We start from the raw sequence: 1,153,433 nt of genomic DNA on the forward strand, positions 1-1,153,433 counted from the left end.
CGCAGAGTTTTAATCTGCCAGGAAGTTTCATATCAGCACACACTCTTCTGTAGAGTGAAAATCTCACTCTGGAAAAATTTCGATGTTTGTCGACGACTTTGCAATTCCGTCAGAGACAGCTAAGAACAGGGAAGAGCAGTTGAGCAGAATGGACAGATTCTTGAAAGGATAATATGAACATCAATACATGCAAAAGGAGGATAATAGAATGTAGTCGAATTAAATCAGGTGAAACTGACAGAATTAGATTAGAAAATGAGGCACTTAAATTAGTAAAAGAGTTTTGCTATTTGGGGACCAATATAGCTGATGATCGTCGAAGTACAGAAGATATAAAATGTAGACTGACTATGGCAAAGGAAAGCATTTCTGAATCGAGTATAGTGCTGTGTCACGAAGCTTTTTCTGAAATTATTTGTATGTGTAGTCATGTATGGAAGTGAAACATGGACGATAAGCAGTGTAGACAAGAAGAGAATATAAGCTTTCGAAATGTGGTGCTACAGAAGAATATTGAAGATTAGGCGGGTAACTAATGAGGGGGTACTGAATAGATCTGGGGAGTAGAGTAATTTGTGGCACAACATAACTAGAAGAAGCGACCGGTTGGTGTGACACTTTCTGAGGCATCAAGGGATCACCAACTTAGTATTGGAGGGAAGCGTGGAGGGTAAAAATCGTAGAGAGAGACCATGAGGTGAATACACTAATCAAATTCGGAAGGATGTAGGTTGCAGTAGTTATTCGGAGATGAAAAGGCTTGCAGGCCATAGAGTAGTATGGAGAGCTGCATCAAACCAGTCTCTGGACTGAAGACCACAACAAGAACCACGGTAATTGAATACTGCTGGGCGGGAATGGTATGTCACTCTTTACTAAATTCACACGTTTTCCCAGTTCTAACTAACAAGACTGCACTCAATAATATTGTAGACTCATTACACGATTTTGTTGCGCTGGAAATGTAAGTAGGCAAGTAATTTATGCAATATATGCATAAATTTCCCTTTTTTCAGTTATGTTATTAGAGATGCGATGGATAATATCCACCATGACAGATAGATAATGTAGGGGGACCATTCCAATGGATTTTTTCTTCTTCCCACGTGCAAGCTTTGGATTATCATTTGGGGAATCACCTGTGAAGCCATTCGTCAATATTCAGATGTGTTTGGAAGTCTGTGGCAATTCGTAATTCTAGTAGTGCATATGAGTGCAACAGCAATAGCACAACAATTTGAACTTTTGTTATGATATAATAAACTTATTTTTGTTCTTTTCTGTCGATCACTGTTTTCATAATAAATAACAGAAACAGCGACTGAAAGTTGGAAAATAAGGAACGCGTGTAACTCTATGTGATACATATGTTTATTTTTGGTAGATTTGTTATGAGTTCCTAATTTTTTATGGTGCTCTGAATATTGGACATAATTTTCAACTATAGTAACCGCCTTAATCGCAGTTGTATTTCTGTGAGCAGAACTATCAATTTCAAAATTCGAGGTATTATTTATGGCAGATTTGGTTAAAAAATAAACATATCGAGAAGCAACTTGTCAGTTAATTGAACAAGTTACTTGAGGATTTTCTTGACCTCATATAATAAACAGCTTGTATTCTTCGCTTTGGAACTGCAAAACTCCAGCTCAGGGTTTTAACCTAAAACATTTCTAGATGATGTATGACTTCATGGAAGGAATGAAAAGTATGGTATATTTCTATTTTTTATGTTGCTTACGTTTGAAATCATTCAGATTCCAAATAGAAATCTATTTAGGCGTTTCAGCAGTTCTGTAACACACTCTTACAAACTGAATTTGTTATCATCTCGTGATCCTAAGAACTAAATGTAGTCAACCGACACTGTCTGATACAAAAAGCTAAGCACTGAAGAGGGAGGAAACAAAATAAAAGTTTACGAGTCGAGAAGGTATGTAATGCCATTTCGGTGGTTACAAAATCAAGTCAAATTTACAAAGAATTTGCCAGTATGAGCCCACTTACCATGACGTTGTGCTTCCTTCTCGCCTCGATGAATGCACTGATTATGTTAGGAAGGGTCCCACGAAGCTCACCCACAGTTGTTGTAAGGGGTCCTCTGTATCGAGAATCATAGCGCTGGAATGGAGTTATCGTTCGAGCTGAGCCCACATACGTTATATCGGTTACAGATTTGAGGATCTCGGTGACCACCGGAGTACCACAAAGGCGCAATGACAGTTTTCTTTTTAATTCACTGGCTTTGTGGGCGTGTCCATATAGCCGGTCCAAAATTACTTTAGTCGCTGCAGCCCCTATAGTGTTAGTAGTTGTTGGTTAATATCTACATTCTAGTCTAAACTGCTAGTACCTAACAACTAAATAGGAGTTCTGTATCGGGTTGATGTTGTTGACACATCTGCCTCCCTGACCCTGGAGCGTGACTGGTCGGTTTTTTTGAGAAAGTAGATCATAAAATTATTGTTTAATGGCTCTGTAGATAGAAAATATTTACATTAGTACATCTATTAAATTTTATTTTAACAAATGCTGCAGTGCAGCTAGAATCTAGATATCAAATGAAATAAGGAATTATGTACAAAGCAAAGCATAAAAACATCATTCAATAGCCATGTGGCATTTCATAAGTCAATAGAAATTCTCTCAACTCTCGTAGAAAGACACTTGTCATAATCAGGTGTGCAGATGTAAGAATATTTCCCTTCAATTCATAAGCTTTTCAGTAAGCAGCACAAAGTACGTGCTCCACAGTATAATCATATGTTTCCATGTAATAGTGTGTCATATTTGCGGTGCTTTCTACAAAGGAATGTCAATAGCGAGGTTAATGGCCTCTTTTGTCTCCACCTAATGGCTTTTTCTCCAGGCGGCTGGCGCAGCTGAGCGTCCACAACGCATAACGTCAAGGTCACTTAGCTTTCTTACCGAAATATTTACAACAGCAGTTTGCGCTACAGTGACAGTCTCATATAAAAAATTTCACAGGTCGAGAATTTGCGTTACAAATGTGTAGAAATAAAATCCTATGAATATAACAGTGTCCAAAAAATTTTCGCCGTCGTTGTGATACATTCATGCATTTACACACATTTAATAACTCTTTAAGTTCGATTCTTGGTTTCCAACATCCTTTTTCACAAATCAGAGTCCCTAACCACTACTCATTACTTTTTTATGGTACTTAACTGGTAAGGTCATCAGTCCATAAGCCACACACACACCCATGCCTGAGGGAGGACTCGAACCTCCGCCGGGACCAGCTGCACAGTCCATGACTGAAGCAACTTAGACCGCTCGGCTAATCCAGCGCTACTCATTATTCCTTACTTTATTACACATATACACATTCGTCGACACTTCTTCAATAAGGAAGTAGGTTACACTACACTTGTTCGCCCACTGCTTGAATACTGCTCAGCAGTGTGGGATACAAACCAGATAGGTTTGATAGAGGAGATAGAGAAGATCCAACGGAGAGCAGCGCGCTTCGTTACAGGATCATTTAGTAATCGCCAAAGCATTACAGAGATGATAGATAAACTCCAGTGGAAGACTGCAGGAGTGACGGTACGGGCTTTTGTTAAAGTTTCGAGAACATACCTTCACTGAAGAGTCAAGCAGTATATTGCTCCCTCCTATGTATATCTCGCGAAGAGACCATGAGGATAAAATCAGAGAGATTAGAGCCCACACAGAAGCATACCGACAATCCTTCTTTCCCCGAACAATACGAGACTGGAATAGAAGGGAGAACCGATAGACGTACTTAGGGTACCCTCCGCCACACACCGTCAGGGGGCTTGCGGAGTATGGATGTAGATGTAGATGTAGATTTCATCATAATAAATACTTAGCATAATCAGTTACCTCATATAGCATCAGCTTATTGATCATAATCATACCTCAACAGCATAATACACATTGTCATCGTAATAATAACATCATAAAAGATCAATCACATCTAAAAAAAGTCTTAGCTTTCTGCAATAATGTCAAAAAAAAATCTTTGCTCGTTTCAGTAGTGTCATCTACCTCAAATGTACTTTAAAAATCATGATCCCATACCAAATACATCATTCAAAGGTCTCATAGTATCACAATGATTCCGAAAAAATATGAACAGTTCACAAAGTACAGACACACGCCGAAATTTATGAGACCAGAATTGTTATTTTTCCATTATCAGTTCAGTCTTCAAAATTTATAACTTCCATTCGTGGGGCAAAAACTGGGAAGGAGATAACGTCCGGGCATTCCGGAATTCCCTGTGCAGCTTCGACGAGGCACAAATCTGTCACCCTTCTTACCTAATTTGTGGGGCGTCGAATCGAGAGTCTGTAGTTTATGTCTGCAATCGCGTGTGCGCTCTCGATTCAACGTTTACCAGCCAGGTGGCGCTTCTGTACCACAAGCGACTGCTTCTCGTGTGCTGTGACGGCTCCTCTTACATCCAGTTGGGGCGTTTACCAACAACACGTACATTTTTAGTTAACAGTCTGCATAAACACGTGCGCAGAGTATCTTCCCCCAATATAAATTGTGATGTTTGGCTTTTTGTAAATACCGAACGCCACGTTTCGCGTGTTGTGACAACACTTTGCACTTTTTAACTATCAAATAAATGTCTCAAGAAAGGCGTACCAGTTTTGCCAAAATCAGTATTCACTTCCATCCCATACAAACTGATATCAGTTGTCTTTAAAGAAATGAACATGTAACGACTCGGAAAACCTGCAATAGAATGCTAATTTTCCAGGTAAATATTTAATTATTTACTGGCCGGTGCACATTATAGTTGTTATAAATGAATTTCCCATCTCTGACAAGGGCACCGTGCCTGCTCATCATGCCGGCCGGAGTGGCCGAGCGGTTCTAGGCGCTTCAGTCTGGAACCGCGCTACCGGTACGGTAGCAGGTTCGAATCCTGCCTCGGGCATGGATGTGTGTGATGTCCATAGGTTAGTTAGGTTTAAGTAGTTCTAAGTTCTAGGGGACTGATGACCTGAGATGTTAAGTCCCATAGTGCTCAGAGCCATTTGAACCATTTGAATCTGCTCATCATCAACCATTTCGTCCAAATTCATGTTATATGCAGGATTTTTTTTAAAAAAAATTTTTACTTCCAAATGTTAATAATTGTACAAATTTATTAAAATTTGGAAATAAAGATTTTTGTGAAAAGTTTGCGTAATGATTGTCGCAACGAAAAGAGTACGGAACAGTAATACTAGGGTCGTCGGAGCGAGTCCGTATTCGAAACTTTTTCCTTTTTTATTTTCAATTTTTATGTTACTTCCACTACAAACAAAACGAAATACGCTTCAGTACAATGTATTTGTTGGTATTTTCATAAAATATATGAAAGAAAGAGCTAAAAAATTTTGAACTGCAAATAAATTCCCAGTAAAGGCTTGTAATTAAGGCGTACACAAGACTTTCGTATATAAAATTTCATGCTTCTATCATTTTACGGTCGATGATTTACACGTTCTCGGATGATATTCATTGTAAAAACAGAGAAAGTAGTAATCTCCTCTGCATGTTTTACAATTTATAAACGTCGTAATTTTACAGTTACATGGTTGTTTTAAGTTTCTGCATGAAAACAAACTTGGATTACGATCGTAAAAGGTTGTCTGTCATCGCACAATTTGATAGGAAACCACGCGGAATGTATCATTTCGCCAAATATCGGCAGGGATAGCCGATGATGTACAGTGGAATACGTTTTCATGCAGTCTTCGCAGGATGTGATATTTTTTTCTCCCACTACGAAATAAGGTCAGTTTTGAATCTTTTTGATCTATTTCTTTACCTGGCGAGAAATGTAGACATCTCTCGGTTGCACCAGCGGAGCACTTCTGGAGAGTGGCACTTAAATACTGCACGATGGCAGCACTTCTTGGTTAAAAATATCGTCGTATAATTGTGGATTGGTTTGTGCTTCCTACGAGTTAATTAACGGAAGAATTTTGTTCTCCTGCACGTAGAGCCGCATCACATGAGTCATAAAAGTTTTGTATAAGGCTGTTGCGTAAGTTTCCCATATTTAGACGAAGTAATGACGACATTCCTTTCTCTTTCCGTTTAATGTCTTTTTGCGAAAATAATAATAAACACAATATATTGAGATCTATTTCACTTTGTTTGCAATGCAAGTAACGTAAAAATTGAGAATAAAAAAGATTCCGCATCCCATGACCCTCGGATTACCGTTGCGTACTCTTTCAACTGCACCAACCGCTGTCCGGAAACCAGTTAAACATACATGGCTCATTTTTCGGCGACTCGCGGAAAAATGCATTTTTCTCTTAAGGCTTGGCCATCTGGAACTTCTGTCACTTTCATTTCTGACCGAGCAGGTATCATAAATATGGGCGAAATTTGTAGTGATCAGGATGCACGGTGCCCTTGTAAGATTAAATTAATTTTAATAGAGTCATTCTGGAGTACTAGATTGATGTTATTCGTCTCTCATAATTGTTACTAATTCTCTGTCATTTTACTACTTTTTTGCTAGGTTGCTTTCTTGTCTGTCTGTCTATCTCCCTGTCTGTCTGTTCGGTTAGAATTCTGCAGCCGATTTTAAACTTCTATGTGAACTAGAGTCTTGAAATTTTAAACATAGCGCAGAAATGGGCGACAATGCTACACTCGTGTGTGGTGTGTAGCGAAGGGTGCTTTTGTTTACTACTAGTAACTACCCTTTTTCCTGTCCCAGTCACAAATAGTTTGCGGGAGGAACTATTGCTGGTAAACCACTGTGCGACACCGAAACTCTCTAATTTTTAACTTCACGGGCTTTTCGTGAGATGTACAAAGGGCGAAACAATATATTCAGGTAAAGATAAACTGAAAAAAACCTGAAATTTATCGTGTGTCTCTGTTGTAACCTGATTAAATTTTGGAACTAGTTTGAGACATGTCACACGCACATGGATAAAAAGTAGGCAAAATCATTTCAATACAAATAAATTTTGCATATACAGAATTTTTAAATCGGACAGAAAGTGAAAAGCAATTTTTCTTAGCCCCTCAGAGAAATCGAAAATATTTTTTTAACTCCCATCTGCATAGAGGGGAATGATCATCGTAGTAAAATAAGAGTAGTCAGAGTTTTCACAGAAAGACTGAAGCCTTTGTACTTACAAGTACTATTCGAACGTGGAATATTTTGAGAAATAGTCTGAAAGTAGTTCGATGAACCCCCTGCAAACAGCTAAATGGGAACTGCAGAATAATCATGTAGATGTAGTTTAAGCCTCCTATTCTGTTCAGGTCTAATTGACGCAGAAGCAACGGTCATTTAGAACTGTATTTATTTTAAAATGAGATAAGTTTGTAAAGTCACTGATTTTGTTTTTAATTGCGAGACCTGTTTGAGATCCAGAAATGTTTATTATTGCTCATAATAATTTTGTCCAAAACAGTAATTCTGACATATGCGAAGCTCAAATCAGTATGACCCAAATAGCAAACCGTTTACTTTATCGCCTGACATTAATATTAATACACCTGCTAAAGTGCAGCAAATACTCTCTATTACACAGTAATGATGGATACACAATTATTACCTGACAGTTCAAAAAATCTGTCTGCCCCACGCTCTTTTAAAATTGTAGAGGTACAAAAATGGTTCAAATGGCTCTGAGCACTATGGGAATTAACATCTGAGGTCATCAGTCCCATAGAACTTAAATCTACTTAAACCTAACTAACCTAAGGACATCACACACATCCATGCCTGAGGCAGGATTCGACCCTGTGACCGTAGCGGTCGCGCGGTCCCAGACTGAAGCGCCAAGAGCCGCTCGGCCACAACGGCCGGCTGTAGGTGTACACATAAGAGAAAAGTCCTGATAGTCTGTGGTCATGCAAGTCCATCATAAACTGTGTATTCACACTCCAAAGAGTTTTCCAGGCGAGATATAGTAAGCTTCCTGGTCACGTGCACAAAGCATAAGTGGGTAGATACTAGAACACAGCGTGGTACGAAGTGATTTCATGATAGTGAGGTAGCTGATTTTATTTCCTTCATTACCTCAGAGACTAGGTCCATGTGCTCGTGGTTGCCTCTTACAGGATACAGGTGAAGTCGTTGGAACATATATCGCAGAATATTGACCTCACAGTCGGAGCACACAGATATGGCTGTATCCATTCTGAGTTTCACTACCATGTTACACTTATATGCTGTCAAGTATTTAATTTCATACATCAATGCAAATACTATAAGCAGCTGATTTGTTTCTCATTTTCACACTCATGGATTTCCGAGGACAGAGAATTTTGTGGATCATTTTACTGGTTTAATGTTGAAACTTAGATCCCGAATACTCTCCATGACAAATAAATCTCTAACTAAGATTATGATAAAAGTTATTGTAATATACGAATTATAGTTATGAAAGACAGGATTTGATAACTGCTACAGTCAACAGTCTGTCAGCAACAAAAAAATTGCTCTTTCAACAAATAATGCTACACAATGGTATTTACGACCTCTTCTGCAACATACCTGTCTTTCTGCAGTAAACGTAAACAAGGAAGTAGTATGCAACCACCAGAATAACTGACAAACACAGAGCTTTTAAAGAATCGTTTATACAACAACTGAAAATTAAATACCACGGGTTGGGGGATTGAATAAGAAATAAATTAGAGAACAAATGTGACGTGTAGTATCTTACCAGAAATATTCCGGAACTAATATGTAATGTAGACCTGACCACTGGATGCCATAAAAGGTAGAGCCGCCAGTAAAAAAGAAGGCGAGGAGTACCGTGTTATCAGAAGATAAGCAGTAACAGCAAAATGGGTCTATCTGGAAACCTCTGTGACTTGGAACGTGGAACCGCCATTCAATATCACCTGAGTAAGAAAGCCATTAGGAATATTTAAACCCTTATAAAGCTGTCCAAGTCGATTATTAGTGATGCGATTGTGGAAGGGAAACGCGAAGGAATAACAGCAACTAAAGAAAGACCAGGCAGACCTCATGTACTGGCGGAAAGGACGTCGAGCAGTGCGGAGTTTGATTGTATAAAATCGCATGAAATTAGCGGAAGAAATCACTCGTCAGTTTAAAAGTGCTACAAGCATTTCTACAAGGACAATGACTGGGCGCCGAGTTGAAAAAGTGGGGTGTAACGGTCGAGCAGCTCGTCATATGCCACGCATTGTTGTAGTCAAGTCTAAGCGACGCTTGATGTCGTCTAAAGAGCAACGCCACTGGACAGTGGATGACTGTAAACTAGTGATTTGCATTGGTTAATCATGCTTTACCCTGAGGTAATCCGAGGGAAGTTCTTGGGTTTGGCGAATGTCTTGAGAACGTTACCTGCATTCATGCGTAGTGAAATAGTGAAGCACAAATGAGGTGTTTAGCTTGGTTACGGTGTTATCCCATTACTGTACTTAGGAAGACCTTAATGCTTAAGGATATAACAGTATTACGAACAGTGTTCAACAGATGAACAGTTCTGAGACGATGATAATAGAAGTATGATTGTGAACTCCGCCATAAAACGTCATCTGTGAACGACGAATTGCAGCAGGCAAGGAAATACATTGAAGAACATGACATCAGGCACTTGTAAAACACACACAGTGCATGCATATTTGCATGCTTGCATTCAACATTCTGGCCTTTACACTGGTTATTAATGTACACCCATTTTAAATTTTCAATTTCGTATCTAATGCTTACATTAACCTATGATCTTGCAATGTTAATCGCTTTAATATGTTACCGAGACAAATGTATCTCCGAAGTTTCATTACTCTATATTAGTTATTTTTTTGTTGTTGCGACTTTTTGTTCCGTCAGTATCTTTGCGACTCGGTCTAATTCATTTAGCCATTTCGTCAGGTCCCAACCAGTGCCTCCGGAAAACATTGTTGGATACCTGGCTCAAATGTCTCTGAGTACTATGGGACTTAGCATCTGAGGTCATCAGTCCCCTAGAACCTAGAACTACTTAAACCTAACTAACCTAAGGACATCACACACATCCATGCCCGAGGCAGGATTCGAACCTGCGACCGTAGCAGTGGCGCGGTTCCGGGCTGAAGCACCTAGAAACGCTCCGCTTATTGGATACCTGATGTGCAGCGGGATTACTATTGTTTTGGAATCCATTTGTCTCCTGAATATTCCGATCTTAGGAACGATGTATTGTTTGTATTCTGGTTCGTGTCTCCGTAGGCGACCGGTTTTACGTTGCCTAACTGCAACGTCGGTGGTGGTGTTTTGTAGTACCCAGCGTTTCCATCCAACGATGTCATGTCGAAACCACAGTCAAGTCTAGATTCGCAGACAGGGTCGTCAGTGAAGTACAACACTTAGAATGGAAAGCACATTTATTACTGACACCAATGTACAGGCAGAACAGAACAGAACAGAACTAAAGTGAACTGACCTCCTATATACGAAAACATGAAGTATTCAGGACTATTGATATTTGTACAAACGTTCAGTATTCAGAATATGCAAACATTACAACATACGATGTTTCAAGAACAATGATGAATACTAAATAACAAATAAATGGCGGTGTGCAGGTTTAAACGGGCGACAAAAAGCTCGCGAGAAAGCAACGTTAACCACTGCGATATACTGCAGGTGTAACAGCTCTTGCAATAGTGCATCAAGAACGGCCTTTCTAAAACTCAACGATTCACTAAGTTTATCGTGAATAACTACAAAACCTCTCTGACACTTTACAACAAAAGGAAAAGTTGCAAAACTGGTAAGGTGTAAATTCTGCACATCACAAAATGGCAGTAAGACGAACTTGTGTGGAAACTCTAACAGAGATATTGCCAAAGCCCCTGTCACCTGCATGTGTCCAAACTTCACGCAAAGAATAGCAATATTGTGTTGGAAATTTACATATACTGTTTGTCCTTAAAATAAAGTTCCTGTATCAAAACGCGGATGAAAGAGGACCACTACTCAGAATGACGTCAGACTGGAACAGCATATTATTGACACAAGGGGATACGTCATGGAACAAACAAAAAACTGCTATGGTTTGAGTTGATCATTACACCATGAGCGCTGTTCGATGTGAATGACTGTTAGTATGGAAGCCCTCCCGCCAAGGGAAGTTCGTATATCGGATGGGAAAAATCAGTCTTCAGTTGTCCTGGGGCAAGAACCCGCGTAAAAAGCAAAATGATCTGGGTTTTAAATTTTCCTGGTGGCAAAACCCGCATAAAAAGCAAAATGACATCGGTTTCATCGGTTTCTAATTGTCATGATACTGGTGCAAAACATGTTCAACATGTTGTCCACCATAGTCTATCACAGCTTGAAATTGAGAAACAGCATATTCCACAACAGCTCTTAGTGTCTTGGAGGCCACATTCAGATTGCTTTCTGCAGTGCTTTCCTCCAATTCAGCTATGTTCGTGATTGGAGCACAGCACGTAACATCTTGCAGATAATCGCACACCCAGAAGTCACAAGGATTAAAATCACGTGTAGAGAAACGACGGCTGATATTTCCAGCATTTCCGAAATGCCTCTCAACAGCCGCTTTACTGTTTGCGCAGTTTGCAGAGGAGTTTCATTTTGCATAAAATGATCCTACCCCTACATCCAGGCTGTTGAAGAATTGGAATGACATTAGTGCACAGAAGACTCTCATAGCATTTATCTTGAACGCTACAGATAACAGGACCCGTAGGATTCATCTCCTCGAAGAAATACGGCAATACGGTAAACGCCGCCGTCAACCCGCACCAGACAGTTATCTCTGCAGAATGAAGTAGTACCGGTTGATGTGCTTCCAGATTTTTCCGTTACTCATATTCCGCAATTCTGCATATTGACTTGTCCTTCGAGATGTAAATGGGCTTCGCCTGTTGACAGAATGTTTCATGGCCGTTCATTGTTAGCTTCCATGCGAGCAAGATATTCGAGAGCGAACGTTTATCTTGCTTTTAGGTCAACAGGGAGCAGCTGTTGAACATGTGTGATTTTGTATGTACAGTAATGCAGAATGTTACGTGAGATTTTGTGCACCGTACTCGCAGGAGTGTTCAACGTTCGGGCAATTCCCCGTGCACTGCACGTTTGCACGTCACCTCGAATTTTATAATCATTTTTACCAGCCCCTTAGCAGGCATCGGACCAGTGCCTTTTTTCATACCTTTGAGTACCCGGAACTTCTGCAGAGCTTGTGGCGCATAGTCACCATTCTTGTAAAAGAGCTTTACAAGTAGCACACGACCCTTCGCGGAGACAATCACGCTAGGCGTCTCGGACGCAAACTACGGAACAGCCGTGTGGCACGCGTCTATTTGTATGCATATTCTGACGTTTACAGGAGCTTCTATTCGTCATATTTTAGTTGCATTTTTAGTTCTATGTCGTTTCCCCGTTTGTCAAGAATATACAGTTCAAATTTTACGTCATTCTGAGTTGTGGTTGCCTTTCTACAGTGTTTTAAGACTGGAACTTTAGCTATGGTCACCCTGTATATTTGTCTTGAGCACTTTGTTATTTTACAATGCAACCGCATTACATATGTATAATAATGCTGCTTTTGTGTTATTGTTATTATTATTATTATTATTATTATTATTATTATTACTATTATAAAAAACTTTTATGCATTTGCATAAAGAGATTACCAATTCTTGTGATTTGTTCAATAACTGAAATTCTAAGAATTTTTCTTTAAGAGTGAAGGAAGGTCAGCATAGTTCGTTATATCATCTGTATTTTTTTTATTTCAGCTATCTTCGAAGCGTTATAGGTAGTCATGTAGACTCAGCATAGTGATAACGCCACATACTAGAATATAACTCTGGCATGTACAGGCATCAGCCGGTTTGGCTGACGACAGCTGCGCTGTTAGTTAAAAAAATCTAGAACTGCAATAAAGTACAGATCAGATTACGACCGATGCTCACTTTCTTTCTGTCCTGCACTACATCACGGTCTTGAAGCACTTGATTTGTTTTAAGACTGTGCCCAATTTTAAACAGAATATCTGTGAAACAAAATAGGATACAACAACAAAGTTTTAAATGGTGGAGCAAAAAAATGGTTCAAATGGCTCTCAGCACTATGGGACTCAACTGCTGTGGTCATAAATACCCTAGAACTTAGACCTACTTAAACCTAACTAATCTAAGGACATCACACACATCCATGCCCGAGGCAGGATTCGAACCTGCGACCGTAGCAGTCACGCGGTTCCGGACTGAGCGCCTAGAACCGCCAGACCACCACGGCCGGCAATGGTGGAGCGTAGACACATTTTGCTATCAGCGTAATGAATCATATTTCTATTGAATTTGGGCAGAAATGGATTGGTCCTATTCCGTAGCCAGCTCGTGCAGTAAACGAGACACCGATGACATTTCTTTGGGATTATATGGAGGTACTAGTTGGAGAGTTACCAGTTGATGGGACTGCCACAGCAGCTGTGTTGTGAAGCATTGTACTCATGAGAAACAATGTTGTTTCACTGTCTGAATGCAGTGTCTTGTGAAGATACAACTGAAAGAAACCTTGTGGTGCTCCCAGCAACATCGTGTGGCGATACACAAGTTCTTTATTACTCGTATTCCAATTGATGTGAATTCCCCATAAAATTCAGTTCCAACCACAGAAATAGGAACAACAGGCCAAATGTCAGGATCAAGTAGGGACCAAGGATTCCTTATATCAAAACACTCAACAAAATAACTCCGATCACCATATGAAAGACTGCTGTACAGTTAGCTCTCTTTCTGTAGAATCAGGAGATATGTCATCGTTATGCCTTGAAACGTATTTCCTATAATAGATACTCGAAATAATAAACAACAGGTAAAAACCTCGATAGATTCCTTTCTGAAACATTTTAAACTATGAATAGTTTGTGTATATGTCATACTTTTTCGATAGTTTGCCACACATTTCCATAGTTTCAGTAAACCAGTTACCTACAATATTTAAAACTCTTCACTGCAGAAGCTACTTAATGTTAGAGAAACAATGATAATATGACGAATAATCAGATGTCTCCTGAACGACAAGATAATAGTGCTGTTTCGTTGACAAAATCAGCACCGCACTCGGGTTGCTTTCGTAGTAGCTGTTCATAAGCGTCGAAACTATGTGACTGTATTGCGTTTTGTACGCGTAAAGTGAGCGTCGTAAAACTAGACTTACTTATATGACTTATTTCCACGTGAAACGTTCGACATTGAAGTGTAAATCAAATAAACAAATGTGTATATTCTACAACTCTTCATTATAGATACTTGCCCACCCAAGAACATAATGATCATCTTATTTGAAAATATTTCCGTCTTTCATTTTTCAGATGGAGAAGTATCTCCGAAACATCAACATCTCTTATCTGGAAGATCTGCAGGTGAACATAACGTAAGTAACCAGAATACAGATTTACAAGTAGAAAATAAACACGTAGAAATTCATTCAACTTTTCCAATAAGGACTTTAAAAATGTCGACGAATTACCATTAACAGAACATATTGTTGAAAAGCAGAAATCGAGAAGCGGTGTCGAGTTCAGAAAAAAAATTATGGTGGCAAATAATATTTCCCTTCTTTGGTAATACTAGGTACAACATGATAAAGGAACCTTAAGTTTTAGTGCAACTTTTTCCCTGAAGCACATCTTTGGAAAGGAAATAACAGCACCACTCCCGCATTAATAAAGATATATTTTTCTCTGCATTATGACATAAAATATATCTGCACTTGTCATGGATAGTTAAAATTACAGACTACCCTTTGTATGATACTTCTCATTCATGATTATAAAAAGCTACCAAGTAGTTCATATTGCTGTTGAATCCATCCCACCCCATAAAATACATTAATCGAAAGTTAGCCCCGAGTTGATAACACCTAAAATTGAAACGCTTAATGACGATCTTTCAACAACTAGAGGGACGCTAACACTTGTGCCTTAGAGTGACTGAAGCAATGAACTACACTACCCGTGAATAACCCTTATCGGTGTAAGATACAAACTGTTGAACTATCAGTACTGCAAAAAGTTTCAGCAAAGACTTGAAAGTGCTGTATCTACTACGTTTTTGTAACTAATTTAAGAATATGGCTAGCGTTTAATGTTTTCTTGGCAGCTTGCTCGTTAGAGGTAGAGTAGTAACCATATTAGAGGAAGGTGAGTGAAGGAATCGGCCATGGCCGTATCTAACGAGACTGCTATTAGCATTAACTGATGTAAGGTAACCACAGAAAATCGAAATCACAGTGTCCGAAAAAGAAAAAAATTAGCCAAGGATGAGGACGGGAAGTACTCGTAGTTTGTGGCCTCGTATTAAGTGATTTAGGAATCCAATGTATGAACGCTCTTTTGGCTCTCCCTCTTCCTCAATGTGACTAGTGTCGTAGTGCCTTACCTATTTTGACACAAGGTTTCTTTCGTTCCCTTGATATTGAAATTTACGGAACTTACTACATTTTGCGCTGAACTAATTGTAAACTTGTTGTAACGTCCATGTTGGCCACTTAGGTTATTTTTTTACGCTGTTTGCAACATGCAAATAACCTATATCTAATGCAGCAAAGAAAGTATCGTTAAAAGTGTCTTTAAAATTTGTCTAACTGTAAGCGGATATCACAAAGCTGGAGAAAATTGAAACAAGTTCGATGTTCAGAAAAATTGCCTTCACCGCTTGCATTCATCCTTAACTAGTTATTTAATTATTTAAATCACCATTATTTTTCTGTACACGATATTTCCTTCCTTAAATCTTAGCGCTTAAACATTTTTTTTTTCAAGTTAGTGTCTCATATGTTCTTAGCCGCACATAAATCAAACTACTTTACCAGTTAAGAACAACGTAGACGTAACTCTATCTCTCTTCCCCAAAAGTTAGTTTTTTTCTTGTTTTCCCCATTTTATTTACTAGTGTTTTTGTAATTAATTCGACTGCACTCATGATGTCATTAATTATTCCAGAGATTCGGAAGTGATTTCCTAGTTGTAGATGAATTTTAAATTGTTCAACATTGGCTTCTTGCTTCTTTGTAGGTAGCAACTAAATTCTTGTTTCGCCTTTGTACTTGGCATATTGAGCTGCAGGTGAGATATTGTTTACATTGACATCTATAAATTTACATATTACATTATGTGAAAGACGTATTCTGTTGAATTTTATGTTTAGAATACTAGAGGTTGAAAATACCGCTTCAGTTGTAAATTTCTTTTATTATCACGACCGGTTTCGGGCTCTCATAAGCCCATCCTCAGGTGTCACAACTGTGCTGCAGCCCTCGAGTGCCGCAGTGGACGTGTACTAAGCGTGGTTTTATACCTATAAACGCAGAACAATTTCTGCTCTCACAGGTATCAAACCGCGCCTAGTACACGTCCACTGCAGAGCTCGGGGAAGACAGCACAGTAGCGACACCTGAGGATGGGCTTATGAGAGCCCGAAACCAGTCCTGATAACAAAAGAAATTTACAGCTTCATATTAGATATAACGAATACAGAGGTTTCACCTTCGCTTTGTAGCTCAATAACAAGGATTAGTTAATGTCACTCGTTTCACAAAATTAAGTACGAAAATTGGTTTTTCCCTAATAATTCAAAAGTAGATGACGTATCTTCATGGAAACTTCTGCCATATGTTTTTATGAGAAACTGAACCGACAATTTCAGAAGTAGAACTCTAACTATGCTTTTCTAATATTTCAAAAAAGTGACCTTCAGAAAAAATAATTATGTACAGAGAAAACAGGACAAGCCAACACGAGCACAGAAAAACACAACATATCTGATATTAACAAACTGACAGTTTAGGTCTGAAAATTGGTATATATTGAATGGACAAGCGGAAATTTCAATGTTAGATACACTGAACACAAAAGAGCGCTAAAGAGTAGCAGCTGTCATTCTACATTCGCTGAGCACCGTATGTACATGAATCATAAACCAGCAGACATAAATTCTGACGTAAGGATTATCATATGCTGCAAAACTAACGATTACGAAAAAGCACCAAATACAAAAAAAAGCATAGTGGAAGGAAAGGATGTAATGAACGAATAAACTATTATCTGCAACGCAACTCTATCCTCTGCTCTCACAAACGGTTAGATCACGCTGAGCTACACGCATACAATCATCAGTATAGAATTAGTTCATGTTTGGCCTAACCCTAACACCCATGTCGTAAACTTTCGATGTAAATCAGTTTCCCACATTAAGTTCTGTATTCTGTAGGGTTGTAGATGGCACACTGTGAAAGAAAAACGACTGTAGTGAAAACATAAAAAACCATGAATAACACAGCATTTGGTAACAAGGTAGATATAAATATCTTGCTTGTTTTCGAATTAGTGAGTACTTCCTTAAAAACTCGAATCTACATATGTACAGACAGTAAAGAGCAGTTTCCGTTCTTTAATAGAAAGAAAGGAAAACCAACTGAAACATGTCTGGGTACGAGAAGAAAAAAGCGTTTTGCTGAATACAGATCCCATCCAAAAGGAAATTTGCAAGCACTGACACATGAGCTTAAACCAGAGATACATTTATCTCGGAAAAAGAAGTTTATGAATGAAAAAATACACGATACTTGCGTACTGGTAATTGTCAATAATACTTATTATTTCACAAATCAGTTTACAGCTCTTACAGAACAACTGTTGTAGAGTATCATGTAGTTCAGCATTTGATGTGTCCCATGTGTTATCTAGCAAAATATTTTATACTGCATTTTTAGTTGAATAACCCCTATCGCTGTAGTTAATAATTAACAACTGTCATCTCTGTAAACCAACAGAGGTACTCTGTGGTTGCACTAGTATAAAATCTTTTATCCCATAGAAATTTCAAAGCCACACATATTCATCTTACCACTTGATGAGAGCGTAACAGCCGTAAATATTGTAGAATATTTCACAGGTGTAGTGTGTTTCTTCATTCATAATGTACAAAATATTCTACCATGAACCGACGGATTAGTCATTTAATGTGGATAACAAGTTTTTGACAAAAAAATAATACTATCTTTAGAAGTCACCATGATGTATCATAACGATGAGCGTATTCTTAGTTCATTGCGATACTGAAGGACAAAACATTTTATATACGCGCTACCGTTCATAGTTGTGCAATGTACCTCTCATGTCTTAATAATAGGCTAAAATATTCAGGCAGAAATAGAAAAAACTGCATGAAGTCTTATTACCATATCCTAGTGACTATTGGTAATATATAATATCTGCCTATAATTAAAACACAGCACCATAAATTAATAATTACATACTATTATAGTGTACTCCGATATGATAAAATTCGCATGCATTAGTACAACCAACGAGGCCATACTGAAATATGCATTGCCTCTTCGCTACACGACGCGACTAGCGTAATATCATTTGCTGAAAAGCTGCCTAAATGTTGAAACTGTTTATGCAAAGTGCAGCAACAGATGTGTAGAGTGGTAAACGGACCATACAATCTCGTTATGAGTTCTGCGAACGAGCCAGTGCTCTCAGTAAAGTACACAGACATTTCTCCGTAGTGGAAATTTAATAACTTTTTCAAACAAATATTTTCGTATATTTTGTCTAAGCCGCTACAGTAAGCAAGTCAAATATGCTGCGGAATAATAGGGCTTTCAAAGTAAAAAATAAATAAAAAACTAAAAAATTAAAAAATGCTGTGACATGCCTTACCAGTTATTCTCCACAACGCAGTTCAATATGGACAATATCAATTCTAGAGTTATCAGTATAACTTATATTTATCAATAGGAGGCGTTTTGTAAAATATTCTACTACTCCTCCGATGATTATACCGCACAAAACCTACTCTAGGTACTCTGGGAAAGCTGTTAATTAATGTAGAACGAAGAGCAGAAGGTTAAACTCGGAGACATAACAGTTTCGTTTGGAATAGCACGTAGCTGCTGATTGTGCTCGATTTACACAGTACGCCTTCGTGGTTGCGAGTGGTGATTCCCAGTAATGGGGTGCCTTTAGTTCTCATGGTATACATTTAACATACCGACAGAACAGACATGTCACCGCAGTATGGCTAGGAAAACAACCATTACGACGTAGTGTTCCTAATCACCAGATTCTGTGCGCATGAAAAATCACTCAAGGAGCATTCTGATAATTGAGACACGTCCACATTCTACTAGTAATTTTCTGATGGAAATAGAAGTCATTTTGTTTCTCTGTCCTTGCATAAGACGTATGTGATAACCGTATTCTGTGGAGGACTGTTTCTGAAGTTTCCATAAATGTGGAAATAAAATGTAAAGAAATGATGAAATTTAGTGTTACCGTACCCTTCAGAATGGGTTCAAAGTGAACCATTGATAAAGAAAGGTTCCCATATGTGCGAACTCGAGCAGAAACACACAAAGTCCTGGCTTTGTAGGATGCCGTAAAGAATATACAATTTAATTCAGATGCTCGCCACGTTTCCAGTGATGATAAGATGTACTCCCACCCTTCTATCGTTGTTTCTTGTAAATTTAGGCTCTGATGATTAGCTATGCCATCACGGTAATCCGATAACCACTATCTGATCAAAATTATCTGGATACTTATTAGGAGGCATTAATGTAGGTTGTGTCCACCTTTCGCCTTTAGGCCAGCTGTCTGAATGCCTGTGGAGGAATGACAACAGCCCATTTTTCCTCCAGAGCCGAAATCAGAAAGATGGTGCTCTAGTCGTTGAGGTCTGGAACGAATTCGACGTCCTCTCTCATTCGAAAGGTTTTCCTTCGCCTTCAGCTAGGGGCCTTGGATGCTTTGTTGATTTGGGGGAAAGGACCAGATAGTGAGGTGATCGGCCCCATCGGAATAGAGAAGGATGGGGAAGAAAGTCGACCAAGCTCTCTCAAAGGAACTGTTCCGGTATTTGCCTGAAGCGATTTTCGGAAATCATGGAAAACCTAAATCAGGATGGCTGGAAGCGAATTTAAACCATCGTTCTCTCAAATGCGAGCCCAGTGTGCCAACCACTGCGCCACCTCGCTCTCGGGACTCTGTGCAAACCTATCCATTTCAGGAATGTTATGGTCCACGAACAGTTTCCAAGCATCAAAACCGATTCAGGGATTAGTGAACAGAGGTTTCGTAGCGATATTGAATATTCTAATCCCCAAATCTTCGAAAAATAAGCTACGAGTATACCTATTCAAAAAAGCCGATAAAAATTCACTTGACGCCTTTCTAAAAGACAATCACCACTTATTCCAAATTAATAATATAAGTGTGGACCAGATGTGGCTTAAGTTCAGAGAAATAGTATCGGCAGCAATTGAGAGATTTATACCAAATAAATTAACAAACGACGGAGCTGATCCTCCTTGGTACACAAAACGAGTTAGAACACTGTTGCAGAAATAACGAAACAAACATGCCAAATTTAAACAGACGCATAATCCCCAAGATTGGTGATCTTTCACAGACGCTCGAAATTTAGCGCGGACTTCAATGCGAGATGCCTATAAGAGTTTCCACAACGAAACTTTGTCTCGAAACCTGGCAGAAAATCCAAAGAGATTCTGGTCGTATGCGAAGCATGTTAACGGCAAGAAACAATCAATGCCTTCTCTGCGCGATAGAAATGGAGATACTATCGAAGACAGTGCTGTCAAAGCAGAGTTACTAAACACTGCCTTCCGAAATGCCTTCACAAAAGAAGACGAAGTAAATATTGCAGAATTCGAATCGATAACAGCTGCCAACATGAGTAACGTAGAAGTAAATATCCTCGGAGTAGTGAAGCAACTTAAATCACTGAATAAAAGGAAGCCTTCTGATCCAGACTGTATACCAGTTAGGTTCCTTTCGGTGTATGCTTATGCATTAGCTCCATACTTAACAATCATATACAACCGTTCGCTCGACGAAAGATCCGTACCCAAAGACTGAAAAGTTGCACAGGTCACACCAATATTCAAGAAAGTTAGTAGGAGCAATCCACTAAATTACAGGCCCATATCGTTAAAGTCGATATGCAGCAGGACTTTAGAACATATATTGTGTTCGAACATTATGAATTACCTCGAAGAAAACGGTCTATTGACAAACAGTCAACATGGGTTTATAAAACATCGTTCCTGTGAAACTCAACTGGCTCTTTATTCACATGAAGAGCGAGTGCTATTGACAAGGGATTTCAGATCGTTTCCGTATTTCTGGATTTGCCGAAGGCTTTTGACATTGTACCACACAAGCGGCTCGTAGTTAAATTGCGTACCTATGGAATATCGTCTCAATTATGTGACTGGACTTGTTATTTCCTATCAGAGAGGTCACAGTTCGTAGTAACTGATTGAAAGTAATCGAGTAAAACAGAAGTGGTTTCTGGCGTTCCCCAAGGTAGTGTTACAGGCTCTTTGCTGTTCCTTATCTATATAAACGATTTTGGAGACAATCTGAGCAGCCGTCTTCGGTTGTTTGCAGATGACGCTATCGTTTATCGACTAATAAAGTCATCAGAAGATCATAACAAACTGCAAAACGAATGGTGTGAAAAGTGGCAGTTGACCCTAAGTAATGAAAAGTGTGAAGTCATCCACATGAGTGCTAAGAGGAACTCGTTAAACTTCGGTCGGACGATAAATCAGTCTAATCTAAAAGCCGTAAATTCAACCGAATACCTAGGTATTACAATTACTAACAACTTAAATTCGAAGGAACACACAGAAAATGCTGTGGGGAAGGCTAACAAAAGGTTGAAGATCGAAGGCGAACGCCTTGGTAGTTACAAACCGTGCAGGACGTTCAGCTAGGTATCCACTCTTGAAGAAGGCATGTAGAATCATGTCGGTGTAACGGGGTGATGAGAAATGATGAAATGTAATAGCATGCAGCCGAATGCGTAACAGTCTATCGTGAAGTTCGTCATCCAACGGGCTGTCCCTTAAGGCGAAGTTGCACATAGTGCGATAATATGTTTTATAGGCACGGAAAAATAATCCAGAGATCGAATTTGTCCAGTAGTTCCAGGTGGTATGAACTGTAGTGTCACAAACTATTCTAGAGGCATAGTTTACTATAAAGGATATGATTTTATATACACTCCTAGAAATTGAAATAAGAACACCGTGAATTCATTGTCCCAGGAAGGGGAAACTTTATTGACACATTCCTGGGGTCAGATACATCACATGATCACACTGACAGAACCACAGGCACATAGACACAGGCAACAGAACATGCGCAATGTCGGCACTAGTACAGTGTATATCCACCTTTCGCAGCAATGTAGGATGCTATTCTCCCATGGAGACGATCGTAGAGATGCTGGATGTAGTCCTGTGGAACGGCTTGCCATGCCATTTCCACCTGGCGCCTCAGTTGGACCAGCGTTCGTGCTGGACGTGCAGACCGCGTGAGACGACGCTTCATCCAGTCCCAAATATGCTCAATGGGGGACAGATCCGGAGATCTTGCTGGCCAGGGTAGTTGACTTACACCTTCTAGAGCACGTTGGGTGGCACGGGATACATGCGGACGTGCATTGTCCTATTGGAACTGCAAGTTCCCTTGCCGGTCTAGGAATGGTAGAACGATGGGTTCGATGACGGTTTGGATGTACCATGCACTATTCAGTGTCCCCTCGACGATCACCAGAGGTGTACGGCCAGTGTAGGAGATGGCTCCCCACACCATGATGCTGGGTGTTGGCCCTGTGTGCCTCGGTCGTATGCAGTCCTGATTGTGACGCTCACCTGCACGGCGCCAAACACGCATACGACCATCATTGGCACCAAGGCAGAAGCGACTCTCATCGCTGAAGACGACACGTCTCCATTCGTCCCTCCATTCACGCCTGTCGCGACACCACTGGAGGCGGGCTGCACGATGTTGGGGCCTGAGCGGAAGACGGCCTAACGGTGTGCGGGACCGTAGCCCAGCTTCATGGAAACGGTTGCGAATGGTCCTCGCCGATACCCCAGGAGCAACAGTGTCCCTAATTTGCTGGGAAGTGGCGGTGCGGTCCCCTACGGCACTGCGTAGGATCCTACGGTCTTGGCGTGCATCCATGCGTCGCTACGGTCCGGTCCCAGGTCGACGGGCATGTGCACCTTCCGCCGACCACTGGCGACAACATCGATGTACTGTGGAGACCTCACGTCCCACGTGTTGAGCAATTCGGCGGTATGTCCACCCGGCCTCCCGCATGCCCACTATACGCCCTCGCTCAAAGTCCGTCAACTGCACATACGCTTCACGTCCACGCTGTCGCGGCATGCTACCAGGGTTAAAGACTGCGATGGAGCTCCGTATGCCACGGCAAACTGGCTGACACTGACGGCGGCGGTGCACAAATGCTGCGCAGCTAGCGCCATTCGACGGCCAACACCGAGGTTCCTGGTGTGTCCGCTGTGCCGTGCGTGTGATCATTGCTTGTACAGCCCTCTCGCAGTGTCCGGAGCAAGTATGGTGGGTGTGACACACCGGTGTCAATGTGTTCTTTTTTCCATTTCCAGGAGTGAACACAGACTAGGAATCAAGCCAAACCAAGTTATTTTGACCACCTACTGGCCAAAAGCAGTGCTCATAACATAGTAGTAGTTCTCTTACGCCCATTTCCCCTCTTTCTTGCTGTGACGTAAATATTGCCTACTGCCCTTGCAAGGCCAAGCACACGAGAAAGAATCGTAGGACACAGACCACCTCCAACTTCACGCAGCACGATAAATAACTTTCCAGCCAATGGACCATCCAAATTAATAATCAGCGTCGTTGTATACAAATGCGTTAAGGTACTGATGTTAGTTGAACTTGATGCAACTCTCTAGGTACCTCTAATTCCGAGGGTTCCCTCCATATGCGTTTCCTCTTCAAATCCGGATTGGTCAGAGTTAGTTGAATACAAATTCCTTACTGAACGATGGGATAAGATTGTCTGTTTCATTTACAATTTTCGAGCTAATCCCGCAGTTTGCTGTGCAGCGTCAGCTTGATGCTTTGTTTGAAATTTCGTTATCATACGTCCTCTAATTCTGTAGCACTGTTTGAAGTTATGCAACCAGCAACTGCTACCCTTGAAACCACTGTAATCTACGTCCCGCGCACTTACTGTGTATAACGTAGTACGACACTATCATGCACGTCCTGTAAATTGTATCGAACATCCTTGAAAAGCGCAAATACCAGTCCTTCCTTGAATAACCGTTGTTTTTCATATGCGCTACAAGATCGTATTGCTGCGGAATTATTCGAAATCTGTTCATAAATGTCTTTCTTACTATGCTGCGGATGATCTTTCGGATACTAATTATGTTTAGTACCTGCCCGTTTGACAATGATTGTCCTTTTCGACGTCTCACTGGAGATGGGATTTGTGGCTGCCCTGTCCGACAAGGATTAATAACTATATGACTCGACACCTGCTTAATTATCACTTTCACTTTTTAAGCATGTATCGTGATGATTGTACTTCTCATATACACTCCTGGAAATGGAAAAAAGAACACATTGACACCGGTGTGTCACACCCACCATACTTGCTCCGGACACTGCGAGAGGGCTGTACAAGCAATGATCACACGCACGGCACAGGAGATACACCAGGAACCGCGGTGTTAGCCGTCGAATGGCGCTACCTGCGCAGCATTTGTGCACCGCCGCCGTCAGTGTCAGCCAGTTTGCCGTGGCATACGGAGCTCCATCGCAGTCTTTAACACTGGTAGCATGCCGCGACAGCGTGGACGTGAAGCGTATGTGCAGTTGACGGACTTTGAGCGAGGGCGTATAGTGGGCATGCGGGAGGCTGGGTGGACGTACCGCCGAATTGCTCAACACGTGGGGCGTGAGGTCTCCACAGTACATCGATGTTGTCGCCAGTGGTCGGCGGAAGGTGCACGTGCCCGTCGACCTGGGACCGGACCGCAGCGACGCACAGATGCACGCCAAGACCGCAGGATCCTACGCAGTGCCGTAGGGGACCGCACCGCCACTTCCCAGCAAATTAGGGACACTGTTGCTCCTGGGATATCGGCGAGGACCATTCGCAACCGTTTCCATGAAGCTGGGCTACTTTCCCGCACACCGTTAGGCCGTCTTCCGCTCACGCCCCAACATCGTGCAGCCCGCCTCCAGTGGTGTCGCGACAGGCGTGAATGGAGGGACGAATGGAGACGTGTCGTCTTCAGCGATGAGAGTCGCTTCTGCCTTGGTGCCAATGATGGTCGTATGCGTGTTTGGCGCCGTGCAGGTGAGCGCCACAATCAGGACTGCATACGACCGAGGCACACAGGGCCAACACCCGGAATCATGGTGTGGGGAGCGATCTCCTACACTGGCCGTACACCTCTGGTGATCGTCGAGGGGACACTGAATAGTGCACGGTACATCCAAACCGTCATCGAACCCATCGTTCTACCATTCCTAGACCGGCAAGGGAACTTGCTGTTCCAACAGGACAATGCACGTCCGCATGTATCCCGTGCCACCCAACGTGCTCTAGAAGGTGTAAGTCAACTACCCTGGCCAGCAAGATCTCCGGATCTGTCCCCCATTGAGCATATTTGGGACTGGATGAAGCGTCGTCTCACGCGGTCTGCACGTCCAGCACGAACGCTGGTCCAACTGAGGCGCCAGGTGGAAATGGCATGGCAAGCCGTTCCACAGGACTACATCCAGCATCTCTACGATCGTCTCCATGGGAGAATAGCAGCCTGCATTGCTGCGAAAGGTGGATATACACTGTACTAGTGCCGACATTGCGCATGCTCTGTTGCCTGTGTCTATGTGCCTGTGGTTCTGTCAGTGTGATCATGTGATGTATCTGACCCCAGGAATGTGTCAATAAAGTTTCCCCTTCCTGGGACAATGAATTCACGGTGTTCTTATTTCAATTTCCAGGAGTGTACATTATCCGCACAGTCGAGCGTATACGACACCACATTCCACTGATTCACCTTGTAGAAACGCATTTCATTTGCCACTTGTTGCTCACTCTGCGAAATTTATTGGGTTCCTTTCTCACGAAACGTCAACTGCGGCAACTGTTATTGTAAATATAATGTAACGTTTGTTCAGAATTCAAATGGCTCTGAGCACTATGGGACTTAACATCTGTGGTCATCAGTCCCCTAGAACTTAGAACTACTTAAACCTAACTAACCTAAGGACATCACATACATCCATGCCCGAGGCAGGATTCGAACCTGCGACCGTAGCGGTCACGCGGTTCCAGACTGAAGCGCCTAGAACCGGACGGCCACACCGGCCGGCTCCGTAATGTTTGTTTCGTTTATCGTTGCCATTGCTCTGCTTTCTATCAGCACCACTAGTACTGTAGCACTATTGAGAGTCACTCATCGACTAAGCAGTTCAGCTGCGTTCCGTAGCCTCGTAATGTTCTCACTATTGGATACCTCCAGCCTCGTCCCCTGTTGCCATTGGCAGCCAATATTCTAGTCGCGAGTTAGACAATGTATGAGGCGTCGAATGTCGTAAACATCATTTGTCTTTTGCGACCTCGAACTCACGGGGATGTTCCTTGTGAGCTCTCCTGATCGAGCCACTTTACGTTTACTGCTTCTGATGACAACACATTACTCCTTGCCTCCTTGTATATTGCGGGCCCGCCTCGCGTGACATCTAGTGCCCAATTCCGCATTACATAGGGGCGACCAAATACTTTTGACTGGATAATGTAGCTAACAGTGCGACGGAAGCGCGTTTGGAACGGCTGTTCTGGTTTTAATTTCCAGTGTTTCTGAAAGACACGGTTGTTTGAGAAACATCCTCGCAGATTAAAACTGTGTGCAGGACCAGGACTCAAACTTACGACCTTTGCCCTTTCGCGGCCAAGTGCTCTACCGATAGAGTTTTCCAAGCATGACTCACTACCATCCCTCACCGCTTTAGTTCCATTAACACCTCTTCTTCTGCCTGCAAAATATCAAAGAAATACTCCTGTATACCTTTCTGGACTACCACCTGTGCAAGAAACGATATAGGTGAGAAATGGCTTAGATGCAACCTATAGGATTGTTTCCAGAATCAGGTTTCAGTTCCGCCTGCGCGCTTCAATGGTGCTCGCAGCCTGTAAGTAAACAAACACAGCACTGCTCCGGTGATCTGCACTATACGAGCGCCGTGAACTGGCTAGGAAAATATCTGGCAGATTAAAAGTGTGTGTTGTACCGCGACACGCCTGGAATCTCTGCCTTTAGCAGGCGAATGCTCCGCTGTCTGACCTATCTGGGCTCTGCTCACGATCAGCCTTCACTGTTTTACTTCCGCAAGTACCGCTACCTTACCTCCCAGAAGTCACAGATGTTTCCCTGCATAACTTGCGGGACTAACAATCCTGGCAGAGAGGATATTGGGGAGAAATAGTATAGCCAAAGTTCAGCGGATTGTTTCCATGCTGAAGACACGATTGTTAGTAACTTAAAAGCCAGCTGGAAATATTTCACGTGACAGCTGCAGAAGATGAGTCTTCTATGCGGCAGCGTTGTTTTTGACAGAACTCACCAATGTTTCCCAACAATATTAAAAGCCGCAATACTGTAATTCATACGCATTTCTTACTGTTATTTCCAGTAGAGAGTAACAGAACGTCAGTAATGTAAATAAAAGTAGAAGAGAGACAGTGAAAGGTACCCTCTATGTTCTCGGTAATAAGCGTAAATCGGACAAATCGTTCCTGGAAACTGAAACTATGATATGGTTTTAATATAGAAAGGACGAAAATGAAACTGCAAAGCAGCAGCGTGGTTGTTAATGTAAATTATAAAACATTGTTGTCAATGGAATGGTGTTAAATATGAAACATATACTAAATCATTGATGATATTGAAACTGAAAAGCATAGATCAGCTCAAAGTAACGGCAATATGGGAGATTTCCAACTGCTGAAAGACTGTTCCTCGCGGTAACTGTATTTATGGTTCAAATGACTATGAGCACTATGGGACTTAACATCAATGGTCATCAGTCCCCTATAACTTAGAACTACTTAAACCTAACTAACCTAAGGACAGCACATAACACCCAGTCATCACGAGGCAGAGAAAATCCGTGACCCCGCCGGGAATCGAACCCGGGAATCCGGACGTGGGAAGCGAGAACGCTACCGCACGACCACGAGTTGCGGACAACTGTATTTATGTTCTAAGTGTTCTAGAAGATACTAATACACAAAACTTTAAATGATTAATATTTCATTTCAAACTATTTTACTTTTCCATGAAGTGAGAACGACGGAAAGGTGGCTATACACAGGTGTTGGGTTTCATCTTCAGCTGATTCTAGGATATTTTCTAGCACTTGAGGAGACTTCTTTGCACAGGTTGTTGGCATTTGTTCACCGGGGGTATGACTAGAATCATAAGTTCTGGTACTAACCACTCCAGCGCCAACATCTTTGATAACCAAGTACAACGAAGCGTGGTACAGATCCGTTCTGTATATTTGCTGGTAGCTAATCCATCGCTCTTCATAACAGTACAACTAGGCCTTTGGATTCTGGAGAGTCTGTATTGACACACAGGGACCAACGCCTTGCTAACTGTGAGAAACCTTTTTGAGACAGTGAACGCAAATCACTCTTACAAGAAGAAAAATTACACGAACTACATAAAATCTTATTTAAAATATACAAAATTCTAATAATACCAATATAAAAAGTAAGATTTTCAAGCGAACGTGCACGGATTATTGCAGCTACATTTTTTTTTTGCAAAGTGGAACACACAAATTTAATCTAAGAACCTCATCGCAGCTTAAATATCCCCGCCAGTGGATATCGACATGAATGTGCAGGAACTGTCGTGGTTATCGCAGCGAAATAGCGCACACCACTATCACGCAGGGCACAGGCGTAGTGTAGCATTGGCAGAGTCATTGGCCCAACTGTTTACTTGCCGGCAGCATCTCTGTTTTTCAACGCCCGCGGGCTAAGCCTTTAGCCTCGCGCTGTGTCTGCTTCAGTGGGTTCGTCTGCGAGTCGCTCGCGCTGGTCGCGTTTTGTTTTTTCCGGCGAGATTGTTCTCTACACTCTATTCAGACTCTCTACTCCCCTGTAAATTCACTCGGCGTCGAGACTTGTTTCCACTTCTGGGGTTCAGCTTACCGGCTTGTAGTCGATCCACCGTCGGCTAGCATAGATGTGTAGAAGGTGACAATTCCGGACCGTTGTCACTCAGCGCAGATACTAAAACAACTACGTGTCACCTTCGTCATTATTGAGAAGATACTGAGTTCAGTATTTAAATATGAAACGGACTAACGACATTCACCATAAAGTGCGCAAACGAAATTTATGCACTGATAAACACTCACATGCAACTGTGAAAACATAATTTTCCAGTTCCGAAAAAAGTATCTTGGATGTTTATCTATGATAAACTGAGATGCGCTCATCATATCCGACATATCACAACTACAAAGAAAATGCAATCTCGTCAGAGCTACGAATCGAGTATGTTGGGGCCTCTGGTCGGCGGACAGCGATGATTTTACAGCGGACCCTACTCAGGATGCATTTCGATTACGGACTCATGTGCTACGGATCAGCGTCAGACAGCAAGCTGCCACGATTCGACAATTCGCAATACAAAGGTTTGCGTAAAGTTACTGGGGCGTCCATATGAACCCCAGCCAACGCATTAATTGTTGAAGCGAATGAACCATCGTTGAAGATGCGATGAATAATCCTCTGCAAGAAGTTTCTCCTCTTGCTCTCTTTCGACGAATATGGGTCCCTTGAGGAACAAATCCGGAAATTAATATCATACTGTGTGTACGGAAGATATTGGCTAAGGAAGCAACTTCCACCTGTCGTGATTGAATATATGGAGATGGAGGCATTAAGGTACAAGGTGCGTAAAAGGCCATACGAAATACGATATTACTGGACCTGTGTGATTCTGATTGGGATGCAAAGCTCTTTTGGACATGCAAGCATGTCCAAAGTAAGAGGCGCTGCGGTGACCGCAGCAGTAACGAAACACATCAGACGAACTCGCAATTGCGAATAATGACTACCATCAGCTGCAGAATGGAATGAAGCCAGCCAAAATTTGTGCCAGACGGGGACTTGAACACTTGAACCCGGATTTCCCGCTTTCCCGCTTCGCCTTACCATTTTTTTTTCGGTACAGTTCGTTGCGTTTGGTCTGGGTGGACGTTACAAGACAACGGTTCAGGTTAATTTAAAGCATGAGTGTCCTAAGGAATTTTGCATCGTGTTTCTGAATAACATATGCACTGCAATATCATATTTATCTGCCGATACCGGGCAAGTGATTTTCAAGTACAACGTCTGACCTGTACGGGAATACACATAACGCATGTACGAGTACAGGTGGAAGTTTGGGTCTGGCTGTGATTTGTGCACGGACAGCCAAATTATAAGGCGACCGCTCGCGATAAACGGGAAATCTGTGTTCTAGTCCCGGTCCGACATAAACTTTCATTATCGCCATTCCATTCTGCAGCTGATGTTAGTCATTATTCCAAATTTCGAGTTCATTTGCTGGACCATACTTGACTCTGCAGACTAGCTTATCGTTTCAAAACCAGGGCACAACTAGCGCAACGGCAATGGAACTCCTGTCTCACTATCACGGTGCGTGCATGGTGTACACAGATGGGTCGTGCGCAGCTCGTGGTCTCGCGGTCGTGTTCTCGCTTCCCAAGCACGGGGTCCCGGGTTCGGTTCCCGGCGTCGTCAGGGAATTTCACCTGCCTCGAGATGATTGGGTGTTTGTGTTGTCCTCATCATTTCATCATCATTCATGAAAGTGACGAGATTGGACTGAGCAAAGGTTTGGAATTTTTACGGGCGCTAATAACCGCGCAGTTGAGCGCCCCACGAACCAAGCATCATCATCACAGATGGGTCCAAGTCTAGTGACAGCTCTGGTAGTGCCCATTGGGTACCCCGAGGCAAACGACAAGGCCTACATAAGATGGATCGTCGCTCCACTATTATAACAGCTGAGCTGATTGTCATTTTGGAAGCCCTGCTGTTTGCACCGACTACCACAGCGGACATAATAGTCATCGTTTCTGATGTTATGTCAGCCTTACAACTGTAAGAAGCTATCATAATACAACCCCATAGTTGCACCAATTGTTGACCCTGTGTTTCGGGTGCCGTGGAACTATCACTACATTGTGATGGTAATGATGAAAATCCACTCTTGGTACCTGGAAATGAACAAGTAGGCGTCCTAGCAAAGCAAATATTTCTACATGGATAAGATAGTCTGCCTCTCACCGAAATGATACAAATACTCACAAAGCATCGGATTAGCACAAGGAATTCTCTAGGACGTCTAAAATCAAAGGCAATCGGCACACATTACTTCATCCCACGATTCCAAGAGTAATCAAAGGCAGTTACTACGCACTAATTCATAGCAAGATTCCAAGAGTACCATGGTATAATAAGATAGAAACCTCGAGGAGCTTCGCGACAGTCATAGCACGGCTGAAATGTAATCATTTGAAGTTCAGTAAACACCTCTACTGGCTCAACTTAAGCCCCATCGCTTCGTGTTTGCGGAGGGGAAGAAGAACCAAACCACACATTTCCACAGTGTCCTCGGAAAACGTAGCACGTAAACATACTTATATGTAATTCTCGGGCTCTTGGTCATCAGTTCCCAAGCAGCCTCCAAACTTTGTTGCAATCCAACGATACAGCAACGTATAAAATCCTGTACGAGTTCGCCAACAGTGCCAAAATATAGCTCCTTGTGCTGCAAATCGAATGCTTTTGTGTGTATGTGTCTGAATACTAAATACTGGTGTATCTATACGTATGGCTGTACTACCCAAATCACGGTCATGTGTACTGTTCTGGTGTTCTGTCTAGAGGACACTTCTAGAGCGGCACAAAAATACAATTCTCTACCCACAGCTTTTGAAACATTTCTTACACGGCTTACAAAAGGATACTATCTCATTAATTTAGACACATAGTCATTAGCATGGACTGAATCGGTAATACCCAAAATGTGTACCAACACGATTTATCGTTTCTTATTGTGTTATCAGTATGATTTTTAAGGCATACTACCACATGTAGACGTAAAACTTGTGTTGTGTCGCATCTGTCCTTCGTTCAGTCTATGTTACTCCGTACCATGGTACCAGTTAAATTTATGTATACTATGAACTATCAAAACCAACTGCTGGGTAACGTTTCCAGTGTTAAGATGGCAATATGGACACGTTCCGAAAGCCAATAAGTAAATAAATAAATGGAGCACTCACATACCTCTCAGTGAAGGCGGTAGAAGACACCAGTAGAAAATCTGTAAAGGATGGGTTATACTAGAAGTTATGTCAAAAATTCCGTAAAATAATGCCAAGATACTATTAGGTTACTTCACTGCTTAGCTAGAAAAGCAAAATGAATCCAGGAAAAAGCTTGAAAAATACCCAACACGTGAGAGGATTAACCAAAATGGATGAAGACTAGTTTAATTCTATATAATGTTGAGCCTAAAAGCCTTGTCACTGCATTTCATGAATAAACCCTCGCAACGAAATACTAGACTTTGCCATTGGTGAGTTCGAAATCAATCACTGAGCAAGAGGCTATCCCAGAAACAACGTCCATGTCAGGAGAATTACAAATTTACTCAGATCACTATCTAAAAAGAAAGAAGGTGAAAAAATGGTTCAAATGGGTCTGGGCGCTATGGGACTTAACATCTGAGGTCATCAGTCCCCTAGAACTTAAACCTAACTAACCTAAGGACATCACATACATCCATGCCCGAGGCGGCATTGTAATCTGCGACCGTAGCGGTCACGCGGTTCCAGACTGAAGCGCCTAGAACCGCACGGCCACACTGTCCGGCAAAGAAGGTGAAAGTGAAACCTCAAACGTTCACAACAGAGGAACCAAAAACTTCCAAATTTGCGTGCAGAGAAATCCATCCATCTCCGCACGAGAAGAAGAAAGGAAAAATGCAGAGACTGTATAACAATACGCAAAATTAATTCCATTTTGCCGAAAACTGACATTTGAGACCGTGGCTATGTACAAAATACAGGCTGATTCTTACAAAGAAGAAAACAGTAACCATTTACTGATAATAGTGCTATTTGTTTACTCTGTGTGCATATTAATATACCAAAAAGGGCTTTATGTACTCCTCACTATTCCATCAACACAAGGAGTCAACGCTGCAACATGATGAAGACAGATATTCGGCGTAATTAGCCTAAAAATTAACCTTTGAGATTTGCTTACATTTTATCCAGCCACGTGATAAACTCTCTTATCAGATCTCCGCGACGTAAACGTAGCACGTAAAAACAAACAAAGCATTTTTTAATTTCTCTTCAAAAAAAAAAGCTATTATAAGAAACTCAACAGATAGATATATGGATAGGGTCACATACTAAAAACCCGTAATTTCCCATTGCGACGCAGAAGTTTGAAATTTGGTTCAAAGGTGACTGAAACCCTCATCTGTAACGATGCAGAAGCGTGGCGCCTTGCGACGTTACTTTCTGGCTCGTGGGCACTTCATACAGTTAGTTGTGGACTCATCCGAAAAAAGGCCAGAGTTCTGAGGTTCATGTTAAGTGCAAGGTGTATTAATGATCTAAAATTATCAACAAAATTCATCACAATTCAGCCCGACACCATCGTGGGCGTGTCACACGATGGGTGGGTCATCTCACCCCCTCTTACCACATTTCATCCCTTTTTTTTTTGCGCCTCCGCGAAAGAGGTGAGAGCTACGTCGCCCAGCGTTTCAGTCGTGCTGTTTTCGTATGAATGGCCCAGGAAAACATTTCAGACACGCCGCCGCTCAGAATCGATACGGAGAGGCCTCAGGGGCTTGCAAAATGACCTCAATTAAGCCACCCCTTCCCTTGGGGTGTTGAATCCCACACATTTTGCTGTCGAAAACGACTGTTTGCAGTGCGATGAGCAACAGTACTACGCTCGTGACAACCTTTGACACTCTGACGTCCCAGGACGATAAACTATTCTCTAAGGACGTTGTTGAGCTCTTTAAAAATGCCCCTGTACAGGGACAGCCAGTCGGTCATTACTAGGCGCCAGCGAGATAGGTAACCATTTCGAAACCCCTGAGATGAGTGGCGCAATGTTGCTGAACTAGAGCTAGCTAGCCACTTGCTACATCTAAGGGACATCGAAAGTCATATCTGTCACACCAGCGCCTAGTTATCAGTGACTAGCTGTTTCTGTAAAGATACATTCTTAACATGTTCAGCAAAGGAATGTGGGTTGCACCAAGGGTGTCTTCGAACTGCGGGTCTTACAAGGGAAATTCCCCATCACTATCCCCTCAGATTTGGTTGTAAGATGGCCCACTAGATAGCCCGTCAAAAACTTAACACAGATCAAGCATAGAAACAGGAAGGTTACTGAACTGTGAAAAAAGAACGGTCCGTGCTCAAGATGTATAACATCGAGTAAATTCTGACAGACCGGACGTCGTAGTTGTGTGGTCACGGTGTTGGATCACGAAGCGGGAGATCCGTGTTCAAATCTCCCTCGTACCCATACTTCCAATGTGATCTACGTAAGTACCACATGATGGGACTCTTGCGTTCCCTTTTGGAAGTTTTGACTCTTGAATTCCTTTCTTGTGGCATAGTTCACACCATTTATTTGTTGTTTTCGCTTCTGTCAGAGCTCTACGCAGTATTTCGCTTGCTGTCACTATTCATCACATTTACTTGGGACGGTAACATATTCACACAAAATGACTCATTTTCTATAACGAATATATAGTATGACAATTGCCAAGACTACAGAAGGACAACATACATGTGAATGACAGGACGGAAAATTAATAATTTTATGAAAAAAAGGAACGAAAGAGATTTGAACACGGATCTCCAGCTTTTCTGCCCATCACCGTAACCACACAACAACGACGCCGTTGTTCTTCCAGTACGCTCGATGCTGCACATCTTGAACTTGGACCGTTCACTCTTTCTATTTTTCTTCTTTTTTTACAGTTCAGTACGCATTCTTCCTGTTTTCATACTTGACCAGCGTTCAGTTTTTGACTGGCTGTCCACTAAATCTGACGGGGTTGCGATAGCGAGTCTCTCTTGTTATATGGACCTTTCCCACTTTCTTTACGCTTCTGTCAATGTCGCTTCACCCACGATCACGCTACAGGAGGATGCCAAACAGGAGGGCTCATAAAGCATACCCATGCTTTTCACATACAGGTCATGTTCAAATTTCGTTGAATGGTTTCAATAGCCCCTAGTGTTTCCAGCATTCACACCAGAGCAAAACTTGGAATTACGCTACGCTCCAAAGGCTTGGCATCACGTTCAATGAGGTTGCCGGCACGTGATATCCTTAGAGAAGGGTTGAACTGTTCGAGACATGTCATCCTGTTGCTCACCCTGCAAACTATCTTTATCGACGGCCAAATGCGTGGGAATCAACACACCAAGAGAAGGGGTGGTTCTGCAGACGCGCTTTACGAAACCCTCTTGTACCGATGCCGTTGCCCCCATGCCAAAACCACATGCTTACAATGCTCAGCGTCTTGGTTCTGACCTCCATTGCAGAGGTGTCAAAAGAAGAGATTAAATGTGATTAAGTAACACGTGTGACACGTCGACGGTGGTGTTGGGTAGAATTGTTATGAATTTTGGGAATCATTAACCCACCTTACACCTCACATCACCTTCAGAGCTTAGGCCACTTTGTCCCATGCGTCAACACATTGTTGTCTGAAGCGTCGCCGTGTCCATGGATGGCATCATACGACGCCAAACTTTTGTGCCTATACAGAGGAAGATTGTAGGCACCTTTTAGCCAAATTTCAAACTTTTGCGTCGCTGTGGGAGAAACAATTGCATACATCGTGTAGGGGGCAAAGTTCTCTGTGGTATGTTGTAAATAGTCTTCACGGGTGTGCCGCTGGATGACGTTGTGCAAATCCCACAATATTTCCTCGGAACAACTGTCCGACATCATCAGGTGGTTGAACCTCGCTGGTGGCTAGGTACGACTGACAAGATCCGCATCTCGATGTCGCTGTATATAGAGCACGCACGTGAAGATTGCGCAGGCGCGGGAACCACGCATGCGCAAAAGTTTGCAGATAGATGGCTCCAGATTCAAGCGGCCGGGATCTATATTTGCAGGTCACAAGCTGCCATCATCCAGCACAATGCGGTAGTGCATTACGTACGCTAGTTCACAGAGCGCGTGTAGTATCTGACTCTGAAAGCCTGCGAGTGAGAGGCAACATTTGAAGACAGTCTTCCGTCAAAACGGTTATTCTGAGAGACAGATACGCAGTGTATTCAGGCCCAAGCGAGTTCAGTCTATGGAGCAGAATGAAAATACGAAGACACCCACCACCTTGGCCTTCTTTCCGTACTTTGGTGCCATGTCGTCAAGAATCGGAAGAGCCCTCGAAAGATATGACATAAAGTGGTTTTCCGACCATCTGCAAAAACTGAGAAACCTGTTAAGTTCGGTTAAGGATGATCTCGGTCTGAGGAAACGTGGTGTGTACAAGATTCCTTGCCAGTGTGGGGCGGCATATATAGGTCAGACATGTCGCACAGTACAAGAACGTTGCGATGAACATCAGCGTCATACACGCCAACGCCAACCGGAGAAGTCGGCAATTGCAGAACACTGTCTGGACACAGGACATCACATGATTTATGAAAAGACGGAAGTTTTATCCCCAGCATCCTCTTACTGGGATTGCGTCATTAAGGAAGCAATACATATCCGTACAGTTGATAACCTTATCAACAAGGATGCGGGATTTCAATTGAGTACAGCCTAGAACCCTTCATTGGCTGCTGTTAAACCACGACTAGAACGCAAAGAGCTCTCGATAATAGACCCGTCATAACTTTGGCAGCATGTTAGTAAACACAGATTCAGCGCACGCGCAGAACGACCGCTCTGCGTTTCCCGGCAGAGCGCTGTTGCATCGGGCGCCATGTATCTGCAGATTATTGCGCATGCGTGGTTCCCTCGCCTGCGCAATCTTCACGCGCGTGCTCTATATACAGCGGCGTCGACATGCGGATCTTGTCAGTGGTACCTAGCCACCAGTGAGGTTCAACCACCTGATGATGTCGGACAGTTGCTCCGAGGAAATATTGTGGGATTTGCACATCATCCGGCGGCACACCCGTGAAGACTATTTACAACATATCCGCCGGGAAAGCCTGAAGAATCACTTCTCTGTGGTATCTTAAAATTTATGTATCACTACAACAGGTAGAGAACAATTAGAGAGACACTTTCTTTCTATTGTGAATGATCTTGCAGTATTGACTAATGATACCACAACAGCCCAGAAGGAAACTTGAAACAATTCAACGGGATAAGAAAAAGTTTCAGAAACATCTTCAGTTTAAAGTGCATGGTCGATTAGTTCAAACAACAAAGAAATTATTGGTATGGTGGTAAGGTCTTATGGGACCAAACTGCAGTGGTCATCGGTCCCTAAGCTTACACACTACTTAATCTAACTTAAACTGACTTACGCTAAGGACGACACACACACCCATGCCCGAGGGAGGGCTCGAACATGCGACGGGGGAAGCCGTGCGGACCGTGACAAGACATCTAAGACCGCTCGGCTACCCCGCGCGGCAAGAAATTACTGTACAACGTACAGTGGCATTCACAACATTATAAAACACTGACTGATTTTTTTTCTGCTATAGCAAGAAATGAAACCAGGTATAGAAGCAAATAGTTTATTTTTTGTAACCTACAGTAGAAATGGAGACAATGGAATGCATTCATGAAATATAAAACGCCTAAAGCTGGCAAATATCACACAACAAGATATCAATAACAGGCTAAGATTTTGATCTACAGTACAGAAACTGAAAGTTGACCAAGCGGGAAACGGAAGGAAAAATACTGGATCGTTTTGGTCTGAAGCGAAGAAACAGGCTGTTAGTCAAAGAATGGCAAAAGTATGGGTCCATAGGAAGGTGAACCAACGTTTTGACGTACTTTTCGTGGACCCAAATGGTCTCATTCTAATCGACAAAAAGGTTCTTTCTTATGTTGAGGCTCATTGTCAGTACAATATGTATTACAATCTGGATCAAGGGATCGTCAAGGGTATAAATAAGATCCTCCGCCACAATTTTTTAAGTGACCTGTACACCAATCGGCTGCGATATTAAGACCCATTGAAACGTACTTGCTGCGATATTAAAACCCATTGAAACGTACTTCTTTCGGGCAATGTGGAAAATTGTTTCAGGGTCAAATTTTCAGCCATTTCCAAACAAAGCTCAAAAATATAATTATTAACGAGTATTTTAGTGTTTTTCAAGAACCTGGAGTATTGATATTCCAAAACGCTTTATAGATAAGGCCGAGTAAGTTTTCATCAATCAACGAGATAACGACATGCAAAGTACTATGAATTTGGAAGAATAATCTCTACCTAAGTTATTAACTATACATTGCATATTATCCGCAGAAATTATCTACATTTAGTCCCATTGTTACTCATTGTAGCAAGTTCAGAAAACACTTTTTCACTACCCCTGTACACTGATGATTCCGAGAAACTAACCATTTCATGAGGTATAGCTTAATGTGATATTTACTGACTGCTAGATCACAACTGTTAGATTCCTACCCGAAGTTTTGGATTACATGATCTGTGCAGTATGGAATATGGGTACCAAAATTTCCTATGAATCAAAACAATTCTGTGGCACATCTTTTCTATAATATAGGTTCTGAAGGGCATATCTCAGTTTCAGAAGTGTGTCACCCCTTATCTCAGATGTTTTTGACGTCTTGCTTAAGGATTTTTGGTTTAGTTCAGCCTGAATTTCATTTTTGGAATCCCATGCGTATCATAACCATAAGATTAGACGCAAGGGAAAAACAACGTTTTTCATTATCACATTGTCTAAAATAGGGACTGCACTTTCTTATATATATTTTTTATTTCGTGTCCGTTCGATACCAGTGTACGGATATCGAAACAAAGAGATTCAAGCGAACCAGGGAATTCATGGTGATAAAAATTGCTTTGGAGATAACACAGCCAGCTTCCTTGGTTATTCTTTCTCAACCCGACCATTTGCTCTGTCTACACTAAACTACTTGATGATGCGGTGTTAAACCCTAAAATTTCTTTTTTATTATCAAGATGGCATACCTAGTATGCTGCTACCTCAGAGTACTATATTCCTTTCTCTGTGTCATTTCAGAGATGTAAACAACGATTAAAAGGAATCTTCGGTACAGTTTCAGCCTATCTTCGTCTTCTGGGTGCGGAAAACGCATTCGTAAAAAGTTTGAGGTTCAGATGTACCACTCAATTTTTCTCTGCATTCTGTTGCACTGTTGCCTAATTTGAATGTGAAACGGCAATCCGTCACAGAAAACTATGTAACTTGTCACTTGCAGAGATATACAACACTAAAAGCGAGGATTTAGTACGTTAAAGTCGCTCTCGATCGTTAGAGTAGGTGCTTCGCCAAATTCTGCCGATAAGCTGCTGCCGCTGGGGGATTCTTCCATCGTTCATACATCCATTTGAAGCCTACCGATTCCCTAGAAGACTGCGTAGCAGAGCCCCCACACTCAGAAAAATTAGCCAAGCATTCGTCACAGGGCCCAGTTTTAAGTTGAAGTACTGCACTCAGGACACAGAGGATAGATGCTTTCGCGTTTTGTAACGACTACAGAACGATCCAAGACATTGGACTTCTCTCATTAATAATTGATACGACCACAATAGCTAATTGTAAACCTGGTTCATCTGGCCCACATCGACTCTAAGTTGCTCAGAGATACACTTTGATAAATTTTCTATCCTTAAATACTGTGAAAATTACTGGAGAATCGTTGATTCTCTGTTATATAGAAAATGTAAGCTATTGTCTTGTGAGAAACTATATTCAACCTATAATCTATTCGATATTAGACCATCACTTCCTCATAATGTTGTTTAATTTCTTTGTTCTATATGGTCAGGTGTTGAGGTATTTCGAATTTCCATTTAATTTCTTCGATGGCGGCAAATTCTTTGTTTCATATTACACAAAGAAACATGAATAACATATGTGAAACAGTATTGCTAGAAAATGAGCTTGAAATCCAAAACCTAGGTTCCGTAAAATGAAGAGCTTTAAAATGTGTGTTTTCTCCTATAACAACTACAGTGTTTCACCATGAACCCACAACTACGTAAATCAGTTAAATTATACAAAAATTACGGGTACTTTAAATTTTCTTGGAAAGAGGAATACATTGACTTAACGCTTGTTAGTGTCTGTAGTGAATATTTTCACAAAAGAAGCGAACATTTACCACGTATGAAAGCCCTCTTTTCCGAGAAAAATCAGTGTTATTTCGCACCTTCACACTGGAAAACGAGGAGAAAACAGCATGTAACAGTCCTACACGGTGTTGTGACGGTACAAAACCCCGTTACTAGATGAATATTTCTAGTATGCAAGGATTGCTTTGTGGAGAGCGAGCGCGCTACATGGTGCGCGATTCGAGGAACCGCGTGGCGCGCCCGCGCAAGATTTTCAAAGGTTGGTGGGATGGTGTGGGGAGCCATCTCCTACACTGGCCGTACACCTCTGGTGATCGTCGAGGGGACACTGAACAGTGCACGGTACATCCAAACCGTCATCGAACCCATCGTTCTACCATTCCTAGACCGGCAAGGGAACTTGCTGTTCCAACAGGACAATGCACGTCCGCATGTATCCCGTGCCACCCAACGTGCTTTAGAAGGTGTAAGTCAACTACCCTGGCCAGCAATATCTCCGGATCTGTCCCCCATTGAGCATGTTTGGGACTGGATGAAGCGTCGTCTCACGCGGTCTGCACGTCCAGCACGAACGCTGGTCCAACTGAGGCGCCAGGTGGAAATGGCATGGCAAGCCGTTCCACAGGACTACATGCAGCATCTCTACGATCGTCTCCATGGGAGAATAGCAGCCTGCATTGCTGCGAAAGGTGGATATACACTGTACTAGGGCCGACATTGCGCATGCTCTGTTGCCTGTGTCTATGTGCCTGTGGTTCTGTCAGTGTGATCATGTGATGTATCTGACCCCAGGAATGTGTCAATAAAGTTTCCCCTTCCTGGGACAATGAATTCACGGTGTTCTTATTTCAATTTCCAGGAGTGTAAGATGTATTTTTCAGCGTGGTTCCGATGGTGTACTTATTTCTGTTGAGGGATGTATGTATCAAAATTTGTAACTTTAACTGATGAGATTGGTACTTGCATAAGCAGGGGGTTGACGTCCGAGCCTATATAAGCGAGGGACCATCTTGGCCAATGGTCAGTCATTGGTCAATCGTTTTCGAGAGTGGGTGGCAAGCGAGCCCCACTTGAGAGTGGCCCATATGGTCATTTGAAGTTTTTTTCTCGCACCCAAAGAGTATTGTTTAATACTGCAAGTGTGCAAGCATATAAGTGGTGAACTGGAAGTGCTACCATTATTTGTGTGAGTGCGAATTACGAGATATACATCGGCTTAAGTGAACATGTGGCGATCTGTTATTTCGCACTAAAACTCATAGGACAAAGAGGACAGAGAGACTTGTGGTTCTGTTCGAAATGATTCGTTTATAGCAGCCTACATTACTGCTATTAGGGGCTCGGAGTCAAATTATTATTAAAGTAAAACTGTAAACCGTCTCACCAGTGCTAATTTCATTGTATGAAAGAAAAGGACAATGCCAATAAATAGTGATTGAACTATGTCGTGAAAAAACTGATTTTACTATAATAATAGCCTAATTTTGGTTCCCTATAAGAAACTGTACTCATGTCTGACTGAATAATTAATTAAAAAACTATAACAAATGCGCGGCTGTGGAACAGTATAACAAATGGACCAAGTGTGGAAATCATCCCTTGAGACTTACGCGAGGGTCCAAAATTTGCAATAACGTTATTTAACGAACATTTGTATATGCACATTTCGTGTGAAAAAGATCCAACCGCACTTCTTTTTTTTTATCGTCCCGTCGCAGTGTACACTCTCTGCCTGCTTCACATGTCTTCTATTTGTCTACACGTATATCAGTTGGAGTCACCTATATAGGCTCTATCCGTATGTTCGGGCCATTCCTACTGTAGAAATTTTGATACAGTTTTTTGTATTAGCTAGACTACTTCACGAGGAAGGTTTGTGTAGTTAATTTATAAATATTTCGTCTAAATTATGCGACCTATGATGAATTTAGGTCCAGCATCGCTGTGAAAACGATGCAATAGCCACTAAGCGATGAACGGCTGGACTCCCGGCAAACACAGCTGTGCACAGCGCAACACTGCCCTAATCAAAAAGAGCAGGCGCGCTCCGCTTCGTCTGATGTACCGACAGCAGACAAACGTGTTCCGTGCGGCGCTGTCAGTGCGGACGCTCCGAAGCGTATTCAGGTGTAATGTGTTTGAACCAAACAGACTCGGCCACTAGTTTCTTCACAACTTACACAGAGGATGGAATGGAATTTAGAAATTCGTTCCAGATGACCACAGAAGATTTCAAAAGACGTCTACAGGTGCATGAGGGTCACTTAACATTGCTTAACATTGCCGATTTGTGCTAGTTGCAGATTAACAATCGCACTTCGTGCCCATAATTCACTGCGAATAATTTGAACTAGGAGCTGTGGGTTATTTAACATCGAAGGATCTTAACAAATATTGCGTGCATTCCCTGCAATCGTTTCAAATCAACTGTGCGGCAAAAATAACCAGGCAAACCTAATATCTGTGTTTTCAATTTTTTATTCGAAAATAAAACATTCCCAAAGACTGCCTTAGCAACGGATCCAGCTTTGTTTAGTTTATATAAAGTAATTTTTTTTTCATCACAGCATATGACCCAACTTTTAACTTTCTACTTTTCTGTAATCAAACTTCGATGCAGAAGCAGTTCTTTGTGTGGCACGGCGAAGAAGTCTGTCACAAAGAAACCGTGACAAAGAATTGCGGCAATGAGTCTATATAACGAATCAGTGTGTACGAAGCTTTACGAGAAAAGTGCTGCCACAGGCTACGTATCGACATCAGGCATGGGATCTTTTTATTTGGTTACTTCATTTACGGCTTTCTGGCATGATCCGCCCAGACACCCTCCGATGTATGACATGCTGCACATTAAAAAACAGATCCCGTCACACATGCACACACACCAATGATTCACATGGACGGTGCAGCTGGTCCCGGCGGAGGTTCGAGTCCTCCCTCGGGCCTGGATGTGTGTGTTTGTCCTTAGGATTATTTAGATTAAGTAGTGTGTAAGCTTAGGCACTGATGACCTTAGCAGTTAAGTCCCATGAGATTTCACACACATTTGAACATTTTTTAATTCGCATGGAATATTTACGTCAATTGTAAACATATTAATTGAATCATGGTGTTTGTCCACCACTACTGTGAGATGTCACTACAAACGCCAGTTAAGTGTAACTCATGCCTCCTGAGAACTTCATTCGATATATTCACCTACTACTCTGTTTTTCGTTAACAATCTACGCAGTGGCCTCTGAACAACAATATCGCAACGCCAGACAAGTCGTCAGGTTCCGGTCGTAGACAATTAATGCTACCCCTGCGAAGCTGGGACGAGCGTTGGTTCAGTATAACGACTATCGGAATTAAAGTCATGGTACTCCTCCCTCCACGAACTTTCTAATATCGCTAAATTCACGTCTTTTTGTTTGAAAAGTCATTGCTGCATAAGTATTCGATGGATAAAAGGTATTTTTCAGCCCGCTTTATATGTCCTAATTACTGGACACGACAGCTACATTTCGTCCATTTTCCGATCTCTCATCTACCCACAGTATTTCCTCCCTGGCCCGCCCGGTTGGCCGTGCGGTTTAACACACGGCTTTCCGGGCGGAAGGGGCGCCTGGTCCCCGGCACGAATCCGCCCGGTAGATTTGTGTCGAGGTCCGGTGAGACGGCCATTCTGTGGATGGTTTTTAGGCGGTTTTCCATTTGCCTCGGCGAATGCGGGCTGGTTCCCCTTATTCCACCTCAGTTACACTATGTCGGCGATTGCTGCGCAGACAAGTTCTCCACGTACGCGTACACCAGCATTACTCTACCACGCAAACATAGGGGTTACAGCCGGCCGGGGAGGCGGAGCGGTTCTAGGCGCTACAGTCTGGAATCGCGCGACCGCTACGGTCGCAGGTTCGAATCCTGCCTCGGGCATGGATGTGTGTGATGTCCTTAGGCTAGTTAGGTTTAAGTAGTTCTAAATTCTTGGGGACTGATGACCTCAGAAGTTAAGTCCCATAGTGCTTAGAGCCATTTTATTTTTTTAGGGATTACACTCGTCTGGTGTGAGACGTTACCTGGGGGGGGGGGGGGGTCCACCGGGGGCGGAACCGCACAATAACCGTGCGTTCGGTGTAGGGCGGAGGTGTGAAGTAGACTGGGGTAGTCGTCGTGGAGTTGTGGACCACTGCGGCTGTGGCGGAGACGAATCCTCTCCGTCGTTTCTAGGTCCTCGGTTAACATACAATACAATACAATTTCCTCCCTGCATCTGCCAAACCCCCTTCTCCGTCCTAAACCATGCAAGTACACACACACACACACACACATATATATATATATATATATATATATATATATATATATATATATATATATATCGCACAGGCGCCCAGCACGAACTTCAAGAGTAGACGTTTCATTGTAACGTAACATATTTCCAATGTGGAAACAGCACAGCCCATACATTGGAGGAAGAGAATTTCCACCCTACTGAAAGGACGCAGATACTGTTTAACAAATTTCGCAACAGTTTCCCCTAAAGGCAGCAAATCCATCTTAAGTGTTCCGAAGCAAATTCATACTAGAGACCTCCAACTAGATCATCTCTGTGCAGTGCGTTCGTCACCATCTACACTATTCTCAAACTTAATCGACACGATGTAGCACGTGGTCCACGCAAGCCATCCCTTGTAGTTTTACACTCCTGGAAATTGAAATAAGAACACCGTGAATTCATTGTCCCAGGAAGGGGAAACTTTATTGACACATTCCTGGGGTCAGATACATCACATGATCACACTGACAGAACCACAGGCACATAGACACAGGCAACAGAGCATGCACAATGTCGGCACTAGTACAGTGTATATCCACCTTTCGCAGCAATGCAGGCTGCTATTCTCCCATGGAGACGATCGTAGAGATGCTGCATGTAGTCCTGTGGAACGGCTTGCCATGCCATTTCCACCTGGCGCCTCAGTTGGACCAGCGTTCGTGCTGGACGTGCAGACCGCGTGACACGACGCTTCATCCAGTCCCAAACATGCTCAATGGGCGACAGATCCGGAGATCTGGCTGGCCAGGGTAGTTGACTTACACCTTCTAGAGCACATTGGGTGGCACGGGATACATGCGGACGTGTATTGTCCTGTTGGAACAGCAAGTTCCCTTGCCGGTCTAGGAATGGTAGAACGATGGGTTCGATGACGGTTTGGATGTACCGTGCACTATTCAGTGTCCCCTCGATGATCACCAGAGGTGTACGGCCAGTGTAGGAGATGGCTCCCCACACCATGATGCCGGGTGTCGGCCCTGTGTGCCTCGGCCGTATGCAGTCCTGATTGTGGCGCTCACCTGCACGGCGCCAAACACGCATACGGCCATCATTGGCACCAAGGCAGAAGCGACTCTCATCGCTGAAGACGACACGTCTCCATTCGTCCCTCCATTCACGCCTGTCGCGACACCACTGGAGGCGGGCTGCACGATGTTGGGGCGTGAGCGGAAGACGGCCTAACGGTGTGCGGGACCGTAGCCCAGCTTCATGGAGACGGTTGCGAATGGTCCTCGCCGATACCCCAGGAGCAACAGTGTCCCTCATTTGCTGGGAAGTGGCTGTGCGGTCCCCTACGGCACTGCGTAGGATCCTACGGTCTTGGCGTGCATCCGTGCGTTGCTGTGGTCCGGTCCCAGGTCGACGGGCACGTGCACCTTCCGCCGACCACTGGCGACAACATCGATGTACTGTGGAGACCTCACGCCCCACGTGTTGAGCAATTCGGCGGTACGTACACCCGGCCTCCCGCATGCCCACTATACGCCCTCGCTCAAAGTCCGTCAACTGCACATACGGTTCACGTCCACGCTGTCGCGGCATGCTACCAGTGTTAAAGACTGCGATGGAGCTCCGTATGCCACGGCAAACTGGCTGACACTGACGGCGGCGGTGCACAAATGCTGCGCAGCTAGCGCCATTCGACGGCCAACACCGCGATTCCATGTGTGTCCGCTGTGCCGTGCGTGTGATCATTGCTTGTACAGGCCTCTCGCAGTGTCCGGAGCAAGTATGGTGGGTCTGACACACCGGTGTCAATGTGTTCTTTTTTCCATTTCCAGGAGTGTATGTTTCTCGCATGCTTAGTGCTAAGAGGGGTGCCTCATCACTGCTTTCCAACGGGAAAGTGCACGTAAAAGCGAACCTCCACCGACCTTTGCAGCCATGTGTATGCGTTTTCCTCGTGGTTCCGCTCTGATAACGTCGCGTGGTCGTCTGGTTGTAATTCGAATCAGGTGTTACAGTCCAACAGGTAACAACTACAATGTACTCCAGCGAAGACTACACCGATATGATACTGATCTATAGGGAGACACACCGCAATGCAGCTGAGACCAGGAATCTGTACTCACATAGTTTTCCAACGCCACGTCTACCTTCTGCGCATGTTTTTAGAACTACAGAAATGCGTTTAAGAAGCGAGAAAGGTTTCCAGGTACAACGTGTCTTGGAGAGACCAATACGCGACGCACCAGATGTAGCACACGTTACTGAGTATTTCTGAACACATCCCACGCATGGTAAGCATATCTTAAATGAAAATAATGCGTACTTACAATGTAGTATAAACGGAAGTGTTACCATGCTGCTGCATTTAGGATGCAGTATTAGATTTTGTGCTAGTAATCATATGGTCATTATTATTAGTGTTATGAAAGTCATTAGATTTCGCCCAGGAATATCTATTTCTAATAGTAATTAGAGCAAAGAAGAGCTGCAGCGGAGCTTGAGCTATCGAGGTCTTCGGTACAAAGGACCCTGGAAAAAAGAAAATGGCATCTCTTCAAGCTGTACCTACACCAACAGCTATGTGAAAACGATTTCCAAAATCAGGTATCGTTGTGCAGACGTCTCGTAAATAAATTAGCCGTAAATCCGGATGTTACGGGTAGATCAATGATATTTCGTCAATGATGCCACAGTCAATAGACACAATCTACGTAACTGGGCTCCTGCAAATCCTCACTGGTTACGACACCATCACATGTAAGCGCACTAGGGTGTTAACGTATTGTGCGGCATTCTAGGATACCACATGAATGGACAACTTTATTTGGCTCCCAGACTAACTGGTGGATTGTATTTGCAATTACTACAGAATGAGCCGAACCTGGGGCGTCTCCTAGAAGACATCCCACTCAGTTAGCTGTGAGGCACTGGTTTCAGCACAATGGCGCACGACCCCATTATTGTAGAGGAGTTAGGGAATATCTCAACACTGTATACCTCGAACGGTGGCTAGGTCGTGGTGGTTTCATTCGATGGCCAGCTCGATCGCCTGATTTAATTCCCTTTGGTTTTTTCTTGTGGGGTTACATAATAACCATGGTTTACGAAACGGAACCGTAAATTCCAGACGGAGTTGCGCTTCAGTATCAGCAGAAATCTTAAGAGGAGTCCATGCTATTACCGAGAGGAGCATAATTGCATCCAACAAGACGGACATGCGTTTGAACATTTATATTATGAACAATGCAATTATAAAGATCTGTCAGTCTATAACATAGATTTAAAGGAACATCATTTATGAGATGCATTATATTCATAGTTCTTTATCGCAGTCAGTGATATAATAGCATTTATGTAATACGGCCAATTGTAAAGCAGAAACTGGTGCATTATGTGTTGTTAATAAATTAACTTCCTTGTGTTGATATGCCTTGACCCTTGTGCGTATTGTTTTAGTCAGGTACAATCATTAGTCTACACAGACACCTTTCTCGAGCCCAGGAATCTAATCCTGCATCCCTCCCACAGCAGGCAAGTTTTCTAGCGACAAACTATAGGACCAGTTATAGCTGTAAAATGTTTGTTTTCAAGCGCTGATCTTACGCTTTTCAGGGTCTTCTCTCTGTTGATGAGGAGTCCCCTTCGCTGCTCTGCTTAGGCAAACCTTTCGGCATCTGTGGTATCCGGGACTAACTAACGTCAACGGAGGACAGCCTGCGTGCGCCACCTGATACAACTGAACTCCTGGTTAATTACTGTTTCGAAACAACTTCTTAACTTCAAATCTTCACCAGATGAACTGGTTTCCACTAAAACATCAAAGATAAAGTTGTTGTTTGAAAGATTTTATGAAACATGGGGATGACATTCTTTTGAAAAATTAAGATGATATTGTTAAGTTACTCAAAGTAAGTCACTAAGAACAACTCCAAAAGTGTGATAGGAGCTGAAAAGTCTGTGGGGCAAAAGTTGCATGGGACAATGGGGTCCATAATATGCAGTTGGGTTTTTGTTGCTAGGTGGGGTCACTTCTGAGATATGAAGGTCAACTTTGTTTTTTTTAATGAGAGGCTACAGTTTGGTACTTACTTTCTGATAGCTGCTGTCGAGACGAATGCAACCATGTGCAGCAGTAAGATCTTTAAAGGTCAAAGAAGGTCGTAAACGTGGCATGAACGTCAATTTACAGAAGGTGTTCGAAGTGATGACCGTTGGTGTCGATGCAGTGCTGCAATCTTCTTATCATGGATTGAGTGGTATTCCTTATCACTTATCGAAGCATATTCTCTGGCATTTCTCTCTCGCATATCTTCAGGTGTAGTTGGAATGTCTTTATAAACCATGTCTTTTACGAACCCCCACAATGAAAAATCCAAAGGCCTCAAGTGTGGCGAACGAGCGGCCACGACACATCTCTTCCACGTCCAATCCAACGATTTGGGAATTGTCTCTGCATCTCATTTCTAGCCATCAGCGAAAAATGTGCAGGACACCCACCGTGCTGATACCACATTCTGCTCCTTGTTCCTAAAGGTATTTTTTCCTATAAAAGACCTAATGTTTCTTGCAGGAATGTGGTGTACTTCGTACCATTAAGATTTCCTTCGATGAAATAGGGGCCTATAATTCTGTCCTCCAGAACCCCACACCATACATTCACCGACCACGGATTTTGGTGTGCAACTTGCCGCAGCCTACATGTATTTTCAGTTGCCCAATAATGCATGCTATGCAGATTAACATTTACATGGTTCGTGAATGTAGCCTCGTCAGTAAATAAAATCAAATTAATAAATGTGCAATCCCTCTACATCTGAAGTTGAGGCCTTCGGCAGAATTCAGTGAGACGCATACAATTCGTACCAGTTAATTCTTGGTGGAGACTGATATAGTAAGGATGATATTTATGGCGATGCAGAACACGGATTACACTACTCTGGTTCATGCCAGATTCCCTTGCGATTTGACGCGAACTAACACAAGGATCGCGAACCACAGTGGCAAAAGTACAAATTTTTCGTGTCCTCGTTAGTAACTTTCCTTTGCCGGATATGTTTCCTATGCGTTAAAGATCCAGATGTTATCAATTTATCATACACATATTTAAATGTACGACGTGTAGGGTGAGTACGTTGAGGATATCTTTCAGTATATAAGTCTCTAAATCTCACTGAGTTTCGTTGGCATTCTCCGTAAATGAGAAGCATATCGACTTGTTCTGAGAAGGAGTACATCATTCACATTTGCTTTATTCGACGATACTGTTCTTACCGTTCCTATTAGTGTTGTATTGCCAAACCGTCGAATGGTGTTTACATGTCAATAGCAAGTTAGATGGATACGCCGTATTCGACGAATATTTACTATTTGCAAGATATACGTGAGAGAATTATCAGAGCATATGCTTCGATAAGTGCCTAAGTTATAAGGAATACCACTAGATCCATGATAAGAAGACTGCAGCACTGCACTTATACCAGTGGTCATCACTTCGAACACCTGTAAAGTACCATACTATAGCATCCCATTTAAAAAAACTAAGTTGACCTTCATACTCTGACGCCACTCTACCTAGTAACAAAAAACCAACGTCATATTGTGGTTCTCGTTGTCCCATGCAACATTTGTCCCACAAACTTTTCAGCACCTATCATACTTTCTGAGTTATTCTAGGTGGCAATAATTTGCGACTCACCCTGTTTGTAACATTAAGACATCACATAGAAGATGAAATTCAGAAGGTAGCAGGGGTATAATACAGCACATAAACCAAACAGCAGTTATAAGAATCGAGAGCCACGAAAGGGAAGCAGTGATAGAGGAAGGAGTGTGACAGGGTTGTGGCATATTCATGATGTTATTCAATCTGTACGTTGAGCAAGTAGTAAAGGAAACCAAACCAAAATTTGGAGGAGAAATTAAAGTTCAGAGTGAAGAAATAAAAACTTTGAATTTTCCGATGACTTATAATTCTGCCAGAGAAAGCCAAGGACTTGGAAGAACAGTTTGATGGAATGGACAGTGTCTTGGAACGACGAAAAAAATGAATATAAAAAACGTAAAACTAGGATAATGGAATTTATTCGCATTAAATCCGGTGATGCTGACGGGATTAACTTAAGAAACGGGACATTAAAAATAGTAGATGAGTTTTGCTATTTGGGCAGAAAAATTACTGTCGATGACCGAAATAGAGAGTATATAAAATGTAGATTGGCAGTGCCAAGAAAAGCGTTTCTGAAGAAGAGAAATCTGTTAGTATCGAATGTAAAATGTACTGTTAGGTAGTCTTTTGCGAAGGTATTTAATTGTAATGTACCTGTGATGGAAGTGAAACATGGACGATAAACAGTTTAGACTAGAAGGGAACAGAGACTTTCGAAATTCGTGCTACAGAAGAATGCTGAAGATTATGTGGCTAGATCGCGTAACTAATGAGGAGCTAAGAGGATCGATTGATAGGACGCATTCTGAGACATCAAGAGATCACCAGTTTAGGATTGTAGAGAAGTGTGGTGTGTGAAAACCGTAGAGGGAGATCAAGAGAAGAATACAGTAAGCAGACTGAGAAGGACGTAGGTTTGTAGTTGTTATTCAGAGATCAAGAAGCTTGCCCAGGATAGAGTAGCGAGGAGAGCTGCACCAAACCATTCTTCAGATTCAAAATCACACTGATAACAATTAATTGCAGCAGTTTTGTTTTGTTTGAGTTACTATTTATCCACCTTTAGATCCTATAATGTCTGTACTCAAATGAGAAAAACCTTTCTGCTAACTCGAAACTCTACAACAAATGATATGTCCCCTTTACAGGAAGTGTTGATTAAGTTTTAAAAGGTATGAGACCGTTGCTGGTAGCGTTATTTGAAAAAATTTTCATGTTTTTGAAACAGTAACAGTGGATCAGTTGCTAACATGGCACTAAATTGGCCAAGTATCAAGCAATGACCTTAATAAACGTCACATTCTGAGTCACAATTTCAAAAAAATACTATCTGATTGACATATTTCTTAATTTCATCCAATGAAACACCATACCACATACTTTTTACATTGGTCAATGAAATTTTATCCTACTGACGTCCAACATCCTCGCATTCGGGAGGACGACGGTTCAATCCCGCGTCCTAAATCGCTCCAGGCAAATGCCGGGATGGTTCCTTTAAAAAGGCACAGCGGACTTCCTTCCCCGTCCTTCCCTAATCCGATGACCTCGCTGTCTGGTCTCTTTCCCCAAAACAACCAGCCAACGTCCAACATCTCATAGCGACTCTGTATTTACATCTTGTGAGTTAAACGCACACAGTCTGGAAGAAATTGACAGGTTAGACCCTCGTGAAATACACGGTACTGACAGTCGTAAGCAGGAATACTTTACATTGTTCACGTAACTGGGATAGTGTCATTACTGTACAAATTCTGTATACAATCAGTTCAGGAAGCACTGTCCTGATCTTTGTAGATACAAATTTTGATCATCTGAAACTTCTTTTGTCACGAAAGCTATTTCAGTGATTAGATTGTTTCTATGTACGACAGGTGACACCGTTTTGTAGAGGTTGGTATCTAAGATAAATTACTGCATGGGCACTTACCTAAAGACAAAGGATCAAGAGGCAATTCTTGGGATACTAAATTCAAACTGAAAAAAAGTGTAATGATTCCCGTGTCCAGAAACTGTGGTGTCACCGCCAGACACCACACTTGCTAGGTGGTAGCTTTTAAATCGGCCGCGGTCCGTTAGTATACGTCGGACCCGAGTGTCGCCACTATCAGTGATTGCAGACCGAGCGCCGCCACACGGCAGGTCTAGAGAGAGTTCCTAGCACTCAGCCCCAGTTGTACAGCCGACTTTGCTAGCGATGGTTCACTGACTTCTACGCTCCCATTTGCCGAGACGATAGTTAGCATAGCCTTCAGCTACGTCATTTGCTACAACCTAGCAAGGAGCCATTATCCGTACTATTGGTATTGTGAATCATGTACCATAAAGAGCGACGTTCTCCGTTAATGGATTAAAGTTAAGTATTCCACCAGCTACGTCCGTTTTTCTCAATTCTAATTCCCTTGTCATGTTCCAGACATCATGCCAGCCTGCATTTCGGCCTCCTTTAGAAAAAAACACGGTTGGCTCTCCTGCCAACCACAACAGAAACACAAAGCCATACTAGTAGTACTGCAAGATACTCTCCAGCGCTGGGCAGAGAGAGATCATGGAGGCCCTAATGCCAATATGAGGTGTTTGATAACTTATCGTCAGTCCACCTGCCACTCACTGCTGCTGTCGCTTTCTCTGCCCTGCACAGGAGTTAAAAGGAGGTATTAGCCTTACAACGTTCCCATGATGATCCCTCATTTTTATTGCAGATACATTCCGCCATGTAAAAATAGCATTACAACCAAAATTTTATAATCTTGCTAGTAATAGTTCGGGAGCTATTTGCAAATGATCGATGTTTAAAAATGGAATTGAGATTCTTGTATATACGACTAAGCTACCAACACCATATTGGCATGAGGGTTTAATTATACGTTATATTCGCGAGCTTAGAGTCATAGTGTGCAGTTTTTGAGATTTTGCGCTAATAATCTATCACGGACAGAAAAAACTTGAACAAAAATCTTATTACAAAGAAAAGATTACTTTAATCTAAAACAGAGTTTCAGATGTGTTGCCTATGGTTCTTAACTGCCTGCCGTTTAAGTTCATTAATATAGTCATTAATTTCGTCTTCATCAGTACCTTCTTACCCCTTCTCTGTCTTCTCCTATTCGTCCTCGGTCTTAAAAATGAAAACTCTAGAGAAAGAACTAACCATAAGATAATCCATTTTGAAATCGCATTTTAATTAAAAAACTGTGAACAGATTATAAATTAAAAATAAAATGAATTCACCTTCAGTGTTTCAGGTCTTATTTGCCTCATAAGAGCAATGCATTCCCTCCTTCTCTTTCTCCTCCTCCTCCTCCTCCTCCTCCTCCTCCTCCTCCTCCTCCTCCTCTCCCTCCTACTCCGCGTCAGTCAGAGACTGATAACTGAAAAGAAGGAACAGATCATGCAGAAATGTATTTTGCTACTGACAACAGGAGCACGGAAGCACTTGAAATGCGGTATTCTAGGAGAATAGCGGGTTTGATCAGTATGCGAGTATTACGGAGAAGCTTCGTGAACGCAAAAGGGAATCCCTGGAGGGAAAACAATGTTCTTTTCTCGAAACGCTGTTGACAAAACTTAGAGAACTGATATTTAAAGTTGACTACAGCGATCCCACTACATACGGTGGCTTGTGGACTATGTATGTACCTGTAGTTAGGTATGTGACGTAGCTAAGTAAGAAGTACAGCCTTGACTTGTGGATAAAAGATCATTATTGAAAAATCTAACTAAATGTGGAGATATGTTGATAGGAGGCATCATGAGACGTCAAAGAATAGTAAATTTGGTAATATAACGAAATGTGAAGGGTAAAAATTGTAGATGGAGAGCAAGACTTCAATCCGGTAAGCAGGTGCACATGGACCAAGGTTCCGGCAATCTTACAGGGATGAGGAGGCGTGTAATTTATAGACTACAACGGAAACCTGCATCAAACCCGTAATTGGATTGAAGACTGAAGCAACACTAACGCCCGTAAAAAACTGGAATACTTGAAATAAGTTAGCGTCTACTACTGTTAATAGCAGAACCTAAAAAGATATACTTAAACAGATATCAAAATCATTGTAGGGGCTCACGCTTAGTGGAATTATAATTTCCATCCTCTTACGCCATTAACGGAAAAGTAATTCTTTTGAAGTTTCTTGCATCTGGACATTCTTTTCATGACAGTGCAATTGCTTTTCACCTAAGGAGAGTAAGAGTTAGGTTGCGTGCAAGATTCTGTTATCAGCTATCATAATACACTAATCCGTCGAAATAGTTCCTGCGGTTGCTGTAAGGTTCAGTTAAGGCATGTAAATTACATTTATGATAAATATTTCTCAGAGAAGGTAAAAAAGGAAATTATTTTCCATAAATAACTTTTACAATGCTATTGAAAGGTTAGTAACTAAAATTCTCCGTAACATCACGCTGTTAGAATAAGCAACAAGCAATCAGCAAATGGAGCAAGTCGGAATTTCATTCGCACAGACCGTTAAAAAAAGGAAAGTGTTAGAATTTCATTCATGCAGTAGATGGGTAGATTCCATAACTGATGAGAAAGAACTACTGTGGCACAACTTAACTTCCAAATAATCATCGATCTAGTAATGCAGGACTAACTGCAATACCAAGACGGAGAGCAATTGCGTACAAACAGTAAAGTTGAAACACTGTATGTTTTTGTTTGTATATGATTCATGGGTATACAGAGATGCTTGTGAGCATATACTCTTGAACAGTATGTAGTTGGGATTTGGTATTTGATTCTTTATGTATCTAAATGCGATATAGAGTCTTGCATAGAGCTCGAGCAGCCTTCCTTAACTGGGAAATGCTCTACTTCACATATATCTTCGTTTCGCAGACTCTTAAGTCAAGAGGAAATGAAACTTAACTTTTTCAACTTTCAATTGAAATAAATAAATTTTTCTGTCGAAATAGGTTTTTCGTTGGTTTGTATCTAATAGGAAATTACAGAGGATGAATAATTACCAAAGTGATCTAGATTCAGGCAAATGCAACATAATGCAAATACATAGGTGAAGATACCTACTATTGTACTTTTTCACTATTGGTGAAATTCGTGGCTACTAGCTGCTGGAACTTTGTTACTCGTGTTGTGTATTGTCACAGAGCACTAGCGTCATCTCACACCCCGTCCCTCCTCTACCAACGGAATCAGCAGTAGTGTCAGTATGTGATCCATGCGTATTTCGTTCTAAGTGATCATTCCGGTTTAGATTGCTTCAGATGGCTACTTCGAAATATTTTACGATTCCAAATACGTATGACTCACAGTCCACAAGTATTAGTAAATAATACCACAACATTCAGAATCTAAATAAGGAGTATGAGAAATCATATAACGCCATTCAGGATATTCTGATGTATAGAACTAGAGTTTCTGGCACTCCATCAAGCGAATGGATGCTTACCAGTTAACACCACAAAAGAAGCATACTGCAAGGACATATTGCAATTATTCCTAGATAATATTAAAAATATATTGCACACTTTCTACATAATTGTTGATGACTGTAATATAATGGATTAGGATATTTTGCGCGGTATACAACTAGCACAACCTTCTATGGCATATACACCCACAACGTACATCCTCATGATTTCGAAATGCAATTTACTTACAAAGAATAGCCAGTACGCCAGTAGAGCAATGGATTCCCATATGTGACACAGATTTCCACCAAGAGACTGTATACACTACATTTGTCAGTCCCCTTTTTTAATAGAAAGTTGCTGTGTGGTACTGCCTCCCAACATTAACAAATGTTTTATTACAACTACATGTACACCCCCAACTCACATGCTCCTGATTCTGAAATGCGAACTACTTATGAAGAGAAGCAAGCAGTCCAGGAGAACAATGGAATCAGATAGGTAACATAGATTTATACTAGTTTACAAGTAAATAATTAAAAGTATATACAGACACAGTATTTTTTATGACCTTTTATTGGTCTTGATTGTCTGGAAGGTGTACTTTTACACCAGTAAGAGTTTGTGGTTCCTTATTACCCAAGTAGACAAAATTTGCTGAATGACAGTAGTGCTACATACCATGTCTCATGTCTGAAGTATCACATAAACTAAATTGTACTGTCATAGTAATACCGCATTAAGTTACTGTAACAATCAGAAGCTCTAGCAAATATACTAAAGGGTTTCAAACACCACTCTTGCCGTTGTATATGTACCAACTCTGACTGTGCCAGGAATAGCAATATGTGAACCATATGTACTTTTTACTGTGACAGAACTAAAAAGTTATGACAGTAGTGTTACGTAAGCTTTATACTCGGTGGTTTAAGTGTCCTCAGCACATGGTAGTTTTTCTTCAGTCTTGTGAAATGATATTGTTTGTGGGAACCAATCTTAAATTTATAAGGTGGTAAGGATTTAATGACTGATATTTTTATTGGTGTCTGAAACAGTGTACTTAACAACATTACGTCAATATTTACTTCATTTCTGCAATACTTATAGCTACTACATGTATTATGTCTTTAGGTTGGTTAGTAGCTCCAAGTACATGTGGCAAGAGCAAGCCATTAATGCCTATTTTCCCCTGGGTAGCAGTTCACGTGGTGAAGTGTGGACATGTGAACACAAAACGGTTAGTCTATACAGAGAGATATAGTCCACATAGTGGTGCAGTTATGAGCGTGCAGAAGACATCAGGTAGCAGGTAATGTGACGTGATTGCTTGAAGACTGTTAGACACGATATAGAAAAACCAACACATTAAAGTGTATAATTATTCAGGATCCAGTGTTCACAATATCTGCACATGTACCCCTAACTCCCTGAAGATTATGGTATTGTAGAGAAGAATGTCCTGAATTGAGAAAATCTGTTTATCCAGCTACAATATAGCACTTACATACGATTCCTAAGCAGCCTTAATTGCAGTTTACATTAAGAACCTCCACATAGCTTAAGTGCAAAATAATTTGGGAGGTGTACTTCTGCACCAGTCTTTGTGTGCTTTCTTGTAATTAGAGTAGACAAAATTTGCAGAATAACAGTAGTGCTCTAATACGAAAGAAGCCAATCCTAATTCGGTAATATCCATTTTCTCGGCGGTACTGTGGATAACCACATCCTGGATTGGGAAAAAAAGGAACTTCTCCGAGTATAAAAATATGGTGTTTGTGTTGTCTAAGGCGATATTCATCTACCCAAATATTCCAGGCAGTCGTTCTATTAGAACACTCAGTTTAGTGTTGCACAGTTCCACTTTGTACCCAATGTGAATTTATTTGTTTAAGTAATGCACTGCTGTGACTGTTTAACATTAATCAAGTGGTTCAAATTGCTCTGAGCACGATGGGATTTAACTTCTGAGGTGATCAGTCCCCTAGAACTTAGAACTACTTAAACCTAACTGACCTAAGGACGTCCCACACATCCATGCCCGAGGCAGGATTCAAACCTGCGACCGTAGCGGTCCCGCGGCTCCAGACTGTAGCGCCTAGAACCGTTCGACCACCCCGGCCGGCTAACATTAATCCTTGGGTCTCACCGTCTGTTAGATAGCATCGCCAGTCTGATGTGGGTAGCTGCCTGTAGTCACTGCAACTCTGGTGAGTCAGCAGTGGCAGCCTTACCTCACACAGAAGCATGGTTACGAACGATGTTCTATAGCAGGGCACGCCCCGAACACACACGAGGTATCCAGGCATTGTTGGCCATTTACAAGGAACTGACTTTACAATATATGAATGTGTATCTCTAATTCAATGTAAACTAAGCAGAATATCTAAAACAGCAATTTATCTTATGAGGGCATGCTGAAAAGTAATACCTCCAAGTCTTTTATGAGAAAATACTTAGAGCTGTTTTTAATAAAAAAAAAGTTATTAGCATTATACTTCTTTATTCATCATGTCTTGTTTTTCAACATAATCACCTCCACGACGAACACATTTCTCTCAACAAGAGACCAGTTTTTTGTTATCGTCATTGGAGAATGTTTGTCAATGTCACCTCTGCGTGCACCAGTTCATCACTGTCAAAGTGAAGTCCGCTAAGGCGTTCTTTAAGTTTTGAAAATCGGGTGGAGCCACGTTGGGACCATACAGAGGGTGATCCATGACAATGAACGCAAGATGTCGGACTGTTGCAGCTGTCACAGCTGATGAGAGCAGTACATATGTACACATGAAGAGTAAAGATGTAGAATGTTAATAATGTTTGTTTATTTTGATAGCTTTAAGAGTTTTCACATAAATATTTTAGAGGCATTACTTTCCAGCACGCCCTTGTATATGTCCCTCATATCCGAAATGTCTAGTAAACAAATGTGCATAAAGTAAACAGCATCAAATGAACAGTTTTCATGCAAGTACGGCAACTTGGCATCAGTCTCCTCCAAAAATCAGACAGTTTTGTGTCAAAATCAGTCAGTTGTATATACATCGAAATCAATCAATTTTGTTTCAAAAACAGCGAATCTTGCTGAAATCACTAATTTTCTATAGAAATCAGCAAATTTTTCACACCATTTTATCTAGAAGTTAGTCATTTAGGTGCCAAAAGCAGTGAATTTTCCACTACTGATCTTCCAGAGAGATCAACTGAAATCAAAGGTCAAATTATATTAATTGACTTAAAATTAGAGAAACTCTAAGCAATAGTATTAGCTGGTAATTTACTGTCATGGAGATGAATGTAGTCATAACCTGTGCAGTCATTACAACCTAGCAAGTTAGGAGGACGGCAAACCTATTTTTTTCGTGAATTCATCCTGAGTCTAAGGGGCGTTCAAAAAGAAGAGAGCCGGAGGTATAGTTACAGAAACCAGTACCTGTATGTAAGAAGTATCGACACTGGATGTTGAGACACTTGTCCCACTGTGACACAAGGCCGTGAATGGATGTCTCATAAAATTCCCGGGGCTACGATGTCAACCAGTTCTGCACATACAGCTGGACGTCGTCGTCCGAGGTGAATCTTTTGCCCCTCAGAACCTTTTCAAGGGGACCAAAAATGGCGTAATCACAGGGAGAGAGGTCCGGACTGTAGGGAGAGTGGCCGAAAACCTCCTATTTGAATTTCTGCAGGAGTGCCGCCGCTTTGCATTGTCATGGAGCAGAATGACCCCACGGGTGAGATTGCCTGGTCGTATTGATTTGATCGCTTGGCGAAGGGTGGTCAAGGTTTGCGAGTAGCAGTGGTAATTCACTATTGTCCCGTGCTGCAGGAAGTGAATCAGAAGGGAGCCAACCGGGTCAAAGTAGAACGTCAGCATAGGGGCAAACGGTTCACCTCACGCGACGACGTCCATCTGTACGTGTGGAACTGGTTAGCATTGCAGCCCCGGGAATTTTATGAGACAGCCAGTCACCGCCTTGTGTTACAGTGGGACAAGTGTCTCAACAGCTAGAGTCAATACTTCTAACATACAAGTACTGGTTTCTGTAATTATGCCTCTGGCTCGTTTCTTTTTGACGCCCCTTATATGAAACATGTGTAACAGTTCTGTTGTAACTTTGTTGTTCTATTGTAGTGGTTCACATATTGCCACAACTGGGGTAGAATGTGTCAGTATACAACTAGCCGTAAGCATTGTATACACAGCTTCTTCATTAGATCTACCAGATCTTCTAATCGTTATGGTAGTACGGTGTGGTACTATTATGAAAGTACACTTTAATTTACTTGATACTTCATACCAGACACATTTGTAGCATTACTGTCATTCAACAAATTTTGTCTACTTGGGTAATGAGAACAAACAAAATTTGACTAGTGTAAAAGTACACCTTCAAGGCAATCAAGTCTGAGTTAAGGTTATAAACAACGCTTTGCGTGCCAATAGTTTTAATTATTTATCTGTAAATTTGTGGAAATCTTTATTACATATCTGATTACACTGTTCTGCTGGACTACTCGTTATAATGAATAAGCAAATTGCATTACAGAATCAGATGTGTGTTGCGGATTTATTTGTAGTTATACTCTAACATTTGTTAATGGTGGGAGGCAGTACTGCACAGCAGTACTCTACTAAAAAGAAGGACTGACAGGCTTACTGTAGACAGTCTCGTCGTGGTGAAATCTGTATTACATATCTGAATCAGTTCCTGTGCTTGGGTATTGGCTATTCTTTGTAAGTAAACTGCATTTCAAAATCATGAGCATTTAAGTTGGGGTGTATATGCCACAGAAGGCTGTGCTGGATATATACCACTGAGAATGTCCTATTCCACTTCATTATAAAGTCATCAATAATGTGAAAAGACAACAAGCTATGCTCTGTGTGCCTGTAGTTTTAATTATTTACCTATAAACTAGGAGGAGATTGTTAACATAGAGACCACAAGTATTATATATAAATAACACTGTTTTCAGTGTGAACATTACTAACGTGATGTAACACAGATTCTAAATCCTTTACTGAGAAGTGGAAGGCCTCAGAGACGGCCAACCGATTCGGCTCATATTTGGCAGGTCGCTTATGTACAACCTAAAACGAAGCAATCTAAGATATTTTGGGTCAACACCCCCGCGTTTTTGAGAAAATCACCCCTAAAGGCTATGACGAGCGATCGACTCAAAGTTGGCGGAATCGATAGATAATTGTAAATAGAGCAATTTCATCACCAGGTATGGGGTCCGAAAACTCATACTTTTCCAGAAATCGAGGTAAGAAACTTTTACAACTGCCACTTCTGTACCAACATGGTCAACGCTTTTCACCGACAACGCCGATAGCGCAACGGCCAAGGTAAATGGCTGCGAATCTCGAGGAAACGTAGTGGATGTTATTCTTTTGGTTTGTATTTTTCCATATCTGAATTGATAGGGATAAGAGGGTTAATAAGGTAAGTAAATCAACAAGGAATTATAATAAGGGAGGCAAATAAATTTCTCAAACCTCTTGGGATAGTAAACAACTAAAATGTTACTCCAGGTCACTTTACAATGGCTCTTCCAGTCACTGTTACGTGTCCTCACTTTTCTTCGAACAACTAGATGGATGGTACTTGTCATATAAACATTCGAAATAAATATACTCACGGCACCAAGAGCATCTAATGTATGCAATCTTTCGACGGCTACACTGTTCCTTCCCTGTGATACGACGAAGAGGCCACCGGGACAACATAACTCTCCCCGCGTGCATTCTATCCCGTGCCTCGCTGTAAAGAAGCGTCGCACGATTGGCTATCTGTGATCCCTCGTGAGGATTCATTGATTTCAACGAAAAATTGTTAAAATCAAGTCGCAAGTGATATGAGGATATATGTGAAGTAGAGCATTCCAAAGCTAAGATGGGCTGCTTGAATTCTATACATCCCACATCTCACTTACGTATTTAAAGTATCAGATACTATTAACGATACTCAATTACATATAGCTTCCAGTGTACGTTCTCGTAACCATACCCTGTACACGCACGAAGTACATACAAACAAAATCATAGATTCTTTCTACTTTACTGTTCATGTAACTTTGCTGTCGTTCTTGGTCTTGCAGTCATTTATAACATTTTATATGAGGACTAGGTTAAGAATGTAATACTGGCGAAAACACTAGATCGCTTTATGCTCAGATCACTTCCGGTTATGACTGACAAAATTGTTTTACCTGATTGTTTGTTTCATAATGCTTTCGACGTTTGCTAGCTGCTGCCTTCACCTATATTCCTGAGTCCTTGCTGGTATAACAATCCATAACATTTGGAAAACATTTTTGCTAAGCACACAAAATCTTAACTGACAAATCGAAATCAAGAGCATGTAAAGTGCCCTCCGCCACACACCGTTGGGTGGCTTGCGGAGTATAAATGTAGATGTAGATATAACAATACAAACATATGGCAGTATATGTGGAAATGTGTTGTAGTTCACTTCACTATTAGCAATGATCCACCAGAAATGGTAGCAGCCATTAAATACCTACGATTACCCATTGATTTAAACTACAATTATTCAACACCTTCATGACACGTTTCCAGGGGCGTAGATATTTTTTTCTTCAGTGTGTTTGAGGGGGGGGGGGGGAGGGGGAGGGGAACTTTCTGTTCTGTTGAAGTACAAGATGTACATTCAGATCACTTTCGCAAAATACAGAGTGACAGTTACTGAAGTGTATGACATAAAATCGTCATAACGTCTGAACGATTTGCGTTAGGACGTTTAAAGTGCACTGTTGGCCGCGAGATATGATTGGAATTAGTACGCGCATGCATGGCTTGGTCTAGAGACGAAGCCCCCTTACATTGGGATGGGTTCGTCAATAGAAAAACTGGCGCATTAGGGGGGCTGAAAATACGCATTTCGCAATCGAGATGTCACTTCATCCTCAACGGGTGGCTGTGTGGTGTGCAGTGTCCAGTCACGGAATAATCGGTGCGGTGTTCCTTGATCGCACGGTGACGAACGAACGGTACGTGAAGAGTTTGGAAGATGACTTCACCCCATTATCCAAAGTGACCCTGATTTCGACAAGATGAGGTTTTCATATAGTTCAATAATTGTCACCCTGTATCAACAGCTGAACTATCATAAACAGTTTCAATGTTCAGAATTGGGCCATAGAGTGTATCAACTTAAAATTCTGATTCTGTGGTGGTAGGCGTGTTGGTACCAGTTTTAGAGGGGTGGAACAACATTCGGAAAACATTTTTGCTAAGCACACAAAATCTTAACTGACAAATCGAAATCAAGAGCTCCTCTCCCAGTTAACCATACAACACGCAGCTTATAGTGACCTCAAAACACGGATTTTGGAAGAAAATGGAGAAGAGACTTACACAGAAATATATTAGATTTAATTCTCAAAAGCCAGTTGCCAATGCCACAACTGAAATACTCTAAAAATTCCAAAACGATGGCATCAAGTACATTTGCCTTTTTAAAACAATTACGTAGTATACTTTATGAATTTAAATCCAGAGAGATCCTTACAGAAAAAAATCAACCTCAACAGAGGTTGTTAGAAACACAGTACAGTCAAAATAGGACCACACAAAAGGCTCAGTAGTCAAAACATTAGCAGTATGGATGGTTACAATTATCGTTGACGGGCTTAGAAAAAAATATCTATAACTACTGCCACTGAAATGGCTACGAAAGTCAACAAGGAACTTGCGATTACTGGTCAGTACCTTATCAATATAAAACTTTTGCGCAAATAATGATCACAATCTTCGTAAAAAATGTCAATGACGAAGTTTTATAGGACGCCCATAATCTCGTGGCCCTGACACCTAACAAGGCTCTAGCGAGCCAAAAATTCAATACACTTTAGCTCCATTTCATACAACGCAAACTGAGCCGTCACCGACCAAAGGTAATGTGCTGGTGGCAAATCTTGTTGGTAAACGCAACTTGTCAGCGGGACGGGGTACGTGGCACACACTACCAACGGATCGCCGGTGAGGTGACAGGCGGTGTTTTCTTGTTTTCTTGCTGATAGCACGACAGGGGAAACCAGGCTCGGAAGAGCGCCTCCGGAACAGGCCCCGTGGCTCCCCTCTGCAGTTGCGACGAGGTGTGGAGCACTTCTCTGGCGGCGGGCCCAGGAACCGCCGCAGCCGCTCGATTCTGTGACGTGCAGGAACTCCAGCGTTACAGAGACAAATGAATAGAGATGAACACACTGTGCTAGAAAGTTCCGGCGCGTATTGGGCTGACGTAAATCTCGGGTATTTGTTCTCTACGAACTCCATGTTATTTGACAGACTGCTTCAAATGTTTTCTCTCTCAGCATAGTTGATCTGGGAACAAGACACTTAGCAAAACAGGATGTGCATCAGAATAAAGGGGCAAATCATTAGTCAGCCTGAAGATTAGTGTTTCTGAAAGATTTATGACTAAATATAAAAAGAATTGTGCGAAGCATTGACAACATCCATATCACGTATAATGTTCAGCAGATGAATGAATAAGTAATTCTTGGCTTCAAATAATTAAAAGTAAAACAAAGGTACGAGCAAATAACAAGGTCTCCCTACAATGTCTTATCAGTTCGTTCTTCCTCTTCGCGAGGTTGTCTATCACATGCAGTGGTGTTAACAGATAGTGAACGATGAATAGACAGGAGGGCTAACCCATTTACTCTGCTCTGAATGGATAAAGCGGAATTGTTAACTTCATACAGTAGTGCAGCAGAACACAGTATTTATTTTTAGAACTTGTAAATATTAATAAATGATAATCGAACAGTTGTTGTATGACGTGATGTGACGTAATAAACTTCAAAGTTTGCCTGTCCTGTTGAAGTTTGCCTGTCCTGTTGAATTTTGCATATATGTTCTGATTCTCTTTTAAGTGTTTAAAGTGAAGAATTCCCTCTCTGCTTTGGCTGTCGTTATAGAAGGTGTGGCCGTTTTTGTATACATGTCTTCGTTGTATAATTGCAGTGCTTCCACGGCAGATGAAAATCTGGAATATTTCCTCCTCCGTAAGTGTAATTTAGCTAGAACATCTTATACTCCACACTCATTATCATCAATGTTGCGAAAGCGTTACGGAGATGATAGATAAACTCCAGTGGAAGACTCTGCAGGAGAGACGCTCAGTAGTTCGGTACGGGCTTTTGTTAAAGTTTCGAGAACATACCTTCACCGAAGAGTCAAGCAGTATATTGCTCCCTCCTACGTATATCTCGCGAAGAGACCATGAGGATAAAATCAGAGAGATTGGAGCCCACACAGAAGCATACCGACAATCCTTCTTTCCACGTACAATTCGAGACTGGAATAGAAGGGAGAACCGATAGAGGTACTCAGGGTACCCTCCGCCACACACCGTCAGGTGGCTTGCGGAGTATGGATGTAGATGTAGAATTCAATTAAGGCCTTGAACTCTTGTTCTTCACTGTTTAAGAGTACTTCACTGTTTGAAATTGGAAACCACGAAGAAAATCCAGTCAGCACTTTCTTATGTTCTGCAATCTTTAATTCTGTTGTACAATAATCTAAAAATGGGATTAAGATGGCTCCTCGCTAGTACTCTTGAATATGACGCATCCTGAATTTTCGATGGTTCTTTTGTCTCTTAACGTAGTGGGAAAATAGGATTTAGATATCCAGCTTTCGACAAATTTCAGTTATTCTCTCAAAAACAGTTATCAAAGTTTTATAGAGTTAGACCTCAGAATTTCCAGTTCTTCTGTAGTGTTTTCAGTTTCTCTCACACATAGTATTGGTTTACGAAGTCGCATTTCCACTCTTAAAGTGTCATTTTTTCAAAGGGTCTGTCTTCTGGAGCACCACCATTATTTTTAACATATTCAAAAGGCCACAAAAAAGCTATAATGGTTTATTGAAATGGCAGGCCCGTAACCTTAATATTATATGGAAGATACAAAAGTTACATTTATTATGATATAAGCTACTCATTATTAAATTCACACAGTTATTTAATAACACCTCACTCTTCCAAGATATAAATAAAAAGCTCAACGAGAAATATCAATTCAAGTGAACTGAGTCTCAATCAAGCTAAGTACTGGAACTCCCTTCTTGCTAATAGAGTGATGAAATGTTTTTAAAACTTCCACAGACTTATTCGTCCCTTCGCTCTTATCTAATCAGACACACACTCAGTGATTGGTCAGTGACCCAAGAACAAAGCCACCGGGTGTTGTTAAGGTAATGAAAATATGTCCAACTTATGTACCAGGTATATCATTGTTATATCACTACGAATGGAGCTCTGACACACTCTATAGTCTAAAGCAGTTAAAGTCTTCAAGTTTTTTGTAAGCTCTATGTTGTAAATGCCAAGTTTCCGTTATTTCACTTCTTAGTGATCTTAGACGTAAATCACAATTTTATATAACGTTATAGTTATTTAACAGCCATCTCTCAGATAAGAAAAATTAGGAGAAAACAGTCTCGATCGCACAGTCATTGATTAAAAATTTCACTGGAATCGGCCATCTTCAGATAAAACGCCATCCGGCTAACGATGACGACGCTTGGAACAGCTGCGCTGACCCCAGTCGCAGTTGCTCCGCTCTACAGAGATCGACAGAAGTCAGTTTAAGACGCCGGTGCTAAGTTCTTATTTATTTATTCGTGGCTTTTGGGCATCACCCATATAGCCCGTCTCAGACCCATAAAAAAACCAATTATCTGTTACATCTATTTAAATTAATCAATGATCTAAACAAACTGACATACATTCCAAGGCAAAAAAAAGAACGCACCAAGAAGGAATAATCCAAATACGACGGTAATTGATAGATATGGTGTACATGTACAGACAAACAAATGATAAAAATTTCAGAAAAAATGGATGATTTATTCGAAAATAAGAGCTTCACAAACTGAGGAAGCCATTAATGCATTTGTCCACCTCTGGCCTTCCTGGCCCTTACGCAAGCAGTTTTTCGGCTTGGAATCGATTGATATAGTTGTTGGACGTTTACATTTAGAGATACACATTCGCATATTATAAAATCGGTTCCTTGTAAATGGCCAACGATACCTGGACGTTTCGTGTGTGTTCGGGACGTGCCCTGCTATAGAACATCGTTCGTAACCATGCTTCGGTGTGAGGTAAGGCTGCCACTGCTGACTCACCAGAGTTGCAGTGACCACAGGCAGCTACCCACATCAGAGTGGCGATGCTGTCTAACAGACGGTGAGACCCATGGATTAATGTTAGCCGGCGGGGTGGTCGAACGGTTCTAGGCGCTACAGTCTGGAATTGCGCGACCGCAACGGTCGCAGGTTTGAATCCTGCCTCGGGCATGGATGTGTGGGACGTCCTTAGGTCAGTTAGGTTTAAGTAGTTCTAAGTTCTAGGGGACTGATGACCTCAGAAGTTAAATTCCATCTGTCCAATTGGCGCTTTAGTTCGTCAAAATCCCGACCTGGTTGGAGGGCTCTGTCCGTAATGCCCCAGACGTTCTCAGTTGGGATGAGATCCGGCGACCTCCCTGGCCAACGTAGGATTTGGCAAGCACGGAAACAATTAGCAGAAATTCTCCCCGTGTGCGGGTGGGCATTATCTTGCTGAAATGTAATCCCAGGATCGATTGCCATGAAGGGGAACAAAACGGGGTGTAGAATATCATTGACGTACCGCTGTCCTGTAAGGATGCCTATGATAACCAAATGGATCCTGCTATGAAAAGAAGTGGCTCCCCAAACGATCACTCCTGGTTGTAGGGCCGTATGGTGGACGACAGTCAGATTGGTACACCACTCCTGAAAATGACGTCTCCAGACACGTTTTCTGCCTAGAATCTCATTGAGTGGAGTAGAATTGTCTTCATGATGAGACCCGCTTTGAATTGAGACCCGATGACTTACGAAGACGTTTCTGGTGACGCCCCGAAAAGCTGTGGTATACGAACCTGACTATCGCCCCCACATATGGTCCGACAACATCGACTCATCGTCTTGGGTGCCATTTCTTTGGATAGCAGGACCCATTTGGTTATCAACCGTGGCACCCTTACAGCGCAGCGTCACGTCAACCATATTCTGCTCCCTGTTTTTCTGGCTCTTCATGGCAAGCCATCCTGGACTTACACTTCAGCAACATAATGCCCACCCGCACACGGCTAGGGTTTCTACTGTTTGTCTTCGTGCTTGCCAAACCATACTTTAGCCAGCAAGGTGACCGGATCTCTCCCCAGTTGAGAACATTTTTAGCATTATGAGCAGGGCCCTCCAACCAGCTCGTGATTCTGACAACCTAACGCGCCAGTTGGACAGAATTTGACACTTTGTCTCAAGAGGACGTCCAACAACTATATGAATCAATGTCAAGCCGAATAACTGCTTTCATTAGTTCCAGAGGTGGACCCGTGTGTTACTGACTAGCTGTATTTGTGAAGCTCTTTCTCTTGAATAAATCATTCAATTTCTTATCATTTGTTAGTCTGTAAATGTACCGGGTGATCAAAAAGTCAATATAAATTTGAAAACTTAATAAAGCACGGAATAATGTAGATAGAGAGGTAAAAATTGACACACATGCTTGGAATGACATGGGGTTTTATTAGAACCCAAAAAAGTATTGCTAGACGCGTGAAAGATCTCTTGCGCGCGTCGTTTGGTGGTGATCGTGTGCTCAGCCGTCACTTTCGTCATGCTTGGCCTCCCAGGTCTCCAGGCCTCAGTCCGTGCGATTATTGGCTTTGGGGGTACTTGAAAATGCAAGTGTATCGTGATCGACCGACATCTCTAGGGATGCTGAAAGACAACATTCGACGCCAATGCCTCACCATAACTCCGGGCATGCTTTACAGTGCTGTTCACAACATTATTCCTCGACTACAGCTATTGCTGAGGAATGATGGTGGACAGCATTTCCTGTAAAGAACATCATCTTTGCTTTGTCTTACTTTGTTATGCTAATTATTGCTATTCTGATCAGATGAAGCGCCATCTGTCGGGCATTTTTTTTAATGTTTGTATTTTTTTGTTGTAATAAAACCCCTTGTCATTCCAAGCATGTGTGTCAATTTGTACTCCTCTATCTACATTATTCCGTGATTTATTCAGTTTTCAAATTTATACTGACATTTGGTGACCTGGTACATCACATAAACCTATTTTCGTCCCATTCGGATTTTGGACTTTTTTTAGTGTATTTGCTACATGATAATTTTTTTTAAAAAAAGTTGCTTTTTATATAACTGTATGTTATAAAATCGTGTAAGAGGTTCTACACTTTTAGGTATTCTGTTGATAAAAGATTTTCAGTGGTTGTTGGTAAAGTATTCCCTGATGTCATCAGACGCTATACTAGTGTCGTAGTTTCTATACATTTTCTGTAGCAAACAATGATGATTAACATTTTCCTCACTGCCGCAAAGCTTCGACCGCAGTGGAGAGTGAAGTGCGGAGAAATCAGGAGGAGAACATGGTCACCACGTTGAGGAGGGACGTAAATTTACTATAAAATGACGCAATTTTAGGCATGCGTGTCCGAAGATAGTCAGCAGCTACTGCTCGTTTGGTGGCACAGACCACCGCAGAACGGCGTGGAGAAGCTCAGAACTGCACAGAATGAAGCACAAGGGCGTGGAACTGCTCCATTGTGCACGCACACGCGTCAATAACAATAATAAACGAGAAACATCGTCCAAACAGAGCCGTGTACGAACGAACCATTTCCTTTGATGTACCGACACAGTAAGGAACTTGTTCGATGTTGAACAGCGGGGAGCAGTGCACGGGGCATAGGCCACGCTGAACCGAACGTCTCACTTTTGTGCGGTGAGGCCGGCGTGGATATTGCTTTATAGACATCGTGCCACTTCTCACTGCGGCCAAATTTTGCAGTTTGTCATTGTAAGTGTTCAACAGGCAAAACTTGTAACTGCAATATTTTAACGTGAGCGACTTAAAACACACATAAAAAAAGCAATCGTGGCTTTAGGGGGAGGAGGTTGAAACCCCTCGCCTTCCCCCCCCCCCCCCCTCCCTCCCTTCTCCCGGCCAATTTCTTCACTCCTGCACGTTTCGGTAAATGATACTGATTTTTCAAGTACGTTTCTCATGTGGTAATCTTGGCGTTTTCCGAAGTTTTAGGTGCTGCCTACAACGTATCTCAGCATCCTCTGCAATATTAAACTATTTTATTCTTGAGTATAGCTCATGTGCTTAAGTAAAAATTAATTCCTCTGTTTACGTAAAAATACCGAAGTTTACGAGATATTATGAGAAAGTAAGCGCACTCAAAATGACCGGTAATTAACACCACGTAATTGGAGCTGTAAGTCAACCACTACCTACAAAGGTACGTGTTCGTCACATTTATTTCACTCCCAGTTTGGAAGCGCCTTTGCCCAACTAACCGAGAATTGTCTGTAACGAAGAGGAGTTTCAAAGCGATAGGCCCCATCCACATGCAAAGGAAATGAAAGATAGAAAAACTGACACATGGAAAAACTGTGTTATTGAACAATCAAAATCACCATGTCAACGAGACGTTGCAGGAACACCAGTACACATTTCATCGGAGTTTAATATACCACACTGAGAAGAACTGGGTGGAAAAGAAAAATGTTGCTTTGGAGGAGAAATAAAACAATGGCAGAAGCGCAATAAACAATCAATGCATAGATAACCCAATAGTAAAAACTGAACACACCGTAACCCAAGAAGAAAAATGGCCCAGCACAGAGACATATGCGAGCTTCACAAGTGGATTTATAAAGAAAACAATTAAGGGGCCTTATGAAACAAATACAACAGAAACTGAACAAGAACAGTCACACAAAAGTTACTATCATGATAAAACTGAAAAGGAAGGTAGACTCAAATAGCATTATCATAACAAAAGCAAACTAAACGTAACGATATCATGAATAAAGGGCAGTATATTCACAAATGAAGAAATACGTAAGTGCCAACACCATTCTGAAGTTTAAGTCAAAGGCAACAGTAAACTGGATACATTCAACAAGAAAAAGAATGAGGAGGAGATGAAAAGAAAGCCATACACAATGTCTTATGACACGCAGATCGTAAAAAGGTTGAATTACGGAATTAGTACTAAAACACACAACAGAAATCCCACAGATTAAGACAGAGGAAAGTGCAAAAAGTAGCATACAGTACGGGAAAAAATAACTACACACAGCCTGCACACAGTTGATTACAAAATAAAAAAGGGGAGAGTATGATGTACAGTGGGTACGTACCTAAATTAAATAGCACCACCAATATCTCATACCATTACAGAAGAACTATCATATCAGCAAATCTTAGCAAAGGGGAAGAAACTGATAAATAACAAAATTCACATGAACAATACCTCACTATTAAACGCGGCTAATGGCATAAAGTAGGAACAAAACACACCACCACGAAATATAGCCTCTGAATATAGACACCACATAAATACGTTCTTTAGTCGACAGCAAAAAAAAAAGACTAACATGACAACATAGCAGAAAAGCGCGCTCGCGCGCGTTTGTGTTTGTGTGTGTGTGTGTGTGTGTGTGTGTGTGTGTGTGTGTGCAATGCTGCAGTTTTTGTGTGTTTTGGCAATATTTCTTGGCATTCTTAGGCAGAAGAAAAACTCCCCCAGAAGAACAGTAAGCAAACATGTAACAGACTCTAACACATACCGTAATTAATGAAACATGTGTCTTGAGCAACAGGCAAGCAGAACGCATTGGACCTCCTAAGCATAACGGTACAATATGTTTGATAAGTGAAAAGTTCCACAGTAAAGGGAGAAAGTAAATGTATTTCAGGCCGCTGGAGATGTCATAATAAGTACTGTGAGACGCCTCTTTGCCTCTGGCAAAACTAAAGTTGCATTTATTCAGGTGTACCTAAACAGATATTACTTAAAACTAGTGAATTTAATAAGACGTCTACTCCTTTTGGTCATTAATGTGTGAGGACTTGGCACGATAAAAATACCTACCTACTACCCTCAATATTAACGTTTGTGGAAACTGTAACACCCAGAAGGATACATGTGACTGAACTGAAATTCATACTACAGATTCGATAAAATGCAATTCACAAATGGTTGGGATTACTGAGCTGTACATGACCACTGACCCTGACAATTCTACTCTCACATGTTGCAGTCATAGCCTGTAAATGACGTGGCACGGAAGTAAAAACAGCCTATATTCTTTAGGAACCACTCATCAATGTGGTTCGTATAAAAGTCTCCTGTGTGTTTATAATGGTTGCTGTAAGACCATGACAAATGATTTTCCAATCATATAAACAGCATTATAAAGGTGAACAACAGCAGAGAAAATATGAGTACAAATTCAACTAAAACAGGAAAACGTCTGCTACTGCTGCAGGAACCATGTCATAATGACTGAACAGTTTCAGACAGTTTAATTGGAGATCTGTATGTCCCAATCATTGTATATTATTTAGTACAGCGTTAAGACCTCGTTGATGCATGCACTGATTAGGGATAGTAATAAAAGGCCTAGATGAGGGTTCTAAATAGATGCCGGTTCAACGAACGATTCTCGAAAGCAGGTAACATGAATAGTAAGAAGTCGGAACGGTGATGGCCTGTCTTACAAAAATAGATTTTTTCTTGTGATCAAATTAACAAAATTATTTCTACATTGCTAAGCGGTTAGTGAATCGCGATCACCTCTGACTGGTCATTACTGAGCGATTATAGTGTTTTACCCGGGGCACGTAGTAACGTGTAAGACTGTCATTACAGCGTTTATGACCACAAAGGTCATCATTTAGAGCCAAGCATTCATTAAAATACGTAGCCAGCTGAAAGTTGTGTAGCACAGTTCTTAACTGCAGTTCGTCATCGTCAAGTCTTATGGCAAACTGAACATGAGTAAAACCGCAAACAGGTCTTAACTAAAGTTTTATTCACATTGTGAGTTTCACTGCGTTAAAGCAACGTCTTCAGGTTATACCACGTAGACAGGAAAGTATCCTTTAATCTATGTAATAAAATAATTAAGTCAGCCAATAAAAGTAAACCTAAATGAAAAGTACTTACAGTAGTGTCATATAGATTAGCATACGGAGACGCCCCCAACGTTTGTAGTTACTGAATCCAACCCCATGAAGAGGGGAAGTAGCTGACAAATAATAACCGGCAGAACATTGGGGCCAATAGTGTAGAGGACAAGGCACAATGGCAAAAATAACCGTAGTGAAATGTAAGAAATTGATCCCAATGTAATACAAGCAGCATAAAATAACAGGCCATTAGTAGAGTGTCTCTGTGAGAAACCCTAACCCATTACCCAACCCCGTTACTACAAAGATAAAAAACCCCAGGAGGAAAATATTATGCAAGATTTAAAATCGGGTAACGATAAGTTAATTACGCTGTTGGTCCTTGTAGTGTGTGACAGTTCGCAATTTCTCACATACACAACTTTTATTTATGTACGTTTACATGGTTGATGGCTGAACAACAAAAGAAATGTAACAATAACGATGCCAGTAAAAGTCTCCTAACTGAGGCAAGCAAAAGTTCACTTCTGATTTTCCACAAAGGTTCGTGGTAGCACACACCCTAGTAAAAGTCCAATTCAGAGACGAGAATGTAATCTTCAGCGGTCGAAGTCCACGAGATCGGCATCCGGAGTGAACTGAACTTCGGGGCTGGTTCTAGTCTCTAAATAGCTGTCTCCAGCCAAGCAGGTTTTAGCATACTGATATTTCCTGCAGGCCGTGGCTCGAGCGCTCCCTGCAGGAAGTAGTGTTCGGAATATCTGTTTCCATAGTCTTATATGTAATAACCGGTGTTTACCATGGTGCTTTTGTTACGCCTAGGACACAGGCAACCTCGTCTTCTGTGGTATAATAGGGGTTGCCGGCCCTCAGGGGCTACCTTGGCTCCGGCATAACAGTCCTACATGTGCGTCCATGTGTAAGTTGAATTCAGAGTAACGACAAAGTATTAAAAAAACATTATAAGGTTATAAACCTCATTTAAGACGCTCACCAATAACAAACCGGTGGCGACACGGAAATTAACAAATCATATAGTAGGAGACCCCATTTATAATGGCAAAAACTAGGAAACTAGAAGAAGGCTAATAAAGTGCCTCACGTAACTTGGGTGTCCAAATAGACTCTAAGACAAAACAGAACGAAGCACCAAGATGGAATTATCCGCATGGGGCGTAAATCGACAGATGTCATGTAAGTGTCCAGACAAACAAAGGATTACTGTTTCATAAATATTTGATGATTTATTCATGAGAAACAGTTTCACAAAGTGAGAGAATCAGTAACGCGTTGGTGCACATCTGGCCCTTAAGCAAGCGGTTATTCCAATTGAAACTGTTTGATAGAGTTACTGGATGTACTCCTCGGGGATACAGTGCCAAATTACGTCCAATTGGCGCGTTAGATCGCCCAAATTTCGAGATGGTTGGAATAGCCTGCCCATAATGCCCAACACGTTCTCAACTGGAGAGAAAAAAATGGCTCTGAGCTCTATGGGACTTCACATCTGAGGTCATCAGTCCCCTAGGACTTCGAACTACTTAAACCTGACTAACCCAAGGACATCACACACATCCATGGCCGAGGCAGGATTCGAACCTGCGACCGTAGCGGAAGCGCGGTTCCAGACTGTAGCGCCTAGAACCGCTCGGCTACCCCAGCCGGCGCACAGCGATACGTTAACGATATTCTACGCCCAGTTTTGTTACCCTTCATGGAAAGATATTCTGGGCTTACATTCAGCCCGCCTGCACACGGCGATATTTTCTACTGCTTGCCTTCGGGCTTGCTAAACCCTACATTGCCCAGCAAGATGGGCACACCTCTCCCGAATTGAGAACATATGGAGCATCATGGACAGGGCCCACCAACCAGCTCGTGAGTGTGACAACATAACACGCAAATTGTACAGAATTTGGCATGACATCCCTCAAGAGGACATCCAACAACAGTATCAATCAATTCAAACCAAATAACTGCTTCCATAAGGGCTAGAGGTGGACCAGTGCGTTATTTGACTTGCTCAGTCTGTGAAGTTCTTTCCTTCGAATAATTCAACTTTTTTTAAAAAAAATATTTTTTATCTTAGAGTGTATGCCAACAATACACGAGTCTTGTGGAGTCCACCTCCATAACGTATGACAAGGTACTGGAGGGACTTTAAAGAATCAAATCATCAAAGCAGACTTTTCAAACATGTCTGAAAGTCTACGATATCCAAGATAATAGGCTACAGTGACCAAAAAGATTTAGTAGTTACGTCGGACTCTAACCTAGTTACGCCTACACTTTGTCCGGTACAGTAATGCCAACCGCGCCTTTGTAAAACAAGCCATTTTGAAATATGTCTTCCAAGAGGCAGCCAGCAGCCATACATCGTCTTTTCTTACAATGGTGCTAACGAGTTCTCCAGTCTTGTATCTACAATGCTTATCACATTGCCTGTGAAAAGTGACCAAATTTTGTATTATGTCTACAAAGTTCGTGTTGCATCAAAACGAAATGAAAGGGGTGAACTGAGCACTCTGTAACAAGTTTGTTTGTGTGGCCATCCTCCGCAGCAAGCATATAAATACTTGTTTTGTAAATAAAACTGCCTTTTCCTGCTGCTAGTTACTTTATTTATCCCATACTCGTTTCGCCTTCTCCTGTTCTAAGGTATCATCAGTGGGATCTATAACGATGCAGTATTGTTAGTTTTATATTATTAAACAGTTCACATCGCAATTTTTTTGGTAAAAAAGCAATTACTTATGATTTGGTGATCTGCGTTTCCTCACATCTGGTATGGAGGTCACACTACCTCTTTTATCACTGCCATATAATCACATCTTTGTGCTCTCACCTTCCACTCACTGTTCACCTGTTTCTCACTATTTTTTGTGGTGGTCTATTGTTCCTTCGTCGCTCGATACAACTATTTCGTCGTACACGGTTTTTCACAACGTAAATATTGCGACTCCATTACGCGTTTCATCTTCTTTGGTATGTTTACCTATTTGTTGCCAACCTAACGAAGTATATGTTCTAAAACTAACTTCTATTTCTGATGTTTATACCGTGTGTGTGTGTGTGTGTGTGTGTGTGTGTGTGTGTGTGTGTGTGTGAGAGAGAGAGAGAGAGAGAGAGAGAGAGAGAGAGGGGGGGGGGGGGAAGGGGGATACAGCCGACGAATTTTTTTTAATACTTTTTGCGGACGTTATTCTATTATTTTATCTATTAATGCAAATAACGAATTGCTTGGCTTGTGTACTTGGTCATTCAACAGGATACAATGTCAGATACAAAGAACACGTGATAGCCTGGAAATATGGAACAAACCACATTTGCAGAACACCTAAGAGGAAATAACCACAAACCAACCACTAGAGAAGATGACATGAAAATAATTGGAATCAACAATAAAAAAACTCCTAACCATGCAAGAAAATTACCACATACAGAAGACCAAAGCAGAGGGGAAAATCCTGTTGAATGACCAAGTACAGATGCCAAGCAATTCATTATTTACACTAATAGATACAATAATAGAATAACGTTCTGAAAAAGTGTTAAAAAAACTCGTCAGCTCTATCCCCCTATCTCTCCCTCTCTCACACACACGCAGACACACACACACACACACACACACAAACACACACACACACACACTCACACACACGGTATAAACATCATAAATAGAAGTTAGTCCCGAACATATACTTCGTTAGGTTGGCAACAAATAGGTAAACATACCAAAGAAAATGAAACACGTAATAGAGTCGCAATATTTACGTTGTAAAAAAAAATGTACGACGAAATAGTTTTATCGAGTGACAAAAGGACAATAGTCCACCACAAAAAAGAGCGAGGAACAGGATGAAAAGTGTGTGGAAGGCGAGAGCACAAAGATGTAAATATATTGCAGTGATAAAAGTGGTAGTGCGACCTGCAGACCAGATATGAGGAAACGCAGTCAGTAAATCTTAAGTAATTATTTTTTTACAAAAATATCGTGAAGTGAACTGTTTAAGAATCTAAACCTAACAAAACTGTATCGTTATATATCCCACTGATGATGCCTTAGAACAGCAGAAGGCGAAACGCGTATGGGATAAATAAAGTAACTAGCAGCAGGAAAAGGCACTTTTATTTACAAAACAAGTATGAGCACTCTGTATTTGATAGTTCCTTATCAGGTATGAAGCAGTGTGGTTGAATTTGTGACACTGTTGTGCAGGCCAGCAGCGGAGGTGGTGTTCCACTTCTTCGGCGGCAAGTCGGACGGGCGGAAGGTGCGCGAGGCGATGAACCGGCTGGTGGAGCGCGGCCGCCTGGCCGACGTGCCGCTCGTCCGCACCGCACTCGCCTTCCGGCAGGAGCCGACGCTGCTGCTGCAGGTACCTCTACCTCGGCTTTCAGCGGCGCAGTATAGCTTGTTTTTAAGAAAAGAATGGCAGCTTAGCTAGTGCAACAATGTAATACCAGTAGCAAACTCGGAGTTGAGGATCTGAGGTTCAGTTCTTGAGTGGTTGTTACGACCTCTGCACTTCCTCCCCCAAAATATAGCTTGCCATTATCTTCAATCTCAACGTGCCAAAGAGGCTTACTGTTTTAATAACAATTAGAAACAAGACTTATAAATTGCACTAACATAATAACAAAAACGATAATATTGTTAAGTTGTTTATATCATTCTGCGCTACATCAATTTAGCATAGCTTCCTGGAAACTGAAATTCAAGGAAATATAGCATCTGAAAGCACTCATCCAAATCTCTGAGAAGGACGTGTGTCGTACAGAGTCAGCACGGATTCATAAAATATCGTTCCTGTGAAATGCAACTAGCTCTTTATTCTCACGAAGGAATGCGCGCTATCGACAGGGGTGTCTCAGATTGATTCCATATTTCTAGATTTCCAAAACGCTTTTGATACCGTTCCTCACGAACGGCTTATAATCAATTTGCATGCTTCGCGACTGTATTCGTGATTTCCTGGCGGAAAGATCACAGTCTGTAGTAATTGACGACAGTTATCGAATAAAACACAATCAATATCTGGCGTTCTCCAGAGAGTTCAATACGCCCTCTGCTGTTCCTAAATCATATAAACGATTTAGGAGACAATCTGAGCAGCCATCGTACATCGCTTGCAGATGGTACTGTCATTTACTGTCTACTAAAGTCATCCGAAGATCAAAACCAATTGCCAAATGATATAGACAAGATATTTGTGTGGTGCGAAAAATGGCAGTTGACCCTAAATAATGAAAAGTGTGACGTCATGCACATGACTATGAAAATCAATCCGTTAAGTTCCGGTTACATGATAAATCACATAAATCTAAAGGCTTAAATTGGGTCTATCACTTAGATAACGTAGCGGTGAAGGCAAACCAGAGACAGTGTTTTGTTGGCAGAGCATTTAGATCAACAGGTCTATTAAAAAGACTGTTCCACTCTGAATGCAAATATTTTGTTATAACGTTCCTACATAGGCAGACGTATCCATTATAATAAAACAAGAGAAGTGAGAGTTCCTACGGAAAGATTTAAGTGTTCGTTTATCTTGCGTGGTGTCGGAGAGTGGAACAGTAAAATAATGGTATGAATGTTGTTCGATGAACCTTCCGATAGGCACTTGCCAGTAAATGTGAACTGAAGAGGAGATGTAGATGCACAGGTAAATTAACAACACTGTTTTACAACTTTGGCGACGTCAGATTATTCATAGTACAAAATCGTAATGTGTGTCCACCATTATCAGCTATTTGCTTAGAAGTACGACTGTGGTCACAAGCCTGCACACTGTGGTTAGGCAAGCGCGTAGATGAGGGAACGCTGTTTCTTTTGTCATTTCCGCGTATATTCGGGGATGTGATGTATCCATCCACAGACACCCTCTCCTCCAGCGTAACAAAGTCAGACCACACATGAACGCAGCGTCATCGGCAGCAATCCGAATCCTTGCGTTTCTTGTCATGGATGATCCTCCGTATAGTGTCGAATTGACCGCATCCGATTTTCATCTGTTTCGAAACCTTGAAGAACGCCTTGGAGGACCTAACTCTCTCTTGCCTCGAAACAATCACAACCGCAATCGACTACGAAGCCCTTGAGCGGTCACATCACGATCCAGAGCTACGCACACTGTTGGAGCAACCAACCGGCCTGCGCCTCCACCGTGTTTCAGTAACATTGGTGACATACAAATGTATTGTGATGTTTCAGCGACGAAGACGCGCAAATTTATTCCCTGCAGTTTCGATATGAAGCGATGGCATCATTGCATAACCTGGCGCATCCGGGGGTCCGCAGAACGGTGAATCTTGTGAATTGCGCTTTCGTTTGGCTGGTTATGAACAAAGATTGCAAGCTATTTGTGCTTGCCAGAGGAATAATGTCGCTCGACGTGATAAAGCAACACTTGGCACGTTTACCCCACTTGATCAATGATTCGAGAGAGTCCATTTTGACATAATCGGTTTGTTACCACCATATGAAGGTTTCATTTAGTGTCTCACGAAATCGACCGCTTTTCGTAATGGCCAGAAGACTTTCTTGTGAATAATGTAACAGCTGAAACAGTGGCAACTACGTTCTTTCGAGGATGGGTTGCCCGTTTTCCGCGTGCCTCTACGTGTCACCAAAGATCAATGCTGTCAAATTGAGTGGTATTTGTTTAAAGCCCAAGCCACTTCGTTGGGCATGAAGCATATCCACACTGCAGCTTACCACCCTGCAGCTAACGGACTTGTGGAATGGCTGAACTGGCAACTGGAGGCAACATTAATATGTCACGACTCGCATCATTGGATGGTATTACCTGTCGTGCTGTTCGGCCTGCAAACATCATTAAAAGAAAATCTCAAGGCTCCAGCAGCTAATCTCGTACATTGCCAAACACACGACTAGTAGGGTAATTCCTCGAGAATACACCTAAAGACTATTTTGATGCACCAGACTTCGTCTACAAGCTACGGGCACAAACCTGGCAACTTCGTCTTATTGCATCGTGGTGCTTACTCATTCGTCGTCTTCTCGTTTTCAAGGACGTAACAACTTGTGACCAATTCTTTATTCGGCTTATCGGGTATGTAAACCATTCCAACATCCATATGACGAACCTCACACAGTCCACGACAGGGATGGCAAGATTTTCAGTGACGATATTGTGGGTACTCTCACTATAGTCTCCGTGGATAGCCTGAAGCCCGCATTTTGCGGCTCATCCATTAGCATAGGAGTAGTGAAGCAACAGGGGCATCAGCGCATTTTTTTAGCACGGCTTGCCTACATCAGGAGCAGATATGCTCTCAGTGACAAACATATTGTTGTCCGCTCATATGAAACTTCCTGGCAGATTAAAACTGTGTGCCCGACCGAGACTCGAATTCGGGACCTTTGCCTTTCGCGGGAAAGTGCTCTCCCATCTGAGCTACCGAAGCACGACTCACGCCCGGTCCTCACAGCTTCTGCCAGTATCTCGTCTCCTACCTTCCAAACTTTACAGAAGCTCTCCTTCGAATCTTGCAGGACTAGCACTCCTGAAAGAAAGGGTACTGCGGAGACATGGCTTAGCCACAGCCTGGGGGATGTTTCCAGCGCACACTTCGCTGCAGAGTGAAAATCTCATTCTGGAAACATCCCCAAGGCTGTGGCTAAGCCATGTCTCGGCAGTATGCTTTCTTTGAGGAGTGCTAGTCCTGCAAGGTTCGCAGGAGAGCTTCTGTAAAGTTTGGAAGGTAGGAGACGAGATACTGGCAGAAGTACAGCTGTGAAGACGGGGCGTGAGTCGTGCTTCGGTAGCTCAGATGGTAGAGCACTTGCCCGCGAAAGGCAAAGGTCTCGAGATCGAGTCTCGGTCGGGCACACAGTTTTAATCTGCCAGGAAGTTTCAAATCTCATTCTGGATATTGTTCTCCGTTGATTGACAAATAATTTACCTACTGTTGTGCTAAGATCATTCGTTTGGATTGACAGGTACTTAAACCATTGTTCCCCTAACATACCCCCTCCCCCTACCCCCAAAACTTTCAGAAAACCTCCAACCCTCCCTTTCCCCCTTTCTGATACAAGTACAATTTCAGGTCTCTCATTTTTATCAATTTGATTGACTACTGTTCTGTTCATAGTTGCACGTAGTCAGCGCATACACAACTTTCCCACTAGAGCGCGCCCCACTAAGCACAACAGTGCAGGCGCAGCACTCGTCCGTCTCCGCACTACGAGATGGCGCTGCCTTAGAGACGGACCAAATTCTGCTTCCACTGATCCACGTATTAATACACTCCTGGAAATTGAAATAAGAACACCGTGAATTCATTGTCCCAGGAAGGTGAAACTTTATTGACACATTCCTGGGGTCAGATACATCACATGATCACACTGACAGAACCACAGGCACATAGACACAGGCAACAGAGCATGCGCAATGTCAGCACTAGTACAGTGTATATCCACCTTTCGCAGCAATGCAGGCTGCTGTCCTCCCATGGAGACGATCGTAGAGATGCTGGACGTAGTCCTGTGGAACTGCTTGCCATGCCATTTCCACCTGGCGCCTCAGTTGGACCAGCGTTCGTGCTGGACGTGCAGACCGCGTGAGATGACGCTTCATCCAGTCCCAAACATGCTCAATGGGGGACAGATCCGGAGATCTTGGTGGCCAGGGTAGTTGACTTACACCTTCTAGAGCACGTTGGGTGGCACGGGATACATGCGGACGTGCATTGTTCTGTTGGGGACCAATCAAGACATCACCAGCAATGCCTGCCCAAACGTGCACAGGAAATCTGTGTTGATGACGTGATTGCACAATTGCGTGCAGATTCTCGTCAGCCCACACATGTTGATTGTGAAAATTTACAATTTGATCACGTTGGAATGAAGCCTCATCCGTGAAGAGAACATTGGCACTGAAATGAGGATTGACACATTGTTGGATGAACTATTCGCAGAAGTGTACCCGTGGAGGCCTATTAGCTGCTGATAGTGCCTGCACACACTGTACATGGTACGGAAACAACTGGTTCTCCCGTAGCACTCTCCATACAGTGAAGTGGTCAACGTTACCTTGTACAGCAGCAACTTCTCTGACGCTGACATTAGGATTCTCGACAACTGCACGAAGAATTTCCTCGTCCATTGCAGGTGTCCTCGTCGTTCTAGGTATTTCCCAGTCGCGAGTCATAGGCTGGAATGTTCCGTGCTCCCTAAGACACCGATCAATTGCTTCGAACGTCTCCCTGTCGGGACACCTTCGTTCTGGAAATCTGTCTCGATGCAAACGTACCGCGCCACAGCTATTGCTCCGTGCTAATCCACACATCAAATGGACATCTGCCAACTCCGCATTTGTAAACATTGCACTGACTGCAAAACCACGTTCGTGATGAATACTAACCTGTTGATGCTACGTACTGATGTGCTTGATGCTAGTACTGTAGAGCAATGAGTCGCATGTCAACACAAGCAACGAAGTCAACATTACCTTCCTTCAATTGGGCCAAATGGTTCAAATGGCTCTCAGCACTATGGGACTTAACATCTGAGGTCATCAGTCCCCTAGATTTAGAACTACTTAAACCTAACTATTCTAAGGACATCACACACATTCATGCCCGAGGCAGGATACGAACCTACGACCGTAGCAGCAGCGCGGTTCCGGACTGAAGCGCCTAGACCCGCTCGGCCATAACTACCGGATCAATTGGGTCAACTAGCGGGAATCGAGGACGTACAGTACATACTGACGGAACTAAAATGAGCTCTAACATGAAAATTAAGCGTTTCCGGACAGATGTAAACATAACATCTTTTCTTTATTTGTGTGTGAGGAATGTTTCCTGAAAGTCTGGCCGTACCTTTTTGTAATACCCTGTATAGATGATATTATGATTGACGTATCTGGTGCCTTTGACAGGCTTCGGTGGCCCTAAACATTTACGTGCCGAGGCACCTGCACAGTCTAGGTAAGCGTTAAATGTAGGAGTGTGCGCATACAGAGGTTGCTCTGTCAGCTCTTATATGTCTGTCTACTTGCAAAAGTACACTCCTGGAAATGGAAAAAAGAACACATTGACACCGGTGTGTCAGACCCACCATACTTGCTCCGGACACTGCGAGAGGGCTGTACAAGCATTGCGAGAGGGCTGTACAAGCAATGATCACACGCACGGCACAGCGGCACAGCGGCTTTCCCAGAGGGGGAGGGCTTAATTATTTGATGAATATAATTAAGTAGTTGTGATGTGCGTACTGTAAGACCTTTGGTACACACACTATCAGATTATTTGACTTGTCGCTCTAATGAAGTAGGCGAGTGTCAGCAATATGTCTCGTGGTCTTATCGTGGCATGTTTATCTTCTGCCGTTTGGTCAGACGATAGAAGTGCCACTTGCACACTTAGAGTAGCAGAATGAAAGTGACCAACTTTAAACAGAACTTGATTAATTTTCACACACATTTATTAAAATAGTAACAAGCATAAACCTTACGTAACTTGACTCTGGGTGCTATTTACAATTGACAATCTGAAGTTCCTTTAGTCTTGGTACGTTAATCTTATTCTCACATATCTCTGATACTTGACAAAGTGTCTATACATTTATATTCATGGCTATGTACAGGAATATGATAATCTTCTAAGGTGCAGACTGAAACTTGACCATAGACTGGTACAGACTAATGCAGACTGGTACAGACTGGTGCAGATAAATGCAAGACTGGTTAATCGGAGGTCTGTACACTCGTTATAATACCTCGCGCGCTCAGGTATCACTGCGCGAGTGTGATCCGCAAGGAGAAAAGGTTCTACGTTAGCAGCAATCTCATTGGCTGCATTACATACACTCCTGGAAATGGAAAAAAGAACACATTGACACCGGTGTGTCAGACCCACCATACTTGCTCCGGACACTGCGAGAGGGCTCTACAAGCAATGATCACACGCACGGCACAGCGGACACACCAGGAACCGCGGTGTTGGCCGTCGAATGGCGCTAGCTGCGCAGCATTTGTGCACCGCCGCCGTCACTGTCAGCCAGTTTGCCGTGGCATACGGAGCTCCATCACAGTCTTTAACACTGGCAGCATGCCGCGACAGCGTGGACGTGAACCGTATGTGCAGTTGACGGACTTTGAGCGAGGGCATATAGTGGGCATGCGGGAGGCCGGGTGGACATACCGCCGAATTGCTCAACACGTGGGGCGTGAGGTCTCCACAGTACATCAATGTTGTCGCCAGTGGTCGGCGGAAGGTACACGTGCCCGTCGACCTGGGACCGGACCGCAGCGAAGCAATAAAATGAGCTCTAACATGGAAAGTAAGCTTTTCCGGACACATGCCCACATAACATTTGTTTTTCTTTGCGTGTGAGGAGTGTTTCCTGAAAGTTCGGCCGTAACTTTTTGTAACATCCTGTATATCTGCACCTCTGAATCCTGCATAAGTTCTAGACCGTGGTTGATAATATCCTCAGCAGATATCCCCTTTCTGAAATCTTACTAAGCGTCATTCAGTGCTGTTTTGCTGTTGTGAACACAAAGCCTAGGCAAACCAGTACATAACATTTTACCCGTGAAGTGTCTTTATCTTATCCTTATCGAGATTATGGCCCCTGCAGATTTCACCATGTTTGGAAATTTTCGTTTCTCAAAAAGAGGGAGCAAACTGTGTTCCTAAATACTTCAACATCTTGTCAGGATACAGTCTGGACCTGGCACCTTATCTTTCAATGTACTGATGATCTACAAGACTCTTTAATCATCGACTGGATTAGCAGCCCTCTCTTCTCGTATCCTTCAGCCAGCTGTCTCTCCATTATCCTGCGATAATCAGTGCCACCGTCTTGCCTGTCGTCTGGCGATACTACTGTAGGCGCCCCGGAGTCCCGGTCGCCTACGGTGGATTGGATGGCCCAGCGGTGACCTCTCCAGTTGTCAGGATGCTAGGAAATGGCTGTAGAAGCGTCAGAAACGCCAAAGAAACATTATTGATTCATAACACCTTTATTCCTGCCGAGTACAATGTGGCTTGGTGATATCAGCGCCCTTCCCCGAGTCCTCGCTGACTCGTAGCGATGACACCAGATTCGGGCCGCACCAGGCTTGCTAGCGCAGTGCCGCGTGCTGTGACGTAACGGAGGAATGCCCTTACTTCGGCCGCGCGTGGCTAGCGGCGCTCGGCTGGGTGGCGGCTCGGCTGTGGACAGCAAGCTGCTGCGCGTGGAGGCTCTGGGTTGGAGACCCGACGCTGTCGGCACGAGAGGCGTTCTCGTAGTACGGAGTGTACTCTATCCCACCCCGTCTTCTTTCCTGCTCCTCCTGGTGGCTCGGGAAGAGCGGACTGCAATCCTCCAGCGTCGTCGGCTCACCCGGTTGTGACGGCGGATGCACAGGGCCTAGGCCACACACGATCTCGACAACGGCTCACAGATGTGGTGAGCATTGGCGGCGAACGAGTCTGCCGCGATGTCTGCTAATCCTGGGTTGATGATTGACAGCGGCAGCAGAGAGGACCAAAGCTGGTACTGTCCCCTCACGTCTGCTGCTGGATGGGCCGCCCTTACTGCACCATCTCCTTAAAAAATACACTCCTGGAAATGGAAAAAAGAACACATTGACACCGGTGTGTCAGACCCACCATACTTGCTCCGGACACTGCAAGAGGGCTGTACAAGCAATGATCATACGCACGGCACAGCGGACACACCAGGAACCGCGGTGTTGGCCGTCGAATGGCGCTAGCTGCGCAGCATTTGTGCACCGCCGCCGTCAGTGTCAGCCAGTTTGCCGTGGCATACGGAGCTCCAGCGCAGTCTTTAACACTGGTAGCATGCCGCGACAGCGTGGACGTGAACCGTATGTGCAGTTGATGGACTTTGAGCGAGGGCGTATAGTGGGCATGCGGGAGGCCGGGTGGACCTACCGCCGAATTGCTCAACACGTGGGGCGTGAGGTCTCCACAGTACATCGATGTTGTCGCCAGTGGTCGGCGGAAGGTGCACGTGCCCGTCGACCTGGGACCGGACCGCAGCGACGCACGGATGCACGCTAAGACCGTAGGATCCTACGCAGTGCCGTAGGGGACCGCACCACCACTTCCCAGCAAATTAGGGACACTGTTGCTCCTGGGGTATCGGCGAGGACCATTCGCAACGGTCTCCATGAAGCTGGGCTACGGTCCCGCACACCGTTAGGCCGTCTTCCGCTCACGCCCCAACATCGTGCAGCCCGCTTCCAGTGGTGTCGCGACAGGCGTGAATGGAGGGACGAATGGCGACGTGACGTCTTCAGCGATGAGAGTCGCTTCTGCCTTGGTGCCAATGACGGTCGTATGCGTGTTTGGCGCCGTGCAGGTGAGCGCCACAATCAGGACTGCATACGACCGAGGCACACAGGGCCAGCACCCGGCATCATGGTGTGGGGAGCGATCTCCTACACTGCCCGTACACCTCTGATGATCGTCAAGGGGACACTGAATAGTGCACGGTACATCCAAACCGTCATCGAACCCATCGTTGTACCATTCCTAGACCGGCAAGGGAACTTGCTGTTCCAACAGGACAACGTACGTCCGCATGTATCCCGTGCCACCCAACGTGCTCTAGAAGGTGTAAGTCAACTACCCTGGCCAGCAAGATCTCCCAGCAAGATCTCCGGATCTGTCCCCCATTGGGCATGTTTGGGACTGGATGAAGCGTCGTCTCACGCGGTCTGCGCGTTCAGCACGAACGCTGGTCCAACTGAGGCGCCAGGTGAAAATGGCATAGCAAGCCGTTCCACAGGACTACATCCAGCATCTTTACAATCGTCTCCATGGGATAATAGCAGCCTGCATTGCTGCGAAAAGTGGATATACACTGTACTAGTGCCGACATTGTGCATGCTCTGTTGCCTGTGTCTATGTGCCTGTGGTTCTGTCAGTGTGATCATGTGATGTATCTGACCCCATGAATGTGTCAATAAAGTTTCCCCTTCCTGGGACAATGAAATCACGGTGTTCTTATTTCAATTTCCAGGAGTGTATTAACATGTCGATCACTGATCTGAGCGCTACGCAGCGACCCAGTACACATCTAACTGCAAGTCTAACTGCGAGTGCGAGTTCCTTGCTGCTATCAAAGCTGGCGTATTTAAAGGAAGCACGAGCAACGTCCTGACGTCATGCTTGTTTTAATGACCGCATTCATTCCACTTATTCTGCTGATTCATCTGTCGTACTCACCCCTTAGGTGTTCTTGCGACAAAGTTACGTGTTGTTGCGGCAGACTTACGCGAAGTTGTGAAATGCAGTACAGCTGACGCTATACCTCTGTCTTTTAGCACTCTACGAAAGTCTCTGTCTAACACAAACCGGCGTGCTAAGCAATTCTGTCTCGCCTGTTGTGCGTAACCAGGCCATTGCCCCTGCGTGACGACCCTTTCCGATATATGTGCAATCCTCCTATCTCTTGGCTAACCTACTGCCTCTGGCTCTCGGCATGGCAACGAAACTTTGACAATATTCCACGTTTCCAAATCTTTACTATTCCGCGACACTACACTACTCTCAGTAGTAATTCGACTGGCTCCAGCCAACCAGTAGCCAGCTGAGCATTATCTACTAATGTTGAGAGAACTAGGGGTGACCTGATCTTCTGGGCTACCAGTTTGTTTGGCGTGCCTCATGGATTAACTTGTAGTTGCCAGAAAACAAACTGGTACTACCCTGTTCTTTTGTAAGTTATACAATTTGAACATACGTTTTAGCTATCTGTAATTAGCAAACAATGTTATGCTGCCACCCGGCTGAAGACTTCTCTGATACGCTCTGCGAACCCTTCTCATCAGCTGAGTGGGCTCCACGCTTCAGGGCTACTTTCCATTGTCAACTGCGAGATTACTTACTTTACTTAGGCTCTCTGTGAACTTTACAACCTTGTCATCGATATTTTCCCTTGGCTTAGCAGCTCTCAATTTGACCTTTTGAAATTTTTGAAACTTTTCCGAGACCTGTTCCGAAGCTACAATTCAACTGTCGTCTCCGTATTTAGAGCAAAATGAATCAGCTTGTGGTCACTTATGGTTAAACCTTCAGTCACCCGCCAATTTGATATAGGTCTACAGACAGGACTAATGGTTCTACACTTTGTGGTAATGTCAATGCAGGTATACAGGGTGTTTCTTAATTCCTGTTACAAGCTTCTGCGGTTTGTAGAAGGAAGTATGTTTCGATAAAGAGCACATGCCTGGAAATGTAGCGTTTGGATATAAGAAGTTTGAAACCGGATCAGTTTCAAATCACCCGCTTCACGGTACACACACAAACGGAGAAGAGGGCGCCGTCGTCTGCCGCTCTTGTAATTATGACGTCACATGCCATCTTCGTCAGACAACAACTGCTGCGACAAACTAGTACATCCAGAAGAACAAGAATTGACGGTGGTGGTCCACGGACGCTCCCCTGTTCTCAACTTTGAAGAGAACGTCCTTTATCACGTAAAGGAGAATTAGACGACGATAAATCGAAACACTTTGAAAGCCACGGGCTCCTGTAAGCCACACTGATCAGAACTGATTGTCTCCGCATTGTGCGTACTGTGGAGCGAAAGATTTGATAGTGACCCCTTTGCAAACGTACTTCATATTCAAACGGTGCCTTTCCAGACATCGGCTCCTCATCAAAACTTTATCTGTCAAGTCCTCTCTGTAATACTTAGAACCCTATAATAGGAATTGTGAAACACCCTGTATTTGACGATGTCCCAGCCCATCCTTCATAGGTTGGTGAATTACCTGAAAAATTTTACATATGAACCTGAAGTTAAATAATCATGTCTCGTAACTCAAGGCCTCGAGGATTCGGCACTGTGCTGCTCTATCACGCTGATTTAACATTTGTATCAACCATCATCTTGATAAGTTTATCGCCAGCCGATGTGGCCGAGCGGTTCTAGGCGCTTCAGACCGGAACCGCGCTGCTACGGTCACAGGTTCGAATCCTGCCTCGGGCATGGATGTGTGTGATGTCCTCAGGTTAGTTAGGTTTAAGTAGTTCTAACTCTAGGGGACTGATGACCTCAGATGTTAAGTCCCATGGTGCTTAGAGCTATTTGAAACATTTGATATGTTTATAGTACCTCAGCAATAAGGCCGAGCGAGGTGGCGGGTTCCTTCCCCATCCTTGACACAATCCGTCCCTGTGCTCCGTCTCTAACGATGTCACTGTCGATGGGACGTTAAACCCAATCTTCCTTTCCTTTCTTCAACAGAAAATGATTCACTTGCCGCACAGATTGCCATTCCAAGCTCTTCCAGTATCATGGGATCGTTCCTGTAAACAGCCTCTTTCAACGTGACCCACAAAAAAGGGTCACAAGGAGTCAGGTTGAGAGAATATGAAGGCCAATCCATTCCTGCACCACTGAATTTGGGATAATTCAGCGCATTGGCTCTACTCCCGAAGTGTTCATCGAGACAGCGAAACGCTTGCTAGGTACAATGTTATCGGCCCCATTTTGCATTAACCACTCGCTGACTGATCTTCTGTGTGGCAATAAATTGTTCTCAAATCGATAAGTTACGCTGGATAGCTCTCGATGCAGCACGGAAAAGGTCCAGTCATGATCCTGCAGCATACTGCATCCCAAATAGTAACTCAGGGAGACTACAGATGATTCGCTTCACATAAACAAGGTGCAACCAACTTCAAGTCCTTCAATATCCATCATTGGGCTGGTTCGAAAAGTCCGCCCTCTGTCACACAGCGAGCAGGGACCTGGTGACTTTGGATTTTCAATGGAAACGTTTGTAGACTGATTCTCAGCATTTTCTGCGTGCTGGAACGCTTCAAATCAGTCTCTGCTGGATTTCTTCGGACTGACGTCATCGGTTGCCGCTAAATAAGCCCAGAAACCGTGGCAAATTTTCAGAAGTAACTATAGATGGCCTGGGTCCAACAATCCCCCTTAGTGCATTGGCCACTCTGAGTGTTTTTTCAAATTTACAGAAGAGCTCGTGTGTGGTTTTCGCATCGGATCCTTTTGGAACATTAAATCATGAAACTGTGCCTTGTTGCCGTAATACTGTGTTCCAAACTTGCGGTAGCCCAGTACCAGAAACATACGTTATCCTGTGGAATACGTGATGCCAAACTCTTCCTTCGCCCTTTATTCAGCCTCGTTTCACGTTTCAAAAATGGCTCAAATGGCTCTGAACACTGTGGAATTTAACATCTCTGGTCATCAGTCCCCTAGAACTTAGAACTACTTAAAGCTAACTAACCTAAGGACATCACACACATCCATCTCCAAGGCAGGATTCGAACCTGCGACAGTAGCGGTCACGCGGTTCCAGACAGAAGCGCCTAGAACCGCGCGGCCATACTGGACGGCTTTCACGTTTCACCTTGGAAATAATAGCTCTGGGCTTCGGAGTACTATTTATAGGCATTACGTATTGCGATTACAACTCCATCCATGAGCAGCTACTCTTTCTAAAGCACTGTTTCTAAACTCTCATATAAAATTCGCAATAAACGTACCGTTTGTCTCAGGCTTGTATCGATCTTTGTTTACACGTTATTCAATTATAAGCTCAGTGAGTCCTCTGTGGGACATTCTGTACCTATTCGCGCCGGCCGGAGTGGCCGTGCGGTTCTAGGCGCTACAGTCTGAAACCGAGCGACCGCTACGGTCGCAGGATCGAATCCTGCCTCGGGCATGGATGTGTGTGATGTCCTTAGGTTAGTTAGGTTTAATTAGTTCTAAGTTCTAGGTGACTGATGACCTCAGAGGTTAAGTCGCATAGTGATTAAAGACATTTTTTTTGTGCCTATTCCCAATGTGCCAAGTGTCCAAAGAAGAGATTAATCTACTACAAGGTCATGTCTACCACATATAGGTGTTATTCGGACAGCCCTCAATGCTCTGTTAAGGGTGATTAATGCCGTCATTCGACGCTCTACTGCAGAAATGATTTGCGTAGTTACTAATATCAGTCGGGTGTTATATTATCTGGTGTGCAGTGCCTGTAAATACACTCCTGGAAATTGAAATAAGAACATCGTGAATTCATTGTCCCAGGAAAGGGAAACTTTATTGACACATTCATGGGGTCAGATACATCACATGATCACACTGACAGAACCACAGGCACATAGAGACAGGCAACAGAGTATGCACAATGTCGGCACTAGTACAGTGTATATCCACCTTTCGCAGTAATGCAGGCTGCTATTCTCCCATGGAGACGATCGTAGAGATGCTGGATGTAGTCCTGCGGAACGGCTTGCCATGCCATTTCCACCTGGCGCCTCAGTTGGACCAGCGTTCGTGCTGGACGTGCAGACCGCGTGAGACGACGCTTCATCCAGTCCCAAACATACTCAATGGGGGACAGATCCGGAGATCTTGAAGGCCAGGGTAGTTGACTTAACACTTTCTAGAGCACGTTGGGTGGCACGGGATACATGCGGACGTGCATTGTCCTGTTGGAACAGCAAGTTCCCTTTCCGGTCTAGGAATGGTAGAACGATGGGTTCGATGACGGTTTGAATGTACCGTGCACTATTCAGTGTCCCCTCGACGATCCCCAGAGGTGTACGGCCAGTGTAGGAGATCGCTCCCCACACCATGATGCCGGGTGCTGGCCCTGTGTGCCTCGGTCGTATGCAGTCCTGATTGTAGCGCTCACCTGCACGGCGCCAAACACGCATACGACCATCATTGGCACCAAGGCAGAAGCGACTCTCATCGCTGAAGACGACACGTCTCCATTCGTCCGTCCATTCACGCCTGTCGCGACACCACTGGAGGCGGGCTGCACGATGTTGGGGCGTGAGCGGAAGACGGCCTAACGGTGTGCGGCACCGTAGCCCAGCTTCATGGAGACCGTTGCGAATGGTCCTCGCCAATACCCCAGGAGCAACAGTGTCCATAATTTGCTGGGAAGTGGCGGTGCGGTCCCCTACGGCACTGCGTAGGATCCTACGGTCTTGGCGTGCATCCGTGTGTCGCTGCGGTCCGGTCCCAGGTCGACGGGCACGTGCACCTTCCGCCGACCACTGGCGACAACATCGATGAACTGTGGAGACCTCACGCCCCACGTGTTGAGCAATTCGGCGGTACGTCCACCCGGCCTCCCGCATGCCCACTATACGCCCTCGCTCAAAGTCCGTCAACTGCACATACAGTTCACGTCCACGCTGTCGCGGCATGCTACCAGTGTTAAAGACTGCGATGGACCTCCGTATGCCACGGCAAACTGGCTGACACTGACGGCGGCGGTGCACAAATGCTGCGCAGCTAGCGCCATTCGACGGCCAAGACCGTGGTTCCCGGTGTGTCCGCTGTGCCGTGCGTGTGATCATTGCTTGTACAGCCCTCTCGCAGTGTCCGGAGCAAGTATGGTGGGTCTGACACACCGGTGTCAATGTGTTCTTTTTTCCATTTCCAGGAGTGTAGATAACATACAATCTCATCTCGTCAACCAACTTCTTGATTCCGTTCGTAACCAATATGCTGCTTATGGGATTGAGCTGTCCTACCTGTATCCTATACATCTGAATTAATATATTTGACATATAACACACTGGACATGGTTTTTGTGGATTTGAAGCCATTCCACCACTTGCAGTTATAATCTGCCGGTAAATTTTTCAATTTCGAAATCTTCTTCCCGTCTACGGAATACCTCAACAATAAGGTCTATCAGCACGTCAACAGAATTCTGCCCATAGCCTCCGGCGTGGTGCAGTCCGTTTCATGTTCCCTAGACTGTCCCGTTAGCATCAGATACCGAAGTGCCGTTGTTATTATATCACCCCTTCGGTCTGGAAGGACGGAGATCACTCCCATACAAATGCTTAGAATCGATTTCACACAGTTATTTTTCCGGGGTCGTCAATTTCTTATGTGTGAGAACTATAATTTAATGCGCCATGACATATCCTTTCTGTGTCTTGATGTAGGCCAGGAGAGAAAAATTTCTCTACAGCCACCAACACCTTTTGATATCTGGATTTCCCGGATATCTCCCAGCAGGGACTTTTTGAGTGCAGGAATGGTGGGACTGAATGGTGTCACTTTCATGTAATGAGTGGTGTGGAATCCAGATATCTATGAAGTATGAACTACCACGTCGCATGTGATCTTACTATTGTACAGAATTAGTAGTTTAGTGAGCCTTGTCCAACGACAGGCTAATTTTGAAGACAAGAGATTTTCACAGATATGCTGATTGTCCTAGGAGCCACAGTCTTTGCGTTGAATTTGTCTTTGCAGTAGAAGTTTGTACGTGTCAAATTCTATCCTCTTCGCAGAGCACTTTTCCCCCATGTTTGTAGGTTACGAATATGGGAGTGAGACTCCTATCAGTCTTTCGTTCATATTATCGTCCCCTCATTGGGCACAAACAGGTTTCACTGCAGGGCAGTTCTTGACTGCATCCTCAAGTTCCGGTACTTCATACACGTCGTTACGGATAAATATTCCATGAACGTACTGCACTGTAGCCAACTTAAAGCCTGTTGTTTTCTAAGGAACGTTTCCTTAATTTAGGAGATACTTCCAGGAGTTGGTGTACTGTTACCTTATCCTCTCGACATGTCCTGAATTCATGTTTAATGTTTATCGGGAATTCCTGCTTGAGGGTTTCCTCCACAATTTGCTGGTGAACACGTGACAAAATGCCCTCCTCTCTCACCTTGGATGGTACTTCTTTAAAAACAAATTGAGGACGCCGCTTTCTAGGTAGGTCGCATACCACCTTTCCCTTTAGGTTAAGATTATGAACTGTCTTTTTATTGTCTTCATTACTAACCAAACCTACATGTAACACATTTTTTGTGGTTTTTATGTTTCTTACAAGCAATTTTTTTTGTTTTGGATTTACATGATTGGTGAAAGTCTACATGACTACCTTACAGTCCTCATCTTCCTTACTTTCAGTAAAAAGAGTGGTTCCATCGAAAGTTTCCTCTCTTTCTATTGAGTTTCTTAATGGAAATTTATTGGAAAGTGCAACTGTCAGTTCTTAAAACCACCGTTATTGGGCTTCCTCAACCTTTTACTTTACTCTTTTAGGATTTTCATTTGGCCTATAAGCTTTGCTTGTGCTACTGCCCTTTGTGCATTATTACAGGATGTCAGCTCACTCTCCACATACCGTAATATTTTGTTGTAGTGTTGGTGAAGATCCTCATCACCTGTCAGTGGCAACTGCGAGGAAGCATCAGCTTTTTTTCCCCCTCGATTTCCGTCTAGTGCCTGCTGCTGCTGCTACTGCTACTCATGACGCATGCTCTTTCCCGGTGCCACTCGGAGGGGTACAGGTGATCACCATGCTATGAAGTCTGGCTGGCGCCGACTCGTCTGCTCACGCAACAGCTACCCGCTGTAGCTGATGGTCGCAGCACCTGAGACTTGACGCAACGCACTTTTGACGTCGAGTAGGGTGACTCGCTGTCAGCTTTGGAAGATCCGACTGGCTACCACTGCCACCCCACGCAGAATGCTGCGTGCAACGAGGTCTTTTTTTTCTCAATACAAAATAATTCACTCGCATGTACGGTAGTATCGACAACCGTGAACGATGTCTGCCACGCTTTTAACAACCTTGCTGGCATTCGTATTCAGTAGCACGCCGAGGTCACAACACCATCTCGTAGAAATCGCTTTCCAGCAACCGAGTAATATGCGCCCTTCGGCGTTCGAACAACTGTGTAGATAGTTTTGACGGAATCGTTACCCCAGTTTGTACTAGACGTAAAACGTTCTCTACACTCCAACATCGCTCCCACTGCTTAAAATTACTTAGATTGTCCACAAAAATTACACATTCTAACCTGCTTTTTCTATGTTCACACTGTCACAAAACGCATAACACTACAAATAGTATGTTACAGGCGACTTCTCACTGTTTAGCTCGAAAGAATCGGGTTTGCAGCGTCGTGCAGGAACAGAAATGTACATCGCTACGTCATCTTTACCTGATTTCGAACGTGCCTCAAGTATTCGGCTAAGCTTAGCGGAGAACGTCATTGACAGACTGCGTTTTTCCCTATTTGATAGACGTGTTGCTGAGAGACGCTGAAACGCCATGGTAACTTCTCATCCAAAGCTGCTGCTGCGACATTGACGAAACTGAGAAATGTTCAAATGTGTGTGAAATCTTATGGGACTTAACGGCTAAGGTCATCAGTCCCTAAGCTTACACACTACCTAACCTAAATTATCCTAAGGATAATGCCGAGGGAGGACTCGAACCCCCGCCGGGACTCTAGAAAGTATAATGGCTGTAATTTCCCACCTCTTTCAGCCATTAGTAGTACATAGATAGTATGACCATCCGCTTAATGTTATAAGGCCGTATCAGTTAGTCATACAGACCACGGCACCTCTAAGTACTGAAATGTTTGTTGCATCTCTTCAGATGCCATTTGTCAGTCTAGCCTCTCCACAGATATCTCTTCGATGTGGTTGCATCTGTGGTACAGCTATGTATAGTATTGTAGCACGATAGCCACCCCATCACTGTATAAGCCGTGGTTCGCACAGAACAGTGTTTGCGCATATATTGGTACATTTTAGATACTCCCGTTGAACCCATTACAGTGCAAACAGTTTTCATTTATCTCCTTATTAATGACATTAATACAACAGTTCCATAATTTTAATTGTTGTCCCTCTAAGTGAACACGTGTTAGGAAATATTCCCACTTCAGAGCATTTCGCTTAAATTTTATCTTAACGTTTTTATCACGCACAACACATAGCAGTATGGCCAGAACGATAATATCTTTCTGGGTATTGTTCAAATGTTACGGGCAGACAATATCCGTTATTGCAACAAAATAAAAAGAAATAAAGTAAAGCAAAGCTGACTTGTGTCAGGACCTGCCCCAAGCCTGTCATTCAATATGGATGTTATTTCATCTGTGATATCTATCTTTCGCCACTGACAAGTCTGCTGAGACATTTAGTTCACGCTCATTAAGCTACGATCTGTATCTGCTATAAACAGCTGTCCCGTACTTCCGCTACCTCTTGACATTGCCGACAGAGGTATGTCGGAAATCACATTGCCGTGCGAAACGTTTTGACGCATAAATCCCTTCCGAACCATTATTCCATGTTCGACGTTCTATGTATTTTGTCATATAGTAGTAACCACCTCACGACACATACCATGCGTGGAAATCAGACAGAATGAAATAATATTTACCTATAAACTCGCAAAAATAGTGCATGTTTGTACAAGGTGTAGGTGCACCTACACCTCGTATAAACAGGTGCTATTTGGCGATATGCATTGTATTGATATTTTAAAGTTTTTGATCCCATGATGGCAGCTAGCCTAGGCGCGTAATATCATCTACATCTACATCCATACTCCGCAAGCCACCTGACGGTGTGTGGCGGAGGGAAATAAGAAATAATAAAATGTGCCCAAGACAGAAAAAAATCTGTGTATTTACGCATGATTATGGCCACTGATCCATACAAAGATGCCCTGTCTGCTACTTTAATATTTATCCGCTAGCTTTGAAACTGTTCACACTATGTGGCAGTTCAGTGTCTAACGATGTCTACATAGTCGTTTCATTTTCTTTTAGTTCTATGTACGTAAGAATTACGGTGGTGGTATTAGTAATTCAGATGTAGCACATCCTGATTTGTTTGGTGGGTACCCTGCATCCCACTTCTTTCATTGACCATCCCTCTATCCCCACAAAAGCCCACTCTGTGACATCGTTCGTCAGGACCCAGCTTTGTGACAGCATTTGCGGCGTTCACGGCTCCTTGAGCAGTGTTTCCATTTCGACACTCAAGCGTTTTTCCCTTGAGATCATCGAATGATCTCAATCCTAGCGCTTAGAATTACATGGAAGTCGTTTTAGTATATAGGAAAATGTTTGCAACCTCTCACATGTAAGTGATTTTATCGAAACAACGTCAGTAGATTTACGATGTAGTGCTCGCAGTTAAGGAAGGTGCCTTGCAAATATTGCAGGGCACTGTCTGTAAACTAAGGCACTAGCGAGTTCTGCTGCATTCATTACACAAATTTTTGATAAAGTTCCCTGTTGTAGAAATGTTCGACCTTGTGATAACGAGTTCGCAGTCTGGGTTTAGAAATATAGTGCCTGACAAAAAAAGCGAAGGACTGAGAAGGAGAGGAGAAAAAAAAGGAAAATTTACATGCTGAGGGGGTATGTGATGTTATTTCAGAACAACATCGGGACTAATTTACAAAGAACTTGGCAGTATGAGCTCACTTATCAGTACGACGTTGCATCCCCTCGCCCTCGCTGCATGCATTGCTTCGATTGTGTCCTCTCCTGAGACAAGCTGGCCCACAAATGTTGAAAATGGTCCTTGATTTCCTTGTTAATAGCACATGGACAGAGTTGATGTTCGAGCTTTTCTACACATGTTCCATCGGGGACAGCTCTGGGGATCTAGTTGGCCACGAGAGGACCTCAACGTCGGACAGACGGTTCATAGAGATGCTTTACATCTGTGGATCAGCATTATCCTGTCGAAAAATGACATAAAGATTCTGTCGGATGAGAAGTAAAACATGAGGAAGCCAGATGTCCATGACTTACCGTTGTGTCGCAAGGGGTCGCTCAGTAGCTACCAACCGTTACCTGAATTTATACGCGATGGCTCCCCACAACTCGTCGCCAGTTGTATCACCGCTGTTTCTCCCCGAAACCTTGGAAGAATGTGACATTGCCCTAGGTCGTCGCCATAGTCGATGACATTGGTCATCCGTGGTAGCGCAGAACTACGATTCGTCGCTGGGCACATTGCGACGCTATTCATCAGCAGTTATTACGTCCCGGTCACGGCACCATTCCACACATAGCCGTTTGTGTTGTGGTGTTAACGAGAGCCTACGCATTACACGGTAATTCCTTATTCCTCCTGTTGCTAGTCTCCGACCAGTGCTGCGGAATGACACAGAATGTTGCTGAGAGTCTGTTACTTGTTCTCGGATAGCAAGCGCAGACGTGAAGGAATTACGATGTACTTTGTGCACAATATAGCGATCTCTCCTTTTTTAGTCAGGGGTGATCGAGCCAAAATTTGACCATGAGCATGCTTGCCCTCGCGATCCTATCCATTCCGATATCGTGCCACTGTCTAGTCTGAATGCCCCACAAATCTGTATGTTGCACAATTCGACCAGCCAGCCAAATGGAGACACACTGTGAGCCTTGTTTCCATCTCCGCCAGTTACTGTTTATGTTGCCACACACGAGTACGTATCATCTTTATGTCATTATTTCTCAACATCTGACGCTGTTGACGCTGCTTATATACCCTACCAGACCTGATAACTACACTAAACACAAACAGTTCTAATGCACTCTGGTGGCCGTCAGACTATAAAAGTAGCCCAGACATAATACCTTGCATTAACTGTATAACCGTCATCACAGTTATCGACACCAAAGACAGACCGAGGTGGCGCAGTGATTAGCACTCTGGACTCCCATTTAGGAGGACGTCGGTTCAAACCCATGTCGAGCCATACAGATTTAGGTTTCTGCGATTTCTCTAAATCGCTCCAGGCAAATTCCTGGATGGTTCCATTGAAAGGGCACGGTCCATTTCCTTCTCCATTCTAGACACAATCCGAGCTTGTGCTCCTTCTCTAATGACCTCCATGTCGACGAGACGTTGAACTCAGTCTCCCTGCTTCGACAATATAACAATTCACAACTGACAAGTCATAAAAAAACTTACCGAAATGTACATCACTTACAAGACATTTAAAGGGCTGCGCGTCAATCTTTAAGTACAGTCGTGGACAAAACGAGCGAGAGAACTCGCCTTTTCGTTATGCTGATCCGCACAGCTTTAAAGTCTGCTACACAGCATAACAGGCAACGCGACGAAGTGCTACAAACATACTATGCACAGGCGTGAAATTGACGAACTATCCGAACTTTTTCAGACTGTTTTCAATCATGTGTAAGACTATATTAATGCTCGTAAGTGTGTTAAAACACAACACGTAAATATAAGATATAAATGAAAGAAGAAACGTTAATTAGTATGATATGGTTATCGACATAACACAATACTGTTATCAGCACGTAAATTTAGTAGGATAATTCTGCACCACCTCAGGAAATAAACGGCTACATAGCTACCAAACGTATTCTACAATGTTTCGAATTCTCCATTAGACTCGCCACAGCCAGAAAACGTTCATTAGCCAAAGTGTTTCTTAAGCTAGCTATCAGTGGGAATGATTGCACTTCTGAAACGCGGTTGTATTAATACTGGCATCTGAATTACCACGTGTATAGGCAAATGGATTTTATTAGCATTCCTGTATAAGTGATTTGGATCGAAAGCATAGCTACGAGTAATATGCTGATGTATCGACTGTAACTATAACATTTCGAATATAGATTAGGGGGAATTATTAATGCAGCCTTCTTCTTCAGTAACTGTCGTAGCTATTTTCGTTGTTAGGATTTTGTCATCTGGTTCATGGTGTGGGTTCCTGTAGTCATGTCCTAGTTCATGAAGCACGGGCAACGTATGATTGGCCAAGTAAGTGGTCACGACAGTCTGGATACCAGTTACTTTGGAATAAGGCTGGGGCATCTCGGACATATTCTGAGTTGTGGTCACCTTTGTGCTCATACGGCAAAGTCTACCAAATCCACCGGTTAGTCCCTCAACCGTTAGGGGTAAAACTCAATGGCACCCGCGGCAAGTAAGGCTAGCAACCTGCACCCTGGTACTTTAAATATGATGCTGGCAACAATCAGAGCAAAATGCCTCGGACCTTTGGAGATGACGGAGTCTCACCTCTAACTGACAAACCAGGGACTCCTAAGATACGACTTGGCAAACAAATGGTAATGAGATGGGGAGCTATTAATATCAATAGGGGCTACTCTGGGAAGAAGGTAGAGCTGGCAGAGGCTGCAAGTGAGATGGGGCTGGACGTTTTAGCTGTTAGTGGCATTCGGGCAAGGGGTGAGAAAGAAGAGGAAGTGGGAGAATACAAGGTCTACCTGTCAGGAGTCAAAGCAGGAATAGCACAATGGGGAGTAGGGCTTTACATCAGGAAAGAAATGGAACCCAGGGTAGTTGCAATAAGGTATGCAAACGAACACCTGATGTGGATAGATTTGACAGTGTCTAGCAAGAAAATTAGGATTGTGTCAGTATATTCGCATTGTGAAGGTACAGATCAAGATAAGATGGATAGTTTTTATGAGGCACTCAGTGATGTAGTTGTTAGATTAAAGGACAAGCACAGTGTTCTGATCATGGGTGATTTTAATGCCAGGATTGGAAATTGAACATAAGGGTATGAAAAGGTTATGGGTAAATTTGGAGAGGATATGGAGGCCAACAGGAACGGGAAACAACTCTTGGATTTCTGTGCCAGTATGGGCCTAGTAATCACAAACTCCTTTTTTAAACATATGAACATTCACCGGTATACTTGGGAAGGCAGGGGAACCAGATCTGTCATTGACTATATACACTCCTGGAAATGGAAAAAAGAACACATTGACACCGGTGTGTCAGACCCACCATACTTGCTCCGGACACTGCGAGAGGGCTGTACAAGCACTGATCACACGCACGGCACAGCGGACACACCAGGAACCGCGGTGTTGGCCGTCGAATGGCGCTAGCTGCGCAGCATTTGTGCACCGCCGGCGTCAGTGTGAGCCAGTTTGCCGTAGCATACGGAGCTCCATCGCAGTCTTTAACACTGGTAGCATGCCGCGACAGCGTGGACGTGAACCGTATGTGCAGTTGACGGACTTTGAGCGAGGGCGTATAGGGGGCATACGGGAGGCCGGGTGTACGTACCGCCGAATTGCTCAACACGTGGGGCGTGAGGTCTCCACAGTACATCGATGTTGTCGCCAGTGGTCGGCGGAAGGTGCACGTGCCCGTCGACCTGGGACCGGACCGCAGCGACGCACGGATGCACGCCAAGACCGTAGGATCCTACGCAGTGCCGTAGGGGACCGCACCGCCACTTCCCAGCAAATTAGGGACACTGTTGCTCCTGGGGTATCGGCGAGGACCATTCGCAACCGTCTCCATGAAGCTGGGCTACGGTCCCGCACACCGTTAGGCCGTCTTCCGCTCACGCCCCAACATCGTGCAGCCCGCCTCCAGTGGTGTCGCGACAGGCGTGAATGGAGGGACGAATGGAGACGTGTCGTCTTCAGCGATGAGAGTCGCTTCTGCCTTGGTGCCAATGATGGTCGTATGCGTGTTTGGCGCCGTGCAGGTGAGCGCCACAATCAGGATTGCATACGACCGAGGCACACAGGGCCAACACCCGGCATCATGGTGTGGGGAGCGATCTCCTACACTGGCCGTACACCTCTGGTGATCGTCGAGGGGACACTGAATAGTGCACGGTACATCCAAAACGTCATCGAACCCATCGTTCTACCATTCCTAGACCGGCAAGGGAACTTGGTGTTCCAACAGGACAATGCACGTCCGCATGTATCCCGTGCCACCCAACGTGCTCTAGAAGGTGTAAGTCAACTACCCTGGCCAGCAAGATCTCCGGATCTGTCCCCCACTGAGCATGTTTGGGACTGGATGAAGCGTCGTCTCATGCGGTCTTCACGTCCAGCACGAACGCTGGTCTAACTGAGGCGCCAGGTGGAAATGGCATGGCAAGCCTTTCCACAGGACTACATCCAGCATCTCTACGATCGTCTCCGTGGGAGAATAGCAGGCTGCATTGCTGCGAAAGGTGGATATACACTGTACTAGTGCCGACATTGTGCATGCTCTGTTGCCTGTGTCTATGTGCCTGTGGTTCTGTCAGTGTGATCATGTGATGTATCTGACCCCAGGAATGTGTCAATAAAGTTTCCCCTTCCTGGGACAATGAATTCACGGTGTTCTTATTTCAATTTCCAGGAGTGTAATAACAGATCAGGAATTCAGGAAGGCTGTGAGGGACACACAAGTATTCAGGGGATTCTTTGATGATACTGATAATTATTTAATCTGCAGTGAAATTGGGATCGTGAGGCCGAAAGTGCAGGAGGTCAGGTCCATATGTAGAAGGATAAGAGTGTAGAAACTTCAGGATAAGAAAATCAGGCACATGTACTCAACAGCGATCTCAGAAAGGTACCAGTTAGTTGAATGTAGTCAATTACAGTCATTGGAAAAGGAATGGACAACGTACAGGGACACAGTACTAGAAGTGGCTAAAGAATGTCTTGGAACAGTAGTGTGTAAAAGTAGGATGAAGGAAACAACTTGGTGGAATGACACAGTCAAGGCAGCCTGTGAAAGGAAAAAGGAGGCGTATCAAAAATGGCTACATACTAGAACTCATGTAGACAGAGAAAGTTATGTTGAAGAAAGAAACAAAGCAAAACAGATAATTGCAGTATCCAAGAAGAAATCTTGGGAAGACTTTGGAAACTGGTTGGAGACTATGGGTCAAGCTGCTGGAAAACAATTCTGGAGTGTAATTAGCAGTCTTCGAAAGGGAGGTAAGAAGGAAATGACAAGTATTTTGGACAGGTCAGGAAAACTGCTGGTGAATACTGTGGATTCCTTGGGCAGATGAAGGGAATATTTTGAAGAGTTGCTGAATGTAGGTGAAAATACGATCAGTAATGTTTCAGATTTCGATGTAGAATGGGATAGGAATGATGATGGAAATAGGATCACATTTGATGAAGTGGAGAAAATGGTCAATAGATTGCAGTGCAATAAAGCAGTTGGGGTGGATGAAATTAAGTCGGAACTCATCAAATACAGTGGAATGTCAGGTCTTAAATGGCTACACAGGATAATTGAAATGGCGTGGGAGTGGGGACAGGTTCCATCAGACTGGACAAAAGCAGTAATCACACCAATCTTTAAACATGGAAACAGAAAAGAGTGTAACAACTACAGAGGTATCACTTTAATCAGCGTTGTAGGTAAAATCTTCTCAGGTATTGTTGAAAGGAAAGTGCGAGTATTAGTTGAGGACCAATTGGATGAAAATCAGTGTGGGTTTAGGCCTCTTAGAGGTTGTCAGGACCAGATCTTTAGCTTACGGCAAATAATGGAGAAGTGTTATGAGTGGAACAGGGAATTGAATCTATGCTTTATAGATCTAGAAAACGCATATGACCGGGTTCTTATGAGGAAGTTATTGTCTGTTCTACGAGATTATGGAATAGGAGGCAAACATTTGCAAGCAATTAAAGGTCTTTACATGGATAGTCAGGCAGCAGTTAGAGTTGACGGTAAATTGAGTTCATGGTTCAGAGCAGTTTCAGGGGTAAGACAAGGCTGCAACCTGTCTCCACTGTTGTTCATATTATTTATGGATCATATGTTGAAAACAATAGACTGGCTGGGTGAGATTAAGATATGTGAACACAAAATAAGCAGTCTTGCATATGCGGATGACTTAGTTGTGATGGCAGATTCGATTGAAAGTTTGCAAAGTAATATTTCAGAGCTAGATCAGAAATGTAAGGATTATGGTATGAAGATTAGCATCTGCAAAACGAAAGTAATGTCAATGGGAAAGAAATATAAACGGATTGAGTGCCAAATAGGAGGTACAAAGTTAGAACAGGTGGACGATTTCAAGTACTTAGGATGCATATTCTCACAGGATGGCAACATAGTGAAAGAATTGGAAGCGGGGTGTAGCAAAGCTAATGCAGTGAGCGATCAGCTACGATCTACTCTCTTTTGCAAGCAGGAAGTCAGTACCAAGACTAAGTTAACTGTGCACCGTTCAATCTCTCGACCAACTTTGTTGTATGGGAGCGAAAGCTAGGTGGATTCAGGTTACCTTATCAACAAGGTTGAGGTTACGGACATGAAGGTAGCTAGGATGATTGCAGGTACTAGTAGATGGAAACAATGGCAGGAGGGTGTCCACAATGAGGAAATCAAAGAAAAACTGAGAATGAACTCTATAGATGTAGCAGTCAGGGCCAACAGGCTTAGATGGTGGGGTCATGTTACACGCATGGGAGAAGCAAGGTTACCCAAGAGACTCATGGGTTCAGCAGTAGAGGATAGGAGGAGTCGGGGCAGACCAAGGAGAAGGTGCCTGGATTGGGTTAAGAATGATTTTGAAGTAATAGGTTTAACATCAGAAGAGGCACCAATGTTAGCACTGAATAGGGGATCATGGAGGAATTTTATAAGGGGGCTATGCTCCAGACTGAACGCTGAAAGGCATAATCAGTCTTAAATGATGATGATGATATCTATATAAATGGAACCCTACTAGTCTCACTTTCTTAACCGTCTGTCTACCCAACCCTTAAAACCCGTTTACCTCGAGTACAGGTAGACATAATAAGCGGAAATGTATCGCACTTCCTGCGGTATACGGTCCCTTGGTGATGTAAAAAACTTAGCTTCTATGTCAACGCAATCTAAGATACAGCCGTTTATGTAATGAAAATTTACGGAAAAAGTCAAAAATTGGATATAAGAACTACGCGACCAAACTGTATAGGTCATCAGTCCCCAAGACCAAGAAGTATTTAAGCATACCTAACCTAACACACATCCATGCCCGAGGGAAGATTCGAACTGACGGCGCAAGCAGCTGCGCGGTCCGCGATATTACGACGTTGAACGCACGGCTAACTCGCACGGGCACGCTGTTAATATCATCTGGCGTTGCTAAAAAATTATATTCACTTTTGGTGAATGATATTCTGCCCATTAATTTAAGATGAATAAGTAAAATAAATTTGATGTTACGGAAGAGGAAAGACTCCTAATTAATTTCGCCTTGTCTTTATTTATGAATCATAATCTGAGCATACGTACTATCCATAACCACACTTTGCGCCAAGTCGTAGTCACAGATATGCGAATACAAGACATTGGCTTATACTTGAGGTATTTCGTTTCCCACGAAGTGGTGGCCGACGATGCTGTGACGTCTTCGAAATTCGAGCTTCACCAGTGGTAGCAATCTCAGCACATCACTGAGCGAACGTTTTCTTCCTGCTGCTAGTCTAACGGACAATGGCAATACCGTAGAATACGTTTGACAACTATGTGACCATCGATTTACGTTCTTGAGTGGTTAATAATTATGTTAGTAAATCCACTCGATATTTTTATGTTCCTTAAATTGCATTTGCTAAATGATTCGCACTGAAGACGTAGGAAATAGATGTTATTTGGTCCAGGAAGCACGTTCCAACAGAAATTGCTGCTTACATTGACATTTCTGTTGCGTATTAGTCCTCTTATCCATCACATGGACAACGAGTATGCTTTGTTTTGCTACAGTTGTTTCATAGCTTAGTGGTACTGTGTGATGGTGGCGTTGACAGTTACATACTGCGCATGTAACACACAATAAAAGCGTTGGATGCCTACAGTGATCAGTATACTTGAAAAACGTTTGTTGTCATCGTAATTTATGTAACTTGCTCTTCGACTTCCAATCTGACAATACGTGGAAAAATGATTTATCTTGCTAGTCCTAGTTTCAAATATTGTCTGACTGAGAAAACGTAGGCATCAAGGAGTCAGTGAAAGCAATTATTCACTATTATAGCAAACTTTTGAATCCACTGGACACTTGAGAATTCTCTATATTGATTCTGAGAGTTTTGTAATTCCTCTTGTTATTTACTGTCTCAATGTCATACGTGAGAACAAAATTAAAGGCACTAGGATTAGGTTTCTGATCTACGAGTATATACTGTGTATTAATATTCTGCGCTGGTACGTAAATTTTCAAGGTTATATTCTTTACGTAAAACAGAGTATCGGTTTCAGTCCTATGATTGACGATAAACTTCAGAAATACAATTACATAATAGTGGAATATCGATTATGGCTCCTCACCATCAACAATAGTTGTTACCCATAGTTTCGTATTTGCTATTTGACCGTCGTCACCCTTTAGAGACGAACCTGATATTTCCACAATGCCATTTTTGACATTGCTTCTTAATGTGTCCTATAACTACAGATTTATTGAAAATATTAGCTGTTAAATACGCTATTCTACAACTTAAAACATTCCTGTTATTCTTTATATCTTGACACTTACTACCGTGCACTTTCACTGAAGAAAAGATACACTAAAAATCATCTTCTTGTCTAAAACACGTTACTGTTCCAGAGAACTTGGGCACCTCTCAAAATTTTTTACACCTCTGATGTTTAGCCACATGTGGACAAATCGTTGATCTCATGAAGCAGCTCCGTTTAGCCGCCACAAAACAAAGTCTCAAAAATCAGTAAATAAAACTATTCTTCTACTGTTGCTCCGAATCCCATATACCAACTGCAGTCTCCTGCGACAATGGCTCGAAGTCTATTGGGTATTTGATTTTTCTCTTCTTCTTCTGGCCTCCTTACCTTCCTTTCTAGCCCAACCTACGCTCTCCAATTACGCCTTCATCGGCGAGCTTCCCCTCAATATTTTCCATTTGTGCTGAATTGCTTCTTACCCTTCTTGCATATACATTTGTATCACGTATTTTTTAGAGATTGCATGAATATATAGCGCGAGTATTTCTTCTCTTAGCAAATTAAATATTATATATCTTGTTGTGAATTAATTTGTTTGTCCAGATTCTACTTACTGCGTTTCCTTAAAAATATATATAATATACGTCTGTAAAAAAATAACATGAAACGTCTGTTGCAGCTGATTGGTTTAGGGCTGAAAAAAACCTTTGCTGATACTGCTTAGTATCTTGTATTCGGTTTCCACAACGACTCGAAGACTGTTGGGCATTGAGCCCACAACTCTAGCCATATAACGAGGAGATTCAAGTAACTCATTCGAAGCGTCGTGGATAACATCAGAAAGCTGTCTGCGAGTAGACGGTGACTGTCCTTTTCCCCATATTACTCTGACCATTTCTGCACAAATATTCTCAATGGGATTCATGTGACCTCCTTTAGGTGGCTATTCCATTACAGTATTCTCTTAACCACCCGTGCCATACGAATAGGTAAGCGATCTTGTTGAAACATGATCTGACCATCGCCAAATCTTGCTGTCACAGAAGGCAACATCACGTTATCCAGAACTGATATGTAACTACGCGCATCGAGTCTTCCACGTCCCACAGGAGTCCACACCCTTCTGCCGATATCCATGCCCATATCGTTACCAACTTCCTGCCACTCCTTCAGCAACTCTAAATATATTTTGGATTATACCTAGCACCTTTTGGCCGGTAAACAAGCACTTCTCCGGTTGATGCCACAGAGAACTTTTTTGTCCGTGAAAATCACTCGCCTCCAAAACTAGGGTGGTTTGTCGACATTTTCAGCAGCAAAAGCAAGACGGCCTTCTCTGTGGGAAACAGTCAACGTCTCTTTCACAGCAGCGCTTCTTGCTCTCAGTCCACCTTCCCTTAGACGACGATTGACGATCGTACTGCTAACATCGAGACTCAAAATCTGCTGAATTTGTCGTGCGTTGACAAATGGGTGGTTCTCACTGAAAGGGCGTATCTGCCGTTACTGAGCTGCTGTTGTTTTGCGGCGATGGCCATGAGGCCTTCCATTCAGGACACCACCCTCTTCCTTTCGTCTAATCCGCCTGGCTACCGTCGACTTGTGAAGACCCATAGTTCTTGCTATATAGTCATTTGAAATTCCCTCTGCATGGATTGCTATTACAACGCCCCTGTCTGCCTCAGCCAGATGGGCCATTTAGCGTTGACCGAATGATTCAAATGGTTCAAAGGGCTCTGAGCACTATGGGACTTAACATCTGAGGGCATCAGCCCCCTAGAACTTAGAACTAATTAAACGTAACTAACCTAAGGACATCACACACATCAACGCTCGAGGTAGGATTCGAACCTGCAACCGTAGCGGTCGCGCGGTTCCACAGTGAAGCGCCTAGAACCGCTTGGCCACACTGGCCGGCCTGAATGATTCGTCGCGGTTAATATCTGCTGCGAAAACAGTGCTAGTACCAAACAGACTGCCTCCTCCACGACTGCACCCACAACGCAATGGCCAAGTACGTGTAACACGGAAATCGATGTCATAAACGAAAGATCGCAACCCCGTACCCATGTCATTACATAGTGGAGCAACTTAGAATCTGTAATTTTTCTCAGAAGGGACTGGTCGGCTCTTGCCATGTCTTATCCCGATACATATTACATGGAATGAAATGTTTACGTTTAGCATATACGGCAGGCATAAAGCAAGAAATATTTCTGAAATATCTGAGACCTTTCCGAGAAAACGAAGGTCAAAGTTATCAGTGCGTTGTTGCTAGATACGTTTGGCGCCAGAGAATGAAATTGAAGCGGTGGCTCAGTGGCTTCCGCCGTTCCTTCTTGACTTTGATTCCTAAGTTTGAGACCATTTTGCTTTTTTTATTATAATTTTTTCCTCCATCAGAATTATCTACAAACTTTTTTTTTTTGCAATTTATGTTGAAATAATGTTGTCGTTATTCGTCAATTAACTTTCTGTGTAATTACAGAATTAAAAAATAATAAACAAATCAGAAAATAATGTGAAATATTTTTGAACCTCCTAAAACTTGTAAGGATGCAAGGACTTTCACAAATATTTCACATCACTTTCTCATTCGTTTATTTTTTTAGCTTCTTTCATTATACAGTAAATTACTTGACGAATGACGACAATATTGTTTCAGCATGAATTGGAATAAACATTCGTAGATTATTCAGAGAGGTGCGGGGAAAAGGAAGGAATAACCATCTTTTCGAGATTGCAGCGCAAAGTTCTGAAGTGGCAACGGTAGTTGCTGAGCCACCGCTTCAATTGAATCCTTACACGCTAAAAGGTATCTACACTACAGAAACAACGCATTGAAAACGTTGACCGTCGTTTTCCCAGAAGCTATCGAGTATATGCAGATAAGCCGAGACACGTGTTCGCTTATTTTGTCCCCTTTTGCTCTGAGCGAAGTTTCAGTAAGATCGGGGTATGAAACTTGATGGATCCCCTCGTAATTGGCGTGCGTTGCGATTCAGTAGATAGAATGCGTCCACTTTCCTCGACTACTCATTCCAATGTTTGGCAACTTCTGTTCTTGTAGTGGCAGTTTGCATTATGAGGGCTGGTTTTCCTGATAACAATCTACTAATGAACTTTGCTCCTAATTAACGTTACCGTGTGGTAGACCTACTACAACAACTTGAACCGGAAATATTTGTTTATTTGAATAGTCCGCTTCTTAGTTGCCATATTTCGCTATACTATTTTCCTTTGCTTCAAAACGGCAAGTTTAGATGACCACTGCAACTTCGTAACATCAGTAACAACTTAATACTTTGAAACAGTTGCGTGTGGTGTACAAGGAGCGTACTCAGTTGAATGAGGTATACATTAAACACGAAAGCTGCGCCCAGTAACAATAATTAACTTTCGGTTACACGACAAAACACAAGTCTAAATACTGTCAATTCATCTCAGTAACCAGTAAAACGTAAACTGGAACGATCGCAAACACACTTTTGTGGGGAAGACAAACAAAAGACTACGTTTTATTGGCCGCACACTAGGAATAAGCAACAGGTCTACTGAAAACACTGTCAACACTACGTTTGTCCGTCCACTGCTATAGTATTCCTGCGCGGTTTTGGATGCTTGACAGACGTGATTGACGGTACACGCCAAAAACGTCCAAGGAACCGTAGCACGATTTGTAATGTCACGGAATAGGGGAGAGAGAGTCCCAGATTTGATAAGCGAGTTGGGATGAATTCATGAAAACAAAAGCGTTTTTCGTTGCCGCGAGATTTTTTCACGAAATTTCAATCACCAGCATCAAAACTTTATTTCCTCGGGAACTTACGCAGTAAGAAATGACCATAATAATAATGTAATTCAGGACTCGTAAGAAAAGACTGAAGTGGTCCTTTTTCCTGCACGTTTTTAAAGAGTGGGACGGTAGAGTAATATTCCGAAGGTGGTTCGATGAACACTTTCCCAGGCACGTAGTAAGTCTGGATTGGAAAGAAATCCTGTAGATGTAGTCGTGTAGCTGTAACAACGAAATAATGTTGTAATTGCGGCATTTGAGTTACATTTGATTTGAAAATCGAAGTTGTTTGCTGTTTATTTATTTTTTGCTCATTATTTTCAGCCATAGACAAACACCTATGTGAGTTAAATTCATACTGAAATAAGGTTTCATGATGGACGAATAACAATAAATTCTTAATAACTAGTTATTGTACTGCAGTATCTACCAGCGTCTTCAGAAGTGGATATCGCATACGACGTTCCTAGGGTGTTTATAAATGGATATTGCAGACGACTTCGACAAAATCTGAATGTAGCTTCGTAAAAGTTCCATTCTCAACCGATCTGAGTTGCTGCCGAATGCAGTTTATCCTCACTAGCCAGTATATATTGTTATTATACATGAGGTGAAAAGGATTTCGCCGTGTGCGATGGCCGAACGGTTCTAGGCGCACAGTCACGAACCGCACAGCTGTTCCAGTGACAGGTTGGAATCCTACCTCGAGCATGGATGTGTTTGATGTCCTTAGCTTAGATAGGTTTAAGTAGTTCTAGGTCTAGGGGACTGATAACATAAGCATTTAGGTCGCAGGGTTCTTAGAGCCAATTTTTGACCTTTGGTACGAAAATTTTCTTTACATAAACGGACGTATCTTAGATTGCGTTGACATAGAAGCTCGGTTTTTTACACCACCAAGGGACCGTATACCGCAAGATGTGCAATGCATTTCCACTTATTATCTCTACCTGTACTTGAGGTAAACGGGTTTTAAGGGTTGGGTAGACAGACGGTAAAGAAAGTGAGACTAGTAGGGTTTCATTTTTTGCGATTTAGGTGACGAAATCCTAACAACGAAAATAACTACGACAGTTACTGAAGATGAGGGTCGCATAAATAATTCCTCCTACTCTTTATTCGAAATGTTCTAGTTACAGTCGATACATCGGCATATTACTCGTAGCTATGCTTTCGGTCCAAATTACGTATACAGGAATGCAAATAAAATCCATTTGCCTATACACGTATAATTCAGATACCAGTATTAATGCAACCGCGTTTCAGAAGTGCAAGCATTCCCACTGCTAGCTAGCTTAAGAAACACTTTGGCTAATGAACGTTATCTGGCTGTGGCGAGTCTAATGGAGAATTCGAAACATTGTAGAATACGAAACTTCCTGGCAGAGTAAAACTGTGTGCCCGACCGAGACTCGAACTCGGGACCTTTGCCGTTCGCGGGCAAGTGCTCTACCAACTGAGCTACCGAAGCACGACTCACGCCCGGCTAAGCCATGTCTCCGCAATATCCTTTCTTTCAGGAGTGCTATTTCTGCAAGGTTTGCAGGAGAGCTTCTGTAAAGTTTGGAAGGTAGGAGACGAGGTACTGGCAGAAGTAACGCTGTGAGTACAGGGCGTGAGTCGTGCTTCGGTAGCTCAGTAGGTAGAGCACTTGCCCGCGAACGGCAAAGGTATCGAGTTCGAGTCTCGGTCGGGCACTCAGTTTTAATCTGCCAGGAAGTTTCATATCAGCGTACACTCCGCTGTAAAGTGAAAATCTCATTGTGGATTGTAGAATACGTTTGGCAGCTAAGAAGCCGCTTATTTCCTGGGATGGTTCAGAATTATCCTACTAAATTTACGCACTGAAAACGGTATTGTGATATGTCGATAACCATATCGACTGATTGTCACATAAGCAGTGACATAAAGGTAGAAAATTCATGTTTTCGAGTCCAGAAAGCTCTATGTAACAGAAACTGCAGATCATTTTGCCATTTTCATTGAGAAATTGCCGGCTTATTCATGTCTGGTTTAATAATAGAGGGCTGTTTGCCTCTGTTGTCTACTAGCGTAGTGAAAGGTGTTTGCTGCTGCAAGGGAGGTCTGGTTTGTTTTCGGTTTTAATATCTATGGAGACAGATAGACTTATCAGTAAATCAATTTTAAGAAACTAATGCGCCCCCAACACGTTTTGTTGCTCCTTTATTCTGTACCGGCGCCCTGTGGATGTAAAGATGAAAACCTTGTAGAGTTTCATTCTTCTTACTCCCCATTTTTTCCTGTTCTGTCAATAACTGAACTGATTTACGTGTGGGACTGAACGATTTTTAACTGAATTTCGTTATGAGTGGGCACGCATTGCTAAATTTGCACACTCTCATTTTAGGCCAGCAATGGTAATCCAGTATGACTGGTCTGATCGTTGACATAGACCATTTCGCGGCTGAATGCGCATAATATTTTGATAATTCCTAACGATCTGGGGTAATCTGTCTTACTAAAACAGTTATTGTTATCTCGATGAGGTGAAATTCTTTTTTATAGTACAGTTCATGCTAATTAACGTTTCTTCTTTCATTTATATCTTATATTTATGTGTTGTGTTTAACACACTAATCAGCATTAATACAGTCTTACACATGATTTAAAGCAGTCTGAGGAAGTTCGGATAGTTTGTCAATTTCACGCCTGTGCATAGAATGTTTGTAGCACTTCGTCGCCTTGCCTGTTATGCTGTGTAGCAGACTTTAAAGCTGTGCGGATCAGCGTAACGAAAAGGCGAGTTGTCTCGCTCGTTTTGTCCACGACTGTACATAGCTAGGGCGTATTTGCCTTCAGACGTTTAGAGAATCTTTAGAGTGAAAATAGCTTAAAGTATTGCAACCAGTTAATAACTTGTTCCATAAAATTTCGGGCGAGCAAGCGCATAAATTCGACTTCTTCTTCTAATTCTTCTTCTAATATTTCAGCTGTATACCGTCCAGCTATCTTCAGAGTGATACTGTATGTCACAAAGTGCCATCATCTTTGCGTGATTTTTCGGCCTCCACCAAAGACAGCATACTCCTGGATTCCGTCAAAGATGATTTAGTGCTTCAGAAGCTCGGGGTTTACAGGATCCGCGTCCATTCAAATCAATCAGCCCAACATATCATCATCGTTATTCTCTACCCTACAACAGAGAAAAATTACGAACTATAAAAGCACCACTAACTTCATCCACTATAGAAGTCACCTAGGCACCAATGATGGCACGATGATGCATAGCTGAAGTGCGGTCCAGAGCAGAGAAAGAGATTTCCCAATGCTCCCCAGACTAGCATTCCTAATGGGTCACCTGTCCGTCATCGAATTTTCCTGTGAAAACTGCTGCTGCTGTCTATGCGGGATGCAGGTCTAGCGAAAGGTCCCCAGTTCGGGTGCCTTACAGATATAAAATATAACTGCACTGTTTGTGTAAAATGTGTGTATATTGTATTGTAAAGTTACTGTGGCTTACGTTGTGTAAATTGTGTATATATTGCATTGTAAAGTTACTGTGGTATATGTTGTGGCATGACTAGAGACGATGACTGTGTGTCCCATAGAGAGGGACATATTGATTCAGTACATCGATAACCATGAGGGTATGAGAGAGATTTTTTACGTGGAAAATTATGAGCGCTATAGATACTGAGATTCGTTCCAGAAGCACAGTCGTCAAGAGGAGACATTACCTGTGCATCGATCAGAGTCAGACTGTAGCAGCAATCGTAATCTTTAATTGTAGTTACACTGGTAAATACCTTCCTGGCTTCCAGTATTCTTGTGCGTCTCGTATGTATTTGATGACATGTAGACAACTTTGCGGGCTTAACTGTCAATGGAATTTAGCGATATTTGCTAAATAATTTTACCGCTGAAAGTCCTGTGTGCAGAAGGAAAGAAAAGTTGGATGGTGCTTTGATACTGAGGGCATCAGTAATTAGGCGGGTAAATTCGATGAGAGCCAATCATAATGCACAAGACATTCTTTGTGCTGGGATATAGGAGCCTCTATATAGCAGTGAAAACGTTTGTGTGTGTTGAAAGCAGGAAGTGTAACACAAGATGGACTGAGTACTACATTAGGTCCACGAGGAAGACTGCATTCCATGTTATTCTGCGTTATTTTCGTAAACATGTCCTGTAAAGGCAAGAATTTCCGTGCATACAAACTGGGACATCAAGAAAGCGAGAGTTAACTATTTCCAGGACACTATACAATTTCCACGAGGTTGAATTGGTTCTTATTTTTTACATCCTCATGTGAGATCAGTATATCATTGGGAACGTTGCTAGATGAGCATGCGATGGTATCTAACTACACGCAGCGTTACATCAGTCACAATGGGCAGTTAAGCAGGGTAAGACGCATCTCTCATGTCACACTAGGAACAATGTGCCCTGTGCTACTCTGTCATCAATGGTAAAGACACATGCTGTGCAGAGGCAACTCGCATAAGGTAGCTGCGTGAGACTGTCTTGGAGTTCTGACTGTGTACTCGAAAATAGAGGCAATTTTCACCTGCATCTGGCAGCTGCTCGCGGCTGTGATGGCTCACGCGCCCCTGGAGCATCTGCGCCTCCACCCGTTTGCGTCAGCAATGGTGCCTAAGTGAACACGTACTTTGAGAGGAATTTCTCAGGTATAGAGTATGAAATGGATGTCGCTGCCTCATGCTTGAGGGAAGTTGTGCATGGTTTGACAGCTGATGGGCGCGTCACTTCTCTGGGGCTGCCTGTAGCCCCCTGTGCGGTCTAGTGGAAACGGGGTGGTGAAAGGTGCTTGTGCACATTGATTGCGAGTCTGTTGCATTATTTTGAGCGCGAGCCTGTAGGCTGTGCTATGCGTAATTTGGACAGTTTACGAGTTGATTTCGTGTCTGCATATCAGTGTACTGCACTATTTAGTATGTCTGTGCTGAAATTATATCAGAAAATTAGGAGTTGTTTGTGTGTCTGGAGAGCGTTATTTAGAAGTAGTTTACAGGTCTGCAGACTGTGAATTGTGACCCTGAGCACATCAGGGCGAGTGTTTTGCGTCAGTGTGATAAATATACTACATCCCTAAATAAAATGTTCCAAAATAAATAGAGTACACTCCTTCCTCACTCTCCCCAGCAGCCCAGTTCAGGCTGAGTCATTTTCGTGCCATTTTCCCCTCCAGACCACCATCTTGGATTACGTCACAGGAAGGATGACAGTACCCTCTGGTGGGCAGTACTGTGTACTAGGTCAGTTGGACTCTAGATCTCGTGGGGGAGGGGCTGCCTGCAAAACAAAGACTCATGTCCAGCACAGGCAGAGTCCTTTTCCCACCATTTCCTCCCACCATCTTGGATTACGTTACGAAACGGACAACAGCGCTATCTGGTAGTGGTACTGTGTACTGGGTCTATACCTCATGGTGAACACACTCTTCTTCGCCATCTTGGATAACTGTACTTGCGTCATCAGCTGATATCGTGGCTGCCATGTTAGATTACATCACGGAATGGACGACAGTGCCCTCTGGTGGTGCTACTGTGTAGTAGCTCAGTTGGAGTGCAGACCTCGTGGTGAAACCACTGGATGGTGATGCTACCTCTAATTGATTAAATAAAGAGTGGTGCATGATTTCGACAGCTGACAAGTATCAAGCATGTTTGCTGAGTCTTTTAGATGGATTATTATTTGGACAATTTACGAGTTGTTTAGTTCTCTGGACGTAAATTTATTGCTTTATTCACGAGTGGCTTGCATGTCTGTAGGCTGTGCAATGCATGATTTTGACAGTTTACAACTAGCAAGTGCATGTTTAGAGCATTGTACATGAGTTATTTAATAGTAGTTTGCAGGTCTGTACACTGTGTGGCATGTCAGAGCGTGTGTTCTGTATCACTGTGATAAATATACTCCATCCCTAAATAAATTGTTCCAAAATAAATAAAGTACCCACCCTCCTCTCTCCAGCAGCCCAGTGCAGGGCTGAGTCCTTTTCCCACTAATCCCTAGGTAGAGGTGGCGGGTGGCTGACTTAGATTAGTGGAGGTAACCTTTCTTTAGTGCCATTTTCTTAGCTTAGTGGAGATGGCCCAATTGACTTTTTGTTACCACCAAAATTAAAACTTGGCGCCAGTTCCTAGGAACAGGTGGCGGTCGGATGACTTCGGTTTTTGGGGGTAGTCCAAATGACCTATCTTTCTGCGATATTCTTAGGTTAGTAGAGGTGTGATGCATTACTCTGTTGGAATTTGAACTTCCCACCATTTTTTTCTGGGGGAGGGAAGGGGTTTTAGATTAGTGGAGGTAGTCCAACTGACCTATCTTCCCGCCAAAATTCAAACTTCTCGCCAAAATCCGCTATCTTTAATGATGTCACAGTCGCCATCTTGGATGACGTTATTGCCGCCATCTTGGATAATGGTACTTTGCGCCAGAACGCAGGTTGACTCAATACTAATTGGGGCCACTGTCTGCATTGCCATAAATGTTGTGGCCTGTGATCTCCAGGCCATGTCCATGACATCATCTGTTGCTACTTGGGAGGGGCCAAGGTGTCTGGAGAGACAACCGACTCCTCATCCACCACAGCAGGCATAGAATCTTCTTCTATCTCGTCCGCCGAACGTCAGTAAGTCAACCGTAGTTGCGGTAGGACATAATCCAGATGGGTAACGAAGGGTGAATCCATAGTTGTTCCCTACCACATCCCGGTGGCGGTCGTTGTTCCTGTGATCTGTTTGCCCGAGAGAGCGGAAGTGCCTGTGTCGATGTCTGGGAAAGTAACAGGTGCGGGTGATCCTGTGTCATCCATATTTCCCATTTCGTCGACCGTCCAGTCGTCAACCATAGATGATGTCCGCAGGAGGCAATTGTCTTAGGTCGTGTGACATCGCTTTTTATGTTCCCTCAGCGACCTCTGTTTTCGGACGTGGGTTTTCGTGTCCAAATGAGTGTGTGGTTCCTACACCGTATCCCCCCAGGGAGAAAAGCTGAGGTCGGAACATCCCCAGTGTCGAGTTCAATTCTCTAATCCGAATCTCCCTGTGGAGTCGATGGGCGACCTCCTTCAATCTATGTCGACTCTGTAATGGTGTCGGTCGATCCTGTACATGCTACGAGTGTGCAGTTTATCGTTCCCTGTCTTCCAAGTTGTATTCCGTCTGCCATGACGGTCGACTGTGTCACCCTTGTGCAATTGAGGAGGAGGGTCGTTATCGTTGAGGGTGGCGCAGTGTCACCTAACGGGATTTGTGTAGCCCGGCGTTGAATACACACCCAAGGCTGTCCATCGTGCATCACCGTTACTCGACATCCACCTATGACTAGGTAGGGCGGCATGTGTTTTGCTAATTAAGTTTTAACTTGCCTCACGCTCTTGAGGACCAGGTACGTCTCGAAGGTGTTCCATTTTATACCACGTTGCTAATTACTGTCCCATACGGTCGGAAAGCCGCGGTAACTACGTCCGGCGGCACTTCGAATAGATAATCTAAAACTCGTAGTGTGCATAATCGTAGTTCTGCATGGTCAACGATAACTCCTTCGATGTGACCGTTAGAGTGTTTGATCGTGACAGTGTTCGCACCTCTGCTCACAACAGCGTGACATATCGTTTCATCGAACATTTTGACGGAGGCAACGCTTCTTTGGATTAATACATGGATACCGAAGATATGCTATGATGCTATATGAACTTCGTCACCTATGAAGCGTTCGATTTCGAAGGCTCGTGGTCTTGCGTGATTGCGCTAGAAACTAATCTTGATGGTAGCTTTTCTGTAGGAATGAGCCATAGCGACTCAGTGCCAACGGACGCGAGTATTGCTCGGACACTGTATCGATTGTTGTTTTGACCTATGGTTGTTGAAATCACCGATAGAGGTCGGACCTGTCTGTGATGACCTCAACCCATAGAAAAAATAATTATCAAAATCTGAACTGTGAAGTCATCCAAAATTCTAGTTGGAAAACCACACTCTTTGTTATACTTCTCAATTGGTCACGATCCCACTTTGTTTATGAACTGAAACTCTAATATTCACGAGAAACTGCTCTAAAATTAACCTGAAACGACAAAATTGTGTATACATTCTCTGAAACTTCAAAGACATCTAAGACAATATCTGAAAGGAATTAGAAAAAGTGACACAATTTAGTGAATCACACACAATACTATTAATAATCGCATGAACACTGGGGGGTTTCACTATACATCTACCCACTTTTGAGTATAACCAGTGTCTCTTAATTCTACAACTCGTAGCAATACAATAGCAAAAACTTTTATTACTGGGTAAACAATCCCTACGTGATTTGACATCTGACATTTACAATTCCCGCTCACGTCAGGAAATGCACTAATACGGGAATAGCAGCTTTTACGTTATTGGTCAGAACGCAAGCAATTATGGCGGTCGCCGTAATTTTGGTGTGAAGCCATATTTCGCGACAAAATACTCTTATTAGTCACTGTCATATATCTAGTCTCATAACAATACATAGAACTACATAAAATAACTACAATAATTTTGACACGCAAGGAGAATTAGTTCTAATGAGAGGAAGAAGTTTATATTTACTGGTGTTCGAACAATGACTACCAGGCAACTTTTAATTCACTGATTGTAATTTTATTTTCATTAGCAGAAAGCAAACATAAACTAAACAAAGAATTTATTTAAATAGAATCTGTAATTCTTATACTTTTAATAGAGAAAGAAAGTTTCTAGATCAGGGGATAGCGTTCGGCGAAATCTCTTAACTTTTGTTGCATACGAAGCGTTGCGTTGGACAGCACGATGTCGGCGGGTTACGATGATGTGAGCAGGATACAGGCAGTTCCGCTGGTTAACCTTCTCCGGCGAAACGCAAATAAAGTTCCGGCACAGCTGTATCATTAACCCCGTGGTGATTAACAAACCACAAGACGCCGGTATACGACCGTTGTTGACATGTCGTCTCTTTCAAAGTACATGACGTAGACATCGCTCGTTTTTACACTTTATGCACTGTCCGTGAAGCTATCGTCCATAATTACACAGTTCGTCACATTCATATAGTCTTAGCCACAAATACACAGTTCATAGAATTGTTCTTGTGTGTGAAGCACACCGTAAACAATGTCCACTCTGTTCTCGCATTTCAAACTTCGACAACGTCACTGAAAGCCATTTATATTGCACAGTTAATTAAAGTCTTCACTTTCACGGATTGATAGAATGTGATGTACAACAGTTCCACCACCCAAAACCAATACCAGCAAAGTTCATTCGCATAAAAGCACAGTTCGTGTCAGCCACAACAAAGCAATGTTAGCGGCACTTTCACGGTCCGGTTTATTAGCTCTTAAAGTTCGCTGGCGATGGCATTACATACCGCAGTGGTAAAGAGAATTAACAATCTGATATTTCGGTATCACTGTCCATTACGTATGCTTTTCATAAAACACAGTACTATTTTTCCGCGCATGCTCCACATACATACCATCCACCATCCACCATCGCCATCTACTTCACAACAACCTTTCGATTATCGATATCACTATCGCTGTCCCCTGTCTATAGATGTTATATCGTTATCGTAAATTACCTAAATCTTTATAAATGTTATTGACCGCATTTTTCACAATTAATAATATTCCAAAAGGGAACTTAACAAACTTTACCACAGGTACAAAGCAAGAAACATACTTATCCATTGGCAAACGAAATTATCAGAATTACATCTTTACATTTAAAAACCAGGGTAGAATGTTACATAATCACAATTAGAAATGCCCATATGAACAAAAGAAAAAGAATAGAAATCTAAACAAAATCACGAAAAAAATGTATATGCGTAATTAGCAATGCTTTCACATGTCCCACCGCTTTTACAGCACTGCCGACCATTACCAATTGCCTCGTGTATTCTCCGCTTTGTTTTGCTTTGTGTTGAGCGTTGCTTGTTGCTCGTGTCGTGTTTTGAAATGAGTGAAGACACTGCTCCTGGTCCAACACAGGGTTCGAGTACGACTTTCGCGACTCCTAAGATGAAAGGGAGTTTCTTAATACGAAGTGGTGCTCGTAAAATGATGGATAATGTACTGGAGTGCAGCGAGGTGGAAAAGGAAAGCAGAAAGCTGCTGCAACCTATCACTTAGGCGCATAAGAGAGCTACCACTTACACTGGAAAAAGTGTGCGAACGCCAGATAGGATTGGAAAGTTTGCAAGCTCTCATCCAGGCGAACCCGCTGGTATTCCAGGAAAGAAAAGGTCTGTTTTAGTTCTAATTTGCATTGTACAAGTGTAAAGCTATTTACATTCAACAATGCTTCTTACTAGATAGCTGCTACGTTGAAATTACTTTATTTTTATTTTGTTTCACTTAGGAAGAGACGCAGCAATAGTCAAGAAGAAGTCGTTGACTTCAGTTAATTAGTTATAAGGAATACCATAGTGGAGTTCTACACACTTCCATTGCTGCGTGAGAAGATAAACTGGAGATGGGGAAGTACCTCATTAAAAACTTTACTTAATTCGATGGGATTCGTGTGGAAATCCGTAATGAACAAACGAAATATGTTTTTACGAGTGGTGACATTGTTCTTTGTCGGTTTCGTTTCGTAGCACACATGAGAAGCGTTAGGGAAGCTGTACAAAATATTTTTTATGTTGATGAGTCGTGGATCGATAGCAATCTGACATGCGGCAAATGCTGGCTGAGGCCACAAGAGTGTTATGACCTGGGGCAGTGCGTCCAGAAGGATGACAGCGTGGCGTGTTGGCTCGATAGACGGGTTACTGAAGCAAGTGGAGCTTAAGTTCTGAGAGAAATCGACGCAAGAAGACTATCATGGGCAAATGAACTCAGATAATTTCGAGACGTCGTTCTCGGAGATGGTGCTCCCTAATCTTCCGCCAAATTCTGCCACTGTTATGGACAATGCGTCGTATCATTGTAGGCAGGTGGACAAAATGCCATCTGCATACTATTCAAGGGTGGCGATGATAGAATGGCTGAGAAGAAGGAAAGTTAAATGCAGTGACAGCATGACAAAGACTGAGCTGTATGCTCTTGTGCAGGCGAATAAACCTAGTGAAAAGACGTAAGTAATAGACGAACTGGTAAGAGTGCAGGCCACACCATGGTTCGCCTAATGCCGTACAATTGCGACCTGAATGCAAGAATGCAGTTGAACTTTCTTGGGCGAAAATTAAACAGTACGCCAGGGAACATAATGTCTCTGACGACATGTCTGCCGCCAATCTCAAAAAACTGACGGACAACGCCTTCAATTCTGTAACTCAAAACGACTGGTTTCGGCGTTCACTTTCACCATGCTTCACGTCTGCTTTCGGTGAAGCGCGGTGTAGGTTGGCTGCCCTGCGAGAGTTAGGCAGGGCAATTCCCTCGCACCTCTCTTCTCCCCTATACGGCCGTAGTCCTCGTTTGTTTACGCCCGTGGGCAATTGCCACGATATAGTGTCTGACCGCTACTAGCTGCGGCGAGGAAGTAGACAAACAACACACACGCTCGCAACTCTGCGGACGGGACACACACAAGACATCCTCGCTGGTCATCCGGGCATTGTAGAAGCACTTCGTGATGACGAATGATCTGTAGTGTAGGATTAGGGTCGAGAATGACCATATTATGTAATACATAGCCATCAACACTACTGGAGATAAAAATGGAACATATTAACGCCATGAGAAGCTGCATGAAGCTAGAAAAGTGGCAGAAGATTGGAAGTTTAATTTTTTTACCTTATAGTCTCCAACATCTGTAGACTAAGGCAGGAAACGTTCCCAGCATACCAACATTTGCCCAGACAGTCATCCAAGGCCACAGCCCTATGGCTTCAATAATTGTATTTAAGAAAGTGTTACAGTGGGAAAAATATCACAATATTGTGCAGAACACGCCATCTGTGTGGAAATGCTAACTGGAAAAGCGAACTGCACCCTGATTTCTATGTATTTCCAATTGATGAGATCGTCCAGTATCTGCTAAAGCAAAGACATTAGTCACCTAAAACGAATTAAGCCTCTTGTGTACGCCATTGACGCGAATACGAAATCAGTGCAGTGGCATAACCTCCTGACTGATGACCGTGTAAGGCAATTAGAAGTAGCCATTATTTAACTCGACCTACAGGTATTCAATACGCCTCGCACTCCTCCAACCTACAAATGGAGGGTCGGGGAACGTCAAATATAGACGTCACTCTGGCAAATACGGCAGCGGCTTGCTGTGTGAAAGCCTAGAAGGTTGAGAGCGGAGTGACACCGAGTGATCACAATACAATACACCATAGCATCACCGAAAGGGAAATCCAAGTCACGCCAGGAACTGTGCTCATACAGCTCAAACGCAAAAGCAAGGAGAGTAAGTGGGAAGAAGTAAGAGGGGTTTTTCAGTGTCCGGAAGGCTGCCGCTGAGTGATGATGCAGACTTTACAGTTTGGCTACACATAAAGCGATAGAGACGCCGATACCATCAGGAAAGGTCCTACTGGAGGAGTACATTGCGTCTGGACCGAGGTGCTGCAGTAATTAAGATGTGACATAGGAAGAGCCAGGAAACTAAATCAGAGCAGTATGACCTAAGAAGAAGTACTGTTAAGGCTGCATAGGCCGCGGTTGTCTAGCGCTTCTAGGCGCTACAGTCTGGAACCGTGCGACTGCTACGGTCGCAATTTCGAATCCTGCCTCGGGCATGGATGTGTGTGATTTCATTAGGTTAGTTAGATTTAAGTAGTTCTAAGTTCTAGAGGACTGATGACCACAGATGTTAAGTCCCATAGTGCTCAGAGCCATTTGAACCATTTGAAGGCTGCATAAATACAAGTATGTGAAACAAGGTTATAAGGAAGAGTGATGGGAAAAAATGAAACGATGGAAACAGTTCATGAGACTAATTAAAAAACTGATGCCTGCGAAATACCAAAACAGAAATAGTCTGCGAGAAAATACGATCACCAATAATCTTGTCTATACTGAAAAGAAATGATGGGACGGTAACAGAAAGTTAAGAACAGTGAGATGCCTCGTAATGTAAACACTGCTCCCTGATGATGAAGAAAAAGCCGAAACAGAAGACCATCGTAGGTTACGAAAAATGTTATGGGAAGGCTATAGAAACAAAAGTTCTGAACACCTTCGCACAATACGAAATTAGGGAGGTAATTGTAAGACCGAAAAAGAAAAGATCTCCAGGATCTGATGGGATCCCTACTGAATTAATACAAGTCTTTTGTGACCAATTAGATGTTTACTTGCGTGAACTGTACAACAAGTGTCTTTCTAAGGGAGGGTGCCTACGTCATAGAAGAAGGCTGAGATGGTGATTATTAGTAAAGGGCAAGTGAAGCATTCGATGTTATGCAAACCCCACAGACTGGTTTGTCTTCTGGACGTTCTCGTCAGGATATTTGAAAAACTGCTATGCAAGAGATTGCAATACCATAGACTGTTACACAAAATGATCCCTCACCAGTACATGTTTAGTTGAAGAAATTCAGCTGAAGACGCAATAAATAAGTCGATCTCACTAGGGACAGAGACTCAGTCTACGCACGCTCTACCAATGATGGCCGATATTTCTGGCGCTGTTGGTAACCTACAGTGGCAGTTTGTCTTTGACCGTCTTAGGAAGTTGCAATATCCAGAGGCGCTGTGGAGGTGCCTCAGAGACTTTGCCGCGGAAGACATGTTTTTTTAATATGCCCAGGAAAGGAAATAAAGACAGTAACAAAAGACTGCTTCCTGAGACCAGTGTGTGGTCCAGAGTTTTTGGCTGTAGCATTGGAGACGATACTATAGATGATGCATGACAGCGGTAACGTAAGCGGACTTGTAGCATTTGTGATGTGTTGTTTGTAAGCACACTAGTAGCATTTGTGTTGTATTGTTCGTTGTAAGAGGTGACTCCAAAAGAATTGTGCAAGATAGGTGTAATGCAGCACTCTATGAACTTGAAGAATGGTATCGAAATGCCAAATTGTCACTAGCACCTTCCAAAGCTACGTGCCTCCTCCTGGAAAGGAACCTAACAAGGAATCCTACGATAAAATTAAATGGTGTAACGATTAGGAGAAGCGCGGTAACGAGATATCTAAGAGTATTCCTGGACGAAAGTCATAATTTTGCACATCGTATAGAGGGGGCCAGCAAGAAGAACAAAATTATAACCACCGTAAATAGGCAAGTTCCACTTTCCTTACAACAATCAGTGCACACTACCCATCTAAATGGCAGTCAAATGAAAGCGATACAGATGAGAAAAAATTAAGTTAACTGTTAATTATTTGAAAAGTAAGCGTCATAACTGTTAATACAGCTATCCCACAGTGAAACAAGACCGTCAATGCCTTCATGGAAAAATGTTAGTTGTTGCCTACGGAACCATCATTGTATGAAGGCGTGCACCTCTTAGTCCGAAGGAAATCGACAGCCACGAATGTCTTTCTTCAGGACTCCCAAAATATGGAAATCGCATCGGGAGAGATCGGGGGTATCTCTTCCCATGTGATATCCATATTTTTGGAACCCCCCCCCCCCCCCAAAAAAAAAAAGATATTCGTAGTCATCGGTTTGCTTCCCACGAAGAGGTGCACGCCTCCGTAAAATCATGGTTCCGTAGTCAACAGTAATTTTTGCTTCATGAAGACATTGACCATCTTGAGTCACAGTGGGATAAATCTATTAACAGTGGTCACGATTACTATTGAAACAGTAAAAAGGTCACTTACTTTTCCCATCTGTTTCGCTTTCATTTGGCTGCCCCTTATCTATTAGCATCGGTTCTAGGATGTGGTAAGAGCGTTTGCGCTCACATAGTGCAGCTTATGAAGCAAGCTTCATTAGAAACAAGAGTTCAACAAGAGATGCTACTAAGATTGGCGGACGCCTACTGCACTATACTGAACGATGCACTGCTAGTAACTCTAGTAATAAGCCCATTGGACTTGGGAATCGGCAAAAGGAGAGCCTTTTATTGGTCAAAAGAAAGGTAATCAAATGGAAGTACGATGGATACTTGGAACTAAGGTCAATATGAAAATATTCATTCAAGACAACTTACTACACCTGTGCTCAAATGTATCCGACACTTCAGACAGATGCAGGAGGACACATGAATTTCTCCCATTCATCAGGGAGAGAATAAATAGAGATTTCTTAACACTCCGAGCGGGTTCATACATAACTGACCGATCTTAGCCCGTAAATAACGTGTCTTTACGAATTCAAGAGATAAAGGAATTATAGTTGCGCCTACGGCAGTGTGAATACTCCAGAGCACACATTTTGTGACTCTGCGGTCTATTAAGACGGTAGTCAGGTATTAAGGATGTTGTATCCCAAAACGATCCCATTCGACGCATCTTGGACGACACTGCTGCCGCAATATCCAGGACGGTCAAGGAAGACTTCACAAGGCATTCGACCACACGTCAGGATGCTGCCATTCCGGCTAGACAACATGCTCCACCGATGGAGAGAAGACAGCTGACCACTGAATGACATGGTTTTTTTTTCAACAATTTACATTGTACTGGTATCAGTGATTACGGCAATGTGGATTCAAAGCCGTTACAGTCCATCATAAAATCTCTTGTTATGTTGGAAACGCTGCTGACGTGCTGACTCATGCCTAAGTAATCCAGCAAATAACTGTTACAGGCCTAGTATGAAGGCGGATCCAGGAGGGAAAATAACAATCTACAATTTAAATGCAGCCTAATAAATGGACAAAAACAGGACAGATTCTGTAGTAATAACAACAGTGTCAATAGTTGGTAAATGACTAAAGGTTTTATTTCAGTTTTTTAGTGATAGGAAGTAATTATAGGATAAGCATTTTTGTAATTTTATCATTACTTTTCAATTAAGTTCAAGGAATAAATGATAAGCACAGGGGTGATAAAAGTCATGGGATACCTATTAATACCTACATCTACATGTACATTTACATCCATACTCCGCAAGTCACCTGACGGTGTGTGGCGGAGGGTACTTTGAGTACCTCTATCGGTTCTCCCTTCTATTCCAGTCTCGTATTGTTCGTGGAAAGAAAGATTGTCGGTATGCCTGTGTGTGGGCTCTATCTCTCTGATTTTATCCTCATGGTCTCTTCGCGAGATATACGTAGGAGGGAGCAATATACTGCTTGACTCCTCGGTGAAGGTATGTTCTCTAAACTTCAACAAAAGCACGTACCGAGCTACTGAGCGTCTCTCTTGCAGAGTCTTCCACTGGAGTTTATCTATCATCTCCGTAACGCTTTCGCGATTACTAAATGATCCTGTAAAGAAGCGCGCTGCTCTCCGTTGGATTTTCTCTATCTCTTTTATCAACCCTATCTGGTACGGATCCTACACCGGTGAGCAGTATTCAAGCAGTGGGCGAACAAGTGTACTGTAATCTACTTCCTTTGTTTTTGGATTGAATTTCCTTATGATTCTTCCAATGAATCTTAGTCTGGTATCTGCTTTACCGACGATCAACTTTATATAATCATTCCATTTTAAATCAATCCTAATGCCTACTACCAGATAATTTGTGGAATTAACTGCTTCCAGTTGCTGACCTGCTATATTGTAGCTAAATGATAAAGGATCTTTCTTTCCATGTATTCACAGCATATTACACTTGCCTACATTGAGAATCAATTGCCATTCCCTGCACCATGCGTCAATACGGTGCAGATCCTGCTGCATTTCAGTACAATTTTCCATTGTTACAACCTCTCAATATACTACAGCATCATCGGCAAAAAGCCTCAGTGAACTTCCGATGTTATCCACAAGGTCATTTATGTATATTGTGAATAGCAACGGTCCTGCGACACTCCCCTGCGGCACACTTGAAATCACTTTTACACCGGAAGACTTCTCTCCATTGACATGCTGCGTTCTGTTATCTAGGAAATCTTCAACCCAATCACACAATTGGTCTGATAGTCCATATGTTCTTACTTTGCTCATTAAACGACTGTGGGGAACTGTATCAAACGCCTTGCAGAAGTCAAGAAACACGGCATCTACCTGGGAACAGATCGTCTTTTTCGAAATCCATGCTGATTCCTACAGAGTAGATTTCTAGTCTCCAGAAAAGTTATTATACTCGAACATAATACGTGTTCCAAATTTCTACAACTGATCGACGTTAGGGATATAGGTCTATAGTTCTGCACAGCTGTTCGACGTCCCTTCTTGAAAACGGGGATGACCTGTGCCCTTTTCCAATCTTTGGAACGCAACGCTCTTCTAGAGACCTACGGTACACCGCTGTAAGAAGGGGGGCAAGTTCCTTCGCGTACTCTGTGTAAAATCGAACTGGTATCCCATCAGGTCGCACGGCCTTTCCTCTTTTGAGCGATTTTAATTGTTTTTCTATCCCTCTGTGATCTATCTCGATATCTACCATTTTGTCATCTGTGCGACAATCTAGAGAAAGAATTACAGTGCAGTCTTTCACTGTGAAACAGCTTTGAAAAAAGACATTTAGTTCTCCTTTTTCCTGGCGTTGTGCAACAACCAAAATGCTAACACAGTTCCTTTGCAGAAGAATGGAAAAACTCGTAGTAGCCGACCTCGGGGAAGATCAGTTTGGATCCGGAGAAATGCAGGAACACGCGAGACAATATTGACCCTGCGACTTCTCATAGAAGATAGGTCAAGGAAAGGCAGACCAAGATTCATAGCGTTTGCAGATGACAGTGTTGACTAGGCTACAGTCTTCCAAATTATAAAGGTGGTAGGAGTAAAATACAAGAGAGCGAAACGCTATTTACAATTTCTACAGAAACAAGATGGCAGTTATAAGAGTCGAGGGGTACGATAGGGAAGCAGTCATTGGGAAGGGAGTGAAACAGGGCTGTAGCCTATCCATGATGTTATTCAATCTGTATATTGAACAAGAAGTAAAAGAAACAAAAGATAAATTTGGAGTGATAATTAAAGTCCAGGGAGAAGGTACAAAAACTCGGAGGTTTGACGATGACATTCTAATTCTGTCAGAGACAGCAAAAAACTTGGAAGAGCATTTGCACAGAACGGACAGTGTCTTGAAAGGAGGATCTAAGATGAACATCAACAAAAGCAAAATGGGGATAACGGAATGGAGTCAAACTAACACAGGTGATACTGAGGGAATTAGATTAGGAAATGAGACACTTAAAGAAGTAGATTAGTTTTGCTATTTGGGAAGCAAAATAACTGATGATGGTCGAAGGAGGGAGGATATAAAATGTAGAATGGCAATGGAAAGTAAAGCGTTTCCTAAGACAAGAAATACACTCCTGGAAATGGAAAAAAGAACACATTGACTCCGGTGTGTCAGACCCACCATACTTGCTCCGGACACTGCGAGAGGGCTGTACAAGCAATGATCACACGCACGGCACAGCGGACACACCAGGAACCGCGGTGTTGGCCGTCGAATGGCGCTAGCTGCGCAGCATTTGTGCACCGCCGCCGTCAGTGTCAGCCAGTTTGCCGTGGCATACGGAGCTCCATCGCAGTCTTTAACATTGGTAGCATGCCGCGACAGCGTGGACGTGAACCGTATGTGCAGTTGACGGACTTTGAGCGAGGGCGTATAGTGGGCATGCGGGAGGCCGGGTGGACGTACCGCCGAATTGCTCAACACGTGGGGCATGAAGTCACCACAGTACATCGATGTTGTCGCCAGTGGTCGGCGGAAGGTGCACGTGCCCGTCGACCTGGGACCGGACAACAGCGACGCACGGATACACGCCAAGACCGTAGGATCCTACGCAGTGCCGTAGGAGACCGCACCGTCACTTCCCAGCAAATTAGGGACACTGTTGCTCCTGGGGTATCGGCGAGGACCATTCGCAACCGTCTCCATGAAGCTGGGCTACGGTCCCGCACACCGTTAGGCCGTCTTCCGCTCACGCCCCAACATCGTGCAGCCCGCCTCCAGTGGTGTCGCGACAGGCGTGAATGGAGGGACGAATGGAGACGTGTCGTCTTCAGCGATGAGAGTCGCTTCTGCCTTGGTGCCAATGATTGTCGCACGCGTGTTTGGCGCCGTGCAGGTGAGCGCCACAATCAGGACTGCATACGACCGAGGCACACAGGGCCAACACCCGGCATCATGGTGTGGGGAGCGATCTCCTACACTGGCCGTACACCTCTGGTGATCGTCGAGGGGACACTGAATAGTGCACGGTACATCCAAACCGTCATCGAACCCATCGTTCTACCATTCCTAGACCGGCAAGGGAACTTGCTGTTCCAACAGGACAATGCCTGTCCGCATGTATCCCCTGCCACCCAACGTGCTCTAGAAGGTGTAAGTCAACTACCCTGGCCAGCAAGATCTCCAGATCTGTCCCCCTTTGAGCATGTTTGGGACTGGATGAAGCGTCGTCTCACGCGGTCTGCACGTCCAGCACGAACGCTGGTCGAACTGAGGCGCCAGGTGGAAATGGCATGGCAAGCCGTTCCACAGGACTACATCCATCATCTCTACGATCGTCTCCATGGGAGAATAGCAGCCTGCATTGCTGCGAAAGGTGGATATACACTGTTCTAGTGCCGACATTGTGCATGCTCTGTTGCCTGTGTCTATGTGCCTGTGGTTCTGTCAGTGTGATCATGTGATGTATCTGACCCCAGGAATGTGTCAATAAAGTTTCCCCTTACTGGGACAATGAATTCACGGTGTTCTTATTTCAATTTCCAGGAGTGTATGTTAACATCGATTATGGATTTAGGTGTCAGGGAGCCCTTTCTGAAAGTATTTGTACGGAATGTAGCCATGTATGGAATTGAAACATGGACGCTAATCATTTTAGACAAGAAGGGAACAGGCGTGTTTGAAATGTGGTGCTACAGAATACTGCTGAAGATTAGATGGGTTGATCACGCAGGTAGTGAGGAGTTACTGAACCGAATTGGGAAGAAGAGAAATTTGTGGCACAAGCTGACTAGAAGAAGGGATCGGTTGGTAGGGCACATTATGACGGATCAAGGGATCACCGATTTCGTACTGGAGGGAGGGGGGTGGGGTAGGTAAAAATCATATAGGGAGACCAAGAAATGTATACATTAAGCAGATTCAGAAGAGCTGCATCAAACTAGTCTTTGGACTGAAGTCCACAACAACATTGCAGCAACTCGACGTGGCATGGACTCAACATGTCGTTGGAAATCCCCTGCAGAAATATTGAGCCAGGCTGTCTCTATAGCCGTCCCTAACTGCGAAAGCGTTTTCGGTGAAGGATTTTGTGCACGAACTGACCTCTCGATTAAGTCCCACAAATTTTCGATGGGATTCTTGTCGGACGATCTGGGTAGCCATATCATTCACTCAAATTGTCCAGAACCTTCTTCAAATTAATCGCGAACAAGTGTTGTCCGGTGACATGGCGCATTGTCCTACATAAAAATTCCATCATTGTTTTGGGAACATGAAGTCCATGAATGGCTTCAACTGGCCTCGTCGTAAACGAACATAACCAATTCCAGACAGTAATCGGTTCTGTTGGAGCAGAGGGCCCAGTCCATTATATGTAAACACAGCTCACACCATTATGGAGCCACCATTGGCCTGCACAGTGCTTTGTTGACAACTTGGAACCATGGCTTCGTGGGGCCAGTGCCATACGCAAACTCTATCGTTAGCTATCATCAACTAAAATCGGGTCTCATCTGAACATTCCACCGTTTTACAGTAGCCTATGGTCCAACCGACATCGTCACGAGCCGAGGAGAGGCACTGCAGGCGAAATCGTGTTGTTAGCAAAGGCACTCGGATCGGACATCTGCTGCCATAGCCCATTAACGCCAGATTTGGCTGCAATATCCCAACAGATAGGTTCATCGCACGTCCCACAGTGGTTTCTGCCCTTAATTCACGAAGTGTTGCTTGTGTGTTAGCACTGACAACTCTAAGCAGACACCGCTGCTCTTAGTCGTTAAGTAAATGCCGTTGGCCACTGCGTTGTCCGTGGTGAGAGGGAATGCCTGAAATGTAGTATTTCTCGTCACACTCTTGACACTGTGGCTCTCGAAATAGTGAATTAAAATCCCCGAAAGGAATATCCATGCCTCTAGCTCCAATTACTATTCCACGTTCTAAGTCTGTTAATTCTCGTCTTGAGGCCATCATCACGTCGGAAATCATTTCACATGTATCACCTGAGCACGAATGACAGTTCCGTCAATGCACTGCTCTTTTATACCTATTGTAAGCGATACTAACGCCGTCTGTATAGGTGCATTCCGCTATCCTGTGACTTCTGTCGCCTCAGTGTACATTGTCCAACAAAATGTGAATTGTGTGGCCTGTCTTATCTTCTCATATAACAGGGTGTAATTGTCAAGAATAAATAAAACAAATAATTACCTGGGCGCGTCCCCACCATTTTTTCTGTGTACTACAGTATTCATCTATACCTGTATTCAACCAAACAAAAAATTTCCTTCGTCCATCCACCATGAGTTCTCCGGGCGACGTGTCCTACCCGCTTAAACTTCATTTCCGTTACACTAATAATAATGTGTTATATTCCAGCTTATTAAGTGATTCATTTATTTGTTTCCTTGTCCCGACAAGCAGTTCCCAGCTTATAGTTTTCCAGCGCTCAATGAGCATGTCTCGATTTTAATGTTTTTCCTTAAAACAACATGTCTCATTACCATGATACAAAACTGGTAATATGCAAGTGCAGAATTTATAGACATAAGAACTCAGATATATTGAAGTCGGCAAACAGTAAATAAGTTAATTAATGTGTGATAATGGACGGCTACATAAACTCCATGAACTATAGTCTAAAATGTTGCCTTCACATTGATTTAGAATCGAACGATAGCACATAAACACCAGTTAATAGAGATACGTATCAAATGAATGTATAAAATTTGTAAATAAGATTCCAGTATCACTGCCTAAAAAATTTATTGGGTATTACAACAGCTATAAACTATATAGTCTGTTACTATGTAAATACACTCCTGGAAATTGAAATAAGAACACCGTGAATTCATTGTCCCAGGAATGGGAAACTTTATCCACACATTCCTGGGGTCAGATACGTCACATGATCACACTGACAGAACCACAGGCACATAGACACAGGCAACAGAGCATGCACAATGTCGGCACTAGTACAGTGTATATCCACCTTTCGCAGCAATGCAGGCTGCTATTCTCCCATGGAGACGATCGTAGAGATGCTGGATGTAGTCCTGTGGAACGGCTTGCCATGCCATTTCCACCTGGCGCCTCAGTTGGACCAGCGTTCGTGCTGGACGTGCAGACCGCGTGAGACGACGCTTCATCCAGTCCCAAACATGCTCAATGGGGGACAGATCCGGAGATCTTGCTGGCCAGGGTAGTTGACTTACACCTTCTAGAGCACGTTGGGTGGCACGGGATACATGCGGACGTGCATTGTCCTGTTGGAACAGCAAGTTCCCTTGGCGGTCTAGGAATGGTAGAACGATGGGTTCGATGACGGTTTGGATGTACCGTGCACTATTCAGTGTCCCCTCGACGATCACCAGAGGTGTACGACCAGTGTAGGAGATCGCTCCCCACACCATGATGCCGGGTGTTGGCCCTGTGTGCCTCGGTTGTATGCAGTCCTGATTGTGGCGCTCAGCTGCACGGCGCCAAACACGCATACGACCATCATTGGCACCAAGGCAGAAGGGACTCTCATCGCTGAAGACGACACGTCTCCATTCGTCCCTCCATTCACGCCTGTCGCGACACCACTGGAGGCGGGCTGCACGATGTTGGGGAGTGAGCGGAAGACGGCCTAACGGTGTGCGGGACCGTAGCCCAGCTTCATGGAGACGGTTGCGAATGGTCCTCGCCGATACCCCAGGAGCAACAGTGTCCCTAATTTGCTGGGAAGTGGCGGTGCGGTCCCCTACGGCACTGCGTAGGATCCTACGGTCTTGGCGTGTATCCGTGCGTCGCTGCGGTCCGGTCCCAGGTCGACGGGCACGTGCACCTTCCGCCGACCACTGGCGACAACATCGATGTACTGTGGGGACCTCACGCCCCACGTGTTGAGCAATTCGGCGATACGTCCACCCGGCCTCCCGCATGCCCACTATACGCCCTCGCTCAAAGTCCGTCAATTGCACATACGGTTCACGTCCACGCTGTCGCGGCATGCTACCAGTGTTAAAGACTGCGATGGAGCTCCGTATGCCACGGCAAACTGGCTGACACTGACGGCGGCGGTGCACAAATGCTGCGCAGCTAGCGCCATTCGACGGCCAACACCGCGGTTCCTGGTGTGTCGCTGTGCCGTGCGTGTGATCATTGCTTGTACAGCCCTCTCGCAGTGTCCGGAGCAAGTATGGCGGGTCTGACACACCGGTGTCAATGTGTTCTTTTTTCCATTTTCAGGAGTGTACAAAACATCTATGGTGTTAACTGTCAAAAATTACACAAAGTATTAGGCCACACTGTATAAAACAGTACAAAATCTACGTGAAACAGATGTTTCAGAACTTCACGAGAAACTTTAACTACAATAGTCACCAGATATAGTCACACCAGATGTTATATATACGTCAGGATAACGTAGACGTACTTCGGAATGGAAAACTTCCGAAACAGTTGTTGTAATACTCAATAAATGTTATAAGCAACGATACTGGAACCTTACTTACATTGTCCTTTCAAGATATATATTTTACTGCAGGCCAATCATCAAGGATATACTTCTTTTCTCGCTGATCTACAATGTAAGACATTATTGACAACGAATACTCCATCAGGAAACTAAATGTAGCCCTCCTCTAATGGCTTTTAGATGATATATAGGCGGACCAGATATAACGACGCTTTATCATTGTACTTTTGCTTTAAGACAAACGTAATATTATCATCAGCATGAAGTTTACCAAGTCGTCTACGCTGTATTGTAACATATTTAGTCCTGAAAATATTGAAACACTTTGCCCAAATCGACTATGTTATTGTCAAGGGCACAAATTGATATGGTTGCTTTCCACTAAGCTGAATTTGTGACTCCGGATTCTCTTCCCTCCACCCATACCACTCCCTAACCAAACTTTTTCATAAGCTTGCTTATTTCGTCCATCAGTCGCTGATGTTTCCAAACTATTCAGGGCTCTACACAATAAATAGTGAATGGAACTCGCCGTAGGTAATCGCCGAAACCAGTGACAAAATAAGAGAGTTGCTGAACTCTCGGCCAGAAACTCATGGCGATTTTTAGTCTTTTATTGAACCGTGCGCATCAATATGGCATTCATACAGTCTGTTTGCAGAAAGCCGGCTTAGCGCGGCATGGCTGTTGTCCGAACAAAGAAAGACGTCAGCAGCAAAGTATTTATGTTTGTCAACTGGCGACAGAGTCGTCCACACCGCTCCCGTAATGCCGCTTAAGCTGCTACTTTTCTTCTTCCAGTTTTTGTTTCCTCTAACCGCTTTGACGAATTTCTCGGTGTAAGTATTTAGACATTTCACTTTCCAGCAGCTACACGTTTGCTTTACGTACAAAATTTTATGCCGTAATACCTTGGCCAGAATTGACTGACATTAAAATCTGAATTGCACTTATAATGACGCAAGATAAAAGAAATATGTATTATAACAGTGGAATAAAATGTAAAACGAAATAGTGAGAGATTGAGAAGCCATCAAGGGATGATTCAAAAAGAAAAATATTTCATTACCAGTGAATTATTTAATTTGTAATTTGGTAGTCAAATTTCATTTCACGTGTTAACGGGACTTGTTTCATAGAGTTGCTATTAGCCACCAGTTCGTAAATCCTTCAAACAATTAAGATTTTTTTGTCCTTCAGGTTTAGTGTTATTAGGTAACCTCTAATTTTATTTCACAACTGGTGGTTTACATTGTAATTCTTCCTTCAATGACGCTACGATTATTCGCTTTCTATCACTATCTCTCATTGCTATAGAAGGCCTCAGGTCTACTAACTGCCTCGCAGTTTATATTGAAGAGAAACCCAACCAGCCAGTCATTCGATTCCTACAGCTGTCACAGCCTTAACTGTTTCAAAGACGAATCATTTAGAAATGGCCTTTCTCAGAGGGCGTTCAGTTTTGTGTACCATTTTTATTGGCTCTGGGATTGAAAAGTTGTTGCAGCAGTAACGTCACCAATGGCTATTGGAATTACTGGATGCGCAGTGTTCCAGCTATGTTAAATTAAATTACGATAAATTCCTCCTTTATTTGCTGACAGTGTCCACAGTTGCTGTGCAATTTTCAAATCCGCCTTTGCAACTACCAAAAATACGTATTCATTTTCCCATATGCGTTTCGTTATATTCATTTAAACATCGTCTGCGTTTGACGAAATCTTATCAGGCTTCCTTCCAGGTTGCTGCACGGAGATTAGTATCATTCTCATCATATTCACCAGAAAAGTTGTGGAATTACAACGTAGTCATCCGGATGGAAGCCCAAGAAGATTTCGTCAGCAATAAACGCCGGAAGATTCTCTATTCAAATACCGTCTCTGGCTATTTTTTCTCTGTTTTCAGCGTACATTTTGAAGCTTCACGTGGATACACATTTTCCTACGTTTTTCACAGATTTTTGGCTCGCAGCATTACAGATCGACTGGCGTTAAACACAAAAATATTATTTTTTTAATTTTTCCTAGGTAAGCGTATAGGCCTATCTGACAAAGTCAAAAATGGCTCTGAGCACTATGCAGCTTAACTTCTGAGGTCATCAGTCGCCTATAACTTTTAACTAATTAAACCTAACTAACCTAAGGACATCACACACATCCATGCCCGAGTCAGGATTCGAACCTGCGACCGTAGCGGTCGCTCGGCTCCAGACTGTAGCGCCTATAACCGCACGGCCACTCCGCCCGGCTGACAAAGTCAAATTAGAGCAAAAATATCAGTGCAAACTCCAGAGATAACTGTAAAACGTTCATGCAGACGACACGTCTACACTGGAGAGCCAAAGAAACTGGTAAACCTATCTAATATCGGCTAGCGCCCCCGCAAGCACGCGGTAGTGCCGCAACACGACGTGGCATGGACTCGATTAATGAATGAAGTAGTGCTGGACGGAACTGACAACATGAATCCTGCAGGGCTTTGAATAAATCCACAAACGTACAAGGGGGTGAAGATCTCTTCTGAACAGCACGTTGAAAGGCATCCCAGATATGCTCAATAATGTGCATGTCTGGGGAGTTTGGTGGCCAGTAGAAGTATTTAAACACAGGAGAGTGTTCCAGAACCCACTCTGTAGCAATTCAGGACGTGTGGGGTGTTACATTGTCCTGCTGCAATAACCCGCTAGTCTGAATGCACAATGGATATGAATGGATGCAGGTGATCAGACAGAATGCTTACGTAAGTGTCACCTGTCGGAGTCGTATCTAGACGTGTCAGGAGTCCCATATCACTCCAACTGCACACACCCAACACCATTACAGAGCCTCCTCCCGCTTGAACAGTCCCCTGCTGACATGCAGTGTCCATGGATTCATGAGGTTTTCTCAATACCTGTACACGTCCATCCGCTCGGTACCATTTGAAATGAGACTCGTCCGTCCAGAAACATGTTTCCAGTCCCAACAGTCCAATACCGCTGTTGACAGGCCGAGGCGACGTGTAAATCGTTGTGTCGTGCAGCCATCAAGAGTACACGAGTGGGCCTTCGGCTCCGAAAGCTCATATCGATGATGTTTCGTTGAATGGTTCCCTCGCTCGCTGACAATTTTTAATGGCCCAGCATTGAAATCTGCAGCAATTTGCGGAAGAGTTGTACTTACGTCACGTCAAACGATTCTCTTCAGTGTCGGAGATTTGATATTTTACCGGATTCGTGATATTCACGGTACACTCGTGAAATGGTCGTACGGGAAAATCTCCAGTTTATCACTAACTCAGAGATGGTGTGTCCCATCGCTCGTGCGCCGACTATAACACCACGTTCAAACTCACTTAAATCTTGATAACCTCCCATTGTAGCAACAGTAACCGATCTAACAACTGCGCCGGACACTTGTTGTCTTTGCGTTGCCAACTGCAGCAAAGTATTCTGTTTGTTTACGTATCTCTGTATTTGAATGCGCATGCCTATAAGTTTCCTTGGCGCTTCAGTGTAGAATTACGTGAAAATCCAACAAAAGGCAATCGCTGACGCTGCATTAGATGAATAAGTCAAAACGCATATGGTAAAATAAATACGGATTTCTAATAGCTGCAAAGACACATTTGAAATAAATTTCACAAATTCTAAGCTTTCAAAAATGGCTCTGCGCACTATGGGACTTAACATCTATGGTCATCAGTCCCCTAGAACTTAGAACTGCTTAAACCTAAATAACCTAAGGACATCACACAACACCCAGTCATCACGAGGCAAAGAAAATCCTTGACCCCGCCGGGAATCGAACCCGGGAATCCGGGCGCGGAAGGGAGAACGCTACCGCACGACCACTAGCTGCGGACAAATTCTAAGCTTTGGTAGGTGCCTCAATCTGTGGGCTTACCTACAATTACTCTTCCTGCGTTGGACTAACAGTCATCTGATTTAGGAAAAGTACCGGACAAGTGACGCAGTCGTTGAGATGCTGTTAAGGAGTATCCTAAGCCATGCAGATTCTGTTTTAAGTGGTTTTCCAACGTACGTTAATGCTGAATGCGTCGATGAATTCCTTAAACAACGTCACTTTCCTTCGCCGTCCTGGACTTTCCGAAGCTTGTGTCCAGTCTCTAATGACATCGACAGGACATTACACTCTAACATCCCTTATTGGTCTGTTTCTATTTAACCTTTGTCAGATAGGAATGAAGTTTCTGCACGGAGATTGAAAAAGAAATCAACCATCTTGCTTATTAATAATGCCTAAGCCGAATTCCGACTTCACATTGGGACAAATGGCCTTTGTGATAAAACAGGAAAAATCAGAGCTCTCTCTGAAAGATTTAGGTGTTCAGTTCTTCCACAAGATCTTATAGTTTGAAAGTGATTCTAAGAGCCTGTTGCCAAACACTTAAGTGTGAACTGCACAATGATCATCTAATGCTGATGAACAAAGCACCGCCTATGGCTAACTACTCCATGGACGTACGGAGGGAGCTGAAGCCACCTGTGTCAAAAAAAGTTCTTATTACCAACGGGATTCCCCATCTTCGCTACATGCGGATCGACATGTCGACTCCCTGATTCTTTATGTTCTCATATTTACTGGTCCCTTCATATTTGGCACAGCTGCTGATACAGTGGAGCCGTCGTGATGTCTTCCTGACGAAAAGTATCTGATTAATATCAGTGCACACTCCCTAATGGTCTATGTTTCTAGTATCATATGTTCCTTGGTACTATCGATGGTAGACGTGTGTGCCATTTGTGAGGTGGTGCATTGTCAGGTGACAGAGACTAGCCCTGGCACTTTGCCCTTTCCCATAATAGCAGCGTAAAACACACAAACGAGTGGCTTATTGCATGAGTGAAGACGATGGCATGTACCCGTTCTGAGCATAGGACATTAACAATGTAGCCACGCACAGGCAGATGGACAGTGAAGAAGCAATTGGTCAGCAAGGTCGTCCAATTCCAAAACCATGGCCCACAAGGGAGGCAGCCATCAGCAGAAGATAGTCATATAGTGGGTGGGTTGACGGCGTGACGGCGCCATGTTGATTACATGGAGTCTTCAGTACAAGCGGAGGCCTATAGACTGCAAATTCTAGTTATGGTATCTTGATATGCAAGCAATCTTCCCCTCGTAGTTATTGGCTGCGGTTGCCGATGTCACTCAGCTCTCTGCTCACTCCTCGATACTACTGAGCACAGTCTTAGGAAGAGCGTATGATTCTGGTGATATATATGATAGTCGGCTGGCTAGCGTTTCTCCTACAGCTGGTCTGCCAACCAGGAATTCATAGCAAGTTGAAGCGGCATGGCGTCGCTATTGGGAGACCATGACTTCATCCGCCCAGGTTTTCCTGCCTAATCAGCTCCTTCAATAGCCATGCCATAGCTGTAAGATTTCACGACTTAGGCTTTCATAGGTGCTGCCTAGAGTGTTCCGCATCTTCATTGTCTTGCATGAGTGTTCTCTGGAGCTGAACATGCGCTGTTGCTAGCCTGGTCATCAGGCTGATGGTCATTTCTCCTCTACGATGTCCTGATAAACGTACGAACAGGTCATTACCCCATGGGAAATCCGTGGTACAATACTCCTCCCGTCTTTGACATATCCGTTCCCTAGATTCAGCACTGTTTACATTTCTGATCTAAAGAATCAGCGGAAACCAAATGATTGATTGTCTGATTAATAATTTAAATGCTGTTTCCTAAGATTAATTCGTTCTGTTGGTAGGTGACGCTTTGGGAGTTTGGCTGGTCAAGTGATTTTCCACTTGAAGTAGATACTGGTTAGCAAAACGGACTCAGATCCACAACAGAAACAGAAACCGAAATACTCATTGTGTTAATTATACTGTACCGTTTATCATGGTATCTCTGTACATTTTGTAGCATTTGCTCAGCCATAATACGTCACAACTGCATTGCTATAAGACCATTTAGGGAATGAAGAAGGTCAGATACAGTTACAGTTTTGGTTGGCAGTATCTCCAAGGTTTTTTCTGATCAGTGCAAGGAGGTTTGTGTCAGATTGATTATAACAGTCCCATTGATAGCAACTGGTAAGCAAAAGGCAGCTCCTGGTACATCACAGATGGTTCCATTAATCAATAAATCACTTCCTTGTAATTCTAGTCTCATCATTATCTTGGGTCGACTCTGCTCGTAATAATTTTAGTCATTACTTGAGCTAAAAACAGTCCGCCCCAAGTAGCTGAGTAGTCAGCGCGACAGACTGTCAATCTTAAGGGCCCGGGTTCGATTCCCGGGTGGGTCGGAGATTTTCTCCGCACAGGGACTGGGTGTTATGTTGTCCTAATCATCATCATTTTATCCCCATCGATGCGCAAGTCGCCGTAGTGGCGTCACATAGAATGACTTGCACCCGGCGAACGGTCTACCCGACGGGAGGCCCTCGTCACACGACATTTTTTTTAGCTATAAAAATGGAGTAAATCCAATGCATCCCAGCCATTTGGAACGGAAGATGAGGTACCAGGATATCCGTGTGACATCCTACTGCATCTGCTTTCCCGTTTAAATAACTGTATTCACTTCATGGTTGTCCTCGGTGGTGACACCAGCCGGCGGAAAGGAACACACATCACTCATCCCCCTCCTCCTACCGAAAGACCGGTCTCCCATGATCCATTGTCACGCGCAAATAACGATACTACTCATTCTGGTACATAAACATACCCACAGTCAAATAACCCCAATAAAATAAAACAACAGTATGAATGTAACATCATATACCACAAAGCTACATAATTTACTCTGTAAAACTTGTCATTTATTGGTGTGCCATGAGTGCATAACGTAACTTACGTGTGGCCTGCACATGAGTTTCGGCTCCCTTTCTTCTCTTCTGGCCCCTACGATCTTCACAAGTAGCAGCACGTGTGGTAAAGCATGTAGAACACCATTAAAATGTCCAACGTGCCCCACATAGAGAATGGTACTCCTCGTCAGTAATTGTAACTTAACGTTTTCCGCACAACGTAATTTCTATTACTTCAGTTCCGGTTCAACCGCGCTCGCGACTGGCCGCTGTTAACTGTTGCGCTGCACTTCAGTGTTTACATCGCTGTACTAGTGCTTCGCCGCGTGCCGTCCGTCTGTTAATCTCCGTGTTCGTTCCTGTTCCTTGTGATCTGATCGCTCTTTCTGGTCTTGCTGCTGCTACTTGGAATTTCGGTTGTTTAACCGAAATTGTTAACCATGGCTACAAACCTCAGGAAGAATGCTCTGGTATTTGCTTTTGACAAGGAATACCGTCCTGTTCAGCCGACACCCCTGGAAATAGATGACTGGATTACACAGGTAATTGGTCTAAATTCTGAAACCGTTCATACCTGGCAACTGGATCAGGAAAAATACCGTGTTTTTGTCAAGTTAATCAGTGCTTCGACTGTTGATAAAGTGTTACGAAAGTGGGGCTATGAAGTAGATTTTGTGCATAGAAATGGTTTTAAAAGTACAGACATTCATTACAAAACCGTTCGTGTCTTCAATCTTCCCATTGAAATTGAAAGTGATAAGATTAAGGAAGCTCTTTCAAACTACGGAGACGTTAAATCAATTGCGAATCAAAGATGGTCGCCTCGCTTTAAACTGCAGTGTTTTAACGGGGTCCGCTGTGTAGAGATGGACGTTAAGACGAATATTCCGTCTCACATAACTGTTTGTGGGTATAAGGCACAAATTGTTTATACATGTCAGGAAGCTACATGTCATATATGTAACGAAACCGGCCACTTCAGACAGGAATGTCCGCGGCGAACTGTTGTTCTTAAAAGTAATTTGATACAGCGTCAGAAGCTTACCTTAAATGAGCTGTTACCAAAGAATAGCCCGAACAACTGGTTGAGGATGTTAACGCAGCGGGCCAAGCTGATGTCTTCCTTCACGATAACAGTCAATTTCCCCCGTTAACAACAAAAGGAAATCCTGTTGCCACTACTCGTGAAACTGAAAAGCAACCGAAAAAACGACCTCTGGAGATAACTGATAGTTGTTCAGAGGACGAGCTGTCTTGTCCCACTCCCTCACTTCGCAAGCAAAAACAGTGCGATGAGAAGGCAGAGGAACCTGAAAGCAAAGTGCGAATGGAAACTAATGAACAGAAAGATAATACACATACGGTACCAGAAAATGAAGGGGGTGTAAGCAGCATTAATTGGCAAGAAACAACAGGTGCAGTAGCCGATTGCAAAGATCAGAATCTATCTGTTTATAAACAAATTGCCGGCCGCGGTGGTCTAGCGGTTCTAGGCGCTCAGTCCGGAACCGCGCGACTGCTACGGTCGCAGGTTCGAATCCTGCCTCGGGCATGGATGTGTTTGATGTCCTTAGGTTAGTTAGGTGTAAGTAGTTCTAAGTTCTAGGAGACTGATGACCATAGATGTTAAGTCCCATAGTGCTCAGAGCCATTTAAAAAAATAAACAAATTCAGGGAGAGGTTGCAAAACTGCACTCTCCATTTGTTTCCCTCGATCAGAAAGGGAGTGAAATTAATAAAGAACGAGGAAGTGGTGGCCAAACTGAAATCACGATCTACACCTCAGGGCAGGCGCTGGCAACCGAAATTGCTAAAGCGTCTGCTGCTGCTCCAGATAAGCCGCGAAGTAAAATACCGACGCAACCAAATGAGAATGTAGTTCGTAACCAAGGGAATGGAAAATCTAGTAGGGGCGACCCAAGCCCAAAGAATGTTCATTCCGAAACGGTCGTACGCGAATCACTGGAGGAAAAATCAGAAAGTTTACCAGGAAATCAGTCTGCTTGCGGTACAAGGGAAAATGTCAGAAGTAGAAAAAAAACGGGACAGTAACTAATAAACTGATTGAAGTGTTATTCCATGTTCAGTCTTCCGAGAAAACTATTACAGCTTAACTGAACCCTGAACCACAGTAAACTAAATTAGTTCATCAAAACAACTACATATTGACAGCACAATGACGCAATCTTATTCTGTCACCACTATAAACATAAATAAAATCACGACCGGTCTGAAATTGTCGGCCCTTAAGGAATAGTTGTATGAATCCGCGACTGATATTGCCCTGTTACAAGAAGTTCTAATTTCGGATTTGGTAATTCCCGGTTTTGTCAGATACATAAATGTGTCTCCCGAAAAAAGTGTTGGAACAGCTATTTTGGTGAGGGAAGGGCTTACAGTAAGCGAGGTGAAACGACTGGACTCCGGAAGGGGAATAGGACTTATGATGTGACTATCATCAACTTGTACGCCCCTTCAGGAAGTTCTCATCGAGCTGACGGCACGTTTCTTCAAAGATGACTTGATATACTTGTTAAGAAAATCGCCAAGCCAGTTATTACTTGGAGGAGATTTTAATTGTGTTTTAAATCGAAAAGATCAGTTACCTAATTTTAATTTCTCAAGTGAACTAAAACAATTAGTTACTGGTTTAGAATTAAAGGATATATGGGAAATCAAATACCCCTCCACTGTTGAGTTCACTTATGTCACGGCAACATCACGTAGCAGGATTGATAGACTATATATTTCTAATAATCTTGTAACTTCCGTGACAAAAGTAGAAACCATTCCTACGTACTTTTCAGACCATTCAAGTGTCTTAGCTTGCATAAATCTAACAAAACAGTTGGTTCGCCGATTCAAGAATCAGTGGAATTTGAACACTTCCTTGTTAGTAAATCATGATTTAGAAGATCTGATTAAAGAAACGTGGGCAATATGCCTGCAATCCCGTACTAGATATGCCATTGCTATTGACTGGTGGGTTAAAATGGCAAAGCCAAAGTTGAGGAAAGTTCTTATTCAATACAGTGCCCAGAGCGTAAGGGAAATGAAATGCACTATAGAGTATTACTATTACGTTTTGAGAGATCTATATGATCAAGTCTCAGCAGGTTCCTCACTTCGGATAGCAGACATCAAAAAAAGTCAAAGCCAAGTTACTTAATATCAAGAGAAGTCACATGGAAGGGTTGAAAATAAAATCGAAGGCAAATTCGGTGTCAAAAGATGAAACTACTTCCCTATACCATTTAGTGAAGCATACGAAAAACGAGAGAAGGACTTTTATTGAAGAAATTCGAACAAAACACGGTACGATTCCCAGAACCTAGCAGGATATCATGGACGAGATTTATCGCTATTATTGCGAGCTATATTCTATACATCAAAGTAGTGATGCTTCCTTGGAAGAATTCCTTGACATCTTAGCCCCACAGCTGACAGAAGATGACAACGAAAATTTTCTCGATGTTGTCAGTGAAGAAGAAGTGTATGAAACTTTGTGCGCCTCACCACCAAAAAAATCCTCAGGACCGGATGGTCTGCCAGCAGAGTTTTACATGCGTTACTGGCCAACAGTAGGTGCGAAAATCACGAACATTGTAAATGAGGTTATTCAGGGTAAAATGATTCCGGCTGAGTTTAAGGAGAGTAAAATTGTTCTGGTGCCAAAAAATAATGGGAACAAAGATTTAAATAACTTTCGTCCAATTTCACTGCTGAATTCTGATTATAAATTAATAGCTAGAATAATAAACAAGAGAATTTCATGCCTTACAGATAAAATTATTAATCAGCATCAGAACTGTGCGCTAGGCAGAATCATTTTTCAAAATCTAGCGGAATTCAGGGATATCATTGCAATAACTTCTGTAACAAACATAAAGTGTGCTTTATTGTTTTTAGATTTTTATAAAGCGTTCGATGTAGTAAACCATGAATATCTTCTACAGACATTGAAGGAAATAGCTTTCAACGATAGGTTCATACAGTTGATTAAGAACATAGCAACTGGAATAAATGCTAAAATAGCGGTGAATTGTCAACAACCCAGGCCGATGCAAATACAACGAGGTGTTCCTTAAGGAAGTCCTCTGTCCATGTCGCTCTTCGCAATTTCGCTCTTCGCAATTTCGCTGGAACCTTTCCTCCGACATGTCCATGCTACATTAAAAGGCTTAACATTATCAGGAAATAAAACAGTTATAAGAGCCTATGCTGACGATATAGGGGTCATTATAAGGAATAATGACGAGGTAAGCACGCTAGCAACAGTGATTGATTCGTACTGTAGAGCATCTGGAGCCAATGCAAACGGAAAAAAAGTAAGATGTTAAATCTCAGAGGTTTTGATAACATCAACGTCGAGTGGGAAAAATTTGTCTGACAACATAAAACACTTGGGATCACCCTGACAGCATTCCCTATGAAAATGACGGCTTTAAATTGGAAAGTTGCAGCAGATAAAGTGCAAGGAGCCATTGTAGAGAATTTAACTCGATATATGAACCAAGTTCAAAACACAGTATATCAACTCATGCATCCTTGCTAAGGCTTATTATACTGCCCAGCTGTTTCCAATACCGAGAATGATAGCGAGGAGAATTATGTCCAAAATCACAAACTTTTTGTGGAGAGGTGAAGTGTTCAGAGTACCTGCTAAAGTAGCCACTTTAGATCCTAAAAATGGTGGACTAGGATTAACTGATATAACCGATAAAGCCTCTGATCTTTTTATCAAAAGGCAAATTAATTTAATAAGAGACTCGCTAGAAAGCATAACCAGCCAACTTTTCGAGATCATTAAACCTCCAAGCCTGCTTCCCCCGATTGACGTGCAGAATATCAACAGTCGCTCAGTGTCGAACCTAGGCAGTCCCGACACTTAACATCGAGAGCCATAATGCGGCAACGAAAGAAAAGCGAAGGAAGAAACAAAATAGAACGACAGTTTCCAAACATTGAGTGGACTGAGATTTGGAAAAACATTAGTTCTAATGTGCTCACGTCTAATATAAAAACGTCATGGTACAAGACAGTTAACAACATAGTTAGCACCAATCAAAGACTGCACGCAATCGGACTATGTGAAACAAATTTATGTCAACAATGCCATCTAGTTGACACAGTAATTCATAGATATACTTGCAGTGGTCACATGAATAGTTGGAAGTGGATCCAGGAGCAAATAGCTCTGATTACCAGAACATCCCCTGAGTATATATCGCTGTCATTGTTACGCAGGTCTGAAGCACGCTATTTCCCAGAAGCAAAAAATAACGCTGTGCACTGGTTGCTGGGAAATTTTGTTAACTACGTCCTTAACAAATTAGAATCCGATAGCATCATAGAGTTCAAGGTACACATGCTGTGTGAGTTCCACAAAATTAGAAGCTATTCAAATCACAAGAAAAAGTTCGGTAATATGCTAAAAATTGTATTTGAAAGAATGGGCATTGGTTAATATACAAAAGAAGACTGTGTTGACAGTGATGTATTGTAGTTACCTTAAGGATACTATTTAAGATTTTTCAGTAGATTTATGATGTGTGCTTTTTCTACTTCAGAGAGTAGAGTTTTGAAATTTATAAGTTAATGTACAGAACTTATGTGACATTGAGATTGTGTGTCTAATAGTGCCAAACACAAAACATTAAAGGTGCATTATTGGCTTATACTAGAAATTTGGAAATAAACAGTTTTTATAGAAATGGCCTTATCGATTGGTTAAAACCATAAGATTCTATCTGATAAATGTAATATTCAATGGCTGGCACATTGTCCTGTTCATTTTTGCACTGAAAGACTGATTATATAGATCTGATCACTTCAGATACTTAGATTCAATTAATGTCCAGAAAGTGTAGTTGGAAGGCTAGTCAACTTTATTACATATCTCCTTTCCGCCATTCTCAAGTATTTATGTTTAATTTAATTCTTTCTGGTAATTTAGTCAGTGACACAATCTTCTGTTGTCTTCCCTTAACGTCAGCGTAATTTAAATGATCAAACCGTTTTGTTTAAATAACTTCGTGTATGTATAACTTAGTATGTATTTGGAATGTGTAACATTGCTTTTTTTTAAATAAAGGTTTTTATTTTTAAAAAAAGTAGCTGACTGGTCGCCGGCACGGTAGCTCAGCGTGTTCGGTCGGAGGGTTAGCTGCCCTCTGCAATAAAAAAAAAAAAGAACTGAGTTCTTCGATCAACAACGAGCTTAAACGGATGTCTCACGACGTCCGCCCCAAGCAGACCAACGAACGAAAACGAACAAAAAGCAGTTCGGCGCCAGCGGCCGTGCGAAGCGGAGGTCCGATACTTCCGCCTGTGCGGCGTGTGCGAGTGTTTGTTTACTTGTGGACTTAGTCTGCGCGCGGGCTAGTAACAACGATAATGGCGAACAAGTACAGGAAAACTACAATACGATTCAATTTCTGCAAAGACTACGAACGACCAAAGGCTTTAGCAGTGGAACGATTCATTCGAGAGGACGTCAAGATACCGCCAAACGATATTGTCGGAATTGACCTGTCCATCGTTAGTCCCACGGTGTATGTTAAGATGGTAAATGACGCGGCGTGTGAGAGAATTCTACAGGCGACAAAAGCAGGTCTCCGATTTTGCCATAGTGACGCGAATGTCGGCACGTTAACTGTAGAACATGCTGGTCTGGGCGTGCGGACAATACGTGTTTTTCAGCTGCCATTTGAGCTCCCGGCTGACGAAGTTATTGAGACTTTTAAGCCATACGGCACGGTACATGGTCACACAACAGAACACTGGACACAATTCGCCACGTACCCCGTTCTTAACGGGGTGCGACAGATCACTATTGATCTTCAGAAGCATGTACCGTCCTATCTGACAATTGGTGGTTGTCGGACGGTGGTGATTTACGATGGTCAACCACGTACATGTTCTGGCTGTAGCCAGGAGGGACACCTCAGATCGAACTTTATGCAACGGCGGATTACGCAACAGCCTTCAGATGTGCGGGAGCCGTCGCCGGCGATGACAGTACTACCGATCAACTATGCAAAAGCCTTCCCTGCGTCCGCTGATGACCGCTGATGACCGAAAGGAAGATCCAGATGGCACTCTCCGAAACCTTGTAGCAGACTTCGGGATGACAGAGGATGCTGCTCCATCGAGCATACAATCTACGGCGACATCAGATGAGACCAAACTCCCACCAAGCACACCGATAGTACACGAAGCAGTTCCAGCCACTACGGATGCTGTTCCGTCTGGAACGCACTCTGTGACGACAACATCAGTTTCGACCGAACTCCCGCTAAGTACTACGATGGGACTCGAAACACTTCCAGTTCCTACGGATGCTTTTCTGTCGGGCAGCCGTGATTCCCTACAATCTGAGGACACGGGAGGAACATCACGCAAACAACGTTCCCCGAAAAGGAGGAAACGGCGTTGTCGCACGTCATCTCCTAGGGATGACTCCCCTTGCCCCGACGACGATGTGCCTGTGGACCAAGACGACACAACAGCCTCTACGAAGCAGGATGAGGCAATGGAAACTGTTCGATCACGCCCACAGCGGTCTGTCACATTGACGGTACCGGGACGTGGTGATGCTGAAGAGGAATCACAACCAGTTGGCTCTCCAGACGCAGATGCTGTGGCTATGGACACGAATATATCACTGCCTGAAAAGATGTGGTATGACGATATTGAGGAGGCGCCGGACGTCATACAGAGGCAGCCGGCACTCACGAAGACGGCCTAATAATTGCTGAAGGTGATGGGAGAGGGTCGAGAGAACGTCTTCTAACTCAGCCCCCAGCGCCGATGCAGGGAGATGTTGTTGCGCCTCGATAGAGTGGGATTCAACGCCATGCGAACCGTATTGTGACATTAAATATAAATGACGTGCGTTCACCGGCCAAAATACACCTACTCAAGGAAACGATTTGGGCATTTGATGTGGATATTGCTTTGCTGCAGGAAGTCCACATAGCTGCACTCCCATACATCGCAGGCTACCAATACTATTCGTCACATGGAGTTCACTATGGGAGTGGGGTGGCAGTTTACGTGCGAGATGGCTTCCCAGTGGAAAACGTGTGTAACCTTCCGTCGGCCAGGGGAATGGCTTTCACGACGTTTGGGACAGGCATCATCAATCTTTATGCACCGTCGGGAAACAATCGGCGGCGGGAAAGAACGCGATTTTATGCAGAAGACATTGCCCCACTTTTCCATGGACGTTTTGAATTTGTAATAATTGGTGGAGATTTCAACTGTGTTCTCAGCCAGAAAGACCAATGGCCACAAGCAAACATCAGCCAGGAGTTGCGAATCGTTGTCAACGACCTTGTAATTAGTGACACGTGGGAATTACGACATGGAGATGCACCGGGATGCACCTATGTGACAAGTTATTCGCCAAGCAGGTTAGATCGCATTTATATCTCACAGGCTAATGCAAATGATGTCCAGGACGCGGAACGCTGGCCATTGGCATTTTCCGATCACAGCGCTTACATCTGTACGGTGCTTCTTCCCCGTAGAGAGGTGTGGAACAGTAAGGCCCCGTGGAAATTAAACATTCAACATCTACATGATCCTGAATGCCGTCAACGGATCCTTGAGACATGGACTATATGCAAGAGAAGGGTTGGAAGGTATGCGACGAAGCTTGATTGGTGGCTGACTTGTGCTAAACCGGCGCTTCGCCGTACGTTTATCTCATATAGCAGGGAGATGGCAGAATGGCGCCGCCGTACGAAAAAATGGTTCAAATGGCTCTGAGCACTATGGGACTCAACTGCTGTGGTCATTAGTCAACTAGAACTTAGAACTACTTAAATCTAACTAACCAAAGGACATCACATACATCCATGCCCGAGGCAGGATTCGAACCTGCGACCGTAGCAGTCGCACGGTTCCGGACTGCGCGCCTAGAACCGCGAGACCGCCGCGGACGGCCGCCGCCGTACGACCGACTTTTATTTTGCAGCGCTGCGCGACCTGGACGATGGTCCACCGGGACGGGACGTGTGGATCGAACGCAAAAGGATAAACGCTAAACTAGTGGCTTTAGCTCGGAAACATCTTCAGGGAACCATGGTGGGCACCAGATGTTACGATACGATAATGCACCACGTCGTGAATGAACGAAAGCACCGACGACGCGTTTTGGTACGGGAATTAATTACCCGCGAAGACCGAAGAGTGACGCGTCAAGCGGACATTGTCTCTGCATTCGTCGACCATTACCAACACATCTATCGGGAAGAAGCAGCCCGTGTTGATGACCTCGAACGTATAGCCTTATACGTCTCCCGTACACTGACAGTGGAAGCCGCTGGAACCTTACTGGAGGCTATTAGCTGTGAGGAAGTACATGATGTGATCGCAAAGGGTGCGTTGAATCGGTCCCCAGGCATTGATGGACTCCTGCTGAATTTTATCGAGAATTTCGCAACGAAATGGCACCGCGATGGACGGAAATGTACAACGAGATGTTAAATTCCGATGCGCCTATTCCACCGGCTTTTATGGAAGGTCTCTTGGTGCCAGTACATAAACCGAAGCCAGGAATTACGGTCACACATTATCGCCCCATCACCCTGCTTAATGCAGACTATAAAATCTTTGCACGGTTTGCTAGCGTCCCGATGTCGTATGTTAATTCGTAGCGTTCTCTCTCCAGAACAGACGACACCGGGTGGATCGGTGAATGTGCAAACAGCTACTGGCGAATGCCGTGATGTGATAGCGCTGGCGGAGGAGTGCCGGCTTAAAGCGGCGATGGTGGCGGTTGATTTTGACAGTGCTTTTGATAAGGTGGGCCACAACTATCTGTACGCCGTACTGGAACAAATGGGATTTCCAGACCGTTTTACTGGTCTCATTAGAAGGATTTATGGGAGCGCACAATCCTTGGTACAGGTTAATGGGCGTATAGCAGGACCCATACAAATTCGACGATCCATTCTCCAGGTCTGTCCTCTTTCGATGCTGCTGTTCGCGATAGCATTGGAACCATTAATTGGGAGGCTAACAAATTTTCTTTCTGGGATGGAACTGCGGGGCTACACCTTCAAATGTCGTGCCTATGCGGACGACCTCCTTCTGCTCGTTCGTTCTGAGGAAGAGGTGAAGACGGTCCTTGAACTGTTTTTGGACCACTGTATGACTGCGGATAGTGCAGTGAACATGAACAAATCGGCAGCAATGCCGGTTGGAAGGGGCCTTACGCCGGAAGAAATCAGTCCGTTTCCTTATGTGCAATGATTCCGCTATTTCGGCATAGACTTTACCTCATCTGTGAAACATACTGTGGCAGTTAACTACCGACGTATTTTACAGACAACACGTACCATTGTCCGACAACATCTCCTATGGCGCCTTGATCCTTTGCAGCGAGTTGAATATCTGAACACTTATGTGGTTTCTCGAATGGTGCATATTTTGCAGATCCTGCCCCTACCACTCACGCTCGGACATCGACTTCAATCAGCACTAGGCTATTTTGTGATGATTGGGTCGCCCCTCAAGCTGCGATACGCAACGCTCACGCTCCCTACGGACAAGGGGGGACTCGGACTTACGAATGTTCGCTGCCGAGCGACGGCGCTCCTTCTAGCCACGATGTACAAGCAATGGCGTAGCGGGCGTGATTCCCTTACATCCCGCCTACTGGATCTCCTAGTTCCAGCGTCCCTCACATCTCCGGTGGCAGTGGGCAACATTACGCCACATTTTGCGCATATATCAAAATTTATCGTGTAACTTAGTTATATCAGAGATGAGCTTCCGCGCACGAGACCACCATGCGCGAAGGATTTTTATGTTTGGCTGCTACGACGGATAAGTCGTAATGTCATTGAACAGAAACACCCTAAGTTGCATTGGCCGAAGTATTGGAGACATGTGCACCAAAAATTCCTTCCTTCCTTCGTTCGGCCACTGTGGTTCTCTGTCACCTGTGGCAACCAACGACTCCATGCAATTGGACTAGTGGACACTCCACTGTGCCCGAAATGTCGCCAAGTGGATGACGACCATCACCGCTTAACTTGTATCGCGGTGGAGGACGTATGGCTCCTAGGAAGGCAGATGGTGGCTTGCTACCACCGTGTGACCCCGCAACATATTACACCTGCTTCCGGGATGCTGCCAAGTCGCGACTCGACTTTTGGTATTTCCTGCAGCAAGCCCACAGTGAGGTTCATAGATGATCACACTATCGGAAAACCTTTGCCAACTATCTTCAAGAGTCTTCCTCGACGCCCCACGCAGTTGGGATGTGCCGGGTGCAGTCGGTGTGCACATTTGACAGCTGATAATGAACCTCACGCTTCTCTCACCGCTCCTCATGTAATGCACATACTATACCATTAAATGATCTACATGATCTACATGTTCCTTTTAACAGAGTGATCTTTGTGGAAAATAAATAAATATAATAAATAAAAACAACATCCCTGTATCCCTGTTCCTTTACATTTGTGATTTGTTTTACAAAGATGTTTTTTTGTTTTTGCAGAGGATGCATTTCATTTTTAAAAAAAGTGGTCAGCGCGACAGACTGTCAATCTTAAGGGCCCGGGTTCGATTCCCGGCTGAGTCGGAGATTTTCTCCGCACAGGGACTGGGTGTTGTGTTGTCCTAATCATCATCATTTTATCCCCATCGATGCGCAAGTCGCCGTAGTGGCGTCACATAGAATGACTTGCACCCGGCGAACGGTCTACCCGACAGGAGGCCATCGTGACACGGCATTTTTTTTAGCTACAAAAATGGAGTAAATCCAGTGCATCCCAGCCATTTGGAACGAAGGATAAGGTACCAGGATATCCGTGTGACATCCTACTGCATCTGCTTTCCCGTATAAATAACTGTATTCACATCATGGTTGTCCTCGGTGGTGACACCAGCCGGCGGAAAGGAACACACATGCTCCTCCTCCTCCTCCTCCTACCGCAAGACCGGTCTCTCATGATCCATTGTCACTCGCAAATAACGATACGACTCATTCTGGTACATAAACATACCCACAGTCAAATAACCTCAACAAAAGAAAACAACAGTATGAATGTAACATCATATACCACAAAGCTACATAATTTACTCTGTAAGCCATGTCATTTATTGATGTGGCATGAGTGCATAACGTAACTTACGTATGGCCTGCACGTGAGTTTCGGCTCCCTTTCTTCTCTTTTGGCCCCTGCGATCTTCACAAGTAGCAGCACTTGTGGTAAAGCATGTAGAACACCATTAAAATGTCCAACGTGCCCCACATAGAGAATGGTTCTCCTCGTCAGTAATAGTAACTTAACGTTTACCCACAACGTAATTTCTATTACTTGGAATGGCCCTTGAAACCATATAACAAATTTCTTCATTTTGCCATTCGGTGTATGGAGGCTAGTTAACGTTGCCCATTGGCAAACCCTATATTCCAGAAACTTGACCGTACGGCATCCCATGTTCTCTTGACATTCGAGAGCCATTCGCCTTTGTCACCCTCTTCCAAACGTCTCGAAGTTTTCACAAAATTCCGTATTGGTTTACAATTGTTCCCTATTTTAGATTTCATAACTTCAAGAGTTACTGATATCTTTCTTCCATACAGCACGTTCTGTGAGGAGAGCCTAGCGCTAGCATGTGCCTTTGAGTTGCGTGGATCCTTACCGTAGGGTAGGTAAAAGCCATAGTCATTGTAACGACTATTTATGTAATAGCTTTACATTTTATTAATGGTCCAGTGAGCATGTTCAGTCCGCGTGTTAGCTTGTGCGTGCAAGCGACTAGTACCTGGTTTCCAGATTCATAATACGTGACAGTTTTTTTTTATTAATTCTGACATGAAATTGGTGTTCTGATTAGTAATTACTGTGTTGGGGACACCAGTTTTCACTAACTAGTTATTCGCCATTGGTTGTGCTACCACACTGACTTGTTGATTGGGAATGGTGGCCTTGGTGATGTAACACGAAAAATGATCTATGATAGTAAACATGTAATGATTAGCTGCTGACGATTGGGTAAATGAATCCAAGACTTCCACCCCTTGCCAGTGGCTCCGATGCATGTGGTAATGTTTGAAGCGGTACTTTTTTCTGTCTTAAATCAGCACTTAGTGCGCATGGAACGCAATTTCTCACAACCTGGTCAACATCATGTTTTCACATTCTCTACCGTATCATTCAGTTGTCTTACAACCTGTTATTCTTCATCCTCCGCATCTAGGTAGCATAAGGTCGTGAACTTTCTTTGACATTTCTTCTCTTGGTGCTCCAGGCACTGCAATGTGTACCTCAAGCTTTGTTCTTCTACACAGCAATCCGTTGTGCTTGGTGTTTGAACAGGTGGCAGTCCACGTCAGCAGTTTGCTTCGTCTGTTATTTTGCTACGCTTCAACCAAGTGTAATCTTTCAGCTTAGCCAAGCTGCATTATAGTGTTTCCTACACAGTCTGTGGGCTACCTCAGAGTCAGACTCACTTAATTTCATTTCCCATAAAGTCAATCAGCTTGAAGGATCTTTCAGTCCCAATAGCTATGTTAATGTTGTGTGGTTAGTGATGAATTTCCTGTCGTAGAAGTAACACCTAAATTATGTGACACCATATATTACACAGAACATTTCCTTTTTGTGGTCAAGTAATTTTTACAGATTTATTTAGCTGCCCCGGTGCATATGCTACTGGTGCTCTAACTCACTGACTTCTTGACTTACAATGCATCAAATCACCTGGTTGCTTGCATGACAAGAAAGTAGAAATTCCTCTTCATAATTTGCTAACACTAAAACAGGGCTAGTCTTTAGAGTTCCCTTTGATTGCTCGACTGCAGTTTGACCTTCAGCCAGAAACTCGAATTTTATACGCTTCTTTTATTGAGGCGGTAATGGTCTGACATCATCAGCATACATCTTGACAAATTTTCCAAAATAATTCTATAATTAGTAACTATAGCTGTTTTGTAGTCTGCAACAGTGGGAAATCATGCACTGCACATATCAACCTCGGGATAGTCTTTACACCATTTTGCTAGACGCATGCGAACGGTAGTTTACTTCTGTCAAGACTAAGTGTGCTGTATTCAGTCTCGAAACACTTCTGCTAGTCGTTATGTGTCCCCATTCGTGTTCTTGAAAAAGATAATATCATGCAAGTAAACTATGCACTGTTACAGCTTCAATCATCTCAATAACCCATCTAGTAATCGTCGAAATGTGTCCAGTGCCGTCTTTAGGCCAAATAGCGTGCATCAGTATCTGATATGCTCGCAGGAGATTGTAAGTGCCATCTTTGGCTGAACTTCTGTCGTCACTTTCAATTGGTGGTAACCACTTTTTAAATCCATGGTAGGAAGTTACTTGAATTGATCCAAATTCTCCAAAATTTCCTTAATATTCGGTACACGACATACATCTGTAACTGTTCTAGCGTTCATATAACGATAAATCGTAACAATGGCTCTCATGTAATGTAGTTGAACTGATTTTTTTAATGGGAGAGGTCCATACATGACCTTTCCAAATTGCATATTTACTTAAGAAATCCAACCCCAAGATCACGCAGTATCTGTCACCCCCATAAGCCAAAATTTACATGTTCTCTCTGAAGCACTCTGCTCGATTGTGGATACAGAGAATTGTCAAACCCAGTGATGCTACATCATTATTTCTCAGTCCACATAACCTACACTGTGGAGAGTTCAGTCTTCTCCTACACATGCGATCCAGACTAACCAGACATAATAACAACCTACGTTCTGTCCCAGTACTTTATCGTGCCAACTAAGCAGCACTCCACCTCAGCAAATGTCTTCGAAGCTTTGAATTTTATTGATAATGCCATTCAGCAGTTTCCTCATGGATGTTAAATGACTGTTTACCATATCCTCGTCCTTTCTGTTTCCTACTCCTACAATCCTGCATGCACTGATATACCGTCTGCTACCAACTTCTTTTTCAGCGCCATTAAGATTTGCATTGTCTCCAGTGAGCAAACACACTGTATCACTGATTCCAACATTTAAAAAAACGTCCATCCACCAAAACAAAATAATCCCAAACAAAACAAAATGCACACAGTATAATAAAACAATGACAGCCAGTATAGGCCACTTCTAAAAAACAACAAAAAATGCTCTTAATCTTTATGATGAATCATTAAACATCTCAGCTCTGAACACTGGCATGCATCATGCCTATAAAGCCAGCATGTACTACGTGTAACAGACGCTAATTTAGTACAAGGTAATTCATGGCCTGTTAAATTGCGTTGCATGCATTGTACAAGATGTACCCCTCGTATGTTATTATAGTCTTCTCTGGAATTACCCTTGAACTCCGAAAGGTCACCAGGCTCCTAAGCCTTCACAAACCGCACCTTTAGATTCCAGTGACAATCTATTCTCCCTACCAGGTACATGCGCAATAGTACAGGAGTGACTGCAAAACTAACCATTGTGACATAAACACTGGAACCTTGAGCTGTTGATGATATCGCAGTTGGAGTTTCCTCTCCAAGACTGTCAACTGCTGAAATTGCAGAGACCACTCATGTCAGCAGTATCATCTGAAATCAAAATTTGAATGTGATTGTCTACCGTTTCCATTCAAAGCTGCAGTTATGAGGCCATGGACAGGTGTTCATAGTTAGGTATCGGCCTAATTTGGTTGTAAGCAGAGTGGCAACAAAGAACTACTAAGTCAGACCTGAGGCAGCAAATTGGTCTAGTGCGTGATCAGCGAAGACAACCACGTGGCGTACAGCACCCAGTGACCGCAACAACTGGCCTATTTATGCTGCTCAGTGCAGGACAAGCGAGGGCTTGGTGGGGTTTAACCATAGTGTATGACTTGTCTACAGTAGGAGAATCGCCCCACGTTGGACATCAAACTGTAGTGGGTCAGAAGTAGCCGCGGGTAAACTGGAGTTAAACATGCACAGTGCCTGCTTGACATGATGGGTTTGACGCTTCCTGTGGGCATGGTAAGACCCATAGACGGTTTGTGTGACAGGTGAGACGTGTAGAGTAGCTGATGACAAACTAGCGGTAGACATATACACAGTCCTTTATTCAATTATTCAGCTTGATTCCTTCATGAACATTAACAAAAAATGGTTCAAACGGCTCTGAGGACTATGGGACTTAACTGTTGAGGTCATCAGTCCCCTAGAACTTAGAACTATTTAAACATAACTAACCTAAAGACATTACACACATCCATGCCCGAGGCAGGATTCGAACCTGCGACCGTAGCGGTCGCGCGGTTCCAGACTGTAGCGCCTAGAACCGCTCGGCCTCATCGGCCGGCTGAACATTAACAAGTTTTTAATTACTCCATCCCAGTACTAAAGTTATTCGAGTGCATTCTTTCTTCATGTAATATTCCCCACTGAGTGGCACGTGTAGCCACAGTCACTTGCGCAGACAGGGGAGCTACTTACAAAGTGGAGCATTGGCACGGCGGGCTGACTCAACGATGGTGACACAGTGGGCACCACACGATGCCCACTGTGGTTACGCTGCAGAGTGAGGAAGTGACGTCTTGTATTTTGTGGTAGGGCGTAGCGTCTCATCAGTTTGGCGATGACGCTGACTGGAGTCGAACTCTCGACCGAGAGCTGGAGAGCAGTGATGGGTGGTTAACACAGTTCTAGCTCTCCAGGCTGGGAAGTCAGTCGGAGGTCTGTGGGTCGCAGCCCGGCAGCGGCAGAGTTACGCTGAAAACTTCAAAGATGTGTCAGTAGACTTGCAACAATGATTGTCGCACAGCAGACGCTGTCTATAGACTTGCTGCGCCAGGCATTATGTTCTCGGCTGGGCCAGCGTTTAAATGTTGCTGAATTCACAGAAGGGCTGCGTATTTGGCCCATTGCGTACCATCTGGAACAGGGCAATGGCCAGGGTCTGGCATGATAGGCAGCACACATCGACGAAGTGGAAGTCAGAAGCTGGAGCGACTTCTCAAAGGGGTTTGGCAAGCGGAGCTGTGTCACAGAAGTCTTGCTGACCCATGGGTGAATGCCTGTTGTAGCTAATGTCTGTTCAAAATGGTTCAAATGGCTCTGAGCACTATAGGACATCGTAGGTCATCAGTCCCCTAGAACTTAGAACTACTTAAACCTAACTAACCTAAGGACATCTCACACATCCATGCCCGAGGCAGGATTCGAACATGCGACCGTAGCAGTCCCGCGGTTCCGGACTGCAGCGCTAGAACCGCACGACCACCGCGGCCGGCAGCTAATGTTTGTGACTTGTGGCCTGACTTTGCTGCTTGTTGCAGTTCTGCGCTCTGGTTTCAGCTTCAAGTCCCCCACAGGTTTGTTCGTTATGTGACTAAAGACGATGTAGTAAACCTGCTCTGGGTGTTGGACGGCAAAAATATGGATCTAGAAGGGCCGGCAGACATTGACGAAGTAGTAGGGTAGTTACATGGCCCAAGCTGGAAACCATGGCCCACCAGGAAGATAGCCATCAGCAGCAGACATACACCCAGTCGGTGATCTGCTGCTGTGATGGCGTCAATTTAACTGCATGCAGACATCTGTTCAAATGGAAGCCTGTAGCTGTGGACAGCAAAGTCTGTGAGGATGGCTGCTATAACTAGAATTGCAAGCGGTCTTCTCCTCGCAGTTATCGACTGCCATTGATGGAGTCGCTCAGCATGCTGTGCACTCATGGATACTGTTGAGGACAATGTGACAAAGAGGCTCTGATTTACGTAGTATATATTTGAGTTGGCTGGTTAGCGTTTCTCCTCCAGCAGGACAGATTCTGATTTTCGTAGTATATATTTGAGTTACTTGGCTTGCATTTCTCCTCCGTCGGGACTCCCACCCCAATCCTGTAAAGAGGCTGGAGTGGCAGGGCATCACCAATGGGCGACTGTGACTTCATTTGCCATGGTTTTCCTGTCTGCAATATTTTACAACTTCGGCTTTCAGAGGCTCTGACTGGCGCCTTCCGTATCGTTGGCTTCCTGACTGAATACTTTTTGCTCAATAGCAGCTGGTCATCAGGCTGACAGGCGCTTCTCCCTCTACAATGTTGTTCTGCTGATGGACACAGGAATAGTTCTGCCCCCCAGCGAAGCCATGGCACAACACTGTTCGTCGTGTTAATTGTGAGTGGAGCAGAAAAAATATTGCTCGTCTCTAAACGTGAGTGTTGAAAGTCTGCAAAATTTCTAACTTCAGCTTTTGTATGAGAGTAACGTGTTTATTGCAGTAAGTTTATTGTTGTGGTTGGGATAAAAATGAAGTAGATGGGAGACAAGCAGCTATCTCTGTTGAATTTCGTAAGCAAAAAAAGAACTTTCTGAATCATCTGAAAACTGAGCATCTGTTGATATTAGTACAGTGTAAATTAATTCAAACTAATGTGATTTTATAGTGAATTCAAGAGACAGAAGTAGTAAATAGGTTATTGTCTGATGCGTGAACGAAGTTCATATTGGTGGTTTCTGTAAATGACAGTGTTGTTGAAACCCCAATCAGTGCCACCAGAACGCTATGTATTCTCAGCACATTCCATGGTAAACTTCCATTTACCAAAAACGCAAGCTTCTCAGGTATTCCCGGTTGGCATATCCTGAACACGTGCAAGGCTCATTTTGTAAATGTTGTGGTCTTTTTAAACTAGATATTGGCGACAGAGGTCGGCATGAACACTTCGGTCTTTCTGGTATTTTACAAAGTCGGACATAAACTAACAAGGGAATGATTCATTTCGACAGTTAGAAATCTAACCTTAAATTTTTCACACACGAAAAATACACCAAAAGAAATGCACTTTCAAAATTTTAGCTGATAAGTCGCACTGCGAACATTTTTTAAAAAAATATTTAAGTTACTCATTTTTGATGCATGAAGAACCGCTTGTAACACAGATTTGTATAGGCCTTCCCGCGTAGCGCGCGAGTCGTCGATTAAGTAGACGCACCCGTGACAAGAGGAAGTAGCGCCACGTGGCGCGAAGCCCGAAGTGCACGCACGCAAATTTCAAGCGCTTGAACTGTACCAAAAATCTCTCAGATCATTAATTTTTTGAATAACTTGTAGTTCATAATGACAGCTAAACAACTGCAGAGATATAACTGTCACACAAGTGGATAGCAGAGGACAGAAAATCAAAGCAGTGTATGATGGTACATTACAGATGACTTCCATCAATCAGGGCCCAATTTGTTAACATGAAATATTTTATAACAATCCCTGCATCTTATTTGTTTTGATAATTTTTGAAATAATGCATATTTTACTAACAGTGAAACAGTTTCTTGTCTACTCCCTGTACTTATCACAAAAATGCGAAGTGTCTGTTGGATGACGAAAACAAAAATTGTCCTTACACAATGTACACTTGAAGAAAGAAAAACTACTGCATTCATGCACTTCACAGTAAGTACCAGTTTTGTTTAGACCAATGGGATGGATTAATTAATCGTTGTGGCCGCTGTTCTGAACAGTGTGTCGCCAACCAGACATTTTTGATCGCATTCGTTGAACACATTGATGCAAACCGATAACGTTCATATGACTATATGTTTAACAATACTATTACGCTGACAAACCTGAAATGACGAAGAGGTATTGAAAGTTATATTGTCTGACAATTTTCTGAAAAATGTTTTGCACAGTTCAAAATGGTTCTGAGCACTATGGGACTTAACATCTGAGGTCATCGGTCCCCTATAACTTAGAACTACTTAAACCTAACTAGTCTAAGGACATCGCACACATCGATGCCCGAGGCAGGATTCGAACCTGCGACCGGAGCGGTCTCACGGTTCCAGACTGAAGCGCCTAGAACCGCACGGCCACACCGGCCGGCCTTTGCACAGTTGAACATTGCTCTATCGAGAGGCTGAATCATACTATTAGTTCCGGGTGCAATCCGAATTATATTAACAGTTTTATCGTATTGTTACTAAAGACACAGGTGTCGTTATGCCCAGGTCAAGATTCGAATATAAACAATGATTTATATTCTGTAGCTGGTAAGAAGACGTTCCGGACATAATATTGAAATTATTCTCACCCATGTATACCAGATTTTCTTGCGTCTTTTATAAGATACTTGCAACCAAACAGCCTCTTTTTTTAACTTTTTTGTCCTAATTTGCCTTGAGATTCCTGAAGACGGATATAACGCTGCGGAAACTGTAATCTTCTGATACTTATCAAGGACATTCTTGAATATGAATGTGTCACTGCCCAGTCGACTTTGTCCTTTATTCACTCGAAATGATATATTGCGGTCTCCACGCAGTTTTTGGACGAGATCTGACTGGTTGGCTTTATACTCATTATTTCAGGGGATAACAGGAAAACTTGCCATCACGTCAGCTTCGAATTTCTCTATAGTTTAACCTATTAATGACACCTCTACACGTTTAAACTACGTACTTGTGCGATTTCCTTTTCTGTGTAATTTCCTGAAACCGTTTCACTAGGTCAAAGATACCTGGAAATCAGTAATGTTCATCTCACTTGCAAGGGGGGGGGGGGCAGTGTAGTAGATCTCCCTCGGCGATGGTACATTGTCTCTCACGAGCAGTTCTAAATCTTTTGGATAGTTTTTCTTTCACACTTCATGTAAGTATTTCTTCTTTTTATACAATTTACGCACAGATTTTACGAAACGAAACCACCTTTGCACACTATTTAACTTTAAGCGTTATCTCCCTCCTTCATGTCGCCAAATAAATTAACTAAATCTTCTTTGTCACTGAAAGCTATTACAGTATATATTTCCTTGGGCTAGGAGGGTACTTTATTTTTTCTTGAATTTAATTAGCAGAACTATTATCGTTAGAACCAGATTCATGAAATCGTCAGAGTTATTTCCTGTTTCTTCTAAAGCTTTCACATATTCTAACGAAGTGTCAGCATTGGAATTAAAGTTCAAGAAATTAACTAAAAAATAACACATATGTAAGTCTTCAGGAGAAGTAGGTGATTTTGTTTGCATACCACGTTCTTTGTATTTCATCTATGCACGGTTGAAAACATTGCTTAATTACACATTACTATGAAGCCTCGGAACCTGCACAGACAGATGGTGTTAGCATGCATCTACTAAGAAAACACAAACAAAATTTATTCAGTTTTATCTCCGCTGTTAACACTTAACGATACCGCAAAGGCAACTGCTAATTTTTTCGATATAACATAGGTTGCAAATTCGAGTGAATAGTAACTGAACAATTGTGTCTGAGAAACTATTAATGAAAACTGAAATTCGCTTCATAAAACACGATCGCGTTGTGTCGTGTTATCATTCTGTTTACCGATGTGTCGTCGACCAAGGCTACGCACCTGCCGTGTTGCACATGTGCTGTCTGCTACAGTTAGGATTTAGTTATACATTTCTCCAGTTGCCAGGTGAGCTACGGATTAGGCAATTTGTAATATTTGAAATGAGTCGGTGGAGCTTTCGGTGTTTTCTTCCCGCATAAAAAATATCAGGGTACGTTTCGACATGTCGGATGTGACCGTTCCATTGTAGTTGAAAGAAAGCTATAGAAAATATTCTTGATTATTCGCAGAGAACGTACCGTATAAACGTGTCGAAACCTCTAACAGATTTTTTTCTTTTTTAAGATAGCAGAAGCAAAGGAAAAATATATTGTGCATCAATTGAACAGAGGAAACACACATCAGTATGCTTATCGCAGTTGTAAAAACTGTGGTTCCGTGTGGCCTGTAGGAACTGGCTCTTCGCCGGAGTCATGACACGGGAAATTTAGTTTCTTGTGACGACGAGTTAACAGATGGGAATTTTCGTTCTCCTCTGAGGTTTCAAGCTCAGGCTGGCGATTTAGTTGTGCAAGTATACCTACAACAACGTCCCATGGATTCAAAGCCAAATAACAGAAATATGTGGTGATATTAAAAAACAGAGAATTGTCTGTAGAGTGAACAGTGCTAAGAAACCTTTCGGGAATGTGTGACAATGGTGTATTCATAAAAATGAGGCAATTATGTGCACTAAATAAATAATTTCAGTCATACCGCATTCTCTGTAACAGTTGAAATCGTGTGCTAACAAAGAAACTGGTCAAAAGGCAAATCCACTAATATCTGTAGTCAATCATAGCCGCTTCGTTGTTTCTTCCGTACTAATGAAAAAATTGTTCTCCTTAACTATTTCTCCTTACAGAACGCTTCAAAGTCTTAACTGTGATATCGTTGCAGCATTACAATATGTTAGCAGTTTGTCCAATGTATTAGAGGAAATGGTGCGGAATATGATACATAATTCAAAATTGTGTTTACTGAGGTCTCAAAACTCGCAAGAAGAAGTCGAAATAACAATCACAATAGTGAGTTCTCCCCCCCTCCCCCCCCCCCCCCCCCCCCATGACCCATGGACCTTGCCGTTTGTAGGGAGGCTTGCGTGCCTCAGCGATTCAGATGGCCGTACCGTAGGTGCAACCACAACGGAGGGGTATCTGTTGAGAGGCCTGACAAACGTGTGGTTCCTGAAGAGGGGCAGCAGCCTTTTCAGTAGTTGCAGGGGCAACAGTCTGGATGATTGACTGATCTGGCCTTGCAACATTAACTAAAACGGCCTTGCTGTGCTGGTACTGCAAACGGCTGAAAGCAAGGGGAAACTACAGCCGTAATTTTTCCCGAGGACATGCAGCTTTACTGTATGATTAAATGATGATGGCGTCCTCTTGGGTAAAATAGTCCCCCATTCGGATCTCCGGGCGGGGACTACTCAAGAGGATGTCTTTATCAGGAGAAAGAAAACTGGCGTTCTACGGGTCGGAGCGTGGAATGTCAGATCACTTAATCGGGCAGGTAGGTTAGAAAATTTAAAAAGGGAAATGGATAGGTTGAAGTTAGATATAGTGAGAATTAGTGAAGTTCGGTGGCAGGAGGAACAAGACTTCTGGTTAGGTGACTACAGGGTTATAATTACAAAATCAAATAGGGGTAATGCAGGAGTAGGTTTAATAATGAATAAAAAAATAGGAATGCGGGTAAGCTACTACAAACAGCATAGTGAACGCATTATTGTGGCCAAGATAGACACAAATACCATGCCTACTACAGTAGTACAAGTTTATATGCCAACTAGCTCTGCAGATGATGAAGTAATTGAGGAAATGTATGATGAGATAAAAGAAATTATTCAGATAGTGAAGGGAGATGAAAATTTAATAGTCATGGGTGACTGGAATTCGTCAGTAGGAAAAGGGAGAGAAGGAAACATAATAGGTGAATACGGATTGGGGGAAGAAATGAAAGAGGAAGCCGTCTGGTAGAATTCTGCACAGAGCATAACTTAATCATAGCTAATAATTGGTTCAAGAATCATAAAAGAAGGTTGTATAGATGGAAGAATCCTGGAGATACTAAAAGGTATCAGATAGATTATATAATGGTAAGCCTCGGGTAACAGAAGAAATATTGAATTTAATTGATGCAAGGAGAAGATATAGAAATGCAGTAAATGAAGCAGGCAAAAAGGAATACAAACGTCTCAAAAATGACATCGACAGGAAGTGCAAAATCACTACGCAGGGATGGCTAGAGGACAAATGTAAGGATGTAGAAGCTTATCTCACTAGGGGTAAGATAGATACTGTCTACAGGAAAATTAAAGAGACCTTTGGAGAGAAGAGAATCACGTGTATGAATATCAAGAGCTCAGATGGCAACCCAGTTATAACCAAAGAAGGGAAGGCAGAAAGGTGGAAGGAGTATATAGAAGGTTTATACAAGAGCGATGTACTTGAGGACAATATTATGGAAATGAAAGAGGATGTAGATGAAGACGAAATGGGAGATAAGATACTGTGTGAAGAGTTTGACAGAGCACTGAAAGACCTGAGTCGAAACAAGGCCCCCGGAGTAGACAACATTCCATTAGAACTACTGACGGCCTTGGGAGAGCCAGTCATGACAAAACTCTATCAGCTGGTGAGCAAGATGTATGAGACAGGCGAAATACACTCACACTTCAAGAAGAATATAATAATTCCAATCCCAAAGAAAGCAGGTGCCGACAGATGTGAAAATTACCGAACTATCAGTTTAATAAGTCACACCTGCAAAATACTAACGCGAATTCTGTACAGACGAATGGAAAAACTGGTAGATGCGGACCTCGGGGAGGATCAGTTTGGATTCCGTAGAAATGTTGGAACACGTGAGGCAATACTGACCTTACGACTTATCTTAGAAGAAAGATTAAGAAAAGGCAAACCTACGTTTCTAGCATTTGTGGACTTAGAGAAAGCTTTTGACAATGTTGACTGGAATACTCTTTTTCAAATTCTAAAGGTGGCAGGGGTAAAATACAGGGAGCGAAAGGCAATTTACAATTTGTACACAAACCAGATGGCAGTCATAAGAGTCGAGGGGCATGAAAGGGAAGCAGTGGTTGGGAAAGGAGTGAGACAGGGTTGTAGCCTCTCCCCGATGTTATTCAATCTGTATATTGAGCAAGCAGTAAAGGAAACAAAAGAAAAATTTGGAGTAGGTATTAAAATTCATGGAGAAGAAGTAAAAACTTTGAGGTTCGCCGATGACATTGTAATTCTGTCAGAGACGGCAAAGGATTTGGAAGAGCAGTTGAACGGAATGGACAGTGTCTTGAAAGGAGGATATAAGATTAACATCAACAAAAGCAAAACGAGGATAATAGAATGTAGTCAAATTAAATCGGGTGATGCTGAGGGAATTAGATTAGGAAATGAGACACTTAAAGTAGTAAAGGAGTTTTGCTATTTAGGGAGTAAAATAACTGATGATGGTCGAAGTAGAGAGGATATAAAATGTAGACTGGCAATGGCAAGGAAAGCGTTTCTGAAGAAGAGAAATTTGTTAACATCGAATATAGATTTATGTATCAGGAAGTCGTTTCTGAAAGTATTTGTATGGAGTGTAGCCATGTATGGAAGTGAAACATGGACTATAACTAGTTTGGACAAGAAGAGAATAGAAGCTTTCGAAATGTGGTGCTACAGAAGAATACTGAAGATAAGGTGGATAGATCACGTAACTAATGAGGAGGTATTGAATACGATTGGGGAGAAGAGAAGTTTGTGGCACAACTTGACTAGAAGAAGGGATCGGTTGGTAGGACATGTTTGAGGCATCAAGGGATCACAAATTTAGCATTGGAGGGCAGCGTGGAGGGTAAAAATCGTAGAGGGAGACCGAGAGATGAGTACACTAAGCAGATTCAGAAGGATGTAGGTTGCAGTAGGTACTGGGAGATGAAGAAGCTTGCACAGGATAGAGTAGCATGGAGAGCTGCATCAAACCAGTCTCAGGACTGAGGACAACAACAACAACAATAGTGAGTTCTGTGTCCACAATGAAAAATGGAGACAACAGTCCTGCCAGTAGCCCAGAGGAACATTACTGAAGAAGCGTAGCCTTAATTTTGTTGTATCACGTAGAAAACCAGCTCCACGACAGGTTTCAGATCCATTAAGATTTAATTAAACCCCTTCAGAGCATGATCCCAAGCAAGTGTGTAAATTTCCGTACGGAGAGTATAGCTTAGTCTGTGAAATCGATGTTGCCAATTAATATTGCCAGAAACTCCGTCTGCAGCTGGAGAACTTCCAGTTTGGCAGAAGAAACCCTTAAAAAAGGCCCAAATACTAGACGAGAGAACGCTTTGGCGGTTTTAGGAACATGCAATTCATATTACTTCCACAATATCAGAACTCAGGTCCACAATCTACTCTCCTTCTCAGTTTCAATGGCAGCCTTATAAAGAATATTTTCTAGTTTTAAACCTTTTAAAACCCAGATACCGAAGAGAATAAATCAAAATAAACTGCGCGGTCTTGTTTTGCTACCCAGTGCATCGTAGCTTTCCTGTTGATGCCGGTAGATTAGTAGATCACTTTCCCAAAATGCTACTACTGATAGATACTTTGTTACATACAAGTTCTAACAGCTATTCCTTGTTTAATTGTTTGTATAACGTCGATAAATATCAGGGATTAAATTGTATAGCCAAAATTGCGTCCTTGTAAATGGAGACAGGACCCCACCCGGAACAAAATTCTGTGTAAGCCCATACACTGCTTGTATTTTCAGCTTAATGTTTTTTTGTGTGCTTTTAATGAGTTAGGTGAGCCAAGCAGACGCAGACGCTTAGATAAACTGACAAAATCTTCAAAATTCGATTTCTCAGAAACTTTTTGCAGTGTTAAAGGAAACTCTGTATTGTCCTGAAGACATGTTAGCAAGTAACCGTGACCACAGGCTGCAATTCTTCTAACATATTTCCTTGATTACTACACAGTCCATTCAGATCTTGCATAGTATTCTCAAGTACACCTCGAAATATGGTACATAACGTCACATTACAATTCTGTTACCTAAAACAAATCAGTACAGTGGAATAGGACTGTGCGGCTGGTCCCGGCGGAGGTTCGAGTTCTCCCTCGGGCATGGGTGTGTGTGTTTTTCCTTAGGATAATTTAGGTTAAGTAGTGTGTAAGCTTACGGACTGATGACCTTAGCAGTTAAGTCCCATAAGATTTCACACACGTTTAAACATTTTTTAACAGTGGAATATCGACGGGAAAACTACCCATGCTTTCTGCTATAAACTGAACGTACAATTTCCCGACCTGTTCCGTAACTGCATTTAATCAAAGGGACATGGACTTTATTGCTTGGCGGTAAACATACATGAATTAGAAGCATGAACACAGTGGTAAAAATTTCATCCTTGTTTGGAGCACAATAACATTAGGTCACTAAGAAATACTATGCAAAGAGATTATCTGGAGGATAACGGTGCAGGGTGCGTAAGCTTGTTGTATGTAGTGAAGTCGTATTGACACAGCTTTGCTGAAAAATGTTGGAAGACCTCCAGCGTATCGACATTTGATGCAAGTACTGGCAACTGAACCTCATCGTAAATATATGTAATGGCCCATTACTGTTCGATTAAATGGTCTCGGTAGATCACTGGAAACAGCAACAACAATAAAATATGTACTAGTATCCGTCTCCAGCGATGTAAATTGAAACCATCACATAAAATTAGTACTGACAAAACCAGATGCCAGGCTTAACTGAATCGATCATACGGTTTGGCTAATACCACAAGGAAATTGCATTCTCCACGAAGAAAGTGGGTTGTGAAACTCCCGTCTGACCGATTCTCAAATTTTCTTCGTCTGATTGACACCCTCACCAGGATGGATTTCTACAGGAAATAGGTAAAAGAAAAATGAAGTCCGCGGCGCAACCCCGTGAGTGGAATATCGGCCTGACCGCAGGTACAGTGCCGACTTTTACTTGGCCCCGTATTCAATTTGACAGGAGGCTGAATCTACCTGGAGCCGTCCTGGAGGGATTGGAACGAGAAAACGTCTCTACCACTCCCCGGAATTGAGCATGAGATTTCCACTGTTGGATTGCAGTGCTCTACCCGCTAGATCACCACTAACACTATGGGAAGAAGATAAAATCCAAATAAGACAGAAAAGTTTCGTAGCAGGTTTGTAGATTAACTAGAAGATTGAGACGGAAATGCACATAAAATTCTTGTGCCAAACGTGACAAGAGAGATGTTGTGCATCATCAAGAGGTTTATTGTTAACATGTAAAGAAATAACGTCCCAAGAAGTGTTAGGTAGCATGTACTATCTGATCAAAAGTATCCAGACACCTTTCAATGGACATTAATATGGTGGGGTGTGTGCATGAACTCTGCTGTGAACACTTTCGATGAGTTGTATAAATACCTATGGAGGAATGGCAGCCCATTCTTACTTAACAGACGCAACTAGAGAAGGTAGAGAAGTTGAACACTGGGGTCTGGAACTAAGTCGAGGTTCCTCCTCATCTCGAAGGTGTTCGATTAGGTTCAGGGCCGGCCGCAGTGCCTGAGGGGTTCTTGGCAGTTCAGTCCGGAACCGCGCGACTGCTACGGTCGCAGATTCGAATCCTGCCTCGGGATGTTATTGTCCCCAGACCATTGTCCCATAGAAGTTGTTTATGAAATTGCTGATTATTATGATGACACAAACCATCATCTTGTCCCAACTATTCCTGAACTGCACGCAGCAGAAAATGCTGTAAACTGTATTCGTATTCTTCCAGCTTTAGCTGTTGTTTAAGCTAAATAAGGGAACTACAACTTAACCACGAAAAACACACCCGTACCGTTACACCATCTTCTCAGTACGACACGCTTGGCCCTACACATGATGGCAGGTAACTTTCTCCAGGCATTCGTCAATCTCAAACACATTCATCGGATTGGCACAGGTTATAGAATCATTCTTCACTGTAAATCACTCGTTTCCAGTCATCTAATGTCGAACAGCGTCGTTCTTAACTCTGCCTCAAGCGTCGATTAGCATTTACTACAGGAATGTGTGACGTCAGGGGAGGGGGCTGTTGGACCACTTTACCTGATTCATCCTAACTCCCAACGCACTCTCACTGTCCTAGCCGAACTTCTCGTATTACTTTAGCATTCACGATCGATTCTTTCCTCTGATTTCATGATATTTTTGAACAACCAGCCTCTGTAATGCTCGGCGGTCCCTGTCCGTCAGTACAAGAGGTCTGACTGGTCTCGGTTAACTGTGATTATTCCTTCACGTTTCCACTTCAGAATCACATCGTCAACTGTTGACTTGGACTGCTTCAGATGACTTTAAATGTCCGTGACGTATCTGTTACGCAAGTGACATTCAATGAGTAATCCACATCCGACATCACTGAGCTTTGCTGACCGACCAATTCTGCTGTCACTGCTTCTGCAGTATGAAGACAATTTTCCCCACCAACTTTTATATTGATGGGCCTGCTCGAAGGACATCCAGTGGTCAAGTCCGCATTACATAGAAGTGTCCAGGTGCTTTTGATGGGATAATGTATTATTTTTTTCCACATCTAGAGAGATTACCACAAGAGTAATTACAGCTAATGTCCAGATACTGACTACCGTTCTTCCCGTGCTTTATTCACAAAAGCAACAGGAAAGGGAAACAGGATTTTGGTATCAGATATGTCCTCGCCTCACAATGCATGACTGCTTGCGTAATATGAATGTAGTTGTCCGAAAGAACATACAACACCTATTCATACTGTAGGGAAGCAGCCTACGCACGCCGTATAAAATTCACAAAAGCCTTTCCATTGTGTGCCAGCCCAGTGAGCTGTAACTAGCTCTGACGTCATAAATGTTGCCCAATACTTTAAAAATCAAGTAAATAACCTGAAACGTTTCTAGCATGTCAGGAGTAATACTAAATCAATATGTGCTAAATATCAGTTCATTAACTTTAACCATTTTCGAAATTTGGACGTTTTTCTGTAAAAATCATTGGCGCAACAGAAAAAAGCTAGAAACTTATATTTAGATTCCTGTTTCATAATAATTTAGTAGAAACAGTATTCTGGATCTCACAAATTAAAATTTTAGTTGAAATTCATGATTTTCTGGTTTTTGTCTTAAATATTAATGAAGTAAGATAGATTAAGTAGGTGAATAAATAAGGCTAGGATGTGTAAATTTAAGTAGAAGGGAGATCCGCTCTGATCATAAAGATGTGAGAAGTTTCAACTGAATAACTCTAAAACTATAGCGATAGCGTATCTCCAAAGGGCAAGTTCAGAGCTCGTCTACTGCGTGTAGTGTAATTAAATTAATTCTCTCGACCAAAATATTTCACTGAGCCACGTCAGACTTTTATTATGATTACTTACCTGCGTGCTGATTGCACATTTAAATTGAGACCTTCATTGGCCATCAGCAAAGGAAGCAATAATTTATTCGATAACTTAAAATGGTGCGTTACTAGCCCAGTGGCTAGTCGGGAGAGCGGATTTGATCAGGCGTCCCCTTAGCCGTCCGCACCGCGGCTTTATATGTAATAACGCTGCGCGAAAGAGGCAAGGCCCCAGTTCTCTCCAGACGCTGATTAGCGCACCACCTGTGCCGGGAGTCGCGTCGCGTCGGTATCATTGCTATAAACAGCCTCAGATGCCGTAATAAGTTGCTCGGGATACGCGTAACCATGAAATCGTTTTCGAGTGAAGTGTTAATTCTGGGATGACTTTAATGATCTATCTTCAGTTTGCGTATGTAGTATTTTCACGTGCCACCGCGGTACAGACATTCTACCATTATTTAACGTGGCATTTGATGAACATTATCATCAAATTATGGCGAGCATTCACTTAAACATTTAATTTGAACAATTATAGTTGAATCAGCGCATTAGAGTCTGAACTGCTCTGGTAGTTGGATTGTGTGGATTCTTTTTGGTCTGTGACTTTCAGAATGTAGTGAACATGTTAGAGAAAATGGTTTTTGATTATGAATCCCAGACAATCTCCTAATTCCTCAGAGCTATAAGCTGTAGCTATAAGTGTATTTCTCAGATGAAGTGGGCACTAGGAATTCTAATTACAGTCTTGACGTTTTGCTAATCACTTTCTGGTTGCCAATATTGTAGTTAGAGAGCCAATGTTGAGAACGGCAAACAACAGCATTAAATAAATAAAAGGAACATTTATATAACAATTATTCCACCCGCCGCCCCACTTATGTTGCTAATCGCCCAGGAAAAACAAAATATTTAATAACAATAATTCCACCCTCCGCCCCACAATACACTACTGGCCATTAAAATTGCTACACCAAGAAGAAATGCAGATGATAAACGGGTATTCATTGGACACATATATTATACTAGAACTGACATGTGATTACATTTTCACGCAGTTTGGGTGCATAGATCCTGAGAAATCAGTACCCAGAACAACCACATCTGGCAGTAATAACGACATTGATGCGCCTGGGCATTGAGTCAAACAGAGCTTGGGTAGCTTGTACAGATATAGCTGCCCATGCAGCTTCAACATGATACCACAGTTCATCAAGAGTAGTGACTGGCGTATTGTGACAAGCCAGTTCCTCGACCACCATTGACCAGACGTTTTCAGTTGATAAGAGATCTGGAGAATGTGCTTGACAAGGGCAGCAGTCGAACATTTTCTGTATCCAGAAAGGCCCGTACATGACCTGCAACATGCGGCTGAACATTATCCTGTTGAAATATAGGGTTTCACAGGGATCCAATGAAGGGTAGAGCCACGGGTCGTAACACATCTGAAATGTAAAATCCACTGTTTAAAGTGCCATCAATGCGAACAGAGGTGACCGAGAAGTGTAACCACTGGCACCCCATACAATCACGCAGGGTGATAACACCAGTATGGCGATGACAAATACACACTTCCAATGTGCGTTCACTACGATGTCGCCAAACATATGGATTCTGCATGGTGTCTGGTCTTTTGGACATGTCATCTATTACAGACACAACGATTTCATATAATAGCTTCGTTATGTGCGACTTGAAACTTTAGGATGAAATGGTGCAGTCGTGAAGTGTGCACTTCCGTTGGTTTAACAAATTGCCGTAAAATGGTGAGAAGAAAAATGTGTGCCGTTATCAGTGACGCCAGATTTCAGCGGTCTTTCAATAGACAAGACCTTAGATAATGCCTGAATGGTCTTTGTTGAAGATATCGATGACATCTGTACCACAAATGGAAATTTGGAGAGAGTGTCAATGAGAATGAGTAGTAGCTTCCGAGGAATGGTCCTGGAAAATCAGTACGGAGACCTAACCAGGGTTCTGATAGCTTTGGCCAAGAAAAATGTTTTCGAAGTGGAGCTCACTGCTATTTTTGTCATAACAGGCATTAAACCAACATCATTTCAATATTTTTGTCAATATTTTTCCAATATGCCTCTTTTCTGGAAATTAGTGTGCGACGAATTATGTACCAATGCCATTGATGTAGCACATGTGTACCTTAGATTTAAGCACCGCAGAAACAAACACTCTTGTCTTGCTTGTTTCTGGATACACCAAAATGACACCTTTGTACAATGTAAGTGCATGCCTCATATTCCAAAAAGATTTAATCTGTGGTTGATAAAGTAACTTATCATTAGACCACTCCATAGGAATATAATATTTGATCTTAGACAAAACGGGATCTTCAAGCACAAGTTGCGCAATTAAGTATGGGTTTACAGCTGATTTAATTTTCCTTTAGGAATATCAGTTTCAATTTGATCCTTTCCTTAGTGAATCGTGAACCCGAAAGCATTGAAGTGATCCTGCCCTAGTAAATTTGTTACTTTATTTGCATCGTCAACTGCAAATGTATCCTGTTTCGTAAACTGTTTGTAAGTCATATCTGTTGAAAATTACCTTGCACTGGAATCTCCTAATTGCTAAAACTGACGAGAGGACTTCGAAAGTCCGTAAACATTGGTATTTCTCATTTCAGAATGCCTCCAGATTAACAACTTATATTGACGACTCTGCGTTACTCTGAAAATTTTTTGAAAGTTTTCTGAAAATTGATTAACACTTTGTTAACGCAAAGAGAACAAAGTGTTAATCAATTTTCAGAAAACTTTCAACAAAGTTTCAGAGTGGCGCAGAGTGATTAACACTTTGTTAACGCAAAGAGCCCCCCCATGAACCATGGATCTTGCCGTTGGTGGGGAGGCTTGCGTGCCTCAGCGATACAGATGGCCGTACCGTAGGTGCAACCAGAACGGAGGGGTATCTGTTGAGAGGCCAGACAAACGTGTGCTTCCTGAAGAGGGACAGCAGCCTTTTCAGTAGTTGCAGGGCAACATTCTGGATGATTGACTGATCTGGCCCTATAACATTAACCAAAACGGCCTTGCTGTGCTGGTACTGCGAACGGCTGAAAGCAAGGGGAAACTACAGCCGTAATTTTTTCCCGAGGGCATGCAGCTTTACTGTATGATTCAATGATGATGGCGTCCTCTTAGGTAAAATATTCTGGAGATAAAATAGTCCCCCATTCGGATCTCGGGGCGGGGAGGTTAGAAAATTTAAAAAGGGAAATGGATAGGTTAAAGTTAGATATAGTGGGAATTAGTGAAGTTCGGTGGCAGGAGGAACAAGACATTTGGTGAGGTGAATATAGGGTTATAATTACAAAATCAAGTAGGGGTAATGCAGGACTAGGTTTAATAATGAAAAGGAAAATAGGAATGCGGGTAAGATACTACAAACAGAATAGTGAACGCATTATTGTGGCCAAGATAGATACGAAGCCCACACCTACTACAGTAGTACAAGTTTATATGCCAACTAGCTCTGCAGATCATGAAGAAATTGAGGAAATGTATGATGAGATAAAAGAAATTAATCAGGTAGTGAAGGGAGACGAAAATTTAATAATCATGGGTGACTGGAATTCATCAGTAGGAAAAGGGAGAGAAGGAAACATACTAGGTGAATACGGATTGGGGGGAAGAAATGAAAGAGCAAGCCGTCTGGTAGAATTTTGCGCAGAGCATAACTTAATCATAGCTAATACTTGGTTCAAGAATCATAAAAGAAGGTTGTATAGATGGAAGAATCCTGGAGATTATATAATGGTAAGACAGACATTTAGGAATCAGGTTTTAAATTGTAAGACATTTCCAGGGGCAAATGTGGACTCTGACCACAATCTGTTGGTTATGAACTGTAGATTAAAACTGAAGAAACTACAAAAAGGTGGGAATTTAAGAATATGGGACCTGGATAAACTGAAAGAACCAGAGGTTGTGCAGAGTTTCAGGGAGAGCATAAGGGAACAATTGACAGGAATGGCGAAAAGAAATACAGTAGAAGAAGAATGGGTAGCTCTGAGCGATGAAGTAGTGAAGGCAGCAGAAGATCCAGTAGGTAAAAAGACGAGGGCTAATAGAAATCCTTGGGTATCAGAAGAAATATTGAATTTAATTGATGAAAGGAGAAAATATAGAAATGCAGTAAATGAAGCAGGCAAAAAGGAATACAAACGTCTCAAAAATGAGATCGACAGGAAGTGCAAAATGGCTAAGCAGGGATGGTTAGAGGACAAATGTAAGGATGTAGAGGCTTATCTCACTAGGGGTAACCTAGATACTGCCTACAGGAAAATTAAAGAGACCTTTGGAGAAAAGAGAGCCACTTGTATTAACATCAAGAGCTCAGATGGAAACCCAGTTCTAAGCAAAGAAGGGAAGGCGGAATGGTGGGGCGATGTACTTGACTACAATATTATGGAAATGGAAGAGGATGTAGATGAAGACGAAATGGGAGATAAGATACTGCGTGAAGGGTTTGACCGGCCACTGAAAGACATGAGTCGAAACAAGGCCACGGGAGGAGACAACATTACATTAGAACTACTGACGACCTTGGGAGAGCGAGTCATGACAAAACTCTACCATCTGGTGCGCAAGATGTATGAGACAGGCGAAATACCCTCAGACTTCAAGAAGAATATAATAATTCCAATCCCAAAGAAAGCAGGTGTGACAGATGTGAAAATTACCGAACTATCAGTTTAATAAGTCACAGCTGCAAAATACTAACACGAATTCTTTACAGACGAATGGAAAAACTTGTAGAAGCGGACCTTGGGGAAGATCATTTTGGATTCCGTCGAAATGTTGGAACACGTGAGGCAATACTAACCTTACGACTTATCTTAGAAGATAGATTAAGAAAAGGCAAACCTACGTTTCTAGCATTTGTAGACTTAGAGAAAGCTTTTGACAATGTTAACTGGAATACTCTCTTTCAAATTCTGAATGTGGCAGGGGTAAAATACAGGGAGCGAAAGGCTATTTACAGTTTGTACAGAAACCAGTTGGCAGTTATAATAGTCGAGGGGCATGAAAGGGAAGCAGTGGTTGGGAAGGGAGTGAGACAGGGTTATAGCCTCTCCCCGATGTTATTCAATCTGTATATTGAGCAAGCAGTAAAGGAAACAAAAGAAAAATTCGGAGTAGATATTAAAATTCATGGAGAAGAAATAAAAACTTTGAGACTTCCTAGCAGATTAAAACTGTGTGCCCGACCGAGACTCGAATTCGGAACCTTTGCCTTTCGCGGGCAAGTGCTCTACCAACTGAGCTACCGAAGAACGACTCACGCCCGGCTAAGCCATGTCTCCGCAATATCCTTTCATTCAGGAGTGCTAGTTCTGCAAGGTTCGCAGGAGAGCTTCTGTAAAGTTTGGAAGGTAGGAGACGGATACTGGCAGAAGTAAAGCTGTGAGTACCGGCCGTGAGTCGTGCTTCGGTAGCTCGGTTGGTAGAGCACTTGCCCGCGAAAGGCAAAGGTTCCGAGTTCGAGTCTCGGTCGGGCACACAGTTTTAATCTGCTAGGAAGTTTCGTATCAGCGCACACTCCGCTGCAGAGTGAAAATCTCATTCTGGAAACATCCCCCAGGCTGTGGCTAAGCCATGTCTTCGCAATATCCTTTCTTTCAGGAGTGCTAGGTCTGCAAGGTTCGCAGGAGAACTTCTGTAAAGTTTGGAAGGTAGGAGACGGATACTGGCAGAAGTAAAGCTGTGAGTACCGGGCGTGAGTCGTGCTTCGGTAGCTCAGTTGGTAGAGCACTTGCCCGCGAAAGGCAAAGGACCCGAGTTCGAATCTCGGTCGGGCACACAGTTTTAATCTGCTAGGAAGTTTCATATCGGCGCACACTCCACTGCAGAGTGAAAATCTCATTCTAAAAACTTTGAGGTTCGCCGAAGACATTTTAATTCTGTCAGAGACAGCAAAGGACTTGGAAGAGCAGTTGAACGGAATGGACAGTGTCTTGAAAGGAGAATATAAGAAGAACATCAACAAAAACAAAACGAGGATAATGGAATGTAGTCAAATTAAATCGGGTGATGCTGAGGGAATTAGATTAGGAAATGAGACACTCGAAGTAGTAAAGGAGTTTTGCTATTTAGGGAGTAAAATAACTGATGATGGTCGAAATAGAGTGGATATAAAATGTAGACTGGCAATGGCAAGGAAAGCGTTTCTGAAGAAGAGAAATTTGTTAACATCGAGTATAGATTTCAGTGTCAGGAAGTCGTTTCTGAAAGTATTTGCATGGAGTGTAGCCATGTATGGAAGTGAAACATGGATGATAAATAGTTTGGACAAGAAGGGAATAGAAGCTTTCGAAATGTGGTGCTACAGAAGAATGCTGAAGATTACATGGGTAGATCACATAACTAATGAGGAGGTATTGAATAGGATTGGGGAGAACATGAGTTTGTGGCACAACTTGACAAAAAGAAGGGACCGGTTGGTAGAACATGTTTTGAGGCATCAAAGGATCACAAATTTAGCATTGGAGGGCAGCGTGGAGGGTAAAAATCGTAGAGGGAGACCAAGAGATGAATACACTAAGCAGATTCAGAAGGATGTAGGTTGCAGTAAGTACTGGGAGATGTAGAAGCTTGCACGGGATAGAGCATGGAGAGCATGGAGAGCTTGCATGGAGAGCTGCATCAAACCAGTTTCAGGACTGGAGACCACAACAACAACAACAACGCAAAGAGTTATAGATAATGACTTGTTATTGCCATAAAACATTGAATTCACGTGACGTTTGGACCGTGTAAGTTTCTAAATACACGCATGTTCGTTATGAACAATACTTGATTTTTTATTGATCACTGTGATGTGCTTGAGTGTCTGCTGTTTTTGTCGCTTGTGCTCCATTTTGCACCTATCTGCTTTATGTCTTGCCTTTCTACAGTAATTACAATCTGCGTTTCGATATAAACAATTGTCTGTTTTTGTGGTTTACGTCACAGCGCGAACAAGATTGCAATTTTGAGTTTCTGAACTTGTTTACTGATTGTTTCAATCGAGTAGTGCGCGAGCCCTATGGCTTTCGGGTCTGGCCTTGCCAGCTGTTAACGTGTACTGAAACACTGTATTGCTTCCGCACATACATGAATTTGTTCGTATGCCTATATTAGCGTGAGACAGTCTTCTAAATACCGGTCTGTTAGACATATTGGGTCCCTATTTAATTTATTGTCTGTAGAAGGTATGATACGCATGTCGCGAATTAGTCTGCATACGATTTCTGACATTGATAATTTTCACAACGAAATTTACATTCCCGACCCAATCTCTGTAATTCAGCCATCCGCTCTGTAGATGTTTTATTTAACATTTTGAAATACAGAAAATAATGTTTGTCTGGCGTTCAAAAACGTTCAAATGTATGTGAATTTCTAAGAGACCAAACTGCTGAGGTCATCGGTCCCTAGACTTACTCACTACTTAAACTAACTCATGCTAAGAACAACACACACACACACCCATGCCCGAGGGAGGACTCGAACCTCCGGCGGGAGGGGCCGCGCAATCCGTTAGATGGCGTCTCAGACTGCGTGGCCACTCCGTGAGACTTTGTCTGGCAGCGAGTCGAAATATTTTCCAAGTCTTCCTTTAATGTGAGAAGTTACTGGTTCACAAGTAGGTGACAATTTCTGTAGAAGTTGAAATACAGTGGGACTTGCATATGCTAATAAAAATTATTTTCTTTCAATATCACCTGATATCTGACGCGCAGCATAGCGTTGCTCTAATCGCTGGATATAGTTGTTCCAGGGTTTCACTTTTCGATCGACGGCCGGAAAGGGTGGAGGCGGCAATTTGAGTTTTAAGTGGTTGACGCTGTTGACCGTTGGTCTCGCTTTCTTCACGTATGGCCAAGAGCGCCACCAAGAGAGTCTGGGTTGTTGGCAGTTGTTGCAATAATTTTGGACGGGCTATACGACGAATTTCAGTCTGGCATGTATGAAAATTAAGTTCGGAAAAGATTAAAAAATTTGCAAAAATATTCCTGGAAAGGAAACGGATGAACGTCACTAGAATTGAACAGGCATTTAGTGCTCAGAGCAATCTGAACAGGCATACATTAAAGCCGTGCAGTGTTACTGCAAAATCAATAAAATTCTTGACCTGATTAGTTTGTACTCTCTTTTCCTCCTCGCTCTATGTTGGTGAGAATGCTGTGCACTGACTCGTTGTCAAAATTTTCCGGTTTCTTTTTTCTCGCCGTCAGATGTTGAGAATAGGCCAAAATTTCCGACAACCTCTAAAGTTTTTCCACGATATCAAAATGTTGACTGGCGAAAATTGTTTTTCCAAATCTTCGCTCACCACGTAAATGTTGTGAATGTAGTAATTAAATCTAAATATCGTGTGACTAGTGCCTCCGGTGGGTAGACCGTTCGCTGGGTGCAAGTCTTTCGATTTGACGCCACTTCGGCGACTAGTGTAGTAACTGAATGCTACTATTGGTTCAGCCCTAACACCCAGGGTAGCAAAAAACTGCTGCAGCTCATTAAACATAGCCATTGTTCTCTTATTCTTTAAGACTTGGTTGATAAGGTGGTGCTAACAAATGTGGCAAGACGATAAGAAAAAACCAATAACATTTGTTAAGAGTAGTTTAAAAAATGATAATTAACTTTTGTACTCTTCGAGGGGTAGCACTGACTGTCCTAAACCTAGTACAGTCAAGCACATACTCCGTTATTGATCCTAATTCCCTCTAAATAGCGACCACTAAGACGGAAGGTAGTCTTCAGAGCACTGTACTGAGCTGACTGCTGGCATTGATTGGAACTGTCTAGCCACTAGTTCGTAACTGAGTATCAACGACGCGGGGTGTTTCTCAGTTGGCGGTGGAAAGTTTTTATTGTCCGCCATTACAAGGCGAAAGCGATGTAGCCTGTGGTTGACATCACTCCCTATGACGGCTGTCTGCACTTTTTTTCAATTTATTGGATTTCAGTACGCTCCCATAAATCCATCTTAACTGTGAAAAGTCAGCCGGCCGCGGTGGTCTAGCGGTTCTAGGCGCGCAGTCCGGAACCGCGCGGCTGCTACGGTCGCAGGTTCGAATCCTGCCTCGGGCATGGATGTGTGTGATGTCCTTAGGTTAGTTAGGTTTAAGTAGTTCAAAGTTCTAGGGGACTGATGACCACAGTAGTTAAGTCCCATAGTGCTCAGAGCCATTTTTTGTGAAAAGTCAGTAATGACGATACGAACGTAAGGACAACGCACCACCAGGTACTCGGGTGGAGAAAATCTACGACCCGACCGGAAATCGAACCCGGCCTCTTCGGTTAGAAATTTGCCACACTGACCGCGCAGCTCCCAAGGTGGACGTCCTCACTTTCGGCGGATGGGCTGTGGAAGGAAACGATGTGGAAGCAGGAATAAGTCTGCATTTATGAGCTCCATATGGTAGCTGCTGCAAGGGACTGAGAAGCGCCAGGCGAGTGTTTATTCCTGTGTGAAGGTGGCTTTCCAGGTAATTATTGCGTACCTCTTACCTGGTACACAATAAGCTTCAGTACTGAATCGGTGATAGAACGCATGCTGCTTTCACCTGTGACTTGCCCCAAAGACTTTGAAACTACAGACAAGTATGTCGTCTGTGCATTCGATGATTCTGTTCAAGCAACCATCCAGCAAAGCTAATAGGTTGAATACCTAAGTTAGATTGTTTATGGCTGACTTGCTTGGCAGTAAATGATTCGTACCCTGCAATACTCCTGCAGAATTCTGGAAAGATGTTGAGGGATTTTAAGATTTCTTAACCACACAAATAACTTGGGCTACCATAGGCTGTCAAAAATGGTTGCGATTTCGACCATGAGAGGAAATGCGTACCATTTGTTCCGGCGTAACGTCAAGCGCCTGCACGTCGGGCAAGAACGGAAGAGCAGAGTGGGCTGTGAGATAACGCTGATGGGCCCCCCTATAGGACGACATCAAGACAGGAGCGGCCTCTACACGAAGAGAATATAAGCGCCGTGCCGCCTAGCCGAGGCCTCCCACTTGTCTCTCCCATCCTTTCCTACCCCCGTCACTGCCACACCTGTACTACTGCATCCCACCCGCTCTCCATCTTACCACACCCCATATCCTCGCCCAAGGTGGCTTCCGTCAACTCCCTCTCCCTGACGATGCCCTAATCCCCTCCATCTACCCCTCCTACCAGCTTTGATCCTCCCCTTCCTCCTCCTGTGTTTTTCCCCCAGTGCTCCCTCTTTTCCCCCCTCTCCGCCTTCACTTCCTCCCCTCTCCTCTCTCCCTCTCCTTCCTCCTTCCCAGGCTTCCACACTCCCCCAGACCGTCTCCCCTCCCCCTCACTTTCTTCTCACCATCATCCCCCCTCCTTCCTACCCACCCCTCTTCCCTATGGCAGGACACCAACTTTATCGTGTAAACAGTATGTTTTAGTGCGCCGAAGTTCGCTGTACTAGTGTTTCTCTTCCAATCAGTTCATCAGTGCCTCTCCTTCAGTAATCCTTTATTTTAATATTTATGTCTCCTGTTTTTATCCTCCATGTATGTTTGTTTTTATGTCTTCCTGTTTAATCTATGTTTTGCTATGGCCAAAGAGCGACATAGATAGGCCGCTGCCAGTCTACCTTCCTGTAAAGGTTTGAAAATAACAATAAAGAAAAAAAAAATAGCCGCGGCCCGAGTTGAAGTCAGGCCGACCTATGAACGCTACAGAAGTGACTTACAAACTGTATTGGTTCACTTGTATTACGAATTATATATACTGGAGAGCTTGCTTATGTTTGTATGTCGCCCCTTGCTGGCGACACGTCTATATCTGACAAAGTTAAGTATTGTAATCATTTCCTTTCGTAATAAACTCCATTAATACGACTTGCTTGAATTGTTGTCTAGTGATCCGAGAAAGCAGCTTTCCTAGGCACCCTATATTGCATGAATGGGCAGAGCACAACACCATCCACCACCTGTGCAGACCTAATTACTACAACCTCAACCATTGCTGTCTGAAGTGAAATATCCAGTGACGTTCTCTGTGTGCCTGCGATCACTTATGTCTTTGGCAACGGTACACGTGCTACATATATTAAGAAGCGTCATTGTCATCACATTTATAGTACGATATCTCATCAGAAATACCTGTACACCCTAATGTAATGCGGAAGAGACCCCCTGGATGTCCGAGACACTAACCGACCAGCATAAAAGCAGATGGGACCACTTGTATAGTCAGTAGAAAAGTCGTAACAGCAGAATGAGTTGGTCTGGAGTGCTCACTGCCTTCGAACGTGGACTAGTCACTGGATGTCATCTGAGCAACAGATCCATCAGGGACATTTCAACCAGTCTTAACCAGCGCAAGTCGACTGTTGGGGATGTGTTTCTGAAGTGGAAACGTGAAAGAACTACCACAGCTAAACCAAGGTAAACCTCACGGACAGGGATCGTTGTGCATTACGTGGTGTGGCTGTAAAAGTCGCATGAACTCAGCGGAAAGAATCACTCGTGAGTTTCAGGGATGCTTCCTTTGAAAGGGCAGGGCCGATTTCCTTCCCCACCCTTCCCTAAACCGAGGGGGAACAATGACCTCGCTGTTTGGGCCCCTCCCCCAAATCAACCAACAGGTCAAATAACTTGTGAGTTCCTAAGTGCTATCAGCCGTCCACCTAGATAAGTTATTGCGCGTAGAGAGTTAAGAAGAATGGTGTTCAATGGTTGAGCAGCTTCCCATAACCCATGTATTTCTTTAATAAAGACTAAGCGGTGTCCCAGATGGTGTCAGAGCGACGCAGATGGAAACGAAAACGAATGAGTTAGTGACGAATAGCGCAATACCCTGTGTTAATGCTCTGGAAGTATTTGGGACTATCAAATGTGTGGAGAACATTGTCTGTCATTACATGTAGTGCCAGGAGTCCAGTACAGAAGAGGTAGCTTTACTGTATGTCGGTGTTTTTCGTCATTAGGGTCTACATCCTTTATTGCTCTTAAGGAAGCGCTAATTGAGAAAGGATACGAGCACATTTTAAAGCATTGTGCACTGCGTGCGGTAGAGGAACAGCTCGAAGGCTGTGATTGATTGTACTAGCATGACAGTACACGCTGTCGTAAAGCAGCTTCTGTGAGGCAGCGGTTTTTGGACGATAACATTTCTCAAATTGACCAGCCTGTGCAGACTCCCAGCTTAAAACCAACTGCAGCACCAGAAAGAATACCAAATAACGAAATTTTATTTATTGTGGGTGTAGTGTATAGCAGGGAGAATACATTATCAAATTTTTTGTGAAACTGCATACAGGTTGCGCCTTTAATTACATAGGGCTGTCCCCACACAACAACAACAACAACGAGTCTCATGCACATGTCTACAGACTGGCATTGGACGTGGGTGACAAATACAAATATGTCATTCCATGGCCGGCCGCTGTGGCCGAGCGGTTCTAGGCGCTTCAGTCCGGAACCACGCTGCTGCTAAGGTCGCAGGTTCGAATCCTGCCTCAGGCATGAATGTGTGTGATGTCCTTAGGTTAATTAGATTTAAATAGTTCTAAGTCCAGGGCACTGATGACCTCAGATGTTTAAGTCCCATAGTTCTTGGAGCCATTTGAATTTTGTCATTCCATGCTGTTTCCATGCTACACAGAGTTCACCAATTGCAGTGGCTAACAAGTGGTGATGTGTCATTCCCTCAACAATCCATGTCTACATGTTTGGCGTGGGTGAAGATCCAGAGGAAGTGCTGGCGAGATATATTAGGATAGCACAGGATGCGTCCTTGCATTATCTTGTTGAAAGACAACATCATGGCCACCTTGAAGACAGGGCACAGCCACTGGCCTCAACACGTCGGTCCGGAAACGTCAGCTATCCAGATAACCGGCTTTGTGAACCAGAGGAGATTGTGTTGTGGATCCCATGGTCCACCATACCAACATGCAAGGTGTTGGGAGGAGGGGAGGAGATTGGTGTTTAACGTCCCGTCGACAACGAGGTCATTAGAGATGGAGCGCAAGCTCGGGTGAGGGAAGGATGGGGAAGGAAATCGGCCGTGCCCTTTCAAAGGAACCATCCCGGCATTTGCCTGAAGCGATTTAGGGAAATCACGGAAAACCTAAATCAGGATGGCCGGAGACGGGATTGAACCGTCGTCGTCCCGAATGCGAGTCCAGTGTGCTAACCACTGCGCCACCTCGCTCGGTATGGTTTTGGGCCATTAAGACGATGACGGATACATTATGGCACTGGTTTTTCTCCTTGAAGTCTCCACACACGCATACGTACAGATTGACGGTGTATGTAGAGTCGTGACTCGTCTGGAGAGACTACGCGGTGCTACTCCTGTGTCTAGTGTTGTTGGGCGCACCACTGACAGAAAGAATTTGGGATATTAATGTGATGTATCTATTGATGAACAAATGGACACTGTGGAGGGGTGTGAGAGGGAGGGATAACCAAGGAATAGCATGTATATATTCGTAATAGGCAGCCATACAAAGCGTTGTTTGAAAAAATAAAAGCAGTTGTGTCTGCATTTGTAGGCGGCAGATACCAAGTAAATCGTTACACTACAAATACAAAGACTTGCAGTTACGTGGATAAAACTGACACACTTTTATCTACAATATTTACAGGCAGCTAAGCTGGCAAGATAAATTGAATAACTGATTCTGTTGAATTTACAGTGCTTTGTCTCAGAATTCTGTCTTTACTGCTGAGTGGTCACCAGAAACTGAGGAGTGTGCCGCTGGCGTCAGTGGCGGACCTCCAAGGTCCGTCGTACCTTCGGCGTGACTTTTTTGTGTCCGCTGCTGGATTTCTCTGTACGTCGACTTATAAATTGACAAAGAGACGCGGAAGGATGCAGTTTGCACCGCTGTGTGCATGGTCATTTGCGGCGACCGCCATATGCATGTTTAGCGTCACTGGTCGGACATGCGGCGAATGACGAAGGATCCGGAGCGAGCACGGCTTCCGCTGGTGGTCAGCCTGGAGTTATACGTGGAGTGGCGTGCTGGCAGCGCGTGTGTGGTCTTACGACAGTTGCCGATCCCGCAGCAGCCGTAATTATTTCAAATCGGCAAACAGCTTTGGGAGCGTGATGATTGGTTGAAGGTAATTTGCGGAGCACCTGATACAGTCCCTTCTTCCAGATTACGTAGTCTTTACAAATAATATCACTCGCAGTCGATGCGTTTTGAATTTCATTGCTTCGTAACCGGATTTTCTTTCGCGGGGGAAGAGGTAGCCTTAAACGGACAAAATCCTTCTTAAGGGGAGGTTCTCGTCGAAAAACATTAAAACTGGGTGAAGTAGTACCTGGCAGTAGGTGGCAGCACAATGCACCTAATATGAAAAACGTATGTTTTTTGGGGTGTCCGGACACTTTTGATCACATAGTGTATATTTTTCACTGTCGTTTCTTGTTAACAATATCAACTTATTCGCAATAATTAGCACCTTTTACTCAGTTAACGCTAGGCAGAAAGCTAATCTGCATTTGGGTCGCACTTCCTTGACTCTTGTGCAGACAGGCGTTCAGTATACTGCTGCATCTATTTTCAATAAGCTCAAAAATGGTTCAAATGGCTCTGAGAACTATGGGACTTAACTTCTGAGGTGATCAGTCCCCTAGAACTTAGAACTACGTGAACCTAACTAACCTAAGGACATCACACACATCCATGCCCGAGGCAGGATTCGAACCTGCGACCGTAACGGCCGCTCGGTTCCAGACTGTAGCGCCTAGAACCGCTCAGCCACCCCGGCCGGCTTCAATAAGCTACCACAAGAATTCAGAAATCTTTGCTGTAATCAAAGCGCTTTCAAATCGAAACTGAAGAGTTTCCTCATGGGTCAAAAAAAAAAAAAAAGGTTCAAATGGCTCTGAGCACTATGGGACTTAACATCTATGGTCATCAGTCCCCTAGATCTTAGAACTACTTAAACCTAACTAACCTAAGGATATCACACAACACCTAGTCATCACGAGGCAGAGAAAACCCCTGACCCCGCCGGGAATCGAACCCGGGCGCGGGAAGCGAGAACGCTACCGCACGACTACGAGCTGCGGACGCTCATGGGTCACTCCTTCTATTCTGTCGAAGAGTTCCTCGAAAAATTAAACTGATTCTTATATTATATTGTTGACTGCGTTTGCTGGAAATTATGGCTTGGCCTTTTTTGGAATCGTTAACATTTTATTTTATCTGCTATTACTTTTATGTCGTTGTTTCATGTACTGACACGTTCCATGACCTTGGAGATTTGCTCCTCAATTTTGTCCTTAAAAAATCCTCACTCAGACTAAGACGGATTTGAGAGCTATAAAAATAGCAAGAGTAGTATTGCGCTGTTGAACATTAAAATTCCATCACCGTGAAGGTGGCCAGCAGCAGATTTCAGACTAGCGACAACTACATGCTTGGATATGTAAAGACCAAGTATGTGTAGCGCCATCTACATTCTTAATGCAGGAAAATGTTACCGAGTGGGTTTCTCATTCAGTGCTCCAAGTATTTTTTTCTTACATTCATTAAATTTGGAAATTTGATTTCCTATGGGACCAAACTGCTGAGATCACCGGTCCCTGGGCTTGCACACTACTCAGTCTAACTTAAACTAACTTACGCTAAGGACAACACACACACACCCATGCCCGAGGGAGGACTCGAAACTCCGACGGGGGAGCCGCGCGAACCGTAGCAAGGCGCCCCAGAGCTCGCGGCTTACATTAATTAAAGTTTGTGTCACAAACATCTCCAAAACACTGGCAGTGGGTGAATATGAATTTTCGAGGACTCAACATGGAAGAAGCGTTATTGGAACTGCTGCAAACCAACAAGCACAGATGAGTTTTCGCTAACCACAAGTGGAAACTCTCGCGGTATTTGACTGGGTGTTGTGTGATGTCCTTAGGTTAGTTAGGTTTAAGTAGTTCTAGGTTCTAGGGGACTGATGACCATAGATGTTAAGTCCCATAGTGCTCAGAGCCATTTGAACAATCTCGCGGTATTAGTGCCAGGGCCATCATGAAATACAGTTTCGTTATCTCTTTTAATGAGAGTTTTCATTACTGCTAAGTTTTCCAGAAATTTCTCCAGTATAATTTTGCTGCTTATGACGTAATGGGCCCCATAGTTAGTGAGCTCCGTTTCTTGCTTGATCCTCTCATTACATAGAGAACTCTTAACTGTGCACTTCCCCATGTTTGCGAGTAGGTGTGTGTGAGTACTACAGTAAATACATGTAGTCGCAATGAGTCTCCAGTTACATTAGTTACAAAGATCTCGTTCGCAGTCGTACTGAGTGGCAGAACTGAGACTGTTAAATCGATATTGCAATTTTGTTTGCATGACTCTTTTCTTTTTTGGGCAAAGTCCTTGAGTCTCAGTTGCACGTACGATCAGCCTTTGATAAAGAGGTTAGATAACAGTTATTACACAAGCCAATACCCTTTTTATTTGGAGTTTTAGCAATTGTAGAACGCTACGTATTAGTTCAGCATCTTCAGTGGAATCAGAATGTCACTATAGACACATTTGGTTATATCTCAGCTAGCTCTGGTACCTACTCCCACAGCGCAACGTATATACGAGAGTGTGCGGAAATTCTTAACGTTTTTTAAACAAAAACAAACATAATTAACATTCTACATATTTATTATTCATGTCTACATATTTATTTCTCAACGTAGTCACCATGGCGATGAACACATTTCTCCCAGTGAGACACCAGTTTGTTCATACCATCACTGTATAAAGTTTGCTTATGTTGACGGAGATACAACATCATCTCGGTTTGCACCACTTCATCACAATCTAATCGAAGTTCTCGAAGGTGTTCTTTAATTTTTGAAACAGATGAAAAAAGAATGGTTCAAATGGCTCTGAGCACTATGGGACTTAACATCTGAGGTCATCAGTCCCCTAGAACTTAGAACTACTTAGACCTAACTATCGTAAGGACATCACACACATCCATGCCCGAGGCAGGATTCGAACCTGCGACCGTAGCGGTCTCACGGTTCCAGACTGTAGCTCCTAGAACCGCTCGGCCACCCCGGCCGGCTGAAACAGATGAAAATCGGATGGTGCCGCGTCGGGACTGTGCAGTGGATGATAAATGTCAGTAAGCCAAAGGCGTCGCATTATTGCAGATGTCGCAGCGCTCGTACACTATGTGATCAGAAGTATCTGGACATCCCCAAAAACATAAGGTTTTCATATTAGGTGCATTGTGCTGCCACCTACCGCCAGGTGCTCCACATCAGCTACCTCAATAGTCATTAGACATCGTGAGACAGCAGAATGGTGCGCTCCGCGGAACTTAGGGACTTCTAACGTGGTCAGGTGACTGGATGTCCCTTGTGTCATACGTCTGTATCCGAGATTTCCACACTCCTACACATTCCTAGGTCCACTGTTTCCGATGTGATAGTAGAATGGAAAAAGTGAAGGGAAAAATGCAGCACAAAAGCGTACAGGCCGACTTCGGTTGTTGACTGACAGAGACCGCCGACAATTGAAGAGAGTCGTAATGTGTAGTAAGCAGACATCTGCCCAGACCAACACACCGGAATTCCGCACTGCATTAGGATCCACTGCATGTACTATGACAGTTAGGCGAGAGGTGAGAAAACTTTGATTTCTTGGCGAGACACACATCACGCCGGTAAATGCCAAATGACACCTCGCTTGGTGTAAGGAGCATAAACATTGCACGATTGAACAGTGGAAAAACGTTGTGTGGAGTGACAAATCACGATACATAATGTGTCGATCCGATGGCAGGGAGTGGGTATGGCTAATGCCCGGTGAACGTCATCTGCCAGCGTTTGTAGTGCCAACAGTAAAATTGGGAGGCGGAGGTGTTATAGTGTCGTCGTGGTTTTCACGGAGGGGGCTTACACCCAATGTTGTTTTTCGTGGCACTATCACAGCACAGGCCTACATTGAGGTTTAAGCACCTTCCTGCTTCCCACTGTTGAAGAAAAATTCGGGGATGGCGATTGCATCTTTCAACACGATCGAGCAGCTGCACGTAATACACGGCCTGTGGCGGAGTGGTTACAAGAGAATAACAACCCTGAAATGGACTGGCCTGCACTGAGTCTTGTCATGAATCCTATAGAACATCTTTGGGATGTTTTGGAACGCCGACTTCGCGCCAGGCCTCACCGACCGATATCGATACCTCTGCTCAGTGCAGCGCTCCGTGAAAAATGGGCTGCCATTCCCGAAGAAACCTTGCAGCACCTGGTTGAAAGTATGCCTGCGAGAGTGGAAGCTGTCATCAAGGGTAAGGGTGGTCCAACACCGTACTGAATACCACCATTACCGTTTGGGGGCGCCTCGAACTTGTAAGTAATTTTGAACCAGGTGACCGCTAAATTTTGATCACATACTGTATGTATCCTGGACCTGTCATGCCAATGGAGAAGATGCCCCATGCTTGGACTAGCTCTTCGAATTCGTATTTCAGTATTCTGAGGATCTTACAGTACTTCGTAGAGTTCATGATGGTGTCTTTAAGCATGAATTCCAAATGCACCACACCGTGAACATCCCAGAACGATGTGAGCATGACTTTGCCTGCTGATAGCATGGTCTTGAAATTTCTTTGGCATCGATGATCTTTCGTCTCGAAACTCCATTAACGCTCTCTTTCTTTCGGCGTCAAATGGTAACCCAGCTTTCATCACCTGTCACACTGTTGTTAAGGAACTCATTACTCTCACGCTCGAACCGCAAAAGAAATTGTTGACAAATGTCCGTTAACTTCTGTTTCCTGTCAGGAGTGAGCATTCGATAAACCCACCATGCTCACGGTTCCCTGTACTGCAGTTCTGCAATGACGGCCTGTAAACGCCCTTGTGATAGATCACACTTACCTGAGAGCTGTATCTGTATTATCCAGTGGTTTTCTATGATGAGTTCAACAGTCCAGGTCTGAAGAGTCTCATTGGTTACCGTACGCGGACGTCCACTCCAAGCTGTGTCACACTCGTTGACGTTAACACCAACGTTTCCTTCATTACGAGCACGAACAGCCGAACCTCGCGCATTTCTGACGTCGATACACTCATCAACCAACACAGCTTTCATTATAGTAGGTATTTCACTTTCAGGCACGCTTTCTGTGACCAGAAACTTGATTACAACACGCTGTTTCTCAAACACCGCTATAGCAACGTCACACACCGTCATCTTACACTTTAGAAGTCAGAGCCTCTAGCGGCAGAAGGTTGCAACCTGAGTCAGAAAATCGGAAAAGTCGGCCAAGTAATATGCATCACATGTAATACCTCAACCTATGTTAAGAACAGGATAAAAAATTCGGAGGCAGCACTTTTCAGCCTCGTACATCAGTAAGTCATGTTCTGCTTGTTCACACAGTAAGCATCATTCATCGTGATCTCAGTGTTTAGCTTCAAATTCATGCCAGAACTGTAGAAATAACACGCCGAGTGCTTCTATTACCGGATATTTTACCACGTCAGAAGTGTTTTTTAGACTCATGACGTCTATTGCGCACCTCGTTCCGAGCAGGTTAATGATGCATCATACACACATATACACATGCATCATACACACATGAGAATCTGGAGAAAGGCTGAGATCAGAAAAATAGTTATTAGTGAAGAATCCTACGACGACCAGTCCGGGTCTGGATCGATACTACAATGTCAGTCTCATTGACAGATTGGGAAACATTCCTTCCGTTTAGGCATCCCCGCCGACGTCTCACAGCCATTTCTTCTCGTTCGAAATGTGCTCGGTTTCCGTGGAAAGTCATTTCACATTTCCATTAATCAACAAACATATAATAATTGTTATAGTGCTGCACCCAAACATCCAAAACATGTATGGACTGAATCTCTTTAATCAGAAGAAAACAGTCTAACCACTCGTGTACCGAGGAATCATACTGATTAAAGCAGTATACCAGTCGAGAACTTACGTGTCGTATATTCCGACATTTTGCCCGGGTTCAGGATACCCCATGAGCTTATCTTGGGAAAATCCACCGTTAATTTGCTACTTTTCCCTACGCCACTGGCTGTCTTTTAAAGAATGGATTCTTCTTCTCCTAAAGAGTCACAGTCTCTTCGAATAGCAGTCTCTTTTACTTTACGTCACAGTATCCTATATCTGTTGCATCAAGTTTAGCCACGCAGCGTGCTCACAACTCTTTTGCGAGTACGTGGGTTGCGAGCATGAGGTCTCATACTATTTGTAGTTCTTCTTCCTTTCTTTTACTGCAATCTTACTCTCTGACTATAACTTTTCCCAGTCTTGGCCTGTAGGACAGATTCCCTCTTCACAAGCTGACTTATTTGTAGGACATTGATTATGACTGTTCCCACTTTGTTTATTTATTTTAGAGGAATTATTTCAGTTATCTCATTTTTTGACCTCTATATCCGGGACTGACCCCCACTCGTTCAATTGTTTTACGTAAATGCCGACCGTTCAGGGAAGATCGCTTAGTACTCAGCCCCGTAGCCAGTACAAGTGAGGGGTCGTCACGTGCCCGTACACTGGTTGCCCCCGACTATGCAGGAAACAGATTATTGAGGCCCGAAGTGTTATTTAACCAAGCGTCTAGAGGGGTACGTGCCTGTCCGATTGGGAGCACAAGCAGTAAGAGCAATGGTCATCAAGACAAGTGGCCATTCGTTGTGCACGCTTGCTCCCGTGGGGTAGAAGAATAACCATTTTTACCTTTTTCTTTGTCCATATATCTTGAAACTTACATCATTTTTCCTTTTCTAGTGTTCTGCGTCTTAGCAGTAAGACACTGTTATAAAAAAACATTAGTTCCTCAAACATTCTCCGCAATTTGTAAGTGAAACAATGAAGATAAAAATTAATAAGATACAAAATTATAAAACCAACGTTAACAGATGACATCGTTCCTTCGCCTGTCGTCAATGACGGAACACTTTTCTCACGAATCCTTGGCGGTCACGTTCTGTTCCATTACCGGTACGTATGAAAGACTCTGTTTTAAATGTGTGGTGAAATATTTCGACGTTGCGTTCTGTTCCGTTCCGTGACGTCCAATTTGAATCGGCTTTTAAACAATATTCTACACTCGTTCTCCAGTCCAGTCCTGTAATTATCCATTGTAACACAAATATAATGCGGCAAAAGCCCTCATATCTCTCACCTATACTATGCCGCTACGCATTTAATGTAGCACATCTACATCTACATCTACATCTACATGACTACTCTGCAATTCACATTTAAGTGCTTGGCAGAGGGTTCATCGAACCACAATCATACTATCTCTCTACTATTCCACTCCCGAACAGCGAGCGGGAAAAACGAACACCTAAACCTTTCTGTTCGAGCTCTGATTTCTCTTATTTTATTTTGATGATCATTCCTACCTATGTAGGTTGGGGTCAACAAAATATTTTCGCATTCGGAAGAGAAAGTTGGTGACTGAAATTTCGTAAAAAGGTCTCGCCGCGACGAAAAACGTCTATGCTGTAATGACTTCCATCCCAACTCGTGTATCATATCATATCTCCCCTATAACGCGATAATACAAAACGAGCTGCCCTTCTTTGCACCCTCTCGATGTCCTCCGTCAATCCCACCTGGTAAGGATCCCACACCGCGCAGCAATATTCTAACAGAGGACGAACGATTGTAGTGTAAGCTGTCTCTTTAGTGGACTTGTTGCATCTTCTAAGTGTCCTGCCAATGAAACGCAACCTTTGGCTCGCCTTCCCGACAATATTATCTATGTGGTCCTTCCAACTGAAGTTGTTCGTAATTTTAACACCCAGGTACTTTGTTGAATTGACAGCCTTGAGAATTGTACTACTTATCGAGTAACCGATTTTCAACGGATTTCTTTTGGAACTCATGTGGATCATCTCACACTTTTCGTTATTTAGCGTCAACTGCCACCTGACACACCATACAGCAATCTTTTCTAAATCGCTTTGCAGCTGATGCTGGTCTTCGGATGACCTTACTAGACGGTAAATTACAGCATCATCTGCGAACAGTCTAAGAGAACTGCTCAGATTGTCACCCACATGAGCAGGTAATATGAATCAGTCTTTAGATGATACTTAACTTGACTGCAGTTAAGGCAGGCTCGACTTGCAACCTCATCCAGTCACTACAATCACAAGCTCTACAACTTAAAAATCTCCAGTTCCTCCACATTACATTGGCTGTTGTTATCATTATTATAATTATTATTATAAGCAGTAACATTTGCTGTGATACGAAAATTCTTATTTGTCACCACTATGCCGACTGGACATGTAACATTCAAGCAAATAAGGTATTTGTAGATATTCAGGGTGTAACAAGAATAAGTGGTACCTTAATATGTACACACATCAGTGCATTTGTTGTTTTCTCTCTGTATCGAATAGTCTTCCCACAAACATTCCGACCTGATTTTTGTGCATGGTCGCAACTACACCACTAACTGAACTACGCCTGTCAGTATACACTAACTGTTTTGCGTCCACATGTCTGCTCATCAGAAAATAAGCATTAATGGCTTGCTCTTGCCACATGTACTTCAAGGTATTATGCATACAACTTGTAGCTGCTTTAATTATTTGTCTGCAGATAATGTAAATACTGATGTAATCTTGTGCAATACACTGTCCTCAGCCATCAGTAGAAATATCTGTACTTTCACTGTTTACACCATTCTCCAGGATGAATGGTCAGTCTTCAAGGATATTACAGGAACGCTCATTTGAAACAAAAACTTCATATAGACATATCCCGAATAGAACGCATTTAATGTCGCTGTCGTACATTTTTCTTGAATAACTCGAAAACCTCGATCTCTAGCGATAACGTGGTGCAGCGCAATATTAAACTGCTAGCCGCGCGATCTAACGCATGATGACCTCCTTCCTCTCCGGCCGCCCCTCCTATGTTACCATCCATAATGCCAATTCCCACACCTTCTACCCCTCTACAGGCGTGCCCCAGGGCTCTGTCCTCTCCCCTCTCCTCTACCTCCTGTACACAGCAGATATGTCCCAACCCCTACCCCCCACCAGTACACCTCTTGCAGTATGCCGATGACACCGCATTTTTCGCCCTCGCTCCTACCCTCCAGCGCTCCCAACGCTTTCTCTAGAATCACCTTGACCTTTTTCCCACATGGTGTAACCAGTGGCTCCTGAAAGTCAATCCTGCCAAGACCCAGCAACTCATCATAGGTAGTACCACTCACTCCGTCCGGCTCCTGGATTTCTCCCTTACTGTCTGCGCCTGTCCTGTCCGCCTCTCCCCCACCCTCACCTACTTTGGCCTCACCATTGACCGTCACCTCACCTGGATCCCTCATCTCCGCTCCATCCAAACCAAAGCCCACACCTGCCTCCGACTCCTCTGGCTGGGCATGGGGTTGCGCCCCTCTGCCATCCTCAACACCTACAAATCCTTTATCCGTCCCATCCTCTGTTATGCCAGTCCCACCCAGATATCTACCCCCCCCCCCTCCAAAATTCTATAAGTCCCTCCAGATCCTTGAGCATCATGCACTCTGCCTCACCTTCTGTACACGCCTCTCGACCCCCACGCAAATTCTCTGTGACCTCAATCCTTTCCCCCATCTGTTCCTATTCCTTTACCATATCTGCATACTCTACACCTCCCGCCGCCTTGATCTCCCTCACCCCCTGGTTGCTCCTCTCCTCTCCTCTCCCATCCCTGCCCCCTGCCACGCCTTCGCTGTTGTGTCCCCCCTACCCTTCATCTTTACACCTTTCATCTCCTTTCCCAAGGTGGTTTCCATCAACTCCCTCTCCCAGATGATGCCCCCTCTCCCATTTAACCCTCCTACCAATTCTGGTCCTCCCCCCTCCTTTCCTCCATCCTTTCCCTGGGCTCCCTCTTCATCCTCCTTCCATCCTGTTTTCTCCCCACCTAACCTCTCCCTACGTCCCTTCTCCCCCCCCCCCGAGTCCTTTTGTATTCCCCTCCTCTGCCTTCCCTACTCCTTGTTGCATCTGCCCAGCACCCCCCACCCCTCTTATGGGTCCTCATCTTCCATCAGCTCCTTTCCCCATTCCCTCCTTCGTTTTTCCTCTCCTTCCCCCTTTTTATTTTCCCATCATCTGTCCCGTGTCCCCCCACCTACTCTATGCTGTGGTCTGTCATATTTGCTAACTTTTTAGTTCAGTGTTTCAAGTGAATGTTCTGTGTTCTTTGTCTTGCCAAAGTGTTGCGAACAGAGCCCATACTGCCGCTGGGTGTGAATTTAATTCTTTTACGAACAGAAACCAGACTGTCGCCGTGTTTTTTAATTGCCTGTCTATTATTTTACCTGTCTGCTTCATATGTATTCTATTAGCATTATCATCCTTTTGTTCTATGTTTTAAGTTCCACGATTTTTTCCCCCATTTTACCATTTAAGTCTCCAATTATATCGCCTGTTTTTATTCTTTATTTACCTTCATTTTTAAAACAAAGTCTGTAGGTTGAAGAGCGGCATACTAAGCTGCTTCCAGCCCGCCCTCTTCGAGGAAAAAAAAAAAAAATCTAACGCGCTGCTTCCCGAGCGGGAAGGCGTGCCAGTCCATGGCACGAATCCCCTGGCGGATTAGTGTCGACGTCTGGTGTGGCGGCCAGCCTGTGGATGGTTTTTGAGGTGGTTTTCCAGCTACCTCGGCGAATGAGCGCTGGTTCCCCTTATTCCGTCTGAGTTACATTGTGTCTGCGATTGCTGCATAAACACCGTTTCCACGTACGCGTACACCGTAATTATTCTACCATTCAAACACTTGGGGTTACACTCGTCTAGTATGAAACGTTCCCAGGGAGGGGGGGGGGGGGGGGTCCACTGGGGACCGAACCGCTCTATAACCTTGGATTCGGTGTGGGGCGGTGGTGGGGTGGGTGGACTGCTGTGGGATTGTGAACCACTGAGGGCTACGGTGGGACGAAGTCTCTCCGTCGTTTTTAGATCCCTGGTTTAATACAATACAATGAAAAACGGCGTTAAATTTCCTACACAAAGATCCTGTTAATTTTTTTTCTCTGGGACTAATAGTTTGCCTGTAGAAGAGAGAATATTGGAAGTGATTTCCATTTCAGGCACAGCAACCAGTATGCAGAATGCAGAAGTTCTTAAGCACATCGAGATAATTATGTGCTTCCTGTAACAGTGTTCTCGACAAAGAAAAATGGACCACACCGTATTTTCCCGTGAAACTGCGCAAGTCATATTAAATTTTGGAGAGTCCCTCTCATGTTGTAAAACTTCATGTGGTTGTTCCTTATCCCATATTTTCACATTATTCCAAAAACAAAAAAAAGGCTCTGAGCACTATGGGACTTAACTTCTGAGCTCATCAGCCCCTAGAACCTAACTAATCTAACGACATCACACACATCCATGCCCGAGGCAGGATTGGAATCTGGGACCGTAGCGGTCACGCGGTTCCAGACTGAAGCGCCTAGAACCGCTCAGATACCACGGCCGGCTCACATTATTCCATTTAAATGTAATGTTGTCTCCTCATTAAACACTAATAAACACTAAGCATGGAAGAAAACTGCTATCTTCTATCTCTGCAAGAACAAAATTACAGAACACCTCACGTTGTTGTTTGTCACCTTCACGAAGAGCTTGCAGTAGCTTAATTTTTTGTGGTTTCATATGTAAACGTGGACGGAGCACACGCCAGACGGACATCGGGGGTATGTTGTGCTGAAGAGCTGCAAGGCGAACAAATTTCTGCGGACTCCTTGTGAAACTATGGCGGATGCGTTCGACTTCTGTGTCAAAAAAGAAAAGAAAAAGAAATAAACGCTCTGAGCACTATGGGACTTGTAGTAGATTAATCTCTTCTTTTGACACTTGGCACATTGGGAATAGGTACCAAAAAAAAATGGCTCTAATCACTATGCGACTTGACTGCTGTGGTCATCAGTCCCCTAGAACTTAGAACTACTTAAACCTAAATAACCTAAGGACATCACACACATCCATGCCCGAGGCAGGATTCAAACCTGCGACCGTAGTGGTCGCGCGGTTCGAGACTGTAGTGCCTAGAACCGCTCGGCCACTTCGGCCGGCGACTTCTGTGCCAGACACTCGGGGACGCCCCGGCGATTTGCCTTTACACAAAGAACCTGTAATTGTTCATGCCTTCGTCTAATGCTCTATGTTGTAGGAGGATCCACACCATACCTAGTACGAAAGCTACGCTGAACAGTTATTACTGAACCACACTGCACTAAACGTAGAACACAAAACGACTTTCTGTTGCCCCGACGTCATTTGTACTAGAACTGATGTGGGCGCACATAACTCCCTAGCAGGAACCGTGTAAAACCCGAGAGTTCGCTCTTTGCATCAGTACATTGTTCACGCATGTACCTCAAATAACATAATAGTTACAATTTTTTTAATCGGACGATGCTTTTTGATACACTCTATATATATTCACACCTAACTCAGGCACCTCATATACTTCCAAAACGAAACAAAGTGTGAAAAATACAATTTTCCAGGAATGCACCTGCGCCAGGGGCTCATACAGCGGGTAGGAATTCATATCTATAAATGTAAACAAATCTCACTTTCAACACAAATTTACGTGTTTTTAAATGTCGCTTGATTGGTTTCTATGGAAATGAGACGCAGAGGCATAATTAGTGACGAAGGCTTGTTTTCGCTGTTATCAGCCTCATACCGTGTGAAATACGTAAACCTTAAAGGATGGCAACGGTGCCAGAGTTACTGCCGTAATGCGCAGAGCAAGGGTTGCGTGCAGCAGGCTGCAGGACAGTTCAGGCAACCTGCGTTACAGCATTACGGCAGAAGCTGCGGGACCGTTTCCATTACTTAAAGACGAAGTATTCCAGAAGATACAAGGCTTAGAACAGCGAAACCGTGTCTGCCATCACGAATTGTACCTCTAGTTTTCATTTCGTTGGAAGAAACATACACGTGACATTTAATAAAACGTAAGTTTGTGTTGAATGTGACGTTTGTTTAGTCGTAGGGATTGTGCATTCCTGCACGTTGTGTTGGCCCCTGACATAGCTGCATCCCAGGCCAATTGCATTTTTCACATTTTGTTTCATTTCAGAAACATATGAAGCGGTAGCCTTACGTTGGACGCTGTATAATTTTAAACTGTCAGTGACGTGAGCGAGGTAGATACTGAAGGAAGAGCATGGTGCACGTGTGGCGACACTTGGCCTTCGGCTGCATGTCGGTGCCGGTCGGATTGGCCGAACGGTTATAGGCGCTACAGTCTGGAACTGCGCGACCGCTCCGGTCGCAGGTTCGAATCCTACCTCGGGCATGGATGGGTGTGGGATCCTTAGGTTAGGTAAGTTTAAGTAGTTCTAAGTCCTAGGGGACTGATGACCTCAGAAGTTAAGTCCCATAGTGCTCAGAGCCGTTTGAACCATTATGAACCGTCTCCAATCGGCTCCGGTTTTGAAAAGCGCCAGTTTTCCATGCACGGAATACTCGAACCACGGCAGGGCGAGAATAGTTTACCATCGTAGCCGTTTAGGAAATGCTTCCAGCCTTAACCTGAAAGCCAATGATCATCTCCCTTTCGAACGTCAGATAAATCGCTCTGTTTCCGTATTAGGACAACGACAGCACGGCTTCCGACTCTCCTAAAACCGGTTTATACACTACTGGCCATTAAAATTGGTACACCAAGTAGAAATGCAGATGATAAACAGGTACTCAGTGGACAAATATATTATACTAGAAAAGACATCTGTTTACATTTTCACGCAATTTGGGTGCATAGATCCTGAGAAATCAGTACCCAGAAGAACGACCTCTGGCCGTAATAACGGCCTTGATACTCCTGGGCATTGACTCTAACATAGCTTGGATGGCGTGTACATGAACAGCTGCCCATGCAGCTTCAACACGATACCACAGTTCATCAAGAGTAGTGACTGGCGTATTGTGACGAGCGAGTTGCTCGGTCACCATCGACCAGACGTTTTCAGTTGGTGAGAGATCTCGAGAATGTGGTGGCCAGGGCAGCAATCGAATATTTTCTGTATCCAGAAAGGCCCATACAGGACCTGCAACATGCGGTCGTCCATTATCCTGCTGAAATGTAGGTTTTCGCAGGGATCGAATGAAGGGTAGAGCCATGGGTCGTAACACATCTGAAATTTAACGTCCACTGTTGAAAGTGCCATCAATGCGAACAAGAGATAACCGAGACGTGTAACCAATGGCACCCATACCATCACTCCGGGTGATAGCCAGTATAGCGATGACGGATACACGCTTCCAATGTGCGTTCACCGCGATGTCGCCAAACACTGATGCGACCACCATGATCCTGTAAGCAGAACCTGGATTCATCCGAAAAAATTACGTTTTGCCATTCGTGCACCCAGGTTCGTCGTGGACTAAACCATCGCAGGCGCTTCTGTCTGTGATGCAGCGTCAAGGGTAACCGCAGCCATGGTCTCCGAGCTGATAGTCCATGCTGCTGCAAAGGTCGTCGAACTGTTCCTGCATATGGTTGTTGTCTTACAAACGTCCCCATCTGTTGACTCAGGGATCAAGACGTGGCTGCACGATCCGTTACAGCCATGCGGATAGGATGCCTGTCATCTCGACTGATAGTGATACGAGGCCGTTGGGATCCAGCACGGCGTTCCGTATTACCCTCCTGAACCCACCGATTCCATATTCTGCTAACAGTCATTGGATCTCGACCAACGCGAGGAGCAATGTCGCGATATAATGAACCGCAGTCGTGATAGGCTTCAATCCGACCTTTATCAAAGTCAGAAACGTGATGGTACGCATTTCTCCTCCTTACACGAGGCATAACAACAACGTTTCACCGGGCAAAGCCGGTCAGCTACAGTTTCTGTATGAGAAATCGGTTGGAACCTTTCCTCATGTCAGCACGTTGTAGGTGCCGCCACCGGCGCCAACCTTGTGTGTATGCTCTGAAAAGCTAATCATTTGCATATCACAGCATCTTCTTCCTGTCTGTTAAATTTCGCGTCTGTTGCCCGTCATCTACGTGGTTTAGCAATTTTAATGGACAGTAGTGTATATCCTGCATTGCTAGTACTGCCACATACAGTCTGTGATTGGTTATTGCATGTTGACGTCGAATAAAGGCGATGGTCATATTAATACGACTGGACTGTGTACCTGCAATTAAGAAGTTCCACGTCTATTTATTCGGGACAGCATTCACTTTAATCATGGACCAAGAACCGTTGATAGCACTATTTGAGCCAACCAGATTTGGACGATATTACTTGCCTTCCTAGAGAACCAGACCCGGCGTCTGACCAGTAGAAGATCATATGTTTTCATATAGACGCAGACAGGAGACAGTTCATCTAAGGATTTCCAATAACGGGTGCACGAATCACTGCAGACAGATGCCGCAACCCGATCTTATAAGTAATGAACTATGCACTCCATTGGTGGCCCACATACATCTCGAAAGTCACATCTACCACCATCTAACAGTCATCAGTGATGTCCTCAGATTGAACACTGAGATAGATATGTACTCATCCTGTCATAAACCCAGCCACAATGAGGCCACCGGTTTTACAATCACTTCGTAACCAAGCAATGGAGAATGTCACGGCTGAAAGTCCTAACGAGACGACACATTTACCGGTCAGGTTTAAACGAGAACATGGTAGTCATGGTGCGCCGCTGTTCAGCTTGTGCCCAGCGTCAGCCAGCAATACACGTGGCCCAACCCCTGCCAGTTTTAGGACTACATCCATTTGCACATTCTAGGCCCGTTTCTCGGATCTCTGTGGCCACTAGTTATGGACGCCTATTGAAAATAACCATATGTGGTAAGCATGTCGTCCACCCCAACAAAAGCCACCATAAATACACTAGCCCAGGTTCCCGTTACATATGCGCTTCCTGGAACCATAGTATTGGACAATGATTCCCCAGTTTACAAAAACGGCTTTTAATCAATTCTGTACATCAAACAGCATAAAAAACCTCTTTAATCTGGCATTTCACCCATCCTCCAGCGGCGAAACAGAGCATGTGATGTGGACATTTAAGCAGAAAATTTTAGGTCACCACCACAATAGCAGACTCATACTGTGCCTAGGCACATACACGACTACCCCATCCAGGACAGCAGCGCATAGTAGTTCAGTGGAGCTCCTTCCTGAGAGGCAGCACCAATCTCTCCTCCATCTCCTGGTCGTAAAGCTCCAGAAACCCTGGATACAAAACTCAGAATTATACCCACTAGGAACAATAGTATCAGTATGCTCATGTGGAGCAAACAACATGTGGACACCAGCAACAGCGTTTAACAGCCATGGGTGGCACAATTCGTCAGCCAACACACCGGGGGGTGTGGTGCGTCACTATAGGAAAAAACTACGCCCATGCCCAGCAACTGAACCACCATTGCCAGTCCCACAACCTTACATATATAACTTGGGACAGCAGAAACCAGTAGCTAATTCATTGCACACAGATATGGAGATGGATATCTCCACACAGACTCTGTGAACACAGCTAGCAATGTCCAGATCGTCACATTTCTCAGTTCTTCACACCGGATTGCGCGCATAAGTTCAAGGGTACCAACAACAATACTAGTTCACCTTCCGAAACATTGCCCTTCCGCCCACACACACACACACGCGTTTCAGGGGGAAGGGATTTGGTATCGCTGGCTGGCGACTTTGTAAGAACGCCGGCGAGCAGGAATTGGATCCCAGCCGCTAGGTGGAGTTGTTACAAGCATGAGTGCTGGCACCTAGAAGTCTGCATCTGGCGTCTGTGATTTGCCAGACACCACATATTTTCTGTTTAGCTTTTGATGTAGTTTTCACCCGAACGCGTTTACTGCTATATTCAGGATTCAGGATTAATTATTGTGTCATCAGTTGGGCGGGAAATAATTTGACGTTCTTACTAATTTTGATATACCACAAGAGTAGTTGGTCCTTGGTAGTGACCTTGTGTTGCATGTAGGTTGGTAAGGATCCTGATTAAAGGATTCGCCGAATCCGAGGCTTTCCTGTACAGGGTGGTAATAGTCTTCTTGAAGTTGTATAAGAGTTCCTCCTTGTGTGATGTTTCATGTAGATATTTGGCAGGGAAGTTGTACAGCACGTGAAATATCCTTCACATAACCTTTCTCTGCTGCGTCTGCAGTCTGTGAAAATGCATACATCAAAAAATTTTGCATCTCCCCGCTCCCAAACTTTTGAAAATAGACGTTGACTGTGGATATTGCATCACAGACACAGTCCCTTTGACTGTTCAGAGAAGTCACTAAACCCGCCCAAAGATGTAAACAACCATGCATGAGCAGCGCCTATTGGACGGAGGGGGTCCGACAGCCGATCAGTTCCAGTCATTCCACCAGGAAGGAGGGACATGGCTCGTTTTGTCTGTAGTTCAACCATGTCTAGACGGTCAATGCCACGGTTCGGTCGCGTCCGCATTGTACAGGAAGGGCTCTCAACAAGGGAAGTGCCCAGGTGTCTCGGAGTGAACCAAAGCAATGTCGTTCAGACATGGAGGAGATACAGAGGGACAGGAACTGTCGGTGACATGCCTCGCTCAGGCCGCCCAAGAGCTACTACTACAGTGGATGACCGCTAGCTGCGGATTACGACTCGGAGGAACCCTGACAGCAACGCCACCATGTTGATTAATGCTTTTCGTGCAGGCACAGGACGTCATGTTAAGACTCAAACCGTGCGCAATAGCCTGCATAATGCGCAACGTCACTCCCGACGTCCATGGTGAAGACCATCTTTGCAACCACGACACCATGCAGCGCGGTACAGATGGGCCTAACAACATGCCTAATGGACCGCTCACGATTGTCATCACATTCTCTTCACCGATATGTGTCGCATCTGCCATCAACCAGACAATAGTCGGATACGTGTCTGGAGGCAAAACCGGTCAGGCTGAACACCTTAGAGACACTGTCCAGCAAGTGCAGCAGGTTGGAGGTTCCCTTTTGTTTTGGGGTGGCATTATGTGGGGCCGACGTACGCCACTAGAGGTCATGGCAGGCGCCGTAACGGCTGTACGATACGTGAATGCCATCCTCCGTCCGATAGTGCAACCATATCGGCAGCATATTGGCAGGGCATTCGTCTTCATGGACGACAATTCTCACCCCTATCGTGCACATTTTGTGAATAGCTTCCTTCAGGATAACGATACCGCCCGACTACAAAGACCAGCATGTTCTTCTGACATGAACCATATCCAACATGCATGGGATAGGTTGAAATGGGCTCTTTATGGACGACGTGACCCACCAGCCACTTTGAGGGATCTACGCCGAATCGCCGTTGAGGAGTGGTACAATTAGGATCAACAGTGCCTTTATGAACTTGTGGATAGTATGCCACGACGAATACCGGCAGGCAGCAATGAAAGAGGACGTGCTACAGGGTATCAGAGGTACCGGTGTGTACAGCAATCTGGACCACCACCTCTGAAGGTTTCGGTGTAAGGTGGTACAACATGCAACGTTTGGTTTTCATGAGCAATAAAAAGGGCGAAAATGATGCTTATGTTGATCTTTATTCCAATTTTCTGTACAGGTTTCCGAACTCTCGGAACCGAGGTGATGCAAAACTTTTTTATATGTGTGTGTCTTTGTTGTCATACCCAATGGTTCACAGCCATAATCCATCACTGGGTGGATAAACGTCTTGAAAATTGTCTATATTCTCTTCGGCTGTGAATTTGAACGTTCTTTAGGTAACGGGTAGCGTATAGCCAATCTCTGCAGGACTTTCTGCCAGACGTCTGCAGTGAGTCGTTGCTTAGTAGGTTGCTGTATACCGTGGTACTTAGCTGACGTAACCCATTCTATAAGTACGTTGAAGAGCAGTAGTCGACGGAGGTTTGATGTTCTCCTTCTAGAATAAATGACAGCCTGGCTCTTCAGAGCGTTGAAGGAAATTCCCGATCTAGTTGACCGTCTTACAAGTTCTTGGACGCTTGCTATAGGCTGCGATGCATGGCCTGGGGCCGCATGCTCCTTATATTAACCACTACCAGATCTGCGTATATGGCGCGTTCCACTCGTGGAGTCCTGCGAAGGTTGGATGTGTAGAGTGTTGGATGTGAGAGGCGATTGTGCTCCCGAATCATTTCTTGAATTTCCGTTCGTAGCGTGGGTACAGAGCGCTCTAAACTTCTTGATAGCGGAGCTGAAACAGTTAGGGCTTCAATAACGGTGGTGCTGAACGTAGAAATAAGTTCGTTAATATTGTGTCCATCTTCAGCCAGTGGCCGTGCCAGGGAGCTTGATACATGTTTGCGAGAACTGTACCAATTAGTGCACCGAAGGTTCTTCTTGATACCTGTGGTCATTGGCTCCATGTCCAATCTGAATACGATCGGCAGATAATCAGGGGTTGGGTTGTTTGGGGGAAGAGACCAAACAGCGAGGTCATCGGTCTCATCGGATTAGGGAAGGACGAGGAAGCAAGTCGGCCGTGCCCTTTCAAAGGAACCATCCCCGCATTTCCCTCGAGAGATTTAGTGAAATCACGGAAAAACTAAATCAGGATGGCCGGACGCGGATCAGAAGGTAAATCTTGTAGAACATCAACTGTTATAATGCTGTAGATACCTTTTGTGATGGCTATATCAAGGACATCAGGGCATCCTCAGTTTGGGGAACATATTCGGTCAATTGGCTCATAAACGTGTGCATGAAGTTTCTCAGCCACTTGCAATAGGCGCCTTCCACTCTTGTTGGTGGTAATCTAGTTCCATGCTGCGTGCTTCGAGTTGAAATCATCAGCCACAAATAGTTTCCCTTTTCGTTGAAACAGCTGTCGTGCATCGTCTGTACTGAGGTGCGCTAGAGGTGGCCTATAAACTGCTACGAATGTAACGGTTCCTGGAGTGGTCTCAACAGCAGTTGCCGTTATGTCAATCGTTAGTAGGTAGGTTCAGGTGCAGCATATTTGTGAATAGATGACTTTATGTAGATGGCTGTGCCACCACCAGCAGTCAGCCGATCAGTCCTGTAATGTCGATAGTTAGCTACGTTTCCTCTCAAGCCGGGCTTCAGGCGAGTTTCGACGTTTTCGTCTCGCAAAAACTGTCGAAATTCTAACAGATGAGAAAATAGCCTGTTAGCAACGTACACCACGGTTTGTAGGTCTGCAGTGCCTCTGACCCTGACCATTCTGAGCTGCTGAAGCGTGGCTTCCTGCGAGGGTGACTCTTATAATGATTGCGTCTACAGCTGCAGTTACGGTGCCAGGTAAAATGACTAGCATGCTACTGATGTAAACAACTGCTCCTGTCAGGTTCTTGAGTAGCTTGGGGATGTTCGTAAGTTCTAGTGGGGCTTTCTGCTGTGGCTACTGTCGGTTGGCTTCACTCTGGAGGTGACTTGTTTGCCACTGCTGACGTATTGGGAGAACAAGAAATTGTTCCCTGTCAGTTTGGGCCGGGATTCTGACTCCCTTGGCAACGTCTGTTGCCAATAGACCATACTGAGTCCTGGCCGCTCATTCCAACAAGAATGGTCTGTCTTGATGTGTATTCTCTCCAGACGCCATGTTGCGCCGGTATATTACAGTTTTCTTTGGTTCCCTGGCTGGTAGCCCTCACAGTATTTTTCTGGCTACCTTGTGCTTCTGGCATCATCTGTAAACTGTAGGATGGCTTCCTTCACAAAGAGCGCATTTATCAGGGGTCTCCCTCGATTTTGTGGACTCTCTGTAGTCGTGTGGCTCACTACGCTTGAAGCAAACAAGTGACATAGTGCAGTGGCATGCCACATGGTTAAATCGATCGCAGTGGTGGCATTGTATAGATCCATGCAAAGCTCTCATCTTGTCAGCTTTGACGAATGCCACGCAAAGCCAAAAGTCTAGTCAGTTGAAATATTTGTCGATGTTCTGCAGTGGCTTGAAGCATAACGACTCGCCATGACGTCTTTCTCTCTGTGCCTGGGTTGTACAAGTAGTCCATAACAGTAGCCATGAAACCATAAACTTTTAGTTCTACATTTGATTCTTCGTTATTCATCTCATTAGGGATTTTGTGGATAACCGTCTTCAACATCTGCGGCTTCACCATGGGAAAGCTGCAGTGCGGTATCCCTCTCGGTCCTACCATGTCTATGACTTTCACGTAATCTTCTACTGTTGTACAGATATCAAAGTCTGCTCCAGTTTATCCCTACCCTCTTCCCTGGCGGTGACGATATATTTGCAGGTATTTTTTAACCAGCCATACAGCTGCGTGTATGTCTCTGGATATTGCAGCACGATAGGGGGTATTTCCTGTTGCTTAGACTGTGGCTGCTAATCAGCTACGTTTTTATTTACTTGAATGTCATCCTGAATTGCTTCGTATCTGTTGCTAGTCTCCACATTTGGCACTTCCCTAAGTTGTTTCCGTTTCGCCTGCCTCTTCTTCGGTGGGTTAGTGCTGTCTCCTTCATAAGCGGCAGTGGACTGCTGTCTCTTGTGTGCCGTGGTATTGTCATATCTTCTTTTCCGCCTGTACATCTTAACAGGTGCAGAACTCTCCAATTCCATTTCATCTTCACTGGAAAATTCCGTATTGCATGCCCTCTAGTAGTCCATGCACGCTGCTTGGTCTATTGTACTCAAGTTTGCCTGCCGCCATAGCCATAGTCGTCGTAGCGGGCACGGCCAGTGGTTTCGTGGGCGGGGCAGACCCCACTGGACACCGAGCGGTCGACTACAGCGCTATCGCGGCAGCTGCGTCTACGGTGTGCGTAAACACGTCCTATAGCCTTGACATCGCACACTCTAATGCTGGCGTCTATGCTCACTCGAACTGCTCAGTCCATGTAGTCCCGCGAAAGTGTGGCAGATGATAGTAGAGTCTCTCTGGATGTGTGTAGTACACTACTGCCCATTAAAATTGCTACATTAAGAAGAAATGCAGATGATCAACGGATATTCATTGGTCAAATATATTATACTAGAACTGACATCTGATTACATTTTCACACAATTTGGGTGCATAGATCCTGAGAAATCAGTACCCAGAACAACTACCTCTGGCCGTAATAACGGTCTTGATACGCCTGTGCATTTAGTCAAACAGAGCTTGGATGGCGTGTATAGGTACAGCTGCCCATGCAGCTTCAACACGGTACCACAGTTCATCAAGAGTAGTGACTGGCGTATTGTGACGGGCCAGTTGCTCGGCCACCATTGACCAGACGTTCTCATTTGTGGAGAGATCTGGAGAATGTGCTGGCCAGGGCTGCAGTCGAACATTTTCTGTATCCAGAAAGGCCCGTACAGGACCTGCAACATGCGGTCGTCTATTATCCTGCTGAAATGTAGGGTTTCGCAGGGATCGAATGAAGGGTAGAGCCACGGGTCGTTACACATCTGAAATGTAACGTCCACTGTTCAAAATGCCGTCAATGCGAAGAAGAGGTGACCGGAACGTGTAACCAATGGCACCCCATACCATCACGCCGAGTGATACGCCAGTATGGCGAGGACGAATACACGCTTACAATGTGGTTTACCGCGATGTCGCCAAACACGGATGCGACCATCACGATACTGTAAACAGAGCCTGGATTCATCGGAAAAAATGACGTTTTGCCATTCGTGCACCCAGGTTTGTGTTTCGCACCTGACTGTGATGCAGCGGCAAGGGTAACCGCAGCCATGGTCTCCGAACTAATAGTCCATGTTGCTGCAAACATCGTCGAACTGTTTGTGCAGATGGCTGTTGTCTTGCAAACGTTTCTATCTGTTGACTCAGGGATCGAGACGTGGCTGCACGATCCGTTACAGCCATGCGGATAAGATGACTGTCATTTCGACTGCTAGTGATACGAGGCTGTTGGGATCCAGCACGGCGTTCCGTATTACCCTCCTCAACCCACCGATTCCATATTTTGCTAACAGTCATGGGATCTCGACCAACGCGAGCAGTAATGTCGCGATACGATAAACCGCAATCGCGATAGGCTACAATCCGACCTTTATCAAAGTCGGAAACGTGATGGTACGAATTTCTCCTCCTTACACGAGGCATCACAACAATGTTTCACCAGGCAACACCGGTCAACTGCTGTTTGTGCAACAGAAGTCGGTTGGAATCTTTCCTCATGTCAGCACGTTGTAGGTGTCACCTCCGGCTCCAACCTTGTGTGAATGCCCTGAAAAGCTAATCATTTCCATAACACTGCATCTTCTTCCTGTCGGTTAAATTTCGCGTCTGTAGCACGTCACCTTCGTGGTGTAGCAATTTTAATGCCCAATAGTGTAACTGCACTCGACGTTCTTCACCCTCGTTCGAGCATCGCAATCGCTGTGTTCTCTCGGTATCCGATCGCCGTGCAGGATCGTGGCGAGTCAGCATGATGCAAAGGAGAGTTTTAAATCGAAACATGATTACAAAGAACATCTCCTGTGCGTGAAAGACCGTGGTAGTAGCTGTGTTTGAGAGAGATTTTCATTAGTGACATGAAGATGGAAATTATGTGCATGAACTCTGTTCTCCTGACGTACAGATCCACCACCACATATTTAAATCTGCAGAACATGACAAAGTGTAAGTTCTGGAGGACTACCAGTTTCGATGAAAGCTACGTTAACTAAAAAGAGTGTAGAAACGCGTACCCTAGATCTTCCTCCATTTACATTAGCATTAGAACGAGGATTTCGCGATTTTAGTCAAGAGATTGTTGAGGTCGGTTTAGAACTCGGACATTTGGATGTCTGCCACATTTTTTCTCATCCATTGACAGTAGCACGATACATTCAAAGGCATGACGATGAAATATGGACGAGTACGATGCACAGTATTGTCCAGGCCGTAGGTTTGAATGTATGTATACATACAGCGGATATGTGGACTCCTGGGGACAATTTCTGTGAGTACAAAGGTAGACAAACTGAGTTATTAGATCACAACATTTGGGAAATCATAAACGTAAAAATTCTAGTAGAACAAATACTAAAATGGGCACTAAAAAGTTAGCTTCCTGAAGTCGCTGAAGAAATTATATACAAAAAGAGGGTAATGCTGATAGGACGTACCACTGACACAGCCTCTAGTTTCCGTCATTAATATTGCGAGTATCTTTATACAAATGCAGCGGGGGGGGGGGGGGAGGGGGAGATCAGTTTGTGGTATCAAAAGTACCCTCCGCCACACACCATTAGATGTAGACAAAATTATGGGCGCAACAACGTACCCGGCAACGAGATCGCTGACACTCTTGCTAAGGAAACGGTGACCTCAGGTACTGATTACACAAACGTTCCAAAGCAATTATTGGTTCATAAGGAGAGGATTCAATATGAGCAGAACAAAAACTGACAAGCTTCTCTGAAAACTTGAGGTAAATACTACGTGCAGTTACCACCAATGCTACCAACTAAATGTTGGTACCATCGACTCAGGTGTACACACAAGTTTGCAGTTACCACAGTGTGTTGTAACCGCGACCGGAATGGTAACGGGGTGGCGGGACCAAACGGGGGCGGCCCGTGAACAAACAAGACGGACAAACTGAAAGGATGGACACGCACAACGAAAGACAACTGAGCAACACACCAAGAACAACAACACGCCAGAAGCAACGGTGTCACAAGCGAATACCTCACGAAATCAACAACGTCCACTAGCGCACGGAAATAAGCAAAGTAAACACGATGTCTGTAAGTGAGATATCGAGAGACTCACGCGAATAGCGGACTGCCTCGACGAGTGGTTTTTATTTATTTATTTTTTCCTTTATTGAATTTCAATTCCCCCCAAAGGGGGCGGGCTGGCAGCAGCTTAGTATGCCGCTCTTCAGCCTGCAGACTTTGTTAAAAAGACGAAGAGAATAAATAATAAAAACAGGCGATAAAATCGGAGAATTAAATAGTAACATGGCGAAAAAAACCGTGGAACTTAAAACATAGAACAAAGGGATGATGATGCTAATAAAATACATATGAAGTTGCCAGGTAAAACAATAGACAGACAATTAAAAAAACACGGCTACAGTCTGGTTTCTGTTCGCAACACGAGAAAGATGAACAACACTGAACAATCACTAGAACACTGCACTAAAAAGTTAGCAAATGTGACATACCACAGCCGAGAGCAGGTTGGGGGGGGAGGGCGGGGGGGCACTGGACAGATTATGGGAAAATAAAAAAAAGGGAGAACGAGAGGAAAAGCGAAGGGGGGAGGCGGGAAAGGAGCCTATGGAGGATGAGGACCCATGAGAGGGGTGGGGGGTTCTGAGCAGATGTGATAGGGAGTGGGGAAGGCAGAGGAGGGGAATACAAAAGGACTCAGGTGGGGAGGGTGAGAGGGAGGTAGGGAGAGGTTAGGTGAGGAGTAAACAGGATGGAAGGGGGAGGAAGAGGGAGCCCAGGGAAAGGATGGAGGAAAGGAGGCTGGAGGATCAGAATTGATAGGAGGGATAAATGGAGGGAGAGGGGGCATCATCTGGGAGGGGGAGTTGATGGAAACCACCTTGGGAAAAGAGATATAGGGTGTAAAGATGGAGGGTAGGGGGGACATAACAGTGAAGGCGTGGCAGGGGGCAGGGACAGGAGAGGAGAGGAGCAACCAGGGGGTGAGGGGGATCAAGGCGACAGGAGGTGTAGATTATGCGGATATGTTCGAGGAACAGGAGCAGATGGGGGAAAAAGGAATGAGGTCATAGAGGATCGGTGTGGGGGACGGGAGGCTTATACGGAATGCGATGCGGAGTGCATCCTCGCCGAGTCAGAGGCAGGCGCTTAAATACATGATAGGGTACGTCGCTATTGGCCCCTGGAACACGTGCTGCACAGTGGCGCCCTCACATTATACGTGGGCCAGAAGCGCGCGCAGCCATGGCTAAGGCCGTGTCCTACAGGAGAAACAGAAGCGAGCGACAAAACACTACTGCAGGTGTACTTATGGAAGTGTCCTACATGAGCGACATCTGTGTCGCTGCCTGTCTCCCGCTGCAATTGGCGACGTTTGACTCTTGTCGCTACAGCACGCGGGACACAGAGCGTTTCGATAGGTTGCACCGTTTCTGAGTTAATTAGCCTTTAAGTCTGCCGATCAAGCGGCTGTGATCGCAAATTCAAGCGGCCCGCGAGATACAATTAGCACAAGAATGCTCAGCCTTTGGCTCGGGTTCGACCTTAACTACCGTCCCATGTCCAATTTTTGTATCACTCTCTCGTTCGGTTTCAGAAAACCAAAATAAGACCACATTTCACAACACTTACTGTAGCTGGCCACTTAAATTTGCGCACTCACAGGCCAGATTCGCTAGCGTCAATGATAAGTAACTAGGAAACGGCGATTTTTTTCCTTAAGCATTATTTCTCAGCACAAATCTACCCTGCAACATCCTTATAAGCTTTTCAGGCTGTTTATGACCATCCTGTGTAGGCCACCCAAATCGTTTCCAGTACCAGTAAATATATAGAGCTGTTTTTCACTAAAAATAGTGCACAATAAGATGAATTTTATGACGCATTTATCTAATTTCAAAGTTCACTGCTGCCGAATTATGACACTTACTTCATTTTAAAATAGAATTACAATATTTTTTCTGTAGCAGTGGAACCACCATTCCCAGAGAAATTCAGCGACATAACATACTGTAGTGTAACTGTCTGGCTTCAGGAGAAAAGGTCCCACAAACTACACCCTATTGTACCAAATGAAAGGAAACACGTATCTCAGATACTGTTGATGTTTCTACTTGTGCACCTGGAGCCAATCCGTTTGTGCTATGCTGTTGTAGCGGTCAGTCAACTAGTTCGACAGTCTAAAGCGTGGATATGGTTCTCAATGTCGACAATCTTTCAGAGCAACGATGCGATTGTTCACTGAAAGGTGTGTGGATTGCGACAAGCCCTTCCATTCTGACTTAACAAACATTATTAACAGAATTAGTAAAGTGTGAAAAATAAAGTACACTAAGCGAACAGAACTGATGAGTAAAATGCAACTAAAAGCTTAACATCCCTAACACAGAATCTACAAGTCACTACGAGGCAGCATGAATTGCCAAGTGCGATACGTCAAAGGAGTGTTCCACGAGTACCGTAGTCTCACGCCATGTTTCCATCTTCACATTTTACTTCTCCTACAACACTATCTACGAAAACTGCAAATTGATGTGGCGTTTCTACGCAAAACTTCGTTTACGGGTTAAATATTGTTTACAAAACATAGGTAAATCGGTCCTCCCTCAATACGTATTCCAGGTCAGTTGAAAATCCACTCTGGTTGACAGGAGTGGATAAACGACGACCTTTGTCAACTTTTGCAGAATCTCATCGTAGTTCCTCGTTCAATTCACAGTATACAAAATAGCCACAAGTGTCTAAAGTTTCCAACAGTTACTGAAAGACTTCCTACTGCACATCGATACGGCACTAACATAGCGGATATACCTCCCTCCCCGCTCAGACAGTTACAGATTTTCTTAACAAAACATTCGGATCGGTCGTTCAGGAAACACAAAATAGCCAACACGTTCACTAGATTTAACACCTCTGGACTTCTAACTTGTTGGGGGCGAATGTAAAAAGGATATCTACAAGGAAACATGGACAACTCCTGAAGACATAAAATGCCGTATAACACTTGCCTGTCCTGCGCTAAGTCCAAGTGAAATGCAGCGTGGTATATTGCCTATCCGGAATAGATTAGTCCGCGTGTCAACGCTCAAGGTCAACATCTTATATACTGTGTGCTACAGGCATAATAATAAATAAACGAAATGTACCAGAATTACATTTCTGTTTACGTTTTGTTCATTAAGACAGACGTTTGTGCGACCTCGTCTTCCGACGGCGGGACTGTGATTGGTGGCGCTTTTACCTCGTTACCATACCATCATAGTCCAAACGTCTTATGTAGTGAGGTCTTCTTCGAATGCACCTTCCTATTCCATAAAAAGAGCAGAGTTCCGTTACAAAAGCAAATTCGATGTCATGCCGTTAGAAATTACTCGTGAATGTCAGAAAATTCGCCACCTCATACGCTGTAAAATAGCGGAACCTGCAGCTCACTAATCAGTTTGCTGCGCTTTACATAAATCCGAGATCGATTGCGAGCTATCCCTTTATTCCCAGTCGATTGTTTCAGATGAAAATTACGTTGTTCGTCGTAAACTAAGTGAAACGCAATAAAAATTGGTTGTTGTATTTCATAAAACACACTTTCGGCCACTACAAAATATTGCTTGAGGTTATCCGTCCTTTTCATATTCACCCTTGCATTTACTTTATCATATTTCTTCGTGTGGTTAAAGTTTCCGTATTCGGTTTCCCTTTTAAAAATTATCCCCAACTTTAATAAAATGTATTGGCAGTCAGTCCGACGTTTGAGTCGCTGTCACGTAATAGACATTTTTTTCATCAACTAATCCAGCGAAGCTTGGTTTGGGAACATTGCTTACATGATATTTTGTCGAAAATGCCTTTTGATGCAACTGATATATTTCAGTCGTAAATCAATTGTTTGATTACTATTTGTTACTTTAAAACGTAGCTTAAAAGATATCTTTAATTTTTATAATCCTTTGCCTAGAAGGCAGCCAATTACAGTTCTGAAATCGTCTGATTAAATGGAATCGTTTGGTATACGTCATTATAACATTCTGATTGATTTTTAAATCGGCACTTGTCTCTCGATTTTTGTTTTTGTGTGTTTTTAGCGCTTTCAACCTCTTTCACAGGCATTAAATCAAAACATTATAAAGACAAATTGCATGCAGTTAAAACCGGCAATTTATGAGAGATTTCTAGTGTCATTTGTATGTACTGAACTATCTCTATTATTAACCAATAATATAGTTTAAATGTACACGACACTTAATTTGAGTCATAAGACACGTTGGAATTGTGACGTAAGGTTTGCCTGACGCCATCGGAATGACATCTCTATTTACTTGAATAAAAATAGCAACTTGAGCTGAAAGGGAGCCATCTTTGGTAATAGCTCTTGCATGGCTGGCTGGTGTGAGAGTCTTGGCAAACGTTTTAGTAGGCGAGAGATGTGCGTCTCTTTCGAAGACGGCGCTGCATTACGTTTTGTTTAGGGCGGAGGAGGCAATATTGACTTCCTGAGGCAGCAAGGTGCATCAGTCGCCCAGTGCATCGATATCATGTTGCTTACGACCAGAAAAATAATAAACCAAGGTAATTACTAGCGTTTGTTTGTCATTTATAAAACTAAAAGTTCACCTCAAACATACGGTTTATATAAAGCCGTGGACATGCAACCCTTGAAAACAAATGGCTGCAAGGTCAGTACGTCCACTGGAATTGTCGATTTGGGAATCTATGTTATTAGTGGGGGCTCGAAAAAAAAGGCTAATTAACAAACAATATGTAATTCTCTGCCACACCTACATTTTCAGAATTTAGGGATAAGGGGCCTATTTCAGTTTTAATTCCACTTAATTTGCCTATTCTGGGGGGTTTATATTGTTTATCGGGCGTTGATTCACTCAGATTATTAACAGTGAAGGCTGAATCTGTGAACTTCTCTCGAGAAGGTACGCAGCATGCCAGTTGACATCGTAGATCTAGAACTTTCAAAACAAGAGAACTGGAAACTATCTGACGTCGCGACTGCATTGTCACTGTTTCTGAACGACAATGGTGGAGCTACTGGTCTGGGACACACGGGGTCTCCCGTGAAAGTTTTGTTTACCTGCGGCGAAGGCCACAGTAAAGAGAAAGTTTAATCGTTGTTTCTCCGATACAAAAAACTTGTTTTTGATACAAACGGATGGGATTAGTAGCGCGAATGAAAATTCTCGTTTTTAAAACCAACAAAAATGGAGTGTAAATTAAATGGAAGCATTTTGCTGTCGCCATTATTCCAACTTTCTTTCACTTCGTCTTGTACCGTGAGGTAAATAATGGTAGATTCATTAGCAGATGGACAAGTAATTCATTATCGCAAAAAGTGAAACGTATAGACTGCTGATGAGCTGCGTAGTATCATATAATCCTCCCAGTTACTCAAAACCTGCTCGAAATTTTGGGCGTACAGTATGAAAAAGTATGTTCGTAACAGATGAACGTCATTGTAATCTGGAGATGGGAGTTTTGTAGTGGTAAGACGCAATAGTGAAGAACCAGTACCAGAGCAATTTTAAGAATATGGAATCAAAAATTTACATTTCTTAATTTTCCGATAAACAGTTCATAAGTTTACGTTCCTTTGTAACTAATCACAGACTAACATAAAGTCATATTCTGCCTTGGACTAATTTTATTCGCATTATTAACGTAACTCTGTTTCCAGTGATTATTCAGTCAAGCTCGCACCATTTGGTCGGATTATTCGCTAAAAAAGTTTATTAAGACGTTTCTACAGAATACTCAATATGGGAAGTGTATGAATTTTATAACAGTCCAAAATGATTTCGATAAGGCGCAAATTTCATTAGAACCATGAATTATACAGTTTTCTTTGCGGTAATGGTGAGCGAATTCTAGATATAGTACTCAAAAACATGGCGAATGTTTATTCCATAATGGTGAACGTTGCATATTAGGGCGATGGACTACCTAACTGTACACTTCAGCAACAGTCACCACGGTGTATCCGGTGTTTTAGCGGGGTCTGTTGCTATTACAAAACACAAGAACCATAATTACAATGATGAATCATTTGTGCCGATCGCGGTGGTCTAGCGGTTCTAGGCGCGCAGTCCGGAACCGCGCGACTGCTACGGTCGCAGGTTCGAATCCTGCCTCGGGCATGGATGTGTGTGATGTCCTTAGGTTGGTTAGGTTTAAGTAGTTCTAAGTTCTAGGGGACTGATGACCACAGATGTTAAGTTTCATAGTGCTCAGAGCCATATGAATCATTTGTATGAAAAAATGGTTCAAATTCCTCTGAGCACTATGGGACTTAACTTCTGAGGTCATCAGTCCCTTATGACTTAGGACTACTTAACCATATCTAACCTAAGGACATCACACACACCCATGCCCGAGGCAGGATTCGAACCTGCAACCGTAGCGGTCGCGCGGTTTCAGACTGTAGCGCCTAGAACCGCGAATAGCACGTGGGAAGAATGATTGGTGGTAAGCCTTGTGTTGTAAGGAGGACGTAATGTGATTTCTGGCAATAGCCGGAAAGCGCTCTCTCGAAATTTCAATAGCAAACGTCTCTGTGATGCGCAACGACTCTCTTGTAACGTCTGTCAGTGGAGGTAGTTGAACATCTCAGTATAGCTATCGCTCCAACGAAACTATTCCGAGACGAAACTCTCTGCTCATCGTTGGAGTTTTTCTCTCTCTTCTATTAGTCGTACCTGCTAAGGATCCTATATTGGCGAATAATACTCAAGAATCGGTTGAACAAGCGCCTTATAAACCACGTCATCCGTGAATGAGTTTCATTTCCTTAAGATTCTTTCCATAAATCTCATCCTGCCCTCTGGTTTTCCTTCTATTTGCTTTAGGTAGTCATTCCACGTAAGGTCGCTCTGGATAGTTACTCCTAGATATTTTACTATTGATACTGTATCCAAAAGTTTCTCATCAGCAGTGTAGTTGAACAGCAGTTACTATCTTTTCATGTGTGTGCGTAATATGTCACTTTTATTTAAGTTCAGGGTCAACTGTCAGAGCCTGCACCATTCATCAATCCTCTGCAGGTGTCCTGTAAATCGATATCGTCTTGTGGTGTTGCTACTTTGTTATAGACAACCGCATTGTCTGCGAGCAGTCTTAAACAGCGTCCGGAACTTCCTACTAGATCATTTATACTCTTTGCAAAGAGTAACGATCCTCTCACATTTCCTCGTGTTACTCGGGAAATTGCCTTTAAATCTGTCGATATTTTTCCGTTAAGAGCAACAGGTTGAGCTCTAACTGCCTTAAATTTAAACGCAAATCTGACTCGATAATCGATAACCTCATCTTTGTATCACTACATGCGGGGCGGGTGCACGACGGTGTCAAATGCCTTCCTGAAGACAAAGACCACGGCACCAACCTCAGCGCCGTTTTGTCTACAGCGCTATGGATCTCATGCAAGAACAGAGCGGCCGAATCCAAGTTGATTTTTATAGAGGTACCTCCGTTCTCCAAAAACATAATAATTCCTTAGCATAAAACACGTTCCGCAATTCTACAACAGATTGACGTCAATTTTAGAGGCTTATAATTGTGTGTATCTGTCTTTCGGACCTTCTTGGAAACGGGAATGACCAAGGTTCCTTTCATTGCTCTAGAGCTCTACGATAAACTACTATCAGAAAGGAGCTAGTCCTTTCGTATAATCTTTGTAGAATCTTGTAGGTGTCTCATTTGGTCCTGATGCCTTTCCATTAGTAAGCTATTGTAATTGCTTTCCTATTCCACAATAGGGTATCTCATTATCTGTAATTTCGACCTTCGTACGGTTACGGAGGGGAATCTGTTGAGAGGCCAGACAAACATGTGGTTCCTGAAGTGGGGCAGCAGCCTTTTCAGTAGTTGCAGGGGCAACAGTCTGGATGATTGACTGATCTGGCCTTGCAACATTAACCAAAACGGCCTTGCTGTGCTGGTACTGCGAACGGCTGAAAGCAAGGGGAAACTACAGCCGTAATTTTTCCCGAGGACATGCAGCTTTACTGTATGATTAAATGATGATGGCGTCCTCTTGGGTAAAATATTCCGGAGGTAAAATAGTCCTCCATTCGGATCTCCGGGCGGGAACTACTCAGGAGACGCCGTTATCAGGAGAAAGAAAACTGGCGTTCTACGGATCGGAGCGTGGAATGTCAGATCCCTTAATCGGGCAGGTAGGTTAGAAAATTTAAAAAGGGAAATGGATAGGTTAAAGTTAGATATAGTGGGAATTAGTGAAGTTCGGTGGCAGGAGGAACAAGACTTTTGGCCAGGTGAATACAGGGTTATAAATACAAAATCAAATAGGGGTAATGCAGGAGTAGGTTTAATAATGAATCAAAAAATAGGAGTGCGGGTAAGCTACTACAAACAACATAGTGAACGCATTATTGTGGCCAAGATAGACACAAAGCCCATGCCTACTACAGTAGTACAAGTTTATATGAGAACTAGCTCTGCAGATGATGAAGAAATTGATGAAATGTATGATGAGATAAAAGAAATTATTCAAGTAGTGAAGGGAGACGAAAATTTAACAGTCATGGGTGACTGGAATTCGTCAGTAGGAAAAGGGAGAGAAGGAAACATAGTAGGTGATTATGGATTGGGGTTAAGAAATGAAAGAGGAAGCCGTCTGGTAGAATTTTGCACAGAGCATAACTTAATCATAGGAATCATAAAAGAAGGTTGTATACATGGAAGAATCCTGGAGATACTAAAAGGTATGAGATAGATTATATAATGGTAAGACAGAGATTTAGGAATCAGGTTTTAAATTGTAGGACATTTCCAGGGGCAGATGTGGACTCTGACCACAATCTATGGGTTATGACCTGTAGGTTAAAACTGAAGAAACTGCAAAAAGGTGGGAATTTAAGGACATGGGATCTGGATAAGCTGAAAGAACCAGAGGTTGTACAGAGTTTCAAGGAGAGTATAAGGGAACAACTGACAGGAATGGGGGAAAGAAACACAGTAGAAGAAGAATGGGTAGCTCTGAGGGATGAAGTAGTGAAGGCAGCAGAGGATAAAGTAGGTAAAAAGACGAGTGCTAATAGAAATCCTTGGGTAACAGAAGAAATATTGAATTTAATTGATGAAAGGAGAAAATATAAAAATGCAGTAAATGAAGCAGGCAAAAAGGAATATAAACGTCTCAAAAATGAGATCGACAGGAAGTGCAAAATGGCTAAGCAGGGATGGCTAGAGGACAAATGTACGGATGTAGAAGCTTATCTCAATAGGGGTAAGATAGATACTGCCTACAGGAAATTTAAAGAGACCTTTGGAGAGAAGAGAACCACGTGTATGAATATCAAGAGCTCAGATGGCAACCCAGTTCTAAGGAAAGAAGGGAAGGCAGAAAGGTGGAAGGAGTATATAGAAGGTTTGTACAAGGGCGATGTACATGAGGGCAATATTATGGAAATGGAGGGGGATGTAGATGAAGACGAAATGGGAGATACGATACTGCGTGAAGAGTTTGACAGAGCACTGAAAGACCTGAGTCGAAACAAGGCCCCCGGAGTAGACAACATTCCATTAGAACTACTGACGGCCTTGGGAGAGCCAGTCATGACAAAACTCTACCAGCTGGTGAGCAAGATGTATGAGACAGGCGAAATACCCTCACACTTCAAGAAGAATATAATAATTCCAATCCCAAATAAGGAAGGTGTTGACAGATGTGAAATTTACCGAACTATCAGTTTAATAAGTCACAGCTGCAAAATACTAACGCGAATTCTTTACAGACGAATGGAAAAACTGGTAGATGCGGACCTAGGGAAGGATCAGTTTGGATTCCGTAGAAATGTGGGAACACGTGAGGCAATACTGACCTTACGACTTATCTTAGAAGAAAGATTAAGAAAAGGCAAACCTACGTTTCTAGCATTTGTAGACTTAGAGAAAGCTTTTGAAAATGTTGACTGGAATACTCTCTTTCAAATTCTAAAGGTGGCAGGGGTAAAATACAGGGAGCGAAAGGCTATTTACAATTTGTACATTAACCATATGGTAGTCATAAGAGTCGAGAGGCATGAAAGGGAAGCAGTGGTTGGGAAAGGAGTGAGACAGGGTTGTAGCCTCTCCCCGATGTTATTCAATCTGTATATTGAGCAAGCAGTAAAGGAAACAAAAGAAAAATTTGGAGTAGGTATTAAAATTCACAGAGAAGAAGTAAAAACTTTGAGGTTCGCCGATGACATTGTAATTCTGTCAGAGACGGCAAAGGACTTGAAAGAGCAGTTGAACGGAATGGATAGTGTCTTGAAACGAGGATATAAGATGAACATCAACAAAACCAAAACGAGGATAATGGAATGTAGTCAAATTAAATCGGGTGATGCTGAGGGAATTAGATTAGGAAATGAGACACTTAAAGTAGTAAAAGAGTTTTGCTATTTAGGAAGTAAAATAACTGATGATGGTCGAAGTAGAGAGGAAATAAAATGTAGACTGGCAATGGCAAGGAAACGATTCTGAAGAAGAGAAATTTGTTAACATCGAATATAGATTTATGTAGCAGGAAGTCGTTTCTGAAAGTATTTGTATGGAGTGTAACCATGTATGGAAGTGAAACATGGACGATAACTAATTTGGACAAGAAGAGAATAGAAGCTTTCGAAATGTGGTGCTACAGAAGAATGCTGAAGATAAGGTGGATAGATCACGTAACTAATGAGGAGGTATTGAACAGGATTGGGGAGAAGAGAAGTTTGTGGCACAACTTGACTAGAAGAAGGGATCGGTTAGTAGGACATGTTTTGAGGCATCAAGGGATCACAAATTTAGCATTGGAGGGCAGCGTGGAGGGTAAAAATCGTAGATGGAGACCAAGAGATGAATACACTAAGCAGATTCAGAAGGATGTAGGTTGCAGTAGGTACTGGGAGATGAAGAAGCTTGCGCAGGACAGAGTAGCATGGAGAGCTGCATCAAACCAGTCTCAGGACTGAAGACAACAACAACAACAACAGCGGTTACGGAAAGTAGGAACTGTGTTACAATCTTCTACGGTGAAATAATTTCGGAAGGCCGAATTCAGTATTTTGGCATTCTCTTTGTTATTTTCCTTTTCGGCGCCAGTGTGGTCTCTGAGTGAATGAACAGATGATTTAGAACCGCTTACTGATTTTACATAAGAGCAAAACCTCGAAGTACGATATCGCAGTGCCTGTGTTATTCTGATTAAGATGCAAAAGCAAAGGAACTTTGCATCGTAATCAGAATAACAGAGGCACAGAAATATTATATTTCTTTGCCAATACCAGACAAGCGAGTTTCAAGTACAACGTCTGACCTGTACGGGAATATACATAGTGGATGTAAGAGTCCAGGTCGTACACGTATGGTTGACGACATATGGAAGTTTGGATGTGGCCGTGGGTCGTGCAGGGATAGCCAAATGGAGCCGGCACGGTAGCTCAGCGTGTTCGGTCAGAGGGTTAGCTGCCCTCTGTAATAAAAAAAAAAAACTGAGTTAATGGATGACTGATGAACTTGAACAAACGTGATGGGACGTCCGTCCCGAACAAATAGAACGAACAATAACGAACAAAATGAGATAAAAAAACTTGGTAAGGCGACAGCTCGCTATAAGGGGGAAATCTGGGTTCGAGTCCCGCTCCGGCAGAAATTTTCATTGTCGTCGTTCCATTATACAGCTTATTGCTGTTGTCCTCATTCTCAATTGCGAATACACTTAATATAAAACCTCTAAGGGTTTCTACTCAGTTGGACTGACAAAATTTTACTTTCAAAGTCATTGAAAACTTCTCTCATTGCTCTCCTCGCGCTCATTTCCTATACATGGAGACTCTCCGGCCTTTCCTTTCCAGTTCGTTTACGTATTCTATTGTCTCATTGGCTACCAGGTGGTTTTCATGCCCTTGATGTAAACCTTTAAGAAGAGAGAGTGTAGATTTGGTGTCCTCTGCTCCCATTATTGCAGTTTCTTTTGATAGCGTATTCTTAAATCATACTTGAGCACGAAAATCTCAAAATGCGCATCCTGTTCCCTCCTGGTTCTCTGAGTCATTTGTGTTAAATATTCTTCCCTCGCACAAACGAAAAAATGGCTGACATCGATATAAGTGTCCAAGGAATAGAAAAGCAACTGGAATCACTCAACAGAGGAAAGTCCACCGGACCTGACGGGATACCAATTCGATTCTACACAGAGTGCGCGAAAGAACTTGCCCCCCTTCTAACAGCCGTGTACCGCAAGTCTCTAGAGGAATGGAAGGTTCCAAATGATTGGAAAAGAGCACAGGTAGTCCCAGTCTTCAAGAAGGGTCGTCGAGCAGATGTGCAAAACTATAGACCTATATCTCTGACGTCGATCTGTTGTAGAATTTTAGAACATGTTTTTTTGCTCTAGTATCATGTCGTTTTTGGAAACCCAGAATCTACTCTGTAGGAATCAACATGGATTCCGGAAAATGCGATCGTGTGAGACCCAACTCGTTTTATTTGTTCATGAGACCCAGAAAATATTAGATACAGGCTTCCAGGTAGATGCTATTTTTCTTGACTTCCGGAAGGCGTCCGATACAGTTCCGCACTGTCGCCTGATAAACAAAGTAAGATTCTACGGAATATCAGACCAGCTGTGTGGCTGGATTGAAGAGTTTTTAGCAAACAGAACACAGCATGTTGTTATCAATGGAGAGACGTCTACAGACGTTAAAGTAACCTCTGGCGTGCCACAGGGGAGTGTTATGGGTCCATTGCTTTTCACAATATATATAAATGACCTAGTAGATAGTGTCGGAAGTCTCATGCGGCTTTTCGAGGACGATGCTGCAGTATACAGAGAATTTGCAGCATTAGAAAATTGTAGCGAAATGCAGGAAGATCTGCAGCGGATAGGCACTTGGTGCAGGGAGTGTCAACTGTCCCTTAACACAGATAAATGTAATGTCTTGCGAATACATAGAAAGAAGGGTCCTTTATTGTATGATTATATGATAGCGGAACAAACACTGGTAGCAGTTACTTCTGTAAAATATCTGGGAGTATGCGTGCGGAACGATTTGAAGTGGAATGATCATATAAAATTAATTGTTGGTAAGGTGGGTGCCAGGTTGAGATTCATTGGGAGTGTTCTTAGAAAATGTAGTCCATCAACAAAGGAGGTGGCTTACAAAACACTCGTTCGACCTATACTTGAGTATTGCTCATCACTGTGGGATCCGTACCAGATCTGGTTGACGGAGGAGATAGAGAAGATCCAAAGAAGATTGGCGCGTTTCGTCACAGGGTTATTTGGTAACCGTGATATTGTTACGGAGACGTTTAGCAAACTCAAGTGGCAGACTCTGCGAGAGAGGCGCTCTGCATCGCGGTGTAGCTTGCTCGTCAGGTTTCGAGAGGGTATGTTTCTCGATGACAAACCAGCAAAGCGCCCTCTGAATGCTGTCAACTACAGGGGGTGGCGCCGGAAGAATCTGCGCCAGGTAGCTAAATTTACTGGCAATTGTGAGACTGATGATTTTGACTTTTTGTAGCAGATTTAGTTCTCTGTCTGTGTACAATTTAAAAGTTGCACGGATCTGCTGCAGCATGTGTTTACAGTTCCTGGTAAACATTCTAGCAGGGTTTGTGTCCAGGTGAATACCCAGTGACTTATGACTACTGCTGGCGCTGCACCAATCCAGGTTGTCTACATTGCGGATACCTCTGCCGATTTGAAAAAGGACTGTTTTCTTGTCATTCAGTTTGACTCCTGTGGACATAGTGAATTCCTGCATGGCCTGGGCAATTGCCATTATATAGTCGTGTGAAGAGACCCCAATGCAGGTATCGTCTGCATAAGCAATACATCGGTGCCTAATGCTGCCGATCACCAGTCCTGACGTTATTTCAGTGATCCTGGCCAAAAGGCGTCTACAGCGATGGCGTAGAGCAACATCAATAGGGGGCACCCCTGCCTGGGATCGCTCAATTAATACTGACTGGCTTAAGTGACCATTGATCAGAACGCGCGACATCGCATTTGTAGTGACCTGTCGGATGGTATTCAGAAACCGAAAGCCAAACACCATCTCTTGCAGTACCATGTGTAAGTAGTCATGACTAATACGGTCATACGCTTTATCAAAGCCCAAGAAGAGAAGAGCAGCGGATCTGTTGGACTCTGCAAAGGTGGTAATAGTGTCTCGCAGGGTACAGGCGGCGTTGATGATGCTCCTCCCTAGAATAGCACTATGCTGATGGTTCCCTAGAATCGTGCCTAAGACTTTCTGCACGCGTGTTTTGACAACTCGTGTCGTGACCTTGGAATCTTCGTTGAGTATCGTGATGGGGCGTATTTTGTCCAAATTCCGGCTATGACTCTTTTTTGGTATAAGGACAATGATGCCTTCTTTAAAATCTCGGGGTATATCGCCTGCCAGGGGAAGTTCGTTGGCAATGGCGAGTAATGTGTCACCAAGAAGTTTCCAATAATGTATATAGAACTCCGCTGAGAGTCCGCCTGGACCTGGTGTCTTCTTTTCCGCTGCTGAAAGAACGGCATCGTGGATGTCCTCCTTATCACAGGGAGAGACAAGGTGTTCTGCATCCTCCTGCGTAAGACGATTGGGTAGATGACGAACAAGCGCAGCACAAGCTAGTGCATTTATAGGCTTCGTTCGGTAAAGGTCACTAAAATGCTCATGGGGATGTTTGAGTACGTCACTGGTGCTGGTGAGTTTGTGCCCTTCCGCATCGGTGATGTCGTCCATGAAAGCGGCCTTCCGTTGCTTGAATGCCCAAAGAAGGTGATAGAGGGACGTAGTTTCTCCTGAGGCCGTGTGCGGACTACTTAGACGTCCATTTTCCTCCTCTGAAGGACCGTTATTCGCGCCTTACACCTTTTGACATTGCGTGCAGTTTCAGGGTTGAGAAGACTAGCGTCATTGTACAGTTCCCGTAAGCCTTGAAAGTAGGTTTCAATTGTTTGATTGCGCCAAAACTCTTTTTGCCGGGCATAGGAGATAATCGTGGATCTTAGTCTCGGCTTAGCAACCTGGAGTCACCAGTCCAGCGTTGTGCGGTATCTGGTTCGAGCCTGGAGAGCCTGCTGCCAGGCTCGCGCTACCTCCACATCAAGCTCCTCATCTCGCAATATACTGACATTGAGTTTCCAGTAGCCTTTCCCCCGGAAGAACGTGGGTCGTAGGTGTTGCACATATATCTGGTAGGCACAATGGTTGGAGAAGCTGATTGGGGCTATATCGTCATTTACGAATGCCTCCTGGAAGCTGCGCAAAACGTAAATTCGATCAATGTGGCTTGCAGAGCAGTGGGTGACATGAGTGAAGGCCACCTGTTCGCCGTGGAGTTTTTCCCACGCATCACGGAGCTGAAGACCATGAACGAGACGCCTAAGTTCCTCGCAAATGTTGGTATTAGGAATCTGATCCTTGTCGTTAACTGTACAATTGAAATCCCCTCCGAGGAGAATGTTGTCAGTGTGGAGGCCGATTAATTCAGGAGCCGGCCGCGGTGGTCTAGTGGTTCTAGGCGCGCAGTCCGGAACCGCGAAACTGCTACGATCGCAGGTTCGACTCCTGCCTCGGGCATGGATGTGTGTGATGTCCTTAGGTTAGATAGGTTTAAGTAGTTCTAAGTTCTAGGGGACTGATGACCACAGATGTTAAGTCCCATAGTGCTCAGAGCCATTTTTGATTAATTCAGGTACATCCGTCCGGAAAAAATTGCCACGTTGCCGGCGGTGGCCGCTACCAGAGGACACATACACACTGACAATTAAAAGTCCGTTTGTTCGGCATGATATTCCCCTTCCATTAGCTAGTAACTTTATGTCCGTTACTGGAATCCCCTCTCTGTTCAAAATTTCCGTTCCAGCTGAGTCCTCTTTACTGATGTTGGTAATTGTGGCATAACCGGGAATGGATATATTCGTTAAAACCTCCTAGAGGAATGTGACATCAACCTGAGTTACATACAAAAAGTATTGCAGAGCACGTAGCTTTAAGGCACTCTGAATGCGCTGGATGTTGACGGTTATAATGTTGTAGGTCTGGGGTCTATTCATTTAAGCAGCGAGACAAGGAGGTATGAGTGACCTCCCGGTTCAGCATCATCTGCCCAGTCATCAACCCCCGGGCCTGGTGACGGGGGTGGGGGTGGAATTTCGGTGTCCATGGCCTCTTGCTGGTTACAGACGATATCAGTAGTAGTTACATTTTCCGGCCGTATGGTCGTTTTCTCTTCCCGCAGTTTTTCAGTGACTCTCATTACTTTCTATTTCAGCTGGTCCCATAACTCAGAGTCCTGCTTCTGTGACACGCGGATCTATTTGGTGCTTGGGGGCGATTGTGCGCCATGATTGCCAGACTTTTCTTTCTTGGCCTTTTTGGATTTTTTGGGAGAGGAAGTGGTATCCATGGGTGTGGGGTTGGCGACAGAAGAGCTGTCTTCACGCTCACGGAGCATGTCATTTGTAGGGCCCTCACTTGTGTCGCAGATAGGGGCTGTCGCAGTCTCAGAAGGAGACAATTCCTCTGGTGTCAGAATCTGCGGAGCTGCAAGGTCACTGACAGCATCGGAGGGGCCTGAACGTTCGGGCGAAGCGGGATCCTGCACAGGCACGGCCGCACTGGGGCCGGCGACGTCCGGCGTAAACAAGGCGTGCTCCGCGACGGTCATTGGCGCAGGGGCCGCGTGCCGCGTGAGCGTTAGAGTCAAAGCGGCCGCATAGGATGGCTGCCTCGCAGGTGCCACGCCGCTGCCTTCACCGACAAAAGACGTAATTTGTACTGGGCGCCTCCATGAACACTCTGAGCGCATATGGCCGGCAGAGTTGCAGATTGCACACATACGAGGTTGTCCTTCGTACACTACTAATCCCCTACAGCCACCAACCCTAATAAAGGATGGAATATCTGCGCGAGCTCCATCCGAACAGTCCGAACGCCTTTGTCAACGTTGAAGAATCTGTTGTTGACCCAGCAGTCTCGAGAAATAGTGAAAACAGTGCCGTACACTGAAAAAGAGTCCTGGAGGCGCTGGTCAGTAAGTTCGTAGGGCAGGTTATAGACCTTTAGATTACGCCAACCCAGGCCCGGAAATGTGATCGAGACTTTACTAACCTCTCCGTTACTGTGCTTGAAGTCGGCAGAGCCGTCAGTATTACCCATGATTCGGAGACAGTGATCTTGTCTGGTGATCTTCGTAGTTGACAATACTTACGAAATTCTCCGTGGAGATAACTCCCTTTGTAAATTTCATGCACATCATTTCGTTTCGCTTTATTTTCTTAGGTAAACCTAATTCTGTAGCCGTACTCTCCAGCTGCAGTATTCGACAGCTTAAGGACGCTGTTTTATAGAAACAGCTGGTTGGCTCTTAAGCAGCCATCTTGTAGCGCGACATGGTCGCTCGCACGCAGGACACCCAAGGTTTTCGCCCGATGTTGCTGCTTGTCGCTGGAGTGTCGCGTATCCAGAAGTAACTCGCTGTCGCTCGCTTCTGTCGCTCACGTAGGTCACGGCCTTACGGCGCGACGGCTGCAGAGACCTCTAGTGGTAATCGAGGTCCATGCCGTCTGGTACGGATTCGAAACCCGCAGCGCTCGGTACCAGACAGTGCAGCTGATATTCAATCACTATCACTTTGCACAGCACTTACATCGCATAAGCATAGCACCAGCTCCACTTTGTAACTGGTGCAAATTGGCCAAAACAAATCACAAATTTTTGGGTATGTCAACCAGTGGGACCACATACCAAAGTTGCTAAGGCATGTCGTGAGTAAGAAATATCATTTGCCAACATCTATACGAACATCATTAGCAGCCACAGACTTTGAAGCGTATGAAAAGCTTTACGCGGAAGTAATGGGATAGTGATACGCACATGAACAGATGACGGCATTAACCCGTACACTAGAGATAAAATGGCAGGGCATTGGCGGAGCTGTCATTTGTAATCAGGTGGTTCATGTGAAAAGGTTTTCGACTCTATTATGGCCACACGACGGGAATTAACAGACTCTGAACGCAGAATGGTAGTTTGAGCTAGACGCATAGGCCATTCCATTTCGAAAATCTTTAGATAATTCAATATTCGCAGATCCACAGTGTAAAGAGTGTGCCAATAACACCACATTTCAGGCATTACCTCTCACCACGGACAACGCAGTGGCTGGCAGCCTGCACTTAACGATCGAAAGCAGTGGCGTTTTCGTAGCTTTGTGAGTGCTAACAGACAAGCAAGACTGGGTGAAATACCCACAGAAATCAATGTGGGACGTATGGCGTACAGATCCTTTCTGACAGTGAGCCAAAATCTGATGCCAATGAGTTAAAGCAGCAGATGAGCGACGCGAGTGCCTTTGCTAAGAGCACGATATCGCTTGCAGCGCCTCTTCTGGCTCGTGACCTTATCGGCTGGACTCTAGACGACTGGAGAACGTGGCCTGGTCAGACGAGACCCGATTTCGATTTCACGTGTGACACAGACCCCACGAAGCCACGGAACGAAGTTGTCAACAAGGCACTGTGCAGGCTGGTAGTGGCTGCACGATAGTGAGGGCTGTGTTTACATGGAATGAACTAGCTCCTCTGGTCCAACTCAGCCGATCATTGCCTGGAAATTGATATTTTCGGATACTTGGAGACTATTTGGGGCCACTCAAAAACTTCATGTTCCCAAACAACAATGGAATGTCTATGGATGACAATGCGCCGTACCACAAGGCCACGATTGTTCACGATTGGTTTTCAAAATGTTCTGAACAATTCGAGTAATTGAAACTTCCTGGCAGATTAGAGTAATTGATTTGGGCAACCCAGATTTCCCGACATGGATCCCATCGAACATTTATCGGACATAATCGAGACATCAATTCGTGCATAAAATCCTGAAATCCTGCACCGGAAACTATTTCAAAGTTATGGATGGCTATAGAGGCGTCATGTCTCAATTTTTCTACAAGGAACTTCCAATTAACGTTTTCAGCCCATGCCAGGTCGAGCTGCAGTACTACACCGGTGAAAGGAAGGCCGACGTATCCCATCACTTTTGTGACCTCAGAGAACTTCTTTCTAACGGTAGCGAAAAGAGAGGTATGATGTAAATCATACAAACTAAATAACTATGTTTAACCTAATTTATTTTTGCGTTTGTATTAACGACTTCGTTTTATCACGTATACCAGATGTACAAGGGTTGGACAAAAATTTGGAAATACTGCGATAAATGCATTCATGAACATTAATGAAGATGCTGGCCAAACCTGCAGGCTATGGTGTTGCATTTGACCACTAACGGCACCTGTGCAATGGTCCCAGTACTTGGAAAGTGTCAATCGTGATTAGAACAGTGTTCTTTGTAATTGTGAGTGCTTCATGTCGGAGCTAAGTGAATTCGAATGTTGGTAAATTGTTGGTGCTCGTGTGGTGGGTTCTCCCCTAACCAACGGAGCCGACGTGTTTCGTTTTCGAAGGGGCGTGTTATCGACGATTTATACCTAATACAGAAGAAATGCGAAAAATATCGTCCGGTAAGTCAGGCGGACGGAAGTGTGTATTGAGTGATCAGAACAGACACTCACTGAAGAGGACTGTAACAAAAAATAAGAGTGCGACAGCTGCAAAAGTCAAATCAGAACTTAAATTCGCACTTCCGAATCCTGTTAGCACTAAAACAACACGATGGGAACTCCATAAACTGGGAATTTCAGGGACAGCTGCAATTCCAAAACCATTCATAGCCACAAAAGCTGCAGTGTGGAGCAATGGAAGAATGAGAAATTGGGGAGGGGGGGGGGGTTCGCTGATGATTTGCACAGCCACATCGTGGTATTCAAAAACTGGTTCAAATGGCTCTGAGCACTATGGGACTTAACATCTGAGGTAATCAGTCCCCTAGAACTTAGAACTACTTAAACCTAACGAACCTAAGGACATCACTCAGATCCATGCCCGAGGCAGGATTCGAACCTGCGACCGTAGCGGTCGAGCGGTTCCATACTGAAGCGCCTAGAACCCCTCGGCCACACCGGCCGGCTCGTAGTATTCCATGGACTCCATGGCTACTCTGCAAGTTCACATTACTGCCAAAGTTTATGTGACAATTTTGCCTGATGACGTCCAACCCAGCTTACAGTGTTTGTTTCCCAATGGCGATGCGCTGTTCCAATACTAAAGAACCCCTGTTCACACAGCTCATCTCGTCCAAGACTGGTTCTGTGAGCACGAGGATGAGCTGTCGCATCTCCCCTGGCCGCCACAATCAGTAGATCTCAGTATTATTGAGCATTTGTGATCTCATCGGTACCTGAAATTCCCACAATTTTGTGGGAAGAATGGTATAAAATTCCCTTGAAAACCATACAGGTCCTGTGTTTATCCTTTCCGAGACAACTAGAAGCTGTTTCGAATGCCAACGGTTTTCCTACACCGTATTAGGCATGGCAACATGTTCTGTCGGTTCTTGGCGATAGATTTGGATTTTTGCCAGTGATTGATGCTCATACTTGAAAAATGAAATTGCTTTGCTTCAAACATATACTGAAGCCTCTGTTGTATAACAGTTAATTGAAAGTAGACTGAGACAAAAATTCTGAAAAGAGAAATTATTCATTAATAAACTGCCTGTAACTATTCAATTTGTTTCTTATGACACTCTGTTAGCATATTAGGGGAAAAAAGGAACAAGGGTCCTGCTAGGTAACAATGTCTGGGGGCAATGAGGTAACAATCGCCCTGACTTTAACTGATTATTATTTAAATAAATCTTATCAGTCAAATCACATTCAGTTGTGCTGCTGGGTAAGCCGTTAATACTTTCTACCAATGAACATTCTTACATCAGTGCTGTGCATACGGCGATACTTGGAGCCGACGAAACTGTGTTGCTGCAACTGCTGCTGTCGTTGAAGACGGTAGCATATTGTGGAGCCACGGCTAATGATAGGAACGGGCAATCGTAATTAATACAGCCTCTTCCGCCCGTCCACTGTCCGTACTCCTGCTCTAGACATCTGGATGGCGCGCGTACATGATGCCGCTGAAAATGGTACTCTATACTGCGAGAGCGTTAACAACACACAACCGCACACTACAAGTGCTGGAACCCGTCTCTTGCTCTCTTCGCGCGCTCTGCGCAACAACTCCCTACCCAAAGATTTTTCAACTCACAGGCACTGCTATTATCGTTGCTAGTCGATGCAAATAGCAATTCCATTGTCTTTTTCCCAGAGTTTATAAGTTTCACAGTAAAACACAGATAAACACAATGAAACGTCAAAAGACTTTACCTAAATGTACACATACAGTGAAGCAATGTCCGTATTTATTAAAAGAAATCATTTAAAATACAAATATTTACATAAAATTTAAAAAAAGTTATACATCGGTAGCAGGTGCCAAGCATCCTGCATTTTCGGTGTTGCAGTTGGCCTACCCTTAGCTTTGATGACAGCTTCCAGTCTCACAGGCGTGCTGGAAGGTTTCTGAGGGATGGCAGCCCATTCTTCACGAAGTGCTGCACTGAAGACAGATATCTATGTTTGTCGGTGAGGCCTGGTACGAATTCGACGTTCCAAAACATTCCAAAGGTGTTCCATAGGACTCAGGTCAGGACTCTGTGCAGGCCAGTCCATTACAGGGATGTTATTCTCGTGTAACCACTCCGCCACAGGCGCCATTCCCGAATTGCTCTTCAACAGCGGGAAGCAAGAAGGTGCTTAAAACATCAATGTAGGTCTGTGCTGTGATAGTGCCACGCAAAACAAAACAACAAGGGGTGCCAGCGCCTTCCATAACAAACACGAGCACTCCATAACACCATCGCCTCCGAATCTTACTGTTCTCACTACACACGCTGGCATCCGCGCATTCACCGTACAAACACCCAGCCATCAGATCGCCACATTGTGTACTGTGATTCGTCACTCCACTCAATGTTTTTTCACTGTTCAATCGTCCAATGTTTACGCTCCTTACACCAAGCGAGGCATCGTTTGGCGTTTACCGGCGTGATGTGTGTTTTATGAGCAGCCGCTCGACCATAATTCAAGTTTTCTCACCTTCCGCCTAACTGTCATAGTACATGCAGTGGGTCGTGACTAAGTTTGGAATTCCTGTATGATGGTCTGGATAGATGTCTGCCTATTACATATTACGACCCTCTTACACTGTCGGCGGTGACTGTCAATCAACAGACGAGGTCTACAGGTACGCTTTTGTGTTGTACATGTCCCTTCGCGTTTCCATTTCACTATCACATCGAAAACAGTGGACCTATGGAGGTTTAGGAGAGTGGAATCACACGAATGATGCAGGTGACACCCAATCATCTGACGACGTTCGACGCCCGTGAGATCCGCGGAGCATCCTATTCCGTTCTCTCACGATGTCTAAAGACTACTCAGGCCGCTGGTATGTAGTATCTGGCAGTAGGTGGCAGTACAATGCACCTAATATGAAAAACGTATGATTTTTTGGGTGTCCGTATACTTTTGATCACACAGTGTATAAAAGGGCAGTGCTTTCGTGGAGCTCAGTTGATTCACGTGAAGATGTTTCCGACGTGATTATGGCCGCAAGAGGGAATTAACAGACTTAGAAAGCGGAAACATAGTTGGGCTGGACGTACGAGACATTCGGAAATCGTTAGGGACATCAGTATTCCCAGATCCCTAGTGTCAAGTGGGTGGAAAGAATGCCACATACCTTCAACCATGGACAACGCAGTGGCCGACGGTCTTCACTTAACGACCAACAACAGCGGCGATTGCGTAGAGTTGTCAGTGCTTACAGACAAGCATCACTGTGTGAAATAACGGCATAAAGCAATGTGAGACGTACGATGAACTTCTCCGTTAGGACAGTGCGGCGAAAAATGGTGTTAATGGGCTATGGCAGCAGACGACCGATGCGAATGCCTTTACAAACAGCATGACATCGCCTGCTGCGACTCTATTGGGATCGTGACCACATCGGTTGGACCCTAGACGACTGAAAATCCTCCGTGGTGAGATGAGTCCCGATTTCAGTTGGTAAGAGCTGACGGTAGGGTTCGAGTGTGGCACAAACCCCGCGAAGCGATGGACCCAAGTTGTCAACAAGGAACTACTCAAGCTGATGGTGGTTCCATAATCCTGTGATATGGGTTTGCATGGAATGCAGTAGGTCTGCTATCTTGAGACCGTTTTCAGCCGTTCACTGACGTCATGTTCCCAAACAGCGATGGGGATTTTATGGATGACATGGTGCTATATCATCGTACCGTAATTATTCGTGATTGGTTTGAAGAACATTCTGGTCATTTCGAGCGAATAGTTTGGGCGCCCAGATCTCCCAACATAAATCCCATCGAACTTTTATAGGACATAGTCGAGAGGTCAGCTCGTGTCCAAATTAGTGCAGCAGCAACACTTTCTCAGTTACGGACGGCTGTAGAGGTAGCAAGGCCTAATATTTCTCTAGGGGACTTCCAATAACTTGTTGATTACATGTCATATCTAATTTCTGAAATACGCCGGGCAAAAGGAGGTACGACACGATATTAGGAGGTATCCCATGGCTTTTGTTTGGTCTCTTCCCCCAAGCAACCCCAACCCCATGGCTTTTGTGACCTTATTATAAAGCCAACAGCCACGACAGCAGAGACGAGTAAAACCTATAGACGATCCCAGGAAATGAGAGGGAAGCCCGACAAATCATATGCTCAGTATCGAAATAGTGAAGGGAGGCGGGGACAATCTTACCGAAGAAGAACGAAAATAATCTCTGGAAAACAAGTGATGTGCTCTGGTGCGTCGCTATAGTGTCTCGAGGCAGCAAAATATTACAGAAACCGACAGAATGGCCGCTCTGGTATGGAGCATAGGGAGAAACTAGATGCATTCCGATAGTAGTAAATTGTTTGTTTGTGTGTGTGTGTGTGTGTGTTTTTTCACCTTAGATTACAGTAAAGATAAATAACGTAATTACCCAATGCAGCATGCAATTTAACTGTACTCCAAGGGTCTGTGGTGATAACACTATCGTAAGTAATCCTAGTAGAAGTATTAGTATTACTATTAGTATTAGTGACATAATATTCAACAGTAGTAGCTGCTGTATAACAAATAAAGTAGTGGTACAGTAGAGCGTCGATTATCCGAACGTCGGTCAACCGAACGACCGCTTAACCGAACTGTGTACTCGCTTGCGCCTGTTACTCTCCCACCCTACCGTCCATCATCCACCTCACTCCCAAACCAAGTTTCCACAGTAGTCGCGCACTGGGCCACCGCTAGCGGAACATTGCTTCTAATGGGGCCTTCACAGGGCGCTGCTGACCGGCCAAGCCGCCAGTCGCAGTATTTTAACAATCAGCACACTTCTGGGGGCTTGGCACTGGCAGTAGAGGTAGCGGCAGTATCAAAGCTGTTCACGGCATCAGCTGCGCCAGCTTAGAGTTGAGGCGTGCCGCTCCGCACAGTTTGAAGGATTGCACGCCCCCAAGAAGAGCTTCTCACGGTGCAATCACCTTATGTTCTCTGTTACGACCACTTGTGTGCTGCTGCGTGAAGAAGTGAACTTGACGATACAAAATTCTTAAACGTAAACGTGTTGTCCTTTCTGTGAGGGACAAGTACGAGATTATTGAAAGGTTAGAATAAGGTGAATCTGCATGAGTACAAGGTGGGGAAGTCGACAATTACGTATATATATAAAAACAAAAGACGAGCATAGCAAATTTTATAGCTATGCTTGATTCTACTGATAGATCAACAAGCCGTAAAACTATGAAGCTCGCCACTAACACAGATCTACATGATACTGTTTACAAGTGGTTTACACAAAAGAGATCGGAAGGAGAACCTATCTCAGGTCCCATTCTGTGTGACAAGGCAATGCAGTTCAACGAAAAACTTGGAGGGCCTTCGAACTTTAAAGCGAGCACGGGCTGGTTAAAACGCTTCAAGACAAGACACGCCATTCGTGAGCTTACAATACAGGGAGAAAAACTGTCGGCTGAGTCTTCAGCAGCTGATTCTTTCAAAGTCAAACTAAGGGACGTATTAAGGGAAGAAGATTATGCTCTCGAAAACGTTTCCAATGCTGACGAAACTGGAATTACTGGAAACCTTTACCGAGAAAAACTCTTTTTTCACGTCATGAATTAGCAGAACCTGGTCCTAAAACAAGCAAGGACCGTATTACAGCTTTGGTTTGTGGTAATGCTACTGGAAGTCACCGACTGCCTATGTTCGTTATTGGTAAAAGTAAGAAACCGCGTTGTTTCAAGCACGTTAGTATGTTAGCCTTGCCTGTTGTGTACACCTCACAAAAGAGTGCCTGGATGGACAGTACGATTTTTATGAATGGGACGTTTTCGTACCCTCTGTAAAAGCTCATCAGCTAAAGAATGGGAAGAGGGAGAAAACACCACTTTTCCTTGACAATGCACCAACTCATCCGTCATGTGATATTTTAAACGAAAAAGACGAGTTCAAAAAGGTAATATTCCTTCCACCTAACGTAACCTCCTTATTACAGCCCATGGATCAAGGCGTTATTGAGACTTTCAAACGATATTACAGGAAAGAATTGTTGCGTAAGCTATTGTTATTAAAAGAAGAAGATGGAGAAGAACGTCTCTTAAGAAATCATAAGAATATTGACTTGAAAGACGCGTCCTACATGATCAGCGCAGCATGGAATAGTGTAAAGGAAGAGAATTTGACGAAAGCCTGGAATAAAATTTTGGACACAGAAGAAAATTCACAAGGTATGATTGAAAATGACGAACAGAATGATATGTCCGAAATTCTCGGTATGCTACAAGAAATAGATTGCCACGAACGTGATGAAGAAGACGTTCATGAATGGATGAATATCGATGATGCAGATCCAGGACACCAAATCATGCAGGACAGCGAGATTGTAAAAGTCGTCACTGATAAAGATGGCGCCGCCAGCATCTCATCAATCAGTGCTCCAGAAAGTGAAGATGAAAGTATACCAACAGCTTCTACCAGTTTCAGATATATGTAATGAAAAAAGTACGTGACTTAGCTGCTCGTAAGCGTGTAGGCTTGCTTAGACAGACCAAAATAAAGGATTTTTTTAAACGTTAATTTTGTATACCGTGTGTATTGTTCATGCAAAATGCGTATGTAATATGTATATATTTTTGTTTAATAAGCTGTGCCACATACTATATATTCCTACTGAAGTTGCCTTTGTATGATACATTGTAATACTCAAAGAGATGACTGTTTTTATGAATAAATTTACTGTACAGCACTTCTTTTGGGCAAATAAGCATGTACAGTTCGATTATCCGAACAAACCAGTTTTCCGAACACCCATGTCCCCCAATTACTTCGCATAATCGACGCTCTACTGTACTAGTAAGAGGAACTTTTTGTACTTGTAATACTTGTAGTATTAGTAATTGTTGAAGTAGTAGTACTACAAGTTGTTGTAACAGTGTCAATAGCGGTGGGTGGAAATATAACTGTAAAATTAGCCAAGATAATTTGAAATAACGAAAACATATGGTTTTTTTCTGTAACAGTAAAGGAATACGTGACTGAGAGTGGAACAGGGTGCAATAAGGAAACTATCATTAGAGTAGCGTACATATAGCCATCTAAATGTCAGAGCGATGGAAGTAGAAAGAATCAAAGACAAGGAAAAATATTATGACAAATACTACAGACGTTCAAAACAGAAAAAAGAAAGAATAATAATTACACTAAAATCACGAGTCACTTGAATGTAATATTCTATGTGTAAAGGTCAACTGCTGTCATGAAGAGTGCAGACTATGATAAATAAATAAACAAATAAATAATTATTCTTTGGTTGAGCCCCATGGATGTCATTAAGAAATCAAATGGTTCTCTTTGTAGCTGTGATGATTTTAAGGCAGCTACTAACAAAAAAACGAATACAGATGTCTCACCATCCCGAGTCTGGAAAAACTGTTGTTCACATTAACTGGGGATAAATTTTTTCTTTAAGACGCACTTATTTTACCCTTATTTATAGTTACCGATATGTGCAGAAACAAGGAAAGCTCTTGCGCTTAACACCCCTTTTGGGTTGTATCAGTATAACAGGCTTTCATTTGGTGTGGCTAGTGTCCCCGTTATATTTCAACGATATTTGGAGCAGCTCATTGAGGACATACGTCATCGTGCAAACTACCTGCGCGACATTCCCGCAACAGAAGCAACACAGGAGCAATACATAACAAATCTGTAAGACCTATTCAAGAGACTGAAATCAACTGGCCTGCCCTGCTGGCTGGACAAATGCAGCTTCTTCCAACCTATCATGTTATACTTAAGCTATATTTTAAGCAGAAACAGACTGAAGTCTACGGACGGACATGGCGACGCCATAATTCGCCTTCCTGTCCTGTTAAACCGTGGTCGGCACTTGGATGGGTGACCACCCAGGCCGCCATGCACTGTTGCCAGTTTTCGGGGTGCACTCAGCCTCGTGATGCCAATTGACGAGCTACTCGACCAAATAGTAGCGGCTTCGATCCAGAATACCATGCCCCTCCTATCCGCATGGCGGCCGATGGTCCCGGTAGGCCACTCGTGGCCTGAAGACGGAATCCTGTTAAAGAGTGGTTTAGACTTTCTCTGTTAAAATGAACTATCATGCCAAGTTCATTCTGAAGATAGACCCAATAGATTTCGCATTAAACACATAAAAAGGGTTACGTTCGTATGATCAGAAGTATGCCAGAAACATTGCACAGCTCTCAAACACAGATGCTCTGTCTCGCTGCCTATGAGCTCGGATACGAACTGTGATAGACGAGAAGCTATATGCTTCTCAGTCGTCAACATTACCCGGCAGACACTGCAGTCGTTTCCTATTACTGCTCGCGAAATAGTTCTGGTCACAGTTCAGGATATTCTACTTCGCTAGGTTTTGTCGTTTGTTCATCGTGGATGGCAGGAGCGCTTACAAGAAACAAACAGACTAAGGTTTGAAGACGTACATTTTTCGTTCTCCGCCTCAATGCTCCGGGCGGTGTTTTGTTGCTGGTTGTTATTTCTCCTCTACTCCGGCCTCAGAAGCTGTAGATGTTGCACATTGCGCACGGGGGGTGGGTCGAATGAAGGCAATGGCAAGGGGATGCGTTGACTGCTCTAATATGGACACTGAAATGGAATATGTGGCAAAGATAAAATATGTGAGAAAAGCTCACTGTTGGCTTTGCTGGTAGCTCAACATGTAATGGATCATTATTTGCGCTTGAGTTATTGGAGGTACAGAGAAACAGTCAGCATTAAAAAAAAACATGGGTGCGCTTCAGTAATAGAGAATGCAAGAGCTTCAGTGGATTGGAAATAACATCCAACCAGTGGCAAAATACAGGTTTATTAAACCATGAGCATGGTACCAGTTTTAAAACTGTCTTCATCAGAAGGTATTGTAGTTATGAACAAATATACGATATTGTATGTGGAACAAAGATGGTTGTTGTTGTTGTTGTTCTTGTTGTTGTGGTCTTCAGTTCAGAGACTGGTTTGATGCAGCTCTGCATGCTACTCTATCCTATGCAAGCTTCTTCATCTCCCAGTACCTACTGCAACTTACATCCTTCTGAATATGTTTAGTCAATTCATCTCTTGGTCTACCCCTACGATTTTTACCCTCCACGCTGCCCTCCAATACTAAACTGGTGATCCCTTGATGCCTCAGAATATGTCCTACCAAACGATCCATTCTTCCAGTCAAGTTGTGCCACAAATTTCTTTTCCAGCCAATTCTGTTCAATACCTCATCATTAGTTATGTGATCTACCCATCTAATCTTTAGCATTCTTTTGTAGCACCACATTTCGAAAACTTCTATTCTCTTCTTGTCTAAACTATTTATCGGCCACGTTTCACTTCCATACATGGTCACACCCCATACAAATACTTTCAGAAACGACTACCTCGACACTTGAATCATGTTAACAATTTTTTCTTCTTAAGAAACACTTTCCTGGCCATTGCTAGTCTACAGAGATGGTATCATTACAACAAGCAAAGTTACGGAAAATGTTTAAAAATAATTTTAGTGAAGCATACTTACATAGAATCACATATTACCTATATCAGATGACGGTCTCGTTGATTCTGTATAGTACATGTGGGTGTCAGCCACTTAATCACCTTGCTATCTACTGTAGATCTTTGTCTTAAAAGTTTTTAAAATACCACACTTTTGACAATGGATCCAACAACGTGTAGTGCGCCGCGTGAAAGATTTGTATATACACTCCTGGAAATGGAAAAAAGAACATATTGACACCGGTGTGTCAGACCCACCATACTTGCTCGGGACACTGCGAGAGGGCTGTACAAGCAATGATCACACGCACGGCACAGCGGACACACCAAGAACCGCGGTGTTGGCCGGCGAATGGCGCTAGCTGCGCAGCATTTGTGCACCGCCGCCGTCAGTGTCAGCCAGTTTGCCGTGGCATACGGAGCTCCATCGCAGTCTTTAACACTGGTAGCATGCCGCGACAGCGTGGACGTGAACCGTATGTGCAGTTGACGGACTTTGAGCGAGGGCGTATAGTGGGCATGCGGGAGGCCGGCTGGACGTACCGCCGAATTGCTCAACACGTGGGGCGTGAGGTCTCCACAGTACATCGATGTTGTCGCCAGTGGTCGGCGGAAGGTGTACGTGCCCGTCGACCTGGGACCGGACCGCAGCGACGCACGGATGCACGCCAAGACCGTAGGATCCTACGCAGTGCCGTAGGGGACCGCACCGCCACTTCCCAGCAAATTAGGGACACTGTTGCTCCTGGGGTATCGGCGAGGACCATTCGCAACCGTCTCCATGAAGCTGGGCTACGGTCCTGCACACCATTAGGCCGTCTTCCGCTCACGCCCCAACATCGTGCAGCCCGGCTCCAGTGGTGTCGCGACAGGCGTGAATGGAGGGACGAATGGAGACGTGTCGTCTTCAGCGATGAGAGTCGCTTCTGCCTTGGTGCCAAAGATGGTCGTATGCGTGTTTGGCGCCGTCCAGGTGAGCGCCATAATCAGGACTGCATACGACCGAGGCACACAGGGCCAACACCCGGCATCATGATGTGGGGAGCGATCTCCTACACTGGCCGTACACCTCTGGTGATCGTCGAGGGGACACTAAATAGTGCACGGTACATCCAAACCGTCATCGAACCCATCGTTCTACCATTCCTAGACCGGCAAGGGAACTTGCTGTTCCAACAGGACAATGCACGTCCGCATGTATCCCGTGCCACCCAACGTGCTCTAGAAGGAGTAAGTCAACTACCCTGGCCAGCAAGATCTCCGGATGTGTCCCCCATTGAGCATGTTTGGGACTGGATGAAGCGTCGTCTCACGCGGTCTGCACGTCCAGCACGAACGCTGGTCCAACTGAGGCGCCAGGTGGAAATGGCATGGCAAGCCGTTCCACAGGACTACATCCAGCATCTCTATGATCGTCTCCATGGGAGAATAGCAGCCTGCATTGCTGCGAAAGGTGGATATACACTGTACTAGTGCCGACATTGTGCATGCTCTGTTGCCTGTGTCTATGTGCCTGTGGTTCTGTCAGTGTGATCATGTGATGTATCTGACCCCAGGAATGTGTCAATAAAGTTTCCCCTTCCTGGGACAATGAATTCACGGTGTTCTTATTTCAATTTCCAGGAGTGTATATGACATTTGAAAACACAACGTTTTATCGGATCATGTACAGCCACTGACATGCGCCAAAAAAATGGCTCTGTTCACTGTGGGACTTTACATCTGAGGTCATCAGTCCCCTAGAACTTAGAACTAATTAAACCTAACTTACCTAAGGACATCACACACATCCATGCCCGAGGCAGGATTCGAACCTGCGTCCGTAGCGGTCGCGCGGTCCCGGACTGAAGCGTCTAGAACCGCTCGGCCACCCCGACCGGCACATGCGCCAACTGGTTGAAGAGTAGAAGCAGTAGCCTTAGATCGCTTCCCGTGGGCAGTGCTCATGCGCGTTACGTATGCTCGTAGCTGCAATTAGTAACGTGTCTGATTATACAATTACATGTTCATTACTTTAATAACCACATTAATTAAAAAGTTGAAAAGTTGGAGAGGAGAGGGGGTAAAAATGTGTGCCATATCTCATATGACTTACTAAGAGCCCGCAGGCTCAGGTTATCAGAGCAAGCTGTTTACAGTATGTGCAAGAACGTACGAGAAACACTTGTGCATGAATACGCAACTGTAACAAGCATGCATGTCAAAGAAATTATGCTTCAGGGAAATATTATCAGTGTATACTTGACGTTCTAAGTTGACACCTGGCATGAAGGAATACAGTAAAAGGACGTACTGTGACGAAGAAACTGCAAATATTAAAGGACGAATGCAAATTGGGGTAAGAGAAAACGGCAGAAAGATGGCTTGTGAAGCATCATGCTAAGGAAGACTGTGCGGCTGGTCCCGGCGGAGGTTCGAGTCCTCCCTTGGGCATGGGTTTGTGTGTTTGTCCTTAGGATACTTTAGGTTAAGTAGTGTGTTAGCTTAGGGACTGATGACCTTAGCAGTTAAGTCCCATAAGATTTCACATACATCTGAACATTTTAACACACTAAGGAAGCGGTCAGCGTTCATACTGATAAGGGATGATTTATGAACAGAATGTCTTCAGCTCGTAGTCTTGCAGTAGCTCTCTCGCTTCCCGAGCACGGGTTCCCGGGTTCGATTCCCGGCGGTGTCAGGGACTTTCACCCGCCTCATCATCACTCATCCCCATTACGTTTGGAGGAAGGCAATGGCTAACCATCTCCATTAGGACCTTGCCAAGTACGGCGATGCGGGTTTCCCGAATCGTCCCCTACGCGCTGTTCCGGAGTATGGTACATTATCATCATATGAACAAATATACTAGAACAGGGGACGTAATTAAATACTCAGTAAAATGATGAATAAACGAAACTTCACTAAGCAGTGTACATATGCTTAGAAATCGCTATGTTTTAGGCAGAAGAAAACACATTGACAAATAAAAAAGGGGATATCGGTCTGAAGCGGTTCATTACTATAATGTTGAACAGCAAATTAACTGTAGATGACGAACAGTACATTGTAAAATAACAAATAAAAGACGTATTATTACTGAACATAGAATTTTGAGGAAAACAAACACCGCGCGGAGGCCAGCATGGAGCGGTAAACATGGCTACCTGGCAAGAAGTAGATCCTTACAGGAGTCTACTTGCAAGATGAAGCTGATCATTTAAAACGTAATAGTCGATTTTCTCTAAGTGTTTGAAAATTTCGATTACTTTCTTATTACGCCCTTTTACCAATGTGTAGGCTTACAGTGTCCTTTAAATCGCTCGGAGTATGACCAGCAATAAATAAATGTTCTTCAAAGGTGGAGTTGTGTACATTGTTGCTTTTCTTTCTCAGCAGATGTTCTTTATATCTCCATTAAAGCTGATGCACTTATGTGCTATAGATATTTTAAGATCGAGGAAGTTAAGCTCTGCGTTTTCATTCTGGATTTCTTTTGTAAAGCATGTTTCCTCGTGAAAACTATTGAACGTGCTTAAAAACGTTTCTTATTGTTGGTTATCTCATTACCATCAAAGGCAAAAACTATATCTTTCACCCAACGAGCATAAAAGCGTATTTATCTTTGTAATTCTGAGCTATTGAACAAACTTTTCCCAGAGAATTAACGAAGATTTAGGTTCGATTCCGGCAAGAGAGCTATCATCGGTAGGCCATATGTTTGTACTTAAAATTTGTCGTTGAATGTGTAACAAATTATTTAAGTACCTTCTGTAACAAATAAATAAAAATATCGTGTGACGAGGGCCTCCCGTCGGGTAGAGCGTTCCCCGGGTGCAAGTCTTTCGAGTTGACGCCACTTCGGCGACTTGCGCGTCGATGGGGATGAAATGATGACGATTAGGACAACACAACACCCAGTCCCTAAGTGGAGAAAATCTCGGACCCAGCCGGGAATCGAACCCGGGCCCTTTGAATTGACATTCTGTCCCGCTGACCACTTTTTTATTTTTATTTTTTTTAATTCTTTGTTGATCTCATTTTGTTCTATTTTGTTCGTTGTATATGATCGGGGCGGACGTCTCATGACACCCGTTCAGGTTGTTCGTTGAACCGTTCAGTCTGTTTTTTTTTATTACAGAGGGTAGCTAAACCCTCTGGCCGAACACGCTGAGCTACCGTGCCGGCAGTACTCAGCTACCGGGGGCGTACTGTAACAAAGTAATGAGCTAGGCGATTTATAACTCAGCTAATTTTTTTGTGCTGTAATGAATTTTTCTCGATAACGTTGACAGTCAAATCAATATGTACATTAGTAAAAAGACTATGTCAAATGAGATCAACCTAGTTTGCGGTGTACATTTTATTGTTTTATTTTGTTGATTAAGTCTGCACAATTTTTGTCGAGAAAGCTGCGTTCGAAAACGAACGAGTCTTTGATTCTGTGATGAAGCTGTCTAGCTAAACTACGGCGTGCACTCCTTATGCCGTTGACTAAAGCACAGGTGGAGTGGTTTTGTGTATGTAGCTTATAGTGACTTCTAGGAACTGGAAACTAAGGGTTCATATTGACAAGCCATTTCTTTTAAACTTTTCGAACAAGCTGTCAGTATTAGCTAAACATTGGCATACTTCCTTCTGCAGGTTAACGGTAGGATCGGGGGTCAACTCAACGAAGACGTTTCCCTCATAAACCTATTTGTAGTTTAATCTACATATTCTTTTACGTTGGCAATAACAATATAGTTACCTCGGTCAGATTTAGTTATTAGAGCCCCATTTTCTTTCAATTTGCGATTAATACGTATTATTAAAAATTTACCGTTCTCTTGCACACAAGTTAGCCTTTAACGAAATTTCTTTTGGTATAATGTTATAACACTCGTGGACAATCTTCGCCTGTTAGACCTTATCAAATTTGAGGATGTCTACATATATTTTGAGGTGAATTACAAAGCTGTTAGTAACAGACGAATCACTGAGTTTGGAGACGATATTATACTTGAAACCTTTATGTGAAATTGGATTTTCCTCTTGAGCGAAATTAATTTCAGTCCTATTCAGTACTCTATCGAAAAGATGATGGTTTCTACCAGTACCTGCAGTAATTGTAATGCTATTATTAACGTGTGTCCTGCTTTTAAATTTTGACTATTTTGTTATATTTAGCTTTAATTTCAGATTTATGATTATAAATACATTAATTTATACCATTACAGATGACATCGATTTGATGATTAAACAGTTCTTTAAATGCTTAGGTTAGAAAAAGATATAAACTCTACGCTTCTATATCCAAATTACATTTTACAGTTTCCTTGACACTGAAATGCACTTGTAGCGTTTGAGCAAAATCTGTATCCATTTTTCAACAAATTTTACTTGGCGTGAAGTAACTACTTCACTAGAGTGCAGCATACAATGCATTAGACTTGTCTATAACCAGCTGGCCTGTAACGACTGACGTAAAGCGATGGCTCACTACCCATTCCGTTCTGTCGGAAAAAACCTTCACTATTCTGTCAGTGTCGACGGGACGACGCACGACGCTGGGAGCTTTACGTACTACACAGCGAAAAATTCCTGTTCCTAGGAGAACCCGACTCCACATTGTTCGCAGGTCTGTTGCTCATGCTCATGAATGCGGACTTGTAAGTGTGGCCGGCCGTTGTGACCGAGCGGTTCCAGGCGGTTCAGTCTGGAACCGCGCGACCGCTACGGTCGCAGGTTCGAATCCTGCCTCGGGCTTTGACGTGTGTGATGTCCTTAGGTTAGTTAGGTTTAAGTAGTTCTAAGTTCTAGAGGACTGATGACGTCAGATTTAAGTTCCATAGTGCTCCGAGCCATTCTAAGTGTGCTTTCAAGAGGGGTTCTGAACCGTATATGATGGAAGATACTGTAAATGACTCCTTATCTGCATCCATTTCTACATCATCCGTTATTCCCTATGACTCTCATATGTATTTCAGAAGCTGTAGTCACTGTAATCATTGCTGTACGCTAAATATAGACATGCGTCAAAGAAGCATATTTCACCCATTTCATAAAGCGCACTTGGAACACTTTAGCGCCGTAATTGGAAGAACGCCACAAGCAGATACATCATAAATATTGCGCAAGAGGCGGAGATTGTTGGGATAAAAGAGAAAACTTTATGTGGATAAAAGATAGCTATAACACTGAATAGCATGCATTATATTGCAGATTTGCCAAACAAGCAGCCATAAACGTTAGCACTATTCAGATTTAGGTCATATACAATGATCTGATGTTAGTGTTTATAGAAGAAAACCAACGGCCTTCCCGCAGTGGTAAGACCGTTTCCCATCAGATCACCAAGTTAAGCGTTGCCGTGAAAAAGTGGCAATTGACTCTGCACATTAAAAAATGTGATGTCTTGTTATACGCCAAAGAAACTGGTATAGGTATACGTATTCAAATACAGAGATATGTAAAAATGCAGGAAATGGCGCTGCGGTATGGAACGCTTGCATAACACAAGTGTCTGGCGCTGTTGTTAGATCGGTTACTGCTGCTACAGTGGCAGGTTATCAAGTTTTAAGTGAGTTTGAACGCGGTGTTATAGTCGGCGCACAAGCGATGGGACACAGCATCTTCGAGGTAGCGTAGAAGTGCGTGCTATTTCACGAGTGTACCGTGAATATCAAGAATCCCGAAAACATCAAATCTCCTACATTGCTGCGGCCGGAAAATAATCCTGTAAGAACGGGACCAACGACAACTGAAGAGAATCGTTCAGCGTGACAGATGTGCAATCCTTCCGCAAGTTGCTGCAGATTTCAGTGCTGCGCCATTAACTAGTTTCAACCTGCGAACTGCTCAACGAAATATTATCGATATGGGCTTTCGGCTCCGTAGCCTTGATGACACAAAGCTTTACTCCTCGCCTGGGCCCGTCAACGCCGACATTGGACTGTTGATGACTGGACTGGTCTGAAGAGTCTCGCTTCAAATTGAACCTAGCGAATCGACGTGTATGAGTAGGGAGACAACCTCATGAATCCATGGACCCTGCATGTGAGCAGGGGACTGTTCAAGCTGGTGGAGGTACTGTAATGGTGCGGAGCGTGTGCAGTTGGACTGATGTGAGAAGCCTGATAGTCTAGATACGACTCTGACAAGTGACACGTACGTAATCATCCTGTCCGATCACCCGCATTTATTCATGTACATTGTGCATTCCGACGCATTAGGATAATTCCAGCAGGGTGCGACACTCCACACGTTCAGAATTGCTACAGAGTGGCTCCAGGAACACTCTTCTGAGTTTAAAGACTTCCGCTGACCACCAAACTCACCCAGACATGAGCATTATTGAGCATATCTTGGATGCCTTGCAAAGTGCTGTTCAGAAGAAATCTCCACCCTCTCGTACTCTTACGGACAGCCCTGCGGGATTCATGGTGTCAGTTCCCTCCACCACTACGTCAAACGTTATTCGAGTTCATGCTAAGTCGTACAGCGGCACTTCTGTGAGATCGCGGTGGACCTACATGTAATTAGGCAGGTCGTGTGACTAGGGCCTCCCGTTCGCCGGATGCAAGTCTTTCGATTTGACGCCACTTCGGCGACTTGCGCACTGATGGGGGTGAAATGATGATGATTAGGACAACACAACACCCAGTCCCTGAGTGAAGAAAATCTCCGACCCAGCCGGGAATCGAACCCGGGCCCTTAGGATTGACATTGTGTCGCGCTGACCACTCAGCTACCGGAGCCGGACATTAGAGAGGTCTACCTGTTTCTTTGGCTCTTCAGTGTATATCTCTTACACAATAAATCATACAGATTTACAGGTTGTAGATTCAACTAAATACCTAAGTATTGCAAATACAAACGACTTAAATTGGAACTGTAATATAAAAAATGTTGTTCGGGTAGCGAACCAAATACCGTATTTTATTGGCAGAACACTTATAAATTCTAAACAGACTGCATGCATTACACTTGTCCGTCATCTTCAGGAGTATTGCTGCGCGGTATGTGGTCCTCACCAGAGGGAAATTACATCTAGCCCAAAAAGCTTTGTGTGTTTTTCCCCAGGTCCTATTTGCGAGTGCCAAACACTTAATTAGGAATTGCCGAGTAATCAGGTAGATATGGATGTTATTTTGTTTTATGTTAAGAATAGACGACATGTAACAAAAAGAAGTTGTTAGCCTCAAATAGTGACTATGTCTTATGAGAAAGTAACAAAATTAATGTAGTAAAATCTTAATACTTACACTATTTTGTTTGATAAAACGTTTTAATCTGATCTGTAACTAATAGATTATCTGCTTACTGCTGTCGTACAAAAAATTTTAATATATTTTCTAAAAAAACTTCGTCTGAAATTAATACAGCCTAAAGGTAACCGTACATATGTGAAGTTTAATGTTTATTCCTCATATGAGTTTCATTGCATGTGCCGTTTTTTCCAATTAACATACATACCCCGATCAGCCAAAAGACTGTGGGTTGGTCCACATTTGGAAAGTAATCCAGCACCGACTCGGCGTACGTAGATTTAACAACAGTTTGGTAGCTTCCCGAAGGTACGTCGATTCTCAACCCGTGTCGGATTTATTGTCGGCAGCAGATAACACTCAGTCTGTGGACGCTTTTACCTACCTGGAACTTTCTCTACAGGCTATCAGGGTGCAAACTCGGAACGCAAAATTATCCTGTCTTAGACATAGCTTGCAATTTTCTAGAATCCCTTTCCACTGTCGAGAGTTTCAGTTGTATCGCTATTTTAATCTTTGAACGTCGTATGACCAATTTAGAAACTGAATAACCTTGACGAATTAAAACATTATGACTAACCACATGACAGCGTTTTGGTCCACCACTGGAATTCACTGCAGTAGCGATTCTGCGTGTCATTGATTCTACTGGCCCTTGATAGGTTTCCGGAAGAATATGGCACTAGATGTCTACGCACAGATCAGGCGGCGCCTGTATATTACGGGCTGGTTGGTTACGGGTGCGGAGATGGCGTCCAATAGCGTCCCAGACGTGTTCCGCCGGCTTCATATCAGGCGAATTTAGTGGCCAAGACATCAACTTAAGATGACTACCATGACCCTCAAACCACTGTAAAACAAATCAACTAAGTGCTTGGGGATTACAATTACGAATAACTTAAAATGAAACTATCACATAGGTAATGTTGTAGGGAAAGCGAACAAAAGACTGCGATTTATTTGTAGAATACTTAGAAAATCGAACAGGTCTAATAAAGAGGCTGCCTACAATACACTTTTTGGTCATCTTCTGGAGTACTGCTACGTGGTATGAGATCCGCATTAGATAGGAATGACAGAGGAAATCGAAAAAGTTCAAACAAGGGCTGTTATTTTTTTTACTATCGCGAAATACGAGAGAGAGTACCACGGATATGATACGCAAATTGGGGTGGCAGCCAGTAAAACAGAGGCGTTTTTCGTTGCGACAGAATCTTCTCATGAAATTTCGACCACCAACTTTGTTCTCCGAATGCGGAAATAATTTGTTAGCGCCCACCTCCACAGCGAGAAATGATCATCATAATAAAATAAGAGAAATCGAAGCTCGCACGCAAAGATTTAAGTGTTCGTCTTTCCATCGCGCTGTCCGAGAGTCGAACGGTAGAGAAATAGCTTGAAGGTGGTTTAACGAATCCTCCGTAAATGTCGTTCGCAGAGTAATCATGTAGATGATGACTCTGGCCTTGTGACAAGGAAAGTTCTGCTGTAAAATGTAATCGCCACTGGGGAAGACATCAAGCATCAAGGCATGCAGGCGGTCCGCAGTAGTGTTCATATAGTCCACAGCTGTCACGAGCCTTCGATTAATACCACAGTTCCCCTTGAATCATAGGTGAATATTTCCATACCACATGGCTACGCCGGTGGTACGGTGCGTGTTTCGAGCAGCTGTTCGCCTTGACGACGGTACATCCGGACATTACTATCCACCTGGTTTCAGAAGGAATGTGATTCATCCGACTAGACGAAACGTTTCCTTTGATTCACGAACCAACCTCGATGACCGCGGGCCCACTGCAATCATAACTGAAGATGCCACAGAGCCAACTTGGGTACACGTCAGCCGTCGTTTGGTGCGGAACCCTATGTTCAACCATTTGCGCTGGGACGGTGTAGTCTTAAACACTTGTGGTGGGCCATATCGTGAGATCTGCCACAAAACCCCTCCTTTTCTGCTCTACTCATCGAGTACAAATCCGACTTCCACGTTGTATGACGAAGCATTTGACGTCAAATACCTTGTCGTCTACTCGTGATTTCACCGTCCTGCAACGACTGTCCATAAATACTCACGACAGCAGCACGCGAACAGCCAACCAGCTCCGTTGTTACCGAGTTACTCGTTCCCAGGTTCCTGCTGATAACAACCTGCCCCTTTTCGAAAATTTCCCAATTTTCGGTCCGTATCGTTTCCATACTGATTTCCCATTCATATCTGCTCGGCTTATATGCCACCATGAGTCGTTCAATGTCGCGATAGGTAGTGGTTACAATGTTGTGGCTCATCAGTGTATATTACGCTTTAACAGCTGTTAATGAAACTGTTTACGCGCTACCGAATGTGGCCTACTACATACAGAGCTGCCGGCCGGTGTGATCGAGCGGTTCTAGGTGCTTCAGTCTGGAACCGCCCGACCGCTACGGTCGCAGGTTCGAATCCTGCCTCGGGCATGGATGTGTGTGCTGTCCTTAGGTTAGTTAGGTTTAAGTAGTTCTAAGTTCTAGGGGACTGATGACCTCAGACGTTTAGTCCCATAGTACTCAGAGCCATTTGAACATACAGAACTCTTAACTGATAACTCGCATGTAAATTCGACCTGACTGCCACGCTATGGATCTGTCAGAGGCAGACAACAAAAATTACGAGGGCGTCCTGTAAAGTAACGCCTCAAAAAATTTTATGTGAAAACTCCTTACGCTTTTTAAATAAAATCAACTTTCTTAACACCCTGCATCTTTATTCTTCATGTCTACATTTTTATTTCTCGACGTTGTCATGCTGGCGACGAACACATTTCCCCCAACGAGGGACCAATTTCCTGATACCGTCACTTTAGAATGTTTGACTTCGTTGATGGAGCCATAACCTCGCCTCTACTTGCACTGCATCATCACTGCCAAAGTAAAGTTCTCGAAAGTGCTCTTTATGTTTTACAAACAGATGAAAATGGGATGGGGTCAAGTCGAGACTGTATGGAAGAAGATCGATGACAGCGGACCCAAGGCGTCGGATTGTTGCAGATGTCGCAGCGCTCGTATGTTGTCTGGCATTGGCATACTGAAGGACACGGTGCTCCATGTGTGGCCGCACTTTTCTAATTCGAAACTCGGTTACAGCACGCTGTTCCTCGCGCGATGACTTAGTTACCTTAGACACGGCTATGTTACACCTACCAGTTCGAACCCTCTAGCATCAGCAGGTTGCAAATACGAGTACGTAGACATGAAGAATAAATATGTAGAAAGTTTGTTTTATTTAAAAAGCTTTAAGAGACATCCAATAAAAATTTCAGAGGCATTATTTTTCAACACGCCCTCATGACTGGCAAAACTGTTGCTTGTTACCATTCTTATGTATTTCTTATTGTATGAACCGTGAAACTTAATCCTTGAAATGTACGGTGAAATGCATCGTTCTGGTTTTAAGTCACAGACCTTTGGAAAGATGTCTTTATTTCGTATTTTACTGTGGTACCGACATTAGTTTGCCTTCATGCCAGTTTTTTCCTCTGCACGTTCTTCTCCTTTCCTCGTACAGCTGGTGACTTTACCTCCGGACTGATATATCTATTTAACTGGGCTATACATGACTCCGTTTAAAAAGGATGGATCGATATAGTAGTAGCGTCGAGCAAGACACATTTGCTTTCATGTCCTACACCTAAACTCGCTGAAAATCGTAACACACAGCGGTGATCCTGCAGTCAAATAGTCTGTGCACTGGCTAGAATTGCTAATTAATATAATAATCAGAAATATTACATAAAAGATAAATGAATAATTATTAAAAATGGTTTTATTTTAAAGTCTGAAACTGATGAAGACGACTCCTGAGAATTATGCTGAATAATTAATGTTTATTCAAATAAGTATTCTTAAATAAACATAAAGTGGTCCTACAGTTAATAATTACAATACAGATAGAAAACCGGCCGCGGTGGTCTCGCGGTTCTAGGCGCGCAGTCCGGAACCGTGCGACTGCTACGGTCGCAGGTTCGAATCCTTCCTCGGGCATGGATGTGTGTGATGTCCCTAGGTTAGTTAGGTTTAAGTAGTTCTAAGTTCTAGGGGACTAATGACCACAGCAGTTGAGTCCCATAGTGCTCAGAGCCATTTGAACCATTTGAACAGATAGAAATATAACCTTATTAAAATGCAATAAAGTTGCATTACGCCAGTTATAAGAATGGTAGCGGAATCGTCAAGCTAATTAGTCATCCAAGGCGTGCGAAAAACTGAGTCCGTTTCGTAATTACAGCAACGAATATTCACCAGCTCAAAATAATACAGAGTTCAGCATGACAATTTCCACATCAATACTCGAGAGACAGAGAGTACAAACACATGTTCTGTCTAGTTTTAATTACATACTGGAACTCGAAAAAGTTAAAGCTCCATCCGATTTCCCGAAAGTTAGTCCGTACGAAAATGAAAGTATAAGCGCTCGTTAACCGCCCGGAACCTGTCACCTACACGGCCGAATATCACACATTACCTCAGGTGGATGTGCCTCCTTCCAGATCTCGGCGTAAAAGTGTAGTGAAATCCTTCCTGCAGAGCACCACTCCAAAAATGTCTATCTTCACGTGACTCCGGTAGTGTTCCACCACTGCCATTTCTCATTGGCTGAAGGCCATCCGCATCAAAAATACATAATTCTTGTGTTCTACAGATATGAAATAACTCAACGTGACCACTTCCTGCACTAAACTAACACATTTTAACAATATTGAATAAAAGGGATTTAACAAGCATTCCGCCACAAGTAGACCATTTACCGTAAGCATAAATAACAGTTTGTTCATAAATAAATAAACCAGCATTCTTGCACATATGTGCACACATTGAATCACAGTAAAATTTTGTGAAATATTGGGTAAATTATTACTTAGGCCTGTTTGAGAGAAGCGTCTTTTGGCACTCTTTGCAACAGAGGTGTCAGCTAATTCATGCTGATAAATACTTGTAAATGATAAATATTCATTAAATAATCACACAAATATGATAGGATTTGAGGCAGTCATGCTGCACTCAGTTGTTGTATTATTGTGGAGAATACGATGTTCTGACCGACATTGGCACAATGGAAAGGTTATAAAAAGTAATACATCAATAAATAACATAGATGTACACATCAGTAAAGAAAATAGATACATAGGTCTGTGGCCTTCAGAGATGACAGTTGTAGTGCTATGCTATCATCCAAGGCATCGTTTTTTGAAATTGCATGAATCGTTTAATAGTTGGTAATTTCAAGGTTTATTGAGAAAACATTCAGTCACTTACAATACTGAAAATATTATTGTTTCATTGGCTGCGTATCAATTTTCGGAGATCTCAGATGTATTCAGATTTGTTTTACTATGGAACCGTGATTTATTATCGAATTTCTAATAGCTGTAAGTAACCACATTTCAGACTGTCTTAAAAGCAGCCATTACTGATACGTACATATTCTGCACTTCGGCCATTCGAACAACCACTGTCCAAATTTTCCCTGCTCTGGAATTACGCATATCCGGCCACGTGCTAACCGCCTTTTTACCTGAGCTCTCTTGGATCGGCCCAGCGGCCTTCTTGCCCCGTCAGCTCGCACCCAGACAAGCAAGCAAATTCACCTCTCCTCAATACAAACCGTAGAAGACCGAGTAGTTCTCACAAATGGGTGTAACGTTACAATCTCACGAATGCAACTGAGTCATATGTGCAGTAAATGAGCATCGGTCATTGGTTCGAAATCTATGGTCGTATTCGGAATGAGCATGGTTCCGATGTCAACCCTCCCACCAATTTACCTGTAACGTACAAAACTCATTCTTTCAACCACACCACGGCCATTGCATTCCTCATTTTTGTTCAACTGAGGCCTTCAATGACCTTATCGTAGTACTTGTTAAACTATGAACAACCTTCCTCGTTCGCTGATAACCGCGCAGTTGAGCGCCCAACAAACCAAACCTTCATGTTTTCACCATCGTCGTAAATTAGCAGTCAGTTGTTTTCGATAGTAACAAAACCAGTAGGCCGCGTGTACTATTGTGTCATTTATTGCAAAAATAACTATAGGAGATAAGTGTGAAACGCTTGAAATGAGCGGTAAATCTGTTTGAACCTCGTTACCAATTCCCCAGAAGACACCAGCGCTCAAACTTCAAAATTACAAAATTAGATCTTACGAATGGTGGGCTCCATGTTGTTCCCAAGACGTGCAGCGACCGTAAACCATAAATTTACCAAATATGCAGCAACCAGTCGCAAAATCATGTTTTTAATCACTTTTGCAAATCGATTTCAACTTATTAAAAGCCATCATCGGTGCTTTCAACCAAGATGTGCCCTGGGTAGTAATACTGTCCTAAACAGAGGTCAAATATAAAGTCAAAGACTCAATGACTACTCAGAGCACATATTGGTTGAAAGCACCGATGATGGCTGTTAATCAGTTGAAATCCATTTGCAAAAGTGAATAAATAAAACATGATTTTGCGACTGGTTGCTGCATATTTGGTAATTTTAAAATTAGATCTAACGTCCCGTCAACCCCGAGATCAGCAGAGACGGAGCACAAGCTCGGATTGTGTCAAGGATCAAGAAGGAAATTGGCCGTGCCCTTTCAAAGAAACCATCCTGGCATTTGCCTGGAGCGATTAAGGGAAATCACTGAAAATCTAAATCTGAACGGCAGGACAAGGGTTTGAACCACCGACCTCCCAAATGCGAAAAATTTGGAAATTAGTGGTAGGGTCTTATGGGACAAAACTGCTGAGGTCATCGCGCTCTAAGCTTACGCACTACTTAATTTCACTTAAACTAACGTACGCTATGTACCACACACACACACACACACACACACACACACACACACGCCCAAGGGAGGACTTGAACCTCCGACTGGGGGAAGCCGCTCGGACCGTGACAAGACGCCTCAGACAGCGTGGCTACCCCGTGTGGCTCCCGAATACGAGTCCAGTGTGCTAAGCACTGCGCCACCTCGGTCGGTGTTAAAACTACTCATAGAAAAATATTGTGTGTTGACGACTCGCCATTTGCGTATGTATAAGGTCTAAAATGGGTTTGTAGAAAATCAGAGCACTATACTGAAGAGCCAAAGAAACTGGTATACTTGCCTAATATCGTGTAGGGCACCCGCAAACACGCAGAAGTGCCGCAACACGACGTGGCAAGGATTCGACTAATGCCTGAAATAGTGCTGCAGGGAACTGACACCATAAATTCTGGACGGATGTCCATAAATCCGTAAGAGTACGAGGGAGTGGAGATCTTTTCCCAGATACGCTCAATAATGTCATGCCTGGGGTATTCGGTGGTCAGCGGAAGTGTTTAAACTCAGAAGAGTGTTGACGGAGCCATTCTGTAGGAATTCTCGACATGTGATGAGTCGCATTGTCCTCCTGGAATTGCTCAAGTCCGTCGGAATGCACAATGTACATTAATGGATGCAGATGATCAGACAGGATGCTTACGTACGTGTCACCTTTCAGGGTCGTATCTAGACGAAGCAGATGTCCCATATCACTTCAACTGCACATGACCCACTCCATGACAGAGCCTCCACCATCTTGAACAGTCCTCTGCTGACATGCAGGGCAAATGTATTCATAACACTGTCACCATACCCGTACACGTCCATCCGCTAGATACAATTTTAAACGAGATTTGTCCGGCCAGGCAAGATTTTTCCAGTCATCCACTGTCGGTGTTGACGGGCCCAGGCGAGGCGTAAAGCTTTGTGTCGTGCAGTCGTCAAGGGTATACGAGTGGGCCTTCGGCTCCGAAAGCAACGTTCAGTTGCACTTTTGTGGCGTTAAACGGTTCTCTTCCGTCGTCGTTGGTCCCGTTCTTGCAGGATGCAGTCGTACAGGAAAATCGCCACTTCATCGATACCTCGGAGATGCTGTGTCCCATCGCTCCTGCGCCGACTGTAACACCACGTTCAAACTAACTTCAATCTCGATAACCTGCCATTACAGAAGCACTAACCGATGTAACAACTGCACCAGACACTTGTATTATATAGGCGTTGCCGACCGCAGCACCGTATTCTGCCTGTTTACATACACTATGTGATCAAACGTATCCGGACACCTGGCTGAAAATGACTTACAAGTTTGTGGCGCCCTCCATCGGTAATGGTGGAATTCAATACGTTGTTGGCCCACCCTTAACCTTGATGACAGCTTCTACTCTCGTAGGCACACGTTCGATCAGGTGCTGGAAGGTGTCTTGGGAAATGTCAGCCCATTCTTCTCGTAGTGCTGCACTGAGGAGAGGTATCTACGTCGGTCGGTGAGGCCTGGCATTCCAAAACATCCGAAATGTGTTCTATAGGATTCAGGTCAGGACTCTGTGCAGGCCAGTCCATTGATGTGATGTTATTGTTGTGTAACCACTCCGCCACAGGCCGTGCTTTATGGACAGGTGCTCGACTGTGATGAAACATGCAACCGCCATCCACCAATTGCTCTTCAACAGTGGGAAGGAAGAAGGTGCTTAAAACATCAATGTAGGCCTGTGCTGTGATAATGCCACGAAAAACAACAAGGGGTGCAAGCGCCGTCCATGAAAAACACGACCACACTATAATACCACCGCCTCCGAATTTTACTGTTGGCACTACACACGCTGACAGATGACGTTCACAGGGCATTCGCCATATCCACACCCTGCCACCGGATCGCCACATTATGTACCTTGATTCGTCACTCCACACAACGTTTTCCCACCGGTCAGTCGTCCAATGTTTACGCTCGTTATACCAAGCTAGGCGTCGTTTGGCATTTACTGGCGTGATGTGTGGCTTATTGAGGAGCCACTCGACCATGAAATCAAAGTTTTTTCACCTCCGCCTAACTGTGATAGTACTTGCAGTGGATCCTGATACAGTTTGGAATTCCTGTGGGATGCTCTGGATAGGTGCCTGCCTGTTCCACATTACGACCCTCTTCAACTGTCGGCGGTCTCTGTCAGTCAACAGACAAGGCTGACCTGTAGGCTTTTGTGCTGTACGTGTCCCTTCACGTTTCCACTTCACTATCACATCGGAAACAGTTGATCTATGGTTGTTTAGGAGTGTGGATATATCGCGTACAGACGTATAACGCAAGTGACACCCAATCACCTGAACACGTTCGAAGTCCGGGAGTGCCGCGGAGCGCCCAATTCTGCACTCTCACGATGTCGAATGACTACTGAGTTCGCTGATATGGAGTACCGTGCAGTAGATGGCAGCAAAATGCACCTAATATGAAAAATGTATGTTTTTGAGGGTGTCCGGATACGTTTGATCACGTAGTGTATCTCTGTATGTGAATACGCATGCCTATACCAGTTTCTTTGGCGCTTCATTGTAGATTCTATGGATTTTACGAGCCACTGTCATCAAAATGAGTACAAATGGGTTTCACGAAATGTGCACCAGATATCTGCACCGTGAATCTTAAGCATCGAATGGAAAGTTACACTACATATTGTTTACGAAAGCTGACTCAAGCAATAACAGGCGAAAACACCTATTGTAAGAAGCATTTGATAATGGATTTTCCTATCCATTCTTATTTAATGGCAAAAAATAGACCTGTCTTCTTTGAGGAAGTCCACATCGAAACTGGTATCAGTGACCATGATGCAGTTGTAGCAGCAATGATTACCGAATTAGAAAGGGTAACTAAGAGAAGTAGAAAGATATATATGCTTAGTAAACTAGATAAAAAAGCGATAGTGTTATACTTCAATGAAGAACTTGAAACATTTAGCACAGCACAGAAGCATGTAGAGGATCTATGGCTAAATTTTAAAAGAATGTTTGACCATGCACTGCATAGATATGTACGCACTACAACAGTTACTAATGAGAGGAACCCTCCACGGTATACCATCATATTAAGAAACTCCTAAAGAAACAGAGACTACTGCATAATAGGTGTATAGGAAAACATTGAGCTGCAGATATAGAGATTCCGAGTGAAACGTGTCTGTCTGTCTACTGTCTATAGAGCAGTGCGTGACGGCTTCAATGAATTTTGTATAATTTAATTTCTTTTAGTTTAATAACTCAACAAGTTTTTTTGCATTTGTATATTCTGTCTCAGACCTGATGCTGTGGTGTGGGACATAATTACACACAGTTTCTCATTCTTCGGTTACAGGAAGTCAAAGTGAATCAGAAGAATCCAGTCAGAGAGAATGAAGAGTTCATCGTATCCTGTATCGCCCAGGGCTCCTCGCACATGACCTTCACCTGGTTCAAGGATGGTGTATTTGTTAACCACAGCAAGTCCATCAGGTAAGTTAATCATATAGTCTCCAAAACATACTAAATTCATGACCTTAGTATAGCATCAATCTAATTTTGTTTCAGTATGACATAATTTTCTTTGGAGGTAAAATAAATACGACAACAGAAGTAGAATAAAGATAACAAACGCCGGAAAATAACCGCACAAGGAGAAAAGCAGGAGTACTGGATTGTGCAAAATAGTGGGAAGTTAGGTTACTGGGGCAGGAAGATAAAACTGGAGATTACTTTGAACAAAGTGAATGAAGAAACTTTTTTTAGTCATTGCGCTGCATTCGAGTTTGTAGCTTCAAATAGGGTATTATATAAAAAAGATAATCGAATGGTAATATTGTGTCAGTGATAGATATTAACTGTCATAATGAACGAAAGTTGTAAATAGTTACAGGTTCTGAAGAACAGTGCCCCATTAAAACAAAAATGCTTTGTTTCTGAGCATTCAAATAGAAGATGTTATCTCTATAAAAAAGCAGAAACAATTCATCCCCAACTGGCTTACTTCCACTTTATCACAGTTGTGAAATATGTTTATAGTACATATCTGATGCGAGGAAACAGGCAATATTACATTTTGTTCCGCTGACAATTATTGGCGTGAAACGGCTTTTTTCAGTATCATACAGTATAAGGCATTTTTCTGGTCCTACTCAACTGCGTTATGATTATTTAGTTGCGTGCTGTTCAACGTTTACGTGTATTTAATTGAAACATCTTGATAATCTTCACTCTGGGTTGTGCGTTTCAGGACACATGCTCTCACAATTTTCGCTAGTACAATGAGAGATGTTGTAGTTGGCTCAAACAGAGATGCATTTCGAGCTGAAATTAAGCAAAGAAGTTGGTCCAGATTTGTCCGTGTAAATCCCTCCCGACAGTTCTCGATCAAAATGGTTCATAAATCAAAATAATTGGTTTTTGAATGCTTGTATGTAGAAGATTCTCCACATGCAGAAACGTTGTGAGACTAGTCTGGAGATTTCCTGGCAATAACATCATCTTGTCTCTAAAGCATTGTAAGTCGATTTTATAGTGCATTACGAAAGGAAAACGACAGCTTTAATCAGCGCATGTAAGGCGTCCAAACAAGAGAGAAGAGGGGTCATCCACTAGATGGAAATGAAGAAAGCTGTGTAAAAAAATTCATTGTGAATCTAGATTAAAAGAGTATTTCGAATATCTAAAAAATGCAACAAAACTGCAGCAAATGATATAATTGGTTTCTCACAGCATAAACTGAGCGAGGTGGAGCAACTATTAGCACAGTGTTCTCAAATTCTGAAGGACGACCGTTCAGAATCGGCCGTCCGGATTCTCCCTAAACGTTTCGAGTAAATGCCTTCCTTTGAAAGGGCACGGCCGGTTTCCTTGACTCAGACCGAGCTTGTGCTCAGTCTGTAATGACCTCGATGTTGATGGGACGTTAAACCCTGATGTTCCTCCCTTCCTTCACAAAATGAACCCACAAAACCATGAGCAAATGATCACACAGTAGCATTAACATAATGATCACGCAATAGCATTAACAGAACAATGAAGGAAGTGCGAAGTAAAACATTAATCATAATGCAATATGTGAAGTACCTTAATTGACAGAGACACAAAAAATAAAGGAGAATGTCTGGAAGCCATATGTGGCAAAATTGGTCATAACTACGAGAAATGAAACGTAGAAAAGTAACACAATCAGATGAATAATCATTTTGGAAAACTAAAACAACACAGGAATTCAGTCTGGTGCAAGGAGGGAACGGTTCTTAAATAAATGAGGATGTAGCTAACAAACGGAAACAGTATGTTGATGAGTTTTATTATGAGCCAGGACAGTTAAGTGAAACAGAAGTAGAAAAAGTAAAAAAACATGGAAATTTGTCCAGAAGCTACAAAAGAAAAATTCTAAAGAACGTTAATTGACCTAAAAGAAAGGTTTAGCGGTACTGGTAATATCCCAAGTGAAATGCTTAATCATTAGACCCAGAAGCACAGCACATTAAAGTGACCACCTCCTATGTTCGACATCAAAGTCCAGTAAGACCTACAGGCAGGTGGCATCAATAGCAGTGGAGGGTATATAAAGCGTGTTGGGGAACGTGAGAAATAGTACGGTCGTTCTCATAATGCCAAAACGGAGCGATTTATCTGACGTCCTAAAGGGAATTATCATTGAGCTTCGCGCCAAGAGTAGAAGCATCCCTGAAACGGTTAAGGATACAGGGTACTTACAAAGGGTGGAAAAATGGAATTTTTTTATGACTTTATTACATTGTATACTCTTTCCTGATTACATTGATATATACATTATAAGGTTTAAAATGAAAAATGGCCTATATATAACAAATTTTAGAGTTACGGTCATGTATGCCACCACGCCCCATTCATTTCTGTTGCAGAAACCAGTATTATTTCGAAAAGAACTGTGAACTTTCTGTTTCCAGCGATTATACGTATGATGCATTGTATATGCTGGTAACAGTGCAGGTTTCTAGTGCCTGTAAATGATTATCCTTGCTAGTATTTACTTTTGTTACGCTGAAGAAGTTTTTTCACGTGTTACTGAATGTTTGTTACCCAAGTACTACATATATTTGTGGACGTATATGTCGTTTAGTGTGCAATAAATACGAACTGTGCCACACTGCAAGAAATTCAATAAAAGGAAATTCCGTGGTAACCATTTCCAAACAATGAAAGCCACACTGTTGAAAGTAGCCTATGTATCAGTTCTTCAGGAAGAATCTCCCACATAGCACGTCTCCTGGTGATTAAAATTTTTATGTTGACAATGATGCTGTTTGTAGTGGATTTGTTGCTGTTGATGTGGGCATCTGATCTTTTTCAATAAAGGATATGGCGAAATGTAAACAATGTAATGGTGAAGGCTGTCTGGAAGTAACTGAACAACAAAGCGGCAGGAAGGGTTTAGCGTCAGAATTAATTCTGTGTAGATCCTGCAATAAACAGACCTCGAAAATAATGTCGAACATTGTCCATAATTCATATGATGTGAATTTGAAGTTAGTGTATGCCATGAGTGCAACAGGAAAAGGAAAAAAGGATGCTCAAACGTTTTGTGGTTTGATGTACTTTCCTCCTCGTCCCAGTAGGTTCAGAAAGTACATAAAAAATACTTTTAGGAGCCTTGACGGTTGTGTCTAAAGCATCTATTAAACGTGCAGTAGAAGAAACTGTAAATATTTGTGGAACCAGGGTCATTGTTGTTGCACTTGATGGGCCATGGCAATGTCAAGGACATCGTTCCTTGAATGGCGTTGTAAGTGCTACTTCTCTGGAGAATGGAAAAGTTGCTGATGTTGAGTGCTTATGTAAGTACTGCCACACCTGCCATGGTAACACTGAAGGACATATTGAACATCATTGTTCTAAGAATTATGATGGTTAAAGTGGAGGTATGGAGTGTGATGGAGCTTTAAAATATTTCAGAGGTCGGTGCCCATTTATAACGTTAGATCTCTGTCTGACCGAGGCAGATTGACAGAAGCTGAAATAGACCTCCTTCAGTGTTATTATGGACTGGCCATTGCACAAACTGCATCTCTGAATGATGTTACAGCAATGAGAAAACCTGTATGGGCCACCTACTTTCATAAGTTGTCCACGGATGAGCACCCTGTTCACGAACTTCGCCGTATAGGAGCAGATTCTTAGTGTGGTTACAAAAGGGCAAACGAAAGTGGTCAAATATAGGATCATAAGCATTCTCTTCCGGAGCCTGTTATGAATGAAATAAAACCAATTTTTAGAGACCTGAGTGATCCTGTTTTGCTTAGTAAATGTCTTCTTGGTGGCACTCAGAACACAAATGAAAGTTGCAAACATTTCATATAGGAAAGATTACCCAAGAATGTCTTTGTAGGGCTAAATACATTAAAATTTGATGTACTAGATGTAGTGCACTCCGACGTCAAGCCACAAGTGACCCATCGGGACCATCCGACCGCCATGTCATCCTCAGGTGAAGATGCGGATAGGAGTAGCGTGTGGTCAGCACACCGCACTCCCAGCCGTTGTGATGGTTTTCTTTGACCGGAGCCGCTACGATTTGGTCGAGTAACTCCTCAGTTGGCATCACGAGGCTGAGTGCAACCCGAGAAATGGCTACAGCGTATGGCAGCCTGGAGGGTCATCCGTCCAACTGCCGGTCACGCCCGACTTCGGTGATCTCACGGGACCCGGTGTATCCACGTATTAGATGCAGTGATATGTTTCAATGATGGAGTGATAGGAATGTTGGAGGTCCTGAGAAATTAGGTATAAAATGTGGCTCTAATATGGAAGATCAACTGCTTGCGTGTGACAGTCAATGGGTGCATAAAGCTGAAAGATTTGCACTTCAAGTTACGCAAGAAGTGCTTAAGGAATGCCAAGAGGAAGCTTAAAGATGAAAAAGTACTGCAGGATGAAAACTGTGCTTCAGGAATGTTCTGAGCCACAATTTAATTGGACTCATATCTTCAGTCAATATTTCCTGCAAGTTGTATTTTTCAGAATTCAGGTTCAAATATTTCCTAAGGTTTATAAAGCATTGCTGTAATTTTTTCTGTAACTTGCAATAGTCCATACTTATGTGATAGCTTTATTGCATAATCAACTAAATTATAGAAAAAGTAACATCTTTACTAGCAAAAATATCATAAAAATTAAAATGTAAGATTTGGTATTTTTTATCCTTGTAATATACATAAAAGGTGGAATTAAACAGTTCTAATAACTCAGTCATCATGTCATGCATATCTGGTAAAAAATTGGTCTCCTTCAAATGTATAACATTGGATTAAATGGTACCCCGATTTGAGAAAGCATTTTGGAAAAAAACTGCATCATTTTCTTTGTAAATTTTTAATAACCCTAAGCAGGTTATAAAATATTCAATATACTTCTAATTTGCCTAGAAAGTGAGCTGCATTACCTGATATCAACAAAAAATCTGTAAAACATATTGATTATAAACAGTGCCTGAAAGAAATAGGTGTCGATTTTTACATAATATTGAGCCAGAAAAGTACCCTGTAGCCTTACGTTTGTAAACTGCTCACGTGCTACCGTGATTAAAGTACACAGTACATAGCAAAATGTCGCTATCCAAAACCGGCGCTGAGGAAACTTTGGTGCAAATGGTTCAAATGGCTCTGAGCACTATGGGACTTAACTGCTGCGGTCGTCAGTCCCCTAGAACTTAGAACTACTTAAACCTAACTAATCTAAGGACATCCCACACATCCATGCCTGAGGCAGGATTCGAACCTGCGACCATAGCGGCCGCACGATTCCAGGCTGTAGCTCCTTGAACCGCTCGGCCACACCGGCCGGCAAACTTTGGTGCACCATGGGCCATAGACGACAGGGCTGAATGACAGCTGCGAGGATGTGAACGGGAGAAAAGTCATATAACTGCTGAGCAACAGACTGCCCAGATAAACCAAGGACCTACCAACAGTCACTCTTCAACGACCATTCATTGAACGTTGCTGCGTACTGGGCCTCCACTGCAGGCCCCAGGTTGGTGCACCCATACTGACTACTGTCCATAGGCGACGAAGGTTGGAATTTGCACGCCAGTATCGCAACTGGACGTCCGCTGAGTGGCGACATGTGCCCTTTTCAGATGGCCGTTGGCGTGTATGGCGTGAAATGTCAGCAAGCAGACACACTACCAAATTCGTCGGAAGGGTCCAGGCCAGAGGCGTTCCCTGGGTGATCTCTTTAATGGAAGGCACTATTGGATCAATGGAGACCACGTCGACCCCTACATGCAACCTGTTTTTCCTCGGTACGATGGCATCTACCAGCAGGATAACGCAACGTGTCGCAGCTCGCAGTGTACGTGCGTGGTTCAAAGAGCATCAGGATGAGCTTACCGTACTCCTCTGGCCACTAAACTACCCTGATTTAAACCCAGTCGAGAATCACTGGAACCATCACGATCTGGCTGTCCGCGCCATGGACCCTCAACAGAGAAACCTCGTGGAGCTGGGCACGGCACTAGAGTTCGCATGCTTCTACATCCCTGTCGGTACCTTCCAGGATCTCATTGACTCTCTTCCTTCACAATGATGCCAAAGAAGAACAAAGCATATACATGTGAACATCATAGGACTTTGAGTATTCACACTTCAAAAAAATTAGCAATATTGATACATAGGCATATTAATAACAAAATTAAAAACAATTTATCTGAAGTACAGTTTGACTTCCGAGAGGACAAAGGCACAAGAGGACACTTCCTATGCCTTCCCAGCGTAGTTGAAGGAAGCCTTAGGGCCAGCATCAGGAACGAATTAGACTCTGTTAACTTGAACAGACTAATGGAAATTTAAAAAATGATTGAACTAGACTGTAGTAACAGAAGAATAGGTAAAGAACTATACAAAGATGTGTAGGTAAATGGTAATAAAGGCAACTAATAAACAAGAAATCTAGAATTCTTAAGGTGTTACACAAGCATGCAATGTGTCTCCATCCCTGCTCAATGTCCACGTAGAATATGCAATAAAAGAATCGAAAGAATAGTATAGAGGTGTCAGAATAAATGGAGAAAGAATACAGATTCTTAGTTCGGAGGAAAACATAGCTCTGGTAGCTCCAGATAAACGATTTTTTAAATGTCTTAGAATTTATTTATTAAGTAATAATGGGTGAGTACAAAATGGAAATTGTACTCTTAGGAATCAAAAGAAGTAAACATTGAAATTAGACAAGTAAAGTAAAACAAACCAGATCATGCAAGTACTAAGAAAATTAAAAAAAAACCGAAGACAGATGAAGCAAAGATGACACAAAACAAGGAAATAGATAAGATACATTAATGTTCATAAAATAAAGGAAACTCTTTTACATATACACTCCTGGAAATTGAAATAAGAACACCGTGAATTCATTGTCCCAGGAAGGGGAAACTTTATTGACACATTCCTGGGGTCAGATACATCACATGATCACACTGACAGAACCACAGGCACATAGACACAGGCAACAGAGCATGCACAATGTCGGCACTAGTACAGTGTATATCCACCTTTCGCAGCAATGCAGGCTGCTATTCTCCCATGGAGACGATCGTAGAGATGCTGGATGTAGTCCTGTGGAACGGCTTGCCATGCCATTTCCACCTGGCGCCTCAGTTGGACCAGCGTTCGTGCTGGACGTGCAGACCGCGTGAGATGACGCTTCATCCAGTCCCAAACATGCTCAATGGGGAACAGATCCGGAGATCTTGCTGGCCAGGGTAGTTGACTTACACCTTCTAGAGCACGTTGGATGGCACGGGATACATGCGGACGTGCATTGTCCTGTTGGAACAGCAAGTTCCCTTGCCGGTCTAGGAATGGTAGAACGATGGGTTCGATGACGGTTTGGATGTACCGTGCACTATTCAGTGTCCCCTCGACGATCACCAGAGGTGTACGGCCAGTGTAGGAGATCGCTCCCCACACCATGATGCAGGGTGTTGGCCCTGTGTGCCTCGGCTGTATGCAGTCCTGATTGTGGCGCTCACCTGCACGGCGCCAAACACGCATACGACCATCATTGGCACCAAGGCAGAAGCGACTCTCATCGCTGAAGACGACACGTCTCCATTCGTCCCTCCATTCACGCCTGTCGCGACACCACTGGAGGCGGGCTGCACGATGTTGGGGCGTGAGCGGAAGACGGCCTAACGGTGTGCGGGACCGTAGCCCAGCTTCATGGAGACAGTTGCGAATGGTCCTCGCCGATACCCCAGGAGCAACAGTGTCCCTAATTTGCTGGGAAGTGGCGGTGCGGTCCCCTACGGCACTGCGTAGGATCCTACGGTCTTGGCGTGCATCCATGCGTCGCTGCGGTCCGGTCCCAGGTCGACGGGCACGTGCACCTTCCGCCGACCACTGGCGACAACATCGATGTACTGTGGAGACCTCACGCCCCACGTGTTGAGCAATTCGGCGGTACGTCCAGCCGGCCTCCCGCATGCCCACTATACGCCCTCGCTCAAAGTCCGTCAGCTGCACATACGGTTCACGTCCACGCTGTCGCGGCATGCTACCTGTGTTAAGGACTGCGATGGAGCTCCGTATGCCAAGGCAAACTGGCTGACACTGACTGCGGCGGTGCACAAATGCTGCGCAGCTAGCGCCATTCGACGGCCAACACCGCGGTTCCTGGTGTGTCCGCTGTGCCGTGCGTGTGATCATTGCTTGTACAGCCCTCTCGCAGTGTCCGGAACAAGTATGGTGGGTCCGACACACCGGTGTCAATGTGTTCTTTTTTCTATTTCCAGGAGTGTATAAATACTGAAGTGAGGAAAAAGGTGATTTGGACCTGCATTAGAAGCATAGCACATTATGTCAGAGAAACAAGGGCAGCAGACAAAAATGAAATGAAATATCTTGAAGCGTTTGTGATACGGCGCATGAGACACCTGTTAAGGATAAAGTGAACAGATAAAACTAGCAGTCAAGAATTCCTGCAAGGAATTGACGAAAACATTCATTTAGGAAACTAACAAAGTGAAGAAGGCATGAGTGAATTGACCATATAATACGAGACAACCAGTTCCTTATAAATTTCGCGGAAGAAACATCACAAGGAAAGATATCCCGAGGAAGGCGTCGACTGGTCTTTTGAAGAAGACATATGTAATGCAGGAGTCTCTAATTATGCAGAAATGATGAAATTAGCTTCTAATAGATTAAGAAGAACAGTATCCAACCTATGGAAAGACTCCAGAATGAAGGTAGCAGATGAGGGACTGACGTAAGTAAAGCTGTTACGTCGGGTCGCGAGTCATGCGTGGATACCTAATCGGGGAGCACTTTCCCGCGAAAGGAAAAGGTCCAAGTTTCGAGCCCGGTCTCGCACACAGCTTTGATCAACAACTGAAAATTTAACAGATTTCTGAAAAAAATCTTTCCAGATTATATCAACTTTCAAGTAGAGAATTTACAAACTAAATTCTAAAAAGTAGCTTCAGGACTGGTATCGACTTCTATCTGAAGGACAAGCTAATGGAAACTGTTGCATGGCCCAAACATTTGTTGTAATAAGTCGTTTTTTATTCTGGAGTGGAACCAATGTCCCATTAAAAGGGACTCTGAAATTATCAGGGCCACGAATTATCATACAGAAATGGTACTAACTAGTGCTGACATTAATGTGTCTTTAGCTATACCAAGTGTTAACGTGCAGTGGTTAAGAAGACAAGTGGATCATTCTTTTTAGAAGAATCGAAACCAGATGTTTTACGAGTATATACCTGTGAGCGCCGGTTGACTGTAGGAGAAGGTGACTGTTACCGATCTATTGAATATCTGTATATGGTAAGTGCATGGTATAGAAGTACTACAGCTCATGGTAGTATGTTCTGCTATGCAAATAAAAATCTTAGGGTAAAGGGAACCGATTTTAAATAAACTTATGTGCAGACCTGGATCTTGAACTGGTTGCTATAGTGTTAACAAAATACTGATCTCATAGTTATCTCCGTGTACAGCTCTTCAGATGGTCAATTTCTACATCTACATCTACATGATTCCTCTGTAGTCCACAATTAAGTGCCTGGTGGAGAGTTCATCGAACACCTTTACGATACTTCTCTACCAATTGACTCTCGAGCAGCGAGCGCGGAAAAGGAACACTTAAATCTTTCCGTGCGAGTTGTGATTCACCTTATTTTATTATTATGATCATTTCTCTCTGTGTAGATGGGTGCCAACAAAATATTTTCACACTCTGAGAAGAAATTTGGTGATTGAAATTTCATTAGAAGGTCCTGCCGCAGCGGGTGTTTGTTTAACGACTGCCACCCCAAATCGTGCATCATACTCGTGGCACTCTGTCCCCTATTTCGAGATAATACAGAACGATCTGCCCTTCTTTGAACTTTTCGACTTACTCCATCAATCCTATCTGATGCGAATTCCACACATCTCTGCAATTCCCTAGAACAGGGTGGAGAGCGAGGTATAAGCAGTTTCTTTAGTAGACCTGTTACATTTTTTAAGAGGTCTGCCAATAAATCGTTGTCTTTGGTTTGATTTTTCCACAACATTATATTTGTGATCGTTCCAACTTAACTTGTTCGTAACTGTAAACCCTAACAATTTAAATGAGTGGATGATTTCACATTTTTCGTGATCTAGACTGAACTTCCACATTTTTCACCATATAGATATTTTGTCTAAATCATTTTGCAATTCGTTTTGATCATCTGATGACTTTACATGATGGTAAATGATAGCGTCACCTACACAGAATCTAATAGGACTGCCCAGATTGTCTCCTAAATCTTTTATGTAGATCAGGAATAACAGAGGACCTATAATACTTCCTTGGGAAACATCAGGTATTACTTCTGTCTTACTCGCCGACTTCCCCTCAGTTATTACGAACTTACTGACAGAAAATCACTAATCCACTCACACAACTGTGACAGCAGTCCATATGCGTGCAATTTAATTAGAAGTCGCTTGTGCTAAAAATATGGAATCAGTTTTCCGTCCCCTGACGGTAGCACTCATTACTTCGTGAGCATAAAGAGTTAGTTTAGTTTCACAAGAACGATTTCTGAATCCGTCTTGACTATTTGTAAGTAAGTCGCTTTTTCCGAGGTGATTCATAATTTTCGAGTACAGTATATGTTCCAGAATCCTGCAGCAAATCGACGTTAGTGACATGGATCTATAACACAACGGCTTACTCGTGTTTCGTCTCTTGGATATTGGTGTGACTTGTGCAACTTTACAGTGTTCAGGTACGGATCTTTCTACAAGCGTGCGGATGTGTATCAGCGCTAAGTATGGAGCTATTGTATCAGCATACTTTGAAAGGAACCTGACTGGTACCGTGAGAGAACCCTTGCCTTTCTTAAATGTTTTAAGCTTTTCGCTAAACCGAGGATATCTGCTCGTAAATTAGTCATGATGGCAGTCATTCTTGATTCGAATGCTGTAGTATTTACTTCGTCTTTTTTGCGGAGGAATTTCGGAAAACTGTGTTTAGTCATCAATAACATCACCATTGTTATCGCGCAGTGAAGATATGGATTGCGACTTGCCACTGGTGTACTTTACATGCGACCAGAATTTCTTTGCTTTTTCTGCCAGATTTGGAGGAAGTGTATCATTGTGGAAACTATTAAAAGCATCTCGCATTGAAGTCCGCGCTAAATTTCCAGCTCCTGTAAAGCTTCGCCAATCTTGAGGATTTTGCGTTCTTTTAAATTTGGCACGCTTTTTTCATTGTTTCTGCAGTAGTGTTACGACTTGTTTTGTATACCATGGAGGGTCACTACCAACTCTTATTAATTTATTTTGTATATATCTGTCAACTGCCGTCGATACTGTTTCTATGAATTCAAACGATACCTCGGCTATGTTTACATAGTCAGAGTGGAACGAGTATAGAGTGTCTGTTGGGAAGATGTAGAGCGAATTTATATCTACTTTTTTCAATAGATCTATTTTGCTTTTATTTTTGGTGAGTTTGGATGTTACGGTATTCAATCTAGCTACAACAACCTTGAGGTCACTAATCCCTGTGTCTGTCATGATGCTACTTATGTGGCCAAGATTACTTGTTGCTAAGACATCAAGTATGTCTTCGCAACAATTTACGCTTCTAGTGAGCTCCTGAACTACTTGTCCACAATAATGTCCTGAGAAGGCATTCAGTACGATTTCGGAGAACGTGTTATGCCTAATACCGACGTAAAACATGCATTTTCACCAGCATATAAAGGGGAGACTGAATTCACCATCAAATATAATTGCATGAGTGGGGTATCCATTTAAAATCACACTCAAGTTTTCTTTTAAATGTACAGTAACAGCATCATCTGAGTCTGGCGTCCGGTTAAAGGAACCAATTATTAAAATTTTCCGGTTGTCAAATAAAGCCTCTACCTATTGTACAAGGTAAAATACTTTTCACAACAGTAAAAAACTTTAACACAAACTATATTTAATCCATCCATTCTGAACATTGTTAGATCCTTTGTAAAAATTTAAGCTGAACTTATATTCGGCTTTAGCCGGCTTTCCGTACTCATAATGATTTGAGGTTCAGTGCTTTCTGTTAGAGCTCCGAGCTCTGGTTCCTTTCCAACACAACTACGGCAGATGTGACTTTACATGCTTTTACGAACAGACGGAAATTGTATCCCCAGCGTCATCTTCCTGGGACTGTGTTATTAAGGAGGCCATACATATCCGCACGGTGGACAATCTTATCAAGAGGGATGCATGGTTTCAACTGAGCGTCGCCTGGAATGCAGCACTGGCTGCCATTAAATCAAAAACAGGGAAAACAAGAACTTCCGTTTCCTCAAGTGACGCAATGCGTAGCTGAGATTTAGTTCAGAATTTAACCGCAGGAGCGTCCGGCAGAATAGTCATTTCCCATAGCGCACGTGCTTATGGCCTTTATGCGGCTCCCAGCAGGGGGCACCAGGAGCGCCGCTTCCCTCCAACGATGAGCGTCTTCCCGCGCACGCGTATTGCCTGCTCCCGGCATGATAAATTCCGTCGCCGCCGTGCGATTATCATCAGTAGCACCTTGCAGCAGTGATAACAGGAGCTACCACCACCTGATGATGTGGAGCAGTTGCATCGAAGAAATATTGTGCGATGTACACAATACGATCCGGCGGCAATCCCGAGAAGCGTATTTACAGCTACGGCAGTTTCAAACTACAATATTGGTTGCTCCTATGTCTACCCTCTTCCTGTGTTCGTCCTCACCTTTTGAAACTCAAGCACTCTCTGCCTTTGAAAACTTTATTGCACGGATGGAGAACTGTTTATCTTACCCTACAAGCCTAAATATAAAACTGCACTGGGTGGCAACGTCAACACATATAGTGATGGTGGAAGTACCTAGAGAGAGAGAGCATCTATGAGCTTAGTAAACAGCTATCGGCTGTTTGTAGCAAAGCAAGTCTCAACGAGAGATAATGACAGTCTAGACACGGTTATCATCAATCTCAGTACTTGGGATCATAATATCAGTGTAGATGAACCAGTTATTGCAAATCACAGCACGTTAGTAATGGAACTCAGTATAAAGAGCAAGAGTAAATTGCAATCAAATGCATGGCGTTCATATTACATATTCAGTAGGAAGATTATTTAGGAAGAGAGACAAAATGACCCGAAAACAGGACTGTCTGGTGTAAACTGGCAGCAGAAAAATTTAGAAATGGGTGCCAGTGACTAATTTGAATGTCAGTTCCAAACCCTGAGGCCGGAATTTGATGACATGTTCACAGCAGTCTCCAATAATAATCTTTAAGCATTCTCTAGGCAAATCACAAGTAAGGGAAAAAAACTGCTAAAGGTAAGGTGTGGTATACGAGTACACCTAAGCTATATAAAATGAATTGTCATTAGGCACAGGGACCGTATGCAGACAGGTTTATATCTCCCATCTAAAGACCTGCTTCATTGTAACTTCGTAAGAGCCAAGATAATTTGCAAAAAAGGAGTGGAAAACCCAAAAAAGAAGTACGATGGTAGTTTTATTAAAGAGGCTCATTATCCATCTAAAACATCTTGGAATCTGGTAACTGAGCACAGGAAGAAGCCAACCTCCACCTTATATTCGTCTCGTTCTGGAATATTCAATAAGTACTTTGTTAAGATACTGAAAAACACTGCCTGCCGCGGTGGCGAGCGGTTCTAGGTGCTTCAATCTGGAACCACGTGACCACCACGGCCGTAGGTTCGAATCCTGCCTCGGGCATGGATGTGTGTGATGTCCTTAGGTTAGTTAGGTTTAAGTAGTTCTACGATCTAGGGGACTGATGACCTCAGATGTTGAGTCCCATAGTGCTCAGAGCCATTTCAACAAGTTTTGAACTGAAAAACACTGTAATTTAAGTTCCAGACTAGGGCTTAGATCCTACGGGTCAAATGGAAGATCTAAATTGTTGCGTTATTAAAAACGGGAATGAAGTGCACCTTAAGGATATTGTAAAAGTAGTGGATGTATAGAGTCATTCAGATAGCGCAGTACATATGGCATGTTGTTGATGTTGTGGTCTTCAGTCCTGAGACTGGTTTGATGCAGCTCTCCATGCTACTCTATCCTGTGCAAGCTTCTTCACCTCCCAGTACTTACTGCAACCTACATCCTTCTGAATCTGCTTGGTGTATTCATCTCTTGTTCTCCCTCTACGATTTTTACCCTCCACGCTGCCCTCCAATACTAAATTGGTAATCCCTTGATGCCTCAGAACATGTCCTACAAACCGATCCCTTCTTCTAGTCAAGTTGTGCCACAAACTTTTCTTCTCCCCAATCCTATTCAACACCTCCTCATTAGTTATGTGATCTACCCATCTAATCTTTAGCATTCTTCTGTAGCACCACATTTCGAAAGCTTCTATTCTCATCTTGTCTAAACTATTTATCGTCCATGTTTCACTTCCATACATGGCTACACCCCATACAAATACTTTCAGAAATGACTTCCTGACACTTAAATCAATACTCGATGTTAACAAATTTCTCTTCTTCAGAAACGATTTCCTTGCCATTGCCAGCCTACATTTTATATCCTCTCTACTTCGATCATCATCAGTTATTTTGCTCCCCAAATAGCGAAACTCCTTTACTACCCTAAGTGTCTCATTTTCTAATCTAATACCCTCAACATCACCCGACTTAATCCGGCTACATTCCATTATCCTCGTTTTGCTTTTGTTGATGTTCATCTTATATCCTCCCTTCAAGACACCATCAATTCCGTTCAACTGCTCTCCCAAGTCCTTTGCTGTCTCTGACAGAATTACAAGGTTATCGGCGAACCTCAAAGTTTTTATTTCTTCTCCATGGATTTTAATACCTACTCCGAATTTTTCTTTTGTTTCCTTCACTGCTTGGTCAATATACAGATTGAACAACATCGGGGAGAGGCTACAACCCTGTCTCAACTCCCTTCCCAACCACTGATTCCCTTTCATGCCACTTAACCCTTATAACTGCCATCTGGTTTCTGTACAAATTGTAAATAGCCTTTCGCTCCCTGTATTTTACCCCTGCCACCTTCAGAATTTGAAAGAGAATATTCCAGTCAACATTGTCAAAAGCTTTTTCTAAGTCTGCAAATGCTAGAAACGTAGGTTTGCCATTCCTTAATCTAGCTTCTAAGATAAGCCGTAGGGTCAGTATTGCCTCACGTGTTCCAACATTTCTACGGAATCCAAACTAATCTTCCCCAAGGTCGGCTTCTACTAGTTTTTCCATTCTTCTGTAAAGAATTCGCGTTAGTATTTTGCAGCTGTGACTTATTAAATTGATAGTTCGGTAATTTTCACATCTGTCAACGCCTGCTTTCTTTGGGATTGGGATTATTATATTCTTCTTGAAGTCTGAGGGTATTTCGCCTGTCTCATACATCTTGCTCACCAGATTGTAGAGTTTTGTCAGGACTGGCTCTCCCAAGGCCATCAGTAGTTCTAATGGAATGTTGTCTACTCCCGGGGCCTTGTTTCGACTCAATTCTTTCAGAGCTCTGTCGAACTCTTCACGCAGTATCACATCTCCCATTTCATCTTCATCTACATCCTCTTCCATTTCCATAATATTGTCCTCAAGTACATCGCATTTGTATAGACCCTCTATATACCCCTTCCACCTTTCTGCTTTCCCTTCTTTGCTTATAACTAGGTTTCTATCTGAGCTCTTGATATTGATACAAGTGGTTCCCTTTTCTCCAAAGGTCTCTTTAATTTTCCTGTAGGCAGTATCTATCTTACCCCTAGTGAGATAAGCCTCTACATCCTTACATTTATCCTCTAGCCATCCCTGCTTAGCCATTTTGCACTTCCTGTCGATCTCATTTTTGAGACGTTTGTATTCCTTTTTGCCTGCTTCATTTACTGCATTTTTATATTTTCTCCTTTCATCAATTAAATTCAATATTTCTTCTGTTGCCCAAGGATTTGTACTAGCCCTCGCCTTTTTACCTACTTAATCCTCTGCTGCCTTCACTACTTCATCCCTCAAAGCTACCCATTCTTCTTCTACTGTATCTCTTTCACCTATTCCTGCCATTTGTTCTTTTACGCTCCCCCTGAAACTTTCCATAACCTCTGGTTTAGTCAGTTTATCCAGGTCCCATATCCTTAAATTCCCACTTTTTTGCAGTTTCTTCAGTTTTAATCTACAGTTCATAACCAATAGATTGTGGTCAGAGTCCACATCTGCCCCTAGAAATATCTTGCAATTTAAAACCTGGTTCCTAAATCTCTGTCTTACCATTACATAATCTATCTGATTCAGTTTAGTATCTCCAGGGTTCTTCCATGTATACAACCTTCTTTCATGATTCTTGAACCAAGTGTTAGCTATGATTAAGTTATGCTCTGCACAAAATTCTACCAGGCGGCTTCCTCTTTCATTTCTTAACACCAATCCATATCCACCTACTACGTTTCTTTCTCTCCCTTTTCCTACTACCGAATTCCAGTCACCCATGACTATTAAATTTTCGTCTCCCTTGACTATCTGAATAATTTCTTTTATTTCATCATACATTTCTTCAATTTTTTCGTCATCTACAGAGCTAGTTGGCATATAAACTTGTACTACTGTAGTAGGCGTGGGCTTCGTGTCTATCTTGGCCACAATAATGCATTCACTATGCTGTTTGTAGTAGCTTACCCGCATTCCTATTTTTTATTCATTATTAAACCTACATATGGCATGTCCTGCACGATTCCGAAGAAAATTCTTCCTGAGCTTGCTCAACCACTGGCCATAATAATCAATAAATATTTATCTTTTACTCTCTTCCCAGAATTCCTGAATCTTTCACGGACAGTACCATGTACAAAAAAACCATGTGAAATATACAGTTTTATATCTATTTCAATAATCCCAATATTAGCAAGCGTTATGGAGTCTGTGATGAAACACCAGATACTAAGTTACTTTGAAAACAATGAACTCTTCCAGGACAAATAGCATGGTTTCCTCAAAAGAAATTCAACGCCTACAGCAGTGCTGGGCTTATTTACAAAGGTGAGGCAGAAGTTTGAGGGCAGAGAAATTGTGATGCTCACACTGTGAGACAAGTCGTTTGACTGCATCCCGCACAACATATTGCTTTTTAAGCTAAAATGTTATTGTATTGGAGGTGTTCCGGCAACTCTTCAGTCTTACCTTGTAAACCGAAGACTTGAAACCGCACCCCGTAGTGGAGAATTTTTCAACAATGAGCAAAATGATTGTATTATATGTTATATGAAAAATTGTAAACAACTCATAGGTATGTAGGTAATTTTGACGGAGTCTGCCCAGTCATTATTGGTAAACGATACAGATCTAGTAATAAAGTTATAAATATGTGCGAGGAGGTTTCGAATCGAAATATTTATGATGTAGATGAAGAATATTTCAAAGTTCATATCACTGAAAGGTTAATACAAAAGAATTTTATAAGCGTTCACCGGCGAAAGTAATTCTTTCCAGTGCGAGATACTGTCCGAGCGAGAAAGTTAAACTAATGTTAGCAAAACTCTATTACAGGCTATGAAACAGGTAATTAGTAAGCGTAAATTAAAGACAATGGAAGCTAAAGTTCTCTAAAAACGTATGTAGCTTCATTGTATTCCTAATAACGGCGAATCTCTTAGTTTTGTGCAAATTCCTTCGTAATGAGGTTTATAACCTAAATCACAGTCGTGACGTCACTCGTGACGCACAGATTCGGTAATGTGGCTTCATTTGCATGTATAAACTGACTGGTTTATACAGTACTATGGTGGGATGGAAACGCACGTGTCATCTTCGTACAGTACATTAGAGCCTGGTAAAAAATACGACCGAGGATCATTTAGATAAAGTCTACGACTAAGAGACATTTAGACAAGAAATCATTGCCAGAACTTTTATTTTGAGAAATATAATAGTACATTTATTAATATTTGCTCTTCTTCAGCAGCCTGAGAGAGGAATATGGAGGATATCACTGTTTCTTATCTCTTGTTCAACATATTGTGCAACTACTATCTCTGTGAATAAAATTTAAAGGAAAGTTTGCCTCTCTGAGTTGCAGATTGAAGAAAGTAGAGCTACTAGTCTCTGTGACTGAAACCGATAAATATTTGTTACAGATTCTTTAGCGAAAATCACCCGTTATCTCCGAACGGTATAACTCCTGTTACTAAATACAAACGAGTTGTTCACTGAATTGATAATTATAAAGATACAGGATATTAGTCACGGGACTCGCAACCAAGAACGGGCTGCCTTTTAATGCAAAGCCATTTCCCTGTTTCTTTGTGGTGACTTGTTATTGAACACAGATGCAAAAACGTCTTCTAAAACTGTTCTGAGTGGACACTGTTTTAGTTGTAATGTCTGAATATTTCGTTAATTAGCAGTGTCTTCAAAATATATTCATAACATGCACTCACTTCTCAATGTTTGTTAACAGTATAACAAAATATTTGGCAGTTATATTCTCTTTTAACGTTGCAGCAAATATATTAAACATATTACGAGTTAATAAGCCTACAGCGAAAAGGACATGGTTCAAGTTTCATCACTCGCCTGAGGTTGCAGTGTGCTAATGTTACATACTTCACAGTCTAGAACTATAGTGAATGAAGTATGCTTTCACACGTAGACAACTTACCATATCTGTCAATTTTACACAACAACGCCACGTCTATCAACGTATACGTATTATCAGGCCACGGGAGCTATCAGCGCCTATACATGACCTTGATTAACTCAAACGTAACCTGCAACGATAGCTCCTACGTAACGATGTGCATAGACAAAATCTGCTAAGCGAGATATTGTGTTGAAAGAGAAATAAAGTGTTTAGCGCAGGTTATCTAGGATATGCAAAAGAATAAAGATTAATACATGAGGAACATAAATATACTCCACTGGCCCTAAAAAACACAAGAAAGTTATGTGCGATAGGAGTTGTAACGCTAATGTATATGAAAATGCAACAAATCAACACCATACAGGACGGACGATCACAAAGTTAGATTGTGAAGAAAGAGGAAGAGAAGTCATAGCACAACGTTCCATTGACCTTGCATATATGAGATATACAGGGTGGTCCATTGATCGTGACCGGCCAAATATCTCACGAAATGAGCGTCAAACGAAAAAACTACAAAGAACGAAACTAGTCTAGCTTGAAGGGGAAACCTGATGGAGCTATGGTTGGCTCGCTGGATGGCACTGCCATAGGTCAAACGGATATCAACTGCGTTTTTTTTGAACAGGAACCCCCATTTTTAATTACATGTTCGTGTACTACGTTAAGAAATATGAATGTTTTAGTTGGACCACTTTTTTCGCTTTGTGATAGATGGCGCTGTAGTAGCCACAAACATATGTCTCACAATTTTAAACGAACAGTTAGTAACAGGTAGGTTTTTTAAATTAAAATACGGAGCGTAGGTACGTTTGAACATTTTATTTCGGTTGTTCTAATGTGATACGTATACCTTTGTTAACTTATCATTTCTGAGAACGCATGCTGTTACAGCGTGATTATCTGTAAATACCACATTAATGCAACAATCGCTCAAAATGATGTCCGTCAACCCCACGCACTTGGCAATACGTGTAACGACATTCCTCTCAACAGCGACTAGTTCGCCTTCCGTAATGTAGTAGGGAAACTAGAAAATCTGAAGAAGGAAATGCAAAGGCTCAATCTAGATATAGTAGGGGTCAGTGAAGTGAAGTGGAAGGAAGACAAGGATTTCTGGTCAGATGAGTATCGGGTAACATCAACAGCAGCATAAAATGGTATAACAGGTGTAGGATTCGTTATGAATAGGAAGGTAGGGCAGAGGGTGTGTTACTGTGAACAGTTCAGCGACCGGGTTGTTCTAATCAGAATCGACAGCAGACCAACACCGACAACAATAGTTCAGGTACACATGCCGACGTCGCAAGCTGAAGATGAACAGATAGAGAAATTGTACGAGGATATTGAAAGGGTAATGCAGTATGTAAAGGGGGACGAAAATCTAATAGTCATGGGCGACTGGAATGCAGTTGTAGGGGAAGGAGTAGAAGAAAACGTTACAGGAGAATATGGGCTTGGGACAAGGAATTAAAGAGGAGAAAGACTAATTGAGTTCTGTAACAAGTTTCAGCTCGTAATAGCGTATACCCTGTTCAAGAATCACAAGAGGAGGAGGTATACTTGGAAAAGGCCGGGAGATACGGGAAGATTTCAATTAGATTACATCATGGTCAGACAGAGATTCCGAAATCAGATACTGGATTTTAAGGCGTACCCAGGAGCAGATATAGACTCAGATCACAATATAGTAGTGATGAAGAGTAGGCTGAAGTTCAAGACATTAGTCAGGAAGAATCAATACACAAAGAAGTGGGATACGGAAGTTCTAAGGAATGACGAGATACGTTTGAAGTTCTCTAACGCTATAGATACAGCAATAAGGAATAGCGCAGTCGGCAGCACAGTTAAAGAGGAATGGACATATCTAAAAAGGGCCATCACAGAAGTTGAGAAGGAAAACATAGATACAAAGAAGGTAGCTGCGAAGAAACCATGGGTAACAGAAGAAATACTTCAGTTGATTGATGAAAGGAGGAAGTAGAAACATGTTCCGGGAAAATCAGGAATACGGAAATACAAGTCGCTGAGGAATGAAATAAATAGGAAGTGCAGGGAAGCTAAGACGAAATGGCTGCAGGAAAAATGTGAAGACATCGAAAAAGGTATGATTGTCAGAAGGACAGACTCAGCATACAGGAAAGTCAAAACAACCTTTGGTGACATTAAAAGCAACGGTGGTAACATTAAGAGTGCAATGGGAATTCCACTGTTAAATGCAGAGGAGAGAGCAGATAGGTGGAAAGAATACATTGAAAGCCTTTATGAGGGTGAAGATTTGTCTGATGTGACAGAAGAAGAAACAGGAGTCGATTTAGAAGAGATTGAGGATCCAGTATTAGAATCGGAATTTCAAAGAGCTTTGGAGGACTTACGGTCAAATAAGGCAGAAGGGATAGCTAACATTCCATCAGAACTTCTAAAATCATTAGGGGAAGTGGCAACAAAACGACTATTCACGTTGGTGTGTAGAATATATGAGTCTGGCGACACACCATGTGACTTTCGGAAAAGCATCATCCACACAATTCCGAAGACGGCAAGAGGTGACAAGCGCGAGAATTATCGCACAATCAGCTTAACAGCTCATGCATCGAAGCTGCTTACAAGAATAATATACAGAAGAATGGAAAAGAAAATTGATAATGAGCTAGGTAATGATCAGTTTGGCTTTAGGAAAAGTAAAGGCACGAGAGAGGCAATTCTGACGTTACGGCTAATAATGGAAGCAAGGCTAAAGAAAAAGCAAGACACGTTCATAGGATTTGTCCACATGGAAAAAGCGTTCGACAATATAAAATGGTGCAAGCTGTTCGAGATTCTGAAAAAAGTAGGGGTAAGCTATTGAGAGTAAATCGGAGAAAGACGAAGGTAATGAGAAGTAGTAGACATGAGAACAGCGATAAACTTCACATCAGGATTGACGGTCACGAAGTCAATGAAGTTAAGGAATTCTGCTACCTAGGCAGTAAAATAACCAATGACGGACGGAGCAAGGAGGACATCAAAAGCAGACTCGCTATGACAAAAAAGGCATTTCTGGCCGAGAGAAGTCTGCTAATATCAAATACCGGCCTTAATTTGAGGAAGAAATTTCTGAGGATGTACGTCTGGAGTACAGCATTGTATGGTAGTGAAACATGGACTGTGGGAAAACCGGAACACAAGAGAATCGAAGCATTTGAGATGTGGTACTATAGACGAATGTTGAAAATTAGGTGGACTGATAAGGTAAGGAATGAGGAGGTTCTACGCAGAATCGGAGATGAAAGAAATATGTGGAAAACACTGATAAGGAGAAGGGACAGGATGATAGGACATCTGCTAAGACATGAGGGAATGACTTCCATGGTACTAGAAGGAGCTGTAGAGGGCAAAAACTATAGAGGAAGACAGAGATTGGAATACGTCAAGCAAATAATTGAGGACGTAGGTTGCAAGTGCTACTCTGAGATGAAGAGGTTAGCACAGGAAAGGAATTCGTGGCGGTCCGCATCAAACCAGTCAGTAGACTGATGACCAAAAAAAAAAAAAATGTTAGCACATCCATTGACAATGCGCTGACGCATGTTGTCAGGCGTTGGGCGTTGTCGGTGGATCACGAGAGCAAATATCCTTCAACTTTCCCCACAGAAAGAAATCCGGGGACGTCAGATCCGGTGAACGTGCGGGCTTCGAAGACCAATCCACCCGTCATGAAATATGCTATTCAGTACCGCTTCAACCGCACGCGAGCTATGTGCCGGACATCTATCATTTTGGAAGTATATCGCCATTCTGTCATGCAGTGAAATATCTTGTAGTAACATCGGTAGAACATTACTAAGGAAATTAGCATATATCGCACCATTTAGATTTCCATCGATAAAATGGGGGCCAATTATCCTTCCTCCCATAATGCCGCACCATACATTAACCCGCCAAGGTCGCTGATGTTCCACTTGTCGCAGCCATCGTGGACTTTCCGTTGCCCAACAGGGCATATTATGCCTGTTTACGTTACCGCTGTTTGTGAATGACGCTTCGTCGCTAAATAGAACGCGAGCAAAAAATCTGTCATCGTCCCGTAATTTCTCTTGTGCCCAGTGGCAGAACTGTACACGGCGTTCAAAGTCGTCGCCATGCAATTCCTAGTGCACAGAAATATGGGACGGGTGCAATCGATGTTGATGTAGCATTCTCAACACCGACGTTTTTAAGATTCCCGATTCTCGCGCAATTTGTCTGCTCCTGATGTGCGGTTTAGCCGCAACTGTTGCAGGTCGTGATTGACGTTTTATATGTGGCTGAACACTTCCTGTTTCCTTAAATAACGTAACTATCCGCCGAACGGCCCGGACACTTGGATGATGTCGTCCAGGATATCGAGCAGCATACATATCACACGCCCGTTGGGCATTTTGATCACAATAGCCATAGACTACATCAACACGATGTCGACCTCTTCCGCAATTGGTAAACGGTCCATTTTAACACGGGTAATGTATCACGAAACAAATATCGTCCGCACTGGCGGAATGTTACGTAATACCACGTACTTATACGTTTGTGACTATTACAGTGCCATCTCTCACCAAGCGAAAAAAGTGGTCCAACTAAAACATTCATATTTCTTTACGTACTACACGAATATGTAATAAAAAATGGGGGTTCCTGTTTTAAAAAATGCTGTTGATATCCGTTTGACCTATGGCAGCGCCATCTAGTGGGCCAACCATAGCGCCACCTGCGTTCCCCCTTCAAGATAGACGAGTTTCGTTCCTTGTAGTTTTTTCGTGATATATTTGGCCCGCTCACTTTCAATGGACGACCCTCTATATTGCACCACGATGGAGGCAACCATAGCCCTTGGACTTGATGCAGGATACCATCTGTCATTTACCTATAATGTTTTACAGAAACCGACAAGAACATAAATTTTAATGCCTTGGCCAGATTTGAACCCGGGTCCTTCTAACTAAAGGTCGTGTATCTAAATCACAGCTCCTCTCTCGTTTAACCTGCTCGAATTCGAATGAGAATGGATTTTAATCTCGATCTCGTCACTTCGTTTTGGACTTTCTGCAGTTTCGTAAAATAAATTCAGACGAAAAGCGTGACCGAGTCTATCCCATTGCTACACTAATTTTTAATGACTAGATCTAAATCCCTAACACCAAGCATACTGAAGGACAACGTAAATTGAAGACTGTACTAAATTCATAAACCACGTGATGTAAAAGTAAGGCCAAGAAGGAGACCGAAAATGTTTGTAGCACGTGCAGACGCTGTTACTGATAGCGCTTTAGTATCTGTGTGGAAAAAATGCAGGAATCTAACGATCCATCTTAAAAGCACATTGCGTTATGAAATTTCTAAATTGTGCAAGAAGTGCGAACTCGAATTGAACTCATGGCTGGACGTGGGTTTGAACACCGCTTATCCCGAAAGTGGTTGAACCACAAACCTCGCTCAGTGTGATATTTTAAGTAGAGCAAAAAGAAGTGCAGAAACATTGGCTGCAATCAAATTTACAAATTTACGCCTAATATTGAAACAGTGGACATTAATTTATCCATGATACTGGTGGTTGAGACCCGTGAAGGTAGATTAAACCACTTGGGCCAATGCGGTAGCCAGCCACTTTTTATAACATGTAGTGTAGTTATCGTAATACGGCTATATCTCCTACATCATTAATTTTATGTCGACTGCATTTGGAAAACTACAGTAGCGTTTTTATTCTTTATTTTACATATCTTTATTTCGAATTTAAATACACCGCATACACTTTTAATTGGAAATTTGTGGTAAGGTCTTATGGAACCAAACTGCTGAGGTCATCGGTCCATAAGCTTGCACACTACTTAATCTAACTTAAACTAACTTACGCTAAGGACGACACAGACACACCCATGCCCGAGGGAGGACTCGTACCTCAGACGGGGGAAGCCGCGCAGACCATGAAAAAACGCCTTACACCGCACTGCTACACTTTTAAGCATCAGCAGTATACCATGAACATTATATACTGAATAAAATAAAGTACTGCACAAATCACAAATAAAGGCGTCAATCTGTGGAATGTATACACAACAGATTTAACTGCACCATAAACAAGTGTGAAATATTGTTCTATAGTCGTCACCACTAACTACAGCCATAAAACTATCCAGATACGTCATTAATAGTAGCTTCTGAAAAGCAGACGTTATAATTTTCTCCTTAAAACGTCTAAAGTACTGGTTTCTTGATTAACCACTCGTATTAGAGCACTCGACTGTTTCCTTCCGAACAGCGAGACCCGTTTCATTTAGATGCAAGCTCTAAGTCTCGAACTCATCTCCATTTCTGCGAGGTTGCGACAGAACGTTGGTGAAATTCCGCAGCAGCGTACGACGAGAGACAACGATTGGGTCGGCGCTGCAGAGAAGTGTGGGGCGGCCGTGAAGAAAGATGTGCAGCGCCGGGCGCGTGCCCAGCTGCCTTAAGCAGCGCATAGGCGCCGTTTCTCTTGTTCAGTCCCACCGCCTGCGCCTCTGCGCCTCGCTACTCACTACTGCTCTCTTCTCAGTTATCCGCTACAGGCCTCTCGCATTTATCAGTTTCCTCTCTTCTGCGGCTATTGCACAGATCTTTCACCATAATACCCCAAAGATAGTTATTGGGATGATTTTTAGATCGCTCTCACAGGACGACGAGTTTTATTTCCCGCGTAGATTGCATATATTCCTAACACTGTTATCGGTTTCTCTTAAGTCTAACCGTTTCCAGATCTGTGGGGATAAGGGAAATATGCACCGGGTGATCAAAAAGTCAGTATAAATTTGAAAACTTAATAAGCCACGGAATAATGTAGATAGAGAGGTAAAAATTGACACACATGGGGTTTTATTAGAACAAAAAAAAAGTTCACAAAATGTCCGACAGATGGCGCTGGACAGCAAAACTGCTACCGTGACGGGTGAGAGGTACGCCAACCTGGCTGATAAACACCTGCTGGAACGTACGATGTTTATGCAGGATGGCGCTCCACCCCATATTTCTAGACGCGTGAAAGATCTCTTGCGCGCGTCGTTTGGTAATGATCGTGTGCTCAGCCGCCACTTTCGTCATGCTTGGCCTCCCAGGTCCCCAGACCTCAGTCCGTGCGATTATTGGCTTTGGGTTTACCTGAAGTCGCAAGTGTATCGTGATAGACGGACATCTCTAGGGATGCTGAAAGACAACATCCAACGCCGATGCCTCACCATAACTCCGGACATGCTTTACAGTGCTGTTCACAACATTATTTCTCGACTACAGCTATTGTTGAGGAATGATGGTGGACATACTGAGCATTTCCGGTAAAGAATATCATCTTTGTTTTGTCTTACTTTGTTATGCTAAATATTGCTATTCTGATCATATGAAGCGCCATCTGTCGGACATTTTTTGAACTTTTGTATTTTTTTGGTTCTAATAAAACCCCATGTTATTCCAAGCATGTGTGTCAATTTGTACCTCTCTATCTACATTATTCCGTGATTTATTCAGTTTTCAAATTTATACTGACTTTTTGATCACCCGGTATTACGAAACGGCAAACCGGAGGCACATCTTAATAGCGGGTTGCCTATCTAACGGCTTGCAGACGAAACAACAATTCAGTTTTCAGTATTTCATGGAGTTATTGACAGAAATTTAAAAACTTAAAATGCGTCGTAGTCTATTCATTAAGAGCTATAATCTTATGTGAAGGGTGTTAACACAGAGCCGGCCACGGCGTGACAAACTTCAGATGGGCTGGGTGAGTGGACCGCGTGCGGACCACGGCTCAGTTTCTTCCGGCTTTGCTCGCTCCTTCCCGTAAATACTCGGTACAGCACGACATTTCATTTAGTACAGCACTGTGGCATTTTTCGGGCGGCACAACTCACTTCCGTTCGGCAGAATTGTGGTATCAGCGCTATTTACCCTTGACTATTTGTCCAAGGTAGGAAGGATGTTTGCCGGCTCAGTGCATGTTTGCACAAAAAGAGACAGTCTAGTAATCTACCCTCACAAGCCTTTAAAATGAATCTGAATGACATAAGAGAGGGATGAGAATTCTCAGTATCTATTATCCATTTGCAATAGTGACAGTTACTGTAGATCTGTTATGAAACGATATTACAATACCACGCAGAAAGAATTTCGAGATTTAGTTGACAGCGAAAGAGCAAAAAATTACAACGATCGACAGACGAGATTCATTTTCCAGTACATCAAGAAGCATTTAGTTCTAAATTTTCAGGCACGCAGAACCCTAAGACCCTTTTGATATGAATAATAAAATTTATCAAGTCGCATGCATTATTCAACTCTCATTTGCAACAGTTTTCGATGTAACTGATCGAAGATTATGGTGCCTTTATATATTACTGTAAAGTACGTTGTCTAAGTCAAGGCACACGGCTGTAACGCTTTTTCGATTTAAAACTCGCTGTTGTTGAATTTATGAAAAACAGGAGTGTGGGAACGAAAATTTGAACATCCGGAATGGACTGCAGACCGCACATTTGAGGTGGACTTGACAGCACACTGTCCACAGTATGACACTGTTAGGTGAAAAACAACTTCTTTCTAATTTGATGGGGATGCATTTAAAAAGAAAATCGCGTTATAGAAGGAAGACATTCTGACAAACACAGTCCCGTTTCCTAAGCTCACTGCCGTTAAAGAAAACGCAAGGTTTGAACAATTCATTGTGGCCTTCAGAGAATTACAAGGATAGTTTCCTAAAGGTTTGGAGAACACTATGAATCTTACATCTGTTTTCGAGCTGTTTTCGAGATCGTTTGCCATTTCAGTTGAGAGCGCCCCTGTGCACGTGTAGATATAACTGATTGACCTGCAAGATAATTCCAGTTTTAATGACAAATCTTTTTACGTTAGAACTGTCCACAGCGTCTACATAAATTTCCACAGGTAGAAGTTGCAAGTTTCCGTAATGAAGTTGCATAAGCGCTACAATTTTTCGATCGATACATTTGTGTGAAGTTTCTTTTTTTTCAATTACGAAACTAAAAAGTCACGATTACGTGGCACGTAATGCCATGTTCGTTGTTCGTTCTTACACTCTTGCAGAGTATCCTATTCTGTATTGACTCCTTTAGAAGCCTAGAGGCTACAGACCTGTGTTAGTCTCCTCACCTGCTGGTTACAACTATCCATTACTATTACTTGTCTCAGACCTCCATCAAGCTGGGCGGCCAGTCGTTTACGTTAGGACCACAGATCATGTTGGGATTTAGAGAAATGAACGAGCTGACCAGTTGCCCAAGCTGGCCACCAGGATGCCGATTATGGAAGTTGGGGTCGCAGACTCGGACCTTCGGTCGTTTATATGCCATCGATTGCTGGAAGTGTGGAACTCCGAATGGTGTGCCCTGATCTCCCCAAACAAACTCAGAACAATTAAGGAGATCAAGACCACGTGGTAGTCTTCCCTGCGTTCTTCTCGCAATAAATCCACTGTCCTCTGTAGACTCCACATTGACCATACTTGGCTGACCCATGGTCACTTTCTCAGGCGTGAGAATCCTCCTCCCTGCCGATACGAAGCCCACCTGACTGTGGCCCATTTACACATAGAATGTCTAATTTGGCTGATTTGAGGCGGCATCTTAATCCTCCTGACACGCTAACTCTGGCGCTAGCAGACGACGCCAACTCTGCTGACCTGGTGTTACGTTTTGCTTCCTATAAGTCAGGGCGTTTTGGCGTTATTGGTGGGGCACACCTCTCTGTCTCCCCCCCCCCCCTCCAGGGGTACCTCGACGGCCGAGCCTGCCCTCTACCCCTTCCGCCTTTTTATTCTCTTTTTCCTGAGGTTTATCTCTGTTCTTTTATTGTGTTAGTTACATATAGGTTTTCCATGATTTGCCTTTCGCCTCCATCTTTTGACGACCACCCCTGGTTTACCACCTAATGGATGATGGGACAGAGGACATTGTAGTTTAGTCCCTTCCACTCCAAAGCAACCAAACATTACGCGGCAAGTTGGGTGCGAAAATCTGTGCAACTGTTTGCGTACGTCCGTATTCCAACAGTTTCTAGCAAGTAAAAATTTTATTATTTGTTTAGCACGCAAAAATAATTAAATGAAACTGAAAATTTGTTTTGTTTGTGATCTGTGTTATGGAGAAGTGGAAACATAAAACCAAATCGTATGCAGTTCAGCTGTACTGCTCTTTAAATGTGGCGCTTTCCCAGTTTGCCCTCTTCCCTTCCTCGCGCTCAAACAGCGCTGCGTGGCAGTGGGGAAGACGAGGTACGCTGAGAGCTTTGGCATTCGGGTCCGTGCACGGCCCGTGAGTCGAAATCTTGGCTGCAAATGGTTTAGCACAATACGTCAAGAATTACAGTTGTAAACCATGGATACCTTTTGAGGCAGTGTAACTCACGGTCCACAAATTACCCGACTACATTCATGATTCAAGAGAAATACAGATCTTCAAAATGGTTCAAATGGCTCTGAGCACTATGGGACTTAACATCTGAGGTCATCAGTCCCCTAGACTTAGAACTACCTAAACCTAACTAACCTAAGGACATCACACACATCCATGCCTGAGGCAGGATTCGAACCTGCGACTGTAGCAGCAGCGCGGTTCCTGATCGAAGTGCCTAGAACCGCTCGGTCATGGCGGCCAGCTACAGATCCCAACAGCAATTGGATATTGAACTAAATTCAATGGCCAGAAGTGAAAATTTCTGGCGAACCAGTATTCGAAACCGAATTTCACGCCTTACGCGAACTATCACCTCAACCATTTGGTTATCCGGACACGTTTCCCTCTCAACCCAAATTCTCAGCTGTTGACACTACATATGTAGCGTCCGCCGCGCATTACCCTCATTGCTCACAGTTCTACCTGATTCCTACAAGATTTCATGTCCCACAGAACACGCACCACACATACAATATTGTACACTCTGAGACAAAACAACTCCGCACCACAAACGAATTATCCGAGAGAGGTGTACATCGATAGATGTGATGTACATCTGCAGACAAACAAATTATTACAGTTTCAGTAAAACTGAATGATTTATTCAACAAATAGAGCTTCACAAATTGAGCAAGTCAAAAACATATTGGTCGACCTCTTGTCCCCATGCAAGCAATTATTCGGCTTGGCACTAATTTACAGAGTTCTTGGACGTCCTCTTGACCGATATCTTGCCAAATGCTGTCCAACTGGTGCGTTACATCGTTAGAATCGAGAAACAGGTTGAGTACCCTACCCATAATGCTCCAAACGCTCTGGGGACAGATTCGGCGACATTTATCACAAAGTTATGGTTTGGCAAGCACGAAGACAAGCAGTAGAAACCCTCGCCGTGTGGGAGCCGGCATCACCTTGCTGAAATGCAAGCCCACGATGGCTGGCCATGAAGGGTAATAAAACGGGGCGTAGAATATCGTCAACGTACCGCTGTATTTTAAAGGTGTCGCAGAAACAATCAAAGGGGTCCTGCTATGAAAAAAAATACCACACCAGACCATCACCCCTGGTTGTCAGGCAATATGGCGGGCAACAGCTCTTCGACCTCTGTCTGGGGTGTCACCAGACACGTCGTCGGCTTATAATCTCATTGATTGAAGTAGAATTGTCTTCAGTGACAAGTTCCGCTTCGAACTGAGCTCCGATGACCAGTCCCAATGTCTGGAGACGCCCCTAACAACAGTGGTGTACCAAACCTGATTGACCCCTGCCACACAGGCCAACAGCCAGGTGTAGTGGTCTGCGGTGCATTTGTTTTCATATCAGGATTCCTTTGGTTGTCATTAGCGCCAGCCTTACAATACAGCGGTACATCGACGATATTCTATGCCCCATTTTGTTGCCCTTCATGGCAAGCGATCGTCGGTTTACATTTCAGCAAGATAGTACCAGATCCCATAAGGCAAGAGTTTCTAAAGCTTGTCTTCGTCCTTGCCAAATCTTACCTTGGTCAGCATAGTAGCCTTTTTTATTTCCAATTGGCAACCTTTGGAGCATTATGGACATAACCTTCCAACCGTCTCGGTATTTTGACGATCTAAAGCACCAGTTGTACAGAATTTATCAAGGTATCGCTCAGGAGGACATCCAGGAACTCTATCAATCAATAACAATAACTGCTTGCATAGAGGACAGAGGTCAGACATGTCCGACGGAACAGACACTGTTGTATCTCGCACGGTCACAACAGTAATTCGTAGAATAGAAAGCAAGAGACAGAGCTGCGTAGCTGAGCACACTACAGAATATCAATAAATAATGCTATAATCGAATAATCAAATAGATTTACTTACCATTTGAGAAACAATAATATAGAACATACAAGTTAACAGGTAAGCTACTCGGCATAAAATACCCACGGGCATTTGGCGTTAACGGGCTATGGCAGCAGGCGACCGAAGCGAGTGCCTTTGCTAACAGTACGACGTCTCCTGCAACACCTCACCTGGGCTCGTGACCATATCGGTTCCACCCTAGACGACTGAAAAACCGTGGCCTGGTCAGATGAGTCCCGATTTCAGTTTGTAAGAGCTGATGGTAGGGTTCGAGTGTGGTGCAGACCCCATGAAGCAATGGACCTATGTCGTCAACAAGGCACTAAGCAGGCTGGTAGAGGCTCCGCAATGGCGTGGGCTGTGTTTGCATGGAATGGACTGGGTCCTCTGGCCAAACTGAACCGATCACTGATTGGAAATAGTTATGTTCAACTACTTGGAGATCATTTACAGTCAGCGGTCGCGCGGTTCAAGACTGAAGTGCCTAGAACCGTGCGGCCACCCGGCCGGTGTATGTTGCTTTGGAACCACGGCAAAGTCCTGCATTCTTTATTTGGTGTTACTGGAAGTGAAGAGGGTATGTTTGTGGCTGTTAAAAACTGGCACCCCCAGCGGGAATCGAACCCACATGATAGCGCTGAAATTAGTCTGACCTTGACAGATACCCACGAGACGTTACACAAACATGTTCCCTCAACATATTTCCAATTACTGTCCCGTTAGAAAGTGAACTAAACTGTCTCTGACCTTCTGTCAGACTGATACTCTTAGCAGACAATCGGAATACGGCTTAAAAAAGAAAGAAAAATCATGGATTTGATATCACAGCCTTGCGTTCACACTACATGACGTTGCCTAATAGATCACGGATAGGCTATTCACAACAACAGCTCAAGTGGAAGTCAACACTTCTCATACCGTGTGATGCGTACCCCATTGTGACAGAAACATGATTCCAACACATGTGAAATTCGGTAGTTAGTTGGACTGAAGCAAGCTTGTAATGCCGAAGATGGTTCGATTAGCGCTGGGGGTGCTACTTTTCAACAGCCACAAACATACCCTCTTCACCTCCAGTTGCGCCAAATAAAGATTGCAGGACTTTGCCGTGGTTCCAAATCAACATTAAACATGTCGTCCATTCGCTACTGACTGGAACAGAGTAGGATTAGTTTTGGCTGTCAGAGGCGGAAGTGACCTTTAGATTTTGATAATATTGGCACTGGACTTGGATTCGAGCTCTGATCCCAATTTTTATCTGGATTGAACCCTTTGAAATGATACTGTCCCATCATGCCGTCGTTTCCTCAGGATGCCAAAATGCTCCAGATCTCTACGCATGGTGCGATTCTAGCTACCAGTGAAAGGGAATTTGATAGTTGATATCTACGACAGTAAATGCACGGTTGGAGTCTCAGGCAGCAGAAAGCTAGTTGTTGTGTTACCTATAGCCGAACAGGTGCACATCTTGCTGCTGGTGAAGAAACAATAAATATTCCATGTCTATTTGTAGCTATAAGACAATAGCGAAAGATGCCGAATTCGAATGTTTGGGAGCCAAGAATCATCTGTACCATCGTTTCAGTTTCCAATATACCTTTACTGGTGAACGTATTTAATATATAACATCTGATTGTGCTTAGTTAACAATTCATATAGGTACTGGGTTCGCCGGCCGTGGTGGCCGAGCAGTTCTAGGCACTTCAGTCCGGAACCACGCGGCTGCTACGGTCGCAGGTTCGAATCCTGCCTCGGGCATGGATGTGTGTGATGTCCTTAGGTTAGTTGGGTTTAAGTAGTTCTACGTTCTGGGGGACTGATGACCTCAGATGTTGTTAAGTCCAATAGTGCTTAGAGCCATTTGAACCATTTGGTACTGTGTCCTACTTCCCGTCCATCACTACAACTTTACTTCATGGCATTTTACACATTTGCGTTCCATTTTATTACATACCTTTAGTGGTTACTGCCCAGGGGCAGTGTTAGCTTCATATTGTTCCGGTGCAGTGCTAAAAATATCGACATTTATTTCCAGGTTTGTACATTCGGCCTTGTGAACTAATACTGGTGAACACTTCTCTACTTTATGACTCTTTATGCCTAGTCCAGTTTCGCTCACACACATGGCTTTGTTTGTTTAACAGTGGGTTTAAGTTCAGATTACGGACCAAAACTAGTCATGCAATTTAATGAGTGTGATAAGACTTCTGAAGTGTCACTTATTGTAATTAAGTTTAATTTACAAGCGGTTGGGACTGTCTTATCGTTAATAATGTGTTTTCTAATACTTATAGTATCACAGTATTTGTCTACATCCTAACTGATTGCCACAACCAACAGCGTTTTGGGGTTTAGAGGACCAGCGACCCAGCTGTCATGTTGGTTGCACTCAGCTGTGACCCACTTTTTTTGCTGTCAAGTGAACATCTTCGAGAACTCTGATGTTTTAAACATGAGTAAATGTCTTCACACAAGAATACTATCTTAATGAATAACATATTCAGGTACAATTTATCAATAATCCATTGCAGACCTGATTATGTTGTGGCTACATGCACAACAGTTAATCTAGATGAGGCCATTGGAAAATCAAAGCAAGCAGCAGCTGACTGATATAGCAAGTGTAATGGTTCTATCGTCAGGTTAGATTTGATCTTCAGTATGGCTACTGGGTTGCCGCAGAACAGTTTTAAATTTAACTACATGCAGTAAGTTCCAAGTTTGCTGTTCTACATGTACATACATACTCCAAAAGCCTCTACAGATTGAATGGCAGAACCAATCTTGTAGCACTGCTATTCATTTTTTATCTTGTTCCACTCTCAAATGGACGAAGAAAAAATGACTGTCCATATGCTTCTGCACCAGTCCCTATTTCTCTTGTCCGTGTTGTCATTACGCTAGATGTACACAAGTGGCAGTAGGATCGTTCATTAGTCTGTCGCAAATGACTATCCTATGAATTTTCTCAATATTTTTATGCCATAACGACGTCTGGGGATTCCGATTTGAGTTCACGTATCATTTCTGTAATACTGTCGTGTTGATGGAATCTACCTGAAACAAACCTAGCAGTACACCTTCAAATTGCTTCGATTTCTTCCTTTACTTGAGCTGGTGGGATCCTGCACACTCGGGTCAGTACTCAAAAACTGGTTGCACAAGTTTTCTGTATGCGGTCTCCTCAATAGATGTGCTACATTTTCCCGGAATTCTCCTATCGATCCGAGTCGAACATTAACCCGACCTTACGTGCTCCTTCCATTTCCTGTCGCTTTGCAACGTTCTGACTATAATTATTACCGATGTGACTATGTATAGAAAACACCACTGTACTCGAAGATTATAGGATTGTTTTTGCTAATCATATGCATTAACTTACGTTTTTCCACATGTAGAACATGCTGGTCGAGGAATGACTGTATAGAAAACTTTGAGTGACTTAGAGATTTTATGTAGGACAATTTTTTTTTTAAATTCTAGATCTTTCATTAGCGTGCGTCGGTAACAGATCTTTCTGTAGACGTAGAAATGCTTATTCACTTTTAGCTGTCGACATTTCGGAGTTCTTTTTTTAACCAATAATTCGAAAATTTCTGTTTTCGCAGGATTTTTCGATGTTTTTTTTAACCTACGGTGGGTACTTGTTCTTAATCCACTTACTCGGGCATACTTATCCAATGTGTGATTTAAAATCTCTTTAGTCATTGCTCATAATTCCTCTGTGTCCATCATATTGGAACTAAATGATGGCCGTTCACTATCTAAGTTGCACGTTAAGAACTGTTTATCGGCTCTTTCCAACAAAAAAAACTTTCCTAGCCATCTTGAGGGATTTGTTACCTTGTGTAACCATCTTGGCTATGATAACTCGGCTACTGATTCCTGCCCCTTTGCTAACACTGTTGATAACGTCAGGCCTGTTTGTGGCTACGAGCTCTAAAATACTTCCATTTAGTCTTGGTTGTCGAACAGTTTCCTGTAGACAGTAATCTATTGATCTATGATCGAGACCAGTCAAGTTGTAATTTATCTCTTATGTAACAGATTGGAATTTGCTTGATTTATATTCCAAGATAAGCATCACTACGAAAATACGGGTTTCGGGCTAGTGTACGACCCTGTTAATTGTTTTGTCTCGCCTGCATAGTCATAGGAGAGACTTGCACAGCTTTCAACTATAGCTTGATTGTGCAACTACTGACATTGTTGAATTAACAGCGAAGAATGGGGTTTTCACTGATTTGCAAATAAACACTAATTTCCAACTTGAATTATGATAGGATATAAGTGACTAAAGTTGCCAGTATCTAATTACAAGAATGAATGAAAGCTCGCCGCGCGGGGTAGTCGCAGGGGCTGAGGCGTTTGCCAAGATGCGCGCGACTTCCCACGTCGGAGGTTCGAGTCCGGGTGTGTGTGTGTGCTGTCCTTAGCGTAAGTCAGTTTAAGTTAGATTAAGTAATGTGCAAGCCTATGGACCGATGACCTCAGCAGTTTGGTCCTATAGGAACGTACCATAAAAATTGAAAAAAAAATGAATGAAAGCTGAATACCCACGCGCACAGTCCCATATTTATGAATGCTCGACTTACAGTGCAAAAATATATCTGCGGTTGAGACATTATACGTTAAAAACCACTTAAATTATTTTAAGTCTTGTAATCAATTCGAATAATTAAATTGTTCAAATAGCTCTGAGCACTATGGGACTTAACATCTGAGGACAACAGTCCCCTAGACTTAGAACTGCTTAAACCAAACTAACCTAAGGACATCACACATATCCATGCCCGAGGCAGGATTCGCACCTGCGACCGTAGCAGCACCGCGGTTCCGGACTATAGCACCAAGAACCGATCGGCCACAACGGCCGGCTCCGAATAATCACAAACATGTGAAAGCAGATCTCCGAATTTCAACCATTACTCACGATGTCGCGTAATTACCAAGTTCCGGTGAAACCCAAGTAAATGTGTTCACTAAAACTATCTTAAAATATTTCCAAGTCCCGTTTTTGCTTCGCAGTAGTCACGCGTAGAAACACTAAAATGTTGAATTCGGTCAGATTGCGTCACCAAGGCATCTCCACTGGGATAGTCACTCACAGAATGTTACAGTATTGCTAAAACATGTGCCGAAAAATTACTAAATGTCGCTCACAGGAGCAGCCGAGTCACCACTCTCCTTGTTAGCGCAAACCTCGCCTCTGTCGCAGAGGTCGCCAGCGAAGGACTATGCGCCGGTGCTAAACCTGGAGGTAGGCGATTCTAATCGTGGTGGTGGAACAAACGTATTAGAAAATACGATGCGTTAGATTTCGGATACTAGACTTTGTCTAGATTAAATTCTAAATTTCTGCGCCTTATCTCATGTAGCGAGGACATGTGACGCTGCAGATGATGATCTGCCCGGCAGGCCCGTTGCAGATATTCAAGAGGAGTCGGTTATGTGCCTACCCCAGACTTCACGTTCTCCCTCTCTGGTCTTCATGTAACAGATTCATGGCGCCACACTACGCACATCTGTTACAGTTACGTACACACCGTGTGGAATGAGGCCATGTGGACGGAGGAAGAAAAACTTACTATTAGGTGCCTGAACAAGCTCCCTTGCTCATTCAGCCGACAGTATCACATGGCTCTTTATTTCCTGAGTCCAAAGCTGCCTACTGACGTGCAAACTATGCCAGTAACGATTCAACACAAATGTCAATCAGCAGCAGACAACGAAGCCGCCTGATACGGCACCTAAATTCCCTCTGTGGCATCCACACCATTTAAAGTTTCAGTCATTTTATATCTCAAATTTGATCAAATTATTGATGGTATTCTGTCACAGGCCTGTCACTTAACTTCTAACATACGATGGAACCTCAACAATAGCGGAGCATTGAGAAATAAAATAGTAAAAAGTGTGTTCAGAATTTGTGGGTATATTCAGGGCGTTAAAAAAAGATACGGCCAAAATTTCAGGAAATATTCCTCACACACAAATAAAGAAAAGTTGTTATGTGGACATGTGTCCGGAAACGCTTAATTCCCATGTTAGAGCTCATTTTAGTTTCGTCAGTATGTGCTGTACAACGTGATCAAATTGTAAATTTTCACAGTCAACATGTGAGGGCTGACGAGAATCCGCACGCAATTGTGCAATCACGTCATCAACACAGATTTTCTGTGAACGTTTGGGCAGTCATTGTTGGTGATGTCTTGATTGGGCCCCATGTTCTGCCACCTACGCTCAATGGAGCACGTTATCATGATTTCATACGGGATACTCTACATGTGCTGCTAGAACATGTGCCTTTACAAGTACGACACAACATGTGGTTCGTGCACGATGGAGCTCCTGCACATTTCAGTCGAAGTGTTCATATGCTTCTTAACAACAGATTCAGTGACCGATGGATTGGTAGAGGCGGACCAATTCCATGTCCTCCACGCTCTCTTGACCTCAACCCTCTTGACTTTCATTTACGGGGGCATTTGAAAGCTCTTGTCTATGCAAGCCCGGTACCAAATGTAGAGACTCTTCGTGCTCGTATTGTGGACGGCTGTGATACAATACGCCATTCTCAAGGGCTGTATCAGCGCATCGGGGATTCCATGCGACGGAGGGTGGATGCATGTATCCTCGCTAACGGAGGACATTTTGAACATTTCCTGTAACAAAGTATTTGAAGTCACGCTGGTACGTTCTGTTGCTGTGTGTTTCCATTCCATGATTAATGTGATTTGAAGAGAAGTAATAAAATGAGCTCTAACATGGAAAGTAAGAGTTTCCGGACACATGTCCACATAACATATTTTCTTTCTTTGTGTGTGAGGAAATGTTTCCTGAAAGTTTGGCCGTACCTTTTTGTAACACGCTGTATATGGAAAGTTTTTGTAACTGAAATTGCATATTATACTCACGCATCGTTAGGTCATTAACATTTGATCTGCATTCCATTGCTAACTGCAGAGAACGCAATAAGGAAATTTACTTTCTTTGCTTACCTCTATTGATTATCTCGTATGAAACGACAGAAGTAATTTTACAATTATAAATAAGTTATTCATTCTAGAAAAGATGCAAAACGGTATATGTACTAGGTCAGTTCTCATGCATCTTTAAGAAATGTGTTTGAGTAACAAGGCGCATGACACGTTAAAACCAAAGGGTTTCACAGAACATTTACTCCTTGAAGATTGTCAGAAACAGTCTGAAAAAGCTTGTAATGGTATTCCAGGGTAGGTTATGCTGAGAAATAACTGTTCAGAGAAAAATTCGGCGCATAGCACCATTTCCGAGTTAATGAGCATTGAAGTTTGTCAATCTGGCTGTTCACCAGAGACTGTGTCGCCAGCCGTGTTCTTCATTTGGTTTCCTACAACCGAACAAGAGAACGACACAAACCTGACCATGGGGTGGTAGAAAGGACCGAACCCGAACCAAAGGCAGAGAAATCTCTTGCTCTATCATCTACACTGTGAGAAAAACTTGAAAGTCGCTAGAACTATCTTCTTATCTCGTGTTTTCTACTGAAAATCTCGTACTTATACTCTTGTTAACTTTACTATTACAGAGATCGCCTAAACTTCATTTTTTTAATTGGCCCTGTGCGCAACAAAGAACTTACTTGCACTTTCTGCTGCCACTGCCTGATCTGCTGCATTCCGTTATTTAACAAAAACATAAAAAAACCTATTATTCATGCTGAGTGCAATGCATGTTCTGTATGGCGGCTCCTGAAGTTGCTGCGGCTGCTGCTGCTTACTACAACTACATATAATTCAAGAGAAAGGGTTTGGTCAAATTTAAACTTGATTAGTGATAACCCAAACAAGTAATTCCTTTTTTCAAAAACTATGTTCTGAAAGCGATTTTTCTCATTCAATTAACAAAACGCTAGAAGCTCTTTGAACAATCGCTTCGTATGTAAATCAGCCTCCAGTGGCCTTAAAGCAATATTACAAATTAATCAACGTCCTGAGACAGATTGAAATACTACTCAATTAAATACATAGTGAAACAATTCCCTGATAATTACAAAAGAAAGCAATGACAAAAATCAATGCTTAATCTATTCGCCTAACAATGGTTTCCCTTAAGAATTCAACTCCTATCATTATCAAAATTACCGTCTGCTGCTACGCACATACACAAACCCTTTTCTTTAAATTAATAAACGCGTTGCAAATTATAAAAAATATCAACTCAATACCAAATCCTGTGTCGCTGGTGGCGGACACGGCAGTACGGCAGCTCGGCGACGACCCCTCGCCCAACACACGTGCCCACCGCAGCAGGTGGGCTCATACACTGGCTTCCAAGCTGCCACTAATTAATCCATGCGCTGCAAAGGGAGTCAACAATATCTTCGATTCCAGAGCTTGTGTATGAGCGCTGTAGCCAACCTTTAAATCCTAAGAGAGTATTGCCAACTCTCATAACCCCCAAACCTCATTTCTGAAAATTTTGCGGGGTGATTCTTGCCTAACATATTGGCAAGGAAGAAACGGTAAATTTTTTATAAAACGACGAAAAAATTAGGCAAAGAGAAAAAATGTTACAATTTATATCCAATGACTAAAAGTATTTCTTGCTTAGCATCTAAGTAAATTTTCTTTTTTCTTTTTTTTTTTTTACAATACGACGAAAATTTTCTTGCATGGCATATATGCAAGAGAAAAATGTTAAAATTTTATACAAAATGGCAGAAATGTTGCTTGCCTAGTATGTATGTAATAAGAAAACATCAAAGGAAATATAACAAGTTTCTTACATAAGTAGATAAAAAGGTCTACATGGTTTAAGTGCAGCAGGCTCAGGGACTTCATATCCACTGACAACCACACTAATAATCCAACATCAATTAATTTACAGTGTAAGCAGACTCGGGAACTTCGTATCCACTGACAACCACACCTGAAGTCAAATTTTCCTCTCATGAACAGTTTGACAACGTGGGCAGACTCATGGACCTTGTGTCCACTGACAACCATACCTAATGTCCATTCTCCCAGGATGACACAGTTTGACAATGTTGGCAGACTCAGGGACCTCGTGTCCACTGGAAACCACACGTCACTGCGTTATTGCATAAGTACCCTCCTCAAACCTATGTAGTCCAAGTCGAGGTCGAGTATTTCTGTATACTGGAAACGTCATATTTAATAGAAAATAGATTCTCTCTTTAAAAATACGGTATCTCTAACCTAATTACAGAAATTAAGCAAGGAATGATATTATATCATATAAACAGGCATGTGAGCTCTGAGCTCATTTAAATGTTTTCTTCAACTCTATTGCCACAACAGTTACAGATTTGTGGCATATATCTCAAGTCATGGATAATGTGAGGCTCACCACATGGTGGCAAAGTCAGTTTTCTTTAAATTTCTCGCCACAGGAATCACAGATTTGTGGCATGTATTTTTCAATTCAGTCATAATATGAGGCTCACCACACGGTGGCAAGCTAATTTTATTACGATTAGTTTCGCCAATAACAGTGGCAATGCTTTGATTGTGACCACTATCCATTACAAATGTGGCACCACACAAAAAATATTATCTTAAATTCAAGGCATAAATCCTATGCCATCGAGCTCTAATTACCTACTATTTTTACATTACTACTGATGCTGAAAATGAATGTTACAATATTTGTTACAATAATTGTTATGTACATTTTTGGTTATAAAATATTTAAATAATCCTACAAATAGAAAAGTAATTCCATAATGATGCTATTATATATAATAAAAGTTACAGAATCATTTAGAAAAAGTCCAGCCAAGGGCTTGCCAAATTAATTCATGAATATGTACAAAATTTAGTGAATAATTACATGACTTTGCGTCAGAATTTTTACACTCTAATTACTAAGTTATACCAAATTTATAATTATCAGTCTGTAATGACTGTCAATATTTCTGATGTCAAGCGTCAATGTCTGTGGTATAGCGTCTCAATCGTTTTTATATGGAGTCCTCATTGTCTCTGTTTGGAGGCCTCCCTTGTCTTTGTATGAATCTGTGTGGCCATACCTTGAATGGTCACAAAGAACAAGAAAAAGAAACAACCTACAAAGCACATAATAAACAAATTGATTATTCACAAAGTACGACACACAAAACCCCTCCATCTGTCCTGTAGAAACTGAAAGAAATGGTTTATGTATCAAGGTGACAAGAGAAAAATCGTCACCTTCCAATTACCTCGTGCTGGAATCGGCACTGCATCACTAAATGACAATCATGAAATAGAAAAACACAAGATAAATATTAAATTGACTTACTTTACACTACTATTTACACACTCATAAAATATGGCAGAGACTCTCGCCTCCTGGCGTAAGAGTCATTTCACTCTGGAAAGAGAAAAGAAATCGTTTAAAGCACGACATAACTATCTAGGTCATATCTCAGTGGGTTTTTTTTTCCACGGCCGACTGTTTCTGGAACGTCTTTCTTCTCGCGACCCTTAAGGGTAAGCGTGCTACGCTCTGATCTGAAAATATTGTCTACTACACAAAATTACGTCACGTTAAGTGCTTTCGTTTCTGCAAAGGAGAAAACTTCCGTTGCGATCATGTTTCCTGTAAGAAATGCAATAAGTCAACCTTAACAACAATAAGAAGAGAAACAACAATATCATTCTTACCATTCCACAATTTCACAGAGCAAAAAATATTCTTGCTACTCATTCATCACATAATTTAACGCTTTGCTGTGTATTTGTATCAGAACCCCTTTCGTGACTCATAGCTATGTCTTAACTCTACTGTGACTTAGATTTTAAGTAAGTGTGTGCTCTACCTTAACATTACTGTGACTTAAATTTTACGCAAATATGTATAAGCTATATCTTCTTTCATAGAATACCGTTGTGGGTTTCTTCGTTTAAAAGTGTATCTTTCTTACCTTCTCTTGTTCTATAAATGTCTGCAAAGTGCTTCCTCATTGTGTCACACTGTTCATGAGTGGTCCATAAATCCTAATACGCATTACCTGGCAAACTAATAAACACGGAAAATCCGCATAAATCATCACTCTTCAAACTACCTTATAAATTATAACAAGTGTCAGATTGAAGGTTTCCGAATTATACTGTTGCCCATCAAATATACCTTCTCAATTCAGAGTCACTTATACACTATATTTTACCTGAAAATGTCAACAGTTTCTGTTATTTCATGTTATTTCTCCCTAAAAAACGTTCATAGTTATTTCTTGCATTCTCCTTCAAATAAGTCACGAAAATTTCATTGTTTCAGTGAAAAATCGCTAGATGTCAACAGCTGTTATAATCCTCTCGTCAGAAATGTCCCTTTGCAAAGTTCTCAGTCTTTCAAACAATGAAAATTATTCATAATCATTCATTCTTGGTCTTTCATACAGAACAGATTGATCGTAAAAGGTTAACAGATAAATAGGTTAGTCAAAGATTATGAAACAGTACTGAAATTTAAAATCGGAAGAATATACTGTAACGGCTCAAGCACCTACGCTCGCCAAACATATATTTACTAAAGATCAGTAAATCCCCTAGGGCCTTATTCTTTGACAATTATAATGTGTGATAAGTGATGAAGACCTCGCGATTTATGTGTTCGTATTGTCTCAAGTTCCACAGCGTTTGTGTGTGCTACGCGTCGTATACGGATGGTCCTTCATACACAAAGAAAAACTTCCTACTCGAATATTTTCCCTTATCAGATAGTTGAAGTGATCTAAGCAATACTTTTTGACCTACCTGTAAATTCTTGACGTTGACTCGTGAATTATGCAGCTTCTTTCTTCTGTCTGCAGCTTTCTTGATGTTCTGTATTTCATAGTTGTCAAATTCTAATTCTTGCAAAAGAGCTTGGAATGCCTCCAAATCATCTTTGCCCCTAACTGCTAAAATTATGTGACGTAATCTGATCGGCAGTTTTGTCAAACAGATACGAATTAATTCCCACTGACTGTACGGATTCGTTAAATATCTGTTCGTACGCATCATGTTTTCAAAATATTGCACTGGAGTTGAAAATTTCGGCTGCACATAACTTTGCATCATAATGACGTATGTTTTACACGATCTTGTGTAGCCTCTGACCAGTAAGCAGATAAGAATGCGTGATAAAAATCGCTATATGTGTGACATGACTTAGTATTGAGGGCATTCTTATTGCAGGCTCTCCTTCAAGATAAATGCAAATGAATTTCAGTTTGTGGCCAATTGGCCATGTTGGTGGTAAAGAATAGTCAAATTGTTGTAACCACTCTCGAGGGTGGATTTCGTGACTAGCATTCCGAAAAATTTTAAATTTCCTAACTGTGAGAAAATGCTTATAGTCCAACTCGTCATTTTTCTTAGCGGATGAGTTTTCTTTTACAGCATAACACACGTTTCCGTCATTACGTCCCACAAACGTGTCATATTCACGAGAAAAGTGGTAAGCATTTCCATAATTAACGCGCTCATTGTCGTTACCAATTTGGTAATTAGCGGATCTACCAGTGTCATTGCTGCGATCGATCTTTTCTTCGATGTTGACAAGCTGTTCCTGTATATTTTTCACGTCACTTTTGTTTTGCTGATTAATTGTCATCTGCCCTTGTTTAAAACGTTGCAGAGACTGAAATTCTTCGGTAGCCGCGATCGGTACCGGCTGAGTGTCATCTGACCTCGTTATCTAACCCGCCACTCACTTCCGTCACTTTCATGGATAATTCATCTATCTGTTTAGTTACGGTCGTTAATTGAGTTTCTATCTTTCAAACTTCATTGGTGGTCTGTAATTGCAACGACTCGACATTTTTCGCTAATTCCCCTACTTGCAGTTTTGTTGTGACGTCTGTCGTTTCACTTCAACAATATCAACATTTTGTACGTGATCAATTCTGGATACAAGCTCATTAATATTTGATTTGAATTCTTCACTTACCTGACTTTTCAACTGACTGGTCATTTCTTCAAATTTACGATTTAAATTGTCATTCACTTCACCCCGAAACAATGTGAGATTCTCGTTAATTTCGTTCTGAAGCGATTTGAAACTCTTTTCATCATTGTTGTTAAATTCAGTGAGTTTACTTCCTGTCTGTCATTAAATTCAGTGACTTTACTCAGTAATAACTGTAAAACATCATTACTGAGGGCAGGGAGTACAACGTTACTCATCTCTGTTAAAGCAGAAGCAGTACCTGCATTTCCACTAACAGAAGAAAAGGCAAAATTACTCCGCTCTATCGGAGTGGCAACGAGATCTGAATTTCCACCGAAAGCGGGGAAAACAAAATTACTTTGCACTTTTGAGGCGGAAGCAACGCTGGAATTTCTCATAATGAGTTCGGTTTGCGTCACTGTATTGTGATGTCCAAAGTTTCGTGTAGCACACAGTTGTTCATCACGCATTGTTGGCAAATGATTGCCTACATTCCGATTATCATCAGTATTGTTCGAAAATTCCCGGATCTCAATATTCTCAAAAGAATTTTCTACTGTCTGTTCCAAATTTTCGGAAACTGCGTTTGAAACCGCTTGTACATTCATGTTTGGAACCGTATCTACGTTCGCGTTTGCAGTAGCATCTGTATTCTTTTCCATTTTCTTTTGTGCTCGCTTTATCATTGTCGCAATACGAACGGAAACATGTCACTAAAATACACCGCTATCCTAAAAATACCACTGTTCAATTAAATATTACACAATGCACCAACAAATTCAAAGACAAGACTGCTGAAATAAAATTTTGTGTTAATTCAAAGCAGTGCGCAAGCGATCAAAATGCTGTGCTTACACTAATGATTACTGTTGCGTAAGCTTGCAGTTGGCAGTAGAAAGACGAAGCATATCTAACTACCACACATCAAAAAAAAAAAAAAAAAAAAAAAAAGTGTCCTGGCAGGCATGTTGACAGGTTAAAGTCGTGAGCACTATCTTCTTATCTCGTGTTTTCTACTGAAAATCTCGTGCTTGTACTCTTGTTAAGTTTACTATTACAGAGATTGCCTAAACTTTATTTTCTTTAATTGGTCCTGTGCGCAACAAAGAACTTACTTGGTCTTTCTGCTACCACTGCCTTATCTGTTGCATTCCATTATTTAACAAAAACATAAAAAACCTATTATTCATGCTGAGTGCAATGAATGTTCTGTACGGCGGCTCCTGCTGTTGCTGCGGCTGCTGCTGCCACTACAACTACATATAATTCAAGAGAAAGGGTTTGGTTAAATTTAAACTTGATTAGTGTTAACCCAAACAAGTAATTCCGTTTTTCAAAAACTGTATCTTAAAAGCGATTCTTTCTCATTCAATTAACAAAACGCTAGAAGCTCTTTGAACAATCCCTTCGTATGTAAATCTTTCCCCAGAGGCATTAAAGCAATATTACAATTTAATCAAACTCTTGAGACAGACTGAAATACTTCTCAATTAAATACATAGTGAAACAATTACCTGACAATTACAAAAGAAATCAGTGACAAAAATCAATACTTAATCTATTCGCCTAACAATGGTTTCCCTTAAGAATTCAACTCCTATCATTATCAAAATTACCGTCTGCTGCTACGCACATACACAAACCCTTTTCTTTAAATTAATAAGCGTGCTGTAATTATAAAAAATATCAACTCAATACCAAATCCTGCTGGCGGACACGGCAGTACGGCAGCTCGGCGACGACCCCTCGCCCAACACACGTGCCCACCGCAGCAGGTGGGCTCATACACTGCCTTCCAAGCTGCCACTAATTAATCCGTGCCCTGCGAAGCACGACAACAATATCTTAGATTCCAGGGCTTGTGTATGCGCGCTGTAGCCAATCTTTAAATCCTAAGAGAGTATTGCCAACTCTCAAACTGACACTAATTGTTTCTTGCAGGTCGCTTGAATTTGCACACGCAATGGCCTGATTGTCTGACTTCAGTGTTAATTAATTCGGAAAGGGCGCAACGTATCGGATTTTTTCTGAACAATTATTTCTGAGCATAGCCTCCCTGCAACTCCCTTACAAGCTTTTCATATTATTCCTGACCTCTCTGTATAAAGTACATTCATTCCTCATGACGTAAAGTGATTGGGTAACAAAGGATGCAAATAATGTAACATAGAAATTTTTAACCTATTTTAGATGAGAAGATATGTAGTTTGGAGAATTGCGATGCAGTTCTAAACAAGTCTACACGTTACACATTATTTTATCACGAACGTGGTCCGAGGAATACGAAAATAACTAACCAACGAACAAATTCTTCAAGGCTTCTCAAGGAAATTTTTGAAATGTATTTGTTGTTTTCGTAGGAATATGTGGACGAAGCTGATACCTATGGGATCAGAAGACCAGTACAACGCAATGCTTGGAATTGAGAGTGCCACTCCTTTGGACGCCGGTTGGTACACGTGCCAAGTCGTCGACTTGGAGGTGCAACAGTGCAAGTCTGTATACGTCGAGGTGCTGTCTCAGCCACAAGTCAAGATCTCCCCTATGAGCGTAACGGTGGAACGGGTGAGTGTTATCCCTGGTTGGGAATTCATAAATTTCTTCCTGTTGCTGTTTGTTCTTTTCAATATGCAGTCTGTTTTAAAGTCTTTGCATCGTACGCCTAAGAGTGATAGAGCACGCCTTGAGGAACAACTTTTGTTACAGACTAAATGTTCGCACCGAGAGAGGGGGCGCAGTGGTTAGCATATTGGACTCCCATTCGGGAGGACTACTGTTCAAATCCGCGTCCGGCCATCCTGATTTAGGTTTACCGTGATTTCCCTAAATCGCTTCAGGAAAACGCCAGGATGGTTCCTTCGAAAGGGCACTGCCAGTTTCCTTCCCCATCCTTCCCCAATGCGAGCTTGTGCTCTGTCTCTAATGACCTCGTTGTCGATAGGACGTTAAACACTACTCTCATCCAACCCCTCACCCCCCCCCCCCCCTCACCCTCCGTTAAATCTTCGCTGACGGTTCAGAGCGACTCTAAACGTCTTTTTACTGACTACCCCGACCCTGGGACAACGAGATTCACCTTACTGGCGGGGTCTACTAACCAGATGTGACGCATCTGCGTAATACTTACACAGTAAATTTCTAGAGTGATTTTCAACAAAAGAAAAAACTTAAGCGAAGAAAGATATTTTAGAAGCGTATCAGGAAGTTCCATTTTACTTGGTTTACGCCCTTTCACGCGGAGCAGACGACTGGATTATTGGCATACACACGCAACAGACTGTCTACACCCTGCCGTCTCTCAGGGACATACTCAACAATAAGAGGGCTAGCGACGCCAGGAAGCGTAAGCGAGCGTTTTGTCTCTAACAGTGACGTCATGTCACCACTAGACGTTTGATGCAAAGACTTTGAGATACCTCGTGCACAAAAACAGTTAGAATGTTATTTTCTTATGTTTCAAAAATGTGTACGTGCCTTAAAGGCATATATAATCGATGAAATTTAAGATACTTTTCAATTATGGCATTTTCGTGTAGACGATTTTCAAAGGTGCTGCCGTAACTGAATAAATATCGACATTATTTTAGCACTTATTTCCACTGCACTGAAAGACACACTGCAATTAGACAAGACAGAGAAGAATTTCTGTTAAAAGAAATCAAATACCAACGAAAATTAATATTTTCGAGACATTTGTTTCTGACGGCCGCGGTGGCCGTGCGGTTCTGGCGCTGCAGTCCGGAACCGCGGGACTGCTACGGTCGCAGGTTCGAATCCTGCCTCGGGCATGGATGTTTGTGATGTCCTTAGGTTAGTTAGGTTTAAGTAGTTCTAAGTTCTAGGGGACTTATGACATAGGATGTTGAGTCCCATAGTGCTCAGAGCCATTTGAACCATTTGATATTTGTTTTGGGATTGTTTCTCTACGCATTTTCAGTTTCATTGAAGGTTTCGAATCTCTCGATGATCTGTTAGCTCCAAAAGCATAACTGCCGGATACGTGTAAGGTTGACATGAAATATGTTAAAGCATTTGATAGCTTGCGTCGCTCTTTTCGTAGTCCAAAAACTGATTCCACCATCCCTTACTGAATGCGCACACCAAGGCGTTGCTTTTTACTCCCCCTTCGCTTTCTTCTGTAGACCACAGCAACTGCTACCTTAACCCACACAGCAAACCGCGACGATGTTCCAAACGCGTTTCTTTGATGGACCTCGAAATGTTATGTGTAATTATCCTCCTCACCAGATATATACTATACCTATATACCTACAGCTATAACGTCCTCCTTACAGTTAGTGTATTACAAGGTTGTCCAGAAAGAAAATTCCGATTGGTTGCGAAATGAACACCATAGTGAAAATGAGAAAATTTTTGTTTGCGATAGTTAACTATCTGACACTACGACTTATCTTAGAAAATAGATTAAGCAAAGGCAAACCTACGTTTCTAGCATTTGTATACTTAGAGAAAGCTTTTGACAATGTTGACTGGAATACACTCTTTCAAATTCTGAAGGTGGCAGGGGTAAAATACAGGGAGCGAAAGGCTATTTACAATTTGTACAGAAACCAGATGCCAGTTATAAGAGACGACGAACATGAAAGGAAAGCAGTAGTTGGGAAGGGAGTGAGACAGGGTTGTAGCCTCTCCCCGATCTTATTCAATCTGTATATTGATCAAGCAGTAAAGGAAACAAAAGACAATTCGGAGTAGGTATTAAAATCCACGGAGAAGAAATAAAAACTCTGAGGTTCGCCGATGACATTGCAATTCCACCAGACACAGCAAAGGACCTGAAAGAGCAATTGAACTGAATGGACAGTGTGTTGAAATGAGGATATAAGATGAACATCAACAAAAGCAAAACGAGGATAATGGAATGTAGACGAATTAAATCGGGTGATGCCGAGGGAATTAGATTAGGAAATGAGACACTTAGGGTAGTAGATGAGTTTTGCTATTTGGGGGCAACATAACTGATGATCGTCGAAGTAGAGAGGATATAAAACGTAGGCTGTCAATGGCAAGGAAAGCGTTTCTGAAGAAGAGAAATTTAACATTGAGTATCGATTTAAGTGTCAGGAAGTCGTTTCTGAAAGTATTTGTATGAAGTGTAGCCATGTATGGAAGTGAAACATGGACGATAAATAGTTTAGACAAGAAGAGAATAGAAGCTATCAAAATGTGGTGCTACAGAAGAATGCTGAAGAATATATGGGTAGGTCACAAACTAATGAGGAGCTACTGAACAGAATTGGCCAGAAGAGAAATTTGTAGCACAACTTGACTAGAAGAAGGGATAGGTTGGGAGGACATGTTCTGAGGCATCAAGGGATCACCAATATAGTATTGGAGGGCATCGTGGACGGTAAAAATCGTTGAGGGAGACAAAGAGATGAATACACTAAGCACATTCAGAAGGATGTAGGTAGCAGTAGGTACTGGGAGATGAAGAAACTTGTACAGGATAGAGTAGCATGGAGAGCTGCATCAAACCAGTCTCAGGACTGAAGACCACAACAACAACAGTTAACTACACCTTCCAGATACTTCTCTACGTAGTAACTATTCCGTCTTACACATTTGTCGTGCCGTTGTACCAATTTTCCAGTACCCTAATCATAGAAAACAGCTGCGTATCCTTTCCGCCAATTCTTTACGCAGGTCTGCAGCTCGTTGTCAGTGCCAGAATGTTGTCTTCATAGCCAGCGGCTCATGTGAACAAAGATGGAAGTCAGAGAGAGAGCAATGTTCGGGCTGTATTGCGGGCGATCAAACACTTCCGATTGAAAAGCTGCAGGAGCATTGTCCCTGCAGTGTGCGACCAAGGATTACAATGAAGAAGGGAATGCATGACAGTTACGTTATGTGTGGTTGCATGAAATCAGGAGAAATCTCTTCAGAAGCACCCATACCTGGCAGATGGCACTCTTTTGTGAGCATCTTCACGTTCTCACTGCGCCCTCAGTGCTGCAAAGCGCGACGTCACACGATCGACGGGAATACTAGTGACACTGCCCAACATACCTGTGCAGAGCTTCGTCGGATTATTCCTTTACTTTACATTTTGCGAGTGATCAGAATTTACTTTCTGGAGACCCCTCATACTTCTCATTGCATTACTCTATACACTAATGTGAAACGTTCTTAATTACTGCATCCTCTTACCAAACTGAACACTACACAATGTTCTTGGCACTTACCTTTACAAAATGTATAAAACTATTGTTCGTTTGGTCGTAGTCAAGCATTTGTTTCCCCTCGGATAGGGAAAAGTCATTTCTGCGCTGTTATATAGACACACAGTTTTTTCTGCAATCATCATTTTTCCAGTAAAGCTCTTTACATTCTCATAATTATAAGAAACCTTTAGCAGGTCTAGATTGTTTTATTATTTTACATGTTTAGATGTTTAAATGTTTTATTAGTCTGAACCACAGAATTTATAAATCACTGCTGGACATCACTGAAACGGTGAAACCATGAAGAAGACGTGTAACAGTCCTCAAATTGGCATGGAGTGTACTGATCCTTAGATAGCCAAATGTTTAACAGTTCAGCACTGCTGCAAAGAGTAGGTAGTAATAATGCCATCTACGAGAGCGTAACACCTCCGAAGTTGGTGCAACTTTATTATTTATGTTCTTTCAGTTCTTTTACTATGTTGCTATGTGAAAGAACTGGAAACGAGGTGTAGCAAAGCTAATGCAGTGAGCGCTCAGCTTCGATCTACTCTCTTCTGCAAGAAGGAAGTCAGTACCAAGACTAAGTTATCTGTGCACCGTTCAATCTTTCGACCAACTTTGTTGTATGGGAGCGAAACTGGGTGGATTCAGGTTACCTTATCAACAAGGTTGAGGTTACGGATATGAAAGTAGCTAGGATGATTGCAGGTACTAGTAGATGGGAACAATGGCAGGAGGGTGTCCACAATGAGGAAATCAAAGAAAAACTGGGAAAGGCTTAGATGGTGGGGTCATGTTACACGCATGGGAGAAGCAAGGTTACCCAAGAGACTCATGGGTTCAGCAGTAGAGGGTAGGAGGAGTCGGGGCAGACCAAGGAGGAGGTACCTGGATTCGGTTAAGAATGATTTTGAAGTAATAGGTTTAACATCAGAAGAGGCACCAATGTTAGCACTGAATAGGAGATCGTGGAGGAATTTTATAAGGGGGCTATGCTCCAGACTGAACGCTGAAAGGCATAATCAGTCTTAAATGATGATGATGATGATGATATTATTTATGTCTACATATTTATTTGTCAACATAGTGACCCTGGTGATGAACAAACACCTCCCAGCGAGACACCAGTTTGTACGTACCGTCACTTTAGATTGTTTGACTTTGTTGATGGAGCCACAATCTCACCTCAGATTGCACCACTTCATCACTATCACATTGAATCCCCGAAGGTGTTCTTGAAGTTTTGGAAACAGATGGAAATCGAAAGGGCCAAGTACGGGATGTATGTAGGTGATCGATGACAGTGAACACAAGGCGTCGGAATGTTACAAATGTCGCGGCGGCCGTGTGTGGTCTGCCATTGTTATGCTGAACAAGCCAGCGCTCCACCTTTTTTCTGCTGTTATAAAATCGATAACAGCATTCTGTTTCTCACGCACCGACATAGTTACATTACACACTGCTATGTTATACCTTGCAATTCGAAGCTGTCTGCAGCAGAGGGCCGAAAATATGTAGACATTAAAAATAACAGGGTAGAAGGTTAATAACGTTTGTTTTATTTAAAAAAGCTTTAAGAATTTTCATATAAGAAATCCTGTGGCATTGCTTTTCAGCGCGCCCTCGTACAATCTGTATACATGAGAAGATTACGCAGTGGGTTTTTCATTGTGAAATTGCATTTGAATACTGGTCGTTTGTAAGGCGATTGTGTTATGCCTCGTATAAGGAGAAACGCCTGCCATCACGTATCAGAACTCAACAGCAGCGATAACATGGCCCGTCAAGATTGCAGTCTGTTGTTTCACGATTTTCGATTGTCATACGAATATGGAATCGATGGGTTGAGGTGGTCCATACTCAGAGCCTGCAGGGTTTCAGCAGTCATTCGGCACCACAACTAGAGCAGACACACAGATTGTTGGCTGGGCTGCGTAGGATCCTGCAGCCACGTCTCGAACCTTGGGCCGGTATATGGGCTAGCTGGCAGCGAAGCAAGTGTCTACATAGACAGTGAGACAACGTCTGAAGCGCCACGGACTGTCAGCGCAGTGCCTGTGATGCAGCTTTCATTGATATGGCAGCAGAGAGAGGCACACCGGTAGTCTGGTATCATAAATCACCTCTGGCATTGCGAAGCTGGCAATGGAATTGCAGGTTTCAGTCCGACGCCTATAGCGGTGGTGCGGAATCCGGCAGCCGCAGTGGTGCAGGCCCGCAGAGCTAAGCGTCCAGGGCATCCGGACTGTGAGCGCTTTCTGCGCCGCTATATAGGACCCCGCTTGCCCTTGGAGCCTCTTCGCTGTGTGACCATCGTTCGTGCTTAGTACAGCGAGCCTCTTCCTTGTTGACATCGTGATACCTCGACTCTGTTTCTTGCTGCATTATTTGTAATGTGCCTTCGTACGCTTGGAGTAACACTGTGTACGAAGTCGTGTCCAGTACTTTAGTTAGGCTTATAAATGTCTGCGGTTCAGACGAGTCCTAATTGTCTGTGCAGCATCACGATACACGTATCCATGTACAGAGTCCACGACGAGAATAACCGCCTTCGGTTTTTAATTGTCGTCGTCATAAAGGCGTATTGATGTGAAATGCGACAGGGCACACAAGATCTTAATTTCTGGTTCGCATAGCCTGTAATTTGGACAGCAGTTGTTACAATTCTGCCGTGTTAACGACGGTGCCTGTGGACTACCTTCGAGATCCCTGTAACGTTACCTTTCAACAAGACAACGCAAGATAGCATGTCGCACGTGTTGTTTCTGACTTACTTCGATACAGAAGGCGTTCCATAGTTTATCTGGCCACGCATCAGCGTCGTCGTGTCCATGCCTGCAGGAAGGGCACGCTCTTCTGCTCGATCTGAAAATTTGTGCAATAGTCACTTTCATGGGAGAACGGTACTACATTCAGATATATTTCGCGTCAAAATGGCGAATATTGAGATAACCGATCGTGGAATAGAAAAGCACTTACAGTCGCTTAGTAGTGGAAAAGCATCAGGACCAGACGAGATACGTGTAAGATTCTACGAAGATTATGCGAAAGAACTGGCTACCGTTTTCGAAGTAGTTTATCGTAAACTGCTAGAGCAACGAAAGGTACCTAGCGACTACAAAAAAGGCGTTGGTCATTCCCCGTTTAAAGATGGAGCGTTGAACAGAAGCAAGTAATCATTGGCCTACATCGTTGACGTCACTCTGTTGTAGAATTATAAACATGTTTTATGCTTAAGAATTACGGTGTTTTTGCTCTCTAAAAATCAGTATCGATTTCGGAAAAAGAGATCTTGTGAAGCTCAGCCCGCTCTGTTCCTCCACGATTAATGCTGTGTTCGTTGACCTCGGGAGGGTATTTGACGCCGCAGGCTATGGCAGTTGACCCTGAACATAAATAAATGTAAAAAAATGCGCATACATAGGAAACGAAATCCGCTGCTTTACAAATACACTATTGATATCTATTAGTAACTACCCTGAGCAATATTAAGCGGCATGACCACATAAAACGAATAGTAGGAAAAGCAGATGCCAGATTGAGATCCATGGGTCAATGTTAAGGTAATGTAAATCATCAACGGAGAAAGCGCGGAGTGCTGAAATCCAGTGACACTTGTATCGAGTCAGATGTTGTGCGTCATGGAGAGGTTTACTATCGGATTTTCGAGAGAGCACTTTCCGGGAAGATACTGACAATATATATATTAGGCTTCCCCCCCCCCCCCCTCCACCAATGAACCAAGAACCATGGACCTTGCCATTGGTGGGGAGCCTCGCGTGCCTCAGCGATACAGATAGGCGTACCGTAGGTTCAACCACAACGGAGGGTTATCTGTTGAGAGGCCAGACAAACTTGTGGTTCCTCAAGAGGAGCAGCAGCCTTTTCAGTAGTCGCAGGGGCAACAGTCTATATGATTGATCTGGCCTTGTAACATTAACCAAAACGGCCTTGCTTTGCTGGTACTGCGAACGGCTGAAAGCAAGGGGAAACTACAGCCGTGATTTTTCCCGACGGCATACAGCTTTGCTGTATGAGACTGCTTACAATTTTTACGGAAACTACACTCCTAGAAATTGAAATAAGAACACCGTGAATTCATTGTCCCAGGAAGGGTAAACTTTATTGATACATTCCTGGGGTCAGATACATCACATGATCACACTGACAAAACCACAGGCACATAGACACAGGCAACAGAGCATGCACAATGTCGCCACTAGTACAGTGTATATCCACCTTTCGCAGCAAAGCAGGCTGCTATTCTCCCATGGAGACGATCGTAGAGATGCTGGATGTAGTCCTGTGGAACGGCTTGCCATGCCATTTCCACCTGGCGCCTCAGTTGGACCAGCGTTCGTGCTGGATGTGCAGACCGCGTGAGACGACGCTTCATCCAGTCCCAAACATGCTCAACGGGGGACAGATCCAGAGATCTTACTGGCCAGGGTAGTTGACTTACAACTACTAGAGCACGTTGGGTGGCACGGGATACATGCGGACGTGCATTCTCCTGTTCGAACAGTAAGTTCCCTTGCCGGTCTAGGAATGGTAGAACGATGGGTTCGATGACGGTTTGGATGTACCGTGCACTAATCAATGTCCCCTCGACGATCACTAGAGGTGTACGGCCAGTGTAGGAGATCGCTCCCCACATCATGATGCCGGGTGTTGGCCATGTGTGCCTCGGTCATATGCAGTCCTGATTGTGGCGCTCACCTGCACGGCGCCAAACACGCATACGACCATCATTGGCACCAAGGCAGAAGCGACTCTCATCGCTGAAGACGACACATCTCCATTCGTCCCTCCATTCACGCCTGTCGCGACACCACTGGAGGCGGGCTGCACGATGTTGGGGCGTGAGCGGAAGACGGCCTAACGGCGTGCGGGACCGTAGCCCAGCTTCATAGAGACGGTTGCGAATGGTCCTCGCCGATACCCCAGGAGCAACAGTGCCCCTAATTTGCTGGGAAGTGGCGGTGCGGTCCCCTACGGCACTGCGTAGGATCCTACGGTCTTGGCGTGCATCCGTGCGTCGCTGCGGTCCGGTCCCAGGTCGACGGGCACGTGCACCTTCCACCGACCACTGGCGACAACATCGATGTACTGTGGAGACCTCACGCCCCACGTGTTGAGCAATTCGGCGGTACGTCCACCCGGCCTCCCGCATGCCCACTATACGCCGTCGCTCAAAGTCCGTCAACTGCACATACGGTTCACGTCCACGCTGTCGCGGCATGCTACCAGTGTTAAAGACTGCGATGGAGCTCCGTATGCCACGGCAAACTGGCTGACACTGACGGCGGCGGTGCACAAATGCTGCGCAGCTAGCGCCATTCGACGGCCAACACCGCGGTTCCTGGTGTGTCCGCTGTGCCGCGCGTGTGATCATTGCTTGTACAGCCCTCTCGCAGTGTCCGGAGCAAGTATGGTGGGTCTGACACACCATTGTCAATGTGTTCTTTTTTCCATTTCCAGGAGTGTATATGGCAATTATAAGAGTCGATGGGTATGAAACGGAAGCCGTGGTTGGGAAGGGAGTGAGACAGGTTTGTAGCCTATCACCGATGTTATTCAATCTGTATAATGAGCAAGCAGTGAAGGAAGCGAAAGACAATTCGGAGTAAGTATTAAAATCCATGGAGAAGAAATAAAAACTTTGAGGGCTGCGATGATATTGTAATTCTGTCAGAGACAGCAAAGGACAAGGAAGAGCAGGTTATAAGATGAACATCAACAAAAGCAAAACGAGGATAATGGAATGTAGTAGAATTAAGTCGGGTGATGCTGAGGGAAAAGAAATGAGACGCTTAAAGTAGTAAAAGAGTTTTACTATTTGGGAGCAAAGTAACTGATGATGGTCGAAGAAGAGTGGATATAAAACGTACACTGGCAATGGCAAGGAAAGCGTTTCTGAAGAAGAGAAATTTGGTAACACCGAGTATAGATTTAAGTATCAGGAAGTCGTTTCTGAAAGTATTTGTACGGAGTGTAGCCTTGTATGGAAGTGAAACATGGACGATAAACATTTTAGACAAGAAGAGAATGGAAGCTTTCGAAATGTTGTGCTACAGAAGAATGCTGAAGATTAGACGGGTAAATCACATAACTATTGAGGAGGTATTGAATAGAATTGGGGAGAAGAGGCGTTTGTGGCACAACTTCACAAGAAGAAGGGACCGGTTGGTAGAACATGTTCTGAGGCATCAAGGGATCACAAATTTAGCATTGGAAGGCAGCGTGGACGATAAAAATCGTAGAGGGAGACCAAGAGATGAATACACTAAACAGATTCAGAAGGATGTAGGTTGCAGTAGGTACTAGGAGATGAAGAAGTTTGCACAAGATAGAATAGCATGAAGACCTGCATCAAACCATTCACTGGACTGAAGACCACAACAACAACAACAACAACAACAATGGACAAATTACATTTAGAATGGACGTAGCTTTCTATTAATAAAAGACAACTTGTATCTTAATACAAGATGATTCTTGATAATAAATGACTGACACTAAAACATAAAGAGAAAGCAACACAAAGACAGTATAATAACACTTCAAGGAACCCAGATCTTATTACGTAAGGTTAGTGTAGCTCAGAATGACAGTTGGATGTTAGAGTGACGTGTTAGTTCTCAGCTGTGGTAGGATTCTGTCACGACACGTGATTATCATCGTCCCAAGTATTAACTGTGAAGGCTGTTATATAGTCAATCCAATACTACAACGTGTTAGTGTCGGATCCAACTGAACTGCTCAAATAGTTTATTTCCGCCCAAGTGCCTTGCATAGTTGTAATTTTTGATAGAAAACTCTTTCTCACCACCCTCCTGATCACAGGACATCGCTAGCTCCACCTGTTTAAGGCAAGTAAAAGTAAACCAACAGCCCGAGTAAATTTCAGCTGAGCGCGCTAATCGTGAACACATTACACAACAGTCAGTCTGTCCAAATGCCTAGGAGGGTCTTTTCGAAGTTAGAGCATGATCGTATTTTCAGTTTAGCGCAAGCAAGCATGTCAAAGCAGGATGCTGTCCCCACACCACAAAGACGTCATCCGAACATCGCTATTGTGAGACACAGAACACTGAACATCTGCCTCATAATAGAAACCTGCGGTAACCAGCTGATGAGCTCTGCCTACAAATTATGGCTTGTAAGTAGAATGGTTATGGCAAATCCTGCACACTTTACTTAAATGTGTGACGTTATTTGCGCATGTCAGGAAAGTCCCAAAATGTCACAGGCCACGAGCCCTTTGTATGACATCATAGTCACGACGACACAAGCTACGCTCACTTTCTACGGCATCACGCCGGCACGCCACTTTTCTTTGAAATTGGCCAATCAGGTGAGCTTTTAAGCCGACAAACCAATATTTAGATCTCGTTGTCACAACAGCAGTATTTTATACATAATTAAACTGAAACATACCATTCAGTACACAGGCGCCATCTTGGCCATGTTCAAAAGTATCCGGACGACATGTATTATTCACTACTCTAAAAATTTATAAAAATTTATAGCAAATTCTATACCTATCGTCTCACACGTGCACACACAACATCAAAAGCATAATTAATGGGTGTAGCTTTCAGTATTTTCACGCAAAAACCTATAATTCTTCCTCGTCAGTGAAATTTCGTCTCGCTTATGCGTGCGTGCGTGCTCATCCACACATACAAACACACATCATTGACTCCACACAGCCTCTTCTTTACAACATACCCTCTACAAAGTAACCAGGGACTGTACGTTTTATCATATGCCAGCCATTTTACGAAAGCTTTTATTCATATTATTTTTTCAGTTTGATATGGATAACGTAAATTTACATTCAGCTTTTAGTCAAAGATTTAACACAGAACTATATTCTGAAATAGTCTTGTTTCTCTACTAGACAGTGCCAGAGGCTACCATAAAGTCGTAACACAAACACACGTGTCGTATTAATACAAGTAAAGCCACCTGCTGCTGGAGGTTAAACCCTTTCAGACACGTTGTGGAAATAAATTAAATAGCGACTGTTATACTGTCCATATTTGAGTCTTTTTACATTTCCAAATATTATTCTGAACATTCCTTCATTGATGTATTAATACCTTAACGTAAGCAACGAGGCACTATTGCAACGCTGGAATACGACAGCTAGAAAAATCACAATAGTGACAAAAATTAATCAGTATAATTTTTGAAAAAGAAAATTACTTAAATTTGCTAGAGTATACTCTTTTCAATAGTTCATACAAAGATTAACTAAACTTAGGTTGCTATTATTGTTATTCAACTTTGGATTACGAAGTTAACTCGTTAGATATAATCTTAATTTTCAGTCTGAGAAAAGATTAATTATAATTCCTGGTTACGTTAATCAACTGCGTTAATCGTTATATACGTCATTTGTAGCATGGCATTCTGAATACATTTCGAGAACGATCCTGTTCCAGGAACTTCTGACTTGGGAGAATGATCACCGCTGCATACACTTACATTAATATTGTTAGCCCATGTCATAACAACACTGGCAACCTTTTTCCTCAGCTAAATATCTGTAACGGTTCGGTCTTACTGCTTGTATCATTGTTGACGCGAAGTATTAGGTCGGCGGCAACGATGGTTCCATACATCCAAAATATGGAGCTTTTTTCCCTATGCTAACGTTTTTGGTACTCGCAAAGACCAAAGTATTGCCAAGCATCTTAGAGACTCGTAACTGACAATATATTGTTATTCTCCAAACCTGTAGTGCCACTCGCAACCACGACAGCTTGCGTCCTCTTTCTAACTCTCTCTGTCTCTCTCTCTTTCTCTCCCTCCACTACTTCTCTCTGCAGCCTACCACTCTTCGTCTCTAAAAATTCCGCGCTACAACTGTTTCATGATTTATTTCATGCAAAGTCTTTGACAACGCCAATGTGCCTGCTGCACCGTTTCACAAAACAATGCCGTTACAACATATATATACTTCATAATTATTTCACAATATATGTAAAACATTCGATAGTGACAGTCACAATGAGTAATATCATCTGAATGGAGAAGAGATGAATCAAAAAATACGTTGTTCCAAAAATTTCGATTCTCAAAACTAAGAGAGAGACAAGGTAGTAACGAACATCAGCACCGTTCAGCGATGAGTGTGGTTGGGAATGTTCCGTTTACCTAGGGGTGGGAAATAAATCACATATCTGTTGCAAATCACAGATTATTGAGAAGTCACAGTTTCACAATAGCACGTTATCAGTATCTGGCAGCGATTTCACTCACAACTAGATGCCGCAGGTAACAACTAAATGTAGCATTTAACGCCGTGTTCCGTCCAACGGCCGAATCTAGTACGTCTTTCGAAGAACCATGTGTCATGCTATCGAGTACCGAACGTGATAATTTTATTTCGACGGTTCTTGAGAATAGTGTAAATGACAAGTAACAACTAAATGTTGCATTATGATATTCAAAGTCATATTCCATATGTCAACCGTCATGTATACTAATTCCAAGAACAATGCGTCTCACGCTATCCGTGTAGACTCTAGATACAATCGAAGAAATGAATCAAGAAGCTAATTTTCTCTGGAAAAAAATTTACATTTGGTATTACACCTGGCAGCAGCAATGAAATGTTTGTCCAAAGTGTGGTATTGGATCCCGCAGAAGTCTCGGTTGTGGTGGCAGGCTGATCTGAATCGTAGCCCGAGGACAAGGTTAGGTTGAAAGGTGATAATTTGGCTGTGAGATGGCAAAGCCAACAAATGTGAATCCAAATGATGGTTTTGGCAAAGTTATGTCCACACGATGCCTTTTCTCTTAAGCATTAGCAGACGCACAGAAAAAAATTGCATCCACCAAAATTAGTAGATAGAACGCACGTACTCATGCGTGTTCTCGCGTCCACTCGTTGCCTCATTGTTCAAGCAGTGTGCTATACATCCATTTCTTTGCTCGGTTATTTGTGCTCCCTTATTGTCATGATAGGCTACAGAAAAAGGAAACACAAAGGCAATAGCACATACCTGTAAATAACAGAGATGAGAGAAATACACTCCACGACGACAAAAGAAGAAGTGCGGAAATCGGTAGAGGTGAGGAACATGCACAGACCAACAGATGATTACAGTTTCACAAAAACTGGATGATTTATTCAAGAGACAGGACTTCACAAATTCAGCAAGTCAGCAACGCGTTGGTCCACCTCTGGCCTTATGCAAGCAGTTATTCGGCTTGGCATTGATTGACAGTGTTGTTGGATGTCCTCCTGAGGGATATCGTGCTAAATTCTGTCAAACTATTGCGTTAGATCGTCAAAATCCCGAGCTGGTTAGATAGCCCTATCCATAATGCTCTAAACGTTCTCAATTAGGGACAGACCTTGCTGGTCAAGATATGGCTCGGCAAGCACAAAGACAAGTAGTAGAATCTCTCACCAAGTGCAGGAGGGCATTATCTTGCTGAAATTTAAGCCCTGGATGGCTTGCCATGAAGGGCAACAAAACGGGGCGTAGAAAACCGCCAGCGTGCCGCTGTGCTTTAAGGATACAACAGATGAGACAAAAAAGGTAACGCTATGAAATAATATGGCACCCCGACCATCACCCGTAGTTGTCGGGACGTGTGGCGAGGTAACACCACCATCCGGGGCCTCTCCAGACACGTCTTCGCGGTCATCGGGGCTGATTTCAAAGGGTACTCATCACTGAAGACAATTCTACTCCAGTCAACGAGACTACAGGCCACTGAAAACGTGTTTGTTGGTGTGCAGAGGCCAATGATAGTTGGCGTAAGGGGCGCGGTGAGCTCAACCCCCTCTCTTTGAGCCGCCAATTAATGGTCTCTCTAGGCACTGAAGCACGCATATACCCGATGGCTCGTCGGATCGATGATAATGATGCATCCGGTGCTCTGAGTGCCTCTTCCCCGACTGCTCGTTCCTCACGTTCTGTCTTCTCTCCAGGTTGACCGCTTCCTTCTTGACTTTGTGTTCCGCCATGGTTCATCGACCCCTGCCAATATCATCTAACAGTGGCATCGCACCTGTTCAAATGTCGAGCCGTACGCCAATTAGTGCAGCCGGCTTCTCTGAGATCAACTTCACATCCTCTCCCAAATGCTGACATCTGCGTATACTGTTCAAGCGCCTGTCTGCAAGGCGTAGTTACTGTCCAAGTGAGTGCAGGGAACGAAACATGCTGTAGTATCGACATATCCCCTGTTTACTATTCTTGCCAGCTGCGCGGTGAATTTTCACTGTAGCGTCGCATACTCGCCCATCGTCCGCCGAAGTTTACAGTTTTGCATTTTCCGTCGGTACCGATGTGAATATCAATTTGTGACCGATCTGTGTAACTTCTTCGTGGTGCATCGCTTTTTGTCTTCGGCTGTACAATGTGACGGTTACATTTTGTTCGCAGATTTCAGAACGTAACAACGAGATTTCAGATTGACTGCTTAAGAAATTTCAGCGATAAGGCTGCCAATAACATTTCATTAGCTGCCAACCTCTGATTTACAAACTATGTTGAATTATTTGTTTCGCGCTTCAAAACAAAGCATTTCTGTTACTGTTTGAGAAACATGGAAATACTAAGGGAGGTAATTACTCTTTATGTGAAGGTTAAGTGGACTTTAATACGTCTTCTGTATTTTATTTTATAAACAGATGTTTACACAAATTCCAATAATGTTCGGTAGTTTTGGTACACTACATAAATGACGTAGCATATGGTAGGATTTCCAGAAGCATTGTTAGGACTGGTAGCGAAAGAAGCATAAATGAAAATGTGAGAGAGGAACTGGGAGCTGACGACTTACCTTTGTTTCTTGTTTGTTTGTTTGTTTGTTTTGCACATAAATAAAACCGCACATCGTTCAGTCTTAGCTCATTGTGTATTTTATATCCTTACAGAATTTAAAGTGCCTGTCATAAGCAATAAAAATTAGTTGACAGCATAACTTCTGCACTTTTATTTAACCAAAGCAATGCTTTTGATACAAGTACAGTTTACATGTACAAACGCAAAAAATCTGTATAATTATTGTTATTATTTTGTACACAGTAGAACGTTCTTCATCATGATAAGTGAGAAAGTTGTTTAGCAATAACAAAACCATGTCTTATATGAGCACGGTAAAGTATTGAAGAGATGTTAAATGTTCTGCTTTAGCGGTTTTCTTTTTTAATTTTACAAATCAACAAGTTTGGAATTGAACCTTATTAAAACATTGACAATTTCAATTGTCTATAAATACTGTTTATTTTTAACTAACAGACAGGAAGATAACTATGTTGTTGTTGTTGTTGTTGTTGTTGTTGTTGTTGTTTGGGCTTCAGTCCTGAGACTGGTTTGATGCAGCTCTCCATGCTACTCTACGCCGTGCAAGCTTCTTCATCTCCCAGTACTTACTGCAACCTACATTCTTCTGAATCAGCTTAGTGTATTCATCTCTTGGTCTCCCTCTACGTTTTTTACCCACCACGCTGCCCTCCAATGCTAAATTTGTGATCCCTTGATGCCTCAAGACATGTCCTACCAACCGGCCCCTTCTTTTTTCAAGTTGTGCCACAAACTCCTCTTCTCCCCAATTCTATTCAATACCTCCTCATTAGTTATGTGATCTACCCATCCAATCTTCAGCATTCTTCTGTAGCACCACATTTCGAAAGCTTCTATTCTCTTCTTGTCCAAACTAGTTATCGTCCATGTTTCACTTCCATACAAGGCTACACTCCATACAAATAGTTTCAGAAATGACTTCCTGACACTTAAATCTATACTCGATGTTAACAATTTTCTCTTCTTCAGAAACGATTTCCTTGCCATTGCCAGTCTACATTTTATATCCTCTCTACTTCGACCATCATCAGTTATTTTACGCCCTAAATAGCAAAACTCCTTTACTACTTTAAGTGTCTCATTTCCTAATCTAATTCCCTCAGCATCACCCGATTTAATTTGACTGCATTCCATTATCCTTGTTTTGCTTTTGTTGATGTTCATCATATATCCTCCTTTCAAGACACTGTCCATTCCGTTCAACTGCTCTTGCAAGTCCTTTGCTGTCTCTGACAGAATTACAATGTCATCGACGAACCTCAAAGTTTTTATTTCTTCTTTATGGATTTTAATACCTACTCCGAATTTTTCTTTTGTTTCCTTTACTGCTTGTTCAATATACAGATTGAATAACATCGGGGATAGGCTACAACCCTGTCTCACTCCCTTCCCAACCACTGCTTCCCTTTCATGTCCCTCGACTCTTATAACTGCCATCTGGTTTATGTACAAATTGTAAATAGCCTTTCGCTCCCTGTATTTTACCCCTGCCACCTTCAGAATTTGAAAGAGAGTATTCCAGTCAACATTGTCAAAAGCTTTCCCTAAGTCTACAAATGCTAGAAACGTAGGTTTGCCTTTTCTTAATCTAGCTTCTAAGAGAAGTGGTAAGGTTAGTATTGTCTCACATGTTCCAACATTTCTACGGAAGCCAACTCACCTTCCCCGAGGTCGGCGTCTACCAGTTTTTCCATTCGCCTGTAAAGAATTCGCGTTAGTATTTTGCAGCTGTGACTTGTTAAACTGATAGTTCGGCAATTTTCACATCTGTCAACACCTTCCTTTTTTGGGATTGGAATTATTATATTCTTCCTGAAGTCTGAGGGTATTTCGCCTGTCTCATACATCTTACTCACCAGATGGTACAGTTTTGTCATGACTGGCTCTCCAAAGGGCGTCAGTAGTTCTAATGGAATGTTGTCTACTCCAGAAGAATGCTGAAGATTAAATGGGTAGATCGCATAACTAATGAGGATGTATTGAATAGGATTGGGGAGAAGAGAAGTTTGTAGCACAACTTGACCAGAAGAAAGGATCGGTTGGTAGGACATGTTCTGAGGCATCAAGGCATCACCAATTTAGTATTGGAGGGCAGCGTGGAGGGTAAATATCAATGAGGGAGACCAAGAGATGAATACACTTAGCAGATTCAGAAGGTTGCAGTAGGTACTGGGAGGTGAAGAAGCTTGCACAGGATAGAGTAGCATGGAGAGCTGCATCAAACCAGTCTCAGGACTGAAGACCACAACCTTCTTTTATGATTCTTGAACCAAGTATTAGCTATGATTAAGTTATGCTCTGTGCAAAATTCTACCAGACGGCCCCTCTCTTTCATTTCTCTCCCCCAATCCATATTCACCTATTATGTTTCCTTCTCTCCCTTTTCCTACTGACGAATTCCAGTCACACATGACTATTAAATTTTCGTCTCCCTTCACTACCTGAATAATTTCTTTTCTCTCATCATACATTTCATCAATTTCTTCATCATCTGCAGAGCTAGTTGGCATATAAACTTGTACTACTGTAGTAGGTGTGGGCTTCGTATCTATCTTGGCCACAATAATGCGTTCACTATGCTGTTTGTAGTAGGTTACCCGCATTCCTATTTTCCTATTCATTATTAAACCTACTCCTGCATTACCCCTATTTGATTGTGTGTTTATAACCCTGTTGTCATCTGACCAGAAGTCTTGTTCCTCCCGCCACCAAACTTCACTAATTCCCACTATATCTAACTTCAACCTATCCATTTCCCTTTTTAAATTTTCTAACCTACCTGTCCGATTAAGGGATCTGACATTCCGCGCTCCGATCCGTAGAACGCCAGTTTTCTTTCTCCTGATAACGACGTCCTCTTGAGTAGTCCCCGCCCGGAGATCCGAATGGGGGACTATTTTACGTCCGGAATATTTTACCCAAGAGGACGCCATCATCATTTAATCATACAGTAAAGCTGCATGCCCTCGGGAAAAATTACAGCTGTAGTTTCCCCTTGCTTTCAGCCGTTCGCAGTACCAGCACAGCAAGGCCGTTTTGGTTAATGTTACAAGGGCAGATCAGTCAATCATCCAGACTGTTGCCCCTGCAACTACTGAAAAGGCTGCTGCCCCTCTTCAGGAACCACACGTTTATCTGGCCTCTCAACAGATACCCCTCCGCTGTGGTTGCACCTACGGTACGGCCATCTGTATCGCGAGGCACGCAAGCCTCCCCACCAACGGCAAGGTCCATGGTTCATGCGGGGGGGGGGGGGGGGGGGGGGGAAGATAACTATATGGAACAAAAATGTTCCGTACGTTACTCGGCCCTTTATACACCGACGGAAAAATAATCGCAACGGCAGGAAGGAGTTGTGCGACATTAACGAAAGTCTGTAGGCGTGTTCGGCGTATGGCTCTGTCGCATCGTATTGCATCTGCAGCAACGATTTGGCAGCAGCTGTCATCACAGCGACGCAACGAACTGTTACAAATCAGTTGCTTCAAAGGCAGCTCTAAGCCAGACACTCTGTAGTGTCCATTCCACTGATCGCAAATCACCGCCTTCTGCGACATCAGTGGTGTCACCCGAAAGCTCATTAGAAGACTGAGAGGAGGTCTGTTGTGATTTGTGATGAAAGCTGTTTTTGCCTCTGTGCCAGTGATGGCCGTGTGTTGTTTGGGAGGAAACCGGATGAAAACCTGCACCCAATCTGTCTGTGGCCTAGACACACTCGACCTATCCCTGGAGTCATGGTCTAGGGTGCGATTTCGTATGACAGCAGGAGCACTCTGGTGTTTGTCCTACGCAACATTGCTGTAAAATTAAACACCAGTCTGGTGATTCGACCTGTTGTGCTGCCATACATGAACAACTTTCCAGGGGGTGTCTAGCAACAGGATAACTCTCTCCCACATACCGCTGTCGTAACACAACGTGCCCTACAGAGTGTCGACATGTTGCCTTGGCCTGCTCGATCTCCAATCGAGCACATGTGGGACGTAACCTGAAAACAACTCCAGCGTCGTCCACAAGCAGCATTAATCCCCCCCCCCCCCCCCCTATATTGACCCACCAAGTGCAACAGCCGTGGAACTCCTCCCACAAGCTGACAACCTGCACCTGTACAACGCAAAACATTCACGTTTGCATGCTTGCGTTCAAGATTCTGGTAGTTACAGCGGTTATTAACGTACAGCATTTTACATTTGCAATGGCTTACCTCGTAGTTACATTAACCTGTGGTCTTGCACTGTTAATAACTTAAATATGTTACCTAGACAAATGTATTCCCAAAATTCCACTACCCTACAGTAATTATTTTTTGGTGTTGGTGCTTTTTTCTGTCAGTGAACATCCATACTCAGTTTGTACTGTTCATCACTTCCGATTTCAGGGGGAATCTTGTAAGACATTGTCTTTTTTATATTTCTATTTTTTGTATGATTTCAGAGAAGTACCGCCACCTTACTGTTGGATTTCCTAGGTGGAAAGGGTGGCGGGGTAATTTTTTTCTTATTTCCACGCGAGAGCGTATTGCGCTCTAGGTCCTTTGACCCTCCTAAGGTGTTGGTTACTTTATTACATTTAATTCAATGACACATACTTTTCCAGTTGACTTTATATTTCTATCACACAACGTGTTCATTTTATGAACATAGATTACTTTGATGTGTCATTGGGGTGCCTCGATAATGGCGCGGAAACTCTGATGCGGTGCCACATCTCAAGGACAACAGACCCCATATAATCAAGACGCCTCGTAGTGGGCCCTAGTGCTGTTTTTGGCTCGATGGTACGCTTAATTCCCTGATAGTCTCCGTGTGCAGTTCCTGGTGGGGATCCCTGCCCATGTAGGTGCCCCAAGGATTAACTGTATACGTCGGTTTTGTGCCGTTTGCAGCGGTTTGAGATTGCTGTTGCAGGTGATCCCCCAGGAGGAGCATCCATATACACTCCTGGAAATGGAAAAAAGAACACATTGACACCGGTGTGTCAGACCCTCCATACTTTCTCCGGACACTGTGAGAGGGCTGTACAAGCAATGATCACACGCACGGCACAGCGGACACACCAGGAACCGCGGTGTTGGCCGTCGAATGGCGCTAGCTGCGCAGCATTTGTGCACCGCCGCCGTCAGTGTCAGCCAGTTTGCCGTGGCATACGGAGCTCCATCGCAGTCTTTAACACTGGTAGCATGCCGCGACAGCGTGGACGTGAACCGTATGTGCAGTTGACGGACTTTGAGCGAGGGCGTATAGTGGGCATGCGGGAGGCCGGGTGGACGTACCGCCGAATTGCTCAACACGTGGGGCGTGAGGTCTCCACGGTACATCGATGTTGTCGCCAGTGGTCGGCGGAAGGTAAACGTGCCCGTCGACCTGGGACCGGACCGCAGCGACGCACGGATGCACGCCAAGACCGTAGGATCCTACGCAGTGCCGTAGGGGACCGCACCGCCACTTCCCAGCAAATTAGGGACACTGTTGCTCCTGGGGTATCGGCGAGGACCATTCGCAACCGTCTCCATGAAGCTGGGCTACGGTCCCGCACACCGTTAGGCCGTCTTCCGCTCACGCCCCAACATCGTGCAGCCCGCCTCCAGTGGTGTCGCGACAGGCGTGAATGGAGGGACGAATGGAGACGTCTCGTCTTCAGCGATGAGAGTCGCTTCTGCCTTGGTGTCAATGATGGTCGTATGCGTGTTTGGCGCCGTGCAGGTGAGCGCCACAATCAGGACTGCATACGACCGAGGCACACAGGGCCAACACCCGGCATCATGGTGTGTGGAGCGATCTCCTACACTGGCCGTACACCTCTGGTGATCGTCGAGGGGACACTGAATAGTGGACGGTACATCCAAACCGTCATCGAACCCATCGTTCTACCATTCCTAGACCGGCAAGGGAACTTGCTGTTCCAACAGGACAATGCACGTCCGCATGTATCCCGATCCACCCAACGTGCTCTAGAAGGTGTATGTCCACTACCCTGGCCAGCAAGATCTCCGGATCTGTTCCCCATTGAGCATGTTTGGGACTGGATGAAGCGTCGTCTCACGCGGTCTGCATGTCCAGCACGAACGCTGGTCCAACTGAGGCGCCAGGTGGAAATGGCATGGCAAGCCGTTCCACAGGACTGCATCCAGCATCTCTACGATCGTCTCCATGGGAGAATAGCAGCCTGCATTGCTGCGAAAGGTGGATATACACTGTACTAGTGCCGACATTGTGCATGCTCTGTTGCCTGTGTCTATGTGCCTGTGGTTCTGTCAGTGTGATCATGTGATGTATCTGACCCCAGGAATGTGTCAATAAAGTTTCCCCTTCCTGGGACAATGAATTCACGGTGTTCTTATTTCAATTTCCAGGAGTGTAATATTGACAGCAGGATCGTTGCTCGGTACAGGCGTAGTTTAATCATCACGTTCAGATGTTGACTCAATCGCAGTGGATATAATTGGTGAAACTGGTGCATAGTGCTGTTGCGTTTTCCCTGAACATGGTCCCTGAAGAGGAGTTTCCAGTCCAACGTCACTCCCAGATATTTCACTTGATTTGTCCAACGGAGTGAGATGTTGTGCATTGTGAGACGGTCTCTGAGTTCGAACGTTACGGCGAGTAAACATAATGGCCTGCGTCTTCTCCGTCTTCAGGGTTATGCGGTTTGCTGCTGTCCACAATTGAATAAGTGTAAGCTGACTCTTGAGGCATTGCATCGCTGTATCGACTCTGCCTGCTGCTAAGAATAGCTGTATCGTCTGCGAATTGAGCAAGGACGACTTTTGGAAGTAACGGCAGGTCATTCACGTACAAGACAAATAGAATGAGGGGCAGAACAAAGCCTAGGGGGATATTCTCTGGCAGTTGTTGAATGCTTTACCGCTGACCACCAATTCGATCAATTCGGAGCCGACCGCGGTGGCAGAGCGGTTCTAGGCGCTTCAGTTCGGAACAGTGCGACTGCTACGGTCGCAGGTTCGAATCCTGCCTCGGGCATGGATGTGTGTGATGTCCTTAGGTTAGTGAGGTTTAAGTAGTTCTAAGTTCTAGGGGACTGATGACGTCAGATGTTAAGACCCATAGTCTTCAGAGCCATTTGATCAATTCGGACAAATCAGCGCCTGTCTTGAAGATAGCTGCCAATTATCTTTGTGCAGTAGTCTGTATGGTTGGGACGTCATGCAGTTTGGTGAACCGCTCATTTTTCCATATTTGATCACATGCCTTTCTAACATTGAGAAAGGCCTCCACTATATAGTTCCCAAGGTTCATATTATATGCTACATGCTCCATAGCCCGGAGGATCTGGAGTTCGGCCGACAGGAGTGGGTGGAAGGTGGAGTGGTTTAGGCGTATTTTCAACACTACAGTGCACAGGTAAATTTTTGTGTGTATCTTCAAGTATTGCACATAAACTACTCCCGACGTGAACTTTAAACTGAAAGATGCGTATTTTCCACTATATTCGCTTGCATATCATCAACTGTAAACACACAGCGACAGTAGTTATCAATAAATACATGCCAAAAGTTTTGGGGCATGGGCTGGCTGTAAGAAAAGGAGAATCGACTTTTCATTAGTAACTGACAGTGTATTTCACATTTTATTCATAATCCTTTTTTTGATCGCATAATGACTTCAGTGACATATGACCAAATACTCAGTGTGCCCATTTGTTATCACTTATGGCTATTTTAAGCTGTGTGTTCAAGACTTGTCTTGAATCTTCCCGATTCTCTCTCCTAGATTTGAGCGGATATGTACGGCACCCAGTAATCAGAGCAAGAAGTGCCTTTGGAAATTTCTGAGCATTATTAAATCTTCTCACTGAGACTAATTAATAGCAAAATATTTCCGGTAATGAAGGCATTTGAGTGGGAGAGCTCTTCGCACCTACAAAAAACAATCTCACTTAGCTCAATCATAAACTTAGAAATTTACCTTTTTACAGGCGAAGACTGTCCAAAGGTGGACTTGCAACTTCTCCGTTTCCAGTTTCAATGAGATTCGAATTATCTTTGCATTTGTGGACGTAACAACACGTTGGAAATCCTCACTCTAAACACAAACTCTTTCTGTACTGTGTGACAATTTAAGTTTTGATTCTCAACAATACACTGATAATAACTTCACAGTTGTTTCATTGTTATAAAAAATTAAGCCACACTGTTTTGCTGAGATGAAGTTTTCTCTCTATGCATGAGAATTCATTTCTAATGTAACTTTTGTTTAACATGTAGCAACCGCGAAAGAACAGTTGCGAATATTTAATAATATCATCTCAGATAACCTGTAGTGAGTTGGGTTACTGAAAACGCTAACCTCTACAGGCGACGACATATCACTTCCGCTGCATGACGCCGTTCATCTGGCCAGATACACCAGTTAGCAGATAGACTTCTCAGTGTCTGTTAGCTGTTACTTATGGTAATCACAGTGTAACACCTATAGTGGTAAACAACATAAGAAAAATTTTAACGTTGGTGGAGTGTAAAGGGATTCAGGTTGTGAGTTCATAAAATGTGATTTTGAACTGTGACAAATCGGAATTAAAATACCTTTCACCGACATGCATTTTTCACAGTTTCTAATGTCAGCCCATTTCCAAGAACTCCAACAACCTCGGCGTTCACCAATACTTTTACATATACTGGCCGATCCATATCGTCGTGATCAGAGTTCTTGAAAAAGTTTGTAGTTAATTGTTATGATCCCAGTGTCTATAATCTAAGTTATATAGCACAGGTTATAGAAAGATACTCGTGTTGTTGAGTATGAAACATACTCATTACAATGGATTATGTCTTATGCTTAAATTACAATAACTTTGATAACAGTCTTAAAACGTGCTACTCATTTTGCTGTAGCGATGACTATTCTTTTCATGTTTCTTCCAGAAATTTGCATTATACAAAATAGAATTACGTTCTGAATCTCTCTTCTCTCGAACGGCGTGGCTTGTAACTAAGACCCTGTTGCTTTCCGACAGAGACAGGTGGTAGCAGGAGAGCCTGCCTGTCGCGTATTATGTCTCAGGCACGCTCTGACGTCTATTGTAGTTCGACGAAAATACCGGATGGCGTTTTCTGCTAAAGTAATTAACAAGCACTAGTGCGAGTTCCCATACTGCCTTTTCTGCTGCGCGACTTAAAGGCCCCGTGGATCATTAACAAAATATTGCTTTTTCGTCGTTTAATTTACTCATGAGAGCAAGACGTGTCTGACAAGGTGACCTTACTGATTGGGTCTCTTCAATCTTCCTCATACTTGTAGGACTTTAAGGCCAATGCCCCAACATGAGACAGTCTCTAAATAATTAACCTAGTAATCTAAATTTGAATAAAAATAATAGCAACTGAAGTTTTGAGGTTAATATTTGCAGAACTATTGAAAATAGTATAATGTAGCAAATTTCAGTAATTTCCTTTTTTTAAATTATACTGATTAAGTTTTGTCATTATTGTAATAATCTTGGCTGTAGTATCCCAGCACTACAACACTATTTCATAGCTTATTTGTAGGTATTATTATTTCTGTGAAGTAATTTTCAGAATAATATCTGGAAATTTAAAAAGACTCGAATAATAAGAAAATAGTCACAGCTGTTGTTTCAGGTGCACTTATTAAGCCACAAAAGATTTCATTGCATACTAGGGTCTCAAGTGGGAAAGTGGTTGAAATCTGCTGGTTTCGTCAATTTAAAATTCTTAATTACCCAATAAAACGTTGAGAGGTAAGTTAGATGTTGGAATATTACATGAAAAATGTTCCACTTGATTGAATGTGTTCGGTATACGCACAGCCAGCAATACGTGATGGGCACAGGGTAACATGTAGCGCGATATTGGGCTGGCAGGCTGGGCTGCACGTGAAATAACAGCTGCGGTGGTTGTCTTAACATTCATATTTATCACCTGTGGAAGTAAAACATGATAAAACTCATTTAAAAGATTGTTTGTTGGAATTTACGACAGCTAGAGTTGCAGTGAGGTCACGCAATTCCGTTATTACCTCATTCTGGACAGCACTCAGTCATTCATTTATCATGCTTTTTCATCGAGAAAGGAACTTTCGTCTATGTGTCGAACCTTATCCATTATTATCTTTGTCCGTTTTATGTTGTCTTTACGTCTTATATTTGTTGCATAACCTGCGTGTTACGAAAATAAGCACAGAGTATTTTCATGGCAACCTCCTGTAAGGAAGAAGAAGAAGAGGAAGACCACAGAAAGTGCTAACTGCTACCCAAGAAAGTCTGAAAAGAAACTATTGGTTGCTGACGCAACTACATAGAGCTGAATATGATCCATGGAGTTCGAAATTAGTGATACTCCATAAAAATGTGCAACTGTGACAAAATAAACGGTGCATTGAAATTGTTTTAATTATATTCTATTGTGTAACGTAATGCTTTATCTTCTTCCCCCTAAAATGGTGCCTGGTGACGTGAACTATTACCGAAAAACTTGTGAAAACATCAGGTGATGAAACTCCTACGCTTGTACCACCAGTAACATAGCCTCCAGTGGGCCTACGGTCGAAATGCCAATATTTTTATGTATTCTGCTAAACCAGTAAACCCTCGATTCTTTTAGGAATCGAATATCCATGTGTAAAACAGCTGCAAACGCCTTATTACTTTACAAATGAGTCACTGCTTTAAATACTTGACTTTAAGCATTTAAGCGAGAAAAATTACGTTTAAAGTTTGTTGGAAGTCACTAAGTGCACTTATTATGAAACACTGGATGAATACAGCGTTGGTAATTTGCGCGCTATATTAAGCAAAAGCTAGTTTTCCAAACATCTCATTGTTTATGACCTTATATCTCTGCACTATGTTTCGTACAACGACATCATTTTGCGGGTATATTCAGTGGCACATGTGGATACTGTCTGCAAACTGTTTATCGAATAGAGTCACTAGTAAAGAAACAAGAAATGCTGAAGTTTCTAAGAAGAGCAAAAATGTAGTAAGCGACAAACTTTTTCTTTTCATAATTTTGTGGGACGTGTCGTCGAGAAAAAGTTTCGTAAAGGTTTTTAATCATGTGTAAAGTTTATTGGGAGTCCCTACATGTTCTAGTTCTCAAATACTGAATGAATGAAGTCCGGGTATTAGCAGGCCGTCGGTTGCGCTGCCTGAAGATAAACACGCAGTTTCTAACTAGTACTTGTCTTATTGAGTTAAAAGCTTAACGTAATATTACGTTAAAAGCTTAACACAATAATACAAGTATTACAGTTAGAAACTGTGTGTAAAGGGTTTAAAGACCTAGGTAGTATACTATCACATGATGGAAGATGTGACAGAGATATCCAACAACGGATCAGGCAGGGAAGGGAGGCTATCCAAAACTAAAATCCTGTATTTTGGTTATAAAAAAAGAGTTTAAACGTTAAAATACATTTATACAGTACCATCGTGGAGCCAATAACAAGCTATAGGAGTGAGGCTGGGGACTAAGGGAAATAAATAAAAAGCAACTAAGGGCTTTAGAAAAGGACCACTTGAGAAGAGCACATAGAATTTACCTTCTTGACAACGTAATAAATGAAGAAATAAGAGAAAGGACACAGACTTATTATAGTATTCCGCATAGAAAAAAAGACAGTCACGACGCTTTGGGCATGTCAAAAGACTGGATAAACAGATATGATCTAAGCGAGTACTTTCATGGCAGCGTCCTGGAAGAAGAAGAAGAAGAAGAAGAAGAAGACGAGAATACCGCGGAAAGTGGTATCCAAGAAGCGATGGAGAGAAGAAGAATAGAAGAGGATGAGGAAGAATGGTGACGTAGAGGCGTATGCCGACCGAGATGCGGGATGGGGTGATAGCGGTAGGACTCCGCAACAAGAAGATTATACCTCTTAATGAGTCGTATATGAAGCATTTTAAATTTTGAAATTCGGTTAATAAATAACGAGAAATATTGAAAATCAAGTTTTCGTTCCTCTGGGAACCATTAAATAGTTTCGGGATAGTCATTTAGTAATACGGATATTACAGTCAACTGAAGCGTGGAAATACACTGCTGGCCATTAAAATTGCTACACCACGAAGATGACGTGCTACAGACGCGAAATTTAACCGACAGGAAGAAGATGCTATGATATGCAAATGATTAACTTTTCAGAGCATTCACACAAGGTTGACGCCGGTGGCGGCACCTACAACGTGCTGACACGAGGAAAGTTTCCAACCGATTTCTCATACACAAACAGCAGTTGACCGGCGTTGCCTGGTGAAACGTTGTTGTGATGCCTTGTGTAAGGAGGAGAAATGCGTACCATCACTTTGATAAAGGTCGAATTGTAGCCTATCGCGATTGCGGTTTATCGTATCGCGACATTGCTGCTTGCGTTGGTCGAGATCCAATGACTGTTAGCAGAATATGGAATCGGTGGGTTCAGAAGCAGTCGAGATGACAGACATCTTATCCGCATGGCTATAACGGATAGTGCGGCCACGTCTCGATCCCTGAGTCAACAGATGGGGACGTTTGCAAGACAACTACCATCTGCACAAACAGTTCGTCGACGTTTACAGCAACATGGACTATGAGCCCGGAGACCATGGCTGCGGTTATCCTAGACGCTGCATCACAGACAGGAGCGCCTGCGATGGTGTACTCAACGACGAACCTGGGTGCACGAATGGCAAAACGACATTTTTTCGGATGAATCCTGGTTCTGTTTACAGCATTATGATGGTCGCATCCGTGTTTGGCGTCATCACGGTAAACGCACATTGGAAGCGTGTATTCTTCATCGTCATACTGGCGTACCACCCGGCATGATGGTATGGGGTGCCACATGATGGTCGCATCCGTGTTTGGCGTCATCGCGGTAAACGCATATTGGAAGCGTGTATTCGTCATCGTCATACGTGCGTACAACCCGGCATGATGGTATGGGGAGCCATTGGTTACACGTCTCGGTCACCTCTTGTTCGCATTGACGGCACTTTGAACAGTGGACGTTACATTTCAGATGCGTGATGACCAGTGACTCTACCCTTCATTTGATACCTGCGAAGCCCTACATTTAAGCAGGATAATGCACGACCGCATGTTGCAGGTCCTGTACGGGCCTTTTTGGATACAGAAAATGTTCGACTGCCGGCCCTGGTCAGCATATTCTCCAGATCTCTCACCAATTGAAAATGTCTGGGCAATGGTGGCCGAACAACTGGCTCATCACAATACGCCAGTCACTCCTCTTGATGAACTGTGGTACCGTGTTGAAGCTGCATGGGCAGTTGCACCTGTATACGCCATCCAAGCTCTGTTTGACTCAATGCCCAGGTGTATCACGGCCGTTATTACGGCCAGAGGTGGTTATTTTGGGTACTGCTTTCTCAGTATCTTTGCACCAAAATTGCGTGAAAATGTAATCACATGTCAGTTCTAGTATAATATGTTTGTCCAATGAATACACTTTTATCATCTGCATTTCTTCTTGGTGTAGCAATTTTAATGGCCAGTAGTGTAGTACTGCGGTACTTCAAAATTGAATATAAACAGTCAGATCCGCAATAAACTTTTTTTTTATTATATAGGGTTACCGGTTTCGGTCTGTTTCAGACCATCTTCAGTCCCACATCATGGTGTAGGTGGTGCCTGTGAATGGAGCAGGTGTTAAACCTCCACGAACTCTAATTGCGGTTAGACCGCAACCGGTAACCTTATATAATAAAAAAGTTTGTTGCGGTCGTGACTGTTTATATTCAGTTTTAAATAATATATAAACCGATGTACTCCAGAGAGTCATGCTCTCAGAAATTATTGTGGTACATAATTCGAGAGTTCACCATCGTGTTTTAGGTATCAGGTGACATATGATAACGTAGGGACACTTGACATAGTATATGTGTGTGTGTGTGTGTGTGTGTGAGAGAGAGAGAGAGAGAGAGAGAGAGAGAGAGAGAGAGAGAGAGAGAGAGAGAGAGAGAGAAGAGAGAAGAGAGAGTATACACGCTTGCACATGTGTGCGGAAACTTACTGACGATGCAGAATTTTAGTTGCTTATGTATTTTTTACTTTGAAATACTGTCAGTTATACGCATTACATATTTTTAATTCTGGGTATGTACATGTGAAATGATAGGTGCAGTATTGTACATAAACACTTTTTCGAATTCTTTTATATATAATACTGGTCGTTAAGATAACGCTCGAAATGGTGGCTACATACTGATTGTCCAATTCAATTTTAATGGCTAGTAAAACACTGGAGCTTCAATTGGGAGATCTAAATACGGGTGTTGGCTCTCTGATTGGTCCATTTCCAGGAAAAGACGCATGGCACTGTGAGGTCCTAGAAAGGGTTGGTGGCTGGTGACATCATGGGTACTAGGCTGACCCGCTGAAGTGACGTCACAAATGCAAACAAAGTGCACCAGCTTCGCCGTAGCTATTCTAGTCTCATAGGTACCCCAGAAGCAATGCAACATAAATATACGCTACCCTTTTCGTGGACGTTCCAAATAGTTTCCAACCATCTCTTCGAGCATTCCGGTGACCATAACGAACAACAGCACAAAATCATTGTACTGCACGAAGAACGTCGTCAAAGAAAAACCTGGAATGGAACTTAGACCAGTGGCGCTGGGTTATCTTCGCTGACGAGTACAACTACATCTACATCTACATTCATACTCCGCAAGCCACCCAACGGTGTGTGGCGGAGGGCACTTTACGTGCCACTGTCATTACCTCCCTTTTCTGTTCCAGTCGCGTATGGTTCGCGGGAAGAACGACTGTCTGAAAGCTTCCGTGCGCGCTCGAATCTCTCTAATTTTACATTCGTGATCTCCACGGGAGGTATAAGTAGGGGGAAGCAGTATATTCGATACCTCATCCAGAAACGCACCCTCTCGAAACCTGGCGAGCAAGCTACACCGCGATGCAGAACGCCTCTCTTGCAGAGTCTGCCACTTGAGTTTGCTAAACATCTCCGTAACGCTATCACGGTTACCAAATAACCCTGTGACGAAACGCGCCGCTCTTCTTTGGATCTTCTCTATCTCCTCCTTCAACCCGATCTGGTACGGATCCCACACTGATGAGCAATACTCAAGTATAGGTCGAACGAGTGTTTTGTAAGCCACCTCCTTTGTTGATGGACTACATTTTCTAAGGACTCTCCCAATGAATCTCAACCTGGTACCCGCCTTACCAACAATTAATTTTATATGATCATTCCATTTCAAATCGTTCCGCACGCATACTCCCAGGTATTTAACAGAAGTAACTGCTACCAGTGTTTGTTCCGCTTTCATATAATCATACAATAAAGGATCCTTCTTTCTATGTATTCGCAATACATTACATTTGTCTATGTTAAGGGTCAGTTGCCACTCCCTGCACCAAGTGCCTATCCGCTGCAGATCTTCCTGCATTTCGCTACAATTTTCTAATGCTGCAACTTCTCTGTATACTACAGCATCATCCGCGAAAAGCCGCATGGAACTTCCTACACTATCTACTAGGTCATTTATATATATTGTGAACAGCAATGGTCCCATAACACTCCCCTGTGGCACGCCAGAGGTTACTTTAACGTCTGTAGACGTCTCCCCATTGATAACAACATGCTGTGTTCTGTTTGCTAAAAACTCTTCAATCCAGCCACACAGCTGGTCTGATATTCCGTAGGCTCTTACTTTGTTTATCAGGCGACAGTGCGGAACTGTATCGAACGCCTTCCGGAAGTCTAGGAAAATAGCATCTACGCGGGAGCCTGTATCTAATAATTTCTGGGTCTCATGAACAAATAAAGCGAGTTGGGTCTCACACGATCGCTGTTTCCGGAATCCATGTTGATTCCTACAGAGTAGATTCTGGGTTTCCAAAAATGACATGATACTCGAGCAAAAAACATGTTCTAAAATTCTACAACAGATCGACGTCAGAGATAGAAGTCTATAGTTCTGTGCATCTGCTCGACGACCCTTTTTGAAGACTGGGACTACCTGTGCTCTTTTCCGATCATTTGGAACCTTCCGTTCCTCTAGAGAAGGGAAGTACAGGATCTGTCTTCACGCCTGATGTCGTCGTAGACGAGCCTGAAGGTGGTATGGCAGTAATGCAGTCCGTTGAAGTCCAACAAAGAGGTGGTTCTTATATGAACCCTCCTGCTGCCCATTCTGCCTCCAGCACAGCACTCGCGACCAGTAGGTAGTCTGCTGTAGTACTGCAAGTGCTCCTCCATAAACAGTCATGCTCCGACCATCTCAAGTACTCCGCTTGTTTTCGAAACATTACTGCTGACGATCAATAACACATCCCTTGACACACCAACTTCTAGCAGGTAACACTACTGACGTCATCCTCGCCCGAAGGCAGTGCACGCATTGGTGACAGTGGCGGTGCACTCGCAGGGACATGCATCCGCCAAGCCCCATGTTCGCCCCGTGATGTTTGATACCGTTCCGCTTGATGCTGTCTTAAGACGGTACTCGATCGCTGGTTTCAGCATACGCTCAGGCTTTGGACTTTTACGCCGGAAACATTTGGAGATCCCGGCAAGACCAGCACCGGGAACCGCATTTACGTCACACGTCATGTCGCTCCGGCTGACTCGAGGGTTGACTCTAAGCAGCCACACCGAGTCGCATCGAGCCATACCGATCCATCTCGAGCCATCTCCCTTGGAGCCTTCGCCTCCTCTGACGCTGGCCTTCCTGGGTCCCGGTCGCACGGGATTAGTAGTGATTCTGTGGAAGCTAGTAGTGATCGCCTCTTCCATTATCACTACGGACACTGATTTTGTCATACGTTCTTCCATTTGTGTTACTCAGACTTTGCCTTATGTTGAACTTTGCTTTTGCGTGTTATGCAAATAAAAGTATATATATAGATGCTACGTTCAAATCATCACTCAAAATCAGCTGTCTGCGTGCAGACACTAGAACATAAAACTGAGTCATTAATGTCTTCGGCTGGAATCACGTACTGATTTCGGACGCCTCTCATCGATATCGAGAGTATATGAGAGTTGTGTAGTGTCGGGATAGGATACTCCAATCTATTAACTAGCCCAAGAATCAATATTTTGCAAGAATTTCGTCTTTAAATACGGTTTTTAAAGTTACAAATTTAAACAATCTTGCTCACGTAAAAACATTTATTATATTGGTGACTGGTTACAGACTATTTTCAGACCATCTTCAGACCATTCTCTGAAATATAAGTACATACAGATTTAGAGGAAGATTCACTGACAACAGTTACAAGTTAAGACATATAAATGTAAGAGGTAAAATAAAATATATCCAATGGCGGCAGGCAGAGGTGGTGAACGGAGCAAGTACCGTCCGTTGAAAGACGAACAGCAAATGCTGGATAGCGTGCAAAGGCTATGGGCTATCTATGAGAGGCTCCGCCCACCGCCTTCCGCATGACGTCAGTAGCAACAAAAGTAAATGACATACAACGTAGTAGCATCAAATGAAATACAAATTGTGAAATTTTAAGGTAATGGCAAAAAAAGTTAATTGCTATAGAAAGCAGTTTATCACAACACATTACGTAAAATTACGGGTACTGAACTACCAGCTATCAGTTCGAAAACCAAAACTTACCTTTATGGGTCGTTCGTGAAGTCTGCATCGGTACATCCAGTATAACGACAGCAAAGGTAAACTAAAGAGAAGCAGGTGGTTACTAAGGAAACAGTGTGCAGAGTATCGACATGATCCGTCTGATGCAACCAGGCGAGAGTAGCAGAGATGTAACATCCAGTGGCCGCTCCCAAGTGTTGTCACAGAGCGACAGACACGACGCTCTATTTATATGTCGGGTAGGCGATGTATACAAGATGATAAATCGTCAACAAATCAACATAAAACGTGGCTGCAGCAACAGGAATGTTGCTTAGCGTTTTTCAGACGACTAATAAAGGTAGTAGCCCCCCCCCCCCCCCCCTCGGAGACAAAAAGTTTTAGATAGTGGCTGAATGGTGTTGGTCACATAATAATAGACCTGAAACTTAGTATACATAGGTATAAAATACCCTAAAAACTTTGTTGACAGAAGTGGGATGAAAGGTCGATTATACATCTTTGCCAGTAACCTGTTTGGTCATAAGCAGTCAAAGGTAAAACCACAACAGTCTACCTACAGAAAGATCAAATTTTCTTACGTTTATTTGTTTTAACTTGTAACTCTTGACGTTAGATGTCCCTCTAAGTCTGTAAACGTATATATTTTTCATAGAATGATGTGAAGATTGTCTCCAAATAGACTGAAACCGGTCAACATTGTAATAATTTTTTTATGAAATCAAGATTGTTTTAATTTGTAACTTTAAAAATTTGCACTTAGATCTCTGTTCTTCCAATAACGTTTATAAAAATTCCAAACTGATATTGCACAAGTATACTACGTCTGCAGGAGACATGAGTCAACCAAATGAAGCAGCCTGCAGTGTCTCCTGCCATCAAACCAAATGAGCATGCTGGGGAGCAGTTGAAAAAATTGAAAGGAGCGCTGTCGAAAGTGGAACAGGCTTGAGCGGCCACGTCTCGACCTTTGTGCCAACGAGAATGTAGGCAAGTTACAGTGACAGTATGACCCACACAGTATTGAATGATACCCAGCAACAGAGTCTGATTTCGCATATCTGCCCCTTTGAACAAATTGCCTTGTTTCTCATTGTTCTTTTTTTTTATTTCACAGTAAAGTTCGCTTTTCCTTTCTTTAAAAAAAAAAGTCTCTCACAAGATCTTGTCTTAGATTCCTTGCTCTGTTTGCATCTAAGCACGTACATTTTACATTTTTCAGGTATTCAAAACGTCTTTTTAAGCAGTTAATTACTTCGGCAGTTACAAACTGTAGATCTTTAGTGATTTTCAGGATAGATGCTTGTAGCGCTTTCCGTAGTCAAGTCTGTCGACAGCCTGCCTCTGTGTGACATTTTACGGGACTCCAAAACGTTTGTTACACTCTATTATGACAAGCCAAGCAACGTTTATTGAATGCTGCACTACTCTTCAAAGTGACACACTCCTACCTGTGCTTCATCATAAAAACAGCTAGATGTGATGAGGGTAGATACTGAATATACTTTGGCTGAAGAAACTGCTGCAAAACACTTAGTTGCTCATGCACTAATGAATGGAACAAGATTTCAGAATAACATTGTAGGCTCTATGGATTTTTAAACCCTCAAGACATTTAAAAGCAAATTGAATCAGCAAAATATCGTTGTCAGATAAAAAGATAAAAATAACACTATTGTACTTTTGACCACGCGTAATTATTTGAAAAAGTTGATGATCTAATGAGTCCTGCGTGCCTCCAAGTCCTATCTAAATATTCTTATACGTCATTCAAAGTTTAAATTAAATGTATAACTAATTGTTGCGAAAGTATAGTTTCTGATTTTGACATCAATCTATTAACTAACTTGAATGCAGTGCGTCCTAGGCTGTATATTCTTCCTAAAGTATACATGAAATATGTATCCACCCATTCATTCACTGCTCCTTCTTCCGATCTGGTTACTAAATTGGAAACATTAATTAATTCAAATCAAAACACGTTGTTTCAAACTCAATGTACATTGTAAATAAAAGTTCGACCTACATCACATGGTGCTCAATTAGTATCCTTTGATGTCTGCAGCTTGTTTTCCAACATACCAGTAGCGGAATGTGTTGATGTTCTGATATAACTGATGTGCTGATTTTATGTCAACCCAATGGAAATTAATGACATACTGACAATGGACGTGAACGCACCTGGAGATTGCAGAATTGTGACTCCAGAATTGCTGAGCGTGCAGTGAGGGGGCCTCCTTTTTCTACGTATCTTGGGGGCCAAGACTACCATCCATAGTCCCGTGTCCTTTACTCAGGAAACAAAGGCCAAAAGTGGAGCCTGTTGAAGCCCTGGAAATCAACATACATCTAGCCCTCTGTTCTGATCCAACATTAGATGACCAAACTAACCTCAGTACTTCATCTTCCAAACTGCACTTCATCCTCACAGTTTTCCAGAGATTCCCAAACTGTCTGTTCCTTTCTATTCCTTCATTTTCCTGTATTTATTTATTTCAATTTCTGTGACTGCCTAAACACTCCAAACATTCTATTGTTACAACTGTCAGCTCTACTTTTTATTCTGTTTCTGTATCACTTTCCATATGTAATACCTCTTCAGGCTATGCATCAGTGCTCTTTCTTATTTTTTTTAGAATCGTTAATTAATATAAATTGTTGTATAGCCACTTCTTTTCGAGTTAAGTATTATTGTTTTCTTGGCTTGCTCCCTATGTATTTATTTACTGTTCAACTTCAGATTTTTTTAAATTGTGTTAACACTGCACTCTCAGAGATGACATTTACTCCGTGTTTGTGCCTCACTCTAGATGAGTAACTTCTTTTCCAATGTTGTTTACTAATATTGTAACTTCTTTGACTACAATAGCCAACTAAGAACGGACTGTGGCCTTCTATGCCGAAAACTGGTTGTGTAAATAAACTAATCCCGTAAAGTATACCCAATTTCATGGGTTTCAATTACATATTTGGTATTGTCGTTATCAGCTTGTTTAATCTACTAGGACGTGCTGACAAGTAATGCCCCCGAAATGTTTAGGTGAAAACTATTAAAGCTTTTAAAATAAAATAAACTTTACTGGCGTTCTGCACCTTTATTCTCCTTGTTTACATATTCACAGAGGGTGGGTTTGCTGGTAGTTGAGAGCTCCAACGTTAGGAGCGTAATGTGGCCCCTTAGGAACTTGGCTGCCAAGAAGGGGAAGGAAGACAGTGTGCATACCGGGAGGAGTCGTTCCGGATGTGGAAATGGGGCTTCCGGACGTCATGAAGAGTGCAGGGTGCAGCCAACTGCAGGCGGTGGCTCATGTCGGTACCCATGACGTGTGTCGCTTTGGATCAGAGGAGATTCTTTCTGGCTTCGGGTGGCTAGCGGAAATGATAAAGACAGCCAGTCTTGCTTGCGAGATTAAAGCGGAGCTCACCATCTGCAACATCCTCGACAGAGCCCACATTTCTCCTTTGGTGCAAAGCGGATTGGAGGGTTTCAGTGAGAGGCTCAGGCGGTTCTGTGACCGTGTAGGCTGCAGATTCCTTGACTTGCGCCATCGGGTGGTGAGTTTTCGCGTTCCGCTTAATAGGTCAGGAGTCCACTGCACACAGAAAGCGGCAACACGGGTAGCGGAGGCTGTGTGGGAGGGACTAGCCGGTTGTTTAGGTTAGAGGGTCTCAGGAAACCACACAAAGGGCGTCCGTCTAAAAGGGAGCAGGTAAAACACAGTAAGGTACTTGTAGCAACAATCGGTATTGTAGTTGTAAATTGTCGTAGCTGTGTTGGGAAAGAACCAGAGCTCTAAGGCCTTATACAAAGCACTGACGCTCAACTAGTTGTAGGTACGGAAACCTGACTAAAGCCGGAAATAAATTCAGACGAAATATTTTCAAACGACCTAACAGTGTTCAGAAAGGATAGATTAAATACAGTTGGTGGTGGAGTATTTATTGCTGACAGAAGTAGCTGACCTTGTAGTGAAATTGAAGTAGATAGCTCTTGCGAAATAGTATGGTTAGAGGTTATACTTGACAGTCGGACTAAGCCATTAATTGGATCGTTTTACCGACCCCACGATTGAGAAAATATAGTTTCTGAACAGTTCAAAGAAAACTTGAGTCTCATTTCTAGCCGCGCGGGGTAGCCCCGCAGTCTGAGGCGCCTTGTCATGGTCCGCGTGGCTTTCCCCCCTCGGGCATGAGTATGTGTGTGTGTGTGTGTGTGTGTGTGTGTGTGTCTCGTCGTTAGCCTAAGTTAGATTAAGTAGTGTGTAGGCTTAGGGGCCGATGACCTCAGCAATTTGGTCCCATAAGACCTTACCGCAAATTTCCAGTTTCTCATTTCTAATAGGTACCCCACTCATACAATTATAGTAGGTGGTGACTTCAATCAACCCTCGACATGCCGGAAAAAATTATATGTTTAAAGCCGGCGGAAGGCATAAAATGTCATCCGAAATTGTACTGTATGCTTTCTCAGAAAATTATTTTGAGCCATTAGTTCATGGGCCCACTCGAAGCGCAAAAGGTTGCGAAAGCATACTTGACCTCTTAGCAACAAATAATGCTGGAAAAATAGGGAGTGTCATGATAGATACATGGATTAGCGAGCACAAGTCGGGTGCTGCTAGGATGAATACCGTAACAACCACTACCATCGAAAAGAAACTAAAAGAACATCTATTTAAAAAAGCTGAGAAAAATGCTCTTAATGCCTTTTTATGAGACAGTCTCCACATTTAAGCGTAGAAAAGACGTGGAATGATTTCAAAGAGATAGTATCGACGGCACTTGAGAGATACACATCACATACATTAATAAATGATGGTACTGATCTCCCATGGTACACAAAACTGCTCAGATCGCTGTTGCAGAAGCAGCGAAAAAGCATGCCAAATTTAAAAGAACACAAAATCCCCAAGACTGGCAAAGTTTTGCAGAAGTTCGAAATATAGCGCGTGCTTCAATAAGAGATGCTTTTTTATAATTCCCACAACGAAACTGTGTCTCGGAATCTGACAGAAAACCCAAAGAGATTCTGGTCATGCATAAAGCACAGCAGTGGCAAGACGCAATCAATACCGTCATTGCGGGATAACAACGCTGAAGTCACTGATGACAGTCCCACTAAAGCAGAGTTATTAAACACGATTTCCCGCAAATCTTTCACAAAAAGAGACGAAGTAAATATTCGTGAATTCTAATCAAGAACAACTACCAAGATGAGAAACATAGAAGCAGATATCCTCGATGTAGCAAATCAGCTTAAATTACTTAATAAAGGCAAGGCCTCCAGTCCACGTTGTATACCATTCAGGTTACTTTCAGAGTATGCTGATACAATACCGCCATATTTAGCAATTATATGCAACCGCTCGCTCGTAGAAAGATCCGTACCTAATGACTGAAAAATTGCTCAATTCACACCAATACCCAAAAAGGGAATTAGGAGTAATCCGCTGAATTACAGGCCCATATCACTAACGTCGATTTCCAGTAGAGTTTCGGAACGCAAACTGTGTTCAAAGATTATGAATTACCACGAAGAAAACAATTTATTGACATGTAGACAACACGGATTCAGAAACCATCGTTCTTGTAAAACAACTAGCTTCCTATGCTCATGACGTAATGAGTGCTATACGCACGGGATGACAAATTGATTCCATATTTTTAGATTTCCAGAATTTCGACACCGTTCCTCATAAGCGTCTTCTAACTAAATTGCGTGCCTATGGAATATCGCCTCAGATGTTCGACTGTATTCGTGATCTCCTGTCATAAAGGTCACAGTTCGTAGTAATAGACGGAAAGTCCTCGAGTAAAACCGGAAGCAATATACGGAGCTCCCCGAGGAAGTGTTGTAGGCCCTCTATTCTTCCTGATCTATGTTAACGACATAGGAGACAATGTGAGTGGCCTTCTTAGATTTTTTCAGATGATGCTGTCATTTACCGTCTTGTAAAGTCATCAGATGACCAAAACGAATTGCAAAATGATTTAAGTAAGATATGCGTATGGCGCGAAAAGTGGCAGTCGACCCTGAATAAAGAAAAGTATGAAGTTATTCACATGACTACTAAAAGAAATCCACTCAATTTCGATTATGCGATAAGTCATACAAATCTGAAGGCTGTAAATTCAACTAAATACTTAGGGATTACAATTACATATAACCTAAATTGGAACGATAACATAGATAATGTTGTGGGTAGAGCAAACCAAAGACTGCGATTCATTGGCGGAACACTTAGAAGGTGCAACACGTCTACTAAAGAGACTGCTTACACCACGCTTGTCCACCCTATCCTTGAGTATTGCTGTGCTGTGTGGTATCCGCATCAGGTGGCAACGACGGATGACATCGTAAAAGTGAATGAAGTGCAGCTCGTTTTGTATTATCGCGAAATAGGGGAGATAGTGCCACACACATGATACGTGAATTGGAGTGGCAATCATGAAAGCAAAGGCGTTTTTCGTTGCGACAGGATCTTCTCACGAAATTTCAATCACCAATTTTCTCCTCAGATTGCGAAAACATTCTGTTGGCACCCACTTACATAGCGAGAAATGATCATCACGATGAAGTAAGAGAAATCAGGGCTTGCACAGAAAAATATAAGTGCTCGTTTTTTCCACGCGCCGTTCGAGAGTAGAACTGTAGGGAGGCAGCTTGAAGGTGGTTAATTGAACCCTCTGCAAGGCACTTTATTGTGAATAGCAGAATAATAATGTAGATGTAAATTTATTTATCAACATAGACAAAGTGCTAACAAACACGTTGTTCGCAACGAGAGACCAATTTCCGTCGCTGCAGGATGTCTGGCTTTGGTGACAGAGCCACAACCTCAACTCTGATTGTATTGCTTAATCAATGTCAAAATTATGTCCTCGAAGGTGTTCTTTGCATTTTGGAAACAGATGAAATCGGATGGCGCCAAATCGGGACTGTATTGAGGGCAATGGATGACAGTGAACCCCGGGCATCGGATTGTTGCAGATATCGCAGCGCTCTTGTTCGGTTTCGCATTGTCATGCTGAAGAAGAGGGTGATCTGTGTGTGGACGAACTCTTAGAATACGGCCGGCCGCGGTGGTCTCGCGGTTCTAGGTGCGCAGTCCGGAACCGTGCGACTGCTACGGTCGCAGGTTCGAATCCTGCCTCGGGCATGGATGTGTGTGATGTCCTTAGGTTAGTTAGGTTTAAGTAGTTCTAAGTTCTAGGGCCCCCCCATGAACCATGGACCTTGCCGTTGGTGGGGAGGCTTGCGTGCCTCAGCGATACAGATGGCCGTACCGTAGGTGCAACCACAACGGAGGGGTATCTGTTGAGAGGCCAGACAAACGTGTGGTTCCTGAAGAGGGGCAGCAGCCTTTTCAGTAGTTGCAGGGGCAACAGTCTGGATGATTGACTGATCTGGCCTTGCAACATTAACCAAAACGGCCTTGCTGTGCTGGTACTGCGAACGGCTGAAAGCAAGGGGAAACTACAGCCGTAATTTTTCCCGAGGACATGCAGCTTTACTGTATGATTAAATGATGATGGCATCCCCTTGGGTAAAATATTCCGGAGGTAAAATAGTCCCCCATTCGGATCTCCGGGCGGGGACTACTCAGGAGGATGTCGTTATCAGGAGAAAGAAAACTGGCGTTCTACGGATCGGAGCGTGGAATGTCAGATCCTTTAATCGGGCAGGTAGGTTAGAAAATTTAAAAAGGGAAATGGATAGGTTAAAGTTAGATATAGTGGGAATTAGTGAAGTTCGGTGGCAGGAGGAACAAGACTTCTGGTCAGGTGACTACAGGGTTATAAACACAAAATCAAATAGGGGTAATGCAGGAGTAGGTTTAATAATGAATAGGAAAATAGGAATGCGGGTAAGCTACTACAAACAGCATAGTGAACGCATTATTGTGGCCAAGATAGATACGAAGCCCACACCTACTACAGTAGTACAAGTTTATATGCCAACTAGCTCTGCAGATGATGAAGAAATTGAAGAAAAGTACGATGAAATAAAAGAAATTGTTCAGATAGTGAAGGGTGACGAAAATTTAATAGTAATGGGTGACTGGAATTCGAGTGTAGGAAAAGGGAGAGAAGGAAACATAGTAGGTGAATATGGATTGGGGCTAAGAAATGAAAGAGGAAGCCGCCTAGTAGAATTTTGCACGGAGCACAACTTGATCATTGCTAACACTTGGTTTCAGAATCATGAAAGAAGGTTGTATACGTGGAAGAACCCTGGAGATACTAAAAGGTATCAAATAGATTATATAATGGTAAGACAGAGATTTAGGAACCAGGTTTTAAGTTGTAAGACATTTCCAGGGGCAGATGTGGACTCGGACCACAATCTATTGGTTATGACCTGAAGAAACTGCAAAAATGTGGGAAATTAAGGAGATGGGACCTGGATAAACTGAAAGAACCAGAGGTTGTACAGAGTTTCAGGGAGAGCATAAGGGGACAATTGACAGGAATAGGGGAAAGAAATACAGTAGAAGAAGAATGGGTATCTCTGAGGGATGAAGTAGTGAAGGCAGCAGAGGATAAAGTAGGTAAAAAGACGAGGGCTCCTAGAAATCCTTGGGTAACAGAAGAAATATTGAATTTAATTGATGAAAGGAGAAAATATAAAAATGCAGTAAATGAAGCAGGCAAAAAGGAATACAGACGTCTCAAAAATGAGATCGACAGGAAGTGCAAAATGGCTAAACAGGGATGGCTAGAGGACAAATGTAAGGATGTAGAAGCTTATCTCACTAGGGGTAAGATAGATACTGCCTACAGGAAAATTAAAGAGACCTTTGGAGAGAAGAGAACCACATGTATGAATATCAAGAGCTCAGATGGCAACCCAGTTCTAAGCAAAGAAGGGAAGGCAGAAAGGTGGAAGGAGTATATAGAAGGTTTATACAAGGGTGATGTACTTGAGGACAATATTATGGAAATGGAAGAGGATGTAGATGAAGACGAAATGGGAGATACCATACTGCGTGAAGAGTTTGACAGAGCACTGAAAGACCTGAGTCGAAACAAGGCCCCCGGAGTAGACAACATTCCATTAGAACTACTGACGGCCTTGGGAGAGCCAGTCATGACAAAACTCCAGCAGCTGGTGAGCAAGATGTATGACACAGGCGAAATACCCTCAGACTTCAAGAAGAATATAATAATTCCAATCCCAAAGAAAGCAGGTGCTGACAGATGTGAAAATTACCGAACTATCAGTTTAATAAGTCACAGCTGCAAAATACTAACGCGAATTCTTTACAGACGAATGGAAAAACTGGTAGATGCGGACCTCGGGGAGGATCAGTTTGGATTCCGTCGAAATGTTGGAACACGTGAGGCAATACTGACCTTACGACTTATCTTAGAAGAAAGATTAAGAAAAGGCAAACCTACGTTTCTAGCATTTGTAGACTTAGAGAAAGCTTTTGACAATGTTGACTGGAATACTCTTTTTCAAATTCTAAAGGTGGCAGGGGTAAAATACAGGGAGCGAAAGGCTATTTACAATTTGTACAGAAACCAGATGGCAGTCATAAAAGTCGAGGGGCATGAAAGGGAAGCAGTGGTTGGGAAAGGAGTGAGACAGGGTTGTAGCCTCTCCCCGATGTTATTCAATCTGTATATTGAGCAAGCAGGAAAGGAAACAAAAGAAAAAATTGGAGTAGGTATTAAAATCCATGGAGACGAAGTAAAAACTTTGAGGTTCTCCGATGACATTGTAATTCTGTCAGAGACGGCAAAGGACTTGGAAGAGCAGTTGAACGGAATGGACAGTGTCTTGAAAGGAGGATATAAGATGAACATCAACAAAAGCAAAACGAGGATAATGGAATGTAGTCAAATTAAATCGGGTGATGCTGAGGGAATTAGATTAGGAAATGAGACACTTAAAGTAGTAAAGGAGTTTTGCTATTTAGGAAGTAAAATAACTGATGATGGTCGAAGTAGAGAGGATATAAAATGTAGACTGGCAATGGCAAGGAAAGCGTTTCTGAAGAAGAGAAATTTGTTAACATCGAATATAGATTTATGTATCAGGAAGTCGTTTCTGAAAGTATTTGTTTGGAGTGTAGCCATGTATGGAAGTGAAACATGGACGATTACTAGTTGGACAAGAAGAGAATAGAAGCTTTCGAAATGTGGTGCTACAGAAGAATACTGAAGATAAGGTGGATAGATCACGTAACTAATGAGGAGGTATTGAATAGGATTGGGGAGAAGAGAAGTTTGTGGCACAACTTGACTAGAAGAAGGGATCGGTTGGTAGGACATGTTTTGAGGCATCAAGGGATCACAAATTTAGCGTTGGAGGGCAGCGTGGAGGGTAAAAATCGTAGAGGGAGACCGAGAGATGAGTACACTAAGCAGATTCAAAAGGATGTAGGTTGCAGTCGGTACTGGGAGATGAAGCAGCTTGCACAGGATAGAGTAGCATGGAGAGCTGCATCAAACCAGTCTCAGGACTGAAGACAACAACAACAACAAGTTCTAGGGGACTGATGACCACAGATGTTGAGTCCCATAGTGCTCAGAGCCATTTGAACCATTTTTCTTAGAATACGTAATTGTTATAGTGCGCAGTTCTTCACACACCGACTTCAGTTGCGGACACGCCGCAATATTCCCCAATTCAATACGGAGTCCTCAAGTGGCAGAGGGTTGCAGCTTACGTCAGCAAAGCAGGAAAGTCGACCGACTAGTATGCATGACATGCAATACCTCAACCCATATTAAAAGCAGAATAAAGAACTCCGAAGCATTCCCTTTCAGCGAGCATAAAAGCGTATATCCACAGCAGGGTGATAGGTTGGAAGGTTTCTTGACTTTTTTTCTTGGCGGAAAGAGAGGTGATGGAAAAAATACTGGGATAGTCATTGGGCATATATCTAAGCATATCAAAAATATTTTGTCGGGAATATCACAAAATGGTGACACTGCACCAGTTCTCTCGAGGCATGTTGAACTTGAGGCGATCTGTGGCACGCACTAAAACTGGTGCCAATTTGAGTCTACAAAAACAAAATAAATCTAAGTAATGTACATGAGTGTAGATAATAAACCATGTAAGTTACCTTAGAAATTTTGATTTTTATGTAATTGACGAGGGTTTGAATGAAGTTCAGTCATTTGTTATTAAATATTGTCATATTAACTAATCGAAGATCCCGTAAGTGATTAACTTTGACATATTACTTCGAAGTTGTGGGTAAATTTTATAAGAAAAAGACTGAAAATTGTTGAAGTTATGCTTCGTGGCATTTTATAAAATCATATTTCGAGAAAAACACGTCTGAAGTTTTGAAATGTGTTATAGACAAGAGAGAATGAAAAAAATCTACTTTTAGAAAACTCTTACCATTAGTCTGCTATCCCAAGACTGGTCTTTCGTTCTGTTGCCGTTGCTATGGAAATCACATCCACTAGTTTAGATCATAACACTATCTTATCAAAGGACGATTGAAATATCGGTAGTGGCAACTGCTTGAACGCACACAACTTTTCAGTACCATTTCTTCCTACCCCAATCAGGCGCGTTGCTAGGATGACTCGACGGTTAATTTCATATGCTTTCCATATAAATGTACTACTTCGCATAACAACTTCTGGTCATTTTGGGCAAACAATAATTAGTGTGAAGCCTAAGCCTCGAGCACTTCGTTCTGGCATCGTGGTGTCTGCATTACACATTTTACATTTCAAGTGTTGAGATATAATAAAGAAAACAGCAGAAAAATTTATAATCCTATATCGCTATCCGCAAATTACATAAAAATGCTGGTCACTGTTTCCAATTACTTAGCAGCGGTTTTGACTCGCTCCGCGGACTGCTCTCAGCCTCATAGCTATTCCTTCAGTGTTTTGATGACATGCTCCTTCGACGCCGCATTGGATACGATGTTTTCGTACATTTTCTGCCAAAGCGCACTTTCTTACCTCTCTTTCTTAGCTGAAATACAAAACTGTATACTACAAGATCACAAATAAACTGCCAAAAATCAAAACCGCACACTAAAATGAAGATGAGAAGCGAAAGACTTATCTTTTTCGTACACGTACTGATGCTAGTTGAGGCTAAGATGACGTATTATTGTTTTTAAATGTTTCTTCCTATTCCCAGACACTACAGGGAGTATAGAGTTGGCGCAGGTTGGCCGTTTCGGGCCATCTGAGGTGCCAGAGGAGCTCTGAATTCCATAGAATAACTTTTTCGGGCATTAGACGTCTTGCGTCCCACTTCTGAAGGTTAAAAGATGTAGGAAGTCTGCAGCAGACCTCAGTAGTTACGGTGGCTAGAACATTTGCAAAGTCGAAGAGGAAGAAGAAGGTTCTGCTGTTAGGTAGTTCTCATGGCAGAGGTGTAGGCCAGCAGTTGCAGGAAGTGCTGGGGAGTGAATACCAGGTCACCAACATTGTGAAGCCTAATGCAGGATTGGCTCAGGTGACTGTTAACATAGGGGGGTTATGTAGGGATTTTACTAAAGAGGATCAGATAGTGATTGTGGGTTGGGCTGGTAGTAGTATTGATAGGGATGGGGAGTATGACATAGATAGTGACCTGGAAAAGATAGCCACTCAGACTGGCAACACGAATGTGCATTTCGTGGAACTGTTTCAGCGGCACTATCGGCCTCATGTTAATACAGCCGTCAAGCGTAATAACATGAGACTTGGGGGTGCGCTGATGACAGAAGGCAAGAGTCACATTTCAGTGGTGTCGGTGGAGTCTATCTGCAGGACGGGTTTCACTAGACATGGCCTGCACCTCAGGTATGGGAAGGGGAGGTTGACAAAGCTTATAGGTGACAGCATAGGTGGGGTGGGTGGGATCACTCATGGGAAAATTCCTGCAGTAGTGAGTATTAGAGGTGCACCTTTTTTAGATTGAAGTCAGCTGATAGGTATTCCTGCTTAAGGGAAGTCTCTCTAACAATGGAACCACATTCGACAAAGCTTAGGTATCCGAGTAATGAGGGAATTAGTATTTTTCATCAAAATATACAAAGTATAAGAGATAAAGTTAGTGAACTGCTTATAGATGTTGACTCTGAAATTATTGGTATATCTGAACACTTCTTAAAAAAGGAGATAATTCAGAGGCTTCCTTTACCAGGATACAGGTTGGCTGGTAGCTTTTCGAGGAGCTCTTTGCGTTATGCGGGAGTGGCCATGTATGTGAAAAACGGCATCTCATTTGAGTTAATTGATGTTTCAAAGTACTGCACTGAAAAGGTGTTTGAATGTTGTGCAGGTGTGGTTAAATTTAACGGAGCTAAACTGCTAACTGCTGTTATTTATAGATCCCCAGACTCCTATTTCCCAATATTTTTGCTAAAGCTAGAGGAGGTTCTTGGTTCACTTTATAGGAAATACAAAAAGTTAGTTATATGTGGTGACTTCAATATTAATTGTATAAGTGATTGTGCGAGGAAGAGGATGCTGGCAGACCTCCTTAATTCATATAATCTTATGCAAACCGTATTCTTTCCAACGAGAGTGCAAGGGAACAGTAGAACAGCCATAGGCTACATTTTTGTTTATTCCTTATTACTAGAAGGGCATTCTGTTAGCAAAAAGGTGAATGGCCTTTCAGATCATGATGCACAAATTTGAACTCTAAAAGATTTTTGTGCTGCAACACGTGTCAAATATAGTCATGAGCTGTTTAGGAAAGCTGATCCAGTTGCTGTAGAGACCTTTGTAAACCGTATCAAGGAACAAGAGTGGCAAGATGTTTATAGCGCTGATACAAAAGACGATAAATATAATGCTTTTCTCAAGACTTTTCTCGTGCTCTTTGAAAGTTGCTTTCCGTTAGAACATTTCCAAACAGGGTACTAGTACAAACAGGCAGCCTGGGTGGCTGACTAGAGGGATAAGAATATCTTGTAGAACAAAGTGGCAATTATATCAAAACTTTAGACACAATCAAAATCTAAATGCAGCAGCCTATTACAAATAGTATTGTAAGGTGCTTAAAATGTTATTAGGAAGGCAAAACGTATGTGGTATGCAGATAGAATAGTCTCAGGATAAAATTAAAACCATATGCTCAGTCGTAAAAAATGGTTCAAATGGCTCTGAGCACTATGGGACTCAACTGCTGTGGTCATTAGTCCCCTAGAACTTAGAACTACTTAAACCTAACTAACCTAAGGACATCACACACATCCATGCCCGAGGCAGGATTCGAACCTGCGTCCGTAGCAGTCGCACGGTTCCGGACTGCGCGCCTAGAACCGCGAGATCAGTCGTAAAGGAAGTGGCTGGTCTGCACAGACAGGTCGAGGATATAGAATCAGTGCGTAGTGGGAATGTCCGTGTTATTGATAAGTCGCTTATATGTACAGTATTTAATAATCACTTTCTGAATATAGCAGGTGAACTAAATAGAAACCTAGCCCCAACAGGGAATCATATAGCGATCTTAGAAAATAGTGTTCCGAGACTGTTACCTGAAATGCTCCTCCACGATACTGACAAGAGGGAGATTGATTTAATAATTAAATCACTAAAGACCAAGAACTCACATGGATATGACGGGGTATCTAGCAAAATACTGAAGTATTGTTCTATGTATGTTAGCCCAGTTCTTAGCAATATCTGTAACTTTTCCTTTAGGGATGGTCGGCTTCCTGACCGATTAAAGTACTCGGTAGTGAAGTCCCTTTATAAAAAAGGAGACATTGATAATATTGACAATTTTAGACCTACTTCTATGCCATCGGTGTTTGCCAAAGTTATCGAGAAGGTTGTATATACAAGGTTACTGGAGCATTTAAATTCACATAATTTGCTTTCAAATGTTCAGTTTGGTTTTAGAAATGGTTTAACAACTGAAAATGCTATATTCCCATTTCTCTGTGAGGTTTTGGACGGATTAAATAAAAGGTTGTGAACGCTAGGTGTTTTCTTTGATTTAACGAAGGCTTTTGACTGTGTTGACCACAAAATATTACGGCAGAAGTTGGACCGTTATGGAGTAAGGGGAGTAGCTTACAATTGGTTCGCCTCTTGCTTTAAGAACAGAAAGCAGAAGGTAATTCTCCGCAACATTGAGAGTGGTAGTGATGTTCAGTCCCAATGGGGCACTGTTAAGTGGGGCGTTCCCCAAGGGGCGGTGCTGGGGCAACTGCTGTTTCTTATTTATACCTGTATAAATGATATGCCTTCTAGTATTACAGGTGACTCAAAAATATTTCTGTTTGCTGATGACACCAGCTTGATAGTGAAGGACCTTGTGTGTAATATTGAAACAGTATCAAATAATGTAGTTCATGAAATAAGTTCGTGGCTTGTGGAAAATAATTTTGTGCTAAATCACAGTAAGACTCAGTTTTTACAGTTTCTAACTCACAATTCAACAAGAACCGATATTTTGATCAGACAGAATGGGCATATTATAAGCGGGACAGAACTGTTCAAGTTCCTAGGCGTTCGGAGAGATAGTAAGCTGTTGTGGAAAGCCCATGTGTAGGATCTTTTTCAGAAACTAAATGCTGCTTTATTTACCATTAGAACAGTATCTGAAATAAGTGACACTTCAACACGAAAAGTAATCTACTTCGTATATTTTCATACGCTTATGTCGTATGGTATTATTTTTTGGGGTAATTCTTCTGATTCAAAAACAGTATTATTGGCTCAAAAACGTGCTGTTCGAGCTATATGTGGTGTAACTTCGAGAACCTCTTGTCGACCCCTATTCAATAGTCTGCGAATTCTGACATTGCCCTCACAGTATATATTTTCTTTAATGTCGCTTGTTGTTAGCAATATTAGCCTATTCCCAATAGTTAGCAGCTTTCACTCAGTTAATACTAGGCAGAAATCCAATCTGCATGTGTCTAACATTCTGCGTGGTGTGTGTTTGTTCTATATCGTGTCTCCCTACCACTTTCGCGCAACGACGCTCTGAGCGTGTTTTTTAGGGAATTGACTAGTTTGAACCTGGGACCTGTTGCTGTGCAGGCTGTCTGATTTCACGTATGTTACTTTCCGCCTGTGATTGGAATCGCAAATGCGTAATATCTTCGTTAATTGCTTGTTTTTCCGGTGCTGTTACAGATATGGATGTGGTTGCAGACTCTGTGCTTGTTCGATCCTGTTCACTACGCTCTTCAATGGTTTACAACAACTCTGTTCGCAATTTCTGAAATTGTCGCTTCGTTTGCGCTTCTATTTTGACTATGCGGTTATCATATCTTTTCAGCGCTGCTTTTGTGATACGTTTGTGTAACACACTGTTTTCAACAATATCACCCGCTGTACCTGCTGCTTGTCTAGTAATTACATTCATCTGTTTCTCTAGTTTCTCGACTTCTCCCTGGGTGTTGTTACGTAATGTGTTGATCTCGTCCTGAGTGTCATTACGCAATGTTTGTACGTCCGCTTGTACCTTGTCAATGTCTGTTCTCAATTGATTGTGACCTGTTATTAAGTTTCCTATCATTTCCCGAGATTCTTTTGCCTCGTCTTCAATACGACTTAGGTGTAACTGAATTTTTTTTTTGTTTTGTTCTTTAATCTCACGCATTTGTCTCGTGGTTTTCTGCATTCTGAATTTGAATTTAGTTCGCTATGTCTTTATTTCGCCTTGTCATGGTTTCTGTAATTTGTTGTAATAATTCTGCCAGATTGGTGGGTCCTATTGCGTTTTCTTCCGACGTCCTACGCTCTGAGTTTTCGTCCAAGTGTTATTTTGCAACCGATTGCATTGAACTGTGTTGTGACACGTTTCTGCTCGCATTCCTTGTGCTCTGTGGTGAGGGAGATCTGATTACTTGTACTATGGGTTCTACTATTCAAGACGCAAGTTAGAATCCTCGTCGAGTGTCTCTCTACTTTATTGCTCCTCTGCCGTATGCTGACTTGTTTTCTATGCCTTGACATACATTATCCTCGTTATGGTGCGTTATATATCCTATTTCTCGCGATACTGCATCGCCTGTTGTACTGTCCTCTATTCTCTGTCCAGTTTCATGCTGGGTCTCTACCTCAATTCGGTCAAGGTCTCGATCTGCGATTGCTAATCTTTCCGAATCCCTTATTTTCTGTTTTAAAAGCAATTCACGAGCCCTACTTCGAGTCAACATGCGCTCATACGATCTCACGTATTTCATAAACTTTTTGCACACACGACTTGACAATCAATTCACTTACTTTTTGGGTCAGAACCAACTTGTCAACGATGTATCCGCCACCTGTGCGCTTGCATTAAGGAGAAAACTTAATTCTAACAATTTTTAAAATTCGTAACTTAATTATGCTGTTGTCTCTGCTAGAATGTCGCACTATCTATCGCTGCAGCTACTGTTTTCAACTATTTATGTCTTTCAATAAGATTTTTTTTAATTACGAAAATTTTTTTAACAGGATATTTTTCTGACCTAGTTAGGCATGTGGTCGACCTTCAATCATGGTATTTTACCATCCTGGCAGGGTCGCCATTCTCTAACATTCTGCGTGGTGTCTGTTTGTTCTATATCGTGTCTCCCTACCACTTTCGCGCAACTACGCTCTGAGCGTGTTTCTTAGGGAATTGACTAGTTTGAACCTGGGACCTGTTACTGGTAAGGAGACGCCAGACCACACATGACGTGTAGAGTTCGGAAGAGTTCAGTGAGACTAACCATTATATAACCAAATACTTAATGATTTAAACATCAGCTCCACTGCACTCCCTGTAAAAGAATCTTAATACTAACTAAATTTAGTGGAAGGGGTTCAAGGCTTTCCTATTTTTAGTTAGCTGGTAAAATAACGCCGAAAAATCAGTTAAGTTTATCATTGGAAATTTTATTCTACTCACAAAACATTGCTTATAAATTGCACTATTGATAAAAGGTAATGTTTTAATACAGGATGGTAAAAACCAACTGCGTTCAACAAAAATGAGAACGAATATTCCCTGAATGGGTTTCCAAGTTCTACAATGGATCGAAGGATGACCTATGTCATATAACATCTATAATCTAGGTTTAAATTAAGTTTCACAATAGAGAAAACTATCAAAATGGTCTATAGTGACCCTCAATTTCTTTACTTACTTATCTAACTTGTCGTAAATTACAGTGGCTGATGTGGCTTCTCAATAACTATATAACAAAAAAATCATCGAATTTCTGATGTTTACTTCAAGTGGCAAATGTGAACACCATGAGCTTTAATTGATGATCGACACTAGTATTACGCAAAAAGGGGGTGTAACAGATGAGACTTCTGCAGTTCTGAGTGAAGCTTTATGCGCTGTTATGCAGCATCGCGTGCGTTCATTACCTTGTCGGCGTTCGTCAGGGGGCGGCGGGCAGCACAGCTCCGCTCACCTTGCCGTCTCGAAAGCAACTCCTCGATAACTTCTCCTAACTACAATTTACCGAAGTTGATTTAAAAAAAACTATCTGGCTGTGTTTTCATCTGACCAATCAGTGTCTCAATGTTAACCTTAAGCTTCGCCTACACAAATTCTGTCTATCCAATGAGAAACGTTATACTTTTCGTGGTGGGGCGATGTTTTTAAAGTATGCAACGTAACAGAGACGCGAAAAAGTCTCACGCTAAAACCTGCAGCTGGTGTGGTCCTTTTAGTGTTATCGTAAGATTTATACTGTTCTTCTGGAGGGCTGTATCTTTTAACATGAGCTGGGAGTGGTCCTAACGTAGCAGAGACACGAAAAAGTCTCACGCTAAAACTTGCGGGTGGTGTGGCCCTTTTTGTGTTATCGTTAGATCTATACCGTTCTTCTGGAGGGCTCTAGCTTTTAACATGCGCTGGGGTGGTTCTAGCGATTGCTGGCGACGTGGGTGTCCGTCCCTTATCGTAGGGCCTTCCAGCTGAACACGGTTCTGCTCTCGGCTTCTGTTCTCGTTTCTCCCCTTGGAACTGCGTCTGTCTCACGGTGGGAAGGTATGACATCCATTTTGGCATTCTTGTGTTAGTCTGTGGTGTTCCATTTACTCACTCGTTACTTGTATTACTTTGGAGAATTTAATGTCACGATTTATTCGGAGCTATGTGACATACTACTGGATTTGCTTATCATGTCAGGGTTCTCATGGAAGGTGTTGGATTTGCCTGACACCTTACATATCACCAGCCTTCGAACTTAATTTTTGCACTGAAGTTTGGCAATGATTGAATCGTTGTCTAAGTCAGTCACAAATTATTCCGTTATCTAAATTCTGTTGCCTACTCTTCAGCCATGTTATTCTGCTCTATGCTATTCTGTATTACTAATTTATATTTTTATATTCTTCCACATTATTATTAAAAATATGTATATATTGACAAGGGAAGACCATTTTTATTCTATTATAATTATTTTTTAAATTATTTTCTTTCTTTATTTAATTGTGAAGTTTGTTTTTTAAGAAGTTTGTTATCGAAAGTGAGGAGTCTTTCACATCTATTTTCTTAGAAATATTGTTTTTATAAATGTAGTAATTAAGTAAAATCTATTCCCAACACATTTTCTAAATATCATGTACAAGTAAAACGTTTTTGTTTCTAGACACTCATTTCAACATTGTTACACTAACAAATAAGAATTATTTCCAAAAATTGCTTTGACAAATAATATACATACACAAGTATTGAGATATTATCCTAACAAATGGTACAAATGTTAACAAAAAGGGAAAATATCCAACAAGATAATTTTTTATTCTTTGTTTTTATAAGGAGAAAATCAGTAAAATATAATTATTCTTTTATTTTTATGAGGAGAAAATAATTGGCATATAGTTTTAGTGTTTATTATGCCTTACTTTTGTTCTTTATATGCTGTCCATTTCAGAACTAATGACTTATTTTTATCGATAGTCTATTTTTTACTTAAGTCCATATTTAATTACTGTTATTTTGTAGTTTGTTAGTTGTCTGGTGTGCTTAACTTATTTAGTTTTCACATGTTTCTTTTGCACAATTCCTACATCACATAATTTGATTTCACACATTCACACACTCCTATCAATGTTTAAGCATGAGGTTGGAGAATGTTTTTTGCATGAAGGTGATGGACTTGAGCGAGATGGATGTGGGCAAGTATTTGATGTACAGCTTCATTCATCGTTCCTTGTAGGCTTTGCAAGTGTGTGTTGCTGTTGTGGAGGTCCCATAATGGAATGGAGCTGTGAGTGCAGAATCTCGTGGTTTACTGGCCTTGTACGTCTGGAAGCCATCGTTATGTGTGGCTGGAAGCGGTCGTTTTTCGTTGTAATACTTCCCAGACGAGTAGTTTACAATAAGACAGGGATTTGGGAAGGTATGTCGTCTATTCTTCACCCATTTTCTTTCTTGGTCTCAATCTTGCGAATCTTCAACTTCTGTTCTTCGTGCTTTTTCTCTGCTTCTTCCTTGCTTCTTGGTTCTTCTCTGGGCAGGATATGGAAATATTTATTGCTAACTAGTCTCTTTGAAGTTCTCCTCTTAGTAACAGTTTGATAAATTCTTTGGACATGTAATTTTTACTTTGTGGAAGTTTTCTTCAGTTTCGTGCATCAGCGTGCTGTTTAATAGCAGTAGTGTGACTTTTACACATATTTTTTTGCCAATGGTGGCTTGCCCAAGCGGTCTTCTCGTCTGGCCGTTTTTTGTTCGCTCCGTTCATTCGGTGCGCCCCGGGGACCCTTCTGGCTTTCCAGACCCTTCTGGCGTTCCATGTCCTGTCATGTTTCTGCAAGGTTCTGCTTAGTGGACAGATTTACTGCCCACTTTGGATACAATGGCCTTCTGTTGGTCTCACTGTCTTTTCCCTTCTGTCGACGCTTCTGCCTTTGTCTTGCTAATTACATCCTTCTCTTTCTTACTACTTCTCTCGTTGCAACTGGTGGGTCGTTGCAGCTCGTCCTTGCTGGAGTTTTTACAAGGGTTCTTACAAAAGTTTTATTTATAATCATCTAAACATATGTCTAGTACCTACATTGTTTTACGCCTTCTTAAAAGCTTTACAAATTTCGGTGCTCTTTCCATGTTACAATTCAAAGATATTTTGAGTCTTAACTTATACAAAAATTTTCAAATTCGTTTTTTTAGTTTTTGTGTAGTGTCGTGGTGTATAGCATTTTAGTATTTCATGCTGTTAGACTACCTACGCTTTATCCCATCACCTTAATCTATGGTACTATTGGTGTTATTTTTGTTTTTATTGAAACTACTTTCTTATACCTACCTTAATTTCTCTTCATTCTTCTTTCTCCTGGCGATCTTATCTGCAACATAATCTTGAAATATTGTGCTGATTATTTACCAGTAATAAAATTAATCTTCAAACTTGTACTGAAAGTGTTTAATACTGCCAGTCTTAGGTAAAAATACCTCTGCTTTATGTCGTAAAGTACCCTCTAATTCTCTTTTACCTTATTCCGAAATACCTTGAAATTCTTGCAATTTTTCCTCGATTTCTTTATGGACTTCTAACATGAGTTGAGGCGATTCCCCCTTTTGTGCATACTATTCTAATTCTTCATCCTCTTCATCTCGCATCATTCTTAATTGTTTGTTTATAACTGGTATTTCTTCTATAGTGTCCAACGCGCACAATATTTCGGCGATCAAACATGTCACCATCATCAGGTGAACTGACGGACTGAGCTCCTGTGAACGTGCCGGCACGGAGATCTGTACGCTATGGCTGCTCAGGGGGAACTGGGTTCGGTCGCGGCGGCGGCCGATTTAAATACCCTCCACCCGCGGCACGCTCCCTCAGCCGTCCGCGCCCCGCGCCACGGTAGCGCGGTGGAACAGATTCCGACAACGTCTCAGATGACGTCAGTGTGATGGCTCTGTCCGCCGTGGTCGTCACAACTATGCGTTTGCTCGATTTACTCTTGATTAACCCAATCGCTGGTTCCCAAGCCTTGCTAAGATTATAGCCACAGTCACGGTTTATGAGGTCGTCATTGGTGCGAATTTCGATGGCCTCTCTAACAACGCTGTCCCAGTATCTCGACGTCTGTACCAGAATCCTCGTGCGGTCATACTCCATAGCGTGATTTTTCGACAAACAATGTTCAGCGACCGCCGACTTGCTCGGATACATCAGTCGAGTGTGCCTCTGGTGTTCACGGCATCGATCCTCGACGGTAAGCATCGTCTGACCAATATACGACTTGCCACATTGACACGGAATCTGGTACACGCCGGCCTTCCTCAAACCGAGGTCATCTTTGGCGCTCGCCACCAGTGCACGAGTTTTATTCGGAGGACAAAACACAGTTCCGACACGGTGTTTCTTCAGAATGCGGGCGATTTTCCCCGAGAGTGCGCCTGTGTATGGAATAAATGCAGTGCTTACCTCCTCCATCGTGACTTCATCCATCTCAACAGGTTGTGCTGCAGTGGTTGGGCGGAGAGCACGTTGGATCTGCCACTCTGAGTACCCATCCTTTCTAAACACAGTTCTCAGATGTTCCAATTCCTGGGGTAGACTCTCTGTGTCAGAGATAGTGCGCGCACTATGTACTAGCGTTTTAAGTCCCCCATTCCTCTGTGAAGGGTGGTGGCAGCTGTCTGCGTGCAAATACAGATATACCCCATGACCTAGGGTGCCGTCAGCCCTTCTGCTGACCAAGACGTCAAGCAAAGGTAATTTACCCTCCGTTTCAGTCTCCATGGTGAATTTGAAGTTGGGGTGTATGGAGTTTAGATGTGTAAGGAAGTCAAGGTGTTTATCCATACCATGTGGCCAGATGACGAACGTGTCGTCCACGTAACGGAAAAAGCAAGTAGGTTTCCATTCGGATGACGACAGGGCTTCCTCCTCGAAGTTCTCCATGTACAAATTCGCTACCACCGGTGAGAGTGGGCTACCCATGGCGACTCCCTCCGTTTGTTCGTAGTATTCTCCATTAAAAAGAAAATACGTGGAAGTCAAGACATGCCTAAAAAGTTCAGTGGTATTCTCGTCAAACCTCTGACCAATCAACTCTAGCGACTCTCGCAGGGGTACCCTTGTAAACAAGGAAACGACGTCAAAACTCACCATGATATCTGACTCATCCAACCTGAAGCTATCAAGGCGTTTAACAAAATCCACGGAATTACGGATGTGATGAGGGCATTTACCCACATAAGGACTTAATATTCCCGTCAGGTATTTGGCCAACAAATATGTAGGTGCCCTGATGTTGCTGACAATGGGGCGTAATGGGACCCCCTCTTTGTGAACCTTCGGGAGTCCATATAGTCTAGGCGGTACCGGACCTTGGGGTAACAATTTCTTAGCGTCACCCTCCGGTAAATCTGCGTCCTTGAGAAGAACCCTCGTCTTGTTCTCCACCTTCTTTGTAGGGTCAAAGCTGATCTTCCGGTAGGAATCGTCATTTAGCAGGCTCTGCATCTTATCAGTGTAGTCCTTATGGGAGACAACAACTGTAGCATTGATTTTTTTCAGCCGGTAAGACAACAATTTCAGAGCGTTCCCTCAGATCACGAATGGCCGCCCTCTCTTTACTGCTGATATTTGACTTCATCGGCTTGGATTTCGTCAACGCACAAGAAGTTTCATGACGTGTTTCCTCGGCTGATTCTGGCGGAAGTCGAGCTGCAACCTGTTCAACAGCACTAACAATTTCTGCGACCTGAGTGAACTTGGGGGTGGGAGCGAAGTTGAGACCTTTCTGCAAAACCGAGACTGCATCATCACTCAACACCATGCCACTCAAATTGATGACAGTCTTGCACGGAACCTGCAGAGATGGTTTGTCAAGGAGACGTGAGAACTTAGCTGTTTGACGTCCCGTAGCCTTCCTATGGGCGGAATCAGCTGACACCCAGGTAACACCATCAATCCAATCCCAGGAGAAAGAAGTGAACTTAGTAGCCAGTTGCAACATCTGAGAACTGTGTTTCGAAAGAATGGGTACTCAGAGTGGCAGATCCAACGTGCTCTCCGCCCAACCACTGCAGCACAACCTGTTGAGATGGATGAAGTCACGATGGAGGAGGTAGGCACTGCATTTAGTCCGTACACAGGCGCACTCTTGGGGAAAATCGCCCGCATTCTGAAGAAACACCGTGTCGGAACTGTGTTTTGTCCTCCGAATAAAACTCGTGCACTGGTGGCGAGCGCCAAAGATGACCTCGGTTTGAGGAAGGCCGGCGTGTACCAGATTCCGTGTCAATGTGGCAAGTCGTATATTGGTCAGACGATGCTTACCGTCGAGGATCGATGCCGTGAACACCAGAGGCACACTCGACTGATGTATCCGAGCAAGTCGGCGGTCGCTGAACATTGTTTGTCGAAAAATCACGCTGTGGAGTATGACCGCACAAGGATTCTGGTACAGACGTCGAGATACTGGGACAGCGTTGTTAGAGAGGCCATCGAAATTCGCACCAATGACGACCTCATAAACCGTGACTGTGGCTATAATCTTAGCAAGGCTTGGGAACCAGCGATTGGGTTAATCAAGAGTAAATCGAGCAAACGCATAGTTGTGACGACCACGGCGGACAGAGCCATCACACGAACGTCATCTCAGACGCCGTCGCAAGCTGTTCCACCGCGCTACCGTGGCGCGGGGTGCGGACGGCGGAGGGAGCGCGCCGCGGGCGGAGGGTATTTAAATCGGCCGCCGCCGCGACCGAACCCAGTTCCCCCTGAGCAGCCATAGCGTACGGATCTCCGTGCCGGCACGTTCACAGGAGCTCAGTCCGTCAGTTTACCTGATGATGGCGACATGTTTGATCGCCGAAATATTGTGCCCGTTGGACACTATAGACCGGCAGTACACCCGTGGATATTTTGATTATCAAATACGCCGGGAGAAACTCAAGAATCACGGTATTTCTTCTAATTTTAGCTTTTGCGAAAAGAGAAGTGTGACATTCCCGAATGTTACGCTACCTTTCCCCATATCTATTATCGCTCGTCTCTCATTTAAAAAATCTGCACCTATAATCGAATCTACAGTTAGTTTAGGTATAATCATGAAGTTGGCTTCGATCTTTTGACCTTGACACGAAAGAGTTAACCTTGTTTGTCTCGTAACTTCCGCAGCACTGTTCGTAATAGGACCTCTTACATTAATCTTACGTGTTTTCAGAACTGGCAGTTCCTCATTGGCATTACACTACATGAATAAATTTTCTGAGATCGCAGTCAGTTCACTTCCGCTATAAATTACAATATTGACTGGGATATGCTTTACCATGGCCTTCACAATTGGTTGAATTTGAAGCGGTTGGTTCTGTTCTTCTTCTTCTTGCATCAACGAATCCTCCTCTGAATCATACATGAGTCTTTGTAAGAATTGCCCTTGTGAATTCGAACTTTCTGTAGGATAAGCTTCGACTGCTACTTCTATCTCTTTTATTTCCTCTTCTCTATTTCTTCCTTCATTTATGCTTTCTTCAACATCCTCTACTTTTTCCTCATCCTCGTCTATCTTCTCCTTCTTCGTCGCTACTTTCACATAATCTCATCTAAATGCTATAATTATCGCTTCATAACTTCCTCCATTATATACGTTGGGTTGTGTGCCCACTCGTAACTTATTTTAAACTTCTGTCGACTGCGCATTATCCTCATTGAATTCGCTTTCCCTGGTTTCCATCTCAAATAGCTCTTCAATACTCATTACTTCGACCTTTCCTTCTACATTCGTTGTGCATGCCTCTGGTAATTCATCTTCCTCGTCAGTATTCTCCCAATTAATTTCGTCCCAACATGATATCGTTATTTTCCTCTCTTCGTTTTCATCTGGTCCCTGCGGATTTGTTTCTTCCTTCTTCTCTTCTCGTGATAAGATTTTTACTACTCTGTTCAAGGTGCTCCAATTGTCCTGGGTCGGTGCGGCATTCTCTTTGGCATGGGCGCTTAGCTGTCAATTCGAAAGTTTATCGGGGTTTGGTGGTCTTACCTCCACCTCTTCTATCTGTATTCTCTTTTCTTGCTCCGCTTCTTGATAGTGGTTTCTTTGTTGATAATTTGTTGGTTTATTGGTTCTCCAGTACCCGTTCCAGTTGTCGTTATTCCCTCTGTAATAGTTGTTGCCGTTCCTGGGTGAATTTTAGTTATTGCCATATTCTCTTCTAAATCCATAACCGGTTCTTTGTTGAAATCTATTGTCGTTTCTTGGTGCGAAGTTATCACGTGGTTCATAATTATTGTTTCTTTTTACTGTGTCTTGTGGATTACACTGCTTTTTGCTTTCGTTTTCACGTGCGCTTCGTCTTTTTCTTGCGTCATCTTCCGAAAATATGAACTCTAGTTCCCTTAGAATACTTTTAAATGTTTCGACGTCATTCCCTACTCGACCGACTAATTTCAATGGTAACTTCATCGCCCATAATTTAATCAACTCTCTGTCACTGTATGGTATATCTAAGCATTGATTTTTGTTTGCCATTACTTCCAAAAATTTCACGGGACTCTACTCTCCTGCGGGTTCTGTAATAATTTGTACTTCATCTGTTCTGTGCTTCGCTGGACCAATATCGTGAGAGAAATTTCTCTCTGAAATCTTCGTACGATCGGCACGTCGCTGCAACATTCTGCATGGTTTTGCGACTGTTTCTGAAGTGTGTGCACATATAAAGTCTCATTTGTGTGCTAGCGTCCAGTGTTCTGGTAATCCTACTCGGAATTGATCAATAAAAGTTCGTTGATGCAATGAGTTTCCTTCTTGAAAGTGATGAAATTTTCTGACTGAGAGGAAATGATCGTTGTCGTACTTCGTCATAGTTCCATAAGAAATTCGCGATTCTTCGCGACACGCATTTAGGCATTCTTGTGTTAGTCTGTGGTATTCCATTTGCTCACTCGTTACTCGTATTACTTTGGTTAATTTAATGTCACGATTTATTCGGAGCCATGTGACATACTACTGGATTTGCTTATCATGTCAGGGTTTTCATGGAAGGTGTTGGATTTTCCTGACACCTTACATGTGGAATGCACTTCCTTGACTCTTGTGCAGAAAGGAGTGCATCCATTTTCAATAAGCTACCACAAGAACTCAAAAATCTTAGCAGTAGCCCAAACTCTTTTATGTCTAAACTGAAGAGTTTCCTCATGGCTCACTCCTTCTATTCTGTCGAGGAGCTCCAGGAAGAGCTAAAAAATTAAGCAAATTCCAGTGTTACATTGTTGATTTTCTTTATTTAAACTTACCGCTTGTCATCTGAATATGTTTTTTTTTTTATATTTCATTTTATCTGTTTCTAATATAGTGTTAGAATTTCATGTACTGACTCGTTCCATGACCATGGAGACTTCTCCTTAATTTGGTCCCACGGAACAATAAATTAATAAATAAAAAATAAAAAATAAAAGCATATTTTAAGCAAAAAAAATGTTTATTTAATGTTCTACAGTGGTGTTACCCCTTTAAGATAGCGCGGGTGGATAGTCAGTGATTCTGGGAGTTAGAAGAATGGGAAAACCTCTCATTCGCTAGGAAAAAAAAGTTCGCCAGCAGTTTAAGTAGGCCTGCCAACGACTGTCACCGTTAAGACCATTCTTTACTGAAGGTAGTAGGAGTGGATCTCACTACCAATATTTCGGGGAACAACAAACAAGAACGCTTTGACTCGAAAACTCCCCTTTGCAAAACCTCACTGGAGAGGTCTAGCAAGGTTGGTACTACGCTGCTAGAAAGTAAAAAACATGATGTGTTTCCCTCACTGGGAGATTTGTACTACGTACGCCCACACTTTCATACTTGCAGAGATAATTCTTTGATAAGCTCGTTGTTGCACAGGAAAAATAAATATTGTCGCATCATCAGTATTATCTTCCCAATAGGGTCCAGAAAAACAGAAACAAAACCATCTTTGCACTACATAAACGCGTTTACAGGACAACACGTACAACAAAATTGAAAGTGGGTTTAGAGAGCCATCATTTAAGGTAGTCCTTCCATTTAATCTCACTTTCATTGACGTGAGAAGGATGTTTTCTATCGTACGAATTATTAACTAAATTGGTCCCACATGTAGCTTATTATATATCATAATCAGTGTTTGAGAGTTCAAAATTTCATATGCAACCGAGTCGTATTAGTTCATGTCGCCGGCACGTTAAACTGCAACAGGAGGAAATATTCTACAACCAAGGCGTGAAGTGTCCATGTCAAAGGCTTCAGCGAATAATGTCAGTTTTCCAAGTCTGAATAGAGTTATGATCACCTCGCAAAAACAACTCTGCAAGTCATCTTTCTCGTTCTTGCAGTGTGGCACCGCCTGGTGTCTATGTTTACAGAGCCTTTGCCGCTCTGTAAAATCTCTCACCGTTTGCTCAGCCTCGATGGCCTCTGCTTGTTTTAGCTCGCCCTGCACCGTTAGCGCTTATTTCCAGCCAAGTACACCCTCCACAGCTACTAACTCATTTCAAACAGAATTATGAAGCATCACACCGGGATTAAAATCAGAGTTCATTTCGGTACATACAGCCATTACATAGGCAACTGAAACTAAGATTACATATTCTTATGTAGACTTAATGCGCGATGTATACATCAGGGACGCACAAATGTGCTGCCTTCCATTTTGTGAATTAATCTCAATTTCCGCTGCACTACAATGAAGCACGAACAATCTAGTGATGACAGAACCGCAGTTGAAATCATTTGAGAAGTAGAAATTTATGTCACACGCGCAATATTGCACGTTATCAGCGTATAATCTATTTACGGAAGCTACATGTTAACAAAGAAATATCGAAGACAGAACACTGCATACGAAACTTATGCACTGAGGTTACAAGATTCATGGGATACTTCGTAATATTGCGTCGGACCTCCTTTTACCCGTTGTAGTGCAGACCCGACGTGGCATGGATTCAACATGTCGTTGGAAGTCCCCTGCAGAAATACTGAGCTATGCTGCCTCTATAGCCGTCCATAATTGCGAAAGTATTGCTGGTGCAAGATTTTGTATACGAACTGGCCTCTCAATTATGTCCCATTAATCTTCCGTAGGATTCATGTCGGGTGATCTTAGTGGCCAAATCATTAGCTCGAATTATGCAGAATGTTCTTTATATGGCCTGGTATTATGACGCTTTGTCATCCATACATATCCCGTCGTTGTTTGGGAACATGAAGTCCATGAATGCCTGTAAATGGTCTCCAAGTAGCCGAACATAACCGTTTACAGTCAATGATCGCTTCAGTTGGATCAGATGACCCAATCCATACCATGAAAACCAGTCCACAGCATACTGGAGCCACCACCTGCTTGCACACTGCCTTGTTGAGCGATTGGGTCCACGACTTCGTGGGATCTACGTCACACTCGAACACAACCGTCAGCTCTTACCAACTGAAATCCAGATTCATCTGACCAGGCCATGGTTTTCCAGTTATTTAGTTTCCAGCCGATATGGCCACGAGCCCAGGAGAGGCATTTCAGGCGATGTCATGCTGTTAGCAAAGACATTCAGTTCTGTCGTCTGTTGTCATAGCCCATTAATGACAAATTTCGCCGCACTGCCCTAACTGATACGTTCATCGTACGCTCCATGTTGGTTTGTGCAGTTATTTCATTCAGTACTGCTTGTCTATTAGAACTGACAACACTACGCATACGCCGATGCTCTCGGTTGTTAAGTGAAGGCAGCCGCCCAATTCGTTGTCAGTGGTGAGAAAAAAAAAGCACTCCGTCATCAGGCCACAAGTGGCCCATTGGGACCATCCGACTGCTGTGTCATCCTAACTGAGGATGCGGATAGGAGGGGCGTGTGGTCAGCACACCGCTTTCCCGGTCGTTACGATGGTTTTCTTTGACCGGTCGAGTAACTCCTCAATTGGCATGACGAGGCTGAGTACACATGGCGGCCCGGATGTTCACCCATCCAAGCGTCGTCCATGCCCGACAGCGCTTAAATTCGGTGATCTGACGGGAACCAGTGTATCCACTGCGGCAAGGCCGTTGCCCCTCAGTGGTGAGAGGTGATGGCTAAAATTTGGTATTCTCGGCGCACTCTTGACGCTGTGGATCTTAAAATATAGAATTCCCTAACGATTTCCGAAATGGAATATCCCATGCATCTGGCTCCAACTACCAATCCGCGTTCAAAGTCTATTAATTGACGTCGTGGACCAGTTTTTATACTAGAAATGCTGTTGCCCACATTCTGTTTACCGTAAAGACAAGATTCCATCTTTAAAACAAAGTGGAACTGACATGGTTTTCTGCGATCTGCATGACAAATTATATATAGTTCACTCTCGTAGAGGTGTAACTACTACACTAATTGAGTACGCAAGGAACTGAAAAAACTTAAACTTAAAATGAAAAATTCCACATTCACTGAACTTGCTCCGAATTAATGCCCTTCTTATGACATTAAATTTGATATTCTCCATAGAGGAACTAAAGGTCGAAAACTGACTTACACGAAACTCTGGCTATCAGTAAACACCAGTCAAAGACTCCTGACTTAATCGTAAATGATCAAATACAGACCCATTATTCAGCATTATTAAAGTAGTACTAGACGTTTAATAGTTTTCTCACCATAACATAGTAAAGTTGTTGTAAACAGTACCATTGCTCCTCACACCCATTCTATTGACTCCGTCCTCCCCTCTATCTGCTATTTTCAGGCCTGTTCATCACATCCACCAGTTATTTTGTCCACATAAGATAGTAGTCTATCCCAACTTCCACTTGTGTACCGTTTCTGGCCTGTACATTTTTATACTTTTAAATCTTCGTTTATAAAGTAATATAAGAATATTTGTTCATAGGTTCTTTTTAAATTTCATTATGCTTGTGTTTTTATATAGATACCTATTTCTTAAAGGTCACATTTCTTTTGAACCACAAGCTATAAACTATCAGTGATGTGTGAACTACGTATTAAATCTTGAGTTGTCTGAGACTGGCCTAGTAAGCCACAAGTCGGTTCATCCCAAACTATTGAATAAATATTACTGTGGGACAGCAATACTGTGAGTTTAAGTTTTCATTCTATAATAATTTGCCCAAGGAAATGAAAGCGATAAATAAAATACATTCACGAGGGCGTGCTGAAAACTAATGCCCCCGAATCTTTCATGCGAAAATTCTTAAAGCGTTTTAATTAAAACAAACCTTATTAACAGACTACGTCCTTATTCTTCGTCTCTGCGTACTTATTTGTCAACATAGTCAACGTGGAGACGAAAATATTGCTCCCAACGAGAGACCAGTTTCTTGATACCGTCATTGTAGAATCTTTGGCTTTGTCAACGGAGGCACATCCTCACCTCTGCTTGTACCGCTTCATCACTATCAAAGTTAAGGCCTCGATGGTATTCTTTAAGTTTTGGGAGTAGATGAAAATCGGATGGGGCTGAATCGGGACTGTATGGAGGACGATCGATGACAGTGAATCCGAGGCGACGGATTGCCGTAGATTTCGTAGCGCTCGCTTGCTGTCTGGCAGTGGTATGTTGAAGGAGAGGGTGTGAACTGTGCACTCGATTACAGTGCACATTTTCTCACGCACCGACATAGTTACGTTACACGTCGCCATGTTACACGACATAATTCGGAGCCCTCTAGTGGCAGAGAGCTGAAAATATCCCGACATGAAGAATAAAGCTGTAGAATGATAATAACGTTTGTTTTATTTTCAAAACTTCACCAATTTTCACATAAAAAATTAGGAGGCATTGCTTTCCGGTACAAATTGTTTTTTAAAATTTAAAGCGTACCTCTTTAAATACGAGGGTTGAATGTAAAGTAATACCTCCACCTTCGTTAATTGGGTTTGGATGGGAATATTTTAATAAATCAAACACAGAAATAATCCTTGGAATGTAATCTTTAATTACCAATATTCACTTTATCACGTAATCAACAGCCAATAGGATACATTTCTGCCAACGATGAACAAATTTTCTGAAGCCGTCAAGGAAGAAGTCGACACTTTGTATCCGAAACCATAGTATTACAGTTCTCTCAACGTCTTCGTCAGAAGCAAAATGATGTCCCCGTAGATCGTCTTTCATTATCGGGAACATATTGCAGTCAGACGGTGCTAAATGTGGACTGTATGAAGGATGCCGTACGGTGGTGAGATTCAGTCTCTGAAGTTCTGCTGTGGTGGCACGTGAAGTGTGTGGTTTTGCCAAGCAAAGCAATAATGTGACTCACGCGTTCTTCTGGGAATTCCGATTGTGCTTACAGTTTCTGTCTGAGTGATACGACGATCGTCCTGAATCAATCTGTAATCATTTCGCTTGTGGAACTCGGTGGTTGCTGTCCAACTCTTTATTTGTCACACAGGTCAGATATTCCCGCCTCAACATCTTTAAACTTACTTGCCCAACGACGCACATTACTCTCATCAACACAATCACCCTTAACTGCTTTCATTCTATGATGAATCTCCTGTGGGGTGACTACTTCTGCTGTCAAGAATTCAATGAGTACACGTTGCTTAAATCGCACTGACCGACCGTCTGCGCAGGGTTCCATACTTTACACTGTAACGGCATAACCGTTCAACGCTAAGGCCTTCCGCCAACTGGAGCTGTAGAGGAGAGGCTACGGAGCAAGACAGTACCTGCCGCATGCCAATGCTGCCAACTGTTGAGTTACGAAGGAGGCGGCATTGCCTTTTAGTCAAACTTCGTATTACTACACAGTTAAACATTGCTTAGAGAATTCCGAGTTGGGGCTAATAATAGAAACTGATGATTCATAGTTCATAATAGTAATGTCTCACCTTTTTTTTTAGTTCAACAATTCACTCACCATGCAGCGACGCTGAATTAGTTTTTCAGGCAGAAGGGACGACATGGAGATATAACAGAGGTGTGACAAAGTGATGTGGTCGTAAAGTCTGCATTAAGTGTATGGCGTTATGTGCTGTGAAAAGACTAAATCAATAATGCATAACAATTTTTTGTTGTTAAGATAATGTATTCGAATTGTGTACAGTTGTATAACAAATATACGTTACGACTGAGGAAGCGCATTCATTAAGGCACGAGCTCGAGGTTCGGGAAATGGAGGCTCATGCTCTGTCCGACAATTCTGATTTATGTTTTCCGTGGTTTTCCTAAATCACTTCAGCAAAATTCCTGGATGGGTTTCCCATCGCTTAAATCTCACTATAGCAACAGTAACCGATCTAATAATGGCGCCAGACATTTGTCTTATGTAGTTGTTGCCGAATGCAGCACCGTATTCTGCCTGTTTGCATATCTCTGTATTTGAATACATATGCCTATACCAGTTTCTTTGGCACTTCAGTGTGTATTCCTGCTTAGTTAACAGGGCAACACATGTTGAGTTGAAATCCTAGTCCAGCACAAAAGTGTTAAGCTAGAAATTTTAAGTTCGAACTTGCAAGTGAAAAATTAGGTATTTCACCTCTCTTTGTGAATACTCAGCTACGACGACAGGTACTGAGCTCTAGCGGTTCAAGCTTCACCCACCCCTACCCTATTGCCCCACTTTATCGAAGAAAGCAGGCACTTTCTGCCCGATCTAGAGAAGACGGCAAGGAGACAGCACTTCCAGAAACCAATAGCAAAGTTTGGTGTCAGAAAGTACTTGCAAAATTCTGTTAGTGAGTAGTTGACCCTGAGGTTATCGTAAAGTGGTTGACGTGGTTGATCGCTGTTTTTGTAACCTGTATCGTTAATGGTAAACGCTATGAGAGTCTTTCGCGCACCAACGTCATTCCAACCTTCCTACAGCGTGGATGTTTGGCTAGGAGCACTTTTATTCAAGATGGCGCTCCTCCTCGCATTGCATAGCTAGTGAATCGGCTACTGAAAAGGCATTTTGGAAATGGCAGAATTATCAATCGTCATTTCCCTACAGCCTGGCCTGGTCACCTGATCTTCTGGCTGTGGTGTTATCTGGAGGAAGTTATGTTCAGCGCCCCAACTATGAATGTAGCTAAGCTGACGGCATGAACTGCGCAAGGCATTCTGAACATGGTCCTAGAGACTCTTCGATCTGTTCTAGAACATGCTGTTTCTAGAATTCAACTTATGGCAGAAAACGTGGACAGCATACTGAACATGTCTTGCACAAGTCTCACGACATTTAGAAACCGATGTCATTTTGCTTTTTGTACGGTTTTTGGCCCCAGGAAAATTAAAACCGATGTAATTTTGCTATTTATTCTGTTTTGGGCCCCAGGACATTTCAGAAACCGATTTTCCCATCAGATGTGGTACGACCTTGGTATGGTTGATGGACTTACCTGACTAACTCTACAACTGCTGACTATCGAGCTTCTGCAGTGATTCGCAATTAACAGTGCGGATGGTGTAATATGCAGCTCAGACCACAGCCACCGAATTGCGCTTCATCTGTTGCTGCAGCCGACCCCATTTACGTTAAGGCGCTTTCAGCGCCATCGATTTGCAAACTTTTCGTTAATTTCTTTTGTTCTGTGTCGTTTCCCCCAGTGTCAATAATATGCTTCTCAAATTTGACGCCATTCTGAGCAGTGGTACTCTTTCCAGAGCGTTTTGAAAATTGAATTTTATTCAAATGGTTCAAATGGCTCTGAGAACTATGGGACTTAACAGCTATGGTCATCAGTCCCCTAGAACTTAGAACTTCTTGAAACTTCCATCCAGACTTGGCACATCGAAGTCCTCATCTTCCAAGACTTCCAGAGTGGCTATTATTACTCTCTGTGACAGAGTCACCTCTCCTCCACCAAAATTAACCATTAACCACACAAACCGGAATCATCTGTTCCCCATTAATGTCACTCACATGCGCTAAACTCTTGCGGATAAAACAATGCGAACTATCCAACTCTTCATTGCTTAAGAGAAGTTCAATCACATACAATGCTTCCCTCGGCAAAAAAAAAAAAAAAAAAAAAAAAAAAAAAAACACGTACGCAATGTAGTCTGTCTCAACCCCTTGATATATGAACCCTGCGCCATTATCTCAGTTGCAACTGTTTCCCCCAATTGAAAGGAAGTTCCACTGCACATTGCGAAAGATAAATCTTAGAGAGATGTTTCTCGAGAAAAATCTAGCCCGAGAATCACTGAATAACCTTCGCCTACGCAAGGCAACACTTCAGTGCGTTCGCTGAACTTGGATTCCCCGCCTGCAAACTTCGGTACTGCCATGCCCAACGATTCCACCACATTATCGCCAATCCCAAGTAACCTATACCGCGGTGGCCCCAGTCTCCCGTTTCCAACGAGGTCCAGCCATAACTGGTAAATTGGCGCCTGTGTCCATCAAAAATCTGTTTCCTGCCACCCACAAAACTGCATTCTGTCTGTGCACTATCTTTTGCCGTGTTAGTCTCTCAGGACTACGTCTAATGGTTGGAGCACTCCTGTTTGCGTTTAATGGCTGCTGCCCTTGCAACAACTTTCGACCGGTACTACCTCTACACTCTGCTGCCCGGTGACTCACTATGCCACAATAACAGTTTACACTGCTTCCTTCCATCCGGCCACATCTATAACTCTCGACTTCAAAAGCGAAGACGGGGTGGTTCACTCTCTGGTTTGTGGCCGCATCCGCCTCTTCTATAAGTGTTGCGTTTCTAAGAGTTGACTTTAAGTCCTCTGGCTTCTCCATCCGTACCCTCCGTGACATTCCAGCGGATATACCACGCAGAAAAATACCCACCGTCCTGCCGTTATGTTTTCTGCCTCCTGCCTTCTCGGTCTGTACATACACTGAAGCGCCAAAGAAACGTACAGGCAAGCGTATTCAAATACAGAGATATATAAAGACGTACAATACGGCGCTGCGGTCGGCAACTCCTATGTAAGACACCAAGTGTCTCGTTTAGTTTTTTGATCGATTACTGCTGCTACAATGCCATTCTACCAAGATTTAAATAATTTTTGAACGTGGTGTTTTAGTCGGCGCACGAGTGATGGAACACATCTCCGATGTAACGATAAGGTGAGGATTTTCCCGTACGACCATTTCATGAGTATATCGTAAATATCAAGAATCTGGTAAAATATCAAATCTTCGACATTGCTGTGACCAGAAAAAGATCCTGCAAGAGCAGGACCAACGACGACTTAAAAGAATGGTTCAACGTGACAGAAGTTCAACCCTTCCGCAAACTGCTGCAGATTTCAATGCTGGGTCACCGAAAAGTGTCAGTGCGCTAACCATTCAACGAAACAATATCGATATGTGAAGTACATGCGCTAGCAGAACAGAAACGTGGGAAACACAAGTTTTCCGAAAACAGTTTATTGGACTCACCAGAACGAAACAATAATACAGCCTCCAAAATAGCAACAGACTCGATTCCAACTGCGGATCGTCACAAATAATAAATAACAAATAATTGTGCTGCTGACAGCCCTCCCCTGCGCATATGGGGAAGAGATCAGAGTAAAACAATTCTTCAATGTCAAGATGTTCATCGACTATACCAAGTCCCTCTACAAGAGATCGGCCAACTAGAAGAGGCGTCTGGTCGTGGCTGCCGGTGTGGCAGCTCTGCATACTTCCAAGCGGTGCGTCGAACTGTCCTTTGCCTTTTCTTTTCTTTATTATGATTTCATTCCGCTGCCCCATATGGGCAGGGGAGGGCTGCGAGTGGCACAATCCGCCGCTCTCCAAACGAGTGACATGACAACTAAGACGAGAATAAAATGTTACAGGTAAGGCGATAAAAAGAGGGAACATAAAACAGAGTAAGGGGAGATATCCCTTGGCCGGAAGTGCGCCGCCCTATGAAGCTCACTTGGCGGATGTATCTGCCAGAACTATTTGCGATCACATGCCTGGCGTATCAAAGTGGTTCATGAACTATCTGCGACCTCTGGTGAAGCTGTTCTCCAGGCTCCGCGATCGGGTAGCGGTGCCTGGCGGCAGTTGGTGGAGACCTGGAGTTGTATTGTGTTTTGGCCCCCGCTAAATATTTGTGTTGACAACAAAGACGACGTAGATTTTCCTAGTGAATATACGCCCTATAATGAAGGCATCCCGTGTTGGTTGGACATGAAGTGGAATGCCGATGCAGTAGGCGCTACGATGTATGAAGTGGGCGGCCACAGCAATATGGGCTTTCCGAACCGAAGGCCCACTCGTGTACCGTTGATGACTGCACGACACAAAGCTTTACGCCTTGCCCGGGCTCTTTCACACCGATACTGGACTGTTGATGACTGGAAACATGTTGCCTGGTCGGACGAGTCTCGTTTCATATTGTATCGAGCGGATGGACGAATGCGGGTATAGAGACAACCTCATGAATCAATGGATTCAGCATGTCAGCAGGGGACTGTTCAAGCTGGTGGAGACTCTGTAACGGTGTGGAGCGTGTGCAATTGGAGTGATATTGGACCTCTGATACGTCTAGATACGACTCTGATGGGTGACACATATGTGAGCCTCCTGTCTGATCACCTGCATTCATTCATGTCCATTATGCATTCCCACGGACTTGGGCAATTCCAGCACGACAATGTGACACCTCACACGTCCAGAATTGCTACAGAGTGGCTCCAGGAACACTCTCCTGAGTTTAAACACCTCCGCTGGCCACCAAACTCCCCAGACACGAACATTATTGAGCATGTGCAATATGCTGTTCAGAAGAGATCTCCAACCCCTCGTACTCTTACGGATTTATGGACATCCCTGCAAGATTCATGATGTCAGTTCCCTCCGGCACTATTTCAAACATTGGATGGGTCCATGCCACGTCTTTTTGCAGCAGCTCTGCACGATATTAGGCAGGTGTACCAGTTTCTTTGGCTCTTCAGTGTATGAGTGTTTATCCCAAGCCCAACGTGAATGTGAGTAGTTGCTGCTAATAAAGCGTTATCAGAGCAGACTCAAGCTTCCGGATGTTACATCCTATCAGAGTTGAACTAACCGTTGACAAAAATGTGATGGTGTCACAGAATGTGGGTTTACCAGAAAAAGCAAATGTGAGGCTGAGTAAAGAAGTTCAGAATTATCATACAAGCTGCACCAGTCTTCGAAGGAAGAAAAGGCAGCGCAGTCATCCACTGGGCCAATGATTAAGACGCAGTGGTGGGGCAGCAATTGTTTATAACCCTTGTTATTATGCATAAAGTCCGTTTAACAAATTCACATAGTGCCGAAATAATGCTGCAGCACCGTCGCAAAATTAGTTTAATTTTAACGTTTCGCTGCCTTCGTTACCAATTACTTTAGATTTCCAGTGCAATGAAGTTTGCTGTTTTTAATAGTGCATTTGTGTCCCATACCACAGTCACTTTTGTTGATTCTTCGACTTGCATCCTGTAATACTAAACTTTATCTTTTCTCCCCTATATACATGGTGTCCATAATTAAAATTCTAGTTTCAAAAGGCTCTGGAAAGAGTACACTGCTCAGAATGACGTCAAATTTGAGCAGCATGTTATTGACGCTGGGAGAAACGACAAATACCCTGCGGCCCAAAACAGAATAAAAAGCAAAGTTACATCGGTTTTAATTGTCCTGGGGCCAAAAACCGCATAAAAAGCAAAATGACATCGGATTCTAAATGTCGTGATACTTGTGCAAGACATGTTCACTATGCTGTCCATCGTTTTCTGCCATAATTTGATTTCTAGAAACAGCATGTTCCACAACAGATAGGAGAGTCTCCGGGACCATGTTCAGAATGCCTTACACCGTGTGTGCCTTCAGCTTAGCTATTTTAATAGTTGGAGCGCTGAACATAACATCCTCTAGATAACACCACAGCCAGAAGATCAGGTGACTTGGACGGCCAGGCTGTAGAGAAATGACGACCGATAATTCTACATTTCCGCAATCCTTCTTCAGCAGCCGCTTCACTAGCTATGCAATGTGCGGAGGAGCGCCATCTTGAATATAAGTGCTCCTAGCCAAAAATCCCCGCTGTAGAAAGGTTGGAATGACGTTGGTGCGCGAAAGATTCTCATGGAGTTTACCATTAACGGTACAGGTAACAGGACCAGCAGGGCTTATCGCCTCGAAAAAACATGACGCCTTGCATACTGACATGTCCTTGGAGATGGTAATGGGCTTCGTCTGTCCATGACCCCTCATTGTCCACTTCCATGCGAGCAAGAAATTCCAGAGTGAACGTTTGTCTTGCTGCCAGGTCAGCAGGAAGAAGCTCATGACTGTGAGTGATTTTGTATGGCTAGCAATGCAAGACGCTTCATAGTACTTATGCACCGCGCTAGCAGGCATGTCCACCGTTCGGGAAATCCCCTGTGCACTGCATGCTCACCCTCCTGCAACGCTGTGACCACATCTTCGGCAGAGTTCAAGTCAACTGCTTTCCTCCCTCTGCCACATACCACTACAAAAGAACCTGTCTTTTCGGATTTTGTAATCATTTTCTCCTGACCCTAAGCAGTAATCTGATCAATGTTAGCCGGCCGCGGTGGCCGTGCGGTTCTGGCGCTGCAGTCCGGAACTGCGGGGCTGCTATGGTCGCAGGTTCGAATCCTGCCTCGGGCATGGGTGTGTGTGATGTCATTAGGTTAGTTAGGTTTAAGTAGTTTTATGTTCTAGGGGACTTATGACCTAAGATGTTGAGTGCCATAGTGCTCAGAACCATTTCTTTGATCAATGTTAAAACATATATCGGTTCAACCACTTGTTTATAGTGTAAAACACTAAGATTTACGCGTTTCGGATGTCAAGCTTCCATCATCAGAATAATAAAAAGTAAAAGAACCTGTTTAAACTCGCTAAAATGGAACATGCACCAGGCACAATAAAATTGATAATAAAATTAAAACATCGTATCTACTTCCCTTGTTGCAGCCGTGTCTTCCAAGGTGCATCTCCTCATAGTCGTCAAAATATAAAAAATTCCAAAATGGTGTCGCCTATGGTATTCAACATGTAACCTCTTGGCTCTCTCCTCTATCGTCGTAAACCGCCCGTGTTCGTTGATACCACACACCACGTAGCCAGACACGACACTGAAACGCGAGTGAGCTCACGCGCAAGTAAACAAGGACGTTCAGAGACGTCTATACAAACAGATAACGTATACATGGCCGGCCTTTGGTGGCCGAGCGGTTCTAGGCGCTTCAGACCGGAACCGCGCTGCTGCTACGGTCGCAGGTTCGAATCCTGCCTCGGGCATGGCGGTGTATGATGTCCTTAGGTTAGTTAGGTTTAAGTAGTTCTAGGTTCTAGGGGACTGATGACCTCAGATGTTAAGTGCCATAGTTCTCAGAGCCATTTGAACGTATACATGTTCCAAGGACATCATGAAATGATGGTTTCTTGCCAATTGCTAAAAATGTAGTTACTAAAAGAAAACAGTCAAATGTTTGAAAAAATTATTTGTATCACCAGTTAGCTGTTCGTTCAGTGTGTTATGATTATCCATGCTATGTATCGTAATTTCCAGCTGTTCTAGTAGACCCAGCTTTTTGCCTTTGTCCTGTCTATGTAGAATAACGAGATCCTGATCTATTCCCAACATGGGGTGTCCCGTTTCCCAAATATGCTTGGCTACGGCTAACTTTTCTAAATTATTAAACCAGAAAGCATCGCTATGTTCTTTGTAACGTACCTTAAAGGACCTACCAGTTTCGCCTACATAGCTTGCCTTGCACGTGTTACACTGAATTTTATAGACCCCAGCTCTGTCAAATTTATCGCTTTCCTGCTGTAAATTATTTCTTAGTTTAAACCGCAGCGTATTATTGGTCTGAAAAGCGGTATCAACTCTAAAAGGTTGGAAAATGTTAGCCACTTTTTGCGAAATATCACCGAAGTATGGCATTGTGACTCTCGTAATATTATCTGCGGTATTCTTCCTTGCATTCGCGCGCTGTTTCTGTCGTATTAATTTATTGACAACGTTTTGGTGATATCCGTTAGCTCTGACTAGTTGTTTCACGATGTTGAGCTCAGTCATTCTGTCTTCTTCATTCATAAGGACTCTAAAGGCTCTATCTATCAAAGATCTAAAAGCAGAAAGTTTCTGGCTATTAGGATGGCAGGAATTATTTTTGCATCTACAAATCAGTTGTGGTTGGTTTCCTAAATATTTTAAAAACATACCTACTATTTTGTTTCCTAATACTTAGATCGTGAAATTGCAGTTCACCATTTTTCTCTTCTTCCACAGTGAATTCAATTTTACCGTGTAACTCGTTAAATTTATTTACTATTTTTGCAACTTCTTTTTCTTGTCCATTAATGAGGATCAGCTTATCATCTACATAGCTTTTGTAATATACAACTTTATCCACGGGATGTTGCGGGTTAACGAGTAGTCTTTTTTCCAAATGATTTGTAAAGATGTCTGCTATGGTTCCAGATATACTGAAACCCATAGCCAGTCCATCTTTTTGCATATAAAATTTATTGTTAAAAGAAAAATAATTATATTTCAGAACGAATTCTAATAGTTCGATGAATTCGACTATTTCTTGCTGAGACAGCGTTTTGTACTTAAGCAAATTTTCTTTGATGACCTTAAGGGCCTCATTTACCGGCACATTCGCATAAAGGTTTTTAATGTCTAGAGATACTAGGCGGGCCGTGTCAGCGATAGGCTTATCCTTAATTTCATTTATCTAAGCTGAATTATTAGTGATTGAAAACTTATCCTCGAACACGAAAGATTCTTTTAAAATTTCATCGAGCATTTTAGTAATTGTGCATAAAGGACTGTTTCTAGAATTCACTATTACTGTAGCAGGACAATTTCCTTAGCTACCTTAAACTGGGATCTAAGTCGTGGAGCTTTCGGATTCATGACGAAGCAGCGAACGTTGACATTCACAACCACGACCTCTCATCCAGTATGGATAAAATCAAAATCTGATCAGTTCCTTTTTCCATATCTCTGAGTGTCCGGAACTTCTGTAGGGCTGCTGGAGCACAGTCACCGTTCTTGTAAAAGAGCTTTATCAGCAGCGCGATCCTTGATGTTCAGAGTCTCGGACGCAAACTGAGGAACAGCTGTGTGCTACGCGTCTGTTGCTGTGCATATTCTGGCGCTTAAAGCTCCATCTATTGATCAAGTTTTCGTAATTTTTTGTTCAATGACGTTTCCTCTGCGTCAGTAATATGTCTGACGTCATTCTGGGCAGTGGTCCTGTCTCTACAGCGTTTTGGAACTAGAAGTTTAATTATGAACACCATGTACATTCAAAAGAATGTCATGTCGTGTGATAAATTCTTATCTATGGCACATTTTAATAATTTTAAAATTACTGTATTAAGTATTGGTTGTCACCGAAGACTGGTGAAAATTAGAGATAGTTATCAAGGTATAGAAATGACGAAATTATGATAAACACACTGATCAGCCAGAACAGTATGACCACCGACCTACTATCGATATAAACCCGCCCGGCGATAGCAGCGTTACCTGGCGAAGAACGACTGAATGCTAGTCAGACACCCGCACCGTATGTGTACTATCAATGACCGTGCTGCCCGTGTTAGAATGGAAAAGGCGCGCCATCTATATGAGTTTGGTCGGGTACAGTTTGTGATGGCCTGTAGGCTCGTTACGAGCGTTTTGGAAACTGCATGACGTGTCGAATGTTCGATGAGGGCTGTGAGTAGTGTCTTCAACAGGGGGCAAAACCAAGATGAAACCACGTCTGACGTTGGGTTGGGTGGCCACCTCTCATTACAGATGTCGAATGTCGTAGACCGGGCAGATTGGTAAAACAGGACAGGCGGCGAACTGTGGCGGAAGCAACATCAGACTTGAATGCCGGGCAGAGTACATGTGTGTCTGAACACACCGAACACTCCTAACGATGGGCCTCCCCAGCCGACGACCCACGCGTGTGCAATGTTAACGCCACGACAACGGCAACTACGACTCAAATGGGCACGTGACAGTTGACAGTGGAGGCTGAGGTAAATGCAGAACGTTGCAGGGTCTGATGAGTCCCGATGCCTTCTTCATCATGCCGATGGGAGGCCGCGAATCCGTCGTCTTCCAAAGGAACATCTCCTCGAGAACTGCAATGTGGGACGGAGACAAGCTGGCGGTGGCTCCATTATTCTGTGATGAACATTCTCGGTGGCGTCCACGCGTCCAATGGAGCCCATCCAAAATACCATGACATCCAACAAGTCTTGTTCATTGGTTGCAGACCAAGTACACATCTTCATGATGATCATGTTTCCCAAAAGCAGAGACATTTTTCAACAAGATAATGCGCCATACCATAAGGCCAGGAGTGTGATTTAGGGTTCGAGGAACACAGTGGCGAGGTCCAGTCGATGTGCTGGCGCCCCAACGTACCAAATCTGAACCCGATCGAACACATCTAGTATATGATGGACCGTGGCGGCAGAGCTCATCGCCCCCGTCCCCAGCGTTTAGGGGAATTAAGTGACTCGTGCGTGCAAATCTGGTGCCAAACCTCCAGCGAGCTACCAACGCCTCATTCTTTCCATGCCACAACTCGTCGAAGCTTTTATCCGCGCCCGAGTTGAACATACCGGCTATTAGGTAGGTGGTCATAAAGTTCTAATTGATAAGTGTATGCAGGAAACACCCTTGGTGCAACTTGAAGCCGTTCAGCCTCTCTTACGTTAGAATATACAAACTCGAACAAACATTTAGAATATAGAAGTGAGAAATCTTGTTATAAACCTAATTCGTATTGTTTTTTTACACGGAATAAGTATGGAAAACAAAGAAGTTGTTAACAATTTCTTAACAATTTACGCAATTTGTCTCATTTTACATGCTAAAAAAATTATCACGAACATACAAACAAATGTCTGTTTCACTTGAATAAATTTAATTCCCTAAAATGTGAACACAGGTTACAGTAAGTATACTTATTGAGAGATTGAGTAATGGTAGTATTTTTCGTTGCAGGGAGAAGACGTGACAGTGAAGTGCATGTCAACGAGCAGCTACCAGCGGCATGAGAAGTATGGCTACAACTGGACAAAGAACAAGGCTCTGTTCCCCATGATGCGAAACAAAATTATCTGGGAAGATTTGTATCCATCCGGGAGCATCCTCAAGATCTTTAAAGCGCAAGTACACAATAGCTCCTTGTATTTTCTTACTTGTAATCAGATTAATTTTTTCTGTTGCTATAAAAGTAAAGAAATTTCTTTGAGATTGTATCTAAATGAAACATTACTGACACACCGAGAGAGCATTAAGTATGTGGACCCCATCATCAAACTCAGGTCTCAAATCTGACGTTATGGTTATCCTTATCAAAGTTTTCGTACCTCTCAATTGTGAAACATTCGCTATTCTTTCCTGCATTTCTGTAAGTATTGATACCACTGTCAATGGCGTGTTAAAACTTGCCAGAATTACCTTTCATAGTTCCCAGAAAATAAGTTTTAATTTTCATTGAATTCTTTGTTTGTATATTAAGTGTGTGCAATACAAAGCAAAACACCCTACAAAGTATGAGAAGAGGGATACATTCATGACCTACGACCTAATCGTTTCTCTCTGCAGCCAGTCGCTCTTCTTGATGTCTAAAATGACTGAAATACCTCTGCAGTCAGAATCTGCACATGTATGTAAATACGATGGCATGCTGAAGAGTAATACCTCTGAATTTTTATGTGTAACATTCTACATCTGTATTCTTCATGTTTACGTATTTATTTCTCAACATAGTCACCCTGGCGACGAAAATACCTCTCCTAACGACAGACCACTTTATGGATACCGTCACATTGGAATGTTTGACTTTGTTGACGGAGCCACAATCTTACCTCTGCTTGCACCACCTCATCACTATCAAAGTGAAGTCCTCGAAGGTGTTCTTGAAGTTTTGGAAACAGATGAAAATCGGATAGTGCTAAGTCGGGACTGTATGGACGATGATATATGACAGTGAATCCAAGTCGTTGTGTGTGGTCTGTCATGTTGAGGGAGATGGCGTTCCATCGGTGGACGAACTCTCCTGAATCGAAACTCGATTACGGCACGCTGTTCCTCACTCACCAACATAGTTACGTTACGAACCCTCATATTACGTGCTACAATTCTAAGCCCTCTATCAGAAGGGGCTGCAGATATGTGACATGAAGAATAAAGGTGTGGAATGTCAGTATCATTTCTTTTATTTAAAAATCTTTCAGAGTTTTCAGATAAAAAATTCGGGGACATTACTTTTCCCCCCGCTCTCGTATTTCTACATTCCAGCAAAAATCTCTGTGCCATCTTTGCTTTACTGTTGCAATAAATTTAACTGATATTTCTAACTGTTCATTGTTAATTTATGTGTCATTATACGAATCAATGTCAGCCTTTTCTTCGGCTATTGCAGGACAGATAGCAATCGAAGTGGTGTTTTCACCCTAACTAAAGCAGGAAAGAACGAATCTTTGCGTAAATTGGCGTGATCTCGATGAGTACAAATTTTTGAAATGCAGCTTTTATTTTTCTCTCTAGAACTTGTGTCAAAGTATTTTATTAATGTAATAATTAGAGCAAGCTGAAAAACTATAGGACTGACAGTGAAATACTTTATGTATTACGCGACCTTATTTTTCTATATAGTCTTCATTTAAGTTAATGATTTTGTCCGATGTCTTTCCAGCGAACACGTTCCATCCGCGAAATTCGCTCCTGGGACACTGAAAATAGCCGCCTGCGTCAACTATGGCCTCTTAAATGGACTAAACATATTACGTGGCTCTCATATGTGAACTGGTTGAAGCCGGAAAGTGCGAATTTTGGCGAACAGGATGTGTCGACTAACTATTCATATTTCAAGGGCCTCTATTTTCCTATTGCGAAATTGCCTTTATGTGCAGGTGCGTTGTGTCGAATAAAAGGGATTGTGTCAACTTTTTTACGCTCCGTGTTGTCCTCACGTATTTTTTAAACAGTTGACGTAGAAGACTTGAGTATTATTGCTGCCAATGAAATCGATTTTTCGAGTATGGCTTCCACCAAGTGCTTTAATTACCATTCCATGAATGGCGTGAAGTGGTTCACTCACATCTCATGCACAGTAGCACACTGGTGCACAATATTAAGACAGATCATTTTTAAACCAGCCAAATAATTGCTGCGAATTTTGTTTTCACATTTACTTTCGGTCAGCGTTCAACAAATTCCGAACCCGTCTTGCACAAGTCCCTCTCACAGTTTGTCTTAATGTACACAGAGGTGAAAGACGTCTTGTGGCACCTCCTAATAAAGTGTCGGACATCTCTTTGCCCGGCATAGTGCAGCAAACTCGGTGTGGCATGGACTGAACAAGTCGTTGGAAGTCCCCTGCTGACATATTTAGGCGTACAGCCTCTGTAACCGTCAATAACTGCGAAATTGAAACTTCCTGGCAGATTAAAACTGTGTGCCCGACCGAGACTCGAACTCGGGACCTTTGCCTTTCGAAAGGCAAAGGTCCCGAGTTCGAGTCTCGGTCGGGCACACAGTTTTAATCTGCCAGGAAATTTCATATCAGCGCACACTCCGCTGCAGAGTGAAAATCTCATTCTGGAAACTGCGAAAATGTTGGCAGTGCAGGATTTTCTGCGACCTCTCGATTATGTCCCATAAATGTTCGATGGGATTCATATCAGACAAACTTGGTGTCCAAATTATTCACGCCAAATGGCCATAATGTTCTTAAAACCAGTTGTGAAAAGTTGTGGCCCAGTGACATGGCGCATTGGGATCCATAAAAACTGCATCGCTTTTTGGGAACATAAAGTCTCCAAGTTGCCAAAGGCAATGAATCCAGTCTATTCCATGTAAACATACCCCCCCCCCCCTTTATGCTTGCACAGTGCCTAATTGAGACCTTGGTTCCATAGCTTCATGGAGTGTGGGCGAAACCCAAACTCAGACCGTACCGTCAGCTCTTGCCAACTGAAATCGGGACTTACCTGAGCAGGCCACGGTTTTTCCAGTCGTCTAGGTCACGAGTCCAGGAGAGGAACTGCAGGCGATGTTAGGGTGCTAGCAAAAGCACTAGCGTCGGTCGTCTGCTGCCATAGCCCATTAACGCCAAATTTCAATGCACTGTCCTAACGGATACGTTAGTCGTGCATCTCACATTTCTAGGGTCGTTTCTCGTAGTATTCCTTATCTGTTAGCACTGACAACTACTCGAAAACGCCCCCGCTCTCGGTCGTTAAGTGAAGGCTGTCGGTAACTGCGTTTTCCGTGGTGAGAGATAACGCCTGAACTTCTGTGTTCTCTTGAAATTGTGGATGTTTAAATACAGCCTTCCCTAACGATTTCCCAAATGGAATGTCCCATGCTTCTAGCTTCAGCTACCATTCCGCGTTCAAAGTCTGTTAATTCTCGTCGTGCGGCCGTAAACTTTTTCACGTGAATCACCTGAGTAGAAATGACAGCTCCACCAATGCACTGCCCTTTTATACTTTGTGTACGTGAGACCACCGCCATCTGTATATGTGCATATCACTATCCAATGACTTCTGTCACGTCAGCGTAATGGGCCACACATGAAATATGTACTTCATCTTTACTTCTACAGTGATAATGCACTACCAAGTAATAACACGATTTTTGCAAATACCAAGGAATTTAGTTTTCTTGGCAACCATCTAATTTCTGACTGCTCCATATGACACGAAATCGAATCACGAATTCAGAAGACTAACAGATGTTACTACTGGGTTGCGATATATTTCAAAAGAAAGTTACTTTTCAGAATACCTAAATTACACATATGAGAATCATTAATTTTACCTGTTTTAACCTACAGATGTAAAAGTGGACTTTCAGAGGAAAGTAGTAATAAAATTATAGATATTTGGACCCAGGATATTAACAAAACTATTTAGACCCGTAAGATACAACAACGAAAATTGAAGTGACCAAGTAAATTCTCGTAGCCAAGAGTGATGTACCGTCTCGACAATGGGTTCTGAGTAAGAAATCAAAAGAATAAGAGAACACATGCTCTGAAACGATATTGTACATTGACGAGAAAAAATCGCAGCACAAAGTTGGAGTTGTGCGACATAGTCGAAACGTGATTGGCGTGTTTCTACATCTGAAAGATGATATCTATTCAAATTTCACGCCAGTCCCATAAGAGCAGTGCCACTATGAGGATCGAGATCAGGTTTGCTTTAAATACACGCTGTAACGGTCGTGAGCGTTAGTTACATTAGAGACTGGACGTGGTTCGCTGATGTTAGTCAAGAATGCCTTTAAGGCGTCAAAGACGCCAATATTGACACCTCACTGAGTTTGAAGGGGGTTGTGTAATAGGGCTACGAGAAGCTGGATGTCCATTCTGCGATACTGCAGAAAGACTAGACAGGAATGTAACCATTGTACGTGATTGGTGGCAGCGGTGGTCACAAGAACGCATAATCGAAAGATGGCCGTGTCCCTGACGGCCACGTGGCATTCACGTGAGAGAGACCATCGTGTTTAGCCTACGGCTCTGGCGCATCTGCAGCTGCGATTTGAGCAGCAGCTGACACCACAGTGACGCAACAAACTGTTACAAATTGGTTGCCTCAGAGACAGCTCAGAGCCAGACGCCCTATAGCATATATTCAACTGACCCCAAACGACCACCATTTGCGACTTAAGTGATGTGAAGTGATAGCACATTGGAGGACATGGCTGGCGTCTGTTCTATTTTCTGACGAAGGCTGGTTCTGCTTCGGTGTCACTGATGGCCAGTTGAGGGCCTGCAACAAACCTGTCAACCTGTGTGCTAGACACGCTGGACCTACACCTGGAGTTAGGGTCTGGGGGTCCGATTTCGTATGAAGCAGGAGCACTCTCGTGGTTATCCCACGCACCCTGGCTGCAGAGTTGTACGTCGGTCAGGTGATTCGATCTGTTATACTGCCATTCATGAACAGCATTCCAGGGGATATGTTCCAATAGAATATCGATCGTCCACATACCACTGTTGTAACGCAAGATGTTCTACAGAGTGTCGACATGTTGCCTTGGCCTCCTCGATCACCAGACCTGTCTCCAGTCGAGCACATATGGGATGTCATCGGACGAAAGCTCCAACGTTATCCACAGCCACCAGTAACCATCCCTGCATTGACAGACCAAGTGCAACAAGCAAGGAACTCCGTACTAAAAACTGTCTACTGGCACCTGCACAACAAAGTTCTTGCACGTTTGCATTCAACATTCCAGCTGTTACACCGGTTATTAATGTAACAGAAATTCCCATTTGCAATGGTTTATGTCGCGCTCACATTAACCTGTGATCTTGCAATGTTAATTACTTAAATATGTCATCTAGACAAATGTATTCGCAAAATTTCATTACTCTGCAATAATTACTTTTGGTGTCTCAATTTCTCCCCGTCAGTGTGTTATACACAACCTTAGTACAGAGAGCTCTTGTCGAAATCCATGTACAAGTTCTTTTCAAAGCCGGGATAAGTTAAACACTTTAACTGTTCAGAATACAGAAATATAAATCTTGAGGCCAGTTCTGATGTACTACATTCGTACAGAAAGTTGCAAATGCACTATGACGATTCTCGACTGCTGCTTACTGTAGTTACTCGACAACTTGGCAAGAACTCGGTGAGAACTGGTACAGAGCTACAGCCGGGTGGTCTCTTATCACATACCCCTTGGTGCCAGTGGCGCCTCAGCTCAGGGGGCGTGGCAACCGTGCGACCAATGGTTAGGTGGCGCCTGTCGCTGTCAGACAACAGCGGAACCTCTAGTGTCCTGTACGCGAAATGATTGCCCCTAGTGTGATATCGACTGACTGCGATTCCAAAACAATAATTGGAAAATACTGCATTACGATCAAATTCATAATTTATGCTAAGATCCAAGTATTATAGGAAATGAAGAAAGATTTTTAATGGATAGAGCATGTCACTGGAACACCACCAAACGGGACCATTAAGAGTGACAGTAGAGCTTCCCACTGGGATACGATCTCTTGCACAGGTGTGTAAAAGATACCTAAGGAATATTCATAGTGATTTGGAAAAATTAATACTGTACAGAGGAGATAAAATTACTTCTGCGAAGAAAGCAAAGAGGTTTACTGATGTTCATTCTGCAGAGAGGATCCTTGATTGTGTGTAAATTCTCATGACAATGTAAAATGTACCATACTCCCTTTTCTAACATTTCTACGTTAGAAATACCATGTTTTGTATTTCCCGAAAACTATCGGACAGACGTACGATGGACTGTCTTAGAGAGCAGTAAGGTCGGCGCTGGATTCAGCAGTTCATTTCTGAACTGTTGAAAATTAATGAGCAGACGTCTTAAGATCATCATCTACTTTGGATAAATTTCCATTTTCGGCAAAAATTCAAGAACAAATAATTTTAAGACGATGTAGTATTTGAGTTTATACGTTTCAGTGAAACACATTGCTTTAATACAACATATTGTTTTGAAACGCCGTACAAACAATGAATTCCGCAGGTAAAGCTGTAACTTGATTCGTACTATTGTGCAAAATCTACTAATGTAACAAAAAAGAAATTTCTTCGTTATTAAACCCATCACTGAGCCATGGCAACTTAATTCGACATTTCTTTGTATTTTCTCAAACTCGTGCCTGGTTTCGTCTGACATCATTGCTATTTAGCCCACAGCTAAAGCAAAACTACAATAAGCCTGTTCAACACTCGACGCTAGTGATTTTGAATATCGGAAACCAATAATCGTCATGCTCATTGGCTGCTCCCGGATAGAAGGGCAAAAACTGAGGTGTATTGCTCAAGGAAAATTAAATTTCTGGTTTAGTGGCGTCTACCAAAAATACTATAGAGCTGAAACCCATACGACATGGTTTATTGCATAAACTGATTTCTTCATCTTGTTCAGGTTGCACACATTCCTCGTTGGAAGTGGTGACCGCATCAGCATTTGCCGCCTCAGTCCTAGTAAAAATGTGTTCCACTGACGAGGCTGAATCACGCAGGGACTTCAGAAAGTAGGTTCCGCATGTCGTCCCACGATAAAAATGGACCACGCCTACTCGTTATCAGCGATTTGGTTCAAATTAATAGTATATGCAGGGCTTGGCCAAAAATGAAAGAGACGGATGTGGAAGATCCAGATGGCCAAGCGTTTAGAATAAAAAGTATTTTCGCCGGGGATCGGGAGATGCATTAGTCATTTACGTTAGTATAGCTTCCAGGCACCTGTTGGCGCAGTGGGAAGAGTACAGAACGGTAAGCCGAGAGTCGTGGGGCCGAGTCCCTATGGGAAAATTTTTTTTAATTTTCCATTTTTACCTTACTTGCACTGCAAATAAACCGAAATGGGGCTCAATATACTGCGTTTATTATTTTCCTCAAAAGCATGAAAATGAAAGGCAAATGAAGGGTCTACAGGAAAAGGGGTTTAGTAAAAAAAATTAAATTTTAGCTTATTACAGTTTCAGAAAGCTTTCAACAAACTGCTTTTATCAGTTTCTGTTTCATAGAAAGAAGGGATAGTCTCTAAGTTACAGCAGTTTAAAAATATAGCGTCCACAGGAAAAAGGAGGTAAGTCAATGTGAAACTAGGAAAAAATGGGGTTCCTCAGCTGGCAGCACTGATCGCAGCTGTTGTTTACTTTTTATTTTCTGTGATTATCAGGTGTTGAGTATGTGCTGTTGGAGAGGTTAAGTTAGTGCATTGTGTGTTGTGTGAATTGTTTAGATTGCTTTACGTTTCAACTGAACTGTGGAAGAGAACATGGAAAATGAAGATGAGGAAAGTGTCACCGTCTGCCAACTGACACATTCAATTAAGAAAAGGAAGAGAACTAGTCGACTTTCTGAAGTGAGAAAAAAAACTTTTAACATCCACCCATGAATTAGGGCCAGATTGTAAATGTTCCAAATTGTAATGTTTTCAGAGTATCACTGACGCACAACGTGGATATATTATATCTAATTATAACAAAATGACTGTGAATGAGCTGAATGCTTGCTTGGCAGGCCTAATTAATGTAAAAGTTTATCGCAAAGGAGACCTAGGCTACCCGAAAATGAAGCTAAATTTCGTGACAGCAGTTGTACATTCGTGTAAGAGGGAAGAGGGAGAATTCTGTCACTGAAGTAAATGTTTGTTTTAAAGCCTTTGCATCTTTTCATGGAATATGTAAAAAGAATTAGAAGTACTACAACGTTATCTGAAAAAAAGGTGTGAGTCCTAATGCTGGTCGAGGCCAAACTCTAATCGGAAACATCGTGTGACATCGGAGGCCCTTGACGCAATTCGCCAATATATTAATTCATTTGAAGGTGAACGAAGCCATTACAGCTTGAAAACCCCTTAGAAAGTGTATCTCCCACCAGATCTAAACATCAGTAAGCTGTATGAGTTATTTAAGAAATCATACCCTACTGAATCTGTGTCGTATAAAAAATATAAAGTTGTTTTCAATACAGAATTTAACGTCGGTTTCGGGTACCCAAGAATGGACACATGTAGTTACTGTGATAGGCATGCTGCCGAAATTCGAGCTGTTGAACATGCTTTGAAATCGTACCTGGAAAATAGCTCACAAAGGCAGAGTGCATAAAAAAAATCAATCAACTGTCAACGGTGAAAAACTTCACTTTTTAAAATGTGACATGTTTTATATTCGTAGAAGAAGTTCTAAAGCAAACAGAAAGGCATCAAAAGAATGTGAAAGTATTACTATGGATTTCCAGAAGAACTTACCTATCCCTAACATCACAACTAACGGCGTGCACCAAAAGAGACAGTTAACGTTCGGCATGTTTAATGTTCATATATTGTCAACGAATGAATCATATTTCCTCGTGTATGATGAAACAGTAGCCTAAAAAGGGTCTAACGAGGTCTATTCCTTTTGTTTTACTTTGTGACGACAATTCTTGATCTCTCTGTTAGAAAATTAGATGTATTTTCAGACTCTTGGTGGGTGGGTGAGGGGGGGGGGGGCAGAACAAGAATTGGACTATATTCCGCCTGCTGCATTACTTCTTTCATCACGTCAAGAGACTTGAACACGTGAAAATGACTTCCAATCCGCGACCACTCGTATCTCTAATGCAGTCGTAATATGGCCAGTATCAACAAAAAAAAGTGTTTAAATGCCCAAAGACTGGATAGAGGAAATAGACGAGTGCAAGAGCAAAACCCTCACCTTTTCATGTTGTCGAAGTAGACAGGGAGTTTGTAAGAGACTGGTCTACACCCCTGCATCAGGTCCTGGCCTGTGTTCGCAGCCGTGTTTTCACTGCGTGAATTACTCTCTCATTATCTTCAGAGTGTGTCACGTGAAGAGAATCCTTAAGTGACCGTCACAGTTGGAGTTCCGAGGCCAGGTCTGAGCTGTAGGATGGATAAATCTTCTTTCCTGAAAAATTAAGTACTGACTTACCTCCTTTTTCCCGGTGACCCTTCAAATCAAAATTTGGGATTGCAAAAACATTTCCAGGATGGAATTTAAGGTATACATGAGAACTTCGTGTATAAAATTAGACACTTTGATCATTTTACAGTTCGTAAGTTATACATGCTGCGGTGACATTCATCGTAAAAACAGAGGGAGCAGTATTTTTCTCGTCATCTTGCACACGATGTAATCGCCACATCTACATAAGTCCATGATTTTTTTGAAGTACATTCATCATTTCGCCAAATATTAGCGAGGATAGCTGGTGGTGCACGATGGATGTATTTTGATGCAGTTTTCTTGGGACGTCATTTCTTTTTCTCTCTCGGTGAAATAAGACCACTTTTAAAAACTTTTCGATCAAATTCATAACCTGACGATAAAAATATTCTTCACAAGACTGCACTAGTGGAGTGCATTTGAGGAGGGGGGGGGGTCGGATAAATCACTTTAATACTGCATTTTGGCAATCAGTCTTCACCTTGAAAAAATCCCGCCATATAATTCTGATTCGTTTGTCCTCCCCTTGAGTTAATCAACAGAATAAATTTGTTCTCTTGTACGTAGGATTTCATTATACATTAGTCAAAAAATTCCTTTTCATTCATTGTATGAAAACGCGAAGGCTATTCATGAAGTAAGTTTCGATCGGTCGCGGAATGGAAACCACTGAGAAAATCAAAAATGTTTTATTTGCTATAGTTTGCTACACCTTGCAGTTTCTTTTCTTCATAGCACTGCTCCGACGTACTCATTTGTCGTAGCGTTGTACCAACTTCCCAGTATCCTCATCATAGAATGCAGTCACCTGCGCTTTCCACCAATTCTCTATGCTCGTCTTCAGCCCGTTGTCTGTACCAAAATGTTGTCCTCATAGCCAAAGGTTTATGTGAGCAGATGGTTCAAATGGCTCTGAGCTCCATGGGACTTAACATCTGAGGCCATCAGTCCCCTAGAACTTAGAACTACTTTAACCTAACTAACCTAAGGACATCACACACATCCATGCCCAAGGCAGGATTCGAACCTGCGACCATAGCGGTCGCGCGGTTCCAGACTGAAAGGCCTAGAACCGCTCGGTCACACAGGCCGGCCTATGTGAGCAGAGATGACACTCATTACGGGCTGTGTTATGGGTGATCAAACACTTCCCACTGACAACGTTGCAGCAGCACATTCATTGCCCCTGCAGAGTGCGGAGGAGAACTGTCATGAAGAACGAAACACATCTGTTAAGTGGGCTGCATAGCTTCAGCCTGAATCTCTCACCCGCGCCCTCATACTTGGTGGATGACACTACTTTCCATGCATCTTTATGTGCTCACTGTGCGCTCTTAATTAAAAAGAGCGAAGTACGGCGGTCGACAGGCATACTGGAGACACTACTCAACACATTTGTGCAAAACTTCATCGGAATTTCACAGTGGTTTCCATTTCGCGACCGATCGGAACTCACTTTTCGGATAGCCCTCTAAATTACTAAATGCAGCAAATTGAGTGTTATTTCGGTTTATTTGCAGTGTAGGTAACGTAAAAACTAAAAATAAAAAGTTTCCTTGTAGGGGCTCGACCCCACGACCCTTGGATTACCGTTCTGTACTGTTTCTGCTGTGCCAACCGCTTCATGGAAACTGCGCTAAAGCCAGCCGTTGTGGCCGAGCGGTTCTAGGCGCTTCAGTCTGGAACCGCGCTGCTGCTACGGTCGCAGGTTCAAATCCCATAGTGCTTAAAGCCATTTGAACCATTTGAAACTGCGTTAATACAATTAGCTCATGTCTCGTCCGACCAGCATAAACAATGTTATTTCTTCTAAACACTTTGCCAATCTGTAGCTCTCACTTCTGTCAATTTCATTTCTGGTGAAGCCCTTCCTATTCCACAAACTCGGACTAAATCGGTGACGAGTAGGTGCGGTCCCCTTGTAAGACCATTGCCCAACAAGACCAGCGAATCGTCAGAAGGAAGTATACGTTCACGACTTCCTACACACACAGCGCTGTTGATGAATGGCTGACGGGTGTATCACAATGTGCCAGTGAAATGGAGAGTCAACTAGAAACCCAATCCAAAGTTTAAGTACATGGGACAGTACGATCTTGTGGACAAAACGTCTCAAGTGTACACACGTTCACCGTGAAATTCTGATGGTATGTGAACTAAATGCAATGATGCGTCCAGCAGTAGTGGAGTGGTACCAGTAATTTGAGGAAGGCTGCACAGAGTTGGACGAGTCTCATCAGAAAGTCCAAATCTTGCGCCTTGTGATTTCCATATTCACGGTAGGCTGAAGGAACAACTGGAGGAAAAGAAATTTTCCGACGATGAGGACGGCGGCGCAATGGTTCTCGAATGGTTCCGTTACCAAGGAGTGGATTTCCATCGTCGAGGAACTGAACGGTTGATAGAACGTTCCGATAGTTGTTTACAGAGACTAGGTGACTATATTAGTGTCATATATCTGTGTCACTTTGTAGTATAGTGCAGCATTAAAAAAAATTACTTTGCCTGCCATAATAAAGTGTTACTTACTTTTTGAGTCCTCTCATATGAAGATTGAGCCTACTTCTTGACGATGAATCTCATGCTCAGAAAAGATCCAGGCGATTCAGTGGTTCGCTTCAATTTCTGTTTATTTCGTGTAAAAATTTTCGGAAATTATCTTTCTTTTTGCAGCCATTAAGCAACTGTTTACACATAACGCTAAATCAAAATACGGGTCTACCTTGATTTCTTTGAGCTTAAATATGACTAATCCTCTTTTGAAACACTCGTTACATTCCCTTGGATTACGCACAAAGTATTACGAAACTTCTATACACATATGATCTTTAATGCCTTCAGACGCAAGACTTTCGTGTGGCACAATTCTGAAACTGCATTCAGTAGCATTCAAACGTACGACAGGGTTAAGTGTCTGGCCGTTCTAAGTTACTCTTTGCAGACAGTAAGCTGGATTCAAGAACTAAGGCTCAGACGGATCATCCCTACTATAACCGTTGTAGTTGACTTGGTACTTTATTGCTTGAAATAATCTTGTGACTAGTGGAAAATTGAGTAAGTCCACGCTTCATTTTCTGCAAAATATCGCATTTCTAGTCCAATGAGTTCCATTTGTGACGACGACTCATATTCATGTCATTTTAAAATTATGTACCACTTAAATCTTTGCTAAAAATACATACCTGTAATTCCATGATTTTTTGATGTTCTTCTGTCCCAAAGAAAAAATATTCCTCAGATTTAATTTTTCATCCTCAGAAGATTATGAGTCAGCGTCTTCCTCTAACCTAACAGAATTCCACTAATTAGACATAGCTGCTCTGTTGGAGAGAGAGAGAGAGAGAGAGAGAGAGAGAGAGAGAGAGAGAGAGAGAGAGAAGAGAGAGTGAGAGAGCGAGAGAATGATGTTTCGGCATGAAGTTATATTTTGTGCCGGCCGTCGGTGTGATAGTCATCTGCAGAATGGGCAAGACGCGCTATATCAGGATTCTGGATCGCTACCAGATCGAGGGAGCACGAAGCGTTGAATAGCCCGTTTCCAAGGTCGAGCAGACTCCGAAGTTCAACCGTACCTCTGTGTCCATAGTGTACTGCGAGTACGTCGATTCGGAGAGAACTTATACCATCAGAGTCAATGGCTGTGTTGATGACAGAGATTAGTGGTGACTGTCCTGAGCTTCAACAGGAGGCTCACCAATTCATTGCAACAAGCAGTTAGCGTTAGTTATTGCTTAGAGATTATCGTCAAAGAGTGCACCAACCCATCACTCCAGATCTGTTTCAGAATTGCTTTAAATACACCTTGTAATGGTCGAGAGTGTTAATCACCTTTCAGATTGGAATTGGTGAGTTGATGTCAGTCAAGAATTCCTTTAAGGCGACAAAGACACCATTATCAACACTTCACTAAGTTTGAACGAGGTCGTGTAATAGGAGTATAAGAAGCTGGACGTTATTTCTGCAATACTGCAGAAAGACTTGGTAGCAATGCAGCCACTGTACATGACTGTTGGCAGCGGTGGTCACGAGAAAATACAGTCGCTAGAAGACCAGGCTCTACATGGTCACATGGCGCTATCGAGACAGAAGACCATCCTGTTCAGCGTATGGTTCTGGCGCACTTCACTGAATTTTCAGCAGCAATTTGAGCAGCAACTGACAACACAAGGAACCGTTAAAAATTGGTTATTTGAAGGATAGCTCCGAGCCAGACGCTCCGTGTCATGCATTCCACTGACCCCAAACCACCAACATTTGTGACTTCCGTGGTATAAATCGAGAGCAAGTTGGAGGGCAGGGTGGAGGCATGGCTGGCGTCTGTTGTGTTGTCTGATGTAAGCTGGTTCTGCCTGAGTGCCAGCAATGTCCGTGTGTTGGTTAGGAGGAGGCCACTTTAGAGCCTGCAACCAGCCTGTCTGCATCCTAAACATACTGAACCTACACCAGCAGTTACGGTCTGGGGTGCCATTTCGTATGACAGCAGGAGCATTCTAGTGGTTCGGAACGCGCTCTCCCTGCAAATTTGTAAGTCAGTCTGATGATTCGATCTGTTGTGTTGTCATTCACGAACTGCCTTCCAGGGTGAATTTTCCAACAGGATAACACTCACTGACATACCACTGTTGTAACCCAACATACTCTACAGTGTGTCCACATGTTGTCTTGGCCTCTCCGATTACTAGATCTGTCTCCATTTGAGCGCATACGGGACATGCTCAGACAGCTCCAACGTCATCCATATACAGCATTAATTGTTGCTGTATTCACCAACAAAGTGCAACATGCAAGGAATTCTCTGCCATAAACTGATATCCGGCATCTGTACAACACCATTCATGCACGTTTGAATGCTTTCATTCAACATTCTGGCCATTTTAATGTACCACCTTTTCACATTTTCGATGGCTTACCTTGCACTTTCATTAACCAGTGAACTTGCAATGTTTATCACTTAAATATGTTATGTAGACAAAGGTATTCCTGGAATTTCTTTACTCTGCATTAATTACTTTTCAATGTTGTGATTTACTTCTTTTGTACAAACAATTAAAAACCAACGTTTACTTGTAAAATGTAAATAATGAAAGCGGGATTCATATTTGTTGAAAATGAGTTTTACATTAAATACTGTCCGAAAAACCCTGAAACATGAAACAAAATCAAGTCGTGTTTCACATTGCGCTTGCTCCTTCACCAGCAGTTGCCTGCTTATTCCCTCAAGCATATGACTATGATGTAGAATGAACGGCGCTCTATGTGTACATATCTAAACAGTCTTGCACAGGAATCAAACATAGGATCTTTTCTGTAGTTGTCTCCAGCCTGGTAAGACCGTGTTCTTTAGCCAAGTAAGGTGCGAAAGTTTCGTGTAGGTGCATGTCTGGACGCTTTATAAAATCTAAAATGTCGTTGCCAATAAAGTTGCTCGTTCCTGAAGTTTGATTTGACATATAAATACATTATATAAGTTTTATCTTACAAACAATCCAGCACAAAGCTCGCAACAGACTCTACCTCCTGAAACTCCTGTCTGGCCGGACATGGGGACTGCATCCTTCCACCATCCTTCACACCTACAAATCCTTGATCTGCCCCGTCCTTTGTTATGCCAGCCTTGGGCCTCCAATCTAATGGTAACTGAACTGACAGAGCCACAGCATACAAGTATAGGAGACACTTCATTGGATTGGTTGGGATTGGTTGGTCGAATACAGTGAGTGGAACCTAATGTAACTGAGTTATAGTAAAGCGTCAGAAAAGAGACAGCGTCATCATTAATCATCTGTTGTCCAGTTCTCGTGTGCTGCAAACTATTTGTTTTTTGCAGGAAGATGGAGATGTAGAGGTGTTAGTGATCAACAGCCAATACTGCTGATACGGTGCTCTAAAACCATGGCATTCTGTGCATACTCTGCCGCAAACTTCTCATGGATGGCTGTATATATAGATACAATAGTGTATTCAAAACACGAGGGAATGGAGAGTGCACGTTTAACACCAGTAGTAATGGAAAGAACGTTGCACCCGACTTGCCCGGAAAGCAGCAAATTTTATACAGACAAGTAATCTCAACCATGCACTGTTCAGGTGATACTGTTTTGTTCGATAAATGCACCTGAAGTTTAATAACTGACATATTGTGTGCTATAATTATCGCCTTTTTCGTTCGAGAGATAATATCCACAAAGTCATTGCCCTTTAGACAAGTCAGAAACATTCATTCAGAGAAAAACAGAGTGTCAGCCATCCGTGGATCATTCTTTTCATGTCAACGCCTGAAACCTCCACCACAATTAAAACAATGAAAACTCTGTGTTTCGTCACCATCCTAACGCCTTTGAGACATTGGTTCTGGAAAGGAACACACACACACACACACACACACACACACACACACACACACACACACATATATATATATATATATATATATATATATATATATATGTGTGTGTGTGTGTGTGTGTGTGTGTGTGTGTATGTGTGTGTGTGTGTGTGTCTTCAGTCCAGAGACTGGTTTGATGCAGCTCTCTATGCTACATCATCCGGTACAGGCCTTATCTCGGAATAACCACTGCAACCTATATCCTTCTGAATCTGCTTAGTGTATTCATCTCTTGGTCTCCCTCTACGATTTTTACCCTCCACGCTTCCCTCCAATACTAAATTGGTGATCCGTTGATCCCTGAGACCGTGTCCTACCAACCTATCGCTTCTTCTAGTCAAGATGTGCCACAAATTCCTCTTCTCTTCAATGCTATTCAGTACCTCCTCATTAATTACGTGATCTACCCATCTAATCTTCAGAATTTTTCTGTTGTACCACATTTCGAAAGCTTCTATTCTCTTCTTGTCTACAATGTTTTTCGTCCAGGTTTCACTTTCATGCATGGCTACACTCCACACAAATACTTTCAGAAAAGGCTTCCTAACACTTAAATCTATACTCAATGTTAACAAGTTTCTCTTCTTCAGAAACGCTTTCCTTGCCATTGTCAGTCTACATTTTATATCCTCTCTACTTCTACCATCATCAGTTATTTTCCTGCCCAAATAGCAAAACACGTTTACTACTTGAAGTGTCCCATTTCCTAATTTAATTCCCTCAGCATCACCTGATTTTATTTGACTACATTCCATTATCCTCGTTTTGCTTTTGTTGATGTTCATCTTATATCCTACATTCAAGACGCTGTCAATTCCGTTCAGCTGCTCTTCCAGGTCCTTTGCTGTCTCTGACAGAATTACAATGTCCTCGGCAAACCTCAAATTTTTTATTTCTTCTCCATGAGTTTTAATTCCTACTCCTAATTTTTTTTTGTTTCCTTTACTGCTTACTCAATATACAGCTTGGATAACATTGGGGATAGATTACAACCCTGTCTTAGTCCCTTCCCAACTACTGCTTCTCTTTCATGTTCCTCGTCTCTTATAACTGCCATCTGGTTTCTGTGCAAATTGTAAATAGCCTTACACTCCCTGTATTTTACCCCTGCCACCTTCAGAGTTTAAAGAGACTATACCGGTCAACATTGTCAAAAGCTTTCTGTAAGTCTACAAATGCTAGAAATGTAGTTATGCCTTTCCTTAACCTGTCTTCTAAGATAAGTAGTAGGGTCAGTCTTGCCGCACGTGTTCCAACATTTCTGCGGAATCCAAACTGATCTTCCCCGACGGCGGCTTCTACCAGTTTTTCCATTCGTTTGTAAAGATTTCGTGTAAGTATTTTTTTATATTTATTAAACTGATAGTTCGGTAATTTTCACACCTGTCATCACCTGCTTTCTTTGGGAATTGAATTATTATATTCTTCTTGAAGTCTGAAGTTATTCGCCTGTATCACACGTCTTGCTCACCCTGATGGAAGAGTTTTGTCATGGCTGGCTCTCCCAAGGCTATCAGTAGTTTTAATGGAATGTCGTCTACTCCTGGAGCCTTGTTTCGAGTTCTTTCTTTCAGTGCTCTGCTAAATTTTTCACGCAGTATCATATCTGCAATTTCATCTTCATCTACGTCCTCTTCCATTTCCTTAATATTGCCCTCAAGTAAATCGCCTTTGTATAGACACCCTATATACTCCTTCCAGCTCTCTGCTTTCCCTTCTTTGCCTTAGAACTGGTTTTCCATCTGAACTCTTGATATTCATACAAGTTTCTCTCTTTTCTCCAAGAAGACCCATCCCCATAAATTCCTACCTTTTCTGTTTCTTCATTTTTAATCTACTGCTCGTAACCAATAAATTGTGGTCAGAGTCCCCATCTACCACTGGAAATGTCTTACAGTTCAAAACCAATTTCCAAAATCTCTGTCTTACCATTATACTTTATAATCTGTTTGAAATCTTCCAGTGTCTGAAGACCTCTTCCCCGTATATAACTTTCTTTCATGATTCTTATATCAAGTCTTAGCCATGATTAAGTTATGGTCTGTGCAAAATTCTACCAGGCGGCTCCCTCTTTCATTCCTTACCCCCAGCCCATATTCAACTACTACTTTCCCTCCTCTTCCTTTCCTACTATCGAATTCCAGTCACCCACAACTATTAAATTTTCGTCTCCTTTAACTATGTGAATAATTTATTTTATCGCATAGTACATTTCTTCAGTCTCTTCAGCATCTACAGAGGTAGTTGGCATATAAACTTGTACTACTGTAGTAGGCGTGGGCTTCGTGTCTATCTTGGCTACAATAATGCGTTCACTATGCTCTTCGTAGCAGCTTGTCCGCATTCCTGTTTTTTGTTCATTATTAAAGCTACTCCTGCGTTACCATTATTTGACGTTGTATTTATAACACTATAATCACCTGACCAGAAGTCCTGTTCCTCCTGTCACCGAACTTTACTAATTCCTAATATATCTAACTGTAACCTATAGATTTCCTCTTTAAATTTTCTAACCTATCTGCCCGATTAAGAGATCTGACATTCCACATTGTGTGTGTGTGTGTGTGTGTGTGTGTGTGTGTTTTACTTGTATAGTTCTTCTATTGTGGCGAAGAGGGTTTTGTTGCACAGTGATGTGTATTCATTGAGTACTTTCTTTCCTTGGGCTATTGATTTTTGGATGTGGTAGTTTTCTTCTATAGTTAATTTTTGTTATAGGCTGCTGCTAGTTTTTAGGATGTAAAGGCCAGTTTCAATGTTTGTTGGGTGGTGGTTGTGTGCTACCAGGTGGTCTGCAAATGTTGAGTGTGTGCTATTGCTTTTCAGTGTTCTGAGGTGTTCATTATATCTGGTTCTGAAGGTCCTACATGTTTGGCCCGCATATACAGACTGACAGACGTTGCAAGTAAGTTGGTAGATGCCGGACTGGCTGTATTTGTCAGTGTTGGTGGTATTTCTTCCGACTCTGCTCTGTATTGTGTTGTTGGTTCTGTATGCTATGTTGAGTCCTTGTTTCTTTAGTATATTACCCACCCTGTGTGTGACATTGTTGTTGTAAGTCATTATGTGCCGTTTGTTGCTTAATGTCTGCTGATTTGTTGTGTGATGAGTTGTGTTTGTATGTGTGTGTGTTTCATGGTTAGGTGATGTGTGTTTTTGTATTCTGTGGTTTATTTTGTCTACTCTCTTTGTGTCATATCCATTCTCCTGTGCAATTTATTTTATCGTGTTCAGTTCTTGTGTGTAGTCATGCTTGTTCATGGGTATTTTGTTCAGCTTCTGAAGTAAATATCTGAAGCTGGCTTCTTCGTGAGTTATGGAGTGATTCGATCGGTTATGAATAATGGTGCTGGTGAGTGTGGGTTTTCTGTAGATTGTGAATTCAAATTTGTTGTTTCTGTTGTGTATAGTGAGATCTAAGAAATTAATTTTTTCATCTGTTTGTGTTTCTATGGTGAATTGTATTTGTGAGAGAATGGAGTTTATGTTATCATGAAATTCTTTTATGCGAGACAGTGGTTCATCTATTAAGCAAATTCTGTCACCTACGTACCTATACCAATATATTAGTTTGTACTGTTTTGGTATTACTATTTTGTCAAAGATTTGTTTTTCTATCTGATTGAGGAAAATGTCAGCTAGGAGGCCACTGATTGGGGATCCCATGGGTAGTCCATCTTGTTGAGAGTAAAATCTGTTGCTGAATGTGAAGTAGTTTTGTTCTGTGATGAGCCTGAGTATGGCTAATATTTCTTGTATGTTTGTTGTGGGTATGTTTCCTTGCAGTTGGAGGTTTCTTTCTATTATATTGATGGTTTCTTCTGTTGGAATGTGTGTGTACATTGAAATTATATCAAATGAAACCAATGTTGCTGTGTTTGGTTTGTTTTCATTTCTTATTTTTTTCTATTAAGTCACTTGAGTTCTTTAGACTTCTGTTGTCAGTGTATTTGTATATTGTCTGTAGCAGAGTGTGTTTGTGTTTGGCTAAGTTGTATGTTGGTGCTTCGGTGAAGTTTATTAACGGACATATGGGTATTCCGGGTTTGTGAACTTTAGGCAACGATTTTAGTGTGGGGGCCTTGGGATTCTTCTTTATCATTTTTTAAATCTGTGTTTCTGTGAAAATTGTTTCTATGTTTCTCAGGGTTTCCTGTAACTTACTTCGGTACCGGTTTGTTGGGTCACTTGTTAATTCTGTGATTTGTTGCTTTGGATGAATTGTAATGTTTTGTGAATGTATTCCTATTTGTTTATGACTACTATTGAATTACCTTTGTCAGATTTTGTGATGATGGCATTTTCTTGTATTAATTTATTCTGTATTTTTCAGTAGGTTTTTTCTTCAGGAGTCCTAGTGTTTTCATTTATGGTGGTTTTGTTCTCTTTGATTATGTTTCTTATTTCCTCAGCAACTAGTTCTCTTGTTAGGTTTGAATTGAATTCAGGTGTGTTTAGTTTTTCTTGTTGCTTTATGATGTTTTCAGTTTCTGTTATGATATTTTCTACTGTCCTGTGTGACACCATTGTGCTAGTGTTATGTTTGACACCCTTTTGAAGTAGGCTGCTTTCTTGTTCAGATAATTTTATGTCTGTTAGATTAATCAGTCTATTGTGAAAGGTGTGTTTCTTGTATTGGTGGGTGTTTGTGTGATTTAACATTTTTGTGAGTTTCTTTTGTTGTATTGTCTGTTTTCTGCCTATTATGGTATTTGAGTATGTTCTAACCCTGTACATTAGTTCATCAAAAAATGGGGGATATGTTATGTGATTAGCTAGTGCTATATGCAATCTGTATAATTCAATATTCAGAGTCTGTTTTTAGGAATACAAAGGCCGGATTTCTTGCTTTATCCACATGATTTCTGCCTTATGTTTTTTCTGCTTTGGTGCTGGTGACATGTTGTTTACAGTTATTGCTACATAGTTACGTACAATTTTATAAGCCGAATATAGTTTATTGAACTTAATGTTGAGTATGGTTTTATGAAGTCTGATGGTTGCGTTCTGATATTTGTTGAAGAGCTGCGATGGAAATACCTTGCTCGGTGTAGAAATAATCATCTTGTAGTGCAGTTCTTCTTGTTGGCTCCGTGCTTGCTAAGAAAATGCGATGAGAAGTTCCGCCTCATGCAAGACACCTTTTTTGTTTTTCTTTTGTTTCACCCATACATGTTTCAGCACTTTTGTGCTATCGTCAGTGGGTCCTATGTTTTTTTAACTGTAAATTTGTTGTTAACATATTAACATTTGTGTCGTTTAAAACATTTTTTAAAAGTTGCATTTGTAACTTAATTGGCGAAAAGTGGGTGTAATCATAAGTAACATACCTTACATGATGTTATTGTCCATTTATTTTGGTAGCTGTTGTGCTACACGATATACAACTTGTCATCTGCAAACAGCAAAACGTAATTTATTTTCTGTTTGTTATGCATTTACATGGGTGAAACAAAAGAAGAAGAAAAAATGTGTCTTGCATAAGGCGGAACTTCTCATCCCATTTTCTTAGCAAGCACGGAGACAACAAGAAGAACTGCACCACAAGATGATTGATAATATTCTTGCCAAACAGCTCAGTGATGTTCCCAACTTGCGTCCCATAAATATTAGGGCATCCAACAGCGTGATTATAGCCACAGGAACATGTCCACATGAGCCCACAAATTGTGAGGCTGGCTTTCTGAAACCCCAGCAAAGCAGGTGATGTTGCTGATAGATGTTCAGCTTCCTATAATAAAGGCAAGAAGGACTATTATGCCTTTTGAGGGAGGTCGTTATTGTGGGACTGTCAGATAAAAGAAGTTTTCCTACCCACTAGCACCTGTCGCTGGACGCTTAAAACCTACAACCAAAGATGCTCATCATCTGTTATCGATCACTGTCATGTTATCATCCTGTATGTGTACACACATGCACTTAACACACTTCAGCAGAGACTATGCCAAGACCAGTGTGAAGTAAATGCAGCGCACAGGAGGCTATATTAGCATCATTCGATGAGTGGCCTCTTGTTACTAAGCAGCAACTGGATATCTTAATGAAGTTGGGTACTTTTAAACCTGTAATAGTGATGATGCAGTTTGATTGAAGCATTCGAAGGGAAAGAATAATCCTTGAACAGCACGCACTCTATGGTTTTCCAGATGCATGTTTTTTATTTGTGTAAACACCGCAGTTCATAAATTAATATATATCTCTTGTAAAGCACAACAAACTTCTTACTTTTGTAAGCAAGTTAACATATGCAGCTAAATGCAATTCGTAACACAACCCACGAACTTTATGATGTGTGTTTTATATTGATTAAACTATGCTGTTGGTGAGTGTCTGAATCATATAGAGCAAGGTTCAAACTATAATGTGCACACCTTATGGGGAAATTCTCATTAGCAAACAGTATTTACATCACCACCAGTAAGTAAGCTGGTAGGCTTGGTAAATATACATACAGCTATCCTCATGAACTTTATGTCGTGTTTTATGCATAGAGTGTCATAGTTTGAGAGCGCTATATTAACAGTGTCACCTGTTAGTCACTTACACATTTAATTTATTTTCTGAGATATGTACTGTGACATTGTGTTCAGAAATGTCAAATCTCTCACTCTTATCATCTTTGGTCATGTGCTTGTAAAAAAATATATGTCCTTCCGTAGCTTGAGTGATACTCGGCAATAAAAGCAGCGTATTCCTTCCTTCCCTATTAAGGCAATTGTGTACAGCATGTGTTTGGTGGTAGAGCTGATTACAGGATTTATTTTCGTGAGCCATATTTTCCAGAAATGCAACTGGATCTATTGAATTCACAGTTATGTATTTAGTTACTGCTGCAGTGCAAACATTACATTTTCCAATATAATCTAGAATATCGTGCCATAATATTGTTACTTCATAGTTGTGGAAAGTGATACAGTTCATAAAGGTCTAAGAGAGTGTTGCCAACATAGTTTTGATTGCAAACTGCTGTTATTTACATAGCCATCAGTAGGCTTGTGTTATCTGTAACGACAGCAAATACTAACAATTAATAGCACTGATTATATTTTTTCTAGCGCTTGACTTACTTCAAGAGTAGGCCTAATTAGTTACTTTCAGAGTGTCAATTTGCTTACTGCCTGTCTGCTTAGCGTAGTATTTTAGATAACACCCCTTTTTCTGCAGTTATAGTCCTGGACAGGTTAATTTTATGACATCAAAATCAAATGACTCTAAGTACTATGGGGCTTAACATCTGAAGTCATCAGACCCCTAGACTTAGAACTATTTAAACCTAACTAACCTAAGGACATTACACACATCCATGTCCGAGGCAGGATTCTAACCGTAGCAGCAGCGCGGTTCCGGACTGAAGCGCCTAGAACCGCTCGGTCACAACGGCCAGAGTTTATGACATCAGTTCCTTGTAAAATATTAATATGTGTGGAAACCTGGCGCTTGAGTAGATATTTTGGTATTTTATTCACCAATTTGGCTTACGTGTATATATCTGGAAATTAGCTTGCGCACATTAAGTGATTTGAGCCTTACAGCGTTTTTTTTTCTTGCTGTTAACCTCAACTACGACCTAGACAATGAATGTAAACATCGCACTTCTCCCGCTGCGACGTATATTGCAGTCATTTTAGAATACTGCAACATCTCAGATGTGGAAAATAATTCATTTACGGCTCTGTTTTTTCTTAACTGTGCAGCAAACCGTCGGTAGCAGTAAGAAATATTACTTCACAGATAACAGTCCGCTCCTTCTACTGCGTTATCACCTGCTTCTACGAGAAAGCACTCTTTTCTAAAGTGCAGTCACCTGCTGGTGAAGGAGTAAGCGCGAAGTGAAACACGATTTTATTTTATTTCATGTTTCAGGGTTTTTGTGGTAGTATTTAAGGTAAAACTCATTTTCAACAAATATGAAATCCTCTTTTGTTATTTATATTTTGTAAGTAAAGGTTGGTTATCAATTATTTATAGAGAAATGTGCTGTCTTCTTGTTCCTGTATTCCATGGGGAATGGTTTATATCTTCAAATGGAATTTACCAGTTTGACTGGTGGACGAGTCCTTAAACGAATTTTTGGAAGTCAGTAATGCAAACATAGTTGACAAAAACAAAATGTTCAGCAGATCAGACAGTTATCATACTTGGCTGCCAGGTGTGGGGCATCGAGTGTGGGGTGCAAGGTGTGGGGTGTAGGATGTGGGGATCTCCACTACCCTCACTTCCATTCCCCACACATCCTTATATGCCATTAGCATTAGGCTGGATGTGCTTCTGCTGCTGATGTCATGATTCCCAGTATGACCTTGGAGATAAGGTAGTGCTGATGCCGATATAAAATGATTCCTATCCCCTCTCCCTCCTCTCCTCTCCCCTCTCCTCGGTTCCACTCCGCTCCCCTCCCCTCCCCTCCCTGATCTTGGCATGTGACCAGATTTCATGATTCCAGGAATGACCTTGGAGATAGGAAAGTGCTAATGCTGCTGTCAGCGAAATATGACAAGAGCAACTGTGTCAGTTTGCGATAGCTTTAAAGTGCTGACTTAAGGCTGAGTCAGCGTTTTCCACCCGTTCCACCAGTGCCCTCCTACTAATACCTACCTTCAACACTGCTGACTCATCATGATTCATTGAAATAAAATGATCCACTATTTCTGTGGCATGCCTAGCCTACTACAGTGTAACCTAAGAGTATGCTACTGGAAACAGGATAAAAATTACACACATAACATCTAATAAAAAGGTAATAATAGCTTCTGTGTCTAGTATTAGCGTTCAAAGACTGTTAAAATTATACTGGGGCGGTCTAGAATGTAAATTCGTTTGATTTATCACATAAAAAAATAAATCATTCATGAAGCATACTAACCTGCTTGACATTTACTAAGACTCAGTCATGTATCGTGTTTTAGTTCAAGCTAACTTCGGTAATACACCACCAAAAGACCGTATTAATTTTTTAGAGATGTGCAAACTTAATTTACGCAGTGAATATGATATTTCGCTCCACACATGGAAAGAAAGCAACACTCAGAGCAGCAAGCTATGTCAAGAATTGTCGTTACCGCATGCATGTTCAAAGTTCAGTGACGAATATACCACTGTGGACAAAACAGAATATCTTCGTCTGTTTTGGACACTGTCAGCAATTCTTGCGAGTAAGAAGATTACTCAACTCATGATATCTCCTCATTTTCTTATGAATCAACATGAGCATGAGCCCTGTCATCCATGAAAATACACATTTCACTATCTCAGAATAGCTTAGTTCTCATGTGACTAACCATGCTACAGATGATAGAGCGCTCTTCAGTCTTCAGATTTTTTTAGAATGGTAACATCCCAGATCATGAATCTGCCGTCACCATAATACTAAATTTTTATTACCTTTTGACCCGAAGGAGAAATTCTCAATCTCTCCACAGCAGATGGTGCACAAGATAGCTCGTTATACTGAACTGAAATTCAGCTGAGAACCTCGTGTGGTCGTTAGAGATCTTAGAGCAATCAGGAGTAGCTAATCCATTCATTTCTGGCAACTGGTCCCTGTACTCTTCTTATCTATCCATTGAATACTAGCCACAATCTTTCAGTACCTGCCGTTTCGTTTGTCAATATCCTTTCCTTCTTTAATACACCAGTTCCCGTCAGATCACAGAAGTTAGACAAAGCCGGTCGTGGCCAGTCCCTGGAAGGGTACGCCACATGCTTTTCCTTTGCCTTCCCGACAAAGAAAAGGAGAGTTGGTGGCGTAAGGTTTCTGAACATCAGACTATGTGCCAATGTCCTGGATTAAATTCCAGACGTCTCCGTAGTGTCTCACTGAGCTAGGAAATTGGATACTGTTGATGGTGATCTATCCGTGAGATCGTGACATTAAGCTCGGCGTCCCCTTTAGCCACCCTTCCCTCATCATCATACAAAGCACACACACACACACACACACACACACACACACACACACACACACACACACAGTTACGCGCTCGCGCGCGCGTGCTTTACAATCATCTACACGCATCAGATGAACTTGACACACAAGTCTCACACTCTGCAAAGGTAAAGAGTAGGAAACACCTTTCATAATACGAGGGTGTACCTGCCCCTCCTATCTACCAGCCAATTATGCCACATGACTTCACTTTTAGCAGTTGGATTGTAGTCAATTTCTGCAGCTCCACTCGTACTCATGGCAGTAATAATACTTCGAAGAACATCAGGTCGGCCAAAGTCCCCCAGTTACAGTTCATTCGTATTCTGGAGAATGAATCTTACTCTCTGCAGTGTGTGTGCGCCCTGATGCCAGCCAGTGTGCCCGAGCGGTTCTAGGCACTTCAGCCTGGAACCGCGCGACAGTTACGGTCGCAGGTTCGAATCCTGCCTCGGGCATGGATGTGTGTGATGTCCTTAGGTTAGTTAGGTTTAAGTAGTTCTAAGTTCTAGGGGACTGATGACCTCAGATGTTGAGTCCCATAGTGCTCAGAGCCATTTGAACTTTTTTTTTTCCCCTGATGTGTGGTACAACCTAAGCTGAGAAGTTGTTTCTCCGCACTTCCTTTATTCAGAAGTGCTACTCCTGCAAGGTAAGCAGAAGAGGTTTTGTGAATTTATGAAAGTGGGATGGAAGTACTGGCATAAGGGAGGCGGCGAGAGCGGGCCGTGAGTGGGGCTCGGATAGCTCACCCAACAAAAGCACTGGCCGCGGAAAGCAAGATACTGCGTTCAATCGCGAGTCCGACACACAGTTTTAATCTACGAGGAAACATTCATATACTTCTTGCAACTACCTTCTAATAGAGTTACTCGTCGTACGCAACAAAAGTTTTCCTAGTAAATCAGCTGTGACAGCCTTATAGCTGTGAACCTGAGACAAATAACAACTTAGTGTACCATTTCCGTAACTTCACACAAATACACTATCTGATCAAATGTATCCAAACACATGTTAGTGGACTTTAATATGGGTTTTTCCATTCTTCGCCTTTATAATGGCTTGAACTTTACTGGAGACACCGAGCGAGGTGGCGCAGTGGTTAGACACTGGACTCGCGTTCTGGAGGACGACGGTTCAATCCCGCGTCCGGCCATCCTGACTTAGGTTTTCCGTGATTTCCCTAAATCGCTCCAGGCAAATGCCGCGATGGTTCCTTTCAAGGGGCACGGCCGACATCCTTCCCCGTCCTTCCCTAATCCGATGAGACCGATGACCTCGCTGTCTGGTTTCCTTCCCCAAACAGCCCTTTACTGGAGACACTTTCAATGATGTCCCCCAATATCTGTGGAGGAATGGCAGTCCATTTTTCCTTAAAAAGCAGAAACCAGAGAAGATAGTAATGTTTCATATATTCTTTTTTCATATATTCTTTCGCAATCCTGGACGGTATGTGTGTATCATGACATGAGGTCTGCCTGTTCTTGGTTTAGTTATCGTTATTCCTTCGTATTTCTACTTCACAATCACCAACAGTCGTCTTGGGCAGTCCTAGACGGGTTGTAGTGTCCTTTATGTATCTGTTACTCAGGCGAAATCCAATGACTAGTCCACATTCGAAGTCATTGAGCTCTCAGGGCCGACTCATTCTGCTGTTATGCTTCTCCACTTACAACAAAATACTCTTCGTCTCCTTTTATAATTGCCTGCCCATCTCTCGTGACTTCTAGTTATCGGTTCCGGATTATAGTGGTGTTGCAACATGTCCCTTGTTTTAATCATAAACATATGCCTGAGTGATACTAAACGTTATCCTCAGTAACCTTCAAATGTTGAGCTAAATCCTTAAATTTTATATATGAAATTAGTGAATTTACTCATTGCACTTTAGTTACCTATGTCTACAGTCCCTTTCAGAACGCAAATTAATATTTAAATTAACTGATGTAATAAGATTGAACCTTGAGTTGCTGGTGTAGCCATGTATCGTCACAATAAAATAAAAACAGTGAGCCGTGCGGAGTGGCCGCGTGGTTTGAGGCACCATGTCATGGACTGCGCGACCTCTCCCGCCGGAGGTTCGAGTCCTCCTGCGGGCCTGGGCGTGTGTGTTGTTCTTAGTTTGAGTTAGTTTATGTAGTGTGTAAGTCTAGTGACAGATGAACTCAGCAGTTTGGTCCCTTAGGAATTCACACACATTTGAACATTTGAAAAGCCGGCCAGTGTGGCCGAGTGCTTCTAGGTGCTTCAGTCTGGAACCACGTGACCGCTACGGTTGCAGGTTCGAATCCTGCCTCGGGCATGGATGTGTGTGATGTCCTTAGGTTAGTTAGGTTTAAGTAGTTCTAAATTCTAGGGGATTGATAACCTCAGATATTAAGTCCCATAGTGGTCAGAGCCATTTGAACCATTTTGAACATTTCAAAAATAGTAAATATTTGAGTGATTATGAATGAGAAAAATGGCGTATTTAAGTTTACAAAAATAATGACAATTAATTAATCCTTTTATAACTACAATCTACCTGATAAATCTTACAGAAAAATCACAAACACAAATCAGAACAGGGATAGTGCTTGATTGCAAAGCATTCATTGCGGTGTAAGCTATAGAAGTTCTTCCCTGAATCAATCCTTTTCACAACGCAGTTTGGCTTTGTTTACATCGGTCTACTGTGACGCCCAATTCTGTTCAAATGGAATCAACTCCGACCAAGTACAGCACAAACTAAGGTTTACTGGAGAGCAGGTAGCGGTGAATATCACTTAACAACCTTACGCCGCTGCAGGAATACTTCAGCCTTTTATCTTCATTCAGGCAGCACCAGAAAACGGCGCGCTCTGGGCTAGGAGCGGCACGCTGTGGCAGCTGTAATGTTCTGACGCGTCCACGAAAATTTCCAAGGTATGCGGACTGGCGTTCTGAGTAGTAGAACGTGGGAAACTTCCCCATCAGAGCCCTGAAATCCCAGCAGATTTCAGTGTGAGGTGCACCGGTTCGCTGGTCTGGTCAAACCAATTTGACTCACAGGAACGACGGTCCATGCTTGAATGGTCAAACATCAGACGGCTTATTCGGGACGAATACGTCCATCCTCGTGACACATGATATGTCCGAGAAGATACGTAGTTCCACTGTCAGTACAGTTGGAAAATGCCATCGGCTCTTAGTCCACCACATGTTACAGACCACAAATCTCACCCACTTCTGAAACACATGAAATTTTCCACCAGGGATGGACCAGACGATGAAGAAGGCAAAGAATCACAACCACTTTCCACCCAGCCTTGGTGGGAGAGCCGAATCAGCAAAACCGAAACCGCCTCCGCATTGTAGTAACAAACTGAACTATCCTCTACTCATTGAATCTCCCCTCTTAACTGTTCTGTTGGCCTGGCAGCCAATCAAGGCACACTACCGTTGTCCACACACTTGGGGAGCAAGCCTCTGCTTTGTATATCCTGAGAGAAGCCAATCAGCAACTCAAAATCTCTCTTGTCTGAAAAAAGAAAATTTTAGACCAGGGAGACACCGTTCTCACGGCTAGTGTGGCCATGTTCCAGCAAAAAATTTGATGGAAACACAGTCCCTCATTCGATCTAATATTTCTAAGCCGACCATTTCCAGTTTCTGAAAGAAAGCTGTTAACCTTACCAGACAGGCGTATCCATGAAATATACGTTTTTACCGCTCACTAAAAGAACCTGGCAACTTCTTGGCGTCAGAGGAGTTACAGTCTTACAGTCTTGCACCATCCGCTCTGTCCGTATTGTCCCAGTATGTAACCTGAGAATGCTTGGAGTTTTATGACCTGCCCAGTGTTTGCACAAAAGCTCAGATTACAGCAGTTCTTTTAAATGGCTTCCTCCATCCACTTTCCGACAACTAGCCACCTTTGCCACAGACTGTAACCTGGCCCAGGTAAAATTTTTTGTGAACAGGCGCCCTCCTGCTCCAGCCCTAAGTGGAAAGAGTGGAGTGTCATGTCCCGAAGTCCATCTACAGGTACAATCCACAGAGCACTGCCGCCTAGAAACACTCGCACAGACAGGTCACTGGACTCAGCATTTATGGCCCGCAGTCCATCTCTCCCCCTTTTCTCCATCACCTCCACTACGGCGCCTCGCGTACAAGTTCTCTATAGGCTACACAGGCAGTTATATGAACATTGTGCCCACAATTTCCTCGTATAAAAAATAATAAAACACACATACCAAATGTAGTACTGGGGAACACAGAGATCATGATCTAAAATATGAATGATCGAAGCAGACGAAATGAATTACAATTTGTGCTGCGACCAGGACTCGAACCCGGCTCTTCTTACTTGCTAGGCAGAAATGCTTACCATTGCACCACCGCAGTACGATGGTCAACATTGGTGCACGAACTACCTAGGCTGAGTGCCCTCCCCAACACAACAAAGTTTGTGGCACTCAGCTTAGGTTGTTGGGGAGGGCACTCAGCTTAGGTATTTCGTGCGGCAATGTTGATCATCGTACTACGGTGGTGTACTGGCTAGCATTTCTACTTAGCAAGCGAGAAGACACGGGTTCGAGTTTTGGCCGAACCACAAATTTTAATTCATTTCGTCTGCTTCGATCATCACCGTAGATAATAAAAAGGTACTTAAAATGTCTCAGAGTAACATTTAATTATAAAATATGAATATTAATCCGACTGACAATGTCGTTAAAGTGAGAGAGTGGCGTGCCACCTTTCAGTGTCTGGATACTTTTGATCACGTAGAGTCTACATTGAATGGCCAAAAGTCAGTAGTCAGCTTTGGCAAGCTACTTAGTGCATTTGCGTGCGTAGATTCATGGTAGCAATGGGCTCCTGAAGCCCCATAGTCAAATCTGCGGCGATCTGGCTTACATTAGGTAGACCAGCAATTGCCTGGTATGATTCTGCGGAGAAGACGTTACTTACAGCGCCCTGTGCGGCGGTTTACGACTGTCGAAACATTGGCTCTGCGATACTGAAGATCATTGTTTCTTCAGTACTGAAGATCTCCTGTAGACACTGTTGACCTCGGAAACCCTTGTGTGATATCCCATATGCTGTGACTTATGCATCCTGCACCGATCATCGTCGCATATTCATAGTACACACTACACTTCACAAACTGCTCAGATACTGCGTCTACACTGTGGTCATATGTCGAATCTATCCGCAATGTTCGAGCACCATATACGACACATCTTTCAGTGGGACACCCCTTCTTGTGACTTTTGGCCGCTATATTTAGCTCTACAATACATACAGGGTGGTCAGAAACAGTCTGAGAAGCTTGTAAGGATGATGCATGGCAGGTTGTGCTGAAAAATATTTGTTAAGAAAAAGATTCGATACGTTGCGCCGTTTCTGATGTCATTATCATTGAAGTTAGTCGATCAGATCGTTGCACACGCAAATTCTAGCAGCTTGCCAGAGACAGTGGCGCCAAACATGTTCTTCGTTTGGTTTCTTCAAACTGAACAAATGTAGCTTTTGCTAACCTAGCTTGAATTTATCCGTTTTGAACAAGGCACACTTTCTCTGGTAACGAGCATTTGAACAAGTGGTAACTCACAGACCCAAAGAGGTCTATGCATTGCCGCATTTTAGCGCCTACACTGGTGTGCGCAACCATCTGTTTGGCTAAAGTCTATGCTAGTTAACTCGGAAACGGAAGAACATACCGAATTTTTTCTTAACAATTATTTCTCAGCACAAGGTATCCTGTAACACCCTTAAAAGCTTTCAAATTGTTTCTGAACACCCTGTACAGGCTGAATCTGAACTCCACCGGCAAGATTTCGGAGGTTGTTCTGGAATATTTTCTGAACATTTTGGTATAAGGGGCCACTGGTCGCCGGTGTCTCCTCACAACGTAGCAGTGCGAAACTTCTTTATTCGGTTTGTTACGCCATTTATTTTTGTTTCTGTGAAAATACCTTCACAACAGTAATACACCGTCGCCAAAACGTGCAACACTAAGTTAAATGTAACGTAACAACCGTCAGATGAGAAAGTACTATCGTGTGGTTGCCGTTATTGCAGGAACAGCTCAGAAAAGCAGACTTGTGTCTCTCTTCCATTGCATTCAGCGAACCTATATGCGGAGTGCATATAGCCCAGTTCTGCATTAGCAAACCTACGCACGCGGCTGTTTATCGTTGTTAACGGACAACTAATATTGACAGAAAAACAAAGTCGTAAGAGAACCGAACAGCACTGAACACAGGAATGAAGTATCATATTGTCTACAACAAGTATCGTAAGTGGACCAAGTTTGTTTTCACAAAAGACACACAACGCACACCGCCGACATTTGCAGTACTATGCAAATATTTTTAGTGTAATACAGATACAAAGACAAATTGGGTTAAGAAATGAAGCGAAATGTAGTTACTCGGTAACGAGCCATCGCAGACCACGAATCGGTTGTGGCAAAATACAGAGAAAATATCCCTGAATAGCCTGCGCAGTTTTATCGGAGATGTTCGGGTACACCCAGCAAATCTACTACATATAGACGAAAGTAAAAAAGTCGTTGTTACCTAGGACTTAAAAGTAATCAAGTTAATAATGTTATCTGCAAACAAAAACTTTTTTAATATATACTACCTGCAAAAAAAAAAAAAAGTGAAGCACCCACAAGGCATGGTAGGAACACAATGTAACTTCGTACACGTTCACGCCGTTGGCAGATTTGTAAATGATCACAGTTGCAATCTGTGAGAGTATGAAGGGTCAGTAGAGTTCATAAGTGTTGTTCGTGTTTAGTGTTGTTACGAGCTCTGCTAGTACCTGTAACAGGCATGAACCGTATCTGATGTTCAGTTATTACTGATTTTTCCTTCTTGAGTTTACCGCACATTAATTAAAGAGAATTTTACACCAGACGCGTCTCGGTTTTATTTTTAAAGCATCTTCCACGGTTATTATGCAAATTGGATACATATGTTTGTACATTTTTTGTTGTTTTAGATTAAAAACAGCGTTTTGTTTATAAAGTTGGAGTTCAGGTTTCTTATGGCGTTTTTCTACGTATTCTCCAAACAACTGCGACTTCCATCCATTCTAGCAGCGGCATGTGTTGAAAGATTTCATTTCAGATATACGCTTGGCAGTTTTCGACATTCTGAAGTATCTGTTGCACTGCATTTAGGTATTTTGGTTTTTTTACACTTCAGCTTTGTAAATCGAACTGAAGTTATCTGTGAAACTACTTTTTCTTTGTTCATTAATTCATGAGTATTCATACGTGCGTGTGTGTGTGTGTGTGTGTGTGTGTGTGTGTGTGTGTGTGTGTGTGTGTGTGAGTGAGTGAGAGAGAGAGAGAGAGAGAGAAATTTGGAGAGGGTAGCGGGTTTCGCAGTTTTTCAACGCTCGCAATCTGCACTAAAACAAATGAACATACATAAGTACTGTAACACTGCACAGAGTGAGAAACACACATCACTTCAATTCGATTTACAAGAGTAAAGTATAAAAAAAAAACACAGCAATAAATACTGCAAAACGGCAAAAACTGTCAAGTGTATATGTGAAATGAAATCCTTCAACACCAACCGCTGTTACCAGGGTTGGAAAGAGCAGTAGTTTGGAGAATGTGTAAAGTAACATCATGAGTTACTTGCAGTCCAACTATATAAACAAAACGCTGTTTTTAATCTAAAATAACCAAAAATTTACATTCGTGTGTATCCAGTTTGTAGAATAACCACGGAAGATGCTTTATAAATAAAAGCGAAACGCATCAGGTGTAAAATTCCCTTTAATTAAATTGCAGTAAGCTCAAGACAGAGAAATGGAGAATCTAATAACTGATTTTGACAGCTGCTGCGGAAGATGGCCATGAAGGCGAACTTATCTAATTAATGTGGATTGATCACTCCGAAGGACACCGAGATGCCATGCAATCGTGTGAGAAAGCATTTCAGCACCATTTACACTTTGGAAAATGACTCATTTGGCTGGCTGGTGAACTGCCCAAGATGCAGACTTGAACCGCGTCCGATGCTGGACCGCATAATCGTCGTCAAGGTTTCAGTCAACCACATCTGACCACTACAACAGAGAATTGCCGTGTTGTGCACCGAGCACATCGTAACCCTTTCACATCCGTGCTTGCCATCCGAGAACAAGTAATGGCCTGCCAGCAACATTCTGTGTCATCCCGCACCATAGGCAGCAGACTAACAGCAGTTGGACTAAGGAATTACGTCCCCTGCATGGGCTGCCGTTAGCCTCACAACACAAATGGCTGTGACTGGGAAGCGTGGACTGCTGATGAATGGTGTGGAATTGTGTTCAGGCATGAATCGCGGTTGTGCACTACCCTTGATGACCATCGTCGCTGAATCGGGCGGTGACCTTGAGAGAGGCACCATTCTTCCAATGTTTTGAACAGGCACAGTGGAGTCATGGCGTGGGGAACCATCAGGTAAGACTTCAGGTCACGACCGTTGGTCACTGAGAGAACTCCGACGGTACAACAGTTCGCCCTGGACATACTGCGTCCTCCTGTTCAAATGGCTCTGAGCACTATGGGACTTAACTTCTGAGTCCCCTAGAACTTAGAACTACTTCAAACTTACTAACCTAAGGACATCACACACATCCATGCCCGAGGCAGGATTCAAACCTGCGACCGTAGCGGTCGCGCGGTTCCAGACTGTAGCGCCTAGAGCCCCTCGGCCACCTCTTCCGGCCGTCCTCGTGTAACAGTATAGTGGTGGTATTTTTCAACAGGACAATGCTCGTCCATACGCGGCACGACTCTCTATAAACCGTCTGCATAATTCTGAGGTCACCCCCTAGCCAGCATGATCCCCTGATCTGTGCTCGATAGAGCACACCCATATGCGGGACCAGCTCGAACGTCTACTTCGTCCCAGGGCCTGTATCCAGTATATCGAGGCCCAGTTACGACAGTTGTGGGCGAGTTTGACTTAAGAGCGGAGAAACCTCATTTACGACACCATTTACAACAGAGTCATGCATGCAGGCCAGAGGGGATACTGTCTGATTGTTTGTGCTTGCCAGGGTAGCCGAGAGCGATAATGCGGTTTTCCGGTGAATACCGGGTTCGTCCCCACGTTCCGCCTCAGTTACATGACTCGCAGACATTTGAACACGGCTTACACTAGATGCAGACAGCTGGGGTACTCTAATTCCGTCCCGGGGGTCGGGGTGGCAGCAGGAAGGACATCCGGCCACCCCCTGCAGCTAACACTGCCAAATTCATAGTAACACGGCCGACCCAGCGTTGAAGCGAGACAAAGGCCCCAAGAAGAAAGAATACTGTCTGCTTCATTGTAAATTTTATTCTATTTTGAAATCATTAAAATAACATTACATACCCTTTCAAACCTTGAAGATTCATTTCGTTTCCTCCTCCTTTTCTGGGTGCTTGACTTTTTTTCCGATAATAATGTAACTGAAGTACACTTTTGTGAGACAGCCGCATTTTTCAGTACATCTTACGTGTCCTTACTAGTTGGTATTTTTCAGAAATCAGCAATATTCGACTGCCAGGTGCAAGGCAGCGTGGCGAGCAACTCGGCGAGCGTTACGGTGGAGGTGGTGAACAAGTCTGTGGTGGCGGTGTGCGCGGCGGAGGGGGCGCTGGGCGTGTGGTGGGCGGCGGCGGCGCCGGGCCAGCTGAGCGCCGTGCCCTGCCCCGCCACCCACGCGGGCCGCGCCGCCACCCGCCGATGCGTCCTCACCGACACTCACCGCGCCTCCTGGCAGCGCCCCGACTTCTCGCAGTGCCGCCGGCCCGCGCTCGCCCACATCCACAGGAAGGTAACGAAAAGAAGTAACACTTCAAATGACATCCAACTTAAGGGCATTTACATACATAAGCTCGCCGAAAAAACTGTCATCCTGCAAGGTGTTGCGGCCTGCAGAACAGGGGTCGCTTTGTGAGTAGCAAGCCAGACACGGAGTGTAGGTCAGTGTCCTTACGCCTAGAGGCGTACATCAATAAGGATTCTGCTATTCCTGTTTTTACTCCTGACAGGTAGAACTTGTATTCTCCCACTTCCTCTTCTTCCTCACCCCTTACCCGAATGTCACTAACAGCTAAATCGTCCAGCCCCATCTTACTTGCGGCCTGTGCCAGCTCTACCCTCTTCCCAAAGTAGCTCCCACTGATATTAATAGCTCCCCATCTCGTTATTATTCCTTTGCCGAGTCGTATCTTAGGAATCCCTGGTTTGTCAATTACAGGTGGGACTCTGTCACCTCCGACGGTCCGAGGCATTTTGCTCTGATTCTGGCCACAAGCATATTTAAAGTACCAGGGAAGCAGGTTGCTAGCCTTACTTGCCGCGGGTCCCATTGAGTTTTACCCCTAACGATTGAGGGGCTATGCGGTGGATTTGGTAGTCTTTGCCGTCTGAGCACAAAGGTGACCACGACTCAGAATATGTCCGAGATGCCCAGCCTTATTCCAAAGTAACTGGTATCCCGACTGTCAGGACCACTTAATTGGCCACTCATACGTTGCCCGTGGTTCATGAACTAGGACATGACTACAGGAACCCACACCACGAACCATATTGCGCCTATAAATAACCAAAAATTTTTTACAAAATAATCAATACTGTGGTATCTATGCCTGTCGTGCACTCTGGTGAGGACAGCTAGCTGTGGTCCTGTATATCGGTCGCTGTGAATACAAGGCCCTAGTCATCCACCCTAGATGGGCCAAGGCTGCAGCAGTTGTTTACGAGTCGGCCAGCTGACTGCATGAACGTGCCACGCCTGGCTGTTGTGGAGATAACAGCTCGCCTATCATCCTAGATGATCCGTAGCACAGGAGGGCTGACCACACACTAGATCTCACGGTGGACAGAAATAACGACCGTAGTTTTGGTATGTATAATGTTGGCTATGTCTCGGTGTTGAAATCATCATGCTGGTAGCAGGCAGACCATCATTGATTAGCTTTTCGTGGTTTGACAAAAACTCAATTGGCCATCATACTCTCTGGTTCTAGCGACACGGACAGAAACGGAGCACGTCTGAATATGTCTTTGAGCTCTGAAAGCCTTGTTGTTTAAAAGCCCGAGCTTGAGCCTATTACACAGTGGCTCTAGCTATATGACCGCGTTTGCCCTCGTTTATCGTTTTCGTCAGCGCTCCTTGGCTCATTCTGCTAATTCAGGAATTATTCTGTATCATCAAGACAGTGTCTTTCTGTCTAAATCTGACTTGGCAGTGGGGCTCTTGCGTTGAAGTTGTGATGAACATATCACTTCACACTACCACTTTACGTAGAACTGCGACGACTGCGTTTCTACGTTCCTCGCTCGACGGTTGTGTGGCAATGTTCGCTTCATGTCCTCATGTCTGGTTAACATTCCAATTTGCACACCGGCGACGAGCAAGCCTGTTTTGTTCTGAGCTCTCTGGGTCCAACTTCAAAAAATTTAAGCATGTACAATAAAATTATTCTGCCGCTCAACAGGGGCTACGAGATGGCAACATTTTGCAAGAAAACTGCAATGTCGGGCTGTTCTTTGAGACGACAAAGCTATCCTGGTGCCTGAAGTAAGTTGGGCGGGAGGGAGGAGGGCTATGACCGGCTATACAAAGCTACACCCCATAGCAGGAATATCCCACCAACAGTGAGATTGAGATTTCTTTTCTCCTCGTAGATGCCGTTGCAAAACGAATGTCATCCTTTCCTCCTTCTCCACCCCCCCCCCCCCCCCCCTCCTCCCTTCTCCGCGGCCACCACTCTTGAGATGAGGGAGATTTTGTATGAACTGTTGTGTCCCACAAACCTGGTATAAACGTGTGGCCTGCATCATTCCGCAGTCAGGACATTGGCAACACTGTCGGTTGAGATCTACTTATTTGCCTTTAACGGAGTGAGAGGGAGAAAGTCTCCTAAAATATTTAGCAGAAGTGATGTTGGAATGCAGAGGATAAGTTTGTAGCAACTCATTAAGAGTGCAAACAATTCCAAATTCAATTGAAGAACACATAATTTTTCAGTAGTTCATCCTTAGTCAGAGAGGTGCCTCACAGTGGCTTTTTATCCATCAGTGATTATACTACCTCTCCAGTGAGCCCCAGTTCCTTTGATAGTGATACGTTCGAATGATTCCATCAAATTCTCAAATCAGGTAAGAGGAGAATGCAAGACCCCACTTGTTCCTTCCCATACACAGAAAACTAACAATTATTCCTTGTTGCTACTCACGAAAGTAGACATTAAGAGAAAAGCTTAAGTTGGCATTTGTTTCTCTGTATATTCTGACATGCAGAAATACTACTACTCTTTGGTACTTCTAGAGACGAACTCTACAGGGCTCACTGCTAACAGGCAGGAAACTCAGTGTAAGAGCAGTAGCTGGCTCTTACTGGAAAATCAGTGGCTCCCTCAAATGCATGTGCTCTTCTCGTAGTTTATTGCAGTATCATCCAACTCTCACTTTACAGTGATGGTTCCCAACAACTCAGCTGCTACCTGATGACGACTGAGGCTCCAACTGTGTCACTCACTAACTCTCTCACTGTTTACCATTTTCACCTGGGATGTGTTAATTGTGCTCGCTTGCCCTGATTCCACATGCAGTGTGTCTCTCGAGTGCCGTGCCTATGCCTTACTATTTAATAAAGTCTCTATTGTCCATGACACTTCTTTTATCAGTAACATTTGACCTCTTGTATTAATAAATAGCAAGGACAGAACAGAGAAACCGCGGGAAGAGATTCTGACATGAAACACTGAATCTTAATTTACGAATTACTACCTCAGTGAGTGACATAAACGAATACAAAGTTCGAAAATTAAAAAGATACTCCTATTTAAGGGAGATGTGTATTTCGGTGAATATCATATTACAGTATTTGCAACAAGGGGAGGGAGCTTGACTACCGGTGGGATATCTGGCGAACGCCGATTGGCTCGATTCAGAATGGAGCAGATAAATACGATGCAGAAGCCAGCACGCTAAAATCATTGGGCAGCACCTCACTCTTAGCTGCGTCTGTCAGAGGAAGGACATGCCCTAGCTACTCCGCGAAATTGGCTGAGTGCATTAGAGGCTGGGTAAAAATTCTATGGATGATTGATACTTTGTAGACATTTTTTTGCTATTTATTTACTTGTTTCATTACTTCTAAGTTTTTTGATAGTACATGGTATTCAATTCAATTCAGTTAAATGGCGATGAATTTTTACTGTACCTTTATGTACGGAAGGGTCACCAAAACTTGTAAGTTCCACCAGTTGAGGATATATGGTTAGACAATTTCATTCACTGGTATAATTAAGACGTGAAGAACATAGGAACTTATTTATTTCCTTTCTATGTAGTAAAACCTAGTAGCGACCCTGTTATACAATATTTAATTTATTTTTGTCATATTCTAAAGGCACCAGTTGACTCGCAACGAGGCTTTAGTTTAATTATAATGTATCAAAGTGTTGGACAGTGCGCAAATGAAATGAAGGTGATAAGATAATAAAGGAGCTGGTACTGCGAAATGCAATAACCAATCAATCTACATGTAACCACGGAACTCAGCTATCCTCTTAAAATAACATATAGGAATGTATATAGTTTATGACTACATGTGGAGGAACTAAGATTACTAGCTCAGTGAAGATGTTGGCACTTGAGTTTACAACAAACTTTTTGAATTACTATACGATTCCATTTAAAGTAGTTACACCTTACACAGGAAGAACGACACTGTAGGATGAGAGTTAAAAGAGGACCGGTCACCTTCATAAATGATGCATATTATTCCACTTTTCTCCCTGTTAACCCTAGCCGACAAACAGCTGTCGTCACCACGCATGTGCATTTTTCGGTACGTATACGTTCCCCTTTCCAGCACTGTCAGTACACATACACACACACAGAACACACACACACACACACACACACACACACACACACACACACACACACAGTTTCTTCCAGAAACCAAAGTAACGAACACAAATTTAAATTTCCTTCGTGCACTGAGGTGACATGGCCTCATACTTGACAAACCTTATTGGTTTCTCCACCTCAGGGATCTGAGAACAACATTCCTTACAAAGCTCGTTATTTAGAAACTTGTAAACTTCAACAAATGTGAATTGGTAAAACTAGTTTAGGGTGCAATTTTATAGAGCATTTGTGTAGCCCTGGCTTGGTAATAGTTTAACAGTGTAGATAGAGAACGGCTGACCATTCCACCTGCAGATCTTCGTTGCAGTCCAACTTGAATGAATCAGACTGGCCACAGTGTATTTAGAACTAGTCCAATCCCCAGCCTCTGTGTTGACAGCAAGGTGGCATCACATTACATCAGGCGGAAACTCTTCATGGTGCGACAAGCATGTACGTTCTACTCCCTGCCACATACATCTGTGTGTCATACCGTTGTTCGACAATCAATGGAGCAACTCAGACTAACCGTTTGCGCTTCAAAAGACTTCTTACGATTCGGCCAGTAGCTATGCTTTAGAAACTGGTATAGAAAGTATTAATGTTTTACAATGATATTATAGCAAATAAGTCCCCTGACTTCTTAGGAAGACCAGAGTTATTTTAGATTTGACGCTTTTAGAAAAGAAAATACTCATAAGTTTTTCTGGTTCACCCCTTCACAATACTTTAGGCTGATGGATCTAATATGAAAAAAATTTCTTGGTTGCTGTTTCGCTTTTTCTGACCGTGTCTTCATAATTTGCGAAATTCACTGTTTACAGGGCAGAATGGCATAGGATCCTTAAATCACTGGAGTAGATGAGTTGTAGCTAGAGGTTAAGAATTTTCTCAAAACCGTTATATATGAAGGTAAAATGATCTTACCGGCTCCTTAGTGATCGTGGAATCATAAGAGCTCAATTACCAATAACATTCGTTAGTTAGCAAAACGCTCTTACAGAAGTTGATCGTGGAGACGTAGTGGCGTGAAAAAAACTCTAGGCGGCATCTGCTAGCCCAATACAGGATACTATGGCGTGGTTGGCCATGGCGGGTCGGGGACGACGGAGAGGAGAGCTGCCTCAACAAAGTACGAGTAGCGGCGGCTTGTGGAGTTGCAGACGGGAGACTGACGTCAGTATCCAGCAGGCAGTAAGCGTGTGTGTTGGACAACTGGACGCCCCGTCGGCCCTGATGGGACTGATACCTGGCTCGGAGTATGTCTCGGCGTAGGCAGTAGTTGAAGAACAAGGTACTGCTCAGGTTTGAGCGACGAGTATTTGTAGTGACGCTGTCCAACTTTGTTGTGACAGGGCCCCATCTTCGGTGACGTTAGAGACCAACGCAGCACAGCATGAGGAAATTTAGCTCGCAACTACGAACGTCTGGGGACTTTCAGCATGCTGCTTCAGCGATATTCAACTTCCAGCTGCAGGATTTCACAGTCCGCTAGCTTACCCACCTCGCTAAGGGTTGCGAAGTGTTGCTACGGCACAGAGGAATAATATAGTTGACAAAATAGACAAGGAAGCCAGTTTGGGCTGCATCACAGAAAAAACAAATTCTTCGTTTTTGAGCCTTGTCTTAATCTGTTGGGAGGAACGGTGACTGGAAATGTCAGATAATAAGCTGTTGCCAACAAAACTAAATGTCTGGTCCCGGTGTACCTCCTTCCAGAATAGGGCATTGTCCTTTGACCCTTATAGTTCTATTCCGGCAGGAGAACACAGCACTTTCCAGTGCTTGTGGCAGATGCAATTCAGTTCGACACATTTTAATAGGGTGTGTTCTGCATTGTGACGAGAAGGCAGCAATAAATGTAAGAAGTGACCCGTCCTCTATCTTAGCTTATAGTTAATTGAGAGTATCACATTTAAATGCAGTTGTACTAAATCCTACGACTGTTCTGGTGACCACATTGCTTAATTTGTGTTGTCCTACTGCAGGTACTATCCTCTCCCTACATTAGACATACCACTGACACACACAGTCAGCCACAGGTGATCTACATCTACATGATTACTCTGCAACTCACATTTAAGTGCTTGGAAGAGGGTTCATCGAACCACAATCATACTACCTCCCTACCATTCCGGTCCCGAACAGCGCGCAGAACAACGAACACCTACACCTTTCTGTTCGAGCTCTGATTTCTCTTATTTTATTTTGATGATCATTCCTACCTATGTAGGATGGGTTCACAAAATATTTTCGCATTCGGAAGAGAAAGTTGGTGACTGAAATTTGGTAAATAGATCTCACCGCGACGAAAAACGTCTTTGCTTTAATGACTTCCATCCCAACTCGCGTATCATATCTACCACACTCTCCCCCCTATTACGTGATAATACAAAACGAGCTGTCCTTTTTTGCACCCTTTCGATGTCCTCCGTCAATTCCACCTGGTAAGGATCCCACACCGCGCAGCAATATTCTAACAGAGGACGAACGAGTGTAGTGTAAGCTGTCTCTTTAGTGGACTTGTTGCATCTTCTAAGTGTCCTGCCAATGAAACGCAATCTTTGGCTCACCTTCCCCACAATAGTATCTATGTGGTCTTTCCAACTGAAGTTGTTCGTAATTATAACACCCAGGTACTTAGTTGAATTGACAGCCTTGAGAATTGTACTATTTATCGAGTAATCGAATTCCAACTGATTTCTTTTGGAACTCATGTGGATCACCTCACACTTTTCGTTATTTAGCGTCAACTGCCACCTGCCACACCATACAGCAATCTTTTCTAAATCGCTTTGCAACTGATACTGGTCTTCGGATGACCTTACTAGGCGGTAAATCACAACATCATCTGCGAACAACCTAACAGAAGTGCTCAGATTGTCACCCAGGTCATTTATATAGATCAGGAACAGCAGAGGTCCCAGGACGCTTCCCTATGGAACACCTGATATCACTTCAGCTTTACTCGATGATTTGCCGTCTATTACTACGAACTGCGACCTTCCTGACAGGAAATCACGAATCCAGCCGCACAACTGAGACGATACCCCATAGGCCCGCAGCTTGATTAGAAGTCGCTTGTGAGGAACGGTGTCAAAAGCTTTCCAGAAATCTAGAAATACGGAATCAACTTGAGATCCCCTGTCGATATCGGCCATTACGTCGTGCGAATAAAGAGCTATCTGCGTTGCACAAGAACGATGTTTTCTAAGACTATGCTGATTACGTAATAATAGATTGTTTCCTTCGAGGTGATCTAACGAGGCCACCGAAACAGCGGCATAATTTGAATCTTCTTACATACGTGTTGTCCTAGACTATAAGGGTCAAAATTGCGTAAATAAACAGCCGGAAAAAAATTTTTGACCTGCAAAAACGATGTCGATTTTAATCATTTGATGGCATATGTGCCCTAGAGGATAGCTGATACACTGATAACAGTTTCAACGTCGTCCGTAAACAAATACCGTAGTGGCACAGCTGACAGAGCACCATCTGTATCTACACTTTAATAGGCTCAGTTTATTCAAAATGTGTGAAGCAAGCAGGCAACCATGCCACAGAGACGCAGCGAGTCTGAAAGGGATCAAATTGTTGCCCTCCGAGTGGCCGGAAAGGCCTTTCGAAGGATTGCCACATAAGATAACAGAACGCAGTATGTTATTCTCAATGTAGAGAAGTCTTCCGAAGTAAGAGTAATTTCAGGTGTGCCGCAGGGGAGTGTCATAGGACCGTTGCTATTCACAATATACATAAATGACCTTGTGGATGACATCGGAAGTTCACTGAGGCTTTTTGCATATGGTGCTGTGGTGTATCGAGAGGTTGTAACAATGGAAAATTGTACTGAAATGCAGGAGGATCTGCAGCGAATTGACGCACGGTGCAGGGAATGGCAATTGAATCTCAATGTACACAAGTGTAATGTGCTGCGAATACATAGAAAGATAGATCCCTTATCATTTAGCTACAAAATAGCAGGTCAGCAACTGGAAGCAGTTAATTCCATAAATTATCTGGGAGTACGCATTAGGAGTGATTTAAAATGGAATGATCATCGGTAAAGCAGATGCCAGACTGAGATTCATTGGAATAATCCTACGGAAATGCAATCCGAAAACAAAGGAAGTAGGATACAGTACGCTTGTTCGTCCACTGCTTGAATATTGCTCACCAGTGTGGGATCCGTACCAGAAAGGGTTGATAGAAGAGATAGAGAAGATCCAACGGAGAGCAGAGCGCTTCGTTACAGGATCATTTAGTAATCGCGAAAGCGTTACGCAGATGATAGATAAACTCCATTGGGAGACTCTGCAGGAGAGACGCTCTGCAGCTCGGTATGGGCTTCTCTTAAAGTTTCGAGAACATACCTTCACCGAAGAGTCATGCAGTATATTGCTCCCTCCTACGTATATCTCGCGAAGAGACCATGAGGATAAAATCAGAGAGATTAGAGCCCACACAGAAGCAAACCGACAATCCTTCTTTCCACGAACAATACGAGACTGGAATAGAAGGGAGAACCGATAGAGGTACTCAGGGTACCCTCCGCCACACACCGTCAGATGGCTTGCGGAGTATGGATGTAGATGTAGATGAAGTACTGCTTTACTTGTGCAGTGATGCTGGTATTAATGGTGACGTGAACATTCTCACACTTGTAGACGAAATTCTGGACGTCCATGCAACACAGACGCCCTCCAGGATCGTGGTATTGTAAAGGCCGCGGTGGGATATCGTACACCTACTACAGCACAGACAAGAGGACTTGTAATCCCAGACGCGTCAACAAGAACTGTTGCGAACCGGTTACTTGTAGTGGGACTACGCACACGTCTAGCCCATCTTCCACTCAGGCCACAGCGTAGACATGCACGGCTGGACTGGTGAAGTCAGAGGATCACCCGGAAGATGGAATGGCGTGCCTTGGTCTTCAGCGATTAAAGCAGATTCTGCCAGCACGAAAGTGATGGTCGTTTGCTCATCTGAATTAGACCTGGTGAACGCAGTCTCGTAGAATGTATTCGTCCAAGACACAGTGGCCTTTTGGTCTGGAGTGCGATAAGTTAAAATTATTGCTCACCTTTGCTGCTGCTCGACGGGACTCTAACCAGCGCTCATTACCTAGAAAATCTCATTAGAGCCGTTGTTTTGCCGTTCTTGCAACAGGAAGGTAATGTATTGTTCCAACAGGATAATGCTCGTCCACACACTGTCCATGAAACTCAACGTGCTCTTCAAGACGTGCAGCAACTTCCCTTGCCGGCACGATCTCGGCATTTGTTTCCAATCGAGCAAGTGTGGGGTATGATGGAAAGAGAAGTGACTTATGCGACTCGTCAGCCAACAGCTCTTACAGAATTACGTGAATAGGACGATCAGGCGTGGAATGACGTACCCCAGGACACTACTCGCCATCTGCACGACCCAGCGTGGGTCGATACCTAGTACCTCACAACCACTTCTGTTATTAATCTGTAAATGTAATTATTGCATGTACTCCATATGCGCTGTTGCAACAATAAATCTTGTGTGAACTGGAAACATCTAAAAGAGTGTATTAACTCTTTTTTCTGGCAGTGTAGTAATGCACCATAAAAAAACTTGAAGATAAGGAACTAATGGTCGAAAATGATTATTTAGTTTTTATTGACATACACAGCTTACACCTTACACCAGCAACATAAGGTAGTAGTAAGTGTTAAAAGTAACGGCTGCCGGGCTGAAAGCATTCATTATAACACAATCCATTGGTAGGCTATTGGATCAAAATAATATGGTCCCATGGCTTATGCAAGATCTTTGATATGGGTGCAGCTGCTACAGTATTTTCCAAACTGTTTTCTTCAGAGCGCACATCTCACAAAAAAGTTGATGAGCCCTTACTTATAATTTTTTTCTCACACAATTTAGCGCCGTCTCCTCAAATTCTACTGTACGAGTAATTCCTTCTCGAGAATATTGCGCAGCAGCCTATGATCTAAATAATCCAGTTTCTAGTATATGTTTTTCTTTCAATTACTATGCCACTGGCTGAGAAGCTTTGCTCCAGGCATCATGTCTGCAAGTTCCTGTAAGGAGAAACACCCATCTTCAGTGACTAGTCATGAACTCTGTAAAGAGAAAAAGTTATAACGGGGCTTTGAGCAAGAGATGGAGGCACCAGGATGGAAATCAGACCACGCTGGAATCAACCAGCTCTGGTCAGCGACCTATGCGCTGAGGACATCTCCCTGTTCTGTATCACAGCCTTCCACGTGACGAAACCAGACCAGTAACCAGGATGTAACACAGCCCGATCTGCTGCCAGTTACGACAGCTGGTCATTGCCTTCATTCCAAATTAATCGACGTGACACACAAACGCCGCGACTCCCGCAAAGTTAGCAGGGAGCAGCAGCATTTAAACCCGCCCGAACCAGCCTGTCAGCACTCAAACAGCTGGTCAGTTATGTGATGCGGAGCCTATACTACTCAACACTGTGACGATGGTGCAGACGCCTCTATCACTGCTGGGACACAAAACATTGCGTGCCACCCATGGGTACCATGGCAGTCCAGCAATTGCTACCTTCCCAGGAGTACGATGTGAGAACCCACCCATCCCTGTCCTCGCCATAGTATATACAGAAGAATTCTATGTCTGGATGAGATCTGATATCCTCACAGTAACCGCCATCAGCCTCGCCATCTCCAACCAGAGTGCCCGGAAATACGGCGATGCAGCAGCAGCAGCTGTGGCTGCAAGGGCGCACAGTCAGCAGCCGCAGGCCGTCGCACTGGGAAATGCCGGGATATTCACCTCGCCCGTCATCGTTACTTGCAGTTCCAAGTCAATGATTCTAGCGGAGCTGGAGTAAAAAAGCTATTGTAACGCTGATCGAACCTTCTTCTGCTGGACACTTCAGACTTCTTCAGCAGACGATTACAATCCACACTGAGGCATCTTGACGTCCTGTTATAACTGCAAAGAGCGATAAACTCTACCTTGGTCGCTTGCATGTGATTTTCCATTGCTTTCTGAGGTTGCGCCACCCACGCAGCAGGTAGTTTTGTTACGGAACATAAGTGGCTTTCATACACCTATCTCACACACGTAACTTATTCAAGATATTGTACTAAGTGACATATACATTTCCGTCCATTGGTTCCTTATCTCAGAAATACTCAATGTGAGATTCTTTATCGTCCATATTATTTTTATGCAAAACATCCAATGTAAACTCAGTGCCAGAAGTCAGAAAAACGTGAACTAGCTGACTATGGACCAAGTTCTAGAGTGTCGCAAAGTCAATGGATCATACCATTTTACATCGGTGATAAGCCATCCACGTACACTGATAAGCCAAAACATTATTACCATTGCCTGAAGGCCACATGTTGGCGCTGCAGGCACATAACGGGATAAGGAAAATACACTATGTGATCAAAAGTATCCGGACGCCCACAAAACATACGTTTTTCATATTAGGAGCATGATGCTGCCACCTACTGCCAGGTACTTCGTATCAGCGACCTCAGCAGTCATTAGACATCGTGAGAGAGCAGAATGAGGCGCTCTGCGGAACTCATGGACTTCTGACGTGGTCAGGTTATTGGGTATCACATGTGTCGTACGTCTGTACCGAGATTTCCACAGACCTAAACACCCCTAGGTCCACCGTTTCCGATGTTATAGTGAAGTGGAACGTGAAGGGACACGTACAGCACAAAAGCGTACAGGTCGACCTCGTCTGTTGACTGACAGAGACCGCCGACAGTTGAAGAGGGTCGTAATGTGTAATAGGCAGACATCTATCCAGACAATCACACAGGAATTCCAAACTGCATCAGGATCCACTGCAAATACTATGACAGTAGGTGGGAGGTGAAAAAACGTGGATTTCATAGTGAAGCGGCTGCTCATAAGCCACACATCACACCAGTAAATGCCGAACAACACCTCGATTGATGTAAGGAGCGTAAACATTAGACGATTGAACAATGGAAAAATGTTGTTTGGAGTAACGAATCACGGTACTTAATGTGGCGATCCGATGGCAGGATGTGGATATGGCGAATGCCCGGTGAACGTCATCTGCCAGCATGTGTAGTGAGAACAGTAAAATTCAGAGGCGGTGGTGTTATGGTGTGGTCGTGTTTTTCATGGAGGGTGCTTGCACCCGTTGTTGTTTTGCGAAGCACTATTACAGCACAGGCCTACATTGATGTTTTAAGCACGTTGTTGCTTCCCACTGTTGAAGAGCAACTGGGGCATGGCAGTTTCATTTTTCAACACGATCGAGCACCTATTCATAACGCACTGCCTGTAGCGGACTGGTTACACGACAATAAGATTCATGTAATGGACTGGCCTGCACAGAGTCCTGAACTGAATCCTTTGGGATGTTTTGGAACGCCATCTTCGTGCCAGGCCTCACCGACCGGCATCGATACCTCTCCTCAGTGCAGCACTCCGTGAAGAATGGGCTGCCATTCCCCAAGAAACCTTCCAGCACCTGATTGAACGTATGCCTGTGAGAGTGGAAGCTGTCTTCAAGGCTAAGGGTGGGCCTACACCATATTGAATTCCAACGTAGCCGATGGAGGGTGCCACAAACTTATGCCATTTTCAAGCATGTGTCCGGATACTTTGGATCACATAGTGTATATAAGCAGCGCAGAGACGAGAGTTTTTGCCGGCCGTTGTGGCCGAGCTGTTCTAGGCGTTTCAGTCCGGACCCGCGCTGCTGCTACGGTCGCAGGTTCGAATCCTGCCTCGGGCATGGATGTGTGTGCTGTCCTTAGGTTGGTTAGGTTTAAGTAGTTCTGAGTCTAGGGGCCTGATGACCTCAGTTGTTAAGTCCCATAGTGCTCAGAGCCATTTGAACAATTTTTGAACGAGAATGTTTCTAGTGACGATACGCTCGTAAATGGGAAAATTAACTCACGAAGGCTACTTTGACGAAGGGCAGTTTGTTACGGCATGGAGGCTGGAAACGAACACCTCGTAAACGGCGAAGCTGGTCGGCGGTTCGTGTTGTACCACCGTGGCGATCTGTGGACAGTAGTTGAAGAACGGTGATGTGTGGCAGGTGGCAGGTCTGACGTCAGAGTACTAAACTGGTCAGGTACAAGAGTTTCGGAATGTAGCGTTCAACGCACATTGTTGAACACAGGGCTCAGCAGCAGATGAATCCAACGCATTCCAATGTAGAATCAAAGACATTGTCAATTTTGATTGAATCGGCCACAAGATCATCAAAACTGGGCGATGGATAAATAGACATGCGTCGTTTAAATAGATGAATCACGTTTATTGCTACACCTGGTCGATGATAGTGACCGGATATACTATCGTCTGGGCGAACAGATGCTCCGGACTTGCAGCGCGGCACAGACAAAGCCTGGTGAGGAATGGTGTTACGCTATTGGAGACATTCACCTGGGTCTCCATAGGATCTGTGATTGTAATCAAAGGTAGCTGCATACTACGTGAACATTATTGCGGACCACCTATGTCCCATCATGCTTAGTATCTTTTCTGATGGCGATGGCCGGCCGGAGTGGCCGTGCGGTTCTAGGCGCTACAGTCTTGAACCGAGCGACCGCTACGGACGCAGGTTCTGAATCCTGCCTCGGGCATGGATGTGTCTGATGTCCTTAGGTTAGTTAGGTTTAATTATTTCTAAGTTCTAGGCGACTGATGACCTCAGAAGTTAAGTCGCATAGCCCTCAGAGCCATTTGAACCATTTTGATAGCGATATCACTATCAGTATGGTAATTGCCCGTGTCACAAAGCCAATATTTGTGCCACAGTGGTTTAAAGGGCAAGACAGTGAACTCACGTGGATCTCTTGGCCAACATATTCACCTGATCGGAACCTGATGGAAGATATCCGAAACACTACCGTGCGGCAGCTCCGTGCCCACAAACCATCGGGCTGTTTGCGTGATTTGTGCGTAGACCTCTGGAAAGCCACCAAGGACTTGGCGACTGCATGCCACGCACAATCGCTGCTGTAATGCGTTTCAGAAATTGTCCAACACGTTATTAATTATGTTTTGGCTAATCATTGTATATCTACTGCAGTAGTCTTTGGTAATACCAACGCCTGAACTTCATTTTGTTTGAAATTTTAAGAACTAACGTAGTACATGTTCCGACTTATTTAACTACTTTATCTCCATGTATCTGGTGTTTCATTTACCATACAATCTCTCTATCTGGTACGATGTTGTGCACGAAACAAGACCACGAAGGCAGGCACCGCTCGTCATCTACCCTCCAGCCTGTTCGTCAGACTCCCGCAGGTCTCCATCAGTTTTAGCCAAGCCCCTTTGTTAGAAATCGGAGAAAATCGTTGCGCCAATTAACACTTCACACTGATGCGTCAATAACATGTGCACGCAGAGTTGCGCACAGACTCAAACTGAAGCCTTACAAAATAACAGTAGTACATCGACTGCCAATTCAGACAATGTTGCTCGGTGTCACTACTGCAGCTTGCATTACAGTCTGAGCATGATGTAGACGTTAATCGTTATATGCTATTTTTCTCTGATGCAGGCTACATTTAGCTGTGTGCATAAACTTCCAAAAGAACTGATAGTGGAATTCTGAAAATTCTCATCAGCTACATCAACAGCCTGTGCATGAAGTGAAAACAGGATTTTGGTGAGAAATTACTGCGCCGACCTTTTTCCAAGAAATCGTCGCTTGTGATAGATATTTTAACAATAGCGTGCAACCTCTTTGTTTTCAGAAACTAACAGATAACGAAACGACAGTCGATTATTTCTTGCGGGACAACACAATCGCACTCAGTGCCCATCAGTCTATGACAGCATTACGAAGTTCTATTAGTAATATGAACTATCCTCGTAATACTGGCATAGATGTTTTAGCGATGTGTGCTCTGGCAGCACTGATCTCGATCTGTAGGATCTGACTGGTCAGTCGATAGACTACCGTTGCTTCGTAAGGTCTTCTCTGCTTGAGTTTATATATAGCTATGTGAACAATTGCTATTGATATACCAATCTGTTGTGCTAAATGGCAATGGTTTTTCTCGGACATCTTTCCGAGGTCGATACAAATCGCCTAATTCAGCTAGATACAATATGACACCTGCCAGTAAGAGAAAGAGACCGGGAGGAACATTATCTGGTCAAAATTTTGTGGGCATTAATAAAGGGAATGTCCGCCCTTCGCGTTTATGACTTCGTGAACCCTATTGGGGACGGATTCAATAAGGTGTTTCCGTGCCTTTTGAAGAATGGCAGCCCGTTCTTCTTCAAGAGATGATACCAGAGGAGGTAATTATGTTTGATGATGATGTTTGGTTTGTGGGGCGCTCAACTGCGCCGTTATCAGCACCCGTATAAATTCCCAACCTTTGCTCAGTCCAAATTTGCCACTTCCATGAATGATGATGAAATAATGAGAACAACACAAACACCCAGTCATCTCAAGGCAGGTGAAAAAAATCCCTGACCTCGCCGGGCATCAAACCCGGGACCCCATACTTGGGAAGCGAGAACGCGATCGCGAGACAGCGAGCTGCGGACTGATGATATTTGACGCTGTGATCTGGAGTGATGTCGAAGTTCTGGCTCACCCCAAAGGTGTTCCATTGGCTTTAGGTGGGGAAAATGGACAAATCAGTCAATTTCAGGAATGTTATTGTTCAGATGCTGCTTTATGACATGATCGTTTGTCATGCTGATATAAACAATCGTCATCTCCGAATTGTTCCTCTATTGTATGCAACACACAATGCTGTAAAATGTGTTCATATCCTTCCGCATTTCGCATTTTCTTAACCACAATAAGGGTACCACACACTAACGACGATAAAAACCCCGTACAGTAACACGACCTCCTCTGTGCTTCACTGTTGGCACTACACGTGATGGCAGGCAGTGTGACCGAGCCACTCGCCAAACACAAAGTCTTCGATTGGACTGCCAGAGGAAATAGCGTTATCCACCACTCCAAATCACTCGTTTTCAGTCATTCGTTATCCAGTGGCGTCGCCCTTCAAATTGTCTCAATTGGCAACGACTACAGAAATGTACGGCTTATGAGGAGCTGCTCGATCGTTATACTCCATTCCTTTTACCTCCCTCTGCACAGTCGTTGTGTTAGCTGGACTGCTGGTAACTCTTTGGAACTCACAAGTGATTCATACCGCTGACTTCGTGCTATTTTTAGGACCATCCTTGGCAAATCTGGTACCTGAGGTCTGCATGGCCTTGATTTACCTGTGGTCGTCCCTTCTCATTGCCATTTCACACTCACAATCATTGCCTTGGGCAGCTTTAGAAGGGTTGAAATGTCACTGTTGGATCTGTAAATTAGGTGACATCCATTGAGTATTCCACATACAAAGGCAACGAGTTCTCATCGACCATTTCTGCCGTTATTTCCTCTCTACTGGTAAATATAATGATCGGAATCTGCATTCCTGGTATATGTCCTCGCACAACGTCGGACACAACGATTGGATCGTACACAAAACGCCCTGCATTTCAGTATGCCACTGAAGACAAAGATAACAACCAGCCACAAACTCCCATACGGTTCTGGTATGCGTTTAAGTGCCTTCTGGAGACTCGTGCGAAGGGTGTTAGGACTTTTGTCGTTTAGTCCACACCATCATATTCATGTTCAGTTGGATATAGATCACATAGGTTTGGGGAGTGAGCCGATTCTAGTCGCGTGATGTCCTCATGAAGGAAGAATTCGTACATCCTATGTGGTCTTTGAGTATGATCCACTGGACAGAAACCAGGCCTGTATGCAAAATGAAATCGTCGCACATACCACTGAAGGATGTCGTCTCTGTAAAAACCGCACCACCATGGAATGAGTAGGAAACACGTGTTGTGGAGATTTCTCCTTAACAGGGTGCCATCCCAGACTAAAACACTGGTAACGCCATACCTGTTCAAAACTGGTTCAAATGGCTCTAAGCACTATGGGACTTAACATCTGAGGTCATCAGTTCCCTAGATTTATAACTACTTTAACCTAACTAACCTAAGGACATGACACACGTCAATGCCCGAGGCAGGATTCGAACCTGCAACCGTAGCGGCAGCGCGGTTCCGGACTGAAGCGACTACAACCGCTCTGTCACAACGTCCGGCGCCATATCTGTCCCGTTCCGCAATATAGTGTCGATCGTACCGTGTTCCATGTGTGCACCAGATGAAAAGGAGACTAATAACCACTCACAAGGCTATATTGCAACTCAACACTGAACAGTGCAATCCTCACAGTTCGAAGGTTCACTTGCTGTGGGCAAGACACCACCTTTGGCTACAAAGGTAGTGATTTTTCACGAAGGGAAATTATGTGGTAGGTCGCAGAGCAAACAGAGTAGTCTCTCTAAGGCATCATTACGCAAGCTGACGGTAGATAAATTATCCGATAGTGAAGATAAAAAGTACGATGTTACGTTATCCTTCTTCTTCATATGTAGCAGAGACTAATTAGCCAAAACATTACGACCATCTGCGTTATAGCATGTCATTACATCTTTAGAACGCAGTACAGCAATGATTCTGCCTGGTATGGATTTAAGAAGACCTTGATAGATTTCTGGAGATATGAATCACCAGATGCCTACACACACGCCACGTAATTCCCTTAAGTTGCGGGCCAATGATTTGTAGACACGGAGCTGGCGCTCCATACCGTAACGGATCTGTTGTATCGGGTTCACATCATCAGAATTTGGTGACCAAGACGTTAAGTTGAATTCATTACCTGTAACACGATTTTGGCCATGTCAGATGGACAGTGATTCTGCGGAAAGATGCCACCGCCGTACGGGAAGCATCAAGCATGATGTGCAGGTGGCCTTCATTAACACTGACGTAGCTCATAGCTGTAATGGTGCCTTCGTTTACTACCGCAGATTCCATGGAAGTCCAAATTAATGTCGTCCTTTGCATAATACATCCCCTCAAGGCCTGTGTCTTTGACACGGTGCATGTTTGGAGCATCCACTCGGAGGATGGGACTATATCTAGACACAACCATAGATTTGGTGTAGCAAGAAACGTGATTCAGCCGCCCAAGCGACAAGTTTCCCTTGATCCACGGTGCAATCTTGATGATCATGTGCCCATTGCAATAGTAATTGACGACGTCTTGGGGTCAACATGGGAACGCGTCGATCTTGTCTGCTGCAGAAAGCGATGATCAACAATATCCCTGATGGACAGTACCGAAAAAGTATTTCCTACATTGTATGCCAAGATAACACTTGTGCCAACGAATCCGTCAGCTCCTAGTTCTCTAGAAGTCGCAAAAAGATACATAAGGACAGTATGCCCATCCATCTGATTACTGACGCAAAGATCGAAGTTGGATACTGCATTGAGAAGCTTTTAGCCAGTTATCTAAATAATAAATTTGAAACATCCACTATATCTAACCGAGAGAAAATTGTCAGTATGTTTTCTAACTTAGCCATTACTCCTAACACATCCATTCTTTCTCTGGATCCAAAAATCATGTATTTAATATTCCTAAGGATCCGGTACAGAACACAATTAATGAGAATCTTTAGACACACTGCGGAAGAACCCTGTATGAGACAGATGATGATTTATAGTTGTTGAAGATGGTGTTACGTTTTAATTATTTAAGTTGCGAGATGGTGTATAGGGCGTCTCTCCCTAAGAGTAGTCAGGCGCATTTTCTCTGGAGTTTCAGCAGATATTTGCAATTTTGGTTTTTGCATAGTGTAGCTGCATTCAACCCAAACAAATGCTGCTCATCAGATCTTGAGTGCGATGGCCAGTGTGGGCGGAAACGTCGGTTTATTCCCCGTTATAAACAAAACGATTTTTAAAGCGGAATTTTACCTGCCCAGTTGATAGAGCGATCCCGACTAGTCTGTTCCGATATTCGTTTTATCGACGTGTATTTACACGGGCAGCAAAACGCGAAGAATAAACAGCAATCCAGCAGCAACTCAGTAACGCTGCATGCTTGGCAGTAGCAGTCAGCGTGGGGCACGGGAATACTATCGCTGCTGGAATATTGGCTATTCTTAGAGTTCTACGGTCCACGTTAATACATATCGATAAAACAAATACCACACTAGGCTAATCTGGGTCTGCTCTATCGAGCGGGAACGTAAAATTCCGCTTTAAAAATCGTTTTGTTTGCAACGGGAAACAAACCAACACTTTCCATTGACAATGAGCGTGCTATGGGTTCTCCGATTTCCTGTTGTTTAGGGAACATCTTCATGACGAATTTCGAACATAGTGTTATGGAGGGTCTAACTATATACTCCAACATAATCGTTTTAAGAACTCAAATATATTCCGGTTCAAATGGCTCTGAGCACTATGGGACTTAACATCTGAGGTCATCAGTCCCCTAGAACTTAGAACTACTTAAACCTAACTAACCTGAGGACATCACACACATCCATGCCCGAGGCAGGATTCCAACCTGCGACCATATAAGTCGCGCGATTCCGGACTAAAGCGCCTAGAACAGCTCGCCCACCGCGCCCGGCATCTTCCGCTCCTTCTGGAAACATTACCATAGTAAGGTATTCTACGATAAATCTTTTCATCTTTATCTCACTATCATATTGTATAGTGGCTCATCTCAAGATTGTAGTTTCCTCCTTGAGCTAAGTAGCTTGAATGATAACATCTAATTTACTATGGAACAGAGCATTAATGTAACCCAGCCTGTCTTAAATGGTTCAAATGGCTCTAAGCACTATAGGACTTAACATCTGAGGTCATCAGTCCCCTAGAACCTGGAACTACATAAACCTAAATAACCGAAGGACATCATACACATCCATGCCCCAAACAGAAATCGAACCTGCGACCGTAGCGGTCGCGCGGTTCCAGACTGAAGCGCCTAGGACCGCTCGGTCACACCGGCCGGCTGCCTTTCTTAGATCTGTCTAGTAAGCTTATAGAGAACACTATCAGTTACAATGTTTGTAGAAAACCTATAACTTCTGACCTGGTGATTAATAATTCTACAAATAATCCAATACAATAAAAGATGGCGGCGTTCAGATCAACGCTGCACGGACTAGATAATATCCCATGGTCTCAAGGTGCCTACGTGTATGAGTTTTGATAAATTCAGTTCATAGGCCACTCCGTCAGCTACGTGGTTGGCTTTGCCACTAGTATTAATACAAGTGTTTTAAAGACCAAGGATGGTAATCGTAATCCTTCTGTGGTCCGGGTTCGAATGCTCTTGCCCCCATCCGCAATAATCCCCATGATGATAACATTTATCGTAGAATACCTTACTACGGTAATGTTTCCAGGAGGAGCGGAAGATAGTTGAGTTCTTAAAACATAGTTCTGACCTACTTCGTTCATATAAATAATGGAAAGAAGTTCAGATACTGGGAAAAGTCGAGATTTGATGGTTTGTAGTCTATTACAGTACAAGCAACGGGCGTAGTTCTAGATATATTGGTCAAACCGGTAGAAATTTTGAGGCACGCTTTATGGAACACATTGACAAATCAGACTCACACTCAGCTTTAAGTACCCACCTTCAGGAAACTGGGCAGTCAATTACGGATCTCCCGTCTAATCTTGAGATAGTTTATCGAGCAACAAAAGGCAATACACGTAAAATTTTGAACTAATTGAAAATATAACGCTCATTGAAATAATTTCCTGATGAAACACTCAGTGCACAAACGGATTTACCCCAGAGAAACAGTAACGCGTGTAAAAGCCGAGGACGAAAAAGAGAGAATGAAACATAACTTTATGTAGAAGCGATCCATTGCTGTTCAATTTTGTTGCAACTGGAAAGATGAATTAAGGTAGGTTATTGATGAGCCTTACTACTCAATAAAATCAAAAAGTGAATCAGGTGGAGATTTCCACAGTTTATCTGAAACAACAGAGTGGTACTGGCGGTAGTACTGACACGAAATTCGGGTAAAAGATGGACCTTCAGAGTGAGATGCAATTATGATAAGTTGCATTCGACAAATCGCTTAAACTTAGTGACTATATAAAGTGAATGTTTTCGATATTGAAATCTAATCATACATTACTAAAATGTAATTTGCCAAAGTATTCAATACTCAGGAGTGCTTAAAAAGAGAAATCAAGAAGAAAAACGGTTGACAGACATTCCTCGAGAAATGTCAGTAAAACATAAACGAAAGCTTTCAGCTGGAGAGAACAGAAGTCACTTAGCTGATGACTCTGAATCGAATGAACAGATACACTGATGCAAACTCGTGTGTGTCACTTCACAAGTAAACGAGGTAGAGAACACCGTAGAAATGTACGAGGGGCGTTCAATATGTAATGCAATACACTTTTTCTCGCCTAATTTCGGTTCAAAAAATATGGAATCTGTGGCGAAACATAGTGGAATATTCCCGCTTCAGCCTCTAAGACTTCATGAAGTTCTGATAATTGGCTGTGCTATACGTTGCCTCCAAAATGGCGTGTGTAACGGAGATGCGTTCCAAGCAGAGAGCTGTCATTGATTTTCTTTCAGCGGGAAACCAGAGCAGCACAGATACTCATAGGCGCTTGCAGAATGTCTGCGGAGACCTACCAGAGAACAAAAGCACGGTGACTCGTTGTGTAGGCGTCTGTCATCATCGCAACGAATTTGCGCAGACCTGTCCGATCTCCCTTCTACCGGCCGGCCGCACAAAGCTGTAACTCCTGCAATGTTACAACGTGCGGGCACGCCCATTCGACGTGATCGACTGATCACAATCAAACACCTGGTTGCTCTACATGGGCGTCTCTGTTGTTAATGATGACATATTGGTCCACCAGTTCGAGTGCTGAAAGGTGTTTGCCCATTGGGTTCCTCGCCGCCTAACGGCAGACCATAAAGCGTAACGAACGACCGTTTATGATAAGTTGCGTCTCCGACGTCGATGAGTGGAGTGGTGCCATGTGAGCATAAAGGCGTTCTCAGTAAGGTGGCATAAGGCCGTCATATTCAGTGGAGATTATATTGAAAAATAAAGTTTTGTAGCCAAGATAGTGGGGAATAATATCATGTATTGGAATCCTGAATAAAACCAACCTGTTTTCATAGTTACGTTACATTACTTAAGAATATCCCTCGACCCGCTAGGTTAGCCGAGAGTGCTAATGCGCTGCTTCCTGGACTCAGGTAGGCGCGCCGGACCCGGATCGAATCAGCCTGGCGGATTAACGGCGGGGGCTGGTGTGCTGGCCTGCCTGGATGTGATTTTTAGGCGGTTTTCCACATCCCACTAGGTGAATACTGGGCTGGTCCCCATGTCCCGCGTCAGTTACATGATTTGCATACATTTGGAACACGTTCGCACTATTTCCTGATTTACACTAGATGCCGACAGCTGGGGTTCACTGATTCCATCTCTGGAGATATGGGGTGGCGGCAGGAAGGGCATCCGACCACCCGTTCACACTAACCTTGCCAAATCCAATTGTAACCAAGCCATCTCTGTGAAAACTGCGGGACAAATGCATCAGCAAAATTTTTTGTCTCGCACCATTTCGTTTGAAAAAATGCAAAATTTGTTTTGGGACGTCGTGGAATATTCCCGCTTCACCCTCTATAATTTCATGACGTTCCGGTAGGTGGCGGCATTTTACATAGCCTTGAAAATGGCGTCTGTAACGGATGATGATGATGATGTTTTGGTTTTGGGGGCACTCAACCGCGCGGTTAACAGCGCCCGTACAAATTCCCAAATTTTGCTGAGTCCAACCTCGCCACTTTTTTGAATGATGACGAAATGATGAGGACAACACAAACACCCAGTCATCTCGAGGTAGGTGAAAATCCCTGGTCCCACCGGGAATCGAACCCAGGACCCCATGCTCGGGGTCTGTTACGAAGGTGCCTTCCAAGCAGACAGCTGTCAGGCGCTTGCAGAGTGTCAACAGAGACCGGGAAGTGAACAAAAGCATGGTGAGTCGTTGGGCTAGCTCTCTGTCGTCATCGCAACGAGGTCGTGCAAACCTGTCCGACGTTCAGTGTATCCACAGACCGCACACATCTAAAGAAGCGACTTCAGCGTATTCGTCACCACAAAAATGCAAAGCCTCATTGTAGTCTGCTGCGCATCCGACAGGAGTTCACAAAACTTCATTGGGCTGTTCTTCCTAATCCATCCTACAGCGCAGATCTCGCAACTTCCGACTTCTATTTGTTTGGCCTACTGAAGTATGCACTCTCAGGAAGAAGTTCGTGCGTCATGGAGAGGTTATTGATGCCGCAACACGTTGGCTCCGACATCCACCAGTAGGTGGTACCATAAGGGCATACAGGCTCTCGCAGTAAGGTGGCGTAAGTGAACGGAGATTATGTTGAAAAATAGTGCTTTGTAGCCAAAAGTGTGGGGAATAATATGGTGTCCTCCTGGAATCCTGAACAAAACGACCTGCTTTCAGAAAAGAACTTCGTTGCCTTTCTTTCTGAACTCCCCTCGTATTATCCTTGCCACATCATGTGCCTCCAGGCGCCTTCAAATTTTGCGGTGGACAGTGTTCACATTATTTTGGCTCGTCACTGTATATGCTTTACGGAAAGAAGCAGGTCGTCCACCTTTTAAGCTTCATTAACTTACCTGTGTACGTAAACTAGCCTTAGTAGCTGAAATACTATGAAGGATGAACCAGAAAAAGAATTCTGATTTGGTGGACGACAAATTTTCCACAATTTCCTTTATCTCAATAGCGCTACTCTTGCCTGGACTTTCAAAGGAATCGTTAGGAAGTAGCTGCAAACTAAAATTTTGTAACAGTCCGTGGTGAGTACTTGAGTAACTCACAAAGCCACTGCCAATGTAAGGCAGATGTTGACTTCGAGTCACCCTCTGACTTACAGTTTCATTTTATTGCAAACGTTGACTGCCTACGCTGACTCATCGGATAGTGTTACTCTGTTCCATTCGTTGAAGACTATTGGGTTCGTTGTGGAAAATTGCTTAGAGATTTTCACTCGGCGTTGGATGCTCCTTTTATATTGGTCACCCCTGACTGCGATTAAAGAAACAGATTGTTCGAGATGCTAATTGAGGTCTGGTATCACTGTGTTTTACTTTTTTGTGACATTCACCCTCAGTATTAGGTTGCTATGGTTCATAGTCGGTTGGATTTCGTTTACTGTTGTCCCTGGTTGGCGACGTGTTGGCAGGAATCATTTACGCTGTTTCAGCTTGGAAATGATTCAACTGAACTCTCTCGCACAACTTGTTCTCACTGAATGTAAGAGATATCGCTGTCCATAAATGACCAGGATATCCACTTCTAAAAAGTGTTATCTTTTGAAACATAGATGTTTCAGTTGTTTAATTAAATATCCATAATTCTGACGTTTTCAGTAGGGAAACAGGATGATTACTAAATTTATTCTTGGTAAAAAAGAAAAATTATAAGTGCCATTGCAATAACATTTACAGTAATGATTGTGCCGAGTAGTAAGACTGCAGCAACTCATTTATGCTGATATCTGCTAAAAATTTCATGATTTTTTACCTGTCTCTGAACTCTGTACACTGTAATATTTTATCCAGCAGAAGCGCTTAAGTTTCAGTCATGCTTTTGACTATTTCTCGTCAGTATTTATTAGTTTATTATTTTTATTTTTCCATTTCTAAGCTCTCTACATATCAGTATTTTGCATCATATTGTCTTCTAATTGTCTAATAGCCCCGTAGAATCAGTGGTTGTTAACAATAACCTACGAGTAACACCACAAATTTAATTCAAATCAATTTCTCCCTTATTTCCCGAAGGTAAGAAATCTATTCTCTCCGGCCATAGGTTGGGTCGCTGAAGCCTAACATTTCTTTTCTTTCTCTGCCTGCAGCACTACTTCTAGGTACACATATCGCCAAATTTCGTCTGATGCGTAATTTTGTGTTTTTTTTCTCATATTTAATCTCAAACTCATTCCACTCCTGCTAAGTTTTGGGAAACGCATTTTACCAAATAAGCCCAATAAATGTACAGTTCCCAGTTTAACGAACAAAATTTTGTGAAACGACGAGCAATTTTACATTTGCATTGATGTTATTGAATTTAACTTTTAATAAATAAAGTAACAATTGTGAAAAATCTGTCTCCCACTTTTTTCCAATATGTTACTCCTACAGCCTTCCCTCTCCTTTTCTAAGCAAATGTATATGTAATAGATACGTGATAATAACTATAATGGAAAATTATTTTGATACTTATTTTTATTGCATTTTCTGTTTTCAGTTTATCTTGTTGACTTTGGGATATCAAAACACAACTGGAGCAGAAACACTCGCTGACACATTAGCTCTCCTCAAAAAACTAACCAGGCTATTACCAGGTGAAGGAGAGCAAGTCTTGGATTTGCTTCATGACGTTCAAAGCTACTTGAATCAAACAAATTTCCTCGATGACATTCTGGCTTCTGTGAATGACTTCTACGAAATAATAAGTATATTACTGGATAATCCATTTTCCATCCAAAATCCTGAGGTACGGATTAAGTCTTAAGGTTTTATTTTTAATTATCAGATACTTTAAACTTGAATTTAGCTACTGCTGAAACGGATTTAAACACCTTCTAGTATGCAACACCCTGGCAGATTAAAACTGTGTGCCGGGCCTAGAGTCGAATCGGGACCTTTGCCTTTCGCGGTATAGTTGTTAGAGCACTTACCCGGGAAAGGCAAAGGTCCCGAGTTCAAGTCTCGGCCCGGAACACAGTTTTAATCTGCCAGGAAGTTTCATATCAGCACACACTCCGCTGCAGAGTCAAAATATAATTTTAGCTTCTTGTTTGTTTATCATTTTCACTTGAGTTTCAAACAATGTTCTTGGAAGATCTGATTCGTATATCATCGATTACATATTCATTTAATATTAAGGCAACCATTCATTCATGCAAGCTCACCTGTTTCCACTGTAAGAGCAACGTATAAACATTATATATTAATTCGATTTAGGTAAGTTTCCCACTTCCCTACAATTATTGTTTAGTTGTGATTGATCAAACACGATGAGGAACAAATAAAGGGGAAATTACTTTAAACTGGTATAAATATTGGAGAGAAGTGAAATTTAAGTTAGTTGAAGAATTAAAATTTCAGTCGCCATTAAAAGGATCCATAAAATTAGACTGGTCTCTAAGATAGCACTTTGTTAAAACATGCGATCTATGAGTTGAAGTAGTTGACAAATAAATCATGAAGTTAAGTGGTCAGTGAAGCAGAAGAACAAAGATAGCATTTTAAACAATTTAAAGCTGTTACCTATGCCTGCAAGAGAAAAAGATTAAATTTGTATGGTGAACTGCGCGTGTGTGTGCAGTAACATGAAATAGTGTTCAGGCAGTGTGAGCCAGAAGGTTGTGAGGCATTTCATTAAACTCGGCATCACTGAGCACTGAGTCAAATATAAATGTTATTTGAAATGATAACGTCACTTTGGTTCCGAAATTTGGCTGCGTGTTCTTATAAGTCAACAAGATGTACAGGATTAGCAAAAGAGATGCATACTACCTTTTCAAGAGAAGCTCATTAGACTGATAACAATGAGCCCTAAAGATGAGAAATCTAGCACAAAAGCGTTTGCTATAAATGTATATAATATTAATCGCTTCCCAAACAAAGAAGAAGTGATATTATTATGTACGTGATATTATTGACGGTATGTAAACAGTTACGGATTAGAAATATAAGAATTTGAATATCTCGCCTAGTCCAACATATCTGTAACTTATTGGTGAAGTAATAATATTTCGTTTAAGATAATCATGCAAAAAACACAAATGAGGTGTTAAGTAAAGGTTCTCCATACCTACTCGGGAAATGTAAATTAGTCGACATATAAAACAACATCAGTTACAAATTAAAACTGGCTCGCACATAGGGATACGTGCTTTCTGTGCGCAGTGAGCTATCCAAACTTGTCTAAAATCTCTGCGTAGGACTCTTGTTTAGCACTACCACTTCCGGTTGCCGTTGCCGTACTACTTCTAGTCTGGTAATAAGGGAGAAATACCATGAACAGTATGGTGAGGAATGGTTTTCTTACAGTTTTAAGAAGTTTCTAGAATAAAATACATTACGTGTGCACTAACTTTTATGCTATGACTATGAGAAATGTTCGTCCCAACACAAAAAAAGTATTGACTGCAGAATCAGCACAAAAGGAGACATTTCAAGCAACATAAACAAGAATACACGAAAGTTCACATTTTTCTGGCGGCTGTGTTATAGTAAAGACATCTCGAAATTGTAAATGCAACTCTGTTACGAACTATTCAGCGTTTTTATCAATAACTGTCTTGGGCTTACCGTTTGATTACTGCAGTTTTCTGAAACTGTGCTGTCAGCAGATAATTAATTGCATCATTAACTTTTATGCATTTTCCGTTGTTAATATCGAGTGCTTTTACGAATCACAGACGTGTGACACAGACTCATGCAGGTAATTCAGTAATGCGATTTACTGACCACATGATGGATGACAGAGTACTAAACACGTCTGCATTTCATTTGAAAATGACTGATAAGATGTTTTTCCTAGTCATACTTGGCAACAAAAACTTGTTTTTGTGCAATAAATTTACTTTATGTCACAAGCTTGGCCATTGTTGTTATAACCAAATATCATTATCCCGAAGGCCTTTGAATACCGAGGCAGTAATGGTAATGTGAGGCATTAACAAATTTCCGCCTTCTGCAAGAGCGTACGTAATTGTGGAAGAAACTGATAAACCGCGAAACGTAACAACAGTTATAAAATCTCAAGAAATCTGAAAAGAAATTCAGGTTAAAATTTAAGTGATTATTAGAATGTGTTCGCTGGAAGAAAAGATCAGCCTCGAAATTGAGTAAGGCGTTATGAATAATTTTCGGGTCCTGTGGAACCACTCGGAGTCAATAGACCGGAAGTATACTGCTGGTCGTTAAAATTTCATTAACATAAATGACACCAAACAACGAAATTTTACTTGTTGTGGTTATACATTATGGTAGGAAGAATACATGATAAAATTTGTAGGTGATTTGAGGGTGTACAGGGTGTGAAATATAGTACACAGAGCTGCCAATCTCTGGTAGCTGGAATGGGCAACGAGTTGAACTGAGATTGGATGACAGATATGGGTGCGACATTCTCTGCTTCTTCCACTCTTATGCCTGAGTTCATCAGTCACAGAAGTTGCAGTTGATGGCGTGCCAGTCTCTCGGCCACCCACGATCCGGTGTGTTCAGTTGAGAGCGTTGAAGAGAACTCGCTGGCCGGAACAACATTCGAACATTCTCTGTATTGAGGCATTAGTCGACCACAGCATTATTCTACCTGGGAGTGAGGCGCTCCGGTCGGCTCGTGTATTTGTATTTCCCTGTGCGGTTGAAGGCCATCAGAATACGCTATACTGTTATAACGACAGCACAAGTTATCCGGACTTCCACAGTGTATACGACAGTCGAAAGACTGGAAACAGTGTTTGTAAACTGTAAACTCACCGTGTGCTTCCGATAATGGCCACAGGAGGCCAAGTCCAATAATATTACGAGTGGATAGTAGTTCCGGTCAGCAAAGGAAACATGCAGTACTGCGCTCTCTTGTTGAAAGATAACGTCACAGGTGTTAATATGTCAGAAATGTAACGGCTGATGTCCAAATTAGCGGCTATGTGAATCAGAAGTGATCGTGTAATTTATCCAATAGCACTCCATACCATCAGGCCAAGTGCTGGGTCCTTAAGACGATGACAAATGTTACCTGTTACCGTTCGCTCTCCTTCAGCCTCCACACACCGATACGCCCATTGTGATGCTGTTCTCAGAACCACTCCTGTGCTCATTGTTTTCGTCGGACGCACCACTGTAGCCGTTCCTCTCTTTTCCGCCACCTCAATGGAACCCTCAACATTGGTCGCCACACTGACAGCCCGTGGAGCTCCAGACGTCGTCCCGAGCGAGGTAGCTCAGTGGTTACCACACTGGCCTCACATTCGGGAGGACAACAGTTCAATTCCGCATCCGGCCATCCAGATGTAGATTTTCCGTGACTTCCCTAAATCGCTTAAGGTAAATATTGGGATGTTTCCCATGAAAGGGACAGCCAGTTTCCTTCCCCGTTTTTCCCTTAACCGAGGTTATGCTCCGTGTCTAATGACCTCGTAGTCGATGGGACGTTAAAATCTAATCTTCCAGACGTCGTCACACTGTTAGTATGGATTCTAATGATGCTGCAAACAAGCCCATTTCTTAAAAGTACATGACGTTGTTGAACTAACAGTCACCGCTGAGTGAAGAATATATCTGTCCTCTAGGGGGCTAGTCGTGTGGCACCGTTGAGATTCTGCATGTCGTTGAACATGGCCCCCCTGAACCCATCGATTTCCTATTCACATGAGAACAGTGGGATGCAAAAGAACGGAATTAGCAGTATCTCGGAACGATAAACCACAGACTCAGTAGGCCACGATCAAGAAGTTCTTAATTTCCGACATGATGGTAGACTCTTCTTCTTCTCAGTCGAGGCATAACATGACCTTCTCACAAAGATGAAATTTATGGTTAGGAACCCACTGCGTGATCTTTTCTTATACAGGGTTTCCCAGGAGTAATGGTCAATATTCAGGGATATGATAGAAACGATCATTCGAGGCAAAAAACTGTAGTAAACATGGGCTCTAAAATGCATGCCTTGAAAGCTATGAGCACTTTTTTCAGTAGAAGAGATGTGTTTCACAGTACCAAAGATGAACAAGTGCTGACAGTTCTTAAGGTATGCACTTTAGAGCCCATGTTTGCTCACATGTTTTTCTTGTTTTGATTCATGCTAGCGCTTACCAAATGTGGAAAACATATCTGGCAGTAGAAAAAAAAATTCCACAGTATCACAGATGAAGAAGTGCTCATAGCTCTTAAGGCAGCGATATGCATTGTAATGCCCATGTTCACTAGGCTTTTTTTGCTTCAAATAATCGTTCCTGCCATATTCCTGAATATTAACTATATTCTTCCTGGGATGCCCTGTGAATACAGGGTGTTACAAAACGATACCTACAACCTTGGAAGAGTTGTAAAAGGTGTCTTGAGGGACAAATTCAGGTTAGTAACCCGTGTCCGGAAATGTCGTCTAACGACGCTACAGAACGTCGAAGTTACAGGCTCCGGCGCTTATAGCTTCGACGCTCTGTAGCATTGTTGTATGTTTCCGGACACGGGGCTCTAGCCTCTATTTGTTCCTCACGACGCCCTCTACAACCTCTCAAAGTTTTTCGGTATCGCTTTGTAACATCCCGTAGGTTGCAGGTGGCATTACTCCTACCTACAGTGTGCGGCTGCTCTAAAATCTAATCAATTGCTCATCCATGCAGTTAGTTGACTTCATGCCAGTTTGATGTTTGATACATGCCGACTTCGTAGTGTTGCAGTTTTAATGGCCGGTTGTGCACTAATAGTGATATAACTGTATTTGTTGAGTGACTTACCTTGACAAATATTTCCAGAATTATTTACAAGAAAGGTAATGATATGGAAATGGGCGATTATAAAATAGGATTCTTCCAAAAAGGGCTATTTATTCAATAATCAAGAATACTGGAACAGTGTTCAGCAGCAGTTACGTCTCAGCCAAGTCGATCAGCAGTACGTATAATTTTGGCAGGACAACTCCTATTTTTAAAAACAGTTTGGTAATGGTGTGTTGCAAAATGGGACCTTTTTTGTCCGTCAACAGAAAACCGTTACAAGTAGCAGAGATCGAAACAATAGTTCGCAATGATAACTGTGGTAGAAGATAGCGATTAATTGAATTTCGGTTTGGTTGCTAGGCTTGCTATACCTCTAAGTATGGAAACGTAAGAGGAAGAGACGTTACAATTTTAGGAGTATTGTTAAAACGGGGCGTTAGTAGCGCAACTAGAGGCCAGAACTGCTCCTATTGCTACACTCCACTTGAAGATGATAAGAGAGCCGTATTATTCAGTGTTATTGTATAAACCTTTGTGAAATGACGGTCGTCTAGACTTTTGACTAGGTGTAACTCTCAGTTTAATTTACCGCTGAAATGTGCTCGATCATGTGTATGGGTAACAGATCAGCATCGGCACAGCTGGGTTGCAGGTGTAGTGAATAAACGGTGAGAATTTGTAAATATGATTTCATATCACGTCCAATCAAAGACGGATAATACCATTTATCATTATGAGAGCCAAAGTGGAAGGTAACTCTTTTCGGTTAAAAAATAGCTTATGGGAAGACAACAAGTAACGATCTGGACACACAGACATCAGGTCGACTTCAGCACATCAGTCGAAACATCATATTGATGGCCCCAACAAATGAATAATTACAGTATCTCCGTTTCAAGTATCCCAAAAAGGATATAAAAGGAAAGCTCTAATTGGAACGTGCTCCTACATATGGATAAGAGCATTTAGCGTAATGATTTTTCACAATATACACTGTAACACGCTGTGGAACAATGTTTTTTGTCACAAGCATTAAATTCATATGAAATAAACCTGATTTGTCTCTAAGTTTGACTAATGATGAGAGTCTGGGAGAAGAAGCGGAATTTAGAAATTAGAAATTAGAAATTATGATGCACGAAACCTAAATGTAGTGGTAACTCTGAACAGAAACCAAGTACTACTAATTAACACTCCATTCAGTGTGGGGAAACAGTGCAGCTGACTAGGATACTTCCCCAGCTAAACACGTTATATCTGAAGCGCATGGAATTTAACTGCAGCTGATGAAGCTCTTTCGAGAATTCAAGAAGTCAAAGTGAAAGAAGATGATGTTTCACTACTGACTGTTATGCAGTTATATTAACTTGTGGTAACATTTAATATACGATCATACAGAAAGACTAAGCTATTTAACATTGTGGTCATTCATGATGCAATGGTTAGAATATAGAATTATAAACGCAGGCTTATGCAAGGACGAAGAGGAACGAAGGATTTATTACGCCGAAACTGCATGCTGGGCTGGATCTCGAACCCATTTAATTGTTTATCGCAAGCAATTTGCGACTAGTTTCGCAAGCTGAGGATACCTCAAGGACCAACTCGACGCTTCAGTTCACAATACGTTCCTTTCTTTTTTCCCGGTCAGAAGACATCTACAACTTGTAACAAATATTCAACGCAGCTGACAGTCCGCAAAAGAGTGAAAACATGTCATTTCTGAAGAATATCGTCGGTATACGGTTCTCTGGATGATCTCAGCGTACCCTGTAAAAGGTCAATGAAACCAGAGGAAGAAAATAAAATAAAATCATGAATAACTTGTGTATCTCTGGATGGAAGTCGCTTGTCGACAACACAGGAGCTTCAGAACGGTTATAGCCCCGCTACTATACCACGTAATGAAACATTGCATTTATATTGCATACATCTAACGACACGTACCCGTCTTTCTGAAACTGATACGAGGACAATGTACTCTCTTGGTGTATTACAACGTTGTAAACAGTATTAACTTCCCGGAATGTATTGCTGTGAATCACAAAGATCTGCAAGAACGTACAGCAAATTTCTTATGTTTCAGTTTTATCGTCCTCAACATATACAGGTATTAGATGTTTCACGAAAACTTTCCTTCGTTCAGTGCAAGATATTTTGTTTCATTGTACACTGTGTAGTGAACAGAAATTTACATGAATCATTTTATACAATATCCTAGAATATAATCACTTTGAGTCTTACAAGGCAGTTAAAAAGCTGTCTTTACTACTTCTTGTTCAAGTATACAAAAGACTCTTTTTACTGGTTATTGAAAAATTAAAACTGATAGGGATCCAGGAACTGATCTGTTCAGTACCTTCCCACAATCTGACGTAACATTATTGTCATTTAATTCTATATTAGATTGAGGTTTCCGATTTCTAGATGCCTTTCAAGATCTACAAAGAATTTTTCTCCTGACATAAACATTTTTGTTTTCAGAAAATCGTACAGTTACAGGAACTTGTGAATCAAGAAAGTATTATATGGGGCTCATTTCTGATCCCGATGAAGACATATAAACTGCAATTAAGTTCAATTGAGCTAATCGTCTCTCCATTTAAGACTACATCACTTACGGGAAAAACTTTTCAGAAACATTTCACCAGGTAAGATTAACAGGCTATTTAATGAAATAATACGAACTTTGAGCTCACTATAATACACTTTATAAGAATACCATCAACTAGATAGCCTAAAGGGTCCAGTATTTAAGCAGCATTCGTTTCCTGCAAAATATGTAGTTATTTAAATAAAAGTAAGAAAGACAAATACGATTACGATTCCATTCCCTTTTCGGTAAAGCTGATTAATCAATGCAAAGCAATGCATTCAGATTAGCCCCTAAGTTATATGACAAGGTAAGATTAGTGAACTGAAGAACAATCATAAAATGAATGGGCCAATATTATCCGATGAAATATTTAGTACATTCGTGTGCGAGAGCGTATATGATTTAGCGAACATCAGACGTCAAGCAGAAATTTCGAACTGCAGCCACAGCTTACGTAGCGGACAGTTAATTTGTGGAGTTAAATATGTGACACATTTGCACACCAGATAGGATAAACACAATTAGTGTGCTATGGGCATAAGCCGGTAACACATTGAATCTAAGTATCGTACAGCTGAATACCAATTCATTTAAAGCAATCGTTGTGTAAGTGTGTGCACTAGAACCAGGGAAATAATTCACAAAATTACTGAATAATAAGTTTTGGAGATCAATAGTAATGCGAATGAGAGAATTATTTCAATTTGTAACACCATGCAGAATTCGCAAAAGATAAAATCAAAAGTAAGAGTGCTGTACAAATGAATGTTGTGACAAAGATCTATTATAACACATAAAATGCCGTGTGCCTCTAAAGCATACAGTGAATGTTGTCAAAAAAAAAAAAAAAAAAAAAGCAGAAGATACCAACATAAAACGATTGACCTTTCAAAGGAAATTCTATTCATCGAAAACGCCATTGACAACATTTATACAACTGAGGGAGGCAGTAAGCGAAGGATTCTTTTTGAATAAGTCGAAGCGATTATCAAATATAAATCTTCAGAATTTTGTGAAACCTTAGTTACATTTTTGGTATCGCACAATTCATTTAGAGGAAACATAGCCCATTAATTTAGCATCTTATATTTCCTATGGATCTAATGCTGATGTTTATCGAAAACGTGCACAGTAACGCCCCAGTTAAAAATCCATACCTATTTACAAGGACAATCTGAATATATGAAGTCAGCTTCTGCTGCAACGACGTATCCTGAGTTCATGGAGGTCGGCTGGCTGGAACTATTAGTACAGTGTCTCGTCACGTATGGTAATGGCATACGGAAGAGATATACACTACGTGATCAAAAGTATCCGGACACCCCCAAAAACATACGTTTTTCATATTAAGTTCATTGTTCCTCCACCTACTGCCAGGCACTCCATATCAGCGACCTCAGTAGTCATTATACATCGTGAGAGAGAAGAATGGGGCGCTCCGAGGAACTTACGGTCTTCGAACGGGGTCACGTGACTGGGTGTCACTTGTGTCATACATCTGTACGCGAGATTTTCACACTCGTAAATATCTCTAAGTCCACTGTTTCCGATGTGATAGTGAAGTGGAAACTTGAAGGGACACGTACAGCATATAAGCGTATAGGCCGACCTCGTCTGTTGACTGACAGAGACCGCCGACAGTTGAAGAGGGTCGTAATGTGTAATAGGCAGACCATCACACAGGAATTCCATACTGCATCAGTATCCACTGCAAGTACTATGACAGTTAGGTGGGAGGTGAGAAAACTTGGATTTCATGCTCGAGCGGCTGCTCATGATGTAAGGAGCATAAACATTGGACGATTGAACAGTGGAAAAACGTTGTGTGGGTGACGAATCACGGTACACAATGTGGCGACCCGATGGCAGGATGTGGATACGGCGAATGCCCGGTGAACGTCACTTGCCAGCGTGTGTAGTGCCAACAGTAAAATTTGGAGGCGGTGGTGTTATGGGGTGGTCGTGTTTTTCATGGAGGGGGCTTACGCCTCTTGTTGTTTTGCGTGGCACTATCACAACACGGCCTACATTGATGTTTCAACCACCTTCTTGCTTCCCACTGTTGAAGAGCAATTCGAGGATGGCGATTGCATCTTACAAAACGATCGAGCACCTGTTCATAATGCACGGGCTGTGGTAGAGTGATTAGACGACAATAACATCCCAATAACGGACGGCCTGCACAGAGTCCTGACCTGGATCCCATAAAACACCTTTGGGACGTTCTGGTACACCGACTTCGTGCCAGGCCTCACCGACCGTCATCGATACCTCTCCTCAGTGCCATTCCCAAGAAACCTTCCTTGACCTGATTGAATGTATGCCTGCGAGAGTTGAAGCTGTCATCAAGGCTAAGAGTGGGCCCTATTGAATTCCAGCATTACCGATGGAGGGCGCCCAGAACTTGTAAGTCTTTCTCAGCCAGGTGTCCGGATACTTTTGATCACATACTGTATCTTGTGTACCATATGGAATATTATTCTTATGGCTGGTTCTGCCAAGTTTCTTTACAAGTCAGAAGAATAGTTGTTTAGTTCTTGTTTCTATTTAGGTATTTCTGTCAAATTCGTCTCTCCGTATTGCAACCTCCATGTCATCTTCACATATTTCCCCTTCCTTTTCTATAACATTGCCTCAGGTTCTTTTCTTTTGTATAGCCCTTCTGTGTACGCCTTTCACCACACAGCCTTCCCTTCTTTGCGTAGTACTGACTTGCCATTTGTGCTCATAATATTCATACAGACCATTCTCTTTTCTCCAAAGGTCTCTCTCTTATTTTCGCTATAGGCGGCTTCCCATAGATTGCATACTTTTACAGTTTTAAATTCCTCCTATAGGCTCCTCTGCTACCTTCACTATTTCATCTCCGAAAGCTACTTATCTTTCTTCTATTCTTACCCTTGTTTCATTCATGTCGGGATGGTTCCTTTGAAATGGCACGGCCGACTTCCTTTCCCATCCGTCCCTAATCCAATGAGACCGGTGACCTCACTGTTTTGGTCTCTTCCACCAACCCCCCCCCCCCCCACCCTTATTTCATTCAATAGTTGCCTAAAGTTCTATCTTAAACTTCCAACAGCAACCTCTGGTTCTTTCAATACGCCTAGGTCATTTCATTATTTTCCCGTGTTTCTGTGATTCCTTCCGTTTTGATCTGTTGTTCATAACCAATAAATTATATCCGGAGTCATCATCAGACCCTGCGAATATTCTGAAGTTTAAAATCTGGTTTCGAAATCTCTTCCTTACCGTTATGCAGTCTGTTTATAGCCATCGGGTATCTCCAGGTCTTTTCCATGTATACAGCGTTCTTTCAGGATCCTTAAACAAAGCGCTATCAATGAATAAATTTGTGCTCCGTGCAAAACTGTACCACAACCATAGCTTCCCCTTTCATTCATTCCAACAGCCTGTTTTCTAGTACTGAATTTGACAATCGTTTTCAGTATCAATTTCTGGAACAAAACCAAGTTCAGGGAATGATTTGAAACTTTGAGAAGATTTATGAAAATAGGCTTATGGTATCTATTTAAGAGATAGAAGAAACAACTTCAGGCTTATTCACGAAAGAGTAGTTCTCAAAAGGAGAGCATGACTCCATGCTGTCAACCTCACTGGAAAACTATCAAAGAATTACAGCACTGTTTATGTAATGGCTGCTAGCAGAAGATTTAAATCGTCGACCGTACTTAGAAAATGTTTTGCACAGACGACGTACATAATCTCCAGTGAACAACAGCATGCAAAATCTTGGAAAGTGAAAAACGATGGCTAAAGTTCTCTCTTTTAAAAATCAGTTTCCAGCAACCGAGGTTATGAGAACATTTCTGTGGTAGATCTGCGACGATCATCTAAACACCCCACTAAGGAAATTTCCCGTGGTTATTTTGAGGGCTACACGATGAATGAACGATGACATATCCTCAGGATATTGAAATTTTGTTGAAGAATCACCGGAACAAAGAAATTTTCTTGAACGGAACATTTTGCAGTGCTGTGTATAAGAGGATAAATGGACGCATATAAACCATTAGGTACATTATAGTTTTCGTTTTTATACAATATCCATTATACAAATGCATTCATCAAAAACACGACGTACTTCTTGTGTAATTTTTCAAATGTTTGTAAGGTAAACAAGGGGAATGTTCGTGGCATTTGGTATCTTCACGGAGCGATGACTACTGGTTCATTCTAAGAATAACATCACCATCACAAGCAACACCTATTCCGTGAAAGAATGCTCCTCAGATGAGCTAGCGCTCAGCGAAGAATGCTCTGAACAGACGATTGCCATTGTTGCTGCCGTAGTATTAACTCGACTGCTGTGGCTCCAACGAACGAGAAGTTCACGATCCTGAGCATTTATAAGTGACGTCCAAATACGTTTCATGGGGACGCGTCACGCATCCACAGAAGAAATATAGTATAGTAAATTTCATTTGTCAACTATGTACGACCAATGCAAACGAGTCGGGGACCAAGAAGCTTTGTTTGAGGAAGGAACACACTTTGTTGTGAAGAGCGGCGGAAATCTGCTGTATCAAATATTGTCACCGGCCCTTGAAAACCAAGTCGTATTTCAGCGGTTTCAATAATATTCAGCGGTCAGTGGGACAAGTTTCTGACGATAAGATAACAGTTTTCGGACTCACGGCGGTTAAAGCCGAGGACAAACAGAAGAGAATAAAACATAACTTTTTGGAGATGCGATCCAATTCTGTTAAATTTTGATGCAACCCGAATGATGAATAAATGTATGTTATTGATGAATCTTACCACTAAATAAAACAAGAAAGTAGCTCAGGTGGACGTTTCCACGGCATACATTAAACAGCAAAGCGGTGCTGGGATCCTGATGGTAGTACTGAGATGAAATTCATAGAAAAGATTTGGGACCCTCAGAGGGAGATGCAGTTGTGATGGATTACAGTCGACAAATCAGTGAAGCTTGCAGTCTATATAAAGTGGATGTCTGCGTGACGATCGTCTACGGTACGGAAATATTATCATGCATTAAAACGAACTTGGCGATGTCCGGTGAACGCGAACTATTCCGTAAGAAAAGAACGATAACTAAAATGTAACTCACCAAAGTATTCGATACTCAAGAATGTTTAAGGAGAGAAATAAGGAACAACAGTAGACATATTCCTCAAGAAATAGCGGTCAGATATATCCTGAAAGCTTTCGACTGAAGAGAACAAGAGTCGTTTAACTGCTGTTCCTAAAGCGAATGAATCGATGCGCTAATGCAAACTCTTGTAAATCACCTCATAGAGGCAGAGAACTCTGAAGAAATGTACGAGGGACATTCAATACGTAATGCAACACATTTCTTTCTGGTTCAGTTACGTTGAAAGAATGAAGAATTTGTTGTGGGACATCGTGGAATATTCCCGCTTCAGCTGCTACACTGCTATACGAGTAGATTCATAAAGTCCCAAAAGATGGCGTTACTGTACGTAACCTACAAAATGGCGTTTGTGAGTTCCAAACAGAGAACTATTATTGACTTTCTTTTGGCGAGAAACCAGAGCATCGCAGATATTGACAGCTGCTTCCAGGATGTCAACGGAGACCTTCCAGTGAATAAGAGGACAATGAATAGTTGGACGAGACGTCTGGCATCATCGCAACAAGGTCACACAAACCTGGCAGTTTTTTGTCGAACATCGTCACAGGAGATGAAATATGGGTTCACCAATTCGAACAGGAAACAACACAACAATCCATGGAGTGGCGCCATACCACCTCTCCTCCGAAGAAAAAGTTCAAAGCCGCATCCTAAGCCGATAAAGTTATGGCGACTGTCTTTCGCAAGTCTGAAGCGGCTATTCTGTTTGATGTCCTCCCTTATATTGAACAATAAACTCTGAAAATTGAAGGAACAACTTTAGCATGTTCGCCGCTAGAAACATGTAAACGAACTTCTCTTTCTGCACGACAACGCAAGACCTCAAACAAGTCTGCGCACCTGAGAGGAGCTCACAAAACTTCATTGGACTGTTCTTCCTCATCCAACCTACAGCCTGGATCTCACACCTTCCGACTTCCACCTGTGTTGCCCAGTGAAGGATGTACTCCGCAGGAGGTAGTAGTAGATGATGAGAATGTTATTAATGCAGCAAGAAATTGTCTCCGACTTCGACCGGTAGAGTGGTTCCATGCGGGCATGCACGTCCTCTCAGTAAGATAGAGTAAGCCCGTCGCATCGAACGGAGAATATTTTGAAAAATGGGTTCAAAATTGTTCAAATGGCTCTGAGCAGCATGGGACTTAACATCTGAGGTCATCAGTCCCTAGAACTTAGAACTACTTAAACCTAACTAACCTAAGGACATCACACACATTCATGCCCGAAACAGGATTCTAACCTGCGACCGTAGCGGTCGTGCAGTGCCAGAATGAAGCGCCTAGAACCGCTCGGCCACAACGGCGGCTTTAAAAAATGGGTTTTGTAGCCAAAAGGGTTGTGAATGATATGTTGTATTGGAATCGTGAATAAAACCACCATGCTTTCAGGAGAAAAAATGTGTTACATTACTTGTTGAACGCCTCTCGTGTTTAAAAAGTACTGCGACCCACGGACGCGGGCGTCTAAGATTTCACTGTCTGGCTTTGTATGGTGATATGAAAGGAATGGACCGTGGATTTCCTTAAGAAATATCATTGCAGTTACCTCAGGTGATTCAGGTAAACCACGATAAATCTAAATCGGAACCAACCGACGAAAATTTGAGCGCCTCTCCTTTGGATTCCGAGTCTTTGCAGTAGATATACAGCAGTATATTCCTCCTGTAAGAGTAATGGCTTATGCAGTTACGGTGGAAGCCGAAAGACTCAGTAACATTGTCAATACGCTCCGTTTTTGTACCACGTGTTGTCTCGTGGCGATCACATTTGCCGAAGGCACTTCTGCCGGAGGCGATACACGTGCGTGCTGTGAATGTCTGCTATAAACCTACTTATCTAATCAGTGTTCCTTAACTATTGTCTACAGTTAATTTGTTGACTTCGAAGCTAACAATAATTACGAATAGATTAATTCACTGATAGTACGCTTCTGCTTAATCACTAGCTAGAGCTTCAAGGCGAGTCAGTCTTTCTTCTTAAATGTCACGTAATTTTTTTGCTATTTTAACAATCTACCGAAAGACAAGAATAATTCTATAAGTGACACTCCCTGTTCTCACTATTTCATCATTTATTCTTTCATGTTTTATTAACAATATTTCTAATGTCATCAAATTACGTATTCCATAATACTTAAAGGCTGCTCATCTTCTGTAGCTACTTTATACTCTACAATGCAAGTTACCATCACAACCTCAGTTTTCTTGTAACCAAAAACATATTGTTTTCACCGAGGTTTTCAAATGGAAGTAAAGCGTACTTAGCTTTTCTTTATTTCAAAGAAGAAGCATAAAATAACTAATGTTAACAGTTCACCCGTAAAAGAAGCAAATAGCAAGATAATTATTTCACAATTTGTTGATTCTTAGAAACTTACAGCCTATAAACAACTTACCATTAATAGAAGATGGCCCATCAACTTATTTTCAGAAATCCTTACGTTATTAAGAAAAAACTCTTGGTTCCATTCGCGTTTTGCAATTTGTAAAAGAGATTCACCACGATACGATAACATTGGTAAAGTACAAAAATTAGAACTAGAAAGTGGAAAAGAGGAAACAGGTTCGTGTGTATTGCAGAATATTTAAAATTATATTTGCAGCATAAGAAAAGACCGTATGCTAGAAATTATCAGTGCCTGTACTCAAATATGTTTTTCCACTTTTACATGCTTTAATATACTTCCTGTAATGTAACTGAATTTTTTTCTGTTTTAAGCACTTCCACAACAGTACTTAATAAGATGACTATTTACATTGATGCTCTGAAAAGAAGAGCATACTTGAATGGAACTTACTGCATTGCTGTAGTTATCTACAGAAACCTAACAAGGTTTCTTCCTGCAAGATACTCCTGCAAGTTGGGGTAAGTGTAATAAGAGCACCTATTTTTTAAATGACAAAAAAATCAAAAAAGGAACTGTATCTAATGAATGTGAATCTGTGTCTACCCATTTTTCTACGCATTCCAATAATGATGTATTTCAGAAAAAAGCAACGGCTAAAAATAAGCAAATAGAATTTTCAGTCTTCGAGGAAATACTTTACTTTGTTCTAAGATAAATGTCGTTGAAACCTACGGTGCGTTTAAAAGGTTTGGTGAATATATAAATTGCAACGTATGTTAAAAACGTAAGTATGTGTTTCTGTATCTGCATCAGCATGAAGAAACTTTTCGAGAAGGGCCACACAAAATCGTACACAGGATACTGGTCGCAGTGGTTAGTCGATCGTAGTGCGAATGGAGACTCGTGCCCTAGAGCAGTGCGATATTTATTTACTTTCCGTATGTAAGGATTGCCGTCTAGTGGGTGTGGTAAACCGTGCCAAGTACAACAGAAAACAAATTATTTCATTATTATCCACGTATGGGCCCAAAAGGACCACAAGAGATACAATCCATCACTTGATGGTTGGCCTTTCTTTGGGTCCAAATTTGTTTCATCCTTTCAGAATGAAGTCTCTTTCTTTCATCAGGCCATGGTGTTCCAGTCTGTTTTCTAATTTTCCTCTGACCAACTTTTCTCTCAAATATATTTTGCCTGAATGTTTTTTCTATCTGTAACGTCTGCCTGAGTTATACCGGCTACTTTAAGATCCTCCTTAATCGCAGCGATCCATTTAATTGGCTGAGTTTTAGCCTTACTTCTGTTTTCGTAGAATTCTGCTATTTATTTTGTCCACCTAGAGGGTGCCATTCTTTTAATGTGCTCATAAAATGTATGTCCTCGTTTTCTCCTGTCACCATGTATGTGTGTTTATTATTCTATTTCTTTATTACTTCTCAGTCTATAAGTTTCTCCATCAGTAATTTTGGGACCTAATATTTTCGTAATAGTCTTTCTTTCTTTTTTTGAATTTCTTCAATATCCCTCTACGTATTTAAAATTAAAGTTTCTGCTCCATAAAGACATTCAGGTTTGATTACAGCGCTGTAATGCCCAAGTTTACTGAATTTAGAAAGAGATTTTTATTACAAATTTTTGTGTTAATTTGAATGCAGCTGCCATTTTTTGACAGCGGTCTTCGTTTGCAGCTTTTTCCAGACCATTCTCTTCTATGATTTACCCCAAGTATTTAAACTGGGTAACCCTTTTTATTTTTCCATATTTTGTGTTCAAAAACTTTGGTGCTTGTTTGTTGCATGTCATATATTCCGTTTTTTCCAAAGATATTTGCAGGCCTATTTTTCCGCAATTTCCTTAAGAATTTCAATTTGTTTTTGAGCTGTGGGAATATCCCTAGTTAAAATTGTCAGATCATTTGCAAAGGCGAGGCAATCTATTCTAATATTACTTCTGCCTAACATGATTGATTTATCTATCAATATTTTGGCTCGGCTTTTATTCTCGCCATTCTGTAATCTCCATTTCCAAAACACAGTTAAACAGTAATGGTAAGAGTTCACCTCCCTGTCTGACACTAGTCTTTATATCAAATGGTTCAGAAATTTTTCCCTGAATTTAACTTTAGAGCTAGTGTCAGTTAACGTTTCCTTAATCAGTGTTAAAGTTTTATTATCTAGCCCTTGCTCCCTTAAAATTTGGAAAAGAGATTCGCGATCAGCTGAGTCGTAGGCCTTTTTAAAAATCCACAAATGTGCTTACAATATTGTTATCAGAAACCCTTTGGTGCCTAAGGATTAGTTTTAAATTAAGAATTTGTTTTGGGCAGGATTTTTTTGGTCTAAAGCGTGCTTGGTATTCGCCAATTTTAGGTTCTAACTATTCTTGGGCTCGGTCAAGTAAACAAGAATTTTGTATGTGACCGGGAGAAGAGAGATACCTCGGTAATTATTAACATCAGTTCTATTCCCTTTTTTATGCAGTGCATGAATTACGGCAGCTTTCCAGTCATCAGGTATTTTCTCAGATTGCCAGATATGTCCTATTAGCTGAGTGATCTCTTTTATAGTGTTAGGGCCAGCTGATTTAGGTAGTTCTGCAATTATACCATCTTCTCCGGATGCTTTATTGTTTTGAAGTCTATTAATTTGTTAAATTATATCCATTTATTCAGGTTCTGTTGAGTTAGGGGTGATTTTATTAGTTTTCTGTGGTTGGAATTTATTCGCCGGTACTGGAAAGTTAAATAGTTTTTCAAAGTAATTAGGAAGTACCTTACAATTTTCCTGGTTGTTAAGATCCAAACAGCTATTTTTATTTTTGAAGAAAGACTTTGAGGTAGGTAACTAGTTAGTTTTGTTTTGAATGTTTTATATACGTTTCACATATTGTTCCTTCGGAAGCCTTTTCCGATTTCCAAAAATTGGGCATTTTCGTAGTTTCTTTTAGTCTTTCGGATTAATTTAGATGTTTCTTTTCTTACAGTTAGAAAGGTGTTGTACGTATTTTCAGTTTTGTTACTATTCCAATTTTTGAATGCCTCATGCCTAGACTTAACTGCTGTTTCACAATCCGCTTTCCACCAAGGGTGTTTTTGTTTCTTTCGAAGCGGAATTAAATGTTGTGCTGTTGCGATGAACTTTTCTTTTAGGTTTTGCCAATTGTTGGATTGTTTGCTGTTAAGGTCGCTTGTTAGAGTGTTGGGGTTGTTTTAGCAGTGTCAAATTTTAGGATAATTTTTTTTGTTTTGAAGTGTTCTTGAGGTTGAAGTTTTACTTTTGTTCGCATTAAATAATGGTCAGAATGTATTTTAGGCCCCTTTCCCGACTTCCACATTTAGAATTTCTTTGTAGTTAGGGTATGAAAGTGCTACATGATCGACTTGAAATTTCCCAATAAATGTATTGGGTGCCCACCAAGATTTTTATTTAGAAGCGTTCTTTTTAAAATGTGTTGACATTATTTTGAGGTAAAAATTTTGCACGTATCAACAAATCTTTAGTCATTTTGGTTTGTCCATTTATGAGCAGGAAAGCCATCCACCGTTTTCTTATATTTTTGTCTCTTTACCTAATTGACCATTAAAGTCACACATTAAAATTTTAACATAGTTTGAGGGAATTTTTGAGATGATGCTTTCTAACGTTTCCCAATCTTCATTAATTTCTTCAGGTTTTCTTACGGTTATCCTGATTAACTGGCATATGGGCATTAATTAAAGTGTATGCCTTATTTGCGCATTTAAGGGAAATTGTCAGTAGTCTATTATTAATGAGTTTTACCTCCGTTATTGAAATTAAAATACTTGGGAGACTGCAAACGAACTCCCAGATGTGGTGTATTATTAAGTATTCTTTTATCTGTTTTGATTTTAAAAAGACGATAATTAACTAAATCCATGGTGTTATTGTCCGTCATTCCTGTTTCTTGAAGTGCAAAAATTTGAATCTTCTGTTGTTTTAATGTATCTAACAGTTGATGAAGTTTACCTCGCTGCAAAAGTGTTTGTATGTTAAGTGTTGCAAAAAGTGTATTTGTTTTGGTTTTACGTTGGCCAGAAAACTCGGACTTCCTCTATTGAATCACACTGCATTTTAACCTGACTGCCCCAGAATTCGAAAGACCAGTTGCGTCACAATTACTGGTGTAATATTGTCATTCTCAAAATGCTCCATGATGATTGTACCTGGAATCAGGTGGGGTTGAGTAGACTCATTGAGTGAACTCAGAGTGTTGAGACTGGAAGGATTTGTTACAGAATATAAATTTCAGCTGCACCACTGGTGAAAAGACACAGACCACTAGGTAAGGTCGGCTTCTTAGACTTAAGTTACAAAGTCTTGAAGCCTGAAGAAAAGTATTTTATTTTTTTAGACCACCGTCTTTCTTGTTAGCTACATAAATTGCGTGTAATACATCACTGATCTACTTGAAAACGTGCTTTACAAAGTATTTATATGAAATTAAATTAAAACTGCATCTCATATCCACTTACTTATTGCTCTTCGTATCTCCAGTGGCTGCTTATATGGTAAGGCTTAGACGCGTACGGTCAAACGAATCACAGCTGAATTATTCTAGCTAATAGCATTGTTTGCCACAGGGTCCCTGATTGGAAAATATTCCAAAAGTACATTATCCAGTAATCATCATAAAATTTGCCTCTCTTCTCTCGCCATTCGAACAGGCCCCGATCGACCGCCGTATTATCTTCTGTTGACAGGCGTCACTGGATGTGGATACGGAGGAGCATGTGCTCAGCACAATGCTCTCCCGGCCGTTGTCAGTTTCCGTAACCAGTGCTGCCACTTCTCAGTCAGATGGCTCCTCAGTTGGCCTCACAAGGGTTGAGCGCCCCCCGCTTGTCAACAGCACTCGGCAGACACGAACGGTGACACATTCAAGCGCTAGCCAAGCCCAACAGCGCCTAACTTCGGTAATATGGCGGGAACCGGTGTTACGATGCGGCAAGGCCGTTAACGGTAAAGCCTCTTTGCTATTTATAAGTTTAATACTGAAATTATACCTCAGTTTTGTATCATGATCATTGACACAAACATTTTTTATCAACATATCTGGTCATAGCGTGATAGTATCAGAACAAATGACGTGTTAACCTAGAGCAAACATGCAAGGGGACTCCGTTCTGCAAATCTAGGCGCTGGTCCCTCGATCTGAGCATACCTAAAGCATTTTTCTTTCAAGCGAATTGAACAATTCGCAGCTCATACGATTGTTACACCATCTAGTTTCCTAGGGCATGCAAGTCTCTGACGAAATATAGACATTTTGCTTATCCACCTCCCTGACACGTCTCTACATATGCATATTAACCATTGAATTTTTTAATAAAATTAATCTCATTAAGTTGTTGGTCGTTTTCCTTAATGGTACAGTGCGTAAACAGAATTCTTTGCTACAAATTGCAAAAAAAAAAAAAAAAATCAGCGACCGAAACGCATGTGATGTGTGTTCAAGTGTAAGCGACGGAGGCTGTGAGCGTATAAAATGTTTGCACTACTTGCGGGAAGGAAGCTTATCATGATGTGTAAGTCGAGATCGACCGACGATATACATAACGGCAGAAAACAACGGTCAAGCATCACAGATGCTATAACAGATTTAACACCTCTGAGACCGGTATCTGAGGAATTAAGGATTATCCATGATCTTGTTATTGTCATCGCTCACAAAGATATGTGAAAGAGAAAAAAATCTGTTCCTTTTTTTAGCTGCAGAAACAGGAAGGTGACTTCAAGGGCACAGGGTTCAAAACTGTTATAGGTTTCGTTGACACTTTTGACTACGTTTCATCTTACCAACAAATCACCATCATAGTCGATGAAATCTACTGCTAACAGTCCGATTGCAAGGTAGGGTAAGCAAAGGTCACGGTCGCAGTCAACAGCTGCCTGCGTCATCTTTCAACCAAATCTAAAAGTATGTGACACTAATGTTTCAAAAAAAAAAAAAATGGTTCAAATGGCTCTGAGCACTATGGGACTTAACATATGTGGTCATCAGTCCCCTAGAACTTAGAACTACTTAAACGTAACTAACCTAAGGACATCACACACATCCATGCCCGAGGCAGGATTCGAACCTGCGACCGTAGCAGTCCCGCGGTTCCGGACTGAGCGCCTAGAACCGCTCTAATGTTTCAATCAAATTGAACATAAGCTTTCACTGACAGCCTCCAGTGGCTTTATAAATGCTGTATTGCCGAAAGCATATTGTGGTCATTGAGATTTCTTTGAATGTGTAAAGATATTTTCTACATGTTCTTCAGTCTTTTTCTTCATACTACCATTCACTGAACATTTTAGACGCATCTGCTGTCAACGATATTCAAACTATGAGGACCTGAAACTTGAACTTTAGTGATTTTTCGAGTCCTTAAACGTTACGTAAGTTATTTGCAAGTTGCAGAACTTTGTATCATTTTTAACTATCATTTTGTGACGGCCCAGACTTAGCTGGCTTATATTAAGTCAAGAGGGACTTTTCTCGGCTTGGCACTCAGAGGGCGTTGACATCAATGGTGTTTTGTTTTGATTATGTTGGCTCAGGTTGCACAATAACGTAAGTCAGCTGGTAACGTGATATATCGAAGAGTTTTGTCCATATGGAATATAATGACTTAGGGCAACTATTTGTTTTGAACGGTCCGTCGCGAAAATAAATTCATCTAAAGTTGTTGTAGACTTGTAACATATCTTCTCTTATAACTTGGACAGTTATTAAATGGGCATATGTACTGGAACTTGTGGTGTACGTCAAACGCGCTCTGAAACTGCAGCTACCGATGAAATAAATCTCGGAAGAGCACACTGCAGTACTAGCCGATCGGCGATTAAGTTGTACTAGTTAACTGAAAACATAAAAACGTCTGAAGTAAGTTTACAGTAACTTTTACATGGAGATTTAATTATTGCTACGTGTGTCTTTTATTTAATGTTGACCAAAAGCAAATGCGGAAGCAAATATTTGGATCATTTTTTAAAGAATTCAACTGCTTTTATGCGTTTATTTGTTGTTGTGGATAAGTGGGTCCAACAGAAACGAAACAACAGTAAAACAGTATGTGGAAGCCGTGGTCATACTTCAGGAAAGGAGAGATCGATTTCGTTCACCAATCTATAACTAACGTTTGCTGGGCTTCTAAAGGAAATCTTCTTATTAGGTGTGTTGAAAAGCGTAAAGCGAAACTAGAGAATACAATACCGGCCTTCTGGGCCAACAAGATGCAAAAATGCGAGAGAGGCCTGAATGTAAGGAAAGGGCATCTTTCATCGGGATAGTACATCTGCACACAAACTTACATCAGCAGTGGTAAACTGAGGCATTTTAGGTACTACATGTAATCACTCCTAGCCTCTGATTTCCAATTACGTCCGTATTTAAAGAAATTTGCAACTGAAAACGTTTTCAATTCAACGAAGAGGATGTTTTGCAGACCTTTCCGAATATCACTTAAGGGGTGTTCTCTACACACTGTGGCAGCGTTTGAGTAAGTGCATTGATATCAAAGAGGACTACGTGAATAACAAGTACGCTCTTTACTTAAAAACAAAATAATTATCTGCGCCGGACGAGGTTGGCCGAGCGGTTCTAGGCGCTACAGTCTGAAACCGCGCGACCGCTACGGTCGCAGGTTCGAAGCCTGCCTCGGGCATGGATGTGTGTGATGTCCTTAGGTTAGCTAGGTTTAAGTAGTTCTAAGTTCTAGGGGACTGATGACCTCAGAAGTTAAGTCCCATTGTGCTCAGAGCCATTTGAACCATTTATCTGCCAGACAGTTAACCTTGCTTCTTCACTCTTATTTATTTCATCGGGCTTTAACATTGTATTAATTAGATCAGTTCGTTTCCTTATGTGCTTATTTTGTAGACACCACACACACACACACACACACACACACACACACACACACACACAAAGAGAGAGAGAGAGAGAGAGAGAGAGAGAACATGTAACACCTATGCTTCTGCCTGATACTGGGATAGAAAGCGCTCTTTGCTCTACAAAGTAGCGACGTTACCTCCAGAGCACGGAGGGCGACTTATAGCCTTGTAGGGCCGTGTTTACAAGAAAATGATTCTAATCAGGCGTTCTGCCCCAAGATTTCCGTTTCACAATTCCAGTTTATTTTTTAGAAACGTTTAGCTGTAAACGTATGCACGCATTATGTTACTGTACTATTCCTATCCTGTCACCAGCTATAGAACACCAGCAAAAGAATGCAGTGTTCCATTAAAATTAATCATAATTGATTCTACATTTCATTCGTAAAAACAGTCACGAGTGTTGCGAATACAGCACGTTACTCGTCTCTGTACGTACTGTCGCCTGGCGAAAACTATTTAGTACTAAGGACAGGTTATGAAATATTTGGAATCATACTCACTTATGCCCGCCTCCATAGGCAAGTTGCCACCGGGTCTGACCGTAACGCATAGAACCTGTGTTTCAGTTTCCGGTACTGCCAAGGAGAACTGATTCAGGGTGTAATCAGCCTGATAATGCCAATTGAGGAGCTGTCTGAGTGATAAGTAGCTGCTCCAAAGTCTGGGAAACTGGTAACGGCTGGGAGAGCGATGTGCTATACCGCACAGGCATGACAGCATTGGCAGAGGATGACACAGCGATCGATAGGCACTGAATGACCTGTCCGGGTGCTAGTATATACCCTGTATCGAGGTTGGTACATACAGTATGGACTGAGGAAATTATGGCTCAGCTGTACACAACATAGAAAGACTGACATTCGATACGAGAGCTGGGTTCGATGTCTAGTATGTAGCAACAGACATGGTATAATAGTGGCCAACCTGAAAACAGGTCTCTGAAGAGTATGCGGCGCAGATTCAGACATACTGTACTGCAGACGCTTCCTTCGTTTCTCAGTCGCCATCGTCTGCTGAACCAAACATATTAGCAACTGAAGTATACGTCTGGTGGCGGCAGAGGTGGCCGAGCGGTTCTAGGCGCTACAGTCTGGAAACGCGCGACCGCTTCAGTAGCAGGTTCGAATCCTGCCTCAGGCATGGATGTGTGTGGTGTCTTTAGGTTAGTTAGGTTTAAGTAGTTCTAAGTTCTAGGGGACCGATGACCACAGCAGGTAAGTCCCATAGTGCTCAGAGCCATTTGAGCCAAACGTCTGGTGCTCTAAAAATCATGGTTTAAACCACCTGTCTTATTGGGGTGTGTAGTATTTCTCGTCCACACTGTGAGTCTATGCATCGCACCCATAGCATAGATTGAGAGGGGCGCTTGCATATTGCATGACACGTTTGTATAGAAAAACTACAGCTCTAGTTTCCGAATATGGATGAGCAAATCGTTTTTAGAGACGAGCGAATATCATGATTTCTCATATCACTATTTGTGTCTCAATAACAGACGTTGGTATTAGCAAAAAACAGAAGCATCTCACTGAGATACGAACGTAATCTACTCAGTGCGACGTGGAAGAACTTAGAAGCTGAATTAAGGACACTGCTGCTGGCTACCGGAACCTATATTGATGCTAAAGTAAGTGCACTGATGAGTGCTACCCAGAAAGCATAAAATAAGGAGATTCCAACCTTCAGCTCAAATTACACAGAGCTAGGGGCAGTGTGAAACACTGTACTTCTACCTGCATCTCATATGAAAGAGTGACTAAAAGGCTCTACCAGAGACGTCTCGAAGCAATGCAGTGACTAAGCAGGCTGTATGTGTTCGACAATCAAACAAGAATACTGAATTCAATAAAGTATCGGTATTGTAGCCCGGATGACATCGTCGTTAATAGGATAGGAGGGTCAGTTCTAGCTGCGGTAACGATCTTATCTCAAAGTCACTTTGATCGTCATGTTACATCTGATGCAATGGGACTATCTACATTCAAGGTCACCTCAGGGAAACTCCATCCTACCCACGTACATAAGGCCGCTGTATGTAGTTCATTCGAGTTCACGACATAACCCAATGCTGGTTATGTGGTCTGTGGACTCGTTTGTATGGTACAATCGAAAAAAATGTGCAAATGTGTGGGAAATCTTATGGGACTTAACTGCTAAGTTCATCAGTCCCTAAGGTTACACACTACTTAACCTAAATTATCCTAAGGACAAACACACACACCCATGCCCGAGAGAGGACTCGAACCTCCGCCGGGACCAGCCGCACAGTCCATGACTGCACCGCCTTAGGTACAATCGAGCTCAGTGTGTATCCTAAAACTGAAACTTACTGAAAGATTAAAACTGTGATGGTCAGAGACTCGAACTCTGGACCTTCGCCTTTCGCAGGCAAGTGCTCTACCGACTGAGCTATCCAAGCACGACTTACTATCCGTCCTCACAATCTTACTTCCGCCAGTACCTCTTTTCCTACCTTCCAAACTTCACACAAGTGCTAGCCCCCAAAATTTCACTACAAAATTTCTGTGAAGTTTGGAGAGTAGGAGACGACATACGGGCAGAAGTAAGAATGTAAGGACGGGTCGTGCTTGGGTAACGCAGTCGGTAGAGCACTTGACCACGAAGGGCAAAGGTCCCGAGTTTGAGTCTCAGTCCGGAACAAAGTTTAATCTGCCAGAAGATTTCGTATCAGCACTACAGAGCCAAAATTTCATTCTGAAAACTTCCCTCTGACTATGGCTAAGCCACGTCTCTGCAATATCCTTTCTTGCGGAAGTTTCTTGCAAGTTTAACGGTAAAACTTCTGTGAATTTTGGAAGGTAGGATACGAGGGACTAGCGGAAGTAAGATTGTGAGGAGAGGTCGTGAGTCTTGCTGGGGTAGCTCAGTAGGTAGAACACCTGCCCGCGAAGGGCAAAGGTCCCGAATTCGGATCCCGATCCGACACATAGATCTAATACGACAGGGAGTTCCATATCAGCACACATTCCGCTGAATAGTGCTCCTGCATCTTGCGTAATTGTGTGACAGAAACTGGTAGGAAAACGGTCACCAACTACCTCTCTCCCCAGCGGCCCCCACCTTCTTCAGTACCCCTTCCCCCGGACCAATAAGTATTAAGCTCGCCCCCCCCCCTCCCTTATGCATTTATTACTAGAGCAAATTTGTGGGCAACATCATTGAAGGTCTGGCAATGCAGTGAGAGGATCAGGTTTCTTTGGGATCAGGGTGTCGGAATTTGTTGTAAATAATAATAATAATAATAATAATAATAATAATAATACAATAATTTGACTATTATTTCAATTGCTTGAGATTCGTCATTCGACGTTTGTATGTTGTAGTGAGAGGAGTACCAGACCATAATTTTCCTAATTAAAAAATAGCGGTAAATATTACCGTAGTTTATGAGGTAAGGAAATTTGAAATTACATTGTGTATATAAATTAATGACGTGATGGAATATTTTATGAGATGAAAATAAATATTAACGTCAGATAATTTGACACGGCTTTGTGTGGCTGAATTGCTATTGTTTTATGAAATCTTTTGTCACCACTACTTTACTAGTGTGTGTGTGTGATGTCACAGAGTATGTATTGAAACAAGTGTGTTGTTGTAATGGCAGAAATGCTGTAAATTAATGGTGTCACAGCATACTATGCAAAATCTCGGTAAATATTAACAATATTTTTGACGTAAGACACTCTGAAATAACAGTGTGACTCTGGAGAGGCTGACTTACATAATGAAATGACTTCATGTCATATTCTGCAAAATGGTGGAAAATTTTGAAGAATTTGTCCAGCAAAGTGGAAGACAACATTCAAGAAACCAAACAACAAATACAATCATTACAGGAAATAGCTCAGAGTATTGGCCTCGAAATATCTCTTGAAAAAAGAGAAATAATGCTAACGGCAAGCAAAATGCCACTGGCAAGCAAAATTAGAATTGTAAAACACAACATAAAATTGTTGGAAAGTTTAAATACTTGGGAAAAATAATAACACATAACCTGAGTGAGAAACCTTCATTGCAGAGTAGAATAAACAAACTGATTAAAACACCTCATGTTACCAAAAACACGTATAGCAAAAAATGCCTCTCTATAGCCACAAAACTGAAACACTACTAAACAGTCACACAGCCGCAAATAACATATGCTAGCGAAACTATATTTACAACAACCAACACTGTAGCAATAGACAGATTACTCAAAACTGAAAGAAGGATAGTCAGAACATGTATAAATAAAAAAATACCAAAAAGGTGGAGTTTGGAGGATAGATTCAAATGAAACAGTTTATAAAGAGATAAAACCAGTCACAAGTAGAGCGAAAAAGAAACGGATCTCTTTCCTCGGACATTTGATGAAAACAACAGAAAATAGAATTAGCAGGAAATAATTGAAAAATTATGGAATAGCAATAGCGGCATTATATGGATCGCAGAGATCGAGGAGGACATGATGAAATTACAAATTACGATGGAGGGGCCGGCCGCGGTGATCTCGCAGTTCTAGGCGCGCAGTCTGGAACCGTGCGACTGCTACGGTCGCAGGTTCGAATCCTGCCTCGGGCATGGATGTGTGTGATGTCCTTAGGTTAGTTAGGTTTAACTAGTTTCTTAGTTCTAGGGGACTAATGACCACAGCAGTTGAGTCCCATAGTGCTCAGAGCCATTTGAGCACTTCACATGACGTTTTCCGCTAACATATCTAGGGCAAACTACAGTTCACACTGTGCCTTCAACTCAGGCACACAGTATTTTTCCGCGACCATGGGGTGCCATGTTGCAGAGCTGTGGTGCACAATCATCATACACAAACATCAGAAGTTGCTGCAGTATCTCCAGCTCAACGTCTGCTATGACGATGGAGCCATGCCATAGTTAGTGAAAAAGAAAAAGCCACAAGCACTAATCCTACCATTGTTGTTTACATTTTTAGGCCGATTTTCACCCAAATGCCTGGGTTCCCATTCTAATATCAATAAGTAAATACAATGTTAAACGCTTACCACAGCTCATTATTTTAACCAAATACACCAATACACTGCGTTAAACGATTTCCGTAATGGATTGTTCACTTGACAACAAATATACCCCTGATTATACCTTCTACAAGAACACTGACAATTGATCAGATCCCCCATTACTGTTTACTCGTATATTGGATGGCTGACAACAGATTGCCATGATCTGAAATACTCTACTAGAGCCAGAACCCTATCGCCCACGAGAATCCTCCCCTTCCCATTTCTCTCTGGACCAATCAGAATCAAATGCCGCGTCCCACTTTTATTACTAGAGAAAATGCATGGGCTGCGTCATTCTTGTTCTGTTCGGTATAGAGAGAGCATATTCGTGAACAAGAGCAACAACAGGGATACAGGGATCAGCCAACGCCACCAAGCAGAATAAAAGAATAAGAAGACTGACAAGTACTATTAACCTACCACAAAAAGATATTTAAAACAAATAAAGTCTTGATGCAAACCAAACCTACGTCACTCCTATGTTATTAATGAGTGTGTGATGTTGCAGTGTCTGCTAAAAACGAGGCGTTGCCCTATCGGCGGACTTACTGGAATTTAAAGATGCCATGATGTTTTCTGTAAGCTCTACATAGCAAGACCCCCAACCAGTGTTTAAAAACACATCAGTAAACACGAGATGCTTGAATGTTTAATAAATTCCAATCTCAATTACAAATGGCCATTAAGATGGCCAGGTAAAAGATATGGGCCTATGAGATTTTCGCCTACAATGCCGGACCAGATATTCACAGCAAAATGTACTTGTTGGTGTGACTCTACTACAGAGAGAGGTTTTTCCTCATCCCACTCATGCTGTTCCAAATACCATCACGATCAAATGAGACCTCGTGAGTGAACAGGAAGATTTGGAGGCAATCTTGTTGATCAGTCCATTGTTGGGGCAACCACTGACGCAGTGCGACCCTTGCTTCACAGTCAGTCACAAGCATTGCATGGACTCGTCGTGGGTGATATGGGTGTAATTGTTGTCCGTGGAGTAATTGCCACATGCTAGTATGTGCAGCGTACATTTCGCGCGCTATACGTTCCAGCACCTCCTCTTCAAAATCGGGTGTGCGAGTAGCCCTGATGTTGCCAGTTTCCTCTTTTCTTCTTTCCAATGAACCAGTCTCACACATTCGTCGATTGATAGAAATAAGCACTCGTCGTGACGGATGATGCCTGTTAGGAAAGCGTTTCCTGTACAGACTTCCAGAAGCGACAGCATTGCGTACATTCACAAGGTGCATGTCAGTGAATTCTGTGAAACTGTACTCGTACCGCTCCATCGTATTGTACTGCATGCCTTTGAATAGCACTGAGTAATAAACAGATCTGTCGTTGATTCATAGCACGCTCTGCCATGGGATAATGTAAATACAACAGAGTCCCCTTATGGACGAGTAAAGTAAACAAAACCTGCATCAAGACTCCCTAGAAATCAGGATCATTCTCTTTGTTTCCCTGCAGGAAATAAAAAACCTATATCTAAATAAACAGCACAGTACGTGTAAACGTGTACGCTTGTTAGTTGTGAATAAGGTGGAAAACATTATTGGTAAACAAAGTGGTAGAAAAGTTTACTTCCATATCTCCTTCAGCTGCCTTCTCCGATCCCAGATGATTCAAATGGCTCTGAACACTATGGGACTTAACTTCTGAGGTCATCAGTCCCCTAGAACTTAGAACTACTTAAACCTAACTAACCTAAGGACATCACACACATCCATGCCCGAGGCAGGATTCGAACCAGCGACCGTGGCGGTCGCGCGGCTCCAGACTGTAGCGCCTAGAACCGCTCGGCCACTCCGGCCGGCTCCGACCCCAGATTCCCTACCTCAAATTGTTGAGTGGAGCATTCTCTATGTCCTGTTACAGTCTTGCACACTCTTACAGAAACACCCGTATAGGATATGGGTGACATCGCACATGCAATTTGGAAAAAGTATAATATAGAGGGAGGAATTGGAATTTTCGGTAAGGGCTGTAGATCTTTAATATAAGTTGTTTAATACACAGGGCGAACATTAATAACACCGGCAATTGCAGGGTCGGATTACTATGAACGCAAGTCTGGAAAGAGACAGTGTGACAACAAATCATCTCGAAACACATTACAGAGCTCCATCGCATCCAAGTCACATTACACAATCAATGTTTAAAGTGGCTGCTTGAGGCGCAATGCACGAGTTCACACGTCGCATCATGGATTGCTGCACTCTTCCTCACGTTTCAGTATCCCTCCGAACAGCGTCACAGGCGTCGAGAACATACTGCTGAAGAGTCTGCACATAATGAATTGGTTCATTACTACGGTTCACATAATCGTACTGTACCTTACACCATGTTGGCAGGCTACTTGCCTCGAGCTTGCACTACGATTCTTCTCCATATACTGTAGAACCCAGTCCTCGAAACCTGGTGTACACGCAGTTTGCCATCTCGCTGCATGTTCGGCTGCTGAAAGGACCCATGACCACACAAATGCCCAAAAAGTGCCTGAAATGTGGTTGGTGTGTGTGAGGGTACTTATTCTGGTATATCCATGCTGCTTGGGCATGCACAAACACCATGTCGACAGTAGTAGGGCATGTGCGGCATGAGGGCATTTTGTATGTATAGGTTGTGTACATTTAGGGCAAGGATACATTCAGGGACATACCTATTGTTATGCTAATTGATTTATAACCCCTAGGGTGTTGATTTATGACGCCCTGGGAATAAACCATCCTTCTGAGAAACACTCCACCCCTGCCAATCCCCTCCTACTCCTCCCCCTCCCTCTGGGAAATCTCCTTACTGATACAACCAAAATTTTGATATCATGTTAATTGACTCACTAATTAAATTTATCAATTGATTACCTCCATCTCCTCTCGGAAATCCGCACAACTTCCCACCCATTCCCCCTCCCCCCACTAATAAGAGTGCACTTTTTGAATTTCTCGCACTTTTGAATGAGAGAACGAGCGTACTTTTCTTTGTGATACTCCACCTCTGGTAAATCCCCAGCCTGCCTTACTCCCTCCCAGAAACCCTAAGTCACTTTTGATATCAAATTAATTGACTGTATTAATTAAACTGATCAAAAAAAACTGGTGGGAAAATGCTCAGTTGAGGTACCTCAGCTTAACCTATTGTGCTGCTTTTCCCCTCTTGGTATTCTGTCATTGAACATAAGCTGCCTTAGGTCACCCTCCTGAACAGTGAAACTTTGGCAATGCCAGCCACTCGTGCTGGAGGAACATCAGAAAAATCATCAAGCGAATGTCGGCCGAAGAACCTGAGACAGAAGCCAACAGGCAGTTTGTCAGAGGGAAAGTAGTTACTGAGGGGGAGGGAAGAATGATGTGGATGAGAACTGAGGGCAGTCCGCAGCTCGTGGTCGTGCAGTAGCGTTCTCGCTTCCCACGCCCGGGTTCCAGGGATTGATTCCCGGCGGGGTCAGGGATTTTCACTGCCTCGTGATGACTGGGTGTTGTGTGATGTCCTTAGGTTAGTTAGGTTTAAGTAGTTCTAAGTTCTAGGGGACTGATGACCACCATAGATGTCCCATAGTGCTCAGAGCCATTTGAACTGAGGGCAAGAGGTGGTAATGACAGTGAGACAGGGATGGCTGTTGGAGACGGAGAGAGAGGATAGCTGGCATTGTGATCTGTGAGTTTGATAGAAAAAGAGAGTGGGGAGCGACTGGGTTGGAACAAGGAGGTGTTGGAGGGGGAGAGGAGGGGGAGAGAGCCCCTGGGGGGGGGGGAGGGGTGGTGAGGGAGGGGGGAGTTCATGATCTGGGAGAGGGTTGAAATTTCTTTGGGAGAGAATGTAGAGGGTGTGTAGGTGGAGTGTTGGTGGGATGTGTAAGTAGAGGCGTGGCGACCCTCTGGGTTGGGTAGGAGAAGGTACACAATTGGACTGTTGGAATCGAATTTGGGGGTGGTGTAGATTATCCACACGTGTTTTATGTGAGTGAGAAGAGATGGGAATGTGATGAGTTGGTAAAGGCTCCTTGTGAGGGAAGTGAAGCAGATGCGGAAAGCGAGGTGGAAAGCATGGCGTTTGAGGATCTGGAGGGACTTATAGAACTTGGGTGGTGCAGATATGCAGATAATACTGGCACAGCAAAGGATGGGACAGATCAGGGATTTGTATGTGTGAAGAATAGTGGAGGGATGTGGTACTCATGTTCAGCCGGTAAGGAGCTTTAGTAGTTTTAGTCTGTTGTGGGCTTTCTGTTGGATGGGGTTTCCACATTAGTTGCTGGTTGAAGGTTAGTCCGAGGTATTTTAGTGTGTTAGTGAGTTGGATGGTATGGTCATAAGTGGTGAGGTGTCATTCATTGCCTGGGTTTTGCAAGGGTTAATCTTGAGGAGCCATTGGTTACACCAGGAGGTAAACTGATTGAGGTGGAGTTGTAGGGATCTTTGGCACTTCTGGAGTGTAGGTAGACGGCGAGGAAAGCAATGTCCTCAGCATGCTGATGGAGATGTACAGGAGGAGATGCTTTAGTCATGTCGGGACAGACCAGCCAAAACAGTGATGTTACATACAGAACCCACACTGCAATAATGTCTGAGAATGAAACACGTTTATACTTATTTTCAACTGGATTCATAAATGTCAAAAACATGCTAAATATCGATTATGGAAAAAGCAACTCGTTTTTCGAGAGGATTAACCAACTGCATAATTTTGTTAACATTTTCAGCACGAAAACAGCCAGCTGTTCTATATCCATTAGCTAGAAGCCCTCTATAGACAAATAGGTACTTGTTTCATAGCAAATGCGCGGGGGTTAAACCGGAAATCGCACGAGAGAAATGATCTTAGAACATAAACACACATTCCTAAGGTTACAGGGTTCTAAACTTAATCACTCTACCATGTTAAAGCAGTGCGGTTTTCCGATATGTTATTCGTGTGGAAATATATTTCTAACATCTCACATACATTCTCCCTGCAAGTTTTTTTACCATACTCACAATGGCGAAAAACTTCGAGATAATAAAGCTGTTACCTTCTACACCATATAAATAACTTAGATTCTTTGCGATACATGCACTATTTACGTTTCTGGATATGTATAGTGCCCACCCCTTCACACCAGACTACGTTTCGGAAATCATGCTATGCTTGCATCAGTCCAATAAAATGATTGTCATTGAAGCGTGAGAGCCGGCTGGTGTGGCCGTGCGGTTCTAGGAGCTTCAGTCTGGAACCGCGTGACCGCTACGGTCGCGGGTTCGAATCCTGCCTCGGGCATGGATGTGTGTGATGTCCTTAGGTTAGTTAAGTTTAAGTAGTTCTAAGTTCTAGGGGCCTGATGACCAGAGATGTTAAGTCCCATAGTGCTCAGAGCCATTTGAAACGTGGGACTTAGGGAAGGCAGGAAAATGCGTGGACTGGGCCTAATCAGTTACCATTGGTTGCACAGTAAACACGTACACTTTATTTAAGAAAAGAATCTTTTAAAAACAATCATTTAAAAAAAAATTTGACTGTAACACAAGCTACATTGACGGCTGAAGGCCTTATTAAGAAAAATTCAAATTATTTGTCGGCTGAAGGCCACAAGCAATAGGAATAATTTAATAAAATATTATTTTTAAACAATTGACACAATCAGACCAAATAAGAAGGGAGTGATCCACAGACGCCGGCCGAGGTGGCCGAGCGGTTCTAGCCGCTGCAGTCTGGAGCCGCGCGATCGCTATGGTCGCAGGTTCGAATCCTGCCTCGCGCATGGATTTGTGTGATGTCCTTAGGTTAGTTAGGTTTAAGTAGTTCTAAGTTCTAGGGGACTGATGACCTCAGAAGTTAACTCCCATAATGCTCAGAGTCATTTGGTCCACAGACAGTGCTCCAAGGATCGACCTGAGAAGTCCCTACAGCTGGGTAAGCGGTGAGACAGGCAGCGAAGAGTTATGCTCACTTAACGGCACAGCTTAAACGCCGACCAACACACTCGCAAAATCCACCTAAGATGCGCTGACCAATACCACGATAGAATAACAGTTCACATCGTCAAATGACAAGCATTTAATTACAAAAGTTAGCTCCACCAAATACAGACAGGGTTAAGACCAAACTGCTTATTCGTGTTGTATGGCGCCAGCGGTCGGGCGAGTACTGGATGTGCGGACCTCACTGCTGCTCCGTCCCCCCGCCCCTACTGAACTCCGACACACGACGACCCGGAAATACTCGAGGTTGCTCCAAGGATAGTACCACAGTACTCACGATCGATAAACGCCGCTGCTACCACTCACGGACAGACAAAGCGAGCAAACATAGTGGCGCCAGTGAACGCACTAAGAAAACGAGTGGTCACAATCCGAATACACGAGGCCAACCTGTCAACGGCACAAACGCGAGCCGGAGCACGCCTCAGTCATCAACGAAAAATGCAATTAATGAGGAGGCAGGCAAATTCATAGCAGCTGCGCTTGACATGTGAAATTATACACCACACTGCACTCACTCCGTGAACAGAACAGTCACCTCCACACACACAACAGCTGTTAAGCAAATCTATGCACACTGTTTCCAGTTCCTCAGAAACCCCCGTCACTGATTTAAAAAAACGAGTTTGAAACATTTTACGTAAATCACTTGTACTAATAATTCTGAAGTATTGTTCCAGTGTTTGGTGTCAATATTAAGGATATATTAGAAAGAGAGAAATTATTGTGGAAAATAAACGTATTCCGAGGGATACAAAGTTCTGCATTTAAACACGCTATAATGCTAGGGCCATGTGGTTCCGGTATAATTAGTCACGTGGAATGCAACACTGTTGATATTTCAGTGTAAGAAATATATTTCCAATTCATAACATACATTCTCTCTGCAAGCTTCCGCCGGTCAGAGTGGCTGAGCGGTTCTAGGCGCTACAGTCTGGAACCGCGCGACCGCTACGGTCGCAGGTTAGAATCCTGCCTCGGACATGGATGTGTGTGATGTCCTTAGGTTAGTTAGGTTTAAGTAGTTCTAAGGTCTAGGGGACTGATAACCTCATATGTTAAGTCCCATAGTGCTCAGAGCCATTTGAACCATTTTGAATAAATTACGATGAAGGGATTGAATTGCAAAACAAGCTTCTCTCCGATAAATTAAGGTGATAAACTGTAAGGTGATAAAACAACAACCTTGCACACCAAATAAAACATCGATTCTTACTACTACATAGGTTTCCGAACGTTTATCACACCCGCTGTTAATAAATTTCAAGCGCGATTACGGTTCGGAAATTATGATATGTTCACAACAGTCCTGTAAAACGATCGTCGAAAGCTGAAAATGGATACCAAGAAACAGCGACATCTTACAGGGAACTCAACACCGTGGTCAGCAGCCAGAGAAGATGTAACAGTCTTATCGCAGTTTACCAACACCCCTGGTAGCCTGCCACTTGCATCAGAAGTCATGGTCCGATGCTAGGTTGTATTGCCCATGTGAAGGGTATCTAGATTGCCTCCTCTTTCCACTATTACTGTGTATGCATGTAGCATCAGTCCACTCTCCTCCAGAACACGCCATTTTATTAATTTCAGACAGTGCTCATTTCATGGCCTTTTTCTCTAATTTCATGCCATCAGCCAATTTCCGTAATTTTGCTATGTTTCCGCGATTTTACATATTACATCTTATTTCCCTCAATTTTGCGTATTTCACAAAAATTTTCTCTATTATAGCAGGTTTTCCTCCAATTTTACCGATTTTATGTCATTTTTCATATTTTTTTAAGTTCTCTTTATTTATATGGTCATATTGCTGACCCATGGGTTGTTCGATTTTCTATGAGAATATTTGCGTATCCAAAACACCAACTTACTGAAAAATCCTAAGACTTCCCCTCTTCCTAATGATCCACATGCGTGGATTTTGGATAGGACGAACATGAAAAGTATACTAACAGTCACTTTGTACCCATATGAGGCACATGGATGTATTGGTAACTAGAGGTTTGGAAACAATTCCGTGTACCGCTCCGATCCATGAGCTTGTCTGCAGACTTACGTAGTGCCGCACTTGATGGAAACTCAAAGTCTGGAAACAGTTCTACATGTTCATTTGACTACCACTCCACTGGCGATGGACACCATTCAGTGTCGTGGTATTTGTGAGGAAGGCCAATTCTTTGGAAACAATTCCACCTCTACTTATAAAGCATGTATAGCTTTTAACATGGATATCGTTAACGACACTTATGTGTACCTGTACAACCAAGGCCGTTTCTCATGTAGATTGACAGTAACATAGTCGCTGAAATCGTGTTTTCAATAGCTGGTCACTCATAAGACCATTACATCTCTCTTCCTAACACATTGGTACCACTCGCAAGAAAACCAAATGGTGTATGTCCATCCATCGCGAAATTTTCGCTCAGTATTGTATGGTGCCACCAGCATTCAGTAATTGTCGAAGTATTATACTTACTAGGAATTGTGAGACAGATTCACTGTGATCACCAGGCTTATAAAGTATGTGTTGGGATGTAAAGTTACTGTGGCCAGTGTTCCGACATCCGCTAAGAAAATGATGACGGTGGGGCTATGTCCTCGCGCAATAGAGGTATAAATTTGATGTGGAAAATCTCTATATCATTGCATCGATAGCCGTAAGATATATGAGAGATTTTACGTGGAAAATTATGTTCAGCCATAAGGACGCCATATAAATTTATGTGGTGAAACAGATAATTCCAAAACTACAGTTTCCATGAGGGGAATTTCCGACACTTTGCTCGTTGACAGACTGTTGCATTAGTAATATTTTATTGTAGTTACACCGAAAAATATGCGTAGGGTTTCCTCGGCGCATTGCATCAAGCAGGCGCAGTCTTGGTGCGTGGCGGATGGTGCAGCGGCAGCTTCTACCTAGCAGAGGCCGGCTGAGGAGGCGGCTAATCCGTTCATTGTGCGCTCGCGCGATTTCCGGTTTAACCGCCGCGCATTCGCGGCGAAACAGTTCCCTATCTACCCTGCAGAGCGTGTTGCTCCTAGTGGATATAGAACCGTTGCCTGTTTTTGTGTTGAAAATGTTGCATGTCTTTTCATATACATGAACCCAGTTGAAAATAAGTATAACCGTATTTCAGTCTCAGATATTGTTGCTGCATGGATTCTGCATATAACGTACCATGTATGTCTGAGCTGTCTGTGTGTTTAGTGACACCACTTACTTCTCCCGTCGGGGGGAACGTTTGTGTACCTTTCTCCTTTGTCTTAATCTTCTACTAGTTTTTACCTATCCCAGATTCAATTTGCGTTGACCCTTATCGCTAGCTATGACTCTACCTCAACACCTTACTCATCATTTTGGTTAAAGTACAAATGTCCCGATTATGAGAATACCATATTCTATTCTTCCACACCAGCACGGGACAAGTTACTTTACAACAAACGCCCTGTGATGCTGATGTTTCACCTGCCATTCCATGATGCCAACTACATCAAGTATTGGTGTGCAGTAGGCTCCTATAAGAAAAACAAACAATATACACACTCTTGCAATAATATTCGTAGCTATCATAGCGCAATCGTCTTGCTGACTGAGGTATGTTATAATAAGAGGGTTATGAAGTAAGAAGTAACACATAATTTGCGGCAATAGATATTTTATAAAAAAATTAGGCAATAGTACATAGGAGGAATTACATCAACAACTAAAAGCCACTAGTTCATTTCACAGTATTTTTCGAATAACTGTTTCTTTCTAACACACTTAGTTGCATTTCGATCCCCATCACCACATGACAGTCACTGTCTGCTAATGCACCTCTGCTAATATTCAGGCACTTTGATCCACAAGAAGTTAAATTATATGTGAAAGTGAATAGCAGTAGTACAAAGGGAGCTACCACTGTCTTCACATCTACATCTACATGGATACCCTGCAAATCACACTTAAGTGCCTGGCAGAGGGTCCATCAAACCACCTTCACAACTCTCTAATATTCCAATCTCGTATAGCGCGCGGAAAGAATGAACACCCATATCTTTCCGTAAATTTTCCTTATTTTATCGTGGTGATCGTTCCTTCCTACATAGGTAGGTGTCAACTAAATATTTTCGCATTCGGAGAGGAAAGTTGGTGATTGGAATTTCGTGAGAAGATTCCGTCGCAACGAAACACGCCTTTCTTAATCCTGTATCATCTTTGTGACACTCTCTCCCATATTTCACGATAATACAAAACGTGCTGCCTTTCTTTGAACTCTTTCGATGTACTCCGTCAGTCCTATCTGGTAAGGATCCCACACCACGCAGCAGTATTCTAAAAGAGGACGGACAAGCGTAGTGTAGCCAGTCTCCTTAGTAGATCTGTTACATTTTATAAGTGTCCTGCCAATAAAACGCAGTCTTTGGATAGCCTTCCCCACAACATTTTCTATGTGTTCCTTCCAATTTAAGTTGATCGTAATTGTAATACCTAGGAATTTAATTGAATTTACGGCATTTATATAAGACTTATTTATCGTGTAACCGAAGTTTGAGTTCCTTTTAGCACTCATGTGGATAACCTCACACTTTTCGTTATTTAGGGTCAACTGCCACTTTTCGCACCACTTAGATATTTTTTCTAAATCGTTTACCAGTTTGTTTTGATCTTCTGATGACCTTATTAGTCAATAAACGACAGCATCATCTGCAAACAACCGAAGACAGCTGCTCAAAATGTCTCCAAAATCGTTTATAGATAAGGAACAGTTAAGGGCCTAAATACTACCTTGGGGAACGCCAGAAATCACTTCTGTTTTACTCAATGACTTTTCACTTCCAGACCCTATCCTTGCATCATCGCTAGAATGTTACACAGTTCAGTGGTTGGTACGTATGTTGACGTCCAGTACTGAACTGCACCATGCTGTTTCAAATCTTCAGCACACTTCTACAAGTCAGGGACAGATTGGGTGTCTTCATCATCAAATAAATTGATGAGTGGAACAGATCCTCATCCTGTTCCTGCATGCCAACCAGGTGTGCATGTGCCAGAGATCGTTGCGACCTCTATCGGTCCCAACAAATTGAAGTTCTTTCAGCCAGTATCTGCCAACAGAAAGCAGAGAAAAACTCCAGAAGGGGAAAGAGTAGGGTTTGGAAGCCAGGCGGTTGTGGGATCAGATCGCAGTAGCCAACAGAATTTCCGTCCAAATATACCAGTCATAATATCCACCAATATCCAAAAATTCCAGGAGGGGGAGGTGTAGGGTTTGGAAACCAGGCAGTTTCAGGATTGAATCCTGAACAGCCCAAGAATTTCCTGCCAAATATACCAGTCCTTGTATGCAAGGAAAAAATCCAGAGAAGGGGAGACAGATGTGGGATGAAATCCCACCATACGAAAGGATATCGATTTTTTTAATTAATCAATCAGTTTGTTAGTGTGGGAGAGGGGCTATTCGAATAGCACAGGCCTTCTCCTGGCGTAAGCTGTCACCAGCACACCGACCGGGAAAGAGGTTGCAAGAATATTGATACTAGGCACAGGAGCAAGCGCATCTATCAGGAGACAGGCCAAAGACAGATTCGCAAGTAATGTGTCACGAACGGTCTCTCGACCACAAGCATTTAGATATCCGCAGCAGATGGGAGGGCCCAGTCAGTCATAGACAGACAGCCCAGTTGCAGAGAGAGCCAGTCACAGTTCCAGGCAGTAACAGGCAGTTAGCCCAGTCGCAATCAGAGTCAGTCAGTACCTAGCGACCAGAGTAGTGTACATAGTGGGACTTGTCCTTCACCAGCAGTGAGGCTAACGTGGACCATTACAGAGGAGTTTGTACCACAACAACTAGCTTAAAAAGTATCTTTCTGTTCTGGTAAATAAAGAACCCTGTTAGTACATCTGTGTACTTGTGTTTTAGAAAGAGGATACCAGCCACCAAACAACATCCGCTCCTTGCTTCCTATGGAACAAGATGACTCAAAAGACCTGACATAAAGCAGCTCACGTTCAGCGGTAGAATACCAGGAGGGAAAAGTGGCACAATAGGTACCTCAATTAAGCTGTTTCCCGCCAATTTTTTTCGACTGAGTTTATCACTTAGTCAACTAATTTGATATCAAAAGCGGAGCAGGTTTCCTGGGAGGCAGTAAGGCAGGCTGGGGATTTCCCACAGGCAGAGTGTGACAAAGAAAAGTGTGCTCATTCCCTCATTCAAAAGCACAAGCAATTCAAAAACTGACTCAAATCGGCAGGGCAGGGGGGAAGGGGTGGGGGATGTGGGAATTACCCAAAGGGTGTAATTAACTGATCAACGTAATTAATTAGTCGATTAATTTGATATCAAAGTTATACTTTTATTGATGAGGGGATTTCCCAGAGGGGTGGAGGAGGAGGAGAGGAGAGGGTGGGATGTGGGGTTCTCAGGAGGATGGGTTATCCCCAGAGGTCATAAATCAACCCCCCAGGGGGTCATAAATCAAATAGCATAAAATAGGTTTGCCCTGAATGTGTGCTTGTTCCTGAATGTATGTAACCCACACAAAAAATATTCTCGTGCCAGCCTTGCCCTACTACCATTGGCTTGTTCCCAACATGAATACTGGACCGTTCTGCTGCTCACAGTACAGTACATCAATCACACAGCCTGCAACTCACAAGGAACACATGACACATCGACAGGAGAACTGTCATTCGTCAGTGTCATCTACAATGGCACTGATTCATTTCCAGACCAATGTTCATAGCTTTTTTCCCCTGCAGTTCCAGTCAGGAAACGTCCCCGTAGTTTGTCGTTTTTATTAATGTCTACCCTGTATATATATTGTCCTGTGCACCTTTTTACAAAATATCATGGAGAAGTTGGGTACAGAGAGGTACAGCAACTGTCGCTGTAGGAAAGCTGGATATCAGCAGAAATAATTAGCGAACAACATAACACAGCAAGCAGAAGTTTTACGTAATTTGTATTTCTCCAAGACTCATTACAAATAATACAGCAAGAAATAGACTCCAGCCACTATAATAAACAAGGATGAGACTCTCTCCAAAAAAATGGTTCAAATGGCTCGGAGCACTATGGGACTTAACATCTATGGTCATCAGTCCCCTAGAACTTAGAACTACGTAAACCTAACTAACCTAAGGACATCACACAACATCCAGTCATCACGAGGCAGAGGAAATCCCTGACCCCGCCGGGAATCAAACCCAGGAAGACTCTCTCAACTAAAGCCTATACAGGGTGTTACAAAAAGGCACGGCCAAACATACGTTTCACCAGTAGCTGAAAGTTACACAGCAATAATGAAGACTGCCTATTTATTCATGTGAACTATCACTGCTTGCCCGGTTAGCATAATACTTTAGTCAACACATGTTTTGTTCAGTTTTAGGCTTGCTTTGGTTCGTTTTCGTATACAGGGTGTGACAAAAAGGTATGGGCAAACTTTCAGGAAACATTCCTCACACACAAAGAAAGAAAATATGTTATGTGTACTTGTGTCCGGAAACGCTTAATTTCCATGTTAGAGCTCATTTTATTACTTCTCTTCAAATCACATTAATCATGGAGTGGAAACACAGAGCAACAGAACGTACCAGCGTGACTTCAGACACTTCGTTACAGGAAATGTTCAAAATGTCCTCTGTTTGCGAGGATACATGCATTCACCCTCCGTCACATGGAATCCCTGATGCGCTGATGCAGCCCTGGAGAATGGCGTATTGTATAACAGCCGTCCACAATACGAGCACGAAGAGTCTCTGCATTTGGTACCGGGGTTGCGTAGATAAGAGCTTTCAAATGCCCCCATAAATGAAAGTCAAGAGGATTGAGTTCAGGAGAGCGTGGAGGCCATGGAATTGGTCCGCCTCTACCAATCCGTCGGTCACCGAATCTGTTGTTGAGAAGCGTACGAACACTTCGACTGAAATGTGCAGCAGCTCCATCGCGCATGAACCACATGTTGTGTAGTATTTGTGATGGCTCATGTACTAGCAGCACAGGTAGAGTATCCCATATGAAATTATGATAACGTGCTCCATTGAGCGTAGGTGGCAGAACATGGGGCCCAATCAAGACATCACCAACAATGCCTGCCCAAACGTTCACAGAAAATCTGTGTTGATGACGTGATTGCACAATTGCGTGCGGATTCTCGTTAGACCACACATGTTGCTTGTGAAAATTTACAATTTGATCACGTTGGAATGAAGCCTCATCCGTAAAGAGAGCATTTGCACTGAAATGAGAATTGACACATTGTTGAATGAACCATTCGCAGAAGTGTACCCGTGGAGGCCAATCAGCTGCTGATAGTGCCCGCACACGCTGTACATGGTACTGAAACAACTGGTTCTCCCGTAGCACTCTCCATACAGTGACGTGATCAACGTTACCTTGTACAGCAGCAACGTCTCTGACGCTGATATTAGAGTTATCGTCAACTGCACGAAGAATTGCCTCGTCCATTGCAGGTGTCCTCGTCGTTCTAGGTCTTCCCCAGTCGCCAGTCATAGGCTGGAATGTTCCGTGCTCCCTAAGACGCCGATCAATTGCTTCGAACGTCTTCCTGTCGGAACACCTTCGTTCTGGAAATCTGTCTCGATACAAACGTACCGCGCCACGGCTATTGCCCCGTGCTAATCCATACATCAAATGGGCATCTGCCAACTCCGCATTTGTAAACATTGCACTGACTGCAAAACCACGTTCGTGATGAAGACTAACCTGTTGATGCTACGTTCTGATGTGCTTGATGCTAGTACTGTAGAGCAATGAGTCGCATGTCAACAGAAGCACCGAAGTCAACATTACCTTCGTTCAATTGGGCCAACTGGTGGTGAATCGAGGAAGTACAGTACATACTGACGAAACTAAAATAAGCTCTAACATGGAAATTAAGCGTTTCCGGACACATGTCCACATAACATCTTTTCTTTATTTGTGTATGAGGAATGTTTCCTGAAAGTTTGGCCGTACCTTTTTGTAACACCCTGTATATGCGAGTCATAAATGAGGACAAAATGTCGTGCAAATTGTCACACACTGAGCTATAAACATAAATTCGTTTTCCGCATGTTCCTATGTCAATAAATGACAATGTAATTGAATAGTAAAAATCTGGAAATATGAAGTGAACTTGTGTTTTTACTGTGCGCAGACAATGGCCAAGGGGACAGATCGGCAACAGGGCACAACAGGCACAACATGTAAGTGTTATAGGTAGTCTAGCCGCTCCCGAGAAGGCAAGGCATACAGCGTCAAGCTACTGTCTGCGTGACACTGCAATGTCAGCGCCCACACCTATCTCGTACCGGTTACCTTGACCGGTATCATGTATCGTGGCAAGTTGGCATAGGGAAAGGAACGTGAGGAGGGGCTGCACTACTGTACATGCATGTTTTATAATTTGGTTTTTGTGTCTCAGACTTAGTTTTAAGAAACGAGTATATAGATGCAGAATACAAAATACAACTACACAGGTATGTGGCAGTTAAAACAAACGAATATAATACAGCTGTACAAATCGAAACTAACATAGAAACACATGACCAGAAGCTGCAGTGGCGGTTTACAAGTATTTTTCGAAATGATGGGCACGATGTGTGTGGCAAAGTTGAACTCTTCGCAGGATGGATTGCTGAACACGATCCAACATGTCTATATCTCGTTGCGTAGTATCACAGGCATGTTATATTCTGCGTTGAAGGATGTTGACATTAACAACCTCTCCTTCATAAATCACAGATTTCAGATGGTCCCTCAAAAAGAAATCCAGTGGATTCAGGTCTGGCGATCTTGCTGGCCATGCTACAGGGCCTCCACGACCGATCCATTTCGAAGGGAAGGCATCGTCCATGTGGCGTCGCACTGTGCCACTGAAGTGAGTGGAGGCACCATCATGCATTTGCCACAGGTTCATACGAGATACCAAACTAACGTCTTCCAACAATTCCGGTAATGTAGCAACCAGGAAACGCAGATACCGCTCTCCTGTAAGCATTTGTGGTAGCACATGTGGTCCTATGAGATGGTGATCAGTTATACCACACCAGATATTGACACTGTATCGTTGTTGGTACCCTCGTATCACTGTGCTGTGGAGATTTTCTTCCACCCACTCGTGCCAATTATGCGAATTCACTATACCCTCCTTAGTGAAATAGGCCTCATCGGTGAACAGTATTGTTCGTGAAAAATGCTGGTCGTGGGTCTGACGCCGTAGAATAAAGTTGCAGAAGTCCATCCTCCTCTGTTAGTCTTCCGGCAATAATGTCTGTACCTTCTGCATGCGAATGGGATGGTAATGGTTTCTATGGAGTACCGGTACGCGTATAACAGTAGATTGCGGCATTCCGACTGCAGTGGCGAGAGACTTGGTGCTTACTGTTCGGTCCTCCGCAACAGTTTGTAACACTTTTCCTTCGCCATCCGCACTGTACGTCGACGGTCGGCCACGACCACTAAATCCTGGAGGTGCTACACATGCACCATACTCCCTCAAGCCCCTGTCCACAGAGTAAAACGTTTTCACTGATGGAAGGCGTCGGATAGGAAACCTCTCGTGATACAGTTGCCTTGCAACGTAAGCTCTTCCATCTGTAAGCCCGTAGGTGAGTTGGATGTCGGCGTATTCCTCGTTTGTGAAACTTGCCGTGGTACTGTAGTAACACTGCGACGCGGCCGTTAGCAGATGTCGACACGGCGAGTATCTGGGAGAGTGAGCAGCGCAGAGGTGTTGTTAATACGTCATGCACGCCGCGATTTTACTTCCGCCGTTGACCACTCTTCCCGCTTACAGGACACACATTCCCTAACATGGGACTGTACACTCCGTTACCGCCGGAAACGTGTCATTCACAAGTTCTGATACAATTTCACATACATTACGATGGGATTTGTTCTCTCTCTTATCTTTCAAACGCTTGCAGATACACATCAGCTCATTGGTGTGTCATGTGTTATATCTATGGGTGAATGACCTGTCGTGATCGTGAGGCTCGTCGGTATCTCGTTCAATGATTAACAGGTGTTTTTGTTTTACGTACACAGTACACCGAGGAGAACAAAATTAACAACAGTGTGTCACGTCTTACGCATAGCAGCATGCGGTCTTCGACACATTTCCCCTCATTTATGACTCATGGGCCCGTTCCTCGGAAAACCTCAAAAAACCTTTTATTTTACTAAACTTTCGCTGTCGCCAACTCGAACGGCCTTGAAAATTTTCTTCATACCTTTATCGAGATAGAGAGGGCCAAAGTTAACCTACAGGACCTGCAACATGCGATCGTGCATTATCCTGCTGAAATGTAGGGTTTCGCAGGGATCGAATGAATGGTTGAACCACGGGTCAAAACACATCTGAAATGTAACGTTCACTGTTCAAAGTGCCGTCAGTGCGAATAAGAGGTGACCGAGACTTGTCAATAAATGACAAAGGAATTGAATTGTAAAAGTCTGGAAATACACTACTGGCCACTAAAATTGCTACACCAAGAAGAAATGCAGATGATAAACGGGTATTCATTGGACAAATAAATTATACTAGAACTGACGCGTCCTGTACGGGCTTTTCTGGATTCAGAAAATGTTCGACTGCTGCCCTGGCCATCACATTCTCCAGATCTCTCACCAATTGGGAACGCCTGGTCAATGGTGGCCGAACAACTGGCTCGTCACAATACGCCAGTCACTACTCTTGATGAACGGTATCGTGTTGAAGCTGCATGGGCAGCTGTACCTGTACACGCCATACAAGCTCTGTTTGACTCAATGCCCAGGCGTATCAAGCCCGTTATTACGGAAAGAGGTGGTTGTTCTGCGTACAGATTTCTCAGGATCTATGCACCCAAATTGCGTGAAAATGTAATCGCATGTCAGTTCCCGTACTTGTACACATATCGTAAAACACGAACGTAAAATCCTGCTTGAGGCGACAACGTAGTTCATAAACTGAGGTAGCAGGGAGAAATATGCTGTCAATTGTCTCCTCTATCATGTGGGAACCCCATGCTGTGATATTCAAAAACATTCAAAACTTTTCTTGCACATAAAATCCTACCTGAGATGTAAAAGTAGTTAAGCATTATTTCGATTTCACACAAAATAACTAAAATTTACTGACCAATGGATTTCGTTTCATATGAATTACATACCCTACTGCAGCAGAGAAAAGAAGGGAACCGTCAAGAAAAGGCTCCTACTGGCGCACAAAAGTGTGAATATGTTCCTTCTTATTTAAAAGACTATGACTAAGAAGTGGAGTGCCAGCTGTCTCATTCTACCTTCCTCAGAACCTTTAAAAATGTTCCCAAAAATTTTGTCATGTGAACATAGTCGCACTTTTTATTCTGAGAGAGAAGAACCCAATGACAATGGCAAATAGACAGAAAAATAATAAATACTGGAAGATAGTAGACAGCGATTGTGTTACAGAATGAACAAAAGGAAACAATGACAGTGTGAGGGGAAGAGAAGGACACAGGAGCAGTGGAACATACTTGACAGTTACAGAGCAGCACTAGGAAAAGAGTGAAGGAGGCATTGCCATGGGGATGAATAAAGAGAAAGAGACAGTGGAAGTGGGTGGGAGCCAGTGATAGAGAGGGACAGAGTACATGACAGTGACAACGAGGAAGAAGGAGATAGTGACAGTGAGAAGAGAGAGCTGCAGTAGGGAGGAGGGAATGAGATATTAGGAGTAAAAGAGAGCAAGATGGAGATAGTGACAGTGAGAGGAGACTTAAGTGGTAGGTCAGAACGAAGGAGACTGTGGTTGTGACACAGGAGTCAATGACAGAGAGACACAAAGAGGTAAGGACAATGAGTTGGGTTGAATAGGTGAGTCAGAAAGGCAACTGGGAGTGGATGAGCATGAGCGATGTATACTGATGAACGTGCATGTGAATTACAGTTACGAGAGATTGTTGGAGTTTGAGGTAAGCTGCATGTTAAAAAAGTGCGAGTATGTTTGTGTGCAAAAATTTTTGAGAAAATATTTAAAGGAGCTGAAGAATATAGAATGAGGCAACTGGTAACACGCTTTTTCAGAATCTTTGACATAAACAGTAACGTATTTGCATTTTTTGTGCTGTAATAGAAGCATATTATTTTACGCTCAGTTTGGATGCGACGGATCTAGATGAGAAGCCATTTTTCTGAATGGTTAACATTACTTTAGAGGTACCCATTTACAGATTCTAAACTCACTTTCTCACAGGGAGGTGAGGGCTGTATCATATCATCCCACAACTGCTCCCATTGAATCACAGTCCTGTGCGGTACGTTAGAATTCTGGCATTGGCTCGTTAGAGTAGTTTCTATCTGAGGCGCTAGTGCTATCTACAACAGACAGATAGCACCTGTCAGTATTCTACAGTTTAATGTTTAACATTTACCATCCTGCATTATTATTATTTTAAAGAAACAAAATAAAAGTCTTGCTACAAAGTGGAATTGATTGGCACTCAAATGAGTGTTTTAATGGAATACTGTGACAGCTTTGTGTAGACGATACATGCATTACCCATCACCATCATGTTACTTAAAGCAATTTATTTTAGGCTCTGTCTACACCACACCATGGTAAGATAGAGCTGACAGACGTAACGAAAACAATGCAGAAAATCTGTGTTGCACATATATCTGTTTCCAACAATGGAAAATCCAGGATGGAATGTAACAATATTATGAAAAGGAAAGCTGTCACTCATCATGTAGCTGAGATGCTGTGTCGCAGATAGGCACAACAAAGAGACTGTAAAAAATCAAGCTTTAAGCCAGTAAGGCCTACGTCAAAAATAGACGTCACACACACACACACACAGACACACACACACACACACACACACACACACACACACACAGACAGACATACACATGCACACACGCAAATGAAACACACACAAACATGACTGCAGTCTTAGGCAACTGAAGCTGCACAGCGAGCAGCACCACCAGTGCATGGTGGGAGTGACTACTGGGGGCAACTGGGTGGGGGTAAGGAGAGGGCTGCAGCAGGGAGGGGGAGAGATAGTGGGGTAGGGGTGATGGACAGTGCAGTGCTGTTGGGGAGTGCGCAGGGACGAGGTGGAGAGAGTGTGGGCAGCTGTGTGTAGTCGGGAAGTTATACGGAAGGAGGGGAGAGATGGGGAGGGAGGGTAGCGGAAGAGGACAGATGTAAAACGACTGAGTGCGATGGTGGAATGAGGGCTGTGTAGTGCTGGAATGGGAATGGGGATGGGGATGGGGCTGGATGGTTGAGGATAATGACTAACGAAGGTTGAGGCCAGGAGGGTTGTGGGAACATAGGATATATTGCATGGAAAGATTTCACCCGCACAGTTCATAAAAGCTGGTGTTGTTAGGAGGGATCCATATGGCACAGGCTGTGAAGCAGTCATTGAAATGAAGGATGTCATGTTTGGCAGCTTGCTCAGCAACAGGGTGGTCCATTTGTTTTTTGGCCACAGCTTGTCAGTGGTCATTCATGCAGACAGGCAGTTTGTTGGTTGTTATGCCCACATGCAATGCAGTGCAGTGGTTGCAGCTTAGCTTGTAGACGATATGACTAATTTCACAGTAGCCCTGCCTTTGATGGGATAGGTGATATTTGTGACCGGACTGGAGTAGGTGGTGATGGGAGGATATATGGGACAGGTCTTGCATCTAGGTCTGTTACAGGGGTATGAACCTTCACAATATACTCATCTATCTCTAAAAAGCCCCTCCTCCCAACCCCTTACCTCATGGCTCATGGCAAAATATAGTATCAAATCAGCTATACTGACACTTGTACTGTAGACTATCTCTCAACGGAATTCTGTGTTTTGAATCTGATTTCATTGCTCTGTTGGACGACTGACTATTCGTTATATCCGAATTACATTTCTAAATCCTCAGGATGCGAGTCTATATATACAGGGTGAGTCACCTAACATTACCGCTGGATATATTCCGTAAACCACATCAAATACTGACGAATCGATTCCACAGACCGAACGTGAGGAGAGGGGCTATTGTAATTGGTTAATACAAACCATAAAAAATGCACGGAAGTATGTTTTTTAACACAAACCTACGTTTTTTTAAATGGAACCCCGTTAGTTTTGTTAGCACATCTGAACATATAAACAAATACGTAATCAGTGCCGTTTGTTGCATTGTAAAATGTTAATTACATCCGGAGATATTGTAACCTAAAGTTGACGCTTGAGTACCACTCCTCCACTGTTCGATCGTGTGTATCGGAGAGCACCGAATTATGTAGGGATCCAAAGAGAACGGTGATGGACCTTAGGTACAGAAGAGACTGGAACAGCACATTACGTCCACATGCTAACACCTTTTTATTGGTCTTTTTCACTGACGCACATGTACATTACCATGAGGGGTGAGGTACACGTACACACGTGGTTTCCGTTTTCAATTACGGAGTGGAATAGAGTGTGTCCCGACATGTCAGGCCAATAGATCTTCAATGTGGTGGCCATTATTTGCTGCACACAATTGCAGTCTCTGGCGTAATGAATGTCGTACACACCGCAGTACATCTGGTGTAATGTCGCCGCAGCCTGCCACAATACGTTGTTTCATATCCTCTGGGGTTGTAGGCACATCACGGTACACATTCTCCTTTAACGTACCCCACAGAAAGAAGTCCAAAGGTGTAAGATCAGGAGAACGGGCTGGCCTATTTATGCGTCCTCCACATCCTATGAAACGCCTGTCGAACATCCTGCCAAGGGTCAGCCTAGTGTTAATTGCGGAATGTGCAGGTGCACCACCATGCTGATACCACATACGTCGACGCCTTTCCAGTGGGACATTTTAGAGCAACGTTGGCAGATCATTCTGTAGAAACGCGATGTATGTTGCAGCTGTTTGGGCCCTGCAATGAAGTGAGGACCAATGAGGTGGTCGCCAATGATTCCGCACCATACATTTACAGTCCACGGTCGCTGTCGCTCTACCTGTCTGAGCCAGCGAGGATTGTCCACGGACCAGTAATTCATGTTCCGTAGATTCACTGCCCCGTGGTTTGTGAAACCCGCTTCATCGGTAAACAGGTAGAACTGCAACGCATTCTCTGTTAATACCCATTGACAGAATTGCACTCGATGATTAAAGTCGTCACCATGTAATTGCTGATGTAGCGACACATGAAACGGGTGAAAGCGGTGACGATGCAGTATGCGCATGACACTACTTTGACTCAGTCCACCGGCTCTCGCAATGTGCCTTGTACTCATGTGTGGGTTCATGGCAACAGCAGCTAACACACCAATTGCACCCGCTTCTCCTGTGACGGGCCTGTTACGGACCCGTTTGCGTGTTACAACCATACCTGTTGCATGCAGTTGGCGGTAGATGTTTTGCAATGTGCGGCACGTTGGATACTCTGTCCGGGTACCGTTCTGCATACACCCTGCAGACTTCAGCTGCATTTCGTCGACACTCGCCATAGATGAGTATTATCTCCGCCTTTTCAGAGTTCGAATACACCATGGTCACAGTTCCTACAACACTACACTATCACAGACGTCTGGTAACACGGTGTACTACAGTTGGTCTGCGTGCGGAGACGAATGCAGAATAACAATAGCAGCAAGCGCTACATGCGGACACTGCGACAGCTAGATCAAACCACAACAGTGCACTACAGCCACACTCGTAAACACGGTCGTCATCGTAAACATGTCCCTGCAGATGCTGCTCGCCGACCGTGGCCCGTGTTTGTTACAACACGCAACTGAACGTCGGAGGTTTCAAGCGTCAATTTTAGGTTACAATATCTCCTGATGTAATTAACATTTTACAATGCAACAAACGGCACTGAATACGTATTTGTTTATATGTTCAGATGTGCTAACAAAACTAACATGGTTCCATTTAAAAAAAACGTAGGTTTGTGTTAAAAAACATACTTCCGTTCATTTTTGTGTGGTTTGTATTAAACAATTACACTAGCCCCTCTCCTCACGTTCGGTCTGTGGAATCGTTTCGTCAGTATTTGATGTGGTTTACGAAATATATCCAGCGGTTACGTTATGTGACTCATCCTGTATATATCAGAAGTTTGAATTGAATGTTTGGTTTTGATGTGTGGTTAAATAAGCATCCAGGGGTCATTCAACATGGTGCACAATCCAATTAAACTCTAGGCAAAGTCGCTAAGGCCAGATTCAAAACAAAGTAGAACCACTGCCAGATAACTATGGATCATGATGTTTTAAACGTTGAAGTATACGATATAGATACTGAAACAGTGGTTCTCATTAGCCTGGATAATATTGGTGCTTACTGGGTACAGGATTTGTCAGTTGTTCAAGTGACTGTACTAGATATCCCAAGTATAGATTGTAGCCAGACACTAATGATCTGCATATGCCTTGCGACGGGAACATCCTGGAAATTAGAGGTAATATGTAGGTTTACCGACAGTCACTCTCTATATTCCTTACCAAGTTTCTTTAAACCTGTAGGATGATTATATTTCATGTACATTTGTTTTCTAAAGTGGTAAACTACATGGAAATCGATTTGTTAGCCAATTTACTGGGGTCGAATCCTTGTTATATAGCTGATAGAACCAAGATGTAGATGGAGAAGAATGGGTAAGATGATGATGCTTGGAAACATGTCTATTATTCAGGGATATACACTCAGAAGTATAGCTGGACAAAGCTCCAACTTTCCAAAGGCTTTTACTTGCTGATACAGACAATCTTCATCAAAAAACATTCATTTACTGGTGGTTGGTATTCTGATCATATTGTTATACTAAAGGCAATCCAAGCATGGTGTGATTAATGGGGGAATGCTGAAGAGAACACACTATTAAGCTTTGACTTACAACTAAAGTGTTTGACTGTACATGCGTGCACACACCCACACACAAACCCACACACACACACACACACACACACACACACACACACACACACATTCCTGTACATGTACACACAGAGACAGAGAAATATGACAAGGAAGTTGAGAGAAGTAACAAATACAAATATAAAGACTGACTGGCATGGGATTGAAAACCAGCACCTTCTGATCCATAGCCTAGAAGCAAATAAACGTGACAGAAGTGAAGGATGTGCAACATATAACTATTTACCAATCAAAACTCTAAACATTCTCCAGAAGGAATGTGAAGAATTTCATGATTCTCAGCACACAGTAGAAACGTCCACAGATAATATAAAGTTCAAGAAATTTAAGGACGGGTATGAGGAATATACACATTACACCAGAGAAACCTTTTTATGACAAAAACAATGTTAATAATATGGAAACAATGTACTGAATGTTATTGTATCCATGACAGTAAATCTAAGAATGCAAAGAACAGCCATACATCTCCGAATATCAAAGTAATATTGTACACTCCTGGAAATGGAAAAAAGAACACATTGACACCGGTGTGTCAGACCCACCATACTTGCTCCGGGCACTGCGAGAGGGCTGTACGAGCAATGATCACACGCACGGCACAGCGGACACACCAGAAACCGCGGTGTTGGCCGTCGAATGGCGCTAGCTGCGCAGCATTTGTGCACCGCCGCCGTCAGTGTCAGCCAGTTTGCCGTGGCATACGGAGCTCCATCGCAGTCTTTAATACTGGTAGCATGCCGCGACAGCGTGGACGTGAACCGTATGTGCAGTTGACGGACTTTGAGCGAGGGCGTATAGTGGGCATGCGGGAGGCCGGGTGGACGTACCGCCGAATTGCTCAACACGTGGGGCGTGAGGTCTCCACAGTACATCGATGTTGTCGCCAGTGGTCGGCGGAAGGTGCACGTGCCCGTCGACCTGGGACCGGACCGCAGCGACGCACGGATGCACGCCAAGACCGTAGGATCCTACGCAGTGCCGTAGGGGACCGCACCGCCACTTCCCAGCAAATTAGGGACACTGTTGCTCCTGGGGTATCGGCGAGGACCATTCGCAACCGTCTCCATGAAGCTAGGCAACGGTCCCGCACACCGTTAGGCCGTCTTCCGCTCACGCCCCAAAATCGTGCAGCCCGCCTCCAGTGGTGTCGCGACAGGCGTGAATGGAAGGACGAATGGAGATGTGTCGTCTTCAGCGATGAGAGTCGCTTCTGCCTTGGTGCCAATGATGGTCGTATGCGTGTTTGGCGCCGTGCAGGTGAGCGCCACAATCAGGACTGCATACGACCGAGGCACACAGGGCCAACACCCGGCATCATGGTGTGGGGAGCGATCTCCTACACTGGCCGTACACCTCTGGTGATCGTCGAGGGGACACTGAATAGTGCACGGTACATCCAAACCGTCATCGAACCCATATTTCTACCATTCCTAGACCGGCAAGGGAACTTGCTGTTCCAACAGGGCAATGCACGTCCGCATGTATCCCGTGCCACCTAACGTGCTCTAGAAGGTGTAAGTCAACTACCCTGGCCAGCAAGATCTCCGGATCTGTCCCCCATTGAGCATGTTTGGGACTGGATGAAGCGTCGTCTCACGCGGTCTGCACGTCCAGCACGAACGCTGGTCCAACTGAGGCGCCAGGTGGAAATGGCATGGCAAGCCGTTCCACAGGACTACATCCAGCATCTTTACGATCGTCTCCATGGGAGAATAGCAGCCTGCATTGCTGCGAAAGGTGGATATACACTGTACTAGTGCCGACATTGTGCATGCTCTGTTGCCTGTGTCTATGTGCCTGTGGTTCTGTCAGTGTGATCATGTGATGTATCTGATCCCAGGAATGTGTCAATAAAGTTTCCCCTTCCTGGGACAATGAATTCACGGTGTTTTTATTTCAATTTCCAGGAGTGTATATGTGTGTCAAAGTGTTTCCATCTGCTTACTCACTGAGAATATTAACATTTTCAGTGGAGTATGAGGATCTAAAGATAGGTTTTCGATGTGTGTTGGGTTCTCCCTCCCTAATGCTCTAATGCTATAAACAGTGGAAATGTGTTACAGTTCCACCACACTGTGATAATATCATTATTCTATCGTAAGGGGTGCTAAGATTACCCATCATGATCCATCTAAACTATAATGTTTTGTCATTTCTGTAACACTTTTTGGGGAATGATTCAGATTTTCGTATTTTGTTACGGAAAATACATCAGTTAGTGGTAATTTATCGACATCCTGAGAGTCTTGCCAAGATGGATTAATAAATATGGGATGTACGATGGTGTCGGGTGTAATCATTGCACAACCTTCCTTAAAGATATGTTCCTTAAAATTTACCTAGCAGAGTTTTCCATAGTCCCCATAACAGTAAATCTTAGAATGCAAGGAACATCTATACATCTCTGCTCTCAATGGGGAGACTGACTGTCTTGCTGGCAGTAGAACATCTGATGCTAAATGTAAGTGCACTCAAAATAAAATGATCAGGGCTCTGAATGAAGACAGTGCACCTGTCATTACAATTTGCCTCCCTGATTCAAACACATAACCCTATTTGTTGCAACCCTACTACTCTACACTATTGGTAATAAGCTTGCATAAAACACATGAGTATACTATAATCCTATAGTGCCAGACGACTCTAAGGCATCCTTATAATGATGTCACACACTAATAAAACTGGGACAAGACTTGGTGTGTATTGACGCTGTGTTGTAATTGTTAAGTCCCGCATTTACAAGTGCGTCTCTGTAATGTAGAGAGAGAACCTATGACTGAGATATTAGCTGATTTGTGCTTCACCTTCAATGACATTGTCGTATACAGGATATGGTCAGAGTTCTTGCTGTTTTAACGATAAAAAAAATGTACGAGAGAAACTGGAAAGAAAGATTCGAGGTACAGTCTGATGTCCAGCTCATTAATCCTGATGATACTCCATTGAAGAAATTGTTTAACGTAGAATATTGGCGTATTTGATTACAATAATGACCTTTTGTAATTGTTTACCATCGTTTTTACATAAATCTTACAATTACAGAAATTGTTTAACGTAAAATATCGGCGTATTTGGTTAAAATAATGACCTGCTGTAAATGTTCAACATCTTAGTTACATGTATCCTAGAATTGAAACATGAGTATTCAGGGGTTTTTCACACCAGACACACTGAGCTGAAGATGCTGCGGCAACTTCTCCTGGCTGTGTACAATGATTGTGCTCCACAGTTCTGCAACAAGACACCAAAGCTCTCGTCGGTCACAGACAAACATTAAGCGCCTGAGAACTGCAGCTGGCCCTAGATACAGTATGTCTGTGGCAATGTCGTGGCAGGTGCAGTGTGCACTCTACTGCCAATGGTGTCTCCTTACCAAAGAGGCTTGCCCGTTGCTGGATAAATTTTTCACCATTTTTCAGAATATGCCATGACATCATTACATTATGTAACTCAACCGTGCCACAGTCAACACCGCACGTCTTAAGGAATGAATGGACTTTTCCTCCATTTTGCAAATTTCGAAGTGCGAAACATCTGATTATTCACAAGAACAAATTTAGAAATTATACAGTGCTTTTCAATGAATATGTTCGAGGCTTGCACGTTACAGGATAAATTTTTCACCATTTTTCAGAATATGCCATGACATCAATACGTTAAGTAACTCAGCCGTGCCACTGTCAACACTGCAATGCCAGTGTCTTCGAAACAAATTTCACAAATTTTGCTAATATTTACAAAGATTTTGCACTATATGCCTTGACGCCATTAAATTACAGTATTTCTGCCAATAGGACCAAGCATTTGCTCTAGTAATTAAAGCGTGATTTTCGGGGGGGGGGGGGGGGGGGAGGGTAGAAAGCTTCATTCATGTTCGTCAAAGGGTGATGAGAAGGGAGGGGGTAGTGGTCCCCAGCAGGAGGGTGGAGGGGTGGGGAGGGGGGTGACCTTCATTTCCTCTCTGTTTTATGTCATGCAATTGCCCAAGAAGTGTGGGTGGTGTTTCATGTTATGTACTGACTTCGACTGCAACACACACAAGTATCCAACGACCACGTCACCAGTATGGGTTACATCATGCCCTTGAATGTACCACATGCAACTGTCTCAGGTGCATGGGCAGGACATTGGTTACCCAATCCGGCCTTGAATATACCTTACTTATATATATACTAGGATGGTATCTGTTCTTTCGGACATGTCCGAATGAACAGATACCATCTTAGTGTATATATAGTTAAGGCTCATCACCGGCCACTTGACCATCTTCTTCTGTGTGAATGCACAAACAGTGCCCGAACTCTTACGGGAATCGGCAACGCGCCGCGAGTAAAGAGTATAATGGGCGGGGGCACTACGAATGTAGTGCGGGACAATACGTTGAGAATGTGGGCTTCGCGGAAGGCGTGCCAGAGAGAAATCCCTCGAGTCGCGCTATCCTCTGTGTCCTCGGTGGCTCAGCTGGATAGAGCGTCTGCCATGTTAACAGGAGATCCCGGGTTCGAGTCCCGGTCGGGGCACACATTTTCATCTGTACCCGTTGACGAATGTCAACTCCTGTAAGCAGCTAAGGGTGTTCATTTCATTGTAATTTCATACGTTACTTACTTGTAAGTAACATGAGATCAGAAGTGGCGTTGAGATAAGGTCGTTATCTCTGCTGGAACTAACCCTTTTATCCTACGAACATCTTGCCACGATTTTTCGACTAACAACCATTCAGCGATCTTAAGGTAACTGTTTTATTCTAAATATTTAGTTGAGATATTATGGCAAGAAGTCGACTTCATACGGCTGAAAGCCTGAAAATTAATTAAATACTCTTGAGGCCGTAAAAACTTAAAAAATCACAAGAATTATAATTAAACTGGGACACATCAACCTTACATCTGCTAGAGACCCTTCCACCATACGACAAAGCGACAATTCAGCATCTCTACACCGCAAACACACATAAACGACAGACGAAAGTGAAGAGTATCAGAAATCCGTTTTTCAATTGATGACAGGGACCCACGAGGGTCCAAATTATGTACACCGGTCTCCTTACTCAATACCTTAGGAAACGTACAAAAAAGCTTTTATGCATCCACTTATAAGTTAGGAGACAGCTAGTTGGCCCGCGTCTTGTACAGTATGGTTCTTCATCAAGAAAATCTAAGAAGGACGAGGTGAACGGTGGAACAGTGCACTTCAACAGCGGTGACGGTTCATACACATTGTTGCAACTCACATCACTTTTGTAACACTCTTTGTATATTGTCACATCGGCGTTCCCCATATAACAAGGCAATGACGCACCTCACATACATGTTGATAGACCAGTTCCTGATTTCCATGTTACTTTTACTTTTTTCTTTCAGAGAATATCTACTTGTCATATATATAACATTAACTTAACGAAACTGTGTAATAACACTAATACATATGTATTTTTCTTTCTGTAAACAGGGATGGGACTGAAATGGAGTATGAAATCAATTCACAAGTTGTAACAGTCCAACTGGGACATGGCAGATCATTGCTCCATCCGGCTCCTGGTACCTTCCAAGTGGACCTTGAAATGGAACAAGTGATAAAAGAATACAACCCTTTAAGATGGAAGAGTACTTGCGCAGTGACAAGCGTTGCTCAGGTTGAGCATTCTTGGAATATAGAAGGCTGTAAGACACACAATGGAGCCAACAACGTTTCCAGCTGTCGTTGCTATCAACCTGGAAGTTTTGCCATCCTCATGACGTCTCATAATGCAGTGGTAGAATTTTTCATTATTTACTTATTGTAAACATACATAATGTATGCAAATCTTCCAGACAATTGTAGATTACGAAGCCAAGGTGAAAAACTGTCGTTCTGACACTGAATGATTGTTTTAACCCTAAAATCTACTTGTTTTTCGACTGAGACTGCCTTTAGGTTGATAAAATTTACTAAACGTATTTTCTGTGAGTAGCTTCCATCTCTGACGTGCACTTCTGGAACATTGTGAGTTATCAGTCTACGGCTGACCTAGCCTTTCCAATGGATCACGTAAACAATTTCTAGTACCCAATTCTTTTAGTTGTGCGAATTCGTTGTACTGGGAGGGTACCACATTTAGTGAACGTGCATTATAATAATCCTAATGTGTCGCGTTTCAAATATCTCAGTTTCCATGCTGTCAAAGATACTTTGGGGACAGATACAGTGCTGAATGAAAGATTTTCTTTTTTTTTCCTTGCACAACCAAACTGTCACGTCACGCGCTTTTCCGCGTCGTTTAGTCCAGAAGACTTGAGTATTAGCCGCCAATTATTGCTTTACCTTTGCATGGTGAAGATTATTGAAGATTCTGGACGATGGAGTCCACTTCCTTTTTGGTGCATGGCCACTGGTTTTCGCCAACAGTTTTGATCAACGTTTTATATGGTCTTATACACAATAACAAAGAATCGGTGCAACATTCGTTGGATATCGTTTAAAACGGTCCAGGCATTGCTGAGATTTTCATTTTCGCCTTCGCTTAATTCTTCATATAAAAGTTCCGTTATCCCTCCTAATGTAGGCATGTATCATTCATATTATAATGTGCACATTTCTGAAGATTTCGTATGTGCTTGTTGTTTTTGTATATACTTCACATGGATAATCTTAAAAAGAAGTACCGTCGCGATCGAACACAGCCGCCCATTTATGAACTGTTGAAAATGCAGAAGCGGTTACTTATAAGCCATCTTTAATTGTGGATAAGTTTCTATTGGCAATGAATCACACAAAACAAATCCTTTTATAGTGACATGGTATTCCATATCATCAATTTCAGTGAATCACAAGGGTGTTTTACAAAGCTATTTAATGAAAATTATTCCGCTAATCATGATGCCACTTGACTTACGTTACTGATTTATTGATATTCATTGATACCGACGCAATCTATATCTCATACCGATAGCTTTTCACTTTACCCTCTTAGAGATTACTAAAGTGTTGATAGATGTACAGGGTGTAAATTTTAAGTTAACAAACCTGAATCACTCGAAAAATAATCTTCACACGAAAAAATGTGTAGAATCCAAAGTTGATTATTTTCGAGGGGGCCATCTGCTGGTGCTAAAATTAGCCCGCCACCCCAGCCTCCTTGGGGTGGGGCGGAAGGCAACCTTAAAATTTCAAATGGGAACCCCCATTTTTACTGCAGAATCATATTCTACATAAAAAATACGTACATTTTGTCTTAAACATTTGTTTTGATTCTTGGTAGTTGGCGCTGTAATTCAAGAAAATCCATCTTCTCATTTCTGCGTGGAAAATGGTTACGGATAAATAAAAAATACTTATTTACTTCGTAAATTTTGATTCGCTAAAATTAAAACCCTCCCTCTCTCCTCATAGGGTGTGGTTTGAGAGAGAGGAATTAGCGTTTTACAAATGTTGACCCACATATTAAGTTTTTCCGCAGATTGGATCAATTTTTTTAAACTTTACTGTCCCCCAGAAATAATTTATTACTTACTCAAAGCTTTTTTCTTTCTCAGGCTAATTCCTATCCATTTTCAACTCAACATCTCTTTACATTTAATGTTAATTAAATAAGTGAAAAGTGGATTAGCTGCTATTAAAAATCTTTAATAGTGCACCCAAGATTGGCACTACTGCTGAAATTTTATTTTCAAAATCTGTTTTTAATTATTAAGCAAGTTGCTGTTACAAAATCTACTGCTCCCAAAAAATAATTTTAACCTTTTTTCAGGAAACTGCTTAGCTTTACACGTAATCTATTTTACACAAAGAATAATTGCAACATCAGAAAATATACTGAAAAACTACTTCTGCCCCCCTCAGTGGTGCTGAAAATTGTCATTACACATTACACCACTAGATACAAAATTATTGAGCGCTGAAAATATTTCAGTCCACCTCCTGCAGTTCCTCCACACTTTCTATGTTCATCATACAGAAAAGAGAAAACGATTTTAGAACATCACTAAAATTACTCCTGTCTTACATACTACTACGTACAAAGAATACCTATTCCATAGAAAGTTTTCAGGGAACGTCTTTGAAAAACATCCTAGCCAGCTCCAGTGGCTCAGTACAGTCTTCACATTTAACACACATAAGAAATACATATTTTTTGGCAAAGCATACCAAAAGTTTTAGTAGAAAATATTCAAAAATTACTCATGCCACTTCTGTGGTACTACTCATCGTGTACACAATTTTAAAAAAAGAAACATATATTACTGAAAATATTAAACACACTGAAGTCCACCTCTCTGTGTCTTCACCAAAAGTCATCAAGTATAAATTTTATCTTTACTCTTTCGGCAGATAATCCTCTTTTTCCTCTGAACACATTAATTTTTTCACAAACTTCCGCCAATCCTTCACATTACGGTAGAGTCACATGTGAGCATACTTCTCCACATTGCTTTCAACTGTTCTTTTCTGTCATTAATAGACAAATCTCCCTTATCTGATCAGTTATTTTATTCCTCGTATTAAATTTAGTAACTATAGCATTATAAGGAAGGAGGAAAAACAATAACAAAAATTCTGAATGATGAAGAGCAAGGTTGTTAAGAGTGCATAAAACGAGACTCGGCGGATTCATATTTTATTATTCATATTCCCCACAAGGTAACTCAGTATTTCCTAGATTTAATTAAACTTGTCTCTTCAGTATCTTTCATTATTTGTTCTTCTATACTATGCTATTATCTCGACAGTTACAAAAATCAAACATAAAACCTACATCTCTCTCCTCCTGCACTCCCCCCAGCCTCGCCAGAGAAGAAGGAAAGATGATAGCGATACTTCTGAATGATGAAGAGGAAAGTTGACAACACGAAAAGAAAGGAAATAGTATCGCTAACAACTCTGGTTGCCTGGTGCTCGTTAACCACCTGACAACGCAAAGAATGCGTGTCCCCTGAATCTTCTAGTTACTGCCATTTAATGGCTGCTCCATTATGTTGTCATTCAAATCACAGGCATTACGCCACCCCTTGCCTCTGATAGACCTACTTCTCCCTCTTCGGCGTATTCATAAGAGCCTTCAAAGGCTTCATAAGAGCCTGCAAAGACGTATGTCAAAACTTTAGCAACAGAAAATCTTTCTCCAATGAAAGGAACAGATATGGTTACACCCTGTACTATAATTGCCACCTTCATGTTTCCAAAATCTAATCTACCTTCGTACTTTTGTAAAATGTCGGCACCTACCAGCATCTCAACACTAAGTCCTTTAATAATCCAAAAATTCAGTTCTATCTGTATCCCACCTACAGTGATTGGTAAAAATATTTCTTGCTTTACAACTTTCTTGCTTTTAACCGTGGCCACCACAATTTTTAACCCACTCACAGGCATTATCACTATTTACTTACTTTCAGGGAGAGCATTCACAAAATTCTGAGACACCACACACACTTCCGAACCAGTATGTATTAAACAAGGAACCTTTTCTTTAAACACTGTCACTTCAATTATAGGTTGACCAATATATTCTTTTCTTATCACAGATTCGGGTTCATCTAGTAAATCCTGCACCACTTCATACCTGTCAGAACCTACCCCTTCTGTGGAAAGCGCATTTACCTCAACTGACCCCCCTTTCACTTCATTATTAGTGGCGGCTTTCACTATCGGTTCCACAACAGACAAATCGAAACATCGTTCTAACTTCTCCCCCTCCAAACTATTCTCTGTATCTGCAACCCTATACAAGGTGTCATCACTATTATTTAACTCATTTACTTCTTCTTCCTCTTCCGCCCCTTCATCTTCACTCTCCAAAATTACTCGATTCAGTCTGTTCACAACCTCCTCTTGTATCCCCCTAGCATTACTTCCACAGTTTACAGGTAGTCTCACGTCAGTTGCCCAGTGCTGCTTTACCCCCTCCTCCTGATCTGAGTCTTCACTCCTCCTCAATATGGTTCTTGCACCCCTCATTTAAGCTCTCCCTTAAGCTGAATAATCAAACTGTTTTGCAGTGTCATTCTCCTCTACTCTTCTATTTTATGCTACCCCCATGCTGTCCAGTCGGTACCTTCTTAATAAAGAACGTCGCTAGCGGTTTAAATTTCGTGCTTTCAGTCTGCAAACGCAAGCGTCATTACAGATTGCTAACAGTTTTCCTCCTGTGTGACATCACTGCCTCTGTCATTTCGGCCACCTGCCGGGTTGTGTCTACCCATCACGTCATCGTCTGTCAGCTGATAGTAGCTGCCACGCCGGTCCGGGTTAATGAACCTGCTTCCAGCAATACCTCCTCTCCCTCTGTATCTACCCCACTAACCATTACCTCTTTGTATGCCTATTCTGTTTGCATTGACTTCGGCACTATGGTCATTAGACCTAACAGGAGGCCTGTACTCTCTTCGGTTATTCTTCTCTTCCTTCAAGATGTTTTCCACTCGCTCAAGATAATGAACAAACCGGTCAGTGTCATCCCTAGATGCCGAAATATTCTTATTTTTCCAATACCACGGCAACTTGTTTTCGATCCCCATAATAATTTGCTCTGTTTCAACCTTGGCAGTTAAATACGACAAAGCTACCCATTTCTGTATAAATCTTTTAATACCCTCTCTCTTTCGATCATATTTTTCCCCTGACCAAACTTTATTTAAGACCTCCTTCTGTTTCCGTTTTTCCCAATACTCTTTTAAAAAAAAGGCTTTCCTAAATTCCGCTAATTTATCATATTTATCTGAGGCCAAGTTTCCCAAGATTCTAGCTTCTCCCATTAGATTAGAGGTTATGAACCCGATCTTCTGTTTGTCGTTCCACACTTTAGGTAATACGTCTTCGAAATCACTCCAAAACTCTTTAGGGTGAACATTCTTATTTGGATCAAATTTCAAAAACTGGCGATGCATAACATAAGCAATATCTGAAGATTCCACAACACCATTAGACATAACACAAACATTATATTATTGTTACCACCATTCTGTTCAACTTTTGTTAATCTTCTTTCATGGTTACAGAGTTGCTCATTCACGCTAGTACTAAATTGCTGGATATTAGTTTCAATGTTAGTGATCTTACTAGACACTTGCACTCCAAATCTTGCACACACATCTTTCCCTTCTTTAATGTGTGTTTCCAATACCATATGACTATCCTCACAGTGTCTCTCTACTTTTTGAACCTGTTCATTTACTTCCCTTAATTCTAGATTTATTTCCTCTTTTATTTGTTCACTATCCTCAGCAACTTGCTCAATTCGCGAGTGTAATTCACTTTTCACCGTTACAATGGCAGCTTTACATTCTCGCCTGACCTGATTAATGTCACTTTTGATATTAGTACTGAACAAAGTTATATCATTTTTTAAAGTCTCCTTCAACTCAAACTTTTTGTCCTCCATTTTAGATTCCAGTTACTAAATACCTGATCAAACTCGGAATGCAGTTCATTTCTTTCTGAACTTAATTTACTCATTTTGAAATCAAATTCAACAACTTCACTGTGTAATTCATTTATTTCAGAGCTTAATGAAGTCTTTATGTCTGACTCCATTTTGGTCATTTTGGAATACATCCCAGTTATTCTACCATTAAGTTCTAAGCCCATTTCATTTACATGTGTCAAAATATTTGTTAACATTTCGGAAACACTATCCTTTGGAACACCAGTAACTGACATGTTTCCTGTTTTGTTTTTGGAATAGCTACAGGCATTATCGGGGTACTAGCTTCCAATACATTGTGCTCACTATCCGTCCCATAATTAGCATACATAGAGTCTGTCAAGCTGCTATTCGTATTTGCTTCTGATACTTCAAAACTGAAATTACTACTCATGCAATCATTTTCCGCTTTAACTTTCTCCAAATCTATCTCCAATTTCTCATCTACAGTTTCCTGATTGTTTTCAGCCATTTCAGATAGTTTTTCAGCACACACACATAAAACTTTAAGTAGAACACTACTTATCTTTCCTTCCTTGCGATCTGCACGTCTAAGCGATACAGCGGGCCCGTTCTCCAGGCCCTGCTTCCACCGATCCAGTTTACGGGCCAGCACTGCGCCCACGGCTGCCAACTGCGCCGTCTGCCTGGCTGCTTTAGCGCGACGTCACCTCTCGTAGCTCTGCTGTCGCTGTCGAAAACTGCCGCCTCGCCCCACTCGTTGCCGATCCACTCGTTGTCATGTTTTCAACGCACGTTCAGTTGCACACCGTGTCTTCAGTCCTACATTCCCGTTTCTTTTTTCACACCGTGTGACCACTTAACGAGCTCGATAAAACACTGCTGCTTTTTCATATACAGTTGCTACTCTCCCGAACTCTATATTGTACAATTTATTTGATTTCCCGGCCGATCGGCAACAATTGCGGCGGGGCGGGATTTCGCAGAACTCTTGCGATTTAATTACTGTCCACCTACCTCAGTAAAGTGTCCATTCACCACCCGTTGCTTTGCATTCGTAGGTACTATGTAGACGATGAGAAAAGCAACGTTGAAGAAAACCACCGTTCCTACTTTCGATTGCAAAGTCCGCGTAACTCCAGTAACAAGGTAAACCTGTAAATCTCTATTAATAACGGGCAACGTGTGTGCTTCCTTCCTTCATTGAAAATGTTTGTTTGTAGATACTGATGTTTTATTACGGTCCTTTTCATTTATGGTTCAAATGGCTCTGAGCACACTGCGACTTAACATCTGAGGTCATCAGTCGCCTAGAACTTAGAACTAATTAAACCTAACTAACCTAAGGACATCACACACACCCATGCCCGAGGCAGGATTCGAACTTGGGGCCGTAGCGGTCGCTCGGTTCCAGACTGTTCATTTATGGTGTCACCAAGCCAACATTTAAGTTAGTAGTACACCTACTACTAGTTCGTGCAGCTTATATCACACGTAAAACTGCCACAAATGTGCTAAGTCCAACCCGAAATATTACGAGATTCACACAGGCAACACACTGTTACAAAACGACCTCACATTCGGTCCTTTTCAGTGGATTCTTCGAAAGAAGATGCTCGCCAAAATGTTCTGTGCATGCATATCTGAACACGGCACGCAGAATATTTACAAAGACCGATAGTTTCACAAGCGGTTTATTCTGCGACCAACATTTCAAAACCTCTCAAAACTTCACCCTAATGTCCGTAACTGCATCTGCTAGCACGGCGCGATTTAAACGTCATTTCCTTCATCTTACAAATAATTTTTTCGGACACATTTAACATGACTTTCTCATCCGACAGCGAGTCCAAGACTGCCTGAAATGCCGTCGCTCACAGGGCATATAACTCATTCAATTACGCGGGAAAGACTTTTCTCTCATTGGTTGATCGTAATGATCATCCAATAAGATTAACCTTTCGTGATCAATTTCGCGCGCAAACTGCTTTACTCCAATCAGCATTCGCAGTGCATCTACGTCATTTCATATTGCAAAATTTCACAAAATGTTCCACAAAACCAAACCAATCAAAAGAAAACTATGCTTGAAATATACTTTAGATCTAAGTATCCTCTTACTATCTGTCTGGCTGCCTTATTACAAAAACAAACGCTCCTAGACATACGTCATCCATCAGTTAGGGGGATTCACCGTTTTCAGGACATCCTAGTTACATAACACTTGCTAGTTATGAATGGTGTAATACATTATAAAATTGAAATTTGCTTATGTTTTCACATACACATTCACATTCACTCTCATCCATTCCCAACCTAACACAAAATATAAATACCAACTCTTAAACTATTATTTTCTTTACGAAATCAAAATTATTAAAAGTTTGGAATTAAAATTCGTTTAAAAAAGCTTGTGCGCACCGAAAGTGCCGTTAGTATTTTCAAATAACAAAGAAACTTAAACTGTCATGATTCCTATCTGAATTTACTTTACTAAGTGTCGCTTAAGTACTTTTTTAATAGGTTTTTATATTTTGAAAACTATCAAAGTCATGCGCATGAAAATTTTACACATTGTTCTTCTAAATTATAAAAGTTCCTATACCAAATTTGAAAACAATCACATCACATTTATCATAGTTATTTAGTTTCTTAGGTGAGATGAATAAATGATCTCAGTACGCTCCACACAGCGCAATTCTCACGGTCATCACACCGCGACAGATGGGATTATGACACCAGCAGCCGACTACACAACGGCCGGAGCTGAAGGCTTCATTGTTGGCCTCCGATACAGCTTGACCTAGCGGAATGAAACTTACTGCAAAACTCTGCAGCCGTGCAAATAGCTGCGACGTTAGTGGTATTGGGAAGAATTGTGGTGAACTTCTTAGCTCTGTCGTTTTTCCTCTTGTGACGACACCTTGCTCTTTGAGCCATCACCGAGGCTGAGGATAATATTACAGGGTGCCAAATTTTGTACCATTGCAGAGGAAGGCTGCAGACACCTTACAGCCAAATTTCAAATTTCTGTATCGCAACTGTAAATATTTATTTGAATAACTGGTGTTCCTTCGACACCCCGTGAGTACATTTACTAATCTGTTATGTGCATCAAGAAGAACACCAGAGAATATGTCACAAACATCAGCATTCACGACCATGGTACAAAGACCAGACAAAACCTATGTTTACCAATGGTAAACAAACAAAAAACACGAAACAGTACTTTCTGCATGGGAATAAAGCTGAATTATTATTAATTGAGCTCTTTCCTGACGGGCCAAGGATACAACAAGAAACATCCTGTTTGTATGTGTATGTGTGTGTGTGTTTGTTTATTACTTAAGATTAAGTACATTTTTTGACTTGTCAAGGAATTTCAATCGTTATCTCAGCAGGAGTAGTCTTTTGAGAAGAGGAACTTGAAATAATTTGAACAGTTACTGCAGCAGAAATAGTTTCTTGACAAAGGCAGATGATCATAGTTTTTTGGACTTTTCATGACATTTCTCACGATGTAGTGGCTTGGAAACCATATCTTTCCTCTGGTCACCGTCACATGATTCGTTAGAAAAGCAGTACAATTTGAAAGGAAGCAGTCAAATTAGGTTTTTTCCATCCTGGGCAGATATGTTAATTAAAAATCCACCGACAGCTTTCATGAATATGAAAGCAAATGTTTTCTGCCAACTTTGAAGTGACAGTAACAAAGCCATGAACCACCTAGTGTGCAAATCTGCAGTTCATCTATTACTGTTGCTTTGCATTCCATGTTAAATTATCATGACTGTCACAGTGGTGGTATTGTAGCCTTCTATATTGTTGTGTAAGTGGCAACCACCTTCAACTCTGAAACTGGCAACTGTAGGCATAACTATATTTTCTACTGAGGTCTCAAACTTTAAGACCTGATGTGGTTGTCTGTTGGCACTGCAGCAGTCTTTCTCACCAATGGTGACTCCCTGTGGCAAATGTGTTTCACCAGCACGTGCTTGTACTGCCAACTGCACCAGCCCCTGCAATTGATAACACAGTTCTTCACTACTGTCTGAAAAAAGTGACTTCTTTAGTCTAATTTCCACCACACTTCAACGTACTTTCTGATTGATACCCTGATTTCAAACTGCTTGTTTTCTAAATTAATTTGATAACTTGCCTCATGGAGACACGAAAATTTAATGTGTTAATTCAGTATATGTTTTTAACTTTACTAACTTACTCATTTGTATAGTAACAATGAGTTTTTCATTTATTAGAAATTTCTAAGGATTGAATTTTTATACTTCGTCCCATAGCTTTCACCAATGGGATATTTCTTGTTGGTTGAACTGAAACTCTCCTTCTACTTTTGTATATTATGCTTTAAATGTCTAAATGCATCCATCTTTGCAACTTTTGATCAGTGTTGTACAATATTTTGTAATAGAAATTTGGAAAAAAAATACACTGTTTCATATCAGAATCATTAAATGTAAATGATAATAAGTTGAATGATATCAGTTTTCCTCACTGGCTGTTACTGCAGAACATAAATATGATTCAAGAAATTTATCATGGCTGTGGACCCTATTACAGCACAATTTTTTTTCATTTGTCTGAAGCTGTTAATTGTCTGGTAGAAAGTTAGCATTAATCACTGTATACTGTGAGCACAGTTATGTGGTGATGTTCTTACAGTTTTTCTGAGATCTGTTAATAGAAAGATTCTTGGCACTGTTTTTAGCTCTTTAAATTATTATGATTGAGGAAAGCTAGCAGGAAACCAATCAGTTATGAATTTACTGAGTACTGGTGTGTGGCACGTAAGTGCATTGCTTGTTAATTATCAACTACATCTGCATCTCTGTCAGTCCAACAATAGCAAGAGCTAACTTGACCAAATTCAGTGGACATCTTGAAGTTTCTCAAGTCTATGAGTAATGCTCCAGGAGATGGAGCATGCCAATACGCTACATGAGAATGGCATGCTGTTTCCTTCCAAATGTTTTGTTTCTCGATTTCTGACAGTTGTGCTTTCTTTTTTTCCATTTTAACTCCTCCCACTTTACATTTCCAAATAAACTGCACCTTATACTTCATAGTAAATGTACTGTGCTTGACAGTTGCTGGACTGAATACTGATAATTGTGTTCTCAATGACTCATGGAGTTTCTGCAATTAATCTTGTACAGGTATTGGAGCTTCTGCATTACACTCTAATGACAGTTGTTCCATTCTTGTGTTTCTTTTAATTCAGTTCTGGAGTTGTCACACTTTTTACCACATCTCTATTTAATATGTCTGCTGATTTTTTCAAAATTTTATTGATGCTTTCACTTGCTATTTCATTCACAAATAACACACTCACACCTCCTTCTATTGTAGTGATAACAATACTTTTCTTTTCTTTAAACTTAAGAATAATTACATACTTCCATTTCCTGCCTGATGAGAAGTCCCAGTTATTTTAATGTGTACTGAAACTTCAAAAAAATTTGTTGAATCTACAGTATCACATATCTCAACTTCACTTTACTAGGGGTCACAAATAGAAAAGGTTTTTGCTTGTGTTTCACTCTGGGGCTACTTTAGCTTTTGTTACTAATGTTCAGAATGTTTTATTGTGGTATATTTTACTACAGACCACATGAAAAATATATTTTCTATTATTCCCTGCAGTTCACATATGACATTATAAATATGAAAATTGTGGATGATAAAGACATAGTATATAATAGTGGTTGGTAAAAGTAGCCATTGTTATGATGATAATTGTGGAGATGGTGCTGAAAGCAACAAAAATATATAATGTCTGTTTTGTGTTAACAATTAGATTTTTTCCTTCCACGAAATGTTCCTTAAAAGCATCAGCATCTTGTGTGCTTAGCACTGAATAATAGCTGTGTTTATTACATCTAATTTATTGGGAACCAGAAAAGACAAATATACAAAGTAAACTATCATGAGAACAATGAGTTAATTGTTAATCTAACTATGAAGAACGTTCTAAAATTTGTCAAGAATAAATTAAAGGAATGCAACATTTTTTACAATTAGACTGTTATTTACTATAACAAAGAATTTATTGTTGTAAATAACAGGCTAAATGAGGAAATGTAGCATTCGTTTATGGTCATGGTACTGACAACAAAGAAAATGTAAGAACAGGTTCGTTTTCTTAATGTTCAGCAAATTAAAATAACAATGCTTATATTTCATTTGAATTTCTAGCATCATTACAATAAAAAAACTGTACTAGTTATGGTTCTTCTGTGATGTTAAAGAAACTATCTTCTGTGTTCTATATTTAATAGACCTATTTTATGCCAGTAACAAAAGTTTTGTATGTCACTATTTTCAGCTTACTTCTGCTCCTACTATCAACCAACACCTGATTCCTTTGGTGGGCTGTATTGTATGTTTGCTGCAAACTATGATGACACTAGTTCTGCTTCTACCCCATTGGTGGTATCATCAAAACTGTCTTGTGTTCCTGAAACTACAATGTAGTTTAGCTGTCATGGCCGCAATGATTACATTTGTATACGTCTTTCAAGGAAGTGTTGGCAAGGTATTAAATTCTATTTTGTTTAGTAGGTGCAACTTCAGATTTCTAGTCTTAGCTAACAGATAATTAAAGACAATATGAACAATTCACAATTATTTTGATATATTTTCCTCTGTTTTATGAACATATTCTTGTAAGATATGTTTGTAAATTTGATCAGACATTGCTGGTGTTAGCTTTAATTCCCTTCTGTGCAGTATCTTTACAAAAAAGTAAATTTAATACCCCATTTGTCTAATGGAAATCATTGAAACTCACTTTGTATTAAGTCATGCTCATGTGACTATGACTGATACTATCCCAAAGTCTTTCAATACAGCATTTTTCAAATATAACCTCTTTACTTCATTTTTGCCCATTACATTTAACGACTTGTTGTGGTTAACTAATTTATAAGTTTCCTTGTACCAAACAGTTTTATTATTTCTAATAAATCTGTTGGTCATGCTAAAACTGTAGATACATCTTAACAATCTTTCTATACATCTGATATGTAATTTCACACTTCAACTTTCTAATCCATACATTTATTGATGTTTAAGCATCTATTTTGTTTTTCTTTCATGGTTGAATGATGAAATCTAGAATATTTATTTTGCTCTCCTAACTTTAATCATTTTCAACTATCAGTTCACCCATGCAGCTTCTCAGACAGAGAGAAGGGAGGATGGGAACGGGGCTCACTTTTCCCTACACTTCAATGAAAGTTTGTGGCAGGGGGAAGGGCTATATATAATTCATATCACCCCCCCCCCCCCTTCCACCCAAATTTACTTAGCAGTGTAGGTACAAGTGCTGCATACAGAGCCAGTAATAAACATTAATCCTTACATTAGCAAATATATGATTAGTATTTTGATTGACAGCACTTTTTTAATAATTAAATCAAATTCTTATATCCTTGAAGTTACTATCTGCCAGACAGTATTAAATGCCTTACAACTTCAACTAGATTCCTTCCTGTTCTGTCAGGGCACAAGTTTCAGTGAATTAATGGAAGATATTATGAATCAGAATGTTTTGTCTCTTCTCCAGCTACATTACAGTGTTCTTTGGTGTGATTGTATTAAGTCTATCCATATGTTATGCAAAACAAGAGCACAGAAGGAAATGATCTTTTGTAAGGAAGGTTTCTGTAACTGACAAAAAAAAACTACAAAAAAGTCCCAGATACATGAGAGGAGACTTTTTTTTTTACCATGAGTCTGTTGCAAGTGAAAACAGCACACCTGTGATCAGTCAACTCATGTGACAATGACAATGCTAGCGAATCAGGAGACAGTCAGTTCCCTGGATAAAACAGGAAATTCATTAAGAGGTCATGAAATGATCACTGGAAACCTTACCCCATGCCTCAGTCTACCAGAACTAAAGGTGTGACTGATGTGCCACAACACTTGATCAATGCCATTGGTACGAAACAAGATGCCGGAATTAGTTGAAAACAGTCTTGGTTGCAATTTTAGTTTTTTTTTTATTTATTGACTATGTGTTTCACCTTATTTAGGCATCTTCAGGCTAACCTTAGTTTGGTATTTTGTAGGACGATCCTTTAGACAGTGTAGCTAAAGGGCATCATAGAGTACATTACGCCAACATCACTTTCATTAACCTCAGTAAATACTTTCTAGATGGACATGAGTGACTCCAAGACCTGCATAACACATGCACATTCACAGGAGCAAATAATAGAATAAGGTGGGGCTTAAGCACTCAATGATGCCCTTTAGCTACACTGTCTAAAGGATCGTCCTAAGAAATACCAAATTAAGATCAGGCTGAAGATGCCTAAATAAGGTGAATGTGTAGTTTATAAATAAAAAAAAACTGAAATTGCAACCAAGACTGTTTTCAACTAATACTATTAAACATTGGTTGCTGATTCATGCCACAGATGGATTAGAAGAATTTCCAAGATATTGGAAATTAAGGCTCATGTAGGATGTTGTGCAACCAATAAAAAATTCTCCATTTTTCAGAATTATGGCAGATTTAATAATGCACACTGCTGCCCAGGAGTTCACACTCTGAAGTGCATTGCATCAACTCTGAGATGCTTTTTCTGAGTTTACACTACCTGGTGGATATTCGGTTATAAATGCTGGCAACCAATACATCCTTCAAAGACATTTGCTATGAATTCTATGCACCTATTGTTTTGGTGGTGCATCTAAAAGGTCTGTGGAGAACAAGGGTGTAAGGAAAATTGTTCTTAAAGATCATACTGTGAAAGATAACTCCAAAATAATTCTGGAATCCATAAAGAGGGAAAATGTGTACGCAGATTTTGTGCAACCATTTTTTTTGCTCCCCAACAACCAGTGAAGAGAATTTGCTTATCCCTCTCCCACTTACCCCAGCAACAGTCAGTGACTGCATTTGCTTGAACCACAGCAGAAAAATTGTTGTTACATCACTGGAGATGACATCATTATCTTTCATTGTACCCTCTCCTATTATCAGGTTGTTGATTTAAGCAAAACAGTAGTAGTTCATATCGCTAGTGAACTGATTGCACAGAGAATGTTATCTGTAATTTCCATTTGTGAGGCATTATGCTTCCAACTAACAAATTTTATACAGAGTGTCCTACGTAATACACTTGACACCCGAGATTCAAGTAGCTATGAACTATCTAAAAAATTAAAATTAAAAACATGTAGTTAACTGTTTATAAGAGATACTAGAAGTGATGGCCATTGGCATCCAGTCATCGCTGACTTCATGTGATGATGCTACCAGCAACACGCTGTAATTCTACAATCATGATTATCTTAATTTCTCTAGTAATGTATCGCTTATGATAATCTATTGTGCAAGTAGTGTCAGCATACACCTTGCTTTTTAGTGTGTCCTGTAAATAAAAATCACATTACGCTAATTGTGAGGACCTTGGAAAGCCAGAGGCTTCTACTGACAAGTCTGATTTCAGGGAACACGTATGTTATGTGTGCCATACTTTGGTTGAATTTGTGGGCAGTTGCTTGGTGGGATACTGCATGCAGCTTCTCTGCGTCTCTTAACCATGCATAGAAAGAGTCAAAGATCTCTAGATATCTGGCACTGTTTAAGGTGTAACTGAAAAATATTGGGCCAGTAATGCACATGCCAGACAAAGCACAATTAACACATATCTTCTATGAATGGAGAGATCCTTCATGCAGAATATGTGGATTGTCCTGTGACTAGTATCTGAAATTTTGGGAGTTTACATAACTTGACAAATGAAACCAGGCCTCATCTGACATAAGGTAAAGCAAGGGGTCAACGTAGCAGCCAGTTACAATAATGAACTCTTTTTCCCCTGATCCACAAATTTCAACTCTTGCACCATACTTACAGGATAGGCTTTTAATTTCATATCATTTAGTTCACAATGACATGATGTATGAGACATACCAACCTATTCTGATAACCTTCTTACTGAATTGTGGGGACTTCTCAAAATGTCAATGAAAATTCTGTCTATAGTTTCAGGGATACATACTGTCAGTTACCTATTCCTCTGCACATTCTAAACGGATCCTACAGTCCTCCATTTCTTGTGCAGATCTTGAATAGTGCTGGTTGTGGGGAGTTTCCTTCCAGGATACTTCACTTGGAAAATTTCTTCACATTCATTAATAGAGCCTGTTTTTATGTAACACTGCACAACATCAGTTTTCTGTTGTAATGCAAACTGCCTTATTTCTGTAACAACTCAAAAATACAAGCTTCTCGCAACAAGAAGTTGCACTCAACTTTCCAATAAAATGCAGTGTACCCAGCTTTCAAGACAGAGTTGCCACTTCACAAGCAGTTCGATTAGAGATGATTAACTGGTATGTGAGGCATATGGGTTTTATGTGGGACACCCTTTATTGTAAATGTTAACATTGTATTTTTCACTACATTTATACTTTGGATATTCCAGAGAATATTGATATTGTGTGTGTGTGTGTGTGTGTGTGTGTGTGTGTGAGAGAGAGAGAGAGAGAGAGAGAGAGAGAGAGAGAGAGAGAGAGAGAGAGAGAGAGAGAGAGAGTTTACAAAAGAAATAAGCAGTATTTCAAAAAATCATATTTTATTACATTTTTATAGGTCATGCCAGACGAAAGACTGAAATAAATAGCATCTTTTTCACTATTTTTAATCAGAATTTTGTATTTTTTAATAATGGTCCATATTTGTTTTTTCTGACTTATTTATCTATTTGCAGGAGTTCTTTCCATACGTAACTACTAGTTTAGAAGCATTTATGTTGATTGGTAATTCATCACACATCAGCAAATTGCTAATTGTGTACACTGAAGTGGTCAAAATTCCAAAGGTGAAACATCTTAAACAAACTGTAATTTGCATCATAACAGGTAATTAATAAAACTTTAAATATTTTATTTGTTCAACATTAATGCTGCATTTTAAATTATGACTTATTTATGTGGCTGTTTTTGCTCAAAATAAGTGTGTTTAGTATAAGAGACAATTCATTACTGTGGCACATTACTACACGAGAAGGAGGACAACTTTAATTAATACACAATCCAGTCATGAATATACAGGTGTAACTTCAGATAATTCTACATCTATTATGTGTTGTAAGTGGTCTGTTCTGTTCAGTCAGGAAAAGTCATTATTAAATGCTGAATACAGAAAAATTCATTTAAGATTTCATTAATTCATCAAGGTAGACATTTCATAATCTCAGAGAACTCTTTAATGTGTATGTAGATGATTCACAAAAAGTGTCATAATACATATTGTTTAATAACATACAACATACAGCCACATAATAGTTACATGTTGCAAATTTTGAGTTGTAGTATTAATTGTAAGTAATCTTCAATGGAGGTGACTGGTAATTGTAGTGTGAAGTAGTTGGGCATGTACCACATTAGCAGCAAAACACACCAGCAAAACTCTCTTTACATGCTGAGCTCCAGATTTTTTTTCATTTAAAGAAAGATGAACTGCTGCCCTGTTTCCTAGGTTTTCTGCCTTTCTTTGTGGCTACTACCTGAGGTTTATATGTAGTCTAGCATTTGGAAGCTAGGACATTACAGTGGGTGGTGAATGAAGGCCAGATTATGGTCAGGACAAGACGAATAGTTGACCACCCAGGAGATACTGATACAGCCATTCAGAGAGTAGGCTCCTATCTGATTCCCAAAGGCATTTTGAAGCAATATTACAATATTAAACATTTATTATCCACAAAACACAACAGTTGACTCTTTGATGTTCAGGCAGCTAGTGAGGAGAGGGCTGGCAGCAGTATACAGTCATGGAATGCACCATTTAATAATTATTGATTATAATTGGCATGCATTAAGTATCATGTTGGCTAAGCAGCAGTAATGTCATGAGGACAGTTGTCTCATCTGTGTTAGCACTCAGATATGTCCACGCCAAGTGACGCCGCACACAGTTTCCGGGAGACAACGGCCAGGGCAATCATGACTCCATCATAGACTGCACACATGGAAAGCATCTACTATCTCTGCTCAGAGAATGTGAAGTAATGCAGAGAAGTGCCATGGCTTCCAGTCAGAAGAGAGAGACAGACTGACATGATCCAAGTCTGCCACAAGAACAGAGATGAATGACAGCAGTGGCTCACCCACACAATAATAGATTATGGTCTGCAACCAGGCACTGCTGGTTAGGCTATCAGAAGACCAGCCAGTTGGTGCCAGCCACAGCTCATCATCAATCTTGACTTGGTAGTTGATGCTGCAGCTCACAGCAACTAAATCCCTCCAGACAAGACTTGCTGTTCTGTATAAGATCAAAGTCCACTCCACAAGCAGAGGGTCAACTGACTTCAGCCTCACCTCTCAATAGCACAGCTGCAGACTGAATATAACTCCACCAGAAGACAGATAGAGCCCATGTGCTCTTCTGTGGCGGGGAGGCAATGACATCATTCATCCTAATTTTCCTGTTGGGTCAGTTCTCTTGGTCATGTCAGGACTTCACAGTTCCACCTTTCAGACACTCTTTCTACCATGTCAAGAAACTAAATACTTGCTCTTTATCTTGTAATGATTCATGCTGACTGTTACTTAAGTTTCTTCTGCCTGGTCCATTGATGAATGAATGGTAAATTTTCATGCTTCATAAAATGTATTCACATTAATTGACATCTGAACTGCACACTCGTCATGTAAACAAAACATGGGCAGATTTCAGTGATCTCTTTGACTTCCAAAAGTAACTTTAAAACTGACTGACAAAACAACGACTCAACAACTAACTCGCAGCCTCGCTGCATCGCTTTATATAGAATTTTAACAATAACTTCCAAAATAAAGCATTGTTAATTTTGTACAATTTTGGTGCTACAACTAAAATTTACAAAACATAAATAAACTGATGTTCCAGCTGAATAAGGTATAAAATACAATACTGAATGACAATATATTGTAGTAATATCTTCAATTTCCATAAGAAAATCATTCTGAACTTTAATTCCAATAACGTCCCTTGTATTATTTTAGTTACATAATTAATTACAGTTTGGATTTGGTTACTAATGCTCAATGGTAGTACAGAGCTCATGCTTTATCCGATTATATACATAAAATGCATAAATAAGGCCTCAAATCCTGTAAATTGGTAAATTGTGAGATGTAAACAACTGGAGAATTAATTAGAAATGTAATTACAAAGAATATTAATTACAGAGGAAGACATAAAAATAAATAACAAATGAAAATACATTACTTGGTAACAACTTTTAAGCTGTTTCTCAAGATACTGTTACTGGATTTTTAGATTATGATTTTGTTAATTATAAGCATTGATTTTTCATGCTAACATCTCTGCACAGTCTAGTTATTTACTGCTATGGACTTATTACTTCAATTACTTGATTGGTTACTTAATTTTGTTTATGTACAAAATTTTATCAGTGACAACAATCCACCAATAATTATGACAATGCACGTGCTTCCAGAACATTCTACATATCTTCGCAATGAATATCAACTTTTTTTTTTATCAAATAAGGCAGAATGTTATATATATAGACACACATACAAGGCCTTAGGAAGCACTGAATTGTCTGATAACTATCTGGATGCATATAAAAATAGGTGGTATCAGACATTTCATATGAGACCTGGGGGAGGCTGTACCATTATAATCTGAATTAAGCTTGTGACACTTTGCATAGTCAGCAGGATGAAAATGTCCCTCTATCACCATGATGTCATTTTGCTTCATTGCTTCTTTGAGCACTCAGCCCATACAGGGCATCGCAATAGCTTCTGAATTTGCTGATACATCATCAGTGAATCTTTCTTCCTGAGTTTTCACCTGGGTATTGACCCATGCTGCTGTGCCACTGGTGTTGCTAGGGAAGAAGTATGAAAATTTTCTGGCTCCACCAAGTATGCTACTCTGCTGTGCAACACCTGAGGCATATTGTTTTAACTGACTTGTAGAAATTCTCTATCATCCCCTCCCATATGAATATTATGACTCTCTTTTTAATATCATGTACACAATCTCAGTAAAACAGCTATTTGCCATAAAGAATATAAATAAGCCATTTCCAGTTTGACAACAGTATTAAGTTTTTCATAAATAATATAAATTTTAAACACATCATCTAGAACATAAAATACATTCAGTTACATACTGATGCCATTCCAGATAGGTGAAATTAATACAGATTTATATGAAACCATAACGGTTTAATGTTCATGACAAGAACATAACCAAAATGAAAACTATGTACAGATGACATGGTGGAAGTACATTGAGGGATTCAAGTAACTTTTTTCCCCCTGTTGTTTGAGCAGATAGACCATAATTTAAGCAAAAACCTCCATCCCTCTTTATATGCTTTCTTGTTATTTAATCTCAACTGCTTCCTTAATAACACAATACCATTAGCTGGAAGTATGTGCTACAATCTCTGTGTTGTTATAGTCCGTAGGATGCCTGATGTCATGGGAATGTTCTGCAATAGCACTTTTCCTTTGTTCTTGTAACCATATGAGATACTCCTGTTCTTTACACTGAGGTGACAAAAGGCATTGGATACCTCCTAACATTGTGTCAGACCACCTTTATGCAGCATCTCATGTAGTTTGGACTCAACATGTCAGTGGTTGTCCCCCTGCAGAAATACTGAGCCATGCTGCCTCTATAGCAATCCATAATTATGAAGTGTTGATGGTGCAGGATTTTGTACACAAAATAACCTCTCAGTTATGTCCCATAAACGATCATTAGGATGCATCTCAGGTGATCTTGGTGGCCAAATCATTCACTCAAATTTTCCAGAATGTTCTACAAACCAATCGCGAACAGTTGTGGCCACCCATAAAAATTCCATCACTGTCTGTAAACATGAAGTCCAAAAATGTCTGCAAATGGTCTCCAAGTAGCCAAACATAACCATTTCCAGTCAGTGACTCAGTCCATTTTATGCAAACACGGTCCACACCCTTATGGAGCCACCACCAGCTTGCACAGTGCCTTGTTGACAATTTTGGTCCATGGCTTTGTGTCTGTACCACCCTCGAACCCTACCATCAGCCCTTACCAACTGAAGTTGTAGCTCTTCTGATCAGACCGTGGTTGTCCAGTCATCTAAGGTCCAACTGATGTAGTCAAAAGCCCAGGAGAGGCACTGCAGGGGATATCATACTGTAAGCAAAGGCACTCGCATCGCTCATCTGCTGCCATAGTTCATTAACACCAAATTTCACCACACTATCTGAATGGATACATTTTTCATCTGTTCCAAATTGGTTTCTGCAGTTATTTCACACAGTGTTGCTCATATGTTAGCACTGACAAATCTGCATAAGCCCCACCACTCTCAGTCATTAAGTGAAGGCTATTGGCCACAGCATTGTCCATGGTGAGAGGTAATGCCTGAAAGTTGGTATTCAGCACACTCTTGACAATGTGGATCTTGGCATATTGAATACCATAATGATTTCTGAAATGGAGTGTCCCATACGTCTAGCTCCAACTACCGTTCCATATCCAGTTAATTCATGTTGTGCAGCGATAATCACTTCAGAAACCTTTCGACATGAATCACCCATGTACAAATGACAGCAATGTCACTGTACTGTCCTTTTATACCTTGTTTATATGATACTGCTGCCATCTGCATATGTTGGTATCACTATCCCATTATGTTTGTCACCTAAGTGAATGTTACACTGCAGAAAGATATGATAAATGCAGAATTTTCTTGAAGTTTCTCCAGCCAAGCTATATGACGCCAATGTGCCATGTAGCAGTCAGAATATCAAACGGGCAGAGAATCGAAGCCAAGTTATATGAGGGCAATGTGCCATGTAGCAGTCAGAATTTCAAACAGGCAGAGAATTGATACTGCAAATAATATGATACACCATAAAAGTTATTGCTTCACCTTGCTCAAGCAAGCATGACCTCACTGAGAAGGGATCACAACGTGATTCTGTGTGCACAGCATGATACCACAATAAAAAGTAGGTTTTCCACAGAAATGCTTATCAGCCCATTGACATGATGGAAAAGCACCATGGTAAAACACTGAAAGCCCCTGTCATGACACCATGGTGCAGCAAAGAATGCTGATGAACCCAGAAAATAAAAACAAATGCAGTTATCCTTGGCCAGACATAACATCAGTGCCTCAGTTGGACAGTAATAAATATTTAGGCTTCCATGCCCACATACTATTCAGTTACAGCGAGTCAACTATGATGCCAAACCTGTGGCATGCTTCCTGCCATTCACCAGATAATTTCTTCCTTCAAGATTGCTGCGTGCCTGGTCTGCCAAATATGGTCACTGTGACCTAGCACCACCCTATCCACTGATGTGAAGTGTTTGGCACTCTACCTCCAATTTGATGAGAGCTGAACTGATTATGTTTGCTGCACCACCAACCTGACACTGTATCCAGGAGGTACGCTAAAGGCTGCTGCCCCTGACTTGTATTTATGAGTGGAGACAGACACCCCATGGCCTACCTCTGGTGGAGAGGTATGCTGTAAATCTGCACTACCATCTACATCACATGCAGAGCAGCTGGACTTTGATGTCCATGAGACTGCTCTAGTAACATAAATCTATTATATGGTGATCAATAGTACTGAACGAGCTGTGCTTGCTGCCCTACACAACATCATGGTATTATGTGAGCCAAAGTCAGGATGTTTCAATTGCAAAATTTATCTTCAATAAATATATATCTTTCTAAAGCTGTTTCATCAACACACAGAGTGCTAAACCACCTTCATCACAGTGATTAATGCTTTGCCATCATGCAACCATAATGGTCTCAACTCAGGCCCTGAAAAGTACATAGGTCTTTCATGCTCCTCATGCTCTGATCAATATATGACATGCCACATCTGCAAGGGATGCAGTAGACAACCATCCTACACAAACCAAAATCATTCTCTACAAACCCTAAAAGGGCCCCAATCTTAGATGGTGGTTAAAAAACATACTTCAACCCATGTCTCTGCAGAATATGACCAATCCTGTTGCAAACACTATCTGCATAAGGCAAAATTACTATAGATTTAGGTGCCACCTCATTATTTTCACCACGCAGCCGAGTAATGGTTGGTTGAGAATGTGAAGTGTGTGACTACAATCACTCTGACAAAATGTGACTGCAAGGTGAGCCAAATCAGCTGACAAACTTTCAAGGTTTGATATGATGTGGGTCCTTGTACCAATGTACAAAGTTCCCCTTTATGCTAAGCTGAATGGTGACAACAGGCAGTCTGTAGATACAAATCATTGTGAATTGGCTTCCTATAAATGGCATTTCCCAACGTAACATCAACCTTCCTCCTGACCAACACATCAAGAACAGGAAGGAAATCATTCTTTGCCACCTCCATCTATTTACATTCTCACTCCCATGAGGCCAAATTACAGAAGTATCGTCTACATATCTGAAGGAAAAAAAAAAAACATAGGTTTCAATGCTGCCAACTCAAAGACATATTCCTTGGAATCTTCCATAAACAAACTGGCAGTAATTGGTGATAACAGGATTCTGTCTTTTCATAGTACAGTTCTTTGACTAAAAATAAGTTGAAGTCAATACATGTAGAAATTGGTTCATTAATTCAATAGTAAGCCCATTGATGGCTAATGGGTATACATTCTGGGTGTTCATAAATTTTTAGATTCAGATAAATATGACAGTGTGAAATTAATAGTATCTCCTGTATAGCAGTCATGCTTATCAACATATTTATACAACTACAACCACTACCAATAATAATAATAATACTAATAACAGTAACAATAATGATAATATTAATAATATGCATGACCTGTCTGAAAAAAGAAAGAATTGTTTTGGGTAATATTGTTATTTTGTACATAAGTTAATTACAGTTTAGGGAAAGAATAAAATGATGTGTAAGCTTTCATTACCCTCCATTTCGCATTTTTGTGTAAATGGGGGCTTTTGGACATTTTATTTTTTTGGGCAAATGTACAAGATCATTAATACATACACTCCTGGAAATTGAAATAAGAACACCGTGAATTCATTGTCCCAGGAAGGGGAAACTTTATTGACACATTCCTGGGGTCAGATACATCACATGATCACACTGACAGAATCACAGGCACATAGACACAGGCAACAGAGCATGCACAATGTCGGCACTAGTACAGTGTATATACACCTTTCGCAGCAATGCAGGCTGCTGTTCTCCCACGGAGACGATCGTAGAGATGCTGGATGTAGTCCTGTGGAACGGCTTGCCATGCCATTTCCACCTGGCGCCTCAGTTGGACCAGCGTTCGTGCTGCACGTGCAGACTGCGTGAGACGACGCTTCATCCAGTCCCAAACATGCTCAACGGGGGACAGATCCGGAGATCTTGCTGGCCAGAGTAGTTGACTTACACCTTCTAGAGCACGTTGGGTGGCATGGGATACATGCGGACGTGCATTGTCCTGTTGGAAGAGCAAGTTCCCTTGCCGGTCTAGGAATGGTAGAACGATGGGTTCGATGACGGTTTGGATGTACCATGTACTATTCACTGTCCCCTCGACGATCACCAGAGGTGTACGGCCAGTGTAGGAGATCGCTCCCCACACCATGATGCCGGGTGTTGGCCCTGTGTGTCTCGGTCGTATGCAGTCCTGATTGTGGCGCTCACCTGCACGGCACCAAACACGCATACGACCATCATTGGCACCAAGGCAGAAGCGACTCTCATCGCTGAAGACGACACGTCTCCATTCGTCCCTCCATTCACACCTGTCGCGACACCACTGGAGGCGGGCTACACGATGATGGGGCGTGAGCGGAAGACGGCCTAACGGTGTGCGGGACCATATCCCAGCTTCATGGAGACGGTTGCGAATGGTCCTCGCCGATACCCCAGGAGCAACAGTGTCCCTAATTTGCTGGGAATTGGCGGTGCGGTCCCCTACGGCACTGCGTAGGATCCTACGGTCTTGGCGTGCATCCGTGCGTCGCTGCGGTCCGGTCCCAGGTCGACGGGCACGTGCACCTTCCGCCGGTACGTCCACCCGGCCTCCTGCATGCCCACTATACGCCCTTGCTCAAAGTCCGCCAACTGCACATACGGTTCACGTCCACGCTGTCGCGGCATGCTACCAGTGTTAAAGACTGCGATGGAGCTCCATATGCCATGGCAAACTGGCTGACACTGACGGCGGCGGTGCACAAATGCTGCGCAGCTAGCGCCATTCGACGGCCAACACCATGGTTCCTGGTGTGTCCGCTGTGCTGTGCGTGTGATCATTGCTTGTACAGCCCTCTCGCAGTGTCTGGAGCAAGTATGGTGAGTCTGACACACCGGTGTTAATGTGTTCTTTTTTCCATTTCCAGGAGTGTATATTAGTTAACAAATTAACTTATGGGCTGAAATAAGACATTCTTATATTGCACCCACATAACAGATTACACTTATTATATACTTCTCTGTTTGTTTGTAGTGACACTTATTTGATTTCATCACTTTCTCAGTCAATGGATCTGGTCTGGAAGGCCTTAATTTCTTTGTGGTTAACTTTTACTGGTAATTTCCTTTTTGGTTACCTATTAAAACGGATTAATTAGAGTTCATGTTGACACTACACATAAAAGCAGATTCCAGCACAGTAAACAATTAACCCCAAACTCAAACTGCCATTTCTGGAAATGATTAAATTCATATAGTCCTGTCTACCAACATGATAACTTGACTAGAATAGAAGTGAGGCACTGAGAACCATAAGGGCCAAAAGCACACCATCATTGAGCCCACATTTAAGTGAATACCAAAGAAACCAGTGAGACAGCTTTTTGTGAAATGTACGATGTGGGCCTATAGCACTTATAAGCCTGACCCACCGTAAGGTCAACAGATATCAGAAGCATGAATAAATGCTACAGTCTCACAGTAAAAAATGATATACTTTATGGTTCTCAGCACCTCAAATGGATTACTGTATGATAAAATCCAATACTTAATGTATTATATATCATTCATAATCTCACAATATAGTATTTTCTGTTAGTATAACTATAACATGCATTGATGTCCAATCTAACTTTACTATATAGTGAGTTATGGGTTATAGTGTTGTAGGACTGCTGAATCCAATGATGTGCACTATACAACATGTAATAAGCACTATGTTATTACTTGTAAGCACACATATACAGTATAATAATAATGTCGTGTGACTAGGGCCTTCCGTCGGGTAGACCTTTCGCCAGGTGCAAGTCTTTCGATTTGACACCACTTCGGCAACTTGTGCGTCAATGGGGATGAAATGATGATGATTAGGACAACACAACACCCAGTCCCTGAGCAGAGAAAATCTCCGACCCAGCTGGGAATCGAACCCGGGCGCTTAGGATTGACATTCTGTCATGCTGACAACTCAGCTACCAGGGACGGACACGTATACAGTTATATACATTCTCGATTCTCTGTGTGCATGTGTACACTTTCGTGCATGGCCACAGACTGGTGCAAAGAGCTTGCCAAAACAAAGATATTAACGCAACTTGGTTGAAATTTGCCACCTTAGCTCCCCCCCCCCCCCCCCCCTCAAAGCAAAAAATATAAATATTTGGGTGTACATGTAAAGGAAACACCCAGGGGGGAGGGAGAGGGTGTTTAAACCGAAATCATACCTTACATTACATTAAATTAGTAACTGAAGTCTTTGAGTCAGTGAGGGCGACTGATGGTCCTGCCTGACTAAGGGAATCCTCGTACAGCAGTCGAGGGATCCAGGGAGGGGTTGGTGGGTTATGAGGAGCCAGGGTAGCAGACCTGAATGCCTGTTGCAGTATGTAGTACTTTTACTATTGATGGGTCAGTACCAACAGGTAATGGAACAAACTGGTGAAGATTTATGTGGGTTAAGTTATCATAGTGGGATTTGGCTCATTCGTAGAAAGATACAGACTTAATCCAGCTGCACATCAAAAACCACTTTAGAGCTGCATATAAAATCTGTGTTGACATTCACTACCACTTCTGTATACAGGTTGACAGAATCTCCACACGAGTCGTTGTTGGCAACATCACACGTTCTGGGGATGGCCCCTGATACGTCACTGAATCCCAACAGGGGAGAGGCGGGGGGCTGCCTGTAGGAAGGAGAGTCATCACACGCCTCACTCTGTATGGGAATGTCACACACACCTGTAACACTGTCACACGACTGGAAGTGGGTAACGTCACACATGGGGGAATGGGCGTCACTCATCAGCGGACTGTCAGTAGATGCCTCGTGCAAGGTGGGTGTAGCAGGGGGTTGGGGCTGACTGGGAGGGGTATCAGGCAGTTCTCCTGCATGACCATGTCAGTTTGAGGAGGCAGACAGATACTGTTTGAGGTGCGCCATTAATGAGCACTTTGAACGTGTTGGTACGCTGCAATATGACTCTGTGTGGGCCCAAGTATAGAGGTCTGAGTGCCGGTCGGACAGTGTCATTGCACACCATGACATGAGTGCACAATGCCAAGTTCTTATGCAGAAATATGGGAGGGAGCGAGTGAAGTTGAGGAGGATGCACGCAAATGTTAGCAATTAGCTCCTTGACACGCCCAACAAATGTCGAGCCGCAGATCTGATCTGGATGAAGTGAAGGCTCGACTAGCTCTGCTGGGAGTGTGAGCGGTTCTCCGTACAGTACTTCTGCCAGGGATGTGCCCAGGCCCTCTTTGTAAGTGGCTCAAGCGCCAAACATTACCCATGGTAAGGCGTCGGTCCACTCACCTCCGTGGCACATCAGGGAAACTTTAAGCGTTCGGTGCCAGCGTTCAACAAGCCCATTGCTCTGGGGGTGGTATGCTGTAGTCCTAAATCATTTCACCCCACAGAGTTAACAAAGCTGTCAGAAGAGGGTGGACTCAAACTGGGGGCCCTGGTCAATGGTGAAACTGGGCAGCCGAAGCACGAGATCGACATTAATAAAATGTCCCGGGCCACTGCGTCAGCTGTGATAGTAGTGAGAGGAATTACCTCTACCCTGCGGGTAAACCTGTCAATGGCGGACAGTATGTAATGGAGGGTCCCGATGGGGGTTATGGCCTGATGATATCAATGTGTATGTGCTAGAATCTGCTTTTTTTCCACATCGAACGTACCCATGGGGGGCTGTGCATGACATCCTACTTTTGCGTGGTGACAAGCCACTCATGCTCGCGCCCAACTGCAACATTGTTTCATCATCTCAGGCCAAACGAAATGTTCAGATACCAGATGTGTGGTGGCGCAAATGCCAGGGTGTGCCAAGTCATGGATACTATTAAAAAATGTCCCAGAAGAGAGGTGCAGGGATCACCGGACGTATGCATCCTGTTGAAATGTCACACCAGATGGGTGGTAAAAACCCAGGAAGTGTCCATAACTCTAGTCTGAGTCCTGTTTCAACATTGGAGCGCAATGCGGCGAGTTCAGTGTCCTCTGTCTACAACTTAGGGAGTTCACTGAGGTCCAGTTGTGAAGATAAAACCGACACATGAGATAGAAAATCGGCAATGACATTGTCTGCCCCTCTGACGTAACCTATGTCATTCATAAAGTGACATATGAGGTCCATATGCTGAAAACATCTCAGAAATGAGTCCTTGCCTGGGTTACGGAAAGTGTATACCAATGGCTCATGGCCGGTAAATACCATGAGATGGCAACCTTTGATCTCGTCTTGGAAATATTTGATAGCGGTGTAAATAGCAAACAGTTCCTGGTGGAAGGTTGACCATTTACGTTGGGAAGTGGACAGTTTGTGGAAGAAAAATCTGAGCGTCTGTACAACAGAACCCATGGATTGCTGAAGCACTGCCCCCACTGCTGTATCACTCGCGTCTGTAGTAAGCGAGATGGGAGCATCAGGAATGGAGTGAGCGAGCATAACAGCCGTGTGTAAGGCTGACTTTAGGTTATCATATGCGCAATGCATACCTGGAGTCCACGTGACTACCTGAGACCCTGAAGTGTTTTTTTCTGCGAGAGCATCCGTCAGTGGGGCATGTATGTTGGCAGCATGGTCGATGTGTTTGTGGTAGTAATTTACCATTCCAAGGAAGTGGCAGAGGACCTGAAAATATTTGGGGAAAGGCACCATACTAATGGCCTTGACCCATTTTGGTAGGGGTAGGTTGCCATTGGTAGAAACCCCATGGCCCAGAAAAGTGACAGTAGTGTGCCAGAGTTGTGACTTAGCATTGTTCACTACACCACCATTTGCTTTTAATAGTTCGAACACTGTATTTAAATGTAGTTCACGTTCCTCGAGGGAGGAAGATAAAATTAACAAGTCATCCAGGTAGGCATATGCAAAGTCCAGTTTTCCAACCAATGAGTCAATGAATCATTGTCACATCTGTGCAGCATTTTTAAGGCCAAACAGCATAAACAAATACTTGAACAACCACAACTAGCTGATGATAGCGGTTTTTTCAACATCCTCCAGTGCCATTGGCAGTTGGTGGTATGCCTTGTGACAGTTGATTACACTGAAAATTTGTGCCCCATGCACTTGGGAAGCAAAGTCTTGATTATTTGGGATGGGATAATTATTTAGAATTGTTCTGGTGTTAAGCGCCCGATAGTCACTGCAGAGGTGGAAAGTGTCATCTTTCTTGGGCAGCAAATGAATGGGTGACGACCAACTACTAGAAAAAGGGCGAGTAATCTTACTATCTAAAAGTCCCTGAATAATAGCTTTGGCATGTTTAAGTTTTTCCGGATTTAAACGCCCAGCCTCTGCACATACTGGTGGGCCTTCTGTGGTATTGATTCTGTGGACAGTACCATTGTTGATCGCAAACACTGATGGGGATGATGGGCCCGCACCCGATGCACTATGACTAACCTGTAATGCACATGCTTGTGTGTCCCAGGCTTGCAGGTCAGCAACAGTGATGGTGATCCACTGGTAGTCCTTGTCGTAGAGCTCGGTCCGCTGTAAGGGGGTATTAATGTCTTGCAGTTTAAGGCTTAAATTAGCTATTCCATGAGATTGGATCAGGGACTTATTGGTGGCTCGAAGTGGGGGGTAAGGCTGATGCTTGAATTTAATACCTGAGGACAAAGGTATCACACTAACCTCAGCCCCCCTGTGTCGATTAGAAATGAGAGGCAAGACACTGTGTCTTTTATGTACAAGCAACCTGGCATGTGAGGTGAAGAAGTATTAAGTGATAGGCATCTGTGCAGTGCAATGCAGCCCATAGCGTCTGAATTGGGTCACGTTATTAGTTTGGTAACCTGCACGGAGAACAACATTTCTTAGCTGAATCGCCAAAGCAGTAATGGAAATAACACCAACTGGGATGGCGCATGGTATCATCCATCATGCTGGCTGAGGTCGAACCAGCAATAGAGGTGGTCTTGTTTGTAGGTTCCTCTGACAGTGGCGTTGTAGTGGTGCTGGTAGGAGAGGAGTTACGGCGGCAGCTGCCAGGTGGCATTGAGTCCGCGCACATGAATGGAGCGACTCATGTGCACTCTGTACTGCACAATGGAAGCTGCCGTGCAGGTGTGCCAACCCCTGAGGCCTGACGGTCGCCTGGGGAGGTATGCGGGGTGGGCAGAATGTTGTAAACCTGGTCTGCACTCTTCAGTTTGGCGTCTTATGGTGCTGAAGTCACCTGGAGAAGTTCAATTTGAAATTCCAGAGGAAGTTTGAGTGACCAGATGGACCAAAGTGTAACGTCTGGCATGTGATGTGTGTCTATCATAGCATGGAGATGATGCCAGAGGTGCGACAGGGATTTGGAACCCAGCAACTCGTGACTGATAAGGCAGATAACTTCCTCTGTCAATGTGGATAGTCACTCGCGGATGGTGCATCCATTGTGTGTTACAAAGCCAAAATATCAGAGATCAGGTCCAGTGCATCATGGAGGTGATATAATAAGCAATGGAACTTTGAACTGTCGTTGGCGACACTGTGTAGGTGCAGGACATGGTTGGCCAAGGAAAACCATGTGCGTTGGTGGTCCTTGTGAAGGGGTGGTAGCTTCGGCCAACAGATGGGGAAGTCTTGGGATAACTGTTTATCAGAAACTGTCACTCCCTGACCATAGTGCTGCAATGTAATTGTCTCGGGTGCAGTAGCGTTGCACCAGCTTCTGATACTGTCAGTGGCACGCAGCTGGCACGCAGCTGGCTCAACCTTGGTTGTGAAATCAATGAATTGGGTGTCCGATGGAGCAATGCCAACAGGCGTAGAATGGACAGGCATGGTAGGGTCGACCATGGTTAACCGATGTGTGAAGAACGATGGAGTAGAGTTTCTGGGCCCCTCCCCTACAGGTGCATTAAAATTGTTAAAATCACCTAATGTTTGTGGAACACATACAGTAGATGCGGCAGGTATGGTGTGTGCTATCGCAAACACATGAAATTTCCCATCTTTAGCGAATGGCTTGGTTTGTACCACCACTACTTTGGGTGGTAAGTCCACACTGGCACTTAGGAAACCCATAAACATAGCCATTGGCATTTGAACACATTGTGTCGGCCATTTTTGAGCACTCAGAACATTTGGATAGTTCATATTCAATGTCAAATGTTCGCATTCAAAGTTTTGTGTGCGAAAAACGTTCTGTTGGTATGGAACACTGCCACAAGACTGCTGACTCACATACAGTAACGGAAAGTTAATGTTTGTATCTGATGCGGCCACATGTAACTGTGAGAATGTAGAAGCACTGTCCATTTGCATACAGCTAGTCGGTGTGTTCGGTAACTGTGTCAAACTATTGCGAACACAAGGTGGATAATTGGAAAACGATGCCAAAGTGTCCGTTGGAAAACTTAGTTGGCTCATGTGTGGTGAAGCAGGCAGCAGGTGATCCACTGAGTACCGCTCACTGGTACAAGAGTTCATTGTAGCACTCGCAAACAAAATTCGGGGTCACCAGTATGGGTTTTAGTGTTGTAAGACTGCCAAATCTAATGATGCACACTATACCACATGTAATAAGCACTATTTTATTACTTGGAAGCACACATATACAGTTATATACATTCTTGATCCTCTGTGTACATGTGTACACTTTCGTACATGGCCACAGACTGGTGCAAAGAGCTTACCAAAACAAAGATATTACACGAGACTTGTTTGATAGTCGCCACAGAGTTGATTGGCCTATCTGAAGAGTGTGCTACCATCTAGCAGGATTTATGTGAAGTGAACTGGGATAAAAGTCTGCTGCAGTGTGCTGCCACCAGGTGGCACTGATGTAAACTAGTAGTTCAATGGTAAGAGCTAGCTGTGCACACTGTGGACCATGCATTTTGTTTATCAAATCATATTTGACCCATAAGGCAATTATGTCATGCAAGTTGCACATGTGCAAAATCTCCTTAAAATGTGCACATCTGAAGGTGTGCTCGCAACTCTGATGGCAAGTTTCGTGGAGTCTAGAGGAGTGGCAATGGAGTATAGTGTAGCAGATTTAGTACCATGTATTTCAGATTACTGCATCTACATTACATTTAATAGCATCAAAGAAAAATAACCAATAACTCTGAAAGGTGTCATAAGTTAGGGTGTTCATATGCTCTTACACAGCAGCCACCACTGAGTAAACCTAACCTCAATTAACTGGATTGAACCAGACAGAGGAATATGAGTGAAAGGAGATACAACATGAAAATTTACATCAGTCAGTGAAATGTGATGCCTCTAATCGATATAAGAGATCTGCCCAATTCTTAATGTGATGTACACAGTGACCTACTAATGGCCTCAACATAGTAACAAGCTTTTCTGCTGCATGGTATGTCAGCCACCAGTATTATTGAGAATAGGCCTAAGGGGAACACCTTCCTTGTGGATCCTCAGAAGGCCAAATAATCTAGAGGGGACACCACAATAAGAATTAAGACCCTTGATAGATCCTTGTGAAAAGGAACTTTCCTTCAGGATGTTGTAGTCTACCTCTCAACCCATTTTGTTGGGTTAGCACTAAGTCTGCAATACACTGGATTTTATAGTAAACAACTTTCAAACATAATCGTGCATCTTCAAACCAACTGTAATTTTGCTCTTGTCTATGGGAAAGATAACAATATCAGGATCCATCTTTAATGAATTCAAAGTAGCTCTCTCAGCTGCTGTAACATTACTCTTCGGCAAATGCTAGCATGCTTCTCTCTTTAACTCAGCAGCATCAGGAGACAGTTCATGCTATCTACCATTCGTGAATCAAGGGAGTGATGAAGATAGTGTGGTGGCATCTAAGTCTGTGGTAATTTCCCTTCACAGGTAGCATTTATAAGAAGTCTAGTCATATTCTGCAGAGACATGGAGTGAAGTGTGTTTTTTGAAAATCATATAAGATTAGGGCTCTTTTAGATCCTGTAAAGGATCATTCTGGTTTGTGTAAGGTGGGTTTGTACCACATTCCTTGTGGTTGTGGCATGTCATATATTGGTCAGACCACCAGGACTGTGGAAGACCAATCTATTGAAGATGATCAACACACACCCTTCCAACAGCAAAGTAAATCTGGTATTGTAGAATACCACCTTGGTAATGGTCATTCAGTGGAATATAACAACACAGATTCTTGTGTCCTCTTCCAGCTGTTGGGATAATCTTATTAAGGAAGCAGTTGAGGTTAAATAAGCAAGTGACCTTATAAATAGAGAAAAAGATTTTTGCTTACATTATGCTTGGAATTCTGCTCTCTCCCTGCTCAAACATAAGAGAGGCTTAGTTAGTGCTACTTTTTCACCTAGTGGTAATTAATATTCAATATCAATAACTTTTGGTGTTGATCATCTTTGGTTGTGTGGTGGTACTAGTTGTTTACATATTTAGGTTTTAAATTTCCTTACACAGCACTTCCTAGTTGCGTTTGTACCTTGAAAGTTGCAGGATGTTCATTTGTCAAAATAGTGGTAGTTGTCAAAGATATCACCCAGTTGAATCCCTGTAAGTCCCATGAACATAACCAGTTTCTTTCCCAAACTTTAGTTCAAACTGTATATGGAGGGTTTGGGTGGCAGAATTACTATACTGGTGCCCAGAATTAAAGGAACAAATGGAAATTTTGCAAGGTTGTCTTTATTTTCCACAAAACAGTACAAACAAGTGATAGTACAGTAGAAACAAACAAAAAACAAAGTAAACAACTGCAATATGCATTACGGTAGAAAAATTTTTCTTCGTTTTTTCCAACTTAACGGATTTGCACACACATTCCGACAATGGTTAATGTGCTCAGTATGGGGTGTGACCACCTGTGGCAGCAATACATACCTGACAACAATGGGGCATGCTTTGAATGATACAATCAGTCTCGTGTTGAGGCAATAACACCCAGTCTTCCTGGAGAGCAGCTCACGTTTCTTGGAAAGTGGTTGGTGGCCCAAGTGAGGCTACCTGTCTTCCTAGAGTGACACACTCTAGGGGGCCGGCCACAGTGGTCTCGCGGTTCTAGGCGCTCAGTCCGGAACCGCGCGACTGCTACGGTCGCAGGTTCGAATCCTGCCTCGGGCATGGATGTGTGTGATGTCCTTAGGTTAGTTAGGTTTAATTAGTTCTAAGTTCTAGGTGACTGATGACCACAGATGTTAAGTCACATAGTGCTCACGGCCATTTGAACACTCTATGGGATTCAAATTAAGAGAGTGAGCAGGTCATTCCATGTGTGCAGTATCTTCTATTACCAAGAACACATCAACCATTTTTGCACTGTGAGGTTAGTCATTATCATCCATCAATATGAAGTCTGGGCCTGCACCACCTTGCACCAACTGCACATGAGGCCCCAAGATCTCATCACAATATCTGACAGCAACTAAACCTTGCCAATTTACCCATACAATTTCATGAAGAAATGTTCATGTGGTCAACACAATCCCTGCCCACAACATCAGGGAACCTCCTTGATATCAGTGTCTTTCCATAATTTTTGGGTCCCAAAATTGTGTTCCACGTTCCCTCCAGATGTGAATGCATCGAGAATGACTCTACAGAAAAAATTGGGACTCATCTGTGAACAGAACATTGGCCCACTGTTCAACCAACCAGGTGGCAGGTTGACAACTCCACTCTAGATGTTCCTTTATGTGAAGATGCATCAGAGCTACACATCCAGCAGGTCTCCAACAATAAAGGCCACTTTGTCAAAACCTTCTGGACAGTGTTTGTCTCAGTACAGCATGTCCAGTGGATGCTGTGAGGCCAGACACCAATTGCTGCATAGCGATAAGACAGTACTATCATGTCCTTACATCCAAATAACAGTCGTCTCTTTTTTATATCTCATGTGATCAGCACTGCCCTGGTCTTTGGGGTACTGTTTTGGTCTCTATAAATTGTTGATACATCCAAGAAATAACAGAATGATTCCCAAAAAGCCATAGGGCCTCATCATTTTGCGACTGTCCAGCTTTCATTCTTCTTATGGCCCTCCACTGCAAAGAGTCTGGTAGGTGTCTTCTCTGTGCCATACTGCACCATCGGTGACTGTATACAGAGTGATTGTGGATGTGAGTCTACTCAGAAAACACTACTGTGTTTGATAGGTGCCCTGACGTCATTGCTGGCATGGTTGGCCATTGAACGGAATACTATTTTCTGTGCAGAAGATGACTGTACAGCCATCTGTTGACAGTTTGTATGATTATACAGTGAACTGGACAGAAGATGGGGAAATAGAGGTTCATTGCTTTAATTTTGGACACCAGTGTATAAACAACCATACTAGGTATGGCCATACAATCAAGTAATAAGAATAATGCATCACAAAACTTGCTTTAATGAAATATTGTTCTTACTAGTGCAATGACTCACTCAAGAGAGATTTTCTAATCTTCTGTCAAGCCCCAGCTTTCTAACCCTTTATCTTTACTTTCAAATATGGCTGCATAATTACATTAATTTTAATAGTGTGTTACTTACTCAACATATTAATTAATTTCCTAAGAAATACTTTTTTTCTGTTTCTCAGGTGTTCCAGTTCTGGCACTTCTTTGCAGTCACTTAGTGCATCATTCAACAGATTGGAACTTAAACTCCTGGTGGCTCATTATTGGAAGCACTACATTCAATATATTTATAACTTCGATCACAATAATGCTTCTTTTATTTGCATTCCTGTATTTCATGGTTATCAGAAAACTTTCCAATTACTCACGAGAAAGACACTCAGGAACCAAGAGTGTTAAATATCGGTAATATCTTATGAAGTTCTTGCATATTTAAAGCATCAGTTTTTACTTGTAGTTTATCCTTTGATGAAGGAAACCAATTATTGTGGCTGTTGTACAATGAACACACAACCATTTACATTGCAAGCACTAACCAGTGACAAATAACTTTACTAAATATGAAACAGTAGAATAATGAATTTATCTTTCTATTTCATCAACATGTACCTAACAGAAGTCACTGTGGAATTATTATTATTGTTATTATTATTATTATTATTATTATTATTGCTGTTACTGCACAGTTTTTTCTGATTTGGCCACATAGTTTTTATACATAACAGCCCTTTCTTAAAGGCTTATATCTAATACAATAGGTTTAAGCTAATGCATGGTTAAAAAAGGTACATTTATTTCACATACATAAATATTTACCACTCATTTTTTCATTCATAACTGCTGGAGCTACTAAGACATTGCATATTTCACATTCAGTAAATCATTTAATTGAACCATAATTGCAGTACCTGCGCTAACAAAGCAGTTGTGTTAAAAGCTGACAAACTATCACACATCATCCAAAGCTAAGCTTTTAATTTTGTCTGATAACATAAATTGGACTCTGTACTATCTAAATCATTATAACATATTATAATATCCTGATACTGGTGCTTCATATGTAATGCAAGTATGGGACAAGCCTGTTTTCCTTTCACCACCTAATACCAAGGGCAACTGTCATGTGGCCCGTGCTCCCGCCACACCCTCCGAAAACTGCAGTTATAATGATGTGACTCAGCCATTTCTCTTTTTCTACCTTGTCCCTGACGAGGGCATAGCCTAGGGCCACCTCACTTGGACCTAGTGAAGGGACCAGCTAAGGCATACCCCTTTCACCACACCCCAGCAAACCTTGTTGTCTCTGTCATATTACCAATCTCCCACCTATCCACACTCCAACACAATGTTTGGGTTATAGCCTGAATTTTCATGTGCATTATTTAATGTACCTACCTCTTTAGTCACTGTTTTCTGCCTCCTTACTCTCCTTACTGCACCCTCCCCCCCCCCCCTCTCCCCAACACACTAACCCACTATTGCTGTTTATTTGTGCTGTTTGTCAATGGGAAATATCACAAACAGCATACAGGGCCATCTCTCAGTAATATTTAGTATTCTGGGGCTGCTTGGTTCAAACTTGTGTATTCTGACAGTGATTTTAAAATTAATAACGTAGATTGTTTGCTAAAATGTCCTTTAATTTATTAAGTGTGGAAGAGAAGTTAGATATCAAGTAGTTAGGCACACATCAATAAAATGGTTTCCTAATGTCTCACTTGGAAAGAAGAACAGAACCTTCTGCAATCATGATTTTGTAAATAGTTAGTAAATAATTATTGTTAACTTTGAGTGAAGATAAGCAAAAGTTACTTTGCTTCTGATGTGTGTTATTTGGCAATGAAGTTTTGTGAACAATGGTGGCTGCATGGATGTAAAGTATTTAAGTGATCAAACTGAGAAATACGAGGAAAGCAAACTACATTTAGAAAATGCTTGTAAAAATAAAATGTTTTCCACAATTAACATTGCTGTTGAGATTGGTTCAGCATACAAAATGCCAATCCAGAAATATATCAAATCAAATTTAACTACAGGCAGGCTAACAAAATTAATCTAAGCTTACAATGCATATGTCACTGCTTCTTCAGATAGGTATTATTTTACATGGTTATCATTAAAAAATAATATCTGATTATAATACATGTGGCAGTACTATTTTAGGCAGATACTATATTACATGGTTATCATTCAAGAAATGTTCTAACCTGTAATAGGTTTTACTTTTCAGATATTTTTCTATGTGACTCTCAGTAATATTTGGATTTGGGTCACACTTCCCCTTCCAGATTTCATTTATAAATTTCATGCCCTTGTAGTGTGGAGTTTTTCCATGCAGTTTCAATCTATTGGTAGGTAAATTTAACTAGCTTTATGTCTGGTCTCATACTCATGCAAAAAGCAGTTGCTGTCCAAAAGGGTTTCTCTTTGTGAAAATGAGAATCTCATACACGAGGGGTCAGAAATAGTCTCAAAAGCCTTTACAGGTGTTGTGGGGTAGGTTGCGCTGAGAAATAATAAGTGTTAAGAAAAAATTAGATACACTGTATGCTTTATGAGTTAAAAATCATTTAATGTAGCCATTGAAGTTTCGCCCACCAGATGCAATTAGTATCAGTAATTTTCATAGCATACATGGTAGTGCATTAGACTGCTCAGCCTTTGGCTTGGGTCCATTCCTTACTACCACCCCATGTCCAATTTATGTATTGCTCTCTTTTTCAGTTTTAGGAAACGAAATGAAGATCAGGTTCGGTGACACTTACTCTAGTGGGCTGCTTGAATTTGCATACACAATGGCCTGATTGACTAACTTCAATACTAATTAACTTGGAAATGGCACAACAAATTGAATTTTTTCTTAATAATCATTTCTCAGTACAAGCTACCCTGCAAAGCCCTTACAAGCTTTTTGGACTGTTTCTGACTGCCCTGCATCTACATGCTTGGAATGGACATAGATCTAGCTTTCCAAATAAGGCATTTGCAGTGTTGTATCTTCTGAGCTACCACCAAGTCTCAGATGATCTTTATTTTTAGTCTGAAAGCTTTGAGTCTATTTATTTTATCGAACCCAGAAAATTATGTTAAACTTAACTACTGAAACAAAATATGTGTAATATACATTTTTTAAAAGCTAAATCAGTGATTGATAGATGGATTTTCTTTCATTACATACAATTTCAAATCATTGTTGAATTTATGTATTGAGACATATTAGGATTTTTACTTTATTTTATGTAGGTTTCTGAGATACTGCTACACAATTCCATACTACAATTTTCAGTAGACAAAAGTAAATGTATAATTTCCTTGTTCAAACTGTAAAACTGTCGTCAAAGAATTCTTCGGTAGAAGAGTTACACTTTTTCACCAGACAGGTGTAGAGAAATCTTTTCAGTGAACCAACTCCATATTAAATATATTACTGCCTTTTACTTTATTGTGAATTTTTAACCCCAAACAGTTTGGTGTTTTGGCATAAACGTTTTAAACAGTGTGTTGGGAGTTTAAAATTCTCTCTGTGGAGAGTGTTGTAGTTGTGGTCAAAATGGAAAGAGTTAAGTGTTAAGTGTTAAGAACAACAATACATCACATATCTAAAGGGAAGGAATAAATAGTATTTTTAGATATTTTAAAAGTGATTGACATGATGCCAGTTTTTAGCCAACACACAATTTAAATTTCTATCAAGATTTTCACCTAATAACTTCAAATGGTTTACTTCTGTGAGATCCTGATCATTGTAAGTCACCTTCATTTCACTCTATTTTTATGATTTAGTTTCAAACTGCATCATACTGATCTATCAGGGACCTAATTTTCAATGAGAACTGATGTACTTTTAGCAAATAAAACTAAATGAGCAGCAGTGGCAAATGGTAGATAGTTTATGTAGAAAAGAAAGAGGTAGAGGCCCAATACTTAACTTGGAGTTATTTATTGTGTTTGAAATTGTAATTACTCTTTGTTTCCTGTCTATTAAGTGAAAGATAAACCATTGTAAAGCAGTATCTCTGATTAATATATGTAATTTGTGTTGAAGTAAGGAGTGGTTCACTGAATTGAAAGCTTGTGTCAGGTCACAGAATTTACCTGTGACCTTTCTTTCCTTATCTTGTGAGGAGCATATCTTTCAAGTAAACTCATTGATTACATTTACAGTGCTTTTTCTTTGTTGGAATCTGAACTTGTTTTTAAAAATTATGTCATTTACAGTTAGAAATATTTAAATTCGTTTTCCTGCAATCTTTCAAAACATTAAAATGTATTGGCAGAAGAGATATATGGTTGTAATTCCCTATATCTTCCATCAATCCCTTTTTCAATAATGGTTTTATCTCAGCATATTTCAATATATTTGGAAAACATGCTATGTAAGATGTTTGTGGCATACACGAGGCTGTTTGATCAACTCAGTACACTGCCTACTGGATAACTTCACAACATATTTTTATTAACTGATACACCAAGGAACCTGACACAGTTTGCAGTGTCCTAGTGTTTCTTTTTTTTTTTTTAATTTAAAAAATAGCCTATATCACTTATACATTATGAAATGAACAGTTTCTGTATTTGCAAAGTGTAATTTCAAATTACTATTTTTGACTCATGCCTCCACTTCCTTAACTGTCTACTCAGTATGGTGGACTAAGTCTTCATTGCTTTTACAGTACACTATCACTGTAGAGGCAGTTGTGCAAAGGATGGTACTCGACTAAAAACGGTATGGCGTATCATCAGTGTAATACAAAAATAGTAGTGGGTTAATACTGAACCTCATGGAACATCTAATTTTTGTTTGTTTGTTTGTGTGTGTGGGTGTGTATGTGTGTGTGTGTGTGTGTGTGTGTGTGTGTGTGTGTGTGTGTGTGTGTGTGTTTTCTAACCAGGAAGTTATTTCTTCCCTGTGTTATTAACAGTCACTCTCTGTTTTCTGTTTGCCAAGTATGATGACATACGACTAAGAGATTTTCCTTGAAAACCACTGTTCACAGGCTTTGCTAAGGTCATGAAAGATGACTGATACACATGTTCTATTGTTGAGATAACTTTTATCTTTTGTGGCATTTCACTTATTGCATGGGTTGTGATCCAGCCTTTTCTGAAAACATACCAATTGGGTAAAATAATGTTGTGAGATGAATTATAATTTTCTTTATTACATGTTGTTCTTTTAAATATTTTTGAAAAAATGGTGTAAATGAGCTCGGTCTGTAGTTTCTCATTTCTTCTTGTTTGCCCTTTTTGTGAATTGGCCGCACTTCAGCATATTTTAATCGAGCTGGAAATCATCCTTCTTCGAAATACTGTTTGATTATGAGCGACAGTGAATGCATGGTACTGTGACACTCTATTTTTATTATTCTAGTGGGAACCTCATCCCAACATAGTGAGTTTATATTTTTAAGGGAGTTTATGATTTTCTTAGCATCAGAACCTGAAACACAGGAAAATTTAAACCTGAACAATTTCTTTCTGTCATACTAGGATTTGTACTTGATGGCGAGCAGTCATCAATTTTATTAAAACTACTGAAGAAGTCATTGAAAGATTCACATATGGCATTACAATTTGTAATAGCTGTATCATTTATCATTAATTTAGAGGGGCATTTTATTTCCATTTCACCACCAGCTTCACTTATTATAAGACTAAACTGCTTTTAAGTTGTTTTCAGCATTTGAAACAAATCTATTCCTAGTTACAGAGAGTACACTTTGGTAGTTACAAATAGTGGACACATATTAAACAGAATAGTAGATTGCTGAACACTTTGTGGAACTCATGAGTTAGCACTAAGGGCTCCCAATGAAACACAGGAGTCAGCTAACAGTGCTAACAGTGGCAATTTCTTACATTTGTTATCTCTTTTAGGAAACCTTTACTGCATGGTAGGTGATTGCTTATTCAGTTCTAGTACTTTTGTACATAAATACATGTCACACATTGTATAAAATGAATTTTCAGACTTATGTCTCAAGTTTACATTAAAGAACTGTTTACAGACATCAGTGCCTGCACTTTTGTTTTTGTGCAAGCAGACATAACAGCAGACATTAAATGTGAGACACTTCATCATTATACTGTGGTATATTAACAGGAAGAGAGGAAGAGAGAGAGACCTGTGGAAAGAATCATTTCCTTTGACATAAATGACAAAAATGAAGGCGATGTAAACAAAAATTCAGAACAGTTCCACTGTAAAATTTATTGACTTTTTATCTGGGACCCCCCCCCCCCCCCAACGAAAATGAGCACCAGCTGCTACTGATTACTCTGTAAACTCAGTTGTGAATTCCCCAAGTGAAGAAGACAATGTTTTCACAAAAAGCTACTCAGAAAGTTCAGACAACTGGCATTTGCTACAGACTGCAGAATGATTCTATTGCCAGCAATGTACATCTTGTGTAAAGAAAAGGAAGACAAGATGGAAAAATGTGGTATCTTATAGGAGTATACAGAGCTTTGTTTTCTCCCTCAGTTTTGCTTGCAAATGGAACAGAAAAGAGAATTATCATCAGTGGTACAATGCACCATCTCCCATGCACTGTATGGTGGCTTATGGAATATGTATATAGTTGCAAATAATAAATGATAACCTCTTCTTAATAGTTGTTACAAAGAGATAATTTCTAGAACTAACAAGAATTTTAGTTCTAGTACATAAGATGCACTATTTTTCACACACACTTCTGGCGAAAACTTATTTCTTGTTAGCTGGTAAGTTTGGTGGCCATGTTAGTATTTTGAATATCACTTACCAGTACCACAATTTCACCTGACTGAAGCTCAGCTCAACCTGTATGTAGTCTTTGGATATTTTTGTTCTCTTTGAGTCTTGATCATCTTGTTTCTTTTCAACCCCCTTCTTTTCATTTCGATTCTGGTTGTGAATTACTATTATTACAAATATTGAAGACTCTGTGTCCCTTTTAAATAAGGTATGTGTTACCCACCAAAATCATCCTACTCTTCAGTGCAGTTGTTCTTTTTTCATACTTGATCATTTCATTTCATATAGGTACTGTACTGCTTGTCAAGAAGCTTTTCAATGTAGAATGAGAGGAAAAAAAATTTCACAAGCATTTTTACGGGAGCTGTAACCGGTGTATAGGATACTGATCAGAAATCTGTAACAGAAACTACTCAAAAATCCAAAATAGTATTTGACAAAATGCAGCAAATAATAATAGGTCTTGGGATTGATCATGGAGCACAATGAGGCACAAATTCACAACTTTAAAGTTGTGTAACTGCTTATTACCGTGATTTAAAGAAAAGGAGCAAAGCAGTAACTATTTCGAGTAGTATATTTAATTGTAAATCCATCAGAGGTCTCCTATTTGGATACCATTAGAAAATAATCTCATAAATGATTTTACCATTTATAGTTAAGCAGGTTGTTGTGAGGCTAACATGAAAAACAGACACCAATATTTACATACAAAGTATGAGACTAATTACTCCCACTGCAAGTTAAGCTTTTGTGATATTTAGTACTGACTGAATGTGAACTCATACTGCTGAGGAACTGAGGGTGACTTGGGAGAAGACAACTGAAATCATTGTGTATACTGACTTACACATCAATTATTATTTTACCATTTAAGGCCTTTGGCTATGGCATTATAAGATGCCAAAAATCTTTAATCTCACTTTCGAAAGATGGTAGTGACTCCATCGTGTTTTCTAAAACCACAGATTAACCAATTGCCAAATAGGTTTTGGTTACATTTACTAAAGTCAGATACATTAACTATCCATTGCATATAATATTTAAATTATAAATAACAAGAAGGAGGAAATATAGGTCAGAATTTAATGAGTCACCAATACTGTGATGGTTTTAAACAATAATTTATTCAGTGTATAGAAATTTAAATCAGAATGATCTGGTGGATAAATGAGATTCACTCTTTCTCAGCTTGAGTCCATAGCATTAATCACTGCAACACCATTGTTAGTGGTAGCTGCAAAGCTTCAATCAGATGAAGGTTCTGACTGTCTGTGACACTGTAGAACAGAAGAATATTTTAGAGCAAATGAAAATCTATTGTTCATCAACAGAATGCATATGTTGAGACTGGTTGCCACCACTTTGGTCAGTTGCTATGAGCGTAAGCTGTTACTGAAAGTTTTTATGTCAATAACAAAATAAATTTTCATGTTTGATCATTAATTCCTCATTTAAAGCTATTCTACCTAGGGTCCCCCACCATGTGTATAATTCTCATCCTTGATGTTTGGAGTGATCTGTATTATGCACATAAAACAATGACATAATTCATGTAGTCATCAAAATCAAGTAGTTTTAATACATTTCTACTTTGTTTTCAGAACTGGTCTTCTAAAGAGAGCTGGGATCATATTTCTCATGATGGTCATTGTGGAAATTTCAAGTATACTGTACATCAATCTCCAGACTGTGACATATCATTATGTGTTCAGCGTTTCAACAAGCTTGCTGGTAGGTATTGCCAAATGTTTCTTCCAAGTTCACATTTTAAAATGTAGTGTTCATTACTCCACACTATTAAAAATTACTTTCAATAGTATATTAAGAGCTAAAAAATGTCTCCGTGGGCAGCTGAATTAAACATTCTTCTGAAGTACTTTGTATCACTCCATTTTGCCTGAAAATGATGCTGAATCATCAGGGCAAAGTTTCACTAAGACACCAGATTCATTAGTAAGCTATGATGACCTATAACTGCTCAACAGTAGACAACAACTCATGGATGTAGGTTGAAATTGCATAATCAGAAATGTTCTCATTAGAATCAGTTCTGGGTGACTTCAAAGGCCAGGTAAGTGCAGTATTGTCTGTGAAATGTTGTTGACCAGTTGGACATAACTGTGAAATGATTTAGTTGTTCATATTGCTGAACATACATACAAGTCCGCACTGGTACGGTGTATACGAGTTAATACGTATGTGATCAGTTGTCAAGCATCTGTATCATTTGCCTGGGAGAAATATGGTGCAGATGTATCAGGGGTCCTATTCCCTCCAACACATTTGTGTACTATAATTTATATGTCTGATGAAATTACATTTTCCTGGAGACATAATAATGGATCAAAGTTTTTGCCAGGGCTGGGTCTTGAAACCAGCTCTCCTGCTTACTAGACAGATGTGCCATATTAGATACAGTGCCAAGGTGGTGTAATGGATGACATCTTTCTAGTAAGATACCTGCAGTGAGACATTGCAAGTTAACTTCTTTCTGGTTGGATTGGGGTGCATTAAAAAGGAAAATTGTATTGTAAAAGGGACACATTCTGACAAAGACAGTCCTGTTCCTTAACCTCACTGGCGTTAAAGAAAGTGCAGGATTGGAAGAATTCATTGTGGCCCTGTATGAATTACAAGTATAGTTTTACCAAGGTTTTGACGACAGTGTCAATCCTCCACCTGTTTTCGAGACTGTTTGCCATTTCAGGTGAAAGCACATGTGCAAATGAAACTGATTGACCTGCAAGAAAATTCCAATTTTAATGACACATCTGTTTATGTTAAACTATCTACTACCTCTACATAGTTTTCCTCAGGTTGATTTTCCAAAACTCCATTACGAAGCTGCAAAAGTGCTACAATATTTTCATAAACATATTTGTGTGAAAAGCCTTTTTTCTATTATGAAACTAAAAAAGTCATGATTATGTGGCAACCATATGCCAACAGTAGGTACCAGATAAAAATTATATTATATCTTCAGTGTGCCAAAAATAATTAATTAATACTGAAAACTTGTTTTGTTTGCGAGCTGTGTTGTTGAGCAACATGAAATACAAAAGAATGTCGTATGCAGTGCAACTGCACTGCCATTTAAATGCACTGCATTTTCTGTTCTCCCTCTTCCCCCTTGTAGAGCTCAGACAACACGGTATCATAGTAGGGGAAATGTGAAGCCAGGTTGATCACTTTGGCACTCAGACCCAGACATAGCCCATGAGCTGAAGTCTTGGTCAAACCTGGTTTAAAAAACTGAAGTCTTTGTGAAGTCACAGGAGATTTCTACTCCTTATTGCTCTTGTCTGATGATGATGTAGTAGTAGTAGTAGTAGTTTATTCATCCAGAGACAAGGTACATTGCATGGATTTTGTCAATATATAAAACAAAGATTCCAAGACTTACAAAGCAGGAAAGAGCCAGTAGATACACCAACCTATCCGAACTCCGGAGATGGGAACTTGCCCTTCAATATATCCTCTCTTCTCATTATCCACCAGGCCTCAATCTCCGCTAATTTCAAGTTGCCGCCACTCATACCTCACCTGTCTTTCAACAGCATCTTTGCCTCCACACTTCCGCCTCGACTTACATCTCTGCCCTTACTCTTTGCCTTTAAATATGTCTGCTTGTGTCTGTGTATGTATGGATGGATATGTGTGTGTGTGTGTGTGTGTGTGTGTGTGTGTGTGTGTGTGTGTGAGTATATACCTATCCTTTTTCCCCCTAAGGTAAGTCTTTCCGCTCCCGGGATTGTAATGACTCCTTACCCTCTCCCTTAAAACCCACATCCTTTCACATCCAAGCTCGAAATTCTGTGTGTGTGTTTGTGTGTTTTATTCATTGTGCCTATCTACCGGCGCTTTCCCACTTGGTAAGTCTTCGAATCTTTGTTTTTAATATATTTTTCCCATGTGGAAGTTTCTTTCTATTTTCATCATATATATATATATATATATATATATATATATATATATAGGGCGAACAATACTATACAAAATACAGATGTGCATAGTAGACTACATAACATCAGACCACATTGAAATAGCACGTACAACTTTGATTTTTTACATTGATGTATGAGAAGGACTTTTTACATAGAATACACAGTTAATATTTAGATATAACACATATAATTAAAGCACTTTTGTACATACTATTTATTTAGATGATAGCAACAGTCAGATAAAAATTACTATTGGCATAGAGTATATAAATATAATTGTTTAGTATGAAGCTATTCCAGGTATTCTTTTACACTATAATAGCAGTTGGTCATTAAAAATTTGAATACTGCTTCTTTAAATTAAGACAATTTTTTAATGCTGGAATTGTATTTTGTAAATCCTTCTTTGAAACATTTCAAAATTTTTTACTTCCTCAGAAATCTCATCTAGACTATAGCAATTTGTGATATTTTGTTATACTGATGACATACAACTTTGCTGCATTTCTAGAACATTTATCAAATAACTCTTCTATCTGAGATTGGTTTGAAATTGTGTTTCCATCAAAGTAGATTTTTGAAACTTTTTGGTCACAAGCTTAGTCAACTAATTCAGATGTAACAAGTGACCATGCACCCTTTTCTGTTTCATGTTTTTAAAATTATCCTGCTCTTTTCAATCTGTTTTGCTGCCTTGAGAACTCTTAAGTATACTTTTATACAGTATAATGTATTCAGAGAAATAAAAACTAGTGTCATATTTAATTCTCTGAGCAGCTGCTCATTTCTTAAACTGGAAATTTTTGTACCCTTGGTGATCCATTTTATTTTAATTTTCACTTTATTGCACCTGGTTCTTGGTGGAATGTTTCACTGAAGACATCTAGAAAATTAAAACATTTGGACCACTGCTCACCAAAATACTGAATGCTGCATAATGGCATTGAAAGGACATAGAGAAGTAAGGAATGGAGACCAATGGAGAATCATTCTAGTATGGATACAGGATGCAAATGGGGAAATCCACTGGCACAAGTGACTTTGACAGAGTGCAGTGGCCCAGTGGAAGGGAACTATCATCTACGAAATGACAAATTTCATAGCCTGTTCATATGCTACTGTTGTGAGCATTAGTGGAATGTGGCTGAAGGATGGTGAAACCATGAGTAGGCAGCAAGGGTAGGACATCCATGAATCATCACAGAACATGCACGTCAGAAGCTTGCCTGCCCTGTAGCTCAGGAAAGCTGGTGATCTGTAAAAGATCTAATGACAGAGACTGGTGCAGGCATAAGTGTTTTGAAGGAAGCCATTCACCTCACAGTCCCTAAATGTTTCCATAAGGACTCAACAACATTGTCAATTATGACTGCAGTGCTCACAGGATCACTGAAATTTGAATGTGGATTAATGGAAACATGGTATTTTTCCTGGTCACTTGAATCACATTTTTTGTTACAACAGGTCAAGGATGGGTTTGGATATACCATCATCCAGGTGAAACAGATGCACCACACCATGGATGCAGGCTGGTGGGGCCAGTATTATGATATGGGGGGACATTCACCTGGATTTCGATGGGACCTGTGATAGTAATCAAAATCATCATAGCAACTGTGGGCTGTGTTAACTTTATTGCAGACCATATATATCCCTTCATGTTTGATGGCTTCTCCACAGGCTGTTGCACCAGCAGGATAACTGTCCATGTCAGATGGCCAGAATCATGTTACAGTGGTTTCAGGAGAATGATAGTGAACTCACATTGATCTCTTGACTGCCAAATTTGCCATCTGTGATAATATTGGGCATCAGAAATCTCAATACAGGTGGTCATTGTTAAAGTCACAGTACTCACAGTTGTACATAGAATAGACAGAAATAAGATTTTTGACACTTTTTCAGCACTGTTCTGGCAAAGTTAACACTCATCTTGACTGCATAATAGTGACAAAACTGCCACCACATCGAGGAATCAGATTAATTTCTTGTAAACAGTGTGAAAACCAAAAAACCTTATTACAGGTAGTTATTTTTAATGTCACAGTATTTGCAGTCGTGCCAGACAATGTTAATCTCCTGTTTAGTAGTATCACAGTCATTGCTAGAAATTGGAGAAAATTCTGTAATGAATAAAAACCATATACCCAGATTACAGGAGGGGGCAAGTATCCCTCTTGCTCCCCCCACCCCACCCCACCCCCAACCCCCAACCCTTTGTAAATGCCAATGACTGTTTCTACTGGATTCAGCACTTACTATTATTCTGATTGTATTATAATCAGGGAACATATTACCTGTAACTTCAGCATCATAGTTCCACCTTCGCTCATTGATAAGTACCAGGTTAAGTGTAAATTTTATCTCTGGTGACCTCATGTACAACTGCTGTCATATTTTATGTAGTGAACAAATTTGTCCACTGATTAAAGTTGACATTTAAGTCACTAAGCATAAATGTGCATTTTGAGTGCAATAAATTCTTAGATCCTCATTAATCAATTAGAAACACTGCTTAACATTTCTGTTTACTGAAAAAGCCACTGTATTTTGTTTGTAGGGACTTCAATATATGTCTTATGAATGAAAGTAGGCTAAAAGATGAGTTCTTATATCTGTGTGGTTTCAACCTATTTCCGTACATACATGAACCCACAAGAATGATATATAATTCAAACAGTCTTATGGATAATATATTTCAAGTGTAGATTCTAAGGAAGTAGAAGTGACAAATACTGAGTTGGTATTATCACACCAAATGCCCTTGTCCTCAAGATTCGTTCAGCGCCTCTGAAAAAAAAGCCTGCTTCATGTGTAATAGAAATTTGTCTACAGAAACCTGTGTAGAATTTACAAATATCATACCATGAATAGCAGGCAGAAGTACTGCCTTAACAGATACAAATGATGCATATAACTCATTTTCTTCAGTTTTCATGGGATATTTTGAAATGTGTTTTGGAAAGAAGCTGTCAAGAACCACATCACATGACAATACAAAGCCAAGTTCTTGGATCACAGATGGCACCAAAACATCTTGTGAAACTCTAGAGAGACATCTCCAGACCCACAGTTCATAGAATAAGTCAGGATTCACAAGAAGTAATTGCCAAGGAAGATTTTACAACTAATGGTAGCTTTATAAGACAATCTGAAAATAAATGAAAAGCTACATGAGGTATTGTGAAGGTTGAAACAGGGAAGAGATGAGAAGACCTGGACATCATTCTCAAAAATGTAGAAAATGTCAATATTAAAAAACATGCTTTTCCAAATTATATAAACAACTATTTCATAAATGAAATAACTTCTGCCAGCATATTAGAACAATGATGTAACATAATAAACAAATATCTAAATAACAATAAATTGGTAAACAGTAATCAGCACAGCTTCCAGGCAGGTAAAAATAGAGAAACAATAGTAAAGTGCTACACCAAAAAAGTAATAAAAATCTAGAAAAAGATGAGAGTGTAGTAGGAGTAAATTTAGATATCTCTGAAACATTGCAAATATATGCATATATGAATTAGCTTATTTTAAATTGATCTAAACTTGTAAATATTTTGACATGTCATATATCCTTGTAAAAAAAAGAGATCTACAGATGAACAAAGCGAGTGCTGCTGCTGCTGCTGCTACTGCTGCTGCTGCTGCTGCTACTACTACTACTACTACTACTACTACTACTACTACTAGTAGTAGTAGTAGTAGTACTGTCAGTCATGGCATTCTTTTAGAAAATTGAATGCATTAGGCATTCAAGGAACAGGTAAAAAGTGGTTTGAATAATACCTACAAAATTAAACACATACCCTAAAATAAATTTAGTATCTGATGAAATTTTTTTTGGGGGGAGGGGGAGGGGGGGGTGGCGGAATAGGAGTAGGAGTACCACAAGACAGTATTCTAGGTCCCATATTGTTTCTTGTCTATATAAATGACATCCACACATCGCATGGTGCAGCATATGACATACTGTTTGCAGATGATACTAGTGTGATAATAAGTCTACCAAAGCACTTGCTCCAAACAACTACTGATTGCATCCTAAAGAATGCCTACTCTTGGTTCAATGAAACAGATTGACACTAAATTAAAATAAAATAAATTATATGCAGTTTGGAGAAATAAGCCAAAACATATATCTTGATCTAGTGTTGGGTGACAAAGCCACAGGCAGAGTGATATCTACAAAACTGTTGGAGATACATGTCAAAAAAATTAAAACTTAAATTTTAATAACCATGTAATGAAACTTTCACAGAAACTTAATTCAGCCTATTTTGTTCTTACAACTATTACAAATGTTTGTAGCTCAGAGGATGCCAGGATGGCATATTTTGGCTATTTTCAGTCACTTGCAACATAAGGAATATTATTTTGGGACATCTACATAGATACTCCAAAAACCACCATATGGTGTGTGGCTTCTGAACATAATATTTCCAGTCATTTAACCACATACTCATGTAGATGGGACTTGACGTTTTACACGTTTTGCAGTACACACTGACAGGTTTTGCTTTAGGGTTCATACTTTGCATATTTGTGAAACATGTCATTCATCATTGCCATCGACACTGACTTGACCGTTCCCTTACATTTAGTTTACCGCATGACATGTAGGTCTTCCTACAGTGTTCTTGACTTTACACAAATTTTGCATACCACCTCCAGATATTCCCTGTATGTATTTCTCCATCTACTAGATTACAGTAGTTTGTCTACCTTCAATAACATTACCTTTTAACACATTGCATACATATTTTGGGTAAATTACAATGTGCAATTATTCAACGAAAGCAAGTGCTACTGACTCATCTGTGTTCTCATTGCTTGACATGTACATATCCGGAGCATTGTTACAGCAAGTTGTGAAACATTCATTCTTCTATATTGCATGCTGTAGCATAACATTTGCCCTCATACGCATGTTGATATGTCCTACACCATAATTTGGCATTTGCTACAAAACAAGCGGATTTGTTCTTTATTCCTGGTCCACTTTGCCAGTCTGTTTTTCTGGTCATACCCTGCATAAGAGCTACATGCAATATAGAGGTATGCGCCTTTCAATTTCTGATTGAATTGAATGTTTTTCTGTTATATTTTGTATATATTCCAGTACATTTCTTTTGACTTACTTCATAATTTACAGTTTGCTACATCATGTAGCAACACACATGTCTAAAAGAAAACTTTCCAGTTCTTTATAATGTTGGTTATAACTTGTTCCCTGTGATGTTTTGACACTTCCTACCCAGGGGGAATTAGTTATGGTGTACTACATTGCCTTTACAGTTTGTTTCATTAAAATATTTTTATTAAGTAGGAGGCACCTAATGAAACCATGATTGATATATTATTTTGATGTAAAATTAAATGTCTTTTTCCATTTGTTTTTATTAGTATGTGATACATAGTGATGCAGGTGGTTAATGTAGGATTGACATCCAATAAATGGTTTTATATTTAACTAGTATGTGACAACATATAAATAATTTCTAGTCAGATTGTACTCATCAATATATGAATGTGATTGTTTTGCTTCAATTAATTCTTGGGCAGTGACAGCATTAGATTCTAGAAACAATATAGAAAATGTTGTGGGGAAGGCTAACCAAAGACTGCATTTTATTGGCAGGACACTTATAAAATGTAGCAGATCTACTAAGGAGATTGCCTACACTACACTTATCCATCTTCTTATAGAATACCACTGTATGGTGTGGGATCCTTAGCAGATAGTATTGACGGAGTATATCAAAAAAGTTCAAAGAAGGGCAGCACATTTTGTTTTATCGTGAAATAGGGGAGAGAGTGTCAGTGAAATGAAACATGATTTGGGGTGGACATCATTAAAACGAAGGTGTTTTTCACTGTGGTGGACTCTTCTCATGAAACTGTAATCACCAACATTCTCATCCAAATGCGAAAATAATTTATTGACACTGACCTACACAGGAAGAAACAATCATCATGATAAAACAAGGGAAATCAGAGCTCATGTGGAAAGATGCAGGTGTTCTTTCCTTCCACACACAAAGTTGGAATAATGGGGAATTTTGAAGGTTGTTTGATGTACCCTCTGCCAGGCACTTAAATGTAATTTGCAAAGTATCCATGTAGATGTGGATGTAGACGTAGTTGTTTGTCAATAAGTGACAACATAGTTATCTAAGAATGACATGTTACTTTGATCACTGACAAGTATGTCGACTTTAGTATTGTATGGTATGTATATATTTTGTTCCCTAGCTTGTATTCATAAAGTGTACAACTTTTCTCTTGTTATGTTTTTTAGTATGTCACATCTTGCACACTTTGGCTTTTTGTTAAATGTTTACTACATATTACCACTTTATGTATGTGATCTCTTAAATTTTACACTGCCCCTTTCTTATGAAGTTTTCATTGTCATTATTGTTGTTGTCTTCACACAGGTGCCTGAAGATGGTGTAGTAAAATGTCAAAACTGGTTGCATAAATAAATTACATACAAAATATAAATGGTTGAAGATGTTTTTAATTTTAATTTTATACTGAACATCTAGAACTTCCAACTGAATCTTTGTAGTTATGGCCTTAACAGGACACACATGGTGCATGAATTCAGCTGTGACCTTGTTGAATGGAATATACTGAAAATTACTCAGAATGATTTAGAAAACCACAGAAAATAAAAATCATGCTGGATGGACGTGGTTTTGAGCCCCTACACTGGTCTTCCCATTTCAGTTTGTACATTATATGCTACACTCTTCTGGATTACACACATTTAAATAATGTACCATTATCTGCAATTATTCAGTAGCAAACAGATTATCCACTATTAATCAGCATATCATATATTTTGAATGCGTATACATATGACATGTCACTCAAACATATTTATTTACATGTTAGTGTTACTTTCATATGTTAGCTTTCTTCAAATAAGTGCAAGTATTCAGTAGTTTGTTTAGGACAGTCACTACCTTAAGGCCCTTCCTGATGTTTGTAGTTATGGAGTGCTATGTGTAAACAAATGAATGATGACAAAGTTCAGCCCTTCTTCATGTTCTCTAGGAGTGTACTGTATCCACTCTTATGACACTATGTGGTTACAAAGATTATGCAGATAAACAGTGATATTATTTCACTAACTAAAATGTCCTATGATTTTTATGGAGCATATGTTGAACTGAACTAACAAAAATTCAAAGTAAACTGTTTCACATTATAACACTGACAAAAATGTATACTCTTGGCATCATAATTTATCTTATTCTACTTATTTATTCAGCCATAGACCATTTAGTACAACAATATTGGACATGTCAGATACATTAAAGAAGTAATGTAAACATATTTAGCTCATTAACAAAGTAGGATAAGATTAGGCAAGTACAGGGCATGGAGGTGGTCATGGCCTAATCAAAGGAAACATCCCAGAATTCACCTTAGCAATGTGGGAAACCATGGAAAACTGAAGTCATGTTGGTTGGATGGGGAAGATGTCCCACTCCTCCTAAATGTGTGTCCAGTGCATTAAAACTAAGCATAGACACATCACCTGGTGCATGATCAGAAAGGGAATCACAAATACATAGTCTGCTGTAGGTTTACATCGTGTACCCTGAAGCAAATCAATTATATAACTAAAACATGAAACATAAACCAGCTCTGAAAAATAAAAAAAAACACAAGCACATTATTTAACACTTCTGAAAAGTGTAATGCATGAACACACAAAACCTGCTGACACTATATCCATCACAACTAATCTAGTACAGATACCTCCTCAGAGGATGTCTGTTGCACTGCATCTGAAATAAGAGCAGATGGAAAACCAACAGCACAAATATTTTTTTTGCAAAGACAAAGACAGAATAGATGGTACATTAGTTAACAGAATGAAAACAACTCAAGAATAAATGAGGGCCTGTTGTTCCTGTGAACTATTACATTCACTTACTCTGTAGAAACATGTTTCAACAAAAAATGATTTCAACTAACGATTTCAACTCTGTTCTAAAAGCTAATTCCTTCTCAGACCTAAGCAGAGTTAGTTTGCAGTAGCTATTCTTGTCAACATACTTTTGTATATGTACAAGAAAAGTACAATAAGCAACACAACTTTTTAAACAGGGGCTGGCAATGAGCCATAGCAGAACCATGTTACGAAATTCAAATAACTGTTTTCATTAATGTAAAAATTTCGTTTATTTGACTGCTACTTTTACCCCAGAGAACTATTTAATAAGCTAAATGGGGCAGGAAGAATCCAAAGTAAATCATTAGATTAGATTAGATTAATACTTGTTCCATAGATCATGAATACAACACTTTGTAACGATGTGGAACGTGTCAGATTAATAAAAGATGTCTGTACAAGATATTACATTACACAAAATATTGCATGACACTGATGTTTAAGTTGTTGTTTTTTTTTTCTTTTTTTCCTCTCCCTTAATTTATATCTAAAAATTCAGCCAACTAGTAAGAAGGAGTTGTCATCTAGAAATTATTTTAATTTATTTTTAAATTTTGGTTGACTATCTGTCAGGCTTTCGATGCTGTGTGGTAGGTGACCAAAGACTTTTGTGGCAGCATAATTTTCCCCTTTCTGTGCCAAAGTCAGATTTAACCCTGCGTAGTGAAGATCATCCTTTCTGCTGGTGTTATAGTTATGCACACTGCTATTACTGTTGAACTGGGTTGGATTATTAACAACAAATTTAATAAGTATATATATACTGTGAGGTTACTGTGAGGATCTCTAGATCCTTAAATAGATGTCTGCAGGATGACCGTAGGTGGGCTCCAGCAATTATTCTGATTACACGTTTTTGAGCAATGAATACTTTTCTACTCAACGATGAATTACCCCAGAATATGATGCCATACAAAAGCAGTGAATGAAAGTAGGCATAGTAAGCTAATTTACTGAGATTCTTATCACCAAAATTAGCAATAACCCTAATAGCATACGTAGTTGAACTCAGACGTTTCAGCAGACCATCAATGTGTTGCTTCCAGTTTAACCTCTCATCAATGGACACATCTAAAAATTTTGAAAATTCTACCTTAGCTACAGACTTCTGTTCAAAGTCTATATTTATTACTGAAGTTGTGCCATTTACTGTACAGAACTGTATATACTGTGTTTTATCAAAATTTAAAGAGACACTATCTGAGAAGAAAACCCTACAAATAATTCTCGTAGGAAAATATGCTGAACTGAGTCTCTTGAATACTTTAATTGCTTGGTTTTTCCAGTTTCAGTGTTGCTCATCCTTTGTGCATCATACCATTTCTAACTTATTTCTGCCTAGTACCAGTTTGACATCTTGATTTTGGTTCATCTTTCCTAATTGAATATAATTTGTTTTCTTTGCATGAAGGATCAGCCTGTTGTCATTGAACTATGAATACAAGCACTTGTGGACTTGATCAGTTGTTGTAGACAGAGATTCCTTAGCATTGCTCACTATTACATTAGTGTAATCTGCAAACAACATGATCTTGACTGAGGTTTCTGAGGTGTGCATGTTATTTATATAAATGAATAACAGGAGGGAGCCTAACACACTACCTGGGAGTACTACTTCAAGTTTCTTTGCATCAGATACTTACCTAATTTTATGATTAGAATGAGCTGAGGCAATTTCCATAACCTGTGATCTATACATCTTTATTCATCTTTATTTGTCATTGACCATTAATATAATGGAATAGGCTTTATGTATTATACCTAATACTGATGTCTTTAGTTATATACACAATTACAGATATTAACTGTATACTTTAAATTGTAACTTAGTTTGGTACACTTCCTTACATGTTGAATCACACATATTTATACTTGATTATGTACACACTTACAAGCATATATACTGAATTACCTACACTATTGACAAGATGTATATATATACAGATTTATAATAATAAGTATACTGAGTTTTCTAAACAGATGTCAGCAGTGATCTGTTGGTCTTCCCCTTCACATTTCTCTTATGACTTTTTTTTTGTACCTCCAATATATTATCTATATGTATAGACTGCCCCCTTACTAGCAGTCCATAAGAAATTTGAGACTGGAACAGTCCAAAATACATCAATCTGAAATAGTTAGGAGTAGCTAAATCTCTGTTTTCATCTTAGGTATGCTACCGTTGATATTCTTTTGGAAATGTGACTGATTCATTCTCCCCACCTCAATTTGGACTCAATATGAAATTCTAAAAGTTTAACTGTTCTAGTTAGTCCTAGTAGAAGAAATTGGGTCTTTTCAGGATTACACAGCAGTTTGTTAGAGGAGAAACATTTTGCTGCAACTTCTAATGATTCCAGTGATATTTGTTGTAATGCTGATGGGTCCTGGTGAGTTGCAATTTTTTGTGTCATCTGCATAGCAGACAACAGATTGAGGAGCATGATGTTGAAAATCATTAATGTCAGTTATGAAAAAAATGGTCCAAGAACTGATCCCTGTGATACTCCTGTCTCCACCATTTTCATGCAAAATTGTTTTATGTGTTATAAGTATGTAGCAACTATTTTTGGTGCTGCAGTTTTTACTCCATAAAATTCGTTTCTCAAGCAATATTTCATAATGGATACAATCAAAGGCCTTACTTAGGTCACATAAAACCAGTGAGGCTTTATACCTATTTTCAAAAGCAGTGATTATTGGGGTTACAATGTCAAGTAATGCTGAAGTGGTTTTTTCCCCTCATCTTCACCAAACTGTTTGTTTGAAATCAGTAATCACTTAATGGATTGTGTATAAGACTTTTAAATATTTTGGAAATTACAGGAATGATTGAGACAGCTCAGTAATTTTGAGAGAGATTTTTGTCTCCTTTTTTAACAGTTGCTACAACTTTTGAAACTTTTAATAATGCAGGGAAAATTATGAATTGAAGAAATTTATTAAAAAAGAAGCCTAAAGGTTTATAGATAAAATGAATAGTTCTCTTCATAACATAGTTGGGTAGCCAGTATTATCCATTGGTTTAGAGCTGGGGAATTTTTTTACTGCTTTTATTACATCAGTGGAACTACTGCAGTATTGCTACATATTCTTGCCAACAGATGTATTTTCCCCTTTTCCTTTCACAAGATACTTTAATCCCTATAGTGACACATGGCTTTTTAAAATTAGTGTTAAACTCCCTTTCTCATTACCTTGTGCAGAAAGCTATTTTCAAATAATAACATTAATTTATTATGGAATAGATTAAATTTTGTGTTACCATTTGGTTCATTGTAAATTTAATTCCACATCATTTCTTGCTAACCATTCATAAAAACATTTGTTCTGGAGTCATTAATTACTCTAACTCGTTTCCACTCAAGATTATCCATACTATAAGGTATTATCTTATTTATCCTAGCTAACTGCTTATCATAATCAGAGAGAACATTCATTACCACATATACAGTTTTCTTCTTGCTTTGAGCTTCACCAAAGGAAACTTTATCAATTAGAATCTCATTGTCTCTATCCAGACATGTCAGGAAGTTAATTACTGAGATCAAACTGTAGGATGAAAATATGATTTGCAGATCATATTACCTGTCATAATCCTTCAGCAAATCTACATTGAAGTCACTATAGACTATTAACTGCTTGCTGCTGCTGCCTGACAGATATCTTAGTAAGGAATCTAGATTCCTAATGAACAGTACAAGATTTCCCAGGGGGTCTATAAACAGTCTCTAGGAGACTACTATTTTTGGTAGCAGTAATTCACTAGTGCATGCACTCACATATACACATATTTCTGTGTGGTGAGCATTACAAAATCTACTTGTGTCAATGTTTGTCACCTTATGTTCTGTCTTAATAGATGTAACAACTCCTTTTCCTCATATTAGTTAATCATGAGTAAGGTGCTAAATCATTATCTTCTACACATAAGTTATCTAAGGGAATAAAAGATTGTGGAAACTGGGTGAGATAAGAAGCAATGGACAAAAGCAGAACTGTTCTTTAACTCCTTTGTCTACATTTGAGCTCACAGTATTGAATAAATGTCAGTTTTTGCCTTAAGTAGGAGGGAAAGATCAACCAGCTGTACGTCACAGTAGAGTGTGGCAGACTTCTAGCAAAGAAACTAAGTGAAGGTCAGCACCAAAAGAGAGTAGGAAGAAAAGTGTCTACCTGTTAGGTATTAGCCATGGGATTCGAGGGGGAGGGTGGGGGGGGAGTGATAAGCCAGATGATTTGGGTAAAATTAGAAACAGGATACAGGTGACAAATATTGTGAAACCAATTGCTAGCCTTAGCCAAGGGACAAGTGACAGAAGACACAGGGACTTTGTGCAGAGATTTTGACAAAGAGGATCTGATAATTGTAGTAAGTGGTGCAGGAAACAGTATGGCTAAGGACAGTAGTAACAGCATTTGGGGTGACCTGGATGAAATAGAAATAGCAACTATACATACAAATGTGAGTTTTGTGGAGATCCTACAGAATCATTACCATCCCTATATTAATACTACTGTGAACTGTGTGAACACTGAGTTGAGCATGCAACTGCTGACCAATGAAATATCAAATGAGTGCAGTGTCTGTTGGTACAATTTGGAGATGGAGATGTGCTAGATATGGACTACATCTGAATAGGAGAGGGGAATATAGGTTGGCTGAGCAACTAGCACACTATGTGTGGTGAAAACCATCACATGAAGCAACATCCCTGTGGTTACTGGGGTCAGAGTGGTATCTTTTTAGGTTAGAATTAGGATTCAGGCACCCTGTTTGGAAGAAGTAAAAATAACAGAAGAACCACACAAAATGCTTAAGAATAAACAAAAAGTTAGGTTAGCTTATTTAATCAAAATATTAGAGGATTGAGTAATAAGGTAGAAGAGCTTCTTGTCTGTTAGGAAAAGTTATAGAGACCTAAAAAGAAAGACATCCTGTGCCTATCTGAGCACCACATAACCACAGTGTTAGATAAATTACATATAAAAAATTACACTATAGCATCCTACCCATGCAGAACCAATATAAGAAATGAAGGAGTTTTTACATTTATTAAGACACAATGCAAATTCAAAAATACGGGCAAAAGTAGATTTTGTAATGATCAGCAAATAGAAGTGTGGGTGTGCTTGTGAATTAACACTGAAAAAGAATTCACTCTTAATTTTTACTATGTATACATCTCCAATGGAACATTTTGAATTGTTTATGAGGAATTTGGATTCCTTACTACACTATCTGACACCCAACAGGAAGCAGTCAATGGTGACTTCAATGTAGTTTTCATGAAGGATTCTTATAGAAAACTGTATTTGCATCCTACAGTTTGATCTCAGTAATTGAGTTCCTGTCATGAGTGGATAAAGACAGCAGGATCCTAATTGAAAATGTTTCAAAGCAATAAAAAAACTGTTTACCCAGTAATAGATTATCACTGTGATCGTGATAAGCAGTTAGTAAGGATAAATCAGATAATGCCGGTTCAGTGGAAATCAGTTAGAGTAATAATGACTCCAGGATGAATGTTTATAAGAATAGTTTACAAGAAATGATGTGGGACAAAATTTACAATGAATCAAATACTAACTTAAAATTTAATCTATTCCATGATAAATTAATGTCTTTGTTTGAAAATACGTTACTGTGTATGATAATCAAGAAGGACATTAAACAATTATCTAAGGAAACCATCTATCACTAGTGGGATTAAACTATCTTGTGAAAAGAAAAGGGGAAATATGGGGTGAAGATAAATAAAAGGGGCCCAGATGAGTGGATATGATTAGACAAGAATGCATACATTAACAGAGGGGTAAAATAGCTACAGTTACATCCAACAGGTTGGAGCAATTGCCCATTCAGCTGGCTGAACCTTGGAGCCCATTTACACACTCTTCAAGTCTGACAGAGTTGTAGCAGAGGTCAGTCTGGTTGTGGCCCTAGCTGGCCACTCAGGTCACCTGATCTGTCAATGTATAATTACTTTATGTTGGGAGCCCTCAAGCCTAAGAGGCATTGCTACAACCCTCATAGACTTTAACAACTGCAGTAGAGTATTTTGGATGAGACTGCAGCAACTCCAGCTGTCCAGCATCAAACTACCTTCAGCAACTTGTTGACCAGGGTCCAGAAGTGCCAAGAGATGAATGGTGGTGTTTTTCAGCTTCTGTTGTAGTCAGGGTAGTACTGCCTTTTCTTTCCTCTGCTGTGTTTCTTTGTACCCTGGAACTTTGTTCTCCAGGCCACTTTTAATTTCCCCATCCTGCATATATGTTGGAAAGAGCAAGTACAGATCCTGCAATTGCACATTACAACATCACTCAAATTTACCAGGAAAAGTTATCAAAAAGTCAAGGAGCATGGACATAATATCAAAAATCAGCAATTCTGACATCTGACTTAAGGCTATATGGAGTGTAGTGAATCAGGAGACAGGACAACCAGAAACAGAACAGGATAACATCACTACAGAACTGAATGGAAGGGCTATAAATCATAAGCCACAGGTAGAAAATAATTTAATAACCATTTGTTAAATATAGTAGAAAGTATAGTTCAAACATTTCAAATAAAAAATAACAGTAGTATGTTGAAAAAGCAATTCTCTTAGAGTTCAGTCATATCAATGTATCACCAGTGTTAGAATAGTATCCCACCTCAGCAATAATAACTTCCTCAGCAAATCACTGTTAGGATTTTCGAAGAGTTTCTCTACTGAGAATGCCATTTACATGTTCATGCACCAAATTTTACAAGCCTTAAATAACAAAATACAATGCAGTGGTATTTTCTGTGGCCTATCCAAGGCATTTGATGGTATGAATCGTAATGTTATCTGAGATAAATCAAAATTTTATGGATCAACTGTATAGCCAACCAAAATATAAGTCTTATTTAATCAAAAGAATGCAGACATCTGTTGTTCATAATTTTCCAATATAGTCCAAGGACTTTTTTCTGACTGGGGAGATAACACATCTGGCATTCCCCAAGGTTAAATCATATGTATGCTATTGTCCCTCAAATACGTAAATGATCTCCCTTCTAATATACAACAACCTGAATTAGTTCTTTTGCCAATTACAGTAGTATTGTACTCAATCCAAGCGTACATAAAGCAACAGAATAAATGGTAAACAATGTTATTAAAAGTATCATTGTCTGGTTTTCTGTGAATGGTGCCACGTGCTATTTTTAAAAGACATGACATATTCATTTTGGCTCATCTAGGATACTGCATCAGTGGTAAGTGTATCACATGCTGAGGGAATAATGAATAGGGAGCAAACTTCAAAATTCTTAGGTGTCCATATTGATGAGAATTTAATCTGGAAGCATCACATTTTGGTACTCCTAAAAATTATTAGCTCAGCAACATTTGCACTTAGAATCATTACAGATCTTGCAGAGAGGCAATTCAGTAAACTGACATAGTTTTCATATTTTTATTCAATAATGTCAGACAGAATTATGTTTTGTGGTAATTTATGTTAATGAAGTAAAGTCTTCATTGCTCAAAAACCTACTGTGAGAATAATATGATGTGCTTGTCCATGATCATCATGATCATCATCTGTTTAAGGAGGTGTCCTTTCTGAGTACTTCTACACAATATATTTATTCCCACATCTATACCTAATCCATTGCAGTTCAAAAGGTTCACTGATGTACATAATTGCAATACGATAGGGGAAAATGGCATTGTTGACTCCACATTAAAGTTGTCTTTAGCACAAAAAAGGTGTGCACGATACCAAAATTAAAATTTTTGATAACTTACCCAGTTATATTAAATGTCTTAAGGCAGCAAAGTAAAATTTGAAAACAAGCTGAAAGACTTTGTCTTCAAAAACTCCTTTTGCTCCATAGAACAACTTCTGTTATTAGAACTTGTAAAAGGTTGTGGTTAGGCATTACTTACTTGCATCTCTTTATTTAATAAGAATAAATGAAAAAATAAACTTACAAATGTTCACCATATAGCCATATTTGCAAATTAATTTGTGATGTGAATGTAAAATGACTCATTTCACATCATTATGAATGATCGACATGACATGTAACTAACTACCTAACTTCCAATGTTCACTGCTTCTGCCTCACAGTTCCTCTTATATTCCACATAAGATTTAAGAAAAATAAAAACTCCACCACTTTTGGTACCCTTCCTACAAAATTAAGTCGCCAAATTGTATTGATTAATGCTAACAATAACTACACTCCTGGAAATTGAAATAAGAACACTGTGAATTCATTGTCCCAGGAAGGGGAAACTTTATTGACACATTCCTGGGGTCAGATACATCACATGATCACACTGACAGAACCACAGGCACATAGACACAGGCAACAGAGCATGCACAATGTCGGCACTAGTACAGTGTATATACACCTTTTGCAGCAAATCAGGCTGCTATTCTCCCATGGAGACGATCTTAGAGATGCTGGATGTAGTACTGTGGAATGGCTTGCCATGCCATTTCCACCTGGCGCCTCAGTTGGACCAGCATTCATGCTGGACGTGCAGACCGCGTGAGACGACACTTCATCCAGTCCCAAACATGCTCAATGGGGGACAGATCCGGAGATCTTGCTGGCCAGGGTAGTTGACTTACACCTTCTAGAGCACGTTGGGTGGCACAGGATACATGCGGGCGTGCATTGTCCTGTTGGAACAGCAAGTTCCCTTGCCAGTCTAGGAATGGTAGAACGATGGGTTCGATGACGGTTTGGATGTACCGTGCACTATTCAGTGTCCCCTCGACGATCACCAGAGGTGTACGGCCAGTGTAGGAGATCGCTCCCCACACCATGATGCCGGGTGTTGGCCCTGTGTGCCTCGGTCGTATGCAGTCCTGATTGTGGCGCTCACCTGCACGGCGCCAAACACGCATACGACCATCATTGGCACCAAGGCAGAAGCGACTCTCATCGCTGAAGACGACACGTCTCCATTCGTCCCTCCATTCACGCCTGTCGCGACACCACTGGAGGCGGGCTGCACGATGTTGGGGTGTGAGCGGAAGACGGTCTAACGGTGTGCGGGACCGTAGCCGAGCTTCATGGAGCAACAGTGTCCCTAATTTGCTGGGAAGTGGCGGAGCGGTCCCCTACAGCACTGCGTAGGCTCCTACGGTCTTGGCGTGCATCCGTGCATTGCTGCGGTCCGGTCCCAGGTCGACGGGCACGTGCACCTTCCGCCGACCACTGGCGACAACATCGATGTACTGTGGAGACCTCACGCCCCACGTGTTGAGCAATTCGGCGGTACGTCCACCCGGCCTCCCGCATGACCACTATACGCCCTCGCTCAAAGTCCGTCAACTGCACATACGGTTCACGTCCACGCTGTCGCGGCATGCTACCAGTGTTAAAGACTGCGAAGGAGCTCGGTATGCCATGGCTAACTGGCTGACACTGACGGCGGCGGTGCACAAATGCTGCGCAGCTAGCGCCATTCGAATGCCAACACCGCAGTTCCTGGTGTGTCCGCTGTGCTGTGCGTGTGATCATTGCTTGTACAGCCCTCTCGCAGTGTCCGGAGCAAGTATGGTGGGTCTGACACACCGGTGTCAATGTGTTCTTTTTTCCATTTCCAGGAGTGTATTACAAAATCCCTTCAACAGTGCTCCATAACACACATACAGCCTATTATGGTGTCATTAACTGAAACTTCAAGTTCAAAAGATTTATTTCTCAGTCTATGGATATTATAGCTTAAAATATAAAAATCACTAGAATAGAGACTGGTGGCATTTGTACCCTCACTTTGCCGTGCCTAAGCTGATTCTGTTTTGAGGAAGGTTACCAAAAATCCTTGAGCATTGTGAGTTTTCTGCAACCTGCAGGTCTTCGTTTTTGCTGCATAATGCTTTTTACAGTGGCTTCTGGGGGGCAGGATCAATAGTTGCCAGCGATGAATCTCCTTCTACTGCTCCTGATGTCTGACCTCTGACTGCCAGTGAAAGGTTCTCTGCTGCCAGTGAAGAGACTTCCACTGCTGTTGAAATGTCCTCTGCTCTTGGTGTAAGGTCCTCTGTTGCTAGTGAAGTGTCCTCTGCTGCCAGTGATGTGTCATACTCTGCTGGTGGTATCTCTTTTGCTGCTGATGAAGTGTCCTCTGCTTCCAATGCAGAATCCTCTGCTACCAGTTTAATGTCCTCTGCTGGAGGTACCTTGACCTTCTCTGTAGTGGCATCTGGCCTCTGCTGTGGGTGATCTGACCTCTGCTGCAGGTGACCTGATCTCAACAGTGTGTGACCTGACCTCAGCTGCAACAGCACATGATCTCAAGACCCTTAGAATTTCAGCTGCCATAGGTTTTCCCCCTTTTTATTGCAGTGGAGACCATGCTTGTGAACTGGCCTCTAATAGTACTGTCTGCATAAACAAAAGTTGCAGTCACAGATTCCCTGCATATATTTTCAAGAGTTTTGTCCATACACTTTATTCCACAGTTCACTCATTAGTTTTCCATGGGGTTATGCCTATGAGCTGCAGTAACAATAATGAAATTCACTTCCATTGTTTTTTTGCAGAGCTTTCATAAGCATAGCCTGTGCACATTTGCACTTGTTTTTATAGACATCTTTTGCACCACCAGATAACACAAAGTCACTACCAGGTTTAATAACTTCTCACAGCCTATCAGTACTTCTCTGAGGGAGGTTCTGGGCTTGGTGATACAACATCGAAACCAGGTTCACCACTATTCATAATAGCTGCTATACCCCTTCCAAGTCTATCAGATAACAGGTTAATCTCACACTTTTTATGTGTTTCCCTGCTGCACTCATTTATGTTTTGCCAGTCTAGGCATGCTCACATAAACCATTCCATCATCCACCAAGGCTGGCAAAAGTGAATCAGAGGCAGATTCATCTGAATCCAGGGCTTGGAATTTATTGTTAGTCTTCAACATGAATTGTGTCTCACTATGCCATAACTGAGATAATCTTCTTGACCTCCAGTAGCTATCATTCTGTACAGTCTCATGTCATGCTTTCTCCACAATACAGATTTAATGCATCTTCATTTTCCTGAGCACGCCTTTTCACTGCTAAAAGTTCATGCTGAAGAGCGCTGTTTGTGGATACTTTATGCTTTCAAAACATTTGGTGATGGCTGTTCTTCTTGGATTGCAGTAAGTGAAACCCCAACAATAAATTTAATTCAATGTATCTGTATTCACCAAACATGCGAAGTGCACCCAAAGAAGTGAAACAGGACATTGCCTAACACCTTTCATCACATTTTATGGCAAGAAATGCACTTTCCTGACTTTTAGTAGACTAGTTTACTAATATGTCTATGTATATTTATCAACAACATCATGTTTGGTTGTAAACATAACAGTTCTTCTCACAACTTTATTTGTAAAACCCAAAATAACATAGCTGACTGGAAATAAAGACATTCTAGTAATAAACAGTACTCTAACAATTTATCAACTGTCTTAAATATTCGTCTGTAATTTTAATCTGTATGTGATGTTATGCTAGTTAAGTGACAGCAGTGGAGATTGAAAATAATAATTTCACATGTAATTTACACCACACTAACTGTTCTGTTCATCTGATGGGAATCATCTCACCTGAAAATTTGTTTCTTTTAGATGACATTAGATTAGATTAGATTCAGTGTTTCCTGCATAGACACATAAATGAAATTATTCTCACAGGTATGAAACATGTAAGAAAGTGTAACATAAAGAACATAGAACATTTTAATATAATACTCACTTCCTGATCATTTGTCAGGAGATTGTGAAAATATGTGAATATATTACAGTAAACTGGAACTACTAATATTTACAGAATTAATACACTGTCAGAATGAAACATAGTTATGCACTTGTAATAAATTTGTCATTCAAAAAATATGTAATGTTGACTGTTGTGACCAAGTACTGTCAAAACTGGAATCTAACAGACATTTTACTTATGCTGGTTTAACAGTCCCTGTTACATATTCATCTCTAGAGTAGAAGGAGTTGCCTATTAAAAGGTCTTTCAAACTGTTTAAACTGTGCTTTATCTAAAACCAAGTTTCTAATAGTTGTTGGCAATTTATTGAAAATGTATGTTCCTGAATAGGGGACCACTTTTTGGACCATGGTAAATGGTTTTAGAGCTTTATTTAAGTTGTTCTCTTTCCTAGTATTAACACTGTGTATTGAGCTATTGGTTGGAAAAGAGACATACTATTTGAAACAAATTTCATTAACAAATAAATATGCTGAGAAGCAGTGGTTAGAATACCCAGTTCCTTGAACAGGTTTCTGCATGACGTTCTTGAATTTACACCACAAATAAATCTTATTACAGACTTCTGCACTCCAAAACTTTTTCTTGGTTTATTGAGTTATCCCGGAATATCATCCCATATCACATAATATAACGAAAATAAGAAAATATACAAGTTTTTTTTATATTCATATCTCCTACATCTGACAGCAGTTGTGTTGCAAATACAGACTTGTTTAGATGCTTCTGCAATTTTGAGGTATTCCCCAACTGAGTTTATTATTGAGTTGTAATCCCAGAAATTTAACACTGTGGACCTCTTTGATCTCATGTCTTCATACATTATACACATCTCTTAGAGGTTCTGAACTGCATATGGTGTGTCTTTTCAAAGTTTAATTACAATGAATCATCTTTAAATTACACACATAAAAAAATTGCATCACCTCAGTTTTGAGAGTTCCAGAACCTGTAGAAAATTGGAATAGAGATCGGCATAAACATCATTTCCACCCCTTTTTTTTTTTGTTTTTTTTTTTTGTTTTTTTTGTTTTTGTTTTGCTCATGCAAACCAAACATTGCATGTTGCACCCCCATACAGTGAGGCCTTCAGAGGTGGTGGTCCTGATTGCTGTACACACCAGTACCTCTAATACCCAGTAGCATGTCCTCTTGCATTGATGCATGCCAGTATTTGTCATGGCGTACAATCCATAAGTTCATCAAGGTACTGCTGGTCCAAATTGTCCTACACCCCAATGGCAATTCGACGCAGATCCCTCAGAGTGGTTGGTGGGCCACATCGCCAATAAACAGCCCTTTTCAATCTATCCCAGGCATGTTCAATAGGATTCATGTCTGGAGAACATGCTGCCCCTCTAGTCGAGCAATGCTGTTATCCTGAAGGAAGTCATTCACATGATGTGAATGATGAGGGCATGAACTGTCATCCATGATGACAAAATGCCTCGCCAATATGCTACTGATATGGTTGCACTATCGGCTGGAGGATGGCATTCACGTATCATACAGCTGTTACGGCGCCTTCCATGACTACCAGCAGTGTACATCAGCCCCACATAATGCCACTCCAAAACAGCAGACATACTCCACCTTGCAGCACTTGCTGGACAGTGTGTCAAAGGCGTTCAGCCTGACCAGGTCACATCCAAACACATCTCCGAGGATTGTGCAGTTAAAGGCATATGCAACACTCATCGTTGAAGAGAATGTGACACCATAATATACTAATTTACTTCAAAGACTGCTGTGATTCGTACAGTTAAAGGCTTTTGACGGGTCATGGAAAATGCCAGTAACCTCTAATTTGTTATCTAATGAATTAAGTACATTCTCACTGTATGTGTAAATAGCCATTTCTGTATCTGAACTTTTAAGGAACCAAAACTGTGACTTGGACAACATGTTACTTACAATCAGATGCTTAAGAAGACCTTTGAACACAACCTCTTCAAATATTTTTGAGAAAGCTGGCAAATGTGTAATTGATCAATAGTTTGATGGTATATCTTTACTCCCTTCTTGTATATTTTAACTAATCTGGAAATGTTTTGCTGAGAAGAGATTGAGTATATAAATAACTTAACATAGAACTCAACTCACATGAACACTTTTTTATTAACTTCATTGATATGTTATCATAACCATTAGAATACTTTGATTTTGAGGATTTTATGACAGGTGCTACTTCTTTGTGAGAAATGAGTATCATTTTCATTTTACTGATGTTATTTGTAGAGACTGGTCTTAAATATTCCATTGCCCTGCTTACTGAACCTGATAACCCCTAGCTGTGAGTAACAGAAACAAAGTACTTGTTTAAGAGGTTTGCAACACAACATGCACTTGTTACCAATGTCTCATTTATTTTTAGAGCTACCTGTTCTTCTTCCTTTCTGATCACACTTGTCTCTGTCTTCACTATATCCCATATAGTTTTTATTTTGTTGCCTGATGTAATAGTCTTTTGCTCATAATAAAGCTTCTCAGCTTTCTTGATTACATGCTTTAATATTTTGTAGTATTTTTTGTAATGCATTAAACTGCTTGCATCAGAGCTGTTCCTAGATAGCAGATATAGTTTCCTTTTTGTCCCACATGATACCTTTATTCCGTGGTAATCCATATTTTATTTTTAGCTTTCTATTTGATTTGAGTTACCTTTAGGGGAAAACAATTTTCAAACTAGGAAGTTAGTTTATTAATGCATTCTTTGTTGCTTTTATTTGACTCAAAAGTATTGTAAACATCTATGCAGTTCATGTCTTTCAGCAGTCTCCTAAGATTATCAATTTTTGACTGATTTATTAACTTTCTGTACTCACTTTTAATAGATTTGATATCCTGTCAAATTTCAACATTTAACATAAGATGTTGCATGTCAGATCAGATAGCCCATTTACTTTTGGTTCTGTGATATAACTTTTTTCCTTATATTGGTCTACAAAGGTATTACCAATATCAGTCTCAGTCATTTACATACCCTAGTTGCAAAGTTCACAGAAAGAATTAAATTGAATCACAGTGTGACTGATTGCAATAATTGTTCACTGACAGAGATTTTCAATAAATCCACATTAAAATCAGCATTAACCACTATTTCATTCTTGTTTTTTTTTTTATATATATATATATTGTGGGATGGGACAAGAGAGGTTCCAGATTTTTTTAATGAAGAGGTTAAAGTTTCATAAAGGTGCTCTGTGTATACTTACTATTATAAAGGGCTTATTATGAAATACTGGTACTGCTTCTGTTGCACAAGCTTCTAAGTGCTGTTGTGATCAAAATTTATTAATATCAATTTTCTTGAAATTAAAACAGTCTCTCACAAATGTGACAACTCCTCCTTTCTCCACATTTTCTCTACAGAAGTAAGAGGTTAACATAAGTCCTGTGACATTTAACATATATATATGTACCAGTTGTCACACAACGTTCAGAGGGACAGATTATATCAACTGGTTTAGTCAACTCTAATTCTTGAACAAAAATTAGCAACTCAGTAAGCTTAAACCCAGTCCTCAGATGTTATGATGCAATAAGGGTAACTGATTTTGTTCACTGGCTGAATTAAAACTGGACAAACCTGATTTTTCTGTCAATATCTGACGGTTTTGAGTTTCAATCATGGGCTGTTTGCATGAGCTGTGTATTTTCTTAGATTTAGCACATTGCACTTTCCTTGATATTAATCATTCATTTTTCCCTGTGTTCTGTTATAGGGCTTCTCAGTACTAGTATGCTACATTATATCAAGTGAATGTCCACTACATACAAAATTGCTTCATAAGCTAAAGTTAGTGAAAACAGCAGATGTGGATTTCAGCTCTGATTCATTAAACAGCCCTCTTCGATGTAAGTATGACTCTTACTGATTAAATTATGGTGCTTTGTAGTGTAAGTAAGAAAGGAAGAGCTACTATGCTTCTTTCTTATGCATTAGCACTGCTGAATAAGCAAATAGCAAATTTTGTTTTTTTTGATTGCATTTTCTTTAAATGTACATATTGATGGATGTCACTAGAATATACAGTCTCAGATTATAATGTGATTTTGTTTCTTTAAGCTTTAACAGACTGGAGAACTAAGGCACCATTAGTACTACTGGTGAAAGAGTATCTCAAAATTGACATTATATACAAGCCTACAGTTTAGAAGAAGAGTTATGCATAAATATTTCCAATATGAATACCTGTTTAAATAATGTGTGACTTCATACAATATCTGCAGATACTGAAACATGGGTTCTGAGTGGCTGATATCTGGTGTTAGAGCATTGTGGAGTCAGGAGGCCCATTCCCCTCAAGACCATGTGCTTTGTAAGGTTGTGATCACGTAACAGATAGGACAAGGGCAGAGCCCTCATTTCCGTGAAATGTCCATAAAATCATTATAATACTATTAAGGGCTAGTAGGGTTGTGCATTTTCTTCCTGAGCATGGAAGTCCCCATCAGAATGCTGTACATTAACTTACAAGTGTACTGTCTATCATCAAATTTTTGAGACAATAATGAATATACCACATAACATATTTTATCCCTCATAAAAATTCACCATATGAGGGTACCAATGCTGAACTGCACACTGTTTTTATGCACTGTGCCCAATAATGATTCATCAATCCTTCTTTCTCCATACTTCTAGCATCCAAACGTTGTGTTACTGTACCCATCCTAAGTTCCATGTTCTATTGCAAAATTAATGAAGTATGTTGTGGGGCAGCAGGTGGAAAATAAAGTTATTATTTTATATTTCTATTGCCGTTCTCAACACGGGCTCTCTAACTACAATGTTGGCAACCAGGAAGTGATTAGCAAAAATGTGATGCCTGTAATTAGAGTTCACTGTGCCCACTCTGATAGAGGATAAGTGTTATTATGATTATATACGTTCATTACTCTGAGGATTTAGGATGATGTCTGGGATTCATAGAAAATGCAGGTTACTATAACAATTTTCACTATATTCTGAAAATGATAAAGTGTAAAATTCCAGGCAATGATTACCCATATCAGCTATTGTACTATCAGAGCTGTTCAGAGTCTATTGCATGGATCCTATTATCCCTAGATAATGAAACTGTTCAATAATTGTTATCGATGTAAATGTTCAAAGTGAATACTCACCAAAATTGGATGTTAATACTCATCAAACTCCATGCTAGTAATGGTAGAAAGACAGTCCTGCGGCGACACGTGAAAATACGACATACGTAAACTGACACTAAATCACTGGAGTCATTCCGTAATTAACACTTTACCCCAATGTGACCTCATTGTTAAGTGCGTATCGAGTTACATAACACGGCATGCAAGGCTGTTCCTAGGAACTGCCCAAATGCGACATGGCTTCTGACAAGGAGTGTGCGCTAATACGAATCTAGAAGTGAACTGGGGCGTTTCTCTAGCTTGCATGCTCCTAGTTATATAGCCGCGGTGCGGACCGCTGAAGGAGCAGTTGACAACATTTGTCTTACCGACCAGCTGCTCGGGCTAGTAAAACACCACTTCAAGTTACTAAATAATTAATTGCTTCATTCGCTGAAGGCCAATGAAGCTCTCGATTTATTTGTGCAATCAGCACACAGGTAAGTATCTATAATAAAATTGTGATGGGGCTACATTGAACACTTTTGGAGAGAGAATTATTTTAGTTGTACCGCATGCAATAAATGAGCTCTGAACATGCCCTTTGGAGAGACGCTACAGCTGTAGCTTTCCAGCTACCTTTTTGAAACTTCTCACAACTTTGTTATTATAGTGTATCTCCATTCTACGTAAATCTAAACATCCTAGCTTTATCTAATCACTTACTTAATCTATCTTGCTTCCGTACTCTTAGGACACAAAAACAGAAAATCATGAATTTCAACCAAAATATTACTTTGTGAGATCCAGCATGCTGTTCCCTTAAATTACAATGAAAAAAGAATCCAAATATAAATTTTGAAGTTTCTAGCTCCTTCCTGTTGCGCCGATGATTTTTACGTAAAATGTCCAAATTTCAAAAACTGTAGAAGTTATTAAACTGAAACTTAACACATTATTATTTTAGGATCACTCCTGATATGGTATTAACTTTTCAGGTTATTTACTTTACTTTTAAGGTATTGCGCAACATTTGTGATGTCATATTAGTTACAGCAGACTGGGCTGGCATACAATAGAAAGCATGTGAGTTTTATATGACGTGAGTAGGGTGCTTCTGTGCAACGTTACTCATAAGAAGTGTAGCTTGTATCACTGCATTCTCTGATGATGTACTGACAAATATTTATCTCTTCAAATAACAACAATGTAGGAAGACAGATTCATACTTACAGTAAAGAAGACATGTCAAGCTGCAGACAGGCACAATTAAAAGACCCTTACATGTAGCTTTCAGCCAAAGCCTTCATCAGTAAAAGAGATACATACACATAACAGTCACATACACACGCACACTAGCAAGCACACCTCATGTAAACACGACTACCAACTCTAGCATCTTGGGCTGGAATGCAACATCATGTGGGATGCAAGCAGCAATCTGGAAGGGGTGGGGAAGGGGAAGGGTGAGGAGTTACTGGTTGGGACAGAGATGAACGCTATCTGGTGGAGTGTGCAGGGACTAGATGGCCAATGGGAACAGCATCAGGGGGTTGTGGGGCAGGGAGGTGAGGAAAATGGAACAAAAAAGGAGAGGAGTGGGGAAAGATGGGTGGATGCATTAACAGACAGCTTTAAATAAGCAAGGTGAGAGATGAGAATGGGGAGGGGATGATAGGATAGAGAGGGTGGCAACTGTTGGGCGGAGGGTGTGGGGACAGTATGTTACTGTAGGTTGAGGCCAGGATAATTACAAAAGCGGAGAATGTGTTGTAAGGATGACTCCCATCTCCACAGTTCAGAAGAGCTTATGGTGAACAGAAGGATCTACATGGCTCAGGTAGTGAAGCAGCCATTGAAATCAAGTGTGCTATGTTCAGCTGCATTTTGTGCCCCAGAGTGATCTAGATAGCTCTTGGCCACAGTTTAGTGGTGGCCATTCAACGCTTATGGACAGCTGGTTGGTAGTCATACCAGTATACTGCTTTCACAGGTGGCCTAGCTCCTGAGGGTGTAGAATAAACCTATGACGGGATTGTAACAGGAAGTACTGGGTGGGTAGATTGGACAAGTTTTGCATCTGGGCTTTCCACAGAGAAATGATCCTTCTGGCAAGGGGTTTGGACTGGGAAAGACATAGGGATGGACTAGAATGTTGCAGACATTGGGTGGGCAATGGAAAAACAATGATAGGTAATCAATTTGATTGTGGCTGAAATGAAGGACATTGTACCTCAAATAATTTCCAACACTCTCCCCCTTAAGTGGTGTTCCATCACCCACCCAACCTCCACAACATCCTAGTCCATCCCTTTGCCATCCCCAGCCCCAACCCATTGCTACAAGGATTATATCCCTGTGGAAGATGCAGGTGCAAAACCTGCCCAATCCACCCACCCAGCACCTTCTACTCCAATCCTGACACAGGTTTATCTAACCACATCGGGAGCTGGGCCACCTGTGAAAGTAGTCATGTCATGTAACTGCTCTCCTGCAATCACTGCACAGATTTTCATATTGGTATGACTACTAACTAGCCACCCACCAGGATGAATGGCCACTGCCAAACTGTGGACAAGAGTCATGTATACCACCCTGTGGCACAACATGCAGCCCAACATAGTGCACTTGATTTCAATGGCTCCTTCACTACCTGAGCCATATGGATCCTTTCCTACACCACCACCTTTTCTAAACTGTGGAGATGGGAGTTATCCTTCCAACACATTCTGCGCTTTTATAATCATCCTGGCTGCAACCTACACTAATGTACTGTCCCCACATATCCAACCAACAGTTTGCACCCTCTCTGTCATCCCCTCCCCATTCTCATCTCCCACCCTGTTTATTTGCAGCCCTCTGTCAATGCATCCACCCATCTCTCCCTGCTCCTCTCCTTTTGTGTTCCTTTTTCCTCACCTGCCTGCCCCACAGCCTCCTGACACTATGCCTGTTGGCCGTCTAGTCCCTGCACACTCCACCAGACAGCATTCATCTCTCTCCCCACCTGTAGCTTCTCTCCCTTCTCCTTCCCCACCCCTTCCAGATTGCTTTTCTTATATTGTTGATATTCCTACCTGGATTTTTAATTGTTTGATTTTTTGCCTCTTCAAATATACCTTAGTGATGAAGTTGAAGTGAGTGGTTCACACTTGGAGGACAGGGATCCAATGCCATCATGTATTTCTCTCACATTGCGTGACACATCAGGGAGTGCTGGTTGCTACACACAACTGTATTGTATGATACATATTTCACTTCATCAGATGTGCCTACAAAAATTATTTTGTAAATGAAGGAAAGTTACATCCAAGTTTCTCAGTAAAGCTTTTTATGCATGGCTAAAAAAATTAAAAACCATGCTTTTTAGAGTCTGCTATACACTCTTCCTCTTTCAATTCTAAGGAAACTACTTGATAAACATTTTTTTTTTTTCATTTTATATTTCTACATCAGAAGTTGATAATAAGCTGCTTTTCTATTAGCTGTTGCCCATAATTATTATGCTACCTTGCAAATAAATAAACCACTGGACATATTTTGAAAAATTTACAGTGAAGAATGTGGTCACTGGCCAGTATAAGTTTGGCAAATTTTAAGTCATACTTTACCACATATGAAATACCAATTACATATCACAATTGTTTTTAATGGTGGAAGGAAAGGGATACCTCATTCCATTCTCAATCAAAAAAAACATTAGATGTATTGCAAACTGTCCTTGACAATATTGGCAGTTACGCACTACATATGAGGGTATTGCTGACTGCTGCACAGGGCATGGAGCTGCCTCATGTTTCTTTTTTTTTTGTGTACTGTCGATAGAAGCCAAAGTGGGAAATGAAAAACTTACTGAAATGAAAAGACACTGGAACTCAACAGCTGATGATCCTGACTAGATGTTTCTTCAACCTCTGCTTCTAAAGAGTCAGGAAACTTTGCAAACAGTCATAAAAGAGAGCTGAAAGATAAATTTCTCTTACTTCTGAATGAGCAGCTGGATGAAGCTGAGAAGAATATGTCATGATTTTCCTGATGATCATAGGATTCTTCCATTCCTTCACTCAAAATGTCTACCCCTACGAAGAGTTAACTGCCCTCTGCAGCACCATCGATAGTGACTGATCTCACTTCAAATTTAGGATGTTTTCTCTGAATACTCCTCAAGCTGAAACCCATACCAATTTGCAAAACTGAGCAGATGTAGAAACGCTGTCCTACCTTTACTAATTTGTAACCATTATACAGCTCACAACATGTAAACCAACAAAACAAAAATTACATAAAAGTACTTCATCAAAATATTCAATATTTTGGTAACAAAAAATTAGAAGCAGAAGTACTCCTGAGTGGAGTAAGAGCAGATATATTATGCATAAGTGAACATGGACTAACTGAAAGTAAAATACATGATGTGGCAATAAAGGACTACAAACTAGCTAGTTACTTCTGCAGATCTAAATATAAGGGTGCTGGCGTTTGTATATATATATTAAAACAGGTACTCTATCAAAGAATGTAAACAGTGAAGCTGCTACATTTCCCATAGCTAGAGAAAAAGACTTTGAAGTTACTGGTATAGTGGCAGAGGATTTTAGTGTGTTTTGTGTGTACAGGTCACCATGTGGCAATATTAGCATCTTTCTAAAAAAATTACTAGCTTATTGAGAATGAACATGAAGAGAAATCTTATTATATGTGGAGACTTCAACATTGACATGGGAAAAGACACAAAAATAAGACAGGATTTTGAAGAATTGTTAATACAGCATAACATGAAAGTGACAATAACTGCACCAACAAGAGTGACTTCACAAAGTGAGACAATTATTGACAACATAATTACTAATATGTGTAACTATGAGTCACATGTAGTTCAGACAGAAATATCTGATCATCATGGACAACTAATCAGCTTTTGCAGAAGTAATGACTCAGTATCAGAACCAAAACAAAAAACCAAAGAAATTAGGATCATCAGTGAACAAAATATCAACATCTTTAGAACAATGTTAAGTAAGGAAACCTTGAGTGAAACCCTACAGGCCCAGAGTGTAAATGAAAAATATGATGCATTTCTTTCAACAATTAAGTACCATTTTAATGTAGCATTTCCCAAAGTAAAGAGACAAGAAAGGCAGCAAGATCAAACACAGTGGATTACCAGTGAAATACTACAACAGCGAAGGAAGCTTCAGGACATGAGACGGATGGGCGAAGCTGAAAACTATAAAATGTTAAAAAAGAAGTATAGAAAATCAATAAGAGAAGCGAAAGCAAGAGCAATTGACACCACTATAGCGAACTCAAAAAACGAGGCAAAGGTAACTTGGAATGCAATCAATGTTGAAAGAAAGAAAAAAGATGGGTCAAACAAAGAAGAAGGTATTAAGTCAATTAAAATAGACAACACAGTGGTCACAGATGGTATGGAAATAGCAAACATACTGAATAATAACTATATCAGTGTAGTAGAAAACCTAAAATTGGAAAGAAATAGTCAAAAACAGAAGGATATTAAGGTACCAAAAAGTTCATGCAGTACTATGTTCTTAAGACCAGTCACAGAAGATGAATTATGGAAAACTATACAGAAACTGAAGTCCAAGAAATCAGCTGGTGATGATGAAATATCAAATCATGTAATAAAGCTGGTATGTGAGGAGATAATAACACCACTGAAGAACATAGCAAACTGTTCTTTCAGATATGCAATTTTTCCTGAAAAACTGAAGATAACGAAGGTAGTGCCAGTGTACAAGAAAGGGTGTAGGGATGATCCCAACAACTACAGACCAGTTTCACTGATATCAGGTTTCTCAAAAAATCTAGAAATGCTTATGTATACCAGATTAGTTAACTATTTGGACAAACATAAAATTCTCATGCCCACACAACATGGTTTCAGAAAGGGTAAATCTACAGAATCAGCAATTGTCAGTCTAACAGAATACATTTTACAGTCCTTGGATGAAAAAAAGGTTGTCTCTGCAATGTTTCTGGATCTTTCAAAGGCATTTGACACCATTGACCATGAAATGCTGATACAAAAATTAAGCAACTATGGCATTCGGGGGCAACCAGGTGAATGGATAAAATCATACTTGTGCAACCGCAAGCAGTATGTATCATTAGGAAACTCGTACCAATCAGAAACCAAATCCATCAAATATGGAGTGCCGCAGGGTTCGGTAATGCGGCCATTGTTATTTAATGTATTTGTTAATGATATAGGTGTTGAGGAGGATGAAAAGAAAATATTGTATGCTGATGACATGACAATACTAAATAGTGACCAAAATATGGAACAGCTTGAGAGAAAAGCATACATATCTGCAAATGTCACAGCTCAATGGCTGTTGGAAAATGAACTGGTTATAAATCTAAAAAAGACTATGTATGCAGTGTTTAAAAACAAGGAAAAGGTTGTAGACATGGATTTATAGGTTGATGGAACAAGACTGGAAGAAGTAGAATCTGCTAGATTCTTAGCTATTCTTGTGGATAATGAACTGAAATGGAAAAAAACATATTAATAATGTCTGTAAGAAACTGAGCTCTGTCATATTCTTAATGATGCAGCTATCACAGTATTCAGACAAGAACCTTCTGTGTACAGTGTATCATGGACTTTTCGAACCATACTTACAGTATGGAGTGACTGTGTGGGGAAACTCAAACAAACAAGAGACAAAACGAGTGTTCACATTACAAAAAAAGCAATTAGGACCATTTTAAGAAGAAAGACCTCTGAAACATGCAGAAAGTGTTTCAAGAATTTAAATATCTTAACTTTTTCATCATTGTATATATACAAAACAATAATGTACATCACAAAAGGTAGTGAGGGCTGGATTACAAATGCTAGTGTACACACCCACAATACAAGAAAGAAGAATGAAGTACGGAGCATACACCACCGACTGGCAATGCTAGAAAAAGGACCCCAGTACTTTGGTATCAGACTACTAAGAAGTCTGCCCAAAACACTGAAAGATAGTGTACTTCACAATGACTTTCCAAAGAAACTTAAAGACTATCTCATTGAAAAAGAGTTTTACAGTGTTGCAGAATACTTACGCCATTAAATTTGTATATATTGTTACTCATTATCAGTAATGTAAAAATGTAAGCTAAAGGTGTAGAAAAATAAGTGATAAGAAATGTTAACACTTTGACATGTCCTATATTACACGTACATTTACTGTACACAACGTAATCTTACAGGATTGAATAAAATTCAATTCAAATTCAATTCAATGTATGTACATACCACATTGAATAAAGAGCCATACTAGGTGGTCTTACAAAAAATACACTTTTCATGGTGGCATTTTTAATGTCATTCACACACATTCACCAATTTACCTTACTCTAATCAGCAGTGCTTCACCAGAAGAAATAACAGGTAAAATGCCTGTGTCCTTCTGATACTAGTTGCTCCAGAAAGTTGAAATTGTCTGGACTCATTTTGGGGAATTTGTGTTCATGTTGAGAGACCTCATGAAAAATCACAGCCAAACTGCTTGATATTTATAGCATTATATAGATTCACCCAGTACTTCCTTTTCTTTTTCAGTTTTTTGAGCTTTAAATAATAAGCCAAAATAATGTGCACTTCAGTAGCATTCATGATCACAACTGAAACTGAAACAGAAATGTGATTTGTGCTGGTTTGTTGCTTTTTGTATCATGAGTCACATTGCATATTGTATAGAATATTGCATGGTCCTAGTGAGAACACAAGTGTTGCACCAACAAGCATTGTATTGTGCTACCATTATTGCAATGTGTTGTATAGCATATCATATCACCTCAGTGAGAACTGTGCCTGACATACTAGTAGAGCAAAAATGTATGACACATTAATATTCCAATGCTCTTCCCATACATCCCAAGTGAAATGGTTCTGAAGGATGTGAAAAAAAATTTTTTTAATGTCCTTTCATTAGCAGACTAATAAAAAAAAGTTACCACAAACATTTAAATGTATTCATATAACAATATGCAAGACAATTCCTAGGATGTTGTAAGTCATATAATACAAATTATTCACATTGTCTGATATTGTTAGTAACATTTATTAACATATTCTCCTAAGATATTGTTTCAGGGTGTGCATAAAGTTGCCCACTGATCCATTAACTTGCATTTCTCTACATTCAGAGGCAGCTGTCATTCATCACATCAACTAGATATTCTGTCTAAGTCATAGTCTTTCATCATACAGTCACTAATATTTGATGCTTTCATGTATAACACAGCATCATCCCAGCAAACATCCATAGATTGCTGTCCACTCTATCTGCCAGATCATCTACATATATAGAAAAGAATAGTGATCTTATCACTCTTTCCTGGGACACTCCTGCTGATGATACCCTTGTCTCTGATGAGCACTCACATACTAGGTTCTGTTACTTAAAAAGCCTTCAAACCACTCTCATGTCTGGGAATCTATTTCACATGCTTTTACATTCATTAACAGTCTGCAGTGAGATATTATGTCAAATGGATTTCAGAAATCTAGAAATATGGAATCTGCCTGTTGCCTTTATCCATAGTTTGCAGTGTATCATGTAAGAAAAGGGCAAGCTGAGTTTCACACGTGTGATGCTTTCTAAAACCTTGCTGAATTAGGGACATAAGTTTTTCAGAATCTAGGAAATTTATTATATTCAAACTCAGACTACATTCAAGAATTTTGTCATTCACCATTCACAGCAAACCCCACCAGACATAGATAAATCAGGTTTACCAATAGAATGACATCATCCATCTATATGTTCCATGGGATTACAAGAACAAAACGCTGTTGATGTGATTTCAATTCATGTCTTTGAGCAGTTCCTAAAATACTCAGCTTTTGGCTTATTAATTATCCTCTCAAACTAAAATTTAGTACAGTGTAAGTCATATGAAATGATGATATTAGACATTAGGTATACGTTTAAGCCAGAGGGTTTTCTGACAATCCGTTTTGTGATATGATATTGTCATTAGATCAATCTACAAAGCCATTACCAATGGTATTTTGTGAGCAAAGAGTATATTTGATAATTTACAGTAAGAAATCAATTGATTGATACTGAAAACATTATTACAAAAAGAAAAAAAATTAGCAGTCCAGAAACCACCATTTCTTAATTTTTCTCTTTTGGATAGGTCAGTAGAGTTTTTAGTTGATTTATGAATAGGTTAAGAATTACTGCAAGTTATAAGGGATGTTTTATGAAATTCTTTTTCTATTACACATACTTCCAGATGCTGCTCTGACCAAACTGTTTTAATAATGATGTTATTAAATATATGGCAATTTCTGATGAATGAGCTAAGCTTGGCATAATGTCATATTTACTGTCTGTATATCTATTAATACACAACAATACCTAACACATTATTATTTGTTTCCTTGTACAATCAATCTTTAAGAGTTCATTTACTGAAGACAGTGTGATGTCATGTCCTAAGACTGTTATATCAGTTATTTGTAGATAGAAAAACTCCTCCTTTAGAGATTTCTTATGGAAGCTATAAACTGTCAGTTTATGTTAACTGGTTAATCTACATTACTCACTTTGATCAATTCATGAGAATCAATTTCAGAGAGCAAAATTGTACATTGATTACTATAATTCAGAAATCTTTCAAGAATTTGTAACATTCTCTCTTCTAAGCAATTTGCTACATTTTGATAGAATTTCTCATTTGATGATGCCTGAGAGAATCTTCAGCATCAATAAATTCCTTACCAACAATGTAGCATTTGTGGTATATTTTCCAAATTTTCAGTTTCCTTATAACATTGTTAATAAAATCAGCTATTACAGCTTTTCTTCATTATCTCAATTCAAATTGATACAACAAGTGATTATGATGTTAACTCAATTATGAGTATGATTCTAACTCCATTCATGATGTTAACTCTATCCAGATATTTAAGATTGTGTTCTCATATTTGACATCTATATCAGATTGGGACAATAAACAATTGAGGTTTGTGCCATGATTTCCATTCAGGTTTTGGTTGATGTTATTAAATATGTTGTATCTGGAGTGCACTAATACATACTTCAACTTGATGTTTTCAGTTTTCATGAAGCAAGAAGCTGATTTAGAAAGCACTGCAGCACCCCAACATCGAGTATCTGAACACCAAGATGGATCATGTGAAAGGTCAGGAGAAGATGATGGTCTGCTGGTGCTGGAAGAAAGGCAACACAGACCAGTTACTACTGAAGGAGATCCTAGCACTGTGGAGACCTACATGACAGATGAAGATATTGACTTGGAAGGGTACAGCAGCAGTCCTCGCAGATACACCCAGTGCAGATTTGTGTCATCCCCTCAACAGGAAACTGCAGTTTCCTACATAAACAGAACCTCTTCAACCACAGAAGCGAACATTCATGCTGAGGTTGATACAACTGTACATGAAACTGAAGCCATACCTGATAACAATGATATTTCAGAGGACAAAGAACAAGAAAAACCATACAGTGATCACAGTGCAGAGCATTCAGAAAATGTTATGGATAGAATATCACATGATCTGGATTACTTATTGAACAGGTGGCCCCCAGACCACCGTGTGAGTAGGTTTTCAATTAGCAGTACAATTCAGGAAGAGGATGAAGAAGATGAAGATTTGCAGGTCTAAAAAAATGCTCATTATTTTGTAAAACAAACATTTAGATATCCTCATGATCAGTATTATTGAATCGATAAAGAAAACTTGGTAAAATCAGTTGCATATTATACTAATGCAGTAAATTCATAAATAAATCGTTCTCTCTCTCCTATTTCAGTAATTAAATATGTCATGGAGATTGAACTGATAAACAAGCTGTCCTGAACATTTGAAGGGTGAAATTTTATAATGCACTAACATTTAGATGGTGCTAAGATGTTATAAATTTTTAACTGAAATTTTGTACCTGATACAATTTTTTGTGAACAGAGAAATTATTCTCTGTTAATAGAAATTTTCTGAAAGTCTTCAGGAAGTTCATTCACTTAATTTTATAAGTGGTCTTAGCTTAATACTTATTGGAAAATATGAATGAAACCAAAATTTAAATTTTTATGTGAAAACTATATTTGTACTTCAAAATGTGGAGAATATATAAATGAAATTATTTTTCTTCATAGTTTTTAAGCTAAGTAACAGCATTAAGGATAGTCTGACACTGCCAGCAAATGCTCTAATCAGTTAAATGGTTAAAGTTTCTAATACATTTTTACGAATTGTACCAATATTAAAAAGCACTAAAAGATTGATTATAAAATATAAAATTAAACCTTATGTTTTGTCATCATCTCAGGGTACACATAATACATAATCTTAAGTACTATCATGTAAGAGAGATTGGTAAATTTTATTTTGTCCTCTGAAAAAATTTCTCTACAATTTGTGTGGATTTCAAGCTGTAAAGTCTGACTCCTCAAATCATACACACTTCGGAATGGTCTCAGTTTTTAGTTAACATGCATCAGTGTTATAGAAGTAATTATTCTTCATTCAAAGATTACATTTGCATCACAGTAATTTCTGTGCTTTGCGTATGAACTCCTATGGAGAAATCATGTATCTTTTTTTTAAATATATCAAATCAGGCTCACTATAGAGAAATGCTTGAAGTCTGTAAGATGGTGTCATCAGAAAGTGATTATAGTCTAGTCAAATTTTTCCTTTTAAACAGTAATGTTTAGTTATCAGACCTCTTTTTTTACTTAAGGGTCATAAATATTTATTAATATAATAAATTTTTTATTATGATTACAAGCAAGCAGCACTCCACAGCAAAATACCTTTGCACAGTATTCATATGGGTTTATAATGTTCATTGTATCAAAAGAAACTTATCAGATTTCATGACTGTTAAAATTGTAGTTAGGATTACAGTATGCTCTGTTAAATAATTCACATCAAGATTGCACTTTAAAAATACAATCTACCTTATCTCATTGATTTGCTACAATTCAAACAGTAATGATTCTACATTAATTGCTTATTTTCCCTTTACCTCTGATTGTCTTTGTGCAGTCAGATCTCTATTCTAACATTTTTCATGTATTTCTTCAATTAAATCATGCAGTAATTTTCTTCCTGCTAACTTTATCTTCAGAACATCTAGCTCTTTTAGACTGACTTCTTTAATGTTTCTGAAATATTACATTGTTATTATTAATCATTCTACCTAGTCACAAGAATAACATACCCATGCACAGTTCAGGCTGCCTACAAAAATAATACAGTAATTGCCAATGCTATAACCTATATTTGTTATATCCTGTTGAAATTTTATTACTTGTGAAAATTTATATCAATACTCTAAATAGAAATCACATATACATTTAAGTAAGTATGCAAGAAAAGTTTTAACAGGTGAAAAACTCAGAGTAATAAATGTATGTACAGTAAAAGATGTGGGCAGAGATAGGAATAAATAAATTCTTTATCAGGAGTACTAACAGCTTTTACATCAAGTATTAATTCTACATTTTCTATGTTCTAAATAAGAATCTTATTGCAAAAAGAGTGTTGTGACATGGGCTAAAGTGACATGGACAAAGGTAGTTAAATTTGGATCTATCAACTAAAACAGAAAAAATCATGGAAAAGTGTAAGTAATGTAAAATAATAAAATACTCATTCAGGGTTCCTGCAGTGTGCAGGATTATTACAGTTTAACTGTAAACAGTGTGTACCCAATTAAATGCAAAATACAAGTACAGTTTCTGCAAATAGTGCACCCATCACCTGTGCTAGTGATTTGGTGTAAAGGTTTTATTTTGGGGGTGGGGAGGGAGTGGGGGAGGAGGTAATGTGTTCTAGTTTCATGGCGAATAACAAAGTAGACTCCATGACAGAGGGCTCTGGGTACACTTGCTCCTAGTCAATTTTATGAACGTCTTCAAACTGATGCTAAATGTCCTGGCTTCCTTCAGACTGGTACTGAATTGATACATCTGTTTATTTGGCATAGCAGAATGTAACTTCAGTTTCCTACAGTTCTTTTTTTCACCCATGGGGAATCAGCTGCCTTACCCTTTCTCTTGTTGAGTACCAGTATGTGTGTGGTACCTATCACTTCTAACTGGTGCTGAACTTGAGGTGTATGTTGCAAAGCAAATTGACATCTCCATATGTTGCGTGAAAAAATGTTTTCTTCCCATGTGAAACGACAGTGATGAACATGCTGAAGAAATATCAGTCACAGAGTAGAACTTTAAATGTAGATAAGCAAAATATCAATCAATGAATCAATCATTAAAACAATGATTTAATGGTGAGAAGGATTAATATCCCTGTAAATTATTAAACAATATTTAATTCAAAAAGAATTACAAAACCATGATATTGTGATAGAGGAATACTTGCTATGAAATTACCATTGTGGAAGTTATAAAATTTCATAAGATTGTTGACAATAAATTTCTCAAAGGGATTGCCCAGAATGTTTCAGAATACATGAAACGTTTACTGTCAATTTAAACAATGTAAGTACATGCATTCCGTATAGTTTAAGTGTTTATACAATTGCAGAAGGAAGTAACTAGTTCACCTTAAATGTGAAAAAATATAGGCTACTTAAAATACAATGTATTCCGTTCTGTCAATGGTGGAGTTATTATTTTCACCCAGCATACTTACAACCCATAACCTTTTATGCTCATATTATTAACTCATTTATTTAAAGTATTGCAGAAGAAATGGTGTATGGAACATCTACTGGTGGCTTCATTAAAAAATATTCTATATTATTCAAAAGTAAAGTTTCATTATTTTTACGGTTCATTCAGTGAATGAGAAACGCTGCATGTTCCTTGTGCATAGGGAACAAATAACTTCAGGATATGACCAATGTTTGTAATAATTGGCACCTCAAGCTCAAAATTGCTCCTAAGGAAAAAAAATTGTGGAACCCAAACTGAAACCAAGCAGACATTTAAACAGTGATCAAATCCTGGAGGATTAAAAGTCTCCATTATCTTAGAAATTGTTTCACTTATACATACTTGTCCCTAATTTGTAACTTTTTAATTTATTTTTTTTACTTCTTTTTCTTTTTTACATTTAAAGAAAAATGTTATTTCCACAGTTATTGTGAGGAACATGTATTTAGAATTCTTACACACTTTACATAAAATCTAGTAAAATTACATTGAAAGTTATAAGTGAAAATCATTCTGACACCTCCAACAGTGGAATACATGTACTGGTATTGTTGTTGCTAACATTTTAGGGTCAGCAACTTTCAGAGGTGGTAGTATGGACCAAAAGAAGAAGAAAGGTTGACTGAACATAGGCTCTACAATGCATATCTTAGGAGCTACAAGCACTTGTTCTTCTTCGATAGCATGAAATACGTTTCTTCTACTGAAGAAGTGAACATAGCTCACAAGACATGGATTTTATAGGCCATATTTTCTGTACATTTTTCTTGTTTTGGTTAGTACTACTTCCTCCAAAAATATGGAAACAAAAGAGCTTACAGTAGAAGTGATGTGTTCCGCATTATGAAAGATGAACAGGTGCTCAAAGCTTTTAACGTCTGCATTTTAGAGCCTATGTTATGTTTTATTCTTGTTTTGATCCATAGCACCACTTCTGGAAGCTGCATGCACTAAAATCTTACAACAAATTGTGTCAGTATATGTATCTCACTGTTGCTAGTATCAGAACGATTTTTGCTTGTAAGTTTCAACTCAGATATTTTCAGGCCCCGTAATTGAAATGGATATATTTACCCTTCCTCGGCATCCCTGAAAGTTGGTAAAAACATCACAGAATCACCCTATATGTGTATTTATAAACAGTATATCAGAATCATACAACCAAAATAAATGTAACAATACGTAACAATATGTCTCACACATGCTCGAACTTTTGTTCATTTACTGTACATTCAGTGTTCAAACAACTATTTTTTTTTTTTTATGTATTATCATATACACAAATTTCTAGCATTATCTTGATATTAAGGAAGTGTTGAGATGTTAGTGTTTCATTAAGGAAATGTTCTAATTCTGTAATGCTTTACAATCACTACAAACTTACATAAGATCCCCAGAAGGGAAATCGGACTCATTTCATCATCTGCTGACAGCATTCAATGCCAAATTCTAATGAAATGATTTATAAATGTAAAAGATGTACTTTAAATCCATTATGAATTACTTGTTACATGTCGGTGTATTACCACTCCAAAGTTTTATTAGCTCTTATTTTTTTTAAAACAATAGCATTTATAACATTTCCCTAAGATATAACACTGAAGCTCACATTCCCTCTTTGGCCGATGAAATACCTGAAAATTTTATTGTACAGACATTCTCTATATAGAGATTGCTTTAATTACAAATAATTACAGATAACTTTTAGATATCTCTGTAGCTGTCTTTCTGAAGAATAATATCGTTTATTCATTTACATATTCGTATTAGTTTTTATGTTTGCTCTCATTCAGAAATATTCCTTCAGTTTTTATCTTTTTTGTGACTCAAGATTTGAATCCTAGTTTGTATTTAACATGCATTCATCATATCAAGAGAACTAGCAAATAATTATTATTTTTTGATGGCATTTATTTACTTGATCTTTGAATAACTGCTTACATGAAAACAACTATGTGAGTCAAATTATTTACAAAAATATATTTCTATACTGAAAAAGGTACAGTTCAATTTTTAATTATTCATAGTAGTTAAATTTAATCTGTGAGATCTTTTCAGTATTGATATCTTATTTAAGTTAATAAAGGAAACTGAGTGGCAATATAAAAGGAGTAATATTCTACTAGCTTTTATGTGTTTCCTTCTTTCTTTCAGTATAAAATTATCAAATGACAATTAATGTTGCTAGTATGAAGTAAAGTTGTGAGGGCAGCAGAATCCAAAACATTTTTGGTATTAAGAAAAAGAAGATGTTTTTTTTCTTTTATGAGAGAACTAATTACACTTATTATGCTGTAACATGTCACCTGTTCATATTAAATGATTAAATGGGGCAGCACTGGACTGTGACATTATGCAATAACAAACTGCTTGTAACTTATTTAATTATGTTTTGTACACATCATGTTAAAAATATGAGCATAACCAAGTATAAAACTTATATATAATAAGGAGAATTTTTACAAACATGTATTGGCAGAGAAATGGATATTGTAAACAACAAAAATTTCCACATGGCTACCTCATTGTGAAGTCTAATGTTGCAGTGCTATTATTTGACAAAACGCTAAAATTCACAGTCACCATGTATTTTGGATAATTAATTTTCTACAACATTTTAGCATTCTATATAAAACTAACAGAAAGTTGGTTTGAATGCCACAGAGCTTCATCAGAAATGTTCCCTTATGTAGCTCCATTTCCCAACCAATCTACGCACTCATAAAATAACTTTTCCATGAATTTTGGATCACTTGCACATGTAGTGGACTGACTTGTGGGAATTTTGAGTGAAGCTAAAACCTTACCTTTATTTATGTTACAGTCCGCATTTAGACTACTTTATAATAAATTAATTATTCATATGCGCAACACCTCACTTTACAGCCATAAATACACTGCTGCACATGTAACTAGTTTCAAAAGATTCACACTAACCTATCATTCTTAACAAAATCTTGAATATTTTGCTTCTCCTCTTTTACTCATTGGTCTTTTTCCAGTTGGAAGTAAATTAATCTCTTTCTCTCTCTTCATACATTGTGTGTGTGTGTGTGTGTGTGTGTGTGTGTGTGTGTGTGTGTGTGTGTGTGTGTGTGTGTGTGTGTGTGTGTCTGTGTGTGTGTGTTCGATTTCTTTGCTCCCTTATGATTAGTGATATAAAAGTTCATTATATGCAGAGTGATTTCTTAATTTTACAGGTGGGTACAGAACAGCAATCTTCGACTTCCATATTATGTATCTGTTTATTATAATTATTATCATCATCATCCATCTGTCTGCCATCAGTATGTTTAAATTTTGTGCTTTATGAAATTAAAATTACATGTATATAAGATATAAAAATGTTTATGCATTGTGACAAAATGGTGTGACTGATTATGTTACTCAAAGAATTTTAATAGTGACAAAACTGTAATGAAATTGAGACCACTTGTCTTTCATCTATCATTCAGCATTCTAACATAGCATAGTGTTAATTTGTCAGTGTAAGAACAGAATTTGCATACAAAAGGTAACAAAAACATATAGGTTTACAGAAAAGAGGAGTGAATTTGTTAAAAAATATATGAAAACCAGTAACATTATACAAATGCAAGAAACTTTTATAATGTTAACAAATTGTGTGTCTTTGTACTGTAGCGTATATTATGTATTTTTCATTACTGTCAATGAATAAATTTTAAAATTTTGAGATTTTTTTTGTATTGATACCTTCATTAATTTTCTGAAATTTCCACACATCTGTGTTTTATAAATAAGATTTGAAAAATGCAAAACATATATTACTCAACACAATATTCTACAGAATATAGATACGACATTTTTATAAATATAATGCTAAGCATATTCAGGAGGATGTAGGGTGCAGTAGTTACTCTGAGATGAAGAGGCATGGACAGGATAGAATAGCACAGAGGGCTGCATAAAACCAGTCTTTAGACTGAAAACCAAAACAACAACAACAACAACAATGTTTTTTGAGGAGCTAAACTGAAACAAAGACATCTTTGTATAAAGTACTGGTCGGAATAGTGGTATGTGGCAAACAGTGAAACTTTGATCAACTCTGATTATTCATACTTTCTTGAATACTACATTAATAGACTGAAATGTCATTGAATGTTTCCCAAGCCGTATCAGTTGCTTAAAGTCAAATCTGCTCCCTTACACACACACACACACACACACACACACACACACACACACACACACGTGCTGATTGACTCCATGATGCCAGCCAGCACTGTGCCTCACTTGGGTGAGGGGAGGAAAGAACTGGATAGTGAAGGGGGTTGATGAAGGGTGGCTGATGGCAGAGAGGGAGAGGCAGCAGGCAGACAGGATACAAATGTGGCACCAGTGCGCTCATTTTCGCCACAGGCTGAGGAGTTGTGTGTAGCATCAACTGCAAAATTGTGGTCAAGAGCAGAATTGTCCACCCAGTGGTAGAATATGCTGCTGCACACAACAAACTCCAATTGTATGCCTATTTCACAACTCAGGCCATATGGGTCCTTCCACCATCACCAGCTTCTCTGGATTATGTAGACAGATATTGTACTTGCAACACAGCAGTGATCCTGTAGCCCCTGACCCACACCCATCTACACCCTGCTCTATGACACTAACTTCACTCATCTTGAGCTCACACCCTCCTGTACACAACCTTCCATATGCTATCCCATGTTCCTATGTGCCAGATATCTAGCCAATGTGGCCATCAACCACCCTTCCAAGACACCCCTGCCCCACATTCACCTCATCTCTTACTTTGTCCACTGCCCTTACACTAGCTGAAATGCAGTGCCAGCATAATGTAATCAGCCATGTCAATGTAGTTATAAAGGTGTGGTGTGAGCTCAACAGCCCTTTTTCATTTGCATGATTAATTAACTTGAAGAAAACTTTCTACAAGAAAGGTGACACATTTGCAAAATTCTCATGAATCCTAAATGCAAAAATTCATTCCTTAGCAATATTTGGAGGGTGATAATATGAAATCAGTTGACTTTTGCGTTGATACATTACTGTACTTTTGTGAGTCAATTAAGAAACATTGAGTGCATTTTTTGTAGCTCAGTTAACATGATTATGCACTAAAATCTTTTATTTCACATACACGCATTGAAATCTTTCTGCAGTGAAGCATCTCAGTCACACCTTGTGTCAGTTTTTAGTTCTAACATTAAGAGAGACATGTATTAATTTTAATCCTATTGTGTAATTGTTAGCCTAATCTGGTAATTTTGCAAGCAAGCAGTCCAATAGTGCTGAGAATAATTAATGTTCAGACACAGCACTTTACATGATAAGATTAGATATATTTCAGTCAATCACTCCTTCTGCAATTTACATATTCACTACTGCAGTGTCTAATTAAATAAATCCCATAGAGATTAAAGGAGTGAATTGTTCAGCAACATAGCTTCTGTCTCAAGACATTTAGAAATGAAAACTTTCAAGCCATCATTCAAATATATATATTGATACAAATTTATATTGGAAAGTTTTCACTCCTAAATTTCTGGAGACAGAAGCTATGCTGCTGAACAATTCACTCCCTTAATCTCTATGGGATTTATTTAATTAAACACTTTTGTTGTTGTGTACGGTAGAGTGGGGGAAATACACGCACCTAAGGAAAAAAACGATGTGAACCATTTGTTACGTCATTAAAACCTACGAAAATAAGTACATACCATACAATGGACATTTATCCACATATTCCAATCGTCTGTAAATAGTTATAAACAGCACCTTATTTTTGAACATTAAAATGAAAAAGTGCAAATGCGTGGTATTCCCCACCCCTGCGGGTAATGACACGCAAAGTACTGGGTAATAACACGTAAAACAAACAAACCATAAAAATGTACAATAATTGCTATTTTTATTTGCTTATTAGTTACTACAATTATTAAACAGTATATTTAAGAACGAAATAATGTAATTCTACAAACATCTCCTATAATTTTCGTTTTTTACATTTTTATTGATGTGAAAAAAGTTCATTTTCTCATACAGCAAAGATCGCACTTGTAACCTTTTGGAGTGTTCTAGCCACCACATTCTTCATGACTCCATCTGCTACAAGAAATACATCGGTACCATAGTTCTCCATCTTTCTCAAACTCTCCACAAACTAAACAGACATCTTCTGAAATCGCCAATGGATCAATATCATCCATTTCATCGTCATCACAAATGTTCTGCAAGTCAAGATTTAGGTCATCCTCGCTGCTACTTTCACTTTCTTGGCGGTGTTTCTTCTTATATAATGTCTGTTTCTTCATTGAGACTTTTTCAAGTTGCAGATTTCTGCTCTTATCTGCTTTATCCTTAAAATTTCTGTTCTTGTTTCCTTCAGCTTTCTTTTACATGGCTTCTTTTTGTTTCTTTATTGATAACTCTGTTAGCAGTTTATTCTTCTCTGGAGTTGCTGTAAGGATCACAGACGTTCCCCTTAGGCTTTCCTCGGCTTGTTTCGTCTTAGGAAGAACTTGTTTTTGTTTTGGAACAGAAGATATGTCAAATACACTAACGTGCTTGACTCATGCACTTTTAGTTGATGTTCTGACCTCTTCTAGGCCTACTAGAAGTGGAACATCTTCTGCTGAAGATCCAGGAATCTGTTCTTGACTCCTTTTGGGGATATGCGGCTCGTTTGTAGATGCAATCACTTCGTTTCCATTTGTTGCACTCGGGACCTCTTCATATTCAAGGACAACATCTCTGAAGATCTCACATTGTTGTAGTAGGTGGTCATGCTTAAATTTGTTTGGATTGAAAGGGCAAATCCCACATGCCTTAAAACCTGACTGCCCTTTGTCCATGGTAGCGACCTTAATATATGCCTTGCTAATATGTTCTGCTAATTCATATGGTGTAATTTTTTGATACACCTGTGACTTCATATACACTCCTGGAAATGGAAAAAAGAACACATTGACACCGGTGTGTCAGACCCACCATACTTACTCCGGACACTGCGAGAGGGCTGTACAAGCAATGATCACACGCACGGCACAGCGGACACACCAGGAACCGCGGTGTTGGTCGTCGAATGGCGCTAGCTGCTCGGCATTTGTGCACCGCCGCCGTCAATGTCAGCCAGTTTGCCGTGGCATACGGAGCTCCATCGCAGTCTTTAACACTGGTAGCATGCCGCGACAGCGTGGACGTGAACCGTATGTGCAGCTGACGGACTTTGAGCGAGGGCGTATAGTGGGCATGCGGGAGGCCGGGTGGACGTACCACCGAATTGCTCAACACGTGGGGCGTGAGGTCTCCACAGTACATCGATGTTGTCGCCAGTGGTCGGCGGAAGGTGCACGTGCCCGTCGACCTGGGACCGGACCGCAGCGACTCACGGATGCACGCCAAGACCGTAGGATCCTACGCAGTGCCGTAGGGGACCGCACCGCCACTTCCCAGCAAATTAGGGACACTGTTGCTCCTGGGGTATCGGCGAGGACCATTCGCAACCGTCTCCATGAAGCTGGGCTACGGTCCCGCACACCGTTAGGCCGTCTTCCGCTCAAGCCCCAACATCGTGCAGCCCGCCTCCAGTGGTGTCGCGACAGGCGTGAATGGAGGGACGAATGGAGACGTGTCGTCTTCAGCGATGAGAGTCGCTTCTGCCTTGGTGCCAATGATGGTCGTATGCGTGTTTGGCGCCGTGCAGGTGAGCACCACAATCAGGACTGCATACGACCGAGGCACACAGGGCCAACACCCGGCATCATGGTGTGGGGAGCGATCTCCTGCACTGGCCGTACACCTCTGGTGATCGTCGAGGGCACACTGAATAGTGCACGGTATATCCAAACCGTCATCGAACCCATCGTTCTACCATTCCTAGACCGGCAAGGGAACTTGCTGTTCCAACAGAACAATGCACGTCCGCATGTATCCCGTGCCACCCAACGTGCTCTAGAAGGTGTAAGTCAACTACCCTGGCCAGCAAGATCTCCGGATCTGTCCCCCATTGAGCATGTTTGGGACTGGATGAAGTGTCGTCTCACGCGGTCTGCAGGTCCAGCACGAACGCTGGTCCAACTGAGGCGCCAGGTGGAAATGGCATAGCAAGCCGTTCCACAGGACTACATCCAGCATCTCTACGATCGTCTCCATGGGAGAATAGCAGCCTGCATTGCTGCGAAAGGTGGATATACACTGTACTAGTGCCGACATTGTGCATGCTCTGTTGCCTGTGTCTATGTGCCTGTGGTTCTGTCAGTGTGATCATGTGATGTATCTGACCCCAGGAATGTGTCAATAAAGTTTCCCCCTCCTGGGACAATGAATTCACGGTGTTCTTATTTCAATTTCCAGGAGTGTACATGTCACATTCACGACTGAAGGCTGATTTCAAAGAGGAAAACAATGTAACATCTAGCGGTTGAAGTTTGTGGGAAGTGTGTGGAGGTATGGTTACCATGACAATATAATGTTTTTTACAAAATTCAAAAATATCATGTGAAATGTGGCTGCTGTGATTATCTAAAATCAGCAGCACAGGGTCATCAATAGTTGATTTTACATTGTTCTGAAAATGTTGGATAAATTCGAAAAATAATGACTCATTGGACCAGCCATTGACGGAACAACCATATATTGGTCCAACTGGTGCACCTTTACTTAAGAGATTTGACATCATCTTCCTGGAGAAGATAAACATAAGGGGGGATGTAGGTACCAGCAGCACTGAAACAACATATCACAGTCACGTGTTTCCCCCTTTCCCAAGACGTGGCACCACCTATTTGTTTAACACCTTTAGGAGCCAAAATTCTGTCGGGGTTTTGTACAGTATTTATTCCCCTTTCATCGACGTTGAACACTCGCCCCTCTTTAAATTTATATTTTTCAAAACGACGTTCTAAATTTTTAATATATGTATTAACCTCTTCTTCATTAAATGCCTGTATTCTGTTAATTCTAGTTGCTTCGGGTTTTCTCATGCTAAAACTTGGGTTTCTTTTTAAAAAATAGAGCTAGCCAATCCTTTCCAGCTAACCTAGATGACTTATCAAAATTGTTTGCAATGTTGTTAGCCTCTGCATACTCAAATGCAATCTTTCGCAGCTGGATGCATGTAATGCGAAGAACAGCTTGGCCATTGTAATAACATGATCCCTAATCTCAATTTCCTGTTCTGTCGAAAATGTTGAGCTTCTTCCAAGTTTTGAACCCTCGGTGTTTTTAACCTTCATTCTCGTTCGCAGTGTAGCTTCAAGAATCCCGAAAGCTCTTGATATTGCTCTTATTTTTCTTCCAGATTTGATGGCATCAAGAGCCTTACAAAGTTCCTCTTGCGTCCACTTTTCTTCCTGGGTTTTTCTTTTATAATATCTACCCATCTGAATTTTTTTAAAAAAAATCCTTGTTATTATTGAAAATATAACCTGCAAGGGGGAATACCACGCTCTTCAACAGCTGCGTGGCATTTCCCCACCGTAAGTTCGATGACTACGGAATGCATGGTTGTAGTCAAAGAAAGAAGAGTGGGAATAGCTTGTGATTCTTAATTAATTTGTAGTTCTTGTGGCTCCAAAAAAAACTGATACGAAAACAATTTTAGGTTACCATATCTACATCTGCGTCATTACTCTGCTATTCATAGTAAAGTGCCTGGCAGAGGGTCCAGTGAACCACCTTCAAGCTGTCTCTCTAACATTCCACTCTCGAACGGCGCTCAGGAAAAACGAGCACTTAAAATTATCTGTGCGAGTTCGGATTTATCTCATTTTATCGTGATGATCATTTCTCCCTATGTAGATGGGTGTCAGTAGACTGTTTTCGTAATCGAAGGCGAACACTGGTGATTGAAATTTCATAAGAAGATACCGTCGAAACGAAAAACGCCTTTGTTTTAATGATTGCCAATCAAATTCAAGTATCATGTCTGTGGCACTTTTTTGCATTCATTCGTTTTGGTCATCTGATGACTTTAAAAGACAGTAAATGACAGCATCCTCTGCAATCTAAGACAGCTACTGAGATTGTCTCCTATGTCTTTAATATACATCAGGAACAATAGAGGGCCTATAACAAATCTTCAGGGAACACCGAATATTATTTCTGTTTCACTCGATGACTCACTGGCTATTACTACGAACTGTGACCTTTCTGACAGGAAATCACGAATCCAGTCGCACAACTGAGGCGATATTCCATACGCACGCAGTTTGGTTAGAACATGCTTGCGAAGAACAGTGTCGAAAGCCTTCTGGGAATCTAAAAATATGGATTCAATTTGATATCCTCTATCGATAGCACTCATTACTTAATGAGTATAAAGAGCCAGTTGTCTTTCACAAGAACGATATTTTCTGAATTCGTGCTGCCTACGTTTCAATAAATCGTTTTCTTCAAGGTACTTCATAATGTTCGAATACAGTATATGTTCCAAAACACTACTGCAAATTGACGTTAGTGATATGTGCCTGCAATTCAACGGATTACTCTACTTCCCAGTTTGGGTATTGGTGTGACTTGAGGAATTTTCCAGCCTTTAGGTTCGGGCATACTATCTGGACCGGAAGCCTTGCCTTTATTAAGTGATTTAAGCTGCTTTGCGACACCGAGGATATCTATTCCTATGTCTCTCATCTTGGCAGTTGTTCTTGATTGGAATGCAGGCATATTTACTTCTTCTTCTTTGGTGAAGGAATTTCGGAAAATCGTGTTTAATAATTCTGCTTTAGTTGCACTATCATCGGGTGACTTCACCCTTGTTATCGCGTAGTGAAGGTATTGATTGTGTCTTGCCACTGATGTGACCAGAATCTCTTAGCGTTTTCTGCCAGAGTCCGAGACAGAGCTTCGTTGTAGAAATTATTAAAAGCATCTCTCATTGAAGTGCGCGCCATATTTCGAACTTCTGCAAAACTTTGCCAATCTTGGGGAGTCTGCGTTCTTTTAAATTTGGCATCCTTTTTTAGTAGCTTGTGCAACAGCAATCTGACCCGTTTTGTCTGCCGTGTGGATTAGTATCATCACTTATTAGTTTGTGTGGTACATATCTCTCAATTGCCGTCGATAGTATCTCTTTGAAATCATTCCACATCTTTTCTACGCTTACGTGATCAGATCGGAAGGAATGGAGACTGTCTCTTAAACAGGCGTTAAGAGGATTCTTATCAGCTTTTTTAAATAGATGTACTTTGGGCTTCTTTTTGATGGTTGTAGAAGTTACAGTATTCAGCCTAGCAGCTACTGCCTTGTTGTCGCTAATCCCTGTCTTTGTCAAGATACTCACTATCTGTCCAGCACTATTTGTTGCTAAGAGGTCAAGTATGCTTTCGCAACCATTTACGCTTTGATTGGGCTCATGAACTAATTGTTCAAAATAATTTTCTGAGAAAACATTCAATATAATTTCGGAAGCCTAGCAGCTACTGCCTTGTTGTCGCTAATCCCTGTCTTTGTCAAGATACTCACTATCTGTCCAGCACTATTTGTTGCTAAGAGGTCAAGTATGCTTTCGCAACCATTTACGCTTTGATTGGGCTCATGAACTAATTGTTCAAAATAATTTTCTGAGAAAACATTCAATATAATTTCGGATAACGTTTTATGCCTGCCGCCGGCTTTACACTTATAATTTTTCTAGCATATCGAGGGTAGATTAAAGTCACCGCCGACTACAATTGTATGAGTGGGGTAAATGAGACTCAAGTATTCTTTGAACTGTTCAGCAACTATATCTTCTGAGTCAGGGGGTTGGTAAAATGACCCAATTAATAGTTTAGTCCGATTGTTGAGTATAACCTCTACCCATACTACTTTGCAGGAACTATCTACTTCAATTTCACTACAAGGTAAACAAGTTTCTGCTGAACTTATTTCCGGCTTTAGCCAGCTTTCTGTACCTATAACGTTTGAGCTTCAGTGCTTTCTACTAGGACTCGGAGCTCTGGTTCTTTCCCAATACAGCTACAACAATTTACAACTACAATACCGATCGTTTCTACAGCTAACTTACTGTATTTTACCTGCCCCTTTTAGACGGACGCCCTTTCTGTGGTTCCCCGAGGCCCTCTAACTTAAAAGAAAAACACCCAGTCCCTTCCACCCAGTCCCTGCTACCTGTGTAGCAGCTTCCTATGTGTAGTGGACTCCTGACCTATTAAGCAGAACCCGTAAACCCACCACTCAATTTCAAAGCATCTGCAGCCTACACGGTCACAGAACCGCCTGAGCCTCTCATTCCAGCCCTCCACTCGGTTCTGCACCAAAGGACCACAGTTGGTTCTATTGATGATGCTGCAGATGGTGAGCTCCACCTTAATCTCGCAAGCAAGTCTGGCAGCCTTTACCCTTTCCACTAGCCGCCCAAAACCAGAAAAAATCTCCTCCAATCCAAAGCGAGATACGTAATTGGTACCTACATGAGTCACAACCTGCAGTTTGCTGCACCCTAGACTCTTAAGGGCTTCTGGAAGCAGCCTTTCCACATCCGAAATGAACCACAGGTATGCACAATGTGCACATTGGCTTCCTTCCCCTCCATGACAGCCATGTTCCTAAGGGGCCCATTAGGCGCCTAATGTTGGAGCTCCCAACTACCAGCAAACACACCCTCTTTGAACTCCCAGACCTTACAGGCTGAGAAGCTTCCCCTGGAACAGTGTGGACGACTGCGTCTGGCTCAGAGACATCGTCAGCCACAGATAACACCAGAAACCTGTTCATCAAAGAAACTGGGGAGGTCCTACGATCGGACCCTTGGAAACTTTTTCACTACCTGCTGGACTTTGGAATGATCTCCCTCTCGACCATGGGTGAGGGGGTCAACCTCAGTGCAGGCAGTATCCGGGGCAGCTATAGCAGTGGACCAAATGAGGGACACATGGGATGTGCTTGACATCTCTCGCATCCCCACGTCTGACCCCCAGAATATGCACCTTGGCAGAAGCCTCAAGCTGTGTGATGGAAGGCAATGAAACCTGGAGATGTGAGCGAAGGGTCACTCTGAGATACTGTGGACAGGGCAGGAAAGAAGGTAATTTACTGTGTGGTTTTCTGAACTTGCCTCAACCTTGTGCAAGGTTTGAAAAAATAAATAAATGCCTGATGCTGTATACAATACTGTCAACGTTTCTATGAAGAAAGCAGTGGAGGAATTGGTGGAAATAAGCCAAAAAAAATATGTTCTGGGGTAGATTTTCATGACATTGAATCTCCTGCAAATGTTACTGATCTATGGGTGTCTGTAGATGGGATATGGATGAAAAGGGGTCACTCATCTCTGTATGGAGTTGCATCTGTTATTGGCATTGACTCAGGTAAAGTTTTAGATGTAGAAATTGTGTTTAATACTGCCACCAGTGTGCAACAAGGAAAATGTCCAGCAATGAAGACAATAATAAACTATTGCAAGAAAAGCGTGCAGTAGCATGCTCTAAAAATTACAGTGGCTCAAGTGGGGGCATGGAGACTGCTGCAGTTGTGAGGATGTGCGCCATATCTTAGGACAAGTATAGTGTTAGATATACTAAATACCTTGCTGATGGGGACTTTTCTTCACTCGAAGCTGTAATAGATAAAAAATCTGTACAATACAACAATAGAAAAGTTGGAATGTGTTGGCCACATCCAAAATAGGCTTCGTCACTTGCTAAAAGAGAAGAAAGGTGGAGTACTTGAGGATGAAAAACCACTAGGAGGAAAACGCAGGCTTACTCTGAACGAAATTGATTCTCTTCAGTTATTTTATGGGAGAGCTATCAGGAAAAACACACACAATTTAGACACAATGAGGCGTGCTGTGTCTGCAATTTTTTTCCACAAATATCCAAATTTGGTCAAATATCAATGCACAATCTGTGTCCGAAAGACAATTGGTCTAAGTTCACCAACAGAAATGAGATGTATTCACATAAACACTCATTACCAGAACCTATCATGTACGCAATTAAGCCCACATTCAGGTTTCTTGCAAACCCTGAGTTACTGAGGAAGTGTCTTCACGAAATGATACAAAATGCAAATGAAAGCCTCAATAATTTAATTTTGATTAGATGCTCAAAAAGGGCATTCTGTGGACTTGAGGTGCTCAAAATAGGTGTCTATGATGGAGTTTTATGTTACAATAAATGCAATAATGGCAAAACTGAAGTGCTGAACTGAAGTGAGTTGGTATAGATCCTGGTGTGTTTACAAGAAAAGCATTTAACACCATCGACAGGAGCAGTGTAAAGAAAGCTAACAGATCAGTGTCTTATCTGCAAATACAGGCCAAGCAGATTCGAAGAGGAGAGAAGAGAAACCTGGAGGATGATGAATATCAGTATGGAGGATTTTAAAATTGAGGTAAGCTTATTACATGTAGAAGTTCGAGAGGAAACTCTTTGTCTTACATTGTTTTACGCTATTAGGAGCCTTTTCTCACAAAGTATGCGCGCTAATGCAATGACATTTTCAGGAACTGTTCGCAGTATGTTGTTGTCTCCATGGAACTAAAGAATACGAGATTCTGCAATTACCTTCTGATTTTTAGATGACTGTAGGTAGAAAAAAAGGCAATTTTGGATGGGCAAAACTAAAAACTCTGTAAATGCTACAGTTTGTAGCATAGATTAACAACTGTTGTTCAGTTTGCTTATAACCTACACAGGGCACTACAATAAAATTTGCCGATTAATTGCATGATTAGAATTTGAGCTATGGCTTTTTATAAAAAAAGACACTGCAAAAATTAAAATTTCTGGCAAAATATTAATCCTGAATATTTTATTATATTTTTCCGTTAAAACACAGCTCTTTTGATTTACACATGCAAAATTTTAGATTTGTACATTCACAAATATGGCTGTAATGATTTTTTAAATAAATGTTTACGTTTTCCGTTACATTCCGACTTAATGTCTCATTCATTAATCTAATTCCCTCTGCACTGCCCAATATAATTCAACTTTATTCTGTTACCTTTCTTTTACATTTGTTTTTATTCATCTTAGAATCTCATTTTAAGACACATTCAAGTTCTCTGCAATTTCTGAAAGAATTATGAAGTCTGATAGATAGTATGCTGCTTGATATTTTATTTTAATATATAAGCTTATTTTGACTTTATTGCCTTCATTGGTACGTGTCCTGATGTTGTTGGTGACTATATGTCAACTCTGAATAAAGCATTATTGCTGCCTGTAGTTGCTAGATGTAATAGGTTCCTTTTTTATCCAGTAATGTTTTAAAGTTGCTTGATAATTTGCTGTTGCACACATATTATAATACATCTTTTACTATCTGACAGCAGCAGAAATTCAAGTTTGACAGATAGTTGTTTACTCAAAGATCTTGGAGTAAACAACTAGCTGTCAGATTTGAATTTCTGCTACTGTCAGATAGTGAAAGATGTATTATAATATGTGTGCAACAGCAAATTATCAAGTGTTAAATAACATATGTTGATATGTCCATCTACAATGTTAGGACATGTACTGATGAAGGCAATAAAGCCAAAATAAGGTTACATAATAAAATAAAATATCAAGCAGCATATTATCTTCCAGTTCTTTGCGTAATGTCATACTGTGATATAATAGGTGCCACAGTAAGGAAAATTATGAAATCATTAAAAAATAACATTTTCATTTATTCTCCCTAAACTTTAATTCTCCTTACAAATTTCTCCTTGGTTTTCATTATTTCTTGCTCAATGTACAGACTGAATGACATTGGAGATAGAATACAAATCTGTTTCACTCCCTTCTCAGGTAATGCTTTTTGTTCATGTGACTTTTCAGATTAGCCATGTTGCAAATATTTTACTCAGACTGACAATAATAAAATTCTCCATTTCTGAATTTATCAAAAATTAGTGAATAAATAAACAGAAGAAGGTTTTCCACTAGAAATATGCCACATTCTTACATTATTTGCAAAAAGATTCAAAAATAAATTCCTTGGCAACATTTTGAAAATATTAATAAGAATCCAGTTGCCTTTTTATGCTCATTTGTTATTGTGGATTTATGAGTTAGTTCAATATAATGAAAAAGACATGATTTCACCATTTCATGCTAGAAATAAAAAGCAATCAAATAAGTGGGTGGAATTTTATAGCCTTATGCCAAAGAAGCCATAGTTCATATCATATGCTAGAAATTGTGCTGACTGACACAGGAGGTCAATCACCCAGAAGTGAAGGAGGAAACAAAATGTAACTTCATGACCTCAGAGGGTACGTGATTTTATTGTGGTAAGTACAAAAGTAAGTCAAATTCACAACTTTTTCAGTATTATGTTCACTCCCTTGGGCCTAGGTGCTTTAACTGATTTGCTTGGGTATGGTGTTGTAAAGCTACTGTATCCTCTCCTGATACAAGCTGGCCCACAACTGCTCTAAATGGTCCTTGATATCCTCAACACTGGCACTGGAAGAGAATTGGCATCTGAGCTGATCCCACAATGTTCCATCAGGGACAGATCTGTGGCTCTTACTGGCCATAGGAGTGCCTCAAAATTATTCAGATAGTTCATAGAGTCAAGTTCCATGTGTTGATCAACATTCCCCTGTTGAAAAATATCACATCTCAATATTGTCGCATGACAGGTGGTGCATAAGAATGCGAAATACCCATGATGTAACACTGTGCCATCATTTCTCGCAGTATCTATGAGCTGTTACATGAAGTCATACCTGATGGCCCAGTGCACCATAACACAAGGAGTAACATCACTGTGATTCTCAAAACACTGTAAAAATGGGACATCTGCCCACATTGTAGCCACACTCGCTGATGATGATAGTGCAGAACCACAATTCATCATTTAGCACAATGTGACTCCACCCATCAGCAGTCCATGTTTCCTCATCACAGCACCACTGCAAAGTTACCTGTTTTTGTTATAGTGTCAATGGCAGGCGACCCGTGGGATAGTAATTGCCAAGTTCAGCTGTTGCTAGTCCCTAAAGAGTGCTGAGGAATGACACAGAATGTTGCTAGGACTCCAGTACTTGTTCTTGGAGTATGGTGATCTTCTCTCATGTTGGTCAGATGTGGTCAACTGGAAACTTTACAACAAATATGCCTGCCATCATGTTCCTATGCAATCCACCATCACACCACTGTCACATCTGAATATCCCACAAATATAAATACTGAATGACTTGATCAGCGAGCCAAATGGAGACCCACAATGAGACCCCTATCAATTAGAGGCTTGTAAAAAGTAAAACAATTATTGGCATATACTACATAAATATTCTACAGCATTTGAATGAGAAAAAGAGGTTTGGATTGAAAGATAAAAGATATCACATTCCATTTGAACAGTGAACATGGATGAAAACAACTCAATAAAATATATTTGGCTAATTATCTTTATATAAATGGGGAGTATTGTGCGTTGAATTATGAATGTAATTTAGGCTTAAAAACCATAGTCTTCTACTGTGGAGAAAGGTATTTTCTCCTTGCTCTGTTATATTGTAAAAGCACGTTTAATATACAGTACTCAACTGATCACCTTGTGCGTAATGATCAAATCAAACTGGTTAAATTATTACAGAGTCTGCTCTTGTACAGTGGAAAAGGGATAGTTAAATTTCTGATGCATATTGATAATATAATGCAGTAATTAATAATGTCAATGATTATGAGGCAATTACGATGAATTATTCAGTGACAAATGAAGAAAAAGACGAATTAGCAGAATTTAAATTGTGAATCCAAATTCACAATAATCAATGAAATCTATTCTTTTTTTAATAAACAGATCTTAGAGGGAATGGAGCAGGAAAATATTGCTTTAATCTGCTCCTTTTTCTACAATAGCAACAAGACTGTGTTATCAACTCAGATGGTAATTAAATGAATGAAACCATTGACTTGCATGCATAGTAAATGTGTGTAGCATGCTCATATTAATTGTGAAGGTAAGATGTTGCTAGCCACCTGATTTCCAAGAGAAAAATAGGTTTGGCTATTAAATCCACCTTATCCTTATATTTAAATGGAGACATGTGCAGGGAACAAACATCAAAGCCCTGGAAGGCCAAGAGTAGTTGAGGAGTCACATGGGCAGGTTACCACAGCATAAAATTGGTCAATGGGTAAAGTTATTAAACCAATATGTTCCGAATGCTAAGAATACGAAATTTGTAGCTTTTTACCAAGGGCCATATCAGGTAGATGAAACATCACCACTAAATGTCAAGTTTCAATTACCAACTCATAAAACGATCATTCATGTGTGGCATTTGAAGCCATTTAGAGGTGCTCTGGATGTACTGATATAGGTGATGTCACCCTTTGGGGGTAGAAGTAGGAAGGAGAGGAAGCACAAAAACCTTACACAACCTGTGTAGGAGGTTCCATATGGGTTAATGCCAAGGAGGTAAGAGGAAATCGGATACATTTGGATTAGTGTGTTCATGTTCTTTAGAAACATAGGTGATTATTATACCAAGAGAAAGGGAGAATAGAGAGAAGAAGTTAGGTCTTTTAGGATTAAGTTTGCCTTTTGTATACCTTTTGCAACGTGAGAAGGGGAGTGGTGCAGTGGTTCCCAGGCTGCTGTGGATTCGAACTGAAAGATTAGGGAAACCTTTATCTTAGCACTGTTGCACCTCTTCACCAGGAGAGTAGTGGGTCTGCTGCAGGTACTATCATTGGAAACTGGAGTACTTTTGTGAGGCAAGAGGAAGTAGTACTTACAAGCCATGATTGAATACTGAAGCTGACTATGAAAGCTTAGGAAATGTGTAATGAGATAAGATGTTTGGAAAATGTATTTATTAACTTATGGAGGGAGATGGAAGGGAATGGCCTACTAAAAGAAATGAGGAGTGAGTATGGTAAATTGCACCAGTTGTATAAGCAATTGCAAGGACAAATGCAGCATACAGTGGAATTAGTGCCATGCACAATACGGTGTCATAGGTGAGGTTGGTTAGCAACAGGGGGAATATTATTAAAAACAGTTCTCAGAACCATGGATGTTGGGGACATCTGGAAGCTGAATGATACAATGGAGAGGTAATGTGATATAGCAATGAGAAATAAGACCACCACACAGTTAACCAGTTTGGAACAAGATGTACTGAACAACACCTGGATATTGCAAAGGCTAGCAATGGGGGCCATGCATGTGCTAAAGACAGCAGTAAATACAGCGAACTGACATCTGGAAGTCACAGAGGATCAATTGAATGCTTTGGATAGGAGAATGGCAGTAACAAGATTGCTGCAATCTAGCAAATCGCTTGTGGGATGCTCAGGCACATAGTAGAGGAATTGCAAAAAACAGTTCAACATCTGAGCCCAGTTCTGTTAAGTTAGATAGTTAGTTAGTTACGCGTTCCATTGATCAATAGCATGGAAAAACGATTACAATGTGGAACGAGTCAAATGCACAAGAACTGCACACAGGAAACAAGTTTTTTTACATTATAGTGTTACACCTAAATATTTCTATTATCAATTCCATTCCCTTAAATGGCACAAAATGCATGTATTATATCTCCAGATTTGGATGCTCATATTCAAGAATTCATCTATGGTATAAAGCAGTTGTCAAGTAGGTATGATTTCAGTATGTTTTTGAAACTATTACTGCTGTCTGTCAGACATTTTATTTCATCTAGTAATTTTTAAAAAGGTTTATAGCAACATATTTTACCCCTTTCTGCACCAAAGATAGGTTAAGTAAAGGATAGTGTAGGTCTTTCTTTTTTCTGGTATTGTAATCATGAATGTCGCTGTTGATTTTAAACTGGTCCATGTTGTTGAGAAAAAATTTCATTACTATGTAAATGTACTGTGAAGCAGTTGTAATAATTCCTAACCTTTTAAAAAGATGCCTACAAGATGTGTGACTATGAACCCCACACATTTTTCTAAATACTTTCTTTTGAGCAGTGAATACCTTTTGCCTAAGAGTTGAATTGCCCCAGAATATCATTCTGTATGGCATCAGAGAGTGGAAGTACGTTAGCTTATTAATTTCTACATCCTCAAAATTAGCAATTATTCTGACTGCAAAAGTTGCTGAACCTAGTCGCTATAGGAGATGAAATATGAATTTTCCAATTAAGATTGTCATCTATATGTACACCCATAAACTTAGTATGCTCTACCCTGGCTACTGACTTCTTTTGATGCGTTTTGTTCGTTGAAGGAATTATACTTTTTGCAGCAGAATATTGTATGTACTGTGTTTTATCAACGTTCAGATCAAGCCCATTCGCAGAAAACCAATTAACTTTTCCAAGGACCTTATTTGTATCATTTTCTATCGGACTTTCTTTTACTGGATAAATAATTATTCTTGTATCATCAGCAAACAGTGTCAGTTCAGCATTCTGTTTCACATAAGAAGGGAGGTTATTCACACACACTCCTGGAAATGGAAAAAAGAACACATTGACACCGGTGTGTCAGACCCACCATACTTGCTCTGGACACTGCGAGAGGGCTGTACAAGCAATGATCACACGCACGGCACAGCGGACACACCAGGAACCGTGGTGTTGGCCGTGGAATGGCGCTAGCTGCGCAGCATTTGTGCACCGCCGCCGTCAGTGTCAGCCAGTTTGCCGTGGCATACGGAGCTCCATCGCAGTCTTTAACACTGGTAGCATGCCGCGACAGCGTGGACGTGAACCGTATGTGCAGTTGACAGACTTTGAGCGAGGGCGTATAGTGGGCATGCGGGAGGCCGGGTGGACGTACCGCCGAATTGCTCAACATGTGGGGCGTGAAGTCTCCACAGTACATCGATGTTGTCGCCAGTGGTCGGCGGAAGGTGCACGTGCCCGTCGACCTGGGACCGGACCGCAGCGACGCACGGATGCACGCCAAGACCGTAGAATCCTACGCAGTGCCGTAGGGGACCGCACCGCCACTTCCCAGCAAATTAGGGACACTGTTGCTCCTGGGGTACCGGCGAGGACCATTCGCAACCGTCTCCATGAAGCTGGGTTACGGTCCCGCACGCCGTTACGCCATCTTCCGCTCACGCTCCAACATCGTGCAGCCCGCCTCCAGTGGTGTCGCGACAGGCGTGAATGGAGGGACGAATGGAGACGTGTCGTCTTCAGCGATGAGAGTCGCTTCTGCCTTGGTGCCAATGATGGTCGTATGCGTGTTTGGCGCCGTGCAGGTGAGCGCCACAATCAGGACTGCATACGACCGAGGCACACTGGGCCAACACCCGGCATCATGGTGTGGGGAGCGATCTCCTACACTGGCCGTACACCTCTGGTGATCGTCGAGGGGACACTGAATAGTGCACGGTACATCCAAGCCGTCATCGAACCCATCGTTCTACCATTCCTAGACCGGCAAGGGAACTTGCTGTTCCAACAGGACAATGCACGTCCGCATGTATCCCGTGCCACCCAACGTGCTCTAGAAGGTGTAAGTCAACTACCCTGGCCAGCAAGATCTCCGGATCTGTCGCCCATTGATCATGTTTGGGACTGGATGAAGTGTCGTCTCACGCGGTCTGCACGTCCAGCACGAATGCTGGTCCAACTGAGGCGCCAGGTGGAAATGGCATGGCAAGCCGTTCCACAGGACTACATCCAGCATCTCTACGATCGTCTCCATGGGAGAATAGCAGCCTGCATTGCTGCGAAAGGTGGATATACACTGTACTAGTGCCGACATTGTGCACGCTCTGTTGCCTGTGTCTATGTGCCTGTGGTTCTGTCAGTGTGATCATGTGATGTATCTGACCCCAGGAATGTGTCAATAAAGTTTCCCCTTCCTGGGACAATGAATTCAAGGTGTTCTTATTTCAATTTCCAGGAGTGTATATCAAGAACAGGAGGGGACCCATGATCAAACCTTGTGGAACAGCTAACGTAATTTCATCGGAGTTAGGTGAAGTGGCAAACTCCTTCGAATCACTTGAAGCACATAAAGCCTGTTCTGTAGATATGACTTAAACCACTCATATGCAGTTACATTTATACCATAGAATTGTAATTTCTCTAATATAATGTCATGGTTTACACAATCAAATGCTTTGGATAAGTCACAGAATATTCCTGCTGGTGACATTTTACTATTTAAAGACTCTGTTATGTGGACAGTGAAATTGTATATTGCTGTCTCAGTGGGACAGCATTTCTGAAATCCGAACTGTGATTTACTAAGTATCCTATTACTGTTGAGATGGCTAACCACTCTTGAGTATGTTACTTTCTCAAAGATTTTTGAAAATGCTGTAAGCAAGGATACTGGCCGGTAATTATTGACATCTGTGGTTTCCCCCATTTTGTAGAGAGGCCTGACAATGGCACATTTTAACCTGTCTGGAAAAATACCCCGAGTCTGTGATGCATTACATATGTGACTCAAAACATCAGCTGTAATTGCTCCACATCGTTTTAATAACATGTTACAGATGTCATCTACTCCAACAGAACATTTATTTTCCAATGGTTTAATAATTTTCCTTATTTCACAAGAGGTTGTTAGATGAAACTTAATGTGACTAAAATTTTTCAAAACTGACTCTTCCATTTACTGCCTGGCTTTTTCTTTTGAACTATTCTCACCATTTTTTTCTACACTTAAGAAGTTATTGTGAAATACATTGGCTACCTGTGTACCGTTGGTTAAGATGGTCTCATTCTCTTTAACTGTAATACTACCTTCCCCAGTGGTTACTTTTCCTGTCTCCCTTCTAACAACATTCCATACTGATTTGATTTTTTTGCCAGAGTTGCTATTTTCTTCTCTAACATACATACTTCTTGATTTCCTTACAACTTTTCTCAGTATGTTACAATAATTTTTATAGTGTAAAACTACTTATGGATCTTTACTAGTTCTTGCTGTCTCATACAGTTTTCTTTTTCTTTCTGACGACACTTTAATACCTGTAGTAATCCAAGGTTCCTTTGAAAAGTTTGTTACATTTAGTAATTTTCTTTGGATAACATTGTTCAAAAAGGAATATAAATTTATCAAGAAATATGGTGCATTTATCATTAGCATTTGGCTCATTATATACATCTTCCCAGTTTACATTTCCTAAACTTTCTCTGAAGTGATCTATAGATAAGGGTTGAGCACCCTCACACTTTTACTTAATGGTTTCTGAAGTGTACACCCTGTTAGGTTTTGTAAGGTGATCAGTTGTGCATCATGGTCAGATAATCCATTTACCACAGGGAAAGCATGTGTTTGTTCTACATCCTCTTACTGTACAAATACATTATCTATTAGAGTACTACACCCTGAGTAATATGTGTATGGAAATTGATCACAGATTCTAGGTTATATGTTGTTAACAACGCTTCTAGTTCACTTTTCCTATCAGAATCGCTCAGAAAGTTAACATTGAAATCACCACAGACTAATAACTTCTTTTTGTCTGACAGACAGCATTATAGGGAGTCAAACTTGTCAATGAAATATCTCCCAATTTCCTAGTGGAGACCTGTACACTGTTGCTAATACCAACACAACATTATCTAGCTGAAGGTCACATGCACAAACCTAAGGTGCTGATCAACACAAAATTTGCTTACTTCAACAGCAAAACATATACCCTTGTTTTATGAAAATGGCAACTGCTCCTTCATCCATAGTAGATCTACAAGTGTAAGATGCTAAATTATACCCATTTATACTGACTTTCTCCATGCCCACAGTTACACAGTGCTCAGACAGAAAAAGTATATCAATCTCATTCTTATTTTTGAGAAAATCCTAAACACATTTTCAGCTCATCTACTTTATTTTTTATTCCCTGATATTTTGGTGAAGTAAGTTGATACCACCATTAGCTTTATATCTATTTCCTGTACATGGAGTTTCTTTTCTTATATTTTCCTTGGTTGTTGTCTGTCTGGAATTTGGCTTTAACCTAAAAAACCCGTCTGTCTGGTCCCAATAACCACAGGGATCACCCCCTTGTGTGACTGTGTCCCCCTTACAGTATCTGCTAATAGAGAAGATAAGTTATCTTTCCCCTTCCTATTAAGGTGCAGGCCATGTGTAGTGTAACCCCACCTACCAATAGCATCGATTGGAACAACATGCATGTGAGACTTTGACAGTGTCTGGAGCATCCATGTTAACACGCCTTACAGCAGTCTTTACCCATGGCTGATGATGGCACTGAGAGACCTCCACAAACCCCACATTTTTGTGCCCAGTTTCTGCTCCTATTATATCCAGGTCACTCCTAATATTGTATCTTGGATTCATAGCCAGGCTGTTTCCTGCTCATCTAACTATAATTAGCTGATCTTTCTTCTCAAAGTCCTTGCATAGCTGACCTAAGTTTTCTGTCACCTGACTAAGGCCAGCACTTGGTTTCACAAAACTTGTGACCTGGTACTCTGTCCCTAATTTCTCCTGAAGCTGTTGGCCCACACCCCTCCCATGACTGCTACCTATAAGCAGAAATTTTCTTTTCCTCTTCTGGTTTGATCGTGGCCTGTCTTTTTTCTTTAAGTTAGTATTCTGCTTCGACCTATATTCAACTACATCTGAATGAGGTCCTTCCTCCACTACTTCAGATAGCAAGCCAAACTGATTTGCTAACTGAATTTCCGAAGTTTTATCAATTGTCTCCCTTTTTCACCCTTTGCTTGCTACCTTTTCCCAGCGCCCAGAGTCCTTTTCCTCCATAAGCTTACATAACTCCAAATTTCCAATTCAGCCTTAAGAGCACAAATCTTTGCCTCCTGTTCGGTCATTTTTCTGTCCTTTCTACATAACCTACACTACCATGGAAGAGCCTTGTGGCGCCGATGAGGTCGACACCAGTATCGATCTGAGTATCGTCTTTGAACTAAGCTAAATATTATCTTTGTTCAGGTCCGCCATCCAGTTCTTTGTAAGCCTTACTTATGTAAAGAGGTAAATAAATGAACTCCTGATTGTAAAGTGTTGTTTGGTGTAACTGACCTAAGCATCCACCTCACTGGTGACCCCAAGTTGTAACGTCTTCCGTTTTCGCCGTTTTACTGTGTCTGTGGTCTCCGCGTCGGTTATTTTCGCATGTATTACATCAACACAAGATTCTTACAATGGCTTCAGCCCAACGCCTAAAGCCGGATTTTATGATCGACATGCATCATGTTGCGGGCGATGTACACCCGCCAGGACTGCAACATGATCCCTCTCACTCGACGATTACGCCGATTTCGCCAGACGTTTTCGTGCCTGCAACAATAAGTGAGGTTAGTAGTGTGCATGACTCCGGCTATCAGACGCCTTTGTTCCCACTACATGTGCCCTCCCTCACTGAGGGTGCAGTTACCTCGTACAGATCTCTAGCACGGCGGGATCAATTCCGATTTCTGAAAATGCTTCATTGGATAACCTACTACCGCCACAATCCGTGCAGTACCGCGCGGATTCCTGCCACGTGGCTGGAACTGCTTTGTTCACAGGTCAACCTCCTCAGCATCCAACCACGCTCGCGCCTGCCTCGGTTCAGCATCAGCACATGCCTTCCTGCTTCAATACCTCGGCCTGCAACAGGAACAATAGCTTGATTTCTGTGCCTGACCTCCATCTTCGTCCTGCTGCTACGCCTCAGTGTTTTGTGCCATGACATTCACCTTATCCGCACACCGTTTTGAATGAAGTGACTATGAACAGTGAACATCCACACATTCTGCCCGACGTTCGACATCATTTTCCTCACTGTGCTTCTGGACAGCCCGCACCTCCACAGCCTCCCTGCAACACAGGTGGCTCCGACTGTGATCGTACGTCGAGTTTTCCGCGGAATGGCACGCTTTTTCAAACTTTGAACTTTTTCTCACCTGTCGCCCCTGTGCCGGCTCCAGTCGAGCTTCTGCTCCCATTCTCAGCACATCTCGGTGCCTCATCCGCATCGGTCTTCCTCGACACGTCAATCCAAACACACCCGCATCGTGTCGAAATTCCGCAATCGCTATCGACATATTATGGTGCCTCACCCACGTCGGCTTTCCGTGTCGCGACAGATCGTACTCAACCACAATGCGTCACCTTCACTCTGCCACCCGACCAGCCGTCATCGCCACATACCCTGGAGACATACTCTCCTCGAATTCTGCAGCAACAGCTGCTCGTTTCAGGCAGTGCCCCGACTACATCTCCATCTACATTTATACTCCGCAAGCCATCCAACGGTGTGTGGCGGAGGGCACTTTACATGCCACTGTCATTATCTCGCTTTTCTGTTCCAGTCGCGTATGGTTCGCGGGAAGAACGACTGACTGAAAGCCTACATGCGCGCTCGAGTCTCTCTAATTTTACATTCGTGATCTCCTCGGAAGGTATAAGTAGGGGGAAGCAATATATTCGATACCTCATCCAGAAACGCACCCTCTCGAAACCTGGCGAGCAAGCTACACTGCGATGCAGAGCGCCTCTCTTGCAGAGTCTGCCACTTGAGTTTGCTAAACATCTCCGTAACGCTATCATGGTTACCAAATAACCCTGTGACGAAACGCGCCGCTCTCCTCCGTCAACCCGATCTGGTACTTATCCCACACTGATGAGCAATACTCAAGTATAGGTCGAACGAGTGTTTTGTAAGCCACCTCCTTTGTTGATGGACTACATTTTCTAAGGACTCTCCCAATCAATCTCAACCTGGTACCCGCCTTACCAACAACTAATTTTATATGTTCATTCCACTTCAAATCGTTCCGCACGCATACTCCCAGATATTTTACAGAAGTAACTGCTACCAGTGTTTGTTCTGCTATCATATAATCATACAATAAAGGATCCTTCTTTCTATGTATTCGCAATACATTACATTTGTCTATGTTAAGGGTCAGTTGCCACTCCCTGCACCAAGTGCCTATCCGCTGCAGATCATCCTGCATTTCGCTACAATTTTCTAATGCTGCAACTTCTCTGTGTACTACAGCATCATCCACGAAAAGCCACATGGAACTTCCGACACTATCTACTAGGTCATTTATATACATTGTGAAAAGCAATGGTCCCATAACACTTCCCTGTGGCACGCCACAGATTACTTTAACGTCTGTAGACGTCTCTCCATTGATAACAACATGCTGTGTTCTGTTTACTAAAAACTCTTCAATCCAGCCTCACAGCTGGTCTGATATTCCGTAGGCTCTTACTTTGTTTACCAGGCGACAGTGCGGAGCTGTATCGAACGCCTTTCGGAAGTGAAGGAAAATAGCATCTACCTGGGAGCCTGTATCTAATATTTTCTGGGTTTCATGAACAAATAAAGCGAGTTGGGTCTCACACGATCGCTGTTTCCGGAATCCATGTTGATTCCTACAGAGTAGATTCTGGGTTTCCAAAAACGACATGATACTCGAGCAAAAAACACGTTCTAAAATTCTACAACAGATCGACATCAGAGATATAGGTCTATTGTTTTGCGCATCTGCTCGACGACCCGTCTTGAAGACTGGGACTACCTGTGCTCTTTTCCAATCATTTGGAACCTTCCGTTCCTCTAGAGACTTGCAGTACACGGCTGTTAGAAGTGGGGCAAGTTCTTTCGCGTACTCTGTGTAGAAACGAATTGGTATCCCATCAGGTCCAGTGGACTTTCCTCTGTTGAGTGATTCCAGTTGCTTTTCTATTACTTGGACACTCATTTAGATGTCAGCCGTTTTTTCGTTCGTGTGAGGATTTAGAGAAGAAACTGCAGTGCGATCTTCCTCTGTGAAACAGCTTTGGAAAAAGGTGTTTAGTATTTCAGCTTTACGCTTGTCATCCTCTGTTTCAATGCCATCATCATCCCGGAGTGACTGGATATGCTATTTCGAGCCACTTACTTTCACGTAAGACCAGAACTTCCTAGGATTTTCTGTCAAGTCGGTACATAGAATTTTACTTTCGAATTCACTGAACGCTTCACGCATAGCCCTCCTTACGCTAACTTTGACATCGTTTAGCTTCCGTTTGTCTGAGAGGCTTTGGCTGCGTTTAAACTTGCAGTGAAGCTCTCTTTGCTTTCGCAGTAGTTTCCTAGCTTTGTTGTTGAACCACGGTGTGTTTTTCCCGTCCCTCACAGTTTTACTCGGCACGTACCTGTCTAAAACGCATTTTACAATTGCCTTATACTTTTTCCATAAACACACAACATTGTCAGTGTCGGAACAGAAATTTTCGTTTTGATCTGTTAGGTAGTCTGAAATCTGCCTTCTATGACTCTTGCTAAACAGATAAACCTTCCTCCCTTTTTTATATTCCTATTAAGTTCCATACGATACTGCGTGAAGAGTTTGACAGAGCACTGAAAGACCTGAGTCGAAACAATGCCCCCGGAGTAAACAACATTCCATTGGAACTACTGATGGTCTTGGGAGAGCCAGTCCTGACAAAACTCAACCATCTGGTGAGCAAGATGTATGAAACAGGCGAAATACCCTCAGACTTCAAGAAGAATATAATAATTCCAATCTGAAAGAAAGCAGGTGTTGACAGATGTGAAAATTACCGAACAATAAGTTTAATAAGCCATAGCTGCAAAATATTAACACGAATTCTTTACAGACGAATGGAAAAACTAGTAGTAGCCGACCTCGGGGAAGATCAGTTTGGATTCCGTAGAAATACTGGAACACGTGAGGCAATACTGACCTTACGACTTATCTTAGAAGAAAGATTAAGGAAAGGCAAACCTACGTTTCTAGCATTTGTAGACTTAGAGAAAGCTTTTGACAATGTTGACTGGAATACTCTCTTTCAAATTCTAAAGGTGGCAGAGGTAAAATACAGGGAGCGAAAGGCTATTTACAATTTGTACAGAAACCAGATGGTAGTTATAAGAGTCGAGGGACATGAGAGGGAAGCAGTGGTTGGGAAGGGAGTAAGACAAGGTTGTAGCCTCTCCCCGATGTTATTCAACCTGTATATTGAGCAAGCAATAAAGGAAACAAAAGAAAATTTCGGAGTAGGTATTAAAATCCATGGAGAAGAAATAAAAACTTTGAGGTTCGCCGATGACATTGTCATTCTGTCAGAGACAGCAAGGGACTTGGAAGAGCAGTTGAATGGAATGGACAGTGTCTTGAGAGGAGTGTATAAGATGAACATCAACAAATGCAAAACAAGGAGAATGGAATGTAGTCGAATTAAGTAGGGTGATGCTGAGGGAATTTGATTAGGAAACGAGACACTTAAAGTAGTAAAGGAGTTTTGCTATTTGGGGAGCAAAATAACTGATGATGGCCGAAGTAGAGAGGATATAAAATATAGACTGGCAATGGCATGGAAAGCGTTTCTGAAGAAGAGAAATTTGTTAACATCGAATATAGATTTAAGTGTCAGGAAGTCTTTTCTGAAAGTATTTGTATGGAGTGTAGCCATGTATAAAAGTGAAACATGGACGATAAATAGTTTGGACAAGAAGAGAATAGAAGCTTTCGAAATGTGGTGCTACAGAAGAATGCTGAAGACTAGATGGGTAGATCACATAACTAATGAGGAAGTATTGAATAGGATTGGGGAGAAGAGAAGTTTGTGGCACAACTTGACAAGAAGAAGGGATCGGTTGGTAAGACATGTTCTGAGGCATCAAGGGGTCACCAATTTAATATTGGAGGGCAGCGTGGAGGGTAAAAATCGTAGAGGGAGACCAAGAGATGAATACACTAAGCAGATTCAGAAGGATGTAGGTTGCAGTAGGTACTGGGAGATGAAGCAACTTGCACAGGATAGAGTAGCATGGAGAGCTGCATCAAACCAGTCTCAGGACTGAAGACCACAACAACAACAACATTAAGTTCCATATTCAGGGATGCTGCAACGGCCTTATGATCACTGATTCCCTGTTCTGCACTTACAGAGTCGAAAAGTTCGGGTCTGTTTGTTATCAGTATGTCCAAGATGTAATCTCCACGAATCGGTTCTCTGTTTAATTGCTCGAGGTAATTTTCGTATAGTGCACTCAGTATAATGTCACTAGATTCCCTGTCCCTACCACCCGTCCTAAACATCTGAGTGTCCCAGTCTATGCCTGGTAAATTGAAATCTTCACCTAAGACTATAATATGCTGAGAAAATTTATGTACAATGTATTCCAAATTTTCTCTCAGTTTTTCTGTCACCAATGCTGCTGAGTCGGGAAATCGGTAAAAGGAGCCAATTATTAACCTAGCTTGATTGTTGAGTGTAACCTCCACCCATAATATTTCACAGGAACTACCCACTTCAACTTCACTACAGGATAAAGCACTACTAACAGCGACAAACACTCCACCACTGGTTGCGTGCAATCTATCTTTTCTAAACACCATCTGTTCCTTTGTAAAAATCTCGGAATCTGTACCTGTACCTATAACGATTTCAGCTTCGGTGCTTTCTATCAGCGCTTGAAGTTCCGGTACTTTACCAATGCAGCTTTGACAGTTTACAATTACAATACCTATTGCTGCTTGTTCCCCGCATATCCTGACTTTGCCTCGCATCCTTTGAGCCTGTTGCCCTTTCTGTACTTGCCCGAGGCCATCTAACCTAAAAAACCGCCCAGTCCACGCCACACAACCCCTGCTACCCGTGTAGCCACTTGCTGCTTGTAGTGGACTCCTGACCTATCCAGCGGAACCTGAAACCCCACCACCCTATGGCGCAAGTCGAGGAATCTGCAGCCCACACGGTCGCAAAACCGTCTCAGCCTCTGATTCAGACCCTCCAATCGGCTCTCTACCGAAGGTAGGCAGTCAGTCCTGTCGACAATGCCTCTGATTCAGACCCTCCACTCGGCTCTCTACCGAAGGTAGGCAGTCAGTCCTGTCGACAATGCTGCAAATCTGGAGTGACTCCCTCCGGTATGCACACGGAGTGCACATTGGTTTTCTTCCCCTCTCTTGCTGCCATATCCCTAAGGGGCCCCATTACGCGCCTGACGTTGGAGCTCCCAACTACCAGTAAGCCCACCCTCTGCGACTGCCCGGATCTTGCAGACTGAGTGGCAACCTCTGGAACAGGACAAGCAGCCATCTCTGGCCGAACATCAGTATCAGCCGGAGACAGAGCCTGAAACCGGTTCGTCAGACAAACTGGAGAGGCCTTCCGTTCAGCCCTCCGGAATATCCACAGTCGTAGTCCGATCGGGGATGCGTGGGACGAGCTGGCCGTCCCCGACAAACCCCCATCCAGACCCCCACAGTGATGCCCATTGGCAACAGCCTCAAGCTGTGTGACCGAAGCCAACACCGCCTGAATCTGGGAGCGAAGGGATGCCAACTCAGCCTGAATCTGAACACAGCAGTTTGCAGTCCCTATCCATGCTAAAAACTGTTGTGAAAAAAACGTCTGAATTAATCTACAGAGAGCACAAACAAATCGACACAAATTTAAACGGTTATTAAAATACAAGATTGCCTAGTAAATGCAGTAATGCTGCTACTTGCGCACTGCTGACACACTGCTTGGTGGCGGAAGGAGACTACGCGATTTTACACTATTCAGGTACTAAATCGCGATGCTACAACTCTCAAATACTATAATACGCCCGAAATTTAGGAATTAAACAATGCAAGTACCAAAAACACGCACAGAAATGAAGAATTAAATTATGTAACAAATGAGTGAGCTAGGAGTATACAACTTTCTGCTGGCAGCTGCTTATCCAACGGCGGCAGGGAGCACACTGGCTGTGACCAACCGACACTGGCCGTTCAAAACAAAAACAGAAGACAGATTACTACGCGAATTTACACTATGCAGGTACTAAAAACGCGATGCTACAACTCTCAAATACTATAATACGCCCGAAATGTATGAATTAAACATTGCAAGTACCAAAAACACGCAAAGAAATTAAGAATTAAACTATGTAACAAATGAGTGAGCTAGGAGTATACGACTTTCTGCTGGCAGCTGCTTATCCAACGGCGGCAGGGAGCACTTCTTCCGAATGTTCTACAATGCTGCCGCCATTCAATTCCGGCAGGGCAACAACCTGGCTCAAAATAGTGGATGAAGTGTTAGACCATTACAAACTCGACGAATCAACCAGATTTCTGTGCCTTATCACCCACTTGCACGACCAGGAGGACTTGATTGTTGACCTGGTCGACGCTCCGGACTCAGCTACCCATTACACTCTAGCCAAAAAGACAGCTCTACGTCGGCTTGCGTGCTCAACTGAGACAGCAATACGGCAAGTGCTTCGCGTCAAGCAACTAGACAATGACAAACCTTCACAACTCTGGAGACGGCTGTGGGCCCTGGTCAGCGACGATCTACTCTCTGACACAGCTCTCCTCGCCATCTGGTCAGATAAACTACCTCCTCACATATGCTTTGCTCTGGCTCAGAGGTCTCCCGAACCTGTCGACCAGCGAATGATAATTGCTGACAAACTACGTGATGCATCACTGCTCTATTTCGCCAGCCACCTGGCAAGTCTCAGGTTCAGCTCCTCGTCCAGAGGCCGGACGCGTCCGGGGCCACACTGTACCGACTGTTGCGCTCGCTCCTGGACGCAGTAAACAAGCAGCTGGGACGTCAACGGCTCCGCCCTCGGTCACGCCCCCTCCTGCAGCCTCAGTTTCAACCTCCCACGTCATCTCACTCTCCGCAAACTGCAAACTCGAGTGGACGTTTTTCGTGTGCAATATTTAGGAACCTATACTAGAGATTAACTTCTAGCAACACCACAAACTTTCACCGGACCTAATGTGAAACACCGTGTTTCATCATCTGTCCAAAACTCACTTCTCCTGTGCTCCGTCGAGCAAACCCCCCCCCCCCCCCCCCCCGTGACACGTCGGTCCGGGCTCATCTCATCCGTACATGCTCGTCTCTGTCGACGGCGTTACAAGAAACAACGCACAAGTGCCTTGTCGAGTTCGAAAACGTCACTCACCTGCACAAGGAAAGTTCGAGCTCTCCCTCTGGCTCCATGAAACTCAGCTCCAACTCTCCGACGCAGCAAAGGAATTACAGACACTGCAGCAAGGACAAAGCAAGGTCAGTAAGTGCGCCGAATCTGCTTGTAGTCCCAGCAATGGAGCCTCCTTGTGCTTACCTCCCGCTACCCCTTGCAACTGTGCTATCAAGTCTACCATAACGTGCACTGACAGTTCCACAGGACCACATCCCCCTAACACGGCAGCATGTGATACTCGGCTGGACACGTGTGAGCATGCGCGACGAGCGTCATGTGTTCCCGAACTGACAGCTCCTACCCCACCCCTCGCGGACAGCATCTCAAACTATGCAACTTCCGCTCCTGCGCGCCTCCGTGCGACCGCCACTGACAACACACACAGTGCACTCGCGCCTAGCACTTTGCCCGCGACCTTGCTGTCACGGGCTGCGCCCTCGGACAATGGACTCATTATCACTTCAAGAGCTCTACTGAGCTCACCCGACCATGGTGCCACTGCTTCGGGCTGGCGGTCATCTTGTCACGCTGACTCCTGGGACACTTCGCCGCCTCGGCTCCCATCGTATTCACCGAGTGGTTCTGAACACCACAACCTAACCTCACCTCACCTGCCCCACCAGCCACACATTGTAAACAAACCGCCTCCTGTGCCGCCGGCAACATTTCTGTCGTCACCAACGGCATGGTTCACGAGCTTCGCCTCACGCCAGGCCCCTCAATCTCCAGTAAACCACGTTGACTTTGTCCGGAGCGCCTCTCCGAACTTAAAAAGCAGATTTCTGAACTTTCCAGTGACATCGAACGCTCTGCCAGGAGCTAATCTACGCCCATTCATGTGACACCCAAGAAAGACGGGTCCTGGCACATGTGCGGAGACTGCTGTCGACTAAACACACAAACAATTATTGACACCTACCCCATACCCAACATTGCCGACTTTACCAGTTCCCTCACAGGTGCGACCACGTTCTCTGTCATTGGTTGCAAATGGGCCTACCACCAGATCCCCATGGCTCCTGTAGACATCGAGAAGACAGCAATCACCACCCAAATCTGGTTATTTCAGTTTCAATTCATGCCCTTCGGTCTGAAAAACGCAACCCAGACCTGGCAATGCTTCATCAACGAAGTGCTATTCGAACTAAAATTCGGCTTTGCATATCTTGACGACATTCTTGTGTTCAGCTCCTCCGTCAAGGACAACATTTGACATGTGCAAACTGTTATGAACACTCTCGCAGCAAAACCGAGCGAGGTGGCGCAGTGGTTAGCAAACTGGACTCGCATTCGGGAAGACGACGGTTCAATCCCGTCTCCAGCCATCCTGATTTAGGTTTTCCGTGATTTCCCTAAATCGTTTCAGGCAAATGCCGGGATGGTTCCTTTGAAAGGGCACAGCCAATTTCCTTCCCAATCCTTCCCTAACCCGAGCTTGCGATCCATCTCTAATGACCTCGTTGTCGACGGGACGTTAAACACTAACCACCACCACCACTCTCGCAGCAGCAGGCATCGAGACCAACCTGGACAAATTGCAGCTACATCTACCAGCTGTCACTTTTCTTGGTTTTCGCTTCCCTGCTGACGGAATTTCACTGCCCCTGACAAAGTATAAACAATACTAAACCTACCTAGACCTTCGTCATTCAAAGAGCTCCGGTGCTTTCTGGGGATAGTTAATTATTATCGCCGTCATCTGCCTCGGGCTGCGGAGATACAGACGCCACTGACGGATGCCTTGGCAGGCACCAAGACTTCTCGATCTTGGCCCATTCCATCGACCCCTGCTATGACTGCCTCTTTCACTGCCCTCAAAAATATTCTTGCCAAGGCCTGCACCATCGCACATCCTCATCCCAATGCGCAGCTTTTCATCACCACAGACGATAGTGATACTGCCATCGGCGCTGTCCATAGCCAGACAGTCGACGGCCAAACTTCGACTCTACAGTTCTTCACGCGCAAGCTCACCGATGCACAACGGAAATATTCCGCGTTTGGCAGGGAGTTGCTCGCGTTCTATGAAGCGATCAAGCATTTTAAGACTGACGTTGAGGGACGCCCTTTCTTTGTGTTAACAGACCACAAACCGCTGGCTGCGGCCATTTCAAACCCGCCACCTGACCTGCCTCCTCGCCGCTTCAGATACATGGACTTCATATCTCAATTCACCACCAATGTCACGCTAAGGGCACCACACACACCCATGCCTGAGGGAGGACTCGAACCTCTGACAGGGGGCGCTGTTCGAACCATGGCAAGATGCACCAGACAGCATGGCTACCCCACACAGCTCTCCACTAACTGAAGTCAAACATTGTCAGAGGGAGAGGGTCACTACCTGCCCAACCCAGGTGCTACTTTCGAGCACCCATATGTGTAAGATACAGTTGTACTTAGGAAAAAGCAAAGTTCAAGGTTGCCCATGTGATGTATTTTCAGTAAGCAGGTTCACACTGTTTTCTGTGAACAGTACCAAAGTTGTACTAGCAGCTAACTGCTAGGAACAAGGTAAGCACAGGATTTGCATGGGAGTGTAATAATTATTAATGGAATATGCTGTCACATAACTGGACAGACATTTCGACTTTCAGTTTCTGTTATGGGGGAAATCAAGATGAACACTATGGAGCCACAGTTGTACTGGCCATAGAAACCACTAGCAATCTTTCCAGTGAAAAATCTCACCTACCAGAATGAAATGTTGAATCGTATCCTACTCCTATCCATCAACCAACTCATAGACATGCAAGAGGGGCATGTTTCACTGGAACAAATGCTTTCACATGTTCAACAGTATTGGGAGGAGCAGCAACACATTTTAAAAACCATGAGTAAGAGTAAAATCTCTAAGTAACCTATCTCATAACTTTTTAGTTAAGTCTTCTATTATAGAATGGTCACAGGTTTAGTTTCAGGATCTACGTCTTCTCAATGAGGGGAGGTATGCGAAACCGTCACTAAATTTTGGGCATCACTAAACTGAAGCAACACCATGGCTGTCATGTGTGAGACAAACAAGCAGGCAAAGAGGTGCTAAATGTCTTTTCTTAAGCGAGCCTCGTTGTACATCCCAAGGTGGTAGGGTTAAGCTACACAATCATGGTGACATTGTAGAAAGGCTTTGCAAAGACCAACCGGCCTGTGGTATATTTTCACATCAATGAGGCACTGAGGTGTTGATCTATACATGCCCAGAAGCAGTGTAACAGTCCAACAAGTGTGCTACTAATCGCTATAAATACTTTCTGATTCTAGCATAGTTATGCACAGTCTGGCAGCACCCTCTACAACATCAGCTCCACATCTGTTTTCAACATGCTGTTGACTAGACAGCAGCTGATGTCAGTGTGGGCAGCCCTTCACATCCAGGGCAGTACTACTGCCATCCTTCTACACTGGGTGAAATCCTAACCCAGTAGCCATGGCCACCTACAGGGATTCAGTGAACTTACAGGTTACTGACACTGCTCACTCAGTACCACATAGTGCTAACTTAGGCACATGCTGCTGAGTGAGGTAAACAGTGTCAGCAAAGCAGGACATGGGCATAAATTGGCCATCACACTGCTGTGGCTTTCTGGTGTAATTGGCATCACCTGTCAACCATATACCTGCAGAGAGCATATCCAGGGGCACCATGGCACTCCGAAGTTGTAATCCAAGACAAGTTTTCCTAGCGACTGTTGATCAGCACTTTCACCTACACAACCTACCACTCCACCACCTCTGCACCATAGTGGTCCCACTCACCCCTTGATCACTACAATACTCACATTGGGATAATGACAAAGATTTATTATTTAAAAAGGTGCAAAGCATGCAAAACACTATGCATAGCCATTATGAAACAAAACGTTGGCTGTTTTGTTCTACTGTATCCACTGGGTAAGCCTCAGATGACAGCACATCACAGTAAATCTACAGTGCACCAAATAAAAAATGAGAAATGTAGCACTCTTTATGAACATGAGACAAAAACATCTTGTTTTATTATTGCATCACTTCTACTTCTTTTCAAAAATGTTACAGTTTCACTGTTATGTTCACAACACTCCAATGGATATCTTCTGGTTTCTCAAGAGACTGAATGTCATTATGAACTGATGACCCATTCAGAGCACACCTGCATACAGTCACAGGAATTGCCAAAGAATTAGCATTTTCCGTGTTGTACTGTTCCAGCACAATCCTTGTACAAACCCCATGATTTGGGAAGATGAACCATCTCATAACTGCTCTATTTGAAAATAAATATAATGACTTTATTTAGCCTGCTACTTGTTTTGGCTTTTCTATTAAACTATTTTCAAGTGGTTCTGAAAACTGCAACAAGTACGATACATATTTAGGCGCCTACACATGTTTATAATAGGAGTTGAAAGAGTAAGATGAGTAGGTTATAGACAGCATGTAAAAATTATATAATTCTGTAGAGAAGCAAAATCCAAATGATTAAAGGACAAAACTGTGGATTTAATATCTTATGTGCCCAACGATATCATGAGAATATGGATGTTTGAAGATCGTATAATTCTCTACATTATCTCAGAGTCCGAGCTCCTAGATGTCCCAGGTTGTACGGATTACCGAAGATCCACAAGGATAATGTTCCCTTGAGACCTACTGTCAGTGCATCTGGTTCTCCTACCTATAAGCTGGCCAAATACCTGACAAAGGTGATAACTACTATAGTCCGCCGTTATGAACATCACATCAAAAACTGCCAAATGTTGACTGAGAAAACGAACAGATTAGAGTTTGTTCAAATAACATTTTAGTCAGTCTGGAAGTAGTATTGCTGTTAAAAAAGTTCCTGTGATGGACAGTTTGAAAACGCTGGCGGATCTTTTTCCTTCTGAAATTATAAAGTTGTTCCGGCATGTGACGATGACCACCTACGCCTTGTGTAATAGTAAATGTTATTAAATGACGGACGGTACAGCGATGGGCTCTCTGTTGTCTCCATCATTGGCTAACTTTTTTTATGGAGAATTTTGAAGATCGTGCATTAAATTCGTCTCCCGCTGACGATACGTTTACGGTCTGGCCACATGGCGCAGAAGCTCTCGGACTATACCATGGAACACATGAACAGCATACGTCCAAACATCCGGTTCACTGTTGAAATGGAGAAGGAAGGAAGGTTGCCATTCTTAGATGTTTTAGTACAACGACAAAGAATGGCGTCTCGGCCACTCTGTGTACCACAAGCTGATGCATACCGATTTCGAATTTATAATATCCTCTGTGAGTGTGGAAGCAGTTATATAGACCAGACTATTCGTACCAATTCCGACCACTATGCAGAAAAATCAACGGCATATTAAAAATAGAGAACTAGAGAAATCAGCAATTGCGGAGTACAGCCTCACTAACAAACATAAAATACTATTTTTGATGAAACAAAAATGTTGTCCCATGCCTCCACATACTGGGATAATGTTATTAAGAAGGCTGTTGTTATAAGAATGAGTGATAACTTTTACCGCGATAGCAGATATTACCTGAGCGGTGCATGGCAACGAGCACTCAATGCAGAGAAGCAGCAGAGACGTTCCTTTCAGTGCTTACATTCCCACGGAAGCTGTGGCGCCACCGGCGCGGACATTGCTAACGTCTGTGACTGAAGTACGTAATCGCCAACCAATTACAAGCAGACCAATCAAAAGCCGTCCACGGGCTATATGAGGCCACCACAGCCGCAATGAAGACAGTCAGTTGCTCCTGACGATGTCGATGGAGGCTATCGTCGAAAGCACGAGATTTTATCCCTAACTGGCGTGGCAATAAAACCGATAATGTTTTACATACCTTTACATTGTCGTATTCTTTGGGCTTAAAAGGATTTATGTTTTGACATGTATTCGAAAATTCCAAATCGTATGTTTTACAAGCAAGAGACTAACAATAGTTGTTTTTTAGATTTAATAGTAGTGTAAAATAGTAGGAATGCATGGAACATCTGTATTAAATGTAGAATGAAGTCGCATCTGTAATTAGGGGATGGGGGGGGGGACAAGAGGAGGTATTTTTCCCCCTCCTGAAATCTGTGATAGACTTCTTTTGACATCGAAATTCTGAGGTATTTCTAGAAATGATTGTCTGATTCTGCTCAACTGCAGTCAGGAGGTAACACAGTGGCTTTAAATACTACATAACTTGGTTGTCAGGTTTACCACAGGAAATCATGCCGTTTTCTTGTCATGGCAACAGTTTCAGCATTGTTTTGGCAACTTTGGGGGTGTGAATCTTTACAGAACATTGCCAAAATAGAGAAACCAATCTTTCCTCTGTCACTCCCTTTTACAGCCAAAATGAATTACAGAAAGAAATGGTTCCAAAACCTAGCAAATAGAAACGGAGAAACAGGGCTGCTGTGTACCTGCCCGATATCCATCCTCAGTTCACACAAGAAAAGCGCCTTCACTTGAGCCTGTCTTAAAAAGGGCGCACATACATGGGAGGAAGGGTGGGCCACGCAACCCCTCCCTCTCCCCCCCCCCCCATCTCCAACTCCCAGGGAAAGAAAAAATTTAATGTAGTCAGGTGTTTTTCTTTGAAGAAAGTAATTGAAAAGATGGTAGTGCACAGGTTTCTTAACAGGGTCTGAAATAGGACATTGTTTATGGCTATTTACACGTCATCATTCATCTTCCGGAATATTAGAAATACTCCATACCCACAGGTCTTGCCCCTCCCCCAAACTATTGTGTGGGCACCTTTGTGTCTGCATCTCAACAATAAGTCTTCATTTGATGCGTCAGTGCTTGCCAAGACTGAAATCAGTTTTTCACAGTAGAGTGATAGCAGTAGAGAATGTAGAAAATGGTCGTGTTTTACTGTAGACGTGTTGACTATACATCATATGCGAGCCAAAATACAGAAAAAAATACAGATTTCCATGCTCAACGAAAGGAAAAAATGGTGAAATATGAATATCAAAAAGGAATTTACACCTCAGAACATATGGTTCTTAAACTATATGGGGTGCAACCTCTCATTACATACTGACAGTTATGAGTTCTGTAGTCCACTTGCCATATCTACACAATAATGTGCCAAACCAAGGAGACAAAGGTCATTCTGGTGATTCCTAAGGTGTCAAGATTTGGTTCTACTGACAAAATTGATTGTTATTTTTGTAGGATTCCTATATATGTAATAACGATATAGAAAGATGAATCTACCTTCAAAAAACTGTTGATTGGATAGCAGTAACTATGAAACATTCAGCATACAATTGGGTTTGTGTACCTACTCTCAAATTTATTTATTGGGACTCGAAATGTTCACAGACTCGACTAATCAGTTGTATTGGAAATTGAACTTTTGAAACCTTGCCCCTTGTTAGCTAAATGGAGGCACTAAGAACCAAAAGGTCCTGAAGTACATGATCATCGACTGTGCGACTGTAGCATTTATACATGCACCTGACATCTGTTGATGTTGTGGTAAGTCAGGTGTATCTATGCTGTAGGTCCATGTGAAGAAAAAATGCTGCTCTTGGAGGTCAGCATGCAATTTCTCACCCAGATTCAAGAAAAAAGTTTATGTATCAAAATCAGATTACGTGCATTGTGAAGAAACATGTATGAAAACAAGGCGCTGGCAACAGTGTCACATCGTGTAGTATATTGGAATGTACAGACGAACATGTAACACACTGCACTTAATGTACCAGCTGTTGTACCTCACTGAGTAGACTGCTGGGACACCAAACACACATCCACCATGGACCTATGTTTCGAATCCTCATCAGATACCTTTTTTTTAATTTTTTAGGTGTCCATTCCGTAGGACATCAGTTTTTAACATAACAGTAGCCTATCGCAATACAGTGGGATCCATTAAACTGTATGCATGTGTCTACTAACTGCGCAGTTCACAACCATAATTGGTGCAGTGAAGTTCATGAAGAAAGGCTTCCCGATGGAGTATACATATGATGTATATGTCGATATGCTTTTGGTTTTGGGTGTATCCAGTAACCAGTCTACTGCTCATGCATATGCTGCATGGTACCCTCAAAGGAACTATCGCAGTACGAATGTTTTTCGGGTGCTTGGAGCACCGCCTTTTTGGAAACCAATAAACTTCATCTACAAGTAATTGACACAGGTCTTACAAAGTGTGGAAATACTCCACAAACAGAGGATGCGATTTCTGAAACTGTTCACCAATACCCTTGGCATATTACCTATGATATTACAGGGCAGTTCCAGATGTCTCAAAGACTGGTTGTTGAAGTGTAGCACGATGAAGAACTGCATCCGTATCATTACACATTAACTCAACCATAGCAGCTGGAAGATGGAAGTCAACTAGTACAGTTCTGTGAGTGGCTTTGTGGCACCAAGTGGAAAATAAAGAACATTTCACAAATATCTTGATATGAACTGACAAATGCCGCGCGGTATTAGCCGAGCGGTCTCAGGCGCTGCAGTCTTGGACTGTGCGGCTGGTCCCGGCGGAGGTTCGAGTCCTCCCTCGGGCATGGGGGTGTGTGTCTGGAATTAGGATAATTTAGGTTAAGCAGTGTGTAAGCTTAGGGACTGATGACCTTAGCAGTTAAGTCCCATAAGATTTCACACACATTTGGATATTTTTTGGACTGAAAAATCTAGCTTCACTCGCGAAAGAATTTTCAACTTCCGCAACAGCCATTATTGTTGGAAAATAATTCACATGTCATCCATGAATGTGTCTTTCAGGCACGCTTTGGCATAAATCTGTGGACTGGAATCGTGGGTAGAGTGATTTTAGGCCCTTACCTACTGAAGTTGAACGTGGCCCTGTATCGTACATTTCTTTACAAGTACTTTGCCTGATGCATTAGAAAACGTTCCACTTGGTGTTCGGCAACAGCTATGGTTTTAACATGATCGTGCACACCATATTTTGGAATGAATGTGTGTAACTATTTAAATGAAGCGTTTCCAGGGAAATGGATTGGTCGTGGATGTCCAGTGTTATGACCTCCACGTTCCTCAGACCTTCATCCACTGGATTTTTATTTGTGGGTACACTTAAAGAAACAAGTTTATATGCATGCTGCTTCGGCAGTGGTGGGTGCAGGTGTGTTGCGTAGGGTCCAGCAAAGGATGAGCCAGCTAATGGTGTAGTGTTTGCAAGGTGGTCGCTGTGACCATTTTCTCTAAATTGAATGTTGTTCGTACATGTATGTACTGGTTCTGTGAAGATAAAGCTGGACGTCAAACATACAGAATGGAATTATTCTGTGTAGCGTCATATAAAATCTAGTGTGGGTTACCTATCGTGTTTTTTGTACCTTACTGGGTACAGATGATGTTAGAGTATGCACTGTTATTGTCTACTGGCTTTACTTGTGTTCTGGACGTAACAAAGTGGTCATTTAAGTACGTAAGATGTTCGTATTATGTCTTAATGTTTAAATAAAGACAACAGCAACAGAAAAAATGCACAAGATATGGCATTGTGGAGGTGTAAATTGGATAAATTTTGATGCTTAAACTGAAAACAAAGCTTGGCACTAACTCGACTGGAAGCTTGGCGAGTCTGCACGTCTGTCTAAACGACATTTCCATGTGTCACTGAGCTAATGTGACAGCTACAGCAGAATGCGAAGCTCATGCTACCTGCCCTGCAGATACTGCACGTAGGTACAGTGTTATAAGAGCCTCGTTTTTAAATCGCAGTTCTGTTAAACCTACTGGCAGGACCAGATTAAACTAGATGCACTTTTATCTTGAACTGGGATGAGGAATCGCATGCTTACCACCAAGTGCGACATTTTTTCTTCAGCCTCTATGTTGTCATTGACGAAAAGCTGTATCACAAATTTCTCTATTATTCTCTTCAAGATCGAGTCGAGAACAGTGTACCCGTATGTCTCTCAGCACCTCCAGCAAAGATCAATATAACGATGTTTGTTATTATCCCCTCCCCCCCCCCCCCCAACATTCCATCCCCAAATATAACAACCGTCAGCCACACTTATAACGGGCAAACGATTTTAATACAGAACAGCAACAATAAAACATATGAATTATACACAAAAATAGTAATTTTTATACACAGGCTTACCTCAAGTCACTGACTATCCCGGGCAGTCGTGGATTTTTAGTGTTGTCCTGGGTAATGTCCGAGGCATGCAAAACGTCCGAGGTTTGAGAATTTTACGACCGGCGAGGACATTTTAATATGTTTGGCATCGCGTTTTTAAAAATTATTTTACGGGCGTGCCTCTCTCAGCCAATCTTGAAACAAGCACCGACTTTGATGGAGCAGCGTCGCCACCGATTCCGGAAAACTTCTCACTTAGTTGCCACCACAACAGGAGCAATGTCTTACGTTGTTTTCAAACGGTTCAAATGGCTCTGAGCACTATGGGACTTAACATCTCAGGTCATCAGTCCCCTAGAACTTAGAACTACTTAAACCTAACTAACCTAAGGACATCACACACATCCATGCCCGAGGCAGGATTCGAACCTGAGACCGTAGCGGTCGCGCGGTTCCAGACTGAAGCGCCTAGAGCCGCTCGGCCACCTCCGGCCGGCACGTTGTTTTCATGCGCGAAGTAACTTGTCTACACTATTTTGATCATTTTATCTCTTTTCGTATTTTGTCTCATCATTTAGCAATGGGCAAAAGAAGGTGTGTTTTAATATTAACCTGCAACAAGAATACAATTTTTTGTGATAGTGTAATGGCAGCAACAGTGAACGTGTTTATTAGGGAAAAAAATATGTACCGGCACTGTAAAATTTTCTGTTACGCCCAAAGGGACCACGGGAAAACATAGGAGTACTAACAATGCTACCGCTACACCAAACATAAGAGATTTTTTAAAGTCAAAAGTAAGAATAGTGTCCTGGGCTGAGGAGTTAAAAAGGTTACATTTTCATGCCACACTGCTGGACGCGAACTCAGTTTCGAAAATTCATACTGCACACTTAATCTGGTTAAAATGTTATATGACAAAAGTTTTCATTTTCTAGAACGAAAGCCTTGGTAATTATTGTCAACGCGTTATTTCGGCATTTACATTTAATAATTTTTTGCGTTCCTTGGAAAACATTAATTACGAAACAGTAACTATGGATCGTTAGAGCGGAAGTGAAGTAAAACTTGTTCCGATTGTCGTAAGATATTTCAGTCTGAAGGAGAGAATTTAAGTTAAACTTTTAAATTTCGATGAGTTATCGGGTAAATTGCTCAACTTTTACTCAATTTCTTTTGCAGTGTATGAAAAAATACAAACTTTATACATAGTTGGCTTGTTAAAACTACTGGTTAGTGAAAAATACAGCAGAATGAATACAGTTTCAGTAAACTGTTAAGACTTCTAAGTAACTTAAAAAAGTTTTGGGTTGTACCCAAAAAAAATATAGTAATATGATCTGGGTTTAACACCAAAAAAATGGAAAGCCTATTTACACATCCGTCCTTTGTACATCACTTCTGTCTTCCCTTATTTGACTTCGTCAGGGTTTGCCGTTTCTACCAGTGGACTCTGGAACTGTGTTGGATTTGTTGTTGACAGCAGTACAGTCAGCCTATGGACTTGCGTCTCTTCCTGGCTGGAATGTTATCCTCAGGAGATTAGGCCGGAAGAACATCCACGCAAGTATTTTTTAATTGTTTTATTAACTTTATTTTTATTTATTTCTTTTCTTTTTAGCGCGAGTCTCCACCTACTATGAAGTGACAAGAAAACCAGGGGTAAAAAAAGTATTAGTGAAATGTAGCAAAGTCATTTGAGAATGAATACTTGCTGATGTTCGGCAGGGATTAAGTAAGGAACTAGCGCATCACTGCTTTAGCAAGTACTGTAGCAGCATTTGGAATGATCTCAGTAAACCATAGACAACCGAAATCAGGTTCACGAAAGTGAAAGTGGAGCCCGCATATCACCGATAAGGAAGGAAGACTGAAGGTCAAAATTTAGCTGACAGTCAACGTCGAATATATTAGAATTCAGATGCATCGTCACTTCATTTGAAGAGGTTAACCAGTATCTTCTTGAAATGATTTAAGGAAACCACCGACAACCTAATGTAGGATGAAGAATTATTTAACAAGCAGGTGCTTTTTACGTATACATCTTAGTAAACCATTCAAACATCTGATTTACGGTTGGTAATTTGAACTATTCTGTAAGGAACAGCAGCATTCATCCAGTTTTCACTAGACAAAGGAATTTTCTTTCTGCTGAGAGCACATTATAAAGTACTGTTTAGATACGGTCGATGTTCAGTGCAGATTGTGAGTGAATAACCGCAAACTTTCAAACTAAGTTGATTATTTTTCTCCAGAAAAACATCTTCTATTGGCTTCCAGAATACATTAGCCCCACGTAATTGCTTTGTGGCAATTTTAATTCCCTCTAATGACTGTAATAGTATGAAAGACCTCTTCAAGTAAACCTATTTAAGATTTCATAGTGCAATATATCGACATATGTTTCGTTTATTTAAAAAATCTTACAGAATTAAGTGTTCCATTATCATAAATCATTGCCCCGTTGGTTCTATTAATTACACACACACACACACACACACACACACACACACACACACACACACACAAACGAAAATAGGATAGGGATTTAAATCTGCTTTCGCCTGGTTTTGAGCTCAGTGTCGTAACGATCCATGAATAAATTTTAAGAGAGTCGTTTTCGGCAGTTGTTGTTCTGTATTTTTAACATGACTTACAGTGAACTTAAGTCATTCACATTGTTGTTTGCCTTTGCCTTTTTACATATAACTCAAGTGCTGAGGACATGTCATGTAAATTTCGCGTGTGACCCAAGTGTTGCTAAGTTGCGTGACACTGATAGCGATTAGTTACGCAGGAAACAGACAGCGATTTTTTTTCCTCTTCTGGCGTTATAGATTTCCTGGCAAAGCATGCAAGATTCAAATCAGACAACTCTACTGTCCAAGCGTGCTTAGCTAACTCCAGTCTGCGACCGTGCACCATGCGTGCAGCACGTAAGGCTTGCGAGAAAATAACCCAGAAAGAGGATGGAAAACGTGTATGGCTGACGAGTGAATGGTAAGGATTAGCTACTGGTGGAGAACAGCTAACAAATCAGTTAATATGTAGAAAATTATGCGTTATTTTAATTGTATAATTCGTAATTCCTTTTCTTAAATTTTTTTGTGAAACATGTCACGTAGTGTAGTCCTCAAATAAGTACTGTTGAACGTTTGTGTAGTTAAGATAGGAAACTGCTAATATAGAAACATTGAAATATGATTTGTTTGGAATTGCATATGTTCAATTTGTTTTCATGATTTCATAACTTTTATGCAGCAAATAAAAGTAATATGTAGATTTTTACATTGTTTCTCTATAGCCTTCTGTCACTTACTTACAAGCAGTAACTGACATTGTTATGTATGTTCGTATTTGACTGCATTTCGTGTTTTATCTTACCTCTGTACGAAATTGTAAGTATAATTCGTGACTTTGGTAAATATTGTGTTAGTGAGCAGGTATCACGGCAATATTTCCGCCCCGCCCCCTCCTCAATCGGAAAAGTAGAAATTCAGATAAGAGGATATATTTTGGCTTCCAACTTCTTCTTTACATATAATTCTGTTTAGCACCCATGTGCAAGAGCTTCTAGATGGAGTATTTGGCTGAAGTACGTATTAGGTTTTGGAACTCAAAGTAACTGTGAAGGGGCACCATTCTGCCATACCAGGCTACATCATTGTGCAATGATTTACTTCTTTGTGATCAGTTGCAGAACTGCTATGTCATCAGTGGACGTTTCGTCTTAACTAAACAGGGATACATCGAAATTCTAACATCACGCACTTTTCCTCGATACTTTGAATACTTTGAATTTTCTACTTCATTCCTCAATCCTCAAGGGGGAAGTTTGGCTACCAGGTATACACTCCACTTTCCCGCGAAAGGAAAAGGTCCCGAGTTCGAATATCGGTCCGGCACACAGTTTTAATCTGTCAGGACGTTTCAGGTATACACTGTTCTACTATTTGGCTTCAATAATTTGCAAGATAGAAGAGCTTGTTTTAGGACTTGAAGAATTAAAAACAACAAAGTTGTATTATTTAATCTACTTAACTATTTAATCGTGACTCGTCAAAGGCCAAATCCTTGAAGTAAATAAGAAAAATATGTATCATTTAATTTAAAAATTATGATTATCGATGATATTTCGGTAGGTGACGAAATATTGCTGTCGATTCATTGATTCTTGTTACTGCTGCTGTATTAAATAATTTTCTTCTGAGGTGTTATTGTTATATTAGTTTATGTTAGCGCAAATTCAGGTGATCAGTATGCATGATAGGTTTCGTTTTATCGAATGCCTTAAAATCTGTCTCACATTTTAGCGTCGTCAGAGAAGATCATCAACTGTGTATTGATAAACTACAGTTCGTTTACGGAGGTGACAGTTCACAAACAGCTCTTATCATCACCTGCAAATTATTGTTTAAGTTTATCGAAACAAGCTTAACGAAACGGATTTGACAGGTAACTGGGATTATTTTCATTGTTCAGCTAAAGTACACACATTATAGAAATGTCGATAGAATGGAATTTGCGAAAACTACTTCCAAGGATTAATTTTCACAGATGACTTATTACATATTCAAGCGCTATGAGGTCATCTAGGTTCAAGAAGAAAATTTACAGTACACGCGAATGCATTTTATTCCATCCAGTCTTCGATCGTGAGAAAAATTAAAGAACAGAAATGGAGCAGCACAATAAGAAGCACGCCTTGCAATATATAATATAATAATTTTCAGCGTTATACACTGAAGAGGCAAAGAAACTAGCACACCTGCCTAATATCGTGTAGGAGCTTCGCTATAGAAAGTGAACAAAGCAGCTCGAATAGAACTGGAACTAATGGCATTACAGTCTCTTCGCCAAGGAGTGCAGAATTTTTCTGACGCCTAATGACTGTGTAGAGTGTAGAGGCGGCCAGGTTTAAATGCACGTCTCACGTATGCGATACTAAGTGTTCAGCAGTTAAGATGGGTCGGTCATGTTTTGGGACAGTGTTATGTACGGATATCAGACGCCTGTGACGGTTATTGAGGAAATTTGGTGGCGTGTACAGCATCGGGTTAGGATCATTCAATTTTTTATCCACCTCGGCAGTCAACATCTCTGCGATGGGTTTGTCTACAAAAGCGCTATTAGATGAGCAGATAGTGTCTACCTCTCGAACACCTTCCCTAGTGGCAGGACTCAACCGAATGGTTGGCCTGCCGTATATGGTGTCATAAACGTGATTGCGCATGCTTCGGAACAGCTGAAACTTATTGTGTGTCGTGGCAGGAATCGTCTAAGAGAGGGTCAGGCTTCATCGGGAACATCTTTGCTACATCGTGGACAGAATACCGAGGTGAATCCAAGCGTGTTACATACAATAATCACGGGGTGGGGAAACATTATGGAACGTTATCCGCCAGCAGATTTTCATTTTATAGACGTGCAGTTATAGCAGACTTATATTATGCTCTTTTTTGTTTTAATCTTACAGTACATTTATTTTATTTTTTATTTCCTAAGGTTCATTCTCTCATTGTCAGTGTCCTTTGGATTTCACGTTCATAATATGCAGGTTCGGCAGACTGTTTTTAGCAGTTTATAATAATGCAGTTTTTACGGTAGAACACCCAAAATTATTAAATTAACTTATTTGGTCATTCTCTCAGAAATAACATTAAGAAAGACATCTTCTGGAAATCTAGCTGTAGTTACATAAATGTCAGTAACACCTTGTGTCGTCCAGCTCCGCACAAGAAAGAATTTTACTGTACTACGATTAACTAAATTCTCAGTCACCCATCAAGTAAAGACGAAGTATAAAAGAACAGCCCCCTTAACAGAAATAGCACGTAACAATGGCTTTCAAGAAATAATCGTTGGTAATATACGTAAATAAAAGTTCATAGTTGCGACTCAACAGATAAGAAGAAATGAAGAACAGCACTCTACATTATATTTACATTCTGTTGTCGAATATCCCACAAAATAAATGTTTTATACTGAAAGTTCACTCTGAAGATTACTCTATGAACACAAAATACATTAGTGGAGCAGTATCTTTGCATATTAATTTACACTATGAAAAATTTGTGACAGCAGGAATGTACGAAATACTACGCACCTTTTGCAGTAATTGCCATATATGCTAGACAATAAGATATTCTAAATCTAGATTTAAAGAAGGTACAGAGTTATAGCTCAAATATATCGCTTAAAAATCGTGTTTCATTGCTTATCTTAGTCAAGAAAAACAGGTCCTTTCTGATTACAAAGACACTCTTAGAATTCAACGCATCTTTGAGAAGGGAATTCTCATGTACGTTTAGTGATGAAATCGAAATACATAACTATCATCATGATCGAAAATAATCCTAATGAACATGTCCATATTGACACAGTTATTGGTATTTGTACCATGGTTTGAACTACTAATTTCCGTCTTATATACTTCTAACTGCCTTTACAAAAGAAACCAAGTCAGGACCTGTCAACTAACGTCTATTGTATTATTACCACTACAGTAACTTATCTTGCAATAATGTTTTAGCTCCAATAGCATGCCCTGAGTGGCTGAATTTTACAGGGCTGACGATTGGGTGCGTTTAACACTAAAATTTCCAGTTTTAGCTGCACCAGTGGGCTCTCACGAATTATTATGGTCGAACATTTCTAAGCGGACCCGCTAGTATCGTCACCAAGTTCGTCTACTGGCTATAACATTCTATAAGATTTTAACGCTAATCCATGACGAGACAAGTTTCTGTCGCCTTTCTTAATTACTGCAGATACATCAACCATACGAACAGAACAATATTTGAACAAAAAATAACTAATTGGCGAAGGAATGAGTCGAGTACTGCTTCTTTGCACTTTGTCATACTCCACAGGGCCCTCATAAGGAATTTTCATGCAATATATTATTCTACAGCCGCCACATCAAATCTATTTTTCAAGATAAAGTTTAAAACTTCAAAGCCATATGTTGAACAACTCTCCACGTCATTGTTATGACAACTGATGTCCAGACGCTAGTCCGGTACCAGTTTCTTAGACAAATAATGCAAATTAAACATGCTTCATTACGTCTTGAAAAGAAATCACCTGACAGCAACGCATGTCTGACTTAATTACATTGCGCAGCAGTTCAAATGGCTCTGAGCACTGTGGGACTTAACATCTGAGGTCATCAGTCCCCCAGAACTTCGAACTACTTAAACCTAACTAACCTAAGGACATCACATACATCCACGCCCGAGGCAGTCGCGCGGTTCCGGATTGAAACGCCTAGAACCGCTCGGTCACATCGACCGGCACAGCCTGTTCCGGAAACCATCTTGTACTCGGACGTGCGCCACTTCGCTGTCCAGTGAGCTTGTAGTTCATGGCGATTCTTGACAGACGATCTTGCTGCATTCTTTCTAAATGGTGACTGCTTTCCAAATCGAAAATCTGTATCTCTTGTCTTATTTATGAGATTCGGTCTTTGTCAATCAGCGTGCAGCCTTTGACTACCCTGAGAAATTTAATCTCCGCTGACTTAATATTCCTTCTGTCTGCCTTCGAGAGTACTCAAGTCTCACTGTCATATAATACTATCGGTGCCACTATTGTATTATAAAGCTTGAGTTAAGTTTCCTTACTGGTTTTGTATTTCAGAGATCCATGAATTGTTCCATGTATACTTACAAATTTGCATTCTGTGTCACGATCTGCTATTTGGAGTATTTCACATCAAAGGTGGTTAAAGGTGGATACTTACCTGCTCAAATATTTTACCATTTATCTCAATTTTTTTCTTATCGTGTGTTTCCACAGAAATGGCATTACCTTTGATTTACTTGGAGATATTTTCCGTTCTTATTCCTCTGCTCGCCGGCCGTGGTGGCCGTGCGGTTCTAGGCGCTACAGTCTGGAACCGGGCGACCGCTACGGTCGCAGGTTCGAATCCTGCCTCGGGCATGGTTGTGTGTGATGTCCTTAGGTTAATTAGGTTTAATTAGTTCTAAGTTCTAGGCGACTGATGACCTCAGAAGTTAAGTCGCATAGTGCTCAGAGCCATTTGAATCATTTTGAAGCATTTGAAACTCTGCTATTTTTCGTAATACGTATAGCTCCATTTGTAAATTGTCTTATGTCTATTGCACAATAACAACATTGCTTTAATATAAATTACTTCTTAATCTACACTGTGGTGAGAATATTATACCTCAAGTGAAAACTTGTTTCCGTCTTACTATGACCTCGTCCACATAGGTACAAAAATTGCTGGAAGCAGACAGCAACCTTGCCCTACTCCTTTATTTGTTGCTTCACTGTGCCTTAAACACAGTAGTGTTTTGATATAGACTTCTGATCGCTTTTGCTGGATTATTGATAATACTTTTCTGATCAAAATTTCCCAGAGCACGTCTCTATTCTGGCTGGCAAATGCCTTTTGAAAATTGATGAAGGCAATATAAGTGTCCAAACTGAATTCCCTTCTTTTCTCATCTTTCTGTGTCCATACATCTAGATGATAGTTACAAGGAATTCAGCTGTTTAGTAAGAAATAACACCTTCAAGTGGATCAAATGGCGCTAAGCACTATGGGACTTAAAATCTGAGGTCATCAGTCCTCTAGACGTAGAAATACTTAAACCTAACTTAATCTAAGGACATCACACACGTTCATGCCCGAGGCAAGATTCGAACCTGCGACCGTAGTAGCAGCGCGGTTCCAGACAGAAGCGCCTAGAACCACTCGGCCACAGCGGCCGACCCCTTAAAACACCTGCAGCCATATCTTTTCATTTAATTTATTTACGCAACCAGTTATGGTGTCCCATCACGGGAGGTCCCTTGACCTTAGGAGGAATCCAATTTCGTGGGCTATCATTAACAAGAGCCGATATAAAACAACCGGTGTCCGTAGATGTCTGGTTTACACAACACTATCACTTCGTTAATCATTCGATGACTTCTTTTCTCAAATACTTGTGTCACTACGAAAGTGGCATTTACTGTAGAGATGTCCCATATAAAGCCCGTCTGTTTTCGCTGATGATGAAATCTTTCATCTATTAGTTTTGCGATTACTACCATCTTTCCCCAGTATCCATAACAATCAGTGTCCCCTGCAAGTAGGGACGTAGTCCATGCCTTCCCATGGTCTGATACTGGATAGAATATTAATATGAGATCCAGATGGCCAGTTAATATTTATCTCGCGCAGTAGCAGGTGCAAACTCTTTTCATTTATGCAAGCTGGGAAATCAGCGCTGTGTCAGTCAGTTTAGATGAGGTGAAAGAAAATTATGTGAAACACTCATATTGGTACTGATTACACTAGAAAATATTATACTTGAATTTCATACAGGTAAAATTTACTTGGTTGATAATTTCTTTTGCTATCTCACATTTGATTAAAAAATTGAAATAATGATTTTTGCACAAACAAGTCTTTTATTAGTTGTTTACAGCCACGTTAGTAAATAATGGTAGTAGGAATGCAATGCCAATTTTGGACGCAAATTCAACTGTGAACATTAGGTTGCCTAAATGCAGGGGCAAATGCGCAGGTAAGCACACGATGTTACAACTGTGAGTTGCCTAGATGTATGGGGCAAGATTCTGCAAGAACCTGATACACAGTTTCTTTAGCAAAGTTCCGCATCATCAGCAAAAACATTTTGTCTTATCATCAGTTAATTTCAACTCATATATGCGCATACAGTGCCAGATGTATGTAAAAATATTCACAACACTGTAGTGTCATGTTCAAAGGTATCTGAATTATACGAATTTTGCGTCATTTTGAAAAGGATCCAAACGGTATGAATCATTTATTAAACATGTTTAAAGATACTGACAGTATTTGAACATCAAAAATACATAAGCGCCTCTCCCCCCTTTACACACACACACACACTTGGATGCACAATCACTACCTAGCATTTTACCAGCCATTAAAACGAAATGTTACCAGCCATTAAAACGAAAAAGCCGATCGCAGTGCACTATATTTTATCAGCCATTAAAACTAAACTGACAGTCAGTATGCAGCCGTCATCTTGGCTATGTTCGAAAGTATCTCAACCATTTCAATTTTGCGCCATGTTCAAAAGTATCTGTTATTTATTAAAATACTGAGAGTTCTGGAGTAACAGTACATCCACATTGGTACTATTTGTCAAAAATACGTAATCAGCAAAATTCTGCCACAGTTTTATAACTGATAGACAGTGTGAAAATAAAAAAATAAAAACATACAATACATTACTTTACAGGTTAAGCTGCACCTGTCAATGAGCATGGTTCGATCTTTTTACAATACTTGGTGCAAGACGCAATGGATTCTGAAATTAAAATATTTCCACATGTAAATTATCTGAATTATTTATCAATACACACCTGACACTACCACTGAACTAACTTACAGTTTAAGCTGCAGCGCCAACGATCGTAATTTGATAATCGTACCACAGTTGATGTAATTCACTATGGAGCCCCTAATCAAATTTTTCTGCATGTAAATTGTGCTATAACAGTTCAAAATATATGTCGATAAAATAAGGTGCCGCTGCAATACTCGTATTCTATAGTTCTTCCTAGCCTAAATGAGGCAATGTTACAAAAATGAAATGACCAAGCACCATTCCACGGAGGAAGAAGATAATGCATGAAGATAACTATAATGGTAACATTATTACCGCACCTAAAATGTCTGATTAATGTTCTTCAAAAACATGTTGGCCAAAATAGCGTTTCAAGTACAGGAAAAATGCAGTTATTGTATAACTTATATCTGACACCTGAAGCATGACTGTGGACTCTCAAATTAAGTTCTATATTGCTATAACGACATCTAAATTATCTGTCTTTTTATTTAGCTGTAATACACACATGTAGCAAAAATGGCCTGATAATGAGCAAGTTGACACATCATCTAAGGTCTAAATGAAGCTATGCACAAAAACGAACCTGACCAACCCTGTAAGCACACACACACACACACACACACACTTATGTGTGTGTGTGTTTTTTTTGTCGTCGTAGAAATACTGTGTGTACTTTTGGGAGATGAAATTTACTGCCGATGAGGCAGAAGTTTTGAGGACGAGGCAGAATTTTTGGTGATGAAATTGTGTATCAGTCTACTGCTGACACAGCATTTCCCGTCTGCATCTAAGCCAGCCATACATGTGACGTTATGAATTTGCTCCTGTATGTAGGCAAGCGAAAAGTCGAAGTTCAATTTATGTCCACAATCTTCATTGCACCCTATTCGTGTTGAATACCTTCATTATTGAATACTTTCCATTTTATTTTAATCTTATTAATTCATTAAATCATAAGCTGCACAACAAACTATTGTACAATTAAATAATAAATCTTAAATGCTGTGTTTTAGGCTTTTAAACCGAAAATTTCTCTAAAATTCTATTTTTGCATGTGAGCTTTGAAAAAATTTCTCATGTTATGGCCCACAACAAATGTTAAGCCTGGGAGTCTATAGAACATAAATATGGCCCTGTATGGGAGGAGCGTGGTAACCACCATTTAAAGTTTTTACCATCGTATGAATTATCAACAATTAGAACTGGCAGTTGCAGGTTCTGGTTCATATGTGTCTCAAAACTGTGTATTAATTATTGCAGTTCACGCTAAGAAGTTAAAGGCGTCGTATTACAGATTTTAATGTTTAGGCCTCTAGACAGAATAAATTTTCGCGATGCACTCCACATTTTACACTTAGCGGTGGAAGCTGAAAACCACATAGCGACATTCAGCAGCAGCAGAACTAAGTACGAACTACATTATCATTAACCTTAATTTAAACTAATAGTTTCCAGAGTTTGAGAGTATATTGGGAATACTACTGCTTCGCTTAGCAGTCTGCATGTTCCTATGGGAGGTGCAACAACAAAAGAATCCTTTAACGTGTTTTCTTCAACATAGATATAGAAATTAAATTTTAGCTTCATACATAGTTTATACTTGCATCCTGCGTTATGATCTCTGTCTTCTCTAATGACAGAGTAGCCTGGGAGAGTGAAAAGTTCGTTCGGTTTTATCCATGTTTCGGTGATGGCACAAATATCTACATTACTTTTGAACAGAAAATGTCGAAGGTTATCTTTGTTTGGCTTGAGCAATCTTGCGTTCCATCGGGTGATTTTATTATGCTATTTTTGGGTGTATTACATGTTGGTGGCAGATGGTACTTTCTTGAGTGGCGACGAAGCCATCACTTCCTCCGTTTTCTGTCGGTGATCGTCTCCTTCCTCCTCCGTGCGATGCCACTGGCGTCTCTGCTAGGGCTGCAGGTCTCTTGCTGCAGCTCCATGGACTGGTGGAAGATGTCTGTGTACACCATGTGATCAGAATTACCCGGACACCCCTAAAAAACATACGTTTTTCATGTTAGGTGCAGGTACTCCATATCAGCGACCTCAGTAGTCATTAGACATCGTGAGAGAGCAGAATGGGGCGCTCTGTGGAACTCACAGACTTCGAACGTGGTCAGGTGATTGGGTGGCACTTGTGTCATACGTCTGTACGCGAGATTTCCACACTCCTTAAACATCCCTAGGTCCAGTGTTTCTGATGTGATAGTGAAATGGAAACATGAAGGGACACGCACAGCACAAAAGCTTAAAGACCGACCTTATCTGTTGACTGACAGAGACCGCCGACAGTTGAAGAGGGTCGTAATGTGCAATAAGCAGACATCTATCCAGACCATCACACAGGAATTCCAAACTGCATCAGGATCCACTGCACGTGTTATGACGGTTAGGCGGAAGGTGAGAAAACTTGGATTTCATGGTCGAGTGGCTGCTCATAAGCCACACATCACGCCAGTAAATGCCAAACGACGCCTCGTTTGGTGTAAGGAGCGTGAACATTGGACGATTGAACAGTGGAAAAACGTTGTGTGGAGTGACGAATTACGGTACACAATGTGGAGATCCGATGGCAGGGTGTGGGTTTGGCGAATGCCCGGTGAGCGTCATCTGCCTGCGTGTGTAGTCTCAGCAGTAAAATTCGGAGAAGGTGTTGTGTTTTTCATGTTTTATGGAGGGGGCTAGCACCCCTTGTTGTTTTGTGTGGGCACTATCACTGCACACGCCTACAGGGATATTTTAAGCACCTTCTTGCTTCCCACTCTTAAAGAGCAATTCGGGGTTGGCGGTTGCATCTTTCAACACGATCGAGCACCTGTTCATAATGCACGACCTGTAGCGGAGTGGTTACACGACAACAACATCCCTGGAATGGACTGGACTGCACAGAGCCCTGATCTGAATCCTAAAAGACACCTTTGGGATGTTTTGGGACGCCGACTTTCTGCCAGGCTTCACCGACCGACATCAATAACTCTCCGCAGTGCAGCGCTCCGTGAAGAATGTGCTGCTATTCCCCAAGAAACCTTCCAGCGGCTAATTGAACGTATGACTCCGAGAGTGGAAGTTGTCATCAAATGGTTCAAATGGCTCTGAGCACAATGGGACTTAACATCTGGGGTCATCAGTTCCCTAGAACTTAGAACTAACCAAACCTAACTAACATAAGGACATCACACACATCCATGCCCGAGGCAGGATTCGAACCTGCGACCGTAGCGGTGGCGCGGTTCCAGACTGAAGCGCCTAGAACCGCATGGCCACACCGCCTGGAGAAGTTGTTATCAAGGCTAAGGGTGGGCCAACACCATATCGAATTCCAGCAATACCGATGGAGGGCGCCACTACATTGTAAGTCATTTTCAGCCATTTGTCCGGATAGTTTTGATCACATAGTGTATATCTACGTTGTGGGACGCGGTGATTGCGTCGCAAATCAGTTCAACGGCGGGTGCATGAAGTGCATTAGTATCCATTGCGACACTGTGCGGCTGGTTTTGCGAAGTTTGGGGTGTAGAGGGGCTGCAATAGCCACCGTCCATGGCGGTGATCGCAGCGTAGTAAGTTTTAACGATCTGTCAGGGCCTATAGAAGTAGAACAAATACCGGAACGAACAATCACTGTGTACAGTGCGTGAGCTCTAGGCAAGTAGATAGTATTTACATCTTAGCGTGTCGATGTTGTCTCTTCCTCTTCCCAAAGCGAAATGCAGAAATGATGTTCAAACAGTGCACTGTAGGATTTTTGTTATTAGTAGTGATGGTGTCATGACTTGTCGTTAGGCGCCAGTACTGGTACGGCGACATGAGGTTCAAGACCATGTTTTACTTTCCATTACAGTTGCAGACAGCCAGCATGAGTCTGGAGGAGATGAGCAGGGCTTTACTCGTAAAGCAGTTTTGATACAGCAACAGCAATGGTGCTGCTCCTGTTCAGGAGTATTGACACATTAAATGCATACAAAGAGATCCTCTTTCAGCACCGGGGTTGAAGAACATGATTCGTAAGTTCTAATTAACTGGCGATTTGGGAATTGCTTTGGGAGATCGCCTGATTTGAACCCGTATTATTTCTGGCTTTTGGGTTACCCGAAGGACAGGGTTTAACACATGTTGGAGGTCGAAGATGAACAGAGAGAGAAAGCCAACAGCCTACAGGCAGCAGTAGAACAATCGCTATAGTTGGAGTCACGAACGATGGCGGTCGAGTTTAGGCTTGTTCTGCACACCTACGGCACGCACTCTCTGATAGCCAATGGGGGTTCAGGAGTGTTCTGAGTACTCTGCTCTGAATGCCGTAGCTAATGTAAGCATTGAACGTGATCATAGCGTTTTGTTTAGTGAATTTTTATTTCATTTGTTGCGAGTTGGCATCCTGATGGTGGTGGTAAGTGGTCATTCCGCATAAGCAAGGGAGAGACAGACCACAACTTTCGCTTGGAACCGTCAACAACTGTAATCCTCGTCCATGGCGCGAACCCCCATCGTTCGTGGATCTGACTGTTGTGTGGTTCCAGGATGCGATGGATGTAGACGTGCGTCATATTGAGTAACGTTGGTAACCTGGAACGTAGCTATGGTAATCAGTTAACAAATGTTGCTTTCTCATGTTGAAATTAAAATGTGTTTCTTTCGGTAGTTTATTCGTTATTTCTGTACCTCGTGTTCTTAAAATGCCTCCATGAAGTTTCAGTGTCTAACCATCACTCGTTTTTCATGGGAGCCCTCTCAACTATCGAAAGTTTAATTACAACCGCACTCTAATACCTAGGTACTGACATAATGTTGGGTTCTTGGAGGGAGGGGCGGGGGAGGGGGCGGTCTCAGTTTTTTTCTTTCACCTCGTCCCCTCAACCTGCCTCAGATATAGTTTACTGATACTTCCGCTTTTAATGTACCATAGTACACCTAGGATTTAATGACAATAACATACATAAAATGTTTTAATATAAGAATGATAGCTTGCTTACATCAACGCTTAACACTTTGTTCTAGCATAATATACTAGAATACTAATTTACACAATTAAACATCAAAGTGTTCTCTCACCATAGGTTTTGCAGGCTATGGTTATGTAAGCCTTTTACTGAGAGGAATGGTGTTTCTGTCCATGCTTTCTACCTGTGACTGGGAAAATCAGTGCTTCTGTTATTTTTCTTAAGTGGAGGCTTTTTTTTCCTTTCTCTCTCGCCTTACTCTACTTCTTGTGATTGTTCTTGGGTCCACAGCTAGAACTGCCAGTGTCCGTTTCGTTATTGATAGCATGTATGACCAACCTCTGTATGGGCATCTTTACGGATAAGTGGGCTTTCTGACTGATGTTTCCGACCATTTTGTATGGGGCTTCCGACCAAGCAGTTTTGCACTGTGGATTTTCTCAGCAGACCCTCACCAACTACAGATTTACTCCAGCCGTTCGCTAGTAGCTGATGTGTAGTCACCGACAATCAGGCTGCAACTTTAGGAGTATATGAACGAGTTATCTGTCCACCTCGGCGTGGCATTGAAAAGAGAAGAATTTATTTGTTGGGTGGCTGAACGGTAGCGCCCCCAGGGTCTATGGCGCACAGCTACGTGGCTGGCTAGCTGACTAGTTCCGGTCAGCCAGATGCAGAAGCGAGGAGCATGGAAACGAGTAAATCCCGACGGTGGGATTTTTGACGGCAATGTTACAAGAAATGTCGGAGTGTCTGATCAGCTGAAAGATGCTTCTTACAGCTCTTTGAGGATATATAATAATTTACAATCCAATATTGAAGCAAGTCTGAATACATCAGCGATCTCCGATGAATGAAGTACATCCCATGACACACCGATATTTCAATATCTTTAAAAGTACAGAAGTTAACAGTTTGCAGAAGATAAACATTTACATAATGAACCTATGAATTAACATCTTTTAGCCGCTTCATGCGATTTCAACAAACAATATCTCAGATGATAGCATTACAATATAGTTATCCGTCTTTTATATCTTTTTCATTATGCAAATGTTTGTCAAATCGTCGTCTTCTCCATACTTACACAGCAAATGAACACAGTATCAATATCACACACTCTCATACTTGTGTCTTTATTTAATGAACAGTTTACTATTTGGCTAGTAATTTTATTTAAATATTGATTGCAAGTGCTATTAAAGCTATGCTAATTTAAAAGTTGTCAATCATATGTGTTAGTGGACATCGCAGTTGAAAAGGAGACCAGAAAATCCTTTATCAAGAAGGCATAAATAACCGTTTAAATAATATTTAACGACAATCTGTTGTCATTTATCGTGAATGAACTTGGGCAAGAATACTGGCTTGTTTATCTGTGGACAATTCTGTATTTATAATGATCATAAATTATGTTTATAACGTTTATTTGTAGAAATATTGTTCTAATATATTAGTTTAGTCCAGAAAGTGGTCAAGCGGGTCAAATTATTATTGTAGAACATAAGAACGATGTTTTTCGTTGGGATGGCCTTCAGCCAATCGAAAAGCAGACAGTAGCAGAAGACTATGGGAATCAAGTGGAGACAGGGGACTTACGAGGGAACAGCTCAAGGTAACGATTCTGGAGACTTTTGTGTTGAGTGAAGGAAGAAGACTAACCTGTATGTAGTAAAATGCATGATTCAGTCGTGTGGGTGTGTGACTTTGAACAGTGAATGGTGAATGGCTACTACCATACTTTAACTTTTGAAGGAACTCTATATTTCCAGAGGTCTGATAGTGTTGCAGAGTAGAATTCTGTATTCGCTTGATTTATGGAACTGTTGCGATTCTCGTAACACTCTTAACATAACTTTACAGCATTTGCTAAGGATATTTTCTGCCCGTATTTTAACCAAATATCGCAGCACCCGTTTTTTTGAGATGTCATTTCTTGAATAAACATAATTCAACATAATTCTCAGTCGTCTACTTCAATTACACACATTAAAATAGAGACTTGTTACTGAATTATCATTTAACTTTTATTTTGTGTTTCTGTGAATTTTATTAACTCGCAGTTCTAGCCAACGCATAGATTACTTGACTTCAGAAACACAGCTATTATTATTTGCAGTGAATTAGCTTCATGGCACGAAAGCAGACGTGAGCGGCTCGATCCTATGACTACAATGAGATACTTTTTTTACAACAGAGCCGTGCATAGCCAAAGTACCTAACGTATGAGTAAAGACAGATAAAGATGCAACTGGTTTGCTCGTACCGAGTGCTGCTTAAAAGAGCAGCCGGCAGTAGCCATTAGGTAACGTCGCTATGTAGTGCCATAGCCAACATCCTTCATTTTCATATAGCTTCACAGGCTTAACCTACTTGGGTTCTATACATTGTGAGTAATGGAAATAATTACAACAAACGACAAGCCGTGTCTTCTCAGGAAGGTCATCACTGGCAGCTACCCAGAAAGTGTGATGAGTATGAGTACAAGAATTGGTTTTGTGTAAATTCCGAATGGAGTCAATGGCTACAGGAGTATAAAACTCCCAAATGTCATAGAGCTCTACACCAACTTTGCTGTCCATGTGATGAAGCGTAGATTAAGAAACGAATGCATGTCTGCCTTGAAAGGCGGTGACCGTTGTCCAAACCTTTGAAGAGGATTTGAAAGATAAAGGTTTATATTTCATCATAAATATGTCTGATTGTGAGAACTCTAAGCATTGTATAAAGCAAGAAGGGAAGCTGTTGTGATGACCCAGAACTGTGACACTAGTTCGGAGATTCAACTAAGCGAAGACATTTTGAAATTAACTGAACGTACTAGATTTTTGAAAACTGGAAGTGGGTCTGTTCCTAACACAAAAATTATGGTGTTCCGTTGCTATGAAGTGGAGAGTATCCTGTGTGAAAATAAAATTGTTCTTGTTTATGGGACATTTCACAATTCAAACAGCTGTGCACCATACACATTGACATTGCAAGCACAGAAGAAGAGACAAAGGTATCTCCTGTTTTATTTGCTTTGCTCCCAGAAAAAAGTCAAAATGTATACGAAAGATTTCAGTTTGGATTGAAAAATATTGTGTTTAGGTGGTTACTGTAAACTACAGTGCTAGACTTTGAAATGATTACAATGAAAGCTATGAAAATAGTGTACCCCAAAACACCTCTTCGCGGTAGCAGTTTTCGCTATAACCAATGTCTGTGGAAGAAAATACAAGCATTGGAATTAACGGGGGAATACAGAGATACAGAAGGCGTCCGACTGTTTTGCCACACGTGTGGTGCATTGATACATCTTCCATCAAACAATGTTCATGAAACATCGATGATAATAACGGAGTAAATGACCTGTGGAGTAAAGGTCATGAAATTCGCAGACTATATGGTCAATCAGTGGATGGTAAAGTGCAGTGTACCAACTGAAATCAGGAATGTTCCCACCTCTCGCCGCAGGAGGGTATGCAATCCATCAAAGAACATTTTCGAACCCGATCGTTTTGGTGGTCCACACGTTATGGTGTGGTGAGGCATAACACTACATAGGGGTATTGACCTCCAAATCTTTGAACGTGGTGTATCTTTGAAACTACGGAAGTTAATATCTTACCGCATTTTTTCACAGTGTAACTGACTTAACAACTTTTAAATGCTTCATGAGATTTAAACAAACGGTATCTCAAATGACAGCATTGCACTATACTCACCGTCTCTGATCGCTACGTATCTATATCTACGTTACACTGAAGAGCCAATTAAACTGGTATAGGCCTGCGTTTTTAAATACAGAGATATGTAAACAGGCAGAACACGGCGCTGCGGTCGGCAACGCCTATACTGTATATGGTCTGGCGCAGCTATTAGATCGGTTACTGCTGCTACAATGGCAGATTATCAAGATTTAAGTGAGTTTGAACGTGGTATTATTGACGGCGCACGAGCGATGGAGCACAGCATCCCTGAGGTAGTGATCAAGTGGGGATTTTCCCGTACGACCATTTCACGAGTGTACCGTGAATATCATAAATCCGGTAAAACACCAGATGTCCGACATCGCTGCGGATGGAAAAAGATCCTGCAAGAACGGGACCAACGACAACTGCAGAGAATCGTTAGACGTGATAGCAGTGCAACCCTTCCGCAAACTGTTGCAGCTTTCAATGCTGGGCCATCAACAAGTGTGAGCGTGCAAACCATTCAACGAAACATCATCGACATGGGCTTTGCGAGATGAAAATGTGTTTTGTCATCTGGAGCTGCACCTTCGGTAGTCAGGTTCTCTCCTTCCACCATTGCATGATAGAGGTTGTCCACGGATTCCCCATACTCTGCCTACTGATGACTGCATGACACAAAGCTTTACGCCTCGCCTAGGCCCGTCAACACCGACATTGGACTGTTGAAGACTGGAAACATGTTGCCTGGTCGTACGAGTCTCCTTTCAAATTATATCGAGCAGATGGACATGTACGGGTATGGAGACAACCTCATGAATCCATGGATCCTGCATGTCAGCAGGGGACTGGTCAAGCTGGTGGAGTTTCTCTAATTGTGTGGGGCGTGTGCAGTAGGAATGATATGAGACTCATGATACTACTCTGACAGGTGACAAGTACGTAAGCATCCTGTCTGATCACCATCATCTATTCAGATCCATTGTGCATTTCGACGGGCTTGGGCAATTCCAGCAGGACAATGCGACACTCCACACTTCCAGAATTGCTACAGGTGGCTCCAGGAACACTCTTCTGAGCTTAAACGCTTCCGCTGGTCACCAAACTACCCAGACAAGAACATAATTGAGCATATCTGGGATGCCTTGCAACATGCTGTTCAGAAGAGATATCCGCACCTCTTACTCTTACGGATTTATGGACAGCCCTGCTGGATTCATGGTGTCTTTTCCCTCCAGCACTACTTCAGTCATTAGTCGAGTCCATGCCACGTCTTGTTGCGACACTTCTGCCGTGTACCAGGTTTTTGGCTATTCAGTGTACAATTATTCACTTTTATTTTGCGTTATTGTGTGTTTTATTAATTCGCAATTCAAGCCAATTCATAGACTATTTGACTGTAGGATCACAGCTACTGTTTATTGTTTGCAGCGAATTAGCTGCTAAGCATGGAAGCAGACGTATGCGCCTCGTCCATATGACTACTTCGAGCTATTCTTTTTACAGATCCGTGCGTAGCCGAAGTACCTAATGTACGAGTAAAGACATAACTGGTTTGCTCGTATGGGATGCTGTTTAGAAAAACAACCACTTAGCAATAGTAACCGTTACATACCGTCGCAGGATCTGTTTTGGAGACGCATTTCAACACGTCCACATGCACCCACGACCATCATGCAGTTAACCGCGCTGGTGAAGGAATGGAGACGCACTACCACAAGAAATGCTTACGATTCTTGTAGCTGATATCGGAGCATGTTTCAGAGTTTGCGTTGCCGCGTGTGGTGATCACACACCCTGTTAAGAACCATATCCCGTCTTTTGTAACGTCCAGGAGACCATCGTAAATCGCAGTGATTTCAGTGTAATTATTGTCTTTGAATGAAATGTTACTTCAGTTCGCCTCGTTGCGTATTTGTCTCAGTTACCCTCTGTACTCAAAAATGTGTGTGAAATCTTATGGGATTTAACTGCTAAGGTCATCAGTCCCTAAGCTTACACACTACTTAACCTAAATTATCCTAAGGACAAACACACACACCCATGCCCGAGGGAGGACTCGAACCTCCGCCGGGACCTGCCGCACATTCCATGACGCAGCGCCCTAGACCGCTCCGCTAATCCTGCGCGGCCCTCTGTACTCTGCGGTACTGTGCTGTAGCAGTTCTTTCTATGTATGATGCAAGCTTCATCGAGCTATTTTACTTGGCAGTGACACATCATGCGAAAGTTACTTCCGTCCTAAAATTTTGCGCACCACTGTATTTACATTAGAGTAACATTTGTATACTTTAAAACGGATGTAACAGATAAACACAAGAGGTTGCAAAGGAATTGTTATTTTCGCAAACACATTACCAGATTTAGCGAAAACTAAGTTATAGACATGATCTTCTCCATTACCTTAGAAGGCGACCATTGTGGTCCATATTTGATAAAGTATTTTTATGGGAATAGCAGCTGGTTTGTTACACTTTATTATTTTCATTTTATTTACTTACATTATTTTCTTTACAACTAATTTCCGTGTCGCAGCCTCATTCTCAAATGCAGGATTGCGTGGTGTCCGAAGTTTTTATTTCGTGAGTGAGTGCAGGATGTGAACTGGTTTGTCCCTGCTGTATTTAATTTAGTTTTCCTAAAAAAAGTCATACATTTTCTTCGTATAAATGGATGTTTATGGCTTTGCAGGATTTGGGTAGTCTAGTGCAAAATTTTGTGGGCTCATTTTTCGTGCAAATTTTTAATACAGACTTTTTTAATTACGTTCACTTTGATTAAATATCATCTATAAGATATACTTTAAAGTCATAACGAAAATATTATTGTCTTTACTCGTCAGAACATTTCATATTACTCTCCAGGGGCAATTAGCCCCAAGCTGGTAACCAATGATGAAGAACTGTGGCTCAAATGGAGGAGAACAGTAACACTGGGCAGATGTGTGCACAGCAGAACAGTTCATGATGGGAAGATGCCTCCACGGTATACGACCTCTGTAATGAAACTTCTAAAGAAACAGTTACTTCTACACTATAGGTGGCAAGCAAAGCGTAGGGCTATAGATATAGAGACGCTAAATGAAACGTGTTTGGCTTTCAAAAGTGTAACGTGCGAAGCTTTCAACGACTGCTGTTACAAAATATAATCTCATGACCTTTCGCAAAACCCGAAGAAATTCTAATCATACGTTAAGACTGTCAGAGAGACACTCGCGTGTGACACAGATGTCGACATTGAGGGCAGCAAAGGAATAGCAAATTTTCCTAACTCCCCTTTCAAATGTTCATTTTAAAAAGAAGATCCAGGAGTATTGTCTCAGTTCAGTTGTAGCACGACTGCAAATATGTGTGATATACATGCTTGTTTTGAGAAACAGATGAAATAATAAAATTGACAAAATTGAAAATGGCCCCAGCGCCTAATGAAAAACATGTCTAATTCTGTACGGAATTTTGAGCTATGTAAGCCCTCTCTTAGCAGTAATATGTAACAATGCAAACAAAAGTACGACTGAAAAAAAAAGATCACACCCATCTACGAGAAGGGAACGAGAAGCGACTCAAGAAACTACCGTCTACTATTATTGATGTCCATCTGCTATAGATTCTTTGAACATATTGCGAACTTAGACGTAATGAAGTATCCCAGAGTGACCAAAAACATCGCTCATGAGAAACCTTTTCTCAAATGTCATTGTGAAAGGCATGGATCACGACAAACTGGTGTACTCAATGCTTCTCGACTCAAAAAATGTGTGGCTACACCATTGTTTTTTAACAAAAGTCTATCAATATTTGGTAGGACGCGGAAATTGTGACTGGATCGAGGATTTCTTGGTAGGGAGATCGTAGCTTGGTATTCGCAATGGAGAGTTATTTCAGAGTAGCGTAAAAGATTGGCATCAAGCTTATACTGTCTAAAAATGTAAAATTGTGCTCTTTATAAAACGCTGGAATGTAGTATCCTATAACGTCAATATCACTTAACCACTGTAGGAATCAGCTGACTCTTAGACATACCTGGGTGTAACAGTTTGTGGGAATATGAAATGGAATGATGTGGCAGACTTTGGAATGCTGATAGGATACTGGGAAACTGCAGGCACCTTAAAAAAATTTGAACCATGTAGACCTCTTGTACCCGTGCGGTGGTGGAAGTCGAGCAGTGTGCAACGCTCGTAGCTTTCACACAGCACTATTAGTTGACCACAGTATTATTGCATTTGGGAGTGAGAGCGCATCGGTCGGCTTGTAGTGAGTTTTTATCGTGATATTTGACGAGGACACGCTGAACCACTTGATAGTATATGCACAATAGTCTCTAAATCATTCACAATGCGATTCGTTTTCCTTAGACACCACTGTACTTGTTTACTGTAACGTCGCCGTGTGTTTGCAATAATGGTCACGGGAGGCCAAGAGCAATAATATTGTGGTCGGGTACTACTCAAGTGTACGGCGTATTGATGCAGGACGCGGGAGTGAAGTGCTCGTTGTTTCGACGCAGAATGACAGGAGAAATTGACTCGTTCTGATATAAGATGAGCGACTGTGATGCTTGTTTCTTTGGCAAAATAACACTTGCAGAAACTAAATCGTACTGATACAAGATGAGCAAATGCAGTGCCCAGTGCTTTGACCGAATAATAAGTAAGTTATCCCTGTAGTGGGTCACTGTGAACAAGAAAAATGCTGATACAGTGAACTGAACCAATTGGGAATACAACCGATTGTATTTATTTTCGTGATGACTGGGTGTTGTGTGATGTCCTTAGGTTAGTTAGGTTTAAGTAGTTCTAAGTTCTAGGGGACTGATGACCATAGATGTTAAGTCCCATAGTGCTCAGAGCCATTTGAACATTTTTTTGTATTTATTATTAAAGGGTCTCCTAACCAGGACAAGTTTAAAGATCTTGACTGAATTATGTCATGTTGAGAAATGAGAACGAGAAATCTGTTTTACTTTTAAAAAACTTTCTGTTGCCAAGATGGCATAAATACGTTGTTTTAGATTACCATTTTCGACAGAGTTTGCTGTTATCTTCCGGTCTTCAAAAATTTTCGTTACAAAATTTCTTCATCGTGAGTTGGAACCTCATGCCAAGTTGTCACATTAGAGGATAAAATGTAACACATTATACCAAGGTTTCTCAGAAATAAAACTTGTACAATCAAAAATCATTTTGTGCACATGGCCAAGCCCGTAAATGTAACGCTCACAGATGATTGATAAGTCTTCAAAATCACACTGTACAGTAAAATGCTCATTAGCAGGGCTGTTTACGTTAGCTTGACATATTCCATTTAGAATGATCTTGAAATCCAAGTCAAGACTGAGATTAACTTTATTTGCTCTAACGATTGTCACGAATCACAACGAGACCAACGGAGAGAAAAGTTTTGTATAGTTAAAATTAGATCACAAAATCACGCTAAAACAGTGGAAAATGTAAAAAAAGCTTCGGAAGTCTATATGGAGCTAGAAGATAAGCTCTGTTTATCTGGGCAACTTCCTTAATCAAGGACAACATTACAACAAGAAGCCACAAATATATGCAAAATGAACAACGCACTTGTGTGGCAAAGTAAGCAAGTAACTAGCTGTGTAGAATATGGATCGTGACTACATCTGCTTAAACAGCTAGCGTGCGCCACCAACACTACTTTGCGGCCAGAGATAACGCCGTCCCGTCAATGGCCCAGAGTAGAGTGCCCAGAAATCAGGTTCGCAGCCCTTAACTCTCTGCTTTCGAAAACTTTACAAGGATCAAGGATGGGATGCTGTTACGAATGTGATGGGCGAGAATTATAGCTAAATCCATGAAAAAGCACGAGAAAGCACGTGTAACTTCCTTCTTTTTGCTTACAAGAAGGACATTTTTAACACGAAATTGGCACTTGGCCGGAGCAATGTTTTGATGACTGGTCAGTCTTACGCACCAAGACCTCCATCTAGCGTGGCGCAATTTTATTGGCTGAATCAAATTTTTAGAGTGAACGCAAATGGGTCTACCATGTTGGCGAGATGATGCCATGGCGTCTGTCTTGTGAAACGGTGCAGAAAAAAAGGAATGTTGCTTTCAGTTATTCTCTGGGGGCTGTAGGACGTAGGCGAACACTGGCCCTGGGTGGTGCAGGCGCCAGACCGGTTTTTCAGTAACTGCAGGTCGGGTCGTCATCTGGTTTCTACGAACTGCCTTGTCTAACATTTCTTAAGTTAATGAGATTCAATGACGATCTTTCTGCAAACAAGAGAGGTTATATGGACTATTCCGGGGGCAAACAACTCTCCACGGCGGGAGCAGTGCTGGTTTCTCAGACACACTGCTCCAACTCACTAGATAATTGCGAAATAGCCGCAGAAAATGAAATAATACTGCGTAGCGATGTGTGACAATAATGTCACAGCTGGCTTACAAAACAATTCTGCGGGCCGTCCTAGAACATTGCCAAAGGGTAACGCCCATACCAAAATGGCTCTGAGCACTATGGGACTTAACAGCTATGGTCATCAGTCCCCTAGAACTTAGAACTACTTAAACCTAACTAACCTAAGGACATCACACAACACCCAGCTATCACGAGGCAGAGAAAATCCCTGACCCCGCCGGGAATCGAACCCGGGAACCCGGGCGTGGGAAGCGAGAACGCCACCGCACGACCACGAGCTGCGGACCTCATACCAAATAGCACTAACAGGGCATACTGAACATATACAAATATGGACAGTGAAATGGTAATTTTTTTTCACTCATGAGTAAGCTTCATCCAGATAGGTGTAATGAACCGCAAATGCTTACTTACAACATTTCAAGAAGCAGTGTTAAGTGTGAAATACAGGAATATATTACTGCCCCCTAACTGTTTCAGACACACTAACATTTAAGCAATCCTTCTTCCCCATCTTCATACGTGAGTGGAATGGGGAGCAAGTCTAATAGTGCATATGAAGAGGTAGACTTCAGATTATTTTGTAATGAGCCACAGGTACCAAAGAGTCCCTCCTGTCAAATTACTCAGCACCTGTCAACGAAAACCCCAGAAAGGTTGCCAGAAGACTTTGTATTCATCCTGTGTAAATGCGTTTTAACGTATTCGAGGCATGTGTAAGATCATTATCCTCAGAAGCAAAATATCTTTCAACATATATACATGATTTTCGGCAAATGTTTTAGTTTTCTATGCATATGTAATGCAACGGTACCAGCTGTGACCATTTGACGTCTAGCGAAAGAGTAAAGGGAATTTGATCGTCAAATAAATTATCCTGTCATTTGTGTTAAGGGAATTAGGTTAGGGAAACCACTGAAATCGTGTGTTTGGTTAGTCGGGAGGGATTTGAACAAACTGACTAACTTACTTCACAAAATAAGTTTTTACTTCACTCTAATATTCTTAGCTCATAATTTTTATGGTTCAAATGGCTCTGAGCACTATGGGACTTAACATCTATGGTCATCAGTCCCCTAGAACTTAGAAGTACTTAAACCTAACAAACCTAAGGACATCACACAACACCCAGCCATCACGAGGCAGAGAAAATCCCTGACCCCGCCGGGAATCGAACCCGGGAACCCGGGCGTGGGAAGCGAGAACGCTACCGCACGACCACGAGATGCGGGCATATAATATTTATGTTATTGTGTATATTCTTGTAAATTTTGGTAATAACAGCAAATTTTTTGTTCATTGGTGATTTTAGGTCATAAGAAACCTGGCCTTAGTGATTACAAAATATTGTTATGTCCTGACTGATGATGTTATTTGATTGGTAATAACAGACGTCTCATGCAACAAAAACAGAAACAGACAAACCCAATAATTAAAATCGACAAACTTTCGTGTCTCTTGATTAGCATCACAATAATAGTCTCCCAATATAGTGAATTGATTAGGAGGAAGAGACTTCATTAGTCATTACGGACACCGAAGGAGATGGGAAGGTGGTAAGACATTGGACTCACATTCGAGAGGACAGTGGTGCAAATCTTTGTCTGGCCATCCAGATTTGGGTTTCCTTGGTTTTCCTAAATACCTAAGAGCAAGCGCTGGGTTGATACCTTTCAACAGGACACGCCTGATTTCGTTTATTAGTTCCCACAGCTTGAACATTTGTTCCATCTCTAAAGACCTTGTCTTCGTTGGGACATTAAATATCAAATTTCCGTCCCTCCTACCTTCTTCACTTTAATAGCAACATCCCAGAAATACCGAGAACTATCTACCAGTTCCAAAGCACAAATCATCAAATTTGAAACCTTCTTTGTAAGTTAGTGTGCACATGCAGACTTGGGTGTGTGATGCACCTCTGCTTTCGCAGCGTCGGCAGTTTACTCTGCTTCTGTCCTGTTGCACATGCTGGAGATTTTCTCTCTCTTGACAACTGTCAGCACTGATGGATTCTTCAGTGAAGACGCTGTAACAACTCTCTCTCCCACTCACAGTCTCTCTCTCTCTCTCTCTCTCTCTCTCTCTCTCTCTCTCGTATATATGCCCTTACAAGCACAAGGGATTTTTAATATTAAGGACGATTTTAGCCAAAATCTAATGCAACGCTTTTGCACTGTAGCTTAGGTGGATTTTCTAGGCCACAAGTGTCCTCCCAGTTTACCCTACATTGCAGTGGCATATTGTAAACAGTTACCTCCGTGACAGTCAGTCATGATCATTGAAAACAGCCCACGTCTATTGCAAGACATTCCTCCTGCAGTGCTTCAGCATAAAAAGTCACGTTTGCTGCCGAAAGCTCGATGCAGAAGAGCGATTGACAACCGCGCGTGCTCGATGCGGGAACGTGGCGTCGGAAATGGTTTCAGTACACACATGGCGACATCGCAGCGATAATCGCGCACCAGTACTAGATTGGAAGCCAACCATTATGCACGTAGACAGGAGAAATCAGGCAGGGTTTGCGTCTTTCGTTTATGAATACGTTAAGAACCGCAACAGGAGGTTTTAGACTCACCCAATAGTTAGTTCACGTCTGCTGAAAGGGGTGTTCTTGATACGATTATGCTCTCGCAAAAACCTTACACACACTTGAAACAATCTGCTTTCTTCTCAATCCCTTCACGATGCACCTTGCGAAATTTGTCTCATATTTCAGCCTCAGAGCCGATGTGTGCGCGGCTCCTTTGTTTCTCATGCACTACTGAAACGCGCCAGAAAATGACACTCCGTACTCGCGATAATAGTTTGCTCTTGTGCACTGAGCCAAAGGAGTGGCCTCGCCGCAAGAGCCTGTAACTTAAACTCTCTGTAGAATCGTTGGATGAAGTTTCCGAACATGGGTTCCTATCCTCAATTTGTTTCTCAAGAGACCCTCTACAACTGCTCGACGTTTGTCGGTGTCGTTCTGTAACACCCTATGTATGTACTACTATTGCTCTCACTTGTTCAATGAACAGTAGTTCCTCTATGCTATCCACAAAGTGTTGTGCAGTGGTAAAACAGCGGTCAATGTAAGAAGACTGATTCGAAAAATGAATGCTAAAAATGCACAACTTTAAACATATATGACTGACCCTTGTGACCGAAGGACGGTATTGGTTGATGCACTGCTATGTACACTGCCTCTTGCCACTGGGTGTAATCCCGTCACGCACCTTGTTATTAAATAGTTACTCTGGAAAGGGGTAAGTAGTTAGCCTTCCTACATAAGTGATTCTTGGAAGATGTATCGACACCACCCAGGCAACTTGTATCTAGGAAGAAAATTATTTCTCAATACCCGATCCACCTTACTTCTTTTGATATTATTAGAAACTTTCTGTGCAAACTATTTTGTTTTCGTGTTCTACTACAAATGCATTTTCTTTTGGTTCCAGCATATCGGCGACACTATATGGAACAGCTCTGTCTCTCTTTTCTTTCGTGCTTTTACGATTATTCTTGGAACGTGACGCATACAACATGCCAGAACTCATGATGGAAACAGATTACTTGCACTGGGAATTACCATTACCTGCCATATCCGTTTGCGAAGAAGATAACAAGGAAGCAATAGAAAAGTTCGTGCGGAGGTAATGCATGACATACTGTTATTTATTATAGTAAATATTCAACTAATGTTCTGAACTGTGTGTTCTTTCACCTTGGTGGAAAAGGCAAATACATATTCAGCACAAAAAGGTTCATGCCACCTCTTTTGTGAAATTTGTATTTGGAGCAGCTAAAACCATATTACAAATTACAACTGATTCCACCTTCATTTTCTAAATTTTATTTTAACATCTCACCTAATCTCGTTATTCAATGTTCCCTAGACATACCTCCAATCATTATGGTTTCTACGGTACCGTCATTATAATAATTTACATCAATATCGAAATAACAGGAATGGGATGTCTGTTATCACCATTTCTCATCAAAAAGCGTATTTCATGTGGAGAGCAATCACTTTGGATTTTGGGAATGCATTTCTAACTTGTATTCTTTCGAAAGTTGTAACAATTTATTCATTGATTACACTGACAGTACGATCATCTCGTCTTTCTTGTGCAACAGGGATATTTACCATTTCCTGCCCACTGTAAATATATACACATTCAAATTTGAAGAAATTACGGCACCAAACAGGATAAATGTACCTGAAATTAACCTCATAGCACAGATTAATACACGCGCTACGTTAACCAGCTCATCTGAGGACCCCTAGCATGGGTTGGCAGCGCTCGATGCATACCGTTGCATACAGCACTAATACTGGCTACTGTTCCATTCGAAGAACGCATCTGAAAGGATGACTACTTTCTATGCATCATAATCTCTTACAGGCGTGACACGAGGAATGTTTTCAAACGTCAGCAGAAATTTTAAATATTTTGTTTGATACGTGGAGTTAGAGGATGGATAGATGTAATAAGTGTATCAGAAATTATTTCCAAATAGTAACATAAATGCGACTGCACTACTAATCCTCACCACTACGCTTTGTATTTTTTGAAGTGGCAGAATGGTGAAGGTACTCTGCTACGTAAGGAAGCTGGTTTTTGGGTGGCAGCGTAATCGATAGTCTGCTTTGTCGATGTTGTGGACCATGACGCTGGCGTTTTGACACAGAACCAGGCAATTGCAAAGCTAGTAAACGCGAATATTCCTAACGCAGTTGACAACAATTGCCGGCCGTGGTGGCCGAGCGGTTCTAGGCGCTACAGTCTGGTACCACGCGACCGCTATGGTCACAGATTCGAATCCTGCCTCCGGCATGGATGTGTGTGATGTCCTCTGGTTAGTTAGGTTTAAGTAGTTCTAAGTTCTAGGGGACTGATGACCTTAGAAGTTAAGTCCCATAGTGCTCAGAGCCATTTGAACCATTTGACAACAATTATACATGATCCAGTCACGTTAATGAGACCACCTGTCAAAAGCCAGAATAATCCGGTTTTGCAACGCGGTCGTCCAGACAGTCAGTGGGGTTCTGGAGGGAACCGATATAGTTATAAAGCTATGCCGACTTCACTGCCATGGGCAGCCGCGCTAGATTTCGCTGTTGAGGATCCATGGCGCGAATAGCCAGATCAAGATGGACCACAGGTTCTCAATTGGTTTTAAATTCAGGGAGTTGGTGGCCAAGGAGTACGGTAAACTCATTGTGATGTACTTCGAACCACGCACGTGCAACAAGCTGCATGTAGCTGTGGACCTGGTCGCCAAGGATCGATGCATAAGCTGTGGACCTGGTCGCCAAGGATCGATGCATACCAATGTTGGTGCCTTCCAGAATGACAATATTGATATGTCTGCGTAAGCAGAAGAAACAAACGATCAAAGTCCGAAAACAATTTATTGGGCTGTTCAATTAGCCAAAGCAAATTCTCCAAGTATAACACCAACACAAAACAGCGATCCGTCTTTGAATCACAACTACATACAAGAATAATATAGAAAACAACTGAAATAATTTCCTACTAGTCTCCACCAGAGACTTCTCCGATATACCAAGCCTAATCCAGAGATCAGCGAGAAGATCCAAGCCGGTCTGCCAGGGCGGCAGCTATCCACGTCTGCTGGCGGTTGATGAACTGCCGATGTGCGGTTTTTTTTCTTTATTGTGATTTCATTCCCCTGCCCCAAATGGGCAGGGGAGGGCTGTCAGCGGCACAATCCGCCTCTCTTCAGCCGAGTGACACTACAACTAAAACAAGAATAAAATGATACATACATAAGGAGATAAAAAAGGGGAACATAAGACAGAGTAAGGGGAGAAAACGGAGGTAAAATATACACTGACATGGAGACGTTCATGGGGGACAGGTAAAACATGTCATCAGAAAGTTAAAAATCACAAATGTCGATTCTTAAAACACAGAGAAGACAATGAATGCGCAGGCACACGTTAAAAATCGGCCACAGTAGTAAAAACACTCCAGAACAACACACTTAAAACCAACTTGGAGCACACACAACGAACAATAAGTCTGTCAGGTGGGACCTGCAGAGGGAAAAGGTAAGAGAGTATAGAAAAGGAGGGAAGAGCATGGGGCAGCTGGGGAAGTTGCATTAGTGAGTTCACGAAGAGGCAGGAGGAGGGAGGGGGAGGAAAGGGAGCCCAGAGGATGAGGCAGGAAGAAGGGGTTAGAGTTGGTAGGAAGGGTAGATGTCACGGCGAAGCTCATCATCCGGGAGGGATAGACGGTGAAAGTTGTGTTGGGAAAGGAGATGGACGGCGTGGAGATGGAGAGAGGGTGGGACACAACGGTAAAGGCGCGGCAACTGGTTGGGGGTTGAGAGGATGAGAGAAACCAGGGGGTGAGGGAGATCAAGGCGGGGGATAATATAGAGTGTGTGGATGTGTTCAAGGAAAAGGAGAAGGTGGGGGAAGAGGATGAGGTCGTAGAGGATGTGCGTCGGGGACGGAAGGCGGATGCGGAAGGCGAGGTGGAGCGCATGGCGTTCGAGGATTTGGAGGGCTTCATAGAACCGGGGAGGGTCGGAAATCCAAGCGACGCTGGCATAACAGAGGATGGGACGGATGAAGGATTTGTAGGTGTGAAGGATGGTGAAAGGATGCAGACCCCACGTCCAGCCAGACAGGAGTTTCAGGAGGCGGAGACGGTTGTGAGCTTTGTTTTGGATGGTAAGGAGATGGGGAGTCCAGGTGAGGTGGCGGTCGAATGTGAGCCCAAAGTAATTGAGGGTAGGAGTGAGGTGGATAGGACGGCCATAAATGGAGAGGTAGAAATAATGGAGGCGGAAGGAGCGGGTGGTGCGGCCTATGATGATCGTCTGGGTCTTGGAGGGATTAACACGGAGGAACCACTGGTTGCAGCAAGCGGTGAATTGGTCAAGGTGGGTTCGGAGGGTACGTTGGGACCGTTGAAAGGTAGGATAAAGGGCTAGGAAGGCGGTGTCATCAGCGAACTGGAGAAGATGAACAGGAGGGGGAGGTTTGGGCATATCATCAGTGTACAGGAGATAGAGGAGAGGGGAAAGGACAGAACCTTGGGGCACGCCAGCAGAAGGGTAGAAAGTATGGGAGTAGGAATTGTGGATAGTCATATAGGAGGGACGATGGGAGAGGAAGGAAGCAACGAGACGTACGAAGTTGATGGGGAGAGCATAGGTCTGAAGTTTGAAGAGGAGCCCGAGATGCCAGACACTGTCATAGGCGTTCTGGAGATCAAGGGAAACAAAGATAACGGAGCGACGGGAGTTAAGTTGGAGGGAAATAAGATTGGTAAGGTTAAGGAGCTGGTCATCGGTGGAAAAGGAAGGTTGGAAGCCACATTGGGTAAGAGGAAGGAGGCAGTGCTGGTTAAGATGGCAGTGAATACGGCGAGAGATGATGGCTTCGAAGACCTTACTGAACACGGAGGTGAGGCAGATTGGACGATAGGAAGAGTTATCAGAGGGGGGTCTGTTAGGTTTAGGGAACAGCAGGACACGGGAGGTCTTCCACAGGTCAGGGTAAAATCCAGTGGAGAGGAGGACATTGTACAAGGTAGCAAGGACAGACAGGAAGGATGGAGGGGATTCCTTGAGGTGACGTTAGGTGACACTATCATGGCCAGGGCCGGTGTTGCGTTTGGAGCGGAGGACAAGTGTGATGTCTTGTGCGGTGATGGGAGTGTTGATGTCTGAGGGAGGCAACCGATCCAAGTACTGGAAGCTAGGGGCGAGCGGGGGGACAGAGGTGTCAGTGCGGTCAAGGACGGTGGGGAACAGGGAGTAATCAAAATGGGGATCATCAGGAATGGAGAAGACCTCGGATAGGTGGGAGGCAAAATGGTTAGCCTTACTGAGGTTGTCAGGAAAGGGTCGATCGTCATGGAGGATGGGGTAATGCGAGGTGGGATGGCTACCAGTAAGGCAGTGGAAGGCTGACCAGTACTTGGAGGAGTTGACAGGGAGGGTGGAGTTGAGGTGTGGGCATGTCTGGCGCCAGTCCCGGCGTTTCCTTGCTGTAAGGAGGTTCCGGATATGTCGCTGTAATTGCCGGTGGCGGGTGAGCGTATCCTGGTCACGAGTGCGGAGGAAGGAGCGGTAGAGCCTGCGGGATTCACGCAGAAGAAGGATGGCGTGTGGAGGAAGCGTAGGGCGGTGAGGGTGGATGAGTTTGGTGGGGACATGAGCCTCCACAGCATCAGTGATGGTCTTCTGAAGGAAGGAAGAGGCATGGCTGATGTCATCAGGGTGGTGAAAGGAGAGGGGGTGGCTTTCGACCTGTAAGGCAATGGATTCCCGGTAGGCATCCCAATTGGCACGGTGGTAGTCATGGACAGACTTTGAAGGGGCAGCCGATGTGCGGCCGTACGCCGGCCTTTATAGTGCTTCGGCTGATGAGTACCTCAGAACTATTTTCCATCACGTGGTTTGACGTGTGAAAATAGTTCCGGGATCTGCAGCGACCTCTTCCTTATGTTTATGTGGGCCAGTAGTGGCCCATGGTGGCCGCTGGTGTCTTTGCTATGTTGTTGTTGTTGTGGCCATTGGTCATTATTGCCTGCCTGTCGGTTGTGTAGTGCTTCGGTGTGCCTGCAAAGCGCGCAACCGCGGCTGCAGGCTGTCAGATTGGTTGCTGATACTCTAGGCGTCGTGATGTCTGGTGGAGAAGGCCAGGGAATGTCACGGAAACATTCCCCAGATCATAACTCTTCCTTTCCTATCAGACGTTTCACATTAGCCCCAATGGTCATCTGTCCGATGGAACATAAAACGTGATTCATATGAAAAGGCCACCTGTGCCACTCAGTGGACGTCCAGTTGCGGTACTGGCGTGCAGATTCTAGTCTTTGTCGCCGTTGAACAGCAGCCAGCATGACCGAGCGAGGTGGTGCAATGGTTAGCACACTGGATTCGAATTCGGGAGGACGGCGGTTCAAACCCGCGTCCGACCATCCGGTTTCAGGTTTTCAGTGATTTCCCTAAGTCGTTTCAGGCAAATACCGGGCTGGTTCCTTTAAATCTGCGTAAATCTACGTGATTACTCTGCTACTCACAATAAAATGCCTGGCAGAGGGTTCAATGAACCATCTTCAAGCTGTGTCTCTACGTTCCACTCTCTAACGGCGCTCGGGAAAAACGAGCTCTTAAATTTTTCTGTTCGAGCCCTGATGTCTTTTACTTTATCGTGATGATCATTTCTCCCTATGTAGCTGGGTGCCAACAGATTTTTTTCGCAATCGGAGGAGAAAATTGGTGATTGAAATTTCATGTGAAGATCCTGTCGAAACGAAAAACGCCTTTGTTTTAATGATTGCCACTCCCATTCACGTATCATGACTATGGCATTATCTCCCCTACTTAGCGATAGTACAAATCAAGCCCCCATTCTTTGAACTTTTTCGATGTCATCTGTCAGTTCCACATGATGCGGATCCCAGACCGTACAGCTATACTCCAGAATAGGGCGGACAAGTGTATTGTAAACAATCTCTTTAGAATACCTGTTGCACCTTCTAAGTGTTCTGCCAGTGAATCGCAGTGTTTGGTTTGCTCTACCCTCAACATTATCTATGTTATCGTTCCAATTTAGGTTATTTATAATTGTAATCCCTAAGTATTTAGTTGATTTTACAGCCTTCAGAATTGTGTGACATATCGCGTAATCAAAATGTAGCCAATTTCCTGTAGTACTCATGTGAATAACTTCACACTTTTCTTTATTCAGGGTCAATTGCCACTTTTCGCACCATACAGATATCTTATCTAAATCATTTTGCAATTCTTTTTGGTCATCCTATGACTTAACAAGATGTATATGACATTATCATCAGCAAACAATCTAATAGGGCTACTTAGATCGTCTCCTACGTCGTTAATATAGATCAGGAACAACAGAGGACCTATAACACTTCCTTGGGGAACGCCGGATGTTACTTCTGTTTTACTCGATGGCTTTCCGTCCATTACTACGAACTGTGACCGTTCTCACAAGAAATCACGAATCCAGTCGCACAACTGAAGCAATATTCCATAGGCGCTCAGTTTGGTTAGAAGACGCTTCTGTCACAAAGAAAATGAACTCAATAGAATCCGATTTAAATATTAATGGTAAATTTCTGGAGCCTGTCGAATCATTTAAGTACCAGGAGGCAACAGTGCGAAACGTAAAAGAATCTGATGGACCCATGATATCAGTAATATGGAGATAGATGAAAGAGTTAGAGTAGTTGGGAGGGTTATGGCCAAGTGCTGTACATCTGTAAACGAAACTACTGTGGGGATGCCGAGCGCCGGCCGAAGTGGCCGAGCGGTTCTGGCACTACAGTCCAGAACCGCGCGACCGCTACGGTCGCAGGTTCGAATCCTGCCTCGGGCATGGATGTGTGTGATGTCCTTAGGTTAGTTAGGTTTAAGTAGTTCTAAGTTTTAGGGGACTGATGACCTCAGCAGTTAAGTCCCATGTGCTCAGAGCCATTTGAACCACTTGATGCCGAGCGGAGACATCTCTATGTTATCAGGATGATGTAGTGGACCTAAAGAGTCTTTCGGCGCTAATAAAACGTGATTAGCAAGGTAACATTATTCATTCTGGTTTATAGTTCTGCGTCTTCTCTTCACGCTCCGCTGACATTTTGTGCCAGTGGTACAGTAGAATTCTACTGACTCCTCTTGTTGGCTCGGCTGGTTGCTTGCCAAAGTCGCTACACCAGCAACTCAGCGAAGTCTTCTGGATTGCCTGGCACTCTGCAGGCGAAGCCGTAGCGTGAGAATGTGCACCGACACCGTTAAGGAGTCCTCGATATCACTCCAGAAGATGACAATAACCCGCTATAGCCCTTCGGGCTGTATCACACTGTCAGAAGTCTTTGAAGTGCCTGTAGCGATGGTCGGGAACACAGGCAATGTATGGCCCTCTCAGTCAACAGTGACTATGATGTTTGTGCAAGAAGCACCATGAGGAGTAACGACGTTTCAAGTCCCTCAGTCTCCCCATCAGCGATGTTGTGTACGGTAGCCAGTGTGAACTCCCATGAGTGGCAGGTCATGGTTACTTGGATGTTGTCATCTCGGGAATGGCAAGCACTGTGTTCACGAGAAGTGCTGGAACATACAATTCATGGATGTCACTACACCGAAATAATCATTGAATCGAATGCTTCGGTATGAACGCCATCGATCCTAATGACCAACTGAATTCAGAGCTGGAGAACTGTGACATTTATGGAGACAGGTGTGAAATAATGACGTGAGGCTCTGTTGGTTACGACCGAACGTAGCCCGCTTCTTTACTAATGGCCAGCAGTCCTCGTTCTGCTGTGTTCGCTTAACAATTTATTATAGGTTCCTAAATGCACTGTCAAGGCTTTGACGTGTGCTATTGCATCCAAGGGCTTGTTGCTTCACATGACAAGAGCTAACGAATATATCTCCGTGTCTCTCTCTCTCTCTCTCTCTCTCTCTCTCTCTCTGTTGACATTTTGCTGAATGTGTAACTTGTGTTTGGCGATTGGCGTATAAGTAGCAACGTGTGCTCATGTATGTGACCGACATACAATGTTGATAGTTTCCCTTTGCTCCGTCACTACCTGTGCCTGGTGTTGCCTGTGGTTGTGCTAATTTTAATTTCTTCCCCTTTTCTACTCTGTGGCGCAGCACTACATATGATATGTAGGCTTGACCAATTATAGAGTGTTCTCTGGTGCTTGGAGACGTTATGAAACCATCATAACAATTCGAATACAAGCTGCTAGGATCGTAACGTACAGTACATCCCATACAGATGGCCAGGGAACTTTTATTGTAATCTGCAGTAGAAATACAATGTTGCTCCCTCAAAATTCTGGTGGTTAAATTTACATAGCTAGTATTAGATAAAAACTGTGCATGTTTTGCTGCCTACTTTGTGTATTGCGCTTATCGCTCATAGAAACCGTGAGAACAAGGTAAGAGAGATTAGGGTGGATACAAGGGATTCAATTTTACCTCTCTGCGTATGCGAAGGAAACAGGATAGAAAGTCGCTAATATTGCTGAGACGTACCATCCAATATGCACTGTAAAATGTCTTGTGGAGTAAATGCGCAAATGTTAACGTAGATGTCAACTGAAACCTATCGTCTGTTCGAACGAGTCTCGCTTCAGTTTTGACTATGTTTACCACTAAGTAGTCAGAAAATGCTTTTCAGATAACTATCATTATGCGAAGTGTATTAGTCAGCTCAATTCCCGACGAATGCCTTGCATTTGCTCTTGGTTGCTGTTGAACACTATGGACGATCGTGACTATTAAGAGATGCCAGGTACTCTGAATAGTCGTAAATAGATTAGGGAAGCAATAAGTGCAAAGAAATACTCATTATTATAACATTGAACATGCCTGGGATGTTGCTGACCTGTAATCAGTGCACTCACCCTTGCATTAGGGTAAAAACTGTCTGGAATGTCTTTCGCGAGGAGATTAACAGAGCTTACTTCGTTCAGTGCCACAAGCAGAAAGAGCGCTAGTACAAAGTATGACTTTCCCCACATAATTATTATGGCATTAAATTTGTGTATCATTAATTGATTGATTGATCCATGGCAATACGTACATAATTAAAACTCTACCAGCAGAACCGTATTGCTCTTTATTGAGCAGTTCAATTAGTCAGAAATAAAGGAAAATGAGCGATGGCATTCCTAACTATAAAATTTTTAAAAAAATTACAAATATAGTAATTACTTACTTAAACAAGACGACTCAGGGAGCATGTTAATCATTATTTCAAAGTTAACCCACAGAACGTAAGTCATTATTAGACAGATAGCACTCTATCCACATCTGTCGGTGGGAGAACTGAGTGAAGACTATGACATTTGAAAATATAGTACTGAGACCTTCTGTTCACTGAGACCTTAAGGGATTATTCTCTTAACCAAATTATGTGTCTGTATTCCTCATTTTATAACTATTGTACCGGTTCTGATATTTCACATCACTACCAAACAGAAATAGTACACCATTGAGACACATAGACAACAAGAAAAGATCCATCAACAAATTCCTCAGGAATTGATTTGAGTTTTGTGTCTAGATGTTTACCAGATGCTCACTCATCTACTACACCAAAGATCCCACAAAAATTATCTTCAAGGGCTTCATTATATATTTGGCAAATGTTAACTGTCGATCGAACTGCGATTAGAAATGTGCGTCTCTGTCGCAGATTGTACAATTCCTGCTGAGAAAATTATTTAACAGAGAAAAGTGAAACTTAGGACGGTTGGAACTTCAATAGTGGCAGCAACATTCCATAGTCAATGAAACGGAAGCAAATACAGTAGCCTGTATTACACGATAGTTAAATGCACATGTGAGGTCTGTTTTGAATTACGTGCAAACGGAGATACTTAGTGATATGCGGGTGGCAGCACTGCCTTGTGCATCACCTACTTTTTAACTCTATTTTTTGGAGTGCTGATATCTAGTTTGGTTTTTGTGATATTGTTATTCTACTGCAACTTGGTTAAATGTTAGTGGCGATTTTTGAAATGTGCGATTTTCTGCAGCAACGATGCAACTTAAAATGTTGCGTGGAACTGGGGAAAACTTTCACAGAAACGTTTCAACTTTTGAAACAACCTTACGTAGATTATGTTGTGGTTCGTGCTCATTGTTACAAATGAGTTTCATGATTTAAAAGTGACCGTCAGTGAACTCAAGATGATCTTCGACCAGGAGCGCCTTCCACTTTAGCTGATGAGTCACACGTTTAGAAAATCAACGGTCTTGTACGTGCAAATCATCGATTGACTGTGAAAGAAATTATGGAAGAGCTTAAGTGGAAAAATGCGCAAAAAGAGACCAGAGTTTTGGTGAGACAATGCACCACGACAATACGACCACACATTCAATTTTGTAAATTCCTCGGTTTTGTGCCAAAAATCAGACAACTGCCCTCCCGCGCCCTCCTCACTTGCTGTGTCTGGCTGCTTGCGTTTTCGTCTTGTTAACTAAAATAAAATCAATGCTAACAGGACGCCGTTTTCAGAGTATTGACGAAATCAAAACAATTGCCACACAGCCCTTAAAGGCCATCTCAAACGAAGTCATCCAAGACTGCTTCGAGAAATGCAAACACCTCTGGGAAAGTGGACTAGGACCAATAACCTGTATAATTAATGATAAGTTTTAAAAAAAGAAAGTTCTGTCATTTTCTGAACAGACCTCAGCACAAATTATCCCTTGATTCCCAATCAAGTGCATTGGTGAGTTAAGAGAAGGAGCTTCGTGTAGAGGACAGTCTGCCGTAGCGCTGTAACGATGTTTTCGGAACAATAACACCGGAGTTGGATGGAAATTGAATGTACCAAAGGACCTAGAGCACCAAAGTCTCTCAAAGGTATTCAAGAGGCTTGTGGGGAGTCTCCACTGCCTTGCAGAAGCGTGTCGAGATGGATAAAAGCTCTCAACCTTGGACGCTAAACTGTGGGAGGCCTTCTTCGGCCAGGTCTTCCTCGTGTCAGTGAAGAAGTAGTGTCTGATCTCACCAATTTAGTAGACAGTGGTCGACATCAAACGATTCGTCTGCTGGCCAGTATGATTTGACGGAAATGTAGCGATGTCTAAGATAAGACACTCCTCGTACCCAGTTAGAATTCTACGAACCGAAAGAGAAGCTTTCTTAGACGTGAGCCAAATTGTACACGCCACACCTGAAAAGTCAATCAACCGAATGGCGTCATTACGAGTCACCAAGACTATCGAAAGTTCTCCAGAGCACCAGCAATATGAAGGCTATGGTGATTCTCGTCTGCAACTGTGCTGCTGTTATCCTAAATCAAATTGTCCTCCAACAGTAGATCGTCAGTGCATGTGTTACTGTTCATTTTTAGAGCAAATCCTGCTACCATCTTTGAGAAAGAAGTGTCTACACTTTCTGCAGAAGCCACCTATCATTTTGCAGCCCAATGCTCGGGTGTGTACAGCGCAAGTTGTGACTGATTTGCTAAGTCGACGGTCCTGGGAAGTGCTGTATTATGCACCACACTCCCTGAACTGAAGTAGCGTGACTTCAAGTTGATTCATAAGATGAAGGAAGTATTTCATGGAACTCGTTCCAGAACTGCTACAGAGATTCCTCAGACAATAGACCGCTCTGCTGAAAGTATCCTACGACTTCCACACAGCTAGCAACAACTTATACACAATGCTGGCGGCTACTTTGAAGGAGAGTAAAACTTTGAGATTTTTATCTGTTTCATATCAATTGTAAATAAATAGTTGCCATTATTAAAGTTTCATTCTTCGTAGTAGCAATTATTCATCTCTGCCTTCTCTGTTTTCTGAAAACAGAAGTTTGAGTTTTCCAATAGATTAAGGCAAATCAAGACAGTTGCAGACTCGTTAAAGATTAATATACAACTTAGTGGCCTACAAACAATGCTGATGCTAGATTGTTTACTTTTTAATTTTTGTTGTAGAAATTAAGTTTGAAGTGGCTTTTATTCTTTCGTGAAAAGGGATCGAAGGCAACTAAGGGTAATATTTCTTGGTGAAATGTCCAGTTTTAATTTCACTTGTTGATAGCTGACTATTTTCATAGGCAAAATAATAAAAACGTGTAAAAAATGACGAAGAGTTATGGGTGGCACTATTGGCAAGCGCTCACTGAATTTTGTGATCACACTAAGCGAGAGAGGCTGAGCACCTGGAAAAGGTAATGGTGGTCCCAACAGTTGGAATGGCCACCAAATTTGGGATACCGAGCATGACAATAGCCGAGCGTACATCTGCGAGCTAGTGAGGATTATAAATACCCATTTTGCACTGTTATTTATTGTCCTACACGAACATTTGAACTTTGGGCTTTGTCGGAAGCATGTTTGAGGCAGTTCCTTACAGTTAACATGAAATGGACTCACATCACAATTTCACAGCATTAGACATCTGCAAGCGGAATCCATACGAATTTCTCACTCTCCGCGTCTTGGTTAATGAACTATGGATATTCGTAAAAAAAAAGGATCCTCAGTTTTCCTATAACTTTTGGTCAAATGAAACACTAGGGGAAAAATGCTCCTATCGGAGCACAAACAATGATAATATATTCCTGTTTATTTAAAAGACTGACTGAAAACTGGGGTACCAGCTGCCTCATTCTATTTTCCTCAGCACGTTTAAAAATTTTCCCGAAAATTGTGACATGCGAAAACATTCGCGCGTTTTTTAATGGGCAACTCATTTCAAGCTCCCGCAATTTCCCCTAACTGTAACTCACTCACATCCACTAGTCCAACGCTGTAAGCTGCTCATACCCATCCTCTCCCAGTTAAACTTTCTCGGTCATTCATTCAGACCAACTCATTGTCATTATCTCTTTGTGTCTTTCTGTCAGTGTCTCCTGTGTCACAGCCACAGTCCCTTTCGTTATGTCCTATTACAACAGTCTCCCTTCACAGTCAATGTCTCTCTGTTGTTCTCTCTTACTGCTAATATCTCATTCCTTCCTTCCTACCGCTGCTGTCTCTCCTCACTGTTACTATCTATCCTCCTCGTTGTCACTGTCACATATCCTGACACTGCCTCACTCTCTTTTGCTAGCATTGTTCTGTCACTGTCACCTATGATCCACTGCCACTAATCCCTCTCTTCCTCTTACACTGTCTATGTCTCCTTCGCTTTTTCTATATCACAACTACTATCTTCCAGTATTTATTGCTTTTCCGTCTCTTTGCCACAGTCATTATCTTCTACTCTCTCAGCGTAAGAAAGTGCGAATACTTTCTCATTGCAAAACTTTTGGGAAAATTTTTAAAGGTCCTGAGGGAGTTAAATGAGGCAGCTGGTACGACACGTTTCAGTCAGAGTCTTTTAAATAAACCGGAACATATTCGCATTTTTTGTGCTCCGATAGGAACATTTTTCCGCTGGTTCCTTCCTTTTTCCTGTTGCTGCATTGCATGTAACTCATATGAAAAGAAGTGTATCTGTCTATAAAATTTAGATAGTTTACTTATATGAAACTGAAATAACGTAAAACTAATTTTATACGTCATAATGGATATTTCGTGCAAAAACTTTTGCATGTGCTTCAGTACGTCTACATGCGGTTCCAAGAGGATAACGAGGACACGTATCATCAGATTTCTCCGTGCTACGTCACTTAATAAACTATATTTTCTCCTCGCACTAGATTTTACGTACGTGTATTACGTGTACAAGTAGGTCAATTCCGAGCCTTTGTCTCTTGGAAGTGGATAATGATATGAAGAAAATTTTCAATATTGTTCGAGATCGGGATCTTAGGAATACATTGTAAAAATTACAGCAATTTGCTGTGCGTATCCGTCTCAGAATACGAGGCTGGGTTTTAGTACCCGAAAAAACAAGTTTTTGGAGCGTTTCTCGATAATAGATAGCTCTGCTACATAAATGCATAGAAAATAGCAGCATTTGTGCACCGCCGCCGTCAGTGTCAGCCAGTTTGCCGTGGCATACGGAGCTCCATCGCAGTCTTTAACACTGGTAACATGCCGCGACAGCGTGGACGTGAACCGTATGTGCAGTTGACGGACTTTGAGCGAGGGCGTATAGTGGGCATGCGGGAGGCCGGGTGGACGTACCGCCGAATTGCTCAACACGTGGGGCGTGAGGTCTCCACAGTACATTGATGTTGTCGCCAGTGGTCGGCGGAAGGTGCACGTGCCCGTCGACCTGGGACCGGACCGCAGCGACGCACGGATGCGCGCCAAGACCGTAGGATCCTACGCAGTGCCGTAGGGGACCGCACCGCCACTTCCCAGCAAATTAGGGACACTGTTGCTCCTGGGGTATCGGCGAGGACCATTCGCAACCGTCTCCATGAAGCTGGGCTACGGTCCCGCACACCGTTAGGCCGTCTTCCGCTCACGCCCCAACATCGTGCAGCCCGCCTCCAGTGGTGTCGCGACAGGCGTGAATGGAGGGACGAATGGAGACGTGTCGTCTTCAGCGATGAGAGTCGCTTCTGCCTTGGAGCCAATGATGGTCGTATGCGTGTTTGGCGCCGTGCAGGTGAGCGCCACAATCAGGACTGCATACGACCGAGGCACACAGGGCCAACACCCGGCATCATGGTGTGGGGAGCGATCTCCTGCACTGGCCGTACACCTCAGGTGATGGTCGAGGGGACACTGAATAGTGCACGGTACATCCAAACCGTCATCGAACCCATCGTTCTACCATTCCTAGACCGGCAAGGGAACTTGCTGTTCCAACAGGACAATGCACGTCCGCATGTATCCCGTGCCACCCAACGTGCTCTAGAAGGTGTAAGTCCACTACCCTGGCCAGCAAGATCTCCGGATCTGTCCCCCATTGAGCATGTTTGGGACTGGATGAAGCGTCGTCTCACGCGGTCTGCACGTCCAGCACGAACGCTTGTCCAACTGAGGCGCCAGGTGGAAATGGCATGGCAAGCCGTTCCACAGGACTACATCCAGCATCTCTACGATCGTCTCCATGGGAGAATAGCAGCCTGCATTGCTGCGAAAGGTGGATATACACTGTACTAGTGCCGACATTGTGCATGCTCTGTTGCCTGTGTCTATGTGCCTGTGGTTCTGTCAGTGTGATCATGTGATGTATCTGACCCCAGGAATGTGTAAATTAAGTTTCCCCTTCCTGGGACAATGAATTCACGGTGTTCTTATTTCAATTTCCAGGAGCGTATATGAAGAAAATTTTGAAGATTGTTCGATATCGGCATCTTAGGAAAACATAGTAAAAATGTCAGTCATTTGGTGTACGTAACACTCTTGTAATCCTAGGCTGGGTTTGGTCTGCTGGCGACAGCGAATAGTAAAAAATATCCTGTTTTGTGGTGTTTTCCGAGCAACAGACCATGAGGTAATGGTGCCTCCATAAGTCTCATCAAACCCACCGTAGGCCACATCAAATACAAGAAGAGCCAACCAATATGCTCCATTTGCCTAAGCAGGAGGTAGTGTGTACTATTCATATTTTGATCCCGTATTATGAGATAGTGACACTAAGACGAGCCTTCTGTTGGGTATTCAAATTGTCCCTAGTCCAAGGGCTTTCCAAAACAATTAACTCTACCTTTTTATCACCAATAGAACCTGAGGTATGAGCACTGGGATATTTCGGTTTTATGCTCGGCGTTTTGGAAAACTGTAGCATGCATAACGATCTGAAGTGAAACTGTTGTTTTTACTTAAATCGTCCATGAGGAGCTTCGTTGTTATCGGTATCGACCTTAAGTTCCAACTTTTTTCTATATTTATATGTTTCGAACATTTTTCTTTACTTATGACTGCAGTTTTTATAAATCAGCTTACACAGAGGTTTATCATTTTTTCAGTTATGATATTGAAGAAGATGAGATGATAAAAGTCTCTTCCTTTCTGGAAAATCTGGTCCATCCTAGAGCTAATTATTGCATCAGCTGCATAGCCTCTTGCAACAGTTGTCCTAAACAAGGATACTCAACTTTATTGTCCAAGGTAATATTACAGCTAGAATATAATTTATGCCATAGGTAAATGATATATTAGTTATAATCTTGTTTTTATATGTGATGTTTATTCATGCTTTAATTTTTAATTAATTTTCCCATGGAATTGAGCAACAGAAATTTGTTTCAGTTGTCTGCTTCATGTGACGATATATTCGTGGAATGTAAATGGCGAGGACAGGCTTTCAACTGCTGTCAGCATTTCTATCCCTTACTGACACCCTGGGGGCGCTGCTTTAGTCTCAACTCACGTCAAACGTAAGTAAAATCACATTGATATACGTTCTACTAAAGTGAAACGATGACTGGATATGCTGTACAAATAACTTCGAATAATATTTAGAGTGTCGTAGAAAAACTATTACATATTTTGAGAAGTGCTAGTACGGACCAAAACAAGAAAAAAATCAAGTAAACATAGATACCTTAAGAGCTATGAGCACTTGTTCAGTACAAGAGATGTGTTTCACTGTAGCGAATTTACACATGTGATCATAGATCTTAATATGCGGTTTCAGAGCTCATGTTTACAAGTCATTTTCGTCTTGTTTTGGTCCACACTACCATTTCTCAAAATATGCGCAGCTGACACACGAAGGAACAAATGCGGTTCTTTCGCATTCCACGATACAGTTCTTCTCCAACTGCAGCTGGTTTCCACAGCAATCGTTCGCATATATTTGGGAGGAACGTCATCGGAAGAGGAGATAGGGCGATGACAGAATATAGAACATTGAAATGATTCCACTTCCCAACAAGTTGTATATACTTTCCCATACTGACAATAAACTCGAGACAATGTGGTAAACTTCTCCCGCTTGATAACACACAACATTGCAGGCCAATTTCAGAGAGGCGTTTATTAATCATCGGCGACTTACATGTGGTTCTTCACCCCCTAGCTGAGTGGTCAGCGTGTCTGACTGTCAATGGAGAACCCGGGTTAATTTCCAGCACTGTTAGCGATTTTTCCTTGGTGGGAGGACTGGGACACATATCAATAAGTCTCAAGATACTGATTGGGGAGAAACATCAATGAAAAGTAGCGGCTCACTGGGGTTGCTGACAACGGGCGACAGAATGATGTGCTGGCCATATGCCCCTCCATCCGAATGACTCGTATGACAGAGGATCACATAGCGGCAGGTCGATACTGAATTCTCCTTCGAGATCTAAGCGCAGAGCTCACCAGGAAAGAAAGAAAACCGAAATTTTCTCGCACTGCGGAAAACGGATCCCCTAAGCGTGGTAGTGGTACGTTCCTATGGGACCAAACTGCTGAAGCCATCGCCCTCTAGGGTTACACATTACTTAATCTAACTTAAACTAACTTCCTCTAAGGACAACACACACGCCGATGCCCGAGGGAGGACTCGAACCTCCGGTGGGGGGAGCGGAGCGAACCGTGGCAAGGCGCCCTAGGCCGCACGGTTAGCCCGCGTGGCCCCCTAAGGGAAATGGAAGCAACGAATAGAAAAGATTGTATTGTGCAATTTTTGTGTTGTTTCCGTGAAAATGGAACAGGATACTGAAGGAGTAAACACGATAGTTATTAAAGGGACACTGCACATTGTGGCTCGCGTCAAAACAAATTACACTTATCGCTTTGGTTTCTGTAGCCATGCTACGTCCTCCTGTCTGCGTTCGGCAGCCGATGCTGCAACATCTGGTTGCCTGATTTCGACGTTAACAGACGTCATAAACCACCGAATCTCTTCTCTTGCTGTTTTCTATGTTAGAGGTACGAATTCCTGATCTTCCAAGACTACCATCGGTACGACATTCTGGAGTCTCTCTAAAGTCTTTCGGAGTACCCTTTCCTAGAGCTTTGTCTCTATGTGCTGTTACCAATTGATTAAGTCGTCTGTCGCGATGACAATCTTCAAAAGTAGCATTCGAAAGACATTATCTGCCACACATTTCATTTGATGTGAAAATTTATTGACCTTCGTTATATTCGGGTTCACTTTGTGAAAACACTCTGTATATACGACTGTGCGGTCGCCCGTGACGTTGAGTTCTGCTCATCAGTTATTAATTAGCTATGCCGACGTGCTGCTGGTTGTCACTAAACTCTTTTTTTTTTACAGTTTTTCACCCGAAATTGGTCTTTCCTCTTTGTTAACGAAACCACTGCTGTATTGTACGGTCCAAGTGACAGTAGACGAATCATGTAGCATCTAGCGACAGAGTCCAGAATGTATAGCAATTTTGCTGGATCCTGGACAGCGTCTCAGGAAACTACTGCATGATTATTGCTGTGCACCTGACTTACAGATGCTTTTATATCCTTTGGTTCCTTGACAATATGGACTATAAGAGGAATTTTCTGTTTGTACTCGGTTTCCTGACGGGTAAGGCGATGTAATTTGCGTAGCTTTATCGGATCCTCAGCGATGTCGATGTCGAAATACCCGGCGTCTCCACGAAACCGTCACGTAGAATCCGCAATCTCGTGCCAGTTATGAGTGTACTATCGCAGACGAAAGTACACAAAGAGATGAACTGGCTGCCTCATCGAAGAGTGCTTCTATTTATACATACATAGAACTTTCTACCAAATTCTAATATTCCTTAAACAAGCCACAGACACCACAGGTGTTGAACATTTTCGTGAGGCACTGACCTGATGAACCTACTTCAGTTGATCTATATCACCATTAACGACTGCGCCAGTGTAGCGTTCTGAAATTACTACACAAATAAATTTCCCAAAGTAAAATAACTATCATTTATTATGATTAACAAAAATCTTGACATGAACTCTGGCGCAAAAATATTCCATACGACAGCAGCTTAGTCCGCGACAAGTAATCACCAGCAGTAATGTCCTTCAGAGACTAAATCCTTAAAGACAATGCAGCACCAGGTTTATGCTGGTTCTGATAACAAGTCTGTTTAGTGGCACATTCCACGATGGTGTCTCTCAGTAGTCCACTGAACTTGCAGGTAACTTCGTAACCGCAACTGTCGAGTGTAAAGACAACTATTTTCTGTAGGATGCGACTCCAGAAAGAGACTGACTCCGCAGTCTTCGGGCAGCAAGTTATAACAACACGCAGAGTCTGCGTTGGATACCGTGATCGCCTGTCGCTGTCGGAGATAATGAGCCCGTCATCCATTAACTCTCCTCTCTGGATGATGTCATCTTCGTCCCTGGTTGATTTCTGCGGCAGCTGTTGAACAGTCGCCGAGATTTCCGTTACTCACTGCGTTGCCTGCTCCCACAGCAATGTGGGAAGGGACGTATCATGCAGGGGTAGCCAGAGAATCCGAGACGTTCTTTATTGTTTTAATGTGAATTCGAGTTTTCCTCCTGCGATGGACCAAATTTTAAACGGAGTGTGTCCCTATTAGCCGACGGTGTTTAAGGATTTCAATTGGTAATCCATGTATTATTTGAGGAATAAAATTCGTTTTAAAAATGTATTAATTCTTCTGTTTCCTGAAAAACTAAGTTCTCCCCCTCGTAAAGGGGCAAGAAAATTTATCTTTAAATATTTGAAACTGATTAACTAACATTTCCTCTTCTTCTGAAAACGTTTATTCCAAAAGTGACAGAGCTTCTTTGCAGAAGCGAAAAAGTAGACCTCATTTCACGCCTCAAAAAATAATTAGCCTTATTGCACGAACCTTTTCAGTGATTTTGTTATAAAAAGGTATATATATGTGTACTGCAACCAGTCTCAGTTTTTTTAGGATTATTGATCTTCTGGTATTAATTTGTTAGCAACGCATTTCGAGCCAGTTGTGCTCATCATTAGGCATCAATTCAAACAAATTACTTAATTATTATTTACGCTAGTAATACTGTTAACTAGATTATCGCTAATTTGCAACGTTGCCAGAGTCTTCATTAGGTCCTGGTTTGTAATGAAGCCATTGAAGTTAAACATGTTGTGCTCAACCATGTGTCCCGCCATTGGTTGCCAATTCTGTTCTTGACCATTGTGTAACAGTGGACAGCTGTTTAATGATCATACCTCATAAAAGAATGTTCAGTAGGCACAGCAGAAATGGTATATGATATTGTCACGTAAAAGAAGGTGTGATTAGATGAATGACGAACACTAACTTCACTTAATGAAGGTTTATTCAGTACTTGCACATACAAGAGCGCGGAGCGAATTGCCTCCTGCCAGAACACATACAGTATATATACAGCTACAGAACATTTCAGTACAATGATTCTTGACATTTTTGGGAATTTCTAGAATGTACTCGAATCAAATAGAAATTAAAATTGTACAGTCCTGACGACCCTCCATGCAACAGTTTAGCATCATAACCGCTACACCACTTTTTTTTATAAAAATATTTATTAAAGAAACAATGTTACACATTACAAATACATACTAAGTACATATACTAACCATGTACACATGTTATACATTAAAAGATTTAAATAAAAACAGTTTGAACATTGCAATTACGCTGATGTTAAAGTAATACAACAGAAGATTGTGTTCCTAACTAAATTACCAGAAAGAATTAAGTTAAACATCAAGAAAAGTTCTTTTTGAAGACATTCAAACTTACTTGAATTAAATGTAGTCCAGTCTACAGAACCATAAATAGCTATTTATGAAGGATATCAGCCAGTTGGTGGGATAATTTTTAATATATTAACGTACACAACGAAATCGTCTCTGTGAGCGACATGTTAAGGGTAGAAACTGATCTTTAATCTTCTCAGCTTAGTCAGAATCGCTATGAGCATTTCACACTAATGTATAGAAGTCACCAAATACAGAATATGGAAGATTTATGCCCATCGCACATAAAAACATTTTAATAATCATATTAGACAATTTCTGAAATACATTACTGACCATTAAAATTGCTACACCAAGAAGAAATGCAGATGATAAACGGGTATTGATTGGACAAATATATTATACTAGAACTGACATGTAATTACAATTGGGTGCATAGATCCTGAGAAATCAGTACCTAGAACAACCACCTCTGGTCGTAATAACGGCCTTGATACGCCTGGGCATAGAATCAAACAGAGCTTGGATGGCGTGTACAGGTACAGCTGCCCATACAGCTTCAACACGATACCACAGTTCATGAAGAGTAGTGACTGGTGTATTGTGACGAGCCAGTTGCTCGGCCTCCATTGACCAGACGTTTTCAATTGGTGAGAGATCTGGAGCATGTGCTGGCCAGGGCAGCCGTCGAACATTTTCTGTATCCAGAAAGGCCCGTAAAGGACCTGCAACATGCGGTCGTGCCCTATACTGCTGAAATGTAGGGTTTCGCAGGGATCGAATGAAGGGTAGAGCCACTGGTCGTAACGCATCTGAGATGTAACGTCCACTGTTCAGAGTGCCGTCAATGCGATGAAGTGGTAACCGAGACGTGTAACCACTGGCACCACATACCATCACGCCTGGTGATACGCCAGTATGGCGATGACGAATACACGCTTCCAATGCGCGTTCACCGCGATGTCGCCAAACACGGGCGAGACCATCATGATGCTGTAAACAGAACCAGGATTCATCAGAAAAAATGACGTTTTACCATTCGTGCACCCAGGTTCGTCGTTGAGTACACCCTCGTAGGCACTCCTGTCTGTGATGCACCGACAAGGGTAACTGCAGCCATGGTCTCCGAGTTGATAATCCATGCTGCAGCAAACGTCGTCGAACTGTTCATGCAGATGGTTGTTGTCTTGTAAACGCCCCCATCTGCCGCGCGGAATGGCCTTGCGGTTTGAGGCGCCATGTCACGGACTGCGCGCCCCCTCCTTCAGGAGGTTCGAGTCCTCCCTCGGGCATCGGTGTGTGTGTTGTTCTTAGCATGGGTTAGTTTAAGTTAGTTTAAGTAGTATTTAAGTCTAGCGACCGATGACCTAAGCAGTTTGGTCCCTTAGGAATTCACACACATTTGAACATTTTGAAGGCACACAGATTTTTCAGAAGAAATACCGGTAAACACAGTTCGATTAAATTCAGAAACATAGTTCTTCGATGCAAATCGTGCATATTTGATCACCCTGTGAAAGCAGGTACACGAAACCGATGCGCAATTAACGAATGTATTTTTCTGGCATCTTCTCCCTAACCGATTTTCGTATTAGTCTTTAGGGAGTTGGAAATATTTTGAATTTTTTGCGTGAAAATTTTAACCTGCCTGTGAAAAGAAATACCCCAGGTTAGATAAAGTGTGTTACATTTCAATGGGATGGTTTTTATTGTGTAGGCGGGTCCTTTTCCTTCATTTACAAAGATTTGATCTTCAAGTGACTGATCAGTCTGCCCTCCCCAATAATCAATAACAGAATGAAAAAATGACAGACTTTGAATACTTTACATACAGCACTTTTGTGAACTACACTGATTTCCTGCAAGTTAGAATTACATTTTTTTTAAATTTGTGAATCAACTAGTCGATCCTTTTTTTTTCCTGGATGATTCTTGTATATATAAGAAAATGTCAGGTAATATCTTCCTGATGCACACTATGCTGTGAACGAATGACTAATCCTGTTCAGATATTTTTCTGCTCAGGAACGGATTTCGCACCTTATTTTGCAAGGTGCATCGATTGGTATTGACAGGCTTTTTGATCAGTATAAATTTCATAATAAAGCTCAAAATTAGAAATATTCTGTATTTGAATGCATACCGTCATTGTGGGAGCCGTTAACCTTAGACCTTAACCACGTAACTTAGTCAGTCTGGCTGTAACACACGGCATAAGTAGGTAGTGATACAAAAATTTTAGTTCAGTTTTATGACAGAAGAACTTGTTATTCGTAAAAGTGCTTAAATTAGTGAAATAAATATTTTATTATGCCACATCTTCATTTCTTTGTATTGAAGTAAAACGAAAGGTTTAAAAATATGAGTAAATATTGATGTGCAGTTCCTCAGTGCCAAGGGCTACGCCCTGCTGCGAGTACTAAAGCGTTGACGACCCCTGGTCTAGAGGATTGCCACTGCTTCATCGTACCTTCTGCCGTTTAAGCTGATGAACACTCCATCTACATTTGTTCACCACAAAAGTAATCAGCGAGATGGTTAAATATTTAACCTTCTGGACTGCACTGTGCGAACTGGAGTTCTTTAGTGGGTAGGCAAGGGTAGTTCCCGTCACATTCACCTTGCAGTTAGCTGATTCATTTATTTATTTCCAACAATTTACTGCAGAATACACGTCCGATGGGCGTGAAGTGAGCTTCGAACCTACCGTCCTTGATGGAAGACACAAAGCCGTGAAGAAGCCTACAGGCAGCTACGCCGAGCACAGCTCAGTAGCGTGGCGACCCTGCATAGCAAGCTTTCCTGGACTGTGTCGTGGAGCTGCGTCAGATGCTGGCGCTGCGGTCTAGGTCGTTAGCAAGACGTGCTGGCGGTCCGCCGTGGCGTGCGTCGGTGGTGGTGACATTCGGATACGAACCCCGGCCTTGCATCTGGCTGGTGGCGTCTGGAATTAGTGGATGCCCAGCGGGTTGACGGCTGAGAGGGCTCAGTTCGACCCTCAGCTCATCAGTGCCACAGTTAGACCCTCTAGCAGGCATTCATGTGGAATGGTGAATGGAGATAGCTGCTCCAACAAGTGATGGGTGGGCGACGATGGCGTCATAGCGGTAGCCCACTCTTCAGTAGTTGCCAATGCCGATTCCATACTACTTGCTGGCTGGATGGCCAGTTTTTATACGTGTTACGGCAGGCTCGTTGATAAATAGCCCCCCCCCCCCCACCCCCACCCCGAGGTGTTACATACACCACCTGCCACAATTCCGCCATAGCGTTCCGGGTTTCAGCATTGACCAAGCAGTTCTGCCAGTGTATTATCAAGATGAGACTGGACGCGAAATACTGTGCTAGCTAATTATGGAAAGCAGCATTATAGCAGCAACGAGCACTTGCACAGGTATTTGGCATTGACAGAAGCCCATAGGATCTGCAGCTGGGAGGTCCTCAGAGTGACCCTTGACCCGCCCCCTCGCACCAAGCAGGCAGTCCCATAGTATGGGGAATGGAGAATGCTGCTCCAGCGGGTGCCGCATGGGCGACGACGCACTCACAGTGGTAGCCCACTGTACAGTGGTTGCTGATTGGATGTCAGCTGGACGGCCACTAGTTACATACGTCAGGTCAGGCTTTTCAATAAGCAGACGCCCCTGGTGTTCCATTCTCCCCGTGCCACAGTGCCACCAAAGCGTCCCAAGTTACAGTAATACCATTGGCCATCGACCAAACAGCATTATAGCAGCAACGAGCACTTGCACAGGTATTTGGCATTGACAGAAGCCCATAGGATCTGCAGCTGGGAGGTCCTCAGAGTGACCCTTGACCCGCCCCCTCGCACCAAGCAGGCAGTCCCATAGTATGGGGAATGGAGAATGCTGCTCCAGCGGGTGCCGCATGGGCGACGACGCACTCACAGTGGTAGCCCACTGTACAGTGGTTGCTGATTGGATGTCAGCTGGACGGCCACTAGTTACATACGTCAGGTCAGGCTTTTCAATAAGCAGACGCCCCTGGTGTTCCATTCTCCCCGTGCCACAGTGCCACCAAAGCGTCCCAAGTTACAGTAATACCATTGGCCATCGACCAAGCAGTTGTGCTACTGCACCGAGACGGACATGGTAACGACGTACTGCGCTAGAAATTACGGCAAGCATCAGAATTATAGCAACGAGTGCTACAGTACAAAAGGTAGCTAAAATTTTAATTATCAGCATAAAGGTACACAGGATGAGCACAAAGTCTTGCCCTGATTATAATAATTTATTACAGAATAACCGTTTGACATAATAATTTACATTTGATGCCTTTACATAGGTTAGTGTTTTTTTAAGACCACTTACGTTAGTAAAACTGAACGTGTGCTCGCTTGGTACAGGGTGTTTCAAAAATAACCGGTATATTTGAAACGGCAATAAAAACTAAACGAGCAGCGATAGAAAGACACCGTTTGTTGCAATATGCTTGGCACAACAGTACATTTTCAGGCGGATAAACTTTCGAAATTACAGTAGTTACAATTTTCAACAACAGATGGCGCTGCAAGTGATGTGAAAGAGATAGAAGACAATGCAGTCTGTGGGTGCACCATTCTGTACGTCGTCTTTCTGCTGTAAGCGTGTGCTGTTCACAACGTGCAAGTGTGCTGTGGACAACATGGTTTATTCCTTAGAACAGAGGATTTTTCTGATGTTGGAATTCCACCTCCTAGAACACAGTGTTCTTGCAACAAGACGAAGTTTTCAACGGAGGTTTAACGTAACCAAAGGACCGAAAAGCGATACAATAAAAGATCTGTTTGAAAAATTTCAACGGACTGGGAATGTGACGGATGAACGTGCTGGAAAGGTAGGGCGACCGCGTACGGCAACCACAGAGGGCAACGCGCAGCTAGTGCAGCAGGTGATCCGTTCGCCGTGTTGCAGCTGCGGTCCAAATGACGCCAACGTCCACGTATCGTCTCATGCGCCAGAGTTTACACCTCTATCCATACAAAATTCAAACGCGGCAACCCCTCAGCGCCGCTACCATTGCTGCACGAGAGACATTCGCTAACGATATAGTGCACAGGATTGATGACGGCGATATGCATGTGGGCAGCATTTGGTTTACTGACGAAGCTTATTTTTACCTGGACGGCTTCGTCAATAAACAGAACTGGCGCATATGGGGAACCGAAAAGCCCCATGTTGCAGTCCCATCGTCCCTGCATCCTCAAAAAGTACTGGTCTGGGCCGCCATTTCTTCCAAAGGAATCATTGGCCCATTTTTCAGATCCGAAACGATTACTGCATCACGCTATCTGGACATTCTTCGTGAATTTGTGGCGGTACAAACTGCCTTAGACGACACTGCGAACACCTCGAGGTTTATGCAAGATGGTGCCCAGCCACATCGCACGGCCGACGTCTTTAATTTCCTGAATGAATATTTCGATGATCGTGTGATTGGTTTGGGCTATCCGAAACATACAGGGGGGCGGCGTGGATTGGCCTTCCTATTCGCCAGACATGAGCCCCTGTGACTTCTTTCTGTGGGGACACTTGAAAGACCAGGTGTACCGTCAGAATCCAGAAACAATTGAACAGCTGAAGCAGTACATCTCATCTGCATGTGAAGCCATTCCGCCAGACACGTTGTCAAAGGTTTCGGGTAATTTCATTCAGAGACTACGCCATATTATTGCTACGCATGGTGGATATGTGGAAAATATCGTACTATAGAGTTTCCCAGACCGCAGCGCCATCTATTGTTGACAATTGTAACTACTGTAATTTCGAAAGTTTGTCTGCCTGAAAATGTACTGTTGTCCCAAGCATATTGCAACAAACGGTGTATTTCTATCGCTGCTCGTTTAGTTTGTATTGCCGTTTCAAATATACCGGTCATTTTTGAAACACCCTGTAGCTCGGAGAATGTTGAGGCGGTATTCCAGTTTCCGCCAGGTGTTTCGTAACATGCGTTCTGTCACAGTACCCACAGGAGCTTGTATCCTAGCCTTCAGTACGTCGCCGTCAGCAACTGGTGTGACGAAAAATCTGTCCTTGATATAGCTCCAGTTAAAAAAGTCAGTAGCATGTGGAGACTCTGAACCCTATATACGGACATAATGCCTATTTACCATTCCACTGACATGAAAGGTGGATTCATCGGTAAAGCATATGCGATTTGAGTAATCGTTAGTGCCATCAATCCTGTTGAGAATCTCAGTTGCAATTTCAGCACGTGTCAGCATTCGGTTGGAAGGCCTGCACGATTTGCACTTTGTAAGCATGTAACCTAAGCCTTTCATGGAGAATCTTCACCACACTTGCTTGCAGTATTTGAAGTTCGCGTGATGCTTGACGAGTTGATTTAGACGGACTCCGCTGAAACGACTGCCGAACGAGCAACAGTTGCATCACTCACACGAGGCCTGCCACTTCGAGGACGATCTTCAACGCTGCCTGTTTCGTTAAACTTTGCATACCATTGCTTTATTGATTTAAAGTCAGGAGGGCTGCATCCACAAGAAGCCCGAAATTTACGCTGAACACTGATGGGCGATTTTGTTTCGTGAAACAAAAACACACATTGCGCTTTCTCCTGCTTAGACACCATTTCGCCAGCAACTAACATGACCTAACGGACCGCGTCGATGTTATGGGGCACTAGCGCAAATTGTTGGTCACAACAACTAGTAACACTAACCTACGTAACGGCATCAAATGTAACTACTTATGTCAAACGTTTATTCTGTTATAAATGTTATAATCAGTGAAGACTTTGTGCTCACCCTGTATGTTTACGTAATTAATTTTTGGTTTGTTTGCAGGTACATATCTGCTTGCAGTCCAGGTAAACATTGAAATTTCTGCGCCACAGTACCATACCAAACTGCTAGAGTAGAGGAACCAAGATGGCGCTGCCGAGCGATAAAGTGCAGTATTGTACGGTAATTCATCTTGTGCGTTTGAAGGGGAACAACGCTGCAACAGTTGTTGCTGTTTTAGGAAAGTGTATTGCAAGAATGCAGCATCATATGGCTCAGTGGGTAGGTGGCGCAAACACTTCCAGTGGGGTCAGAACAGTCAATGACGAAGAACGAAGTGGCAGATCATCTCTCTGTCAACACCTGGAAATCGCAAGAGAAGCGGGAGCCTTGTGTTCGAAGACCGACGTATCACCGTCGAGACAGTAGTGGAATAAAATAAAATCATTCGTGCATCAGTTTTCAACATTTTACACTTCGTATTGAACATTACGAATATACCCGCCCACTGGATTCCACGATGGCCCGCACTCATTCAAAATGCCCTCCTAACAGAGGAATCTTTACAGCTCAGTCGGTGCAGTCCAGTTGACCTCTTTAGCTGCCTTATCAGCACGAATAGTTTTGCTAAATCATTACAGATATCATTGTTAGACTTCTCATGTAGCAAAATAGAACCCCCGAACACTCTACATCTACGTACATACTCCACAAGCATCCATACTGTGCATGACGGAGGGTACCACGTACCATTAGTAGTCATTTCCTTTGCTGTTCCACTTGCCAACAGAACAAGGTTCAAAACGAGTGTCTAAAAGCCTTCTTACGAGCCCTAATTTCTCGCATATTATCCTCGTGGTCCTTACCCGAAATGTACGTTGGTGGCAATAGATTCGTTCTGCAGTCGGCCTCAAATGCCGGTTCTCTGAATTTCCGCAATAGTATCTCGCGAAAAGAGCGTCGTCTTCCCTCCAGGCATTCCCATGTGACTTCAGGAAGCATCTCTGTAATACGTGCTGATCGAACCTACTGGTAAAAAATCTAACAGCACACCTCTGAACTGCTTTGCTCCCTTCCTTTAATCCGACTTGCTGAGGGTCCAAAACACTCGAAGGGTAGCAATAGCGTTCCATATGCCGTCTCGTTTATTGATGAAATACGCTTTCCCAACATTCTCCCAATAAAACGAAGTCGACTGTTCACCTTCCCTACCATCAACCTTATATTCTCATTCCATTTCATATCGCCTTGCAACGTTACACCTAGATATTCAGTCGATGTGACTGTGTAAAGCAGCACCCTGCTAATGCTGTTTTAGAACACTACAGGATTTTTTTCGCATTCATCCGCATTAATTTATATTTGGAGCAAGCTGTCATTCATTACAAGAAATTTAAATTCTGTCTAAATTATCTTGTATCCTCCTACAGTCACTCAAGAACAAATCCCGTACACCACAGCGTTATCAGCAAACAGCTGTAAATTTCTGCTCACCCTGTTGTCAGATCATTTATGTGTATAGAGGATGAGTGTGGTCCTATCACAATTCCTTGGGCCATTCCTAACGATACCCTTGTCTCTGCCAAACACTCGCCGTCGAGGATTGTATTACTTAAAAACTGTTCGAGCCGCTCACATGTCTGGGAATCTAAACAGTATTCACGGACCTTCGTCAGCAGTCTGCAGTGGGGCACTGTATGAACGCTTTCCGGAAATCCAGGAATATGAAATCTGCCTCTTGGTCCCCATCCATCGTTTCTAAGCTATCATGTGAGAAAAGGGCAATCTGAGTTTCACACGAGCAATGCTTTCTTAACCGTGCCGATTTTTGGACAGAAGCATTTCTATCTCAACGAAATTTATTACGTAAAAACTCGGAAAGTGTTCAAGAATTCTGCAGCATACCGATGTTAAGAATATTGACCTGTAGTTATTCGTGTCCGTTCTTTTACCCTCATTATACACAGGAGTCACCTGTGCTTTTTTTTTCAGCCGCTTGTGACTTTGCGCTGTGCGAAAAATTCGCAATATGTGCAAGCTAAGTTATGGGCCAATGCCGCAGGGAACAGCTGAATTGCGATTTCATCTTGACCTGGCGATTTACCTGTTTTCAACTATTTCAGTTCCTTGTCGACGCCACTGATGCCTATTCCTGTGTCCTCAATGCGAGACTTCGTACGACAGTCAAATAACGATATGTTTATAGGGTCCTCCTGCATGAATGGTTTCTTACTATATTTTTTTTAACTTACAGACCCATGAATTTCTAAGTGGGAGGATAACAACTGCTTATCTGCTTTTTCTAGCATAAATACTGCCCCAGCCTCCTTGTAGGATTTATTAACTTTAGAAAACATCGTTGTTATGATGACATCATGATTATTAATCCCTGTTTTTATACCCAGACTATCGATAAGGTCAGGCCTGTATGTAGCTACAAGGTGTAAAATATTTCCATGGAGTTTGGGTTGTCTAACTATTTGTTGACGTAAAAAAAATGGTTCAAATGGCTCAAGCACTATGGGACTTAACATATGAGGTCATCAGTTCCCTAGACTTAGAACTCCTGAAACCTAACTAACATAAGGACTTCACACACATCCATGCCCGAAGCAGGATTCGAACCTGCGACCGCAGCAGCAGCGCGGTTCCAGACGGAAGCGCCTATAACCGCTCGGTCACAGCGGCCGCCTGTTAAAGTCAATTTTTGGAAAACATGTTCAAAATTACTTCACAAAGTTTTCTGTCCGTACCACCTGCAGTGAATGTGTAGACGTCCCAGTCTATAGTCGGTAGATTAAAGCTGGCTTCAACTAACACCACACGATCTGGTTAATTCCGCGCTACAGAACGTTGACTTTCCTTGAATGGTTCTACAACTGTTATAGTGGAATCAGGTGGCCTGTAAAAATATACGATTATTAACTCGATTTCACTTAGCCGTGCTACTCGTGTCCATATAACTTCACAGTCAGACTCAATTTCGATCTCTATAGACACAACATTTTTGTCGACTGCAATGAACACTGCCCCTCTTATGGCATATAATCTGCCTTTTTTTCGATATAAGTTCCGTGCCTCGATAAATATTTCGGAACTTTCTACTTCGTGTTTCAGCCAGGTCTCGGTTGTGAGAATAATGTGAGTGTAATAACTGTGCTAGAGGGCAGCAAGTTCAGGGACATTGTTATGAATTCTTCGACAATTTACTGTTAAAAGTTTGGCAGTCGAAGTGTCTCTACTCTGTACGCGGTCTGGCTGCGCCCTGTGCGTATCAAATGCCGAGTGTTCACAAAGGATTTCAAAGAACCTCCGAGTCTAAAAACCCGAATGTGCACTCCATGAGTTCTCAGCTATCTGAGTAGCCGCTTCCTTTGTGTAGTGCACTCCTGATCTATCAAGGGAAGTTGTAAAGTTCTCCACTCCATAATGCAGGTCCAGAAATCTGTAGCTAAGACTGTCACAGGATCGACGGAGACCCTCCAATCGGCTCGAAACCAAAGGACTTCGATCAGTTCTGGGAACGATGCTGCAAATTGTGAGCTCTGCTTGCATTCCACAAGCGAGGCCAGCAGTCATCACCTCTGCCAGTCGCCCATCTGGATTTAGGATGGCCTGAGAAACCAAATGACCAGTGACATTGGTTCCGATGTGAGCTTCAACTTGCAGACGATTGGCAGCACACCGAGTCACACTGGAATTCTTTCCGGCCCTGGACACTATTTCTTTAAGGGCCTCCATAAAGCACCTAGCATCGGCGCTCCCGATAACTAATAAACCCATCCCCCCGTGTGCTGCTCGGACTCTGCTGAAGGAGCGGCCACCTGTCCACTCACAGGGCGCGTGGGCGAGGCCACGTTGACTCTGCCCCGAACGACACAACCATGTAACAACACGCCATTCACTCTGCAGTGAGCGCGAATCCCCCTCGTCAGGTACGCTGTAACGGGTCTGTGGGTGCAATAAGGGACACCTGAGGTGTCCCAAGCAATGTGCTAGTTTCTCCGCTGCTCCCACACCCCGAGGCAGCAACCTGCAGACGGATGACCATGGACATAAGCGTCTTCAGTTGTTCGCAAACTTGTGTTCGCTCACAATTCGCACACACTCTATCCATCCTACTACTGCTAACTTCGTAATTAGACTTTAAAAACAAACAGAAAAAGCTAAATATGTCACTCGCTAATCATTTGGAGCTTCACTATTGGAGGCTTGCAGCTGACTGAGTAGTGGTCAGCGGTTACTGGCCGTCCAAAATAAACAAACAAACAAATGACTACTGCGCTACAGATTGGGTGAATGTACACACCATTACCAAAACGCGATACTGTACCACCAAAATACAAAACTTCCCAATGAACTTAAGAATTAAATTTTGAAAGCACACAAAGAATTTAAGAATTAAATTGTGAACACAAACAGAAAAGCAAAATATGCCACTTGCTAGTCTCCTGGTTTTTTACCAATGAAGGATGACGACTTACTGGCTGTGACCAACGGTTAGTGGCCATCCAAAACAAACAAACAGATGACTACTGCGCTAGAGACTGCGCGAATGTACCCGTTGCAGTTACTAATAGGCAATGCTATACCTCTCAGGAGATGGGACGTCAACTAAATTTGATATTCCTCTCTGGCCCTGTTCAACAGCAACAGAAGTTCCTGGACTTTGCTACAGTAATTTTTATGTTTACTGATGAATAAAAAATAAAATTCTTTGGTCGTTCGCCCTATGATCATTGACATTCTTTTGTGACTAGTTACACGTACAACTGCAAAAAGCTTAAATGGGAAACAGTTTAGTGATGCGACTTTTGAAAGTACTGTAAATACTTTTGGAAGCATTGTAATCGTTTTCAAACAGTAACTGTGCCAACAATACATTTATGGGCTCTTGGTCAGTTGTGTAATGTGTAGATTAGAAATTATATAAAAATAGAAAGGGGCTTCATAAAAATTCACAGTTGGATACTAGCGAATATGATCTTCGTTATGTGAAATTGTTCATACCCTAACCCCTCAAATTTTAATAATCTTCCAGAAGCTATTTTTTTATTAAAGAAATAAACGAATGGCACTTTTAAAGTTATATTGCATTAACGATCAATGATATTAAGATTACTTTTGTATAACTTCATTTTCATTTTTATTTCAGAAAATCCATTGAACAAATGCAACTATTTACTGTCAATCACAATGAGAGAAACAATATACTAGAGATGAAGTATAAGAGGCCTGTCAAGGTAAACAAATACTTTTGTTCTTCTGTAGTCTAGGTCCAAACTAAAGTCTGTTTTACTCTCGTTAACAAGCGTTACCACAATCCAGAAATCTAACATTGTGGCCGTAGGATAGTTCCCTGTGGCTGTGATTTGTATTGTGTGTGTGTGAGTGTGTGTGTGTGTGTGTGTGTGTGTGAGAGAGAGAGAGAGAGAGAGAGAGAGAGAGCATGCGTGCATTTCCGGTTTATAGGACAGATTCCTTGACTTGCGCCATCGACTGGTGGGTTTCCGGGTTCCGCTTAATAGGTCAGGAGTCCATTACACACAGGAAGCGACTACACGGGTAGCGGAAGCTGTGTGGAAGGGACTGGCGGTTTTTTAGGTTAGAGGATCTCAAGAAACCACAGAAGGGCGTCCGTCAGAAAGTGGGCAGGTAAAACACAGTAAGGTAGTTGTAGAAACGATTGGAACTGTAGTTGTAAATTGTCGTAGCTGTGTTGGGAAAGAACCAGAGCTCCAAGCCCTAATAGAAAGGACTGAAGCTCGAATAGTTGTAGGTACAGAGAGCTGGCTAAAGCCGGAAATAAGTTCAGCCGAATTTTTTTCAAACGATCTAACAGTGTTCAGAAAGAATAGATTACATACAGTTGGTGGTGGAGTATTTATTGCTGTCAGAGGTGTTTTGCCTTGTTGCGAAATTGAAGTAGATAGTTCATGTGAAATAGTATGGGTAGAGGTTATACCTGACAATCGGACTAAACTATTAATTGGATCGTTTTATCGACCCACGATTCAGAAGACATAGTTGCTGAACAGTTCAAAGAAAACTTGAGTCTCATTTCAAATAAGTACCCCGCTCATACAATTATAGTCGGTGGTGACTTCAATCTACCCTCGATACAGTGGAAAAATTATACGTTTAAAGCCGGCGGCAGGCATAAAACATCATCCGAAATTGTACTGAATGCTTTCTCAGAAAATTATTTTGAACAATTAGTTCATGAGTCCACTAGAAGCGTAAATGATTGCGAAAGCTTACCTGACTTTTTAGCAACACATAATCCTGGACAAATAGTGAGTGTTGTGACGAATACAGGGATTAGCGACCATAAGGCAGTTGCTGCTAGGTTGAATACCGTAACACCTACAACCATCAAAAAGAAACGCAAAATATATCTATTTAAAAAAGCTGATAAAAATGCTCTTAACGCCTTTTTAAGGGACAGTCTTCACTCCTTCCGATCTGATCATTTAAGTGTAGAAAAGTTGTGGAATGTTTTCAAAGAGATAGTATCAACAGCAATTGAGAGATATATACCACATAAATTAATAAGTGATGGTACTGATCCCCCATGGTACACAAAACGGGCCAGATCGTTGTTGCAGAAGCAACGAAAAAGCATACCAAATTTAAAAGAACGCAAAATCCCAAAGATTGGCAAAGTTTTACAGAAGTTCGAAATATGGCGCGTACTTCAATGCGAGATGCTTTTAATAATTTCCACAACGAAATTCTGTCTAAAAATCTGGCAGAAAACCCAAAGAGATTCTGGTCATACATAAAGCACACCAGTGGCAAGACACAATCAATACCTCCACTGAGCGATAACAACGATGAAGTCACTCATGACAGTGCCACTAACGCAGAGTTATTAAACACGGTTTTCCGAAACTCCTTCACCAAATAAGACAAAGTAAATATTCCTGAATTCCAATCAAGAACAACTGCCAAGATGCGAAACACAGAAGTAGATATCCTCGGTATAACAAAGCAGCTTAAATCACTTAATGAAGGCAAGGCCTGCGGTCCAGATTGTATACCAGTCAGGTTCCTCTCAGAGTATGCTGATAAAATAGCTCCATATTTAGCAATTATATACAACCACTCGCTCACAGAAAGATACGTACCTAAAGACTAGAAAATTTCTCAAGTCACACCAATACCCAAAAAGGGAAGTAGAAGTAACCCGTTGAATTACAAACCTATATCACTAACGTCGATTTGAAGTTGGGTTTTAGAACATATACTGTATTCGAACATTATGAAGTACCTCGAAGAAAACGATTTATTGACACGTAGTCAGCATGGATTCAGAATATATCGTTCTTGTGAAAAACAACTAGCTCTTTATGCTCATGATAAAATAAGTGATATGTCAAATTGATTCCATATTTTTAGATTTCCAGAAGGCTTTCGACACCGTTCCTCACAAGCGTCTTCTAATCAAACTGCGTGCCTACGGAGTATAGCCTCAGTTGTGCGACTGGATTCGTGATTTCTTGCCAGAAAGGTCACAGTTCGTAGTAATAGACAGAAAGTCATCTATTAAAACCGAAGTAGTATCCGGCGTTCCCCAAGGAAGTGTTATAGGCCCTCTATTGTTCCTGATCTATATTAACGATATAGGAGACAATATGAGTAGCCGTCTTAGATTGTTTGCAGATGATGTTGTCATTTACCGTCTTGTAAAGTCATCAGATGATCAAAACGACTTGCAAAATGATTTAGATAAGATATCTGTATGGTGCGAAAAGTGGCAATTGACCCTCAATAAAGAAAAGTGCAAAGTTATTCACATGAGTACTAAAAGGAATCAGGTAAATTTCGATTACGCGGTAAGTCATACAAATCTGAGGGCTGTAAATTCAACTAAATACTTAGGGATTACAATTACAAATAACCTAAGTCTGTACGATCAATAGATAATATTGTGGGTAGAGCAAACCAAAGACAGCGATTCATTGGCAGAACACTTAGTAGGTGCAACAGGTCTACCAAAGAGACTGCTTGTCCGCCCTATTCTGGAGTACTGCTGTGCGGTGTGGGATCCACATCAGGTGGGACTGACGGATGGCATCGAAAAAGTACAAAGAAGGGCAGCTCGTTTTGTATTATCGTGAAATAGGGGAGATAGTGACACAGACATGATACGTGAATTGGAGTGACAATCATTAAAACAAAGGCGTTTTTCGTTGCGACGGGATCTTCCCATGAAATTTCGATCACCAGTTTTCGACTCCGATTGCGGAAATATTTTGTTGGCACTCACCTACATAGGGAGAAATGATCATCACGATAAAATAATAGAAATCAGGGCTCCCACGGAAAAATTTAAGTGCTCGTTTTTCCCGTGTGCCGTTCGAGAGTGGAACGGTGGAGAGACAGCATGAAGGTGGTTCATTGAGCCCTCTGCCAGGCACTTTATTGTGAATAGCAGAGTAATCAAGTAGATGTAGATGTAGATGTAGATGGGCGCTGAACGACGAGCTTGTCAGCGATCATAGGAAAGATAGCAGGAACGAATGTGGTTAAAATGTCTAAGATGTCATAAAACAAGTAAGAATAATTTTTTTATTTGGTAAGCGTGTTACATGGATCAGTACATGCGAGTAATTCGCTTGGATGTGGAACGTGTCAATACAATTATACAAATACGATTAATACTATAGTATAATAATAATATAGTACAATAATTCACTCCTGGAAATTGAAATAAGAACATCGTGAATTCATTGTCCCAGGAAGGGGAAACTTTATTGACACATTCCTGGGGTCAGATACATCACATGATCACACTAACAGAACCACAGGCAACAGAGCATGCACAATGTCGGCACTAGTACAGTGTATATCCACCTTTCGCAGCAATGCAGGCTGCTATTCTCCCATGGAGACGATCATAGAGATGCTGGATGTAGTCCTGTGGAACGGCTTGCCATGCCATTTCCACCTGGCGCCTCAGTTGGACCAGCGTTCGTGCTGGACGTGCAGACCGCGTGAGACGACGCTTCATCCAGTCCCAAACATGCTCAATGGGGGACAGATCCGGAGATCTTGCTGGCCAGGGTAGTTGACTTACACCTTCTAGAGCACGTTTGGTGGCACGGGATACATGCGGACGTGCGTTGTCCTGTTGGAACAGCAAGTTCCGATGCCGGTCTAGGAAAGGTAGAACGATGGGTTCGATGACGGTTTGGATGTACCGTGCACTATTCAGTGTCCCCTCGACGATCACCAGAGGTGTACGGCCAGTGTAGGAGATCGCTCCCCACACCATGATGCCGGGTGTTGGCCCTGTGTGCCTCGGTCGTATGCAATCCTGATTGTGGAGCTCACCTGCACGGCGCCAAACACGCATACGACCATCATTGGCACCAAGGCAGAAGCGAATCTCATCGCTGAAGACGACACGTCTCCATTCGTCCCTCCATTCACGCCTGTCGCGGCACCACTGGAGGCGGGCTACACGATGTTGGGGCGTGAGCGGAAGACGGCCTAACGGTGTGCGGGACCGTAGCCCAGCTTCATGGAGACGGTTGCGAATGGTCCTCGCCGATACCCCAGAAGCAACAGTGTCCCTAATTTGCTGGGAAGTGGCGGTGCGGTCCCCTACGGCACTGCGTAGGATCCTACGGTCTTGGCGTGCATCCGTGCGTCGCTGCGGTCCGGTCCCAGGTCGACGGGCACGTGCACCTTCCGCCGACCACTGGCGACATCATCGATGTACTGTGGAGACCTCACGCCCCACGTGTTGAGCAATTCGGCGGTACGTCCACCCGGCCTCCCGCATGCCCACTATACGCCCTCGCTCAAAGTTCGTCAACTGCACATACGATTCACGTCCACGCTGTCGCGGCATGCTACCAGTGTTAAAGACTGCGATGGAGCTCCGTATGCCACGGCAAACTGGCTGACACTGACGGCGGCGGTGCACAAATGCTGCGAAGCTAGCGCCATTCGACGGCCAACACCGCGGTTCCTGGTGTGTACGCTGTGCCGTGCGTGTGATCATTGCTTGTACAGCCCTCTCGCAGTGTCCGGAGCAAGTACGGTGGGTCTGTCACACCGGTGTCAATGTGTTCTTTTTTCCATTTCCAGGAGTGTATTTTAGCGATCAGAATCTTTACGTTATCACCTCTCCTCCCGTTGCCGACCAATTATTGGCGATCAAAAATATTTACACGGCCAGATGTTTTACCGGCTACATTAGCAACGTGCGCTGGAGACCACTGCTACAGAAACTGGTACATGAATGCCTCAAATCACCGCTTGGAGTACTTCACACGACACAGCAGTTTTCTCATGTCTTTTGATAGGACCACCACTTCACCACTTTTCAACATTAACGTCTTGACAGCGTTTCGGTTTTAAATGTATGATTCATATGACACTGTGCAGTTAGTTTGAAAACATATGATATTACACGACCTTACACACTGACAAGTTGTGGAGTGAGAAATTTCTTCGGTACCAGTCGTCTATCTACTCGGACGAAGGTAGGGTGACGCGAAGACCAGTGAAACAATCAGTTCGCTGGGTACGGGCATAGATGCAACATTTTTGTCCGCTGTAGTCATACTGAATTTATTAAGTTATTTCATGAGTGCTCAGTCCGTTCTTTAGGATGTGGCATATGAGTAATGCTTTACATTCCTCTCTTTGGCGCTCAGTGTAGCCCACAGGACTATGAATATAGCGTTCGATCTCTACCTTAGATCATTAACAGAATTAATACCCGTCAATTCTATCGGAAACAGATAGCTATCTCATTCTTTTAGCCCTCAAAACAATGAAGACATTTTTTCTAAACAGGAGGACAAAAAAGCAAAGACGAAAATAATATACTTATTATTCACAGAATAGTCCCTAACTGCAACTTGATGGGCCGTGCCTTTGGTAAATAAAAAATATTAATCAAATTTTTCTATGAGATCAAATGAAAGCTTTTTTCTCAGTGTGTTATAACAATTTATTTTACGTTGCATTTTCAGTTTTAACTTTCTTTTAACACATCCTGCGAATTTTGCGTATCTTCATCTGTAATAGAGCATTTTGGGTTTATATGAAATCGAAATAACTGAAATAAGATGTTGAGCGAAAGAAATGTTTTTATTTGTAATTTTAATACATCATTGTAACGAAAGTGCAAGAGGCGCGAAAATAAACTTAAGCACTCTCATTTCAAATGGTTGTAAGAGTGGACATGGAAGACTTCAGAAAAATCCAATTAAATTTGCTTGCGCACCTCTTTCATCTGACATTAGAACTATTGTAGGGATTCTGATACGGTTTTCATTAATAGATAGATTGATTTACAAAGAAGATTTGTACATATAAATTACAAATATTTCGCCCAATTTCGGTAAATTATAATGAATTACAGTCCCCCTTGGCTGTGAAAATGATTCCATTGTCTTCTAATAGTGAATAGTCCACAAATATTGGTCGCCTGATTGCTGCGCTAGGCCGACGCGGGCTACCATTACCTGAAGACCGGCATTAACTACTGTTGTGGTTGGCAGGAGAGCCAACCGTGTTAGTAAAGGAGGCCGAAATGCACGCGTTTTAGCTCACGCAGGCTGGCGTGAGGTCTGAAACATGACAAGGGAATTAGAATTGAGTAAAACGGACGTAGCTGGTGGATTACTTAACTTTAATCCATTAATGGAGAACGTCGCTCTTTATGGTACATGATTCACAATATCAATAGTACGGATACTGGCGCCTTGCTAGGTCGTAGCAAATAACGTAGCTGAAGGCTATGCTAACTATCGTCTCGGCAAATGAGAGCGTAGAAGTCAGTGAACCATCGCTAGCAAAGTCGGCTGTACAACTGGGCGAGTGATAGGAAGTCTCTCTAGACCTGCCGTGTGGCGGCGCTCGGTCTGCAATCATTGATAGTGGCGACACGCGGGTCCGAAGTATACTACCGGACCGTGGCCGATTTAAAGGCTACCACCTAGCAAGTGTGGTGTCTGGCGGTGACACAACTACTACCAACTTTTTAAACAACTTACGATTCGGGCCGTTCAGATATTAAGAACTGATTTTTTGGTGTAGAATTAGTGTCGAAGGATCGTTGCCGTTAGTGCGGATTGCACCGCACTGGCACTGCAGGCCGGCGGCCGGCAAGTGACTATAACTCGCTCCGAACAGGCTTGCCAACTGGTGGACCAAGTTTTCAGTAGCTCACGGCTCCCATCATTGTCATGAGATGTCATTCCAAGCACCAATACCCTGCTTGAATATGTTTCTTATGTGACAGTGGTGATATTCAATTACCTAAAGTTTTTCTCTGAATTTTTATCTTGACACTACGCAATGATCTAATGGTTCAAATGGCTCTGAGCACTATAGGACTTAACATCTGAGGTCATCAGTCCCCTAGAACTTAGAACTACTTACACCTAACTAACCTAAGGACATCACAGACATCCATGGCCGAGGCAGGATTCGAACCTGCGCTGTAGTGGTCGCGCATTTCCAGACTGAAGCACCTATAACCGCTCGGTCACAGCGGCTGGCATGCAATGATCCGTAAACAGAATTACTGCTACGCTAGACAAGTAGTCCGTCCATAGATACTTAGTGCCATTCGTGCGAAGCTGAATGGACGGAGAGGGAGGAGTGGGTGGGAGGACGTATTGGGAGTATTTAGTTCATGATAAAATTAGTGTCTTGAAATTATCCCAACTGGAATGGTTAAGTGGTCTGTCCAGTAGAACGTACATCCCATCTGCTAACTTTCGTAGAACTTTCCCCTTCATCGTCATGGCACTGTAGCTAACAGTACTGGACTGTTAACGGTCTTTAAACATGTGAGCTCACTGAGACCAGCTGTCTAGCGAACAGATGTCACCGGCTCTTACTCGACTGCACCTAGTGACTTTGAGTTTGCGGCTATGAGTTTGCGAACCAGTTTGAAAGCCAATATGACAGGTTCTCTAGCGATATAAACTAAAGTGATTTTTGTTGTTCTGGTTATCGGTCCGAAGACTGGTTTGATGCAGCGCTCAAACTAGTCTATATTGTTCAAGCCTCTTAATCTCTGCATAACTACAAAACCTACATCCGTTTTAACCTGCTTACTTTGTTCAAGCACTGGTGTCCCTCTACAATTTTTAACCCCCACATTTGCCTCCACTACGAAACTGGCTACTCCTTGATGCTTTAAGATGTACCCTATCTTTTACGCAGACTGTGCCATAATTTTTCCCAGTTTGATTCAGTTCCTCCATATTAGTTTCTGAGCTACCTCTCAAATAGTCGACATTATTTTGTAGCACCACTTTTCAAAATCTGCTGTTCTCTTTTTGTCTGAACGCTATATCAGCCACGTTCCACTTTCATACAAAGCTACAATCCTGAAAATTTGCCGGCCTGTGTGGCCGAGCGGTTCTAGGCGCTTCAGTCTGGAACCGCGCGACCGCTACGGACGCAGGTTCGAATCCTGCCTCGGGCATGGATGTGTGTGATGTCCTTAGGTTAGTTAGATTTAAGTAGTTCTAAGTTCGAGGGGACTGATGACCTCAGATGTTGAGTCCCATAGTGCTCAGAGCCATTTGAACCTGAAAATTTCCTTCAGAGATAAATTCGCAACAGATTAATTGATATTTAGCGTCAATAACTTTCTCTTTTTCTGAAACACTTTTTTTTATTGTCGGTCGCCTTTTATACCGCACGTACTTCTGCCATAGTCAGCTACTTTTCTGCCAAGTAACAACCCTCATATACTATTCATACGTTTAGTGTGTCGGTTACTAATTTCATTTCCTCTTCATTTCAGATTTAATTCGACTATACTCTACTGCCCTTGTTGTAGTTTTGTTGGTGTTCATTTATAACAGTATTTGTGTACCCTTTACTAATTTTAGTAAATACGGTTGCTGGGCACTTCTGATTGGATCAAACCTGGTAGATTTATAAACTCTTTTCAAGACACTATCCAAACCGAAGACAGTATCCAAACTGTTCCGCTGGTCATTTAAGACCATTGTTGTCTCTAACAGAATTAGAGAGATCAGATGTTGTAATATGTCATAATACGTAATGGATGTACGAGTACCGGCCGTAGACGCGTGGTTGGCGACATACGGAAGTTTGGGTGTGACCCTGAATTGTGCACGGGTAGCCATATAATAAGGCGACCGCTCACGATTTGTCCGGCACAAATTATCATTGCGTCATTCCATTCTACAGCTGATGGTAGTCATTATTCCTAATTGATGTGTTTACGGCTGTGGTCGCCGCAGTGCCTCCTTCTTTGAACATGCATGCATGTCCAAAGGAACTTTGCATCGTAATCAGAATAACACAGGCGTAGCAATATCGTATCTTAAGGGAATAGGCGAAATGCCGCAAGTAATGAGGATAATGGGCAAGGAGCACTGCCTCAGTAGTGTGTGGATAATATGAGGATTTGGCTCTGACGGGAAGTGCACTAGGGTAGTCCGTGCAGTAACGATGATAGCTGTGTCCGCATGACATAGAAGTCAGCGCTTCTGCCAACTGTGCAGCACGCCCGTGTTCGAATCCCGGTCCAACACGAATTTTCAGCTTACTCCACTAATTTAAATCAATACCCGCTGAAAGCTAATGTCTTTAATTCCTTTGTACCTATAAACGTAGGTTTGCAAATGGTTCAAATGGCTCTAAGCACCATGGGACTTAACATGTGAGGTCATCAGTCCCCTAGACTTAGAACTACTTAAACCTAACTAACCTAAGGACATCACACACATCCATGCCCGAGGCAGGATTCGAAACTGCGACCGCAGCAGCAGCGCGGCTCCGGACTGAAGCACCTAGATCCGCTCGGCCACAGCGACCGGTGGTTGGAGGTAGCTTCAGCGGGCCGATTGGCCATCACCAGAAGGTCGTCGTGATTGGCCTACAACTTAAACAATCGTCATTCTCCCCAGTGCTAGCCACAGACAGAATGGCGACTGCCCGATTTGTGCCTCCGGGCTCGCTTGTTTATGTGCCTTTTCCCTACGCCTCTGACGTAGTTCTTCTGGAGGGGACAAGTGGAGTACTCTTTGATAATAACAGTGAGATCTTTCCTCAGCGCACTACGGCCCCTACACACAAGTCACTAGGCGCTTTTGTAACTGCCAAGTGTGGGTTCTTCATAGCACGTCGGTGGCCTGTGCTGGCATGATTACTTCACATTTGTATACAGTGTCCACTGGACCGTGACTTCCAGCCTGAAAGCGGTGTCGTAAACCTGCGTCACCGAATCGTTTTCAAAATATAAGTATCGCCACGCCTGACATCCGATGTGCTAGTCGGTCCCTCAACTACTGTCTTCCACCCATAGCTGCACGAGATTTAAAAGAATTCCCCAAATTCACGCCTGTACTTATTCGTGGCGCAACAACTCCATGGCTTTATTTTTTTCCATAAACTTTAGTTACCTTTCCGATTTTCTCCTTTGTTTCCTTTACTGCTTGTTCAATGTACAGTCTGCATGTCGTCACAACCCTGTCTAACTTTCTGTTCAACTACTCTCTTCGGTTAATATCTTTCGACTAGCAGTCTGGTTTTTAAAGAACTCAAAAATGGTTCAAATGGTTCTAAGCACCATTAGACTTAACGTCTGAGGTCATCTGTCCCCTAGACTTAGAACTACTTAAACCTAACTAACCTAAGAACATCACACACATCCATGCCCGAGGCATCCCTATATTTTATTCCTGCTACCTTCAAATTTTCGAAGAGTGCGTTTCAGTAAACATGGTCAAAGCTTCCTCTCATCTGAAAATGCTGCGTGGACAGCCTAAGGTCCCGTCAATGCAGATGTACACTTTCGTATCCCGCCTGGAAGGCGGCACGTGTGTCTGCTACTGTAAACGGAATGGGTAGGCCGAATGTAGGAAGTGAGCAGGAGCAGGTGAGGTAAAATTCTCGGTACAGCTTTTTACGTGAAAGTACATTTAATTATTAGTCAATGTCATACGTCACTTTACACTGAAGAGCCCGTAGGTGCGACTGGAAAGGTATCAACGTTAATAGCCACTAATAGTAGGACAAAGTATCATTGAAGTAACAAAAAGTCAGTAATGGCCCCCTATGAAGTAGAAACAATGTTGCTGGGTCGTCTCTTCGGAATCAAATGGGCTGAATCTGCAGCGACGGTCGTAGAGCTCCACAGCGCCGGCTAGAGGGCGCTGCCGTCGGCGTCGCGTAGTGCCAACTTATGAACTTGCATCTACGCCGTGGCATCGTTGCTATCGATACCACATACACCAAGCTCGAACTCTTTAGGGAATACATCAAATAAAGTCGCAATTGTCAGTAATTACTACCATCATCTGTAGAATGGAATGACGGCAATGAAAATTTGTGTTGGAGTGGGACTCGAACCCGGATTTCTCGCTTACCACGAGCGGTTGCCTTATCATGTGGCTATCCGTGCACGACTCAGGGCCAGACCCGAACTCCCGGTATCGGGAGATAAATACGATATTGCAGTGCCTTTGTAATTCTGATTACGATGCAAAGTTCCTTTAGACATCGATGCATGTACGGAAATATACGTAATGGATGTACGAGTACCGGTCGTAGACGCGTGGTTGGCGACATACGGAAGTTTGGGTGTGACCCTGAATTGTGCACGGGTAGCCATATAATAAGGCGACCGCTCACGATTTGTCCGGCACAAATTTTCATTGCCGTCATTCCATTCTACAGCTGATGGTAGTCATTATTCCTAATTGATGTGTTTACGGCTGTGGTCGCCGCAGTGCCTCCTTCTTTGAACATGCATGCATGTCCAAAGGAACTTTGCATCGTAATCAGAATAACACAGGCGTAGCAATATCGTATCTTAAGGGAATAGGCGAAATGCCGCAAGTAATGAGGATAATGGGTAAGGGGCGCTACCTCTGTAGTGTGTGGATAATATGAGGATTTGGGTCTGACGGGAAGTGTACTAGGGCAGCCCGTGCAGGAACGATGATAGCTGTGTCTGCATGACATAGTAGTCAGCGATGCTGCGAACTGAGCAGCAGACCCGTGTTCGAATCCCGGTCCAACACGAATTTTCAACTTACTCCACTAATTTAAATCAATGAACGCTGGAAGCTAATGTCTTTAATTCCTTTGTACCTATAAAAGTAGGTTTGCAAATGGTTCAAATGGCTCTAAGCACCATGGGACTTAACATCTGAGGTCATCAGTCCTCTAGACTTAGAACTACTTAAACCTATCTAACCTAAGGACATCACACATCTCCATGCCCAAGGTAGGATTCGAACCTGCGACCGTAGCGGCAGCTCGTTTCTGGACTGAAGCGCCTAGAACCGCTCGGCCGCAGTGGCCGGCGTAGGTTTGCATTTCTTCAGTCTGTTTTCCAGCGTTCCTGTATTTCTCTCGAACTGGAACGGATCTTCCCCACAATCGGCTACTGCCGGTTTTCTTCACTCCTTTGTAAATAATTCGTGTCCGTCTTCTGTAAGCAAGACTTAATATACTGATGGTTCGGTAAAATTCACACTTGTTAGCATCTGCCGACGTCTCTGTAATTGGGATTATTACGTTATTCTTCATGTCTGAAGGCATTTCACCTGTTTCATATATCTTGCGTTTCAGGTGGAATAGCTTTGTCATGGCTTATTCTTCCCAGGAGCTCAATAAATTTGAGGAAAGGTCTTGCATTGTAGTATTTCCTCTTCATCAACTTCCTCTTCCCTTTCCATAATATTGTCTGCTAGTTTGTTTCATTTGTAGATCTATATCAGTTCTACACATTCCTTTCACCTTTCAGCCTTTCCTTAGCACTGGTTTGACATCTGAGCCCTCTATACTGATACAGCTGCTTCAATTTTCTCCGAAAAATGGCATAATTTTCCCAACTTTCTCACAGTAATGCATTTGTCCTGTCGCATTTACTGCTTAGTCATTTTCCACTTTCCGTTTATCTCAGTTTTTGTTGTCTATATTCCCCTTTGCCTGGCGGGAGTTGGGACGACGAGATTTAACCGAACTAGAACATCTCCTAACCAGATGTGCTGTCTAATACCTACCCAGGCAAATTAACAGAGTGATTTTCAAGAAGAAAACCATAAGAACAATTGCGGAGAGAGGTGTTTTAGAAGCAAATCAGGAACTTCACTTTTTCTTGATCCAGCGCTTTTCACACGAAGCAAATGACAGAATTATAGGAAAAAGACATTTCTTACGCATGCGGCAGATTGCCTATGCCCTGCCGCATCTCAAGGGCATAACCAGAGCGCCAGCGAACATTTTCTCTCTAATAAAAGTTGTTTCTCATTATGTGCAAAGATTTTAAACCGTGGTGGATTTCCTCCCTTCACCAATTAAATTCAATATGTTATGAGTTGCCCAAGGAGATCTACTAGGTCTTGCCTCTTAGCCTAATTGTTCTTCTGCTGCCTTCACGACGCCAATCATAAAATTGCCCGTTACTATTTTGTTGTTGTCCTGTTCACTTCCTCTGATAAGTCAATCGTTGCCTAATATCGCCTTTGAAACTCTGATAAAACTCTTTTTATTTGCCCACTATCGGATTCCACTCTTCAATCACCATCAAATTTTCGTTTTCATTAACAATCCTAATAATTTCTTTTGTCTCATCGTACATTCTTTCAGTCTCTTTTTCATCTGTGGCTCGAGGAAGCATATCAACAAGTTCTACTGCGGTAGCTTTTGGCTTTGTATACGTCTAGGTTGTGATGATGAACTCTCTATGTTGTACGCAGCAGCTAAGCTACATTGCTATTTTGATATTAATTATTAGACCTACTAATGCATTACCCTTATTTAATTTTGTGTTCAATCCTACCACCTCACTTAACTAATTCTCAATTTGTGTAAACTCAACCTCTCTATTCTTTTTTCTAAATTCTCTACCCTACATGCCGTTAAGGGACCTAACATTCCACCTATCATCTTTACAAGACTAATTTTTCCATGTGATTGTATCTTGCAAAAGAGTCGTTGTCTGGTGATTCGGACTGGGTAGTATTTTATCTACAAAATATTTTACCCAAAATTACTCCATCACCATTACATTAACTCATACAGTTCGCCTACATACCTCAAGAAATACAGTGACTGTTTTTTTTTTTAATAGTAATTCTGTAATTATTTCATAGAAACGTAGCTTGGTTGTCAATCAGCAGGTAAACCAGTACAGTAATTCATTCCATGTTAATTTGAATTTTGATCAGAGCTATGGGCTAGCCATTTGGTAAATTTTCCACATCATCTTCAATCCAAACAGCTACAATTCTCATTTTGTGAAAAAAATTGTTGTCATGTTGGAACTGAAATGACCAACTTCGACTAGTTCTGCAGTGTGGGTAACGGTAAAGTGTCACTTTGAGCCTGATGAACCTTACAGTATTTAGCACCAAATTTTCAGGGTGACCAAAAAGTCCGTTAACATTTGAAAATTCAGTACTTCATGCAATAATGCAGGTAGAGAGGTAAAAATTGACTCACGCGCTTGAAATTACATGGGGTTTTATTGAAACCAAAAATCTGCCCTAAATGGTCAACAGATAGCACTTCATATGATACAAAACAGTAATTAGCATAACAACTGATTTTTAGCGAAGACAATTTTCTTTATAACAGATGCTCCAACAATAGCTGTAGTTGAGGGACAATGTTGTGAACAGCGGTGTGCAGCACATCAGTAGGTATGGTGAGAAATTGCCGTCGGATGTTGTCGTTTAGCATCCCAAATGAGGTCGGACGATCACGGTAGACTTGCGACTTCAGGTAATCGCACAACCAATAATCCCACGGATTGAGATCTGGAGACGTAGGAAGCCAAGCATGACGGAATTGGCGGCTCAGCACATGATCCTCACCAAAAGTTGCGTGCAAGATATCTTTCACGCATGTAGCAATATGGGGTATAGCGCCATCCTGCGTTAAAGTCGTACCTTCCGGTAAGTGGTTAGCAGTCAGGCTAGGGATGATGAGATTCTGTAACACACCGACATACCTCGCACCCGATACACTGAATGTTTGGAAAGCAGCACCCCGCATTTCTTCGAAGAAAAAGGGTCCGCTCACGACTGATGTGGTAAATCCACGCCACACTGTGACATTCTCATCATGCAGTGGGGTTTCCACGACAGCTTTAGGATTTTCGGTAGCCCAAATTTTGCAGTTGTGGGTGTTGACGGACCGCCGGAGTGTGAAATGGACTTCATCTGTCCGCAACAGTCGTCGCCGGCCTCAGTTTTTTGAAATACCCACACTGTAGATGCTCTCCGCGTCACAAAATCGGTGGCTAACAGTTCGTGGTACCGCTGGATTTTGTACGGGTAACATTGGACGGTACGTCTTAGTGATCTCAACAAAATAGCAAATGGAATGCTGATGCGACGTGCGACTTCATATGCGCTGACTTCACCATACGGAGATGAACTACCTAAAGTCTCAATTTCTTCCAGAACTATCGGAGCAGCAGTAGCACTTGGGCCTAGTCGCTCGCTACGGGGCCGATCGTGCAAACAACTTCTTCACAACGACGTCTGTTTAAGAACCTTTACCCGTTCGAATATCCTTCTTATGAGGGTAGGATTGTAAAGCTGGAGTAATGGATTTTCCATTCTGATAGTATAGCTTCCTAAAGGATTGTAAAGCTGGAGTAGTGGATTTTCCATTCCGATAGTATAGCTTCCTAAAGCATTGTAAAGCTGGAGTAGTGGATTTTCCATTCTGATAGTATAGCTTCCTAAAGGATTGTAAAGCTCGAGTAGTGGATTTTCCATTCTGATAGTATAGCTTCCTAAATGATTGTAAAGCTGGAGTAGTGGATTTTCCATTCTGATAGTATAGCTTCCTAAAGCATTGTAAAGCTGGAGTAGTGGATTTTCCATTCTGATAGTATAGCTTCCTAAAGCATTGTAAAGCTGGAGTAGTGGATTTTCCATTCTGATAGTATAGCTTCCTAAAGGATTGTAAAGCTGGAGTAGTGGATTTTCCATTCTGATAGTATAGCTTCCTAAAGGATTGTAAAGCTGGAGTAGTGGATTTTCCATTCTGATAGTATAGCTTCCTAAAGGATTGTAAAGCTGGAGTAGTGGATTTTCCATTCTGATAGTATAGCTTCCTAAAGGATTGTAAAGCTCGAGTAGTGGATTTTCCATTCTGATAGTATAGCTTCCTAAAGGATTGTAAAGCTGGAGTAGTGGATTTTCCATTCTGATAGTATAGCTTCCTAAAGGATTGTATAGCTGGAGTAGTGGATTTTTCATTCTGATAGTATAGCTTCCTAAAGGATTGTAAAGCTGGAGCAGTGGATTTTCCATTCTGATAGTATAGCTTCCTAAGTGCCTTTTCTGGTAAACTCAACATGCCGCAATTGCTGGCGCATCTGATTCGCTCCCTCACTACAGCTCATTTTATACACGATTCTCATGTGGCGTCACTGACATGTTGCTGGTTTTTGGTTTCAATAAAGCCCCATGTCATTTGAGGCATGTGTGTCAAGTTTTACCTCTCTGCTACATTATTTGGTGAATTAGTGTATTTTCAAATGTTAACGGAGTTTTGGGTTAACCTGTAGTATAAGGTAATGCCGGCCTCTACCAGAAGTTTGGTTTGTTTACATACTGAACTCCGCCCGAACAGGCCATGAAGACCCAACGGTACCGACCTGCCGCCGTGTCATCCTCAGACCGCAGGCGTTACTGGATACCGAAATAGAGGTACATGTGGTCAGCACACCGCTCTCTCTACGGAACCGGTGCCGCTACTTCTCAATCAAGTAGCTACTCAGTTTGCCTCACAAGTGCTGAGTGCACCCCGCTTGCCAACAGCGCTCGGCAGACCGGATGGTCACCCATCCAACTGCTAGCTCAGCCCGACAGCGCTTAACTTCGGTGATCTGACGGGAACCGCTGTTACCACTGCGGCAAGGCCGTTGGCTTACACACTGAGCCACCATACATACTGAGACAAGAGTGCAGTATATCATTATGAATCACCCATCAAACTGTATCATAGAACCACTGGACTATTGAAAGTAAAGCAAACTAGATATTTTCAGATCGGTATATGTTTTTTCGTTCTGTGTAATATATGATGTCATCATCACTGTAAATAATGTTTTTCGTTTCCCTAGATTTCAGCGGGGAAGTGAATTGCACTTCTTCAGTTAGCAGATTTTTTGTTTTTTCATCATCTTTCGCATATGTTCAGCAGCTCATGGAGGAAATATCCTTCCGTTTAAGAATCGAACACAGAATATATACGGAATACACAAAGGAAATAACTGAAAATGATGAAACAAGTGTCACAAATGCACATTGCAAACAAACATCTGTAGTTTACTATATTTAGGAAAATCTTTTTGCGTCAAGGTGGTATATAAAAATTCGCCATTTTCATCAAAATACTTTTAGACCCCTTCCAAAAAATTGCATTCCAAGACACTCAAAAAGTCTAATGTAGTAGTTTTTTTTGTAATCCACAATCAGTAGTGTTCAGTGCGATTGCAGCTGCTATATTTCGAACTGAACTAGTGTCATTGACTTTTGAATTTTGCTTTTAATTGTATGAATTTGTAAAGTTACTTTATATCAAAGCAAATTTTCCGGTTTTACAAACAAAATAATTAGCCAGAATATGTTACTGTGTTTTCTACATACTTGAATTAAATGTTAACTAAAGTATCATATAGTAAAAAGAAACATTTTCTCACTAGCGTTAGGCTTAATGTGAATCAAGTATGTGGCTTAAGCAGTGCCCATTCTCAGAGACAGTGCGCTTTTTGCCTTCCCATTGCAAAGAAGGATATGAGAAAATCCAAAATACGTTTCTTATTATACAGTTTCTATGAACCTATAGAAGACAGTTGTTTTCCAGGTGCGAGAAGAAATTGCAAACATCAACCTCCTATTCAAAATGTGAATTTGGCGCATAAAACATCAAGACTGTGTGGAAAGTAGTAAAAATTTATAGTAGACACACAGAAAGGAACACACAAAAAGAAATCAAATGTCAGATTTATTAAATAATACAAAGGACATTTTGCACAGCATCCTTAACTAATTCATTTTAAAGGGTTTTGTGTAAACAAAAATGGAACAAAAATACAGTTTTTAATACCATATCTCACTGATAGCACTAGTGATAGTACATTTTCTCTCCAAACGTCATGCGAAAGTGTAAACCATGGATAGAGCAACAGTCATCGTCAGGTGTGCATTGAAGGTAAATCGATAGAGAAAGTAAGACAGTCCATTAACTAAGCAGGGACGTTGCAACTGCAGCAGTATGATGATAAACTAGAAAAAAAAAAAAGGTTCAAATGCCTCTGAGCACTATTGGACTTAACGTCTCAGGTCATCAGTCCCCTAGAACTTAGAGCTACTTAAACATAACTAACCTAAGGACATCACACACATCCATGCTCGAGGTAGGATTAGAACCTGTGACTGTAGCGGTCGGGCGGTTCCAGACTGTAGCGCCTAGAACCGCTCGGCCACGCCAGCCGGCGGTAAACTAGAAACTGCATACAGCTACATAAACAAAAAGAATGGCCACCCAGCGACCCTACCTCCAAGTGGGAGATGCAGCCCATGTAACCCGTAGATGCTGACCCAAGCTGCCTTTAATGACCAGGTTTTTGCCATTGCTGGGAGGGGGGGGGGCTGTGATCTTTGCTGTGATATCAAGTAGGGTAGGCCCATGTGGGTTGTCCAACTCAGATGGCCCAGCTTGGCATGTCTAAGATAGAGCGCTGCTCTGATAAGACCAGAATCCGAAGAAGCGTGGACAGTTGGAGTGGCTCCACGTCCATGGACTACCATGCAGTGGACTACTTGGATGCTCGCTTTTGAGTGGGGCTATAGGGGTGCAGATTGTATCAGTGAGTGGGCGGCAGAGGGTGATGGTGAGCGGTAAGACGGGTGGGAGCCAAGGTGTCAGATCCATGGTGTGCAGGATGTGGCAGGGGCACTGCTTGCAACTGCAATCGCTGCCGCAGCTGGTTGCGATGGCGAGTCAGGAGCTCGTGACCAGATCAAACAGCTGATGCCCACTATGTCCATTGCAGGTGCCAGACAGTTGTGCGTGCCGAGACACAGGAGCCCTGCATATAGGAAAACCTGTACCTAAGCTGGACAAACTGTACAGAGCACAGGAAGTCTTGCAAGGTTCAGTGCCTACATTTGTGCAAGATTTTGGCCAGTATGATCCCAATGATGCTGCTGGACTAGTGTGCGCTGAGGAAGATGTAAAGCACTAGCTTATTTGATGTCGTCACCTAGGCCTTTCGCATCTGACTCTTAAATGATCTGACTATCTGCTCGACCTCTGCGTTGGAGGATTGTTGGAAGAGATTTGTACTCAGTCGCAAGCCATTAAGCAACAGAAAGACAGTAACTGTGATGACATGAGTTGGGGACCACTATCAGACAACAGTGTGTGTGGCGTTCTACCGACAGCAAGAATTGTAGAGAGGGCATGATGACAGCCTGCACTCTAATTGACAGCATCCGTGCCATGAAGGGGATGTTGGAGAGAGTGTCCAACACCAACAACCACTTAGCCCCCTGAAATGCCCTGACAAAATCGATGTGTACTCTCTCCCTTGCTCTCTTTGGGCATGGCCATGGAGAGAAACTTTGTGTCAGGCGTGCCTGGTTAATTGAGCAACAACTTTATCATCAGAATGCGTGTTTAATATCAGCATTAAAATCAGGCTAGTATGCATGCTACCAGGTTAACGCCTTCATGCACATCATATCCCAATGTGAGGCATGAAGTAGCTGGAGGATGCAGGCTGAAGCATGAACAGGATTATGAACCAGTATTCAGTGCTGTCAGTGACCAATGCCAGATCGTTTTCCTGAATTTTTTTTTTCTCTTTGCTGAGTTGTACATTGAAATCTCCTAACATAATTTACATGTGATGAGTAGGGACTTTATTCGAGGTTTCCTCCAATAGTTCCCAGAAGTCGTATATTACCTGTGGGTCTTTTCTACTGTAATCATTTGTGGTGGCATGTGCATTTATCAGTGTGTATCCTTGTTTCCAGATTTTACTCAGATTGTGGTGATTCTTTCTTATGTTGAATGGAAGTTTATTATTGAATCTATTATTGATCTGTGCACAACAAAAGCTGTGCCAAATTGTTTGGGTCCCTTGTTTGTCTGGACTGCAGGTTTTCCTTTGTAGATTCTGAAGTTTCCTGAATCAAAATTATTTTTGTCAGTAAATCGAGTTTCTTGAATTGCAAGAACTTTTATGTGGGATTTTTCCATAGTATTCGTGAGTTGTTTGAGTTTAGCTATTTTGGAGAGTGTGTTTATGTTGAGAGTTCCTATGAAGTTTTTCTGTTTTGGTCTTAGATATTTCGAGAAGCTCTGACTCTTCTGTGCATGATGTCCCTGGTCCCCCAGAATCCGATGACCAGAAAAATACAGTCCAGAGACTGATTCCTGGGCAGTGGATTACTTTCCTTTTGTTCCATCATGCTTATTGAAGTTGAAACTTGTTTTGCGATGATCTTCTAATAAGGTCACATGTTTATGATTTGATTGCTGAGATCAAGAAGAGCATGGAGCAGCTGCACCAACTAGGTGAACAGACACTGACCATTACACGCTGGATTCCAGAACAGACACTAGTGGATTTGGGCTGCCTCTTCTGCCAATTCCACCATACTGATGATCTCCATCTCTGCCTTCACTGCCATTGAGGTCTTCACTGTATCCCTGGCAAGTGGCCCTCACAATGTACTGTCACGCAGGCCAGGTGAACCAAGGTTTTCTTTTTACTCCTCCCCCTCCTCCTTTTTCAACTAAGCTTATGACTGGCTTTGCTTTTGTGTGTGTGTGTGTGTGTGTGTGTGTGTGAGAGTGTGTGTGTGTGTGTGTGTGTGTGTGTGTCATCACACATTTAGACATATATTTGTGGAGTAGAATGAGTTGTCAATCAAATATGATTTCATTTCATGCTTGAAGTTAATGTAATTCTCTACTAGATTTTCCATGGCATTTGGGATGCAGTCTAAGACTTTTATAGTTCAATACCTCACTACGTTCTGTGAAAATAATCAATTTTTGAAAATGTAATGTAACTGGATACATAAAAAAGTCTGCTCACTAAGCAGTGGCAGGAGAACACAAAAATAAAAGGTTTTATTAAAGTTTGCAAGCTTTCTGAGCCAGTGGCTCCTTCTTCTGGCAGAAGTTTCGTAGGGAAAAAAAGAGTTGTGAAGGAAAAGTACTGGTGAGGTTTAGGAAAAGGTGTAGAGTTTGGAAAATTCATCCAGAACTGTGGGTCAGGTAAGAGTTAATAGATGGAATGAGAAGAAACTCTACACCTTTTCTTTAACCTCACCAGTACTTTTTCTTCAATTTTCCTTTCCCTTCAACCCTTCTGCCAGCAGAAGGGACCACTGGCTTTGAAAGCTTGCAAACTTTAATACCTTTCATATGTGTGTTCTTCTGCCAACCACTACAAGACCTACGACTATTGAGGTTTAAGTACTTGTACCCTGTTATAATTTAAGTCACAACTTTTCCTTTCTCCACATCTGATCTACAGCAACTAAGTGTTGAGTTTTGTCCCTCCACATTCGGCAATTTTATTTCAGTAGTTAACTGATACTGAGAAAGACATTAGCAGTCTACATGATTTGGAGGCACTACTGCACCTCGTGAAATTATATGCTCACACATTTTGCTTCTTACATCTCCTATTACATTAAAGTCCTTTTCATTTTCACAATTTTCAGGCTCAATATTCTGTTACAACAACTTCTTTTAATATTTACAGGCTAACTCTGTGCATAGTCTGACAGAACTGCTGTTCTCACATCTGTAACAAACTTCAATATTTCATTAGATCAGTGGCCCTCCAATAGGTGTTCATAAGGAAGTGTAAGGGAGAAGACTTGCCCCTCACTCAAATCTCTTGTATGGAATTTCTATTCATTGCAGAATTCCAACTAATATCCAGCAACAATTGTCTGTAACTCAATTAAACTGCATATTTCACATTGCCAAGCATGGCATTAATTTCTGTGAGTTTAATTATTGCTACAGATACTGGATTTTTTTGTTTTCAAACTGTTCATGAGAAATTATACTGATTTCGTTCTGCAGCAGTGGTTATACAGTTGTTCTGCAGTCAAAGTGATGTGAACCTTTTCAGAACAGGGCCAAAATAGTGCCCTCAACCTTTCCTCTGGCAGTTCCTCAGAATGCTTTTATCAAGTTGCAGAAGGGGACTGATACATCGTCCTGATGTGCAGATTCCCAGCACAACATAAATATGAAAGCAGTATATGTGCCCATAATCCATCCCCAGTCTCCACAAAAGAAAAAAAAGTATCAAAATAATACATAAATCCAGTAATGTGGTCAAGTGTGAAGCTTCGTAAGCAAAGTGTTGAATGTAACGTCAAAGTTAAGTCTTTTTTAAGGTTTCTTCTCTGTTATTCCATTTTGAGGAGTATCTTTTGTTGGATATTTTTGTTGATATCCAATAAGATTTTATTACTCATTCTGATTTTTTTCTGTTTCAGATGTTTATGGGAAACTGAATAAATATTTTTGTGAATATTTTCTAGTTTAATTTCATAATTCATTGAGTACCATGGGCTTGATCATATAAAGGAAGAAATTTCAGATTCTTCGATAAAAATGTGACATCCACATTCATATTAATAACACATTTCCTATTTTCTGTTAGAGTGTGGTTACTGTTTAGGTATAAAAGTAATATCTTACAAATACCAAACTAATATCAATTGTTTGACATGCAGTAAGTTTTTTGTACTTCTTGTCAAATTACTTCTTGGAACACAACAGGTTTGAACTCTCCAAATCAGCTACATAAAAACTGCAACTTTTAGAATCTCGCCCCACCCCCTTCCACCCTCCTCAGAAAAATTTTTGCAGGTTTCCATTAGCTCTCCCCCTTTGTTTGTATACATATGTATGTGAATGACTGTACAAACCAGTTGTAGTTTCACTTCAATGGTGTGACATTTTCTAACATGATAAATAACAAGAGTTTTAACCACAGAAGGAGAGTTATTTCAGTACCGAGCGAGGTGGCGCAGTGGTTAGCACACTGGACTCACATTCATTCGGGAGGACGATGGTTCAATCCCGTCTCCACCCATCCTGATTTAGGTTTTACGTGATTTCCCTAAATATTTCAGGCAAATGCCGGGATGGTTCTTTTGAAAGGGCACAGCCGATTTCCTTCTCAATCCTTCCCTAACCCAAGCTTGCGCTCCGTCTCTAATGACCTCGTTGTCGACGGGACGTTAAACACTAACCACCACCACCACCAGTTATTTCAGTTTAACAATTTTAGTGCCAATTCAGAAGTGCAAAACACTTTCCTTAATATTTTACTTGCATCATAATGTGTGAACTAAACAATTAGTGTTTTCGTTTGGTACCTTTTCTAATTGTGTAATAGATACATTACTCTTGCAGCTACATCTTCATGATCCGTATGACATTGACTTCTCAAAGCCATTAGCAAACTCAAAACGTACACAAAACATTGAAGGAAGTGTTACCATGGGTCACAAATTACAAGTCATATATAAGTTTCGTAACATAGATATTCATCAGTCTGCATGGGAACTGAAAAGAAATCAGAGGGGATGTACATTGCCACGAGAAATTGATCTCAGATACTACAGAGAATACAGTCTCTCAGCATGTTTAGCTTCATGTGAAGTTAAAAATCAAATGTGGTTCTGCAATTGCTCTCACCATCTGCTATCTCCAAATAGTAAGTATTAGCTCGTAAAATGGCAAAAATCTTCTCCTCTAACAGAAAATGTGAGACATGTCATATTATGCTTGCTGATGTTATTTCCTTATCTGCTCAAGATATTTTTGCAATGTGAAAAAATACCTTATTCCTGTTGTGCTTGTAAAATGTTAAGTGATCTCTACACATAAGAAATTATAACTGAACAAAACAGTTGATATATTCACACTAGAGAAATATATTTCACTTTTTACAGGGAAAGTCAAAGAATGCAATTTTGAAGGTCTTCATTGTTTAGATACTTACTTTGGTAAGTAACATCATTGTATCTGAACTTACTAGTATTCAGTATATCATAAGTAGTTACATTTATAATATCACTGTGGAAACCAATATGCAGTATATTGTTTGAATGATTCCTTCATCATCAAAGACATAAAACGTGTCATATTTTATTGCCAGTTCCACAAATAATACAAAAAAACCATTTGAGACAAATTTGTTTCAATAGGAAAATTATTTTGGATCTAACTATTCTTGGTAAACAGACATTTCAGAACACCTTCAGTGAAAACCAAAAGGGAAACAAAGATTAAAACATTAAATGAGAAAATAAAACAACTGAAACCATATCAAATCACGTAAATGCTGTTAACATAATATATTTTGAACATTAACTGAATTTTCCATCAGTGCTTGGCAGAAGATGATAATAATATTAAATAGGAAACAACTCCTAAAGTTCTGAAAATTATATTTATTTGGTCGTTAACTGACTTTCAGCTTCTTAGACCACCTTCAGGTGACACCTGAATGACCCAGACACAGATAAAATGATGTGCAACTTACACAGATACTATTTGTACAGAAGATACAAATATGTCATTGAGTATTTACATAGGAAAACATTATATTTTTTCAATCAAGACACAAAGGCATGAATGACATTAGCTGCCAGGGGGCATTGATTTAAACCAATGGGGAAAGTTAAAGACATGTGCCAAAGAGTTGAGAATTTGGATCTGATAGGAGGCATGCTAGGCTAGTCCACTCAGTTGTGATGTCCACTGTCTCTGGGTGGCATGGTGATCAGTGCGTCTGCCTAGTAAGCAGAAGACCTTGGTTTGAATCACAGTCCAGCACAAATTTTCAACTTTTCCCATTGAGTTAAATCATTGCCCACTGGTAGCTGATGTCATTAATTCCTTTGTGTCTTGATTGATTCATAATGGCTGCGGGACTGAAATAACAGACACCACATATATTATATTTTTTGTCATATAGAAATAATTACATTAAATGAAATAGGAGGAAACAATTTTTTAATGTGAAGATACATTTAACAACTGATAAGAAGTAAGTTGAATTTACAATTTTAATCTTGTATTTGTAAAAGAGCCTACCTTGCCACCGTGGTAACACCAGTTCCCATCAGATCACCAACGTTAAGCACTGTCAGGCTGGGCTAGCACTTCAATGGGTGACCATCTGGTCTGTCGAGCACTGATGGCAAGCGGAGTGCACTCAGCCCCTGTGAGGCAAACTGAGGAGCTACTTGATTGATAAGTGGTGGCTCTGGTATCGGAATCTGACATATGGCCAGGAGAGCAGTGTGCTGACCACATGCCCCTCTGTATCTGCATCCAGCGACACCTGTGGGCTGAGGATGACATGTCTGCCAGCCAGTACCTTTGTGCCTTCATGGCCCATGTGAGAGGAGTTTAGTTTTAGTTTATTTGTAAGGGAAATGTAATTTAACAAAGGGGGAAAAGGAAACTTAGTATGACCATTTCATACTAAGTTACATCACATGAATTGTTTTCTGTTAAAAGATGATATGCAAAGATTGAACATTTATAAAGTTTCTCTCATGTACATATAACTTAAGTTGATAATAATGTTAAATGGGAAACATTTCCTAATGTTCTGAAAATTCTGTACTACCTGACTGTTTAGTATATACTTTTCCACACTGCTTGCATGTGATTTTATACTGGATCATCCAGAGTGGACCCTAGATCAATGGAAATGTGTCGTGCAGTCAGATTAACAACATTTCTTGTTACCATGTCATGTCTTGTTAGATTAGATTAGATTAGATTGTTACCATGTCATGTCTGGATACACCATCACACAGGCTTATGTATGCTTGACACATGAACTGTGCCATAGAGGCAGGCCACTGAGGGCCGTAGTGTGGTATGGAATCATCTGAGCTTCCATGTTACCTGTGGTAGTAACTAGAGACACTATGAAAATTGTTGACTATGTGAATATTATGGATCCCTTCAAGTTTGATGTCTTCCCTGACAACAATGGCATCTTCCAGCAGGATAACTGACCATGTCTCAAGGCCATAATAGTCCTAATGTGATTTGAGATTAATGATAATGAACTCACTTTGATGTCTTTGCCACCAAACTCACCTGAGCTGAACCTAATGGAACACAATTTGGACACTATTGAGCCTCAACTCAACACCCATGAGCCACTGGCCCATAATATACAAGAATTGCATGACATGTGCATAGATGTTGCCTGTCACATATCTCCAGAAACCTACAGAGGACTAATTGAATCCATACCACACAGATTCACTGGTATATTGCATTCCAAAACTGGGCGAACATGCTGTTAAGCAGTTTCTCATAATGTTTTGGTTCATCAAAGTATTTCAACAAGTAACATGGATGATATGTTGAACAACTGAACAATGTTTGCTCAGAGGCTTCCAGAATGGCATCAACTGTCACCAGAGATCTGAGAGAGGTCATTATTACACTGTGGTCTCTGTCACGATATTTGTCCAACCAGCTGACAAATGTTGACAACACAGATGAGTTCATCTAACTTCCATTAGTAACCTCCTAGAAGATATTAATTGTCTTGCCTACCCCCTTGTTGGTGTACAAAGATATTTTATTAAATGCTTAATGTAACCACCGATGTGGCATAACATAGTAGTTAAATGTTTCATTGTATAATAGATGGATGAGGCCATCTCTTCAATGGGTCTTTGGTAACAGATCATTTAATGTACTGTTGGTGCCCCACATATTTTGAATTCCACCTGAATTTTTGACAAGAGACATTTGACTATTAGTTCTTGGACCCTTAGTTGAGGCCTAAATTTCACTTACTGTCTTCCTGCACCTTGTTAAAGGCTACTATTACTGCCTACCAATTATCTGCTTGAGTGATTAACACAACACTCTTTCTCCAAGCCTGTCAACTCTGGTCAGTTCACTGATCACCAAGGACACTAGTGTTGGTTGTCATATGACATTTGATATTGTATACAACGGGGGACAAATCACACTCATAAAGAAGCAGTTTCATTGCCTCAAAAAGGTCCTTTGGGACTTATTTGAAACTTTGGCATTTGTTTTATTGTTTTTATTGTCTTTACAGAAGAACATGGCCTAATACAAAAATTATGTTATTCAATTCAACCTAGAAACTTCGTTGATAGATTAATAAATATTAACAGTGAGTAGATGGATGTAACTAATAATCATAAGAAAGGAATAATGGCAAAAATGTGACAGTTAAATCTGCAAAGATGAGAAAAGCACATCTGGACATTACTTTCAGACTGGCCAATATACTAAAATATTGAAAATCAGTCTGATGAAAAAAAATCATTCTACTTCTGTCTTGCAGCCCTTGTTTGAATACTATATTCTTCAAATAGATAAATGAGTCAACAATTCTCCATAGCAAGTCAATGCATTTAAAAACAAATTGTGATCCAACTGTATGTACTCATTATTTAAGCTGCCTCCAAATTTAGTAAAATTATTTACTAATAACAGAGTGTAAATGCAGAATTTACTGTTTGAAGTGTTTAATGAGATCACTATACATGTTTGTAATCTAATTTTGGAAGCATCATTATATGGAAGACTTAAGAGTATATTGATGCGTACATAAGATTTATTATAGATGGGCACTGTATGATTCATATAATAAGTCACTTTATGATTTTGAGACACTTATACAGTCTAAGCAGTTTGAAACTGCAAAAACTGAAAGTGGAAATGCTATGAGGATTAGTAAGGTTGTTGATTGGTTAAGAAAATGGTATTTTACAATGTGCAAAACATTTTATGAATTATTTACCTAAATTCCTAGCCTGCTTCATTTAAGAAAACTGTTGGGGGCTTGAAACATGAAACAATTAATGTTCCATTTTGCACAACATTTTAATGAGTATTTGGTGTGTCACTGTCCATAAAAAGTGATTCTACCAGTATACCACCATCCCCTCCCTCCATACCTGTCACATAAGGCATACACAGGAATTGAATTTTGAAATGTTACACTCCTAACAATATTTCCCAGTTTCTTATGTGCCTAACAATTGAAAATAGAAGGAAAAATTGCAATTTCCTACTCAGAACTGTTGGAAACCTGTGTTTCTTAATCATTAACACCAATAATTCCACTACCACTTTACTGTGGGTATCTACTGGTTCCACCTACAATGTACTTAACTCAAGGAGTATGGTTTGAATGAAATTTGTATATATTATTTTGCTGTTACACAGACACATATTTTGTGCAGATACATGCAAAACTTTCTATATTCAATTTTCTGGTAGTTTTTCACTTTGGTTGGTAACACAGGAAAAGCATAATGAACTGAAGGTACAATGCTGCTGGAAACTTTTAGAATCTATAGCAATTTGGTATTTTAGTCGCAAGGGTAATAATGAAAAGTGATGACATAATTTCAAAATTTCATGTCAAATAGATCTGGATTCTGTTGGTTATAAACAATACAGGCATGCATTATGTTTTCTGGTTTTCCTCAGACTGTTAATGAATTGAGTTGCCTGTCAGTGTGGTATGATAGAATTCAAGTTTGGTTTGCATTTTTTTTTCATATTTCTTTTTTGGGGTGGGGACACTACTTTTTTGTATGCTTGAAGTTGTCACTACAGTTCACATTTATATGTTATCATCAGGTGTTAATGGGAAAGAAAACAGGAAAAAATATCAGAAACGAAAGATAAGATGTCAATGCCTGCCAGCTTGCCAAGGTACTGAAATACGTACAGTGTACAAAGCTGTCACCAGGTAAATATTTGTTACCTTTATTTCTCATTTTATTTGTAATGTGTTGTGGTTTTACCTTCTGCAAAATTCTCTATACCATATACTCAGTCAATTACATAATTTATAGTAATGTTGCTGAAATTTAAGGGTGTGTTAATTAAATTATTAAGATCTATAAAAAGTTGTCATTGGCCACATTTATTTGTTTTGTTGGATTTATGACCAAGTAGTTAATTGGAGCACCTTGGAGTTTATTTCACAATGGGGCCAATGTTATGGAACCCAGTATGTGATTAGGCAGATTGAGCTAAATTTTATGTGAAAGTCAGAAAGAAGCTTCAATTTGTGTATATATTGATTAATAGTGTTTTAATATACTTTTTCTCCTGTTTTGCCCACTTACTTCTCATTTGTTCATTTCATCTAATATTTTTTCATGTTTTCAGTATGTCTTTTTCTCTCACTTCACACCTTATACCTTACTGCTTCTACTTTGGAATCATTCTGAGTTAAATACTTTCCTTCTGAAATATCTCTTTCTGCAGCTCCTTTGCTTTTATGTTGCGTATTTTTAAATCTTTTTTACCTTCTTGGATCTTTTCCCAGAGATACCTAAATATACGTTTAGTTCGCATGTTGCCTTTCATCGTGCATAAATGTTCAAAAAAATATTAGGTTTTCCCTCTTCTTTTTTCTGTTATGTATGTTGATATATTTCACCATCATTTTATAATTTCCAGGCTTATGTGCTTGTTATTGGACTTAAAATATCCTCATGATTCTTCTATAATATTTCTAGACTGTCTAATTTATAATTCAATGCTTGGTATTCTCTTGGGTATAGGCATTCTGGATCCACTGCAATGTCATAATGAATTATTTTTGTATTCCTTGATATGCACTTTTAACATAAATATTTCTTGTTGTTCCATGTGCACTTTCCATTTTGTGTACTCTTTTATTTAGAGGAGATTCATCTGGACCCTTTATTTTTTTAAAAAATTAATTCTCCTAATTTCCTGAACTGCAGAACTTTTATACTTGTCCAGTGTCTGCCTGTAAGAATGTTTGGTGCATTTTTATGTTAGTGAAAAATTTTGTTTTCTCTGCTGAGATTCTTACATCTAATCTATTACCTATCTGTTACAGGAGACTTGTATTTCTGCATCAGTACATTTTCAGATAGTCCCACAAAATCACCTGCCATGCAGTTTTCTTCAGTGCATTTTTTTCTTTCTTTCCTGTTTTATTGACAATAGTTGATATTATTTTAATTTTTTGTCCCAAATTCTTAATACCTATTTACTAATACACAGAGAGGACTGGATACAGGAAATTATCTTCTCTTGCACTTGTATTTGTTTTTAAGAACTTAGAAATTTCGTCTTCCCCATGAACCATGGACCTTGCTGCTGGTGAGGAGGCTTGCGTGCCTCAACGATACAGATGGCCGTACCGTAGGTGCAACCACAACAGAGGGGTATCTGTTGAGAGGCCAGACAAACATGTGGTTCCTGAAGAGGGGCAGCAGCCTTTTCAATAGTTGCCTTTTCAATAGTTGATTGACTGATCTGGTCTTGTAACAATAACCAAAACGGCCTTGCTGTGCTGGTACTGCGAACGGCTGAAAGCAAGTGGAAACTACAGACGTAATTTTTCCTGAGGGCATGCAGCTTTACCGTATGGGTAAATGATGATGGTGTCCTCTTGGGTAAAATATTCTGGAGATAAAATAGTCCTCCATGCAGATCTCTGGGTGGGGACTACTCAAGAGGATGTCGTTATCAGGAAAAAGAAAACAGGCGTTCTACGGATCAGAGTGTGGAATGTCAGAACCCTTAACCGGGCAGGTAGGTTAGAAAATTTAAAAAGGGAAATGGATGGGTTAAAGTTAGATATAGTGGGAATTAGTGAAGTTCAGTGGCAGGAGGAACAAGACTTTTGGTCAGGCGAATACAGCGTTATAAATACAAAATTAAATAGGGGCAATGCAAGAGTAGGATTAATAATGAATAAAAAATAGGAGTGTGGGTAAGCTTCTACAAACAGCATAGTGAATGCATTATTGTGGCCAAGATAGACATGAAGCTCATGCCTACTACAGTAGTACAAGTTTATATGCCAATTAGCTCTGCAGATGATGAAGAAATTGATGAAATGTATGATGAGATAAAAGAAATTATTGAAATTATTCACATAGTGAAGGGAGACGAAAATTTAATAGTCATGGGTGACTGGAATTCGAGTGTAGGAAAAGGGAGAGAAGGAAACATAGAAGGTGAAAATGTATTGGGGTAATAAATGAAAGAGGAAGCTGTCTGGTAGAATTTTGCACAGAGCATAACTTAATCATAGCTAACACTTGGTTCAAGAATCATAAAAGAAGGTTGTATACATGGAAGAATCCCGGAGATACTAAAAGGTATCAGATAGATTATATAATGCTAAGACAGAGATTTAGGAACCAGGTTTTAAATTGTAAGACATTTCCAGGGGCAGATGTGGACTCTGACCACAATTTATTTGGTTATGAACTGTAGATTAAAATTGAAGAAACTGCAAAAATGTGGGAAATTAAGGAGATGGGACCTGGATAAACTGACTAAACCAGAGGTTGTACTGAGTTTCAGGGAGAGGATAATGGAACAATTCACAAGAATGGGGAAAAGAAATACAGTAGAAGAAGAATGGATAGCTTTGAGGAATGAAATAATGCAGGCAGCAGAGGATCAAGTAGGTAAAAAGATGGGGGCTAGTAGAAATCCTTGGGTAACAGAAGAAATATTGAATTTAATTGATGAAAGGAGGAAACATAAAAACACAGTAAATGAAGCAGGCAAAAAGGAATACAAATGTCTCAAAAATGAGATCGACAGGAAGTCAAAATGGCTAAGCAGGGATGGCTAGAGGACAAATGTAAGCATGTTGAGGCTTGTCTCACCAGAGGTAAGGTAGATACTGACTACAGGAAAATTAAAGAGACCTTTGGAGAAAAGAGAACCACTTGTATGAATACCGAGAGCTCAGATGGAAGCCCAGTCCTAATCAAAGCACAGAAAGCAGAAAGGTGGAAGGAGTATATAGAGGGTCTATACAAGGGCGATGTACTTGAAGACAATATTATGGAAATAGAAGAGAATGTAGATGAAGATGAAATGGGAGATAAGATACTGCGTGAAGAGTTTGACAGAGCACTGAAAGACCTGAGCCGTAACAAGGCCCCAGGAATAGACAACATTCCATTAGAGCTACTGACGGCCTTGGGAGAGCCAGTGCTGACAAAACTCTACCATCCGATGAGCAAGATGTATGAGACAGGTTAAGCACCCTCACTCTTCAAGAAGAATATAATAATTCCTATACCAAAGAAAGCAGGTGTTGACAGATATGAAAATTACCGAAGTATCAGTTTAATAAGCCACAGCTGCAAAATACTAACACGAATTCTTTACAGACAAATGGAAAAACTGGTAGAAGCTGACCTCGGGGAAGATCAGTTTGGATTCCATAGAAATATTGGAACATGTAAGGCAATACTGACCTTATGACTTATCTTAGAAGAAAGATTAAGTAAAGACAAACCTACATTTCTAGCATTTGTAGACTTAGAGAAAACTTTTGACAATGTTGACTGGAATACTCTCTTTCAAATTCTAAAGGTGGCAGGGGTAAAATACAGGGAGCAAAATGCTATTTACAATTTGTACAGAAACCAGAGGGCAGTTATAAGAGTCGAGGGGCATGAAAGGGAAGAAGTGGTTGGGAAGGGAGTGAGACAGGGTTGTAGCCTCTCCCCAATGTAATTCAATCTGTATATTGAGCAAGCAGTAAAGGAAACAAAAGAAAAATTCGGAGTAGGTGTTAAAATCCATGGAGAAGAAATAAAAACTTTGAGGTTCGCCGATGACATTGTAATTCTGTCAGAGACTGCAAAGGACTTGGAAGAGCAGCTGAACGGAATGGACAGTGTCCTGAAAGGAGGATATAAGATGAACATCAACAAAAGCAAAACAAGTATAATGAAATGTAGTCGAATTAAGTTGGGTGATGCTGAGGGAATTAGATTAGGAAATGAGACACTTAAAGTAGTAAAGGAGTTTTGCTATTTGGGCAGCAAAATAACTGATGATGGTCGAAGTATAGAAGATATAAAATGTAGACTGGCAATGAAAGCGTTTCTGAAGAAGAGAAATTTGTTAACATCGAGTATAGATTTAAGTGTCAGGAAGTCGTTTCTGAAAGTATTTGTATGAAGTGTAGCCATGTATGGAAGTGAAACATGGACGATAAATAGTTTGGACAGGAAGAGAATAGAAGCTTTCGAAATGTGGTGCTACTGAAGAATGCTGAAGATTAGATGGGTAGATCACATAACTAATGCAGAGGTATTGAACAGAATTGGGGAGAAGAGGAGTTTGTGGCACAACTTGACCAGAAGAAGGGATCGGTTGGTAGGACATGTTCTGAGGCATCAAGGAATCACAAATTTAGCATTGGAGGGCAGTGTGGAGGGTAAAAATCTTAGAGGGAGACCAAGAGATGCATACACTAAGCAGATTCAGAAGGATGTAGGTTGCAGTAGGTACTGGGAGATGAAGAAACTTGCACAGGATAGGGTAGCATGCAGAGCTGCATCAAACCAGTCTCAGGACTGAAGACAACAACAACAACAACAACAACAACAGAAATTTCGTCCACAGAATTCACTCTTGAGACCTTATGTGTAACCATTTCATAGATTATATTTGACAATTTATATTTAACACGAAAGTTTTGTACTGCAATGTTACAGTTTCCCAATTGACATCCACAAATTTTACAACTATAGTTGGTTGAGAGTTTTTTGAAAATATTTATTAGGCAATTATTAGGTAAGATTCCACCAAAGTTATTGAAATCTTTTTTGTTACCTTTCTTATGCAGAAATTCCTACCTTTTGGAATCATTTCTGTATTCTATATTTCTTTAGAAACCATTTTTTGACCTTTTATTATATTTGTGTGTGACAATTTCACAATTTTAGCTGTTATGAAAGCTTCCCCATTGAAATGGGTTTTATTCAGAGTTTCATTTGCTTCTCTGATTCTGTAATATTGGTAGGATATCATTTTTCTCTTGATTTTGACAAAAGGCTGGCAATTTTAATTTATGAGATGGCTCACACAGGAAACAGAGTGCCCTCAGCCCTTGTGAGGCCAGTTGAAAGGCTACTTGATTGAGAAGTAGTGGCTCTTCTCACAAAAAATGGCAATAGCCAGGAGAGTGGTATGCTGGCATTATACCCCTCCATATCCATTTTCAACGACACCTGTGGGCTGAGGATGACATGGCAGTCAGCTGGTACAATTGGACCATCAAGACTTGTTTGGATGGAGTTTGTTTTGAGTTTTTCATACCGGAAACAAGAGGTAGAGAGGTAAATCTCCTTTGAGAAACAAAGTGTATTAAATTGGACACACCTTCAGTACATATTGATACCAGTCTCCATATGTGGACAGGTGTGTTGTTGCTGAACTCTGTTGTTGTTGTTGTTGTTGTGGTTGTGGTGGTAGTAGTTGAGGGCACTCCATTTCATGGTTGGTAATGCTGGCTAATATTTTCCCTTGTGAGATGAGTTTAAAAAGAAACTAATCAAATCCTTCTGATCTGCGCATTAAAATAGCACTGGCAGACATGTGAAGAAATGATATTCACTGGAAGATCCAATAATAAGAGAAGATCCTTAAACCTGAGGCTGGTTGAACACTAATAAATGAAATGAAGAAACCAACATCTCTGATGAATGTTGAAATCTGTGGATGCATATGTGCTTGATTATACATACACACCACACACACACACACACACACACACACACACACACACACACACACACACACTTACATACCTACTCATTCAGACACACAGTGTCAGTACTAAAAAATTCTGCATTAGTAAAGTGGTAAAATATTTAAAGAAGTGGAGTAGTACAATGAAACTGATTAAAATGTTTTTGGAAATGCTTATAGCTGCCTGACCACTGATATAAAAATCAGGAGGACTCAGCGACTCATTTTCAAATTTAAATCCACAACCTAATATTTTATGGAATAGTTCTGTCACTTCACAGAACTTAAAAATCCCTACTACACTCATCCAGTCATCACCTAAATTAGAAATCACGGCCATAGAAAGAAGCAGGGGTGCTTTCTTATCAGCAAATAAAATAGATCAACTAAAATATATCATACTGTTAGTGGTAAATCAAAAGCACTGCACATTGGTGGGTCCTTTTGCATGAGGAGAAACTCATGCATCAGAGTGTCTAATATGGACTCACATTAATAACACTTCTTTCTGTCTCTGTGATTAGAACGAACTGTCCAGTTGAGTTGTTGACTTCACTAATCACAATTCGTTATCCCTCACATCTGATGCAGGTTTTGTTTCCTCATCAATGAGGTCCATATGTAGAGGGACTTTGCACTGAGACACTGTAGGTATTGTGCAGTCCTCCTCAACTGTTGCATCTACCAGTCCCCCCCCCCCCCCCCCCTTAGAGTTCCACATATTCTGGCATCCAGTAGAATATTACCTCTGAACTACAGGGTCTTAAAAAAGGTATGGCCAAACTTTCAGGAAACATTCCTCACACACAAATAAAGAAAAGATGTTATGTGGACATGTGTCTGAAAACGGTTAATTTCCATGTTAGAGCTCATTTTAGTTTCATCAGTATACTGTACTTCCTCGATTCACCACCAGTTGGCCCAATTGAAGGAAGGTAATGTTGACTTCGGTGCTTGTGTTGACATACGACTCATTGCTCTACAATACTAGCATCAAGCACATCAGTACGTAGCATCAACAGGTTAGTGTTCATCATGAATGTGGTTTTGCAGTCAGTGCAATGTTTACAAATGCGGAGTTGTCAGATGCCCATTTGATGTATGGATTGGCACAGAACAATAGCCGTGGTGCGGTACATTTGTATCGAGACAGATTTCCAGAACGAAGGTGTTCGACAGGAAGATGTTCAAAGCAATTGATCGGCGTCTTAGGGAGCACAGAACATTTCAGCCTATGACTCGCGACTGACAAAGACCTAGAACAACGAGGACATCTGCAATGGACGAGGCAATCTTCATGCAGTTGACGATAACCCTAATGTCAGCATCAGAGAAGTTGCTGCTGTACAAGGTAACGTTGACTATGTCACTGTATGGAGAGTGCTACAGGAGAACCAGTTGTTTCCATACCATGTACAGCATATGCAGGCACTATCAGCAGCTGATTGACCTCCATGGGTTCACTTCTGCAAATGGTTCATCCAACAATGTGTCAATCCTCATTTCAGTGCAAATGTACTCTTTACGGATGAGGCTTCATTCCAACGTGATGAAATTATAAATTTTCACAATCAACATGTGTGGGCTGACGAGAATCTGCACGCAATTGTGCAATGACGTCATCAACACAGATTTTCTGTGAACGTTTGGGCAGCCATTGTTGGTGATGTCTTGATTGGGCCTCATGTTCTTCCACTTACACTCAATGGAGTATGTTATCATGATTTCATGCGGGATACTCTACCTGTTCTGCTAGAACATGTGCCTTTACAAGTACAACACAACATGTGGTTCATGCACGATGGAGCTCCTGCACATTTCAGTCGAAGTGTTTGTACGCTTCTCAACAAAAGATTCGGTGACCGATGGACTGGTAGAGGTGGACCAATTCCATGGCCTCCACGCTCTCCTGACCTCAACCCTCTTGACTTTCATGTATGGGGGCATTTGAAAGCTCTTGTCTACGCAACCCCAACCCCGGTACCAAATGTGGAGACTCTTCGTGCTCGTATTGTGGACGGCTGTGATGCAATACGCCATTTTCCAGGGCTGCATCAGCACATCAGGGATTCCATGCAACGGAGGGTGGATGCATGTATCCTCGCTAACGGAGGACATTTTGAACATTTCCTGTAACAAAGTGTTTGAAGTCACGCTGGTACGTTCTGTTGCTGTGTGTTTCCATTCGATGATTAATGTGATTTGAAGAGAAGTAATAAAATGAGCTCTAACCATGGAAAGTAAGCATTTCCAGACATATGTCCACATAACATATTTTCTTTTTTTTGTGTGAGGAATGTTTCCTGAAAGTTTGGCCGTACCTTTTTGTAACACCCTGTATATGTTGTCAGAGTGGATAAGGACCTTTGTAGTTTGAGTACATATCATCTGCACAGACTATATTTTCCTCCTGCTTAAGGTTGTAAACTGGCACACTGTATATTTTCAATGCTCCTTGAAAAGAAATTATGAAATAAAATAAGTAAGAATGTAATTTGAAGCATTGTCTCTCTTGTAGTCTGTTAGCTGTAAAATAATACCAGGTGGGTGATGACTCCATCCCCAGGGAAGGTGTGACACTTCATCCACACCAAATGCTGTGAGTTCTAATTTCACACAGATTGCATATAGATTTGTTGCTCTTGTTTTAGTAAAAGTCAGTTCCATGGGCAGTGTTGCTCAACAAGGCAGAACCATGGTGACAGCTGATCATCCATGTGTCTGTATGTCTGGCAGCTCAAGAGGATTTGCCATTGAATGGATATTTGTGGGTTACCAGCCTCATCACAGTGCTGGGAATATGGCTGGCCCTGTAGGCACCTGTGGTTTGTTGTATCTCCTCATGGTGGAGAGTATCTTTGACCTTTATATATAAAGGTCTTACTAAGCCATAAACCTGGGAGCCATAATTCGCCCTAGACCACACAGGAGCTTTATATATTTCCCAGAACCTGTGGCTGTGATAGTTTAAAATTTTAAGTTTGTTGAGTGAATATGCATTTAGGAGTGTCAGGTGTGGTGGCAATGAGAGCTTTTTATCAGTAGTGAGAGACCCTGAAAACTCACCAAGTTTCTCATGCCATAAAGGTGCCCCTCCTTATTAGTGCAGGTGGGACATGTGGACTACATATGTCACATTAACTATAGAGCTCCACGCACCCCCCCCCCCCCCCCCCACACACACACACATCAAAAACTTAAAACCTCTTCTTCCATTCTAATGTCTCATTGTCTCTACCATGAACTGCAATTGACATACTGCTATTTCTGAGAAAAATATAGAAAAATCATCCACAAATAAAGATCAATGTGTTAGCTATCTTGTGATAGACGTAAGCCTCTTGATAGTAATACATAAGAGGATGATGGTACACTTCCTAATGGGTTACTGTTATCCTGCTCAAATTCAGTATCTCCATGAGAGTAAGAATGTAGAAAACATGGTAGCCGTCCTTGGAAGCTCAGACTGGGACTTGAACCTGGAAACTTTGACTTTTGTGGGAAAATGTTCTACCAACTGAGTTATCTAGGCATGCCTCACAATCCACCCTCATAGCTTTAATTATTGCTTTATCTCTCTCTTACCATCTCCATTTCACAGAAGTTCTCCTGCATACCTTGCAAGACCTGAAAGAAAGGGTCTTGTAGAGAAGCAACTTAGTCACAACTTAGGAAATTGTTTCCAGGATGAATTTTCACTCTGTAATGAAATGAATGGTCATTTGAAATTTAGAAGCTTCAAATCATCAGATGCTCTACTGCAGACTGAAAATTAATTCTGAAAACAATTTCTTAGACTGTTGCTTATCCATTTCTGCAACATGTTCATTTTGCAAAACTCCTCTTGTCCATGACCAGTACAAACTCACAAGTGCCGCACTCCTGCCCTACGCACCTGTTGCCTCTCCTTCTCAACTATCAGCCACCCTTTCCAAACCCATCCTCTGACTCCCTATCACCTTGCACTCCTCATCTGCTCCAGCTTACATGTACATGCTCATACGTGTGTGTGTGTGTGTGTGTGTGTGTGTGTGTGTGTGTGTGTGTGTGTGTGTACTGTGTATACTTACTAGTTTTCAAGATGCTTCAGTTGAATGAAAAACTGAAATATGTGTCTGTTTGGAATGGCTTTAGCCTATGGACATAATTCCTCTCACTGATATCATCCCTTAAATGTGGAGGAGCCTACTGTCTTTTCTTTACTCTGTGCCTGTGACTCTGGTAGCATTAACTGGAGCTCCCTCTGTTTGCACACCATCCAAAACTGACTTCCTCTCTAATGACCTCATTAGAGGACTTCCTTTCTTTTGCAACAATTTTGTAATTATTTAGCCCCCTGTACACAAGAGTCTCATAGAGCTTAAGTCATTATCTACCACATTATTTATGCAGGGTGTCCCATGAGGAATGGTCAGTATTCAGGGAAATGACAGGAATGCACATTTGACACAAAAAAACTTCATAAGGACATAGGCTTGTTTGAATGATTTCCTAGGCAGAACACATTTAATGTATGGTACATCATTTTTTGAACTAGGACATGCTCATATTTTTCTTACACAACCAACCTCTTTGAGATTTTATTCTTGCCTTACTTATCTCATTGCATTCAGCCTCTTTGCTCAGGATGTCTTTCTGCTATTACACTTTCCTGCTGAACATGCAGCTGCCCATGGTGTGTTGTGTGTGAAGTAGTCTGAGGGACTGAGAGTGTATCAGAGAGAAGCATTGGTTAAATGTGTGTGTACATGTGCTGACTAAAATGCCATATATCTACACTAAAGAAGAAACTGCAGATATGATGTATGTTTCCAGCTTTTGTGGTGGGATGGCAGTGGTCCTGTTGCTGTCAAAGAATACCATTGGCACATTTCAACATGTCAAATTCCTGATCATATAGTTTCTTCCAAAGTTGTCACCACATTGCATGAAACAGATATTTATCCAAGTTCCAATTTTTCTTCTGAATGTGTTGTTCAACAGCCCGTGTGCAGGAACAGCAACGCATTGGTGAAATGGTGGAGTGTAGTCCTACTACCAGCAGATGGTGACTTTCTGCACATACCGATGTCCAATGAACATGTGTATGGTGAACATTACATATGGAAAACATGTATCCATTTCACATTCAGTGCATTCACAATTTTTATATTGCTGACAATGCCACATGATTTGAACTTTGTCACTGGTTAAATGAGAATCATTAGTGGCTCCCAGTGAAACTATTTACTGATGAAACCTGTAGTAACCAAGTAATACATGAAACTGATCCTAGTAACATATGCACAGAGCTCTGAACAATAACAGAAATAAGCCTCTCATGACTCCACATTTAACAAAACAAAAGAATCATACAGAAATTGCAACATAAGCAGTACACAGAACAACTAATGTGAGCAGTACAAACTAAAAATACATAGTGAGAGTGAGTCAGTGCAGCTCTGCATGTACATAGACATGAGTTGCTGGCAGACAACACAGCAGAGACCATGCCATGTGCATGCCTGCTACAGGCAGCCTCTAGTGGCCAGCCCATTCTTGTACAGTTGGAAGTTGATTTTAGAACGTATGTGGCAACACTGCACTTGGCAAACTTGCACTCACACATAATATTAGCAGGATACAGCAAATTTATGTTTATATGGACTGTAATCAGCAACACATGTAACAGTCATCAGTGGTCGAAAGGAAAATCCACATGCTACAGTGGAAACCAATTTTCAAGTTCAGTTTTCTGTCAGTGTTTGGTGTGGCATGATTGGTAACATGCTGATAGGTCCACTCATTTTAGAAGAGTGAATGGTAGGACAGAACTACTTTCATTTTTTGGAAAATTCATTTGCTGAACACCCTGAGGATGTTCCTTTGGCCATGCAGACTGCAATGCCTGCAGAGTGATGGAGCCCATCCACATTATACTAGATATGTGAGGGAACATCTCAACTGCCTTTATCCTAATTCCTGCATTAGTAATGGTAGTACAGTTAGCTGGCCACCAATATCACCACACCTTATCTCATTAGATTTTTGTTTATGGAATTGGATGAAATCTGATGAGTACAAGGTGCATTTAAGTTATAACACCTACAATTTTTTCCTCACAAACCAATCACATGAAAACTGTGAAACTTGTCACTCCTCAGTGTAACCTTCCTGTAGCCATACACTTTTTTTTGTTACAATGTTAGTGCCGTGATTGAATGGCCACAGTAAACGCTTCTGTAACAGTCTGATTTGACCGCTGGAAAACTGCTGATGCGAGAGCAACATGCCTAGTCAATGTCCGACCACAGAGAGTGTCTTCCACCATTGAAAGCAGCCAAAAGTCACAAGGAACTGGATTAGGTGAGTATGGAGCATGAGAAATCACTTTAGAGTTGTTGTCATGAAGAAACTAAAGTGTAACATCCACCAGAGATATTGGTGCATTTGGCTTGGTGAAAGATTACACATGCAGTCCCTCCTGCCCATTTTTCATGCAATGCTTGAATGGGTTTGTTCTTCTAAATATCTTGGTTGAATGCAGCTGTCACTGTAGTGCCTTTTGGGATGCAATGAATAGGGATTATGCCATTGCTGTCCAATAATATAGCCACCATAATTTTTCAGCACTGACACTTACCCAAAATTTTGTTTGTGGTGGTGGGTGTTTGTGCTCCCTTTGAGCTGATTAGTCCTTCATTTTGGGATTTAAAAACGGCATCCATATCTCATCCACTATCACATTTGATGAAATGAACCTGGAGGACACTTTCTGCATTTTCAGGTCTTCATGCAGGACTGTGTGCACAGATCCCATGGGAATGCTAACTTTGGAGATGATGTGTTCCACACTCTATTTGATGATCCCCCAAAATAACTTTCTCCACTCGTTCATACATGTTGTCAGACAGGCTGGTGCGAGGTCAAGTTTGTATTGGTTTTTGTCACATGACATTCTGCCTTCTTCGAAATGTCCCGCTCATGAACACAGTAGGACATGTCCATGACACCATCACCACAACTCCCTCTCTGCTGGTGGTGAATTTTAATCACTGTGATGCCACAAAAATGGAGAAAATGAATAATTACACACTGTTCCTGTAATGAAAATGTCACATGTTAAGTAACAAAAACAATCCTCACTCTATCTGTTGCCACTTGAGTTCTTTTTGTGCCATACAGTGCTGCCATCTCCACCGTGTATTCACACAAATTTTAAAATAAACCTCATGTTTCTCTCTGTGGCCATTCCTCAGGATAAATTCAGGGCTGTATAAATTGAACACATTTCATACAAACAAAAGGTAGTAAATACATGAGATTAACTATTTGGTCGCATCATGGACACTTCTGCCCTCATTAGAGAACATGTAGAGGTACTCAAAGGTACTCAAATAACTAGCACAATATGTTCTTCCAAGACCCTTAACATAGACAAAAGTAATGTATTGCAAATACATAGAAAGAAGGATCCTTTATTGTATGGTTATATGATAGTGGAACAAACACAATAAAGCTATTACAAATTGAATTGCTACTGCAAAATCTTGTAGGAAAACAGTAACCAACCTATTATGGTTGCTGATAATCAAACACTCAATAGAATGAGAATCTTTAAAAACAACAAATATAACTTTTACAAAACCATAATATAATCATCTTCATTTATTCCCTTTATCAAAGAAACCATTATCAAGGAACCTACTAGTATTCTGATCTATGTTAGAAACCAGTAGGTTATCACCTTTTACAGCATCATTTACAGAAATACAGAAATCTATAATGAATACAAAATAATGCTTTTCTTCTGTTGCAGCATGCCTCAACCACTACCAATACCTTGCCCAGTAACTCGCCAGCATAAGACGTGTATAATTTTTAGTGCTATAGGGTCCGCAGCTGCAATGAATGTTTTGAAAGATTTCTTGAAGCCTTCAGCTGCCATACTCTTTATTTCCTGTACAATTGTGCAATTTCAGCTTTAGGCCATTTTCAAGTATTTTATGGATGAATTTTTAGCAGCAAATTATGTCCTATATGACTTCCTATGACAACATGTTATGCTCATAAAATAAATCCAAGGTGTTCATGCTATTTTCGAAGCACATTACTTAGACCTTTGCAACAACTACTCAAAAGTAACGTACTCCTAAAATAGCGTGAACACATCAGATTTATTTTATGAGCATAACATGGTGTCATAGGAGTGACGTATATGACACCTAAATGAGTACATGGCACATTTTTGTTTTACAAAAACAATATTACATGGAGCTTATTGGCACAAACTGTGCCATTGTATACATAGCATTTGCACAGTGGTTCCATTAACCTGTGATGGGAATATGTTACACACTGTAAATAACAACATTTCATCAGCTTACTCAATAATATGCAAGCAGGAGTAATGAGGTCAGTAGTGGCAGACTGCCATAAAAACTAGTAGAGGAACACCAGTCTGTGTCATTCTGGTACCTTATAAGGATGCCTTTAGAGTTCCTTTTAAAGTACCATTGACACACTGCAAAAGACTTCCCTCTGTTAAATTCAGTAATTTGTCTCTCAACCACATATAGTACTCAGTATTTAACAAAAGACAGACCATGACAATAATGTTGAAAAGTTCCAAGAAGCGGTCAGCAGAGGCACAGTACAATCATACCTTAATGCATTCATCAGCTTCATCATGCTTACATTGCCATAAATATCATTATCACATTTCTCAATCAAGTACTGGTACTTCTGCAACACTATTGGGGCAGGGCACCAAACATACCACTTGCTTCCAGCCAATTCTGTCAGCCCACAGCCATGTGTTGCCCACCACACTTTCGGCTTACCCCACTCCAGTCAGCAATGACTTCACTCAGGGCCAACCACCATGCTTGGGAACCTTCGGCATTTTCCAGCCCTAAGAGAGGTCATTGCCCAAAGATGCAACTATTGATAAATGCCAACATGGCACATCTTTCCCCCATCCCCCTTTGATTTTGGCCATTGCCCTTACTTGCCAGTTTCAAGGTCCCTTAAGTTCCACATAACAGCTTTAAGAAATCCAATGGCCTCCAAGGGCCCCTTGAAATGCAGCATCAACTTTATACTGATCCTCTCCATTGACTTACTGCCTCCTTGATAGTCCTTAATGAACGCCCCCAGTCCCTAATTCAGTACGTTTTGGCTGCCTTTCTTGATTATAGTGTTCATGTTCTCTTTTGTAGGCTTGAAAAATATTCCTTTCTACCAACCACCAGTTTGGAATCACTTGATGAGAATTGATGTTCTCTGCCAACAAGTCCACAATGAAACAAAAATTGCAAAGAATGGTGGCTAACCTATAACCAACAGAGATTGGCTGGAGCAATTTTGTCATTCTCATGCTGAGTGGTACTGAAGGCCATCATGGGCCAATGCAATGAGTGGTACCATCCACCTTGATTGCTGCTATGGTAAGCAGTTATTGCTGATTTCAAGCTGTGATTCATTCTCTCCCTGTGTGAAGAGTTAGAATAATAGGTTATTTCTGTAAGGTGATGGATTCCCATATCAAGCAAAATTGTGTTAACTTGATAGACATAAAGGTGGTAGTATTATCCATCACAAAACATTGGGGTGTGCCAAATGTTTCAAAAATGCATTGTCAATTCTAAATAAATATCTGGTTGTTAGCAGCTTGGACTGGTAAGAACCAATCAAATTGCAATAAACTCATCCACATATGTGAGAATAAATTTATTACCACTGACTGAGCAAGGCAGCAGACCCAAAAAGTCAATATAAATTTGTGATTCCTCAGTTTCTCCCAGTGTATTTGTTGACTGAAAATTCCACAGATGAACTGCCAGTTAATAGTCTCCAACAGGCACAATATTTCAGTGATGAATTATGTTGCCATTGTCAGGTGTGCTGATAAACTGTGACCCTGTGGGCATGGGGCCAACTAATATCCTCTGATATTCCATGCTCCCACGAGCTGCTCCGTCCATGGTCCGCAACCATGGTCACACATCAGCAGTCATGGACACACTAGCATCAGTGTCTGTGATGGTGTTGATGGGAGCTCTCTGTCTGCCCTATCGCCAGGTCATTTTGTTTGCTGAGAATCTTCTTAATTTAAGTCAGTGTTGGTCCCCAATCCTTGCTAACATTGTAGCCACAATCTCAGTTGATGAGATCATACATTGTATGAATTTCTGGGCCTCTCTAATGATGCTGTCCCAATATTGGAAAGTTTGTGCTGAGAACCTGGTAGATTCATACTCCATCTTGTGATTCTCGGACAAACAGTGCTAGGCGATCTTTGATTTTTTGGGATCACCAGTTGAGTGTGCCTCTAGTGTTCTCTGCAACAACATTTGATGGTGTGCATTGTCTGTGCTATATATGTCTTCCCACATTGACATGGAGTCTGGTATATGCCGGCCTTCCACAAGCCGAGATCATCTTTGACGCTTCCCAATAATGCTGATGTTTTATTGGGTGGACAAAACACGGTTTTTACTTAGGGCTTCTTCAATATGCATCCAGTTTTTCCTGGTAATATGCCAGAGTACCATATCAAGCAAAACGAGAATAATGGAATGTAGTCGAGTTAAGTCGGGTGATGCTGAGGGAATTAGATTAGGAAATGAGACACTTAAAGTAGTAAAGGAGTTTTGCTATTTGGGGAGCAAAATAACTGATGATGGTCAAAGTAGAGAGGATATAAAATGTAGACTGGCAATGCCAAAGAAAGCATTTCTGAAGAAGAGAAATTTGTTAACATCAACTATAGATTTAAGTATCAGGAAGTTATTTCTGAAAGTATTTGTATGGAGTGTAGCCATGTATGGAAGTGAAACATAGACGATAAATAGTTTAGACAAGAAGAGAATAGAAGCTTTCGAAATGTGGTGCTACAGAAGAATGCTGAAGATTAGATGGGTAGATCACATAAGTAATGAGGAGGTACTAAATAGAATTGGGGAGAAGAGGAGTTTGTGGCACAACTTGACTAGAAGAAGGGATCGGTTGGTAGGACATGTTCTGAGGCATGAAGGGATCACAAATTTAGTACTGGAGGGCAATGTGAAACGTAAAAATTGTTGAGGGAGACCAAGAGATGAATACACTAAGCAGATTCAGAAGGATGTAGGCTGCAGTTGGTACTGGGAGATGAAGAAGCTTGCACAAGATAGAGTAGCATGGAGAGCTGCATCAAACCAGTCTCAGGACTGAAGACCACAACAACAACAGCAACCATATAAAGGTAGAGGCTGCCTCTTCCTCCACAGCTTCTTCCATCTCAACTGATTTTTCTGGTGTGGTGGGGTTCAGAGCACACCTGATCTGTGATTCTGGGTACCCGTTTTTTTCGGAATACAGCTCTGAGGTGTTCCAGCTCCTTGACCAGACTCTGCATCTGAAACAGTGTGCACCCTGTGTACTAGTGTTTTTAGTACTCCATTCTTCTGTGAAGGGTGGTGGCAGCTCTCTGCATGCAAATATAGGTCAGTGTATGTTTTCTTCTGATACACACTGTGGCCCAGAGTGCCATCAGCTCTTCTTCTGACCATGACATCGAGGAATGGTAATCTTCCTTCTGCTTCAGTCTCCACATTGAATGGATGTTGGGATGTATGACTTTTAAATGTGTAAGGTAAGACTAGTATCGTCGAATCAAGCAAATGTAAATGATGTATTCCATCGAAGAACAAGTGGATATGCTTCTCATTTATGGAGAATTCCAACAAAATTTAGTGAGGAGTAGAGACTTATATGCTGAAAGATATCCTCAATGTACTCATCCCATATGTCGTACATTTAAATATGTGTATGATAAATTGAGAACAACTGGATCTTTAATGCATCCTAAACATATCCAGCAAAGGAAAGTTGCTAATGAGGAAATGGATACTGGTACTCTTGCCACTGTGGTTAGAGGTCCTTGTGTTAGTTTGTGTCAAATCACAAGGGAGTCTTGCATGAGCCAGAGAAGTGTTGTTCTTGTTCTGCATTCTTGAAAATATCATCCTTACCATATCAGTTTCTATCAAGAATTAACTTGTACAGATTGAATTCTGCCAATGAGCTCAACTTCAGATTCAGAGGGACAACACACTTATTAATTTGATTTTATTTACTGACAAGGCTATATTCATGAACCATGGAAATTTTAATTTGCATATCATGCATTATTGGACAACTGAAAATCCATGTTGGTTGTGGCAAGTTGCACACCAAAAACCGTGGTTGGGAATGTATGGTGTGGGATTCTGGAGGACAGAATTATAGACCCCTGTTTCATTGAAGGAAATCTTAATGAGCCGGCCACTGTGGCCAAGCAGTTCTAGGACCTTCAGTCGGGAACTGCACTGCTGCTGTGTTCGCAGGTTTGAATCCTGCTTCGGGCATGGATGTGTGTGATGTCCTTAGGTTAGTTAGGTTTAAGTAGTTCTAAGTCTAGCGGACTGATGACCTCAGATGTTAAGTCCCATAGTTCTTAGAGCCTCTTTTTTTTTTTTTTTTTTTTTTTTTTTTTTTTTTTTTTTTTTTTAACGGTAGGAAGTACACCACATTCCCGCAAGAAACATTAGGTCTGTTATAGGAAGAAATACCTTTAGGAACAAGGAACAGAATGTGGTATCAACATGATGGGTGTCCAGCATATTTTTTGCTGATGGCTTGAAAAGAGTTGCAGAGACAGTTCCCAAATTGTTGGATTGGACATGGAGGAGATGTGTCATGGCCAGCTCATTTGCCAAGCTGGATTCCTCTGTATTTTTTCTTGTGGGGATTTGTAAAAGACATTGTTTGTAAAGATTTTCCAACTACACCTGAAGATGTGCAAGAGAGAATTGCCAGAGCATGTGCTTTGATAAGTGCTGATGTGATAATGAATACCACCCAATCCATGATAAGAATATTGTAGCACTTCATTAATACCAATGGTCATCACTTTGAACACCTTTGGTAAATGGAGGTTCATGCTATCTTTGTGACTTTTGTTGAACTTCAAAGATCTTACTGTTACACATCATTGGATTTGTCTTGATAGCTGCTATCAGAAAATAAGTATCAAACTATAGCATCCCATTTAAAAAACCAAAGTTGACCCCGTTGTCCCATGCAACTTTTGTCCCACAAACTTTTCAGCCCCTATCATGCATTTGGAGTTATTCTTGGTGGCAATAGTTAGTGATTCACCCTGTATACAGGAGTTACCTGCGCTTTTTGCCACTCACTTAGGACTTTGAACAAGGGAAGAGATTTGTGATAAAAACAAGTAAGGGACCAATGCTGTAGGGTACTCCCTGTAGAACCAAATTGGGATTCTGTCCAGACCTGGCAACTTATTTGTTTTCAACTCTTTCAGTTGTTTCTCTATGCCAGAGGTGTATATTACTATGTTGCCCATACACGAGTCTGTTCTATGGTCAAATGTCTATATGTTTGTATGGTTCTCTTATGTGAACAGTTTCTTAAATGTGAAATTTAAAACTCCAGCTTTGACTTTGCTTTCTTCAACTGCCACACCAGAATGGTCAGTGAGTGTGTGGATGGATGCCATAGACCATGTTACTCACATGTGTTCAGTATAAATGGTGAATTACTACTTGTGGCTTGCCTTTAATGCTTATCTTGCATTCTGACTCTGTATTTATCTACTTAGTCACTTCCAAGATTTCAATGGCAATAAATATGCCACCAGCATTATTAGGTTACAGGCATACTTCCATTATTTATATCACACATGATTTATTTCCTGTTTCAGACAGCTTTCTGCTCCAAGCATTGAATGCAAATTAACACTGTTACTAAGTATGAGTAATTCTGGAAACATATAACAAAATAATGCCTTTGCAGAAACTAAATACTTTGGCTACTGTAAGTGACTATACTCATACATCCTACTGTTGAAAGCTAATGCACTACTGACCAGATTCAGTGTTCATTGACCTATTTGAGTCACATGAAAGTGGTAATTATTGTAGGATTAAATTGTGCTATACACATGGCCAAAGTTCTCTCAATATTTGTATAGGTAAAGAAATAAATAATAAAGGCTAATGCACACAGACGAAAGTTTTTGGATATTTGCCTCCAGTCAGCTATATAATATTCAATAAATGGGCTAAACACTTTACTCACAGCAAATATATGGCTGCTGACACTGCTGCAATGATAGCTGACACATTATAGGATGAACTTTGGGTATTCTAACTGCTTGCTTTACATATATTTTTCAGAAGTGGTCATTTTGGATGCAAATACCGTTTTCTGTAAACGGTACAAAACCTTACCTTACAAGGGTAAGACACGTGGCTACTAGTTAAATGTGACCAATAGTTAGTTCTCTAGCCATTATACTGAAATAATTAAACACCTTTCAGAATCTCTGAGCTAAGCTACATTAGAGTGTATAAAGTTTGATTTTTCACAAACTGGGAAAAAAGAAACCCATAAGCAATACTGTAAAGATGTTCACTTTCATAAATCTGCTGCAGAAAGTAAAATTGGAGGAGTGCTTAAAGCTTACACACCTCATCAAAGCTATTTCTTTCAATCTTTTGATATTTTTGAAGAATAAAGACAAAGTCTGCTGTGAGTCTATTTTTGCAAGGTGTATCAATATTCAAAAGCAAACTTTTTGGGGATGAATGTGGGACCCCTCAGATGCATAATTACAGGACTATGTCAGAATGTAAATTATAATGTACACACAGAATCATAATGTATGCAATAATAAAAAGATATGTATTGGTTTTAACTGTCATACAAGTAAGTACATTGCCCAGTAACGTGATATGAGGTTAAATACCTTGGAAACATGCGCGCACAGTATTTCCATGTCCAGGCATTGTGAATAGATCCATTCATTATTTGTGGTTAGTAAAGTTCAGCTTGCTGTCTGTTGTGAAGTGATGCTTAATGTATACAAATAAGAGAGCTCATGAGTTGCCATACATGTTAACATTTGGTACCCTGTAACTCTTTGCAAATGTGTTGATTTAATCAAGAATACTATCAGATTATCATACTAAAAGGAATCTAAGGACTCCATCACTGCCAATGCAAACACAAGAATTTCTGCTAAGCTTAAGGTCAAAAGCGCCTATCACATGGTGTGTCACTGCCAGGTCACATAGCTCAATGAAACTAGGACTATAGGTAGAAAGAACTAATACAGTATAGTACAGAAGGTAAGTAAAATAAATATGCAATGAAGTGAACAGGAATGATAATTTTATTCAAAGACAATAATTACACTGAAGTTACTGCAATTCATGATGGTTCCCTGAAGATTACAAAAGATGGGACAGGCTTCTTCATAGAGTACCTGATTCTCGTGGATGGCAATACATGCTCTGCAATGTACTCTCCCACTGGTCACAAGGTTGTAAGTAGTTCTGATATCAGAGTGTTCCATTCCTCCACCATTGCAATTGACAACTGCTGAATAATCACTTATGCATGTGGACATGCTGTAATATGTCTTCACTATATATCCCACATGTGCTATATGGGATTTAATCTGAGAGTATGGTCAGGCCAGTCCATTTGCCAAATATCCCCTCACTCTGAGAGCTCCTCCTCCTGTGCTGCTTGATGCGATTGCACATTGTCATCCATAAAAATGAAATAAGGGCCATATGCATCCATGAAAAGATGTGCATGGGGAAAGAGTACAATGTCACTATGACACTGACTGGAATGTGTGCCATGTTCAAAGGTTTGGAAGTCAGTATGTTCATGCAACATTATGTCTCCCCACACCATAACACTTGCACTACCAAAACAGCTAGGTTTTATAGTGCTGGACACGTACTGATGTGGTAAGATTACTTAACAGCATATTCCTTTGACTTAAGACTTTTTCTCTTTTATTTGTGTGAAAAACCAAGTATTCATGTGTGCCTACTGAGAGCCTGTCAACTGAGACACAAGTAACTAAGCATTTTTCAGCATGTACAGCTTGCAATGTCATGATGAGCAAAGGCCTTTAGGCTACTCATTCCCTCTGATATGCAACAATAGTGTAACAGTTCACCAGTGTTAGTGGCGTTAACTCAGTAATTCTGCATTTTTGTTCCCATTTTTCATTACCTTATTATTATTCTCTCTTATGAGGAGGACACACTGAAAATTTTCTTTTGGATACTGCATTACTATTACTACTATTTAGTAGTTCTCAAACCTGATACAATCCTGTAGCTTTTAACCTAAATATAGCATTAGATCACTGTACTCCATTGACAATTTTGTCTAAATTTACAGTATTACATCATCTATCATTTATCTTCCTCATGTGAGTACACAAATGCACATGCATATGTTCACCCAACCCTCCGTCCATTCACATCAACACACGCACACACACACACACACACACACACACACACACACACACACACACACACACACAGAGAGAGAGAGAGAGAGAGAGAGAGAGTTTTACAAGATAGTTTTTACTGCTATTGGGAAATTGAATTTTTTGCAATATGATCAAGTAGATATGGTTTCTCTCATTCATGTCAGCATCATATTTAATAAAATAGTTGTGGGTTATTAAAAAATTTTCTTTTATTGCAGCACAGGTGACCAGAATATCTCTTCAGAGTTACAGTTGACAACAGCAGCAACAGAAAAAATTACCATGCACTCAAGGTTAAGAATGGTGGATTTACTTGGTAAGATTCAGTGGTATTATTCTGATAACAACTTTGAAAATGTTAACCAAAGAATATTAGAATATGAGTAAATTATGATTATGGTTGAAATTCATCTAATACTTAGTTGTTTCTTAATTTGCAGTTGCAGTGGCATGCCTTAGTAGACTTTTTACTGAACTCACTTTGTATGATGTTGTTGTTATCCTCTTCAGTGGAGCAAGATCCATTACACGTCATCTAAAGAACAGTTTTACTAAAAAAGCATTCATACGTATTTCTTAAACGGAAAAGACCCATGACACAGTGCATTGTACTGAAGAAACATTAATCATAAGGTACCCTAAAATTTCAGAAATTAGCAGTTGAGAGTGTTCACAGCTACATAAATATGCTACAGTTATAATAATAATAATAATAATAAAGAAACATGAAATTGTTTGTGTTATCTTTTCATATTCCTGTCAAAAGTTCTCAGGGCGAGGGGAATCACAGCCAGTGATCTTATTCTGGTTTGCACAGACACCACTACCTAACTAGAATTATTAATGTAAGAAATTAGTTAAATAAAAATTTCATGACGTGCATGACAACCCTCAAACTGGTATTTGATTGCGTGAAGGATACATATACATGCAGGCATCTGGTAGGTAAGTGGTTACGATTTCCTTAAGCAATAGTAGGGTGAACTGTTACATTACAAGAAAATATGCCAACACCCACACAAATTATGATGTGATAAACTCCAGAAATAGTGAGATTGAATAGAGAATGATGTGATAAACTCCAGGAATAGGGAGACTGAATAGAGAATTTTCAGATTAATTGATTCAGTAATTTTTGAAACTCATATATGCAGGGTGAAGCAAAATTCGTGCACTTGGGCTTTGCAGTGTGACTCCTCACATGCAAGCAATAAAAAAAATGTCTGCCACAAAATTACATTCAGCGAGTACATCTCTCAGAAAAAGCATGTTAAAGTGTGGCGATCTGGCAACGCTGTAACCACATGTATGGTAACTATCTTTGTAAGCACATACTCATCATGCTGTACAGTTGGTGCAGTGGACAGAGTTTTGGGTTAGCATGCAGGAGGTCAAGGGTTCACTCCTGGGTTGGGGCACATTTCTTTTATTTGCTAACTTCATTCTGACATTTCATGCTGTAATATACACCATTTCTTAGGTCACATGTATCCTAAATTTACAACATTTTGTAGTGTTTAACATAACAAATATGTGATTAGAAAAATTAGAAATAGACAGTTGAAACAAATGACCTGTCACAGGACGGAATAGCTACAAAAAACAATATCAATTTCGTGATGCTAAAGATGATAGTGCAGTACAACAACATAACATCTATTTGTCAATTATACTACACATAATATAAACACTCAGATGATGCAGATTAGCAACCAGTGACAATATTAAAGCCCATATTAATGATTGCATGACCTTCACAACAGAATATGTTGTCCTCAGAGCAACAGATGCTCAAAACAACCCCCCTGCAAGTCCAAAAATTGCACAACCTGTCAGATCATACAGCTCTGGACCCTTTGCAGCAAAGCTGCATCCATAGTAACAAGAACAACACAAACACACACAACAAATTCTTCCACATTTGTCAACAGGTTAGAGTACATGTGCTCCTTCACTTGTCCCCACAGGAAGAAATCCAGCAGATTTAGGTCAGGTGGACATGTTGGCCATACAACTGGACCTCCATATCTGAGCAATTTCTCTGGAAATGTTCTGTCCAAATACTGTCACACATTAATTTCAGAATGTGGAGGTGCACCATCATATTGGAACCTTATCCTCTGCCAAGCATGTAGTGGAACATCTTCCAGCACATCAGTTAGATAGTCTGAGAGGAATTCATGATACCTTTGTGTAGTCAACCTGTAAGACAACATGTAGGGATCCAAACACGTGTCACCCAAAATTCCGGCCCAGATGTTGATACCAAAGCAAATTTGATATCCACAGTTGTGGGTGACATGTGGATTAACCTCTACATCTACATGACTACTCTGCAATTCACATTTAAGTGCTTGGCAGAGGGTTCATCGAACCACAATCATACTATCTCTCTACTATTCCACTTCCGAACAGCGAGCGGGAAAAACGAACACCTAAACCTTTCTGTTCGAGCTCTGATTTCTCTTATTTTATTTTGATGATCATTCCTACCTATGTAGGTTGGGCTCAACAAAATATTTTCGCATTCGGAAGAGAAAGTTGGTGACTGAAATTTCGTAAAAAGCTCTCGCCGCGACGAAAAACGTCTATGCTGTAATGACTTCCATCCCAACTCGTGTATCATATCTGCCACACTCTCTCCCCTATAACGCGATAATACAAAACGAGCTGCCCTTCTTTGCACCCTCTCGATGTCCTCCGTCAATCCCACCTGGTAAGGATCCCACACCGCGCAGCAATATTCTAACAGAGGACGAACGAGTACAGTGTAAGCTGTCTCTTTAGTGGACTTGTTGCATCTTCTAAGTGTCCTGCCAATGAAACGCAACCTTTGGCTCGCCTTCCCGACAATATTATCTATGTGGTCCTTCCAACTGAAGTTGTTCATAATTTTAACACCCAGGTACTTAGTTGAATTGACAACCTTGAGAATTGTACTATTTATCGAGTAATCGAATTCCAACGGATTTCTTTTCGAACTCATGTGGATCATCTCACACTTTTCGTTATTTAGCGTCAACTGCCACCTGACACACCATACAGCAATCTTTTCTAAATCGCTTTGCAGCTGATACTGGTCTTCGGATGACCTTACTAGACGGTAAATTACAGCATCATCTGCGAACAACCTAAGAGAACTGCTCAGATTGTCACCCAGGTCATTTATATAGATCAGGAACAGTAGAGGTCCCAGGACGCTTCCCTGGGGAACACCTGATATCACTTCAGTTTTACTCGATGATTTTCCGTCTATTACTACGAACTGCAACCTTCCTGACAGGAAATCACGAATCCAGTCGCACAACTGAGACGATACCCCATAGCTCCGCAGCTTGATTAGAAGTCGCTTGTGAGGAACGGTGTCAAAAGCTTTCCGGAAATCTAGAAATACGGAATCAACTTGAGATCCCCTGTCGATAGCGGCCATTACTTCGTGCGAATAAAGAGCTAGCTGCGTTGCACAAGAGCGATGTTTTCTGAAGCCATGCTGATTACGTGTCAATAGATCGTTCCCTTCGAGGTGATTCATAATGTTTGAATACAGTATATGCTCCAAAACCCTACTGCAAACCGACGTCAATGATATAGGTCTGTAGTTAAATGGATTACTCCTACTACCCTTCTTGAACTCTGGTGCGACCTGCGCAATTTTCCAATCTGTAGGTACAGATCTATCGGTGGACATTGTGCATATTGAAGACACTCTCACTAGTGAATGGTGCTTCATCCGACAATATTACAGTATTCATGAGGTCATTGTTGGCTTCCTGGTTCACAGAACTCACAAAATTGCATCCACTGATGGCGATCTGCAGGATGCAGGTGTTGTGTGAGAGCATAATGATAGGGGTGCAGCCAATGCTCATGCAACACGTTAACGACTGTGCATTGCAAGACACACAGCTGCATTGCTACACTACATGTACTTCACAGAGGTTTTTGGTGTATGGCCTCCAGAATAGCTTCCTCAGTAGCTGGAGTATGGCGAGTCCATGGACAACCTTTGTCATGCAATGGTTGAAGGAGAGAACCTGATTCCCAAAGGCACAGCTTTAGATGACACAACACATTTTTGTCTGGATGGCATCAATCAGGATATATAGCAGCATATTCATGAAAGGCAACACCAGTCCAGTTATTAGATGCACCAAGGACTAGAAGCATAAGCACAAATTCATTGTTTGTGTATGGCATACATCTGCCACACTGGTTTAGAGGTTTACAATGAGAAAATTCAATATGTGTACACATGTACACTGTAGTCTGTAATAAGTGTGTTACTCTGCTTGCAACTAGTCCCTGTCTGGTGGATAGCACATACAGAATAAACACACCATCAGTCCTGGGCACTGTCCCACCTAATGCACATTACCCCTCTAACAGATATTGTTCTGCATGATTTATCCCAACACCACTAATTGTGAAAAGTTTGGTTTCAAATTATGCTGTTCCTATAATGGTAATGGATATGATGTTTCCACAATCCCTTCAATATAATAATAATAATAATAATAATAATAATAATAATAATAATAATAATAATACTTTGAGATACATACTAAACAGCATGTGATTACCAGTCTCAATTTTGAAAGGCATAATTAATGGGGCCATGGTGATGACACGTATGAATAGTAACCAAGTTTGCACATTATTCGCAAAGCACGTTTCTCATCCTACTGGTAACATAAGCTGCTAACAAAATGTAACGGACCTGAAGAAGACAGGAATAGTAGTTGGTACTAATCTATGGGACTATTGGAGGAGTGTACAAGCAAAACAGGTTTAGCATCTAGTAGATGAAGTAGCGCAAATAAATTCACTCCCACAATGTGGAAAGCACTTCTTTCAAAGCTGACCAGTCTTCCATTTCTACGATTGTAGTATGCAAGTGCAAATGTTTTCTAGAGGACACACTGCAATCACTGTTGATGATTAAGATGCCAGATACCATTCCCCCTGGATTGCATTTACCAAATAAACAAAAAGCCTCAACACAGGAGTGAACCCCCAACCTCCTGCATGATAACCCAAAACTCTATCCACTGCACCAACTGTACAGCACAATTAATATGTGCTGAGAGAGGTAGTTACCATACATGTGGTTAGAGTGTTGCCAGATTGTCACTCTTTAATGTCCTTTTTCTGCTGGATGTACTCACCAGATGAAATTTTGTCACGGACATTTTTTTATCACTGGCATGTGTGGAGTCAAGTTGCAAAGCCCAAGTGCACAAATTTCACATCATCCTGTATATCTTTAAAAAAAGTATGTCATGTGCTTCACATTTGCTGCCCAGACACTGAAAGATGAATTCTGTTTCTTGGGCACTAGCCAGAATGGATCTACGTAGGGCAATGGTAAACAGTATATTGGAAACTATCTAGTACAATAGCAGTTCTTGTGTTCATGTCATCTGGAAACTTCTAGTCACGTACATGTTTATTACAGCTTGCACTCCTGCAGACGTGGTTTCAGACATTTGAAAAAGTTTTGTTGCAAAATATTGTAGCCTTTCCCCACAGGGGCCTCAGCAATAGCAAACACTAGTACTAACCTACATGGTATAGTAGAAATTTGCTGCCCCCCTCCCCCCCCCCCCCAAAAAAAAAAACATAAACAAAATAAATTGTCAAGAGTTATAATTAGAGCTTGAAAAAAATCAGTTTCTGATTCATGTAAATAAGATTGTGGACAGACCTTTTCATAATTGCTTTATCCCTTGTTGTATGCTCTCCCACTCCATCTACCCGTCATACACTAAGAAGTATGGAAAATTCTTCATTTCAGACCTTTTTATAATTGCTTTATTCCTTGTTGTATGCTCTATCCCTTGCTCTCCCCATCATACACCAAGAAGTATGGAAAATTCTTCATTTTTGTTTATTTACAAAGTGGACACCAGCAAACTGTTCTTGAGTGGTTGCCAGCTAGGAGATATTTACAGTATCGTAGTAGCCCTCCAATGTGATATATTCATTTTATTTAAGAGTTGCTGTTCAATACTCACTACTTTACTGACACTCACCCATGATCATCTCGTAGACATCTTTTTAAGGAGGTAAGAAGGAACAATGAGGTACATAAGCACAATACCAGTCAGATAGGAGCAGTATGATAGTGCTTTACATTATGGATATTCCACAGTGCAAATCAGTTAAAATAATTAATGTCTTCAATACAAATGTTTTTTAAGACTTGTTTACAGTGGATGACCTGGGATGAAATGTATAATGAACCAAATGCCAATCAGGCAAGGCACTCCCCAATGTTTATGCCTGCCACTCATCTGCTCAATCAGACGGCACAGACTCTACAGCAAAATACATGTGGGCATTTGCCAAACCATTTGCATATAGCAAGCACCTTAGCAGAGCATGGATTCTCTCCCCTGCTACTGTTTTGCCATATGCAGGTTTCTCCAGTTAGAAAGTCTTGCTGAAAGCCTTTACCCCATGACCAACACTTCCCATGTGGACGCCAAGCAAGTGACACCACAGATACTGTCACTGAGTGAGTTGTGCAGGATGTAATGGTTTAATTAATAATTTAATGGTTTGTTGCATAGTGTTTCCAGATGGGTGTGTGAGAAGACCACATACCAGTAAGTCGGCTTTGTGTGACTCCACAGCATGAATGCTGCAGGCCACTCACACTATTTGGAGAACCAGTAGGTTTATCTCTTTTAATTAACCATGCACCTGTGGAAATATTACCCAGACAGTTATTTTAGGTGTGGCATTAGATGTTGCTTCCCAATTACCACCAAAATTAACACTAGCCAGGACAGCAAACTGGCATTCTCTGGAGATTGAATTTCTGGGACACTCTATTTCCTCCACATGCTACCAACCACTTGCTGAGACAGTTCATACAATAACCAATTTCCTGTGTCCCATGACCTTCAAGGAACTCTTCCAGTTCCTCAGAGTGATGAATATTTTCAGGCACCATCTAAAAGATGCTGCAAGCATACAGGAGCCCCTCACTACTACACTACAAGATGACTGCAAAAAAAAGAAACAAGCCTATGCTCTGGACTGTCCTAATGATGGACAGTTTCAAGTGGATGAAGTGCAACCTGTCAGATACCACCCTTCTGGCCCCTCCCCACCCTACCATTCTACTCACTATCAACACTAATGACAACCAGTCTGCTTTAGGTGCCATCCTCCAGCAATATGTTAGAGACAGCTGGTAGCCACTGGCCTTTCCTCAGCAGAGCAACCTGACCCACTGCAAAAATTGTCCACGTACAACTGCTAGCTCCTCATCATTTATGAGGCAGTAAAATACTTCTAGGCCTTAGTATGAAGATGCTCCTTCATTGTCTTGACCAACCTCTTACAAGGTTTTGTGAAAAGGAAGGCACCCAGATATACCCCATAAAGTTCCACCAGCAAAAGTACATGGTGCTATTCATGACAGACATCTATTACATACTTGGCATCGATAATAACTACCTCAGATGCTCTTGTGCCCTTACCTCCCATCTAGACTAATGTCTCTGGTCTCTGCCCAATCCTCTGACCCTTACTTACACAAGCTACAGAATAATATGAACATGAGTCTTGTTCACCACACAAAGTTGCCAGCACTGACCTTCACGTCTGGTGCGACCTTCTTACAGACCTTGACCACCCAGATGGCTTGGCAGACCATATCCATCCCAACCTTCCCCCTAACTTCTCCAAACCATCCTTTGATCACCTCCATGATCTGACACATCCTGTGGTCTGTGGCCCTCATGCAGGAGCTCTTTTTTTCGCCTGTGATTCAGCAGCAACGTAGCAACTGGGCCTGCATCCCATGCCAGCACACCAAGGTAGGCCATCATGTGCACATTCGAATTGGTGTTTTCCCTCCAGTGGAACATTAGTTCTCACAAATGCACATTGTCATTGTGGGCTCTCTTCTGTCATTAAAAGGCTACCAATACACAAACACTGTTGGCAAGGCTTTAATCAACACATGGGTTCCATATTTCGGTTGCCTTCTTCACGTAACTTTGCACAGTGGTTGACAATTTACATCCTGCCTTTCCAAAACACTCCCTGAGACTTCCAGCATCTTAGTTCACTTCACCACAAGCTACCTTTCCGCCACCAACAGCACGGTGGAGCAATTTCACAGGACTTCAAAAGTCACCCTCTCCTGCCCAACTGTCATGTGATCTGCTGCACTCCAACTCATTCTCCTAGGTTTGCTTGCAACCTGTAAGGCCAACCTGGGGGGCATCTGCCACTGAAGTAGTGTAGGGGCAGCCACTCATCATGCCAGATGATTTCATTGAGCCACAGTCCCTGCCTTCATGCAACAACTGCATGCCCTGCTTATGCCCGACAACTTGATTCATTCACCCACAGAGACCAACAGAAATTTTGATTGTAGTGCCCTGCATAGATACCTGCCAACCACCGCTCCTCCTGCATTACTCAAGTCCTCACATGGTTCTCAAGCACATGGAAAAAACCTTTCTGTGCTGCTATGGTTCCGTGACCACACTCACCTTAGGCTGGCTTAAACCACCATACCCTCTCAGCATCCCCAACCACTGCACACGTCCTGTGATTGAGGTCAAGCTGTCACTAAATGATGATAATGACACCCCAGCTAATGCTAACTGCCCTGCTGACACCACCACCCCCACTGGCATCACCGACCCAGTGACCAGCACCTGGGACCTAGGTAACAAGGTCACCCTACCATTCTCTAGAGGAGTCACTGCAGTGTCCACCACCTCACCCCCACCATCAGACCCAGACACAATCGTTCTGCTTGCACCTTCAATACCAGTGGACCAACCAACTTTTTCACAGTGTCAGTTGCATCTGTAAACACCCAAAATTCAACGCCAGCACACAAATCTGTGGTCGTATGGGCTCAGATCCTCTAGCAAGGTGCAATGCCAGCAGCTACCAATGGTGCCAGTGCATGCCAATGCATGCTACGCCACATGCACTGGTCTCAAAGTGCTCTGGTACACATAAATGGTCAGCCTGGGCACTAGCACAACACTCCATTCCCCACAAGACCCCATCACTGTGCCACCAACCACCCTCCCACACCTACTGGCCACAGGACATTGCCAATCCCAACCTTACCTGGCACTGCAGTGGGATATCACCACTGCACTGAGCTCACTGCATGTGTCCAAGGCCACAGGATACAACATAACTACCTCCACTGTTGCACCATCGGGCCACAGGTCTTCACTATTGGCCTTGGTTCCGCTGATGATGTGTTGCCATACACCCCAATCCACTGATTGACACTAGGAGCAACCCTTCAATCTACAATACAATTCACCCTTTCCCTCTCACAAGGGGAGAACTGTATGGTGACATGCTCCCCAACATTCATCCCTGCCACTTGTTTGCTCAAGCAGACAACACAAATGTTACAGCAGAATTCATGTGGGTAGAAACTAATCTGTTTGTATATAGTGAGCACCCTAGCATGGTGTGGATGTTCTCCCTGACCACCTTTTTGTGCCTAGAAGCCTTTACTCCATGACCAAAACTTCCCACACAGACATAGAGCAAGTGACATCTCAGATATGGTCGCTGAGTGATTTGTGCAGTGTGTAGACATGTGGTAACAGAACTTAATGGCTTCCAGCACAGTGCTCCTTGATAGGTATACAAGCATTCAAAAGACCTCATACAGATAATTCGGCTTAGTGTGTCTATACAGCACAATCATTCCTGGTTACTCACATAATCATGGAGAACCAGTGGGCCTACCTCTTTTAAATTCCCAGGCATCTGTGGCCCCCTTACCCAGACATTTACTCCAAGTGTGACATCAGACATCACTTCTTGATTACCACAAACAATTATACTACTCAGAACTGAAGACCAGTATCCTCCAGGGCCTGCTAAATGGTGCAATGCTTATTCACACAAACATCCCCGTGAGTTCTCAAATAATACTCCACAAGTCATGCAAAATATTTGTTGGCAGCAGTAGAATTGATCTGCAGCCAGCCTCAAGAACTTGTTCTCAAAATTACCGCAATATTATCTCATGAAGATAGCATCATCTTCCTCCAGAGATTCCAATTTGAGCTCACAAAGACTCTCCTTAACATTTGCATGCTAATCAAACATAGTGGGAACAAATGTAGTGGCACACCTCTAAATTGCTTCAATGTCTTCCTTTAATCTGACCTGGTGGGGATCCCAGACATTCAAGCAGTACGCAAGAATGGGCTGCACCAGTTTCTATATACAATTTCCTTTATAGATGAGCTACACTTTCGCAAAATTCTCCCAATAAAACGAAGTTGAGGATTTGCCTTCCTTACTACCAATCTGATGTGCTTACACCATTTCATATTACTTTGCAATGTTACGCATAGATATTTAATTGATTTGTCCGTATCAAGCAGCCCACAACTAACAATGTATTTGAATGTTACAGGATTGTTTTTTCTACTCATCTGCAACATCTTACATTTTTCTACATTTAAAGCAAACTGCCATTCATCATATCAACTAGAAATTCTTTCTAAGTAACCTTGGAGCAACAATGACACCTTCCTGTACACTTCAGCATCATCAGCAAACAATCGTAAATTGCTGCTCACCCTGTGTGTCATATCATCTATATATAGAGAATAAGAGTAGTCCTATCACACTTCCCTGAAGCACTCCTGATGATACCCTTGTCTCTGATGAACACTCATCATCAAGGAAAATTACTTAACAACTCTTTGAGCCACTCACGTATTTTTGAATCAAATCTGTATGCTCAGTCTGCAGTGGGGCACCATAACCAAACCTATCCAGAATTCTAGGAACATGGAATCTACTTGTAGCCCTCTATCCCCCTTTTTTTTAAAGGTATCATGTCAGAAAAGGGCAAGCTGAGTTTCGCATGAGCGATGTTTTCTCCTCCTCTCTGCTGCTGCCATCGTCAGGTAGTTTGCTGCCAAAACAACAAAACTCATCTACTGCTATCAGTGTCTCATTTCTTAATCTAATTTCTTCAGCATCATGTGATTTAATCTGACTACATACATTATGTGATCAAAAGTACCCGGACACCTGGCTGAAAATGACTTACACGTTTGTGGTGCCCTCCATTGGTAATGCTGGAATTCAATGTGGTGTTGGCCCACCCGTAGTGTTGATGACAGCTTGCACTCTCACAGGCATACGTTCAATCAGGTGCTGGAAGATTTCTTGGGGAATGGCAGCCCATTCTTCACACAGTGCTGCATTGAGGAGAGGTATTGGTGTTGGTCAGTGAAGCCTGGCATGAAGTCGGCGTTCCAAAACATCCCAAAGATGTTCTGTAGGATTCAGGTCAGGACTCTGTGCAGGTCAGTCCTTTACCAGGATGTTATTGTCATGGAACCACTCTGCCACAGGCCGTGCATTATGAATAGGTGCTTAATCATGTTGAAAGATGCAATTCTCATCCCCGAATTGCTCTTCAACAGTGGGGAGTAAGAAGGTGTTTGAAGCATCAGTGTAGACCTGTTCTGTGATAGTAGCATGTAAAACAACAATAAATGCAAGGCCCCTCCACACAAACAACAAATTTTACTGTTCTCTCACACACACTGGCAGATGATGTTCACCAGGCATTTGCCATAACCACACCCTGCCATTGGATCGCCACATTGTGTACCATGATTTGTCACTCCACATAACATTTTTCCACTGTCCAATCATTCAATGTTTACCCTCCTTAAACCAAGCGAGACGTGGTTTGGCATTCACAGGCATGATGTGTGGCTTAAGAGCAGCTGCTCAACCATGAAATCCAAGTTTTCTCACTTCCCACCTACTGTCATAGTACTTGCAGTGGATCCTGATGCAGTTTGGGATTCCTGTGTGATGGTCTGGATAGACATCTGCCTATTACATTTCATGACCCTCTTCAACTGTCTGCGGTCTCTGTCAGTCAACACTTTTGTGCTGTACATGTCGCTTCATGTTTCCACTTCACTATCACATCAGAAACAGTGGACCTAGTGATACCCAATTACCTAACCACGTTCGAAGTCTGTGAGTTCTGTGGAGTGTCTCATTCTCCTCTCTCACAATGTCTAATGACTACTGATGTCGCTGATATGGAGTACCTGGCAGTAGGTGGTAGCACAATGCACTTAAAATGAAAAACGTATGTTTCTGAGGGTGTCTGGATACTTTTGACCACGTAGTGTACCATTACTGTTGTTTCATTTTTGTCACTGTCCAACATACACTCCTGGAAATGGAAAAAAGAACACATTGACACCGGTGTGTCAGACCCACCATACTTGCTCCGGACACTGCGAGAGGGCTGTACAAGCAATGATCACACGCACGGCACAGCGGATACACCAGGAACCGCGGTGTTGGCCGTCGAATGGCGCTAGCTGCGCAGCATTTGTGCACCGCCGCCGTCAGTGTCAGCCAGTTTGCCGTGGCATACGGAACTCCATCGCAGTCTTTAACACTGGTAGCATGCCGCGACAGCGTGGACGTGAACCGTATGTGCAGTTGACGGACTTTGAGCGAGGGCGTATAGTGGGCATGCGGGAGGCCGGGTGGACGTATCGCCGAATTGCTCAACACGTGGGGCGTGAGGTCTCCACAGTACATCGATGTTGTCGCCAGTGGTCGGCGGAAGGTGCACGTGCCCGTCGACCTGGGACCGGACCGCAGCGACGCACGGATGCACGCCAAGATCGTAGGATCCTACGCAGTGCCGCAGGGGACCGCACCGCCACTTCCCAGCAAATTAGGGACACTGTTGCTCCTGGGGTATCGGCGAGGACCATTCGCAACCGTCTCCATGAAGCTGGGCTACGGTCCCGCACACCGTTAGGCCGTCTTCCGCTAACGCCCCAACATCGTGCAGCCCGCCTCCAGTGGTGTCGCGACAGGCGAGAATGGAGGGACGAATGGAGACGTGTCGTCTTCAGCGATGAGAGTCGCTTCTGCCTTGGTGCCAATGATGGTCGTATGCGTGTTTGGCGCCGTGCAGGTGAGCGCCACAATCAGGACTGCATACGACCGAGGCACACAGGGCCAACACCCGGCATCATGGTGTGGGGAGCGATCTCCTACACTGTCCGTACACCTCTGGTGATCGTCGAGGGGACACTGAATAGTACACGGTACATCCAAACCGTCATCGAACCCATCGTTCTACCATTCCTAGACCGGCAAGGGAACTTGCTGTTCCAACAGGACAATGCACGTCCGCATGTATCCCGTGCCACCCAACGTGCTCTAGAAGGTGTAAGTCAACTACCCTGGCCAGCAAGATCTCCGGATCTGTCCCCCATTGAGCATGTTTGGGACTGGATGAAGCGTCGTCTCACGCGGTCTGCACGTCCAGCACGAACGCTGGTCCAACTGAGGCGCCAGGTGGAAATGGCATGGCAAGCCGTTCCACAGGACTACATCCAGAATCTCTGCGATCGTCTCCATGGTAGAATAGCAGCCTGCATTGCTGCGAAAGGTGGATATACACTGTACTAGTGCCGACATTGTGCATGCTCTGTTGCCTGTGTCTATGTGCCTGTGGTTCTGTCAGTGTGATCATGTGATGTATCTGACCCCAGGAATGTGTCAATAAAGTTTCCCCTTCCTGGGACAATGAATTCACGGTGTTCTTATTTCAGTTTCCAGGAGTGTATATCCTCTATTCAAGATGGTATCCACTCCTCGTCCAAGTCCTTGGCCACTTCTGATGAAATTACAATGACATTCGCAAACCTCAAAGTTTTTATTTTTTCTCCCTGAAGTTAATTTCCAAATTTTTCTTTGGTTTCCTTTACAGGTTGGTCATTGTACATATTGAATAACAAGAGTGAGAAGCTATAAACCTGTCTCATTCCATTCTCAACCACTGATCCCCTCCATGTTCTTTGACTCTCACAATTGCAGTACCGTCTTTGAACAAGCTGCAGATAACCTTAAATGTCCAGCATTTTTTACTTGCTATCTTTAGAATTTAAAGAGTGCATTCCAGTCAACATTGTCTACAGCTTTCAGTAAACCTACAAATACAGTAATTATAGGTTTTCTTTTATTTAATCTATCTTTTAATATACATTTTAGGGGCAGAATTGCCTTTCATGCATACACAGGTTCTGCAGAACCTTAACTAATCTTCACTAAGGTTGGCCTCTACCAGTTTTCCATTGTTCTGTAAATAATTCACGTCAATATTTTGGAACTGTGACTGATTAAACTGACAGTTCAGTAACATTAACACCTGTCAGCACCTGCTTTTGGAATAGGAATTATTAGAAGGTATTTCAGCTGTATTATGTATCTTACATTGTAGCTGAAATGATGTTGTCATGGTATGTTTTCTCAAGAATCTTAATAATTCTAAGAGAATGTTGTCAACTGCAAGAGCCTTATTTCAACTTAGGTCTGTTAAAAATTCTTCTTAAGTGTCACATCTCCTATCTCATCATCATCTAGTTCATCAATCATTTGTATAACATTGTTTTCGACTTAGTAACACTTTTATAACCATGTCTGATAGTGTCATAACCAGTGATCTCGATAGCTTGTAAATTCTTGCTCAGCGTCATGGAATGCAGTTGGTAGTAGTAATACAAAAGCGTTGAATTATTGAGTTTGTGCATAAGTTCGTGGGCTTTTCGTTTTGGGTATTCCGACTGCTATGGGTTTATTTATCGATTGTCATTTTTATTTGTAGTTCACCATTGCTGTTTTAGTTAATTTACGTATTATCATTTTGTCGTTTGGAGATAATGAATGGAGCTGTAGGCGCTAGAAAATGGAGTTCCAAGTGGAGAAATCCAAACATTTCCCACATACTTTTCTGTTTAAGTTCAATAGAGGGTTGACAGCAGCTGAGGCAGCCAGAAACATTTGAACCGTGTACTGGGAAAATGGCAGTGGACAGAGCACGGCAAGAGAATAGTTTTGCCATTTTGAGGTGGATCGTTTTGACATTAGTAACTCTCTACGTTGAGGAAGATCTTCGGGGTTTGATGAAGATCGTTTAAACGCACAATGATCCACATCAGTGTATAGGAGCACTGACAGATGTAACGAACTGTGATCATTCCACCATCGTGAACATTTTCATGCAATGGGGAAGGTTCAAAAATCATATGTATGGGTACCGCATGCTTTAAACCAAAATTACAAAAATCTGCGCATGGCCATCGTGCATCCCTGCGTGCTCGTCATAAACTGGCTCGGGAACAACACCGACCATTCCTATCCTGTATCGTCACTGATGGCAATAATGGTGCCTTTATGCTAACGTAAGGAATGGTTGAGACCAAACAAAGCAGCAGCTCCACATACAAAGACCTGATCGCAGCCATAAAAGATAATGTTATGCATCTGGTGGAACAGGGGCGGCGTGGTGTACTATTAATTGCTTCCCCAAGGTGTAACCATCACTGCTGACATTTGCTATGAACAACTGAGATGTCTTGCAGATGTAGTTCAAGAAAACGACTACGAAGATTGCGTAAAGTGTTCGTACACCACGATAACGCCCGCCTGCATTCTGCTAGACGACAAAAAACAGTCTACAGGAGTTGGGTTGGGAAGTCATTCCACATCCACCTTATTCGCCTAATCTTGTGTCCTCAGACTTTCAGATTTACTGCTCTCTATGGAACAACCTTCAAGGAACTTCCTTTCTGGATGAAAACGCATTCCGAATATGGCTCGACGAGCTCTTCGCATCAAAGAACGTGATTTCTACAGTCGCGGAATCGAAAAGTTACGGAAGCATTGGTAGATTGCTGTAAATAGTGAACGAGAACATATCAGTGGTGACTAATGTCTGTGTTGCGTGTATCTGTTGTATTTATTAAACTTATGGAAAACGCTACGAAGTTCTGCACCAACCTAAGTCATGTGTAACACTGGTCTTGTGTGGTACTGAAAAATTGCTACATAATTTTTTTTTTAAATTGTTTTGTGACTGATCGATACCCATTGCGGACACCTACCATAATTTGGCGAATGTGATAGAACTTCACAAATTGTTTTAATATTTTTCACAAATGTTGCCAATGCTATAATTAATGAAAAGCGCTCGTTTGCTTGTGTTCAACAGTATTAATTTAATATGTTTACTCGGTTTTCGGCTTACAAGGCCATTATCAGACATTACTAGCGCTTTTCATTTATTGTAATGTTCTAACAAGAATGGACGGAAGATTCAGCAAACAACTATTAACTATATGATTACAAGGATTTCTAAAATTTGGCATCATCAGATCTAAAAATGACAGCAGCGACATTTACGTGCTTATTCTTTTACGTACTGACTACCCGCCTACTAGTCGCTGTTGTAATTTTTAGATATAAATAAGTTAATATGTGACCAAGGCACAGACTTTTATAGTGTAATACTGGGAGAGAGCTTAGAGAACGTCCGCAACTCGTGACAACAGTAAAACATTAGTTGTAAACTGCAGAAGTATTCACTGAAAACAACGAGAGTTTAAAGCATATCTGAAGTGCAGTTGGAATTACATATTGGAGTTGATAGTAGGGAGATATGTTCTGAAATAAATGAAATATCTGCGAAAGCGACGCGTTTGTTTTATCTCATCTGACTCATCTGAAGAGTTAACTGAAAACTCAATAGGAAACCGTAGCTCACTAACACAAATATTCGCCATTCATTTTGTTGTAGTTCCAGGAGATTATTGTACACCGCGCATTATATTGAAAAGAAATATATTTTTATAAGGAAAGGACAAGAAGGGGACTTGCTGTGAAACTATTCTGAAACCTTTCTCCAAAAACTACAAAAAAGAACAGGTACTTCACCAATTCAGCTATGATGGAAATACGTTACAGTTTCAGAATAATTCTTACACGCATCGGTGGGATGTATTGTGGAACTTCTCTACACCTTCAAATTCTCGACGACATCGGAACTCGAACCAAGGCTCTTACCTTTCACTGACTGAGCCAACCAGGCAGCAGTCACTACTGACGACCCGACTCCACAACTTCAATTCAATAATTGTGTCCTGCTCAGCAAACCTCACAGTTCACATGCACACGTTGCTGGACTACTCGTTCTCGAAGAAAAGATGTCTCAGAGAAATGGCTCAGCCACATTCTGAGGACTGTTACCAGAATGAAACTTCAACTCTACTGCGGATTTTGCGCCTTTATGGAACTTTTGTAACATTGAAGTTGTGTGATGTAAATGGACTCGAACGCGAACCTTTGCCTATCCTTTTTTGCATTGACGTGTGAACGAAAGTTGCTGAGAAGTTTGGATAACACATGTGAGGAGGGTCGTGAGTCGTGCCTGTATAATTTCTCCGTTGCCTGCAAAATTGCACCTCGATCTAGCACAAAGTTTAAACCTGCCAGGAAGTTATTTGAGCTGCAATTGTTGTTGAGAAACAAACATAACCTCTTTCAAGATGTTCCCTTACAGTGTGCGATTAGTAATTATGAAACGGTTGTAGCAACAATGATCACCATCTTTCAGATTGTTATAACAAAAAAGTAGGAAAACAGCATTTTCGGTAAATTAGTCAGCGAAACTTCATTTTGCTTCTCATACACATATGAGAACCGTATTTAGATATGAAGTAGTGACTGTATAAAAAAAAATGTGTAATGAAAACTTATGTTAAACTGACACGTTCCACATCATCACGAAAGGTGGTATCCATGATCTATGGAACAATAACTAATATAATGTAATGTAATTTCATTTAGGTCATGAATATGTAGAAAAAGTGTGGTTTAAGTTCGAGCACTAGAGCAAACTACTGTATACTTAACACACCAAGTAGTAAGAGCAGACATTGCTCCTGGTACTCAGTACTAACGACATTAGGCAACTGTTTAGGAAACAACTCCTCCATGTGCACTATGTAGGCAACAAAGCACATGAGGAAGCAACGGGCAGGTAAAGGTAACTCGAAACACGTTTGGATAACAGAAAACAATTACCAAAACAAAATAAAATCGCAAGATCCTCAGAAATTCCGATCAAATGTAAAGAGTGTCACTTGTCAGTAGCACAACAATAGTGTCCAGACACTCGTTGACGACACAAGAGCAAAATAAACAGTTGCAAAACAAATGGCGAAATGCTGAATTCTCGTGTCAAACGTATCTTGAAAAAACAGAATCATCGAATGTTGTCATCAGTCAGTTTGCCGTAACACTGAAATGATGAGTGATGTAATTATGTATACTATCCGTGTTGCTGGAATCACTAAAATTCGACAACGTCAGTTTCAGTTCAGGATTTTTGAGCGGGATACCTTCATTCTCAATCAAAATTTACCGATGATTCTTTGAATGGTGCTCTATTCCCAGCGACTGGGAAGAGAACAATTCTCACAAACATACACAAAAGGCAGGAAAAGTGAGCCGCAGATCTTCCATTCTGTATCACTCATCTCTATTTGTATCAGCACTATATATTGATGTCAAACATAATGGCCTACTTAGAACAACAATATTGTCTTTTCCGTGGTCGTCAGCATGTATCCTGGAATAACTGATTATGTAAAATACACTCCTGGAAATTGAAATAAGAACACCCTGAGTTCATTGTCCCAGGAAGGGGAAACTTTATTGACACATTCCTGGGGTCAGATACATCACATGATCACACTGACATAACCACAGGCACATAGACACAGGCAACAGAGCATGCACAATGTCGGCACTAGTACAGTGTATATCCACCTTTCGCAGCAATGCAGGCTGCTATTCTTCCATGGAGACGATCGTAGAGATGCTGGATGTAGTCCTGTGGAATGGCTTGCCATGCCATTTCCACCTGTCGCCTCAGTTGGACCAGCGTTCGTGCTGGACGTGCAGACCGCGTGAGACGACGCTTCATCCAGTCCCAAACATGCTCAATGGGGGACAGATCCGGAGATCTTGCTGGCCAGGGTAGTTGACTTACACCTTCTAGAGCACGCTGGGTGGCACGAGATACATGCGGACGTGCATTGTCCTGTTGGAACAGCAAGTTCCCTTGCCGGTCTAGGAATGGTAGAACGATGGGTTCGATGACGGTTTGGATGTACCGTGCACTATTCAGTGTCCCCTCGGCGATCACCAGAGGTGTACGGACAGTGTAGGAGATCGCTCCCCACACCATGATGCCGGGTGTTGGCCCTGTGTGCCTCGGTCGTATGCAGTCCTGATTGTGGCGCTCACCTGCACGGCGCCAAACACGCATACGACCATCATTGGCACCAAGGCAGAAGCGACTCTCATCGCTGAAGACGACACGTCTCCATTCGTCCCTCCATTCACGCCTGTCGCGACACCACTGGAGGCGGGCTGCACGATGTTGGGGCGTGAGCGGAAGACGGCCTAACGGTGTGCGGGACCGTAGCCCAGCTTCATGGAGACGGTTGCGAATGGTCCTCGCCGATACCCCAGGAGCAACAGTGTCCCTAATTTGCTGGGAAGTGGCGGTGCGGTCCCCTACGGCACTGCGTAGGATCCTACGGTCTTGGCGTGCATCCGTGCGTCGCTGCGGTCCGGTCCCAGGTCGACGGGCACGTGCACCTTCCGCCGACCACTGGCGACAACATCGATGTACTGTGGAGACCTCACGCCCCACGTGTTGAGCAATTTGGCGGTACGTCCACCCGGCCTCCCGCATGCCCACTATACGCCCTCGCTCAAAGTCCGTCAACTGGACATACGGTTCACGTCCACGCTGTCGCGGCATGCTACCAGTGTTAAAGACTGCGATGGAGCTCCGTATGCCACGGCAAACTGGCTGACACTGACGGCGGCGGTGCACAAATGCTGCGCAGCTAGCGCCATTCGACGGCCAACACCGCGGTTCCTGGTGTGTCCGCTGTGCCGTGCGTGTGATCATTGCTTGTTCAGCCCTCTCGCAGTGTCCAGAGCAAGTATGGTGGGTCTGACACACCGGTGTCAATGTGTTCTTTTTTCCATTTCCAGGAGTGTATAACTCGTATCCTCCAGATATGACACCCTAAGTGTCACAGGGTAGGTAACCAGGTTGATATGTTGTATCTAGATTTTCGTAACTCTTAAGATTCAGTACCACTCCGACGCCCCCTGAAAAAATATGTTTTTACTGATTACCTAGAATGGGTTACGACAGAAGGGCACTTCTTTTAAGGCACGATGTAACACGTTATCTTGAATGTACGATTATGTCCAAAATTAAAGCAACAAACCACTGTTTCCCTGCCCTGTGTCTAATTCATGATATAATCATTCAAACTGACAACATATGTCCGTGCGATCGTGTTCTGGACAGAAGATGGCATTCTGGTCAACGGGCAGCTAAGCCAACGGTGACGTCAGGGCATTTATCAAACTTTATAGTGTTTCACGGGTAGTACCGCATCCACAATCGTTGTATACAGTCACAGATGGTGCAGTATGGCACAGAGAAGACACCTACGAGGCTCTCATCGGTGGAGTGCCATGGGAAGAATGGAAGCAGAACAGTCGCAAACTGATGTCGGCCGATGGCTTAATGTGAATCGTTCTGTTATTTTTCGGATGTGGCGACAGCTTAGAGAGATCGAAACTGTATCCCGAAGACCAGGGTGGGGCCGACCGCGTGGAACATCAGAAAGAGAACCGTTATTTGGCTGCAAGGGCAAGACGGCACCGCCTTAGTACTCCACGGCAACTGGCATCTGACCGCGTAGCATCAGCCACTGGACGGGTTGCAGCGCAGCAAACGGTGTACAGAGGCTTCGGCAGGGTGGCCTTTATTGTCAGAGACGTGCTGTATGTATACCTCTGACGCGACTCCACAGAAGGGAACGTCTAGAGTGGAGCTGTCAACAGGTCACCTGGCCGGTCAAACAGTGGGTCACTGTTGTTTTCACAGATGAGCCCCGATTTAGTCTGGACAGTGATTGCCGGCCGGTGTGGCCGTGCGGTTCTAGGCGCTTCAGTCTGGAACCGAGCGACCGCTCCGGTCGCAGGTTCGAATCCTGCCTCGGGCATGGGTGTGTGTGCTGTCCTTAGGTTAGTTAAGTTTAAGTAGTTCTAAGTTCTAGGGGACTGATGACCTCAGATGTTAAGTCCCATAGTGCTCAGAGCCATTTGAACCATTTTTTGGACAGCGATTCTCGACGGATTCGCGTCTGGAGGGAACGTGGAACACGATTTCGGAACCCAGCCGTTGCGGAAAGAGACTGATACCGAGAGGATGATTCCTAACGTTGTGGGCAGGGACTGTGTTGACCACTCTTCACGAAATTGTACGGTTAAGTCGGCAAGGTTTAGCTGCTGTCACGTTATCGTGAAGAGATCTTGGGACCTCATGTGCGGTTGTTGCCAGGTGCTGTGGGCCCAGACTTCGTATTGCTGGGCGATAATGCTCGACCTTTTCGACGTTTTCTTGGAAACTGAAGATATTGCACTCATGCCACGGCCTGATCGCTCTCCCGAATCGAATCCCTTACAGTACATCGGATGCACTAGGGACACAGGTTGCACCACGTCAGGATCCACCAACCACTCTCCAAGACTTGCGAGCAGTGCTGCAGGAAGAATGGGCGTTATTGTCTCAACATGAGACTGATGAGTTTATTCACAGTATGCCCCGTCGTTTGTCAGGCCTGTATTGCTGCCAGAGATGGTAACGCCCCATATTGAGCGCATTAACAGTTGTCGGAATGTCTGTGTAAATCCGTTAAGTTGGAAAAAGCGAAGAGGATTTTTGTCTGCCGTTATGCATGTTGCAGTTATTTACGTTCTGAATTCCTTATATTATTTCTGCTTTTTTATTACCTAATTATATTGTTTTGTGGCAAAATGAACGCACGCAACCTTGCAAAATTTCGGTTTATTGTTTTAATTTTGGACATCAGTGCAAATTCATCTACAGACATAGAAATGCTATAAATGTGACTCAGGAATTTTTTACACAGCAGTGACTGGTGTTATTTCGCTTGTAAATTAATAACTTAATAGTTAGTGTTTTCTACAATTCCAGACTTTTGCAGATGACTTTTGTGTGTCAGAAGTAGTAAGTAATTACGAGGACTGTAAAGACACCATTACACACTTTTATGATACAAAAATATTTAATAGTTTCTCAGTTATGTAACCTGTATTGTACATTTCTTTATCCTTAATCTAGGGCAACACAAAAACTATGTAAATAAAATAAATTACTACAAACGAACTATGGACAATACTTACAAAAATAAAAATGAACTGAAAAATCCAAATTATTCCTCTGTTTAAATATATTGTGTACTATATAATGATGTTTCCGTAGACAGAGTATTTTTCCAGTTCTTCTACAGATACATTTGTAGAAATCACAAACAGAAACACAGTTTTTCAGTTTGAAAAAAAATACTTACAGTAAAATACATAAAAAAGATTTAAAACGGTTCACATTAATACTACTTCACATAAATAAAGGCTTACTGTCTCAATATTAAATATTTAAGTCCTGTTTTCTTCGTAAGCGAAGAATGGGACATTATAATTATTCTAAAATTTTCAGACAAGCATGAGGCTTAGAAAATATAATAATGGAGATATCTAGTCCATTTGAATGAGCATTTTGGAGCGTGTAAAAAATATGAGAATAAGATAAATTTTTGGCACCATTTTTAAGGGTAAGTATTATTGAAATGTTGTGTGTTCATACACAGGTAGTTTGCCTGAGGCCTCGTTAAGTATAGGCGGAATGAGATCTTGGAGGTAACTGTGGGGCAAATTGACTAGTGGTCTGGTTGTCTATGTGTTCCACAGGTTCGTACAGCTCTCCGCCTGTATCACCCTCTGATGGTAGCTTCACCGGGTGAAAAATTTGCTGTTTCATTAACGGAAGTTTCCTATTACTGAAAGATTTTTCCATTTTTTGTATCAGTTGTTGAATTTGGCTACCACTGTTTGTCTCCTTAGTAGGAGAAGCTTTCGAACTTTCCACTTTACTTGTCTCTTTTGTAGGAGAAGGTCTCACACTTCCCACTCTTTCAAAGTTACCAATATCATCATAAATCTCTTCTTCATAAGGACCACTGTCTCTAAAGCCTTGGCCCACAAGATTGTAATATGTCGATTCCTCCGAACGGAAAGAGACATCGTCATAAACTGAATTTTGTTCAGGGGATCGACATGTTGGTAAAGGCACTGGTTTCCTCGATGGGACTGTAACACTGTCACTACCAGAGATGTCTGAAATAACGTGATAGATTTCTTCTTGCTCGTGGTTATTTGCGGGCTTTGCATTTACATCATCATACAGCTCCTGGTCAGCGCTGAGTGGAGAAACTGAAGACTGCTCCTGCTCCCCAGCCAGGCATATCGCAGTTACCCACTGTTCCATTTCCTTGGCACTTGGAGCAATGAACTGTAAACAGTGCGAAAATAAACGCATAAATAAATAAAAAATTAATTATTGCATATTTCTTGAAAGCGAAATGAACTAAAAACATTAAAACTCTTTAAACACTGATACATAGAAAAGCACTCACTAAAACCTCACAAAACGTTTTTTTTTTCATACTTTCATTAGTAATACCAACTGTTAAGCCTGTGATACATGGAGGATATTTTTAACAACTATTCAAGGCGTACCGCCATGAATATGTGAAGATACTATCGTCTAAGCAGTTATATGCACATCAGCAATAAAATAGATCTACAATTCTGAGGGACACTGTTTTTCAAGTTCACAATTTATAACGCGTAAGAGAAAGATTAAAATAGTACACATGAAAACTTACATAATAATTGATTCAGAACAATGTAATGAAAACCGGGATACGTTGCATGTACAAATTGGAAAGTTAAATCTGCAAGGCTAGAGAGGGATATATAATGCAATCGTTCAAAATGCGAAGGCAGTGTCTTCACCATTGTGCCACCTCAGTCGGTGCAATATAATTTCCCATTTCAATCTCATTGCAAGTTATTTTATATATTAGTTCATTGCATTCATTTCTTACAATGATACATAGGTTCAAATAGCTGACACAAAACCACAAAGCCTGTATTAACGATCTCCTATGTCGTATACCACAATAACTGCTCGAAATACGGATTACCAAAACATGAAATACACTAATATAACATTACCTATCAACTCTTCTATCACTCTTTAATGAAATATAACTGACTTTGAATTATATATACACCTTCTCTTGTTTCTAATTTTAGTGCCATTATTAAATCAATGTTTTTCGATTCCAAAAAAAAAAAAATGGTTCAAATGGCTCTGAGCACTATGGGACTTAACAGCTGTGGTCATCAGTCCCGTAGAACTTAGAACTACTTAAACCTAACTAACCTAAGGACATCACACACATCCATGCCCGAGGCAGGATTCGAACCTGCGACCGTAGCAGTCGCACGGTTCCGGACTGCGCGCCTATAACTCGATTTCTTTCCTTATAATATTTCCATTCACTGGAAAAGAAAAATATAATACTGAAAATGTAACTTCTGCTTAATCTCTGCTGTGATTAACAAAAACTATTAAATCATTATTTTTATGCGTAAAATCCTTTACTATCAACAGCTCCATGCATTGCTTAGGCAGTTAACAGATAAAGTGCTGTGTTGCCACCACTAATTATTTGAAGTAAAATTTATTTCAATGATTCTTAAAACTACAGATTTTTATATACATGGTATTCAAAAGTGTTTTCCAATTTCTTACAGGATACAGAACTGGTCAAAACTAGAAACAAAATCCTAAAATTACATGTCCATGAATAAATATTTCTTGAGATATGGGGAATTCTGTCCTATGTTTACAATCTACCTGTTGACACTACTGATGATGTTCAATGTGGTAACTATTCATTCTTGTACGTCTTTCAGCCACCTTCTCAAAGCTTGAGCTTACATAGAAATCTGGCGTGGCATGAGATCAGCGACGCATTTATTCAAACTTACTCGAAAACAACTAGCTGCTCTAAGATGTTTTGGTCACAACTATGGGAAACATGTTCTTGCAACATGTACATATTATATATAGGTGTGGAATATGAAAGTGCCTTTAGATTTCGTCACAAGTAGAAATCCAAGGGCTTATGATCATGTGAACGGCGAGGCTATGCTGCTGGTCTTCCTCGGCCGACCTACTGCTCAGTAAAAATTTGCGTTGCGTGTTGTCGTATCTAATATGAGGAATAGAAAATGGGGTGATGCCCCACCACGAATAAATAGCATCCGTTTTCTTTCTCCAATAGTGTGGATAACTCGTCAAGCAGAAATTGGTAATGAACAGCAAATGCAATTTTGTCTAGTAAAGTGTATTGTCCAATCAGCTGATCACCCACACTTCCTGTGCATATATTAATACTAAAGTGAGCCTAAAGCCTTACTGGCATGATCTCTCGAGAATTTACATCTGACAATTCGTGTTCATTGTGGTAATTTAGTATCTCATTCTGGGTGATGATGATGATGATGATGATGATGATGATGATGATGATGATGATGTTAGGTTTGGGGGGACGCTCATCTGCGCCCGAAAAAAATCGCAATTTTTACACAGTCTAATTTTTTACACAGTCCAATCTAGCCACAGTCACAAATGATGATGATGAAAACACAAACAACCAGTCCCCAGGCAGAGAAAATCGCCAACCCGGCCGGGAAGCGAATCTGGGATCCTGTGATCCAGAGGCAGCAACGCTAGCCACTAGACCACAAGCTGCGGACATCCCATTCTGGGTAAAACCCACTTCATCCGTAAATAAAATGCAAATTGTAACCATGGCCTGAAGACTTCCACAGCACACAGGCCGTAAGGTAAAGCTAGCAGAGTTGACGCGGGTAGGAGGGAAGACGCATTTCGCATTTCTGTTTTCATACTTGCCGGTGTGTGGAAGCACCAGTCTGTTAGTAGCAACTTAGAAGCTGTAGAAGAAAGGTGTGCTGCAAATCCTGTAGAAATTGTGAGTATATTCCAAAGTTTTAGGAGGGAATTTTCTCATTGCCTGGGTGGGGCAAATGAAATTTCACTAAGTGCAGTATTGTTAAATAATTGGAGTGCAAAGGAATTAACGAAAAAAGAACGATATAAGGGGTAGATATATTAATGGTAACGGAATGTGGAATGTTTAATATTTGTGAGACATCTTTACACCGGAAAGGCAAGATGCGTCTTCTTCACTAGCGCTTAGGACAGTTGACGCATGAAGGCAGTAGGAGACAAGACGCGAACGTAAATAGGGTATCAATTTATTGTGCTATAGTTTAGAGCTTACAGGGTAGTGTAGTTTGTCTAAATCACCTGTTTTGTGCTTGCTGGTAAAATACATCATACCAAATACGTATAATCGGATAACGAATCGAGCTTCTTGGAGTGAAGATGATTTGAGAAACGCGGTCAACGTTGTAGTGAATAAAACTTTCATTGCGGGCAGTTCAGTATACATGAGATAACTAAGTACTAGAATTTAAAAAATTAAAAATAGAAAAATAATTATTTCAGTATAGGAAGTCCCAGATTTCCATCACAACTACAACCTGATGCCGAGGAAAGAGTGGTAAATCGTATTCTTGAGCTCCAGACTACAGGAGTTGCTCCATCAATGATGTTAGGGAGATAGCCTACAATATGCCAAACCTATTACGTTTAAAAACCACATTTAATGGAGATGAGAAAATGACGAGAATAGTTCCTTTTTAAGAAGAAACCCTGAGCCCTGTATACGGAAAGTGGAGGTTGTTTCTGCCAAGAGCAGAACGCATGAGCAGGAAAGAAGTATCTGATTACATTGGATATGACCAAAAGTGTTGACGGTAAACAATCTTGACAAACCTGGGTTGATACGGAACGCTGATGAAACTGGACTTTAGATGAACAATGTTTCTGGACAAGTGATTGCTGTTAAGAGTAGAAAAGATGTTTAACTTGCAACACTGTGAGATAAAGCAGAGGGAGTTACTTTTTTAGCTTGTTGTAATGCGGAAGGCTATTTTTCACCCCCGTACTGCATGAAGAAGGCGTGTGTACAGCAAACCAGAATTTCAGAGTAAGGCACCTCCGGGGATAGTTATCAAAATGTGGCCTCAGTCAGCCTACATTAAGGTAGACTTGTGCGTGGATTGGTTACTAAACCGTTTCTTATCGCCTTTGAGAGCCATGCTTCGCATATGAAAAGCGCCAATTTGCTAGAAGTAGCGAGAGATGATCACATCAGGGTAGTCTGCCTGCCGAGTCATACAACACATTATCTTCAGCCACTGAGTGGTCCATGTTGCTTTCAAACTATTAAAGACATATTGGAAAGACGCTTGGTAGAAGTTCATGAGGGTGAACAAAGGCATCAATAGTATTTCCAGATATCATTTTGGGGAATTATTGAATTCAGTATGGTTTTGATTTGCTAATGTTCAGAATGGCATAATAGCGTTTCAGCATTTGGAGCGGTATCGATGGTCATAATATGGACGCAATTCCAGATACCGCTTATTTTTCATCCTGTGACCAAAACCATTCTGATCATTCTTCTCCAATCGGACCCTACTCATCTCGTGTTTCTGTTTCATCTTTAGTTAAACAGGTTCAAGTACTTCAGTGCCTTCCCCTAATGTGGATTCCTCATCTCATGTTCCTGATCGCATTTTTCCTTAGGGAGGTGCAAGCACATTAAGTTCTGGTAATGAGTCATTAGTAAATCAATCCGTATTTGCATTATCTGTATTTAACAACAGCCAGAATGCGCAATTAACACCATCCAAGGCTCTAAGAACTACCAGACTTAAAGCTATTTGGTTCATAAAGGAAAGAAAGTGTTGTTAACATAACTGATCCACCTTAAATTTCCAAACAGAAAACTAAAGAAGAGAACAAGGAAAAAATAGCAAAAGGCCTGCCAAATGTTCCACATAAAACACAGAGAAGTGAATCTAGGTTGTCAATGCAACGTGAAGGAGTTCCCAAGAAGGTACAGAGAGGATTGGAATTAGAGTCATCAGTTAATAATAACGACCAGGAAATGGTTCTTCACTGCGGTGATCAGTCAGAGGAATTCAATCAAGGCGAATGTGTGGAATGTCTGGAACTTCAACCTGAAACTCTATCTGTAGCTGATTGGCTACAATGTGTTGTGTGCAAACGTTGTTTGCGTGATGATTGTTTAATTTACAACAAAATATTTGCACTTTGTGCTAGAAATGAAAAAGCAGCAAAAGTTACAGCTATACAAAAATTAGTTAAATTCTTTCTTTCACGTAATTTCTTTTTTTCTTTAGGCACCTATCTATGAACAATTTCATTCAGTTTCTATGTTTGTATCAGTTACCACACGCGTTTATAATAATTATCTTATCTACCCTAGGAGGAGAGATGACAAAATACAGTCTTTTTAGACACTGTTTAAAATTCCAATTTCATTTATGTGTTTTTAAAAGCGAACTTTTTGTCAAAGACAGGAAATGTGCGCCAAACATTTGGCAAGCATTTATTTTTTTTACACTGGCACCTTTACAGGATTTAGGCAATATTTTCTAAATAAGCCTCATCTCTCGCTTTACCCTAAGCGATACGGATAAAGTAATTGCTCGTGCAGAATTGACAACGCAAGAGCACGATTTATGCCTTGTGATTCATGTGAAAAGGTGTCCAACGTAATCATAGCATCACGACGGGAGTTAACAGACTTGAATGCGGAATGGTAGTTGGAACTAGACGCGTGGGACATTCCATTTAGAAAGTAGTTAGGGAAGTCAATATTCCGAGATCCACTGTGTCAGGAGTGTGCCGATAATACCACATTTCAGGCATTATCTCTCATCATGGACAATGCAGTGGTGGACGGCCTTCACTTAACGACCGAGAGCAGCGGCTTTTGCGTAAAGTTTCCAGTGCTAACGAACAACCAATACTGCGTCAAATAACGGCAGAGATCAATATGGGAAGTACAACGAGCATATCCGTTAAGCAGCAGACGAGCGAAGCGAGTGCCTTTGCTAACAGTACGATATCACCTGCAGCGCCTCTCCTGGGCTCGTGACCATATCAGTTGGACCCTCGATAACTGGAAAACAGTAGCCTGGTCACGTGAGTTCTGATATCAGTTGGTAACAGGTGATGGTAGGGTTCGAGTGTGGCGCAGACCTCAAGAATCCATGGACCCAAATTGTCAACAGATAGATGTTGTCAAGCTGGTGGAAGCTCCACAATGGCGTGGGTTGTGTTTACACGGAGTGGACTGGGACCTCTGGTCCAACTGAGCTGATAATTGACTGCAAATAGCTATGTTCGACTACGTGGAGACCATTAGCAATCATTCATTGACTTCATGTTCCCAAACATCGATGGAATTTTCATGGTAACAATGCGCCATGCCACCAGGCCACAATTGTTCGCAATTGGTTTTGCAGAACATTCTGGACAATTCGAGCGGATGATTTGGCCACCCAGATCACCCCACATGAATTCCATCGAACATTTATGGGACATAATGGAGAGGTCAGTTTGTTAGTAAATTCCTGCACCGGCAACACTTTCGTAATTATGGACGGCTAGAGAGGCAGCACGGCTCATTATTTCTTCAGGGGGCTTCCAAAGACATGTTGAGTCCTTGCCATGTCCAGCTGCTGCACTACGCCGGGAAAAAAGACGTCTGGCTCGATATTAGGAGGTATCCCATGACTTTTCTGGCCTCAGTGCATTATGGGAATGTTACCGCCCACAAGTCATTGCCCCACCGATGGTGCTTTTTGACAGTGCCCGTTATCATACTGACAATCATCTGTTGCTCTACTATACGCAGTACACAATATTGTAAAATGTGTTCATTCCATCCGCATTTACGACTTATTAAGTTCAACGTCAAGACCAGAGCCCAAATACGAAAACAACCTCCATGCCACATCGTAACATCACGCCCTCAGTACACTGTTAGCACTACGTGTGATGAAGAGTTAATATTCTCCAAGCATTCAGCAAATCCAGGCCCTTCCATGGGATTGCCTGAGGGTATAGCGTGATTCATCACTCCAAATAAGTCGATTCCAATCATTCACAGTCCAGTGGCGTCGCTCTTTACACCCCATCAAGCGTTGCTTATCACTGACTTCAGAAATTTGTAGTTTAGAGGGACCTGCTAGAACACTTACCCCTTTATTTTTAACTCCCTACGCACAATCATTGTGCTAGGTGGATTACTTGCGGAACTTTGAACTCATGAGTGAGTCCTTCCGCTAATTTCATGCAATTTTTACAATTACCATATGCCGCATTGCTTGACGGTTCTGTCTGACAGTACGTGATGCCTGACAAGTCTTACTGTAGCTGTAGTTGTGTAAGTAGGCTGTTTAGGTTTTTTTATTGGTAACGCCGCCGCCACGTAGCGCTCTGTATGAAAATCACTGGCTGTACCGTGTGCAGTCAGTGGCTGGTTGGCATTGTTGTAATACTCGCCATTGTAGTGTTGGGCAGCGGCAGCTGGATGTGAACAGAGCGTAGCGTTGGGCAGTTGGAGGTGAGCCGCCAGCAGTGGTGGACGTGGGGAGAGAGATGGCGGAGTTTTGAAATTTGTAAGAATTGGTGTCATGAAGTGATATATATATAATGACTACTAAGGTAAATACATTTTTTGTTCTCTATTAAAATCTTTCATTTGCTAACTATACCTATCAGTAGTTAATGCCTTCCGTAGTTTGAATCTTTTATTTAGCTGGCAGTAGTGGCGCTCGCTGTATTGCAGTAGCTTGAGTAACGAAGATTTTTGTGAGGTAAGTGATTTGTGAAACGTATAGGTTAATGTTAGTCAGGGCCATTCTTTCGTAGGGATTTTTGGAAGTCAGATTGCGTTGCGCAAAAAACTATTGTGTGTCAGTTTAAGCACAGTCTTGTATAAATTGTTCTAAGGGGACGTTTCAGTTGTTCAAGTGGTTCAAATGACTCTGTCCACTATGGGACTTAACATCTGATGTCATTATGGAACAAGAGTTCCATGGACCACGGCCATACAACCCGCAAGACCTCTCAGCAACCAATTAGGGTACGCCAGAGGTTATAGATTACAGGGGTGAGCGACGGCTGCAGAGATGTGTACGGGCAAACAGAAGTCCAACTGTTCAACAACTGACTGCCCAGATGAACCAAGGGGCTACCAACAGTGTCCCCTCAGCGGCGGTAAAGTGAACGTTGCTGCGTATAGGCCTCCTCAGTAGTCGTCTAAGTCACACACCCATACTGACTGCTGTTAATCAGCTACGAAGGCTGGAATTTGGACAGCAATACAGAAACTGGGCGTCCACTGAGTAGCGACAGGTGCTCTTCTCAGATGAATCACGTTTTATGCTCTATCAGAAAGACGGCCGTTGGCGTGTATAGTGTGAAATGCCTGGAAGCAAACACCCTACAGTAATCGTCGGGAGGCTTCAGGCCGGAGAAGGGATCGTTAAGGTCTGTTTTCCTGGCATTCTTTGGGTGATCTCGTCACTCCCGAAGGCTCAGTGAATCAATACAAACAGGCCTCTATCCTTGGGAACCATACCCACCCCTACATGTTATGTGTTTTTTCTCGCACAATGGAATCCACCAGCAAGATAATGCAGCGTGTCACACAATGGCAATGTCCGTGTGTGGTTCGGAAAGCATCTGGATGAGTTTCTTGTACTTCCCTGGCTACCGAACTTCCCTGATTAAAATCCAGTTAGGAATCTGTAAGACCACGTCGATCGAACTGTCCACACTGTGGATCATCAGCCGCAAAACTTGGGTTTGGCGGGGCTCAACATCCCTGTCGATACCTTCCAGATGCTCATTGGCTCTCTTTCTGTACGGTTCGCAGCGGTCCCCTATGCAAAAGGTGGTTCTTCAGGTTTTTGACAAGTGGTCACATTAATGTTTCTGGACACTGTATGTTCAGTCACGATGTTCTCCTGTAGCTACACACTGATGAGCCAAAACATTCTGAGCACTTGCTTAATAGCTTGTTTGCCCCTCTTTGGAGCGAAATACACCACTAATTTTGTGTATGAGGGATCCGACAGTTTGTTGGTAGGTTTGTGGAGGTACGTGCCATTAGATGTCTACGCACAGGTGGTAATTCGAGTAAAGTACGGGCCGCTGGTTTGCGTACGCGATGATGGCGCCCGATAGCGACCCCGACGGGTTCCATAGGATTTACATCAGGCGAGCTTGGTCGCCGAGATATCAACGTGAGTTCACTATAATGCTCCACAAACTACTGTAGCACGGTTCTGGTTCCAAGACACGGACAATCATACTGCTGAAAGATGACATCGCCGTCGGGGAAGACATCAAGCATCAAGGGACGAAGGTGGTTCGCAGCTGTCAGCGTGTCTCGATTACTACCACACATCGAAAGCAAGCGCAGTAAAATGTCTCCCACAGCAGAATACTGCTATCACTAGCCTGCGTCCGTGGCCTGCTGCACGTTTCGAGCCGCCATTCACTTCAATGACGTCGTTTTGTGGAGGCAGCCATCGACCTAGTGTACCAAAAATGCACCCAAAGAGCCGGCACGTTTCCACTGATCGATGATCGAATGCCAATGGTCAAGTGATCACTGCTATCTTAACTGACAATGTCGTTGGGTTAAAGTGTGAACAGGTAGTAGTGGTCTGCTGAGGAGTTCCACGTTCACGTACGAGGAGCAGTGTTCTCCAAAACACTTGTGCGTGCAACAGCATTGTGCTCTTTTGACAGATATGCCACGGATCTCCATCTATCCTACTTTACAGAGCAGACAAGCCTCCAAACCCCACGTTCTGTGAGGAGTCGTGGGCGTCCAATCATTTAATTCCTAGTGGTAGTTACACTGTCCTACCTCTTTCTGTAGATGCTCGTGGCAGTAGCACGTGAACGTTCGACCAGCTTCGCCGTTTTCTAGATACTCGTTCACAGGTTCTGCACTTTGTCAAAGTCGCTTATGTCAATGGATTTCCCCATTTGCAGCCCATATCTGCGTTACGGTGATCCGTGTCAGTGTCTGTTCTGCTCATATACCGGGTGATCAAAAAGTCAGTATAAATTTGAAAATTTAATAAACCACGGAATAATGTGGATAGAGAGGTAAAAGTTGACACACATGCTTGGAATGACAGGGGTTTTTATTAGAACCGAAAAAAAATGCTAGACGCTTGAAAGATGTCTTGCGCGCGTCGTTTGGTGATGATCGTGTGCTCAGCCGCCACTTTCGTCATGCTTGGCCTCCCAGGTCCCCAGACCTCAGTCCGTGCGATTATTGGCTTTGGGGTTACCTGAAGTCGCAAGTGTATCGTGATCGACCGACATCTCTAGGGATGCTGAAAGACAGCATCCGACGCCAATGCCTCACCATAGCTCCGGACATGCTTTACAGTGCTGTTCACAACATTATTCCTCGACTACAGCTATTGTTGAGGAATGATGGTGGACATATTGAGCATTTGCTGTAAAGAACATCATCTTTGCTTTGTCTTACTTCGTTATGCTAATTATTGCTATTCTGATCAGATTAAGCGCCATCTGTCGGACATTTTTCGAACTTTTGCATTTTTTTGGTTCTAATAAAACCCCATGTCATTCCAAGCATGGGTGTCAATTTGTACCTCTCTATCTACATTATTCCGTGATTTATTCAGTTTTCAAATTTATACTGACTTTTTGATCACCCGGTACTTCGTTACAGCGTTACGTGCCCGCAAATCCACCACGTGTCATCTAACGTCGCGACGGGCAGTGGTCATAATGATTTGGTTTGCCAGTATGGATGTAGTTGAAAGGGTGTACAGCTGACGAGTTTCACCTGGTAAGTCTTCTTGCCAGGACAGACGATCTCGAAGTGGGTGTCTCGCTTCCTGGAGGCGCGCACGAGGCTGGAGCAGGCGGGGCGCGCGCGGTAGCCGCGCAGGCAGAGCGCGAGGCCGGGCTTGGCGCTGGCGGCGGCGCGGCCCGGGTACAGCAGCAGGCGGCCGCCGGCCAGCGAGGCCCAGCAGCGCTGCGCGTGGCCCAGCAGGAAGCGGCGCTCCCAGCGCACCAGCGGCCCGCTCACGCGCCCGCAGTCGCCGCCGCCGCCGCCGTCCACCTCGCTGGGGAACTCCTCGTAGCACGCCGTGTCCTCGAGCGCGCCCGTCGCATCGGAGTCCACGTACTCCTCCACCGCCATCCCGCCACCTGCCGGACCCAGCAATAACACACATTACGAAAGTGTTCCGTGCAGCGCTTTGTACCGCGCCTCATTTACATTAATGATCTAGGTGATAATCTGAGCAGCCCCCTTAGATCGTTTGCAGATGACGATATAATTTACCGTCTAGTAATACGCCGGTTCTTCGGAGACAAGAAACGCGCTACTTGGGAATCATCATCGATGAAAGGTGGAACTTCGCAAGGCACATTGAAACCGTAACCGAGAAAGGTCTACAACTACTAAATAACCTGATTTCCATCGGACATGAGAGATTTCACCTTCCGCCTCATCTAATTAATCTATATCATAATAGTATACTGACGTCAATAGTGGGTTACGGCTAGGAAGTCTGGGCTCACAGGTTCACGAGGGTGGTGCCCGCCGTGACGGTGAGAAGAGTACAAAGGAACATGTTACTAAGGTCCGTGGGAGCATACAGAACATCTCCGGGAGGAGCCTTGTTAATCATAATGGGGCTCTGTCCCCTGGATATAAAGATAAGGGAACAGGCCGCATGGTACTGGGCTAAGAAAGATAATATCACCAAAGTAGAGGAAATTATGGGGGCACCAGTTAGGGAAAAAGGGGAGATATGGGGAAGGGGTGAAGATCTATGGCAGGAGATATGGGAGTCAGATGAAACTGGTAGAAGAACCTTTCAGCTCCTACCAGATGTTAAGGAAAGAATGAAAATGAAGTACTTCGAGCCAACTCGCGGATTGTTCCACTTTCTCACTGGTTATGGCCCCTATCCGACTTATCTATGTCGGTTTGGGAAAAGGGCGACGCCCGCGTGCGACTGTGGCGCATCGGAGGGTACTCCTGACCATGTGGTTTACGAGTGCCCCCTTTTCGATGATGTAGCCGACACACTAAGACGACAGCTACCAAGTACAAACACTTATGACCTTCTAAGACAAGAGGAGACCTTTCAGAGACTAAACACGCTAGCCAACGAGGTATCACAAAAAGTATTAATAACTTTTGTGAGAGGCCTTCGTGACTAGATAAATAGAAATCACCGATTGTGACTACTGCCCCAATCGTGTACCGCCTGTTCGTGGATAGGTCGACTCCACAGTTGGAATCCGCCACGTGCAGGACCAGGGGGACTGGGGTGATCCTGAACTGAGACAACGCACCGATTATGACGTAGAAGAGGAAGTAGATTTTAGTCCATTAGAATAGGATAGTAAGTTAGGAACCTGCAGCGATAAATAACTTCTTGCCTGCCCTGTGCCAGGGGCATGCTCATAGGGATTAGCTCTATGAGCGAGGCATCCAAGTAGGTTTATATTATTAACACTGGCACAACTGTATCGCTGCAGGCAGTTAACACTAACCTTTTGTAGAAACTAGAAATTATGCTAACACTAGTAAAATTAGAAGTAGTCTGCCTAGTAATAAACATAGTACTGTCTGTAGTCAAGTAGAATGTAGAAGCTGCTATTATAAAACTAGAAACATAGGACCCACTAATCATTAAGTTGGTGGGTCATTTTGTACAATTATTATTATTATGAAATAAAGAATTTTAAAAAAAATCATCAGATGATCAATTTCAATTACAAAATGATCTAGAGAGAAATTCTGTATGGTGCGAAAAGTGGCAATTGGCGCTAAACAAAGAAAAGTGCGACGTCATCCACATGGTTACTAAAAGAAATCCAAAAATTTTGGGTATACAATAAACCGCACAAATCTAAGGGCTGTCAATTCGACTAAATACTTAGGAATTACAATTACGAGCAACTTAAATTCGAAAGACCACATAGATAATATTGTGGGGAAGGCGAAACAAAGACTGCGCTTTGTTGGCAGAACACTTACAAGGGAAAGTCCTCATCGCACCCCGCTCAGATTTAGTTATAAGTTGGCACAGCGGATAGGCCTTGAAAAACTGAACACAGATCACTCGAGAAAACAGAAAGAAGTTGTGCCGAGATATGAAAAAAATAAGCAAAATATACACTGAGTAGTCCATGCGCAAGATAAGCAACATCAAGGAAGCTGTGAGCTCAGGAGCGCCATGGTGCGGTGGTTAGCGTGAACATCTGCGGAACGAGAGGTCCTGGATTCAAATCTTCCCTCGAGTGAAAAGTTCCATTTTTTTTTATTTTCAGACAATTATTATGCGAAGCTACACAGAGAAGTATTGTTTACGTGATCGTGTGTCAATTATCAAAGTTCAGGCACTCACACATAATCAACTTCGCTCTCCGAAATTCCAGGACATGTTCAGATTTGCTTGGACATATGCAGGATTTGAGGGTCTACACACGGAAAAATTTGAAAACGTTAAAAACATATGTTTTGACAGAGCACAGGAAAAACAGTGCGACTGTGAAACTATTGCATTCATTTGTTGCAAATGGTTCAAATGGCTCTGAGCACTATGGGACTCAACTGCTGTGGTCATTAGTCCCCTAGAACTTAGAACTACTTAAACCTAACTAACCTAAGGACATCACACACATCCATGCCCGAGGCAGGATTCGAACCTGCGACCGTAGCAGTCGCACAGTTCCGGACTGCGCGCCTAGAACCGCGAGACCACCACGGCCGGCCATTTGTTGCAGTTTATGTGACAAACTCGTATGTTTTCATCACTTTTTTGGGAGTGGTTATCACATCCACAAGAAAACTTAAATCGGGCAAGGTAGAATTTTCTATTTTTTTCTTTTTCATTTTATTCGATATACTTCGTTGCGTTTGGTCTGGGCGGACGTCACAAGACATCCGTTCAAGTTGATGTTTGATGCCTTGACTCCGTTTTTTTATTACAGAGAGCACACAGCCCTCTGACCGAATCCGCTGAGCTACCGTGCCGGCAAAGGTAAAAGAATCTTTTTACCCATTCGCCAAGTGTACAAGTTAGGTGGGTCGACAACATACCGGCACGGTAGCTCAGCGAGTTCGGTCAGAGGGTTAGCTGCCCTCTGTATACGACGTCCGCCCCGAGCAGATACAACGAACACAAGGGAACTAAATGAGATTTAAAAAAAACCATATTCCTGTCATGTGAAGCGCATGCCGTCACCAGTGTCGTATAGAATATATCAGACGTGTTTTCCTTTGGAGAGCCACGTCCTTTCGTCTACTAATCGCACGGTTTTGCGGTACGGTCGCAAAACACAAACACTAAACTTATTACAGTGCACAGAGATGTCAATGAACGAACGGACAGATCATAACTTTGCAAAAATAAGGAAAGTAAACTTTTCACTCGAGGGAAGATTTGATCCCAGGACCTCTCGTACCGCAGCTGCTCACGCTACCCACGGGACCACGACCCTCTTGAGCTCAGAGCTTCCTTTACGTTGCCTATCTTGCGCATGGACTACTCAGTTTTTATATTTTGCTTTTTTTTTTCGTAGTTCGACACAACTTCTTCCAGTTTTCTCGAGTGATCTGTGTTCAGCTTTTCAAGGCCTGTCCACTGTGCCAACTTATAATTAAATCTGAGGGGGGTGCGATGGGGAGGTTTCCTTGTTGGAAGATGCGAGAAACTCACTAAAGAGACAGCGTACATTACATTTGTCCGTCCTCTGCTGGAATATTGCTGCACGGTGTGGGATCCTTACACAGGTAGGATTGACGGAGGACATCGAAAAAGTGCAAAGAAGGGCAGCTCGTATCGTGTTATCGCGTAATAGGAGTGAGTGTGTCGCTGATATTATACGCGAGTTGGGGTGGTAGGCCGGCAGCAATGGCCGAGCGGTTCTAGGCGCTTCAGTCTGGAACCGCGCGACCGCTACGGTCGCAGCTTCGAATCTTGCCTCCGGCATGGATGTGTGTGATATCCTTAGGTTACTTAGTTGTAAGTAGTTCTATGTTCTAGGGAACTGATGACCTCAGATGTTAAGTCCCATAGTGCTCAGAGCCATTTGAACCAATTTGGGGTGGCAGTCACTGAAACAAAGGCGGTTTTCTTTGCGGCGAGATCTATTTACGAAATTTCAATCACCAACTTTCTCTTCCGAATGCAAAAATATTTTGTTGAGACACACCTACGTAGGGAGAAATGATTACCATAATAAAATAAGCGAAATCAGAGCTCGAACGGAAAGATTCCATTCGAGAGTGGAATGGTAGAGAAGTAGTATGAAAATGGTTCCATGAACCCTCTGCCAGGCACTTAAGGGTGAATTGGAGAGTAACGATGTACATGTAAATGGGCGGTAGCGAGCAGATACGTGATTCGGAGTTCTAGTATGACATACGTGCACTACGATGCAGTAGTGCTTCCTAATAGATACGGCTATGCCGAAACGTGTCTGTATCTTACAGACATAAACCATACATAATCAAATCAGTCCACAGGGTGAGCATTAATCAAACAGAATCATCACTGGAAATTGATGAAAGAAGATCCTATGAACATACGCCCCGAAATGGACTGTGTGCGTGCAACGACAATAGATAGTCGTGGAATACAGTTACAGAGCTGCATCCTATCCACGTCACAACAGATATTCAGAATGGCCTCCGTAGGATGGAATGCACACGTCCACACGGTACATCATGGAGTGCCGCTCTCGTTCGCACGTTCTGACCTCTCTCCGAATAGCATTACAGGCGTTGTGACCACGCTGTTGAAGGGTCTGCGCATCAGGAACTGGTTCAGCATACACAATACTTCAGGTGCCCCAAGAGGTAAAAAATCTAGAGGGTTTAAGTCCGGTTATTACCAGGCCACGCTGCAGGACCTCCATGTCCTATCTAACGACCAGGGAAGACGACGTTGAGGTGTCGGCGAAATGTGATGAGGAAATGGCTTGGAGCTCAGTCATGCAGAAACCACATAAACTGTCGTACTCCCAAAGGCACATTCACAAGCAGCGCAGACAGAATATTCCACAGAAAGTTCAGGTGGAATAATAACTGATCCAGGTACGTGGTCTGCAATAATCCTTGCCAACACATTGATGCTGAACAGATGCTGATAAGACGCCTCAATCATTCACAGAGGATTGTCTGTAGCCCAAAGATGACGATCATGCAGATTGATGAGGTCAGTTCTAATAAAGGTTGCTTCGTCGGCAAACAGGACTGATGACAGAAATCCCATAATTGCGATGGTCTGGTGCAAAAACTATCTAAAAAATCCTTCCCGCAGAAGGAAATCTGCTGCTGATAATCCTTGCACTCGTTGCAGGTGATAGGTATAGTAGAGGTTGTTATGGAGGATACGCATGATCGTGCTTTGGCTTACAATATGTTGACGTGCCATGTGCATGAAACTTGTGCTAGCGTTCGTCTCAACATCCTGTAGAACGCAGTGCTCCAAATACACTCCTGGAAATTGAAATAAGAACACCGTGAATTCATTGTCCCAGGAAGGGGAAACTTTATTGGCACATTCCTGGGGTCAGATACATCACATGATCACACTGACAGAACCACAGGCACATAGACACAGGCAACAGAGCATGCACAATGTCGGCACTAGTACAGTGTATATCCACCTTTCGCAGCAATGCAGGCTGCTATTCTTCCATGGAGACGATCGTAGAGATGCTGGATGTAGTCCTGTGGAATGGCTTGCCATGCCATTTCCACCTGGCGCCTCAGTTGGACCAGCGTTCCTGCTGGACGTGCAGACCGCGTGAGACGACGCTTCATCCAGTCCCAAACATGCTCAATGGGGGACAGATCCGGAGATCTTGCTGGCAGGGTAGTTGACTTACACCTTCTAGAGCACGTTGGGTGGCACGGGATACATGCGGACGTGCATTGTCCTGTTGGAACAGCAAGTTCCCTTGCCGGTCTAGGAATGGTAGAACGATGGGTTCGATGACGGTTTGGATGTATCGTGCACTATTCAGTGTCCCCTCGACGATCACCAGAGGTGTACGGCCAGTGTAGGAGATCGCTCCCCACACCATGATGCCGGGTGTTGGCCCTGTGTGCCTCGGTCGTATGCAGTCCTGATTGTGGCGCTCACCTGCACGGCGCCAAACACGCATACGACCATCATTGGCACCAAGGCAGAAGCGACTCTCATCGCTGAAGACGACACGTCTCCATTCGTCCCTCCATTCACGCCTGTCGCGACACCACTGGAGGCGGGCTGCACGATGTTGGGGCGTGAGCGGAAGACGGCCTAACTGTGTGCGGGACCGTAGCCCAGCTTCATGGAGACGGTTGCGAATGGTCCTCGCCAATACCCCAGGAGCAACAGTGTCCCTAATTTGCTGGGAAGTGGCGGTGCGGTCCCCTACGGCACTGCCTAGGATCCTAAGGTCTTGGCGTGCATCCGTGCGTCGCTGCGGTCCGGTCCCAGGTCGACGGGCACGTGCACCTTCCGCCGACCACTGGCGACAACATCGATGTACTGTGGAGACCTCACGCCCCACGTGTTGAGCAATTCGGCGGTACGTCCACCCGGCATCCCGCATGCCCACTATACGCCCTCGCTCAAAGTCCGTCAACTGCACATACGGTTCACGTCCACGCTGTCGCGGCATGCTACCAGTGTTAAAGACTGCGATGGAGCTCCGTATGCCACGGCAAACTGGCTGACACTGACGGCGGCGGTGCACAAATGCTGCGCAGCCATTCGACGGCCAACACCGCGGTTCCTGGTGTGTCCGCTGTGCCGTGCGTGTGATCATTGCTTGTACAGCCCTCTCGCAGTGTCCGGAGCAAGTATGGTGGGTCTGACACACCGGTGCCAATGTGTTCTTTTTTCCATTTCCAGGAGTGTATTTACGCATTTCCAGGCCCTCAACCTAGAGCAGAAAGAAATATTCCATGACTTCACTCACGACGATCATGTCTGGTGTTAGATTTTAAATGCATCATCTGAAAAGAAGACGAGGTAGCTAACTACATCTATTGCTATCAATTTCACACTGTTACTACAGGAACTATACCTAGCTGATAGCCGTAATCGCGTGACTGCTACGGTCGCAGGTTCGAATCCTGCCTCGGGCATGGATGTGTGTGATGTCCTTAGGTTAGTTAGGTTTACGTAGTTCTAAGTTCTAGGGGACTGATGACCTCAGATGTTAAGTCCCATAGTGCTCAGAGCCATCTGAACCATTTTGAACCTAGCGGATACCTTACACATACTACCTTGAAACCTTGCTGCTTATACTCTTGTAATAGGACGCTCTGAAAATAGGACAGATTTAAGGTATAGTAAAATATCGTACCACATATTAACGCCTGTCAGTACAAACACATTATCTATTTTGACCACGTAGCCGACCAAATTTGAATGAGACGCACACTACAAAAGATACATAGAGGTAGCGAGTTGTGGAACTTAAACTGCAGAATGACGCAAGAAATTAACTTGATACAAGAAATCAGTACCACGTGGCAAAAAGTAGTGTCAGTCATGCCAATATAACAGTCACGCATATTTTGGTGGTCGCAATACACCAGGAAAACCTAACGAAGTACATCAAAGCTCACTCGAAGTATCAAGATTACTAGGAAAGGCGGCCCAGACAGTTTTATTTCACAGTTCTACGATAGGAGTGCAGTAGCACAACACATTTATTAGGAATTGTTCACGCAGTGAGATGTCTCAATGCAGAAGTCATCAGTACCACATGCAAATCATCAGCAGTATATCGAATTCGCACCCGTTACATCACAGATCCCGTGTCTACAATCTCCTCTGTTCGCTATATAATTCAGGTACTCCGTCGGGAAAACCTATTACTAATTGACTAAATACGAAACTTGTGGAGGACCCTTTATACTAGCCATTCAGAGATACAGACCTATATCACCGAATATTACTTGGATATTTATACTAACACGAGTACCAACCTGCCAAACTTCGGCATACGTCTTCGAAGCTGTGCACGCATCGAATCCGTAACGCTGTCTCAAAATCAAGAGCTGCGGTTGCTTCCATCAAGAACAAACTTCTACATGAAACGAACCCACTGTTGACGGCTTCCGGGCTGAATTCTGTACACGATATTGCCTCATGTTAGGGGATTAAACTAATGACAATGTACGACGAATTTTTTTCAGAGTGACCCGCTGCAGTGAGCTTCCAAGAGAATCACTGTTTTAATTCCTCAAAACAATAAACTTTACATACGGTATCATTACATTATTGAACTGTGAAAAAACTAATTTTGCCATATATTTTATGTTTCATAATGGTCCCTTTAGTAACAGATGTTCTGGTTCAGTACGGAGACCTTATCAAAATGACATGGGCATGTCGTCAGTTGTGTTTCACCGTAGTTGTGTCATCAGTATCACGCGTTGTGTTCAGGGAACAATTACTATTATCAAAATAGATGAAACGCTTACGAAACCGCTTTACAAGCGACCACAAGCGAACACTAGCGAATGCACATTCGCGAGAAAATGTGCGAAGATTCGCTAGTGAGTACCATGCATACTTTCACCTGCCAATTGGTAGTTACATTGGTGCAAGCGGAAGAGAACAAGAGATAGCCGAGCAGTCGACATGTTTATTTCAGTGTATGCGAAGCTAAAATGCCATATTTGGTGATTTTTCCTATTTATAATAGCGTATTACAAAAATACGCAGTTTTAGTGACATGTGGCTTTAAAAATATATCTAATATGCGTCATTTTTAGTACGGTTTGTTCCGCAAAAGTGTAGGGAAATATACTTAAACGTGAAGTTCGTGGAGGTAATGCGCTTAACACTGCATTACAGTTCCGGTTTTCCTTAGCACTGGCCTAAACTAAGTCAAATTCACAGGTCGACACTTTTTGCTAGCTTCTCATTAGAAATGAAGAGGAAATTAAACCCTAGATTACTAAACCCTCTTAAAATATATGATTGCACTTGGTACCAGTTCGCGGTTCCCGCCATTCTGGTAGTGCCAGTATAGGGTGTAACACAGGAAATTTTGTACGTGTTTTGTATAACACACAACAATGAAGACCTTATAATTGTAATTAGCTAGAGCATAAATTATAAATTATGACGTGTTTTGAATAAAAGATGGTCAAGAAAAATTTTACGATGGTTTAGCAAAAAGGTAACATTTCGTCCCCCTTCATTGTTCTTGGGTTAAAAGAAGAACACTAATTACCAACAACCAACATAACCTGAAGAAAGACTAGCACTAACACACTGGTTATTAGCAACCGATGACAATTACGTTAGTGATTGTTTCACATTTCAGTAACTGCTGTATACACTATGTGATCAAAAGTATCCGGACGCCCCAAAATACACGTTTTTGATATTAGGTGCATTGTGCTGCCACATACTGCCAGGTACTCCGTATCAGCGACTGCAGTAGTCATTAGACATGGTGAGAGAGCAGAATGGGGCGCTCCGCGGAACTTGCGGACTTCGAACGTGGTCAGGTGATTGGGTGTCACACGTCTCATACGTCTGTACGCGAGATTTTCACACTCCTAAACATCCCTAGGTCCACTGTTTCCTATGCGATAGTGAAAAAAAAATTGGAAACGTGAAGGGACACGTACAGCACAAAAGCGTACAGGTCGGCCTCGTCTGTTGACTGACAGAGACCGCCGACAGTTGGAGAGGGTCGTAATATGTAATAAGGCAGACGACGTCTATCCAGACAACCACACAGGAATTCCAGACTGCATCACGATCCACTGCATGTACTATGACAGGAGGCGGGACGTGAGAAAACTTGGAATTTACGGTCTAGCAGCTGCTCATAAGCCACTCATCACACCGGTAAATGCCACACGACGCCTCGCTGGATTTAAGGAGCGTAAACATTGGACAATTAAACAGTGGAGAAACGTTATGTGGAGTGACGAATCACGGTACACAATGTGGCGATGCGATGGCAGGTTGTGGGTATGGCGAATGCCCGATGGAGGTCATCTGGCAGAGTTTTTAGTGCCAACAGTAAAATTACGGGGTAGTGTTCTTAACGGAGGGCGCTTGCACCCCTTGTTGGTTTTCGTGACAGTATCACAGCACAGGCACTGATCTTTTAAGCACCTTCTTGCTTCCCACTGTTGAAGAGCAATTCGGGGTGGCGACTGCATCTTTCAACATAATCGAGCACCTGTTCATAATGCGAGGCCTGTGACGGAGTGGTTACAAGACAATAACATCCCTGTAATGGTCTGTCCTGCACAGAGTCCTGACCTAAATCCTGTAGAACACCTTTGGGATGTTTTGGAACGCCGACTTCGTACCAGGCTCACCGACCGACATCGATACTTCTCCTCAGGGCAGCACTCCTTGAAGAAGGGGCTGACATTCCCTAAGAACCCTTCCAGCAACTGATTGGACGCACGCCTGCAAGAGTGGAAGTTGCCATCAAGGCAAAGGGTGGGCCAATACTATATTGAATTCCAGCATTACCGATGGAGGGCGCCACGAACTTGTAAGTAATTTTCAGCCAGTTGTCCGGATATTTTTGATCACATAGTGTATCAGGTGCCAACGGGCTTGCCACAGTGGTAATACCATTTCCCGTCATATCACAGAAGTCTAACACATTTCGCTAACACTTGCATGGGTGACCAGCCAGGTCCGCCGAGCGCTGTTGGCAAGCGGGGTTCAATCAGCGCTTGTGAGCAAATTGAGAGGCTACTTGATTGAGAAGTAGCGACCCTGGTCACGAAAACTGACAATGGCCTGCAGAACGCTGTGGTGATATATGTGAAGCACTTAAAGGAATTTATTAAAGTACATATAAGGAAGATAGTATCAATAAAATATGATTAATGAAGTGTGAAATATACACATGACCTGTCACATGGGGTACTTTATAAAATCTGCTATGTAATTTGTTAGGAGGGCACATAACGTGACCCCGGGTAAACCATTCTTACTAGGGTCGTCCACAGAGTAAGTTCCGTTTCTATTTCTATCCGCGGCAGCGCTACGATCGCAGTTCCAAGCATGGGCGGCAGTTACCCTTACTCAAGGAGAAGACATGTACGCCATTTTCAGATCGCTGCTGCCGACATGTGGTTTGTAGTGTTTCTTTGTAATGTCAGCCGTAATTGAAAATGCTTCCGTATGTGAAATTATATCTATGGTTCGTTTTCTAAATGCAAAGAAAGTTAACCAAAGGAAATTCATCGGCAAATGTGCGAGGTTTACGGATAAAATGCTATGAGTGATTCAGTGATTAGAAGATGGGTCAGACTGTTCAATGACGGACGTGATCAAGTGCACGATGAAGATCGAAGTGGACACCCGTCTGTGGTTACTGGTGAACTGGTTCACACAACTGAAAAGAAGATTAAGCACAATCGTAAGCTTACACTTAGTGACCTTGCTATGGAAGTTCCGCAAATTTCACAATCACTAATTCATGAAATCGTTACTGAAAACCTGAAATTTCGAAAACTTTGCTCATGTTGGGTACCCAAAATTGTTACTGAACAACGCAAAAAACAACGGATCGCAGTGCGCAACAGTTTTTGACACCCTACAATCAAGAAGGGGATGATTTTCTTTCTCGGATAGTAACGGGGGATGAAACTTGGGTATCGTACGACACCCCTGAAACAAAACGGTGTAAGTGGGCTGTTTAGGTTTTTATGTTGGTAACGACAAGTAGTGCTCCGTATTAATATCACTGACTGCTCTGTGTGCAGTCTGCGACTGGTTGGACTCATTGTTGAAATATTCACTATTGTAGTGTTGGGCAGTTGGAGGTGAGCCGCCAGCAGTGGTGGATGTGGAGAGAGAGATGCCCGAGTTTTGAGAGGTTGCTATAAGAAGCAGACGATCTCGACGTGTGTCCGCCAGAAAAAGGAAATTTGTAAAGATGGATGTCATGAATTGATAGATACATATATGATGACTTTTGAACACTATTAAGGTAAATACATTGCTTTTTCTCTATCAAAATCTTTCATTTGCTAACTGTGCCTATCAATAGTTAGTGCCTCTAGTAGTTAGAATCTTTTATTTAGGTGGCAGTATTGGCGCTCTCTGTATTGCAGTAGTTCGAGTAACGAAGATTTTTGTGAGGTAAGTGATTCATGAAAGGTATATGTTATTGATAGTCAGAGCCATTCTTTTGTAGGGGTTTTTGAATGACAGATTGCGTTGCGCTAAAAATAGTGTGTGTCAGTTTAGTGATGATCAGAATAAGTAAACAAAAAATTGTTTGAGTGCGTTGAGTTTTGCTCAGCTGTTTGAAGATCAAATAACATAGAAGTTTACTAGTAAAGTCATTCATAATTTTTCTAAGGGGACGCTTCAACGGCCATCAATGGAATGGAAGCACACTTCATCCACAACGAAGGTTAAGCCTAAGCAAATGTTGACATCTCGAAAAGTCATGTGCAAAGTTTTTTGGGACAGAAAAGGCATTTCGTTGATTGATTTCTTACCACGAGGCCAAACAATCAATGCACATGGTTACTGTGGGACCATTAAGAAATTGCGCCGCGCAATTCAGAACAACCGCCGAGGATTACTGTCAAAAGGTGTTGATTTCTTTCACAATAATGCCCGACCTCACAAGGCGAATGTGACCAAACAACTCTTATGGGAATTTTACTGGGACGTGTTTGATCATCCTCCGTACAGCTCGCTTCTAGTGACTTTAATCTCTTCTACACCTAACATCTGTCCCTGGTGGTCAACACTTCAACTATGATGACGAGCTGAAAGAACATGTTACCACTTGGTTGTCTTCTACGAAGAAGGCATACAAAAACTTGTGCCACGCTATGACAAGTGCCTACAAAATTTCTGAAGCTATGTATAATAGTAGTTTAACAGTTGTAGATTTTTGTACAATAAATATTTTTTCTGTATCTGTACACGTTTGTTTTATATAACCAAACAGAACTTACTTTGTGGACGTACCTCGTATTTACCATCAAAAATCGCTAACAGTGATGCAACAGCCATGTAGTTACAGATGGCACGAACATAAGCAAGGGGACCGTTTCTTAGGTTTTTAATTTTAATCAGCATAATAGATATGTGTTCGCACTTGTTTACTTTCATGGCAATTTATTGTGCTTTCCATTTTTAATAAAAGGAATTACGAAGCTTGTGATTATTCACTCCGTTCCCACCTGATACAACGATATAGTGGATTTATTATATTTCTGACGTCTTCAGTTGGACTTTTGTGTGTTTCGGCAATTTTCTACCAATCGTATTTCTTCTCTTTCGGCATCTGAACTACCTCTTCGATCACAGATGCACGTATAATACCTGCATTCTTATATCGAGAACGTCACTTTCTCTCCAGCCCACTCATCGATCAGGCAACGCATGTCAGCAATCACAAAAACAGGCAAGATATTAGACGAGACCTTTCTCTACTGCCAGCGCTGAAGTGGAGAGGACACGAACTTCCTTTGATGGTTCGCTAAAAACCCGACAACCAACGGATCGCAAGCGAACACCTGCGAATGCGACACGGGTACGACCAAATTCCATTTGCGCACACACGTCTAGCGTTTACACTAGACAGAATTTTCGTTGGCTGTTGCACGTTCGGTTATGTTCACTTGGTTGCAAAGGAAGCTTTATACGCAAAAGCTATTGATCTTGCTGTATCTACGAGGCACGGGAGCTTCGAGCGTCACATGAAGGTCTGGGAGGTGGCCTGCATTGCAGGCGTATGCGACGGAACAACACTACAGTACCGGTGTGGCGTACAGAGAGCGTCGCTTTGTAGCACCATTTTTCTGCGCGGGTCACCTTGGCGGTGTTAGAGCTTAGCTCATTATCCTTTCTCCATCGGTATTTAGTGCGGCTAAACGGCCCGACGACAACAGAGCCACCAGACACAAAACCAAGTTAGAAAATTGAAGGTAAAACTCCCAAGTATTAAAGCTTCATGTTATACTAGAAATTCAGAGTTTCCAGTGCTGATGCTCGCGTCGTCGTCGACGACAGCAGTGAACCTGGAGTTCAACTGGAGAGTAAGCGGGTCTACTTCCGGGGCTGATGTGCTGCCAGCCAGTACGGCGACTGCCATCATGAATCCTCGTAGGTCACATTTCGCCCACCAGATCCAATTTTCAGCGAATGGGATTAAAACTTATTGGAAGCGTAAATTAACCTGATGAGGTCTTTGATACAAAGTGATTACTAGTCTAATTTCTGTTTAACGTCACCGCTCTTTATGGTTCAAATGGTTCAAATGGCTCTGAGCACTATGGGATTTAACTTCTAAGGTCATCAGTCCCCTAGAACATAGAACTACTTACAACTAAGTAACCTAAGGACATCACACACATCCATGCCCGAGGCAGGATTCGAACCTGCGACCGTAGCGGTCCCGCGGTTCCAGACTGTAGCACCTAGAAGCGCACGACCACCGCTCTTTAGAAGAGAGTTAAGTAACGTACACACACTATGAGATCAAAAGTATCTGGACAACTGGCTGAAAATGACTTCCAAGTTCGTGGCGCCCTCCATCGGTAATGCTGGAATTCAATATTGAGTTCAATCAGGTGCTGGAATGTTTCTTGGGGAGTAGCAGCCCATTCTTCACGAAGTGCAGCACTGAGGAAAGGTATCGGTGTCTGTCGGTGAGGCCTGGCACGAAGTCGGCGTTCCAAAACATACCAAAGATGTTCTATAGGAATCAGGCCAGTCCATTACAGGGATGTTATTGTCGTGTAACCACTCAACCACAGGCCGTGCATTATAAACAGTTGCTCGATCGTGTTGAAAGATGCAATCGCAATCCCCTAGCTCCTCTTCAACAGTAGGAAGCAAGAAGGTGCATAAAACATCAGCTTAGGCCTGTGCTACGATAGTGCCACGCAAAACAACAACGGTTTCAAGCCTCCTCCATGAAAAAAAACGACCACATCATAACACCACCGCCTCCGAATTCTACTGTTGGCACTAAACATGCTGGTAGATGACGTTCACCGGGCATTCGCCAAACCCACACCCTGCCATCGGATCGCCACATTCTGTACCGTATTCGGGAGTCCACTCAACGTTTTTCCATTGTCCAATCGTCCAATGTTTACGCTCGTTACACCAAGCGAGGAGTCGTTTGGCATTTACCGGAGTGATGTGTGGCATATGAGCAGCTGCTCGACCGTGAAACCCAAGTTTTCTCATTTCCCGCCTAAGTCTCATAGTACTTGCAGTGGATCCTGATGCAGTTTGGAATTCCTGTGTGATGTTTTGGATAGATGTCTGCCTATTACACATTCCGACCCTCTTCTGTTAGTCAACAGATGAGGTCGACCTGAACGCTTTTGTTCTGCACGTCTCCCTTCTCGTTTCCACTTCACTATCAAACCGGAAACAGTGTACTTAGGGATGTTTACGAGTGTGGAAATCTCGCGTACAGACGTATGACACAAGTGACACCCGATCACCTGACCACGTTCGAAGTCCGTGAGTCCCACGGAGCGACACATTCTGCTCTCTCATTATGTCTAATGACTACTGAGGTCGTAGACATTGATTTCCTGGCAGTAGGTGGCAGCACAATGCACCTCATATGAACAACGTATGTTTTTGGGGGTGTCCAGATACTTTTGATCACATAGTGTACCTTATTCAGTAATAAATGTTTTTAAAATTTTTTACGTGTTTTCAGTCCAGCGGATCTATTCCTCAGGAAGCTACATCATACCTATTTATGAATTTCACTTTATGGGCTTAAGACATGCGTATGCAAATGACTTCAGTTTCTTAATTAACAACAATCAATATGTACAAGCTCTCAAATATATTATAAACACGTATCAGCAAAACAGCAAGGTGGGCGTTAATACACAAAAGTCAGCAATGCTTACGACTGTACAGGCGATACATCGTACGTCACCTGACATCCCTATTTGCTTCCAGTATACAGGCTTCCATCTCGGACCAAAAAGAAGAGAACTGACCTCGCATTTTTCAGAATCGTTAACATTCCTTATGTGTGTCAATCACTGTAAGAAAAAGTTGTATGTTAAATGTTTTACTAGATTTACTGTCATAAATCGGTAAAGTTTGCGTTATTTTCCGAACGCGACAATCTGTATGCCGTGTAACTAATGAACCTCAGTGAACTACGATTCGTTTTGAAGTTGAATGTCCGTTGTTGTTGAAGGTATACGACCATAACATGACAGTAATTAATACCGTTTTTAGAAACATTTCATTCTTGTAATGAACATTAACGCCGTTTTCATAACTATTAAACATACCTGGGTTTGAACCACTCTTTATTACTCATTGGTCCTGTCTTAAATTTCATGGTGCCCCTTTTCTGAAACGCGAAAAAAAATTAAGTGATAAATATTGATGCTCGCGCTGTACTTACGTTCCGATGGGTTGCCATCTGCCGCTCATCATAGACACACCTCGCAGCTAATCAAGGTCATCTGCAAGCATCAAGAACTGATTTGTTTCGTCTGCTTACATATCGTTGTCCCCGCACCCTTTGTTACAAATAAATATGTCTTTGACATTTTTTACTTCGGAAGTGGAATACACGCATGTTTTGTTAGGGTCCCTGGCACTACGCGTCCGCCTTCGAACCAAGGACGAAGCACTTGTTCTTCAAGTTTGTATTCCTCCTTCAGAGCAAAACAGAATACTACAGTTGTCAAACTCGATGCTGCCCACTGATGCAGTTCATAAGGTGCGGGTTATTGGAACTTTTCTTCGACGGTGGATACTTGCTCGAGCTGCTAGTCTCTTGACAGTTCCCCAATGCCATCGCATGGCCCTTTCCATGAGGTGTTGCAAGGAATTGCCATTCTGCAATTATTCCAAAAACTTATTATCTTTGACGAATTTCACTACATATCACTGAAACAAGTGAACTCAAATTTCATGCTTCAAACAATCGAAAATAGCAACGAGCGACACACAATTGACAGAACCAGCAGCATTGTAGTAGATAAGAAAAGGATGTAGCGTGGTCTAGTTTTTCTTCCACTGAAACACGAAAACCTCATCTTGAATGACACATGAGTAGTTCGAAATATACGTTAAAACCGGAATTTCTGTTGTTTTCTTGCTGCTTTTTTCCTAGTAGCATAAATATCGTATGACGCTTTCAACGCGTGTTTTTTTTTTCAGTATTATCAGTTTCTCGAACAAGACGTCAAGAAAGTCATTTTTAACTATCTCCACGCTCTAATTAGCACTTTCAGTCGCAATCCGGTGTTGTAGATTACTGTGTTCAACAAAGCACATTGGAAAACAGATTCAATATGATCCTATAGTTCTGACAGCCCAGGACAAACTAAACATTTATTAAAAATCTACAATGGCTTAGGTGGATTACAAATGATTCTTGCTATGCAATGGTGGTACGTTTTTAAGTGAAGTTATTCCTGATGAGCCGTACATCTTAAGGTCAACGTTTTGATGATGCATAAAACACACACACACACACACACACACACACACACACACACACACACACACACACACACACAATGCCAAAAGATCCCGCTAAAACACAACGGTGGTGACACACAAACACACACACACACACACACACACAGTGCCAAAAGATCCCGCTAAAACACAACGGTGACGTCGAAGTTGTGCAAATTTTGAGAATACTATCTTACTGGTACGATATGTGTCCTTGAAATGACGATGGAGTTTCTCTAGATTGCATAGTATTAGTTTTTTCTGCTTTTGCTCTTTTTCCGTGTTTTCTAACTGTAACCTATACTTTTCAGGCATTTTTCAGCTAACTTCTTCTGACTGGTAAAATGCAGCAACTATATTTATACTTTTCGCTGGAAGGTTATGACCTGTCTTGATTCCCGGTGTACACATTAATAATTCCTTTGATGCCAAATCTTTTGCCACTGAAAACGTGTATTTTGTAGCTTTAAAATGATTTTGAGTTTTTGCAGTTGACCAATGTAGCGGAAGTAGAAAGGATCTGAATTTTAAAGTTTGTATCTTGACAGAATAAATGATTTGATTAGGTTTTCTAAAATTCTTGAGTAGGTTCCGGTACTTGTGAGTCATCCGTGTCTGTGTACTGGAAAACTTCAGCTTTTAATGCAGCTGCTGTTTTTCTAGTTTTGACTTTTCCATATATGTTCTGTGAAAGCTTTTTCGTTTAACCTAGCAAGACAAGAGTTTTGTTTAATCCTGGTACTGTAGTTTCCCTTATCAGTTTAGTCGAACAGTCCGAAGGATTCTTTTCACTACCGCTACCACTACTCTCAGCATTTACATTAACACTAGAACTAGGTTGCACATTTACTTAGAATTAGTACTGCTACTTGTGCGACACAATATCTCTAAGTTTTTGTCAAATTTGACAATTGCTTTGTATCGGTGTGGGATATCGTACTTTAACATAATTTGTGGCCTTAACTGGCAACTGATTGAAGCGACGGTGGATTGCGTAACTTTTTCATCCATTTTACACAACCTGTGAAGTACGAATTGAATTGTATATAGCAGTGATGGAAGGAGAGGTCGTTTATTATACCACTTAAAATTTTCATCTAGCAACTGATTTTACAGCGACATGGAGCTTTGCTTTTCTCAAAATAGTCGCTGGCATGTGAAATTAACGAAAGACTATTATACACTCAAAAAAACCTTTATAACTTCATACGGTAAACAATCCGTATCACAGCCACATCTAGCAAAGAACTAACATTCACGGTCTTACCATATCACTTCATGAGTGTTGTATACCAAGACGTAGCGCATCCCGTGGGGTTTACAGCTGTTCCTCTTTATATTTCTTTTTTTTTCTTTGCGTTTCCCCATTGAAGATTTTGAAAATTTTTAGTAATTTTTTTTAAAAATCAAATGTTGCACGTTTAGTCCATATTTCTATCCCATTTAAAATGGCGTATTTCAGTAACAATTTGAAACATGGTGAAAATTACATAATATTTGTGTTATAAAAATACCCTATTAACGTCACCTCAAACTCAATTTTGTTTGAAAATTTTATTTCGAATACTTTTTGAGCTACAAGTCCCAGAGTCGCATGATTTTCGTAAATTACGGTTTGACCATTAAAAATCCCGAAAGCATTTGTATATCACAGCTACGAGTTTGCCAAAGATATTATCTTACCATCTAGTTTAGATGATAGAAAATTGAATCACCCGAAAAATGCAAGGTTTCCTGCTGCCGAACTGAAATAGGATAGACCATACAGTGTGAGACAGCTAAGACAGACCACCCCAAATACAGCGAGAATGAATAAGTATATTGAGATACGGTTTTCGAAAGTTATAACGGACAAGATGGTGAATTTGCGGACTTTTGAAAGTAATTTTTATCGTTTATAGTGACCTAATTAAGAAACCGACTTGGTTTTTTCCTAATGTAACTATATCATATTTCCTATGGAATGTGAAAGAAACTTCCAAGGAACTTCAACGACATAACATGTGCTAAGATAACAGCGACACAAACTATTGTCCAGCCATCAGGACAAGAGGCTCCACAAACGTCTGCCTTATTATACCAAATCTAAGCAAACACGAAACTCAGGTACGATTCATATACATACCTGTGTACTTCAAGTCCATCAGTCTGTCTTCTGCTGGTGTAACAAACAGATAACTTCCTCTTAAAGCTATTGAGACATTCACAACGTGTACGACAGCCGAAAAAGTTAATATCGTTTATGGCGAATGTCGCTAAACTGCGAAGGGCGTTTAGTAAGTATGCAACACATTTCTTTCTCGGTCACTTTCGGCTGAAAAAAGTGCGGAATTTGTTGTAAGACATGGATTATTTACGATGCAGCCCGTACGGTTTCATTAAGTTCCGGCAGGTGGCGGTGCTATACGCGGCCTTCAAAATGGCATTTGTAACGAATGTGAGTTTCAAGCAGATAGCTGTCATTGAGTTTCTTTCGACGGAAAACCAGAGCATTGCAGATATTCATAGGAGCTTGCAGAGTGTCTACGTAGACACGGCAGTGAACAAAAGAACGGTGAGTCGTTAGGCGATGCGTCAGTCATCATCAGCGCAACACGTTCACGTAAACCTATCCGATCTCCAACGTTCCGTTCGGCCGCTCACGGCTGTGAATCCTGCGATGTTGGAACGTGCGGACAGTCTCATTCGAGGTGATCGACGGTTCACAATCAGACACCTATCTGCTTAACTGGACATCTCTGTTAGAGTAGTGTTGACACACTCGTCTACCAGTTGGGGTACTCAAAGCGGTGTGCCAGACGGGTTCCTTGTGGCCTAACACAAGACCATAAATAGCAACGAAGAATCATCCGTGAGGAATTACTGGCACGTTACCAGGCTGATCGTGACGATTTTTTGTCGTACGCCGTCACAGGTGACGAAACACAGGCTCTTCACTTCGAACCGGAAAGTAAACGGCAACCCATGGTATAGCGTCATACCATCTTTTCCCCGAAGAAGACATTAAAGCTCACCCTCAGCCGATAAACTCATGGCAACGGTCTACTGAAGCAGTGAAGAGTTTATTCTGTTTGATGTCCTCCCTCATGGTGCAATGTCCAGCTACACGCATCTGTGCCACCCTCAGGAAATTGAAGATATGAATACAGCATGTTCGTAACCACAAGAATTCAAACGAACTTCTCATAGCAACGCAAGGCCTCACGTAAGTCTGCGCACCCGAGATGATTTCGAAAAACTTCGTTGGACTGTTGTTCTTCATCTCGCATCTTTCGACATCCATCTAATTGGTCCAATGAAGGATGCACTCACAGAGTATTTCTTACAGGGCAGCCGCAACTGTGCAAGTCCATTTTGAAAAATGAAGAAACCGCAGAACAGTTGCTTAATCCACAATCTTTTACAGTGTACGTGACCGGTTTAGGAACACTTAAAGATACATCATCTGATGTAAACTGAAATAATAAAAATATTCTGTTAAACTCGAATGAGAGGAGATCATCAAGTCTGAAATATCAGGTAAGAAACTATGCGGCTAAAGTTTCTTATTTACAAGAAATTAAAAGCGTAAACAGAACGTTACCTACAAATAAAATCACTTAAATATCTGAGATCATCCTCTCCCCAACATTATTTAACCTGTGTAGGAGGGACCGGAAGGCAGCAGTTTCATATTTAAACCAGTGGTAGACATCTTTCTATAGATGCCAACCTACCTTGCCACTATTTAAAGTGATCTTTAAATCTAATGGCAAGGTCCCGTTAATCTGTTGGTGAATAGAGAAAGAACACAGCGTTTCCAGCATACCACCTTAGCGGCCTCCTCCGTATATTACTTTAAATACTCATACTCGAAATAAGACATAAAGATATTCGCTAAAATGCAAGCTAGGGGGACCATGGCCAGATCCTGTTGCTGTCTGTACACTTGGCTAACAAATTAAAAAAAATTAAAACGTAGGGTCAAACTTAAAATATTAACAACACCCTTGACTTCGTCCGATGACCTGCCGCTTAATATGCTGAAGATCTCAAGAACGATGCCACATGTTTCATCTGTAGGTATATTAGTATACATATTGCTGATGTCAAAGGTAGCCATGTGGGTCCTTGTGGTAAGTTGGTATTTTAAGAATTGTAATTAGATCTTCCCTGTTTTTATCACTCTGCACTCCCTGTGTGAATCATGGAATTCTTTTAGATAAGCTAAATCATTATGGTTTGAGTGGGGCAGTGCACAAATGGTTTAATTCATACTTAACTGGAAGAATGCAGAAATTTGAAATAAGTGGTTCATGTAATATTAATACAACAGCTGATTCCTCAAACTGGGGGGCTATCAAGTACGGGGTCCCACAGGGTTCGGTCTTAGGTCCTTTACTGTTCTTGATATACATTAATGACTTACCATTCCATATTGATGAAGATGCAAAGTTAGTTCTTTTTGCTGATGATACAAGTATAGTAATAACATCCAAAAACCAAGAACTAAGTGATGTAATTGTAAATGATGTTTTTCACAAAATTATTAAGTGGTTCTCAGCAAACGGACTCTCTTTAAATTTTAATAAAACACAGTATATACAGTTCCATACAGTAAATGCCACAACTCCAGTAATAAATATAGACTTTGAACAGAAGTCTGTAGCTAAGGTAGAATTTTCAAAATTTTTAGGTGTGTCCATTGATGAGAGGTTAAACTGGAAGCAACACATTGATGGTCTGCTGAAACGTCTGAGTTCGGCTACGTATGCTATTAGGGTTATTGCAAATTTTGGTGATAAGAATCTCAGTAAATTAGCTTACTATGCCTACTTTCATTCACTGCTTTCGTATGGTATCATATTCTAGGGCAATTCATCGTTGAGTAGAAAAGTATTCATTGCTCAAAAACGTGTAATCAGAATAATTGCTGGAGCCCACCCACGGTCATCCTGCAGACATCTATTTAAGGACCTAGGGATCCTCACAGTAACCTTACAGTATATATATTCACTTATGAAATTTGTTGTTAATAATCCAGTCCAGTTCAAAAGTAATAGCAGTGTGCATAGATATATCACCAGGAGAAAGGATGATCTTCACTATGCAGGATGAAATCTGACTTTGGCACAGAAGGGGGTAAATCATGCTGCCACAAAAGTCTTTGGTCACCTACCAAACAGCATCAAAAGCCTGACAGATAGTCAACCAACATTTAAAAATAAATTAAAAGAATTTCTAGATGACAACTCCTTCTACTCATTGGCTGAATTTTTAGATATAAATTAAGGGAGGGAAAAATAACTAACTTAAGCATTAGTGTCATGCAATATTTTGTGTAATGTAATATCTTGTACAGACATATTTCATTAACCTGACAGGTTCCACATCATTACGAAGTGTCTTATTCATGATCTATGGAACAAGTATTAATCTAATCTAATCTAATCTAATCCTGAAGGAAAAATGTTATGTTAAGAAAACCCCCAACAGATTTCTCAAGTTTGTAACCCAAATCACCCCATGCGTTAACAATCGGTCTCGCCGAATGGTAAAGTTCATGTCGCCCCGAGCCTAGGTGCGTTAGGTTTAATCATTATAACTTATTTCTTCCGCTTCTCATCCGGAAAAGTAGTAGTATCTTATAGTACTTCCCCGACGCCACCAGAGTGCGTTTGTGTCTGGTCTCAGCGGTTAACAATGTCACTAGTAACAATAAAGCCGGCCGGTGTGGGTGAGCGATTCTAGGGGCTTCAGTCTGGAACCGCGCGACCGCTACTGTCGCAGGTTCGAATCCTGCCTCGGGAGTGGATGTATGTGATGTCCTTGTATTAGTTAGGTTTAAGTACTTCTAAGTTCTAGGGGACTGATGACCTGGGATGTTAAGTCCCATAGTTCTCAGAGCCATTTGAACCATTTTAACAAAAAACTGCTCAACTTTTCCTCATGCTCCTGCTAAGAAAGGGCAACAGCCGTTTTCCTTATGTCAGCACAGACGACTAAGACATCGTTATCTGTAAGTTTTTATGAAGTGACTTCAATATCTGCCATTCTCCGCTGCGATTAGTTCTAAAACCCCTATTATCTTTTACAATGCTGTTTGTTTGCTAAGATGCCTAATTTTTAACAGGAACTGGAACGTCAGCGCTTTCTAAAGCCTCTGTTGTATGAGCAATTGTCACAGATTCTTGTTCTTCAGAGATATTCTCTCTTAGATTACATGATAAACCCATGTTTAACAGACTACCCTCGTCATCATTAGAAGCAATAGCTGTCTTATTAACAAATCTAGGGTGGAATTCTAAGTACATTTAGGAGATGAGACGGCTCCATTTGGCCTAGACCTATTACATAGTTTGAACAGTCTTGACAGGCGTCTAGAATTGATGATCTCTTTATAGTTGTCGACGGCCTCGAGAATATGACAGTACATTTTATCAAATTTGATAGCACTTACAACCTTGACTTACAACCTTGTGGCAGGTACAAAGCCCTATTCAAAATTTCCTTCTTATACTGGGCCCTAATTTCACCGTTAATACATTCAACATTAGAATACGTAACGTACTTAGCGGTATGGCGATTGGTTTTAACAAATATATTAATCATATAATTAGGAATCACTTCATGACGAAGACAATTTTCTTGAATCTTATATTGGCACAAATGTTCGCTAACTTTACGTTATAATGATATAGTCTGTAAAACGCTCCTTTTGCCTTGTTGGGCGTAAATGCGCAAAGAGTTCGATACAAGTCTAAGTGTTCCGAAACCAGTCGTGCACATAATAAAAGTTCGCGAACTAAGCAACTGTTCTGCGGTTTCTTCATTTTTCAAAATAGACTTGTACAACTGATGCATCACCCTTGAAAACCTCAGCAGATTTTGCTGCAGGCCATAGGACAAATCAAGGAGATTGTTGATATTTTAACTTGAATCCTACGTTTTAATTTATTTTAAATTTTGTGGCCAAGTGTACAGGCAGCAACAGGATCTGGCCACGGGTTGCCCCGTAGCTTGCATTTTAGCGAATGTTTTTATGTCTCATTTCGAATAGGAATTTTTTAAGAAGTGTCCGAAAAAGGGCACTAAGGTGATATGTCGGAAACGTTATGTTGATGACTATTTTGTTCTTTAGGGATGCAGCAAGAAAGATTGTGATAATCTACATAGCCGACTTAATACATTCCATAGAAAGACTTCTTTGTGTGCTCAATATCAGATTAACAGGACCTTGCCATATTTAGAATTGAAGATCACCTTAAATGGCGGCAAGGTCGAGTTAGACATTTATAGAAAGGAGTCTACTACGATTCAGTTCTGAATGTAGCTTCGAACCACCCTTTAAAATATGAAACTGCTGCTTTCCGGGCCTCCTAAACAGGTTAAATAACGTTCACCTCACATAAGAGGCGTATGAAAGAAAGTTTGTTATAATCAAGTACGAGGGTTGAAACTTAAATAGTGGCAACTATTTACTTACAGCTCTTACAAAATAGATACGTGTTTCAAAGTTTTACTGACCTTCAAAGTAATCACCAGCATTATGTATAACCCGTTGCCAGCGATGTGGAAGTCGTAGGATACTCTTAGCAGTGACAGTTGCGTTGACAGTTCGAGCGGTGTGATCTAGTGCCCTGCGAATTTGTAGCAGTTCTGAAGTGAATGCCGTGAAGTGTTTCCTTCAGTTTAGAAATCGAGTTGAACTCACGAGGGCTTAAGTCAGGGGAGAGCAGTAGGTCAGGGGAGAGCAGTAGGTGGTATAGCACCTAACAGCCCCATCAGTCAAATAAATCGGTAACAGCTTGCACTGTGCGTGCTTGAGCATTGTCCTGCAAAATGATGGTCAGGTCCTGCAAAAAGTGTCATCACTTCTGTCCCTATGCTGTGTTCATTTTTGGAACACAGCCTACGACCAGCTTAGCGACAAACTTTCGGTTAGTGGAGGGAGAAAGAGAACAGCGTTTACAGACACAAAAAATACTTCATTTTAATGTTAGTCCCCGAGGTTATTATATGTCAACGCTCCAAGATGTCCTTTGTTTCGAGTAAATGTAGTGATGTGTCTGGTATTTCGACAGCAAGAGAACGTGAACGTGAATGTGTAGCAGAATCGTTTTATAATGTTGTTGTTGTTGTTGTTGTGGTCTTCAGTCCTGAGACTGGTTTGATGCAGCTCTCCATGCTACTCCATCCTGTGCAAGCTTCTTAGTCTCCCAGTACCTACTGCAACCTACATCCTTCTGAATCTGCTTAGTGTATTCGTCTCTTGGCTTCCCTCTACGATTTTTATCCTGCCCTCAAATACTAAATTGGTGATCCCTTGATGCCTCAGAACATGTCCCACCAACCTATCCCTTCTTCTGGTCAAGCTGTGCCACAAACTTCTCTCCTCCCCAATCCTATTCAATACTTCCTCATTAGTTATGTGATCTACCCATCTAATCTCCAGCATTCTTCTGTAGCACCACATTTCGAAAGTTTCTATTCTCTTCTTGTCCAAACTATGTATCGTCCATGTTTTACTTCCATGCATGGCTACACTCCATACAAATACTTTCAGAAATGACTTCCTGATACTTAAATCTATATTCGATGTTATAAATTTCTCTTCTTCAGAAACGCTTTCCTTGCCATTGCCAGTCTACATTTTATATCCTTTCTATTTCGACCATCATCAGTTATTTTACTCCCTAAATAGCAAAACTCCTTTACTACTTTAAGTGTCTCATTTCCTAATCTAATTCCCTCAGCATCACCCGATTTAATTTGACTACATTCCATTATCCTCGTTTTGCTTTTGTTGATGTTCATCTTATATCCTCCTTTCAAGACACTGTACATTCCGTTCAATTGCTCTTCCAAGTCCTATGCTGTCTCTAACAGAATTACAATGTCATCGGTGAACCTCAAAGTTTTTATTTCTTCTCCATGGATTTTAATACCTACTCCGAATTTTTCTTTTGTTTCCTTTACTGCTTGCTGAATATACAGATTGAATAACATTGGGGAGAGGCTACAACCCTGTCTCATTCCCTTCCCAACCACTGCTTCCCTTTCATACCCCTCGACTCTTATAACTGCCATCTGGTTTCTGTACAAATTGTAAATAGCCTTTCGCTCCCTGTATTTTACCCCTGCCACCTTTAGAATTTGAAAGAGAGTATTCCAGTCAACATTGTCAAAAGCTTTCTCTAAGTCTACAAATACTAGACACGTAGGTTTGCTTTTCCTTAATCATTCTTCTAAGATAAGTCGTAAGGTCAGTATTGCCTCACGTGTTCCAGTGTTTCTACGGAATCCAAACTGATCTTCCCCGAGGTCGGCTTCTACTAGTTTTTCCATTCGTCTGTAAAGAATTCGTGTTAGTATTTTGCAGCTGTGGCTTATTAAACTGATAGCTCAGTAATTTTCATATCTGTCAACGCCTCCTTTCTTTGGGATTGGAATTATTATATTCTTCTTGAAGTCTGAGGGTATTTCGCCTGTTTCATACATCTTGCTCACCAGATGGTACAGTTTTGTCAGGACTGGCTTTCCCAAGGCCGTCAGTAGTTCCAATGGAATGTTGTCTACTCCGGGAGCCTTGTTTCGACTCAGGTCTTTCAGTGCTCTGTCAAACTCTTCACGCAGTATCGTATCTCCCATTTAATCTTCATCTACATCCTCTTCCATTTCCATAATATTGTCCTCAAATACATCGCCCTAGTATAGACCCTCTATATACTCCTTCCACCTTTCTGCTTTCCCTTCTTTGCTTAGAACTGGGTTTCCATCTGAGCTCTTGATATTCATACAAGTGGTTCTCTTCTCTCCAAAGGTCTCTTTAATTTTCCTGTAGGCATTATCTATCTTACCCCTGGTGAGACAAGCCTCAACATACTTACATTTGTCCTCTAGCCATCCCTGCTTAGCCATTTTGCACTTCCTGTCGATCTCATTTTTGAGACGTTTGTATTCCTTTTTGCCTGCTTCATTTACTGCATTTTTATATTTTCTCCTTTCATCAATTAAATTCAATATTTCTTCTGTTACCGAAGGATTTCTCCTAGCCCTAGTCTTTTTAACTTCTTGATCCTCTGCTGCCTTTACTACTTCATGCCTCAAAGCTACCCATTCTTCTTCTACTGTGTTTGTTTCCCCCAATCCTGTCAATTGTTCCCTTATGCTCTCCCTGAAACTCTGTACAACCTCTGGTTCTTTCAGTTTATCCAGGTCCCATCTCCTTCAATTCCAACCTTTTTGCAGCTTCTTCAGTTTTAATCTACAGGTCATAACCAATAGATTGTGGTCAGAGTCCACATCTGCCCCTGGAAATGTCGACAATTTAAAACCTGGTTCCTAAATCTCTGTCTTACCATTATATAATCTATCTGATACCTTTTAGTATCGCCAGGGTTCTTCCATGTATACAACCTTCTTTCATGATTTTTAAACCAAGTGTTAGCTATGATTAAGTTGTGCTCTGTGCAAAATTCTACCAGGCGGCTTCCTCTTTCATTTCTTAGCCCCATTCCATATTCACCTACTACGTTTCCTTCTTTCCCTTTTCCTACTACCGAATTCCAGTCACCCATGACTATCAAATTTTCGTCACCCTTCACTATCTGAATAATTTCTTTTATTTGATCATACATTTATTCAATTTCTTCGTCATCTGCAGAGCTAGTTGGCATATAAACTTGTACTACTGAAGTAGGTGTGGGCTTCGTGTCTATCTTGGACACAATAATGCGGTCACTATGCTGTTTGTAGTAGCGTACCCGCATTCCTATTTTCCTATTCATTATTAAACCTACTCCTGCATTACCCCTATTTGATTTTGTGCTTATAACCCTGTAGTCACCTGACCAAAAGTCTTGTTCCTCCTGCCACCGAACTTCGCTAATTCCCACTATATCTAACTTTAACCTATCCATTTCCCATTTTAAATTTTCTAACCTACCTGCCCGATTAAGTGATCTGACATTCCACGCTCCGATCCATGGAACGCCAGTTTTCTTTCTCCTGATAATGATATTCTCTTGAGTAGTCCCCACCCGGTGATCCGAATGGGGGACTATTTTACCTCCGGAATATTTTACCCAAGAGGACGCCATCATCATTTAATCATATAGTAAAGCTGCATGCCCTCGGGAATAATTACGGCCGTAGTTTCCCCTTGCTTTTAGCAGTTCGCAGTACCAGCACAGCAAGGCCGTTTTGGTTATTGTTACAAGGCCAGATCAGTCAATCATCCGGACTGTTGCCCTTGCAACTACTGAAAAGGCTTCTGCCCCTCTTCAGCAACCACACGTTTGTCTGGCCTCTCAACAGATACCCCTCCGTTGTGGTTGCACTTACGGTACGGCTGTCTGTACCGCTGAGGCACGAAGCCTCCCTACCAACAGCAAGGTCCATGGTTCATGGGAGACGGGTTTTACAATGAACTTTCAAAAAATACTATTAAAACGACACTTGTGCACAGTGAACCGCTCATTCTACAAACAATCTTATTGCTTCGAAATCTTCTGCAGTAATGACACAAAAACACATGGAAATTGGGGAAGGAGTATGTCGCAGAATTTTCGAAGTGCTAGAGGAGAAACAAATCTTGGTACAAGAGGAACTCATTGCCGACCAAGTGGGAGTGTTTGAAGAAACTGAGGGACTTGCTTCATCTGCATCAGATGATAATGACACCGAAGAGTAGCAGTCAAAAACGGACAGCGTTTACGTTCCATAGTGTTGCAATATAGGGACGTCAATCTAGCGCCGGCCGGAGTGGCCAAGCGGTTCTAGGCGCTTCAGTCTGGAACCGCGCGACCGCTATGGTCGCAGGTTCTAATCCTGCCTCGGGCATGGATGTGAGTGATGTTCTTAGGTTAGTTAGGTTTAAGTAATTCTAAGTTCTAGGGACTGATGACCTCAGAAGTTAAGTCTCGTAGCGCTCAGAGCCGTCAGTCTAGGGAGAGGTGTTCAGGATGGAGTTTGGCCACTCTTGGTAGGACGAGAGCTTCACGCCTCAAAAGCATGAAACTTTCGAAAAGGTGGGAAGAACATATAAAACAAGACGGAACAAGGCACAAACAACTTAAAACAATTGATTCGTGGACCTATAATCGTTTCGTAGAAGCTCGTGAATGTAATCAGCAGGTGACAACGAGAAGTCTGCAGCAATGAGCTCGTGTTGCTGCTGACCAGTTTCCTGATATAAATTGTCAAGCTTCTGACTCGTGTGCCGCTCTCTTCAAACGAAGACATCGGATTTGTAAGAGAAAAATAATCAGCTTTGTATCCAAGAGGGAAAGCGCTTCACCGCAGCAAGTACTTGATGGAGCAGCAAATTTCCAAATGCAAACCCGAACCCTCACATCAAACACGACAAGGATTTTGTTATTAATACTGATCAAACAGTGCGTGATTCATTTACGTCAGTTGCAATATTCTTATAGACTATACGATGCTAATTTGTAATGTTTGTACTAGGGTGCAAATATCAATTAACTTATGATAGAACCCTCGCCGAACGCGGAACAAGGTAGTTGTTCTGCACCGAAAGCATATGCACAATGTCACACATTTGTACACTGCACAATATGCAGCCACCTTATCTGGAAAATTACTGTCAACCGTTTTCGTTTGCTTGCAAGGGACCACTGGCTCATTTTGACCAAGGATGGAAAAAGCAGCTGATGATTACGTACACAAATACATAAACGTTGTCATGACATCCTCAGAGTTCGGCAAACTCTCAACAGTACTATACAGGGAATTTCTAATAAACGTCTTGAAGCCATATCTGAGAGAAGAGCAATTTCTTTTGATCCTCTCCATTCATGGGGAAGGCAAAAGAACCCGGGATTGTACGACGAAATTTTTCAGGATAGAGAAGGTGTGTCAACGTACAATATTAAAGTATTAGTAATTCCTCCAAAATGTACTCCGTTAGTGCAGCAATGCGACGTATATTTTTACATGCAGGTGAAAAACCTCATAAAGTGACTACTAAATTGCTCGTACATAATCGATCACAATCAAGAGAGAGCTTCAAGAGAAGACGGCAAAAAATTTTAATCAGTCGTAAGCCATCAGTTATCTGCAACAATATTCGGTAATATGATCATATATGTGTGGTATGCTGCGAAACTGTGTGATGAACGTGGACCGTTTACGAACGTAAACAAAGTTTGTTTTGCAGTAGAAACATTGAAAAAATCATGCCCATGCAAAAACTCTGCGTTCATTACGTGTGTTGTATGCCACAATAATTATTGTTTAACATGTTTCTTCTATTAGTATCTTTCTGATTAGTGCAGTCCTCAATACGTGACACAAGTGTCGGTACAATAATGTCAATAAAAAAAAATATACTGATTTGATTTACATTTATTTTCAATGTCCTTACAAAAACACTCTTATTTTGTTTTCTTACTTCTCAGGATGCATATTATGCAAATGATAAGTGAATCATTAAACAATGTTAATTTGGACATTAATAATAAATCTGTTGTTACAGTAACGTGAGAATAAAAAAAGAAGGTACGAGCAGCGAGATTCAATCCAGAGATCTTGTACTTATCAAACTAAGCACTTAACCACTAGGCTGCAGAATCCTGGCCTGTTAGCCACCTGCCGGCCGCGGTGGTCTCGGGGTTCTAGGCGCGCAGTCCGGAACCGTGCGACTGCTACGGTCGCAGGTTCGAATCCTGCCTCGGGCATGGATGTGTGTGATGTCCTTAGGTTAGTTAGGTTTAAGTAGTTCTAAGTTCTAGGGGACTGATGACCACAGCAGTTGAGTCCCATAGTGTTCAGAGCCATTTGAACCACTTTTTTGTTAGCCACCGAACAATAGTATATACAGGGTGGTCCATTGATAGTGATCGGGCCAAATATCTCACGAAACGAGCATCTAACGAAAAAACTACAAAGAACGAAACTCGTCTAGCTTGAAGGGGGAAACTAGATGGCGCTATGGTTGGCCCGCTAGATGGCGCTGCCATAGGTCAAACGAATATCAACTGCGTTTTTTTAAAATAGGAACCCCCATTTTTATTACATATTCGTGCAGTACGTAAAGAAATATCAATGTTTTAGTTGCACCACTTTTTTCGCTTTGTGATAGATGGCGCTGTAATAGTCACAAACGTATAAGTACGTGGTATCACGTAACATTCCGCCAGTGTGGACGGTATTTGTTTCGTGATACATTACCCGTGTTAAAATGGACCGTTTACCAATTGCGGAAAAGGTCGATATAGTGTTGATGTATGGCTATTGTGCTATGTATGCTGCTCGGAATCCTGGACGACATCGTTGATGTGTCCGGACCGTGCGTAGGATGGTTACGTTATTTGAGGAGACAGGAAGTGTTTAGCCACATGAAATGTCAATCACTACCTGCAACAAATGATGATGCCCAAGTAGCTGTTTTAGCTGCTGTCGCGGCTAATCCGTACATCAGTAGCAGACAAATAGCGCGAGAATCGGGAATCTCAAAAACGTCGGTGTTGAGAATGCTACATCAACATCGACTGCAACCGTACCATACTTCTATGCACCAGGAATTGCATGGCGACGACTTTGAACGTCGTGTACAGTTCTGCCACTGGGCACAAGAGAAATTACGTGACGATGACAGATTTTTTACACGCGTTCTATTTAGCGACGAAGCGTCATTCACCAACAGCGGTAACGTAAACGGGCATAATATGCACTATTCGGCAACAGAAAATACACGATGGCTGCGACAAGTGGAATATAAACGACTTTGGCGGGTTAATGTATGGTGCAACATTATGGGAGGAAGGATAATTGACCCCCATTTTATCGATGGCGATCTAAATGGAGCAATGTATGCTGATTTCCTAGGTAATGTTCTACCGATGTTACTACAAGATGTTTCACTGCCTGACACAATGGCGATGTACTTCCATCACGATGGATGTCCGGCACATGGCTCGCGTGCGGTTGAAGCGGGATTGAATATCATATTTCATGACAGGTGGATTGGTCCTCGAAGCACCAAACCATGGCCCGCACGTTCACCGGACCTGACGTCCCCGGATTTCATTCTGTGGGGAAAGTTGAAGGATAGTTGCTATCGTGATCCACCGTCAACGCCTGACAACATGCGTCAGCGCAGTCTAAATGCTTGTGCGAACATTACGGAAGGCGAACTGCTCGCTGTTGAGAAGAATGTCGTTAACGTATTGCCGAATGCATTGAGGGTGACGGACATCATTTTGAGCATTTATTGGATTAATGTGGTATTTACAGGTAATCACGCTGTAACAGCATGCGTTCTCAGAAATGATAAGTTCACAAAGGTACATGTATTACATTGGAACAACAGAAATAAAATGTTCAAACGTATCTACGTTCTGTATTTTAATTTAAAAAACCTACGTGTTACCATGTGTTCGTCTAAAATAGTGAGCCATATGTTTGTGACTATTACAGCGCCATCTATCACAAAGCGAAAAAGTGGTCCAACTAAAACATTGATATTTCTTTACGTACTACACGAATATATAATAAAAATGGGGGTTCCTATTTTAAAAAACGCAGTTGATATCCGTTTGACCTATGGCAGCGCCATCTAGCGGGCAAACCATAGCGCCATATGGTTTCCCCCTACAAGCTAGACAAGTTTCGTTCTTTGAAGTTCAGGGACGGCCATGGCGCGGCAAACTGCACGCGTGTACAGATGTGCTGCACGCGTGCCGTCCAGGGCTCGGTACGCCTCGCCACTACTCGGCTTTCCTCGGTCTTTCGCGGCACTGCTCGGCACGGCGCGACGTTAGACTAGCTGTACGATGCGACATCTTCTCATCCGGCATAGGGTGCATTAGTTGATTCGTAGTGGCAGCCATGTTTATCCTCGCCATTTGTTAGCGATTCGTAGGAAGTTTATAAGTACTGTACAGTGGTTGTTGCAATGGAACACACGCTCAAAAAGAGGCGGGGTAGTGACACAACGTCACGAACCTTCAGAGCTGAATGGGAATTGCAATATTTTTTCGAAGAGAAGGATGAAAATTCTCAATGTCTATTATCCAGTCGCATACTCTCCGGGCACCGCAAATTTGCAATAGAACGGTATTATAACACCACACACAAAGGACTTAATGATTTAGTTGGTTTGATAGATCAAACAAGTTGGCGGAATTAAGAAGACGTAGTGTTATGCAGCGAGACGGACCGAACGCGAGTACCACTTACAAATCTTTGTTTTTCTGATGTTTATATTTGTACATATTTGTCGTTAGAATTCGAATTTAGAGTTCACTCAATTTTTTGTTTCCTTTTTTTAGCCTGCAACCGAACGTAGCGACCTTTCTTTAAGAACAAGCTACAAAATGGCGCTCAAAATTGCAAGAGCGAATAAGCCTTTCAGTGATGGTGGTTTCATCAAGGAGTGTATTGTTGAGGCGGCGGAACTCTTGACGCCACTGGAAGTAAACAAGTTTAGTGAAATTAGTCTTTCCAGACAGGGAATAGCTCGCCGCATAGCTGGTATGGCAGCGGATGTCTCTAGGCAGTTAATTGATAGTGCCTGCAAGTTTATTGCATTCTCGATTGCGTTGGACGAGTCGACCGACATTTCGGACACAGCACAACTAGCGATTTATGTTGGTGGAGTCGACACAAATTTGCACGTGACGGAAGAACTGTTAGATTTAGCACCAATGAAACACACAACGAGGGGTACCGACTTGCTAAAAGCAGTTGAAGAGGCAGTTGAAGCCGTTGGCCTGAATTGGAAAAATTTTAGTTTCAGTCACCACGGATGGAGCGCCAGCAATTCGAGGTGCTCAAAATGGGCTTGTGGCATTGTTGCGTAAAATACTAGGACGATCGACAGAAGATTTGTACGGAATTCATTGTTTTGTACACCAAGAAGCTCTTTGTGCTAAGTATGCAAATTTGGAGCACGTGATGAAGTTGGTAGTCACCGTAGTACATTTTTTGAAGTCGCATGGCTTAGTATACCGTCAGTTTCAACAGTTTCTCATGGAAATGAACGAAGAGTACGGAGATGTTATTTACCTCTGGGAAATACGTTGGTTAAGTCGAGGATCATGCCTCGAAAGATTTTTCAACTGAAGACTCGCTATTGTTGAGTTCCTGAAGGGAAAAGGAAAGGCAGAGCCAAAATTAGAAGATCCCAAATGGATTGCAGACCTCGCCTTTTTAATTGATCTGACTGCACACTTGAACGCTCTCGATAAGACTTTGCAAGGTGAGTAGCAGCTTATTTCTGATCTGATGAAAAAAGTGGATCCGTTTAATAAGAAATTCGCATTGTGGAAGGAACAAATCATGAAAATGAATACCGCCCATTGTCCTACGCTCTCTAGTCAGAGAGAACGCAACTTCTGACGAATTCGTTTCTGTGTTGGAGGAACTACAGGCACAATTTTCTAAACGTTTTCAGGACACTGCCAGTCTGACATCTGTTTTTGAACTATTTTCTACACCCTTTGCCGTTTCAGTTGAAAGTACTCCAGTGCATTTTCAAATGGAATTGATCGATCTGCGGTGTAATTCCCGTTCAAAGGACAAATTTTTTTTGCGTAAAAACTGTCCAGGAATTTTACGAAGGTTTTCCTCGGAAAGAGTTTCCCCGTCTCCACAATGAGGCTACAAAAGTTATATCAGTGTTTGGATCGACATACGTGTGCGAAAGGTTTATTTCGATTATGAAACTAAATAAGTCAGGATTACGTGGCAATCTGAGTGACGAAAATATGAGAAACTGTCTGCGTTCGTCCGTGTACGGTCAGTTTGTGCCGGATGCCTACTTTATTATGTCTACAGTGAACCAAAAATAATTAAATTATTGGTGATAATTTTGTTGTATTTATCATATGTTTTGTTGAGAATTGTAGTTATTGCAAATTTTGTACAGTAGTTCCAGTATATAAAATTTGCTTGTTTCACATGTAGTTGGAATCACTTATTCCACATCATACTGCATGCTGTAGACTACTTTCAAGTCTGTTTCTATTTCTCAGCTTAAATGTTGTAAGAATTTTACGAGTGACGATGTGAGAAGCACGAAATTGTTGGTGTAATGCAGTTCCAAACCCAGCGGTATTGTTATTTTTCTGTAGGTGTACGAACAGCCAACAAAGATTCAGTATTGCTCAACATGCTGTGTTGTACAGAGCTTAATATTATCAAATGTCGTAATATGAAACTAAGCCACATGCTAGCAGGGCGGTGTTCCTTACGCGAATGCACTGTCGCGTGCGGCGTGTTCGTAGTTCCGCGCATGCGCGCGCAGTCAGCTGGTGTGGTAGTGGGGGACGTGTGACGTCATAAGGGAGCGTTCTTGGCCGTCCCTGTTGTAGTTTTTTCGTTTGACGCTTATTTCGTGAGATATTTGGCCCGGTCACGCTCAATGGACCAACCTGTATACGCATCCTTAAAACTATGATACTCTATTTTCTCGAAAACTGTTCAGAGTTGCGACTTCCTCTTTACAAAAGTTGAAGTCCTTGCCTGTTCTACACTCCCTGTCAACCTGAATCAAAACAGTAACGGCAAGTACGTACGGTCCCCTTGCCAATTTTATGATATGTTTCACGTAATAAGAAGAGCAAGTTTTAAACAAAACAAAAAATCAAACCCAGATATTTCAGTACAAGCTTTATTTGTAGGCTAATTTAACATTCTTCAAGTCACTAGTAGACAAGATAAGAAAGTAAAATTTAATGAAAAATAGGATTCTAATTTTAGAGCAGGAAAATTTTAAGTTTTAAAGTAAGAAGAATTTTAGGTTTAAGGAAAAAAAAATTTGTTTTACGGGACGAATAATTTTCAGTTCCCAAGGAGAAAAATATATTTTTACGAGAATAAAATTTAATTTTCATCTAAAGATTATAGTCTGCAAAAGGCAAGTATTGTCGTTTTCATATTTGTTTCCGAGTATCAAAAATATTTTTAAGAGATTTTTTCCCGGCGAGGAAAGATTCTAGAGCCATTAATGGTAGGAATAGATGTCCTAAGTGCCTACGCCGCTAAACACTAAAATGGTAAGTGAAGGGTCGGAGTACAGCAGTGTATGAAAGACTCAACTTTTAAAGAGAAAATGAGAAGTAAACTGAAAAACACTAAGCAAATGGCAGGCTCCAAAGACCCAGGACTCGATCTACACTCGGTTCTAGGAATTTTTGTGTCACTGATTCCGTTATTCATGTTTGTAAATGATTTTTTTGTCAATAATGCCAGGTTGCATCAGGGATCTCGGTACTCATTGAACTATAGGTTCTCCTATGACTGGCTGGGTAAGTCCGTTCAAGGGTAAGAGTAAGAACGAACGAGGGCCTAACCACTTCAATAGGATCATGCCTCATAAGGCAATGAGTTGTTCAAACCAACGTTCTGCCTAAGAAACGCTTTATTTACTAATTTTTCATTTATGCCCGAGGCAGGATTGGAACCTGCGACCGTAGCGGTCGCCCGGTTCCAGACTGTAGCGCCTAGAACCGCTCGGTCACTCTGGCCGGCTATCTGTATTCTTATTTATTATCCGAGTGATACACGTAAGTATGATTACTACAATTAGTTTTCACTTACTCCTTGAGCCTCCGTTCATGTCCAAATATGGTGGTGGTGTCATTGGTGGCGCTGGTGGGGATAGGTGTGTTGTTATCTCACGTATCAGAGATTCCTTTTCCTCCTCAGCTGCAGCTGAAAGTTCTTCTTCTGCGAGCGTCTCGGACAAAAAGTGGTTGACATCTGTAACAATTTACGAATTTTTAGCTATGTTAATAAAAATAAACTTTATTACTGGGTAGCTACTTTTCATCTGTTCAGTCCCTTCTAGCCCAAGAGATCAAGCGAAATTTATGAGGTATTTCGAAGAATTTGTTGCTTGTTTATTTCCAGATCTCATATAATGTTAGCATTTAATCTGATAAGAAACGAATCAAAAACCCTAGCACAAAATATTAGCCAGCTCTTTAAAACAACTTTATCGGAACCTAAAGATGACGTCTTAATATCAATATCAAATCATTGATGATCTACACCAAAGGTCTTTTAGAGTTGTCTCGACAGGTGCCTTGTTTCAGAAATAAGCATATAGATTGTCCAAAAAAAGTGTGTGAAATCTTATGAGACTTAACTGCTAAGGTCATCAGTCCCTAAGCTTACACGTTACTTAAGCTAAATTATCCTAAGGACAAACAGACGCATCCATGCCCGAGGGAGGACTCGAACCTCCGCCGGGACCAGCCGCACAGTCCATGACTGCAGCGCCTTATAGCGCTCGGCTAATCCCGCGTGGCTGTAGATTGTGAAATGGGCCTTCGGTCTCACATGAACTGCTGAAGAGAAGTTGGATGAAATATTTGAAGTGTAGTATGTCTAAGAGAATACTCTTCATAAGTCAAGTATTGTTAGACTTCCCTTTGGCATACTGGAAATACTGAAACACTACATCCCTTATATACAGTTTGTTTACTACTTTACTATATTTTTATAATCACGTTATATTTCTGAAAAGCGGCTGAATCGTAGGCTCCTACCGCCTCCAGGACACCTTTTCCTCGTAGTTATATGCGCCAACAAGATCTACACGCTTCAGTGAGCAAGGGACCAAACGACGAATACTTGGGATCTCTCATGACATCATATGGCAACAATACTCAGATAACACACTTAGAATATTTAGGTGAAATTATCGGGAACGCTGACAAAAGAGGAAGCCATAAAATTCAGGAAGGAAAATTGCATAAAACTTACACAATCACCTCGACTTTCTATAAATGGAATCCATTACCACCATAGTAAAATTTGGCTACTACAACACAGTCGTTCTCCCAGATACGCTCTACGTAACGGCGACATCACAATCAATCTTCTCTTTCACAGTAATCGAGAAAATGGTACTATGAATATTGGGAAAGTTTTCGGAGCATCATGACAATCTTCATTCGTTGGCGAACGTTTTTAATTTGAAACTTAACGTCTGCTGACTGAAGACGAATCGTAAACGTTGGAAAACGTAAGAACTCAAAAATAAACCAAACTGTCATCCTTCATGCCACAATGTGTGTACACGTGAAATGTGGTAGTAAACCTTTTTAAGCCTTTATAATGACTTCATCCTCCGAAAATCAAAATAACATGATTGAGGCAAGTTAGTCTGACAACCATAGAATCGGATGAAAACTGTGGAGGCAAAAGGGGGTTAAGAAATGAGGGTAACAGATTTACAGGAAAAAGATGCCCAAATCAGATACTAAATACCATGGAATGTTATGATAAATAGTGCGATGGATTTATCTCCTTGGGCTGAAAGTGAACAATCCTTTGAGGTATACAGGGATAAATCGATCGGAGAAGATGAATGACAAAAACATACTTTCCCACTGGAGTACAGATGAAAAGTTAATAATTATTTCCGGGAGTGTATGCAACATTGGGTGAAAATAAGACGTTTCAGAATATGAAGCACAAATATCACTGTTGCCCATTAAAATTACACCTGGAAGGGCAGGAAATAACGAAACTTTGTTTACTGTGTGTATAGAGTAAAGTTGGTAGAACCCATCATTAAATTTGTAGGTGTTCTGTAGGTACACAGGGTGTGGTATTTAGTACACTGGAGCTGCCACCCCTGGCAGCGACATTGGCTCTAATCCATATGGGCATCTAGTCCATTTAGCTTCGAGCACAGATACAGGTATGTCATTCGATGCTTCCATGCTTCACCAATAGTAGTCGCTTGTCAGTCTCTCGGCAACCGATGACAAAATATTTTCAATGGGTGAGAGGGCTGGAGAACGAGCTACGCAAGGCATCAGTAAATCACTGTCGGTGTCAAAGTAGGCCAGAACGGTATGGGAAACAGTGATCTTCCGTTATCTTATAGAAAGATAACTTCGCGAAGACCTCGAAGATGGGCACGCCAGAAATGGAACGACTGCTGTCCTAATTAGCTGCTGTATGAACATGTACTTCTACGTTTCTGACTGTTACAGCGCCATCAAAAAGCGAAAAAAGTGGTTTAACTAAAACATTCATATTTCTTTACGTGCTACACGAATATGTAATGAAAAGTGGGAGTTCCTATTTTTTAAAAAAACGCGATTGATACCTGTTTGACCTATGGCAGCGCCATCTAGCGGACCAACCATAGCTCCATTTGGTTTCCCCCTTCAAGCTAGACGAGTTTCGTTCTTTGTAGTTTTTTCGTTTGATGCTTATTTCGTGAGATATTTGGCGCGGTCACTATCAATGGACCACCCTGTTTACAGGTAAGTTCTGCCAGGCTAGCAGCTTAGCTGCAGGGAAGAAACATTAACAAAAAATTCACTTTATTATTTGCGAGGATGGAATTTTTTGCTTGCAGATAGGTTCTCTGATGTAATACAAACATGTGATTGTGAGTAGATGGTGGTAAGTTTCAACATCATGGAAGTAGCGGTAATATGTTACTAGTAGTTCCTTTCAGACTTAAAAACTAGCAAGCCGAAGTTGTTCTCTGTAAATAGCAAATCTGAATCTGTTTAAGACACAGATCATAATAATTTTTTTACTTGTAGAACATACAAGTGTTGTTGTGAGACAAATGACACACAATATAACTGATTTAGGAAACGGATTTGCGGTTAACATAAGCTCGTGGCTTGCAGAAAACTGATTGTCACTTAACTAAAATAAAACAAAGATATCTGGTAAAAATGAGCTTTTTTTATTACAATGTGATCAAGTAGTGATGGTGAAAACTTTAAGATTTTATTGGGAAGGCAAATGGAAAAAATCTTGAGTGTATGACAGTTAGGGCTCTGTTAGTATGTGATCAGCATGGACATTAGTCGTCTTGATACCAGGTTCTGCTATTTAGAAGCACTCACGCTTGTGCTCAGACTATTCCGCCGAGATTCAGGCTCTCTCGCAAACAGGGATGTCCTTTGTCTAACACGTCAATGAAGGCCGTGTGTTAGGGTGCTTGTATCAACCTTTGGACGAAGAAGTAGCATCTGATCGTTGACTGGTCGACATGAGTAAAAGTAGGTTTAAAGGTTAATAATTCATAATGTCCAGAAGTTAGAAATTTCTGTGAAAGAGATTATCAAAGTGTTAATATTTTATGTTTTCTGTAATAGTCAGAACCAACATATGGAATAAATATTGTAGGGATCTAAATATGACAACGAAAAAACAGCAAAATGTTTGATACAGAGTTACCAGTTGAAAGAGCTTGAGTGCACTGACATTCAGACAGTACAGTAAATTGCAAATTAGCAGACGTTTTAGTATGTAGTGCCACTAATCAGGTTTACTGGGATAGGAATACGGCATTCTGAAGCTAACAGAAGTTATGAGGAGCGTGTATGTCTCTTGTCAAGTAACAGCTGTTGTATACAAGAGGAAGTAGCTTTGATAACATTAAGCGGAAGAAGTTTGTTTTATCAATTGCAGCAAGAGGAACACTACACTTCTATAGAGCACAAAACCGCTTGTGGCTTATACCATCATGGACAACCTATAGTTGTCCAGAAAAAATGTACATGTATTAATCTACTCGTTCTGGGTTTGATGCTAAGGACGTTTTCGACAAATACTTGTTGTGGAATTCACTGCTTTGGCATCGATTCTCTAATAGTTTATATTCCTATCGTCCTGCGGAAAGAAACTTACCTAAATAATACGAGAAGCTAAAGTCAAGACAAAACGTGGCTGTTGCATGTATGTATTTTGCCACACAAATACTCATGTACTGACCAAACGAGGAATTTGTTAAGTAAAGCCAGTCAGTAATAGGAGCAAAGATGAAACATGCTGCAATTCCTAAAAACCTTAAGTGCCTCTATGATTTTCCTGCTCTTGGAACGGTGATGATTGTTTTACAATTCTTAAGCCAGCTCAGAATTAAATAAAACTTTATTGAAAGTAATCACTGAACTTCAATTAGTTTGACTCTGCCAGCTATCCTTGCACACAGATTACTGTAATTTCAAAACTGTGTGTTTCTATGAGAACTGAAATAACCTTAACCTCAAGAACAGTGTAAACTAAATTCTGAGGACCCAGTTTTGGTAAAACCGTGATGATGCAAAGAAACTACATGATTGAACTTGGTTTGGCTGAGCTAAAGAAAATGATTACGTGCATCAATTGTCGTAATCTTGCATAGAAGGAAACATGAGCTCTTCTGTGTGTGTGTGTGTGTGTGTGTGTGTGTGTGTGGATTCCTAAGGGACCAAACTGCTAAGGTCATCGGTCCCTAGACTTACACACTACTTAAACTAAGAACAAAACACACACACACACTCGAGGGAGGACTCGAACCTTCGGTGGGGCATGAGCTCTTTTGTCTGAGAAAAAATACAGCGTTTATTTGTAGTTTCTGGACGTAAGAGGAAATGTAAATGCAGATGCTCACAATTGCTCCTAGCGGATGTCATGATGCGGTGGTTACTTGAACAGACCACTGCAGGGCTTTCTTGAATTCACATCGCAAATAATTCATATTACATGCTTTTGGACTCGGAAAACTTCAGCTTGCCCCAGAAAATTTCTCAGATGGCACAATTCAGTGAAGGTAAGCGAAGTATGTCAGTGTTTTGAAATTTATATGGTATGTGTCTGACAACCTCCACATCCCAAATAAAGATATGTTTAGGCTCTTCAACAGTTCTGTGGTACACTCCTCAAAACTGAATTTATTATCGAGTTGTAATCGCAAGAACATAACACTGTCAACCTCTGCTATCTGCCTGCCATCACATTTTAGATATTGCTGGGAGGAAACGTCTTAGAACTTCCGAACTGCATATAATGCGTCTTTTCAACGTTTAGTGCTGAACTCACTAGGAACCATTTATTAATTTCGATGAAAATTTCATTACTGGTAACCAATGTTTCTAAAACTATTCTTAGTTTACTTTCTATTGCAATCTATGAAGAATTCTTAGGAGTGAGAACATTACGACACATCTTTAGAGAGGTTCAAATAAATATGTATTACGTTGGTCAGACAAGATGTGATATTACAGAAAAAAACTGGTTTCCATAAACTAGAGAAAAATAAAAAACACTCAATAGCTCTAGAAGATATGGCAAAAATTATTGGTTACATTGATACCATAGTTGTGTTATCCAAAGTACCACATAAAAACCAGCGCCACTGGAATCTGTTTCCAACATTTGTACGTGTAACACAAGTGTGTGTTAGGAAAGCAGTTGGTGCTACTACAATGGCAGAAAACATCTAGGATGGCCAGCTTCTTCCAACTGCATCCAGACATCATTTATCGGACAAACTGCAGTGAAGGTGAATCTATGTACTTGTGGTTCGACCGCAGCCACACACCTCAACAAAAAATACGAGACGGACGCTTGTTGATGAAATGCTTGAGGCAGCACGAATTACCGCATCTCATAATATTGAGAAACAGCCATTCCAAAGTAGAGACTTGCACAGCGGGAAGGACTGCACATTATATGAAGTTCCACTGTTTGGTGGGCGATTAAGCCCAGCATAAAAATAGTAGACAAGTCAGGAAGGAAGCCCTGCGCAAATTGAGTATGGTGCATGGGAAATTTCATTCGAGGTGGGAAGCACCCTCTGCAGGAAGTAAATAACGTACGGGCTGCTGCCAGTTGTGAGTTGCGCTTCGTGTCTGCAGTAATGATGCGTGGGGCCGTTGAGATCCTGCATGGAATTGTGAATGGCTCCGCTGAACACACAGATACAATTCCTGCACGGCAGTCGTAGGATCCCGACAAACGTGAGCAGCAGTGTCACGGAAAGACAAATCGCAGCGTCGATAGACCATGATCCTCCCGCTGTCGAATTCCTGTACGTATTGGTACACGTTTCTCCTTACACGAGCAATAACATGATGTTTTCACGAACATTCTAACGCAATCCCTGAATGAGAAAGCCGTTGCGTAACCTTTCCTTACACATATAAAGTAATGGTATTACCTCTGCCTACTTCGTGCGGTTGTGGTAAAATGCCACTCATTTGCATATCCAAACATGTAATAAAGTTCATGCGAACTTTACATTTGTTACATACTACCTTAATACTGTCGAAATTTTAATAGGAGCAATGGATTAATACAGAAAGGATTACACGAAAACGGTAAATTAAAGATTTAGTAGTAGGGTTCCAGATACAATGCATAACTTCAGACCAAACTCGATAGGCACGTTTGGCAAGAAGTTACCACTACAGACAAATTGAATGACAAATATAACGCATTTATACAAACCGTCATATTTACAGTTGAGGGTTCCTTAAAAGTAACTATTTGCAAGCGGAAATGCAGCTCTAATAAAAAACCAATTTGAATAAATAATGACATCAGAATCTCATGTAAGAAGAAATGGGCGCTTTGTTATAATATAAAAGAAATTCATAGATATGTTTAAGAATTTGCCAGCAGACATTACCGCGAACAACTGAAAGGAATTTTATAGGATAGACTAAACTGTAAACAGAGAGTTCCCAAAACGAAATGAATACTATCAAACTGTTAATGATCCTTCAAAACTGTACAAGATAGCCGGCCGGAGTGGCCGTACGGTTCTAGGCGCTACCGTCTGGAACTGCGCGACCGCTACGGTCGCAGGTTCGAATCCTGCCTCGGGCATGGATGTGTGTGATGTCCTTAGGTTAGTTAGGTTTAAGTAGTTCTACGTTCTAGGGAACTGATGACATCAGCTGTTAAGTCCCATAGTGCTCAGAGCCATTTGAACCATTTTTTATTGTCCATGTTCTGTGCAAACACTTCCTGAACACAAGTTTGGCATCCTCGAGTATTCAGACAAGGACAGCGAAGTGGAACGTCGCCGCTCCGACAAACCGATATTTTTTTCTGACCTACTCGAAGGAATAGAACTTCGACCCCATCCCAAACACAATCTGACCTTTCTACAACCACCAGAGAGATAATATGTGTACGAAGCTTCCGGAAGGTGGTATGCATGCGATGGTACCAGTCACCTGTATACGCTTCTCCGCCCATCAGAGCTGAAATCTTTTGCACTGCACAGTGGACTGCAGCTCAATGTAGCACCGTTATCCTCACGGGTGAAGGCCAGTTTAACTTGCAAAATAACATCTGGCTTGTTCACATTCTGAGATAATCCGAAACCCATTATAAAACAAAAAAGACCGTGAAAGTGGTTCCTTCAGACGAAGCACTGTTTCTGGTCTCGTATATTCTTCGGTCTACGCATTGATCTTCACACCAAATTAGTCAGTTAGTTAGCTACATGTTCTACCGATGTTCTGAATAATTATTTTATAGAAATGATGTGGAACGAATCAGTTTATAGTATACGTATACATGATTAGTGTTAACATTTAAAGAACAATAAATAGTTCGATTCCCGGCGGGGTCAGGGATTTTGTCTGCCTCGTGATGGCTGGGTGTTGTGTGCTGTCCTTAGGTTAGTTAGGTTTAACTAGTTCCCATAGTGCTCAGAACCATTTGAACATTTTTGAACAATAAATACACAAACAACGTCGGGATCACAACTTTTTATTCACCGACTACCGGTTTCAATCTGCGTTGCAGATCATCTTCAGAGCTGGCGCCCCAAAGCGGAGTTTGTCAACAGTTGAGTTTTACATAGCTGTTGACAAACTGCATTTTGCGGTGCCAGATCTGAAGACAACAAAAGCTTCGTGATTCCTAAGACATGGCGATAATAATAAAAATTTAATGAACATTTTTTGTAATACTCATGCAACTTCATTTAAAAACAAGACTTATTACTGTGACTGTGCAGATTTGTAGAGATGACATCTTGATGCATAGCAATACCCTTACCACGGTGCAATAAACAACGGTCCCATCCTTCAGGACGACAATGCTCGATTATACACAGCTTGTCTTGCGGAATGAGGAGTTCAAAAGCAAACAATTCATCTTACTTAGTGACCATCTTGATCTTCCGAGCAGCCTTGGGTCGCCGTCTGGAAGTGTGTTGGTTCAAATGGCTCTGAGCACTATGGGACTCAACATCTGTGGTCACCAGTCCCCTAGAACTTAGAACTACTTAAACGTAACTAACCTAAGGACATCACACACATCCATGCCCCAGGCAGGATTCAAACCTACGACCGTAGCGGTCACGCGGTTCCAGACTGACGCGCTTAGAACTGGACGGCCACACCGCTCGGCTGGAAGTGTGTTGTTTCTTATAGTTCTCTCCATATTCTTGCTGCGCCGAGAGTCGTTTTGCCAGAACAATGTTCACATCCCTACTCGTGATGCATTGCTCCATTTGGTACCCAAACTGCTTATTGGTTTTATTTGTCGAATACCAAACTTTTTCATCAATTTGCATACTTCATAAATTTTCGGACTCTTTGTCGCGAGTCAGTTGTTATTTGGCTAAAGTTGCTTTTATCTGAAAATGTATGGAACTATCGCAATTTTTGTAGTTTTTTATTCATGAATGGAAGACAGCACGTGACGGGTACAGTGAATATAGAGAAACCATTGATGGATTCCATGTGTAGGGGATTGGTAGAGCTGCTGGCTTAATTACAGTGCTTTGACGCAGAACAGATAGCGATAGTCGTATACCTGGGAACTAGTATAATTCAAACAGCGTAACTTGTCGGAAGTTCACTTCCTGCCGCAACTATGTGTCGGAAGTGGATGAAACTGCTGGTAAACGGTAGGTGTTAGAGACGGATAGGCGACCTCTGCCACAAAATTGTCGCAGACAATTCGTTTCTATATCGATTTGGAATAGTCATCATCCTTGGGCTTATAACAAAATAGCAGACAAAATAGCAGCAACAAAATGGCGGAAAAGTGAAATAAATTTCACCACGAAAAACTCGCTCCCATATTGTTGATTTTTTAATTTCTTGCGATATTTCAAGTGGAATCAAGTTAATGTTGTCATGGTCATCTACTAAACGTAGGAGGACATGTGAAAGTTCTGAATGTCCGTTTAGGGTTCCACAGCCGTTGTCACCTCCGATTTAACTTTTCCAGTGCGTGATTACTTCGGCATGTTCTGTAAATCAGTCTTTCGGTCACTATCTAAAGTGGGCGACACGTTACGGTATACAACACTATGACGTCGGAGTCACATGCGCAAAAAGTATTTACGGAGTATTTACTTGATTCCAGGCACAATTTAACATTAATACAGATTTATCGCACCTATTATATGACTTTCGGTGGAAGGATTTTTTTAAAAGTGTTGATTCCTGCTGTTCCAATTCCATGTGACAGGTTTATAGTAAGTGAATAAATGATTATAATTACGATTACACAACTGCTGGACACACCACAAAAATATCTGATTCCATTGTTAGGATGCTTTAGATAAAATAATAAAGACAGAAACAGAGAGTAATGGAAACAGCTATTGCCGGCCGCTGTGGCCGAGCGGTTCTAGGGGCTTCAGTCCGGAACCGCGCTGCTGCTACGGTCGTAGGTTCGAATCCTGTCTCGGGCATGGATGCGTGTGATGTCCTTAGGTTAGTTAGGTTTAAGCAGTTCTAAGTCTAGGGGACTGATGACCTCAGACGTGAAGTCCCATAGTGCTCAGAGCCATTTGAACCATTTTGAAACAGCTATCGAAATTTTATTTGTTAGTTTAAGATTAAATAGGGTACACCTCGTGGAGGTTAAATTAACTGAATAAATAAATGACTATTAGGGCATCTTCTCTTTATATGTGCTCTACATAATTTTGACCGTACAGGGTCCATACCACCGCAGAAGCAGTTCTGTGACTCTGGGCACAATATATTTGGAAGTTAGATTTTGCAGTCCACTTGGAATTATATCCTTGGACGAGGATAGTTTATGTCACGTAATATTGATGTGAACCATATATAAGGCATTTACCACTGTTAACTGATATGTATGTAAAACAAAACCTGAATAGAGCTAGCTAGATGAATTATAATATTTCCATTTATCGAAGGTTCCTCTCTTGTCAAACAAAATGAAATGCACCATACAATTCGCTTGGCCATGTAAAATTTCTACATACCACAGTCGTAAAAGGTCTTTGGAGAACAAACATAGTGTTACATTAAGCGTAATTTATACATGGAGATTTGCTGTAAAAGTATTTAAGTCGTAATTACTCCTTGGGGAGACAATAGCACCACATAAACCTTAATTAGTCCTTTAAAAGTATTTATAGGACCTACGGACTACCATGAAGCTACGACCTACACTACCTGTTTTAATAGGTGGTACGATTATAAGATCAGGACTACATAAATATGACACATTCTAACGGACAGGAAAAAGAATAACAGACCATACCACTCTCCTCCAGTCATATTTGGACTCAGAAATTTTTGCATCGCGGTCGTGATAAAAGGTTTGGAAATAGCCAGCTAGCCTCGGTTCTTCAGCTTCTTCAACTGATTCATTGTTTACATCAGTTGTGTCCTATTACACCCAGGATGCTTTATGAGAAAGGCCGCCAGTGTTCCTGATCCTGAGGACCGCTGTTCATCCGCTAGTAACGTTCGCCGATAACATCGTGTCATAGGCTGAACGCTGTTTCGCTTGACTCGTCCAGCACAATGGCACTCTTAGTTTTATTCCAAATAAACGCTCTCCAACTACATGCCCTCGTCGAACGTCGCAATCGATTTCCGTATCCCATCATTTTTACTGGACTATTTGTGTAGATGAACAATTATTGTACCACCTAGAGAGTAATGGAAGGAGGAACGAGGATCAGGGTTTAATGTCTTGTCGGATCCAGGGTCAATAGTGACAGTGCACAAGCTCTGATTACAGAAGGATAGGAAGAAAATCGGTCGTTCCCTTTCAGATGAATCACTATGCCATTCTCCTTAAATGATTTAGGGAAATAAAGTAAAACCTAAATTTAGATGGCAGGACAGGAATTTGAACCGGCTTCCACGAATAAGAGTCCAATGTCTTACCTCTGTGCCACCTCGCTCGAAAGGAAAGAGGATAGGATTTAACGTGCCGTTGACGTCGGTACACAAGCTCGGATTGTTTGAATGACGGGGGTGGGTGGTTCGGGTGGAGTAAACCGTCAGTATTTATTTACCGAGCAATTTTTTAAGTTTGTTTAAAATGCTTATGACAATAGACTGACGTATTATTAATATAAGTTTATTTTTCAACATTTACAATACAATATTGATATTACTATGCATATTATTTGAGAAGTATACAGCTTTCTGACTTTTTCTATCAACGATTTATACGGCCAATCCATAAAGAATAAGTTTCAGCTCTTACTAGGTAATTTTCGGACATTAGATTTTACGATATATTTTGAAGTGAGTGGGCGTCGCATGTCCCAGAATCCAATCTTTTTGATATTAAGCTTTTGTTTGTTAAACCGTCAATTACAACGTATTGGAACTCCAAGTAATATAAAAAAACTTGTACTTTTTATCACTGACTCCTGGACCACAGTGCCACTTTCCTCGGTGACCTCGCTCGGTCCTAGTTTAATGAAGACGAACTTCAGTTCGTGTAAAGACAATCAACAATGGCACGTCCAACGATCATTGTTATTATCTCACAAATATCCTGTGTTCCAAAATATATTTGTTTCTGCTACTTTCACAATCACCTGGAAAGGGTTCCAGCGTGTCCACAGAACTCGCCATCTTCCGCTAGAGTTCAAAAATGGTTCAAATGGCTCTGAGCACTATGAGACTTAACTTCTGAGTTCATCAGTCCCCTAGAACTTAGAACTACTTAAACCTAACTAACCTAAGGACATCACACACAGCCATGCCCGAGACAGGATTCGAACCTGCAACCGTAGCAGTCGCGCGATTCCAGACTGTAGCGCCTAGAACCGCTCGACCACCCCGGCCGGCTCCGCTAGGGTCTTCAGTTTTTAGGAAAAGTGCGTTAACGAATAGAAAAATATTGCGTCTCTATGATTACATAGCCAAAATTAGCAAGCAGCAGCTACCTTAAGACGACCTATGACAATTCATCAAGGTTAGAAAGAGACTAATATTCCATTCACAACCACAGATAGACATTGTGGTCGATCCGTGCATCTCTGCAGCCACGGCGGATGTGATCGACCAAAGTTTGTTTATTCTGAAATTTCCAGACATTAAAATCGTGTGCAGCCTAATGATGTGAACCTGGATAGTTGCCCTTCGAGAAGAACGCACTACAAATTGAGTAATCCGAGCACGGCTCACTACGTCAACTGTGCCTGCTTCTGCATACCCCAGAGAGGCTCTGCTGCATGCCTTGGTGGACAAACACCGCTAGCAGTCAGGAGTGCTGGAGAGTGGCTTTCTCACAACACAACATCTTTTCCCACAAAATTGCTTGTAAAACGCGACTGATTTCATATCTACTTATAGATAGAAAAACAGTTTTAATTCTTAGGGAAAGTTTGTAGTAGAGAACACTCCACTGGTGACAAAGCATTTTATGTTTGTCATATTCATTACTACCTTCCAGAAGAAACGGTCAATGAAATGATTCTTTACCGACAAAATGTGTACGTATTACACAGCTGCTTTTTATTTATTAATATTCTGTATTACTGTTTTTAATATAATATATGACCATGCTGGTCTAGCGGGAAGAACACTAGACTCAAGCCTTGTAGGTTTTGGGTTAAGTCCCGAATAGGGGAGGGGATTTTTCAAGGCAGCCCGGGTGCTGGGCTCACCACTAACTCCTTCCTAATTCTGTGGCGAAGAAAAGACTGTACGGTTCCTACTGTCAAAATCAATAGCCCAATCACAGGATCGTGCCATAAGCTTTACCTATAATTCACCTTTTATTACGCAGAAAAAGGGTACAACGTCTCGTCGACATCGAGGTCATTACAGACGGAGCACAAATTCGGATTGTGTCAAGGATGGGGAGGAAATAAACCGTGCCCTTTAAAAGGAACCATCTCAGCATTTGCCTGGAGCGATTGCTATTATTAGATATAATAATAAATACAATATGGCATAGAATAATATCTGCACAATGCATGTATTGCATGACATTACGTCTACACAAAACATGTCTTGAGACAACAAATAAACCGGCCGAAGTGGCCGTGCGGTTCTAGGCGCTGCAGTCTGGAACCACGAGACCGCTACGGTTGCAGGTTCGAATCCTGCCTCGGGCATGGATGTGTGTGATGTCCGTAGGTTAGTTAGGTTAAACTAGTTCTACGTTCTATGGGGCTAATGACCTCAGAAGTTGAGTCCCATAGTGCTCAGAGCCATTTTGAACAGCAAATAAGTAACTGAATATTATTATCCCTTAATCTCACGGAAGTTTACGTTAATTGTAGCCCCGTTTCTCGGTAAATTGCACCTAATGCAGACAGCGGTTATGTGCTTGTCTCTTGATATTTGTTTTCTTCCAGATGATGCGTAGGATATCTGGCGCTCTCCTCCTCTATATACACTACCGGCCATTAAAATTGCTAAACCAAGAAGAAATTCAGATGATAAACGGGTATTCATTGGACTAATATATTTTACTAGAACTGACATGTGATTACATTTTCACGTAATTTGGGTGCATAGATCCTGAGAAATCAGTACCCAGAACAACCATCTCTTTCCGTAATAACGGCCTTGATACGCCTGGGCATTGAGTCAAACAGAGCTTGGATGACGTATACAGGTGCAGCTGCCCATGCAGATTCAACACGATACCAAAGTTCATCAAGAGTAGTGATTGCCGTATTGTGACGAGCCAGTTGCTCGGCCACCATTGACCAGACGTTTTCAGTTGATGAGAGATCTCAGGAATGTGCTGGACAGGGCAGCAGTCGAACATTTTCTGTATCCAGAAAGGCCCGCACTGGACTTGCAACATGCGGTCGTGCATGATCCTGCTGAAAAGTAGGGTTTCGCAGGGATCGAATGAAGGGTAGAGCCACGGGTCGTAACACATCTAAAATGTAACGTCCACTGTTCAAAGTGCCGTCAATGCGAACAAGAGGTGACCAAGACGTGTAACCAATGGCACCCCAAACCATCACGCCGGGTGATACGCCAGTATGGCGATGACGAACACACGCTTCCAATGTGCGTTCACCGCGATGTCGCCAAACACGGATGCGACTATCATGATGCTGTAAACAGAACCTGGATTCATTCGAAAAAATGGCGTTTTTCCATTCGTGCACCCAGGGTCGTCATTGAGTACATCATCGCAGGCGCTCCTGTCTATGATGCAGCGTCAAGGGTAACCGCAGCCATGGTCTCCGAGCTGGTAGTCCATGCTGCTGCAAACGTCGACGAACTGTTCGTGCAGATGGTTGTTGTCTTGCAAACGTTCCCATCTGCTGACTCAGGGATCGAGACGTGGCTGCACGATCCGTTACAACCTTGCGGATAAGATGCCTGTCATCTCGACTGCTAGTGATACGAGGCCGTTGGGATCCAGCACGGCGTTCCGTATTACCCTCCTGAACCCACCGATTCCATATTCTGCTAACAGCCATTGGATCTCGACCAACGCGAGCAGCAATGTCGCGATACGATAAACCGCAATCACGGTAGGCTACAATCCGACCTTATACGAGGCATCATAACAACGTTTCACCAGGCAACGCCGGTCAATTGCTGTTTGTGTATGAGGAATCGGTTGGAAGCTTTCCTCATGTCAGCACGTTGTAGGTATCGCTACCGGCGCCAACCTTGTGTGAATGCTCTGAAAAGCTAATCATTTGCACATTACAGCATCTTTTTCCTGTCGGTTAAATTTTGCGTCTGCAGCACATCATCTTCGTGGTGCAGGAATTTTAATGGCCAGTAGTGTATTTTAGCTTTCGATGTGACTCGGAAAGTGGTACTTATCGTAAAAATATTTCTGTTCTGTTCTAGGTATTCTCCAGTTTGCCAATTACATGATGGAGGAATGTAACGTTAGTCATATGAAATGCCCACGAAAATCTCCACACGCATCCGTAGCAACTGAAATCAAATGGACCTAGTATTTTTATCGCTGTGACCATGAGTGTTCAGCCATCTACATCATTACATAACACTGAAAAGAAAGTGTAGAGCTCATATTCTTAAACACAGAGCTATATTCGCGTCACGGAGTGTTATTTCTATACTCTTAAAGATGAAGTGAGATTTCACAAGAGGCTCTTAACGTTACGTGAATAGTGCTAGTACTAGGAAGAAGAAAAAAAGATAGTGCTAACGCCCGATTGTCTACAAGGTCATTAGAGACGGGCAGTAGTTCGGTAGTACGTGGTCCAGGAGAAAATCGATCGTGTTTTCTTTCAAGAAACCATCTCCCTATACCTTCATTCGCCTGAAGGTAGTTTGGAACCACAAAAAGCCTAAATTACAAACACCGGATGGGAACTTAAGCTCTCTCGTCTAGTGATTTTTGTACTGCACCACCTTATTCAGTATCAGCTCTCAGTTCAGATGCAGCCTAATTAATGAAAAAGCACCAATTTTTTTTATAAATCTGGTTGACGAAATAAAGGCATGAATGCGGCTGATACATGAAACAGACGATCCGTGTAAGCAGGGAAGTGCTCTGAGAAGCAGGGCGCCCCAAATAGCGCGCCACCTCCCGCATCGCGGCAGAGGAATCTGGAGCCGGGAGCCGCCACATCTCCACAGCTGACGAACAACAACACTGCCACGCCAGCCACGCTAGCCTTTTAATGTTTGGTTCTACGGACTTCTGATACATCCTACCGTATCGCAACTTGTCCCGTATGCATGAGATGGAATTTAGGACTGACATCGGAACTCATTATTTCACTTCCGTACAGTGTTTGAACAGCTGAACGATGTAACAATTTAAACGATACTTTTAGGGGTACAATCTGGCTTTTACATACAGAAATCCTTCACTCGCTTCGCTTACTTTATCACTATATGAGAATGCGAAGCACAAAAAAATGTATGGACGTACGGCCACTTTGAGGGTGACTTGACAAAATTCATAGTAAATGCAGGATGACTTACGTTGCGGCAAACAATACACGTTTAACTATCTTACAAAAGGAACAATTTCTCTGCCTTTTATCACATCGAAGGCATTTGTGGCAACTCCTAAAAATCCCTCATCTACTTTTCTTGCAAATTATTTTTCACATTTATGTTCTTAGCTATGTCTTTGTTACTTTCCGTCACCAGCATACTTTAAAAACTATGAGCTGTCGTGAGTGTATATGAAGGATATAAAAAATTCAAATACGAGCAAAATACGAATCTTTTTATTGCATAAAATCTAAAAAGCCGCATCAGTCAAAACGCACAAGAAATCCCAACACGTTAATGGACGATGGAAAGAGAACTCGGCTGAATATTCCACGAACTATGTTTCAGTTATTTCTGAATGTAATAGTGGCTTCATTAAGCTTATGTAGTAGACAGACCGTAAACCGAGAATGGGAGTAGTGCAGCAGACACATCTTTCCAAATATACTGGATTCCTCAAATAAAAATCAAGCGCTGAATGTAATGAAAATTAAACAAATTTCAATTTTATTGTGATAAAATTAATGTACACTAAACTAAAAAATGTTTAAAATGTTAAGAAAAGATTATGTCTATTCGCTGTTAAGCAAGTACCGTTATGTAGAGTGTGATTAAACAGAGCAGCAATAAAACACATTCACTAACGTATAGTGCTGTTAATTTTAGAGCTTGTGAGATCTACAGGTAGCGAATGGCTTTCTTTCTGTAAATCTGTTCTCACCGAACATAGTATTTGGGGAAGAAAACTGCGAGCAACAACGCGGCTACAGAAAGCGCCGGTGTGTAACGTTTCAAAAATATTCATAAAGAAACTTGTGGTTGAGCATTATCATCTTGTGGAAGGAAGTCTTCGTGTACTGTACCTCATCATCGTGGAGGTAGTTCATAGACACGCATAACGCGCGTAGGCGAGCATTGTTCTGTTGAAAAATGGCAACACGATTCTAGTGCTTGAGAGGTAACACATGAAGATTCAAGATGTCCATGAGATACCGTTGTTCCGTCATAGTTCCCTTAATTATTGCAAGCCGTGACTTGAAGTTATAGTGGATGGCCCCCACAACATGACACCGCTGTGCCTCTCCTAACCACTGGAATGATAGAGTATCTCCCCAGAACGCCATCATACTCGCAGACGATAGACATCCGGGCTACTGCAGAACTGCGATTCCTCCCTGAACACAGTGGCATGCTATTCTACATCTACACATATACTCCGCTAGCCACCAAGCGGTGTGTGGCGGAGGGCACAATTCGCGCCAAAGTCATATTCCCCCCCCTTTGTTCCACTTGAGGATCACGCGAGGGAAAAACGACTGTCTGAACGCCTTTGCATGGTGATCATTGCGCGATTTGAAAGTTGGTGGTAACAATATATGCTCTACATCCTCGGCAAAAATCGGATTTCGAAATTTAGTGAGCAGCCCCTTCCGTTTAGCGCGTCGTCTATCTGCAAGTGTGTCCCAACAAATTTGCAATGAGATTTGTAAAGCTCTCGCGACGGCTAAATGTACCAGTCACGAATCTTGCCGCTCTTCTTTCGACCTTCTCGATCTCTTCAGTCAGACCCAACTGGTAAGGGTCCCATACAGACGAACAATACTCTAGACTGGACGAACTAACGTATTGTAAGCAATTTCCTTTGCTGAAGGACTGGAGCGCTTCAGGACTCTACCAATAAATCGCAATCTAGAGTTCACCTTGCCCATTACTTGTGTAATCTGATCATTCTATTTGAGGTCATTTCGAATAGTCATACCCAAATACTTAACGGATGTTACCACTTCCAAAGACTGGGCATTTATTTTGTACTCATACATCAGTGGGGATTGTCGCCTTGTTATACGCAGTAGGTTACACTTTCTAATGTTGAGAGATAACTGCCAGTCATTACATCACGCATTTACTTTCTGTAAATCCTCATTGATTTGTTCACAGCTTTCATGTTATACTACTTTCCTGTAGACTACAGCATCATCGGCAAACAGTTTAATGCCACTGTCAATACCATTAACCAGATCGTTTATGTAAATCGTAAAATGCTGCTGACCTATCATGCTGCCGTGGGGCACACCTGATGTTACGCTTGTTTCTGTTGAAGTCACCCCATTCCGGACGCCATACTGCTCTCTATCTGCTAGAAAATTTTCTATCCAACCGCATATGTTATCGGATAGACCGTAAGCGCGCACTTTTTGGAGCAAGCGACAGTGTGGAACTGAGTCGAACGCCTTTCGAAAGTCAAGAAATATGGCATCAACATGGGAGCCGGTATCTAGAGCCTGTTGTATGTCATGCACAAAGAGGGCCAGCTGTGTATCGCATGACCGCTGTTTCTTAAAACCGTGCTGGTTTCCGCAGAAGAGCTTCTCAGAGTCTAGAAAGGTCATTACGTCTGAACACAAAATATGTTCCATGATTCTACAACAAATCGGCGTCAGTGAAATTGGCTGGTAATTATGTGCATCCTATTTTCTACCCTTTTCATAGATTGCTATGACCTGGGCCTTCTTCCAGTCCTGTGGAACTTTCCGCTGTTCCAATGATCTCTGATAGATGATGGATAAGAATGGTGTTATATTTGTAGCATAGTCAACATATAATCTTATGGGGATACCGTCTGGGCCAGATGCCTTCCTGGCTTCTAAGGATCTTAACTGTTTTACAATCCCAGATACACTAATCACTATGCCAGCCAACCTTGCGTTTGTTCGATAGTTGAGAGGGGAAATGGTGCTGCAGTCCCCTACCGTAAACGAGTTTTTGAAAGCTAGGTGTGGGTTTATCATCATCCGTTACATTACCCGTACTGTCAGCAAGCGAAGCTATTGAATTATTTGTAGCGCTCATAGATTTTACGTAAGACCAAATTTTTTTATAGTTATTTTTAGAATCTGAAGATAAAATATTGCTTTCAAATTCGTTAAAAGACTCTCTCATTGACCTTCTGACAGCTGCTTTCATTTCGCATAATTTCTGTTTGTCAGTGGGGCAGTGAATACGCTTGAAACGACTGTGCAAAATTCTCTGCCTTCTCAGCAACTTCCTAATACGTTTTTTGTACCAAGGTGGATCCTTTCCCTTACCCAAAATTTTTGCTAGGCAAATACTTCTCTAGCACGTGGTGGGCAATACCTCTAAATTCCGAGCAAAGATACTCAGTATCTTTGTGTCCCACGGTGAATGCTTGGAGCTGACTATGAAGATATTCATTAATGAATAGTTCATGCTTCCTGGTCACGGCACCACTCAAAACGCAGCCTCCTGTCGTGTGATGTTAACAGCAACCTTCGCATGGGACACGGCTGCTGCTAGTCTTCGATCAACGCTGTGGGATGACGCATAATGTCGCAGGGAGTTAATTACTTGTGCCTAGGCGACAGTTGCAGATATGAAGGGGCTATGAAGTGCCTGGTGCGCAATACAGCGATCCTCACTTGTGGTGGTCAGTTGTGGTCCACCATAACCTCGACAACGGGTATGCCTACCCATACGTTCCTACGAAGTCCAACATAGGGCCACTGTCACATCCAAATGAACCACAAATCTGAATACTTCACGACTCGACCACCTGGTCAAATGGAAATCCACAATAGGCATCTTTTAAACTCGCTGGTTACGCTGTCTCACACGCGTATGAGACCTGGAAAGATTGCTAAACACGGACGAGACTAATGCACTCTGGTGGCCGTTCTACCTGTCACAGCGGATTCCATCTCCAATCTTTTATGGATTCGCCGATGGTGTGTACGTGTACAAATATACATAGACATGCGACCAAGTCTTCCGATTGCTTCAACTTTTTTTGTCAGGTAGTGTATTTACCGGTTCGATGTGACCGATGGTGTGCAAATAGCTCTGAGCACTAGGGGGCTGAGGTCATCAGTTCCCTAGAACTTAGAACTACTTAAACCTAACTAACCTAAGGATATCACACACATCCATGCCCGAGGCAGGATTCTAACCTACGACCGTAGTAGTCGCGCGGTTCCAGACTGAAGCGCCTACAACCACTCGGCCATCGCGGCCGGCGATGGTGTGCATATTATGCTTTTCAGCCGCACAGTTATGGCTAAAATGCAAAGCATTTTCTCGTAAACTGCATTACCTTTTCTTGAGTTTTTTTTACACCTTTTTTCCTGATTTATAGGATGAGTCTGTATGCAACAGCAATGACACGCGAAATTTAGTACAAAGAATTTGCTGAAGTTTGTGAATAAATTAAGGAAACAATCGTCAACATATGTTGATTTGAAAATCGCAACGGTTTATAATCTAGGATCCTCTTAAAGTGGTTGGTTGTTTATTACCTTTGGTCTTTTAAGTGGTAACCGCGCCAGCTGTATGTAGATCTACAGATATTTTAAAGTGAAAGAAAACTGTCTTTATAACTCTGAACTTTTCCCATACAGAAAGCACTACTAGAAATGAAAAAAAAAACACGTAAATGTTAGAAGAGATACAAGGACTGTGACGAAACTGAACCCGGAGCTATTAGTTTCACAGTCCAACACCTATTGTGAGAAACTGACAACATAACCATAAATAACTAACACCTACTGCCCTTATTTTTCCAAATAGCTATACTATCGTTACAGGATTCTGGAAAAGCAAAATTCACTGTCAGTTAGTAGCAAGAAAATTGAAATTGAACCAACAAGACTACCTATAGCAAAATAATGAAACATAGTGAGTAGGTAGAACGACAAAAATTGTCATCGCGAAAAAAGTTATTTAAATATTGTTTTTTCGTGGAATAAATGACTTTAATCATAGTGGTTAAATTTTCATCCAAACTACAGAAATAAAATTGAGAAAATACCAACTGTCGCGAAACAGAATTCAAACGAAGACGAATATCAGACGAAGAATGTGATAGCTGAATTGGCTGACAATCTTTGAACTGCATAGAGAACAGCTTACTAGTGTTACTTTATCCATTCTGGATCTTGTTGATGGAAAGTACTTTTTAGAAGCTTTATTCCTTAAAAGTTTCCCTAGTTCGTCATATGCTAACGCTTGTGAAAATTGATACATCAAATTGTATATATGTCAATGAAACCAACTTTATGCCGCAGTTTACTTGCTTGAGGATATTGCACATCATCGGTCTTTGAGAACTCAGTATGGTTTGGTTCACCACGTTCTGTAATCAGAGCACCTAAACGTCGTGGTATAGAATTAATGAAGCCTGGATAGGTCCCTAGGGAATATATATCCACGCAGTTTGTATGCGATTTTCCAAATGTCAACAATGGCAGACGAAGGTCTACATCTACACACATACTCCGCGATCTATCTAGCACCACTACTAGTCATTCCTTTCCTGCTCTACTCCAGACGGAGCAAGGGAAAAATGACTGTCTATATCCCACCGTAAGAGCCCTAGTTTCTCTTATCTTATTTTCGTGGTCCTTATGCGAAATGTATGTTGGCGGTAGCAGAATCTTTCTGCTGTTACTCAAAAATGCCAGTTCTCTAAATTTTCTCAACGGTGTTTCGCGAAAAGAACATCGTCCTCCCTCCATGGATTCCGATTTGAGTTGACGAATCATTTCTGTACGTCTCGCGCGTTGGTCGAACCTGCCTCTAACAACATATCTAGCAGCACGCGTCTCAATTGCTTCGTCTTCCTTTAATCACACCTTTTGGGGATCCCGAACACCCGGGCAATACTCAAGAATGGGTCGTACTAGTTTTCTATACGTGGTCTCCTTTGTAGATGAGCTAAACTACCCTAAAATTCTGGCAATAATCCTAAGTCTACCATTCGCCTTTCCTGCTACCGACCTTAGGAGTTCGTTCCGTTTCATATCGTTTCGGTACGGCACATACTGCAGATGATGTACACACTGACATAACCAATAGTAGAACATGTAGTCTACGTCAGCAGTTGTACCTGTCATCTTCTGAAGACGGTTTGCACATCCCTCGCAAAAAGTTCTGTTGCCATTACATGAGAGTGGGGATCGCATGTTGTATCCAACGGCGCTGCATATCTAGAATTTGTACATTAAGCCATTCAACAATGTAGGATGTCTCGTGGCTGTCACTACGCTAACGTCTAACACGAATGCAGTCATCACTATAGACGAAGTTAAAGCAGTCTACGTCCGGAAACAACACATGTTACCACTCAACATAATAAAGAATCATTAACTTGTCGCATGCAACAACGTAAATCGACGCATGACATGCTTACTTCCAGTCCAGACCACAGCAGCCGACATCAAGCTATCGACACAAACAGGTCCACACCTGTTCGACTACTCCAGCGTTGGGTTAACAGTGTGGACGAAACAGTGTCTTGTTAGGCCTATGTAAGGATGACTAGAGTTGTCATATATTGTGGTAACATGCCGATCGCCTCCCCCCCCCCCCCCCCCCCAAATTACGTAACAAATTCTTCTACGCACTTATCACCATCGTAGTGTACGGGGCACTCAAATGAAAAAACGACAGATGGAAAAAATAGTAAACTATTTATTATTTCAAAAGTAATCGCCATAACTGTTAATACATTTATTCCACTGTGAGACAAGACGGGTAGTCCGTCATGAAAAAATGTTTGCGGTCCCTGTGGATCCATGATTGCACCCAGGCGTACACCTCTTCGTACGAAGCAAATATACGCCTGTGATTATCTTTCTTCAATGGTCCAAAAATGTGTCAATCGCATCGGGGGAGATCGAGACTGTATGGAGGATGTGTAACGGCTTCCCAGCGAAACTTCTGCAGCGTACTCGAAATAACCATGGCAACATATGGGCGGGCCCAAAACATGCTCTGACAGTGCTACTGTGTGATATGGTCTCATAAACAACTACACTCGTGAGCGAAACTAATGATCTGAGACAAAAACCATAAACTCAGCTGCAGAGCATCATACTACCCCCACTTAGTTTTATTGTTCCCTAAACAACGCAGGTGAATTACATTCCTTACGCATCTCTCACGTCCACACGAACCTGTATTAGTGCTGCTACATCATACACTTGATTAATGACTCCATAAAACTTTCTTTCACAGTTCCATCAAGATTTTGAAGGAGAGTAGGATTTAAATCCTATTAAGGCCATCTGATTTTCGATTTTCGCAGTTTCCCGTAAAGATTTCAAGCCAATTACAGAATGGTCCGTTTGAAAATTTCGCAGTTTATTTCCTGCCCTATTCTCGTCCACTGTTCTCTGTATATAATAATATCGCCTTCGACAAACGGCGAACTCTGTAAAAAAAGTATAGAAGATTGGGGTTTGGTGTGTCTTCGACGACGGGGATGTTAGACACGTTAGATACTGATTTTGCAGTATTCCTTCTAACACTCAAAAGGACGAATATACCAAGTATCACCGCTTATCCGTTCATATGATCAGTGGCTTCTGGGCAGTTGTCTGAATATGTAAGGCCTCTGAAATCTATACTTGAACTCTAACGGCGTTCATCTGCAATAGCTGACAAGGATATCTAAGGACTGGTTCATGAAACACGTTTTATACCTCAGTGATCGCTATAATTTGAATTATTAGGGGTACTGCTGACGATTATAGGATTTCATGCATCTTTGACAACAATATGAGTGACAATGTGAATAAGCGAGCCACTGTGGAAACTTTCTGCTTTTTACTCCCGATCTCCTGGGCTCTTATAACAGTGTCCAGTTTGAACTCAATTGGTTCATGTCGTTGACGCCTTGTCTATGGTTTTTACTGGTTGTGTTTACACTAATATACTGCTGGCTACGAAAATTACGACACCATAAGGCACGGAAAAAAAATTTATTTGTTCGACGTGTGCAGTATATTAGGAAGAATAAATTATTGAATTTTAAGGTGACTAAGGGTGTGCAGAGCGCGAAATTCAGTATACAGAACTGCCCCCTCCGACACAAACAATGGTTCTGATCCAGTTAGACATCAAGTCGAAATGAGTTTATATGACGTCATTCCACACTGCTTCCACTCTATGCCAGATTTCACCAAGCGTAGTGGCTGGCGGGTAGTTAGTGCCATTTCCTGGGTAACTCATTACTAAAATTTTTCAGTAGGTGGGAGAGCTGGAGAACGTGTTGAGCAGAGCAACAGTAACACCCTCTGTATCGAGGTAGGGCAAAACTGCATAGGAAACAGGCGGTCTTGCTTTATCTTGTAGGAAGTCACGGAGTGTTTGAAGTAACGGCACACCCACTGGCCATAAAACCGCTGAAATGTAACGTCTGCTGTCAACCGATTGTGCGATCTAGAGGGGACCTCGTTGTATACACAATGGCACCCAGTACCATCACGGCATGCGCTGCGTCCATATCATGATGACTAATGTAATTTGGCAATGTTCGCTCTCGTCGGAGCTTTCACACGAGAATATGTCCGTGGTGTGCTGTACGCAAGACCAGGAGTCGTCTGGAAAGATGATACGTTGCCATTCCTGTATCCATTGTTGTCTCGGAGCGCATCACTGTCAGCACACCCTTCTCTGTCTGTGTGTAAACGGAAGTCGCAACAATGGTCGATGTAATGACAGTCCGTGGTACTCCAGACGCCGTCGCACTGGCCGTAGGGATGCCTCTCTTCCTGCAAAACAGCCTCATATCCTTACTTTAGGTTAGCGACGTGGAATTGCGATCATTCGTGGCCGAGCGAAAAATAGTTCTGTCCTCTCAGGCGCTTGTCACGGCGTTGAGTATGGTCCTCCGACCTCACCGATTTCAGATTCGTAATCGTGAGATTACGACCTATGCGAGGAGCGACATAATGAACTGCATTTTCAATAGACAACGATAGTGCTGCTCTCTAATTCCGACACGTGTTAGCAGACGTTTCTCCTTCGTAGAAAAGGTGTAATTCGATATTCTCAAAAACGAACATCATTCATATGCTATTTCTGATAAAGAACCCGCTGCCTAATCTCACTGAGTGTAGGTGGTGGTACTCCTGCCTGCTTAGTGAGGTTGCGCTAAAAATCTTTGTCATTGCATGTCGAAGCATTTAGCAAACTTGATGCCATTTTGTCAATGCATGCCTCCCTGACGGTGCTGCAATTTAACAGCCAGCGGTATGTATCACAGAATGCACAGCCTGGTGTTGTATTGAATGCTTGAACTGGAGTTTCCGGAGATTTTTGGCTATACTATTGTGCAAAAGAACTATAAGAGGCGATAGAAAAGTTTTCGTTTACTGGAGCGTAGATTCAACGTAGCGCGACAGCGATGTGGGTATGTAAGCCTCGACGTTTACTCAAGGGAACTGTGTGACATTCGTGTCATTGCATGCGGTAAATGCTGAAACGTGAACTATGGCGGATTTCAGGCGAACGGTCTACCCGACGGGAGGCCCTAGCCACACGACATTTCATTTTTTCATTATCAAATGCGTTCAAACAGGATCAACGTGCTGTTATTTTTTCTTGGTTTCCGCAGATCACTCATAGGGAGATATCCATCGGAGAATGAAGAATGAATGTGGGGCAGCATGTCTGTCGAAAACCACCGTTGCGAAATGGCGTGAGACGAGGGGTGCTGCTGCTTCATAACAACTCATATCCCCACAACACAAGTGTCGTAACGCAGAAGTTACGACAACTCAAGCGGACACACTAGAGCACCCGCCTTATTGTCCTGATGACTCCCCAGACAATTATAACGTTAACAGTCCACCTAAGAAGGCCTCAAAGGGCTGACAATTCCTGTCGGATTAGGATGTGTCGCAGGCAATTACGGACTTCCTGACGCAGCAGTACACGATGTTTTACTAAATGGGTATATTCAACCTTTCAAACCCCAGTCCAGGCACCCATATTAAAGCTTTCCGTGGCTTACCTAACATTCTTACGTAAATAACAGAATAGTTCCTTCGAAAAGTACAAGATCGATTTCCTTCCTTTCCTCCCATATCCGAGCTTCTGCTCCGTTCTTAATGCCATTGTCGTCCTAATTTTCTTTCATATTTCGTACCGATTATACGAAAGAACGTACTTCCTTTTACCAGCAGGTTCTCGTAGGACGCTGTAGCAATGTAGCGTTCCAATCGGCCGTGCGGTTCTAGGCGCTACAATCTGGAGCCGAGCGACCGCTACGTTCGCAGGTTCGAATCCTGCCTCGGGCATGGATGTTCGTGATGTCCTTAGGTTAGTTAGGTTTAATTAGTTCTAAGTTCTAGGCGACTGATGACCTCAGAAGTTAAGTCGCATAGTGCTCAGAGCCATTTGAACCATTTTTTTCGCTCCATTCGATTGGACACTGGCGCAGAAAATTCCCATTTTCAAGGAGAGTCGTTAGACAGAGGTACATAACTGTATACCGGTATCAGCGAAGTCAATCAGAAGCAAACAATAGCGCCAATGCAGATACTGTGTCCCTTCACTTGTGGAATTCATTCCACGCGATTCAGCACCGGCAGCTGTTAAATACAGTACTAGCTTGTGGAATATCTCATCAGCTTTGTGACTGAGTTAAGGGTTTCCTAGCAGGTAGAATTCAGCACGTCGTGTTCCAAACTGGGATAATGCCGGGTTGGTATATTCGACACTAAAGGTTCGGAACGTCAGATATAAAAGCAACCTCCAGCATACCCGAAAAGAAGCCGTGACAGTTCACGATTTGATTAGACAAAACATTGCAGCCCTTGCCTATGAATGTCGATCTTATAGATCAGGAGGTAATATAAAATGTTGAACAAGGGCTGCATCGACCTTTAGCAACAGTCTCCTTCACCAAGCAAACGCCATGAAGATTGGAGTCGGCCAACCCGGACTTACGCTGCAGTCATTACACGACATCTCAGCTTCCGACAGACGCAGGTACAACCAACTCCATCGCCAAATGTCCGCCCCCGGTAGCTGAATGGTCAGCGGGACAGAATGTCAATCCTAAGGGCCCGGGTTCGATTCCCGGCTGGGTCGGAGATTGTCTCCGCTCATTTCATCGCCATCGACGCGCAAGTCGCCGAAGTGGCGTCAAATCGAACGACTTGCCCCGGTGAACGGTCTACCCGACGGGAGGCTCTAGTCACACGACATTCATTCATTCACTGCCAAATAAGCGGGTGTGCTGAAAAATAATGACTCCGAATTTATGTGATAAGACTTACAGCATTTTAAATTAAAAAAACTTTACTAACATTCTACATCGTGATTCTTCACGTCTCCATACTTATTTCTCAACATAGTCATCCTGGCGATGAAAACATTTCACTCAGTGAGAGACCATTTTGTTGATACCGTCGCTGTAAAATGTTTGTGTCTGTTGATGAAGCCACAGCCTCGCCTCAGTTTGTGCCGCTTCATTACTATCAATGTGAAGCTTGTGAGTTAACGAGCATTTTGCTCTCATTTAGGTATATGGCCGAAAGGGACAGCCTTCCAGGAATTATGAAACGAATTCTGTCGTCCAGGACCGTGCGGCACAAAGAGCGCAGATTCTCCACGAGATGGGGAAATGCACAGATGTCTATTGTGCTGAATGAGGCAAGGCTGATCGGGCCTAAGCACTGTAGTCTGCGAGTGACACAGACGAGAACCTACGTCATAGAGAAACCCCGTAGGAGCTGTTCGTGCCCACGGAGACTTAGCAGTGTTAAATATGGTGGACCCAAGACCGGCCATAAAGGGAAACATTAATGAAAACTATTTAATTCTGTAGTAACACAGGGAATTAAGCCACAGTAATTTTAATCTACCATCTTTCTGAAATTTTCATAGTGATCCCAATAAAACTTGAATATTAACCATATCTAAAATAGTTTAGGGTTTACTGTTAAAGTGAAATCAACAAGTTTTGTAACAAAGACCTGAATGCTAAAATCTGAACACCTTGGTCGATCTGAACGATCGAAATTTCATATAGAAGCGCATCATTAAAATGACAAACGTTGTAAATATCAACTCTGTAACTTTATTTGTTTAAAACATATAGCAAATTTAAATTATCAGTATTTTCAAATAAGCATCAGATCATCATTTCCTCCACACAAAACACATCGAATGATGACACCATGACACCTTATTGAATTATAAGGTAATAGAATATTTTTTGTAAAGTTTAGTGCGTAATGGTGACTTTGTTCTTTATTTATTCACCACAAAGCACATTGGTGCAAGGATACTGGCCGTGCAATTCAAAGTTAAGAAGGAAATTGCATTGGTTTTATGTGAAAGAATTTAACGTTGATTATGTAATGGATATTATTGTTACTTTATTTAGAAAGTGAAAGTGATCAGGCTTCGGCTCTTTAAATATATTAAAATGTAAAATAATGTAGAAGAAGCTGTAACCAATTATATGGACGGCTTCAGGGAAGAGAACTGCACTAGTGAGTTGAGCGATGATGTTCGGCACGCGAGAGACGCGGCCGGAAACGGGCAGAGGGACAGCTCGGCTGGAGAGTGGACGGTTCTGGTCCAAACACCAACGGGGCAGTGCTGGCGTAGACGCAAAAGCTGACAGGCGGTCTTTAGAGAGCTAGGAAGTGAAACGACTTAGAAAATTTCGCGTTGTGTGGTATCGCGGGACTTAGTCTCTCAGTGGGGAGCAGGCGCACGCTTGATGTGAACTTTCGCGTAGATAACGAGGTGGAGTATTGGACTTGTATTTCGCAATGAGATTGTGTGTCAAATGGATATGCGCTCGAGTGTAACAGTAGCTCGAAATACGACCACTTTCGCTATTAGTTTGCTTTCTGAATTAACATTATTCTAATCAAATCGCAAATCTGTGACTTACAGCATTTATGGGTCGTTAATTTAGTTCCCGATATTATTATTAGTGTTATTAAATGTAATATTAACTTTGCATGTTTCATACAATTTCGCAAACTTGCCATCAGCTATACATTTTAACCAAAGGGTCACAAGTGTCTAATTTAGAGCGTGTAATGCGACACGTGCGTTTCAACTCCTAGACGAGTTTGAGCCAAGACATTTCGACGAAGAGGAACCGCATATGAGCCAGAAAATTTTTGGGATGTTAGCTCGCAAGTTCCGTAAGGTGTTATTTAAGAATTGGAAACAGACGGAAATCGGACGGGGCCAAGTCGGGACTGTGTGGAGGATGATAGATGACAGGGGACCCAAAGAGTCCGGTAACTGCAGGTGTCGCAACGCTCGTGTGTGATCTGGAATTGTCATGCTGAAGGAGAGGGTGCTCCGTATTTGGACGAACTCTTCAAATTAGTAAATCGATTACAGCACGCTATTTCTCACCCTCCAAGATACGTTAGACACCACCATGTTACACAGTAGAATTTGGAGCCCTCTAGCGGTAGAGGGCTGCAAATATGTAGACATGAAGAATAAACATGTAAAATATTATTAACGTTTCTTTTATTTCAAAAGCCTTGAAAGTTTTTGCATAAAAAATTCGGAGGTTTTGCTATTCAGTTCGCCGTCGTATAATGCCCTGCACAAGAACATATGAAGGGCTTATGTCAATAGTGGTACATGTCCATTACCTCCACTTTTCTGTCTATAATGCTTCTGAAATTAATGAGCCAAACAAACCGAAAGAAAGGTTCATCTCTAGCAAGGAACCATATGCTTGAATATTTCTGGTATCTCAACTGCAGATTTTTCAGTGCACATTAACTTTAGGACTCTGTATCTCAATATGAACAAAAATGGACTTGTACCACTATTGAAATAAGACATTCACATATTTGAAGGACGGAGAACAACACGCCGGTATGTATTCACTGTGAACGCGCTGGACACGTACGCTACAGCAGAGAAAGAAGACGAGTGTTCGACGACTATTGCTACGCATGACGTCAACCATCACAAGTTTTATTCATGCCAGTTACATGTACATAATTATAGTCGGCGTCTTTAGAATTGTACGTTGACGGTAGATAAAGCTGCTCAGCCTTGTTTATAAGAGAGAATCGTAGCTTGAGGAGCGAGCTTACGAGAACTGCGTTCATTTGTGAAATAAACGTGTCGAACTTTAACACCAATCACGGACTGCCCATAAAATTATAAAACTGTAACCCGATACATATCTAATTAATGGGTCAAACAATTAGCCTGAAAATGGATACGGAGCCGAAACGTCGTAGTACAGAAAATAAAAATAAAATGAAAATTAATTACAGCCAATGTAGGAAATTAATTTCTTTACAGAAGTTTATCGCGGTTGTGGACTCTGTTACAATTTTTTTTTTAGTTTGTGGTAAGGTCTTATGGGACCAAACTGCTGAGGTCATCGGTCCCTGAGTCTACACACCACTTAATCTAAGTTAAACTGACTTACACAATGGACAATACACACACCCATGGCCGACGGGGACAGCCGCACGGACCGTGACAAGGCGCCCTAGACTGCGCGGCTATCCCGCGTGGCCTGTTGCAGCCGGCCGGGGTGGCCGAGCGGTTCTAGGCGCTACATTCTGGAACCGCGCGACCGCTACGGTCGCAGGTTCGAATCCTGCCTCGAGCATGGATGTGTATGCTGTCCTTAGATTAGTTCGGTTTAAGTAGTTGTAAGTTCTAGGGGACTGATGACCTTCGAAAGTTGAGTCCCATAGTGCTCAGAGCCATTTGAACCAAGCCTGTTGCAATTAAATCAGGTAAATGTCAACTTAGCTTTATAGATGATGTCCCGCTCAATTGGTTCCACAGCACCTTCAAAGTAAATTATTGCTTCCCGTGAAGGAATTTTGATCTTGACGGGTCTGTGAGTTCTAACAAAATTAAAGGTAAAAATAAAATGGTGTAGAGCCGAAATAAATTGATTTCTAGATGAATTCGCATAAAGTTGGATACCTAAAAAGTGCCAAAAATGTAAATAAAGATCTTCTAAGTGGTAGGAAGGATCAATAAAATATTCGTCGATGAAACTGGGAAACACAAAGACACACGATCGGCACATTCAGTCGGCAGCGCACAGGTTCATTAAAATCAAGGCCGAACGCAGCGCTGGAAATCGTCCAAGATACGGTGATATCGGTTTAGCAGAACAATACCACAGGTTGAAGGACCATCCGTCGTTGACGCATCTGCCGTTCGGCAGAGTGGTGAAGGAGATTATCAAGAATGCGGCCCTGTCAGGTTAATGCCGCTCCGTTAGCCTACGTCATTACGGGAGAGCAGCAGAAAAAAATATTTTTCGCAATGACGAGTGCTTCTATATTTATGATAATCCTCGCAATAGTCTGACATATCAAAAAGAGATAAATTATGCTGTTACCATTTTCTCTGAAAAAAGGATCGTTTGAAATTTCATCAGTCCAAACGGGGAAGAAGGGGGGAGCGAGGGTTTTTCATGGGCTCTTGTTAAATTTAGTCTTGAATTCCCTTTGCATTCGAACTGCAACAATCTCGAACTGTTTACCTGTTTCGCCGGCCGCTGTGGCAGTGCGGTTCTAGGCGCTTCAGTCTGGAACCGCGTGACCGCTACGGTCGCAGGTTCGAATCGTGCCTCGGGCATGGATGTGTGTGATGCCCTTAGGTTAGTTAGGTTTAAGTAGTTCTAAATTCTAGGGGACTGATGACCACAGATGTTAAGTCCCATAGTGCTCAGAGCCATTTGAACCATTTTTACCTGTTTCCTAGGCTGTTCTCTGCTCGAGTTTGATACTGCAGAGAGGCTTGTTTCTGCTAAGACACTGTGATACTTTTCTAGATTTTTCGCGGCACAGACTACCTAGTTGTACCCGTTGCCGTAAATTTTCCTTGAACTATGCGGAGCTGAGAAACTATTAGAGGAATAGGGAACGGTGAGACATGTACTTCATCATATAGGAAACGATCAGGTTCGTAAATAGCTGAGGAACATGCAATATTTTCTTCAGAATGTGTGTAACCCGCTCGCGTCAACATAACGTTTGCTTTGATATTGATGGTTCATAGAGTAACCAGTATGTTGTCATTGGTAAAATCATTCACGATGGATACGATGAAAATTGCTTTTTAATTTCTTTACTTTATTGCTATGTTTCTTGTATTTTCTTATCTTTTCTACATTAGTAAAAAATTATCTACATACACTTATAGAAAATGATGATCAATCAGGGAACAGTGACTTTCTAATATATTCCGATCTTGATCAGGTGCTTCATGAAGTTTTACAAACGAATACAGCCATACGCCTTCTTGAAGTTTTCAAAAGCTTTCCCATTTTTCGTTACCTTCACGGTGGGATGTCGCAACTCACATATATTATTTATTATGAACATTATAGATATGGATGTTATAGGCAAAGAATACGGAAGGGTATACACGCTCTTATTACTTTCGACAAACTGGGAAAAATCCTTTTATTCTGTAGTGAAAACCTATGTGTGTAAGTGTATTTTTGCTGCTTCTTTGACTTCTTAGTTTATTGGTATACGGGATAAAGAATTACCAAAATAACACAGAATTTGGAACGGGATACTGTTTGGAAGAAATGAAGAGTCTTATGATGCTTAAAAGACGTGCTAATCACGAAAACATTTGAGAAATCTTAATGGTTTCATTCAGTTAAGCTAAAGGCACTGTGGGATGGAGCATTGGTTGGAAAATGTGCTGGAAGTAGTCATCTTCAATAATACGCCTTTGCAGATAAATGATGAAAATCTCTAAAATGAGATCAATTTTATAAATTATGCATATTAGGTGGAAGTAGTTGATATTTTGAATCCTTAACAACAAGACTAAACGTTTCTGTTACGTCTTGTTATCAGTAAAATTATTTGTGCTATTTATTAAATTAAGGCCTTTGACAAATGTAACTGATGAATCAATCTGTGGAAAGATGATCAAAGGTAATTTTTAAAAAAGTTTCGAAGAGAAGGGTAAATAATGTAAATGTCGTGTGGCTACGGCCTCCCGTCGGGTATACCATTCGCCAGGTCCAGGTCTTTCGATTTCTACATCTACATCTACATTTATACTTCTCAAGCCACCCAACGGCGTGTGGCGGAGGGCACTTTACGCACCACTGTCATTACCTCCCTTTTCTGTTCCAGTCGCGCATGGTTCGCAGGAAGAACGACTGACGGAAAGCCTCCGTGCGCGCTCGAATCTCTCTAATTTTACATTCGTGATCTCATCGGGAGGTACAAGTAGGGGCTACCAATATATTCGATACCTCATCCAGAAACGCACCCTCTCGAAACCTGGACAGTAAGCTACACCGCGATGCAGAGCGCCTCTCTTGCAGAATCTGCTAAACATCTCCGTAACGCTATCACGCTTACCAAATAACCCTGTGACGAAACGCGCCGCTCTTCTTTGGATCTTCTCTATCTCCTCTGTCAACCCGACCTGGTACGGATCCCACATTGATGAGCAATACTCAAGTATAGGTAGAACGAGTGTTTTGTAAGCCAACTCCTTTGTTGATGGACTACATTTTCTAAGGACTCTCCTAATGAATCTAAGCCTGGCACCCGCCTTACCAACAATTAATTTTATATGATCATTCCACTTCAAATCGTTCCTTACGCATGCTCCCAGATATTTTACAGAAGTATTTGCTATTCCGCTATCATATAACCATACAATAAAGGATCCTTCTTTCTATGTATTCGCAATACATTACATGTTTATATGTTAAGGGTCAGTTGCCACTCCCTGCACCAAGTGCCTATCCGCTGCCGATCTTCCTGCATTTCGCTGCAATTTTCTAATGCTGCAACTTCCCTGTATACTACAGCATCATCCGCGAAAAGCCGCATGGAACTTCCGCCACTTCGGCTACCTGCGCGTCGATGGGGATGAAATAATGATGATAAGGACAACACAACACCCAGCCTGTTGTAAGGTGTCAGCAAATCCAACACCTTCCATGAAAACCCTGACATGGTAAGCAAATCCAGTAGTATGTCACATAGCTCCGAATAAATCGTGACATTAAATTAACCAAAGTAATACGAGTAACGACTGAGCAAATGGAATACCACAGACTAACACAAGAATGCCTAAATGCATGTTGTACCTTTCCACCGTGAGACAGACGCAGTTCCGAGGGGAGAAACGAGAACAGAAGCCGAGAGCAGAACCGTGTTAACCTAGAAGGCCCTACGATAAGGGACGGACTGGACACCTACGTCGCCAGTCTACCGCTAAGACCACACCACCCGCACGTTTTAGCGTGAGACTTTTACGCGTCTCTGTTACGCCAAGGACCACCCCCCAGCCCATGTTAAAAGCTAGAGCCCTACAGAAAAACAGTATAGATCTTACGATAACAGAAAAAGGGCCACTACCACCCGCAAGTTTTAGCGTGAGACGTTTTCGCGTCTCTGTTACGTTGCAAACTTTAAAAACATTGCCCCACCACGAAAAGTATAACGTTTCTCATTGGATAGACAGAATTTTTGTAGGCGGAGCTTAAGGTTATCATTGAGACCCAGATTGGTCAGATTAAAATACAGCCAGATAGGTTTTTTTTTTAAACCAACTTCGGTAAATTGTATTAAGGAGAAGTTAGGAGAGAGTTAGTTCCGAGACGGCGAGCTGGATGGCTGCTGCGCCGGCCGCTGCCACCCTGACGCTGCCTAAACACCGACAAGGTAATGAACGCACGCGATGCCGCATTTTTGAGCGCATAGGCTTCACTCAGAACTGCAGAAGTCTCATCTGTTACATCCCCTTTTTGCGTAATACTAGTGTCGTTCGTAAATTAAAGCTCATGGTGTTCACATTTGCCACTTGAAGTAAAAATATGAAACGCGATGATTTTTCTGTTATATAGTTATTGAGAAGCCACATCAGCCACTGTAATTTACGACAAGTTAGGTAAGTTATTAAAGATAATTGAGGGTCACTGTAGACCATTTTGATAGTTTTTCTCTTTTGTGAAACTTAATTTATACCTAGATTATAGATGGGATATGGCATAGGTTATCCCTCGATCCATTGTAGAACTTGGAAACCCATTCAGGGAATATTCGTTCACATTTTTGTTGAACGCAGTTGGTTTTTACCATCCTGTATTGAAACATTTCCTTTTATCAATAGTGCCATTTATAAACAATGTTTTGTGAGTAGAATAAAATTTCCAGTGGTAAACTTAACTGCTTTTTCGACGTTATTTTACCAGCTAACTAAAAATAGGAAAGCCTTGAAACCCTTCCACTAAATTTAGTTAGTATTAAGATTCTTTTACAGGGAGTGCAGTGGAGCTGACGCTGAGATCATTTAGTATTTGGTAATACCATCGCTAGTATCACTGAACTCTTCTGAATTCTACATGTCATGTGTGGTCTGGCGTCTCCTTACCAGCAACCGGTCCCAGGTTCAAACTAGTCAATTCCCTAAAAAAAACACGCTCAGAGCGTCGTTGCGCGAAAGTGGTAGGGAGACACGATATAGAACAAACAGACACCACCATGAATGGTTAGAAAATGGCGACTCTACCAGGATGGTAAAATACCATGATTGAAGGTCAACCATATGCCTAACTAGGTCAGAAAAATATCCTGCTGAAAAATTTTCGTAGTAATTTTTTTTTCTAAAGTCATACATAGTCGAAAACAGTAGCTGCAACGATAGATAATAAAAAAAAGTACTCGAGAAAGACATTCTAGCAGAAACAATAGCATAATTAAGTTATGAATTTTAATATTGTTAGAATTAACTTTTCTCTCCAATGCAAGCGCACAGGTGACGGATACATCGATGACAAGTTGGTTCTGACCCAACAAGTAAGTGAATGGTTTGTCAAGTCGTGTAAACAAAAAGTTTATGAAACGCGTGAGATCGTATGAGCGTATGTTGACGCGAAGTAGGACGCGTGAATTGCTTTTAAAACAGAAAATAAGGGATTCGGAAAGATTAGCAATGGCAGATCGAGACCTTGACCGAACTGAGGTAGAGACCCAGCATGAAAATGGACAGAGGGAAGAGGACAGTACAACATACGATGCAGTATCGCGAGAAACAGGACAGATAACGCACCATAACGAGGATAATGTACGCCAAGGCACAGAAAACCTAAGTCAGCGTACGACAGAGGAGCAAGAAAGTAGTGAGACAGTCGATGAGGACTCCAACTTGCGTCTTGAATACGTAGAACCCATAGTACAAGTAATTAGAGCTCCCTCACCACAGAGTAAAAGGAATGCGAGCAGAAACGTGTCAGAGCACAGTTCAATGCAATCGGTTGCGAACCAACAATTGGCCGAAGACACAGAGCGTAGGACGTCGGAAGAAAACGCAATAGGGCCCACCAATCTGGCAGAATTATTACAATTAATGACGGAAACCATGACAAGACAAAATAAAGAAACTGCGAACCAAATTAAACTTCAGAATGCAGAAATGATGAAACAAAATGCAGAAACCACGAGACAAATGCGTGAGATTAAAGAACAAAACAAAAAAATTCAATTACACCTAAGTCATATTGAAGACGAGGCAAAAGAATCTCGAGAAGTGATAGGAAACTTAATATCAGGTTACAATCAATTGCGAACAGGCATTGACAAGTTACAAGTGGACGTACAAACATTGCGTAATGACACTCAGGACGAGATCAAAACATTACGTAACAACACCCAGGGAGAAGTCAAGAAACTAAAGAAACAGATAAACGAAATTACTGGACAAGCAGCAGGTACAGCGCGTGAAATTGTTGAAGACAGTGTGTTACACAAACGTATCACAAAAGCAGCGCTGAAAAGATATGATAACCGCATAGTCAAAATAGAAGCGCAAACGAAGCGACAATTTCAGAAATTGCGAACAGAGTTGTTGCAAACCATTGAAGAGCGTAGTGAACAGGATCGAACAAGCACAGAGTCTGCAACCACATCCGTATCTGTAACAGCACCGGAAAAACAAGCAATTAACGAAGATATTACGCATTTGCGATTCCAATCACAAGCGGAAAGCAACATACGTGACAATGGAAAGCCAGGTCGCGAAGAGTATAGTGCAATGCATTCAGCTACACGTTCACAACCGATGGAAGAAAATGATTGCGTACCACTCCAACGATACTACGCAAGGGTAGGCGAAAGTTACAGTGGACAATATCCAATGGATCTACCACAACCGGAAAGAACGATGGGAGAAATGATCAGAAACAAAAGTGGCGAAGAATCGCGAATTTCATATGGAACTATAACGAAGTACGACAACGATCATTTCCTCACAGTCAGAAAATTTCAACACTTTCGAGAAGGAAACTCATTACATCCACGAATATTTATTGATCAATTCCGAGTGGGATTACCAGAACAGTGGACGCTAGCACACAAATTAGACTTTATATGTGCACACATGTCAGGAACAGTCGCAGAAACCATGCAGAATGTTATAGCGACATGCCGATCGTACGAAGATTTCAGAGAGAAGTCTCTCACTATATTGGTCCAGCGAAGCACAGAACAGAGTGAAGTACGAATTATTGCAGAACCCATATTTTGAAAATTCAGGAGAGAAGAGTCCCGTGAAATTTTTCGAATTAATGGCAAAGAAAAATCAATGCTTAGATGTACCATACAGTGACGGAGAGTTGATTAAATTATGCGCGATGAAGCTACCATTGAAATACCAGCCATCATTAGTAGGTCGCGGAGGCAATGACGTCGAAGCATTTAAAGGTATTCTAAGGGAACTAGAGTTCATATTTTCGGAAGATGGCGCAAGAAAAAGACGAAGTGCACATGAAAACGAAAGCAAAAAGCAATGGAATCCACAAGACACAGTACGAAGAAACAATAATTACGAACCATGTGATAACTTCGCACCAAGAAACGACAATAGATTTCAAGAAAGAACCGGTTATGGATTTAGAGAATATGTCAATAACTAAAATTCACCCAGGAACGGCAACAACCATTACAGAGGGAATAACGACAACCGGAACGGGTACTGGAGAACCAATAGACCGACAAATTATCAACAAAGAAACCATATCAACAAGCTGAACAAGAAAAACGAATACAGGTAGAAGAGGTGGAGATAAGACCACCAAACCCCGATAAACGTTCGAATTGACAGCTAAGTGCCCATGCCAAAGAGAATGACGCACCAACCCAGGACAATTGCAACACCTTGAACAGAGAAGTAAAAATCTTATTACGAGAAGAGAAGAAGGAAGAAACAAATCCGCAGGGACCAGATGAAAACGAAGACAATAAAATAACATTATCGTGTTGGGACGAAATTAATTGGGAGAACACTGACGAGGAAAGTGAATTACCAGAGGCATGCACAACGAATGTAAGAGGAAAGGACGAAGTAATGTGTATTGCAGATTTATTTGAGATGGAAACCAGGATAAGCAAATTCAATGAGGATAATGCGCAGTCGACAGAAGTTGAAAATAAGTTACAAGTGGGCACACAACCCAATGTATATAATGAAGGAAGTTAGGAAGTGATAATTAGTGCATTTAGATGCGATTATGTGGAAGTAGCGACGAAGAAGGAGAAGATAGATGAGGATGAGGAAAAAGTAGAGGATGTAGAAGAAAGCGTAAATGAAGGAAGAAATAGGGAAGAGGAAATAAAAGAGAGAGAAGTAGCAGTCGAAGCTTATCCTACAGAAAGTTCGAATTCACAAGGGAAATTCCTAAAAAGACTCATGTATGATTCAGTGGAGGATTCGTTGATGCAAGAAGAAGAAGAAGAACAGAACCAACCCTTTCAAATTCAACCAATTGTGAAGGCCATGGTAAAGCATATCCCAGTCAATATTGTAATTGATAGCAGAAGTGAACTGACTGCGATCTCAGAAAATTTATTCATGCAGTGTAATGCCAATGAGGAATTGCCAGTTATGAAAACACATAAGATTAAAGTAAGAGGTCCTATTAGAAACAATGCTGCGGAAGTTACGAGACAAACAAGGTTAACTCTTTCGTGCCAAGGTCAAAAGATCGAAGCCAACTTTGTGATTATATCTAAACTAACTGTAGATTTGGTTATAGGTGCAGATTTTTTTAAATGAGAGACGAGAGATAATAGATATGGGGAAAGGTAGCGTAACATTCGGGAATGTCACACTTCTCTTTTCGCAAAAGCTAAAATTAGAAGAAATACCAGTTATAAACAAACAATTAAGAATGATGCGAGATAAAGAGGATGAAGAATTAGAATGGTATGCACAAAAGAGGGAATCGCCTCAACTCGTGTTAGAAGTCCATAAAGAAATCGACGAAAAATTGCAAGAAGTTCAAGGTATTTCGGAACACAGTAAAAGAGAATTAGAGGATATTTTACGAGATAAAGCAGAGTTATTTTTACCTAAGACTGGCAGTATTAAACACTTAGAGTACAAGTTTGAAGATTAATTTTATTACTGGCAAATAATCAGCACAATATTTCAAGATTATGTTGCAGATAAGATCGTCAGGAGAAAGAAGAATGAAGAGAGAGAAAGGTGGGAAAAAGAAAGTAGTTTCAATAATAACACCAATAGTACCATAGATTAAGGTGAAGGGATAAAGCATAGATAGTCTAACAGTATGAAATACTAAAATGCTATACACCACGACACTACACAAAAATAAAAAACGAATGTGAGGATTCTTGAGTAGACGATAAGACTCAAAATATCTTAGAATTGTAACATGGAAAGGGCGCCGAAATTTGTAAAGCTTTTTAAGAAGGCGCAAAACAATGTACGTACTAGACATATGTTAGATGATTATAAGTAAAACTTTTTGTAAGAACCATTGTAAAAACTCCAGCAAGGAAGAGATGCAACGACCCACAAGTTGGAACACGAGAAGTATCAAGAAAGAAAAGGACGTAATTAGCAAGACACGATTCCTACAAGGTAGAAGTAGGACCAACAGAAGGCCCTTGTATAGAAAGTGGGCAATAAATTTGCCCGCTAGGTGGAACCCTGCTGGGATGAAACACTGAGTTGCACAGTGACAGAGCCCTGCAGAGGAGATGCGATGGGACGCCGAACGTCAGAAGGGACTGGTGCACAGACAGACAAGCAGACGCCGCTCGTAAACCCCGGGGCGCCCCCGACTCAGCGGAGAGAAGACCGCTTGGGCAAGACACCGCTGGCAAAAAATATATGTAAAAGTGACACTACTGCTATTAAACAGCACGCTGATGCACGAAACTGAAGAAGAACTTCCCCAAATTAAAAATGACATGGCCAAACAATTTATCAAACTGTTACTAGGAGGAGAACTTCAAAGCGACTAGTTATCAATAAATATTTCCATATCCTGCCCAGAGAAGAACCAAGAATCAAGTAAGAAGCAGAGAAAAAGCACGAAGAACAGAAGCTGAAGATTCGCAAGATTGAGACCAAGAAAAAAGATGGGTGAAGAATAGACGACATACCTTCCCAAATCCCTAACCTATTGTAAACTAGTCGTCTGCGAAGTATTACACCGAAAAACGACCGCTTTCAGCAACACATAACAATGACTTTCACGCATACAAAGCCAGTAAATCAGGAGATTCTGCACTCACAGTTCCATTCCATTATGGGACCTCCACAACAGCAACACACACTTGCAAAGCGAACAAGGAACGACGAACGAAGCTGTACACCAAATACCTGCCCACATCCATCTCGCTCAAATCCATCACCTTCGTGCAAAAACATTCGCCAACCTCATGCTTAAACATTCATAGGATTGTGTGAATGTGTGAAATCAAATTATGTGATGTAGGAATTGTGCAAAAAAAGTGTGAGAAAACTAAATAAGTTAAGCACACCAGACAGCTAATAAACTAAAAAATAAAAGTCATTGACTATGGACTTAAGTAAAAAATAGACTATCGATAAAAAAAGTCATAAGTTCTGAAATGGACAGTATATAAAGAAACAGTATACCACTTATTTTCCCCTCATAAGAATTAAAGAATATTTATATTTTACTTATATTCTCCTTATAAAAACAAAGAATAAAAAATAATCTTGTTGGATGTTTTCCCTTTTTTTAACATTTGTACCATTTGTTAGGATAATATCTCAATACTTGTGTATGTATATTTCTTTGTCAAAGCAATTCTTGGAAATAATTCTTATTTGTTAGTGTAACAATGTTGAAATAACTGTCTAAAAACAAAAACATTTTACTTGTTCATGATATTTAGAAATGTATTAGGAATAGATTTTATTTAATTACTACATTTATAAAAACAATACTTCTAAGAAAATAGATGTGAAAGACTCCTCACTTTCGATACCAAACTTCTTAAAAAACAAACTTCACACTTCAATAAAGAAAGAAAATAATTAAAAATTAATAATAGTATAAAAATATTCTTCTCTTGTCATTTTTAATTATAATGTGGAAGAATATAAAAATATAAATTAGTAATACAAACTAGCATCGAACAGAATAACGTAGCTCAACAATACGCAACAAAATTGAGATAAATTAGAAAATTTTTGACTGACTTAGACAGCGATTCAATCATTGCCTAAATTCAGTGCAAAAATTAAGTTCGAAGGGTGGTGATATGTAAGACGTCAGGCAAATCCAACACCTTCCATGAAAACCCTGACATGATAACCAAATCCAGTAGTATGACACATAGATCCGAATAAATCGTGACATTAAATTAACCAAAGTAATACGAGTAACGAGTGAGCAAATGGAATACCACAGACTAACACAAGAATGCCTAAATGCATGTCGTACCTTCCCACCGTGAGACAGACGCAGTTCCAAGGGGAGAAACGAGAACAGAAGCCGAGAGCAGAACCGTGTTAAGCTAGAAGGCCCTACAATAAGCGACGGACTGGACACCCACGTCGCCAGCCTACCGCTAAGACCACACCACCCGCACGTTTTAGCGTGAGACTTTTTCGCGTCTCTGTTACGCCAAAGACCACCCCACAGCCCATGTTAAAAGCTAGAGCCCTGCAGAAAAACAGTATAGATCTTACGATAACACAAAAAGGGCCACTACCACCCGCAAGTTTTAGCGTTAGGCTATTTCGCGTCTCTGTAACGTCAAGGACCACCCCCAGCCCATGTTAAAAGCTACAGCCCTGCAGAAGAACAGTATATATCTTACGATAACGTTAAAAGGACCACACCAGGTGCAAGTTTTAGCGTGAGACGTTTTCGCGTCTCTGTTACGTTGCAAACTTTGAAAACATTGCCCCACCACGAAAAGTATAACGTTTCTAATTGGATAGACAGAATTTTTGTAGGCGGAGCTTAAGGTTATCATTGAGACCCAGATTGGTCAGATTAAAATACAGCCAGATAGGTTTTTTTTTTAAACCAACTTCGGTAAATTGTATTAAGGAGAAGTTAGGAGAGAGTTAGTTCCGAGACGGCGAGCTGGATGGCTGCTGCGCCGGCCGCTGCCACCCTGACGCTGCCTAAACACCGACAAGGTAATGAACGCACGCGATGCCGCATTTTTGAGCGCATAAGGCTTCACTCAGAACTGCAGAAGTCTCATCTGTTACACCCCCTTTTTGCGTAATACTAATGTCGTTCGTAAATTAAAGCTCATGGTGTTCACATTTGCCACTTGAAGTAAAAATATGAAACGCGATGATTTTTCTGTTATATAGTTATTGAGAAGCCACATCAGCCACTGTAATTTACGACAAGTTAGATAAGTTATTAAAGATAATTGAGAGTCACTGTAGACCATTTTGATAGTTTTTCTCTTTTGTGAAACTTAATTTATACCTAGATTATAGATGGGATATGGCATAGGTCATCCTTCGATCCATTGTAGAACTTGGAAACCCATTGAGGGAATATTCGTTCACATTTTTGTTGAACGCAGTTGGTTTTTACCATCCTGTATTGAAACATTTCCTTTTATCAATAGTGCCATTTATAAACAATGTTTTGTGAGTAGAATAAAACTTCCAATGGTAAAGTTAACTGCGTTTTCGACGTTATTTTACCAGCTAATTAAAAATAGGAAAGCCTTGAACCCCTTCCACTAAATTTAGTTAGTATTAAGATTCTTTTACAGGGAGTGCAGTGGAGCTGACGCTGAGAGCATTTAGTATTTGGTTATATTATCATCGCTAGTCTTACTGAACTCTTTTGAATTCTACATGTCATGTGTGGTCTGATGTCTCCTTATCAGCAACAGATCCCAGGCTCAAACTAGTCAATTCTTAAAAAAAAAAAAAAAAAAAAGCGTCGTTGCGCGAAAGTGGTAGGGAGACACGATATAGAACAAACAGACACCGCCATGAATATTTAGACTGTGAGCGGAGGAAATCTCCGACCCAGCCGGGAATCGAACCTGGGCCCTTAGGATTGACATTCTGTCACGCTGACCACTCAGCTACGGCGGGCAGACGACAACGGCAATATTATCTAACAGTGAATCATAATACGTTTAAAAAGGATGGAAACGTGGATAGTAGTAACGTGGGGTGGAATTTATATGTATAGCACTGCCTTTCATAGGCAATGTTTTTACCAGCAGTGTGTGCAATTAAAAGTTTGATGCGATACTCAATATTTGCTTTTTTTAAATTACTATGATAAACCTCTTTCTCAACACTCCTTTGACCACAGGAAATGGCTGCGCATAGCCAGTTATGTGATGGATATAAAAATCAACCTTCATTCTGAGTGCACTACTAACTTAACCATCCATTCACGACTCATGACATGCCTCCCCAATTTCCATTCTGACATCCTAAAAGTCATATATCTCTTCTACTTATAGATCAGCAAGCACTCGTGGAAGAAAGGATATCGACGTGACACGGCTTCGCTACAGTCTGGGGACTGTTTCCAGAATGAATCTTTCACTTTACTTTGGAATGTGCACTGTTTTGGAACTAGAAGGTGAAATATTCACCCTGGAAAGTAGATATCAGTTTATAATCTCATGCCTAACCTAGCTGAACGTTACGGGAGGAAATTAGGACGACTGTGATAACGTATTGTAATGAAAGTCACAGTACTTGGGGAATTACTGCAAATTATTTTTAGAATAGAATGAATTGTTCGAACAAGGAGGGTATCGATTTTGCGCAAATTGAATTTTGTATTTCAAGATTCTTTCATATTTGCAAAGTTTCGTTTAATAGACGGTGTTCTTCACACGAATGCATATTATGTAATATTTCAAAAATCTGAAAAGATGTGAATTGCAATAAGTATACAACATGCAAACTTTGTCCAAGAAATATTACATGAGAAGAAACTTTGCGTGATCCAAACCTATCATTTGAATATGTACAAGCACAAGGCCACAAGCTGTAGCACTGTTGTTTCCTTTACTTTACTTTCTGCACTGCAGTTTATTCCTTTCTATCCTACAAGTTTATACAAAAATCTATTAAGTAATTGATCTATCTTGATGAGAAAGGGATGAAACGAAGAACTGTAGAGAATTTTCAAATTATTAGTTTTGGTTTTATCTTAGAAACTAGATTAAGGAAAGGTAAACCTACGTTTCTAGCAATTGTAGACTTAGAGAAAGCTTTTGACAATGTTGACTGGAATACGCTCTTTCAAATTCTAAAGGTTTCAGGGGTAAAATACAGGGAGCGAAAGACTATTTACAATTTGTACAGAAACCAGAAGGCAGTTGTAAGAGTCGAGGGTCATGAAAGGGAAGCAGTGGTTGGGAAGGAAGTGACACAGGGTTGTAGCCTCTCCCCGATGTTATTCAGTGTGCATATTAAGCAAGCAGTAAAGGCAACAAAAGAAATATTCGGAGTTGGAATTAAAATCCATGGAGAAGAAATAAAAACTCTGAGGTTCGACGATGGCATTGTAATTCCCTCAGAGACAGCAAAGGACCTGGAAAGCAGCTGAACGGAATGGGCAGTGTCTGGAAAAGAGGATATAAGATGAACATCAACAAAAGCAAAACGAGGATAATGGAATGTAGTCGAATTAAGTTGGGTGATGCTGAGGGAACTGGAATAGGAAATGAGACACTTAAAGTAGTAAATGAGTTTTGCTATTTCGGGAGCAAAATAACTGATGATGGTCGAAGTAGAGAGGATATAAAATGTAGACTGGCAGTGGTAAGGAAAGCGTGTCTGAAGAAGAGAAATTTGTTAACATTGAGTATAGATTTAAGTGTCAGGAAGACGTTTCTGAAAGTATTTGTATGGAGTGTAGCTATGTATGGAAGTGAAACGTGGACGATAAATAGTTTAGACGAGAAGAGAATAGAAGCTTTCCAGATGTGGTGCTAAAGATGAATGCTGAAGATTATATGGGTAGATCACATAACTAATGAGGAGGTATTGAATAGAATTGGAGAGAAGAGAAATTTGTGGCACAACTTGACTAGAAGAAGGGATCGGTTGGTAGGGCGTATTCTGAGGCATCAAGGGATCCCCAATTTAGTTCAAATGGCTCTGAGGAATATGGGACTTAACAGCTGTGGTCATCAGTCCCCTAGAACTTAGAACTACTTAAACCTAACTAACCTAAGGACATCACACACATCCATGCCCGAGGCAGGATTCGAACCTGCGACCGTAGCGGTCGCTCGGTTCCAGACTGAAGCGCCTAGAATCGCTCGGCCGGCTATGATATATGGAGGCGTGATATGAACGTCAAAGGCAACTGTCGCCAATGAGATATAGTATTACTGGCAAATGTCTTATTTCTGTATGGGCTAATGAGCACATTACTAATGCACCATATGACATGGCTTCTGGTCGTGTGACATTCTTAAATACTGCGGACTATTGCATTCCACATCAAAGGTGTAGTTAAAGGAGGAGAGAGTAGAAGGAGAGAGGTGGTGCGGCAGAGCATGGAAAGAAAATGCCCATTAAATCGATAAAGACCTCAGTTATCAGACCTTACTGAGCTGAAATGAATGATGGTACGGAAAATGAAAGCTAACAGAAATAGAGCTGGTGCAAGGCAATTTTATAGTGAAAACTAAAACACGAGGCACCTACAGTTTTTATTTGCACATTTTCAGGATTTAGCGATTTTGGAAAATGAGCGGCTGAAATTGACAAGCGCAAGTCTCCGAAGTTCTGGGCGGAGGCCGGTTGCCCCTTCCGCCGCTCCCAGATAACGCACTGTGGTTTCCACACCGGAAGCTGCTAGTCCTTCCGCGAGCGAGTAACGCTTCCCTCGAGCAAAAAGTCCCGGAATACCACTTGCTCATTCTCCCTTACGTTAGACTTTACGAAAGCAATCTTCGCTTAGACTGCAGTGGACATGTATGGTAATCAGAATAGAACAGGCACTGCAATATCGTATTATGTGATAAGTTAGATGAGACCATTGGTCTGTTATAACAGAATACTCAGCTAGCATCGCAAGACAAAATTTGAAAATTGTTCCGTCTATTCTGATCCTGCCTCAAAGAATCATTGTTAGAGAAAATTAGTATGAACTTCTTAAACTTCTGTTACGCAGTGCATTATATGGAAGCAATTTTCAGTTTTACTGTTTTATTTGTAGAGAGCAGCTGCTAGGTTACACAGTAAAACGAAAGAAAAATACGGCGGTTTTGTGACAAGGACGTTCATGCCCGTCTACATCGCCTCACCTCGAACCTTCAGTGGCGTTATCGTTTAGATAAGAAACTGCGTAAAACAGGTTCCGTGTAACATTCAGCGAAACTATACTTCACCTGCAAAGGAAACTGTTTACAGAATAACCGCACAACGCACCCATTTTGTCCAACCTGTCTCGACCATGTGCGCTTTGTACGCTGAAGTAATATCAATTCAAAATTGTGAGTAACTCTGATTATTGGTTTTACCCATCGTTATCAGGATATCAAGAATAGTTGCAATAGCCATAAACGGGAAAATGTCGTTCAGATATTTTTAAAAGGAAAACCTTTGGCCAGTGGACTATTATCATGCTAATTTGCGACGTTGAAAACTTATTCCTTACGTGTAATAGAATTGGGAACTCTAAGAGATGCCTGGGTCGTAATACTACTCACCGGAAAATTAAGTACCATCTGCCCGTTTCAAATCCACAAAAATAAAAATAATTTCAGTGACAGGCCGACGACTGACACTATAGCTGAATTTATCTTGGATTTTCTCTTAACTCAATAGGAAGGAAGGCAATAAAGGAGGAAGGACAGTGCAGGCATAGTAGTGACTGAGCTGCATAAGGATATGAACTGGAGTCGGCCGCAGGTTTACTTGTGGCAGCATACTGTAAAACACAGGCCAAGCAAGATGGGACTCTGGTTAAGGCATGGTATTCATGCTGCGGCGGAGCGAGATTCAAATCCCCGTCCTTATTGCCCAGATTAATGTTTTCCATGATTTCCCTTAAGCGGAATAGCGGGATGGCTGCTTTTGTGCTGTAGCCTAAAACGAAGTAGGCAGGTCACACCCACAAACCACGTAACGTGTCAAACGAAGATCGACGCTAAACAGATGGCCGAAAACCCAGTAAAGGGCAAAAATTAAAACTGTAAATAACGTGAGCTCAAATCAGCACCGATGAACAAAGTCATCATAAACAGCAACGCACTCACATTGAGATACAAGTCAAAATCCAGGACCAGAAAATTGTATTCGATAACCGCCGTAACGGAAGCTTTAGTGACGAGATAGAAACTGCCAAACTACCCTCAGGGCCGAGTACTTTATTTACAGTAAAGGGCCAGCCCCACTTTATGTGTTTACTGCGACCGTTGGAGCCATGGCAGCTGAAAGCGGAGCTATGTGCCAGCATATAACATTGCTACCACTCCCCAAGTTTGCATCGACATTTTAGGAGTGGCTAGTTACTGGAATTTCTTTGAAAAATATATTGCCAATTTCCTTCCCAACGCTTATCCAATCTGAGCTCATGCTCCGCCTTCAACGATAATGTAGTTGACAAGATATTAAACCCTAAATTTTCTTCCTTTTCTCTAGTAATTCACCTGGTACGACTTACAGAAACGACAGGGAATATACACGGTCCAGTCACATTAATTGATCTCTGCCTATGTTTTCGACGTCGGCGTGCAATAACCACTTACAGACGGTAGGTGACAGCGCTAGTTGAGGGTACATGAAGCGTATCGGGGGCACGCTGATAACACTGCAGTAGTTGTCGTAATGTGGAAACAGAGATAATTGTCTGACGTCCAAAAGGAGATGTTCATTGGCTTTCGGGACAAACGTGGAACCATTTCCGAAACAGCTAAATTTGTATACTGTTCGCATGCCGTCCGTGGTTGAAATATACAAGGCATGGCCAAATGGCGCTATCCAAAACCAGCGCTGAGGTAACAATGATACACAACGGACCCTAGATAACGAGGGTGAACGACAGCTGCGGATATGTGTACGGGTGAATAACGTGCAACTGTTGAGGAACTGACCCCACTAACAACAATGTCTTCTCAATGACCGTTCAGCGAACGTTGTTGCGTATGGGCCTCCGCAACAAGCGTTTTGTTCATGCATCCATGCTGACTGCAGTTCATCGATGACGTGGGGCGGAATTTGCACGGCAATACCCCAACTGGACATCCGCTGAGAGGCGACAGGTGGCGTTTCTAGATGAATAACATTTTATGCTGCATCTGACAGATAGAAGTTGACGTGTACGGCATGAAAAGTCTGAAAGCAAACACCCTGCATGCGCTAAAAGTCTGAAAGCAAACACCCTGCATGCGCTAAAAGTCTGAAAGCAAACACCCTGCATGCCCTACGAGTATGCTCTGGGGAACGTTTTCGTGTCATTTCCCAGGTGATCCCGTTATTCTGGAAGGCATAATGGATCAACACAAGCATTCATCTATCCTTGGGGACCATGTCCTTCCTTACATGCAGTTCGTTTTTCCTCGGCACGATGGCCTCTACAGTTGGACAATGCAACGTGTAACACAGCTTGCAATGTACGTGCATGATTCGAAGAGATTCAGGATGAGTTTACCGTACTACCCTGACCTCCGAACTCGCCGGATGCAAACCACATCGCCGGCTGGAGTGGCCGTGCGGTTCTAGGCGCTACAGTCTGGAGCCGAGTGACCGCTACGGTCGCAGGTTCGAATCCTGCCTTGGGCATGGATGTGTGTGATTTCCTTAGGTAAGTTTGGTTAGTTCTAAGTTCTAGGTGACTGATGACCTCAGGAGTTAAGTCGCTTAGTGCTCAGAGCCATTTGAATTTGTAAACCCCATCGAGAATCTGTAGGTCCACGTAGATCGGCTGTTCGCTCCATTGAACCTCAGGGGAGGAATCTAGCGCAGCTGCCCACGGCAATGGATTGGTATGGCTCCACACTCCTGTCGGTACTTTCCAGAACATGATTGCCTATCTTCCTATAGGTCTCGCAGCGGTTCACGCTGCAGCAGCTGATTATTCAGGCTTTTGACAGACTGTCACTTTACTGTGAGTGGACAGTTTATATTGCCTGTTAGATGTTACTATCAGTTTTACTGGCCGCGCGGGGTAGCTGCACGGTCTCAGGCGAATTGTCACGGTCCGTGCGGCTCCCCCCGTCGGGGCGGTTCGAGTCCTCCCTCGGACATGTGTGTGTGTGTGTGTGTGTGTGTGTGTGTGTGTGTGTGTGTGTGTTGTCCATAGCGTAAGTTAGTTTAAGTAGTGTGTAGGCTTAAGGACCGATGACTTTGTTCGACCTTATCACAAATTTCCATTTTTTTCCAGTTTTATTCTCTACTTCTATTACTGGCTGGCCCGCCCAGTTAGCCGAGCGGTCTAACGCACGGCTTTCCGGAGCGGAAAGGATCGCCTAGTCCCTGGCACGAATCCGCGCGGCCAGTCTGTGGATGGATTTTAGGCGGTTTTCCATCTGCCTCTGCAAATGCGAGCTGGTTCCCCTTATTCCGCCTCAACTAAGCTATGTCGGCGATTGCTCGGCAAACAAGTTCTCCATGTACGCGTACACCACTATTACTCTACCACGCAAACACAGGTGTTACACTCGTCTGGTGTGAGACGTTTCCTGGGGGGGAGGGGGTCCATAGGGGGCCGAACCGCACAATAACCCTGGGTTCGGTGTGGGGCGTCGGAGGGGTGAAGTGGACTGCGGTGGTCGTCGTAGGGTTGTGGACTACTGCGACTGCGGCGGGTCGGAGCCTCTCCATCGTTTCTAGGTCCCTGGTTACCATACGACATATATTACTGGCTGAGTGTCTGGCGCCTCTGGTTACGTATTTACATTCCTGGAAATTGAAATAAGAACACCGTGAATTCATTGTCCCAGGAAGGGGAAACTTTATTGGCACATTCCTGGGGTCAGATACATCACATGATCACACTGACAGAACCACAGGCACATAGACACAGGCAACAGAGCATGCACAATGTCAGCACTAGTACAGTGTACATCCACCTTTCGCAGCAATGCAGGCTGGTATTCTCCCATGGAGACGATCGTAGAGATGCTGGATGTAGTCCTGTGGAACGGCTTGCCATGCCATTTCCACCTGGCGCCTCAGTTGGACCAGCGTTCGTGCTGGACGTGCAGACCGCGTGAGACGACGCTTCATCCAGTCCCAAACATGCTCAATGGGGGACAGATCCGGAGATCTTGCTGGCCAGGGTAGTTGACTTACACCTTCTAGAGCACGTTGGGTGGCACGGGATACATGCGGACGTGCATTGTCCTGTTGGAACAGCAAGTTCCCTTGCCGGTCTAGGAATGGTAGAACGATGAGTTCGATGACGGTTTGGATGTACCGTGCACTATTCAGTGTCCCCTCGACGATCACCAGAGGTGTACGGCCAGTGTAGGAGATCTCTCCCCACACCATGATGCCGGGTGTTGGCCCTGTGTGCCTCGGTCGTATGCAGTCCTGATTGTGGCGCTCGCCTGCACGGCGCCAAACACGCATACGACCATCATTGGCACCAAGGCAGAAGCGACTCTCATCGCTGAAGACGACACGTCTCCATTCGTCCCTCCATTCACGCCTGTCGCGACACCACTGGAGGCGGGCTGCACGATGTTGGGGCGTGAGCGGAAGACGGCCTAACGGTGTGCGGGACCGTAGCCCAGCTTCATGGAGACGGTTGCGAATGGTCCTCGCCGATACCCCAGGAGCAACAGTGTCCCTAATTTGCTGGGAAGTGGCGGTGCGGTCCCCTACGGCACTGCGTAGGATCCTACGGTCTTGGCGTGCATCCGTGCGTCGCTGCGGTCCGGTCCCAGGTCGACGGGCACGTGCACCTTCCGCCAACCACTGGCGACAACATCGATGTACTGTGGAGACCTCACGCCCCACGTGTTGAGCAATTCGGCGGTATGTCCACCCGGCCTCCCGCATGCCCACTATACGCCCTCGCTCAAAGTCCGTCAACTGCACATACGGTTCACGTCCACACTGTCGCGGCATGCTACCAGTGTTAAAGACTGCGATAGAGCTCCGTATGCCACGGCAAACTGGCTGACACTGACGGCGGCGGTGCACAAATGCTGCGCAGCTAGCGCCATTCGACGGCCAACACCGCGGTTCCTGGTGTGTCCGCTGTGCCGTGCGTGTGATCATTGCTTGTACAGCCCTCTCACAGTGTCCGGAGCAAGTATGGTGGGTCTGACACACCGGTGCCAATGTGTTCTTTTTTCCATTTCCAGGAGTGTATTTCAACCATCTATTAGCGCATCACCTCCTTCTCCCTCCCTGTGTCTATCTCCTCCAGCTTCTTTCTATCTGTCTCCACCATACCGTCTTTCTATCCACGATCTCCACCCCCATCCTCTGTCTATCTCCTCCTGCTCCCTTTCTCTATCAATCTGCTCCATCCCTCTGTTCATCTGCACCCTTCCCCACTGTCCAACTTCCTCCTTCCCCCGCTAATTCTATCTCCTCCTCCTCCTCCACCACCTCCTCCTCTCTTTGCCAATCTTCTCCTCCACCTATCTTTGTCCATCTCCTCCCCACTCTCCATGTTTATCTCCTCCCATTTCCTTTCTGTGTTCCTCTCTCTCTCTCTCTCTCTCTCTCTCTCTCTCTCTCAATCTCTCTCTCTCTCTCTCTCTCTCTCTCTCTCTCCGTCTTCCCCTCTTTCTTGTCCATCTCTTCCTCTCGACCCTCTCTCCCCGTTTCCCTCTCCCCTATCTCTGTACACCTCCTCACCCTCTACCTGTGTCTACCTCCTCCTTCCCCCTCGCTGTCTACCCTTCTCCTCGACCTCCCTTCTCTTCTCCCTCCTCATTATCACACTCATCACAATAGGAGGCTGGTGGTTCTTCCCCTTACAGTATTTTTTTCCAGATTGTAAATAATTCGTGTACCAAATTTGACCGAAATTGTTCCAGTGGTTTAGGATGAGCGTTTTACCCGTGGCTTTGCCCGCATACGCACATGTCAAACATATTTCACATTTATTTAACGTATTTCACGTGTATCTGTATACGTATTTCACCTGTACTTTTAGTGAGTTTCGCCCTGCAGTTTCATTTCCAAGCAGATCCATGTTTATGTTGTCATATCTGTTGAACTATGTGATGTACAATGATACAATTTTCCAGGTACGTGCAGTGGTATGTGTGCCTACTGTCTGCGAAAAGCATTGTGAATAGAGTTAGTAGTAAAAAAGTAATACATTAAAACGTCGTACATGATGCCTCAGTTTCTCACGCATGTCAGCACTTCACGTCAAATCTCCTGAGCTGTGTTGAGTTTTTGTAGTTTCATTCAGCAACATATATGGATACTGTCTGCACAATATCTTGTGAATAGAGTGAGTAGCAACGAAGTAATAAATTTAAACGTCTTGCATGATGCGATAGCTTTCGCACGCATCTCAGTGTTTATGACGTCATATCTCCTGAACTAAGATTCGTATAATAATGTAATTTTTCTGGTATATTCAGTGGTGTCTACAATGTATTAAAAAAATGTTTCACGAATACATGTCGCCGGCCGCTGTGGCCGAGCGGTTCTAGGCGCTTCAGTCTGGAGCCGCGCGATCGCTACGGTCGCAGATTCGATTCCTGCCTGGGACATGGATGTGTGTGATGTCCTTAGGTTAGTTAGGTTTAAGTAGTTCTAAGTTCTATGGGACTGATGACCTCAGATGTTGAGTCCCATAGTGATCAGGGCCATTAGAACCATTTGAACGAATACATGTAGAAGTAAAGAAGTAATAAATTAAAACATCAATCTTCAAGTGGTAGTTTTACTGCATGAACAGAGAAAACGTAGTGCGCTGTCATCTACAGTATGACAGCAAATGTCACTAATTGCATCTGGCGGGCCTCTCGAGCTTGCGCGTGCAACAGTCTGACTGACTAACCATGTATAGGCCAAGCAAGGTGGCACCTCGTTAAGACATGGAATTTATGTTCTGGTGGAGCATAGTTCAAATCGTTGTCCTTATTATTTAGATTCAGGTTTCTCGTCATGTCGAAACATCTTGCACTATTAACCATCTCCTACCCTGTTTGTCAGAGCTAGCTAAAAGCTTATCTGTGTGATCATCTCAACGCGCCGGCCGAGGTGGCCGAGCGGCTCTAGGCGCTACAGTCTTTACCCGCGCGACCGCTACAGTCGCAAGTTCGAATCCTGCCTCGGGCATGGGTGTGTGTGATGTCCTTAGGTTAGTTAGGTTTAAGTAGTTCTAAGTTCTAGGGGACTGATGACCTCAAAAGTTAAGTCCCATAGTGCTCAGAGCCATTTGAGCCATCTCAACGCAATGTTGAGAAGAAATAAACAATGAGAACGAAGAAATGATAAGGAAAACTAGAGCATGCATTGACCTGGCGATGCAGTCAAAACATTGTAGGATGCTGTAGAGCAAAGAATAGTCGAAAATGGTCAGAAGTAGGTGCCGCCAACCTGCGTGGTGCTGAAGTAGCGTCGGCGTTTCGTAAAATAGAGGCCGAAAATTCCATTTCCATCTCGGACATGGATGTGGGTTTCAACTTAGCTGTTACTGTTTTCATTCTTCCGTGACAGTAAATAATCACAGCAGATGTCTTATATTTGTATCTCTGAAAAACATAAGACAGTACAACTACAATGAGGCGCCAAAGAAACTGGTATAGGCATGCGTATTGAAATACAGAGGTATATAAAAGGGGCAGAATACCGCACTGCGGTCGGCAACGCCTGTTACTGCTGCTAGAATGGCAGGTTTTCAAGATTTAAGTGAGTTTTAGCGTGGTGTTATAGTCGGCGCACGAGCGATGGGACACAGCATCTCCGAGGTAGCGATGAAATGGAGATTTTTCCCGTACGATCATATCATTAGTGTACCGTGAATATCAGGAATGGGGTAAAACATCAAATCTCCGACATCGCTGCGGTCGGGAAAAGATCCTGCAAGAACGGAACTAATCACGACTGAAGAGAATCGTTCAACGTGACAGAAGTGCAACCCCTCAGCATGTTGCTGAAGATTTCAGTGCTGGGCCATCAACAAGTGGCACCATTCTACGAAACATTATCGATATGGACTTTCGGAGCCGAAGGCCCACTCGTGTACCCTTGATGGCTGCACGACCCAAAGCTTTACGCATCGCCTGGGTCCGTCAATGCGCATATTGGACTGTTGATGAGTGGAAATATGTAGCCTGGTCGGACGAGTCTCGTTTCAAATTGTATCGAGGGAATGGATGTGTACGGGCATGGAGACAACCTCATGAACCCATGGACCGTGTATGTAAGCAGGGGACTGTTCAAGCTGGGGGGGGGGGGGGGGGCTCTGTAATGATGTGGGACGTGTGCAGCTGGAGTGATATGGGACCCCTGACAGGTCTAGATACGACTCTGACAGGTGAAACGTACGTAAACATCTTGTTTGATCACCTGCATATCCATTTATTTCCATTGTGCATTCCGGCGGACTTAGATAATTCCAGCAGGACAATGCGACACCCCACACGTTCAGAGTTGCTACAGAGTGGCTCCAGGAACACTCTTCTGAGCTTAAACACTTCCGATGGCCACCAAACTCCCCAGACATGAACATTATTGAGCATATCTGGGATGGCTTGCAGTGTGTTGTTCAGAATAAGTTTCCAGCCTCTCGTACTCTTACCGATTAATGGAGAGCCCTGCACAATTCATGGTTTCAGTTCCCTCCAGCACTACTTAACATATTAGTCGAGTCCATGCCATGTCGTGCTGCGGTACTTCATGCGTGCTAGTGGGGACCCTACACGACATTAGGCAGGTGTATCAGTTTCTTTGGCTCTTCGTTGTGAATATGTCAATAATATGAGCTGGCTGTATGGCCATGTGATACTGTTATGTTTTCAAAACATTTATTGATAAATTGAGAGCTTCAAAGCAAAAACGTGGAAGTTACAGGCACATGAGCACTATCTAGTACATTGTGCTCTCATGCGAACAGAGCTGATAAGGGAGCGGCAGACAATCTTCCTGGAATTGTGACAGCACTCTCATATTTTTATCTACTATCTGCTTTGTCGTTTCTTCATTTCCATTTCGACATAGCTTCACATCATGGCTACACGAAGACGAAAGATGTCCTGTTTGAAAAACACAGTCTGGAAAACAATCGCTAACTCATTTTAGCTACTAAGACATTATTACACCGGTGTGCAAACCTTAATGGCGAAAGTAACGCTCACATGACGTGTCACTATCAAAAAACATAGCTCTATGAAGCTTTGACAATACACAGAAAGATCTGCTACATTATAGCACAGAAGGCAACAAAGAAATACGCAATAAGACAAATAGTAATGACACTTTGAATGAAAGTCAGTTATTACACCGAAGTCACATGGACATTACAGAAGTTGGGACACGTATCTTAGTAAGGTCTGTTATCAACACGAACGGCAGTTCATCCTCTACTACGTGCTCGCATGTTGGTTACAAGGTTGGCATTGAGTCCTTGTGGGAGGGCGTTCCATTCCTCCACCAGCGTGGTTGACACCTGCTGAATGGTCGTTGGTGCTTGTGGACGTGAAGCAGTTCGTCTCCCCAATACATGCCACTCGCAATCGATGAGATTTAACTCTAGGTAACGGACAGATCAGTCCACTCACCGAAGGTTCTCTTGTTCCAAGAGCGCCTCCACCTACGCTGCTCGATGCGGTCGCGCAACATTATCCATAAAAAAAGAGTCAGGGCCGAATGCACGCCTGAAAAGACGCATATGGGGAAGGAGTGCAGTGTCACAGCAACGTTGACTGGCGAGTGCAAGTGTTCAAAGATGTGGAGGACAGTCGCCCATGCAGCATTGTCAGCATTATGTCCCTCCACACCATAACAACTGGACCCTCAAAACTATCATGTTCTACAATGCTCCTGGATACACCGAGATGCGTTTCTGAGTTGTTTCACCATCTTCAGTGGGCTTACCGTTATTGTAATTGAAATTCCAGGCATGCTACTGTATTATGGTAGCTCACTCTTTGCGATCGTGTTTAACAATAAATATGTTCCGCCTCTCGCAATAAGAGGGTAGGTAACAGTGTCGAAAATGGTCGTTTTGGATCGAACAGGTCGAAAACGAACTGAGAGAATGTATTCGGTTTGTCAATGGGGCTCCTTTTACGTAAGATGTGGAGGTACTTTCGCGTATGGAGGTTTTTACATAAGTTATGTCTGCTATAGTCTCTCACCGGCGGACGAAGCAGTAAACCTATTTATGATCATATGCATCCGCTTCGACGCGTACAGCAACCCGTGGGCGATCAGTCTCTTCAGTTAGACAATACTCCAGGCTATTGGTCCAAAACTGTGTCAGTCATAAGCTAGAGAATTAGATAATTAGTCAGTTACCTAGCAGTTGTAGCAAATGAAAAGTAAAGAGTAATATGGCATTGTTGGGGGGAGAACGTCTCCGTCCCTCCCCTCTTCTAGGGGGAGGGGGTGCAAGTTCAGTCGCTAATCTGAAAGGGTTACTTCTCCCAGAACACTGGCATCTTTCACAGCGAAGTTTGAAAATTATGTCTTAACTGTATCTATTGCGTGTAGATGTAATGTAGTGTCATATTTGTGTTGTATGATGAAAATACACTATGTGATCAAAAGTATCCGGACACCCCCAGAAACATACGTTTCTCATATTAGGTGCATTGTGCTGCCACCTACTGTCAGGTACTCCATATCAGCGACTTCAGTAGTCATACATCGTGAGAGAGCAGAATGGGGTGCTCTACGGAACTCACGGACTTCGAACGTGGTCAGGTGATTGGGTGTCACTTGTGTCACACGTCTGTACGCGAGATTTCCACACTCCTAAACATCCCTAGGTCCATTGTTTCCGATGTGATAGTTAAGTGGAAACGTGAAGGGACACGTATAGTACAAAAGCGTACCGGCTGACCTGGTCACAGAGACCGCCGACAGTTGAAGATGGTCGTAATGTGTAATAGGCAGACATCTATCCAGACCATTACACGGGAATTCCAAAATGCATCAGGATCCACTGCAAATACTACGACAGTTAGGCGAGAGGTGAGAGAACTTGGACTTCATGGTCGAGCGGCTGCTCATAAGCCACACATCACGCCGGTAAACGCCAAACGACGCCTCGCTTGGTGTAAGGAGCGTAAACATTCGACGATTGAACAGTGGAAAAACGTTGTGGGGAGTAACGAATCACGGTACACAATATGGCAATCCGATGGCAGGATGTGGGTATGGTGAATGCACGGTGAACGTCATCTGGCAGCGTATGTAGTGCCAACAGTAAAATTCGGAGGCGGTGGTGTTGTTATGGTGTGGTCGTCTTTTTCATGGAGGGGGCTTGCACCTCTTGTTGTTTTGCGTGGCACTATCACAGCACAGGCGTACATTGATGTTTTAAGCACCATCTTGCTTACCACTGTTGAAGAGCAATTCGGGGATGGCGATAGCACGTTTCAACACGATCGAGTACCTGTTCCTAATGCACGGCCTGTGGTTACACGACAATGACATATGGACTGGCCTGAAGAAAGTCCAGATCTGAATCCTATAGAAGACCTTTGGGATGTTTTGGAACGCCGACTTCGTGCCAGGTCTCACCGACCGACATCAATACCTCTCCTCAGCGCAGCACTCCGTGAAGAATGGGCTGCCATTCCCAAAGAAACTTTCCAGCACCTGACTGAATGTATACCTCTGAGAGTGGAAGCTGTCATAAAGGCTAAGGGTGGGCCAACACCGTATTGAATTCCAGCATTACCGATGGAGGGCGCCACGAACTTATAAGTCATTTTCGGACAGGTGTCCGGATACTTTCGAGCACATAGCGTGGTAGCGAGATGGTGGAACCCGGTTCTCATACGTAGTCTGCTCTTCTCTAATGGTACCAAGGTGACCTCAGAGTTCAACGTCTCCATTTGACAGACGTATGGAACACGATGAAAAGTGTCACTGTGGAGAGGCTTGAAATTTAATAGAAGACATTGCGAAAAGGGTGATGATAAGGAACGTTACGCCACCACCCCTCCTCCAGTTGCTTCTTCAACCAGAAGAGCTCGAACCGGGAACGTCAGAGATAAGTGACAGCGGACAGGCTGCCGAGGCAGGTGCAACTGTAGTACTGCCTTCCAAAGTGATAATAGTTGCGAAGCGACGTGAGAATAACTCAACCAAACACAGAAAGCTTTGAAGAGTCAAAAATACTGCCTTCAGTTAAACAGTTTCTTGTTCGAACAGACCACGGATGTACTGCCGGTCCGTAGTTTCCAAAGGGCACAATATTTCCGCGATCAGACCTGTCGCCATCGTCAGATGCGATGACGAACTGAGGGCGGGCGGCAGTATTAAATTTCCTCCCCTCGCGAGGCGCCCTCTCCGCAGTCCGCGCCCGCGGGTTGCGGTCACTGGGACACTGGCGTCTATTGAGCACACATACCATCCACAGTTATCTCCTTGCCACTGGATGTAGAAACTACCGCCTCACACATTGGTAACTCCAAGAATGGTTGTTTCTACTGATGAGTTGCTTTATATGTCGGTGCACGTCCATGGCAGAATCCCAATAGATCGAAAACCAATTCATACAATGCATTATGTTTGTCAATGGGACACCTTTCACGTAGGAAGTGAAGGTATTCTCGTGTGGGCAGGTTTTTGGATGAGTTACATCTGTCATTGTCTCTCGCCGGCAAACGCTACAGTAACTTAATTTTGACCGTATACATCCATTTTCTCACATAGAGTTAGAAATACACCAGGCTACTGCTCCAAAATGCCAAAATGGACTGAGAGCTAGTCCACAGGCAAGGGGACGCTTGTGTGACTACCCAGTTCCCCTGTCTTTAATCATCTTAAGTACGTATGGAACGTCATAGACCGGGAAGTGTGTGCTTTAACCCACCTCCGACCAGTCTGCGTCAATTGGTGATATTTGCTCAATCATACATTTGGATAGCGTAGAGAAAAAAACTGGAAACTCACTGACGATGGTAAAGTATCTACAAAACTTGTACGCTTTTATTCAAGGCAAATGCTTCAAAACATATTTACTGTTAAATCAAACATGTACACAAATATTGAGCTGTCATAATATATCATCACCTCGAGATAAATATCTTAACTCAATGCCTGGCACTTTCGTTGAAAGATCAGCAAGCTCACTGACGATGGTGTAAAATCACAAAAACATGTCTGGGTGAAGAAACAACAAGAAACTATTGTGATTCTTCAGTTTCTCCCGGCGTATTTCTTGCACGAATAGTCCACGGGTGTACTGCCGGTCCATAGTGTCGCATGCGTCGGGGATCCACAACCAATCTGTTATCAAATTCGCAGATGACACCCATACTGCTGGTAAAAGCTCTTTTGCTGCAGGCGTAGCCATGTTTTCACTGTATGACTGACACTCTCGTCATCTTCAAAGCGTGTTCCTCGAAGAAAATCTTTAAGATGCCCAAAGAGATGGAAGTCCGAGGGTATCAGCTCTGGACTGTAGGGTGGATGAGACAATGATGTCCAACCTAACTTAGCGATGTGTTCCCAGGTGCTCATACTTATGTGTGGTCACGCATTATCGTGTTGGATCAAGATTTCTGCTGGATTCTTGTCCGGTCGAATATCTCCGAAACGGCTCTTGAATTTATTCAGAGTCTTCACGCATGCCTTTCGATTGATGGTTGGCTCTCTTGATATCACATCCTAGAGAATGACACCATCACAATCCCAGAAGGCTGTCACCATGACTTTTACGGCAGAAGGGGTTGTCTTGCATTTCTTCTTTTGTGGTGAATGAGGATGAACCACTCCATGGACTCCCTTTTTGTTTTCAGCGCGAAGTGCTGCATCCAGCTTTCGTCCCCCGTAACGATCCGTGACAAAGATTTCTCCGTCGGTCTCAAAACGATCCAAAAATTCAGATGAAATAGCCTTTCTTTGAATCTTGTGGTACGCTGTGAGCATTCGTCGACCTATCGTGAGCACTTCTTAGAATATCCGAGAGTTTCAATCATTGCAAACGCACTTCCAATGCTGACCGACAACTGTAGAGCCAATTGTCGAGTTGTGATGCGCCGGTTGGCACGAATAATGGCATCTGCACGATTCGGCATGTCTGGAGCAGTGGCTGTGACAGGACGACCAGAGCGTGACTGTTCATGGAACTCTGTTTCTGCATTTCCTGAAGCTGTAACTTTCTTTACCCATCGCCCAACTGTATTATCAACTGCATACACCGCACACAAATGTTTATGGATGTTCACCACGGTTCCAGCGCACAAGAAATCAATAACACTACGCTACTTGTAACCCTAGTCGTATGTAGACGAAATTTTGACGCTGTACTACGGCTGTCATCTGCCACAACGCTTCGAAACTTCACCGGCGCACAGAAAAAACATGAAATGTGAAGCATCAACTAGGACGTTTGTCTATATATATTAGTGTTTTTTTAATGTGGGACGTCACTTATTGAACGATCCTCGTATATCTAGTCAGTTGTTCACGAGTTTAAATATTTTATTAACGCTTAACGGGTACTTTTCCATAGAATCTAATTGGCGCCTTACACCCTCCATTTGCTACTTGGACACACCATACAAGTGAATATTTTAATCTTGTAATCTCTACAAAGAGGTTATATCAAAGTGATGAATATGGCTTAAGTCCCCAGTGTGTTAATTGTCTTAAATGAGCAGAGCACATTGTAATACCTAGAGTAGATTGTTTATGGAAGGGGTTAAGGCCCATCGTAAGAGGCCCTTCATTCATTACCACGAGATCGTAAATTTCAATGAGTTACCTCATAAAAAACCCATCTCCATCATTTTTTGCCTACCAACATGGGTTCCAATAACAACGATCGTGTGAAACCCAGATCGCTCTGTTCGTTCCCGAGACTCAAAAAATAGATACAGGTGTCCAGGTTGATGCCCTGTTCCTTGACTTTCGGACGGCATTCGATACGGTTCCGAATTGTCGCCTAATGAAAATACGAGCAAGTGTACGGAATATAAGACAAACTGTGTGACAGGATTGAAGAGCTTCTAGCAAACAGAACACGACATGTTATTCTGAACGGAGAGAAGTCTTCAGACGTACAAGTAACTTGGGTCGTGCTCACAGAGGAGTGTTACAGGACTATTACTTTTCATAATACATATAAAGGCTTAGTAGATATTGTCGGAAGTTCCATGAGGCTTTTGCGGATTGTGCTGTTGTATGCAAACAAGTAGCGACGCTAGAAAATTGTTGCGCAATGCAGGAAGATTGCAGAGGATCGACGCTTGGTGCAGGGACTGGTATTTGAACCTTATCGGAAACTAATGTAACGTATTGTGAATACAAAGAAAGATGCTTTATTGTACCGTTACACAATCGCAGAACAATCAGTGGAAGGAGTCACTTACATGAGATATCCAGCAGTACGTGTACGGAGTGATTTGAAGTGGAACGACCACAAACTATTAATCACTAGTAAGACAAAGGCCAGACAGATTCATTGGAAGAATCCTCAGGAAACGTAGTCCATCAACATAGGAAGTACCGTACAAAACACTTATTCGACCAATACTGAATATTGCTCGTCAGTATGCGATCCGTACCAGAAGGACTTACTTTTTTTTTTAATTTACATGTGGCAAGGACTTTATTGACCATACGCCTGCTCTATGAGCCTCTTCCACTCCTGCCTGTACAATGCACTGCTTGTCCAGTTGCTTTTGCTGTTCATCCTAGTTGTGTCCTCCCGAATGTTATCCCGACATCTGATTCTGGGTCTCCCTCTTCCTCTCGTTCCATCTATTGTGCTGCTGAATGCCATTCTAGGTCGTCTACTCTCTGTCATTCTTGCTATATGGCTTGCCCAATTCAACCTTCTCCTCTTGAGCACTTTGACGATGTTACGGTGTTTGTACAGCCCTCTTAATTCTTCATTTCTTCTTATTCTCTATTCCATGTTATTTTCGTTGTATACAGGTCCTAAAATTTTCCTTAGTACATTTCTTTCGAATATTAACAGTTTTTATTCATTTTCCTTTCTAAATATTATGTTTCACACCCATATAACATCACAGGTATAATGGTCGACTGATATAAATGGATTTTGAAGTTACTGCTAAGTGATCTTTTTCTTAGAATTTTGATGAAACTAAGAAGGGTCTTGTTTGCTGTTGATAAACGGGCATCTGTTTCTATATCTGTTCTGTTGTTATAACTAAAAAGACTTCCTAGGTACTTGTAGTGGTCAACAGTCTTGAAATTGAATCCATCTACAAACAGAGGTGCATCTTTTTCTGTTTTTTTTACTTATGGGCAGGTAATCTGTCTTTTCTTCATTAACCAGTAATCCTGCTTTCTTAGCAATTTTGTAGTAATTTTGCATCATTCCGATTAATTCTCTTTTGGAACTACTTATTAGTGCTACATCATCTGCGTAGGCAAGTCTTGTAATATTCACATCCTGTAGCTGGATCCCTTGTGGACTGGTTTTAGAAAATTCTCTATCGATATTCTCTAGGACAAGGTTAAATAAAATAGGAGAAATTGCATCCCCTTGTCTCAATCCAGTGTACACCTTAAAATCTTCAGCTTCTCTTACCTGTGTCTTTATGTGACATAAAGTTTCATCTATACACATTTTAACTAATCTGATTAATTTTGATGGTATTTTAAATTCCTTCATTATATTTAGGAGTGTGTCAGTGTATGCTATCATAGGCCTTTTTAAAATCTATGAATAATACACTCCTGGAAATGGAAAAAAGAACACATTGACACCGGTGTGTCAGACCCACCATACTTGCTCCGGACACTGCGAGAGGGCTGTACGAGCAATGATCACACGCACGGCACAGCGGACACACCAGGAACCGTGGTGTTGGCCGTCGAATGGCGCTAGCTGCGCAGCATTTGTGCACCGCCGCCGTCAGTGTCAGCCAGTTTGCCGATGCATACGGAGCTCCATCGCAATCTTTAACACTGGTAGCATGCCACGACAGCGTGGACGTGAACCGTATGTGCAGTTGACGGACTTTGAGCGAGGGCGTATAGTGGGCATGCGGGAGGCCGGGTGGACGTACCGCCTAATTGCTCAACACGTTGGGCGTGAGGTCTCCACAGTACATCGATGTTGTCGCCAGTGGTCGGCGGAAGGTGCACGTGCCCGTCGACCTGGGACCGGACCGCAGCGACGCACGGATGCACGCCAAGACCGTAGGATCCTACGCAGTGCCGTAGGGGACCGCGCCGCCACTTCCCACCAAATTAGGGACACTGTTGCTCCTGGGGTATCGGCGAGGACCATTCGCAACCGTCTCCATGAAGCTGGGCTACGGTCCCGCACACCGTTAGGCCGTCTTCCGCTCACGCCCCAACATCGTGCAGCCCGCCTCCAGTGGTGTCGCGACAGGCGTGAATGGAGGGACGAATGGAGACGTGTCGTCTTCAGCGATGAGAGTCGCTTCTGCCTTGGTGCCAATGATGGTCGTATGCGTGTTTGGCGACGTGCAGGTGAGCGCCATAATCAGGACTGCATACTACCGAGGCACACAGGGCCAACACCCGGCATCATGGTGTGGGGAGCGATCTCCTACACTGGCCGTACACCTCTGGTGATCGTCGAGGGGACACTGAATAGTGCACGGTACATCCAAACTGTCATCGAACCTATCGTTCTACCATTCCTAGACCGGCAAGGGAACTTGCTGTTCCAACAGGACAATGCACGTCCGCATGTATCCCGTGCCACCCAACGTGCTCTAGAAGGTGTAAGTCAACTACCCTGGCCAGCAAGATCTCCGGATCTGTCCCCCATTGAGCATGTTTGGGACTGGATGAAGCGTCGTCTCACGCGGTCGGCACGTCCAGCACGAACGCAGGTCCAACTGAGGCGTCAGGAGGAAATCTTATGGCAAGCCGTTCCACAGGACTACATCCAGCATCTCTACGATCGTCTCCATGGGAGAATAGCAGCCTGCATTGCTGCGAAAGGTGGATATACACTGTACTGGTGCCGACATTGTGCATGCTCTGTTGCCTGTGTCTATGTGCCTGTGGTTCTGTCAGTGTGATCATGTGATGTATCTGACCCCAGGAATGTGTCAATAAAGTTTCCCCTTCCTGGGACAATGAATTCACGGTGTTCTTATTTCAATTTCCAGGAGTGTATGTGGACATCTACACTGAATTCCCACGCCTTCTCAGTTACTTGTCTTAGGGTGAAGAAGTGATCTAATGTGGATTTGTTTCTGCGGAAACCGCATTGGTAGTCCCCAATCAGTTCTTCTGTTATTGGTATCAGATTGTTTAATAGGCAGCTCGGTAAGATTTTGTAGGTGACATCTAGTAAGGCAATTCCTCTGTAGTTATCAGAAACAAGTGGATTATTCTTCTTAAATATGGGGCACACAATTGCAGTTTTTCAATCTGCAGGAATGGTTTCTGTCTCCCAAATTGTTTCTATTAACCCCTGTATTTCTAATTCCACTTGTGGGCCTCCATTCTTTAATAACTCAGCGTATATCTTGTCTTCGCCACAAGCCTTGTTATTCTTTAATTTCTTTATTGCTTGCTGCATTTCATTTACTGATGGGGTAGTAACTGTATCAGCTGTATCAATTGCATCACGTTCTTCCAATTTAAAGCAAGAGTGTGGGTAACTGCAGTTGAGAAGTTGTGAAAAGTATGTCTTCCATCTTTTTTGTATGTCACTTACCAGCTATGACTGTTAGAGGAAATAGAGAAGATGCAAAGAAGAGCAGCGCGTTTCTTTACACGTTCATTTAGTAAGCACGAGAGCGTCAAAGAGATGACCAACCAATCCCAGTGGCAGACGCTGCAAGAGAAGCGTTGTGGTTCACGGTGTGGTTTATTGTTAAAGTATCGAGAGCCTACGTTATTAGTAGAGTCAACAAATATGTTGCATCCTCCTATGTAAATCTCACGAAAAGACCATGAAGGTAAAGTTAGAGAGATTCGAGTCCATACGGAGGCTTGCACGCAATTTTTCTTCCCTCAAATTATTCGCGACTGGAACAGCGAAGGGGAAGCTGACAGTGGTACACAAAGTATCCTCAGCTACACACCGCAAAGTGCCTTGCAGAGTGCAGATATAGATGTACTAAGCAGTGAAGAACATTTTAGGAAGACAGTTGACACATTTATTCAAGAGTAAGAAGTCGAAAATTAAGGAACATCCTGCAAACTCTTTTATCGATCATGGTGTCTACGCATTTTTTGTCTAGTTACTTTTTTCTTTTGACATTGAATTGTACGAAGTGCTACTCTTAAAAGTGAATTTTTAACTCCTTCTGCTTAGCTAGCAAATACTTAGTGCTGGTGCCCATAACATTCATGGCGAAGTTACGAGGTTAATCCCAAAAGTAAGGTCTCCAAAATGTTTTATAAGTACAGAACTCTGTGTGGCAGTTGGTCGCACTGTTATGAAGAGTGCTTCACGCGCTGTGAGTAAACATGCGCACGCCGCGCTGAGCCGCTCAATCTTGGCTTGGCAGCCGTTGACAAAGGAGCTCCCGTTGGATGTTACCGCCAAGTGCGAATTGCGCGCAGTTATTCGGTTTTTGAACGCAAAGAGCACTGCGCCGATTGAAAACTATCGGCAATTGACGGAAGTGTATGGTGAGTCGTGCATGGATGTCAAAAAAGTTCGTAAGTGGTGTAGAGAGTCTGCAGCTGGTCGGACCGAAATTCACGACAAACAGAGGAGCGTGAGGCCGTCAATTTCCGAGGAGACAGTGTTGAAGATTGAGCAAAGCAAGCGTGAAAATCAGCGAATCACCCTGGATGATCTCTGCACGTTAGTTCCTGAGGTTTCCTGAAGCACCGCTCACAGAATTTTAACGGAAACTTTGAACTACCGGAAGGTGTGCGCAAGATGGGTGCCACGCATACTGACTGAGGACCACATGCGGCAACAAGTTGATGATTCCCGCGCGAATCTTCACCGCCTTGCAGCCGAACAGGACAACTTTCTGGACTCAATTGTCAAGGGCGACGAAACCTGAGCATACCACTTTACATCTGAGACCAACCAATCATCACGCCAGTTCATAACTTACTGAACAGCATGGCGGCGAGCTGGTATGACATGCGAACACAAAAACTGCCACAGCGTCTACAAAAATGCATCGACAGAAATGGTGATTATGTCGAAAATAGCTAAATTTTCAAGCTGTAAACTGATTTAAACCATCGTAGAAATAAACAGGTCTATGTACTTATAAAAAATAGGAGACCTTACTTTTGGGATTACCCTCATATAAAGAAAATAGAGGATTCGAAACTGTTTATTTTTGACTTGAACTCATGGTCCGAAATGAATATTTGATTTTTTTTATTGATATAAATAACTTACACTCCATAGAGCGGCTTAAGCTGATAGCAACTCTTCAAGGTGACGAATGTCAGTCATATTGCTCGTTCTTTTGCAGTTTTACAATTCCATTCCATAAACTGATTGATAATCGTCGCTGAGACTAGTACTGTGTACTGAACTAGGTAGCTTTGGAAAGTAGCAATCCTAGATAAATCTAGTTGAGTAGCTGTTATATCACTTTCGACCAGCTTGTATCCTTCGTGGGTCCACTCATGAATCTCTGAAGTGGACGACCCGTATACGTCCCGATCAGATTTGTCCTGCGCGATTTCCATCCGGTTTATCGTAGACATATCTGTGGAAAAACATACAACAATAATACTCTTTTTATATGCCACAACGATAGGCAGTAGCTAGCACTTGGAGTAGAGATGGTCGCTGCGATATTAAAAAACCTGTTGACTACAGCCGTCTTGCGTTACCTTGATGCAAGTCTTAGGGGAACTGTGGAGCACGAACTATCCAGAGGTGGACAGCCGCCAACAACTTCGTTACTAACACATTTTTGAACGGAACTACTACTAACGGTGTACAATAAAGTGGAACAAACTACTATAATGTTTCGTTCGACACATACACTGAGGTGACAAAAGTCATGAAGTAGTGATATGCACATATGCAGATGGTGCTAATATCGCATATAGAAGGTAGAAAACGGCAGTGCATTGGCAGAGCTGTCATTTGTACTCAGGTGATTCATGTGGACAGGTTTTCGACGTGGTTATGGCCGCACGACAGAAATTTACAGACTTTGAACACGGAATGGTAGTTTGAGGTAGACGTTAGGAGTATTCCATTTCGGTAATCGTTGGGGAACTCAATATACCGAGATCAACAGTGTCAAATTTCAGGCATTACCACTCAGCACGGACAACTTAACGGCCGAAAGCAGCGCAGTTTGCATAGAGTTGTCAGTGGTAACAGGCAATCAATACTGCGTGAAATAAACGTTGAAACCAATGTGGGACGTACGACGAACGTATCCGTTAGGGCAGTGCGTCGAAATTTGGCGTTGATGGGCTATGGCAGCAGACGACCGACGCGAGTGGCTTTTGCTAACAGCACGACATGCCCTGCAGAGCTTCTCCTAGGCTCGGAACAATACCGGTTGGACGACCAGAAAACAGTGGTCAGATCAGATGGGTCCCGATTTCAGTTGGTAAGAGCTGATGGTAGGGTTCGAACGTGGCACAGACCCCACGAACTCATGGACCCATGTTGTCGACAAGGCACTGTACAAGCTGGTGCTGGCTCCATAATACTGTGGGCTGTGTCCTCTGGTCCAGCTGAACCGATCATTCAGTGGAAACGGTTATTTTCAGCTACTTTGAGACCATTAGCCATTCATGGACTTCATGTTCCCAAACAACGATGGAATCTTTATGAACGACTACACACCATGTCACTGGGCCACAGTTGTTCGTGATAGGCTTGAACATTGGGGCCGGTCGAGGGAATGATTAGACCTCCCAAATCACCCGACATGAATGCCATCGAACATTTATGGGACATAATTGAGAGATCAGTTCGTGCACAGAACCATGTACCGGCAACACTTCTGCAAGTAGGGATGGTCTTAGAGGCAGCATGTCTCAATATTTCTGCAGGGGACTTAAAATAACTTGTTGAGACCATACCAGGTCGAGTTGTTGCATTACGCCGAGCAAAAAGAGGTCCGAAACGATATCAGGATTTATCCCATGACTTTTGTCATCTCAGTGGATGTGTAATATACGGAAAAAATTCAGTATGAAAGTATTTCAGAAGAATGGCCGCGAACTTTGGATTTAAGTGTGTGTATTTTGTACACTAGCTGCACTGCAACTCTGACACGCAGAGTAACCAACTGCTCGAGACACAGAAAACTTCTTGAACAAAGTACTGTTACCTGCAGCGTTGGTAGTGTATTCAAACTGCCGGACTTATTGAGATCGAAAACACGTTTACTGTAGCGTTAGTGATCGGCTGGAATTTAATGAAAGACGTCAAGACGTCACATCATCTTAATCGAAGTAAGTAAATCAAGTAGTATAATGCAGACAATAATCAAGGAAACGAGTGAGTTAAAACTGAACCGAATCTTAACCCTCTGAACTGAAAGGCTGGACATAGAGGAACTAGTTATAAACACTACCCGCGAGACTTCTCCCTCTTCTATTTCTACATCTACGACATCTGTGGAGTATATGACGGAGGGTACGTCCCATTTGCCAGTTATTTGGACTTTTTCCATTTCCGTTCACGTACGGAGCACAGGAAGGATGATTGCTTGAACGTGTCTATGCGCGCTGTATTTACTCTAATCTTGTATTCGCGATCCCTCTGGGAGCCGATATGTAGATCGTTTTATCTACATCTACATGGATATTCTGGAATTCACTTTCAACTGCCTGGCAGAGGGCTCGTCGAACCACCTTCACAGTTCTCTATTATTCCAATCTCGTATAGCGCGCGGAAAGAATGAACACATATATCTTTCCGCACGAGCTCCGATTTCACTTGTTTTATCGTGGTGATCTTTCCCCCTATGTAGGTCAATGTCAACAAAATATTTTCGCATTCTGAGGAGAAAGTTGGTGATTAAAATTTCGTGAGAAGATTCCATCGCAATGAAAAACGCCTTTCTTTTAATGATTTCCTGCCGGCCGAGGTGTTCTAGAAGCTACAGTCTGGAACCACGAGACCGCTACGGTCGCAGGTTCGAATCCTGCCTCGGGCATGGATGTGTGTGATGTCCTTACGTTAGTTAGGTTTAAGTAGTTCTAAGTTCTAGGGGACTGCTGACCTCAGAAGTTAAGTCCCATAGTGCTCAGAGCCATTTGAACCATTTAATGATTTCCAGCCCAAATCCTGTATCATTTCTGTGACACTCCCCCCCATATTTCGCGATAGTACAAAACTTGCTGCCTTTCTTTGAACTTTTTCTATGTACTCCGTCAGCCCTATCTGGTAAGGATCCCACACCGCGCGGCAGTATTCTAAAAGAGGATGGACAAGCGTAGTGTAGGCAGTCTCCTTAGTAGGTCTGTTACTTTTTCAAAGTGTCATGCCAATAAAACGCAGTCTTTGGTTATCCTTCCCCCACAACATTTTCTATGTGTTCCTTCCAATTTAAGTTGTTCGTAATTGTAATACCTAGGTATTTAGCTGAATTTGTGGCTTTTATATTAGACTAATTTATCGTGTAACCGAAGTTTAACGAGTTCCTTTTAGCACTCATGTGGATGACCTCACACTTTTCTCACCATTCATATATCTTTTCTAAATCGTTTTGCAGCTTGTTTTGATCTTCTGATGACTTTATTAGTCCATAAACGACAGCGTCATCTGCAAACAACCGAAGACGGCTGCTCAGATTGTCTCCCAAATTGTTTATATAGACAAGGAAGAGCAAAGGGCCTGTAACACTACCTTGGGGAACACCAGAAATCACTCCTGTTTTACTCGATGACTTTCCATCAATTACTACGTTCTGTGATCTCTCTGACAGGAAATTACAAATCCAGTCACATAACTGAGACGATATTCCATAAGCACGCAATTTCACTAAGAGCCGCTTGTTTGATACAGTGTCAAAAGCCTTGTACTATATTCTTAGATTCATCACTTGAAGTTAAGAATGTTTTCACGGGATGGTTTGTGATTATCTTCAAGCGTCTGCCAGTTCAGTCCTTTCAGTATCTGCGTGACACTTACCCAAGGGTCAAACAATACTGCGACCAATCGTGTTGTCCTCCTTTGTATCCCTTGAATGTGGTCAACGTGACGGATTGCCGTCCTACGGGCCCGGGTTTGATTCCCGGCTGCGTCGGGGATTTTCTCCGCTCAGGGACTGGATGTTGTGCTGTCTTCATCATCATTTCATCCCCATCCGGCGCGCAGGTCGCCCAATGTGGCTTCGAATGTAATAAGACCTGCACCAAGGCGGCCGGACTTGCCCCGTTAGGGGCCTACCGGCCAATGACACCAAACGCTCATTTCATTTCCATTATTCCTTCAGTAGTTAGTCCTATATGGTGCGGGACCCTCATACATTAGCAGTATTCTAGGCTGGGTCACACGAGAGTCTTTTCTTTTACGAAACGTTCTTCATTGCAGACTTCATTTCCCCAGTATCCTATCAATGAGCTGCAGTCTGCCACCTGCTTTCCCTATGACTGAGTGTACTGATCGTGTTATTTCGTATTCCTACGAATTGTTACACCCATGTATATGTGTGAGTTGACTGATTCCAGCTGTCACTCTTATTACAGTCGTAGGATACCACTTTTTTTTCTTCTTGTCAAGTGCAATTTTGCGTTTCTGAACATTTGAAGCAAGTTACCAATCTTTGCTCAACTTTGAGATCTTATGAAGATCCGACTGAATACTCGTGCAGCTTATTTCATTGTAGATGACTGCATCATTTGAAGCTACTGTTAACATTGCCCGCAAGATCATTAATATAAAACATGATCAACTCGGGTCCTAACACACTTCCCAGGGGCACATCCGAAGTTACTTTTACATCTGTTGAGCAATCTCCATCTCAAATAATTTGCTACCCCCCACCCCTACCAAAATTTCACTGGAGACCCCCGTATGGTCGCACTTTTCATAATAAACGCAGGTGTGGCACTGTATACAAGGCTTTTCGGAAATCGAGAAGTACCTGACCGCTTTCAGTACGTCATATGAGGAAATTTCAAGTCGGGTTTCACATGATCGATGACTTTGGAATCCATGCTGGTTGGCATGAAGGCAGTCATACTGTTAGAGATAAATATTTACGTTTGAGCTCTGTATATGTTCTATCCAGTTTTAACGTGGTGTGAGTCTGAAGAAAAGCTGTCGTGTCTTTTCACTGTAGTACTGACTAGATTATTCTGCAGTAATTTCTAGTAGGCTAATGCCTCCAAGTATCTCCACCATAAACTAACTCGTGAATATCTGACTCGCATCAGTATTTTCAGGACTTCTATTCTTTAGAAAAAATGGTTCAAATGGCTCTAAACACTATGGGACTTAACATCTGAGGCCATCAGTCCTCTAGACTTAGAACTACTTAAACATAACTAACCTAAGGACATCAACACACATCCATGCCCGAGGCAGAATACAAACCTGCGACCGTAGCAGCCGTGTGATTCCGGCATGGAGCACCTAAAACCGCTCGACCATACTCTTTAGCAACCTCGTCTGTCATTTCTTTCATATTAAGTGCACCTTCCCACCGAGGCAGATAGAAGACCTGTGGCTGGATTCCAATGAACCTGATGATAACGTTTATGAGAATCTGTGATAACTACAGTAGAAAAAGGGCTCTTGGATACAAATAATACTAGAAAAGGAAAAGAAACAGAAACATACACTATATCACCAACTGCAGGCATGCTGATCTCGAAGAAAGCGACGGATGTGTGAAGAGGAGGCTGGAGGGGTGATTTTGAAGTTTCAGAAAGGAGAAAGAAACTTTGCTTCGTGTGGGATGTATGTCCGGGTAGCTCAGTCGGTACGAGTGTCAGATAAATAAACACCGAAATAAATGGTAACACAGTTTTGCTGGTGATACAAATTAAAACAAATTGAGTGCCTTATTTCTTACAAAGTTTTCTTCAACAGAAAGCATTTACTCCATCGGATAAGAAATGTTGTGATTCTTTCATGGAGAAAAGGAGTTGACTGTCCTAGTAACCAACTGCACACTTACTACTCGACTGCAATGTCATCTTCGAAACGTTCACCACCTAGTACCTTCTCCAGTTGATCAAACACGTAGTTGTCACATCGATACAAGTTTGGACTCTATAGCGGATGTTAAAGAGTTTTCCAGTGTAGTTTAGTGAAGTTTTCACCAGTCAGAACTGCTGTATGCAGTCATACGTTGTCTTACAGTAGGAGGACATTGCAAATCGGTTGCGAGCGTCGTTTGTTGCGATAAGCACTCTTGGCATCATCGAGCAGTTTGCAGTAATAGGTCACATTCACCGTCCTTCACCCATGAATGCACTCAATGAGCACTACACCTTTTGAGTCTCAGAACACAGTTGCCACTACTTTCGCGACTAACAGTCACATTTAGGCTCTAATTTAATCCCTTCTTTCCATTCAGTACTCGTCCTCTTGCTCTCTAGGATGTGGTGATGGATCCATATTTCCACAATAAGGAAAAGAAAAGCCTCTCCTCCTCCAAAGCGAGTCTGGAAGCGTTGGTATATCTTTCTATGCGTCCTTTTGCCCCTTGGTAAGAATAGTGGAACTCGTCTTGCCGATATTTTTAGGTATTCAAGTGTGTCTTGGTCTACGTATACGTGAAACAATATGAAATTGTGGTTCAAAAAATGGCTCTAAGCACGATGGGACTCAACATCTATGATCATCAGTCCCCTACAACTTAGAACTTCTTAATCCTAACTAACCTAAGGACATCACACAACACCCAGTCATCACGAGGCAGAGAAAATCACTGACCCCGCGGGGAATCGAACCCGGGAACCCGGGCGCGGGAAGCGAGAACGATACCGCACGACCACGAGCTACGGACTTGATATTGTGGGTTCTCCTGATGAAACACTTTTTGTTTGTCTGTTTCCCCATCTGTAATGCAATCTGAGCAACAGTAATACCGCTATCACCTTTCACATCTCCACGGACTGCTTGAATATTATCTCCATTGACGCCGGTCGCAGGACTCCGTTTGCTACTTTGATTTTCCGCTTTATCACGGCCATTGAATCTACCGTTCTTCGTCTCATCCTGACTGTCAGATTCGGTTCGAATGGTTCAAATGGCTCTGAGCACTATGGGACTTAACATTTGAGGTCATCAGTCCCCTAGAACTTAGAACTACTTAAACCTGACTAACCTAAGGACACCACACACACATCCATGCCCGAGGCAGGATTCGAACCTGCGACCGTAGCAGCAGCGCGGTTTCGGACTAAAGCGCCTAGAACCGCTCGGCCACGACTGCCGGCGCAAGACTTGAAATTCAACTCTATCTCAGAGCGTTGCTGTAGATTAGATGGGTAGATAACATAACTAATGAGGAAGTGTTGAATAGGATTGGAGAGAAGAGAAGATTGTGGCACAACTTGACCAGAAGAAGGGATCGGTTGGTAGGACATGTTCTGAGGCATCAAGGGATCACAAATTTAGCATTGGAGGGCAGCGTGGAGGGTAAAAATCGTAGAGGGAGACCAAGAGATGAATACACCAAGCAGATTCAAAAGGATGTAGGTTGCAGTAGGTACATTAACTCAGAAGCTTCTTCTGTGTTCTACTATGGTGCTTTTAGTGTCTCTGCATACCGCGGCACGCTACATAGCTTTACACACGATAATGGAAGGAGGTTGCACTGGATAGAGTAGCATGGAGAGCTGCATCAAACCAGTCTCAGGACTGAAGACCACAACAACAACAACTCAGAGGGTCAGAAAGAAATATTCCTTAAGAAATACAGAAAAGTCGACTGTCTACATCTAAACTGCTGAAACTGCATTCCGTTTTATGAAGGAAAGGAGAAAAGCAGCGGACAGGAAAGAGGAACTCCGCCAGCGCAAATCTTGAGTGCAGGAAACGGATGCAGCCTTATCACGCAGCGTGGCTGCCCAGTCAGTCCTGCAAGCGCACTTGCTGCCGGCGCCCAGGAAGCAGATGCCATAGAGACGGGATAGTTGGTTAGGTTGCGGGGCCCTGGTGATCACTAATATGGACGACTACTAGGTGCCCTGCAAGTGATACGACAGCGTTTTTGAGACTGGGTCTAAGATTTGCTTCTTCAGCGTCTCTTTTCATGGCGGATTTGAACTGTACCAATAAGTAACGATGTTTCCTTAGCGGTTTAACACAAGGAGCTTATGATCTGCTTACCTGTTGCCTTGTGGACGAAAGCGGCCAAATAACTTTATGGCACAGGAATTGTTTTCGTTTTCTTAATTAGCTGCAAGTGCATTTTTTTTATTTAACGCCACGCGATGTTCACAATTTTAGCGTATATTGTCAATAAACTTTTGTTTTTCTTTGCGTATTTCTCCCATCCTCCCCCCATGAACCATGGACCTTGCGTGCCTCAGCGATACAGATAGCTGCACCGTAGGTGCAACCACAACGGAGGGATATCTGTTGAGAGGCTAGACAACGCGTGGTTAGTGAAGAGGAGCAGCAGCCTTTTCAGTAGTTGCAGCGGCAACAGTCTGGATGATTGATACTCTGTCGCCGGCCACCGTGGTCTAGCGGTTCTAGGCGCGCAGTCCGGAACCGCGCGACTGCTACGGTCGCAGGTTCGAATCCTGCCTCGGGCATGGATGTGTGTGATGTCCTTAGGTTAGTTAGGTTTAAGTAGTTATAAGTTCTAGGGGACTGATGACCACAGATGTTAAGTCCCATAGTGCCCAGAGCCATTTGAACCATTTTTTGATGCTCTCTCCTTGTAACACAAACCAAAACGGCCTTAATGTGTTGGTTCTGAGAACGGCTGAAAGCAAGGGGAAACTAAAGCCGTAACTTTTCCCGAGGTCATACAACTTTACTGTATGGTTAAATGATGGCGTCCTCTTGGGTAAAATATTCCGGAGGTAAAATAGTCCCCCACTCGGATCTCCGGGCTGGGAGTACTCAGGAGGACGTCGTTATCGTGAGAAACAAAACTGGCGTTCTACGGATCGGAGCGGGGAATGTCAGATTCGTTAACCGGATAGGAAGGTTAGAGGAGGAGGAGGAGGAGATTAGTGTTTAACATCCCGTCGACAACGAGGTCATTAGAGACGGAGCGGAAGCTCGGGTGAGGGAAGGATGGGGAAGGAAATCGGCCGTGCCCTTTCAAAGGAACCATCCCGGCATTTGCCTGAATCTATTTAGGGAAATCACGGAAAACCTAAATCAGGATGGCCGGAGACGGGATTGAACCGTCGTCCTCCCGAATGCGAGTCCAGTGTGCTAACCACTGCGCCACCTCGCTCGGTCTAGGAAGGTTAGAAAATTTAAAAAGGGAAATGGATAGATTAAACTTAGATATAGTGGGAATTAGTGAAGTTCGGTGAAAGGAGGAACAAGACTTCTGGTCAGTTGAATACAGGGTTATAAATACAAAATCAAATAGGGGTAATGCAGGAGAAAGTTTAATAATGAATAAAAAAATAGGAGCGCGGGTAAGCTACTACGAACAGCATAGTGAACGCATCATTGCAGCCAAGATAGACACGAAGCCCACGCCTACCACATTAGTACAAGTATATATGCCATCTACCTTCGCAGATGACGAAGAGATTGCAGAAATGTGTGATGAGATAAAAGAAATTATTAAGATAATAAAGGGAGAAAAAAATTAAATAGTCATGGGGGACTGGAATTAGATAGTAGGAAAAGGAAGAGAAGGAAACGTAGTAGGTGAATATGTAATTGGGGTAAGGAATTAAAGAGGAAACCACCTAGTAAAATTTTGCACAGAGCATAACTTAATCATAGCTAACACTTGGTTTAAGAATCGTGAAAGAAGGTTGTATACGTGGAAGAGGTCTGGAGACACTGGAAGGTTTCAGATAGCTTATATAACTTTAAGACAGATTTAGGAACCAGGTTTTAAACTGTAAGACATTAACAGGGGCAGATGTAGACTCTGATCACAATCTGTTGGTTATGAACTGTAGATTAAAACTTCAGAAACTGGAAAAAGGCGGGAATTTAAGAAGATGAGACCTGGATAAACGGAAAGAACCAGAGGTTGTAGAGTGTTTCAGAGAGAGCATTAGGGAATGACTGACAAGAACAGGGGAAAGAAATACAGTAGAAGAAGAATGGGTAGCTCTGAGAGATGAAATAATGAAGACAGCAGAGGATCAAGTAGGTAAAAAGACGAGGGCTAGTAGAAATCCTTGGGTAACAGAAGAAATATTGTATTTAATTGATGAAAGGAGAAAATATAAAAATGCAGTAAATGAAGCAGGCAAAAAGGAATATAAACGTCTCAAAAATTAGATCGACAGGAAGTGCAAAATGGCTAAGCAGGAATGGCTAGAGGATAAATGTAAGGATGTAGAGGCATAGATCACTAGTGGTAAGATACATACTGCCTACAGGAAATTTAAGGAGACCTTTGGAGAAAAGAGAACCACTTGTTTGAATATCAAGAGCTCAGATGGGAAACTAGTACTAAGCAAAGAAGGGAAAGCATAAAGGTGGAAGGAGTATATAGAGGATTAATACAAGGGCGATGTACTTTAGGGCAATATTGTGGAGATGGTAAAACACGTGGATGAAGATGAAATGGGAGATATGATACTGCGTGAAGAGTTTGACAGAGCACTGAAATACCTCAGTCGAAACAAGGCCCCGACAGTGGACAACATTCCATTACAACTACTGATAGCCTTGGGAGAGCCAGCCACGATAAAACTCTATCATCTGGTGAGCAAGATGTATGAAACAGGCGAAGTACTATCAGACTTTAACAAGAACGTAATAATTCCAATCCCATAGAAAGCATGTGTTGACAGGTGTGAAAATTACCGAACTATCAGTTCAATAAGTCACGGCTGCAAAATACTAACACGAATTCTTTACATACGAGTGGAAAAACTGGTAGAAGCCGACCTTGGGGAACGATCAGTTTGGATTCCGTAGAAATGTTGAAACACGTGAGGTAATACTAACCCTACGACTGATCTTAGAAGATAAATTAAGGAAAGGCAAACCTACATTTCTGGCATTTGTAGACTTCGAGAAAGCTTTTGACAATGTTGACTGGAATAATCTCTTTCAGTACATTACATTACATTAATCCTTATTCTATAGATCATGAATACGACATTTCGTAATGATGTCGAACGTGTCACTTTAACGTAAGTTTTCTTTGTACAAAATACTTAATTTTTTTTACAGTTACTGCTTCATATCTAAGAATTCAACTATTGAGTAAAAGGAGCTGTCATTCAGAAATTCCTTCAATTTGCTTTTAGATGTTGGTTGGCTATCTGTCAAACTTTGGCAAATGACCATAGATTTTTGTGGCAGCATATTTAACCCATTTCTGTGCCAAAGTGAGTTTTAATCCAGAATAGTGAAAATCGCCCTTTCTTCTGTATTGTAGCTGTGCGCTTAGCTGTTATATTTGAATTGGGATGGGTTATTAATGACAATTTTCATAAGTGAACACATCAAATTCTGAAGATGGCAGGGGTCAAATACAGGGAGTGAAAGGCTGCTTGCGGCTGCGGTGGCCGAGCGGTTCTAGGCGCTTCAGTCCGGAACCGCGCGGCTGCTACGGGCGCAGCTTAGAATCCTGCCTCGGGCATGGATGTGTGGGATGACCTTAGATTAGTTAGGTTTAAGTAGTTCTAAGGTCTAGGGGACCGATGACCTCAGAAGTTAAGTCCCATAGTACTCAGAGCCATCTGAACCATTTGAAAGGCTGCTTACAATTTGTACAGAAACCAGATGGCGGTTATAAGAGTCGAGGGGCATGAAGGGGAAGCAGTGGTTGGGAAGGGAGTGGTACAGGGTTGTAGCCTATCCCCGATGTTATTCAATCTATAGGTTGAGCAAGCAGTAAAGGAAACAAAAGAAAAATTTTGACTAGGAATTACAATCCATGAAGAAGAAATAAAAACTTTGAGGTTTTCCGATGTCATAGTAATTCTGTCAGAGACAGCAAAGGACCTGGAAGAGCAATTGAACGGAATGGACAGTGTCTTGAAAGGAGGATGTAAGATGAACGTCAACAAAATCAAAACGAGGATAATAGAATGTAGTGGAATTAAATCAGGTGATGCTGAGGGAATTAGATTAGGAAATGATATACTTAAAGTTGTAATTAGTTTTGCTATTTGGGGAGCAAAATAACTGATAATCGTCGAAGTAGATAGGATATAAAATGTAGACTGGCAATGGCAAGGAAAGCGATTCTGAAGAGGAGAAGTTTGTTAACATCAAGTATGGATTTAAGTGCCAGGAAGTCTTTCCTTGAAGAATTTGTATGGAGTGTAGTTAGTTACGAAAGTGAAACATGGACGATAAATAGTTTAGACAAGAAGAGAATAGAAGGTTTCAAAATGTGGTGCTTCAGTAGAATGCTGAAGATTGGATGGGTAGATCACATAACTAATGAAGAGGTTTTGAATACAACTGGGGAGAAGAAGAGTTAGTGGCACAACTTGACTAGGAGAAGGCCTCGGTTGGTAGGACATGTTCTGAGGCATCAAGGGATCACGAATTTAGTATTGGAGGGCAGCGTGGAGGGTAAAAATTGTAGAGGGAGACTAAGAGATGAATACACTAAGCACATTCACAAGGATGTCGGTTGCTGTAGGTACCTAGAGATGATGAAGCTTCCACAGGATTGAGTAGCACGGAAAGAGGTATCAAACCAGTCTCTGGATTGAAGACCACAACAACAATATTCCTCTCATATTTTGCGACTTCTTTCCATTGAAATTTCCCAACGTACCAATAATTCATTAAGCGAATTTATGTTGCAACATCTTTATGGGACAGTATTTTTTTCTACAAACTCATTTTTTAATAACCCTCGACGATCGGTGGTAGAGGAGAGTACCACGGTTCTAAGGTCTGGTTTTGCTTGACGCTCTATGCTGTACAGCAGATTACTTGCAGCCTGCTAGTGCACAGTTTATGAAAAAATTACAAATTGAACGGCTCCTTCTTTAGTCTCGTTAGGCGGCACTGGTTCAACTGTTTCAAAAGTCTTGAACTAACTGTGACAGTAGCCCGAACACCAGGGTCTGATGTACTAGGACATGCACTGATACCATGAAATAGTACATTGATAACGGCTAGAAACTAGCCGAAATCTATATTTGCCCAATAACCTAAAAGAAAAGGACGACTAATTGCTGTGCGCTGTCGTTTGAAAGTCATATCAAAGTCGTTGGCTACACCCACATTCCTAATGAAAAGTAACTTGACATTACATCCTTCTTAACAATATACACACTGCAATATTGTATGATGTGGCTGTCATCGCCAGTGCGGAAACAGTTCAGAGTAAGCGTCGTTGTGCAGGCCTTCCTCTGCATTCAGTGAAACCATACGCGAAGTGCGAAGAGGTCAGCTCTTCATCAGTAATCTTACCAATGCTCCTGTTTATCGCTGTTAACATACAACTAACAGTGCCGGAAAACAAAAATGGTTCACATAGCTCTGAGCACTATGGGACTTAACATCTGAGGTCATTAGTCCCCTAGAACTTAGAACTACTTAAACCTAACTAACCCAAGGACATCACACACATCCATGCCCCAGGTAGGATTCGAACCTGCAACCGTAGCGGTCGCGTGGTTCCAAACTGAAGCGTCTAGAACCGGTCGGCCACAGAGACAGGCGCCGGAAAACAACCCGTAACAGTACAGTGCAGTATAGCAGTGAAGTGGACATTATTAGGGTCAACAATGTACCGTCAGTGAAGTGGAAAAGTTGGTTTCCAAACAAGACACAGTGTATATCGTCGAAAACTGTCTTGAGCAGCTAAATCGACAGCCAACGCGTAATGGAAATATTTTAGATCCGGTAGCCACGAACAGACCAGACCTCATCGACGGTGTCAGTGTTGAGACAGGGATTAGTGCTCATGATGTTGTCATTACGACTTTGGTTACGAAAGTTAAAATGTCGGTCAAGAGGGCTAGGAGAGTATTATTACTAGAAAGAGCAGATAAGCAGTTGTTAGCATCCCTCTTAGTAAATGAATCGACTTCATTTACTTCCGGTACGATGGACGTGGAAGCATTATGGGCAAATTTTAAACACATTGTAAATCACGCATTGGACAAGTATGTTCCGAAAAGTTGGGCTACGGACGGAAAAGACCCACTGTGGTTTACAGCGCAATTCGGAGAATGCTCAGGAAGCAAAGACAGTTGCACTCACGGTACAAGAAAGATCGGGAGAATGAGTACAGGCAAAACTTAGTAGAGATTCGTGCTGCTGTAAAAAGTGCGATGCGCGAAGCATACAACCACTACCACAGTCATACCTTAGCAAAAGATCTTGCTGAAAACCCAAGGAAATTATGGTCTTACGTAAAATCGGTAAGCGGGTCGAAGGCTTCCACACAGTCACTCACTGATCAGTCTGGCCGGGCAACAGAAGACAGCAAAACGAAAGCTAAAATTTTAAATTTAGCATTTGAGATATCTTTCACGCAGGAGGATCGTACAAATATACCGCCGTTTGAGTCTCGTACAGATTCCCGTATGGAGGACATAGTGATAGACATCCCTGGGGTTGTGAAGCAGCTGAATGGGTTAAAAATAAATAAATCGCCAGGTCCTGATGGCATTCCCATTCGGCTTTACAGAGAGTACTCTACTGCATTGGCTCCTTACTTGCATTTATCGCGAATCTCTTGCCCAACTTAAAGTCCCGAGCGACTGGAAAAAAGCGCAGTTGTCGCCTGTATATAAGAAGGGCAGAAGGACGGATCCACAAAATTACAGACCAAAATCCTTAACATCGGTTTGTTGCAGGATTCTCGAACATATTCTCAGTTCGAATACTATGAATTTCCTTGAGACAGAGAAGTTGCAGTCATGCATCAGCACGGCTTTAGAAAGCACCGCTCCTGCGAAAAGCAGCTCGCCCTTTTTTCACATGATATCTTGCGAACCATGGATGAAGATTATCAGACGGATGCCATATTCCTTGACTTCCGGAAAGCGTTTGACTCGGTGCCCCACTGCAGTACTAACTAAGGCACGAGCATATGGGATTGGTTCCCAAATATGTGAGAGGCTCGAAGACTTCTTAAGTAATAGAACCCAGTACGTTGTCCTTGATGGTGAGTGTTCATCGGAGGTGAGGGTATCATCTGGAGTGCCCCAGGGAAGTGTGGTAGGTCTGCTGTTGTTCTCTGTCTACATAAATGATGTTTTGGATAGGGTGGATAGCAATGTGCGGCTGTTTGCTGATGATGCTGTGGTGTACGGGAAGGTGTCGTAGTTGAGTGACTGTAGGAGGATACAAGATGACTTGGACAGGTTTTGTGATTGGTGTAAAGAATGGCAGCTAACTCTAAATATAGATAAATGTAAATAAATTCAGATGGATAGGAAAAAAAATACCGTAATGTTTGAATACTCCATTAGTAGTGTAGCGCTTGACACAGTCACGTCGATTAAATATTTGGGTGTAACATTGCAGAGCGATATGAAGTTGGACAAGCATGCAATGGCAGTTGTGGGGAAGGCGGATAGTCGTCTTCGCTTCATTGGTAGAATTTTGGGAAGATGTTGTTCATCTGTAAAGGAGACCGCTTATAGAACACTAATACGACCTATTCTTGAGTACTACTCAAGCGTTTGGGATCGCTATCAGGTCAGATTGCGGGAGGACACAGAAACATTTCAGAGGCGGGCTGCTATATTTGTTACTGGTAGGTTTGATCATCACGCGAGTGTTACGGAAATGCTTCAGGAACTAGGGTGGGAGTCTCTAGAGGAAAGGAGGCGTTCTTTTCGTGAATCGCTACTGAGGAAATTTAGAGAACCAGCATTTGAGGCTGCCTGCAGTACAATTTTACTGCCGCCAACTTATATTTCGCGGAAAGACCACAAAGATAATATAAGAGAGATTAGGGCTCGTACAGAGGCATATAGGCAGTCATTTTTCCCTCGTTCTGTTTGGGAGTGTAACAGAGAGAGAAGATGCTAGTTGTGGTACGAGGAGTATGTATGTAGATGTAGATGTAGATTTGTACTGTTGAGCATTATTTTCAGTGCACTACGGAACAAAGCAAACTGGCGCGAGAAACCATACAAAATGCAGTAACTCTGTAATGATCCGCTGAAGACCGTTAGTCTTTTACACCAAAAACTCAGAAGGTATCGCTGAACATCTGAAGGTTTGTCGGTGGAGTTCTGGTTCACCTTGTATAAGCGGAGCAGAGACGAATGGGGAATCATTCCAGCGACTCAGCAGGCTGCATATGGGGAAATCCATTGAAAAAAGGCGAAGGATAGACTGTCATGGCCCAGAGTCGAGAAACGAGCATCTCGGAGACGAAGAAGCTGGTCGGTCCTTCGCGTGCTACAATTGTGATCGTCTATGGAAGGTGGTTGAAGGACAGTGAAACCACGAGTAGGCGACAAGGTGTTCGACATTCATGTTCCGTCACGATACGTGGAGATTGGAGGCTTGCCCACTCTGTAACGCAAGATAGGCGGTGATCTGTGGCAGATCTGACGACAGAGTACGATTTTTGTGCTGGGAAAGAGTTCCGGAATACACCATACAGCGCACATTCTTGAGTATGGGACTCCAGAGCAGACGACCCCCAAGTGTTCCAATGTTCACTCAACGACATCATCAATTACGCTAGCAGTGGGCACGGAATCATCGAGTTTCGGCCATGGATCAGCGGAAACGAGTCGCCTTGTCGGATGACTCACGTTTCCTGTCACACCACGCCGACAGTCGTGTCTGGATACGCTCACACCCAAGTGAACGCCTGCTCGAAACATGCACCACGCAACGGAAGCAGGTCGGTGGGGCAGTACCTTCATAGGGGGGGGGGGGGGGAGGGGGTGCATTCAACTTTGCTTCCATGGGATCGGTGGTAGTAGTCGAGGGCACTATGACAAAGTTAATATTACTATGGACCACCTGCAGCTCTTCATGCTTTATGTCTTCCCAACGGCGATGGCATTTTCCAGCAGGATAGCTGTCCAAGTCACAAGACCAAAAACGCATTACAGCAGTTTGAGGCAACCGGGCACTCCACCAAGCCCACAAATAACCGGCCCGTAATTTATGGGAATTACCTGGACTGTACGTAGACACGACGACACCTGTCTCCAGCAACCTACCAAGAACTTGTTGTATTGTTTTCCAAAGGTGGAAAATCTACTATTCACCAGGTGGCCACAATATGTTGACTCATCGGTATATGTAGACGTAGATGCAAGCGAATGCCGAGCTGGTAGCCTCTTACCTCATAGCAAACCAGTGCAAGTGCTATTCACACGTTTCACCGACACACGACGAGATGTAATTTTTCATTTTCCTTTTGGTCTTTGCACACTAACAGTTAAAAAATGCTCGTAACAAAATTTCGTCGCATGGATATTATTGATAGAAAATCTGGCAACATTACATTCTCTTTATCAACAAATACACTCATTTGCTCCGATGTAGCTGTGCTGCACAGCAGGTGCAGTGGGTTGTTTTGCGGTCGAACACTGGGGTTGGATTCCGGGTCTTGTTGTAATTGTTGTCTTTCATTTTTTTAAATTTTAGACTGTGAGATATTATATCTGGCTTCTCAAAAGTTATACAGTAACCACGAAAGACCTTATACAAAAAAGTCGAATTATTTCATACTAATACAGAAATGAGAGTATAATCCTTTTATTGTTCCACTTTTAAAGACGTACTTTGCTCTGCAACGTTTACAATGTTCCTTTCCGTCCACTACACTCTTCCTTGCTTTCCGTTCATTTTCGGCATTGTTTCCTTTTCATTAGTTTCACTCCAACCCTCAAAGTTATATGAAAAGTTACTCCACGTCCGAGTGCGCAAATTTTGGATTTCGGGCGCACGCGCGCGCACGCATGCACGCACACACGCTTACACAAAATATAATTCGCTTTTTTCAAATAAAACTGTAGTAATTTCTGCTCTTGATGTCTTAGTTCTAAACGAGATTAACTCAACGGCGTTTCATTCTTGAAAACCCAGTCAGTAGTTTCGGAGTAATTACAATATTTAGCACTTAGGATTTATCTGTTTTCAACATGAAACATATTGCTGTCTTAAGCGGAAGTTCGTGATGTCATACATAAATAAGGATATACGTCACATCGGATGAGGAGGAACCAATGCGCCACCGCCGTGGTACCGGTATAAAAGAGACAACGTAGAATGTAGCTTTCATTCTGTCTGTGTCGATCCCATATGTCGGGTGCCATTTAGTTTGAAAAAATAAATGTCGTCTATGAAACAAGACAAACTAGATATGCTACGTCTTTATGGAGAATGCAGAAGGAACGCGAAGAGAAGAACTGAGTAGTATGCACTAAGTTTGTGCATTATCCACATGTTAGCTCCAAAGAAACTGAGGGTGCCTCTGGAATAAATTATTCCTGAGTTGTATGTATTTTGCGTGCAAACAGCTTTCGTCCGTGTTATATGTGCCTTCACCGGCAGATTAACCAGTTGTATTGCAGAAGACGCATGTAATTCTGTCGCCTGGATCTGATGCGATGTATATATAATAAATAATATTTGGATATGAAATAAGTACCTGATCACTTTTAAATTTTCCACTTCACGTGGTGCATAAAAATTGAGAAGAGGGTGCCAATCTCTGTTTGTAATGATCCCATCACATACCATTTTTGTCCGACTCGAACAACGGCTGCGAGGAACTGGTACGTTCGCAACTAGGAAGCCTGACTGCGTTATTCGAAGTATGAGTCGAACTCTCGACCATGAAGCGGTTGTCCTTTGTCAAGTAGAAGTGAATACGACGACGAACACACTGTACACCTCCCATACATGGGCTCCTACAGAGCACACGGGTCGGAGCTTAGTCTATCCGTTGTATGCGTACTGCGCAGCGTGAGATTTGAAAGTGGCCCAATCTTCTCACACATCCAAACGGTACATTTCCGTACAGTGGTTCCTTACTAAAACTGTATCTATTATGTGTCCTCCACAATCATTACAAGCCAGCAGTAGGGATTGTCAAACATCCTATTTACACTAGAGGGAAAAAAATCGCAACACCATGAAGAAGCTGTGCGATATAAACGAAAATTGGTAGGGGTGTTTCTATATCTGAAAGATGATGCCTTCAAATTTCACCCAGTCGCATAATAGTAGCGCTGATAGCGCCAGTGTGAGGATGCAAATCAGATTTACTTTAAATACACGCTGTAACGGTCGTAAGCGGTAGGTACCTTTGAGACTAGACTTGGTGAGTTGATATTCGTCAAAAATGCCTTTAAGGCGACAAGGACGCCGTTAACGGCTCACTGAGTTTGAACGAGGTCATGTAACTGGGCTACAAGAACCTGGATGTTCCTTCTGCGATACTGCAGAAAGACTTGGCAGGTATGTAGCCACCGTTGCTCGTAGATGTGGTAAGGAGAATGTACGATAGCAAGAAGACCGGGCTCTGGACAGGCCACGTGCCACTACCGAGAGGGAAGACAATCGTGTTAGGCGTATGGCTCTGGCACATCGTACTGCATCTGCAGCAGCAATTCGAATATCAGATGGTACCATAGTGACACAATGAACTGCTACATATCAGTTACTTGAAGGACAGCTCTGAGCCAGACGTCCTGTAGATCGCATTCCACTGGACCCCAAAACCACCGCCATTTGTGACTTCAGTGATGACAAGCGAGAGCTCATTGGAGGGCAGGGAGGAGGGCTGTAGTGTTTTCTGATGAAAGCTGGTTCTGTCTCGTTAACAATGATGGCCGTCTGTCAGTTAGGAAGAGGCCTGCAAACAACCTGCCTGCTTGCTAGACCCACTGGATTTACATCTGGAGTTATGATCTAGGATGCGATAGCGTATGTCAGCAGGATCACTCTCTTGGTCATCCCACGCACCATAACTGAAAATTTATACGTCAGTCTGGTGATTCGACTTGTTGTGCTGCCTTTTATGAATAGCATTCCAGGGGGTGTTTTCCAACACGATAACACTCTCCCACATACCGCTGTTCTAACCTAACATGTTCTACAGAGTGATGACATGTTGCCTTGGCCAGCTCAGTCATCCGTTCTGTCACCAGCCTAGCACATATGGGACATCATCGGACAACTCCAGCATTATCTACAAACAGCAATAACCGTCGCTGTATTGACCGACCATCTGCAACAGCCATGCAACTCCGTCCCACAAACTGACATCCGGCACATGTACAACACAATGGATGAATGTTTGCATGCTTGCATTCAACATTCTGACGGTTACACTGGTTGTTAATGTATCAGTATTTCACATTTTCAATGGCTTATCTTGCGCTTACATTAACCTGTGATGTTGCAATGTTAATAACTTAAATGTTTTACCTACACAAATGTAGTTCCTAAATTTCACTACTCTACATTATTTATGCGTGTTGCTATTTTTTGCCGTCAGTGTATTATAATTGGAACGTATATCTCGATGGAGACTGCTACATCTCGTTTTCTCATGCCTGAAATTCTCAAGAAAGACACTGTAATTTATAGGTAGCTTCTCTTGACGAACAGCTGTAACGATGAGCTCGGGTGCCTGTGAAAAGCCTCTGTTGTGGACACCCGTCGAAAACTAAGCTGTACGACAGCAGATGCTGTACAACCAGGTATTCAAAAACACTCGTTTCAAAACACGTAAAGGTAAATTAACAGTTGGTATCCCTCTAGATACGAGACATCGGTTCGTAGTTTTAGTCGTGGCCTTTGGCCCCCACACACTGTCTAAAAATAAAGGCTCGTGCTGCACATTGTACTGCACAACCTGGCTGCCTTCCCAGCACTAAAGACCTACATTCCACTCTCCTTTCATTCCATTAGAACCATCTAACCAATACTGGAATTGTTATGTCTTCAAATTGGTGAAGGGAAGCTTCATATCTGATATGCATGTTTTCCGTGAAAGCGACAGTCTAAATTGCGCTGTCTGAGTACAAAAAAATGGTTCAAATGGCTCTGAGCACTATGGGACTCAATATCTATGGTCATCAGTCCTCTAGAACTTAGAACTACTTAAACCTAACTAACCTAAGGACAGCACTCAACAGACTGAGTACAGAAACGTGTACTTTCAGTGCAGCAGTTTACATATGGAAATGTGTAGAAAGATTTATCTTTAAAAATTGACTCTTGAATGATAAAGTCTAGAAACCTACGTTTGCACCATTGCATTCAGTATCACTTCAGCACCGTTAGATGAGTGACAACATGATGATCGAGTTACTGGAATCACTGAGAAGATGCAAACTACAGTTGCACTTTTTGCACAGTGACCCAGACGGAAGTTCTCTGCGTCACGAAAAGGTTTTCATCACAGATCAGACCAGTACAGTGAAAACGTTCTGCCACATTAGCAGATGCTTCAACCTTAAGGTGTGCTACACAAGGTTCAACCTTAAGGTGTGCTACACAAGGTGTTGGTGTTTGATAGTACGCTCACGGCGCGCGACTACATTTATACTTCAATTTTGAGTACAGTATTAAGTGGCCTTGCAGTGTACTACTAAAAGCGCGACAGGGAGAACTTACAAAGAGCGTCATTCAGTTTCAATCCCATTGGTACCACAGACCGCGCATAGGGAGATAAAAGAACTTCCAACCATATTTGAATCTTCACGCATCATTTCGTCTTCTATTTCATTACTGACTCTCAATCATTTAATAATACGTTTCCAGATGGGATCACCATTTGCTTCAAAAGTTTGTGAGAGTGATTACTGAGTGCCCGTTTTCACAGAGAAGCTGACGTTACGTGGCGAACAGTAGGTGAATGGTTTGACCATGACGTTTCGAAAGAGGTCGGAGACAAAATTTGTCGATCAAAAGAAGACGTATAATATTCAAGAATAGACAGAAAAAGGGTAGGTAACAGTGATGACATAAAAGCAGCTTTGTGACAATCTTTCTCCAAAACCTTAGTGATTTTTAACTCATCCGCGTATGGCTGAATCCTTCAGGTCAACACTCAGTATCTACTCTTATACACAATAAAGAGGTGGTGTCTATGTGTGTGTTACTCAACTACACCTAAACTGCTGAATCGACTATGTTGCATGAACATAGTTAATATGTGTTGTGTTTGCTGTTATTGTGGTCTTGAATTCGAGGACTTCTTATGCAGCTCTCCACGATACTCTGCCTATGCAAGCCTCTTCATCTGCGAATAGCTACTGAAACCTACGTCCGTCTGAATCTGCTTACTGTGCTCGTCCTTTGGTCTCTCTCTACAGTTTTTACGCCCCACACTTCCCTCTAATACTAAACTGGTGATCCCTTGATGTCTCAGAATGTGTCCTATCAACGCAACCCTTCTTCTAGTAAGGTTATGCCACCAAGTTCTTGTCTCCACAATTCTGTTCAGTACTTCCTCATTACTTACCAGTTTTTCCTTTGCTGCTCTCGCTATTTCGTCTCTCACGGCTACCCATTCCATTTCTACTGTAATCATTCCCCTGTTTCAGTCAATCGTTGCCTAATGTTCCCTTTGCAACTCTCAACAAACTCTGGTTCTTTCAGCTTAGAGGGGTCTGATCTCCTCGATGGCCTTCCTTTTCCTAAATTTTTCAGTTTTAATTTACAATTCATAAATAATAAATTGTGGTCGGAGTCCAAATCTGCCCTTGGAAATGTCTTACAATTTAATATCTGGTTCCGAAATGTCTATCTTATCATTATGTAATCAGTTGAAAGCTTCCAGTGTCTCCAGGTCACTTCACGTGTACAGCCGTGTTTCATAATTCTTAAGCAAAATGTTATCAATGATTAAATGAAGCTCTCTACAAAATTCTACCAGGCTCCTTCCTCTTTCATTCCTTTCACCCAGTCTATATTCTCCTACTATTTTTCCTTATCTTCATCTTCCTACTACCTACTTCCAGTCTCCATTACAATTAAATTTTCTTCTCCTTTAACTATCTGAATAATTTCCTTTATCTCACCACACATTTTTTTCCAATTTCTCGTTATCTGCGGAGTATATATACTTGTATTATTACGGTTGGCGTTGGCTTTATGCCTGTCTTGGCTATTCACTCACTATACTGTTCGTAGTAACTTAACAACATTCCTATTTTTTTATTCACTATTAGACCTAATCGTGCATATCCTCTATTTGATTTTGTAATAATAGCCCCGTACTCAGCTGACCAGAACTCATGTTCATCCTGTCACTGAAATTCACGAGTGCCCACTAAACCTAACTTCTACCTGTCCATTTCCCTTTTTAAATTTTCTAACCTACTTACCCGATTAAGAAATCTAACATCCTACGCTTCACCTGGATAGACCCCACCTGAAGATCCGAGTGGGGGACTGTTTTACCTCCAGAATGTTTTACCCAACATGATGAAACCATTTAACCAAGCTGTACATCTGCAAGTCGTTGGGAAAAGTAACGGCTGCAGTTTCCCCTTGCTTTCAGCCATTCTCACGACCAGCAGGCCGGCCCGTGTGGCCGAGCGGTTCTAGGCGCTTCAGTCCGGAACCGCGCTGCTGCTACAGTCGCAGGTTCGAATCCTGCCTCGGGTATGGATGTGTGTGCTGTCCTTAGGTTAGTTAGGTTTAATTAGTTCTAAGTCTAGGGGACTGATGACCTCAGATGTAAAGTCCCAAAGTGCTTAGAGCCATTTGCACCATTTAGGACCAGCACAGAAACGCCATGTTGGCTGATGTTACGTAGCCAGATTAGTCAATCATCCAGACTGTTGCCACCGCAACTACTGAAAATGCTGCTGCCCCACCTCAGGATACATGTATTTGTCTGGCCTCTCCACATGTATCCCTCTGTTAAGGCTGCAGGGTACTTTTTCCGGCTCAGTATTGTGTAAAAATCAACACCTATTCCTTTCAGGCACTGCTTATAATGTATATGTTTTACAGATTTTTGTTGATATCAGGTAATGCAGCACATTTTCTAAACAAATAAGAAGTATTTTGAATATTTTTGAAGCTGCTTGGGGTTATTAAAGAATTACAGTGTAATTGATTCAATTTTTTCCCCAAAATGCTTCCTCAATTTAAGGTACCATTTAATAGTGTTATACATTTGAAGGAGACCAAATTTTTATTATTGTGTATATTACAAGGATAAAAATACATCACAGCTTACATTTTAATTTTTATAATTTCCTAGTGAAATTATTATTTTTTCTATAATTTAGTTGATTCTGCAATAAAGCTCAGGTCTACTACTGAAGTATGGACTATTGCAAGTTACAGAACAAAAATTGGAGCAATGATTTATAAGCTTTAGGAAATATTTGTACCTCAGTTCTGAAAAATACAATTTGCGGGAAACTGGGAATTAAGATGTGAGTCCAATTAAACTGTGCCTCAGAAAATTCCTGAAGCATAGTCTTCATCCTGCAGCATTTCTTTATCTTCAAGCTTCCTCTTGGCATTCCTTTTAGCACTTCTTGCTTCTTTGGTAACTGGAAGAGCGAATCTTTCAGCTTCATGCACCTGTTGTCTGTCACATGCAAGGTATTGATCTTCAATATTATTATGCCTAAATTTCTCATGACTTCCAACCTTCCTATCACTCCATCGTTGAAACATATCTCTGCATCTAGTACACCAACTTTTAATGCATTTAGTCCTACAAAAACATTCTTGGGTAATTTTTCCCATATAAAATGTTTGAAACTTTCATTAGTATTCCGTTTGCCCCCATGAAGACATTTACTAAGCAAAACAGGGTCACTCAGGTCTCTAAGAATTGGTTTTATTTCATTAATAACAGGCTCAGGAAGAGGATGCTTATGATGGTATATTTGACCACTTTCTTTTGCTTTTTGGTAACCACGCCAAGAATCTGCTCCTTTAGGGCAAAGTCCGTGAACAGGGTGGCCATCTGTTGACAACTTATGAAGGTAGGTGGTCGATACAGCTTTCTTCATTGCTGTAACATCATTCAGAGGTGCAGTTCGTCTAATGGCCAGTCCATAATAACTCTGAAAAAGGTCTATTTCAGTTTCTGTCAATCTGCCTCGGCCAGACAGAGATTTGCCATCAGATAGTAACTTTGATTTCGTTTCTCTTTGTAGCTTCCTCAATCTAGCGCCCATCCTCTTTTGCACATGTCCACAACACTCCAGTTTTGTTACCAAGGCATCATCATAAACATTGAACTCATTAATCATATTGAAAGCTTTAGAGTCCCCATCGGCTAGGTACTTCGTATATCTAACGATATAACCGGGCGCCGAACTCTGAAATATTTTTAGAGCTCCCATCTCACTCCATACCTCCACTGTAACCATTATAATTCTTAGAACACTGATGTTCTTTATGTCCTTCAGTGTTACCATGGCAGGTGTGGCAGTACTTAGATAAGCAATCAACATCAACATCTTTTCCATTCTCCAGAGAAGTAGCACTTACAACACCATTCAAGGAACGATGTCCTCGACGTTGCCATGTCCCATCAAGTGCAACAGCAATGCCCCTGCTTCCGCTAATATTTACAGTTTCTGCTCGTTTCATAGATGCTTTAGACACAACCGCCAAGGCACCTGAAAGTATTTTTATGTGCTTGCTGAACTTACTGGGAGGAGGAGGGAAGTCCATCAAACCAGAAAACGTTTGAGCAGTCTTTTTTGCTTTTCCTATTGTATGCATTGCATACACTAACTTCAAATTCACATCATATGAATTATTCACAATGTTCGAAGTCATTTTCGAGGTAGATTTCTTGCTGGATCTACACAGAACAACTAATTTTGTCGTTAAACCCTCTCTGCTACTTTGTTGTTCAGATATTTCCAGACAACCTACGCCATCGCATTGTATACATCTCGCGTCACTTCCTTTATAAAAGAAGATAAGATGCCCACATCAATAACAACAAATCCACTACAAACAGCGTCATTGTTGAAACAATAATTTGAATCACCAAGTAGCTTATCATGTGGGAGTTTCTTTCCTGAAGAACTGATACATAGGTTACTTTCAACAGTGTGGCTTGCTTTGTTTGTGAACTGGTTACCACTGAATTTCCTTTTATTGAATTTCTTGATGCGTGGCATAGTTCGCATTTCACAGTTCTTTTCGAAATAATACTGGTTTTTTGTAACAGAAATAAAGGGGGCGTGGCGGCATACATGACTGTAACTTTGGAAATTTGTGGTAAGGTATTATGGGACCAAACTATTGAGGTCATCGCTCCCTAAGCTCAAGTACTGCTTAATCTAACTTGAACTACACACACACACACACACACACACACACACACACACTGGAGGGAGGACTCGAATTTCCGACGGGGGGGCCATGCTGACCGTAACAAGACGCCCAAGACCGCGCGGCTACCTCGCGCGGCAACCGTAACTTTAAAATTTAGTATATATAGGTCATTTTTCATTTGAAACCCTACAATGTATATCAGTAAAAGTATAATGCTTACCAGTAAAAGTTGTCTTTCGCAATGGCTATAAACAAGTTGCACGGTCAGACTCGTCAAGTGGCTAGTTTCTAATTCGAAAGTCAGTGGTTTGCTTTGGAAATCAGCCTTATGCAAACACAATTAATTATAAATATAAAAATAAACTAATTGTGTTTGCATAAGGCTGATTTCCAATACAACCCAGTTTTTAAAACGCAAACACGGAAGAAAGAAAAGTGGAGCTTCAAACCTTAGTAAAATGAACATCGAAAGTCAGTATTTTTGGGACAAGCAACTACATTATATTGCTGTAGCTCTCACGTATCAAGTGGAAACGAAATGCACAAACGGGGTGTCTAAGGAGGAATAGTACATATTTTACGAGGTCGTAATGTAGACTAATTCGAATTAAACTTTGCATATTATATGCTTACAATTTTTATTGATTACATTGATACAGTTGTTAGAATCTAACCCAAAATAATTCTTGCAGAAGGTGTTGATCAAAGGCAAATGATTGAGCTCGAAGTTGATTTTCGTGAATTACGCCTCTGACTCGATGCTTCTTTTGAATCCTCTTAACACCACGTGTAGCTCTACAGAGGCCATCTCGGCTTACTATATTAGTGCAGCTCTATTCACAATCCAAACGATCAATCTCTCTCTTGTGTCTACTTTTTTTGTAGAATTTACCGTTCAACTATCCCCACAGGCAAAAATCTATAGAGATAAAGACCAGAGACCTTGGTCGCCAAGAACGGTTACTATTTCTGCCGGTCCATCTTCCGAGGAGTGTTACGTTTACATGATGTGTCACCTGACAATTAGAACCTACAGTGGCCCCGTCATGGTGGACAAAACATACCCTTCCTTGTAACGAAAGGAGATTCTTTCAAAAATGCTGAAAGTTTGTTTTCAAGAAAGTTTAGGTAACAGGGCCATATAAGATGAGTCGTTATCAACAGGCCCAATCAACTCATTATCTTTCATACCACACCATACATTTTCAGAGAAACGTCCTTGAAGATGTGTCTCCACTAAAGTATATACGTTTCCATTGTATCAACGATGTTGATTACGAGTTTCTTTTGATATGGTCACCAATGAAAGTGACTTTATCAGTAAAATTTATTACTCGACGATTTGCAGTTAACCAAAACGAAATTCCAGCTGTCTATCTTCATCTCCTCGACGTGTTAAGTCCGTTGTAAATGATGAGGGTAGAAGATACCGATACGTACAGTAATTCTGCATGGGCTGGTCGAATAACTGCCTTCTGCCCACCGAATAATGTCTTCTACTTCATCCACAATTTGTTCATTTGTATGTTCAGGTGAAATATGACCGCTCGATACTGCCCCGGTCTCACTCAGTTTAGTCAAAACACGAGCAAGAATTACTGAATCTCTTTCTCTGAAGTTAGGAAATCTTCTAACATATTCTTTAGAAGCAGCAGCGTTTTCATTACGTAACCTGCACGCAAATATCATATCAGCACCCTTAGCATTTGTAAATCCGTACGACATGCTTAAACGAAACAAAAAATTGACTAACATATCACAATTACATTCACAGTTGAAAACTTCAGTAAAAAAAAAAACACTCTATAAATAACACGTAGCAACTGGAATACGAACACACGAAATGAAAACTTTTCTCTGTAACCAGCTGAATCTTTGTAACCAATAAAACCTGGATGTATGTTAAATAGAATGCTTTATTCGAATTAGTCTGTCCTGTCAATTTCAAAAATATTTACTGTATATTACTCCCTGTATATTGTCCAGAGAGGAAAGGTGTAAAGATTGTTTGCACGCCTCTTTTGTAAAAAAGGGAGTTCACCTGGAACACCGTTTCTTGCTGGATCGACGATTAATTCCACGAATACTCATTCATAAGACTGACGTCAAACATTCTTACACTTTGGTTGACTATACGCTGTAATGAACACCTGTGATGAACTAAAGTTGACCCAGGTTCCTTCTTTTCGCTAACAGTGCGCTATGACTTGCGCTACCCGAGGCCAGGCAAGGCCCAACTCAAAGCTTCAACTAATCGTTGGTTCCTCTTCTCACTTTCTATATACACTTCTCTTTCAGATATGCTAATTCCCCAGCACCATGAGACAATTCTCTGTGCAGTATGGTGATTACAGAGAGAATCATAGCAAACTGAATCTTTGAGTCGGTTCGCGAAGTGTGCCCGGACGATGCTAGATCACTGACAGGGGAAGGTGGAGAACTGGGTTCAAGTTAGAGTCCAACACACAGTTTTAACTTGTCTTGGATACTACGACACAGTTGATGATTTGATCTATAGTACCAAATGGACATGCAAAAAGCTGGAAAGCAGATATTACTTTGAGCGCTATATTTGTAAACTCAGACTGGGCGGTCTAGAAGCATAACATGTTTTAATATCAACGATTAATTCTAGCATGTGAATTACTAGTGCTAATTATCATCCACTGATATGAACCAGACAGCATGGTTGTGACTGTGACTCAGTATCATACCGTGATATATAAAACACTTGCTCTAGACAACAGTAAGGTACATCGGCATTATGCAGGGAATTTTAGCTCTACTGTCTGACGTAATTAAGTAGTTCTCATATTCACCCAACCGCAAACCAATCTCTGCCTCTTACTACGTAACTAAGAAATTTTATGTACAATAAGCACAGGGCTTTCTCTGAAATGTGCAGTAATATTTGTTGATTATTAACGACATTCTGGATATTTATTGTAATATTTTGTCTTCCCTGAACCGTGATTCGTATCAAACTTCCATTTCTCTTTTACTAGACCTAAAAAACGCATTAACAATAAATGAAACTACAGCATCTAAATTTAGCCAATCTTTCCTATATTCATTTCACACTGTACAACGTTTGGTAGCTTAAAATACTATTAATTTTAATGATATATTTAATATGAGTGGATATCGATTTTGGAAATATACCACGAATTTTGCAGCAATTATTTTACACCACTTTAAATCTTCTCATTTCCAACATGCAAAATATTATATAAAATGCAATAATTGTTTTTTAGTTTTCTTGTGTAGTGTATTTGGCCTTGGTCAACCAACTATGATGCGAACTACTACACACACAAAATTATATATATATATATATATATATATATATATATATATACATATATATTACATTTTATTAATTGTTTTTGTCTTTGGTATCATATAACCACACGTAATGAATAATAGGCAATTTAAAATTTAAAAGAAAAATCCTCAGTCCGGCCAGGAATCGAACCTTGGAGTCACAGTTTTGCACAGTGAATTTTTGGCTAGTTTTCAGGGATCTACTGGCAAGAAAAGTTGTCGTTTAACAGCCTAAAAAGCATCAGGTCCACCAGTCAAGTACTGTGGAGCATCATTTATTTCTGATGTTCTTTTTTTGTGATTTTATTCAAATTCTTGGTTGTGTACGTATGTGAACCAACTGGTAGCAGTTTATTCAAATTTCATTTTCTTATCCTTTGTGATATCAACTGGAAATATGTATGTTGTACTTCAAGGTATTTTAAGGGAAAGAACAATTAAAATGAAATGTCTCATAAATATCTGCATACCACATTGATTATGTTCCTCTAATCTCAAACTGGTTTTCGAAGCATTAACTTCGTTAAAAACTATCAAATGCTCTTGTGGTTCTTTCCGACAAAGGATTTACTTGTATTTCTTTCTTTTACTGTATCTGTAATTATTCACTACGTTTACATGTTTCGTATAAAATTTACTTATACCGTATGTTCGTTTGTTTGTTTTGAATGCTTTCTCTTTGTCTAATGCTCCTGATGAACAATGCGTTCAGTTCTTATGACCTAGTGATATTTCCACAATTGCACTACCTGTTCAGGAGGCGAATAATCGCACAAATAATCCTGATATTATCTTTAATTACATGAAATGTTTGTGCCTTATTTAATACTTATCATGGACAAATGGTCCATTGTAAATTATGTATTTACGCCTCTTGTGGGGTGGTAGGTTGCAACAGATTTCTTATTTTGTTATTCAGATAGTTTATTGTCTTTCTCTGTTAAATTTCAATTTGGTGAAAGTTGTTTAGTAGTGCGATTTTTTGAATACCACTGCCGCTTACAAGAGCCTGAAAATTATTTGTGTGGACAGCCAAAAAGCGATAAAAACATGCTGCCCATAATCTCCAGTCTACAAATTCATAACTCAGCTCGGCAAAATTGGAATAAAATGTTGTAACTCTCTATGTATAATTCAGATGTGTCAAGAACTACGACAACAAATGAAAGCGTAGTGTTTTTTAACAAATCAGTACATTCAAGTAAAGCTCGCACACACAGTTGATAGTTTCATGAGTCATTAAAGGTTTCCTATCAATCAGCACTCCGTAAAGTTCAAAGACGATTTCTACTTAAAATATGCGAAGTATTGCTAATTATTGCTCTGCCTTTTAAGTAAGTATAATTAATTGCTCATCTTCAAAGTAGTGAATAAGCGACACCACTTGCCAAGTGGTTTTCTACAACACTATGTGTCTGGTTCACAAAACATGGAAACCGAAACATAGGCTTTCCAGAAAATTATTAACCCATGAAAGTTTGCTCGTACAATTGTTCGTAAAATAAGAGAAATAACTAATCCGATCGAAACCCACTGAAGTGAATTTGTCTTCAGCGCCATCCAAGGCCTTGCGAACATGCTCATGTACAGGATTATGGCACATTCTGAAGCGCAGTGATATACATTAACAGGCGATTGATGACGATAGAGTAATCTGCATATACAGCTATCTCGGGGTACTTTTATATCCTTGGAGCTGCTCTGGACTGGACAGAGCATGCAGAGTCAGAACCCCTTACGTATCTGCAGCAGTGCTCACATGAAAACCTTTCTGACTACAAAATCTCACGCATCATTGTCAGCTGAAGGCTAAAACGTATATAAATTTCACTGTGAGCAATACTATGTGTGTGTTATATAAATATATCAGTTAGATAACTCAAACTACGACTTTCAGAGTTTTTTCATCGGAACTGAGTGTAGACTGTGACCTCTAAATTGTCTATTTCACTGTCTGTACCTCTGTAAAATTACACGATTATCTTTTAATTAGGAATACCCCCATCATTACTTCTTATAAACATAGTACTGTAGTATCATCATCCTAGCTTATTTCTAAAGGCAAGTTAATCTATCATGAATTTACTACTTTTAGTACAAAAATAAGTTTTTGCTTAATAACTCGAAAATTGAAAGAGAAAGTAAAACTTGCTATCATGAATATTATGTGCTTTCAAAATTCCATAAAAGGCGGATTTTGTGGAAACTAATCAGCGGATCACTCCAAAACTCAAAATATGCAACATTGGTATTCTTTTACGTCGTCTGTGTGTTATGACATTATTTTAATACTGAATTTCACTTTAGATCATGGAGCAGTTCTTTGATTACCAGTGCACACGTGAGGTGCAGCCGGTTTGGCCTTGGACCAAGCAATGGGAAAGTCCCAATCTCACTCGCTCCCCACCATTGCTATATTCCCACAGTGCTTGCTTTCCCACACTGTACCTCATGGTAAAAAAGTTCATGGTATCAAAATTTCCTCTCAAAAGTGGGAGACTTATACATTATTCTACGTTTCCCACTAGAAAAATTTGAACATGAATAAATTCCATGCTTTATACAACTAGGGGCATTCTTTGCCCTTTATCAATTCTATCCTTCCTCGTCTTTGTACACATACAAAGGCATGTCAAATAGACCACCTAAATTGCTAGAGATACAAAGAAAGTTTTACTGTCTACAACAGTTATGTTTTTACAGCTTACTCGATACAGTGACAAGAAGTTTTAAAATAAATGGCAAAATTTGTTTGTAGTGTGCCCACAATCCACAGCAGATTATGGAGTGTTGCCTTTTGTACTGTCAGATGACTACACTCAGTCTAGACTGTGGCAGAACGTTATACTCCCCTCCCTCTCTTCTACAGCTTCACGAATAGTCCATCGATGAAGTGCAATAACAAACGAATGTTCCTTTATAGCGGCAGAGACTGTCACACTGGCTTATAAAAATTTTCAGTGGACGCCATTGGTTCTGACTTTGGCTATGGGAACTCTGGCGAGACACTTAACATTCTTTCTACTCCAGAAATCCCCACAATATGGACATGACATAACACTCATACTATAGCAAAAAATTTATTCTCAGGCTGAATGATATAAAGAAATACAGGTAGTCTTAAAGTGCAAAATACGTATAATGAATGTAATATCAAGTTTCAGTTGATTTATATTTAACGTCTAGGAGACACCAATGATTTTTTTCAGATTTTGTACCTGTTATTTGAAAGTCAATGGCTTTATATGTCTTATTAATATGAAGTTTTTTAAATTAGAAAAAACTATGTAAACAATATTTCGTTGTTGCTTGTGTAAAAGAATAAGGTTCTAGATTCAAATTTTCAACATGAAGCTCATAAAGAACATGTACAGGGTGGGGCAAATAAGACTGGCTCTGAGGAGTGTATAAGATTGGATTACCATTTGTGGCAGCGTTGACAGAGGAGGGAAAATCCATACAGCTGTTTCCAAGAGGATGGAGCAACTACCCATACAGCTGGCCAAATCTTGGAGCACATTTACAAAATTTTCATACCTGACAGAGTTGTTGTCAGAGGTAAGTGTGGTCACAGCCCTAGTTGTCCATCCAGGTCACCTAATCTGTCAGTGTGCGATTACTTTGTGTGGGGAGCCCACAAGTCTAAGATATATCGCAACAACCCTCTTAGTCCTCAAGCACTACAACAGAACATTACAGATGAGACTGCAGCAATTCCGGCAATCCAGCTTCGATCCATCAGCAACTTGATTATCATGGCGAAAGTGCCAAGAGATAAATGATGGTTACTTGAATATCTGCTATCGTCGGGTTAGTACTGTATTTCCTTTCCTCTAGTGTGTTTCTTTGTACCCTGAAACTCTGTTCTCTGGGCCACTTTTATTTATCCCTCCCTGAATTTCAATATGAATAGAGAATTCCTGAATTGACTTATCTAAAGATAATCCTACATCATGCTCAGTAAATAAAAACAAAGAAAGAGTAATCAGAGTTTCTGTAGTATCCTTAACTTCTGATACAATACTCTCACTGCTGACATGAAATCTGTGGATCATGCAGATATGTATATAAAAGCTTGTCTTATTAATGCTACAAAGACCAACTGATAAGATAAACTCAGCTATACTCAAATATGTTTCTCATATCCAACATTTTGGTTAAGTCACCAACACCTCTTCCCTTTGGGTTATCACCTTTGTGTTTTATTATCTTTTGGAATCCAGCATTGATAAGTTGTGGTCGATCTACTATCACTTCACCCTGCTATATTGTATGTCCAGCCACATTAGATTTTCATTATTGCTGTAATTACAGTTTCCAGTTCAGTTTTCTTCCTCATCTGTTTGTTTTCTTGTCAGTCCTAATAATTCCAAAGACACATTTTTCTTTCACCCACAGATCAACCCTCGGTTTTTTAATAGTCTTCACATTAAAAGTCCGTGTCCCACTGCCATAACGAGAAACATACACTGACTGTGAACTTTACCTTTCAAACAAAACAAAACCTTACTTCAAGAAACTCTTGTGTAAACTATTTCTACCCGTTTGTGTATTAATTTAGCCGTCTCTGAAGTCATAATGTCCAGGTCCACTTTCACATTTGTCTATTGAATAATTCCATTAGAAATGGAAGTTCACATGCCCTATAGTAAAACTTTATGGTCATATCATACATCATACAATGGAACAGCTATGTTCCCTAACACATATTCCATCTGTTTTTCCTCTTTCTGGATATGAATACAACGAATACTGTCCCCAGGATGGATGAAAAGGGTTTTTATTAAATGGACTCTCTTCTATGTATGTAAATACATAATATCATGTATATATTCATTTATTTAAGAGGTTATGCGATTTTAACATAGTGCACTGACACTTCTAAAAAATCCAAAACATGTAAGCAACAATTTAAGGATTTTAATAAAAACCATGAGTTTCCATTAACACTTTGGAAACTGACTCCTTAGAGCCTGTTGACTTCTTACTATGATTACATCCATCAATGTTGTCAGATTCATTTGTGTGCCAGTTATTACAATGGCTGCTAGTATCGTTTAACAAGGATGAGCATATTAACATCTGGATGAAATGTAACAACTGAACTTGGATTTCTTTTTCTTTATTTTCAACAGATTTCAAATAGCTGTTGCACCTACAAAAATTTTTATTATTGCATGTTTCTCAATGCTTTTGGTAGCTACTACTATGTTATCTTTCATGTACTATGACAAAAATCACATACCTTGTGTTATGTTTCCTTGTCAGAGAGTACTTCAGCTTCACATTGCTACATGGGCTTTCATGTTTGAAATCAATATTTACATATTTTTCTTCCACTTCTGTCACACTACTGAGTCTAGGGAGGCATTCTGTGCACCAATTTGGTTTAAGATCCAGTTACAGTCCATTAAAATGGGTTGAATACTTAAATTCAAGAGTACAATTTTTTAAACTTCTAAGTTTTTAATCATACGTGTTTCAATTTAAACAGCTCGAAAACTGATGTTCAAAACTATTTTCAGTTTTTGAGTGAAAAAGTTAATGTAATTGTTGAAGTGATATGTTGTAAACAATACACAACCCAGACCAGTTTTGTGAACAAAATCTACTGTTCGTTTGAAATTTATTTTATAATAACACTAAGAACTCAACGAAAGGCAATATCATACTAAAAAACACTTTCAAAGTTGTAACTTGTCCAAATTTTTATGATTATATTTAGTAGGATGTAGAGGTATTGCCACATGTTTGTTTCTCAGAGATATGTGGCAAAGTTCAAGACAATTACTGGCATTGGCGTGTACATTATGCAAGTTGATTACATTCTGGAATAAAAAACCAAAATAATTTTAAATTTTAGCTCACAAGCTTCGATCCTACACCAGATCATGACGACTTACATAATATTTTACATTTTGACCTTCACATTCTACTTTCGTCAATAACGCAATACCTTTTGCGCCTTCATGTCTCACATTGCATTCAAAAGATCTGGCTACTCTAGTTCACAATCATTTAATGAACACTAGATGACATACTGCCAAATTGGGTATAAAAACAAATTAAATCTTGTTGTGTAGTATCGTCAAGGAAAACTGAAGTTCAGACAAAATTCAATTAGAAATATGGTAATATAACATGAATTTACAGTTTGAAGAAGATAATACAGATTATGATAATATGAAGAGTGAAAGTGGGAAATGTTTTAAGTAAGAAATATTACATTTTCTAGGAGAATCAAGGAATAATATACATCTTTCTATGCATAACTTATTTGCATAAAAAAACTGAGGTGGCACACTGATACCACAGAACGATGCTACCCACCCCCTCATCACATCAAAATAATTAAACAAATAAGAAATTAAATAATGTATTAAGTATGTTCTAAGCTCTGTACTATGAAACTGAATGTTTTTCATTGCCAATAAGGAAGTTTTTGTTCCAAATGCCATTAATACAGATATGATGTGTTTTATTTGTGGAAATACATGTACAGAAACAGAGCAGAAATATTTTAAATAGTAGATCTGCACTCTGAAATACTATCTCATTTTTTTTACATTTTTACAAGAAAAGAACAAAATTAAATTCATGAAAATTTCTCAGTGTTGAGTTCGATTTTTTACACAGCTTCATTTTTGGGATCAGCTGTCAAAAAGGTTTACAGTAAACTCCCTATGCTATGAGGAAGATATAGTAACATCATCGACAGATCTTTCTGTATTGCAACTGATAAACAGGGTTGATCTTTCAGGTGAAGTATAGCATGGCATACTTTGTCTCATCGTTTTTGAATACATTATATTTTTCCGTTCTTCTTTTTCAGAATTAAAATTTTTATTATCTATTTGAGGGAAATGAGTATGTGACACTTTGATCATACTGCATTTAGAGATCTTACAAGTCTGCATTGACAACAATGTTTCAGCAGCATCTTTAAAATCAAGGAAGTCGGTTGTATGCATAGTAATGGCAGCTGCAACTCCTGAGGAAAGTACTGCTTGGCACAAAAACCGTATCCCTTCCAGTAATGAAAGCTTGAAATACTGTCTCCATGATTTGACTCTTGGAACAAGTCTAGGCACATGGATCAGGGTATCAGAGTACCAAGCACACAATAGCTCTAAAAAAAGCACTTAGGATGTTTTTCTTTCCACTCTTCATGTTAATGCAAGATATTTTACACAAGTCATACAATTTATATATATAATTCTACTGAAAATGTTTCATTACCTATCATTATTATGGCCTTTAGGGGTATGTGATCAATGGAATAACCTGTTACTCACTTATGTTTTCCTTTGGACATGAATGTATTAATACTGATTTTTTATCTTATGTAAATGATTGTAATTTAACACCTGAAATATTCTTAATAATATTTGAAAACAAAACTTATGCAGTACTTAGAAAGACATACTTGATTATTAAATGCATTTTATACCTAATTTTATGACAGAAATACTGAATCTAGATATACAATTGTTGTAAAACTTGATTTACTTATTTTTTGTGTACATTTCATTATACAAATATCAAGAACATTAGAACGAGTAATTTTTTCTATAATGGACATGGCAAGTACTGCAGTTTCATCCAACAACTAATTAACATTAGTTTACTTTAATAGATTCCTGTTTTTTCATCCCAAATTTAGTTTTTGATAACTTATTAATGATGATTATAAGCATATGTATATATCTCCCATATGTGTAAACACCAATATTAAACATTAAAATGTAACATAACATTCCCAAAAAGAATTATATGATCCACATGTTGCTTTAAAAGGTGTTTATAATAATGTTAGGCTCAGAAACTCATTATTAATATGGTCAACCAGTCAGTGTAGTTACAATAAAAAACCCTCACTGTTCAGCAGGACGAGAAACAGGGAAAGGAAGTAAGAGACGGAACTTCACTGTGCCCACAAAATTAATTGTAACATCCGCTCTGCTTTTTTTACTAACTTCATTTAAAAATCTATGTATCATCAAGAATGAAGGAGCAAAAATTGTAAGACTGGCCTCTCATATATGCTACTAACACTATGGGAAAATCTGTAAAAGTGTGTACACGCTGCTATCACTTTGTGTGATTGCAACAGCAAATATTGTTTTCACCGAATGAAATGATGTGTAATTACTATGCACGAACAACAATTTCGTTCTCTTATAATATTTAGAAATTCCTCTCATTTTGCGAATCCTCTCGTAAACAAACAGTCATTTATGACGTTTTATTCAGAGCGTCGGTCTGCACACACTATTTTATTTATTAGTCACACTATTGCCAAGGCCAAAGGCCCATTTTCAGATGCTCATTCCTGTTAAAACCACACAAGCTGACATTGTAGAAACTGTCATACAAACGAATTTGACGTAATTGATAGATTTAATCCGGGTATGAAGTAACCAGGCTCATTTTCCAGTCTAATGACAACTTGTTAGTTGCCGGGAAAGTTATGAAAATTTGTTAGTTATCAGAAACGTATAGTTGAAGGAATATTTAGTGGGAAATACTACGTAACGGCTGACATGTGAAAGCTGTTGACGAGCTGGGTCAGTCTCTTCCTCGTGGAAGTCCTGAGACAGATTGCACAAACACAATCCTACTCTTAACAAGAATCGCCGTCTGCAGTAGACCTGATGTCTTCATTGCCTTTCTTCTATTCGCCAACGGTGTAAGACGCTCAGTGAAAAATCTCGACTGAAGGACGGACGCTTAAATATCTTCGAGCTGAAACAATGACGTATCCAAGGGTAAGGATGAAGGTCTGGTCGTCCAACAGTAGTTCCAAGAATTCCGACTACAGCATCAGTGGTACAATAAGATTTTCACATTTCTGGTGGTGGGGTAAAAAAGAACGAACGTGTAGACTACCGTTACAGTTCTGTCCAAGGTTTCAAGACCTCAACATTAAGGACAAGTGTCTTAATGTGCCTGTATATGTTGCTGTATATGTGCCGTTAACCCTTTAATTACCATTGTCCCTTTTTGGGACAAAATATTTTATTTATTTATTTATTTACTTATTTATCAGTACAAACTCCGCTGCAGAGTGAAAATCTCTTTCTGGATTTTATTTATTTCTACCTAAGCAATCAAACTTTTAGCTTAGATTGTTGTACCTGAGGAATGAACTGACTGTTATAAAGCCTGCAAATTCGAAATAAATAGTTTTCTCCAATTAGTTTATTTAGGAAAGGTATTAATTTGTCTATTTTCTGTCTTCATACTCGGCTACACTCTGTGTCTCCTACTAGCTCTTGTGCAACAATGAACTCTGATTTAGTTGTCTGAGTGTGTGTTATGAACATACGGATGTCAATGTAAGATTCAGTATATTTTAGATTTTCTGAAGTAAGTACAATATCAATTTATTTTGTGTGTCCCAATAATGGGACAATGACATGTTATATTATCAATCTTTCGCAGATGTGTCCTGTTGTCGTATACATTCTTATATAACAAAATTACTGTTTACATTCGTGAGACCTGCTTTCTTTATGTTGTATAAGGCTTTCCCCTTATTCAAATTTTACGATTCTAACAGGATGTGGTCTAACAGTTGAAGCAATTCTACCTTAACTGGAACACAATGAAGTAAGTGAAAATGAAGTTGATGACAGAGTGCGTTATTATTCCACCCGATGAAGATAACATGATTTTTTTCAATATCCCTTAAATGGGACAGTCTATAATGTTGTTCTAATATACCGAAATTTTGGAAAACCGCTTTCTCTTTCATTTGTCACTCAAGGTATCATATTAACTTAAAAATGTTTGCAAGAAATAAGCTAATAAAGTTTTGGAAAGTAATGGGTTTATGAAACTTCCTGGCAGATTAAAACTGTGTGCCAGACCGAGACTCGAACCTTGGACCTATCCCTTCGCGGGCAAGTGCTCTACCAACCTTTTTTTTAAAAAATCATTTTGTTCGTTATTGTTCGTTGCGTTTGGTCTGGGCGGACGTCACAAGACATTCGTTCAAGTTCATCGTTCATTCCTTGACTCAGTTTCTTTACAATTATTATTATTATTACTACAGAGGGCACGTAGCCCTCTGACCGAACACGCTGAGCTACCGTGCCGGCATAGTTGACGTTTCATATGCCCATCTGAGCTACCCAAGCACGACTCACGTCCTGCCCTCACAGCTTTACTTCTGCCAGTGACTCGTCTCCTAATTTACAAACTTTACAGAAGTTCTCCTGCGAACCTTGCAGAACTAGCACTCCTGAAAGAAAGGATATTGCGGAGACATGGCTTAGCCACAGCCTGGGGGATGTTTCCAGAATGAGATATTCACTCCGCAGCGGAGTGTGCGCTGATATGAAACTTCCTGGCAGATTAAAACTGTGTGCCAGACCGAGACTCGAACTCGGGAACTTTCAGGTGTGCTAGTTCTGCAAGGTTCGCAGGAGAGCTTCTGTAAAGTTTGGAAGGTAGGAGCCGAGAAATATTATCTATCAAAATTTTACCCCACTACCCGAATTTCACCTGCAATTCTTTGGTAACAAACTGAAAACTTCTCTGTGAAAAAAAGTTTGTTGTGAAAATCCCCTTTATTATCGTCTGGCTAACCGTTATTGCTAGTCAGTTCATATTTGTTATATTATACCGAAATAGTAACTGTTATACTATCTTTGTTCATATTTGTTGTGACAGCACCTAGAGGTCTTTAGTTTTTCTTCGCTGGTGGAGTTAGGAGGAACGAATGGAACGCATAAACTCCCGTTTTAGACGTTCCCACAATAATATAAGGGAAGCCGTCAGGTATGGTGCCCCCTATTGTTCCAGTCACTAAAAAAATGTTTATCATTCGTACTGAGCGAAATTTGCGTATGCAAACACCGTTGCTGTCACCTGGAAGTATCCAAAGCCCATTCTCTCATTGTCCATAAAACTCGTCTAGCTATCTGAGTGCTGTATAAACAAATTATATCTCTAAGCATCTGTGATAATCTCAAGCAACACATAGTTGCCTATTATTTCTGCTGAAGTGCTTCTGAATAGTCGTACGACCTTAGAGCCTCTACAGCTGCAAAACTGACATGCTCCACATAGCACAGGAACACGGTTGACTTTATAACTGGGCATGGCGCTGTCTATAGTGTAATAAACATGCAGTACTTGTTAACAAGTGGAATGATTATATGGCATTATCAGCCAGGTGATCTGGTCTAGGGTTGTTCGACCGCCTGGTGTAATCAATTTATCTAACGCCACTTCGGTGACTTGCACGTCACTGAAGATGAGATGAAATAATTAGTCCTAAACAATTAGTCCCTGAGCGAAGAAAATCTTCGATTCAGCCGGGAACCGAAGCCGAGACATTACGATCTAGATGCAGCTATGCAAACCGGTAGATCACAAGCGACGAACTACTTGTTAACAGAATAACTAGCTCTAGTTTAAAGTCATTCACATTTTCGTTGTCCTAGACTCTTCGTATCAAATATTTCTGTTAAAATAAAAATGGTAAAAAATAATTTTTTTCTCCAGCTATGTTAATTAATACACATGTTAAATCAGTGGCGAAGTAGAGTGTTTTGTGTGCAACAGCCCTTCCTGCGTGAGAAGTCGTCGAGAAAGCTAAATCCCGCTAGCACAGTTTAGATCAGAAGCTGTAAGAGAGTCTTGCTACCGGGATTTGGCCAGAGAGGTAAGGAGTCGTGGTAGTATACAATGCCTAATATAAGAGTGCGCCAACTTCCTGCATTAGATCCCACATTTCTTTGCCTTGAGTGACGGAATAAACACTACTGATAATGAGTCTTCCGTAGGTTGGAGATGTTAAGCACGGTAACCTCCTTATTACTATTTTACAAGATTGTTCTGTGTGGTAGCTCCAGATACCGCCCTCTTCCTTGTTTTCATTCCTTCGTGATGCATTACAAGTCACACACAAAACTATACTGCACTAACATTCATCACAGCCGCATACGTGATACATATAGACGTTTGACATTATACGTCGAAGAATGGTGGTGAAGTCTCTCTCAGAACTTCTGTGAATACGGTTAACTTATGCCTTTAACTATCAGAATTATACAAATGCTAGGGCCCTCAAACTGAGGATTTTGAAACAGGCAATCAGTATTCGTAAATGATTTAATCAGGTGACACGAGCTCTTGAATGAGCAACACAAGCGAGGCACAGATATGTCAACTGGTTGCGATTCGTAACAAATGGCAGCATGTTACATCCATGTTGCTGACGCTATCTTACGTGATGTGTGTACGTATTTACCACTGCCTATAGTTCAAGACCAGTTGCTTAATATGAAGAATTATGCGGCAGAAGATCTTGAAAACGTTCATCTAAGGAACAAGGTGATTCAGCTAAACCGTTCAGCCAGGAACACTGCCTGACAAGAAAATATGAAGCACCCAGAAGAGGAAACGAAACGAAAGTTCATTGGTTGAGAGACTATGTGGTGTTATTTCAATGATTATAGTATCGAGTCAAATTTTCAAGGAACTTCGCAGTGTGAGCCCACTTATCAGTATGACATTGCACCCCTTCTGGCCTGGCTGCATGCAGTGCTTCGCTTGGGCCGGCCTCTGTGGCCGAGCGGTTCTAGGCTCTTAAGTCCGGAACCGCGCTGCTGCAGCGGTCGCAGGTTCGAATCCTGCCTCAGACATGGATGTGTGTGATGTCCTTAGGTTAGTTAGGTTTAAGTAATTCTACGTTCTAGGAGACTGATGATCGCAGATGTTAAGTCTTATAGTGCTCAGAGCCATTTGAACCAACCTTTGAAAGAGCACAACTGATTTTTTTCCTCTTCTTGAGAGGTTAGTCTGTAAATATACACTCCTGGAAATTGAAATCAGAACACCATGAATTCATTGTCCCAGGAAGGGGAAACTTTATTGACACATTCCTGGGGTCAGATACATCACATGATCACACTGACAGAACCACAGGCACATAGACACAGGCAACAGAGCATGCACAATGTCGGCACTAGTACAGTGTATATCCACCTTTCGCAGCAATGCAGGCTGTTATTCTCCCATGGAGACGATCGTAGAGATGCTGGATGTAGTCCTGTGGAACGGCTTGCCATGCCATTTCCACCTGGCGCCTCAGTTGGACCACCGTTCGTGCTGGACGTGCAGACCACGTGAGACGATGCTTCATCCAGTCCCAAACATGCTCAATGGGGGACAGATCCGGAGATCTTGCTGGCCAGGGTAGTTCACTTAAGCCTTCTAGAGCACGTTGGGTGGCACGGGATACATGCGGACGTGCATTGTTCTGTTGGAACAGCAAGTTCCCTTGCCGGTCTAGGAATGGTAGAACGATGGGTTCGATGACGGTTTGGATGTACCGTGCACTATTCAGTGTCCCCTCGACGATCACCAGAGGTGTACGGCCAGTGTAGGAGATCGCTCCCCACACCATGATGCCAGGTGTTGGCCCTGTGTGCCTCGGTCGTATGCAGTCCTGATTGTGGCGCTCACCTGCACGGCGCCAAACACGCATACGACTATCATTGGCACCAAGGCAGAAGCGACTCTCATCGCTGAAGACGACACGTCTCCATTCGTCCCTCCATTCACGCCTGTCGCGACACCACTGGAGGCGGGCTGCACGATGTTGGGGCGTGAGCGGAAGATGGCCTAACGGTGTGCGGGACCGTAGCCCAGCTTCATGGAGACGGTTGCGAATGGTCCTCGCCGATACCCCAGGAGCAACAGTGTCCCTAATTTGCTGGGAAGTGGCGGTGCGGTCCCCTACGGCACTGCGTAGGATCCTACGGTCTTGGCGTGCATCCGTGCGTCGCTGCGGTCCGGTCCCAGGTCGACGGGCACGTGCACCTTCCGCCGACCACTGGCGACAACATCGATGTACTGTGGAGACCTCACGCCCCACGTGTTGAGCAATTCGGCGGTACGTCCACCCGGCCTCGCGCATGCCCACTATACGCCCTCGCTCAAAGTCCGTCAACTGCACATACGGTTCACGTCCACGCTGTCGCGGCATGCTACCAGTGTTAAAGACTGCGATGGAGCTCCGTATGCCACGGCAAACTGGCTGACACTGACGGCGGCGGTGCACAAATGCTGCGCAGCTAGCGCCATTCGACGGCCAACACCGCGGTTCCTGGTGTGTCCGCTGTGCCGTACGTGTGATCATTGCTTGTACAGTCCTCTCGCAGTGTCCGGAGCAAGTATGGTGGGTCTGACACACCGGTGTCAATGTGTTCTTTTTTCCATTTTCAGGAGTGTATTACTGATTTAGACACACACATCACATAACGACCATGACGATTACATTAAAGAAACTTGTGCCAGTACAGAGACGTACCGACTGTCATTCTTTCAGCTCTCCATTCGTAATTTTAATTAAATGAGTGCGAAGTAAGCATGTGCTCTCTGCCGGACATCCTACTGTGGCTTATGTGCAACTCTAGATGCAGTTATGTACGCGATGGCGAATTAGTAGAACTTCGCTATACGTGGTGTCAAATCTGTCCACCGAGCGAGGTGGCGCACTGCTTAGCACACTGGGGTCGCATTCGGGAGGACGACGGTTCAATCCCGGCCATCCTGATTTAGGATTTCCGTGATTTTCCTAAATCGATGTAGGGTGATGTCCTTAGGTTAGTTAGGTTTAATTAGTTCTAATTTCTAGGCGACTGATGACCTCAGAAGTTAAGTCGCATAGTGCTCAGAGCCATTTTGTAAATCCAGAGTGAGTAGAAAACTGCGTAGCATGTAAGCTGCAGATAATAGTGAAAGGGAAATATATTATCCGTTTTGGGACATTTGTAGAATCATCACAGGAACCTGTATTTTAAAAGTTGCTTCATGTTCTTGCACTCGAAGTTTCATTCACGCTAAGAATGTGAACTACACAATGCTGTATATCTCTTAAAACATTAGAAAGATAGACCAGCAGAAATGAAAGACCTGGATTCATTGCCGAGGTCATTAATGTAGAACCAATCGAAAATTTTCAACGTCACTATTTAGCCAGCAAGCGAAAACAGATGGGGATGATCAGTTCCTAACCTCCATACTATAGTCCAAAGTCATGGGCTGACTCCCAAACCACTTTACCGTGTCTAATGAAGTGAGAATGTGCTACACTGTTGTTGGTGACATCTGTCGGTAGGGGCCTTAAGCTCGATAACCCGTGGTGATCTCATATAGAAGGATTCTGTCAGTCGGGACCGGTCCTCACGCTTTTCCTTTGTCACTTTGTCATCATCAGCATCAAGAGAAGATTACAAGCTATATGGACTACAAGAAACAGATTCACTTACAACTCAACATCTATAGATGTTCTTATTTCGATATGTAAGTTACAGTGCAGCTTCTCTGGTATTTTCTACATTTGGTAATAGTGCCTCTACTCTGCGATACCGAAACGACACTACAAGGTTGGTTTTTTTTTTTTTTTTGCGACGTAGCAGATAGTTGTTTTTATCGTCGTTTATTGTTGAATATGCACTTGCGCTAGTGGCCACTTACCACTCCGAGACAAGCCCTTATGGTTTACCATATCAGTCAGATGGAGAACGGCCTATACAAATCTGCAATTATTGTTTTCTATTTGTACATATGGACAGATTAACCGCTATGTATAAGAAATAACTCAGATTTAAAAACACGGCATTTCTCTAGTTCATCACTCAGGCAATGAAAAGAAAAGGCACCAATGTGTGCAAAAGAAGAAATACCTCCCAGTTATCAAGAATAATCACCCGCCGAGATATATTAGAAAACAACGTAATATGGCTGTTTATTTCTGCGTCAGAAAATGATACAGCTGAATTTCGCAAAATCGACGTATGAGATGAATGCTGGTGTGGGGCAATCAAGCCTGTTCAGGCGAACAGCAAGATTGACATAACTGTCCGAGAGGTGATAGCCAGGAACGTGGTCAAAATATTGTGAATTGAAAACAACTAACTCGGCTGGAAACCCATAAACTTGGAAATTAAGTTACAAGTTGTCACTGGGCTTCATAATGTTTGCTTCTTATTGCAGCGACATCAAAATTAATAAATAGATTTCATTCATTATACTCTCCGTAATATAGTGCAGATATGCACTAGAGTCTACAATAGTTCTAAATTTTCAAATGTGTGTGAATTCCTAAGGAACCAAACTGCTAAGGTCAGCGGTCCCTAGACTTACACACTACTTAAACTAACTTATGCTAAGAATAACACACACACACACACCCAAGCCCGAGGGACGACTCGAACGTCCAGTCCGGAACATGGCGCCTCAAACCGCGCGGCCACTCCGCGCGGCTACAACAGTTCTCATGGTAAACGTGTGAACTGGTGGTCACATCGTCGATGAAGTTTTCAAGTTACACAGGGCAAGAAAACAATATCGACGTTAATATGGCGAAACTATTAGCAAGTGAAATTCAAGTGCTACTTTCAATTTGTGGTCATCTGGAGTAAAGCACGAAAGTACCTGCCCAGGTAACTAACAACCACTGACGATATCTTTCACATTAAAGGTAACATATATTAACACTACAGAGCGTAAGAGGCATTTTACCTGCAAACGAATAGTTATGAAGCTATTCTGGAAGGAGGTCACTGCAAGAAACTTGTTATATAAAATTTCATTACTTAATTTGGCGAATCGGTAAATAAAATACATCTCAACTCAATAAAGAAACTCTTCACGGCTATAAAAATCATCTGAAAACATGCAGGCAGAATAAGGATAAATACTGCAATGTGACCTTGCTTGTATGGATGACAGGTATTACAGAGTGACACAGGTGGAAAGAGTAACAGACAACCTGGAATCGGCTTATATTGGAACATGCTGCAGGTCCTGACACAGTGAAAACTGAAGATATCTTCAGAATGTCTTCAGAAGTGGGAGCAACTGAACAAGTCTGATGAGACAATCTGTTACACAGTCTCCTGGCACGCAAAACCAGGCTGTTGAAGGTGCCACTGAGCGATGTGGAATAAATGTAACAGACTGAGATCGGATAGGGGGCATCTACAACAGACTTAATGGCTCAGCAGCAATAACGTACGCTCCAAAATTGTGTGTACGACGAAGAAGATGGATTAGTGCTCAAAATAACACTGAACAATTCCTCATCAAGTTCAAATGTTCAAATGTGTGTGAAATCTTATGGGACTTAACTGCTAAGCTTACACACTACTTAACCTAAATTATCCTAAGGACAAACACATACACCCATACCCCAGGGAGGACTCGAACCTCCGCCGCGACCAGCCGTACAGTCCATGACTGCAGCGCCCCAGACCGCTCGGCTAATCCCGCGCGGCCCTCATCAAGTAATTTCGATTATCTAAATAACCATACAAAATCTGTGAAGTTAAGCGTTTAACGAACTGCAGTTTCCTCATCATATCCTCATATTTGCCTGTATAGTACTGAAATTCAATTTCTGAATGAGTACTGTGGACTAATTGGCACACTCAAATCCTTCAGAAGCTAGTGACAAACATTTCAGACAGTGGAAACTGCAGCCAGGAGAACTATACGAACGTATGAAAATCTAAATACTAATTACAACCTTTCCCTATGCCCATGATTGGCGACCTGGTCCTTGATTGTTGCTTTACAAAGTGTTTACGCGAATAAATTGACAGTCACTATTGACTGGTTACATTGTATAAAACTTTATGACCTTATTCCATTTTGTATTTTGCCTCTCTGAAGAACGAACATAAAGTAATAGCAAAAAGTCGCCAAGGGTACAATATACCTCAAATACTTCCAGACGGCAACGTTCTACTTGGTAGCTCACATATCCATTAGTCGGGCTGCATCGTAAGTAGTGTGTACATTATTGATCGATCCTCCGCTTTTTGATTAGCTTCCTTGTTTAGAGCCCCAGGTTGTAGGTCGCGAAAAACGCAAATTCTTTGTTGCGAAATTTTGAAATTCCTTAGTTCTAGATAATCAGTAGTGTCTCTGAAACTTCATCTACAAATGTTCCAACATCAGATCTGTTCTGCTAATAACAGAAATTTCTATCTTTTTGTGCATCTATGCTTCACCCATATTGTGGTATCATCCAGAGCGTTCTTTCGCTAATATTTTATATTTATTATCATAATTTCACTTTCTCCTCTCCTCCCTCGCTATACTCCTGTCTGACCTTTCCTCTTAAGTATTTCCCAGTACGGAGACGCTATTTCTACGCGTAATCCCACTCAAGACAAAATGTTGTTGGTTCTGTTGTTGTTTTGTTCCTCAATCTAACTGCTAAACATTAAGTAAGAAATTGCACGTATCACAGATTTAATACAATAACTTCGGCAAGACTATCAATTAGTTACGCAGTTCCCGAACGGGAGGAATCTCCATCCGACACTACCAACAAAAATAATAATATCGTTTGTCTCACAACACCCTTTAAGCCTTTGATCTTTTGACGCTTCGAAGGCCAACGTATCAGGTATTTCAATGTAGGTGGTTATGATGCTTTCTTGTCAATTATTTGTGATGTGCAAGGCAGAGAGTGAAGTCTGGCATCGGAACAGTCTGTTCCTCTCTACGTCTCTACTGAGACTGATGACATATCCGAGAAACAAATCGCCGTCAAGTAGGTCACAAATACTAGTACCGAGAGGCATGGCGCATGTGCAATGCTACGCGATTAGCTGTGTTCCGTATGTATGCCTCAGCTGTCCAAGGGCACCAAGTAGTTCTCTGTACCTTTTAGCTGGCCCCAAATAAGGGGACAACACGTAGCTCTGGAACTCCACTGTGTTTTGCGAACAAAAACATCCCTCTTCAGTACCTCAGTCAGTTTTCGAAGAAGAAGAAGAAGAAAATAAGAAGAACGTAATCTCTGTGTAGTCCCAATGAGTAGTTGGGTGAAGGTCAGTTCAGAGCCATGAGTAAATCACTTGCATTTGTTACGAAGGTAAATGCACACTGCCAAGCCAGGACAGGACATAGGAATCTAATACTGCTTTGCAGCAAAAGCGTTAAGGATAAGCTCTCAGGACTACTCACTTATTAATCGCAGTAGCGCGCGCACAATCCTTGGAACAGAAAGCTGGCTACAACATGTAACAGCAGCGCAATTTTAAATTCCGATTAGAGTATGTATCAGCAAGATAATCTGTGCACCATTGATGAAGTATTTACAGCCGTAAAAAAATTCAGTAATTTAAATGAGATAAATAGAATGTGCGATATAGTGGATTAATATAAACATCAAAGGTGGAACAAACATAGATACACACTGACCTGAAATATTACTGTCAATGAACCTGTAATCTTAAAGCAGCGACCACAAGCTTGTAGCATCAGTGATCACTCGTGTTGAATGAAGAGTTAAGGGGGGCAGGAAGGTATTTCTGTTTAATTAATGTGATAAAACTCACTAGAAACTATCGGGGCAGCCAGGAGGAAACTCTTTTAGCCTCGGCAGTGTTTCAATTACAAGACTTTTCACATAACCCCACAAGAAAAGAATAGAATGGGGTTATATCAAGAGAAAGAGCTGCCACGAAAAAGGACCTCTTCTTCCTAGCTACCTAACAGATATCGTCTGGCGAGCAAGATTTGCAGAAGTGAGTTCAGGCTCCAGCAAGTTGGCACCATATACCTGCAAGAAGATGAAGTAAAGTATCTTTCAACTACGCGGAGAACATTTTTCTCCAAACAGAACATACACTGTTGCATTTAAGTTGGGACAAAGCAGGTAGGGCCTATTAACCAACTACGTCAACTTAAAAGCTCACTGCATTACTTTGTTCCTGGCTCTACAAGGCTTTAACGTAGGGATTCTTAACCACGTTTCGCTTATATAACGTTTCGTGGCTAGGCATGAAAGTGAGTGGCAAGCATACAGCGCTGCAGCACCCTATAGGGTCAACACAGCGCCAGTCATCAGGAGATAAGACATGCACTTTCCTGTTAAGTGGTAGGCTGTAGCTGCTGATCCCGTATTACTTACATTACTTTCGACATAGTATTACTTACATTACTTTCGACATAGTACTCCTTGCGACATCCATTCCACGTGCAACTCACCGAGTATTGAATGAGGGCTCCTCATCCACACGAACAAGCACTGTCTATTGTGATACCACCGATTCTTCTTTAACTAATTGTTGGAAAAGGCCTGTACCGCGTGTATCCTCTGTGAGAAACCAGTCAACTTCCTTACAGTTTACATTTTCTTGTCCATACACGAAAATATTGTCTAATAACTCCGTAAACACGCACAGCGCCATTCAATAGAGTTAGCCGACTAGTCTTAAAGACCGTTCCATCAGGGCTGACAATGTCAGAATATACAGGGTGGTTATAATTAAACTTTCGCTACTTGACAGAGCCCCATGAAAAACGAATGATCGTAGGAGAATGAAATTTTGTGGGAACATTTTTAAGGGCATGCGGAAGTGATGGTGGTGGTGGTTAGTGTTTAACGTCCCGTCGACAACGAGGTCATTAGAGACGGAGCAGAAGCTCTGGTTAGGGAAGGATTGAGAAGGAAATCGGCCGTGCCCTTTCAAAGGAACCATCCCGGCATTTGCCTGAAACGATTTAGGGAAATCACGGAAAACCTAAATCAGGATGGCCGGAGACGGGATTGAACCGTCGTCCTCCCGAATGCGAGTCCAGTGTGCTAATCACTGCGCCACCTCGGTCGGTCATGCGGAAGAGAACAAATGAATAGACCATTGAAAGAAACGGTTTTGATATCCATATGAGAGTATCATTTGTTAAAAGTTTATCATATTTGCGTCCTAGGTTGCGAACGTTGCTCATTTTGACGACCATCTGCATTCACTGTAGTATCATTGCCACAGATACTACTACAACGCCGCGCCAACACAAGGTTGGCAGCCCGTCGTCTGCAGAGCACAGCGCACTCTAGTGGGCTGTGCAGCTCGACGGAACTGGAGTATGCCTCGTTCACTTCTTAGCTAGATTTCAACCTAGGCAGACGCACTTTCATAATCGGCCCTCAGCCAGTTCTGTAATGTTTGCATTGATTCTCTGAGGAGGGCCCATCAGCCTTGGTCCCTGAGAATATGTTATATTAGTTCATGGTATTCCATGTTACAAGGTTGTCAGTTCATAGCCGCAGCTGCAGTCGTACAAACTACTGAAGATAAGTAATTTCATTGTACTATGTGTTTCTTGAATAATAATCCTTCTCTCTAACAGTGTGCCGTACCGCATATTATTGCAACCTGGACTTTTTCAGCTCCTATCAACGGCCTCCTACTTATTTGCATTTACTAACGAGCTGAAAACACCCACGCGTTTTGTGCCTCTAAACAGTGAGACACAATATCCACGACAGTTTGGAACCGCACTAGAGACGACATTTCACGGTTTTTTGCAGCACATTTCGAACGGTGGGCCAAAGAACGTTCAGCTGTCGTGACACAGTTCGTTCACTGTTTGAAGATCGCATATTGCGCCCAGCACACTCAGCCATAGCAACACTAACTTCAACTATTTGTGAAGCAATTGGCCGTTGGCCTCTCCCAAGAGCAGTTCCTAAATTGGCAGTTAAATCGAACTTCCGAATGACGTTCTTCAACCCCAGTGCGGAAAGAGGACACTCTTATTCCTTTAAGAGATAAAAATAATGTAGGATTTTCAAAAATCATTTTATTGCCCTAGAAGATACTTTGAACCTTCTAAAATTTGAGGCCAAAAATCTAATCTAAAAAAAAAATGTCTACATAATTCCGAGCTGCTCTTCTAGCACCTCGGATGACCCGAAACGGCCTACCTGCGCCAATTCGATACCGTCTGTCATGTGTTGGTACAGTTAGAAGCATTTCAAAACAATAATACGTTAGCTTGGTGTCAGCAAGTGTCAGTACGTGTACGAAAAATGACATTGTTACACTTTGAATCTTGATTTTTGTGTGCCATGTTGACTTTGGATAGTTTGTGCTCTTGCAGAATACAGTTGCGAATTTCAAGTAAGAAAGTGCAATCGGGCACAAAAGGTACCAAAGTATCGTATCCAACGCGGTGTCGAGGCAATATGTCATCAAAGCGTCCGAAGAATAGATTTGAGGCTGAGAGCAGTTCGGAAGGAGTCAGTGCCTCTCCTAAGAAACTGGAAGGCAATGATAAAGATTTTGATGTGAATTACAGATTGAGCTATAGCATTGTACACTGAGCAGACAAAACATTATGACCACTGCCCACCGCAACGCCGGATGTCGCCTGGTGGCGTTGCGGGCACGTAACGCTGTAACAAAAGTATGTAAGCGGAGCCGACACGGCGAAGGGCGGATTATTATTACGCAGAGCCTGTGAACGAGTATCTCGAAAATGGCGAAGCTGGTCGAATGTTCACGTGCTACTGGGGTGGGCACCTATGGAAAAAGACAGGACAGTGAAACTACTATTAGACGCTAAATGGTTGGACGTCCACTATTCTTCACAGGAGATGGAGTTCGGAGGCTTGTCTGCTCCGTAACGAAGGATAGATGGTGATCTGTGGCATCTCTGTCGCAAGAGAAAAATCCTGGTGCACGCCCAAGTCGATCAATGAGAAGCTGTTGGCTCTTTGGGTGAATCACATTTTTGCTACACTAGCTAGATAGTCATCTCCACAAACGACGTCATCGAGGTGAACGACGGTTAGAAACGTGAAGTGCGCTACGGACGCAGGCTGGTTGGGAGCAAACTCACGTAGATGTCTCGGGGATCAAGTTCGCCTGATGTAAATCCTATGGAACCATCTAGGTCCGAAAGAACAAACACCGTGCATTCATTTATTCACAATAATTACTGCTTGTCCAAACTGCTCAGAGGTTGTTATACCAAGTAGTAAGTTTATAAAAAAAGCATATGAAATCAGCGGTCGAATCATCGCAGCAATGCGCCTGCTTGGTGTAGCGCTACACGGAATTGTAAAGTTTTATGTTTTCATGGAATTGCCACGATCGATATTTCATTCGTCCTATGATAAATTAGTGGACATGATTTGTATTGCATCGGCAACAGTACGTCAGGCCAATCCTGGGATAGCACGCACAGCCAGTACCGGCACCTAACGGCAAAACACAACATTAATACTACTAACAAGCAAATCCTGCAGTGCAGATTCTGAACATCAATCCTGCAGTGTTCGGTACCGACATGGTAAATATACTGGCCATTAAAATTGCTACACCACGAAGATGATGTGCTACAGACGAGAAATTTAACCGACAGGAAGAAGATGCTGTGATATGCAAATGATTAGCTTTTCAGAGCATTTATACAAGGTTGGCGCCGGTGGTGACACCTACAACGTGCTGACATGAGGGAAGTTTCCAACCGATTTCTCATACACAAATAGCATTTGACCGGCGTTGCCTGGTGAAACGTTGTTGTGATACCTCGTGTAAGGAGGAGAAATGCGTCCCATCACGTTTCCGACTTTGATAAAGGTCGGATAGTAGCCTATCGCGACTGCGGTTTATCGTATCGCGACATTGCTGCTCGCGTTGGTCGAGATCTAATGACTGTTACCGGAATGTGGAATCGGTGGGTTCAGGAGGGTAATACGGATTGCTGTGCTGGATCCCAGCGGCCTCGTATCACTAGCAGTCGAGATGACAGGCATCTTATCCGCATGGCTGTAACGGATGGTGCAGCCACGTCTCGATCCCTGAGTCAATAGATGGGGACATTTGCACGACAACAACCATCTGCACCAACAGTTCGACGACGTTTGCAGCAACATCGATTATCAGCTCGGAGACCATGGCTGCCGTTACCCTTGACGCTGCATCACAGACAGGAGCGAGTGCGATGGTGTACTCAACGACGAACCTGGATGCATGAATGGCAAAACGTCATTTTTTCGGATGAATCCAGGTTCTGTTCACAGCATGATGATGGTCGCAGCCGTGTTTGGCCACATCGCGGTGAACGCACATTGGAAGCGTGTATTCGTCATCGCCATACTGGCGTATCACCCGGCATGATGGTATGGGGTGCCATTGGTTACACGTCTCGGCCCCTTCTTGTTCGCATTGACGGCAATTTGAACAGTGGACGTTACATTTCAGATGTGTTACGACCCGTGGCTCTACCCTTCATTAGATCCCTGCGAAACCCTACGTTTCAGCAGGATAACGCACTGCCCCATGTTGCAGTTCCAGTACGGGCCTTTCTGGATACAGAAAATGTTCGACTGTTGCCCTGGCCAGCACATTCTCCAGATCTCTCACCAATTGCAAACTTCTGGTCAATGGTGGCCGAGCAAATGGCTCGTCACAATACGCCAGTCACTACTCTTGATGAAATGTGGTATCGTGTTGTAGTTGCATGGGCAGCTGTACCTGTATACGCCATCCAAGCTCTGTTTGACTCAATGCCCAGGCGTATCAAGGCCGTTATTACGGCCAGAGGTGGTTGTTCTGGGTACTGATTTCTCAGAATCTACGCACCCAAATCGGGTGAAAATGTAATCACATGTCAGTTCTAGTATAATGTATTTGTCCAATGAATACCCGTTTATCATCTGCATTTCTTCTTGGTGTAGCAATTTTAATGGCCAGTAGTGTAGTTACGATTTTTTTGTGGTTTTAGGGCGCACAGCTACAGTGGTCATTAGCGCCCAGACTAAATTATGAATGCACTGCGAGGCACAATGTTAAAACAGTAACTAAAAAGGACAACACTACAAAAGGTACATTAACAGGCAAGGAATTAAAAGAAATCAGCAGAATCAAATGTACTTAGATAGGTTTGTCAAGTGGATAAAACGAAGAATGCGAGTAGCTGCTCCTGGGTCATCCGCTAACATCCAGAGTACAGGTTGGCCAAGATCAATGCGTAGTGTATTAAAATTCGGACAGGACGTTAAAATGTGGCGTACCGTGTGTGTAGTTATGCGTCTACACTGGATCAAGCAGCGAAAGTTTAATTATAACTAACCCGTACATCCCGCCATTTGCAGTGCACTAGTGGAGATGTGAAAGTTCAAAAAGTTTAGAGACTGGACTGATAAAAAAAAACAGTGAAAAGTTAAGATGGTGGTTTTAGTGCTTCGAACCCCGACCTGAGTACAACGCATAGAACGTTCATACACTTACGTGAAACTGTCAGAAAAGTCCTTCTGTATTATGTTGTTCTATTCGCACATCACATGGCTTCAACGTTGGTTATGTCGGCAAAGCGTATACTCTTCATGTGAATTTGTGCACTTTGTCGTTTGATGGTAGGTTCATATAGGAACAGCAAGTCTCGTCACGTATGACGTTTTCTTTTCAGAAAATAATTATCGACGTTTTGCCTTTCAGTCAAGTCGCGACAGGAGCCCTGGAGCCGTTTTTGTTCGAGAGTCAAGGTGCGCGGTACAGACTTTGCACACCTTTTCTCTTCTTCAAAGTTTTCTAGAGAAAGTCTTGAACATTTTATTTAGAGACGTTGCTCCATTGCGGTTTGTGAAACAACGGTCGCTCGACCACTATCGAACACTGCTTGATCAGAACTGACTGGTCGAAAGCACATCATTCTCTGCAGTTGGTTTAAACTCCAAACGTTGTTACTTCGTTGATGCCACTTATATGCCAGTAATAAAATCAGTCCAGGAACTTTTCGACGGACGGTGTATAGTAAATTACTTTGTTTCATCGTACAGACAACACTTCGTAAGTTGTCCTGTTCCGCTGGTTAGTTATCCCACAAAACCATTGACTTCCTATATTCCAAGTCATTTGTTTCCACAGTAGACTTCCTATAGTTCAGATGTTGATATTTTTACCCTTCTCCATCATTCCTGAAAGCTTGTGTCATCACGGAAAAATTCTATACAAATGAGTTGCCTGATAACGTTTGTACCTCTCTGCGGCTAACCACAGACGACGCAGTGGTGCATCAGGAGATGACGCTTTTACAAAATAGTTCTGAAATACAGGTAGATGTGGGGATGATCAGCGCTGGTTTCAAAGACATGTCTCTGACATTCAACACAAAAAAATTGCAAAGCGCGTAAATAATAAAAGAACACAGTATATTACATGCTCAGAGATCATTCATTAAAATTAGTCGTCTTCCCTGGGCGTATCTTTCCTGGAAGATGTGATGTCGCATAACCGCATACACCACGTTTAAAAAAGTTAATACCCAATATTTGTGCAGAATGTCGCAGTAGCCAAAACTAGAAAAAATTTCCTTATAAAGAGATGCCGACAAACAAATACTTTTAAGATACGAGACATTTCACTTGTGTCCAGAACGCCAGTGCTCAGAGAGTAGACTCTCTTCCTGTTGACGTTCACTGTTCATTTCTTATGGATTGCGTTTGCCTCTGTACTTACAAGGGAACCTCCCCATCGCACCTCTCTCAGGTTTAGTTATAAGTTGGCACAGTGGATAGGCCTTGACAAACTTAACACAGATCAGTCGAGAAAACAGGAAGAAGTTGTGTGGAACTATGAACAAAAATAAGCAAAATATACAAAGTGAGTGGTCCATGCGCAAGATAGGCAACATCAAGGACAGTGTAAGTTGAGGAGCGCCGTCCGTGGCGGCCGTGCGGTTCTGGCGCTGCAGTCCGGAACCGCGGGGCTGCTACGGTCGCAGGTTCGAATCCTGCCTCGAGCATGGGTGTCTGTGATGTCCTTAGGTTAGTTAGGTTTAAGTAGTTCTAAGTTCTAGGGGACTTATGACCAAAGATGTTGAGTCCCATAGTGCTCAGAGCCATTTGAACCATTTTTGAGGAGAGCCGTGGTCCCGTGGTTAGCGTGAGCACCTGCGGAACGAGAGGTCCTTGGTTCAAATCTTCCCTAGAGTAAAAAGTTTTCTGTCTTTATTTTCGCAAATTTATGATCTGTCCGTTCGTTCATTGACGTCTCCGTTCACTGTAATAAGTTTAGTGTCTGTGTTTTGCGACCGCACCGCAAAACCGTGCGATTAGTAGACGAAAGGACGTGCCTCTCCGATGGGAACCGAAAACATTTGATCGCAAGGTCATAGGTCAACCGATTCCTCCATAGGAAAGCACGTCTGATATTTTCTATACGACACTGGTGACGGCATGTGCATCACATGACAGGAATGTGTTGTCGGCCCAACTAACTTATACACTTGGTGAATGGTAAAAAGATTCTTCTACCTTGCTGATTTAGGTTTTCATGTGGATGTGGTAATCACTCCCAAAAAAGTGATGAAAACATAAGGGTTTGTCACATGAACTGAAAATAAAAAATTAAACTTTTCACTCGAGGGAAAACGTGAACCAAGGACCTCTCATACCGCAGCTGCGCACGCTAACCACGGGAACACGGCGCTTCTCAGCTCAAACTGTCCTTGATGTTGCCTGTCTTGCGCATGGACTACTCAGTTTGTATATTTTGCTTATTTTTTTCATAGTTCCACATAACTTCTTCCTGTTTTCTCGATTGATTTGTGTTCAGTTTTTCAAGGCCTATCCACTATCTGAGGGGGGTGCAATTGAAGGGGGGGGGGGGGGTTCCCTCGTTAGTTCTCTGACCGTGAAGTGGTTGCCAGACATAGTTCTTACACCTATCTCCTACGGTGGCGCACCATCCCATATTCTAAGCCTCGTTCGACAGAACATAACATGAGAATTTTGGCCGCAGATAAATGGTATCCTTACACGTCGCAAAGGTTACAATATCTCAGCGCGGACGATTAAGAGAGCCCATACAGTTTGCAGAGTCGGTGACACGCAGCAATCTGGACGGAAACCGTCATTTCACCTATGACGCACTGTTTATGGCTGAAGCTTATTTCTCTGTGGAGTAAGAGGTAAGTAAACAGAATGATTAGACAACCACAAAGTTAATGCACCTGGGAGTGAGGGCGCTTCGCCCGGTTTATCGTGAGTTTCCATCGTGGTATTTCACAAGGAAATGCAGAACTATTTGATAGTACATGCACAACTGTCTTGAGGTCATTCACAGTGCGATGCGCTTTCCTAAGTCACCACTGTAACATCATCGGGTGCATCTGCTAATGGCCACGGGAAAACATGTGCAATTATATCCAGACTGGGTGGTGTAGATATTGGTCAGATGTCAGCCTCACTGGATGGATCCAACGAAAGAAGTTGACGCATCGAAAGTGATGGTTTGGAATGGAATATGGTGTTCTCGTATTGTTGCACCCTTCTTCATTCAGGGTACACTAACAACAACCCCTTATATTCAGTTGTTAGACGATGATGCACTGCCATGACTGCTGTCTGAAGATGGGGCTTTTCCAACATTCTTTCGGCAAGATGGCGCCCACCTCATTATGGGCTAGATGTCCGGGCATACCCAAATATCAAGTGCCGCGGAGATGGATAAGTCGATAGAGATCCAGTGGAGTGGCCACGACGTTCCCCGAATATGACTTCATTTAATTTATAGTTGTGAAGTCAGTTGTGTATGCGGTGAAAATAAAAAACCTAGCGTACGTCAGAGAGAGGATTGTTAATAATTCTGCTCGCATTGCAGAACATGTGTCGGTTAAGGTCTATGAGAAATGGATGAAACGGACAACAACAAGCTTACAACGTGCTGGACAACACGTCAAACACATCCTTTACCCGTTACGTGTTATAACCAGCATTTGTATTTTTTCCGAACAAAATGTGACGTAACTCGAGAATGAATAAAGCTCTTCTCAAATGAAATATAGCATTGTTTTTCTCGTGTAATTCTCTATCTGTCTGATGTCATGTAATCCACTTTCTGTATGAAAATTACGAGTTGTCTCCAAGGTGGCTGTTTTGAGAATGGACGTCTTGTTGACAGTCTTGTAAGTCCCTCCCACCCTTCTCTCTCTCTCTCTCTCTCTCTCTCTCTCTCTCTCTCTCTCACTCACTCTCCTCAATCACTCTCTCTCTCTCACTCACTATACTTGACTTTCAGTTCCTGTTTGTCCAGCTCTTTTTGTTTTAGAAGAGTTGTTTCACACCTATGGACCACCCTGTACAGTTGTTGTTAGTTTATCTAAATTTTCCGATTGAGAAAACTGTGATAGCAACCAAATTTTCACTACAGCGACCTGCCCGCAAACGCTGTTTTTCGTTAAATTCGGCGTGCCCTTGTATAGGACAAATGTCATTAATGTTACCGTCATGTGTGTGTGTGTGTGTGTGTGTGTGTGTGTGTGAGAGAGAGAGAGAGAGAGAGAGAGAGAGAGAAAGAGAGAGAGAGAGAGAGAGAGAGTAGCCTTTTACCGTTCTAGATATGTGTCAACATTGCAGTAACAGCGTCTGTTCTGTGTCCAGTAAGGATTTCAGTTTGTTCCTAAAGCTGCGCAACACTTAACACTGGCAGTCTGTGCATATGTTGCTGTTACTGTCCTTCATGTAGCACGACAAATTTTCTCCCTGGAAGTCCACCGACCTCTGCCCATTCGGGATCCGCGACCTCGGATTTGAATTGTCATCCTCAGCCAACGCCGACAGCTGATTCAATCAGGAGAGAAACAAAACATTCCGCAGCAGTCTTGGCCTGAAACAGGCGATGCTGAGATAAGAAATACAGCGGACGAGCCGATACAGTGTCATTAGGCGGTATAAAGGGAAGGTTCGTGGTCGAAAGATTAAACTAGCGGTTACAAAATTCTTTGAAAATGAGTTATGTGTAATTAATATAGACAGACATTGCTCTCAAAGCTTCCAAAGAGATACAATATCACAAGAAACTGGTGGATCTTTAAGAAGATCCTCAAACAAGCTCATACATATATGAAGACAGTAACTGTTCTCGAAAGAACAGAATACTGTTGATGACCGTGCAGCTTTTCCCTGGAATAAATAATGACTAACTGAAACCCTCAGCTGCCGACGGGTGTTGTTGATATACCTCGATGTGGACAGCTGAAAATGTGTACCCCGACCCGGGATCTCCTGCTTACATGGCAGACGCTCTATCCATCTGAGCCACCAAGGACACAGATGTATAGCGCGACTGCAGGGACTTATCCCTTGTACTGGCCCTCTCCACTGCGCCTCAGGCGCGGATCCGGTGGTTTTCGCCTCCACGGCAGTCGCAAGACTCGTCCGAAAGACGACCCGTTGCCAGTCTGCAGGTCTATGTCCGTCGTCGGCGACACCGCGCGAGTCGGGCGCGACTCTATCAGGGTGTGAGTGGCATGCGTCATCACGGTCGGTATGCGGCGAGTCCTACGCCATACAACCACCTGCTAATGGTATTTGTACTTATAGGATGTTCTATACAAGGCAGGACATCCCACTGAATGGTCGTATTGTTACCGACAGGCTGAGTCACTAACTATTGCTACCAGAATAACTCCGATAGTAGCTGAAAAGTTTGTAGGACAAAAGTTGCATGGGACAACAGGAGCCATAATCTGTCGTTAGTTTTTTGTTTATAGGTGAGGTCGCGTCAGAAATATGGTCAACTGTGTTTTTTCAAATGGAATGCTATAGTTTGGCACTTTTTTCTGATAGCGGCTATCGAGGGGAATCCAATGATGTGTAACAGTAACGTCTCTGACGGTTAACGAAGGTCAAAAAGGTGGCATGGACGTCCATTTACGGAAGGTGTTCGAAGCAATGACCATTGGTATCAGTGCAGTGCTGCAATCTTCTTATCATGAACTGAGTGGTATTATTTATCACGTCGGCACTTATCGAAGCACATGCTCTGACTATTCCCTCTAACATAAATTCAGTTGTAGTTGGAACATCTTTATAAATAATGTGTTTTACGAAGCCCCACAAGAAAAAATCCAGAGATGTCGAGTCTGGCGAACAAACCGGCCACGACACATCTCCTCTGCGCCCAATCCAACGATTTTGGAATTATCTCTGCAACTCATTTCTAGCCATCAGCGAAATGTGCCGGACACCCATCACGTTGATACCACATTCTGTTCCTTGTTCCTAAAGGTATTTCTTCCAATAACAGACTTAATGTTTCTTGCAGGAATGTGGCATACTTCCTACCATTAAGATATCTTTCGATAAAATAGGGGCCTATGATTCTGTCCTCCAAAATCCCACACCATACATTCAACGACCACGGGTTTTGATGTGCAACTTGCCACAGCCAACACGGATTTTCAGTTGCCCAGTAATGCATGTTACGCAAATTAACATTTCCATGGTTCGTGAATGTACCCTCGTCGGAAAATCAAATCAAATTAATAAATGTGTCATCTCTCTGAATCCGAAGTTGAACCCATCGGCAGAATTCAATGCGACGCATACAGTCAGTATCAGTTAAATCTTGATGGAGACTGATATGATAAGGATGGTATTTCTGGCGATGCAGAACACGAGCAACACTACTCTGGCTCATGCCAGATTCCCATACAATTTGACGCGAACTAACGCAAGGATCTCGAATCACAGTGGTAGGAGTACCAGTTTCCATTTTCTCATTAGTAACTTTCCTTTGCCGGATATGTTTCGGATGCGTTAAAGATCCAGTTGTTCTCAATTTATCATACACATATTTAAATGTACAACGTGTAGGGCGAGTACGTTGAGGACATCTTTCAGCGTATAAGTCTCTAGCTCTCACTGAATTTCGTTGGCGTTCTCCGTAAATAAGAATCATATCGACTTGTTCTTCGAAGGAATACATCATTCGCATTCGCCCAATTCGACGATACTAGTCTTACCGTTCCTATTAGTGTTGTATTGCGAAACCGTCGAATGGTGTTTACATGTCAATGTCACGTTAGTTGGATACGCCGTATTCGGCGAATATTTAGATTTTGCACGATATACGAGAGAGAATTGTCATAGCATGTGCTTCGATAAGTGCCGAAGTAGTAAGGGATACCACTCAACCCATGATAAGAATATTGCAGCACTACATTGATACCAATAGTCATCACTTCGAACACCTTCTGTAAGTGGACGTTCATGCCAATTTTTTGACCTTCGTTGAACTTCAAAGACCTTACTGTTACACATCATTGGATTCGTCTCGACAGTCGCTATCAGGAAAAAGTACCAATCTATAACACCTCATTTAAAAAAACAAAGTTGAGCTTCATGTTTCTGAAGCGACCCCACCTAGCAACAAAAACCAACGTCATATTATCGCCTCCGTTGTCCCGTGCAAATTTGTCCCACAAACTTTTCAGCTGCTATCACAGTTTCCGAGTTATTCTTGGTGGCAATAGTTAGTGACTCACCTTGTATAACAGACGTCCTGATCCTACATGTCGTGCATGCATGCCCTCCTGTATCCGTAGCCGCCAACAATGGGTAATGATGGTATCCGTACGAACGGTGTGGCGCACAATACGACAGGGCCGCACAGCCCACCTCTGTCTCACAACACGGTTCCTCTGAAACTCTTCTAGCTTGGGAAACGTCTGTCTCCTGGGCGTAGCACAAGTTGAGGTGAAGCTCTAGTAGCGGTACCCGCTGTCGTACTGATCAGCACGACCGCTTGGGGCTCTCTTACGAGGGCTATTCAGAAAGGAAGGTCCGATGGGTCGTGAAATGGAAACGACAGTGAAAATCCGCTGAAGCTTTGCATAGAAGTGTTGGGCAGTGTCTCTAGTATTCCTGACGACCGCGTCACTTCACTGTTTTCAGTTCTGGGCAAACAGTGAGAACGTAAATATGCCTAGAACAATAGAGTTCCCTCCAAGTATGGGTGCCCGTTGCGAGGTTCGTCTGATTTCATGCAACCTCAGATAAAGTACCTGTCATGCATTTCATTCTTCATAACAATTCTCGGCCGCACACTCCAGGGGAAAGGAGGACACCCCTGCAGAGTTTTCGATGGGTAGTGTTTGATCACCCACCATACAGCCTGGACTTGGCGCCCTCTCATGTTCATCTCATCTCACATGAACCGCTGGCCGTGAAGACAACGTTTTGGCACAGAGAGCTAACTGCAAGCCACCGTATAGAAGTGGCGGAAAGCATAGGCGGCTGTCTTTTATTACGAGGCTACTGGAAAGTTGGTACATCGCTACGACAAATGTCCAAGTCGGAGTAGCGACTATGTAGAGAAGTAGCTGGAAGATGTAGTAAACTGTTGCAAATAAAACTTTTTCATTTTCTCTGTGGTTTCCATTTCGCGACCGATCGGAGCTTACTTTCCGAATAATCCTCGAATATCAACCGATGGTCACGACATCATGGCACCACTCACGTTCCCCCACAGCACAGCCGAACCTGGAAAAGTATTCATTGGCATAGCTACGGTGTACAACTTACATCACCCAGTTTGCTGTGGATCGGTCATATCCTTTTAGGTGCAGCTGTTTTTATGACGATGAGTGTACTTCTCAAAAGTGCTTGCGTATTTTTTTTCTTGTATTAGCTTTTGTGTTAGTTAACGTATGTCTATGTGCGGGTCATTTATTTTTGTTTTAAGGGAGGGCTTGCGGGTTTTGGGAGCTTCGTGCAGTCAGAAATTTGTAGGGCAGATTTTAGAGCTAGTGTTTTTATCACGCATCCGAACCTGAGTAGATCTGCAGTCATGTAATGTTATGTCTTTCTGACGTCTCTGTTCTTTCTCAATTAGTCCTGAGCCCTTTGTTTATATTTTACATTTTTTTAAACAGTACGGAACTGACAGGGACTGTGCTTATGTGTGTGAACACAAGGAGAATTGACCGCTGCTGGGAAACAGCTGGAAACTGCGTTGGCCACAGCCGAGAGGCTTCGGGCTACTGCTCAAAGCTGCAACAACACTGAGGTACCACTGGCTAAAGCTGAAACACCTGTGGTGTCGTTGGAATCCACTGTAAATCACGTTGTCACTGCATCTTCCGATACGCAGTTTCAGGCCGCGCTGTATTCTCTCGAGGGTGATTAAGGCCAGTGGTGGGTTCTCGTGTCTTTGAGCAGACGGTGTAAGTGCGAAGCGAAATAGACGCATGGCTGCCTCCTCACAACTTAATAACAAGTACCAGGTGCGACCCAGTGTTGACAACACAATTTAGCCAGCACGGGATGCCTCTCCAGTTGGGCCAGTCTCCGATTTTTCTGTCCAGGCCAGACAAGTGCAGTGTGTGAGTACGCTAGTCATTTGGGACTTCCAACGTTAGGTGCGTAATAGAGGCCCTAAGGGAAATAGCAGGCAGGCTGGGAAAGAATGCAGTTGTGCACTGGGTATTTTTGCGGAAGTGTCTCATCCGGGACATGGAAGAGGCTCTGCCGGCTGTTATCGAAAGCAGTAGATGCACCCGGTTGCAGTTCGTGGCTGAAATCAACAAGAATGATTCTGCCGCTTGGAACATGAGGCCATCCTCCGCAGCCTTCTGGTGTTGACTGATTTGGTGAAGACAGTTAGCATCACACACGGGGTGCAAGCTCAGCTCGCTATCAGTAGCATCGTACCCAGAGCCGAGTTCTCTGGTTTGTGGAATGTCTAAACCAAACTCTCAGATGATTCTGTGACGATATCGGTTGTGCATTTCTAGACCTCCGTCATTGGGCAGAAAACAGTAGAGCATCCTTCAATGGGTCAGGTGCGCACAACGTGCAGGAAGCGGATTCTGTAGTAGCGGAGTACGTGTGGCGAGTACAAGGGACTTGTTAGATTAGAGGACCACTCCCCTTTTTCCCTTGGGATCAGTGATGAATTTTCTGCCAAATTCTGAGGCAGATCAGCCACATTGTTATGACAGAACGTTTGTCCTCACAAGCTGGAAATATAAAAGAGTTATGATATTAGGAAACTCCAGGAGCATCAATTATAAGGTCCCAGAGTTAGTATCACTTATCTTGGACAATAATATCCAGATAGTATTGAGAATAGAAAGGTGGTTGAAACCAGAGGCAGCAACGATCACCACACCGATAGGTTAGAAGCCACTACTGGCGCCGTATTAAAGAATTCGATAATATCTAGTGAGATTATCACGGATACAGAAAATGAAATAATCTGGTGAAGTAACACGTCAAAGACGGGTGAAACATGATAACCAGATGCTTTTATAGGCCACGTGCGCATGAGCAGTAGTGGAAGAGCGCTTCAGAGATAACTTTCAGAATAACGTGAATAAGTTTTCTGATCACGTTATTGTGATAGAAGGAGACTTCAATTTGTTAGCTCTAGAATGGGAGAGTCATGCGATCAAATCTGGTACCAGGGACTTGTGAGGTTCATGGGACAGTAGTTTTTGTGTCTTGTCTGAAAATTACTTTGAGCAGATAGAGAGCTATATTTTGAGAGTAATGTCTTAGACCCCGAATGAGTTAACGTAGAGGACGGCATCAGTGATCATAAAGCTATTATAGCATCAACAACTACGTGTGTGGATGTTATAAGGAATGCTGAGAAATTAGGAAAACATTTGTTTAGCAAGAGTGACAGGAAACAAATTTCAGAGTATATGAGTGATCAACATCAAATACTCAGTTCTAATGACAAATATTTGGAGCACATCTGGGTAAATTAAATGTGTGTGAATTCCTAAGAGACCAAACTGCATAGGTCATCGTCCCTAGACTTACACACTAATTAAACTAACTTACTCTAAGAACAACACACACGCCCAGGTCCGAGGGAGGACTCGAACCTCCGGCGGGAGGGGCCGCGCAGACCGTGACAGGACGCCTCAAACCGCGCGGCCACTCTGCGCGGCACAAATGGGTAAAATTCAAAACCATCTTTCAATATGCCTTAAACAAGTGTTTTCTGAACAATTTTTAAGTGGCAGGAAAAACTAACCGTGATTTAATAGCCGTAATAGAAAGTTTCTACGAAAGCAGAGAGAGCTTCATCACAGATTTAAGTAAAGTCAAAACCTAGGGCCGGCCGCCGTGGTCCAGCGGTTCTAGGCGCACAGTCCGGAACCGCGCGACTGCTACGGTCGCAGGTTCGAATCCTGCCTCGGGCATGGATGTGTGTGAAGTCCTTAGGTTAGTTACGTTTAAGTAGTTCTAAGTTCTAGGGGACTGATAACCACAGATGTTAAGTCCCATAGTGCTCAGAACCATTTGAACCATTTAAACCAAAACCTAGGTTACAAACAAAAGCTGAACGAAGTGGAAAAGAGCGTAAGGAGAGCAATGAGAGAAGCTTTCAATGAATTTGAATGCAAAATTTAGCAAACCGATCTGAGTAATAACCTTAATAAATTTTGGTCTTACGTAAAATCAGTAAGCTGATCGTCTATTCAGTCACTCATTGATTATACAAGCACCGAAACGGAAGACTACAGAGAGAAGGGCGAATTACTGAAACTGGTCTTTCCCCTTTCAATCACCACACGCGCGCCGGAATAGCAAATCTTGAGATAACCGATATCGGAATAAAAAAGCAATTTCAATCTAAAATTAGTGGAAAGGCATCTGCATCAGGTTGAGATGCCTGTTAGATTCTACAGAGGTTATGCAAAAGATAATGTTCCCTTCTAGCAGCAATTGATCGTAGGTCGCTGGAGCAACGAAGGGTACCTAGCGACTAAAAAGAGGCCCATGTCGTTGCCATTTTCAAGAAGGGTCGTAGGACAGACTCACATAAATATTGGCCTTTATTTCAGACGTCAATCTGTCATGAAACTGTTGAACATCTTTTGTGCTCAAATTTTATGCAGTTTTTTGCGTACGAAAATCTCTTGTATAATAATCAACATGTACTCTGCATTACAGATCTTGCGAAACTCGGCTCGCTCTGTTCCTCCACGAGTTCCAGAGCGCTGTAGATATCGGGGCTCAGGTTGAGGTAATGTTCCCAGACTTCAGAAAGGTATCTGGTACAGTTCCATACGTCGTTTCGTGAAAAAAATACGAGTTTATCGCATGCCGAACAAGATATGTGACTTGATTCAAAACTTTTTATAGATAGAACTTAACAGATCACGTTTAACGGAACAAAATCGACAGATGTCAAGGTAATTGCAGGAGTACCCAAAAGAAGGGTGATAGGTTGTTACGGTTTATAGACAAAATATAAATAATCCATCGGGTAACGTCGGAAGCTTCACGAGACTGTTTTCAGATGATGCGGTGGTCTGTAAGCAGTGAACTGCAGCAAGGCGTGCAGGGGCTGGAAGTTGCCCTAACCGTAAAGAAATGTAACATTTTGCGCATAAACTGGAGAAGATATTCACTGATATACAACTACACTATTTGTGACAAATCACTGGAAACAATAACCGCCATGAAATACGTAGCAGTAACCATCCGAAGCGAGCTACACTGAAGTGACAACATGAAACAAGTAGTAAGAAAAGCAGATGCCAGAATGAGATGCATGAGAATAATCTTAAGAAACTGTAACTTATACAAGAGAGAAGTGGCTTAGAAAATGTTTGTTCGACCGATTATTGAGTATAGCTAATCAGTCTGGAAGCCGCACTAGACTGGATAAGTAGAGCAGATATACAAGATCCAACGAAGAGCGACTCGCTTCGTCACGGGGTCGTTTAGTTGGTTTGAGAGCGTTGCGGAGATGTTCAACAAACCCGAGTGGCAAACGGTACAAGAGAGGCGTTATGTATCACGGAGAGGTTTACTGCCGAAATTTCGAGAGATCATGTTCTGGGAAGAGTTGGGAAACAAATTATTTCCTATCGCATACGTCACGCGAAATAACCACAACCAGAATATCCGAGGAATTAGAGCAAATACTGAGGCTTACCGACAGACACCACGCACCATTTGCCAATGGAACAGGGGAGGGGGGGATGAGACAGTGGTACCAGAAGTACTCTCCGTCACACACGTAGGGTCGCTAACGCAGTGTAGCTGTAGATGTAGACGTAGATAACAGTCAATGAATCTACTGCGGCATTAGCCAGATAGCAGCGAAACAGAGCTTAAGGCAGGCTTAGTTCTGCTAGCCGTACCCTATTTTAGTATTTAAAGTCCCATCGACAACAGGATCCTTATATACTGGACAGAAACTCAGATTGAACAATGAATCAATAAGAAATCAGCTGTGGCCTTTCTAAGAAAGCTCATTCTATTTGCCTTGAGTTATGGGAACGTTGAAAACCTCGGTAAAACTCAGGTACCAATCATAGAAAAATTGCAAGTGCACTCCATCCTACATACCTTACCTAAGAGTCTTAACTGTGCAGTCCACTAAATGAAAGAGCTAAAATACCTAACACTAACAATTGATCAAAAAGTAACTTGGGGTCCTATCCACTAACGATATAAATGCAACCCCAAATTGCCCTAAAACTAACAAATGGTGTAACGATCATCCATATACACAAGACCCTCATGCGCTTCACTCTCACACAAGTGAACGACCTCTAGTCCTCCCAAGTTCTAACTCTCACTCCAGACCATCTCCAATACGCTTCTGTATTGGACTATCTTTTCGCATCTCTATCTTTTATCAGTTCAAAAAGTTCCGAGACCACCTCAAACGCTAGGGCTTCTTCGCCTGTCCTACGTCTCCCATAGACTTGAGTCCCACGCATCATCGTATCCCTCATCGTTGAGAACCCATTCTGCTGTTGTGCATTTGTCAGTATACCTCGTCTGCCTCTCATCTTCAAACACTCCATTTCCCAGGTTTAATCTCCTGGCTCTCTCAGACGATGAAGTAAATTTGGGATCACTCATTCCATTAGTGTCGAACCTGTTCCGAATGTAACGAAGGTTCTACCCACCCTCATCTTACCGAAATGAATTCCTCCTCATCTCCTAATTGCTATGCCTCAACAGTCTATTCCTTCCTCTCCAATAATTTCCACACATGTATTCCTAAAGTACAGTTTCCGTCCTCGATAGCACTACCACTACCATTACTGATAAAATGGCACATCAGTAACATTGATTAACGCCTATCACCGTTTTTCGTCTTAAAATGTGCTTTTGTATTCTTTTTCAATTTGTAAACGCAGAGCGGTGACTTGGTTGCTGCTATCGGGCCTACTACCGCAGTAGGAATTCAAATAGCGAAAACATTTAAAAATCACAGAAAACATAATTCTGAAAATTTGTTTGAACTTCGCTCCCCTCGACTGCAGTCTAATGCCTTAACCACAGATTCACCTCCCTCATGTGTTCACATGGTCGAACGTTCCCCTGCAAAGGTCATCATGAATTCGTCGACATGAACCAGATCCCTCATTCTCGGGCAGACCATTACGCTAGTTTTAGAACAAATAAGAAGTGATATGACAAGCAGCCCCCCAATGCATGTATGGAGTCGAAGTTAAACTGAAAATTGCATTATCAGATTCTTGAATGGAAAATAGTCAGATGAAATTTAGAGAAAAATTCGCAAAAAACGACCTCCTGAACTCTACACTCAAAATCTGTGTGCTCGTTGGTTACAAATAGGCCTCTTGTGTTTCAGTATTTCTTACCTTTCAGTCCGCTGGATTCCTTCACCAGCGCTGTAGTCAAATGTGAACTTCAAGTGTAGCAGCCTACCAGTCCCACCAGACGGAGGAGATATGTATATTATATATTCAGATAAAGGCGAGCCTCAGAGGGTAAGGTCGTTTCATCGATAAGTGAGGTGACAGGCAGTTCATCACTGTAGAAGTATATGATAAATTCAGACCAAATGAGACACTCATGTCTCAATAAAGGGTGTCCAAACGGTCGCACCAAGAGCCAGTATACGGCAAGGCTGGCTTGTATTTCCCCATGGAAACGATCAGAAAGCTGCCGAATGGCATTCTGCCGTAGATTGCCCCAAACATCTTTGTTTTTACAGGCCCTGGAGAACGTGTAAGTTTCCGCTTCAGCATTCTCGTACGTGTTCAGCTGGTGACATATCTGGTGATCTTGCTGGCCAGGGCAGCTTTTGTGTACCACAAAGAGAACGTTGAGTTGCAGCAGACGTATGTGGAGGTGCTCTGACCTCTAGAAAAAGTACGTCAACTTCCTGCCAAGAAACTGGCAGTAGCACGGTGAGCACCTGTGCATTGTAATGGGCTCTGGTCACTTTGCCCTGATGAAATACCGAAAGTGACTGCGAGTTGTAACTGATGGTCCCCCACACCACGAAGCCTGAGATGGTACCTGTGTGTTGTGGGCGAAGGCACTCTGAAACAGGTTCGCCAGGTCTACGCCATACACTTGTATGTCCATCAGTGGCTTACAGACAGAACCTTGTCACTGAAGACGACGAAGTGCCATTCGACTGTCCAGTCAACTCTTTCACGACTCCAGAGTAGCCATGCTTGGCGGCGTCGTGGTGTCAGTGGCAGCTTCGCCAGAGACATGTCATCCAGCTGCAAGCAGGCGGTTCCAAATGGTTCTTGATGATACAGGATGTGCCCAGATTTCGTCCCTGGATGACGTTTAGTCGTCGATCGCTGTTCGCATAATGCGTCGATTTTATGTGTATCTACACTACGTGGACATCGAGAATCAGGTCTACAGGTGTGGGAATGTTCCACCGACAACTACTGAAAGCAACGACACACATCGGTATACTGTACAGCAATCCATCGATACGTCCATCCAGCATCCTGCAGACCCACAGTGCGATCCCTTTCACACGGCTGAACCTCTTCAACAGGAGTATGTACTCTCCAGTGGGGCATGGTTGTATTCTACATAAAATGTTACAAACGCTGTTTATCATTAAACTCAGTGCCGTTGTTGCCTGCAGATTCATCGCAGAGGGTGCACAGACAGGCCTCCTGAGTGCCATCTTATCGTCGATGGTCGTGACAAATCAGTCACTAACACTACAGCCCCTCAACATCCACACAAACTGAGGTGACAGAAGTCATGGGATACCTCCAAACATCCTGTCGGACCCCTCCTGCCCGGCGTAGTGCAGCAACTTTATGCGGCATGGACTCAAAAAGTCGTTGAAAGCCCACTGCAGAAATATTGACCCTGTTGCCTTTACAGCTGTCAATGATTGCTAAAGAGTTGCCGGTGCAGGATTTCGTGCACGAACTGACCTCTCGATTATGCCCCATAAATGTTCGATGCGGTTCATGTCGAGAGATATGGGTAGCCATGTCAATCGATCGAACTGTCAAGAAAGTTCTTCAAATCAGTCGTAAACAACTGCGGCCCGGTGACGTGGCACATTGTCATCCATAAAAATTCCATCATTGTTTAGGAACATTAAGTACATGAAAGGCTGCAAATGGTCTCCAAGTAGCCAAACATAATTATTTCCAGTCAACGATAGGTTCAGTTGGACCAGAGGACCCAATCCACACCATGTAAACACAGCCCATACCATTATAGTGTCACCACCGGCATGCACAGCTCCTTGTTGACAACTTGGTTCCATGGATTCGTGGGGTCTGTGCCACACACTAACCCTGCCATCAGCTCTTACCAAATTAAATGAGTACTCTGACCAGCCGCCGGTTTTCCAGTCGTCTGGGATCCACCCGATATCGTTACGAACCCAGGAAAGACGCTGGGAGCAATGTCGTGCTGTTGCAAAGGCACTCGCGTCGGTCATCTGCTGCCATAGTCCATTAACACCAGATTCCGCCGCACTGTCCTAACGGATACTTTCGTCGTACGTCCCACGTTGATTTCTGTGGTTATTTCACGCAATGTTGCTTGTGTGTTAAGACTGACAACTCTACGCAAAGGCCTATGTTCTCGGTAAAGTAAAGGCCGTCGGCCACTGCGTTGTCCGTAATTAGAGGTAACGCCTGAAATTTGTTATTCTCGGCACACTCTTGAGACAGAGAATCTCCAAATATTGAATTCCCTAACGATTTTCGAAACTGAATGCCCGATACAGCTAGCTCCAAATATCATTCCACGTTCGAAGTCTTAATTCGCGCCCTGCGACCATAATCGCGTGGATCACCTGGGCATAAATGACAGCCCCACCAACGCACTGCCCTTTTATACCTTGTGTACGCTATACTGCCCTCTCTGCATATGTGCATATCGCTATCCCACCACTTCTGTTACCTCAGTGTATTATACCCGGGTGCAACTGAACACAGTTCTTGTTGGTGTTGCATTTTTTTCAGCAGTGTAATAATCCCAATTAAACTGTGTCAGTATCCTGTAAGGCTTCGAAATAATTTTAGACCAGTGAACAACTAGATTTACATGTAGAAAACTAAAATATTGCTCTACACCCACGCACGTATGTATATCTCAGTAACAATGTGCGTAGATAATAGACTGAACCATCATATAAGTTTAAAAAGTGGTTGTCGTCGTTTCATTAATAGGATACTGGAAGAATATTGGCAATGTGCTTTTGGAGTTTGTCCTAAAGTAGTTATCAAAGAACCATTTCGCCATTCGCCTAAGACGAGAGGTGGCGTAGTAGTTAAGGCACCAGCCAACTCCTATTAGGAAGGAACGAAGTTAAAATTGCCGTCTAGACCAAGTTTTTCCTTGGTTTTCTTAAGAATAAATCGAACATCGGGTTAGTTCCTTTGTAAGGCAATGTGTTCATTTCACTTACTGTCCATTTCCACTTTGTGCTCGGTCTCAAATGATCTCTACGTCGACGGGGCGTTAAATGTTAATCTCCCTTCGTTTCTTTGAAGTCATTTAATGAAACCACGGAAAATCTAAATCAGGAATGCCATGAGGCGGTTTCAACCGGTTGCTCTTTCTTTGAGCCCTATGTCTTAACCACTGCCATCCTTCGCTGGTTTTCAAATCACAAGAGAACGTCACAAATATTAAAGGTCTAAGTTTAACTTTGTGTTCTGCCTTACAGTAGGTCTTGTCACGGGGGAAGCCTCGTCAGATAGGTCCACCGCATGAGCGTCTAGGGAAGTGATTCCTGTGGTGGTTTCCCATTGCCTTCCACTGACGATGATGAAATGATAATGAGAACAACACAACACCCAGTCCCTGAGCGGAGAAAATCTGCAACCCAGCCGGGAATAGAACCCGGGCCCCTTGGCGTGACAGACCGCCACGCTGACCACTCAGCTACCGGGGCGGACCACAGAGGTCTACTTTAAAATATTTTGAGTGCTGGTTACCAGTGAGCTAACAACGTTCTGTAACTACAATCCGATAGGGAGGGATGAGGTTAGTTTAATTTAATGGGTGGTCTCGAATATAGACAGTGAGCTTCTCGCGTTTCGAAACTGAATGAAACTGGCATATAGTGCTATATCGAGCTCATGAAAAGCATCCTGCGACATAATCGTTCCAGTTATCTGCAGAGTATGGGGCCATTTCCAAGTTCCGAGCAGTGTGGTGAAAACATCACATGTTGGTTAGTCTGGTGGTAGTGCTTCCGTAGTTCAGTGTCTAATATTTTCGCACCTGAAATTTGAAACAATTCTGCGGTCCTTCCGCTTGTGGTTTAGATACCAAACAACTTCTTTCTGTTGCCAAAACCAGTAAAATGTCCTACAAGAAACTGTTGTTTGTTTAGGTATAATAATCAGATATTACAATCTGAACTTCTCCGTTACGAAGAGAAAAAAAGTGGCATTTTTATGACACCTGCCCACCCAAGTTAAGTTCGAAATTGACAAGCAAATCACAGAGCAAGTTAATACATTTAAATATTCAGGGTACAGCATTACATATGGTGCAAATAATGAAATATAAATTAGGTTACACCTGTTTGATTATTTCCGTGGAACTATAAGCAGAACATTGTGTGAAACGACATTCCTTAGATACGTGACTGGATATACTTTAATGGATAGAAAGAGAAATGACATCCGAGTTCAACTGAATACGTAATAAATAACTGATACAATAAAACAATATCAGTTAAGATGGATAGAACGTATAAACCTTACCTCAGATGCAAGAACCACTAAACCAATAATATAGACAAAGAGGAAAAAGATGTTAAGGGAGACCAATGAAGAGATGGCTTGGACAGTTTTGAAGGATTCGGAGAGGACGAAAAGACCCAATCCTTAACGATGATGACTGACGCTAGGTTGTTTTGAAAATTTGCTCGTGGCAGTAGCGGATAAGAACTCCGGGCTTGCAGATGTTGCTCACAAACAAAAGTAGGAGGGGAGATATCGTGCGTTGTAGCGGGGAACGGGGCGAGCAGCAGAGTCCGTGGCGGGCAGTGGAGCTGCGTGAGACCGCGGCGTGCGCCGGCTGCGGACTGCCGACACGACGCTCGGCCGAAGCTGCGGCGCACGGGTCGGATACGTCATGCGCCGGTCTCCTTAATTAAGCGAGGCGACGGGCGCTGCCTGGCAGCACACCCAGGCCCAACCGCCGACCGCTGCCCTCAACAACCCAACGACGATTCGCAAATTCTGTGTGTTTCACCTGCTAGTGTCGCAGCCCATTTGTATCACACAGGAAACGGACATCGATAACTACAGTCTGATAATTAACTTACATATGGGATGATCGAAGAGGACAAACTACAACAAAGAGTATCGGCTATAGGGCCATATGAACTACTTTTTCCTAATACAATCTGCTAGCTTTGCCTTGCTTAATAGGTACAAATAAATTCTTCATATTCGTAACCACAGTGTTTCCCTGAATTATTCCTTATGCGACACACATTAAAACGTTTCTTACTCTTGGTGCATGGCGTTACCTATTATTCCTAACGTGCTAAAGAAGAAATGCCCTAAGTGGAAGTTGGGTTAAGCGCTATCTACATATACATGGCTCCTCTGCAAATCACATTTAAGTGCCTGGCAGAGGGTTCATCCAACCACCTTCACAATTCTCTATTGTTCCAATCTCGTATAGCGCGCGGAAAGAATGAACACCTATATCTTTCCGCACGAGCTCTGATTTCCCTTATTTTATCGTGGTGATCGTTCCGCCCTATGTAGGTCGGTGTCAACAAAATATTTTCGCATTCGGAGGAGAAATTTGGTGATTGGAATTTCGTGAGGAGATTCCGTTGCAACGAAAAACTCCTTTCTTTTAATGATTTCCAGCACATCATCTGTATCATTTCTGTCACACTCTTTCCCATATTTCGCGATAATACAAAACGTGCTGCCTTTCTTTGAACTTTTTCGATGTACTCCGTCAGTCCTATCTGGTAAGGATCCCACACCGTGCAGCAGTATTCTAAAAGATGACGGACAAGTGTAGTGTATGCAGTCTCCTTAGTAGGTCTGTTACATTTTCTAAGTGTCCTGCCAATAAAACGCAGCCTTTGGTTAGCCTTCCCCACAACATTTTCTGTGTGTTCTTTCCGATTTAAGTTGTTCGTAATCGTAATACCTGGGAATATAGTTGACTTTACGGCTTTTAGATTAGACTGATTTATCGTGTAACCGAAGTGTAACGACTTCCTTTTAGCACTCATGTGGATGACCTCACACTTTTCTCACCATTCAGATATCTTTTCTAAATCGTTTTGCAGTTTGTTTTGACCTTCTGATGACTTTATTTGTCGATAAACGATAATGTCATCTGCAAAAAACCGAAGACGGCTGCTCAGATTGTCTCTCAAATCGTTTATATAGATAAGGAACAGCAAAGTGCCTATAACACTACCTTGGGGAACGCCTGAAATCACTTTTGATTTACTCGATGACTTTCCGTCAATTACTACGAACTGTGACCACTAACAGGAAATCGCAAATTCAGTCACATAACTGAGATGATATTTCATAAGCACACAATTTCACTACTAGCCGCTTGTGTGGTACAGTGTCAAAAGCCTTCCGGAAATCCAGGATTGCATGCTATGCTATAGTCGAAACGCGTATGTTGTCTGGTGTGTAACTATTGAGCTCTCAAGCCCTATTACTACTTAGTGCAATATAATTCGTCTTCATTATTTGGTTTTTTGCGTCTATCCTATATATGTGAAATCTATAAACGTTTCTCAAGTGGCTAATAATTTTTTCTCCTAATATGATCACTGAGAAGAGGGCCTAAAAAAATGTTACATCCAAGGGATTGAAGCATCTGCATAGAAATTAGTGATCGTCGACTACACATGAAACAATACTGCTCGAAGTAGAAATTTTGTCTGGCCATCTATATTTCACAGTGTATCCGTAGTCATGAAACTATACACGTCGAAGATTCCTGCAATATATGAGAGATGTCTAGTTACACGTTTCTCCTCAGAACCAACAGCACCCCGTTCCGCTCTTCGATTTCGATGTGTATCGTAAGGTTTGGACGAAAATGGGCGATCAGAAACACATACGAAATCAATGGAGCATGTAGCGGCGGGAAACTAACATCGTTTCTCGAAGATAAATCTCTGCATCAGGCAACAGTCCTCGCTCTCCAACAGTAACGTGAGTTTACTGGACCTGCTAACTACCACGAAAACAACGTTTGTATATAGATTTTTATTAAAGGATTCGTTATTCTTCTGTTTTAAGGCAATTGATAGTTTATAATTCAGAACTATTACATAAAACAGAGTGTTTATGACACTGCTAGCCGTTCTTTCACAGGGTTTTAGGCCTAGAACAAAAAAGGGGGGGAGGATTTACAGTGTTTCAAAACTATCGTAAATTTCACTATTCCGTATTTTAAATAAAGAAAGTCATAATTTATAGTTTATTTACTAGTTAATTACAAAGTCTCCAGTGGTATACGCACTCAAAAATAAGTACAAAATGCCCTGTTTTACCCCATATACTGATAATACCAGACTGGCGAGGGCCGCGAACAGGTACAACTGCAATCGTAAATTTTACGAGAGTAGTGTGATCTAGGGTTAATTGCATATGAGTCGCAGAGAAGGCGGGGAGCAAGGGGGGAGCATTGCCATCTGGCGTTGGCAGTTTCACTTTCGAAACTGGTCACAGTCTATAGTAAAACAGTAGATAGTGAGCGTCGCCTAAAACAAATTCATCATTAGCCTTAGAAACAGTCTATTCCATTTCGCTGTTGCTCAAATGGTTCAAATGGCTCTGAGAACTATGGGACTTAACATCTGAGGTCATCAGTCTCCTAGAACTTAGAACTACTTAAACCTAACTAACCTAAGGACATCACACACATCCATGCCCGAGGCAGGATTTGAACCTGCGACCGTAGCGGTTGCGAGGTTCCAGACTTTAGCGTCTATAACCGCTCGGCCACCCTGGCCGGCATTTCGCTGTTGTGTCGAGAGACACACACTCAGTAATATAAACATGTTACAAAGCACTTTCTGGTGAAGAGAAACAACAGGCAGTAGCCAGATCCTCCCAAGAAACCAAAAACACACACATATCTACGGGTGTAACGGGTATAAGCGAAGATATTTCTACTGTGACGAGGAATGTGTACTGTACAACACTACTCCGCTATTTACTTCAGTTGCAGTCTAATAACTGTAGCTATTAGAAGTAGTATATTTTTAGGTTGTCGGTATCTGCAAGCACACGTTGCAAGGGTAAACCATTGCCGGCCGCAGTGGCCGAGCGGTTCTAGGCGCTTCAGTTCGGAACCGCGCTGCTGCTACGGTCGCAGGTTCGAATCCTGCCTCGGTCATGGATGTGTGTGGTGTCCTTAGGTTAGTTAGGTTTAATTAGTTCTAAGTTCTAGGGGACTGATGATCTCAGATGTTAAGTCCCATAGTGCTCAGAGCCATTTTTTTGGTAAACCATTAATCCTTATTTTCCCCTAGGCAGCAGATCAGGTGTTGAAGCTTGGGCGCAAAACGTTTAGTCTATAGTGACAGGCACAGTCCACTTAGTGGTGCAGTTACGATCGTACAGGAAACATCAGGTCGTAAAGTTCGTGTTGTGTTTATGGGAAGACAGTTACACGCAAAGATTAAACAACCAGCACACTGATGTGTGTACGTATAAAGGTACCACATGCAAAAATAAGTGCACTAATACCCGTTTCACCGTGTATATATGACGAAGAGATGAGTAATTTTACGATACACACAGTGGTTTGACAGTCTGTTGCGGATGAAGCGCTTTACACAGTAATAAACGCTTCACCGCTGATGCCTTTTCGTCGCAGTGAGAGCTATGTCCGAGACGGTTTGGCACGCTGAGAAGGTGAGAGAGAGAAGGAAATGTGGGCGCACGTGTAGCGTGACTCACCCGCGAGCAGGCGCAGCAGCGCGGAGTCGTCCATGTCTGCGGGCCGCGCGCCGGGGCCGCACTGCCAGCGCCGGCCGCGAGCCGCGCCCCCCACCTCGCGGTCTTTATTAAGGAGGCCCCCGCCGCTGCCTCTGCTTGACATGCGCCGCCCGTGCGTCTTCCGCAGCGCCCTCGGCGCTCCTTCCGCCGCTTCCTACAGACGTCACCGCATTACCAGCTGCTCGCGGCTCACCCGAATGACAGCTACAATCGCAGATGCTGGCAAATGACAAACCGACGGCATGCGCTAGGTAACGTGTTCCAAAACGCAGCGCATAAAAACTGGACTTTTTCTGGGGCTCATACCTCGGTTTCTGTTGGTGACAGAAAGATAGGGTCAAGTTTTCCGGACAGACCTTGAGCTACGGATCATTTGTATACCCAGCGGAGGAATCGTCTTACTGTAACTATTCTATAGTAAAGGGTCAAATTTTGAATACTACACACTTCCTCCAGCCTAGGCAGATCGATCAAATCGGTTGGTCCTTTTTGCATTATACGTTAGCCATGGTGGGCCTTAATGTGCTTATGTAGGCACCATTAAGTGAATGGACGGTTCCTAAAAAATCGTAAAGCATGGTTTTTGGCTACCAAAACGGCTATGCCCAGGAAATGTCTACATTAACATCTACATTTATACTCCGCAAGCCACTCAACGGTGAGTGGCGGAGGGCACTTTACGTGCCACTGTCATTACCTCCCTTTCCTGTTCAACTCACGTATGGTTCGCGAGAAAAACGACTGCCGGAAAGCCTCCGTGCGCGCTCGAATCTCTCTAATTTTACATTCGTGATCTCCTCGGGAGGTATGAGTAGGAAGAAGCAATATATTCGATACCTCATCCAGAAACGCACCCTCTCGAAACCTGGACAGCAAGCTACACCGCGATGCAGAGCGCCCCTCTTGCAGAGTCTGCCACTTGAGTTTACTAAACATCTCCGTAACGCCATCACGCTTACCAAATAACCCTGTGACGAAACGCGCTGCTCTTCTTTGGATCTTCTCTATCTCCTCTCTTAACCCGACTTGGTACGGATCCCACACTGATGAGCAATACTCAAGTATAGGTCGAACGGGTATTTTGTGAGCCACCTCCTTTGTTGATGGACTACATTTTCTAAGGACTCTCCCAATGAATCTCACCCTGGCACCCGCCTTACCAACAATTAATGTTATATGATCATTCCACTTCAAATCGTTCCGTACGCAGACTCCCAGATATTTTACAGAAGTAACTGCTACCAGTGATGGTGGAACACACATGAAATCATTACACTTTCAACTCCTTTTTTGTTTTAGAGCGCAAAAACAACTGAGGTAACATGCGTCTAAGTCAAAACTATAGAACAAGAAGACAGAGGAGTTAAAAAACGATCACACGTCAATCCCAATAGACGCAAGAGAAGACAGCTAAAATCAGGGACGTGGAAAGAGTTCTATCTACATTTATACTCCGCAAGTCATTCAACGATGTGTGGCGGAGAGCACTTTACGTGCCACTGTAATTACCTCCCTTTCCTGTTCAACTCACGTATGGTTCGCGAGAAAACGACTGCCGGAAAGCCTCCGTGCGCGTTCGAATCTCTCTAATTTTACATTCGTGATCTCCTCGGGAGGTGTAAGTAGGGGAAAGCAACATATTCGATACCTCATCCAGAAACGCACCCCCTCGAAACCTGGACAGCAAGCTACACCGCGATGCAGAGCGCCTCTCTTGAAGAGTCTGCCACTTGAGTTTACTAAACATCTCCGTAACGCTATCACGCTTACCAAATAACGCGCCGCTGTTCTTTGGGTCTTCTCTATCTCCTCTGTCACCCGACCTGGTACGGATCCCACACTGATGAGCAATACTCAAGTATAGGTCGAACGAGTGTTTTGTAAGGCACCTTCTTTGTTGCATTATACGTGATCTATGGTGGGCCTTAACGTGCTTGTGGAGGTACCATTAAGTTAATGGACGGTTCCTAAAAAATCGTAAAGCATCGTTTTTGGCTACCAAAACGGCTATGCCCAGGAAAGTCTACATCTACTTCTACATTTATACTCCGCAGGCTACTCAACGGTGTGTGGCGGAGGACACTTTACGTGTCACTGTCAATACTTCCCTTTCCTGTTCCAGTCGCGTATGGTTGGCGGGAAGAACAACTGCACGCAAAATAAGGACTGCGGTGTAAAATTAATACTGCTTTATTTCAATTCCAGGTAAGTAAACTATCGAAATTACTACGATATAATCCTAAGATACCGATCTCCAATAATTATGAAAATTTTCTTGATATTTTCATCAGTGTCTGAGATACACACGCTCAGTTACCCTACATGTACACTTAACATACGCACGTAAAAGCCAGTGTGATTCGAAATCTAAGTAATAAATAACATCAGTAAATTTCTGAAATTTTAACTACATATTCCCTAGGCATTTATCTAGAAGTATCACCTTTCCGATTTCTAAAACAGTTGTCTGTTATCGAGAACCATCCCAAAAATGGTTCAAATGGCTCTGACCACTATTGTTAGCCACATTGTTATCACAGAACGTTTGCCCTCACAATCTGGAAATATAAAAGACTTATGATATTAGTAAACTCCAGGAGCATCAATTATAAGGTCCCAGAGTTAGTATCACTTATCTTGGACAATAATGTCCAGATAGTATTAAGAACAGAAAGGTAGTTGAAACCAGAAGCAGCAACGATAAGCACACCGACAGGTTAGAGGCCACTAGTGGCGCCGTATTAATTGCGTTAAAGAATTCGATAATATATAGTGAGATTATTACGGATACAGAAAATGAAATAATCTGGTGAAGTTACACATCAAAGATGGGTGAAACGTGATAACCAGATGCTTTCATAGACCACCTGCGCAGGAGCAGTACTGGAAGAGCGCTATAGAGAGAACTTTCAGAAGAACGTGAATAAGTTTTCTGATCACGCTATTGTGATAGAGGGAGACTTCAATTTGTTAGCTCTAGAATGAGAGAGTCATGCGACCAAATCTGGTGCCAGGGACTTGTGAGGTTCATGGGACAGTAGTTTTTGTGTCTTGTCTGAAAATTACTTCGAGCAGATAGAGAGCTACTTAAACCTAATTACCCTAAGGACATCACACACGTCCATGCCCGAGGCAGGATTCGAACCTGCGACCGTAGCGGTCGCGCGGTTCCATACTGCAGCGCCTAGAACCGCTCGGCCACACCGGCCGGCTAAACATCCCAAAACCTAAGTTTTGTGTACCAAAACCGAGCCGCGAATTTCAAGACGGCTATGCTTTGCAAATGGCTATAATTTCTAAGGTATATTCCTAATATACCGATCTCGAACAGACTTGAAACTTTTCTTGATATCTTTATCCGTTTACGAAATACCGAGGTTAATTTATCCTGCTTGTACACCTAAAATACGCATGTATTATCCGGTGTGAGGCAAAACCGTAGTATATAAAGTGACGCCGCACGGAGAAATATGCTGTGAAGTGTCTTGTGTATCATCAACAGGGTTCCTGGCACTCCATTGTTGTAGCAATGAAGCACATGCAAAATTTCTGTGCGCGTAAAATAAGGTCTGCGGTGTAAAATTAATATTGCTTTGTTTCAATTCCAGGTAAGTAAACTATCGAAATTTTACTGAGCCGTGAAGTTCTTTTCATATGAGGGACACACCCTACTGGAATTGAGCAGAAAAATGCTCCTTCCGAGTTCGGAAAAGGCTAATTTCCCCTGTTTTAAAAGACTCAGACTGAAAAGTGAGGTATCAGCTACCTCATTCTACCTCCCTCAGCACCATTAACATTTTCCCAAAATTATTAGCATGCGCACATGTTTTCGCTTTTTTATCCCTAGAGAGGAGGAGACAGTGGCAGTTGGAAAGAGACAGAAAAGTAAGAAATACTGGAAGACAGTAGACAGTGATTGTTGTATAAAAATAGCGACGGAGACGATAGCAGTGTGAAAAGAGACGGACATAGTGGCAGTGGAACATAGTCGACGTCGAAGAAACAGTACTAGGAAAAGAGTGAAGGGGACAGTTCGATTGGGAGAGGAATAAAGAGAAGAAGAAAGTGGAAGTAGGTGAGAGCTAGTCATAATGAGAGACAGGCTCTACGAAAATGACAACAAGGAAGAGAGAGACAATGACTATGAGAAAAGACAGCAGCAGTGGAAAGGAATGAATCAGATAGTGATACTTAATGAACAGAAAGCAAAACGTTGTGCATGATAGCACAGATAATGTTGGGAGGTTGGTAAATTCTAGTGACTGGGGAGTTATCACAAAGGGAGTCCCACAGGGTTCAATTTTAGGTCCTCTGCTGTTCCTTACTCATGTGAATGACCTCACACTTAACGTTCAGCAAGCGGAACTAGTACTTTTTGCAGATGACACAAGTGTTATAATAAATCCCATTCCAGAAAATGCAGCTGAAGATATTGTTAATGATATCTTTCAAAGAATGCTAATCGACGTTTGAGGTGATGTAAAGAGCGTCACCGCTGAACAATGGATGACTGGAAACGAGTGATTTTTTAGTGATGAGTCACACTATACACCATGGTAATACGAAGGAAGGGTTTGGGCTTGGCCAATGTCTGGAGATCGTTACCTGGTATCATATGTCATACCAACAGTGAAGTACAAGAAGGTGGTATTACGGTCTGGGTGTGTGTTTTTTTGGTTAGCGTTTAGTTCCCTTATTGTGCTTTTAAAAGCCCTAAATACTGAAGCATGTGATCAATTTTTTATGCATTCTGTACCGCGTAGTGTAGGGGTACAGTTCACGGACGATGGTTATTTGTATCAACATGACACAGCAGTTTGTCATAAAGCAGCATTTGTGAGGCAATGGTTTATTTATAATAGTAGTAGTAGTAATAGTGGTAGTAGTTTTATTCATACGTATCTCGCTTGCAGATTGATATTTGACATTGTAAGTATCTCTTATTCGCAGATAAGAGGGCATTTCTCTTTATTTCCAGTTTTGCTATTTCACATACATGAAGTGAATGTATCAGCGCTGTAGTACATAGGGAGTAAGGAGCGAGCGGTGGGTTCGCACTCTGGCTAGCAGAGGCGGCTGGCCATCTGGCGCTTTCAGAGCCATTGGGCAGAAATCGCTCGTGACGTCAACAAAGTGATACGTAGGTAAAGTACATTTATTCTGGCGCGAATCAAGTAATTGTTGTTCATAAATATTGGCTAGCAAAAGTTGCCTTTTGCCACTCAGACATTAGGAGTAGTCTATAGGTCATAAATGCTATCTTTCAGTAATTTTGAAATGCCAGAAAACGTTGATGTTAATAAATAAATTAATAGCTTTGGCATAACCGAAGATGTTCGATCATATAAGAACTATACCGATTATACGCTCAAGTTACAAACTGTGTGGCATAGCACGCAGTCGTCGATGGATGCCTTTCCATCTAGTCACGCGGTAGACCATTTACAGTTAGCCTATAATCAGTGTGAACAAGTTCATTTTACGGTTTTTCTTAAATAAACGCAACATAATGGCATCTAGTGTTAAAATTATTTGCACAAAAATACTTCTTCACGCTTCGTTACGTAGAACATAGACAGTAGTATTGTACTTTCAGAATTCGACGGCGCTGCTTTGGCTCTGCAAGGGACCATAAAACTACGAAAGCATCTCCACATTACAGGTAGGAAGAATTCCTACGCGGCGGCTCACTAACTCAGTTCAAGGACGTACTGGCTTAACTGTCGCAATACTCGGATGGGAATCGGTGGTTAGTTATACTGTACATCCTTTATACCACCATCTACGGAATCACCGGCTAAGCTGAGGCCTTTCTGGAGGTTTAATACGAGTGGGGGTTCTTGCAACATGTCTTGGTATTCTAATTTAAGAACAACAAAGATAATGTGATTCACATAAACAGGCATTTACTTAAATAAAGCACTAGTTTGAGAAGGATGGGACAGGTAATCGGCCGTGGACTTACAGTAGGAACCATCCAGGCATTTGCCTGAAGTAATTCATGGGACCCACACAAATCTAAATCATGATGGCCGGAACAAGACAGCAACCTCCAGCCTCTTGAATGCATGGCCCGTCTGTTTAAAACAGTGGTAGATCATTCGATTTATTGTAAAATAGTGTTTTACAAAGAAGTTATTTCATAATGTAAAAGGCTACTACTGTGTTGCTCAGCCATGTCTCACTCCCAGTCACCGCACACGTTATACACACATTGGTACACAAAACACACACACCATCAGCTAATGTCAGGACCATAGCGACGACGTCTATAGTTTCCATTTTGGGTACAGTACCTTCCCATTGGCTAGCCCGAAAGACTGAGTTAGCATCCCTCTATAACGAGTGAAATATTGAGCCTAGAAAAGGATAAGTTGTTAGTATTACACAATGCAAAGCTTTGGGAGTAAATTTTTCCAGTAAAGAGAAAAAAAGGAAAATACACAGTGTGAAAGTGTTACATGAAATTATATACTTTTTATTGTCGTTAGTATATGTATGTGTTACATTTTTTACCGAAGACCTAGTCTGTGTTATCTGACAAGGGGCCCGCTCCTACTGGTCATCACCGGTTTCGTCCAAATTTATCTTATGCGCAGGACTTGGCCAGAAATGAAAGTCGCGGAAGTGGCCAAGCGTTTAGAAAAAATTGCCTTATGGAGCGGCTCGGGTGAGGTATGAGCCAATTATGTTAGCGATGTTTCCAGGTAGCGGATGGTGTGGCGGAAAGAGTGCAGAAGCGTAATCCGAAGGTCGTGGGTTTGAGTCCCTCTGCAGAAAGTTTTATTTCAGTTTTTAGGAGTTTTACGTTGCTTACACGACAAATAAGCCGAGATATTGCTCAATATATTGTACTCGATGTGATGAAATCCTATGTACAGGTGAACTAATTTCTTCTGTTAATTCATTCTTGGGAGGACAAGCAAATTCACAGTCATAAGACGAGATTTTTCAAGATGAACGACTGCCACCATGTAGTAGTACACTGATTCCTACCAAATGCTCACTGCTAGTGCAACCCTGAGATATCTATGTTTTTGTCTTCAGCTAAAGAATTTGATCAAAGATTTTCATAAGTTCTCTTATCTCGTGGAGAGAGAAAAGAACATCACAGCCCGAGAAGATTGCTCCGAAATACGTTCCGCTGTACATTACAAACTATCCGCGCCTATGTTTGGCAACATGATGCGTTACGTGTGGTTTTCTGCCAAACTGTAGGATAAGGGGGAACCTTTTATAAACGTAAACCAAGTCTGTTTTTGTACAGAAACTTTGAAACAATTATGTAAATGTAAACATGCTGCGTTTATAACGTGTGCAAGGTGCCGAGCAAATTACTGCTTTTCCTGATTTTACGAAGAATATTGCCCAAGCACTTATAAATAATCAATTGCAAAATAATGAAAGTATACACTTTTATGCACGAAGCTCTCGTGTACGCCTTTCAATCCTTTCCTTGAGATTTATTTGTAATCCCAAATTTTCCTTTGCCTTTCCTTTTTATGCTTTTTATGAAAATATTAATAAATTTGATATAGTGAGCATTGTTTCAGTTTATTTGAATTGTAAGTAACGTAAAAACTGAAAATGGTTCAAATGGCTCTGAGCACTATAGGACTTAACATCGGAGGTCATCAGTCTCCTAGAACTTTAGAACTACTTAAACCTAACTAACCTAAGGACATCACTCACATCCATGCCCGAGGCAGGATTCGAACCTGCGACTGTAGCAGTCGCGCGGTTCCGGACTGAAGAGCCTAGAACCGATGAAAAATAAAAAAAATAATAAAAAAATCTTTTCACTGAGACACGCGAACTCAGCGACCTTCGGATTACGGTTCTGTACACCTTCTGATGCGCCAACGTTTGTCTGGAAATTACGTTAACGTAAATGGCTCGTTCCTGCTCGGCCCGCACCAAATTTGCTATTTTTTTCTAAACGCATGACTATCTGGAGCTCGCACTCTTGTCATTTACATTTCTGGACAAGTTCTCCATATCCACTAAATTTAGACTTGATCGGCGATGACGAGTAGACACGGAATGTATTCCTCAAGCGGAATTTCTTGACTTTATTTTTAAAGGAGTTTGTTTAGTAATCTCTTTAATCTGGCTGGGCCATTTATTGTACAGTTTTATTTCTTGGTAGAAAATGATTTTCTGAGTTTTATGTTTATTCTTTTTTGGCAAATGTAAGCTTACTCTAGCTCTTGTTACATGGGCATTACTACTTGCGCAGAAATAATCAATGTTATTTTTTTATGTGTACGACTGATTGGTACACATACTCATATGGTGCACATAAAATCGTCCGTCTTTTGAACAAATCTTTACAGTGTGTTCTACTACTATTTTTGGTTATTATTCCTACAGCCCTATACGGTAGTTTGTATACTGTGTTCCTTGCTTTTCAAAGTTTCGTATAATTATTAACCAAATTCAAAAATTTAAAATGCTGTCATAATCTACTTCGTGAGACGTATAATCTGATGTTAAAAGTTTTACGTAGCAAAGACAGGTAATACAGTTGGAAAGCGCGTTAATGTCTTGAGATAGTGCCGGCCGCGGTGGCCGAGCGATTCTAGGCGCTACAGTCTGGAACCGTGCGATCCCATAAACACAACACGAACCTGATGTTTCCTGTACGATCGTAACTGCACCACTAAGTGGACTGTGCCTGTCACTATAGACTAAACGTTTTGCGCCCAAGCTTCAACACCTGATCTGCTGCCTAGTGGAATATTTTCCACTAGGCAGCAGATCAGGATTAATGGTTTACCAAAAAAATGGCTCTGAGCACTATGGGACTTAACATCTGAGATCATCAGTCCCCTAGAACTTAGAACTAATTAAACCTAACTAACCTAAGGACACCACACACATCCATGACCGAGGCAGGATTCGAACCTGCGACCGTAGCAGCTGCGCGATTCCGAACTGAAGCGCCTAGAACCGCTCGGCCACTCCGGCCGGCAATGGTTTACCCTTGCAACATGTGCTTGCAGATACCGACAACCTAAAAATATACTACTTCTAATAGCTACAATTATTAGACTGCAACTGAAGTAAATAGCGAAGTAGTGTTGTACAGTACACATTCCTCGTCACAGTAGAAATATCTTCACTTATACCCGTTACACCCATAGATATGTGTGTATGTTTGTGTTTGTGGTTTCTTGGGAGGATCTGGCTACTGCCTGTTGTTTCTCTTCACCAGAAAGTGCTTTGTAACATGTTTATATTACTGAGTGTGTGTCTCTCGACACAACAGCGAAATGCCGGCCAGGGTGGCCGAGCGGTTATAGACGCTAAAGTCTGGAACCTCGCAACCGCTACGGTCGCAGGTTCGAATCCTGTCTCGGGCATGGGTGTGTGTGATGTCCTTAGGTTAGTTAGGTTTAAGTAGTTCTAAGTTCTAGGGGACTGATGCCCTCAGAAGTTATGTCCCATAGTGCTCAGAGCTATTTGAACCATTTTCTTGAGATAGTGTAGCTCAGAGCGCGCGGTTTACTCAGCCTTCCTACATCCAGTAGTTGCGAATGAGAGCACTTAACGATTTCCAACAAACTCCAAACATAATGTCAACACTTTTCTACACTTTTTCTCGCTCAAATGCTTGTCGTCAAATATTTAACACAGTAACTCAATTGTAATGTTATCAGACGTCTGAAGCTGTTTTATACATGGGAGTTCTATTCTTTAAAGAATCGGTGACTTACTAGCATACAACTAAAAGACACTGGCTGTTGCACACTGATAACAGAACTCTTCTGACAACATTCTGTTCGCAAGTATCTCTGTGTATTGACACCATCACAACTGGGAACTAATATTCATTCAAAAAAATTTTGTGCTTGTTACGCAGTTTATGGAAGTGCCATCAACATTTAATTTCACAGTATCATTTTCCCTCTTCAAACTGAAATTCATGGTGTGGTGTCACCGCCAGACACAACACTTGCTAGGTGGTAGCCTTTAAATCGGCCGCGGTCCGGTAGTATACGTCGGACCCGCGTGCCGCCACTATCAGTGATTGCAGACCGAGCGCCGCCACACGGCACGTCTAGTCTAGAGAGACTCCCTAGCACTCGCCCAGTTGTACAGCCAACTTTGCTAGCGATGGTACACTGTCTACATACGTTCTCGTTTACAGAGACGACAGTTTAGCAACGCGCCATATTCAGTTACTATAATCTGAACAGATAATATTGTGAATCATGTACCGTCAAGAGCGACGTTCATCATTAATGGATTAAAGTTAAGTATCAAACTAATTATGTCCGCTTTCTGAATTCTCATTCCTTGTCATGTTCCAGACCTCACGTCAGTATAGTTCTTCCCTCTTCAAGCCAGCCTGCGTGAGCTAAAACGCGTGCATTTCGGCCTCCTCTCGTAACATGGTGTTTGCTCTTCTGCCAACACAACACATGGCATTTCTTTTTTTTTACGTTCAGAGTAATTTTATTGCATACCTGAAACGCACTGGCCTGCCCAGGATCTCGACCGGAAACCAACGTAACACCTTTCAGATGAGTTAGAACGTCGAATTCGCTCCAGACCGCAGCGTTCAACATCAGCAGATCTTGTTGCGGCTCTAGTTGCGGAGGAAGAACGGGCCACCTTTCTTCCACATACATTCAGATGCCTCATTGAAAGTGTCACCAGCAGAGATCAAGCCGTCATAAAGGCCAAGGGAGGACACACCCCACGTTAACGTCCACTAACAGGTTTCCAGATACTTTTCATTGGATGGTGTATCTTTTGTTATTGACAAAGAATGACACCCGCCGAAGATCCCTGTCGATCAGGATCTTTTTACGATCACTGTTGTTACGCCATGTCACATGGCTGAGTGGTATCTCATTCGGTGTAGACATGATGGACAGACGGCGTTGTTACACTAGAAAACTGGGCAGCTTCATTCATGGTGTGGTAATGGGTACGTCCAAACAAGATTTTTCTTTCTTCCACGTCTCCACGTCAATCGTTTTACTGCACTGTCTCCACTGATTCCATACAACAGACAGGTACATACACAACACTTCAACGCGATGACTTACGTCAGCGGTGGAGGGGGGGAGGAGAGGGGTGGCATATGACAGCATGGTACCAGTCCTACACCTTCTAGAGCACTGCATGGCAACGAGTATGCTTCTTTAAAGGTATGACTAATATTTTGTCGAGTGATCTTATGATTTCCAGATGCATAAGCAGCACAAGTGACAACTGCAACTAAATTATAGCAATACAATACTATCCAAAACCGAAGCACAGTTGACAAGTTAAAGCACATTTCCCCAAACGAAAACTCGAAGGTTATAGAATGTAATACAGCTTAATCAGAACATATTTGACATGCATCAGTATCCAAAACTCATAAGTAGAAAAACGTGACATACTCAGAAGATATTTTTCTGCAATAATATAATATACGATGACTCATGCCTGTCTTACAAGCTTACCAGCGACCTGGCATCTTTCTTATGGGTGACTAAATAGTTATTTCGGGAGTTGACCCTATTCCAGAGAAAGAGCTGCGCCCAAGTCATGCAGCCCCTGGTGGTCGTTTAAAAGCTGCTGTTGTATCCCCCGTCTATCCGAGACTTGTTCCGGAGACCTAGTTGGAAAGTTGTTGCAGAGCACAGCTTCATTCGCAAGAAATTCTGCTACGGGTATGGAGACAACCTCATGAAACTATGGATCCTGTATGTCAGTAGAGGACTATTCAAGCTGGTGGAGGCTCTGTAATGGTGTGAGGCGTGTGTAGTTGGGGCGATATGACACTCCTGATACGTCTAGATACGACTCTGACAGGTGAAACGTACGTAAGCATCCTGTCTGACCACTTGCGTCCGTTAATGTTCATTGTGCATTCCGACGGACTTGAACAATTCCAGCAGGACAATGCGACACCCCACAAGACCAAAATTGCTAAAGAGTGGCTCCAGGAACACTTTCCTGAGTTTAAACACTTCCGCTGGCCACTAGACTCCCCAGACGTGAACATTTTTGAGCATATCTGGGAAGCCTTTCAACGTGCTTTGCAGAAGAGATCTCCACCCCCTTGTACTCTTACGGATTTATGGACAGCCCTGCAGGATTCATGGTGTCAGTTCCCTCCACCACTACTTCAGACTTTAGTCGAGTCCATGCCACGTCGTGTTTCGCCACTTCTGCGTGCTCACAGGGCCTCTACACGATATTAGACAGGTTTACCAGTTTCTCTGGCTCTTCATTGTATATGAGAACTGTATATAGCTTCTATTTTCTTCGACCTCCTCTCTGTCCACCTGCTCCTCCTACCCCCTCTCGCTGTGCATCACCCCTTCATCCAATCTCTCTCTCTCTCTCTCTCTCTCTCTCTCTCTCTCTCTCCATCTCCTCCCCAACCCTCTCTTTGTACAGTTCCTCCTTCCCCCTCTCTCTGTCCGTTTTCGACCACTCCCCCTTTCTGTCCATCTGTTCTTCCCTCTCCCTCTGACCTTGAGCCTTGTTTATTATTGCTGCAAATGAAACCTCGATTTGGAAACGCACTCCGTCTTCAGGCCACAAGTGGCCTATCGAGACCATCCGACAGCCGCGTCATCCTCAGCTGAGGATGCGGATAGAAGGGGCGTGTAATTAGCACACCGCTCTCCCGGTCGTTATGATGTTTTTTTTTTTTTTTTTTTTTTACCGGAGACGCTACTATTTGGTAGAGGAGCACCTCAATTGACATCACGAGGCTGAGCGCATCCAGAAAAATGGCAACAACGCATGGTGACCTGGACGGTCACCCATCCAAGTGCTGGCCACGCCCACAAGCGCTTAACTTTGTTGATCCGTCGAGAACCAGCATATGCACTGCAGCAAGGCCGTTGCCCGACTGGGACATGAAGTCACTTTAAATCAATGGGCAAATCGTTTGGGGTCATTAACATAAGAGGTCCAGGAGAGACCACACCAGCTGCTGAATCTCCTCTTCACTGCCATTGTTTTCAATTTATAACAGTGGAATAGTAGTTTCGCTTTCAGTTTCACACGTTTAATCAGGCAAATTTTCAAATGAATTTTGTGCACTACGGCTACTACCACTATTACTACTACCACTACTACTACCACCACCACCACTACTACAACTGAAAAGTGCTCAGTTTAATTACAAACAAGAATTCCTAGTTTCTGCTCTAATGCTGTTTACTCCTTCTGTGTTATTTACCTCTACTGATTCATTTTCATACTGATTTAGCATAGAATTTGATTCCCCCCATTTCCATTTCTGGTGTACAAGGCACAGTCTTACCATATTTATAATTCTCAGGGAGTATATTGTCCTTATCTTTATAAAAATGCTTAATTCCACTACTTTTTGGTACGTAAACAGTGTTATACTTGAAATTGCATGGCCCTTTGCAACCTTTTGCCCAAGTTCGATCCGAAATCTTAGTTTCCCTGATCCTGATTTATGTGAGCACTTCGCCTTCCATTCAAGTTACCTGAGCTTCTACCTTCATCCCTATCTCATCTGCTACAATTACTTCACCATTTATCCCTGTGATTATTTTGGTCATCTGAGCTACCAGTCCCATTCATTTGGTAATTATTTCTACTCCCATTCTCCCATACTGAAGTGGGTTCATGCTCCCCACAATTAGGTATAACTCTTTCTACTCTTCCCACCTCCGGCAATTCTTTCACTCTTTGAGGCAGTTTGTTTTCTATCCCCAAGATAATGGTTTCACTGATCAAATTCTGATCAAGATATTTGAGTTTGTTTATTCAGTATTGACAAAACATTTTACTGTGCCTCTCTTATTGTGTATTTCTCCACCACAAAATTCACTCGAGATGTTCTGTTGTTCTACCTTGGACCAATATACTTCTAGGAAGATCTTCCTGAATTCTTCAAATAAAATGGTTCAAATGGCTCTAAGCACTATGGGACTTAACATCTGAGGTCATCAGCCACCCAGATTTAGAACTACTTAAACCTAACTAACCTAAGGACATAACACACATCCATGCCCGATACAGGATTCGAACCTGCGAACGTAGCAGCAGCGCGGTTCCGGACTGAAGTACCTAGAATCGCTCGGCCACAGCGGCCCGCCCTGAATTCTTCCCAAGAAGAACATTTACCTGCTACTTCTACTGCCCAAACATAAACATCCTCTTTCATAAAACCTCTTACAAAAGACATTTTCTCTCTTTCACTCCATCCTTTGGGTAAATCATCGAATTCTCTAATATAGTCCATTGGATGTACGTACATTGTCAAAAGGTTCTACATTGTTAAATTTTTGACAACTAGTGAAAAATGAACCATGTGATACAACGGTGATCACTTCCACCAACACTTTTATTCACCTTATTTTTAATTTAAGTAAATTGAAATACACGATTTCATTAACTCCCAACACACTGTCCTTAAATATAGTAGTACATTTGCCTTCTACTTTACTTTCCAGATTTATAATTTAACCGTTCACTGCTTCTTTTGTCTATTCTAACTGTGTTTTTAAACCATCTTTATTTTTATCACAATAAGTTTTGATATCCTTATGAACTTTGACAATTAGCTTTTATTGCTTCCAACAGATCATTACATAGTTTTACATTTTCTTTTCCAACTTCACAATGATTGGCTATTTCCTCCAGTTTAGAATCTTTTTCTACATGAGCCTCACTCAACTGGCTCTCACAATTACTTTCAGCTTCAGTAGTTCTCTGGTCAAATTTTGTTAAATTTTCGTTTACAGCTCCCAGCTCTTCCTTTATATTGCGAACATCCTCTTTTGATTCAACTGTGTTTGAATTCATATTTCCTTTCACGTCATTCATATTTGTATTTAAATTATCAAGCATAGCTATTAGTTTTGCCATGCTATGATGCATACCACCATTTTGTTCTGTTTGACCTCTATCAAACAACAAGTGGTATCTGACAGTTCCTTGTTTCACATTATAGTGTTGTATCGGTTCTTAGCTACTTTCAACATTATTTACATTTTTACCATTAGTGGGTGAATCCCTTGCCATTTCTTCCAAAATTTGATCATCATCAAAACGTTTTCATTATCTACCTCAGTATCATTTAAAATTTCTGCCTTAATGGGAAAATTAGGTACAACCACTACACTATCGGCTCAATTGCCTTTATTATCAGCAACAATTTTCTTTCCATTGACAGTTTTTTTCTCACCAGCCATTTTTATAGAATTAAATTGGAACAATTGATTGAACAAATTACTGCAATTACTTGCAGACTTTAAATATATTTACCTGATGAGTTTAGCGACGCCACCTCCAGATCCATTTGGCACTATCTGGTATCATCTGCTACGCCACCTGCTACAGCACATGAAACACAGGATTGGTCCAGTTATCAAGATGGTTGTCCTCTCAGCCATTCCAGTATCCAGCGTTCCTTCTTCTATAGACCGGCTCAGTTATTCATAATTACCGTTGTCCTCGTCTGTTGTTCTGTCCAGTTATATGTCAAAACAGTCACTTGCCTGGAAATTTTTTTTATCAGCTACTCCACAGTTTACTCAGTCACGTTCTTGTTCTCTATATGGGTGTACACTCCACTAACAGTCAGTTTAATCATAGAATGAAGGCTTTCACGGCAGGTGTTGTCGTCACTTAACACTTCCCGGCTGAGATGCCGTGGTCAATACATAAGACTCTCCCCTGACGTTTCGCCTTCGACTGCAGAAGGCATGCTCCAAGGACAATCGCCGAACTGCAACGAGAGCGCAAGTGGGCTCCGTATATATAAGCCATCCAGAGGGCGCCCCTGGCAATCACGTGACATCGGCTGTGCTATGATCTCTGATATTGCCAACTTTCTGAATTGAAATAAAGTTTAGTGAGACGACCGTCATAGCAAAGACGTCGCATTATTATGCGCGAATGTACAGAGAGGCCAATGAGATTGCAAAACACTGCAATAATTTTAATAGAAAAGACGAAGGCATTACGCTGGATAAGGTATAGATGTCAACATTGCAGCAAAAGCGTGACAGTCGATTTATTTCAACTTAAGAAGTTGGCAATATCAGAGATCATAGCACAGCCGACGTCACGTGATTGACAGCGGCGCCCTCTGGATGGCTTGTATACAGGGTGTTACAAAAAGGTACGGCCAAACTTTCAGGAAACATTTCTCACACACAAAGAAAGAAAATATGTTATGTGGACGTGTCCACATAACATCTTTTCTTTATTTGTGTGTGAGGAACGTTTCCTTAACGTTTGGCAGTACCTTTTTGTAACACCCTGTATACGGCGCTCACTCGCGCTCTCGTTGCAGTTCACCGATTGTCCTCGGAGGATGCCTTCCATAGTCGAAGGCAAAACGTCAGGGAAGAGGCTTATGTATGGACCACGGCAGCTCAGCCCGGAAGTGTTAAGCGATGAGTCACTTTAATGTTTTGTTCCCATCTAAAGTACCTTAGCAAAATGTTCCTTACACTATAAATTATTAATGTAAGCTTCCATTAATATTCCACTAAGAGTCACTTCCTTACATTATGTTCTCAGCACTCACTTCTTCATAAACACTATATCAAGTCTGATATTATTCCTTGAAATGTTTGTGATAGGATTGTATCTCTTAATAAATAGTTCTTTTCAAATGTTCTCACGAAATCACTTAGCATATTTATTTATGGAGTTTGATTCCTATCGCTAAAGACCATTATAACCAGGAATAACACAATAAATATAACACCATTTCACAGTTTATTGACACAACACTGATACGAATAAATCTGTTACTGAGCGCCAAGTTGTATCTGAACGCTCTATGGAAAATTATATAAATTGATGGTGGTTACACAAATGTCCAGGAAGTTCAAATGAAATGCAGAAATCCGGCGGAAATCACAAGTCCATTGATACTCTAAGCCTAGTGAACATTGCAATCCAAGTTCCACTATAGCATTCTGATTCTAAGATCAGAGCACAGCCAAATCAACATCGAACAGCAGGTCACAGCATAGCACTTCTGTGTTGTCGAGTAGGACACAGAACGATGAAAACTGGCTTGTAGACGTCAGTAGCAGTTTAAATAAAGCTCCATAGTTAATGGAACTGGTGGCTGGGGTCACTGTATATTCTTGGCAGCCAATAGCTGAGTATTATGGTTGGTCAGTTGCTATGGTTTGAAGTGTGCTTGAAAGGTGGCATGCAATGTTCGCAGCAGTCTGCGCTCAGAGAAGTGAAGCCAATGATGCATTTCCCAGCCGCGCGTAATGGAGCACGGCGATGCTCAGTGCGGAGATTTAACAGTGGTGGATACACACCCCTTCCCCATTGGGGATCTGAGGAGGGATCTGCTGTAAATGAAAGCCACATCCATGGAGTGCTCCTCTGAGTCCTCAACGGCATTGGTGAGTCGGGGCACAGGAGCATACGGGCTAAAACGCCCCATCTGGGAGTGAAGGTTGTATGGTATGGACCTCGACAGCAGAGCAGGTGAAGCAGGAGGAGCCAGCGGCATCTCTTCATCTTCATCCGGAATTCTTTGTGGTTGATGTCTGGGCAACAACTCATAGTCCAGGAAGGGCAGCCCTGGGTCTGGGCGACATCTAGCATAAGTCGCTCTTGTTGGAGTGTGGTGTTGGTCAGCTGCTTGTGGGCAAAAGACGTGTATAAATCTGGTGTTACACTGGCTGAGTGGTGTGGCGTAGGTGACTAGTAATGGTGGTGCAGAGAGGGGGTCGGGAAAAACTGTTGGGAAACTAATTCAGGACAAAGTTGTTTGGCATGTCCCACAACCTCCTGGTCTGTAAGCTGCACCCTAAAGACCTTCTGGCCCCAATTCTGGATGATAGTTCGCAGAGCCCAGGCTGGTTGCTGGCCAAATCCTTTCCTCCACAGCAAGGTCCCAGGACGGAACTTGGAAGCAGGCAGTGGTGGAGCTGACCATGGTGTTGGCATGAGCAGGCTCAATGGGGTCCGGGGCTGTCGTCCATGGACAAGTTCTGCAGGACTTTTGTCTCGGATGGGTGTGGACCTGTAACTGCTCAACGAGAAAGTTAGTGATGCATCAGTGGAGTGATCCTGGAGGTATTTCTTCATCTGAGTTTTGAAAGTGCAGACCATCCTCTTGGCTTCTCCATTAGATTATGGATGGAAAGGGGGCGTTGGAATGTGGCGAATGTCATGCTGGGCACAGAAACCTCGAAACTCTTCACTACAGAATTGTGGACCATTGTCAGTTACGAGCACTTCCGACAGACCTTCAATCGCAAATTTTTTTTCTAAGGCTGTGATGGCGGTTGTTGATGTGGCACTGCGTTGGACAGTGTAGGGAAATAGGGAATAAGCATCAACCACTATCTAGAACATGTCGTTAAGCACTGGCCCAGCAAAATCAATGTGTGCCCACTCCCAAGGGAGAGCACATGGTGGCCAAGAAGCAAATAAACATCATTGGGCTGCCTGCTGACTTTGGCATAATGAACATGTTTGGGTGAGTCATTCATTATTCTAGTCATGCCTGGCCAGTAAGTGAACCTGTGAGCCAGGAGTTTAGTTTGCGATAACCTACAGTGAACTTGGTGCAATAGTTACAGGACATGCTGACAAAGAATAAGAAATGGCTACTCATGGTTATCCCTCATTTGATATGAGTAAAATTATTCCATCGATCAACACGAGCTGATGGCGGGCAATAAAGAACTAACAGACTGCCACAGAGGTCTTGGGAGGTTGCCATTCAAGCCATCCATGATGTATGTGACTCTGGACTTGTTGGAGTACCTCGTCGTTATTGATTGTGTCTGCGACCTGGGAGCTGGTAATGGGAAAAGAATCTATGGTTGCTTCTGCTTCTTCATTGATGTGTAAGCACAGAATTTCTTCTTTGTCGAACCGTGGGTCGCTTCTCCATAGAAGGTGGGGTAGGGCATCAGTGTTGGCATGGTCGGTCGTGTTGCGGAAGTGAATCTCATGCTAGTAGCGCACCAAAAATAAAGCCCAGCATTGGAGGTGGTGACCTGTCCTGTCTGGAATCTTTGCTGCTGGAACGAATAAGGAGATCAGCAGTTTATGGTCTGTGATGGGGTGAAACTTTGTGCCATAAGCAAACACGTGGCATTTCTTTAATGCAAAGATTATGGGCAGCGCTTCTTTCTCTATATGGGAGTACCTACGTTGGGTGTCACTCAATGTTTTCGATGCATAGGCCACAGGGTGCTCAGAGCTATTCGCCTCTGTGTGTACAAGGACCACTCCAACGCCTGAATCGGATGCATCTGTTGCAGTAACTACCTGGTTTATACTTATATGGATATGGTGTCTCAATACCAGCCATGACCTTCTTCTGCTGTGCGGATGCACACATAATACCCGATCTCTTACCGGACTTGATAAGAATGTCTTCCACGAGTAATGAGTGTGTTGGGTAGGGACACTACGAATGTAGTGTGGACATATAAGGTGAGAATGTGGGTCTCGCGGGAGGCGTGCGCGAGATAGTCTCTGCAGTCGCACTATCCTCTGTGCCCTCGGTGGCTCAGATGGTCAGAGCGACTGCCATGTAAACTGGAGATCCCGGGTTCGAGTTCCCGTTGATATATATCAGCTGTCAGCAGCTGAAGGTATTAATATACAATTCTAATTTCGTACTACGTGCTTTATTGGATCAATATATCAGCTGTCAGCAGCTGAAGGTATTAATATACAATTCTAATTTCGTACTACGTGCTTTATTGGATCAAAACGTGCAAGGCATAGACCCATCAACAACTGGGATTTCAACCTGCGGAAGGCGCTCTCACGAACTAGAGTCCACTGGAAAGGCACCCCTTTTTTGTATAACTGGGACAAGGGTACGGCTTCTGTTGCTCTTGCGTGTAACAACTTTCGGTAATACTATATCTTTCCCAGATTGGAATGAAGTTGCTTAAGTGTTGTTGGTCTGGGAAGTTTGACTACGGTTTCGACATGTTTATCCAGAGAACGAATGCCAGAGCTGGAAATTATGTGTCCAAGATAAACAACATTTTTCTTTTCTTCATTTCAGGCTAGCCTCCCTTAACATGCTGAATAAATATTTCAGACTGTGAAGGTGTTTCTCCGTGGTTCTCCACGTTACAATGATGCCGTCTAAATACTTAATGCATCCACCAATTTGAGTATTAATTGTTCCAACAACCATTGAAAAATGGTGGGGACATTTGCTAGACCAGACATTAGGCGTTTCAAACGATGAAGTCCGTGCGTCGTGTTAAGTGTAAGAAACTGTTGAGATTGTGCAACAAGGGAAATTGGGGGTACGCATCCGCTAAGTCTATTTTAGAGAAGTTTCCACTTTCTAATTTTGACAGTAATTCTTCCGGCTTCATAACGAGATATGTTTCAATCTCTGATCGGGCGTTCAGAGTTACTTTAAAATCGCCGTACGGGCGTATATTCCCCGATGGTTTTCACTCTATGACTAATGCGGTAGTCCGTTGACTAGAAGGAATAGGTTCTACAACTCCAGTTGCAATTAGGTGATCCAGTTCTTCCTCTACTTGGTCTCTGAGAGCTAACGGAATGGCGCAGGCTTGAAAGCGCCGAGGCTGTGCAATATATTTCAGTTCGATGTGCGCCCGAAAATCCTTTGCAGTCCCGAGTTCCAGGGTGAACAGGTCCTTATAATCCCTACCTTCGAATACAGAACGTCTTCGGATACCAAATTCACAAAGTCATCTACTGAAAATCCCAAATTCTGAAAAGAGTCAAGTCCAAACAAGTTCTCAGCGGAATCACTGTTAAAGACTGGGAAGATAATGTGGTGGGTGACATTATATGTCGTTGGCAGTTCGACTTGTCCACATACTGGGATGGCATGTTTATTATGTGCCGTTAAACGCCTCTTTGTTTCTTGCAAGGGAGGTACTCCAAGTTTCAAATACGTACCGTAATTCATAATTATCATGGCTAACCCGGTGTCTACTTGTAATTGAGATGGTTTCTCTGCAATTTGCACTACTACGAAAAGCTTATTGGAGGTCTCTGGATGGTCTGTAGTGGCTACCAGATGAAATTACCTGGTGGGTAGCAAGCTGTCTTGCCTTATGGGACTTACGACATACTGAAGCTATATGGCCGTTGGCAGACCAGTTTTGCAATAGGCCCATCTGTTAGGATAGTCTTCACGTTGATGTTTTTCATAACAATCCACACGTGACTCCAATCGTTTCTGTACCTAATACCGGTTTCATTGGCTCGAGTGGGATGGAGGACGTTGTTGGATAATGGTACAGCATCCTGCCTGTACTGTTGCTATATCCAAATCGCCATTACTGTGGCCATTGGCTGCAGGCTCGGATGTGTTTACATTAACGGCTGCTATGTCGATCCACGACTCCAGTTTCTTTCCTGCTGCTCGGGTCACTTTGAAGCTCCATGCTAAGTCCAAAACTTCGTCTACTAATAGGTCTTCGAGTTGAAGTGTCTTGTGCTGGAAAGCCCTGTTCGGAGTACCTTGCATGATCGTGCCCTGATCATTTCTTCTGCATAGGACTCCTTGCTTTTAGGGGTAACAAAATGACATTTTCGCCCTAAACCTAGGAACTCTGCGGCCCATTGTGTACGAGTCTCCTTTGGCTATTTCTTGCACTGGTAAAGTGCTTCCTGGGAGGATATAACATTGGTATGCGATTGGTAATATTTAGTCAGCAACGAACGAATATTTGAAAAGGTGAGCACTGAAAGTTTAGGTAGGGGGGGGGGGGGCAATTTGCACATTCAGCAGCAAATCTCAGGTTTTGACGAAGTCAAAAACAAAGATTTCACGAGGCTGGTGTCGGTTACCTTGAATGCAGGAAAATGCTCCATTAATCTTGATTCGTAGGCTTCCCAATCCTCTAAAGCCTGATCAAAAGAAGGTAAAGCTGGCACTTTCTGTGTTGCTTGCATTTGCAGTAAGCTTTGAAGAAGTGGTTGGAGGGTGTTCAGTAGCAGCCTCTGGTTCTCGTCCTGCTAATGAATAAGTTGCATGTGTAGAGCTTCCAATGTAGATGGTTGCTGGCTCGTCGCCATTTTATTGTGTTATAACCATGAATAACACAATAAATATATCACCATTATATGGTTTATTGACACAATACTGATACAAATAATTCTGTTACCAAGCGCCAAGTTGTAGATGAGCACTTAACAGGAAGTTATATAAACTGATGGTTGTTACACCAATGTCCAGGAAGTGCAAGTGAAATGCAGAATTCCGGCGGAAATCACAAGTTCGTTGACACACTAAGCCTAGTGAACGTTGAAGTCCAAGTTCCAGTACAGCATTCGGATTCTAAGTCCAGGCGCAACCAAATCAATATTGAACAGCAGGTCCACCGCAGCGTAGCACTTCCGAGTTGTGGAGTAGGACACAGAACGGTAAGAACTGCCTTGCCGACGTCAGTAGCGGCATTACATAAGGTTCAACAGTTAACGGAGCCGGGAATTGGGGTCGCTGTATATTCTGGGAAGCCAATAGCTGAGTATTATGGGTGGTCAATCGCTGTTGTTTGAAACGCGCGCGCGCTAAGGCGGTCAGCGATGTTAGCAGCGGGCCACGCACGGAGAAGTGTGGCCAACGATGTGTTTCTCGGCCACACGTAATGGTTCGCGCCGCAGCTCGGTGAGGAGATTTAATAGTGGTAGATACCATATGCTAAACCTACATCCTTCTGAATCTGCTTTGTGTGTTCATCTCTTGGTCTTCTTTTACCCTCCACGCTTCCCTCCAATCCCTTGATGTCTCAGAACGTGTCCTACAAATCTATCCCTTCTTCTGGTCAAGTTGTGCCACAAATTCCTCTTCTCCCCAAGTCTATTTAGTACCTCCTCTTTCGTTACGTGGTCCACCCATCTAATCTTCAGCATTCTTCTGTAGCACCACATTTCAAAATCTTCTATTCTCTTCTTGTCTAAGCTGTTTATCGTCCATGTTTCATGAGTTCGCCAAAAGGATAAGACTCATGAATTAACTGGCGCACAAAATTATTTTCCTACAGCAGATTAACAAATTGTCTACAAGGCACACGGAATAATGATAATGGTTCGTTAAGGTACAGTGGCATTTTTAGGAATGCTACTTGTTAAGTCTATCGCTGATTCTAATAGTCACTGCTCAAATCCTCACACAACTCTGAGGCTAGTTCAAACAATAACACTGGAGCACACAGTGTAGAAAATACTGAAATCCCGGAGCAAGTTACATCCTGACTAAGATTTAACTCCAATTTTTACTTGAAGCATAGTTATGGAATTGTGCACGCTTCACCCTTATATAGGCGCGCACGAGAATATTGTGTGATTCTGGTCATTTGATCATTATCTGAAATTTCCCTACGTCAAATTTTTCCTTTTTAAATAGATGTAATAATACTTTGTTTATCAAATTACCGATATGAGTAGTAGCTGTTAAAATATACAGAACCAGTTATTTCTCACACTATGGGAATTCCCGACTTTTAGGTATGGCATCCATATTGATTATTAAACTTTGGATATTAAAAATTATGCAATTCTTAATTACAGCACTTACATATTTGTCATTGGTGTCGTACGGTTCAGAAAATTTAGCCTATAATAACTATGTTAACATATTCCATAAATTTGTAGTGGTTTGGTCACAATAAAAACTGGAAGTCTGGAGTGGTTGAAATCTTTAATTAATTATCCCCTGAATTTATTAGGTTTGAGCTAAAACAAATATGTCTTGGAAATGAGCAAAACTTGGTCTACAAATGAGAAGTAATATACTTTTCTGAATCTATTTATTAGCTCACGGGATTTTTATGGACGCCTTGCAGATCGAAAGCTTTGAAACATAATATTTTTTAAATACATCATTTCCACAAAAATTAATTAATATAGAACATTCAGAATAATGAATTGCATAATATCACTAAATGGATTTTATAGGGTAAATAAATTTAAATTATTTTGTAAATTTATGTAATGTGTGCTCAGATAATGTATTCTACTATCAAAAGTTTTGGGAATAATAACACTATGACAATGCGATTGGCGATTTCAATGCAAAAGTTGGCACCAAAAAACTAGGCGACACAGCGGTGGGCAACTATGGGATTAACGACCGAAACGATAGAGGTGAGAGATTAATCCAGTTCACGGAGTACACCAATATGTCCATCATGAATACGTTCTTTAAAAAGCACCCTGACTGAAAATGGACTTGGAGAAGCCCAAATTTCAGTGTCAAAAATGAGATAGACTTTATTCTGTCAAACATTCCGCAGATTGTAAAAGACGTATCAGTGCTAAATTAGTTCAACACTGGCAGTGATCACCGTCTTGTGAGAGCAAGGGTCGAACTCAATGTAAGAAATGAAAGGAATAAACTTATGAAAGGGAAAAGAAGGGTAATCAACCTCAAAAACCTGGAAGAACATTCCTCGAAATTCCAAGAAGTCCTCCAAAGCAAGTTCCACGTAACTAAAGATGGTGATTTGGTGGAAATCGTTGTTTCAAGTGCACAAGACGTCGGTAGCCTATGCCAAAAAAATAAACAACCAAAGAAATTCAGTGCCAAAACTGAAACCCTTTCACAACAGAGGAGAGAAATGAAAATCCAAACCGATCGTAACATTGCAGCGTATTCCGAACTATGTAAGGCAGTGCGAAGAGAAATGAAAACTAACATACAGGAATTCACTGAAGACACCTTACGAGTAAGCTTGGAGAACAAGACAAGTTTAAAGTCAGCCAAACGCAAACTCACATTCGGTAAAACGCAGATTATCGCACTCGATGGAAATGACAGTCGAATCACTGAAAAGGAGGTGGTTTTGAAGTTCACCAGAGACTTTTATAGCAATTTGTATAGCAATCCAAGGGAAAATTTGAGTGTATCTAAATTAAGTGATGTACCTGAGGTTCGAGATATACTCCCATCGGAAGTCAAGTGTGCTCTAGATAGCATGAAGAAGGGAACAGAGCCAGGTGATGATGAGCTCAGTATGGACATCCTCAAACTGCCAGGAGAGGTAACAATAAATCAATTGGCAAAAGTATTTACTTCCTGCCTGCACTATGCTTCAATCCCACTATCGTGGAACAAGGCTAAGATTATTTTGATACACAAGAAAGGAAGTATTCACACTATTAAAAACTACCGTCCTATCAGCTTGCTCTCAATTTTGTACAAAATTTTCACAAAGATCTTGTTAAACCGAATTAGTTCCACCCTAGACTCAGCCCAACACATAGAACAAGCAGGATTCCGAAGCAATTTTAGCACTATTGACCACATTCTGACCGTTAGTGAAGTGATAAGCAGAGCAAATGAATACCAACTGCCTCTCTCTGCATTGCCTTTGTTGACTTTGAAAAGGCATTTGACTCCGTTAGCCATGTAGATGTCCTCCAAGCTTTGAGTGAGCAAGGAGTGGGAGCAGCATACATTGAAGTGCTCAGGAAAATCTACGAGAATTCTTCAGCTTATGTTAACATCGGCGAATCAACTCTAGAATTCCGCATCATGAGGGGTGTCAGGCAAGGCGATCCCATCTCCCCAAAACTGATCTCTGCTGCATTGGAAATGGCTATGTGAAAGCTGAGCTGGGAAGGTAATGGAATTAGAATTAATGGAAGAAGGCTTACCAGCTTGAGATTTTCTAATGATATTGCCTTATTGGCCAAAGACTTCGCAGAGCTGCAAAACTGAGTTACAGGTCTTGCATCGGAATGCCAGCTGGTTGGCTTGAACATGAACGTTTCCAAAACAAAAGTAATGCAACAAATGGGTCAAAGCTGGAGACGTGAAGGTCAAGGACAGTCTATTAGTAGAGGTCAGTGAATATGTCTATCTTGGCCATATTATAAATATGAAGGGAGACATAACGCCAGAAATCTATCGACGCATCAAGCTTGGCTGGCAAGCATTAGGGGAGAATTCAACAGTATTGAGATCAAAAATTCCAGTAAATCTGAAGCAGTATTTGATCAATGTATTCTTCCTGTGATGACGTATGGCTGCGAGACATGGTCACTGAACTCATTTACAAAAGAGAAACTAAGGACAGCCCAGAGAGCCATGGAGAGATCAATGCTGGGCTATACTAGAAAGGATAGGAAAAGGGCAGATGACATCCGCTCTGTGACGAAGGTTAACGACATCTTAGAGACAGTAAGTTCCTTGAAATATCAGTGGGCTGGCCATGTCGTAAGAAGAAAAGACAACAGATGGACGAAGCTAGTACTGGAGTGGAGTCCAAGAGAGCACCGGAGGCCTAGAGGAAGACCACCAGACAGATGGGACAAAGACATCAAGAAGATCGCTGGTAACACCTGGCAGAGAACTGCCCAGGACCGTCCCACTTGGAAAAGACTGCTGAAAGCCTACCTGAGTCCACGACTCGAAGCGGCCACATCATTTAATGATTGAATTGGCTGCTGATGATGAGGATGCTGGTGACAAGAAAAAAACTAGTATAGATCCTAGCGATTTCAATTTGGAGTATAAAAGACAAAGAAGGATGGCGGGGTCCAAAACCATTTTGATGTAGTGCGAAAAGTGGCAATTGACTCTAAATAATGAAAACTATGAAGCCATCCACTTGATTAATAACAGAAATCTGCTAAATTTCGGTTACACGGTAAGTCACACGAATCTAAAGGTTATGAAATCAGCTAAATACTTACAGATTACAATTACAAATAACTTAAATTGGAAGTCGAACATAGATAATTTTGAGGGGAAATTGAACCAAAGACTGCAATTTATTGTCCGAACACTTAAAAAATTCAACAGGTCTACTGAAGACCCTGCCAGTCTGCAGCTCGTGGTAGTGCGGTAGCGTTCTCGCTTCCCATGCCTGGGTTCCCGGGTTCAATTCCCGGTGCGGTCAGGGATTTTCTCTGCCTCGTGATGACTGAGTGTTGTGTGATGTCCTTAGGTTAGTTAGGCTTAAGTAGTTCTAAGTTCTAGGGGACTTATGACCATAGCTGTTAAGTCCCATAGTGCTCAGAGCCATTTGAAACATTTGAAGACCCTGCCTACATAATATTTGTCCGTTCTCTTCTGCAGAATTACTACATGGTGTAGGATCCACATCATAGAGGATTGACAGAGGACACTGAAAAAGTTCAGAGAAGACCCGCTCGTTTTGTATTACTGCGAAATATAGTGTCACGGATACGATACACAAATTGGGGTGGCAATCATTAAAACAAAGTCATTTTCCGTTGCGCCAGAATCTTCCCATTAAATTTCAATAACAACTTTCTCCTTTGAATGTAAAAATACTTTGTTGGTATCCGCCTGCATAGGGAAAAGACGATCGTCATTATAAAATAGGAGAAATCAGAACTCGCAGAGAATGATTTAAGTGTTCATTTTTCCCCGCATGCTTTTCTATTGTGAAACAGTAGAGAAATAACTTGAAGGTGGTACATTGAATCCTCTGCCAGGCGCTTAATTGTAAATTGCAGAGTAATTATGTAGATATAGATGTAAGTAGGTTATTAGTGCCAGTTCAGGAACAGATAGCTATCATATCACATCCGGTGTCAGGTTATACTTATGGTGTCAAAATTCAAATTACACATCTGGGCATCTTGGTCGAACCCCATTCCCCCACTCCCCTCACTTCCTGGGGAACCACTGGGAATTGAGCAAGGTCACACTGGGAAGTACAAATCCCTCCCCTCTCCCCATCCCCTCCCCTCCCCTCCCCTCGATTAAAGCAGCCAGTCTCCAATGTTCATCATTCATAACTGAGACACTTGATCAGGTGGGATCACTCTGGTGCTGGGTACCACAAGAAGACGATTAGGCTGCATTAGTTAATTCACATCACTTGAGACCTATTTGTTAGTAACACTTGTAACAATGGATCATTTGAGGCACCGGCAGAAGCCACACCCAGGCAGGAATGAAAGTACTCTCATACTTCCACACTTCCACGTATTTATCCATATTTCCACAATTTTTCAGAAGAACTTGATCATTTGAAGATTGTTTTTAAACATAATGGATATAAGGAACAATAAATATGCTGTGCTCTTCAGTTTGGTCCGTCACGCGAGCCAATAGAGGATACTTTTGAAGCTGTTGCTTATTTACCCTTTTCCTGAAGTATGTCATCCAAAATTTCAAGAATTTTAAGACAATATAATATTAAAAGTGTTTTTACGTCGGTGGCCAAGACTAGAGCCCTTCTTGGCTCAGTTAAAGATAATTTGGGCTTGAGGAGGCCCGGGGCTTATGAAATTCCATGTCACTGTTGGAAAGAAGTATATTGGTCAAACTATTCGAACTATTCAGGACCGGTGCGTGGAACATCATCGGTACACTCGGTTGTTCCAGCCTGAGAAGTTGGCAGTAGCGGAACATTGCCTTAATGCAAAACATCTAGAAACTAAAAAAATTTGTGTAGAGCAACATATGGAAGCATGTGCCACTGAACCAAAACTAAATGATGGCACTTTCATAATTGTAACAGTGTATAGGTCCCCCTCAGGGAATTTCCAGCTATTTCTAGAAAACTAGGATGCTTTGTTGTGCTATCTGTCAGACAGATGGAAGCAAATTATCATTTGTGGGGATTTCAATGTTGATTCCCTGAAAGAGTGTGATAGGAAGAATGACCTTGTAGTATTACTCAGTTCTTTCAATTTGAGCTCCGTCATTGATTTCCTACTCGGATAACAAAGAACAGCAGGACATTGATAGATAACATTTTTATAGCCCAAGATAAGTTTAAGGACATAAATGCTTATCCTGTTGAGAATGGTCTTTCAGATCATGGTGCACAGCTAGTTACAGTACATGGCATAGCTCCATGCAGTATATCAAATCAGAATTTCAAAGCAGTGCGTTCAATTAACAATATAAATACTGCAAACTTTAGGGAAAGACTAAGGAGCTAGACTGGGATGAAGTGTATATGGAACCCAATGCAAACTTGAAATATAACTTATTTCACGATACATTTTTAAGGGTATTTGAAAATTGTTTTCCCAAGAAAACAGTGAAACATAATTCCAAGAAAACATATAAAAATCCTTGGCTAACTAAAGGAATAATAATATCTTGCAACTGTAAAAGAGAACTGTATCTAACAGCAAGAGGGAGTACTGACCCTGAAATTGTTCAATATTATAAAAACTATTGTGCGGTACTAAGAAAAGTTATTAAAAAGTCCAGAAGCATGTGTATCATGTCTGAGATCAGTAACTCTGATAATAAAATTAAAGCAATATGGAATATTATTGAAAGGGAAACAGGGCAACCAAGAGCACAGGAAGACTTTAGTGCCATAAAACTGAATGACAAGTGTACTAACAAACAATCTGAAATTGGAAATATGTTCAATAATCATTTTTTAAATGTCGTGGAGAAAGTAGGATCTAGATCTTCACTAGAACAGGCAATACTTCTAATAGAAGAGGCCATACCTTTGCAGTTGAAACAACTGTATTTCCACTAACCTTTCCCTCTGAAATCAGTAAAATAATAAACTCACTGAAAAGTAAAAGCTCTTACAGAATTGATGGCATTTCCAGCAAGATACTTAAAGCTTGTTCCCCACAGATAAGTAGGATTCTCAGCCACGTATGTAATACCTCTTTGGAGCAGAGTGTTTTCCCCGATAGACTGAAATATGCCATTGTAAAACCATTGCATAAAAAGGGGGATACGTTGGATGTCAACAACTATCGCCCAATCTCTCTTCTGACAGCTCTATCAAAAATTTTTGAGAAAGTAATGTATTCAAGAGTAGCCTCCCATATATGTAAAAATAAAGTACTAACAAAATGTCAGTTTGGTTTTCAGAAAGGCTTTTCAACAGAAAATGCTATATACGCTTTCACTGATCAAATATTAAATGCTCTGTATAACCGGACATCACCCACTGGTATTTTTTGTGATCTCTCAAAGGCCTTTGACTGCGTAAATCATGGAATTCTTTTAGATAAGCTAAATCATTATGGTTTGAGGGGGGCAATGCACAAATGGTTTAATTCATACTTAACTGGAAGAATGCAGAAAGTTGAAATAAGTGGTTCATGTAATGTTAATACAACAGCTGATTCCTAAACTGGGGGGGGGGGGGGGGGCTATCAAGCACGGGGTCCCACAGGGTTCAGTCTTAGGTCCTTTACTGTTCTTGATATACATTAATGACTTACCATTCCATATTGATGAAGATGCAAAGTTAGTTCTTTTTGCTGATGATACAAGTATAGTAATAACATCCAAAAACCAAGAACTAAGTTATGTAATTGTAAATGATGTTTTTCACAAAATTATTAAGTGGTTCTCAGCGAACGGATTCTCTTTAAATTTTGATAAAACACAGTATATACAGTTCCATACAGTAAATGGCACAACTCCAGTAATAAATATAGACTTTGAACAGAAGTCCGTAGCTAAGGTAGAATTTTCAAAATTTTTAGATGTGTCCATTGATGATAGGTTAAACTGGAAGCAACACATTGATGGTCTGCTGAAACGTCTGAGTTCGGCTACGTATGCTATTAGGGTTATTGCAAATTTTGGTGATAAGAATCTCAGTAAATTAGCTTACTATGCCTACTTTCATTCACTGCTTTCATATGGTATCATATTCTGGGGTAATTCATCGTTGAGTAGAAAAGTATTCATTGCTCAAAAACGTGTAATCAGAATAATTGCTGGAGCCCACCCACGGTCATCTTGCAGACATCGATTTAAGGATATATATATATTCACTTATGAAATTTGTTGTTAATAATCCAGCCCAGTTCAAAAGTAATAGCAGTGTGCATAGTTATAACACCAGGAGAAAGGATAATCTTCACTATGCAGGGTTAAATCTGACTTTGGCACAGAAGGGGGTAAATTATGCTGCCACAAAAGTCTTTGGTCACCTACCAAACAGCCTGACAGATAGTCAACCAACATTTAAAAATAAATTAAAAGAATTTCTAGATGACAACTCCTTCTACTCATTGGCTGAATTTTTAGATATAAATTAAGGGAGGGAAATAAACTAACTTAAGCATTAGTGTCATGCAATATTTTGTGTAATGTAATATCTTGTACAGACATCTTTCATTAACCTGACACGTTCCACATCATTACGAAGTGTCGTATTCATGATCTATGGAACAAGTATTAATCTAATCTAATCTAATCTAATCTAATCTAATCTAATCTAATCTAATGAAGGACACAGTATGATGTATGACAACACACAATTGATATCTCCTGCTTCTGGCTATTGGGAATGTGTTCTTAAAGAATCCATTGAAATTAGATTATCCAGTAATATTATTAACAGGGATAAAGGTTTTCCTCTGAGTAATATATGGAATCCGATTTTGTATGACATTAAACAACAACGGTCTTCTTTTCGATCACTGGATTCTTCCAACTGGTGCTGTTGCGATTTATCGTTTCTGCCGCCTTCTCCCACCAGCGCGCTGCGTGTCGACTTGCCGCCAGTAGGCGCTGCCCATCATCTCGCGCACGCGCGGTGCTCTGTTCTTGGTGTATACAGGTTTCCGTTGTTGTAGCAACAAAAATGTTCGTTTTTTTCCAACGTAGCCGATTCACACACGCATTCTGAGAAATGGTTAATGTGCTCAGAATAGGGTGTGACCACCTCTGGTACCAATACAGGCCTGACAACGACTAGACATGCTGTAAATGATGTCATAAATCTCATGATAAGGCAATAGCGCCCATTCTTCCTGCAGAGCTGCTCACAAGTTTTAAAGAGTGGCCAACCCATCTCCCTAGTGCATCCCAGTCATGCACTATGGTATTCAAATCGGGAGATCGAGCAGCCCACGCCATGCATACAACATCTTCTATTTCCAAAACAGCATCAACCACCTGTGGTCTATGAGGTCGAGCATTTTCATGCATCAGTACAACGTCGGGGCCCTCAGCACCTCACAACAACCATAAATGAGATCTGAACATCTTCTCATGGTACCTGACAACAGTTAAATCTTGCTCATTCACCTGTACAATTTCATGAAGACTTGTTCCAGCAGTCGACACAATCCCTGCCCAAACCATTAGTGATCCTCCTCGATAATGGTCTCTTTCCACAGTGTTTGGGTCCCGAAATCGTGTTCCACATCCCCTCCAGATACGAATCCGTCGAGAATCACTCTCCACAACAAATTGGAACTCGTCTGTGAAAATAACATTGGTCCACCATTGGATCATCCAAATGACATGTTGACAGTTCTACTCTAGACGTTCCCTTCTGCAAATACACGCCAGAGATAAACAGGCAGCAGGTCTCCAACAATAATTACCAATTTTCTGAAGCCTCCTGTACACTGTAGGGGATGCTTTGAGGTCAGATGCCAGTTGCAGTGCAGTACTAAGGCGGCACCATTGTGCCCTTACTGGCAAGTAAAGGTCCACTCTTTCTGATGTCACACGTGGTCATCCATTTGCTGGTCTCTGGGATACCGTTTCGGAGTCATAACCAGAAATTACGTCATGATCACATGATCAACAACACACAAAATAGTATTACATCTGAGCAGACAAAATTAAAGAACGATGTTAGAACTACATATACAAAAACTTTAATAGGTAATGGCCTAAATCTACTTGTCACACATTGCCTCCTTTACATGTCAGGAAGGTATAATTTGCTCTATATCTATGCCAGCAGGAGAGTCAACCTATCTAGAGATGTATAGCATTCTCAGTTTTACTGTCACTAGAATTTTCCATATTCTTAACACCATCAAAATAGACTCTGGGAAGGTATTGTATCCAACACCTGTTTGCTTATGATGAATAGACATTCATCCAAACCAGAGATAGTGTGCAGCAGAACTATCAGCATTGCTGTTTGGTAGGTCATGTAATTGAGTCCCAGGTTAAATAATTGAAACTATAGGCAAGTTGGATGTAGCTTTATAGCCAGTTATCAGCACTGATTACCTGGTATATGTGCACATCCCCACAAGTTACCAGTATTTACTTTAAGTCTCTGGAAGATGATGGTTCAGACTGGGTGTCAGTCTCAGTAACCATGAATGGATAGGACAAACACTGGTATGCACCTTAGCATAGCAATGTGCCCACCAATAGCAAATGCTGTTTTTCACTAATGATGATTCAATATAACAGCAAAAACCTAACGTAAAGATCACGATGACAACTCTGCCAGTCAACTGATCTTCTGATGTATAGCCCAGAACCATGAAGTGGGACAAGGGTCCAGTAATGAGATGCGACATGAGCTCAAGTCAGTATCATTTCAGTCATATCCTCCAAGTTTGGAAGTAACTACACTCTTTCGTCCATGTCTGTGATGTGGAACCCCAGGGCCAAGGGTAGGGTGGGTGTGACATTTTTACTGTAAATGCATGCTAATGAAGGAAATTCACTTTAAAGGCGGCCAGACCACTTTCTTCCACAAGGGTAATTGGTTATTTAAGTAATAATTATAATAACATATGATGATAAAATGTCAAACAGAGGATGATGACAGGAGGTTGCTGGATGCATGGAACTATCAGATGACCCTGGACCCTGGCGATTCAGCTGAGATGTAGCATATCACAATGTGGCATTGAGATATGAAGCAGTATCTGCACTGATGCCATCTTTGACCAGCCCTCACCACTGTGCGTTCACTCCCATGCAAAGCGTTCAGTTGTATGTGTGTCAAAAGGAGTGAATTTCCCACAACTGATAGCACACGAGAGAACAATAAAAATGGTTAATGTAGGATAAATGGTATTAAAAATTAGACAAACTCTGAGCAATAGTACCAGATGCTAATCTAAGTCATGCAGATAAAATACATGTTATTTGTGTTATGCAAACTTTTCATTAGAGAACTTCTCATGGTTTCATCTATAGTAGCTTCAGAATATGTGATTCATGTGTATCACTTTAAATTGCATCCAAATATTCTCTCTCTCTCTCTCTCTCTCTCTCTCTCTCAAACTTGACACTAATAAAGCACATACGGGTCTGTGATCTCTGTCTCTCAACTTTTTTTATAATTTGGGAGCAGATGGTCCTTTCATAATAATAGTTCTCTCTCCCTTGTAGCTTTCCAGGAAAATATCCATGAGATCTCCAGCTACTTTGATCTAGTGCTTATGTCAAAACATTTTGGCTACATCCTAAGTACAAATACAGATGTTCTGTATGATCATGTCATATCTGGATTTTCCCAACTTTTTTTTACATTTTTACTAATTTTTTCACATTTTTTACGTTTCTGTATTGTTCCATATTTTACCATATTCAGTATGTAAATGTGCAAGTGTATATATGATCTTATTGCTGGTATCAGCAGGTGTGGCTTGCTATTTTTCTTACCATCCAACTGTGAAACAGAGTCCCAACCCAGCCAAGATATCTACAAACTATTAATCTTCCTCCAAATGTCAACACTAAGTGCCAAAGATAATGCTGAAACAAACATACACATACATGGTTTGCTGTGGGTGTAGAGTGTTGACGATGTTATTCTGTTGTAAAAACACAAACGCACACAGAAATATATAGTTGTGCTATTTAATGTTCTGGCTTCCTGTGGGTTGTCAGACTGCATTATCTATTCTCTCTACTTTGGCCATCATCAGTTATTTTGCTGCGCAAATAGAAAAACTCATCTGCTACTTTTACTGTCCCATTTATAATCTAATTTGATCAGCATCATCTGTTCCAATTCAACTACATTCTGTTCCATTACCCTTGTTTCATTTATGTTGGTATTCATCTTACAACCTCTTTTCAAGGCCCTTTGCATTTCTCTTCTAACCATTAGGCTCAGCTAATCTTCCAAATTGTTTGTCACCTCTGCCAGGATAACAATGTCATTGGCAAGTCTCAAAGTTATATAAATAATTCAGGTGAGATGCCCAATGATCTCTTCAGAGCAGATGCACATCAGCCTCGAACCCCTATAGGAATCACCAAAGCGCCATGAGTAAGGAGGATAATGGGCAAGGGGCACTACATTAGTAGTGTGCGGATAAGTTGAGAATTTGGGTCTGAAGTGAGGTGTGCTAGGGTAGTCCATGCAGTTGCAATGACTGCTGTGTCCAGATGGCTTAGTTGTCAGAGCATCTGCCCAGTAAGCAGGAGACCAGTTCGAATCCCAGTCCAGCACAAATTTTCAACTTTTCCCATTGATTTCAATCAATACCCACTCACAGTCTGTGTCTTAAATCTTAAAGTTTTTATTTTTCTCCCTAAACATTAATTTCTCTTTCAAATTTCTTTTTGGCTTCTTTTCCTGCTTGCTCAATGCACAAATAGAATAACATTGGGGGTAAGCTACAGTCTTGCCTCACTTCTCAATTGAGTGCCCTACAAACCAAATATCATCATCATCATCATTCCTCAACGACTGCTTCCCTTTCATGTCCTTTGACACATATAACTGCAGTTTGATTTCTGTTCTATCGCTCATTTATTTTATCTTCACTACGTACAGAATTTCATAGACTGTGTTCCTATCTCTTTATGTGTCATTATTTTAACACTATGGCTTATTAAACTCATGGTTATGCATTATTCACACCTGTCAGACCAACCTACTACATTCTTCTTGATGCCTGACTGTATTCCACCCATCTCGTATATCTTGCATACTGGATGAAATAGTTTTATAATGGTTGATTCTCCCAAGTACTGTGAGGGAGAATTCCGGTTTCGTTACACCAAACAACGCCCATTTAGCAGTAGTTCATTTATTCACTCAGAACACTCCAAAGACAGTGCTCAGAGTCCAAAGACGATGCTCAGAGTCCAAAGATGAATGCATATCGATGCTGGTGTCGACCTCATCGGCGCCACATAGCCCCCCCTCCTCCCCCCGGAGTACAGAGTATACTTGAGAGGCCAGGGGGGGGGGGGGTGACTAATGCATCGGCAGGGGTGGTCCGCAAGAGCCGGACTACGGTCAGCTCGACAGCGTCGTCGGACAGCTGTTTGGGTACATGTCATGAAGGAAGGTTCGGCCACCAAACATGGAAGTCGTTGAAGCGAGCCAGGCCTCATACTAGGCATGATAGTCGTGCGGCGACAGGTAGGCCGGCGGTTTGCGGTGGAACGAAGCGGTGACGATGATGTCTCCGGTGGACATGGCAAACACACGAAGCATGTCCAGGTCGACGTCGCGCAGGAAGGGAACACATTTCACCAGGTGACAGGGAATGGCAGGGGTTATGTCATGAGCATTGGAGGAAGAGAATCACATGATGAACAGTGTATAATCATGCAGTATTATTGAGATGTCGTGGATTCTGTCCGGGGGGGACAGGCACAAACACCTCAAGTGAGGGCACGTTCAAGATGGGGGGAGGGGGAGGGACGTGAGAAACCTCGACAGGGTGAGGCAGGTGACGGTGGAGAGGTCGAAGGAACCGACGAAGGGCCTGGTGGCGAGGGCGTGATCGTAGGTAAGCTCGACATGGGGAACATGTGGTCACTCAATGGAGTGCGTGAGACTGGAGCGCAAGGTCAGAGGAGAGCTCGACGATTGGAGCTGGAAGTCACTCGATCGAGTGTGTAAGTCGTGAGCCATGACAGTGAGTGGGGTGGTTGTGGCCTGAAGGGGGTTAGAAGAAGGTTCGACATGAGTAGGCTTAAGTCTGTTGAGAGATACAGTAACAGCTGAATCTTTCATCTGGATGTCATAGGTGTTGGCTAAGCGCCGGAGAACTCAGTACAGGCCGGCATTTGGAGGTTGGAGGGGAGCACGGGCAGGGTCATCTGGGAGCATGATGTACTCGCAATTGTCAAGAGATTTTGGGACGTGAGCCTTAGGGTGGGAATGGCTGGCGGCTGGAGGGATATGGAGGTTGATGAAGTGGCGTCTGACGTGGTCCACGAAGGAAGGTAAGTCAGACTGAGGGAGAGAAGCGGAAGAGCTCACAAGTTCGCCAGGGATAACAATGTTCCGGCCGTATACGAACTCAGCTATTGTGCTTTTGAGGTCTTCCTTATAGATCGCACGAATGCCGAGTAGCACAAGGGGAAAGGCCTCCGTCCATAGAGAGTCGTGGCATTGAAGAGCCGCCTTGAAAGTGCAGTGCCAGCGCTCAACTAGCCCGTTACTTTGCGGGTGATATGCTGTGGTATGGATGCGCCGGATGCCGCAAATGTTACAAATCTCGTTGAACTGGGCCAACTCAAACTCTCTGCCCTGGTCAGTCGTGATGATAGATGGACATCCGAAACACGATACCCATGACTTGATGAAAGCTCGAGCAACAGTTTCTGCTGTAATATTGGGGAGGAAGACAGTCTCGACCCAGCAAGTTGTTCGGTCGATAGACGAGAGAACATAGCGAAAGCCGTTAGAGGGGGAGAGAGGGCCGACAATGTCAATATGAATATGCTGGAAGCGCTCAGGAGGGATCGAAAAGGAGCCGTGGGGGGAGGGGGGGCCGAGGTGTCCTTGTGTACTTTGCAGCGTTGGCACATGATGCAGGAGCGTGCCCATTGATGGCAATCCTTGTTGACATTTCGTGCGATCATTCTGGTACGAGGCGGGCAGACACACCAACACCAGGGTGGGCTAAATTATGCAATGCATTGAAGACAGCTCGACGGAGTGTGGTTGGGATGAGAGGGGCGTAACGTGCCTGTACTGTCATCACACCAGATCTCACCAGAAATGCCAGGGAAGGTGGTGCGGACGAAGTGTAGTGAAGAAGTAGAGTCTGAAATCAGGTATTGTGTTTCCTCGTCAGCGGGTTGGAGGTTAGGCAGTTCAGAGAGGTCTAACAGCGAATGGACGGCGTTGACTCGTGAAAGGAAATCAGCAACTATATTATCAGCACCCTTTATGTGTCTGACATCGGTGGTGAACTGAGACATGAAGTCTATGTATCTGAAGCGGCGAGGAGGCAGGTCAGCTGGCGGGTTTTTAATGGCCGCATTCAGGTGTTTGTGGTCTGTTAACACATAGAAAGGACGTCCCTCAACTTCAGTCTTAAAATGCTTAACCATTTCGTAGACCGTGAGCAACTCCCTGTCAAATGCGAAATATTTCCATTGTGCATTGGTGAGTTTGTGCGAGAAGAACTGCAAGGTCGAAGTTTGGCTGTCGATTGTCTGGCTAAGGACAGCGCCGATGGCAGTATCACTAGCGTCTGTGGTGATGAAAAGCTGTGCATTGGGATGAGGATGCGCAATGGTGCAGGCCTCGGTAAGAAGATTTTTGAGGGCAGTGAAAGAGTCAGTCATAGAAGGGGTCCATGGAACGGGCCGAGATCCAGAAGTCTTGGTGCCTGCCAAGGCATCTGTCAGTGGAGCCTGAATCTCCGCAGCCCAAGGTAGATGTCGGCGATAATAATTAACCATCCCCAGAAAGCGCCGGAGCTCTTTCGGTGACGAAGGTCTGGGTAGGTTTAGTATTATTTGTACTTTCTCAGGGTACGGTGAAATGCCGTCGGCAGAGACCTGAAAACCAAGAAAAGTGAGAACGGGTTGATGTAGCTGAAATTTGTCCTGGAGATCGGGGGACCTGGCGTGAGGTGAGGTTTGTGAACCGTGCCGTTGGTAACGACGGAATTGTTGCCGGCGGCACAGAAGGCGGTTTGTTTACAATGTGTGGCGGAAGGGACAGGCGAGGCGTGGTCGTGGTGTTCGGAGCTACTCGGCGGATTCGACAGGAGCTGAGGTGGCAAAGTTTCCCACGAGTCGACGCGACAAGATGGCCGCCGGCCCAAAGCAGTGGCATCATGGTTGGGTGAGCTCGGTAGAGCTCGTGAGCCGTTAGTGAGTCCATTGTCTGAGGGCGCAGCCTGTGGCAGCACGGTTGCGGGCGAAACACTTGGCGCAAGTGCACTGTTTGTGTTGTCAGTGGCGGTCGCACGGCGGCGCACAGGAGCCAAAGTTGCATAGCTTGAGGTGCTGTCCGCGAGGGGTGGGGTAGGAGCCGTCAGTTTGGGAACACGTGATGCACAAGTGCACTGTTTGTGTTGTCAGTGGCGGTCGCAGGGCGGCGCACAGGAGCCAAAGCTGCATAGTTTGAGGTGCTGTCCCCGAGGGGTGGGGTAGGAGCCATCAGTTTGGGAACACGTGATGCTCATTGCGAATGCGCACTTGCGTCCGGCCGAGTGTCAAACACTGCCATATAAGAGGTTGTGGCGCTGCGGAATTGTCAGTACACGTTATGGCAGTCTTTATAGCACAGCTGTGAGGGGTAGTGGGAGGTAAACACAATGAGGCTTGATTGCTGGGATTGCAAGCAGATTCGGCGCACTTACTGACCTAGCTTTGTCCTTACTGTAGTGTCTGTAACTCCTTTGCTGCATCGGATAGCTGGAGCTGTGTTTTGTGGAGCCGGAGGGAGAGCCGAAGTTTTCCTTTCATAGGCGAGCGATGTGTTCAAGCTCGACAAGGCATTTGTGCGTGGTTTCTTGTAACGTCGTCGACAGAGACGAGCATGTACGGATGACATGAGCACGGACCGATGTGTCACGGGAAGGGGGGGGGGGGGGGAGGTTGCTCGAAGGACCACAGGGCAAAGTGCAAAGTGAGTCTTGGACGGATGATGAAACACGGTATTTCGCACTAGGTCCAGTGAAAGTTTGGCGTGTCGCAAGAAGTCAATGCCTAGTATAGGTCTGTCAATTTCGCACACTAAAAAAGTCCACTGGAGTTTGCGGAGAGTGAGACGACGTGGGAAGTTGAATCCGAGCATTGTAGTTTAGTTGAATTCACGGCTTGCAGTGAAGTATGAGGGCAGATGTTCGACGACACTAAGGACGTAGGCAGCAGCGAAAAATCAGCGCCTGTGTCCACAAGGAAACGGTATCCTGACGAAATGTCTATAATGTAAAGTCGTCCGCAATTATATGGTCGTTCCTGGACAGAATGGAGCACTGGGGGAGGGGGGGGGGTGCCTGTAATGTGCACAGGAGGCGGCACCCAGACCTACCTGCGATTGACGTTTGGGAAGTAGCAAGGTGGTCTGCAGTTCCGTGCCGCCTCACCAAACCGTGTGTGGAAGTAACAGTAAGGGTACTGCGGTTGCATTTCTTGCAGAAAGTTCGTTGCCAGTGGCGGTGGCCGAGGTTCGGTGGCCGCAGCAGGTTCGGTTGCAGGAGGGGGCGTGGCCGTGCGTGGAGCTGGTGGCGTCCCAGTTGCTTGTTTACTGCTTCCCGGAGCGAGTGGAACGGTCGGCACAGTACGGCCCCGTCCACGTCCGGCCACAGGGCGATGAGCCTGATCCTGAGATTTGTCAGGTGGGCAGTGGCTGGCGAAATACAGCAGTGATGCATCGTGTAGCTTGTCAGCAATTGTTATTCTTTACTTGACAGGTTCAGGAGACCTTTGAGCCAAAGCAAAGCGGATGTGAGTAGATAGTTTATCTGGTCAGATGGTGAGCAGAGCTGTGTCAGAGAATAGATCGGCGCTGACCAGAGCACTTAGCTGTCTCCAGAGCTGGGAAGGTTTGTCGTTACTTAGTTGCTTTACTTGGAGCACTTGCCGTATTGCTGCGTAAGTTGAGGGTAGAAGCCGACTTAGAACTGCCTTTTTGGCTAGAGTGTACCGGGGAGATAAGTCCAGGGCGTCGACCAGGGCAGCAATCAAGTCCTCCTGGTCGTGCAGGTGAGTGATGAGGCACAGAAACATGGTTGACTCGTCGAGTTTGTAATGGTCGAACACCTCGTCCACAATTTGAGTTGATTTCGTTGGGGCACTGCCTGAATCGAGCTGTTGTTGCTGTAGTATTCCAGGAGAGTGTGCCTCCAGGGGATAAGGCAACGACGGCTGTTCGGGTGGCAGCGTGAAGGTGACATGTTGTGGTTGAGCGCGATCCATCACAACACGGAAGGTCAACGCAGGTGAGACACCGTAATGTGTTGATTGCGGTTGTGGAAGCTCAACACATTGCGGGTGTGTTCGGATTGAAGTGTCACAGAAGACCAACGCAGATGAGGCACCAGGATGTGCCGAGAATGGTAGCGGAAGCTCGACTGCAGCCGGCATGGGGGCGACAGATGAGAAAAAGTTCAAAGTTTGAGAACGCGTGTTAGTCCACGGAAAGCTTGACATATAATTAGAGCCGGGGTCACCTGTGTTGCAGGGAGGCTGCGGAGGTGCGGGCTGTCCAGAAGCACAGTGTGGGAAATGATGTCAAACATGGGATGGAATGTGTGAATGTTCACTGTTCATAGTCACTCCACTCAAAACGGTGTGCAGATAAGGTGAATGTCGTGGCACAAAACACTGAGGCGTAGCAGTGGGATGGAGGTGGAGGTCAGGCACAGAAACAAGTTATTGTTCCTGTTGCAGGCCGAGGTATTGAAGTAGGAAGGCATGTGCTGATGCTGAACCGAGGCAGGTGCGGGTGTGGTCGGATGCTGAGGAGGTACACCTATGAGCGAAAAAGTTCCAGCCACATGGCAGGTATCTGTGTGGTACTGCACAGATTGCGGTGTGGCAAATCGTTGTCCTGGCAGTAGTAGGTTGTCCGACGAAGCATTAGCAGAAATCGGCATTGGTCCCGCACTGCACGGAGATCCATAAGAGGTAACTGCACAGTCGATGAGAGAGGGCACATGTGGCGGGAACAAAGGCATTCGATAGCCAGAGTCATGCACACTCCTAACCTCACTTATTGTTGCAGGCCCAAAAACGTCTGGCAAAATCGGCAGAATCGTCGAGTGAGGGGCATCGTGTTGCAGTCATAGTGGGTGTACATAGCCCACAACACAATGCATGCCCATCACAAAATCCGGCGTTACGCGCTGGGCCGAAGTCATTGGTCGAATGCTGTATCAATGTAATACACGCGAAAATAGCTGACACAGAGGTCGTGGACACAGTAAAATGGCGAAAACGGAAGAAGTTACAACTCGTGGTCACCAGTAAGGGAGAAGTTCGGGTTGGTTACACCAAACTACACCCATTTAGCAGTAGTTCATTTATTCACCTAAACACATGCAAGGCTCACAAAGAACTGAACATGGCAGAACACTCCAAAGACAATGCTCAGGGTCCAAAGACGTATGCATATCGATGCTGGTGTCGACCTCATCGGCGTCACAACTGTATTTAAAACAGTCTGATCAAATGTTTCCAACTACATGTGGCTTGTTTTGACTAGGGACTTCCAGCATGCTGTCAGATTCTTCTTGTAGTATCATATTTCCTATCTGATTTTTATCTACTTCCTCTTCCCTTTGAATAACATTGTCATCAAGTTTGATTCTTTCACATAGCTGTTCTATATATTCCTTTCACCTTTAACCTTCCCTTCACCGCTTAGTACTGGCTTTCATCTGATCTCTTAACATTAATACAGGCCCATTTCTTTACTTTATAGGTGTATTTAATTATCCTATAGATGGCACCTATCTTTCCATAGTCATGCATTCTTCTGTATCTTTGCATTTCTCCTCTAGCCATTCCTGCTTTGTCATTTTGCACTTTCTGTCAATCTCACGTTCAGGAAACTGTATTCCCTGATGCTTGAGTGATTTGCTGTATTTTTATATTTTCTCCTCTTATCAAGTAAAGTTTGTGTGTTATCCATGAAATTCTACTGGGTCTGGTCATTTTGCCTATTTTTGTCATCTGCTGCCTTCACTAGCTCAGCTCTCCATTACACAGTCGTCTTCTATTGTATTTTTTCTCTCTGTCAATCGGGCAGTTGCTGTCTAATGCTCCCTTTGAAACTCCTGACTGCCTCTCCCCCCCCCCCCCCCCCCCACCTCTCGCTTCTTTCAACTTTTTGAGGTCACATATGTTGTGTCAGCTACTGTGAGAGTCAGTCTCAACACAAACAAGGAAGGAGAGAAATTGTGATGGCCAGTAGTAGGAATCCAAAATGATCTGTACTATAAAGTTTAACATTCATAGAAACACTTTATTTCTACAAAGAAGATAAACTTAACTTCTCTTGAATCCTGTGCTTCCTGTGTCTTCTACATTCCTGGAAATTGAAATAAGAACACCGTGAATTCATTGTCCCAGGAAGGGGAAACTTTATTGACACATTCCTGGGGTCAGATACATCACATGATCACACTGACAGAACCACAGGCACATAGACACAGGCAACAGAGCATGCACAATGTCGGCACTAGTACACTGTATATCCACCTTTCGCAGCAATGCAGGCTGCTATTCTCCCATGGAGACGATCGTACAGATTCTGGATGTAGTCCTGTGGAACGGCTTGCCATGCCATTTCCACCTGGCGCCTCAGTTGGACCAGCGTTCGTGTTGGACGTGCAGACCGCATGAGACGACACTTCATCCAGTCCCAAACATGCTCAATGGGGGACAGATCCGGAGATCTTGCTGGCCAGGGTAGTTGACTTACACCTTCTAGAGCACGTTGGGTGGCACGGGATACATGCAGACGTGCATTGTCCTGTTGGAACAGCAAGTTCCCTTGCCGGTCTAGGAATTGTAGAACGATGGGTTCGATAACAGTTTGGATGTACCGTGCACTATTCAGTATCCCCTCGACGATCACCAGAGGTGTACGGCCAGTGTAGGAGATCGCTCCCTACACCATGATGCCGGGTGTTGGCCCTGTGTGCCTCGGTCGTATGCAGTCCTGATTGTGGCGCTCACCTGCACGGCGCCAAACACGCATACGACCATCATTGGCACCAAGGCAGAAGCGACTCTCATCGCTGAAGACGACACGTCTCCATTCGTCCCTCCATTCACGCCTGTCGCGACACCACTGGAGGCGGGCTGCACGATGTTGGGGCGTGAGCGGAAGACGGCCTAACGGTGTGCGGGACTGTAGCCCAGCTTCATGGAGACGGTTGCGAATGCTCCTCGCCGATACCCCAGGAGCAACATTGTGCCTAATTTGCTGGGAAGTGGCGGTGCGGACCCCTACGACACTGCGTAAGATCCTACGGTCTTGGCGTGCATCCGTGCCTCGCTGCGGTCCGGTCCCAGGTCGACGGGCCAACAGGAAGGCAAGGAAGGGTGTCAGCATTTGCATACTTCACTGTGGGCTGGTACAATATTTGATACTGATACTATGACAACAACAAAGCTCAGTTTTGTAGCATCTGAGCTGTGCATGGCAGGACAGGATAAGACAGATGAAACAATGACTGAAGCGGCTTATGGTCTGTCACAAGGTAACACTTCTGACCAAACAGATAATGGTGAAACTTTGTCATGCCATAGATAATAGCAAGCACTTCCTTCTTGATTTGGGTATAGTTACATTGAGTCTTTCTCAATAGCTAGGAAACAAAAGGAATAAGCCTGTCCTGTGAATCTAATCTGTGTGAGAGCACAGTTCTAATTCCGTATGAAGAAGTGTCCACTGTCAAAACCACAAGCTTAGTATGACTGAAATTAATAGGGCATCTGTCACTCAACAAGGCATTTTTATGTTTCTGGACTGCATCCTGACACTCTTTGGTCCAAACAAAAAGCACATTATTCTGGCGCAAATGATTCAATGAAGCCATGATCTTGACTGTGTTGTGTATAAACTGAATATAATTGTCAACTTTCTGAGAAGTGACTTCAATTCTGTCGTGTCCATGGGGAAGGGAGGTCCCAGATGGCCAGGAAATGTGAGCAAAGGGGATGAACACCTTGGCTACTAAGAACAAAGCGTAAGTACTGAATATCAGACTGCAAAAAGGACAGGGGACACATCAAACCTGTGGCTGAAAGCACTTGAAAAAGCATACATAGGTTACTGATACATTCCTCTAATGTATGTCCTGACACCACAATATCTTCCAAGTAATTTGAACAGAATGGAACTTTTACAGTAAGCTGTTGTAAGTAGCATTGTAATATGGCAGGTGTGGAAGTGCTGCCAAAGGGGAAGCACAATGATTTGAAAAACCCAAAAGTGTGTTGATCAAAAACACTTTCTGAGACTCCTCATCTGGTGCAGTTTGCAAATACACATCAAATAAAATAAAAAGTAAATAAAAAAATAGCGCCCTGCACCAAGCCTGTCCATCAATTCCTCAGGGCGAGGCAATGGATAAGTATCAATTATTATTTGTGAATTCAAAGCGGATTTAAAGTCAACACAAAGACGAAGTCTTCCAAAAGACTTGGACAAGATTACTAAGAGAAAAACCCATTGACTAGCCTGAGTAGGAGCAATAACGTCATTGTCTTGCCATACTTTAAGTTAACTTGCAAATTTGTCTCTAAGTGCATGAGGGATGGGATGCACCCGGAAAAACAGGTTACACATTGTCCTTCATTGTAACATGCACCACAAAATTATTTGACTCCCAAGTCACCCAGAAAATAAGTCAGGAAACTCCTCAATCAATTTAAAGGAGAAACAGAAAGTACATTGTCCTGGATATGGAGACCAAACAAATCAAAAGAATCTAACCCAAAAATATTTTCACAGTCTCACGAATGCAAAATTGCAAATGTCACTCTTCTGGCGTGAGACTGGAATGTGGCAGGCAAACTATATGTACCAGACACTGGGATGTCCTGATCAGTATATGCAGTGAGGTGCATGCAACATTTGGTCAACTATAGCAAGCCCAACTGTTCATAAGTAGCATGATTAAGCGATGTAACACAAGTGCCAGTGTCTAGCTGAAGTCATACATAGCATCTGGCAATGACTAAGTTCACAAACAGTTTGTTTGGCTGTTGTTACACAGCACTTGGCCAGGTTGAAGGCACATCCTGAATTTGGTCATTACTAGTACCACAGTAGGTTTAGAAAAACCTACATTCACTGAATGAGAAGGTGCTCTGAGCTTATGAGAGTGAACGTGGGTAGAGTTCTTTTTCTGTTGCAAGCACACAGACTGTACATGACCTGGCTTTTCACTATCAATATTGCCTTTTATGTGTGGAAAAGCAGTGGGGACATGATTTCACAGCAGACACATGCACTGACACTTATTTATTCTGGCTGAAGTGCGGTGGACTATTTGCACATGGCAGTTGGTCACAAGACCAGACCTGTGTGTCACTTTTTATCATATTGCAGACAGGAGCTACCTCAAAGTTTTCCACAACACTATCACATGGACCTTGATGTTCAATAATTTTTAACACTTGTTTCAAATAGGACCAGAATTTTTAAGAATTTGTTCATAAAGCCTACTGCCTGGCACATGGTATGAAATGGCATCATGAATCACTGCATCACTATAGTACTGTCCACAGCTACATTGAAAATGACACTGTTGTGTCAAACCCTGAAGTTCAGGGACCCACTGATGGTATGTCTGTTCAGGCTTTTTCCACAATCAAAATATCTTGTAATGAGGTGCAGCAACCTGTACCTGATCAATCTAATACTTAGTGAGGGCGGAAGCTAAATCTTCAAAAACTGGCAACTCTGGCCTACTAGTGAGGAATAACTTCTGAGTGAAGCAGTAAACTCTTGAGTTGGCCACTGAAAAGAAATAAGAAAGTTTCACAGTACCTTGCAGTTGATGTGTAACATAGTGAGTGTTGAACTTAATGTAGTACTCATTCCATTTCTCTTGTTGTTCATAGAATACTCATAATGGTAAAATGCACACATGTGGAGCCGTGGATGCGGCCAGCTGCTGTGGTGGAGCTGATGCAGTAGCAGCTTGTACATTAATGAGCTGCTTGATGGCCATCATCAACTGTGACATTTGGTGGTTCTAAAACTCAATAAACTGCATTATATTAAAGCCAGCAGCAGCTGGAGCCATAGGTGCAGGTGGTGTAGGAGGTGGGTAAGAGGCCAGTTTAATGAGAGGAACACCACAGCAAATTATAACTAACACAAATAGTAGCAATGCATCTATCAAAGAAAAGAGAGAAATATTAGTGATATGCTGTGATGGATCAGTGTAGAACAAAGGCAGAATTTGTTCTGGAATTCTCATTGCCGTATGTTGTGTCACCTACTGTAGGAGTCAGCACTGGCACAAGGAAGGAGAGAAGTTGCGATGGCCGGTAGCAGGAATCCAAAATGATCTGTACATTATACTTTAAGATTAGTATAACACTTTATTTCTAAAAAGAAGATAAACTTATCTTAATTCCTGTGCTTCCTGTGCCTCTAACAAATAAGTACTTTGAAAATCTATTACTACTCACAGATCATAGGCTAAGTAACGTCTTCCTATTATTCCATACAGATGCTCTCAAAGACTGCAACCAAATTAGGGCCAACCAGCAATGGACAGCCAGTTAAATCAACATTCACAGGAGTGCTGAACTCTGTCTTCCTGGACATGTAGTGCTGCCCCCTCTTTTCATTAGCATGTGGGTCATCACCTTCTCAGTGCCATTTCAGGTTGCTGTGCTGGCTGGCGTGTAGTCAATGTTTTGGGATTGCACAACATATCCTTTATTCCCTAGTTTTCTGCAACTTATTCAGTTTTAATTCACAGCTTACATGCAATAAAATGTGATCATAGTCCACAAGTCATCCCCCAGTCCATGTTTCTTATTGTTTTTCCTTATTTTCCTCTCCCTGTTATCAATTTCCAGTCTTTTGTTCAATTAAATTTTCACCTCCCTTAATGATCTGAACAATTCCTCATTATACCTTCTTAACCATTTCTTTATCATTCATGGAGCTAGTAGGCATATAAAATTGTACTACTTTAGTAGTATTATTTTGTGTCTAACTTGCCTACTATAATGTGATGATGACGCTTTTGACAGTGGCCCACTTGCATTTCTGTTTTCCTATTATTAACTACTCCTGCGTAATCTGTTTTTATGTTGATAAATCTACATCCACTATTTTAAGTTCAGAATATTTTCCCAAGATGATTCCACCATCATTAAACAATACAGTGGAGCTGCAAGTCCTCATGAAATATACTGATGAACCAAAACATTATAATCAATGCCCACTGAGGGATAGAGTGCCTCCTGGTGGCACTGTAGGCACCTGACATGGTGACGGAGGTATATAAGTGCAACAGGTGTGAATAGAGAATCATTTTAATGCTGATACAGGCCACAAATAGGGAAATCTACTAACATACATGACTGTGAGAAATGGCAGATTGTTTTGGCTTGGCACCTGTGAACGAGCATCTCGGAAACCACGATACTTGGTTGTAAGCTATTGTCGTGAAAATCTATGAAAAATAGTTGGAGAACAGTGGAACCATGAGTAGTGACAAGGTATTAGATGTCCATGCATCATTACAGAACATGGAGGTCGGGAGCTTGCCTGCTCTGGAAAGCAGGATAGGCATAGAGCTGTAAAACATTTGATGGTAGAATATGATGCTGGTGCAGTCACAAGTGATTTGATACACACTGTCCAGTGCACACTGTTTAACATGAGAGTCCATACCAAATGACCCATACATGCTCCCATGTTAACCAAATGATATTGTCAGTTATGAGTGCAGTGGGCACAGCATCTTTGAGAGTGGACCTCTGGTCAATGGAAACGTCACCCGGTTGGATGAAACTCATTTCTTGTTACACAGTATCGATGGCTGTGTCCAGATATGCCATTATTAAGGTTAATGGCTGCTCAAAACATACCATGCCACAGACACAGGTCTATGGGGGTAGTATTATGTTATGGGAACATTCACCTGGGCTTCCAGGGGGCCTATGGTAGTAATCAAAGGCACCATGATAGCCATAGACTATGTAAACATTATTGTGGACCACTTGAATCCCATCATCCCTAATTTTTTCCCCAACAGTAATATATCATCCAGCAGGGTAACTGTCTGTGTCATAAGGCCAGCATCATGTTACATGGGCTTGAGCAGCAGTCAGGCAGCAACAACCGGCTGGAACAGACGCAGAAACAGGGAAGTAACCAATTTTGTGAGTTTTACAAGTTCCTAACCTGGAGTGAATTTTATATCATCAGTGTGCTTTAATAGTTTCTTGAGTTTGTGCATATTAATTTAATATCTAATAGCCACAGTTCTTGCATTTTCATTTGGCTCAGAAAGTAAACCAATTTTATGACATATTACAAGTTCCTAATCAGGGGCGAAATATTTAGTTCCACTTCAATAGTTAGGTTTTTGAATCTCTGCATACCAATCTAATTTATTAGACACAGTCCTGCATTTTTCTCAGTGTCTACAGTAGAGTTCCACAGCATGTGCTGATAGTCCGTTTATCCAGATAGTTTTGTTTTTCACGGTCTTTAGTATGGACAGGGACTGTGATTGTTGTGTGCGGATGTGAGCCGAGCTGGTGACACTTTGTTCTCACCTCCACGCTGTGATGGCTTTGGTTACACAGCTTGAGGCTGCAGTGGATGGGCACCACTGTTGTGGGATGGTCGTGGGGAACCAACTGACGTCTAGCATGTCCGAATGCTCCAGTTGGTCCTCACCCGTGACCAGCCCAGTTACTGCTCACAATGAGGTTGACCCCTCACCAGTGGCTCAGTGCGAGGTTGCCCCAAGGCATAGCAGGCAGTGAAAGACTTCCCAGGCGGCTGCACATAAGGCCTCCCCAGTTAGTCTGACAAACAGGTTTCAGGCGCTGTCTGTGGCTGATATTGTCACTCAGCCAGATGCTGTCACCTGTCTTGTTTCAGAGGAAACCTCTCAGCCTGCAAGATCTGGACATTCACAGAGGGTGGTATTTTGATAATTGAGAGCTCTGATGTTAGGCGTGTTATTGGTCCCCTTAGAGGCATGGTTGCCAAGAAGAGGAAGTCAATAGTAAAAAAAGCAATTGAAATTTGGTTGGCAACGAATTTAATTAATAGAGATAGCGGTTTCAGCTTGGAAAAATCATCGACTCCGGCAATTTCTGTAATAAAATCACTATACACATGTCATACTTCTTTGCCGCCAATCAACATCTCTGGCGCCTTGTGTATCTGTGGCCACATGCGCAGTGATGTGGTCCATGAATTTAAAAGGACAGAGCAAGTGCTGGAGTGTCAGTCACCTTGGCTCACTGTGAAGATGTCTGGATGGTATTCAGCTGAAATGTTACAAGAAGTCAAATTTATGCGGCTGCACACCCAAAATTTTGTGGCTCAGCCTATGCGTGGTAAAAGTACAAAGATGCTCAAGTACCTCTTTAGAGAGGAAATGGTTTTGAGTGTTTGCAGATTTGGTAAGTTAAGACACTCGAGAGCGAGGTTACTGAGATCTTTAAGATTTTCCTTAAGATACCGTGACCATAGCATAGATCCAATGTTTGCCAGGTTAGTACATTTTGTAAAGTTGACTGCCATGAATAAGATTTTAAGCAAAACTGGCTCTGCTATTGTTAAGTAGATCCATTTTACCCACTGAAAATTGGATGTGGTTTGGAAACAACTATACCGCCTGCATCTAAAGATATCTGTGGAGTTCCCCTACAATTCATGGAACTGGATTGATGGTATAACGTTGGCCAAGTCAGGCTGGGTTTGTGAGATAGACACATTGAATCAGATGTCTAAATTCAGCCAGCTTGAGACGTCTGCACAGCAACAAACTGTTTTTCGATACCCCATCATTAAAATGACAGATAAAGATGATGGTTTCAAGTAAAGGACTGAACTTTGCAGCCATGCCGTAGGTTTTACCAATACCAGCTTTCATCAGTGCCGTTGAAGAAGCTGTTTGTTCTCTTTCTATGAAATCAGCAGAAGAAATAAGACGTGAAACTTGATGAGCCGTTATGAAGGCTCGCCCACAAAGGAGTAACATATCTCTGGCAGAAAGGGCTGCACTGCGTAAACTTCGCTAGGATGCCGAGACAGTGGTTATCTCAGCTGATAAAGGTAACGCCATTGTTTTAATGTTGTGTGACAACTATCATGATAAAATGAACAGTTTACGGAGTGACAGCACATACTGGAAGATCAGTAAAGACCACAGCAACCAGGTGGTAAGGAAGACTACTTCGCTTCTGAACACCTCCCCCCTTCCACCAGAAGTTGTGTGAAGATTGAAACCAAGTCGTGCAGTGCCACCAAGGCTTTATAGGCTTCCAAAGATCCACAAGAATGGTGTTCCTCTGCATCCGATAGTGAGTACATTGGCTCTGCAACCTATGATTGTGACACACACTTAGTGTCGTTATTAAGGCCTCTAGTGGGAAAATGCGCTCATCACGTACATAACTCTGTGGATTTCATTGGCAAACTGAGATCATTCAAACTGAGGATTTCTGACATGTTAATCAGTTTCGATGTAGTGTCACTGTTCACAAAGGTTCCTCTTTCTGAAACATTGTTCATCATTGGAAAAAGTTTTGATATAGAGATTTCAACTTTGTTTGAACATATTTTGACCTCAACATATTTTTTATTCAATAATGAATTTTATTAACAGGCTGACAGTGTCGCCATGGGTAGTCCTTTGTCACCTTTGGTGGCCAACTTTTTTATGGACGACTTCGAGGAAAAGGCACTGAAATCTGCTAGCTTAAAGCCCATGGTGTTTTGGAGGTATGTTGGTGACACATTTGTAGAGTGGCCCCATGGTGAAGACAAGTTAAAAGAATTTTCCATCCACAGACATATTCAGTTCATGATGTAAATCGAAAAAGATGGATGCCTTCCATTTTTGGATGTGTTGGTACAACGCAAAGATGATGGCAGTTTGGGAGAAGCAGTATATCGAAAACCAACCCATATGGATTTATATTTATGTGCAAATAGCTGCCACCATCCTTCGCAGATGATGAGTTTACTCAGAACTCTGGTGCACAGAGCACACGTCATTGCTGACAAGAGCAGTCTGGAGGCTGAGCTTATACATGTGATAAGTTTTTGAAGCCAACGGGTACTGTCCACAGCACATATGTAAGGCAATACAAATAAAACCAAATGTGGGTGTGAGAAAAGCAGAAGAAGACATGGAAAGTTTTAAATCAATGGCTCTTCTGACCTATGTGGGAAGCCTATCATCAAAAATAGGATGGATCCTCAGTAAGAACAAAGTGAAAGTGATTTTTCACCCTCCACCATAGACAGCAGCACTCCTCGCTTCTGTTAAAGATGATTTGGAGCTTTGGAAGCCTGGAGTCCACAAGGTCCCCTGTGAATGTGCTGTTCATACATCAGACAGACGACACTTACTGCCAAGGAGAGATGCACAGAGCACTGCAGGTACAACAGCCTAATAAATCTGCAGTTGCAGAGCACTTTATTGACACTGGGTGATCCATGGTGTACGATAAAGCCGAAATGTTAGCCTTGACTTCATCTTTCTAGGACTCAGTAGTGAAGGAAGCAATTGCAATTTGGTTGGCAACAAATTTAGTTAACAGAGATAACAGCTTCATCTTGGACAAATCATGGAATCCGGCAATTTCTGTAATAAAATCACAAAGACATTGCAACGGTGCAGCTCGCAGTGATATGTTGATATCACCATATAGATCAACTGTACAGCCATAGATCTAATTCCATGCATATGTCATACCTCTTTGCCACCAATCAATGTCTCTGGTGCCATGTGTATCTGTGGCCGCATGCGCAATGATGCAGTCCACAGGTTTAAAAGGACGGAGCACGTGGTGGAGCGTCAGTCACCTCGGCTCACTCTGAAGATGGCTGGACAGTATTCAACCGAAATATTAGAAGAAAAAGTCGAATTTATGCGGCTGCATGCCTGAAATTTTATGTATCAGTCTTTCCACCGTAAAAATATGAAGATGCACTTCAGGGTATACAGAAGTCTAAAAATGAGATTGACAGGAAATTCAAAATGGGAAAGGTAGAGGAGAAATGCAAAGTTGTAGAAGTATGTATGACTATGGGAAAGAATGATTCCACTGAATGATGTCACCTATACAAAAATTAAAGAAACATTTGGAGAAGAGGAAAGAGAAGCAGTTGTGCCAATATCAAAAGCTCAGATGGGCAACAAGCACTAAGCAAAAAGTGAAGGCCGGAAGGTGGAAGAAATATAAAGTAGGGCTATACAAAAGATATAAACATGAATTACTACACAAAGGAAGGAGGAAGTAGACGAAAATGTAACACACTGAAAGTATGCTGTTATATAAGGAGTTTCAATTATCTAATCAACACTTATGACCTAAATACAGTAGTAAATAGTCCCACAAGTTACAGTAAAGATGCAGAGACATCATGTAATTACCAATGCACCACAATACAGACAAAAGGTACAGTTCATAAACACAGCCATTGCTGATTACCAGAGTGTATTAATAGAAGTATCAGATAAGATGACAAAGTCAGAAAATTTTTTTAAAGAGTTTCGCCAAACAAACATATGGAGGCTCAAAGATCAATGCAGTCTAAAGACAAGCAATATAGACCTATACCAAACAGCAAATGTAAATAAGGGATGGGAATCGTTCTACAAAGCATTTTCCTATTACATGGAACCTGCATGCCCATTACTATGTAAGCATACAAATGTTAAGTGCAATTAAAACTGGGTCACAGCAGATGTAAAAAGAAAGAAAGAGTAGCTATAAACTATGTGTGTGAAACCTCTGCTAAATCCAACACAAGCAAACTGTGATGTCTATAGGGACAAGAAGAGATTATATAAGAAATTGATAAAATAAACCAAATCCAATTACTGTTGTTGTTGTGGTGTTCCATCCAGAGGCTGGTTTGATGCAGCTCTCCATGCTACTCTATCCTGTGCAAGCTTCTTCATCTCTCAGTAACTACTGCAACCTACATCCCTCTGAATCTGTTTAGTGTATTCATCCTTTGGTCTCCCTCTATGATTTTTACCCTACAAGCTTCCCTCTGATACTAACTTGGTGATCCCTTGATGAATCAGAATGTGTCCTACCAATTGATCCCTTCTTCTAGTCAAGTTGTGCCACAAATTCCTTTTCTCCCAAATTCTATTCAGTACCTCCTCATTAGTTATGTGATCTACCAATCTAATCTTCAGCATTCTTCTGTAGCACCACATTTCAAAAGCTTCTATTCTCTTCTTGTCCAAACTATTTATCATCCATGTTTCACTTCTATACATGGCTACACTCCATACAAATACTTCCAGAAAAGACTTTCTGACACTTAAATCTATACTTGATGTTAACATATTTCTCTTCTTCAGAAATGCTTTCCTTGCCATTGCCAGTCTACATTTTATATCCTCTCTACTTCAACCATGATCAATTATTTTTCTCCCCAAATAGCAAAACTCATCTACTTCTTTAAGTGTCTCACTTCCTAATCTGATTCCCTCAGCATCACCTGATTTAATTTGACTACATTCCATTATTCTCGTTTTGCTTTTATTGATGATCACCTTATATCTTCCTTTCAAGACACTGTCCATTCCATTCAATTGCTCTTTCAGGTCCTTTGCAGTCTCTGACAGAATTACAATGTCATTGGCAAACCTCAATGTTTTTATTTCTTCTCTATGGATTTTAATTCTTACTCCAAATTTTTCTTTTATTTCCTTTACTGCTTGCTCAATATACAGAGTGAATAACTACATAAACAGAATCATAGCTTCTAAAAATATCACAAAGACCAACATGGTCACATCAAGAAAAAGAAGAAAGGTGTAGACCTGAAAAACAGTGGGAACAGTAGTATTTTAAAGGGACATTATTTTGAGGTAGTAGACAAACTAATAAAGTAAAGCTTTCCTGATGCAGAATGCATACAAAGTACTCCTCATAAGACAAAAAAATTGTTTCTTCTTCAAAAACAATGAACCTGTATTATTAAAAAAAATGCACCAGTTAAAAACAAAAAATACCAAGAGACTAGATTGTATATCTACTAGAATATATGAGGGTTGGAACTTTAATAGTGGCAACTATTTACTTACAGCTCGTACAAAATGATATTTGATTCAAAGTAGTCACCAGCATTGTGTATAACCCATTGCCAGTGATTTGGAAGCATAGGATACTCTTAGCAGTGCTAGATGTGTTGACAGTTCAAGTGTAATGGTCTATGTTCGTTTTTGGAAACCAACCTACGACCAGCTTAGAGACAGAAGTGATGTCACTTTCTGCAGGACATGACCATTATTTTGATGGACAATGCTCAAGCACGTACAGTGCAAGCTGTTATTGGTTTGTTTGATGGGGATGGGGAGGGGGGAGGGGGGGGGAGCTCCTAAGTGTTATACCACCTACTGCACTCCCCAGACTTAAGCCCTTTTAAGTTCTACTCAGTTTCTAAACTGAAGGCAACGCTTCACGGCATTCACTTCACAACTGCTACAAATTTGTCAGGCAATGGACCATGCCGCTCAAACAGTCAACACAACTGGCACTGCTAAGGGTATCGGATGACTTCCACATCACTGGCAACGGGCTATACACAATGCTGGTGACTACTTTGAAAGTCAGAAAAACTTTGAAACATGTATATATTTTGTACAAACTGTAAATAAATATTTCCAACTATTAAAGTTCCAACCCTCATAGTCCAATTAAAGTTAGTTAATGTCTGAAACTTCCTGGCAGAATGCTGTGTGCTGGACTGACACTCAAACTTGAGATCTTTGCCTTTCACAGGCAAGTGCTCTACCATCTGAGCTACCCAAGCACTACTCACAATCCATCCTCACAGCTACAATTCTGCCAGTAATTTGTCTCCTACCTTCCAAACTTCACTGAAGCTCTTCTGCGAACCTTGCAGAACTAGCACTCCTGGAAGAATGCATATTGCAGAGACGTGGCTTAGGCACAGCCTGGCAGATGTTTCCAGAATGAGATTTTCACTCTGCAGCATACTGTGCACTGATATGAAACTTCCTGGCAGATTAAAACTGTGTGCCGGACCAAGACTCAAAATTGGGACCTTTGCCTTTCGTGAGTAAGCACTCTACCATATCCTTTCTTCCAGGAGTGCTAGTTCTGCAAGGATAGCAGAAGAGCTTCTGTGAAATTTGGAAGGTAGGAGATGACATACTGGCAGAACTGAAGCTGTGAGGACGGATCGTGAGTTGTGCTTGGGTAGCTCAGATGGTGCAGCATTTGCCTATGAAAGTCAAAGGTGCTGAGTTCGAGTCTCGGTCCGGCGCACAGTTTTAATCTGCTAGGAAGTTTCATATCAGTGCACACACTGCTGCAGAGTGAAAATCTCATTCTAGTTGATGTCTGTCACTTGCCAAAATAGTGTTGTCAGATTGGCTGCCAGCTACTACACAGTTAGTAACACACACATATGGCAGTTCACTTCACAAATGCTGTTAATGAATAACACATAGCAAAGCTGGAATTAGCTGTCAGACTGAACTGCAGCAGATGATGCATTCTGTAGTTCTGAATTTAAACTCATGTCATAAGCTGACCACAACATCATGATGTTCAACTGTCATCTGAGAAAACAGGAGTTAACAACCTATGGCAGAACTAAAGCCATGATCACCTTGTTCACAGTGATTAAAGCTAACCTCTATGAGCAAAAGTCAAAACAGAAAAAAATATTTTTAGCATTAAAAGTACACTATAATCCTTGCTATCTATGGTAACTTGAACCTATTCTTACACTAGGTACATGAGCTGCTGTGTTACCAACAGATGAGCAGTCCTAATTGGCAGTTAGTTGCACATTATAAGCAACACTGGCAGATTCCAAATGAAACAAGAATGACAGGGAGAAAAATAAGATGATGAAAATGACACAAAAATGAATTATAAATTTAAAAAAATACATTTAAACCAATTAATTGAATAAAAATATTAATCAAACTTTTTTGATTAGACTTAGAAATGAAAAAAATTGCTACCTTTGTTAAGATTCAAACTCACGACCTTCCACATGTAAGGTTGATATGCTAACCATTACACTATGCCATAATTTTTGGAAGCTGTTATATTTATGACTCTGATACTACAGTTGCAAAGTTGAAATTGCAGCCTTCAAAAATCCGGCTTCATGCAACGTCGTATGAAGCTTATCTAATGTAAGCCAATCTTTGTGATTATTATAATACACTCCTGGAAATGGAAAAAAGAACACATTGACACCGGTGTGTCAGACCCACCATACTTGCTCCGGACACTGCGAGAGGGCTGTACAAGCAATGATCACACGCACGGCACAGCGGACACACCAGGAACCGCGGTGTTGGCCGTCGAATGGCGCTAGCTGCGCAGCATTTGCGCACTGCCGCCGTCAGTGTCAGCCAGTTTGCCATGGCATACGGAGCTCCATCGCAGTCTTTAAAACTGGTAGCATGCCGTGACAGCGTGGACATGAACCGTATGTGCAGTTGACGGACTTTGAGCGAGGGCGTATAGTGGGCATGCGGGAGGCCGGGTGGACGTACCGCCGAATTGCTCAACACATGGGGCATGAGGTCTCCACAGTACATCGATGTTGTCGCCAGTGGTCGGCGGAAGGTACACATGCCCGTTGACCTGGGACCGGACTGCAGCGACGCACGGATGCACGCCAAGACCGTAGGATCCTACGCAGTGCCGTAGGGGACCGCACTGCCACTTCCCAGCAAATTAGGGACACTGTTGCTCCTGGGGTATCGGCGAGGACCATTCGCAACTATCTCCATGAAGCTGGGCTACAGTCCCGCACACCGTTAGGCCGTCTTCCGCTCACGCCCCAACATCGTGCAGCCTGCCTCCAGTGGTGTCGCGACAGGCGTGGATGGAGGGACGAATGGAGACGTGTCGTCTTCAGCGATGAGAGTCGCTTCTGCCTTGGTGCCAATGATGGTCGTATGCGTGTTTGGCGCCGTGCAGGTGAGCGCCACAATCAGGACTGCATACGACCGAGGCACACAGGGCCAACACCCGGCATCATGGTGTGGGGAGCAATCTCCTACACTGGCCGTACACTCTTGGTGATCGTCGAGGGGACACTGAATAGTGCACGGTACATCCAAACCGTCATCGAACCCATCGTTCTACCATTCCTAGACCGGCAAGGGATCTTGCTGTTCCAACAGGACAATGCACGTCTGCATGTATCCCGTGCCACCCAACGTGCTCTAGAAGGTGTAAGTCAACTACCCTGGCCAGCAAGATCTCCGGATCTGTCCCCCATTGAGCATGTTTGGGACTGGATGAAGCATCGTCTCACGTGGTCTGCACATCCAGCACAAATGCTGGTCCAACTGAGGCGCCAGGTGGAAATGGCATGGCAAGCCGTTCCACAGGACTACATCCAGCATCTGTACGATCGTCTCCATGGGAGAATAGCAGCCTGCATTGCTGCGAAAGGTGGATATACACTGTACTAGTGCCGACATTGTGCATGCTCCGTTGCCTGTGTCTATGTGCCTGTGGTTCTGTCAGTGTGATCATGTGATGTATCTGACCCCAGGAATATGTCAATAAAGTTTCCCCTTCCTGGGACAATGAATGCACGGTGTTCTTATTTCAATTTCCAGGAGTGTAGTATATGTGATGCTGAATCAAGTCTGCTGAATGCCAGACACAGAATCAAAGTGAACTGACTAATTGTTGTGGCAGCTTGGCAATGGTGAATGGTTTGGAAGAGACACAGAGCTCTGATTGGAGGAAACCAGCTCCAGCACATGAAGACAATCAAGTGCTATCAAGACAGCATATGAGGACTATCAAGTAATTTTAATCAGACTATAGTTACGTTCTGCTTACAGTGGGTAATAAAGCCTTTGATCTTCTCACAAACTTAACCATGGAAGAAGGAATATTCCCAACAGGTTTAAAAAAAAGAGTAAAGTGATCCCTACTTTCAAAGTAGGCAGCAAATAAGAACCAGGAAATTACCAACCTATAACTATTACATCTGTCTTACCTAGAATAACAGAATGTGTAATTACAGACAGAATGGTAAATTTTATAGAAAAACGCAATACTTCAATTGATGCCCAGCATAGGTTTAGGAAGAGTACATCCCCAAAAAAGCAATAGCTGAATATATAACATGAGCCAATAAGGCACTAGATCAATAAAAAAAATTGTGGCCTATTTCTTGACCTTTCAAAAGCTTTTGATTGAGTATGCCATGACATATTATTAGAAAGGCTTCAATGTTACGTTATAAGGGGAAAGCAGCCGATATCATAAAATCATTTTGTGGAAAGCAGTGTAGAAATTAACATAATGTGAACAATACTACTATAAATGTCTACTCAAATTCTGAATTAGTTCAATATAGAGTGCCTAAAGGATCAGTACTTGGCCCACTACTTTTTATTTTATATGGGAATGATATGCCCAAAATAGTAGATGGAAATTCTGCCATGTATGCAGATGACACTTCATTTGTTACACATAGTGTTTCAAAAGATGACTTACAACAGCAATCTTCTCTAAATATGGAAAATGGGAACAATTGTTTCAGAGGAAATAATATTTTTATAAACATAAATAAAACCACATGTGTGCTAATAAATGTAAACAAATCACCTAACTTGAACAATATTACTCTCAAGTTTGGAGACTTGGTTCTAGAAGAGTCAAAAACTTATAAATTTTGGGGTGCAAGAGTGGTACTTGACATAGGAGAAGCATATAAATAATATTTATCATAAAGTGAGTTCAAATATATTTCTAATGAGAAAAATGTCAAGGACAATAAACACACAAACACTGCTGACAAAGTACTGCGGGGTAGTTCATTCACAAATTTCATATGGTATCCTGGTCTGGGGAAATTCTGCAAATTTGCACATTCAAAGGGTATTTAAGCTACAAAAGAAGGCTGTAAGATGCATATCAACATTATCTCTTAGGGAGTTCTGCAGAAATAAATTCAGGGAACAGTAGCATCACTATACATACATGAAAGAATTATTTATGTGAAAAGTAATCATTATGTATTGTTAACTATATCACAAGAAATAAAAATGATTATCTTGTTGAAGGAAATTGGTTCAAATTAACTGACAAAGAGCCTGAAAAAAAGCAGGATGCTTTCTATACAACAATTTGGCAAACTACGTAAGCATGATAGAAAACATGTCTGTCTTCAAAAATAAACTAAAATGTCACTTGATTAAAACTTGTCCATACAGTGTTGAAGAATACCTTGAGATAAAAAATTAATGTAATTTTTTTAATTTTACTTATTTATTTATTTATTTAGATTCTTATGTGTAAGAGGCTATTTTTGAAGAAACATTACTGATATAGGCATGTAGTTGTGTAATTTTTAAACTCTTAATTTTACAAACTTTATGTAAACATGACACATCCAATACCATTGTACAGAATGGTTCACAAACATAAATAAATAAATTAAATTGAGATGTTTGAAAGACTTCTTCATAACTCACTGCACAGGTAAGTGCAGTATTGTATCTAAATGAGAAAACATAATGAAACAGAATTTTATTTCTTTTTAAGGCAAACCTTGGATGACATTCGATCCCAGTTAGATAAAGACTTAATCAAAACGTTTATATTTGAAATACTTTTATGCTAACTAGCATAATACTAGTTACTGAGTTCAGTAGTGCCATGTAAACACACATTCACAATTATCTCACAAGTGTCTTGTTTGTGGACCCGTATTGACTGGAATCTTTTTGCTTCTATCATCATATATTTTAACCCATTTCAGTTTTCACTACTAATTATGATATCCCCTGAGTAAAATTTTCCACTTTGGCACTTCTGATGCACTGTCAGCTTGGACTGGGGAATGACATGTTAACAGTAACACCTGTACACTATGTTTTTCTATTTGGGGAGCAAAATAATTGGCAGTGGCAGAAGTGAAGATAATGTGAAATGTGGACTGGCAGTGACAAGAACACCTTTTCTGAGAAAGATCATTACATTAACATTTAATTTTCCTTTCCATTGCAGGAAGTCTTTTCAGAAATTATTTGTGTGAACTGTAAAATTATATGGAAATAGCATATGTATCATAAATAGCTCCTGAAACATGATGTTACACAAGAATGCTAAGGATTAGATGGGTACATTTGTTAACAAATGAAGAGGTACTGAATCAAATTGAGGAGAAAAATATTTTGAACAATTTGATTAAATTTAGGGATAGACTGGTAGAACACATCCTGAGGCATGAGGGAATAGTTAATTTGATAATGAAGGTACATGTGGGGAGTAAAAACTGCAGAGTGAGCCCAAGGCTTGAATCTAGTAAATAGATTGAAATGCATGTCAGTTACAGTAGCTATGTGGAGATGATTAGACTTTCACAGGATAGACTAGGATGGACAGCTGCATCAAAGCAGTCATCAAACTGAACACTACTATAACAAACATCTCTGTCTGTGATAACATGCCAAACTTTGCATTTCAATTATAACAATATTTAAAACAATACTATTAAATGTAAGTATCTAACAAAATTATTACCAGGTAATATTTGTTTATGAGGAGGTACAAAAGCAGTATCCCCCCTCCACCACCCACATGTGCCCTTATTACTAACTGATCCCATACTTGGCATCATATGTCTTATGAGCAGCAGTGAACTACTCTGTTCTCTACAATAAAAAGCATTCCAACACATGTTGGCAGGATTTGATATAAACAGGTAGCTGTTGAATTTTATTATTCACAAATTAAAATTTCCCTTGCAGGAGATCAAGCACAAAGAGCACGGGAGAGTCTGGTGGCCTGTATTCATTGATGACATGGCTCCATCGGGAATGGTGCTGCGGTGAAGAATGCTATTGATGATTATTATTATTATTATTATTATTATTATTATTATTATTATTATTATTATTATTATTATTATTATTATTATCATTACAAATTAAATTTATTATTGTTATTATTATAAATTTTGTTATTATTATTACAAATTAAATTTATTGACAACAAAAACAAAACAAATTCATTAACAAGTAGGCATTTTCATTGCATTTGGTTCTTTCTATAAAAGAAAGAATGATGCTTGTCATATTTCACATCTTACAGAAGGTACACTATAAATGCATGTTATAGTGGACAATTTTTTATTTATATAGTTTTCCATGTATTTAAATGCCCTTTCACTTATCTAAATATACTATAATTTCTAAACAAAATATACCCTCTGACATTTTGAATAATTTATATAACTACATTCTATGCAACATTCATCCTTTTTTGTTTAGGAATACTAATATCATACTAGGAATACTAATATCATCAATATTTTTTCTGGTTCATAGACCAAATGAATTTTCTCTCCTCTTACATACAAACTTGTGCAAAAATTTGAATATGAGCAATCTTCAAGGCAAGTATTTTATCCTATAGATACGAGCACAGAAATTAATATGTAAAGGTACACTTCGTACCAATTTAAACAATAACTTTTCGTGAATTGCTTCAGGATGTTTGATTATGTATAAAATCAAATGGTGTTCCATTTAGTTCTTACACAGTACATGCACAATACCAATAGATTACAATTTAGTTCTTAACAACCAAATATTCAGCTAAAATAATATCAATTTCCACATAGTTCTTAATACAATATCACTGCAGTTTATATGAAGGAACTTTTAATATTGTACTATTCTCAGCTAAGAAACACAACCATAAGAACAACAAATATACTTCTAAAACCTATTGTCTATCTCATATGATGACATAAAATGAACACATAAATACTTTAAATGTTTTACAAGAAATCACACTTAACAGTATAATCAGTTAACAAAAATTATCAAACAGGTTAAAGTCCACTTTTATTACAATATTATCACCTGAGTAAGCTGCATACATTTTGAAAAGCTTGTGCTTAGTTTTGAGCTTAGTTATGTCGATGTGTTTAGTCCCAAATACTCAGAAGGAACACAGCCTTCCAGTACCTATTTACATTTTAGGTTTTATAAAGTTTGACACATATGCAAAAACTTGAGTCCATATTTCATCAGAAGTTTTTCCCTGGAAGTTCTGAAGGAGACCAGTCTTCTGGTATAGCTCAAGCAGAGGCTCAATTGTTGATGCATATATTTGTAGACGTTTTTTCACCGTTTCTGGATTGTCATCAGCTCTCTGTACCAATGGTTCCCCTGTTACATCATCAATTCCCTTCAAAAGAGAACACAAAATTAGCAAATTACATGGATGAATTAAGACAAGGATTTGATTATTAATATTAATTAACATTTAGCTGCTGTTGCTCTCAGTGAAAGATTACGTCAAAACTGATGATATGATACAAAATCATATTAGTATTTTTTAATTGTTGCAATTTCTCACACTAAGTGGGGTTTTCAACATATTCACCAATGTATTACCAATGTTCCCAATAGTGAGCTTCATCAGGAGAGCCTGTGTTTTTCATTTGAAAGACATGCAATCAAGTTTTGTCCCCATGTTATGTCAACTAGTCATTTCCTAAAGCACTATGTGCATGCTGCAAGCCACTAACTTAGTGCTATACCAGGCATGGTCCGGTTGGAGATTATATGCTGTTGACTTACTCCAGTCTCTGAACTGACTTACCCAGTCAGTTATAAGGAACTTACAGTTTAACATGGATTCTGAACTATGGTGCAACTCAGCATTTTTCACATCATCAAACATTACCAGAGGTGAAATAAGTGATAAGTGACAGATAAAAATCCTAGGGTTGACTAAGGATCAAATCTGAGACCTTTGGATTGATAGTTTGGCACTTTACCACTGAGTCACTGCTATTGTCTAACAATACGTGTCGGAAAGTTATTTCCAGTTTCGAAGCCAGTATCATGAGTCACCATTATGAAGCATTCACAATATCAAATTAAAAAGTATTATTGCTTACATAGTTTTAATATGAGTGATGGGTCTAATGAATGGATCATAGACTTTTAGAATTACCAATAACTTTTTGGTTGCTGTTGCAAAGAAGAAAAACGAACAGCATTTTCATGTAAGTTGATATCTGGAGCCCATGTAATCTTACAGGTGGCACTTCTTCATTGAAGTTAGTCTTATCAGTCACAATACTGCAGTATGTAATGGGAGTACAATGCACAGGACATGTTTTGCAACAAAGGTTACAAAAGTATGTGGCACCAAAAATTGTTTTGGAATGGCAGAAGCATACTCTGATGCAAAGATTTGGAGGGAAGCAAATCTATTTATACTTTAAAACCACATTTTAGAAAACTATAGTGCAGACAAGGAAGCTCATTTATGCATACCATGCATACCAGATCATAATACTATTCTATCTCCTATTCTGCAATCAGTTCATAAAGAAGTCTGGACAGTGATAAAATGGCATAAGAAATATATCATTTCACCAGACCAGTAACCGAAAAAAGATAAGCCAGTGATGGAGTTAATGGCTGTTTCAAGGACACTTATGAGGATACAGCAGGTTGTGATGAGAAGGGCAAGGTTCAGTAGTTAGGTAGGCATTGGAACGCAATATGAACAGCAGTGAATATGAGATAGGCAAAGGGAATATGAGTAGAAAAGAAAATTAAGAATGACATGTAATGTATGATTGGCAGAGAATGCTTGAGTTTAGGGCACTCAATCTTGAGGGTACCAGTGCTAGTGTAAAACTATTTTTGATGAGCTAGTCTAGAACATGTAGAATTTTCGAGATAGTATGTCAACATGATAGCAATACACATGATATAAAATACTTTAACCTGATGAATCAATAAAATACAAACTATCTGCAGCTGCCTCTTAGATTGTGTGACTACGCTTATACAATCCTGAGACAAACATAAAATCTTAATTTAGCAACATTTGTAAAATATTACAAAATACAGAACATTCCCTATACAGATATAGAGTAAAATTAACTATGGAGATAAATGTAGCTGGTTCATCAAGCCACTCTGTGACACATTAAAATCTGTCAGCATATAAAAATGGTAGGATTAAATGCTATTCACTGAAAAAGAGTATATTACAAGTATACAGGTCCTCATATTATAGAGGAGGTGGTGGCGGTGGTTAGTGTTTAATGTCCCGTCAACAACGAGGTCATTAGAGACGAAGCACAAGCTCGGGTTAGGGAAGGATTGGGAAGGAAATCGGCCGTGCCCTTTCAAAGGAACCATCCTGGCATTTGCCTGAAACGATTTAGGGAAATCACGGAAAACCTAAATCAGGATGGCCGAAGACGGGATTGAACCATTGTCCTCCCGAATGTGAGTCCAGTGTGCTAACCACTGCGCCACCTCGCTCGGTATATTATAGAGGAGGCTCCACGTTAAAGGAGTGTGGGCAATATGCAAATGTATAAGAAGAGCTTGATATCTTCTTTGCAGTTGAATGGAGGTAGCCCATAACTTTTTTGTGAGTTGCCCATGTCACCATATATTGCCACACACACCCAGCCACATGTTTTCCCATTGGCACACCTCTTTACAGCTCAACAGCATGCAGGGAGATGTCACACTGCACTATTGTCAAGTATCCATAAGCCTCCTTCACTGCTTCAGCAGCAGTTAAATTTCTCTTGATTCTCACATACCCAAGTACCCAGCAGGGAGTGCCACTACCTTCCCTTGGTACTATACTGGCAAGTGGTGCCCTGGATTCTTTGGACAGTTTTGTGTGCTTAGTACAAGTGCTGGATGGAATGCACAGCATTTAGGAAAACAGAACAGATGAAGAATTTCATGCCTCGATCGTGTCCCAACTGCTTCAGTGTCTCCAGGATTCCATTACATACAATGTCAAAGGTAGAATACTCACCTGGGACCCAAATCTTGAAGAAGATCAGGGAAAACAATGACACAGTCCCCTGCTTAGATTTACCAGTGTATATATGAAGGGCTTATTTCAATAGTGGTACAAGTCCATTACCTCCAATTTTTTGCCTACAATGCTTCTGAAATTAACGATCCAAAAAAACAGAAAGAAAGGTTCAACTTTAGCAAGAAGCCATGTGCTTGAATATTTCTGGAATCTCAACTGCAGATTTTTCAGCGCTCATTTAACTTTAGGACTCTGTATCTCAAAATGAACAAAAATGGACTTGTACTGCTATTGAATGAAAAAAAAAACATAATTCTCTTTTAAAATCTCATAAAATGTTATTTTCAAAATATATTGGGAAGAAATTAAATTTAAAAGCTTCCCGAGTCTTGCCAATAACTGGGAAGGAGGCTTACTCCAATCCTGAGATATGATCATTATAATTGGTGCATCTTAGTCTATCACACGGTGCTTTGCTCAGATTCCAAATTGCCTCATGGGATTTTGGTGCTGTAAAATTACATGCACCATGTGGGAATGGGCAACACGGATGACTGCTTGTTGGTATTTACAGCCACATCACTGGTACTTACAGAACAATGTCCAATCCCAGCTTTTTCACGGACACTGGAGATCTGCCACTATTCTTCTAGCAGCATGGTGTGATAGTAGCTACAGAGAGAGAGAGCTACTGGTGAGGCCAGGTCCCAAGAAAAGGGTCATATAGGTGAGCATAGGTGAACCACATGACCTTCACTTAGCATATAAGGGATGAAATGATGAAGTGCTCCTCTCAGGCACTTTTGAGTTTACATCATCTACATCAGCTACTGGATGAAATTTGAGTACAGTGGACCTGGGACTGGTTTACATTACTGGACTATGATTTTTGTTGTTTTTCCCTTGACTTTGGATGCACAGGTTGCACTGATTATTCTTGGTTTTGTGTTATAGATTTGTATGGGCCTTCCTCACTGACCCATTTCAGCAAGAGTTCAGGAGACACTCACTTGTCATGGCGGTGGTTATAATTTTTAGTGTGTCAGTGTTTATGTGAGTATATTTTGTACACTGCAATAAAGTAGTTCAACACTAATAGAAGTTTAAAATCCAATCACAGTTCATCTACATTGGTGCTAAATTCCACCATTTTTAATGAAACAAATGCAGTGAGCTGCTTAACAGATTTTTGTACTAAGAGAAACTTTCTTAAGAATAAATGTCTTTTAACTGGTGTCATCTAAAGAACCATTTTAAAAATAAAATAAGAGTGTTGTGTTAGCTCTCCTATAAGTTGTCAAATGATTTTGGCCCTGAGTATGATTGAACACATTTAAGAGCTTAAGCAATGATCACTTAAATGATTCAAATGGCTCTGAGCACTATGGGACTTAACTTCTAAGGTCATCAGTCCCCTAGAACTTACAACTACTTAAACCTAACTAACCTAAGGACATCACACACATCCATGCCCGACGCAGGATTCAAACCTGCGACCGTAGTGGTCGCGCGATTCCAGACTGTAGCGCCTAGAACCGTTCGGCCATCCCGGCCGGCAATGATCACTTACCAACCTTATTTAGGTGTATGACAATTTCAGTACAGCATGATGCATGAGTGCTCCCATCTAACACCTTTTTAATGTATTCTACATCAGTATTCTGTCAAGAACTATATTAATTCACTTTACAGCACTATGAAGATGATATTAATCATGACACTGGGAGAACAGCTGTAAAAAGTGAACATTAGTCGTGCAAACATGAGTAGAAATTCCATTCAAGTCACCATAAACTCAATCAGGTTAGTGATTTTATTCTGTCAAAAATAGACCCCCCCCCCCCCCCCCTTTTTGCCTCAAGATTCATTGGTGGAAATTCCTAATGGTGCCACCAAAACTTTGTTATGTCACTTATTAGTGATTATTCCCTAGTTAGCTTGCAGTGAGAATAAGATATTTTATCCCAGAATGAATTTCCACTTTGCACTGGAGTGTGCAGTGATTTGAAGCTTCCTTGCACATTAAAACTTTAATTCTGGCCAGGATTCAAATCCTGGCGGTTCAAGCCATGTTCTGGCGCACAGTTATAATCAGTCAGGATGTTTCAAATCAGTGAATGTTCCCAGAGACAAAATTCTTTCTGGAAAAAAGCCCCTAGGCTATGGTTAAGACTTTTCTCTACTATTCTCCCCCCCCCCCCTCCCCCTGCCTCCTCACCCCCTGCCTCCTCTCCCCCCTCCTCTCTCTCTCTCTCTCTCTCTCTCTCTCTCTCTCTCTCTCTCTCTCTCTCTCTCTCTGAGGAATTGTGCTAAATCTACTGTCATTGAAATAAAAAAATTTCACAGCACTTTAGAAAAGTGATACAGTGATCCACTAGATTCTATGGATCAACTGGAATACTGCAATGCAGAGAGAGGAGAAAAAAACTGGTCAGCCTGTTTTGATATGTACTATTTCATAGATTTTCACATGTTTTAAAGTAGAAAATGTCCCTTCTTGTGGCTTGGGAGAATGATGTAATTTGGCACAGAGTTCTAGTACTGGGAATAAGTATGAAATTATGATGTCGCCCAAGCATTCTATGACCTCATACTTGACATTTTATCTTCTAAATAGAAGATTCTTCAGCTACTGATGAAGACTGTGGCAACAGAAAAAGACTGATAAAATGTAATGCAACTGAGAATATCTTTGGTATTGTGAATAGTGGTATTGTGATAGTGGTATTAACAACCAATGCGTGAGGTAGAAAAAACTTTGACCATCCATTTTCTAACAAGTGCAAGAGTGGTATTCCATACCGAATTTCAACGAAAACTGTGGTGTCACCGCCAGACACCACACTTGCTAGGTGGTAGCCTTTAAATCGGCCGTGGTCTGGTAGTATACGTCGGACCCGCATGTTACCACTATCAGTGATTGCACACCGAGCGCCGCCACACGGCAGATCTAGAGAGACTTCCTAGCACTCGCCCCAGTTGTACAGCCGACTTTGCTAGCGATGGTTCACTGACAAATTACGCTCTCATTTGCCGAGAGGATAGTTAGCATAGCCTTCAGCTACGTTATTTGCTACAACCTAGCAAGGCGCCAGTATTCGTACTATTGATATTGTGAGTCATGTGCCATAAAGAGTGACGTTCTCCATGAATGGATTAAAATTAAGTATTCCACCAGCTACGTCCGTTTTTCTCAATTCTAATTCCCTTGTCATGTTCCAGACCTCACGCCACCCTGCGCGAGCTGAGACGCGTGCATTTCGGCCTCCTTTAGAAAAATACGGTTGGCTCTCCTGCCAACCACAACAAAAACCAGCATATCTATTCATAAGGTTACTTGCTAATTGAATTTCAACAGCTTCCTTAATGGCAGTATCACAACAGGTGCCAGTACATGCTAGAATCTCCATGTTGCTATATTCCAGACGATGACTGGTGCAAAGACAGCATGCTGCAATGGCAGATTTACTCAGCTGTTGTAAGCGTGTGTGCCGCTTATGCTCAGTACACTGGTCCTCCACAGTCCTGATAGTTTGGCCACAGTATGACATGCCACAGATGCAAAGAATATGTTAGACACCTGCCTTACACAAACCAAGATCATACTTCATAGAATCTAAAAGGACCTTGATCATAGATAGTGGTCTAAAAAGTCACTTCACATCATACTTCCACAAAATACAACCAGTCCTGTTCGAAATGCTCCCTGTGTAAGGCAAAAAGGCTGTAGACTTTGGTGTCACCCTGGTATTGTTATCACTCAACTGGTGCACACACACACATATAATCTGTCTTTCACTGTAACCATTCTAAAGAAAGGTTACTTTGAGATGGGCTAACTCAGCTGACGAACTCCCAGGGTTTGAGATGACATGGACCTATGACATCCAAGGTACTAAATAGCCCCTTCACATTGAGCTGAATGGTCGCATCTACCAGGCTGCAGATACAAGTCAGTGTGAGTAGGGGTCCTGTAAACGGCATGTCCCAATGTACCATCCACCTTCCTCCTGACCAGAAATCAAGGAAGGGAAGACAGCCATTCTTTTCCACCTCCATTATGAAATAAATCTTTGAGTGGACTAAATTCAGGTGTTACAAAAAATCATTCAAATTCTCACTGCTATGAGACCAAACAAAAGTATTGTCTACATATCTGAAAAAAAAATACAGGTTTCAAAGCCGCTGACTCCCATGCATGTTGCTCAAAATCTTCCATAAACAAACTGGCTATAATAGGTGAAATGGGCGTTCCATCACAATTCCACATGTCTGCTCATAGCACTGGTCATTGAATAACACACAAGTGGAAGTCAACACACGTCAAAATAGGTTTGTTAATTCAGCTCAAAACCAAACCTCAGTCAACCTAATGAATCAGACAGAGAAACATGAGTGAAGAGAGGGACTACATCAAAATGTACTACAATATTAGATTAATTCAAACACGTGTCTTCTAATTAACATAAGAAATTGACTGAATTCTTAATATGGTGTTCAACTGACCTACTACAGGGCTCAACATAGTAGCAAGGTGTTTTGCTACATGATAGAGCACAAATGTTTCTCACAATTTGACAAAGAGGAATGCCCTCCTTGTGGACCTTAGGAAGGCCATACAACCTAGGCAGGATAGCACAATAAGATCTGAACTCTTGATAGTCCCCTGAGATAAGTAACTTTTCTTCAGGAGGCTGTTGGTCTTTCTCTTAGCACTTTTTGTGGAGTCAACACTAATCCTGTGATATGCTGAATCAGACAGTGAACATTCCAGCTTTTCAATGTAATTCTGCTTGTCCAAAACAAAGGTAACATTGCCCTTGTCTGCTGGTAAAATATTTGGATCAACTCTAAGTGAACATACAGCAACCCTCTCAACAACTGTGATTTTACTCTTTTGGGGTGGACATGCCCCTGTCAACACAACATACCTCCCTCCTAGCCTCCTCTGTAAGTAGTTTAAAAGCATCCTATTCAACAGAACTAATAAAATCAACCACTGGTAAACATTTGGGAGTTGGTTCAAAATTTAAACCCTTCCCTAGCATGGATAAAGCTGTATCATCAAGAACTTTCTCCGTGAGATTATCATAATACATCAAGTTATAGTATCAGACTCTGAGCCACAAAAACTTTCAAACTTCACCACATGCCAGGCAGTTACAGAATGAAATTTCCAGTCAGATTGTAACTATGAAGCACTGTGCAGCCAAGCCCAGGAAAAAGCCAAAATTATTGAAGCCAACATTAAATGAATCCAAAAAAATTCCTTGGAAACAAAGCTCAACTGTACACGAGTGTAATAGATCCTTACTAGGGCAAGTCCACCCAAGAATAGCATCACAGTGGCTGAGGGGGCTTCTTTACATTCCCATAAAGTTGACCTGGATATTGTTATTTTACCTGTCGACAAGGGCAACACTACTGTTGTTTTGGACAAGCAGAATTATGTTCAAAAGATGCAGTGTTCAGTCTGATTCAGAGTATCACAGGATTGATGCTGACCCCACAAAACATGTTGAAAGAAATATCAACAGCCTCCTGTTTTATTCAATGACCAGCACTATGGGCAGATACATGGGGTTGCGTTGGGAAACCCATTGTCAACTGTTATTGCCACTTTAAGGAAGATTTTGATGAATATCCCTGGGAGTCTCTGACACCTGCATGCTTTTTTTCACATATGTAGATGATACTTTTGTTGTTTGGCCTCATGGCAGTGAGAATTTGAATGACTTTTTAGAATACCTGAATTCAATCTGACCGAAAATTCGTTTCACAATGGAAGTGGAAAAGGGTGGCAGTCTTCCCTTCCTTGATGTGTTGGTCAGGAGGAACATCGATGGTATGTTGGGACATGCTGTTTACAGGAAGCCTACTCACATTAACTTTTATCTGCACACTGATAGTTGTCACCATCCGACTCAACACGAACGGTACTTTGTATCTTGGTTGTCACAGGGCCAATGTCATCTCGGCTCCTGAGAGTTTGTCAGTTGAGTTACTCAAAGTCACCTTTCATTAGAATGGTTATAGTGAAAGACAGATTAGACATGCATTGTGTTTTCAACCAACTGTGCACCAGGTGAGTGATGATAACACCAAGGAGGCATCCGAGTCTATGGCCTTCTTGTCTTATGCAAGAAGCATTTTGAACAGAATTGGTTAAATTTTGTGGAAATATGATGTGAAGTCCGTTTTTTGACCACTATCTAAGCTCAAGTTCCTTTGATTTGTGTCATGCGGCTGTCTACTGTATTGCTTGCAGTTGTGACATGTCGTATATTGGTCAAACTATCAGAACTGTGGAGGGCCAGTGTACTGAGCATAAGTAGCACACACGCTTACAACAACCAAGTAAATCTGTCATTGCAAAACATTGTCTTGCCACTGGTCATCCTATGGAATATAACAACACTGAGATTCTGGCATGCATATTCAGCTATTTGGATACTGGTATTAAGGAAGCTGTTCAAATTCATTTAGAAAGTAACCTTATGCATAGATATGGTGGTTTTTGTTGAAATTCTGCATGGAATCCCAGTCTCTCACTTGTTAGAAAATGGAGGGAAAGCGTTTTGGGTACCTCACCCACTGATTATTGATTTCACTACTGATAACTTCTGACATTGGTTGCCTTTGGTTTGTGATGGTGCTAGTGTTTACAGAATGTGTGTGTGTGTGTGTGTGTGTGTGTGTGTGTGTGTGTGAGAGAGAGAGAGAGAGAGAGAGAGAGAGAGAGAGAGAGAGAGAGAGAGAGAGAGAGAGAGAGGTGAGTTAAACATATATGTCAAATGCACATGCAGGCAGAGTCACAGGGAAATGGCTCATGTAAATATAATAACAAATTTTAAGTGATATTGCTCTGAGTATACAAAATAAGGAAAATTAGTATTTACCGCAATTTTTGGAGGTGAGTATTCTGTGTTGTAAACTCGCCCACTTGCTGGGTGAATCCATCGTCCTTTCACCCTATTAACTATCACTTCAAATGGTACAATAAGATTCAGCACGCATGTGATAGGGTGGTTTTTCAGTAACAGCTCTGCTTGGTTTCTCGTTCTCGGGAAACCTGCAACAGCATTAAAATATCACTGAAGTAAATGTCAAAACAGAAAATTTCACAGATGTTCAGTTTATAAATTTACATGTTCCATAGTTCATTTGGTATCCCCACAAGTCTCATGCATGTCAGATGAGGCATTGTTCATGGTTGAGAGTCAGAGTGACCATTGACACCACCACAACCAGTGTGATTGTTGCATACAGCAGGCAGTGCCCCTGAGGTCACAACTTTCCTGGTTCGGCCATGTGGACTTAGGAGTCAGTTCCGTGCTAGTCTAGCTCAAATTCTTGTTTATTTGGCCTACACTCATTTTAATTCATGTCATGAATTCTTTTGTGCTATCATGCTTTCTTAGTTCCCTGTTTGACCCTGATCATACTTTCAGACTCTCTGCTCACCAGCTGGATCTACACTCAATGCTTTTCACAGGGTGTCATGTGTCATAGTACTCGACATTCATTCCTGAGTGTTTTGAGGATTCTGTCACCTCACTATGCAAGATGTAACAGTTGCCACAATGGACTGGTCTCCATCAGTGCCACTTGAACCTGCCTCCGAGTTTGCAGCAGGAGCAGAGAACCACCATTCTAAAGTGCCAGACTCGCTCTGTAGACACAGCAGATTTGGGCCCAGATTAATGGTCATTACATGAGAGGAAACAATGTTCCTATTTCTCTGCAACTTGTTGAGGCTGCCATACACGAGGGCATTTAGCACTTGTGTGTGGAAAATGTTGGCAAGTTCCACCATGGGACAATGTCCCTATGTTCACAGTGAAGTCCACATGCACATTAGTAGGCCTATAGCCAAACCATATTATGTCAGACTTGGAGATAGCTGGGTGTTACATGAAGTTTCAGTTAGGCTTAGGTTCACAGTTTTCAGCTTTGCGTGTTCTGTGTATTGTCTTCATTTTTAGTTTATTTTCCACTCCATACATAATTAAATGCAGCACTCTGACATGTTCTACGTTAGGTAAACAGTTTAAAAATTTATGACAAAATACAAAGAACATATAAACACAAGTGAAAACAATCTCTCTGCATTCAGTGTCTACCTTTGGGAAAATTGACACTCTGCCGTAGGCGTAACCACTAATTATTCCATTCTTTGTAGAGCTGAAAATGGAAACTACATGAACAGCACAGAGGAAATAGATACCTATACACATATGTTAAAAAATGTGAACAACATTTTAAGTGAACAAACAGAACATAGAAATAATAAATACATTGAGAATTTTGACAAAATTCTTACTGGTCATAGATAATTCATAACAAGTGACAACACCAAATTTTACATAAAATATAAGTACATTTTTGGCCAAAGGTAAAAATTTAACAACAAATGTTATATCTGACACATAAATCAATATTGTAAGAACTGCACACAAATATTACCACACACAAGTAGACACTATCTGGAAAATTACATTTAAGGTCCTATATCACAGTTAAACATTATAATAAAACAAAAAATGGTTCAAATGGCTCTAAGCACTATGGGACTTAACATCTGAGGTCATCAGTTCCCTAGACTTAGAACTACTTAAACCTAACCAACCTAAGGATATTACACACATCCATGCCTGAGGTAGCATTCAAACCTGCGACCATAGCAACAGTGCGGTTCTGGACTGATGCACCTAGAACCTCTTGGCCACAGTGGCCAGCTATAATACAACAAAAAATTTTACTATTTTATCTAGGTACCACTAAGAATGAACCACCATTCAAAACTGGTAGCAGCAAATTAAATATAAAAAAGCAACACTGGTGGATATTGCAACAGCATTTCATACAATTTGTTGATGCTGCAGAACAGCATACACAAGAAATATTTTCAGACTTGATGCTTTCACTATTTTTAAATTTTAAGTAGTTGATAAAGTTAACATTGTCTCTCAGAATTTGGACACAATGCTGTAGTTGTTTGATCAACTTTTTGTGAGTATCTGAGTAAAGCCACCAAGTTTGAGATCCCCATTACATTGAAATTGTCAGCAGCTCCTAACTTCTGTCAAGCCTGCCCCATGGCATTTACTGTGCAAGATAAAGTGAAGGCAAAACTTGACAGATGGCAGAATCTCAGGGTTGATGTCACTGGTTTTATCAAGCCATTGGGCCGCCCCCAGGGCTGTAGTTGAGAAACCCAGTGGCAATGTTAGACTTCATGGCAATTTCAAGTACACAATCAACACACAATCTAAAATAGATGTTTATCTCATACGACATCCTGAGGACTTGTTGGTCAGGTTGTCTGAGAGTCAGTTTTTTTCCAAAAATTGACCTCAGAGATGCATACTTGTAGTTGCCATTAGACATCAAGTCTTGATGGATTTTAATATTACATATTCCTTGTGGGATGTACCAGTTTAATTGTTTGTCATTTGGGGTAGCTTCAGTTCCAGGAATAGTTCAGCACTTCCTTGCACAACTTATCAAAGACATTCCAAGCTGCATCAACTATATGGATGACATTTGGGTTACTGGCTCCCCGAGACAACAGCATCTGCAACATTTGCAGACAGTTTTTCAGCAACCATTACACAGTGGGCTGCACTGCAAGTTTGAGACATAGTTTTCTTGCTCCTGGAATGTGGTACTTAAGGCCTGTGTTAAGTAAGGACAGTATAGTACCAATGCCACAGCATGATCCAGCATCAACATGTTACCCATTTCTTAAAATATTAGGGAGTTACAGTCATTTTAGTGAAGGTAAATTACTATGCAAAATTCATTCCTTGGGGTGTTTACCTTTGACACCCACTGAATCGGATTCGTAAGAAAGGAGTGAAGTCTGACTGATCAGAGGCATGTCAGTCAGCATTCCAGAAATTGAACCAACACTTCTATTCCCCTCTGTGTTTAGCCATGTTCATCCCTGACAAGCCTTTGACTCTGAACACAGATACATCCAAACACAGCAATAGCATCATTCTCACTCACAGAAATACTGCTGACTCAGAGCAGCTTATTACAGTCACCTCAAAGACTTTGTCAGCAGCACAGAAAATTTACTCCCAGAGTGAGAAGGATGCACTCGCGATCATACATGGTGTAAAAAGGTTCCCTGTGTGCTTGTATGGCACTAAGTTCAACCTCCTTGGAGATCATAACCTACTCATCTCCCTCTCTGGTCCCTGACCCAAGCTTGTGGACAGAACGGCAGAGTATTTGACCTTGTTTCTGAGTAACTATTCTTGTGATATTCACTAATGGCCCACCTCACAGTGCTTGAAAGTGGATGCTTTGTCATGGTAATCAGTGGGTTCCAATGTTGAATTTGATAAGCTGTGTTGCACTGGGCCAGAACCTTCAGGAATCCTAAACAAATTTCTGTGGACAGTGCAGGTAGTTGCAACAGCTATGAGGAAGGATCTGGTCCTGCCCAGAGTAATTACAACAATCCTTCAGGTATGGCAAAACAGTTTTCTCATGTGGTCAGACCCACCACTCTAGGCATAGTTCAAATTTCATGTTAGGCTTAACATTGTTGAAAGTGTCCTACTGCTGGCTATGAAAGATCAGAATTACCACACTGGTATTCCATCATTGTCATGACAACATATTCTGCATATGTTGCATGCATCCCATTGGGAGATGTCCTGAATGAAAGTAGTGGCCCAATGATACATCCATTGGCCAGAAATTGATTCTACCATTGAGCATATGGTGCTCTTCTTTATGTATATGAATGACCTTTTTGATAGTGTCAGAGGCTCTGTGAGATACTGTGGATGATGCTGCTCACTATACGAACTTTGCAGTGCCAACAACTAGGCAGCGCTGCCACAAAAATTTTGTCCATGGCCCTTGCCAGAGCTCACATGGGGCTGAATACTTGTGGATTTCACCAGCCCCTTCTCATAGGCTGTGTGTGGTTCCCAGGTTGTCTTCTATGATACTGCATGCTACAATTCGAGCCTTAGCTGCCATTTTTGATATCAAGGATTTGCTGCACATCCTTATCTCAGACAATGATCACCAATTTATGTCGGAGGAATCTGAAGTGCCAGGAGCTTTGCACCCCCCACAGTATGTGGCATGATATCAGCAAGGTTCTGCTGTCTGGGTATGCATGTTCAGGCATTGTGGTGGGACATAAAGGGTAACAACTTTACATTGTCGCAGTGAGTCAGCAGTGCCTGACACAACACACAAATCACATACGCCAATGTCAAACCGAATGACAGGCACCACATCTCCAGCATACAGGAGACATTCATGTAGGTGGGAAGGACCAATCAACCCTTGCTCCAAGCACCAAGTGACAATCACAGACATTTCCATTGCCTGTGTACTGCTTGTTATATAATTTGAACCCTCACCCAAGGCATACAGGAACACTGTTTCCTATGGGTGATCTGTTGGAGGTGGAGTATGTCCCTGCATAATTGCAATAGCCAGTAGAGGTTGCCCTCAGTCCTCATTGGTTCTAAACCACCTGCTTCTGATGGCATCATCCATCACCATCCTCAGAATCACCCTTGATTTTACAGCGGACAGCATCCAGGCAGAACCCATGGTCGAGATACTGTCACTGCTCATCTCTTGACTTGGTGACTCTGGCACAGCCCAAGCATTTTTGTGTCTATGTGCCTCTTTAAGGGAGGAAAGATTTGGTATGTTGTTGTTGGGATGTTTAAGGGGGGACTAAACAGCTAAGGTCATCAGTCCCCCATTCCAAAAAAACCGGCGAAACAAAATTTACGGAACAGGTAAAACCCCAAGGGGGGAGGAGACGCCCCTCCCCCCAGTCACTGAAAGAACACCAATGTGTCAGCGAACACTAGAGACAAGAAGAGTACAGACGAACACTGGACAGAAAGAAACGGAAGAAAATAAGAGGGTCGGAGACTGGTTGACTGACCATGGGTACAAAAATTGGGAAAGAGTCAACCATCCGAATACACACATTAAAATCTGCAACCAATGAGACACTCGAGGACAAGATACACAGAAAGGGAAAGGGACAGGTCCCCCCTAAATGGAACCATAAAAAGGACTACCACGGATAAAATTTAAAACGTCGTCAGCCATGGAGGCATCGTCGCATAAAACCAAAGGCAACGTGCCCGGGAGATTAAAAGTCTGCCGGAGGATGCGCAGGCAGGGACACTCCAACAAAATGTGGGCGACCGTCAACCGGGACCCACACTGACACAGGGGGGGATCCTCCTGACGCAAAAGATGTCCGTGTGTCAGGTAGGTATGGCCGATGCGGAGCCGACACAGGATGACAGAGTCCCTGCGAGAAGCCCGCAGGGAGGACTGCCACACATCGGTCGTCTCCTTGACAGCCCGCAGTTTATTCGGAGAAGTCAGGCTACGCCACTCGTCACGCCACATCTGAAGCACCTTACGGCGCAACGCCAGCTGCAAATCACGAGCCGGGAGGCCGATCGCCAAAGTGGGGGCGTCGACCGCCCCTTTGGCCAGCCTGTCGACACGTTCATTCCCCGGGATGCCAACGTGACCTGGCGTCCAAACAAAGACCACCGAACGACCAGAGCGGGTAATGGCAAAAACAGACTCCTGAATAAAGGATACCAGAGGACAAGAGGTATAGCAGCGGTCGATAGCCTGGAGGCTGCTCAGGGAGTCACTGCAGATGACGATGGACGTACCTGAGCAGGAACGCATATGCTCAAGAGCGCGCAATATGGCCACCAGCTCTGCAGTAAAAATACTGCAGCCAGCCGGCAAGGAGCGCTGTTCAACATGGGCAGCGTGAGCAAAAGCGTAGGCAGGACGACCATCCACCAGGGAACCATCAGTGTAGACAGGCTCACAGCCTGAAAACGAGGCGACGAGCGCAAGAAAACGGTGACGGAGGGCCACATGCGGAACCGAGTCCTTGGGTTCCCGTGCCAAGTCCAGGCGGACGGACGGACGGGTCATACACCAGGGAGGCGTGGGTGCACAGGCCCGGAAGGGCGGCAGAAGAGGGAACGACCCCAGTTCCGACAGCAGGGACTGGACACGGACAGCAATGGAAAGCCCAGACCTAGGTCGCCGGTCGGGCAGAGGGAGGACCCTGGCAGGGAAAAGCAGGCAATGATTGGGATGGCCCGGTGAGCAATGCACATGGACAGCATAGTCGGCGAGCAGTCGGTGGCGGCGAATCCGCAGCGGGGGAACCCCGGCCTCCACCAGCAGACTATCCACGGGGCTCGTACGGAAAGCACCAGTTGCAAGCCGAACCCCACAGTGGTGTATGGGGTCCAACAACGTCAACACTGAGGGCGATGCAGACCCATAGGCCAGGCTCCCATAATCAAGCCTGGACTGCACAAGGGCTCTGTACAATCGCAACAGCGTGCTGCGATCTGCACCCCAAGACGCATGGCTCAGGCAGCGGAGGGCGTTGAGGTGCTGCCAGCACTTTTGCTTCAGCTGAGTAATATGAGGAACCCATGTGAGCCGGGCATCAAAGACGAGTCCTAAGAAGCGGCTAGTGTCCACCACTTCAAGTAGGTGACTGTCGAGGTAAAGTTCCGGATGAGGGTGGACCGTCCGACGCCTGCAGAAGTGCATAACTCGAGTCTTGGCCGCAGAGAACTGAAATCCATGAGTCAGAGCCCATGATGCCGCCTTGCGAACGGCTGCTTGCAGCCTGCGTTCGGCGACTCCCGTAGTCGTTGAGCTAAATGAGATGCAGAAGTCGTCGGCATACAAAGAAGGAGACACCGACGACCCCACAGCTGCAGCCAGACCATTAATGGCCACTAGAAATAAGGAAACGCTCAATACCGAGCCCTGCGGGACCCCATTTTCCTGTATATAAGATGAACTAGAGGCGGCACCGACTTGCACCCGGAAAGAGCGGCGCAATAAAAAGTTTTGAAGAAAAGCTGGAAGCTGACCACGAAGACCCCACTCGCGCAACGTAGCAAGGATGTGATGCCTCCATGTTGTGTCATATGCCTTCCGCAGATCAAAAAATACAGCAACGAGATGCTGACGGCGGGAAAAGGCCGTACGGATAGCAGATTCCAGCCGCACCAAATTGTCCGCAGCAGACCGGCCCTGACGGAAGCCACCCTGGGATGGAGCGAGGAGACCGCGCGACTCAAGGACCCAACACAAACGCCGCCCCACCATACGTTCGAGCAATTTGCACAAAACGTTGGTTAGTGTAATGGGGCGATAGCCGTCCACCGCCAGAGGGTCCGCACCGGGCTTCAAGATGGGAACGATAACACCCTCTCGCCATTGCGACGGGAACACGCCCTCGCTCCAAATGCGGTTAAAGATGGTGAGGATGTGTCTCTGGCAGTCCCTGGAGAGATGCTTCAGCATCTGCGCGTGGATGCAGTCCGGTCCTGGCGCTGTATCAGGGCAATTGGCGAGGGCAGCAAGGAATTCCCTCTCGCTGAAAGGAGCATTGTATTTTTCAGAACGACGTGTGTGGAACGATAACGGCGTCCGCTCGGCGCGCTCCTTTAGAGAGCGAAAGGCAGGAGGGTAAGTTGCAGTCGCAGAGCTCGTAGCAAAGTGCGTGGCAAGGTGGTCAGCAATGGTGGCAGCGTCCGTGCAGACAGCGCCGTCCAGGGAGATTCCAGGGACACCCATAGGGGTCTGGTATCCATAAATCCGCCGGATGCGGGACCACACGAGCGACGGGGAGACACGGGAGCCCAAGGATGAAATGTACCTCTCCCAGCATTCCTGCTTACGCCGTGCAATAAGACGACGGGCCAAGGCACGGAGCTTCTTAAAGGCGATGAGGGTCTCCAGAGACGGGTGCCGCTTATGACGCTGGAGAGCCCGCCTACGGTCGCGAATAGCCTCAGCAATCTCCGGCGACCACCAGGGGACAGACTTCCTCCGAGGGAGTCCAGAAGAGCGAGGGATGACAGTCTCGGCCGCAGAAATAATTGACGAGGTCAAGACACGGACCACCTCGTCAATGTCACCCTGTGGGAGAGAAGCAATGGTGGCAGCGGAAGTAAAAGCCGGCCAGTCAGCCCTGTTGAGAGCCCAGCGGGGCAGGCGACCAGCAGAATGACACTGGGGCAGTGACAAATAGATGGGAAAATGGTCACTACCACACAGGTCAGGATGCACTCTCCAGTGAAGGGATGGGAGAAGTCCGGGGCTGCAAAGAGAGAGATCGATGGCCGAGAACGAGCCATGGGCCACACTGAAATGCGTGGGAGCACCGGTGTTCAATAGGCTAAGGTCGAGCTGAGCCAACACATGCTCCACAGTGCGACCACGGTCATCGGAGACAGTCCCACCCCATAGAGGGTTGTGGGCATTGAAATCGCCCAGAAGCAGCAATGGCGGCGGGAGTTGAGCCAGCAGCGCAGCCAAGACATGTCGGGGGAGTTGCCCATACGGAGGAATGTAAACAGAGCAAACAGTAATAGCCGGCGAGAGCTCAATCCTGACAGCGACTGCCTCTAAAGGCGTCAGAAGGGGTACTGGTGAGCTACAGACAGAGTGGTGAACAAAGAGGCAAACTCCACCTGAAGCTCGTTGACAGTCAGCGCGGTTCTTATAGTATCCCCGATAACCGCGAAGGGCAGGGGTCCGCATTGCTGGAAACCAAGTTTCCTGAAGAGCAATGCACAGAACAGGGGAAACACTCAAAAGCATCCGGAGCTCAGGCAGGTGGCGGAAATAACCGCCGCAATTCCACTGGAGAATGGAAGCAGGAAGGGACTGGGAGGGCGTTAAGTCCACTAAGAGGCAGACGGCGCCGCAGAGTCAACGGCCGCCACCGAGCGAGAGTCAGCTGTGTCCATAGGAGACGTCCCCGAGGGTTCCGTGAGGGCGAGATCCGCGGCAGAGGCGAGGATCTCCACCGCATCCCCAGAGCCAGAGCTATTGACAGCAGGCGGTACTGAAACTGCCGGAGCGTCCTTCTTCTTGGACACGTTCCGGTCCTTCTTCTCGCGTCTGTCCTTTGGCTTAGAGGGCTGGGAGAGTTTCTCTGAAGGAGCGTCGGAGGCTGACGACGACGCAGAAGCCCTACGACCAGCAGGTGGATGAACCTTCAGCCACTGGCTGACATCCGGCGGGGTAGCAGAAGAAGCGGAAGAAGGGAGGGCCCCGAGGGACCCCTTCCGCGAGAGAGGAGCCGGCAGAGACGACGCCGGCGGAGACGACGCCGGCAGAGAAGGGGGAGGGGGAGGGATCGAGCCCCCTGGTTTTGGAGCAGATGTCACTCCTGAAGCATGTGCGGGGGGAGTGACAGAAGGGGGTTTGCCCCCAACTGCTAAGGGGGCAACAGAGGAAGGCTTGCCCCCAGACACAAGGGGGGCAGACAGAGATGGACGGCCCCGAGGGCCAACTGAAGGCGGCACAGAGGAGGCGACAACTGCCGCCCGCGAGGGCGACGATAACGTAGCTGCAGCATAAGAAGTTTGAAGAGGGACAGGATGCAACCTTTCAAATTTCAGTTTTGCCTCGCGATAAGTAAGCCGGTCCAGGGTCTTAAATTCCATAATCTTCCGCTCCTTATGAAGAACGGGGCAGTCCGGCGAGCATGGAGAGTGGTGTTCCCCACAGTTGACACAGACAGGCGGAGGCGCACATGGAGAATCGGGATGGGAGGGGCGTCCGCAATCTCGACATGTGGCACTGGATGGGCAACGGGAGGACATATGCCCAAACTTCCAGCACTGGAAGCACCGCATCGGGGGAGGGACGTATGGCTTGACGTCACAACGGTAAACCATTACCTTGACCTTCTCAGGCAATACAGCACCCTCGAAGGCCAAGATAAAGGCACCGGTGGCCACCCTGTTGGTCTTGGGTCCTCTGTGCACACGACGGACAAAATGCACACCACGTCGTTCCAAGTCAGCTCTCAGCTCGTCATCGGACTGTAACAAGAGGTCGCGATGGTAAATAATCCCCTGGACCATATTTAAGCTACTGTGGGGAGTGACGGTAACAGGGACATCTCCCAGCTTATCACACAAGAGCAACGCCCGTGACTGGGCTGGGGAGGCCGTCTTGAGGAGGATGGACCCATTCCTCATTTTAGACAAACCCGCCACTTCCCCAAACTTATCCTCCAGGTGTTCCACAAAAAACATAGGCTTTGTCGAAAGAAAGGAGTCACCATCACTTCTGCTGCAGACAAGGTATTGTGGTACATAAGGCTCCTGCTTGGCAAAAGATCTGCGTCCCTCCCATGGCGCAGCCAACGAGGGGAACGACTGAGGATCATATTGTGCAGCATCGAATTCAATTTTACCTCGCTTAGAGACGCTGGTGGCAGTGCGGCCACCAGCTTGCTGAGATTTATTGCGCTTCATTGCGCCACATCCGCCCAGATGCCACCTACTCCAAACGAGGGCTCTCCCCAAGGGCGCCACCCAGCCAAAGCAACGGGTACCTGGCCGATATCCCATTGCCCGGAGTCCCCGTGCCCCAGACAAGATGGGCACATACTCCTTGGCATGCATGGGGAGGAAACAGCTCTGGCATCTGTAGTGCGATCCCTGCGTGGTCAGGGGGCTACCACCAAGAGGGTACATGACGACCCCACCACAACGGACTGGCTACCGTGCTGGATTTTAGGTGTTGAAAGGGTCCACAATTGCCGTGGGCGCTAAGAAGGGGATTGCGCACAAGACGAGGAGGCAACCCAGAAGACATGGGGTGTAAATCCCTCCACACGACAATAGATAGCATGCAATATGGAGGTGCACGATGGACCAATAGAAAAACACCACGTAAGGCGTCCTTCCCCAAATGGCACGCACTAACAACGGAAATTTTGAAAATGGCAGGTCAAACCCAAGTGGGGACCATCACATAAGGCCGAAACTTTGAAGACTCCTTTTAGTCGCCTCTTACGACAGGCAGGAATACCGCGGGCCTATTCGTACCCCCGAACCCGCAGGGGGGAAAGATTTGGTATCCCTGCCAGACTCATGCATGTCAGACGAGGAGTTGTTTGCTGGCTAGGAATGTGAAAGGGAGTGGTGGGAGGTTTATGGGCTAGGAATGTGATGCACAGTTGTAGAAACTGGTGGAGAGCAACACACAGTCCTGTCACAGGGTTATCCTACACCATCAGAGGCCAGGCCACCTGTGAAAGGAGCCCTGTTGTATATCAACTCTGCTACAACACTGTACAGCTTTTTATGTCGGTAAAACTACCAACCAGCTGTCCTTATCCTCCACTCCCACAATCACCTTAGTCTCAGTCTCAAGTAACCCACTGTCCCTGCATCTTCCATCCAATAGTTTACCCTTCCACCATTTTGTCACCCTCTCATTACATGTCCCCATGTCACCTTCAGTGTACACTGCTCCCCACCAGCTCCTTCAATCATGCACCACGTGCTTAGTCTGTATTCATTAACTAAAAATTAAATGGCCTTCACCATAGTGCTACAATGGATAAAAAATAAAACATGGTCAGCAGCCTATGCGTCGTTCACTAAAATGGCCGATAACTCAGACGACAAACACAAACTATAATGTAAGCAATTAAAACAAGGGCATTCCATCAGGAAATGGTAGACCATCAAAAGCTGAGTGCAATGTGCACAAAGTGGTGGGTGAGCACCACTTAACAAATGGGAATGGCTAAAAAGACGGTGCCCAATACGCAACCTAGTTAAAATGATCTCCTCGTGGCATGAGGGCCGAGAGGAGGTTGTCCGAGCCACTGGGATACGCTTAATAACCTGGAGCTTGTTCCCATGAAGGGAGGAACAGTAGTGATGCCAAAGTGACACCACCTGCTGACAAATGGCAACACAGAGATCACCGCAGGGAATGTAAAAACTGGTTGGCTGAGGTATGAGGACTGTAACCTTGGCAGCAGTGTCAGTGGCCTCATTTCCTGTCAGACTGGCGTAACCAGGGACCTACATAAACATCACACTGGCTCCATCAACAGTGAGCATATGAGACATTTCCTGGGCCTGTTGCACTAAGGGATATAAGGTGTACAGCATACACAGGATTTGAATGGCACTGAGAGATTCGGAGCTAAAGACACAATTGAAAAGCCCATGTCTCCAGATGTACAGTGTGGCCTGATACAGGGCAAACAGCTCTGCTGGAAATACTGAGCAGTGTTCTGGAAGCCAATATGGAAAAACTTCAGTGCCAATGATGAAGGCACACCAGACACCACAGTCAGTCTGAGACCCATTAGTATACACAAAGGTACTATTGTGAAGTTCTGTGTGAAGGCCATGAAACTAAAGGTGATAGAGTGAGGCTGAAGTAGTGCCTATAGGAAGTGAATGAAGGCCAAGATGAACACAGGCCACCACACAAAGCCAAGGTGGTGAAGGTTTTACACCCACCGGGAAAGTTGCAGGTAGTGTGAAGTTAATCTGCCGGAGAAAGAGTCCAAAGTGAACTCCAGGAGGTAACAGAGAAGACAGACATGCACCGTACTGGCAATCAAAGGAGTCATTAAAGAAGGAGGTACATGATGGGTGGCAGTGTATGCCAGAAAAATGGCATGCATATCAGCTGAGGAGAAAGTCACAGCTGTAGGACAGCGGTAGTTCGGCAGCTTCTGCAGACAGACCCTCAACCGGGCTAGTGGAAAAGGTGCCAGTGACCAAATGGATGCCACAATGGAGGATAGTATTGAGACAGTATAAGAGGGACAGATGAGTAGATGCATAAACCAAACACCTATAGTCTAGATTCAAATGGACAAGGGACCAATACAAACAGAGGAGGGTGGTTTGATCTGCTCCCCAAGAAGTACCATTGAGGGCACATAGGATGTTGAAGGACCACATACAGCAGGCTGCCAGAGGAGGACCAATAAAGTTTCCTATCGACCAGGATATCCAGGCACTTTGTAGTTTCAGCAACAGGTCCAAGATGTAAAGACAGTGGAAGAAATCAATTGTGCCACCAGAAACTCATAGAAACAATTTTGTCAGTGGAAAAATGAAAGCCATTGTTGATACTCCATGAGTAAAGATGATCAAGACATTGCTGAAGATGCCGCTCAATGAGACACATCAAACTGCAATAGATGGCAAAATTATCAATGAAAAGGGAGCCAGAGATGCCTGGTGGGAGACGGTCCATTATAGGGTTAATGGAGATAGCAAAGAGGACGAAGTTCAGGATGAAACCCTAAGGCACACTGTTTTCCTGGATAAAGGTGTCTGACAAGGCAGAATCCACACATACCTTGAAATCTTGGTCTTTTAAAAATTCCTGAAGGAAACGAGGCATGCAGCCTCAGAAGCCCCACATGTAGAGAGCACGGAGGATACCAGTTCTCCATCAGGCTTTCTCTAAATCCAAAAACATAGACACAGTGTGTGATTTCCACAGAAAGGCATTCAGGAAATCGATGGACAAAGTGACAAGATGGACAACTGCAAAACACTGTGCTTGAAAGCCTCATTGTGCAGTGGTTAGTAAATTGCAAGACTTGAGCCGCCATACCAGCCAGGCATGACTCATACACTGCCTCGCCCTGAAAACACAACTGGTGAGAGGAATGGGCAGTAGCTAGTAGCTTTTTTCCTATCCTAAAGAACGTGATGACGCTGTGCACACAACTATTTACAATGAATGCAGTTTTCCATTATAAGATGATGGTTAAAAACATGGAGAGCATGTCTCCGCACATCGATTGTGTTGCGGAACACCTCAGTCCACCAAGGGACTGGGATACAGTGTGGTAAAGAGGAAGTGCAAGGAATGGAATGTTCTGTGGCAGTAAGGATAACATTTGTAAGATATTCTATCTGTTCATCGCAACTGGGGAAATGTTGTTCATCAAAGGTTACCAGGAAGAAGTAAAGCCTCCAGTTGGCCTTAGTAAGTTGCCATTTGGATGTGTATGTAGCTGGGATAGGAATCAGCAAACAGATAGCATACAGGAGATGGTCACTCAAGTATGTGTCAGAGAGAACAGACCACTCAAGATGATTGGCAAGCTGGGCAGTGCAGAAGGATAGGTCCAAATGGAAATAGGTCAGCTGAGGAGGTCAGCTAAGAGGGCACCTCCTGGACAGGTTCTGGTAGAATCCCAAAGGGGATGGTGCACATTAAAGTCACCAAGGAAGGGGTGAGCTAGTTGCCCAATAATCTGGAGGAGGTCTGCCCTGGTGACATCGAACGATGGAAGTATGTAAAGAGTACAAAGAGAAAGGCCAACTGAGGATGGAAAAGGGAACTGCAACAGATTGAAGGTGGGTAGTCAGGAAGATGGTTTGACTATGAACATCATCCCGTATGAGGAATTCCATCCTCAGGGGGGAAGGCCAAAATGGACCAGGAAAAAATTGTGAGAGCTCAAACCAGTCATGAGGACACAATTTTGTCTCCTGAAGGCAGAGAACCAATGGACGCTATGATTTGAAGGGCAACTGTAAATCCTCTTTGTTGGCTCTAAGACCACGAACATTCCATTGGAGGACAGTCATGACAAAGAAAAAATGAAGGGGTGTCACCTGGGTGGCTGCCATTGTCAGCCTTTGAAGACTCGCTGCTACAGGGCAGAGAGGCAGGAGGATCCTGCTCCGTGAGGTCTATAGAAGCATTGGCATTCTCCTTCTGTCGGCCTACAGAGTCCAAGGCAGAAAAACAGTTGGTGGTGTGCACTGGAAAAAGACTGTTTGCCTCTGTTTGACTTCTTGGAGCCTTTCCAGTTGGCAAGGCTCCAATGTGAGCTGGCTGGAGGGATGTAGGAAGTCATCATGGGAGTATTCCTTCTGTCCTTTCCAGCCTGCCAGCTGCAGAGCTGGTGACTTTGCCCCATTAGACAAACGTTTGGTGGTGTGTTGCACAGCTAGAGGAGGAGACAGGGATGCTACCACGGTGCTGGGTGATTTCACAACCACAGTGCTAAATTTGAGGTCACATGTCTGCATGGCCATGTCCTTTGTGGAGAGATATGTAGCAAGAACAATACTGTAGAAGCCAGTTGGTAGAACATGGGGTTTCTGGCTGGACAACAACTTGCAAGTGACCAGGTAAGCCACTTTTTCCTTCACCAGGGTCTCCTGGGCAGTCCTCTCAATGAGATACAGAGGACAATCGTGGGAGGAGGCACAATGGTCATGTCACGATAGACATTTGGCTGGGTTTCAATATGACTCTTGGGTGTAGTTGTAATGATGTCACTGGTAGCAACTCATTGTGTTTGGAATATACGGTCTGACTGATAACTTCATAACCTGCTTTGATTGTTGATGGAAGAACCACTCTATCAAAAGTGAGAAAGAGAGTGCGTGTGGGCACTAAGAGGGCATCTACTTTTTTATCACCTGATGGACGGCAATGATACCCTGATCACAAAGGTACATTTGGATTTCTGCCTTGGTCAGACCATCAAGCAGCCTAGAATAAATAACACCTTGGGAAGAATTCAACGTTCAATGGGCCTGAACATAAACAGGATACCCATGTGGAGCGAAGCTGCAAGCAGTTGTTGTGCTTGAGAATCAGAAGTGGTCTCAAAAAGCAAAGTGCCATTGCATAAATGAGAGCAGGATTTCACAGGGCCAGCAATTGCATCAACACCTTTTTAAATATTAAATGGGTTTACCATAGTGAAGGACTGACCAATTTCAGTACGTGAAACCATAAGGAACCATGGTGCAGCTGGGAGGACCTTTGAATTGTTAACCTCATTCCATTTATGTTTCGGAACCACTGACTGTGAAAATGATTTGCTCATTGTGAGAAAATCCCCCATGATTGCCGGCGTCTCCAATGGCATGCCCCTTCCAACTGGGGACCCCCTTCAGAACGGGGTGCACCCACCTTATGTGACTGTTTACACCTCAGGTCACAGCTCCTGAATACTTGACAGAGGGACCAATTGGAAATCTGAAAAGATAGCGGCTCAGGTCATCACTCCTCCCTGGGCCTGGCCTGTACCAGAGGGTACATACGAACCCTACTTGATGAACCGGAGTTGGGAATTACACATTACCCAGCCACCTGTTATGCATCAGATGCATGGGCTGGCCTTCAGGAGCACTCAAGAAGGAAGAAGAAAAAGAGGAATCTCAAACACCAAAGTGGAAGGAGAAAGTGAACGCAGAAAGAAAAAAGGAACGGAAACAGTGGAGAGTATTCTGATATTGACTACCAAAAATGCAGAATACATATCCAAAACCAGCCCAGACATATTCCCCAAGGGAGGGGAAAAAGAACAGCAAGATAATAGACGTGCAGCATGGAAGGGAAAAGATGCTGCAAAGGCTGGGGCCCCATGGTAGCCAAGCGCAAACTCAGAGAGAAAAGGGATGATTAGGAAGGATGAGTAGGAGGAGATGGACAGACAGGGAGGGGGGAGGAGGAGATGGAAGAGAGTGAGTGAGGGGAAAATGAACAGAAAGGGGAGGAGATGGACAGAAAGAGGGATCAGGAGAAGATGGACAGAGAGAGGAGGAGATGGACAGTGAGAGGGGGATGTGAAGATGGCCAAAGAGAGGGAGAGGAGGAGATCAATAGAAAGTGGGAAGGAGGAGATTGGTAGAGAACGGGTAAGGAGATGATGGGCTAATAGAAGCTTGGAACAAGTACACTGCCGGGCAATGCCAGTACTCAAGCTAGTACTAAATACTGGAATGATTACTAGAGCAGGTAGGAGTGTTAAGTTGATGTGAATAAAGGACCATGATTGGATGAAGGTACTAAATACATGAGGCAAAATCTAATATAGATGTTGGGTTGATTCTCATTAATGTTATGGAAGGGGGAAAATGACACCATAGGGGTCAAGTGAAAGAATGTTTGTACTCAATAAGTTGAACATGGCTGATTCTGTTTTTTGGACAAAGTGTTGCACACAGTATTTTAAGTTTGCCTGAACTATTTGTTTGCAGTATGCAAGAAGGAAGTTCCTGAATGTGTGGTAGCTGAAATAGGTCAGTAATACAGCCACTGGAAGGTTGGTGTAGCAAACAGCAGCATTGGATAAGGGGTTGGGAGGGGGGAGGGGGAGGTGGGCAGTCTAATTCTCAGTGACTCTAGTTCTTTGGACAAGTAGAAGAAAAGGAACAGTTCTAGTGCAAAAGAGTCAATATCTAACTGCTTAGTAAATACAATGTGTAATCTCCAAAAAGTCAAAGTAGCATCCAGTACTGGTAGGTCAGAGCCCATATACTGAACACATGCCAGGCAAAATCAAATACCTTTCTAGTCAATGTGTATTTGTTGAGCCTCTTGTATAATATCTGGCCTCAGTCACTTCATTAAGCATCACTCAAAGCATGGCAGAACTATTGGCCTTGTCATTGTTGAGTGTGTTGTCTCATATTAAACTCACCAATCACCCTTGCTACTTGCAGAGTGGTTTTGGTCCTCAGGTGTGCCTGCCAATCACCACACCACCACTGCTGGAAGGTGGCATTGTGACACCTCTCCTCCCTGGAAGGTGGCATTGTGACACCTCTCCTCCCACTATCTCCAGGATAAGGTTGGAGGAAGGTATCTCATCTTTTGATGGCACAGTGTACACAGACAGCAAAGCTATTCAATCAACATAAATGTGTAACTCCAACAAACCAGAGACATCCCGAACTGGCAATCATGACGGTTGGAATGAATGATGGTACCGGTCTGGCACTGATGACTGCAGCAGAAATCCTCTCAGCTCTTGGAGATAAATTTGGATTTTGTTTGGCAATGAACACAGCCTCTGGGCTGCCACAAGATATATCAGTTGCCCCCCAACAGAGATAACTGAGCTCATAATCCAATATGACTGTCAGTAAAAACTCTGCATCTAGACTCATGAACTGATAGTGGAACAGCTGTGGTGGTGCTGACATGGTGAAAGGGTCAAGAGGATGAACAGCATCCTTGGTTGGTGCTTACACAAATGTTTGGCTGGGTTGTGGTCAGCAACTGACACTGATCTGTAATGTTTAGAAATACAGTTAATGCAGCATCATGGTTAATACATACAATTCCCTTTTCCATCTGGATCTTAAAAGTCCAGACCATTGTTTCTGTCACACATTTGGCTGAAGGTGAAATGGAGTAAATGGAGAAGTCAGTATGTGCTGAATGTGACATTGATCAGAAAATCTAGCCAATTTGACTTACACATATTGAGAGCCACTATTTGTCACCACAGTATTTTAAAGACCATCGATAGTCTAAATCTGCACCAACGTAGAAATTGTGGGCTATGCTGAGGTGAATATCATCTTTTGAATTTGTGTGTGCACTATGATTATCACAACTGTATTCATTGAGAATCAGTTTATACATAGCCATTTCCATGGTTCTGCCATGTCAGGCCAGGGAGAAAACATTGTCATGGAGTTGTTTGATGGGATGCACATTGCTGGCAGGAGCACTCCAGGCACTTGACATCACTATCAATTGCAAACCATGCAGCATGTTGGAGTGCCATAGCCTTTATACCAACAATGCTTCAATGTCCTCTATGCAGCAGTGACAGCATTTTGAAGTGGAGGCACAATGCCAGTATGAGATCCATTCTCATTCAGTAGGAAACAACTTCTGTAGAAACAAAAACCGTATCAGGGCTTGCCAGAAGATAGGAACATGCACTGGCATTTGCATGCTGACTTGTGGACTAGTACAAATTTTTTATTGATATTGACACAAAGACGAGGTCCAGTGATGTAACTACTAGGCTGTCCAGTCTGGAATGCTGAAAAAGGCACAAACAGGTCTAAAAATGACTCAATATCTGCAATGAACACAAACTTTTTGCCACACAAGTAAGTATGAAACTCCCAAATTGCATGGACTATTGCAACAGCTTCATGCTTCATTTGGGCTTAGTTGATCTGTGCAAGAGTAAGAGTCTTTGAAATATAAGTGATGGGATTTTCAGTTCCAACACTTTCTCTCTGAAATAGTAAGGCCTCAGGGTCATGAAAGGAAGTTATGAGGAGCTAGTTTATGCCTTAAAAGAAATATGGTAAAGATCAGAATACCATTTTTGATTCAGTCCTCAAAATGCTTTGTCACAGAGCACTGTCCACTCATACTCCACCCCTTTCTTCCAGAGTACCTATTTTAGTAATTCATTTTACTCGCAGATGTTTGATGCTTAGGAAGATACATACAGTTAACTGCCTTGATGTACTATTCAGTGGGTAATATGGTTTTATTGCTAAAAATAAAGACTGAATACTTAATTAATACCATGCTGGAAAAATTATGCTTTGGCAAATCTCATGTAAGTTCTGCCAGTTACAATCTATGAGCAATATACAAAGATTATCCAAGGTGTTCCCAAGTTATTGTACCAGTGATGATAACAATGTTACAAAGAAGAAGGTGTAAGTAGATGAATGATGAACACTAACTTCACTGAACGAAGGTTTACTCAGCACTTGCACATACAAGAGCGCAGAGGGAACTGCCTCCAGCCAGAACACATACAGTATATGTACAGCTACAGAACATTCCAGTACAATGATTCTTGACATTCACGGATACTTCTAGAATGTACTCAAACTGAATATATAAATTAAAATTGTACCGTCCAGGTGAGTTTTGAACTCACGACCCTCCATGAACAACTTAGTAATCATAACCACTACACCGCAGTGCTACTCAGCTTCTCCTGCGACATTGCTCCCTCCATAAGAGAACAGCATCTCAGTGTTATGTCCACCTAGTCTAGGAATGAGACATCGGTCCTGCATACTCCAACTCCCGATGACTGATTCAAGCCCTGGTGGTGATCTTCTTAGAACTTCTTTTGCCACTACACTCTTCATCACCTCTCCACTTGTTGCCTGTTGCTGCAGCTTCAAATCTACCTTTGGTTGCAGGATCCTTATAGGGATTCATTCGAAGAACGTGGACCATATCTCTGATCTTCTGTCATCTTGTGTCGGGGTCAAAATCTTCAACTTCATAAGTAACATCAGACAACTGTCTTACAACCTTATAAGTTCCAAAGTAATGCTGTCTGAGGAACTTCTCAGAGAGACCAACCTTCCCTACAGGAGTGAAGATCCAGACGAGGTCGCCAGGGTGATGGACAACAGGGTGGTCATACCTCTGGCGATCATTTTCTTGAGTCTGCAGCGTGCAGAGTAAAGCTATCTTCCTAGCTTCCTCAGCTTTGGTTAACACCTAGCTGATGTAGTCATCCTCCATGTCACCAGGATGTAATGGAAACACAGTGTCCATCATCATAGTTGCCTCATGCCCAGGCACCAGGAAAAATTCCATAAATCCTGTGGTGTCTCGTCTGGCGGTGTTGTAGGCAAACATCACAAAAGGTAGCACCTCGTCCCAGTTCCTCTCCTCAACATTGACAAACATTGATAGCATGTCAGCCAAGGTCTTATTAAGGTGCTCAGTAAGCCCATTAGTTTGCAGATGATAAGCAATCGTCATGTGATGAGTAACGTTGCACTGACAGTTTATCTCTGTCACAAGATTCAATTGAAAAACTTTCCCTCAATCCATAATTAATGACCTTGGGGCACCATGTTTTAATACAATGTCTTCCACAATGAATTTGGCTACCTCGGATGCTTCAGTTGTTTTCATGGCTTTTGTAATGGCATAGTGAGTCAGACAACCAGTGCAAACAATAACCCATCAATTGCTACTAGCAGATGTTGGAAATCATCCAAGGAGGTCAATCCCAACACGCTGGAAAGGTGTTTCAACTGGTGGAATTGGTATGAGTCAGCCAGGTGGTTTCTGAGGAACTGCCCTTCTCCTCTGGCACTCTCGACAGTGCAATGCATAGTGACGAACACTCCTAAATAAACCTGGCCAGGAAAATCTCTTGTGGGTTCTATTGTATGTCTTAATAAATCCTAAATGTCTTGCCTCAGGTGTGTCATGGAATTTCTGTAGAACATCTAACAGCACATGTTTAGGAATCACTAGTAGCCACCTCTTTCCAAACAGAGCAAAGTTTTTCTTGCAAAGTAATCCATTGACTACCTTAAATTGTCCTTTCACATCCTCTGAACAATTTAAGGTGACCATAATTTGAGATATCTTAGCGCCCTTCTGCTCAGCAGAGAGATCCTGGAGTGCAGCAAGACAGTCACTATCTTCATCAAAGTCTTGATTGTCTTGCACAGGGTTTCTTGAGAGACGGTCAGCATCTTGTTGTTTTCTTCCACTTTTGTACACTATGGTAATGTCATATTCATGAAGATGTAGTGCCCACCTGGTGAGTCATCCTGTTGGATCTTTAAGACCTGTCAATCAACAAAGTGAATGGTGGTCTGTAACAACTGTGAATGGCCTTCCACAGAGATACTGCTGAAATTTGCACATGGCCCAAATCACAGCAAGACATTCTCTTTCTGTAGTTGAGTAGTTTCTCTCGCCTTTTGTAAGTGTCCTAGAAGCATAGGCTATAACCTTCTCTTTTCCATCCAAAATCTGTACCAGAACGGCACCAATCCCATACCCACTAGCATCTGTGTGTAGTTCTGAACGTGGTCTCTCATCTTACAGACCAAGTACAGGGTCAGTCATCAGAGCTTTTCGCAGCACATCAAAAGAATCTTGTTGAGCACCATCCCAGATAAATTTAGCATCAGCTTTTAACAACTCTTGGAGTGGCCTGGCTTTGATACAAAAGTCTTTGATAAAACAATGGTAATAAGAACACAATCTGAGGAAGATTCTCACACATCTAATACTTTTAGGAATAGGAAATTCAGCTTTTCTGGGTCTGGTTGCTCACCTTCATTTGGCACAAGGTGTCCAAGTATTTTAATTTCTTTTACTCCAAAGAGACACTTTCTTGGATTAAGTTTCAGTCCAGCTTGTTGGAAACACTTAAGATCGCCACTCAGCCTTTTTATATGTTCATCAAATGTCTCTGAGAACACTATAATGTCATCTACATAACAAAGACACATTGTCCACTTCAGGTGCCTTAGAAGATTATCCATCATCCACTCGAAATTTGCTGGTGCATTACACAAACCAAACAGCATTACCTTAAACTCATACAGGCCCTCAGGATTGATCAATGCAGTTCTCTCACAATCAGCCTCCTTTACTTTGATTTGCCAGTATCCCGAGTACATGTCCATGGTTGAGAAAAACTTGGCCCCCTTCAGACAATCCAGCATATCATCAATTCATGGAAGAGGGTAAACGTCCTTTTTAGTTATCTTATTAAGCTTCCTGTAATAAACACAAAAGTGCTAACTGCCATCCTTCTTCTTGTTGAGGACCACTGGTGATGAGCATGGGCTCTATGAAGGCTAAATCATGTCATTCTCCATCATTTTCTCTACCTCATCGCGAATTATTTGACATTCCATTGTTGACACACGGAATGCTCTCTGATCTATTGGTTGATGGTCTCCTGTGCTAATCCGGCACTTCACCATCGATTTGTCTAATTTGCTCTTCACCTGTGGATTGAAACACTCAGAGAACTCTTGAAGAATGGCAGGTAGCTACTTCTGTTGTTCCTTACTGAGATCTGGTGATAGTCAAGCTAGAAGATCTTGTTTTGTAGTGGTAGCACCAATTTCACCCACAGACTCAGCATGGGAGGTTTCTATATAGCTCAGCTGTCCTTCAATTAATGGCTCAGAATTTGCTGCGCACATGCGTCTTGGAAGGATCTTTGGTTCTCGCCAACAGTTAACTATCCACAATTCACTGAATCTGTTCTTAAACGAAATGACAGACGCTGGGATGAGCAAGTTTTTCTTCACTGATATTCTTCTTTTACATTCCACTACAAGATCCATGGGTTGATGCATGGCATGACATGTGACAGTTACCTTTCTAGCACTGACTGCAGGAATGATCACTTCATCCAGCACACGTAGTCTCCACACACTCAGATGCGCATCTTCCTGTCCACAGTATCTCATCTCATCTAGCATAATCTTCGAGTGATCACAATCTATAATTTCCTGACAAGCTTTCAAAACGTCCCATCCAAGAATGATGTCATGACTACACTCTTGTAAGACGATGAATTCTAAGGGCTGTGTATGGCCACTTATACCCACTTGAATGGTACATCTTCCTGTAGCTTTAACATATGTTCCATTACCCACCTTCAGCATAGATGTTTTATTGTTGACAAATATGGTTTTCTGCAACTGGCGATGATACTTCTCCGAAATGACTGAATATAATGCTCCAAAGTCCACAAGAGCTTGGGCTGGTCAGCCACCCATGAGGATGTTGACATAGTTTCCTATCATTTTTGTAGTGATCGATGTGCAGAGGCCTCACCTCCAAGGAAGGTCGCACCCTTTAGTTTTCCAGGCTGCGGCGGCTGGGTGATTGGCTGGAGCTACTAAACAGCAATGGAGACCTTGATTGGCATGTTGGGGAGCATCCTTTCCAGTGCCTAGCTTGCCGCGGTGGTGACCTACGTCATCCTGCACCCACATCATCTTGTTTATCTTGTTGTCCTGGAGCTGGCATCAGATAAGATCAGTCTGCTGTCTTCTGGCATGGGTGTCTTCAAATATCTGCCACCTTTCTCAACAATAATGCACCACAGTGGAAACATACTGGTTGGTTATCCTGTGTCCTCCAAACAACAGTCTTCCTTGGTGCCCAAACAGGTTCCTCATGCGGCATTGTAGGAACGTAACTCCACCTGGGTCTCGACTTTTTCACTGTCTTAAAGGGAAATGAAGGATGAGAGATTGGGTTCAATGTCTGTTCCACTTCCTCCCTTATGACCTCTTGAAGTGCCTCGGTTTTTTGCTCACCGTGCAATCCAAGTGCCTTCTGAACTTCCTACCACACTATCTGACGAAGAACACTTGTGAAATCAGTTGCTACCTGCATCACAAACAATGATATGATGTCTGTGAGCCATTCAAAATTCTTGCATGTAATTCTTTCTTGATGCATTGTCTTGATGTACTGGCACCATTTTATGAAGTTGTCTGCTGTTGAAAACTCCTTCAGGAGTAGGGCTTGATTGTCCTCTGCAACACCCTTTATGAGATATGCAATCTTATCTTCCTCCTTCATTCTAGGATCCACTATTTTACACAGCTCCAAGACATCTTCAATGTAGCATGCTGTAGTTTCTCATGGACGCTGTGCTCTGCACTTTAATTTGTCTTCAGCCCTGCACTTCTGTCGTTGTGTGTCACCAAAATACTTGCACAGTTCTGCCTGGAATACTTCCCAGCTTGTGAACTTCTCCTCGTTGTTCTCATACAATTGCTTTGCAGTGCCCTCCAAGTAGAAAAATATGTTAGCCAAACACACAGTGTAATCCCATTTGTTAAATTTGGCTATACGCTCATATACCTTCAGCCACTTGTTTGGATCTTGGCCATCGTCACCAGAGAACCTGGAAAGATGTCTCATGTGGTGGCACACAGTTGCTGTCATCGTAATGTCCTCTTCTTCTTCTTCTGTCTCTGATGGATTGCAATCTGTTGAATATGGCTCAAACTCGGATTTCTCGCCACGTAAATGGCGGCTTTGTCATGGGCTGATTGGAGCCCCTGTGTCATCGATAATGTGTGCTGTCACAAGATCCAATACCCAGTGCCTACACCAGAATAATGTCACATAGAAGAAGGTGTAAGTAGATGAATGATGAACACTAACTTCACTTAACAAAGGTTTATTCTGCACTTGCACATACAAGAGTGTGTAGTGAGCTGCCTCTGGCGAGGACACACACACTATATATACAGCTACAAACATTCCAGTACAATGATTCTTGACATTTGTGGATACTTCTAGAATGTACTCAAACCGAATATAGAAATTTAAATTTTACAGTTCAGGTGAGTTTTGAACTCACAGCCCTCTGTGCAACAGTTCAGTATCATAACCACTACACCGCAGTGCTACTGAGCTTCTTCTGCAACAACATGCATGTGAATGTCAGTGACCAATTATCTGTTCCAGGAATTTTGAAAAATAGCTAGGACAATAGTCACCCCAAATGGCAACCTAAAGACTAGAAATTACTTTGATTTCTCACCCAGTGACAACTGGGAATGGGAAACTGAGAAGAGGTTCCTGATAAACCAAATTCCAAATAAAATTTACCTACTTTCATGCTACAAAATAGATCATCTGGTCATGGGCTCAGTTACATAACAAGAACAGAAGGTCTTTCACTGCTTCAAAACTGCCACATACATATAAAGAGCCACTGGGTTTCTTGAATAGGACTAACAAAGACATCCAGACAAAATGGAGAGAAAAAAACTTTGCCGGTCAAACCTGTCTAATCCTGCTTTGATGCCCCCACACACAAAACATGGGGGACTGGCTGCATTCATCGAGATCTGTGATTTTCCTGTAGTTTCATGACAATGTCCACTTGAATTTTAGTGACACACACTATTTAGGGTGAAAAAAGTTCAAAAACTTTTAAATAAGTCATCATCCACATCCTTGAAAATGCCTTGGTGAACCACAGATTAACTGATTAGGTGCTCAATGAGTTGAAACTGTTAAAATCATCAACATTTTATACATGGTGCCAGTGGTGCCAGTAATGTCACTTGCAGAGTGACATGGTTAGATGAAAGCTTTGCAGAAATTTACTGTGACATTGGTAGTGCCTTCCAGCAACATGTGCAGACTTGCTTGTGATGCATAGAGAGCAGGGGGTACATCTAATTTCAAATGTGTTAATCCATTTAATTGGGAGGAGACAGAACTTGCATTCACCTGGAGGTCTATATCCTGCGCCAAAATCTGTAGCTATATAAACAATGATGGAGCCAAAAAATCTGTGATGGTGTCCTTTTTTCCCAGACAAAAAGGCATGCTGCCAATCACTAAAAACAAAAACATGGTGAGTGTTTGGAGACAGCTTCAGTTTTTGTGACACTGCTTTTAATGACATGGAAAGAAAATGTAAGCAGTGAATAATACGTTCTCATAACTGGAAAGAATTAACATGATTTTTTAACCATCAAAAAAGGCACTGCACACATCCATGCTTTCAATAAATGAACAAAAAGCTGGGAGTGTCAGTACTGAGGTCAGGTAGATATTGTTGTAAATGGCTTCTATGAAAGTTTGAATCATATGTGTCCGACATACATTTTATTTCAAGTTATAGGTCCCCATTGCCTCCACTCACCCTGAGGGCAATTTACTATCTATATATTCATATGCCCTGTTTTTTGTTATTTTATTAAAATCAAAACACTCCACGCTAATACTTACATTTCCAAATAAAATTTGAATTTAAGTTATTGATTTTGTGCCATTATTTGCCCTATGGTGACTGAATAGTGTATCAAATTTGACAATGGAGGCCATTCCATTACATCTAATAGTTACACATTGTTGAAATAGGCAACAAAAATACCCAGTCCAACACTATCACATAGTTCTCACTAATCACAAATGTTCATCACACTATATATTCCACTAAAGAGTGGAAACACATTACCTCATATTTACAACAAAGACTAACTTGAAAGTATTGTTAGAAATATTAGTGCAGAGAATCCAAATATTCCTGATAGTTTCAGAGAAACCCTGTTACTCAGTGAGTTACAAATTTACCTTATTAGTGAAAGATAGCTATAATTACAACAGCTGATAATCATTCACATGTAAGTTTTATTGAGAACCAATGCTCCATTAACATAAATAACATTCATACATGCAATACTGACCATCTAAAAGCCAGTTGTCATTAGGAAGTTTCTTTAGCTCTTCATTTACTAGATTCATCATAACATCATCCGGTACAAGACGACCTTCATTGATGAACCCCTGAACTCGTACACCAAGTGCTAGAACAAAAATAATTTTCAGTGAAAAACTTCTTTATCAGAGATAAATCTTCTTACATGAAAAAACCACATGCAATATGATAAAGAACAATTTTTGACAGTGAAACTAACAATGTGTGATATTCTTCAAAAAATGAAATCATAAAATCTTTTCTGCCCAACATCATATGACTTGACTTACGCATCTAAAAAATATCCTTCACATTTATAGACTGTTAACATATGGTGACATAAATAAAAGACAGTTTAATAATACATGTGTAAAAATATTCAATTATGATTTTTTTGATCACTTCTGGAGAGAGTGGCTTTTTTTTTTTTTTTTTTTTTTTTTTTAAGCACTGGTAATTACCCCACTCAACTGAATATTGCATGAGATTAATTTGAAGTGATTCTATCTATTCAGCATGTTAGAATATACTTTGCTATCAGAAGGGATTTTCATTTTGTGGTGAAGTGTGCACTGGTTTGAAAGCTTCTGGTAGATTTAAATTGTATGCCAGAATGGCACTTGAACCTAGACTATGGCTAAACCATTTTCTCTACAAAACGTTTCTTCTAGAAGTGTTAGTCGTGCAATGTATCCAAGAGAACTTCTGTGAAGTTTGGAGGGTAGGAGAAAAGGTACTGCTAGAAGTAGAGCTCTGACGGTAGCTCGTGAGTCATGCTTGGATAGTTTAGTCAGTAGTGCCCGTGCTTGAGAAATGCACCAATCCCAGAATAAAGTCCCAATATGGCATATAATTTTAATCTGCCAGGAGTTTTTATCTCTAATGATTATGCACATGGTATTTTCTATTAATGCTGTATATCTCATGGATCAGCTTAAGTACATTCTCTGTTTGGTTTGATTCTATCCAAACATCTATGTATGAGACAGCCTCCTTTACAGGATCATAGGTCACTTGTCACAATCTAAGAACCACAAGTTCTTATTTTGTCACCTGTCTCTTCTTTCCATAGCAACTTTTATTCCCTTCATTAAAATTTTTCTCAGTCTGCTCCATTTCCTTGTCTTCACACGGATGTATTTTTTTATTGATATTCCATGAATCATGAACCTTTCCACTGATGGGGAGGCTTGCATGCCTCAGCAATACAGATAGGTGTACTGTAGGTGCAACCACAATGAAGGGTATCTGTACAGAGGCCTGACAAATGTGTGATTCCTGAGAAGGGGCAGCAGCATTTTCAGTAGTTGCAGAGGCAACAGTCTGGGTGATTGAGTGATCTGGCCTTGTAACATCAACCAAAATGGCCTTGCTGTGCTGATACTGTGAACAGCTGAAAGCAATGCGAAACTACAGCCGTAATCTTTCCCTAGGGCATGCAGCTCTACTATAAGGTTAAATGAGATGGCATCATCTTGGGTAAAATATTACACAGGTAAAATAATCCCCCATTCACATCTCTAGGTGGGGACTACTCAGGAGGATTTTGATATCAAGAGAAACAAAACTAGCATTTTACAGATCAGAGTATGGAATGTCAGATCCCTTAATCAGACACGTAGGTTAGAAAATTTAAAAAGGGAAAGGGGTAGATTAAAGTTATATACAGGGTGGTCCATTGATCGTGACCGGGCCAAATGTCTCACAAAATAAGCGTCAAACGAAAAAACTACAAAGAACAAAACTTGTCTAGCTTGAAGGGGGAAACCAGATGGCACTATGGTTGGCCCGCTAGATGGTGATGCCATAGGTCAAACGGATATCAAGTGCATTTTTTAAAATGGGAACCCCCATTTTTTATTACATATTCATGTAGTACGTAAATAAATATGAATGTTTTAGTTGGACCACTTCTTTCGCTTTGTGATAGATGGCTCTGTAAGTATGTGGTATCACGTAACATTCCGCCAGCGCGGACGGTATTTGCTTCATGATACATTACTTGTGTTAAAATGGACTGTTTATCAATTGTGGAAAAGGTCGATATCGTGTTGATGTATGGCTATTGTGATCAAAATGCCTAACAGGTGTGTGCTACGTATGCTGCTCGGTATCCTAGACTAAATCATCCAAGTGTCCGGACCGTTCGCCAGATAGTTACGTTATTTAAAGAAACAGGAAGTGCTCAGCCACATGTGAAATGTCAACCACGACCTGCAACAAATGATGATGCCCAAGTAGGTGTTTAAGCTGCTGTCACGGCTAGTCCGCACATCAGTAGCAGGCAAATTGCACGAGAATCGGGAATCTGAAAAATGTTGGTGCTGAGAATGCTTCATCAACATCGATTGCACCCGTACCATATTTCTATGCACCAGGAATTGCATGGAGATGACTTTGAATGTCATGTACAGTTCTGCCACTGGGCACAAGAGAAATTACAGGACGATGACAGCTTTTTTGCACGCGTTCTATTTAGCGACGACGTGTCATTCACCAACAGTGGTAACGTAAACCGGCATAATATGCATTAATACTGGAAATTGTTAAATGAGGATAGGGAAGAATATCTGGAAGAAGAAACAATAGAAGGAAAGGAACAGGAAGGGAAGGAGATCCAAATTTTAGAAAGTGAGGTGAGTAAGGTTAAGAACAGGGAAGTATGATATATCATTTGAACCAGGTAGGAACTGTTTGGAGTTCTTAAAATGTGATGATGACAAAATTTGGAAACTTGTAACACAGTTATTCAACAAAATTTTACATGGAGATTCGATACCCGATGAAATGATGCTAGAATATATTAATGCCATATCTGAGACAGCAGATTGTACAAGCTGCTCGAAACACCAAGGAATTTGTGTTATAAACACATTAATGAGAATTTTTGGGAAAATAATTAAAAACAAGCTTGAAATAAATTTTATAAATGAGGGATAACAATGTAGCTTCACTGCTGGTAGATCATGAATAGACCATATTTTCACATTATGACAGATCTTAGAGAACCATAGGGAAAAATCAAAAAACCTAGGACTGCATTACTTTATTACATTAATACTTGTTCCCTAGATCATAAATACAACATTTTGTAATGATATGGAAATATGTCAGTTTAAAATAAGTTTTCTTAATTGAATATCCCAAGATCCTTAAATGTCTGCAAGGTGATCTTAGGTGGGCTCCAGCTATTATTCTGATGGTACACTTTTATGCAATAAATAGTTTTTCTCTTAATGATGAGTTACTCCAAAATTAATTTTCATAGACATAAAAAAAGCACATGAAACTCTTCCGAGGAAACTAATTTGGAGAGAATTATATGTGGTAAACATAAAGGGTACTTTAATTAAAGTGAGACAAGAAATAAATAAACATAATATACATCAATTGAAAATTGCTAATACACTTTCACAGAAATTTAGAACAAGCAAGGGTCTGCTAAAAAGCTTCTCCATGTCAACAACTTCATTTAACATCTACACTCACGTTCAGAAAAAACAGAACACCTTTTACCTCCGTCTTTAAATGGATCCCAAATAACACAAAGTATTGATCTTCTTAAGTCTCTTTCCCTCTATGTATAAGTCATATGGATCATTAGTCATGTATTCTGTTTTCTGATAATTAATCTTCAGTCCCCAGTTTCTGTATTCCATTGCTAACTGATTACATATACTTTTCATCATCCCTATCTTGTGCTATAACTGCTTGATCATCAGCAAATAGTAGGTGATGTAAATAAACTCCATTTTTTAATTTCTAGCCCCATCCAATTGCCTTTATTTGACCATGTCTTAAGACTAATGTCTATACACACACATGTTCAGAAATACAGAACTCCTTGAATGACTAGAGACAAGACTTTCATATTCACAGGACATGTACAGGCTCTTGGTATCTTCTTCAGTTAAAGTTAAGCCTAATCTTTCTGCCTACCTTCTTCAAGTAAAGTAAATAAGGACAAAGAAAGAGCTGCCACATATATAAAAACAGGACACAAATTCAGAAATACTAAATGAAACAGACCCTCTGACAATGTAATTAGGACTGACATTGAGACAGGATTTTTGAAACTACAAATCACTCAATGGATTAACATAGCTTGTTACTCAAAAAGGGCACATTATATAAGAAGGACAAAACATCACTATGTAATGTCCCCCAACAACAACATCATTGAAGATGGAGTACAAGCTCATAACTGACATTCATGGCATAAAAATCAGTTGTGCCCTTTTTGAAGGAACTGTTTTGGTGTTTAATGATTCACAGAAGCATCAAAAAAGCTAAATCTGGATGGTTGCATGGGGATCTTATTCTCACTGCACCTGAATGAAGATCCAGTGGTCAACCTACTATGCCACAACACATAATAGCTAAAATTTACTGAGAAGTCAATAAGTTCACACGTTATGACAGAAATTAATGGTTCAGACTCAGTACAGAATGCAGAGAGATGAAATATTATGTAACTTGTACCACAGACCAACACAGTATCTCACTTATGATGAATGAGAACGTCATGCACTATGAATCACAAGAGGAAAACATATATGATCTCGGGTGAACAGCCTGGTATGAGTGTGCATAGGACACAATATTTCGGCAATCGACCACATTGCCATCATCAGGTGCTCTGATGTACTGACCAGCGGTGGGCCGGCACAATGTATATATAGGACAATCCCCTCACAATCCTCCCACAGGCGCTTTCTATGAGTCGGTGCAGTCCACGCCCCATGCGCGGTCCAGGTGTAGCATCAATTCTCCTGCACTGCGTCCTAGGTCTTCTCGTTCAGGAGGGTCTGCCGACATCACTCTCGTTATTCTTCCCTCCTCCCCCAAAGTTGGTACACTCTGGGAAATATCCTTTTTCTTCTTAATCCGGGTGATCGCGGGCTCCCACGCCTTGCTAAGGATATAACTGCTGTCACGATTTAGTTGTGGCTCCCTTACTCTGATCTCTATGGCTTCTTTGATGACACAGTCCCAGTATTTGGAAGTCTGTTTCACGACTTTGGTTTGGTCATAATCCATGCTGTGGAGTTCCGACAGGCAATGCTCAGCACCTGCTGACTTACTGGACTGTTGCAGTCATCACCCAGAAATTTGATGAAGAGACCACCAACCTCTTCAGACATGTTCTGACATCAAATTACTTCTTATTTGACAGTGAATACTACAAGCAGACAGAAGGAGTAGCCATAGGGAGTCCACTCTCACCCATTGTCGCAAATATGTACATGGAACATTTCGAGGAGGAAGCTCTTGAAACAGCACATCTAAAACCCACCTGTTTCTTTAGATATGTAGATGATATATTCGTTATTTGGCCACATGGAAGAAATAAACTGGCAGACTTCCTCACTCATCTCAACTCCAGACACGAGAATATTAAGTTCACTATGGAGATCGAAATGGATGGGATGCTTCCTTAGATGTTTTGATTAGAAGTTGAGCTGACGGCAGGCACTTTGGGCCACAGCGTGTATAGGAAGAAGATGCACACCGAATTGTACCTACATGCAGATAGCTGCCACCACCCGGCACAAAAGAATGGCGTGCTCAAAACTCTTGTACACATAGCTCACACCATCTCCGGCAGAGTGTGTCCTATGCCCACTCATACCAGGCAGTTCATTTGAGATTCATTTCATCATAAAATACACCTGGAGAAATTGAAGAATCACAACTTCCCTGATGAATAAAAGAAAATTATTTATTTTCTTACATATAAAAGCCCATACAGTGTTGATTGTCTTTCCAGTAGAATACTTGTTTGTTGACCAATGACCTTGGCAGTTTGGTCCCTTAGGAATTCACACACACACACACACACACACACACACACACACACACACACACACTTGTTTGTTATTCTCAGATAGTAACTACTTAACTGGAATACAGGGGGCAAGGGGTAGTTACAAAGTTTTAATTTTTGAGTCCAGTCTTCTGACTGGTTTGATACAGTCCACCACAAAGTCCTCTCCTATGCCAACCTTCTCATCTCAAAGCCACACTTGCAACCTACACCCTCAAGTACTTACTGTATGTATTCCAATTTCTGTCTTTCTCTGAAGTCTTTACCCTCTACAGCTCCATTTAGTACCATAGAAGTTATTCCCTGATGTAATAGATGTCCTATCATCCTGTTCCTTTTACTTACATCATTTTTCGTGCATTCCTTTTATCACCAATTCTGCATAGAACCTCTTCATTCCTCACCATATCAGTCCACCTGATTTTCAACAAAATTCTGTAGCACCACATCTCAAATGCTTTGATTCTCTTCTGTTCCAATTTCCTCATAGTCCATGTCTCACCACCACACAATTCTGTGCTCCAAACACACATTCTCAGAAATTTCTTCCTCAAATTAAGACCCATGTTTGATACAAGTAGACTTCTCTTGGCCAGGAATGCCTTTTTTTTCCAGTGCTAGTCTGGTCTTTATTTCTTCCTTGTTCCATCTATCATGGGTTATTTTGCTGCTTAAGCAGCAGAATTCCTTAACTTCATCTGCTTTGTGATCACCAATTCTGATGTTAAATTTCTCACTGTTCTCATTTCCGCAGCTTATCATTACTTTTGTCTTTCTTCAACTTATTCTCAATCCATATTCTGTTCTCACTGGACTGTTCATTCCATTCAAAACATCCTGTAATTCCTCATCACTTTCACTCAGGATAGCAATGTCATTAACAAATCTTGCCACTGACATCCTTCCACTTTGAATTTTAATCCCACTCTTGAACCTTTCTTTCATTTCCATCATTGTTTCTTCAGTGTATAGATTGAACAGAAGGGGCAAAAGATTACATCCCTGTCCTACATCCTTTTTAATCCAAGCACTTCATTCTTCTTCTTCCACTCATTGTTCCCTCTTGGTTCTTATACATATTGTATATTACCCATCTTTCCCAACAGCTTAGTCCTATTTTTCAAAAGTTTGGAGATCTTGCACCATTTCACATTGTCAAATCCTTTTTCCAGCTTGACAAATACTATGAATGTGTCTTGATTTTTCTTCAGTCTCGCTTCCATTCTCAGCTGCAGTGTCAGAAGTGCCTTTACCTTTCCTAAGGCCAAACTGATCATCGTCTAAGAGATCCCCAATTTTATTTTCCATTCTTCTGTGTACTATCCTTATGAGCAACTTAGATGCATGAGCTGTCAAGCTGATTCTGCGATAATTCTTGCACTTGTCAGCTCCTGTAATTTTTGGAATTGTGTGGATGATGTTTTCCCAACAGTTTCATACATTCTACACACTAACACAAATAGTCATTTTGTGGCCATTTTCCCCAATAATTTTAGAAATTCTTATGGAATTTAATCTATTCCTTCTGCATTATTTGATCTTAAGTCTTCCAAACTCTTTTAAATTCTGATTCTAATACTGTATCCCCTATCTCTTCCATATCAACTCATATTTCTTCTTGTTCTATCACATCAGCAGACAAGTCCTCTCCCACATATAGATTTTCAATGTACTCTTTCTACCTTCCCACTCTTTCTTCTGTTTTTAACAGTAGAATTTCCATTCCACTCTTAATGTTACCATCCTTGTTTTTAATTATAATGGAGTTTGTTTTAAATTTCCTACATGCTGAGTCAGTCCTTCCAACAACCAGTTGTTTTTCTATTTCATCACATTTTTCATGCAGCCCATTCGTCGTAGCTTCCTCACACTTCCAATTTATTTCATTCCTAAGTGAACTGTATTTCTGCATTCCTGAATTGCCCTGAACATTTTTGTACTTCTTTCTTTAGTCAATCAAATGAAATATTTCTCCTGTTACCCATGGTTTCTTTGCAGTTACCTTCATTGTACCTGTGGTTTTCTTTCCAACTTCTGTGACTGGCCTTTTTAGAGATGTTGAATCCTCTTCAACTGAACTGTCTATTGAGCTATTCATTATCATTGTATGTATAACCTCAAAGAACTTCGAGCATATCTCTCATTCCTTGATGTTTTCATATTCCACTTCTTTGAGCATAGATTCTTCCTGAATAGTCTCTTAAACTTCCGCCTATTCTTCATCATTACTTAATTGGTATCTGGGTCTATATCTGTTCATGGGTATGCCTTACAATCCAATATCTGATTTTGGAATCTTTGGCTGACTGTGATGTAATCTAACTAGAATCTTCCCATACCTCCCAGACTTATCCAAGTATACCTCATCCGCTTGTGATTCTTGAACAGAATATTTACTGTTAGTACCTGAAATTGGTTGCAGAGCTCAATTAGCATTTGTCTTCTCTCATTCATACTCCCTAGCCCATATTCTCCTGTAACCCTTTCTTCTACTCCTTCCCCTAAAACCACATTTCAATCATCCATTACTACTAGATTTTCATCTCCCTTTACTTACTGAATTACCTGTTCAAAGCCCTCATATACTTTCCTCACGTCTTCATCTTCTGCTTAAGATGTTGGCATGTATGTCTGAACTTTTGTTGTCAGTCCTGATTTGCTGTCAGTTGAGAACAACCCTATCACCATACTGTTCACAGTAATGCACTCTCTGCCCTACCTTCTTATTCATAATGAATCCTACCCCCGTTATACCATTTTCTGCTGCTGTTGATATTACCCTATACTCATCTGACCAGAAATCCTTGTCTTTTTCCCATTTCACTTCACTTACCCCCACTCATCCAAGGAAAGAGGAAGAAGTCACTGGGTATCGTGCTGGGAGAACTCAGTGGTTGTGGCAAAATTTGGCAGCCCAAAGAAGCAATATGTGTGACTGTGCCCTGTACAAAATGCGCTAGGGCATTGTCATGGAGCAAAACAACCAATTGGATAGTTTCCCCAGATGCTTCAACTTGATAACCTCATGTAATCAAGTCAGAAGATTTTAGGGTATGCTCCTGTAACAGCCCTTATGAGCATAACTTGTAAGTACCACACTGAGATAGATTCAAAAAAATCTCAGCACTATCTTATTAAATGATTGTTGGTTCTTTGGCCCCTTTCCAGTGGTGCTGAAGCAGCCTTTGCTTACTTTGCTCCTTCATCTCAGGATCATAGTGATACACCTAGCACTCATTCAAGGTGATCAGATGGACAAAGAAGTCATGCAGATTGGCCTGACATTGCTGTGACATGTCTGTTGCTGCCTCAGTTTGGCAGGCTTCTGCAGTGCGTGTGAGCTGTCACAGAATTCAATAAACAGTGACCTTTATTATGTTCAAAATGTCATGCAAGATGAAAACAGATCCATACCAGATTTTCATTTTTTCTACAAATACCTCAATTGTGATACACAGGTGTCTGAGCATCAGGGCCTCCATTTCTCCAAGGACTCCTCGTTCTTGACAGACAAATGGTCTACCAGTTTGTTTTTCATCATTCAGGCTTGTCTGACCACATTGGAAGCACATGTGCCATCTAACTACAGTATCATATAATGGCGCACTGTTGATGTACACTTCTACTGACTCAGTAGGGAATGTTTCTGTGTTGTTCCACTTCAAATGAAAGGGAAAATGAATTAACTTATGAAACGATACTCTATCAATGGGCTCCTCTAGCAGTGTCAAAGAGTACTGTGACATGGGGGTTCCAGTGTCTACCATGACTGCAGCGATAGACCTGCACACAAATATAAATTTTATTAGATGATTTCAGTTTTTGGGGTGATGATTACAGTTTCATGACAAACCCTCACTCACAATGAATCAGAAGATCTGAGATGTTGCAATGTGCCATTCTTCAGGTATAGTACAATAAGTGTGACATGAGAATTCACAATTATCACCAGCCTGTCTGAATAATGAAATTTTTAGACAGTGATATACTCTAGAAATCAGTCCCTACTTGATGATTTGTTTACAGTACAGATGATATATGCAGTAAATCACAGTTTGGACCTTATAATGGTAACAGATTCACTCATCAAATATTATCAGGATTAAAGTACAATAATATCTCAATACAGCAGTTTTTGTGATCTGCCAAAAGCTGTAGAATATGAAGATCACAAAACTGGGGCTTTATGGTACCAAAAACTATTTATAGACTAATTCATAAAATATTTAAAACATGCAAATGTTACCTTAAATAATTTAGTTAATGGAACTTGAATATGAAGATGAAAGGTTGGGGGGGGGGGGGGGGGAGGAGGAGGAGGAGGAGGAGGAGGAGGAGGAGGAGGAGGAGGAGGAAGAAGAAGAAGAAGAAGAAGAAGCAAAAGAGTGTTTTCTGGCTGAGGGAAAATCATTAATAGGTTCTGCAATGTTTGAAGACAGTGCATACTTCTCATACTTCTCCTCCTCAAACAGTATATGTTAAAAGTCACACATTTAAAATACAAAAAACAGTACTAGTGTGTTTTGGAAATTACTTATTTAATTTAAAAATTTGTAGCACATGTAGTATGGTAGCAATTGAAATGGTAAAAAAAAATATATATTTTTTTTAATCAGTAAAATGTGTTTTTTATGAACAGCATCATATTCACATACTAGTAACTACAATAGCAACCAGGAATTTATTACATTCATGAGGGTATTTTTGATCTGTCATTGCAACTACAAAATGCGTGATTTTTTCACTAGACGCCTTTCGCTTTATTGAGGTAAAGCATCATCAGTGGTCTGGTGAAAAAATCACGCATTTTGTAGTTGCAATGATGGATCAAAAATCATGAATTATAAAGCAACTACAGACACTATGGCCACACAAATGAAGAATTTATTACATGGTTGGATGTTACTGTTTGAGAAAGAAACTTCAAAATTTTTGCGTGTATGGGATGATGATGGAATTGTGTTCCTCACTGAACATGAAAGGCAGATACTGTGAGTTTGCAAAGTGTGGAGGGAAAAACGAATGGGTAATGCAGCAAATGAGCAATGTAACAAAAGACATCTGAATACTAAACAGTTCTTTTATCGAAATGTTAACAGGCACAATTAATTGTAGAGAGGTAAGTTGCCACAAAACTGTCTATGAACAAAAATTCTCAATCAAATCAATTCATTAAACCCCATCGTTCATGAAGGCATTACACGTACACACAATGGGTGCCCACAGTCTGTGTGTGAGGAATCAGTATACATAGTTCTTTAGACAACATGAGACACATCATTGATGCTCTTGAAGTATGGTAGCAATCTCGCCTACTATTTCTTTACAGACATTGTGAGAGCCTGCAATGCTGTTCGCTTTACAGAAATATAAAACTGACTTCCCATTCATGTCTTCATAGACTGTGCACCTACCCGGTAGCAATAAAGCAAGCCGTTAAGTTCTGCTAACGAAATAAAATGTACATAAACTTAACACCAAAGAAACATTAAATCACTGGACTCACGTGGAGAACTCAGCATCAATGCAGGAAGTCAGGTAGTTGAGGACATTTCCAGCAACATGCTTTAAGAAACAACCCCACGCAATGTGGCAAAGAGGCTGAGATGCATAAGGTTCACGATGTGGTTTTATGACAGGCAATATGTCGCCTGCTGCATGCTGCAGCACGAGATCTGGTAGGGCAGATGGGTGGTAGGCATGAATGAGTAGTAGAGCACCACCACATAGTTCCTACCCCCCACCCCTCCCTCCCACCACAAGGAGGAGAGTGCAAGTTGCAGGATGCAGTGGCCACTCCAGGTATCGATCAGTGGACTGCCGCAGTCAACAGAACATATCGGCAATGCTTGGGCCCCTGGCAAATATGGAGGCCACAGTATGGCATATGGTGGGTTCCAGGGCATCTCATCATGAGTAAGGGGTAACATCCCACCAGACCACCAGCAGGTGCAAAGGGCAGCAATGCATCATGCTTGGCATAGTTGGGTGTGCTGCAGTGCATGTGCAGGGTCTGGAAGAGGGCTCAATGGTGTGCTGGAGTTTGGACATGTCATGCAAATCAGCTAGTGTGCAGTGCACACCACGCAGATGGTATAAAGCTTGCCTTGCCATGACATGCTGTCACCATAGGTGCTCGCTGCTACCACTTTTGCTGGTAGACTGGCTCTCGCATTGTGAAGGAGGCTTGTGCCAATGTCACAGGGGCAGTGACAGGTGCCTCGGAGTCGAAGGCATGGTGTTGGTGCTTTTTAACTGCTAGGGTGCAATAGGGGTGGTCTGGCAGTGGGTTTGAGGTGGTAGGTGATGTTGGCAGCTCTGATTGGGCATGCGGCGATGCGAATGGCAGGTAGCCTGCCCTCTTGGGTCCCAAGCTCTGCCTGCCAGCTCAGCAACAGTGGCCAGAGTACCATTTTCATAGCTTAGTGTCACCTCAATGTCAACAACTGGCGGCAGGCAAGTGATGAGGAAGTTGAGCATATATGCCATTCTGATTGATCAATGAATACTGTGGTGGCAGACCCATTGAGATACACAGAAATGATCTTCTCCCCACATGTTTGAGCACAAGGTATAGGTCTGAAGAGTGCAGGTGGAGCAGTGGCTGGCTGGCATCCAACCAGAACATTAAATGAATGCACGTGCAAAGCCCCAATGCATAAAGGATATGCCCTCGCCATGGCATTGCAGGAGTGTTAGGTGTAGTCACGCCATGCAGTCATGCAGCTCCTGTATGAAGGCCAGTGTGCAGGTGATGGCCGATAGGACTGCACCTCAAAGAAGTTGCCTGGGATGGCAAGCAGCTGCCAGTACATCAGTACATGACTTTGGTGGGTGACACACCCAAGTCAGTTTTGTGAGCCATCCGCAAGCCTGGGAGAACAAGTGGCTGGGTAGTAGACCAAGGTATGGATTGAGAGGTAAGGGCAGCTTTCAGGGTATACTGGAATCTCTTCACCATGCCGTTAGTGGCCGGGTGATAATTAGTCATAAAATGGATGAGTATACTGATATAGTGTGAGCTTTAAATAGGCAAGATGTGAATTATAATCTGCTGTCCATCATCACACTTCTGGCTACCAAATGAACCTGTCACTGATGGGGAAAATGTACTGGCGGCTGTTTGATGATGGAAGGGGGTCTACATTGACAATATGAACATGATAAAAATTATGGTCCACCAAAACAAAAGAAGGGATAGGGGTGGGCACATGGTAGCCTATCTTGGAGCACTGGCAGAGGAGGCAGGTGCAGGCCCAGTTGGTGCTGGATTCCATACTAGATTAAATACTCCTGCATCAGAGCCATGGATGAACAAACACCAAAGTGGGACAGTCCATGGAGGTGTGTGAATGCTGTCTTCTGAAAGTCTGGGAGAAGGCATTGGTGGATGTGTTTGGTGGAGTCACCTGGGTGGTCAGAACTTGCACAAAAGTTGCACCAGACGTGTAAGTAAGTACTGGGAACCATGTGCAGTTTGAGGTTATGGCTGGTGTTTGGGTCATTATACAGTCTTAGCAACTACGTATACATCTACATCCATACTCCGCAAGCCACCTGACAGTGTGTGGCGGAGGGTACCCTGAGTACCTCTATCAGTTCTCATATTGTGATTAGCTCACTGGGCTGTGTAGTGAAGAGGAGGGAGGGGGGGGGGGGGGGGGAGAAACAGCAGCAGCTGAGGCAGCCAGCAACGATATTCTCTATGCCTTCCATGTCAGTTGTGAACTGCATTATTTATTCCTGCTGATAGAACTGCTGAGGGGAAATCTGTGTGCCTTCCTTTCAGCAAAACTCTGTTGTAAGGAGGCACTGGTAGATGAAGATCTTGAAGGGGTGTCCTTCCATCCAGGGATAAAAGTACCTCACCATCTCATATATGCCAAGGAGTTCATGTTCATACGCAGCCCAGCTCTGCTGCAGCACAGAAAACTCCATGGAACAGAATGCCAGGAACATTCAGGGCAATGCTTAAGGACAGCACCTAGAGCAGACTGGCTGGCATCAGTAAAGATCACAAATGTGGCAGTTGGATGGGTGTGGACCAGGAGAGCAGCCTGTGAGGGGCCATGTTTCATTTGTTTGAAGCTCTCTGTCATATGCATCATCCAGGGAATAGCCCTGCTACCTTTAGTGCAGACATCCTGGAGTGCAGAAGTGAGTGGTGATTGCAGGCTTACAGCACTCTTCAGGTGGCACCATAAAAAACTTGCCATCCTGAGGAACCTGTGGAGTTCTCTGAAGTCTTTGTGGTGTGGGAAACTGGAAGCAGCCTGAACCTTCTCGTCCGATGGGCAGAAACCCACAGATGACATTCTGTGTACAAGTAAGTTGATCTCCACAACATCAAAGATGCACTTCTCCAGACTGATGATAGTTTCCATCTCTTGGAGTCTGGAAAATACCTCCTACAGGCGCCGGTGGTGCCCTGTAAGATTGCACGAGTAGATGAGGATATCATCCAGGTAGGCAAAACAACACAAGGTGCCATGTAGGACACAATCGAGAAAGCGTTGCCAGATATGGGCAGTGTAGCAGAGTGTGAAGGGCATAAATACCCTTTCTAGAAGACTGAAGGGACAGATTACTGCCCTCTTTTCCACATTCTCTGGGGTGACCAGAATATACATAAATGCTTTTACACAGTTGGCTTTGCTAAAGATAGTTGTGCCAGACAGATCGACGCTGTAGCTGTGCAAGAGAGGCACTGGGAAGTGGTCAGAGACCACCTCAGCACTGAGGGCTTGAACGTCACCACACGGATACCAACAGCCATCTGTTTTTGGGACTAGGTGTAAGGCAGAGGCCCATGGGATCTTTAAGGGGCAGAGCACACTGGCAGTGATTGATAGAAACTGATGCCTTGATTTTGGACTTTTGTGGCTCTTTGCTTACCCAGCAGAAGGCAGCAGGGGCCCATGTCATTGTAATGTAGTGCAATATATCATGGTGTACCTCCCAGGGGGAGGGGGACGGGGGTGCTGGAAGGGTGGATGAAGAGAGGGAATCTGGTGAGGTGGCCAACAAAGGAGCCAAAATATGACAACTGCTTGATGGTGAAATGGATGGCAGTGCAGGATCTACAAGGAATGGAACGGCGGGACATGCCATCTCTGATAGGGTGTTCTGGCAGGTTGAAGAGGAGGCCGTAGTGGGTGATGAAGTCAGCACCAAGCACAGGGTCTGTAACATCAGCCATGGTAAAGTTCCATGCAAACTCTCCCATGTAGACTGGGTGAGAAATCTGTACCACATTTTTACAGACTATAAGATGCACTTTTTTCTTCAAAAAATTGCCTCCAAAATTGAGGTGCAGCTTATACTCAAAATGAATATAAAAATGTCCAATGTTTGATTCAAAGTTCCCACCAGTCTTAAAAATGGTCATGTATTCGATGACACAGGAAACCTCTCTCTATCTGGCAACATCGGATTCAACTGGCACAGCAGTGCACCGATACAATGAACATGAGTTGCGGGGATTCACAAGCTTGGTAATACTGTCTCCCACCCACCCAGCCATCACAAACCCAGACCACTATCTAGCCTATAATGCATCATTGCAGTCTACGGTGCCAGTGAACTTGAACTGAGAGTGATTTTTGTCATCAGTAACAATATAATATTTTTGTTAGTAGCTAGTTTCCTAATGGTAAAAAAAAGAGGTATTCATGTGATGTGGGCTATAAATTGAAAGTAATAGCATATGTAGCAGAACATGGAAACAGAGCAGCTGAGTGGCATTTCGGCCCTCCACCAACAGAAAATACCATTTGCAATTTGTGGGCTACTAAAGAAGAATTGAAAAAAATGAGGAACAATAAATGTGCAAATAGAGGACTGAATGCAAAATGGGAAAAACTAGAAAATGACACATTGAAATGCATTCAAGGACAGTGTCAAAATGGCTTTCGAATTAATACAAAAATGATTCCAATACAATCTTGTAAGTTAGTGCTACAGTGGAACTTAACAGACTTTAAGGGTGGAATTGGTTGGTGCTACAGGTTTATGAAGCATCATGGACTTAGCATACGAAACAAAACCAAGATATCTCAGAAAATGCCACAAGAGTATGAAGAGAAAATATTCTTTTTTCATCACTTTATTATTGAACATTAAAAGAAAACCAGTGTGGAACTGAGGCAAATAGTGAACATAGATGAAAACTCCTCTGACATTTGACGTGCCGAGTAAACAGAACTGTTGCCATGAAAGTTGACAAGAAAAAATGCATCTTCACTGTTGTCCATTCATGTTATGTTGATGGTACTAAACTTAATCCAATGATTATTTTCAAGTGCAAATCAATGCCAAAACCTTCTGAAATACCAGCTAGTGTTGTTCAGGTACATGACAAGCGTTAGATGGACAAGGCTGGTATGAAATTATGGGTTAACAAAGTGTGGGAGAGAAGGAAAGGTCATTTATTGAAAAAGAGTTCTCTTCTTGTGCTAGATCAGCTTAGCAGTCATTTTAAAATTCTGTGAAAGAGAAACTGAGACAGGGAAATACAGAGCTTGCTGTTATTTTGGGAGGAGTTACTCAACAATTGCAACCTCTTGACGTCTCAATAAATAAACCATTTAAAGTGTATGTGTGAGAGGAAGGGAACACGTGGATATTGGGTGAAACCAAACATGAATTCACACCAAAGGGAGCTTTAAACTGACCTACAATCAAAAAAGTGTGTCAGTGGATAAACCAGTCATGGTGTAGAGTGAGAAGAAGACATTATTGTTAAATCTCACAAGAAGTGTGGCATAAATAATGCTCTTGATGGCAGTGAAGACCATCTTATATATGAAGAGGACAATTATGATGACAAAAAGGAAGAAGAAGTAGTTCAGATAATGATTTTCAGAGATTTTAAAGTTCAGTTCAGTTTTATACACCAAGATCACTAGCTGATCAGAGTGGTGTGCACCTGTGTGAGCATGCATGTCTCATTTGCAGGCATCACAGGGTGGAGATAGGCATGCCTCAAGTGCTTGGAGGGGGGGGGGGGGGGGGGGCGCTTCGTGTAGTCAAGGGCAGAGGTTAGCTTTTTCACCTCACCAATCATACTGGTTATGAGCTCCACCATGTCTATGGAAGGTTGGTGGGATGTGGTGGGCATGGGTGCTGGTACAGCCTCTACATGTGGGAGACTGTGCAACAGGCCATCACAATGTTGTGAGGGCTTTGCAGACCCTCTTTGTTCACTATGACAGCTGCCACATCAACATTCATACACTCATGTGCAGCTAACACCATGCAGACTGTGGCAGGCAGACACCAAGCAAATTTGAGAGTAACAGCATTTTTGGAATGATTGCAGGCTTGGCAAGTGCACAGAGGTACTAAAGGAGTTGCAAGGGCCACATGTCAGTGAATTCTTCTGATGAAAATAGTGTGCACATGCACTGCATTTCTGATTAGGCCAGCTATGCTGTAAGCTGGTCTTTCAGGGCACTGAAGCTGCTGTACTATGGCAGGATTGCGATGATGTCGTGCGCCTCTGCAGCAAACAAATGTTCGACTGGTGCAGCTGTTAGGGAGAACTGTGTAGAGTTGCTGGTAATCGAGGACCCTGCAAATATAGTCTCGGCAGAAACAAATCACAGACAGGGTTCACAGGAGATGAAAGGCAGGAGATAGATGGCGATGCCAGCCGGGTGGAAGAGGATGTGTGGGCCGGGGCGGTGGCAGTTCCTGCGAGTTGCGCCCAGTGGCTAAGGAAAGTGTGAGACCCAGCCACATGCGTTTGTAGATCAGGGGGAGGGGTAGTGTGGGAGGAGGGAATGGGTGGTCGGTTACTGGCTGGGGCTGAACTTGAAGGTAGTGGTAAGCCAGGATTGGACTCACCCTGCAACGTGATGCTTCACTCACTGTGTTAGCCCTGGAACAGCAGAGTAGTGTGCTGTACTACACACTTGGTCCAGTGTTGTAAGTGCTAGCTAGGTGGTGGGGGAACATGACACTGGCATTCACTTGGTGCACACAAACATGGTCCAGTGTGGTGGGCACTAGACGAGTGGCGTGATAACGTGACACCGGCAGCCACTCAGTGTGCTGGCCGTAGTATGCAGCTTGGTCTGAGGAGTGGGTTTGTGGAGGATCATTTTATACAGTTCTTTTGAGACAATATGAGAAACATCATTAGGATTGTTGAAATATGGTGTCAATCTAACCTATCAGTTCTCCATAGTTGTCACTGGAGCCTGCAATGCTGTTCGCTTTATAGATGCATAAAACCAACTCACCACTGATGTCTTCATGTGTTGTACACCTATCTGGTAGCATTATGGCAATCTGTTAAGTTCTGATAATGAAATAACTTGAACATACACTTAACACAAAATGAACACTAAACCATTGCACTTGTTGCATGGGCAGCTCGGGATTTGCTTAGGAACTCTGGGATTTGGGGACACTTTCTGTAACGTACTTTATGGAAAACCACCACATGCATGGTTTTGCCATGTACGTGGCAGAGAAAACTCTTGTCCTCACATGCATACAGTTTGCAGTGCAGTTTTCTGCTACAGTGCAAAATCATCTGTAAGAGCTGATGAGTTGCACGCACAACTGTACACTAGTGTGTTGTTACAATGATATGAATTAAAATAAAAGCATTCTGAAGCTTATTATGCAGCTAGATGCAACAACATTTGCACATCACTTCTTTGCAAGCAATGGAGAAAAAGGCCAGTAGTAAGTACTGGTATACTTTGTCTACATTCTTTATCGAACATTATTTTGAAAAATATTATGACAGCTAAGATTTCATAAACAAAGCTTTTGTTATAGAAAAATGTACAGTATGAAATGTACAGCATGAATAACACTTGGTGTTCATCCACAATTACCCTGTACATAACTCTATTAGTTGTTAGGCATTTTAGCTAAAGCCTCGCAATACATAAATTCTTCAATTAAATGTCTAGTGAATAATTCATCACATATTATAATATCTATAGTTAAGAGACTAGAAAGAAAAATTACCTTTATTACTCATAGTTAGAGATGAATTTGACTCAAAATTATGCTTGCAACAAAAACATTTCAGCACCTTCTGAATAATTTTAAATGCCTGACATGTTTCATTTTGACAACTTCACCATTTTGTAAATTAATTATTATTCATAAAGTTATAATGCAGCATGTGTAAAAGAATCATATGAATATTTTTAGGTCAGCAACAATAAGTAGGTTACACACCTAGTATGGTATTTACCCACGTGTACATGGGTGGCAATTACTGGTGTCTGATGAATTAACAACCTGTGCACAAGTAATTTAGCAGCAAAACTATAAATCATGCAAGTGGTACCTGAAGTATGTAATTGACTGACAACACCATATTTTACTACCTGAATGAATTTGGTCTCTCATTCTTTGTGCTGCAATATTTGATTTGTTGATATCAATTGGCAATCACATCATCTGTTAAGCAATTAACTACCGGACTGGAAATAAAATTTTAATCCAATTTCCACTGATGAGTTGCACTTTACCTTCAATGAAAGTAATGATTAATACCAGAATTTGGCATAGAAAGAAACAGCTCATTAATTCAGCACTCATTCATAAAGACCATGTGCTACAGGGAAGGGAAATTACAATCAGTAATGTGATAAGCTATGACTCTTGTTTATCTGTTGACTCTCATAATTTGACATGCAGAGCATAACAATAACACAGAACTATTCTGCAGATTCATTTTTTTGCCACAAGAAACACAACAATGTTCTGCAACAAGACAGTGTGCATCAGCCAACAAATACTATGAGTTGTTAATAACATTCTTCAAGTCCTGGTTGCCTATTAAATGCAGCAAACTTCAATGAACAACTGTAGAAATAATTGTGGTGCTGTTTCACAGCAATCCTATACAATACAGTGTCCTTTAACATAATTTCCTTTCTTTTATAATTAAGAGGCACCAGTTTATCATTAGTAATCTGATTGTCAGAAACATACTTCACCTCTAACACGGCCACAATATTTCAGTTTTAAACTTGACTTTTGCTCTGTAGATACTAAACATGTATATTTATACTCGGTCTGCTTTGTTCCGCCTCTCCACCACTGAACATTGTTGGCCAAAGTGCTAGGGCACTGTGGCTGTCTTTGTATTTGTATCTCTGGAGAAGATCAAAAGTTCATATGCTGAGCTACAATTTTCTAGTTTTTGTTTATGTACCTGTCTATATAGGGAGCAGATACAATCATTCCAGTGTGTGTAGCCCACCCACAACTTTTCATTATTGCATAAATATTTGCGGACAGCTCCCATCTCTCTTATTAATAATGCATGTGTCATTGCTGTGAGACATGATCACATAATCCAGGTGCAATACCTGTCCCATTTATCCACCTAGCACATCCTTCTGGTCCTGTCAGAGATATATCCATACGAAATAAGAGGCTTGGAAATAGGTAAAAGCAGGCATATGAAATGGCCACCAGTTAGCTCTTCAACTGGATACAGAACCATCACCAATCTGTGGCCAATGTCTATGAGTTGTCATCAACACTGCTGTCTCAGTGATATCACTCTCCCTTTCTTTGATCTACCACTCCTCGTCCTCCTCCTTCTCCACCACCATTCCTAATTCCTCATTTCAGTCTCATTCTCAAATGATTTTGCCAGTGCTTTAATTAAGCCAATATTTTCTCAACTTCCTAAGATAGAGGCAAATAATACAGCTACAATTATGTTTTTCATTTTTATAAATAAATTTGTAAATTTTCTAAGTAACTTCCTATGAGGTAATTAACATACTTCTTCCTGCACCTACTCATGCTCACAGAGAACGTACCACCAAAAGTAATTGTTCACAGTGGCTTGTCACTGGACTGTTGAACCCTAATCATCCTACTTGTTCAAGGTGATTATCTCAATGCACTCATTATGAAAACAAATGACTTTTGCATCACAAGAGTAAATGAGCAGGCATCTTCCAGGAAATTTTAAAACAGTGAAGACTCCATTTTACATGCTGACTTATTCTGGAAGCAGGCATCTGTTACCCTAGCAAGTTGGTCTGTCTTAAGTTTAGACTGGAGTTATATTCACAATTGCCTTAATTTATGCTAGACAAAGTGGAAAAGAATCCAGAATGAACAAGCATCTTCGCTGCAGCCACCAGATGTGACGATCTCTTTGAACACAGTGATTATGAAACACATTAATCAGGTGATACAAATGTTGAAAAGGGTAGGCACTCAAGTGTGTTGCATTCGTAATCTCTTACAGACAACACGAGATGAAGCTTCCACTGACTCAAGCTGTGTTATGAAGAATGCCATGTACTGCTGTCAATTCAAATGAAGAGGCAGGAGGTAAAATGCCTCATGCCAGAGGATAATATGCACCTGCATCTAGACATTTCCAAAACAGTAACTTCTCAGTTTGGATCCTTGTGCCACTTCTCATTTTAACAAAAGAGGATGGAGAAACATGATAGTTGCACAGTCATCCAAAAAAAGTATTACATGAGCAACATAAGTCCTATCTCTCATAAATGAACACATCCCTCTCTTCTCACACTTACAAGAAAGTCAGTTATTGTTTTAAATTTAAGACTTACTAGTACACACACACAGTTTTTCATATGCATCCAATGTATATTTCAAGGTACTACACCAAGACAACTGAATACAGTCAAAATCATTAATTAACATGCTTATACTAAGATGGTATCTGTTCTTTTGGGCATGTCCGAAAGAACAGATACCATCGGTGACCATGCAGCTCGTTAGAATGAAATTACAATGAAATGAAAACCCTTTGCTGCTTACAGGCATTGACATACGTCAACGGGCATAGATGAAAATGTGTGCCCGACCGGGACTCGAATCCGGGATCTCCTGCTTACATAGTTAAGGCTCACCGGCCACTTGACGATCTTCTTCTTCTGTGCGAATGCACAATCAGTGCCCAAACTCTTACGGGAATCTGCAATGCACCACGAGTAATGAGTATAATGGGCGGGGGCACTACGAATGTAGTGTGGGACAATATGTTGAGAATCTGGGTTGCGTGGGAGGCGTGCCAGAGATTAATCCCTGCAGTCGCAATATTCTCTGTGTCCTCGGTGGCTCAAATGGATAGAGCGTCTGCCATTTAAGCAGGAGATCCCGAGTTCGAGTCCCGGTCGGGGCACACATTTTCATCTGTCCCCGTTGACGTATGTCAACACCTGTAAGCAGCTAAGGGTGTTCATTTCATTGCAATTTCAGTTAACATGCTGACTGCCATAAGCATAGTGATGAATGTTTCACTGCCACACCAGACCACAGTGTCAGGTTTGAGGCTTTACTGTGGCCGTCGGTAGGCAGATAGTGTCAGGTGGAAGACACTGCTGTAGCTGGTGGGCACAAGGTGTCAGGCTCTGCTGTTGCAAGTGGAAAACCTCCAGTGGCAGTCAACATGTTGATTACCTACAGTCAATAAAACTTCCATACATATTTGAATTGGACTGGATGGTCATATGAATCTTACCAACCACATTGATTTCTGCTGTCTGCCAGAAGATATGGGGGGCAGACAATTCAGAACAGCGCAGTATAGTTAAAATCACTCTAGAGAGAGAGCACATGCTATAAGGACTATGTACACACAGTACCTCAACACACGACCAGACCTCATCGAGTGTCTTAGGACTCATGCACAGTTAACATAAAAAAGAGCCGACCTGGACACTGTACAAGTGATGTTAGCCATCATTCACCAAATCTAGGACTACACCAGTATTTAAATAAGACAGATCAGTGCAAGTTAATACTGATCTACATTGAAGCACCAAAAAAAGTGGTGTAGGCATGCATATTCAAAGACAGAGATATGCAAACAGGCAGAATACGGTGCTGCAGTTGGCAATGCCCATATAAGACAACAAGTGTTTGGCGCAGCTGTTAGATTGGTTATAGTGGTGTTAAGGTCGGCGCACAAGCTATAGGACACAGCATCTCTGAGGTAAAGACAAAGTAGGGATTTTCCTGAATGAACATTTCACAAGTGTATTTTGAACATAAGGAACACAGTAAAACATCAAATCTCTGACATCACTGTGGCTGGAAAAAGATCCTGCAAGAATGGGGCCAATGATGACTGAAGAGAATCGTTCAATGTGACAGAAGTGCAACCCTTCTGCAAATTGCTGTAGGTCTCAATGCTGGGCAATCAACAAGTGTCAGCGTGCAAAACATCATCAATATGGGTTTCCAGAGTCAAAGGCCCACTCACGTACCCTTGATGACTGCACAACACAAAGCTTTATGCCTCGCCCGGGACGCATGAACACCAATACTGGACTGTTGTTGACTGGAAACTTGTTGCCTGGTCGGACGAGTCTCGTTTCAAATTGAATTGAGCGCATGGGCATGTACATGTATGGAGACAACCTCATGAATCCATGGACCCTGCGTGTCAGCAGGAAACTGTTCAAGTTGGTGGAGGCTCTGCAATGGTGTGGGGCATGTGCAGTTGTTGTGATATTGGGCCCCTGATATGTCTAGACATGGCCCTGACAGGTGACACATACATAAGGATGCTGTCTGATCACCTGCATCTATTCATGTCCATTGTGCATTCCGATGGACTTGGGCAATTCCAACAGGACAATGCAACACCTCACATATCCAGAATTGCTGCACAATGGCCCCAGGAACACTCTTCTGAGCTTAAACACTTCCGCTGGCCACCAAACTTCCCACACATGAACATTATTGAGCACATCTGGGATGTCTTGCAAATCTTACAGATTTATGGACAGTCCTGAAGGATTCATGTTGTCAGTTCGTTCCAGCACTACTTCAGACATTAGTCAAGTTCATGCCACATTGTGTTGCAGCACTTCTGTGTGCTTGTGGGAGCTCTTTAGTGTCTAATGCCACATAAAGTCTTCACACTCCAGTTAAGAACTGTAAAAGTTCTTTCAGTAAATCATTTTACTTTCCCACTAATCTGCATTGTCATCTATTTTTGCCATAGCTGTTGACTACTCCTATTTGGCTCTGTGACAACACTATATAGTTGCAATGTACAAGCAAGCCACCTCACAACAGCGAACTTTGGTGGTAACTGTTTCTCTTTCTGCCAAATTTATATGTTTAATGCCAAGTGAATTTGGTGAACATAAATCCCATTACTTTCCAACAATAAAATAATTAAGCAGCTCCATGTAAAAAGACAGAAAAAAAGAGTGTTAATGTGATTTGCAATTCTGTCAGAATTGAGTCAGATGTTCAGAATAATGAGACACAACAGATTACCTCTTGGTACGCTATTGTTAAACATAGTTTAAATTACCTTGCAAGTGTACACCGCAAAGGAAGAAAGAAGGAAGATTAATGTTTAACAAAGATTAATGTTTAACATATGTAAAAGGCAAGGACATTAGAGGTGGAGTACAAGCTCGGATTGTTTTTAAATTTATCTTTGCTATCCATCTGTCATCTTATGTCATCAGATTTGTAACCATAGAGTTTGGTAGGAGACTTATTAGCCCTTTCTTGAGCTAAGGCCAGTGGCAATAATGTGTAATCAATGTATTTTTCCCACTAATAATGTAATTAGGGGCGTTATTATTGTTTATGGACTGCAAGCATCCCTTTTCAGAGAAGGGAGTTAATAATAAAAGCAGGCAACTTCAACACCCTGTAATACTTTTACAAGCAAATGTGTGGAGATCTACAGTGCATGATAGTAATGTCTTGTCATTCTCCTGAGCTCAATATCTCTCGCCTAGGTGTGGGGACCCACTGCTAACATCGTTTTCCAATCAGACTGAAGTGGGGCATGGAGATATGTTTGTTCATGGTTCTGGAGTCATCAGTGGGTGTCCGTAGTGTGTGCAGTGGTGCAGTGTAAAACATTGTTTTCTATTGCAAATTATCTGGTACAAGGTACGTTCCACAAGTAATATAACACAATTTTTTAATGAAAGAAGCTTGCTTTTATTCAGTATTCCAGTACACCATTTTATTCCCCAATCTCTTGCTTACAGAACCCTATTTTTTCATCATAATCTCCATTCAATGTGATAGCTTTACACAACCATACTGGGGGTGCCTGTATGCCTGCATTACCACTCTCCTAGCTGAGATCAGAGCCAACATATTGCTGCATCAATAACCTTTCCATCATCCATGTACTGTTTCTTGTGGAGTGAATCTTTCATTAGACCAAACAGATGAAGTCGGGAGATGAAAGATCTGGGCTGTAGGGTGGATGAGGAAGAACAGTCCAGTGAAATTTGGCGAGCTCCTCTCGGATGGACAGACTTGTGAGGGGCCTTGCATTCTCATGGAGAAGGAAAACTTTGTTTGCATTTTTGTAACAATGAGCATGCTGAAGTTGATTCTTCAGTTACCTGAGGGTAACACAATACACTTCAGAGATGATCATTGCACTATAAGGGAGGACATCAGACAGAGTAACTCCTTCAGAGTCCCAGAAGTCCATTGCCATTACTTCACCGGCTGATGGTGTGGCTTTGAAATTTTTCTTCAAAGAATTGATTTGTGGTGCCACTTCATGTAATTGGCACAATCAGGCTCATAGCGCACAAGCAATTCTGCATGGGTGGTCCGTCGTTGACCTTTCTGGTCTTCTGTTGGACAGCGAGGAATCCAGTAGGCATACAACTTTGCGTACCCCAAATAGTGGACATGTGGGTCGGCACTACCAACAGAGATGTCCAGTTGAGGAGTGAGGTGTTTGATTGTGGTCCATGGATCACATTGAATGTGTCCACATGTTCCAATACTGTAGTAGTCACAGCTATGTATAGCTGGCCAACACCTGGGAATTGAATAGGTTTCCATGACCTTACTGTGATGATGAAAGATGCTTCATCTAACAGCTCACCAAGCTTTTGTTTACTAACACATCTCCATAGACATTCTAGAAGTGCCTGTGAATATCAGTGATGCTCTGGTTTTCCCCAAAAGAAACTCAATGACCGCTCTCTGTTTGGAATACATCTCTGTTACAGATGCCATTTGTAGGCTGTGTATAATGCCTTCATCTGTCGGAACTTCATGAAACCACAGGGGCCAAAGTAGAAATAATCAACAATGCCCCACAACAAATTCAGCATTTTGTCAACTGAAATTAGCCAAGAAAAAAATGTGTTGCATTTCTTATTGGATATTGTGAGTGATTGAAATAACATTTTACAGTGGGGATCAAGGACTCAAGCAGAGCAGTTTTCAAGACACTGCTTTCATAATCAGGAGGATGGAGTTTGTTCTGCCCAGCCATCTAAATTTAGGTTTTTTGAAGTTTTCCTAAATTATTGCAGGGAAATGCTGGGATGGTTCCTTTAGCAATGACACAGCCAACTACCTATCCTGCCCTCATAAAACGTACTTACAGATTTTGTGTGAATATATATTGAAGCTTTTTTTTGTATTATGATGAAAAAGCTATAACATTGTGAGATGATACCTGGATGAATAAATAATTAAATTCACCCTGTTCTGTGCATCCCACAATGAAAGAGAAATTCCAGGCTTGTAGAAAGCTTCAGGTTACACATTAATGAAGTTAAGTAGCTGTTGAAACTGCATTAGTAATTAACTAGACTTAGTTGATTTGATTTTTATTTAACTATAGTAAATAATTCGTGCTTAATCAAATGAAATAAAATGAGTTACAATAATTTGGAACAAGCTATTGCTTCCTCAGTTATCTTTCACAGCTGTTATTTACTTCTTATTGTTAGCTTAGTATTTACATGACCAAATTGATATTTATCATGCAACAGTTATACATTACTTATAAGAAGAGAGACTTGTTTACAATTAACATTGTCACTTGTCACACGTCTAACAGAGATCTTCAGTTCTTGAATATTAATAATTAGATAGTTTGTTTAGCAGAGGCTAAGAAGGTATGTTTCCGATTTTCTTCTGAACTTACACGAATGTTCAATTTCTTGCTTTATGTCAGCTTGTTGAAGGCCACCACAGCAGAATACAGAAAACAGTCCAAACTCTTTTTTTAAAGAGGTAAAGGCTTTGCAGATTTTTCTCTTTCCAGTTTTGTGTTAACAATGATTCATCACCAGCTGATTTTCATTAGTAGTAATCAATGCCAACAATGAGAAAATATATTTGGAAATGGATGCAAGAATTCTAAGATCTTTGAGTAGACCTCTGCAAGAAGTGTGGTTATCAATAATACTTTACAATGTAACCTTACAACTTATTTTATCTGATGAACACATACTTATGATGCACAACCCAAGAAAATAATATAAGAAGACAACTGTGAGTGAAAATACCCTAAACAAGCCAACGTCAATGTCTTCAAGTCAACACAAAAAAAGATGGCAAATTGAGTTTCTTGATTAATTTATCTGAATGTTGACACCATATTGACTTGTTACCTAGCTGGACCTCAATAAAGTTTAGTAGCTGTCTGCTGTGAACTGGTAGTGTACTCCTCAAACCACAGTGAGGTGCATAACAGAGAGTAGGTCCCATTGTAAGGTAGAGGGTAGTTGTGTATTCCTAAAAGTCACCATTTAAAGCCAGTTCTTGAACATATGCGTTGTAGGTGACCCAGTGCTTTGACTCATAAGCTTGTGTATTCTGCATACTTTACAGCACTTTTTAATAGTCTATTAAAGTCAATGGAGTGTCCTTTAAGTAGTTTCGGAATAAGTGTTGACCAAATTGTGAGTTTAGTTTTATTCCAATGGTCTAATTTTCACAATCACAAAATATACCAACATGATAAAGTTTGTTGTTTAGCCATTTAAGGGCTTTATGACGTCACATATAGCTATCTGTAAAGAATCCCTTACAAAATCCAAACTGAGAGGCAATAAGCAAGTTACACTGTGAAAAATGATTTAGTATGTTATTGTACATTGCTTTCTATTAAATACTGGGAGAAGTGAACTGGAACTGTAAGTAGAGGTGACTTACTTTTTTTTATATAGATTAATGTCACTGCTGGATATTTAAATTATTTAGGAAATATGCCTTGACTCAAAGACTGACCATGAAAATAACTCAACTATGGTCTAATCTAAAAGCCGTAAATTCAGCTGAATACCTAGGTATTACAATTATGAACAACTTAAATCGGATGGAACACATAGAAAATGTTGTGGGGAAGGCTAACCAAAGACTGCATTTTATTGGCAGGACAGATCTACTAAGGAGACTGACTGCACTACGCTTGTCCGTCCTCTTTTAGAATACTGCCGCGTGGTGTGGGATCCTTACCAGATAGGACTGACAGAGTAGCACGTTTTTTATTATCACGAAATATGGGAGAGAGTGTCACAGAAATTACGCATGATTTGGCCTGGACATCATTGAAAGAAAGGCATTTTTCGTTGCAACAGAATCCTCTCACTAAATTCTGATCACCAACTTTCTCCTCCGAATACAGAAATATTTTGTTGACACTGACCTAAATAGGGAGAAATGATCACCATGATAAAATAAGGGAAATTAGAGCTTGTACTGAAAGATATAGGTGTTCATTCTTTCTGCACACTATACGAGATTGGAATAATAGAGAATTGTGAAGGTGGTTCGATGACCCCTCTGTCAGGCACTTAAATGTGATTTGCAGAGTATCGATGTAGATGTGATCTTATCAAGTCAGTTCAAGATATTAATGATCTGCTAGAACCACTGCCATATCCTGAAGAATTGTTGCTTTTCAGCAACATATGTTTTTTTTTTTTTTTGTTTTTTTGTTTTTGTAATATTCTGAAAGGTTTTTGAAATTAATGTTAGTGGGTGGTGTAAACAGCATCATCTCATGAATTTAATGTAAGATTTACATAAGGCTGTTACTTAGTAAGCACAATGTGTGCTACTTCTACGAGAAGGTAATAAATGAAAGAGGTGGCCTATGATATAAAATTAACATTTATATCACAGCTATTATCTGGTAACTCCATTTTTGCATTCTGCTTGGGGTGTTTTATATTTTGTGTGTAATACATGCCCCCCCCCCCCCCTCCCCCAACAGACTGGAGGATTTTATGACACACATGGTAATTATACTTCTTCTCTTGATTACAACATGTATTCTGAATTAGGAAGTGGTTTCTCACACCGGTATAAGATACTTTAAGCCCTTGTGGTATCCATCCCTTTTCCCTGCTTCTGTTTAATTGTACCTTTGTTTGAGGCAAAAGCAGGACTTAAAGAATGTTTAGGAAAAAGTTAAATTTTTATCACTGCTGTCTGATTTCTAAATTTCTTTCCCGTGTCCTTCCCAAAAATTATTGTGAAAAACTGCAACTGAGCCCTAGTTTCAGTTTAACCTATATTCTATCATCAACATTTGACCTTAGCACTCAAATACAGGATTTATCATCACTTCTAGATCTCAATTGCTAAGAAAAAACTGTCAATGGCTTCTGCACTATGACTTCCAATTTAGGTTGTGAACTTCACTATGGGAAATAATCCAAAGCTGGACATAAACAGTTCTGTGCTCATCAGTACCACCAAACCAAAAATTAATAGAAAAGTCGCCACAAATAACTAGTCCCCAGTTCAGTCTACAGAACGCCATCAAGGTGCCCTCTAACTGTTTTATGGAACTGTCAGTACTACCATGTACATGTTTTTAAATCGGTGGTTGGGGCCAGTCAGTCTAAAAGCTGTTCAGTATAATATTCACTAATCTGCAGCCACTGGAACATAATATAAATTTGTGCATATATGGGTACTTCCCCTCTTATTTTACTAACTGCACATTGTATGATAGTACCTTGTATCCGCCTACATGTATCTGTTCAATTTCAGTCATTAGCAAGCGAGATTCTGATAAGCATAACAGCAGCATTTGTACTTTTGTTTCCCTGTATTAAAAATTCATCACTTTTATTTACAAAGATCGCTATGTGTTATGGAAAATATTAAATGAACATTATTTCAGATTTACTCCGATGACTGTAGATTTTCACAGCATATACTGCTGATGATATCCTCTCAAGCTTTCATCTGGGTTGCTGCACTGAAACTGTGTGAACTTTTGATTAGTGTCATAATCATCATCATCTGGAAAAAATGTCAAGATTATGCAGGCATCCCATACATATACACCTGATCAGTGGCCGTCTCTCACCATCACGTCGCCCTAGTGAACTGTGGTGGGGAGTGCGAACTACTGTTTAACTCTCAGTTGCTCAGATTACCTGCATAATCTCGACATTTCACCAGAAGATAATGAGAGAGACATTGGGAGGGGAGGGGGGGGGGGTGCTCTGTCTGTTAGAATTTACCTGGAGGGAAGAAGAAGAAGAAGAAGAAGAAGAAGAAAGAAGAAGGTGGTGGTGGTGGTGGTGGTGGTGACAGAAGACAAATGAGGAGGAGGAGGAGGAGAGGAAAAAAAGTCAAAAGTCTGTAAATCATTAAGACAGGCTGGATACTGCTACCACCAGACTGGATGTTGGTAGCAGTTATTCAAGCAAGTAGCCTCTTTATTACAAGCATTCTGGTGTAGAACAATCTGCATTTGACACAAATGAGAGATGACACACAAGCATATCCAAGCTCTGTATTAACACTTTCCACAAAATACTTCATACATGACTTGTCATAGCATTCAGAGAGTGCCGTGATCTTCACAGCAGTGAGAAGTAGAGTCTCAACCTGGAGTCATCTAATTGGGGTTACAGTCCAAATTGTTGCCTGCAGACTAAGATATAATAACATGATTTTTTCCAAAGCATAAATCTTTCTTTACATGGCTATTCCCTATCACTTGACTAAAAATATTTGGTAATCAAATAGTTCTGTACCACTAAACATTGCCCTTATGACTTCCTACCTAACACTGAGACCTTCTAGGTTCTTATACATTACGTTATCAACCTTAGCTTGCATCTTATACCATTTACTGTCAAACTGCTAGTGAACTAGTTGGGTTGCCTGAATACTTATGTCCATAGTCTCCTAAGAAGAGAAGGCATTGCACACTGAAACTATCACTACAGTTATCAATATACTAAGTGTACTGTGATGACATATTTAAAATACCCAACTCATTAAACAGTTGTCCACAAAATGATGATGAATGAGAACAAAATATCATCCTTACAGTACCCTTTTTTGTAAGGAAAATTTTCTTGCTTAAGTATGAGTTACTTGGGAATAATGAAAAACTAAGCAAGGTATTTTAACTAATCATTTTCACTCTCAGACATTTACAAGGCATTAACTACCTTAATGGGGTTGTTTGGAAAGCTTCAGGGCATTTTTTTTTTTAAATTAAATTCTAATTTTTGTGTTTCTTATTAACTTTAGTCAGTCTACAAAATTTATAACTGACGTCATAACCTTTTGTCATGAACTGAACCTTTTTATTTTCCTTTTTTATAATTTTAAGAGATCATTTATACAAAACCAGTCAATACTTTTTATCAAGCCATTAACATCACTTAAAAGTTCCAGGTTAGTAGACCATGTTCGATGCCTAAAACTTTCTTTTCATGTTTCCTCTCCAACTGTGGGAGACACCTTCAGAACTGCAACCAGAACTTGAAGGAGCGCCAAATACACGGGCAGTGTAGAGGGCACCACAGCCCATCCCGTGACGTCGGCTATGAGATTATCTCTGTAATGCCAACATTCTCAATTGAAAGTAATCGATCATCACTCTTCTGTTGCAATGTTGAAATCCAAATTTTATCTAATTTAACCCTTCCTCTTTTCCATTAAAAATTATTATAGTGTTTATAAATATCAATAGCCTCTCTGTGCATATGCACATGATAATGCAATATTTTCGATATGACACTCATCTCAGTGAATTTTATTTCATGATCACACTCTTGGTAAAGATATTCTGCTACAGCGGATTTATCTGTATGTCCTAGACAGCAATTCCTCTTGTGTTCAAACAGATGGGTGTCAACACTTCTTTTTGCGATACCAATATAAACCAATCCACAACTACAAGAAATTTTATTTAAGCCCTGTGTAGCCAAAGGATGTTGTACATCTTTTGCTGATCTTAAACATTCTTTTATCTTCCTGGTGGGTGTGAATGTAGCAACATAAGAGTGACGATTTATTACTTTCAATTGAGAATGTTGGCATTACCAGAGAGAGTCTCATTGCTCCCTCGAGTTCTGGTTGCAGTTCAACACTTTACCGCTGAAGATGTCTCCCGCAGTCAGAGAGGAATCATTACGAGAAAGTTTTATACATTGACCACGGCCTACTCACCTGGCAGTTTTAAGTTATGTCAGTACCAGTCATGAAAGCTTACACTGTATGATTATTTGCATTGTCTTTTGCTTCTGTATTTCTCCTAGGATCAATTACAATATCTGTATCAGCTTTAAAATGTATGAATGCAGCTTGTTTAGTGTTAAATGGTAGGTAATTTACATTTAAAATACATAGTAACAACAGAAGCTTTCTCTCACAGCTCATGGCCTGATGTAGGCCTTTCTAGTTATCACTTGAAAATGCAACATGAACTACGAGTCCATTCACTAACAAGTATGTATTTACTAGCTCACTCTTAGCTTCACCTGTGCAAAGATTATCATTACAGGTTCTGCCACCTTCAACAACACCTGAAGGATGATTAATTATTGATATAAAACTGTATGGGCCAAATCATATTTCCAGGTTAATTTTCTAAGCAGTAGTCACTACAAAATCTGTACTGAATTCACTACAGTTATTAACTGTTGGTTATTACCTGACAGATAACATACTGAAAAATCAGGATACCAAGAAAACGCCTGCAAGTTTTCTAGTAACAATTTGCATATAATTACAACAGGCATTTACATTTTATAGCATTAGCTCACTATCACATGTATCTATGTGCTAATTAATGAAAAAAGTACTTGTTTTATTTTTCTGTTATTGTAACACCTCTTAAAGATGTGGCATTACTACTCTACATGAGGAGGAAGCCAATTCACAACCGTTTATATCTCACTTTTTAATCCCTGTCATTCCATGGTATCCAGACAGACACAGAACTAGTAATTGTTCCCTCAAACATCTTTGTGTTTGGTGCACAATGAAGAGTGATACATTTACTGTAAAGCTACTTCTTAAGTGAAACTAATGTAATACAATGTTTTACCTTATTGGTGAATTATTTGGAGTCAAAAATTTTTCTCTGATTTATGTTATAGCACAAAACTAAAGACATTTTCAATTGTGACATTTTCTTGTGAGAAAATAACACTTTGAAAATTTCTGTTGTAGCTTTCTGCATGTGACAATTTCCAAACAAATGTCACTGTAAATCTTATTAATGGTGTACAGGATAAAACTTTTCATGTTTATTTTTCATGTACATTGTTTGAGTTAGTGTTGGCACATAAACAGTTATGCATAGAAGGTACGAAAGGATATATGTACCATACCATATCTAAACTGCAAAGGCAGTGTAATGACATACTCCTTCACTACATTTATGTACCGTACCAGATCTAAACTGCAAAGGCAGTGTAATGACATACTCCTTCACTACATTTTTGCATTAGTATGGCAGGAACTGAACCAAAACTGAGCAATTATGACATTAGACTGTCTTGTATAAGCTATAAGTAAATCAAAATAAGAAAGGTCAACATGTAGCCATACTCACAAATTAGTTTGTTCTTTGAATGTAATAGGCCTCATTACACATCACAATCATTCATCTGACAGGATACTAAGTAACTAACTAACAGGAAGGACAATCATCACGTAATAGTTATTTCCAATTGCCAGTCCCAAACATTGTCATCATTTTCTACAGACCAAATTGCATGGTAAGGAGCATGGATTGTAAATTAATTAAACTTAAAACATACATTCTTCAAAATGTTGGGAGGTGATGAATGTGCTGTGACATTAGTTTTCAGTCTGAATATGACTGTTGTGAATATATGAAATGTAATTTTCAATGACTTTTATAAGACTCTCAGGAATGAACATTTTATAAAAAGAAAATCAATATTGTTGGTGAGAGTGTTTCTGCAATAAAATATCATTGCTTTAAGAGGAAAAGTTAATTAGGTCATGAGCTTCATCTATTAAAATACTCTGTTTGTAAAACAAGTTCCTAGACAAAATTATTTTCATTAAAAATTAGCATTTAAAATAACTACAGATCACTGATGTAGGGCCAATTTTAAATCATTCCAACAATTTGAACATGCTCTCTTGCAAGAGTGAACATGTATACAGTTGTGAATGAAGCTAGAGCTAGTGGAATATGAAAACTTTCAACACAACATTATAAAAGCCACCATTTAAAAAAATAAATGTATAGATACACAAAGACATAAGTCATGCCCAAAATGTTTCCATGTGGCAAAGCTTAGTGAAATATTTTAGTGTGTGTATAGGAAATAGAAAGAAAATGTGTAATTTTAGTCAAACAGTCATCCATGTGGCACAAAAGAGGAAATGTGCTTCCTACTATGCAGCTACAAAAACAAGATATTCCATTGAGAATGAAACTAATAAGAAATAATTATTTTTGCACAGAGATTTGTTCCAAGAAAGTTCCAAACAATATTTTAGCAAAACATAGGTTAAACACATCACACGAGAAAACTGAAAGGCAAATTTTAAACCTTTGTCTCTTGATTAATAAAGAATTATTTATTTGAAATTGTGGAGTCTGTTATATTGGACACATCCGAAAAGTCAGACATCACATGGGATCTGCAGCAGTGATGTATATTATGTAAAGTGAAGGTGGTGGGGGAAGCAGGGAGAAAGGGAAGTACATAATGAATTCCTTCCATTTCCTTTCCTTTCTGCCCTCCTCCACCTTCAATTTATATATAGAATCATTTGTCATAAGTCCAATGCCGGTAGCTCAGTGATCAGCGAGACAGAATGACAATACTAAGGGCCCGGGTTTGATTCCCGGCTGGGTCGGAGATTTTCTCCGCTCAAGGACTGGGTGTTGTGTTGTACTAATCATCATCATTTCATCCTCATCGACATGCAAGTCGCCGAGGTGGTGTCAAATCGAAAGACTTGCAACCAGCGAATGGTCTACCCGACGGGAGGCCCTAGTCACACAAAATTTATTTTTATTTGTCATATGAAAATTAGTACTGATAAGCAAACCAGAAATCCTTAAAAATTTACATGTTTCTCAACCATAATTCACAAAACCATTTTATTTATTAATTGTTGATATATTCACAGAAGGGTTTCACAGTAAATAAAAACTCATGAGTACTTACTATTTTATATGAGCTATTTCCTGCAGTCATTTTTCTTCCTCTGCTAAGTTCTTCATTTAACAGGTTAGTATATTCATTTCATTATTAAGACCTAATCATCTGTGCTTTTTCCCCTTTACACTTGTCATCCCTAAGTACTTACCTCTCTTTCTTTTTACTGCACGTGTATCCAATGCGAATGACATATTTCTTTAGCTATTCAACGGAGTCATAATGCAAATGTTTACTACTATTTTTCAGTGATTAAAGCGATTTCCTTTATCTGTACCAAAACAATTGCGGCGCGGCCCTCTAAAAGGCAGATGGGGAGGGCAGACGGCTTGGGCAGGGCCAAAGTGTTGCCTTGGGACCAGGGCCACTGGCACGCAGAATTGGGGGGGGGGGGGGGGGGAGCAACACTTGGGGGGGGGCAGGGGCCGACAGTATTTGGGGGCAGGGCGCGATGGTTTTCGGGGGCAGGGCGCGACGGTTTTCGGGGGCAGGGCGCGACGGTTTTCGTGGGCAGGGCGCGACTGTTTTTTGGGGGCAGGGGCCGATGGCTTTCGGGAGCAGGGCCGACAGGTAGGAGCCCTGCACTGACTGGTTAAGGGGCAGGGTCTGACGTGTAGGGGATCTGTGTCAATGGGTTGGGGAGCAGGTGCCGACGTGTAGGGGATCTGTGTGAACTAGTTGGGGGGCAGGTGCCGACGTGTAGGGGATCTGTGTGAACTAGTTGGGGGGCAGGTGCCGACGTGTAGGGAATCTGTGTCAACTGGTTGGGGGGCAGTTGACGACGTGTAGTGAATCTGTGTCAACTAGTTGGGGGGCAGGTGCCGACGTGTAGGGGATCTGCACCAACTAGTTGGGGGGCAGGTGCCGACGGGTAGGGGATCTGCACTCACTGGTTGGGGGGCAGGTGCCGACGTGTAGGGGATCTGCGTTGACTGGCTGGAGGGCAGGGGCCATCGTGTAGGGGATCTGCGTTGACTGGTTGGAGGGCAGGGGCCATCGTGTAGGGGATCTGCGTTGACTGGTTGGAGGGCAGGGGCCATCGTGTAGGGGATCTGCGCCAAGTGGATGGGGGGGGGGGGGGGGGGGCAGGGGCCATAATGTAGAGGATCTGCGCTAAGAGTGGGGGGAGGGGAGAGGGTGGGTGGGTGAAAGCCGAGACTCGGGGCTGGGATTAGGGATGAGTGCCAAGGCCACTGGCACGCAGAATTTGGGGGGGGGGGGGGGGAGCAACACTTGGGGGGGCCCCCAGGGGCCGACAGTATTTGGGGGCAGGGCGCGACGGTTTTCGGGGGCAGGGCGCGACGGTTTTCGGGGAGGGGGGGGGTTGGATGAGGGCCGAGTGTTGGGGGGGGGGGGGGATGGATGAGTGCTGAGATGATGGCTTAGCTTAGCTTAGCATCGGGTGGAGGGGGGGAGGTCAGGGAGGATGAATGAGGACCGAGCGCCGGGGGGGGGGGGGGGGGCGTGGTTGTGATGGATGTGGGCCGAGCGTCTGGGGTGAAGGACGGATGAGGGACAAGCGTTTGAGGGTGGGGGGGTGGGGGGGGGGGGGGTTTGGAGTAAGGGCATAGAGGGGCAGGTGACAGCCAAGAGTCAGGATGGGGGAGTGAGGAACGGGAGTTGGCGTGTGAGGGCCGAGATTGGGAGGGTGGGGGTGAGGGCCGAGTGTGTGGGAGGGCGAGGGCCGAGTGTGTGGGAGGGCGAGGGCCGAGTGTGTGGGAGGGCGAGGGCCGAGTGTGGGAGGGCGAGGGCCGAGTGAGAGAGCCAAGTGTGGGTGGGTGAGGGTTGAGATTGTGAAGGCTGAGAGCATGGGAGGGTCAAGGGCAAGAATTGGGGGGGGGGGGGGGGGGTGAGAGGAGGTAGACCTGCGAGGGGGTACGGCCACAGTGGGGTGCGAGTGGACAAGAGAAGGGTGTGGGTATGGGAGGAGGCAGAGAGGGCTGAATGGGGTGTTCCAGGAATTGGTGAGGGCCTGAGGGGGGGGGGGGGGTGGCAGTGGGGTGGGGGAGGCAAGGGCGGTGGCCAAGGGAGGAGGGTTGAGAGTGGCCTAGAGCTTCATTACATGTAATTCTTCATAACTGGATCCCAATATTACATGAGAAAAGAGTACTTGGACTGCCTAGATTCAAAAATTGAAGATTCCTGTTAATGGATGACTAAATGTAATTTTTATTACAAGAATACCTATGTTCCTAAACCATACAAATAACAGTCTATCAGTTAAAGAGTGGTTATATGAAAGTTAAGTATAAACTGTAGTTATTTATTAACCATGCAGCTTGCAGGTTATTTGATTACTTACATTAAAAACTTAAAGATTCTTCTTAACTACGTGACTAGATGTAGTTTTCAAAGCAAGCAGGTCTCTATGCATACAGCATAGAAATAAAATATAGTGTGGTGACTTAATTGTTCAAGACAATTGAACAAGAAGCCACTTCTTTCATACAGAAGCTTTCCAGCTAATTTTATATGTGAAATATGAAGTAAGAAGAAAACAGTTTCTTAATGCAATGCTCAGATTTAATTTCTAGCAACGATTTCTCTTTATTAATGCATATTTAGGTTAAGTGCAAGAAGATGGGAACAACTGTTAAACAGAATTGAAAAATAAATTAAAAAAGAAATTCATGTTGAAAATCCTCCAAGATTGTTTACAAATTTCCTTTGTAGTTGCAATTAAGTAAAATATAACTGAGGAAAACTTCCCGCTGTTTATGAAAATTGTATTATTACAGGATTGCTACAAGTTTCCCAAGTGAAATTCCCTGATTCCCAGACAAGTTTTAGCATTTTTCACTGACAAATTTTGAGACCTCACGTGTAAATAAAGACTCAAGTTGAAAAAAATGTAGGGACTTCTGTATTTTTAAATGTGTGACCAAAAATCTTATGTGCTACAATCAACATCTTCTGTAATTAACTGTTTTTAGATGGAGAAAACAAGCCAAATGGTATAGATGTTTCATTAAGACCACTGATGTTATTTTATTTCAATACAACAAAACACATTTGGTGACAAAAATATACATTTCATTTGTGTCGCAAGACAGATTTAAAATACCTTCATTGATTTCAGACACAAGCTCACAAAAAAGTAGCCTCTTGAAAGAAGTGTATAAGGCAGGGAAGAGTTGTGTAAACCAATACTATAGGTGACTGTCAATATTCTGTTATGTTCATTATTGTTGGTTATTACCCACTGTGTCATGTCTATTATTTTACAGATTTTGTGTGGTTTTTCTTTTAAGAAATATGTGAGTACATAGTGTACAAACTGCCACAATTTTCTTCTTATTATTATCCATATTTTCTAATATATAAACTACTTTCGAAGTGCCAAAATGTACTAGAATAAATCAAATGTTGCACTCTGCAATTTACTTGTGGTGAGAGCGCCGCAATTCCTGAAATCCATTGCCCGTGGCCTGCCAAGGAGCACCACAGTCCTGGGTCCATGGATAAACAATGAAAATCCAACACAGTAGTCACACATAAACAGACCTGGCCTGCGGGCAGACTGGGGAGGCTAGATCCGATTGACAGGACCTGCACATTAGTGGGAAATGATGGGCTTCAGATCGGTATGCCCGATCCTTTAGAGATACCTACAGAAATGGCCTGCAGTTTTGGCCTGTCATGGAAGTCCATTCATTGTGGCCAACTATTCATATATCACAGACACCATGTCGAAGAAATGAGACCACTGTGATCAATCCATGTACGCCTAATAGATAACTTGTGCGAATACCCTGAGCATCAATACTCATGAGGACAGGTAGCAACTCACCAAAAAATGATCGCTGAGCCACAGACAGGCACATAAAGAAAAGACAATCACACTATCACAACTAAATTTTTGGCCACAGCCTTTGTTACACAGTCACTCAAATACAACTTGTGCACACATGATCACCATCTCCAACCGTTGTTTCAACAGTTTCTGAGAATCAGATCCAAACAAACCACTCCTCGCATCTCCCTACCTCTGTTGGCAGCTCCTAGGCTAATGGCACGAAGTGGTGGCAGCACTGACTGCAAGCTGAGGGAATAGTAGGGAAGGGAGAAGCAGTAAGAATGCAGGAGTAGGGAAGTGGCGCACATATTCAACTGCGCCCAGCCAGCAACAGTGCATAACATCTCAGAAAGAAACAATTTCATCTATTAAGACAAAAATGAGATTTTTCCAGTGGTTTTTTTTTTTTTTTCAAATTTTCCTGATATTTCCCTGACATGTTTGAAATTCTCTGATCTCCAGAACTTGGGCAACCCTGCACTGGGAAGTAACAGACCCAGAAGATTATATTGGAATACATAGATTGTTCATGACAAATCACATTAACTTCAGTGTAATTATTGTCTTTGAATGAAAGTATCATTTCTGTTCATCTTATTGCACATTTCCTTCAGTTACGTCCTGTACTGAACTGTAGCAGATTTTTCTATGTATGGTCCAAGTTTCATCAACCCATGCACTCGGCTGTGACATCATGCTAAAGATATTTCTTTCTTTAAGTTATACACACCAATGTATATAAGAAAGCATAAGCAACTGTTGTGTGGAGTGACCCACAATGTAAAAATAATTGTAATCACCAACTCCTTCAATAAAGTGTTTTGTTGAATACTCACACTATGAGACTATGGATGTGTGACCACATGTGAATTTTTTGAATAACACTGAAACAGTCAACATGCTGTATTATTTACTTTTATTATTTAAAAAAAAATCGTTAGTGGTTTCCAACTTGAAAGGTCCATCACCAGATGGCAGTTCAAATTATATACAGAGAATATATAATTTTGTTGCTGACAATCTGATGCTGGTTCGCAATAGGATTCTTCTGTTACTGACGTCAATGTTTTATGGTGCCATAAATCTTAAAAAAATATATTTCTGAAAAACTAACAACTGGTGTCTACAGCATTTCATATCACTTCAGGGATAAAAACAAACTTTGTTTAGTGTCACACACACAACACACACACACACACACACACACACACACACACACACACACACACACACAGTGCTCTAGAGACTGTATTTCCGTAAGTGCTGAGAAGTAACCAATTTTCATTCGACATCACAGTATCAGACACAGTCTTTTGGGAACGGGGAAGTATTTTCCACCTGAGTAGCATCCCCAAGAATTCATTTGTTCATTAAGAATTATGAAGAATTGTTATAGTTTGTGACTAGGCAGGTATAAAAGAAATTCCAACTTCTTCCTTTAGCATTATCCACCACCAGTACACACAACATTGACAACTGTAGGACAAAACAGTCCAAATGAAATAACATCCCTCTATTAACATCAAAATGTAGAATGTACTAAATAAAAGACACACTGTCACCTGATGATCAACCTTTGAAGTTCAAAATTGGTAAGAATTATATTTTTGTTTGCTGTTTCCATTCTGGTAAGAAACTAAAATTCATAACGAGATTTCTGAATAATTTTTAATCTATTGAATGTTCTTTGACATTATTTAACAAATGTAATGCTACAGACGTGTTATATGGTATGTAACTACTGGATTGTGATACACACACAGCTTCCCATAGAACAATTCAAACAGAATGCCTACTGCATTCAGTGTCTACTAATTATTGATCACAGATTTTCCTTTACTGAAATGTGCCTACAAATAACCACAACGAAATGGAAGTAAAGTGGAAGGCCCAATACGCTCTTTCTACTAACAATCCATGTGAATTTCTTGCAAGTTTTTCAAGAAAATATTTAAGTACTAGGCACAGACATTCCCCCTAGGAGGAGAGAAGATCAAACTCATGGGTAACCTTTGTCAACTCCTCCTCCCACACACACAGTTTTCTTCTTGTTCCATTTACATATGGAGCATGAGGAGAAGAGAACGACTGTTCAGATGCCTCCTGTAATTATGCCAGTCTCGTCCTTACAATCCATACAAGAGCGACAGGTAGCGGGTTGTTGTATATTCCTAGTCACAGGTGGAAAACAAGGTCAGAGTGAACATTACTGGGTACAGGAAAAAATTGTGTACTCTCCAAGAAAACAATCCAGTATTCATCTTAAGTGATTTACACAGACTACAAAAAAAACTGACATGTGAATGGTTGGCCAAGGAACCGAATCCTGTTCCTGTTGAATGAAAGATCGTTTACTTTAACACTGTTCCATCAAGCTCAGTACATTACTACAAAAACCTTCCTTATTTAGCACAACTTCACCTACACGAAATGGTGTCTTAGAGCAAGGAACATCACTTACAGGTTCTTTGATCTGCACATTCTACTTCATTGATTCCATGAATCATCAGTCCTCTATCATTATCTTTGCATCATTTTCCATTGATAAATTACACAGTGCACAGAAAATTGCACTATAAGCAGGTACACATTAGCAAAACTGTTAGAATTTGCTTCCTGTTTACTCCCTCTTGTTTTTGTGAATGACCTGTGAGTAGTTTATGTCAGTTATGGGTTTTGCACAGCTTTATCAAATTATCCTGGGAAATTTTAATTTCTGAAAGATTGCAAAGTAATACTACATCTAACATTGATAATAAATCACTAGTCTGACTGAATTTGTGGTGCTGTATTGTGTGTGAGCCAAACATTTTGAATAGAGTAAACTAGCCACTAGCATTACTCCAAGGTGCATTCAGATCTGTGCCAATGAAGGGCATACTGTGTTATTACACTGGTGTTGTTCAAACACACTTCACATTGATCACACTGATAGTAGAGGAACGATGAATGTTTACAATACGAAAATTTATAATCTATTACAGAATATACCACCACATGCTTGAAAATGAAAGTAGGATAACAGTTTCTACAAGAACATATTATACTTCATTGTTTTCACATTTTGTGAAGCAACACATACAATGGTGGTGGGGAAAGAAAAATTGTTACTCCTCTTAGATTCAAGCATTAGAATAAATATTATTTCATATCACATTTGTGGTATTGCAGCACGGAAATGGATACAGTTGGCAGTTGTATATCACGAAATTATGAGGAAATAAAACTTCTCTAGACTGAACTTTTGGAAGCCTTGTTATAACGTTTTTCCCACAACAAACAATGATCGCTTATATACCTACATTTTTATGACTGTATTGCCCTCAAAATGGTTCAACGAAGGCTCATGTTACACTTCCGTGGCTCCATCATTTAGAAACAAGTTAGAGGTTTTAACAAAGCAATGGCTATATTTTAACTCTACAGTGGTACTTAATACAATCGAATAGTGATATATCATTTACGAGCCCATAAATGTGAGAAATTGACCACTATCTGGTTACAAAACAAATGTCTTACGTTAGTGTGTTCTTACGATAAATACTTTTAAGTGTTACCTGTGTTATTCAGAATGTGGGTCCGCAACATGTCCCCACTTGACAAATGTTTCACTTCGAAGTATTTTACAATCCTTGAAGAAATAGTACCCTTCCCAGATGCAGGGGCTCCCATAATAACTGCACGAAATATCTGTGTCCTCATGGTTGCAATTACTTTCGAATCCGTGCTAATTCTTCTATGCTGTGTCACGCAACTAAGATAACGACAGATAACAGAATACAAACAGCCCTCACATTTAACAACGATTAGTTAATTTCAACAGTGATACAATTTCCCTCACTGAAGGTCGCAACGGTTATTTTCATGCTTGTTTCTAGGGGAGATTAACAAAAATACACTGTCGGGGCAAAGTGCAATTGTTTCTCACAAATATTTGGGATATACGATGATATCACAAATATTAAGGGTATGTCCCATTATGAGAGAGTTTAAAGAATCTATTACATGTATCGTATAGTCTTCTGTTTCACTTGTATCCACATTTTATTTATATTTAATTTTTTTGGCAACATTCGTGCAAACATATCCACCTTTCAATTTCCTGCCATATATCGCAAACATATCATCATATACAATCGATTAGATTCCGGATTTTGTGATATATTTCTTGAATCGATATGAAAACAACTTTCGACAAGCAAAGAAGAAAATGAATATGGTCAAGGACTCAAGGGGCTATAGCACTTCGTACGAGAGAGGCAGATTTATTATTATTATCATTATGATTATTCGTTCGATTATTTTGAGAGTTGTATGAGACACGTGAAATTAAGAAGGCGTGTCCAAGCTGTTACACAGTACAGACAATTTTGCATACAAAAAGAAACATCTGTATACAATTATTTTCAGTACTTTGTGGTGGACACGCACAGTCAACGAGGGACGCTATGTCGTTAAGTGTGGTTTACCACAACAGCAGTACAACACTGAAGCGTAACAAGTTATGAGACATACGCATCTTTAGCATGTAGTTGTAGTGGAATACTAGATACATTTGATTGCGGTACCACTGGCCGTCTTTCAACACACCTTGTGAGTGGATCTAAACCAAACATGAGATTATTTTATTTTTGTTCGTATTATTATTAATAACTTACCAGATTATTAAATGCCTAACTTTTAATATTTTTGGGCCAGAATTACGAGTAATAATTTTACGCAAATAGTGTGTGTGTTCCTGAACACCAGCTACCCTGAACAGAAAATAATAATATTATTGTGTTGAAGGTAAACCTGTGCTCGTAAAAATAGTGTTAGAGAATGTTTTTACTATGTATATGATAAGACAAACTTAATTTCTGAAAATAATATATATATTTTTAAATTCCAGTCACTTTTATGACACCCATCTACAATTTGAAGATAAAATATAGTGGAACATTTCCACAGAGGTGCCTAACAATGGATGAAATACACCTAAAAAAATTAATCCAGAGATACTGAAGAAGTACCACGAATATATTCACACTTCAAGCAAATTTTCAGGAAGCTAATGAAACTAATGAAGCTTCGTTTTGGTTTTCAACAGGTCACACTGTATTCCATAGATTTCTATTTGTATATGTAAACGTATGTATTACTTCATTTTGTACCAGTCACGGCATTCAATCTCTTAAGGCATGCCCCTGATTAAGGCTGAAATGTCCTCTAGAGGAATCATCTCCCATTCTCTCAGGATCCTGTAGGGTCTCTGAATAGTTGGTTGTTGTTGGTTGTTTTGGGGAAGGAGACCAGACAGCAAGGTCATCGGTCTCATCGGATTAGGGAAGGACAGGGAAGGAAGTCGGCCGTGCCCTTTGAAAGGAACCATCCCGGCATTTGCCTGGAGCGATTTAGGGAAAACACGGAAAACCTAAATCAGGATGGCCGGACACGGGATTGAACCGTCGTCCTCCCTATCTGAATAGTGCTGATGAGCCCTTCACCTCAGATGATTCCACACATGGTCAACAGGATTCAAATCAAGGCTTCGTCCAGGCCGAGCTATGGCATGAATTGCATAAGCGGAATAAGAGTAACATATTCACAATGAAATTCAAAGAATGCGATACATATAAGAAGTCATAATCAGGAATACAATATGATGAAAACATCTTCCGCTCAGTTTGAAACGAAAACGATAGGCCACCAAGTACATAATTCTGCCAGTAGATGTCACATTTAGTACATTGTTCTTTCTTTTCGAAACTTGTGAAAATGACGACAGTCTGTTGTAACAGTCACCCTTTGGGTCAGATGGTCAGGGACTGACGATGTTGTAAAGGTGAGGTGGTGACTTTACTGTGTGTTGGAAGCTGAACTGTGGTGAGAGTTCCAGTCTGATACCCAAAGATGCCAGTGAAACAGCGGTTTCTGAAATAATGTTTTGTTAACATGTTTGTTACAGCAAATACTATCCTCCTTGGTGCTCAGAAAATAGAGCAGACTGCTCGCCCAGGGTCGGTGAGAAATGCTGGACATAATACTCAAACAGCTTGCCTAGTTTTACGGCAAGTCAGGGACACTGCTTGACAGTGAGGCAACATAAGGGTGGCAGTGGCACCTCATATGGTGACCAGTGGGTGCACTGTGGTGAACTTCAAGGCCTCACTGCACTCGAAGAGGGATGTTTGCTTACACCTGTACCCACAGCATCTTCTGGATGGCATTTGTCGTGACTGTGGAAGCCTAGGTCTCCCTCAGCTTGTGTAGTGTACAGCCAGGAAGATGGTACAGGTACAGCTTGGGAGGTGGCAATCAAATGACCACCAAGCAGGTAGAAGATGGCAGCTTGCAATTGGTCAGCTAGGCTCTTCACCAGAGAAAGGCCCTGTAGGTTTGCATCTTATATCAGGCAAGGCTGTGACATGTCATGAGCGATGGCATGGAGTGTCGAAGTCCACCCACAACCAGCAGGCTGCACTTTCATAGTTGAAGTGTTCAGGCAGGCAGTAAACAGCACACCATCGTTCGTCAGCAGATCTAATCTGTAATTAGCGAAACTGACATTCCATCAGGATCAGTGATGCAGACAGAATGAACAGACACAGTGAGGACGAGCTGTCCAAAACAGGGGTATTTAAAGCCAGATATCTCAGCCATGTAGCAGGTTAGGTGGCCACTTGCTCTCGTTTAAACAGAGGTGTCAGTGATCCGGTCTGCACTGTGGTGTCTCAAGTATAGATGGTTTTCCCTGCCTCTGCATTCATCATCAGTACTAGCACGTCTTGGAGTGGTGGAGCTTGGATATTGCATATTTTAACTCCATACTGTAGAGTTTGCAGAACGACGTTTTGGGTGTTATAATATAGCACCATTTCCACTCCCTGCAATAGTTCTGCTAGTCGTGTTTTGCCCTGCTTTTGAAATACTGACAGTCTTTGCGTACTCTAGATTACGATGGTGACACGAGTTCAGAGTTTTACTTGGTTCTTTTACTGCACTAGCTCCGAAAATTCATTAGAACTCCTGGAAACAGGGTGCTTCTCCAAGAAATTCACCTCAAATTTTAGGTTGGTGTCACCCTAGAACGACTTCACATAAATACACCATATTTACTATTATTGTGTAACAACTCACAAGAGTCGGTCTACTGCTCATTACCATTCCATTCCTTAATATCTAGTTTTAACCTCTAATTATTATAATCTGATAATAAACGTGACCATAAGTAAGCCTAGTTCTTGTTGTTTACATATGGTGTGAAGCCATTCCATGGAGATTTGAAGTAATGGTAAGTCTGGAGGGCTGGGACCTTTACACCAAAAGTGTACATAGAGCATACAAGTTGCTATAAGAAACACAGCTACACTAATAGTTAAAACACTGATAGTAATTACATTCCAGAGATGTTGTTCTCAAAAATTTTGAATATGCCTGAACATCTGTTCCATAGTAATTGTCGAAGCGGCCTCTTATCAGTTAGAGGGCCCACAGAACAAACACATAAGATGGGTTGCAAACCTCCTTGCAGAAGTGCACAGAGAAACATCGCCAGCGGATATAAACAAAGTGGTTTTCCCAATAAACGAGGAACTACTTCTATGGCAACATGTGACAGTGTTCCACCAATCGGATCTCATATGACTCATGTAGCACTCCGCCAATCCGGCTTTATAAGCATGCCTGGACAGTCAGATAGGCAGTGTTTACTTCCTGCTAGGAACAGCTCCGCCCAGTTCTTACGTCGGCCCTAGCATTCTATACACTCACCGCAGCATTGAAGTAGCACGTTGTATTCTGTAATTGGTAGAGTAGATTTTGGTCAGTATTTTCTTCCATTGTCTTGTTTCCTTGCCTGGTTTTCCTCCACAAGAGTTGTGAGGCTTTCTTGTTGTTCTTGCGTTTATAACTTAGTATATGCCAAGAAGGTGAATTTTTTTAATTATAATAAATTGTGTTCAAATTGACTGTTAGTTCTTTCCTGCCGACCGCAAAACACTGCAGTTATTGGCAACAAGGATAAAACTTGCATTTTCAAACGAAATGGTCTCCTCCAAGGAACTTCCACAGTCCTTAGTGGAAGCTCTACAGCAAATTCAGGCAACGCACACACATTGAGAACTTCGCCCTCACTCGCCAGCGTTGCAAGAGGTAGCTCATGGAATTGATTCTATCGCAGGTAAATTGAACACTTTGCATGTGGCTCCACCGAAGTTTATGGCTTTCGATAAGTCTGTCGAACCATGATCAAATTATGTCGAACAGTTGAAACAACACATACTGGCACGTGGGATCCATGATGAAAATCAAAGACGGGCTTTTTTTTAGCAACAGTCGGCTCATAGGTGTAGCGTATAATTCAACAATTGAATCCTGAGCAGTCTCCTCGCGATCGCTCATTTACCCATATCAAGGGCTGCTTTTTTGAACACTTTGACGCACAAATACACATCACCTCTGCCCGTCAGACTTCCTTTTCTTGTCAAAAGTCATCAGGTTAGACTAATTGGGAATGGATTACGATGCTCCAGGGTCTCTGCCGCAATTGTAAATTCCGGTGCGCCAACGTGGCCTGCAAGCAGTCTTATGCCTCTTCGTTGATTCGTGATGTGGTAGTGTTTCACGTACCAGACGAGGGTCTTTGGGCTGACAGCTGTCTGCCAATCATTTGTGGGTTTGAACAGTCTCACCAGCTATAACCACCATGTCTTGATCCAGCTGTTTTCATGGCTCGCCAGTTGCCTAGCGCTGAGTGGGAGTCTCATTGATCCGTTGGTACATTCCGTGACAGGAAGTCTTTCACCTGGCTTCCATCCTGTCCAGACTGTTTCCAGACTCACCAATAGACGGCTTGCAAGCGAGCTGGTCAAATCGCCATGGTATGTCAGGCTTTGCATAAAACATCATATAGATGCCACGCTTCCAGCGGACACACAGGCTCGTTACGACTCGTCACCTCAGGACCAGAAAGCCCCACATTCTATTGATGGACAAGTATTCTCCATCATTACCCATTTGGATGCCCGTTTTCTCCTTACCTTGGAGGTCGCGTGTAGCCTGGTGGTTTTCCAAACTGACACGGCATCATCCGTTTCTATTGTGGATGGTGCCACATACCAATGGTGAGCTCGCCGGCTTTATCCCTATACACTCGCACCTTGTGCAGTGTCAGTAATCACTCTATATCAGTCTACGGCGTGTTTTCCACACAAATCTCTTACAACGGTCGTTCCTTCACCGCTAAGTTTTTGGTGGTCGGATCTCCTGACGCTACTAACCTTCTGGGTGTGGACATTTTTGGTCGTCTGGGTTTACCAGTGCAGGATGTGGTACAATTTGTGTCAATTCCCTCATCGGATACCCTCCTTGCCCCATTGCTCAGCAAATACGAAATGTTGTTCTCATCCTCCACACCACATGTGAAGGGTCTCACCGAGCATGTTAAGCTTCTTCCCTCTGCTGTTCCGATTTATCTTAAGGGGCGCCTTGTCCCCTTTGCTCTCAAAGACAAGCTCCAGGTGGAACTTCACCGCTTACAAGACGAAGGCATGCTTTCTCTCGTCAAGCACGGTCGCTGGGTAACGCCTATTTTGATAGTCTAGAAACCAAATGGTGCTTTAAACATCTGTGGCAATTTTAAGGTCATGACCAAATCTCAGTCCGTAATCGATGCGTATCCTGTCCTACCAGTGGATAACATACTCACACGCTACTCGTGCTCGACCGTTTTCGCCAAAACTGATTTACAGAACGCTTATTTGCAGCTGCCGTTGGACGAGGAATCGCAGCAGATCCTAGTCATCAATACCCTATGTGGCTTTCTCTGGTGCAACAGTCTCTCGTTTGGCATTGCCAGCACCACCGCCATTTTCCAACATTATTTGGAATGCCACACCAGCTAGGTGCCCAGGGCGGGCAGTTATCTGGATGATGTCGTCATCATCAGTGTCTCGTCTACGGTGGACCTCAGGGATAAGCTGGATCAGGTGTTTCGGGTTTTTTCCAATACTAACCTGCATTGCTGGAAGAAAAAGTGTGATTTTTTTTTTGTGCAAGAGGTCAATTATCTCGGGTTCACGATTGATGCCTGTGGCCTACAGACCTCTAAGGAGTATGTTGAGGTGATTCAAACCTGCCTCCTCCCACCAATGTGAAGCAACTGCAATCTGTCCTTGGCCAAATCATCTATTATCGGCGTTTTATACCCCATGCCGCCGAGATTTCGGTGCCCCTGACTGTGTTATTGCACAAGGGTGCGCATTGGTTTTGGGGCATGGCGTGTGAGCATGCTTTCACACATCTCAAGTCCGCTCTCTCCTGCCCTCCTTGTCTGGCCACTGATGATCCTTCTCTGCTCCTCATTGTCGCCACCAATGCCTCAGACTATGGCCTAGGTGTGCTCCTCTCGCAATTGGTCGATGGCATTGAGAGGCCAGTGGCTTTTGCATCCAAAAAATTGACTGATGCTTAAACCAAATAGTAAAACTGAAAGGGAAGCTTTGGCTCTGGTTTTCATTCTGACGAAATTCTATGATTTCGCCTATGGTCGTCATTTCACAATGCAGACCAGCCACAAAACTTTGGTTTCTTTGTTTCACCCGGATGCTACAGTGCCGACATGGATGGCGCTCCAGCATTGGGAGCTCCTCCTTGCTACGTTCGACTTTGATATTGCCTATCGCACCTCTGAACGGCTCGCCAACGCCGATTTGCTGTCCTGGCTATCTGCCGGGGCTCACCATGAGTTTGACGCCTCACCCTTGGTTTGTTTTCATGTGGTATCAGACGTGGACGCAGCTTCAGATGCACTTCCGTCAGATGTCGATGTGGTCTGATGGGTCACCACTCAGGATCAGACACTGCAAGCTCTCTGCCACCAAACCGCTGCGGGTTGGCTGATCAGCCGTTTTAGCATCTGTGATGCAGAGGTCCAGCACTTTTGGGATCATTGGCACAGTCTTGTTTTCTGTAGTGGCATCATCCTTTTGCATACTGATTCCGACATGCCCCAGGTGGTCACACCACATGGGTTGCGCCATTGTGTCCTCAACCCCCCCCCCCCAATCAAGCTGGCCATTGGGGCATCATCCTCACCAAACAGCTGGCCCACCGACATCTTTCTTGGCGTGGTTTGGATAAAGAAACTGCCACCATCATCCTAGCCTGTACGTGTCAAACACATCAGGCAGCAAAATTTTTCCAACCATTTCACATGTTTGTCCATATCTTTCACTAAAACTACGATACCATCAAGATATATCAATCGCTTCCTAGATTTCAGGCCACGCAAAACTCCATCTAGCAATTTTTGAAATGTGGCTGGCGCATTTTTAAGCCCAAATGGCTTCTGGCAGTATTGAAATTACCTCCATGGGACTGTAAAAGCTGTCTTAGGTCTATCTTCTGGTACTACTACCATCAAATGGTATCCACTATGCACATCCATTGTAGAGAAGTACTTGCATCCGCCTAAATTGTTAAGTGTCTCTGTAATATTCACTATTGGGCATCATTGGTGGTAGTTCATGCATTTAAATGTCTATAGTCACAAAAAAAGCAATATTTCTTTGTTCCATCCACTGATTGTTTTGGCACCAGGACCATAGGTGCCCAACATGAACTATTACTGATTCCTATAGTACTATCTGGCACCTGTTGCTCGTTAAATTTTTCCATTAGTGGCTGTAAATGTTTTAATATGGTTTCTTGTAAATTGGAACATTACTCCCTGTAGGGTAACAGGATTGGCAGGTAATGGACACTGTGCATTAAACGAATCAAAAGGGGAGTTAGAACGGAAATTTTTTTCACCTTTTCGGATTAATATCTCATTATGAAATTTGCAATTCTCCGAATAAAATTATATCACTTATAAACTATCATGGGAAGTATTTTATTTTATTTTTTAAATATAAGCTTCACCAGTTGAAAATGTTAAAATTATTATGTGCATTACTTCAAGATCTAATAAAATCCGTAATTTTTTCATAAAGTAGGCTGTGGATTGCTGTGTTATAAAGGTTAAATTACGTGTTTGTAATGGTAGCACTGTCAAAAACAGTATCATATCGTTTCATAGTGTATACATGCGTATGTCGAATCGCGAACGTTTTTCCGAGGAAAAGTGACGAATAGATTGATAAATCTCTCAAAAAGTAAAGTATGATGACAAAACGAATTGTTTTCAAGAAATGTGGGTTTCATGGTAATAGATTTTCGAATAAAGGGAAACACTGTGTTCAGCATGTGACGTGTTAAGTTACAGACAATGAAATACAGGCAAACTCGTCAGTATCTAGAGAAACACCTATTAGTGCTTCGAAGATTAAAATACAATGTTGTGATACACAGTTTTCTCGAAACGGAAGTGATGTAAATGTTACGTTAGGTTACATTCTGATAGATTTACACAACCTAACAAGAGTTTTAGGTGAATGTGTGAGTGTTTTAAAATATGTGGAGTGCCAGTTAGTTCACATAAAGACAGTGAGGTATCATATGGACTATCCAGGAAATTTATCATTAATTGTGCCAGTTGTAAATATACTCATTCATTTTGGAATTCTCATAAGTGTAAAGATAATTATTTTGAAGTAAATGTTAGGTGGTTCTTTTGATTGAGAGCTATTGGCAAGGGACACACTGTAGCAGAAACAATGTGTGCCGTGATGCATATGCCACACCCTCCTTGTAAAATCAACAAGTATGCCGGATTTATTGGAGCTGCAGCGGAATCTGTTGCATGTGAGACAATGAAGGGTGCTGCAAACGAAGCTGTTGAAATAAATGATGGTATGACTGACATACCAGTAGCTTTTGATGGCACTTGACAAAAGTGAGACTACAGTTCTAAGAATTCTGTTGCTACAGTGACCACTGTGGATAAAGTAAAAGTAATAGATTTCCAGATTTTAACCAAACACTGTTATTGGTGTAAAGCAGGGAATGAGAAGGGCATATCTGTGAAAGAAATTATGAAGGGTCAAGTGGTGGTATGGAGGCCTCTGCAGCTAATGAAATTTTTAGTCGATCTGTGAATGAAAGGGGAGAGCGTTACACTAAGTTCTTAGATGGTGGAGACTCAAAAGCATATAACAGTGCTGTAGCCGCTCAACCTTATGGTGAGAAGATTATCACAAAACTGTAATGTGTTGGTCATGTCCAGAAGACGATGGGTACCAGGTTGAGGAAGTTGAAACAAAGTTTGAGAGATAAGAAACTTTCTGATGATAAAACCATAAGAGGCAAGCTGAGAGACAAAACGATTGATGAACTACAACAGTATTATGTGATGGCCATTAGAAATAATACTGAAAATTTGTTGAAAATGAAGCAGGCGGTATGGGCTACAGTCTTCCACAGACTGTGAACTGATGAGAAACCAGTACACCTCCTTCACCCTCCTGGACCTGATTTGTGGTACATTTACCACAATGCCCAGTACTCAAACAGTTCATCCCAGCAGCATGCATGGATATTATACAACCTATTTACAGTGACCTGGCAAACGTTGAGTAAATGAAGAATTGTCTGCATGGTCAGACTCAAAATCCCAATGAGTCGTTCAATAATCTTATATAGACTCACTTGCTAAAAAATGTTTTTGCTGGAATGAAGACACTAAACTGCGATGTCAGTGATGCTGTTATTGTTTTTAATGATGGTAACATTGGTAGGGTGAAAGTGCTACATTATATGGGAATTAATCCTGGAGTAAACTGTATCAGAGAACTTGAACATATGGACAAGGTTCGCATTGATAAAACAGAGTATGCAGAGTTGGCCACTAATGAGTCCAGAAGGAAGAAAAGAAGAAACCTGGAAAAATATAAAGAGCATGACATACAGTATGGTGCAGGGTGCTTCTGAGTGACTAAAAATAAAAAAATTAAACCTATATTACTTGAGTTACAGGCTTTTGAAACTTTAGAAGCTGTTCCTAAAAACTTACATTTTCTGTTGCATTTTTCCATAAATCTCGAAAACCATTTAGACTTTTTAAAGGAATACCTTGTGGAGTGGGGAGTGGTTATGTACATAAAACAGAATTCCATTTGAATCCATAAATGTATCACTCACTGCACTAAACAGGTGTTGTGCAGGGGCAGTTTAATTTGATGAAACTAAACTTCTAATTGATGTTGTTTATACGTCCCATAACTCTGACTCCAGAGCATTTCTGCTCAAGCTAGAGAGAGTTATGTGTGGTGACTTCAATATAAATTTTGTATATGATGGTGGAAGAAAAAGGATGTTGGTAGATCTCTTAAATTCATATTATCTGATGCAGACTGTTTTCTCCAGCTAGGGTGCACAGGAACAGTAGCACAGCCATAGGCAATATTTTTTATTCATTCTTCATTATTATATGGGCATTCTGTTAGTAAAAGGGTGAAAGGCCTTTCAGACCAAGATGCACAAATTTTAACACTAAAAGGCTATTGTACTCAAACAAATGTCACATATAATTACAAACTATGTAGGAAAGTTAATCCACAGCAGTAGACAGTTTTTTAAACCTTGTCAATGAACTAGAGTGTATAACAATACCTCCACCAACATATAATTAGTTCAAAAATTATCATGTCACGCACTCAAAGTATGATCTTCTTATTGCACAACTAAAACGTATTTAATGTGGCAGGTATTGCTGCATTAATTGATTACAGCCACTGAAGAAAATTAACAATAATATCACTTATCTTGTATTTGCAATCCAATGACGATCTAGCTCTGGCTTTGGCTCGTAATTAAAAATGTTTTCTAGGAAGCATGACTATCCCTGTTGGTGTGAAAGGCACATGGATGTTAATTATGCTGACTTGAAGTACTTATGAAGACAATCTTTGAGGATTAATTTGATGATTTATGTTTTTTATTGCAATGTGCTTCATACTTTTTTTAAACAATGGTCACTTGAAAATAATTCTTGACACTCACTTTTCACAAAATTACACATTTATTAAACTTTTTATAGTTTCACATGTTCAAAACATTACTTCACCATAAAATTTTGCAGCCATCACTGCTCTTAATAAAACCCACAACATTTTTCATTGTCCACAACTCAGACTCATCTTTTCATTTTCAACAAAAAGTCAAGACTGTTCATATTCAACACAAAAACTTGGATACCCTGTACGCTTCCTCGCCAAATGTCACAAGCCAGCATCAAAGATAACAATAAGTAGAAAGACATTCACACTAGATATTATATCTATTTCAACATCTCAAAATATCGACGTACATACATATAAAAGTGAAACCAATTTTGAATAGAGTGAAAAATATGAGAAATTATGTAGAAAAATGTTCATTAATCTACAGTATCGAAAACCATATGCTGAGTTGTGAAGGAAGTGTCTGGTCAGCAACACGAGGTCGACTATATAAAGTCAGTTTGTAGTAAGAATATTACTGTTACTGATAAGTCAGATATATGTACAGTATTTAATAATCATTTTCTGTGCAATGCTGGTGAATTAAATAAAAATTTAATTTCTACAGGTAATCATATAACTCTCTTGGCAAATACTGTTCCAAGATTGATGTCTGAAATAGTCCTCTGTGATACAGAAAAGGAAGATTGAGTCAATAATTAAATCACTGAAGACTAAGGACTCTTATGGATATGATGGAGTGCCTAGCAGAATATTAAAGTATTGTGCTGCACATGTTAGCTCTGTATTTAGCCATATTTGTAATTTTTCCTTCAGGAATGGTCAGTTTCCTGAACGATTAAAGTACTCAGTAGTAAAACCACTTTATAAAAAGGGAGAAAGAGATCATGTAGATAATTTTAGACCTATTTCTAAGCCATCAGTGTTTGCTAAAGTTATTGAAAATGCTGTGTATGTAAGGATAAGTGATCATTTTATATGACAGAATTTCATATCAAATGAACAGTTCGGCTTTAGAAGTCGTTTAACAACTGAAAAATACATATTCTCTTTTCTCTGTGAGGTACTGGATGGGTTAAACAAAAGGTTTCCAATGCTATGCACATTTTTTTATTTAAACAAGGTGTTTGATTGTGTGAATTACAAAATATTGCTCCAGAAGCTGGACCATTATGGAATGTGGGGAGTAGCTCACAATTGGTTCACCTCTTACTTTAGCAACAGGTCATTATTCACAATGTTGAGAATGTCTGTGATGTGGGGTCTGAGTAGGGTACAGTCAAGTGGGGTGTGCCCTAGGGATCAGTGTAAGGGCCACTCCTGTTCCTTATTTATTTCAATGACACGCCCTCTAGTATTACGGGTAACTCTAAAATATTTCTGTTTGCTGATAGCACTAGCTCGGTAGTAAAGAAGGTTTACATTACTCTCTTCAGGTAGATTTGTCCAAATCGCCATGAAGAGTCTGCAAAAGTGGTTTTGATCGACATATCTCTATGAAAGACCTTCTACAGATTGTGAAACTGTGATCGAGATATCTCTATGAAAGACCTTCTACAGATTGTGAAACTAAATAAGTCATGATTATGTGGCAAAAAAATGGTTCAAATGGCTCTGAGCACTATGGGACTCAACTGCTGTGGTCATTAGTCCCCTAGAACTTAGAAATAGTTAAACCTAACTAAACTAAGGACATCACACACATCCATGCCCGAGGCAGGATTCGAACCTGCGACCGTAGCAGTCGCACGGTTCCGGACTGCGCGCCTAGAACCGCGAGACCACCGCGGCCGGCGATTATGTGGCAACTTGAGTGCGGAACTCAGTGAAATTATCTGTGTCTGTCGGTACGCCGACATTTTGTACCAGATAAAAAATATATTATGTCTTCAGCGTGCCAACAATAATTAATTAATACCGAAAACTTGTTTTGTTTGTTACCTATGGTGTTGATAAATGTGAAATATAAAACCAAGATACATGCAGTGCAACTCCACTGTCAATTAAATATGATGCATTCACTGTTTTCTCCTCTTCCCCTCTTCGCGCTCAGCCCTTGTGTCAGTAGCAGAAACGTGCCAGCCAGGCACAGCGCTATAGCCCTGGGGCCCAGGCATTGTTTGCTAGCCCAAATCTTGGCCACTACTGCTCTGTATACTCCTTCCACCTTTCAGCTTTCCCTCCTTTGCTTGGGACTGGTTTACCATCTGAGCTCTTAATGTTTTCTTAAAGCTGCTTCTCTTTTCTCCAATGGTCTCTTCAATTTTCCTGCAAGTAATATCTATCTTTTCATTAGTGAAACATGCTTCTAAATCCTTATATTTGTCCTCTACTCATTCCTGTTTAGCGATTTTGCACTTCCTGTCAGTCTCATTTTTTAAATGTTGGTATTCCTTTTCGCATGCTTTATTTGCTGCATTTTGAAGTTTTCTCCATTCATCAATTACATTCAATGTCTCTAGGCAATATTCTACTAAGCCTTGTCATATTACTTATTCGACTATTTTGTCTCTTAAAGCTACCCATGCGTCATCTACTGAATTCCTTTCTCCTGTTCAAGTCAACCGTTGCCTTAAGTTCACTTTGACGCTCTCAACAACCTCTGGTTCTTTCAATTTATCAAGGTCCCATCTCTGTAACTTTCTACCTTTCTCCAGTTTCTTCAGTTTCAAACTGTAGTTCATAACCAGTAAATTGTGGTCAAAGTTCACATCCGCCCCCTGAAAATGTCTTACAGTTTAAAAACTGGTTCCAAAATCTTTGTCTAACTATTATTTAATCAATCTGTAAGTTTCTGGTGTCTCCAGGTCTCTTCCATGTATACAGCCTTCTTTCATGATTCGTAAACTGAGTGTTACCTGTGATCTATCCTTCTCCTTCCTAGTTCCTATTGTTCAAAATGTACAAGGTCTTTTCTGAAGATTTGACAGGAGTAACATTACAATAAACTTTTTAGTTTACTAATCTTTCTTGTGGAGTTGGCTCCAGTTGTTCTCGTATGGGTGTCTGATTCTTGAAGCTGAAATACTCACATTTTAGGTTCTTATGGTTCAATTGACCCAAAATATTTTGAAGAGTGTCGTTGCGGAACTTTTGTTTTCACGTTAATTTATTTTGTCACATTTTTGTGATGCACTCTTTTGAACTTTCAAATTAACAAAGCCGAAATTACAATGTTCATCAAAAATATAAAAATACGTACAATCACATCAGAGGCATGCTTGCAACTAATTCACTCTGCGGTAATAACAATATTCCAAAGGGTTTACAATTTTTCTTAACAAATGAATTTCTATTAGTTTCGATTATTATTTCATAAATGAATCCAGAAATAAATATAATAAACAGTACTAGATTAGGTAATTAATAACAGAAATTTTAAGTGTGCCAAATAATTCGTAATTTCCAATTTTGCTAAAAATAATAACTTTAACTGGCACATTCAGAATTAATACCTATCGATTGTAACATCGAGAATAAAGCAATTCCTTTTTGTAAATTTTAGCTTGAAATATAACATATTGTGTGTGAAATTATATGAAATTTTTCAGAAAAACAGCTGAGATAATATTGACCTATCCAAAATTCTGAAAATATTAGTGGTATCGTCTACTACCTTTGAGGAAATGTAATGCTAGAGGAGGATTTCCCGCTACACAGTGATGATTAAATTATGCTCTTTGCATAATTCTACAGGCGGCTTCCTCTTTCATTCCTTTCCCCCCAGTCCACAGTCACCTACTACTTTTCCTTCTCTTCCTTTTTTTACTATAGAATTCCAGTCCCCCATCACAATTAAATTTTCGTCTTCCTTAACTATCTGAATAATTTGTTTTATCTCATATATATTTCTTCAATATCTTCACCATCTGCATAGCTAGTTGGCATGTAAACTTGTAGTACTATGGTAGGCATGGTCTTGGTGTTTATCTCGGCTTCAATAATGCGTTCACTGTCCTTTTCATATTAGCTAAACCACATTCCTGTTTTCTTATTCATTACTAAAATCACTCCTGCATTACCCCTATTTGACATCATATTTATAACCCTGTATTCACATGACCAGAACTCCTGTTCCTCGAGCCACTGAACGTCACATATTCACACTATATTTAACTTCAACCTACCCATTTCCCTTATGAAATTTTCTAACCTACCAACCCAATTAAGGGATCTAACATTTCCCGCTTTGATCTGTAAAACATCAGTTTTGTTTCTCCTGATGACGACATCCTCCTGAGTAATCCCTGCCTGGTGAAACGAATGGGAGCCTTTTTTTAGCTCCAGAATATTTTACCAAGAGGACGTCATCACCATTTAACCATAAAATGGAGCTGCATGTCAACGGGAAAAATTACGGCTGTAGTTTCCCCTTGTTTTCAGCCGCACGCAGTACCAGCAAGGCCATTCTGGTTGCTGTTACAAGGCCATATCAGTCAGTCATCCAGACTGTTGCCCCTGCAACTAGTGAAAAGGCTGCTGCCCTTCCTCAGAAACACATATTTTTCTAGCCTCTCAACAGATGATCTATGTAGTTACAGCATAAACACTGTATTTTAAAACAAATCTATTGTGTAGGTATGTTATTAACGAAAGTCTCCACGAAGCGACGATTCATTTCAGCTTCTAATTTGTGCCCCATATTTTGATTTTAGAAATCTGGTTACCCTAGTCTAGGTCCTTCACCAGAGGGAAGCCCCATAGGTCTGCATCTTCTATCAGTCACGGTTGCAAACTATTCGGAGCGACGGCATGGAGCGAGGAAGCCAACCCACAGCCGACAGGCTGCACTCTCGTAGTTGAAGTCTTGACACAGGCGGCAAGCAGCACATCATGGTTCGCCAGCAGAGCTAACTTATACCTTGCGAAATTGTCATTACTTTGGGACTGATGATGCAGACGGAACGAACATACACACTGAGGAAGAGCTGTCCGAAAAACGGGTATTTTGAGCCAGGTATCACATCGTTGCAGCAGGTTAAGCGGCCGCTTGCCCTCGTTTGAACAGAGGTGTCAGCGGTCCTGTCCGCACCGTGGTGCCTCAAGTACAGATAGTTTCCCCCACCTCTGCATGTATCAATACTAGCACGCATTGGAGTGGTGGACCTTTGATGTTGCATGTTAAAAATGGTTCAAATGGCTCTGAGCTCCATGGGACTTAACATCTATGATCATCAGTTCCCTAGAACGTAAAACTATTTGAACCTAACTAACCTAAGGACATCACACAACGCCCAGTCATCACGAGGCAGAGAAAATCCCTGGCCCGCCGGGAATCGAACCTGGGAACCCGGGCGCGGGAAGCGAGAACGCTACCGCACGACCACGAGTCGCGAGGACTGCCACAACGCGCCCTAGACGGTGCGACTACCCCGCGCGGCTCTCATTTCTTTCAATTACGTTTTGTGCAATACTGTACGAGTTCCATTTTGCACTCCAGTGCAGTATATCCTTCTACTGTTCCTTTTATAATCTCATCACAAAAATAATAAATGTACTCGTGAATTCAATATCACTTGTGTAACCTGAAAAAATTACTTGTTTCTGTAATGTTCTTGTTAGAAATACACTCCTGGAAATGGAAAAAAGAACACATTGACACCGGTGCGTCAGAACAACCATACTTGCTCCGGACACTGCGAGAGGGCTGTACAAGCAATGATCACACGCACGGCACAGCGGACACACCAGGAACCGCGGTGATGGCCGTCGAATGGCGCTAGCTGCGCAGCATTTGGGCATCGCCGCCGTCAGTGTCAGCCAGTTTGCCATGGCATACGGAGCTCCATCGCAGTCTTTAACACTGGTAGCATGCCGTGACATCGTGGACGTGATCCGTATGTGCAGTTGACGGACTTTGAGCGAGGGTGTATAGTGGGCATGCGGGAGGCCGGGTGGACGTACCGCCGAATTGCTCAACACGTGGGGCGTGAGGTCTCCACAGTACATAAATGTTGTCGCCAGTGGTCGGCGGAAGGTGCACGTGCCCGTCGACCTGGGACCGGACCGCAGCGACGCACGGATGCACGACAAGACCGTAGGATCCTACGCAGTGCCTTAGGGGACCGCACTGCCACTTCCCAGCAAATTAGGGACACTGTTGCTCCTGGGGTATCGGCGAGGACCATTCGCAACCATCTCCATGAAGCTGGGCTACGGTCCCGCACACCATTAGGCCGTCTTCCGCTCACGCCCCAACATCGTGCAGCCCGCCTCCAGTGGTGTCGCGACAGGCGTGAATGGAGGGACGAATGGAGACGTGTCGTCTTCAGCGATGAGAGTCGCTTCTGCGTTGGTGCCAATGATGGTCGTATGCGTGTTTGGCGCCGTGCAGGTGAGCGCCACAATCAGGACTGCATACGACCGAGGCACACAGGACCAACACCCGGCATCATGGTGTGGGGAGCGATCTCCTACACTGGCCGTACACCTCTGGTGATCGTCGAGGGGACACTGAATAGTGCACGGTACATCCAAACCGTCATCGAACCCATCGTTCTACCATTCCTAGACCGGCAAGGGAACTTGCTGTTCCAACAGGACAATGCACGTCCGCATGTATCCCGTGCCACCCAACGTGCTCTAGAAGGTGTAAGTCAACTACCCTTGCCAGCAAGATCTCCGGATCTGTCCTCCATTGAGCATGTTTGGGACTGGATGAAGCGTCGTCTCACGCGGTCTGCGCGTCCAGCACGAATGCTGGTCCAACTGAGGCGCCAGGTGGAAATGGCATGGCAAGCCGTTCCACAGGACTACATCCAGCATCTCTACGATCGTCTCCATGGGAGAATAGCAGCCTGCATTGCTGCGAAAGGTGGATATACAGTGTACTAGTGCCGACATTGTGCATGCTCTGTTGCCTGTGTCTATGTGCCTGTGGTTCTGTCAGTGTGATCATGTAATGTATCTGACCCCAGGAATGTGTCAATAAAGTTTCCCCTTCCTGGGACAATGAATTCACGGTGTTCTTATTTCAATTTCCAGGAGTATCTTTACCTTGGTTCTAGAAGAAAAATAAAAAATAAAAAATAGAAAAAAGAATCCGGGTTGTAGCTGCACCAAGACACACACCACTGTACATATATGAGGCATAACTGACAATAAGACATTATACCTCATTCTAAGAATGATCACAAAACAGTACAGGAAAACTATAGGCAAATGAAAGACACAAGAACTGGATCTCAGATATTGGAACAGGTGTTGTCAAAACATATGGTTGCTTTCCTGGAGGCCAGCCAATGGCAATTCATATATTAAAAGTTGTGCTGGCCCTCTATTATGTTTAATCATTTTGGTGGAATGTTAATATTACATATATCTGAAGAGCAGTAGAAAATCATTCATTAAGGCTCTAAAGGTGAGCCTATCCAAAAAATTCGGAAATAATTCGTCCAACCTGAATTTTATCCGATCTGATCATGTGCCCTCGTAAATATTTTCAAATATTTCAGTATAGCACATTACTCCTCTAGCTTTGGAACCACTAGCAGCTCGGAATTCGGTACTGGAGTTTCTACAGAGTGGATAAGGTTTTTAAAAGCTGGCGTTTGATTTGTTTCTACTTGTCGCCAGCAGGTGGATACACGCCTAACTGTAATGGCAAGTCATTCAGCAGTTCCCTAACAGATGGCGCTACTTCGCGCTTTCTAGCACGTTAGCAGCGAACTGGGCAGAATGTGAAACCATTGACTCTTTAATCTAAATGTTTCTTTGAAACACGAAGTACGAGAAGACATTCATTATTCATAGAAAATAAAAGTGAATGTGCCGTTGAATGTTGTTGCAAGATGACAAGAAACAGCATATGTACCTTCATTACTCCTCAGATTAAAATTTAGTTGCCTCACTTATTTCAAACGTTGGTAGTTCCATAGCGTGTCTGTAAGTTTTCATATCAATAGGCTAGACATGGTTATGGTGAAACCTAGAACGTGAATTTTATGGTTAACATGTAGTAACTAGTGGTAGTGATTAATTCAATAGTGAAGTACATTTCGGTGTGGCCTGTCACGTGTGAGGCGTCTTCGACAGTTTGTCTTGTCATTGTGTTATCGAAAGGAAAACTGTAAGTTGTCTAATATTTAAATCATTATCTTGTAATGCATGGCATTTCTGACTACCTCAAACTGCAAAGGACGCGTTTATTTCATCACAAGACCCACTGAATCTATTGACTGAAAAACCTGCATTCTTCTCTCGCTTTTCTTTGGAAGATAAACTCGTGGTATTCGCAAGACGCTTCCAGACACAATGGTACAATTCAAAACCTTGGTTAAGTGGTAGCACTGTAAGGATCAAACTTTTTTGTTTTTACTCTATACTATTTGTAATAGGTAATGATGGTTTTGAATACGTAAGAGGAGAGCAGGCTAAGAGATCCTCCAAAATTCCCTTTCGAAAGCTAAAAAAACATGAATGTTCCATTTCGTATATGACAGTAGCTGTTAAGTACAATCAGCTAGGTACAGTAAGAATTGACCATGGTCTTTCAGAAGCAACACAGCTGGAATCTCTGAAACATGATTGATCGAAACAGAAGTATAATGTAGACTTATTTCGACTATCTGCTTTTTAGCGAGGCAAGATTTGGCTCTTAAAGGTCATGACCAACCTGAGGCGTCAGTAAATAAAGGACATTGTTTAGAACTATTGGATTTCTCGACAGAGAAGAACCAAATATGAAAGATCATTTAGCATCTGATGGAGTACTTAAAGGCACTTCCTCTGACACACAGAATGAATTAATAGCTTGTATTACGGATGTTGATAGACAGCAAATTTCAGATGAAGTTAAAAATAGTCCTTTTTTTATCATACCAGACGACGAAACAACGGATGTCCCAACTACAAGTCAAATGAGTGTAATTTTTCGTTTATCAAACAACGAATTAGGAGAAATACGAGAGAGATTCATAGGGTTTTATGACGTATCCAAGGACTGGAGTGCATAAGGCATAGCCACTGTTTTGTTGCAAGTGCTAAGCAGTTGGAATGTTGATAAAAGCAAATTAGTATCGCAAACATAAGACGGCTGCAGTGCAGTGGCAGGGAACAATTATGGTGTCCATTCTATTGTGAAAGAAACATACTCTCACGCTCTCTTTATCCGCTCCTACACACATCAATTGAATCTATACTCTGTTCATTGTAAGAATAAACCTGATGTAAAAATTACGCCAAGTTTCTTTCGCGTTTGCTTGAATCTCACTGGACTTCGTTTCATGTGGAGCAGAAGCCAAGCTGTGTCGACTACAGTAAAGTACGGACGTAAGGATACGTTTTATGCTGTGTTACACATACATAGACTGAGCGATAATGCGGAACAACAGCTTTACCGGTGCATTAAACTCGATAACACGGGATAACGGTTTTAACGGTGCAATAAACTTTGGCAGCTCGCTAGCCAACTGGTCCTACTAACCTGCAATAATGTAAACAGTTGCAGTGCAGACGTAAAAGAAACGAGCAGAGAAACAATATAGCTTCGAATGTCATTTAATTTTTAAAGAGAATATAATATTCGGCAAAACTCCAGGACTACCGCGCGCTCCTTAGGTGAACAGACGGAACCCATAAAATGCTCTCGTTCTCGCTTAACATAGTATTCTAATTACAAAGAAGACTGATGAAAATTCCTAATTTAAACACGGGGTAATTTTTCCGAGCAAGCTATGTGTGATGCAAAAGCATACTATAGGATTTCACCATTCTGTTGAATACGGAAGCCACTGAAGGTCGTCTGGTAGGCTCTTGGCTCTTTCCTCATCTGTATCCCAGAAATATATTTCACTTGCGGAACTGTCGATCAATAACAGAACCCACGAAGGCACCCAGGCGCCGTTTTTCTGCTCTTCTTATGACATGCCTTTCTACACTGAAGAGCCAAAGAAACTGGCACACCTGCCTAATATCGTCTAGGGCCCCCGTGAGCATGCAGAAGTGCCGCAATACGACGTGGCATGGACTCAACTAATGTCTGAAGTAGTGCTGAAGGTAGCTGACGCCATGAATCGTGCAGGAGTGACCAAAAATCCGTAAGAGAGCGAGGGGGTGGAGATCTTATCTGAATAGCACGTTCCAAGGCGTCCCAGATATTCTCAATAATGTTCATGTCTGGGGAGTTTGGTGACCAGCGGAATTGTTTCAACTCAGAAGAGTGTTCATGGAGCCACTCTGTAGCAACTCTGGACGTGTTGGGTGTCGCATTGTCCTGCTGGAATTGTCCAAGTCCGTCGGAATATACAATGGATACGAGTGGATGCAGGTGATCACACAGGATGCATACGTACGTGTCACGTGTCAGACTGGTATCTAAACGTGTCAAGGGTCTCATATCACTCCAACTGCACACACCCCACGCCAATAAAGAGCCTCCACCAGCATGAACAGTCTCCTGCTGACATGGAGGGTCCATGGATTCATGAGGTTGTCTCCATACCGCTGCACGTCCATCCGCTCGATACAATTTGAAACGAGACTCGGCCGACCAGGCTACATGTTCCCAGTCATCAACAGTCCAATGTCGGTGTTGACGGACCCGGGCGAGGCGTAAAGCTTTGTGTCGTGCAGCCATCAAGTATACATAAGTGGGCCTTCGGCTCCGAGAGCCCATATCGATGATGTTTCGTTGAATGGTTCACCCACTGACACTTGTTGATGGCCCAACATTAAAATCTGCAGCAGCTTGTGGAAGGGTTGCTCTTCTGCCACATTGAACGATTCTCTTCAGTCGTCGTTGGTCACATTGTTGTAGGATATTTTTCCGGCTGCAGGTATATCAGAGATTTGATATTTTATCGGATTCCTGATATTCACTGTACACTCGTGATATGGTTGTACGGGAAATTCCCCACTTTATCGCTGCCTCGGAGATGCTGTGTCCCATCCCTCGTGCGCCGACTTTATCACCACGTTCAAACTCACTTAATCTTGATAACCTGCCATTGAAGCAGCAGTAAATGATTTAACAACTGCACCAGATACGTGTCATATGTAAACGTTACTGATCGCAGCGCCGTATTCTGCCTGTTTACATATCTCTGTATTTGAATACGAATACCTGTACTAGTTTGTTTGGCGCTTGAGTGTATATGGTTCCAGCGTTCGGTAGTGACATGAGAAAAAGCTGCGTATGGTAGTTCCAGTACATCTGGTAGCTTAACAGTCTTGTTATTTCTCAGGCCATATCCCTTAACTTGGCTCCAGACCAGTACTGTTGGGTTCATGTTGTAATGGCACAGTGGCAAATGTAAAAGTGCAATATATGTATGCTGTGCTCGATGCTGTGAAAATGATTGTTTATGTTTCTACGACACTTGCAATTCTTGTTCGAGTGAGACTACATCTATGGTATTCAACAATGAACATAGTCCAAATAAAAAGTATTTGGCTTTTTGTTTTTGCCCTAAAAAATTAAATTGTTATATTTCCTTAATTTAAGCAATCTTTATTAATAATATTTCATTATATATCGATAATTATGAATTGATATCTGAAATGGAAATGGAGTTTCGCCTGCAATATGTAATTAGAAACAAGAAGACGTACGTTATTCATAAAAAAAGATGATGAATTTTACAATTACGGGATGTAGGTATTTCAAATTAAACGGGAAAATAAAAGTGACTTGGGCAATACTTGAACCAGTGATGTGTGAACCGATCTTGATTATCTGTCTGCTATATAACCGATTCCGCTATACATCCGATATGTATTTACATTTCAACTGTACCTCAAAATACTTCAGAGCCGTTTTTTCTGTAAATTTATGATAAACATTAAGAACAATTTATTTTTCGGCACTTTTTAACCGTGTTCCACACTCGTGTTTCACTACGGAGCCGGAAGCAGCCTCGGCCACTTTCATACTGCGTATTAACAGCGCGACACTCAGAGCACAACAGTACAGAGATTGTGACTGTGCACGATTTTTGAAATAACAACTACATAGCTAAAGCGAGATCAAGAAAAACATTGATGGCTATCGATGCATTAGAGTATCATAAAGTTTCGTTTAACGTAACTTAGTAATAAGGTATATGGTACATAAGACGGACCTACTTCCAAGATTGTAACAACACCAGTGCATGTGTGCTATGGCTTCTGCCCAATCATGGCGTTTATGTTTGTTTACATCAGGTTTATTCTTATGATGAACAGAGTATAGTTCTCTGCACTTGCAAAAAAAAAATTACACAATTTAAAATTTTTGTGGCAAATCTGTAAGGATATTACGTATTTTTTAGCCATTACAGGAAAAGAAGTGAACTTCTGAGGGAAAGGGGATTTAAACTACCACGTCCTTATGAATTTTCATTCATGCGCTGTACAAATCATTATTCTTCCCTATGCAGATCTGAAAGCAGCATTTAGTGATGTGATAAACAGTGAAGGATGAGATGATAATTCTTTACATCAAACAACTGGGCTAAATAGTATACTGGATGATCAGACTTTTCTTTTTCTACTGAAGCTGTAAGGGGAGCATACAAGTATCTTGTTTGACATCTTGCAAAGGAAAACTGTGGATATAAGACGCTGTAGTTCGAAATTGTAAACTGCATTAACGCTGTTGAAATATTAAGATCTGATGACATTATTCTGAAATGTGTAAGTGGAAGCTGATCGCCTTATAAATTCAGCAGGAGTATCTGAAATCAATTTTAACGAAACAGAAGCAAGTATTCAGGAACTGAGGAGGCTAACTATAGAGATAGCTGTCTCAATAGTAGTAAACATGGAAACTAGATTCCAGGACTTTCGTGAAACAGATTTTACAGAACTTGTAATTGAGAAAAAGTTCTCGGGATATAGTAGCCCAACAATTTCCCAATTCGTGAAGTTGAAAAACTACTTAAAATATATCCTTTTTTTGACAATGAAAAACTGGAACTAGAAATTACGTTTATTTAATGCAGCGAGGATAAACATCCATTATAAACAGTGTATTATAAAACTTGTTCTCAGAATGTGTGAAATTACTGTCGTTGGGTCTAGCAACTAGCGAAAGAAGAGTGAGTACCGGGTGATCAAAAAGTCAGTATAAATTTGAAAACTAAATAAACCACAGAATAATGTAGATAGAGAGGTAAAAATTGACACACATGCTTGAAATGACATTGGGTTTTATTAGAACAAAATAAAAATAAAGTTCACAAAATGTCCGACAGATAGCGCTGGACAGCAAAACGTCAGTCATTACGCATGACAATCATGTATAAAAGGAGCTGTTATGGGAGAGAGAATCATCCCTCCAAAACCCAGGCGATCATTGTAGGCAAAACCACCCCTTCCTTCCACCTCCTTGATTTCTATCTCACCGTCTATGGCCGTCCTATCGCCCTCACCCCCACCCTCAAGTACTTTGGCGTCACCCTCGACTGTCGCCTCTCCTGGACCCCCCATCTCAGGACAATCCAAGCCAAGGCACGCTCCCAACTCCGTCTACTCAAGCTCCTTTCGGGCCGTACGTGGGGTCTGGACCCCTCCACCATCCTCCACACCTATAAATCCCTCATCCGCCCTATCCTTTGTTACGCCCATCTGGCCTGGATCTCGCCCCCCCCCCCTATCTTTTATAAATCCCTTCAAATCCTTGAACGCCATGCTCTCCGCCTCACCTATCGCATCCGTCTCCCCTCCCCGACGTGGATCCTGTACGATCTCATTCCATTCCCACACCTCCTCCTTTTCCTTGAAAGGATACGGATCCTGTACACCTCCCGCAAACTCGATCCTCCTCACGTGCTTGTCTCGCCCATCTTCTCCCACCCCCGCCCACTGACGCGCCTGTGTTCCCACGTCCCACCCGGTCTCCATCTCTCCACCTCCCAAGGTGGCTTCTGCCAGCTCCCCCTCCCTGATGATGTCATCCACCCCTCCATCTACCCCTCCTATCAACTTTGATCCTCCCCGCCCCACTTCCTGTGTCCTTACCTTTAGGCACCCTCCTTCCCTTCCCTTTCCTTTTCCCCCATCCCCTTCCTCCACCCCTCTTCCCTGGGCTTTCCCCCCTTCCTCCCCTCCCCCTTTCTCCCCTGCCCATGGCATCTGCTCTCCCCTCTCCCTCTCTGACCCCCCCCTCCTCTCTTGGCAGATCCCTGTACTCGTACACGGTTAGTGAACATTCACGCGCCGGAGATCAATGCCTCGTGTTTCTGTGTGTGCCGTCGTTTTGTGCTTAAGTGGTTCAGTGTTATTCGTTTTGAGCACCTACGTTCACGTGTGACGATTTTCGTCTATGTATGTGTCCAGGTGTCTGAACAACTTTTATCTTGGACTCTACAGCCCGTGAATGGCTCCATGTATTTTAAAAAGTGTTTGTCTCTACTTATATGACCACCATATTTTTATCTCACATTGTCTTCATTTGTATCTTGTGTGTTTCTCTGAGGCCAAAGAGCGGCGTAGTATGCTGCTGCAGGCCTGCCTGTAAACAGGTTTGAAAATAACAATAAAGAAAAAAAAAGAGAGAGAGAATCAGTTGCGCCAGCAGTCGGAGTGTGTTGACGTTACCTGAAAAGGCGCTTTTAGTGAAGCTGTGTTATCAGAATGGGGAATGTGCTAGTTAGGCGTTATGATCCTATCGCCATAGGAAGGGGATTCGAATGGGTAAAGGTCCATTGACAAATGCAGCTGTGGTGAGAATGTTTTAGAAGTTCGAAGCCACGAGTTGTTTAGACGATAGACCCCATAGTGGCAGACCGAGCACAAGGCGTAATGCTGCCGAGACAGTTCAGGAAGAAATGGAGACTGTAGCGGGTTCGTCCATGCACGGGGAAGTCAGCGCTCATGCAGTCGCACGTCGCACCGGCATTCCATACACTACTGTTTGGTTGGCACTGAGGCATACCCTCCGATGCTATCCGTACAAAATCCATCGGCATCATGAATTGCTACCTGGCGATTTAGTGAAGCGGGGGGCGTTTCAAAAGATGGCGGAAGATGACGATTGGTCGAGTAACGTGTTGTGGACCGACGAAGCTCATTTCACGCTCCGAGGGTCTGTCAACGCCCGCAACTGCAGAATTTGGGCTACCTAAAATCCTAGAACTGTCGTGGAAACTCCATTGCACGACGAGAAAGTCACGGTATGGGTTGGATTTACCACATCTACCGTTATCGGGCCTTTTTTCTTCGAGGAAATGCGTGATTCTGGTTTTGTAACTGTTACCGTGAAGGGTTAGAGGTACGCCGATGTGTTACAGAATCACATCATCACCAGCCTGCCTAATAAACACCTTCTGGAATGTCTGATGCTTATGCAGGATGGCGCTCCACCACATATTTCTAGACGGGTGAAAGATCTCTTGCGCGTGTCGTTTGGTGACGATCGTGTGCTCAGCCGCCACTTTTGTCATGCTTGGCCTCCCAGGTCCCCAGACCTCAATCCGTGCGATTATTGGTTTTGGGGTTATCTGAAGTCGCAAGTGTATCGTGATCAACCGACATCTCTAGGGATGCTGAAAGACAACATCCACCGCCAGTGCCTCACCATAACTCCGGACATGCTTTCCAGTGCTGTTCACAACATTATTCCTTGACTACAGCTATTGTTGTGGAATGATGGTGGACATATTGAGCATTTCCTGTAAAGAACATCATCTTTGATTTGTCTTACTTTGTTATGTTAATTATTGCTATTCTGATTAGATGAAGCGCCATCTGTCCATATTTTTTGAACTTTTGTATTTTTTTGGTTCTAATAAAACCCCATGTCATTCCAAGCATGTGTGTCAATTTCTACCTCTCTATCTACATTATTCCGTGATTTATTCAGTTGTCAAATTTATACTGACTTTTTGATCACACGTTACATTAAAACGAGCGCATTAAAACCTACTTTCGCGACACAATGACAGGCTGTTGAACTTTGCCTGTAGAGAAGGAAAATGTGAAATCTTCAACCAAATGGCAGGATTTCATACTTCGTGTCATCTATGTTTACGCCCAGATAAAGGACAGGAGGATAAAACTAATTTATAAGAAGATATAGCACTGAGTTACTATGTATTATATTCTTTATAAATGTGTAGCTGTTTAATATTTTTAAGCATTTACTTATAATAATTTCTGTAGTAGTACCAATCTTAGTAGAAATATGTAACTAACTGCAACAGTGGCTGCCGTGTATGACATCTTCCGGATCTTTTTGTTATTTTTTTTCGAATGCTGTTAAATGTAACGTAGATGCTTTAACCTGACAAACAAAGCACAAAATCTACCGCACTATGCTACATTGCTACTCCTCTAATCTTCGTGAAACTTGGCATCAGGGTCGTGAGCAGACCTTCAGCTGTGCACATTTTAAGGAGCTTTTAAGCATGCGCAACTGGCGTGACGTAATTGCCTTATGGGCCAAATACACACGGATTTGATATACAATGTGCACATTTCACAGCAGCACAGGTTGGCCGTATCACTCAACTACAAGTTACATCAATGCCACCAGGTGGTAGGACACTGAAGCAGACTTTATCCCCTTTCGCTTGGCATGAATCCCACTAGATGGTAGCACACTCTTCAGGTATAGCAATTCACTGGCTATATTTAAAATCAGATCGGATTTGAGTATTCGTTATAGTTATACTGACAGAGAAAACTATTTTGTTGACCTCTGAGTGAGTTATAGTATATTAAGTTTTGAATTTTATCATACACTAATCCATTTGAGACGCTGAGAACTATAAAGCACATCATCGTCGATTCTGAGATAGTAATATACACTCCTGGAAATGGAAAAAAGAACACATTGACACCGGTGTGTCAGACCCACCATACTTGCTCTGGACACTGCGAGAGGGCTGTACAAGCAATGATCACACGCACGACACAGCGGACACACCAGGAACCGCGGTGTTGGCCGTCGAATGGAGCTAGCTGCGCAGCATTTGTGCACCGCCGCCGTCAGTGTCAGCCAGTTTGCCGTGTCATACGGAGCTCCATCGCAGCCTTTAACACTGGTAGCATGCCGCGACAGCGTGGACGTGAACCGTATGTGCAGTTGACGGACTTTGAGCGAGGGCGTATAGTGGGCATGCGGGAGGCCAGGTGGACGTACCGCCGAATTGCTCAACACGTGGAGCGTGAAGTCTCCACAGTACATCAATGTTGTCGCCAGTGGTCGGCGGAAGGTGCACGTGCCCGTCGACCTGGGACCGGACCGCAGCGACGCACGGATGCACGCCAAGACCGTAGGATCCTACGCAGTGCCTTAGGGGACCGCACTGCTACTTCCCAGCAAATTAGGGACACTGTTGCTCCTGGGGTATCGGCGAGGACCATTCGCAACCATCTCCATGAAGCTGGGCTACGGTCCCGCACACCGTTAGGCCGTCTTCCGCTCACGCCCCAACATCGTGCAGCCCGCCTCCAGTGGTGTCGCGACAGGCGTGAATGGTGGGACGAATGGAGACGTGTCGTCTTCAGCGATGAGAGTCGCTTCTGCGTTGGTGCCAATGATGGTCGTATGCGTGTTTGGCGCCGTGCAGGTGAGCGCCACAATCAGGACTGCATACGACCGAGGCACACAGGACCAACACCCGGCATCATGGTGTGGGGAGCGATCTCCTACACTGGCCGTACACCTCTGGTGATCGTCGAGGGGACACTGAATAGTGCACGGTACATCCAAACCGTCATCGAACCCATCGTTCTACCATTCCTAGACCGGCAAGGGAACTTGCTGTTCCAACAGGACAATGCACGTCCGCATGTATCCCGTGCCACCCAACGTGCTCTAGAAGGTGTAAGTCAACTACCATTGCCAGCAAGATATCCGGATCTGTCCCCCATTGAGCATGTTTGGGAATGGATGAAGCGCCGTCTCACGCGGTCTGCACGTCCAGCACGAACGCTGGTCCAACTGAGGCGCCAGGTGGAAATGGCATGGCAAGCCGTTCCACAGGACTACATCCAGCATCTGTACGATCGTCTCCATGGGAGAATAGCAGCCTGCATTGCTGCGAAAGGTGGATATACACTGTACTAGTGCCGACATTGTGCATGCTCTGTTGCCTGTGTCTATGTGCCTGTGGTTCTGTCAGTGTGATCATGTAATGTATCTGACCCCAGGAATGTGTCAATAAAGTTTCCCCTTCCTGGGACAATGAATTCACGGTGTTCTTATTTCAATTTCTAGGAGTGTACATTCATCCTTCTGGAGTCTGTTGATCTTATGGTGAGTCAGATTTATGTGTTCAAATGGCTCTGAGCACTATGGTACTTAACTTCTGAGGTCATCAGTCGCCTATAACTTAGAACTACTTAAACCTAACTAACCGAACGAAATGACACACACCCGTGCCCGAGGCAGGATTCGAACCTGCGACCGTAGCGGTCGCGTGGTTCCAGACTATAGCGCCTAGAACCGCTCGGCCGGCTATTTATATGTGCTATAGATCCACACTGTATATGTAAACATTCACGAAAAGGTGACTCACTGGTTTGTATGATATTCAGATAAATGCGGGATCGATGACGGTGTGCTTTTGGCCCTTTTGGTTCTCAACACCTCATTTGATTCTAGTCATGTGACCATGCTGCTGGACATTACTATCTGAATTTAATCATTTTCACAAACGGAAGTTTGGAGTTGATTGTTTACGGTGTGGGAATCGGCTTTCGTGTGCAGCATCAGCATGAACTCTGTTGAATGTGTTTGTGCTAACAGAAAAGAAAATTACCGTGATAAGTTAGTCACAAAGGAACTAAGGCCTCCCATACCAGATCCGTTGGCTCAGAAAGTGATGAAATCAAGTAAGTGTGTCTACAGGAGAACATTTACGAAGAAGTGTATAATAAGCGTAAGCTGTTGTGTAGATGTGCCTGCAAAGCGAACATGTAACGAACAAGTGTATAATAAGTGCAGGTTGTTGTGTAGGTGCAACGTAAGAGTGTCCCAGGAGTTAATTCGTGGATTAACAAATACGTTGAGGCTCTTCACATTTGTCCAAGAAAATAAAAAAATAAATAAAACTCCCCTTGCACAAAAATGCGGAATGAGGAGTAGTGAAAGCTTAAACATTATTTCGTTCTTGCCCGAAACTATACTTAATTATGTACTAAACAAGAAAATTCCACAAAAAATTCTCTCTTTTTTGAAAAGTTATGCATATTATTATTATTATTATTATTATTATTATTATTATTATTATTATTGTTGTTGTTGTTATTATTATTGGCAGTGACTGTATTTGTATACACTTGTTGATAAGCAAAACTGTTATATACCAGATGCTATTAATTTCACACACTCATACTTATGTGGATCTAAAAATTTGTGAACATCTAGAATGTATAATCAGGAGCTGCCACTGTAACTAAGTTACTTTGACAGTGTTTCTGTCTTACAAATTTTTGTTTTAAGACTTTTTTTGTTTTTCGAAGTTCGTAATTCCCTGCCTATCCTATAAAAAATGGCACCCTTTGCCACTGTTTACGAGAAATTTTAAATTTCCTCCATAGAACTCAGCCTGACGTTAGCATGAATTTAATTCATGTTACGATTGGCAAATTGTATGAAAGACATAAACACATTGTCTTCACAGTGCCTTCATTCAGTTTCCCTTACTACATTCGTTTAAATAATTATTTAACAATTTGCTGGTCATGCAAAGCTAGAGAGAAGTCTACGTTCAGTAACTGCCTTACGTACCTAAACTACATATTTTCATTTGAACAGTCTGACTCTAACTAGTAGTGTATATTTTATGTCTGCTCTGAACTGACACAGAAACATTAATAAACCTCTTCGCACTTCCTATTAAGGCGGGTCCACACTGAGCGCGCCGCGCCGCGCCGTGCAAAACGGCTGTGCGCGACTCTGCGCGCTCAATGTGGACGGGGAACCGCTTGGCACCGCGTCGTGCCGCGCAGTGTTCCGGCTGTTGTCGGTACATCAAAGGAAGTGGCGCGTTTGCGCGCGCTCAGTTTACACGGGGCTTCGGCTCGCTCCATCTTCAGACCACGCACGCACTCCAACTGGAACACAGTGCGCCTCGGAGCGGCGCGACGGGGCGCGGACGGCGCACTCCTCTCTGCTACAGCTGTGCGCGGGCTGCAGCAGCGCGGCGAGGCACGACGCGGCGCGCTCAGTGTGTTCAAATGGCTCTGAGCACTATGGGACTCAACTGCTGTGGTCATTAGTCCCCTAGAACTTAGAAATAGTTAAACCTAACTAAACTAAGGACATCACACACATCCATGCCCGAGGCAGGATTCGAACCTGCGACCGTAGCAGTCGCACGGCTCCGGACTGCGCGCCTAGAACCGTGAGACCACCGCGGCCGGCGCTCAGTGTGTACCCGCCCTTACAAAGTGTCAATGCGTATTAACCGTGGGCTTTCGTAAACTGACAATCATTTATGGAAAGGCTATCGTTTTTCGAAGTTATTACTACGTTTTGACTAACTAGCCGCTACAGCATCACTTCATTGTACATAGTTTGTTACCAGCGCTTTGCTTTCTTCCCGCATTATCAATATAGTTTGAAAAGTTCTCGGAACAGAATAGGAAAAAGGTACCTACATCACTGAAACTTTTTTTTTTGTTTTTCAATGTAGTCTCCTTGTAGATTAATGCACTTGGTCCGAAGATTTTCCAGTGCCTTGATCCCATCTAAAAAATGAGTTTCCTCCAGGCCTGCAAAATAGTTGTCAATTCGGGTTATCAGTTCTTCGTTTGAAGTGACTCTTTGTCCACCAAGAAAAATTTTCAGTTTTACGAAGAGATGGAAGTCTGACAGAGCCACATCAGGTTAATATGGCGGGTGTGGCAGTAATTCATACCTTACTTCATGTAATTTTGTCATGGCGACAGCATGTGTGAGGGCACGCATTGTATTGATGGAAGATGACTTTCTTCCTTGCTAAACCTGGTCTCTTTGGCGTATCTTTTGTTGGAATTTGCCCAGGAGGTTAGCATAGTATTCTCCAGTATTTGTTTGCCCAGTTGGGAGATAATGTACAAGCAGAATCCTGTGTACATCCCAGAACACTGCTGCCATGACCTTACCCATCGAAGTAATTGTCTTTGCTTTCTTTTGTGGCGGAGAATCAGCATGTTTCCACTGCCTTGACTGTTGTTTTGTCTCTGGGGTATAGTAGTGCACCCAAGATTCATCTGTGGTCCCAAACCAACACAAACCTTCCCCTCGCTGCTACAGGTACACTTTCATATCTGATTTATTGGAATAGCCCTTGGCACTACTATTAGTTTGATTGACTACATAATTAACCTCTCTTTCTCTGGTAAACCCACTACCTTCCCACCCTCTCTTCCTCCCCCGAGAATATGGCGCGAAAAAGAATCAATTAATTGGTCATTTGGAGGGAAATCGATTACTGTGTATGGAACATTGTTTTTGGGGATTCTAGGCTTTTCAAGTCTGAGTTACTGGAATACACCCTATCACTACCATCAGTTGATTGGCTACTTATTTAAGTTGGTCAGTTAATTAACCTCCCCCTCCCCTCTGGTAATCCCTCTCCCCACCCATCCTCTCCTCACCAGAAAATTATGGGAAAAATACTCAGTTGATCGGTCATTTGGAGTGAAATCGACTGCTCTGCATGGAATATTGTTTAAACAATTTAGACAATGTATGGAATATATGGAAAGGGTGTAGTGTTTATATATTAAAAAAATCAGTTTATGGGGGTTGGGTTTCTCTTGCTCATCATTCTCTGCTGTTTGGAAACATCTCGGTCTTGCAAGAAGTAGTTACATGGGGCAAACATGTTGCATAACCTAATGTTCAGCACTATACTCTGGGTGTCTTAACGTAACCTCCCACCATTTACTGGTACACTTTTCGAATTTCACATGTTTTTGAACGCTATTTCTGGAACATCCTTCTGTGTCACCCACATCCTTAATCTAATGTAATGTGTTTTACATTGAAATTATTCAAATTAACTTAGTGTCCTGCACTTAACCTGCTTTTCTCCTCCATATCACCCACTCACACACTGCCTCCCCTTAACTATTGTAGCGCTAACACTATGTTGATACAAAAATTTTATGGAATTTAATTAAATCGATATTCTTCACATGTATGGGATAGTTCTGTTTAATTCGCGGCATCCTATTGGTCTTAGAGTATTGTTCGTCTGTATGAGCGGCCACTTACCAGTTGGGCCTGATTCAAGAGTTTGAGAAGGTCCAAAGAAGAACCGTAGGATTCATGACTGGTACATTTAGCCATACTGAGAGCGTTACATATCAAATTGAAAGTTTGAAGTGGGACACACTTCCAGGCGCACTAAATGAAAGGGTATGCTCACTAAATTCCTTTATCCTATCTTTGCCGTGGATGTAGAGCATATACTATTACCACCAACTTTCATATCGCGCAATGATCACCATTCAAAGATAACGAAAACTGCAGTTTCTACTGAGGCATTCAGACAGTCTTCTTCCCTCGTGCAATTCGCAAGTGGAACAGAGGGCGGGAAATATGACTTTGCTGTGAATAGTGCACTCCACCACACACCGCTTGGTGGCTAGCGGAGTATATATGTAGATGTAGATGGAATATAGTATAAACAAAAGATCGCTAACAAAAAAACACATCTCGCTGCCCGACGCCATCGCCGGGGTTGGGGTGAATTTACAGTCTCCCGCGAAGCTACGATGCGACGGTTCGGGTCCCGCAAGGATGAGGCGCCACCTGAGAAATTCCTGTCGAAATACGTACTCACCTAGGTACCGTTGTTGGCGCGATGACACATAGGGTCCAGCGCGGAGAGATAGAGATGTTGCAATACTTCCCAGAATAGCACAAGGTGTATTCCTGATGGTACAGCCCATCCTCACTGAACTTACCCGTCGAACAGGGACTGCTACAGGTGTGGGAGCACCATACGCCGTTTTTTCTTTCTGCAGTCGAGACTTTCAGTGGCAAAATTGTATTGCACAGATCACTAGATGGCACTGACAGTTAAACCCACAAAAGTTGCCTACTGATCACCAAATACATACAAGACTCACAGGAATATTGGAAGCTAGGAACGTACTTACCAGTCTAAGTACAATTAAATATTACGACTACTGCTGCAGTCTGACACCGGTCGATGTACAGGTAATGTCTCCTCTTGACGGCTGTGGTTCTGGAACGAGTCTCAGTATCTATAGTGCCCATAATTTCCACGTGAATGAAATGTCTCTCATATCCTCACGTTTATCAATGCCCTGAATCCTTATGTCACCTACGATAGGACACACACTCATCTTCTCTGGTCATGCCACAACATAAGCCACATTAACTTTACAATGCAATATATACACATTTTACACAAGCAGTGCAGTTATCTTTTATATCTGTACAGCACCTGAAAAAATTATGGTATGCCTACACTCACACTGGCTATATGTCACGATGCTCCTCAGTCCTTGGAAAGCACTGCCCACCCTTTCTTTCTTTCTACAGACGTGACATTCAGCGGCAATAAATTATTTTACACTGATCGCCATATTGCACTGACAACTAAACCTCGAAAAGTGCCATACATATCTTCAATTATGGAAAGACTCTTACTTAATTACGCTGCTCTCCCACTGAGGACAGGAGCTTGAATATTAGAGCGTGAAACCGTTCTCCAACCCACCAATATATCATCGTGTACCATGTCGATGTGGTAGACATACAATTATTATCTTCCACCATACAAAATCATCCCTTTTACATCAGAAAGCCGTCAGTGGATCGAAGTCATTCTCAGAACTGTTGTGCAAAGAGTGGCTCGTTCCCACCCTTGGTACAAATGCGTTACTCTTTCTGGTCCGGACCTGCCTCCTTGCTCACATTTCTACACCCAGGTTTCTGCATGTGATCGTTCCAATTTAGGCCGTAACTGAGCAGATGTCGGACAAAGACATATCCACCACCTTCTGCAATCCGTGTAGAAACAGAACGACCTGAGTTAGTGCAACAGGACGGTGTTTTGACCATTTGGTGGAAATGTGTGCAGTGTGGTAAGTCATCCAAACTAGATAGTGTTACTACAGTCCGAAGCAGATCCACATCCATTCAAATCAATCAGCCCAACATGCTATCATCGTTATTCTCCCCACCCCAACAGAGAAAATTTACGAACTATAAAAGATCCACTAACTTCATCCGATGTAGAAGTCCCCTAGGCACCGATGCTGGCGCAATCATGCATAGCTGCAGTGCGGTCCAGCATGGAGAAAGAGATTTCGCGATGCTTCCCAGAATAAAAGCACTGTCTACTTGCGATCGTTAACAGTAAACCTGTCGCTCATCAGAGGACTACCATCTCATGTGTGGTGAAACGTGGCACATTACTCTAAACAAAAATTTGATTTATGTAATTTGCTACATCCCCATGTCGCATCTTGGGTGTAAAATCGAGACTTCAGCGTCATAACTAAGTTAGCAATAGGTGCTTGTGAGGCAGTGCAATCCCCGTGTGCACATTTGCCCGACAGAGTGAGTGACGGAATGACGTAATTTTCACATGTCGGACACTTCTGCTATGCATTTATCTGTTTCCTTGTAAGAGTTATTCGCCATTACTAACGATCATTTTATATAGGGCTGATGCAGGTATAGTATAATTTCCGAACCGTGATCGGATGTGAACAGTGGGCGCTATACATCTCTGGAAAGTGTGCAGTATCACACAGAGCCAATGTTTTAATGAAGTCGATTTTTTTTGTTTTACGGTTCGATAACATAGTTCATCGTAGAGAAACCGAGAAGAAGGATGTATGTCCTGCTTTTGAAATATATTTCTTACATTTGAATATTAACAGTGCTACATTTCATACGGTGATGGGTTGGAAGCGCAAGCAATCTAACATTATAGCCCGTTTTAAGTGCAGAACATTGTAACCGTAGGAGTGTGTGTGTTTATGTTTTCTCTAACCAGTACCTTCCGCGTCGAACTCCATCCGTCTGGAGATCTATCGCGTATAAAAATTATTCGTTTCTTGTTCTTCTTAACCATCTGCTATTACATCATGACACTTTGAAATCTGTTACTATACTTCGATAAGGAGTGATAAGCTCCTCGACATGGGCGCATCTCGAGAAATCTCGTGCACTTGGATGGGTGAGGACCCAGAAAGCTCTATTCATTGACGACACGTGGAGTGGAGCGGTATACTTCTGATCGGTTACAGGTTAATTCGTTATCGGTGCTGCAGGGCGGGTTGGTCAATGACAGTGTGATGAGGGTAACTAAGACAGCGAGAATGCTCTGTGACTCTCATACCCAGAGAGATGGATCGTAAATTAAGCACTGTGCTCGAAGTGTTAGAAATATGTAGAGCACTGCCTGGTATACTTTGATGATTTATGTGTTCGAGAATTATCACGGAATGGACATACTTTGCAGTCATCTATCTGCATTCGCACTGATGCTCGCAAAGTATAGAAGGGGCGGTTGAGCTATGATATTGAAATTGGGGAAAATGCTGTCATATCATTGTCTGGTGTTGAAATTACTGTAAAAATGCTAAAATTATTCGCAATATAAACTGTGATGCTTATTGTTACAGTACATCGGCGGTGTCTTTTCCATCCCATCCGTGCATTGGTGCGCTATTGGTTATCACATAATGATTGACTGACACCGCTTGCTTGAGTTGGGGAATGAGTTTTGAGGATGGGTGACACCTTGTGGGGGTTGCTAGCACCAAACCAGTGATCGCGTACATGAGTGTAATATGAGGAATCAATCGAAAGGGAAACTTCCTGGCAGATTAAAACTGTGTGCCCGACCGAGACTCGAACTCGGGACCTTTGCCTTTCGCGGGCAAGTGCTCTACCATCTGAGCTACCGAAGCACGACTCACGCCCGGTCTCACAGCTTTACTTCTGCCAGTGTCTCGTCTTCTACCTTCCAAACTTTACAGAAGCTCTCCTGCGAACCTTGCAGAACTAGCACTCCTGAAAGAAAGGATACTGCGGAGACATGGCTTAGCCACAGCCTGGGGGACGTTTCCAGAATGAGATTTTCACTCTGCAGCGGAGTATCCTTTCTTTCAGGAGTGCTAGTTCTGCAAGGTTCGCAGGAGAGCTTCTGTAAAGTTTGGAAGGTAGGAGACGAGACACTGGCAAAAGTAAAGCTGTGAGACCGGGCGTGAGTCGTGTTTCGGTAGCTCAGATGGTAGAGCACTTGCCCGCAAAAGGCAAAGGTCCCGAGTTCGAGTCTCGGTCGGGCACACAGTTTTAATCTGCCAGGAAGTTTCATATCAGCGCACACTCCGCTGCAGAGTGAAAATCTCATTCTGCAATCGAAAGGGAATGCAAAGCCATCATCTATTCCATCACTGTGACAGATGAGTTTAAATGTAGAGGTCGTCAATCATTTTCACACATCAGTTTGGAAACTCTCCACAATGCTGCCCAACTCTTCTAGTTTCCTTATGTTGTAACTGTCTTCTATTTAAAATCGTCCAGTGTGTAGCGTGTTATGGTAGCTGTTGTAACAACGTGATTTACGCAGTACGATGTCTAGTTTTCTGTGAGAGGCCGTGGATCAGAACATCTTCATGTCAGTTTAGAACCTGACTCAGGTCTCGAAGTTGTGGCAGCAAAAAGAAGATGTTTGGCATTGTACAGAAGCGTTATAGAAAACAATGTTTCAAACACCTAAACAGGACCAGAGGGAGCATCTTAGGCGTCTGTGGGATACGATCATTCGCCTAGAGAATAGGTGATCAAACTTTAAAGTTGCCTCTCCAGTGCCTGTATATTTAATAGGATCGTGCCACACAGGCAGCGGTAGCAACAGTAGTCTGATGTGTGATGTGTAAATTCGGTGAAGGAGGGGGTATACCACTAGGAATGCTTGGAGGGCTGCAAGCTGGGCTATTCAGGGAAGCATTACGCAATCTCATTCTCCACGCTGGACCGCCCCACAGCTATGCGTCATTGCGCCAGCATTGGTGCCTAGGCGACTTCTATATCAGATGAAGTTAGTGGATCTTTTACAGTTCGTAATTTTTCTCTGTTGGGGGGGGGGGGGGGGGTAGAGGATAACAATGATAGCATGTTGGTCTGATTGATTTGAATGAATGTGGATCTGCTTCAGACTGTAGTATCTGTATCTATTATCGAGACATACCACACTGCACAGATTTCCACCGAATGGTTGAAATACAGTCCTGTTGCACTAACTCAGGTCGTTCTGTTTCTATATGGGTTGCAGAAGGTGGTGGATATGTTTTTCTCTGACATCTGCTCAATTACCGGCTTAATTGGAGCAATCACACGTGGAAAGCTGTAGAAATTGGAGCAGTTGCAAGATGCGTAGGAGGTGACTAAAACCACGTTGGAATTGTTCTGTAGCAGCTGGGTTCAGGAAAGGTGACTCGTTTCGATATATTGGAGTACCAGAAATATGACTGAGTAGTGGTTTAATCATTAAAGGCATTGTCTATAGGATTCAACGCAGGTATGTGCTAGAATGGAAAGACCTGATTCCAAATCATGGACATCATTTCTAGCAGATAGCGTAACACTAGAGATCTGAGAAGCTAGTGTACATTTCTTATGACGTCAAAAAAAAATGGTTCAAATGGCTCTGAGCACTATGGGACTCAACATCTTAGATCATAAGTCCCCTAGAACTTAGAACTACTTAAACCTAACTAACCTAAGGACATCACACACACACCCATGCCTGAAACAGGATTCGAACATGCGATCGTAGCAGTCCCGCGGTTCCGGACTGCAGCGCCAGAACCGCACGGCCAGCGCGGCCGGCTCTTATGACGTCAATAAGCATACGATTTACTACTGTTTGTTATCCTTCTCAATCAGTCATCGCCTATAACTTAGTGGATATAGAGCAGAACCTCAGATATGGTATCGAGACAGAATACGTTACACATACTGGATAAATATCTAGTGGCGTGAGGGCATCGCAAATACCTGTTTCATACCACATTCCTTAGCCGAATAACTTTCAAAATTCCGCGATTTTATCACGAGGTTGCATCGTGGGCTACGTGTAAGCATGCTGCTGGTCTGATAGTATACACTCCAGTGATCACCATCTCAGTATTTGTTCGGACAGAAAAACCACCTCATTCAGAGGTAATGTCGTACCTCGATTTATAAAGACAGTATAGCTTTTAACATGGATATTTGTGCGTACCTGTAGAACCATGACCACATGTGACAGTAACATACAGTAGTTGTTGGGATCGAGTTTTTTTAACATCTGGCCGATTACGTCTCCCTTTTTAGGACACGCAAGAAGAACTTATGAGACATGTCCACCCATGGTTGAGTTTCTCTCATTATTATTTTGTGTCACCAGCGATCAGTTATTGACAAAGTATTTTACTTAGCATTAGGGGCTGTGTGATATGTTCGTGTTGAGCATCAGGCTTATAAAGTATGTGTTTGTGTTCTGACATGTGCAAAGGAAATGACTATGTCCAGTCGTAACGAGTGTATGGATTTGACGTGGAGTACTGTGATAGCATGGGAAGAGTATGTCAGGTCATAAGAATGGTACTGATATTTCTATTTCCATAGCCACAGCCGTCAACAGAGTGTATTTATGATACTTCGCTCATTGTTGAATGTCATTCAACGGAGACCGTGGTCATAACATTTAGTTGTAAGTACAGGTATAAAATATATATGTGACCAATTTCATAGGATAAACATTCTACTTGTGCGTGCAGCGCCAGTGACCTGTGTGGGGGTGATTCATGTTTCCCGTTAATGGTAGAAGCTGTCAGACTGGAGATGTCTGTTGGAGTGTAGGAATGTAGATGAATTAACCTCGTTGTCCTCTAGACGACCGAATAGCGAACTAATACTTAGTATGTGTGGAATAGCTTTCGTGATTGCGTGGAAATTTGAGAAAATTGAATATGGAGGTGCGTTTGGGCTGGATCGTCATTCCCTCCCACGTAAATTGTTCGGTTGACTGCTTCTGCACATTTCGTGCCTTTGTTTAGTTGAGGAAAGATCGATTGTGGTGTGTGCATCTAGCATGTGGGAGACATGTTTGCCGGTTCTCTAGAAATGTCAAACGCTTTAGTTGACCTTGTTAATTATAGGGATGATTTGGAATCTACTACATCAGCGACATCGGTATTCGAGAGTGGAAATATCAGTTTCCCCTATTTGTTTCGAGTTGCCGAGGTGATGTCTTCGCAGATCTGACAAGTTTCTAGTTAGTCAGTGGCTTACAGAATGCTCCAACTAGTTAAAGTTTTGGGTTTGTAGAGAAATAATTTCCAGTCTATATTTTAAGAATTATGTTGCATGAGCAATTGCTAGGCTACTGCTGTGTGCACACCAGGCGAAATTATATATGTTCTTGTAATCCCAGAGTCTGGAGATGGGTGTAGAAACGCAAGCAAGCAGGCAGGTCTGGACCAGAAAAAGTAACGCATTTCTACCGAGGAGGAAACGAGCCAGTCTCTACACAACAGATCTGAGTGTGACTTCGATCCACTGGCGGCTTTCTGATGTAAAAGAGATGATTTTGTATGTAGGTGGATATGAATTGTATGTTTACTACATCAACACGTTATGCAGTGATAGATTGCTGGGTTGGAGATCGGTTTAATGCTCTAATATTCACGCTCCTGTCCTCAGTGGCAGAGTAGTGTAGTTGAGTAAGAGTTGAGTAAGATTGGTCGATATCCATGGCACTTTCCGAGGTTTAGTTGTCAGTGCAATATGGCTATCAGTGTAAAATAATTTATTGCCGCTGAATGTCACATCTGTAGAAAGAAACAAAGAAAGAAAGAAAGAGTGGGCAGTGCTTCCCTATTACTGAGGAGCATCGTGACATACAGCCGGTGTGAGTGTAGGCATACCATAATTTTTTTGGGTGCTGTTCAGATATGAAAGATTACTGCACTGTTTGTGTAAAATGTGTATATATTGCATTGTAAAGTTACTGTGGCTTATGTTGTGGCATGACCAGGGAAGATGAGTGTGTGTCCTATCATGAGGGACGTAAAGATTCAGTACATCGATAACTGTGAGGGTATGAGAGAGATTTTTTTTATGTGGAAGATTATGTGCGCTATAGATAATGAGACTCGTTCCAGAACCACAACTGTCAAGAGGAGACATTACCTGTACGTCGATTGGCCTCAGACTGCAGCAGCAATGGTAATATTTAATTGTATTTAGACTGGTAAATATGTTCCCAGCTTCCAATATTCTTGTGAGGCTTGTGTGAATTTGGTGATCTGTAGGCAACTTTTGCGGGTTTAACTGTCAGTGAAATGCAGCGATCTGTGTAAAATAATATTGCCGCTGAAAGTCTTGTCTGCAGAAAGAACGGGCGGATGGTGCTCCCACACCTGTAGCAATGGCAGTTCGACGGGTAAGTTCAGTGAGGACGGGCTGTCTGGGATGTATTGCAACATCTCTCTCTCTCTCTCTCTCTCTCTCTCTCTCTCTCTCTCTCTGCACTGGACCCTATGTGTCATCAGACCAGCAATGGTACCTAGGTAAATACATATTTCGACAGGAATTACTCAGGCGTCAAGTATGAAAGAGATGTCGGTGCCTCATCATTGCGGGACTTGAACGATCGTGTTGTAGCTTCGCAGGGACTGCCGATGCACCCCAACTCCGGCGTTGGCATCGGGCATCGGGTGGCGGGATGAGTTGTTCACTAGCAATCATTAGTTCAGTCTAGATTCCATCTACATATACATCTACATATATTCTCCGCTAGCCACCCAGCGGTGTGTGGTGGAGGGCACTATGCAATTTCCCTTATCTTTGAATGGTGATCATTGCGTGATATGAAAGTTGGCGGTAGTAATATATGCTCTACATCCCCGGCGTAGATAGAATTTTGGAATTTAGTGAGCAGCCCGTTCCATTTAACATGTCGTCTATCTGCAAGTGTTTCCCACTTTAAACTTTTAATGAGATTTGTAATGCTCTCGCGATGGCTAAATGTACCAGTCACGAATCTTGTGGTTCTTGTTCGGATTTCTGAATCACTTGAATCACACATAAATGGTAAGGGAACCTCCATACAGACAAACAATACCCTGAGACTGATGAGATGCTGCGAATTAAACAAAACTACCCCATACATGTGAAGAATATCTATTTAATTAATTTGCAGTGAATTAAACAAAACTTACTATACATGTGAAGAATTTCGAGTTAATTAATTTGCATAAATTTTTTATATCAATGTAGTGTTAGTGGTACAGTAGTTAACGCGAGGCTGTGTGTGAGTGAGTGACATGCAGGAGAACAGCTGGTTAAGTGCGGAACACTAAGTTAATTTGAATAATATTAATGTAAAACTCAGTAGAATAGTTTCAGGGTGTGGTTGACACAGAAGGATGCGCCAGAAATGGCGTTCTAAAACATGTGAAATTCGAAAAGTGTACCAGGAAATGGTGGGAAGAGATAACTAATTACTTAATTTGGCATCTAATGTGGTACAATAGTTTAAGGAAATGGGGGTGACATGGAAAACAACTTAACGGAACAATAGGTTAAGTGCTGACAAAGGGCATAACATTATGTTAAGACACCAAGAGTACAGTGCTGAACAATAGGTTATGCCACATGTTTGCCCCATGTAATTGCATCTTGCAAGACCAAGATGTTTCCGAACATCAGAGAATGATGAGCAAGAGAAATCCAACCCTCACAAACTGATTTTTTTAATAAATAAACAATATACCCTTTCCATATATTCTATACATTGCCTAAATTGTTTAAGCAATATTCCATACAGAGCAATCGATTTCCCTCCAAATGACCGATCAACTGATTCTTTTTCCCGCCATTTTCTGGGGAGGAGAGGGTGGGATAGGAGGGGGTTTACCAGAGGGGAGGGGGAGGTTAAGTAATTGATCAACTTAATTAAGTAGTCAATCAATTGATGGTAGTGATAGGGTGTATTCCAACAACTCAGACCTGAAAAACCTTGAATCCCCTAAAACAGTGTTCCATACACAGCAATCGATTTTTCTCCAAATGACCAATCAATTAACTCTTTTTCCCGCCATTTTCTGGGGAGGAAGAGAGGGTGGAATGGTAGTGGATTTACCAGGGGGGAGAGGTTAATTAAGTAGTCAATAAAAATAATAGGCCAGCCGGTGTGGCCGAGCGGTTCTAGGCGCTTCAGTCTGGATCCGGGCGACCGCTATGGTCGCAGGTTCAAATCCTGCCTCAGGCATGGATGTGTGTGATGTCCTTAGGTTAGTTAGGTTTAAGTAATTCTAAGTTCTAGGGGACTGAGGACTTCATATGTTAAGTCCCATAGTGCTCAGAGCCATTTGAACAATGAAACTAATAGTAGTGACAGGGGCTATTCCAATAACTCAGACCTGAAAGTGTACCTGTAAAAGCGAGGGGAAGGTTTCCAGGGGTAGAGGAGTGGGAGGGGGTGGAGGAACAATAGGTTAAGTGCAGTGACAGGGAAAACCACTTAACAGAACAATAGGTTAAGAACCTGTCAATGAAAGGAGAACAATAGGTTAAGTACCTATCAATCAAAGGAGAACAATAGGTTTGCCTGCCCCTGGGTGCATACCTGCACCTGATGTAGGCAATCCACACTAACAAAATGCACCAGCACAGCAAAGCCATAATTATTGGAACTGAGCAAGAGTAATAAGTCCCACTACTCTAGAGCAGTGTATTCATGCTCCCTTCGAGACTGTTCGGATGCAGCCTGGCCGATGCAAAAGACCGAACATGCTACGGCGTGTACACACATGTGGTGAGGCACTTGAAAACTATTTTCGACACATTTTGCAACTGTGGCTACATGGTACGGCGCGTAGTAGATCACTGTCTCTAACAATGTGTTTGAACAAATCGTCACTGGCACGGAAACCATGCATTTCCGGACATAAGTTCATTAGACCTTTTTCGTTCCATATTCTGTCATCGACCAATCTGTAGATTTTGTACACAGTGAAAAAAATCACCCTCTACATCTTGAATATGACGAAGTCAAAATTTTTCAATATTTTTTCAATTTCTATGTTTATTACAGGAAACTGTATGTGTACTGTAACGCTTATCCAAAGCCATAATTATTGGAACTGAGCAAGAGTAATAATGCATTCCATTGCTCATACGCCAAGTCTTGACTCGGACGCAACAGCGTATCTGATGCATCCGGTCATAGGCACTGCTACCTCTGAACTGGTCCAGTGGATGTGCGCGCCAAACATAGTGCGCCACCGTAACACAGGTCCCCTAAGGACAACAGTCAACCGCTACAAAACAATTTCCTGTGCAGTATGTGATCAGGCATCTTAAAGTTCTATATCTTTTCTTACATACGTTTTACATATTTACACTTTTCTATTTACACACTGAAAAATAAGAAACAGTAGTGCAATAAACATTCATCACTGTCAGTTATATTAAAATAACATCTGTTAACATTCAACTTCTTGAATGACACTCTGAGTCACCGCCACTATGTCCATTACTGTCACTTATCGCAATGCGGTATTATTTCATTTTTATCCGGTATTTCACGAAAAGCTGCTATAAATGAAGTGTCAAAAATTTCATCTGTTCAAAATCTAGATATTTTGCACATAAAAAGATACATTGGTACAGTATTTAAATGTCAAAAAGGCTTCATTCGAATCAAGTACATTAGGAAGGCAAACGAGAAGTCAGTAAGATCATACTTTCTGAATAAAACTTGAAAATCAAAAATGGAGGAAATCAGGCAAATATTTTATGAAATGGTTTGTGTAAAAGAAATAAATAGATTAGAGAAAAGTTCTACGTGCTTTCAATGATGCTCGAAATCATGAATAGAAAATGAGGTGCACCAAACCTTTCCCTAATATTTTTTATTTCATAGTTTTAGACAAATCATTACACAAACGTTTGACTTTCTTTTTAAAAAAATTGGAAGCTTTACTTTTATAGACAATTTAGAGTAATTTAAACGCTTGGCCTTAACACTGGCTGCTGATGAATTACGTTCGCAACATGAAACATCTGTAAAATTTCATGGTTCATTGTAATTTATTAGGAATTAAATGTGTGTGATATACTGACATACGAGTGAAGATAAAGTTCTTTGGCAAGACCTTAAAAATATACTTAGCGATGCAATGTAAACAGGTTAAATAGAACGTAGTATACAGAATCGTAACTGAGTCAGTAAAAACATAAGAACGACCTCCTCCTTGAAACAATTATACAAACCGTATACGCTACCCCACCACAGCTAGCTCTTGGTCACAGCTATCAGATTGTACCCTTATACTTGTATTTAGCGTAGTCAGTAGTTGCAGGGGCAACAGTCTGGATGATTGACTGATCTGGCCTTGTAACATTAACCAAAACGGCCTTGCTGTGCTGGTACTGCGAACGGCTGAAAGCAAGGGGAAACTACAGCCGTAATTTTTCCCGAGGGCATGCAGCTTTACTGTATGATTAAGTGATGATGACGTCCTCTTGGGTAAAATATTCCGGAGGTAAAATAGTCCCCCATGCGGATCTCCGGCCGGGGACTACTCAAGAGGACGTCGTTATCAGGAGAAAGAAAGCTGGCGTTCTACGGCTCGGAGCGTGGAATGTCAGATCCCTTAAGCGAGCAGGTAGGTTAGAAAATTTAAAAAGGGAAATGGATAGGTTAAAGTTAGATATAGTGGGAATTATTGAAGTTCGGTGGCAGGAGGAACAAGACTTCTGGTCAGGTGACTACAGGGTTATAAACACAAAATCAAATAGGGGTAATTCAGGAGAAGGTTTAATAATGAATAGGAAAATAGGAGTGCGGGTAAGCTACTACAAACAGCACAGTGAACGCATTATTGTAGCCAAGGTAGACACAAAGCCCACGCCTACTACAGTAGTACAAGTTTATATGCCAACTAGCTCTGCAGATGATGAAGAAATTGAGGAAATGTATGATGAGATAAAACAAATTATTCAGGTAGTGAAGGGAGACGAAAATTTAATAGTCATGGGTGACTGGAATTCGTCAGTAGGAAAAGGGAGAGAAGGAAACATAGTAGGTGAATATGGATTGGGGCTAAGAAATGAAAGAGGATATTGCACAGAGAATATTGCACAGAGCATAACTTAATCATAGCTAACAATTGGTTGAAGAATCATGAAAAAAGGTTGTATACACGAAAGAACCCTGGAGGCACTAAGCCGTCTGGTACATTTGTAGACTTAGATTTTTTTTTTTTTTCATCAGGCTACTGACGGGTTGATGCGGCCCGCCACGAATTCCTCCCCTGTGCTAACCTCTTCATCTCAGAGTAGCACTTGCAACCTACGTCCTCAATTATTTGCTTGACGTATTCCAATCTCTGTCTTCCTCTACAGTTTTTGCCCTCTACAGCTCCCTCTAGTACCATGGAAGTCATTCCCTCATGTCTTAGCAGATGTCCTATCATCCTGTCCCTTCTCCTTATCAGTGTTTTCCACATATTCCTTTCCTCTCCGATTCTGCGTAGAACCTCCTCAATCTTTACCTTATCAGTCCACCTAATTTTCAACATTCGTCTATAGCACCACATCTCAAATGCTTCGATTCTCTTCTGTTCCGGTTTTCCCACAGTCCACGTTTCACTACCATAGAATGCTGCACTCCAGACGTACATCCTCAGAAATTTCTTCCTCAAATTAAGGCCGGTATTTGATATTAGTAGACTTCTCTTGGCCAGAAATGCCTTTTTTGCCATAGCGAGTCTGCTTTTGATGTCCTCCTTGCTCCTCCGTCATTGGTTATTTTACTGCCTAGGTAGCAGAATTCCTTAACTTCATTGACTTCGTGACCATCAATCCTGATGTTAAGTTTCTCGCTGTTCTCATTTCTACTACTTCTCATTACCTTCGTCTTTTTCCGATTTACTCTCAAACCATAATGTGTACTCATTAGACTGTTCATTCCGTTCAGTAGATCATTTAATTCTTCTTCACTTTCACTCAGGATAGCAATGTCATCAGCGAATCGTATCATTGAGCTCCTTTCACCTTGTATTTTAATTTCACTCCTGAACCTTTCCTTTATTTCCATCATTGCTTCCTCTATGTACAGATTGAAGAGTAGGGGCGAAAGGCTACAGCCTTGTCTTACACCCTTCTTAACACGAGCACTTCGTTCTTGATCGTCCACTCTTATTATTCCCTCCTGGTTGTTGTACATATTGTATATGACCCGTCTCTCCCTATATCTTACCCCTACTTTTTTCAGAATCTCGAACAGCTTACACCATTTCACATTGTCGAACGCTTTTTCCAGGTCGACAAATCCTATGAACGTGTCTTGATTTTTCTTTAGCCGTGCTTCCATTATTAGCCGTAACGTCAGAATTGCCTCTCTCGTGCCTTTACTTTTCCTAAAGCTAAACTGATCGTCACCTAGCGCATTCTCAATTTTCTTTTCCATTCTTCTGTATATTATTCTTGTAAACAGCTTCGATGCATGAGCTGTTAAGCTGATTGTGCGATAATTCTCGCACTTGTCAGCTCTTGCCGTCTTCGGAATTGTGTGGATGATGCTTTTTCGAAAGTCAGATGGTATGTCGCCAAACTCATATATTCTACACACCAACGTGAATAGTCGTTTTGTTGCCACTTCCCCTAATGATTTTAGAAATTCTGATGGAATGTTATCTATCTCTTCTGCCTTATTTGACCGTAAGTCCTCCAAAGCTCTTTTAAATTCCGATTCTAATACTGGATCCCCTATCTATTCTAAATCTACTCCTGTTTCTTCTTCTATCACATCAGACAAATCTTCACCCTCATAGAGGCTTTCATTGTATTCTTTCCACCTACCTGCTCTCTCCTCTGCATTTAACAGTGGAATTCCCGTTGCACTCTTAATGTTACCACCGTTGCTTTTAATGTCACCAAAGGTTGTTTTGACTTTCCTGTATGCTGAGTCTGTCCTTCCGACAATCATATCTTTTTCGATGTCTTCACCTTTTTCCTGCAGCCATTTCGTCTTCGCTTCCCTGCACTTCCTATTTATTTCATTCCTCAGCGACTTGTATTTCTGAATTCCTGATTTTCCCGGAGCATGTTTGTACTTCCTCCTTTCATCAATCAACTGAAGTATTTCTTCTGTTACCCATGGTTCCTTCTCAGCTACCTTCATTGTACCTATGTTTTCCTTCCCAACTTCTGTGATGGCCCTTTGTAGAGATGTCCATTCCTCTTCAACTGTGCTGCCTACTGCGCTATTCCTTATTGCTGTATCTATAGCTTTAGAGAACTTCAAACGTATCTCGTCATTCCTTAGAACTTCCGTATCCCACTGCTTTGCGTATTGATTCTTCCTGACTAATGTCTTGAACTTCAGCCTATTCTTCATCACTACTATATTGTGATCTGAGTCTATATCTGCTCCTGGGTACGCCTTACAATCCAGTATCTGATTTCGGAATCTCTGTCTGACCATGATGTAATCTAATTGAAATCTTCCCGTATCTCCCGGCCTTTTCCAAGTATACCTCCTCCTCTTGTGATTCTTGAACAGAGTATTCGCTATTACTAGCTGAAACTTGTTACAGAACTCAATTAGCCTTTCTCCCCTTTCATTCCTTGTCCCAAGCCCATATTCTCTTGTAACCTTTTCTTCTACTCCTTCCCCTACAACTGCATTCCAGTCGCCCATGACTATTAGATTTTCGTCCCCCGTTACATACTGCATTACCCTTTCAATATCCGCATACACTTTCTCTATCTGTTCATCTTCAGCTTGCGACGTCGGCATGTATACCTGAACTATCGTTGTCGGTGTTGGTCTGCTGTCGATTCTGATTAGAACAACCCGGTCACTGAACTGTTCACAATAACACACCCTCTGCCCTACCTTACTATTCATAACGAATCCTATATCTGTTATACCATTTCCTGCTGCTGTTGATATTACCCGATACTCATCTGACCAGAAATCCTTGTTTTCCTTCCACTTCACTTCACTGACCCCTACTATATCTAGATTGAGCCTCCATGGACTTTAATACCTACTCTCTTTCAAAATCTAAAGGTGGCAGGGGTAAAATACAGGGAGGGAAAGGCTATTTACAATTTGTATAGAAACCAGATGACAGTTATAAGAGTCGAGGGACATGAAAGGGAAGCAGTGGTTGGGAAGGGAGTAAGACAGGGTTGTAGCCTCTCCCCGATGTTATTCAATCTGCATATTGAGCAAGCAGTAAAGGAAACAAAACAAAATTTCGGAGTAGGTATTAAAGTCCATGGAGAAGAAATAAAAACTTTGAGGTTCGCCGATGAAATTGTAATTCAGTCAGAGACAGCAAAGGACTTGGAAGAGCAGTTGAATTGAATGGACAGTGTCTTGAAAGGAGGATATAAGAGGAACATAAACAAAAGCAAAACGAGAATAATGGAATGTAGTCGAATTAAGTCGGGTTATGCTGAGGGAATTAGATTAGGAAATGAGACACTTAAAGTAGTAAAGGAGTTTTGCTATTTGGGGAGCAAAATAACTGATGATGGTCGAAGTAGAGAGGATATAAAATGTAGACTTGCAATGGCAAGGAAAGCGTTTCTGAAGAAGCGAAATTTTTTAACATCGAGTATTGATTTAAATGTGAGGAAGTCATTTCTGAAAGTATTTGTATGGAGTGTAGCCATGTATGGAAGTGATACATGGATGATAAATAGTTTGGACAAGAAGAGAATAGAAGCTTTCGAAATGTGGTGCTACAGAAGAATGCTGAAGATTAGATGGGTAGATCACATAACTAATGAGGAAGTATTGAATAGAATTGGGGAGAAGAGGAGTTTGTGGCACAACTTGACAAAAAGAAGGGACTGGTTGGTAGGACATGTTTTCAGGCATCAAGGGATCACAAATTTAGCGTTGGAGGGCAGTGTGGAGGGTAAAAATCGTAGAGGGAGACCAAGAGATGAATACACGAAGCAGATTCAGAAGGATGTAGGTTGCAGTAAGTACTGGGAGATGAAGAAGCTTGCACAGGATAGAGTAGCATGGAGAGCTGCATCAAACCAGTCTCAGGACTGAAGACCACAACAACAACAACAACAACAGTCATGTAATAGTCATTCCTGCACATTTATTGTCTGTTAAAAGTTCTTCATCATGTAAAAAAAAACCATTTGCATTTAACTTTATTGGTGAGATAGTCGAATGCTCCTCTGCTCTTTCACGTGTATTCGAATAATTTGTCTGGTGATATTCTAGTTGACGATACGTATGAAATTGTCCATGGAGATTCCTCCCTTTGTAAATTTCATGCACAACATTCCTTTTCGCTTTATTTTCTTCAGTAAACCTAATTCTGTTGCCTTACTCTCCAGCTTACTCTCCAGCTGCAGTATTCTACAGGTTAAAGACGCCGTTTTATAGAAACAGCTGGTTGGCTCTAAGCAGCCATCTTGTAGCACGACATGGTCGCTCGCACACAGGACACCCAAGGTTGTCGCCCGATGCTGCTGCTTGTTGTTGGAGTGTGGCGTATCCAGAAGTCGCTCGCTTATGTCGCTCACGTAGGACACGGCCAAATAATTTGGTTCAGCGAACAGCATTGCGTCGCTTTGGACAGAGTTCTTGGTGCGTAAGGTTAACTAATCATGAAGTCATTGCTTCTACCGAGTTCCAACCTTGCACGTCTTGTACGCAAAAGGAGAAAGGTTGCGCGCGCTTTCTCCTGCTTTTTCTTGAACTTAGAAACAATTCACGCCAATCGCGCTGGCAACAGAATCCTCTCTGTGTAGAATTTTTTAGAGAGTCGTTGTGGGGAGAGTGTTCTGCTCGGTGCCAATAGAGAGGGCGTCATCACCGATCACCGTTTGGTGCAGGCCGGCGCAGGGTAATCGTTTACGGGAATGAAGCAGCACAATTGCAGTAGTGCGATCCATATTCTTTGCAGCCCGTTACTTGTTTACTTTGCCACGCAACTTGTGTTGCTTGGTTTGGTTATATGAGGGGCGTTCGAAAGGTTTCTGTCTGCGGGCGATGCTGCAGTGAACGAGGTGGCCTATATGCAACTCACTGCAACTGCGATGCGGCTATATAAGCGGCGACATAGTAAGCACCGACGTATAGGCATAGGGTTAGTGTGAGCTCCGAAATGAAATTTTTTGATCGCCCTTTATATTTGTGGCTTCTTGTGTAGTGTTGACTTTGATAGTATGAGTTGCCCAGATACGCACATCTTGTTGCGCCAGCTCCATGCAGTCTTCCATAGTTCTTAATGGGCTCTGAGCACTATGGGACTTAACATCTGAGGTCATCAGTCCCCTAGAACTTAGAACTACTTAAACCTAACTAACCTAAGGACATCACACACATCCATGCCCGAGGCAGGATTCGAACCTGCGACCATAGCAGTCGTGCGGTTCCAAGTTCTTAATGCCTTATTTTGTAATTTACTTCGAATTATATAGAACTTTGTTCTCCGTTAATCTCATTTTGATTTCTGTCAATCATTACAGCAAATAAATAAGTCAGTCCCAGTCCTCACTTAGATTTTAAGATCCTTTAACTTGTCCTGGTTACGCGACCCATTAAAAACAAATCTGAGCGGTTGTATCCTAAGTTGGTTCATTTCACTGTGTACGCGTTGTCCTTGCTTCAGTGGCCTACTATAAGGATAACTTACTGATTATTATGTCAGTTACTGCACCTGCTCGTTATATAGCATTTAGTTTCTCCAGATACTGTTGTGTCAAAGCAGCGACCATTGTAACCGCTCGGCGTATATCTGGATGACTTAACAAAGGAAAAGTCCATCCGACATGGCAAAACCAACCCTGAAACTTTTCAGACAGAGAGATTACGCCGAAAGAAATTCACTGTCAAAATTTTAGCTGCTAAGGCGCACTGCAAATATTTAAAAAAAATGTTAAAGTTACTCAGTTTTTTCGCACTAAGAACCGCTTATAACAGCGGTTTGTACAGCCCATCGTGCGTAGCGCTGAATCGGCGAATAATCAGACGCAGCCGTGACAAGATGACATAGTGCCGCGTAGCGAGAAGTCCAAAGTGAACACAAGCGACTTTTAAGCACTTAAACATACAAAAAATGTCTCAGTTCATTAATTTTTTAAATAACTTGTAGCTGATATCGACAGCTAAGCTGTTGCAGATATAACTGTTACATAAGTGACTAGCAGAGGAAATAAAATCAATGCAGTGTATGATGTTATATTACAGACGACTTCCATCAATCGAGACTTTAATTTGTTGATATTGAATGTTTTGTAACAATTTCAAAATGGTTCCAGTTGCTCTGAGCACTATGGGACTTAACTGCTGAGGTCATCAGTCCCCTAGAACTTAGAACTACTTAAACCTAACTAACCGTAGCGGTCGCGTGGTTCCGGACTGTAACGTCTAGAACCGCTCGGCCACCCCGGCCAGCTAACAATTTCCATAGCACAGTTCTTATGATAACTTTTGAATAATTTGTATTTTGTTAACAATGAAACAGTTCCTTGTTCATTCTCGGTAGTCATCACAAGATTTCGTTGTGGCTATTGGACGACGAAAACAAACATTTTCCTTACACTAGGCACACGTGATAATTAAAAAATTAATGCATTCAGACACTTTGCAGTAACTGCTAGTTTTATTTAGACAGAACTGGAATAGAGTAAAAAATGGTCGTGGCCATTGTTCTGCATATCGTGCTGCATGCCGGTCATATTTGATCAAATTCTACAATTTGGTGACGCAATCTGACACTACAGAAATGACTTGTTTGACGTTACTGTTCCGCTAATAAACCTGAATCAACAAAGAGCTAACGGAAATTGCTATGCCCGACAGTTGTCCTAAAAATTTAAAAAAAAATTGACTGTTGAAAAATTTATTTATCGAGAAGCTGAATCACAATATTAGTTCTAGGTGGAATCTGAGTTATATTAACAATCAATTCGTTGTCCTTCTAAAGACGGAAGTGTCGTTATATCCAGGCCAAGAGTCCAATAAAAGTGATGAACTCTTTTGGGCAAACGGCAAGAAGACATTTCGGATATGTAATTGAAAATTATTCTCCCCCGTATTTTTCCAAATTTTGCTAAGTCGATTAGAAGATTTTTACAAGTAAACAGTCCTTTTTTAAAGTGACCTGGGTGGCCAGCTAGGGCTGCAACCAGACTGATCTCTATTAACAACTCTGTCAGGCGTGAAGAGTGTGTAAATGTGCTCCAAGGTTTGGCCAGATATACGGACAGTTGCTCCATCCTGTTGGAAGTAACTGCGTTTTCCTCCTCTGTTAATTAAAAACTACATTCATATCCTTTCTTTCCCCAATGAAAGCTATTCAGTACATGTTTTCCTTGGGCTTGGAGGATACTGTGTTTTTGTTTTGGATTTTAATTAGCAGAGTAATCATCGTTGGTACCACAATGTACAGAATCATCTAAATTATTTCCTGTCTCCTCTATTGTTTCCACAATAGGCTAACGAAGTGTCGTTATCATTCGAATGACTGTCCAAAACATTAACAAACTAGTGACACATATATAGGTCTTCAGAAGAAGAAGTTGATTTCCATTGCAGATCACATTCTGCATATTTCGTCTTTGCAAGGTTGAAAACATTAACTGGATTCCGCATTACTGTGAAACTCTGGAACCTACACAAAGTCAGATGCTGTTAGTGAGCATATACGAAAAAAATCAGAAAGAAAATTACTTTAGCATTATCTTCATTGTTAACACTTAACGATACCGCAAAGGCAGCTGCTAATTGTTGTTGATATTGAAGGAGTTGCAAATGCGAGTGAGTAGTTACTGTGAACAATTATACCACAGAAACTATCAACAGAAACTGAAATTCGCTTTACAAATTACGATAGCGTTGCGCCATGTTATCTGTTTACTGATGTGCCGTCAACCAAGAAGGCATGCCCGCCGTGTTGCTCTTGCGCTGTCTGCCACAACTACGGCAGGGAGATACACTATGTGATCAAAAGTATCCGGACACCCCCAAAAACATACGTTTTTCATATGAGGTGCATTGTGCTCGCACCTACTGCCAGGTACTCCATATCATCGACATCAGTAGTCATTATACACTGTGAGAGAGCAGAATGGGGCGCTCTCCGGAACTTACGGACTTCGAGCGTAGTCAGGTAATTAAGTGTCATTTGCGTCATACGTCTTACACGAGATTTCCACACTCCTAAACATCCCTCGGTGCACTGTTTCCGATGTGATAGTGAAGTGGAAACGTGAAGGGACACGTACAGCAAAAAAGCGTACAGGCCGACCTTGTCTGTTGACTGACAGTCCGCCGACAGTTGAAGAGGGTCGTAATGTGTAGTAGGCAGACATCTATCCAGACCATCACATAGGAATTCCATACTGCATCAGGATCCACTGCAAGTACTATGACAGTTAGACGGGAGGTGAGAAAACTTGGATTTCACGGTCGAGCGGCTGCTCATAAGCCATACATCATGCCGGTAAACGCCAAACGACTCCTCGCTTGGTGTAAGGAGCATAAACATTGGACGATTGAACAGTGGAAAAACGTTGTGTGGAGTGACGAATCACGGTACACAATTTGGCGATCCGATGGCAGGGTGTGGGTATGTCGAATGCCCGGTGAACGTCATCTGGCAGCGTGTGTAGTGCCAACAGTTCAGTTCGGAGGCGGTGGTGTTACGGTGTGGTGGGGCTTTTCATGGAGGGGGCTTGCACCCGTTGTTGTTTTTCGTGACAATATCAGAGCACAGGTCTACACTGATGTTTTAAGCACCTTCTTGCTTCCCACTGATGAAAAGCAGTTCTACGATGGAGATTGCATCTGTCAACACGATCGAGCACCTCTTCATAATGCACGGCCTGTGGCGGGGTGGTTACACGACAATAACACCCCTGTAATGGACTGGCCTGCACAGAGTCCTGACCTGAATCCCATAGAGCACCTTTGGGGATGTTTTGGAACGCCGACTTCGTGCCAGGCCTCACGGACCGACATCGATACCCCTCCTCAGTGCAGCACTCCGTGCAGAATGGGCTGCCATTCCCCAAGAAACCTTCCAGCACCTGATTGAACGTATGCCTGCGAGAGTGGAAGCCGTCATCAAGGCTAAGGGTAGGCCAACACCATACTGAATTCCAGCATTACCGATGGAGGGCGCTACGAACTTGTAAGTCATTTTCAGCCAAGTGTCCGGATACTTTTGATCACATGATGTACATTTCTCGAGCCGCTTGGCGAGCTACAAATTTGTCAATTTTCAACAGTTTGTTAAAACTACTTGCAGTGTTTCTTAGCACCAAAGATTTTGACATTACGTTTCTTTCGTTGTTTTCTTCCCTCATAAAAAATTTCAGGGCTGGTTTCGACATGTCGGATTGGACAGTTCACTTGTTAGTTTTTCTTCGCGTTTAGTGTCAAAGCAACGAGAATTGCACTCGCTTGTCTTGCATCAATACACGATAATTCAAAGCGCTGTTGTGTGAAAGCAACCAGCCGATTTTCATCACCGGACACCCTAGCCTAAAGGTTAACACGTACAATCTTAACAAAAACGTGGTATCTGTGTGTTCGCGTTACAAAGTCTTCGTCACACTTTCACGTTTCTTGTTTCTTTTTTCCTTTGTGCTTCCACGAAGTCTATGTTTAGGAACTGAAACTCAGACAGACCGCCCTAGAGGTGCAAGTAGAGCGTCCTGGCGACGGATGAATCATCAGTGCGGTCAGACACTCACGCATGATTGTTGCGCCAAGTTGAGGTTAAATTTCTACCTGCATTGGAGCCAAGGCACTGGGCTCGCATTGTGGGAGAATGCAGTTCACATCTATATCCAGTCATCATGGGTTGGAATTAATTTGAAATCTATCCCAAAATCAATACTCCTGGCCAACTCCTTCTATTCCAAGTACGAATTCCTATTTATAAACTCGTAGCCTGTAAACAAAATATTTTTAAATGTAGTTTCATGAGTAGGACTAAAAAAGTAATGTTTTTATTAATGTTAGCGCTAATCATGTACACACATCTTGTAAACTGACCTTTCCAAGTCATTTTGATAAAAGAATCTTTTAAATGATCTGTGGAACATGGAACTATCTGTGATTTTCCTAAACCGTTAAACGCAAGTGCCAGTGTGACACGGCCACTTTCCTCCGCCACCGTTGTCAAGTTAAAAAACAGTAAGGACGATTATGGTTTAATGTCCTGTTGATGTCATCATTAAAGAAAGGACACAAGTTCGGACAGAACAAAGTTTGGGAAGGAAATCGTCCGTGTCCTATTCATAAGTACCATCACAGTATTCACGTTAGATTTACGAAAGCCGCAGGAAAAACTAAATATGAATAGCTGGACGGGGATTTGAATCCCACTCCTCAAGACTAGGATGCCAGTGCCTTAATGAATTCGCCATCTTGCTCGGTTTTTGTTTTTTTCAGTTCCGGTGTCTATTCCGTTTCTGTAAACTTCATTATCGACGAGACATAAGACAAATATTCCTTCCCTCTTTCCTTTGGTGTGTTGATTGGTAAAATGAGGCTTCGAACTAATACACAAATTTTGATGCAGTGAATGACCTGGGAGATGGGGGATTGGGTGTTTGTGTTGTTCTCATCATTTCATCATCATCGTCATCGTCATCATTTGTGACAGGGGTTAGATTGGATTGTGTAAAAATTGGACTGTGTACAAATTGGGACTTTGTACGGGCGCTGATGACCTCGCAGTTGAGCGCGCCACAACCCAAACATCATCATCATCTGACCTGGGATCCGATTGTTCCATTTTGTGTCAAGACAGTCAGTAAAATGTGTATGGTGCAAGGGAAAGCTCTCCTAAAATTATGTGATTAAAATATTTAATAATCGTTTCCTGGACTGTATGCTTTTAGGAGGTAAACTGAGATGATAGGCTATGAACTTACCTGCAGATTTACGAATACTAGTCGATGAAGTGTGCTTTGTGAAAATTTTATCCAAGTACTGAGCTCATTCACTTTTGGCCTATGCTGCTATGTCACACATTCCAAGATATTTCAACAATAGCCCTTGCATTAAATGGTTGTTATGTCGCAGTGTCAAATGTACATAGTGTGAAAGTAAATTTCCTGCTATAAATTATGCTGTGAATTTGGGAGATTCACTATTATTTATTGATCTCTAATTAACATTGTTTTAGTGCGTGACTCTGCTCAGATGGCGGCAAAATTCTATGCATTTCTCAAAATACCTTCATCCTGTTATAGTTTTCACAAATACTCGAGACACACGAACAGTGTTACACACAAAATAATAATTTCTCATGAAATGATTTTTAATCTTTTTATTTTCAGTAATACATTGCTTCTACTGTATTAACAATAAGTTCTACAATTTCTAGGCAAAATACATGCAGAGACAGAAATATTCGTGCTAATGAGGATACAAAATGATGCTGAAAATATGAAGTTTCATAAATACATTAACGAATATAAAATAAGTGATCAACTCTCAGATGGGAATTAGTAAATGCGCACAACAGCTATGTATTTCCCGTATTATTGTCTTTTATGCCAATCAGTTTGATCAAGAGACACATGACTATTTCACGAAATTTTACAGAACCTGTAACAGACCTAGCGATGAATTTTTAAAAACATTTTGTTTAACTGAGCTCTGTAAACTACAATAGTCTTCATGTGAATCAAATGTGTATTCTTCCATCCCTACAGACGTTTATCTTATCATAAAACGTAAATTTGTTAATTCTTCTTGAATTCTGCCAATAGAGATTCTTTCTTTCACTCTTTTGCTCTAATTCCTTAACTCGTCCGCAGCAATAATATCATCTTAACATTTTGTACATGGATTATGTTAAACGTTTTAGTATGCACGTACTATCTACGAAATCCGATAAAGGTCTCTACAGTTATCTGAGAATTTACAAAGTAGTTAATGAATAGTTTGATTTTAATCTTCTCATTCATTTTGTGTTAGAATGTACCAGAAGACGCCCAACATTTTTATTTATTTTTAAAGAAAAAATTAAATGTTTGGGAACCTGCATGCAATGTAATTAGATTGACATTAAAATCTAAAGCCTATGAAAATCGCGGCAAGCTGGTATCACTCAAATGAAATGCTTTTGATTAAGTCTCAAAATTCTTCAGCCTTTCACCATTCTTTCTTTATGCAAATGGATTGTCCCTTTAAGAATGTATGAATGTTTCCCATTTTTACACCTTCACATCTGGATACAAACTCAAAAAGCCGCCAATGTTACAAGAAAAATACCTAGATTCTCGATTGAGTCTTTACATCACATTAGTAATAGTATTATGTTAACTAGCGCTTTTCATATACTAATCGTATGACATTATATAAAGAAGCCTTAAAGAGCAACACATCGCGATTCATGTAACTTCACTGATAAAACTCTAGTTATATGATTTATGAAGTTCTTACACGAGAATATAGTCTTTTTTTTTTTGGAATGACAACTTTACAGTGTAACCCACTAGTTATTTGTACAAAAATAGTGTGTATTCAGGTAATGTCAGCCTTTTGGTATTAACGCAGGTAATATGGACGAATTCCCTATCAAAGGAGAAAATTAATGTTGTATCTGTCAGCGACCCTGGTAGCGATTCCAATGACAAAAGTTTGTCACATCAAACCACTAGCGGCGCTCCGTTCCGAAAGCTCAACTGCAGAGTGAGAAATGTTAGTTCTTCCAAAAATCTATGGAATATGTACGTTTTATAATTAGACGAACAGGTACTCTACCCAGTCAACAGCATGTACAGCCCATAAACCACATGCTCACTCTTCGCTGTCTAAAGAAACTGCAATATTTCATGGGAAAAGGAAACTGTTACAGTAGGTTCATTTCGAAATGCAGCATAGATCGAGAACCCCCGTCCCCCAATGCACTTAGAATAACGGGGCTAAGTTTATATGTTTGTCAGAGTTGAAACCCTTAACTAAGTATCACAGTCTAAATCTTGTCGCGTCCTATACTCGCCAGGGAAACCACTGGTACATACAATTGTCGTCTCTCAATACAATGTCACGGCAGTCTTATCCCAATGTAAACAAAACTGTTCGAAGCTCTCCACTGCCTATATTTCCAAGACATTGAACCTAACACTGCAGAATACATGACAAATACAAAAGACGCCAATGCGATAATATGTGCTGCATACGAATGCTATACATTAGTCTGTGGTCTCGAATTTTGTCTTCTGACGTACCACGGACCACTTTTGGCACTATACGCTCCTCAATCATCTTTACAGGGTAAGACTCCCCAACGCTTTTAGAGCTGGGCTCTGCTGTTATCGCCATTATGACTATCACACTGGTTACAAGTCTTCAGGCTGTCGCGTCAGTATGGATGCTGATAGCTGGTCCAGACTCTAATTTAGACCTACAGGAGCTGATTCAGTACTTTGATAACAGTGCGAAATAGATGGAATGCTCTACTGTAACGAGGCTAAATGTAGTAACTTCACTTAGGGATGTCATAAAAACGCCTTTCAGGGTGCAAACTTCGCATAGAATGCTCTGAAACCATGAAGTTAAACACTAGAGTCCTCGAAAGCGCTGACGGGCTCAGAAAACCAGAGCACATTCAGTCACCAGAGTGGGGGAAGTGGAGTGGGTGGGGAAGTGGGGAATCACATCATCACGTGCTATAAATCTTCTCCCTCCTCCTGAAGCTCATTCTCAGAGTGGGGCCATTCCATCTGCATTACGGGTACCGATGGAAGACCAACTGCAGACCAGCCGGTCACAACGGTCATTGACTGAAGATGGGGATGAAGGACCGATCTGCGCATTAACAAGCAGTTCAGCTTCGGCGCTGGGCGTCTGTGTCACCCCATTGGGGCAGTAGAAGTACCGCCTTACCGGCTGTATGCTGAGACCACTACTCGGGCTATCCTTTGTGTTTCCATTGGTTCTTTCCCCTTCACTCTATCTCGACAACCGACCACAGGGGCACGCACTACTATGGGAATGAGCCCAAGTGCTGCTTCATTCATCGAGAGTGCTA

General features: G+C 42.2%; 5 protein-coding genes, 1 non-coding gene and 1 pseudogene across 7 annotated transcripts; 4 read left to right on the top strand and 3 right to left on the bottom strand.

The window, feature by feature from the left end:
* Positions 1-66,125: 66,125 nt before the first annotated feature.
* On the top strand, positions 66,126-579,045 carry LOC126298235 (uncharacterized). Its single transcript, XM_049989541.1, has 18 exons — positions 66,126-66,193; positions 76,818-76,977; positions 255,431-255,588; positions 301,783-301,987; positions 378,740-378,907; positions 414,014-414,106; positions 414,164-414,307; positions 424,901-425,218; positions 439,636-439,884; positions 447,329-447,495; positions 455,295-455,441; positions 497,163-497,466; positions 509,417-509,626; positions 513,822-513,972; positions 533,047-533,269; positions 541,205-541,334; positions 567,020-567,152; positions 578,477-579,045. The coding sequence occupies exons 1-18, from the start codon at positions 66,126-66,128 to the stop codon at positions 579,043-579,045; spliced, it is 3,597 nt and encodes a 1,198-aa protein (XP_049845498.1).
* Positions 175,149-175,223, top strand: Trnas-cga (transfer RNA serine (anticodon CGA)). The gene has a single exon. It is a non-coding gene; the product is annotated as a tRNA-Ser (tRNA).
* Positions 579,046-653,821: 74,776 nt separating the features above from the next.
* Positions 653,822-709,719, top strand: LOC126298236 (uncharacterized). Its single transcript, XM_049989542.1, has 6 exons — positions 653,822-653,931; positions 669,639-669,780; positions 669,922-670,049; positions 686,185-686,272; positions 709,482-709,656; positions 709,703-709,719. Exons 1-6 carry the CDS (start codon positions 653,822-653,824, stop codon positions 709,717-709,719), a joined length of 660 nt encoding a protein of 219 aa, XP_049845499.1.
* On the bottom strand, positions 702,827-702,944 carry LOC126299688 (5S ribosomal RNA; annotated as a pseudogene).
* On the top strand, positions 709,711-737,579 carry LOC126299407 (uncharacterized). The gene is made up of 5 exons (XM_049991292.1): positions 709,711-709,785; positions 710,024-710,077; positions 714,738-714,849; positions 737,208-737,305; positions 737,430-737,579. Exons 1-5 carry the CDS (start codon positions 709,743-709,745, stop codon positions 737,567-737,569), a joined length of 447 nt encoding a protein of 148 aa, XP_049847249.1. The 5' UTR covers positions 709,711-709,742; the 3' UTR covers positions 737,570-737,579.
* A 21,395-nt stretch (positions 737,580-758,974) lies between these two features.
* LOC126298863 (src kinase-associated phosphoprotein 2-A-like) lies at positions 758,975-951,884 on the bottom strand. 2 transcript variants are annotated; one of them, XM_049990374.1, is made up of 4 exons: positions 951,748-951,884; positions 807,904-808,065; positions 770,691-771,058; positions 758,975-760,315 (listed from the first exon to the last, which is right to left on the bottom strand). In XM_049990374.1, exons 1-4 carry the CDS (start codon positions 951,779-951,781, stop codon positions 759,635-759,637), a joined length of 1,245 nt encoding a protein of 414 aa, XP_049846331.1. In that variant the 5' UTR covers positions 951,782-951,884; the 3' UTR covers positions 758,975-759,634. The 2 variants fall into 2 exon arrangements, with proteins under 2 accessions (XP_049846331.1, XP_049846332.1); XM_049990375.1 differs by lacking the exon at positions 951,748-951,884 and adding an exon at positions 787,289-787,349 and having other exon boundaries at positions 758,976-760,315; positions 807,904-807,926.
* Positions 951,885-1,013,464: 61,580 nt separating this feature from the next.
* Positions 1,013,465-1,093,722, bottom strand: LOC126298865 (GTP:AMP phosphotransferase AK3, mitochondrial). The gene is made up of 4 exons (XM_049990376.1): positions 1,093,161-1,093,722; positions 1,050,784-1,050,903; positions 1,024,075-1,024,247; positions 1,013,465-1,014,553 (listed from the first exon to the last, which is right to left on the bottom strand). Exons 1-4 carry the CDS (start codon positions 1,093,303-1,093,305, stop codon positions 1,014,335-1,014,337), a joined length of 657 nt encoding a protein of 218 aa, XP_049846333.1. The 5' UTR covers positions 1,093,306-1,093,722; the 3' UTR covers positions 1,013,465-1,014,334.
* Positions 1,093,723-1,153,433: the final 59,711 nt, after the last annotated feature.

This window comes from Schistocerca gregaria, chromosome X (assembly GCF_023897955.1).
Source record: "Schistocerca gregaria isolate iqSchGreg1 chromosome X, iqSchGreg1.2, whole genome shotgun sequence".
Classification (NCBI taxonomy): domain Eukaryota; kingdom Metazoa; phylum Arthropoda; class Insecta; order Orthoptera; family Acrididae; genus Schistocerca; species Schistocerca gregaria.

Bases quoted from the DNA above. Each gene is read 5' to 3' on its own strand.
- LOC126299407 (XM_049991292.1), top strand. From the start codon at position 709,743: ATGTGGTTCTGCAATTGCTCTCACCATCTGCTATCTCCAAATA. The intron at 710,078-714,737 runs GTAAGTAACATC...TGTTATCATCAG, and splicing joins TTGTTTAGATACTTACTTTG to GTGTTAATGGGAAAGAAAAC. The intron at 737,306-737,429 runs GTAAGATTCAGT...CTTAATTTGCAG, and splicing joins AAGAATGGTGGATTTACTTG to TTGCAGTGGCATGCCTTAGT.
- LOC126298235 (XM_049989541.1), top strand. From the start codon at position 66,126: ATGACGACGCTTGGAACAGCTGCGCTGACCCCAGTCGCAGTTGCTCCG. The intron at 497,467-509,416 runs GTAGAATTTTTC...CACTATTTTCAG, and splicing joins TGACGTCTCATAATGCAGTG to CTTACTTCTGCTCCTACTAT. The intron at 567,153-578,476 runs GTAAGTATGACT...TGATGTTTTCAG, and splicing joins ATTAAACAGCCCTCTTCGAT to TTTTCATGAAGCAAGAAGCT.
- LOC126298863 (XM_049990374.1), bottom strand. From the start codon at position 951,781: ATGGACGACTCCGCGCTGCTGCGCCTGCTCGCGG. The intron at 771,059-807,903 runs GTAAGTGAAAAC...TGGGTCCGGCAG, and splicing joins CATGAACGGAGGCTCAAGGA to GTGGCGGGATGGCGGTGGAG. The intron at 760,316-770,690 runs GTGAAACTCGTC...CACTGTTTACAG, and splicing joins CTGGCAAGAAGACTTACCAG to TTCATTGCTCCAAGTGCCAA.
- LOC126298865 (XM_049990376.1), bottom strand. From the start codon at position 1,093,305: ATGAGGACACAGATATTTCGTGCAGTTATTATGGGAGCCCCTGCATCT. The intron at 1,050,904-1,093,160 runs GTAACACTTAAA...TTTTTGTTCTAG, and splicing joins CCACATTCTGAATAACACAG to CACTTGGTGTACGAGTTCAG. The intron at 1,014,554-1,024,074 runs GTAAATACTAAT...TCTCTTTTGAAG, and splicing joins ACTCACCTCCAAAAATTGCG to GGAATTGATGATGTAACAGG.
- LOC126298236 (XM_049989542.1), top strand. From the start codon at position 653,822: ATGCCAGAACTCATGATGGAAACAGATTACTTGCACTGGGAATTACCA. The intron at 653,932-669,638 runs GTAATGCATGAC...TCATTTTTTCAG, and splicing joins ATAGAAAAGTTCGTGCGGAG to TTATGATATTGAAGAAGATG. The intron at 670,050-686,184 runs GTAAGTAAAATC...TTTTTATTTCAG, and splicing joins AGTCTCAACTCACGTCAAAC to AAAATCCATTGAACAAATGC.